Raw genomic sequence first — 1,126,165 nt, 5'->3', positions numbered from 1 at the left:
ACAAGGTAGCCCAGGTCCCAGGAAGGGGAGCCCTGGGCAGGAACGTGTCCTAGACTCTGCTCTGCCCATCAGCCCTGCTCCACGACAAAGTTTCCCTCCGTCTTCTGTGCACTGACAAAAAGACAGTGTCAATGAGCCTTTTGTAAAGTTAATTTCCATTTCCAATTTAAATGTCTATTCTGGGGTGCCTGGGTGGCTCATTTGGGTAAGCGTCCACCTCTTGATTTCGGCTCAGGTCATGATCTCAGGTTTGTGAGATGGAGCTCCAAATTGGGCTTTGCACTGACAGTGTGGAACCTGCTTGGGATTCTCTCTCTTTTTCTCTCTCTCTCTTTCTGCCCCTCCCCTGCTCTCTCTCTCTCTCTCTCTCTCAAAATAAATAAACGTTTTTTTTAATTTTTTTAACGTTTATTTATTTTTGAGACAGAGAGAGACAGAGCATGAATGGGGGAGGGGCAGAGAGAGAGGGAGACACAGAATCGGAAGCAGGCTCCAGGCTCTGAGCCGTCAGCCCAGAGCCCGACGCGGGGCTCGAACTCACGGACCGTGTGAGATCGTGACCTGAGCCGAAGTCGGCCGCTTAACCGACTGAGCCACCCAGGTGCCCCTAAATAAACGTTTTTTAAAAATATACTTTTAGGGCACCTGGGTGGCTCAGTCCGTTGAGTGTCCAATTTCAGCTCAGGTCATGATCTCGCGGTTTGTGGGTTCGAGCCCCGCGTCAGGCTCTGTGCTGACAGCTCGGAGCCTGGAGCCTGCTTGGGATTTTGTGTCTCCCTCTCTCTCTACCCTTCCCCCCCACCCACGCTCTGTCTCTTTCTCACAAATAAACATTAAAAAAATAAAAATTAAAAAAAAATCCTTTAAATGTCTATTCTGAGATTATGTCTGTATTACTTTTGGTGATGAGATGGATCTTTTATGAAATCATGGTGATGGTCGGTGATGCATGTTTTCGGTTGTTTAAATAGTCTCACTTGGCTAAATTAAGAAGTTGGCAGCACTGGGTCCCCAGATTGATGGAGGGAAATAATAAGACATCAAATCCCAGTCCGGATATTTCTGCTCTAAGGGACTGAAATCCTGTCAGTCAGAAATCCTCAGCCACAGATCCTGGCTGCCAAAATATCATCGTCGTTGTCACCAACACATGTACAGCACACACTTTGAGCCAAGCACTACCCTAAACTTTTGCATATGCTAATTACCTCCTGCCCATGGTGTGAACTCCCAGCCCCCCTATATCTACCTAATGTCTGGTAGATAGCTAACTGAACTCCGGTGCTGATGGCTTCCCTACTGCAGGTGTCATAATCCTTCCCCTAACCCCCAGTCACCTAGAAAGTAGAGTTTCACCTCAAAATTCCTACCTAGTGGCTGTGTCTCTACTCCTTGCAGCCAAATCTTCACCAGACTCTTCTATTGCCTGCCTTGTTGGGCATCCTCCCCAGACACTGGCAGACCCTCTGAATACTGAGCACAATCCCTGGAAGGAGAGCACCCAGCTGCCTAGCTCCGGGTCCCCAAAATAACCACCAGTCCAACTAGCCCCTTCCTCATTTTACCTACCTTCGACCCTCCGGGGCCCTCATTCTATCATCCCAGCAGTCTGACTTTACTGTTTGCTTCCTGCTAGAATCTTCCCCAAACAGATGCCCCACCACCGTGTGAAGTTTCTGGGTATAGCCCTTATCCTGCCTCCTCTAAGCAAAGCAAACTTTGAGTCAAGCACTGTACTCTTGGGGCACCTGGGGGGCTCAGTCACTTAAGCATCCGACTTTGGCTCAGGTCATGATCTCACGGTTCGTGAGTTTGAGCCTCGCATCGGGCTCTCTGCTGTCCCCGCTTCGAGCCCGCTTTGGATCCTCTGTCTCCCTCTCTCTGCCCCCCCCCCCAAATAAATAAAATTTTTAAAAAAATACTATGCTCTGCCCCAGGCCTGGAGCTGTTGCTCAAATAGCCATTGAGAGCATGCCATGTGCCACTGTTCTACGAATGGCTCGCGCTAACTCCTGTGCGGCTCACCAAAACCCTACGAGGTAGGTATTACTGACTCTTCGTTTTACAGATCAGCAAGCCAAAGCCCAAAGAGGTAAAGTCACTTGCTCAAGGTCACACAGTCGAGAAGTGGCAGAAGTGGGCTTTGAACCCAGGTTCTAGAAGGTTCTACCACATCGCTTGGCTTCTCCAAAATGTCTGAGAAGCCCTGTACTGGGAAGTTTGGAATCAGAGGAACCTCTTTGGCTTCTGAGCCCCATGACTGTGGGAAGTCACCAGCTGTCTGAGTCTCCGTGCTGGTGCCTGCCATGGTTTTGCAAGGGTCGACACTCAGTGGACACAATGGTCTCCCCCACCCCCACCCCTTCCTTCCCTGAGGTGAAACCCTGGTGACCACACCATGCTGTGAGTGGGGCCTAAGGTATTTAATTCAGCACTCTGAGAATGTCCGTCTCAACTGAGAAAAATAAACCTGCCATCTATCCGTGAAGCATTTGGCAGCTGACGGAGGAGGTGAATGTTGGTTCTTGAAGCGTGGAGTCTGAAGTCTGGTTGCCCAGGTTCCAGTCCGGACTCTGTGATAGTGTGTGACTTTGGGCAAGTTGTTTCCTTTTCAAGCTTATTTATTTCGAGAGAAAGAGAGAGGAAGAGAGAGAGAATCTCATGCAGGCTCCACACTGTCAGCACAAAGCCCCGTGAAGTGCTCGATCTCATGAACCATGAGATCATGACCTAAGCCAAAACCAAGAGTAGACACTTAACCGAATGAGCCACCCAGGCGCCCAGACTTTGGGCAAGTTTCTTAACTTGCCCATGCCTTTGTTGTCTCATCTGTAGGGGTGATAATAACCATATTGTAATACCTACCTCATGTAGAGTTGTTGCTTATTATAGAGACTATAGTATAATATAATATAATATAATATAATATAATATAATATAATATAATATACATATAGACCTTAGAGCCTGGCACCCACGATAAGTTCTTCATAAGGGTACACTGTTAGTCTCTGAGGTTAAGAGAATGTGTACGTTACCACCATTTTAGTCAAGGAAACGAAGCATGTCTGAGGGGTTGAATGATATGCTTAATACCACAGGGCTTCTGGGCAGGTGGACTCAGAAGGGAAGTCCGGAGCCCCTGGTGAAAGACCTACCCGCTCCTCCATTTCTTCCAGTGGTTCTTTTTTTTTTTTTTTTAATGTTTATTTATTATTGAGAGAGACAGAGACAGAGAGAGAGCGTAAGCAGGGGAGGGGCAGAGAGAGGGGGAGACACAGAATCCGAAGCAGGCTCCATCCAGGCTCCGAGCTGTCAGCACAGAGCCCGACGCGGGGCTCGAACTCACGAACTGCGAGATCATGACCCGAGCCAAAGTCGCTCGGTTGGTCGCTCAACCAACTGAGCCACCCAGACGCCCCATCTTCCAGTGGTTCTTATTTCCATTTCTGATGTGACGAGAGTTGGCTGTGATTCCCAGGCGAGCTACCAGTTTCCGACCTCATTTGTCCACGCCTGCAAAAATCAGGCTCCTCCTAACGACACCCGGCTGCTCAGAGCAGACCTGGACCCACTGAGCAGCTGTCCACCTACACCTCGTGGCTAGAGCGCGGCCGGCAGTGGGGAGGACCCTCACCTCCATCAGGTGCCTGATTATGCAAATCTGGAATGTGCGAACTGAACGGGGAGGACTGTGGCCTGCCGAGGGATGATTGACGAGGCTGGCTGGTTTCATCTCCCCCGTTGTGCAGGCCCGAGGCCTCGAGGTGAGAGCCGCTCAGCTGCGGTATCTCCATTGCTTCATTGCGGGCGCTGGGGCAGGGAAACCTGAACTGGGTTAATACAGTTCTCCGGTGACTCATCCCAGGAGCAGACCCGCGATGGATAATTAAGCTATCTTGGACCTTATTTCAGGCCCACGCCCCCAAGACGAATGCTCTAAATTTGTTTATCAGTCTCCAACAATGGGCCACTATTCTCCCTCCCCACAACCCAGTTACACAATCTTTCCCCGTGTCTTTCAGCCACCTACTGAAAAATCGGTCTGAACGCTGGCTCCCCATTCCTCCGCCAAATGCCCAACGGGTGCATCATCCCGACCTTGATGGATTCACTCTGCTTGACCTTGGCGGAATCTCAACTCTGCTCACCAGGATCCCCCCAAAAGTGAGGCATTTATTCTCCTGCCTGGGTCTCCTGCGGACAGATTTTGGTCTCCCCCTAAATCTTCCCGGCATCATTGGCTCCAAACTGGAACTAGACCTCCTACTTAGCCATCTTCCTGTGCCTAACGAGTGCCCTTGGATCTTCCAATTCTCTTTGATCCAAAGTTCTTGGGGTTTTTTTTTTTGACTTGTTTAATCCCTTTTTAAAAAAATTTTTTTTTAATGTTTATTTATTTTTGAGACAGAGAGAGACAGAGCATGAATGGGGGAGGGGCAGAGAGAGAGGGAGACACAGAATCGGAAGCAGGCTCCAGGCTCTGAGCCGTCAGCCCAGAGCCTGACGCGGGGCTTGAACTCACGAACCGTGAGATCGTGACCTGAGCTGAAGTCGGACGCTCAACCGACTGAGCCACCCAGGCGCCCCCTAATCCCTTTTTTAAATTTATTTTTGAGAGAGAGAGAGCAGGGCAGAGGCACAGAGAGAGGGAGACAGAGGATCCAAAGTGGGCTCTGTGCTGACAGCAGAGAGCCCAAGGCAGGGCTCAAACTCACAAACCGTAAGATCATGACCTGAGCCAAAGTTGGACGCTCCATCGACTGAGGCACCCAGGCTTCCCAGTTGTTTAATTCTTTAGAAAAAATATATAAATAACTCATGTCTGGGGCGCGTGACGGGCTCAGTCGGTAGAGCATGCGATGCCTGATCTCAGGGTGGTGAGTTAGAGCCCCACGTTGGGCCTAGAGCTTACTTTAAAAGACTAAATTAAATTAAATTTAAAAAATAAGAAATAAAAATAACTCATGTTTGTTGTAGAAAAAGGAATACAAGTCACCCATAATCCTGTTCTATATTTATATAGAGCTCTATATTTATAAGTAGTCTCTATAAACATTTTGGGGGTACATCCTCTTGGACCTACCTCCCCATATTCCAAAGTTTACCTCCGTCCCCTTCCTTCCTTGCTGGGGCACCACCAATAGGATCCTCCCCACCAGCCTGGTATATTGAAAGTGTGCAGATGTCATTTATTAATGAGGATCTACTATAGGATGGGACATATTTGTTAATTTCTACGTGGATCTAGATTGTGAAGCCAGCTTCTTTATGGCCTCAGTGTAGCTCCAGGTGAAAATGTCTTGCCTGCATTTCTGGAATCACTGCTCCACCCCAGGTCTCCTGTCCTCCAGCCTCCAGAGTGAACAACACAGGACACTAATGCCACCAGTTCATTCTTCTGCTTGCAATCTTCAATGGCCATCCATTACTTTCCGGATAGACTCAAGACTCCTTAGCCTGGTGCCACCGGCTCTTAGTGACATGAGGCTGCCTTGTTTTCCTGTCTCTTCACTTGCCTCTGCACGAAGGGTACACCCCTCTATCCTTGTCAGGCAATTTGATCTTCCTAGAACGGGGCTGCTCTCTGTGCCCCAGGATCTTTGTATCTACTGTTCCCTCTTCCTGGAATGACTTTCCCCTCCCCCTCTTGTGACTGGATAACTTCTACTCTTCCTTCAATTAAGCCTTCCTTAACTACCTCATGTCCAACCTTGTGCCATCTCAGCTTAGAGCTTCCTCTCTGTGGGTACACCATGGTACCTGTAGAACTTATGACTAGAAACCCGCTGTCTTGTCCAGACTATGAGCTACAGTAGGACAAGGGCCCTGGTTGTTTTGTTACTGTTTTTGTTTTAACTCTGTTTTTCTAGCCACTAACAAAATGTCTGGCACATAGTACACACTCAGTTCAATTTTTTTTTTCAGTCTAGAATGTAAGAATGAGAAATAGACCTGTAGCTGCCCAATGTTATTGTTGCTGACAAGGTGAGCATTTTTATCAGATCGAGGTAGAGCGTAGGTTGCAAATTTGATTCAGACACTAAGTTTGTACACACCTATGATCACATGCTTTATTTTGTGTAAATTCTCTCATTTAATCTCATTTCACAACAACCACATGAGACGGGAATGATTTCCATGTTCCAGGGCTGCAAGATTCAGGGATGTATCAGCATCTCATAAGCAGTAAATAATGGATCAGAATTTGAACCGAGGTTAAAAAAATCATGACCATTCTCTGAAGAAATGATTGGGATTTGATTGTCTTTAAGGTTTTTTGGATGCAGAAATTTGTTTCCCCGTCTGGTTCTGTGTAATTTAGCCGCGGAGTAATCGTGGGTTCACATCCCTTCTCAAAGGTAACCAGGAAAGGGACACCTGGGTGGCTCAGTCGGTTAGGCGTCTGACTCTTAATTTCGGCTCAGGTCACGATCCCAGGGTGGTGGGACAGAGCGACATGTCAGGCTTTGCACTGGGCATGGAGTCTGCTTAAGATTCTCTCCCTTGGTCTCCCTCTGCCCCGCCCCCACTCGCGCATGCTCTCTCTCTTCCTCTCTCAAAAAAAAAAAAAAAAAACTTACACAAAGGGTAATCAGGGAGTTTGTGAATAAATTGTGGATGGAGCGATGGCCCTGGTGCTACTTTCCTGCTGACTTTCCACGATTGTGACCAAGTTGCCAAGGTCCTGTTCTTTCCTGCCCTGTCTCACAAGTATGATAAGCTTGCTCCGGTCATCTTTCCTCAACCAAACATTTTCTGCTCAACTTGAAAAAACGGCAAATTGTTCCTCACAAAGAAGATACTGTCAATCCAGGTGACATAGTTGGTACCTTGACCTGTCTTGAAGATCCTAACAGAAGGACGCTAATACTGAATGTTCTTTGTTGCCAGAAGGTGCCTTGCTAGACTCTGTAGGCTCTCATTCACTCATTCATTCAAAAAACACGTACAGAGGGCCAAATAATCCCAGTTAATAACAGTAGCTAACATTCATTGAGGGCTTAATATGTGAGAAGCACTGGTCAGATGCTTTCCAAGTGGTAATTCGGTTAATCCTCATCGTTGAGGATTCCCTCAGGCGGGAGCCATGAAGACAGTTTTACAAATGAGTAAACTGAGAGACAGAGAGGGTAAGTAACTTGCCCAAGGCCACACAGCCTATCAGATACTGCCTCTTCTCCCAGGCACAAGACTCTGCCAGCTTTGAGTCCACGGAGGTGAGTATGACACAGGTCCTGTCCTCAAGGATCTTATGTGCTCATGTGATAGAAACCTGGAGCAAACACCGCAGTACTCTGGTCTTCCCCTATGCTAGGGTCATGTGCAAGATGAAAAGACACATCAGAAAAGGATGCTTGCTGGCTCACTGATGACATCAGAGGAGTCACGGAGAAGGTGACACTTCAGCTGGGTCTTGAAGGACTGGCACGAGGTCAGTAGCTCAGAGAGGGCGGGGTTGGCCGAGGAGCACAGCTCGTACAGAAGGGACTGGCCATTCGGTGTGGAGTGGAGGAAGACTGGCTTGCTCGAAGAACAGTGAAAATTCCGGGGGGTTGGCTCACAGGGTCCCAGGGGAACACAGCAAGAAATGGGCTGAGTAGTCGGTTGGGCCCAATCACAGAGGATCTAAAGGAATTGTACTTTATTTCGTGAGGAAGGAGAGGTATTTTAAACACAGGAATGGCATGATTCGATTTGTGCTATACCTGTGAGCAATGGGGGGAGTGGAGAGAATCAAAAAAGGAAGCCAGGAATCAGTGAGCCAATTCCTGGTTGGAATTAACGAGGCAAGAAATGCACAGGTCCCGGGGCGCCTGGGTGGCTCAGCCGGTTGAGAGCCCGACCTCGGCTCAGGTCATGATCTCGCGGGTTTGTGAGTTCGAGCCCCGCGTCGGGCTCTGGGCTGACCGCTCGGCAGCCTGGAGCCTGCTTGGGATTCTGTGTCTCCCTCTCTCTCTCTCTCTCTCTCTGCCCCTCCCCCACTGGCACTCTGTCTCTCTCGCTCAAAAATAAATAAACATTAAAAAAAAAAAGTAGATCAACTGGACTTGATGGCGCTAAAGCCTCTCCCTTGGGCCTCATGTAAATCGGCTGGCATCAACCCCAGTGGGAATAGAGGAGGAAGAGATCCTTCATTGGACTGATTACAATACAAAGGAGTGGATGGGCCATCCACAGAGTCAGGCCATTGATGTCTGATGGCTGGAGGAAGGTCTTGAGGGCAGGCTCCACTGGCTTGACCCACCCTGGAGCCACACCAGTTTCCTTTCTGCCCCTCTCCTGCTCAAAGACCTTTCCCTGGGTTGTCCTGCCTGGTTTCCCCAGGGCCGAGGCCAGGAGCCTCTGGTGTGGATCTCCGGGGTTGGCAGGGCTGGCGCCTGGGCACAGCTCCTATTACAGCTGTGCAGAAACGGGGCGTCCCACTGTGTGGGCCACATTAACGCCCCTCTGGAAAGCCCAAGAGCCAAAGGCCAGGAGGACTGGGTTGAAACCCCTAGTCCAAAGGGCCAGGGCTGGGGAGGCAGAACCAAGCATTTAGAGTCCAGCAGATGTGAGGCAAGAACAAGCCAGAAGGGCTGGATGATTGGATTTGCTGTTTCCCCTGAAAGGCTGGTCTGCATATTATGCATGGGTTCTGGGAACTGGCAAAAAGGCACAGAGGTAGGGCACCAACCACGTGCCTTTCCTCAACGCTGCAGAGGAGTGGCCCTGTCCCCACATGCCTCCCTCGGCCTCCCAGGTAACGCATCCAATCCATCTGGGTGTGCTGTGGGTCGGAAGGAATGAAGACGGGGCTCTCTCTCCCGGGGAGGTAGAGACAGGAGCCCGGTGCACAGACAACAGGGCCTGTGAGAGGCGGTTGTCCCCCATTCTCCCTCTCCAGTTTCCTCTCTTCACAAAGAGAAAAGGAATGAATGGGGTCAGCAAAAGCCAGAGGCTGTGTTTAAGCTGCCCGAGCCGCTGAGCCAAGCGGACAGTGCCCGCCTGACCGTTCGGGACGCCCACGGAATCCAGGGCCCCCTCTCAGAACATTCAGGGCGGACCGACAAGGTTGGCCACAGGGTGAGGAGGTGGGTGGGGAAAGCGATAAGGGGAAATGAGAGACGGCAATATAGCCAAGGGAGCAGCAAAGAGGAACAAAAGAAATTGGGGAAGGAGCCTAAAAGTGGAGGCCCTGTTTCCTGTCTCTGCTTCCTGCAGCCTCGTTCCAAACAACGCACCGACAGCTGGGCCAGGCAGGGGTGGAGGGGAAGGCCCGAGCGGGGGTGGGGCGGTGGGGACCCACTGGGGCAACGTGAAGCCTGCCGGGCCTGATGGGAGATGACCCCGGGTGCCCCGGGCCACAGCCAGGGGAAGGAAGGTGACGTGGGAGGAGAGGGGCAAAGAGCCCCACCGTCACTGCACACACTGCGAGCTGCACCTGCTCGATCGGCTCTTCATTTTATTAACTTCAATTTGTAACTGGGCTGATCAGCCATTGTTCTTCCCGGAGGGTGTAATTAGGATGATAAATAAAGTCAAGTGGAGGGTTTGGACGACCAGTGGCTGTGTATTCTGTGCCGTGATGAGCCCAGCCCCCACCCCCACCCCCCAGCACCCTCCCCGGAGAACCCATTTTCCAACTATAGGTTTGTTGCTTCACTGGCTCCTGTGGAAAGCTGACGTCTCAGAGGATCCTCACACTTCACTGTCCGGAAGGAAGGAATCAAGTTGACAACCTCGGTCTTCTAGGGACTTAGGGATTTACTGTAGGAGCCTTTTGAATTTAGAGCCCCGAGCCTCAAGTCGATTCCAGAAGTCACATCTCCTGCATGAAACCTTCCCTGGCCCGGTATAGGCCTCTTTCCATCTGCCTCATCCAGGCTGGACCCGGGAGTCTCTCAGACCCGCCCCTTCTCTCCATGACCACTGTCCAGGCTCAGGTTCAGGGCAGTGTGGTTTTTGTGTCCACCATTCCCTGCTCCCGCTGGCTGCTCTCCATGCTTTCTATCACACTTTGTCTAAAGCAATGTTCCTCAAATGCAAGTCTCTCCACGTCTTGCCCCTGCCTGTGAGCCTTCTAGGAAAATTACATCCCCCGACCCCGCCCCCCACCAGAATCACACAAAGCCTTCCATAACCTGGTCTGTCCACTTCCAAGGCAATCCCAAACATGGCCAGTCCCTCACACCTCAGCGCCTTTGCACATAGAATTCCCTCTTCTTTGAATATCCCTCTGCCTTCCTCACCTGGAAAACTTCTACCCACCCTGCAAGGTCCAGTCCCAATACCTCTTCTTCGAATGAGTTTCCTACAGCTGCCCCTCCTTTGAGCTTTCAAGGGACTTTACACTCACCTCTCTATTTAAAAAAAAAAAAAAAAAAAAAGTTAACATTTATTTATTTTTGAGAGAGAGAGACAGAGACAGAGTACAAGTGGGGGAGGTGCAGAGAGAGAGAGACACAGAATCCGAAACAGGCTCCAGGCTCCAAGCTGTCAGCACAGAGCCCGACGCGGGACTTGAACTCACGAGCTGCGAGATCATGACCTGAGCCGAAGTTGGATACTCAACCGATGGAGCCACCCAGGCGCCCTACACTCACCTCTCTACCGCTGCTATCTCTTGCCCCTGTATGTCTATCTTTGCTCAGTCTAATATTGGTCCTCCACTGTCTACAATCCTGTGTGCCATTGTGTCGTTCTGGAATTGTGGATGCATTTGGGACAGGGATGGTTATCTCTGAGATGTTTTTTCTTTAAGGCCCGGTCCAGATAAGGACCCAGTGTAGAAGATACAAAGAAAAAAAAAAATGTGCTAGATGATAAAGCTGTCACTGCATACCTAGCCAAGTGTTTCAACCAGCACTAGCTGATGGAACTTTCTGTGATGTTGGAAATGTCCTGCGTCTGCATGGCCCAACATTATGGCCACTAAACTACATGTGAGCATGTATTGAGTGCTTAAAAATGTGACTGGTGTAATCAAGAAACTAAACTTTTAATTTTCTTTAATTTTAACTTAATTAAGTTTGAACAGCCACGTGTGGCTAGTGGTCACCATAGTGGACAGCACAGATTTGGATCAAGCCAATTTAGAATAAAATGTAGCCTGGGGGCACCTGGGTGGCTCAGTCAGTTAAGCGTCCGACTTCGGCTCAGGTCAGGATCTCAACAGTTGGTGCATTCGAGCCCCGCGTCGGGCTCTGTGCTGACAGCTCAGAGCTTGGAGCTTGCTTTGGATTCTGTGCCTCCCTCTCTCTCTGCCCTTCCCCCACTCACGCTCTGTCTCTGTCTCTCAAAAATGAATAAACGTTTAAACGTTTAAAAAAATTTTTTTAGAATAAAATTTAGCCTAAAGACATCTTACCCGTGTCAAATTCAGTCCCTCATAACTATATTGCAATCTTTGAAAAACACAAATGCTAATGATAATAATAATAAGGGGTTCAATGTTATTTTGATAGCTCAGACTGGGGTAATATCACAGGGTCATCATCCAGTCTGACTTTTGACCATCCAGGGCCATAGCATCTGTGGGCTCGCTTAAAACATGCTGGGACCAGAGGGATCTTGCCAGTAAGTGCCTTCTAAAAATTTGGACCATGAAAGCAGCTAAATGAGCTACTCCTGGGATGGGCAATGGTATTTTCCCAAGCAGGGGACAACGTTTTCCCGGGTATCCTGAGATCTGAGGGAAACTATAGGGAAAGAGTCTTACAAGGAAGAAGATCTTAATTTATCCTGAAGCAGCCACCTGTTGGCCCAGGCCTAAAAACTTCAGATCAGGGACCGGAACAGGCCCAACTCAACAGACGTGCAGGGCCCGGCCCCCTGGTTTCCTTAATTCTTACTCCATCGGAAGAGCCTTTCTTTTGCCTGTACTTGCACCTCTTGGCAACTAACTAGCAAGGAAGCTTCACCCTTTCTCTCCGGCAGCTGCGTCCTTTGCAGCAGCTAGGGGAGCCCGGAGCTCTCTGGTGAGTGGGAGCAGGCTGGAGCGAAGGTGAGGGGACATGAGAGCTGAACGGGGCCACAGGCAGCAAAAAAGCAAAGCCCTCTGGCCATACACATCACCTACCCCAATTAGCAGCCCGTACTTCAGAGAAGGGGGACCCGCAAACAGAAGCATTCAACGACCCTGGGCCTTGAAAAGAAATGGTTTCATCTTGGGGGGTGGTAGGCAGGGGGATGGGAGTGAGGCTGCCAATGTGGCCGCTGCTCTGTTTAAAAACGCTCTCGGGGGCACCTGAGTGGCTCAGTTGGTTAAGCGTCTGACTCTGGATTTTGGATCAGGTCATGGTGTTAAGGTTTTTGAGTCCTAGCCCCGTGTCAGGCTCTGTGCCTGCTTGGGATTATCTGTCTCTCTCTCTCTCTCTCTCTCTCTCTCTCAAAAATAAATAAATAAACATTAAGAAAAAAAAAACCCACACATTCTCACATAATGGCGTGAACTAGCAAAAGGAAAATAATTACAGCATTTTAGCCAACAATGCATCTGCTTAAACTCAGGTATAAATAGATCCTCAGTCCTCCTCCGCTCAGCATAACACTTGAATCTCAACGGTGAGCAGCCACGGGGAGGGGGCAGGGGACTGTCTTCTGGGGAAGTGAGGGGGCCTAACCCTAACCCCACCCCTGGGCATTGTCTTCTGGTGAGGTGAGGGGCCCTCCCCAGGCCGGAAGCACCAAGCCACCATAAAGTACCGCGTGGTCTCTGGGGAAGAGAAAAGGCCAAGACAGGGAAGGGCAGCATCCAAAATCCCTCCCTCCTCATACGTTGTAGAACGGTGTAGCCACTCTGGGAAACAGGTTTGGGTGGGGGGGGTGGTTCTTAAAGAGTTAAACAAGCTTATGATACCACCCAGCCATCCCCCTTCTAGGTACTAATGCAGGGAAATGAAAACCTGCGTCCACATAAAGACTGCTATACAAACGTTCATGGCAGCTTTATTCACAATAGCTGCAAGCTGAAAACAGCCCAAATGTCCAAAAACAAGGGAACCAGTGAACACTCTATGATTTATCCATACAGTGGAATATTACCCAGCAAGAAAGAAGAAAGAGCTACCTACAGACACAAGGATATGGATGAATCTCGAAATTATTATGCAGAGTGAAAAGACACAAGGGTCCAAACTGTCTGGTAATATACATGAAACGGACAAATCTGATCTATAGGAACAGAAAGCTGATCAGCAGACGCCTGGCAAGGGATAAGGGAAGGTGTTAGGGTAATGGACATGTTCTAGACCTTGATTATTGTGCTAGGTACAAAGCACATACATTTATGACTCTTCAAATAGTGCATCTAAAGCGGGTACATTTTGTTATACGTAAATCAGAACTCAATAAAGTTGATTTAAAAAATCATCCCTTCCCAAGGGCCTGGATGAGGGGGCCGGAGCCTCCACGCTGACAGAAGTGGCCACAGGCCAGCCGGCTCCTCCTACGAGGTACAGACAAACGCCTTTCCAGAAAGCCCAATCAAAGATCAGGGAAGTTTCCCTCGAGGCCTGGTAATACCACCAAGCTGGAAAAACAGCTCCCTGGCAGCCTGGAAAAGGTCCCTCTCTGGCCCTTGATCCTTAAAAGGCTGGAATTTCTGGCTGAACAAGAGGGCCTGGGCTCAGTCCCCGGCAGCTTCTCCTCAGCTCCGGGCAGGATGCCCAGCCACCCTCACACAGGTGCCAGCTTGCTGCCCAAGCACAGGACCTGAGGGCCCCAGCAGGTCCCCACAGCCCTGCTGGGGGCAGAGAGAGGCCTCCCGATGCCCAGCCCATTCTCTGCCTGCAGAGCAAGTTTGCAGGGGAAAGAAGCGACGCCCCAGCCCCCCAACGAAGCTCAGGGAGTCCGGGAGTCACCCGAGACCTTTACTCTGAATGGGGCTGGCTGAACAGCCCCCAAAGGGAGTCAGAGAATTGGTGACAGGACAGGCCCTGGAGCCTCGGACTTTGAACCCTTAGCGCAGTGCCCTTTCCTCCACACTGGACTGGGTTCCCAGGTATTGCCAGGGGAGGGATTTTTAATGGGGCTGGTTCTGAGCAAGAGCTCTCCGGGACAGGGCCTATGAAACAAAGGGTCTGTGTGCCACAATGGCTGGATGGCCCTTGGGAGGAAGTTCTGTGGCTGCTGGTTTGTCAAAGTGGACATCGCTTTTGCCCACTGGCTGAGGCCAGAGTTGGCTGAGGCCAAGGTCCTCCCTTCAGACCTTTCTTTTTTTTTTTTTTTTTTTAATGTTTATTTATTTATTTTGAGAGAGAGAGAGAGAGCAGGGGAGGGGCAGAGAAAGAGGGAGACAGAGAATCCCAAGCAGGCTCCACGATGTCAGCACAGAGCCTGATGCCGGGCTCGATCTCACGAACCGAACCGTGGAGATCATGACGAGCCGAAACTCAGATGCCTAACCCACTGAGCCACCCGGGCGTCCCATTCAGACCTTTCTGATTCTGCCTTTCAGGGCCTTTGAGGCCCATTTAACCCTCTGTGGGATCTCGGAGAGGTTCTATTCACCATGAGATCTGCCCTTTTGGACCGCAGGGGATCTTCAAGGGCCCCAAGAGCCTCACCTCCTCTGCTCTGTCTGGTTTCATCCATCTCTGTCTCTATGTTTGTTTCCCCTCCCCCACTCCCTGTTATCACCTGCACCTGTTTTTCCTGCCCTGCTCAATCTCTCCAATCCACAGGCTGTGAATTCCCAGGGGTCCCCTCCCCTTATCTTCCAGGCAGCTGTTGGCCTTGGCCTGAAAGGTGCAAAATTAGCTCTTCCTCTCCTCTTACCCGCTGCACTTCCAGTAACCCAATAGCCACACATCACAAGGGAGAGCCCAGGGTTAGGGGGCTCAAGAAGTCCAGCGTCTGGCTGTCCCTGCCACGTGGCCCCTGCCACACGATGTGACCGTGAGCTGGCCACTCATCCTCTGCTCCTCAGTTTCCCCATCTATAAAATGAGAACACCTTCACTCTGTTATCTCAGCTCTGCACCGCCCCCCAGCACTCTCTCTCTCTCTCTCTCTCTCCATGTTTTAAAAGTTCAGGGCTATCGGGGCGCCTGGGTGGCTCAGTCGGTTGAGCGGCCGACTTCGGCTCAGGTCATGATCTCGCGGTCCATGAGTTCGAGCCCCGTGTCGGGCTCTGTGCTCAGAGCCTGGAGCCTGTTTCAGACTCCCTGTCTCTCTGACCTTCCCCCATTCATGCTCTGTTTCTCTCTCTGTGTCTCAAAAAATGAATAAACGTTAAAAAAAAATTTTTTTTTTAATAAATAAATAAATAATAAAAGTTTAGGGCTATCGGGGCGCCTGGGTGGCTCAGTCGGTTGAGCGGCTGACTTCGGCTTAGGTCATGATCTCGCGGTCCGTGGGTTCGAGCCCCGCGTCGGGCTCTGGGCTGACAGCTCAGAGCCTGGAGCCCGTTTCGGATTCTGTGTCTCCCTCTCTCTGACCCTCCCCCATTCACGCTCTGTCTCTCTCTGTCTCAAAAATAAAAAAAACGTTAAAAGTTTAGGGCTATCAAATTACATTTATTCAGTAATTGTTAACCCAGGAGCCAATTTCGTATGAAACAAAACCAATCAGAGCTTCTGAGCTGCATGCCACGGTTTTCTTTCATATAAAACAGGGTCTTGAATTAGTAATTACTGAATAAATGTACATTTATCATGTTCCGCGTTATAATTCCAGCAAAGAAACTTGACATTTTAGTTAAGCCTGTGTAGCCTTCACACAGATAAGCGTTCTATTTCTGCTAGGCTTTTCAAAAGATAAAAAAGTCAGCCCCAGGTCTCTCCCTCCCACTCTTTTCTGGGGGTGGGGGGAATGGGGAGTCAGGGACAGGTGATCTTTAAGACCCCTTGTGTTGCTGGGTTAGCAAGCCCCAGTGTGTCCCATTGGCCAGCACATCAGTTGCTCATTAGGCACAGTATCATTGGTCCCGCCTACCAGTGCCAGGCCTCTCATCAAATACCAAAGAAAATGGCCAGCAGGACCAGGACCTGGGCCCCAGGACCTGTCCCAGCACAAACCTCTCTACTCCTTGCCTGCCTATCCAACCCACAAGAATTCAGGGCAGTAACAGTGGAAGCAGGAAGGGGCCACAGTTGGGGACATCTTAGGAGTTTCCCAAGGGAAAGAGAACAGGTGCCTTGGCCAGAAGACAGCACCGGGGACAGAGGCTGTTCTCTAGACCATCTCACAGGGTTTAAAGCAAAGGTGCAGGAGAGCTGACCTCCTTACAACCCCCGTCAAGACCTTGTTCCAAAGATGGGAGACGGCGAGGCCCAGGGGTGTCACTTTCATGCTGTTCTCTTTTTCTGTCCCCTGTACCTCAGGTTCCCATGGACTAGGTCAAAGGCCCTGAGCTGGACAGGATAACCTGCGTTTCCAATCTTGGCCCCACTTAGCCCCTCCCTACCCTCCCTACTGAACATCCCACCTCAGGGGCTCACAGGTGCTTCCCATTCAACCTGTTCAAACCAGTCCATTACTCTCTCTGGCGGAGGGGAACTGTCCCTCTGGCTGGGTTCCCCAGCTTTGCAGGTAGCCACCTGTCACCCCAGTCCTGCTTCTGACCCAGGAAATCTGGCATCCCTGATTCCTCCTCCTCCTGGCCCCTCCTCCAGATCCAGGCCAGGGTTCCAGGCACTAATAGGGTTTCCTCCTTCACCTCTCTGCAGCCCCCCACTCCCGCCCCATCTTGTGTTCCACTCCCTCAGCCCAGGCCTCATCTAGCCCTCCTGGACCGTGGTCGGGTCCCACCTGCCCCCCGCCCTCCCCCCACCCCCCGCACTGGAATCAGATGAGCTTTTGAACTTTGCCTGGGACTGATCATTCACAGCCATGGTCAAAATCTTTAATGACTTCGTCATCCAGAGACTCAGCCTGTGCGAGAGGGAGAATGAAAGACGTAAAGGGAGTAACCCGAGTTCTTGGAGGGAAAGACGAGGAGTCATCCATCAGGTGCAGAGACAGGAAGTGACTGGCTCAGGGTCACCCAGTAAGGCAGAAGCAGATTGGCATGTTCACGGGCCGGTAATGCTCTCCCTCTGACCACTCCCCTGTGCCCCTACTGGACACTGCGCTCCAGCCACACAGAGCTTCCGTGTACCCTAGCATGCTGTTTCACAGCCCAGCTTCCTTCCTCATGCACTCATGCCCTTCCTCTCTTCCCCTACCTCCACAGTCCTAGCCACCTGCCCAAGCCCAGCTGAAATGCTGCCTCCTCCAGGAAGCCCTCCCTGAATGCCTATCCTGCCACACCTCTTTTCACGTCACTCCGTACTCTCAGACTTAGGTTAGAATTAATCCTGCCCATGCCCCCTAGGAGGGGCAGGACTCCTCTTACTCACCTTCAAGGCTCCAAGAGCACCCTGCAGTGTCTGGCCTGCCACAGGTGTCCCACAGGTATTTCCGGAAGGAACTATCATAATATTTATTGTTGTTAGGAATGACTGACGTTGACGGAGCCCTCGTGTGAGTCAGCCACCGGGCTCGACATGCGAGTATGAGTACACGCATCCTCACAACAGCTCCACCGACTAGCCCCATTTCACAGATGGGGACACTGGGACTCAGCAGGAAATAAGTCGCTTGCCCTGGGTCTCACTGCTGGAAGATGGCAGACGAGTCGAAAGTCTAGATGCAGCCCTGTGCCCCTTGATCTCTGTGCTCTGTCTGCAGCCAGGATGGCAGGGAGCTGAGGAGCTCATCAGTGCCCAGGACTCCACTGGCCCCGGGTGACCCTGCCAGTCTCGGTGGCCCCTGCGGCCCCAGGCCCGAGGACAGCAGCCCCTCCGGGGGCCACAATAGGCTTTGTGACACAATAGGCCTTCCACTCAGTCCTGCTATGCCAATAACCCTGGTGGTTTAGACAGTGACCTGGAGTCCCCAGCCTATGGTGACAAGAGTTCCCTGCTGGCCCCTTGCCAGAGGGACACAAAGTCCCTTTGCACATAACCTCTCTTTGTCCCCCCTGTTGGCAACAGCAAATAGGTCAGGCCCAGGGCAAAATGGTAAGGTGGCAGAAGGTTGTCTAAGACACCTTTTGCGGCCTCTCTGTTCTGTTCCCTTTCCACTCGGGGTTTTCTGCTGGCTGACCCCTCCCTGTGCCTCGGGTGGACATCGGGGCTTAACCCTTCATACCCCAGAGAGCAGCATGAAAAGGACTACAGGGAGGACTTCAGGCTCTTCAGGGGAGGCGTGGAATAAAAGCGGGGGTTCTCCTTGCTCGTGAAACCTGGACTGACCTGCACCTGGTCCCCATGACAGCCTGTCATTGTCTTGTCTCTTGGGTGCCCCCTGATCACAAAGCTCAAGGGGAAACACGCTCCCTCACTTGTTTCCCTCACTGGATCCGAGGCCCTGGGTCACGGCTCCCAGACAGGGGGCTGGACACCACCACCCCCCCTTTATCATCACAGGCACCCTGAACCCCTCCCCACTTGATGGATGAGGACACCGCCGAGGCTCAGAGGGGTTCACACGCCCAGTGCATGAGTTGCGGGATTTGAACTTCGGTCCACGTGGCTGCAAAGTCCTTGCCGCCTTGATCCCCTTTGTTCCCGCTGGAGCCCGGGCGGGCACAGAGCCTGACGCTTCTGCTGCCTTCAACTGCCCAGCCCGGGCTGTCCCCAGGGAGCAGAGGCCAGCCAAGGACATGGGAGAGGGGCTGCCCGTCACTATGGTGTCACCCCAGCGGCAGGGTCAGCGTGCCCCGGTCGGCCCGTTCTTGCTTCTGGGACTGTGGGCAGCTATAACCAACCTGAACCTCCTTTTTCTCTTTTGTGGACTCCGAGCTAAAAATGCCTATTCTTGGAGATTCTGGTGAGGATTAAACGAGATAATCCGAGCCACGTGCTTCGCAGAGCGGTACATGGTAGGTGCTCAAGAAAACCTTGCTGTCTGCCTGTGAGCCGGGTGGGGGTGGGGCAGGGCAGCGACCGTGACGAGATGGCACAGAAAACCCACAGGAAACTTCATCACAGAGGCTGACAGCATAGTTGAGGGAAGTAACAAAACAAGAAGAAAAAAAAAAAACAAACCTTAAAATTTTGGCTGAGTAAAGGCAGCAGTATAATTACCATCATTTATAAAAACGGCTTCCCATTAATGCCTAATTCCCGTGAAGCGCGACAATGATTATTTCATTAACTGTGTGTCAGATTAACTTTGTTGTAGGTTTTATTTGATTAAAACAGCGAACTCTCAACACGTATGCTCATTCTTCATAGTCTGTGCTTTCTGGAGCACAGTCCTCGGCTGATGACTTTTTCGAAATTAGAAAGCATATTTCCAGGGAAGTGTCCTGTAAAATTCAGTTAGTTTGATTCCCCAAAGCAAAGTGGGGCAAGGTAGGGGGAGAGTTCCAGAGCTTCCCACCAGCACCCACCTTTGGATTTGCAGCGGCCAGTGATGAAAGGTGAATCACCTGTCAATCTTTTAAAAACTTTGGGGGCTTTTGTATTATTTGAATATTTTACTATGTGTGGATGCATTATTCTGTTGTGGTGGAGGGTGCTGGGTTCCCCCCCCCCTCCCCCCACCGACACATTGAGAACTCCAAAGTTGTTCCATTCTGGATTCTATTTCCCCCGTGGGGAGACAAGGTTGCTATCTGTCATATGCACTTAAGCGCCTGACATTTTTCTCATTTTCTGATAGGCGGTGCAGCCCCCCACCCCCCACTCTTCCCCCCTACCTTCACAGAGGAAAGCTGCTGACTGACAGGTCCCAGCTGCACAGGGAGATAGCTGCGAATTTCCAATAGGGAAGCGTCATGCTTTGCCAACGCTGGGGAAGACAGAGTAATTGGCTGGAATCACAGACGTGCGTGATGGTGCAAGAGGAGACAGTCCTAGAGGAAGTCTCCCTGGGGCTGGGCTTCCACATCTCCCCTGAGGCCGGACTAGAGGCATTGTATCCAGACACTCAGGCCCTTCAGTGGCCCCTTTCACCCCCAGGAGCCCTGGGCCGGGGTGGGGGCGGGGTGCCTGCTGCCACGTGGGGGAGTTTCTGCAGGCCACACGACAGCCCGGGGACCCTCTCCCAGAGGTCAAGTGGTATGTGTTGGGGGAGGTTCTGGAGGAAGAGTCCAGTTCTAGCACTCAGCTCCCACAGGGCAGGGAAGATAGGGTGGGGGCAGCAAAGATCCCTGTCATCATTACAGAAAAGAGAGGCCAGAGATCCGTGAGAGGGGACTCACATTGTCTCAATTCCCTAGAGCCTGTGCAGACCGAGGTGGAGGGTGGGAATGTCAAGGCTCTCGAGGACAGAGGCCGGGAAGATCTTGGATCCTGGAGGACCAGGCTGGGAAGAACTCATAGAGGAGCCCCTGCCGGTGCGGGGGCAGGGGAGGCTTGCTTGTTCCCTCTGCTCCTGATCAGAATCCTGCACCCTGGTGTGGCCTGTGTCAAGAGAGTCCCCAGCTCAGGGCTCCTGGAGACCGTCCTTCCCCAGCCCCAGCCTCCCTCTCTGTGGTCTGACTGCTTTGCCTTTGGCCACTGGACATAAGGCCTAGGGCAGCACCGTCCCACAGGAATCCAGTGTTAGGACATATATAAATTAAAATTTTCTATAGCCACATTAAATAAAAAAAAATTGTTTAATGTTTACTTATTTTTGAAAGAGAGTGCGAGCGGGCGAGGGGCAGAGAGGGAGACACAGAATCCAAAGCCGGCTCCAAGTCCTGAGCTGGTCAGCCCCGGATTGCAGGGCTCAAACCCAAGAACCGTGAGCCAAAGTCGGACGCTTAACCGACTGAGCCCCCCCCCCCCCCACCCAGGCACTCCTCTGTAGCCACATTTTATTATTTGTTAATTTTATTATTTTTTTTTTAATTTTTTTTTTCAACGTTTATTTATTTTTGGGACAGAGAGAGACAGAGCATGAACGGGGGAAGGGGCAGAGAGAGAGGGAGACACAGAATCGGAAACAGGCTCCAGGCTCTGAGCCATCAGCCCAGAGCCCGACGCGGGGCTCGAACTCACGGACCGCGAGATCGTGACCTGGCTGAAGTCGGACGCTTAACCGACTGCGCCACCCAGGCGCCCCTTTATTATTTTTTTTTAACATTTATTTTTGAGAGAGAAAGAGACAGACAGAGCGTGAGTGGGGGAGGGGCATAGAGCGAAAGAATCCGAAGCAGGCTCCAGGCTCTGAGCGGTCAGCACACAGCCGGATGAGTGGCACGAACGAACGCACAGACCATGAGATCCTGACCCGAGTCGAAGTCAGACACCCTACCGAGTGAGCCACCCAGGCGCCCCTAGAGCCACATTTTAAAAAGTGCAAAAGAAACAGGAGAAGTTAATGTGAGGAACTCGTGGCGCCTAACCCAACATATCCAGCATATTATCATTTCAACGTGTGATCAACATCAAAATGGACGAGATCTTTTACACCCTTTTACTGCACTGAGTCTTTGAAAGCTGGTGAGTAGCTCACTCGTGCAGTACCCGCTGGTTTGGGTTACATCCATTCTCGATGCTCCGCAGCCGCAGGTGGCTTGTGGCCACCATGCCTGGCAGCACAGGCCCTAGGCTTCCCTTACGCCTGCCACTCCCCAAAGGGGCGGTCGTTTGGTCTCCAGACTGTGCTACCTTTCCCCAGTGCAGGAGCAAATCAACCTTCGGGGCTGGGCGATCGTCTGTCTTACCTTTGTTTCACGAGGGAGGCCGGTGGGGAGGCCAAGGGCCCTGAATTGGGCATCAGTGGGCACTGCCACTCAACCTGCTGTGTGACCTTGAACAAGTCACCTGCCCTCTCTGGGCCCCAGTCCCATGCTCTGCCGGGAGAGGGGTTTCTATTAGAAAGTTTCAAGCAGTGAAACTTGTTTTTCCAAGGAAATCTCACACAGAAGCCCATGTGTAAATCAGAGGCCAGAGTTGCTGTCGTTTGAAGAGGGTGCGAGCTTGGGCCCGGCCTCCTGCAGCCCCAGCCCTGGAGGTACCTCGTAGCCCAGGCCCCAGAGGACCTAAGAGGAAAACCCGGCACTGACACTCAGTCCAGAGGTCACATTTCACACATCATTTTGTGAACATGCAGAACAACACGGTAGGCTGCTTGTGGACCCATATCTATAGTAGAAGTAAGAAAATGCAGACGGAAAATGCATCAATTTCAAGTTCAAGGCCTCCTCTGAGAAGGGAGGAAGGACACAAGCTAGGGATGGCACTTGGGTTCTACTGTCAACATTTAACTTTTTGACCAAAGGAGACCTAAAGAAAATATAGCAAGATGTTAACATTTGTTCAAGCTTAAGGTTGGGCGTGTGGCTATCTGCACTTCTCTGTATGTTTGAAATATTTTATAATTTAAATTTACTTAAAACTTTAAAAAGGGTAAACATATATAATCTGATGTCACTTTAGGCAAAGAATTTTTTTTAAAAAAATAGCAAAGTCAAACGTAAGTTCCCTTCCCACCCTCTCCTTTCCAACCTCCCACCCCTACCCCAATGCTCCCTAAGACCCCTCCCACCTTCCTGCTCTGATAGTCCCGGAATCCAGGTGCTGAACCAACCAAGGGTCGGGGCTTTGGGGAAAAGAAATAGAGCCAAGCAGTTATTCTATAAGCACTGATTGTACCTATGGGTGTCAGACATGTGGGGCGTCCGGGGTGATTAAGACCTGACTCCTGATTTCAGGAGAAATCCAAGAGGAGAGACCTTCCCTGGATGACCTGGCCCCAATGGGAGGGAGAAGGCAGGATCTGTCCCTCCCCTGGCCCCCATGGCCCCCAATCTGTAGCCTTTCGCAACCCCCCCCCCCCCCCCCAGCCAGTTCTTGCTGAATCACCTGCTCCCATCCCAGTCTGTCTCTCCAGTACACTCAGATTGCTCTGGGCTTGCCCAGCCAGGTCTGGAAGACACCGCTTCCTTCCCCCTCTGATATCTGTGCACTCCCCACGAGCCCTGTCTCTGGTTCCTCCCAGCAGCCCCTCCTCCCATGTCTGCTGTGGCACATGCTGGATGCTAGGGGAAGGTTAGGAGACTTGCCAAGGTCATCTTGCTGGGCTGGGCACAGCAGGCGGTGGAAGGCTGTAGGAGGACAGCCATGCACCAGGTCCAGTGGGGTTATTTCATCCCAGCAAACAGGTCCTGCTGGTTTGCCATTTGGAGAATTTGGCCCCAATTCCCACAGCCTGGTTAAATGGTAACTTCTCTTTGGTTGTTTGTGGAAAAGGGACAGAGGAGGAACAACCAGCTGTGAAGATGAGTGGGTGCGAGACCCAGCTAGCTCTGGCTTCGGGACCGTGTGTGAAGCTTATTTTCTGTATTTTTTATTCTTTTCTGTACTCTCCCCCTCTCACCCATCTTCCTGGGCAGATGTGTAGGAGCAAGGAGGTGCGGTGATGGTAATAACAGAGTTCCACAGCCATCGGGGGCCTTTCATTGGGAGATTGTTTAACCAAGAGCCGCTGTGCCCATTTTACAGAAGGAACCACAGAGGCCGAGAAGAGTGAGGTCACTATGAGTCACTGGCTTTCCCGGCCTAACTCAGACCTGGCTCCATAGGGCCGAGCCAAAGAGGCAGAGCAGGCTGGGGTGGGGGCAGAGGCTTCGCCTGACAATCTCTGGTTCTTCCAACAGAGTCGACTGTCCTTGTCGGCCTTTGATCCCCTTAGTTGTGTGGTCAGAGGGTGGGGGCCACCCTCCTCCCTTTGTTCAGCGCCTGCCTTATTACAGAGCTGGGCACACAGGATCTCATCTGCCCCCACAACAACCTTCTTCGTAGGCAGGGCCGGTTTTACAGACCAGGAAACTGAGAGTCAGCGAGATTAGGGCCCTTGTTCAAAGTGTCACAGCTGGTCAGCCCGAGGGGGACCAGGCCTCCAGACGCCAGCCTGGGACACGGACATGTCTGCGGTTCCCAGGCTGGTGGCCGGGCCTGTCCCTGCTTCTGGCAGAAGGACCCCGGGACACAACATCTCCGGTCTGAGTGTTGGGCTGATGCGTGCTAACGACCCACCAAGATTTGTCTCGGAATGGACAGTCAGTTGGAGAGGAAGGATCCAGAACAGCCCTCCATTTTTCCCTTTCAGGCTAGGTTAGCCCGTCTCTGCCCTGGCACAGTCTGTCCGCTCACTGCCAGGGTGCCAGTGCCGGCCGAGTTTACTGTGGTCGGCCTGGCCATTCCTCAAGCATCAGGGTCTCACTGGTCACCATGTGCTCACCTGGTGTCAACGCTCCAGTGAGAAGAAGGAAGGTGGAGGGCCCCCACCCCGAGCCCACAACTCCAGGCAGGCAGGGGGAGTTTTTTCCAGCTTTTGGAGACCTTGGCGAGGCCCACACACCCGCTCTCAGTCCGTGTGAGCCCTGAGGTGCCCAGGGCGGGCGGCGCTCCCTAGTCTGAGATTACATGCAACAGAACACAGGCCTGGGTCGTCCGGTCTCCGTGGAGTCCTAGTTGTGACTCCCTTTCCTTCTTGGTACCCTGGAAAAGACGCCACCTTCCTCAGCGGGTCCTGTGCAGGTGCAACGGCCTGAAGCGTGTGAAGGAGCCCTCCCCCCACCCCAGGAGGCCCCCCGGGGTTTCCCCAGGAGGAAGCATGGCATCCTCACCCCCGAGCTGGCTCCTGCTCCAGCGAGGCCACCGGATGCCGAGCTGGGGCCACAGGTTCTTTACCGAGGACTCTGTTAGAGGTCGGTGAGAGGCGGGAGCCAGGGTCACGGGGAGGGCGGGCCGAGGACAGCCGCCCACAGCAGGCCGCAGCTGGGGCTCCCCCCACACCGAAGGCTGACCTCGCTTTCTCCCACACGGAAGCCATGTTGTGTGAATCATCATTTAGCCTCTGCGGGAGCCTCCCTGAAGCTGGAGCAGGTGGCCCTGGCAGACGTGTTCTGGAAGCGGGGTGCTAGACCTCGGCCCCCGACACTGGGCCCACCTTCCCACGGGGAGGAGGCCGAAGGATGCAGCCCTGGAAACTCCTGTCAGGTGCTTCCAACCTTTGACCCAATTCCTGCCTCCCTGGGGGAAAGCCAGACTGGGAAATGGTGTGGCTCGTGTCCTGGGGGGGGCCAAGTCCAGCCACTGCCCTTTGATGCAGTCAGACAGCTCCCTTCTGCTGAGAAAGAATATGTCTCAAGTGGCCATCATGTTCTTCTTCTGTGTATGTGGTGGGGGGGCGGGGGCGGGGCAGATCCTCGGGCCTCTGTTTCAAAAGGGGCTTTTGGTCTCCCCACGCCTTCCGGTGCTCCTGCTCACAGGTGCCTGCCTCCCTCAGGGCACCCCTGTGGATCACTCTGCACCCCCAGCATACTGGACTGGGGCGGCCCTTACACAACCAGGGTGAAACCAACAGTGTCACATCACAGTCCATCTAAGCAGGAGGCCACAGCAGGTGACTATAAGTCAGTTCAAGGCCGTGAGGGATGGAGGGTCCATAGGGACCCAGGGGCAGACCATGATATGTGTACAGCAAAGCTCCTTCCTGTCCTCCCCTGGGTACACGGCCTGGAAAGCAACCCCACTTCCTTTGGCCCTATCTCACTCAGCTACTGAGCAGCCCACGCCCTCCGTCCCCAGCAGCAGGCTGGGGCCCCTCACCCTAGGAGGTAAAGGGGGAGTGGGAAACGGAATGAGGGGCTGTGGCCGTCCTACCGTTAGGTCCGAATGGCTGTCTAGAACTCACAGAACCCCCCCCCCCAGAGGTTGATGAGGGACCCCTGGCGTGGTGGGAGGTCTGCCCTCCCTCCAAGGGAGCTGAGGGCCCGCAGGCACAGGTGTCTGTGTGGAAGCTGAACAAAGCCTGGCAGAATGGGGGTCCAGATCCCCGGCCTGAGGCTGAGCTTCTGTGAGTAGGACAGGCCCCAGCAATTTGCCCGAAGATGGAGAGCCTCAGGCAGGGCTGGACCCCAAGGGGGATGGGCCAGGAAGGGAAAAGCTGGTGGTGGCAGGGAGCTGGCTGCGGGGCCTCCTCCGAGAACAGCCCATCCTCTTGTGTGCTGGGATGGAGTGGGTGGGTTGGGGGCACAGCTGGAAAACAGACGGTGCCCCTGGCCAGAGCTTGGGAAAGGAAATGGTTGAGGGAACCTTCTGAGCATGCTGCCCGGCCCCTGCAAAGAGCCTCAGAGGAAGAGGCTGCAAAGAGGAAGCCCCCACGGCCTTTCTCAGGGCCCTCCAGCCTGCACACCACACGGGGGTGAGCTCTCTGAAGCTCACGCCCTCTCCTGCACTGTGCTTCCAACTCCCGACTTCCTGATTTCCCAATTTCTCCATTTCCCGATTTCCCGATTTCCCACAGAACCATCGGTGTTCTCCCCACTGTGCAAAGCACAGAGGTGGTTCCACCCCAGGGCCCACCCACTGGGCCCAGGGGGACCCATATCCCCATCCTGACTCCCTCATAACTCAGGGTATGATTGGGCCAGTCACCCCTACTTTCTGGACCCCTGAATCCTCACCTGTGAACCCAGGACATGAGACCAGAACAGCCCTGAGCCACCATCCGGACCAACAGTGGCCCCATTCCGTGACTTTCCTCACCAGATGCCACCCCCTCATCCTCCCCTCTCCCAGGGGGAGCCCATGAATAATTGTGGCTTCTCCTCCTCTGTTCCCAGGCTCCTTTCCAGGATCCTATATCAAGGGGTGTGGCATTCAGGGGGCTCCCCTGGAAACAACCTAGAGTTCCCACTCACCATTGGAATAGGTTTTTAGAAATTTACCACGCACCCGTATTATTATCTGATTGTTTAATCTTCATGCAAGGTAAATATCATTAGCTCTATTTTACAGATGGGGAGAGTGGGTCTCAGGTCTGTGGCTTGCTCAAAGTCACCTGGCAAGACAGGGGAAGGGCCGAGTTCCCGCGTGGGGCCCGGGACTGGGAAAGGCCCGCCCCAGCATCACGTAGAGCCCCCTGGTCGCCCTCCTCTGTGGGGCTGCTGCGTGAACACCCAGGCGCCTCCATTCAGGGCCTGGCTCTGCAGACAGCGGAGCCTGGTGATGTCAGCGTTGCCATGGAAACCCTTCCCCGGGCGTCGGGCAGGACCAGCCTCCTCGGCACAGTTTCCCTTTGTGTGGACTTTGCAATGTGTTGCCAAGGCAGTGGGGCCTGCTGGGCGGGTTGGCAAGGGGTGGAGAAAGCAGACAAAAACCCACATCGCATCCCAGCAACCAGCAGCTCACGACTGGGCTCACCGAGCCCCTGGGAGGGAGGGGCCGCAGGCTAGGCTTTGAGGGTGGGAGGGGAGACCCTGCACCCCTGCACAGGACCCCTGCCTGGAGATAGCCTTTTATCATCTTTAGTGCTCTGTTGGGGTCCTGCCACCTCAGGATCACCTGGGCTGGGGTCTTATGGAAAAGTCAAATTCAGGCCCACCGCAGTCCCCTTGGCAGGGGATGGGGACTAGCTGTGGTTTAACCAAGTCCCCAAGGCAATTCGGGTGTGCAGTCAATTCTGAGAACCACCCTCTAGGAGAGAATGAGGTTTATTGAGCACCTTTTCCCTAATTTATCTTGCATAATCCTCTCCGCAGTCCTGAGAGGGGGAGGTGAACAGAGGAAATAAGTTTGGGGTTTTTTTGGGTGTGTGTGTGTGTCTGTGTTTTAATCCACATTGTACAGGGGAAGACGCTAAAATTCGGAGAGGTAAATCCCTTGCTTGCCCACGGTCTCCAAGCTTGGACGTGGCAGAGCCTAGATTCAAACCCAGGGGTCCAAGGCCCTCCCCCGCAGGCCTCCCCACTGGCAGGGGCTGGCAGCCCGAAATCGTTAGCCTCCTCCTCCTGCTGGGTTTCCAGGAAGAATCCTAAGGTACCTTCGTAGAGTGCGCCAGCTCTGTCCGAAGCCTCCCATCAGCTCCCAGATCTGAGAGGAGCGTGAGCCCGCGGAGAAGCGCAGCGCTGGGCCCCTCGGCAACCGCAAGGCCACCCGCAGAGGCTCAGAAAGCCTGCGGGGCCCAGGGAGGATGGCCTGCCCTTCCCCACCGGGGCCCTCCCGCCACGCCCTCCTCGCTCGCTCGCAGGCTCGCAGCCTGCCGGGGCCTCCTGGCTCTCTGGAAGGGCTCCCGAAGTCCCTGGTCCCTCCCCCATGCCCCGGGGGTAGGTGGCTGCTGACCCAGTGCACACAGATGCCCCAATTCTTGGAAGCCTCCAAAAGAGAAACTCTTCGACCTTTGCTGGCCTTTGCCGAGCCTCGGAGCCGACGGGACAGCTGACTGCCTTCCTGCGTCCCACCCCCACACCTCCTTCTCTCTTTGAAGACCAGCCCCCGTTTTCTGAACGACCTCTCCGGGCGCTCAAAGGGGAGGATCCCTGCACGTTAGTTACTTTCGGGGTTCTATGCTGCCTGTGACTCTGGGAGGAGGTCCACACCCCTGCTGACAACACAAGTCCCTCCCTGCCCCCCACCCTCCTCCGCCAGGTCAGGGCTCCCCCTCTGCACCTGCATCTCCCTTCTTAAAGGTCGACAAACCCCAGCGAGGTCGGGTGAGGGCTGAGCACAAGCCAGGGATGCCAGGAATGGTTGGGCAGTGAATGGCGATGGGGCCTTCTCCGCCCGGTGCTGGGCACGACGGAAGCCAGCCAGTGTTCTGGCCCTAACCGTGACCGGGCTCTGCCTGCCACTCTTCCACTGAAGAAGTATTTCCTGAAGTCTGTGCTACATACTAAGAAGGATTAAAAAAAAAAAAAAAAAAAAAAGTCTCCAAACAAGCCAAAAAGGATGGAGGGGATAAAAAAAAAGCCCCGAATACCTAGGATCCCTGCCCCCATAGAGGAATACAATCTAGTTGTATTTCACCGTTAACATCACCTTGCGACAGAAAGGAGAGATACCTCCAAATACCAACCACGGTCATCTCTAGCTGGTGGCATCGAGGGTGACTTTTAAATACCTTTGCCAAACCCTGTAAGCAGAGTTGCCCCCAGTGAACATGAGTGTTTCTCGGGAGCCTCTGAAGAACGTGGTGTTTCCAGCGGGTTTGGAGGGTGGGTCAGAGGTCAGCAGGCTCCGAATAGGGGCACACCCAGGCAAGTCGATAAGGTTCCCCAACCCTACTTCTGCAGGGTGGGTGAGGCTGCCTGGGCTGAGTCCAGGCCAAGGGGCCCCTGGAGACTCTGACCCCAGCCCGAGAGGGCCTCCGCCCTGACCCTGTCCAGCCTGGGGAAGCAGAGCCCAGAAATGGAGGACAGCTTTCCTGAAGGGGAGGGACACCAGTGGAACCTGGCCTCTTGGTCTGTTTCCTCATCTGTAAACGGGAACAAGAGTACCTCTTTCATAAGCTGCTGGGGGAATTAAATGAGATAACTGGCCCCTTGGTCCTTAGAAGGAACCTGGCACATAGTAGGTACTCAGTAAACACCCCTGAATGAGAGGATGAATGCTGAAGCTGGCCATTTTCCCTTACTGGGTTCGAAACCACCCTTGGTATGATTTCAGAGTTGTAAAACATCCTCTTCTTTATAATTTGGGTGAGAAGCTTTCTCCCCTCCTCACATTCTCCAGCACAGGCTGTAGCTCAAGCCCATGGCCCAAGTTCTCTGAAATTTCTCCCGGTGCCCTGGGGCCCAGGTAGCCCCTGTTGGAACTTCATCGTCCAGTCCCACCACACCCCAAACAGTGGCCAGGGGAATGAAAACGATTTGGGCTGTGTTGTGGGAAATTGAGGCATTTAAAAAACCCTGTGAAGGCCCAAAGTTCCACCTGCAGACTGCAATCTATGTTCTAAATTTTAGCATTGATCTTGTTAAAATAACACCTTTACACCTTATCGGGGCCTTTCTGGGGAATGATTTCCTCCAAAGGGGAGACCATAGTAGGGGGGATCTCAGGCCTTCTGGCTGCCCCTGGATGGCACCAGGCATTTGTGTGTCCTGTGCTGACCAACCACATCTCCCTTCAATGAATTTTCAGTCACCAGTGGATTCGAGATTTGGCAACGATCTGAGGCATTGAGTTTTTTGCTAGCAGATGAGATGGGGGCCTCTCTGGAAGCAGAGGTTATGAGTTCTGTCCTGAACTTGCAGAGGGTCCGCTACAGGGCTGTTGGCTTGGGACTTGGGGGAGAAGGGTGTCCCGGAAAGACCTCCTTCCCAAACTAAATCAGATTAGAGTTTCTACCTCCTCTTCCCTTCAATAATCCCAGCATTTGATTCCCTAAGCAACCAGGAAGCAGGCCAGGCAGAGATGATCCCGATCCCTACTGCTAGGGAAGAAATTGAAGCCCAAAGAGTGAGTTGTCAGGGTTCCATAGGAACTAAAGTCGAGCCCTAAGACCCAGGATCACGGTATCGAAGATTTCCCAAACACCGTCTCTGGTCATATCTCCCCCAGGGGACTTTGTGGGATTTCTTTCCCTTTGTAAATTTTATTTTGTAATCATTACACAAAGCCCATGGTAATACCCATGAGAAGGACCCCAAATGACCAAAAGATAGTCTGTGGCCCACAGCATCATTCTGTAGTATTTCCACATGCTTCTTCCCAGCCATTATTCACAGGACAGTCCTATTTCATTGCCTCTGAAAATAAACATTTTTCACACTTCTAAAATACAAATGCGTTTTGTAATTGATGGATACACATAATGTGCCTGTATTTTCTTTTTCCACCACAAAAGAAAAGAAAAGAAAAGAGAAGAGAAGAGAAGAAAGCTTTTGGTAAATCTTCTGTGTCATAGAATCAAGGAAAGGTCATTTTGCAAAGCTGTAGTAAAATCATCTGTGTGGTCTGCCTCCCAGCTCTCCGCACTTCCTTGTAGATCCTTCGGCACCAGCAAAGGTTAAGGACAACCAGCCTGGACTGGATGAGACCCAGTGTTTCCTAATCCCAGACAGCTGGCCACCCCCACGCAGGACACTTGGGCAATGTGATTAATTTCAATATAAATCAAAACAGCAGGAAGACCTATGTAAAGGCACTGCTCTTTAAATCCCAAGGGGGGAAGGGAAGGAAGGAAACTGATGTTGAGTGAGCACCTACTGTGTGACAGCCTGGCGGTGGGGAATCTGAGGAATGAGGAGAGGAGGGCCTCTGGCCCCAGATTGGCAAGGAGGGGGATGGTCAGAGCGGGCGAGGAGGTGGGCGAAGGTTTCCAAGTGAATAAGGAAGAAGAGCCCAACTGTAGTGCTTTCTGACCCTTGGGAATGAATAAGCCAGAAGAAGATTTTTCTTTCCAAAAAGGATCTTTAGATTGAATGTGTCTTGGGGTGCCTGGGTGGCTCAGCCAGTCAAGCATCCGACCCTTGATTTCGGCTCAGGTCATGATCTCACGGTTGGTGAGTTTGAGCCCTGCATCCGCTCCAGGGTGAGAACGGGGAGGCTGCCTGGGATTCTCTCTCTCCCCTCTCTCTGCCCCTCCTCTGCTTGTGGTGCTCTCTCTGTTTCTCTCTCTCTCTCAAATGGAATGTATCTTGTTAAGCTGCTCGTTTTCAGATGGGTCGAGTTACTGGCAGGCAGCACCTGTGCCTACACCCCATGGGTCTGAAATGATGAGGCTCAGTACCCCCTGGAGGGTTGCTAACCACAGATTGCTGGGCCCCACCCTAGAGGTGCTGATTCAGTTGTTCTAGGTTGGCGTTTGGGAATTTGCATTTCTAACCAGCTACCGGTGATGATGCTGATGCTGCTGGTATGCGTGAGGATTACTTGAGGAGCATTTACGAATGTTGGTGCCTGGACCCTCCCCCAGGACTGTGATTTAATTGGTCTGGGTGCAGCCTGAGCATCAGGTTTGTCAAAGCCTCCAGGTGATTCTAAAGTACTGACCAGATTGAGAACCAGCGGCTTTATGGGAAGAGCCACCAGGCATAATTAAGGTGCCTCAGGTCCGGAGGGCTCCTTGGATTTCATGGACCACCTCCTCAGCCTTCCCACATTGGGGCCTGCCACCCAGCAGGTGTCTGAGGGCCAGAGGGGAACAGTCCCATGCAAAGTGGACTTCCATACTTGCATCTTTGAAACCAAGTAAACTGTTTGCTAATGCTGGTAAGCGTATCGCCGATGTTTAAATTAGGAGAGGTCAGAAAACCAAGCCTCTGGCTCCTCTGAGCAGGCATCCGGGCATGCGACAATGTCCAGTTCCTCACAGGCACACACTTGCCAGAGTTCATATCACTTCCTGGTCTATCAGCTCTTTTTGGCCTGAGATACTCATTGATTTTTGCTGCATGGAGCCATTGGCGGCCATCCCCCTGTTAGGGGGCAGGTATGAAAAGCACAGGTGATGTGCAAGTAGGAACTCAGATTGATACTTTCCACTGGAGAACGGAGACCTGGGGAAAGAAGTGTGTGTGTGTGTGTGTGTGTGTGTGTGTGTGTGTGTGCGCGCGCGCGCGGGCACGCGCGCGTCCTGGGTGTTGAGGAGTGAGATTAGGCCCCTACTTTTAGCCTGGAAAATCGGGGCTGGGGGTGGGGTGGAGGGCAGGGCAGGCACTAGACTAAAACTCAGCTCTGTCAGAGACTTGCAGGGTGACCTTAGACGACTAACACCCTCTCCCTGTGCCTCAGTTTCCTCACCTGCCAGGTGACCTCCTGGGACCTTTCCATTATAGGAGCTGGAAAGACTCCACAGCTGGCAGCCGTGGGTTGGGAGGAGGAAGAGGAGGAGGCTTAGGGAAGGGGCCCGGCGGGGCACACTCATGGCTTGTACCTGGTCTCACCCCCAGGCCTCCAGGCTGGGCTCTCTGGGACTCCACCCAGTTCGTATACCAGCTCCAGTGTGAGGCACTGTGGTGGCCAGATGGGTCCATTCCTGTGGCTTTGCCACCTCCCTGGCTGTGTAGCCGCGGGCAGGTCACCTAACCTCCAGGGAGTCTCAGTGTTCTCACATGTAAAATGGGCTGGTAATGGGTTGCTGTGAATAGCAAACAGCTGAAGTGTGGAAAGCGTTTAGCGCAGAGCCCTGTGGGCAGTAGATACTCCGGGGTCACCACCATCATCATCATCATTGAGGAGATACTCAGGTTGTGCCCTGGGCCCTGTTCATCTTCTGAAATCTCCCCCCAGTCCCGAGATGCATCTCCTGACAAACAGGGATCCCACTGCCCTCGTAGGGTCCTACGGAGCCTAAGTGCCCTAAGATGGGGTGCTGGCCAACCCCAAGTTCGCCTTGATGATTCCTCAGCCTTCCTGAAGACCTGGGCCCCTGGAATCAGGCTGCCCTCTGCCCTCAAGCCCCAGCCTTCCTCTTTCCTCTGCCAGCTGCCATGCCTTGGTGCCCAGAACCATCCTGGACATAGAGTCAAACAGCCTACTCTTCACCAGCTGTGTGACTTTGGCCGAGTGACTTAGTCTTTCTGAGCTTTTATCAAATGGAGATTCCTCCTATACACTACGCTCTATGAGCACAAGGACAGTGTTTGTTTTAATCACCAGTATATTTGTTCCCAGTACCTAGTCCAGTGCCCAGCATATAGTAATTGCTCAACAGATATTGTTGAATCAATGAAGGGTTGGCCTAAGGATTAAATTAGATAATATATGTAGAACATAATCCCAGGCACACAGTAGGTGTTGAATGACTGTTTTCTTGGATCCCAACCCACCTGAATCCCTGGACTTCTGTATTTTCCTCCTTGCCCTCTCTCGGCGGCTTAGCTGTTGGGACACATTCTGGGAACTTTGACCATGGATCACCAGGCCCTTGGCTCCCACACTTGGCTCCCACCTACACGTCTCCGGCCAATTTCAGCAGAAGAGCCAGCCCCAGGGCCCATCCCACATCCCTTTGACACCACATTCAACATAATGGGCGTAAGGACCACCTGATGCCTACTCATTCCTGATCTGGGATCCCTGCCACCTGGTCAGTCTCCCCTCCTTTCCTTTCCGTCTGTCTCCTACTTCATAAGGAGCTCCCACCCCCACCCCCACCCCCCACCCCGGGCTGACCCTATTCTACTCTTGCCACTCAGCTGGCTCTGAAAGAGACACCTTTCCTCCCTCACCTCATCTCCTACCTCAACGAGCCTTATTCACCTTTCAAAGCCAGTTCGATGTCACCTCCCCTAGGAAAACCTTCAGACCCCACCCAGCCTAGATTACAGACTCCGGCTCTGCTCCCATATTACCGGTGCATGACTCCATCCTTACGCTTACCGCATTATTTTATAATTATCTGCTTATGTGTCCGGCTTCGCCATTAAATGGTTAGTTTACGGGGGCAGAGACCATGCTTATTCATCATTCTACTCCTCTGTGCGTGGTGCCTGGCATGGAGTAACCCTCGTTTCAGATCTTACTGCTTTGTAACAAATCACCCCACGACTTAGTGGTTTAAAATTGCCTCTTTTATTTTTGCTCGTGCTCTCGCGAATCCGGAATCTGGGAAGCTGTCAGCCAGGCAGTTCTCCCTCGGGGTCTGCCATGGGCTGCGGTCACCCGAAGGTTCTCCCCGGCTGGACACGCAAGATGGTGCATCCGCGTGGCTGTCGCTAACGCTGGTGGTTGGCTGGTAGCTTAGCTGGGTTTTCTACCAAAGTCCTCCATGTGGCCTCTCCAGGGTGGTGGTTGGCCTTCTTCCGTAGCCTCGCTTCCCCCAAAGCAAGGTCCTAAGACAGCCAGGAGAAAGCTGCGTGGTCTTTTCTGACCCAGCCTCCCACTGCATTCTATGGGTTACAAGTGAGTCACTAAGGTCAGCCCAATTCGGGGGAAGAGACGGCGACCCCACTTTCCAATGGGAAGAGGGTGGAAGAATTTGCAGACGTGCTATAAATCCACCATGGCCCTCAACGTGTTTGTTGGACGGTTGGATGGATGGATGTCAGGTTGCTCTGCACCTCTCCCCTCCCTCGCCATGGATGCCTAGTAGTTCCTTCCTGCCTGCCTCCTTCTCCTGCACCACCCTGACCCCAGCATTTTTGAGAATTGGCAGGGCAGAGCAACCTAGTGGTAGAAAAACCACAGGCTAACAGCTCACGGCTCCTGCCTCCACATGCCGGCTGCCAGCTGGTGTGGGGTGCTGGGGCCAGTCCCTCCCCAGGCCGGGGCTGCAGTTTCCCTGTTCAGATCATAAGATGCTGGAACAGACACTCTCTGAGCCCCTCCCTGCTCCAGCATGAGGCACGCGCACACCTTCCGTCTTGCTTTCTGCAAAGGTGGCTGGAGGCAGAGTTCAACTGCCATTTGCAAGGCTACCCCCAGCCTTCGTGTCTTTGGGGGTCGGTTTCTAATAACACAAGCACACACAGCACATTCTGGGGCGAGTCAAATGTGAATTCCCCATGACCTTCCCTCAGGCCCTGCCTCCCTCCCCCAAAGGGGACGGCCCCCATCGGTGCAGGGACCACCCTTGTGGCTCTTTGAAGGGCATCCACTTTCGTGGACACTGCAGATGCAGAAAGAGTTCCGCATCGGGGCACCTGGGTGGCTCAGTCCGTTTCGGCTCAGGTCATGATCTCACAGTTCGTGAGTTCGAGCCCCGTCTCGGGCTCTGTGCTGACATCTCAGAGCCTGGAGCCTGCTTTGGATTCTGTGCCTCCCTCTCTCTCTGCCCCTCCCCTGCTCACGCTCTGTCTCTCTCTGTCTCTCAATAACAAATAAACGTTAAAAAAAAAAATTAAAAAAAAAAGAGAGTTCTGCAGGGATTGGCAGTTTGTTTTTTAATATAAATGGGACTCTACTGCTCGTGTCGCGCTGCAACCTGCTCTTTTCTCCTCGCAGCTGTCTGGGGCAGATGTCCATGTCTGAATGGAGAGATCACCCCCCAGTTTGTTGCACTGCTCTAGAATATGCCATAGTATGCACGCTCTGGAGTTCACCTGCCCATTCTCCTCACTGTCAAACATCTTCTAGGTTTCTAATCTTCTATTATTCCATACAAGGCTGCCATGGGCTTGTGCTCAGCGCTCCCTGGGCTTGCGAGGCTGCGGGACACGCCGTTTCTGCGCAAGGTCGTTGGGAGCCTCTCTCAAGGCCACTCGAGTTCAGATCCACAGTGCAGTTCCCAGCTGTGTGGCCCGGGACGACTCACTGGCCCTCTCTGAGAACTCCCGGAGGAGCAGGGTAAGGCCAGCGCCCGCCTCCCCGGGCGGCTGAGTGGGGGCGCCTGCAGGCCAGGCAGAGCGGGCAGGTGCAGAGGCGGAGGGCCGCGGCCGGCTCGTTGCTGCCGCACATCCGAGCGGGCCCTGACGCCGGTTACGTAAGTGGGCCGCTAATGCTGCTTTCCTGGTCGATGGAACCCAAATTAAAAGAGGAAATTATTCTCCTGATGCTCAGCTCGCCTAATCCCCATCTGTCTCTCCCCTGGTCCCCCGCGCTCGCCTCTAAAGGTCTTGAATGCGCTCCAGATTTCTAATTTAGTTTGCTTATGCAACCAAAAATATTATGGCCGCGTTTCCTGGGGGTGATTAAGTCTATATTCTGGGCTCCAGGCACACTAAAAACAGCAGCGCCAGGGCCCCGCGCCGCTCGCGCGCACACCACGCGCCGGCTTTTTTTGGTTCCTCTGAGGCGCGGGCCGCTCTGCAGCCGCGGGGGCCGAAGGCGGGGAGAGCAGGGCGGACCGCCCCGGAGCGGGGAGGGGTGGGGGGGGGGGGTTGGGGGAGAGCCTGGGATGGCCCGGAGAGGAAGGAGGGGAGTGCAAGCAGGGCGGCGGGCCTGGGGCGCCCGCCCACGCGGGGGACGTCGCGATCGCAGCTGCTTGGGGTCCACTCGGAACCTCCGCCTGCTCCCGGGTCTTTTCTTCTCAGGCGCTGACTCCTGTGTGCCGGGCGCAGGAATCCATCTTTCCCGCGGATGCTCCCACCCAGAGATCTGTTGAAAGATGTTAGTTACACCATTGTCTACTCTGGAGTAGCGAAAAATTGGAAAAGGACACGTCTATCAGTGGGGAGCGATCCAATAAGTGAGGGGAACGTCAGCACTGATTTAAAATAATAATAATAATAATACTGAGGTAGATTAACATGTATTGACGTGGACCAGATCGTTAATTTTTTTTTTTTTTTTAAAGCAAGTCCCGGAAAAGTACAGAGTGTGTCCCACTTGCGTTGTTTAAAATCCATAAACGTGGAAGTGGAAAGCTACATGGAACTGTGAACGTGGCCACCTCTGGGGTGGGAACCAGGATTGGCGGGGTGAGGAGGGGTTAGAGACTTTTGGATTTTCCTTCTGTATTCTTTGACTCCTAGGAAGAGACTGTGTTCATGTCTTACTTGTATCATTTGCTTTCAGTGTTGGGGGTGGGGCCGAGAGAAGAGCAGGGAGCCAGGACTCTAGTATATTCTCTGGAAGCAGTGGTCAGGTCAGGTCAGGAGTGGGATGGCTGGAAGTCTCTGCTCTCCGCCAGCCCCTGACCACTGTGCTTTCACATCCTGGCTGCTGGAAGTCTTGGGGCTGAGGAAGCGATGGGCACCTGGCCTGGCAGGGCAACGCCGAGGGGCAGAGCACCGAAACTTGGCTTCTAGTCCTGGAAGGTTGGCTCTGCTGGCCAGGTCGCACTTCTCCCTGCTTCTCTGGCATCCTCTGCCCTGACAGCCAGGCCAGGGCCGGGTGGCAAGGTGTGGCTGCCCGGCCACCAGCGTTGAGGCCTGGGGCCAAGAGTGAGGACCCAGACACTCCCGGAGAAGTGCCCCCTGACTTGGAGGCTGCCTGTAGACCACGGGGGCATCTCCAAGTGAGCACTGATTCCAGCAAGGTGCTATCGTTTCATGTCAGTTTCCAGATCATTCCAGGAAACCCTGTATGGAGTTAACTTACTCAGGTTTCTTCATGTGAGGACTCCTCTGAGCCTTCAGTATACTCAGGCACACCGAGACTGTCCATAAGGGTGTACGAAATGGAGCTTTTACCAAAAATATGTGACTCAGGAGCCTAGAGACCCTAGAGGGCCTAGAGAGCCACAAACCAATGAGCTAGTGAAGCAGGAGACCAGATGTGGAGGGTGAAGGGCAGTCTCCGGCACAGATTGAGGACATTTAGGACAAGGATGATTAAGTATAAGGATGTGTAGAAAAAAACAGAGGTCACCTCATCTGCGAGAGATTCAAAACCACAGTCCTGTCCATAGGATGTGTGGGCGTGGCACGTGGGCCCGGAGCAGGTGCACGGGGCCCCTTTCATCTATTTTCTCAGGGCTTGACCTCTGAGCACATGCACATACGTTCACCCCCCTAGGCACATGCCGGAGTCCTCCGCACCCATCACAAGCTCACACAGAATATACCCAGGTGCACCTGTAAGAACATACACACAGCTCTTCACGGGGGCACGCCCACTCGCGCACACTCACACACACCAATTCACAAGGCTCACTGCACACGTCCGTGTACATACCCAGGCACACACGCACACAAACCCTCGTGCCCAGGCAAACCCACGGGAGCTCGCCTGCGAGAGGGCAAGCCCACAAAAGACACCGAAGCACAGACAGAAGCACGCATGTTCACAGCACCCACACCCCCACTCGTGGGCACACCCTGGGGGGTCCGTGCGGCGGAATCCGGATGCCAGCGGGCATGTGCCCAGAGGGCACACCTGTGCCTGCACACACTCAGTGGTTCTCTTTTTTTTTAATGTTTATTTTGAGAGAGAGAGACCGAGTGTGAGCAGAGGAGAGGCAGAGAGAGAGGGAGACACAGAATCCAAAGCAGGCTCCAGGCTCCGAGCTGTCAGCACAGAGCCCGACGCGGGGCTCGAACTCACAAACTGTGAGGTCATGACCTGAGCCGAAGTTGGACGCTTAACCGACTGAGCCACCCAGGCGCCCCACACATTCAGCGGTTCTTAAGGCCGCCACGGGTCCCTGCTTCTTCCCGTGAGCCGGGCCAGCGGGGGGTGGAGTGAAATGTGGCTCAGAAGGAACAGCGCATTTAGCAAAGCAGTTTGCAGAAGGCATGTGTCCTTCGAGTATTTTTATCTTTAGCACTCATACGTCTAGCAGAGTCTGGCTGGCTCCGTATTGCTACCAGGAAGGAGGGCAGAAGTGGCTGGATTTTAAAGCAGATGGCCCCTGGGTGCAGAGGACCCTTGCCTCCCACCCCCCACCACCAACGGAAGCCTGCCCAGGACCCCCCATCCCCACCAGGAAACTGGCCAGCAGGGCAGACTCCGCGGCCCCCTGGCCCCGGGGAGAGGGGAGAGGGTCTGCCAGCCCCCAGTCTATCCCCCCCTGCTCAGGAGCTCAGCTCTCCATCATCCTTGGGTCTGGGCTCAGCCAGTGAGAGGCCTCTCCCCAGTTTCCCCACATGTATGCATGGATGGCGTTTTCCACCGTCCCTGAGCTAGCAGAAGGGCTGGGCATGTGCCCTGTGGCCCGCTGGCTGATCGCAGACAGGCCGGTGGATTTCGAAAGCTGTTTAATCCCTGGGTTCTGACGCACCCAGTTCACCACCAAGCAGGATCTAGTGCCCACGGATCTGATGTCAGAGGGCGGCCCTGGCACCGCTCCATCCTTCCTGCCCACATGGCAGCGTGGCGGAGCCGATGGAGAGCAGTGGAGACCCAGAGCCTTCTCTTGAATCGCAACCATTTTGCTTCCCACCAGGCCTGCAAACCTCAGCACCTTCTAAAAAATGACTAATAGCACAGAAGGAGAATGATCACGCAAAGACTGATAGCAAGGAATGATAACCAGGAGCTAGCGAGTGACGAGAGCCAATAAGCGAAACATTACGACTTTGTGTTTATTTTGAAACAATAATAAATGTATTTAGGCAGAGGGAAGAAACTGGAAAAGCTAACAGTGCCTATCTTTAGAAGTTTATCGTTCAACAAATATGTATTGCGCACCTACTGTTTGTCAGACTGTTGTTTCAGGTGCCGCGTTATAATGGGAAAGGACAAAACCCTCAGGAATCTTATATTCTAGAGAGTTAACAGAAAAGAACAAATTCCTTGGCTCAATGAATACTATTTTTAAGGGGTGACAAACGCAACGGGAAAGGGGTGGGGAGAAGGGATGTGGGGTATGGGGGTGGTACTTAAAAAAATTTTTTTTTAATGTTTATATTTTTGAGAGACAGAGTGCGAGCAGGGGAGGGGCAGAGAGAGAGGGAGACACAGAATCCGAAGCAGGATCCAGGCTCTGAGCTGTCAGCACAGAGCCTGACGTGGGGCTCGAACCCCTGAACTGCGAGATCATGACCTGAGCCAAAGTCAGCCGCTTAACTGACTGAGCCACCCAGGCACACCCCCCGCCCCTGGGGGTGGTCATTTTTAATTGATTTTTTTGAGCAGTTGTAGATTTACAGAAAAACTAAGACAATGCAAACAGTTCTCCCAGACCACTCCTTCTACATAAAGTTTCTCCTCTTACTGACTTACAGGATATCTCACATTATAATGGTGCATTTGTTACGATTAATTACATAATTATTGACTAACATCTATAGTTTATTCCGATTTCCTTAGTTTACCTAATTTCCTTTGTTGTTGTTGTTGTTGTTGTTGTTGTCCTGGGAGTCCATCCAGGAAACTACCTTATACTTAGTTGTGTGTAGGACATAAATTCTTTCACATGGGAAAGTTGCCTCTTCCCCATTTGTTAATGTATCCAATCACTTATTTATAATGGACTCATGGATGTTTATTTTACATTTGGGTTATAATCCAGTGGCATTTCATTTTGTCGCCCAAATTGTTCTAGCTTCGGCTGCTGGGAGCTCTTTCGCGTGGCTCTGGTGCCCTTTGGCATGTCCTCCCTGCATTAGCTTTGTTTGTTTGTTTGTTAGCATTTCCTTACTTTCTGGCACTACGAGATGGTCCAGGCTGGTCTCGCGTGTCTCCACACACAGCCGTAGAATTGGCCATTTCTCAAGAATCCCTGGTTCCTTTTACTGGAGACGATGAGAAATATCTGGGCATGAGGGGTGTTCTTTAACTTTTAATTTGGTAGTTAATGAAAGTTTCTCCAAAGGTAACGTATGAGTGAAAACCTGAAGAAGGTGAGGAGCAAATCATGGAGACACCGGCTGGAGGGAGCAGGGGGTGGGGCCGAGCACTCCAGGGAGAGGAACCACAAGTGCAAAGGCCCTGAGGTAGGCATGTGCATTGTGTATACAAGGAACAAGGAAGCCAGTGTGGCTAGAGCCAGATGAGAGGCGCAGGGGAGGATATGGGAGAGGTGGGGGAGATGCAGATGGGACAATCATAAAGGACTGTGGCTTTTCCCCAGATTAATCAGGGTAGGGGCAGGCACGTGACAAAATATAACTTTTTTTTTTTAATGTTTATTCACCTTTTGAGAGACAGAGTATGAGAAGGGGAGGGGCAAAGAGAGAGGGAGACACAGAATCCGAAGTGAAGCAGGCTCCAGGTTCTGACCCGTCAGCACAGAGCCCGATGCGGGGCTCGAACTTAAGGAACAAGGAGATCATGACCTGAGCTGAAGTCGGACGCTTAACCAACTGAGCCACCCAGGCATCCCTAATCTAACTTATTTTTTAATAAAATCCCTAGTTACTGTGCTGGGAATAGAGTGAAGGGGCCGAGGGCAGATGCCATTGTGATGATGTTGGCTTAGATCAGGTCATGGCGACAGAGGCAGGTGAGGGACTAATTCCAAGGCAGAGAGACAGCATTTTCTCATAGACTGGATGCTGGGTGAGAGCTGGAAGGACTGTGCTAAGGTTTGCCCGATTCTGGAAGAAGGCAGTTGGGGGGGGGGGGGCAGGCTGGAGGAGGGGCAGGTTTGGAGGGATCCTGGGAGCTCACACTTTGGACACATTAGTTGAAACTCCCCTCCTGCACCCAGTCTGGAGTTCAGGACAGAGGGTGGGCAGGAAGTATGAAATGGGACCAAGGCCCGGGTGAGAAGCAGGCTCCCGCCTCCCAGCCCTCTCCCCTGGCACAGGTGGCCTCCAGGCAGTGGGTTTAGGGTCGTGTGGTGTGGACGCCCTCAGCCAGAGCTGAACAGAGGCCCAAGGAGCCGGCTCTCAGTCGTGAGCAGATAAAGGAGGCTTTGAGCAACCTAGCCCCAGATCCCAGCCAGTGCTTGGTCAGCTCCCAAAGAACCCTGGGCTTTGCTTACATCAGGATTTACCCTTACGTCTGGGGCCCTGAGCATGGAAATGCCCTAAGTGGAGAATGGGTTTTCTCTCTAGCAGGATGAGACTTGGGGGCCATATCTACTTTTTCCCAGCCTCTGGGCGCCTGGCCGGTCATCAGCAATGCAGAGTAAATGGAGGACATATTCTTTTTTTTTTTTTTTTTTTTTTTTTTTAACGTTTATTTATTTTTGAGACAGAGAGAGACAGAGCATGAACGGGGGAGGGGCAGAGAGAGGGAGACACAGAATCTGAAACAGGCTCCAGGATCTGACCTGTCAGCACAGAGCCCGACGCGGGGCTTGAACTCACGGACCGTGAGATCATGACCTGAGCCGAAGTCGGCCGCTTAACCGACTGAGCCACCCAGGCGCCCCTGGAGGACATATTCTTGAGGGCAGCCTCCCTGGTCTGTGGGAGGTGATGGCATGAGGTCACTGGACTCCTGAAACAGGAAAAATGGAGGTGGGGCCAGGGAGAAGGGCAGAAAAGAGGAGAGGTGAGGTGATAAGAGGAGAGGGAGTTCTGAGGGAGAGACAGGGGAGATATAGGGAGGCTGGCAGGCCTGGGCCCATCTCGGGGTTCTTAGGCTGGCGAATGGGAACCATCAGTAGGGCCTTCCTGCCTCCCCGCTTTTGCTCACCCCCACGTGGGCCCATCAGCAAACACTGTGGGCCCCGCCCTCATGATGCATGCAGTCAGACCACTTCCCACCACCCTTACTGCCTCCACCCTGGTCAGGGCACCACCTTCTCTGACTCGTACTTCTATAAGAGCCTCCCCCATGCCCCATGCCCTGTTTTCACCCCTACAGTCTGTTCTCAGAGCAGCCAGAGCGATCGTTCTAAGACAAAACAAGATCAGGCCATCCCTCCACAAACCCTCACAGGCTCTCCCCACCAGCCCCAGAGTGGAAAGACCTCCCCTCAGCCCTGTTCAGCCTTCCCTCTACCTTCTGGTCCTCACTCCAGTCCTCATACACTGGCCTCCTCATTGCTCCTCTGACGCACTAAACATTGCTTGCCTCAGGGCCTTTGCACTTGCTGTGGCCTCTACCTGGACCATTTCCCCCAGCTCAGATGTCACCTGCTCAGAGGCCATCTCTGACCACCCTATCTGAAATAGACTCCCTCCCGCCACTGTCACTCACTACTCCCTTTACCCAGTTTGGTTTTTCTTAAGATTCATCCCCACTTTATATATATTTGTATGTCTTCTCTACTAGAATTATTTTGCCCAGCAATGTATCCCCAGCACCTGGAACAACCCCCAGACAGGTAGGTCTTCCCTACACATTTGTCAGATAAATGAATAACCATCTCTCACCTCCTAGGGATGGCTCAGGCCGCCCTCTTCCGGTACAATGCACCTGGCTCTCACAAGTTCTCGGAGCTACACAGAACCTGCTAAACATGGGAAGGAAACCCACCAAAACCTCAACGGAGCCAGCCACACCCTCTGTCCATCTGCGATGCCACCGTGCCTTCCCCATTCCCTTCTGCAGGGCTGAACCTCACACCTTCCTGATGCCTGCACCAGACAGGCCCCAGGTCCTTCCAGGACACTGTCCCCTTGCTCATGAGCTCAAGGCCCCAGAAGGTCTCTGGCCTTGTCTCTTGTGTCACCACGAGCCATAGGGATGCAAAGCGATCTTGCTAACAAGTACGTCTGAACTGCTCCCTCCCCTGCTTAAATCCCTTCTCCAGTCCTCAGGATAAAGACCAAAGTCAGGGCGCCTGGATGGCTTAGTCCGTTAAGCGTCCAACTTCAGCTCAGGTCATGATCTTGCGGTCTGTGAGTTCAAGCCCCACTTCGGGCTCTGTGCTGACAGCTCAGAGCTTGGAGCCTGCTTTGAATTCTGTGTCTCCCTCTCTGTCTGCCCCTCCCCTGCTGGTGCGCGCGCTCTCTCTCTCTCAAAAATAAATAAATATTAAAAAAAAAAAAAAGCCCAAAGTCCCATGTGTCTGCCTCCAGCCCCTCGGCCTCTCCAGGCTAACCCCCCAGTTTTCCTTCCTCTGTGTGCCTGTTGGGATCAGCCCCGACACTTGCCGCCTTCCCCTCGCCCTACCGACAGGCCCTCCTCTCTGCAGCCCTCTTCTTGCAGGATGGCAATTAATCGTGTTATTGCCACTGACTTTCCATTTTGAGTTCTTGGGGAGCAGCCTGGCTGCCGGGCATGGCAAGCCCGCTGCTCTGTTACGTGTTTATCAGGAGCAGCTGTGGTGGGTGAGATGGGGCCGGTGGAAGCTGTGGAAAGACGCAGGTCCCCTGGTCTGTCCCTTGGCACCACCGCTTCCGACCTGGCCTCAAACCCTAAACTCCATGAGGGGGGACCTGGGTCTCTGGCTCAGGGTCTGATACAGCAGAGGCTCTTGGGAAATGTCCGTTGATTGGTTGAATGACTGACTCTAAATAGTAGCTCTGAGCGATTTTTTTTCCCTTTTCTGCATTTCTGTATTTTCCTATTTTAACTTTTTTCTTTTTTTAAGAGAGAGAGAGAGAGAACAAACATGAGTGGAGGAGAGAGACAGAAGGACGGAGAGAGAACTCCAAGCAGGCTCCGCGCGGTGAGCACAGAGCCCGAAGCAGGGTTCGACCCCACGAACCATGAGATCATGACCTGAGCCGAAATTGAGAGTCGGATGCTTAACCAGCTGAGCCACCCAGGTGCCCCTATATTTTCCTATTTTAAAAAATAATGTACGCCCCTCACTTTTTGAAATGAAACTCCGGGGCGCCTGAGTAGCTCAGTTGGTTAAGTGTCTGACCCTTGGCTTCAGCTCAGGTCATGATCTCGTGGTTTGTGAGTTCGAGCCCCGAATCGGGCTCTGTGCTGGTGGTGCAAAGCCTGCTTCGGATTCTGTCTCCTTCTCTCTCTCTGCCCCTCCCCTGCTTGCTCTCTCTCTCTCTCTCTCTCTCAAAATAAATAAACATTAAAAAAAGTTTTTTACTAAAAAACAAAAACTTTACCTTGCAAAATCATTCTTTTATTAAAATGTCGATTAAAAAGGAACTCTTCCTGTATCATCCGAAGCCGAACAGACAGATAGATGCACGCCCCGGACCCCCCTCATAAGTATGTACCCGACAGAAATGTGTCCATAGAGTCACGAAGACAGGAACTAGAATATTCACAGTGACACTATTCATGACAGCCAGGAACTGGAACCTACCCAAATGTCCATCAACAGTAGAACACGGGAAAATGTTAAGTCACATGCAGGCAAGCTACCGGTAATGAGAGCAAATGCCCTATATATATGGGTGAATGTCACCAACATAATCTTGAGGTGGGGTTGGGAGTCGGGAGACAGGTCCCTCTGGGGGTGGCGAGGGCGTCCCGAGGGGACTTCTGCGTACTGGTTCCCCGGGCAATGCTGAGCTTGTACACTTCCGACTCATGCGGTTTTCCGTATGTAATCTTCTATATGTATATTTAACTCCAATAAGAAAAAAATTAAGGAGGAGAAAAAGACACGCACCCTGGAGCAGGTTAACCCCACCTGTTTTTTCTGTGCAAAGGGAGGTGGTGGGCAGATGTCTACTGTGCCTGTGCTGTGCTTGCCCCTCATTGGTGCCACCAGACTTTCTCTCCCCCTGCCCCCATTTCCGAGACTCCCCAAGCTCCAGACTGGGGATTCTGGCTCCGTGAAGCCCCAAGGATGCCGGGAGCTCCGGAGTCAATTCCCAAGGTAAATGGCACCGTTACAGTTTAGGCCCTAGAAGCGGGCCTGGGGCTATCCCTCCCTGGCTGCCTTACCCTGGGCGGCCCTGCCACCAGCTGTCACAAACCATGAGCTGGGAGGCAGGGCTTGGGGGACAGGCTTGGCGTGGGAGGTGAGAGTGCAGGGGTATGGGCTGCCTGGGTCCCCGGGTTACGTCCACGGCCTCTCCGCACCTTGGGCCCCTGGGTGAGGCTGCGTTCGCCTCGGTGCCTCCCGCCCCACCCCCAGCAGAGAACACCTGCGTCTCCTCCACTCACGGGCAAGGGCAGCCCAGGGGCCCCATGTGACCTTGCGCCTCGCCCCCAAAGATCCCTGCGGGTTGGGGCTTTGGGAGGCTAGGTTGCCACAGTCAGGGACTGAGGAGGGTGACCCGGTGAGGGGCGCAGATGAAGCACTGCCCTCTGGGGCCGGGCCAGGCATGGTTATTTATAACCACGGGTCGCCTTACCTCCTGACCTTCAGCTGGGGCCCGGCGAGCCGCAGCGATTAGCATCTCCTGCCGCCCATTATGAACAAACACCCCTCTGTCCCCGCCCCGGGCCCTGCAGGAAGCAGGATGTTGGCCGGAGCTGGTGCCCCGTGGCTCCCTCAGGTGAACCCGCCACGTGTGAGTTGGGAGAGGTGGGTGCGTTTGGGGGAAAGGTGTGAGAAATACTCAGAACTACTCTCGTCCCGGGGCTTCCCAGGTTGAAAATGTTGGTCTGCTCTGGGTGGCAGTTTTGTTTCTAAGAGGGGGCTCCCCAGCCTTGTCTGCTCAGAGGGCTCCCTCCTTTAGTGGGAAGGAGGCAGCCCTGAGACTGGACCCCCTCCCCCCACACGGTCCCTGGAACCACCTAAGATAAACTGCACGCCCCCGCAGCAGTGGCCCCTCGTTCCTCCGTGCAGCCGAGGCTCTGGGGAGCAAGTGACTGGCCCACGGTGACACGGCCACCCATGGCAGATCCCGCACTGCTGGCCGATGGGAAGCAGCTGGGCACCAGGCCCCCTGATTATGACAAAGGAGGCTGGGGTGGGGAGGGCCTCTCCATTCATGCCATACAGTTTTGCCGAGCACCTGCTAGGTGCCAGACACAGTTCCAGGCAGAAATCCTTCCCCCTGTGGAGCTGATGGTCTAGGGCACAAAGGCAGTGCCTGGAGCCACAGTCCAGGCAGCTGTTGCGGGTCTTGAGTCCTGAGGAGGGAAACTGAGGCAGGGAACAAGAGGGCCCGGGAAGGTTTTGTCTCAACAGTGGGTCCCCTCCCCCTGTGCAGCTTCGAGTGACCCGCACCCAGGGCAGAGGGCGAACGTCTCGCACAACACCCGGTCTTGGCAGTCATCCTGGAGGAATGGTTCTGCCGTGGGGCTGGTTCTGCCCAGGGAAGGGAAGAACTGAGTCAGGAGGTTTGAGGGGGCTGGCGGTGAGGGAGGGAGGAGCCTGGGTGCTTCCTTCCTTTTCCACCCTGCTCTCAGGCATTTTGAAATACTTGGAAGAACTTCGGCTGTGTGGCTTGACCATCCCCTTGCCCTCTCTGGGCCACAGTTTCCACAAATAAGATTGAGGGGGGTCGGCTGGGATGAGCCGTTTCGGCTCTGGCTGCCTGGGGTCCTGGTCTAGGGACTCAGAGACTCTCCACTCCGAGTCTGGCTCCGTCTGTGAGTGTTCCTCTTGGCTGGAAGGGGCCCAAGGGCACAGGCCGGGGGTGAAAGTCAGGAATGGCCAGCTCTGAGCGGCTTGTGGTGGCCGGGAACCCATGCAGTGTGTCAGGAGATGCCGTGTGGGCACACGCATGTGTGCGTGCAGCCACACGTGGGTTCAGAGTGTGCTTTCGTGGGTAAGTGGCTGAGTAAAAGACTCTATACATGGAGCGGGAGTGGGTATCTCGGTGTGTGTGTGTAGGACGGTTTCCGTGGGAGTAGAAAGGGGAGAGTGTGTATACAAGTGGGGGGGGGGAAGTCACACGTACCTAGGTCCAGGTATGTACATGGAGGTGTGCGTGTGTGCGCGTGTGTGTGTGTTGTGTTGGAGGAGTGGAGGAGTGTCTCAGAAGCTGGGGTTAGCTTGAGGCAGGGAGTGAAAGCCTGGAGGGGCCTCTCCCTCGCTCTGTAAACCCCCTCTGCCCACATGGTCAGCCTGTGGCTGACAGGCCCTGACCAGTCCATGAACTCAGGGTCTGGAAGAGTCAGCGGCTTTTCCAACCTCTTTGCCAAATGGGATGTCAGCACGGGGGCGGAGGTGGGGGGGGGGGTGCTGCAGGCTGGGGAAGGTGGCAATGACTTCATGACAACTGGCTGCCGAGCAGCTGGGGGGAAGGGGCGGGGGGGAGCCGGGGCCTGGCTGGGAGGAGGAAACCTCCCGGGGATCCTCTACTGGGTGGAGGAGGCAGCCCAGCCACGGGCCCACGCTTCCTGGGGACACTTTGGTTGTTTTCGGGGGGGAGCTGTGGCTACGCCAAGGCCTCGTGGGAAGGTGGGAGGGGGACCTCTTGAGCGAGCCCCCTCCAGGGGCGTTCACACATAATCCCATGGACACTTACAGCAACCCCCGTGAGTTAGGGACTCTTATCCCTATTTTGCGGATGAGGAAACTGAGGCTCAGGCAGGCAAAGGGATGTGTCTGAAGCCACACGCCAGAGGAAGTGGTCGAAATGGCCTGGGAACACAGGTTGGTGTATTTCCTAGTCTCTGCCCCAGAAACAGAGGATGATGGGGGACAGGGAGTCCTTCACGTCGGCTCCTTTGTGGATACCTTGAAGTTCAGGGATGGGACCTTCTTGGAGTCCTCAGACCCAAGGCTCCTTATCCCCCCCAAAGGGCCTCCTTCTTGGGGAGGCTTTCCACACACTTGTCCACAATTGAGGGGGTGACAACACCCATAACCACGCAAGGGGGTCACCACAAGTAAATGGAAGCCTTTGCCAGTGGCAGACCCTTTCTCTGAGCACAGGCCAGAGGTCGGGCCCTATTTCAAGCAGAAGACCTTGGTATAGACCAGGCCGCCTTGACTCACAGGGATCAGACTTGCTTGGCTCTTTTGTGGGGTTGGAGGGGCCCCGAGATCACAGACACGGGGGTGGGTGCGAGCACTGTCTTTGTGCCCAGAAGCTGAGATCAGCTTTTGGGGTGCTCTTTCTTCAGCCATTTACTAGTTTCTCATAATAATAATAACCACCCCTGCCCAAGCTTTATAGTCCACAAAATACTTTCACAAACACTCTCTCACTCAATCCTCACGAGGAGTCAGTATACCCATTTTACAGAACAAGGAACGGACGGACGCTCAGGGAGGGAGCTTTTGGGACTAGTCTCAGATCACAGGCCGGGACGTGGCCGATGTTCCGGGTGCCTGAGGCTCTGTCCAGATGGGGTTCAAAGGGGCACGGGGACAGCCAGGCCGCACCAGTGACCAGCACAGTGACCAGACAGCCTGAGAGCTGTGTCAAGACCAGTCCTCAGCCTCCCTTCCAGCGAACACTGGGGCTGGGGGTGGGGGGGGGACGGAAAGCAGCAAAGTGCTGCATGGGAGCGGGAGAGGGTAGTGGTGGGGGGAGGGGGTCCCCTGCTGACCTTGGTCCTTGGGCCCAGGTGGGGACCGCAAGGGCCCAGTGGTTCCTGGAATGTGAGCCCACGGACAGGGTGCCCACTGCCAGCTGTTGCCATGTTCTCATCTGTTTGTGGCAAAATGAGAAAAATAAGGACAACATAGTGAGGTTTTCACAGAGCCAGACCCACTCGATGTGAAGCAAGGCCCTTTCACTTGTACTATATATTTTCATTTGTGTGTGTGCGTGTGCACGTGTGTATTTAAAAGGACCTTTCCTTTGACATGTCCTTTTAATGTCCCTAACTCAGCAAAATACAAACCTGGTGACCGTGTCAGATCTTAGGATGTTTTCTGGAAATGTCAGTGCCCTGAGAAATCTGACGGATGGGAGCCACCGGGCTAGCTCTGGTCCTAGGTGAGACCCGGAGTGGAGGGAGTTGTGTTTTCACTGAGGGACGATGTCTCAATGGCTGGAAAAACCCCGAGAGCGGAGAAGCGGTTGGGGTTCCTGCCCAGACAGCCCTCACAGCCCCGGAGCCCAGGCATCCCCAGGAAACCCTAGCAGAAGGAACATCTGAGTAGCCGCACACGGAATTCTGAGAAAGGCCACAGGGCCTGTTCCCCGTGCCACACACCCTCAGCCTCTTCTCTGACCTGGAGCTGGGAGGAAACATTCCCTTACCGCTCACCCCTGCCTCCCCCAGCCCCCCAAGGCCGGCTCCAAAATAGCCCAGGCCCGGAGGAGACGTCATGGGGCCGGCTGGCTGCCTGCCCCTTGGAGAGGACAAATATAGAGGGACACCGGACACCGACAGGAGACCCGGGACCTGGGCAGCCCCGTGGCTGGGGCGGTGTCTGCCCCCCTCCTAGCCCTGCACCCACTCACAGGCGGCTGGGAGGCCAGCGCCTCCAGGCCTGGCCAACCCACCCTGGGACGTGTCCCAGCAAGCCCGGAGTGGAGCCGGAGGCCAGCCCCGGGGGGCACCGGGCAGAGCTGGGTGTGTCCATGGGGACACGTCCTCTGTCCGGGGGTCTCAAGGCACTTTTATAAGCGTCATTGCCCACAGGCCCCTCCCAGGAGTGGGAGACAAGAGGAACCGGGGTGTGTCCCAGGTAGAACCACCCCTGCCCTGTGTTCTTTCCAGCTTCCAAAGGAGGCCAAGGCTATAAATGGGGGGGGGGGGGGGGGGCGGAGAGGAGGGCAGGCGGCCAGGCCAAACCCCAATAAACTGCTGGTTGAATCGAATTGCAAATAATTAGTCCTGATCGCCAAAGCTGCCTCCACCCTCCACTCCCGGGAATTAAAGGTCAAAGGGCAGAGCTGCTGACGCAAATGTCAGGGGAGACTCGAGATTGGGAACAGCTGGGCTCCTGCTCCCGGCTCAGCTGCCCGAGGTCGCCGGCCCCCAGCGCCCTGGACATGGTGTCCCCCCACCGGCTGGGCCCGTGGCACTCCCGGCGCCCTCAGGGAAGGGGGCTCCTCCACTCCCTCTCCTCTTTGGGCTCTAAGGTCCCCAGAACTTGACGGGAGGTAAATCGGAAATTCCCGTGGTGTTGCCAGATGCCTGGGAACCTGGGGACAAGCAGCAGCTCGGAGTCTTGTGAGCCTCCCCCCCCATGCCTAAAACAAGGCGAAACCTCTTCCCCCTCTGCCCCGCTGCGTTCCCCTAGGTGGACCCTGTGGCACGCCCGCCCGCCGCACCTCCCTCTGTGCGGCAGTGGTGACCCCCAGCGGTCAGTGTGGGACTTGAACTTGGGCTCGGGCAGACCCCGCTGGGCAGCCTCAGCCCGGGGCTGGGGGCCGAGGGCTCTGGGGGTTCGATTTTGGTAAGGGGGCGGGGTTGCTGGTGTTTGGAGGTACTTTTGTACGCGCTGAACTTTCCTAATTGTACTGGATCTCGCCCTGAATGTCCCACTATGAGCACATGAGCATCAGCGTGTCTGAGAATGCACTATCATCTCGCCTTAAACCTGCCCCTCCTCCTGACTCTCCTGTCTATTAATAGCACCACCGCCCTCCTGTCCCTCGGGCTCCAAACCCAGGAGTCATCTTCCACTCCTGCCAGCACTGGGCTGGGTGCCTGGTCCGGCCCCTCCTCGCTCTGTGTTCCCTCTTCCATCCTTGATACTCATGGCCACTACCCAGTCAGCCGGCCTCTTACCTGAGCGACGGCTGCCCTCAGCAATGACGCTGGGCCAGACCTGGGTACGTGCCCAGCCCCCTGCACTGACTGGCTGTGTGGCCTTGGGCGAGTTACTGAACTTCTCTGAGCTCAGCGTCCTCAGCTGTAAGATGAGGATAGTAATCACAGTGCCTGCCTCCTAGAGCGTTGCATGAGTTATATGGTAGGATGGACGTAAATACCCTGCCACATAGGACATGCTCAGTGCACGTCAGCTGTCAGAGACCCTCCTTCAGTCCAACGCCTCCATTTCACAGACCAGGAATCCGAGGCCAGAGAGCTGGAATGAGAACTAGCATCTGGTGTTGCGTTCCAGGTGTCTTTACAGCATGCGACCGAGCAGGGGGAGCGGAGGTTCCTGGAGTCTACAAGCTTCCCCACCACTGCCTCTGTCATCGCATTCCAGAACCCAGAACCAAAGGCCACCTCCTGAGTCCACTGGTCCCATCCACTGGCCTCTAGGGGCAGGTCCACCTGGGTAAGTGTTGAGGTCACTCAGTCATAGCAGGGATCTTCTGGAATGAGACAAGGCCAGGTCGCATCCAGTGGTCATGAGTCAGGGCGACCCATCTGCGAGCCGGTGAGGGAGGTTGCCCAGCCTCAGGGCTGCTGGACATGCAGGGGCGTGGCCACATGGGGGGGCGCCTCCCACTGCCCCGCCCTCACGTCTCTCTCCCAGCTCACACTCACCCCCAAGGGGTCCCCAAGGGGCCTTCACAGCAGGCACCCCCCCCCCAAAGGGAGGTGGGCCGGCTGACTCAGCCGGCTTTCCATCCAGACCCGCTTTCTCTGGAGGCAGATACTCTTAACAGTCACTCCATGAATGAGCCCCTGGAGCCCATAAACTTGAAACTGAGGGTGAGAGCCCTATTCTGGGGAGAGATTTTCAAGGGGGACTTTTACCCCCAAAGAGGCGGCAGACCATCCAGATTCAAACGTGGGCCTGTCCCAGAATCTCTGGACGCCTGCTGGGTAAGACAGCCGTTCTCCAGCGGGTGCGCGTCTGCTCCTGAGACATCTGGCAATGCCAGGAGACATTTTTGGTTCTCACGACAGCATGTGCTACTGGCATTTGGTGAGTAGAGGTCAGGAGGCCGCTAAATACAGAGAGGTCACACAAGAGAGTCTCCCCCTGCCCCTCGTGTCCGGGGAGAGAGACCCTGGTCTCGGAGTCCTCTGTCCGCTGGGGAAGCCCCTGCCTCACCACTGCCTCGAGGGTTGAGGAAAGCAATGCAAACGTAGGACCCGGGACCAGGCCCACCTCCTGCCCTGTGTTAGCAAAGGACCTTCCTGTCCTAAGGCCTTTTCTTGGCCTGGGACAGCCTAGCTCTGCCTAGGTGGGCAGAGGTGGGATGGGCACACATCCCGACCACCCTCTCACCGTCACAGAATTTTCTGCAATGCTTTTGGTGTTTCTGCTCTACCCTGCCTGGGGCAGAGTTTCTAGAACAGTCCATCCGGTGCTCACTTAAGCCTTTCAACAAAGAAAAAGCAGGCCATGGAAGGAGGAGCTCGCCCTCCTGGCATGTAAATTGTGTTGGAACCTGGGCACTCACCGTTTCTGCTCTCAAGCCTTGGGTCTCCCTCCATCTCTTTTTAATCCATCCGCCCACCCCCTTCGCTTGCACTTGGGGGGGCAGAGGGGAGACGACCGGAGGAAAAAATCCTCAGACTCAGCAGGGAGACCCCAGGCGGAGAGGAGGATTTGTGTCGGAGGAGCCCTGTGCAGAGGCAGGGGGATGACCAAGAAGACCTTTGAAGGTGGTGTGGAGCTGAGGCCAGGAGCTGGCCAGCTCACTTCAGCTGGCACCTGCCCTTCCTTCAGCCTCAGCGGCCGTGGGGTCAAGTGTCTTCGCTACAAAAACTGTTCCCAAATAAGGCGCTGCCGTCTCCCCTGAGACGGGGCCGGGGTGCCCGGATCAGAACCCTTACCCCCTGGCCAGAGCTCTGCTTTGCTGGTCCACCTGACTCAGGTAGAATAGCCTATGGGATTGCGTTCGAGGAGGGTGGGTCAGGCCAGTTGAAAGAGTGGGACCCTGTGACCCCCTTTCTGGAGGCCTCTTGTTGAGACTGGGGGGATCCAGGGGATTCAAACCACAACCACCCCTCCCCTTCCCCCCACCTCTGGGTCTCAGCTTAAGGCACCTGTTCAATGTGGTGCGAGGAGGGAGTGGGTGTCGAGGGCAGACAGGGCACCACCACCTTCCAAACCCCAGCAAAGGTGTCAGGCTGGGATGTCTGGAAGCCCAGCTGACCAGAGGGACAAGCCCAGACTTGCAGCTGTTCCTGAACAGGAAGCGGCCCGGGGGTGGGGGGGTGGGGGGGGGGCAAGCACTGAGGAAGGGCGGAGGCCAGACCCAGGGACTTCAGACAGGCTGAGTACCAGTGAAAGGGCCTCACGAAAGGGTCTGGACCATTCTCCAGGTAGGAGCACTCTCCTGCCACAGGAGTCTCTTCTCTGAGGAAACGTTTTTGTCTTAAGTTGGAAATTCCTTGCTGATGGTGGGGCACCCCGACTTTTCCCTTTTCTTCTGTAGTTTTGCTGTGCTGCTGGCACGCCTGGGAAACTGCCCACCTCCTCCCAAGCGCCCCATGCTCCTGCCTTCCCAGGGGTGCTGAGGCTGTGGACCATCCCACCTCTGACATCTTCTGTGAGGGCTCCTTGGCTGGCCAGGGGCATCCTGCCCAAGGTGTGATCCCATCAGGAAAGTTCTGGGCTCTGGCCCCTAAGAAGGGCCGGGCAGCCTGGTCGCTGCTTCGAGAACCCTCATCCCTCTGGCTGTTCGCACTCGCATCCAGCTTTCGCATCCAGCTTTCCCGCCATTCTCCACAGCCACAAGCCTTCTGCCGTCCTCCCGCCCCCACCAAGCATGGCTCCCAGGCCCTTCCTCCGGCCTTGCACTGGGCCCTCTCTGCTGCAGCTTTGTGCAGGAGGCTGGGCAAGGACGGAGGAACTCTGAATGGCATGCGGGTGATTAGGAGTGGTCTTCCAGACCCCAGGGGGGTGAGGGGCAGAAGCCACCTATGGAGTCTGTTGGCTGTGGTTTGGGACATTCATAACCACCTGACAAGGGCCCTGGAGCAACCCTGAACACTCTCAGGCGTCGAACTCCCCAGGCCCGAGGATGGCAAATGCTGTCGCGAGATACCACTGTCCTCCAGACCCGTGTGTGTGTGTGTGTGTGTGTGTGTGCGCGCACGCGCGTGCATGGGGGGCCCTCTGGTGTAGAGCACCTGCAGGCCACGGAGGAGGCCGCAGCAAGGGACCTGGCTCCCAGCCCACCCAGGCTGGCCTCATCTCCTCCTTGGGCCTGCCCCCATTAAGCTTCAAGTCTCACTCTCCACCTTGGCCACCAAGAGGACCCAACAGCTTCTTGCAACCACCTTTGGTGGTGGTGGTGCGGGTGGGAGCGGCCCTAGGCGGTCCCGATTCCTACCCTTTTGCTCCTGATGTTTAGAACCGTGGGGTGGAAAGGGATCCTAGAACTCATCTTGCCCAACCCTGTCATGTGACAGAAAACTGAGGGCCACCTGAAGCTGGTGGCTCCTCAGAGCAGTCTGAGACGGGGGAGTCCGGGTTCCCCGGCACAAGGTCCCTCGTCTGGATGCCCAAGGGCCAACCCCAGCAGTGGTGTGGGCTTGGAGTCGGAGTCCAGCCACACAGCCCTCTTCCTCTAATCCTCACCCCCACCGCTCCCCCTTTTCAGCAGCAGTTATAAAATCCAGGAAACAAATGTGGATTGATGGCCTATAAAGGGCTTAGTTAGTGCTGTGACCTGCTGAGTTATGTAACTCCCATTTATTATTGGCCTTGGCTGAAGTTTCTATTGAAGCAGCTCCCTAAGCTGACTCCGTGACATTTCCTTTAGCCTTATTCATAGGTGGCCACAGCAGAAATTCCTCTGTGACTTCAAAGGCCAACCATCAGTGGCATGGATGCTTTCAAAACCCCCCTTCTTTAATCCCTTGGGCCAATGTTCCTCTCGCCCGTATGAACCCCCCGCTCACCTCAGCGGTGGGCCCACCTTGCCTTCCCTTCGGGTCCCCAGCCTGTGGGCTGCCTTGGTGGGGAGGCTGAGAAAAGGGGTTTTCCTTGACCCCGGTGAATGAAAGAGCAACTCAGGGCTTTTGAGAATCAAGAGGCAGCCTTGTAGAAAGAGCACTGAACTAAGGGTCGAGAGTTCTAGTCAGATCTCTGCTATCGGCGTAACAGCCACTCTGGGCCCCAGCATGCTTATTAGGAACGGGAAGTGTTTACCTTATCTGTACAAGGTGACCCCCCCCCCCCAGTAGGCACCTTCCTTGGTCTGGGTTGGCCTGGGATGAGGGGCTGGCAGTCTTTCTCTGGGTGCTGACACACGCGAGGCTAACACCAGCGCGATGCCACCTTGTGTTCGAAAGGGAGCGGAGCCCAGCCTCTCTTTCAAGGCAGCTTTCCAGAACAAGTTCATTTCCCATGCCCCCACCCCTTTTCTGCTCTGGGCGGGGGGGGGGGGGGGGGGGGGGCGCGTACTGGGAAGCCCAGGACCCAATTGTCAACGCCCACTTCTCCTTGTCCCCCAGGTGATGCCAGAGAGGCCCCAGGGAGAGTCTCTCTGAAGGCTCACCTGCCGTCCTAAAGTAGACTCTTCCCAGATTCAAGAAGGAAAAGGTAGACGCTCCAGGGAAGCACGGCACCCAGAGAACTCAACAATTTCTGTCTTCTTTTCATTTAAAAAAATAACTTTTTAAGTGTTTACTTATATTTGAGAGAGACACACACACAGGGTGTGTGTGGTGGGGGGGGGGGGAGGGGGGGGGGGGAGGCAGAGAGACCCAGACAGAATCGGAAGCAGGCTCCAGGCTCCGGGCCGTGAGCACAGAGCCCGACATGGGGCTCGAACTCAGGAGCCACAAGACCCGAGCCAAAGTCAGACACCCAACCGACTGAGCCCCCCCAGGTGTCCCTGTCTTCTTAGTTAAGACAATAGTCCTCCCACTCACAGAAGTAATGCCTTGACGCCTCAGAGACAAAGTGGTGCATCGAATGAAGCGGCTGGTTTGTACCTGGTGGTACAGGGTATAGGAATTCCCTCCATCAAGGGTCTGGCAGGGCCTGAAGGCTACTACTCATCCTCATAACTGAAACTGCACGTGGTGCAAATGACTTGCCCCTAGAGAGGTGTCACCTTGGAAGAAGCCTTGGAGTTCATCCAAGCCAAGCCACGGCTCTTAAAGGAAAACTGAGGGCCCAAGGCAGGAGATGACTTTTAATGGATCAAAGGGCAGAGAGGGGCTAGAATGAACAATTTTGTATTGCGACTTGGCTTTTGAGATGCTGACTTTGGGCTCGCGTCCTATCACGCCAGAGGGGTCTTTGGAAGAGAGGGCTGTCCCCGGGGCCCCAGAAACAGGGCCTCAATATGGGGCAGAATGGTCTGATAAACCCTCGGTTGGGCAAAGCCCAAGACTCTAGATCAAGTCTCTAGATCAGCCCAGCTGCCCGGAGGCATCTGCCCAGTTTCTGCCAGGCTCCTCTAGGAAGGGCAAATGCTGGAGATGCCACTAAGCAGTGGCGTCTTTTCTGGTTAAAAACAAACCAAACTTCTGGGGTGCCTGGGTGGCTCAGTCAGTTGAGCATCCGACTCTTGATTCCGGCTCAGGTCATGATCCCAGAGTTGTGGGATCGAGTCCTGTGTCAGGCTCTGTGCTGACAGCATGGAGCCTGCTGGGGATTTTCTCTCTCCCTCTCCCCCGCTTGCTCTCTCTCTCTCTAAAATAATTTAAAAAGTTAAAAAATAAAAATAAAAAAGTCAAACTTGTTCCTGTTTCCCTATTTACAGTCCCAGGTAACCTCCCCAACACAGAAATGTAGACTGCCTACAAAATAAAAAGCCTGTGTCCACAGAAGCAGAACAGGCCAACAACAGGTGGCAAAAGGCAGCAGCTGAAAGTTCGCTCTGGGACCTGTCCCTCACCTGGGCTAGCCAAAGGTAAGGGGAAGCATGCTCCATAAAAAAGGCCAACAGGGAAAGAAGCTGAGGCCTCAGTGGGCGAAGGATACAAATGCTGGTCTGTTAGTGGTACTTTACATTATCTCACTTAATCTCCAGCAATGCTGTGAATGAGGTATCATTATTACAATACTCCGGATGAGGAAATTCAAGTCTTTGAAAGACTGCCCCACTCTCTTTGAGTGTGTCTGCACTGGAATCGTCCTGCAAAAATCCTAACAGATGTGCATCTGATGTTGTGCATCTGATGTGCATCTGATGTTAATATTTTGTTTAATTCTGTATGTCCGCTCCCAACCCGTGTATATGCGGGAACTGGGAATTTCATTCTTCCCATAAAGCAACAGATATTGGGAATAAGTATGTTTCGGTGGCATCCAAAAATGTCAACCTTACCACGGTTTTCATGCTTCAATCTGTCCCTCAGGGTGCCTGCACAGGATGAAATGAACTCTTCGATGCGAAAGAGAATATGGGTCTCCTCCGCTGTTGAATTTTCATGGAACACCCCTTGTCCTTAAATTGGGGAGGGCAGAGCAACGAGAAAGGTATTCACCGAAAGGTCTGATGTAGGCCCATGTTACCTGTGCTTCCTAACCCACTTCTTTTAGGACAGACAACGTCTAGAACACTGCTGGACTGGAAATAATACGCTGCATTGGGGCACCTGAGTGGCTCAGTCAGTTGGGTGTCTGACTTCGGCTCAGGACATGATCTCACGGCTCGTGGGTTCGCGCCCCGCATCGGGCTCTGTGCTGACAGCTCAGAGCCTGGAGCCTGCTTCGGATTCTGTGTCTCCCTCTCTCTCTGTTCCTCCCCTGCTCGTTCTCTGTCTCTCAAAAACAAATAAACATTAAAAAAAATAATAATAATGAAATAAAGAAACAGAATGGGTAAGTGACTAGTGAAAGGTCACAAAATTAGGCAACAGTAGACCCAGAATTCACACCCAGGTCTGGCTTGAGACCTGGTTCTTCTCTCAACACTCCTGCAGTGGCCTCGAGGGTGGAGTCGTCTGGTTACAGCCTCAGTGAAGACCTGAAGCCTTTACTTCTGTCAGCTGGACCTGTTTACCAATGGGCAAAGGGCCCCTCCCAGGGCCAGCCAGGCCTCTGGATCACCTCATTTACTTTTATGAGTAAACACCTTCAGAAAGTGCTATTAGATGTTACGCAAATGCAGGCTAGTCACGGTAACATCTGAAGGGTCGGGGCTTGTGTGTGTGTGTGTGTGTGTGTGTGTGTGTGACAAGATAGCCTGACCGAGTGGGAGATGAAATATCCCCTTTACACTCTTAAGGTAGCAGTAAGTTCAAAGTACCCTAAGCTTCCAGTATCCATGAACCAAAAAGTACAGAGTAATGGGCTGAGCCTGGGGTGATCACGCCTGCTGGCGGGTCACCATGTGCTGCTAAGAACCAGCTAAGAATGAATGAAGCTTTCTGCTCCTGGAAAACAGATGTGTCTGAATCCAGATGGGCTTGAGCTCCTCTCAAGCAGCTGTTCCCGATGGAAGGAGCAGAATCACCCGGTATCTGTTTTTCCAAATACTCCAATAGAATAGGACACTTCTGACGGGAGAGGAAGAAGGAAGCAATTTCTGGAACAAGCTCGCGGGTGAGCCTGGCCGTACCCCCGCCCTCCTCCCCCCCTCCCCCCAGCCTGGCGGGGGGGTGGGGGGGGGGTGGGCAGAGCTGCAGCTCCTACAGGAAGTTGCTGGTGCCCTAAGGCAGGGGCTTGGTGCTCTGCCTCTCCTTTGGGCCTCAACTCAGATCAAATCACAAGTACTTTTTGTCTGTGGCTAGGAGCCAGTGTTCTGCTGGGACATAAAGTCGAGGAGTGTCGTTCTGATAAATTGGACATTTTAAGAAATTAAAATATCTGGGCCTCCCGGGGGACTGGGCAAAACCCTGGGTGTGCAGGCAGGCGGGTATGGTTGGTATTTGTACAGACAACAGACCAAGGCCAAAGAGCCAGAGTCACGGAAGCAGAGGGGGCTGGAGCCAGGGCTTTTTCAGATCACCTGGATACACCACCCTCCTTTAACATGTGACAGACCGAAGGTCCGCAGGTGTTATTCCTCAGCAGAAGCCACACATCACACTTTACCTGTGACGCCTCACAGATGCCTGGGTCCAGGCCCAGCAGAGTCCAGTTCAGTATTCAGGGGTGGAGTTTTATGCCTTTATGAGTGTTTCTGGGGTGCCACGTTAAATAAAGTGACTTGCCCAGGGTCACCGTAGGGGTAGAGCTTGGACAGGTCTAGAGACTTCTTTCCCACTGTATACCACCCAAGTCTCTAAAGGGAAGGAGTTTAAAACCGAACTGTATTGGGGTGCCTGGGCGGCACAATCTGTTAAGTGTCCGACTCTCTGTCCCGGCTCAGGTCATGCTCTCACGAGTTCCAGCCCCACACAGGGCTCTGCGGTGATGGTGTGGCACCTGCTTGAGATTCTGTCTCTCCTTCTCTCTGCTCCTCCCCAGCTTGTGCTCTCTCTCTCTCTCTCAAAATATGTAAATAAACCTAAAAATAAAACTGAACTATATTATTATGAGTATTTAAGACATTCCGAGAAGTCCCTCACTGCAAAATCTTTCCTAACAAATTGGCCACTGCAGAAAATTAAGCCCGTGCCCTTTGTGGTCACCAGGGCTCTCCTGCCTACACAGAATGGGAGAAGCCTGGGGGCCTGGTGAGGGCGAGCTCGGGGCTTAAGCAGTCTCTCTCCACGAGGGCCTGAAAGACAGTTTCCCCACAGGGTGGGACTGCCGGCCACAGTTCCCGTGATGAGGACAGTGTTCCAGTCCCGTTCCCCCAACAAAAAACTACAATGAACGTGTCCTTTCCTGTGCTGCTCCCCTGGCTTCTCACCTGAAGCCTGGCTGGCTCAGTAAAATGTCTGAATGAGGCTGAAAAGAATTCATCAGTTTCCAAAACAATGACTTGGCAGGCCCCGGAGGACTGAGGGGCAGTTGGGGAAGGTCCTGTCAAGCAGGAATGAGCCAGGCTATTAGTTATACTCTAGGGCATCCAACCTCAACTGGATGGACGGCTGTGCCTTCACCGAGTGAACTGTCCTGTTAATATGCTGATCGGGGCTACTTTTACCGTCACGTCAGAACCCCACGTTTCTTGTAAACAAAATACACCGGATTGGACTGAATACCACTGCACTGAATGTGGGTTCACATCGTGCTACCACATGATTAGTTTTATAATCATCCTTCCTTCCAGAGTCTCTCCCAAGCAAATGGGTCACAAGTAAGCACACTGTATTATTAACATCTACATTACAGCCTGCCTCTCGTTACTGAGTCAACCTGGCAAATGGTATGCCTTGTATCATGCGTGGGTTGTTACTCAGCACGCCCACATTTCTAGAAAGCCCTATTGTCTATTACTCACATCTCATTTGAACATGTGAGCCGAGCAGACATGTTCTTCCTGCATTCCCCACTGCTCACCTTCAGTCAGTGTCAAAGGGTGACAGTCCTCACCCTCAGAAATGCCCTGTGTGATGGGGGGAGATGATTAGACTGTTGAATAAAAACCAAGTCCAGACCCCTAGGAAAGGCAAAAACAAAACAAAATACACTGGACCTCATACGTGTTTCATATACATATTTATATATATTTCATGTACAAAGTTACATTCCGAACCCCAGGGATTCCATAATAGAAATAAATACCGAAATAACTACATTGCTAAGTGAGCTTTTTGCTCATAGAAATGAAGCCTCAGCCTCTAAGAGACAACAAGTGGGACACTCTAGAACCCATTTCTCAGATTATAGAGGCCAGTAAAAGTCTGGATAAAATGTCTAGGACAAAAAAACAAATTCAGAACATAAAATGGTTAAAATATATTCAAATATATTGAGAAATGTACGACAAAATTAATAATAAAAACTTAATTTTTTAAGAGAAAGAAGAAGACATTTAGTGTTACAAAACAGCGTCACCCTGTTAGAAAAGCACTGATGATTTCCACATTTAATTCTCTCTTCTCTACTCTTCCCATGTTACAAACGGGGGCCAAACGAGTCCCTTTCTCAACATGATCAATTAAGAAGAGCCCTAAATCTGGTGGAGTCCTTTGGTAACGGTCATAATACTCACAAGGAAATAAATATTCAGTTCCACAGCATTTGCAAGAAAGACGCACATTCTTTAGGACAGTTAATATTATGAGACAATTGTTTTGCTTTGTTTTGTTACTAAGGCAGCCTATGTTAAAGGGTCTATTCTCAAATGTAGTAAGACCTTTACAAGAAATGAACAATACAGCAACTGAGAGAATGTATTTTCATCTTTTCTATGCAAACACACTTCATTTGAAAAGTTATGTGCTGCATACTTTGTGCTCAAAATGTTTTACACTCTCAACAAGCTGCATCTATTAAGATATCCCTTCCTGTTTAAAAAATGTAGATCCACACAGGTTGGAGACAAACACTCTCAAAATGGTGTAGTTCTTCAAGAACATTCTCCCTTTGCCTCCCAGGGATTTTAACCTGCATTTCATAGTAAGCATCGGGTTGGGGTATGTGATACTGACATTTGTGTAGATTAGCAATGGTCGAGTGTCGGCAACTTCACATGGTTCAACCTCATACATGACCCGCGCATAACAAAATGAGAAAATTCTCGGGTATCCCTTATTTCTTCCAACAGGGGCAATACATGTATTTTTTACATGGAGAGACCAACCCGAGGTATTCAAGCCTCTTCTCTACCCTCGAGTTGGAAGCTATAGGCAGTGTGCACCAACGCTTCGCTGCTCACAAGAAGCTTACATTTTGGTTCTTACCAAAGTGAATGTTACCACCTTGACCAAAGTGAACGTTACAAGAATATAAACCTATTGTTGGGGAAAGGGAGGGGAAGGGGAGTAAAGTGATCTGCAGAAGATACTTAAACGATATTACAAGTATATAAGGACAAGCCCTTAAAACAAATTGTACAAGCATTTCTGTACTCTCTCTAGTCCCTGATGTTAATTAACAGGGCCACAGATAATCTGACGGCTTTAGATAAAATAGCTACACCCCTATACTAAAGCCAGTAAGAACAATTAGAACCACTGTAACATGTACGCATTTTTCATCTTTTAACTCCTGATTTCCTAAATTACATTTGATCACACAAACGTGTACAAACTGAACAGCAAGTGGGGTCTGACTCTGGGATGTTTATTTCTTGGGATTAAAATTCCCAAACACTTTGGTGTCTCCTTTTAGTGAATTTATACAACTTCCTCCCCCAAAATGTTGTAATGACGTGGGGATTTTTTTAGGTAGTGCCCAAAGTGGCTCAGATTTAAAATAAAAATATAGCTGAACGCTATGAAAAGGGGGCCTAAGTTTTGGTGCCTTGAAAAAGTGACTAAGTATCTCGAGCAAAAAAATCAGCCTTTCACTGCAGCTTTTGCCAAAGGGGGTTCCTTTCTCCCGGCCATCTGAAGTGGCCACCGCTTCATCGTGTACACGATGTGCTCACAGACACATCGTGGCGCAGGGGATCCAAAGGCTGCCTCCGGCTCATTAAATCCCACGTATTTATCAATTAGCTGAATCACGTAGATGCTTGAGGACAGCGGCACGCTTTTTACAAATACCTCTGCGTGGCAGCTCAGAAACAACCAACACCCGGAGCTTCCGACCACTTACACAGTCTGAGACCTGTGTTTGCTTACTTTTCCTTCAAGCACTCCTTCTGGGGATCGGGGGGCCCTTATTCAACAGGTTTATATTTTTAAAATAACACTTAAATTTCTATTTAGCTTTGCTTAAAGAAATGGTAAATCACGCATTTTTTCAAGAAGCTCGCGAGGGGGAGAACTGCAGCGTGATGGTCTTTAAAAACTTATTAAACAAGAAAATCCGTGAAACCCGGACTCAGCTTTTGAAATGGGTGTTATGAGTAAAAAGATAAACATGTCAACTCTTACTTTACGGTATCTTGGCCTTGTCTTCTTCCCCTTCATCGCCTTCCTCTTTGCTGGTGGCATTTTCATCTCAAAAGGGCACAAAAGCTTCAAGGTGTCACTTACATACAAAACATCAAGTGCTAGTTGTTCTGTGGTTCTACACAGAACCAGAGAAAATACTGTTTCTAATCAAGTCCCTCCTTCAGTTCACAGGCCACTGTATCACGGCTGCTGCTTTACTCTTGTGAACCGGCCAGAGCAGTCCCAGCACAACTGGTGAACAGGTGAATGTTTTACCTGGAGAAACCTTCCCCAACCACCACCATCCATTGATACAGGAACCCAAAACACAATTTCCTTAAAGACAAATCCTCCCACTGCTGAAGCGATCTTCTGAGCCGTATCAACGATAACCCTTTCCGACATGTCAGTATGAAAATGAGGGAGACTAGTCTCAGAAAGAATCATCATCACAATATCCAGAGAGCAGGCCTCATAAACTGTAGAGCTCTAATAAGTCAGAAACAGGAATCTTTTATTTAAATAGTGTAGTCTTAATTTCTTCAATATAAAACCCCCCCCAAATCTGATGAAAACAAGGTTTTATATACCATATATAAACAAGATTTGTCAGATTTGAAAGTGAAAGTAATTTACAATAATTAGCTTTTAGCCCCCTGGGACACTTAGAGACCTCCTGATAATCCACCTGATACTAGTTTGTGTCAATTTTATAATACACGGGGAAGACTATAATTGTACCAAATGGTCTAGTTCCACTTATCAAGTGTTCCCATGGATGCCATTATTAGCGACAGCTCAAAAGTGACCCCATCAAACGAAGTGAGTGACATCAGCTGTGGCAGACTGAACCACATCTGGATTGCTTCCTAGAATTCAGTTTGCAGAGAGTAAACATTCTTTGATTTGTTCATAACGTACTGAAATCGCCCGGAACACTGGTGCAGTAAAACAGCTAGTTCCTGTATTGTTACGGGAAGGACAGGTCTTGTGATAGAAAGTTAACAGGAAAAAAAAATGCTCACACATTATGTGGTGAAACTGATTTCACAAAGAGAGCATTAAATTAAGGGGAAAGGGAAAATAAACCATGCAGAAGAGACAGCTTCCCTGTCTCCACCGGTTTCCTATGTGCTCACTCATTGCCGTACAGCACTTGCCACACTATCAGGTGACTCCTTTCTGCTTTGGCGACAGAAGGTTCAAGTGGAAGATCCTCTCCAAGAAGTTCTGATTCTCCACCTTCATCACCTGGGGGGCGATAAGGAGACTCGGGTTAGGTGGAGCATGGAACACGCAAGCCCACGTACAGGTCTGTGAACGGTGTGCACAAAACCCGGCTGACTCCGCTTCCAGAGCACACAGTACAACACATACCCTGGGTCAGAACCTTCACTCGCCCAGCTTCTGAAAAGGCGAATTCATTTTTCAGACCACAAGGATAAAAGTGAGTTCACTATACTACATTGGAAACTCACCCCAATACGTCTGCACGCTGACATTAACAGAAATGAGGAGAAGCCAAGAAGTCAAAGCCATCCAACCCTCTGTCGATCCAAAGGGACAGGGTCTACTCTCATTTATTTCAAACTGAGAAGTGAGCCTAGATGGGACTATAAATGTGAAAGCGTGGAGATAGCGCCCACGCACCCAAACTAGCTACATCCAAACAACCCCTGCTTGTCGTCGGTGACAGTAAAGCTCTCCCATCAGAGACAACCCATAAGAGCACACAGAAACAGAAACTGCCTGTTTCACATACTCCTAGCAGTAGGAGACAGCAGATTCGCCACTCACTGTACTGAGATACTGAGTTTTTGGGTTTTTTTCTGTTTTTAAGATTTTATTTTTAAGCAATCTCTACACCCAACATGGGGCTCGAGCTCGCAGCCCTGAGATCAAGAGTCGCACGCTCTAACGACTGAGCCAGCGGGGCACCCTGACACTGAGCTTCTTCAACCCATGACTGTCAAGTTTAGGACAGGTAGTGAGCGGACAGTGTGGTGATGAAGAAATGCGACTGAAGTCACAGACAGGCTATAGGTTCTCCCAGAAATAGCTAAGTGAGCTCGAGAAATGAGGTCCTGATCAAAGACACTGCTCTCCAAGGCCCCGTGCAAGCAAACCATACTCCTCTCTCCAAAGGTGCATCATCAGGGGGCGCCTGGGGGGCTCAGTCGGTTAAGTGCCTGACTTCAGCTCAGGTCATGATCTCACGGTTTCTGAGTTGAAGCCCCGAGTCAGGCTCTGAGCTGACAGCTGAGGGCCTAGAGCCCGCTTCCGATTCTGTGTCTCCCTCCTTCTCTGCCCCTCCCTTACTCACGTTCTGTCTCTCTCTCAAAAATAAACAAACATGTTGGGGCGCCTGGGTGGCTCAGTCGGTTGAGCGGCCGACTTCAGCTCAGGTCGTGATCTCGCGGCCCGTGAGTTCGAGCCCCGCGTCGGGCTCTGTGCTGACAGCTCAGAGCCTGGAGCCTGTTTCAGATTCTGTGTCTCCCTCTCTCTGACCCTCCCCCATCCATGCTCTGTCTCTCTCTGTCTCAAAAATAAATAAATGTTAAAAAAATAAAATAAAAATAAACAAACATGTAAAGAAAATAAAAAAAAACAAAAACAAAAGCAAAGGTGCATCAGCGGTGTTGTTGCAGCAGAGCAGGGCTATTCTAACCAGCTGAACAACTGGTCTCACGGCACAGGCTCTTTGGCGGAACCCTCCCTACTTCTGGCCTCAGGGGCCAAGACACACCGCCCACCTGCTGTAGTTCTGTCACGTGTCTCCCCTGAACGTCAGCGGGGCAAAGAAAACATCGCTACCATCAGCCGGGAACAGGGCCGGGAACACGGACGGCGGAAAAGCACCTCAAGGTTTGCATGTTTCTCTGCAGGCCAGACTCTCCTTTACCCACCTCCTCCCACAGCAAGGTCAAACTGTGTGCTGGGGCATGCTTTAAAAGACTCAAGACACAATCTAAGAACGTAAAAACTCTGGCCTGGTTTTTACATTTAAAAACGTTATGCTAGGGGTGCCTGGGTGGCTCAGCCGGTTAAGTGTTCAATTGTGGACTTTGGCTCAGGCCATGCTCTCGTGGTTGGGGAGTCTGAGCCCCGGGTCGGGCTCCGTGCTGGCAGCACGGGGTTACAGAACACAGTGGAAACCGAGCTCCCAGAACCAACGACTTACCCATTCGGAAGTCAATGTAGCCCTCTCCTCCACTGATGACGAGCATAGACTTCAAGGACGTCTGGCTGCCAGGCTCCTGTGCAGATGGCCCTGCTCTGTCACCTGTTAGATCTGTGCCACCACTGCCACTTTGTGGACTGATGACTTGACCTATTTGTGCCAGAAAAGAAGTGACTATTACTTACCACGGACTGGGGTGGGGGAAGGCTCATTTTCTCTGAATATTTTCAGAAAGTTGAATAAAAAGGTAAATACATTGTGATACAACCAAAGTATTGAGAATGCCAGAAGCCTCTACGTGATCAGAAAACACCTATAAGAGTCATAAGAACCCAATTTGAAAATCTAAGTAGAGCCATTTTGCGCCAAAGCAGGAATGGATCCAAATCCATTATGAGACCTGTGTATGGCCAGGCAGGCCTTAGCTGCCTGCTTCAGAGTATTACAATCTACATTGTTTGATCTGAGGGGCTCCAGAAAAGGTACATGTGCATTTGTGTAAGACACTGGAAAAGGTCTTCAACTGAAGTGCTAGGAGTTTGGATATTCATAATTAATATTTAAATGTATTTCAAATCCATGGTTTTCCTCTCATATTTAAGAAAAATACATCTTATTTGTAATTTAGATTAGGCAAATAAATTACTAGTACATGTGCCATTTACTCTAAAGTTTAAGTTGTAAGGTCGAATCTTTGAGCATGAAATGGGACAGAAACCCTAGGGGGAAAACTTCCAGGCATGGGTCCTGTTTGCAGGTGGTCAGTCACATCAGTTTAGTATCGTCAGTGGACAGAACATTTGTCACCGGATATCACCACTACGCCTCTCACCTACATGGTGCTTTATAGTTCTAGAGCACTTTCATTAATTTTCACCACAAGTGAGGTGAGCAGAGCAGAGATCAGTCACATCCACTTAGGAAATGAGGACCAGAGGAGCACCTGGGGGGCTCAGTTGGTTGAAGGTCCGATTTCGGCCCAGGTCATGATCTCCTTGTTTGTGAGTTTGAGCCCCACGTTGGACTCTGTGCTGACAGCTCAGAGCCTGGAGCCTGCTTCAGATTCTGTGTCTCCCTCTTTCTCTGCCCATCCCCTGCTTGTGCTTGTCTTTCTCTCTCTCTCAGAAAGAAATAAACATTAAAAAAATTCTTAAAAAAGGGGGCGCCTGGGTGGCTCAGTCGGTTAAGCGACGGACTTCGGCCCAGGTCATGATCTCACAGTTCGTGAGTTGGAGCCCCACGTTGGACTCTGTGCTAACAGCTCAGAGCCTGGACCCTGCTTCAGATTCTGTGTCTCCCCCTCTCTCTTCCCCTCCCCTGCTCACGCTCCATGTCTGTCTCTCAATAATAAATAAACGTTAAAAAAAAAAAAATTAAAAAAAAAAGGAAATGAGGACCAGGCGCAGAGGTTAAGTGACCTGCTCAAGAGAACTACGTGAGCAGCAAGGCAGGGACCCCTAGCCTGCTGCTCTTTGCCACAATAGTGCTACAGGCACCGGAGTGTGTTCTCCATCCCTTCCTGTACACAATTCTGATGACAGGGGCTTCCTTCTAGCCATCTCCTTTATTAGGCCACGACCATTTCTGGTACCCTGAGGTGACAAAATAGTACCACTGCTTTTCAAAAGCAAGCAAGTCTCTTACATAAAAATCAACAAGTTCGTCTTGGGGGAGAGAGGAGAGATTCCAAAGCAATTTCATTCAAATATCCCTATAGTGCTTTATCCATTATAAAAAACCTCCAATTATAGAACTTTTCATATAATATATTGGAATTATCTGTAATACCAGTACTTAGCATTAGGCTAGGTAGTGGACCAAGGGATAGAAGAGATAATTACATGCAACTTCTCGACAGAATAATCTAACCCACCTGGGACTGCCACAAAGAATTTCACTGCGTCCCGGTGCCCGTGGAAGCAAAGCTGGGCATGTGCCATTGAACAATAGGGTATGAATGTCCCCGGAGTCACTTTATCGCTGTTTTCATCACCATATACGCGGATTACACTTCCAGGACGATTTCCTGGTGCTCCTGAGGTTTTATTTGCTGCAACAGAAAAACCAAATACCAAATATTTCCCCCTAGGAAACAGTGATGATGCAGGATGTTACTGGTTAATCCTTATGATATTATCTAAAAGCTACAGCCAGTTGAGATAAAAACAAGGGCAGCGATGCCAACTCAAGACAAAGCTGGGAAAAAAAAGATAATATAGCATGCTAGTTATTTTTAAGTACCTCAGTAAATGGAGTAGGGGATTTTGCCAGTCTAGCAATAACTAAGCTTACTTTTTAAACATATCTATTAATTAAAAAAAAAAAAAGGCAACATTTAAAAAAAAACCAGATTTGAATCTTAGGAATGTCTATTTTATGTTGTTGTTGTTTTTTTAATCCCCATTTTAGAAGACTAACCAGTTACACAGTTTAAAGTAAATTTGTACATTTTTCAATAAAAATTTCATAGTCTACCTTCTGATTTTTCTCCCCTGTGGTAAGAATATCTCTCTTGGGAGGTGGGTGGTGGGTGGTAAAAAGCTGTGTTTAAAGGATCCAGCCACGACAATAAGGTGGCTTTTCTTTATACCAGACTGATGGTTTGCTGCATTATTTTAGAACAACCAGACTCACAAAACATCCCCATTCCATGGGCCAGTAAGTGAATGAAAGAAACATGGCTGGTAACAAGAGTAAACAATGGAGATTAATGACAGTTTTAAGAGATGTTTCGTGTTTTTACTGGAAGGAAAACAAAGTCCGAAAGAAAGTTCAGCTGCAACAAAAGATGATAAATACACTAAGCCGCTGAGCAGTAGTTTGGTGGCCGTGTAACAAATATTAAAAAACAAAACGGACAGGACACCTGCTGCGATGCAGTGACTGCGAGTGGATGGCATTTAAGAACATTCAAGAGGGCATCTAGAGCCAGAGGACAGCCTCCCAGTGGCCATCAGAAGCCAGGAAGAAGAGCTGGGTTCAGGATCTGCACTTACCCCTCAGCCCCAGTAAGCGTCCCTGGTGGAGGATTACGGCTACAGTGAGAGAGGAGGAAAGGGACATGGAGAGGCGCACGGCAGGGGACAACACCACCATGAGCCTCCACTCTCGCGGCTTCTCTTCCAGCTGGCTTGGCACTCCAAGCTCCTGACTACACTAACAAAGTCCAGCTTGGTATAATACCAACACGAAAAGTTCTTACCAAAGCCTCTGTAGAATATCTCTGCTCAAAAAGGACAATTTGATTTACTGGGATTTTGCTTTTCTTAATTATAAAGCAATTTCAAAGAAGAAGAACTTAACAGAGAGCACTTTCTAAATGCTATTATTTCCCCTTTTCCTTTAAGAAATCCTGTTCAAGCAGCACCTGGGTGGCTCAGCCGATTGAACGTCCAACTTTGACAGCTCAGGTCACGATCTCATGGTTCGTGGGTTCAAGCCCTGCATTGGGCTTGCTGCTGTCAGCATAGAGCCTGCTTCAGATGCTCTGTTCCCCACCCCCTCTCTGCCCCTCCCCTGCTCACTCTCTCTCTCAACACTAAAACTAAATACACATTTAAAACAAAGAAGAAGAAATCTTGTTCAAATGGCTTTGCTAAAATGGAACTCTCTTTTACAAAGAACTGAAATGAACTCATGTAGATTTATAAGTAATTACAGAAAAGACTGCTGGGATTAAGAATTTAGATTCTTCAGAGGCACGTGTATGGCTCAGTCGGTTAAGCGGCCGACTCTTCAGCTCAGGTCATGATCTTGCATTCTGTGCGGATGGTGCAGAGCTTGCTTGGGATTCTGTCTCCCTCTCTCTCTGCCCCTCCCCCTCTTGCTCTCTATCTCTCTCTCTCTCAAAATAAGTAAAAAGAAACAAAAAAGAAAAAGAAAACAAAAAAGAATTAAGGTTCTTCAAAAGCTCCAGATAAACCACCTTCCACACCTCCTGTCTGCCCCCTGAAGAAAGGTAGGGAAATTCTGGGATGTTTGTGTATGGACTTAGGGCACTTGTTTTCAAAACATTCCCTGCCCATGAATTCTGTAACACAAAAATGCTCACTGGATGAATAATCAATGTAATGGAACATAATATGAAAAACATACAATGTATACTTTGTTCACATAAAGTAACAGCTGGAGAGATGAAACACCAGAATGATTCTAGGCACTGGTTCCGGATATTGATGTATTAACACTGGAAGAAAGCCGGACTCCGGACTCGAACCTTCTTCTAAAGGAGGAAATAGGACTGGGATTCCTGAATTGAGAAAAGGAGCTTCTTGCAATGCAACGTGTTTAGTTACAAATGTTGGTCCTGATGCAGGGACACTGGTACTCGCTACAGTTTATAAGTTTTGTATAAGTAACGAAAGGACAATAGTTAGGTCTTTGTCACCGGCTTGATTTTCTGAATTACCACAGATTTGCCAATGCCAAAACCATTCCTTCTGCCTGAATTCTGGACACAACTACCTCCTGCAACTCTTCTGTCTGTACTGTGGCATTCAGCTAAAAATATACTTACTTTCTGTCAATGGGATGGAGATAATGACACCATTTCCTGTCCCCACCCACAAACGATTGCAAGACACCATAAGAGCTGTGATCCTCACAAACGAGAAGCCCAGTTTTCCAGTACCTGTAGAGCAGGGGGGAAAATTTTTATTGAGAAACTAGAGCAAATGATGTTTTAGGTTCCAAGCCCCTCACAGAATGGCTGGATTAACACAAGAGACGGGAATGTCGACCAGAGCTGGTTGGATGTTTCCTGAAGGTGCACATCAAAGCACATTTTCAATGGGCTTTACAACACCTGTCTGATAATTCACGGCTAATGAAAAAAGAAAATTCGAAAAGTGGCTGACATCAAATTACCATCCAGAAAGAAAATTCTGTTGATCAGGAGGTAGGACACAAGATTTAATTAGGGAGCTGCAAAATCCAAACTCCAAACGAAACCAAACCCAAAATAAAACAAAACACAGTGGGACACCTGGGTGGCTCAGTCGGTTAAGCAACCAACTCTTGACTTCAGCTCGGGTCACATCTAACAGTTCGTGAGTTTGAACCCCACATTGGGCTCTGTGCTGACAGTGCAGAGCCTGCTTGGGATTCTGTCTCCCTTTCTCTCTGCCCCTCCCCCTGCTCAATATCTCTTTCTCAGAATAAGTAAAAATAAACTTTAAAAAAAAATTAATAAAACAAAGAACAACTCAACAAAAACAGAGTTTGCTAGATTGGAAAATCAAATGTCCTTTGTTTTTATAAGCTGTAAGAGTTCTGCTTTGCCTTAAATTTCCTTGCAGAGATAAAAACAATCTTAGTCAAAACGTGTATTCTTTCCTTGTTTACATACTTCGATTCTGCAGCAGTTTAGAAATTTTAGGTACCACAGACACATAATGTAGGGAGATGGGATGTACTTTTTCATTTGAAGGGAATTTCTACGACTGATCTTATTTTCTGAGACTTGAAAGAGTAACTCATAAATAGGTAATAATACATTGAAGACAAATAGCAGTTAGTCACTCACAGGATCTACTTATAGGAACCGAGAACATGATCACAGAGCGTTAGAAGTTACAAGGAGCCTTAACGACCATTCAGTCTAAGCTAGAGATCTTTAACCTATAGTCATAGTATACCCTGAAACTGGCTTGTGTTTATGACATTCCTAACCATCACAGAGTGCTAAATTAGGCTACAGCAGGGAACAAGCCAGCGATGGTCCCTGCCTTTCATGGGCTTATGGTCTTTGGGGGAGAGAGACAATGAACAAGAATCAAATAGTAAATAGTATTGGTGCAACCACAATAATGATAATCCCATGAAGAAAAAGTAGGAAGAGGACCTTAAATCAAATTAGAAGATCAGGAAAGGTCTGTCCTGGATGTGACATATATGCTATGACCTGAAAGCCAAGTAAAAAGGGGCCAAAAAGAACTTCTCAGGCACAGTATAATAGCACACGTGGGGGACCTGAAATGGGCAAGAACTTGGTGAGCTTGAGAGTGGTCCAAGCCATGGGACCAGTTCTTCGTGGTGGTGTCACAAAACGTCACCTCACCTAAAGGCAGGAATATTCTAGAAGTGGCTGGCATTACATAAGTATGTCATGGTGGTCTTTGCACATTGGTTACTACGCAGAGAACAGACTGGAGTGGAAACACAGAGACCGGTTAGGAGGTTCATGGATATCCAGGGGGGTAAGGAAGACAGCCTGGCCTACAGGGATGTGATGGTAGAGATAAAGAAGTAACTGATTTAAGGTATTTTTGGAGGCAGACTTGACCAGCTCCCAGTGATGGATTAGGTGTGGGGAACAGAGGGGAGTCAAAAATGATCCCAAGTTTCTGTCAAGGACCACGGAGCACATGGGGCATCTGCCTGGCATGTCCAGTGATAATGGCTCACTAGTCCTGAGGCAACTTATTCATTGGCTCTACCTAGCATCTGAGACCATTTAAAAATAAAACATTTTCTCCAACCGATAAAGATAGAATGCTTTGGAAGCTTACCTAACATTTTGCTTACATAAGGCTCAATGTCCACATCCTGTAGGTGTTGATAAGTATGTGCATGATAGAGACGGAGCGTGGAATCCAAACGAATGGAGACCCACACTCCGTCCCCCACCCACGCAAGCTGCCGCACCTGGCTCTCCTTCCTGGGGTGCGCGTCAAATGATTTCTAGGAAAGATTGTTCAATCACAATGTTACTTTGATTATGTAAGAGTTCGTGTTTAAAAACTGAGCTAATTTACACAACAATTTGACAGACTGAATATTTTAAAAGAGGAGCCTAAATAGCATTTACTAAATAAATATGATTACTCTTACATACACACTTTTCTTACTCCAGACTACAAAACAAAACAAAGAACAAACAACGGGTGCTAGATTTCAGCACTGTGTAGGGATCAACTTGAGAAAGGAATACTGGCATATCCGGACTCTGTAACAAGTCCAACAAAAAGGCTGAATTTGATCTCAGGATTTTGTATCGTCGTAAAGCAAAGGATGAAGTAAGAGCCTGTTTATAATTAAACAAAAAGGAACCTACAATGCTGCCTGTGCGTGTGTATACCTGCATGGAGGAAACGGATTTGGGGGTAAAGAAACCCACCAAGTGATTAACTTTGGGACTTCCAGGGAACAGAGTCGGATTGGGAACAAAGGAATAAGGACTTTGACCTTAAAATTTTCCTGCTGTTTTCCTTTTTTAAAAATTATTAGAATGAATTTACGTATCGTGGCCAAACTTGTAAGAAAGCAATGCCAAGAGGTTTTTATTTTCACAACAAATTCCCACTGCAATCTTATTTCTCAGTCTAGGACACATAGAGAGGGGTCTGCCTGCATACATGTGGGGCGGCGGAGCCTGGAGAAGCCTCGTCCCAAACAACCCACACAAAATTAAACCTATCAAGAACCCTGTGTCCAAATCATACACATATGTATTCATAGATATTCAGACACACATTTAAACATTCATGTGTGGGGGCGCCTGGGTGGCTCAGTCGGCTGAGCGGCCAACTTCGGCTCAGGTCGTGATCTCATGGTTTGTGGGTTCAAGCCCTGCGTCGGCCTCTGTGATGACAGCTCAGAGCCTGGAGCCCGCTTTGGATTCCGTGTCTCCCCCTCTCTCTGTTCCTCCCCTGCTCATGCTCTGTCTCTCTCTCTCTCTCTCAAAAATAAATAGAAACATTAAAAAAAATTAAAATTAAAAAATTAAAATTAAAAAATAAAAATTAAAAAAATTCATGCGTGCATCCTCCTTCCTAAAAAAACAAAACAAACCACTTCCCACCACAGTCGTAAGTGGCAAGAGAGATGAAGTAACACAGAAAGCTAAGGTGTCGTCCAATATCATCACTCAAGTGTCCTAAAACACACAGACTCAGAAAACAGTTTCTGAAGAATCTAAAAATAATTAGAGTCTTAGCGTCTTCAGAAAATACGAATTCAGTAAGTACTGGAAGCGTGCGTGGGTTCACTTACCTCTATTTTCATAGCCTTTGGCTGAACCACATAGATTTTGTTCCTATAGCCACACCAGACTTTGTCATGGACCACAGTCATGCACCGAATAGAATGGTGAGGCCGTCCAAGGTCCAACAGGTGGTAGTTTGACAAATCCCACTGCCCATCTTTAAAACAAGAAATGGATTATTAGTTAATGCACATCACCTTTTCCTCAATTTTAACACAAGAAACATTCTATTTGCGTGAATTGATACATTTATTGATGAAGCACCGCAAAATACCATGTAGTCACTTTATCTTTTCTTTGCAGAGACAGACTCTCATTCTGTCTACTGCAAAGTTGGGAAAGAGATGTCACAGGTCATCTGGTCCTGTGAGCCACCTGGTGCCTGGATCTCCACACTAACAACAGCAGTGATGGGATAAATCAGCAATAAGTTATCTGCTTATAATAATAGTTTCAGAATTAGAATGGAATAATTATTATTCCATATTATTCCACTAAGAATTAGTATAATTCTTTGGATAATATCTCTCTCACTCACTTGCATTTTGATGTTTCTTGGGTAGATGTTAAGGACAACTTGTTGCTAACACTTTAGGAATTATGCACATAGTCATTTTAGTGATGACAGAAATACAAATGGGAATCAACCACTGTAAGCTTGCTTTGTAGACCTTGCTTGAACTATTTCAGTGAAAGAAAACATACTGCCTCACAAAGCAGCTGTTGCATTTTGCAAAAGCTATGAACTGTCGGAAAAAATATTCCCCATGCCTGACTAGCTCAAGTCTGCCTCCTTGTATATAATCACCCATTAGTCTGTAGTTTTGCCCAATGGAAATAGAATAATCCAGTCCCACTTTTTTGTTACTGCCCTATGTTTTCTCCTCTCAAAATTAATCATTCTTGCCATGTGCTCTGTACACATCCCAATTTACAGACCCTTCATCCTAACTCTGCCTTGTCCGTGTTCCTTTAACATGTTGTTTGTCTACCAGAGTGGGGCAGGATTATCACCAGCCCTGTCCTGCACATGGATTTCTACGAGGCTTAATATGTTCAGTAACTCAGGGGTATCCGGGTGGCTCAGTTAAGTGTCCAACTCTTGGTTTCAACTCAGGTCCTGATCTCACGGTTTTTGAGTTCGAGCCCCACATCGGGCTCTGCATTGGCAGCTTGGAGGCTGCTTGGAATTCTCTCCCTCCCTCCCTCTCTCTGCCCATCCCCCACTTGTGCTCTCTCTCTCAAAACGAATAAATAAACTTAAAAAATAAAAAGATGTTTAGTAACTCATACTGAGTTTGTGGTCAACCGTTAGGTACTTTTCATTCTTCAGACATGTTGCCCCCCTTTTTACTCTTCTGAATCCCAATGCAGAACTTTATATGTAAACATATTACATGTATTTTGTCTGTTTTCTTAACTATAATTTTGGATTCAGCTTGCCAAAACATTTACTACCGCATTTTTTCTAAGCTTTCGTACTTATTAGCTGACTGTGGCGTGAATAAAAGCCTCTGTGCCTCCACTTTCCTCACCTGTGAGGATGACAACAGGACCCTCCTCAGAAGTTGCTGTGAGGATTAAGCTCACACAAAGTCTACAAGGGTCGGAGCAACGTAAAACTGAGCGCCCTCACTCTCTGACGATACGGAGTCATTAACCAGCAATCTCTAGGGACCGGTTACAAAGACACCCAAACATCATCTACCCCACATTTTCCCAAGCCCAGAAGGATAGGAGACTTTCGGAAAAGCCCTGCTAAAATCTGAATTCAGTGTATCTATGTTTATAGAATATTCTCCTGCTCTAGCAATCTAATTTCTACCTAGAAAATGAATGATCATTTTGGCTGATACATGTACCAAGGAGTCAGGAAGTATCGCAGGCTCAATTCCCTATTTTCTTTAACTTAAGGCAGGTTTCTGGACCTCCACCAGCCCCTGTCTGCTGATGACAGATATACTGGTTGTAAAAAGAGGAAGGATATAAATAACATGACATGAAAATGATTACACCATATCCAATTAAAAACTTAAAAACTTTCCAAATCTAAGTGGTCGTAAATTAGTTTTTAAAATATTGAAAAAGAGAAAGCATTTCCTCTCCCTAAACTTCTCCTAATTAAGTATACTAACGAGAAACAGGTACCTCCATATCACATTATGCAAGAGCACCTTGAAACGATAAACTATATGCACACACATATCTACTAAAGTCATACACTGTTAGCACTCAGTTTAAACCCTTACTCTTTCTCCTATTAAGTATCATTTCTTTAAAACAGAGCTAATCTGCTAGCAAATGCTTTTGCAAAGCAACAGATTAGTGCACACTCTATATTCGTAACAACTCACCAGCTCCTCTGTGAAAGATTGCGAGGGTGCCGTCAGCCAGGGCCACTAACACAATCCCTTTCACATGTCTGCGAACAGGAAACGGGGTTTCAGAGCGCTCCGTGTGGGAATGTGGGAGGTGCCACATGCTACTGAGCTAGTAGTTCAGAGGCTCTCAGAGGGCCAACCCATGATAGACAAGGAGCTTACACCAGAACCCAAATAATACACTCTTTTCTATTTTTAAGTAATTTCTACACCCAACGTGGGGCTCAAACTCACAACCCCGAGACCAACAGATTGAGAAAGTCTTGTTATGAAAATGTCAGCTGAACTAAATAAACAGCCTGTGTGGTGACTCAGTGGTTTTACTTTCTGGCCCAAGCTTTTCTCACTGCAAAAGGTCCACAGACCAGAGACAGACTCCTTGAGTGGACTTTGGAGTTTTTGATAGTCAACATATGGAAACAGGCTAGTGAATCAGTGCCCCAATCAACATATTCACAAAGTACAAAGTATAAAAAGTATCCTAAAACAAACATAAATAGGTTCCAGAGTACTAAAGAGCTCACACTATGGTGAGGAATCAACCTGGCAAGTTTCACTTAAAGCTCTACTTAAGAACTATTTTACTTTCGGGGCACCTGGGTGGCTCAGTTGGTTGAGCATCTGACTTTGGCTCAGGTCATGATCTCGCAGTTTGTGAGTTTGAGCCCCACGTCAGGCTCTGTGCTGACAGCTCAGAGCCTGGACCCTGCTTCAGATTCTGTGTCCGCCTCTCTCTCTGCCCCACCCCGATTGTGCTCCGTCTCTCTCTGTCTTTCAAAAATGAATAAACATTTAAAAAAAAAAAAAAAAGGACTATTTTACTTTCTAGTAAGAGTCTGAATCTCTTTCGTCTTCTCTGACTCCATGAAGAGGGTTTAAAAAAAAATCTGGATACTGACTTAATCGTGAAGCACATGTCAGCTTTAATAGTCTTAAAAGATAGTTTATATCAAAATACATATTTGTACAAGGAAGAATTTCTAAAATAAAACTTACACAATACTGAGAATCGAATCTTTAAGTTTAATGGAATGGAGGCATCCTCTCCACTGGGCTACAGAAGAGTGCACATACAGACTGCAAGAGCAAAATCAAGACTGGTAAGGCACAGAGAACATCAAGTCGCTGCTTACATCTCACAATGACCACAAAGTCCCTTTAGGAGGAAAGAAGAATTACCACAAAAATCTTAGGAAATAACAAACAGCAAGAGTCTAATGCAGAGAAATCAGCTGCTTGAGCAAACAGAAACACAGAAGAATGAAAAGCCAGAACTAGAATAACACATGATTGGTTAGTTTCAGGTTACAACATACTTCAGGATCCTTGGCTAACCTCCTTTTTAAAAAATTACCTTACTTTTCTACCACACGGAACTATAACTGTCTGATAACAGTCTGGTTTATTACATCAGAGAGTGGCAAGCTATGCCCCGCAGGCCAAATCTAGCCCTTCATCTGGCTCAGTACAGTGTGCAAGATAAAAATGGTCTTTACATTTTAAACAGTTGGGGAAAAAAAAAATCAAAAGAGTATTTTATGACATCTGAGACATGTGAAACTCAACCTTCAGTGTCCGTGAAGTGTAACTGAAACACAGCCACACTCATCTACTTATGCACGGTCACGGCCATGGCTGTTTCTGTGCCACCACAGTGGAGTTGAGAAGTTGCTACAGAGATTACATGGCCACAAAGCCTAACGTATTTCTTATCTGATCCTTCATAGAAAAGTTTGCTGTCCCTCCATCTTGTAGTATTAGACCCCTATGGAAAAGACGCACTAGTGACCTTGCTTGACCTGCAGGCAAGCACAATTTTCTGAATCTCCGCACAGCACTAGAATGTGAATAAGCTATGTAATGTTAGTTATCTCCTAGGCTTTGAGACAGGGATCTGTCCTGGTTTTCGTAGTAACTCTACCAAGTGGTTATGTTTGGAACTGGCCCTTCCCCCAGCCAAAAAGATTCGTTTAATCACTGGTATTTCTTGAACACACTCTAGCTATATAAACCTTCTGTGCATCAATAATTCTGTCTCTGTGCTGTCCAGGATCTTCTATTTCTGGATCACCCAGATTTTAAAGTTTTATTTACCTCTTCCTCCAAGAGAATTATATAAAGAGAACATTCTATGACAAAGAACTATATGATTTACCATTCATACGCAGCGCAAGTCCAGTTTATGAGGTAGCTGGAACATCATCGCAAAATCTGCATGTACTTGAGTTCTCTGCATATTTCGTTGTACGCCGACGTACCACATTTTACTTACTTATCTTCTGATTCCAAAAGCAAGAGTCAAAAACTAAAGATACTTCAATATTAAAAGAGCCAGCACCTACCAGCCGTTCTGAGCTCCAAGCCACATAGTTGGTAAAAGGCTACTCATTTTCTGGGCTTCTTCTCTTACCAGGTCTTGTTCATTTGGCAATACTGACATCTGATCTTTATACGCATCTGAGTCATTACTGGGAAAGGTGGGGAAAGGCAAAAGATTGCAGTAAGCTTAGCTAGTTTCCAGGGACTGAACACTTCTATATTTTAGTTTAACACTTGGAAAAAATAAAATCAAACACTAGACTTCCAGAAAAGCCAAATTTAAGTGCTTATAATAAGTATTTCAATAGTTATACCAGAAGTAACATTAACATACTAGAGAGGACCAAGGTGCACAAAAAGGAGTTAAGACACAGCAATGAAATATAGCAGTTAATATCCAGACTATAATTATGGCTCTCCTTTATGGTTACTTTTTCATTTTATAAGTTTTTTCTTGGGGGGGGGAAGGAGAGGAAAGGATGGTTTGTTTAAAAATCATATACACACACAAAGGAGAATGAGTATAAAGAATTTTCTAAAATAAAGTATTAAGTTAAAACATGCCTGCATTCTCTCCCAAGACCTTCTTTCTTTTGGATTGTCAGTAAAAGATAACTGAGCTATCAATCCAAAACATACCTGCTAATTCTAAAAAGATGAGTTTATTCTTAAATTAACAAATGTTAATAGGCCCTTGACTGTTCTATAAACTAAGAGGAAGACTATTAAATTGTAAAAAGAATCACATTTAAATGTATCCCCATCAGCTTTCTATAAAGGCCTAGAGAAGGCAGAAAATAAAATTAAAGAATTCACTAAATGGGCCGGTATTATCAAACACTTTAAAGGAAGAGCTGTTTGGGGCGCCTGGATGGCTCAGTTGATTAAGCATCCGACTTTGGCTCAGGTCACGATCTTGCGGTTCGTGAGTTCAAGCCCTGAGTCGGGCTCTGTGCTAACAGCTCAAAGCCTGGAGCCTGCTTTGGATTCTGTATCTCCTCCTCTCTCTGCCCCTCTCATGCGTATGCTCTGTCTCTCTGTCTCCCAATAATAAATAAACATTAAAAAAAATAAAAAAATAAAAAGGAAGAGCTGTTTGCCAGAAAACAAACTTTACAAAAGTCATCCAAGCCCACATGGGAAATCTAAACTGCCAATTTTGTAGATAACTAGGGTTGAAGTAAGAGGAGGGCTGGAAGGAAAATGGCACAATCACAGTTTGAATGGAAATGAAAAAAGAAATCGTATGAGAGGAGAAAATGGCCAGGAAGATTTTGACCAGGTAAGACTTTTTTTTTTAAGTTGTTAGAATAGAGACCACATTGAAGGGGGGCAAGGAGGGAGTGGAAATCCAGAGCGAATGCAGTGGAAGGATAAGTGGAGACACAGACACACTGGGAATACATAATGACACCGCAGTCTGCCACGATCCCATTAGCGGGAATCCCGTGGCTGCTTGAGAGGATTCTGGTTCTTTTTACATAAACACTTATCTGGTTTCCTGAGTTGCCGACCCATCCATATACCTTGACTGATACACAGGCGAGAGGTCCTCTGGGATTTGAACCCCCAGAGGGTCCGTGAAGACATGCTCTGTGTAGACGCCGGGCTGGGAGGCGTCCGCGGTGTCTTCAGCTGTCCCTGCATTGCCTTCTGTAGCCTCCGTAGCTTCTTCTGCTGTTGGAACGTTCTCATCAACCTCAGTATTTTCTGCTTCCTTTTCTACAAAATAAATAACACATGCTAGCCATTCGGAATTTGAGCTTTCCTCCCAATAGTTTCCCCGCACAAAACACCCCTGTAGAATTCCACTCCACCGACCCCGTCCTCCTCCACACTGTATCATGAGACACTAGAATCCTTAACAGTCATCACAGTGTCTTCTTTCAAGCTCTTTCATCCTCGTCACTTCAAGATCTACATTAAGTATGAGTCCATAATGAGGCACGTGAGACAGGCTCAGACTCCGGACACTGAAGACATGTAAGGAGGAGAGAGATACCTGGTGGTTTTTCCATCACTGGAGAAGCACCGTTGGTACTAGGGGAAGTGGCGGCTGCTGTCACACCTTCTGTAGAACAACCAACTACGGTGATGCCCCCCAACAGGCTGTCTGTCTCTGCTGAGCTGTTGCTGGTCACACTGCCACACAGAGACGCTTTGTCTACCTGTCCAGATTCTGAAAGCTCCTCTCCTGCAGGGTAGTCTGTTTCTCTGGCTCCTGAAAAATGAGATACACCTTTTTCTAATAGCTAAGTAAACCCCTGTAAGTAGCATTTTCTCCATTTAGGCAACTATAGGTTTGAAATGAGGTTATGGAGGGGAGACAAACAGCTACTCAAATACACTGCCAGGAGGGTAACTTTAAATTTTATTTAAACTAACCATCACAAAATGAGAAAGTAGCTTAAAAAATTGTTATTTCTATTCCTGCAAGCACAAGTAAACATGAAAATGTCACAAAGTGACACTTCTGTTCTTAAGGAGCTCCTCAGCAGCCACCTAATGAGGTTTAAAACAAGGAAATCTATTATCTGACAAATCAGCAAGAACAATTTTTTAATTATCAAGATTACTATTTAAAATCTGGACTTCTGGGGGTGCCTGGGTGGCCCAGTCGGTTAAGCGTCCGACTCTTGGTGTCGGCTCAGGTCATGATCTCATGGTTCGTGAGTTTGGGCCCCTCATCATACTCGCTGCTGTCAGTGCACACCCTGTTTGGGATTCTCTCTCCCTCTCTCTCTGCTCCTCCCCTGCTTATGTGCGTACTCTCAAAAATAAACATTTAAATAAAAAATAAAATAAAATAAAATAAAATAAAATAAAATAAAATAAAATAAAATAAAGAAATTGAAATGAAAAAAACGAAACGAAACGAAACAAAACAAAACAAAATAAAACAAAACAAAAGAAAGACTTCCATGGTGCCACAGTGGCTCAGTCAGTTAAGCGTCCAACTTCGGCTCAGGTCATGACCTCACATTTTGAGGGTCCAGCCCTGCCTTGGGCTCTCTGTCTCGGTCTCTCTGCCCCTCACCCACTGGTTCTTGTTCTCTCTCTCTCTCTCTCTCTCTCTCTCTCTCTCTCTCTCTTTCTCTCTCCCTCCCTCCCTCCAAATAAATAAACTTTAAAATAAACAAAAATGATAAAATAAAATATGGACTTCCCATACTATTAAAAACTGATCATCCTAGGGTGTCTGGGAGGCTCAGTCAGTTAAGCATTTGGCTTTTGATTTCGGCTAAGGTCATGATCTCACAGTTTGTGAGATTGAGATCCTTGTCAGGACTCTGAGTGCAGAGCCTGCTTGAGATTCTCTCCCTCTTCTCTCTCTGCCCCTAAACCACTCTTACTCCCTCTCTCAAAAATAAGCATTAAAAAAAAAAAAAACTGATCACCCTAGGTGTATACAGTGTCTTAGGATATTAGTGATACATTTAATAACTAAGCATTTGCCATATAAAGATAAATCCCTTCAGTTTTATTTAGAAAGCTGTTTTTATATAGACATTAAAATATTTTATTGGAGTAAGATATACATATATAACATAAAACTTGATAATTTAATGTTCTTAAGGGTTCAGTTCAGTGGCATTAATTACATTCACAATGTTATGCAAGCACCACAACTATCTATGTCTAAACCTCTTCCATCACCCACCCAGAAAATCAGTACCCATTACACAGTAACTCCCTATTCCCCGAGCCCCTCCTGGTCCAGCCCTGGTAAGTTCTACTCCATCTCTGTCTTTGTGATCTGCCTAGTCTAGATCCCTTATATAAATGGAATCATACAACATTTGTCCTTTTGTGTCTGGGTTATATTTTGCTTGGCATGTTTCCAAAATTAATCTATGTTGTAGTACATATCAGAATTTCATTCCTTTTTATGACTGAGTAATATTCCATTGTGCAGACAAATCACCAACCTGTTTCATGTTTAAACCAATGGTTAAACATCACATAATATTCAATACAGAACTTTAGAAAGCCTTCTCTTATCAATCAATCTAAACAGGCTCTTACTCTCTGCCCACCAATCATCTTCTCATATTACCGTGTTTCACTTTCTTCATAGTATTGAAAATATCTTGTTTAGTCATTGTTTCCAGTTTAGTTTTGGTCTTCCCCAACTAGAACATAAACTCCATGAGAGTGGTGCATGACCGTATCTCCAGTAAATAAGTCAGTTCCTGCCAATACAAAGATGCAGATGGTAGGGAGAAAAGGGTGTGGCTTACCCTTACCTGGTACACTGGCTATACAGAGAACATGAGAGTTACACACAGTAAAACTGTCTAGGATGTTGCCTGGTTGAATAGCATCAATAATGATTACTTTTGTAGCTGAATGAGTGCTGGTACAGATCCAGACTAGACTGGATAATTCTTCTTGATTTTTTAACTCCTTCTGTTGTTCCTATGTATACAAAGTAAAAAAAAAAAAAAAAAAAAAAAAGAATGTTTAAAATAATACGTATGTATACTTCATAGGTCAGTGCTATTATAGTAAAGGCCAATGCTATTTTGAGTTTGCAGATTATTTGAAAGATTAAAAATATAACCACCTTTCAATATTAATTAGTAGACTAGAAAATAGCAGTGATAAAAATGTTCTAGTTCTTGACTGTGATGGCTTCTAAATGGGTGCATACATTTGTCAAAACTCTTTGAACTGTACCATTTTCAAGTGTATATATAGCTTATTGTATGTAAAATATGCTCTAGAAAAGAGCACAAGGAATAAGCAAAGGCGTAATAATCCCAATTAGAAGCTGGTCCAGAAAACAGTTTTGGACCAAAGAGCAAAAACGAAGAGGTCAGATGTCAGTGCACACGCTTACCTTAAGTTCCTGGTCTAACTTGTCTAAACTACTCTGTGATGCACTTCGCTGTTTGCTGCCTTCTGTATCCAAACCAGCAACATCTTTGTAAAAGACACTTGCTCCAACAACAGAACCACCGTCTCTGGTCTTCCCACCTGATAAGTTGACTCCAACAGCACACCACAGCTTTTTGGGTTTAAGAAGAAGAAGAAAAGGTATTACATCTATTTTGTCTCTAAAAATGTTGAGAATATTTCACATGTCTTTAACAATCTAATGATTAGGAATAGAGGTCTTCTTGTTTCTTTCTTTCTTCCTTTCCTTTCCCTTTCCTTTTCCTTTCCTTTCCTCTTTCCCTTCTTTCTTTCCTTCCTTCCTCCCTCCCTCCCTCCCTCCCTCCCTCCCCTTTCTTTTTCTTTCTCTTTCTTTCTTTCTTTCTTTCTTTCTTTCTTTCTTTCTTTCTCTTTCTTTCTTTCTTTCTTTCTTTCTTTCATTCATTCATTCATTCCTTTTAAGTGGGGTTTACTCCCACTGGGTACTCCCCAACATGGGGCTTGAACTCAATACCCTGAGATTAAGAATCTCATGCTCTACTAACTGAATCAGACAGGCGCCCCATGAATACAGGTCTTTAATATTCAAAGTATCCCAGTTTAAAACTACAAAAGAAATAATAACGTCACTCACAGAAGTAGAATTTAAATTTTCTTGGTTTTAGGGGGAAAAAATCCACCCAGAGCTTAAGAAATATTTTCTTTAACTCCAAAATTAATCTACCTTCATGGATGTATCTTTTTCATCTAGGGGTCTGAGATAGACAGGCACAGGTAGATTTTTCATCTTATTTTCCCCTTGGCCATTGGTTACCTAATAATTAGGAAGAGGAGAGAAAAAGACACATTGGTAAGCCTCATCAAAAGTGAATTCACAGAACCACTGAGCCATGAGCAAGCCCCGGTAGTACATATTTATTCTTTGAAATCAAGTTCAAGTTAATTTTGTTATTCTTATTTGAAAAATAAGCAGAAAGTCATCAAGTGGCAATTAGAAACAATAAACAAGATACTATGGGAGCTCATAAGAGATACACTAATTCATGAACATGTTCGTGCGTATGTGCGTTCAGGAGCATGTATGTGTGTGCATGTGTACACATGTGCTGAGTCTTTGAGCGGAGGAAATATGGAAGCAGACAAGTTCCTGTAGAAGTGAACTGAGTTTTACATCAATAGTCTGAAAGGCTCCATGACAATGGTTTCTTAAAACTTCTAAAAAATAGATGTGTTTTTTTAAAAAATGAAATCTTCAAATACTGAAATAGGGCAGGATACTCATTAAACTCAATAGCTCCCCGCCCAAATTGGATTAAAAAATGGGCAGATGATCTGAATAAACATTTTTCCAAAGAAGACATACAGACAGCTAACAGGTACATGAAAAGATGCTCAGCATCATTAATCACCAGGGAAATGCAAATCAAAACCACAGTGAGATATCACTTCACACCACAATTGCTATTATCAAAAAGACAAGAAATAACAAGTGTTGGCAAGGATGTGGAGAAAGGGGAACCCTTGTGCCTCTGTAGGTGGGAATGTAAATTGGTGTAGCCACCGTGGAAAATAGGATGGAGGTTCCTCAAAAAATTAACAATAGGGGTGCCTGGCTGGCTCAGCCAGTAGAGTATGTGACTCTTGATCTCGGGGTCGTGAGTTTAACCCCTGCATTGGGCACAAAGATTACTTACAAAAAAATTTAAAAATAGAACTACCATACAATGCAGCAATTCCACTTCTGGGTATTTATCTGGAGAAAACAAAAACATTAACTTGAAAAGATATATGGATCTCTATGTTCACTGCAGCATTATTTACAGCAGCCAAGACATGGAAACGACCTAAGTGTCCATCGATGAAAGAACATAGAAAGGAAATACGATATACAAATACAATGGAATATTATCCAGCCATAATGGTATCTTGCCATTCGTGACAACATGGATGGAACTTAAGGGCATTATGGTAAGTGAAATAAATTCAGACAGAGAAAGACAAATACCATATGATCTCACTCATATGTGGAATCTTAAACAAACATACAAAGCTCAAATACAGAGAATAAACCGGTGGCTGCTAGAGGCAGGGTGAGAAGTAGGTGAAGTGGTTCGTAAAGGCGGTCAAAAAGTGCAAACTCCCAGTTATAAAATAAGTCATGGGGATGTAATGTACAGCACGACAACTATAATTAATAATACTGTATTGCACATTTAAAGTTGCTAAGAGAGGAATCTTTAAAGTTCTCACTGCAAGAAAAAAAATCTGAAACCACGTTCAGTGGTGGATGTTAACTATTAACTAGACTTATTGTGGTGGTCATTGCAAAATATACAAAAATATCAAATTATTATGTTGTGTACCTGAAACTAATATAATGCTATATGTCGACCATACTTCACTAAAAACAAAACAAAACAAAAACACAAGAAACAAACCAGCAGGCTACCTCAAGTCCCACACACTTGAGAAACCTCCTGTTGACCCTCTCCCTCCTCACCGACTCAGGCGCTTCTTTTGGGCTCTGGGGCTCCAGAAAACAGCCTGAGAACCACTACCCTGAACCCTTCTCTAAATGCGTGCCAAATCAATGAACTTGAAATGAGCAGGTTTTGAGACCTGTATGTCAATTGCTTCGTGCCCAGGGACACTCCTCTCCCCCTGCATTTCCACTAGAGGCTCTTACCGTGTTCACATGTTACCTGTTTGTACTTTTGAGGCAGACTCCAGCCAAAAGCCTGCACTCTACCATCTTCCTTCTGGACGTGTGCCTTTACCTGGCGATACTGTTCTCTCTTCTGTTCTCTGCGTGAGGCTAAACTAGCTTCAGTTCTAAAAGGAAAAGAGATATCCCTTTTTAATTAAGGGGATATAATAACAACAGCGTCTCTCCCCCTTCCCACTAAGAGAGCAAAAATAACAACCAAAAAATTACATAATTTCAGAAGAGTTTACTTCAGACTTTTGCCTTAAGAAGTATTATCCTAAAGCTGGTCTGTTTAAAGTTTTGCGGGGGGTACAGCGTTCAAGCTTTAACAGATTAGCAAGCAGTCTGTTTTATTATGTTTAAACATCAGCCGTCAGATTTCTATCAGATTTCAGATTTTGGCCATATGAAAGGGAAAAATTCTTAAATATCTTTAGTTCCTCCCTTTTTTGTTCATTCAACAAACATTTACCGAGAATTTTCTAATGCCTGGGAATGTACTAGAAGTGACTGAAGATCAATAAATCAATATGGTCTTAGGAAGATAATAAAAGGCTCGTTTCTGGGCCCCATCAATTTGTTTCCGAAGACAAAAGTGCAAACTGACTGGATAAGCTTGTGAACGATGGAGTAAAATATCAAAGAAAACTATCCTGAAAATAATTGGTCTTTCTTTGGGCTATTTAAATTTTTGTGAGGTGATTTGCTGTGTAGGTGGTAGTTAACCAGTCTGTGTGCCAGACACTTTATATAAAAAGCACTATATAATTTAACCCTAGTGTCCCTGAGCCAGGTTATCATTCACATTTTACAGGCAGGGACACTGGGGCTCGGAGAGGTTAGCTTGTCCAAGGTCATGGACCTAAGGAGTAGTAGAGTCAGGAGAGAAATTCAGCTACTTGTGACACCAAAGGAAATGTTCAAACATCCAGGATATAGGCTCATATAGGCCTTTAACTCCACTGATATTTGTCAGTGTTGTTATACCAGCACCAAGGAGACATTTTAAAGCAATTCTCTGTTTATGAAAGCCCTGACATGCAATTTTCATAAAAGATATTGACTACAAGTAATTTAATTAAAGGTACGCAGCCACAATACAAAAATGGTTTCTTTATAGACTTATTGTGAACCATATTATAGCTGATCTGATAAGCGGCAAGAATATCTTAACTGTTAACTTATTTTTAGAGCATAAGCACAAGTCTGGAAAATACTTACTCTTCGCTAAGGAAATCAAAGGCTTTGGACTTATCCCCAGGGAGCTGAGATAAGGTGCTGCTTCTTTTCTTGACGGAAGGAGTAACATGAGAGGTGGGTGCATTGTACTTCAAATTAACAGGTGGTTCAGGTTTCTTAGCAGTATTACTTGAGGAGCTAAAAAGTCGGCTGAAACTAAAGAAAAAAGTGAGAGTGAGAGAGAGTGAGTGAGTGAGAGACAGTAAGAGCCTTATTACATGCACTGTGAGAAACAATCCATAACTTTCCACAAGTTAGAATGCTTTTACAAGGCAATGAGTTAGAAACTGGCAGAAAGATTTTTGTAGTCATATACTACTTAGCAATTAACTCACTCACAGCCAAACTCATACATTCAGTAAAGAGAAACTATTGCTTAAAATGGCAGACCCTTGTTCTTCAATTAGCAATTCACATAATGAAAGGAAGAAAGTCTTAAGTACAGGGAACTTCCTGTAATAAAGAAATAAAGTAAGATGGTTCCTAGCTCCTACTCGGTGAGTAGTGGTTAAATAGCAAGGTTATGGCTGCAAGATTTGAACGGAAGCTTAGTTTGCCAATTCTAAAAATAGTAAGAAAGCACTGGAACACATATTGCCATTTTAACATCTTATACATATTTCTATTAAGCTCAAATCATAGATCTACCTTCACATCCACTGAAAAGAATGAACACTTCCAATAAATAGCAGATTCACCAAAAAATGGATGTTTTAAGCATAGTAAATGCACAGTACTTCTGGCAGGAACATAATTCAAGTCCAAAACACACAAATATACACACTTCTCAAACCTACAGTCACTAAATTTCTAAGCTTTACTTTGTCAAGTTCCATACAATCACAGAACCAGCGAATCCACGTTAACTTATTCACTGAGGATCCAGGTAATTATCAACTTTATGAATAATTTCCAATAGTTTTTATTTAATTTAGCAGGAGATTCCACCAAATGCACAACCAACATGATGCAGCTTACGATAGCATATGTTTTGTCCTCAAGAATAGCCTTACCGAGCTGGCATGCTACATATTAAAAAGAAGAAGTACAGTTTAGCCATATACTCCAAATTTTAAAAAGAAAGAAGACATAAAATCACACTTAAAAAAATTCTGACTGTAATCTTCTTGTTTCAAAGTGCCCTCTGATATCTTTATGTGTTTTTAGATACTTACAACTGCCAAATGCTTGACCTTTTTTTTTCCTGCATGGCTGGATTTTCTCTTGATGCACTACATTTGAAAAGAAAAACAAAGAAAGAAAAAATGTTTTATCAGTTAGGTGTTCTAGCTTTCTATCTGAAGAACAGAGGACCCAAGAAGTTCATGAAATACACAAAGGAGAATCAGCAATTAAATTCAGTAAGTAGTTGCTTTGACCTATCAACTGTCAGTCAACCTGTAAAGGCTAATACAACTAAGATAAATAAAACACCATCCCTTCATCAAGAGTTCAGTCTGCTAACAGTGACAAGACTGTTATGTGTGCTAAACAGGCAGCTAACGTGCCTGAATGTTAATATTAAAATTTTTTATTGAAGAGATATCCTCCAATTCTCCCTTATGTCAAAATACTGTCTTATAAATACTAAATCCTTATCTTTACATAAAGGTCTCTATCATCTCATGCTCTAAGTTCTCATAAAATAACCTGTAACTTTACTGTTCTGATGTGTCATTTTTCACAGGACTAAAACTTTCCCATTACTGAAAAGATCACCAGAGATGGGGATAAACTGGTAGTCCAAGAAAATTTCAGAAATTTGGCACTCCATACCAATTTAGTAAGGTGGTAAGGATTCCGCTTTCACTATCAGAGTTCAGTTTTCACGGTTTTTTAAAGGACTGAATTTAAAACATCTTTTAATTCAATGAAAAAGTTAAAAGTGAGCTACCACTTCTTTTGTGGAACACCACATGGCTGTTAGAATTAAAAATAGCAATGATGGGGCGCCTGGGTGGCTCAGTTGGTTAAGTGTCCGACTTCGGCTCAGGTCATGATCTCACAGTTCGTGAGTTCGAGCCCCATGTCGGGCTCTGTGCTGACAGCTCAGAGCCTGGAGCCTGCTTCTGATTCTGTGTGTGTGTGTGTGTGTATGTGTGTGTGTGTGTGTGTGTGTGTCTCTCTCTCTCTGCCCCTCCCCATTTGCACTCTGTCTCTCCCTCTCTCTCTGTGTCAAAAATAAATAAACATTTAAAAAAATGAAAAAAAAATAGCCATGAAAAGTAGAACCTGTCTATATACCTCAATTTTTAAAATATTTATCCATTATTTATTTAATATCCATTAAAGGTGAGAGTTAAGAACAAGCTTCTTATTAGTACATCAGTTTCTTTGACCAATTAATGAAGATCAAATTCTGATCTCCCTCCTTGTTAGCAGCTATAAGCAATTACAATTTTAGCAAATTGTCAATGTGCTATACAAAGTACTTTCATTCTAGTACGACATTGGTAAAAGATGTATAAACTGTTAAATAATGTAATCACAAACAAGTAAAAGTTGGAGGTTAAAAAATATGCTTATAAACTTTAATATGATGTATTGGTGTATATGTACTGTTATTGGTAAATCTGACATGGGAATCTAAACTCAAAAATATGGGCGGAGTGCCTGAGTGGCTCAGTTGGTTAAGTGTCCAACTTCGGCTCAGGTCACGATCTCACAGCTCGTGAGTTTGAGCCCCGCATCAGGTTCTGTGCTGACAGTTTGGAGCCTGAAACCTGCTTTGGATTCTGTGTTCTCCTTCTCTCTGCCTCTCCGCTGCTTGCAGTCTGTCGGTTTCTCAAAAAATGAATAAATGTTAAAAAAAAAAAAAAAAATTTAAGTAAGGAACACTGTTACTAAGTATGACCATAAGATGGCAGCACTAGGTATGATCTAAGATCCAACCAACAAAGATGTCAACAGAAGGTACATTTTGCATGAATAGTCAGAAAGGAGGGAAAACCAAACAAGAGTATTTTACAGAAAGACACTGCGAAAAATGACTTAGTTTCCTGTTTGGCATAAGAAATGTTTATCTTTTCCTGACATTATTGCAAAAGTAGTGTCAATTTCTATACTCTTTTGAAAAATGACCATCATTCATAAGTAATAACAATTACCTTTTAGAGGTCATAGGAACATTTGCCAAGGGCCCTTTGTTCAAAAGGCACCCACTTTGATCACATTCTGTTCCTAATTCCTAGTTTTACTTTAGAAAGTATCTCCTAGTGGGGTGCCTGGGTGGCACAGTAGGTTAAGCATCTTGGTTTTGGCTCAGGTCATGATCTGACAGCGTGGGACCCTGCTTGGGATCCTCTCTCTCTCTCTCTCTCCCTCCCACGTTTGCGCACTTGTGGCTGCGCGATCTCTCTCTCTCAAAATAAGTAAACTTCTGTAAAAATCCAAGTTAAAAAAAAAAAAAAAGGTATCTCCTAGTAAACAGAGTAAGAGGTTTGGATCCCCAAGGCAAGACTCTAGTTCTGAGTGAAGGAATGTTCAAACCTAGGAAACAATACTAGAAAAACACCAAGAGGCACTTCTCACCGAATCATCTCTGTCCATCGAACAGCTTCCTGAAGCTCCATCAATCTCTCTTTATACTGGTTTCTCTCCATTAGAACACGGGCCATTTCTACTCTAGTAAACCGCTTCCTCTGGGCTGTGGGAATATCACTCTGTAACGAAAAGAACACTGCAGATCACTCTGGGAGACTATGTCTGTTTTGGTGTTATGTTAAACTTAAAGCTTTGAAACATTTCTTAATTTCTAATCTACTGGATCATTTAAAGAGAAATAATCTTCTAAAAATAAAATCAATAGAGAGATTTAAATAATTACCTATGATAAAGAAAGGTATACAATTTAATTTCTGAAAATAGAGATATTTGAATATACCGTAAGGAAAATACAAAGAACAGTGTAGATTTTGAACTACAACCAAAAAAGATTAACAAAATACATCTATATAGACTTAACAAGCTCGCCTGGAAATGTTCCTCTAATAACATTATTTTCAGTTGATATTCTACAACAAATGTTAATTATTCAGCAATTTTTACAATTTAGTTCTGAAAGGGGTTCGTTTACCTCAGACTACCCATCATATACATATCCAAGGCTAGCACAGACAGTAAGCTTACAGCTTAGTTAGATTACCGAGGTGCCCAACTCTAAGAGTCACTAAAGCACCAACAGAAATACAACAAGTGTATTAACTAGAATTCTTCTTAAAGACAGGAAAGGATGTGACTGTGGTTAAGACCCAAGAAGGCATGCTCAAGTCAACTTCCTTCTACTGTAATTCCTAAATGCTCTTCTGGGGAGGAAAGTTGGTTTAACTGCAGGGTTTCTGTTTTGCTGAGCAGAGTACACACATTGGGGATCAAAATGGAAAGGGTGGAAAAGTTAAGAAAGAGGCTGAGCTTAGCACTCAGGAGTCTCCTACTTTGTCCTCTCCTTTAAACAGAAGTCAAACAGCAGATGATGAAAGGACTTCGAATCTGCAACATGGTAACCACACTACAAGGCTATCTACCCTCGCAGAAGACTTGTACTAGACTGTTCACAACAACATTGTTTGTGGTGTTGTAAAAAGCTGAAAATCACCTAAATATACATTAATAGGAAAGCAGATACTTAAATTGTAATATATTCATACAATGGGATATATATAAAGCAGTGAACATGCAAAACTTACAGCATTATACGGTAACACAAGTGATCTCAAAAACATAATACTGAGCAAAAGAAGTAAATCTTAGGGCACCTGGGTGGCTCATTCGGTTAGCCATCTGACTCTTGGTTTCGGCTCAGGTCATGATTTCACGGTTTGTGAGCTCAAGCCCCATATCAGGCTCCACTCTGACAGCAAGGAACCTGCTTGGGATTCTCTACCGCCCCCCCCACCCCCCGCCCACCCCGCTCTTCCCCTGTGTTCGTGCACACTCTTTCTCTCTCAAAATAAATAACAAGTAAATCTTCAACTATGAAATAAAAAACAATGAAAATTGAACCATATTTTGTAGTGATACATATATGTATGATATGATAAAAAAAATTCTTTTTAAATATATTTTTATGTTAGTTCTACTACGCCCAACATGGGGCTTGAACTCATGACCCTGAGATCAAGAATCACACACTCTACTGACGGAGCCAGGAAGGTGCCCTGATAAAATTCTTTTTTTTTTTTTCCAAAGGTAAGAAAATGATAAATATAGGACAGTGGTCTCCTCTGGAAGGGGGTTGCATAGGGTATCTTCACTGTTTGATAATGTTCTAGTTCTTAGGTTAGGTGGTGGGGTCCTTATGTTAATTTATTATGTTTTGTAACTTACATGTGTTATGTATATTTTTGGTATGTATCAAGTATTACATATTAGGGGCACCTGTGTAGTTCAGTTGGTTAAGTGTCCAACTCTTGGTTTTGGCTCAGGTCATGATCTCACGGGGTTGTGAGAAAAGCCCCGCATCGGGCTTTGCACTGGGCATGGGGCCTGCTTAAGATTCTCTCTCCCTTTCCCTCTGCCCCTCTCTGTCTCTCAGAAAAGAAAAAAAAAAAGTAAAAAAAGTTTTTAAACAAAAAGTGAGACTAAAGGGGCATCAATTAAGCATCTTCTACAGGGCACCCACATATCTCAAGGCTGATGCTTGACCAGCAGACACCTGTTATAGGAATAATAATCTAGAAGCCAGAAGAATTACTAGTATGCTAATTATACTGGCAAGAAACTCATATTCAGTCTTTTGAATTTGCATATGTTGAAAACAATATAAGCTGATTGACTCCTATTAAAGTTCTAGAGCTCATCTTTTTGTTTAATACTATTAAACAACTTTTATTATTAAGCTTTCATATTTCAAATTCAAAATTTGAGACAAAACAAACAATAATAAATCCCAAAATGTTTCGACTGGTCCTTGAGCTTGAACATGCAAATGCAGGTCAAGGCACAGAGCCACAGGAAAAAATAAGCACACCACAGGTCGCCAGAAAGCTCAGCACCTGGATACCATGTGGGAACACGAGCTATCCTATTCAAGACCACAAACAGACCATCTCTTTTCTTTTCTTTTTAAGTTTACTTTTATTTATTTTGAGAGAGAGCATGCACACGCAGGTACAAGCCAGCAGGGGAGGGGCAGAGAGAGAGGGAGAGGGAAGATCCCAAGCAGGCTCCATGCTGTCAGCGCTAAGCCAGATGGGGGGCTCGATCCGACAAACCGTGAGATTATGACCTGAGCTGAACTAGTCGGGCGCTTAACCAACTGAGCCACCCAGATGCCCCCCGACTTTCTTTTTATAATGCTATATCTAAAGATTAACAAGATTTTCTTGAAATACCAAAATGTGGGAAGAAAAACAGTCCAAGATCGTAAACCTACATCATCATCGTCTTTTGCTTTTTGTCGTGCATCTTCAGCTTCTGCGCGAGCTCTAGGGGAAAAACGGAACATGTTATTTGAGTTGCACTCATCTTTTCAAGGACTAAAAGAGTAGGTCACAAATGTTAATCAACACTAAGTGATTATCTGTCTCTTTCCGGAGTATTTAGCTGCTTTCACTTAGGGCAACACTGATGTAGCACTGTTCTCAGGGAAAAAAACCGGTGTCGAAGAAAGCGGGGTGAAGGAAAATAATGACTATTGCTAATTTCCTTGCTAGCAAATTTTAGAATGGTTCTACTAACTTTCTTCACATCATGACAGACCCAGAATGTGATCGTGGTACCACGGGGTGAGAGGAGGGGCAGGCTCACGGCACAGCTGCCTTTTCCTAGGCAGCTGGTACCCGTCTCGGGGTGACGCCTGGGCCCCTCTGTGGTACACCGGCAAAGACAGGTGGGGTCAGAAGATTCCAGAGAAAACTTACTTCCTAAGCTCTTCCTCCAGCTCCTTGTTCTTTTCCTCCAGCTTCAGTTTGGCCTGTTTCACAGCCTCCAGCTCCCCTTGTAGCACATCTTTCTCACAGGTCAGCTCATCCACCTTTGCTATCAAATCATTCTTCACTACATTCAGAGCATTTCTAAGAAACACATATTTCCAGCGTATCATTACAAATAAATACTCTTTCTGTCTTTCAGCTTATTCTCTTACAGACTCAAGTAATTATACAACCAAAGCTGAATAATTGAATACTTTAGAGATATTCCATGTGGTGCCATTTGTAAATAAAGATTAAAAAAAAAAGAGCAACCATCTAAGTTTTTACTCTTCTCACTTATCGAAGAATACACGGATAAAGCAAGGCAGATCACCAACTAATGAAAATGACAGAATTAACTAAGATTAAATTTTTATAAAATGGCATCATCCATACGTGTACTGTTGTTAAGTTCTGAAAAAAAATATTACCTAATCAATAAAGTAAGGTTTACCCTTGAATTTACCTTTAATAATTGATGAGGAAAAAAAGTCTAAAGAAAAAAAAAAACTGGAAAAAAATCTAACATATAGATCTTTTGGGTACAGGTAGGTATAGTGCCTCTAACTGCATTCTATTTTGGATATACCTGGGTGTTCCAAAGATGCTCTGACACAGCAAATTAACAAAGGGCCACAGTCTGCTTCGCCACATGACTCAGAACCTGCCTGAACCCAATATGTCTGAGGGCCTAAGACCCCCAAAATTATACCTGAAAACCTCCAATTATGGAGGAGAGCTCTGAAAAGGTGGCCTGGGTATACATCGAAACATGTATGCAGAAATAAAGACACCCCAGAGGAAAAAGGTAAGAAAACAGGCATTCCAGGGGAAGGAGCAAAAAAAGCATAGGACATACGCAGAAGGTTAAGAGAAAGGCATGCACACTTGTAGAATGGAAAGGAGATGAAAAATATTTCTGCAAAAACCAGAGCAAACAAAACATATCCATCAGTGAAAGTAAGTCCCATCACCCATTTCAGAAGGGGAACGAGATAGGGTAGCGAGCCTGCAGTTGCATGCTGTGTTCATTTGAACAAGGGTCACTGACTCAGACGAGAAAGTTCAGTATCTTGTGCTTCTTGTTAAAATTTTGGATATATACTTACTTGGTTTCCAACAGTTGTGTATTTTCTAATATAAGATTCTCAACTTCACGACCCATTCCTACCAAAACAATAAAATAAGAACTCTCAAGACACATTATCAAAAATTACATAAACTTGTATTATAGTAAACTATAGGCTCAAATTTTAATTTATAAATTTTACCTGTCCTTTAGTAACCTTATTTTGTCTATAATTTCATTTGATATATCTACTTGTGTAGGTTATAAAATTATAATTATCAATCACAAAACAAAGCTAAAGATTTTGTTAGCCAATTCTTTATAACTGTTAGTCTATATTTTGTTTCTCATAGATAGTATTTCAAAATGATTAAGACTTTTCTGCCAAATATTCTAAAAAGTAGCAGTACTTAGAGAAAAAAAAAGAGTAAGCATTAATACAGATCAAAAATCATTTCCAAATCACTGCTGATATTGTAGGCTTTTGCCTAAAAATTAGGTCTTACTAAGAGAGAACTGGCAGAAACAAGGCCAAAGAAAGACGGAACCCCAATGCAGATGAAACCTTACCAAAGAAATTATGGTCTTAAAGCCCATGCATTCCATGTAAAGCAAAAACAAAGAACAAGAAATGTTTTATGTAAGAAACAGCATGAAAAAAGATTATTAATCTGTAAAGTTTTATGCATGATATGAAATACATCTGGAATCACAGTGTTATGATTTAATGCATAATGATGTGCAAAAGACAGAAATTAAGATGATTTCCTTCATTTATAAGGATGCTCTTTGATATGTTTTACCAATTCTTTTACACAATGAAAACGGATTAGAATGAAAACCCCACATCAATAATATAAAGTTTCCCTCAAAGTGCCACCTCTGAAATAATGTTCAGTTATTACTTTACAGAATCCTGTTTAATAATTTAACGAGGACTGTAAGGTCAGCAGAGCATTCAATGCAAGATCCAATGCAATGATCTTTAGGGAGAAGAAAGTTATTTAATTTGCTAATTATAAGAAACTGAAGAAATAAAACAACACACTAGGGAATGTATCTCAAAAAGTTACCAAATCAAAAAAGCAAAATAAAGCAAAACAAAAGACCCATCACTCACTTAACCCAGCTAATGCTGGAAAATACACATTCAGCGGAAGAAGTAATATTCACACAACCCAGCAAAACAGAAGGGAAATATCCTAAAGAAATATTTCTAAAGAAAACTACATAAGGAAAAGGAATTGTTTTTTCTTTAAATATTTTTTTTAAAGGTAGTATTTCTAATGATTTAAAGATTATTTAAAACAAAACCAACTTAGGAATGCTAAAAATTCAATGCTTACATATACGGAACTCATATTTTGTCTATTATAATTATCTCAAATACTCTCAAAGATCAGGGTACTTCTACCATGAAGAATTAAATGTCAGAAACAGTAGCTTATTTAATCATCTATATATTCTTCAAAAAGTGAAAATAAAGACAAACTAAAAAAGTTTCCAGATTCCAATTCCAAAATGAATTTTGGCAAGATACTGCTGAAATATGTGCTTTAAACACTAATGTTAACTTCCAATAAAGCTTTACAGTCAGAAGAAATAGGGTTTAGATTGGTTGAAAAAAGCTTATGTAATGACTGTGTTTGCTATAAACTCTCAAGCATGTAGGGAGATAAGCATAAAAGCTGAAAATATATGGAAGGCAAAAAAAAAAAAAAATAGTTGAGCAGAAAAAAATGATGAGAAAGCATTACATGAGGATAGCAGCCAAGAACACCTAGCTTAAAAAGCAGTAATATTAAAGTATTTAAAAGCATACACACCAGAATATTCCCCTGGGTAAGCAGCCCAAGAGAAAAATGAATGAGAATCACAATTAGATTGTTTTCAGAAAGCAAGATCTATGCTCATTTGTTTCAAAATGAGAGAAAGGAGACAATAAAATTTAAAAGATGTAGAGAAACCAACCATTAGCTGAACACAATGTAAATATTATAAATAAGAAAAAATCTTGAAATATGTACCATATGGGAATCATATCTGATAATGTAGTTTCTAAAGTTTACACATTCTCAGGAAGAGTTCTCTCAAAATCGAGTGTATAAATTTAATATGTGGTCAATAGGATTGTGCAAAATTTTCACTTTGAAATGTACTGATAAAAACTAACTCCTAACTATAAGAAAAACATAACTTGAAGTGGCCCCACTTCTATTCAAGGCTTCAACCAAACATAAACGTAGATCTAACATATTTGCCAACTTTACCTATTAAAAAACAAGCAAACTGCCTGGCAGTTTTGTAAATCATAGAAGTCTCCCTTGGATGTTAGTACCAATCCTCAAGCTACGTCCATAGCTGGGCCTCCAAATGATCTGTTAATCCCTTGAGAAAGTATGCACAATTTTGTCTACCTATACATGCATTTTCCCAAAAGTACACTGCTTTCTTACAAATTCTCCCATAAAGGAGTTTTAATTCTAAAAGGTGAAAGAATCACAGATTTAGAGGTGAAATAAAACTAATAGAACTACGTAGCAATCCATTCACTAAACTGCTGTGTTGTGTGCTAAAGACTCACTAGTGAGCAAAGGACAGAGTTGTCTTGGCCACACAGAGCTTAGAGCCCCAGGGAAAGGACTATGTATACAATTATAGTAAAGAACAAAGTGTGGCACATCGAAGAAAGTGAGGTCCATGAGAATACATTTCATGGACAATGGAGCTTTAACTAGGGGATCAAAGCAGAATTCCAACAAGAGGATATGCAAGGGGATATAGAAAGACATAGATACATAGATTTTTTTTTTTTTTTTTTTTTTTTTTAAAGAAAGGGAGTAAACAAGCTTTGGTGATTGGTTCTCAAGGAAGCAGGAGAGTTCCTGAATGGAGAACTGAGTGGACACTGAGCTCATTCATTCACTGAGACAGTACACGCTGGGGTAGGAATAGCCTTGAGGAACAGGACAACAAATGATGAACTGAGCTTTAGGCACATCAAGTGTAAAGCCCTATAAATCATCTTAGAGGTGTCTTGTGGGCTGCCTGGAAGTAGAGTCTGGGGCTCTAGAAAAAGATCTTAGAAGGAGATAAAAACTGTGGAGCACTTTTCTATGAAAGCCAAGAAACAAGAGCAAATAAGATTTCGCAAAGAAGCATGCCTGGGGCACTGATATCTGAAAGGTGGGGAGAGAAGAGGATCCTGTAAAGAAGACTGGAAAAGAAAAGAGGCAGGAAAGAATGCAGGAAAGTCTGTTATCACAGAAATTCAGCAAAGATGGTGTTAAAGACAAATGCTACCTGAGAAGTCATATGAAAGAATGTAGATGGAACCAGAAGGAACCGCTGGATATAGCGAACAAGAAGGCTGTTTCAGGCAAGGAGAGTGCAGGGAAGAATGTCCACACAGACTGCAGGAGAAGAGGTGCGAGTGGGAAAAGGGAGATCCTGCCAATTTAAAGTACCTACACATTCAAAAAGTCCGCTTTGTTCACTGATGTATCACAAGCATCTGGGAGATACCTCACTGATACTGCTGCATAAAGCAGAAATGCAAAGAAAGTGAGCGACTGGGTGGAAAGGTGCTGAAGGTATAGGGTCAGAAGAGGGCAGTACTTTGATTTTTAAATGGAAAAGATCTGAACATGCTTAAATGAGAATAGAAGAAGTAAAGACAGAAAAGTTAAAAATATAGAAGATAACAAGAGAAAGAAAATCCCAAGAGTAGGATGTATGATTTCCAAGTTCTAGAAAGTGGCCATAGAGAATACATGACTAAAGTGAATAGAAAAAGAACTGATGAAAATAAAGTCAAAGGATAAGGACAAATGGGGGTGGGGGGAGGTGCCTCTTTTAAATTAAAATCAGAAAAAAATACTCTAAATGCTGAGTATAGGCATAATGATTGCGAAAATTTATATCCTTGAACAAGAAAAGAGTTCTACAATATAGTAATTAAGAAAATGAATAATGAATCACAGAAATGGACTATGTACTTATTTATCAACCCAAGTCAATTAAAGAACTTTGGGAAACAATTTTGTTAGTTTCACTATCTTCCATTTAGTATTACACTTCAATTGCTATCACAGAACTGTACAGAAGAGAAGCCAGGGAACACATGTATGACTTGGAAATTTCATTTACCATCTTTGACCACAAGGTATTCATGTAAGCATGAGTCACTACACTTAAGGTAATAGAGTAAAATCTTCTAATCTGGAACATTCTAGAGAAAAATATATCGGTATCTGAAAAAGGGAAAAGACACTAGTTTGCAGTCTATTTCTTATTTTCGAAGTAGAAAGGAAACCAGAGTTATCAGGATTTTGCTGTTAACCTATTCATTATGCTTAATTTTCTGACTTAAAGAGTGGAAGCTTTCATCTGATTTAAAAGACCACAATTATCTCTAAATACTGTGTGGCTTCTTAACTCTTTACAAAAAGTTAAGTTTGGAACCACCAACCTCAAAAATTATATTATTCAATATTGGATTATGAAGTAATAAAGAGTATACATTAAAAAAGCACTTCATTCATGGGGTACCTGGGTGGCTCAGTCGGTTAAGCATCTGACTCTTGATTTCACCTCAAGTCATGATCTCACTGTTAGTGAGTTGGAGCCCTGCATCAGGCTCTGCGCTGCCTGCATGGAGCCTGCTTGGGTTCCTCTCTCCCTCTCTCTCTGCCCTTCCTCTGCTTCCTCATTTTCTCTCTTTCTCTCTCTCTCAAAATAAATGAATAAACTTTAAAAAAAAAAAAGTGCTTCACTCTGGTTAAATACAAAGAGCAGCATGAAAGAATTTTGGGGGGTATAATGATTCTGCTGGTGATTATAAATTGTGCCCATTTGTCAAAACTCAAAAAATTCACCATAAAGAGTGAATCTTACTGTATATAATAAACACTTAAAAATTCTTCTTTCTAACATTTTTTGCATATACCCTTCAATTTTGCCAGGGACTCAGTTTTCTAAACAGAACTTTTTATGCATAATTAAATGTTAACTAAAGTTACAGTGTAAATTTAAATGTTAAAAAATGGAGTGTTCCTTAAGAATTAATCTTTAGCCCTCCTTGAGAAATGCAAACTCATTCAACTGCTTCCAATCTTTTACTTAGACTTTAACAGTGGAAGTCTATGACTAACTGAGAATAGTTTTATTTACGATAAACTTTCAATCTCCCTTGTGAAATAGACTGTGAGCTCCATTTAGACACAACTTACATTTCCTTCAAAAAATACTTCAAACTTTTGAGGACATAATGGTAATCAATAAATTTAACACAAATTAACGCAAGCAATCCCATTCTATATTCACAAGAACTAACAAAGAGCACCTTTTGAGAACACTATATAGTCTTTATTATAATTACACTAATAGATAACAAAAACTTTTTTTAGAGACCAGTATCTATTCCAAAGGCATAGGTTTTTAATACTGTAAGATTTTCAATTTCTGTAAGGTTTTAAATTATAAGAAGGGTACATCAAAGCTAACTGACATTAAGTCAGAATCTCATAATTATCATTAAAAGAAACTTTATGGATCACCTAGAGCAGGAGTCTACACATTCTTTATGTAAAGGGTCAGATGGTGACTCTTTTGTCTTTGTAAGCCATATGATCTCTGTTACCGACTACTGAACTGCTGGTGGGTCCAAAGCAACTACACATAATAAGTAAACAAATGATAGTGGCTGTGTTCTAATAAAGTTTGATTCATACACACAGGAGAGGAGCTGGATTTGGGTCAGTGAGCCACAGCTGGCTCAATCTTTGAACAAGAATCCAGTTCCTTCATTTCATAGTTAAGAAACTAAGATTGGGAGAGGATAAGCCATTTGGCAAAGGTCACCAGACAAGTACTGGAAGAGCTAAATGCAGTATTCTTTTCAAACCAGGTGTTCTTCAACAACACAAACTCAAAACTGATTACATCCCATAAAGCTAAAACAGAATATTCTGTGAAATCTCAGAAAAAAAACAAGTATTATATACTCTTACTTAATTAAAGTCAACAGAATTTAAAGAAATCTACTTAAGGGGCACCTGAGTGGCTGTCAGTTGAGCACATGACTTTCAGCTCAGGTCATGATCTCGCGGTTTGTGAGTTCGAGCACCACATCAGGCTTGCTGCTGTCAGCACAGAGCCTGATTTGGATCCTCTGGCCCCCTCTCGCTGCCCTCCCCCACCTGCACTCTCCCCAAAATCAGTAAATATTAAAAAAAAAAAAAGAAAAAAGAAATGTACTTAAGCCAGGAACTATCTATCAGTCTATACACATACACATACACATACACATACACACACACACACACACACACACACACACACACACCCCACTGTGCTCCTTATGTGTAATATTGTTCTTGGAATATAGCACAGACTCAATAAAATGTGCTATGTGAATTTCAAAATACAAATTTAAATGCAATTCAATTTGAGAGATATCCACATGCAAAGATGCTTTCATTTAAAATTTTCATAATCTCAAAGAATACTTTCCTATTAATTACCTGAAAGTGCAATCACTGTGTGCTACTGAACTGTTGAGGACATTTTAAAGTAATGTTCAATTAAATCATTTAAAATCTATTTTTAAAACAGTATGATACTTCTTCAGATAAGCTATCATACCTAGTAAATCCGCTCCTTCATCCACATCTCCAATTAAGCCTGAGCCAGCTGAAGACAGTTCTTCAAAGAGAGATTCTGTATTGCGATCAAAAGCTTTGTTCTCTATGCCTTTGGTGGGAGTGCTATGCAACAAAAACAACACAAACAAATCAACAAATGTTACAAAGACGTTGTCAACAGTGTAAAATGAATACAATAGGCAAGTAATTGCCTATTAAATTTATATTTAATACAAAACATAATTTCAAAAGATTTCTGAAAGGTTTCCTAAGCAATTCTCATCAAATTTCACAGATACAATGACTGAAGAGGGGTGCCTGGGTGGCTCAGTCGGTTGAACATCTGACTTTAATTTCAGCTCGGGATCTCACAGTTGTGGGATCAAGCCCCACGCTGGGCTCTGTGCTGATAGCATGGAGTCTGCCTGGGATTCTCCCTCTCCCTCTGTACGCCCCCCCACGCCCCCCCCCCCACAACAGCATTCTCTCTCTCTCAAAATAAATAAATAAACATTTATAACAAAACAAAACAAAAGAACTGTGGAAGAAAATACAGAATGAAAATACAGAATGACAGCCAACAGAGCACTGTTCTGCGTGGCACCTGGCACTGTATAAGCGCCTTACCAAGAATGCCTTACTGAATCCTCGCACCTACTCTATAAAGGAGGTGCTATCATCCCAATTTTATAGAAGAGGAAACTAAAGAGATTTAGGAACTTGCCAAGATTGTCCAGCAAATGAGAGAAAGAGGCAGGATTCAAACCTAGACAGTCAGGTTTCAGAATGCATGATGTTAACTACCGTGTTATATGTTATCTGGGTATAACTTGGCATGGCTGTTTTATTTTTCTTTTAAGGGAAATTACAGAATCTATTAAAATTTATAATATAAATACCCACTGACCCAAAAAGCCAATGTCTAAAAAAATCATTAAAAAACCCTGTCATAAGAAGGAAATTACAAATGTAAAAGGATGATCAGAGTAGCATTCCTATAGTAGCTAAAACTGAAATGACCTAACTGATCATTAACAGGACAGAGGTAAGTTATGGATATACATAAAAGTTAAAGACTTTTAACTTTATAGTTAAAAACATCAAAGTAGAGCTTTACAAACTAAAGAAGCCCATTATATAGAGGTGCTTTTTGTTTTTGTTTTTTTAAAGCAAGTTACAAAACAGTGTATATATAAGCCCTTTATTGCAGGAATATGGAAGGAAATGGGGAAATGTTTGTGTGTGCACTAACATTATCCTGCACAGGATTTCTAGTTAAACTTGGTGGACTAGACATAGTCATTTGTCACCCAATAGGACATAGAAAATAGATAAAGAAATTGCAGCAGACGAAATGTGAACAAAATTCTGTTAAGACAGAAAACAGGCCAGTAACAGAAACGGATTTGACAGACCAGAAAAATCTGATAAGCCACTGGGGTTTAGGGAGGAATGAACACAGCACGTTGCCAGAACCTCTGAGAAGCCCAGGAATTGAAGGAACCAGCAATCTATAGACAGGTGCATGCAAGGGGGAGCCTAAAACAGAAGGATGGGACAAAAGCACAAGAAACCCTACGACAGTGAGGTCCAATCCTCCAGAACAGTGACACCTCCCCCCCCCCCCCCCCCCCCCCAGAGAACTCTTGCTTTTGGCTCAGGTCCTGATCTCAAGGTCATGAGACTGAGCCCCATGTCAGCATGGAGTCTGCTTAAGATTCTCTCTCCGTCTCTCTGCCCCCGCCCTGCTACTAACCTAAGCCTAAGCAAACAAAACAAAATCCCACTAGGGTTTTACTGAGTCCAGAAAAACAAAGTTGTAAAAGAAAGTAAATGTAATCAATATATTCTGTGGCTAAGCTGTGATCAGTATTTATATAGTCATGATGATTTAAATAATGAATGTTAATTTAGCAAACACAGAGACAGAATTATATTGGGAAGATGAAAGGAAGGATGGTGATTTAAGGAGCTATCCTTGTCATCTTTCACTGTAAAGCCAACAGCTAGTATCAGCGTTTTTAAAATCTGGTTCCTTGGGGCACCTGGGTGGCTCTGTCAGTTAAGCATCCGACTTCAGCTCACGTCATGAACTCACTGTTCATGGGTTCAAGCCCCATTTCGGGCTCTGTGCTGACAGCTTAGAGCCTGGAGCTTCAGATTCTGTGTCTCCCTCTCTCTCTGTTCCTCCCCTGCTCTCACTCTCTGTCTCTGTCTCTCTCTGTCAAAAAAAAAAAATAAAGATTTAAAAAAAATTTTTAATTACAAAAATAAAATAAAATCAGGTTCCTCATTTAATCCACAGAACACAGAAAGTGATTTGAGTGACCGTTGTCTCCATTCTAGATGCACAGGAGTGTAGCTAATTCATTAGCACAAGGGATGCCCTAGGGCATTAGGACTTAATTTTCTCACAGAATCTCAGCTGAGAAACAGAAGGAGCAAGGAAGAGAACCATAAGGATGTGATTCCGATACCTGAAGAAAAATGGCAAAAGAGAACTAAGACGTGGCTGCCGCCACACCACAGTCTCAGCTGTGCCGAAGCACAAGTTCTTCATGGACAACCTGTGAAGGCCGCTCTAGTGAGGTCAATTGGGGCTCAACATGCTGGGGGAGAGTTGAGCTCGACATTGACCTGCCCCACAAGAAGGTTGGTATCAATTCTGAGCACAGCATGGACACTCGCTGGAGACCCTGGGAAAACAGGCAAGGCTGTTTCCCACCTCGGCCCCAAGTAGCAAGGGCCTGGATCCCTGCTCCCAGGACGGACCAAAGGGGGCATGACGCTGATCCCTCTCCTGCCTTCTAGACAGACCTGGGGCCTGGCAGTCCTGCCCAGCAAGGCGAGTTCCTACAGAGAGCCTTCCTCGCCCTGTTCGTTTCCCCAGAAAAGTTGAGCCACTTTTGTGGGGGCGGGGGGTGGGGGCTGGTGGGAGAGAAAAAGATAATGAAGAAGAGAGAGACACTGCCTACTGGGAATGGGAACGAGGGGTGGGCAGGGGCAAGGGACTACTACTGCCCTTCAAATTTTGTATTATTACCACTTGACCTTAATACTGCATACACGTAAGAGTCTAATAAAAATAATATTTTTAACTTTTACAGAGGTTCAGAATGACAAAAGCACACAAGTGCTTATAAGCAGCAGCATCTCCTAGGCTTAGGAGAGGACACATAAAAAGTAAATTTCACTTTTTACACTCTGCATTGTTTACACCTTTAAATAAACAGTAAGGAAAAGATGTTTTTGGGAATGCAAGCTGGTGCAACCACTCTGGAAAACAGTATGGAGGTGCCTCAAAAAAACTAAAAATAGAACTACCCTACGACTCAGCAATTGCACTAGTAGGCATTTATCCAAGGGATACAGGTGTGCTGTTTTGAAGGGACACATGCACCCCCATGTTTGTAGCAGCACTATCAACAATAGCCAAAGTATGGAAGGAGCCCAAATGCCCATAGATGGATGAATGGATAAAGAAGATATGGTATATACATACAATGGAGTATTACTCGGCAATCAAAAAGAATGAAATCTTGCCATTTGCAACTACGTGGATGGAACTGGAGGGTATTATGGTGAGTGAAATTAGTCAGTCAGAGAAAGACAAAAATCGTATGACTTCACTCATATGAGGACTTTAAGAGAAAAAACAGATGAACATAAGGGAAGGGAAACAAAAATAATATAAAAACAGGGAGGGGGACAAAACAGAAGAGACTTATAAATATGGAGAACAAACTGAGGGTTATTGTAGGGGTTGTGGGAGGGGGGATGGGCTAAATGGATAAGGGACACAAGGAATCTACTCCTGAAATCATTGTTGCACTATATGCTAATTTGGATGTAAATTTTAAAAAATAAAAAATTAAATTAAAAAAAAGAAAAGATGTTTTCACAGGACACAGCCTTTGAAATCAGAGAGTCTTAGATTGAATGCCAGCTCCACTTGCTAACTTGGTAATCTTGGGCAAGTTACTATACAATTCTGAGCTTCCTTGACTGTTAAATGGGGATAAAGATATTTACTTCATAAGGTTGCAATTAAAACTATATTAAATGAAAAAAAAAAAAAACTATATTAAATGAGGAGCACCTGGGTGGCTCAGTTGGTTGAGCGTCCAACTTTGGTTCGAGTCATGATCTCATGGCTTGTGAGTTTGAGCCCCGCATCAGGCATTGTGCTGAACAGAGCAGAGCCTGCTTGGGATTCTTGCTCTCTCTCTCCCTCTCTACCCCTCCCCCACTTGCTCTCAAAATAAATAAACTATATATATATATAATATATATACATATAATATATATATAAACTATATATATAAAAATATATATATATATAAAATATTAAATGAGGATAATGACAATACCAGCTAACATTTTATTAAAGTAGGCCCTTTGCCAATGATTTAACATACATTTACTTCTCACAATCATCTTAAGTATTATCAGAATTCCTTCCTTTTTTTTTTTTTTTTTTAATTTTTTAATGTTTATTTACTTTTGAGAGAAAGAGAGAGACAGAGGTGTGAGTTGGCGAGGGGCAGAGAGAGGGAGACATAGAATTTGAAGCAGGCTCCAGGCTCTGAGCTGTCAGCACAGAGCCCAACACAGGGCTCGAGTTCATGGACGACTAGAATTCATGGACTGCTAGATCACGACCTGAGCTGAAGTCAGACGCTTAACCAACTGAGCCACCCAGGCACCCCAGAATTCTCTTTTATGGATGAAAAAATATATCTCAGATTCAAATCCAAGGCAGTATTTGAACCCACATAGTCTTACTCTAGGTTCATGCTTTTAACCACGACTGCAGTGATCAATCAATGGTAATTTTACAGTCATTATTATTAAAGGATAAATGTTATAGATGAAATTAGAAGGGAAGTAGCTCCTGTGTGACATTCTTGAACATCCACATGCTTTAGATGACATTGACTAAGATTTAGATGACACATAACAATTCTCTTGCCACCACTAAACAGCCTCCCCATGTAAAATGAGACTGATTTCTTCCAGCATTACAGTTTAGGGGGTGGGAGGAGTCGTTTTTGTTTTTGAGTAGGCTCCAACGCCCAGCACGGGGCTTGAACTCACGACCCTGAGATCAAGAGCCATATGCTCCACCAATTGAGCCAGCCAGGCACCCTGAAGTCATTTTTTAAGGGGGTACATAATCGTTTTCCTGATCTGGGGGAAGGAACAAAGTTTGCTCACATTGTTACTTCCCCTACTCCTGTTTCTGTTTCCTCAAATTCCAGAAAGTATTGGTTACACCTTGGCTGTCTTTTTCCCCTGTCCTTCCATATGTTTCTAACCCCTGATGCTGCAATGGCAACATTTCACAAAATATTTAAACCATTTCAAAAGTGGAAACTGGAATATAATACCAACATTTCTTCAGCAAAACATTTGAATGCATTTTTTCTGCCCAGAGACCAGAGAACAATATGCTTCTGGGAGAGGCGAAAAGGAAGGATAAGATGTCTTAATTTAACATTTACGGTACCTCGAGCCTTTATATCCACTGAGATCTTTGTCCATATCCAACTCAGGAGTGGATTCAATGATTGCTTGAACTTCTGACTTCTCTTCATTTTCAGCAGAACCTTAGGAAAAGGACAAGATGACATAAATAATGCATATATCCCATACTGCCCCTAATATAAAAATCCTGTTGCTTTAATGGTTGTAAATTCATCATTTCAACATAAAAAAATTTTAAGGAGTGGGTTCTAGGAAACATGGGGTTAGACAACATGTCATATTCAATTAACAGTCAATATCAGAAACCGGTTTGTTTTGGGTTTCTTGGGATACAGTCCATTGTATCCCAGGCCAGAACGCCTTGTTTTTGTTTTTTACTAACTAAGGAGTGAAACACAGAGAAATTAAAGATGAAGACTTATGATCTAAGGCCAGGGGCAGAAAAAGACTGTTCTCCTGCGTTTCAGGCTCCCCAAACTCAGCTGTCCAAAATTTTATTTGATCATCACCTCTTTTCAGCTTATTTACAATTGAAGATAATTTTATAACTCTAAAGCAGTAACACTCCTAAAATGTATCTTTTCATACCCACATGATCTTTGCCAGAAAGTAAAGAACTGAGGTCACTTACCTGTTGATACATTTCTAGTTTCTTGAGCTACCTGTACTTCAATATGCTTGCTTATCTCTGGCTTATTTGGTGTATCTGCAACCTTCACAAATCCTTCATTATCTTCCTTTAAGGGAGTATCTGTAGGAATTACTGCCACATCTGACGCAGCTGTTGATGCTGGAGTGGTAGCTTTAGATCCTCCTTGGCTAACATCAGAAAGTTCATCCTACAAAATAAAAAGAATTATGGTAAAATCTTTAAATGATTCATTTACTTTAAACCGTTTTCTTAAATGGGTTAAGGAAAAGACTTACAGAGAGAAAATTCTATTAAAAAATCAGTAACAGTCACTGACTGAAGGGCACCCAAGTGGCTCAGTTGGTTAAGCAACCAACTTGGGCTCAGGTCATGATCTCACAGTTTGTGAGCTGGAGCCTTGTGTCAGGCTTTGTGCTGACGGCTCAGAGCCCGGAGGCTGCTTTGGATCCTGTGTCTCCCTCTTTCTTTGACCTCCCCTGCTCACCCCGTCTCTCTCTCTCAAAAATAAATAAACATTAAAGAAAAAAAAAAAAGACTTAGTGAAGTGCTTACACATACTAAGTATTTAAAGTGTTAGCAATTATTACAATTTATAACAATATACTCTGCACAACTCTGAGAGTTCTGAAACACATGGCCTAAGGCAAAAGCATAAATAAACGTAACTTAAAAAATTAAATTATGCTATGGTGGGGGATGATCTTTAGTGACTTTTATTTCTCCCTTTAAAATGCTATCCTTTTTAACTTTTAAAGAACGTTGTTAAAAACTAACAATATACCAATCAAAATTAAAGCATACTCTAAGCTTTGTATTACACCATCTGAGAGATTTAGGTTGGTTTTGGTGCTGAGAAGTCAGAGTGTGTTCAAATTCAAATTTAAAACTCTACCCAAGTATAAGAAAGCATTTTTGTCATACGGTCAACTACTGGTGCTATGGTGGACAGAAATGACAATGAAAGCAATCAAACTTGGAGAACTTTATCACCCAAACTCTTAGCTTTACAACATTAGAACATTTTCACCTTCATTATCATCTCCTAATATTAATTTGCTATCATGAATTTTGATGTAGTGCAAATTTCACTACCAAGAGTGGCTGAACAAATATAAAACCAATTACCAGATGAGAATATAGATTTATGTAAATTGTATTTGCTGTGGCAAATCAAGAGCTCTTTATCCAGAAGATGTGGTGTGTATATACAATGGAATATTATTCAGCCATAAAAAAAGAATTAAATCTTGCCATTTGCGACAACATGGATGGAGCTAGAGAATATTATGCTAAGTGAAATAAGCCAGTCAAAGACAGACAAATACCATACGATTTCAGTCATATGTGGAATTTAAGAAACAAATGAACAAAGTGGTGTGGGGGAAACAAACTGAAAACCAGACACTTCACTATCCTGAACAAAAGCATGGGTCGCAGAGGGGAGGTGGGTGGAGGGATGGGTGAAATAGATGAAGGGGATCAATGAGTATACTCATCTTGATGAGCACTGAGGAGTATATGGAACTGTTGAACCACTCTCTTATACACCTGAAACTACTATAACACTGTCAGTCTCAAATATAACACTGAGACTAAATATTTATAAATAACTGACATGATATGACTGAATATATATATTCATATATTTGTGTGTGTACATATATATACATACATATATACATATATGTATATGTATGTATATGTATATATATATATATATATATATATATATATATATACACACACACACTGAATAAATAACTGAAATTAAAGTTTAAAAAAAGTTCTTTATCCCTTCCATAGTGTCCTGCCCCCAACTCTTCATCCCTATCCCAGGCTCTGAGGGTTGTTGTTATTTTTTCCCCCTGATTTTTGTTTGTAAATGATGAGAGACGTAAAACATCACAGAATGTGAATGCCACTCCAGCATGAGTTACCCATTTATGAGTCTGAGTATCGTGGCTCTATTGGTGGGCTTGAGCTCTAACACATGGTTAAAACTCAAGTGTTTGCCAATGACCTTCATCCCAGAAAATGCATGCTATTCTCCACATTTATTTCTTTTTGAAAGACAGAGAGACAGAGCGTGAGTGGGGGAGGGGCGGGGGCAGGGGGTACGACACAGAATCCGAAGCAGGCTCCAGGCTGAGCTGTCAGCACAGTTTGCAGGGCTCAAACCTACAAACCATGAGATCATGACCTGAGTTGAAGTCAGATACTTAACCGACAGAGCCACCCAAGCGCCCCTACATATATATACTTCTAAAGAAAGAGTGTACATATGACATAATTTGTAACAGCAAAAAACTGCAAACAACTTAAATGCTTCAAAACAGATTAAGCAAATTACACCATATCCATATAAGAGACTAGTATGCAGCAATTAAAAACTGTGTTGTAGAAGGGTACTTCCTGAAATGAAAATTTTCAAAATATTTTGCAAATGAGACTGGGAACTGAAAGAATTCAGTGCAGGGGTGCCTGGGAGGCTGAGCCTGTTAACCATCTGATTCTCGATTTTGGCTCAGGTCATGATCTCACGGTTATACGATTGAGTCCCTCAGCAAGGAGACTGCTTGAGATCCTCTCTCTCCCTCTGTGTCCCTCCTCCACTCACGTGCACACATGTGCACACGCACACTCTCTCTCTTTCAAAAACCAAAACAGAACAAAAGAACAATTCAGTACAGTATGAGCAATTTAAAAAAATATGGCTAGAAAAAGCTCTGTTACAACAATGATGATTTTGATAGTGGTTGCGACTGGGTAGTTGGATAATGAGTGATTTTTGCTTTTTCTTTTGCCCTTGTTGGCATATATATATGTATATACACACACATATATATACATACATATATGCATATACATGTAAGTAGAAAAAATTACAAAACTCAGAATATAAATCTATATATGTAGTCTCAAACTTCTAGCTATATAAAGTGGCTACAGATAATAGGTAAAAAAACTTTTTACTGCTTTTAATATTTCTCAGTTTCTAAATTTTTTAACGGTAGGCACGCATTACTATCATAAAAAGGAAAAAAGTAAATTAAGTTTAAAATCAATTTGAATTGGGGCGCCTGGGTGGCTCAGTCGATTGAGCATCCGACTTCGGCTCAGGTCATGATCTCGCGGTCTGTGAGTTTGAGCCCCACGTCAGGCTCTGTGCTGACAGCTCAGAGCCTGGAGCCTGCTTCAGCTTCTGTGTCTCCCTCTCTCTCCGCTCCCCTACCCCCCACCCTCATGCTCTGTCTCTGTCAAAAATAAAAAAAAAACATTAAAAAATTTTTTAAAAAAATAAAATAAATTTGAATTAGTATAACTAGATGAAGTTATCTTTCACTTTGAAAGAAAGTTTTGAGAAAACCATTCATACTACTAATGAATTGGGAGCTATCCATTCATTACTGCCTTGTAAGTTTAAGATAACTGTTTATCTGTCACCTTAAGTGCAACACTAAATAACCATATGCTGATAAAATTAGCTATAATGTGGAGAGCCTGGGTGGCTCAGTCTGTTAAAGGTCCAACTCTTGGTTTTGACTCTGGACATGATGCCACAGTTCATGAGATGGAGCCCTGGGTCAGCAAGAGTCGGACACTTAAACAAGTGAGCCACCCAGGCACCCCACGAAGAAAATGTTTTATATTTGTCATGGGCTATCCAAATAACATGAGGTTTTTTTATCTGTAACTTACTTCCCTTTTATACTTTTACCATATAAAAATATTTTACACTCATTAAAATAGCTCACTGTGTGGGCTGTACTTCTGGATCTCAGGGACACAGCATGAGAGCTGAGGAGGGAAAAGCTGTGAATTTCAGGGGACAGTTTTCAAAAGTGGCATTTCTTGTTGGTCCCCCAAGCAGTGGTGACATAAAGCTCCTGAGATTAGTAAAAGCACTGACAGGAAAAGTATCTGCTACAGTGTTTGCTTGGAGGCACCATGTTCTTTTAAAGAAAAAAATTTTTTTAATGTTTATTTTTGAGACAGAGGAAGACAGAGCACAAGTGGGGGTTGGGGCAGAGAGAGAGGGAGACACAGAATCTGAAACAGGCTCCAGGCTCTAAGCTGTCAGCACAGAGCCCGATGCGGGGCTTGAACCCACGAACCGTGAGATCATGACCTGACCCGAAGTCGGACACTTAACCGACTGAGCCACCCAGGTGCCCCTGGAGGCACAATATTCTTACACTGCACCTACTATAAAAGAAATTATGAAATTCTGTCACTAACAATGCCTCCAACTAAGATACAGTGAAGAAAGACAAGCCTAAATATTAACCTGTTAAAAGATAAAACACATCACTTTTGGTCAACAGTAGGTTCATAAGATAGCATGTGCAAAATGAGAGAAAATTCTTATTAGAACCTAATGGAAACTGGGAGCATTTATATAAATTATTCAATATAAAGTTACAGGGGAGTTGCATGCTATTATTTGACATTCAGTCTGTGACTTGTGGAGACCTCCAATTCCTATTTTATACCAGTCATTCGCCAAGTTGTACTGTTTTAGCTAATGGTCTTTTTTTTTTTTTAAGTGTTTATTTAAATTCCAGTGAGTTAATATACAGTGTAATATTAGTTTCAGGTGTAGAATATAGTGATTCAACACTTCCATACATCACCTAGTGCTCATCACAACAAGTGTACTCCTTAATCCCCATCACCTATTTAACCTACCCACCTCCCTTCTGGGAACCATCAAATTTGTTCTTTTTTTCCCCCCTTTGCTCATTTGTTTTGTTTTCTAAATTCCACATATGAGTGAAATCATATGGTATTTGTCTTTCTCTGACTGACTTGTTTAGAATTATACTCTCTAGCTCCATCCATGTCTTTGCAAATGGCAAGATTCATTCTTTTTTATGGATGAGTACTATTCCATTGTGTGTGTGTGTGTGTGTGTGTGTGTGTGTGTGTGTGTGTGTGTATGCATATATATACCACATCTTTATCCATTCATCAGTCAATGGACACTTAGGCTGCTTCTATAGTTTGGCAATTGTAGATAATGCTGCTATAAACACTGGGGTGCATGTTACCCTTTGAATTAGTATTTTTGTATTCTTTGGGTAGATACCTAGTAGTGCAAATTGCTGGATCATCGGGTAGTTCTATTTTTAAATGTTTGAGGAACCCCCATACTGTTTTCCAGAATGCCTGAACCAGTCTGCACTCCCACCAACAATGCAAGAGGGTTCCCCTTTCTCTGCACCCTCGCCAACACCCGTTGTTTAGCTAAGTCTCGATTACATTGCCTCTTTATGTGAAGACCACTGCCCTATCAATTCCAATTATCCTTAACACATCCTCTTCAAACATGTGGCACTGGGTGCCTTACATGGTTGTCAAATCTCTATCAAATGTACTGATTTTGTAACCCATTTCCCCCCTCCAGTTTTTACGGGATTCTCACATTGTAGGCTGAGCATGTCACTGGAGAATGTCCACAAAAAGAAGGACGCTGATTTGGGATTCCAGTGCTATGCCTATAGGGGAACGGTGCTCCGACGCATATTAAATTGTGTTTTAATAGAATAGGCGTCCTTCAAAGATGTTATGTGAACAGGCAAAAAGCACAAAAAGATGCTCAACATTACTAATCATTGGAGAAATACATATCAAAACTACAATATTACCTCACACTCATTAGGATGGCTATCAAAACAAACAAACAGAAAATAACAAGAGTTGGTGAGATGTGGAGAAATTAGAACCCTTGTACACAGTTTGTGGGATTATACAATGGTACACCTGCCCTGGAAACAGTGTGGTATTTCCTCAGAAAATTAAAAACAGAACTGCCACATGATCAATCCAGTAATACCCCTTCCAGATATACATCCAAAAGAATTGAAAGCAGAATCATGAAGAGATACTTGCTCACCCATGTTCATAGCAGCATTATTCAAAATAGCCAAGAGGTTGAAGACCCAAATGTCCATCAAGAGATGAATGGATACATCAAATGCGGTCTATATATACAATGGAGTATTTATTATTCAGCCTTAAAAAGAAAGGAAATCCTGAAACATACTACAATGGAGATGAATCTTGAGGACATTATGCTAAGTGAAATAAGCCAGTCACAAAAGACAAATACCACATGATTCCACATAGATGAGTACCTAAAGTAGTCCAGCTCATAGAAGAGAAAGTAGAATGGTGGTTACTGGAGCTGGGAGGAGGCGGAAAGAGCGACTTGTTTAATAGGTACAGAGTTTCTTATTTGCAAGACGAAAAACCTCTGGAGATGTGTTTCGCAACCATGTGAATATTCTTAACATGGCTGAACTGTGTACTTTAAAAAATGAGTAAGATGGTAAATTGTGTGTGTTTTTTTTTAAATTTTTAGTTTATTTTTGAGAGACAGAGAGATACAGACTATGAGAGAGGGAGACACAGAATCCGAAGCAGGCTCCAGGCTCTGAGCTGTCAGCACAGAGCCCGACGCGGGACTTGAACTCACAACTGTGAGATCATGACCTGACCTGAAGTCAGACGCTTAACCCAGGCACCCCGAGTAAGATGGTAAATTGTATACTGTATGTATTTTACTACACACAAAAGAAAACAGGTGTCATTACTTTTAGCTTCACTTGAGATACCATGGCGAAAGCTATCTGGTCTTTGTGCCCTTTCCTTACTGGTTTTAGAGATCAGGCTAAAAGTCTACAAGCCTTTAGAAAATATTTTCAGTTGTTCCATTCATCAAACGCCTCCCTCGTGTGCTCAGTCCTGTACAGAATACATAGGTCATGTGTTAGTCACCACTGCCCCATAAGTATTTATGTTCTGAGACACTGTAAGTTTACAACTACTGAAGATAAATTATTCCACGAAGGACAACTTGGAAATGTCCAGTGTTTTCCTAAGTAGCCTGCTTGACTTCATCTGAAATAAGCCAAATAAAAGTGCAAGCAACTCTGTTACCTAAGTCTGTCTTTTTTTGTTTGTTTGTTTATTTACTTAGAGAGAGAGAGAGAAAGAGAGAGAGACAGCACTAGCATGTGTGCGCCAGCCAGCAGGGGGGAGGGGCAGAGACAGAGGAGAGAGAGACTCCCAAGCAGGCTCAGTCCCACAAACCTCGAGATCACGACCTGAGCCAAAATCAAGAGTCAGATGCCCAACTGATCGAGCCACCCAGGCGCCCCCTAAGTCTGTCTTTTGGAGTCAAAGATTTTTAAGTCTCATGAAAGTAAAGACAAAATTACAAGAGGTAACCAGCTCCATGAATCCCCACTATAACACTTATCACCTTATATCTTAATTTTTATGTTTACATTTCTTTCTCCACAAGTAAAAGTTAAATGTCTAAAGCAGTGGTTCTTAAGCTCTTTTGATTTACAACTCTCTGTATGGCATAAGAGAAACACAAAATTCTGTGTGTACATTTATTTTCTGGAAAGTTTCATAACTTTGATTCTTAAAGGAGTGTGTGACCCAAAGAAACACTGAGGACCTTAACTCTAGATACAGTTAGATGGACTAACTCTAGATGTTAATTATACTTTGGGTTTAAGAAAATTCTGATTACTAAAGGAGAGGTATGAATGTCCTGGCCCTGAGGATATTTCTGAACAAAGGAGGCGCTGTTTCACTGTCACTGAGAGATGAAGGGCTTCCATGGACCTGGGTGAGTAGTGAGTAGCAGAGAATCTTATTTGTTGTCCTATCCTATCCCCAGTGCCCAGCGTATCAAGACTGACGTGAAGAAGGCTCACAACAGTTGTTTAGTCAATAAAGCCGAATGGTGCCCTGATTGAAGCTAAAGAAATCTGCTCAACTAGGGAGGCAGCCCATGGGAAAATGACACGCTGGGGCAGTCTCCAGGATACATACAAGTTATGTTCATTCTGTCCCGAAGAAGGCATCTGCAAATTTGTACAGGGGTATCTGTATGTTTCTTACCTAGGAAATGGATAGATGGAAATAGGCTGAATTTCCATAGGATTTACTTATATTTTCTCTCCTTTATTTTAAAATGCTGGCTTTAGGGGAGGAATAATTTATAGATTACAATAAAGCCCTAGCAACCACTGGGGAGGAAATATAATTTTCTCCTGTATTTCAGTGAAAAACATCAGTAGTCTTGAGAACAGCAGATGAGTAAATAACCAATAGTTAATCACTTTTGTTTACTTTCTGTAAAGTGATCTGAAACACCATTCTCACATCCTGTTCTACAGCCTTCAGAGGTTCAGGAACACTCCTGGGAAGAAGGAAATATTATACAAGAGATAACAAGATCATGTATTTACTGGGTATATCTGGCTTGCTCTACCTCTCAGGATAATAAGATCTCTGTAACCTGTTGTTGTTGTTGTTGTTGTTGTTGTTGTTGTTTGGGGCTTTTTTTTTTTTAATGTTTACTTATTTTTGAGAGAGAGAGAGCAAGCGAGCAGGGGAGGGACAAAGAAAGAGGGGGACACAGGATCCACAGTGGATCCACAGCCAGCTCTGTGCTGAGAACCTGATGTGGGACTCGAACTCATGAACCACAAGAGCATGACCTGAGCCAAAGTTGGATGCCTAACCGAATGAGCCACCCAGGTGCTCCATAATCTACTCTGTTAAAATGAGGGTTTGGGGGCTTTGTTTTAATTTGATTTAAAAACACCTCCTTAAGCCTCTAGTTTAAAAGATAATCATGGCTCAGAAATCAGCACTTGGATCATGTCTTACCTAACTCTTTACCAATAAATGGCACACCATTTAATCCTTTCGTCTTTTCACACAACTCTGAAACCCTCCTGAAATCTATTCTAATCATCTTGCATATTTAACATGCAAAACATTCCAGTACACTTGGAAATGTTTACTGCACCCTCCTCTCACCCCACTGCCATATCTGGAACTGTTAGATATCACTAATAATCGAAGGGTGACCAAGATTGAAATCCTTTTTCACAAAAACAACTATTTGTTCATTTTCTTTGTCTCTATCTCTACATTTGCCCTCTATGAGACAAGTGTTTCTCTCAAACACAAAGCAACCATAAGCTTTAAATATTCTTGGTCTGGAAATTCATCAAAGTGTTTTTCAAAGCCTAAAATACGGCTGCTAGCTCTCTGTTAATTCTCTCAAAAAGCCATAGATTATCAAGGCATGATTCACTTTATAAAAAACACACTGCCTTTCAATGTTTGTTATATGATCTTTGACTCTGGGTCATCATCATCTTTAACCCTTCTCAACTGTTCAATTCATCAAAAGCTGGCAGGGGGGTGGGGGGGGGGGGCTTTGGGTGGCTCTCTATCAAAATGGAAAAACTGTGAACACACATTTTTTAATAAAAAACAAACAGCAAACTACAGGAAAATACTTAAGAGTATATAGCCATTTATCTTACAAAGATATTATAAGTATTTATTATCTATGTGCATATATAAAAGAAAAAGGTCTAAGGACAGATATGCCAACGATTCACAATGACTACAGAAAAGTAGGGAATTTAGGCTTGGAGAAATTTTAGTCTAGATTCTTCAATATTATTTAAAATTGGGAAATTGAGTTAATATTAAAAAATTATGAATCCTGTTTTATAAAATATTTGGACACAGAGAGCACCTTAATAATATTTCTAGTATCTGGTATAGTGGGCACTAAATAAATACTTTTTTTTTTTAGATTTTAATGTTTATTTATTTTTGAGAGAGAGAGAGACAGACAGACAGACAGACAGACAGAATCTGAAGCAGGCTCCAGGCTCTGAGCTGCCAGCACAGAGCCTGATGTGGGGCTCAAATCCACAAACCGTGAGATCATGACCTGAGCCGAGTTCGAACACTTAACCAACTGAGCCACCCAGGCACCCAATAAATACTTTTTAACACAAAAAGCAAAGTACTCAGTTTTCAACATGAAATTATTAGTTATTTTTCCTATTCTAAAAGCTTGTCTAAACATTAAATATCAATAAGAATATAATAAATACTTAAGTGCCAATTACTTCAAAAGAAGCCATCTTTGATGCAAGCTTTAAAAAACCATAATTTTCAAATGGTATTATTTATATTTTTACCAATTTTCATTCTCAACATACATTAGCACCTTGGTCAACACACTACCCAGTAAGTATGCCAAAAAGAAAAAAAATCTCACTTCAAACACCCACTAAGAAGGAACTAATTCCATTTTCCCTTCTCAAGCAAGATTTTAGTTATTTATTTTTTTACATCTATTTATTGTTGAGAGACAGAGTGAGATAGAGCACATGCTGGCAAAGGACAGAGAACAGAAGGAGACACAGAATCTGAAGCAGGCTCCAGGCTCTGAGCTGTCAGCACAGAGCCCGATGCGGGGCTAGAACCCACGAACCGTGAGATGATGACCTAAGCCGAAGTCAGTCACTTAACCAACTGAGCCACCCAGGCGCCCCTCTCCAAGCAAGATTTTAAAGGGGGAGAACGTATATACCTTACAATTTTGTCAGTTGTACCTCAGTAAAGACGAAGGAATGGATGGATGAATAAATTAATAAATTAATTAATTAATTAATAGGGAGAAAGTACTGAAGATTAAAAGCAGTAAATTTTCCATCTTTTATTCTCTTTGAACCCCAACCATCAGCTGTGGCTGGTTCCTGAACTTATCATATGAGGATATATGTGAGGAAAAAAGCTTATATACAATAAATGAAGTTACAGAAGAAATTCCTTATCCTTTGTCACAAGCAAAATCATGAAATATTACAACATATAATCCATTTTTCTTAAAATTGTATTTTATTTTACCCTATTCTAAACGCTACTACAAAAATCCAAAAGGAGGTAATATATAGTGTAAACAAATGGAAAAACACAACATAAGCATCAAAGAAATGCTACAGGCAATCACGTTTCAATCAACAAGCACATTCAATCCCTGAGCAGCAGTGAACTGTAGTGAGGGGACACAGAAAAATAAAAGAGCGGGGGGCATCTGCTGGTGCCAGAAAGGAAGTGAAAGATACATAAGTCAACCTGAAAAAAGCTCCCCAATTCTAAAGCTGTAACAATTTGAGCAACAAAATAAATGATACCACTAGATAACCTACAGAATAAAATAAATATCCGTGAGTTCAAGGAAGGAAGGAAGGAAGGAAGGAAGGAAGGAAGGCAGGCAGGCAGGCAGAAGGGAGGAAGGGGCTCACCCTCACAGAAGAATTAAAGTTAATGTAGAATGGATGAAGAAAACAGAAAATAAGCATTGGATCACTACAGTAATGACTGTAAGATCCAGTGACGGATACTAAAATAAGTAGCTGAAAGTTTGAAGAGAAACGGGATATTTGCACAGTCTCCGAGGAGATCCCCCAAGACACTTATGAACTATAAAGGGAAAAACAGCAACGACGGTGGAGAAAGCCAACACATACCAGCTACACCAAGCAATCTAAGTTAGTAGTCACCACTAAGGCACACTGCTTCTGCAGCATTCTTGTCAAAACGTATAACCTCAATCTAATCACGAAAAATCACCAGAGAAGCTCAAACCGTGGGACATTTTACAATATAATTAACCAATACTCTTCACGCCTCAAGGTCAAGACTGACGAACTGTCACATGTTGGAAGAGACTGGGGACACTTAACTCAGTGCAAGGTGGGATGCTGGACTGGATCCTGAACCAGAAGACAGTAGTGGAAAAACTGGCAAAATCCTAATATAAGTTTACAGTTTAGCTAATGATATTGTACCCATGTCAACTGTCTGTTTTAATAACTGTATATACTATGGTTAGTTAACACTTGATGATGGGTGATGGGTAACCAGGAATTCTGTACTGCTTTAGCAATTTTTCTGAAAGTCTAAAATATTTCAAAATGAGAAGTTAAAAAAAAACTGAGCCCTTTAACTGTTTAGATATTTTTAACTACACACATTTTATAGTAGGAATCTTTAATCACAAAAGATTACAGGATAAGGTTCAACTACTATACAAATTCAAGTTTGGAAAAAGTGAAGAAATAGGAACTAAATGGTCAACCACAAATGGAGGAGGATGGAAGATTCTTCTGCACAAGAATGCTGGCTCTGTTACCACTTCCTGTTCTGTATGCTAAGCACATCCCCTGAAGAATGCAGCCACACACTGACCACTGGCTGGCTTCACATACCAAACCCTGCTAACAAGAGCTTTTCACAGCAGTCCAAAAGTATTTCAAGTCATATGGTTTTAAAAGAACTCTTAAACTTTTGACAAGTAGGTCCCCCTCCAATTGCTTTTTATTTGAAATTGTTTTTCTCAATTCTAAACGTCATATTCCACTAATAATCACCAACCTGGGATACTCTTTGAAGAAAAAGATATTTGGTGGGGGGGAGTATATGCTAGAAAACAGCATGAAAACATTATGTACAGTACAGGATTCTTTAAATACCTCATTCTCTCTCTTTCCATATCTGTGCGTAAGGAAGGGATGTCTGAACTTGAAATGTGTCCAACAGTAAAGAACTCGTACAATACATCACCAGTGAGAGGACAAAGGGCTCTTGGCAGGCAGTTTGGCAATGTCTATCAAAATTTTAAATGTATGTTTTGATCCAGCAATCCCACTTACAGGAATCATAAATACAAGCATAAAATTATGTGTAAGGTTATTCACTACAGCATTGTTTATAATAGCAAAGGACTAGGAAAAACTGGGGTGTCCCATCAAAGTAGATTTTAATTATAGCCAGGATATGTGAACCCTTCGCCTCCGCCCTTCCTCCAGGATTCTGATAAATCAATGATCTTCCTTCACTACTTTGTTTTCAATTTCTCTTTCTACTGGACCCTTCTAAGTACACAAGCAACAAGGTCCCTCCCATACTAAGAGTACCTTCCCTCCCACCCCCTCCACTGCTCAGGCAACTCACGTTGTCCTTTTCCCTCTTCCCATTACAACTACCTGTTTTGAGTCCCTGATACTTTCTTGTTCCTCTTTTCTTGACTTCAACATTCACTCCCGTTACTGGCCCTGCAACTCAAACTGCTCAAACCTACACCTACAAATTCGATCTTCATCCTACATGACGTCTCCACACCAGCTGAGCCTGCTAACGACTGCTTCCATTCTAAAGCCCTCTCATCCTTTGACTTCCAGGGCCACAATCTTTTGCGGTCTTTCTTGCCACTTCCAGCCAGTGTCCTTCTCTCCACATACATCTTCTGAGTCTCCAGTCCAGATTTCCCCCATCCCCACTCTATGTGGATGCTGCCTTCCTCACCTGCTCAGGCTCTCACACCCTATGCCTAGGGTGTCTTTCTTGGGGAGGTCTTTGTCACCCTGTTTAAGATCTGACACCCAAAGCCAGACTGCCCCTTAGCATGGATGTCCTTCACGCTGCCAGGGCCCTGGCACCTCTCTCCACTAGGTTATTCCCTCATGATATACTCCCAAGCTTGTGTGGGTTACATACTGCCCAACCCCCACCCCACTTCACCCTATGGTGCTTCATACTGCTCTGCCCTAACTACCAGCTTTAGCACTAAATTGTGCAGAAAGGACACAGGAAGGGCAGATGATACAATACTACAAAATATAAATAATTACAGCTTTATAGTAAGTCTTGATATCTAGTAGGGCAGGTTAGTGTTTTTATTGTTCTTCTTCAGGACTGTCTTGGGTTATTCTTGGTCTTTTGTTCTCCAAGCCTTCTTTCTTTGCAGCTTGTTGGTGAATATAATTCAGTTGGATGAACAACCCTACCGTAACATTTTTTGCCCATTCCCAGACTTAGCACTTTAACAATACTTTATTTACTTACTTACCTATTTATTTAAGTTCATTTATTTTGAAAGAGAAAGAGAGCATGCACAAGCGTGGGGGGGGGGGGGGGTTGGTCAGAAAGAGAAGGAGACAGAGGGAATCTCAAGCAGGCTCTGTGCTATCAGCACAGAGTCTGACTCGGGGCTCGAATCCTTGAACTGTGAGATCATGACTTGAGCTGAAACCAACAGCCCAACGCTGAACCAGATGAGCCACCCAGGTGCCCCTATAATACATTTTTAGCAGAACAGCTTAGGTGATTCAACACAAGTTGCTTCTGACCTATTTCACTAGAAGCACTTCCAGTAAGAAATGTCTGTTAATGATGCAATATAAACTTCTGCCTTGAACTGATCTCTAAACTAGATCTGAGGGTCATTAACAGGGTGTCAGGTGAGGCTTTGCATAAACTGTGGCATTACTGGGGGTAACCTAAGCAGGTCAGAAATATATATGTGGGAAAATTATAAAAGAAAGCAACTGGATGCAGCAGTTCAGGAAAGGCTTGAGGGCCGGAGATTCAAATCTGTGAACAGACGTGTGGAGGGCATTTACAGACATGGGACTTGAGCTACCCAGATTATGTAGAGAGGAGGGCTGAGCTTTAAGCTCTGGGGAACTCCAACACTTAGAGGTCCAGGAGCCACCAGGGGAGGGGGTGTCCTGGAAGCAAAGGGAAGAAAGCATTTCAAGAAGTTCAAAGTATTTGAGTGTGTCAATGCTGCTACAAGGTAGGGTGGGAATGAGAACTTCCCCTTATATTTGTAAAGATGGATGTTCTGGGTAACCCTTACAAAAGGGTTAAGTCAACACAGTAGTTAAAACAAAAAGTCTCAGAGAAGAGAAGTGAAAACCATTCCTCAAACATGCCAGTTTGTCCCTGCCTCAGAGCCTTTACAGATGCTATTTGGTCATCCTGAAACATGTATTCCTCTAGACTGTTCTGTACACCCGTACATCCCTCCCGTCAGGATGCAAATCACCTCCTCCAAGAGGCCTTCCTAAGTAAACACCCTTCCCCACTAATTACTTTTTAGCCCCTTACACCTTGCTTTCTCAAAACAGTATATCACACACACAAGACAGTAAATCACAATACTTGAAATCTGTTACTTCATTTATTTGTTAATCTCTCCTACAAGAATACGATACATGAAGGAATAACATGTACAAACACTTTTTAAGGGCAACTTAAACATTTTTCTGGATGCATCATTCCTGAAAGATCTTCTAGTACCTGAAGATACAACCTTATTGTTTTTAAGTTTATTTATTTACTTTGAGAGACCATGCACGTGAGCACAAGCAGGGGAGGGGCAGAGAGAGAGAATCCCAAGCAGGCTCTGCACTGTCAGCACAGAGCTCAACGCAGGGCTCAAACCCATGAACCGTGAGATCATGACCTGAGCCGAAGTGGGCCGCTTAACCAACTGAGCAACGCAAGCGCCTCTGAAGATACAACCTTATTGACTACAATTCTCTGGCGGTACGAACTGTGCAATACAGCAACAAAGAAGGTCCGTAATGTTAGAATCATTGGCAACCCCCCCGTACTGCCATTCTTCTGCCACGAAGCTTCCTATAGGAACCTATATGTTCCTTGGTTATAACCCATCATGTGGTTTTCTCACAGAACATTTTTACTTTAACGTTACTTCAGAGAAAACTGTTTAGTAAAATTAATATTAATTGTAATTCTCACCTTCAATTTCTTGTTCACAACGGCAGAGCATACCCTAAATCCAGCTAGGTCATCCCCAAAGTTCTCAGAGAAATGAAAGTTGTAGAAAACTTTAAATCAGAGATAGCCTAGCCCACTTCCTGTCATACATGGACACCAAGACCAGTGGCCCATAATTAAAACTCCTAAACCCAGGTGGCTCAGTCGGTTAAGCGTCCGACTCCAGCTCGGGTCATGATCTCACGGTTTGTGAGTTCGAGCCCCGCGTCAGGCTCTGTGCTGACAGCTCAGAGCCTGGAGCCTGCTTCCGATTCTGTGTCTCCCCCTCTCTCTGCCCCTCCCATGCTCAGGCTCTGTCTCTGTCTCTCAGTAATAAATAAATGTTAAAAAAAATTCTAAACTCTTCAACCCAACTCCTAGCCTTTTGTAAAGTTAGAGAAAGCCGTCTGGCTTATGACAAGGGCCTAGGTAAATAACAAAGTATGTTCTAATTATTAGACAAACTTTAGAAACTAGACTTTTGTTATTTTGTAATGTACCACTTCACTCCTGGAAATTATTAGTTGAGACCTTTATATCATTTAGTGGCTCTGTGTCCAGAGTAGAAAGAGATAGGATTTTATTCTAGAAACTCTATGGGAAATACTTGCCTTAGTATCTCTAGGAAGGATACAAAAAAAACCCTCCCAGGTTTAAGTCCATATTAATAATCTGTTAATCAGTTTATAACTTGTCAGTGAAGTTCTGGCACAGCATGTTGCTGGATTAAATAAATAAGAGAATTACAATCATCATTTCTTTAAGGTTCCTTTTTGGAATATAAGTAAAATATAGTTACCATATGGTATATATTTTTGATGTACTAAAAGTATCCCTCCTACTTAATTTTGTTTTGGGAAAGGGACACAGTAAGTAGGTGTATTGAGGGAGGGGTGTTCTGGAAGATCTATTAAACCTACAGGCATGCTTTAAAAAAGCTAGAGTGGAGTAGCAGTGAAGAATTAGAGAGTCTCCTAGAGGCATCGATGTGGACTGCTACTGAGCATACGCATGGTTAGATTCTAATAAATTGAACGATACGGAAGAGAGAAGGGGAAAAGGTGAAGTCAGTCTTACTGTTAAAAATACTTTTCAGTGGGAGAAAAGCTATCAAATATTTATTGACTGCTTACTGTTTCGAGCACATTTCAAAGATCAATGGAATGATTCTAAATGCCCCTACAAAAACCAAAAAACAAACCACACAAAATACAAAAAACACAAAACCTCCACTTACTGGAGCTGACAGACCATTTATATTATCCAAAAAAAGTCTTCCTAACATCTAAAACAAATAATTCACTTAACAAACACATTCTGAGTGGGCACTATGTGCTAGGCACTTTTCTAAATGCTAAAGATACAGTAGTAAGTAAATCACATGGATTTTAAGTGGAGGGAAATATACCAAATAAGTAAATGGCTTAGTATTTTAAAAGTATCAGAGTTACCTTTAAAGCACTTAGACCATGATAAGTACTTTGGAGGGGGAAAAAAAAGAAAGAACAGGAGATAAGATGTAAGAAATTTATTTGTATTCATTGTAGGTAGCCTATCTGTTTTATTATAGAGTAGATTTTATAATATAACAAGGTTCTTTTAGAATCAATATTCGCAGGGGGCGCCTGGGTGGCTCAGTTGGTTAAATGTCCGATTCTTGATTTCAGTTCAGGTCATGATCCCATGAGGTCATGATTTGTGAGTCTGAGCCCCACATCGGGCTCTGCACTGATAGAACAGACTGCTTGGGTTTCTCCTTCTCTTTCTCTCTCTCTCAAAATAAATAAATAAACATAAAAAATATATAACCCAGGGACGCCAGAGTGGCTCAGTCAGTTAAGGGTTTGACTTCGACCCAGGCCATGATCTCAAAGTTTGTGAGTCTGAGCCCCACATCAGGGTCTGTGCTGACAGCTCAGAGCCTGGAGTCTGTTCAAATTCTGTGTCTCCCTCTCTCTCTCTCTGCCCCTCCCCTGTTTACTTGGGTGCTCTCTCTCTCTCTCAAAAATAAACATTAAAAAAATTATATATATATATATGTATATATATAATGTATATGTATATGTATATATATGTATGTATATATATAATATATACATATTTTTATAAAATATATCACTTTGTAAGGTACAAAATATAACTTCATATATTTTTTAACTATTAGTATATCTCCCCTCTTAGAGTTTATTATTAATTATAATTTATTTGATATGTTCTTGGTCAAGAATATAATCTATAATAACTAACCACAAGGCCTTTTAGCTAAACACAATGCACTTTTGAATACTGCTTTATGAAGGATTTTGAGGGGAAAAAAACATGTTTAGAAAAAAAAGTGAAGGCGCGCCTGGGTGGCTCAGTCAGTTAAGTGTCTGACTTCGACTCAGGTCATGATCTCGTGGTCCGTGAGTTCCAGCCTTGCATCAGGCTCTGTGCTAACAGCTCAGAGCCTGGAGCTTGCTTCTGATTCTCTGTCTCCCTATCTCTCTGCTCCTCCCCTGTTCATGCTCTTTCTCTCTCTCAAAAATAAATAAACATTAAAAAAAAAAAAGTGAAGCCCTACTAAATTGTGAAGCTTCCAACAGTGAACCAAGGATTTCAAGCACCAATGATTTTCATTTCTAAAAAACATTACACTCACTAGTCACCCCATCTAAAATTTATATGATCAAATAAAAATCAAAATAGCCTAAATCAAATAGAAATTTTGGTTATTAATGTCATTAGTATGCTAATCAAGATATAACAATGCTTGACTTTGTTTTCCTATATAACCTTAAAGGAACAGTAAAACACTAACTCTTTGGGAAGAACTCATTGCTAATTTAAAACAAAGGCATTAGTTTTACAAGCTAAAATGCATACAAACTTTCATTTTACTATGTTTCAGCTGTCTAGCACTTCTAATTTGGGTTAGAAAGTTTATACAATGTGTTGAGGGAGCGTAGAGCAAGCTAAGGGCAAAGTACAGGCTAACAGTTCTGCCTGCCCCTGTCCCCCTCCCCCCACCAGGTGGAATATGTGTGATATTCCTCGGATGCTCCTGGTTGCCCAAGAACAAAGGAAAGGGGTTTAAGTGCTTGCCATGGTGATGTGGGAAACTAAGGCAAATGAAAAATTAAACTCCCTTACTGCCTACAGGCCACTGACAAGTCCTTGAAATGGGCAGAATAATCTCCCTCTAGGAGGAGCCTGGATGATGATAACACTTTGCTAGGGGCAAAAGAGAATCTTGCCTTAACAATATCCTGACGCCCCTCTCAGGAACCTGTAAGTCTATTTTAACATATAAAAATTCCTTTGGAAACGTCCTTTATCTCAACTCCCCCAAGATATATGCTGGCAAACATACTCCAAGCTTAGGGCCCCCAATATACATCTGAAGGGTCTCATGACTGAGGTTTTACTAAACATTAATACATGGTGTTTCCTTAGCAACAGCTAGCCCCTCAAGGTCCTGGAAACCTTGCTTCCAAAATTCCTTCGCGACTTGCTCTATCCCTGACCCCCTCCCAACCTGAGGGTATGTAATGGGTTACCCACCACAACCCCAATGCAGCTCTTCCGGCGCACAGGTCCTGCCCCCATGCCATAATAAAATCACCTTTTTGCACCAAAGACGTCTTCAAGAATTTTTTCTTGGCTGTCGGCTCTGGTTCACCCCCCAACCATGACCCCAAAACTTCATCACAATGTAAATTAAGATTTCATCAAAATTAAGCTTACCTTCAGGCTGGCATGAGAACGTGGTTGACTTAAATCCTGAAATTTCCATTGCTCTGATCCAGGGGTCTCTCCGCCTTTCTGAGTATCTGGTGTAAGCAATCCGTCTCCAGCAGGTAATGGGAAAATCCCTAATGATATAGGACGTTCTTTTCTATTGAAGAGGGGAGAAAAAATTAAGCATTCATTCATTTTTTATTTTAATTATCATGACTATAAGTAATAAGCCTGGGCTGTCACTGGTTTGGAATAATAACTCTTAAAAAATACTGTCTGCCTATCTAAACAAGTAAGTAGACTTACCAAAGAGAAAGGACAGTCTCAGAAGTTCAAATTAGCCCCAAGAAATTAATTAACAAAAGTAATAACTAGTAGTTTAAGAAACCTTCTAAGTTACTGATGAGTTCCTTCCCCGGGAAGCAGTCAGTGGTCTGGTTTCATAGCAACAAAAGCTACTAAATTTTCATTCCCGCTTACATTAGCCAGCGGGAAACTGCCAACCTCCTCCTTTGGAAGGAAGTAACAAGCCTTGCTTCTAGACTTCCCAAATCCTCAAACTCATACCTAGATGCTTACCCAAGCTTCTTCAGGGTACATCTTTTCTGCCTAGAGGAAAATCTGTGTATAATCTAAACCAGGACTACCAATTAATTGATAAAAAGAACTCAAGAGAGTTTTAATCCTTAACAGCAGGAAAGCGGTATTTTTCTACAGAACCAGTATATGCATTCCTTTCAATCACAGTACTTATGAGAAAACCATTGTCAGTTTTTCCAAACAAGGAGGCCAAAAAAATTCTATAAAAGACTGTAGAGTTTCCAGTGCTTTGTGGGAAATTTCAATGAACAAGAGTTACAATTTTAATAAGAATAGAATTTCAACTAGAAACACATCCTTTGGTGAGGCATAGCAGATTACAAATCAAAGGACTTTTTATAGGGTGGAAACCAGCCTAGGAAGAGGTCGTCCTGGGTCATTAACTCAAAAGAGTGGAAACTGGCAAGAAAGGAGACACTAAAAGTTTGGGGCCTCCTGGAACTCATACCTCTACTGGTAAGAATGTAAATTAGAATAGAAACACTAAGGCTGTAAATAAAAGCGGGAAAATACTCCGTTTTGCTAAGTTATTCTCTAAGCTCATTTTTATACCAAGAAACTTAAGCCACTTGAAATGTGCCCTCACTTAACACAAAGGATATATGCTCTTCCATTCCAAACTACAATCAAAGGATTAGTAAAATTGCCAGAACACCTTCTTAAAGACTGGATGAAGGAAAAGGATTGAGAGACTGCATTTTGTCAAAGGTGTGTGCACCAGGAAGTAAAACAGGACTTTTCTCTATTACTTATTGATCATTTCTTTACATGTGGAATACTCTTCCCATTTGATTTGGGAAAATTCAAATGCAGGTAGGGAGGACAATAAAAGGCTAGATTTTAAAACAAATTTGTTTATAAACAATCTATGAGCTTCCAGAACATCCAAACGACAAAAACGAAATTAACTACTCAGCTATTCTGTTTAGACCAGTTATTCCCTACTGCTGCCTCAGCAGTAAAGTTTTTATAAGTCTGTAGTGAAAAGAGACATTATTTATAATATCCTTATTGGATAACATAGGCCATATTGTACACATATACATTTCCATATATCATAGAACCTGGTCCTTCCTGAGAATGATGGATTTTTTCTACATCTTTTCTGCTTCCTTGATTTTAAAATCCCTTTTCATCAAACGATGGTGACAACGTTTAGAAAGCAAATTTTGTTTTAATGTCCATACCTGACAAAATAAAAAGTTGTTAACCTGATGTTTATCCCTCAATTTGGGAAGAATATATTTTGGGAACCAAAAATCTGAGGGTCTAAGTGCTACTTAGATAGATGACTTACTTTTTTTTTTTTTTTGGTTAATGTTTATTTATTTTTGAGAGAGAGAGACAGAGAGAGACAGAGCACGAGTGGGGAAGGGACAGAGAGAGAGCGAGACACAGAATCCAAAGCAAGCTCCAGGCTCTGAGCTGTCACCACAGAACCTGATGCAGGGCTCGAACTCAAGAACTATGAGATCGTGACCTGAGCCAAAGTCGGACGCTTAACGGACTAAGCCACTCAGGCGCCCCACTCACTTATTTTTTAACATATCTTAATAACTTAAGCAAAAAGGTGTGAATTTAATCAGATAGTTCAATGGAAAGTTCTCTAACCCACCCAGGAAGATAATACAGACTTCATGCAAATCCATCACACTGCTAACAGAAATCAAAACACAGGCCAGGCGTTAGACTTCTCTTCCTATACGAATGACAGCACTTCATTTTCACACATATCAAGTACTGTAAAAGTAGAAACCAACTGGAGGAAGGAGCCTGCTATAGATCCAAGTTTTGCTTTTCCCCTCCTGTTAACTAAGCCTATAATCCAAAATACCAGTAGAATTTGTAACTGTTTATATTGCTTTTCTTAATCATTTAGAAACTGCTCTATAGGGAGGGCATTTTTCTTCAGAGACCATCAAGACCTGACGATCTGGGTTATAAGATTCCAACTCTGGAAAAAATATTACTACATCCATGCCTTCTCTCCTTATTTACTGAGAAGTTATATGAGAGTTAAGTGGAGGAAGGACATGCAATTATGCAAGTCAATCAGAATCCTACTTTTAAAAAAACACTGAAAGTTGAATGTTTGTTGCGTGTTTAATACTCTACACGTTAAATGCTCCAGTGAAACTCACAGAAGAAACCAAAGAATGGGATACAATGTGGGAAAATATCAAGTGACAGGTTTAAATGCCTGGTGTTTCCATATGCTATTACGGTCTAGAAACAAAGCCATCTTTGACTATCAGAACCCTTGTTACTTCTTTTAAAAACTGGCTTTGTTCCATATTTCCGCTTCTCAGTTGGTTATTTAAATGTTAGCTGTGTATAAATTCCCAATTAGGTTTTGAAACAGCTTTTTGGCTATACAGACATTTAAAACAAATAACCATAAATAAAATTTTTAAAGGATTGTTCAACACTCATCATGTGGCAAGCCCTAAGAAGGATGGTCTGGCTACATTATCTCATTTAACCCTCATAAGAAAATAGGAATTATTTCCCAGTTGTCAAATTAGGAAAAGTGATGCTCAGAGACATGAGGCACTAGTGATCCACAGAAGCGGGACTCAGAATCAGACCTGTTGCCCTCCAAGGCGCATGTAGCTTCCTTGGAACCTACCTATTTTCTTGACAATTTAATTTTAATGTTGAAGATTTTAATATCTTTATTCAAGCAGATCATCGGCAATTTTTGCATCAAGAAACTGTTTGAATTTAGTCATAAGGTATTTTATCAGTAAAATAGCTAAAGTTCTGGAAAATAGTTCTGCTACAGATGGGGTACGTATAAGTGACTGCAAATTATTTACTTGTTTGGCTTACTAAATATCTTGCAACTGACTGAAGACAAAACAATAATCTCACAATTTTTAAAACTATCCAAAGGGGGTAAGAAGGGTCCTACAGCACACATGTGGCAGAGCATTTATTGGCAAGGCAGCCCAGCTCCAAAGCCCACTGCGCGGCACTGCCTTCTCAGACAGAACCCAAACCTAAGACGGCCCTTTCAAATTAGTCTTATTTCAATATTCTATATATTCTTGAGTTAAGGTCTTTTTAACTTCCTAAAAGCCTAAATATACATATAAACAAATCTTTTATGTACTCAACATATAAAAGTAGTTAGATCTCTTCTGATTTTTATAAAATGAGGAAAGAAAATAAATGACCAAGTATCTAATTTTAGACCACAGATGAAATTTTAATTTCTGGGCCTTAATATTAAACATGAACTGATCTATGAATATAAAGAACACATTGAGGGAATTTACTAGTTTAATTAATCTTAATTTATCTAAATCCACAATTAGAAGTTGAGAATTTTAAGGAAACATTTAAATAATAAAAGCTACACACCATGAGCCTTCATTTAAAACCGCGCACAAGGCAGAAATCTGAACAAATCAGATGCTTTTGGTGTGATGAATTAGGAAACAAAAGGCAACCAAACCCTTAAATATCTGAAATGTAGAAGATGGTTCTCACAGGGTGCAAAGGAGAGTGAACAGCAGCAAAGCTCTGGAGATTAATGACTACCCCCACAAGCAGGCACGGATATTTGTCACCCAAGTCTACAAAGAAAGGGCACCATCTGACAAAACAATAGTGAATAGGCTTTGTAAAGCTTTCACAACTTTGATGTGTAAATAATGCAGGGAAGCTGCATTCCTGGCCTTAAAAGGTTTAAATCCTTTCACTTTAAAATATATTTTGTTTTAGAAAGAAAATATTTAAATTGTCCGGTCCTGGGAGTTATTACCAAAAACTGCAAAATTGACGCCTGCATGTTCTTCAGTCAAAGGATAACTGAACAGAACAATACCTAGAGCCTGTGTCGAATTGACTACAAGTCTAAGCATAAGAGATATTTGCCCCAAATGCTCATATGCTAAATGCAGACGCTGTATAAACTTGGACCCAGTGTTTTACTCTTGCTCTCCCTTTACTCTCTGAACACTGCTTAAAACAAGACCACACTGACCTTGTACTTGTGTATAAGTACAATTATGAAAATCCTTTTCGTAAGTCGGCGGTTTCCAAAGACAAAGCCGAGTCCCTAGGTGATGGCCTATAAATTACTATAAATAAGAACAGAAATCCTAGCTTCAGGCCATTTTCCATTGTTTCAATCTGCAACAGAAATGGTTACAAAGCAGACCTGTGAAGCTAAAAATTTGAGAAAAACCAACTAAACAGGGGCTTCTAAGAGAGACTAGAGTACCTGAGTATCCTTGGTAGGTTCTGCGTCAGAGCTGGCACACCGGTAGAAATAGAAAAGTGCACAAGCAGCAAAACAGAGAGAGATACTAAGATAGCAGAATTAATGACCACCGCCCCGCCAACAAAGCCAAACACAAACAGCAGCATGCATCCAGGACTCATGGCGCTGTGCTGGCATGGTGAAACACCCGAACCAGGAGGCCTACACGGGGGCCAAAGGGATATCTTTGTAGTGAGGATCTGTCATTCAGCTGCTGCCACAAAAACAATGCCATCAGCAGCAGCTTTCCACTCCATCCTGCAGCAGCCCCGAAGCGATGACGTCATCCTGCTCTCCCCTCCCCACCACACAACCATAGAGCTGCTGCTCCTAGCATTTATGCAGCAATCTAGAGCGACAGCCAGCCTATTAACTATTTTCCTCTCCGCTGAGAGTCCTGGCTTAGCTCATTGGCTACAGTGCTTGGGAGATCTACATAATTTATTCACACTCCTCCATCAAACACCAGTCTAACCCTTTCAAACACGCCTCTGTACACAAAAAGGACTTTAAACCAGTTATACAGGAGAAATGAAAATCTTTCAGCACTCCCATGAATCAGAAAAACTTAAACCTAGTATAATCTCCATTAAGTATTACAAAACAATCAAAATACCTCGGTATGCATATGCTGCTTATATGGTATGGCTCACGATTTACCTTTTCAACAGTGAGGGCTGTTTCTATTTTTCTATGCTATTCTCTCCTATAGCATTCCAACCATAGTAGAGAGCTTTTTGAATCAGCCTAACTATTGTTCCAGGATTAAAGAACAGAGAGAAACAGAAACAAACAGATTATTTCGATTTTTCTCAAGGCAAAATGTTTAACAAAGCTTACCTAATTCTACTATGAGCTGTGGACTCTAGTTGATCACTCCCTGAGAGCTGATGAAGTTTTGTTCTTTCTAAGTGTTCCATATAATTATGGATCATCTATTTTGAAGAAAGAAAAAAAATATGCAAAATTTTAAGGCTAATATCTGGAATGAAAACAACAAGGGAAACATTTTTGTAGAAACTTATTTACCAGACTACCCACAGTTCTATGTAAAAGATTATTAAGTATGAAAAAAATTTTAATGGCAAAGGAATATGCAAATGCTTACATTTAGGGATGCTGCTATCCAAAGAAGTAGCCATCATGTTGCTTAGCATAGCAAAAACCTTTTTTTAATATGTGATGTTACCAAAAGATATAATTTTGACATAAATACCACAAGTTAGGATACAGACATTGTGGAGCCAGTGATAAGAGATCACTGATTAAAAATAATGGAGGGCATCTGAGAAATCCATGCACTAAACCGGGAAACAAAAAAGAAATTAATGTGAAACTTGAGAAGAAACTGTACCCTTCCTTATGTGGTGATCTTTTCCCATTTTACAAAGAACTCAGAGTATTATCACTTTCAATTTAATTTAATTAAGTAATTTAATTTAATTTAACTTAATACCAGGATGTTTATTTCTTGTGTTTACAGACTTCATTGAAAGGATGCTAAAATATTTTCTCTTTTGTTTGATTGTTAATTTATTGGTATCACTGTTTGATGTAATCATCTATAATAATAGCAAGGTAAATGAAAAATCACAGCATTTTGATTTTAAATCTTGGATAAGGAGCCATAAGATAGACAACTGAATATGTTCAAGAGTATCAAGTATATAAACTGCCAAGAAATCCAGTATTTCTATTTAATTGTTGGTCATCTATAGTTTCACTTTTAAGAAACCTAAATCTGGGGTGCCTGAGTGGCTCATTGGTTAAGCAACCAATTCTTGATTTCAGCTCAGGTCATGATCTCACAGTTCCTGAGATCAGGTCCCGTTTTGGGCTCCACACTGCCAGCGTGGAGCCTGCTTGAGATTCTCTTTCCCTCCTCTGCCCATGCACAGTCTCCCTCTCTCTCTCTCTCAAAAATAAATACACTTTGAAAAAATTTTTAAAAAGAATCCTAAATCTGGCATTATAACATGTAAAATGCAATTTTAATCATAAACTCAAAAGGCCTTTGCTAGATACTAATGTGCTATAAGAAAAAATGAATTTAAAGGAAAAAAAAAGATATGTTAGCAATCTAAAGGAATGTAAATTTGAAAAGTAAACAAGAAAAGGTTACTGTCTTTCTGAGGACTATCCCTTGAATTCTTAAAATTTGAATGTTCTTTGAATGCTTGAAAGCATGGAACAGCTTTGTAAGCTTCTAAATTTTAGCTGTTATGATCATGGATTTCATCTCAACTATAACAAAATATGCACTGTAGCACATTAAAAGGATAACTATTGAAAGAAATGAGATTTTGAACAAATTTATAAAATTTCTGTTTAGATTTTTTTTAATGTTTATTTTGGAGAGAAAGAGAAAAAATGGGGGAGGGACAGAGAGAGAGAGAGAGAGAGAGAGAGAGAGAGAGAGAGAGAGAATCTGAGAAGGCTCCAGGCTCTGAGCTGTCAGCACTGAGCCCAACACAGGGCTCAAACTCAAAAACGGCAAGATCATGACCTGAGCAAAGTTGGATGTTCACCCAACTGAGCCACCCAGATGCCCCAAATCTACAAAATTTTTAAAAAGCACGTTTTATGGGGAAATTTTTACTTGGCATGCATGTACAAAAATTAAGAAATATGTAAATCAGCTTGAAAGTGTTATTTACTTCAAATAAACAAAAGGCCGAACTGATGCATGAATTAAGCAAGTAATCTGTCAAGTCAAACATTATAAAAGAATTAATCAGGGATTAATTGGGTGGCTTAGTCACTAGAGCATCTGACTCTTGATTTTGGCTGAAGTCCTGATCTTGTGGTTCGCGGGATCAAATAAGAAAAAAAACTGAGGAAATTAATCAGCTGCTTCCCAATTAAGACTAGTCTAAACAAGAATTATTTCGGGCAAAGAAAAATTAATGTAGAATTACAGGGATATGGTATATGGAAGCATTTTTTTTTTTAAGTAGACATTAGGTTCCATCCAGAGCCCAAAGCAGGGCTAGAACTCATAACCCTGAGATTAAGACCTGAGCGAGATCAAGAGTAGGACACTAAACTGAGCTACTCAAACGCTCCTGAAAGCAATTTTTGAAGTTTTAAATTTAAACACACTTTCCATTTTTTAACATTTTATTTTTTAGAGAGAGAGCACAAGTCAGGGAGCAGCAGAGGGGGAGAGAGAGAGAATCCCAAGCATGACCTGAGCTGAAATCAGTAGTCAGACATTCAAATGACTGAGCCATCCAGGCACCCCCTTTTCTATTTTAAATGTACAGATTTTTCTCTTTAGCCTCATTTAAGGAACATACTTGCAGAAATACAGTTTATGATTCTGTGTCAGCACATCAGAAATAATGAACTGTTTTCTTTTTGTATCACAATGAACTTTAAGGAAAAAAAATGAAACTAATATAACAAAGTGATGACTGGGCCAAATACGTAACAACTTAAATTTTCAAAAGATTTTAGAAAACCTAAGTTGAATTCTTATAAACCAGAGAGTAATCATATGCAACTGATTAACTCAGATGAAAGAATCTGTTTCCCTAAGCATTCAGATGACGAAAATAGACACCTCCCCTAGACTGCCTTTAGAGTAATCTATTTATTCAATATAGAAAAATAAAAATTATAAATGCAAAGACAGAATCCATTCTACCCCGCCCTCAAACAGTCCATTCTATGGATTGACTCTTATCTTAAATGATTAAATTTAAATAGTTTTTCATTTATACCATGTTGAATTATTTGTTTATACATAATGTTGAATTCTAAACCTTCTTCAAAAGACTGACCCCTTCTTCAAATGATATATCCCAGATATATTAGGTATTCTGTATAAAGTACAGAATAATAACAAAATGGCAGCTAACATTTATTGAGCACAACTCAGTCAGTGCATTTACAGCTACTGTTTCATTTAATCCTCACAACAATATTACAGTTTTATAAACTCCAACTTATGGTTAAAATAACTTGCCCAACCAATTTGACCACTTAGTTAATGATCAACTGTGTTCTAACAGCCATTAGCTAGTTGGCTTTAGGGCCAAAACTCAGGTCCCTCTGACACAGTGGACTTAAGAAGTTAAGCATTACAGGACTGGTTTTGTATTTGCCCTTTTAGTCAATTTCCTAGGCAGGCGGTAAGCTCATTGTTCTTTCTTCCTCACACCCACAAGAAAACCCCACACCCTAAAGCATTTCCTGACATCTGAAATAAAATATGCACTATATTCTGTAAATGCACCAAAAAAGTAGAAAAAATAAACTGCACATAAAAATCTTGATTCTAATTACAGGGCTTCACAATATAGCTCTGTTTAAAAAAAAAAAAAAAAAAAAAAAAAAGTGAGTGGGAGGGTAGGATCAGTGCCGCCAGACCGAAGAGAGAGGTAAGAAAGTAAAAGAAGACATGCTTTAGATAATCTACTATTGGGTCCACTGGCCCTATCCCTCCTGATCTCATTAGCTGTAATTCTCCATTTTCTCAGGTAAGCACAGTAATTCACACATATTCAGAAGTCGATTCAGCAACAAACAATAGGGAGTCATGAAGAAGGATCCCAAGCACACTGTCTGGAAAATCCTAAATCCCCACCACATAGAGACATCACTACCGAGGTTGACTGTCATCTTGATCTTGGCTAAAACTGAAAAGTAAGGCAGTAAGCGAGGTTTTGGAGACAAGTGGCATGTATTCCTCTAATCGTGTTGTCGTGAATCTCTCCATATGCAGCCCAAGAATCATAGATCTATACCTGCAAAGCCACTATTCTTAAAGTTGTTGCAATGCCGTAAGGAAGGCAAAGAGGCACAGAAAAATTTCTAGTGTTTTTAACATTTATATGTTCTGTACCTAAAAGTGTTATTGAAAATGCAGGCAGCGGCACCTGGATGGCTAAGTCGGTTAAACTTCTGACTTTGGCTCAGGTCATGATCTCATGGTTTGTGAGTTCGAGCCCCACATCGGGCTCTGTCCTGACAGCTTGGAGCCTAAAGTCAGCTTTGGATTCTGTGTCCCCTTCGCTCTCAGCCCCTCCCCTGCTCACGCTCTGTCTCTCTCTCTCAAAAATAGGTAAACGTTAAAAAAAAATTTTTTAATAAAAAAATAAAAGAAAATTCAGTCAACAGGGGCGCCTGGGTGACTATGGTTTCGGCTCAGGTCATGATCTCGCCATTTCGTGGGTTTGAGCCCCACAGTGGGCTCCATGCTGACAGCATGGATTTTCTCTCTCTCTCTCTTTCTCCCTTTCTCTCTGCCCCCCCCAACTCTGTCTCTCTCAAAATAAATAAATAAACCTAAAAGAAAGAAAGAAAGAAAGAAAGAAAGAAAGAAAGAAAGAAAGAAAGAAAGAAAGAAAGAAAAAAAAGATTGATTCAGGCAACAGAATATGAAGACATAGGTTCAAATCCAGTCACATACTAGCATGGAATTTGGAACAAATCACTTCATATTCCCTTTCTAAACTTCAATCTGTAAAGTGGGGTGGATGATGGGAGTTTGGCCACAGGATGAAATAAGAATGCATTTAAACACTCCCTGATGTAACACCAGAGTTCAAGTTTTGGGTAACTAATATAAGAGTATGTACACATGTGTCCCAAGTGCCTCACAATTACTTGATGTTTTTATTTCCTCCACTGCCCTCTTGAAGGCAATATCTTCTTTTAAGTATATTCAGTAATCGGTACAAAATTTTTGATTTGTTTAGACAGAGCAGTTATTCACGTTATAAAAAGAACCATAGGAGATTTCTCTTAGGCAGAAAACAAGGTATTTGATAAAAGTGCTATTTATTTTTTTTTTAAGTTTATTTGAGAGAGAAAGAGAGAGAGAGAAGAGGAGGGGCAGAGAAAGAGAGAGAGAGAATCCCAAGCAGGATTGCACTGTCAGCACAGAGCCTGACGTGGGGCTCAATCTCACAAACCCTGAGATCATCACCTAAGCCAAAATCAAGAGTCAGACTTTTAATCAACTGAGCCACCCAGGCACCCCAAAAGTGCCTTAAATTTAAACAATTCTTTTATGTGAGCATAAAAAGGTTACCTTAGTTGCAAGTGATAATAAAAAAATAAGGTTAAATCCTTCAAACTTCCTTTCCCCGAAGGTCTCCAGAATTTACCTTCAGGATATCTAGTTCATTAGCATAGATAGCTATTTTTAATTGCTAAATTAATAATGGCATTTCTAGTACAGATGTGCAAACACAGGAAAATGTGGTCTGAGGCAGACAGACCCATATTTCAAAGCAGCTACATCTGTGTTACATAAGCCTTCCTGAGGGCAGAGCAAAATAAGAGGAGCCTATCAGGGCAGAGGAAAAGAAGTTGCTTATGATTGAGGGAGGGGACCCCGTGGGGAAAGCTGTGTACTACATGTGAAACCTGTCTTAGACACTGGACTGGCCCAACTCTAACTTGGTATTTAAGATCTTCCTGAGATCTCTTTTTCTTCCCAGAGTGTCATTCTCTGAAGGAATAGAGAAATAGGAAACTTATTATATCTTTTCATTAGAAGTTAAGATGTCAGACTTTTTTCTGTAGGAACATATCTTCACTTTTATTAAATAAATGAGAAAAATATGAAATTTCACTTCACAGTAATTTTTTTAAATCATATATTCATTTTATACATACTTCAATTTAACAGTCCTCAATTATTACACAGGTTAGAACGTCGACGAGAAAACAAAATGATTGTTCATTATTCATCACTATCGATTATCTGTGGCAATAAACATATTCCCCCAACCATATTTCTATTTTTTAAAGTTTATTTATTTTATGAGAGAGAGAGAGGGAGACAGCGCACATGTGTGCTGGAGAGGGGCAGAGAGAGAATCCTAAGCAGGCTCCATGCTGTCAGCACAGAACCCGACATGGGTCCAGTTCCACGAACCCCAAGATCATTACCCGAGATGAAATCAAGAGTCAGCTGCTTCACTGCCTGAGCCAGCCAGGCACCCCAGACATATTTCTAATTACAGCACTGATGAGCACTGGGGGTTGTTCAGGCACTGGTCTGGTGTAAAAAGAACCAACAACAAGATTACCCATCAACTGGTTTTGAGTAGTCTTAGTATCCACCAAATGTCATCTTATTAAATGTGGGTATTTTTCACACACTGAAAAGGCTGCTGCTTAAGCTATTCCTGTCTTCTCAGGGCTCCACGGTTCCAGCCCTCTGGGTCCAGCCCTCTGTGGCCAATCTTTTCCCTCCATCACTGAGTGTCAATTCTTCATGTGTGGCTACAAAAACTAAAATCGTAATAATCAAACCTCATATGTCAGAAATTCCATCCCCTCCTCAAGAAAGTATTAAGCACATTATTCCAAAGCAAATGAAATTGGACGCAGTGGGGTTTTATCTTCCTTAAAAGCAACAATATAGGTTCCCACCACGGGCAGGCTAAGAGATCACAAACTAGTGAAAGAAAAATGGAAGCTGAAAATTGGAACCATCTGCATCTTGGGAGAGATTTGGATGAGAAAGGGGAAAAAAAGAGGAGTTACTTTTTTCATATAACCAACAATGCTTGAGTCTATGAAAAGCCTATTTTATTGAGTCTTGTGAACCCCAGACTGACCATGAAACACAAAAATCATTTCCATGTTAAGGAGACTGTAACAACAACAACATATGAAAGGCTGACAGAGAATCATAAAAAGGTTAAAAAAAATGCTCGGGTACATTTTCTTATTTGCGTTGGAGAGATTATGTGCTAAAGTTATTAATTTAAAATAATGAAATTTCATGCAGAAAACCTGTTTTAGAGTCATTCTGATTTAATACACCATTTGTGTTCATGTTATTTGTTATGAGCTTAGTGCAAATAAGTCCTTTATACTGGATTATAAATACAGAAACTCTTACCAATAATTTACCAATCCATCATATCCCAACCGGTAACAAATTAATTCTGTCATATTAGCATCATGTAGACTTTTTATTATGCACATATTAGCCAGCCAAAGAAACAACTATTGGAACTGTCAACAATTGCGTTATTCTGTGGCACACTAATTCACGTGAAAAGTTAATTCCAGATTAAAAAAAAAAAACAAAAAACAATAAAAGTCAACATTTGGTAATGAGGTAAATACTATAGGAAATTTAATGTTTTCTGGACATAATCCGCCCAAAATTATACCAGCTCACTTTCAAAGAAAAATCAAGACATAACTTCTAAGGTTAATGGCTTTATTTAATTATTAGCATGATAAGAACCCAGAAACCCACCTCAGTGTGTCTCTGATGTAATGCATTATATTCCTTCTTCAGTTCTGCTTCTCTTTCTTCAAGTCTGCTAACTGAAATTAAGATACATATATTTAATCAGAACAAAATATAAGAAATTTACTTGAAAATCCCATCTCTAAAACCTGGAATAGATTATCCCTAAGTCTTAGCAACTTTAGGACTCATTGCTTCTCAAAATCAAGCTCATTTCACCATCCTTGATAAATAAAACTTTCAGGTACGGGGGATAAACTGGCTTTGGAAAAACAAAAAAAAAGCCCCTATGGGGTGCCTGGGGGGCTCAGTCTGTTAAGCATCTAACTTTGGCTCAGGTCATGATCTCATGGGTTCGTGGGTTCAAGCCCCAAGTCGGGCTCTGTGCTCAGACCCTGGAGCCTGCTTCGGATTCCGTGTCACCCTCTCTCTCTTCCCACCCCCCCCCCCCCGCTCTCACTCTGTCTCTCTCTCTCTCAACAATAAATAAATGTTAAAAAAAATTTTTTTTAATTTAAACATCAAATTGCTTCTAATATACAGATGTTTATAAAGTCATCCCACTTACATAAGTTTTCAACATGATACAGAATCCTCTTTCAAAAGTACTTTACAAATCCCCTCATAGAAGTTTTAACTTCTGTGGTCCCAAATCATTGATTTCTAACATTATTCAAGCTCTTTTCCACTACCGAGCAGTATGCGAAATCATCATTGTTTACAAGTACTTTTTCTGCTTCAGGTCGTAATTTCAGGGACTCATCTTCTTTTATTTAGCTCCCCCTGCTGGAGTTTGTGCGTGGCACTGATTTGGGGCAGTGCTCACAGAGTACATCTTTACAATACTTTTTTTTTTTTTTTTTTTTTAAAGTTTTAGATCCTGAGATATAGAATATTAGGACAGGATTTCATAGGAAATAATGGTATCAGCCAGGATTGATTCCGAGAGAAGGTGGAGTTCAAGCAGGACCACAAAGAAATTAAATTCCAGTATTCAGGACAGATGGTGATGAGAATGTACGGGCACCGTTACCACAGAGAAGGGGACACAAAACCACGATGGTGGCGAGGCAGAGGGGAGACTGGCCAGCCCAGAGCAGCCCGTACTAGCTAAGGGGCAGTGAGGGACAATCTGATGGGGAAAAATAAAGCTGGTGCCACAGGAGCTTGTCAAGATACTCATTGAAGTCTGTTTAAAAGACAGATTAACTGGAAATGTTCTGGTGTGAGGGAGGGTCAGCAAGCTGCAGACATGCAAGGCCGCTCGGAAGCCGCGGCCTGTGACCGAGGCAGATGGCTGTCTGAGTAACCACTACGAAGCAGAACAGTGCACGCACGAAATGTTTTCCTACACCGAATGTTCACACGGCGCACCCCGAACAGTGCCTAACTTGTGCTGCCAGGACCCTCATCTCTGGTCTGTGCGTTTTTACTTGCCACCTTTGTTTGAATATCTTGAAAATGTCTTTAATTAGAGAAACTGTAGGCCTGTGGCTGAAAGCAATGAGAAGCAAACTTGTAATGCAGAGGTATTGTGATAACACAGTAGATACCGAAACCATAATAATTTTTAGTGCTGCTTCTGTGATTTTCATTTACACACAGGAAATCCAAGCAAATTATAGATATTTAGTTACAATTTCAAAAATGTAAAATGTAAATGTAAATGTAAAAATGTAAAAAATGTAAAAAAATGTAAAAAATGTCAATGTTTTCTACTATTTTTGGTCAATTAAATTGATCTAAAACCTTAAACCTGAGACTACTGGGTGAACCTTAATCTTTTTTTTTTTTTTAAGTTTTTATTTATTGTGAGAGAGAAAGTGAGACAGCCCATGTGGGGGAGGGGCAAAGAGAGAGGGAGAGAGAAAATCCCAAGCAGGGTCCTCACTGTCAGTGCAGAGCCCGATGCGGCACTCGAACCCACGAACTGTAAGATCATGACCTGAGCTGAAATCGAGAGTCAGACAACTGACCGACTGAGCCACCCAGGCGACCCAAACCTTATCTATTTTTAAGTGTTCATCTGCGTTTATCAAGATCTTCTTGGTACCGTGCAACAAAACTAAAATTGGAGGTTGAGTCTGAAGTAAAATTTCAACTATCATCCATAAACTTCTAGTTTAAATTTGTGCCCAACAGTACAGCCTCATTATTTTCATCAGCTCACTCGACATGAATTCATAAAACAGATTGACATCAGCATCACCACCACTACTAATAGAAGCTAACATTTTATAGTGCTTATTACGGACCATGCACTGTCCTATGTGCTTTCTATACACAAATTTATTTGAGCCTGACATGAACCTTCTGATGAAATATTAATACTACGTTCATTTTGGAGATGAGAAAACTGAAGCAAACAGAGGTTAAACAACTTGTCCGAAGTCACACACAGTTAGTAAATGGCAAAACTATAAGATTCCTAATGGAGGAGTCTGGGTCCAGAATCTGTTTTTAATTACCATGCTACGTTGCCTCTCAAGAAATACTCCTTTTAATCTGTTCATATATCGGAGACTACTTTAAAATTTCACTTGGGGGAAAATTGTATAGACACTGCTCCTTTGGCTTCAAACAAAAACACCCTCCATTCTTATGGAAAGAACCTAGCCACAGACACTATGGCTGAAAGGTATCAAACCGCCAAGAAAAATACGGCTCTAACTTTATTAATCATCAGGGAAGTGCACATTAAAACCAACATGTAACACAGTTGTTGCATGCCCATCAGAACAGCTAAAATGAGAAACACGATACACCGACTTCTGGTAAGAATAAGGAGCAAGATGGGACTCTCATATACTGCTGTGGGAATAAAAACCGGTAGACCCAATCTGAACACTGTTTGGCAAGATTTGATAGAGTTGTCTATTTGCCAACCCCGTGACAAAACAAGTTCATTGCCAGGAAATGCATAAGGCATTTTTTAAAAAAAATTTTTAATGTTTATTTTTGAGAGAGAGAGAGAATGCAGGTGAGGGGCAGAAAGAGAGGGAGACAGAGGATCCAAAGTGGGTTCTGTGCTGACAGCAGACAGCCTTGCAGGGCTCGAACCCAAAAACCATAAAATCACGACCTGACCCCAGGTTGGACGCTCAACTGACTGAGCTACCCAGGCACCCCCAACCTAAAGGCATTTAAAACAATGCTCGAAGCAGCATTATTTGTAATAATCCAAACCTGGAAACAACCCGAATGTCCATCAACAGCAGAATGGATAAACATTCCTGTACTGGAATACTATTCAACTTATTTGAGAATAAGTTGAATGAATGAAGAACTTATTTGCACACATCATGGACGAATATCACACACAGGAGACTGAGGGAAAGAAGGAGAAGCCAAAGAATACAAAGTTCAAAGACACACTGAGCTAATCTGAAATTAATCTGAAGTGTCAGAAGTCAGGGTAGTGGTTACCTTTGGGGAGGAGTTAGTGACCTGATTAATTTACTGTGTGTACAATCCCACCCTACCCTAGTCCAAATACAATGTACACCTACTCACATAGGTATTTTCTTTGACTTCAATACTCATTATTCTTTATGTTATCCAACAACTTCTGTGAGTTCAACATCTAGCAGAGGATTTAAACAGACTATTCAGAACCATTACAAACAAATTGTGCCAATTTTCCATTAAAATGTATAAGGAGAGGTGCCTGGGTTGCTCAGTCAGTTAAGCATCCAATTTCAGCTCAGGTCATGACCTCACCATTTGTGAGTTCAAGCCCCACACTGGGCTCCGTGCTGGGAGCTTGGAGCTTGGAGCCTGCTTTAGATTCCGTGTCTCCCTCTCTCTCTGCCCGTCCCCCACTCATGCTCTGTCTCTGTCTCTGTCTCTCTCTCAAAAATAAACAAACATTAAAAAAAACTTTTTTTTTTAATAAATAAAATGTACAGGGATATAAGGAATGCCTGGGTGGCTCAGTTAGTTAAGCGTCAAACTCTTGGTTTCTCTCAGGTCATGATTTCACAGTTCCTGAGTTTAAGCCCCGCAACAGGCTCTGCGTTGACAGTGCAGATTCTCTCTCTCTCTCTCCCTCTCTCTGCTTCTCCCCCACTCTCACTCTCTCTCCCTTTCTCAAAATAAATAAATAAACTAAAAAAAAAAAAAAAAAAAAGTATAGGGAGATGAGCAAAATGTTACCAGAATGGAGAATTATAAAAAGAAAGAAAGAAAAAAGATGGGGATCATGGGAAAATATATTGAAATCACCCACTTGAAGGTCATATTGGTGATATCTAATAAAATAAGGGATGTATATATCCTTTGACTCAGCACTACTACTCTTACCCCTACAGAAGCACAGCAAAGCCCAAAGATGTGAAAATGGATGTTCCATGCAATACATTTTATAACAACTCCCAAATTGGAACCAAATTTGTCATTAGCTGGTTGGTGATGTGATTTATAATAATCATACGATGGACATGACGTGGTGGCTTTGATACTTCCTAGCTATGTTACCTTGAGTATATCAATCTCTCTGGGCCTTAGTTTCCTTACTTATACTCGACAAATAATGATAGTACATTAGAGCTGGTATCAGGAATAGCACCTGGCACACATGTGTTTTTCAAATTCAGCAAAGGTACTGTTAAAAGGAATGCACTGTATATACATGTGCTGACATGGGGTGGCGCCTAGAACTGAACGGAAGGGTGTTGAATGTACATTGCTATATCTTAAAATAAAAAATAAAGGTGGAATCCTCATCCAATAGGATTGGTATCCTTATAAAAGCTCTTTTCTCCATACATGCAAAGAGAAAAGACCATATGAAGACACAGAGAGAAGGCAGCTATCTGTAAGCCAAGGAGAGAGACCTCAGAAGACAGCAAACCTGCCAACACTTTGATCTTGGACTTCCGGCCTCCAGAACAGTGAGAAAATAAATTTCTAGGGTATTTTGTTGTGGCAGCTCTAGCAGAGCAATATAGGAAACGAAGCATCAACGTCACCTTGGAAAGAAGCTTGAAGTTTGTACAAGTGATGTGGACAGAGCTGGGCTTAAAGCTTACAGAAACAGGTCCTCGCTGGTTTGATGGCAATTTGGTTATCAATGTTGGTTTGGCTTTGTTGCAGTGTATTACTACTTAACAAGACCGTGTGAAAGGAGATATAAAACCCCAGTATACCATGATTGGCAGAGATTTCCTACATTTACCTTAATGAACATGACTATTGTTGAAACTGGCTTAGCTTCATCTATAAATATTCCTTAGAAGTCCTATTAATCATTTTGCTCTCCCTTAAACATTTTGGATTATCCCTATCTATACTTCCTTAAGCCTCCGCCCACAGTTTTCTAGCCCATTCGGGTTTCTGCTTAATTGATTTCCATTTGACATCACATTCTTACTTTTGCCTCAAAAATAACATGTGATTATCAACCCATTTTCTAACCACCTCTTTCAAAATATACTTACTAATCTCATAGAAATTGTCCATTTCTATTTTTCTTAGCATACATCATACAAAAAAAGGCATTTAGGGGCATCTGGGTGGCTCAGTCGGTTGGGTGTCCAACTTCGGCTCAGGTCGTGATCTCACAGTTCGTGAGTTCAAGCCCCACGTTGGACTGTGCTGACAGCTCAGATCTGACAGCTCAGAGCCTGGAGCCTGCTTCGGATCCTGTGTCTCCCTCTCTCTGCCTCTCCCCTGCTCGCTCGCTCTCTCTCTCTCTCTCTCTAAAAAATAAATGTCAAAAAATTAAAGAAAAAAAAGGCATTTAGCACATGCAAACTACATTTGGTGACACATGACTTGCCCCTTACCCTGTTTGTTATTTTTATTAATCAACTTTCTTTTTTTTTTTCAACTTTATTATTGTTTTTTTAATGTTTACTTATTTATTTTAGAGAGGAGAGGGGCGGAGAGAGAGGGAGAGAATCCCAAGCAGGCTCTGCACTGTCAGCACAGAGCCCAACATAGGGCTTGAACCCACAAACCTCAAGACCATGACCTAAGCTAAAATCAAGACTCAGACACTTAACCAAGTAAGCCACCCAGGTGCCCCTCAACTTTATTTTTTATAGCAGTTTTAAGTTCACAGCAAAATTGAGTGGGAAGTACATAGCGCCCATATACCCACCTCCCCCGCCTGCCACAACCTCCTCCACTATCCACATCCTGCACAAGAGTGGTATGTTCGTTACAGTCAATGAACCTACACTGACACATCATTATCACCCAAAGTCCATATATAATGTACATTAGGATTTACTCTTGGTGTGGAATATTCTACAGATTTGGACAAATATATATGACATGTAACCACCACTATAGTTTCATAAAAATAGTTTAACTGCCTTAAAATTCCTGTGCTCCACCTATTCATCCCTCTCCTTTAACCTTAGCAGCAACTGATCTTTTTTACTGTCTCCATAGTTTTACCTTTTCCAGAATCTCCACAGAGCTGGAATCACACGGTATGTAGCCTTTTCACATTGGCTTCTTTTATTCTGTAATACGCATTTGGGGTTCCTCGGTATCTTTTCAGGGCTTGATCTCTCATTTCCCTATTTTTTAAATTTATTTTATTATTTTTTAATTTTATATTTATCTTGAGACAGAGAGAGAGAGAGAGAGAGAGCAGGCAGGAGAGGGACAGAGAGGGGCGCCTGGGTGTCTCAGTCGGTTAAGTGTCTGCCTTCAGCTCAGGTCGTAATCTCACGTTCATGGGTTCAAGCCCCACATTGGGCTCTCTGCTATCAGCACAGAGCCTGCTTCAGATCCTCTGTCCCCCTCTCTCTCAGCCCCTGCCCCGCTCACACTCTCTCTTTCTCTCTCTTAAAAATAAATTAATTAATTTAAAAAAGAAAGAAGAAGGAGGAGGAGGAGGAAGAGGAGGAGGAGGAGGAGGACGACGACACAGAAATCCCAAGCAGGCTCTGCACTATCAGCAAGGAGCTCGACATGAGGCTTGAACCCACGAACCGCGAGATCATGACTTGAGCCGAAACCAAGAGTCAGATGCTTAACCAACTGAGCCACCCAGGCGCCCCTCCACCTTGAGTTTTAAAATAAAAACAGGCAAATTATCTCATGGTTAGAATGTCTGCATAAGATAGATTTAAACCTGTAGAAATGATAATCAGCGTCTCTAGCCTAAGTATCATCCACTTTCACCCTCCTCTCTACTCCAGTGTAAGAATAAATTATAGTCTATTCATCTCAGTCTATTTACTTGAGGTTCTTAAGTGATTTGTTTCTGTATCCCATTATGATTAAGCAGAAAACTTAAATTTGTTACTTTATATCATTATATCCAGAATGTATCATTGACAGCTAATTATATATATCAAAACAAAACACCAAAATACATTACCTATTAAGTAGTAGACAGCCACACCATCACAAAGATGGTTCATACGTTAAGTTATCTACTTTCTCATGCATGAACTCAGAACTAAACAAGCCAGGATATTGGAATCCCAAGGGATATCTTCCCAAAGGGGTTGTTCATTATCCTCAACTCTGCAAAACTACATAGGCTTTCAGATGGCCAAGTTAGAGTTTGGTTTCTTTTCTGGTTCTGAGACTAGCGGATACACAGGCAATTAAAAGGCAGGGGGAAAGGGGAGGGGTCCACAAAGGTAGGTCCCCATAATGGAATATCATTCAGCCCTGAGACGGAATGAAGTACTACTGATACACACTCCAACACGGATGAGCCTTCTGCCAGGGGAAAGAAGCCAGTTACAAAAGACCACATTCTGTATGATTCCGCCTACATGAGATGTCCAGAATAGGCAAATCCATAGAAACAGAAAACAGATTAGTGGCTGCCAGGGGCTGGGGGAGGAAGGGCACGAGGAGCAGGTACCATGGGTATGGGTTTCTATGTGGAATGGCAAAAGTGATGTAGAATTAAGGTGCTTGTGGTGGCTGTACAACCTTGTGAATATACTAAAAACCCCTGATTTGTACACTCTTAAAAAGGTGGATTGAACAGTATGTGAATTATATATATATATATATTTTTTTTATTTTAAGCAGGCTCCACACCCAGCATGGGGCTTGAACTCAAGACCCTGAGATTAACAGTTGCAAGCTCCACCAGTTGAGCCAGCCAGGCACCTTGCGAATTATATATTTTTTTAAAGTGACAAGATGTCATTCAAAACCTATTCCTAACACAAGCAGCAGAAAATGACATAATTGAGTAGTAACCTATTTTTTAAAGGAAAAGACAGGAAGTCAAATGATAAGAGAACAAAAGAAAATCTCAACACTTAGTAAATGTTTGTTGGGTAAATGAAAATGCAGCGAAGAATTTTAAAGTGATAATAAAAATTAAGCCAGAATAACACTGAAGTTATTTAAAACTCAGATTTCGGGGGCTCAGTTGGTTAAGTGTCTGACTTCGGCTCAGGTCGTGATCTCGCAGAGCCCCACGCCAGGCTCTGTGCTGACAGCCCAGAACTTGGAGCCTGCTTCAGATTCTGTGTTTCCCTCTCTCTGTCCCGCCCCTGCTTGTGTCTTGTGTCTTCTCTCTCTCTCTCTCTCTCTCTCTCTCTCAGAAACAATAAATTAATAACTTTTTAAAAATCAGATTATATAAGAGCACAAATTATAAATACTATATTTTCATTAAAATTTGCCATCTCTCCTTCCTCAGATAAATCACAAGTAGAAAGAACAGGCAGATGATCGCTAAGCTGTAGGTACATTCACTCTCTTGCCTCAACACTTGAGCAAAGTCATGCGCCACCTACTAAAGCTCTTAAGCTGAGGCAAAGACTGGCCAGATACTAATCAATTTCCTCTTTCTCTTAGACACCCTGCTTGATGGCATGCCCCTGCCTCTACAGTTAGCTCCTGACTGAGTTACAGCCACTGAAGTAGATGCAAATGCTGTTGTGCGCCACTCCTGAGGCCTGGTCCAAAAGAAACCTTCCACACACAACTGTCCATTCCCTTTCCCCTCTCCTCTACCTTACTGCAAGCGAGTATGATGAACTTGGGAGCCAGAAGTTGGAAAGAGCCTGCATCTCTACTGGAAACATCTGTTTTAAACTTCACATGAACAAGAAATAACATAACATTGGAGTCATTACATATGTATTTTGTGGCTTGGTTACTATAGCAACTACAGTTACTTTAACCCATAAATCAGCTTATAAACACTCATTAAATCTAAATTCTCTTAAACGTTCTAAATCATCGAAGGTATGTTACCCCATGGTGATTTTAAACAGTTTATGAATTTGTTATTTTGGATGATTTTCTGGACGTTTTTCTAAAGGTGATGATTTTCTCCAACCTAAAACCTCCAGCAAAGTACCTTGGTAGAAACTATCTACGACTGTATTTCATGTTTTCTTTACCTCTCCTGTAATTCAAAATATTAGTATTATTTTTTTAGGTATATGAGTTAACCACCAAGATCAGGTAATACAAATTCAGAACCTCTCACTCTTTTGAAAATACTTCAAATACTCGGCACAGCATAGTCAATGGACTCCATTTTCTCGAGGCCTAGGCCACATGAGATAGAATGGTGTTTAACAGAGAAGTACTTTTAAAAATGCTGGGAAGAACCATCTCTTCAAAGTCCTGAATGCCACTAAATAATCAGTAAAGGGGAAAGAAAAGGGAAGCGGGATGGACCGGGAAAAGCAGGAGAGAAAGGCCCGGCTGGGCAAGGATGGCGGACACCCCCGAAAGCCTCAGGTACCATGAAGTTCACCTCGGTCCATTATTGCTGCATTATATCTGAGGTGTGGTAAAAGATCTTTTCTTGTTTCATAGTTCCCATGTGTACCCAAATGTGACAATTATCCCAGGAAAAATCCTAAAGCCTTGTCATTTTATTCATCAAACTAGTCACAACCTGAGATTAAGAGGAAATAAACAAGATTCTGCTCATCCTTCCTACCCTAAAGCAACAAATAAACTAATCTGCCATTTTTTAAAAAACTGGTACTATTCTGAAGAACAAATAAATCAAATGAATCAGGACATCTAAAAAGAAAAGGGGGGAGAGGGCAAGAAAATAGAAGAATCAAAAGACTAATCCAAAAATTTCCCCTTTTAATAGCTAATAGAGATAATTCAGCCTTGTTTTGAATGCTCTTTCTTTCTATCCATCTTTCCAAAGAGCAAGACGACATGATTAAGGCAGGAAGAGCCACCTGCTCTGCCTGCTCAAAATCAGAGCTTACCTCCTTAGATTGATGGCCTTTGCCAAGTTTGGAACACCTTCCATCTCTGTTGTCTTCTGCCCCATCAGACTGCTGATAGGCCTATGGGGGGAAGAAAGAGAAACAGACCTGCTAGAATGCCGTATCCAACTCATTATTTGCCTTCTCAAAAGGAATCATCAGTGCTTACTATTCATGGAAGGCAGATAATCCAATGGTTATTTGGCCTCAAAAGATTGGCAATGGTCTTTCAGAAGCCTTTCCTTGAACAATTGAGCATCGGAAGTCTCAACAGGTAAGCAAGAATCAAATGCTGACTTAAGAGAAAACAAATCTCAGACAACCACACCAAAACAGTAATAAAAGCCTCTCCTCTGCCAACTACGTCCTACACCGTGTCTCTAAAATTCAAAAGACTTTCAGACAGATAGATGTTATTAATCAATGACAACATGAAATGCTAAAGAATTCTCATGAATTGATGATCCTATCCTAAAAACAGAGTAGAGTAACTTCAAAGAATCTCCATGGTAGAGATCTGACCTGGTCTCTGTCTTGAAGATGTTACCTAATCCATCCACGTCCGAAAGGTGGCTACTCTCCTACCTAAAGTCTCTATGTAGGAAGAGTCCATGCTTTCCCCTAGCACACATTCCTATGTATCACCTTATCTTCAAGGTTAAGAAATACTTCCTCATGATCAACCAAAACCAACAAATATATTTTCTCTAATTTAACCTTCCAAAATTACAGAAAAACAACTTGGTATCTTCTTTACCTATACCTTTATATGTTTGAAGTAATCAAATCATTTTTTATTCTGTTCTCTAAGCTAAATCACCATAAATCCCTTCACCGTTAGTCATAACATTAATTTTCTCTGAAACTTTAGCTCTGGATATTAATTATAAACTATAACCTTAAGCTTCTCAATAGACAACACTAGACTACAGAAATGAGAGAGTCCAAATACAGACAATGAAACATAAAACAGATCTGAAGACCACATAGGATATTACTTAATGAAGCAGAAGTAATAAAATGCTAGTGTTTGCCTCAATTATCCTGTGCTTAATTTTCTACTTTCCCTCTCAGATATAGGCTCTTAAAAAAGAAACCCTTGTACAAAATTTATTAAACATATAGAGGTTCTTAATATTGCAAAGAAGTAGATTTAAGCTAAATGAACTTAAAAAGTAGCTATTTAAAATATTTTTTAGTTTTTTATTATTTTTTATTGGGGGGAGGGGGAGAGGGGAAAAAGAGAGAGAGAGACTCTTAAGCAGGCTCCAAGTTCTGCGTGGAGCCTGACGTGGGGCTCAATCCCACAACTCTGGGATCATGACCTGAGTTGAAATCAAGAACTGGAACTTTCAACCAACTGAGCCATTCAAATGCCCCAAAGGTGACTTAAAAAAAAACAACAACAAACTTTCTGTATAATGTATTCCTTTTTTTTTTTTTTTTTTTTTTTTTTTTTTTTTTTTTTTTTTTTTTTTTTTTTTGGGTAAAGTTTATTTATTTTTGAGAGAGAGAGAAAATCCCAAGCAGGCTCTGCGCTAGGGACGTGGGGCTCCATCTCATGCACTGTGAGAACATGACCTGAGCTGAAATCAAGAGTCAGACACTTAAGTGACTGAGCCCACCCAGGCACTCCTTATTTTGCCATTTTTTTAAATCAGGAGATATAAAACTCCTAAAGCCACCTTATTAAAAATGTGCTTTCAACAAAAATACAAATCATCAGTTTTCTATTTTAATAATTGTAAAAATAACACAGAAGAGATTGCCTAATGACAAGAAAAAATTAAAGTGGAAAAAGTGACTTATTACAATATTATTCAAATTCTCAGAATATTAACATTTACTGCCAATCACAAAGCCCAGGAAAGGTGCTAATAAAGCCTTTTCTTAACCTGAAGGCATTTTTTCTAAGTGATTTGAAAAACAGTGACAGAAAATATTTAGGCTCTTCTAACTATTAACTGGTATGAATCTATACCTGGTAACTTAAAAATGGTTTCTCTTTCTTCTGTGTTGTGAAAATTCTCAATTGACCATTCACATTATTAACAGACAGACCTGGCTTATGAATAATCCTCGAATTAGAAGTCTGTCCTAATCCTCTTATTCCTTTAAAATAAGAAAATATGTACATTAATAATTTTAATACCTCCCCATGCTTTCCACCTAGTATATGCTAATACTTATAAAGTGTTTTCCTTCCAATAATAATATATGTTTCAAGGTATTTGAAAGTTACTTATTAGACTATGACCTTGATACCAAATTTAAAAAACAAATGGATGTTATTTGGGGGGAGGGGGTGGAAAGAGATAAAGGTCAGAATAAAGCTCCACCACAAATGTCATCAATTATCCAAAAATCATTTTTCCGTGTAATTTTTAAAAATAGGTTTGTATTCAAAGGAAGGAAGACCAGATTCAGAGAATACTTCCTAAGTAGCTTAAAATCACTGCCATCATCTCCACAGTTCAAGGGAAAGTCACCTGTTATAAATTCAAGGAGCTTAAGGGAAACAGTTTTCTCAAGAGAGAATCAAACAATAAATGATTCCATATCAGCTCTGTGTGTTAATGTTGCAAATAATGAGTCAAAGTCATAAGTTATGATGAACAAAATGAAATATGCTAGTAAACCTTACTTCTCCAATTCTGTTCATATTAAAAATGACCAAACACTATTATAAATCAAGAACCACTAAAATATTCCTCTTCCTTGCCCTGCTTCCTTAAATATATTCTAAGAAAATTACCAAAAGATAAAGAAACCTATTGGTTTGAAAAAATATTTACTCCAATATGATTCACTACACTGGAAAAAGTGTCCAACTAGCCAACAGAAATTTGTTTTAGTTTACCTGTATTTATTTTTACCATGATTCATTCTTTCATTCCACAAAGGATTTGAGATAGCTTATAAGAACATATCCTAACAATTCATTATAAGTGTGTAAAATACATATTTAAAAAAAAAAAAAAAGAAACAATTTAAAAATGCCAACCAGGTAAGGTCCAACAAACTAGTCCTTATGGTTGCACTTCTAAGTTTGTTCTGAGTTTCCAGAAGCCAAGGTAAAAAAACAAAGTGGCCATTAAATGATGCTCACTAGAATAAAGGAGAAAACATAGTTCTCCAGAGAAAACAAGAATTGATAATAGATGGCATAGCTTCCGGATGATGGGTGTAGGCACATATTTAAAAAAGAATAAAGATTATACAAGAGAAACATGACAGAGTTAAGGAAAAGATACAAAGTTATACATACACTCTAACTGAAGTGATATAAAAACATAGCACATGTGGGAAAAGACTAGATGGTCACATACAGCCCTTCCTCCCACGATATGGAGTTCTTTGACTGCAATGACCATATTACATTCTTCTGTACCACAAACATACTCTTCTGTACCAAGCTAAATGCCAGGCATACAGTAGTATGATATTTTAAACTATATTTACTTGGCTCATTTAAGGTAATATTTGGCTTACGAGACAGAAGTACTCAATATACAAAAGAACTAACGAATATAAAGTATTTTGTGATGAAGAACCCATTATGCCACATCTTGAATAGCAAGGCTGATTAAGGAGTCTTCCTTGCATAGTTGTCAAGAACCGACAGGCCTTTCTCAACCCACAATTTCATTTTTCCACTCCATATATGTTTCTGATTCTTCCTTAAGGCTCACAAGACATTAACTACAAAGAAGCATTATTGTTACTCCCAGATAAGAAATCATATAAAGTGGCATTTTAAAAAATGCTTTATTCATGTTGGAAAAACCAAAACATATCCTACATAGTTCAAATTTTGAAAAGAGAGCAACTAGAAATCTCCAAAATTAAACATGACCACAAAACTGTAACAAAATTTTTATAGACTCAACTTCTCAACATTGTGAAATCATACCACAACCTGAGGGATTCCATGCTATCAAAAGCCGTAAAGTATGTCCTTTAATTCAGTTCCTATTTCTTGATGTTTTCTTGCTTCTCAACAGCAAGTGACTACAACCAAAATTCCCCCTTTTAATACAGGAAGTAATCTTCAAAGCAGAACTTGGGACTTTCATTGTGGCTACTTTTTAAAGAGGATATGTGTCCTAAAACATATTAATCACAAGTGACAGAGAGTCTCTAAAATTAAAGACTCTTAACATACAAATATAAACATAGAAATTAGACAAGATACTGCTATCATATTGCATGCAAAAAATGGCACTAAACAAAAAATTGCACCCATCCCTCCTCTATTATAAATATCATTATCAGTAATTTCTGTGGCCTTAAGTTTTTATTACAGATGTTAGAAACACAAAAAATACACTCAAAACTGAAAGTTTAAGACAATACAAATATATATTGCATTACAGTAACTGTAACAATCACGATATATTCTTTTAAAAACTGATAAGATTAAGTAGTCTGGATATTCTGTTGCCTATCATACAAAAAAGTATTCATATACTCTTTTACGTACACTGGTTTACATTTGTTTTCATCTTTTTTTTTTTTAAGTTTATTTATTTTGACAGAGAGAGATGCACGAGTGAGGTGGGGGCACAGAGAGATGGAGAGAGAGAATCCCAAGCAGGCTCCATGCCATCAGTGCAGAGCCCAACAGAGGGCTCAATCTTGTGAACCATGAGATCATGACCTGAGCCAAAATCAAGGGTCAGACGCTTAACCGACTGAGCCAGCCAGGCACCTGTTTTCATCTTTTAAAAAACATATTTCCCGTCCTGGTTTTCCAAAAGGGTAGGGAACTGGTGATACTTAAAGATTATCTCCTATCAGAGATCTAGGCCAAAGCCTACAAACTTTAAGTTATAAGATGAATACATTCTTAGGATCTCACATATCACATGGTGACTACAGTTAATAATATTGCAGTATATATTTGGATTTTTAAGAGACTAAATCTTAAGCATTCTCACCACAAAAATTAAAATTAAAAAAAACATAATTCTCAGGTGACGGATTTGTTAACTTGATTGTGAGAGTCCTTTTGTAACGTATATGTATATCAAGTTGTCACACTGCACCCTTGAAATATATACCATCTTATTTGTCAATTACATCTCAGTAAGTCCGGAAGGGTAAAAATATAAATGAAAAGATTACCTCCTATCACCACCTTTTTTAAAAATAAGGAGCTTTGACTCATTTAGAGATCAGAGGGAGAGAAAAACTAAGAGCGTAAAATGAAAAAACATTCAAATTATTTTCCTCCCCTAATTTTTTTCAGATATTTAAATGTGGTTAAATAAAGTCTTGGAAGAAAATTTTAAAATACACTAAGATTTCATATTATGCCCCATTAAAGCTTAAAGAAAAAACAGAAGGAAGAGAGAAGAAAGCAACCAGATGCAAAAGAAAAATATTCCAAGATATCAAAGGAAAAGGGAGGAGACAAGCATTAATAAAACACGACTCATTAAAGCCTCAGCTCACAAGCCAAGAAATCTAGTGTTACAAGCTTTGTGCATCTGAACGGTCAATTTTGATTAACCACAGTTACAAGTTCTTTTTAACTGTTATTTAGACACCAAGATTTATTTCAAACTGGGATAAACTCCCAGGGAGAGAATTTCTTGGTGGGATATTACATTATTAACAAAATTAAATAAAAAGTTTCAGATTAAATTTAGCTCAAAGACCACATCTACTTGAAGAATTTCTTCATCAATTGCCTAGAGAATTAGCAATTATTTTTTAAATGATACCTTATTTTTTTAATTACTTTAAATTAAGATGGAAAACACTAGTAATCAGTACTTCTCAGAGAGAAATGAGAAGAAAGATACCACCCAGCATGACAATTCCAAAAAAGTTGTATATGATTCACTGGACTGGATAACAAATCTTAATTAAGAGATTGCTTATTTTGTTTATATTTACTAGAAAGGAACAGGAAGCAGGTTTTCGAAATTTTAGTAATTAAAGGGATAAAGTGTATGTGAAAAAAAATTAGTAATTTATGCCAATTCGGTACTTTTGTGAAAAAAGTAGCAGTATTTCCTTTGAACGTAAGAAAAATGCTTCAGGGGAATTCTTCCTATAATATCTCCCTTATCATTCGAACAGATTACTTACTGTATAAAAGGATTCTAGACAAGAAGTTCCTTTCTAGGTCTTAATCCAAAATTTGGAACTCTTCAGGAATCAAGAGGAAAATACAGTAAGTAGAACAATGAGGTTGTCAACTGTGCCTTTAGTGTCTGGTTCTAAAATACAATACAATCTCTGATATAAAACACAATCAAGTTAGGATTAAAATATTATCTCAACAGCTAATTTTTCTTCTTCTTTAAATAGAGAATGCTCAACTCTTGAAATGTACCAAAAGCTTGCAACTGCCACAAGACTGTTTCTCTAGAGGAGTGGTACTCAGCAATGTGACTCCAGTAATATATTTATTAGTGTATGCACTGTGGAGTCCATCATCCAGCTCTCTAAGACCTTAAATTCCTGAAATAATTTATTCCATTCCATTCCATTCCATTCCATTCCATTCCATTCCATTCCATTCCATTCCATTCTATTGCATTCCAATCCATTCCAATTCATTCCAATCCATTCTTTTCTATTCTAAGAAGGCTCTACATGCAACCTGGGGCTTGAACTCACAACTGGCTTACAAGAGCCAGTCTTGATCACACTCTGAGCCAGTCAGGCGCCTACCCCGCTTAAATTTCTATAGTGGAGGGGCGCCTGGGTGGCGCAGTCGGTTAAGCGTCCGACTTCAGCCAGGTCACGATCTCGCGGTCTGTGAGTTCGAGCCCCGCGTCAGGCTCTGGGCTGATGGCTCGGAGCCTGGAGCCTGTTTCTGATTCTGTGTCTCCCTCTCTCTCTGCCCCTCCCCCGTTCATGCTCTGTCTCTCTCTGTCCCAAAAATAAATAAAAAACGTTGAAAAAAAAAATTAAAAAAAAAAAAATTTCTATAGTGGAATCACAGAAGTCATTCGATACATTCAATGTGAAAAAAGGAAAAGATAGGGCCCTCTAGGTATCTACAGGCCTAAAAGTACAAAGAGAAGACATATGGCTCATTTTGTCTCACTGTATTTGGCTTCTGTAACCAAATATCCACTGGCTCCCTTCTATGACATCTGCTTAATAGCCATGTCAGTTCTCCTTGAATTCTACAATGATTGAACTCCAGATTCCAAGTGATTCAAGATTTAGCTCTATTAGGCCATTCCAGAATGCTAGAAGAAGCAGTCAGTTATCACACTCCAAGCCTGGTAGTCAGTGAGGTTTAGCCACCACGAATTCCTGTCCTTGACAGCAGGTGTCACTATGTAGCCTTAATGGTTGATGTAGGAAGAACTATGGGCCACCTCTCACTCCCAAGGATTCTGAGAGTTTACAGTGCTGGGAGGGAAAACTGGAGAGCTCCTCTGCCTGCCCAAATCAAACATGAAAATAGGCCATGAAGTTTCTCCCCATTTCTTTTTCTAATTTTGACTTAATTAGGTCCACTTTCATTAGCCAAAAAGAGAAATCATCCTCAGAGTTTGAAACAATAGTCATTTTTAAATCAAAAATAAGATAAAATTGTACTTAAAAATGAAATAATTCTGAAAAATGATATTCTGTTCCTTTAAACTCCCTCGGTTTTCCACTAGAAAAAAACGAAATGAAGAAGTCAGAATTTTTTTTTTTTAAGTAAACTCTGTGCCCAAAGTGGAGCCTGAACTCACGACCCCGAGATTAAGAGTCACATGCCCTACCAAGTCAGCCAGATGCCCCCAGAAGTCAGTAATTCTATTACACACACTTCAGAGCTAGAGTTTTTGTCACATTTTTAAATTTCAAAGCAATACAGAAAGCAATGGCACTTTGTGTAATTGATCAAAATCAGAAGAAATGATCCACATGCACACACATCAGAATCCTGAATAATGGATATAGTATAATGTTAACCACCAACAAAGGCTCAGAGCTAAATTGAAGAAGAGAGTCTTAAATGTATCTTTGATTTAGTCATTTCTGTAGACATCAGTACCATGTGAAAATGTGAACAAAAAAGGACTAAGCCTAGCTTCCAGGTCTCACTCTTCAGCCTGGGATGACAATTCCAAGCATATACTTGGAACACCAGTCAAATGTCAAGATGAGTCATTGCACTATTAGAGCCCACTCTTTAATGTGCAGTTACAGAGGAGAAGTATTTTTACTTACTCTGGTCAGCATAGTTTTTTGCTTTGAGTTCAAGTTGTCTTGTTTGAGATTCTAAAGATTCCACTCGGGTCTGTAAATCCTTTTTTTCCTGTTCTTGAGAGTCTTCAAATTCAATGAATTTCTAATAGAAAAAGAAAAGTATTATTTTCATTAGAGAAATGAAAATTTTTTAACATTATCAATTCCTGTGTTTCTTGGTATCAAGAATCACAATTAGGCATTAACTACCCAGAAAGATCTCAGAATCAGGAACTTAGGTTGATTTTTAGTTTCTCTATAAAAACATCCAAATATAGAAGGAAAAAGATGACACAGTAGTTTATGAAGTGCTTCTACTTCATATCATTGGCATTCCAAAGAAAATACACACATCCTACTCCAAATTTATGAATACTTTAACTAGCATATTTGCATATTCATGAGTTAAAGACAATTTTTTACATATTGCTGTACAGAACATGTGCAACAAATGGAGAACTATAGAATGATGATGTGTCAATAAATATTTGTTCAATTGTTTAATGATTCTAGATTACCTGAACTATGGAGTTTAAATTCCTGAGAAAAAGAGCACTCACTAGAAATAACTTCACCAAAAATTCAATTTACTGAAACTGTTCTTGTCAAGAAGATTATCACTAAATCTGTCTCTTCATCTTAATTCTTCTATCAGTATCATTTGACATCTGATCACTCACTCCTTAAAACTTTTTTTTTTTTTTTTTTTAATTCGGCTTCCAGGACTTTGTTTTCCTTCTACTTTACTGGTGGTTCCTTCTTGGTCTTCTTTGTTGGTTCTTTCTGTTCTCCCCAATTTCTTAACATTCACAAGGTCAGTCCTTGGATAACTTTTTCTCTTCATTGTTTACTCTTATTCTCTGATGATCTCATCCAGTTCCATGGCTAACTATACTAACTATATGCTGACAACCTCCAAATTTCTAGTCCAGTCTCTAGCCTAGACCTCAATTCCAGATTTACATGTCCAACTGCCTACTGAACAACTTCATCTGAATGTCTAATAAGCATCTTAACCTCAACATGTCAAAGCTTGCTCCTCTTGGTGCTAGCTAGCTCATTTAATTACTGTGGTCAATTGTTCAGGCTCAAAACTTGAGTCAGCTTTGAGTCTTCTCTTTCTCTAACACCTCATATCCAATCCATTAGCAAATCTACCTTCAGATCCAACTACTTTTCATCATCACCACCATCAGCGTGGTCTGTGCTACCATTATCTATTGCCTGGATTAAGGCCACAGCAACTGCCTTCTAGCCAATGTCCTTACTTCCACCATTGCCCCTACAACACATTCTCAACACAGTAGTGAGAGTGAACCTTTAACAAGTAAGTCAGATGGGGCGCCTGGCTGGCTCAGTTGGTAGAGCATTCAACTCTTGATTTCAGGGTCTTGAGTTCAAGCCCCATGTTGGGTGTAGAGATTACTTTACGAAACGAATAAATACTTTTAAAAAAAGGGGGGTAAGTCAGATCACTTTACTCCTCTGCTCAAAATCCTCAGATTACTTACGTTCTACCAAAATCTTTACCATAGCTTCCCATGACCAACACAATCTACATCATCCTCTTCTACTCTTCTTCTCCCCACCCCACCTCCCTCACAGTCTAGTTCAAGCTTCCCTGAAGAACCTTTGCATTTGCTTCCTACAGTCTGGAATCTCTTCCTCCACATATCCAATTGGCTTGCTTCCTCCTCACCTCCTTAACATCTTTGTTCAAATGTCACCTTCTTACTAAGATTTCCATGTGGTATTTAAAACTGCAGTTACCCAGTCCCTACTTACCTCTCTGCTTTTCTTCTCTCCAGCATTTACTCTCATCTAACATACTATAAATTTCGGTAATTATTTATTATCTGCTTTGTCTCACTAGAATGTAGACTCCATGAGGGTAGGGATTTTTGTTTTGTTTGCTGTTGTATTCCCGGTACAAAGAATGATGACAGCTCAAATATTTGTTAAAGAAATGAATGAATAAACAAATTTAAAAAAAACTTTCAGAGTAAAAAACTGAAGCCCCTATAGAAAAATATAGAGTTCACAAGAAAACTTAGATATCACTAAATATACCCTAGTTTTAATATGAAATTTCTTGTTCATTACTTGCTTTATCTGTCCTGAAACTTTTCAGTCACTATAGTGGACACTGTTTTTTGTCTGCACACATTGCCCTCCTTTGTAACTTCTCTCCAGTTCCACGCTAACTCTATTCAGTCCATATAATTTAATTAGTGAGGACTCCATCTCCCTAGAGGTGGGCATATGACTTGAGCCAGACAGGTCATTCTCCAGGGTACCTGCCAGTTATTAGAAAGAATATTACCTCTTTTCCTCTGGAATCACAAACTCTTAAGAATTTATTAGCAGGCTTAAGCTGCAGAGGGACATCTTTTTTCCAACATATGGAAAGAACGAGCCTGAGAAATGAAGCCAATATAAAGAAAAACAAAGAGCAAGGAGGAATAAAATCCTAATCAAAGGTACTATTTGAGTCCTAGATTCAGTAGTTCTTGGAGCCAGCATTTTCCAGTCGTTTTTATTTTTTCAGTTACATAACCCAATGCATTCCTATTTTACATAAGCTTATTTGAGATGGTTTCTAGCATAAGAAACTGAAAGAACCCTAACATACTCATCTACTTTCCCTCAAGAGCCATTTGATTTCCTTATATTAGAGAACATTTTCCTGATCTTTGGACGTTTGAAACCTATAACCTCGGAAACATTGGTTCTTAATCATCCAGAGGTCCACAGACCCATTTGGTAATTTGATATATCCATGAACCATGTTTCCCCAGAAAAAATGCCTGCATCCAACCCGAGTTCTGCCTATTTTTTCTCAGAGACTCAGGGAGCCCTTAAGTCCTTCCACAAACCACACATTTAGCACCCATGCCCTATACATTTTATTAACATATTCCACATTTGTGAGGCTTCTGGGAAGCCTCAAACCACCATTGTTTACTTTTCCAGAATACTAACCCAAAGATGACCCTAAGTAAAAGGGGTAAAAGTTTCAGTAAATGTAAGACAAGAGGCAACTGGACAAATCATTCATTCATTCATTCAAAAAATGTCTCCTATCTACTCTGTGCCGGGCACATGGAACATGACTGTGATTACCACACTATCCCTGCCTTCAGAAGGTGTTCACTGGCTACAAACTGAATGCAAACAGGAGATATAAAGATTATGTTGAACAGAAAATCAATAGCTATATAATAGGATGTTGCTGATGAAGTCTGTATAAATTATTTCAACATTTTGCCAGAGGATACAAGCAAAGACTAAGAATTAATAAGAAAAAGTAATTATTTTTTGGCCTGCTTTGAAAATGATGCTCCCATGGCTAACTGAACTGCTATATCTGGGTTAAGCAAGCAGAAATTTTAGGCTTCTTTTGTGCTATGGATAAAAGGCTGTTTTAAAGAACAGACAGTAGACCTGAAATCATTATTGCACTATATGCTAACTAATTTGGATGTAAATTAAAAAAAATAAAATTAATTAAAAAAAAAACATGCAGTAGATGTTTACCAAGTAACGTTTAAAATGATGTGCTACTGGGCACCTGGGTGGCTCAGTCGGTTAAGTGTCTGACTTTGGCTCAGGTCATGATCTTGCAGTTTGTGAGTTTGAGCCCCGCATCAGGCTCTGTGCTGACAGCTCAGAGCCTGGAGCCTGCTTCAGATTCTGTGTCTCCTCCTCCCTCTGCCTCTCCCATGCTCATGCTCTGTCTCTCCCTGTCTCTCAATAATAAATAAATGTTAAGAAAAAAATTTTTTAATGATGTGCTACTGAACTTCTAACAAAAATCTTTACCACTAACAGATTGGTAGTTGCCAGGAGCAGGGGGTAGGGGTAGGGGAAAATGGTGAAGGTGGTCAAAGGGCACAAACTTCAGTTACAAGATGAGTAAGTTCTGGGGATGTAATGTACCGAATGGTGATTATAGATAACACCACTGAACTATACATTTGAAAGTCACTAAAAGAAGATTTTGTAAGTTCTCACCACAAAAACAAAAACTAATTATGTGACATGATATTAACTAACCTTACTTGTGGTAATCATTTTGCAATATATACATATCTCAAATCATTATAGGGTTGCCTGGGTGGCTCAGTGGGTTGGGCATCTGGCTCTTCGTTTCAGCTCAGGTCATGATCTCACGGTTGGTGGGATCGAGCTCCATGTCGGGCTCTGAGCTGACAGCTCAGAATCCTGCAGAGGATTCTCTCCCCGTCTCCCTGCTGCTCCCAGGCTCACCCTTGCTCTCTCTCTTAAAATAAATAAACATTTTTTTAAAACTCATTACACTGTACACCTTAACCTTCCACAATGTTATACATCAATTATTTCTCAATAAAGCTGGAAAAAAAAAAAAGCCTTACTACTATTCTGCCTATTCAGAACCTCTGATAGAAGAAACATCATCATGAACACACAGCTTCATGTTTGCTTTGTTTCTTAGCGACCCAGTTTGGCTACAGAAGGGCATGAATAATCCATAACCGTTTAGCAGTCACTACACTACTATCTGCTTACTGTACAAGCATTATTTACACCTACCTAGATGATTCATGTTTCAATATTGTTCACATTTTTTTATGACTACTGAGGCTTTATATCTATATCACCTCAAGTAAATACAGCAAAAGAAAAAAAAAAAGAGATCCCCCCTCCCCCGCCCCAAAATGACCTGACAGTTCACGGACTGGCAGGGCTATGTATCTCCAAACGTAAACCTCTTGTTTCTGCAGTTTCCCTTCACGGGAAGGGACTGGCAATAACGAAAATATTGCAAAGCAAATACATAATGCCAGTCCTTTCCTTCAAGCAAATTAAAACATAAACTTAGAGAGTACAAAACGAACTACCATCTCTCACAAGGGTGTATATGTTTGTTTTCTTTCTTATTCTAAACAGCAGATCCTAAATTAAGCTTTTTGGAATCATGAACTCCTTGGAGAATCTTATGAAAATAGATCCTTTCCTCAGGAAGACAAATATATGAAAGATAAAACTACGCAGACTTAGTGCATCTTCAAGGTCTACAAGAAATCAAGAATGATTTTCCACCATTTATAAAAATAGTCAATGTTGATTTCTTTTAAAATCATCTTTTAAAATTCTCTCTGTTCATAAAAGTCCCAATTTTAAATGTGTTATTATATCTTGGTTTGGAAATGTACATCTGCCACCCTCATTTAAAATACTAATGATGGGGGCAGGGGAGCGCCTGGGTGGCTCAGTCGGGTAAGCACCCAACTTCAGCTCAGGTCATGATCTCACGGTTTGTGAGTTCAAGCCCCACATGGGGCTCTCTGCTGTCCTTGCCGAGCCCACTGTCTCGCTCTCTCTCTCTCTCTCTCTCTCTCTGCCCCTCCCCCACACTCGCACACGCTCTCTCTCTCTCTCAAAAATAAAGAAACATTATAAACAAACGAACAAACAAACTGATTAAAAATTGAAAAAAAAAAAAAGAGAAGTATAAAATGGGGGACTAACTTGATACAAGAGACTATGGGAAAACCTTCCTGAGACATTTGAGCTGAGACCTGAAAGATAAATAAAAATTCATCAAGCAAAGAGAGGCTGAAAGAAACCAAGGGCATCCAGAATGGCCAAGCTCAAAGACAAGTTAAAGAGGATGGCTGGAGATGAGGCTGGACAATTAAGGACCAAATCCTACAGGACCTTGCAGAATACTGGATCATATCAGAGATACTGAACTCCACTCCTCCTTTGGAAAGCTCAGTGTGAGACCATATGGGAAATTCAATGGAGGGAGCTGAGGGAGTTTGAGAGGAGAACCAGGGTGTGTAAAGGGAGAGAGACCAAAGGTCACCACAATAGTCCAAATGAGAGAGGATTATGAACAGTGGCAGGGAGAATGGAGACAAGGATGAATTCAAGATAATTTGTTAGAGGGAAAATATACACAATTGGTGACTGAAAGAACGTAAGGGAGAAGAGAGAAGGAAAAATGAGGAAAGAAGACCGATTTCCGGCTTAACCAATGATGGAGCTGGTGATATTGCTTATCTGAAATAAACAAAGCTACAATAGCCAAATTATGGAAACAGCCTCACTGTCCATCAATTGAAGAATGGATAAAGAAGATGTGGCATATATGTATACACTGGAATATTACTCAGCCATTAAAAAAAGAATGAAATCTTGCCATCTGCAACAACATGGATGGAGGTAGAGAATATAATGCTCAGTGAAGTAAGTCAGAGAAAGACAAATACCATATGATTTTACTCATATGTGGAATTTGAGAAACAAAATGAGCAAAGGGGAAAAGAGAGAGAGGCAAACAAAGAAACAGACTTGGTAACACTTGTGATGAACACCGGGTCATGTATGGAAATGTCGAATCATTATATTGTACACCTGAAATTAATATTAAACTGTACATTAACTGGAATTTAAGTAAAAACTAAAACAGCAAAGGAAGTAGGTAAAAGTTAATATAATACAATTGATATATATTTTTTTAATGTTTATTTCTGAGAGACAGACAGAGCATGAGCGGGGGAGGAGTAGAGACAGAGGGAAACACAGAATCTGAAGCAGGCTCCAGGCTGTCACCACAGAGCCTGAGTTGGGGCCCGAACACATGAACCGTGAGATCATGACCTGAGCTAAAGTCAGATGCTTAACCAACTAAGTCACCAGGTGCCCGTAAAATTGATTTTTTTTTAATTGATTAAGGCAACTGCCCCTTGGGATTTTTATTTGTAAATAAGTTATCTCATTATTTGGAGTGTAACTAGCACAACCCACCTGCAGGTTAGCAATATGGATCACAGGCTTTAAAGAATGTATGAGAGCGGTGTTATTTTTCATATATTCTTTAAGGACTTTGTTATATGTAGTATGATCCTAAATTTATATACTGAAGGAATAAATAAGCAAAAGAAAAGATGTGGAAGCATATATTAAAATGCTCATAGTGGCTATTTAGCAGTGGTGGGATTAAAGGTGATTTTATCTTTTTTAATAGCCCTTATCCTTAAGTAGCCTAAAGTTGCATTGTTTGTTGGGGTTTTTTTCGTACAATGAATATGTATTATTTACGTTATTTTAAAAGAATAAAGGAAAGTGGAAAAACGCATACTGAAGGCCTATACCTCCTCAATGGTAGTGAAGCTAAACATGAACCTTCATTTACATTTCAGCTTAGAAAGTTGCCAAATTAAACATTAATATTACCGCTTAACTAACCAAAAATGATTATGGGTGCTTTTCTAAATACAATTAATCAAAACCATACTCTGAAATAGGATACTGAGAGAGGAAAATCAGTGTGAAGGGAGAATTCCACTTTAATTATATACAGTTCATGCTATATGCCATGACCTTACACTAGATCTGTTGAAGTCGAAAGTTACAATACAGGGTGGAGTATGTCAGCACTAAGATATAGAAGTGTGGATCCATCCCAGAAAGACTCTAAAAAGAATGTAGAAAATAGATTCATTTTATAGATATCATTCTTTCCTATAAAGGTACTTACAAGAGAGTTCCAATTACAACTAGATTTCCTTTTATCAACCCAAATCTGCATCTAATGCTGTATTTTTACAGGTCTTGAGGCTTTATCCCAGCCGGAGACATTTTGAAGGAGGGGGCGGGGAAAGTAAGTACATGCTCAAAAACAAAGTAAATGGATACTAAAAAGAAGCCTATTAGCAGGGTGCCTGGGTGGCTCACTTCGATTAAGTGACTTTGACTCTGGTCATGATCTCAAGGTTCATAGGTTCGAGCCCTGTGTCGGGCTCTGTGCTGACAGCTCAGAGCCTGGAGCCTGCTTCAGATTCAGTCTCCCTCTCTCTCTGCCCCCTTCCCTGCTTGCACTCTGTCTCTCTCTGTCTCTTTCTCTCTCCCAAACATAAACAGTATATATTATTTTAAAAATAGAAGCCTATGGGCATTCATAATTGATTAAGTGTGACTTTACTTCTTGCCAGTGGAATAACTTCATGAAGCTGGTCTGCCTCCACTACATTTAGCAAATGCTGGGGTTAGGGCAATATCAAAATCAAGGCAGGAGAAGGGCAGTTTTTCAAATTACAAAAGCATCCAACCCTGGAAAACTCTAACTACTCCCCTCCAGCACGGGAGTCTGTCAGAGCCACTCAGGTATGTTGCTGTGGAGTACACATCCCTCCCTTCACCCCTTTTTGTCTCCCTCTTTATGACCTCTGTCACCAACACACTTCTTTAAAAAAGTGTGCGGTGGGGAGAGTAAGAGCCCATGCATACATGGCTTTTTTTTTTTTTAGCATGTATGATAAATCCCTCTTCACTAGATACCCTTTGCCCCTCTCAATTACTAATCAGCCAACAACACTGACATTAACTTCAGACACAACTCTCCTGAGACCAACTAGACACTGTTAAAAAAACAAAAACAAAAAACAAAACAAAACAAAAACTCCATAGACAATACAGACTTATGTTAGGATCTAAAAAGAATAAGCTTTGTGATGAAGCAAAATGGTTTCAAGTCCAGATGGCCTATAGGGGCTGTTTTTCTCCACTGTTGTGGAGAAAAAAACAAATGAATACTTTGAAAAGCTAAGCTCACCAAGTTTAAAAAAAAAAAAAAACAAAAAAAAACCTAGGGACTCTTCCTAATTGGAGTAAAGATTCAAGAGCCAAAAAAAGAAAAGCCCTTTAAAATAGTAACTTTGAGGGGCGCCTGGGTGGCTCAGTTGGTTGAGTGATCGACGTCGGCTCAGGTCATGATCTCACAAGTCGTGAGTTCGAGCCCCACGTCGGGCTCTGTGCTGACAGCTCAGAGCCTGGGGCCTGCTTCAGATTCTGTCTCCCTCTCTCTCTGCCCTTCCCCCACTCATGCTCTGTCTCTCTCTGTCTCAGAAATAAATAAACATTTTAAAAAATATATTTGTTTGGGGTGCCTGGGTGGCTCAGTCAGTTGAGCGACTGACTTCAGCTCAGGTCATAATCTCGCAGCTCATGAGTTCGAGCCTCACGCTGGACTCTGGCTGACAGCTCAGAGCCTGGAGACTACAGCCTGCTTCGGATTCTGTCTCCCTCTCTCTCTCTGCTCCTCCCCTGCTCGCACTCTGTCTCTCTCTCTCTCTCTCTCTCTCTCTCTCTCAAAAATAAAAATAAATAAAATAATTTTTAAAAACTATTTTTATGAGACAACTGAGAAATGTGTATACTGATTAAACATTAAATATTATTAAGAAATCATTTATTGGGCACCTGAGTGGCTCAGTTAGTTAAGCGTCCAACTCTTGATTTTGGTTCAGGTCATACATGAGCTCATGGTTTCTGAGACTGAGCCTCTCTCTGTCCTCTCCCCTGCCTCTCAAAATGAATAAATAAACTTTAAAAAAAAGAAATAATTTGGGACGCTTGGGTGGCTCCATCAGTTGAGTGTCCGACTTCGGCTCAGGTCATGATCTCACAGTTCGTGAGTTGGAGCCCCACGTCAGGCTCTGTGCTGAAAGCTCAGAGCCTGGAGCCTGCCCCTGCTCACGCTCTGTGTCTCTTTGTCTCTCAATAATAAATAAATGTTAAAAAATTTAAAAAAATTTTTTTAATCAAATAAGTATGTACAAAGGCACATGTACAAGAATATTCATTGAAGCACTATTTGTAATAACAGCTAAAAACTGGAAGGTAATTCAATGTCCATCAACAGATAGTGGATAAATACATTATGACAGAGGCATATGATGAAAACTATGTAATTAGAGAGCTGGGGTGAGGATGGGGCTAAAATGGGGGAAAAGTGGAAGTCTAAAAGAACTAGTAAAAGTTAGTAGTAACATCCCTAATACATCCCAGAGCACCCAGGTGGTTCTTCTGTCCACCTACACAGGAAGTGTGTTTTCAGAATAAACTCAGTAAGAGAGATGCTAGACAAGGAAATACCGGTAACAAATAGGTGCCAAATGGAAAGAAATGAAGTAAGTAAAAATCTACATACCAAGTAGCAATACTGACCGTCCCCTTCCCATTCCTGCCCTCATCCAGATTCTCAAGTGACTCGGCTTCTCTACCACTCACTCCCCCTGAGAATATCTTTCCTTGGCAAAACTCAAATACCTCTGAGATATAAGACCATGGGATACTGAAATCTGGGTTCCCAATAGGCAATAAACTGCTTCCAGATACACAAAGCTTCTGGCCCTCCTTTTTTTAGTGTCTCACGCTTATAACATGAAGACATAATTAAGGGTTATCAGGCACTTGAAGCTCAAACCTGAAAAAGAGACCAAAACTATCAGAAAAAAAATGGGACTCTGAGGAAACAGACAAAACAGGGAACAAATGAAAACTATAATTAATATACTCAGAGACCAAAGAAAACTCACTGCATCCATGAAACCGGAACAGTATGCTATTTTTAGAAAGAGGTGGGGGCAGGGGAAGAACAAGAACAAGGAAGAGCTCTTAGAGATTATAAAAGTATGAACTGAAGAATAGAGCACTTTAGCCTATCTTCCGTGTACAAACTATACCTTAGGTAATTGAACAGTTGATAAGGGAGAAGTTCTCTTTTATAAGAAAATCAGGTAAAAATGCTGAAGGAATAACTGAGTTAGAATAGCACCATTTCCCAATCCTTAATGAAATAATAGGGAATATCCAGTCACCATTCAGATTTTCCTGGTTATCTCATGAATGTTCATAGCCAGGATCCAAAGTTGCATTTGGATGATACATCTCTTAGGACTCTTAAAGTACAGATTCCCCACGCTCACTTCAGCAGCACACATAAAACAGAGAGATAGGTGGTGCCTGGGTGGCTCAGCCGGTTGAGCATCTGACTTCTGCTCTGGGATGATCTCACTGTCTTTGAGTTCGAGCCCCGCGTCGGGCTCTGTGCCGACAGCTCAGAGCCTAGAGCCTGCTTCAGATTCTGTGTCACCCTCTCTCTCTGCCCCTTCCCTGCTCATGTGCGTGCTCGCTCTCTCTCTCTCTCAAAAATAAAAATAAAATAGAAACATACAGAGAAAATTAGCATGGCTCTGTGCAAGGATGACACACAAATTTCTGAAGCATTCCATATATTTATGTTAACTGTACTGGAATTAAACTTTTTTTTAAATAAAATTGGGGCACCTGGGTGGCTCAGTTGATTAAGCATCTAACTCTTGGTTTCAGCTCAGGTCATGATCTCACGGTTCATGAGATCAAGCCCCACATCAGGCTCTGCTGGCAGTACGGAGTCTGCTTGGGATCCTCTCCCTCCTTCCCTTTCTAATCTCCCCCTGCTCTCTCTCGCTCTCTCTCTCTCTCAAAATAAGTAAGTAAAACTTTAAAATAAAATTTAAAAATTAAGTACAGGGGCATCTCGGTGGCTCAGTCAGTTGAGCATCCAACTCTTGATTTCAGCTCAGGTCATGATCCCAGGGTCATGAGATCAAGCCCACCTTGGGCTCCACGTTGAGCATGGAGCCTGCTTGGGATTCTCTCACTCCCTCTGTCCCTTTCCCCTGCTCACACACTTTCTCTCTCTATCTCTATCTCTATCTCTATCTCTATCTCTGTCTCAAAATAAAAAAATTGGGGCACCTGGGTGGCTCAGTCAGTTAAGCTTCTGACTTCAGCTCAGGTCATGATCTCACGTTTAGTGGGTTGGAGCCCCGTGTCGGGCTCTGTGCTGACAGCTTGGAGCCTGGAGCCTGCTTGGGATTCTGTGTCTCCCTCTCTCTCTGCCCCTCCCTCATTTGTATTCTGTCTCTCTCTCAAAAATAAACATTAAAAAAGAATTTAATAAAAATAAATAAAATTAAGATTAAAAATTAAGTACAGGTTCCCCAGTGACAATCATATAAGGGAATACTATAAAGCCACTGTAAAGTATAATTTTGATCTATCTAGTCATAGGTTGTTGCCAGTTATGAGTAAATGAAACTGAACAGGCAATTCACAGAAAAGGAAGGGAGAATAAATCTAAGAAAATATGCTCAACCACACTAGTGATCTGAGAAAAGCAAATTAAAACAAAAGCTTGTTTCACAAATATTAGATTAGAAACTAAAGCCAAAAAGTCTGAGTGTGTCAAGTGTTGGCAGATACAGGAAAGTAACTCTTACACACTCCCAGTTGGAATATAAATCACTACACCCCATTGACAAGTTCTGTGGCCATACCTAGTTAAGTTTATAAATATTCTAAAATCTGGCAGCTTATTTTAAAGTATGTATCTTTGAGAAGCTCTTACATGTCCACTGAATGTTACTGCAACAGAGTTTGTAGTACATAATGTGGTAATATATAACATAGGAAATAACTCAGAACTTTCACCAATAGAAGGATGGATAATGGCATATGGCACATTCATATGATGGTATGCACAGCAGTTAAAACAAAATAACTAGATATATATGTATGTATCATCATAGACAGGTTAAAAAAAAAAAACAATGAATAAACAAACTATAAAATTATATGAAAATGTAATAATATTTAGGGAAAAAATACTTATCCCAAAAAAATCCCAAAGCAATACGGCACATAATTTATAGATGATCTGTAGAAAATGTCTAAAAAAAAAAAAGATAAAATATACACCAAATTCATAGGTCACCTTTATTTTCCTTCCAGTACCACTGCCCTTCCAGAAGGCAACTTTACCTTTGTCTTTAATGTTCTGTATTTTAAAAAAAGGTTTTTTTAATGTTTATTTATTTTTGAGAAGGATTGAGACAGAGCGTGAGCAGGAGAGGGGCAGAGAGAGAAGGAGACACAGAATCCCAAGCAGGCTCCAGACTGTGAGCTGTCAGCAGAGAGCCCGATGCGGGGTTCAAACTCAAGAACCGCAAAATCATGACCTGAGCGGAAGTCAAACACACAACCGACTGAACCAGCCAGGTGCCCCAATGTTCTGTATTTTTATTTATGATAAGTATCTTAAGTAAAAATAAACAGCTATGGGTGCCTGGGTGGCTCAGTCTGTTTAGCTTCCGACTTCAGCTCAGGTCATGATCTCACAGTTCAGGAGTTGGAGCCCTGCATTGGGCTCTCTGAGCCAAAATCAAGAGTCAGATGCTTGGGGCTCCTGGGTAGCTCAAGTCAGTTAAACGTCCAAATTTGGCTCAGGTCATGGTCTCACAGTTTGTGGGGTTGAGCCCCACGTCATGCTCCTTGCTGACAGCTTGGAGCCTGCTTCAGGTTCTGTCTCCCTCTCTTTCTGCCCCTCCCCCACTCACAGTGTGTGTCTCTCTCTCTCTCTCTCTCTTTCTCAAATGTAAATAACCTATTAGAATAAATAAGCTCGGCAGGATAAAAGATCGATATACAAAAATCAAGTGTGCTTCTAAACACTTTCAATGATCAGAAAATGAAATTAAGCTGCAATTCAGTCAGCAGTGCATCTGACTCTTGATCTTGGGGTCATGAGTTCAAGCCCCACGTTGGGGGTAGAGTTTACCTTTAAAATAATTTTTTTTTTAATGAAATTAAGGAAACAATTCCATTTACGATTGTATCAAAAAGAACTAAATGCCTAGACATAAATTTAACAAAAAAAATGTAAAACTTTTATTCTAACAACAACAAAACATTGTTGAAAGAAACAAAATTTAAATAAATGGAAAGCCATCCCATGTTCGTGAATCAGGAGACCTAATATTGGTAAGATGACAATAGTCCTCAAACTGAGCTACAAATTCAACAAAGTCCCTATGAAAAGCCAAGCTGCTCCTTTGCAGAAATTGACAAACTGACCCTAAAATTCATATGGAAATTAGGGGGACCCAGAATAACCAAAGTAATCTTTATTTTTGTTTTGTTTTGCTTTTACCAAAGTAATCTTTAAAAAAAACACAATTGGAGGACATGCTCCTCAATTTCAAAACTTATTACAAAATGACAATAACCAGGGCCCCTGGGTGGCTCAGTTGGTTAAGTGGTCAACTTCAGCTCAGGTCCTGATCTTACTGCTCGTGGGTGGGTTCGAGCCCCGTGTCAGGTTCTGTGTCTACAGCTCAGAGCCTGGAGCCTGCTTCAGACTCTGTGTCTCCCTCTCTCTCTGCCCCTCCCCCGCTCACACTCTGTCTCTCTCAAAAATAAATAAGCATTAAAAAAAAAAAAAATGACAGTAACCACAACAGGGTGGTATTGGCTTAAGGACAGATATATAGATCAAAAGGCTAAAATTAAGAGTCCAGAAATAAACCCTCAGATTTATGGTCAATTGTATTTCAACAAGGGTATCAAGAAAATTCAATGGGAAAAGAACAGTCTCATCAACAAATGCCACTGGGGAACTGAATTTCCACATGCAAAGGAATTAATTTGAACTCCACATATAAAAAGTAACTCAATGGGGCACTGGATTTCAGCTCAGGTCATGATCTCATGGTCATGAGATCGAGCTCCCTGTGGGCTCTTGGGATTCTCTCTCTGCCCCTCCCCCATTCATTTTCTCTCTCCTTCCCTCTCTCTCTCTCTCTCTCTCTCCCCCCCCCCCCGCTTTCTCTTTCAAAATAAATAACTCAAAGGCCAACTGGCTGGCTCGGAATAGCATCCAGCTCTTGGGTCTCAGGGTCGTGAGTTTGAGCCCCACGTTTCAAACAGAAACTGGAACCCTTTGCCAGGGTTTCTGGAGAGATTGGTCCATATATCCATTCAGATTACTGTTAATTTAGGGGCGCCTGGCTGGCTCAGTCCAAAGGGAGTGCGGCTCTTGATTTCAGGGTCATGAATTCAAGCCCCACATTGGGTGAAGAAATTACTTAAATAAACTTAGAAAAAAATAAAGTAAAAAAAAAAAAAAAAAAAAAAAACAAGTAAAAAGACAACCCACAGAATGGGAGAAAATATTAGCAAGTTATATATCTGATTAAGAGACTTGTATATACATATAATGGAACATTATTCAGCCTTAAAAAGGAATGAAATTAGGATACATATTACAGAGGGATGAGCCCTAAAAACATGTTAAGTGAAATGAGTCAGACACAAAAGGGCAAATATTTCCATTTACACCAAGTACCTAAAGTACTCAAATTCGTAAGAACAGAAAACAGAACAATAGTTGCCAGTGGCGAGAAGGGAGAACCAGGAACTACAGTTTCGTTGGTATGGAGTTTCAATTTCAGATGATGAAAAAGTTCTAGAGATGGAAGGAGCTTCCAGTTGCACAATAGGAATGTATTTAATACCACTGAATTATGCACTTAAAAGTGGTTAAAATGATAAATTTTATGTTGTGTATATTTTATCACAATAAAAATTTTTAAGGAAAAAATATGTTGACAACTAGATAAAGTGAAATTTTCACAGAAAAAATCAGGTTAATCTAATTAAATACATGCAGTCTGTTGAGGGAACGAAAATTTTCTTTTTTAAAAAATGTTTATGTTTCTTGAGAGAGAGACAGAGCCAGCAGGAAAGAGGCAGAAAGAGAGGGAAACAGAGAATCCCAAGCAGGCTCTGAGCTGTCAGCACAGAGCCCAATGTGGGGCTTGAACCCACAAACTGTGAGATCATGACCTGAGCCAAAATCAAGAATCAGACACTTAACCAAGTGAGCCACCCAGGCGCCCCAGAAATGAAAATTTTCAAAGTCAACAATATTAATACTATCAGTTGATTAGTATCACTAAGAAATGAAGTAGTCTTCATAACCATATTATTAAGAAAAAGCTGAAACACCAAAACATTTCTATCACAACTATCTTACTTTTTTTAAGCATATTCATTTATTTTTTGAGACAAAGAACACATGAGTGGGAGAAAGAGAGGGAGAGATAGAATTCCAAGCAGGCTTTGCACTGTCCATGCAGAGCCTGACTCGGGGCTCGATCCCACAAACCATGAGATCACAACCTGAGCCGAAATCAAGAGTTGGACACTTGGGGCACCTGGGTGGCTCGGTCGGCTGTTTGTCTTGACTCTTGGTTTCAGCTCAGGTCGTGATCTCATAGTTTCATGAGTTTGAGCCCCACGTCAGTCTCTGCATGGAGCCTGCTTGGGATTTTGTACCCCCCTTTCTCTGCAAACCGCCCCCCCCACAATGGTGCTGTCACTGTCTTCTCAAAATAAATAAATAAACTTAAAAAAAAAAAAAAAGAGTTGGGACACTTAACTGACTGAGCCACCCAGGGCCCCCCCTATTGATGAGGGAGCATAAGACAAGCTGAGGCCCAAGCACAAGCTAGCATTACCCACCTCCCACCAGGTGGGGTATGTGTGACATTACTCAGGCACTCCAGGCTGCCCAAGGACAAAGGAAACAACAGAAAACAAATGGTTAAACTGATAGAGTCTCAGTATACAAATATCTTAGTAAATGACAAGAAAAAGGCAATCTTACCAATAGCCCAATCTCCAGAAACCTATAGACTCAGTTTCCTGGAGCCTCAGTATCACCCTCCCCTCCATAGTGATGTGGGGAACAAAGGCAAGAAGGAACTGGCAGACAAAATTAAGTTTCCTTATAACTTGCAGCCCACTGACAAATACTTAAGGCAGGCAGAGTGAAACATTTCTCCAGGAACTCCCTACTACCTTAATGTTAATGCTTTGCTAGACATAAAAACAACCTTGGCTTGACAATAGCCAGGCCTCCAGAAATCAGTGCATCTTGAGCATATGAAAATCTCTTTGGAAACTTCCCTTTTGACTTTACCTCCCCGAGCTCCACAGTATTTGGGGAGCCACTCTTCACCACTCCATTGCAGCTCTTTCTGCCCTTGTGTCCTGTTCCATGCTTTAATAAAATCACCTTTTTGCACCAACGACTTCTTCAAGAATTCTTTCTTGGCCATCAGCTCTGAACCCCACCATCATCCCAAAACCTTATCACCTATCACATATTTCAATTAAAAATGTTTCTAGAATTTGTTACAGAAAATAAAATAAAATGTAAGAGGTTTCTCCACCAACAGAAGAAAGTTTCTAGAGTTTCATATATACTTACCTCCTTGAAAGAAGCATATCAAATAAAATGTAACCTTATGTTGATAAGAAGCATCATTATGAATCACCGTGAATCATGATTATAAGCCATACTGTATTATAGTAAGTAATGCCTTCCAGATAAAAACCCAAATTTGACAATACCTGTCCCTTAATTTCTGACTCTTGATTATGTTAAACCTCAATTCTTGCTACCCCTATATGGCATAAGTACTAGTACATTCTTTTAAAGAACATATGGAAAACTAATATTTACTACTTAAATATACCAAAAAAATAAATGTCAGGTTTTGTAGTTTTCTGAATATGTTACACACTTTAAACCTCTCAGAGTTTTTTTTTGTTCAAAGATTTTATTTTTAAGTAATCTCTACACCGAACATGGGGCTCAAACTCACGACCCTGAGATCAAGAGTCGCATGCTCCACTACCTGAGCCAACCAGGTGCCCCAAGCCTCTCATGCTTTGGATCTGTGACACATAACCCAGTTAAATGCCACCCTGTCTCTGTGAAAGCTATCCCTCAGGTTGTTAGGCTTTTAGCATCTCGTATAAACAGGACTTGTTTAAAATGCTTATGTAAAGCTGCCCTACTTATTTACATTAGCCTTCCCACCAGACTATGAGCTCCTCAATGGCAAGACCCTAGACTATTCATTCTTGTACCTCACATCTGGGCACAAAGTGTTTAATTAACATCTCTTTTACAAATGAGTAAATGAGAAGGATGGATAGGTAGGTTGGTATCAGACATCCAGGTAACATTTAGTACTTAACCAAATGCCTAGAGCTTTGAAAAGCTCATTTTTCTTGTATAATCCTCACAATATTCCTGTAAGGAAGTTACTATTATTATCCTTATTTACAATTAAGAAATTGAGGTTTGGCATTAAGAAACCTGTCCATCCTTACAGAGTTAGAATGTAACAGAGCCAGGACTTGAACTAAGGCAATCTGACCCCACTGCCCTTGCCCCTGACCAGGGCACCTTTTTTCAAGTGTATTTATTTATTTAAGAGAAAGAAAGCGCACACAAGTTGGGGAGGAGCAGAGAGGAAGAGAGAATTCCGAGCAGGTTCCCCACCACCAGTGGAGAGCCCCATACAGGGCTCAAACCCACCAACCACAAGATTATGACCTGAGCCAAAGTTGGACGCTTAACTGACTAAGCCACCTAGGCATCCCTCTAATAGATACTCTGTTAATTTGCTGTTTACAACCTGGTGAGGGCTAAGAAACTATTTTATTTAAAATAAAGATACTATGAAAAAATAATAATAAAATAAAATAAAATAAAATAAAATAAAATAAAATAAAATAAAATAAAATAAAATAAGGATACTATGGGGGCACCTGGGTAGTTCAGTAGGTTAAGCATCATCAGACTTCAGATCAGGTTATGATCTCCTGGCTCTGAGTTCGAGCCTGGTGTTGGGTTCTGTGCTGACACCTCAGAGCTCAGAGCCTGGAGCCTGCTTCAGATTGTGTCTCCCTCTCTCTCTGCCCCCTCCTCTGCGCACACTCTGTAGCTCTCTCTCTCAAAAATAAACAAACATTAAAAAAATTTTTTTTGATAAATAACAAAAAAATAAAATAAGGATACTATGAACAAGTACTTTGCCTTTAAATGTTTATTCAGGAGGCCAAGATCATGAACTTTATTACACAGACTTTGAGATAGTCATTTTAGCTATTCAGAAATCTTTGTTCACTTCCTGGCCCTCAGCTAGCTTTGAGGTGGTTAACAACTGAGTAAATTACTAGATGAATTCCTATCCTAGTATAAAAGTATTCTTTAAAGATTTAAAACTGAACAGAGCCACAAATACGTGGGTAATTTCTGTCAAATGTTTCCCAAATCATATCAAACAAGTTCAAGTAGACTATTTTCATAGTAGAACCATAAACAAACAATAGCCTTTTGAAAAAGTTACCCTTCTGGTTTTACAAAAGCCTGTTTACTTGATTCCACACTTCTATGCAACCTGTTGAATTTTTTAAGAGGTATTTGTTTACAAATAGGTAGCAGTAACAAAAAATGAGGCTAGGGCAACAGGTAACTGAAAGAAAATTCAAATTGAGGATTTGATCACTGAAATTAGAAATTTTACAGGCGCCTGGGCGGCTCAGTAGATTGAGTGTCTAACTTCAGCTCGGGTCATGATTTTGCAATTCATGGGTTTGGCCTACGTCAGGCTTGCTGCTGTCAGCACAGAGCCCACTTCAGATCCTCTGTCCCCCTCTTTCTCTGCCCCTCCCCCATTCATGCTCGCTCTCTCAAAAATAAATTTTAAAAACATTTAAAGTTTCTCCTTCTGACCCTCCCCCTCCCCAGCTTGCACACACGTGTTCTCTCTAAAATTAAAAAAAATTATAAACTTTATTTATACCATAATAGCCTAGCAGATGCTTTTAACCAATATGTTTCAATGCCCAAGAAATAGAATATTCATGGGGCCCTTGGGTGGCTCAGTCAGTTGAGCGTCCGACTTTGACTCAGGTCATGATCGCAAGGTTGGTGGGTTCAAGCCCCACTCTGGGCTTTGTGCTGACAGCCCAGAGCCTGGAGTCTGCTTCAAGATTCTATGTCTCCCTCCCTCTCTGCCCCTCCCCGCTCATGCTATGTCTCTCAAAAATAGGTAAACGTTAAAAAATATTAATAATAAAATAAAAAGAAATAGAATATTCACTATTCTTCAGGACGAACTTTTCTTCAAAAATAAATGTTTTACTATTTTATTTGTTACTGTAAGTACTACTGCTGTATCCTAATTAGAAATGTCTATCAAAAGATTCTAAGCAAACAGTTAAAATTCAGTTTGGGCACTTAACGTTCATTTCTGTGAAAATTTTATTCAGACAAACTTATTTCTCAAGCAGCAATTCAAACAAATCTAAAGTGAATTAAAGTACAAAAGAAAACCACATTAAGTTTAAAATAATCAGAGAATCACGATGCTAACGTGACTTTTAAAATCACCTAGCCCTCCTCCAAAAACAAACAGAAAACAACAAAACAAAGACATAAACAAAATAAAAAATAAATTTTTGGAAATGATAAATGAAAAGAGAGATCACCTAGCCCAACCTTTGCAAACGCAGAAGTAATGCCTACGATGTTAACATTTCGGTTTTTTAAACGCATAAATAGTTCTGGAATATCTGCTATGTATAGGACAATGTAGGTAAAGTGTCTGCAAGAACTCTCCTCAGAAGTCATGGGGCTTTTTTACATACAAAAGTCAAAGGACTTATTGAAGAATTTTTTGGAAGTTTTAGCATAACTTGGCACCAATGGTAAGGACAAATAACTTGAATGCACAAAAGAGAACTTTAAATACTTAGGCTTAGCCATTTGACCTTCAGCATATTCATCCATCCCTCCAACCAACCAACAAATATCTATTAAATACCTACTGCATCCCAGTAGTTTAGTGGGGGAATTAAAGCCATCAGTTAGTTTGCTATAACACTGGAAGTGCTACGAGAAGAGAAGCAGGGTATGCTGTGGGACAATATAAGAGGGGCACAAACCACACCTAGGTGTTCATAAAAGGCTTTCCAGAATTGAAATCTGAAAGATGAATACTGTTAGGGGTGCCTGAGTGGTTCAGTCAGTTGAGCATTCAACTTCGGCTGAGGTCATGATCTCATGGTTCATGAGTTTACTGAGCCCCAAGTCGGGTCTCTGGGCTGTCAGCAAACAGCCTGTTTCAGATCCTCTGTCCCCTCCCTCTCTCTCTCTGCCCCTCACCCACTCACTCTTTCTCTCTCTCAAAAAAAAATAAATAAACATTAAAAAAAAAAAAAAAAAAAGAAAAGATGAATACTGCTAGCCAGGCAACAGAAGAGAAACAGAGTGCCAAGCAAAGAGGCAGCTTTTAAGAAGGCCTGGAGAGAACACTATTTGCAAACAAACTCCCAAGTGTTCAGTAGGGCTCAAAAACGAAAAGATGAGGCTGGTGAGATAAGGAGTGGCCAGATCACAATGCCTTGTCTCCTAAGAACTTTAGACATTTCAAGAACTTTAGACAGAGCCACTGAAGGCTTTTAAGTACAGAAAGATCTGATTAGATCTCCACTTTGGAAAGACTTGGTACAGTATGATGGGCAATTTATTGGTTTGCAATACTAGAAGCAGATAGATCAGTTAGGGGACAGTTTTAGTTGCCCATTCATTTATTCAGAGATATTCACTGGATGCTTTCTTCGTGCTAGATACTGGTAGACAATGTGAATGACACAAAGTCCCACCTCTTCGGAGTTTGGATTCAGGCCAAGAGACATTGGCAGTCTGTACCTGAGTAGAAGAAATGGATTTGGAAGAAGAGAATCCAGAAATATTTAAAAGTTGGAAAAAATAAAATAACAATAATAAAATAAAAAGAAATATTTAAAAGGAAACAAAAGAAGGTAGCAATGGGGGTGAAGGAGAGAGAAGACTTAAGGATGGTAATGAGCTATCTGGCCAGGCAGACAGCGGTATCCCTCACAAAGAGAACAGAGCAGCAGCAGGCTTGGTAGGGAAGTTCAGGTCTGGACACGTCAGGAGACATTCATATCCAAGAAACACCAGCAATGTGGATCTGAAACTCCAGACAGACAGATCTGGCCCTAAAGTTCTTAACAGGCCGTCAACTTCATGAGAGAAGAATCTTGTCTTTGCTCACCACTGTATCCCCAGTGGACACCAGGCACACAGGCAGCACTCTCTAAATATCTATGAAATGAATGAATGGGATATACATTTTGGAATGGTCAACAAACGGTAACTAAACCCACGGGAATGAACAGTATCACTTAGGCAGGGCACAAAATGAGAACTAGAGGGGAGCTCAGAAAGAACTCCAAGGAATACCAAAGTTAACAACGTAAGAGGAATCCAGAGTGGTCAGAAAAGAGGAAAACTGGAGTGCCTGGCTGGCTCAGTTGGTGGAGCATGCAGCTCTTATTCTCAGGTTTGTGAGTTCAAGCCCCAAGTTGGGTATAGAGAGGAGGAGAGGGAGGAGGAGGAGGAGGAAAAAGAAGAAAAGAGCAGAAAACCAAGAGAGTTGAAAGCCACAGAATCAAAATATGTTTCTTCAGACTCTTAACTATAGAGAACAAATTGATGATTACCAGAGGGGAGGTGGGTGGAGGGGACGGGTGAAACAGGTGATGGGGATTAAGGAGTGTGCTTGTTGTGATGAGCATAGGGTGTTGTATGGAATTGGTGAATCACTATATTGTACACCCAAAACTAATATTACACTGGAATTAACTGGAATTTAAATAAAAATGTATGTATATATACGATATATATATCGTATATATAGTGTGAGTGTATGATATTTCTTAAGTGACCAAAAGAATCAAACGTTGCTGAGAAGTATGAGAAAAAAAAAAAAAACAAAAAAACAGAAGAAATGCACTTATGAGAGCTGCTTACTTTTCTGAATTTTCAAGAAAAATGAAAGGGTAGGAGAAACTGACTATATACATCTAAAGTTTCAGGTCTAAAACCTTACTCTTATGAGATGGCTTCTTTCATGCATGGGCAGCTTACCTTTCTATAAACTTGTTTGTTCCATCTAAAGTGCCAGCCTCTTTACTCTTTATCACATCACCTTTTTTTACTTCTGTGTGGCATCTATCACAATCTATAACTACAGTGACTGGCTTGTTTATTCTTTAGTATAATATAAACTCCAAAAAAAGCACAGGCTACCTTCCTTGTCTGTTTTGTTTGTAGCTATATTCCCAGAGCCTACAACACTGCCTGGCTCAATAAATATTTGTTCTTTTTTTAATTTTATTTTTATTTTTTTGTTGTTAAGCGTCTTTTAAAAATTTTTTAAATGTTTATTTATTTGAGAGAAAGAGAGAAAGAGAGAGAGAGAAGAACAGGGGAGGAGCAGAGAGAGAGGGAGAGAGAACTCCAAGCAGGCTCTGTGTTGTCAGCACAGAGACCAACCAGTGTAAGGGTCATTCCCACGAACCGTGAGATCATGACCTGAGCCAAAATCAAGAGTCAGACACTCAACTGAGCCACCCAAGTGTCCCTCTTCTTTCTGATCATCTGTGTATCTTTTTATCTTTCTATCTACCTATGGAAATGGGATAGGAAAGAACCAGAAGATCATGGGAGTTTCCTCCCAGCTCTTAAAAAATAACTTCAGGAAGGGCCAGTGAAAATACATTTTAAAGAACAATAACAGAATGCAGTATCACAGAAAATCTCAACCTATCTCAGGGAATCCAATCAGCAGAGTCCCAAATAAAAAATTCTCAGGATCTATAATCCTACTGGAGCAGGTAAGCAGTCAGATGAGATATCCTAGAAAATATATTACAAGTCTAAAAAAAGGTTACTAGAGAAAACATTTACCATAGGGTTAGTTTCTCAATTTCTGTATTCTGGCTTCAAAGGGGAAAAACAATCCCTCATATTTTTATGCTGTAACTTTAAATAAAAAATCTTAACCAACTTCTCAGTCTTATAGGTCTCAGATTTAAATTCCTTATAGAAAAGTATCTAAACTGCAATTATTTCTTCCTTTCCAGATGAGTACATTAGATCATTATAAAAATACTAACTTATTTATCTTTGTAACAGACATAATACTATCCTCTTAAAAATTAATTCAAATAGAATATTAGATAATATCAGAAAATGTTCTCAGTGTAAATAATATTGTGGTCATGTGGTAAGAATGCTCTTTTTCAAATTATATTTAATTTTTTTTAATTATTTTTATTTTTTTTAAATAGTTTCTATGCTCAGTTTGGGGCTAGAACTCACCAGCCACCCTGAGATCAGGAGTCCCATGCTCCACTAACTGAACCAAGGTGAAATGTCAGAACATCTGCAATTTACTTTGACATGTTCAGCAATTTAAAAGTGTGTAAATTTTGAGTGTATGTATCTATAAATGTATATGTATACACATACAACACATACACATATATAGATAAATACAACAACTGCTGAATCTAAGTGATGTATATACAGATGATCAATGCACTTTTAGTTTTCCTGTATGTTTGAACATCTTCCTAACAAAAAGCCAGGGGGAAGGATTTACTGAAAAAGTTTACTGACTTAAAAAAAAAAACAACAACAATATTTCAAAGTTCCTAATAACTCTATATCCTCAACTTGGAAACTTCTCTATTGTATTAATAGGTAGATTCCCCAGGGCCCCTGGGTGGCTCAGTCCGTCAAGCATCTTGATTTCAGCTCAGGTCATGATCTCAGTTTGTGGGATGAAGCCAAGTGCCCCCCTTCCCCCAAGGCTGTTAGCATGGACCTGCGTGGGATTCTCTCTCCCCACCTCTCTCTAACCCCTCCCCAACTCACGCTCGTTACCTCTCTCAAAAGAAATGAAATGAAATGAAATGAATTAAAAAATATATATGTAAATTCCCATGGTTGAGTTCCAAAATTTTTGGAGGCACCTATTATGCCAAACTATTAGATACTACAATCCCTAAGTGAATAAAACAGTCTTGCATTCAGATAACTAGGGGTGCCTGGGTGGCCCAGTGGGTTAAGCATCCGACTCTTGATCTCAGCTCAGGTCACAATCTCACAATGCATGAGTTTGAGCCCCTTGACAGGCTCTGCACTGACAGCACTGAGCCTGCTTGGAATTCTCTCTCCCTTTCTCTCTCTGCCTCTACCCCATTCGTCCTCTCTCTCTCTCTCTCGCTCTGTCTCTGTCTCTCTCTCTCTCAAAATAAATAAACTTATAAAATTAAAAAAAAAAAAAAAACCTAATAACTAAATATGGCCTGGCTGGCTCAGTGGGAAGAGCATACAATTCTTGATCTCAGGTTCCTGAGTTCAAGCCCCACACTGGGTGTAGAGATTACTAAAAATAAATAAATAAATACCACTGGCTAAAATCTCAAAATGTATAGTATTATATGCACATACTTTTAAATATCAGCTTTTCTGAATAGACACATTACATATATTATTAAACTGGGTCTATGTTGATATATTTGATCTCCACCAAATAGTAATTTATTTAGGTAAGAGCTGTATTCATTATGAGTGTTGAACACAGCAAAAAACTATTTTTAAAATAACTCAGCCATTAACTTGGCCAACAAAACACATTTTTTGGCTAGATTTTAATACTATCTCCACTGGGAACCAAAGTCTCCATATGATTGAAATATGCAGTGTGTAGTGAACCGTAAGCTAAGGAGTCCGAGAAACAGGAAGCAGACTCAGGCACAGAACGGGATCACCAAGCTATGGCACATACCACAGTAACCTAGTGAGCAGTCCTTACTCTACTAATCCATCCTCTCATTAGAGATCTACCTGATCTAGCTAGGTACCTTACCGTTTTTATATTCTCTTATGATTTTAGAGTTTTTGTTGGGGCACCGGGATGGCTCAGTCAATTACGTGTCCGAGTATTGACTTCGGCTCAGGTCATGATCTCGAGGTTCGGAGTTCTCACATCCGGCCATATGCTGCCAGTGTGGAGCCTGCTTAGGATTTTCTCTCTCTCCCTTTCTGTTGCTCCCCCGCTTGTGCACTGTCTCTCTTGCTCTCTCTCTCTCTCTCAAAATAAAAATTAAAAAAGAAAGAAAGAAAGAAAGAAAGAAAGAAAGAAAGAAAGAAAGAAAAGAAAGAAAGAAAGAAAGAAAGAAAGAAAGAAAGAAAGAAAGAAAGAAAGAAAGAAAAAAGAAAGAAAGAAGTTTGTTTTAAAAAAGTTTTTGTTGGGGCGCCTGGGTGGCTCAGTCGGTTAAGCGGCCGACTTCGGCTCAGGTCATGATCTCACGGTCCGTGAGTTCAAGCCCCGCGTCGGTCTCTGTGCTGACAGCTCAGAGCCTGGAGCCTGTTTCAGATTTTATGTCTCCCTCTCTCTGACCCTCCCCCGTTCATACTCTGTCTCTCTCTGTCTCAAAAATAAATAAACGTTAAAAAAATAAATAAATAAAATTTAAAAAAAATAAAAAAGTTTTTGTTTCTTTTAGTAATCTCTACACCCAAACATGGGGCTCAAACTCACAGCCAGAGATCACACTCTTCTGACAGAGCCAGCCAGATGCCCTCTCTTTTGTGATTTTAACCAAATGAAAATGTGAATGTCCCTAAAGCAAGGACACATAATGGTATCTCACTTATATACCTACATTCAGAAATCTCTGAAGGTAAAAAAAGGATAAGATCTGTCTTAAGAGTTAATAACCATCAATGGTTAAGTGACTGCCATTTCAAAAGACAACAACCCAACACCACCACATTCAAACACGCACCTAGAGAACAAACAGATTGTTCATTTCAGAAAGGGTCTCGAAATAGGGACTGACTAGGAGCAGCATGAAGTTTATTCAAATGGTTCAAGAAAAAAAAATTTGTTTGCTTGTTTTTAAGTAAACTCTAGGCCCAAACTGGGGCTTGAACTCCCAACTCTGAGATCAAGGGTCACATGCTCTACCGACTGAGCTAGCCTGGTGCCCCAACAATAGTATTTTTTAAAATATGAAAATATGGGGGCTCCTGGGTAGCTCGGTCAGTTAAGGTCCAATGCTTGATTTTGGCTCAGGTCATGATCTCGCAGTTCGTGAGTTCAAGCCCCACGTTGCTATGCACTGTCAGATTTTCTCTCTCGCCTTCTCTCTCTCTCAAAATAAATAAACATTTAAAAAATAAATACATGGAGTTTGAAAGCTAATAAATAACACGTATATTCAAACATGTAAGATGACAAATGCTGATATGCCCTGGACACCAATTTGCTCTCCTGTACTGACATTTGGCCACCCTCTCCTAATGCTCTACTTTTGTGAAATAAAGCAGCAAAGTTCACTTTTTTTTTTTTTTTTTTACATTTATTTATTTTTGAGAGACAGAGACAGCGTGAGCAGGGGAGGGGCGGAGAGAGACGGAGACACAGAAGCAGAGGCAGGCTCCAGGCTCGGAGCTATAAGCACAGAGCCCCATGAGGGGCTCAAACCCACGAACCATGAGATCATGACCTGAGTCGAAGTCGGAGGCCCAACTGACTGAGCCACCCAGGCACTCCAAAGTTCAATTCTTTAAGCCAATAGAGTTGACAGAATTAAGGCTAGAAGTCTGAAGAACCATCACAATTACTGACTTAAATAACAACAGTACTAAAGGCACAAAATAAACTTAATGTTGAGGCAGACGTGTAATTTCAGTTCTTCAACTAAGTCTTCAACAGCCACTATCAACAAAATTTAAGTCATAAGTATGCAAAATTACTCTTCACTCCTATTCCTTGATAAAAAGTCACATAACTCAGTGAAGAGACATCAAATTTTCCTTTTTAAGTGTTTATTAAAGAGATGAACTTAACTGTCATTGTAAATTACCTTGCAAACAAATCAAAATTAACTTCTTCAAGGTGCCTGGGTGGCTTAGCCTCTTAAGTGTCCAGCTGCTGGTTTCTGCTTAGGTCATGATCTCATGTTTCATGGGATCAAGCCCTAAATCAGGCTCTGTGCTGACAGTGAGAAGCCTGTTTGGGATTCTCTTTCTCTCTCTGCCACTGCCCCACTCTCTCTCCTCTCAAAATAAATAAAAACACATTTTTAAAAAAATTAACTTCTTCAACAGGTTTGATTAAAATATTTTTTATGATAGGCACTTGAGTAGCTCAGTCAGTTAAGCACCCGACTCTTGGTTTCGGCACAAGTCACTATCTCCTGGTTCGTGAGTTTGAGCCCCATGTCAATCTTTGCACTAACCGCACAGAGCCTGCTTGGGATTCTCTCTACCTCTCTCTCTTTTTCTATCTTTCTCTCTCAAAAATAAATAAACATTTTAAAAAATAAAATATTTCTTATGAATGAGAACTGTATCAATAAAAAGAACACTGAATATCCATGCCTGCTTTCCTGCCCCAAAATCTTATCACTCCCATGTTCACACACTTCCAAAGAAAACAATTTGATTAAAGTCTTCATATAAAACATCAATTTTGTTTCTGCTTTAAGTGCTGATTCACTGGGAAAAAGTTAATTTGAAAATTCTTGGTGGTCTCTCTCACCTCAGCATTTTTTATTATTATTTTTTTTAATGTTTATTTATTCTTGAGACAGAGACAGAGAGTGAACAGGGGAGGGGCAGAGAGAGAGGGAGACACAGAATCTGAAACAGGCTCCAGGCTCTGAGCTGTCAGCACAGAGCCCAATGCGGGGCTTGAACTCTTGAACCACGAGATCATGACCTGAGCTGAAGTCAGACTCTTAACCGACTGAGCCACCCAGGTGCCCCTCACCTCATCATTTAATCACCTCAATTTTTTAAGCAAAAAGCCACAGAAAAGCAGTCATAACATCATGCAAATCTTCCTCCCAGCAAGGATATTCTCTCCTCAGCTCATTCTCTTCAGATGTGCTTCTATAGTGCAGGAAGGAAAGGGAGGATTGAAAAGGGTGCACCTTTATTTTTATGTGCAGTCTCCCTCATTCAATCATGCTAAATAAACTCTCACTTTGAAAATAATGGTGATAAGAAACAAGGCCCACAGAATCACTTGGAACTAAACTTCTAAGGAAAGGGCTCTTAAACTCATTTGCCTACTTATCAGAAAAGTATTGTCATTTTTTTAGTTACTCAAAGCAATCATGTTTATTTTAAAAGAATCAGAACTTGCACAAACAAAAACATCAAAACACTAACATGTTCTTCCCAAGAATAACATCTCTCTCCAGATCACTCTGTATAAAAACTTCTGTTTTCAAAAATCACTAATAGGGGCATCTGAGTGGCTTAGTCGATCAAGCGTCCAACTCTTGATTTTGGCTCAGTTCGTGATCTTGCAGTTGGTAAGTTGGAGCCTCACATGGGGCTCCACACTGACAGTGCAGAGCCCGCTATGGATTCTCTCTCCCTCTCTCTCTGCCTCTCCCCGACTTGCACTCTCTGTCAAAATAAATAAATAAACTTAAAATATATATTACAAAACAAAAACAAAAACAAAAACACTGAGGGGGCGCCTGGCTGGCTCAGTTAGTAGAGCATACCACTCTTGACCTCAGGGTCATCAGTTTGAGCCCCACATTGGAGGTAGAGATTACTTAAAAATAAAATCTTAACTCTCTCCCCCTCCACTGCTCGCTCTCGCTCTCTCTCTCTCTCACTCTCAAAAATAAATAATTAAACATTAAAAAAAAAGAAAGAAAATCATTCTAGGCCAAGGGAACAGCATCGGCAAAGGCATCACACAGGACTTAGATAAGAAATAGAAAGATGTAAGATGAGCAGAGAGCCCATAGGGGAGAGTAGCAAGTAATAAGATGATAGATATCTTGATTAGCATTCGAAACTGATCATAAATTTGTCTAAAATCAGCCCTTCTTATGTTGTTTTTAATTTTTTCTTTTTGAGAGCGAGAGCATGAGGTGGGGAGAGGGGCAGCACGAGGGAGGGAGGGAGAGAGAAATAGAGAGATAGAGACAGAGAGAGAAAAGGAGAGAGAGAATCTCAAGCAGGTTCCATGCTCAGCTCGGACTTGATCCCACTACTCTGGGATCATGATCTGAACCAAAATTGAGACTTGGATGTCAACCAACTGAGCCACCCAGACACCCCTCCTTTGGGTTGTTTTTAAAGATTCACAAAAATAGCAGACTAACTACACACAAAAAAATTCAAATAAAAGCAAAGAAAAAGACAAAAAGTATTCAAATTAAGTAATACCACTAGAATAAAGATTAAATTTCCGATCCCTTGCTGAGAATTCCTGCAAGCAAGAGATTAAAGTGCTTTACACCCCCTAAAACATTCTCACCATTTATATACCCTCCTAAATTTCCACAAAGGTGCTCAGAATTTCCTTTACACTTTCTAGTAATGGACAATTTCCAGGCTTTCAAATACTTTTGCTGTAAATACCCGGAGGCACTTTTGCTGTAATAGCAGACTCTTAGGCTCCATATTAAAGGCCACAAACAGAGCACTCACAAAAAATTAAACACAGAATTCACTTCTGCATGTTGGCCTAAGAAAGACTGAATTTCTGGAGACTGGGTAAATCTTGATTTATCATCTTACATGAAAAGGGATAACAAGGTGGTTTTATGTTTTTATGTTCTGGGAATTGGCTCATCTAGCATTTCATCAATGCTCTCTATTCTCAGGTCATGGCTCTTTGCCCAAAGGTTTCATTAGAATTTACAGACATGTTTGAAAAAGTATCAGTTACAAAAAAAGTCATCGGACAACTCATTTTTTAAAAGTCATTTACTGGGGCACCTGGGTGGCTCGACTGAGCGTCTGACTCTTGATTTCTGTTGAGGTAAATCTCAGGGTTCCTGGGTTAGAGCCCTGTGTTGGGCTCCTTGCTGACAGTGTGGAGTCTGTTTGGGATTCTCTCTAGCTCTCTGCCCCTCCCCCGCTTATGCTCTCGATGACACACACACTCTCTCTCCCAAGACCAAATTTAAAAAAAAAAAAAAAAGTCACTTACTTATGAAATTAATATACAGTCCAGTGCCTGGCAGTTAGTTTTATTTTCTGATTCTGCAACCTGTGGCAGATGTTTTTCTTAGCACGTGTGATCCTGGCCTTTTGCCATGTTCACACAGCCCTAAAGGAATTTAAAACTGGAGGGAGCATTGCTTTTATCCAAGGTGATAGGTTCATGCTGGGGTTGCTCCTCACCTGTGTATATATGTCTCTTCCCAGTACCTCCCATTACCCAATACTGGGGAGGGCCTGCATGAGGATGAAGACACAGCAGGCCACTGCAGTGGTAGTATAACACCCCTGTTCTATAAACAGTGCTAATAAACTAGAAATCGCAATCCCATCTTTTTGTTGTTGTTGCTTTTTATTTTGAGAGAGAGGAGAGAGTGAGAGAACACACACAGGAGGGGCAGAGAGCGAGAATCCCAAGTAGGCTCCATGCTGTCAGCACAGAGCCCAATGTGGGGCTTGAACTCATGAACCGTGAGATCATGACCTGAGCCAAAATCAAGAGTGGACACTTAACCAAGTGAGCCACCCAGGCGCTCCACAATCCCATCTTTAGATTTTTTTTCAATCCCTTCCTCCCTATGTACTTGGAAATACTCTTGAAATAAAATCAAGTTTGCTTGGCAAATCCAATGCCATTGCTTTGAGACAAATGGATCACAAAATCAGAACTAAAAATCATTGCTATAGTCCAGCTTTAAAAAAAGAGAAGAGGGATGCCTGGGTGGCTCAGTCAGTTAAGTGTCTGACTTCGGCTCAGGCCATGATCTCGCAGTCTGTGAGTACGAGCCCCGCATCACTCTGCACTGACAGCTCAGAGCCTGGAGCCTGCTTCAGATTCTGTGTCTCCCCCTCTCTCTCTGCCCTTCCCCCACTCAACACTCTCTCCTTCTCTCAAAAATAAATAAACATGAAAAAAAGAGAGAGAGAGAGAAGAAATGGGGCTCCTGGGTGGCTCAGTCAGTGGGGCATTGGACCTGATTTTGGCTCAGGGTCATGATCTTAGGGTCCTGGGATCCAGCCCTGCATTGGGCTCTGCTCCTAGTGTGGAGCCTACTTAAGATTTCCCCTCTCCCCCCCGCCCCCCACCCCCCTCTCTCTCTCTCTCTCTCTCTCTGCCCCTCCCCCCCACTCTGGTGCTCTCTAAAATAAATTTAAAACAATTTTTTTTAAAGGAGAAGAAAAAGGAACTACTGGACCTAATACAAAGGTATATGTGACAAAATTAAAAGTTTAAATTAGGGCTAGGAAATAAGCTGCGAAAAAATCTCACATCCTAATAACTTTTCAAGCATTTTTGAAAGAGAGCATATTGTTGGTTCAATAATTACTTACTTAGCTTCCTTCTATCACCAGGTATTTAGCTAGGTGTGCTAGATGCTCACAAACAAAGATGAACAGGACACTTCCCCTGCATTAGTTAAGTTCAAGAGAAATAATGCCAGCACAGCCTGAAAGCTTAAATCCTTGACTGTCTCAAGAAGTCCAAGGCCTATCACTTGCTACTCCAGAGCTCCAAAAGGTTCAGACTCGAGGTGAGGGCGCCGAGGTCACTGCAGAGATGCTAGGGTTAACAGCCGGCCAAGGGCACCTGTAAATTGCAGTCTGAACAAGGTTGCCCACAGTCGCCTACACCTCCTCAACCCCGCCCCGCCCCCGGTCCTCTTTATAAATAAACGGGAGGGTTTCTACGGGGAACTGTCCAAGGTGATCACCTGACACGGAGGAACGCTTTGGTGTGAGATACCAACAAAATAAAACTGTACACTCTCTATATTTACAGAGTGTTGCTCTACAACATCTAAGTGCTGTCAAAGTGTCAACCAAGGCACATAAAACAAAATAAAACCTCTTTTTCAACAGGGCTAAGACGTCAAGAAGAAACTGACCGAAAGAGGGAGATCTCTAACTTCCCAAAGCAGCAACCCCCTGGAAAGGTACTGGAACCAGCGGAAGTTACATATCCAGGACAGAAGTGTTTAAATACACCCCCCCTTCCACACACACACACGCACACACACACACCATGGTAAAAGTTTGAACTGCCATCTGACTATCCTACGGTGGTCGGAAACTTCCCTAAACTACAAGCGAGAGCCAGCCACACTAAAATCGCCCTCAGTCAACCTCAGGTGCCCTCAGGCCAAGCTGCGGCTTCCTCCCCGGGCCTTGCCTCCTTACCTCCCTCCCTTCCCCCGGACACTCACTCGCCTGCCTCGGCTTCCGACGCCGGCCGGGGTCCTGAGGACCTCGCGGCCGCGGGCTCGGCCCGGGGGGCTTCGGCCTCGGGCCCGCCTCCAGGAGGCCCGGCGCGCCCCCTCCCGGGCCGGGCCGGGCCGCGACCCCCGGCCCCCCGGCCTGCCCTCGGGCCGGGCCCCCGCCCTCCCCGCCGGCGGGCCCTCACCTCCTCGGCGTGCTTGCGCAGCGCCTTCTCCCGCTCGTACTGGGTGATGAGCTGCTCGTTGTCGTCCCGCAGCAGCTCCAGCTCCACCTGGTGCTCCTGGTCCTGCGCGAACACCGAGTCCAGGTTCTCCAGCACGGCCACCACCAGTGGCATCAGCTCCTTGACCACCTCCTCGTCGTAGCGCCCGATGAGCCGCTCGAACTCGCGGTAGATGGAGCCGGCCAGGCCGGACACCCGCTCCGACATCACGGCCCCGGAGCCGCCGGGCTCCTCCTGGTACACCACACCGTCCTCCAGCTCCATGGTGGCGGGCGGGCGGCCCGGGGCGTCGCCGGCTGAGGAGGCGGCACGGGCCCGCACGGGACGGGCCCGGCTGGGGCTAGGGCTGGGGCTAGGGCTGGGGCTGGGGCTGCGCCCGGCGGGGTGGGGGGCCCGGGCCCGAGGAGGGGAGGGGTGGGGTGAGCGCACTCAGCCCAACGGCCGCTGCACCAACTGCCGGGGCGGCCGGGCCGCGCGCGCCACACGTCACCTGCGGGGCGGGACCCGCGGCGCGTCGGCCCGATGGGCGGGGCCCCGCGGGAGGCCAGGCGCGGCCGGGGGCGGGGCCATGCGTCATCGTGCGCCGGCGGAGGGGGCGCCGTGGCGTCACCACTGGGCGCCGCGCGGCGGGCGCGTTCGCCAATGGGAAAGGCTGCGGGAGGAGGGTGGCGAGAACTGCCAGCCCCCGGCGGGATTTGCTGGGCGGGTCCCAAAGGAAAGGGAGGGGTTCTGGAAGAGTGGCTAGCAGTCCAGAATTAACATAGCTAACATTTCTACTGCCTTTTTAAGCTCACAAAGGGCTTTCTCATTTGTTCCTCACACCAGGCGTGGTGCGGTAGACGTTCGTCTCACAGACAAGGAAAGTAGGCCCGGAAAAGTTGTGGTTCACTCAAGGTCACGCAGCTAGAACGGGAAGGAGGCTGATGTGGGGCTCAAACCGGTGTAGGTTAAGAATCTCAGGCTCAGAGAAAAGTGGGAAACTGAGGGAGAGGAACAGCAACCTTACTAAGGCGAGGTCTCCCTGAGTGATAAGGTGGTCTCGATACAACTATTTGGGGATAACGAGAGTAAGGATAGCCTGAAACAGAGGAAGTGCAAAGCATTCTGGAGAAGGATGAAACTGCAACGCCACATCTCGCACTTTCCCAAACACTGAGTTTCGGGGCTTCTCCCGTCCAACTTGGGAGAGTGGTATTTCCTGGCTCCAGCCAGCCTACTTTCTTCTAGTCTTGAAGAGGGGCAAAGCGGGGAAGGGAGGGGTTAGGGAGTCCAGGAGGAAAGGGGTGGAGACCGGGGTGAATAAGTCCCCTGATACGGGAGATCTCCGCCGCCTGGGAGAGCATCACGTGTGGGGAATGACACAACACCCAAGCCTCCGGCGGGCTGAGTCAAAGATCGCCTTCCGGTCTTCTTTGCCCTCCCTAGAGGAGGCGGGAGACACTCCCAAAAATTCCTTTCCTCCGCGGCAGGTGACTCAAGGCGTATTGCGTCCGGTCTCTTCTAAGAATAGGGAAGAAAAGGCAGGACTTGGATAAACGAAGGTTTAGGGGGAGGAATAGGCCGCTCCCGTGATCATAAATACCCTTGACTTGTTTACAACTTCAAGTTCTTCCTACCAGGTTTGAACTAGTCCCCCAACGTCTTCCAATCTGGACCCACCTGGAGACCCACAAAAACGATATGGAAGTTGGACGAAGGCCAACCTGCAAACTCAGAAGGACGAAAAAGAAAATACTAAGCCTTATAGCAGTCTATACTGCCCCCCTTTCTCACCTCACCCCACATCCACCCTTATATTGTTAGTGTATATGACTGTGTCAAGAGTCTTGCTCCCGATATTTTCTTTTTTCCCCTCCTGGGGGTGTCAACTAGGTATTTATATACATACATATAAATATACATATCCTTATTTTCCTGGGAGTCAGAGGAGCAGGAAAAGCTAGGGCAAAGCTGTACTTTGTCTTTCCACAATATTATCATACACATCAAAAAATTTAGTGGAGGCGTGCCTGGCTAGCTTAGTTGTTAGAGCGTGCTACTCTTGATCTCCCAGTGGCTCATGAGTTCCAGCCCCACCTTGGGCATGGAGATTACTAAAGAAAGACAAGGAAAAAAGAAAATTTAGGGGGGAAGTGTTGGTTTTTAGATATGAGTTTATAATAAAGTTTTCATAACTATGCTCCTTTAGGCATAAATTCAACATAGAAAGAACGTTGAAAGAATGTTGAAAGAAGAAAGATATGAGTTATAAAGGCGTCTGGGTAGCTCAGTCAGTTGAGCATCAGGCTCTTGATTTCGACTCAGGTCATGATCCCAGGGTCTGGGGATTGAGCCCCTGTTGGGCTCTGTGCTCAAGATTCTCTCCCTCTGCCCCTCTCCCCCACTCGCGTGCCCACAATCTCTCTAAAATAAGAATTTTAAAAAGGGGACACCGGGGTGGCTCTGACAGTAAAGCCACCGACTCTTGATTTTGACTCGGGTCATGATCTCATGGTTCCTGAGTAGGAGCCCAAATTGGCTATCATAACAGAGCCTGCTTGGGATTCTGTCTCTCCCCTCTCTGCCCCTCCCCTGCTAACATTCTCTCTATATATCTCTAGATAGATAGATAGATAGATATAAAGAATTCAAAGAAGAAAGATATGAGAGGGGCGCCTAGGTGGCTCAGTGGATCAAGTGTCCAACTCTTGATTCAACTCTTGATTTCAGCTCAAGTCATGATCTCACAGTCCATGGGGTGGAGCCTTGTGTCAGGCTCTCGCAGACAGCACAGAGGAGCCTACTTGGATTCTCTCTCTCCTTTTCCTTGCACCCCTCCCAGCCGCTTGCATGTATGCAACGCACACACTTTCTCTCTCTTAAAATAAATCAATAAACTTTAAAAAGGAAGATATGACATATGTTTATATCTTGATTTTAAGCTTCTGCTAGCTCTCAAAGGCCATATTTGTTTAAAATAAAACCCAGCCAAATATACATCAAATGTTGAATAGATATAAATGGTCTATGTCTATCTTGGAATATTTATCATTCGTCAATAAAAAGAAAGTACATGTTACACAGAGATGGACCTTGAAAATATTTTTCTAAGTAGAAGAAACCAGTTACAAAGGACCGCATATGAAAGATCAGTGGTTGCTTTGGGCTGGGTGGGGGAATGAGGGAAAACGAGTGATGCTAATGAGTATGGGGTTTCTTTTGAGGGTAATGAAAATGCTCTAAAATTGATTGTACATGGCTCTGAGTATACTAAAAGCCATTGAATTGTACACTTTATTATTATTATTTTTAGTGTTTATTTATTTTTGAGATAGCACAAGCAAGGAAAGGGCCTAGAGAGGGGGGCAGAGGATCTGAAGCAGGCTCCATGCTAACAGCAGCGAGCCCCATGAGGGGGTCAAACTCATGAACCATGAGATCATGACCTGAGCTGAAGTCAGACACTCAACCGACTGAGCCACCCAGGTACCCCTGAATTGTAAAAGGTGAATTGTGGGGGGCGCCTGGGTGGCTCAGTCGGTTGAGTGTCCGACTTCGGCTCAGGTCATGATCTCATGGCTCACGAGTTCAAGCCCTGCATCAGGCTCTGTGCTGACAGTCAGAGACTGGAGCCTGCTTGGGATTCTGTGTTTCTGTCTCTCTCTGCTCCCCCCGTCCCCTTCCCCCGCTTATGCACTGTCTCTCTCTCTCTCTCTCTCAAAAATAAATAAACATAAAAATTTTTTTAAGTGAATTGTGAGGTGCTTGGGTAGCTCAGTCAGTAAGGCATCCAACTGTGGCTTAGGTTATGATCTCATGGTTCATGAGTTCAAGCCCCTGACAGAGGGGATCCTCTGTCCCCCTCTCTCTCTGCCCCCCGCCCCTGCTTGTGCTCCCTCTCTCAAAAATATATAAACATTAAAAAAATAATAAAAACAAATAAAAAGGTGAATTGTGGGGTATATGAATTATATCTCAGTAAAGCTGTTAAATAAAGTTTATGAAGATAATGGCTTTATAGTAAACTCAATAGAAGCACATAACAATATGATAGAGCAGAAAGAAAATGGCTTTTACATGGAGAAACTTCTAGTTCTAGTATGGACTGGTATGGACTTGAACAACTGAGGCCAAAAACAAAAAAAGCCTGTAGTTACTGAGTACCTACTGGGTGCCATTCGCTGCAGTAAGAACTACCAGCCTCAGCTTCATCTGCATAATGACGAGGTGTGTTACAGAATCTGTAAAGATTTCTTGCAATTCTACAATCCTATTCTCATTTGTAGGTGGGAGTGAAAGACAGGAGCAAGGGCCTTGAGATTTAGTCCCATTAGTCAACACCTAATTGCGTAGACAGTAATCCTACCTCCTTTTGTAAACCACCTGGATAAATCTCCAGCACCCACTAGGGCTGAGATTATTGTTTAAGACTAAGAGTCATTCAGGAAAACAGGTCACGTTGTGAACTTTAGAGCCAATGTTTACTCTTGATTCCTAAAAGGAAGGAAATCCCATTTTAAGAGATTCTTTAGCCTTACAAAAATAGTGAGGACACTAGTGTGGGCAAGCAGAGGGGAGGAGTTGATGGGGGCAGGAAGGGAGGTGTTTCTTCCTAAGCACAATAACTATAATCACTGGGAGACTGAAATCACTAGTCCTGTTGTTTGTCTAGCCTTCTGGAAATTCTACAGTTATTTCTGTGTGAATCAAGTTCTCCAGTTTCACAAACTACATTTGCTCACAGGTGGAGAGAGGGTCACTGAAAGAAGAAGAGAAACGAGGACTCCCAGTGCCCAAGACCCTCCACCTATGGCTGTGTGAAATGATGAGTGATCACAAACTAGAGCACAAACCTGAATATTCTTGGTGAGACAGTCTAGCTGTGGAATTCTCTTAAAAAGTTTCAGAGGAGTTCAAAAGTCTTTGTGTCAGAATAAGATGCATAAATCTGGGGGTGCCTGGGTGGCTCAGTCGGTTGAGCCTCCAACTTCGGCTCAGGTCACGATCTCGTGGTTTGTGAGTTGGAGCCCCTTGTTGGGCTCTGTGCTGACAGTTTAGAGCCTGGAGCCCGCTTTGGATTCTGTGTATGTGTGTGTGTCTCTCTCTCTGCCCCTCCCCCACTCACACTCTGTCTCTCTCTCCTTCAAAAATAAATAAACATTTTTTAAAAATGTGTAAATCTGGGGGCGCCTGGGTGGCGCAGTCGGTTAAGCGTCCGACTTCAGCCAGGTCACGATCTCGCGGTCCGTGAGTTCGAGCCCCGCATCAGGCTCTGGGCTGATGGCTCGGAGCCTGGAGCCTGTTTCCGACTCTGTGTCTGCCTCTCTCTCTGCCCCTCCCCCGTTCATGCTCTGTCTCTCTCTGTCCCAAAAATAAATAAAAAACGTTGGAAAAAAAAAATGTGTAAATCTGTCCAGCTTCTAGTTGCAAGAAGGCCTCTAGGCAAGAGCTATTCCCCTTAACACTGCCCCCCTACTCCGCGTGCACTCGCGCGCACGCACACACACACACACACACACACACACACACACACTTGGAACTTTAGACTAGCAGAAACTGCTGCTAAAATGAGCAGACTGTGGGGCACCTGTCTGGTTCAGGTGGTGGAGCGCTTGATTCTTGATCTTGAGGTCCTGAGTTCAAGCCCCACAGTGGGCCTAGAGCTTACTTTAACAAAATAAAAATAAAATGAAGAGGTTGAACATATGGTTGAAGCAAGAATCCCAGTATCTAAGGCTCTTTTTAATGGGTCCAAGGTGTATTGGTCATATTTGTGTTCAGGTCAGTTTTTTTCTCCACTTCCTTCTGACTTGGGTTAAATGAAAGAAAAGGCCCATCACCTACCTCTGTATGTTTTTTACACATAGAACTGAAGTTCATTCTGGGAATAAAAGATATATATATATATATATATATATATATATATATATATATATGTATATATATATATATATTTTTTTTTTTTAAGTTCATTTCTTTATTTTGAAAGTGAAAGTGAGCTAGGGAGGAGGGGCAGGGAGAGAGAGAATTCCAAGCAGGCTTTGCACTCTATGCGTGGAGCCTGATGCACTGCTCAAACTCATGAACCGTGAGATTATAACCTGAGCCAAAATCAGGAGTTAGACGCCTAACAAATTGAGCCACCCAGATGCCCCTAAAAGATAAATTTTTTAAATAGTGGGTTGGATTTCCCCCCAATTACAGACAGATGCATACTCACTATAGAAAATGTGCTCAGTGCAAAAAAGCACAGAGAAGAAAATTAAAATCACCCATACAATCCCATCTTCCAGACATCATATGGTTAACATTTGGCAATCTATAGGGCGATCTAGGACATCTTCAATGTCCTTGGGGAGAGGAGTCCAGTATGTACAAGGGGACTTGTTTTCTCTGGAGTAAGTAAGCATCCAGTGAGACTTGCTGCAAGAAACCTGAATTTTGGTCCCCACTCTACCCCCACTCCCTCACTTGAGTCTCCTAAGTAAATAGATGAGAAAGAAATAGATTAGAATTTTAGGAAACATCAGACAAACCCAAAGCCCATTTCCAAAAGTGTTTAAAAGATTTCATTGGGGATTACACTGCAAATTCATTTTGGTTGAGAAATTAATTTTGACACACTTATTAACAGGCATGCTAAGGAAAGGAATGGAGATGAGAAGAAATTATGTTTTCTAAACGCCAATTCACTTGTGTATATTATTTGGAGGAAGTTCTCAGTGATCCCAAACAACACTCTTGAAATTCACCGTCTTTGAGAACTCAGTGCAATTCAGCCAACATTTGTTAGTAAATGCTGGGTCCTGTGCTAGACCCAGGGTGAAGGTTCTAGGCCAAGATTAAGATAAATACCTACACCCAGGAGTGCCTGGGTGGCTCAGTTGTTTGGGTGGCTCAGTCTAACTCTTGATTTTGGCTCAGGTCATGATCTCAGGGTCGTGGGATTAAGCCCTGTATCAGGCTCTGTGCTCAGCATGGAGTCTGCCTGAGATTCTCTCTCTCCCTCTGCCCCTCTCCCCCACTTGCACTCTCTCTCTTTAAAATAAAAATTTTGGGGGGGCACATGGGTGGCTCAGTTGGTTGGGTGGCCGACTTCAGCTCAGGTAATGATCTCGTGGCTTGTGAGTTCAAGCCCGGCATCCGGCTCTGTGCTGACAGCTCAGAGCCTGGATCCTGCTTCAGATCTGTGTCTCCCTCTCTCTCTCTGCCCCTAAACCCACTTGCATTCTGTCTCTGTCTCTCTCAAAAGTAAATAAACATTAAAAAATAATAATAAAATAAAATAAAAATATTTTTTTTTAAAAGATAAATCAGGCATGGTACTTTCCCTTAAGATGAGCAGCCTAGGGGCGCCTGGGTGGCTCAGTCGGTTAAGCGTCTGACTTCGGCTCAGGTCATGATCTCACGGCTTGTGAGTTCGAGCCCCTCGTCGGGCTCTGTGCTGACAGCTCAGAGCCTGGAGCCTCTTCAGATTCTGTGTCCTTCTCTCTCTCTCTCTCTCTGCCCCTCCCCCACTCACACTCTGTCTCTCAAAAATAAATAAACATTAAAAAAATTAAAAAAAAAAAAAAAAGATGAGCAGTCTAGTGAGGGAGGCAGGCCTGGGAAGCATAAACCACGTGCTTAGTGCAATCTAAATATGTACAAGGTATGGTGATGGTAAAGAGGGAAGAAAGTTCTCTCTGGAGGTTATTTAGGTGAAGGTATCCTGGAGGATTTTACCAAGGGGAAAATAATCTGACAGAGATTTGACTAGGAGGTTAACTCACAGATTCAGATAAGCAGAGAAAAAATGATTTGTCTTGTCTGAACCTAAGCTGACCTACTTCCTGAGACCTCACTCACAGAACAGACCTAGGTCAAATGAAAGCTTGGTCTAAAGGGATTATTGAAACAGTCCCTTTAGGACCTAAGCGTGTGTGGTCAACCTTGCACAAGAATACGGAGACTTTTAGCTAACTCCTCCCCTGCCTGGTCGTCCCCTTAGGAGTCCTTAGAGTACGAGGGAGAAGCGTGTCTTTGGCCCACTTGATGGGCCAATTTCTAAATGCCAATTCATTTGTGTATATTATTTGGAGGAAGTGCTCAGGGATTCGGAATCCACACAGGGACCTTTGCTCTCAGTCTTCTGGTCTCTTGCTGGTCTCAAGCAAGTGATATTCCTTGCTTTTCTGGTCTCTAGATACTCAGCTGGCCTTTAAAGTTGAAGTTTTGAACTACTGCAACTCAGGCCTCCCTCCCCACCCCCCCATGTATCACTCCCGGTCTCATCTGGCCTCTTTTGACTCCGATGTTATGTGAGATGTCTCTGAAGTCCGGCTGTGATGGCAGCCTTCCCTGCAGCCCTCACCTCAGAGCCACCTGCTGCCTACCATCCAGTTCCGCCACCAAGTTCCCAGGCTAGGCTTGCAAAGCTAAGCCTAGCTTGCAAAGCTAGGCCTCCCAGGACCTAACCACGCAGCACAGGCAACTTGATGCACTTGTTCCCCAGGTTGCTATGGGTGGTCTTCAGGGTAGCATCTTCCTGAGCCCCAGAGGAGAGGAGGGTGGAGTCGTCAGTGGTACGTTCGTTTATTCGACACACCTCTTACTCCCTGGGACAAAACGTGGACTTCGAAAAATGTGGATTCTACATCTGATAGTTTTATTTTCTTCACACCTGTTCTCCTTCCCTCCGTCCTACCAATCTTCTAGTCCGAATAGTGAGGACTTTTCCCCTATGTTTTTTTTCTATCTCAACTCCTGGTTAAGTCTTAGCAGTGATTAAAAGTATTTTTTCTTGGAGCGCCTGGGTGGCTCAGCTGTTAAGCGTCCAACTTCGGCTTAGGTCATGATCTCACTGTTTGTGAGTTCGAGCCCCACATAGATAGGGCTCTGTGCTGACAGCTCAGAGCCTGGAGCGTGCTTCACATTCTGTGTCTCCCTCTCTCTCTGCCTGTCCCCTGCTCACACTCTGTCTCTCTCTCAAAAATAAATAAATGTAAAAAAAAAAATTAAAATAAATAAATAAAAGTATTTTTTTTCCATCTTGGGAGCTCTGCAGGTGAAGCTACTGATATGTTGAGGGGGAAGCAGAATACTGTGGGTAGGGGACAAAAATGTTGTCTGGTTTGCCAGCTTAATGTCTTGGTGTATATGCTTCAACTGATCTCAGATATTTCTCTTAGCATTCCATCAGTATCTGTCTAATCTCCCTCCCTGCCTCCCCATCCCCATGTTAAGGTAATGGCAGTGGTTATGGGTGTGCAAAATATGTGAGAGAACCAATGGACAGAACTTGCTGGATTTAGAAGGTGACAGAAAGGGACTCACAGGTTTCTGGCTTGGGCAAATGAGTAGATGGTGATACCCCCCAATCAAGAGAGCTAATTCAGGGAGGAAGTTTGCTTTTTAAAATAAAATGTTTGCTTTGGACACTTTTATTTGCAGACCTTCTGTACTGGATCACAAAGAAAGATGATAAGGGGAGGCACCCGGGTGGCTCAGTAGTTGAGTGACTCTTGGTTTCCACTTGAGTCATGATCTTGCAGTTCATGAGGTTGAGCCCTGCATTGGGCTCTGAGACATTAGTGCACCCTGCCTGGGATTCTCTTTCTTCCTCTCCCTTTGCCCCTCCCCCTCCAAAGTAAATAAATAACATTACAAAATATATTAAGTGGGCATGTGGGTGGCTCCGTTGGTTGAGCATCTGACTCTTGATTTCAGCTCAGGTCATGATCTTGGGGTTCATGAGTTTGAGCCCTTCATCTGGCTCCATGCTGACAATGTGGAGCCTGCTTGGGATTCTTTCTCTCTCCCCATCTCTCTGTCCCTCCCAAATCACTCTCTCTACTTCAAAACAAAAACAAACAAACAAAAACAAAAAACAAAACTTAAAACATATATATATATATATACATATATATTCTAAAAAATAATAAAATAGAAAGATTCCCTTAAAACAAGACAACGTTACTTTACAAATTGCCTGGGATGGATCCTGTCCTGATAAGACTTTACCACCCCTAAAGAATGCCGGGAACCCATCGTCAGATTGCCACATCACCAGAGGCATGGCTGACTATTCCAAAGAAACCATGCATATGTATATATGCATATGCAATCACTGTGCAAACTATAAAGTTCAGTTACAAATGCTGTTAATATCAACCTCTATTCCTCAGAAAAGCTAAAAAATAAGGACAAGGCCAATCCACAAGCAGAGAACAGGATATGCACAATCTAAAACATAATAACATATGGTCAAATATTTTTTCTATTTGAGGCATATGGCTTATCTGAAGTAAAACAAAAAAGAGGGGCTGGGTGTTGGGAACAAGGTGTGGTATCTGGTCAGAAGGGAAATCATCGTACACAGAGCCTCTATGACCTTTGTCACTTTTTTCCTCCACATGTTCATGTATGAAAATGACTCAACCCCAACACTGGCAGCTTATTTTTAGTAGGGGCAACAGAGCCAGTGAAAAACCTAAGCATAGTAACCATTGCCAACTGACAGTCTCACACATCAGAAGCAGGGAACAGATACTCATTTGTTCATTTCAATTTGTTGTGTGTGACTCAAGGGGCACCGGAGAGTCGGCCTTTTTCAAGATACATGTTTGCTCTTTCCTTCTGCCGCAGTTCCCGGGGAAACCCCCCCGCAGAGAGTTACTCTTTTCGACATGAGATCTGAGCATTAGGAGATCCCTTAGCTAGCGCAGGGTGGAATCCAATGCCCTCCTTTTACAACTGAGGGATCACCCATGGTCACGTGTCAGCTTCTGACTGCATTGGACTTAGTATCCGGAACTCTGGGCCCGGTTCAATGTCACGTTCGACCTCTGTTTTTTTCAAATTCTGAAGTCAGAAGCCAAATGATACGGTACATTGGATACAAGCTCATAAGTCTGGAAGAAGAGGACCTATGTCCCATTCTACTGCTGTGTAAATGTTGCTATAAGGGAATAATATTATTTACTATCAGATTAGCAGAAATCAAGACTGAGAGGAAGATATTCTTTACTGCTTTGTAACAATGCTAAAATTCAAAATCTTGGCCACGCACAAAGCCACGAACCCCAGTGACTGAGAGAGTCCGAGCGGTCTGGAATTCGTTGCTGGGGTCTGAAATGTGCTACACACCAGCTGTGGCTGTCTTAGACAAGTTACTCTCTGCACCTCAGTTTCCTCTTCTGTAAAATGAGGTTGAGAATAAGAGTCCCCATCCCACAGGGCTGTAGTGAAAGTTCACTGAGATAATGCACACAAAGCATTTTTGAATGGCGGCTGGCCCAGAAGTACTCGGTAAACGCGAGCTACATTATTAATTCCTGTTGAGTTATTATTATTTTTTTTAATTCCTGTTGAATTATTAGCAAGGAGCCAAGTTCAGTTCCATCTCCTATGGGCATCTCTTCTTGTGACAAGTGCTGTGTCAAAATCACACCCTGTATGTCTATAGCAGTGTCTCCATTCTCTTGGAAGGATTTCTATGGGATTATATCCATTGAAAACTACAGAGGCCACGTATGTCCAGGGGACAAGTGGCACGGTTGGAGCTGGAACTTAAAACCTGGACACAAGGGGCACCTGGGGGGCTCAGTGGGGTAAGCCTCCGACTCTTGACTGCGGGCTGAGGTCGTGATCACATGGTTTGTGGGTTCGAGCCCCACTTCTGGCTGCCGGCTCAGATCCTGCTTGGTATTCTTTCTCTCCCTCTCTCTGCCCCTCCCCTGCTCGCTCTCTCTCTCTCTCTCTCAAAAATAAGCATTAAAAAAAACCCAAACTGGCCACTAGAAGGATGCTCGAAGTAACTAAACCTGATTACCCTACTGAAGACAGCTTTTGAGGAGATTCCTTCAAATAGCATGTCCTCTATGGGAGGACTAGAGGTAGGATTATAAACAAACCTGTGAGGAAGTGCATTTTTTTCTAAGAAAAAACCTTTAATTAAAAAAAAAAACACCTTTTTTTTTTTAAATCTCAATAAAGCTGAAATTTATTTTTTTACTTTTTTTTTAAGTTGGAATTTAAAACAAAAAAGAAAATTTTTTTGAGTCAATAGAAGTTGTCCAAAAATGGCTTGGGAGTGGGGGTCCCTGGCTTGGCTCAGTCAGTAGAGCATGTGACTTTTCGAATTTTTTTTTGACTTTTACTTTGTTTAAAGTTTATTCATTTTTGAGAGAGTGAGAGAGACAGAACGTGAGCAGGGGAGGGTCAGAGAAAGAGAGATACAGAATCTGAAGCAGGCTCCAGGCTCCGAGCTGTCAGCACAGAACCCGACGCGGGGCTAGAATTCACGAATGGTGAGATCATGACGTGAGCCAAAGTCGGATGCTTACCCCGCTGAGCCACCCAGGTGCCCCTAGCACGTGAATCTTGATCTCAGGGTTGTGAGTTCAAGCCCCACATTGGGTGTAGAGATTAAATAAATAAATAAATAAATAAATCTTTAAAACAATGGTTAGGGGGAATCTTGAGAAATAGCGGAGTCGCCAGCACTGGGGCTCTTCAAGCCTAGCGTGGGGAGCACGTATCAGGGATGCTGGAGCTGATGCTCAGGGTTATAAGAGAATGTCAAATGGATCTCGGAGTCATTCACAAGTTGGGTCTTGCTGACTGGGGCAGTCCTCCTTGTTCGAGGGGGAGTTTTGGTTCCCATCAGGGGATGCTTTGCCCTCAGGGTCTTCTGCCTGAGCCAAGAGACAAGCTGGAAAGAAGAACCCGAGAAAGTCTGAAGTCAAAATGGAGGCAGCCAGGGTCCTCCTTCAATATGGTCAAGGGAAACAAGAAGGGAGCTGGAATGGGTGAGTTTCAAGATCCTGTTCACTACATGTGTGATGTTAAAATTATTAGTCTGGCACAGGGCACCTGGATGGCTCAGTCGGTTAAACATCCAACTTGGGCTCAGGTCATGATCTCGTGTTTCGTGAGTTCAAGCCCCGCGTCGGGCTCTGTGCTGACAGCTCAGAGCCTGGAGCCTGCTTTGGATTCTGCGTCTCCCTCTTTCTCTGCCCCTCCCCCTCTCGCACTCTGTTGCTCTGTCTCTCTCAAAAGTAAATAAACATCAAAAAAAATTTTTTTAAGAGTCTGTTGTTTTAAACAATAAAATAAAATAAATAAAATAAAATAAAATAAAATAAAATAAAATAAAATAAAATAATTAGGCTGGCACGGGGCACCTGGGTGGCTCAGTTGGTTAAGCTTCCAACCTCAGCGCAGGTCACAATCTCATGGTTTACCAGTTCGAGCCCTGCATTGGGCTCTGTGCTGACAGCACAGAGCCTGCTTGGGAGCCTTTGTCTCCCTCTGCCCCTCCCTTGCTCATTCTTCTCTCTTTCTCAAAATAAATAAATTTTATTTTTTTTTAATGTTTATTTATTTTTGAGAGAGCGAGAGAGAGAGACACAGACAGACAGAGCACTAGCAAGGGAGGGGCAGAGAGAGAGGAAGACACAGAATCTGAAGTAGACTCCAGGCTCCGAGTGGTCAGCCCAGAGCCTATCATGGGGCTTGAACTCACGAACCCAGAGATCGTGACCTGAGCTGAAATCATATGCTCAACCAACTGAGCCACCCAGGCACCCCGAAATAGATAAACTTAAAAAAAATTATTAGGTTGGCAAAATTTGCTTTTGGAGTCCACCATTTCCCTTTTTCCACTACTTTTAAAATTCGAATATTCTACTCTCATTGGCCCTCCATTCCCCAAGGCCCAGTGACTGCATGCTGCCATGGGCTACCCAAAGTCATATACCACAGTACTTCACAGAGACCCACCAGCTGCCTACACCTCCTTCTGTATCCAACCGTCAGTGATCCCAAGCAGCTGTTAAAAAAAAAAAAGGCTCCCCAAGCTAATTCTTACTAAAATATAAATGACTAAGTCATTCACTTTATGTGTTTTTTTTCTCAGTGATACATCCGTTTAAAAGAATTTGTTTGCAAGGTTATGGTCACTACGGTTGTTTATTTGTTTGTTTGTTTGTTTGCTAAGATATGTTTGGTATAATCACAAACATGTTGGGATGCCTGGCTGACTCATTCGAAAGAGCATGTGACTCTTGATCCCAGGGTCTCCATCTCAGGGTTGTAAGTTTGAGCCCCATGTTGGGTGTAGAGATTTCTTAAATGTTTATTTACTTATTTTTGAGAGGGAGAGAGAGTGTGCGTGCAAGTGGGGGAGGAGCAGAGAGAGAGGGAGACACAGAATCCAAAGCAGGCTCCAGGCTCTGCGCTGTCAGCACAGAGCCCGGCGCGGGGCTTGAACTCATGAAGTGCGAGATCATGACCTGAGCCAAAGTCGGACGCCCAACTGACTGAGCCACCCAGGCGCCTCTGATCTGTATTAAACTGTCCTAAGGGGGGGCGCCTGGGTGGCTCTGTTGGTTGAGCGTCCGACTTCGGCTCAGGTCGTGATCTCACGGTAGGTGAGTTCGAGCCCCGCGTCGGGCTCTGTGCTGACAGCTCCGAGGCTGGAGCCTGTTTCAGATTCTGTGTCTCCCTCCTCTCTCTGACCCTCCCCCGTTCGTGCTCTGTCTCTCTGTCTCAAAAATGAATAAAACATTAAAAAAATTAAAAAAAAAAAAAAACTGTCCTAGGGAGATAGTTGGGGACCAGGGGTGACTCCTGGCTCTGGCTTCCAGGCTCCGGGCTCTGGGCTTTCCACCCGTTTTTATCTTTTCAGTGTCCCCTCCATCTCCTTTTCTTTACTCCACTGAGAAAGAATGTTTCTTAGGCTTAATAACTTCAGGTGTGTTTTGGTTTTTTTTTTAGTGTTTATTTATTTTTGAGAGAGACAGTGAGAAAAAGAAAAGAGCAGGGGAGGGGCAGAGAGAGGGAGACAGAGAATCCAAAACAGGCTCTGCACTGTCAGCATAAAGCCCGCTGTGGGGCTTGAACCCATGAACCGTGAGATCATGACCTGAGCCAAAGTCCAATGCTCAACCGACTGAGTCAGCCAGGCACCCCAATAACTTCAGTTTTGATTTTAGAAAGTTTGGGGAGGTCTTTCCAGACCACTCTCGGAGGTGTGGCTCCTGGAAAATGACTAGATGCAAAATGAGACATGGGGATGAAGGAGAAAACATTCCGATCACGAGGCATATGCCAGGGAAAGGGCAGAGGCAGGGTCACTTGGCAGGAGTTAAAATACTCCAAAGAACAAGAACTGGAATAAACTATAATTTGTGGATTTAGAGGTCGAAGGTTAAAGTTCAAGGTACAGGCTGATGGCTGGGACCAGACTGGGAAAAGAAGAGATGGGATTACACTGTAGGATACAGGAATGAGAAGAAGGCAGAGACATTTCCTGCCCACAGAATGCTGTGTGGTCCTCCGTATTTTCTAGGGGCCTTAGAGTTATAGGGCCAATCGACTAGTTCTGGGGAATGGGTCGGAAGGAGCAGTGACCTCCAGGCCAAGGCAACCACTTTCTTTTTGTTCTTTTTTTTTCTTTAGTGTTTATTTATGTTTGAGAGAGAGAGAGAGATTGAGAGAGAGAGAGAACACAGGCCAGACGAGGGGCAGAGAGAGAGGGAGAGAGAAGCGGGCTCTACACTGACAGCAGAACTCATGAACGGCGAGATCATGACTTGAGCCAAAGTCAGGTGCTCGACTCCTAAGCCAACCGTTTAAGAGCTACTGTAAGACACCCCCCACCTAGCTATCTCTGCCCTCTTGTGCTGCGTATAGGCTTTGTATTGAGATGACAGATTGGAAAAAAAACAGGTTCTCAGAATCCCTAGAAGAGGGGCATCTAACTGCAGAGGTGCTAGCCCTGCAGATTTTGGGTAAGTTTGGTTTTGTTCAGGGCAATGGAATCCATGTTTCCTCCAAAATTCATATAGTGAAATCTTAACACCCCCCCAGGTGATGGGATTAGGAGGTGGAGCCTAGGGGCACCTGGGTGGCTCAGTCGGTGAAGCGTTTGCTGGACCTCAGCTCAGGTCACAATCTCGTGGTTTGTGGGTTCGAGCCCCGCATCAGACTCTGTGCTGACAGCTCAGAGCCTGGAGCCTGCATCAGATTCTGTGTCTCCCTCTCTCTCTGCCCCTCCCCCACTTGTGCTCTGTCTCTGTCTCTCTCAAAAATAAACATTAAAAAAATGTTGGGGGGCGTTCCTTGGTGGCTCAGTTGGTTAAGCATCCTACTCTTGGTTTCAGCTCAGGTCATGATCTCACTGTTTCTTGGGTTCGAGCCCGGTGTCGGGCTCTGTGCTGGCAGTGCTGAGCCTGCTTGGGATTTTCTCTCTCCCTCTTTCCCTTGCCCCTTCCCCACTCCTGCTGTCTCTGTCTCTGTCAAGAATAAATAAACATAAAAAAAAAAAAATAGGAGGTGGACCCTTTGGGAGGTGATCAGGCCTGAGGGTGGGCCCCTCATGAATGGGATTAGTGGTACAGGGGCCACCCCAAGGTAGACCATTTTAGCATGAATCTTTTTCTGAGCTGAAGGCAATATTGAGAGCCTGCAGGCTCAAGAGAAACTTTTTGCCCTTCCCTTAACTACATGGAAGAATCTAAAAGAAAAAAAAATTCTAAAATTGGGGGTCTTTCCCAGAATAATGATTAGAAGCAGAGATAAATTTTATCTGAGTGACTCATCTGTAGGGCAGACATTTAATTAGCAAACATCTCTTTTTCTTACAGCCCTATAAATTGCATTCCTACTCTTCAAAGTCCCAGACCCCCTCCCCCTTTCTCCTGAGTTCAGGCTGACATATATACCTCATTTTGCCTGACTGTCTTTGGAGTTTCCATGTCTGTGTGGATTCCCCGTAGGCATGAAATGAAATTTGATTTTCTCCTCTTAATCCGTCTCGTGTCAATTTCGTTCTTTGTCCAGCCTTCAAAGGACTTTTGAAAGGGACAGGAAATTCTTGCTCCCCAGCAGTGCCAGTGTAAAAAAACCTCCTCGGAGAGAGCCCTCACCCCTTTTACCACGTGAGGTTGCAGTGGGAAGGGAAGAAGGGGCCTCTCACCAGACCACATGTAAACATTCAGTCCACTGCACTGAACTAAACCAAACTTACCGGAAATCTGCTGATGCTGAATCTGTCAGCATCATGATCTTGGACTTCCCGGTCTCCAAAACTGTGAGAAATGAAGTTGTTTGTTGTTTAGCAGTCACCCAGTCCATTGTGGTTTTTTATACAAGTCTGATGGACCAAGGCATTAAACCACTGAGCCTTGTGATTGATTTTCGGCTGTAGCACACGGTAGCCTATCCCGACAAATACAAAAGGCACTCCAATCATAGTATCAGAGGAATTACAGATCATGTGACATTCAACCGCAATCTGGAGAGACTGGGGAGATAAATCGAACCAGTCCCAGTGTCATGGTCATTGACAAAAGACACCAGGCCCATGTCAAAGACTCCCACTAGGGGTCCTGGGGAATCAAACTACAAGAAAGCAAGAGGGAGACTAATGTGAAATCGCTGTTCGGAATGTGGAGCCTCTTCAGCCATGTAATCCTCCCCCCCAGAGAGTTTTAGTCGGAAAGACTAGACCTGGGTCAAGGCAAGTGGAAAGACTGTTACAGGCAAAGAGCCCATGTCTTTGCTAAAGGCTTTATTATATCTAAGTTTAGAAAGTGGAAACAAGAGGAGGGTTGTAAGAGAATGTAAAAATAAATGGGATTGAGGAGCTTACGGAGAAAGAAATCAATGGTATTAGAGTCATTGCTCGTAGTCAAGAGCAGAAAGTCAGAGGAAGGCGGTACAGTTGAATAGAAAGAAAAGAGATGACTGATATAATTTGGGTTGCATTGTAATCCTTGTGGTCTCACTGGGCCAGGGAAGTGTATAATTTCTGAGGACATGATGTCCCATGGCACAGCGTGGTAGTTAAGCATGTGAGCTGGAGCAAGAGTGAGATAGAGTCACAGCCAGTCTCTGCCGCTTAGGGGTTTTGTGGCCTCGGGCAAGTTATTGAAACTTCCTGTGCCTCATTTTCTCCATTTGTAAAATTGGAATTAGAATCAAACCCACCTCATACGGCTGTTGCATCAGACTACGTGAGAAGTCCCTTACGACTTCCTGTCCCAATCAGCAAATTTTGCAGGTTTCCCCCAAATCGCCTCCCCTCCCTCCCTCAAGGATCAGCACGTCGCTCAGAAGATTGAGGAGGCAGTTTTCTTATGCATATTGTAGAGCCAGAGACAGACAGATGACCTGTGTGTAGTTTTTGTGAAGCAGAGGCAATTACCTTCACTGAATGATCCTGCTGCTTGATTTGTAGTTTGACTCTGGAGTCAAAAGTGGGAGGCTTCATTCTTCATTCTTGATTATGGGCAGTGAAGATTCCCTCGGGACTCATTCCTAATTAGTATTATGAATGGCCTCTCTTTGCCCTGCATCCCAAGATGCCTTTCTGTTTCTCACACGTGGGCATAATGCATTAGTTGCTCTGATTCCATAAATCATTTATAGCAGGAAAGTCATGATCTGAATCAGTCCTATTCTTTGCCCCGTGTTAGAACTAGCTATCTCACTGGTTTCAAATTATGATTTCTTTGCACCTCACAGTGACTGGCTTTAAATCCTAGCTCCATTCCTCCTAGCTGTCTGAACTCGGGCAAATCACCTACCCGCCACGAGCTTCAGTTTCCCCACCTAAAAAAAATAATATTAACCTCATTATGCAGTTGTACACATTACAATACACAAAGCACTTTGCGCCTGGCACAGAGCAATCTTCTTCCAGTAAAGGTTGGCCATTATTACTCATGTTTGTGTAACGAATGGTAATTATTACTTCTTTTAAGATACTTTTTTTAAAAAGTTTATGTATTTATTTTGAGAGAGAGAAAGAAAGGGGGAGGGGCAGAGAGAGAATCCCAAGCAGATTCTCTGGGGCTGGATCTCATGAACGGTGACATCATGACTTGGGCTGAGACCAGGAGTCTGAGGCTTAATGAACTGAGTCACCCAGGTGCCCCCTAAGATACTGTGTAATAGGGGCACCTGGCTGGCTCAGTCGGTAAAGCATCCAACTCTTGATCTCAGGTTCATGAATTCAAGCCCCACCTTGAGTGTGGAGCCTACTAAAACTAAAAGATAATTTTTAATATCACAGGTCACCTTTTTTTCTAAGACTATTTTAATAGCAGTATAATTAATGTCAGTTTTATTTATTTTTTAATTAAATTTAAAAATGTTTATTTATTTATTTTGAGAGAGAGAGAGAGAGAGAGAGAGAGAGACCCAGAATCTGAAGCAGGCTCCAGGCTCCGAGCTGTCAACACAGAGCCCAATGTGGGGCTCGAACTCACAAACTGCGAGGTCAGGACCGGAGCCAAAGTCAGATGCTTGACCAACTGAGCCACCCAGACACCCCTGTCAGTTTTAGATAACGTACATTAGAATAGTAAAATAATTTTAAAATTTTTAGTTTTTTAAGTTAAAAATTAAGTTAAAAAAATTTAAGTTAATTTATTTTTGAGACAGAGAGAGATAGAGCATGAACAGGGGAGGGTCATAGGAAGAGGGAGACACAGAATCTGAAACAGGCTCCAGGCTCTGAGCTGTCAGCACAGAGCCCATTGCGGGGCTTAAACCCACGGACTGCGAGATCATGACCTGAGTTGAAGTCGGACGCTTAACCGTCTGAGCCACCCAAGCGCCCCCCAAAATTATTTCTAACATTTATTTATTTTTGAGAGACAGAGAAAGATAGAGCGTGAGTGGGGGAGGGGCAGAGAGAGAGGGAGAAAGAATCCAAAGCAGGCTCCAGGCTCTGAGCTGTCAGCACAGAGCCTGATGCAGGACTAGAACTCACGAAACGTGAGATCATGACCTGAGCCGAGGTTGGATGCTTAACCAACTGAGCCACCCAGGTACCCCTAAAATAATTTTTTTTTAATAATTTCACTTCTAAAAGACTCTAGGCTCAGCAAATTATAGCACATAATGTATAATTGTATAAATGTGACATCTTGTTAGTATGCATGTTAGTTATAAAATATCATTGGAATTCATACCTGCACAACCACAAAAAAGTCTGCCTTTAAAAAAAAAAAAAGAATCTTGCCAATGCTTTGTGTTTAGCTTCAAGGCATTTACAGATCACTTTTATGCAAATAATCCCCTCATGTCTCTCCTAAGCCTTAGCATCGCTTCTGACCCCCAGATAAATGTCTCCAATTGATTACTGTATATTTTCTCTCTTGTATCTCCCTGCATCAACTGCATTACACCAAAGTCATTTTCCTCTAGCTGGCTTTTTCTAGTCTTCCCTATTTCTGTTAATATCATAATTGTCACAGTTCTTAGGTGTAAGATTCTGTCACCCTGAGCTATAAAAAAAAAAAAAAAAAAAAAAAAAAAAAAAAAAAAAAAAAAAGCCCAAACAGCTGACACTTATTATATACTATGTGCCAGACACTGCTAAAATTTTCATTGCATTACTTTATGTAATCCTCACAATACTCTTAAGATGTTGTGACTATTCTTACTCCCATTTAACAAACAGAAACTGAGATTTGCTTGGTGATGTTGAATATCTTGTCCAAGGTCACATAACTAACATGTGGTTGAGCTAAGAAGTGCCTCTACGTCTTTTGAGAACAGATTCATGACCTTCAGCACTATCATTGCTGGGATAGAGTTTCTCTCCATCCTTTGTTAATTGTACTTAATCAGTTCCCAAATCTTGTGGGTTTATCCTATGAATTTTAGCACACACATTCCTTTGACCACTTCAGTCCTCATATCTTGATTATTGGTGATGCCGGTATCTTCCTTATGGGAGTCTTTGCTTCCAGCCTCTCCCCGTCCAATCTAGCCTCCCAACTATAGCTAGATTCTTCGCTGTTCTAAAGCAGAACTTTCCCCATAAACACCTGTAATCTAGAATAAATTGAGTCATCTCTTTTGGTCTGTGTGTATCTCTGTAAAGGGAGTGAATTAGGTAGCTATGACGAGTTTTCTTTTTCTTTCTTTCTTTCTTTCTTTCTTTCTTTCTTTCTTTTTTTTTTTTTTTGAGAGAGAGAGAGTGAGAGAGAGACAGAGAATGCATGCAAGTGGAGGGAGTAGAGAGAGAGAGAGAGAGAATCCCAAGCACGCTCTGCATTTCAGTGCAGAGCCCAATGCAGGGCTTGAACCCGTGAATTGTGGATCATGACCTGAGCTGAAACCAAGAGTCTGATGCTCAAGTAACTGAACCACCCAGGAACCCCTGAGTTCTAGAATTTTAAGATGTTTCTCGTGTCACTGTTTTACCCTCAAAGATTCTGTGAATTTCCATTAACTACAGTCCCAACTTTTTTGTAATGTTTATTTATTTTTGAGAGATAGAGAGAGACAGTGTGTGAGCAGAGGAGGAGCAGAGAGAGAGGGAGACACAGAATCTGACAGGCACCAGGCTCTGAGCTGTCGGCACAGAGCCTGACATGGGGGTCGAACTCACGACCTGTGAGATCATGACCTGAGCCGAAGTCGGTCACTCAACCGACTGAGCCACCCAGGCACCCCTGATTTTTTTTTTTAAATTTTTAACGTTTATTTATGTATTAAAAATTTTAAAAATGTTTACTATTTATTTTTGAGAGAGAGAGACACAGCGTGAGCAGAGGAAAGCAGAGAGAGAGGGAGACACAGAATCTGAAGCAGATTTCAGCTCTGAGCTGTCAGCACAGAGCCTGATGTGGGGCTCAAACCCACGAAATGAGAACATGACCTGAGCCAAAAAGTCACATGCTTAACCGACTGAGCCACCCAGGTGCCCCGTTCCTCCTTCTCTATCAAGGGAGCCCAGTGACCACTCTTTCCTTTCTCCACAATAGTTGATATCATTAGTGCAGTTCACTAAACATTACTCCTGTTATTAATTTGGGGGGCAGGTGAATATATTCAATTTGCAAGTTTATTGTTGTTGCTGTTTAAGCAAGGGGAGGGTGGAAGGCCGGGGATCAGATGTCTGAGGTAGTGAATTCCTATTCTTGGAGATTTCAAGCAGAAACTGGAACCCTTTGCCAGGGTTTCTGGAGAGATCGATCCATATGCCCATTCAGATTACTGTTAGTTTAGGGGCGCCTGGCTGGCTCAGCAGAAAAGCATGGGATTCTTGATCTCTGGGTCATGAGTTTGAGTCCATGCTGGGTGTAGAAATTCTTAAATGAATAAATACAACTTAAAAAAAAAAAAGGTTACTGTTAGCTTTAAAGCTTGCTGTTTTCTGATTTAGTTTGCTGAAGCATTTACCTATGGAAGCCTGAAGGGTTGGGTTGGGAAAGGAAGGTGAGGCTGAGTCATGTAATTAGGATGGCTTCCAGGAAGAGATGAGATCTTCACATTTTTTACTGCCCATTCCTCTTCCCCAGCATCTGCCTGGGCAAGATCCTCCCCACCTAATAAGGCTTAAACGTCTTTAAAAGAACCTGGCTCTAGGACACGGTCTTGTAGAGTTTATCAGTCAACAACATTTGAATCATCAAACTCTCAGGCTTCACTCTGGATCTACTGAATCAAGAGTTTGCATTTTAACAATTCCACAAATGACTTGTTTGTACATAGAGGTTTTAGAAGCATTACTGCACTGGACCCCAGCCACTTAAGAAGGACCTTTGTAGATAACTCTATTGAACTCATATTTAATGCATCCCTCCAAATAAAAGAAAAAGAAGAAACCTAGGGGACACCCGGCTGCCTCAGCCAGTAGAGCTTGTGACTCTTGATCTTGGGGTTACACATTCCAGTCCCACATTGGGTATAGAGATTACTTAAAAATAAAATCTTGAGGGTGCCTGGCTGGCTTAGTCAGTGGAGGGTGTGACTCTTGATCTCAGGGTTGTGGGTTTGAGCCCCATGTTGGACGTAGAGATTGCTTAAAGATAAAAAGTTTAAAGGCAAAAACAAAACAAAACCACCCTTTAAAAAAACTAAAGTAAGGGTACCTGGGTGGTTCATTTGGCTAGGAGTTCAATTCTTGGTTTTGGCTCAGGTCATGGTCTCACGGTTTGTGAGTTTGAGTCCCACAATGGGCTCCAAGCTGACAATGCAGAGCCTGCTTGGAATTCTCTCTCTATTTCTATCTCTGCCCACTCCCCCTCCAAAGTAAATAAACTTAAAAAAAAAAAAAGTATAAAAAAAACTAAAATAAAATTGGGATGCCTGGGTGGCTCAGCTGGTTGAGTGTCCTACTCTTGATTTTGGCTCAGGTCATGATCCCAGGGTCATGGGATCGAGCCCCACATCAGGCTCTGCACTGAGGGTGGAGTCTGCTTAAGATTCTCTCTCCCTCCCCCCTGCCCCTTTCCCCAGCTCACACACTCTCGTTCTCTGTAAAATAAAATTTTTAAAATTTTTTTTTCAACGTTTTTTTTTATTTTTTTATTTTATTTATTTTTGGGACAGAGAGAGACAGAGCATGAACGGGGGAGGGGCAGAGAGAGGGAGACACAGAATCGGAAACAGGCTCCAGGCTCCGAGCCATCAGCCCAGAGCCTGATGCGGGGCTCGAACTCACGGACCGTGAGATCGTGACCTGGCTGAAGTCGGACACTTAACCGACTGCGCCACCCAGGCGGCCCTTAAATTTTTTAAAAAGCTTAAAAAAAAAAAAAAAAAGGAAAAAAAAACTAGGAGCCAACATCCATTCCCCCCCCCCTCATATCCCATATCCTATCCATCAGTAAGACCTATGGGCTTAACCTTGAATATATATCCCGCACCAACCATTTGTCTCTCTCTCTCCTTTGTCATAACCATCATCTCCCACTTGGATTAACAGTGTAGTCTCAATCAGCTTTTCTCATTCCATTTAAAGATTTTTGGTGGTGGGGGGACACCTGGGTGTTTCACTTGGTTGAACACTCTTGATTCAGGCTTAGGTCATGATCTCACAAGTCATGGGATCGAGCCCCACTTCAGGCTCTGAGCTGAGCATGGAGCCTGCTTAAGATTCTCTCTCTCTCTCTCTCTCTCTCTCTCTCTCTCCTTCTGCCCCTCTCCCAGCTCAAACTCTCTCTCTTTCTCTTAAAAAAAAAATCAAAATATTACAAATAATTTTTTAAGTTCCCTTCTTTTTTAAAAAAAATGTTTATTTATTTCTGAGCAGTGGAGGGTCAGAGAGAGGGGGGGACAGAGGATCTGAAGTGGGCTCTGTGCTGACAGCAGAGAGCCTGATATGGGGCTCAAACTCATGAGCTTCAAGATCATGACCCAGGCTGTAGTCAGATGCTTTAACCAACTGAGCCCCAAGCACTTTTTCTTTCCTTCCACCCACCCACCCTCCCTCCCTCCCTCCCTCTTTTCTTCCTTCCTTCCTTCCCTCCCTCTCTTCTTTCTTTCTTTCTTTCTTTCTTTCTTTCTTTCTTTCTTTCCTTTCAATTAAGTGAGTTCTATGCCCAACATGGGGCTCAAACCCATGACCCCAAGCTCAAGAGTCACATCTTCTACTCACTGAGCCAGTCAGGTAACCCTAAGGTTTTATAATTTAATTTAATTTAATTTAATTTAATTTTATTTTATTTTATTTTATTAAGTTTATTTATTTTGGGGGCAGAGGGAGAGAGAGAGAGAGAGAGAGCTCGAACTCACCAACCCATGAGATCATGACCTGAGCAGAAACCAAGAATCAGATGCTCAATCAACTGAGCCACCCAGGCACCCCTAAGCTTTTATTTTTATTAAAAAAATTTTTAACATTTATTTATTTATTTTGAGAGAGAGAGAGAGAGAGAGAGGACACAAGTGGGGTAGAGACAGAGAGAGGGAAACAGAACTCCAAGCAGACTCTGCACTGTCAGTGCAGAGCCAGGCTCAGGGCTCGAACTTATGAACTGTGAGATCGTGACCTGAGGTGAGATCCAGAGTCAGACACTTAATGGACTAAGCCACCCAGGCACCCCTCTAAGCTTTTATTCTTAAGTAATCTCTACATCCAAACTGAGGCGGCTCAAACTCACAATCCCAAGATCAAGAGTCACATGCTCTTCCGAGCCATCCAGGCACCCCCTTTTTTTAGTTTATGTATTTTTCTTAGTAATCTCTACACCCAACGGTGTGGCTTGATCTCACCACCCTGAGATCAAGAGTTGCACACTCTTCTAACTAAGTCAGCCAGGTGACCCTGTAAACTTTAAAATTTTTTTGAAATAATTATAGATTTATGGGAAATTGTAGGGTGCCTGGCTGGCTCAGTCAGTGGAGCATGGGACTGTTGACCTCAAGGTTGTGAGTTCAAGCCCCATATTGGGTGTAGGGCTCACTTAAAAAAAAAAAAAGAAAAGAAAAAGAAAAAAAAAGAAAAGATTTATAGGAAGCTGCAAACAAAACAAAACAAAACATGTAGAAGGAAGTCCTATGTATCTTTTTTTTTTAACGTTTATTCATTTTTGAGACAGAGAGAGAGCATGAATAGGGGAAGGTCAGAGAGAGAGGGAGACACAGAATCCGAAACAGGCTCCAGGCTCCAAGCTGTCAGCAGAGAGCCTGACGTGGGGCTCGAACTCACAGACTGCGAGATCACAACCTGAGCCGAAGTCGGACACCCAACCGACTGAGCCACCCAGGCACCCCAGAAGTCCTATGTATCTTTCACCCAGTGTCTTCTAATGCTAACATCTTGCATAACTATAGAACGATATCAAAACCAGGAAACTGACATTGGTATAATCTACAGAGTTTATTTGGATCTCATCAGTTTCACGTGCATTCACTGGAGTGTGTGTGTAGTTCTATGCAACTTTATCACATGTGTAGATTCATGTAACTGTCACCACAATCAAGCATCAAGATACAGAACTAGTCCATCACTCCAAGGCTCCCTTGTACTACCCCGGTAGGAATATACTCATGCCTTCTCTCCCATCCTGAACTCCTAGACACCCCTCATGAATTCTTTATATTTAGAATTTTGAGAATTCAAGAACCTTATATAAATGCAATAATATAGTGTATGACCTTTTGTGATTGGCTTTTTTTTTCACTTAGCATAATCTCTCTTGAGATCTAGCCAAATTGCTGTGTGTCAATAGTTGTTTCTTTTTCTTTTTTCCTTTTTTTATTATTGAGTAGTGTTCCATGGTATGGATGGACTGTAGTTTGTTTAAGCTTTCACTTGATGGACATTTGGGTTGTGTCTAGTCCTTGGCTATTACAAATAAAGCTGCTAGGAACATTTAAATACAGGTTTCTGTGTAAACAGAACAAAAATCTTTAATTTCTCAGGGATAAACAGCCAAGAGTGCAATTATTGGATCATGCGGTAAGTGCCTAGTTTTATAAGAAACTGCCAAACTTTTCTAGAATGGCCATACCATTCATTTTACATTCCCACCAGCAATATATGAGTAGGTCCAGTTTCTCCACCTCCCGGACAGCATTTTCACTATTTCTTTTTTAAAGTAAACGCTATACCCAATGCGGGTCTCAAACTCACAGTCTCACCACAGCGATTATCAAGAATGTCATGCTCTACCCACTAGGCCAGTGGGGCACTCTTACTATTTTTTTATTTTTTAGCCATTAGGATAGGTGTGTAGTGATATTTCATTGTGGTTTTAATTTAAAGTTTATGTATTCATTCTCTGAGAGAGAGAGAATCCCAAGCAGGCTTTGCACTGTCAGCACAGAGCCAAACTTGGAGCTGGAACTCACTAACCTAAGATCAAAACCAGAGTCTGAGTCTAAATCAAGAGCTGGAGGCTCAAGGGACTGAGTCACCCAGTCGCCCCTCCAATGGCATTTTCTATTACTGGATGCGCACTGCGATACTCTGCTGTCAGATAATCACTAGGCTTGTTCCCTCACTTCATGCAGCTCTATTCCATTGTCACTTCCTCGGAGACATTTTCCCCAACCAACCTTTTAAGATAGTCCACTCTTTCAATCTTTCTCCCTTGCCCTACTTTTTCTTAACAGCGCTAACATAATGCAAAGTATTACACATCAATTTGCTTATTTGTTTATTCTTTGTCCCCCACTCCCTACCCCGCCAGAAGCTCCTTAGAGGGTTTACTGTCATGCCCCCAGGCCGTGGAGTAGTGCCTGGCACATAGTAGGTACTCAATTAATAATGCAGTGCTTGATAGGCTGGAAAAAGTGAGTAAATGTAAAGTGAGAAAGACATGTCTACTTCTAAGTCAGGTGCCCGTTCAGACTTCATGCAAAGTGGGAGCGCCACCTCTCGGGAAGCCAAGTGACTCCAGAACGAAGGAAGTGAGTCACAGAATCTTAAAAAAAAAAGCAGCATGCCGGAAAAGCAAGAAAAAGCAGTGCCGGAAGTTAAACGTCGGAACGTTGCTCCTTAGAATGACACCCGACCCTCCAGAGGAAGCGTGGGCGAGTGGTGTTCTGCCAAAACGGACTCCCCGGCAGCCGAGCCGGAAAGAAGCGTTCCGCGCCTGCCGGCGCCAGGAACCACGTGGGGCCGGGGCGTGTTTCCGGTGCCGGCTTCCCCAGCCGGAGTTGCAGCTCGAGCATCTGGAGGGGTGAGATGGGTTCTGGGTCCTGAGAGGAGGGGGAGATCAGTGGGGTCGGGGTCGGGGGAGGCCAAGGGGTCGGATGAGTCCGGCTCTGAGAGGTGGCCAGAGGGATCGGTTGGGAGGGAAGGGCGGGGCAGCGCCGGTGGACAGGTGCAGACCTGTCAGCGCAGGTCCCACGCCACGTGGACTCGCCTTTGTCCGAGGCTACCTTTCCGAACATCGGGCCGCGACGACTGGGATTGTGCCTTATTTGTCTGTGTCGCGTGCAGTGCTGGGCACGGAGTTGGGGCTCAGTAAGTTCTTGCTGAATGAATGAATGAATGAATGAATGAATGAATGACGGGTGTGTGTCTGGGTTGGTATGGTGGACATTTATAGGAATTCACCGTATGGGTATAAGGAGTATTTTGGCTCCTTACCCCCATTTTCTCCTGTGGAATCTCTGCCTGTCTCGAGCTTCCATTGGGAGTTCTCCGCCAGCCTTTGGGCTTTGTCTCTTTTTCTCGGAGGTGCAGGGTGATTACCATTTAAGATATTTTCTTTGCTCTTATTGAGTGCTGGCCCAGGAGGCTAGGTGCCAGGGACAGACACAGCAGTAAACCATACGTGTATACAGGCCGCAGACCAGTGGGGAGACAGACCCACAAACAGAAAATTCAAATATGTTAAGGTGCTGTAATAAGAGGTTAAAGTACAGGAAGAGAGAGCCAGGAGGTGGTGTGGCGATCCACATTAGGGATTGTCTTTCAAGGTCAGGGGCCTCCTCCATTCTCATCTTGGGTAGACAGAGCAGGTCATGAGCCCAGTCTTCTCTGTAAAAGGCGAGGTCTGGGATAGACATTCTCTAGGCCTCTTTCCTGCACGATGTCCCATTTCACGTGGCCCTAGTTCTCTCAAGATCCACCTTTTACTGGTTTGTCAGAATCTTCATGATGTCTTATGATGGAGCATAAATTGCATCGGGAAATTGGGAATTTGGCCTTCATTCTGGTGCCCTAGATTTGTTTTCTCATTCGTAAAATGAAGGGGATTCTAATGAAATAATCTCTAAAACCCCTTTCAGTCCTAATACCATGACTGTGGTAGTAGGTCAGACCGTTTCATTCTGCTTTTTGCCTGACACCACTTTATCCCTCTAGTTTCCCTTCTCTGGATTATTCACAAAATGTCTTCTTCCTTTTTTTTTTAACATCCCCTACCTTAGTTCTGCCACAGTGTTGGATACAAAATAGATGCTTAATGGAAGCTTATTAAGTCAAATGCCATAGAAATTATATGGTCCCTGCTTTTGCACGCTCCCCCATCCTGGGATATTAGTTCAGAATTAAGGGCACTGAGGAGGAGTTGGGTTTTTGGGTTTCTTTGTTTTTTCTTTTAGGGAAAGTTCTTTTTTCCTTTAGGTACTTTTTTTTTTTTTAACAAAATGTCCTTTTTTTTTACATTTATTTTATTCTTGAGAGAGAGAGAGAGAGAATGAGTAGGGAGGGGCAGAGAGAGAGGGAGACGGAACCTGAAGGAGGCTCCAGTCTCTGAGCAGTCAGCACAGAGCCAGACAAGGGGCTTGAACTTATGAACTGTGAGATCATGAGCTGCACCAAAGTTGGCGCTCAACCGACTGAACGACCCAGGCCCCTCTCTTTTTAATTTATTTATTTTGAGAGAGACAGAGTGCAAATGACGGGACGAGGAGCAGAGAGAGAGGGAGAATCCCAAGCAGGCTCCACGTGGTGAGCAGACAACCTGATGTGGGACTCGAACTTATGAAACTGAGATCATGACCTGAGCCTGACTGACTCAGGTGCCCCCTTTAGGAACATTTTTTATACGTGTGCTCTTCTAGAGTATTTTCAGTGCGGCACTTGTGGTGAACGCATTTTTTTTTTTACCAAAGAGACTTTTGGAGTTGGCTTGACAGATATAAACCAGCTTTATGGGGTAATCCGCTTGAGAAGGATAATGATGTAGGCAGGATATTCAGTGCTGTTTCATCCCTGCAGCTGTCTATCCTCAGGACCATGGCCAACAGCGAACGCACCTTCATTGCCATCAAGCCTGATGGGGTCCAGCGCGGCCTCGTGGGAGAGATCATCAAGCGTTTTGAGCAAAAGGGATTCCGCCTCGTTGCTATGAAATTAATTCAGGTAAGTGGACTTCATTCTTCATATTTCTGTTCTCTCGGAGTACAGGGCAACGTTGTACGTTAGCCTCTCGGATTCTCCCTTCCCCTCCTTTGTAGTCTTCCCCACGAAGGGTGAACACAGATGTCCTGAGACCTGGAAACAACTCGGTGGCTGGCGTTGTGGCTGAGTCTTGCAACAAACCAATTACTGGGACTTTGGAAATAGCCTCCCTTTCCCTTTAGCAATGCAGAGTTCCATATGTTACCGCAGCACTGTGATTTCTGACTCAAAGCCCTGGGCATGTTTGAGCTCCTGGTCTTGAACTTCTTGAGCAGATTATTTCAGAGAGCTTCTCCCCTCCCCCACCTCCCTCTCTGAGGCAGGTTGTTTGTCAGCAAGGAAATCTTTCTGTCCTTACTTACCGCCCACTTAGTGTGTAGCATATATTAGGCGCCATCAGGGGATGTTGGGGGGAAAGCTGTGGTTTTGGTCTTGGGGGAGCCCCCCCGAAAACAGTAGAGAACAGACGCATTTGCAACACACCTGCCAAGCAGTATTCCGGAAAAATGAAAAGAATTAATTGGCCAAGAACCCTTTTTCAGACAGGCCTGGGAAATGAGAATTCAAATTCTCAGAGCAGATAAATTAGGGGACAGTCTTTTTTCCCAGCACTAGAGGCATCTTTGGACTCTGCTGGTGCATTTTAAATGGAATTTGGTTTGCAGTGTAGTTCCCGTGTGGTGTTTTGGGAAAACCGCTTTAGTGTAAGGGGCGGGGTGGGGGGGGTAGATGGGTGTTAATGCAGAGGGGGGTACGTGATGGAGTCATTAGTGCCGAGTATCGGGTCAGTACTGCTTTCCAGAGAGTTTGCATATTAAATTAGGTTTTGAAGGTAAAGCGAAATGAACAGTATTGTTGATCACATGTGCTGGACGCATGTGTTTTCTGTAGCCCTCACGATGACCCAGAGGTGTACTTCTCTCTATGCCTGTGGTCGTTGGAACCTGGGGCTTGGAGAGGTTAAGTAATGAATCTGAAGGCATGCAGTCAGTGATGCAGGGAAGATTTTAACCCGGGTCTCTCTGACTCCTAAGTGTGTGCATTTTTCCTGTTATACCAAGTTCCCATCCAGGGTGTGGGCTTGGTGAAGAATGGGGCGAGGGATGACTGCCTTGAGTCTAGGGTTGTTTATAGGTGACTTGGAGGAGGAAAGACCTGATGTCCCCTCCTCCAGAAAAAAAAAAACAAACCACGCTGTAATCTGTTCTGCAGATTAAAGATAATCAGAAGCAATGACTAGAATTAAAAGAGTGTTCTGGTAAGGGAAGGTCAAGTCAGTGTGTCCGGAGGCTACCCCTACCAGTCTTCCATTTGGATTGGGGGTTGGTGGGAGAGGGTGAATTGCTAACATGGCGTGATCACGCGGCTGTGTGATTTTACTTTGGCAAGTAAGTATCAACCAGAGGCTGAGCGGCAGGATGTTCTGAATGTGCTTTTTGGCAGCAGATGTCCACGCTTGTGGGTATCCCTGCAGTGTGCCCTCCACAATGCAGTCCTACAGAACTGGGAAAACTAAGGGTCCTTGTTAGACCCTGAACAAGTGTGTGCGCAGTGGCAAAGAGAGAACACAGCTGGGTGAGTCGGGATTGCTAGGCAGGTGGTTTCCTCCCCAGCTAATTTGATTTGGTCCCACATACCGTCCTTGGCAGTGTGACAGTTTCTAGTTCCTTCTTCATCAAAATTATTTATTGCTAGATGTCATCTTTTTCCCCCTCCCTTTTTTTTAAAGTTTTATTTATTTATTTTGAGAGAGAGACAGCGCTAGCAGGGGAGGGGCAGAGAGAGAGAGACAGAGAGAGAGAGAGAATCCCAAGCAGGCTCCATGCTGCCAACGCAGAGCCAGACGTGGGGCTCCAACCCATGAAACCGCAAGATCATGACCTGAGCTGATACCAGCAGTCAGACGCTTAACCATCTGAGCCACCCAGGGGCCCCAGATGTCACGCTCTTTTGAGTGGTTTGTGTGGAAATCGCATAGTTGCCATACCCGCCTTCATCTTCTGAATAAATCTGAAGTATCCCTGAGAAGTGGCCGGGTTCAATTTGCTTCTCATCCATTGCCAAGACCCCCCCCCAACCCTGACTTCCTTTTCACGTTTTAGTTGAGGCTTGCTCTCAATGAATGGAAATTCATTGTATTGTTAGTTTTCCTGTCTGAGTTGGGATGGCTGGATTCAATTCTAATGTTCTGTGGTTCTGTTCTGATCAGCCAAGGCCAGTAGGGGGGACATTGGTACAAAGCTGACGCACTTTTAGTCTCTGGCACAGCTCCCCTCTGGTAGTGTTGGGAAAGGTTTGGTTTGTAACAGAATCAGTGCGCTACGAGCTCACGTTTCAAACAGCAGCGAGTGGGAAATAACTAGATGGCTGATCCTTAGATAGTTTGAGGGTCAGTTCTCATCCTCTGTTCCGTGAAATAGGCTTCCGAAGACCTTCTCAAGGAACACTACATTGACCTGAAGGACCGTCCATTCTTTGCCGGCCTGGTGAAGTACATGCAATCAGGGCCTGTGGTTGCCATGGTGAGTGCGCACGTGTGGGGGCATTGACGCGAATGACTCAGTTGGGAGCCAAGAGTGTGTGCTGTGATTCTCGCCTCTGACACCAAGTCCTCACTTAATACAGAGGGAGTGGGGGCTGGGAGGATTGGACAGTTAGGATGTGAGTTGGCTCTCTGACCCACCAAACACAAAATACATTTGTTTGCTGAACTGAAGACTCATCGCGACTCAAAGCTGGGAGCGATCGGCAGAGTCTGCCTGATTCTGCACTTCTGGAGGGAGGCAGATTGTCTCTTGTTTATTGCAGTATATATGGGTTGTCCTCATTGTGCCACACTCTCTTCCAGACGCTGGGGATATAGTCATGAATGAGACAACACAGGAACTTATTTTCATAGCTTTCCTTGCCTATACATCTTGAAGGGGAAGATGGGCACATAATGAAGAAACATATATATATATACATATACATATGTATGTATATTTATTTATATTCATATATATATATGTATATCTATTAGCTAGTGATCAGTGATTTGCACAGAATGAAATAGGATGATGTGACAAGTGACCGCTTTAGATTGGGTGGTCAAGGAACATGCTTTTCAAGCTGAGATCTGAGTGAGAAGGAGCCAGACGTACACAAAATCACACTGAAGAGCATTCTCAGCAGGAAAACAGCATGTGCAGAGGGCCTGGGCTCTTGAAGGACAGAAGGAAGGTTGGAGTGGCTGAAGCCTGGTGGGTAGAAGAGAAGGTCAGATGACATGAGTTCAAAGATACGGGCAGGGGCCAGATCAGGCAGGGCTGTGTCGGCCATGTACTTCATGGGCTCTGGGACGAATGCCTGGGAGGTTTTACACTGGGCATTTTTAGAGACTGCTCTGTTCAGAAGGGATTGTAGAAAGGCAGGAGTGGAGGCAGGGAGACTGGTATTCCCGTTGTTGGGATAAGCAGATGCTCCATAAACGTTTCTTCAATGTTAAGGGGGCTTTTTTGTTTTCTTGTTTTGAATTAATAGTTTTCACATTTTCTGCTGAGATTGGTTTTCTTCCTTGACCATTTGTTCTTTTATCCTTGGAGGTCTGGGAGGGGCTGAATGTGGTGAAGACAGGCCGGGTGATGCTGGGAGAGACCAACCCTGCGGACTCCAAGCCCGGGACCATCCGTGGAGACTTTTGCATCCAAGTTGGCAGGTGAGAGTTGGTGCTTTTGCCTTCTTCCAAAATCTGAGTTAGGTGACACAAGAATGTGGGTTCCTCGGGTACCCGGCTGGCTCAGTTGGTAGAACATGTGACTCTTGATCTTGGGGTTGTAAGTTGGAGCCCCATGTTGGGTGCAGAGATTACTTTAAAAAAATCTTTTAAAAAGGCGGGGGTGGGCACCTGGGTGGCTCAGTCGGTTAAGTGTCCGACTCTTGATCTCAGCTCAGGTCTTGATCTCACAGTCGTGAGTTCAAGCCCCATGTTAGGTTTTGCACTGGGTATGAAGCCTACTTTAAAATAATAATAATAAAAAAAAAACATTTGGGTTCCTGAGTCTGGGATGGACATGATGCCATATGCAGATGAATTTAAAATAAGTTCATTGTGTTTCTCCCTCTGAATTTGGAGTCTGGCCTGGCGAGCTCCCTGCCACCGGCCATCGACATCACTGTGGTTGTGCCTCTCTCGAGAGGGTAGGGCCTGGGACAGCATACCTTGTTGGCCGGAGCCCGTTCACTGCTGGCATCAGTGTTGCTAGGAGGGCCGGATATGGGGAGGGCATCCTTCATCCTGACCTTAACTGCAGCTGTGGGCTTTTTCTTTTAACACGAACTAATGTACACGGAGCTTTGGCTGTTTCTGCTGCAGTGGCTGCGAGCTGTCTGGCAGTGGGTGTCAGGGGGAGCTCCTGGGCAGTTTAATCCTTTGGGTCTCGGTAACGTGGCCATCTCTTCCCCCTTCCAGGAACATCATCCATGGCAGTGATTCCGTGGAAAGTGCGGAGAAGGAGATTGGCTTGTGGTTTCAGCCTGAAGAGCTGGTGGATTACAAGAGCTGTGCTCAGAACTGGATCTACGAGTGACGAGAGAGCAGACCTCAATGCTCTGCCCGTTCCAGCCCCTCTCCCTCCCGTGAGCAGGGGGGCCAGCCTCTAGCAAATCCGGTTATTTTTGAGAACTTCCTTGTAATGCGGAGGGGAACTCCTGGAGCTGGGAGTGCTCCCTGAACAGTATTATGTACCACCATCAGATTAAAATATCTCATCCCAGTATAGGATCCATGGAGTTGGTTACTTTGTATCGCCTCACTGCTTTGGATTCTTTTTTCCTTTTCATGTACTCTGGATAACTGAGCTAATAGTGTAAATACTATATAAAATATTTTTATTGGCCTGAGAGATCTCTCTCTCTCTCTCTCTTTCCCTGTCCCTCTCTTCACCCTGTATCCCATCCACTTTTGACACTGAGCCAGTCAGCAGCCATCCAGGAAGGATCTGCTAGCATCTGCAGAGGATTCATTGGAAATAAAAGCCTTTCTGCTCTTGAGAAGCTCTCAGGGACTCAATGGATGGGGGAGTGTGAGAAGTTGTAACTACTCCAAAACAGAAAGGCTGTGTGGACAGTGGGCCTGGGTCCCTGGGATGACCTTGAAAGAAGCAGGCGAGGGGCGCCTGGGTGGCACAGTCAGTTAAGCGTCTGACTGTTGGTCTCGGCTCAGGTCCTGATCTCACAGTTTGTGAGTTCAAGCCCTGCATGGGGCTGTGTGCTGATGGTGTGGAGCCTGCTTGGGATTCTGTCTCTCCTCCCTGCCCCTCCCCCACTCGTGTGTATGCTCTCTCAAATAAAACTTAAAAAAATTTTTTTTAACTTTTTATGTTTTTATTTTATTTTTGAGGGAGAGAGACAGTGTGAGTGGGGGAGGGAAGACAGAATCTGAAGTAGGCTCCAGGCTCTGAGCTGTCAATGCAGAGCCTGACGTGGGGCTTGAACTCACAGGCTGCAAGATCGTGCCCTGAGCCGAAGGGACGCCCAACTGGCTGAGCCACCCAGGCACCCTGAAACTTAAAAAATTTTTTTTAAAAAAGGTAAAATCTTGTAAGTAGCTTTGATTTGTTAGGGCACTGATTTGGTTGCTTTAATGGGCAAGCTGGAAATTTACTTACCTTTTTTTTTTAATGTTTATTTATTTAAAGTTTATTTTTTATTTTTTAGAGAAAGAGAGGGGAGGAGACAGGATCCCAAGCAGGCTCTGCACTGTCAGCACAGAGCCCAGTGCAGGGCTTGAACTCAGAAACCATGAGATTATGACCAGAGCTGGGACCGAAAGTCGACGCTTAACCCACTGAGCCACCTAGGCGCCCTGGGACTTACTTACCCTTTATTTAAAAATGGACAGCACTGTGACTATAGTTCACAATACTGTATGTACACTTGAAATTTGCGAGGAGGGTAGATCTTAAGTGTGCTCACCACACAAAAATAAAGAAAAATGGTAACTATGTGAAGTGATCGATAACGTTCATTAGCTTCATTGTGGTGATGTCACGCTAGATGTAAATTGAAACATCAAATCGTATACCTTAACTACATACAAGTTTTATCTGTCAGTTATACCTCAGTAAAGCTGTAAAAAGCCCAGAAAGTCCACATAGCTAAGTGGAGGCAGTGATGGTGAGGTTGTGAGCCTTGAGGTGGTCCGGTGACTCCTTTCCTTCTAACCAACGTAACGTGGGTTACCACCCATGCCTAACAGCAAGTTGGGAAAGGGAGTGGAGCGTTCTTTCAAGGGGGTAATCCTGGATTTACCCCCTTTGCTCCCCGCCCCATCTCATTGGCCAGAACTTAGTCACGGGCAAGTGTCTCGCTGCAAGAGAAAGTGGAACCTTTTTTATTTGGTTTTTATTTGGGCGACCTTGTGCTTGGAGAATACTCAGAAATTCTCTGAGAAGGAGGCAAGTGAGAACAGATGTTGGGGACTATGACTTTTGCCACAAACTTGAGCGGCTTTTCCTTCTTGGTATTTTGCCTGTGCCCTGGCTTTGGTAGAGAGTAGAGAGGAGGGGAGTTGGGATGGAGGCTCCCGTGTCCTCCCAGTTTCCTTGGGGCATCCCTGACAAAACTAAGATTAAAGTGCGCAATGAGAGTTGACCTTTGCATACTTCGTGGGAGGATTTCCTCCACGAGGGGCTACTGTTTTTTCGTCCAGCTGAGGACTAGAGGCATTTCTGTTGCACGCAAAGCCTGGCCTGTTTGTTTTGGGGGGAGTGAGATGAAGTGCCAGCCCTTTGGGGAATGAGTATGTGTGTCGTGAGGCAGGGTCAGGGGTCACACCTCGCCCAGTTAAGGGCAGTCTTTGCAGGAAGGACAGAAAAGTGAGCAGAAGGCTGCCCCTGCAGAGAGGTATTAGTGACGGGGCCAAAGGGGCAAACAGCTCTCCAGAGAATTGTCCGGTGAGATTCCCAGCCTCCTTCCCACAGTTGTCATTGGATAACTCCGAAAAAGAAGTCCAAATTAGGGCTTGGCCTCGAAGCCACAGGGAACACTAGTCGTCTCTTCTCCAGAATGAGGGCTGTGTGTTCATGCTCTGCGACCAGAAGTTTGGGAAGCCAGCAAGGTGTAACAGGGCTGGACTGTCTGTCGCCTTGCAGCCAGGACTCACGGGTGCAAAGGCACCCGGCTCGGAGGGGCCCATTCAGACCAGGTTCCACACAACCCAAAGGCAGAGGGGAGTCATGGTGAAACAAGAATGGGATTTATTCCAGGGAGGCCACCACCGGGAAGACAGTGGACCCTCTCAAAGACTGTCTCCAAAGGACTGAAAATACCTTCCAGGTCTTATGTTGTTTTGCTTTTTGTTTGCTTTTGTTCTTTTAAACATTTTTTAGAAGTTTATTTGTTTTGAGACAGAGGGAGTGCGGGAGGGGCAGAGAGAGAATCCCAAGCGGCCTCCACGCTGTTAGCACAGAGCTGGCAGTGGGGCTCGATCTGATGAACAGGAGATCACGACTTGGGCTGAAATCAAGAAGCAGAGGCTTAACTGACCGAGCCACCCAGGCACCCCATTCATTGCTTTTTTTGTTTTTAAAGCATCCACACACAGCGTGGAGCCCAGTGTGGGGCTTAGACTTGCGGCCCTGGGATCAAGACCTGAGCAGAGACCAAGAGTTGGACCCTTAACCGATTCAGCCCTGCTTCTAGGTTCACATAAAGCTTACGTGGGACAAAGGTCGGTGCGTACCCACAAGTGGGCAGCGAAGGTCAAATCGCTCACTGTCTTGCAGTCAGTCACCCTGGTCTTGCTGGCTCAGGGCAGTTCTTGTTGCTTGAGGGGGTGGTTTGTTTCCATCACGGGACGCTTGCCTGCAGGGTTTTCTGCCTGAGTGAAGAGGGAAACTAAAAGGAAGAATTTAATCAATTAGCGAGTTTGAGGTCAAAATGGAGGTAGTTGAAGCCCAGTTTCAATCTAGCAGGTACAGCTTGTCAGTGCAGTGCCGGGAGCACTAGGGTGAGGACACAGGGCTCCCCTTGATCAGCTCACTGTCCTGAAGGGAGACAGACAGATACAGGGCTCTCACCATCTCGGGGTACAAGCGCTGCTGGATGGGGGTCTGGAAGGGCCGAGAGGAGGGGCCCGCCGCCTCCCCAGGGACCTGGGACCCCCCCCCCCCCCCCCCCCCCCAAGGGTGGAGAGCCCTCCGCAAACATGACAGGTCTGCTGTAAGACACTCGAGAATCTTGTCAGGGGTAGGTCTCAGGCTGAACTGGAGAACCTGACCGGAGTGTGTGTGTGTGTGTCGGCAGAAGGTACACAGTGTGTGTGCGTGTGCGCGCGCACGTGCCCGCGTGTGTGGCGGCAACAGGTACCGAAGGGAGGGTGCGGACTGGACGTGCGTAGCTGCGCCCCGGCCGCGGGACACCCGGGTGGAGAAGCCACTTCCCGCTCCGGAGACCCCACCCACTGCGGGCGAGCCCGGGGCGTGGACAGGGGCCCCGGGCCCCGGCGGCCTCGCGGGTTGGGCGGCGGGGCGTCCGGGGTGTGGCCGTCGCAGGGCCCTCCCCCCGAGCGGCTCCCGACCCCGCTGCCAGCTCCACGTCGCGCCTCCCGCCCCGCAGCGCAGCCAGCTTCCCGGTAAGACGCCGCGGGCGCGCTCCCCTGTCGCCCCCCGGCCCCTCCCCGCAGGCGCGCTCGCCCCCCCCCCCCCGCTCCTCTCCCCCCTCCTCCCCAGGCCCGGTGCCGGGTCCCTTCCGGCGGGGCGGCGGCGGCCGGGAGGCGCGTGTCCCCGCGGAGCGGGCGGAGGGGCCGGGGCGCCCGCGGGGTGGGGGGAGGCGCGGGCCGCGTCCCTTGTCCGCGCGGCCGCCGGGCCCTGAGCCGCCCTTGTCGCCCGCAGGCCATGGCCCACCAGGAGCGCACGTTCATCGCCGTCAAGCCGGACGGCGTGCAGCGCGGCCTGGTGGGCGAGATCATCAAGCGCTTCGAGCAGAAGGGCTTCCGCCTCGTGGCCATGAAGTTCCTGCAGGTAACGCGGCGCGCCGCCGGGGTGCTCCTGCTTCCGCTCCCCGCCGTGGCCCTCGCCTCCGCGGCGACACAGCCGCCCGAGCCCAGCCCCGAGGCCCGCGAGCCCCGGCGCCCTCCGCAAGGTTAAGCGGAGGTGACGTGTCGCCTGCCCGGGCTCGCTGCCTGCGGGGGAAGCCCGCCCCCGCCCGGGCCTATGCCCCGGCCCCCGCGGGCTGCAAGTGTGTGGCGGGGGGTGGTGAGGCTGCAAGTGCCCGGGGGGGGGGGGGGCGGTGGCGGGGGGGAGCCCTCCCGCAGCCGGCTCCCTCCAGCTTAGGGCAGTGCCTGTCACTTCCACGCCACAGGTGGGGGCACAGATCTGGACCTTAAGGGATAAGTATTGAAATCTTAACCAGACCCATCTGGGAAGAAGAGAACGTTCTCGGTTAACATCTGAAATGTTTACAAGGACACTGGGAACGGACCTCTCTCTGGCGTATTTCCTTCAACGGCAGACCCTCCACATCTAGATTTTCTTTTTTAAAAAAAATTTTTTTTTTTTTTTAACGTTTATTCATTTTTGAGACAGAGAGAGACAGAGCATGAACAGGGGAGGGGCAGAGAGAGAGGGAGACACAGAATCTGAAACAGGCTCCAGGCTCTGAGCGGTCAGCACAGAGCCTGACGCCGGGGCTCGAACCCACAGACCGCGAGATCATGACCTGAGCCGAAGTCGTGGGCTTAACCGACTGAGCCACCCAGGCGCCCCCCACATCTAGATTTTCAAATCACCTACTCTTTAGGGTTGTACCATCCCTAACGCCAGGGACATTATGAGGGTGTCTTCATGATCTGAACAGTCTTTCTACTAAAAGAGTGTCAGGATTTGGAGAGGATAATTATTTTATAGATATACGTGTGTATATCTATACACATGTATGTATATGCGTATATGTATGTGTATATATATATGCACACATATTGCATACATGTATACACACTTACATATGAATGCGGGTTAACATATAACTGGACTTCTAGAAAAGCCGTCCTTTGAATGGGGGGTTCTGGGGATGGGATGGATCCATATTTGAGCCTCTCCAGTTTACTTCCTAACTGCAACCTCCTGTTCAATGCCAGGCCTCGGAGGAACTCCTGAAGCAGCACTACATTGACCTGAAGGACCGCCCGTTCTTCCCCGGGCTGGTGAAGTACATGAGTTCTGGGCCGGTTGTGGCCATGGCAAGTGCTTTTGGGGGGGTATGGAGGAAAATAAGGGCTGGTACAGGACTGGGCTTGCACAGTGCCCGTGTGTCTTTTTAGACATCGGCCCCAGCTACTCCAAATGCCTTGTTTTACAAACGGAGCCTGCTGGAGTTACTCAGTCGACAGAGCTGCTAGGAGCTTGGGAGGCAAAAGCAAGGGGAAAAAGTTGTCTAATCCAGTGCTAGAAATAGAGCAGTCGATTTCCTCCTGTGACATTTGTGTCCAGTTGGGAAGGAAGAGAACAGAGGGTACAATAAGGAGGCGCAGAGTCGTGGAGAAAGTGGACCTCCTTCCTGTTCTCTGAGGATGGCTTTGTTTCCGCTCTTCCCTGCAATGCACTTTTTGTTTTCATGCAAACCTAGTGTCCCGTGCTAACAGTCTGATGCCCATCCCACTGCCCCTGTTCCAGTCTGATCACTTTTCTCCACCCTTCCGTCACCGTTTCTTGTCCGTGTTTGTGGCTGCAGAAGGGCCTTCAGTCCTGTTAGCCTTCCTCTCAGGCTGGGAAGTCCCTGGGTTGGGTAGGTGGTTTCTTTGTCTCCTCGCAGCGTGCCCGGGATGGAGTGCGAGCACCTTACACCGGCCCCTGCTGTCTGCTGGGGCCGGCTGGTTGGCCATGTCACTGACTGGTCTGATTGAAGTGTGCCATCAGGCAGGGCTGAGTGTTTGTTCCCGGTGGCCCCAAAGGACAGATCTGATGCAGTTCCTTTTCCCTCCCGTCCAGGTCTGGGAGGGACTGAACGTGGTAAAGACAGGGCGAGTGATGCTTGGGGAGACCAACCCAGCAGATTCTAAGCCAGGCACCATCCGTGGGGACTTCTGCATTCAAGTTGGCAGGTGAGTCCCGAGGGGGCGCCAATGATGTGTCCTCAAAGCCACTTAAAAAGGGTGGGGGGTGGGTACAAACCATTTGGGGCATATCCCAATTTTAGGAAGGCTTGAACTTTTAAAATTAGGTGGTAATGATCACTGGATGAAAGCTCCCTTAAAGAGTTACTTCCCCCTGGGCTACTTAAAATTTTAACCAAAACCTCACAGAAGGGAGCTGCATGTGGTAGGTCTCAGGGGACACAGCCAAAGAGCCTCTGCTCTGTGCGGTGCTGTGTCTGTAGGCGTGTCATTTAACCCTTTGGTTCCCTTGCTGTATGAAATCTGGGCAAAAACCTTACAGAGTTTAAGATCCAAATGGAATAGAGGGGTTGGGCGTGTGAATGTCTTGGCTGAGCTTTGCAAATTAGTGTTGTAAGAAAATGCAACAGAAATGGCCCCCGATGGTGAATGTATCCCATCTCGTCTGGTTCTCGGTCTGGTTCTCCCTGTTTTTCAAAATGAGAGAAGTAATGTTTTGTGGCACAGCAGTCTTGGGGTACAAACACTCGTTTTGGAAGCGGGAGCATAACAGAGCTGAGCCACGGGATGCTTTTGATCCAGTACTCTTAGAATTTTATAGTTGCTTTTAAGAGGAAATGCCTTGGGTCTCCTGCTTCAGGTGGCAGTTTGGCGGGAAAGGTCTGCAGCGACCATCCTTTGCTTCAGCCGCGAACAGACTTTTGCACTCTAAAATGTGGTAGCCAGTGATTGTTGTCTCTCTCAGGAACATCATTCATGGCAGTGATTCAGTAAAAAGTGCAGAGAAAGAAATCAGCCTGTGGTTTAAGCCTGAAGAATTGGTTGACTACAAGCCTTGTGCTTTTGACTGGATCTACGAATAAAAGGTGGACGGAGCATCAGTCCCCTTCGGCACCCCCTGATGCGTCCCCGGACACTGCTCTGCATTCCACTGACTTGGAAGCCAGAGAATCAATCTTTCTTTTCTAAAACTTACTAATAAAGCCCTCGGAAACTGGTGCAGCCTCCTGTGCTTACTTGATGCCAAACTGGAAGAAGTGACTTGGTCCCTTGGCTTTCATAGCATTATCCAGAAGCAAATGATCCTACTTGCGGTGGAAGAACGGTCTGCCCCTTGTCAGCATCTGGGTGCACTTGTAGACTCTAGGAGGGAAAGTAGTGAGGCGGACGAGGACAAGTGTGGCACTGGTTGTGTGAGTACGGAAACTGAAAAGGGAATAATGAAAATAAGTATCGCAGCTGCCTTAGAGGATGTAGAAAAAGGTGGGTTTCCGTACACAGAATTTGTTGAAACTCGCCAAGGGTGAAACGCGGACCAGTCAAGTCCAGAGTTACATCTTTGTTGACTGAAAACTGGGCGAGTTATGTCTGAAGAAATGGAAGTCTAAGGACATCTGTAAGAGGAGGATGATGCCCCTGCAATGCAGGTGTAAAAGAATGTGGGGCGCCTGGGTGGCTCAGTCAGTTGAGCGTCCGACTTCGGCTCAGGTCACGATCTCGCGGTCTGTGAGTTCGAGCCCCGCGTCGGGCTCTGGGCTGATGGCTCGGAGCCTGGAGCTCGCTTCCGATTCTGTGTCTCCCTCTCTGTCTGCCCTCCCCCGTTCATGCTCTGTCTCTGTCTGTCTCAAAAATAAATAAAACCTTAAAAAAAAAAAATTGGAGGTTACAGGAATATGTGGGTTTATGAATAGCTATGTTCTGTTAGGCAACTGGTGAAAGTTGATATGCGACTTGCATATAAAAGACTCCGTATTATTTAAGAAAATTTTTTTTCCCCCCTCGGGTCGCCAGGGTGGCTCAGTCTGGTTAAGCTTCTTTCTGACTTCGGCTCAGGTCATGAGCTCACTTTCGTGAATTTGAGCCCCGCGTCAGGTTCTGTGCTGACAGCTCGAAGCCTGGAGCCTGCTTTGGATTCTGTGTCCCCTCTCTCTCTCTGCCCCTCCCCTGCTCACACTCTGTTTCTCTCTCTCTCAAAAATAAAGATTAAAAAAATTTTTTAAAAATTATTTTTCTGTATTAATTTTGAGAGAGAGTGAGAGAGCATGAGCAGGGGAGGGTCAGAGAGAGAGGGAGACACAGAATCTGAAGCAGGCTCCAGGCTCTGAGCTGTCAGCACAGAGCCCGACGTGGGGTTTGAACGTGCGAACCGTGAGGTCATGACCTGAGCCGGAGTTGGATGCCTGACAGACTGGGCCACCCAGGTGCCCCATTGTTACTTTTTTTAATGCATATTGCTAGACTACAAAACAATGACAAAAATACATTGACAGTTTGGTGCAAAAAATGTTACAAGTTCAACATTTTCTAAATTATTTTTCAATGTCACATTTAATGTTTATATACGCTACGTGCTCTCACTACATTAAGTAGAAGTTTGATTATTATAGTTACAGATGGGACAGTTCCGAGGTTCAGCATTTGTTTTTTTTTTAATTTTTTTTTTAATGTTTGTTTATTTTTGAGACAGAGAGAGACAGAGCATGAACGGGGGAGGGTGAGAGAGAGGGAGACACAGAATCTGAAACAGGCTCCAGGCTCTGAGCTGTCAGCACAGAGCCCGACGTGGGGCTCGAACTCACGACTGCGAGATCATGACCTGAGCCGAAGTCGGCCGCTTAACCGACTGAGCCACCCAGGCGCCCCCCGAGGTTCAGCATTTTAATGTGTCCCCCGGTGATCCCTCTGCACACGGGCTGAGGTACTTGTATTAGCAGCAGCAGTTAATTATGGGCTTATTTTGTGTGAAGGCTGTTCTAACAACTTTACATACATCAGTTTATTTACAGTCTTCACAACTCTTAGGAGGTTGGTATCCTCACTTTATGACGGAGGAATCGGAGCCAGATTACAGACTTAACCAGTAAAGGAGTAAGGTTTCAGTGCCGGCAGCTGGATTCGGACCCCATGCTCTTGGCCACTCTGCTTTACCTAGTTTTCCTTCCAAGTGACTCCAGAAAATTATAAGGTTGGAGGGTAACTGGAGTCAAATTTGGAGTGGGGAAAGCTGTGGACTTTACGGTGTGGACTTAAGGACTTACTTTGGTAGTGAATGAGAAAGGGTGGACTGTGGTGAGGGTAAATCCTATATACCAGCTAGGTGTGTGAAAGCAGTTAACTCCTTCAGAACCTTTTATGATTTCAGTACAACTTTTATTTGAACGTGTATTACATGCATTGTTTAAAATGCGTTACTTTAGGGGCCCTGGGTGGCTCGGTTGAATGTCCGACTCTTGTTTTTTGGCTTAGGTCACGATCCCAGGGTCATGGGATTCAAGCCCCACATCGGGCTCTGTGAGTGTGGAGCCTGCTTAAGATTCTCTCCCTTGGGGCGCCTGGGTGGCTCAGTCGGTTAAGCCGCCGACTTCGGCTCAGGTCACGATCTCGAGGTCCGTGAGTTCGAGCCCCGGGTCGGGCTCTGTGCTGACAGCTCAGAGCCTGGAGCCTGTTTCAGATTCTGTGTCTCCCTCTCTCTGACCCTCCCCCGTTCATGCTCTGTCTCTCTCTGTCTCAAAAATAAATAAACGTTAAAAAAAAAAAAATTAAAAAAAAAAAAAAGATTCTCTCCCTCTCCCCTACTTGCTTGCCCTCTCTCTAAAAAAAAAAAAAAATATATATATATATATATATACACATATATATGTATATAAAACCTTTAAAAAACCAAAATGCTTTATTTTTTTCATCATAATATGTTCTTTAATCTCCACCCCCTGGTTCCCTCGTGCCCCCACCCACCTCCCCTCTGGTAACGGTCAGTTGTTGTCCAGAGTTGAGTCTGCTTCCTGGTTTGTCTCTATTTTCCCTCCTTTGCTTGTTTTTTAAATTCCACATTGAGTGCAATCATGTGGTATTTATCTTTCTCAGATTTATTTCACTTAGCATTATACTCTGCTCTATCCATGTTGTTGCAAATGGCAAGATTTCATGCTTTTTATTTATTTTTAAAGTGAGAGAGAGAGAGAGGGAGAGTGGGAGTGAGAATCTGAGCTGTCAGCACAGAGCCTGATGCAGGGCTTGATCCCACAAACCATGAGATCATGACTTGAGCCAAAATCAAGAGTCAGATACTTAACCAACTAGGCCACCCAGGCACCTCCCATTCTTTTTTATAGTATTTTATTATTTTTATTTATTTTTAAATTAAAAAACATTTTTTTAAATGTTCATTTTAGAGAGAGTGTGTGTGTGAGCAGAGGAGGGGCAGAGAGAGAGGGAGACAGAATCCTAAGCAGGCTCCAGGCTCTGAGCTGTCAGTACAGAGCCCGACATGGGGCTCAAACCCATAAACTGTGAGATTATGACCTGAGCTGAAGTCAGACACTTAACTGAGCCGCCTAGGTGCCCCTATTAATTTATTTTTAAAGTTTATTTATTTTGAGAGAGAGCACACACAAGCGGAAGAGGAACAGAGAGAATCCCAAGCAGGCTCCACACCGTCAGCACAGAGTCCGACGCGGGGCTCAATCCCACAAACCGTGACATCATGACCTGTGCCGAAATCAAGAGATGCTTAACTGACTCAGCCACCCAGGCGGCCCTTTTTTATTTTTATGGCTGAATAATACTCCATTGTATTTATATATACACTATATTTTCTTTACCCATTTATCTATGGATGGACACTTGGGCTGCTTCCATAGTTTGGCAATTCTAAATAATGCCGCAATAAATAATGGTGCGTGTATCCCTTTGAATTAGTGTTTCTGTATTCTTTGGGTAAATACCCAGTAGTGTGATTGCTGGATGGTAGTGTAGCTTTTTGTTTTTTAAGTTTATTTGAGAGACAGAGAGAGGGAGAGGTGGTTCTAGTTTTAACCTTGAGGAGCCTCCATACTGTGTTCAGTGGCTGCACCAGTTTGCATCCCCACCAGCGCATGAGGGTTCCTTTTTCTCCGCATCTTCGCCAACACTTGTTTCTTATGTTTTTGATTTTGGCCATTCTGACAGGTGTAAGGTGGTATCTCATCGTAGTTTTGATTTGTATTTCCCTGATGGTAAGGGATGATGAGCATCTTTTCATGTGTCTGTTAGCCATCTGTGTTTCTTCTTTGAAATGCATTACTTTTTTACAGGGTTATTTGCTTTTTGTCAATAGGCAAACCCTATTTGGCCTGCTTGTGAGACCGGCCAAAGAGGGTTACGCCAGCCTCAGCAAGTCTGTAAGAGGAAATCCTTTACTGTTCTCCCTGATCTCACAAGGCTGGGTAAACAACACAGGGCTAAAAAGTTACTTATTTCTGGGAAACACTTGTTACTCTTAATGCATATGCTGGGCATAAAGCACACCAGAAAACTAGTTTCCTAAGAGGCTTAAAGAATAATATATATATGTTAAAGCTCATGGGACTGTAAATGAGAGCCAAGCTGGGAATTCCCATGTACTAGGCAACTATTCAAGCCATTTAAGGTAGAAAGCAGATACTGTTTTTCTTGGAATGTGTTCTATATTTCTAAAGTGTGATGATGAAATTAACCCGGGAAGAGACTCAATCCATTATCTTACATCCATAAAATTCTCTGCAGCTTTTTTAGTAAATGTTGAGTAACTTACCGAAGAGACTGTTGGTAAAGGAGGGTGTCTGGCATTTCCTCTTCATGTAAACAACAAGAGCTAGCTGGGATAATTTTTAATTTTTTTTAATTGATTTTTTTAAAAATTTATATCCAAGCTGGTTAGCATATAGTGCAACAATGATTCAGTAGATTTCTTAATGCCCCTTGCCCATTTAGCCCATCCCCCCCTCCCACAACCCCTCCAGTAACCGTTTGTTCTCCGTATTTGTATCTTTTTGTCCCCGTTTTTATAGTTTTGCTTTCCTTATGTTCATCTGTTTTGTATCTTGAAGTCTTCATAGGAGTGAAGTCATATTTGTCTTTCTCTAATTTCGCCTAGCATAATACCCTCTAGTTCCATCCACTTAGTTGCAAATGGCAAGATTTCATTCTTTTTGATTGCCGAGTACTATTACATTGTATATATACCACATCTTTATCCATTCATCCATCGATGGGACATTTGGGCTCTTTCCATACTTTGGTTATTGCTGATAGTGCTCTAGCTGGGATAATTTATATACAGCCTAGGAATTCTGTCTGCTGTTGAGGTTAAGGGAGCTTAGAAAAAAGTCCCCCATGGGGCACCTGGGTGGCTCAGGCAGTTAAGTGTCTGACTTTGGCTCACGTCATGATCTCACCGTTCATGGGTTTGGGCCCTGTGTCGGGCTCTGTGCTGACAGCTCAGAGCCTGGAACCTGGTTCAGATTCTGTTGTCTCCCTCTCTCTCTGCCCCTCCCCCACTCACATTCTGTCTCATTCTGTCTCTCAAAAATAAATAAATGTTAAGACTAAAAAATAAAAAAAAAAAAAAAAAAAAAAAAAAAAAGTCCTCTAGCAAGCATGCCGAGGCTGAAACAGCATGTTCTAAAGTGACGAAACCTCTCTGCCGGCGGTCGCACTCCCCTCTGCCCATGCCGTGCTTTTGCCATTTACCTTTCTATGAAATCCTGGCTCAAATGCAGCCACATCCACATATCCATCCATATTCTGTTCCTCCCTTGTCAGCTACCAGCAGATTCTTCCTCACTCATGTGCTTGCTTTCCCACATAGGGGCACAGGTTCTGGGAGGAAGGAACTGACCTGACTCTCTCAGAGACCTGTGATTGCTTACAGAAGGCACTCAGTACTTTGAATAAAAAAATGACACCCTTCAAAGACTAAAGCGTATTAAAGAACCGCTCCGATACGACTCAACTTTAACATTTTATTTTGTGTAAAAAAGGGCAAATTTAGTGAATTATTTTCATCTTGTACACAAAGTTATAATTTTAATGCTTTTCACATCCATGCTGAAAATTTGCAGTTTGGTAAAAATGAAAGGAACATAAGTTTCTCTGAAGGAATTTTTCACGCCATTATATACACTTCCTGAGAAAGTCTCAAACACTTTCTCAATGATCACAAGTTACCAAGAAAATAAAAGATTAAATTTGTACAGATATTGATCTATATATCAAATACATACAGAAATGATGTAAAAACCTTATGCAGTTTACTTTGACCTCTGTCCTCAAAAGATTTGCCCAGGGACAGATGCTTTTCTTTTGTATAAATGACTGTGGCTTTATTTAAAATATGAAAATCAAAGGAAGCAACCCAGTTTAATCACAGTATTTTTAAAATCCCTTCCCAATAGTAAAGGATCATTACCAAATATATAGCACCATAATACAAATATTGATGGGAGAGGGTATTCACATCACGCAAAATTAATATAATAAAAACAAACAAACACTGAAAACCCGTGTTAGTATCCGTAGAAGTTGTTGATAACAGCTTTAGCTTTCCTCATACACAGCAAGGAAAAGGTTAAAAGAGTTTAAACTACCAAAAATCCCCAAATAATCCTAACAGGAAAAAAATGAAAGCAAACCCAAGGTCAGCAGTACATTTTGAACCGTAAAAGAGAATGGGGCTATTGGGTTGTACGACTGGAGTTATGGCTAAGACACCAATCTCCTCTGCACTGACTTATTTCCTGTTTATCAGCGGCAGGAGTTAGAGCCTGAATGATGAGGAGGGCTTCAGATTGTGTTTAGGCTGCTGGGAAGTCCTTGCCAACCTTTAGCTGTTGGTCACGGGGTCAAGACAGGAAACACTTGGCGAACAGGTGGGAAATTCGAAAACACTCAGAGCCTGGTTTTGCTGTATAATTGGAAGCTTACAGGACCTGGCTACAAATGAGCATTGTACACAACTCATTACCAGGCTCCAAATCAAATCCCTCCTGGGTTTCTCAGGTCCCTGCAGAGCCCCAAAGCCCAAGGTACTGGCGAAGCGCACCATGCAGCTGCTTCCTGTGCCCCTGTCACGTGTCATGGAACCAGAGCCTGGGAACGAAGATCGTGGTAAGCCCTGCTTTGGAAGTCTTCCAGGCTTTAAGTTTATGGGAAGATTCTTTAAGTTAAAGATTTGGGAAGTGTGAGGATGTCACATTTACAGTAGGTCCCTCTCAGTAAGGTTGTTTAAGATAAATATCCAGTAACTTAACAGCTGAATTCACATATATTTGACACGTGAGAATCAACCTGGCGTTGATATGATCTGCATTTATGCCCCTAAAGAGTCAGTATTAAGAAACGTTGACATGCGATTCCATACATTCTTACACTATAAAGTAACAAATTTTACTTCCAGTAGCAACTACAAAACCTTATGTTATTAACCCCTCTTGCATAGAATGAGGTAAACCTGTGCGTATTACCAATGCTATTTATTCCCAAAAGTAGAGCAATATTTTAGAAAATAAATTGCTGGTTTTTAATGTTCTATGCATTTTAAAATTCAAACAAAAATCTCACCTAAAATGGTCTCCTGGGGCTTTCCATTACCGTTTTTTTAAAGCATTCCATAGGCTGAAGGACTTTAGAGGTTAATCATTTTGATTAATTTCTAATTAGCCCTACCTATATTCCAGAGGAGATGGCCAATGTTACCACTCTGAAGAGGCCAGGCTAAGACCCAGAAGCACTTCTAGAACAGATGCAATTAATTCCTGAGAGTTTAGTTTATGAACCTCACTGGTAAACGCTAGAGCTCTCTCATTCAGTCACAACTCAGAAGGTCTGAAAAATGCAGAGAGCAAACCTTTCACCAATTTACCCTTGTATCCTTTTTTTAAAGGAAGCCATGTGAATTTTAAAATAGGGAATGTCTGAAATGGTCCAAATCAGTTATTATTGTTAAAATTAATTTTGAATACAATTAAAAGACAATTCATACTATATATATATATATATTTATATTTATATATATGGAATTTTAAGAAAATTAAATTCTCTTTCAAATTAGTTTTCTAACAAATCCAGGATAGTTAAAAGCAGAGCTGGAATGATTTTGAAATCTAAATGGATTTTTGGCTTTAAACAACTCTGAATTTGATTCCACTGGTAATACAGCAGAACATCTGTTTTGGGGTGTGGTTATACCAAGTATCATCTAACTGATGGAGGGAAACGGTAGAGGCCTGACCAGAATCCCTCATGTGGGGTATCTTTAGTAAGGAAAATAAAATGAACTACGGACAATATTGCATTTTCCCCAACCCCTCGACATGTAGACTGAGATCCTGTATATCTTGTCAACCATTCCAGTTTAACACTTTAGTGTTAGGATAATTTTAATCTTTTTTTTTTTTTTAATTAAAAGAGAACATATAAAAGTATCCAGAGTTCTTCCAGTTTCATATAGAACTCCAAATAAATTTTCACAGAATGAAAAACATTTCTGTACAAACATTTAAAATGGGCTGCAATAAAATGCCAACAAGCAGAATTAATTACCCCTTCCATGATCCTATGTGGTGATGAACCCTCCCTGGGAGGGGGGTTCAGTTGCATATTTCTGCAGCAAAGGAAGCTGGAGATGTGACTGGCCTAACTTCTAAAATCCCAAAATCTCCCAACAGGTACCAAAAAGGTTCATTTGTAATGACAGTTCATTTGCATTTACAATTATATCCTTCTTTTAAATCATTTCCTTCAATCCTGCTACCTAAACTTTAATCTTACCAAAAAGTTAGAATTTCAGTTGTTAACAATGCACATAAATCCAAACTTGGAAAATATTACAAAATTCTTCCAAAAGCTTCAAATACAACACAAAAATTGTCCATCTTTATAAATTGAAAAATTTCCCCCCACGACTAAAATAGTTTCCCCACCCACCTGAAAAATCTGGAACTGAAATTTTCTATGTTTAGCAAAATGTCCCAGTGGAATAGCCCCGCTGTACAGCTCGGTTGATTATAAATCAGTCCTGTGTAAAACCCCTCCCCTCCCGCCCCTGGGTCCGGAGCCCGCCTCAGGGCTCCTGCTTGATGTAGAAGCTGGCAGAGCCATTGCTCTCCTGATCGGACGCTCCTTGGAGGAAATTATAATCCTCTCCATCTATCAACTCCTCCTTCAGCTGCAATGTAGTCACTGCATGAGAGAGATAAATGCGGGGGATGTGATTAAGCCTTTCTGGAAAATTCAGATTACTTTCAGTCTTCAGGTTCCACCAGCTTTATACAGTTACTAAGACTTCTTCATGTCTTCCGTAACTCTTAAAACTAACCCCCGGAAGTATGAACCTTTAATTCACTTTAATTCTTAAAATATATTGGCAGTTAAGAAAGTCCCAGAAAGGAACAATGCCGTAATCTAGACACTGCACAATGCACCTCTTCGATGAAGTGGTCAAGTTAATAGTGATCGCTGATTTGATGAGAATAATTTGAATTTTTCTTATAACTAAGTATTCACTTTTATGTCAATGTCTATACAACAGTGACGCATTTCTTGCATGATTCTGAACTCTAATATTTAAAAGAAGTGACGTTAATAAATGACTTCAATATAATCTTATCGTCTCCAAGGAGTACCTTCATTAAAAAGACTCCCTGTAGAAAAAAGATATAAATTTGGTAATAATAGTAAAACAGTATTATAAATAATATAAAGTATGATATCATCTATGATAGACATGTTATGTTTATACATAATTTTCATATTCATAAAAATAAGTCATAAATCTGATATTGGATCAACACCTATATTAAAACTAAAATCATGGAAAACTTGAACAATCATTTTAGGTAAAATAAAACTTTACTGACATCAGCAATGTGAAAATCATTGGTGCAAAATGGCTAATGATGGCAACAGCATCACCTAACAGCAGTACTGCCTGAGTCCTTATCGGAGGATCTGAGGACTTCCTTTTTTAAAATTTTAAGTAGGCTCCACGCCTAACATGGAACTTGAACACATGACCCTGAGACTGAGTTGCATGTTCTACCGACTGGGCCAGGCAGGTGCCCCTGATGACTTCCTTTTTAATGAAGACAAACCCAACAGTCTAGGCGGTCCTCGATTCATAAACAGGCCATGTTCTAGTAAGTCTTTATTTCTGTGGACAACTGTTTTTAAGTTTCTAGTATTTTCAGTGGGGTTTAGATTTCTTGATAGCCACTGAAGTCATGCTAGTCAGAGTCGTTAGGGACAGGAAGGCTTCTTTCTAATGCATGGGCAAAGATGAAGAAAAAATTTTCTTCTTTGCTGGGCCCAGCAGTGGCCTTGGGCAAAAACTTTAGGCTACTTAATACTGAAATTTTCCTTTTTTAAAAAAATAAATCCCTCTGAAGTTACTGTCCTTCAACACAATTATCCAGTAACTTCAGATTCCTCTGAATCCTTTCCTGGAGGTTCATGGTCTACCGTTACTTCCTACAGAACTCTCCTTCAAAAAATTACTTCCCTACTTTTTAAATAAAAATGGTCTCAGCTAGGTGCTAAAAACTAGTCTTAGTAACCACCAACTTCTCAGAAAGGTATTCAGGTTTCTTAGAGAAGTTACCGTTTAACCAAAATTGGGCTGGTCAAGCTCCAAATACTGGAAAGAATGGGTGGTCCTGTATGCTAACACACTGACTGGGATCCAATCCCACGGTGAGCAGTGCTCCCTTCCTTCTCCAATTTCTTCAGCACAAGGATGTGTTAAATCAGAGGTCACAAACCGTGTCCTTCCCACTCCCTCCTCCCATGGTTCTTTTAAATTTGACTGAATATTTGGAAGCAAGAGATTTCCCATTAAGACCCTGGAAAGTAGGGACACTTGGCCACAGACAGCCAGCTTTTCCAGGGGCTGTGGCTGGGGGAGCTGACTGCCAGCGCAAGCCTCCCTGGGCCGCGGTGCCTGCCACAATCGCGTTTGAGCAACGTGTGACTCCCACTCGTGCTGGCTGTGTTACTCTCTGAGATAACTCGTCTTCAAATCAAAGGTGCAAGTTTTGTTTTTTCCATTACGGATCTTTTCATTACAATTGGAACAAGACGATGTGCACATATATGGAATGGAAACTGGGAACTGCTTATACAGAAAGAAAAAAGTCCATTTATGAGAAGAATTAGGGCTCAGAGAGTATTTAGATGAACAGTAAGCCAACTGAGTTTACCTGAATCACTAACTAGATAGTACCACCATGTGGAACAATATTAAAATGGTTATATTTTTAAAGTCAAGTAGTGCAGTCACAGAAAAATACTTTCTTCCTGATCATATTTACAAAGATTAGTTTAAAAAATAGTGGTCTTTCGGGTGCCTGGCTGGCTCAGTTGGTAAGGCAATGGACTCTTGATCTCGGGGTGGTGAGTTTGAGCCCCGCACTGGGTGTAGAGATTACTTAAAATAAAATCTTTAAAAGAATAATGGTATTTGATATCTTAATAATTTAAAGAATACTCTTTTGAGAGAGGTCAATTCACTTCATTTTACTTTGGTATTTGTTTTGGTAATGGTGTTAAAAAATTCAATAGTCCAAAGACAGAAAAGCGAATACACTAAGCCTATAATAACAGCAAAACAAACACCAATCAGATTGCTGGGAAACTCAAAGTAAACACGACTGTGCAGTTCTTCTTTTGCGTAATATAATTAACGATACTTTTATGGAGACTATCAAGAATATAATGGTTAACCTTTAAATCTAACCAACACATATTAATTGTTAAGGACATTTGAACAATACCATGAAAATAAATACATGGAAAAGAAAAAAAAAAAAACAAAACACAACAAACCATGTTTCATTAAAGGTGCAGTACCCACAATAAAAGGTTGGTTAAAACAGTATCTTGTTCTAGGATGATCAGATGGCTAAATGAATGAGAAAAGAGTTCCTGTGCTTCAGACCAAACGTTCCATTCAAATGGATGTTTGTTTTTTTGAAATGGGACAAAGGTAAGTCGAGATTCTAAAGCACATCCTGAAACTATCTGCATTTACTATAAACAACAAATTTCTGGAGTATGCTTCCACTCATGTTAAAATATGGACATAATGTGCTTAAAAAAAAGTAACTCAAGAGAAAGGTGAAAGGCTCACTCAGATGTGGAATGCTTTGATGCACAGTCTGACGGTTTTCATGGAACCTGAAACAATGCTGGTCTGGTATCTTCACACGAATCATTTCTCCTTTCTAGGCCTTATACTCAATGAATGATGGATGAAATAAAATAGATCCTGTGGCTGAATGCGGCGCAAGTGCATTTTTCTAGCTCCGTTCTTAAAAGGAAGTCACTTTGCTGACTCTCATCACTAATATTTCAGGAGATGAACTAATGGAAATCCTATTTTCCTAGCTGGAAGTCCAGAAGTAATAAACTCTGAGTAGCTAATCAAACTGTAGCTTCCAGGTAGTTCAGATAGCAATGTAGTACCACAGTTTCACCAGAGTAAAATCACACCAAGTCCCACATGATGTGCCCCCAGCTCAGAAGACACTACAGACACCGGTGGAAGAAGGAAGTCACTTAGGAGACCCTGTGGTTTCCATCCCATGCATATACTCTTAAGTTCTTGGGTTCTGCCAATCCTAGAACTTAGGTTCTATTATACATGAATTAGTAACATCTTACAAAATGTGACACGCACCTTCTAAATTAGTCTAATTCTTAAAACCCGATAAAAATGCCAATAAATCCAACAAAACCCAATAAAAATTCAAACGTATTCAGAGCTCACAATATCTATAGTTAATTGCTTAAAGACTATTTCATAAATAACAAGGTCAAAACAAAAGAGACAAACAAGAAAAGAAACTGAAATGCTCTTTAGATAGACTTTAAATGTTTTTCCGTTAAAGAGGAGATAAACTCATATTTGCAGTCCTCATCTACTTTTTATACAAAACAGAGTAATTTCTTCTAGAAATAAGGATATTATTAGAGTGATCTTCAGGAAGACAGAGTAGGAAGAATGAAGATGACCTAATACCCTGGTAAGGAGACTAAAGCTAAAGAACGTATCTTAAAAATGGCACTCCTGTCCCCCACCCCCCAAAACCCCCAAGTCCCCCAAAACTTCAGGTATAAAGATATTACAAACAGAGGAGGAAGAAGAAGAAAACACAGCTAGGTATCAACACCCATCAGGGTTTTCAACATACAAAAGGCATTTTAAAGAATACAGATTAAATAAAACAAGGGAGTTTAAAAGCAATAATTAGGATATGGCAGAACATATGCCAAGGCTAAGACAACTCTGGCTTCTAAGTGCTCTCCTCCGCACTCCTGTCTGAGGTTCATCACACGCAAGTGAAACCTTTCTAGTATTTTATGGTACTATGTTTGTTCTTAGCAATTACAAAGGGCAAAACATTTTGCATTCCTTACAAGCTAGTAGCTTCACCAAACCAATTAAATTCAAATTAAATGTCACTTACTTAATCACTGTAAGTACATAAACGTGAAATAATGGGAATTAAATTTTACTCAAATTCAACACCGAAATTACACAAGACTGTATTTCCAAGTCCATGTTATTCAACTAAGATTGTGGTAAATGTTACCACCAGAACCAAAATTCCATGGGAATGCAAAGCCTCATATTTGGCTCTGATTAATCAGACTGATCCCTAACGGTGTGCTTCTCCCCTGGTCAAGCTACATGGAATTCTGCAATGGAAAATGTTCAGCCATTTTAATGAAACCACGAACCAGGACATGCTGCCTCTCAATTCCACCAACTGGAATGATGAGCTTTCTCCTCATCTGAAGCTCAGAAGTGGTTTATAATAAAATAAAAACCCCTCCCTGATGACTTAACTTAGTGAAGTGACTACCAAGGACTAGTGAAGATGAAGTTTTTAGTTGAAAGAAAAATAAAAATTTAATGAGTCAGCCTCTGTCACGCCAGACCATGCTTTGTCTCCCACCGCCCTGCCCAGACTTTCACCCCCTGTAGTACCTGAGGTGCTGACGGGACTATTACCTGTTTTGAGGCTGGGAATGAACTCTCGGCTAGTGCTGGGAGGTGGGAAGGCCTCCGGGGCTGTCTGTGCTGGAGGAGGAGTCAACTCTTCGTCACCAGAGAAGCTCCTCCGCACCCCACCTGTCATGGGCAGGCTCGACAGACTGACAGGCTTCTTCCCAACTGGCATCTTCCTCTCTAAATATCAAGTCAGACTAAAGTAAGCTTTTACTTACATGCGTGGTAAGAAAAGTGCAATATAACTAGGAAAGATTATGTTGCATAGGATACTCTGAAAAGAGAACCAACTATGCAAGGTCTGTGTTTCTGAAAACAAGGAGTGTGAGTGTGTGTACACGTGGGTGTGTATGTTGGGGGTGAATGGGGGGGGGGGGGGAGATTATTTCTGGTCTCTGAGAGCCTGGTAATCCTGGTTCCTGACTCTCTTAAACAACAACAAAAAAAAGGATATACACACACGCTAATACATAAATAAATTATATATATATATATATATTTTTTTTTTTTAAATGTTTATTTATTTTTGAGAGAGAACATAAGTGCAAGTGGGGGAGGGGCAGAGAGAGAGAGACACAGAGGGAGAGAGAGAGAGAGAGAGAGAGAGAGAGAGAGAGAGAGAGAGAGAGAGAGAGAGAGAGGGGGTGGGGGGAGAGAAGGAGACAGAGAATCCAAAGCAGGCTCAGAGCTATCAGCGTAGAGCCTGAGGGGCAGGGATCAAACCCATGAACCATGAGATCATGACCGGAGCCAAAGTCAGACGCTTCACCCACTGACACACCCAGGTGCTCCTCTGGTTCCTGATTCTTAAATCAATTTAAAAAAACACAAAGCACGGTGCCTGGCTGGCTGTCAATGAAGCATGCTGACTCTTGATCTCAGGGTCATGAGTGTGAGCCCCATGTTGGGTGTAGAGATTACTTAAAAATAAAATACTTAAAAAAATATAAAATAAAACAAAATGAACTACAGAGATCATTTTGTGTGGAGAATAGCTGGCTAACTTCCTTCAAGAAAATTTTAGCTTGAGGGGGTTGACAATCCAACAGGAGAGAAAGAAGGTTTTAAAACCCGACTGCAGGGTAGCATTCCACTGCCCAGACAAGGCCAAACACTGGCTTTCAGGGAGAATCAGTTGAATAAATGCAGTATCCAGGTGGCAGGATTGTACTGATATGAAATGTGCTCCCCTACCTTCTGGTTTACAGTCTAGTCTTTTAGATAACACTTGTAATTCTTACACTGAAAACCATTTCTAAAATATAAAGCTCGTTGCCCGCAAGTACTTAAGCAATCTAATATCTTCTGAAACGCCCTTTTGATTATAGTTTTCCTAAGCAAACATAAGCCTTCGAAGACTTATACAATGCTTTCACCAGCAAAAAAAGTACACTAAACTTTGCAAATAGTGAACCACCAACATATTCCATTAGTCAGGTTGAAAGCTAAAGGATACTTACATATCTCTGGGACTAGAAATTATACCTGTTTTCTTCCAGAGTACACAAATGACTCAGGCAAGAGCAATCAGAACTTAGGCTTCATGAAATCAGGGCTACAAGATAAATCTAAGTTACACAGTACCTCCTATGTAAAATGGTCTGATAACTAAGCTAGAAGTAATCGCAAGTACACATTCAACTTGCAGCTGCCAAACCAAAATCATGTGCAGCAATCGTTTAGGCTTTTCCTCATGTCCCACACACTCGCAAGTTAAAACGCAAGGAGGTTGTCCAACTCTCTCCTACCTATAACAGCCCCTGAAGATGGTTCAGAAATTAGTGCTGGGTTTCCTGCTCTAGAATTACTAAACCCTGAAAAAATTAAGGCTTTTCAGATTGGACAGATCACATGCATACAACGGTCTATACGATCCTCTTGGCAGAACATGACTCTATTTTCTAAAAGCACTAGAAGTTGTCCCTCCATAGAATGAACACAGATCATTACAAAACAAGCTAGAACAATGAAGCCAACCATCTATTTCTGTTTAAAAAAAAAAAAAAAAAAAAGACCAAACAAAAACACAACACTACCAAAGAACACACTGATGGAGGATTTTCAGGACAAAAAGACCAAAGAGCTAGAAGATGAAACCACAGAGCCATAAGGAATCTGTAGGCAAATTTAAAAACAATAGGGTTTGTGGCCAATCTGCTGTTGACATTGCATATGCAATGGACAAATTAGGTTCATGGACCCCAAAATCTTTCTTATTGGGGCAAGTAAAGTTTTGTGGGAAAAATTTCTAATCAACTATCTGGTGAGCATTATGAAAAAATAAAAGGAACAGAGAGTACCCTCACAATGAAGACTGCTTCTTCTTCATTCACATGGCACTATATTCCTTATCCTCAATTCCAAAATCCACAGTTTTTCTGTAAAACTTTGGCAACAAAACCAGATCTCACTTGGTGATACTATTTATAATCTTTATTTGGCCCACTTAATGTAAACATTTACATATATTTTGTCTCAGAAAATGTGCCAGAGTCTGTAAGCAGTGTTACATAATATATGCTACATACTACACTTCTTTTCTAAAATCTGAAAAATTCTGAATTCCAAAACACATCTGGTCCCAAAGGTTTCTAATAAGGGACTGTGGGTTTATAGTCCTTTTCCTTCATATGTCCAAAGGACAAGTTAAAGGCATCAAAGATGATGCCTTTGCATTCAATATTGCTCTCAATATGGAGAGCTCTTGCAATGTTACAGTTAAAGAACATGTTATACATTTAAAGCTAAATTCCTTTTTCCAGCTAACCCAGAAATGTGGTACTATTAAATGTCACTATAAACTGGCATACTGATATCACTTCATTAGTTTCTTACTTCTTCCCATGGCCCATTAATCCAAAATAATTAAACCCCGTAAGCTGGAAACAAACCCGCAAGAGTCACAGTGAGGGAGGTGTGTGAATTGTGTACCCAGTGCTCAGAAATTAGTCCTAAAAATTATATGTCACATAGCCACGGAGTAATAAATGTTTGTAACACCTTGGGAAAAAAATTCTGAAATCTCTCTCAGTCTTGTCCAATAGAAAGTGAGAAGACAGGCCAAAGCAGGCTGTGCTATCCAATCTCACAGAAAGCTTAGGGATCACATGTGCTATGGTTAGTCCACTGACAAAGCTGCCTTGTGAATTCTTCCTCATCATTTCCAGATATGTTGGGGATCGCTTCCATCTGCCTGTCTGGCAATGCTCTCTAAAGTTCTTTTAGGTGAATATCAAACATGGCAAGCAGCTAGTGGGCAAAATAACTATGGGCAAATGGGAAACCTATACCTCTAATATAAAAGAGAGTGCGAGAGAAAGGCCTGGAGGTTATCCCTGTTGAATCTGACTTGGGTTCCATGCCGGGAGGACATGAGAGCGCCATGGCAGTGGGTGGGGAAGTTTGTAGTCCCCAGTGAGAAAGGAATTATACATAAATGACGATAATCAGAAAGTAAGGGTATATTTGGTTCTTCATGCTGCTTCAGTCTCTTGGTTGTTAATGAGACAGATTAACACTTATTTGAACATATGGCAAGTCAGCTTGAAAAATCTGTTTTAGTTTTAATCCTCAAACATACTTGTTACTTTTAAAAATATCCTTACATAAAAATAATCTGATCTCAGAACGAAATATTCCATGACAAGTTTCGTGAAGAGAAAAACTTGTGGTTTCCTATGGTGGGGGACTTTGAAAAGAATCATATCTTTAGATATGATTAGAGTTATCAATGTTATCAATAGAGTTATCAATATCAGTATCAGAGTTATTAATAGAGTTATCAACTCATATGAATAGAGTTATCAATATATTTTATTATGTTATTTTGGCTATTAATGGCCATAATCATTCACTGTAAGGTAAAACATAATGTAGAAAACACACTTTAAAAAAACATTCTTAAGCCTGACTTTGTTAGCCATCAACTTGAGTTTTATGTAAGTCTCATTCTAGAAAGATTGTTTTGGTTTATGAAGGATGGGTTTCCTAGGCTCCAAGTCTCTTGTAAGTATCAAGCATTTATTTTTTTAAAGTTTAAAAAAAAGAATTAATTTTCAGTAGGTTTGCATATTATTTTAAGAACTACTTGTATTCTCTTCTTTACCATATAGGTTTTAAAATATGATGGTAATCATGTTTCTTGTCAACTAAAACATAAGTGTTTCTCATTACTGAAAAGGTTTGCCTTTTATGGCATACTGCACCTTTAAGCATAATTTACATAATGCACAGTCATCAGCTCTCGTATGGTATATTCGTTTCTGTGCAAGAAAACCATGACCCCAACTGGTTAATAACTTAGAAAATGTATATAAACACCATGTGGTGACCCACTTTTCTTATGTCCTTTGTATTGCTGGGACTTAGCCTTTTTCTTCTGTTTTGATGAACCTGATTGGCTTTCTCTTGATGCTGAAAAATAAAAGGGAAAATTGGTACCAGATAAGCACTGCAAGCATACAACTCTAGATACAACTTAGATAGATTATCTTTACCAAGGCCATTATACTTATAAAAGTACATGATGCTTTGAAAATAAGGGTGCTTGTTCCTGTAAAACCCATGATACCACAGATTCCACTACTTAATCAATAAGCACTTATTTCATATATATATGTATATATATATACACACACACACACACACACACACACACACACATATGTATACCAATAAATTTTAGCTTATACTTTCAAACTCGTTAAAACAAGTCTAATTTGGTGGGTGCTCTTACTGTCGTGTCTCTACAGTCATCATGTAACCGACTACTGAGTTCACACTGCCATGGTACTCATGGTCTGATTCTGGGATATTGTTGGTGAATCTTAAGATCTTACCTGGCAACCAATCAGATAAAGGAATATTCTTGTCCTGTGAGCTCACAAGATGATTTATGTGAAATAGTCCTCTGGAGAATTGCTGATTTTTACAAAAGGACACCTTTTCTGTATACCAACTTACACTGTGATGCTGGAGGCTGTAGCTGATATCCAGTTAATTGACACCACCCTACAGGATAGAGGTCAGGGGACTCACAGTCTACCCACTGATCATACTCTTCTTCCCATCCATCAAAATGTATCCTCAAGAGACGATGAATAATTCGAGTGACTGTGGCTACACATATTAACCGTGGCTCCATGAGATCTACTGCTTCTAATTTCATTCCTACACGAAATCCGTGATTTGGAACATCCTGACATGGAGAAGCACAACAGGAACACTGGTGAGAAGAAGTATGCCCGAGTCCACCATCACTAAGAAACAAAAGCAGCGACGGATCCAAATAACCTAATTTAAACCAAAAAAAAATCGCAAATTCTTCTCTAATTATTAAAGCATGTGAAGGTGAAGCATTTCAGAACTAGTCAGGAAACGTATTAATTTCTGTTTTACTCAGATTAAAAATGAAGCAAAGTTTGAAAACAAGCTTCATTTCCTAGGTAAAGAAAATATATTGTTCTGTTTATACTAATCTCCATTAAGAAGTTCTAATATAAAGCAAACACATTTTGACCAACAATGATCTGCATTCGTGAGGCATCAAAAAAATTCCACATAATTATGCCATTATTTAAATTTACCTTATTAAATAGTTTTACTGGTGCTGCAATGGAGCCAGTTTCCCTGAGGTAGTCAAACCATTTAAAAGGAAGTTTTGTGTAACCTGAAAAAACACACCTGATTTAACTGGCAGTTCATTTAAAATTACCATCATATTAAAACGTAGATATAAAAGGTTAACTCAGTACACACTAAAATCTCGGGACTTTAGATCATATAATAAACTTTAACTCTTGCACTCACATTATTTAATGCAATAATTCCTCCATGTTATAAGGATTTCTTCTTTTTCTAGACAGACACAGGTGCACCTACTTACCCAATGCAAGAGTGTCTCTCTCCTGTCTACCAGAAGAATTATAAACTTTTGCTTTTGTAATCCTACGCTTAGGATAGTCTAGCATTTCATACGTCACAGTGATATTTTTCTGCTGGGCAAACGCTATTTTATAGGCCTCTGTTTTTAGTTTTCCCAAACCCTTCTTTTCTGAAGAGAAAAACCCAACGCTCAGATACTGAAATTAGGAAAGTCACTAGTTAAGACTTGAGAGCTATTTAAGGGTATGCCTTTAAAAAAAAAAAAAAAAAAGCCACATGGTATTCTAAAGATGGAAACTTGCTTTCCCTCAAAGGCTTTAGCCTGTATCTATTTTTAAAAAACGTTTATGTATGCCATAACCTACATCACCATCTCCACAGGGCTCGAGAATACCAATTCATATTACAAAATGTACAGATACACAGGAAAAATTCTATACTAATATAATTTATCAAAGGTAGCTAGAATATAGTGCTTTATGTGTGTAAAGCACCCCACAGCTCTTGTTATGTGTATGTATGTTTGCATACAGGAACACATGTAATATGTCCACACAGCAAAAAAAAACCCAGGGCTGTGTTAAATGATGTAAATAGATACCACGTAAAAAGAAGGCAAGGATAAAGACCCAGCGTTCACATTAGGATGAAATACCTCTAGGTGGAGTAAGTTCAATCATGTTAATTTCACAGAAACCAACAGGGAAAATAGAAGGGGAGGTTGCGTGATAACAGAACCAGTCAGATCCATCTGCTGCTTCTGAGCCATCGATCCCAATCATCAGGAATCCGTCAGCCAGCACCTTTCAAATTAAGAGAATTTCAAGTATTTGAAATTAGACACCACTATTGTAAAAGTGATCCTTTAAGTGACACTCTACAAGAAATGAAAATCTACCACATAACGGTCTCCTCACTGCATTACGCTAGCAACTCGAACGGGAAGAACCTATGCAGACTGCAGTGTGCACCAGCAACAAAAGCAGGGTTACACAGAGTGACCTCAGAGGCGTAGGAAAAGCGGTGCCTTTGCGGATGGCTGAGGTGCTGGCTGCTGTGGCCCATGAAACAGGGCTGAGTGCTCCTCTCCGATTTAACCGTCTAGTCTCAGCGCGGCTCTGCGTCCTACTCGGTAACTCTACTCCTTTCCTTCTGATTTCGCAGAGGAGTTTTTCCAAACCTTTTCTACCTTCGTCAAGCTTTCACTTTCCCTCTCCTATGCTACAGATACCCACGCTCCCGTATGACAGAAACGAAGGCCACCCCGTGCAAGGGTCCCCATATTCCTTCTTTGGCACCCCTGACTATTTTAAGAGGTAGTACCCCACCCCACAAAGTAACTTTTCCATCTTGTGCTATTACCACTGGTACCTGGCTCCAAAAACACTATCTTGTATAATCTAACGTCTCCCAATTTTCATTGCATTAAAAGTATTGAAAAATATTTAATTTTGAAACAGTTCACACTTACAGAAAAGGTACAAAAATAGCACAGTGAACTCCTATATACTTCACCCAGAGACCCACTTCAAGGTTTATACTATGTAACTCTTTGCAGTCTGATTTCTGTCCTGATCCTGCTAAAATGCCAAATTTCACTAATGACCTAGTTTGTCAAATCCAGAGCCTTTCTCCCAACACTTATCCTCCTCAAACCTCAGCCTCCCTGAAATATCTGATATCCACTGACTACTCTCAACTTTCTGCGACGTTTTTCCCCAGACTCTCATTACATTACAGTCTACTGCCCGACCTTCTCACCTCTTCTGATTGGTGAGGCTTCTTTTGGTAGTGTCCTTTCACATCCAATCCTTACATTTCTGATATTAGCCCTTTTCTCTCTGTTTTGCTGAGATCACCCACACCCAGTGCTTCAATAACTGACCTCTACACCCACAATTCCTCCACTGAAGTCAGGAGTTTGTCTCCCTTGCAGGGTCTCAGTCCTGCCTTTTCCCTGAGTGCTGCACACGCCCTCTCAGAGTCCATGTAGGCTGTCAAAGTCACCTTCAGAGGTAAGCAAGCACCAGACCCCACATCTCCCCTTAATGTTAGTTCCTCTCTCTGTGCCATGAATTCTGTCTCCACTGCACTGTTTGAGATCACTGCTTTCAGGCTTCCTTTTCGGACATTTCTCCTCTTACACAGTTTAACTTTCCTGTGTTATGACCTCTATTCACGCCAGAAAGCTTCTCCAACTCACCTGTTCACCAGAGAAAGCTCAGATGGCCCGACCGAGTATTCAAAGCCTGCATGCCTGGTTCTAAATCATCTTTTAGTCTCTGCCCCCAAGTGCCTTTTTTCTAGTGGTTTCTACTATAGTGGATGTGTATAATAACTTCCTCTTCCAGCTTAACGGCTTTGCCTATCCCTTTGGCAAGAGCTACCTCCATTCAGCACGGATTCTTTTTCCAAATACAGCTGACTGGGCTGGGGGCTAGTATCTAACCTTTAGGGGACGAAGCCAAAGGCTGGGCTCAGCTAGCATCTCTCGCAGTAATTACCATTAACAGACATAGAGGCTATTGTCAAGTCATGGGTCAGAACTGGACCTGAAAGGCTGTGATACAGGATGGAGCTAGCAGCCACACAGGGAGACGGAGTGAGAGGAACACCAATCACAAGAGTGGAGGAAAATGGCAGAGACTCAGAGCAGGAAAGAGATGGGACAAAGAGGCCCCAAGAGTTGGGGAGAATAACACTAGGTTTACAGCTTTCCAGTTCTTGTCCCTGTGTCCTTGCATGTCTGTCTGTGAGACTGCCATGTCCTTAGGGTAACTTTCTTAGAGCTAACTTGCATGGGTCTCTGTTCCTGATGAAAGAAAAGCCTTGACCACCATACTCAGTATGACTTGTTTGATGTGTATTGTACGAACGACTCAGTCTCTTCCTAAACCTGGCCTGTGCTTTCCTATCTCGATGCTTTTGTGCACATTCTCTTTCCACAACAGTTTCCTCCCTGCATCTCTGCTGGGCTGTTTTTCCCAACCTACAAGGTGAAGTTTTCAAATAGCCTCCCTTCTATAGAGCTTTCACTGATTCCTCTGAGACAATGTGCCCTTTTATGTGAATCCCAACAGTATTGTGTACATGTAAGTCATAGTCAATCCTGTATCAAACTTATTTTTATGTATCTTACCTTGTTCTACAAGACTGTAAGCTTTTTATTTAGAGTCCAAACCAAACCTAGTGTGGCGACCATGAACTAAGTAATTCCCGCACGAAGTCTGACGCTCTACTCACTGGACGCTTCATTCTCATTTCATGGAACAGAGCATGGCATAATGGACGGGTTCCCAAACCTGACTGTCAGAATCACTTAGACAACTTTATCATTTTTAAAACAAATACATTATCCTGTGTAATACTTCTTGTGATTCCGCTCAAGTAGGTCTGGAGTAGGTCTTGGAAATCTATGTTTGAAATCATACCAGGTGACTCTGATCACTGGGTCAGGTAAAGAGGAAGAACAAAAACTTGGAGCCGGTTTGGTCTAGCTGTGTGACCTTGAGCTCAAGTGCCTGGGACACGGCAGCAACCATAACTGTTTTTAATTCTTTTGGCTCAAGGCTTTAAACTGTGCTGAAATGCAAATCACGATTTAAGCTCCACCCTTATATAGGTAGACTCTGGACCAGTGGTTCTTAACCATGGCGGAACTGGAGAATTACCTGGGGACTTTTAAAAAATGCCAACGCAAGGGCCCCCCACCAGACTGATGAAATCGGAACAGGGTGGGGTAGGCATTTAAGAAGTCTGGTCACCTGTATTTTTTTAAGTTCCCCAGGGTGTTCTGATGCCTACTGAGAACTGAGAACCACTCTTCTAGACCTTTTCATAAACGCAGCTTCAGAAGAGAGAAAAAAAGAAGAAATAAAGTACTACCAAAAGAAGAAAAAAGGCACAAAGGGAAAAACAGTAAACTGAAGATAAATTTGGCCTTGTTGCAATTCTGTGTTGGAGTAGCTTTGACCAGAAGTAATTTAGATAAATATTCTTCCTCTAACTCAGGATACATATTTCCATAACTAGAGGCAGCAGACTCAAGATGACAATCTTGACAACAAGCTACGTAGAAAGAGAACCACTGATAAGAGAACTGAAATTTATTTCAAAATTACTACCAACCCTCTCCCCAGTGAAGATCCAGATACATACATTTTATGTCAAAATGAGTATGTTAAGGGCCTCCTTCTCCTATTACCTTAAACCCGGTTCTTACAATTGCATTTCTATACTTTAAAACCTATTGTCTTACCTTTCTAATAGTCGCGACACATATTGTGGAAAGATTTAATGGGTCTATAGCTTCCAATTTCATTCCTTCCTTGAACCATTCCCCACTCTGGTCTACTTCTTTTACCTAAAGAATTACATGAAAGCACATCGGCTGTTACAAATGTTATCATTTTAATAATAAATATTACCACTTTGAAAATGTTTACCAGATGAAAAAACCAAATGCCTTCTCCTACCTACCTAGTATTGTAACTCAAACCTCCGTCGGAGGATAGAGAGAGTTCAGGCAAATGGACAGAATTTAAGAATAATTATAATCAATAGTTGTGACACCTATGGATCACAAGGTCTTAATCCTTTTAAGTGAACAAATGTAATTGTGATTTCCATAATGTTAGGAAAAAACCCACAACCCTCTTTCAAACCTAATTTACAAATGAGGGTTCTTATAAAAACTTCTTACCTTAGCAAATAAATGTGGTGGTGTATCAAAATGTCCATCCTGTTTCTTTGTAATATCTACAAGGAAAAGTTACATACTAATCTGTCAGCATTTGTGAGAAGACCAAAAACCACGTTTCTTTGAAGGTTTCAAACTCACAAGGTATGTATATTCTAAAACATGGCAGAAATACATGCCTTCTACATTTATGGTGAAAAATAATTCTTTAATAGAATGCTCTCTTCAGAGTACATGTGCTATGAAATACGCTCAGACAATTAGAATGCTTGCAATTCCCTAGTGAGGGAATCACAGCTTCAGAAGTATGTTTTCATGTGTTCAGTATTAGGTCTAACCACATATAATTTTGCTATTTTGATTAAAACTGAATGCAAATGGAAAGGCTACCTTTGGATCTTCCAAATGGGCTGGATAAGAAAAGTAGAAGAGAACAAAATGTAGTTGTGACCAAAAGTGCATTATATTTTAATTGAGAACAAATGGAAGGAATATAAAGGAGTTAGCCGGGACACTCATATTCTGGTGTGAACATCCCCTAATTAAGGTAGAATAAGCAGCCCAGACAACTAGAATGCTATTTCGGATCTTTGCTATTCTGTAAAGAAAGATAACCACGGTAGTACAATTCAGCCTCAATGATGTTTTCAATAGGCGGGCTTGTGACAGGTGCTTACCAGATCTTTTGAATCGATGGCCTATGCTTCGAGACCAACCAATATGATGGATTAACGGGCTGTGCATATGGCACCAGAAGTCATCTGTTCTGTCTTCACTTTCTTCGTACACTAGTCTTAATCTTCCTCCGATGACACTTTCCACCACTGCCACTCGTGTGCGACACAAATGCCTCTTGTCAACCACTTCTACTCTCATGCAAGGTTTGAAAGGATACTGCATGCTCTCTGAAACCTTAAACAAAAGCAGACAAAAACTGTTCGGAATTCATGACAGAACTCTACAACCGATTTCAATTTTGTACCATTAAAAATACTGAGTGCACTCGATATTTAACTAGATCATCTGGCTCACTAAATGAAAACAATTCCTTTAAAAACTTCCAGGCTATTCCTTTTCAGAGCTCTCAATTGACACTTCAGTCCTTTCTAAGATCCTGTCTTTACCTTCTGTGAGAAATCGGGAGGAAGTGTTTTGGCACCAGTAAGTCGTTTCACTAGAAAAGCTTTCCAGTTTGTATACTTATGCTGAATAGCTAAAACAAAAGAAATAACCAGTTACACTTTAGCAAAGAGCAGAATCGCTTCATAAACTATTTTTAAAAAAATAACAATTTCCCCCTGCAATTCAGAGCATTAAGGTTATGAAGAAAAGTCACAAAAATAAAGAAAACGAGCATGTTTTGCCATCAGAGAAGTTACTTAAAACCAAAAATGATTACTTTAATTTCTGTATCACTTGAATGTTACTACGTGTGACACTGCATTAAAGTACATATGTTTCAATGACAGTGAGGGTAAATAGGCCACCTACTTCTGGGAGGGACGAGAGGTTTGCCACTGGCTGCACACCAACCAACGGGATGGATGTCAGAACCACAGATATTGCACCAGAAGTCCAGCCCAGAGTCATTTTCAAATCCTTCATATCTTAAAAGGGCATTGTAACCTGAAACCAACAAATCAATCACCACACAGTAAGAAAAAATGGAACGGGATCAAACAGGACACAGCTGCTGGTAGTGGGTGTCAAGTGTCAGGGTGCACCTGCAACAGAACCACGTGCAGGGCGCGTTAACACACGGAGGGCTGGGCCCTACCCCCAGAGATTCTGAGTGAGTCGATCTTGGGTAAGTCTGAGAACACGCATTTCTAACAAGTCCCCAGGTGAGGTACGATGCCAGTAGTTTAACTGTTTTCAGACATGGCTTCCCCCCTTAAATATTGAGTTCAATTTTACCCATAGTTTCTTAAATTTTCTAGAAAATAAATTCTTCGTGAAAACAAGGGTGGGAAAGTCCTACTAGAATATGTAGTTTTGAAAATAAACGAAAAAAGGTTATGGTTAAGTTAGGAAAATCTTGTCAAGACATCATAGAAATCCAGTTGAAGTCATTTCAAAGAAACTGCTTTGTCCAGCTGATTAGATGACCAATTATTTTGGGCTGATTTGGATGTGGCTACCTCAAGAGCCCAAATTTTTCTGTCCTATTTATCTGGAAACAGAATGTGAAAATACTAAGTAAAAAAGTTCAATAAACACCAAAGAAAGTATGTGAAATGACTTATTTCTTAGGAAGAACAAAAAGTGTATGATATATCCTATTTATAATTTAATAAACCTTCTGTTGGCAACATTACAGTTTAATTTAAGGCCCTCAGGGGAATAAAAAAGGCCCAACAAACTTATATTCCAGGCAGGGAGCTCAGTTCAGCAGCATTTTCACGTGTTAAGATCCATGGAGACAATTTATAGCATTAAACCTTTAGTTTCAAAATTCAACAATTTACAACATAATTCATGAGTTTGCCAACTGTTGCCGAGCTCTAGTTCATGATTAACATCAGGCTCGATTCTAAAACATCATTAAAGTGGCTTAAAATAAGATACATGGTGCAATGAGATAAAACAGAAATGTAAAATTGGAGATGGAAGGTAGAAATAATTCCTGGATATTAAACGCATTGATCTTTAGAACTATTTAAATGCAACTAGCTTAAACATCTAGAACAGAAAGATTATGTTGTTTTAAATTATAGTATAGAGAATAATGCAAGATTTAGAGAAGGCTTAAACAGCCGGGGGAATGTTTCAAGGGAAAGGTGGGAATTGAACTGGGTAATATGTTATGTGCAAAGGCACAGAGGTGACAATGTGTTCTATGAGGGAGGAGGGAGAGAACTAGCCTCATCGGGACATAGACAGCATTTATGGTGGGGAGCAACCAAAAATCTGGCTAGTGGTCTATGGTGCAACTCATCAATAACTGTAAATGCCAACCATCTTGATCCTTTAAGGACAAAGAAGCCATCAGAAGTGCTCGAGCAGAAAAACAGAAGATCATGTTTAGTAGATCAAGGCTGTCAGCAGTACATAGTGAGCAGTGGGCAGGGTGTTTGGGGGAGAATGGCTGGAGAGAAATAGGAAAAGTAGGATGCATGAGATATCGCTCACTAATTTAAGGACAACTTCTTATCTTTTGAATGGCTGTGCACCCCCACACGCCTGCCTGCCATAAAGTGCTACAGTGCCCCACCGCACCACTCACTGAGCACCTCATCATAAAGGTAGTCCGCGTTTGGCAGATATCAGGTCATGGAATAAACTAGGTTTTACACTTCTGCACATCACTGTGCATCATCTCTAACACAGTAGATACCTAATGCATTTATGTGATGAGCCAGAGGGTAACAAGGACTAGGGTACATGGAAAGCAGTGGGGGTGAAGAAAAAGAACCTAAGATGTATGAAATTATCAACACTAGTTTACTTTTGGGTTATGGACCTTACCACTTTTCTTAGCACTTCAGGTTTTTGTTACCTTTCAAAGTATTTCCCTATACCAGAGGTTGGCCCACAGATCTGGTCGACTGTCTGACGTGACGTGTTTTACACTCTGCCATCTAAGAATGGTTTTACATTTTTACTTTTATTGGTTTTACGTTTTTAAATGGTTGCATGTCTTGATACATGACAGTTCTATAAAATTCAAATTTCAGTGCTCATAAATAAAGTGTCACCAGCTCACAGCCACGCCTATTCATTTATGTATCGCTATGGCTGCTTTCATGCTACAACTGCACGGCGGAGTAACTGTGACAGAGATTGTACTGCCCACAAAGCTAAAAATATTTACCACCTGGCTTTTATAGAAAAAAATTTTTTTTTGCTAACCTCTGCCCTGTTATCATATTTATTATTTATTTGGCAACAATTGCAAAATTTACAAATACGCTTTCTTAAAAGTTACAGATATAATTGGCATTTTCGGGTAAATTATTACATGTGCTTTCACCTGCTAATTTTACAATTCCAGCAATCCAGAAGACTTTGGTAGGTAGGCTGCAGTCTGTATTGGGAACTTCTACTCTCACATTTTCTGAGATATCACCCCAGCAGGTCCCCATAGGTGCCTGTCATATAAAAATTATTCAATTATCATCTTATTAACATAAAGCCTAAAACACGTTATTTAAAATAAGCATTACCATCAATAACGGAAATATTAAATTAAAAATGCCATTTAATTCATTCATTTTTCTCTAAAAATATAATTGTTATTTCCCTTTTCACAGAATTCTTTTGGGAAAAAGCCAGTGTCAGGGGCAAGCTCAAGATGAAGAGAATTCACATATATTAAAATAGATCCACATTAACTTCAAAATCCAATACTGTTCTAATATAAGACTTGAACAGCAATTTTTATAAAAGCTGAATCACAAACTCAACAGATTTCACAGGATAAAGCCGATTTAAGAAACTTGTTATTTTTAATATACACTCAATGAATGCACTTTACCTCAACCTCTAATTTTAAAGGATCTGGCTAACGAGCAGAAAGAAAAATAATTCCCATCAGCATGTGGTTTCTATTAACAGGAGAAACAAAACTTATCTATATTTTCAACTTAAGTTAAATTCGTAAAACAGAAATAGAGTCTGTTAAAACAGGTATGGCAAAAACATTGGCTAAAGTTATTAAAAAAGGTGGAGTTGAAGAGTTTTTGGAGCTGCATACCGTGGTAAATTGTCAAGTAACTTATTATTTCTAAATTTCTCATGCAGGAATTACTACAAACGAGAAAACTTTCAATGTTAGAACTGGTAATCATTAGCCTCCACACCACAGGGTTATGATGGGGACTCAGGAAACTGATTAAAAGAGCATCATGAAGAGACTTTCCCAAATCTACCATGTTCCCAAATTATAATTTCCATTACATTTTAATCCTTACAACTTGAGGCCATTTACAATTATTTGAAGTTTATGCAATAGCTAATTAAGTCAAATAAGTGAATTTAGGAATATAAATGCTGATAATATTAAATAGTCTCTGTGGCCTTGATAATTGGCTCCTCATTAAATATAACTTAGAACCCTGAACACAGAGAAAAGGACTGGGTGAGGTTATAAAAGACCTGATAATATGAACAAATCAGGAAAAGACAAAACAGCTTCAGAGCTCAAAGATGACTAAACAAAGACATCTACGAGTTACACGATCTAGCCAATTTGAACAGTGGGCAAATGTCTTCCATGCAAGGCTTCTTATACTTTGGTAGATGCCAACCCAACAGGAGGATTAGCCTAAAACAGTACTCAACCCCTATCCTCTCAACAGTTCTGACGTTTCTGAAGGAGAGGAAGAAGAGGTCAAATTAATACTGAACTAGAGTAAGTCTGGAAACCAAAGACAGAATCAAATTATGGTGATTACTTTAAGTAGCAAGCAATGAATATACCTTAGTAACTTGGAGACAGTGGCCTACCTCAAATATTTGTGATTCTGGAAGAGTACATGTAAACTATCTCCCTGAGCCGTGCAAAAATAAAACAATACATCCAATACGACTACCTCTTGCTGCTGTTTTTGAACTGAAAGACTGGACTCTTCAGGTTCTGCTATCTCCCCCTATATCATTCTAGACTGTAGGGCCATCCCTATTGCCAGCAGATACGATCAGAAAAGGAGAGGCTGGAAGGATGATAGGTAACGTGGATTAAGCTACGATATAGTAACACCAAGACCATGTATTCATTTCTGTGAGGAAGAACCAATTAGAGCAGACAGATGCAGCTAAATGTATGCACTAAATTAAGGTAGGGTATCAATCCCTCTTTGTTTGGCTGCCAAATCTTGTGGAATGGGTTTAGTTTTTGTTGAGAAGAAAGAAGCATGGTTATACCGATAAGCTGGGGGTGAGGTTGGCACACTGTTAAGTGAATTTGGCATACAGCACTCCTCTTTGAGCTAGATATGACAATGTCATACCAACTTTTTTTTTTTTTTCTCAGCCTTAACAATTGTTTGGAGAAAATAACTTTTAGTTACATTTTATTAAAGAAGATGAAGTGTCAATATATTGCTCACTTAAAAAATAGGTTAATATTCACTTTATTGGGGGATATTATGTTTTTGTCCCTACAGTCTGGATTGGTATAGGAGAAAGTAGCAGAAAGTGACATTTGTTCTTGCCTGTAAGGTTGTGGTTCTGCTAGGCCCTCTTAAACCAATCCATATGGTTCACTCTGAGAAACAAAACACGAAGAAACAAGAACAACAAACAAGAGCACCATAGTTACTACTACATAGTGTGTGCTCAACGTGTTGATATGATAAGGTAATTTCATAGATATATCTGCCCTTTTGTTTAAAATGAATACTCTTAAGTGTGGAAGACTAAATGACCCAGGGCTTGACAGCCATCTTCATCCAAGTCATCTGTCTTCTCTTGCTGGCAGGAGGGATACCTCTGAAAGTCTGGATTGGCATAGCATGAACTAGCAGAACCATAATTTACAGGTAACAACAAATTTACCTTCCAGACTCAGGACGAGAGGTCCACCTCAGGCTCCTCCCAAATCAGGAAGATCTGCTTCACCACTTCCTGCTCCAGGGCCACTCGTGAGGGCTATCTGGGAGCGACTCTCCTTCCCTGCAAGGTAAGCTGTCATCAGGTCCTGCAGGACATGGCCAAATCCACATGCTGAGGGCTCCCCAGCACAAATGAATGATAACCTACACCTGACTGTTGTCTGTCAAAAAACAACGGAGCGGGAAGTTTTATTTTCTGCACTTCAAGAACATTCCCAGATAGGCCAACAGCCCAGATGGCTAGTATTTAGACTCTCAGAGGGCTGATACACTGCCCATATATGATGTTTTATGGCAGAAATACAATTTCCCTCCACAGAACTGCCAACCTACTTTGATAACCGCCCACAAACTTCAACAAGTGGGCAGACGTTAGCCCTGAAATTGCACATAAGTAACCAAGAAAGAATCTATCCCACTGATGGATGATATGGCAAATGTACAAAAAGCCACCACTGAAACATCTTAAGACTAACAGGCATGTGATTATTAAAGTTCATCTAGTACAGAAAGATGAAATACTGTTTGGCCACAAAGGGGAGAAAACATTACTGGAAATTAACTGGAAGGAAATTAGAACTCCTGAATGCTGCTTGGCTGGAATTGGTAGGAGGTCGAAACAGGAAAAAAATTGTTCCCTCTTTCTCCAGAAAGACCACTCACCTTTTGATTTGAGACCAGAATCTACTCTATGAGGTGGTGGCAGCAGCTGAGTGAGGGAAGGGTGCCAAGAGTATAAAAGGAAAATGGGATGCGTGGGGTAGAAGGTTAAGAATGGGAGAAGGCTATGAGTGTGTAAAAAGGGGTAGAAAGCAGTGACTGCTAATCTGAAAGGCATAAAACAGTCCACAACTTAAAAAAAAATTATTAAACCAATACTGTTTAAGAATCAGGAGATCCCAACAGAAAAACAAGAGCCACTTTAGAAAACAGAGCAAAATTAAAATAATCTAGATTCTTTAGGCTTTCTTTAAAACATAAAAAACAGGTGAATTTTATAATACTAGAGCCCCCTGCTTTCCTGCAGAAACTCTACTTCATGGCAACACCCACGACAGCTAAATCAGATGGAGCGCTAACAAGTACTGGGAACACACTGAAGTTTGATTTCCAGTAGGAAGAAATTCTGTGATCCCAGGTGACATACTGAAGACTCTAACTTCAGTTAAAACGGACACGGATACTGGTCTCCAACTTTCAGGGAAGTCCTGGGTATGCGTAGTCAAGGCCAGGGAAAAAAGTAAAAAATAATTTTACTTGAAATGGATTATTTTAACTAATAAACACATACTTGAGAAGTTGAGAAGTGGATTATGAGTTTTTACGGTAAAGAAAAACTACCATTGCTGTTCATACACAAACGAAGGACTTTCGCTTTTGACCTTAAAATACAAAAATATGCTTGTGATATATATTGCAAAGAAGTGTGAAGAAACACTTGTCTTCTCAAAACACCTGGCACACAGGTCAGGCGCCAGAGGATTAGAATAGAACACGTAAGTAATAGCAGGAGTATCTGTGGAGGCAGGATGAACAAGCATAGTAAGCTCAGGTTTAAAGTGATTCCATGTATGTGTACAAAGGACCTTTTAGTAAAAAAATCAAAACTGCAACTATTTTCAAGGGAGAAAAATGTAGGATGATTTTTGGTCTTAGTAAGGAGTCAACAAGACACCAGAGTACACAGTCCGGGTATCAAACGAAAGAAATCTTAAGTCTGTGAATATGTGTCTGAAGGACTGTGATGTATATGTTTCACGACCACTTGGGATTAGTGCATTTTGGCTTGTGCTGTAGTGTCTAGGAAAGGAATGTGTTACTCGATTTTATAAGGCAGATAATGGGAAACAGCACTGCTTCAATCTTAGACTACAGTCTTTAAAAAATTAAGAATGCTTTAAAGCTCAATGTTGTACATACACAGTGACCAACCGGAGGCTCTCTTGGTTTCAAACACAAATTACTAGAAGAAAATCACCTTGAATTTCATTAATGCCATGTACCTAACTGGCATGTGGTGCTGCAGTACCGTTTTGGGTTTTTCCACAGTTAGGATAGATACAGATACTGCTTTTAGGAGCTGTGAACCGGTAGGAAACAAAGGTAGGAAATACGTATCTGTATATCAGTCTCTGCCCCTGGTTCCTGGCACAGAGCTCTTAAAACCTTTGTAACTTCCTAAGTGGTAAGAGCACCACGAGCACCTTATGTTCTCACGTTTGGTCTCTGACCCTGGATCCCGACAAAGAGCTCCTAAATCCTTTGGAATCTCCTGAGTGATAGGAGCATCTTTTGTTCTAATGAGGAGACTCTGGGTAGGCTCCTAGATGGCCTCAGGATGTGGGCCGGACACTAGAAAGACCGGGCTAGGAGTAGAAGCTTACAACTTTCAGCCCCAGTCCCCATCCTCCAGGAGAGGGTCTGGAGACTGACTTCATGATTGATCATGCCTGTACGATGAAGCGTTCATCAGAATCTCAAAATACAGGCTTCCCCTGCCATCTAAAAGTAGATAAAACCATAACTATAACCTTAAAAAAGCTGAAGAGGCATAATGTGAGGAAGCAGTAACATTCCCTAAAAGCAAAAATCCTTTTCTGATTTCGTTCTTAAGTGAAAAAACATACTAACGCAGGCCTTTCGTAAAAGTAAAGTGGCATTAAGTCGACTTTTAGATGGCAAGAGAAATCTGTATATGGGATTCAGAGAGCTTCCAAGTTGGTGAGCACCTGGCAGTGCTGGGAGACGGATACGCCCAGAGAGGGTATGGAGGCTCTAGGTCCCTTCTCACAACCTCGCCTTACGTATCTTTTCATCTGACTGTTCACCTGTATCCTTTATTATAACCTGTGTAATAAATGGGCAAATATTAAGTATTTGTTTTCCTGGGTGCTGTGAGCCATTCTACTGAATGGCTGGAATTACTGAACCCAAGAAGCAGGTCATGGGAACGCTGATTTAGAGCGTTCTGAGCTTCTGATTAGAGTCAGAAGCACAGGTAACAACCTAAAACTTTTGACTGGTATCTGAAGTGGGGGTAATCTCGTGGGACTGAGACCTTAACTTGAGGGTGTGATGAACTCCAGGTAGACCACATCAGAAGTGAGCTGAATTTCAGATACCCAGCTGGTGTAAGAGAACTGCTTGATGTGTGGAAAACCTGCATATCTGGGGTCAGAAATATTATGTGGCGGTAGTGTGTGAGTAAAAGACAAACTATAAGAAAAGTGGTTTTCCTATAAGGGCTTAATTCAAAACCACATTAAAAAAATAAAATACTCTGCATTAGGAAAAGCAGGTTAAACCCCCACACTGAAATTATAATCCAGCTACTGAAAAAAGTAGCAAGAGTTTCATTTACAACAAGAGATGAATCAGATGAGCTAGATGATTTTTAAGACATTTTACAGTGTTGCGACATGATTTACGATTAATTAAAAGCGTTATTACATAATTCAGTGGTTTCCAACCTCAGAGACTGCCACGGAAGGGGAGAGCCCAGGATCAGGGGCCAAGGCTCTGGCCACCCCATCCCACTCTTGCTAGACCGACTGGTGCAGCTTCCTCTTATCCTACCTAGACTAAGGGAAAAGAGCAGTAATTCTGAAGCTTAAAAAAAAAGAAAAAGTCTCACAACTACCAAACTTTCACCTAGACAAAATGAAAGATATTATTAGTAGACATATTTATAACAGTTGAGACTCAACTTCCATTGCTAATTATAAAAAATGCCAAACATCACTGTAACTGAGGGCCTGAGTATAAACCACTGCATAATTACAGCAATTACCAAAGAGGACCCAGTCCTATGCTGTACTTTGCAGACACTTCGTTCTCAGAAGCTGAAAGACAGTGGAAAAGAGAATTCCTCTCTTGAAATCCTGTGATTTTAGAACAAATCACAATCATACTTAAGTGCCAGAAAATATAAAGTGTTTGTTTACCTATGATCCTTACTCCAGATGAGGGTGGGTTGTGTTAGCGAAGCAAGGTAGTCAGGGCCCTGACGCTGCTCCCACCCCCAATTCTTGGTTCATTCAGAACAGCTCTGCTTCCATGTTACACACTGGAGGTTTCTTAAAATTATTTTTTTTTAAGTTGATTTATTTATTTTTGAGAGAGAGAGAGAGAGCGAGAGAGCGCGCATGTGAGTGCACGCTGGGGAGGGGCAGAGAGAGGGGGGAAGAGAGAGAGAATCCTAAGCAGGCTCCATGCTGAGATCAGCTTGGGGCTCAATCTCAACAACTCTGAGGTCGTGACCTGTGCCGAAATCAAGAGTCAGATGCTTTACGGACTGAGCCACCCAGGTGCCAAGTAAAATTATGTTTGAAAAAGAATCTTCTAGGAGCAGGAAAAGGCCCCCAACCTGTGCTTCAGTTGGGGATAAGGCAGATGCAGAGTCTGGAGGAAGTGGGCCCTACTGATGAACCAGTGTTAGGGTGGGCGGTTTGACTCTCAGCAGACTAGAGGGCGGATGAAAAAAGGCAGGGCCTTGTGTTCCCAGCAGCTCCTGGCAACAGACTTTCTAAAGCCAAAGCCAGTGACTCTCCTTGGAGATTTAGAAAACTATTTTTTTTTTTCCTAATATTTATTTATTTTTTGAGAGACGGAGACAGAATATGAGCAGGGGGAAGGGCAGAGAGAGAGAGGGAGTCATAGATTCAGAAGCAGGCTCCAGGCTCCCAGCTGTCAGCACAGAGCCTGACGCGGGGCTTGAACTCAAGAACCATGAGATCATGATCTGAGCCGAAGCAGGATGTTTAACCGACTGAGCCACCCAGGCGCCCCTAGAAAACTATTCTGGGGAAGAACCAGGAAGCGTCAGCTCTAAAGGATAAAATCAACTGTAGCATGAGGTCTGACATAAACCAAATGGCTTCAAGTGAAGATGCTGGTTAAGGCAATAAAGCAAAGTCATTTGTACTAAAATACACTCATAAATTACCAGTATTAGTTGCTTTTCTACTTGGTGAGAAAAAGGCAGTAAAGAAAGACAAGTGGAATAAGAAGACAATGGGGGACAGATGCTTTACTTCTGAGCTAGAGACAGGAGCCTGCATGGTATCATTCATAATACAGTGAAGGCTAGCTGCTCTAACCTATATGATGGAACATTTTAATCTTAACAGCAAAGTTGAAAACAAAATCAATTTTGTTATTATAAAGGAGATTTTCTTATAAGGAACTTTAATATAGTATTATTCAAAGACATGGGCATGAAATAAAATATGCTTTTAAAAAAATACCTTGACTACTTACATAACACAGCTTTACATGGTTTATGACAGCAAAACAGGAAAAAACCGAAATATTAAAGACAGGAAAAGAGATAAAGACTATTCAGAAAGAGACAGCAAAGGTTCCAGGTATTTGGGATAAAAGAGTTATTATAACAGAACTTAATCTGATTTTGAGCTTCTGAAAAGCAGAAAGAAATATAGAGAGAAGAGTTAAACATTTGTTTTGCTGTTCTCTTTAATGTTGCTGTTGCCACGTATGTAATGTATTTCACAAAGTGACACTACTATCCACATTATGTAAAGCAAATTATCTACTTTACACCACGGTAAAGTATCTAAGATTCTACTTAGCTTGGTTCAGAGGGTCAGCATGCCACCACATAAGGGCTGAACACTTATGCTTTCAGGAAAGAAAACTAGCAAATTAATGAACTCAAGCTTTATTTTATATTTCTACCACTGATTTCATTAGCTCAGGCTTGATCAAGATCCTTTATTGGCCGTGAACAAATAAAAATTCACTTGGGTTTCCACAGCAAGAACTCAAGGTCATTTGTCCACATGCTGTTATTTAAAAGTAAAGTGCTAACTTAACAAAATGTTCAGTATAAACAAAATTTCATTCATTCATTTTCCAAATTCTCTTTTCTTTTTGTACATGGTCAGTAGCAGATAGAACCTTTAAATACAAATTAAACTTGTAGAAAGGTACAAAAACGTATGGGAGAGAATCACAAATAATTGAATAAAAAGGAAGAGGATCAAAAGGAACGAACCTACTGTCAGATAAAATTTTTAACATAATTCTGAATTACAACATATACTCTCTAAGAATCTACTTGCTAAAAAGAATATCCTGCAAAGGGGTTTCCACGATATATCATGTATTTCAGCCCACAATACTATGCTTCTAATAGTTCTTTTTTTGTTTTTCTGATTTTACCCTTAAGGACAAAACATAACTGGAAGAAAGATCCCTCCCTTTCTGAATTATGAGGTCAGATCACAAAGATTTAGGTAACATGCACGATGGATGCTTTGTGTTACACTGAACCACGTGACATTGCCAATACACATGATATACAAAACCAGCACTGGATATGGTTCAACTTAATATGAAAATTGGAGGAGACTAGTACTTTTCCCTATTCAAATAATTTCAAATTGTAATTTCTTTATAGGACGCGTTTACTTGTACAATCTCTACAAGTTATTACTAGGTACTAATAAGTATTATTTAAAAATTAGCACTTTTATGACAATGTATAAAAAAAGAGATCTTCTAAAGGTAAGATGCTTAGGTGTTACTGTACCTTCAGATTTAAACAATGACAATGCATTTCAGTTCAAGGTGAGAAATTCCATACTCACATGTTTAAAGCAGGTAACTGGAGCTGCTATAAAGCTATTGCTATTGATGTAGTTACCCCAGCTGAAGCCTTCCATGGAGACTGCTGCTGAAAAAAAATAAATTTAGATCTATTACAATGCTCAAATCTTTTATTTATGAGAAAATGTGAAATGACATAAAACTAACGTATCATTTGGAGCACCTGGGTGGTTCAAGTGAGTTAACGGTCTCTTGGTTTTGGCTCAGGTCACAATCTCACGGAGAGATTGAGCCCCATGTTGGGTTCTGTGTGCAGCACAGAGCCTTCCTGGGATTGTTCTTTCTCCCTCTCTGTCTGCCCCTCCCCTGTTCTCTCTCTCTCTCAAAATAAATAAGTAAACTTAGAGAAAAAATAACATCATCTTGGAAGTTTTCTTTTCTCCTACAAAATTTTAAGAACTTTTCTAAATAAACATGAACTTTCACATAGATCATATTTGAAAACTAATATTAGCTTAAGCCTTCCATGTTCTAAGCAGCAAAGAATAGCTGAGCGCAGAACTGTTCAGAATAAGAAACACTACCATGGCTGCTTTTGGGTTTTTATTCCCATGTAGCTTTTACTGTGCATCTCAATGAGATTTCTTTCTTTTTTTTTTTTTTTTTGAAGTGTTTTTTTGGGGGGCACCTGGGTGGCTCAGTTGGCTAACCATTTGACTCTTGATTTTGGCTCAGGTGATGATCTCAGGGTCATGAGATGGGAGTCCTGCAAAGGGCTCTGTGCTGGGCATGGAGCTTACTTAAGATTCTTAAGATTCTTTCTCTCCCTTTCTCCATGTCTTTTTTATAAAGTTTTATAAAAGTTTATTTATTTATTTTTGAGAGCGAGCACGAGCGAACATGAGTGGGGGAGCAGCAGAAAGAGAGAAAGAAAGAGAGAGAGAGAGAGAGAGAGAGAGAGAATCCTAAGCAGGCTCTGCACTGTCAGCGGAGAACACAACATAGGGCTTGAACCCACGAACCATGAGATCACAACCTGAGCTGAAATCAAGAGTCTGACACTTAACTGACTGAGCCACCCAGGCTTCCCCAAAATTTTAAGTAATCTCTACACCCAATGTGGGGGTCGAACTCATGATCCTGAGACGAATAGTTGCCACTCTTCTGACTAAGGCAGCCAGGTGCCCCTTTCAGTGAGATTTCTCTCCAGTATCTGCCACTAATACCTTACCTTCACTAGGGTTTTTCATTGCTTCAGTCCCTACTATACTTCCTTGCTTCTGCCTTCCTGTTAAGAATCTTCTATCAGGGGCCCTAGATGGCTTAGTCAGTTAAGTGTCCGGCTCTTGGCTTTGGCTCAGATCATATCTCGTGGTTTGTGAATTTGAGGCCCCTGGCACGTGCCGCACTGACAGCACAAAGCCTGCTTGGGATTCTCACTCTCTGCCCCTCCCCCACTTGTGCTCTCTCTCTCTCTCTCTCTCTCTCTCTCTCTCTCAAAATAAACTTAAAAAAATCTATTAGAAATGATCCTTTCTCAATCTCTTCCTTTTATGACTCTCATCTCCCCACTACCTTTGAAGCCTGCTAAACGTCCTATCATTTTGCTTATTATCTTCATAATGCTCCCCACCAGCCACAGCATAGAAGTGGAACACAGAAAATAACCAAATAAAAAATGTTTTTGAAATTATTATTTAAAAAAAAATTTTTTTTGATGTTTATTTATTTTTGAGAGAGAGGGCTAGCGAGCAGGGGAAGGGCAGAGAGAGAGGAGAGGGAGAATCCCAAGCAGGCTCTGTGTTGTCAGCATGGAGTCTGATGTGGGGATCGATCTCACAAACTCTGACATCGTGACCTAGGCTGAAAGCAAGAGCCAGATGCTCAACTGACTGTGCCACTCAGGCACCCCAGAATTATTTTTTTATTTATTTTTGAGAGAGACAGGTGTGAGCAGGGGAGGGGCAGCAAGAGAGGGAGACACAGGATCTGAAACAGGCTCCAGGCTCCGAGCTGCTGGTACAGAGCCTGACGCAGGGCTCGAACTCACTAACCATGAGATCATGACCTGAGCCAAAGCTGGATGCGTAACCAACTGAGCCACCTAGGTGGCCCCCCAATAAAATACGTTAAGGATATTGCCACAAGCACTGTGAAACTGCCAACACAATTACTCTCTTCTAGAATTATTTGTGTATTTATTTATTTTTATGAAGTTTATTTGAAAGAGAGAGAGACAAGGCGAGCAGGGGTAAGGCAGAGAGAGAGAGAGAGAGAGAGAGAGAGAGAGAGAAAGAGAGAGAATGAATCCCAAGCAGGCTCTGAGCTGCCAGCGCAGAGCCCACTGTGGGGCTTGAACTCTGAAACCGTGAGGTCATGACCTGAGCCGAAATCAAGAGTTGGACGCTTAACCGACTAAGCCACCCAGGTACCCCTAGAATAAATTACTGAAACCAAAACCATCATCAGGAAGCCTAATGTCATAATGTACTAGTAGGACAGAGAAATAGCTTAGTTAACAAAATTCAAAATTTAAATGTTGACTAAAACTAGGCGAATCATTATCAAACATTTCACTTCTACTATATTCACCAATATTACCTGCTTTAGTCTTTGCTTGATTTTGCAAGGTAGCTTGATACTGAGCATATGCAGCTAGTTTAGCAACTAAAGGTTGTTTCTGAAGAACTTTTGCTTTCTTTGTTGGAGGCTTACCCTAAAACAAGAAGAGTTAAGTAAATAGGATTCTTTTTCATTCATCCCCCTCCACCGAAAAAATTAACTTGATCGCATACTACTCATTCTGCTTAAGTAAACATCAAGGGTTTAGAAAATTATTAAAGCAGAGGAAACATACAAGGAATTTTAACATGAGAACTGTTTTTTGGAGTTCTGCTACAATGTAGACATCTATTATGGGTAGCAGAGCTGGCACAGACTAAAACAGCAATATGCAAATTAATATGTTAATAAAAAATTATATCCCATAAGATGTTAAAATATAGGCTGTGGTGGATACTTGATTCCTTCTTATACTAGATAAAACCAGTGGTTATTCACTCATGCAGGTTGCCAAGCATTGCTATTTTTATGGTAAGAGAAGATAATTTAATGTTTAAAGAGCAAGTGACTGAGGTTTATACCTTTAGTGCTAACGCAAAAGATCAATGACAAAATGATCATGGGCCAAATTCACAGTGTGACAAACTGCCATCCATTTGGGTACAGACCACTGCTCAGGATCTTAGGTACTGTCTATCTGAAATATAGAAATACATCTAAGTGATGTATTTCCTTAATTTGGGGAATTTTTATAAATCCTTTCAGTGTTATGTAAGGATCACAATCAATTACAGGAGAATAAGAAAAATGTGATCACTCAAATAAAATATATTACAAAAATCAGTTAAATGCCTTAAAAACACTGTTTATATGCTACAATAGTTAACAACTTAGTCAAATGGTCGAATCTCCATTTTGTATTGTAGGCATTGATGTACATTTAAAGAAAGATGATTTTCTTTTTATACCATGAACGTTTTCAAAAAGGTTAGTTGGATTAACCAAACAGAATCGTTCAAGGTATCAAATAGGCTGCAATCAAAAGTACAAAGCAGATATGATGGAGAAGTAGAACCACAGGGTATATATCATTTCCCCCCAAATGCTGCATTGACTCTACCTTGATGTTAACTCAAAAGGAAACCAGGGGGGAAAAATGGCTTCAATTTCTGTATATAACAAGGCGTTTATTATATTTATACTTATTTAGAAAAAGAGTGTTTTTAATTCACTTAAACAGTTTCATCGTTTACTTTGGATAGTATGCCTTGTCTATTATAATAGCTGTTCAATTTTACAGGCTGAACAAACTTTGGGGATCACATATTTCTGAAAAAATGTGGGGTATAAAATGGTAACTGGCCAACTGGGTAGAAGTGGAGTGCAGTGAATCACAATCCAATGACAGATAAACAGTGAAAGCCATAGAAATAACAGATATAAAGAATAAGAAGGTTTCTGTACCGTTACCTGAAGTCTGGCCAAAATGCTTGCCTTCTTGGAGTTTGACGAATAGCTTCTTGAACATGAAACACTACAGAAACGCTTTGTTTTGGAGTAAAAAGCATCTCGCACACCAACCATCCCACACATTTCGCAGGTAGCTAATTAAGAGAACAAAAACAATGGTGTTATTATGATCATATAATAAAACCAATTTTTATCTAACAGTTTAATAATTACTTAAGTGTTAATTTAAATATTTGCCTTCTAACAGAAAATTTCTTCTGTCATACAAACGACAGAAAAGCCCACACAAAAGTTAGAGAAAATACTGGTATGATGCCATGGCCACGGCTCCAGAGGGTCTGACCGCAGCTCAAGGTTTAACAGAGGGTCTAAGCCCACAAACAAAATAAATCAGATTCAACTTACATTTCCTTAGTGCTCACTGTGTGCCAGGCATTTTCCTATACATTAAGAGCTCCAGCCTTTGAAAGGATTATAAACAAAAGAGGAAAAGAAGTGCAATGCAGCTAAGGAGTAACACAAAGGGCAAGCTAAAAAGAGCCAAGTCTTGGAAAAATGTTAAGGGTCATACATAGATTCTTTCAAGTTATGTTCAGAGGACAAGGAGGAAAGGAGAGGGTCAAAGCCTGAGGTAGGTGCTTGATTACTCACTGACAACAGAGGAAAACAAAACCCTATTTATGTGCCTCTTTTGTAAATTAGCATAATAGACAATGATCTGAAAGGCAGAATTAGAAGAAGGGTCACAAGAACTGAAGTTCAGAATAGGTAAACAGATATATACGTGGGACTGGGACTGCTAGGTCATGACAGTTCTATTTTTAATTTTTTGGGGAACTGCCATATGGTGTTCCATAACGGATATACCAATTTACATTCCCACCAGCAGTATATAAGAGTTCCCTTTTTTCCACATCCTTACCAACATTATCTCTTATCTTTTTTTTTTTTAATTTTTTTTTTTAACGTTTATTTATTTTTGAGACAGAGAGAGACAGAGCATGAACAGGGGAGGGGCAGAGAGAGAGGGAGACACAGAATCTGAAACAGGCTCCAGGCTCTGAGCTGTCAGCACAGAGCCCGACGCGGGGCTCGAACTCATGGACCGTGAGATCATGACCTGAGCCGAAGTCGGACGCTTAACCGACCGAGCCACCCAGGTGCCCCTCTCTTATCTTTTTGATAATAGCAATCACAATAGGTGTAAGGTGGTATCTCATTGTGGTTTTGATGGGTATTTCCCTGATGATCAGTGTTGTGGAACACCTTTTCATGTACCTGTAGGCCAATTGTATGTCTTCTTAGGAAAAATGTCTACTCAGGTCTTTTTCACTTAGATTATTTGTTTTTTTGCTACTGAGTTGTAGGAGTTCTTTATCAGACATGGTTTGCAAATACTTTTTCCCATTCTGTAGGTTGGCTTTTCAATTTATTGTTTCCATTGCCGCGCAGACCTCTTTAGTTTGACGTAGGCCCATTTGTTTTTGTTCTCTTATCCAAGGAACCACTACAAGACCAGTGTCAAAAAGCTTTCTCCTATGTTTTCTTCTAGTTTTATATTTCTAGGTTTTACACTGAAGTCTAATCCATTTTTTAAATTCTTTTTGTTCTTTTAAAGTTTATTTATTTTGAGAGAGAGGGGAGAGAGAATCCCAAGTAGGCTCTGCACTGTCAGCGCAGAGCCCAATGTGGGGCTCAAACCCACAAACCAGGAGATCATGACCTGAGCTGAAACCAAGAGTTGGCCCTTAACCAACTGAGCCAACCAGGTGCCCCTAAGTCTAATCCATTTTAAGTTAATTTTTGTTGAGTGGTGTAAGACAAGGATCCATTTTCATTCTTTTGCATGTGCATATCCAGTTTTGCCAACACCCTTTATTAAAGAGACTGTCCTTGCCCTATTCTGCATTCTTGGTGCCCTTGTCAAAAATTAGTTGACTGTAAATCAGTATCTTGAACAGATATCTGAATTCCCATGTTCACTGCAGCATTAGTCACAAGAGCCAAGAAAATGCAAACACTTAAATGTCCTTTGATAGCTGAATGGATGCATAAAGTGTGATATATATATACATATATGAAGTATTATTCATTGTAGTGGAATATTATGCATCCACAAAAAAGAAGGAAATCCTGGCACTGTGACAACACGGTTGAACCTGGAGGGCAGGGCATATGCTAAGTGAAATACTGTATGGGATCATTTTCATGTGGAATCCTTAATAAAAAAAAAAAAAAAAAAAAAAAGCCGATTTCATAGAAACAGAAAATAGAATGGTGATTGCCAGGGATTGGGGGGAGGGGGACAGGTAGGTCAAAGGGTACGACATTTTAGTTATAAGAAGAGTAAATTATGAGACTCTAACATACAGCATGGTAACTACAGTTAATAATACTGTACTGCATACTGGGAAGTTGCTGAGAGTAGATACTGTGTTCTTCCCCACCACCCCAACACAAAGAGTTAACTATGTGAAACCATGGGTATTATTTATCTCAATCTTGGTAATCATCCCACAATGTATATCAAATCATCACACTGTACATGTTAAACATATGCAACTCTCTTTGTCAATTATTCCTGAGAAGAGTTAGGAAAAAACAAAAAACAAAAAATAAAACACCAGAAAGTAACAGAGCAAAAAACTGCCGGAGTGGGCTCAAATCTCCACCCAAACAGTTAAACTTAGAAGGGCTTATAGTTTTAACCAGTACTTATAAATCTATTGAGAAATCATGAAAGAAAGGTACCACAGGATTAGAGATGAAGAAAGGGTGTTTAAGGAGAGAAAAAACTGAATGGTTTTCTGTCGAAAAAGTTACAGGGGTGCCTGGGTGGCTCAGTCGGTTGAGCATCCAATTCTTGATTTCGGCTCAGGTCACGACTTCAGGGTTCATGAGATGGAGCCCCTGCGTTGAGTTCTGTGTGGATAGCACGGAGGCTACTTGGGTTTCTTTCTCTCTCTCTCTCTCTCTCTCTCTCTCTCTCTCTCTCTCTCTCTCTCTCTCTCTGCCCCAACCCTGCTGGCACACACGTCCTCTCTCTCTCAAAATAAATAAGCATTTAAAAAAAAAGGAGGGGCTCCTGGGTGGCTCAGTCTGTTGAGCGTCCGACTTCGGCTCAGGTCAAGATCTCGCGGTCTGTGAGTTTGAGCCCCGCGTCGGGCTCTGTGCTGACAGCTCAGAGCCTGGAGCCTGTTTCAGATTCTGTGTTTCCCTCTCTCTCTCTGCCCCTCCCCCGCTATTGCTCTGTCTCTCTCTGTCAAAAATAAGTAAGCATTAAAAAAAAAGTTTAAAAAAAAGGAGAAAGAGTTATAGAACAGATTAAAAAGGTCTGTGACCATCTAGCTAAAGAAGCTGTGACCCAAAGGGGATAGTGTATCTTTGGCTCCACCAGGGCAGGGACTATTCTATATTGTTTTATCTCTGTATCTCTAGTATTTAAAACAGAGCCTGGCACATATAAAGCTTCAATAAACCTTATTTCCTTTTGTTATAATATTACTGGACTGGTATAACTAAACCATGGCAAGAGTAAACAATCGACCCTTGAACAACAGGGGTTTTGAACTGCATGGGTCCATCTATATGTGGGTTTTTTCCAATAAATAAGATACAGTGTTGTCAATGTGTTTTCCCTCTTACGATTTTCCTAAAAATATTTTTTCTTTACCTTACTCTATTGTAAGAATAGATTAAATAATACAAAAAACAAACAAAATATCATGTGTTAATCGACTATTAGTGTTACCAACAGTGGGCTATTAGTAATTAAGTTTTTGTTTATTTATTTTGAGAGAGAGAGAGAGAGAGGGAGAGGGAGAGGGAGAGAGAACCCCAAGGAGGTTCCACGCTCTGTGCTAACTCAAATGCCATGCTAGATCTCATGACTGTGAGATCATGACCTGAGCAGAAATCAAGGGTCAGGCACCTTTCTAAAAAATATTTTTTATTTATTTATTTTGAGATAGAGAGCACAAGCAAGGGAGGGGCAGAGAGAGAGGGAGAGAGAGAATCAGCACAGAGCCTGATACAGGGCATGAACTTAGAAACCATAACTTGAGTTGAAATCAAGAGTTGGATGCTTAAAGGGCTGAGCCACCCAGGTGCCCCTAGTAATTAAGTTTTTGGGGAGTCAGAAGTTACACATAGATTTTCAACTGCATGGGAGATTGGCATTTCTAACCTATGTTGTTTGAGGGTCAACCATATATTAATAGGAGTTAATATGGGTTTAAAAAAAAAATTTTTTTTTTTAGGAGTTAAAACATTTGATAAAATCTCTCATGCAGCTTTGTCAATAAAGATTGAGAAATTTAAGGTCCTGATAAGTGAGTAGAAACTTTTTTTTGTTTTTTTAATGTTTATTTATTTATTTATTTAGAGAGAGAGAGAGCAGGGGAGGGACAGAGAAAGAGGGAGACAGAGAATCCCAAGCAGGCCCAGTAGTGTCAGCACAGAGCCCAACGTGGGGCTCAAACCCATGAACCGTGAGATCATCACCTGTGCTGAACCCAAGACTCGGACTCTTAATCAGCTGAGCCACCCTGGGGTCCCAAGGAATTTTGTTTCTTTTAAAGTTTATTTATTTATTTATTTACTTTTCAGTAATCTCTACATGCAACTTGGGGCTTGAACTCACGACCCTGAGATCAAGAGGTGCACGCTCTTCCAAGTGAGTCAGCCAGGTGCCCCAATAATGGGAAGTATTTTGACACAGCCTACAAGATTCTGTACCAGGCCCTGTGCTGTTCAACTTTTTAAGACTAGAATACCTCCAGGGCATTATTATCAAATCTGCAAATGACATAAAACTAGAAGATTATGTAACACAACCTTCAATGTTAAATGATAGAATTAGAAGTAAACAATTTCTAAGAAGATCAAAATTCAGTAAGAAAAAGGTTACATGGGATAATTTAAAGTTTTAAAAAATCCACTGCAGCTGGAAAGGGGCTGGAACTTAGCAGGTCTCAAAAGGAAAGCCCCCAGAAGATTCTTGTCTCCAGATCCAGAGCCTGTCCTGTTGCGGACTGAGGAGGTGCCTAACTCTCACCAGATACCTGCCACACTCAGGGACAGGCTCCCAGGACAGCACAGTGTGTAGCTCAACCAGTGTCCACAGGGGAAACCTCTGCAGCCACACCTGCTGTCCATCATCCTGGTGGACGGCCCCGGGGACGTCCACACCAGTTTTCTGCCCTCAGACTGCATCAGCCAGGCCTCTTAACCTGGCTTTGGGCTGATGAGGTTCTAGGACAGTTATTCCAGCACGGATCACCTCCACTCCACTTCCTTTCATCAAGAGAGCCATTAAGAGAAACGTACAGCTGATTTCATCTATTAGGTCCACCTATAGGCCCAACTTGGGAGTAAGCTTGAAATCGCTCCTGGGCCCTCTTCAGGGCCCAAATCATTTTTCAATTTTTACAATCAGAATGTTATCATGGCAGACTCACTCCTGAATCTAAGTGGTATCAGACAAGGCTGGATCCTGTTCTCATTCAGTATTCCCAGGCATCCATGGTGTAACTGCAGCCCCAGCTGGAGTTTTTGGGGATACTTTCTCTTATCCTTGTCCTCCGGCCACCCTGCCTAGCAGGTACCCACATCCCAACTGTACAGACGGAAAAACAGGCTCAGTGAGTTAGAGGCCTGCCCAAAGCCAAAAACTTAACTCCAAATCTTCCTGATCCACCTTCTTTCCCCTCTTCCCTAGTCTCTGCGATGTCCTTGGAAATGACCTTGTCTGGCTCCCAAGTGAAGTGGGAGCACGTCCTTCCACTTTGGCCAATAGGAAGCCTCTCTGCTGATGGCAAGTACCAGATGCTGAAAGAGGCCCTCGGTGAACACTGACTGATTTAAAAATAAGCTATGCCCAAAGACGGTTGTACCACCAGATCTTTCATCTCTCTGCAATGTTTCGTTGGGACAATCACTTACGTGCCTGCCACATCTGAATGGTTCAGCATGATTCCTTCAAAGTCCTACTTCCCAATCTTTGCTAGTATAGTTCCCTTCTTCCACAGGGTTCTCCCACTGCTTCCACCTTGTCCTTCAAAGCCAGCTCAGATCTGCCTGCCCTGTGAAGCCCTCCCAGATTAGAATTCATCGCCTGCCCTTCATGTTCCCATAGCCCTTGCTCGTGCCTCTCCTAAGGTATTATTCAAATCAACCTCATATCGTTTATTAAAAAATAAAAAGTCGGAGCATCTGGCTGGCTCAGTCGGTGCAGCACGTGACTCTTGATCTTGGGGTTGTGAGTCTGAGTCCCATGGTGGGTGTAGAAATTACTCACGAATAAAATATCTTTTAAAAAGTCAACTGCTAACAGACAAGACTGGTTTAACTGGTTTAGTGGTGAATCTGTAGTAAAGACTAAAGGGTTTCAGTTATACATGAAATCAGTATTACTTTCAAAAAAGTTAAAGCAACTCTGTGGCCTACCTGCTGCCCTAATTACACAGGTGACCAGCTGCCCTTATTACACAGGTGACTAGCCATTTGCCTGAGGTGCTTCCCAGGATATGGGATTTTCAATCCTAAAAACAGGACAGTCTTGGGCAAGTCATGTAAGCTGTCACTCCAGCACCATGAAATCTGAAGCATGCCCAGAGGAAAGTGAGCAGGCTATTGATGAATTAAAATCATTGTCACACTATGACAGATCGCTGAAGCAATTAGGGTCACTTGGGACTGTTCTGGTGTGAACAGTTATCATCATAACAAGGATTAGAATTCTTCTCTGTACCTTTAAGAGGCAAAATTAAGACCCAAAGACAAAATTGAGAACAAGGATAATTTTGGTTCAATATGAAGAATAATCTGGTAATTAGAGATACCCTATCATTGGAAGTGTTAAAATAGAAAGCTTCATAATCTTATAAGGAATTTTTGTAGCGGAGAGAAACTCATTCTGCAAGTGTATCAGCTCTATAAGCCTGTGATCCTACACACTTTCAGTTACACTGGGATTTATTACCTAATTAATGAATTTACGTCCACATTGTGTTTCTCAATAGCCTTTTGTTTTTATTTTGCTCTACTTGCTTTCTGCCAGAACACGGCAGGTAGGCAAGATGGATCAAATGGGAATCTAGTGATCTCATCTACAACTGTAAGTTTCAGACCGCGTTTCTTTTTCCCTTGAAAAATTCCAAGGAAGGGAAATGAAAGAAGAAATGAAATCAGAACATATCCTCCAATAAGAAGCTGCATAACAGTGAAAGGCGGAATACTCACCCATGCCAGATTTGCCATCCGGGTATGTGTAGACTTGTCCATTGTTTTTGATAATTGGGAGGTTAGAAGGTAAAGGAGCAACTTCTTCTTCACTCTCCTCGGAGCTGGAGCTGCTACTTGTGTCCTCACTGCAGCTATCATAACCGTCAAACATCCCGAAAGAGTCTCTTCTTTTCCTTTCAGGGCGTGAAGAATGTTCAGTCTTAAAAGTAGAAAAAATCAATAATACATGACACAGCACAGATACACAACCACCACCCCAAAGAATTTAGTTCAAATTGTGATGATATTTGGAAAACGAAGATCTAGCCCTGACAAATGATAATTTTATTTTGTAACAAAATGTTTGTTTCAAAATGGAGCCTTTCCTTTCTACAGGGTGCAAATTTATTAGCCACCATGTTAGCTAATAAGAATACCAATGACAACAATAAACACGGAACACAATCAGAGGATCACCATGCAATTCAAATTCAAATAGTAATTGCTATAAACTAGGTAGGTCACTTCTCTATAGAAAGAATCAGAGGGGTGCCTGGGTGGCTCAGTTGGTTAAGTGTCTTGGGTCATGATCTCACAGTTCGTGGGATCGAGCCCTGCACGAGGCTCTGTGCTGACAGCTCAGAGCCTGGAGCTTGCTTCACCCTCTGTGTCTCCCTCTCTCTCTGCTCCTCCCCCGCTTGCTCGTGTGCGTTCTCATGCTCGCTCTCTCAAAAAAATGAATAAACATCAAAAAAAATTTTCAAAAATTAGATGATTTTTTTAAGTTGTTGTGAAATACACATAACAAACAGATGGTTTCTTAATTTACCTTTCATCTCTAAAAGTGTAGATTTTATTACAATTTAGAGCATCCAGGAAATATATAGATGCTTTTAAAAATCGCTGTGAAGAGTTCTGGAGTGATTAATTGGGAATTTTTAATTTTAGAGAATTTTTAGATATTAACTATTTCAAATATTAGAGAAGATAACAATTGTACATTTGCAGTCTTATCTCATTTTTTTCTTTAGCATAAACAATGGTTAAAAAAACTCCAAGTATCTCAAGCTAAACATTATTTCCTTTTCAAAAGAAAAGCTACAAAGACACTACATCATCTTCAGTGAATGATACATGTTTGCTCTTCCAAAAGATATGCTCTCTCTCAAGCTGCCTAAATCCCCAAAAAGTAACACTGTCAACTCAACCTGTCCTGAAATAAATTGCAAAACTTAAAGTTTAGGGAGAAGAAACTAAAAAGAAAATAGGAAATAATAAAGAGGAAAAAAATCTCCAGAAAAAAGAATCTATAAGGAAACAGGACCAATGCAGGGAGCAAAAGAAAACTTCAAAAAAAAAAAAAAATAGTAATAATAATATGCGATGGGGCAACTAGAGTAAAAATTATCAGCTGGCACCTTTCAATGTTTTGCTTCAGTTAGTATTTTTTGGTATCATTTTACACTTTATGCACAATGTCTCTTCTGGCTAGGGTAACTTCCTCCCATGACCAATACAAAGCCGAAATCTGTTGTGTAAAGTTTGACAAAATAAAACCATCCAAATGCATCTCTTAGTTTGAGAAGAGTAAGCTGTCTTTTTCAGAAGCGCAGTTACAAAACATTTGCACTAAAGTGGACAACTGATTTTTCACTTGAATCAAGTATAACTATGAAAGCAACAAAAGTAGTTCCTTAATCCACACAATGGAAATATTTTATCCCCAGATGAATACTATCTTTTAAGAAGTCCCCTCATGAGGCTCTATGCATGTTCTAATGCTGTTGCCACAACCTCCAACTTCTTACAGTATTCTTCCTTTAGACCCAATTTTAAAAAGAAAACCCTACTGTTTCTGGCTACTTTGTAATTAATCCGTTTCCCTCAACAGTTTTCCCTAGCTTGACTACCCATCTTATTTAACAAATTTGGTTCTGAATAACTTGCAGGTATTTAAAAAAAAAAAAAAAGTCAAATGTGTTTTCAGGGTGCCTGAGTAGCTCACTTGGTTAAGCATTGGACTCTTGATTTCAGCTCAGGTCAAGATCTCATGGTTTGTGAATTCGAGCTGCAAACTGATGACAGCACAGAGCCTGCTTGGGATTCTCTCTCTCCCTTTCTCTGCCCTTCTCCCAATTGTGTGTGCTCTCTTTCTCAAAATAAATAAATAAACTCATAAAAAAAAAATCAAATGTATTTTCAAAGAATCAAAATCGGCTACCACTGGATTTCAAAAGAATAAAATTTTGAAGGTGATGCCAAAAGTCAAGTCTAGCAACATTCTGAACTGATAAGGTGATAAGGAATGGGAGAGTCCTTGTTTGAATGAAGTGTGGTGCCAAGAGCTCGGAATTCTGATAGCCCTAAGTCTGAGTCCTGGTTTTGCCATTTATTAGCTGTCAACACTGGGCAAATTATGAGTTTCTTCTCTTACTCATTCAACACTCAACAACTATCAAGCATCCGTGTGTCTCACAGTAGCAGAGGCTACAGATCGAGTGGTGTACAGAGCAGACAAGATGCATGCTTTTCACCAAGGTGACAGTTTACTGGCAGGAGGAACCCAAGTTAGACCATGTGAAGGCAGAGTCAAACTGAGACAGGAGTCGTCGACTCATGTTCAGTGGTGAGGAAAGGCATTGGTGAGTTAAGACCTCGAGACCAAAAAGGGCAGCTGGGATGTTCTAGGCAAAGCAAACAACAAGACAAAGGCTTTCCAGTAGGAATATCCCTAGCCCATTGGAAGGCCAGTGTGGCTGGTGCCCAGAGTGACAGGTGTAAAAGATGAGGTTGGAGGAGGACACAGTGAGAGAACCCCAAGCAGGCTCTGCGCTGTCAGCACAGAACTAGTAGGACATGAGGGTCCTTGAAGGCCAGGGTAAAGAATTGATTTTTTTTTTCCCCCCGAGGGCAATGAAAAGACATTGTGAAATATTTATCACAGTGCCTGGAATACACACTTACAAACACTGGCTAGAATTCTAGTTCTAGTAGATTCATATAGCCTACTTCCACGTGAAGAAGATCTCTTGCAGTTTTCGTATAAGCTCATCCACTTTATAGCCACCTCAGTCAGCAGCTAATGCATATTTATTGACCCTCAAATATCAACACAGAATATCTTACTCTGACTCTACTTGTCAGCAAATATAACCCTGAAATTTCAGGGGGTCAATAATTACGAACATCTTTGTTTCAATATTATAGACTGTTAACATTAAAAAATAAAAGTATTATGGTCAAGTAAGAAAATTTTCCTTATTTCAAGGCCTCTTTAAGCTTTTAATATGCTTGTGAACATTATGACAACTTAAGAGAGACATACAGTATTCAGTCTTCTCCAAAGCAACTCCAAGAACTAATGATCTAGAAAAATGCTAACCTTTTGCATAGTTCCAGCACGCACAGAAAATGATCATCTATACAATGCAAGAGAAGTTGGCCCCTGAATGCACCCAGCCTGAGGCCTCAGACAGTCCCAAATATTGCAGGGATGAATTATCTTGACAAATCTAGAACACACTAGTTGGAAAGCTATATTCTACTCAGGAGAAAATGTTCCCTCAGCATTTTTTTCCTCGATTAGGACAGAATACTAATGAACTAATTCAATGTATGAATTGTAATCCATTTATTCCATGTAAAACTTACCATTTACTGCAGGGAATGGAAATGCCTGCATCAGACCGAAACCCCTAAGAGGGCTACAACTTCAGTCAAAGGGCAGGTAGGAATCAAAAATCTGACTACATGCAGGCAAAATAAGACCTACATGTGGGTCTTTTCTGCCCATGCTCTGGGTGGAGAGGCTACTCTGAGATTGTATAATCATGGGCCTGCCCTTCTGAGTGACTCTGAGGATATACCTTAACTTGCCCTAAATGGTCAGAAAATACCCAGATCAAGACATTAAAGGGCCACTAGTGCCCCTTGACACTCAGCAGAAGCATACTGGATCACTTCAGGAAATAATCACCTACACTTCAGGCCTTTCAGCATTCCTACAGATTTGATCAAGTATGAGCACACAATCAATAACAAACATACAATAAGCAATCCGTCACAAGTGTCAGTAGACACAGATTAGGAATCCCAAATTGTTAGGTACTGAAATTGCGAGGCACAGAGTATAAAAGAACCATTCAAGAAATGTTTAAGAAGAAACAAAAATATTATTGAAAAATGGAATAAAGAAATAAAAAGCAACCAGGCAGATCTGAAAAGACCCAAATGTAACTTCTGTAAATAAAAAATGTAAGTGCTATAATTAAAAAAAAAAAAAGACACCACCACTAAAACACCTCAATGGATGGGATGAATAGATCAGCCATGGCTAAAAAAGAACTGGGGAAATGATAAACATTAAGAAAATACCCAGAACACTGCAAAGAAAAACAGAAACATAGAAAATAAGAGGTTCAAATGGCATAAAACATAAAGATCTAATAAAATGTCTAACAGGAATTCTCAAAGGAGAGGATACGGAGATGCTGAATGAAAGACTGGCTAAGAACTCTGCAGAAACACTGAAAACACAAATTCAGACAGAACTACCACATATATTAAACACAAGAAAAAAACCACATTTAAATAGATCACAGTACCAGTGTAAAACACTAGGGAGAAGATTTAAAAAGGGACAAATAAAACCAAAAAAAAAAAAAAGTGGAGGGGGGCGCCTCAGTGGCTCAGTCGGCTCAGTGTCCGACTTCGGCTCAGGTCATCATCTCATAGTTTGTGAGTTCGAGCCCTGCGTCAGGCTCTGTACTGACAGCTCAGAGCCTGGAGCCTGTTTCGGATTCTGCGTCTCCCTGTCTCTCTGCACCTTCCCCACTCACACTGTCTCTCTCTCTCTCAAAAATAAACATTAAAAAATTTTTTTAAAAAGGATTAATTGCCACAGTGAATCTCACTAGTCAAAAAGCTTAACCTCCAGCTCATTCAGTCCAATCAGCTGCTTAGTAACTAATCCTTAGATATGAATAGACAAGTGAGGATCACCTACCATTTGAGAAAGACCTCTAAAAATGTGAAAGGCCAAGGGGTGCCTGGGTGGCTCAGTCGGTTAAGCATCCGACTTCGGCTCAGGTCATGATCTCGCGGTCCGTGAGTTCGAGCCCCGCGTCGGGCTCTGTGCTGACAGCTCAGAGCCTGGAGCCTGTTTCAGATTCTGTGTCTCCCTCTCTCTGACCCTCCCCTGTTCATGCTCTGTCTCTCCCTGTCTCAAAAATAAATAAAAAAACGTTAAAAAAAAAAATTAAAAAAAAAATGTGAAAGGCCAAAACAAACCCTCAGGAAAAAATAATCTATAAGGAAACAGAAGTAAGGCAGGGACCAAAAGAAAACTTCAAAAAATGAAATTAATTCTCCAGGGACATAAGGGTAGGATACTACTGGTGAACAAGATCTTGGAATTTAAAAACAGAAAAGGCAAAACAATAACTTCAATAAATGGACAGTAAAACCAAGGAAATCTTTCAAAAACCACGAGTGCATGTGTGTGGAGTGTGTACATGTGACAAAAAAGCTAGAAAATAAGAGAAAAAATAAGGGTTAAATCCAGAAGAACCAAAACCCAAAGCATAGAGATATACATGAGAATGAGAAACAAGTTATATAAAGAAAACACACACACACACACACACACACACACACACTTCCAGGATCAAAAAACAGAGTTTCTATACTAAGACCAAGGAAGCCCAGCTTAATGACTTAAAAGCCTCGCCCAAACACCAAAACTACACCAAGGTGCATCATTATAAAAATTACAGAACTCTGCCAATGAAGATACTAAAAGCTTCAAGAAAAACACTATGCCATGTAAAAAAAAAAAAGCGGGGGGGGGGGGACTGGAATATCAGTGGGCTTTTCAACAACAGGATTGAAAGCAAGGCCTTCAAACTTTTCAAGGGCAAAAATATATAATTGGAAAATCTATACTTAATGTTTCAAGTGAAAAAAATCAATGAAATAAGAACAAAAAAAGATAAAAGCAAAAGTTGGTTCTTTGAATAGGTAAATAGCTCTAATAATTTGAATAAAGAAACTAAAATCTTCACACAAAGAAAACCCCAGGCCCAAATGGCTTCACCGGGGAAGTCTACTTAAAAACTACTACTGGGGTCAAAAAGAATGAAATCATGCCATTTGCAACTACATGGATGGAACTAGAGGGGTATTATGCTAAGTGAAATTAGTCAGAGAAAGACAAAAATCATATGACTTCACTCATATGAAGACTTTAAAACACAGAACAGATGAACATAAGGGAAGGGAAGCAAAAAGAATATAAAAACAGGGAGGGGGACAAAACAGAAGAGACTCTTAAATATGGAGAACAAACAGAGGGTTACTGGAGGGGTTGTGGGGGGGGGGGATGGGCTAAATGGGTAAAAGGCATGAAGGAATCTACTCCTGAAACCATTGTTGCACTATATGCTAACTGACTTGGATGTAAATAAAAAAAATTTAAAAATAAATTAAAAAAAATACTACTGGCGCACCAGGGTTGGCTCAGTCAGTTAAGCGTCTGACTCTTGATTTCTGCTCTGGTCGTGGTATCACAGTTCGTGGGATGGAGCCGCACCTTGGGGTTTATACTGACACCATGGAGCCTGCTTGGGATTCTCTTTTTCTTTCTCTCTGCTCCAAACCCAGGTGCACTCTTTCTCTCAAAATAAATAAACATTAAAAAACCCCTATAGCAACTTGTTCAGAAAACTGGAATATAGGCTAGTTTTCAACTCATTCTCTGAAGCTAACATTACTGATCCCAAACTAGACAAAGCCCTTATAAGAAAACTACAGAACAATATCCCTCATGTATGCAAATGTTAACAAAATTTTAGTATCTAAATCAAACAATATATAATAATAATAATAATAATAATAAAAGTGACCAAGTGGGCTTATTCCAGGAACGCAAAGCTAATTCAACATTTGAAAATCAATACATTCATGGGGTACCTGGCTGGCTCAGTAGGTAGAGCATGCAACTCTTGATCTTGGGGTCCTGAGTTTGAGCCCCAAGATGGGCATAGGGATTACTTAAAAAAAAAGGAAAGAAAGAAAATCAATACATTCATTATATTAAGCCTAAAAAATAAATAAATAAAAGCCATAGGATTATCTCAAGAGATGCAGAAAAAGCATTTGACAAAATCCAACATCTATTCCTGATTAAAAAAAAAAAACCCTCAGCAGAAGAGGAATAGGAAAGAACTTCCTCACCTGATAAAGAGCATTAGGAAAGTCCTAAAGCTAGCATCATATTTAATGGTGACAATATGGATGTTTTCTAAGACCAGGAACAAGATAAGTGTATCCGCCTTTGCTACTTTTATTCAATAGTGTACTAGAGATTCTAAGACCATGTAGTAGGCAAAAAAGAAATAAAGGAATTCAGATTGGGGAAAAAAGTAATAAATAAATCTTTATTCCCAGACAACACTGTAGAAAATCTGATAAAATAATACAAAGAGCTGCTTGGCTATATTAAGTGAGCTTAGCAAGGATACAGGATAGAATGTCAATATACAAAAATCAACCATATTTCCATATATTAGCAACAAGCAACCAGAGATTGATTAGAAAATACCATTTACAAAGCATCAAAAAAATATGGAATAAGGGGTGCTTGGGTGACTCAGTCGGTTAAGCATCCGACTCTTGATCTCAGCTCAGGTCTTGATCTCAGGGTCGTGACTTCAAGCCCCACATTGGGCTCCACGCTGGGCGTGAAGCCTACTTAAAAAAAGAAAAAGAAATAATTTGAGATAAATCTGGCAACAGATGTGCAAGGCTGATACCTTGAAAACTACTAAACGTTGCTTAAATAATTAAAGAAAGATCTAAATAAATGGGAAGATGCATAGTGTTCATGGATCAGAAGAACCAATAACGTTAAGTGATATTTTGGTGTGCCTGGGTGGCTCAGTTGGTTAAGCGTCCACCTCTTGGATCTTGGCTCACTTCATGATCTTGTGGTTTCGTGGGTTTGAGCCCCGTGTTGGGCTCTGTGCTGACAGCATGGAGCCTGCTTGGGATTCTCTGTCTCCCTCTCTCTCCCTCCCTCCCTCCCTCCCCCACTCATGCTTTTTCTCTCTCTCTCTCAAAGTAAATAAATAAACTTAAAAAAAAAAAATTCTCCCCAACTTGATTTACAGATTCAACACGACCCAATCAAATCACAGCAGATTTTTTTTTTTGTGGAAATCAACAAGCAGATTCTAAAATTCATATGGAACTGCAAAAGACCTAGAAGAGCCAAAACAAATTTGAAAAGAACAAAGTTGAAACACTTAATACTTCCTCTCCAAGGTGCATCATGAAGCTGCACTACTGTGACATAAAATATAGATAAACAGATCAACAGAAGGGAACGGAGCCCAGAAATAGAGCCATACATGTACGGTCAACTAATATTTGACAACGGTGAAAAATCAATTAACAGCATTGTATGGTGACAGATGGTAGCTACACTTATGGCGAGCACAGCACAATGTATAGAGAAGCTGAATGCTGTACACCTGAAACCAAGGTAACACTGTCAACTATATTCAAAAAAAACAATTAAAAAGAAGAAAGAGGGGCGCCTGGGTGGCTCAGTCGGTTGGGCGTCCGACTTCGGCTCAGGTCATGATCTCGCAGTCCGTGAGTTCGAGCCCTGCATCAGGCTCTGTGCTGACGGCTCAGAGCCTGCAGCCTGTTTCAGATTCTGTGTCTCCCTCTCTCTGTGACCCTCCCCCGTTCATGCTCTGTCTTTCTCTGTCTCAAAAAAAAAAAAAAAAAAAAAAAAAGTAAAAAGAAGAAAGAAAAAAACAAGAAGGCAATTCAGTGGAAAAAAGTCTTTTCAACAAAAGGTGTTGGATCAATACATTACTAAATTAAAAAAACAAAACAAAAACCAAACTCTGATCCATACCTCACATGTACAAAAATTAACTCAAAATGGGACACAGACCTAAATGTAAGAACTAAAACTATAAAACCTCTAGGAAAAAAAATAGGAGAAAATCTTCATGACCTTGGGTGGGCACAAAATTTTTAGGTATGACATCAAAACATAAGATCCATAAAAGAAAAATATTGACAAACTGGACTTTATTAAAATTAAAAACTGGTCCTAGGGAGCTACTATTAAGAGAATAAGACAAGCCACAGACTGGACAACAATATTTGCAAATCACGTGTGTCTGACAAAGGACTGGTATCTAGGATACATAAAGAACTATCAAGGGGTGTCTGGGTGGCTCAGTCAGTTACGTGGCCAGACTCTTGGTCTTGGCTCAGGTCATGATCTCACGGTTCATGAGATTGAGGCCCAGGTCTGACTCTGTGCAATCCAAGCTTGCTTGGGATTTTCTCTCTCCCTCTATGCTCCTCTCCCTATTGCACGTGCACACGCATTGTCTCTCTCTCTCTCTCTCTCTCAAAATAAATAAACTTGAAAATAAAATAAAAAAATATAAAGAACTATCAAAACTCAGTAACTGAAACAATCCAATTAAAAAATAAAAAAGCACAACATCTAAACAGACAATTCATTTATATATGGATGGCAAATAAGGACATGAAAAGATGCTCAACATCACTGGTCATTAGGAAAATGCAAATTAAAACCACGAGACACTCTTATACATCTATCAGAATGCCTAAAATAGAAAAATAAAAAACCCTCTATGGTCTAGGCAGCAAATGGAACTCTCAAACACTGCAGATGGGAAGGTAAAATACTATAAAAGCATTTCAGAAAAGCAGTTTGCTAAAATGTTAAATATACACCACCAACTACCCACAGCATTTCTATTTGCCTAAGATAAATGAAAAGATACATCCACATAAAAACACATATATCACATGTACACACACACACACACACACACACACACACAGGAATGGTCAAAACAGCTCAAAATTGGCAACAACCCAAATATCAACAGGTGAATGAATAAACAACTTATGGCATATCCATATAGTGATTCCATCTTGCTGCTCAGCTTAATAAAAAGTAATGAATTGATATATACAACAGCAGTAAGTCTCAAAATAATCACACTGCATGAAAATCCAGACAAGAGCACATGCTGTATGACTCCCATTTATATAAAATTATAGAAAATGCAAACTATTTTTGCATTTCCTTCATTTTTACTTAATGTTCTATTTCTATTCCAAGATCCCACATTACATTTAGTTTTCATGTCCCCTTAAGCTCCTTTCGGCTGTGACAATTTTTCAGGTTTTTCATGACCTTGACAGTTTTGAGGAGTACTGGTAGGTATTTTGTGGAATGATCCTCCACTGGGATTTGTCTCCTAATTTTCTAATGACCAGACTGGGGTTGTTTTTTGAAAAAAGATCAGAGGTACTGTGCAGTAACCTTTGTATCCAATTATACAAAGAAACACGTTATTAACCTGAGTCATCACTCTTGGTATTGACCTTGACAACCTCTACCTGAAGCAGTATTTTTTCAGGTTTCCCAGGTTACAAAATTACTCCTAACCCCTTTCCATACTGTACTTTTCACAAGTACAGTGGCTTTGTGAAGCCCACACTTCCGAAGTAGGGAGTTACGCTCCCTCTTGACAGTGGCGCATCCACAAAAATAATTTGGAATTCTTCCACATAGATTCCCTCTCCTTTTCTAAAATAAGTATTTCCTCTTTCAGGGTTGGAGGTTTTTCTCTCAGGTTGTATATCTCCAGTTGAAATACCATCTAACTGATGCTCTCAGGGTAGCAAATCCAGATTACGTGATTTCCACCTGCCTCTTACCGGTGATGATACGTTTGAAGTCCTGGTGTAGGTGTGGTCTGGTTCTCCATTGTTGTCTTACTATTTTCCCTTTTAGTAAGCAATCTGCAAGGAGATACTTAAAGACCATGCAAATATTCTGTTCAGCAAAATTTCACTATAGATTGAATACTCAGTGAGGATTTTTGCCCAATCCTATGACTTTCCAGGCTCAGAATTTCTTCATAGTTTCAGCTGGCATTCTTCTATAGGGAAGACCCCTCTCTTTTTTCTTTTTTTTAATTTTTTTTTAATGTTTATTTATTTTTGATTCAGAGAGAGACAGAGCATGAGCAGGGGAGGGGCAGAGAGAGAGAGGGAGACACAGAATCTGAAGCAGGCTCCAGGCTCTGAGCTGTCAGCACAGGGCCCGACGCGGGGCTCGAACTCACGGACCGTGAGATCATGACCTGAGCTGAAGCTGGACGCTCAACCGACAGAGCCACCCAGGTGCCCCTCTTTTTTCTTATTAAGGGCATCAACTCATGGATTACTACTTTTATAATTTATAATTCATGATAGTCCTTAATTATCTGCAAGCTCAAACTGTCCCAGATTTAGCCGATGGGAGCCCCATCAAGCTGACTCCTGTGTCATTCTGACAAGCCCCTATCATTGTTTCAGCAATTCCTTTCTGGAATAGCAAGATATTCAAGCATATACTAATTTTCCTGTCCCAAGCCTAGAATCAACCATTCCTCCAAAGAGCCTTGGTTTCTTTTAGTGGAGAGTATTAGAAATAAAGATGTACGTACTCCACATGGTCATTGCTATTGAGACCTCTGTCTCTGGGCCCTCCGGTAGGCAGAGATGGAATACACATGTGTAGATATACGTGTATATATGCATGTGACATGTCGTATGAATACACACATGTACCTTAGAATATCATGAATTCATATTTATAACTCCAATTCCTTTTTTTTTTTTAATTTTTTTTTTTAACATTTATTTATTTTTGAGACAGAGAGAGACAGAGCATGAACGGGGGAGGGGCAGAGAGAGAGGGAGACACAGAATCGGAAGCAGGCTCCAGGCTCTGAGCCATCAGCCCAGAGCCTGACGCGGGGCTCAAACTCACGGACCGCGAGATCGTGACCTGAGCCGAAGTCGGACGCTCAACCGACTGAGCCACCCAGGCGCCCCTGTAACTCCAATTCCAACCCATCCCACAGGACTTTTTATTTTCCCATATCTGTATTTGTATCTCTCTTCTGCCACAGTAAAAACCTTGGCTCCCGCCCAAATTACATGTACCTATTTGCTCAATTCTTTCATACATTTAAATAGTTTCAGGAGCACTACTGCTAAAAACAAACAAACAAACAAACAAACTTATGAGTCCAGAATTTCTTTGTAGTTCTATCTCCCTAAACTGAAGGACAGAGTATTAAGAGTTACTTGGGGGGCACTTGGGTGGCTTGGTTGGTTGGGCGTCCGACTTCAGCTCAGGTCGTGATCTCATGATCTCTGAGTTTGAGCCCCGTGTTGGGCTCTGTGCTGACAGCTCAGAGCCTGGAGCCTGTTTCAGATTCTGTGTCTCCCTCTCTTTCTGCCTCCCCGCCACCCCCTGCCCCCCGCCAATACTGTCTCCCTCAAAGATAAACATTAAAAAAAAAAAAGTTACTTGGATTATTTTCTCCTTCCTTCAATGTGACTGTTAATGATTTGAAGTAAGTTGACTTTGGTTTTTAGTCTTCCCTGCCATCCTTATTGAATTAATTTCATTTCTGGAGACTATCTAAAAAAATGGCTTTGCTTCCAAAGATAAAGAACTATATAAAAAGTTGTAACTTGGAAACATGTTGCTCCTTCCCTGCTTCACCATCCACCTTTGTAGGCAGGTCACCAACTTTATTGCTTTCTGGTTCATCCTTCTTGTGTGTTTTGAAAAGGTAAATAGGTATATTTTCTTATTCCTTCTTTCTTATAGAAAAGGCCACATGCTAAATTTCTCTGTCCTTTGCTTTTATTAACTTAGAAATATATCCTGGAAATCATTCCATTTCACAGTGCACAGACATCTTCATTCTTTTTTCAACTGCACAGTACTCCACTGTGTGTATGTTTATTCTATCTTCTTTGGACAGTTTTCAATGTTTTACAATTACAAATACTGCTGCAATGAATGAACTTATGCATGTGTGAACCTATGTATATCTTTAAAACTGAGGATCACCTTCAGAATATATTCTTTGGGTAGAGGAGTGAATGTATATGTAATTTAGTTAGGTATTACCCAATTTCTTCCCACAGAAATTTTACCATTTTGCATTTGCATCAGCAACAGTGAGAGTGTGTGTTTCCCTACAGTCTCAGCATGTGATTTCTTTTTGCCAATATAACAGATGAAAATGGTATGTCTGTGTAGTCTTTCTTTTTTTTAAACTTTCTACTTGGAAAGAACTTCAAACTTCTAGGAAAGTTGGAAAAATCGTACAGTGAAATCCTGTGTACTCTATTCAGATTTGCCAACGACTAACATTTTGCCTCGTTGGTTTCATTCTTCTCTCTAGATATACTGACTTTTACTAAAACATTTAAGAGTAAGTTGCATAGATCACATCTTTTTGTCCTCCCCAAATTCAGTATGCATTTCCTAAGAATAAAATTGTTCTCTCATAACTACAGCATAGGTATCAGCTTCAGGAAATTTAACATTAATGTGATATTCTCCCCCATTTTACCATCCACAAGTCCAGTGAACCCAATAATGTCCTTTATATAGCATTTCTTCCTTTCAGTCTCCAGGATCACATATCGTATTTGTTTGCTTAGTTTCTTCAATCTGGAAGATTACTTTTGAATAATGCAGGCTCCCTCCCCACCTTTAAAAAATTTTTTTAGTGTTTATTTACTTTTTGAGAGAGAGAGACAGAGTGTGAGCAGGGGAGGGGCAGAGAGAGAGAGAGAGAGAGAAAGAGAGAGAGAGAATCCGAAGCAGGATCCGGGAGCACAGAGCCCGATGCAGGGCTCGAACTCACAAGCTGTGAGATCATGACCTGAGCTGAAGTCAGATGCTTAACTGACTGAGCCACCCAGGCGCCCTGCCTCCCCACCTTTTTAATAGACTGTTTCTCATTTGAGGCTCATGTTTCTCATTTGAGGCTCATGTTTCCTCATTAGATCAGGTTATGTATCCCCGTAATACTACATAAGTGATATAACCTTCTCAGAATATTACATCTAGAGGCAAAAGATGCCTATCTGTTCCTCATCGCTGATGCTAATTTTAATCATTCTTCAAGGTGTTGAAATTTTACACAGTACTTATCATATTTCTCCTTGCAACTAGCAAGCAATATTGTAGACATATTTTAAAGTATGTGAATACTCTTTCTCATTGAAATCTCACCCCACCCAATCCCATCCCTAAATTTAACGTCCAATAGCTCTTGCCAAACCAAACATTACTGTGATGGCTGAAAAATGATTTTGTAATTCTAGTACTCTTTTACCAGTCAGCATAAAATTCTTCCATCTTCTCCTTAGGTTTACCTACCTACCTACCTACCTACCTACCTTTATTATCAGTATCAACTCATACTTCTTTTCTTCCCCAGTGGTTTATAATTCACTACTGTCCTATTTTATTTTGGAGCTCAAATTATCCCATACTCAGCTACATGGATTCTTTTTAAAAAATTTTTCTTTTATTTATTTTGCTGGGGGGGGGGTGGGTAGGGGCAGAGAGAGAATCCCAAACAGGCTCCGTGCTGTTATTGTGGAGCCTGATATTGGGGCTCAATCCCATGAACTGCGAGAACATGACCTGAGCAAAAATCAAGAGTTGGGACACCCAACTGACTGAGCCACCCAGGTGCCCATCAAACTACACGCATTCTTTTGAACTTGCTCCTGCATCATTTTCACATGATACAATCAACTTTTGAGTATTGACTTTCTGGCATATCAAAATATTCCAGGATCATTTTGTACCTACATTATTCCAGCCCTGAAATCAACCATTTCTCCAAGGAGCTCTCATTCTTTTCAGTGGGGAATGGTATTAACCACCAAGATGTGCTCAGCTGTTTTACACAGAGCCATTTCTATATCTTCTTTTCTGCATCTGTGTGATGTGTGTTCTTTTGTCCTTTTATCTTTAGGGTTTTTCGTATTTTATTTTATTTTATTTTATTTTATTTTATTTTATTTTATTTTATTTTTCAACGTTTTTTTTATTTATTTTTGGGACAGAGAGAGACAGAGCATGAACGGGGGAGGGGCAGAGAGAGAGGGAGACACAGAATCGGAAGCAGGCTCCAGGCTCTGAGCCATCAGCCCAGAGCCTGACGCGGGGCTCTAACTCACGGACCGCGAGATCGTGACCTGGCTGAAGTTGGACGCTTAACCGACTGCACCACCCAGGCGCCCCTGGTTTTTCGTCTTTTAAATATTTTTTTCAAAGTTCTTTGTATTTAGGAATTGACCCTTTGTAACATATGGCAAAATTTTATTTTGCTTATAAAGTGGTCATGAAATTAATTTTGTAAACACAGTAATATTTATCACTACTTTTATTGCAACTTGATTTTGACTCTTAGAAAATTTTTTCTTAGAACCAGTGTATAGAAAAGTTTACCCATATCTTAACGTATTTTTTAGTACTTATTTTTGAGAGCGTGCATGTGTGCAAGTGGGGGAAAGGCAGAGAGAGAGGATGAGAGAGAGAATCTAAAGCAGCCTCCACGCAGGCAGACCAGAGCCTGACATGGGGCTTGATCCCACAACTGTGGGATCATGACCTGAGCCAAAATCAAGAGTCAGATGCTTAACTGACTGAGACACCAGTTGACCCACCCCACTTTTTTTCTGGCTTACTTTTTTTGTTCTTTTTCCTTTCTGAGCTGGGAATTACTTATTTTCACTCTTTTGTTTTTACTGTGACAAAGTAACCAGATTACGGGCACCCGGGGGGGAGCTTAGTCTGTTAGGTGTCCAATTCTTCATTTTGGCTCAGGTGATGATCTCATGGTTCTGGAGTTTGAGCCCCAAGTCAGGCTCTGTGCTGATAGCGCAGAGCCTGCATGGAATTCTCTCTCTTTGTCCTTCCCCTGCATGTACACACATGTGCACTCTCCCTCTCTCTCAAAAAACAAAAGCAAAAACAATAATAATAAAAAAAATAAATAAACAAAATAACCCAATAAGGCCTAAGATTTGCTCTGGCTAAGCCATCTCAGTAAATCAAGATTTAGTAACCAAGTTTCTATGCTCACCTCTGTGTAAAAAGGCAGGCTTATGTAAACTATCAGTGCTCACCCACTCAACACACATTGCCTGACCCAGCTCTAATACTTCCCTTTGCTCCAGTAAGAAAACCAACCAGCAAAATGCCCAGTGTAACTTCCTTGTTCCTGCTTCCACTTTGGTCTACTATAAAAATCTCTTGCTTTGTAAAGCAATTTGGAGCTCCTTTCTATCTGCTAGATTGGATGCTGGCCAATTTATCAACTGCTAAATAAAGTCTGTAAGATTTTTAAAAAATTACTCAGTCGAATTTTGTTCTTTAATACAATAGAATTAGGACTATGAATTTTCCTCTGCTCACTGCCTTACATGTATCTCATAGATTTGTATATGCAGTATTTTCATTATCATAATTTTTTAGAAACTCTGTAACTTGTTTACAATACTCCTTGTACCCAAGAGGTTTTTTCCTTGACTGAGGAATAATTCTGAATGTGTATCAAGGCGCAGAATTTTTCTGTCACTCTAGAAAGCACCCTCATGTCCTTTCCCAGTCAATCCTTCTCCTCCCCCATTAAAGTTCTATTACTACTGGTTAATTTTGCATATGCTTATTTAAAAAAAAATTTTTTTAATGTTTATTTATTTTGGGAGACAGACAGTGCAAATGGGGGAGGGGCAAAGAGCGAGGGAGACACAGAATCTGAAGCAGGCTCCCGGCTCTGAGCTGTTAGCACAGAGCCCGACACGGGGCTCGAACTCACGAACTCTAAGATCATGACCTGAGCTGAAGTTGGGACACTTAACCGACTGAGCCACCCAGGTGTCCCTGCATATATTTATTTAAATAGAATATAACACCACGGACATTTTTATAACTAATTTAGCTCACTCAACATAGTATTTTTTTCAGCATATTTGAGATTTATGCATATTATTACACATATGATTGGTTCATTGCTTTTTACTAATACTGCACTTTAACAATATTTGTTTATCCATTCTCCATCTAGATTTGACTACTTTGAATAAAGTCTCTATGAATATTCTCGTACAAGGCTTTCTAACATACAACAGAAGGCTTCTAAATTTCGAAGTGGAAATGTCCTTTTGCTTTTTGTTTTCTTATATGGGACCTACTAATGTTTTCCTAATGTATAAACTATTTTTGTGAATATTTTGTGGTTGAGAGGATGTACAGTATTCTGGTTCTAGGATGCAGATACACTGGAAAATCTGCCTCATTAAGTTTTGATCTTTTATAGTCCTACTTTCTGTCTACTGTACCTATCCTGTGTTCAGTGTCAATCTCCAACTTAAAGTGCTTTTTATGATTTGCATTTCTCATAATTTATGCTTTATAAAGATGGTTGCTGTATTTGGTATAGAACTATTGTATCTTTGTTATGAATTATGGGTTTTAGCATTACAAGCTATCCTCCTTTGTCATTTAATGCTTTTTGGTTTGACTTCTAGTGTGGTATCAGCACTGCCGATCCTGCTTTCATATTACTTCTATTTGCTTGGTTTACCTTTGTCCATCTTTTTATTTTTCGCTGTTTTAAAGATCTCATGTTATAAAGTTAAATTTTGATTTTATTCTTATATAACTGACATAGATTAGTTTGTTGGGATTTGATTTTTGAGCTAATCTGAAAATCTTTTTATTGGTGAGGGAATCCTTACTGATATGACTGGTATGTTTGATTTCAATTCTGTCATATTATTTTGTTATAATTACTATGTGCATTATGGAACATTCATCACATGATTTTTCATGATGGTTTTCTTTGGCCTTTTAAATTAAATTTGCAGTGTTTTGAAAGGTTTATTTATTTTTTTCTAATGCTTACCTTTGAATATTTTGTATTTCTTTAAAAACTTTTTTTAAATGTATGTTTATTTTTGAGAGAGAGAGACAGAGACAGAGCCTGAGTGGGGAAGAGAGGGAGACAGAATCTGAAGCAGGGTCCAGGCTCTAAGCTGTCAGCACAGAGCCTGATGCGGGGCTCAAACTCACAAACCAGGAGATCATGACCTGAGCTGAAGTTGGATGCTTAACCGACTGAGCCACCCAGGCGCCCCTCCCTCTTTCATATTTCCATGTATCCTTTTTCTTACCTAACCTTTTTTTTCAGCTTCAAATGGTATCATTTTAATCCCTTGTAATAGTTAACCTACAGTCAATAGTGTTACTCTAGTTTTTCCCTCCTAGTTTTTTTAGCTCCCTTCTTTCCACTGTCAGATCCTGTAACATTTATGTACACCATTCTGCTACCTACACCCCTACTCCTGATTTTAACCTTAGTTCAAAAAGACATGGAAAATACTGTCAAACTTTTTGCAGAAAATTTCCCAAATATCTCTTTTAGATGCAGCTCATCCTTTAAGTTTCCTTGGGAAGGGCTCCTGAGAACAGTATTCTCTAAATTCTTGTCAGTGTTTAAAACGTTTTCTATAGTCTTGACATTCAAAAGACAGTTGACTGGATATAAAATCTTTGGTTAGAATTTTCTTTCCTTTTGCTACCACATTATTGTCTTGCTTTGTAGGTGATACCAGTTGAATTCTCTAGACCTTGTAAGGTACTTCATCTTTTACCTGTAAGCTTGGAGAATTTTTCTGTTTCTTTAAACTCATACAGCTTTACTAAAACACAGCCTGCAGTTCACCTTCTGGTATGAACTTCTGATTTATAGACCTAGATCTCTATAGCCAGAAAGTTTTCTTGATTATGGTTTTATTAAAGATTTTATTAAAAAAATTCCCCCCCAATGTTTATTTTTGAGAGTGCACTTGCACACACACACGTGCAAGTGGGGGAGGAGAGAGAGAGGGAGTCACAGAATCTGAAGCAGGCTCCAGGCTCTGAGCTGTCAGTACAGAGCCCGATGCAGGGCTTGCTTGAACTTATGAACTGTGAGATCACAACCTGAGCCAAAGTCAGATGCTTAACCAATGGAGCCACCCAGGCGCCTCTAAAAGATTTTTTTCTAAAAAATATTTATTTTTGAGGGAGAGAGAGCTCAGGTAGGGAGGAGCAGAGAGAGACAGCGGGAGATCAAGGATCTGAAGCAGGCTCTGTGATGACAGCAGAGAGGCTGATATGAGGTTCAAACTCATGAATGGTAATGAGATCATGACCTGAACTGAAGTTGGGCGCTTAACCGACTGAGCCACCCAGGTGCCCCCCCCAATTTTTATTTTTTAAAGTAATCTTTACACCCAACATGGGGCTTGAACTCACAACTCTGAAGTCAAGAGTCACATGTTCTACCAACTGAGCCAGTCCAGGTGCCCCTATTCTTTTTCCTTATTGAGGGACACTAAATACATGTTACTTTTTGGACCCCTCTTCCATTTAAAGTATCAGTTAGAAAAGAATTTCATTTTCATTCTCTTGACCATTTTCCTGCTTTGCTTCAATCTCTTTCATTATGTTTGCCTTTGAATCTACTGTTTGGGGAAAACTTTATAATTCAGTCTTCATCCGATAGGATTTCTTCTTCTTTTCTCTAAGTGTAATCTACTCTGATTTTATTTCTTCCTTTCTTTCCTTTTTCCTTTCTTAGTTTTAGATTTCTGAATCATGGTTTTCTTTTCCTTGTATCTCTAACCAATGGTTTGACGGCGTTTTATTTCATTTTGAGTGTTGTGTCAATTTTTTTCTGCGTTTTTCTGGGTGGGGGAGAGGAAGATTTTCATTAGTTGAGATGTTCTGATTCACATTATTTTTTCCAATAGTTCTGTCTGCATGTATTCCACTCTTTCCTATTTCTATTTATTTCATGGTCAAGGGTTCCTGGTTCCAGAACACTCCTATGTTTACTTTCTCTTTCTTTTTCTGTAAGAGTTGTTAGTTTCTCCTTTTCCTTCTTTCTCTTCACTGCCATGTCTCCACCTCTTCCCTACGAGGCACTGGTTACTTTCAAGCTCTTCTCCATGGCTGAAGCTGCAAACTACCAAATTTCAAACCTGTGTTCAGTATTTTGGAACTTAGTGTTGGAGTCTTCTCTTTTGGAAGCGATACTCTGTGCTTCATCTAAGTGTTCCATGGCCTAAAACCCTATCACTGAACCCATTAAAACCATTAAGCCTTCTCTCTCTCATTCTTCACATCCCGCAGGACTTGGCAGAAGGAGCTCCTGGAATCTGATTATTTCCCTTAGAGGTAATCTGAAGGTTGTGATAATCTGCTTTTTTTTTTTTTATTTAAAAAAAAAATTTTTTTTTTTTTAACGTTTATTTTTGAGACAGAGAGAGACAGAGCATGAACGGGGGAGGGTCAGAGAGAGAGGGAGACACAGAATCGGAAACAGGCTCCAGGCTCTGAGCTGTCAGCACAGAGCCTGACGCGGGGCTCGAACTCACAGACCGCGAGATCTTGACCTGAGCTGAAGTCGGCTGCTTAACCGACTGAGCCACCCAGGCGCCCCTGATAACCTGCTTATTAATAATGCTAAAGGCATGAGTGGTGTCTGATTGACATGTACTCTTTGTTGGCTTTATATAGATTTATAGAAAGGTGGGTGGGGAAATTGGATCAGGCTGCTGCCACTGTTCTCCAAAACTGAAGTTTACACATACATATTTACTCCTTTTTAGAAATACTGGTTTTGCCATTTTTTGAAACACTTTGTCCTCATCAGATTCACTTTTTTTTTTTTTTTTTTTTTTTTTTTGGGACAGAGAGAGACAGAGCATGAACGGGGGAGGGGCAGAGAGAGAGGGAGACACAGAATCGGAAACAGGCTCCAGGCTCCGAGCCATCAGCCCAGAGCCTGACGCGGGGCTCGAACTCACGGACCACAAGATCGTGACCTGGCTGAAGTCGGACGCTTAACCGACTGCGCCACCCAGGCGCCCCTCAGATTCACTTTTTGTATCACCTAACAGTTTTACAGAGTAAGTCTTCTCCATATTTATCAAATCTGATTCAGAAGCACATTTTGCTGTATGGGAGTTTATTTTAAATTCTATAGAAATCCCTCACTGGATTGTTTTTACTAGTGATTTGTAAAGGTCTATTATGATTAATACAATACATACAAGATGCTTGGTATGTGGCAGGCACATTCTAAGCACTTGATGTGTAGTAATGCATTTAATCCTCATAAATGTTATTACTCCCATTTTACAGATGAGGAAGCAGAGGCTCTAATAGGCTAAGCAACTTGCCCAAGGTCACACTGCTAAAATGAACACTAGCCACATGAATCAAGAAAATAATCTTAAACCTATGTTAAATTTTAACCTGCTTTCTCTCTTTCTTCCCTTTAATTATCGTTGTCAGCTAACTTCTGTAAGCACAGATAACAAGGATCAAATAAAACTATTTCCAGTAGTGTGCCTTTTTTTTTTTTTTTTTTTTTTTTTTTTAGCACTTTGCTCTTCAAAATGAAACTGAAAAATCATGTTCATTTGTTTACTATCTATTTGAGACCTTGAGTGTAAGGTGATGGGAAACTGCCCGTGGGAGAATATGTTACTTGGTATTTGGGCAAATGTGAAAACTCCTCACTCACCACAGAGAAAGTCAAAATATCTAGGATTCATACACTGGGTGATATAAGCCTAATCAGAATCATGGAGATACATTCTAGGTGAAAAAGCTAAAGAATTAAAAGGACTTGTTTCATGAGAGCTATATTGGGAAGAGAAAGAGATTGTTATAAAGGACGCTGTTTTGGGGGCACTTTTACCATGGTTTCACATTAGGCGCATGTATTATTCTTATAAAAATAAAGGTCAATTTCTATGAAGTGTAAATCACCTTCTTAAAATTCATTAAGCTGGTAAAAATGGAGAGGTTGATGATATTTGGCATTGGCAAATGTATGTGTGAAACAGCCCTGACACACCCTTCATAGGAGGGAAAACTTATGCCACCTTTTTGGAGGACAATTTGACATTATTTCTGAAATCTTACAAAAACAGGAGTATGCCTTTTGACCATGTAATTCTGCTTTTTGGAATCTGTCCTTCAGAAATACTCAAAGGACACAAGAATCTGTGTGGAAAAAGGTTTCTTGCAGCAATAATGTAGCAGTGAGAAACTGGAGGCAATCTAACCACCAGTAGGGAAATAAATACTAATAGGTAAAGTACTGAGGAAAAAAGCAAATTGCACGTAGGAATGGCATGACTCACTTTTTATTAAAAGAAACAATATATGCTGGTATGTGCACAGATTGATAGATCTATGTTTGTTTGTATATGCATTTAGGAAGATCCTAGAAGGAACAGCTAAACTATTAACAGGGTGAGAATGGGATGGAAGGATTATTAACTTTTCTATGGTTTTCATTTTCCTTTTTTTTTTTTTTTAAAGGGGGGGAGGGGGCGGAAAGAATCTTAAGCAGGCTCCACGTTCAGCATGGAGTCCAACGTGGGGCTTGATCCCACAACCATGAGATCATGGCCTGAACTGAAATCAAGAGTCGGATGTACAACCAACTGAGCCACCCAGGTGCCCCCATTTTCCTTGTTTAAACAAAAAATGTGTAATACTTCTGTAGTGAAAAAAATAAAACAAGGTTTTTGTAGTGACAAAACGTAAGCAGGAGTGACAAATCACAGCAGAATTTCATTTCCCTACTGTAACTGTCACCTGATGAACCTCTCTCCCTATAAAGTCTACAAAGGAATTATAAAACTTTTCTAGGAGAAATTTTACAGAAAATATTTGAGATTCTAAATGCAAGCACAGATAAATATACAACCAGGTAATAGTCTAATTTCAATATGATTAAACTCATCATAAGTTAATCAACTCTCCATTATCCAAACCAACAGGGTACAGTAGCCCACCTCATTTTCTAGGTTTTATAGTCATGAAGTGTAAGTTTCCTAAAACCTTGCGTTTGAAAGCTGTGTGTGTAAACTCACAAAGTGAAAACTAAAGGAGTTAAGAGATCTATGATAACTGGACCCAGTAGGAGCTAGAGAGCTCTTTAGCCCTTGCTGGTTTTCCTCATTCTGCCATCAGGTGAAAAGCTGTCTGGCATAGGGCTACAATTCACTGGCCTAAACCGAAATGCATTTATTCTTGCTCAGCTTACTATTAGGAGGAAGATAAACGGTGAGGACTTGGGATTACTGGGCTTCTGTTTTCCACAAGTTCAATGAGAAAGAATAAATTCATGTCAATGATACAATCAAAAGGATACTGAAAGCAGTAATATACTGAATCACCTTTTTAGACTAAAAAGTACCCTGGGAATAACAGGAGAGGACAATATTCTACATCCAACAGTGAACAAAAGAAAGCTGCTCTTGGATATGTAAGAAATACAAATTTCTATCTTTTGGGGTTCAAGTTCTAGTTCTACCACTTAAGACTTGGGATGTTAACAATTACTTTGGTCTCAGTTTCCCTCTCTTCTAAACAAGGAAAACATCACTTACCACACAGGAAGGATGTATGATTAAATAAAATAATTCACATGAATGGGCTTTCAGTTCTTCAGAAGAAAGCTATGAATCCTTAAGTATGAACCTGAAAAGCTAATTAAAAATAAGATGACCATGTCAAAATTAAATATGAAATGCAGTAGCCAAGACGGTCTTTAATATCATTACCAGCTATCTATTCTATCACAAATAACAGAATTCATACTAAGGCTGGGACTGTAGTACAAATGCAGTTTGAGCAATCAAATGAGATCATTTATTAATATGCAAATACGGCAAAAAACAAGTTAAACAGCATGATGTTGATTTGATACAACCCAAAACACTGATGTAGGGGCGCCTGGGTGGCTCAGTCAGTTAAACGTCCGACTTTGGCTCAGGTCATGACCTCACGTTTTGTGGGTTCGAGCCCTGCATTGGTCTCTGTGCTGACAGCTTGGGGCCTGGAGCCTGCTTCAGATTCTGTGTCTTCCTCACTCTCTCTTTGCCCCTCCCCCATTCATGCTCTCTTTCTTTCAAAAATAAACATTAAAAAAAAAAAAACTTAATAAAAACACTGATGTAAGAAGATATTTTCTTGGTGTTTATCTTTTGAAAATATATCTGGAGCAGGTCGTACAAAAGATATATTATCACTGAACACTAATAACCATTGGGTATTAATAACAATACAATTAAAATATGGTTAAACACATATGTGTACATAAGGGGATTATTTCATTGGTGTATAAAATAATTTGCAACCAGCTAACTAAAGTTTTGAGGTCTAAAAGTAAAGCAATAGATGACATATCAGCTAGTATTTATTGAGCAATATAGACAAATCATTATGCTAAGCAACAGAAATACAAAAATGTTTTAGATTTACTATGCATGTCCTACACACAGACTGCCAACTACGGAGAACAAGAAATAGTTGGGAGAACAAGAAATTACTGAAGTAATGAGTACTGCATACAATCTGTTCCATGAGAATAAGAGTAGTAATAGGTAACAGTGAAAAAAAAAAAGAAAAAGGGATTTGGGGAGGATACTTAATACTTTACCATTCATAGCACCTTACAGTTTCTTATACACTGGCTGGTTTACAGAAATCTTGGGATTGAGGCAGCGCTGAAGCTCGGCCCACATTCAGGTGAGAAAGATGAAGACTGAAGCGGTTAAGCAACTTAAGATCACAGGTCAGAAGCAGCAGAGTGAGAGCCTGGCCAGTTTGCCAACTTTTCCCAGAAGCTCATTTCTAACTACACTCTAAGTTACCAACACTGAAGTGAGAACTAGGAGGGAGCCCAGAAATATTCAAATGCAGTGTTTCCCTAATCAATCTGAAAAAGTTTCTGGGGCATGCGTTAAAAACAGAGGCCCCACTGCACACCTACTGAATGCTAACCATCAGGAGAGAGGTTTTGTATTGCTGCAAGGGCCACAAGAGGTGGTTTTAATGATTAGTTAAGCCTGGAAAACACTCTTTATATATGCGTGTCCAACATGGCAGACTTGTGGCTATTTAAATTTACACTACTTAAATCAAAATAAAATACCCGGTCCTTCTGTTGTACTAGCTACCATTTAGGTGCTCGATAGCCACATGTGGCTAGCGGCTGCCATACTGCACAGCACATGTATAAAACATTCCAATCACTGCGCAAAGTTCTGTAGGACAGTGCTGATTCTAGACCAGCCCTTCAACAGGAGGATGAGCAAACAGAGCACAGGATCTCGTCTGACAAGTGCTATGAAGCTAGTCAGTGGCAGAACTGAAACGCTAACCTAGTCTGCTAGTGCCTCTCTTACTGTGTCGCTTCATCCCACCTCAAACCATGCTTTACTCAAATGGGAATTACTTTCTTTCCACCCTTTCTTCTCGGTTCCAGCAAAGAAAGAAAAAAAGTCTACATTTGTGTGTGTGCATGTCAGGGGGAAAGGTCATGAAAAAATCATGATTAAATCTAAACCAATCTGCAAATTTGTATAAAACTAAGAGTAGTGTCTGACAGTTAAGAATACTCTGGTGTTCGGAGGCATTTCTTAGCTTGCTTTAACCATTTTAACTCCTTCCTGGTCTACTGACCCGTTGTTTTTATCTTTCTCTTGGACTTGAAATCCTGAAACTAATGTTACATTTTAACTGGCTTACCTTAAAATTATAAACGTGAATAGGTTACATCTTATTCAGCAAACGTTTTAAAGATGAAAACTGAGAAATAAGGAGCAACCAAAAAATAGTACTTGTCTAATTTTAGAATGTGGTCACTCAAACCACTGAGCACTCTTGGCTTTCAGTAATCTAGTGGTTTCGTATTTATGACATTAATATGTTGTTTTCACTTGCAACTTACAGCTCTACCTTCTTTTGACTACTATGTTATATTTTCAAACAACTCCAGGGACTAGAAGCAACTGAACTGCAGGAAGATTTAGACACCAACATGTAACCACCCATTAAAAAAAAAAAAAAATACAACAGTGTCTTCTTTAAAAATAAAACCAGTTGTTCCTGTCTAGTATGTTCAGAACGCAAATGTCTCCTAAGTCAATTTAAGTCATGACAGTTCATGTTTAAAGCAAGCAGGAAAATAACTTGGGACTCCATAGTAATTAAAACTTTAAAGACAGAATTACACAGCTCTGTCAGCTTTTTTCAGCACCTAGTATTCATTTCCATGTTAAATTCTAGTGACTACATTTGGATGAAATAGATGTCAAACTCTATTTGGATTAAACTAAAAATTAAAATTAAAAATTTGAAAGCTAAAAAACATGGCCCAATATAAAATACTTATGAACAAATACTTATTCAAGAGTTTTACCGTAATTTACAAGGCACCCAGAAGCCCTGAGATGGGTTCTATATAAATAGAAGCTACTTGTTATTCAGAGAAAGAGTGCAAAAAAAGACAGCTATTTTCTTTCTAAACACTCATTGGTGTTGAGGTAAACAAATGAAAAAAAAAAAAAACCAAACAGTCTAAGTAAGCATGGCAGAGCACAGCAAGAGTCTCTAAGTCAGAAGAGGGGGAGAGAAAAAAATGTTTCAATATTTTAAACAGGGCACTGGGAGTTTAAAAGGAAATTTATTCTTTGGTTTTTACACCAGATTCATTATTTCTACATCTTAGATAGTCTTGACTCCATTTCACTGTATTAGGAAGAGGAATGACAAGTGCCCTGCAGATTCTAATGCCAACAAAACTACTTTTGGGGGCAGCACAGCTCACCAATTGAAGGACAACATTAGGAAAACGTTAACTGACAACAGCAGAAACTGAACTATCTCAGCTCCTGAGTGATAAACAGCATACACGAAAATGAAGAACATAAAAACTAATACAAACTGTAAACAAATACGCAAGTGCTCCAAATCTCGTATAAGAACTGCACAAGAAAATAACAAAGAAACGAGAGCATTGCGAGGGAGGGGCCTTGAAAGGAAGCCCGGTTGGAAAGGAAGACACAGGTCAAAGTTGGGGGGAGGGGGCGAGTGGCTCTGACCACGTCTGCACCAGGAGATGCTTCTAACAGCTTCAGTACTATCCCCAAAGGCAATCTGAGGAATCCTTAGGGAGAGTGATTTAGGCAACAAGCTAATGTGCTTTGAGAGAGGAGACATAGAGAATGAAGCTGAGTTTTCCAAGTACAAAAAAGATGCACTCTAGTGACAGAGAACAGCCATGAAATCCCAGACTGTAATTCCCAAGCTTCCTGTAGAAAAATATCAACCGTCCTCAGACATGCAAGCCAGTGCATCTGAAAAATGACCCAGCAAAGTTTTCAGCTGGCCCTCACTATCTCCCAAACCCTCCTTCCTCCACTTCCCTGCTGTTCTTTCCTGGCACACAAAATATAGGCCAATGAACGGTGGGTGGGTGAGGAGGATGTGAGAGAAAATTTGAGAAGTAAAAAAGGGAGCATCTGAACAAGGGCATGAATGAGACTGGAAGGTCTAACAGGGGCAGGCGAACAACGATACGAACGGCTGGAAAAGCGGAAGGGCTTTCCCGGGCGGCAGAGAGCGGTCAGGTTTGGGAAGGGTTTAGGCACAGGCCAGACTACCTACCACTTGTCAGAGAGGCTGCAGAGGGGACGGCTGCTTTGGGTGACCTCTAATGTCTCTTCCGACTCTGAAATGTTAGGATTCTTATTTCACAAAAGAGAACGCAACGGTCCCAGACGCCCATCGACCTAGAACCCTTTTAAACAAGCGGCCCAGGCGGCTGCTGCCCAAAACACCACTCCCACCTCTCCCTCCCACACGTGCCCACCCCGCCCCCTTTCGCTATTTTCACCTCCACGTGCGAAATGCCTCGCGGCACTCGCCCCGGAGGGGACAGGCACCTTCCCCCGCAAAGCACCCGAATCTAGCCCCCGCCCCCGGGGCAAGTGAGGACTCCACTCTCCCACCCTGGACGGCTAAAAAAGGAAAAGTCTCAAACCCAGTCTCCCTCCCCCCACCAGCCAGGGCTGAAGGGGGAGGGGGGGCGGGACGCAGAGAAAAACTTTCTTCTAAAATTTTTCCTCCAAAGAGCGAAGGGAGCAGAGAGAACCCCGCGGAGTCCAGGGCTGAGGGGTGGGGGGAGGGGAACCCCCCGAATCGTTTAACGGCCGGTAGGGGGAGGGGGACTCTGGAGGTTGAGGGGGCGTGGGATGGAGAAGCAGGCCTGGGAGCGGGGTCAGGGAGCTGCAGGGGTTCCTGGGGTCGGGGAGCTGCAGGCGTCCCCCCCACCTGGCACACAAAGCGGCTGCCGCGCTCGGCTCTCACCAGATCCTTTGTGTTTTCCATCAGGGCCTCATGGGTAGGGGTTGTCCGTGCTCCCCGGGCCCGCGGCGCCCCCTCCCCGAGCTGGGGGCAGGCGCCTCTCCCCAGGACTACGGCGACTACAGGGGAGCCCCCGCTGGGCCCAGACCGGTGGCGGCTGCGGCAGCCCCCGGATTTCCCCCCTTTAACTCGGGTGGCCCCAGGATATCAACAACATTAGCATAGCCCTCCCTCCCCAGCGCGCCTGCGCCGTGACCCGCGCCCCGATTGGCCCACTTCCCTACATACCCTCCTCTCTCTCTCCTCCAGCGTGGGACCCTCTGCAGGCTCCGTACTCCAAGGGCTGTACCAAGACGAAGGGGTGGGAAAGGCAACCGCGGCTCGTGTGAAGTCGAGTGGTTAAAGAGTCAGGAAGAAAAGTAGAAGTTTGATTCAGTCATCCCACTCTATACTCTGGCTTTCTTGTGCTCCTTCCAATCAGTTGCAGCCGCGAAGTTGTGTTGGAAAAAATTTTCCACTCCAGTCACGCCGCTTCCCCCTCCACCCGGAAGATTGGTCCTCCCGGAGGAACTCCCCTACGGGGAGGGGTTGGTGAGGGGAGTGGGCGTTACGTAGGGAGAGAGTGTCGGTCACGTGCTAACAGGCCGCGCAGGCTCCTTCCGACCCCGCGGGGCCTCAGCGGCCGCGGAAACCGAACCGTCTCGGCGCACGCGCAGCGAGGTTCCACGTGAGCGCCTGCGTTTCTTCTCAAACCCAACGATGCCGCCGGAACGTAGAAGCCGAACGAGACCGGACCGGAGAACCGGAGTGAGGCTGGGCCGGAAGAGCCGAATGAAGCCGGACCGGAGAGCCGGAGCAGGGCCGGGCGGGCCGCCACGAAAGGCTGCTCCTTCATCCCAGCGGAAACCGCCGGCCCGGCCGAGCACAGCGGCCGCTGCGATCGCAGTCGCGGCGGAGGAAGAGAGACGGCTCCGGCAGCAGAACCGCCTGACGCTGGAGGAGGACAAGCCGGCCGTGGAGCGGTGCCTGGAGGAGCTGGTGTTCGGCGACGTCGAGGACGACGAGGACGCGCTGCTACGGCGTCTGCAGGGCCCGCGGGTGAGGGAGGCCGCGGCGCGCGGACTGGGCGCGCTCGGGCGGGGCGCGCGGTGGGCGGCGAGCCTCCGGGGGCGGAGCCTGGGCGACCTGCGGCGCCGGGAGCGCTCAGGTCGGCGGGCGCCCGAGAAGGCGGGCGCCGACGGGTGCCAGACTGGAAGTCTCAGCTGGGCGGGGACATCGCCTTTCTCCGCCCCCGGGGCAGCCCCTGCGCCTAGTATCCAGCAGGCGCTCTACACGTACGTTGAGCGAACTGCAGGCGCGAGCTTTTTTCGCGGCTCAGCCCCACCTCCTCTCCCCCAAATCATTGTTTCTTTCCTCGTCGTTCGATCCCCTGCCTCAGTACCTTGCCGTGATTTGGGAGTTGTGGAATCAGAATTCGTGGGCCCGGGCCTGGGAATGTGCGTTTTAACAGCTTTCCAAGTGATTGACTAGCCAAGTTTTGAGAATGATCGTGTATTTGCCTGCTGGGTCGTTGTTAGCCTGTTGGGAACCACGTAGTTTTCCTGGCAGTGAAAATCTTGCATTCTTTTCATCATCCCTTTTCCTTTTGCACACTTTTTTATCAGTTTTTTTTTTTTTTGCACATTTGTAATCATCCCTTTTATGCTATAATTTTTTTTTTTTTTTTTTTTTGAGATAAGGAGAGTTCCAGAAATTGTTCTAGTCAGTGGAGGAGACACAGCAACGGACAAAACCTGACAAAAATCCCTGCTGTCTTGGAGCATGTGGACTAGAAGAAGATAAAATGCAAACATGTCAGGGACATGTGTTGAAGAGAAAAAAATGAAAGTACTAGGGAAAGGAAGATGAGTGTGTGTGGAGAGCTGTGAAATTTTACGTAGGATGGCCCAGCAAAGCCTCACAGAATACTCAGTTTGGGAAATGAATGCAGACCTACTAAGTGGCCAGTGTCAACTGATTGCCAGAATCTCCTTTGGGTGCTTATGAGAGAAGCTGCAGAAAACTAGTTGGGAAGTAGAGAACTGTTACTGGACAAATGCTGGCGGGTGGGACAGTTTTATAGTCCAGAAAAGGGACATTATGTGCGAGGTGGGATTTGTTGAGGTTTGAAGGATCACAGGCTGGTAATAGACCAGGGAGAAGTCAAGTGGACATGTCTAATATGGTCTTTGAAAAGCTCAAGCTCATTTCTGGGAGCGTTGTATGGTCTAGATTTAGATTTGATAGTTGAGTGTAAGTTTTCTTTTTTTAAAATAAGCTAGCATGAGCAGGGGAGAGGCAGAGAGGGAGAGAGAGAATCCCAAACAGGCTCAGTGCGGTCAGCATGGAGCCGGACACTGGGCTCCATCCCACAAACGCTGAGCTCATGACCTGAACTGATATCAAGAGTTGGACACTTACCCAACGGAGCCACCCAGGCACCCCTCAATCACGTTGTTTTTGATGCTAGTCTGTCTCTCATCCCGTGATTTCTGTAGTTCCGGGATTTTTCCTGCTCCTTTCCTCACCTGTCAACTTACCTTTTGTGGTTCTTGTCTTACTTGATCTTTTCCTTTCAGCATGTCTGCGTGCTCTCATCCTACCTGCCCATCCATCTTAGGGTGCCGTTCTCTAATCTCTGCATTTTATGTTCTGTCTCTAGCATTTGCTTTGGTAGCATTGTCCCATTATTTCATCAGAGGGCCTACAAAGCATTCTTACAAGACATCTAACTAGTCTGCTGAAAAACTCGTGTTTGAAGGCAATTTTGTCATCTCTAGGTTCGAGTACAGGAAGACTCCGGTGACTCGGAAGTGGAGAATGAAGCAAAAGATAATTTTCTATTTCAAAAGAAGCCGGTTTGGGTGGATGAAGAGGATGAAGATGATGAAATGTAGGTTGCTGAGTTTTTCTTCCAGAATTCCTCTGTGTACTTTAAAAATTATTTTGCAAGTTTTAAAGTTTTCTTTTTTTTTTAATTTTTTTTTTTTACCATTTATTTATTTTTGAGACAGAGAGAGACGGGGGGGGGGGGGGGGGCGGGTGGTCAGAGAGAGAGGGAGACACAGAATCTGAAGCAGGCTCCAGGCTCCAAGCTGTCAGCGCAGAGCCCGACGCGGGGCTCGAACTCACAAACCTTGAGATCATGGCCTGAGCCGAAGTCGGATGCTTAACTGACTGAGCCACCCAGGCGCCCCTTAAAGTTTTCTTTACAAGTTGGTGATTATGTGAAGATTTGAAAAATACTGTAAAGCAGAGAAAAGAAAAAGGTCATTCATGATCCCACAAGCAAGGGAGAACCAGTTAACACGCTGGCATTCTTTCCTGCTCTCTTCTCCTGTGTGCCGTATGGAATAGCAAAGAAAGCACGGTGTTTGGTGTCGTGTTTGAGTTTGCCTTTTTATTTGGCCACTTCCTAACTGACCAAGGGCAAGTTTGGAACTCCCTTTTCTCTTTTGAATGGAGGTAACAATAGTAACAATATCAGAAGGCTTTTGAGAATAAATGAAACGGTATATATGAAGCTCTTAGCGCAATGCCTGAAACGAAACGCTAGGGACAAGCACACAAAATATCTACTTTAATAAGTGAGAATGTCTTGTCTTGCGAGCATTTCTCCCCACTTAGGAGTAAAAGCTTTGTAAACGTTTTAAAATGGGTAAAATACAGTCCATTTTGTGAACTAATTGTAATTTATCAAAGTATTATTGTTGGACAGGTAGGTTTTCTTATTTTTTCCTTAAATTCATAGTGAGACATATTTTTCTGTATAAATCTTTTTCCAGTTTCTAATTATTGAAGAAAGATTTTTTTGAGGTAGAATTACTTAAAGAGCATAGGCACGAGTATGGTTCTTGATAAATACTGCCAGATTGACTGTGAGGTTCTACCAACATACCTTCCCATTGAAAGGTGTGCATTGCACTCCATTCTTATAACCAATGCTTATCTTTTTTTCAGACTTTGTCAGTTTAATTGGGTGGGAAATATCTACTTAATCTGTGTTGAGAAAACATTTTTGTCATTAATCATTGGTATTTTTTCAGAGCGTTTTCTATTACGTGTATTTATTTTTTTAAAAAATAAACGTGTATGTGATGTTCCACACCTTACGAATGTTTGTATTTGGTTAAATGTGTTTTCAAATTATTAAAGGCAACAACTAGTTAGGACAAATCCTTAAACATCATTTAAAGTGTACTATTTTGTTTTTTATAGGGTTGACATGAAGAACAATCGGTTTCGGAAAGATATGATGAAAAATGCCAGTGAAAGTAAACTTTCAAAAGACAAACTTCAAAAGAGACTTAAGGAAGAGTAAGTGTGAAATCTTTTCCATGTGATTTACCAAGCTGTGTTTATAATCAGTGGTTTATTTGGATTCCCTGAGTCTTTGGCTCTCACAGCTTCTTGGGTAGTGAGATTTCCTTTTTTTTTTGGTTAGATTTCCATTTTGAAGATAGTAAGAGCACTGCTGTTGGAAGAAATGATTAAGTTTTAGTATTTTTATTTTTATTTTTATTTTTTTTTCAGGTAGAAACGGTAACATTTATTCAGAAGATGCTAACTTTGTCAAATTCTGGTATAACAAGATCTTTGGGACCTATTTAATATGTACTTTTGCAGGGCATCTGGGTGGCTCAGTCAGCCAAGCCTCTGACTTCAGCTCAGGTCGTGATCTTGCCGTTTGTGAATTCAAGCCCTGCCTCGGACTCTGTGCCGACAAGTATTTTTATTTTTTTAAGTAGGCTCCACCCAGCGTGGAACCCAACACAGGGCTTGAACTAATGACCCTTAGATCAAGACCTGAACTAAGATCAGGAGTCGGACACTTAACCGACTAAGCCACCCAGGTGCCCCAAGTGTTAGTTTTTTGGAGGGAGAGGGATTACAAGTACAAAAAAATTTTGGAAAAATTTTGTAATCCCACTACCCACTTATAAGCAGTGATAATATTGCTTACTTGCTTGTTCATTTCTATAAGGTAAACTAAACTTCTAGGCTTTTAGTTGATCACAGCTGGGAAATATACATATATTTTACATTTTATTTATTTTTGAGAGAGAGAGAGAGAGACAGAGCACAGTGGGGGAGGGGTAGAGAGAGGGAGACACAGAAGCCGAAGCAGGCTCCAGGCTCTGAGCTGTCAGCGCAGAGCCTGATGGGGGCTCAAACTCACAAACTGAGATCATAACCTGAGCTGAAGTTGGACGCTTAACTGACTGAGCCACCCACCCAGGTGCCCCAAATATACATATATTTTAAAATAATGATTTCATCTTGATTCTTCCAATTCCAACTTACAGATCTTCAAAAATATTTGAAAAATGAAAAATTTTTAGGGGCACCTAGCTGGGTCAGTCGGTAGAGCACGTGACTTTTGATCTCAGGGTCATGAGTTCAAGCCCCACTTTGGGTATAGAGCCTACTTTTAAACAAATAAATAAATGAAAATGAAAATTTTTATTTGTATTGACAACTTTTTTTTATGTATTCATATAGGTTCATTGTATTACTTGTTTTTTTAAAGTAGGTTTATTGTATAATTTACATTAGGCGAAATTCATCGTTTTAAAGTATCTTTTTATGAATTTTGTTAAACACATATGGTAATGTAAATACCACAACATAAAATAGGGAATCAAGATACAGAATATGGCCATCACCCCAGAAAGTTATCTTATATCTCTTTGTAGTCAATCCTCTCTCAACTTTTTTTTTTTTTTAGAGGGAGAGAGTGAACAAGGGAGAGGGACAGAGAGACAGAGAGAGAGAGAGAGAGAGAGAGAGAGAGAGAGAGAGAACCTTAAGGAGAAGGACGGAAAGAGAGCATCGTAGGAACGCTCCACACTGAGGGTGGAGCCCAAAGGAGAGCTAGATCCTACGATCCTGGTATCATGACCTGCGCTGAAATTGAGTCAGTTGCTCATCTGACTGAGACACCCAGACACCCCTCTCCTCAACTTTTAATTCTCTAGCCCCTGACAACCACTGATGTGTTTTCTGTTCTTACAGATTTGCCTTTCCCAAAATGTCACATAAGTGAAATCATACAGTAGATCGTCTTTTGAGTCTGTTAAATTCATTTAGTAACTCTGTTTTAAATATTACATTTTTCAGCTTTGGAGAAGGTCTTTTCAGCTTGAGACCTTTTGTTCTGGTTTGTTCCTACTTTCCCTTTTGTTATGTTCATATATAATTCCTTTAAATACTTAACTATATTTGTATGGGCTATTTCAAAGTCCTTGTATGCTAATTCTGTCACCGCTATCATTTCTGTGTCTTCCTATTGACTGATTTTTTTTCTGGTCATGGTTCATGCTTTTCTGCTTCTCTGCGTGTTTAGAAATTTTGATCGGATTTTTGGCAGTGTGAATGTTGGTCAGTGTCTGGGTTTTGGATTTTGCTTTTAATGATTATTGAATGAGTACTTATTTTGAGGAGAGAGAGGGAGAGAAAGAGAGTGAGTGAGCAGGAGAGGGGCAGAGAGAGAGGGAGAGAGAGAATCCTAAATAGGCTCCGTGCAATCAGCACAGAACCCGATGAACTGTTAAGATCATGAGCTGAGCTGAAATCAAGAGTCAGACGCTTAACCAACTGAGCCACCCAGCGCCCCATATTTTTTTATGTTTTTATTTTCATTTTTTTAATTTTTACTTAAAATTTTTTTTAATATGTATTATTGAGAGACAGAGAGACACAGAGTGTGAGCAGGGGAGGGGTAGAGAGAGGGGGAGACATAGAACATGAGGTAGGCTCCAAGCTCTGAGCTGTCAGCACAGAGCCTGACGCAGGGCTCGAAGTCACAAACTGCAAGATCCTGACCTGAGCCGAAGTTGGTCACTTAACCAACTGAGCCACCCAGGCACCCCCATATTTTTTTATGTTTTTAAAGTATTTATTTAAGTAATCTCTACACCTAATGGGGGACTCAAACTCACCACCCCACGTTCACAGTTGCATGCTCTACTGACTTAGTGAGCCAGGCTCCCTGAGTGAGTGCTTTTAATGGGTTTGTCTTGGTGGACAATTAATTGGCTTGGAGATCAGTTTGATCCTTTCAAGGTTTTTTTTTAGCTTGCTTGTAGAGTAGCATTTATTTAACTAGGCTGGTTTAGCTCCATTTTTAAGGTATGACCTCCCTGCCATCTCTACTGAATGCCCTGAGTTTTCAATAAGGACCTTCCCTTGATGGGTTGGAACTCAAGTGTCTCATCTCTGGTGTTGTGCAACTTACAGCTCCGTTGTAGTTCTTTGCCTGACCTCATGGAGTTTCAGCCTGTGAATGTGCAGCTTATTATTCAGCAAAAATATCTGTGGACCCCTGTGCAGATTTTTGGAGCTCTTTTTTTTCTTCTGTCCACTGCCCCTCAAATTCCAATTTTCTTAGCTCCTCTTAAGTCTGACTGTTTCTCATTGGTTCTGTGCCAGGGTCTCACAAAATTGTCTTCAGGGTAAAATTCCTGGGATAGAAGGGCTCACCTTGTTTTTTCCTTCCTCCCAGGGATCACAATCCTTTGTTGCCTGTTGTCCAATCGGAAAAGTTTCATATATTTTGTCTAGTTTTTTAGTTTATGGCCAGTAGGCTGAGTTTGGTGGCATTGTCTATATTTCTGCATTAAACAATTAGAATGATTCTCTGCACTCTTCCCAAAACTAGCCCTTTAGAATATGCTTCTCATGCTTCTCTTTAAACTTACTTTTTCCAGAGTGAAATGCTCCAGTTTTATTCAAAGGATATGTTGATTGTGTTTTGTATGTTCTTACCAACCTGGTCATTTTCTTTCAGATGTGTTTTATCAAGTACTCTATTACTGTAGCATTGGTTTGTAATCACAGAGAGCTTTTACTTTGTCCCAAGATCTGAGATGCATTGATACAAGCAAGTGAGCAACCATGTAACTAGATGAAAGTAACTAACAAATATGTATCCAGGTGTCCTATATCTGAGAGTAGTTTATATGGTTAGAGAAGTTTATGAAAGTTTCCTGAATAAGTAAGTTGGGACTACTCTGTGTGAGTTGCCCTTTTGTTCTTAAAGATAATTTCCTTGGCAGAGATTCTATACATGCTCTAACGGGTGAGCTAATGTATACCATTTAAATCTCTCAAGCTCTGTGAACATTCATTAGTTGCCACAGAATTTCATTTTTGTGTTTTTGCTTAGATTCCAGCATGCCATGGGAGGAGTACCTGCCTGGGCAGAGACTAAGAAGCGGAAAACATCTTCAGTTGGTGAGTATTGATATTTCTGTTTAAGTTAGTAAATAAGTCTCTGTTCCTGTTTTGTTATTTGAGCTTTCTCATGAGGCTCGTTAAAACCTGGTGTTTCAAATACGTATATTTTTTTCCCTGAAATGTCTGGTTTCGAAGTCTGCCATTTCTCTGAGGGAAGCCTTTTCACAATAGCGTAAGACTCATTTTATCACGTGTTCTCTATAGTACGGACAGTAACTGATGAATTTTATGTTTCATTTTCAACAGAACTGTATTGCATTATGGGATTAAGGAAAGATGACTGTTATTCTTCATTCAGAGCCCCTTCTGAAGACATTGGCAGCTAGTCTAGCTTTCTACTAGGAAATGGGATATCTAGGGAGCACATGTAAGGTCAGGCCCAGATGATTAGTCACTTTGTAAAAACCTATTTTTCAACTCCAGGTTTTAAGTTTGGTTTGAACCATAATTGCTCTCTCCTTTTTAGATCCTTGAGTTTAGAGATTATAAATATGGATGGCTTACCAAGATTTGATTTGTGTGCTTGGAGTTACACATTTTAGACTTGGAATTGACTTTGGAAATCCTTTAGGGAGTCCAGAGTATATTCTCCCTCATAACGTAGGAGCTCTTTCCTTAGCATCCTTGATTTCTGATGAACTTTTGTTCGATTGCCATCACCTCCCCCCCACCTCCTCCCCACCCCCCGCGTCCAGTCCTAATGATACTCCAGTACAGGGAGCCCATATAAAGATCCAGCTTTCTGTAATTCTGTTAGAAAACTCAATCTGTTATTAAGTCAGAATTTACCTTCTGATTTCCAGCCAGATACTTTTAGAGGTTGAAGGAATCTTAGTGATACAGCCTGACTTTATCCACAGTGAGAATCTTCTCTACAGCATCTGTTAGATGGTAATTTAGTCTCTGCCTAAACGTGTCAGATAATGTACTCTTTACTGGACTGTTTTTTCCTCTTTAAGAACTAACTGTTAGAATTTTTTCCAGTTTTGGGGCACCTGGGTGGCTCATTTGGTTGTGTCCGACTCTTGATTTCAGCTCAGGTCATGATCTCATGGTTTGTCATTTCAAGCCCTGAGTTGGGCTCTGTGCTGACACCACAGAGCCTGCATGAGATTCTCTCTCTTCCTCTCTCTGCATCCCCCCCCGGGAATGCTCTCTCTCTCAAGATAAATACTTAAATTTTTTTTTCCTTGGTTCCTGGGTTGCTCAGTCAGTTAAGCATCCAACTTTGGCTCAGGTCATGATCTCACAGTTAATAGGTTCGAGCCCCCCATTGGGCTTTGTGTGAACAGCTCAAAGCATGGAGCCTGCTTCAGATTCCGTGTCTCCTTCTCTGTCTGCCCCTCCCCCATTCATGCTCGCTCTCGCTCTCCCTCTCTCTCTTTCTCTCAAAACTAGAACAGTAAAAAAATTTTTTTTTAAATAATAAAATTTTTGCCCCAATTTTGAAATTTACCTCCTTATACTCTGTAGTTCTACTCTTTAAAAGTGTACAGTTTAAAAAACTTAGAAATAAAAGTATGCAGTGTTTCTTATCTCTACTTAATGTAAAACTGTTGTTATTGGAGAAATGTATTTTCAAGTTTGTTTTTTAACAAGTTTCACATCTCTTATCTTTTAACCTTTTTTTGCGTTGAATGATTTCTACACCCTTGGTCACCAGTTTGCCCTTCTAGATGAAATGTAATTTTATTATCCATTTTAGAATGCTGCATTCATAGAATATTTTAGATAAGGTTATGCTAGCTGTTGAAACAGAAAACCTCTCAGATCTCAGGAGATTAATCCACTGGAAGTTTTTTTCTCATGCATGTGAAATTCCAGAGGTGAGAAGGGGATAGTGTCCTTTAGGGACCCAAGAGGTTCTGTCAACTACACGCTGGGTTTTTCAAAGTTGCCCAAGAGGTTGACATCCAGGCATCTTACAGGGGAAGAGTGAGCAGCTCATCCCAAAGAGATTTTTATTGGCCTGTCTTGGAAGAGGTACATGATACCTTGACTTAGATTTAATTGGCCAGAGCTCAGTCACATTGCCATACTAAGTGGAAATGTAATTTGTCTTTGTGCCCATTAAAAAAAAAAAAAAAAAAAAAGAAATGGGTTAGGTCAGCAATTAGCCAGTCTGCTACCATCTGGGATATCCCAGCCTTATACCTTTCCTTTATAGATGAGGGGAGTGAGGTTCAAAGAGGTAACAGTGACTTGTCCAAGGTATACTTCTCACTGGCACGGTGATGACTAGACCCCATCTTCATGGTTGTCCCAGCACGTTATTTTTATTGGTAAATACTACATTGGCTATCTTTAAAAGAGTAGTACCCTTCTCTTTAAACATAATTACAATATTATTGTCATAGACTTTCAAAATTTATCAACAGTAATTCCTTGATACTCTGGATTGTTTTATTGTTGCTGTTTTGTTTGTTTATTTCCTCCCCCCACCCCCCAGATCATTGTAGCTTTTGCTTTGTATCCTGCTTGGTCTTCACCATGCTTTTGAATCTGGCCCGATGTCGTTTTGTGTTAAGTTTTGGAAATTCTTCTCGACTGCCTTTTCAAACATTGTTTCTGTTCCAGTCTTCCTTTTCTTCTGGGATACCCATTACATGTATATTAAATGTTTTTATTTTTTTAAACATGTTGTGTCATTCCCCCCCCTGCATTTTCTGTCCTTCTTGCTTTCTGTACCTTTGTCTGGATATGTTTTTCTGATCCGTTTTCCAGACCACTGATTGTCCCTCCATCTAATTTTTATATATTGTTAAACACGACCACTGAGATCTTAATTTTAACTACTGTATATTTTAGTTCTAGAGTTTGCATTTGGTTCTTTTTTAATAGTCCATTTCTCTGGTTCAAGTCTGAATATTGTCTTTCATTGTTTTTGAACATACTAAACATATTCCTTTAGAAGTTTGTGTCTGAAAATCTGTTATCTAGATCTCCTATGGAGATTGTCTGTTATTCCTTAGGTTTTCATTCAGGTTACTTTATGTTGTCATTATTGACCTAGTTGTATTTCATTGAGTGTTGACACTGTGTGTGAAAGAATACTATTGTTTAATAAGAGGACGAGGATATCTTTCTCCAGAGAATTCGTATGTTTGTTTCTGGGTAGAGGCTGGGTAAGGGGCACTGGCAGTCCCAAGCATCTCCAGTGAGAGATTGTAAGGATTCAAAGCTGGGTTTCAGTTTATGGAGGATTTTCTTATGATTCTTTAATTTCATCCTTGATCCTTGGTGTATGTAGCCTTTTATGGCCCCATGCTGAAGCCTGGTGGTTTATTAGACTCCCTTCAGAACCTCAGAGGGCTTTTAGTGCTGGTTTTTGCCCTCATCCCCATGAGTGTTTTGGAACTATTGCCCAGCTTCTTGGCTCTCTTTGCTAGAATCATCAGGAAAAAATCAGCCCTGTTAGGTCTCTTTGAAGTTATGATACACAATTTGCTGACCTTGATCTCTCCTACAACTAAAAGTGTTAATCTTTTTTCATGTGAATTAAGCTAGATCTACTGTCTACCTTATTGCCAATTTGGCTGTAATTGTGAATTGTCCTTTTTAAATTGAATACTGACTTTTATTTTTTCCATCCTGTTTTAGTCACTGTGTGTGAATGTGTACCTTTCGTTCCAGAGTCAGGCTTTTATTTTAACCATATAATTGAATTCTCTGTCATCCCCCCACCCTCAAATTTATTTTGCTGTTTTACTTTTACTAATTGCAGCTTAAATAAAGGGATTGAGATTGGAGGCTGGAGTGGGGGGGAATTGAAGTTTGGAATGCAGATGTTTGCGGAAGGTACTGGCCATCTCATTGATTCTAAAGATCAGCCTTGTGGGTTTGTTTGACTTAGATGAAAGTGAAGAGGATGAAGATGATTTGTTGCAAAGGACTGGGAATTTCATATCCACATCAACCTCTCTTCCTAAAGGAATCTTAAAGGTGAGAGTTGGTGAAGTTGGGTCTCTCCCGCCCAGTGTGCTTCCTGCTACAAACGTATGGATTCGTGTTATCTGTGGGATTAAACGTGTCGCTGTTATTTATTTTGCAGAAATGGTCAAGAAGATCAAATTATATCCCCAGGGATCTTTTGAAAGTTGTATTTGATTTCTCCTTTTGGGTTTCTCTTCATTTCCACGGGCACTAGCTTGGTTCCTGCCCTGTCCTCTCTTGCTTCGTGACTGGTTTCCTACTTCACTTTATTCTTCATTTAGTAGGAGCCAGGGGGGGGGTCTTCAAAAAATGAAACCTCAGTCTTGTCACTTTTCCTTGCTTTTTGAAAACTTCTGAGCTCTTTATCACAGTCTACACTGCCCTTCGTAATCTCGCATCTGCCTATGTCTGAAACTTCATGTTAGAAGTTTTCCCCTTATTTCCTACCCATGTTCCCTAGGCCTTCTTTCTGTTTCTTGAACATGCCAAATACTTTCTTGCCTCACACCTTCACTCTTCCTCCTGAGTGTCTGTTCTTTAAATACTGCTGGTGGCCAATCGATTTGTACCTTCCTCGTTAGATGACACTTACATCCTTCCTGGCTAGCTTGTCTGAAGTGGTCTATGTTAATTACTTTCCAACTCATCACTGTATCTAACTTGTTCGTTGCAGTAACGACGTGCCTACCCAACACAGTGCTTAAGTTAAGTGTCTGTTAAATGACCAGATCCGTCTCTGCCATAGGTATTTTTCCCCATTATAAAATGGTGGCATGCTTTAGTTGGGGGAGGGAACCCTATTATGGCAAATCACTAGGAGACAGAGATTGTGTTTCCCCCCACCTTGTGAAGACAATTCATTCAGCTCTTCATATGGTAAATTTACCTCCACTGAAAATGCAGTTACATAAAAATCTAACTTCATTTGTTACAAACAAAACATCCATATAGTAATCGCTTTATTGTATTGTATACTTGTATGTATTGTATGTATACTTGTATAATTGAGTTTTTAAAAAAATGTTTAATTATTTTGAGAGCGAGCGAGCAGGGGAGGGGCAGAGAGAGGGAGGGAGAGAATCCCAAGCTGACAGCACAGAGCTTGATGTGGGGCTTGAACTTAGGAATCATGAGATCATGACCTGAGATGAATTCAAGAGTCAGACGCTTAACCGACTGAGTCACCCAGGTGCCCCAGGATCATCGCTGCTTTAAACTAGTAACCCTGTTGGGGTGCCTGGGTGGCTCAGTTGGTTAAGTGTCCGACTTCAGCTCAGGTCATGATCTCACAGTTCATGAGTTCAAGCCCTGCATCGGGCTCTGTGCTGACAGCTCAGAGCCTAGAGCCTGCTTCGGATTCTGTGTCTCCCTCTCTGCTCCTGTCCTGCTCATGCTGTGTCTCTCAAAAAGTGGATAAATGTTAAAAAAAAAAAAATAGTTTAAACTAGCAACCATGTATGCTGAGAGGAGAACATAAGCTGTCCATGCCAACCATAGAACCACGGGGATGATTACATAGTGCCTCTTATTTTGTGCCATGATTGCAAAGACGCTAGAGTAACGTTAGATGTTACTCTAGTAGACACTAGAGTTTTAAGTAAAATATCCCTGGAAGTCAAAGTCTGCTAACCTTTATGGGTATATCATGAGGAAATGACTGTATCCTGGTGCTCTAAGACCATAACGATTTCATCCCCTCACTTGAAAGATGGTAAAAATGGATCACTGCATAGTAGAATGACTTGCTAGTTGGTAGAGCTGGGGTCTTCTGGTTACCGTTCCAGTGCACTTTGTTCTATGTTATAAGCTATGTTACTGTGTTTTTCCTCCATGCTTTGAAGAATGTAATGTCCATCCATTTGAATTGATAAAATTCCAGCTTTATTTTTCCCCAGATAAAGAATTGTCAACATGCTAACGCAGAACGTCCGACTACAGCCAGGATTTCGTCTGTGCAATTCCATCCTCGTGCGCAGGTTGTGATGGTTGCTGCTCTGGATAATGCCATATCGCTGTTTCAGGTGTGCATTTTTACGTGAAAAACTTGTAGTGAGACGTATTGACTCCCAGGGTACAGTCTGTGGAAATAACCAAAAGGAATGTTTTGCATTTCCTTATAGGTTGATGGAAAAACAAATCCTAAAATCCAGAGCATCTATTTGGAAAAGTTTCCAATCTATAAGGCTTGTTTTAGTGCTAATGGAGAAGAGGTTTTAGCCACGAGTGTCCACAGCAAGGTTCTTTATGTTTATGATATGCTGGCCGGAAAGTTAATTCCTGTGCATCAAGTGAGAGGTAAGGTTTCTATTGAATAGGCAGCCGGTCACACACCTTCCCTGCCAGCCCACGACTGAGTTCACTTAACAGAATTTACAACCACTTCTTTCCCATAGGATTCTTAAAAAGAGTGCCATTAGTTTGGTATTTGGGAAATGTTATTGTGTTGAGATGATACGTTTGAATGAAAATAGGGAACTTTTTATTGAGCGCTTACAGGAAAATCATAATTTGGAAACATATGTCCCCCAGACCTGAAAAGCAGTTGCAAATACTTGGCTATAAAATTAGCAATTTATGCAGCTGAAAGAGCCTGGGAGCTAGAAAACCTGAGTTCCACGTCCTCGGATAAACTTTCTCCTCTCTGGTAGTCGGGAAATTTGGATACTCTTCTTGTTCTTCCAGTGTCTGTAATAGATTTTTGGTTTACGTTTAAAAGAAATAAAGCACTATTTTTGGAGGTTGTGATATATTTTATTTATTTATTTATTTATTTTTTTGATGTTCTACTCCTGTTTTATTTTTTTTAATGTTTATTTATTTATTTATTTAATATATGAAATTTACTGTCAAATTGGTTTCCATACAACACCCAGTGCTCATCCCAAAAGGTGCCCTCCTCAATACCCATCACCCACCCTCCCTCCCTCCCACCCCCAATCAACCCTCAGTTTGTTCTCAGTTTTTAGGAGTCTCTTATGCTTTGGCTCTCTCCCACTCTAACCTCTTTTTTTTTTTTCCTTCCCCTCCCCCATGGGTTTCTGTTACGTTTCTCAGGATCCACATAAGAGTGAAACCATATGGTATCTGTCTTTCTCTGTATGGCTTATTTCACTTAGCATCACACTCTCCAGTTCCATCCACGTTGCTACAAAAGGCCATATTTCATTTTTTCTCATTGCCGGTTGTGATATATTTTAAAAACTATTTAAAAAATCTTTTAGGTGAAAATTTATCTTCCTCTGCCTTACCCATTCTTCCCCTGCATGCCCGACCCACATCACCACAAAATGCAGTGACGCAGTCATGAACCCTCTGTGAACTTTGGTTTCCCTCGTAGTGAGGTTGGCTGGGTTAGCATTTTAAGTCTTGAGAGGTGGTGCGAACAGCGCTGTGGCTCCATGACCATCTCCTTGTTAGACTGCGTGTATGTTTGGGGCTGTAAAGGACCGGGGTGGCTCTGTGTAGTCTTTTTTCTACTAATGGTTCCAAGTGAACAAGGCCAGCTTTAGAAACATTTATGGTGTTTGTGTTCAGTGTGCCCAATCTTCTGTTTCCTAAGTTTCCAGACACCTTCAGTGGATTCTTAGTTTAAGAATGCTTTAAACCAGTGGTTCTCAGACATTAATGTGCATATGAATTACCTGGGGATCTGGTTAAAGTGCAGATTGTGGTTCTGTGGGTCTGAGGTGGGCCTGATTCTGCATTACTTACAAGCTCTTAGTTGATGGTGCTGGTGCTGGTCCATGGACCTCACTTTGAGTTGAAAAGCCTTAAATAGTCCCCCCATGTTGTAGCAGAAAACAACACGTAGTGTTAGTGTTTTTACTTATTATTCCACTTATGAAAAGGAGTGGGCTTTTGTCCATCCTTGCCTTGCATCTTCTTGGGAAAAGCAAGCCCAGGGTTGGCCCACAGGCAGTTAGTGATGGTTACTGTGGATCTGCTGGTGCACAGGAGTGTGGATCTGACCACTAACTTTCTTCTAAGACGTGGTATTTATCTTTTGCTCTCAATATTTCCCCTCCTTCCTCAGTAAGCATAACTTGGCGCATTAATGGTGATAATGATAAATTAAACTTTTTTTTTTTTTTTGGTGGGGTTGGTTGTTGAACACTGTTTTCAGTCTATTACTATAAAACTGTAAATAACTCAAGAAACTAAGGACACTAGAATTAGAAAAATCGCTGACTGGTTAGAATGTGCAAACTTATACACCTCAGAACTCTTTCATTGTCTTTTTTTTTTTTTATTATCTTTTTAATGTTTATTTTTGAGAGAGAGAGAGTGTGAGCAGGGGAGGGGCAGAGAGGGAGGGAGACACAGAATCCGAAGCAGGCTCCAGGCTCCGAGCCGTCAGCACAGAGCCAAACATGGGGCTTAGACTCACAAGCTGTGAATCATGCCCTGAGCCAAAGTTGGACGCTTAACCGACTGAGCCACCCAGGCGCACCAAACTCATTCACTGTCTTAAATGCAAGCTTGAAAAATGAAGAATGCAGAATTGGTGCATTCTGAAGAATTTTGAATTGATAGTTCCATTAACCGATGGGGTTCATAATGTCGGGTCCACGGACTCTCAAAATTCTGATAGAATTCAGGGGTATGTAAAATCAGATGGGAAAAACATTACGTCTTTATTTTCACTAACCTATAACTGAAGTTTAGCATTTCCTTCAGTTATGAAAGTTTTGAACAACTGTTATTTTGAGAGGGGGATCATACACTTCACGAGACTGACACACAAAAATTTTGAGAACCCCAGATTACTAGTTCAGATTCCAGAAACTGTTTCTGTTGAGTCATTTATAAGGGTAATTCTTACGAGAGATATCTTGTTCCAGGTAAACGCATAAGGAATTTGACGATTTGGGAATTAAATTAGTTGCTCAGGCAGCCATTTTGATTATAGGCACTATGGTGTGTGATACCTGAGCTTCAGTTTTTTCTTTCTTTGAAATAGAGGGTCCTAAATATTGAAAGATACTTTTTAAAAAATTTTTTATTTTATTTCGTTTTTTGTTTTGTTCTTATTTTAATTCCAGTTAACATACTGTGTTATATTAGTTTCAGGTGTACAATACAGTGATTCAACAGTTTGATACATCACCCTGTGCTCATCACAGGTGCACGTCTTAATCCCCGTCACCTATATCACTCCCTCCCCTCCTCTCTGGTAGCCTTCAGTTTGTTCAAAAGAGATAATTTTTTATAAGCTCCTAAATTAGCACCTGCCACATGGTAAATGCTCAGTGGTAACTGCCACCATTGTTTGGAGCAGCATATCATTTATCTGATGACAGATCACAGCGAAGTCCACTTTCTATCCTATGGAATTTGGCACTATTATAATTAAATTGGCCTTTCCTTTTCTTATCAGTTGCTTATTAGTTGGCCTAAAAATCTCATTCACAGATCTATAAAAAGATTTATATCTGACACCTTTAAAGCATCGTATCTTCTTTCTCAAGGCCATGTTATAAATTTTATCTGGTTTCTATTTTGGAAGGTTCACCATTTGTAAGAAGCAATTGCAGTATTGATATTAGCATTTATTATCACTTTTTTTGAGGTTAAAATTAAAGTACTGTATACATATAGCTAGTATACTGCAAGTTTTGGATGAAAATATAGTTGTGTTTCTTATTTTTCCAATTAATTGCTAAAGCAGCTACCTATCCTTATTTGTTCTAAGTCCAGTATTTCCTTCTGGAAGACACTCCCCTCTCCTGAATTCCCTCAAAAGAGCAAGCTTACTCAGGCTAAATGCATAAGGTCTTCTAGCCACCTGTGTAATGAGCCCGCTGGCACTTTGCCACACTGGGTTTCTTTGCACAGTATGAGGGAACTTTGTTCCCTGTTGCTCTGATGATACATGTGCAGTCCATATCCTTCTGTGGTCTGGTGGCCCTCAGCTGTAGGCTTTTTAGTTTTCTCTTGCATTTCTTCCGCCCAGTTTTGTGTCAGTAGGATTGGGTCTGAGGGGGAAAGGGTTCCACCTGCAGTCTCACACTGTGCTAGAACCCGCCTCCCTCCCTGTTTCATCATGTAATGGTATTTTCCTTCTGTTTAGAGCTGTTTCTGTATATGGTAGTCAGAACCTAAGGTTTGCCCAGAATTGGGGATGAAATGACCCTAGGTAGGAATAGGTTCATAGTTAAGAAGACTGGTCATCCCTAGCAGGAGTAACTCCAGTAATTGGAAATATGTGTCTGGATTGATTTCCATCAAGGAATATAGGGTATAGTCTGTGGAGGCAGGATTAGAGTAGGAGGCCCAGTTTGTAGGATTGTAAACCATCTGGATAAAGACTGTTAAAAGGGTAGAAGTGGTCTGTGGGAGCTTGCTAAACCAGCATTTTCTGGTAGGGGAGCAAGGGTCTTCACTAGGTTTTTCTAAATTTATTTATTTTGTTAATGTTTTAATTTAGCAACTTTAAAACATGTTTTTCATTTTATTTTATTTATTTTTGAGAGAGACAAAGTATGAGCTGGGGAGGTGCAGAGAGAGAGGGAGGCACAGAATCTGAAGCAGGCTCCAGGCTCTGAGCTGCCAGCACAGAGCCTGATGCCGGGCTCGAATTCACGGACCATGAGATCGTGACCTGAGCTGAAGTCGGATGCTCAACCAACAGAGCCACCCAGGCGCCCCTCATTTTATTTATTTTAGAGAGAGAGAGAGAAAGCGTGAGCCGGGGAGAGGGGCAGAGGGAGAAAGAGAATCTCAAGCAGGTTCCATGCTCAGTGTAGAGCCTGATGTGAGGGTCAATCCCACAACCATGGGGTCATGACCTAAGCTTAAATTGAGTTGGATGCTTAACTGACTGAACCACCTAGGTGCCCCAAACATTTTTTTAAATCATTTTTTTTTGTGGGGGTGGGTGTTTGGGTGGCTCAGTTGGTTAAGCACCCGACTGTGGCTCAGGTCATGATCTCACAGTTCGTGAGTTCAAGCCCCACATCAGGCTCTGTGCTGATAGCTCGGAGCCTGGAGCCTGCTTCCAATTCTGTGTCTCCTCTCTTTCTCTCTCAAAAATAAATAAATATTAAAACGATTGAAAAATAATATTTTTTTGACTAAACGATACATTCAAATGTACAAAAACCCAGTACATAGGAAAGAGCAGACGTGAAAAGTCTACTCCACTCTATCCCCTGGCCACTTGCTTCCTTTCCCCCAGTTGTACCTATTCTTTAGGTATCCTTTCTATTAGGCACTTTTTTATTGTTTGTTCACTAAGTCTTGTCGGAAAGTCTCTTGAATGGTTAATCTGAATCTTTTAGGCATGGAAAAGGAACATGTCCCTTTGTAAATAAGTAAATTGACTCTCTGGTTTATATACTTAGCTCATGTGGTTTGGTTACATGAGTCACATTTTGAGAAGCTGATCGACTCTTGAATACAATGACACTTCGTGATTTTCTCTTTTCCTTTTTTTCCTTTTTGGATCCACAAAGTTAAGGACTGGACTCATTCATCATGGGATGTTTAGTAGGTGGCCAACAACTAGTTTCTATATGTTACTATGTTTTAGCAGTCTCTGATGTCTGTGTATTTCTTTTCTGGTAATGAACTTTGTGAGAAGGAAGTATAATTTATCCTTTTAGTTAATTACAGATGTCACCGTGTACATTTGGAAAATTAGTTGTTATGTTTACTGTTTGGAGAGCTGAATCTCTAGCCAGTCATTCAAATGGTGAATGTTAAACAAGACAGAGAAGAAAAGTGAGCACTTTGTAATGACCTTATACTTGGGTCATACTCAGTGATGCATGGGGTCAGACTTCTTCAGAGTCTGAGCCTAGCTTTTTTTTTTTTTTTAGTTTGAGGCACTTTTTATTTTAGAAGGTAAGGAACTCTCAGTTGCTAGTGAAAGATAATGTAACTGAAAATCATATTAATCCTTATTGATTCATCTCCTCTCTTAGGCTTGAAAGAGAAGATAGTGAGGAGCTTTGAAGTCTCTCCAGATGGGTCCTTCTTGCTGATAAATGGTGTTGCTGGATATCTTCATTTGCTGTCAATGAAGGTGAATGCTTATTGGTGGTTGCTTGTTCTTTTAGGATAAGACATTAGTGGAGGGATGGTCTTGAATCATCTCAAGCAGAGGGCAACAGTAGGGCTTGGGGAGAACTTTTGACTATAGGGAAAAACAAAGTCAAATAGTTATAACAAAACAGACCTACATTGTTTTTATTCCCAGTGTGATTCTTCCGTGTACCTCCTAACAATTTGATAAGTAATGTTGTTTTTTCAGACTAAAGAACTGATTGGCAGCATGAAAATTAATGGAAGGGTTGCAGCATCCACGTTCTCTTCAGATAGTAAGAGAATGTATGCCTCTTCAGGTGGGTTAATTGACATGATCATCTAAAGCTTTTTTGAAGCTTTGGATATGTTTCATTTCAGATTTAACCAAAAACAGTGCTTGATTTTAGACTTTTTTATGTTAGTAAGAAAGTAATTTTTTATTTTTAGGATTTGTCATTACTATTTGCCTTTTTTAAAAAAAAAAAAGGTTTTTTTTTAACGTTTATTTTTGAGAGTGAGAGAGACAGCGTGTGAACAGGGGAGAAGCAGAGAGAGAGGGAGACACAGAATCTGAAGCAGGCTCCAGGCTCTGAGCGGTCAGCACAGCACAGAGCCTGATACAGGGCTCCAACTCACAAATCATGACCTGAGCTGGAGTTGGCCGCTTAAATGACTGAACCACCCAGGCGCCCCCCATTTGCCTTCTTATTTACTGACTAGTGATAGTGAAGGGCTACACATTTAACATGCTAGCATGTTAACGGTGAGGGGCCGGGACTCCTGGGTGGCTCAGTAGGTTAAGCATCCGACTCTTGATTTCGGCTCAGGTCACGATTTCACGGTTCATGCTGACACTGCAGAGCCTGCTTGGGGTTCTGTCTCTCCCCCTCTTTGCTTGTTCCCCGCTTGCACTCACACGCTTGCGCTTGCTCTCTCTCTCTCTCTCTCAAAATAAACAAACTGAAAATAGTGAGGGGCTAACCATATGTAATCATGTTAACATGTTTGGGGAGAAGATGGGAAGAAAACGCTTATTTAAAAAATGATTCATTCTCAGACTCCCTTTCTTTTTGAAAGTTACTTACAATCATCACCTTTTTTCTTTTAACAGTACATTTTCACTTGGGTAATGTCTTGAATGTTCTTCATAATTGATTGAAAACACTTCAGAGCTCACCCTCTGACATTTCTGTGGTGCAGTTGGCCAGCTGTCAGTCATCCTTGACAGACTCTAATCTTGCACTTTCCTGCTCTTCTGCCTTTCTGATCATCCTGTGCCTTTTTGGACTCTTGCTCCCTTTCCCACAGGATCTTGGGGCCGTCCTAATCTCAGTGTAGCTCGTGCTGCTGGGTAGGGGGAGGCATCAGGGTGGTTGTGTCAGTACTTACTCTGCAATCTCTGTGGGGCCTTTTTGCAGAATTTTTGCTATACCTCAGCTAAGAGCACTTGATAATATAGCATTAGTTTTGTTGTTTTTTTGAGGTGTAATGTGACATATAACATTAAATTAGTCAGGTGTGCAGCATAATGATTTGGTACTTGTATATGTTGCAAAATGATGACCACATTGTCGGTTATCTGTCACCACACATGGTTAATTTTTTTCTTGTGATGAGAACTTTTAAGATCTACTCTCAGCAGCTTTCAAATAGGTAGTTCTGTGTTATTAACTATAGTCACCATGCTGTAAAGTACATCTACTTGACTTACAACTGGATTAAAAAGTTTTAAAAGCTTTTTTTAAAAAAAGGATTAACATTGGCATTAACTTTTGTTTAATTTTTGTTCTGTTTCTTTTTTCCTTTTTTTTTTTTTTTTAATTTATTGTCTGATAACATGCAGTGCAGTATTAGTTTCAGGAATAGAATTCAGTGATTCATCACCTACATACAACACCTGCTGCTCATCACAACAAGTGCTCTCCTTAGTACCCAGCACCCGTCTAGCCCATCCCCCAGCCACCTCCCTCTATCAACCCATAGTTCTCTGTCATTAAGAGTCTCTTGTGGTTTGTTTCCCTCTCTTCTTCCTCCCTCTTCCCATATGTTTATCTGTTTTGTTTCTTAAATTCCACATGAGTGAAATCAGATGGTATTTGTTTTTCTCCTATTGACTTATTTCACTTAGCATAATACCCTAACTCCATTCACGTCATTGTAAATGGCAAGATTTCATTCTTTTTGATGGCTGAGTGATAGTCCAGTATGTGTGTGTATGTGTATGTATGTATATGTACACACACACACACCCCATATCTTTATTCATCAGTCAGTGGACATTTTGGGCTCTCTCCATAGTTTGGCTATTGATAATGCTCCTATAAACATTAGGGGGTGTGTGCACCCCTTCGAATCTGTATTTTTGTATCCTTTGGGTAAATACCTAATAGTACAGTTGTTGGATTGTAGGGTAACTCTATTTTTAGTTTCTTGAGGAACCTCCATACTGTTTTCCAGAGTGGCCACAGCAGTTTGCATTCCCACCAACAGTGTAAGAGGGTTCCCCTTTCTCTGCATCCTTGCCAACATCTGTTGTTTCCTGCATTGTTAATTTTAGCCATTCTGACAGGCGTGAGGTGATATTTTGTGGTTTTCATTTGTATTTCCATCATGATGAGTGATGTTGAGCATGTTTTCATGTGTCTGTTAGCCATCTGGATGTCTTCTTTTTTGCCATGTTCTGTTTTTGTCCTAGAATCAAACTTTCACAAAGTTGAGTTACTCACATTTGTATTTTTTTAATCAACTATTGTCGTAATAGATTTCATGAGAGGTAAGGAATAAATACTGGTTCAGAGTGATGTTCCTAATGTAATGGCCCTTGGATCCTGGGGGGCCAGAGTCGGGGAGAAGAGGTGGAGGGTCAGAGATACTGAAATTTGGTATGTGAATTAGGTGCAGATGTGAAGTATTTACAAAATTGGTCATGATTGTGGAGGTCTTATTTTCTATAACAAAGGTCCTGTAAAAGCAGGGGGACAAGTAATCAAAAGTCCAGCTTTGGTAACATCTAGATGACCTTTCTGCCATCATTCCCTTCTCTTCCCATTTTAGTGTGTTGCTAGCTGGGCTAATCTGTAAATGCTTTCCTTTATCGTAACATTACTGTACAGGCAAACACAAAGAATTTCATGTTTGACCTTGTTCAGTTTTTCCAAATATATTTTATTACTGCTTAATCTAAACCTTTATGCCAGCCTGGAAAATCTTTGTCAAGGAAATATTTGAAACAGTGAGATTAATTGAATTCTCATTGGGAGGAGAAGAGTATAGAAAAGTGAACTTTAGCACAGTATCCGCAGGAAAGACAGAGATGAAACGGGTGAGTGAGGAGACACTTTTGAGATGAGTGTAGGATCATTATACAAATCTGTAAATGGGGAGCCTGGGTGGCTTAGTCAGTTGAGCATCTGACTTCCGACTTGGGTCATGATCTTGCGGTTTGTGGGTTCAAGCCCCCCATTGGGCTCTCTGCTGTCAGTGCGGAGTCTGCTTTGGATCCTCTGTCCCCCTCTCCCCATGCTCCTCCCCCTCCCTCTCAAAAATAAATAAAGATTAAAAAAAAAATCTGTAAATGGGTATGAAGAAGACAGTGATCATCAGTATCGTGCTTATAGGAGAGAGAAAAAAGAATAAGGACTGATTTTGGCAATAGTCCTTTCTTTTTATTTTTTGAAGTTTATTTTTTTTAGTAATTCCTTTACCCAGTGTGGGGCTCAGAACCATGATCCCTGAGATCAAGAGTTGCATGATCTTCTGACAGCCGGCCAGGTGCCCCGATGGTCATTTCTATCATGAAAATATTTGTGTTCTTTTCAGGTTTAACATCCTCCTTGATCTTACCCACATTCTTCTTTCTCTAAACTATTCGTGCTTATTGCTCACAGTTAGCGTTTCTTATCATTTAAGTGACTTGGTAATAGATACGCTGTATGTATCATAAATTATAAATTTCTTGGGGTCTGGATCAGTTTATTTTCCACTTTCTCTGTCATTGTCATCATCATCAGTTTGATATATTAATCAACTTACCCTACAAATAGGTGCTCTGCCTATTGATGGATATTGGAACTTATGATGATAAGTATTTTGTTTTTTGTTATTTTAAGTTTTTTGCTCTAATAACTCATCTGAGTGAAATGTAGAAGTTCTGTCTGAAAGCTCAACTCAAGCCAAGAGTTTGTGGTTTTCACTCTAAACTTAAAGATACTGTTTATTAATGGCTATTTGAGGATGCATTTTCTACATGTAGAAATGTATACAAGGAATCCTTTTAGGTCAGTTTTCTAGACCTAGAACATTTATAGGGAGTTTTTGTTTGTAGTCTCTTGTACTGTTAAAGTGGGGCGAAGAGGGGGGCGCCTGGGTGGCTCAGTCAGTTAAGCGTCTTAACTTCAGCTCAGGTCATGATCTCACAGTTCATGAGTTCGAGCCCCGCATTGGGCTCTGTGCTGACAGCTTAGAGCCTGGAGCCTGCTTCAAATTCTACGTCTCCCTCTCTCTCTGCTCCTCCGCTGCTCATGCTCTTTGTCTCTCCTTCAAAAATAAATAAAAACATTTAAAAAAAATAAAAATAAAGTGTGGCTAAGAATGAATGGTCAGTTCACTTGGCTTTCAAGTTTAAAGCAACATTAACCAAACCCTTTTGGCTCTTTCTTTCAGGCGATGGGGAAGTGTATGTTTGGGATGTGAACTCTAGAAAGTGCCTTAACAGATTCGTTGATGAAGGCAGTTTATATGGATTAAGCATTGCCACATCTAGGAATGGACAGTATGTGGCTTGTGGGTAGGTAAAGAGAGGTTCTTATAACCTTAATCCCATTGTACTAATGAGAAAATATTAAAGAATTGAATATACTGCATGATGCTTAAGTGGTTTTGTTGATAAACTGTTCAGTAATAGAAAATCAGTAGACCCATTTTTTTTTGCATTCTTAATGCAGTGTTTAGTAATGGTGGTTATAGCACTACTTTATATCATTGTAGTTTTTCTTGTATTTGAAATATTCATTTGATCACATCAAGTTTTCTTGCTGTTTTAGTTTTCTTGCCATTGACAAGGATACAGAACAAGTTAAATTTGAAGATACTTAAGGCATAGTTTGTTTTTTTTTTAATTTTTTGTTTAATCTTTATTTATTTTTGAGAGAGAGACAGCGTGTGAGCAGGGGAGGGGCAGAGAGAGAGGGAGACAAGAATGCGAAGCAGGCTCCAGGCTCCGAGCTGTCAGCACAGAGCCTGACGCGGGGCTTGAACTCACAAACTGAGAACATGACCTGAGCTGAAGTCAGACGCTCAAGCTACTGAGCCACCCAGGCGCCCCTTAAGGCATAGTTTTCTTTGTCTGGCTAGTGGTATAAAGCAAATATATGTTCCTTAGAAATACTGTTTGTTAATATCGTAGACACCTCGAAAATACTACCTAGAGCATGCTATTGTATTATCATTGGGAAAAAAATGGTTATTACACTCGGGAAAAGATGACGCTATTCTCCTACTTGATTCTAAAGCTGCGTGGTGGGAGGAGGCATTGGATACATCTTACCTGTGTTTCTAAATCATCTTACCTACCAAACCACTCATTAGCACCTGTGACTTTAGAGCTTCCAACAGTGGATTTTTATGACTTTCTTAGACTGGACACCACTTCAGTCAAATCCTCCCTGAGTGAGAGATGAAGCGGGTCTTACCATCTGGAAGCACAGCATATTCCCCATTCTTTTTTCACTTCATTCCCTTCAGGGTTAAAATTGGGGAACATGCCCACCACCATTTGAAAATTGGTCACCTTTGGGGCCTGGAGGAAGGGAAAGTGGGACCATGCTGTGGAGCTTGGAGACCCAGCCGAAATAAAGGCTTAGAGGAAGGCCCCTCCCTGTCCTGTGTTCTCCCTAGTCACCACCCCTGTGGCACCTGTAGGGAGGGCTGTCTCGGTGTGAGCCCAGCATTTGTGCAGAGTGTGTGCACTGTGGCAGCAGTCGTGGTAAGCACAACTTCTGGGAATGAAGCTCCTTTAAAGCGAAGACTAGCATTGTCAAAATACTAATTTTGAGTAATTTTAAGCAGAACTGCCCAGAAATGATCTTCACTTAAATTTGTGAAGTTAGTGTTTTTCTGATCCTTGCCTTTTTTTTTCTCTTTTCAAATTTTTATCTAAATTCTAGTTAGTTAGCGTACAGTGTAACATTGGTTTCAGGAGTAGAATTCAGTGATTGATCACTTACATACAGTGCCCAGTGCTCATCACAAGTGCCCTCCTCAGTGCCAATCACCTGTCTAGCCCATCCCCCACCCACCTCCCTCCATCAGCCCTCAGTTTGTTCTGTGTCTTTAAGAGTCTGATGGTTTAGGGCACCTGGGTGGCTTAGTTAAGCGTCTGACTCTATTTCGTTTCAAGTCATGATCTCACAGTTCATGATTTTGAGCCTGTGTCGGGTTCTGTGCTGGCAGTATGGAGCCTGCTTGGAATCCTCTCTCTCCCCCTCTCCCCGCCCCCTCTCCCCCCCCATTTGCTGTCTCTCTCTCCAAAAAAAAAAAAAAAAAAAAGTTCCTTCATGGTTTGTTTCCCTCTCTCTTTTCTCCCCTCCCATATCTATTTTGTTTCTTAAATTCCACGTGAGTGAAATCATACGGTATTTGTCTTTCCCTGATTGACTTACTTCGCTTAGGATTATACACTCTAGCTCCATTCACGTCATTGCAAATGGCAACATTTCATTCCTTTTAATGGCTGAGTAATACTTGATTATATATATGAATATACACACATACACGTATATACACTACACATATTTTTTTTTTAATGTTTTATTTTATATATAGAGAGCGAGCAAGTGAGAGAGTGAGCACGCAGGGGAGGGGCAGAGAGACAGGGACAGAGGATCCGAAGCAGGCTCTCTGGCTCTGCACTGACAGCAGAGAGCCCGATGCAGGGTTTGAACTTGCAAACTGTGAGATCATGACCTGACCTGTGACATTAAGCAGAAGTCGGATGCTTAGCCAGCTGAGCCACCCAGGTGCCCCACACCACATCTTGTTACTCCATTTATCAGTTGATGGACATTTGGGCTGTGTCCATAGTTTGGCTACTGTTGATAATGCTGCTGTAAACATTGTGGTGCGTGTGCCCCTTCGAAAAAGCACACCTGTATCCCGTGGATAAATGCCTAGTAGTGCAATTGCTGGGTCGTAGGGTAGTTCTGTTTTTTAACTTTCTGAAGAACCTCCATACTGTTCTCCAGAGTTTGCCTCTCTTTTTTGAATCACTTTTATCATTTTATTCATTGGGCCCTTTGAAGGACCCAAATAGGAAAAGTCTAATACTAGTTTAAACTGATTTGAGTTGCCCTCAGTGTAATGGAACTCTGATGTGCTTGGTCCAAGAACATAATTAGGTTGTTATTGTTATACTTGTAAAGCAGGGCCTTAATCTTAGAGGAATTTCTGGAGTTATTAGGGAGGTTGGGGAAGAGTTACTGGTGGTGGAGAAGCCAGAGGCAGGAGAGGCAGAGCCCCACTGGTGAGGTGTTGGCTCCCTTTCTCTCCTTTTCTCCTCCCCTTTCTTCCCGTCTCTCTGCCTCTCTTCTCCTCTCTCTGCCCTCTCCCGCCCTGCCCTCTCCCGCCCTCTCCCTCCTCCTGCTTGTACTGGTGTGAAACTCCTCTGTCTTGGCTCCTGCTGTTAGGAATTAACTCCTTTGATCTAAAAACTCATCTGTTTGTATCTGTTAATTCTTCTCATTCAGTGTCCTGACAGAAAGTAGATGCTTTCTTTGCTTTGCAGTTTTGCTCTGACAGAGCAGTAGGAAAGCTGAGTATGCTGTAAATAGAGATCTCTTTTCACTTATATTACTGTTTTTTATGGCATCTGTTCCTGTAAGGAATGCTATATACTTTTAGAAAATTTGATGTTAATTCACACAGAACATCATTGTTAGAATGTACTTGGGACATCTCTGGACTGTCCTTCATTCTATAGACAGGGACTGATGCTCTGAAGTGTTCTGTCAGAGACCACTGAAAACATGGACAGAGTGGGGTCTGGAGGCCTGTGGTCTTACTTTTTCAGGTGCAGTGCCTCTTTCACTCCACTGGGTGGAATCTGTGGTTAAATCGTACCTTTGCTGCATCTTCTGTAAATGCAGTAGTGTTCTGTGACTTCCTAGCTGGTCTGGAAGTCCATCAGTAAAAAAAAGAAATAGACATATGAACATCCTCTATGTACAAAGCACTGTATATTGAAGAATGGAAAAGAGGTGTGACAGCCCTTTGTGTGTAGAGGCCCTTATGACCTCACCAAATTCAAATGACCTCATAATGTGACTTGGAGAATCTCCTTTGTTTTATTTTATTTTCTGTGCTTACCATGAGGAAATTGGCAATGTCTCCTGTTGCAGCTGTGGCACAGATCGCTAGCTTAGGCTCCTGCCTTTACTTGGGGTGCAAGCTACAAACCACTTTGGGGTCTTTGCATTTTGAGAATTTTAGGCGAACGCTATAGAAATATGTACTTTTGTATTTTCAGATCAAAGTCCTATCAGGTGATTAGAGATTTGTTGATTCTACTCTTCATCAACTTCTTATAAATATACAAAATTGTCTTTTTATTATGGTTCCCATTTAAGTAATTTCAAACTTTGAATAATAATTAGAATAAAAAGATTGAGCACGAGCAGGAGAGGGAGAGAGAGAGAATCCCCAGCAGGCTCCGTGCTATCAGCACACAGCCCAACATGGGGCTCGAACTCATAGACCATGAGGTCATGACCTCATGAAATCAAGAGTCAGATGCTTAACCAACTCAGCCACCCAGGGGCCCCTTACTTGCAGATGTTTTCCCAGCATTTACCATGTGCCAAGAATTGTTGTTTTCCATATGTTATTATACATGTATGTATGTGTGTGTATGTTAACTATATACATATGTGTGTGTGTACATATATTTTTCATACGTAAACTATTTCTCATTTTCTACTTCACAGTATAGGTCCTACTGTCACCACTTTACAGGTGGAGAAGGGCGAGGTACTGTGAGTTAAATTACTTGGTTAAGGTCACACAAATAGTAAGTGGTAGAGCCAACATTACAACCCACATCTGGCTACAAAGCCTGAGCTCTTAACCATGCTGCTGCCTTTTTTTAAAGGTGTACCTCTCTGTGTTCATGTTTTTAAATATATGAAGGTACAGTTACTAGGAGTTCTGCTAATTAAGAAATCTCACAAGAAGAACATTTGTAGTCCAGTTTGTCTTGTGTATGAATCCTTTTGTGCCAATATATAATCCCTTTGGAAAGTCGGCTTCAACCATTCGGTGCTTCAGCTTTTACATAGCTTTATCTTTTATCTCTTTAAGTCTCTAAATGACCTTGGCTTGCTATTTCTCCTACTTAAATCTGGATTTTAAACCCTTAGCTTAAGACTTGCTTCAGGATTTTTGTGATTTCAGTAACCTCTCTGGGTTTGAAGAATGTGGGAGCTAGTCTTCTGTAACTTAAAGCTAAATAAACAAAAGTTTTTCTTTCATCTTTGTATGGTAGTCTGATCCTGCATGTCCATCATGGTAGCCACTAGCCACATGTGGCTTGTTCAATTTAAATTAATTAAAATAAAAGTTTGTTCCTTTGTGACGCTAGCCACATTTTAAGTGTTCAGTAGCTGTGTGCATCTAGTGGCTTCCATCTAGGACAGTGCAGATACAGAGCATTCCCACCATCACAGAAAGGTGTAGACAGTGCGAGTCCAATCTAGTCATTTGAGCAGTAAGGAAACTGAGGCCTAAGAGTTGGGAATTTTAGTTTTGTTTATTGGTTGTTACTCATTAAACTGATTATTGGCAGAGCTGGATCTGGAACGCAGCTCGTCTGGTTCCCAGTTCAGTGTTCTTTCCACGCTGCCACTCCCCAGATATTTGGATTTTATATTTAAAAAATACTGGATAATTCAGGACTCCAGAAAAATACGAAATTCATTAGGTTTTAGGGCCTGGAGTTAATAGTTCTTTTATTTTAACATTCCCATTGAACATATGAAGTGGGTTTCATTTTACTTCATCTAGAGAATCTTCAAGCCATAGATGTTTTACAATGTGAGGAAAACCTGTTTTATTCGATGATGTGTTTCTGCCTTGGTTTTCTCATTTATAAAAACATTTACCATTTAGCTAGGGATTGTGAGGTAGTTAGTGGTCCCATGGTGGGGACACATGTATCCATGTACATCATGAGTCATCATGAGGTCTGCAGTTGAGATGGTATTTCTTAAGAGTGTAAGGAATACGGGTGCTTGGTAGGCTTAGTTGTTAAGCATCTGACTTTGGCTCAGGTCATGATCTCATGGTTCATGAGTTTGAGTCCCACATTGGGTGAGCTCAAGCTCTGCTTCTCTCTCTCTCTCTCTCTCTCTCTCTCTCTCTCTCTCTCTCTCTGCCCCTTATTCACTTGTGCTTTCTCTCTCTCTCTCTCTCTGTTTCTCAAAAAATAAAAGACTGTAAGGAATGGTGAGGGCTGTTGTAAGGGCCATCAGGAGAGGTGTCATTGTAGGTATTGGCACTCCAGCTAAGCACTTGAGGGCCAGATAGGGTTCAGAGAAAGGCACGGCAGGAAGTAGAAAGGAAGGGTGTGGAGGTGAGAAAGTTCCGGTTTGGATTCTGAGTGGAGTGCAGATGGATGACTCCTGAGGGCTTAGGCCACAAAGGAAAGCAGGAAGGGGACAACTTTTACCCTGTGTCGAAGAGTGTGGACATTATATTGAGTGGAAAGAGCAACCACCAAGGGTTTTTCCATAGAGGAGAATTGTGGTCACATCTGAATTTTAGGGTTTGAAGTAGATAATTCCCATGACAGCCTTTAGGAGGGCAGCAGAGGTACAGGGAGCCTTGAAGTCATTGACATAATCTGGGTGGGGCCGTCACTGGGGATAGTGGGAGCGGGAATATGGGAGAGACAGGAAGTGATGTTTGTGATGTATGTCATAGCTGCTTAGAAAATTGGGGTGGGAGAGAAGCAGTGACACTCTCAGGCTGCAGGCCTGAGTGGCCAGAAGAGTGGACTTGTCATTGTATGAGGAGGAGGAGGAGTGGTGTTGGGAGAGGTGCATTCATGTCTACAGGCAGGTAGAAGTGTGGTGTGGCGTAAAGATGCTGATTTGGACGTGATAGGAGATGGGTGGCCCGTGGCCATAAATAAGGTGAGTGAGACATTAGAGGCAGGTGGCAAAGAGAACCTTGGGGTAAGAGTCCGTGGAGAAGGGTAACTGAGAATGAGACTAAACTCGGTAGAGTTCAGTCTTAGAGAATTCAACAGAGGAGAGCATTTGAGTTCTGTGTTCAACCTGTTTGCTTTAAGTTCTGTAGGACATCCTTGGCTAAGGTGTCCCCCTAGTTGTGACCATTAAACTGTCTCCAGACATTGCCAAATGTCCCCCCAGGGGCAGAACTGTTCCTGGTTGATAACCACTGTTCTACCTTACGATATCTTCTTGCTCATAATATTTATTTGTGGCGCCCGTGTGCCCTTTCTATGTGTCTTTTTTTTTCTTCAATGTTTATTTAGTTTTAAGAGAGAGAGAGCAGGGGAGAAGCAGAGAGAGAGAGAGAGAGAGAGAGAGAGAGAGAGAGAGAGAGGGAGAGAGGGAGAGAGAGGATCTGAAGCGGGCTCTGTGCTGACGGCAGAGAACCTGACGTGGGCCTCGAACTCATGAACCTTGAGACCATGACCTGAGCCGAAGTCAGACGCTTAACCGACTGAGCCACCCAGGCGCCTCTCTGTGTCTTTTAGCTTTGACACCAACTACCACTACCACCATCACCGTCCCAGTCCTAATTCATAAGACAAACATTGATCTGGCTAATTGCCACCATTCCTGTTTGTGGAGATTTTTGTGGGCCAGGACTCTGTGGTTGCTGATTTGCTAATGGGTTTACTGTCCCTGATTCAGGAACTTGCTTCTGCTCTGGTTGTGTGTGACTTGCCAGTCAGCTATGGTTGTGGGTGGAAGGATAATTATCAGGTCTGTTTCTTTAGTTACGAGTTCGGGGGTAAGCTAGTAAGCATGCTTATTTCTCTGTTTGTTCCTGTTCTCCTCCTTATCTGTGATACCTTGTTCTGTTCTGTTCTGTTTTGTTTTTTCACTTCATGTCTGCCTTCCCCAGCCTAAGTCCTTTGTCTTCCACAAAACTTCATTTGGCTGCAGCTTCACCTCATGCTGATTTTTCCTTTCTTCGAGGTTCTGGGTCACATATAGAGCTTAGTGTGCTGTGTTATATCCTCTTGTATTTCTGGCTATTTTATGCACGTATATTTTTTTCTGGGATAAATTCCTTTTGATATTCTGTATTCCTGTATTGCATACTGTTGGACACACAGTTCTCATTCAGTAAATACCACCCACTCTCAGTGGCATATTAGAATTAGTTATGGTCTTTGAGCAGAAATACCACTATAAGTAAGTTTCCATACATCAAAATGGTTAACATGTGCCACTTTTGTTCCATCAATTTAAGCAATAGTCAAATAAGAATGAATAGGCATTGTATAAGGAGCCTCTGATGTTCATGACGGTAAGATTTGATCTAAAGTTGATATTTAGAAGAGAGCCGTATGGATTATAACTTTTTGTCCCTAATTAAGGTGGATTTAGCTGTAAATTAGTTTTCAGCAAATAAGAGATTTGGTGTAAAATAAGTACAGTGAATAGACATTTTGATCCCAGTCAAAAATACAAATAAGGAGAAGAGGAAATTTGTCTTAGTTTGGGTTGCCATTGTAAAGACCTCCATAGACTAGGTAGCAGAAATTTATTTCTTCTATTCCTGGGGACGGGGAGTCTAAGGTCAGGGTACCACTGTCACTGGGTTCTGGTGAAGACCCTGTCCCAGGTTGCAGATTATTGACTTCTTGTCGTGTCCTCGCATGGAAAGAGGGAGAGAGCCTCTGGGGTCTCTTTTAGGAGGGCTCTGATCCCATTCACGAGGGCTTCACCGACATGCCCTAATCGCCTCCCTCAGGCCCCACCTCCTAATAAAATAAGGTTTCATCATAGGAATTTTGGTGGGGCACAAATATTCAGTCCATAACAAAATTAAATCAAGGATGTATGTGGTGTCTCTTGAGTGGTTAGCATGGACTACACACGGTTAGCTCTACCGAAAGCGTTCTTAGGATCAAGTGAGAAAATGTGTATGTAAGGAATTTGAAGACTCGAAAGCACTACCATACTGTTTGTGTGGTTGGCTGTTGTTTCAGGCTACAGAACGTGTGTGAACTGAATTGGTCTTGTTCATGCATCGTATCTGGTTCAGTGTAGGCAGTCGGTACACGTCTGGTAGGAATGAGAACACACTTCGTGGAATGCGTGTGTGTCACTCTTGTGACTTAATGTGTCACTCTTGTGACTTAATGCATCTTTCGAGTTTGTGTTGCATTTGCTGATAAAGTTTGAATTAAGTATCTACGTATTGCAAATCCTTTATCCTTGTTCCTTATAAGTGGTGCCCATAGCAGGAGGTAGTCTGAACACTGAGGTCAAAACTTTTCCTGAAAGTTCTTGTCTCAGAGTGCCTCGGTGGCTCAGTTGGTCAAGTGTCCAGCTCTTGATTTCAGCTCAGGTCATGATGTTACAGTTCGTGAGCTTGAGCCCTGAGTCAGGCTCTGCGCTGACAGTACGGAGCATGCTTGGGATTCTCTCTCCCCCTCCCTCTGCCCCTGCCCGGCTCTTGTTCTCTCTCGCGCTTGCTCTCTCAAAGCAAATAAATAAACTTTTTTAAAAAATCTTAAAAAAAAAGTTCTTGTCTGTGAAATGATTCTGTTAATGGTAAGGTTGTCAGGATTTACTTTTTTTATAAATTTTTTTTTTTAACATTTATTTATTTTTGAGAGACAGAGGCAGAGCATGAGCAGGGGAAGGGGAGAGAGAGAGAGAGATACAGAATCTGAAGCAGGCTCCAGGCTCTGAGCTGTTTGTTAGCACAGAGCCCGACACGAGGCTCAAATTCACAAACTGCAAGACCATGACCTGAGCCGAAGTCGGACGCTCAACCGACTGAGCCACCCAGGCACCCCGTCAGGATTTACTTTTTATGAGTATTGGGTGTAATTTGTTGCTGGTAAATATTTCTGTAAACTCAGAGTGCACATATTCCCGGGGGAGTAGAACGAAGAGACCTGCTGTTACAGCTGCTACTCGGCCGTTTTGACGGTTCCCACAAATATGATAGAAGGAAAAAGAAGGGCGCTCTAAATAGGGGAAGGACAGCTCTCAGGCACACTTCCGCATGTTAGGTTGGCCATACACACTGTGGGAGTGGCAGGCTTAGTCTCTCTTGTTCACCTCTGCACTTAATTCTGGTGCCTGGCCTAAAGGTGACATTCAGTGAGTATTTATTGAAGGAATGAATAATGGAGAGTCTGTGCTTTCTTGGGTTTTCTAGCTCGTAGTTGAAAAGCTGTCAGACTTAACAAGAGTTTAGGAAGGCTGCAGTAGAACCGGTAGAATGGGTCTAGTTTTTGCCTGGGATGTACTCTTCAGCCCTGGTCCCTTTGTAACACAGGAGCATACAATTCCTGCAAAAACCAGTTTGTGCGGTTCAATCTGTATTGATTTAGGTTGTGAAAGCCCTTCTGCTTGTTTTTTTAATCTGTTGTATTCCCTTTTCTCTTTGCAGTTCTAATTGTGGAGTGGTAAACATATACAATCAAGATTCTTGTCTCCAAGAAACAAACCCAAAGCCGATAAAAGCTATAATGAACTTGGTTACAGGCGTTACTTCTCTGACCTTCAATCCTACTACAGAAATCTTGGCAGTTGCTTCAGAAGAAATGAAAGAAGCAGTCAGATTGGTAATATGTCTTTACCTTTAAAAACATTATTGATAATCTTAAAATGTAAGTTGAAGGCATGGAAGGATAGGAGGAAAGGGGAGTGTTGGGTTATTTTAAAAAGAGTAGCTTCTTTTGATGTAGACATTACTAGTATTGTGGGTTTTGGGTGTGGTTGTAGAAATGATGCACAGTAGCCACCAAATTTGTACTAAGGAACGTATTTGAGGCAAATTCTTCATGTTTCTACAGTTTTCTTTCCTTATCTCTGCTTTTTAAAGTGTGATTTTCTTAGATTTTGAAAATAAACTGAGCTTGAAAATAAATTATGTAAAAAGATTGCAGTTTAAAGGGCTCAGTACTACTTGTGAATATGCCTCTGTGCCAGGAGTCCCCAGGACCTTCTCCAGGTTTGGTGATTTACTAGGACTCCCAGAACTCCGTATATGGTCTTATTCACAGTGAAGAGTTATTACGGGGAAAGGATACACAGCGAAACCAGCCAAGGGAAGGGTGCATGGGGCAGTCTGGAGGAAGCCAGGCACAGACTTCCAAGAGTCCTCTCTTAGTGGAGTCACACATGACACGTTTAATTCCTCCGACAAGTTGTGTCCACATGTGTTTGGTGTTTTCTTCCGGGAAGTCCCTCATTAGGGACTTCGTGCCCAAGGTTTTTATTGCTGGTTGATCACGTAGCTACACTCTGCCTAGCATGTACCCAGATTCTAGGCTCCCGGAAGGAAAGACAGGTGTTGAGCAGAAACCGCATTATACAAATGCTTGAGGCCTGGTGAGCCATCCTTACAATTTAGGGAAAATGTCGCATCAGTGTAGGGAAACTGTTTACCAGTCAAGTTCCCAGACATGATCTAAGAGCCGTCCGTGCGAGCATGCCTTCCTGAGGATACCAGCCTCGGGTCTGTGTTAACTCTTTTCTGCCCCACCTCAGAGCCCATTTTAAATGTCATCGCGTCTCTGTGAAGTTTCCTACTCTTCAGGCAGAACCAGTTTCTTTATTCATTTCACAGTTATTTGCTCTAGGCCCCAGGTAGACAGATGGCACAGACCTTTGAATGGCAGCACTGGCTTGTGTTGTTACCTGTATGCTATCGCATTATGAGCACTTTGCAGAAACTATTATTTTTACCTTGTTGACTTAGCAAAGCTTCGACCAAGTGTAATAGCGTATAGTTTCCAAAGGTTTATAAAGACTTCTCAAAAAAATGTTGAGCCAAATAACAGTCCTCAGAGGATTAACTCCCCCAAAGTCAGCAGCTAGTAAAGGGCAGAACTGTGCTTCTGGATTCTCCGTTCTTCGTAGAACTTTTGTGGTTTTCCATCTGAAATCCTCTGACCCCTAGAATGTGTGCAGAACTTGAGATGGCAAGTGGGGCAAGGAGGAGGCCAAGCTCTGCCTGTATCACATAGAGCAGCTCTGCTCTGATCTGTGCTGTATATTGGCATTCTGCATAAGATTTTCTTGGAAGGAAGAAAGAATTCTGTTGGAAAAGAGTGAAAAAATACAGCACTGTGTTTTATTGCCTCTGTGTCGAATGAATTGTTTGATAAATGAGAAGGTTCTAATTCAAGTCAGCTTTAAAATCCCCACTCCTCTAATGGGAGTGGTGGTCTAGCACACATTAACCTTTTATCATTTTAATGGTAGTAAATTGTTTTTAGAAAACCATGGGATCTATCTCCTGTTGACATAATATATTCTGCAAGACGCCTAGTAGTTAGTTCTGCCTAGTTTGCTTCAGTGATCATGGCAACATTTATGGTTCTTTACTGTGGCAAAATCACACAAGGAATTCATTGGTAACAGCCAAATCCCATTTTTTAAATGGTAGTCAACCATAATATCTAATGGAAAGTAGCCAGGCATAGCAGCTTCAGAATGCCTCGGTGAAACAGCGTTAGTATCATTAAATGCAGTCTCTTATAATGATCCAAACAGTTCTGTTATCCCAGCACAAAGCAGTGAATATAAATCTAAGCCATTGCACCAGTAAGAGACACAGAAGTTAAATTGTTATTGCATCTACAATCTTTGATGTAGTAGAAAGTTGTGGAACTGGTTATCCATTAAATTAAGGATGACTGAGCTTTTCACTTGTTGAATTTTGTTACCGGGGCCCTTAAATGTGATGACAGAAATGGTGTTGGAGGTAAAGGGAACTTTCTGAGGTAAAGAGGTTGGGTTTTTATGGGCTTTTTCTTCATTAACAGTTCACCTATAGTTTTGGATACAAGGGCCGTAAAGAGAGGTTAGAACACAGCTGACGTCTAAGCATGTGGGTGGGAGCCATTGGTCTGAGAAGAAAGTGCTAATGCAGTGAGAGAGTCTACTGGGGGACCTCACAGATACATACATGTGAGTCTCTTAGGAGACTGTTGTAAACGTGGTTTTGCTCCTGAGAATCAAGTCAATACAGGAGATAAAATATAAAAATACATTGTTGATAGGTTGGTGTTTGTCCTCCATTGGAAAAACACACGGTCCTCTTGTGTGAAGTCATGGCCACTGTATACGGTTGTGTAGGCTTTTTGTTGCCTGAGGGCACCGCATCTAAGGCGACACCGTTTACATCTTAAACTTTATTAAGAGTGTGTGTTTACCATAGTATTTCTGGCACTCTCTTCTCTTTATTTAGCTACAAAAATAAACAGCTCCCGTCTGGTGGAAATGAGCTTTAAAAAATTGATATGTGTCTTGTGCCCCAATTTTTGCCCCACAGTGAGCTCCCTGTTTGTAATAATGAGTTGACTTAAGTATGAAGTTACATTGAATCCAAATTAGGAGACTGTTTTTTCCAATTTAGGTTAGAAAATAAAAAGCATGATTTAATATAATTATCTTTAAGAAGTCATTCAAATACAATGGAATACTACCTGGCAATGAGAAGGAATGAAATCATGCCATTTGCAGCAATGTGGATGGAACTGGAGGGTGTTCTGCTGAGTGAAATAAGTCAGTCAGAGAAAAACAGATATCCTGTGTTTTCACTCATATGTGGATCTTGAGAAACTTAACAGAAGATCATGGGGGAAGGGAAGGGGAAAAAATAGTTACCAACAGAGAGGGAGGGAGGCAAACCATAAGAGACTCTTAAATACAGAGAACAAACTGAGGGTTGATGGGGATGGGGGGAGAGCAGAAAGCGGGTGATGGGCACTGAGGAGGGCACTTGTTGGGATGAGCGCTGGCTGTTGTATGTAAGCCAATTTGACAATGAATTATATTTAAAAAAAAGTCATTGAAGTAGAAAGGTTGGTTCTGGTGTATTTTATTTTGGAAGAGTCACAAAAGACTTCAAAGTCCTGCCAGCAAAGTTAATGAGCAAGTGTCTGGAGCACGGTTTAAAAGTACCAGGTGACACATAGGATGGAGACCAAAGTTAGGTATAGGACAGTTCTGTTCTTGGCGCTCGTAGGAAGTAGTTACTTCCTGATTTGCTCCTGTGATGCCTTGGATCACCTGTTCAAAGTTGGTGCGTGCCTAGAGGATGCAGACTTACAGTGGCCTAAGCAAAATGCAATTGAGAAGCCAGACCGCTTATCAAAAATGCATGTAATTTCCACATTTCCAAACTAAGAGTAAAAAGATTTTGCAATGTTCATATTGTGGCTCCTCTCCTAAAATAACTAGTCTGCTTTAAGTTGTTGTTGTTCTTTTTAAATATATTTTTCAAGGAACCTATGTAAAGAGTGGTGTTTAAGAAGTTTACAAGTTCGGATCAAGTCTGCCAGCTTCTTAGCGTTAATGGGTCAAGACCACTTCTCATTAGTACTAATGCCTGTGCATTGATGCCGTGCTGTGCAGGCAGAACCTGGTTCCTGGGAAAGTTGAGAATAATTGAAATTGCTTGGAGATCCACAGTAAGCTTTACTTTCTTGACAAAATGGTCAATAGGTGTATACCAGAAGGAATAGGGCCTAATAAGTGACTCACTGAAACCTGTTCCACAGACAGATGTGTACATCACTGGGTTTTACCTGGGGCTCGTCTACGAAATCACCTTGTTTGGACGGTTTAAAGCCTCATTTAAAAGTGTGGAGGATGACAGACTGCCAAAGGGAAATAGCTGAGTGAGGGCTCTCCACACATACTGGGACACTAAGGTCCTCTATTTGTTGGAAGAGCTGGAGAATCTTTGAAAGTGAGAGTTGTTAAAATCCTAGTGTACTTCGGGTAACTGCTTCCATGCTGGGGTTTTATTTACCCACAAATCGAGTGAGGACTGGTTGCATCGATCTTGGACTTGGCTCATTTTCCCCAACAGTGGAGTCTCTTGGAGAAAGAGACAGTGCCCCTCCTCATGTTTAGGCCTGGTGGTGAGCGTTTCATCTCTCTTTAAATCAGAACACAGTTTTCACTTGACAAACCAGGTTTCCATGATTTTGTCTTCCGTGAGGGGAGATTGGAAAAGGCAGAGAATATATCATAAAGCAGAAAAGTAAAGTATGGAAAATAGATTATATGATACTGGAAGAATTTGTATGGCTTTGCTGGGCTTCAGTTACATAAAATCAGACTCTTTGTAACATTTAAAGTATCTGTTCCCTGTGACCAAATTTGAGTATTGTTTACTGTGGTCATTAAGTTAGAACACTATTGAGTACTGCTATTGACTTTTTACTTTAGTGTATTCATTTATTTAGTCAGCAAACATTGGAATCTGGCAGGCGCCATGCTAGATGGTGCATTAGAAGCATCAAAGAAATGCTTTCCTCTCTTCCCTCCCTTCCCTCTAGGTTAATAGCACATTGAAAACCAAATTTTAATTTCAGAACACTCTGCTCCATTACGAGAGTTGTACATCATGTGTACTACAATCAAAATGAACTTTTTGTTCCAGCAAACAGGTAGAATGAAGACTAAAATTTAAGAAAGAAGAGTTTGCAGTTGTTGTGATTTAAAGCTTCATATTATTTCCTACAGGTGCACCTTCCTTCCTGTACGGTATTTTCAAACTTCCCAGTCATTAAAAAGAAGACAGTCTCTCTTGTTCATACCATGGATTTTTCTCCCAGAAGTGGGTACTTTGCCTTGGGGAATGAAAAAGGCAAAGCCCTGATATATAGGTGGGTGTTATTTATGTTTAAACGTCAGAAATACCCATAACGTTCTTTTGAAAGTATGAAGAGATACTCTTGTTACATTCCCAGTTCTCCACTTAACACGCAGTGTCTTAATCAACTACAATGATAAATTATTAATTGTAGAGTGTTTAGCCTGACTGTCCTCTTCATTATCTAACAAAATGCATTTCTCTACCATAAAATGTGACTAGAAGAAAAGTTCACCTGAGGATTTATTTATTAATTAAAAATAACTTTATTTATTTATTTGGGAGTAGTCAAGAGTAGCACTTTAGTTTTTAATTTTTTTTTTAAGCGTATTTATTTATTTTGAGAGAGGACAAGCAGGGGACGGGCACAGAGGATCCCAAGCAGACTCCATGCTGTCAGCACAGAGCCTGATGAGACTCAAACTCCCCAGCCGTGAGATCACGACCTGAGCTGAAATCAAAAGTTAGTTGCTTAACCGATTGAGCCACCCAGGCACCCCCAGTGTAGCCACTTTAATAATATTGTGGCTTTCTTGGTGCCTTATGTCTAGATGGACCTTTGTTGATCTGTTAATTCACTACCTACTTCACTTGATATAAGTGATTTTTTTTTTTTTTTTTTTTTGAAAAAGGTGCTGCTTTCTCTGTAGCTGTGAGCTGTAAATAAGAATGTCAGCCACAGAGATGTCTAAAAGTTACATTCTGTCCAGGTTCTTTTCTGCACTCAACTCACTTGGTTATAAGGCGGAACAAATAAAATCTAACTGCACAGTTGCTAGAAGATGCAGGTGACAAGGTGGCTCTTCTGGGGTTGCGGACAAGCTGGAAGCTAGTGGCTTCCATCACAGCCCCCTGTCCCTTCTCCCTTGTGTTGGTGGCAAATGTGTGTAGGACCCTGTGTTTATGTTTGTATGCTTTAGGGAAGGCCTGCTTTCACAGACCTGGAATCTGGTTTGAAGAAGAGAAATGTAAATCAGTTTTAAGGAGATAGTTGTGAAGAGAGGTTATGGCAAAGAGTAATGGGGTCTCAAGTTCTGTTCAGAAAGGCAGATGGTTACACATTCCATCATTCCACCATTGGAACGGTTGGTACATTCCATCATTCTCGCTTGCGGTCGTTTTTGGGGTGATTGTTTCAGTTTGGGTTTTCAAGAATGCAGATTCCTACTGCACTTACAGATTCTCTCCCAAAACTTTGGTTTATCTAATTGTATTTTCTTTTCTGAAGTTTAAGCACCGGAGGCCATTCACATTTTATCCAGAGCATTGCTGTGTGGGGAGACTGTTTCTAGCAAGTGTGTGGGACTGACAACCTTTGTGTTGGGTGTGGCTGGTCAGGTATTTCAAAGACTCCAATTCGATGCTTTGGAGCAAGCTTGATGCTTTTAGTAAAACCTGAGGTAGTAGCCTTAGGATCCTTCAGAATGTCACATTGAGGAGTCTTAACCTAGCTGCCTGGTGAGAATGATTATGAATACATTGTTTACCCCCCAAAAATGCTTCTTCAGTGCCATTCTGTGATCTGATTGACCATACTCTGGGTAATCACAAAGTTGTTTGTTTAGATGATTTGTCTTTTACTTTTTCAGGTTGCACCATTACTCAGACTTCTAAAGAGATTATATGAAGTAAGAAAATCCTTTTTTATTGATTCTTCAGGTTTTAAGGTTACACTCGTTGCTGTCAGTTGGCAGAGGGGACCACATGAGCTGACCTTTGTTTCCTTGCCCCAGGGTTGCTGTATCTTTAGATAGGGGAGCGGGATGGAAGTAGATCAGGAGCAGCGCAGTTGGACCTGAACCTTCCCTGGGAATTTTTATTCCAAATCACAACAGTCTGGTTCTCTCTTTCTGAGGTCAGATCTCTAATATACTGTTCAGTAGTGGTCATCAAAATTGTTATTACTGAACATTTAATCCACAAAGGCTAGACGTAATAGTGAGAGATGACGATCTTCACATATAATTGTAACTTCCATGAGCTCACACCCTCTTATTTTGTATGTGTTTCTTGAGAAATTAAAAGTGGCCTGCCCTGTGGCTAGTTGGTGGAAGCTTGTCACAGAGCTAGTTAGTGGCTGGTCATTAATTTTGCTGCCTAGTATTTCAAACAGTAAGACGTGCTTCCCTTTCCATGGCTTGATCTTTGATGTGGAAATATAGTAGTTCTGAGGTTGAGCTTTGCAGTTGGCCTGTTCCTCACAATTGACTAAGTTGGTCTTCTCTGAGATTCTTCCATGTTGAGGAGACTGTGGGAGTGCGTATCGCTTTACTGTTGAGCAAAACAGCCAAGAGGGGAAAACAGTCTAGGTTTCCTGCCTGCCCAAACTGTATAGCCAGCACATGTTTGTTGATGACCAGCAGCTATAAATCAAATGTATAATTTCTTCTGTTCTTTTCTCAGATCCAGTTGAGCCAGAAGAGAAGCCGTCTTGATCTTCCCAGAAACTTTCTGAATGTGTGATAATATATGGCTAATGATTTACTGAGCCAGCTGTATTATTTAAGTTAACAGAAACGTCTTAATAAACACATAGCAACTTTTGTTTGAAAACAAGTGTAAGTTGTTCTTCCCTTCCTACCTACACACAAGCACACTGACTTGGATGCATTTCTTTTCAGACCACACAGAGATTGGAAACACCTGTCTGCAGCCAGAAATAACACAGACAGATACTCTATTTCACAGTTTACCCTACTTAAGATTTCCCCCTTTCCCAGCATAGAGCTCTCCATGCTAAGCGAGGTTCTGATGAGCAATGGAGGTCAGTTGGCTTGACATGAGAGCAGTGAGGGTTCATGGGATTAATTTTGAACTTGCAAGTTTTCTTGGAAAGGTGATGATGGAAATGAGATTTTCCTGGGCTTGGTACTTCAAGTGGTTGTCATTGTTATTTGCGGGAGAGGGTCACATAAGAGCCTGGTACTTGTGTCCTACTGATTAGCCACTCCATTCCCTGGAAGTATTTTTTGTCTGTCTATTCAAAAACATTTTTTGGTTTATTTATTTATTTTGAAAGAGAGTGTTTGGGGGAGAGGCAGAGAGAGGGAGAGAGAGAATCTCGAGCAGGCTCTGCACTGTCAGCGCAGAGCCCGATGTGGGGCATGATCCCACAAACTGCAAGATCGTGACCTGAGCCGAAATCAAGAGTCGGACCCTTAACCAACTGAGCCACCCAGGCACTCCCTCTCATGTCAATTTAAATGTTTCATTTAATTTAGGTTCCAGGGTCGACAGTTGGTTGCATAATTCAGTTGTGGCATAACCTTGCTTTAAACCAGTCCCTACGTTTCTTAGGGAAAGCAGACACTAGACCATGTATCTAAGGAGGATTCGTTGTGAGAAGTATCAAGTAGGTCTGAGAGCCCTCACCCCACCTCCTTTCGGACACCTGGGAAAGTCAGGTTAGAGGAGGAAGTTCTCCCAGTGATGAAAAATGGCTCTGACTCTGCCCAAAGAATTAACAGATCCCACTTAACTCTAGTCCAGCCAACAGCTCAGTGAAGGGCATCTTCAGTGTCTTCAAGGTCCCGCCAGGTCTGCTGGCAACGACCTAGAGCAGCTCGATAGATAACTGTGTTCACGTATGCCGGCATCTTTCTGAAAACGCCTTTTATTAAGATGGGCTGTTGCTGTGTAATTGTAGAGGCCCTGCCCTCCCCCCCACCCCGCAACTGCTTCCATAGTAAAAATGCTGGAGTCCAGTCCTGAAACCGGTTGGCTTGTCAGGGTTGATTCTCTCCTGAAGTGCTAGAGGGCAGCATTGGGCCGTGAGTAATCAAACGCAAGGCTCTTGACAGCAGTTTACCATCTCTCTTAGCTACCTCATTGTTTAGCTCCGATACGGATACCAAGCCTTATATGTGCTTATTTTGGATACGATTTTCAGTTCCTAAGAGTGTAAAGATTTTCAGGAATTTACCATTCTAGAGAAAATGATGGAAGTAGGAGTTGAAATTTTAACTACTTCTTAACATCTCTACATCATTTTTATACTCTGGTAGAGACAGAGGAAAGAACTCCCAGTTCTAATCTCCAAGAGAGACAAATGTGCTATTTGTTCTACAGACAGAAATGCTACCAAACCTGTGTCTTGTCTTTTAATGTTTATTTCCCCTCGATGGGAGTTGGGGATTTGAGTCAGGCTCTCATTGCTTCTCATAGCAAGTGCCAAGTTAACTCCTCGAGGAGGTGAGAGCCACAGCCATGATCTCACTTACACAGTTCTTTATTGGCACTTGCTGTGATAGTGTGAATGTGGCTTATCTCTGTTCCGGGCGGGGGATGTGGTGGGCTGTGAGGTGATAGTTTGCCATCCAGAGCCTCATGGGACATAGGTTTACCCACAGTGACGACTTTTGAAATCTGGTGCGCCTGCTCATTTCTCCCCTATCCCCACTAATAGGAAAGTAAAGAATTACTAGCCTATCGAAATTCTTCCTGTTGTTTGAACCAACTACAGGTGAGAAGTCTTACGGGCATGTGTGTTGTCTCCGGTGAGGACTTGGAGACCTTCGTAAGTCTGCACAGAATGAAGTGACCTGCTACGGGGCTTGTGACCAGCATTTCTGGACTTTAGCTAAGGGGTGGGGTGGGGGGGCAGGATGAAAGCAAGCAAATGCCCATGGAAGGAAGTGCTTGCCCACACTTGCAGTCAGCTAGCTCTTAGGCCTTCTTGGCATCCCGTTGACATGCATCTCCAAACTCATCTCAAAGAAAAGTCACGTGAGACACGAGCATGGTCTGTTCTGTTACTCTAAGGAGGAAATGGGGACTGGGGCAAGAGGTGTGGGGGAAAGGTAGAATGTGGGGTGGGAACAGCATTTCTGGGCCCCTGGCCCTGTACTTTTACCGACGTCTGTATGTACATGTAATCCCACAAAACTCTCCTGGTTCCTTTGTGAGGAAAGTAATACTTTCTTTTTACAGGAAAATAAATCGAGGGTCAGAGAGGTTGAACATGCCAGTCCCTAAAGCTGTCATCCTCACAGTGACCAGTGATCCTCAAGGCTGGGTGTGCACACTCTTTAACAGTAGACAGCTCATTAGACGGAAGGAATAGAACTCCTGTGCCGTGCATAAAGTATTTGTGCTACATATCATGTAGATGATTTATAAACAAATAGGCTTACGTGAGGGTATGTGCTCAAAGATTTTCTACGAAAGGGCCACTGGTTTGGAGACCCGGCCTCCTGCCACACCAAACTTGACACATCCCAAACTGCTCAGGTTGCCACACCCTCTCCTCCATTCTTCCCAAACTTGGCTTTGTATTCTTTACAATGTTAATAGTTCCTCCACCATTAACCTAGTCACTTAAGCTAGGTGCCTGGGACTGACTTTAAACCTGAGATTTTTCTCTACCTCTGCTTCCCACCACAAAGAGGAGTTGCCGAGTGCTTTTATTTTGCTCTCAAAAAGTCCTCCTTTTTTTTTTTTTTTTCCTCCTATCCTGTGGCTTCTCTGGCTCTAATCTGCTCTCACCTATTAATCCCCTGACTTGCTTCCCGCTTTTCAGTTGGATGTCCACACTGCAGCCAGGATTTTTTTAAACATTTATTATGGAAAACTTCAAACATATACAGAAAGAGAGATACTAATATAATAAACTTCTTCAGAGGGATCACCCAGCTTTGGCAATAATCAGCTCCTGGAGATTTTTATGTCCCCACCCACACACTCTCTGGTTATTTGGAAGCCAAGCCAAAATGTATCACTTCATTTGTAAATATTTGAGTATATATAGAGATGTGTTTTAAAATTACAAATCTCAACATGCTACTCTTGCTTGAAATCCTTCAACGGCTCCTCTCCCAAACCCTTTCGTTTCCCCATCTATGGAATAGGCGTAATAATAGACCTGCCTCGCAGGACTGGTTATCAGGCTCAGAACAGTACCTGGCCCAGAGCAAGCTAGCTCTCAGTGAATGTTAGCTGCTGCCATTATAATCATTGTGACCACAGTCCTGTACAAGATGATACTCAAGCTCCTTCCCTTGGTAGAGAGGCCCATTATCTCAGCCTCTTCCCTTCTCTCCAGCTTTCTCACTTACTTTGTGCTCCAGAAATCTTGAGCTACTTGAAATTTCCCTGAAGGAGCCAAGCTATTTTTCTTCCCTCTTCCTTTGTTCTTGCTGATGCTTCCTCCTTGCCTTTTCATTTTCTGCCTTTCAAATACTGTGCATCTAGCACGACAGAGATGAACTTCTATCATAGTACCTACACCCTTTGTTGCATTTGTTTCTTTGTTTATATGGTCTTTTCATGGAAGATTTGAAGTGGCTTTCCCAAACACAGTAAAGAGAAAAAAGAGAAATGAATCAGGTTCTGGGAAAATGAAGATAAGACCGGAGAAATTAGAACCCAAATATGTAGGCCATACGTGGTTAGTAAAGTTGAACTGTAATTTTTTTTTTTTTTTAATTTTTAGCCTAAACAATGCTCAAATATATTTTTTGGAAAATAATGTATTTCAAGAAGAAGTGAAAGTTGTCTTTTTCCTCCCTATCCAAGGGAGCCTCTATTAATAGTTTGATGTGTATCTTCCTAGTAGGTTTTGTTTCTGTCTTTGTCATTGAATCAATTATGTGTTTACATGCGAGACACAAATCCTGAAAAACAGTGGCTTGAATCATAAGGGTATTTAACGTATTTAAGATGTCTAGAGGTGGCTGACTGGCTTCAGAATCCATTTGGTGCCTCACCCATGTCCCATCTTTGGTCAGTGTGGTTTTGGTTCTCTTTGCCTGTTTCTCATGGTTGCAGAATGGCTGCTGTATACCTCAAGTCCCACATCCTCTCACAACACGAGAGCACCCTAAGCCAGAGTGAAGGGGATGGAGGAAAAACAGTCTCATTCCTGGCAGGATTCTTCCTTTTGATCAAAGGAGAAAGTTTCTCTAGAAGTCTCCCTGCAGACTTTCCCTAATGTTTCCTTGGCAGAACTGGGTCACAGGCCTCCAGACCACTGTCAAAAAGGAGGAATTTTCCATAAAACTGTTCAGGCTTCGTCCCAGGGACGGGCAGTGGGGCCTGCTGTCTCTGAGCACATAGCTATCTGCCTGTTGCTTGAAAAAAAAAAAACAAAAACAAAACTCTAGGCGTTCTGTTTGTAAGAGGAAGCAGAAGTAGGGAATGACTTTTGGGAGAAAAACAGCAGCGCTTGCCACAGGTACATGCGTGCCTGCTTTTTAATTTTTTTAACATTATTGGTCCCAGATTTTAATATTCTCCAACAATTATTTTCATTTAATTTCACTTATCTGGTAGATGGGGTAGATAATGGATTTACCTCATTCTTAGACGTAACTTTTGCACAGTAGTGCAAATAATACTGGAGTTACTTTCTTTAAAAAAAAATTTTTTTTAATGCTTATTTATGTTTGAGAGAGAGAGAGACAGACAGACAGAGTGTGACTGAGGAAGGGTCAGAGAGAGAGAGGGAGACACAGAATCCCAAGCAGGTGCCAGGCTCTGAGCTGTCAGCACAGAGCCCGATGCAGGGCTTGAACCAATGGACCGCTAGATCGTGACCTGAGCCGAAGTCAGATGCTTAACCAACTGAGCCACCCAGGTGCCCCTGGAGTTACCTTCTTATACAGGTCTCTTTGTATGTGTGTATTTCTCAACAAGAGATACCTGAAGTAGAATGGCCATTTAAAATTTTGATTCACAATTTTGATAGGGGCACGTGGGTGACTCGGTTGAGTGTCCAACTTCAGGTCATGATCTCGCGGTTAGTGAGTTCCAGCCCCGCATCAGGCTTGCTGCTGTCAGCACAGAGCCCGCTTTGGATCTTCTGCCCCCTTTTTTCTCTCTCTCCCTCTCCCCCACTTGGCCTCTCTCAAAAATAAATAAACATTAAATTTTTTTAAATAAAATTCTTTTCTAAAATGGCTATGACAATGACATTCCCACCAACAGTAGATGAGAGAATCCCCTCCCCTCTTTCTCTTTGACATCCAAGCAGTGATAAAATTTTACCACTAGATATTATAACCTAATGAGTGAAAAATGATAGCTATAGTTTTAGTTTGCTTGTGCTGTAATTTTTATTTCTTCCATTGGAAAAGGGACAAGTTATATAATTCACAGTCTCTAAAAGAAGTTAATACTTCCATCTTTCTTGACTGTATTTGTTAATCTATTTCTCTCCTGTTAGCACTTTATCCATCTTCGTATCTTCAACATCTGCTTCAATGCTTGCTGCATATATTAGATATATAATTCTATGAGCTTAAAAAAAAATCTGACTTGATTATGGAGAGAACAAAGGGTAAATATGGGGCAATAATGACCAAGAGCGCATTTCCTGAAATCCAAATCAAGATACATGGATTGACTAAGGATTTTTGTGCCACTTTCAGATGTGAGAAGCCATCCTGGAGGTATAATATGAAATTAGAAATGATGAAACTTCTAAGGTATTTTGATGGTTTGTACAGACAGCAGCAGGTCAGAATTTTTGGAACCGGGACTATTTTAGAGGTTAAATTGTAAAGTAGAGCTTAAGAGAGAATCCTGAGGCATAAGGAGAGATGAACTACAGGTAGCCAGAGGCGAAGCTCAAATCAGTAGTTTTTAAAATAGATGATGAGTTGAGAATAAACCGTGAAACTTTGAATCGGCCAGCAGCCGGCAAATGCATTTTCGCATTGACAGCCAAGCGGTGATAAAATTCCCCCATTGTAGGTCCTGCCTCTCCATCAGAAAGCACACATGGGCTTGGCATAGTAAAATGAAATAAAATTTCCAGAAGTTCCAATAAGATGGCCTACTGTTATTTTATATGCCGCCGTTCTCCCTCCAGCCCTTGCTTCTTCAAATGTAATTTCTTCCTCCTGTTGCCTTCACTTGGATTTTCAGATCGTCCATCCAACTCCTTACCTCCCCACCCATCCTAACCCCCAAGGAACCTCAGTTGAGCGCCTGTGTATGTCAGACACTATGTTGTTCATGCCGGCTTCCCAGCAGTCACGGGCGGACACAGTCCACGCCCGCAGGGAGGGAGACTCACACATTAGGCAGGTAATTACAAGTTCGACCAGTGTGGCCAAAGGGGAAGGGCCGAATACTTGGGGAACATGGAGCAGGGAAACTTGACCTGGCCTGTTGGGTCCCTGAGGAGGCCATGTCAAAGTTGAGTTCGGAAGAGTGAGTAGGAGTTGGCCAGGGCAGGAGGAGTATTTCACCCCCGCCCTTCCAGTCTCACTCCCCTTCTCCCTGGGGCCTACCTTCCATCATGTTCTATGGAATTCCCCAACTTTTTGTGACGACTACCTGTGCATTCCCTGACTGCTTCTCCTTATGTGGAACCCTGGTCCTTCCTGAAACTCCTGAGTCTCCCTTGGACCTGAGAAAGAGAGAGAGAGAGAGAGAGCGCACGAGGTGGGGAGGGACAGAGAGAGAGGGAGACAGAGAATCCCGAGCAGGCTCCACACTGTCAGTGCAGAGCCCGATGCAGGGCTCGAACTCACAAACTGTGAGATCATGACCTGAGCCTAAACCAAGAGTTGGAAGCTTAACCGACTGAGCCACTCAGGTGCCCCGGACCTCTGCCTCCTCTTTGATCGCTCTGCCCTACCTCGCCCCCCTCAGTTTGCTGAGGAAGGACTCTTGCTGCAGAAACTCTTCTTAGACGAGGCCTTAACATGACTTTGAAAGGGCATGGAGTAATCATTTTGTTTTATTTCCAAGTTTCGGATAACTTGCCTTAAGACATTCATAAGGCACTTTAGCACTGGGTCCGACACAGAGTAAGCTCTTGAAAAGTTTTATTACTGCTATTATTTTTTTTTTTAAAGACTCAGATGGTACATCACACATTATAGGCACATCATAAGATCTGGGTCCCTTCATCTGTCCCAGGGCCCCATGGCCCAATCAGGGCAGGGAAGATGGGGCCATAGAAGTCATATGTTCAGTAAGGACCCTGGAGCTCGTTGGGTTCCGACAGTGGATGTTTAAAGTCACCTAACTTGTTAATGTCACATGAGACTTGGGACCAGTTCTCAGCTTGCATATAATCCACTTTCTACTGCAGTATCCCATGCTCTGCAGTCTCTGTGGGGATTGTTGGTGGGGCTCACCGTCTCTCATCACCAGAAGAGTAACAAAGGCCTTGGGTCTGAGCTCTGAGAAGGCTCCTCTTGTCTCCTTTGCAAAAAGTTGGCTCTCTAGTGCAGCCCCCGGAAATTCTCTCTTCTCGGGAGAGCATTGCTGGCTGTCTCTTGGGGAGGGGGTGGGATGGGGAGAACATACAGTGGCTACTCCGGACTGTTTGCAAGTCTGTCCAGTCGTGAGGGTCTGGAGGACCTATGTTCTTGGAGCTCCCTACATCCCTTAGTGTTGGCTTGGAGGTGTTTTTGAAACCTCTCTTCAGCTTTGCTTGTGGAGAACACTTGTGTCTTTTGTCACACAGTTTTATTTATTTTTTTATTCTAAAAAAAAAATTTTTTTTAATGTTTATTTTTTGAGAGAGAGAGACAGAGCATGAGCAGGGGAGGGGCAGAGAGAGAGGGAGACACAGAAACCGAAGCAGGCTCCAGGCTCTGAGCCACCAGCACAGAGCCCGACACGGGGCTTGAACCCAAAACAGTGAGATCATGACCTGAGCTGAAGTCAGACGCTTAACTGACTGAGCCACCCAGGCGCCCCCACTGTTGTACAGTTTTAAAGACACAGGGCCTTTTGGGGTGCCTGGATGGCTCAGTTGGTTAAGCATCCGACTTCAGCTCAGATCATGATCTTGTGGTTCATGAGCTCGAGCCCCGCATTGAGCTCTGTGCTGACAGCTCAGAGTCTGGAGCCTGCTTCGGATTCTGTGTCTCCCTCTATCTCTGTCTCTGTCTCTCTCTCTCAAAAATAAATGAACATTAAAAAAAAAAAAAAAAAAAAAAAGAGATACAGGGCCTTCGTAGAGATGTGCTCCGGGAGGCAGTATGGCATCATAGTAAAAAGCACAGAGCCCAGAGTCAATCAACTTGCTTTTCTTTTATTTTTTTATTATTTATTTTTAATTTTAAAAATTTATTTATTTTAAGGGGGGGAGGGGCAGAGAGAGGGAAAGAGGGAATCCTAAGCAGGCTCTGTGCTGCCAATATGGAGCCCAATGAGGGGCTCTGAGCTTACAAACTGTGAGCTCGTGACCTCAGCCGAAATCAAGAATTGGGTGCTCAACTGAGCCACCCAGGCGCCCCAATCAGCTTGCATTTAAATAGCCCAGATCAGGGACACTCTCCAAGCCTCAAATTCTTCACCTGTAAAAGAGGGACAACAACAGAGCCCCTTCAGAGGGTTGGTGGAGAATTAAGAGGAACTACAGCATATAAAGCACGGGCCCTGTTGTCTGGCACGTAAATGCAAGCTGTTATTATTTTCTCATCTGGTTCCACAGCAGCTTGGGGAGGTAGGCAGGGCAGGTGTTATTAACCCTTTTATACCCTGGGAAGGCTCCGTTTCAGAAACGTTAAATGACTTGATCTGAGGTCACAAATGCAGTAAATGGCAGTCAGGACCCCAGGTGTCCTGACTCTGAGTTCAGTGTTCTTTCTGCTCTCAGAATGGCCTCTGGAATGAATGGTATTTCTCTTGGGGACCTGCCTGACCCACTTTCATGTCTGTGAATTCTCTCTTTTCTGCTTCTCCTCTGACCGCCAGGATTCTGTCTGCTGCTTGTCTGCAGAAACCCAAGGGCCAAACTTAGGCCTGTCGCTCAGAGGTCGCCAGGATGGGATGCAGGTCTCTCTTAGGACAGATCAGGAAGAGTACTCAGTGGCCACGGCGCAGGTAGGTTCCCCCAGACAGAAGGGGCACGGAGTCCTCAGCTGGGCGTTCACTTAGCTGTCTGTTAAATGGAATTACTTTGAGTCCCTCCAAAGACCTATCTATATGTTCATGCATTTGAAGTTTGCAGAATTGTTTAATTCCTTGTAACAGGTATTGTAAAATACATATACGAAATTGCTGAAAAGATACAAATGAATTTTACACCGTTGCTCTTTCTACAAAGGATCATTCCTCACGTAAGACCTCTGGCTTCTTGCATGTCACCAAGAACATGCCATTTTGTTTAATAAAAGCCTTGGGTTTCATCCTTCCTCGTTGTTTGTTGCATTGACGGGCAGATGCCAGTGTTTCCTTATTCTCTTACCTCTGGAGTATTAATTTCTAAAGTGAAAAGTTCTTTCACCTGTTGGGTAGGTGACTTTGGGTAAGTCACAGAACCCCTCTGAGCCTTTGTTGCCACACTGGAAGGGATGATAATTATCTCGCAGAGATCATGTAAAGGGTTCAGTGAGAGGATGTGTCTAAAGTGCCTCCCGGGGGCGCCTGGGTGGCTCAGTCGGTTAAGCGGCCGACTTCGGCTCAGGTCACGATCTCACGGTCCGTGAGTTCGAGCCCCGCGTCGGGCTCTGGGCTGATGGCTCAGAGCCTGGAGCCTGCTTCCAATTCTGTGTCTCCTGCTCTCTCTGACCCTCCCCCGTTCATTCTCTGTCTCTGTCTCAAAAAAATAAATAAACGTTAAAAAAAAAATTAAAAAATAAAATAAAATAAAATAAAATAAAATAAAATAAAGTGCCTTCCATAGCACTGTCCCTGACATGTAGTGAGTACTCGCTTAGCCTGAGTTCATCTTTATCTTGTATTTCTGTAGACTTTCACATGTATTCATCCATAGCCACATTCATGATTGTATTTGCTTCTGACCCTGTGAAGCACAGGGGACCAGTGTTAGTTTGAAATATTGATAGATATGGTAAACGGCCTTACAAAAACCTTTATTGGTTAACACCTTCGTCGATCCTGCGTGAAAATCCCCAATTTGCTATCTTAAGCATATCGTAATTTTTTATTGAAAAACAGAACACAGAAAGGAAAAGCCACACACAACAAATGTATGGCTTCATGAATTATCATAAGGTCAACACCGCCCAGGTTAAGAAACAGAATTTTGCCCCCACTCCAGGGACCCCTCCACGTGCACTGTCCCAACCCTGACATCCTCTCTTCCTATAAATAATCTCTCTCTCAATTTGCATAGTTGCCACTTTTTTGCTTTTTTTTATTAAAAAATTTTTTTAATGTTTATTTTATTTTTGAGACAGAGAGAGACAGAGCACGAATGGGGGAGGGTCAGAAAGACAGGGAGACACAGAATCCGAAGCAGGCTCCAGGCTCTGAGCTGTCAGTACAGAGCCCAATGCGGGGCTCAAACTCACAGACCATGATATCATGACCTGAGCCGAAGTCAGACGCCTAACCGACTGAGCCACCCAGGCACCCCAACCACTTTTCTGCTTTTTTAAAGTTTTATTATACAAATGCACGCTCTGAGACAATATCGGTTAGTCTAGCTCATTTAAAAAAATGTGATATTTCCGGTTTGTGAGTTCGAGCCCCATGCCAGGCTCTGTGCTCACAGCACAGACCCTGCTTGGGATTATTTCTCTCCCTCTCTCTGCCCCTTTCCAGCTCGTGCTGTGTCTCTCTCTCTCAAAAATAAATAAATAGATTTTTTTAAAAATGAAAAAAATGTCATATTTCTTGTAAGTCTCTTTCAATCTGTAAGTTCCTCCTCTTTTTTTTTTTTTTTTCTTAACAAGGATTGTAGAGAATTCAAGCCATGTGACTTGCAGAGTTTTGCACAGTCTGGGTTTTGCTGATGGTGTGCTCATGGTACAGTTAAGCATATTCCATGGTCTTCTATATTTCTTTTTTCTTTTTCTTTTTCTTTTTTTTTTGTTTTTTTTGTGTTTTTTTGTTTTTTTTTGGTCTTCTATATTTCTTACAAACTGGCAGATAGATCAGAGACTGGCTCAGAACTCAGGGTCAGTTTCTTTAGCAAAACTGTAAGTGGTCTTAGACATGACTATGGGAGGTGGGTAATGTCTGATAGTCTTTCTTTTTATGCTTATGTTCATGAAAAGTTGCAAAATGGTGATATTCTAATTCTGTCATTTCTTTTTCATTTATTAGTGTTTATTTTTGAGAGAGAGACAGAGTGCGAGCAGGAGGGGGGCAGAGAGAGAGGGAGACACAGAATCTGAAGCAGGCTCCAGGCTCTGAGCTGTCAGCGGGGCTCGAACCCACAAACTGTGAGATCATGACCTGAGCCAAAGTCGGACGCTTAACCGGCTGAGCCACCCAGTGCCCCTTTTTCATTTATTAGTTGGAATACCTTTATAAAGAGATACCCTCATTTACTATTTGGTTACCAAGTGTTGGTAACCAGTCATTTAGGAATGGCAGGATAAATGCTGGATTATTTCCGTTTACTGACCAGTTTTCAAGACGAGTTAGTTTCCTATCATGCTCTGATGGTGACTCGTAGTTTAAAAAAAAATATGTACATATTATTACAAACCTATGGACTTAAGTATCTGATGGGTTTTAATCTATTGCATTTATTGTCTTGGAGCAGTGGAAGCTTCTTCAAGTTTGTTCTGAGCCCTAGAGACATGCTCTAGTGGTTTTTTAATTGTTTCCTCGCTATTTGGTATGAAAGGATGTTCCAGGTTCACCTTGCATATTTGCTGCCCCAGACCTGGAAGGAGCCGTTTCTCTGAGAATCACTGATTTCTTTGAGTGAGACATTGTATTTCAGAACCACACACTCTGGTTGCCAGTGATGATCACTGCCACTGAGGTTGGTTACTGTGTCTAAACATTTTCGGTAGATAGAACTGGGGGGGGGGGTGGCGAATCTATTCCATGTTGATAAGCTTTGTCTGTGCCTTTGTTGGAAGAGGTCATGGAGAGGACATGACCACCGGTTGACCCAGGAACTGAACTCTGGTAACCGGAGGCTCGTCACCCCCTCTGCCGTCCTTGGAGTGTGTTTCCTGCTTGCGTTCCCACGCTAGAAGCTGTCTGCAGGATGCAACCCTGACTCAGCATCTGTTGGAATCTGGACGATCCATGTGGTTGAACCCCATCAAGGCCTCCACAGAAGCAGCTTTACAGACACTGGTGGGTGTAGGTTGAAATGGACTCTTCTTGAAGCCACCCTAGACCAGCCTGGGAAGTAAGTTCTCTTGCTTGTTCACCCCGCACCTGCCCAACTGGAGCTGCCTGCCTCTTTCTTCCGTCTCCTCGCCCAACCCGTCTGGGGGCTGGTTCAACTCCCACTTGGAAGCTCCTGGGTTCGACCACCAACAGCCTTTTCCACTTGAAGGTCAGTTTTACTAGATACAAAATTTTGGCCTCATACTTTCCTTCTGAGTATCTTAAATATGTTTCTCCTTTTCCTTTCGGCATAAAGTGTGGTTAGCAAGTCACATGTTCTTATTTTCTAGATGGTTAAAGAAGTTGTTTTTTTTTTTTTTTTTTCTTTTTTTCTTTATAAGTCCTGGGTAATTGTACTGGACTGTCTTGGTGCTAGTCATTCTGGGTCTGCATTTTCAGGTATGAGGTCTGCTCTTCCAATGTGAGGTTTTGAATTTTTTTTTTTTTTTATTTCAGGAAAGCCTTTCTTTCTTTCTTTCTTTCTTTCTTTCTTTCTTTCTTTCTTTCTCTTTCTTTCTTTTTTAAAAAAATTTTTTTTTCAACGTTTTTTATTTATTTTTGGGACAGAGAGAGACAGAGCATGAACGGGGGAGGGGCAGAGAGAGAGGGAGACACAGAATCGGAAACAGGCTCCAGGCTCCGAGCCATCAGCCCAGAGCCTGACGCGGGGCTCGAACTCACAGACCGCGAGATCGTGACCTGGCTGAAGTCGGACGCTTAACCGACTGTGCCACCCAGGCGCCCCTCTTTCTCTTTCTTTCTTTCTAGCACGCAAGTGAGTGGGGAAGAGGGGCAGAGAGAGAGGGAGAGAGAGAGAATGCCAAGCGGGCTCCATACTGTCAGCATAGAGCCCGACGTGGGGTTTGAACTCACGAACAGTGAGATCATGACCTGAGCCGACATCAAGAGTCAGTTGCTTAACCAACTGAGCCACCCAGGTGCCCCTTTCTTTCTTTTTTTATTAAGTGTTATTGTTATTAATTAGGTAATTAATTAATGAATTGTATGTTAATTCCAGTGTAGTTAACATACAGTCTTTTATAAGTTTCAGGTGTACAATATAGTGACTCAGGAAAGTTTTCTTGAATTATGCTTTTCAGTATCTGTTTTGTTCCCTTGTGTGGGCTTTCTTCTTCAGGAGCTCTACTGTCTGTCTGATATTCTTTGCCTGTCTTTAATATTTATCAGTCTTGTTTTTGTATTTATTCTTTATATCTTTTAATTTTAATCATCCCCTCTCCCCATTTTCACCTATTTCTCTTAAGAAACACGTTGTGTCTGTCTGATCTTGTGTTCCCTCTGGTCTAGTCTTCATTTCTGAAATGGAGTGTTTCTTTTGTTTTCTGTTCTTTCCTGGGTATCTGTCACCTCACTTCTGAGTTTTTCCAATTCTGATCTATAATGTTCTTTTACGTCTTGTTGTTGAAAAATGTGTTTGAGCTTGATTGGAAACAGTCATAGTTTTATTTTGTTTTAAGGACCTGTCTTTCTGTGTGCAGTGTTTCCCGGGTATGGAGCCCCATGCTAGAAGTAAGCGAGCCCTCGGTCTTTACCGCAGACCCCTTCTGCTCACCCAGGGTGGGAGAGGGCTAGACTCTTCCCCATTTCAGCTGCTGTTTTGAGAAGGGCCCTCCATGTTTCCTAGAGAGGATCTGCGGCCTCTATCAAGGCGCTCCTGTTCTTGGGTGCTCCCCGGTGACTTCTCTGTACTGCCTCCTGCACGGATACTGATAGTGCTCAGGTCTTGTGGCCTTTGTGGTTTATCCCCACTCATTTGCATTTTGGGGTTCATGAGTACACCTGGTCACACTTTGATGTAAATGTTGTCTGTGTTTGATTTTGTTATTTGGTTGCTTTTTGTTTATTTGTTTGCTTTTGATATGGAGATAATTGAGAAATTATGATCCTGTGGCTGCCATTTTCCTAGAATCCTCTTTGTAACAATTTAAACATTTTCATGTTATATCAGAAATTAGGCCTGATGTAAAAAGAAATATGTATAAAATAGATATAAAAAGGTATCATATGTAACAATAATTATATAATATATAATCATATAATGTATGTATATTTGTAGACATATATACAATTTCACACTACAACAAAATGTGACAAAGGGAAAGAAAACAAACACCCAAAGCCCCCAGTCCCTGAGATGATTTGTGTTCTTCCTCAAGTCTTTGTCCATCGGATTTAGTGTTTCATGTCATACTTCACTTAGATTTAAAAATTTTTGTGAAAGCAGTAATATGCATGGTTTAGAAATCAAGTGATACCAAAAGTTTACAGTGAAAAAACGCCCCCTGCCTCACCCCTCCTAACCCTCAGTCCTACTTCTTGGAGGCTGCCATTCTTTTTTTTTTTTTTTTTTTTTTAAGGTTTGTTTATTTTTGAGAGAGAGAGAGTTGTGTGCAAACGGGGGAGGGGCAGAGAGAGAGGGAGACAGAGGATCTGAAGCAGGCAGGCTCTGTGCAGAAGTCAGGCACTCTACCGACTGAGCCACACAGGTGCCCCTTGGAGGCTGCCATTTTGAGTCCCTTTAGCCCTTCCCTCTGGTAGTTACTTCTATAAGTAATACGCTCATGCTATTATTTTGTGATCTATCATCCTTAGACATTTTCTGTTTTCTTCCTGCTATAACAAATGAGGATTAGTATCTATTGCACTAGTCTCCCCTCCCCTGTACAATTCTTCCAATATGGCAGTTTTGTTATTTTCAGTTAAAGGGTATTTCCATTATTATGACTAAATAAATATTATTTACTACAAAAGGAAGGGTTGTATTTTGATTACATTTAATTTCTTGCATTGCGTTCCTTTATATTCACCCCACCCCCACCCCCATCCCATGCTGTGCCATTAGATCAAGTATCTGCTTCCTGGGACCTTTCCTTCTGCCCTCATCTGGAATCTGGGATTCTCCATCTCCTTTCTTGGTTGTTATCCTCTGTTTCCTGGTCCCACGTCTTCCATTTTCTTGGTTTGGTTCCTTGTTTTGCTCTAGCACATTCTCAAATAACTTCTTAAAGTAAGGTGTATTAGATATAATTGTTTTAAGTTTATTTCTTTATTTCTTTTTATTTTTTTACTACATTTATTTATTTATTTATTTATTTAAAAATTTACATCCAAATTAGCATATAGTGCAACAATGATTTCAGGAGTAGATTCCTTAGTGCCCCTATCCATTTAGCCCATCCCCCCTCCCACAACCCCTCCCGTAATCCTCAGCTTGTTCTCCGTATTTATGAGTCTCTTCTGTTTTGTCCCCCTGTTTTTATATTATTTTTGTTTCCCTTCCCTTATGTTCATCTGTTTTGTCTCTTAAAGTCCTCATATGAGTGAAGTCATGATTTTTGTGTTTCTCTAACTTCACTTAGCATAATACCCTCCAGTTCCATCCACATAGTTGCAAATGGCAAGATTTCATTCTTTTTGATTGCTGATTAATACTCCATTGTGTGTGTGTGTGTGTGTGTGTGTGTGTGTGTGTGTATATGTATACCACATCTTCTTTGTCCATTCATCCATCGATGGACATTTGGGCTCTTTCCATACTTTGGCTATTGTTGATAGTGCTGCTATGAACATTGGGGTGCAAGTGTCCCTTCGAAACAGCACACTGTATCCCTTGGATAAATACCTAGTAGTGCAATTGCTGGGTTGTAGGGTAGTTCTATTTTTAGTTTTTTGAGGAACCTCCATACTGTTTTCCAGAGTGGCTGCACCAGCTTGCATTCCCACCAACAATGCAAAAGAGATCCTCTTTCTCCGCATCCTCGCCAACATCTGTTGTTGCCTGAGTTGTTAATGTTAGCCATTCTGACAGGTATAAAGTGATATCTCATTGTGGTTTTGGTTTATATTTCTCTGATGATGAGTGAAGTTGAGCATTTTTTCATGTGTTGGTTGGCCATCTGGATGTCTTCTTTGGAGAAGTGTCTATTCATGACTTTTGCCGATTTCTTCACTGGATTATTTGTTTTTGGGGTGTATTTCTTTTGAGAGAGGGAGAGTGCATGTGTGGGAAGGGCAGAGAGAGAGGAAGAGAAAGAGAGAATCCAAGCAGTCTCTGCACCATAAGTGCAGAGCCCGATGCAGACCTGGAACTCACAAATCATGAGATCATGACCTGAGCTGAAACTAAAAGTTGGATGCTTAACCAACTGAGCCACCCAGGTGCCCCAAGATAATTTTTTTTTTTAAGAATGTGTGTGTATGAAAATATCTACCTAAGTCTGAAAATTAACTCCTTTAGTATTTTGGGGCATTGTTCTTCTGACATACAGTGTTATTACTGAGAAATAGGATAATATTAAAATTCTATTTACTTTCAAGTTAACTTAAAAAATATTTTCCTGTGGAAACTTTTGGAGTACATTATTTTTGGTAAAACAGGGCTTTATAATGACATGTCTTCGTATGTGGCTTTTTGCATCTCTGTTCTGGGTACTCAGTGGAACTTTCTGTGTAGAAACATTAAATCTGGGAATTATCTTGAACTATTCCATTAATAATTTCACTCCCTCTAGTTTCTCTGTTCCCCTTTTCCAAAACTCCTAAGTCAATAGGTAGACTTTGGACCTTTTGAGCACTTGCTGGGTCCAGGTACTCTGCTAGTTACTGGAGATAGTGAGGGATATGAGGTACCCCCCCCCCCCCCCCCCCATTAAGAGTCTCATTGAAGGCTGGGTGCCTGGGTAACTTAGTTAAGCATCTGACTCTTGGTTTTGGCTTAGGTCATGGTCTCACGGTTTGTGGGTTTGAGCCCCCCACATTGAGCTCCTTTGACAGTGTGGAGGCTTCTTGGGATTCTCTCTCTCCCTCTCTCTGCCCCTTCCTTGCTTGCGATCTCTCTCAAAATAAATAAATAAATAAACTTAAAAAAAAATCTCATTGAAGGCAAAAACCTTTGGAGAGGAATTTATGATCATATAGAACTTCTTGGAAGAAATACTAATAGGGAAACCCAGCAGCTCAACAGGTACTGTCTCATCAGGTATCTCGTTTGGGCATGTTCAGGGTCACAAGCCAGTAAGTGGCATTTGGGCATTGACTCCTAATTCCAAAGCATCACTGTTCCTAATATAATTCATTTACTCTTCCTGAGGACACCTGTTCAACTGTGGAGTCTTGGCCAGCGGGAATAGTCTTCCTGGGTGTTCTCATGGTCTGATAGAAATCACTTGAAAAGGGGATTTATCTGCTCCCATTCCTCAAGAAGAAGTAGGTCAGAACATGCCTTTGTAAAACAGCTTCTGGATATTTTCACAATTGGAAAGGATCAAGTTTTGGTGGTTCTGAAGACTCCACTTGGATTCTATTCTCCAGCTCTCAGGAATCTCAGGCCACCCCCCACCTCCTTTCTTCCTGGGTCTCATTGTTCACTTTTTCCTTCCATGATGGGGAGAGATGTCTCCCCACCTCCATCTAGCCTGTGGGACACACTGAGCTTGGGGGAGGAAGCTCTGACCCGTAGTTTTGTGATTGGAAGCTGTGATCACTGCAAACCCTGGGGAGCTGGAGGAAGGTGGGGGGAGTGGGTGGCAGCTCTGTTAAGAAAGATGAAACATATATAATTGCCACTGACATTTGCTGCTACCGTAAATCCTCTCAGAGAGATACTGCATCCCTAATGGGATGCCTTCACAGGGAAATGGCACCCAGCTTGATGAATCAATTGTGGCTTCATTAGTCTCTCCCTGATATGTAATGGTAGCTGATACCCAGCCCTCCAGGGGCCAGTCTGGCACTGACACCAAGGGGAAAACGTCAGGCTGGGAGCGTTCAAGTCAACAAGGGAGGGGGCTGGTTTTCCTCCTGTTGGGAACAAATCCATTTTCGTGCATCATCATTGAATCCGTTGCTACAAGGGAACATTAAATACAAAGTAAGAGAAAGAAATGAAAAACAAAGGTAGAAAGACAGACTGTAAAAGCAAGAACAACTGGCACATGAAGCACTCCGGTTTCTCCCGAGCCCACCTATCTGGACTCTTCTGGAACTTGTGTTACAAACATCGCCTCACTTAATTTGCACCAACTTTCTCTGATTGTCTTCATTTCAGGGAGAAGAAATGGAGACCCAGTGAGGTTAAAGATTTTGCCTGGCTTCCCAGGTGTAAGGACTATGGAAAGGCAGAGTTTATGTTCTTTGAACTATTTCAACATACCCCATCCCATCGCTCAAACTCAGAGGTGGGCAAACCACAGCTGCCAGGCTAAATCCACTCAGCTGCCTGTTTCTGGGCCGCTATGATCTAAGAATAGTTGTTACATTTTTTTTAATGGCTAAAGAGATCAAAAGAAGAATATTTCAGGACACATGAAAATTACATGAAATTCACATTCTGGTGTCCATAAACAAAGTGTTGTTGGAACGGGGACCTAGTCATTTGTTAATAGGTTATCTATGGCTGCTTTTGCCCTACCGTGACAGAGTTGAGTAGTTGTGGCAAAGACACCATGGCTAGCAAAACATAAACTATGAAAAAACATAAAAATCTGGACTTTGATAGAAAAACGTTGCCAACCCTGTTCAGTAGATTCCCGGACACCCTGAGTGACAGAGGCAGAGACAAATTGAGTTCAGACATGGATGCACACTTTATTGATAACCGACTTTGTTAGACATAATTAAGCACTTGCAATTTCAGAAACACCAAACGCTGTTCATTGCCAGCCAGGAATGGCCCCGTAAGGATTTTAGGATTTATAAGCATCATTAAATATTGCAGTAGAGATTGTTCAGCCACTTCAGTGATTTGCCTTGAAGGTACTTAATATTTTCAAGTAAATGACAGGGATGGGGTGTTGAATGTAACTTGAAGAGTTTGCTAATTTCTTTGTCTCTTGATTACGCTTGTGTGTGATTGCTGCAAAAAATATTTGCTTTCCCCAAATGTTGCTCAGCTTATGGTTTGTGGCTGTCTAATTTGTCAGTGTGGGTGGTATATATCATGTTTGTCCATTGCAGGTAAAAGGGGGAGCAAAGGAATTAAGAAACGAAGGCAACTCATCATAGGCTCCTACCAGGTCTTGGGTTTGGTCGCAACACACTTTGAAAAGAACATGCATGTGTGAATTGTCTCACTTTCCAATCCAGGAATGTTTGATTCCTCTGTGATGAAAAATACCCTACTTGACAGGAAACCACCCAGAGAGGAACATAAGGAGAAAATTCTTCCTCTCTATTTTCCAATATGGTTTCCTTTGATTTCAAGAAAGGCTGTCTTTTGTCGACATCTCTTTCCTGCTCCTGGTCCCTGTGAAGATCACAGGTTGACTGTATTTGTCCCATGCCCTCTTCAAGTTTTACTTCTTCTGTGACTCTCTTGGATTCTGGATAAGCATTCTTCCTCATGGTTGCCATTCTATCTTAAAAGCCCAATTGCCTTAAGGTACATGTCTTATCATGATACTTGTCTGTTGACCTAGCTGTTCCCACCCCCACCCCACCATGGGCTGCTTCTTTTTATTTATTTATTTTTAATGAGAGAGAGAGAGAGAGAGAGAGAGAGAGAGAGAGAGAGTCTTAAGCAGACTCCATGCTCAGTGTGGAGTCCCAGACAGGGCTTGATCCCATGACCCTGTGGTCATGACCTGGGCCAAAATTAAGAGTCAGAGCCTCAGCCAACTGAACCACTTAGGTGCCCCTGACCATGGGTTTCTTAAAGCATGCTGTCTTTAAAAAATATCTGCACCCCTAGCACCCAAATCATGGCCATCACAAAACTGATCCACACTAAATATTCACTGACTGAATGAATGGGTCAGGGTGCCTTGCCAGGGAGTGACCCTACTGGGCTGAAATTCTGGGACTGGAATGCATCACTCCCTTCTCCTCTGGATGAGAGAGAAGAAACAATATCTGTCAGGCCTCTGGAAAAGTCTTCTGCAGACCACAGTGCCCTGTTGAACAGAGGGCAGAGGAAATATGTCTGAAGAAGGTGGACACGAGGACAGAGGCTTTAAAATGAACCCATAGCCCTGCTGGCAGTAACGAGACCCGCTTGTGTGCAGTGGCTTGTGGTTGCCACAACCCTACGTGGACCTCATAATGACTTTGTTGGGTGGATGTTTTTTCTGTTTTACGGAGGAAAGAAACCAAATTCAGAAAGACTATCTAAATTCCCTGATACTGTTTACTTAAACAAACAGCTGAGTGGGGACTCAAGCTTGGTCTTCTTCTAGAACCTCGTAAATATTCCTTCACGAGAACATCTACCTGTCTTCACAGTGGTGATTTCACAGAAGAATGTAAACACTTTTCATTCTTGGGGCTCCTGGGTGGCTCAGTTGGTTAAGCGTCTGACTTTGGCTCAGGTCATGATCTCACGGTTCATGAGTTCGAGCTCCGCGTTGGGCTCTGTGCTGACAGTTCAGAGCCCGGAGCCTGCTTTGGAGTCTATGTCTCTCTCTCTCTGCCCCTTCTCCGCTCACAAATTCAGAAAGACTATCTAAATTCCCTGATACTGTTTACTTAAACAAACAGCTGAGTGGGGACTCAAGTCTCTCTGTCTCTCTGTCTCTCTCAAAAATAAACATTAAAAAAAATAAAAAAAATAAATAAGCACTTTTCATTCTTGCTTTCTGGTAATCTTGAATGATGTAGATAATTGTCACATTCTCACACACTTACTGTTCTTCCCCCAAAACAAAACTAAAAATGGACACACTCATGTTCTTTGTCACAGGGATTTTAATCGCTCTCTTACAATTGTCTTAATTATAGAAGCCCGCCCTGTAAGGATAGTGGAAAGGGCCAGAGCAAGAACAGAGTCTGACCTCATGGTGTGCAAGAAGTGACACCAGAGGGGCCAAATACAGTCATCAATGATGCAGGCCCTAGATGAATGGATGATATGGGGGGAGGGGTGGGCAATGCATGAGAAGCTCATGGAAATTGGGACAGGATGGACACTGACAGCAAGGTCACAAAAGTCAAAGGGGCTGAGACAGTGGCTGCAAATGGGGTTGTGGGTCAGCATGGGAAGGAAAGTCCTTTTCTGTTCCGTCTACTCTGAATCCAGAATGGGGCCTGGCATTTTCTGGGACAGAAAGAATGTGAGATTCCCTCTGGCTTGGGTTACAAGCACAGTCCAGGGAGCAGTGATAGCATCCAGTTCCCCAGATCCAAAGCCAACCGTTATCATGGCACCTCCTGTCACCCTCTGGTCAATGACATAACTGTGTCCATTGTTCTCCCCCCTGTAGCCATCACCCTTATCCAGGGGAATGTCACCTTCCTCCTGGAGTTCTGTGATAGCCTCCTGTCTGCTCTCCTCTTATTTCCTGGAGCACACACCCTCTCTGGCTGCCACCACTCCCGACCTTTGTCCCAGAGCCTTTGTTCCAGCCCCATTCTTTAGATCTCATCTCTAACTTCACTTTCTCCAGCTGGGTCAGGTCCTTCTGTTATCTGCTTTTAGAGCACCATGGATTGTTCCTTCCAAGGCCCTAGCATGACTTCCTCATTTTATATATATAATATATTTATATATATATTTATATATATTATATATAATATATAAAAAAGTATATGTTTATATATATATACATGTATATATTTATGCATTTATATATTTATATACTTATATATTTATATATAAGTATACTTTATATATACTTTATATATTTATATATTTATATATTTATATATATTTATATACATGTATATATGTATATATTTATATACATATATATATACAATGTGTATATATATAAATATATATATAATATGTGATTAATATGTGAATAATATGTGATTAATTTCTTTCTCCTCCTCTAGACTTTAAGTTCCACAAGGAGAAGGATATTGTTTATTTTTTGCTCATCTATGACCATGTTTCCCAAGCAACCAACACAGACTATGACTTGGTAATTGTTAAATAAATAGATAAATACATTTTAGTGAATGAGGGAATTAACCAATAAATGAGTGGATGATGCAACAGGGAGCCTTGACTCAAGGCAGCATGCTGTGTGGGGATCAAGGGCAAAACTGAACAAGGCAGAACACCCAGTTGAGACCTCTTGCCTCCTGCAAGAAGATGGAGACTCATTTTTGAAGTACTTACTTAAAAACATGTTTCATTATTTTAAGATGCTTTCCTGAATGGATGCACTGAACTAAAACCAGGAATCACATAATGGAATCTGACAAAAAAAAAAAAAAAAAATGAAGCAAAGTGGTTCCTACCTAGGCAAAAATAAACAAACTGGAAACTGAAATGTAACATTCATGGATCTTCTAGAACGGAGAGGTGGGGAGAGTGGGAGAGGAAGGCAGGCGTGTAAGATGAGCTTGTGCTGTCTCGTGTGAACTTTCTTTAGCCACTTGGCGCTTGAATGATTTTGGCTTCGGACCAAATGCACTTGCCTCGTGTGCTGCACCTCTCCAGAAACCACCTCCGCCCTCTGCCTGTGCGTCTCTAGGGTTAATTGCCTGCAGGGATGGTTGAGTTGACCACGCTTTAGGTTTCCGAATGGGACCACTGAAGCTGAGCCAGCACAGAAACTGGGTCAGAGGCAACAAATACATGTTTTCTCCCTAGTCCAAAGCCTCCTCAGGGCATACGTGCCACTCCATAAATGAGGACCATTCTTAGCTGTACCCTGGAATCCATCACTTCTTACCATAGCTGGTGGGGAGAAGAAGCACTCATCCCCCAAGCCCCTTCTATGTGTTGGTGCCTAAAGGACCGGTCTAGTTCCTAGCCCTGTTTCTCATCTCCCTTGAGTCGGTGCTTCAGCAGCAGCATGGGAAGGGGATGGGTAGGGAGGTGGAGGGGTGGGGAAGAGGGGCACAGATGTGTCAATGAGTACTGATGAGGTGGTAGGAAAAAAAAACCCAAAGGCTTTGGAGGCAGAAACATCTAGGTCCAGACCACGGCTTATCTTGTGGCGATTTACTGACCCTTTCTGAAAGCTTTTGACTTCTCATCTGTGAAATGAGTATAATGAGAAATGCCCTACAGGATCCCTGTAAGCACTGAGCGTGCAAAGTGGCCAGCACAGACACTGCGCGTAGAGTTGGGACTCCTTCGTGTTTGCTCCCTCCTGTTTCTGTCATCTCTCCTTTAGAAAGTAGAGTGGTGCAGAGGATGGGTGTGAGTTTTGCAGCCAGACAGACTTAGCTGAGATCCTGGCTTGGCCGTGGACTAGCTGTGTGGTCCCGCGCCCGTGGCTTAACCTCTCAGACCTCCCTTTTCTCATTTGTGACGTGGGGACAGCAGGTGGGGGAAGGTCCCATGTCGCATGTTGAGCCTTATGAAAAATAATGCACGTGCAGTGCCCGGTGCGGAGTTGGGGGTGAATGGATTATATGCAAGTTTCCTCGTCCACATTCCTTTGTGGACTGATGGAGTGAATCGCGGCTATCCTTACAACACACACACATTTGCAGAAGGAAATGTGAGCCCAGGTGTAGCTCCGCAGAATACTGAGATGTCTGCTTTCACAGCCTGTCTGCAGAGTGCTGTTTGTGGAGTCCGCGTGCGTTGGTATGCCAACCGTGTACCAAAATGACGCCTCTGTACGAGGTGGAACTTCTGCTGTGGACGAACTCGGCTCTGTCAGAGCCATGCAGCTTCCGAGATGTCCTGATGACAAAGCTCCCTCTCTGTTATTTCAGAAAGTGTAGCTCCTTTCATTTCATTTATAAAAAGGGCTATTAAAAGGAAACCAAACCTCCCACCCTAAGCTAACCCTGAGGGCATTTTTCTACATTTGTCCACCAATGGGATAAAAACGTTCCCTTTCTAGAGGTGTTCTTGGTGTCATGGTTTTTTCTGAAACGTGGGAAGGATGGAGTGTCCCACGTGCTGAAGAGGCAGGTGCCTTCCTCTCGCAATGCCAGTTCTCCAGAAGCTCCCAAAGCATCCATTTTTCATCACCTGTATGTGAAGGCAGAGAGAGGGGAGAGGGTTTCTATTAAACTTCCGCCTGCCCCAAACTGCATGTAGATGAATCCTGGGCTTTGGCCTCAGACCCACCTGCATGTAGAGTCTCGCTGTACCATTTCCTTACCTTGAGAAGATGCCTTAATCTTTGTGAGCCTCCGTTTCCTCATCTGTAGAATGGGGGGAGGGAAGAGAGCATGGAAATGTGTAGCCACTGGTAATGTTCCTCCGTCCTTCCCCTCGTTTCTTTCGGGTCTGTTGAAAAGGTGAACTAATTAGGTGTGATGATGCTAAGCTGCCTCAAACAGGGAATGATTCTGGATGGCCCCTCAGCTTAAGAAGACAGCGGCTCTCCAGTTCATTTCTGGGCAGCACCTGCAGGGACTCAGGGCCCGTTTGGCCAAGCGAAGCGAAAAGGTAGGAAAGTTATGATTGCGTATGCCCAGACACAGGTCCCAGGACGCCTTCTCCCCTGCTCACCAGGCCACATGTCCCCACCCAGCCTTTCTCACCACACTCACTTTGCAGCAGTGGCCACTGGGGTTGAGACTTCCTTCTTTCCCACACTGCTCAGGTGACATCATCTGGGCCCTGAGGGCTTCTGAGGGGAGGGGGGGGGGGCTGGCTGCATTCTGATGGGTTGAGGTTAAAGTCGTGCACAATGACCCGTCAAATGATGCTTCCTTCAGCCTATTTCTTCTCTACTGCCCAGGCTCAGCACTTTTATGTGTGACTTCTGACAATTATTTAGCCTTTCTGAGCCTCCGTTTCCTCGTCTGCAAAATGAAGGGAGTATACCTGTCTCAGGATTTTCCCAAAATGTCTTCTGTGGGATCCTGGTTTGGGAAAAGGCTACAGGTGTCACGTGAACAGAGTTATGTGATCAGGTAAATGTGGGTAAGGTAAAGACTCCTCTTTGCTGTAAGACTTCTCTTCATGCAATTTGAATCTTCAAGAGGGGCCTGTAATATTCAACATTTTAAATTGTTCTTAGCCCTCGAATATCCCCTTAGACACGATAGGTGATGCAGTGTCTTGTAGTGGGGGAAGGATATGGACTTGGGAGCCAGATTCCCTGAGCCTAAGCCCCACCTTTGCTACTTACTAGTTGTATTCGTTATTTGCTGCTGTGTGACATATTACCACAAACCTAGGGGTTGAACATAACACAGATTTATCATCTCCCAGTTTCTGTGGGTCAGGAATCTGGGAAAGCGCAGCTGGGTCGTTGCTTCAGTGTCTCCCACAAGGCTGCAATCAAGGTTTTGGCCAGGGTTGGGGTGTCAGCTGAAGGCTTTGCTGGGGAAGGATGTGATTCCAAGCCTGTGTGGTTGTTGGCAGGATTGAGTTCCCTGGGGGCTATTGGCTGGGGGATGCCCTCAGTTTCTTACTATGCCTGCCTCTCCAGCATGGCAGTCTGCTTCCTCAAATCCAGCAGGGGAGGGGTGCCTGGGTGGCTCGGTTGATTCAGCGTCCGGCTCATGGTTTCAGCTTAAGTCATGACCTCACCGTTTGTGAGTTCGAACCCTACCTCAGGCTCTAGGCTGGCAACGAGGAGCCTGCTTGGGATTCTCTCTCTCTCTCTCTCTCTCTCTCTCTCTCTCTCCTCTCTCTCTGCCCCTCCTCCATTTGTGCTCTCTCTCTCTCTCTCTCTCAAAATAAATAAATAAACTTAAAATAATGTTTTAATGTTTATTTATTTTTGAGAGAGAGAGAGGAGAGACAGAGCACAAGCGGGGGAGGGGCAGAGAGAGGGAGACACAGAATCAGAAGCAGGCTCCAGGCTCTGAGCTGTCAGCACAGAGCCCGACATGGGACTTGAACTCATGAAGCGCAAGATCATGACCTGAACCGAAGTTGGACGCCTAACCGACTGAGCCACTCAGGCGTCCAAATAAATAAATTAAAAAAAAAAAAAAATCCAGTCGGCTAGCGAGACGGAAGTCACAATCTTACGTAGCCTAATCGTGGACGTGTGCATTTGCCAAATTCCCTTGGTTACAAGTAGTTACTTGACCAGCCCACACTCAAGGGGAGAGACTATGTAAAGGCACAAATACCAGGAGGCGGGGACCATCAGGGGCCTTCGGGAGGTCTGCCTGCCTGTCACCCTAGTTGTGTGACTTTGGACAATAACTTAACTCTGTGCTTTCATCTTCTCACCTGTCAAATTGGGGTGGCGATGCTAATATCTTCTTCATAAAGTTGTATTAAATGAGTTAACATATAGAGAAAGTGTGTGGCAAACAGCAGGGACTTTCTCTATTTGCTTTTACGGTTAACAAGACCAGTGCCTGGCACAGAGAATACACAGTAAACACACAGGTTGAATGAATGAATCAAGGACTGGGCCTGCACCACATGGAATGTGCTTCGGGGACCGCTGGCCTCCTCGGGGTGCTGTAAAGATTGGAGGCAGAGAGCCTGGCACTGGGAGCCCCGTCGATGGTAGTTTCTCTTCCCACTTCCCGATTCGGACATCCAGTCTGGGACTTACAGCCTCAGAGCACTCCGGTCCAGTTTTCCCCTCCGTTCCACTCCCTGTACCTCCCGCCCCCCACCCCCTTTCTCCCACACCAATAGTAATTTTCTCGGTACAGTGGCTGGTATGGTGCCATGAGCAGTTAAATGCTTCTTAGGAGCTCTGGATGAGGCTGGCAATGACAATTAAGTGCATTTGAGGTGCCTGAGCAGCAATGGAAATGAGGTGAATGGGGAAAAAGAGAATAAAGGTCTAAAGAAGTGGAAAAAAAAGAGCCAGAAAGGACCACTTTGAAGAGCAGCGCTATTTTATTCTCAGTGTACCTAGGAGTTTGAGGTGTTTTAATATTCACACTTAAAATCTTAAAAACACTCTCCTACGTTCTTTTCTTCCCTCCTAGCTGCTCTTAATCACTGTATTCAAAGCAGGTATTCCTTCCCAGGCTTCTCCTCCGCAAATGTCTGCACAGCATCTACTTTTAAGTGAATTAAAATTGATTTGCTTTGCAACTTTCATGACACCTCCTGAGTTCATAGAAACAACTAGCATCTGCCCGGTGCTCTACATTTACAAAGTGCGTGGATGCACTTGTCCCAGCTGAACTTTGAAATGACCGGGTGAGGTTGGGGATTGCTACCGTTTTCATTTGAGGGTGGGGAGAAAACGAGGGCCGCTGAGATGAACGACCTTGAGTAGATGTCAGCACCACAACCTATACCACAGCTTCCACTTCCAGCCAAGACAGTCCTCTCATTTTATTGTCCACAGGCAGTTGATGCTGATGGGAGGTTAGTCGTAAATGGTGGGAAATGGATGGAGGTCATTGTACAGCAACCTCACTTGTTGCCATTAGAGGAACAATCCCTTTTGAGGAAGAGCCCTGAAGCTCTTTTTGCTGGGCCTCCCTGAGTCTTCCAGGACATGTTGCTACTTTTTTCTTTTCTTAATTTTTTTTTTTTTAACGTTTATTTATTTTTGAGACAGAGAGAGACACAGTGTGAACAGGGGAGGGGCAGAGAGAGAGGGAGACACAGAATCTGAAACAGGCTCCAGGCTCTGGGCTGTCAGCACAGAGCCCGACGCGGGGCTCGAACTCACAGACCGTGAGATCATGACCTGAGCCGAAGCCGGACGCTTAACCGACTGAGCCACACAGGCGCCCCTCTTTTCTTAATGTTTTATTTATTTTTGAGACAGAGAGACAGAGACAGGGGATGAGCAGGGGAGGGGCAGAGAAAGAAGGAAACACAGAATCTGAAGCAAGCTCCAGGCTCCGAGCTGTCAGCACAGAGCCTGATGTGGGGCTCGAACCCACGAACCTCGGGATCATGATCTGAGCTGAAGTCAGATGCTTAACCAACCGAGCCACCCAGGTGTCCCTACTTTTTTCTTTTTTTAATGTTTATTTTTGAGAAAGAGGAGGCGGGGAGGGGCAGAGAGAGAGGAAGAAAGAGAATCCAAAGCAGGCTCTACCCTGTCAGTGCAGAGCCTACACAGGGCTCGAACCCACGAACCACGAGATCATGACCTGAGCCAAAGTCGGCTGCTCAACTGACTGAGCCACCCAGATGCCTCATACTTTTTTTTCTTGCTTTTTAAAAGTAAACTCGGGGCGCCGGGGTGGCTCAGTCGGTTAAGTGTCCAACTTTGGTTCAGGTCATGATCTTGTGGTTCGTGGATTCAAGCCCCCCAGTCGGGCTCAGTGCTGACAGCTCAGAGTCTGGAGCCTGCTTTGGATTCTGTGTCTCCCTCATCTCTGCCCCTTCCCTTCTCTCTCTCTCTCTCTTTCTCAAAAATAAACATTAAAAAAAAAAAAGTAAACTGTACCCAACATGGGGCTCGAACTCATGACCTCAAGATCAAGAGTCACGTGCTTCACCGACTGAACCAGACAGGTACCCGTCGATACCTTTTTAGTTTAAGCTGCCTTTCTTCAATAGCACAGGAACGGTTGGTAGGGAAAGGGGAGAGGCTCCCTGGGATGGTTTCCTGGGCTTGTCAGGAGGGCTCCCTGACATCTGTCGGCTTCCATTCCCCATGATGGCTGCCCACTAAGAGCAGGTGCACTGTTAGGATGCCAGCCACTGGGCAGCATGTCCAGGGACTCAGGCTACTCCTGTTCTCCTCAGTGCCCAGACAAGTGACAGCCTCTGAATACCTTCCCCTTTGCTGTCTGGGAGAGGCCAGTCCTGAGCACAGTGTTCTCTTGGAGATGTGCTAGATCCAGGGACCTGGCCCATATTGCTTTAGTCCAGTGGTTCTCAACCGGGAGTGATTTTGCCTCACTTCCTACCCTGGGGACACTTGGCAATGTCTGGAGACAACTTGTGGGGCAGTGGGGGGTGTGACTGGCATCTAGTGGATAGAGGTCAGGGACTACAGTGTACAGGACAGCCCCGCCCCAACAAGGAATTACCCAGCCCCAATGTCTGTAGTGCCAAGGTTGAGAAACCCTGCTTAGCCCTATTCTCTTAGGAGGTTCAATGAGACTAGGGGTTTGGGTAGAAGGAAACAGGATACCCTGTAGGGATGGGCTCCGGCTGCCAAGTAGGTACTTGTCTCCGGGGCACCCCATCACTCCCCGCCCCCTCCACTTATCTAGCCTTCCCTAGTTTGTTCTAATTCTGTTTGAAACCAGCGCTGTTTGACAGGGCAAAAATGCCTTCCCCGTACTTCCTATGCCTGGCCTGCTTTTGGCCGTGGCCTTGAGGCTCTGGTTGGGAATTCATGTGTTACTGTTTGGAGAGAGTCATATTTTTTACAGCAACATAACCCATTTTACCTTTATAGTAATTGTTTTGGAATAAGAAGTAATCATCCAGGACTGACCAACTTGCTTTACTAAGCGTTCCTTTCTCACTCCTGGCAAATTGCTTTGAGAATTGAACAAAGCCCGGCTCAATCATGCAGGATATCCATTCCAAAGGATGCCGGGGAAGTAAATCTCTGTTAAGCCAGCCCGAGTCATGCCTCCTCCTCCTTCTGCCCAGAGATCAAATGGTGAGTGTGAGTTTCATTCCGCATGCCTGTAGTCTTGGGGATGGGCGCCTTAAGCCTGGGGCTTGACCGGGGCATTTGTGATGCTCATGGGGCCGCATAGGAAACTTGTAGCAATAGACTGTTCTATTAAAGAGCTTTTGGTCCTTGGGGCTGATGTCAGAGTGGGCACTCTCCACGTGGCTGTTGAAATTAATTTATGGCAGTCTTTCCCTGACATGGTTCTGTGGAATATTAAATAGGTATGGCATGAGAAAAATAGTCGAATGATTTTGGAGAGCCCCTGTTCTTTACTGCAGGACTTATCAGGGTGTTTAAATTGTTAACAAGTTGTGAATTGTCAAGAAGAGGATATAACATGTGGTGTTTCCCATTTTATTTGGGTTCAGAGCTCTTATCATTATGGAGTGTTTTCCATGATTAGTGATCTGCAGAACAGAATTTTGGAATATTGGAAAGGGGAGGGATTAGATCTCTTCTCCTCTTTTTTTCTGCCCATCCCTGGCATTTATTTGGAGCCTAAGAAGAGGATGGTGATTATCTGGAGGTTGTAGGATGATGGCAAAGCTGGGAGTAGGTGACAAACCCCATTCATCACAGAGTCCTGTGCTATGTGTAGCTCTCTGCCTCCACAGCAGCCTCTGCCCCTGCCCGAGGGTGCAGGGAAAGAGCACTGGAAGGGGAGTCAGAGGTCCAGGGCTCCAAGCTAAGTTTTGAATACCTTCTCAAGGCCTGAGGTCTGTGATTATGCAAGAGCTGTAACACCTTGATCTCCTGAGTGAATTATTTCAATTTCTATGATCTCCCCACAAACACTATAATAGAGCCTGCTGTCGCCTTGGCTGTTAATTATGTGACTGGGGGTCAGAATGAACAGGTATAGCACGAACTAACCTCCCTGCATAAGGATTATGAATCAAATCTCAGCAGCCCTGTGAGCCTATTATCTCCGGACGCTGCTGAAACCACAGCTGTTCTGTTCCTTCTCTTGTTCGTTCAGCAGATACTGCCTTGACCCTGAGCCAGGCTCTTTCCATGCTGGGGGCAGAGGACTCAGAAATGAATAAGACCCCTTCCTACTCATCCTCCAGGGGCATCATCCTCCATTTCTTGAAACCAGAAACTCTACTCTCTCCCCAACTGCAGCTCTGATCTGCAGCCAGATACCAGCAAACCTTTGGAATTCATTCACTTTCCATCTCTGCTCCTTGTTATTCTAGTCCATCCCCCCAGGCTTCTTGCCTCAGTGGTCCTGCCTGTTCTTTCACAGGTGAAGAAATTAAGGGGCTCTTTCTCTTTCTCTCCCCAAGTGCCCACCTTGGCCAGTAGTGGAGGGAACTTCCCCATCAGGGCTCTCCGCTCAGGAGAGTGAGGCTGTGGGAGCACCTTTGCCCTCTTACTTGTTTTTCTTCACCAAGGATTGGTTTTGTCATGTTATACTAGTGGGCAGGGTTCCTGGTGTCTCCACTCTGTCTTTTTGACCTGTCCACCCCAGGAACCAAAGAGCTCTCTTCTCAACCCATGCCTGGCCGAAGAGACGTCCTCCTGTCCTGTGGGTTCTAAGCTCTAAATTTGGGAGGAGGTGGGAGGCTTCCACTTTGGCCCCTGTCCAATTGTATTTGCCCTTCCAGCTTTGACGGAGGGCTCTTTCTTTTGGGAGTTATTGGGTACAAAGCTGGCCATGAAGAAATCCATACCCTGGGATACCTTGGTGGCTCAGTCGGTTGAGCATCTGACTTCGACTCAGGTTATGATCTCACGGTCGAGTGAGTTCGAGCCCCGCGTCGGGCTCTGTGCTGACAGCTCAGAGCCTGGAGCCTGCTTCCGATTCTGTGTTTCCCTCTCTCTCTGCCCCTCCCCTCCTCGCTCTCTCTCTCAAAAATAAATAAACATTAAAAAATTATAAAAAAAGAAAAAATCCATACCCTAGTTTTTCATGTGTCTTTGGTGGCTGGCCAGGTAGAGAGGAAGAAGGGCGGGTGTCAGTGTTCCAGCTCCACCCCTACGCCAGATCTCTAAACTCAGAGGCAGAGAGAGTGAGGGGCTCGCTCAAGGTCTTGGGGACTCTTGGCAGATGTGGGACTTGAACTGTGGTCTTCTGACTCTTGCCTGGTCCTCTTTCCTCGACATCTCCCTCCTCCAATGAGCAGAGTTCATCAGTGATGCTCTGCTTGCTGAAAAGAGAACGCAGCCGTCTAGATATAATAATACAAAATGGTCTCTGGGCCTGGGGAGACCTGGATGTCTGACTTTCCAATCTCCCCCTTCAGCTCAGTTCTCTCCTCTGGAAACAGGGGTAGTAATGGCGCCTCCCACGTGGTGTCATGATAAAATTAGACAATCCACGTCAAGGGCACAGCACAGGGCCTGGCACAGAGTAATTGCCCAATAAATGTTACCGACTTTCATTTCCTACCAAATAAAACAATAAAAAACTTTCAAGACAGACAAATCTATACCAAGAAAGGAAAAGAGAATCCGGCTGATGTAAGGTACTAGCTGAGGTGTTTAACTGATGAACAGTAAGTATATCAGCTAGGTGTGTGAGGAGCTGTCATTCCCATCTGGAATTCGCCTGGGTATTGTAACTGTTCCCTGCTGGCTGTGTAGTGCAGGCCGAATGCTCTCAGTATATACATCTAGAACACCACAGGCGCTAATATCTATAAATAGGGAGGAAGCCATAAATGAGAGCTCATTAAGTTCTTACTGACTGCTGAAAAGTAAATTAGAAAAAATAAACGGAGCTGAACATTTGTGTAAACCTCAATCTTTTTGATGTTTTTCAATTAGCAGAGCCATTTTTCATGTGAAAAATTAATGGCTGTCATGTGCCACCTGGCTATAGAATCAAGTGACAAATTTATTTTAATGACCACTGTCATATCTCTGGGTTTAGAGAGGTAGGACTAGTTACAGGCCATCTGGGGTGGGAGGAGGCAGAAGGGAGGGGGTTTGCCTTTAGGGAGCACTCCCTATGTGTCAGACACTGCACCAGGCTAGGATGCACACCATGCCTTGAATTTTCTCCATGGCCCCGTGAAGCTGTTATCTTTATTTTATTTTATTTTATTTTATTTTATTTTATTTTATATTTTATATTTTATTTTATTTTTTTAAAGTTTATTTGTTTGATTATTTATTTTTGAGAGAGAGATAGAGCATGAGCAGGGAAGGGGCAGAGAGAGAGGGAGACACACAATCGGAAGCAGGCTCCAGTCTCTGAGCTGTCAGCACAGAGCCTGACCCAGGGCTTGAACTCGGGAATGACGAGATCATGACCTGAGCAGAAGTTGGATGCCCAACCGACTGAACCACCCAGGTGCTCCAAAGTTTATTTATTTTGACAGAGAGAGAGACATAAAGAGAGAAAGAGCAAGCAGGGTAGGTGTAGAGAGACAATCCCAAAAGCAGAATCTTCATGCTGTCAGCTCAGAGCCCCACATGGGGCTTGATCTCACAAACTATGAGATCATGACCTGAGCTGCAACCAAGAGTCAGACGCTTAACTGACCGAGCCACCCAGACCCCCTGTTATCCTCATTTTATAGATGAGGTTCAGAGAGGTGAAGGAACTCACCCAAGGTCACATAGTAGATGGACAGAGTAGTCTGGTTCTATCACTAAGTTAACATGCTGCAGAAGGAGAGAGATTTGGCGGGAAGGCAGGAGGTGTTGGGTGAGCTCTGGCAGGCAGCCTGAGGCAGGGGTGGGGCTGGAATGAAGGGAAGAGGGGTGAAGTGGGCAGAATCCCGCTGCAGGAACCCTGATGTAGGAGATCCCTAGCATTCTGCTGGCATGGTGGCCTCCTGCTGAATAACAGAGCATCTTCCAGCCAATGGGGGGTCCCATCTCCGGGAGAGGGACGGCAAGAGCAAGTCAGAAGCCAGGCAGGATAGGGTGTCTGTTGGAGGAGGGTCCTGACTCAGCAGGTGTTCAGGAAACATCCAGTAAAACTATGAGGCTATTTATGAGAACAAGGTATTGCAGGCACACACGGGGGTCAAGACCCACCCCCAGTGCTGGGACGACCCCGCGATGGGGGGATGGCAGCAAGGAAGGCTTGGTGGTGAGCCTGCTATTTCAGTCTGGAGCTGCCTTCACTCTGGGGCGTGAGGGAGGCATGGAGCCTACCCATGGTGCACATGTAGACTTCCTCAACTCGTGTGGGGCTGCTGGACCTGACCGTGGCAGCTCATTCTTCCTTTTGGTAATGCACCACTGGGTAAGAGCGGGGATCTGCCAAAGGGATCCTTTAATTTTGGAGTGTTTCTGCAAGGCTCAGGGGTGAGCCTGTGGGACCTGAGCAGTAGTGAGCATCTTCCTTGGGGGAGGGTGGTTAGGAACAGCTCTGCCATGAGGCAGGGCTTGACTAGTGACCTTGGTAGGATTTCTTGCAGCTGCAGGCTCCTCTCAGTAGTTTCCATGATGGGTTTCAACTTGACTTTGAACCTGGTGGTAGATAGAGGTGTTAGGGTTTTTCATAGGTCTCTCCTTCCATTTGGCTTCCTCTTCTAACATTTTTTAAAAATGTTTCTTTGTTTTTAAGAGAGAGAAAGAGACAGAGTGTGAGCAGGGGAGGGGCAGAGAGAGAGGGAGACACAGAATCTGAAGCAGGCTCCAGGCTCTGAACCATCAGCACAGAGACCGACGCAGGGCTTGAACTCACAAGCCGTGAGATCATGACCTGAGCCAAAGTCAGATGCTCAACCGACTGAGCCACCCAGGTGCCCCTATAATCATCCTGTTTGCCATTTTGTAGTTTGGTGACTGTTATTTTTTGCTGTTGCTATTTCTTTTGGCAATTCGCATATTTTTTGCTGGATACCCCAGTAGGTTCCTTGCAGCCACAATGTTCTTCCTGACATTTCTGGAGAGACAGTGTTTGTTCCAGCTCTGGCCTTGCAAGTTTCCTCTCCCTGTTTCTCTACCTCCTTCCCTCCTGGTATTATCTATCTACCAATTTATCCATCCACAGATTCCATCATTCATCTATCTAATCATTCCTCTATGCCTGCCATTGCTCTGAATTTGCAAAGGTTAAGATACTTAGTTAAGGGACAACCCTTGCAAATCACTCATGCTTTCCCGTGGTCGTAGAAAGCACAGAGAATTAAGAAAAAAAAGAAAGAAAAATTCAGCTAATCTTAAACTTTATTTGAATTTACAGACTCTTTTGCTTCCCCTAAAATGTTCTCTTCTTGTCTGTTGAAGATGGGGAGGAAGGAAGTCAGATTTATGCTGCCTGGGGTTTTAGTTGCATCCGTGGGAGGAGGTAAGCTTAGGTCCCCCTATTCCGCCATCTTCCCAGCCTCCTTTGTGGACTGGGGTTTTAGACCTCATATGTGAAGGTCAGATTTATAAAACTGAAGAAAGGAGGGGAGTCATCCAAAGATCCTGAGGTAAGATAATCAGAGGCCAGAGTCACTGTGATGAACGAGGCTTGTTGATTTCTCCTGCCTGCCTGCATGCTAGGCCTCTGGGTCTTGTGCCCTACGTGAGGGTTTGGGAACCATTGGTCAAACTTGACCAGCTTGTCCCTGGTTTTTAGTATAGCTCCTTGATATATATTTCTGACTCTGTGATAAGTAGTCTTGGACCGGGAAACTCATGGAACCCTCTCCAGGTGTGGATCTGCCTCTCCTCATGGCCCAGCAAGAAGGCAGGACAATCCTAGGGGTTGTGGTTTCTTGGCTTCTGTCTGTTCTCCCAGAACATGCTGAGTTGAATGAAATAGTGTTACTTTATCTTTCTATTTCTATCAACAAGTGAAGCTGGATTTTATACAATGGCTATTAAAAAAAAATCTTAAATATGTGAACTCTACTTCAGACAGTTTTGCCAAATTTAAAGCCCCATATTGTTGTTTTTTTTTGATAGTATAATATCAAAAAATAAAGTTTTATGGTGTAATTTTCTGCAGTTGAAAAAAGTGTATCTCTTTTATAAATATGTTGTTTAAAGTTGCAAACAGTTGTTTCTTGAAAGGGATCATTTTAAGAGTGAGGCTTTGAAGTCAGATCCTTCGGTTTCAAACCTTGACTCCACTTTTAATTTGCTGTGTTATCATGGGAAAATTCCTTAACCATCTCCATGCCCCAGGGTCCTTGTCTGCAACATATAGAAATAGTTCTAATAACTGCCACGGATTGGCTGGTGATGCTGTGGTTTAGCTTGCTCAATCTCTATTCCACCCTCCTTCCAGGCTGCCTTCCTGTACTACAGAGCTTGGAGAGCTCAAGTCTACATTTTCCAGATGCCTCTGCAGTGAGGGTTCACGTTGCAATGTAGGGTCTGCTAATTAGAGACCCTTGCCATAGATATGGATGGCTAAGTGAGGAGGACGTACAGAATTTCTTCCTGACTCTTCTGCTGGCAAAGCGAGGGCATGAGAATGCAAGGTTTTGGGGCAACATCCTAGGGTCCTGTCACTAGCCTCTTGGGCCGAATGGTAGTGGTGGAGGCAGCAGTGGGGGCAGAGGGTCCTGGATTCTGGCTCATAGTGACGGGGCTGCGCCGTGGAGTCAGCGTTTCTAGTGTCAGCCTCAGGGAAGCCTCTCCTGACGTTGACCAGTTCTTACTGTTCTAGAAATCAGTTTTGGGCACCTAAAGGAGAGCCTACTCATCTTGACCTTCCAATGACTTTGCAGCATCGGATTTCCTTTGCAAAATCCCTCCCTCCTTAAAAGATCCAGAGTTGTTCCAGTTTCTTGTACCGAACCCTGACTGATCCAAGCGCCTCCCCCAGTTGGTGTGAAGATTCAGGGAGGTCACGAAAGAACCAAGTGGCCAGCTCGGCACATGGCGAGCAGAGCCAGGTTTAAGAACCATCAGTTAGATCACTATCGCAATCATTATCATTTCATCCCAAGTGCCTGTCCTACCCGGCCCTGGGGGTGAAGCTGAAAACAGGCTTCATCCCCTGAAACATCTTATAGTCCAGGGGACTTAAAACTTGAGATTCACTTTTATGAATTGATTTTAATGATTCATAGTGGTTCTTAAAAAAAGTTACCAAATTCCTTTTATTTATTTCTTCATTTAAAAAAAGCTGGCCAACCAATATGACCAGTTCCCATACTTTTTATGTTTAAAAAAATTTTTTTTTAATGTTTATTCATTTTTGAGAGACAGAGAGAGACAGAGCATGAGCGGGGAAAGGGCAGACAGAGAGGGAGACACAGAATCTGAAGCAGGCTCCAGGCTCTGAGCTGTCAGCACAGAACCCAGCATGGGGCTCGAACCCATGGATCATGAGATCATGACCTGAGCCGAAGTCAGACGCTTAACCAACTGAGCCACCCAGGCACCCCATGCAGTCTTTATTTTAAAATCTAGATCATCTAATAAAAGTATGGCTACTCCAGCTTTCTTTTGTTGACCATTAGCAAGATAGATGGTTCTCCATCCCCTTACTTTCAATCTGAAGGTGTCTTTAGGTCTACAGTGGGTCTCTTGTAAACAGCATATAGATGGATTTTATTTTCTTATCCATTCTGTTACCCTATGTCTTTTGATTGGAGCATTTAGTCCATTGACGTTTATAGTTAGTACTGAAAGATATGAATTTATTGCCATTAAGTTGCCTGTAGAGGTGGAGTTTCTGGTGGTGTTCTCTGGTCCTTTATAGTCTTTGTTGCTTTTGGTCTTTTTTTTTTCTCCCCATCTTTTCTCCCCTCAGAGAGTCCTCCTTAAAATTTCTTGCAGGGCTGGTTTAGTGGTCACGAACTCCTTTAATTTTTGTTTGGGAAAATTTTACTCTCCTTCTATTTTGAATGACAGCCTTGCTGGATAAAGGATTCTTGGCTGCATGTTTTTCCGATTCTGAACATTGAATATATCCTACCACTCCTTTCTGGCCTACTAAATTTCTGTGGATAGGTCTGTGGCAAACCTGATCTGTCTTCCCTTGTAGGTTAAGGACCTTTTTTCCCTTGCCACTTTAATGATTCTTTCCTTGCCTGAGTATTTTGTGAATTTGACTATGATATGCCTTGCTGATGGTCAGTTTTTGTTGAATCTAATGGGAGTCCTCTGTGCTTCCTGGAGTTTGATGTCTGTGTCTTTCCCCAGGTTAGGAAAGTTTTCCTCTATGATTTGCTCACATAACCCTTCTACCCCTTTTTCTCTCTCTTCATTTTCTGGGACCCCTATGATTCTGATGTTGTTCCTTTTTAATGGGTCACTGATTTCCCTAATTCTTAAATAGTGCTCTTTTGCCTTACTCTCCCTCTTTTTTTCTGCTTCATTGTTTTCCATAAGTTTGTCCTCTATATCGCTGATTTGCTGCTGTGTCTCATCCATCCTTGCCGCTGTGGCATCCATTCGAGATTGCAGCTCAGTTAAAGCATTTTTTACTTTAACCTGACTAGCTTTTATCTCCGCAGAAAGGGATTCTAATCTGTTTTCAACCCCAGCTAGTAATCTTATTATTGTGATTATAAATTCTGGTTCAGACATCTTGTTTGTATCTGTGTTGATTAAGTCCCTGGCTGTCATTTCTTCCTGTTCTTTCTTTTGGGGTGAATTCCTTCATTTCATCATTTTGAAGGAAGAAAAGGAATTAATAAGGTAAAGAAAAAATTAAAATTAAAAAATTAAAAACAACACAAAAAATCAAATAAAGGGTGCTAGATCCTAGGTGTGTTCTAGTCTGGTTGTTGAAAGGAGCTTGATAGATTAGAGTAAAAAGGGAAAGATTAGAAAAGAAAAGGAAATGTTTAAAAATTTGAAAAAATGAATACAATGAAATAGAATCAAATGAAATGATGGAAGTAAAATAATAGAATTTGAAAAATTTACATAAAAGTAACAAATTTAGTAGAAAAAAATTAAAAAAAATATTTTTAATAGAAATGGAAAATAAAAATAAATTTTTTCTCTTTCTGTATTCAAGAAAAGAAAAGAAAAAAATTGAATAGATGGACCAGTAAACAGACTGAAGTACGATTGAAATAACATTGGTTTCGCCTAGAAGTTGAACTATGAAACACTTTATAGTCTGTAAACTAAGCAGGCAGAGAGACTTGTGGTGTTCCTGAAAAGCGAGGTTGGCCCAGTTGGTCGGGGCTTAGTGTAACAGCTCTGCTTTCCACTGGATGGTGCTGCTTAGCTTACAGGGGTGGATTGACGTGCTCGTAGGTGTGTATGCGCATGCGTGGGAGGGGTCAAAATGGCGTCACCCAGCTACCCAGGCTCTAATATCGGAACTCTGTTCTCCCAAGTCAGCAACTGTACATCCGTCCTTTGTCTCTGGCTTCTGTCCACTCCCCGCTTTTACACTGTGACTAAGCAGTCAGGTTGCCAGGCAGCACCACCATTCTGTGTTTTATCTCAGATGTGGGTGTGTTTCCGGATCCCTCACTTCTGAGGGACTGTGGGTATGACCCGCCCAGACCTTCTGGAGGTGGTCTCACCAAGCAATGGATAGGTGCCGGCCACACCCAGGAATGTTCACAGGACTGTGCTGCTGCCGACGCCCAGATACTTCGGCCAAGCCGCTGACCCGCCCCAGAAAATTTCACGTGATTGTGTAGCAGCAGTGTTTCATGGATTATAGAAAATCACAACACACATCTGGCGCAGGGCTTCCCCTTAATGTCCTTGTTCCAGCACCAGTGAATGTGGTTGTTCTCCAGGATCCAATGGGACCTTTGCCTGTGGGGAGTCCACACAGCCTCTACCAAATGTCCTCCCAGCAGGTGAACCGCCTCTCCCAGTGTGACCCAAGGACCCCCGGACTTCACTCTGCTCTTGGGAATTCGCCCTTCCCACCAGAGCACCGCCAGGTATCGAGCTGCAGAGTTTCAGATTCTGTGCTCCCCCTGTTTATAGAGTCTTAATGGAATTTAAACCCTCTCCTTTCTCCCTTTTTTGTTCAGTCCCTTGCATGCTCTTTCTTTTCCCTCCAGTTGCTTTGAGGCAGGTGGGATGCATTCCGTACTCTCCCCTCATCTCCATCCTCTCTCTGCAAGCAAAAACAATTCCCTTCCTTCCATGGCTTCTCTCTCCCCAAGTTCACCTCTCCGTGTGCCATGTACCTGCTGAGTTCTCTGGTTGAGGTTGTGAAGATTGTTGTGTTAATCCTCAAATCAGTTTTTTAGGTGTGCAGGATGGTTTAGTGTTGATCTGGCTGTATTTCAGGGATGAGAGCTGCAAAAAAACCTTCCATGCTCTTCCGCCATCTTGGCCCCTCCTGAGCTCTGTATTTTTTAAAGGCCTTTTGATTCCCTGCCTCCCACCACCAGCCTTACTAATCACTTCCTGCAGGACCCCACAATAACATGATTAGCTGTAGGTATGTTAATCCTGTTAGAATCCATTGCTGTGGTCCCAGAGTCATCTGCTGAGAAGCAGCAACATTAACCAGTTTGATTTTGCTCGTCTTTCATTGCCTTTTCCACCCTTGGAGGGGCAGGCATCACAAGGTGTGGGGTGAAGATCCAACGACCCAGTGAGCTTATGGAGGTTCCCCTCCACTCCACTTTGAGTCTGCTCGGGGCCTTCACTGAGATAGTCCTTCTGGCATCTGCCAAAGAACTTGGCTCACTCTGACTTGTTGGGACTGGCAGGAGGGGAATCCTTGGGAAAGATGACCCTCTGCCCCTTGGGAACATGTAGACATCCTGCTATTACTGTTTAGGCATGATTATCACTGGAGCCTTTCATGTGTTCCTAATGCAGGGTGAGGAGTAGCTTTGCCAAGAGTCTGAATATTTGCATCTTGCTTCGGCAGGAATCTCTGGTTCTGGGAGGTGGCTCCCTTCATCTGTGAAGCTTGGTGGGCAGCAGCTGGAGTCTACTCCAGTCGCTGGAGCTAACCTTTTGCACCCGCTTTGGTGGGGGACTGGGGAGTCAAAGGTGGATAAGAGCCAGTTTCTGCCTCCTAGGCATTCAGGAGCCTGGTCCAAAAGGGCAGCAATTACAGGGCAGCTATGGCAACTGCCACCCTAGACACATTTATAGGGAAAGGCAGGGGTAGGGAGAATTGACTCACTCTTTCCAGGTTGAATAAAGCAAGAGCCTTAAAGGGAGAATGGACATTTGTCAAGTGCAGAAGGAGGGGAACGGCATGTCCAGCAGAGGGAACAGCATTGACAAAGTCACAGAGGCAAGGTGTAGGGCACAAAGTGGGAGGCACAGTAGCAGAAGTGGGAAGGAGCCAGGTTATGAGGATCTTTCCAGTCAGGCTCAGGAACTGGGATTCAGTCCTGGGGGAATGGGGAGCCACAGAAGGTGTTTTAAGCAAGGCAGTGGCATAATAGGATTTGCCTAATGGAGAGGTTCCAGGCAGAACTGGTGGGGCAGAGAGGCACAGGTTTGGATTTAGATCCCCCAGGTTCTTATCCTGGTTCTGCCGTGTAACTAACTGTTCTCAGATTAGTTGCCTTAACCACGGTGTCCTATAAAATGGGCATGACAATAAATTATAATATCCTCCCAAGGCTTCCAGAGGTCCCAGCAGGACATGTAAAGGGAATGTGAGATATTGTGTTTGAGCAATCAGGGCTATTCTTGGAGCTGAGATCCAGGGTTTAGAATCCTTCACATTGCCAGAAAGGAAGAGGCAAAATGTGAAGTGAGCCAGCTCTGCTTGGTACAGGAGAAGGTGTGAGGCTGTCTAAATTCCTGTAAAATCCTCCCCACCCGTTTGCCTTTGCAAGGCTCCTATCCCACAAGGTGGCTTGTCTGGAACTTCTAGGCAGAGTTCACTTCCAGGTGGCACATTTTTCCTTCCCCGAGAGGGGTAGTGTGTGGGCAGTCTCCCCTTTGGAGCTTTCCACGACATGATTGTCTAGCCCGGTGTGACGAAGGTGTAAAAGGGATGTGCATGTGCCCAGAAGAACTTTATCATTCCAAGGATGCTTTCATCAATGTTAAAGGAAACCCTTGAGCTTCTGGATGAGGCCAGTGGTTTGTATTGTCACGCATGAGCCAGGGTGGCATGGGGAGGCCTCGTGGGCAGGTGGGACTGCTCCCATTTAGTCACACATCCCCATGTGAGGCATCATCTCAAGCTCCTGTCCTGCCGCCTCTTTTCCGTGTGACCTTAGGAAGGTCCCACAGCCTTTCTGGGCTTTTGTTTCTCCATTTGCAAATGGGGGTTTTGAGATTCTTTGTTGTTCTAATGATCTTTGATAAGAATAACTTCCCCTAGTAGTTGGAAATAACAACCGAACTTCAGGAATAAGAAATGATACACAAATGAAGACCCTGGAAATAATGACACCATTTCTTTTAATATGTTCTAGGGTCCTGATTCTTCACTATTTTCAATTCATCTCCCCTAGTCCTCTGAAAGGTCTCTAATTAGCTCATAGGCCTTTGGTATGATCCGTGATTGAACCCAACTTGTGTGAGAGGCATTTAGGCCCACAGAGGAGGGGGGCCGGTTGTTCTCAGATGGTAGCAAAAGCATCAGAGCAATAAATACCCAGTACTTGAGGGGGCCTGAGGGAAAGCTTACCATATTGACCTGCCAGGGCTGCGGTAACAAAATGCTACAGACAGGGTGGCTACGACACAGACATTTATCTTATCATAGTTCTGGAGGCTGGAGGTCCACATCAAGGGCTGGGATGGTTGGTTTCTCCTGAGCTTCTTCCCTGGGCTTGCCTCCACTTTCTTGCTGTATTTTCCCATGGCTTTTCCTCTGTACATGCCCTCTCCTGCTATCTCTCCCTCTTCCTATCATGGACCTTATAAGGTCTATTGGATTAGGAGCCCACCCTAATGGCCTCATTTAACCATTCATTACCTCCATAAAGGCCTTACTCCAGGCATAGTCACACTGGGGGGTTAGGGCTTCAACCTGTGGATTTTGGGAGGACACATTTAGTTCATAACACCTGCAGCCAAAAAAATAGAGCTTTGTGCAGAAGTAGAATTAAAGCCAGAAGACCCGAGTTCCAGTTGATTCCATCCCTGACTCAGCCCTGCTCTTGGGAGAGCTCCTTCCCTTTCTGGGCTTAGCGTTCAGGGCGAAATGAGGGGGTTTGAGCAGAAGTCCCCCAAGGGCCCTCCTGGCCCAGCCATGCCAGCATCCTAAGGGTGAGGATGCAATCTAGGGTGGGGTTTCTTTCACATGCCCATAGCTTGATGGTTTGAGAGAGTCACTCCCAGTCAACCCAACTTGGACGCGACAATCTTATAAAGGCAAGGGAAGGAAGGGTTCTTCCAGGAATCCTGCAGCAGTCTGGGGCTTGGAAGTCTTAGGGCTTAGCTCTGTTGCATATTTACTTATACAGCCTTGGGAAGTCTTCCTGGCTTTGGGCCTCAGTGTCCCCATCTGTAAAATGATTTAAGTGAGCTCACTGGCCTCTCAACAGTGGGAATGGGAGATGGTTAGATGGGATATGGTTTATTGAGATACACAGTCATCTCCCTTTATCTGTAGCTTGTCACCTGTGGTCAACCATGGTCTGGCAGCAGAGGATCCTTCTGACATATGGTATGAAGGTCAGTAGTAACCTAACACTATGTCACAATGCCTATGACACTGACCTCACTTCATCTCATCACGTAGCATCTTATCATCTCACATCCACACAAGAAGAAGGGTGAATATAGTACAGGAAGATATTTTGAGAGAGAGAAAGACAGCACATTCACATGACTTTTACTGTAGTATATTGTTATAGCTGTTCTATTTTATTATTAGTTGGTGTTAATCCCTTATTGTATCTAATTTAGAAATTAAACCTCACCGTAAACTTTATGCATAGGAAGAAACATAATACATATGAGGTTTGGTACCCCCTGTGGTTTCAGGCATCCGCTGGGGGGTCTTGGAATACGTCCCCCACAGAGAAGGGGGAAGGCTACTGTAATCGACACATAACATTGTGCAAGTTTAAGGTGACACTTACATACTGTGATATGGTTACCACTGTAGCATTAACACCTTCATCACATCACATCACATAACTACAATTTCTTTTTTATGGGGAGAACATTTAAGATCTACTCTGTTGATAACTTTCAAGTACATAACACAGGATTATTAGATCTCCAAAACTTATTCATCTTGTAACTGGAAATTTATACCCTTTGACCAACATCTCCCCATTTCCCCCCTAACCTTACATAACCACCATTCTGCTCTCTGTTTCTATGAATCTGGCTTTTTATTTTTAATTTTTTTATTTGAGAAAGAGAGAGAGACAGAGAGACAGAGAGCTGCAGGGGAGGGGCAGAAGGAGACAGACAGAGAGAGAGAGAGAGAGAGAGAGAGAGAGAGAATCCTGAGCAGACTCCACGCTCAGTGCAGAGCCTGATGCAGGGCTCACTACTAGGATCCTGGGATCATGACCTGAGCTGAAATCAAGAGTTGGACATTCAACCAACTGAGCCATCCAGGCACCCTGAGTTTGGATTCCATGTGAGTGAGTCCATACAGTATTTGTCTTTCTCTGGTTTATTTCACTTAGCATAACACCCTCAAGGTCAATCCATGTTGCTGAAGATGGCGAGATAACCCTTGCTCGTGGCTGAATTATAGCCCACTGTATATATACCGCGTCTCCTTTATCCATTCATCCGTGGACGGACACTGAGGTTGTTTCCATGTCTTGGCTATTGTGAATGATGCTGCAGCAAACATGATGGTGTGGACAGGGAGCCCCTTTCACTGTGAATGTGTTAAGATTCTTCACTCACTCTAAGAGCACTTCTTTGCTTTTCCGATTCAAATATCCCTTGCATCTCTTTTCTCTTTTACCCCATCCAGTTGGCATCACTCAAAATTCCTTTTAAGATTTTATGGCATTTCAGAAATTATTTTCCAACTCTGACTAGCTCTTTGATCCAGCCTTTGTGCTCTCCTTTGGCGGTGTGGGCAGGAGGGGGAGCGGGCTGTTCAGGGTGAAGGCTTCCTTCAGGGTTGCTGACAGTTGCTGTGGCCACGCAGGGGTCTCCTTGCCGCCCCTATCTCTGCACAGGCAGAGTTAGGTTTTGATCATATTGCCCTGGTTGGAGAGCTGTTGTCTGGCTGCTCATCGGACAAGGACTTTGAGTTTCTTCATGTATTTCCCTGCAAAGAATGTCCCCTGTCACTTTGCACTGGACCCTCTGCTCTGAAGGAATGGGCACCCACAGTGCCATCATGTCTATGTAACGACAAAGGACTAGAAGGTCAAAAATTGGGATACAGGACATGATAGCCCTGTTTTATTGATACTTCCTATTTGTGCAACTCTCATGTTAGCGCCCTAATTCTTGAACCCTACTTATATTGGTTTCTCAGAACTGCTATAACAAAGCGCCACAAAGCAGGTAGTTTGGAACAACAGAAATCAAGGTGTCACAGGGCCACATTCTCTGAAACTGGGAGGAGAGAACCCTTCCCTGCCTCTACTTTCTAGAGGTCTGTGGCGGTCCATGGTGTCCCTTGGCTGACAGCCACATCAGTCCGATCCCTGCCTCCTTTGCCACATGTCATTCTCCCCTCATGCAACTGTGGTGTTTTCTTATAGACACCAGTCACATTGGATTAAGGGCCCATCCTACTCCAGTATGACCTCCTTTTAAGTATTTACATCTGCAATGACCCTAATATCAAATAAGTTCACATTTTCTGGTACTGGGGTTTAGGACGTGAGTATATGTTGGGGGTGTGTGTCACAACTGAATGCATAACATCACTATAAGCAAGGGTCTGATTTTTCTAGTTAAGAAAATAGACTCAGAGAAGTTTATGACTCCTATAAATTCATATGTGTGACAAGTGGCAGAGTCGAATTTGGGGTGTAATTCAACTGATCCCAATGCCCCTTTCCCCTCCACTCTAACAGAACGTTTCCTTTTCTTTTTAATTTTTATTTATTTATTTTGAGAGAGTGTTAGCATGTGCATGTGCGAGGGAGGGGCCAAGAGAGGGAGAGCGAGAATCCCATGCAGACGCTGTGCTATCAGCACAGAGACCAGCATGGGGCTTGAACTCATGAAACTGTGAGATCATGACTTGAAGTGAAATCAAAAGTCAGCTGCTTAACTGACTGATCCACCCAGGCACCCCTAACAGAGAATTTCTACTCACAGCCTCTGGATCACCTGGATTAGAAGCACCTGAGGCAGGGAGTGCTTGTTAAACACATCTGTGCCCTGGGAATTTGTAATTTTTTTTTGTTTTATTGTTTTTTTTAAAATTTACATCCAAATTAGTCAGCATATAGTACAACAATAATTTCAGGAGTAGATTCCTTAGTGCCCCTTACCCACTTAGCCCATTCCCCCTCCCACAACCCCTCCAGCAACCTTCAGTTTGTTCTCCATATTGAAGAGTCTCTTCTGTTTTGTCCCCCTCCCTGTTTTCATATTATTTTTGTTCCCCTTCCCTTATGTTTATCTGTTTTGTCTCTTACAGTCCTCATGTGAGTGAAGTCATATGATGTTTGTCTTTCTCTGACTAATTTCACTTAGCATAATACCCTCCAGTTCCATCCACGTAGTTGCAAATGGCAAGATTTTATTCTTTTTGATTGCCGAGTAATACTCCATTGTATATATATCCCACATCTTCTTTATCCATTCATCTGTTGATGGACATTTGGGCTCTTTCCATGCTTTGGCTATTGTTGATAGTGCTGCTATAAACATGGGGGTGCATGTGTCCCTTCAAAACAGCACACTTGTATCCTGTGGATAAATGCCTAGTAGTGCAATTGCTGGGTCGTAGGGTAGTTCTATTTTTAGTTCTTTGAGGCACCTCCATACTGTTTTCCAGAGTGCACATACATCATCTAGCGATCTTGTGACAATGCAGATTCAGATTCAAGAGGTCCAGGGTGGGAGCTGTGTTTCTGCATTTCTAGCAAGATCCCAGGTGACACTGATGCCAAATTTCCATGGAGCACACTTTCAGTCGCAGGGGTCATAGGGGCCATCCTAGATGAATGAAGAATGGAGTCTCAGTTCGGGCTGTACATTTGGACCCCTCGTGAATTTTTGACATACCAATCGCAAGGCCCCGTCCCTAGAGAGAATTGGTATTTTGTAAAAGCCCCTTAGGTAATTCCATTGTGTGGCCAAGATTAGGGACCACTATTTTATTTTATTTTATTTTATTTTATTTTATTTTATTTTGTTTTATTTTATTTTATTTTATTTTATTGTTTGTTTATTTATTTATTTATTTATTTTTATATGAGATTTATTGTCAAATTGGTTTCCATACAACAACCAGTGCTCATGCCAACAGGCGTAGTGACCACTATTTTATTTTATTTTACTTTATTTATTTATTTATTTATTTATTTATTTATTTATTTATTATATGAATTTATTGTCAAATTGGTTTCCATACAACACCAGTGCTCATTCCAACAGGTGTAGGGACCACTATTTTAAAACAAGGTGAGGTGCGGGACGCCTGGGTGGCTTGGTCAGTTAAGCGTCCGACTCTCTTGGTTTCGGCTCAGGCCATGACCTCGTGGTTGGTGGGATCAAGTCCTGTGTCCGACTCTGTGCTGAGAGTGCAGAGCCTGCTTGGGATTCTCTTTCTCTTCTTCTCTGCCCCTTCCCTGCTCACTCGAGAGCTCTCTCTCTCTCTCTCTCAAAAAGAATGAAAAGACTTAAAACTAACAAACAAGCAAAACCTAGGTTAAGTGCATGAGAAGTCACATGCAGAAGGGGATGCCAGCGTTTTTGTTGCACTGCACTTCTTCCTTTGGAGGGTCCTGGTCTGACCCCACCGACTCCTGCTGCTGTCTTGAGGTTGAATTGGGAACCAAGGAACAAGGTCTGGTTCACCTGGCTGGAGGTGATGGGGCGAGGGGCTATCCCTGTACCCTACTGGTGTTTACGGCAGACCAGTGGGGCCAACTTGCAGGCTGGTGGGCATGTGAGTTTCCTCAGGGGTCCCGGAACTCAGAATATTGTTACTTCCTGGCTGGAGTCCAGGTGTCTGATTATCACCTTGAGGTATCACCTGCCTTGTCCACCAACCCTCCCCTCTCACATCCACCAACTCACTCCCCCTACTCTTGTCCCTGGGCAGCTTCTCAGATGAGCCCCACCACACCCAAGTGGTTCACGCTGGGTGGAGGCTGTGCCAATGTGCAATATACGGATTGTGATGCTTTAACACCTCTCCCTAGCACCCCCAGCCCCAATTTACCTGGATTTCACCCCAAAGCCTCTGGTGTTAACCATCGTGTTATACTAAAATTGTGGGATACCATAGTGGGAAGTGGCTTAGAGCGGCATTTGAGAGCTTTGGCCTCAGGCCAGTCTCGGTTTTCAGCCCGGCTCTGTCTCTCTCTAGCTTGTGGTCTCGGGGGGACATTTTCAACCTGGGTTTCAGCTTCCTTGTCTGCAAAATGAGGCTAGTGGTATCCCTCTCTCATAGGGATAATGAGAATCGAGTGGGATGATTTATGGAAAGCATCCTTAGAACGTTGCCCGTGCATGTAAATATGCGATTGTCCTCAGAGCACCCTCTGCCAGAGCCTGGGTGAGGCAGATCTTAAGAACCTGCTGCCCCAGGCTCAGGACACTGCTTCTCTGCTCCTGTCCCAGGAAAATGGCAAAACGGGCATGTTTGCGGAGGGGTCTTTGGATCAACTCCTTTCTCATAAGATCCATCGGTTTCTTTCCGCTTTCCTCTCCTCTGCTTTTATTTTTATTTATTTATTTATTTTGTAAACCACACTTCTGGAATAAATTAAATTGTTACTCGGTGAGACAATATGGTATAGCGGTTAGGAACATTTTCTCTGGAGCCCACCATATGGCCCTGCCATTTAGAAACTGTGTCATTACGGGCAAATTCCTAGCTCCTCTGTGTCTCATACTCCTCATCTATGGAAACAAAGATTATAATAGTTAATACCTGTCTCCTAGGGTTGTTGAGAAAGTACAGGTAAAGTGCATGGGGCAGAGCCTGGCTCTCAGAGAACATGGTCTCTAAGAGCTTTTATTAACCTCTGCAAACCCTCTGGCAGGCCTATAATACATGGTTTCACATTTCCTTCAAATCCCTACCTATGAGGTAGGAAGTATCATCTCATTTCGTAGATGAGGAAACAGAAGATTAGGGATTTGGGAAAGTGACCCAAGGTCATATACTAGTAAGTGGTAGTGAAAAGACTTGAGCCTTGGACTCGTAACTAAAAAGCCCAAGGTCTTTCTTCTTAGGTGTTCTTAATCTGGGGTCCAAGAACACCTAGTAGATTATTTGTAGGTTTCATTGGGCTTGGGGATTCTTTGAAATAGTTTCAAAATCGGGTGTTTGTGTTTTGGGGGGACAGGGTCCATTGCTTTCTTTAGCTCCACAGAGCAAACCATTGCATTATGCTGACTTTCTTATAAGATAGAAAAGTTATTTAATTAACTCTAAATATATGAAACTGCCATTGCTGAGATCATGCAAATAATTGGGCTCTAATGCATCTGGATCCCTAGAATTAATAATTTCTGCATCCATACTCTGTGCATACTACCCTAGTGCCTCTAGCGCCATTTTGACCCCAGTGGTTCTGGGAAGTCTGATTCAGAAGATAGGGTGGCTGGAAAGCCTGAAGTCACTCCTGGAGGTAGACCCAGAGTCCTAGACTTCACTTGCAGACTTGCCTTTATCTTCCAGGGCTTTATCTCCCTTGTCTGTAAAATGTGGGGAATGGTCGGATGGCTACCAAATCTCCCCTGACCTTCTGTGGTCCATTTTGCTTATGTCTTTCTTCCTTTTACTTTCTTTCTTTCTTTCTTTCTTTCTTTCTTTCTTTCTTTCTTTCTTTCTTTCTTTCCTTCTTTCTTTCTTTCTCTCTTTCAGAAAGTTTATTTATCCTGAGAGAGAGAGAGAGTACAAGCAGGGGAGGGGGAGAGAGAGAATCCCAAACAGGTTCCATGTTGTCAGTTGCAGAGCCCAATGTGGGGCGCAATCCCACAAAGTGTGAGATCATGACCTGAGCTGAAATCGAGAGTTGGACACTTAACTGACTGAGCCACCCAGGTGCCCTTGTTTATGTCTTCCTTATATGAAGTCAAGACAAAGATCAGGAGTCTCTTCCTCAATCCAAGTGCAGGAACATTTTGGTAGACAGGGTGAGTGCAAACACAGCCAGTCAGTCATTCATTTGCTACATCTGGGGAGCAGCTCAGGTGAGCAGGAGACTCACATATAACTCCTCCTCTCCTTTTCCCCACTATGTCACCACTGAGGACTGTGGAGTTAGATTTGGAAGAGGCCTGGAGGTAGGTCTTTGTTTATCCTCTCATGCTCCTGAGCAAACTGAGACCCAGAGATGGGGAGTGCCTTGCATAAGGTCACATGGTTAGTAAGTGGCTGGATTGAGACTTGAACCCAAGTTTTCAGACTCCAGATCCAATGTCTGTTTACAAAGCCAGGTTAATAGGAAAAAAGATCTAGAGGCCTTCTCAGGGCTATAAGTGTGACAAATCTGTGGGCCAGTGGGATTTCTAGGGATGTTGTTCTTCCCTTCCTGGTGCCTCATCATATGGATGTAGTCTTCGACTCAATGGAGGGAGGGAGGCAAGGATGAAGGGGCAATATTGGCTCTAGGGTGTGTGCTCCTGTCCTGGGCAAGAGGGAGTGCCCACACCCTCAGTCCCTGGGGCTGTGAACAATGGCTGGCCATTGTTAAGAGCACATTTGTGTGCCAGTCTCCCTTTATCATAGGGCTAGGGGAACCATAAGGGGAACTGGATATAATCTTTCATGCCCCATTCCTAGCTGTCAGATCTCAGAGATCAGGGAGAAAAGACCCCCCCCGCCCAGCCCCGCCTGCCCACCTCACCCCAGGAGCTTTCCTTCCAGCTCTGTGACTGTTCTGAGGGCCTCTTTTTCCTGCTTTGGAAACTCTGGGTCCATTCTACATGTTCTGGTTTGGAAGCTGGGGAGCTGGGAAGCACACTGGCCCCATTGGTCAGCTCTGCATCAATTGGCCATCCTGCCCACTGTTCAGAGTGGGAATGGGTCCGATCACCTGCCTCTGGATTCTGGGGTGGACAGAGCCAGGGCAGGCCCATGTTACACTTGGGGCTGGGAGGATACCTGCATTGAACCAGGCCCTGGGCAGTGGATGAGGGCCCTGATGAGGTACCACATACAAGATGCCTTTCACAGAGACAGGAATGACCCGTGATTTCTTTCACCCTCCTTGGCTACTTTGAAGCCATTGGACAGAGCAACATGTGGGTCTGGGTAGACTTTCTTCATGGATAGACTTTCTTCTAGACATTATTCCCTGAAGGTTTGGTTATTCTCCATCTGTTCTAAACAATTAGCAGACATTTATTGATCACCTACCTAACACCTGTGAAGGTTTGGTTATTCTCCATCTGTTCTAAACAATTAACCAGACATTTCTTGATCACCTATCGGACACCTGTGAAGGTGACCTAGGCAGCGCCCGTTGTTTTAGCTGAACATGAAGGAGGGCATGATTAATTTTGTCCAAGTGGTATCAGAGAGAGCTTTCCAGGGGTAATCGTGTTGTTTTCTTTTTTGCTGGGCTTTGGTGTTTCTCAAGGAATTCCTGGTGTAGAAAATGGAAAAGGACTTCCAGGTAGAGGGAACAGCTTGGCTAAAGGCATGGGCTTATCCTGAGGAGGGTGTGTGGATGCGGTGGGTAAGGTAAATAGTGCAGGCTCCTGTGTGTCATGCAAGGGGTCTTAGGCCTTGTTCTTTAGTGATAGGGAGTCAAGGACAAATTTTAAGTGAGACAGTAAGCAAGGCGGGCTCTATGTTAGAGAAGGTTAAGTTATTTTGGTAGCTGTTAGACACTGAATGTTTGCGTCCCCAGTTCCGATGTTGAAACCTAATTCCCAATGTAATGATATTTGGAGGTGGAGGCTTTGGGAGATAATTAGATAATCTCATGAATGGGATTAATGTCCTTAAAAATTAAAAATTAGGGACTCCTGGGTGACTTAGTTAAGTGTCCGACCCTTGATCTCAGCTCAGGTCTTGATCTCAGGGTCATGAATTCAAGTCCCATGTTGGGCTCCACACTGGGCATGAAGCCTACTTAAAAAAAAAAAAAATTAAAAGTTAGTGTCCATAAAAGGAACCCCAGAAAGTTCCTTTATGCCTTCAGCCTTGTGAAGACATAGTGAGAAAACAGCCATCATCTGTGAACCAGGAACTAGTTCTCACCAGAACTTGACCATAGTGATGCACTGATCTTGGACTTCCAGCCTCCAGAACCATGAACTATGTAAGCCACCCCGTCTATGGTGCTTTGTTATAGCCGCCCAAACTAAGGCAGTGGCTGTGTTAGCAATAGATTGTAGAGAAGAGAACAGAGGGAGAGGGTCACTCCTGTATCCATCATAGTTGCTTAGATGATCTGTGGTGACTATTTTTAATACCACTGTTTGAAAAATTTAGGGCTACCTCTTTGGTATGACCCAACTAACCAACCCACCCCAATTTCATAAGGACTCTAGATGGCCAAGATTTTACTCTGCAAGGTGCTTGTCAAAAGATGTAAGGATCAAAAAGCCAGCTTCTAATCGCCCTGGGATTCCTTGGCTAGACAGATTGTGTGTTTTGGCCAGATGTGGAAACTTCACAAGCAAGTGGGTTGATTATCACTTTCCCTTTGCTGTAAGAACAGGATCAGTTGGAAGAACTTGGGAGGCAGACAGCACGGATCCTGAATTTAAACCCCAGCTCTGCTACTTACTGGCTATGTGCCCCTAAGTAAGGTTCTGTCTCTTTGACCCTCAGTGTGCCCAACTGCCACATGGAGACAATAACATCTAACTCAGAGGTTAAGGTGACAGGTGTATCTCAGGTACTTCCTGCCAGCATTGGTCGGGAGCTCTCTATTATGGCCGACGTGTGTTAATAGAAAGCAGGAGTTCTGGCAGAGTGACTTCTTAGTGGGGAGCATCCCCTCGAGTGACTCTTTAGGTCTGGCCTTTCAGGTCCACCCGCCAGTCACTTGTTCCTTCAGTACATGCATGTGGCTGAGCATCCACGATAAACCAGGTGAAGAGAGAGGAGCGGGGGCGACACGGTGCGTGAGAGCCAGCGTCCGCCCGCAAGGAACTCACAGATTTGTGCCGGCAGCATGATGGGTTTTCTCTCCCAGTTCTGTTTCTCCCTGGTTGGTTTTTAGCACTCCTTGTTCCTCCCGAGTGGGAATTGCTTAAGTGGGTACTGCTCTTGCTGGAGGCAGCATCCCTGGGGGCTTGCTGGTGGCTGGGGACAGAGAACCAGCCAGGAGACACATGGTTGGTCACCTGTGGACCCAGGGGGATTCAGGTACTCAGTTCTTAGCCTCTCCAATTATGGAGTCCCTATCCCCGCCCTTTCCATGGTTCATCCTTTAAAAAAAATTTTTTTAATGCTTATTTATTTTTGAGAGAGGGAGACAGTATGAGTTGGGGGAGGGACAGAGAGAGAGGGAGACACAGAATCCGAAGCAGGCTCCAGGCTCTGAGCTGGCAGCACAGAGCCCAACGCAGGGCTCGAACGCACGAACCACGAGATCATGACCTGAGCTGAAGTTGGATGTTCAACGGACTGAGCCACGCAGGCACCCCCGTCCTTTTGTTTTTATTGCAGATAACATTCTGTTAGTTTCAGAGGCACAATATAATGGTTTGATATTTGTATATATTGTGAAACGATCCCCATAGTAGGTCTGTTTGCTGTCCATCCCCACTCATCCAGATTTTTGTGTGTGTGATGAGAACTTTTAAGATCTACTCCAAGCAACTTTCAAATATGCAATACAGTATTATTAGGTAGAGATGCCACACTGCACATCACATCTCCATGCAAGTCACATCTCCATGACTTACTTATTTTATAACTTTTAACTTATGTTATAACTTTATTTTTACCCCTTCACCCATTTTATGCATCCCCGACTCCCTGCCTTTGGCAGCCACCCATCTGTTCTCTGTATCTACGAGCTCGTTTTTGTTGTTTGTTTGTGGTTTTACATTACACGTAGAAGAGAGATCATACAGTATTTATCTTTCTCTGTCTGGCTTATTTCACTTAGCATAATGCCCTCAAGACTCATCTATGTTGTTGCAAATGGAGATTTCCTTTGTTTTTTAGTGGTTGAGTAATATTAAATTGTGTGTGTATATGTGTGTGTGTATACATATATATATACACACACACATATACATCACATTTTCTTTATCCATTTATCTCTTGATGGACACTTCGGCTGTTTCCATATCTTAGCTATTGTGAATAATGCTGCAACGAACATGGGAGTGTGTATGTCTTTTCATTTTCTTCAGATTAATGCCCATAAGTGGAATTGATGAATCAAATGGTAGTTCTATTTTTAAATTATTTTATCTTATTTTTTAAAAGTGTATTTATTTAATTTGAAAGAGAAAGAGAGAGAGAGCTGAAGGGGCAGAGAGAGAGGGAGAGAGAGAGAATCCCAAGCAAGATCCCCACCATCAGGGCAGAACCTTATGTGGGTCTCAAACTCACAAACTGAGAGATCATGACCTGAGCCGAAATCAACAGTCGTGAAATCAAGAGACGCTGAACTGACTGAGCCACCCAGGTGCCCTGGTAGTTCTATCTTTTTAATGCAAAAAGTAATGTACATAGTTAAATCTTCTTCTCCTAACAGTCTACCTTGCTATCTGCCTATTCACCCATCCACCATAATGATGGCTGACATTTGAAGGTTTCCCATGGACTGGGAACTGTGCTGAATATTTCAGGGTTGATTCCTCACAGTAATGCTGAGCGGGAGATGTGACTATCACCTCTGTTTTTAAGATGAGAAAACGAGATATACAGACGGTAAGTGGCTTGCCCAAGGAAGTGGCACAGCCAACCAGGGACCCCTGCAGCCTGGCGCCGCGGCCCAAGCCCTGCTAGAAGCCAGGCTGTTTCTCTCTTTGTGGGTAGCATGGAGAGACACCTACGGCGGCTTCTCCCAGGTACTAATGCTGGTGATTTCTGAGCGGTGGATTTGGGGTGATTTGTGACTGTCTTCTTTAAAATCCTCAGTCGTGTTTTAACTTTTGAATAAAGTGCATGTATCATTTTTATAACAATGAAATAAGCTAAAAGAGCTAGTTGCAGATAATCTGCAAAGCATATGATTTGCAGGAGGCTAAACAGGAAGCAGGCTTTTTTTTTTTTTTTTTTTTTTTTTTTTGCCAGGCAAAGGAAAGGGCTTTGGGAGCCAGTGAGAAGAAGCAACATTGATCTTGGCCGTTGTCTTCTGGTGCTCTTTGGAGGCTGATTATCTGTTGGGTCCTCCCGAAGCCTACCAGGGACGCTCCACTGCCTTGAGCCCTTTCTGCCACAAGATGGCAATCACAGCACAATGAATGGACCAGCCTGCAGGCTCTTTGAGGGACACTGGAGCCTCCCCTGTGCACAGTGGGAGGAAGGGGCTTTTAGATAGGGACCAGGAAGCCGACATGCCCTGCCGACCCAAACCCTGGGCAGCCAGGCAGATGTGTCCAGACGCAGCAGCCGTGACTTCCCCTGAACAAGGCTGCATTATCCATTTTGCTTTCTGATGAAAGAGACATAGAGACAAAACAACATAGAGGTTTCTGGGCACGGAATGAGTGCTGGCGAGCTTGGAGAATGGGTTATTTGTAGTCTGTGGGGCTATTTATCTTGAGACTTCTGTAGATTCTTTTTTGCTCCATGGAAAGAAACTGGTGCCGGCCCTCCAGGTGCAGTGGCTACTGGGCGAGTCCCAGGACAGGAAGCTGGTAGCCTTCACCTGAGTCTTCCCGGGTGAGAGGCTGGGTGAAGCAGCTTCAGTTGAGCCTCAGCTTGGGGGCCAGTCCCCAGGGAGGAAGACTGCCAAGAACAAGACGGGGCCCCGGGCTCTGTGGTGAAACCGGTGGACATGCGCAGGTGACCAGGGATGGAAGCCTGGGGTGGAGGGGCCACTGCATTTCTACCGTCTGAGATGCCCAGGAGGGACTGGATTCAGGGTGGGAAGTGGGGTCAGGATCCCTGGATCAGTCCACAGTAGCTGCTGTAACAGATGTCACTTCAAATCTCAGCGGCTTACCACAAAAGGAGTTCATTTCCTCTTTGTGAAATGTTCAAAATGGGGGATCCTGACCGGCCAGGAGATAGCTCTTCTCCAAGTGGTGATTCAGGGACCTGGCCTCCTTCTAACTTGTGGCCCTGCCATTTTCAACACGTGACTTCCAAGGACTCTCAGAAGCAGGGGAAGGAGCATGAAACAGCATAGATGGGAGGGTTCACGGGCCAGGCCCAGCCTGACACATTTTTCCCACCTCTATTCCAGTGGCCAGAAATGAGTCTTTGCCCACACCTAACTACTAAGGAGCCTGGGAAATGTAGCCTAGTGTGTGCCCAGGAGGACGAAGTGGGTTTTGTGTATGACTAGCCGGTCTCTGCCCCGAGACTCATTGTTGAAACAGTCAGACCATAGAGTCTATCCCAAAGAAATCATCAGATTTGCACACCCAGATATTCAAGCATGAAAATGTTCATTGCTCTGTTATTATAAAAGTGAACATTCAGAATCGACTTCAATATTTAACAATAAGGGATCAAAGACCTTACTGTCTGTTCACGCAATGGAATTCTATGCCACCGCTAGAAATTGTGCTGTGGAAGGATGTGTTTTGGGCCCATGGTCATCAAGTGCTTTCTTCAGTAGTAATTCCAGGATGCCCAAGGCTCACGGGAATCAAGGATAAAATACGGTCAGGCATTATCTGTTAAACGTTCTACCACTCAGCGTCACATACAAAATATTTACCTTAAATGTAACTCTTTAAGAGAGTCTCTCTGCATTTTTAGGAACACAGTTCCTCAAAAGCAACGCGTACAATTGAATTATGCTGCAGACTTTGTCGGAGACTATTTCTCTTCTTATCTCCCTGGTTCAATGTCTGTCCCCCACCCTGAACCATAAGCCTCACAGGGCAGGGACTGTGTCAGGCTTGTTTACTGCTCTGCACACAGTGCAGGGCCGATAGTAGGCATGTGGCAAATATTTATTGACTAAGGTTGAACTGAGTGGGATGACGTCAAATGAAAAACAATTTGCGTGAAAAAAGCCGGAAAAAAAATCCCCCAAACATTCAGCCTGATGCCAGCTATGTGAAAAGAAGTTCATAGATGCGTAGAAAAAGATGGCAAGAGTCTATCTGTATACGCACATTGTGATTGTGTCCTGTTCTCTTATTTAGAATTTTCTCCATTTCCTATTTTTTTTTACAGTGAATCATTTGCATCATCATTCACATCTATCCTTTGCATAGTCAAGATTAAAAGAAACAGTTATTCTTAGCCAAGACTGCTGTAGGGACCAGAAATGCAACTCCAAGACTGTGCCTTGGAGAAGATGGCATAGGGCGAGGGACCCAGTACCTCCTGGCAGTGACGGGTGAGGTGTGGGCAGCTATTTAAGTCACTTACGCTTAGACCCTTGGTCCGGGTGCTGGGGCAGAGCCCAGCCTGGGTGTGAGGAGCTGAGGAACACGGAGGTAGGGGATGCCGTGAGGAGCTGACACTTTTGTCTCTCGGATATCCATCCTGAGACCTTCTTGACGTTCTCTCTGAAGTGTGAGCATGTCCCTCATCTGGGCTAAGAGTTGTGCTGGTTTAGTGTCTGATGAGAGACGTGGGGTAGGGGAGATGTCACCCCAGTCTGGGTAGTTGGTTCTGTATCTCTTCTGGGAGCTTCCCCACACTCTTAGGGTTGCTAGATAAAACGCAGGAGGCCCAGCTACACTTCAATTTCAAATAAACAATGAACCATATTTTAGTATAGACCTGGCCCAAATACTGCACCCTTCACATAACCCTACCAAGCTCAAGAGCCTTGTTTTGGTGATGTGGCCTGTTTTATAGGAAGCAAGGGAGTTGGAGGGTCTCCTATCATTGTGGGGACATGAAACCCAGTAAAATTAACTTCCTCCCTCTCCTTATGCACTTCTTTTCTCTCTTCCCAACCTATGCCTTCTTCCTACAGGACTGCCAGCAGGGATGTCTAAACCCAGGGTGTTGGGGCACCTGGGTGGTTTAGTCGGTTAAGCGTCCGACTTTGGCTCAGGTCATGATCTCACAGTTTGTGAGTTTGAGCCCTGCGTCGGGCTCTGTGCTGACAGTTTGGAGCCTGGAGCCTGCTTCGGGTTCTGAGTCTCCCTATCTCTCTGCTTCTCCCCTGTTCATGCTCTGTTTCTCTCTATCAAAAATAAATAAACATTAAAAAAATTTAAAAAAAAATAAAGTAAACCCAGGGTGTTAATTCAGAGTGTTTTCCCTGGAAAAGCCTTCCAGAGGCGAATCAGACCTTGCAGACCCTTCTGGGAGTCTTTTCAGGGCTCAACCCCTTTACCACCCTTCTTCTGGTGGACTCGGCTCCTTTCTGGGTTGCCATCTACCAGGTCTCTCTTCCCTGGGTCCTCGACGAGGTTGCGAGGCTCCCAGCTTCCCCCTGAACCTCCTTTCCCTGAAAGCAGCATGCTGCCTATTTATCTGAGGCGTTCTCAAGACTGCCCACGTTTTTAGGAGAAGAGACGTGGAGAAAAATGACAAGCATTTTCACTGTGATACATTTCTGAGGCATTTAAAAGCAGTTGCAAAAGCCGTCCTGTGGTGTGTTGGTACTGACTGGGGCATAGCCAGGGAGTGAGGGAAGTGGAGGGGGCGGATGGAGGCAAGGGAGACACCCCCAGGCTGAGAAGCCGGGAGTGGGAGGGGGTCGCAGGCTGGGTGAGAGACCTGCGCTTGGATCCGTGGCTATGGCGGGGAGATGTGATAGTCTTGCCAGCAAATGGAGCAAACAGGGGGTCAGAGCAGAACCTGGAAGGGAGGGTCTGACTTGACTCCAGCAGGTGCAACGTCTAAAAGGCCAGCTGTAAGTGCAGCCCCCGCCCCCCTCCCTCCCCCACCCACTGCAGGAGCCGCCAGGTCCTGGGTGTAATTGGGAGCAAGGCCTGCTTCTCCCAGGCCCCCCGTCTCGAACACTTGTCAAAAAAAACCCAAAGAATTCTTTTGTGTTGCTTGTTGGTTTTGAAAAGCAGATCTTCAGAGGAGGGTTGTGAATAAATCATCCACAAATATGGAGTTTTCCATTTTTCAAAAACATCAGGTCAAACCAAGTGAAATTGCCAGTAGCGTTGGACTTACAGAAACAGCCACTTAAATGCCATAATGATAAAACGATACACGTACACAGATACACACATGCACATCAACACGTACTGTCATGTACAGGGAGACTTACGATCCCGGGGGATGGCAAATGGGCTCAGAACGACCAGCCTGGCCACAGACAAGTGTCGTAGCTGACATTGTGACAGAGTATCTCCTGGCATTTTCCTCAGAATTGCAAATTGAATTGAACAAGTTTGCACAGTCTCCTCTGCTCACTCAGTGCCTTCTTCTGGAGAAACTTCTGGGGTCAAGTTCTCTTTGCTACAAAGCCTCTGACCCCTGGGGGTGTCCATGAGGGAGAAGGAAAACAGAGACAAGGCATCCCTGAGAATGTGGGCAAGATGTAGCAGCCCCATCCAGGCTGGTAAGGCAGGGTCAGGACCCATGCCAGTTAAAACAGCAGGAGGCACAAAGTTTCAATGAGACTGAGAGTAGAATGATCTGGAAATTCCAGAAACCTGGGCAAGAGGGTGTGTGGTCTATGTGCATTCATGTGGAAAGCAGTCTGTTGGGATGGGGTGATTTCTTCTTTAACTGTCCTACCCTAGCTCCTTCATTTGCAAGCTGTGTGACCTGAGGTAAGTTCCTCAGCCCCTCTGAGCCTCAGCTTTCTCATCTGTAAAATGGACACAGAGTAATTCCTACTTCACAGAGTGGCAGTGAACATCTGATGAAGAAAGGTAAATGGAAGCATGTTATAAGCTCTGAAAGCTGTGTGTAAATGTCACGTGCCATGAACAGTGAGGATTCCATCCGTGGAGGGTAGATAAGGGTAGGCAGAGGTAGTTTCTCTGAGGCTTTGAGAATCAGACTATCAGGGAGCCATCCCAGTAGCCTAAGGAGGAAGAATGGACTGCAGTTCTGGTGGGTGGGCAGGGAGGGAGCAGAGTTGCTAGGGAACAAGGCTCAGCCCTGCTGGGATGAAGGATGTGATACAGGGCACCAAATGTTCATGATCAGTTCAGTCTGTTCTGAGCTGCCAGCGTTGACTGAGGGCTCTCCCTGCCCTCCCAAGACTGTCATGTGGCTCCAGCCTGCTGTTCTCCCAGGTTTCTGGAAACACCGAGGCCCTGGGAGTATCCACCTTACAGACTGTTCTCTGATGGCTTACGGTAGGCTGTGGTGTAGTGTTTCTCAAGCATCATTGACCCTAAACATTTTAGAAATCATAATGTAGTGATTTACTGCAATAGGAGTTTGAGCATAAGTGTTCAGTAGTCAATACTGAAATCTCGAATATGCATGTAAATTACAGGACAAAGTACCTCATACAACCTGTGATCTTCACTGGATGCGCCTGCTGTGAGCTTCTCTGGCACTCCCTACTTTACTTGCTGTAACACTTGTCCTCCTTCCAAGGAAAGAATCTTCAATAAGAGTGACGCAACACGGGGTGCCCGGGTGGCTCAGTCGCTTGAGTGTCCGACTCTTGATTCCTCCTTGGGTCACGATCTCGAGGTTCATGAATTGGAGCCCTGCATCAGGTTCTGTACTGACAGCATGGGGCCTGCCTGGGATGTTCCCTCTCCCTGTCTCTCTGCTTCTCCCCAACTCATACATGCACTCTTGCTCTCTCTCTCTCAAAATGAATAAATAAACATTAAAAAAAATTTTTAAAGTGATGGACACAACTCAAACTAGCAATCCAAAAAGAAGAGACTTTCTTGGCTCGATCACTGGAAACATCAGTGGGGTAGCTCATTTCAGGGCTCCAGGTCTCTCTCTCACTTTCTTGGACTGGTCATCTCCACTGATGGGCAAGATGGCCAACATCTAATGCTTGCATCCTTCTGCTTAGCAACGTCAGGGCAAAGACAGGGTCTTTCAGGAGGGCAATGGCAGAAGAGTTCCAGGGAGATCTGATTGGCTCATGTTCTGCCATGTGTCCATTCCTGAACCAATGATCCTGGTGGTCAGGAGCACGGGGTTACCCTGATTGACCTCTCGAAGGAGTAGGTGGGCAGAATCTGCCTCCTTTCTGTACCACAAGGGAATGCATTCCCTGCTGGGAAGGGGGGTTCTCCTGCTGGAAGAAAAGGAGGAGCGGGTGCCAGAGGACAAAGCACCGGCCCCCCTGCTATACTCTAATGTTACAGCTTGTTAACTGTCCACTGCAATCCCTCACCACAGCACCCTCTGCCCAGTGGCATGCAGTCAACACTTAATATGTATTTGTTGAATTAACGAATAAATGAACAAATGAATGAGATACTTCAGCCAGTTAGGTGGTAAATTCTGCATCTCTAACGGGACTTCCAGTTATCCGTAGGTATAGCATACTGTTTCCTTTTGTTTTGTTTTGTTTTTTTTTTTTGAGGGGAAATTTACATAACATAAACATTAACCCTCTATAAAGATGTACAATTCAGTGATATTTAGTACATTAATAACAGTGTTGTACAACCAGCACCTATATGAAGTTCTGAAACATTTTCATCACCCCAAAGAAAACCCCCTACCTATGAAAGCAGTCACTCCCATTAACCCCTCCCCTCCAGCCCCTGGCAACCACCAATCTGCTTTCTGTCTCTATGGATTTACCTGTTCTGTATATTTCATAAAGACATACTGTTTCTTAAGCATATTTATGGGGTATTTTTCTTATAGTTACCAAACTAATGGAAGAAAAGACATTCTTTTTTTAGAAATTAAAAAAAAATGTTTATTCATTTTTTGAGAGAGAGAGAAAGAGAGAGAGAGAGAGAGAGAGAGAGAGAGAGAGAGAGAGAGTGTGGGGGAGGGCAGAGAGAGAAGGAGACAGATTCTGAAGCAGGCTCCAGGCTCTGAGCTGTCAGCACAGAGCCTGATGCAGGGCTTGAACTCACGGACTGTGAGATCATGACCTGAGCTGAAGTTGGACGCTTAACCAACTGAGCCTCCCAGGTGCCCTGAAAAGACATTATTTCTAATATTTGGCTGCAAACAACACAGATAGATCAGCTCGAGCCAGCTTAACTGAGAAAGGGGGGCGGATTCCCAACCCACCCGAAGTCAAGCCCAGTCAGAGGGTCTGGTTGCCAGGGTGTAAAGACTTGCCAGAACTCCCTCTTTTGTTTCTGCTTCTTTCCACCCACCAGCTGCTCTCTCTCTGCTCAGATGGGTTTCCTCTGCTTTTTTAGAGAATGTGGCAGGAGATACCCTCTCCCCAAATGCCAGGTTAATATCGCTTCTGTTCTCACCATTCAGAGGCTCTGTGTCTACTTTCTAATTTCTGGGAGAGGGAATCGGGGTGCACCGTGGACCAGGGTCTCACCCCATCCTGCTCCCAGCCCTATCACCTGCTGAGGGTCTCGAAGGCAGGGCCATCCTACAAGCTGACGTAAGTGCTCTGTGGAGGGCAGAGGGTGGCATGGATCCCAGTCAGCAGGGAGCTGACCAGCAGCCACTCAAAGGCCAGGGCTCCTCGTCTGGAGACCCGCCTGTTGCTCTGAAGCCAAAGGGCTGCCCTGGCCTCCCAGAGCCTGGCTGTAATTGATTTTGCTTCAGAGGATTTCCTGACCCTTCTTGAGATAATAAAAAGGACGCACACGAAATTCTCCCAAACAAAATCAATTGCTTTCCTTTTCCCACCAGCATTCAGAGGCCGTCTCTTGGTTCGTCCGAGTGAGCTGGCTCCTGAAGCATGGAGCCCTGGGGCCCAGGGGAGGCAGGCTGCCTGGTCTGGGAGGTGTTTTTGCCGGGGCGAGACAGGTTTCAGGTGGTGGTCAGAGTCACGTGGGTCTGAGCTGTGCGCCCCTCCTCAACCTTTGCCCCATTTCTGCTTGGGTTTGGTTTTCTGCACCCTCTGGCGGAAGTCTCTGAAGCTGGCTGGCTTCCCAGTGCCAGAGGAGGAAGGGGTGTGCATCGGAGGCCCGGGCGTGGTGGGGACTCCAGCTACTCCGTTCATCAAAGGCACCTTGTGGGCAGCGGTCAGGAGGATAGCCTCAGCATCTTCGAGTGGGCAGCAAGCGTCCACGCAGCTCAGCAGCAAGAGTTCTCTGCTCCGAAGAGCAAGGACCAGATGCCCGGCAGCCTACCTGGAACCGTACTTCCAAAATCCAGATGACCTTCAGCCTCCAGGCTGGGCCAACTGCGTGCCTCTAGGGACTCTGCACGTCAAAGAAGGAGAATGAGCATGAGCTTTGGAGCCAGGCGAAACTATGGACTCTGGTTCTGCTTCTCACTCGTCGTGTAACTTGGACAACTCAGTCTCAGCTTCCTCATCTATAAAATGGGGCTACGAATGTATGTCTTTTGTTCTATCGACATAGGATCGTATAAGGCCCAGGGCTTAGCTTGGGGATACAAGGGAATTATGTTTATCCCAAAGAAACAAAAAGTGTTACTATATTATTGTAGTCCGTTAGGAACCACACCCGCTGCTTTGGCTTATCCTGTGTCTCTCTTTGTCCTAGCTCAGACCTTGAATTGCTGGTTGTCTCTGGGCAAGGAGCTTCAACTCTTTTGGCCTCAGTTTTCCCATCTGTAAAATGAGGTTGTGAGATAAGACCATTTCCTAGGTCCCTCCTGGCATGAAAGCCCAGGTGCAGGGGGTCCTCTGGGAGAGAGCATGGGCTCCCCAGAGCCTAAGCCTCCCAGATGGACCAGTCACAAGACTACTAGAAGCCAAGGGTACCTCCCTCTGAATCCAGCAGCCTGGAAAGACCCAAGCAGGACGGAAGTGTTTTGTCAGTGTGTGTGAAGGAAAGAGACTGCCTTGCCGTTTGATTTTCCACATTTCGTGCTCTGCTTATATAGCGTGAAGTTGCTGGTCCAGGAAGACTTGTGGATTATAAAGTGTTTTCCAATATCAAATGCCACTTGAATCTGATATCAAAGACGGCTTGTTCATACTGGCAGTTACTATGAGTATAGGAAATTATCCTTTTATAATGACTTTTCCATGCAATTTCAGAGTGGAAAATCCAATATTGCGGAAGAGCGTTGACCAGAGAGCCTAGAGTAGCAGTGTTGCCTTAGCATCGTCTTTTCTTTGGACATCTATGAACCTTTGTTTGCAATACGCAGGAGATGGGTTTGGGTGTTATGCAAGAGCCAATTCATTTACTCCATGCCTCATAAAGCTCAATCCATGGTAGTCTTGTGATGTGGTCAGTCATTTTTCCTGGGACCCTAGGCTGACATCAAGCCTCTTGGCGTAGACTGTGTGTGGTGATGTAGTCATGTGTGTGCTGTCTGACCGGAACTTCTAGGCGCTGAATGAGGAGGCCACCCCATGTAGGGGAGAGCACACCAGAGCTGGAGACAGAAACTTTGTTTTAGTTCCTGCACATCTCCTTTTGCCGTGTGATTTTGGGCTAGTGGCTTCGTCTCTCTGAGCTCCAGCTTCTCCGTCTGTAACACAGAGAGAGAGAGCCTTGTTATCCCTTCCCTCCCGTGGAAGGTGGTCAGGAGCAGGGCGTGAGGTAACTCTGGGCATCAAAATGCTCTGCAAAGTGTAAAGCTCTATACTTATACCTATTCTATGAGGTATTCTGTTTACTGCAATCACTGTTGCTAGTTGATTATTGTAGTTACTTGTCAGTGAGGATATACTGCCAATTTTTGGAATGAAAGCAAGGGTTCTGGGAGGATTTGGGAGGGGCACTTGGGGAAGGTTGTTACTCTGTTACATCATTTAATTTTTTTTAATGTTTATTTATTTTTGAGACAGAGAGAGAGCATGAGTGGAGGAGAGGTAGAGAGAGAGGGAGACACAGGATCCCAAGCAGGCTCCAGGCTCCGAGCTGTCAGCACACAGCCCGACGTGGGGCTCGAACTCACGGAGTGTGAGATCATGACCTGAGCCGAAGTCAGATGCCCAACCGACTGAGCCACCCAGGCGCCCCACTTTGTTACATCACTTATACATGGTCACCCAATGAGGAAGTGGTGGGGTCAGCCTTTGACCTTGCCTACACCCATGCAAACTCAAATTCCCCAGTGGTTTTTGAACTATGCTCTGTGGAACCTTCGATTGCTGTAGAGACTTCAGGGATTTCGTGAATATCCGATCATCACTGCTCTAGAAGCTGGGGATATATCTGGTATTGTTACTTAATGCCCCAGTGATGGTTCTTATACCAGCTGGCGGAATTTGAATCCACAGGCACCTCTGTGTCCTTGGTTACCCCCAGATATGAATGTCCTGGAATGTCCATAGACATCATGCTCAGGAAAAAGCCTCCAGACATCTCTGAATGCATAGGATTCCTCTCCTTCTCCCCTTCATGGGGTTTGGTGATCACAGGCTCAAACGATGCTGCTCTGAGTTCTTCAGGCAGGCAACGTCGGGAGACAGCAGAGCACTAGCTGGAAGCTTGTCCTTGCAAAGTGCAGGGGTAATGAACGTGGCCGGAGGAGGGAGTGGGGTAATTTGGACCTCATCACGTGGCAGCTTTGCCTCCTGAGAATACCTTGTGCTTTGGGAAATGACCCTTTAGGCTCACTGTAGCATTTTTCTTTGAATAAATGACAAACATCCATCATGTAATACATCCCTTGCAACATTTCAGCCTGTCACTAATGACCTTATTGGAAAGAACATTTGATTTAAGATTTAAACCTTTCGCGACAACCTCTCTTAGCTTGGATACATACATTGGAAATAAAATTAATATGGTTTTAGCCTGCGGTCAAGTAGTAAATCCGTGACTTTTCCAGAAAAGAATCAGCAATCTCCTCTCCCCACCTTCGATTCCTTAAAACAAATGTGCTTAAATCACCCCCCACCCCCTGGGTCCTGGAAATGGTTAGATGACTTCATCCATTTTTGACCAACTGATGGTATATTCTCTGAGGTGTCAAAAGAATTATTATCTTATTTTAGGAGTCAAGGTTGGAGCAGCTAGTGCCTGTTATTCTCTCGGATAGCTGTACATCAGACTCTAAACTGATGGTCTCTGTGGCTGAGGACATGATTTAAGTCTGGGGAAAAGACACTGAATATTGTAGTGGCATCTGATAGCTTCTGTTAAGCTGAGGAGATGCTGTTGCTTCTGATAGAACTTTTGCTTTAATATACATCCGTTTGCAACACCTTCGTGCAAATGTTTTAAATCTCCGATGGGAGAGAGGTGGCCCCGACCTTGGTATTCTTTGCTGAGGACATGCAAGTGTGTGCATTTGTTGTTTCCCAGCTAGGCCTGTGTAGGGGTGACAGGTATACCAGGTGGTGTTTGTCTGCCTTTGGGAAAGTACGGCCTCTTCTGGCTTCCTGCCAGCTCCTTGGGGAGGTCTCTGGCCCTGGAGGGCAGTGATGGTAAGGTACCTTCCCTGCGGAAGGTCCCTTGTTGACATGGGATTGAAATGGGGAGAGTGCCTGCACTTGTACCACGACGTTCTGGTTCTGTGCCAGGCACTGCTGCGGGTGCTACGCCTATACCAGTGGATGAGGCTGATGTGGTCCCCGAGCTCATGGTGGTGACGTCCAGCGGGGGAGGACAGATGAGTCAACAGGCAGTTGCTGGAAAGTTGATGAACTCAGAGAAGGAAGCATAGGGCCCTGTGGGAATATGTGGCAGGGGGAACTTAGCTAGTCTGGGGTGCCTGGAGGCCCTCCTGGAGGAGGTGACATTTATGCTGAGGCCTGTAGTCTGGATGCATGGAATGTAGGCTAAGAGGCAGAGCTGGCTTCTGCTCACATCACCTTGCAGAAACTGCCTCATGGCTCTTATTCCAGCCAACTGCTTTTCCCAGGGCTGTGGCCAGAAATGCCCCCCACCCCCAACCTTTCAAAGAAGTTTATAGACCTCACTTCCTCTTTTCTTAGGCGGAGATCCCTATCCCCCCACCCCAGGAGGCCCCCGTTTCTTCTTTGCACATGGATTGCTGGTGGGGTAGTGTCCCTGACTCTTCAGATTTTCCAGATGGACCTGAATCCTCTCTGCTGAGCCATTCTGATTAGTACCTCTGTCCCAGATGAAGAAAGCATACATCCCTGAGAGCTCAGACTTAACCGTCAGGTTATGGGACAAGAAGACTAACAGAAGGTCATCAGGGGCCTCACCGGGGAGGCTTTGGGACTGGCTGGGCCTAAGAGATGTGGCCAGGGTTGCATGGCCCCACAACAGCCAGCAGGGCACATATGCTTGGGCCATATGCAGGGCACATATGCTTCTTCAGGGCACATATGCTTGGGCCAGATGGTCCTTGGTTGTGAGGTTTTGCTGAGTTTGGGGTGCAGTGTTTCTTCTGTGTGGAGGAGAACAAATGGGGAGGGGGAGTTAAGATGGCGGAGAAGTAGGGCGACCGGGATTTCTCTCGCCACTCAAACACAGCTGTATTGAGGTCAGATCACTTGGGACACCCGGGAAATCAATCTGCAGAGTGGCAGAAGGATCTCCACAGGTGGAGGGAGACAGCTTGGCGGGATCGAGATGCGTGTGTGTGAATTGAGGGAGATAAGATGGCACAGGCACAGAGGGGAGGGGACACTTTCTGTGCAGACACAAAAGGGAGAGGAAGACAGAGGGGCCGTGAAATTGCAGTATTGAGTTAGCACAAGAGGAAGAACAAATGGGCCCAGCCTTTCAGAACTGATCACAAATGTTTATCCTGAGTCAGCCAAGGACCTCCTCTGCAGGCAGGCCATAGAAAACCCTCACTGCCCCGGGTAGGTGGGGGGGTGGGGGGTGGAGGGATCGGGGCAGTCTTCTCCACGACCTTTCCCCAAGGGGCTTATTGCCTACCCTTGCCTTCCATCCTGCTTGGGCTCTGTCCCTGCTCCTTGCTTCTATTGGTCTGGCTTTTCCCTGGATTTCCAGTCACGCTCAAGTCCTGGAATCTGACACCAGGCCCTTCCCATGGCCAGCCCTTCATGCTGAGCCTCCAACCCTGTCCTGAGCATGGGGTCTTTGCTCTGGGAAGCCTGCGACAAGCTCTTGGGGACCGGTCTCAGGCACGGGGTGCTGAGAGACCCCGAGTGGCAGAAGAACTCCGGGTGAAAGTGAGCACCTGCCCTGGAGACCCAGATGGCGGGGAGATGGGGACGTGGGGAGTGGGAGCAGGAGCTTGGCCACCAGAGGGCGCCGCTGCTGAGGAAGGGGCTGCGAGCCGAGGCTCAGGCCCAGGGAGGGAGGAGCCAGCGGGGAGCCAAGGGAACAACTTCTGACCCTCCAAGATGGGGCTCCTTCTTCCTCACCTGCTCCCCCTCTCAGCTCCAGCACACCCTCATTCGCTTACGGCTGAAGCAGGGGGCCTCCTTGCTGCGCCCTTCCTGGCCCCTCCCACATCCAGTCCATCCCTGGACTCTTCCCCAGAAGCTTCTGGAACCTGGTCACATCTCTTTACCCAGCTGCCTCTGGCTTGGCCCGCATCTCTGTCACCGTCACCTCTCCCCAGCCACCTGCCTGTGGCAGCCTCCTACAAGCCTCTGCCTCTCTGCTGCATTCTCCACTCCGCTCCCGGAGCGGTCTTGGCCAGGTGCAAACGTGCCCATGCCGAATGCTTTGGAAGCTTTTCTGCTCCTGTCACTGAGAATAAAATAGGAGATCCCCCCGCTTGGCCTAGGAGGCCCTTACAGTCTGGTTCTTGCTCATCTGTCCAGGCTTACCTCCCGGGGCCTCTCCAGCCACATTTTTCATTCCGCGTTTTTGTTTTTCTATCCCAAGAGGCCTCCTCAGTCTAAAGGAGAAGTCTTGGTTCTGCTGTCTTGTGCCAGCCCATCCTTTTCCTCCGTTGCATTTACCATAATTCACAATAATATTCTCATTGGAGTGATGATTGTCTTGTCTCACCTACTTCTGTACACTTGGGACTAAAAAGACCAGGGGTGTTTTATTCAATAGCCCTGAACAGAACCTGGCACACAGTAGACCCTGATGTTTATAGAACGACAGACTGACTTAAGGAATGCCACTCGGCTCCACCATTCCCTACAGTAGGCACTAGCCACTCGTGGTTATTTACGTTGAATTTTTTTTAATGTCTTATTTATTTTTGAGACAGAGAGAGACAGAGCATGAGCAGGGGAGGGGTAGAGAGAGAGGGAGACACAGAATCCAAAGCGGGCTCCAGGCTCTGAGCTGTCAGCGCAGAGCCTGATGCAGGGCTTGAACTCACGAACTGTGAGATCATGACCTGAGCCGAAGCCGGACGCCCAACCGACTGAGCCACCCAGGTGCCCCGGTTATTTACATTTAAATGATTAAAGTTAAATAAGATAAAAAGATGGAGTTCCTCACACCCATCGACCACATTTCAAGTGCTCTTCAGACACTTGTGACTAATGGCTACTGCCTTGGGCAGGTGCAGAATCTTTCCACCTGCAGAAGGTTCTTCGGGCCATGCCGAGAGCCAGTAGGATCCTCGGTCCATTCACACGGGTGGCTAAGAAATGTACTTTCAGGGGGTGCCTGAGTGGCTTAGTTGGTTAAGCATCTGACTTTGGCTCAGGTCATGATCTCACAGTTTGTGGGTTCGAGCCCCGTGTCGGACTCTGTGCTGACAGCTCAGAGCCTGGAGCCTGCTTCGGATTCTGCCTCTCCCTCTCTCTCTGCCCCTCCCCCATTCGCGCGCTCTCTCTCAAAAATAAACATTGAAAACAATAATAAAAAAAAAAGAAATGTAGTTTCACATTTGTGTGGCCGAAGTTAATTTTTAGCTCAAGCCCCTCTTCTGCTGGGTAAAGGACACCTTAGGTTCTGTTTGGGGTTCCTCTCCCTTTTCCCGTGATGCTAGGCGTCTCATGTAATGTCAGAGTTTCAGGTGGGGACTCGGTGCTGTCCATGCTGTCATTCTCGGGGAGTCCTCCTCTCATCTGGGTCCCCTCCCCATGAGAACAAATAGTGCTGAAAGTCTTGCAATGAAAAAGAAAAACACCAGCCTCCATCTCCCACTCCTTGACTTCTTCTCCTCCCCCAGAGGCATCCTTTTCCATTTGTAAAAAGCTCTTTTTCCAGGATCATATATAATATGTGTTCATGGCTCTCTCTTGATTTGTCCACTTTAGACATTTTTTGTTTAATTCCTATTATAGTAGTTGAGAGGTTTTTTGTTTGTTTTTTGTTTTTTGTTTTGTTTTTATTTTTCTTTTGCTTTTGTTTGTCTCCTTCAACTTTCCCATTCTTTCAATTTTCTTGTGTTAGAGTTTTTTGTTTTTTGTGTTTTGACAGTCCAAGGTGTTCTTACACTGTTATTGTTCACTATTGAATGCACTATGAACCTATGTCCTTTTTTGAACAGCTCTTTTGAAAAGTTAATAATTGTGGCATTTTATTTGTTTTCTTGTTTTCTTTCCATTCCTGGCAAAACCTACTTACAGCCTCTAATAATTCACAGCCTCTAATAATTCGTACTAGTTTTTTAGTACGAATTTGCATATAAACCTTTATCCTCTCCCCTGCCCCCCACCCCCACCCCCCCCAGAGAAGAAAAGAGACTCTTAAGAGTCCTCTGTGCTGCTGTTCCACCCTGTCCTGGCCCACTGGATGGCCATCCTCCTGGGGTTCCCTTTACTTCTCACTTGTGCTGGGAACTCTGTTTCCTCAACCCCATGGCTCTGTTTGTCATGATTTAGTCCTTCACCTTGGCCAAGTACAGCTTCCGGTAGTTGTTGAGACAGGGGTACACGGAGGTAAACTTTTGGAGTCTATGAAGGTCGAAAAGTATCTTTGTCCTAGCCTCACACTTGATTGATAGTTTTGCTGGGGCAAGAATTTTAGGCTGAAAATAACTTTAAGTCAGAATGTTAAGGTGTTGCTTCATTATTTTCTAGCTTCCAGCATTGCTGTGAGAAACCCCAGACTAGCGCATGGGGGTAGTGGTCTTTTATAACCTAATCTTGGAAGTGACTTACCCTTGCTTCTGCCGTGTTCTACTGACCACACAACTGAACCTGGTCCAGCGTGGGAGGACATAGTGCAAATGTGTGGGGAGCAGTGGATGGGGATCATTGGGGGCCATCTTAGATCGTGGCTATTATAAGGTCTATGTGTTCTTTATACAGATTTTCAAGAAATGTGTCATTTCTGGTACCCCATGTTCCAGGCTATCTTTTGCCTTTGCTTTGGGTCTGAGGTGATGAACTGGTGTGCTTCTCATGATCTCTTGCTCTGGCACTCAGCTTTGACCTTTCTCTGTCATGCCATTTTTCACTCCTTTATTCTTCTCTATTTCTATATGTCATGGTTTGATTTTACAGATAACTTGTAGCCTCATTAACATGGAGTTTCTGTTTCTATATCTTGCTTTCCTTATTATCTTGGGATGATTTTTGAGAAGGGAGGGCGGGGGATAGAAAGAGTTTTGCTCTACCAGTTTAAAGTCTGAAGGCTTTCCGGGAAATCCCCAGCAAGTCAGTGCAGCATGGTCCTTCTTCATGTGTCTTCTGTGCCCCAGATCCACTCAGGATTTATGAATTTTCAGTTCAAAAGCCAAGAATTGACTCCCTTGCTCTCTGTATTTTGCTATATGATCCTTTCCTGGAGATGGTTAGCATAAAATGAATGCTCAGATTTGTGAAGAGAAGAGGACCAAGGGTAAAAGAAATGTACAGAGTTGGGGCATCCTGGTCATTTGTCAAAATGTGTTATTCTGTTATAGGAGTTAAAGATTAGAAAAATTAAAGATCGGGAACACTGAAAGCTTCAGAGAGAAGTTGGGCACTTAGTCATGAGAGAGACTGTCAAATTTAAAGTGGACACCACAAGAAAACTCCAACTTGAATGTTAGAAACTATGAGAAGGAGAGCCTGGCAAGTTAATTATGGAACTCTAAGAAACCTTGACACGCCAGCGTTTGACGACTCAGGCAAAATCTAGCAAAGGCTAGCTATTCCACTCACTTTACAAATGGGGAAAACTGAGGTCAGGGAAGGGAAGGGACTTGACCAAGGTCGCTGAGTCACTTAAAAGCAGAGATGGAATCTGAACTTTGGTTTTAACTTTGGCGCTCTTTATTATTGTACCGTTAAGACTTTGACATTTTTATGACATCTCTCCTTTCTTTATAATTTGGGAATGCTTTTGACAATTATCTACCTCTTTATTTCTGAAGAGCAAGAACGTAATTTTTACTGATATCCACATGGCCTTTTCTCTGCCATCAGTCTTGATAATGGCAGTTGTGTGGAGGGAATAAATACAGAAGTTTGGGAAATGCGGTTTAAAGGCAAACAGTCATCCTTATGGCAGGACCTCTCAGAGCCTTTACCTCGTCAGTGTTTGTGGTAACTCTTTAAGGGATGAATGGCCAGTATATTAGTCTGCTTTGGCTGCCATAACCAAATACCACAGACCAGGTGGCTACACCAACAGAGATTTATTTTCTCACAGTATGTAGGCTGGAAGTCCAAGATCAAGTTGTTATCAGGGTTGGTTTCTTTCAAGGCCTTTCTCCTTGGCCTTCAGATGGTGACCTTCTTGCTGTGTCTGTCTTCACATGGTCTTTCCTCTGTGTGAGTAGCTCGGTGGTGTCTCTCTGCATATCCAAATGACTTCTTATAAGGACACCAGTCAGATTGGATTAGGGCCCATTGTAAAGGCTTCATTTTAACTGAGTCACCTCTTAAGAGCCCCGGTCTCTAAATGCAGTCACATCCTGAGGTACTGGAGGTTAGGGCCTCAAAATAAGCATTTTGGAGGAGACGGAATTCAGCCCCTCACCATCAGTGTTTCCCCATCATAGTGGGTGGCAGAATCCTTTGTGGTGTTGAGGAATTTGTGGTGAAGGAACATTCTTCAGGAAATGGTGCTCTTGGGAAACAAACAGGCCACAGCTGAGAAGATGCATGACCTGCACCAATGTCCAAAATTTGCTATGACTGGTCTCATGATGAAAGTCAGAAGCATATGATGGTGGATGTCTAGGGGAAGGGATAGAGCTGGCTAGAAACAACAGCTTTTTAAAAATTTTATTTATTTATTTAGTAAGAATATGGAGTAGTACATAGAAGGGAAGGCTGGAGGAGTGCCTGGGTGGCTCAGTCAGTTAAGTGTCCGGCTTTGGCTCAGGTCATGATCTCACAGTTCATGAGTTTGAGCCCTGCATCGGGCTCTGTGCTGATGGCTCAGAGCCTGGAGCCTGCTCTGGATTCTGTATCTCCCTCTCTTTTTGCCCCTCCCCTGCTTGTGCTCTTTCTCTCTCCTTTTCAAAAATAAATAATAAATAAAATAAATAAACATAAAAATAAAATAAACATTAAACAAAAATTAAAAAGAAAAAAAAAAGAGGGGCACCTGAATGGCTTAGTCAGTTAAGGCTCTGACTCTTGCTAAGGTCATGATCTCCCAGTTCGTGGGTTCGAGCCCCGTGTCAGGCTCTGTGCTGATAGCTCAGAGCCTGGACCCTGCTTTGATTCTGTGTCTCCCCTTCTCTCTGCCCCTCCCCGGCTTGTGCTCTGTCTGTCTATCTCTCTCAAAAGTAAACATTAAAAAAATATTAAAAAATTAAAATTAAAATTAAATCACGGTAAAATGTACAAAGCATAAAATTAAAAAAAAAAGAAAAAAGAGAAAGCTGGACACCAGGAACTGAGGCCCTATTTCTCTGTCTCTCTAGGCCTCTTGGTATCTCTCTGATCTCTACCTCTCTCTGCTTGGCTTATTTGGTTTCATTCTCTTTTTGTGCAGGTGACTTTCTCCATGACCCCCCAAACAAGAGAGTATTTCTTGTCAGATCCAACATAAAAAGATTCTCATGGCCCCAGCTTGGGTCTCATCATGGAAGGATATTTTGTTCTTTTATTGGCTGCAGGCTGGATATAATCCAGAAGCAGGGAATGAAAGAGTATGGGGCAAATAAAGGAAACACCCAGTGCAGAGAAGGTAGAAAGCACCTTATCATGTTGCAATGACACTAGAGGAAGGGCACAGTGATCCACTCCTGGGGTGTGCAGAGCTGTGGGGGAAGAGAAGTCTCTTTCGGCATGTATGTTGTGTGAGTCAGAGCTTTTTGTGTGTGTTCTTTAGGTGACGGTCAATCAGGAATAGCCATGAGAGGAGATACAGGAGAGAGAGGCTCAGGAAAACAGTATATTATGCTCATAGGTCACAGAAATAGGAGGCATGTCATGCAAGGCCAAATGAGAAGGCACTAGTCATAGTCAGGAGGTAGAAGGGCAGAAGCAAGCAGAAAGCCAAGGCCATGGCCTTTATTGGAGTTTCCATGGGAAAGGCAAGGCAGGACAGGATAAGCAGGTGAGGATTGGCTAGTTTAAAAATGTCGGTGGGCTCCAAGCTATAGAGGTAGTCCTTAGTTGCCAGGTACTGGGATGATTACAATAGAACCTTGCCTCCTGGGGTGTATGGGTCAGATAAGAGGGGGGATGGCTTTGGATGGGTTAGTTTGCATATCAAAGGTATGTTCCTGGCTGGTCCTTTGCTATCTCTAAGATTTGGCTAGTTTAGGCAAGAGGGTGGGCCCTGATAAGAGAAAATAAAGGCAATGAATTTCTGGGTAGCAGGTCAAAAACACTTTAGGTGCCAAAGAGTGGCTCTAGACAAAGGATTTGTGGCTAAGCTGTGGAGGGTCAACAGTTCCTCCCTCCCTTCCCTTCCTCCCTCCCTGCCTCCTTCCTTCCTTCCTTCCTTCCTTCCTTCCTTCCTTCCTTCCTTCCTCCCTCCCTCCTTCCTTCCTTCTTTACTCCTTCTCTCCCCCCTTCCCTCCCTCCCTCCTTCCCTTCTTCCTTCCTTCCTTCCTTCCTTCCTTCCTTCCTTCCTTCCTTCCATTTTCTCTTTTCTTGTCTTCCAAATCCTCATCATGCTCAATAGCTTCTAAATTAGACAATACCACTTTCCATCTTTCTTTGTATCCAAGGGTAGATGGCCTCCATCATTCATCCATTCAACAGTTTTCTGAGAGCTGATTACATCTTCGGCTGTGTAGGAGGTTTTGGGAATACAGTTCTGACCCTTGGGAACACGTGATCGAATCAGAGGGCAGATGAAGTCTAGTGGTCCTGTTCAGTGGGGTGTGATTTTGGACTTTCTCTTAGTCTCCATTGCCATTTTCAGACCATTTCTCATTCATCCTCATCGAAAAACCCTTTCTCCTTCAGGGTTATCTTCATCTGGCCAAAATGCCAATGAAACTTTAGAGAGGAACTGTCAGAGTGGCCAGACCTGGAAGGATGGTTGGTTCTTCCAGCTGACAAAGATTGGGGGGTGGCTAAAGAGGGGCCATTGAAACAGAACAAAGAGTAGGTCAAGTATATCATTAGAATTTTAGGCTGCTGGGCACAGCCCTATCTCCCTTGGTTTCTAGTGAGATTACCCTCCTGATGCCAGAAAAATGCCCTGTTGCCCATCTCCTGGGAGAATATCTTCGACTTGCAGCTTTTCTCAATCTACTTTGCAGAGTTGAATCTCCTAGTAACCCTTTTCTAGGAAATTTTGCCCTTCAAGGCAGCAGAGAAAGAAATCAATGAACTGCAGGGGTCCATTTAGCATTGAGACCAATTTAAAGTGGGAAAAGTACAAGGATAAATGTCTTTGTGCAATTTGGGGTTCTTTTTCACAGTTATGTTTGCGTAGATGGCTTGTGGCCAAAGATTTCCCTCCAGAAAAGATCGAGTCTTTTTAAAAATATTTTTTGATTGATCAATCCCAGAGGAAGTGTAATTGACATGAAGTTTGTAGGTTCACTCAGTAGTCTAACCCATTTATCAAAGCAGATCGTAAATTAAAAAAAAAAAACAAACACGGTTTGATATTTTCTGACTTGTATGCTGGTTGATCACCCATAATTTCAGGAACACTGATGCAGTATGCAAGAGAAGAAGCCTTTGATTAGATTTAAACGGACATCTTGAATAGAGTCTAAAATGGGAAAAGAAAGCAGAACTGCCCTTTGATTCTACAAAAATAAAACCAATTTGCCTTGAAAAAACTTATCTCATTTTCTTTCTCTTTTTATGTTCGCAAGTTAAATAGGATTAAATCCCAATCAGCCATTCATTCTACACTTGCCAAATATGTAGACTTAGACCTGGCGGAGCGTCAGATCTCCTCATGGCCAAGTTGAGTGTCAGGTGCTTTGATTTACAGGGAACTTTAGGAGCTGCTTGTGGCATCATCTTTTCCTACTCAGAAAATGTGTCTTTTTTCCACCCCTCATAATTTAGAACTCCGTCTCTCACATCTGTAGACAGCATATCACTTTTGAGAATGCAGAACATGACCAAAGACATTAGAATGCATAATGTGAGGCACTGTAAAAGGAATACATAAATTCAAAGTATCTAAAATCAGTGGCTACTCACCACGTTCTAATGGTCTGTATTTTGATAATCATTTTAACTTCTATTACAATTTTGAGACCCCATAGAATGAGCATTTCATTTTTTTTTCTAAATGGAGAAGAATGTTTTGAAAACGAAGCGTCTGCTTTTGTGGTGGCCAAACTCCAGTGATAAGTAAAGTCCTTTCCTAACTTGGTCACCTGCGGACTGAGATGTCACAGTAGATAAGCTGTTTGAGAGGAAATGAAATTTCATCAGCCACTCTGCGCCTCCAGAGCACGGTCAGATGGTCTTTATTGGATGGAAATAAAAATGGCTCTATCTTTTTTTTTTTTTTTTTTTTTTGGCATGAGAATTTTGGCTAAAATAAGACCAGGAGGACCTCTATGCTGAGGACGTGGTAAAGGAAACACAGGGATAAATGTACATACATAGCTGGTTCACTGTACCCAGAACTTGTTCTCTGTATTCATAACCTGTGACTGCCCTAAAGGGACAGATTGAAATTCAAAGCATACAGATCCTTGGCTGTTTGATTTCAGACACAGAATTGGAAACGGCCTGATAAACATACACAGCACGCATCCCTCATTCCCTCTGTGTTCCATTACACTGTGCTCAGCAGAGGCAGGGCCCTGTCAGCTCTGGCCCAGAAGGGTCCCCCCCTTTCCTCCCTGATGGCAGGAGTCCGGCTGTTCCAATAGAGTCTCTTAAACTATCTCCGTTTCTCCAGTGTGTTTGAAACAGGTGAGGTCTGGATGGAAGCAAGCTCATATTTATTTCACTACCTTTCCATGGGCTGGGCGAAGCAGGGGAGGCTTATTCACACAGGGATATCCCGCCTCCCTTTTGGGAGAAGAGTCATGTGGTCATGAGACTCACAAGACCTTAGTGATAAGTGACACCATTGGTACTCTTACGACACACTGACTCCATCCCCCATGATTCAAGGGTGTGGCTAAGGTCTTTCATTGATCAGATTCTTTCTTTTTCTTTGCCTGCCTTTTAATTTTTGGCTTTCTGAGTTCAAGACTTACCTCCATATTTCCTTAAATGGGCAAATTTTGCATTAATCATTGAAAGCTCAGACATCAAGGCTTAGGTTACTTGTTTTGCTGGACAATGACTGTCTTAGGTCTAAGAGTATAATTTTTTTTAACGTTTATTTATTTTTGAAAGAGAGAAAGAGAGAGAGAGAGAGAGGCAGAATGTGAGCAGGGGAGGGGCAGAGAGAGAGGGAGACAGAATCCGAAGCAGGTTCCAGGCTCTGAGCTGTCAACACAGAGCCCGACGAGGGGCTCAAACTCATGAGCTGTGAGATCATGACCTGAGCGGAAGTCAGACGCTCAACTGACTGAGCCACCCAGGCACCTCAGGTCTAAGAGTATAGAAAGATGTTCCTAAAGTTCTGCGATCAGGCACGCTCATCCATGTTTTGAGCTTAATGGACCCTTGGAAGAAATGGACAACTTTGCTTTTAGGGACAGAGCAGCCAGCAGCTTTAGATTCTGGGCCCTGTTGGTGTCTTTCCTACACCAGGTAAGGGAAAGGAAGTGGAGATTGTGATGAACAATTCATGGAGTTCTCATTCTTAATGTCAAGGCAGTTTATTATTAATGATTCTCAGGTGTTCCAAGCACTAATGAAACTAATGATTACATTTGAATATTAGCAGAATTATGTGTCCCTTTTAGAGATGGGTGGTTGTCAGGTACATATGCTTTACAGTGAGTGTCCAGCCCAGACTGCCTTTTTGGAAACTGCTCTCTCCCCTTCTAAGAGCCTGTGATCTTGGCCCCTTAACCACACAGCTGATTGAATCTCTAGTGTACTCCTAACTTATGGAGATTATTAGGGACTGAGTGTGTCCCTACCAAAATTTGTGTTGGCTGTCTACCTCCCAGGTACCAGGAGGTAGATCCTTTGGGAGGTAATTGGGGTTAGATGAGGTCCTGAAGTGAAGGCTTCATGAATGGGATTCATGCCCATATAAGGGTTACAAAAGAGCTTGCTTCCTTCCTCCCTGCCATATGAGGATACAATAAGTAGTTGGCCCTCTGCAACCCAGAAAAGGGTTCTCACCACAGTCCAACCAGGCTGGCACCCATCATGGACTTCCAGCCTCCAGAGCTGTAAGAAAGAAATTTCTGTTGTGATAAGCCACCCAGGCTATCGTACTTTGCTACTGCAGCCTGAACTAAGACAGGGATCTATGATGCATTGGGCCAGTCCATTATTTCTATTGGTAAGTTGAACAAAGGGCTGTAGAGACTGGCTGGATGAGACACTAGGCAAAGGAAAACCACACGGTGTTGGGGCCAGAGTCGGTGCCAAGGCCAGCCAGACCCATGGGCAAGCTAGAGAGACTCTAGAGCTGGTCTTTGGGGAGCATGAACAGAGGGAAGTAGAGCTGCAAGAGCACGTGGCCCAGAGGGAGGGTTGTGGGGAGTGCCCTCCGTTTCCCATGGCCCAGTTTCCTGTCCCTGGATGCTCCCTGCTTATTGTTGTCCTGCAGTGACCCCATCTAGTTTGAGTGTTTCTCTTCCTTGCAAGCAAATAGCTCCTGACCAGAAGAATGGCTTCTGATGGCCAGAGGTGACTCATCACAGGGCCAGGAATAGTCAGTCTCAGTAAGAGGATATGCAGCTTCCAAATGGGCCATAAAAGTCTGCATTGGTGCTGAAGTGCACCATTTACCCCATGCAGTCAGGGTAGGGCATGCCAGGTGACCATCCCTCTGGGCACAGGTGTCATATGTGAGGAGTGGGGAAGAGATGGAAAGTTACCATGGGCCTTTCGGATACCAGAAACTGTGTTAGGTGCTTTGCACATGTCTTCTTTTGTCCTTTATGGTTATGGTAGGTTGAATAATGGTTCCCCCCCCCCCCGCCCCCACCACTGTGTGTGTACATCCTAATCCTCAGAGTCTATACAATTTTATATGGTAAAAGGGACCTTGCAGATGTGATTAAGAATCATGAGATTCTTTTTTTTTTTTTTTTAACGTTTATTTCTTATTAAGAGACAGAGCATGAACAGGGAATGGGCGGAGAGAGAGGGAGACACAGAATCGGAAGAGTCTCTAGGCTCTGAGCCGTCAGCACAGAGCCCGACAAGGGGCTCGAGCTCACAAACCGCAAGATCATGACCCGAGCTGAGGTCGCACACTTAACCGACTGAGCCACCCAGGCGCCCCAAGAATCGTGAGATTCTTAACCACACTGTCCAGGTGGGCCCAATGTAACCACAAGGGTTTTTATTTTTTTAATTTTTAAAAGTATTTATTTTTGCGCGTGTGAGAGAGACACAGCATGAGCAGGGGAGGGGCAGAGACAGAGGGAGACACAGAATCTGAAGCAGGCTCCAGGCTCTGAGCTGTCAGCACAGAGCCCGAGACGGGGCTCGAACTCACAAACCAGGAGATCACGACCTGAACTGAATTCGGATGCTTAACCGACTGAGCCTCCCAGGTGCCCCACCACCAGGGTTTTTATAAGAGGGAGACAGTCAAGTCAGAGGCAGAAAAGGCAATGTGAGGAATCAGAGGTTGGAGTGATGTGCTTTCAAGATTGAGGCAGGGGCCACAAGCCAAGAAATATAAGCAGCCACTAAAAGCTGAAAAAAGCAAGGAACTGGGTCCTCCCCTCAGAACCTCCAGAAGGAACCAGTCCTGCTGACCAACTTGACTTTGATTTTTTTATCAAGTTGTAAATTTTAATTCCAGTATAGTTAACATGCGGTGTTATATCAGTTTCAGGTGCCCAATATAGTGACTCAGCAAATGTATACATTACTCAGTGCTTATCACGGTAAGTGTAGTCTTTAAGCCCCAACACCCCATCACCTAGTTCACCCATCCCTTCATTCACCTCCCCTCTGGTAACCATCAGTTTGTTCTCTGTAGTTAAGAGTCTGTTTCTTGGCTCGTCTCTCTCTCTCTCTCTCTCTTTTTTTCCTTTGCTCACTTGTTTTGTTTCTTAAAGTCCACATATGAGTGAAATCATATGGTATTTGTCTTTCTCTGAGTGACTTATTTCACTTAACATAATACTCTCTAGCTCCATCCATCTTGCAAATGGCAAGATTTAATTCTTTTAGGTGGCTGAATAATGTTCCATTGTGTATATATACCACATCTTCTTTACCCATTCAGCTATTGATGGATACTTGGGCTGCTTCCATAATTTAGCTATTGCAAATAATACTGCAACAAACATTGGGGTGCATACATCACATTGAATTAATGTTTTTGTATTCTTTGGGTAAATACCCAGTACTGTGATTGTTAGATCACAGGCAGTTCTATTTTTAACTTTTTGACGAACTTTTATACTATTTTCCATAGTGGCTGCACCAGTTTGCATTCCCACCAACAGTGCAGGAGGATTCCTTTCTCTCCACATCCTCGCCAACCCCTGTTGTTTCTTGTGTTTTAGATATTACCCATTCTGACAGGTATGAGGTGATATCTCATTTGATTTGCAACTCCCTGATGATGCATGATGTTGGGCATCTTTTCATGTGTTTGTTGGCCATGTAGATGTCTTCTTTGGGGAAATGTCTGTTCATGTCTTCTGCCATTTTTTTAATTGGATTATTTGCTTTTTGGATGTTAAGTTGTATCAGTTCTTTATATATTTTGGATACTAACCCTTTTTTGGATAGGTCATTTGCAAATGTTGTCTCCCGTTTAGTAGGTTGCCTTTTAGTTTTATTGATTGTTTCCTTCATTGTGCAGAAGCTTTTTATTTTGATGTAGTCCCAATAGTTTATTTTTACTTTTATTTTCCTTGCCTCAAAAGATACCTCTAGAAAAATGTTACTACAGCCGATGTCAGAGAAGTTACTGCTTGTGCTCTCTTGTAGGATTTTTATGCTTCCAGGTCTCATATTTCAGTGTTTAATCCACCTTGGATTTAATCCACCTAGACCACCTTGACTTTAGCCTAGTGAATCAGAGTTCAGACTTCTGACCTCCAGAACTTTGAGAGAGTAAATCTGTGTTGTTTTAAGCCACTAAATTTGTGTCAGTTTGTTATAGAAGCAATTGGACACTAACACGACCATATTCTTACATTCCCCATTTCTACAAACAAGGAAGCTCAGTGTGCTTGAATAACTTTCCCAAGGACTCACAGCTAGTGAGAGATGGAACCAAGCTTTGGTTCCAACGCTGTCAGACTCAGAACCTGTGTTTCCTACCCTCTGATTTTGCTGCCTGAGGAGTCATCTTTCCGAAGTACACCTTCGAACACATCAAAAACTCAATCTGTGTGCAGCAGGTTAACGCAGGGCTACCTGGAGACAGAAAATAGGTGCGATGACCTCTCAATATCCTTCCTTTCAACATTTCCAGGAAGTGTATATTTGCCAACTGTGCAGAAGTGCATGTGATCCCCTGTGGCCCCACGGCTGGGCCCTCTCGGCTAGATCTGGCATCAGGGTCTCATAGGTGCCTGCTTCTTTGAGGATGCAGGAGAAGGTCTGATTTATTATGGTGCCTTCCCCAATTTCATGCCAAATGATTCAATTACGGTCACCCTCAGCACTCAGGAGAGGTTTCCTGCTGGCTTACAAAGATGAGACCTGGGTGGCCTGGAGCATGTTGGAAAATTTCACCTTATTATTTATTGGAGGGGAAGGTGGCATTTCTCCCACTTTAGAGTAGGTTAGTTAATCACCACGTATGGGAGAAGAGGAAGGAAAAAATCTCCGTTTCTAAAGCGAAGCCAGGTTTTAATGAGGAAATATGGCAGTGTTTTTACTTTATTTTCCCTGGCCACCCCATGCTTCTCAGCTCAGAGTTATTTCTGCTCTGCTGAAAGGGGTGAATGTTTATTGGCTTCTCACTAACATAAAAACAATGCTTTCCATTTATTAAGCACTTACTATGTGCCAGGCACGGAGCTGGGCAATTTACAAGTACCTTAACCTAAGCCTGCAAAGTAAGTATTACTATTGCTTATCTCATAAATTGGGAAGCCAAGGCTCAGATAAATGAAGGAATCTGCCCCAAACACCCAACAGGTCAGCTACGATTCAAACCTACTTTTTTCTAAGACTGGAATGTTCTTTACAGAAGTGATGGCATGTTTTTTCACCTGGGTATTTTAATGCTCGCTGCTTTGCATCCTGCGTGTCTCAGATATCCCTTCCTTCATGTAGTCTGACCCCTCAAGGCTAGGTCCTCCTTGGTACTGGGTGCTTGTCTACTCAGTGCTATGTTTCATGCTGTATTGTGATCGTCTGCTCATTATCTGTGTCCCCACTCTCCCATAGACCCTTGAGGGCAAAGCCTTTGTCTTTTTCACCATTGCATGCCATGTGCCCAGCACAGAGCCTGCACTCAATAATTGCTTGTTGACTGTATAAAGGAATGTATGCCACACTCACTTACCCAAATGCTGTCACGTGAACTTTAGATATTATTTGGGAAAGGCACCATAATTTGCAAAGTGCATTCAAATATTATCACTTTAAAAATGTATGGAACTCATAAAAGGTGATAGAAATGACTCATTATGATGAGTTTATTGGAACCACTTTTTGGCGTTCAGCTAAACCTTAGAAGACTTAGGGTAATTACCACATGCAAGACAATTCCCTGCTTTTTGATGACAGTTTATCAAATTGGTTTCCTTAGCACCAAGATTCCCTACAGACTGGTGTAAAAAGGCTATAAAAAACATTACCTTGTTCCCAGAGTATATTTGGACATTTGTTTTCAAGGCCACCTTTTGGATGTGTTCATCCCAGTCGCTCACTCCATTTCTGGCTCCAAAGGCATTCCTCTGGGCCCATGTGAAAGCAAGTGCATTAAAGGCAGGGCTCTGTCTTATTCCCTGCCATGTGCCCCCGGCACCTAGGATGTGCCTAGCTCATAGGAGTCTCTCAATTAATATTTATTGCCTAACTGATGGGCTTTTCCTATTTAATATAGTGAAGAGGTCAGAGAAGGGAAAAATGTCGCCTGCAGGAGGTGGGAACTTGTCAGGATCTCATTCCCTAATGTAGTGGATGCTGCTTACCTGGTTTGTCTACTATCCCAGCCCACCCAGCCAGGTGGAATCATCCACCTGCCATGCCCCATACTCCTTTATACCAAACAAGTCCTGAACGCCAGCGTGTTCTAGGGAATTACTCAAATCCTCTCTCATTGCTCCCTTTTGCCATGGACCTCTCCCTTTCATTTTGTCTCTTGGTGCCAAACTTCTGGACATGGCCGTAAGCTCTGGTCCTCAGCTTTATCCTGGCCCATGGTTTTTCATTGGAGTCAGAGTGCCTGAGTTTGAATTTAAGCTTGGCCTTCTGTCCAGCTGTGTGGCTTTGGGTAAATTCCTTCACCTCTCTGCTCTTCACTTTCCTCGTTAGTAAAATGAAGATAATAGGTGTGCCCCCTCAAAGGGCTGTTGAGAGGATGAGATGAGTTCATGTTTGTAAAGTGCTTAGACCAGCACCCAGCACACGGTATGCATCAAATCTCTGTTTGCGGTTATTATAATCCCTATTGATATTATTATAATAATGTCCTTCTTGAGCTCTCAATAGGCTGTCACAGAAAGGCAGACAGAGTGTCAGCGCAGGAGGGAACCCTCGCTAATATCCATGACATCTGCAGGGGTGTGGTGATGCGGACTGTTGCCAGAAGGAAATTCTTCCCCACAGCCAACCAAGAAGAACACACCGAGGGCAAAAGCTGTTTCCTTTGCTGCTTTATTGGATCATTTCTCAGTCCACACTGAACTCTTTGTTGCCTGGAAGGCTCTTCTGTCTCTGACTGTCCCCCTTCTTCTCTGCTTCCACTCTGGGATCCTCCTGGTCTCTTCAGGTTCTTGCTTCTCCCCACAGAGTCCCGACTCCATCCTGAAGGGCCTCATCACGGTCCCAACCTTGGTCCTTCAGGTTCTGCTGAGTCATCAGAGTGAAGCCTCCCGAAGACCAAAAACTTGTGCTTTGCATTATAGATGGCCTCTTACAGGAGAACCGGCGGCGGGTCGGGGGGGGGGGGGTGGTCATTTGTCCAAGCAAAGTGCCTCTTTTTCCGCCTTCCCAAGGACCTGCACTCAGGAAGGGGTTGGAGTGGGCAGAGGAGAATGAGGGCACAAGTAAGGCAGTCCCTTCCCATCTAACAGAGCACAGGAAGAGAGCTTTCCCGGGGGTGATTGTGGGGGTGCGGTTTTCAGGCTGGAGGGGGTGAATTGCGTGGGATCAAGCTGCACCCTGGAGTTTAATTTCAAGCCATGCAGCTGGAGCCTGACTCTGCTACTAAAAACCACCTGCTCTCATCACCATGCAGACCCTGATGAAAAGAGGCATTAATTTACAAGAAGGGCATGAAGTAGCAGACGTGTGTCAATATGCGACTTTTGACTCAGGAGAGGAAATAAATCTCATTTTGGAATTGATGTCATGATTGACTTTAGAGCATATAAACTTGTTATGTAATTGATCTCTGAGCAAAGTGAGAATGTGGCGAGCAGGTAGGGGTTGCTCGTCTGACATTTTGTTCGTGGCCTCTCTTCCCCATTTTGGCCTCTTTTCCTCTCTCCCGGGAAAGCTGGCCTGGACTAATGAGAACGGATCTGTTTTTCTTTTTCTTTTCTTTTCTTTTTTTTAAGTTTATTTATTTGTTTTGAGAGAAAGAGAGAGGGAGAGAGAGCACATGCACGCAAGTGGGGGAGGGGCAGAGAGAGAGAGGGAGAGAGAGAATCCCAGGTAGCCTCCACACTGTCAGTGCAGAGTCCAATATGGGGCTCGAACTCACAAACCATGAGATCATGCCCTGAGCCAAAGTCAGATGGTTAACTGACTGAGCCACCCAGGTGTCCCTATTTTTCTTTTTAAAGATATCCTGGGGAAAGGTATGCCAAACTAACTTTGACTCGTTAGTCTCCTGTTTGACCCATTGTTCCGGCCACCAACTTATGCTCTAGGTTGGCATCCTGCATGCTGTGTCCTGGGTCAGTTTCTATTAGTTTCAAATGGCTGAGGGGATGAACGGCGGTAGGTCTGAGTCCTTGAAAGGCTGTAGCAGTGGTTGTCTTGTGGTCTGTCCATCCCTAGACACATCCACCACCACTACCACCATCGTGCCCCTCCCTTCTGCTCACGGCCTCCCTTACTTCTGCCGTGATCCTTGCTCACGGCCTCCCTTACTTCTGCTGTGATCCTTCTCACCGCCCCCCCCCCCCCCCCCCCCGCCCATCTTCATTAGACCGGCGAGCGGCAACAGAATAGTTGGGTCCTGTGGATGGGAGCATGGTGTTAGCTGTGAGGAGAAGCAAGCCACTAAATTTTAGGAGTCTGAATATCTTGGCTTTGAAGCTTGGTCTGATTTATTTATGGGCTGGCCTCTGTCACCCAGAGTACAGCATTATATCAGCCAGCGTGCTGAAGGTGCCCCCAGTGGTTTATGGCTGTGATAATGGAGTTGTTACGGGCCCCAGTGAGCTGAAATTTATCAAGGCCCAGGTTCTTCCCTGTGTGGCTGGCTCTGAGATGTCCCTTAACCTCCTTTAACAACAATAACGGTAATCATAATAAATAACAATAGTGTAGAGGTAATCATCATGATGATGATTATAATTACAATAATAAAATATCTCAAGCCTACCGATGTATGCCTGGCACATACATTAACACTTATACATTATTTTATGCTCCTCGGACCGTCCTTAAAGTAGACATTATTCGATCACTAACTTACAGGTGAGGAAACTGATGCATGTTGAGGTTAAGCAGTGTCCCCAAGGCCACGGAGTTGGTAGGATTTGAGCTGGGAATTTGAATCCAGTGGTTTTTATTTTGTTATTTATTATTGTTTTTAAAACTTGTTATGGGTATTATTCAGAGTGCTTTATTTGTTCCCCAGACTGATAGCCTCTGTGGAGATAAACGAAGATTCCTGAAGTGAGAACAAATGCTACTTCTGGACAGCAGCAGAGTCTGCCCCCACGACCACTTGCATTTGGCACTGCTCCCTTGGAAGCCACAAGGGTTCCTAATCTGAACTTTGTGTGCTCTGATAGCAAGGAGAGTTGTGTGCTGGTTAAGGGACCAGAATCTTGTGGTTACAAAAAGAGGAATTCTCACGTCCCCCCCTCCCCCCCCCATGAAAAACAGGCATTCTGGCATTCTGATTTATAACTAGTTCGTTGTGAGTTTGGTTACTGGGAGTCTGTCCAGAGTGACGAGTTCATCAGCTCTTGGCCCTGCAAGCTGAGGGCCAGACCCAGAGATGTGGTGGTGAGGTTGAGGACCAATCTGGCCAGAGCTGGTCAGCTGCTTGCCTGCTGTGGTTTCCACTCCAGTATGGCCTTGGATCAGCCTAGAGAAGAGGTTGGCAAACTATGGTCCTGGGGCCAAGTCAGGCCCTTTGCTTGGTTTTGTAAGTAAAATTTATTGGCAAACAGCTATGTTCATTCATTTTCCTATTGTCTATGACTCAATAGCAGAGTTGAGCTTGAATGGCCCACAAAACTTACAATTTCTATTATTTGGTCCTCTGTAGAGAAGTTCACCAATTTGGGGTATAGAATGTCATTGCCTGCTTGGGTGGGAGGAATTTCAGAGTGGGCAATCACAGAGTCAGGAAAGTGAGGAAATCCCAAAAGGTTGAAGAGGAGAAGGGTTGGGAGAAAACACTGGCTTCCAGAGAAAGGAGGGAGGGGAGTCAAAGGAGAATATAGACCTTCAGCAGACCTGGCAATAGCCCCAAAAGACGAGCCAGGAAATATTAGGAAATCGATAAATCTGCTCCCTTTAATTCCTTTGTCTCTGCTGGGGATGCAAAGCTGTTTGCAGAGATTATGAGAAAATATGTGTTGAATGTCTGGCAAAAGGCCAAGTCTCGAGATGGTCCTTCTGAAAGCCTGGCTGGCGACAAGTCTCTCATCTACTATTTGTCTTCTCTGCCTCTGGGCTCTGACTTTAGGACCCTGAACTTGATGTTTCTTGGAAATCCATCATCCTCTATAGCCAACTGGTCCCCAAACCCTGTCTACTCTGACTCCTTAAATATATCTTCAGTCTGTCCCTTCCTTTCCATCTCCACTGCCATAATCCTAAGGCCTCATCATCTCTCACTAGGATTACTATAATTACATCTGCCTGCCTATTTATCCATCCACCCATCCATCCATCCATCCATCCATCCATCCAGTTGTACTGAGTGCCTGCTGTGTGGCATGTACTGAGCTAAGCCCTGGGATAGAATGCTGAGAACGATACAGTCCTTGTCTTCAAGGCCTCATAGCTAATGGTCTTTAATAACTGAATTTCTACTTCCAGACTTACCTCCACCCAGGTTTTTCTTCTTCCCTGTTTTCAGGGTGCTCTTTTGAAAGCACACATTTGATTCTGCTATTCTAGTTAAAACATCTTCATAATTTCCCAGTAATTTGCCTGTAGGACAAACTCCCCAGTCCTTAGTGAGGCTCCTTTGCAAATTGATCCCTATTTATCTTTTCAGGCTTTTCTCCCATAAATCTAAACTTTAGTCAATGATTTCCAATTATAGTTCAAGCCCAACAATGATGTTTAATACTGTGTTAATCAGGGTAAGTAATGCTGGGCTCTGCAGAGGTTAACAAATAAATGCTGAAATGTCAGTGCCTTAATGCAGTAAAACTTTATATACCACTTATATACAGCCCGATGTGCTGTTCCTGGTTGGGTGGCTTTCCTGGGCAGCTCTCCTCCAAGCAATGACTTGGGGATCAAGGTTTCCTCTATCTCTAAAAGTGTCTGCAAACTCAGCCCAGAGTCATCCAACCAATAGCAGAGGAGAGGATGAAAGTGCCTGGAGGGGTACTCATGAAGTGTTAAGAACCAGATCTTATACCACTTTCATAGGCTAGAGCTCAATCACGTGACCCCAGTTAACTGCAGGGGATCCTGGGCAATGTAGTTTAGCTGTGTGCCCAAGAGGATGAAGAAATGGATTTGATGACTGAATAGCATTGTCTCTATCATTTAAATCTTTGTGTCCTTGTCCCTGGTGTTTCTTCTGCCTAGACTCTCCTTCCCCTGCTGTTCTTGGCATGTGGACATCTCCTTATCCTTCCAGGCTTTGCCTCACATCAACACTCCTGGGAAGACGTTCCTGGCCCCACATGGGCCCTGGTCCATTTCTTTGCTTCCCCGGTGCTTTGTCTAATGTTAACACTGATCAGATTTTTCTATGTGCCAGACCCTGTTCTGAGCTCTTTACATGCATTAACCCTTATGACCCCCTCACACAAACTCTGTGAAGTAGGTACTATTATTCTCCCCAACTCAAAGATGAGGAAACTGAGGCTTAGGGGATATCACAGTTCATGGTTCTGATTCATTTTCCTGTCTGTCACTCCAGTGGAACCATGAAGAGGCAGGAGCCTGGTTTTATTCATCTTATTGCCTGAAAATGGTATGTCCTCAGCAGCTATTTATTGTACGAAGAAACATTACCACTCAATACATTAATATATATTGGTGAATTTATTTCATATGGACCCATGATGGGGTATGTTCAACAAACGATCATTCCCGGTTGGCTCAAGAACTGAGTCATCAGTCAGTGATGGATAGCTCATTCCTTTAGAAGGAGCACATGACCAGCTGGACACTCCAGTGGTGTTTGCAGATGCTGCAGCAGAAATTGGCTGCTGACACAGCACTTGCTTTGCAAGCTGTTCTCTCCTGGTTGTTGGGGGCTTTGCATGGTGATCTTCAAACAGCTGGGCTCCATTGTGATCCATCACGTGCCAGGCTCACTCGCATTTGCTCCTGACCCCAAAACTTGAGACAAATCAGGTGTCAGTTACATGCCTTTAATTCGACCTTTGGAAAAGCCTTGGTTCCATCATTTTATAAGGTAGCCAGCAGCACTTTTTGGCTCAAAGAACTAGCAGTGCAGTTAAATGGATCCAAATGAGCCGAGCCTGAATTATGTGCTAACCCTTGAGTGAGGTGTTGGTGATATGAAGATGAATAAGGTGTGTATGGTTCATGAATTGTAAGTGCTCACAGCCTGGGGCCGAAGGAGGAGATAGATGAGCAATAGTGCCTGTCTGAGAGGGTTGTTGTGCGGCCGCAGGTGGAGCCTTTGCACAGTACTGTACACATTAGTAAGTGCTCAGTGAGTATTAACTGTTATATTATTATGAATAGGTGATGAATGTTATCTTGGTGACATGTATGAAACACTTTTGGAGCCAAATATCCAGTTGTGCCTGGGGAGTTCTGGGAGGCATTCACGGAGGGAGTAAGATTGGAATATGGCTCCAATGGGTGAGTAGGAATGCTTTTAGGAGAAGACAATGGTAAGGGTGGGGACGGGCATTGGAGGCTGAGGAAACTAGGGGTATAGAACATATTTTCTTTTTCTCTGAGGACAGCAGGTAGGCTTTGGCAAAAAGTGTAGTGGGTACTATGGGAGAAAAGGAGGGGAAATGAGAAGTATGGTGTGGCAAGCAGAACATGGCTCCCCTGCTGTCAAATGCCTGCATCCTAATCTTTGGTACTTTGATTATGTCACCTCACATGGCGATGGGGAATTAAAATTGTCAATGGAATGAAGGTGGCTAATCAGCTGGTCTTAAAATGGGAGATTATCCTGTATTCCCTGGGTGGCCTTTGTATAATCACAAGTGTCCTTAAAAGTGGAGGCAGAAGAAGGAGTTAAAGTGATGCAGTGTGAGAAGGGTAAACAAAGGAGACATGAGCCAAAGAATGTGGTGGCCTCTGGAAGCTGTAAAAGGAAAGGAAATGGATATTCCTCTATAGTCTCCAGAAATGAACCACAGCCCTGCTCACATCTTGCTTTTCCTTCCATGACACCTGTGTCAGACTTTTAACCTTCAGAATTGAAAAATAATAAATTGCAGTGTATTTGGACCTCATCAAGATAAAAAGCTTCTGCACAGTGAAAGAAACAGTCAACAAAACTAAAAGGCAGCTTACAGAATGGGAGAAGAGATTTGCAAATGACATATCAAATAAAGGGTTAGTATCCAAAATCTATAAAGAACTTACCAAACTCAACACCCCAAAAACGAATAATCCAGTGAAGAAATAGGCAAAAGACATGAACAGACACTTTTCCAGAGAAGACATCCAGATGGCTAATGGTCACATGAAAACATGCTCCACATCACTCATCATCAGGGAAATACAAATCAAAACTCCAATGAGATATCACTTCACACCCATCAGAATTGCTAAAATTAACAACTCAGGCAACAACACATGTTGGCAAGGATGAGAAGAAAGGGGAGCACTTTTGCACTGCTGGTGGGAATGCAAACTGGTGTAGCCTCTCTGGAAAACAGTATGGAGTTTCCTCAAAAAATTGAAAATAGAACTACCTTATGACCCAGGAATTGCACTATTAGGTATTTATCCAAAGGATACAAAAATGCTGATTCAAAGGAGTACATGCACCCCATGTTTATAGCAGCACTACCAACAATAGCCAAGTTATGGAAAGAGCCCAAATGTCCATTGATGGATGAAGGGATGAAGAAGATGTTGTACATGTATACAATGCAATATTCCTCAGCAACCAAAAAAGAATGAAATCTTGCCATTGGTGACAACATGGGTGGAACGAGAGTGTATCATGCTAAGTGATAGAAGTCAGAAAAAGACAAATACCATATGATTTCACTAATATGTGGAATTTAAGAAACAAAACAGATGGCCACAGGGGAAGGGAAGGAAAAATAAGATAAAAACAGAGAGGGAGACAAACCATAAGAGACTCTTAAATACAGAGAACAAACTGAGGGTTGCTGGGGGAGGGTGGCAGGGGATGAGCTAAATGGGTAATGGGTACTAAGGAGGGCACTTGTTGGAATGAACACTGGTGTTGTACATCAGTGATGAATCACTAAATTCTACTCCTGAAACCATTATTACACTATATGTTAACCAACTTGGATTAAATACAATTAAAACAAAACAAAACAAGACAATAAATTTGAAGTGTTTAAGACACCAAGGTTGTGGTAATCTGTTACTGTCACAGTAGGACATTAATACAGATCAGGAAGACAGAATGAACGAGAGGAGTCTGAGAGGTGGGCCGGGCCAGGTTATGAAAGGCTTCCTAGGTTTCATTATCTTTCCCTGTAGGACAGAGATTCCAAACAAGTGTTTTGTCCCTTGACATGCTCTGAGGTCCAAAGATCAAATAACTTTGGGTATCATCACATACTCTAGCCCTCATCTGAAAATTCATCATGAACATTCATAATTTAAAGTACCCAAGAAGTTCTTAACCAAATATTTCCCAAATTTACTTGATCATCAACTTCCCTCTCTCTCTCTCTCTTTTTTTTTTTAACCTTAAGATCTGTTACCATCCCTGTTTTTTCACATAGGATCTGCTACTTTGGAAAATCCAGCTATAGATGATGAGAACATGTCAGAATTTTAATTTTAGTAAGTTAATTTGTTTGTTTGTTTTAGTTGAAAAGTAGTGTAACCTCGTTATGAAAAATAGAGGGGCACCTGGGTGGCTCAGCTGGTTAAGCACCGAGTTCAGCTCAGGTCATGATCTCTGGTTCATGAGTTCAAGCCCCACACTGGGCTCTGTGCTGACAGCTGAGAGCGTGGAGCCTGCTTCAGATTCTGTGTCTCCTTCTTTCTTTGCCGCAACCCTCCCCCCCCACCCCCGCCACTCTCGAAAGAAAGAAAGAAAGAAAGAAAGAAAGAAAGAAAGAAAGAAAGAAAGAAAAATAGAGACGCCTATTGTATAGCAGCAAGTTAAAGAATCATGACCTGGAACTGACCAGGGTTATGGCTGGTTAGCACAGATGCTGCAGGAATGAGATGAACATCACAGAATCACTTACTGAGGATGTCAAGACCCATGTTGCAGGTAAGCAAGGAGGGAGGGAAGGGTTTGTTCATCACTTTTGCCCCTCGGAGTAGGCGTTGCTCTCTAGGGAGTAAGGTCTTTATAAGAGAACTTAACAGAATTTAAAAATCATTTGGTGATGAGGGTACGGTCAGCGGATGGCATGGCAGCCCAGAGAGGGTGTGGGATGATTAAGGACTGCGCCCATTATGCATCTGTCTGCTCTGCTGAGGGGACCAGACAAAATCCTCTTTCTCAGTTGTAGTGCGGGTGGCATGAGCTTGGTGGATGGCATCTTGGATATTGAAATTTTGGAGCCAAACTGCTGCTAAAAGTATTGAGTCACAGCCTTTGTTTGTTTCCATGGGGTTGGCAAAAAGATCAAACCTGAGGTTGAGCAGCACCATCCTGTGGTTGAAGTAGGAGTGGGGGCTTGTGTATTAGTGCTTGACCAACTTGCTCTTGTGGATTCAGAGAGGTGTCAACTAAAAGGTCTTGCCTTGGGGCGCCTGCGTGGCTCAGTCAGTTGAGCTTCTGACTCTTGGTTTCTGCTCAGGTCATGATCTCAAGGTGGTGAGATCAAGCCCCATGTTGGGCCCCACGCTGAGTGCAGAGCTTACTTAAGACTCTCTCTCTGTCTCTCTCTGTCTCTGTCTCTCTCTCCCCTTCACCTTGTTGTGACTTATCTAACCATCAGCAATTTACAGTGCACCAATGAAAATACCTTCAGTGTATCTGTGTAACTACCTACATTGTACCAGTGCAACTGCCTACCATTGTAGGTAGTGTAACCGTCTACAGCGTCCCAGTGTAACTACCTTGAATGCACCAGCGTAACTATCTACAGTGCGCCAGTGGAACCAGCTAGAATGTACCAGTGTAACTACCTACATTGTACCTACGTGTGCCTACAGTGTGCCAGATTTTGTGTTTGCTTCTGGGGATTTTGGAGGATGAATAAGGCATAGGCATCCTGCAAAGACCTCAGAATCCAGGATACCTAGAAAATCTAGGAAATGGGGTAACAACTTGTCTGACAAAGCTCTGGTATTTGGAGGACAAGATGGGGGCATGTAACATAATGTGGGAGTGTTGGGGAAGGTTTCCTGGGAGAGATGATGCCTGAACTAGGTTTTGAAGGATGTGCAAGCAGTAGCCAGAAGCATATTGGCAGATGAGCATAAAGGGCATTATTATTTTTTATATTAAATATAATTTACTGTCAGATTGGTTTCCATACAACACCCAGTGCACATCCCAACAGGTGCCCTCCTCAATGCCCATCACCCACTTTCCCCTCCCTCCCACCCCCCCATCAACCCTCAGTTTGTTCTCAATATTTAAGTCTCTTATGGTTTGCCTCCCTCCCTCTCTGTAACTTTTTCACCCTTTCCCTCCCCCATGGTTCTCTGTTAAGTTTCTCAGGATCCACATATGAGTGAAAACATATGGTATCTGTCTTTCTCTGCCTGACTTATTTCACTTAGCATAATACTCTCCAGTTCCATCCACGTTTCTACAAATGGCCAGATTTCATTCTTTCTCATTACCAAGTTGTATTCCATTGTATATATAAACCACATCTTCTTTATCGATTTGTCAGTTGATGGACATTTAGGCTCTTTCCATAATGTGGCTATTGTTGAAAGTGCTACTATAAACATTGGGGTACAAGTGCCCCTATGCATCAGCACTCCTATATCCCTTGGATAAATTCCTAGCAATGCTATTGCTGGGTCACAGGGTAGATCTATTTTTAATTTTTTGAGGAACCTCCACACTGTTTTCCAGAGTGTCTGCACCAGTTTGCATTTCCACCAACAGTGCAAGAGGGTTCCTGTTTCTCCACATCCTCTCCAGCATCTATAGTCTCCTGATTTGTTCATTTTAGCCACTCTGACCGTGTGAGGTCATATCTCAGGGTGGTTTTGATTTGTATTTCCCTGATGAAGAGTGACACTGAGCGTCTTTTCATGTGTCTGTTGGCCATCTAGATGTCTTCTTTAGAAAAGTGTCTGTTCATGTCTTCTGCCCATTTCTTCACTGGATTATTTGTTTTTCGGGTGCGGAGTTTGGTGAGTTCTTTATTCTTCATAGATTTTGGATACTAGCCCTTAGCATAAAGGGCACTATGGGCACAGTTGAGAACAACAACGTTGAGAGGCAAGACAGTGAGTGGGAGACCAGAGGCTTGTCTACGTTGGTGGCAGGAAGTGTGATGTGGGAGAAGTGCAAAGTGAAGCTGGAGAGGTAAGAATCAGCTTATGAGGGGTCTGATTACTGTTCTAAGGAACTGGGGCTGCCCTTAGCCTGTGGTTAGTGTTTTTCAAAGTTTGATCCCCATGCCCTCTACATCAGAATCATGTCTTAGGTACTTGTTAAAAATTCAGGATCCACTGGATTAGAGCCTTTGGAGGAGGCATCAAGAAGTCTGTATTTTAGAGAAGCTCCCAGATGATTCTGGTGTATCACTTCAGGAGATAAGAGTCATTGAAGAGTTTCAAGTGGTGATGTTGTTGTTCCTGTGGTTTAGATCACTTGTTCTAGAGGGGAGTGTAGGGTGGATTAGATAAAAGCAAGGAGACTGGTTAGGAGTCTCTTGAGACTTGTCCAAGTTAAATAAAATACATTAGAAGGATGCATGTAGATGGTGAGAATCACCAACTAGCAGGATGCCTGTGGACACACATGTGCATGAAGGAGCAGAGGACGCCATCCTCACTTATAAAAGGGAAGAGGCTCAATGTTTATGGAAAAGGTTAGAGACTTCCCATGGGGAGAATGGGGCAAATCAGAATGAGCCTAATGCAGAAGTTCCCAAGTGGTGGGATCCAAGTTCTCTTCCTCCCCTGTCAAGCCCAGTCTCCTCTCAAGATGTATCTATTGTGAACAGTTTGGTGTCTAAACTTTCAGACCTTCTATGCATGTATGTATATATACTTCTATGCAAATATATAGTTTTATTTTTCACTTGAAAAATATTCTTTATGGTCAATGTAAGAGATTTTCTTTCCTTATTAAACAATTCCCCCAGTTTTATTGAGATATAATTGACATATGACATTGTATTAGCAGAAGGTATACAAGGTGTATAAGGATTTGGTATATGGATATATTGTAAAATGATCACTACAATAAGTTTAGTTAACATTTATCATCTCACAAGTATAATGTTTTTTTTGTTGTTGTTGTAAGAACTTTTAAGATCTACTTTCTTAGCAACTTTCAAATATATCTCACAGCATTGTTAACTACAGTCAGCATGCGACACATTACATCTCTAGGACTTATTTATCTGGAAACTTGTATCTTTTGTTCAACTTCACCCAGTTCCCCTATTCTCCTCCCCACCTCTGGCAACAACCAATCTGTTCTCTGTTTCTATAAGCTTGGTTTTTTTAGATGCCTCATATAAGTGAGATCATAATAGTATTTGTCTTTCTTTGTCTGATTTATTCCACTTAGCATAATGCCTTCAAGGTCTGTTAATTTGTCACAAATGGCAGGATTTCCTTCATTGTTGAATAATATTCTATTATATTTCTATATATCCATATAGGTATATCATAACTTCTTTATCCACTCATCTGTTGATGGACACTTAGATTATTTCTATGTCTTGGCTATTGTAAATAATGCTGCAATAAATGTGGAGGTACAGATATCTCCCTGAGATAGTGGTTTTGCTTCCTTTGGACATGCACTCACAGTTGGAGTTGCTGGAACATACAGTAATTCTATTTTTAATTTTTTGAGGAACCTCCATACTGTTTTCCATAGTGGCTGTGCCAGTTTACATTCTTACTAACAATGCACAACAGTCCCCTTTTCTCCACATCCTCGCCAACATGGATAGCCATTCTAACAGGTGTGAGGTGATACCTCATCGTGGTTTTGATTTGTGTTTCCCTGATGATGATGATGATGTTAAGCACATTTTCCTGTACCTGTTGGCCATTTGTATGTTTTCTGTGGAAAAATGTCTACTCTGTTCCTCTGCCTATTTTTAAATTGGATTATTATTATTATTATTATTATTATTATTATTATTTGCTATTGGGTTGTATGGGTTCTTTATATGTGTTGGATAATAACCCCTTATTGGATATATGATTTGCAAATATTTGCTTCCATTCCATAGGTTGCCTTCTCATTTTGTTGATAGTTTCCTCTGATGTGTAGAAGCTTTTTAGCTTGATGTAATCCCACTTGTTTATTTTTGCTTTTGTTGCCTTTGCTTTTGGGCCCAAATTAATGTGTGTCTTTTGCATGCATGGAATAGTGTAGATAAGTAGATAAACTGCAACTGGCTTTTTCTTTTCACAGTGTGTTTTGGAGATGTTTCCATGTTAGTTTATGCAGATCTGATTCATTGTTTTAAAAATGCTCCATTTTCCTCAGTACGGAGCTACCACTTTTCCCTTCCTTCCTTCCTTCCTTCCTTCCTTCCTTCCTTCTTTCCTTCTTTTAATTTTAATGTTTATTTATTTTTGAGACAGAGACAGAACATGAGCAGGGTAGGGACAGAGAGACAGGGAGACAGAATCCAAAGCAGGTTCCAGACTCTGAGCCATCAGCACAGAACCTGATGCAGGGCTCGAACTCATGAACCGTGAGATCATTACCTGAGCTGAAGTTGGACGCTTAACCAACTGAGCCACCCAGGCACCCCAGGAGCTGCCACTTTTCTATTTCATACTCAAGGCTGATCCAAATGCAGAGCACCTTCCCTTGCACCAGCTGGGACCAGGAACATCCTTGTCCTTTCCTCCCCATATCTCCCCTGACACCAAAGCTACGGTTTCCCTTCTTATTCCCTGAGATCTTCACCTTCACTGCAGTTATACCTCTTCCCCTGGCAGCCAGCCAAACCATACCTTTGAGATGCCACCTGGGTATATCTGAATGGGAACAAGAGGGCTTGATGTCTGCATTCCTGTTCTTGAAGAAAGCCCTCATGGGGAGAGATTTGGCGATCCTATCCATGGCGTGTTGACTTGTGATGTGCCTTCACAGCCATGGGGCTTTGAATATACACAGTATATCTGGCACATTCTCATCTGAACTGAGAAATCCCATTTCTATTCTTTTGCCACTTACTTTTCTGTAAATCCAAGAATCTGCTAACAGAGAAAAGCTATTTATTGGAGAGAGAGCCCACTAGGAGAAAAATGAAAGGTACTTGATAAAGTATTTCATGATTTAGAAAAACATATTTATAACTTCCACCCTTGAAAGAGATGTTAAGGTTACAGCAGATTTGTCCTAACCACATCTCCTCACACAGATACTGGTGCAGGTTACTTATAATAATACCAGGCAAGGAGATGAGATATTAACTGAAAATAATTGGAAGGTCTAAGCGAACCATGGAACAAAGGTCACTGAGACATCTCTGGCTTCTCCACCCACATGCTAATGGAAGAGTTTTGTGGGATTTAATTTAATTGAACCAGTCAGAATTGAAACTGCTGAAAACCCGCTGCTTCTATTTATTCTCTGGGTTTCTATGGAGAGATGAGCTCTGAGTGGTGATTCTTCTCAAGAGGGCCATATGAGGAAAATAGTTCCCTGGTGGTCTGGGAGGACTTGGACTTGGGTGGAGTAGGCAGCTGCATTCAAAGGGTGATTTGAGGGGTGCTGTGTGGTGATGGGAAGGGGAGGAAAACAATTGATGTCCCCTTGAGTTTTGTTAATAATAATGAGAATAATAAAATAATAATCGCTCATACTTTTTAAAAAGTACCTACTGGGTTCTCTCACTGTTTTGCTTAATTCTCAGATAATCTAGAAGTGTTTTTCCCATTTTACTAACTGCAGCTTAGAAAAATTAAGTGAGTTGTTTGAGGTCACACAACTGGTAAGAGACAGTGCCCAAATTTGAAAATAGGTCATGTGATTCTATAACTTTTGCTTTTAATGTCTATGTTATATAGCCATAGATGTAGGAATCCAAATTAAGGGAGGAGAAAGCACAGAAGGACAACAAATTGACTGTAGGGGATCAGATTTAATCGACTACAAGGTTGTCGGTCATCATTTTGGACTCTCTGAATACACTGGTGGACAGGTGTGCAAGTCTCACAGTCAAGGAGCTTCTTCTAGGGGCTTGCAGTATTTCACTACCCTCTCCCACCACTTGACATCATGAACAGCCTGGAAAATGTATTTTCCTTAGAGGTCATGGCTCAGGATTCCTGAGTTGTCCACTTTTTTTTTTCTTATGAATCAGGAAGACATGAGAACTAAAGCATCTTGAAAGGAGTGTTTGACCATTCTGGGTCAGAAGGAGGCCCTGTATCATGTGGACTCAGACAGGGTAGCCAGAGGTAGCCTGGCAACATCACAGAAGCAACATCATATCCAGGAAGGTTTTAAGTCTGAAGAGGGAGGAGAGAAAGAACAATGAGGTCAGGAGGACTTGGGATTTGGAGGAGGTTGGGATGGGGTGTGGGTGGAATAGGCAGTTCTGAGGTATGAATGGGCAGTGGATGTGAAGGATGTGCCTTTGATGGTATTGGCTGCATGTCATGGGAGATGGGATTGCTCCCTGAAAGGGCTGAGTGGGTGGACAGGGTCCAGGACAATGCCTTAAACACAACATTAATTATGCCTGCTAACTGTACGGTGTTTTAAAATTTCCAAAATAATTCCATGCAGTATATTTGCTGCATTAAACTGAATGAAGGGAGATCTTTGTTTTAAGTTATTACTTGAAAGTTCTCACGTGTCCATGCCCATTATGATAATTTTGGAAGAAGTCACTGACTCTGATGAGGTTTGTCACACACCTCAACTTCAACTTTTGCAGTAGCTTATTATCGTGAAACAAAATGGCAGCAGGCGTGTTCCTGTAACTGCACTGGAGAAAGCCTACAGTCCAGAGAACCACAGAGGAACACACTAAGGCTGTCTTCTTCTTGGTGAGAGATAGTGAGCAGGCTAGAGTTCAGAACTACCTTTGATGTAAAAGGGAGATAAGAACTTCCTGGCACAGGTAGTCAACGGAGGGACAATCCCTGTCACTGGTGACCTCCTTCATCTCTAACTCCACCAGCCTTTCATCTGGTACTCTCTCTCTCTCTCTCTATGTCGAAGTAGAAATTCCTTGTTTTGGGCCCACACAGGCCCTTTCCTTCTTTTGGTAACAGGACCCAGAATTTGCTGTGGGTGATCCTTCTCTCCCACTTTCAAGCACTCAAGCCATGGCTTTGGATGATGATACCTCCATTGCTGGCTTTGGAAGTGGGTCATGCGACCACACCTGGACAATCAGACCACTGAATTATTCTAGCTCCAGTGATTGGTTCGGGGATGGGCATGTGACCAGAATGTAGCGGGTACCTCACGGGCGAGAGGTACTCTCCATTGCCTTGCGCTGTGAGGGTGCGAGGGTGGGAGGCTCTAGAGGCCAGTAGCCACCTTGCCCTGTGAGGAGAGATGGAATATTCAGAAGGGCTTAGATGAAAAGAGGCTAATGTCAGGACTATTTACAGAAGCGTTGGCGAGGTGTGGGGGTGGAGGATTAAGGAAACTGAGAAAGCACAGTGATTTACCCAGGGCAACAGTGGGGAGCTATTGGTAGCCTTAGTACTGAAGGGGTGACACAAGGGAGCAGTGTTATCAGAACCTGACCAGAGCTGGAGCCAGGGAACAGGGAATCAGTCGCTGCCAGACTGACAAGGCAGAGAGGAAGTGGGGATGGGCTGGGCGGAAGTAAATACTCCGACCTCACCCCCCTCAAGCCCTCCAGTCTCTTCTGCTGGTACTTGCATTGGCTGGGCACAATGAAAGAACGAGATCGAGCCCAGGCCAGCCTCCTGGATGCAGAGCAGGGGAGAGAAGGGCAGAGAACAGATCTGGGGTGGGGGTGGTAAATGGAGAAAACCCACACAAAGATGTTCTTGATGGTTTATTAGTTAGGATAAACCCTTTTGCTTTAGCTGGGGTTGGGTGGCTGATCTCTCATTTGTACTGGACAGTCCCATGTGTAGCATGAAGCTTACTAGTTAACTATTGTAGTTAGTGGTTACATAGTCCTCCCCTCTCCCTGCACCTCCCCCCTCCTCCCCCCCATCCATGGTTTTGCTTTGCATGGTTTCAGTTACCTGTGGTCAGCTGTGGTCCAGAAGCAGATGAACCTCCTTCTGACGTATTGTCAGAAGAGCAGAAATAGCCTAATGCTACATCACAAAGCCTCGTCATCCAGCTCACTTTTTCTCCTCAGGCAACATTTTATCTTCTGACACCATCACAGGAAAAAGGGTGAGTATAGTATAATAAGATCTTTTGAGAGTGAGGGAGACCACATACCCATAATTTTTCTTACAGTATATTGTTATAATAATTCTACTTGATTATTACTCATTGTTGTCACTCTTCTTATTGTGCCTAATTTAGAAATTAAACTTCATCATAGGTATGCATGCATAGGAAAACACTTAGTATTGATAGGGTTTGGTACTCTCCATGGTTTCAGGAATCTGCTGGGGGTCTTGGAACATATCCCTCCTGGATAAAGGGGGCTACTGAATGTTTCGTCTTCCCTACTGTATTCTCAGTGACATGTCTGGCCCAAAGTAGATGCTCCGTGAATGCGTGCTGAAGCAAATCAAACGGAATCCTAGGGCAGAGGGATGAGTTTATGCAAAGACACAAGGCACCCCCGCCGTGGCACACCTCCATGTCAGTAAATGTGGGTGTTAGAGTGGGTGGCACTTAGTTGCAAGGTAGGAAGACATCCTGGGCTGCTTCACCCCTGCTGTGAAAGCAGAGAAGACTTCAGCGCCTTGAAGAAGAGTTTGGGCAAGAGTGTAGGAGGGTGGGAGGGGGCAAAGAGAAGAGCATCTGTGTTCTCAGGCTTTGGCGGGGGTGGGGTGGGGGTGGGGTTGTAATTTAACCACATGGACTCTGATGTGAGGGAATCTCACCGGGACAGTGAAGTGTTCAGTAAGAAGAATTGGAGCAGCGCTTCCATGTTAAAAGAGGCTACAGAAATCATCTGATAGAATCCCCAACATGTGAACTGTAAGGGTGGGATTGAGGTGGGTGGGCAGGAGGAATGACTCTAAAGTGCCCGCATAAAGTTGATGATGCTAATACCTCAGGAGCAAAAGAAATTGCAAGCCACGGTGAAAAAAAGTGAAGGGAGGGTTCTGATTGGCCTAGCTGGCTCTGATATCTGTCCGTTCTACCAATCACAGAGGCCAGGAGATTGCAAGTTTCTTTCTGCGCCAGTTACCAGAACAGGTGGGGGAAAGGGAGCTGGGAAGACACAACTATACGTGTTCTGATATTTTGAACCATTTCAGTCAGTCAGGAGCCAGTATGTGCATCTTGTTTTTTTGCAGATAGCATTGCTGAGATTGCATACCAGAGGGGGTAGTCTGGGGTTTTAAGGGACCGTGAAATGCTACAGGCAAGAAAGATGTGGGATATTCTAAAACAGTTCGTTGGAAACAGGAAGGAACACAGTCAAACCCTGAATGCGTTTTGGGCATTCAAATAAGTATGCTTAAGGCAATGTTTCGCCAAGTGTGGTCGGGGGATCCCCCGGGGGACTCTGAGACCATTTCCGTGGGTCCTCATGGTCAAAATCGTTTTATAATAATATAGGATGTTATTTGCTTCTTTCACTCCCGTGCTGTCACGAATGTACAGCGGAGAAGGAGAGCGAGATGTTCCGGGGACTGTGTGGCTTGTGATAATGCTACCCATCGAATGCAGAAGCAGGGATGAGAATCCTGTTCTATGAAGCCACACATCAAAGAAATCTGCAGGAATGTAAAACAGGGCCCCTCTTCCCTGTTCTTTTTTGTTTCCTTGTTGAAAGTGGTTACTTTACATAAAAATGAATTATTTAGGGACGCCTGGGTGGCTCAGTCGGTTGAGCATTGGAATTGAGCTCAGGTCATGATCTCGCGGTTTGTGGGTTCCAGCCCCACGTCAGGCTCTTGTGCTGACAGCTCAGAGCCTGGAGCCTGCTTCGGATTCTGTGTCTCCTTCTCTCTCTGCCCCAACCCACTTGTGCTCTGTCTCTCAAAAATAAATAAATGTAAAAAAAATTTTTTTAATGAATTATTTATGTTAACCATGCAGTGGGTTCCTTGTTGTTATTGTTGAGATTAGTTGATCTATATATCTATCTCTATCTCTATCTCTATATCTATATCTATATCTATATATTTAAATTCTTAGTTTTAATTTCTCATATGGTAAGTGTTAATAGATATAACCCACGGAAACAAAAGCTCTTTGGAGTCCTCGTCAATTTTTAACAGTGTAAAGGCGTTCTGGGACCAAAAAGTTTAAGAATCATTCGCTTAAGTTGGCATTAAATCCCTGGTAATGAACAGGGGAGGGGAACACATGCTTTTCCAGCTTGCATTTTTGTTGCTGGTTTGTTGTGATACTGAGGTTACCCTGAAAGAATGATGAATACCTGTCATCCTGTGGAGATAGTCCCATGCAGGGAGGAGTGGAAGGATCACATATGGAATTTAGTCAGCCTACTTTGTCTTTAGCTTCCCGTTCCTTCGGGGGAAGGATCATGATCAAATTACTTACTGTTTCTGAACTCCAGTTTCTCATGGCTAAAACGTGGATGGTAACAGCTGCTCATCTCACTGGAATCTCACAAAGATGAAATGAGGTGTTTGTGGAAGCATCTAACCTGTTGCCAGGAATAACAGGTGTTCCGTAAATATTAGCCCCCTTTCCTCCCTCTCAGGTGACTCAAAGGATCAGTCAGTTCAGAGTCTCCAAAAAGAATTCTTGGTCTAAGTGGTTCCCAAAGATAGTTCTGCCTGTGTCTGGCCTTATCTGTCCTCATAAGTCTCTTGCCTCTGAAGAATCAATTCACTGGCTTGTGGGACCTCTTTTTTTTTTTTTTTTTTTTAAACAAGGCCAGTGCCACTGCATTGTATTTCCTGGATTTGCGTACTCTTGGTGGATATAGTGAGGCCACAAGGGGAGTTTTACATGTAGCTATATCTTCAGTGGATTTTGCACAGCCACCTCGTCCTCTTCCTTTGGGATCCATTATTGGCCTGGAGGGGAGGGGAAAAGACCCCCAGAAAGTTACCTAGCAACAGTTGAAGTTCAGGTGAAATCTGCTAATTAGATTGGTATGAAGTGTGGTTGGCGAGGGATTGCCTAGAAACCAGCAGCTTCCTGGACCTCACTGCAGATTTTGGTGGAGGGGTAGCCATAACTTCCAGAAGGGTTCCCCCCAAGTTGCCTGCTCATGGAAGATTTCAACCAAATTCATCCACCCTGACAGTCTTTCTCTGGTTCTCTTCATCTCTTTCTCTCTCTTACCCCATCCCCCTTTCTCTGTTTCTCTTCATCAGTCAATCAACCTGGCAGCTAAAAGAAAGTTGGATTTTGGGGGGGGAACCAACAAGGTCTAGTGGGAAGAGCGTAAGTTCTGGAGCCAAATAAATACGGATTCCAAACCCACTGTGTCACTTAACTGGTTCTGTGGGTTAGATAAGCTGCCTCATCTCTCTGTGTGAGTTTCTTCATTATTGAAATAGGACATAATAGAGCCAGGCTCAGAAGGCTATGTTGGGGTTTAAATTAAATAAGACCCAGACTGCCTGGCACATGGTGATACTCACAAAACATTTCTCACTAAACATTTCTGCCGTGCCCTCTCTTTGCAAATTAGATATTCCCGACTCTGTTGGGGATCAATCAGAAGGATTAAAATATTAGAAATACACGCCTAAGGCATAAACATTACAGAGGAGATACGATAGTTATTCACACACAATACTATATATAAATATATTGAGAACGACTTCTCCCACCTGATCAAAACTGGACCTTCAGAAGTGGAAAGAGAGAACAATGTATGTTCCAACACTGGTGAGGGTTTTTTTTTGTTTGCTTTTGTTTTCATTTTGCCGTGTCCACAGAAGATGCTATCAGATCATGGATCTGCTCACATCAGAAACAGTAGGATGCTGTGGTAGACGGCAGAGTGGTCCCCAAAGATGCCCACATCTAACCCCCACAAGCTGTGCGTAGGTTTCTTTCCATGGCGAAAGGAATTTTGCAGGCGTGTTGAGTTAAGGAAATTGAGGAAATTATCTTGGATTGTCATCAGGGTCCTTATAAGGGAAAGAGGGAGGCAGGAGAGGAGAGGACAGAAGCTGCTGCCGTGCTGATTCTGAAGAAGGAAGGGGTCACAAGTCAAGGAACGCCGTGGCGTCTAGAAGCTGGAAAAGGGAACCAATTCTCCCCTACAGCCTCCAAAAGGAATCCAGCTCCATTAATGACTTTAGCTCAGCGAGAGTCCTTTTGGACTTTCCATCTCTGGAGCAGTAAGATAATAAATTCATGTTGCTTTTAAGCTAAGTTTACGACAATTTGTCACAGCAGCAAGAGGAAACTAATAAGATGCCTTTGAGAGGCATTTGAGAATTTGAGGGGCTCAGACACCTGGAAGCATGACCCCGCTGGGCTCCCACATCTGCCCTTGACTACTTGAGACAAGTTGATTGTTTTCTCTGAAGTTGTTTTTTAAAGCTGTTTACTGAAGGTATTGGACTAAGCCAGCATCTCTCCTGGGCCCCTTCCGGTGTGACTTTTGTATGGCTCTGTGCTCTGGGACTGTCTAGTGGAGACAGTTGCGGTGCATAACTAAAAGTGTTGCTAGGTTCTTTGGAGGGCTTGTGTTCATTCAACAAACTGGTTCTTAATAGGTGCCAGGTGCTGTGCTAATTGCCGGGAATATAAAGACAAATAGCCTGTTTCTGCTCTTGCGGAAATCATTGTCCAGTGGGAGAGGGAGAGGAGGCAGGACACAGGTGCTGGGGCAGGGGGATTCATGGATGGGGGGTGGGGGGCTGGGGGCTGGGCTAAGGCACCTGACTTGTGTGAGGGTGGCAGCAAGACTGCCCAGAAGTGGTGAAGGATGGGGCCTGTTTAGCAGGGGTGGGGGGAGGAGGGAGGGTGTGTCCCATAGAGCCTGTGCAAAGGCATCGAGGCGGGGCGCTGGCTGCTGGGTTTCCGCAGAGGAAATGCGGCCAGATGAGTGGAGGAGGGTGGTGGGCTCAGGTGGGGGTTGGAGGCCTGGAGGGCCTCACAAGTCACACCAAGGGCACCAGGGAGCCAGGAAAAGCTTTCCATGGGGAGTGGCAAGGTATCTTTCATGCGCTGTGGTTATTTTTCACTTCGATATTTTAAAACTAGAGAGAGTATGGGATAAAGAGACTTGCCAACGAATGGCTATTCCATTGCAGATATTAAAAAAAGGGAAGACCTGGAGAAAAATCTTCAAAGCATTAACTCTGGGGCTAACATGCCTGGGTTTAGATCTAGGTTCTGTTGCTTGCTAGCTGTGTGACCTTGGGCAAATTGCTAAGCTCTTTGGTGCCTCAGTTTCCTTGTTTATAAAATGGGATAATAGCAGAATGCTTCAGATGATTACATGAGTATAATAAAATGCTTAGAACACCGCCTAGAATGTAGCTAATGTTCTATAAGTCTTTGCTGTTATAATTTCTGATAGGATCTTGCACATTAGAGTCCTTTTGAACATGACCCTCAAAAGCATGCTGTTTGGTAGTAAGGGAGGTGGTTCTCTGAGGCCACATCCAAGGGGCCTCGTTACTGCATATGGTAAGGTTACCAGGAAGGTCCTTGTTAAAATACCAATTCTCTTTTAATTCTGTTTGGCAGCAAAGACACCAAGGAGACCATTAAAGTGACACTCTGGGATATTTCAGGAATGTTGTCTGTATCCTGGTGCCCCCAGCTGGACCGGCCTGCCAGGGTAGCCCAAGGCAAAAGCTGTTTGGAGGCCAAGCTTACCTCTGGCCTCCTCTCCTCTCCCTTGAGAGGGTCTGCCAGGCTGTTTGACCTCAGGCAAGGCACTCCACCTCTTTGACGCCTAGCTTCCTCTCCCACAAACAGGGGATAATGATAATATGACTTTACCTAACTCAAAGAACCTGTCCTTCATTGTATTAGTTCCTACTGCTGCATGCCAAGTTATACCAAAATGTAGCGGCCTAAAACAACAAACATTTATTCTCTCTAGGTTTCTACTGGTCAGAAATTTGGACCCAGCTAATTGGGTGGCTCCGGCTTCTGGTCTATCATGAGGTTGTCATCAAGCTGGGGACCAAGGCTACAGTCATCTCAAGGCTCAACTGGGGCTGGAGAATCTGCTTTCAAGATTGCTCCCATGTCCTTGGTTCCTGTCTTAATCTGCTAGGAGTGCCGTAACAAAATGGGTGACGTCAACAGCAGAAATTCATTTTCTCACAATTATGAGGGCTAGAAGTCTAAGATCAAGGTGCCCGCGGGTCTCCTTTGTTCTGAGGCCTCTCTCCATGGCTTGCAGATAGCTGCTTTCTTGCCGTGTCCTTACATGGCCTTTTCTCTGGGTGCATGTGCGTCCTTGGTGTCCCTCTTTCTTATAAGGACAGCAGTCATATTGGGCTAGCGTTCCACCCTGTTATTACTATTTTTTTTAACGTTTATTTATTTTTGAGGGAGACAGAGACAGAGTGTGAGCAGGGGAGGGGCAGACACACACACACACACACACACACACACACACACACAGAATCCAAAGTAGGCTTCAGGCTCTGAGCTGTCAGCACAGGGCCCGGTGAGGGACTCAAACTCACTAACTGCGAGATCATGACCTGAACTGAAGTCTGACGCTTAAGCGACTGAGCCAGCCAGGCGCCCCTCTTATTATTACAATTTAACTTTAATAACCCTTATTATTTTTTCACCTTAATGACCTCTTTAAAGACCCTATCTCCACATATAGCCATATATTAGGCTATAATAACTCAAACCTTGAATTTTGGGGGAACACAGTTCAGTCCATAGCAGCTCCTCACAACACGGGCCTTTCCATAAGCTGCCTCGGTGTTCTCACTGCATGGCAGTGGGGGATCCTCGAGGGTCAGAAAGTACACCCCGAACACAGTCTTTCAGTGACCTCATCTTGGAGGTGACCTCTTGTCACTTCAGCTGTATCCTATTAGTTAAAACTGAGGCACTCAGTGCAGCCCACACTCAAGGAGGAGAGATTACATGAGACGTGCAGACCAGGAGGAGGGATACACAGGGATATATTGCCGATCACAGTCATTCATTCATACAACAGAAATTTACTGAGTGCCTACTATGTCCCTCGGTGCTGCGATAGCACGTAAGACACACAAGCATTCTGGTAGGAGAGATAGGCTATATATCTATAGCTATATCTAGAGAAATATCTAGATCTATATCTACTTCTCTAGATACAGATCTCTAGATAGAGCTAGATCTATCTACCTAGGTGTAGATAGGGATCTATCTGTATTTAGGGTCAGGCAGCAATCAGTGCTCTACAGACATAGAGAGCAGGATAGGGGATGGTGTAATGGACAGTCTCTTGTTGGGATGACAGAGGCCTGCACTAAGGGAAAGCGGGTATCTGGGAGGAGGAGCCTGTGCTGTTATGCTGTGCAGCTGAAGCAAAATCGCGTCTGAGATCTTCAGTGGAGAAGGGTCCCCCAAAATGTAACGTGGCGGTATTATTATTGTTAGCAGTTGCTGCCTGCCCGCTCACTCCCCACTTCATCCAGACTGCCTTGCTAAGAGATTAGCTAATAAATGCTTAGATGGTTATTTGTCCAGAGTTATTGATTTCTTTCTCCCTGTAGAGAGAACATCTTTGTTGTTTCTTCTGATTACATGGTGATGCATACTCCGTATACATTGTAAACCAAATTCAAACAATATAGGCAGTTCAACTGTCAGAAGGATTTTGTGACCGACAAAGGCCTTGGCTAAATTTAGAAGAGAAATGAAACGTACTGGATGCTGCTGATTCTGGGCGCTGCTTAGGTAGAACATCACAGGTGAGCTTCCCCATGCTCTGAGAGCTGCGTGCGGTCACCCTGGCTTTACAGATGGGGCCAGGGGGGCTCTTGCACTCCACGTCCACAGTGTTGGGATGCAGACCACGGTGGTCTCCATCCATGTTGCTTCCTCCAAATGGTGCTGCTCTCAGTGAGTAGATGTCTGCAGACAGGGACATGGGCAAGAGGTTAATTTGAACAGAGCTGGGCAGGGGACTTGTCAGTTCCCCTTAGCATTGATCTGCCCTCAGCTGGTCTTTGCTTCTCCTGAAAGGGAGACGGGAGGAAATGGCAGCAAGGTTTTACAGTTCGCACCCTGTTTTCTGATTTCTGATTTCGCCTAGTGGTTTATCCCCATTAAGATGTTTTCTGTTATTGTTCATAGAAAAAGACAGAAATCCTTAATGGGGGTGGGGGGTGATCACACTACTTGATCTGCTGTACAAGGTACATCATTAAAATACGAGACCATACAATACAGTGGGAGGGCTTGACTTCACCAAATCATCTGGCCCCTCTGCCATCAGCTCCTTTCTTTTGAAATAATAATTGTCAACATTTATTGAGCACACACTGTGTGTGCCAGGCGCTGTTCTAAACCCTTGTTAGGAATTAACTTATTAAGTCTTAGATAAATGCCTACAGATGGAAAGCCTGGATTAGAGGATAGATATATGTTTAAGTTTTTAAGAAACTGCCAACCATTTTTCTAAACTGGTTATGCCATTTTACATCTCACCAGCAACATATGAGAGTCCTGGTTACTTCACATCTTCTCCAACTTTAGGTGTTATCAATTGTTTTCATTTTATCAATTTTAGCAGGTATGTAATGGTATTTCATCATGGTTTTAGTTTCCCTGGGGACTAATGATATTGATTATTTTTACACGTGCTTATTATTTGTGCAAAATTCATTTTTAAATCTTTCTTATAATTAAAAAATAATTTAAGACTATGAATTTTCCTTTGAGTATAGGTTTAGCCATATCCCAAAGGGATTGAAAAGAAGGGCTCTAAATGTTTTTAGTCCTAAATAATTTTGTCATTTTATTTCTAATAATTGTTTCATTTGCTAAGTTATTTAAAGGATATTTTCCAGATTTACTCAGTGGTTAAAATGTTTTGCTTGCTTCTCTTTAGTATTTGCTTCTGAATTTATGACATTGTTGTCAGTGAGCATGACCTGTAAACTATTAACTTCTGAGAAAAAACGTACAGTTGTGGCCAAGTACATGGTCACTACTTTTCAATCTTCTATACGCATGAAGAATATATTCTTTTTTTTTCAGTGTATATGATTCTCTTTCTACATCTCTATAAATCAAGATTGATAATTATGTTGTCAAAATAATTTACATACTTGTTCTTTTTTTTGTCTGTTTGATTAAAAAATTTAAACAGAGGCATTTTAGAGTGTCTTGCTGTGCTTTTCTTCCTTCCTTCCATCCTCCCTCCCTCCCACTTCCTTCTTTCCTTCCTTTCTCTCTCTTTTTCTTTCTAATGTTTATTTATTTTTAAGAGAGAGAGAGAGAGAGAGAGAGAGAGAGAGATAGCGCCAGCAGGGTAGGGTCAGAGACAGAGGGAGACACAGAATCTGAAGCAGGCTCCAGGCTCTGAGTTGTCAGCACAGAGCCCGACACGGGGTTTGAACCCAGGAACTGTGAGATCCTGACCTGAGTTGAAGTCAGATGCTTAACTGACTGAGCCACCCAGGCACCTCTTTTCTTTTCTTTTCTTTTCTTGTCTTGTCTTGTCTTGTCTTGTCTTTTCCTTTCTTTTCATTTTTTCCCTTTCTTTCTTTCTTTCTTTCTTTCTTTCTTTCTTTCTTTCTTTCTTTCTTTCTGAATTCTCTTTGCATTTCTAAGAGCCATTGCCTTGAATATTGTTTGCTGTATACATTTTCATGTATTTATCATTGTAGCTTCTTCATGGAGTGACCTTTCATCATTTATAATATCCTTCTTTAAACTGTTTAAATTTTTGGCCTAACACTTTCTTTGTAGCTCTTAATATTTATACCCCTGGTTCTTTTTGTTTGCTTTTATCTAATATCTGTTTGTTCATTTAATGTTTTACAACTCCGCTGTGTCATTTTGTTTTAGGTTCATCTTTTTTAAACAAAGCATAATTCCATTTTTGTTTTTCAAACCTGTTCTAAGGATCTTGAGTTTTTTATAGTAGAATTCAACTCTCTTAACATTTATTTGGCATCCAGGATGCTTGGTCTTATTCTTGCTCTTTATGTTCTCTATTTATTATACTTTCTATTTGTTTTCTTATTTCCCCATTATTTATTTTTATTAAATTGATTAAATATTCTTTATTTCTTTTCTTTTTCTTTCCAGTTGGAAATTGGAAGTTCTAATATGCATTCATATTCTACTAGTGTTTATATTTAACTATTTAATATACATATATTTTTAAAAATGTTTATTTTTGGGAGAGAGAGAGAGAGAGAGAGAGAGAATATGAATGCAAGTATGAATGCAAGAGGGGTAGGGGCAGAATTACTGAGACACAGAATCTGAAACAGGCTCCAGGCTCTGAACTGTCAGTACAGAGCCTGATGCAGGGCTCAATCTCATGAACCATGAGATCATGATCTGAGCTGAAGTTGGATGCTTAACTGACTAAGTCACCCAGGCACCCCTGTTAACTCTTTTTCTTAGAGTATGTCTTATATTTCAGGAATTCATTAACAGTTGCATTGCAGTTTTAAGTCACATTTTTATTGTTTATTGAGATTAATTATTAAATTTAACTTAATAATTAATTAATTACTAAGAAATGTTTATTCAATTGATTGTAGGGGGCATTTTGGCCTCTTTGTTCATCTGCTTGAGAGTAGGGACCATTAAAAAATAGTTTCTTGGGGTGCCTGGGTGGCTCAGTTGGTTAAGCAACTGACTCTTGGTTTTGACTCAGGTCATGATCTCATGGTTCATGAGTTCGAGCCCCATATTGGGCTCTATGCTTGCAGCGTGGAGCCTGCTTGGGATTCTCTCTCTCTCTCTCTCTCTCTCTCTGCCTCTCCCCTGCTCACATGCTCTCTCTGTCTCAAAATAAATAAACTTAAAAAATAGTTTCTTATATTCCCCCAGAGCCTTACACACAGTAAGTGTGACGTAGTGTGACATTGGAGACCAAGGATTGGCTCTGAAGCTTGACCCGTGTTTGTCTCAACTCTACCACTTGTCGGTGTCACGAGCTTACATAAACTATGACCTCAGCTTCCCCAGCTCTAAAATGGTAATAACTTGGCAGGCTAGTTAACAAGGATGAGAGGGTCAAATCTGCAATGGTTTTGAGATCCATTGTGTGCAGTTGCTCGATAAACCAATGGATGTGTGGGAAATGAAGAAAAACAGTCATAGCCTAGAGACTCAGATGTATCCTGAATGGGAAGACCTCTCCCTTGAGCCCTTCTCTGAAGCCTCTGCTTTTCAGGTGAAAGTGTTTTGGGTGAGCTTGGCCAAGAAGTGGCTGCATAATGTAGGTGGAGGCGTTGGCAAGAGCCTGGGGCTTTGTGAGCCCACCTTCCAACCCCGTTTATAGACAGCCTGCTTACCATGTGGGATGCCAGCCTGTGCTGTCCTGCTGTTCACTGGGGGTCAGGCTGGCAGAGAGCTGTGACTTGAGAAGGGTGACTTGGGGGCTTAGAAAGGGCGTACTTGGCTTCCAGTGGGTTTGTGTGCTCAGACTGATTTCTGCTTCTCCCTGACCTGAGGAGACTCCATGTTTGTCTTTCTCCCCTCCCCACCGTTTGTTTGCCTGACCCCTTGACTCTATTTTTAATGCTACTTTAAAATGTTAAGGTTTTCCTTTATTAAAAGACTCCCTCTTGTTTCAAACAGAGAGGAAGGCAAACCATAAGAGACTCTTTTTCAAAGAATTTTTTTAATGTTTATTTTTGAGAGAGAGAGAGAGAGTCAGAGCACGGGGGCAGGAAGGGGCAGACAGAGAGAGAGAGAGAGAGAGAGAGAGAGAGAGAGAATCTGAAGCAGGCTCCAGGCTCTGAACTGTCAGCACAGAGCCTGGTGCGGAGCTTGAACTCATGAGCACGAGATCATGACCCGATCTGAAGTCAGACACTCAACTGACTGAGCCACCCAGGCGCCCCCCCCCCCCAAGAGACTGTTAAATACAGAGAGCACACTGAGGGTTGATGGAGGGGTGGGGTGAGGGGAAAATGGGTGATGGCCACCGAGGAGGGCACTTGTTGGGATGAGCACTGGGTGTTGTATAGAAGTGATGAATCATGGGAAGCTGCTCCTGAAACCAACACTGTGCTCCTGACATTGTGCACACTGTATGTTAGCTAACCCGATGATAAATTATATATATAAAAAAGCTCCCTCTTTCTCTCCATCTATATATGTGTATATATATGTATATACAAAATATATATATTAATATATAAATATCTAAAATATATTTATATACACAATATATATTATATGTTTATATATATCTTATATATTTATATATAGGACATAATATATATTATGTATTTATATGTAAGATATATATTATGTATATACTGTATATATATATTTTTTAATTTTTTTTAACGTTTATTCATTTTTGGGAGACAGAGACAGAGCATGAGCGGGGAAGGGGCAGAGAGAGGGAGACACAGAATCTGAAACAGGCTCCAGGCTCTGAGCTGTCAGCACAGAGCCCAATGCGGGGTTCGAACCCACAAACTGTGAGATCCTGACCTGAGCCGAGGTCAGGCGCTCAACCGACTGAGCCACCCAGGAGCCCCAATACCGTATATATATTTTAATCTGGGAACTTAGCACCCAAACTGGTCCAGCTTGATGTTTATTTGCTTTCTGTTTCTCACCAGGAAGTGTGAAATCCCCACGGCAGGGAAGACACAGCCAGTTGACCTCCCTTGGCTTTATTGCTGGTGTTGCTCGCTCACCCCAGTATGTCTGTGCCCCTCCTTTTCCTTCTCTCTGGCATTTCTGCCGGAGTGCTTCTAAACACTCAGGGGCTGAGCGACCTTGAGCTAGATTTGCTATCCACTGTGCCTCACGTGAGCCTCCCGTTTACCCATTCTGCCCTTGGTATCAGTAGGTGGTACATCCTTTGCTCTACTTGAGACCCCCCCACCCCCCGATGAACTTTTAATTTTGGATCATCAGAAAAGTTGCAGGGGTGATATAGAGAGTTCTTTAATACCCTTCACGCAGCTCCTGTTAATATTAGCAATTTTTGGACCGATATTATTGGCTAAACTACGTATTTCAGAATTCATTGGGTTTTCTGCTAACGCCCCTTTTGTGTTTCAAGATCCGGTCCACGATCCCACATTGCATGCAGTTATCATAGGCCCTGAGCCTCCTCCCATCTGTGATAGTTTCTCAGTCTTTTATTCCTTTTCACGATTTTGAAGGTTTTGAAGAGTACCTCATTGTAATTTAGGGGAACTCAAGTTCTCTTGCATTTAGAAAGGAGGAAGAACAATTAATTCATTCTTTTCCACGTTCTCAGATGAGAAATCTCCTCTCTTAAGCCATTTTCCTTGTAGTGGCATCAACATTCTAAGAGGATTACTTGCAAAGCATTTGGGGCTGTAAGTTTCTTCCCTATCCAGAAGTTTGGGCGGTATTTAATTCTTTACCTCCATGACCCTGACTTAGTGTGTGAACAGAGAGTGTGCAGCGTGGATGGGTTAACGATGCCCCTGCGTGATGTTATGTATGGTTTTGCCCACGCTCCCCATAGGTTGCATATCTGGGCTAGGATTTGCAAAGACCAGTATCTTTGCAGGGACCACCTCCCTGGCATCTGGGGATACATATATTTCCCTCTGTCCTCACCCTGGCAGGTGGGGACACATATTTTCCTCTATCTTCGCCTCTGTGGGGATGGAGAGTCTAAATTAAGACAACAAGCCATGGCAGCCCAAAGTTCACAATCTAGAAGACCAAGAGTCAATAAGGCTAGCTTTATCTGAGTGTGGCACCTGGGGATGTCTCATGGAGGGCATCCCAGACTTCCCCACATCAGGAACCACAGGAAAATGTGGTTATGGTGAACATCAAGGCCCCTGAAGAGGAAAGGATGGAAATGTACAACAAGGAAGCACCTCATGAGCTTGGGAGGAATATGGAGAAGGAGAAATGAGTGGAGAGCAATCCCTCTTGCCTTTCAGGTCCAATGTGTGCACATGGCTATCCTGCAGCTGGCCAAGGTTTCCCACTCTCTGCCTCCCCTCCACTTGTGCATGGCTGGGTCCTCAGGAGAGGGAGGCCCTACAAAGTCCAGAGTAGGATGATTGACCTGATTTTCTAGAAAGATCTCTGGACCTGCATGGAGTCCTGACTTGGGGTTTGGAATGGGTGGCAGTGCTTCTGGACGGTGAGCGAGGTTTCATACTGTGCAAGAAGCACTGGGTGGTGCTGGCTGTGCTGCTAACTGGTGGTGACATTTGAGGTCACTCACTATCCTTAGTTTCCTTGTTTGTAAAAAAGAAAGGGGGAGAGGATAGATAATTCTCAGTTTCCTTCAAAATCTAGCAAACTGTGATTCTTTTTTTTTAATGTTTATTTATTTGTTTATTTATTCATTTAGAGTGGGGGAGGAGCAGAGAGAGAGGTAGAGAGAGAATCCCAAGCAGGCTCCACACTGTCAGCTTAGAGCCTGATCATGACCTGAGCTGAAATCAAGAGTTGGATGCTCAACCGATTGAGCCACCCAGGCGCGCTCCACAAGCTGTGACTTTTATTTAGCTCTGTCACACCCAAAACAGCTTGGCTTACCTCTCACTAAAGGACTCCTTTTCTCTACGTGCCATGAAGTGAGGACTTTGGGAAGCATCATGGTAGTGGGGGGTTGCTTTTGGCCACCCAACATCCACTTTCCATTCCTAACAGCATCCCAAAATCTTTTTGGACAATTACCCTTCTCCAGCGACTTTAGTCTAGTGGCATCCTGTCCTTTTCTAAACATAGGGACATGTGGCTCAAACCAGGTCAATCAGATGATCCCTTTTAGGAATTTGAATCTTGACCAAATAGGAAAATGCTGCAAATGCCTGGTGTTGCCCCCTCCCCTGGTGGCATCTTAGTCTGGCCATTCCTCTACTTCCTGCTTCCAGGAGCTGTCTATGCCCTAGTGGTGTCCAGGCCTGGGTCCCAGCTCTCCAGCTGACTCTGAGAGGCCCTGATCTCCTTTGGTGTTACTCCCTTTTGCTTAAGCTAGGCAAAATTAGTTTCTGCTGTTTGCAACCATAGACCTGTAAATAGTAAAGGATTTTCTGCTTGACTTCTTAAATGTATAATGATAGCAAGAATCTTTGCTTTGCATTTCAGATATTTCCAAAGTTCAGGGAAGTACTGGGCATGCCACCCAGTGATATTCAGGCTCTGGAATTAACCAGACCTAAGCCAAATTGGATGTGACATCTAGTGACTCCTTCGCCTACTGGTATCCTTGGATACACTCTCTGGAACACCCTAAGACTTGGTTTTCTTGTCTATTAAATGGGCGTAATAATAATACCAGTCACATAGAATGGTTGTAAAGATTAAAAAGATGTTTGTAGTAAGTTCTCAATAAACATTGAATCTGTTTTTGACTGCAATCGTGAAAACGTGGGTGGATTATGGTGCTGTGTTGGATCTCATCCCCTCGACTTTACACATGAGGAATTGAGGCGTAGAACAGTTATATAACTTGCTCAAGGCCTCCTGGAGTACTTGATGTGCTCTGATGTTTTCTGACAGAGAGAAGGCTGGGCAGGCAGGCCAACATCACACGCACACTGTGGGATCTGTGTTCTTTCTCTGCATCCTTCTCCAGGTCTCGGGGAAGGCACTGCAGCTGGAGTCAGGGAGGGAGGCAGCCTCATCAGTAGGCATGACTCATAGCCTGTGCTCCTGGATTTGTTCTTGAAGTGAATTTTCATTGTGTTTATTGCAAACAGTCAGGCAGCTCCTGTTTCCCGTTGGCTCAACTTCCTTCTCATTAAGTTACCAAACTTCAAGGACTGGGGAGGGTGAACAGGAAGGGAGGGGAGACAGGGTTAAAAGAGGACTCTGTTTTCAGCAAGTAATGAATTTCCCAGCAGCTGTTCACACTTAGTCCGGATGTATTGACAGGATGTGAAGATGGGCTTCATTGCTCTGCCCTGGTTGCAACTCTGAAGATAAAGATCAGCTCTCCTCTTGGGGAGCTGGCCCAGGGACTAGACATCCACTGCCAAGGCCAGAGGGAGGACTGGCCAGGGCTCTGGCCGCAGACTGGCACAGCCAAGGGAGCTGGAGCAGAGCCGTGGGGTGGGAACATGGGCTTGAACAAGTTGTCTAGTCAAGCAGCCAGAAGGGGCGGCATACTTAGAGAGTGGGGAGTGGCAACCCAACATCCACAGCCTGCTGGGAGAGGGAGACACAGCGACAGTCCTGTTCAATACTTACTTCAATTAATCTGCATGTCACCCCCTCCCCCCTGCAAACTTACCTTATTGTCTTACTCTATAGACAGGAAACCAAAGCTTGGGGCGATTATGTGAATTTGGGAAGGACATCTGGCAGAGTCAGGATTCTAGTGCAGATCAGCTTGACTCCAGAAATGTACCTTTCCTTTGGATCCTTGATAGGATGGCTGGGTCCTTTCTGCTACGATTTCTATCTCTGACCATCCCTTAAATGAAATACAAGAATGCAGATAATTGGCAAGACCCACAGATAGAGGGGTCCTTGTGTTGGATGTGGTTGTTGGAGAGGACATGACAGCTGACGTGAGGGGGTGTCTGTCTCAAGCATGAGAAGCCTGGACCAAAAGCTTGGTGCCTGGGCTGGAGATGCTGAGATAGGTTGGGGGTCCTTAGAAATCGTTTGGGGCAGTCGTTCTCAAATGGTGGTGATTTTGGTAATGTCTAGAAATGTTTTTGCTTGCGATGGGGGTGGAGGTGTGCTAGCCTTCCATGGGTAGGGGCCACAGATGCTGCTGAACATGTTACAGGGCACAGGATAGCCCTCCACATCACAGAATCATCTGACCTAGAAGGTCAATGGTGCTGAGACTGAGAAAGCCTGGTCTTGGTATTTACAGGTGTGTAAACAGCTTCCAAGAGGTGAGGTGTCCCCCACCCCCAGCCCCCCTGCCAGGTAACACAGCTCATGGGAGGTAGAGATGAGACCAAAGGCTGGTTTACTGCACCCCAGTGAGTGATGTTTACACTGAGCTGAGTGGTTTCAGTCAAGGAATATAGGAAGGGGCTTTTGATGGGAACGAGGGGGTCCCTTGTGGCTCCTTTCAGATTGCCAGGCTGGGTAGGGCCTGTATAGGTCTCTTCTTGGGGAAGAGATGCTTCCAGTCTGCTGATTTGTCCACTGGGCCAAGGGCCCATGGGAGGCAAGGGTGCTGTGGGGAGTCCTGGGAACCAGTGTGAGCTTGATGCTACTGAGAGAGGCTGGTATGAGGTTCCAGTCAGATCTTTCTCACCTGGCCCTGAGATGCCACTTCCCCTGCTGGCCTGTGGTGACCTTTGTGTCCATCTGGTGGGAAAACGGGAGCCACTGTAGCCTTCGACTCCTGAATAGCTCTTGATAGCTAGAAAGCACTGTTCTTTTTTTTTTTTAACATTTTATTTTATTTTTTGAGATTCAGAGAGAGACAGAGTATGAGCATGGGAGGGGCAGAGAGAGAGACACACACACAGAATCTGAAGCAGGCTCCAGGCTCTGAGCTGTCAGCACAGAGCCTGACGTGGGGCTTGAACCCATGAACACGAGATCACGACCTGAGCCGAAGTCAGATGCTCAGCCAACTGAGTCACCCAGGCGCCCCCAAAGCACTTTTTAACATTGGGTCTCCTCCTTGACTGAGTGTGCCTTGCCACAACTGTGTGCGGGAAGGCAGAACCCGCATGATTATTCCCATTTCAGAGATGATGGAAGTAGGGGTTGGGAGTTAACCCGCTGACCGCATCTCTCTAGAGGCCTTGCTGAACCAGAACCCCTGCCTTCTGAATCATGCCTGGCGCTCTTTCGACTATTTAACTGCTTCTGTCCGAGGGGGGAGATTTCGGGTGAGCACCATGCTAGGCCTTGCCTGGCTTTCTGTCCTGCTTCTCTATGTCCCTGTATGTCCTGTTTCTTGAGGGTGTGAATAGCTCAGACTTCACACTCTAATTAATGAATACATTCAGTATTTAATTTTCTTTTTAATAAAGGAATCGTGCAGTTGAGACATTGGGGTTTGTGAGGCCTGATGCGGCACAGCAGGGACACTGGGCTGACCGAGTGACAGTTCTGTCCCCTACACGCTCAGAGCTCGGGGAAGACAGAGACAGAGACGGAAATAGGCAGCGGTTGGACAGTAAGCAGAGGGGGCCACGGAATGGAGGTGAGCACCCAGCTCACCTTTCCGTGGCGGAAAACCACTGACCTCATGTTATTGCTTTATAATTTGCCTTGTACAAACCCTTCCTCAGGAGACCTTACGCTTCCTCAGGGCAGAGAGCATTTCTACTCACTTCAGCCTCTCCAGCCCGTAGGAGAGTGCTTGGCATACTGTCGTAGCCTAATAAATGCTTGTTCCTTCCTGTTCCCTCCCAGGGGCAATGCAGAGCAGAGCTTTTGGAGTCTCGGTTCCATAATGTATTTGCTGTGTGACTTTGGGAAAATAAATTAATCTCTCTGAGCTCTAGGTTCCTCACTTGGAAAACGGGGATAGGAACAGTGGCTACCTCATAGGCTTCCTGTGGAGATGATCTGCGCAAAGCATTCAGCACTGTCGCTGATGTGACACATGGGAAGATGTCCACAAGTGCAGCTACTATATTAGCGATGACATAATTGGTGTGGTGACGTCTATGCCTGCTCAGCACATGCACCAGCACTGCCTAGATCCTGATAACTGTTGGTTGATTGGAATGGTTGTAAGCGTGTGGATTTCACTGCTTAACCCACTGACAGTGCTTTACAGTTGGAAGTGAGATGAGTCGTTGATATGCTAAGAAGTGCCTTTAATGCCCCCCAGAACCCTAAAAATTGTTGCTGAACCGCCTTGGAGATGGGTCTGCTGCAGCTGAAAGAAGCCGGGGCCAGAAAGTCTTAGATCCACGTCTGGGGCTTGCTGCTTACTGACTTGCCTGTCCCTGCTGCCTGAACCTTTGAAGCTCATCTCTCATCAAGATATTCGAAGTGCTGAGTTCCGGAGTGCCCGGCCCCTGTGGGTGCCGACAGCCAGCTCAGGGGTAGTTCAGACACCCTGTGTCCTCAAGGCCTGGGATGCTAACATTCTCTGTCCATTTCTGGATCTGCCACAGTCCCTTTGCTAAGCACCGGAAGACAATTTGCCTGTTGGTCTGTAACCATCTCCACGGGTAGCCAAATATGAACAGGATTGCTGATTCTGGCTAAGTCTGTGCTGGGAGCCTTCTGACAGAGGTGCTGACCTCTCCCCACTCCCCTGAATCTTGAATGTCCAAGGCAGAACCCTAGAGGCCTGGTCACACCACCTTGATGCACCCGGGGACGGATGGCCGTCTGGAGCCAGTTCAGAATTCCCACACTGTCCCCACCAACTGTTCTCTGCACACACGTACAAAGAGATTATTTTCTCCTCTCTGTTGGTACACAGTCAAAATGTTAGCATCTGGGTGCCTGCTTCCCTCTGCATTTCCAACCACCTGTTTGAGTGTTGTTAGGCAGTCTGCCATGGGGACTGAGGCATTGAAGCTCTAAGGCAGCCATCGACTTTGAAGCCAGGGACTTGGAGACTGGCTGTCAGCAACACGCCTCTGCCTGGGGGCCCCGCCAGTGTTGTAACAACATCCGCAGAGCGTGTCTAACCACACATTACAATGATCCTCTCTAGACCCTGCGCTGCCTTTAGTTAGGATTTCCCCTGTGTCCGTAGCATGTGTCTTCTACTGATGAGTCCATCGAGCCCCTGATTTCTTTCTGCACCTCATCAGCCAGTCTCCTCAGACGTGTGCCTTGGCAGGTAGAGCTGGGTAGGGATTTTTGATCAGTCCCAAACAGACTTCAACTCTTCAAGAAATCCTGTGTCTGATAGATGCTGATTTTTATGGCCAACTTCCAGGGGCTTCCTTGCCTGCCTTTACCAGAGGGAATTTTCTGGACCTCACACTATTCATGCTTGGCCCTTGGACAGGTTACCCATACCCACCTCCCACCTCATGCTCCCCGCCCCCCTGTTGTATGGTTGATCTCCAAGGAGTTTCACAACTTCCTTCTGATTTTTGGGAGATACTCCTATGGGGAGTTTCCAAAATGGTAGGAAAAAAGGGAAGGGAGGTGGGGTGTGGACAGTGAAGATGAAAATGAAAGAGGGACCAATGATACTCTTGAATGTGGAATCATACTTCCTGGGCACCCAATGATCTGAAGCTAAGTGTGGGGCCCCTTGGATGAGTCAATTGAACGAAGGCTTCTATGCAGATGAAGTAACATTAATGTCAGTGGCTGGAAAAAATCCCTCCAGAGGGCAATGAAGCAGGAGAGATGTCTCTATAGGGAGAGTTAGAAATTCATCCTTTATCTTGAATCAGTTTTAGATCCCATGAAGAATGAGATGAAGACATCATCCACATAGACCAGTGTTCTGGGCACAGTGGTCACCCTCTACTTCCACCTTGAGGCACCACCTGGGAAGTATCTGGATGCTTCAGCTGTACAGTGTGTTTTGGGGCCCCCAATATGTCACCATAAAGATGAGATCCAAAGAACATGACATTTTGTTGGGCAGAGTCTGTAAGTTCTCACATATACAAAGTAAATATGAGGAGGGTCTTGGGAGATACGGAAAGTTCCAGAGACTTGGCTGGAACCTTGAATCTGCTGAGAAAGGAATGAGGAAAAACCCCCACCGCTCGAGGGGGAGTGGCAAGGAGAGACCAGAGGATTTTCAAGAATGGGGATTTTTTATATGAAATTGCAAATCGTCTTTCTGTGAAAGAACTTCTAACCCTTTGCAACTGAACCCCCAGCAAATTCTTCTTGACATGTGGGTTGGGGTGGGGTTTGGGGCTAAGTCAGGAAAAAGGAACCCTGCTGCATGTTAGGATTTGTGTGAGTAGAGGAAAGAGGACGTGGGGGAGGGGATTCATAAACAGGACGGAGAACGTGGTCAGAGCAGGGATGGAGAGCCAGCAGAGGTCATGACAATGTGTTTTGGGGGATTCATGGAAATCTTGGGGAAGGCATTGGATCTCCTGCAGGATGTAAGGGCAGGTGCTGGTGCCAATTTTACTTAAATCCTAAAGCTGAGAAAAACCTTATCTAATACTTGAGTGTGTAGGGTTGCACATAGACAAAGGGCGAGAAGAAAATGTTCAGGAAGACCACTGTTCAGTTGCATTTGGGGAGTGTGGCTTTATGTGAGTGACTGGGAAGGTGAGGAACCTTCACTGTTCCCACCACATATACTTTAGTATTATTTCATTTAAAGACATATGAATTTAAAAAATGGACCATGTTATAATTTAAAATGAAAAAAAAGGTGCAAATTGCCCATGATCTTACTGCCCAGATGTGATAACTTTTTTTTTTTTTGGTAAGTTTATTTATTTATTTATTTGGAGAGAGAGAGAGAGAGAGAGAGAGAGGGAGGGAGAGGCAGAGAGAGAGAGAGAGAAAGAGAGAATCCCAAGCAGGCTCCATGCTGACAGTGTAGAGCCCGATGTGGGGCTCAGTGTCACAAACGGCAAGATCATGACGTGATCTGAGAGACGGATGCTTAACTGACCGAGCCATCCAGGTGACCCCCAGATGTGATAACTTTCAACATTTGATGTGGATTCTTCCTAATGTGTTTCTATCCATGTGTAAACACGTGTACATTTTTGTTTAAAAAATGAGATCATACCAGCCTTTTGAAACCTAATAATAGGCCTTAGACATCTTTTCATGCCCTTGGAATATAGTTACATACCATCATCCTTTAATAGATGCATGATATTCCATCATATGTGTGTCCCATGCCTGATGGAACTGACATTAGGGCATTAAGGTTGTTTCCATTTTCCCCTACTATACATGGGGAATATCATCAAGGATGCCTCTTTTCACATTTTTAGTTCTGTCATAGAAAACATCCTGAGAGGTAGACTTACTGGATCAAAGAGCAGAAATGTTAAACATTTTGGTACATATCATCCAATAATCGCCCAGAAATGTCCCAGTTTCCACCTCTACCAGCTATCAGCTCTCACATATTTTTTGAGCTCGAACTCTGTTCCAGACAAATAGACATTATTTTTGCCCTGAGGGGGTTTACATTATATTAGGTGGCTTGTTAGCATGTGCTAAGGTTCCCTCTGTATTTGACAAGCACTTATACAATCCTTACAATGTGTCAGAGAGCTTTCTGAGGACCTTAACATATTAAGTCATTTAATCCTTATGACAACCCTGTAAATCAGTAGTATCATTATTTCCATTTTATGAATGAAAAAGCTGAAGCAGAGAAGTTAAGTAGCTTGCTTAAGGTCTCACTGGTGATGACTGCCAGACCCAGGAGTTGAACCTATGAATCATCCTGGCTACAGACTCTGTGTTGTTAATCCTGTGCGCAACAGATAGTAAACTTCTCAGCATTGAGATGTTAAACCAGCAGCTTGGAAACCCTACATTCAATCATGGAGGCAAACATGGAGATGGGCTTCCAGCTTGCCAAGACCATCCCTTTAGGGACAGAGCTGAAAGGGGCATCTAGGAGCTCAATTGCCCCACATCTGGGCAGTTCAGGATGGAACAGAGGAATGAGGATCATGGAGTTTTCCCTGGAATTTTCCATTACAAGGGTAGCATTGGAGGAGACCCAGGGATGGGTAAATGACCTAGGGCCAGACACAGGAAAATGAACTCTTTTTGGAGGTCTGAATGGTGCATTGGTTGTGAAGAGGGAAGAGAGCTAGAGTATGATGAGGAGAGAGAGAGAAGAAGAGGCAGAGAGATAGACAGGATCAGGTGGGAACTCCAGCTTGGATGGAAGCTGGAAGGCCAAAGGGCAGGGTATGAGGGCGAGTTGTCCTGGGAAGGGATGATAAACCAATGGCTGGAAGCAAGCCACAGATGGGTTAGGTGGGACATAAGGAAGGGTAGTTGGTTTCAAATCTTGGAAAACTCTGAGCCCAGGCAAGAGGTTGGACTGAGGACAATAGAAAGCCATTACATTTTAGAGCAGAGATATGATGTGACCAGAGCTGTTTAGGAACATCTTGCAGAAAATATGGAAAGATTTATGAAAGGATGGACAGACCGGGATGAGAGATCACTGCAGCAGTCCATGCTAGAGGCATTTGGGGTTCCATTTAGGGAAGAGGCAACTTGAGCAGAAAGATGGGGATGATGCAAAGGCCACATGAAGCTGAGACTGAGAGGTTTGCATGACTGACTTTTGTGAAGCTGGCGGGTGAGTGAGTAAGGAGAAAACACGATCTTGTGATTTTCAGCGTGAGCATGTGGGAGGCTGCTTCTGCCCTTATCTGGGATGGGAGACCCAGGACGAGGGTAGATTGAGGGTGTGGAGGAGAGAAAAGAGACTCCTGTTTTGGCTTTGTTGGTTCAAAGCTTTGTGAGCTATCCCAATGAGAGTGACAAGCAGTAGAAGGATGCACACGTTTGGAGCTAGGGATGGAAGTTCATCCCAAAGGAGAGTCCTGGAGTCACCAGCCCAGGGGATGGCTGTGAAGCAATGAGTAGGGATGAGGTCCCACAGGGACAACATGCAGAGCAGGAGGAGCAGGGGACAGAGGGCTGGTCTTTGAGAAGTACTTCTATTTAGGGGAGTGGTTCTCAACCTTGGCCCTACGTTGGAATCACTAGAGACTATAAAATCTCCTGATGCCTGGGTCCAATGCCAGATATTCTGATTTCGTTGACTTGGGAGGCAGTCAGGGCATCAAACACTGTAAAGCTCCCCAGGTAATTGTACTTTGCAGTTATTGATAGAAGGAGAGCTATTGATCGAAGGAGATGACAGGAGGGGGAATAAGATGGAGAGCCATCTCAGCAGAGCAGGTGAAAGTTTAGAAGTGTTTTCATTTGTTCAATAACACTTGCTGAGTACCTAATAATAATAATAACTACCTTGTATCGAAGGCTTTGCTCTGTCAGGCCCTGTGCTGAGTGCTTTACACACATTATCTCATTGGAGTGCTTGCACAATACTATGAGATCGATATCTTTACCCACTTTCGCAGGTCAGGAAAGTAAGAATCAGAGAAATTCAGGAACTGTGGAAGGTCACACAATGTAAGTGGAGGAAGCAGGAATTAAATCTTGTATATTGATATTGTATATCGTCAAAAGCCTTGGAGTTAATCACTGTGCTACACTGCCCACCACCTGCTGGGCCTTGTGCTCAGAACTCTCCAGGGCCTTGTAATCTGATGGGTATTGGAACGGTCACTCATGATAAGGTAAGTGCTGTCACGGAAGAATGTGCAAAGTGTCATGGGTAAGCGGGGGGCGGGGGGAGTAAGCTCAGGTCAGTCTGGAGGCTCAAGGGAAGCTTTGCCTGTGAGGTAATGCCCAGGACAACATTTTCTATTTATTCCTGCACCTACGAATAGGCTCCACAACTTGATGGGAGGGTGGCTTGTGTGTGCAGGGAGGAAGGAATTGATAGTGGCCATGCTGGAGTTACACAACTATAATCTTGATCAACACATGGGCACTTTTGAGAGAGGCTTGGGGACAGGGCTAACTTTCCTTTTAGACCCTTTGACTTCATGAAGGTGACAAAGCCTCTCTGGTGGATGGCAGCCCAATTGCTTTCTGTCTGTTTTTAAGTAGCCTTGGAACAAGAGCCACAACCACTGAGAAGGGGATTCTAACCTCAGTAACACTGAAAACTTCCGCACGGGGAGAGCAGCCAGCTGAGTCAACTGACCTAAGGAGAGAACCTCCTTGATAAAGTTTGACATCTGTCTTGGGAAGATGTCTTCTAAGCCAATGTGAATTTACTGTCTCTGGAAGGAGAAAGGGCACATGTAGGCTTTCGGCAAAGGTAAGGTAATAGTTGTCATCCTCTTATATATCAACATGGAGGTTGTGCTGATGTCATTCTTGACTACATGAATCAGAACATGATAAACTTTAAAATTGCCAGACCAAAGGTAGATGCTTAAGCCTAGGATTTATAACAAAAATAACAAGGTGCTTCATTAATCCCTCCACTGCCCATTTGCATCTGCATGAAACTCAAGGGGGGGGTGTGGGAAGAGAAGCCAAACTCTTTGTTAGACATGGTCAACAAGACTGTGGTTTCAGTGGGAACCAGGTTCACTCTCTACGTTTTAAGATCTGGTCCTGGGCATCTGGTCTTGACTGACAGTGACACCTCCGGGTTAATTACACTGACCCCTCTCTCTGCTCTGTCCCTGAAGCTTCTCAAGGGAATCAACTGGTAAACAGGTTTAATTGAAGTTCCTGAAAAGTCAGGGAGTGGAGAACTCTTTACCTGAATGCAATACTATATCAATTTAAGACACAATTAGTGACTAAACATACAATCTGATACAAGTGGCCATTCCCAATTTGCAGAAATGTTTTTATTTAACTTAGTGGAATCATTCGAGGCTAAGAGAGAAGATGTTCAACACTAGGGATGATTGAAAGATGGTAAAAACATCATTATATTAAAATTAATCAGATATACACAGTGACAAAAATATAAATGAGGATAAAACTTCAAGGGATTAATGCAAATTCTGATGATTTTTCATCAAGTGATTCATGATTTGAAAAATCTCCCTAAACATTTTTCTTAACAGTCAATCACTGGGTGTCCACTATGGGTCACACACTGTGCTAAGTGCTGGAGATCCTGGCATGAACAAGATAGAAAGGCCCTGCCTTCAGGAGGCTTATGGTCCACTGTGGGAGAGCAGGAAGAATGGAGCCTTGTGAGGGGTACAAAATGCTATGATTGTTGAGAGGAGGGGCGTCTTCTCTGAGAAGAGACTTTGAAAGAACCACGTTAGATGAATGGTGGGAATGTGGAGGGTATTGAGGATTTACAGGGGATAAGAGCCAATGGACAACCCTTTTAAGAGGTTTGAGGGAGAGGATCAGAGGAGAAAGATAAGGGGGTCTTTGGAGGGGCATATTAGGAGGAGGGAAGAGGTTTGTTTATTTATATATTTATTTATGTTATGAAAATGACATTTATTTATTTATTATTTATTTTTAATATAATTTATTGCCAAGTTAGCTAATATACAGTGTGTACCGTGTGCTCTTGGTTTGGGGAGTAGATTCCTATTATTTATCACTTACATACAACACCAAGTGCTCATCCCAACAAGTGCCCTCCTCAATGCCCATCATCCATTTTCCCCTCTCCCCTGCCCCTCCATCAACCCTCAGGACGTTCTCTGTATTTAAGTATTATGCTAAGTGAAATAAGTTGGCCAGAGAAAGACAGATATCAAATGTTTTCACTCATATGTGGAAGTTGAGAAACTTAACAGAAGACCATGGGGGAAGAGAAGGGGAAAAAATAGTTACAAACAGCGAGGGAGGGAGGCAAACCATGGGAAGAGGGTTTTTTGAAGATTCTATAGGCTTGAGTGCATTTAAGTGTAGATGTGAAGGCGATAGGAGAGAGGTTGAGAGAGAAAGAGAGCACCAGTGAGCATGAGAGATTAATTGTAGGTCCCAAGTTGGTGAAAATAGTGGATAGGTCCAAGAGGATGGCATCTGGTGCATAGGTGGAGACATTTGTTAGGATGCTGTGGTTGTAATGCCCCCATGTTGCCTTACTCTCTTTCCTGCTCCATCAGCTGTAAGGGTTTGGGGCTCTTCCTGCCATTGCTGCTTCTAAGACATCTTAGAATTCCCTTTTGTCATTTCCAGTTACTTAGTTAACAGTTCTTTATGGCAAATTCTCTTTTGTACAAACAACTGATGTGGTTTGTGTCTTCTCCTGATACATTAGCAGACTCTTTCAGGAGAGCTTCAGGGTTGGTTCTGGTTGGAACTGGGGATTCTGGGGCTGGGGCAGACTGCCTTTCAAACCTTCCACTCCAGAGCCATCTTGCCACTTGCCATGGAAATCCCTGGTCAAGGGTGCCAACCAAGACTCAGCTTCTGTGGCCCTCTAGCTTCCCCTCCACTGGGCACAAGGGATTTTCTGGGTATTCTCCAACTGAGGTGCAATTGGCAAGGAACCAGGGGACATTCTTTGCCATTTCCTGTCTGGAACACCTGTTGCCATCTCTTCACTGTTACGTCCATGTCTTGTGCTCTGTGTGGCATTAGTGGGACTCTTGGTTTCTAATGTCAGTCAAGAAAGAGCACCTTGGTTCACCCATTTAAAGATAGACTCAAACTCCTGGGGATTCTCTCATAGTTTTCTTCCCTTTCCCCTGATTTCTTCTCATTAACTGAAAATCTCATCCACTAAACTCTAACTTGCTTCATCTTTTGTCAACCCTTGTCTTTCATTTCTAGCCCTTTCTATCTTGCCTTTGGGCAGAGGGAGGAAAAAAATCAATTCTTCCAGAATTTATTGGAATTGAATTGAATTGAATTGAATTGGATTGAAAAATCAATTCTCCCAATGCTCTCCACAAATTTGTCTCAGTGGCTCCCTGTCCACTGTATCTAGCACCTGGAGGCATACCCCACCCACTTTTTAAAAAAGATTCTTTGTAGGGGTTTTCTAGAAACATGATATTTGATGTCTTAGTTTACCAGTTGGCCACAAATGAATATGCCAGGTAGCACTCTGCTTTTATTATATTATGCTTTCAATGGTGGTGAGCAAGACAAGAAGTAGAAAGAAGGCCAGTGTAAGCCTAAGAATGTAGCAAATCTGTCACATGGGGCCTTACCTTTGGGTTCTGCCAGCCTGCTTCTGTGGATTTCTCCTCACTGTGGCAGAGCCCCCAACAAGATTGCAGACTCAGCTCCCCGAAGCACCCTAGCCAAAGCTCAGCCCTCCATTCCATCAGACAAAGTCCCCAGCTCAGCCTCTTTTCCACAGCACTTCTGCCCCAAATGCTAATTGCTTTTAACTAATCCACAAATGAAACGTCCACACAGAATTCCATTTTAATTAGCATACCACACTCTTTGTGCAAATTTGCTCTCAGAGGAGTCCCATCGCAACCGCGTGGAGACAGTAATGGCAGGGCCCTGTGATGTTTTCCCGATAGCTTTTATCTGCAAAAGTGTTTGGGCACCATTCCATGAGTATCCTGTCCCATTGTATTACTGGGGACTACCTCATTGGCTACAAGTTTGTCCTGCTGCAACTTTCTGACTTTCTTCACACTTACTCTTGAACCCCAGATGTGCCACTTCTCATGAGGATGCCCTGAAAGGTAGCAGGATCCAGGATGAAAAGAAGAATCAGGCTATGGACTATTTTCTTTCCTCTGGGCCATGAAATTCCAACGCTGAAAAGAGGCTTTAAAATTCTTTTGTTCATTTTAGAGTTGGGAAAACTATGGTCCACATTCTTTTAGCTTGAACTGGGACTAGAATTTCCATTGAGGGTTCTCCCTGGTGGCTCTTGATGTTGGACACACAGTAGAGTCCCCTGGGAGTATTAAAAAAAAGTGCCAGTGTCCCACTAAATCAGGTTTTGTCGGGGCCCCGGTATTGCTGTTTTTCAAAGCTCCATATTATGGGTTGAATTGTTATCCCCTCAAAATAGAATAAATGATTGGGTCGATTTGTCCACGGACCATGAGACCTGAAAGGGATAGAGGGTCAGAGATTGGCCAACAGTGAAAACTCCAAACACATAGCTGACCAACTGCCTGAATAAATGAAGGAAGCTTACAGATCAATTGGTTCAATCAATTCATTTCATAGATGAGGAAACTAAGATCACATTCTTCAGAGGAGTAGCTGTGGCTCATCTTTCCATCTAAGTGAGTAAAGGGAGGCCATTAACACCCAAATTGAATATAAAATGCAAATACTGCAAGGCCCAACATCTATTAACACTCAAGGCCCTTTCACTGGAAAGCTTCACGAATGCACGCGTTTGAGCAAGAATGCCTCTAGCAGCCCAGCCTTGGAGAGTGGAAAGATGGCTGAACTTGATGGCAGAAGATGTGGCTTCTGCTTGTTGACCTGTGACCTTGGGATCTCTTTCACCTTTATCTCTATTTTTTCTAAACAAACAAACAAACAAACAAACACACACAACAAAACAGCAGAGGGTTTGGTCCTCCACTCTTCTCTCACTGTGGGTGTCGCCCAGGTGGGCATGCCTCCTTCCTGCTGGATTAATTCTATTTGTGAAAGGTCTCCGAAGCATGGTAAAGCCCTAGACTCACATGAATTCATCGCAAGAAAAAGTATGTAGCCTGCAGCTGTAGGAAGTAGAAAGACACTGCTTAGCCCGGGAGAGAGGGATGTGCATTGTACTGCAACGTTGGTTCACGTCTCTCTGTCCGTGCAAAGGGGTCAGCTAATGATTCGCTCCCAGGAGTCCGAGTTTGCCCATCCCTTAGGCAGTCATGGTACTTTTGTAGAGAAACGTGTGCCAACTCCTAGAATGATGGTCTGCAGAAACGGTCGCAGTGTCTGGCATGTAGTAGGTACTCAATAAATATTTGATGAATAAAAGATCCATTTGGGGTTTCTTTGACGATTCTCCTCACTCGGCCTGGGGAGACAAATAGCTGTTTCCTCTGCTGTCACTACGCAATTTGTGTCTGAGTGATTGGCCTCACGGCCCGCTGCTGCTTTTCACTCACAGAGGGAGGGTTTGAAGAAGTAGGTATGTTTGGGGGTGGGGTCAGGGTGGGTGCAAGGGCTTGGAGGGGCCAGGGTTCATACACGGGTTTCCTTGGAAAATCCCAACTACCATCAGTCTGAGAAAGGAAGTGGCTCTCATGAGAATCTCTTGAAAAGCAGCCTCTTCCCCCCAAAATACCTAGATCAAGCAGTCCCCCTTCAAATGACTTTCTCACTTTTTCTCCCCCTTTCTCTGTAGTATGTGCACATACTAATAAAGTGTGGCATAATATAGGCATCACCAGCGCTAGGTTATTCTATTAAAACAAAGTTCATCAGTGCCCCTTTCTTCACCGTGTGTCAATTATGATTGTGCATGTGGCACAACCAATCTCCCATTGGAAAAAAGAATTACTTGAAACACTAACACCTGAGGAATAACCATAACTGATTAGGAAGATTCCGGATCTCCCTCCAGCTTTATTTTTTAAAAGTTCTGATAAAAAACACATACTATAAACTTTACCATCTTAACCATTTTTAAGTGTACAGTTAAGTATATTTACATTATTAGTAACAGAGCTCTAGAACTTTTTCACCTTGTAAAAAGGATACTCTTATATGTCCCTTATACTTTTTAAAAAAAGTGTTTATTTATATGTATTTATTTAGAGAGAGAGAGAGAGAGAGAGAGAGATTGAGGCAGGGAGAGAGAGGGAGAGAGAAAATCCCAAGCGGGTTCTGCACTGTCAGTGTAGAGCCCGGTGTGGGGCTCGAATTCACAAACTGCGAGATAATGACCTGAGCCGAAATCAAGAGTTGGATGGCCAACTGGGATGGCCATCCAGGTGCCCCTATATCCCTTCTACTTTGAACACTGGAAAATGCATGAAAAATATGTTCTGAAGGGGATGAGTTAAGTATACAAACTTTGTGGGTCTGGTTTTACTCAAAAAGCAGAAAGGAGGAAATTAACCAAATTATTATTTATTGAACACCTGCTAATATTTTTCGAGTCCCCGCCACACAGCATATCCAGGAACTGAGATCCCACACTTCTCATTTTTGTTGATCTTGCTGATATGAGGAGGCTACAAGGGGCTATAATTTTTTGTGTGTGTTTTTGGTTAATGCCTGACTACTTGTGTGATATGTAGAATCTGGGACACTTGTCAGTTTTTTTATTCTTTTTTTTTTTTTGCAGGGCTCTGACCACAAGTTTTGTCCACTGGCCCTGTTCACCAGACCCACTGAGAAAGGAGCCTGGGGTGGGATGGCAGTGGTTGGGGAGGCAGGGCTCCTTGTCGTAGCATCTGTGCTGACATAGGCAGTAGTCCTACGTTCAAGTCCTGGTTGTATGGCTTTTAACTAATTTACTCCTTGCTCCATTTCCAGAAAGCATTTGGATATGGCATGAGAAACAAATACTCATCAACAGTTTTAATTTTTTTTTAATGTTTATTTATTTTTGAGAGACGGGGAGAGAGACGGAGCACAAGCAGGGGTGGGGCGGAGAAAGAGGGGGACACAGAATCAGAAGCAGGCACCAGGCTCTGAGCTGTCAGCACAGAGCCCCTTGTGGGGCTCCAACCCACGAACTGCGAGATTATGACCTGAGACGAAGTCAGACGCTCAACCGACTGAGCCACTCAGGTGCCCTGATCAACAGTTTAAATAACTGATCTGGACATTTGGACAAAGGGGAAAAGATAAAGCAGAGTAAGGGTGCTTGCCATACATCCTGTGGACAGCTTTCTGGCTCTAGGGAGTTCATTTAAATCCTTCAACTCTCTCGTTTAAAAAATGGGAACCAAAGCTTACCTCAAAAGGTCACGAGAATTACACTAGAAATCACTCTATGAATGAATTATGGTTACCAAAGCTGAGATTCTTCCCTGCTCCCCCAAACCAGCCTAATCAGCTTCCACTACAAATGAGTTAGACAAGATTTTTAGGGTAAATTTGGAGTAGTGGGCAACTTCCTGAGCTTTTTTGAGTTATGACTGTTTCTCCTCATTTTAGGCTATTTAGAGAATGATCAGCAGAACAGAATTTACATTCTTTTGACAAATGATACAAAGAAACTGGGAGCAAGTTCTGAATATCCCAGCCTCCACTTTTCCAATATTTCCTGAAATTGTTTTATGGACGCTCTCTACACAGCTCTGTGAGGAAGAGATTTATGTTTCAGTGGAAAAATGTGTGTTGTTTGGAGCATGCCCTTTCAGATTATTTTATTCTGATTCTGTGGGGGCTTTGAGCCCATTATGGGTCAACTTTTGTCCCCCAGTTCCTACCCAATTCATCTGTTGGGAGTCCTAACTCCCAGGACCTCAGAATGTGACCTTGTTTGGAAATAGGGTCATTGTTGATGTAATTAAACTGAAGATGAGGTCATACTGGAGTAGGGTGGGCCCCTGATCCAAAGAGGACAGGTGTCTTTGAAGAAAGGGGAAATGTAGACATCGCCATGCACGGGTAGAGCACCATGGGACACAAGAAGGCAGAGACTGGGAGGATGAATCTACAAGCTGAGGAATGCTAAAGATTGCCAGCAAACCTCCAGAAGCCAGGTGAGAGGCACGGAACAGATCCTCCCTTACCATCCCTAGAAGGAACCAGCCCTGCTGACATCTTGATCTTGGCCTTTCAGCCTCCAAAACTGTGACACGATATGTTTCTATTTTTTAAGCCACCCAGTTTGTGGCACTTTGTTAAGGCAGCCTGGAAAACAAGTAACATATTTCATTGCCTTTGAGCTATTTTAAGGTCTGTGAATGGTCAATAGCTGATAACGGAATGCAAAGATATTCTCGTCCATAGATATGCAAATTTTGTCCTGTCCACACAGAGGTTTAATTGGCTTCCTTCCCCTACTGCAAGAGAAACCAGTTTTGTTCCTATTTGCACACTGATGTCAATGTTCTTCATCTTGAAGTGTGTCTGTTCTTTGGTTTATTCTTTGAACTGGATGTAACATCTTACTGGGTTCCTCATTTGATAATGAGTTAAAATCATTAACGCGTGTTTATTTCATATCTGTAGGAGAGTCATGACTTTACTTTTAAGGCAGAGGGGGTGGATTATCCTTTACCAATTCCTCATTATCAGTGAGTTCTTCCACATGTTCTATACACTGCTTTATTTAGCATTTTTCTCTTTTCTGCTTTTGATGATCATGTCCCAATGGGGTCAGAGATAGATCTATGCCAGATCGAGGAAGGGCAGTCTGTGGGACACAACAGTTTTTATAAAATACTTGTGGGGTGCCATGTGCAGGAGGGGCAGAGCCATTCATCCCATGGCTCCATCAGCAGCTGTCAGTTACAGGGAGGCAGGTTTGGGCTCCACAGGGAGATGAACTCCTAAATGAGCTCGTCATCACAATTGCCCAAAGACAAAAATGGCTGCCTTCTGAGTAGTGAGTTTTTGTGGTTGGGGTTGTACAGGCAGGTTCGGGTGGCTTTTGGTGGGATGTTATACCAGGATTGAAGGATAATGGATTGGCTTGCAGTTTTAGGTCCCTTCTAGTCATGAGGACTAAGAGTTCAAAGATTTAAGGATATAAAGATACCTCTTTTCCTTCTGCCATTTCTAGCCCTCTCTCGCCTGACCTACAAAATTCCAAATTCCTTCTTCCGTCTCCTCTAGTCCTGTTTCCAGCTTCTCGGGTATTCCGTCCTTCCCCCCTTCAGTCTTGAGATGTCTCTTTTGGGGGAGAGGCCCTGCTTTCTTTTCATTCACTTAGCTTCCCCTGGCAGCTCACCAGACAGAGGAAGGATGGAACGTTTAGAGTCTTCGTCCTCTGGACCTGGGCCTGGGGCCTTCTAGTGCTTATGTTGTGTTTGACAAAGATGTCAAGATGTCACCAGTAAGTGTCTGAGAGACACCGTGGATGGGGTGTTACTGCCTGACACACTGTCTGGGGCTGCAATCTAGCAAAACTCGGAGGGTATAATTAATGCCATACGCATATTGTCTAATGTCATCATCAATCTGCCTGTGATGGCTTCTCATGGGCGTTTTCTGACTCTCGGTGCCAAGCTTCATGAGTCCCAATCACTACTTTCCAGGCATGTCATCATTTTGCAGGTTGTAATTTGCAAAATGAGAGAGACACCTATTAGCACGGAGTCAGTTAAGGTTACACCAGCGACTTCATTATACACCATACACCTTGCAGGTTTGTAATTATGCAGTTAAAAAATGAAAAAAAAAATTGCCATAGGCAGTCACTTGACATAGATATATGGTTCTAGTCCACAAGAATCATTGATATAATTTTGTTTTGCCTTCTTTTATTTAAAAAGAGAAGATTAAAAAATCAGCGAGCTCTACGTACAGTAGCCCCCCCATCCCCCCTTATCTCTTATCCTCTAGAATATGTTCCAAGACCCTTTGTGGATGCCTGAAACCAGGGATATATACTATGCTTTTTCCTAAGCATACATACCTATGATAAAGTTTAATTTATAATGAATTAGGCACAATAAGAGATTAACAGCAGTAGTAATAAAATAGAACAATTGTAACCATATACTGTAATAAAAGTTCCATGAATGTGGTCTCTCTCTCAAAATATCTTCCTGTACTGCACTCACCCTTCCGCTTGTGTTGATGTAAGGTGATAAAATGCTCATGTGATGAGACCGAATGAGGTGAATTATGTAGGCATGTGATATGGCTTCAGACTCCTGTTGACCTGACAGTAAGTCAGCAGGAGGATCTACTTTTGGATCACAGTTGACCACGGGTAACTGAAATCACGGATAAGGGAAGCACCACTGTCCATGGATATCCCAATGCAGTTTCAATGCCTGAACTTTATAGGTATAACATAGATTGTATCTTGGGTCTTAAAAAGTGTGAATTTGCTTCTCTTGCTTCAATGGAAGTTGAACACCCTCTTCATTTATTGTTGGGGATCTTAATTCTTTCAAGATGCTGTGGATGTAGATTGTATTGCAGATTCAAAAAGGTGATGGTTGAGCCATGCCCTTGACCAGGGGTGGGCAGCTGGTTCTGATTCCTCTCTGGGGGCAAGTGTGGGACTCTGTACCTAAATCCCAGCCTGTGAGCTGGAGTCCCATAGTACAGTGCTGCAGGCCCCCAGATCACCAGCAGGCCATTGAATCAGCCAGAAGACACTTAATCAGCAGTTCCATAGGCAGCTGACTGCCTTCTCTCATCACTTTATCCCCTCTGAGAACCTCTTGTGTCACCAGCCAGGGGTCCATAGTCAGTGCTAGCCCATCAGGGCTCAGTGGCCAGTGGGGAGTCTGCTTTACAGAGTCTTCATGACCAGAGTTCCCCCCTCCCTTCTTTCCTCCTACTCTTTCCCAGAAACTCCTGTCTATCAAGTCTCGGTCCCTGGGTACTTTCCCTTAATTTACTGTTTATTTCATCATGTCTCATTACACCTCAGCTACAATTAGAAAAGTCACTTGGAGGTTTATTCTCCCAGGAGATGGGTATTAAATCTTTTCCTGTGACTTCTGGCTATTCCATCAACTCAAGCAAAATTGCTGGCTCAAAGCGTATTCACACTTTAAAACTCTTCTCTTTCTTTCACTTTTTAAACGAATGTTTAACTTAAATCATTATATCAAAAAGAATCATTTTCATATTTTATGAAGACCTAAAAATAAGATATTACACATTTTTGTCTTTGCAATTGGACTATATAGTTATCCCCTCAGGGGCCATGATTCTGAAAAAGCTCTGAGTAAATGGAATTCTTACAAACTATGTGTTATTTCACTATGAGTTTACACTATCATATCTGACCTTACATTTTAGCTTAATTTCTCTCTAATGGTCATTCAGTATGTGCCCCTAATATTCTGCTCCCAGGTCTCACTGTCAAGTAGTTAATGATCTGCCAAGCAGCCCTTTAATTTACCAAACACTTGTATTTTCCACGTAAAAACATTTTAAGGCAAAGAAGTGTTCTGTAATGCAACAGATCATGCCCGATTTCTGTCTGATAAACTCAGATGCATGTTGGTTGGATGTAATGGAATGTGTGAGCAGCTGGGTGTCACAAGACCTGGGGTTTTGGCCTGACTTTGTGGCTAATTTGGAATAAAATCCGTATCTGCACATATTTGACATACCTCCTTCTCCTCCCTCTTCTTGTCCATGGCAGACAAAATGATTGGCTAATTGATTGGGGTTACTAGAGATGAAAACTATTTGCCACTCTAGCACAGAGCAATTGTTTCCTATCCAAAATTCTGTTATTGTGCATGAGGTATATCAATATCCACTGTTTATCCTTTTAAAAAAGAGTAACAGAAAAATGCAATTTCCTCCCATTTGAAGAACTCTCAATTTCCAAGAGTTACAGTTCTGATAGGATCTTCATGGGATATACTGGAATCTCAGGAACTTGGATCCTGGGGAGGTGCAGGAAATCAGGGCTGAATAAGCAATCCTGCTGGCCCAGGGACCCAGTGGGAGACACTCCCTTCTGCAGTCTTGGACATTCTGAAAGGGCCCTAGACTAGGTCCCAAGCTTTCCAGCCACAGTCTGTAAGCAGTCCAGCTGGTGCAGGCACCCTGTGGGACACACTCCTGTCTGAGCCTCCAGAAATTCTGAAATTGCCCTGTAATCAGTTTCAGCTCCAGTCACTGTCAGGGAGCCATCCAGGCTGTCCAGGAATGCGGTGGGAGACACACCCATCTGTCATGGCTACCGATCAGTAGCCATGGCTACTCAGTCATGGCTTACCGATCCTAAAACAGCCTTGGGACTGGGGTCTAGCCCCTCTCAATCATGGTTCAGGGATAGTTTTGTCCACCCAGGGACCTACCCAGTGACTTGGCAGGAGCCTTCCCAGAGATGTGGTAGGAACCATACCTGTCCATGCAGCTGGTAATAGGTGAGCTGTTTAAGGACCCAGCTGTGGACTCTGAAGCAGACACTTGTCCCAGGGCCATCTTACTGAACAAGACCCTGGAGGTAGTGCCGCCCGTCCAGGGACTGAATGGGATTCATGCCTGCTTGAGCCTCTAGTGATATGACTGTGAATGCAGCAACAGCCTTGTAAGTCAGCCCCAGCCCAGTATGACTGTGATCCCAGAGGTAATCTCATCAGCCTGGGGAACTGACAGGAGAGGGTCTTTACCTGCCAAAACTAATCTGTAAACACTGGAAGAGGTGTTTGCTCTTACAAATGCACTGACACCAATGCAAGACTGCAAGGGTCATGAAGAATCAGGCAAATATAACACCATCAAAAGAAACTAATACAACTCCAGAATTGGGGATCCAGAAATTAACCCATGCATATATGACTAATATTTGACCAAGGAGCCAGGAATAGCCAATGCGAAGCTATAGTATTTTCTGTAAATAGTTGTGGGAAAACTAGATATTGGCATGCAAGAGTTATATTGGACCCAAAATTAACAAAAATTAACCCAAAATGGATTAAAGACTTAAACATAAGAACTGAAACTGTAAAACTCCTTTAAAAAAACACAGGGAAAAAAACTCCTGGACATTGGTCTTGGTAATTTTGGCCTATGACACCGAAGGTGTGAGGCACAATATATATATATATATATATATATATATATATATATATATATATATCCTGCACAGCAAAAGAAACAATCAACAAAATGAGATGGCAACCTATGGAATGAAAGGAAATAGTTGCAAACCACCTATTGATAAGGGGTTAAGGGGTTAATATCCAAAATATATTTGAAACTCATACAACTCAATATAAAAAAGACAACAACAGGTAATCCAATGAAAAAATGGGCACAGGACCTAATAGATATTTTTCCAAAATAGACCTACAAATGGCCAATAGGTACATGAAAAAGTACTCAACATCACTAGTTAATCAGAGAAATGCAAATCAAAACCACAATGAGCTATCAAGTCACACTTGTTAGGATATCTGTTACCAAAAAGACAAAAGATAACAAGCATTGGTGAGGATGTACAGAAAAGGGAACCCTTCTGTACTGCTGGGAATGTGAATTGGTGTAGCTACTATGGCAATCAGTATGTGTTTCTTCAAAAAATTGAAACGGGAACTACCATGTGATTCAGCAATCCCATATCTGGATATATATCCAAAGGAAATGTAATTTCTATCTTGAAGAGATAGCTACACTTCCATGTTCATTGACATATTATTTACAGTGGCCAAGATATAGAAATACAACCTAAGTGTCTGTGATGAATATGTGGAAAAAGAAAATGTAACACACAAACACACACACAGACAGACAGACACACACACAGACACGCCCAGACATACACACAGTGGGGTGTTACTCAGCCATAAAAAAGAAGGAGGGCATTAATGATAAATAAAGTAAGTAGGACAGAGAAAGACAAATACTGTATGATTTCAATTATATGTAGAATCTAAAAAAACCCAATTCAGAGGAACTGAGAGTTGATTGTTAGTTTCCGGGGGTTGGGGGAAGTGTGGAGGAAAAGGGTTCTGGTGGTCAAAGGATACAAACTTCCAGTTATAAGATAACTAAGTTCTGGAGATACAATGTACAGCATTGTGACTATAGTTAACAATACTATATTGTATATTTGAAAGTAGCTAAGAGATTAGATCTAAATGTTCTTACCACACACACACACAAAGAAACTATGTGAAGTGATGAATGTATTAACTCACTTTATTGTAATAATTTTGAAATATATACAGACATCAAATCATCATGTTGTACACCTTTTTAAAAAGAGTTTTTTCTTTTTAATTTTGAGAGAGAGAGAGAGAGAAGGTGGGGGAAGGACAGAGAGAGAGAGAGAGAGGGAGAGAGAGAGAGAATCCCAAACAGGCTCTGAGCTGTCAGCACAGAGCCCCACACGGAGCTTGAACTCAGCTGTGAGATCATGACTTGACCCAAAGTCGGACACTTGACCGACTGAGCCACCCAGGCGCCCCATCATGTTGTATACCTTAAACTTACATAATGTTATGTGTCAATAAAGCTAGAAAATGAAGACAGAAGACACAGGTCAAGGACACTGCCAAAACCATAGTGAATAGATTCAATAAGGGTGGCTTAGAGATCCAACATCTATGTTAAAATGGCCATGAAACACTTGAGCTTGATGGAGCAGGTGTTGGAACTCAGCCTCGTGGACCTGTGAGCAGAAGGCAGCCAAGGATATTCAAGAGGGTAAGGTGCCCATTTTCATATTCCTCCAGAGCAAGTATTCAGTCAGTGAACAGGGACACAGGACATAGGATTTAGCTTCCAGAGGAAAGGAGTTTGCAAATATGAGACTGATGTCAGAGCCCCACCAAAGAGGATGGGCTTGAGTGAGGGCTAGAGTTCAGATGGGGAGCTAGAAAGGAAAAACTGCAATCTCCAGGGAATGCAGGAACTCAGGGCATAGCCCCAGGACACTCAACCCTGGGGCAAGGGCAGAGACACTAAACTTGATGTTAGACTCTACAGGGAGAATCTGAGAAAGCTGGGGCTGTCACCCAGGGCAAGGGTTTCATAACACTCATGTCCTGGGGGTGTGTACACCTAAAACCAAGGATCTGCCTGAGTTGCAAACATCTCCTGCAGTGTCATCCAGCTGTCTCAGGGCAAACTTAAAAAAAAAAAACAAAAAAACAAAACAACAACATTCAGTGTTGGGGGTATGGGTGTCTTCTCCAAGCTATTTCAGAGATGCTGAAGTCTGAGGACATGAAGTCTTATACATCTTGTGGGAAAAATTCTTTGATTGATTTGGGTAGGAGATTGAGTCCAATAGGAAGTGTGGATCATGGTTTTCTTTCCCCAGCTGTCTCTTGTGCTCTGGGGACCCAGCTCAATGGAGGATATGGGTCTGCCTGGAACACTTACACACCTTGACATGCTTTTTTGTAATCATTGCCGCTTCCCCCACTATGGCTAGTCTGGGAAAGGACTCCTCCTTTTTTGGACCCAATTTGGTGCTGCCCGATTGGGGTCTGTTTGCACTTGGGGATCAGGGGTCACTACCACATGTAATTGGTGCAGTGAATCTCAATCCTGGCTGCATATTACCATTACAGGAAGAGCTTTAAAAACAATTTTATGATTGAAGTAATCTCTTGTTATCATCCCTTCAACTTCTATAATTTGATTAATGAGAGCCCCAGGGAATTAATTTTTAAAGAGTAATAATATAAAACATTATATTTCTTAAGTATTGTCAGTGAACGTTTCTTCCCTTCCCACTGCTGTATTTTAACATCCCCTCCCTTCTAACAGGATTTCCCTTTCAGATGTTTACTGGGTATAAAGTCCAGAAAGTCCTTAACAGGAAAGTATCCAGTGAATATAAATATTAATATAATTAATATAATAAGCAAATTAGGGGCAGCTGGTTGGCTCAGGTAGTAGAGTGTGCGACTCTTGATCTCAGGGTTGGAAGTTTGAGCCCCACGTTAGGTGTAGAGACTACTTAAAAATAAAATCTTAAAAAATGTATAATCAAATTAGTACAGGCATTGAAAAAAAATTTTTCTGAAAAGAAAGTAAGAAGACCAACATTTGTTAAGTAAATTGAAAATAAAAACATTAAAATGGATACCTGCACATTTGCATTAATTAATATTCATTTTTATAAGCTTTGTATGAAATGGTTTATCTTAAAAAGGTATTTATTTATTTTTAAATTAAAAAATTAGAGAGAGAGAGCGTGCACAAGCTGGGGAGAGAGGCAGAGGGAGAGAGAGAGAGAGAGAAAGACAGAGAGAGGGAGAGAGAGAGAGAGAATCTTAAGCAGGTTCTATGCTCAACACAGAACCCCATGCTGGGCTCAATCCCATGACCCTGTGATCCTGATCTGAGCCCAAATCAAGACTTGGCCACTCAGCCAGCTGAGCCACCCAGGCACCCTTGAAAACAGTGGTTAGTTTTGACAAGGGATAGAGTTAATTATATGACAAAAAGATGTTAAAGGAGGCATTGTCCCCTATAGTCTGACCACCCTAATATGATGAGGGACTCATCTGAAACACAGTCAAACTTATTAGAATAGACAGCTTTATCTTATTTTCCCACTGTCTCCCACAGTGGCTGAGTGGTGGAGAAGACATTGTGGAAAAATTGTACTAGGCCATATCATAACTAACTTATTCTCGTGTTTCTCCTTCTTGTTCCAAATCAACACTTAAACCTCCCCCCTTTTCTTATGGTACTTCATTGAGGAAAAATTCACATACCAAAAATGCACACATTTTATTTTATTTTTTTTAAGAAGTAAAAGTTTATTGAATACACTGCAAGGAAGCTGCAGGCAGGACAGCAAAGGAGAGACTGTCTGCTGCACACATTCTAATTGTACAACTAGATGAATTTCTACAACGTGACCCCCACTCAGATCAAGATATGGAATATTTCCATCACCCCAGAAATTTCCCTTGTGTCCCTTTCCAGTTGGTAATAAATCCAGAAGTAACCACTTTCCTAATGAAAAACCTGTTTGTTTGAATTGGTTTTCCCCTATAGGCAAAGTGTTTTTTTCCTCTGGCTGCTTCCAGATTTTTTTCTTTGTCTTCAGTTTTCAGAAATTTAATCATATTTCTTAGACTGGATTTCTTGGGTTTGTTTTATTTGGGTTTCACTTAGCCTCTTGAATATGCAGGTTGATAACTTTAATCAATTTTGGAAAATTCTTGACTATTGTCTCTTCAAACATTTTGAACATTCAAATGTTCTCTCTGCTCTCTTTCTGAGGCTCCAATTACATGTGACATTGTTCTAGAGGTCTTTGATGCTTTTTCTCCCCTCCACCCCCCTATTATTTTTTTCTCTTTATGCTTCAGCTTGGATGATGTCTACTGACCTGTCTTTAAGTTCATTAATCCTGTCTTCTGCTGTGTACAATCTGCTATGAAGCCAATCTGATAAGTTCTTTAGTTCATATATTTTATTTTTCAGTTGGGTTATTTTTTGGTTTTTATTTATCTGTGGAAATTCTCCATATTTTCATTCAATTTTTTGGTTTTTATTTTAATTTATTTACCGTATGTATAATAGTTATTTTATTTTATTTCATTTTATTTTATGTATTTTAATTTTTTAAGTTTATTTATTTTGACAGCACTAGTGGGGAAGGGACAGAGAGGGAGAGAGAATCCCAAGCAGGCTCAGAGCCTGATGCAGGGTTTGAACTCACGAAACTGCGAGATCATGACCTGAGCCAAAACCAAGAGTCAGACACTTAACCGACCGAGCCACCCAGACACCCCTGTGTAATAGTTATTTTAAAGATATTTCCTGCTTATTCTAATATCTCAGTCATCTGTGGGTTTGCTTGCATTGATCGCTTTTTCTCCTGATGATGGGACACATTATATAAAAGAAAATGGTGGAGTATGATAATATTTTCCCACAGAAGGGGGGAAATTTTTTCTCCATCAGGCAGCTAGGTAGAAGACTGATCTCTTTTATCAACTCAGGAGATGAGTGGGGTTGGGGCTCATTTGTTGCTTAATTAGCTTCAGGTCTCCTCTGGTTTCAAGGGTCTTCACAGTGGGATCAAGTCCCTCCCTTCAGCAAAGTTTTGGAATATAAATACTATAAGTTCATGAAAGATCTGTCCCTGCTTTCCAGTCTAGCTCTTGCTCCTGCACCAACACTTCCTAAGCAAAATTCCCATGGAAAAAATTGGCTGGCTTAAAGAACTAGCTTAGCATTTGGAATTTCCCCATATTCCTATGTGCTCTATCAGCTCACATATGGCATTTGGCTGCTTATTATTATTATTTTCTTTACCCCAGAAAAGTCCCTCAATCTCTGGCTAATCTGATCCTCTCCTGCCCTGCCTTGACTTGGTTGATGCCTCCAGAAGCAAAAGCGATCACCAGTTTTTACTCCTCTAGTAAGGGCTTGTCCTTCTCTGGAATTTAATTCATTCAGACTTTTTGCATTCATAGCTTTTTGATGGTTTTAAAGAGTATTTTCCGATTGTTATGGCAAAAGCAATGGTTTCTACATCCTACCCATCTGTGTTGGGAAAATTTTTAGCCAAAGATCAGTGGACATTCTCTTTTTCTTTACAGTCCTCAAATTAAGTTAATAGATTCTTGAAATAAAGGAGTGAGTGAATGGTTCAGAATTCTAAGATAGAGCTACATAAGTGTTTTGAAATACTTTCTTCATTTTCTGCTTAAGATAATGTTAAATAATCAGGACTTGGCAACAGTGCATTCTCAGCTCTTTGTGGGTGTGATCTCTCTCCTTGAACTGTTTGCAGTATCTGCACAGAGTTGGAGAGCACCTTACCCTAGGTCCATTTTATGAAGGTAACATAGAAGGACAGCCCACCATCAGGTTCTGCAGACACAACCAAATCATTGCTGCCTCTTGATGTAACCTGCCTGTTTTATCCCGAGTGATGTCATCCCATTATAGATTTTTCTTTCTCTTTGGGTACTGAGAATTGATATTTCTGAATTCTCTATTAGAGATTTTACAAATTAACAAGGTCACAAAAGAAAAACTATTGAACTCACAGGCATCCATTCAATTCCCTGCTGTAACTTATATGAATTAGTCTTTTGATCTAGAGAATATTTTACCAGGTTCACAGAGGGAAGAAATACTGTCTTGTGGCAAGGAGCCAAGGCTTCACAAAAGCCCCCTATATTGTCATTTACTACTTTCTGGATCCTTAGTAGACTTGAAGTTCCTTGATGTCAAGCACTGGATTTGGTTTGCTCTTACATTCCCTGTGCTTAAGTAGGGACTTGGTACATACCTACTGAGTAAGTGAATTGGCAAGAGACTAATTTTACTGTCTAGGAATAGTGATGGATATGAAATTGAGGTATCAACAGTTATGTAATACATGCAAAATTAAAGCTCAGACTGAGAGGGCAGCTGCAGAAGTGGACCAAGCAGCTCTGTACCCCGGAAGCACTATTGTGCATGGACTTTCTGACTTGAGGACCAAATCCTATGCACAGGCATATTTCAGAAAAGATGAAGCAGCCAAGATAATAACTAACACATAATAGGAATGTGTTATAGGCCACTATATATTTCTATCCACAGTAACTAGAGAACCAAACATGAATCTGAACTAATCTGGCCCCAAAGCAGGGAAGATCCAGAAGGACACTGTGTTGTCCCAGGAGAAGTCTTGGACACATGTTTGCCAAAAGAGTTTTGAATATATTAGATGCTCTGGATAAGACCAAAAAGCTTATGTAGGATAAATATGTGAAGGTCTAAATTCCTTCCTATAACTGAAACAAGAATGATATGGCCAGAGGGAGGCATCTTACCATCTTAACAAGACAGTTACTTGCCTCAGTGTCCCTTTGTGGCATTTACCCCTTTTCTCAGTCTTGGGGGGCACATAGATTCGGGAGGTGAGTACAAGTAATTAAAAAGTGTTCATCTATTACTTTTTTCCTTTTTTATAGTGTAATATTTTATTTATCATTGTTAATTTTACTGACATGATTTGAAAAAATTTTTAATGCTTATTTATCTTGAGAGAGAGAGAGAGAGAGACAGAGAGAGAGACAGAGAGAGAGAGAGAGAGAGAGCAGGGGAGGGGCAGAAAGAGAGGGAGATACAGAGTCTGAAGCAGGCTCCAGGCTCTGAGCTGTCAGCACAGAGCCTGACACAAGGCTCAAACTCATGAATGGCGAGATCATGACCTGAGCGGAAGTCAGACACTCAACTGACTGAGCCACTCAGGTGCCCTACTGACATGGTTTTATGCATACAAAACTCAATAGAAGAAATTTATTATTGTCTGCATTTGGCTATTATTGTCACCTGTTTTATTTATGATTATTACTGAAAATAATTTTCTTTTTGTAGAGGAGGGTGGTATTATAAAATAATCTGTCCCAGGTGTCAAATATGCTAAGCATGCCCTGCATAGGAGGAGATGGAACTAGGGAACCTTGGCCTGGCATGTGTGAAAATGCTAGAAAGGAGGAAGAAGTTTTTTCTTCTTCTTTAAATTTATTTATTTATTTTGAGAGAGAGAGAGAGTGCTGTGGAAGGGCAGGGAGGGGGACAGAGGGTCTGAAGCAGGTTCTTTTTTTTTTTTTAATTTTTTTAAATGTTTACTTATTTTTGAGACAGAGAGAGACAGAGCATGAACAGGGGAGGGGCAGAGAGAGAGGGAGACACAGAATCCGAAACAGGCTCCAGGCTCCGAGCTGCCAGCACAGAGCCCGACGCGGGGCTCGAACTCACGGACCGTGAGATCATGACCTGAGCCGAAGTTGGACGCTTAACCGACCAAGCCACCCAGGCACCCCTGAAGCAGGTTCTGTACTGACAGCAGTGAGCCCAATGAGGGGCTTAAACCCATGAACTGTGAGATCATGACCTGAGCCAAAGTCAGACGCTTTACTGACTGAGCCAGCCAGGTACTCCAGAAGTTTCTTCTGAAGAGAGACGAAAACTTACAGGATTTGGTGGGTCTCAGGGGGTTAAGGTTAAGCCCATCAAGACTGTAGACTTTACCGTTCCCAGGCAATAATGCATGTATGTGTACACAAAGGGTCTAGGGATAACTTATAAAGCAATTTGTTTTTCAAGATGATGAAGACCTATGCTGTTTATTTTTTAAGGGCCTAATACAAAAAGGAAAAATTTGTCAGTGAATGAACGAAGTGATGGAATAATCATGGTTAATTCTTCAGTGTTGTTACCCAGGGGGTGTCAGGACATGGATTTTCTGCCTCAGGAGGGAGCTATTTTCAGTATGAACTCCAGGCAGGAAGAGCCCCCACCTAGGGAACATCCTCCTTGTTATGGACTGAATGCTTACGTTGTCCCAGCATGCATATGTTGAATCCTTAATCCCTAATGTGATGCTATTGGGAGGTAGGTTCTTAGAGAGCTAATTAGATCATGAGAATTAGTGTCCTTATAAAAGAGGCATGAGAGAGATGGTCTTTCTCTCCTATATGTGAGGACACATCAAGAAGGCAGCTGCCTACAACCCCAGGAAGAGGCTCATTCCCAAACCTGATAATTCTGCCACTGTATCTTGGATTTCCAGCCCCTAGAACTATGAGAAAGAAATTTCTGTTGTTTAAGCTCACCCACTCTATTCTGTTTGTTAGAGCAGCCTGAGGCGACTGTGACACTACCCATCTCCTGAGTAAATGAGGGTGATACAGGGCAATGCCTACATCAGCACAGAGTCCTCGGGTGGGAGCAATGGCCAAGAGCTGCGACATCACAGACATGGCTATCACATGGTAGTGTGAGCTGGGGGAAAGAAAAACCCTTTCCAGCTGCCAGCTAATAAAGACCTATAGAACAGATGTTTGAGATATGTTTTTGCTCTTTAAGGTATGTCTCAAGAGCAACAAGAATCCCCAACGTTATAATGTCTACTTTTCTCCGTAAGTATAATGGAAAAATTTCAGTGACTCTTACAAAAATGATTTATTGCTCACTCATTGAGCAATTTTTACACTGGATGTAATAGGTCCTGAAGCAGTTTTACAAATTGCCTTTTGTTGTTTTTATATAGAAGGCATAGTAGAGTCCTTCAGGGTGTGGGTGTGGCCAAATTTGACATTCTATCATACACATATCCAACGTTTTGATCTCTGATAATAACCAGTGCTTTCCCAGGTATCTTCACCTTTTCTTCATTTTTATCATTAGCACCAGCAGCTGACTTCTGGGAGCTACTTTTCACACAGAAAAAAACCTTAAGTCAGTTCATAAAGTTTATGGCATATAAGACAACAAAAGAGAGAATGAGTGAATTGTGTTGATAATTGGGGATTTGGTTAGGGTTATTCACTAGCTAGGTTGATGACTTGGTTCAGACTACTTATCTTACAGAATATACGACTGCAAATTTGTGTCTTAAAGACACTACAAAATAATACGTGTTGTGGGCCTTCAGTGCTATTCAAGAATGGTCAAACCTAAAACTATAGAAAGCTTATGAAAGAAATTGAAGAAGACACAAAAATGGAAAAATATTCCATGCTATGGACTAGAAGAGCAAATATTGTTAAAATGTCGATACTACCCAAAGCAATTTACATATTCAATGCAATCCTTATCAAAATAACACCAGCATTCTTCACAGAGCTAGAACAAACAGTCGTAAAATTTGTATGGAACCAGAAAAGACCCCGAATGGCCAAAGCAATCCTGAAGAAGAAAATCAAAGTTGGAGGCATCACAATCTTGGACTTCAAGTTGTATTACAAAGCTGCAATCATCAAGACAGTATGGTACTGGCACAAAAACTGACACTCCAATCTTTGGAACAGAATAGAGAACCCAGAAATGGACCCACAAACATATGGCCAACTAATCTTTGACAAAGCAGGAAAGAATATCCAATGGAATAAAGACAGTCTCTTCAGCAAATGGTGCTGGGAAAACTGGACAGCGACATGCAGAAGAATGAAACTGGACCACTTTCTTACACCATACACAAAAATAAACTCTAAATAGATAAAAGACCTAAATGTAAGACAAGAAACCATCAAAGTCCTCAAGGAGACAGCAGGCAGAAACCTCTTTGACCTTGGCAACAGCAACTTCTTACTCAACACATCTCCAGAGGCAAGGGAAACCAAAGCAAAAATGAACTATTGGGACCTCATCAGGATAAAAACCTTCTGCACAGCGAAGGAAACAAGCAGCAAAACTAAAAGGCAACCGACAGAATGGGAGAAGATATTTGCAAACGACATATAAAATAAAGGGTTAGTATCCAAAATCTATAAAGAACTTATCAAACTCAACACCCAAAAAATATGTAATCCAGTGAAGAAATGGGAAAAAGACATGAATAGACACTTCTCCAAAGAAGACATCCAGATGTCATGAAAGCATGACACATGAAAAATGTGTTCAACACATTTTGACACATGAAAAAATGTTCAACATCACTCATGATGAGGGAAATACAAATCAAAACCACAATGAGATACCCCCTCACACCTGTCAGAATGGCTAATATTAACAACGTAGGCAACAACAGATGTTGGTGGGGATGCGGAGAAAGAGGATCTCTTTTGCACTGCTGGTGGGAATGCAAACTGGTGTGGCCACTCTGGAAAACAGTATGGAGGTTCCTCAAAAAATTAAAGATAGAACTACCTACGACCCAGCAATTGCATTACTAGGTATTTATCCAAGGGATATGGATATGCTGTTTTGAAGGGGCACATGCACCCCCATGTTTATAGCAGCACTATCAACAATAGCCAAAGTATGGAAAGAGGCCAAATGTCCATCGATGGATGAATGGATAAAGAAGATATGGTATGTATATACAATGGAGTATCACTCGGAAATCAAAAAGAATGAAATCTTGCCATTTGCAACAACATGGATGGAACTAGAGGGTATTATGCTAAGCGAAATTAGTGAGTCAGAGAAAGACAAATATCATATGACTTCACTCATATGTGGAATTTAAGATACAAAACAGGTGAACATAAGGGAAGGGAAGCAAAAATAATATAAAAACAAGGAATGGGACGAAACATAAGAGACTCTTAAATACAGAGAACACACTGAAGGTTGATGGAGGGGTTGTGGGTGGGGGAAAGGGCTAAATGGGTAAGGGGCATTAAGGAAGACACTTGTTAGGATGAGCACTGGGTGTTATACATAGGGGATGAAACACTGGAATCTACTCCTGAAATCATTATTGCACTATATGCTAACTAACTTGGATGTAAATTAAATAAATAAGATAAAATAAAGTAAAATAAAATAAAATAAAATAAAATAAAATAAAATAAAATAAAATAAGAGTGGTCAAGACTGGAGAATGCTAAACCCAAAAGGCTTGTAGATGACAGAAGTCTTCTGTGCTTAGAAATTATATATTGAGTGGCTGTTAAGGTAGAGGATAAGTAGCAAGCATCATTTGCCAAGAGCAATCTGAAATATAAACAAAGAGATTCGAGGCAAATATGCTTGCCCTTGAGCCTGCTGGTTGATAGTCACTTACCAGCTTTGCAATGCGGAGGAAATGGGAATTCAGGAGGAGAACCTCCTGCATATCCTGTCATTTGTTGTGTACCAACAAGCAGAATAACCTGCATGGTGTCCTCACTACAGACAAGGAACTTAAGCATTCTCAAAAAATGATTTTGTCCCCCTCACAAAATTTCAAGTTAAAGAATGTTTTCAAGTATCCTATGCAGATAACCAAGCTGGGTGAGTCTGAAATGATCATTATAGTCAAGGTTCTGATCCTCATAACGATCAAATAAAAGGACCCCTCCTTTCCTCCTGCCCTGCAGAATTCTGCTTCCATGAGGTTTTTTTCTTGCTTGTCTGGGAGACGTAGCTCTTACTTATACCCTCCCAACAGCAGGCAGGGTGCAAACTAGAAGCAGACATTTCTATTTGCGTACTTGTTTGACTTGCTTCCAGAAATTCAAATATCCAGAGGTTTCAAGTTACACACAGTTCAAAGATTATTTATATTACAAGAGTTTCCTTTAAAAAATCATTGCTCCGTTAAAAAAATCACTGCTTAATATACTTTTTAAAAACCTTGGCTTACCAAAAATTGATTTTTGAAACACCTTTTGAGTGGTAAACCTTGCATGTTGGGTCCAGGACATGTTGATTCAGTGCTCTCCATCTACTTCATTTTGGCCCATATGGGCTTCAACTCTTGATGACAATGATGTCAGCTGCCTTTTCAGCCACTCTGTTCTCTCCCTCCCCTCTCCCAAGTTCAGTGTGATTCAGTGCCCTCAATGATTCTCTTCCTGTTCAAGAGTGAGGCCCCAGAGGCTCTGGAAAGGTTTTCTTCCTGTGTGTCCAGGGAACTGCTCTTGGCACTGACTTCCGAACCTTCCTGCTGCGTCTGACCTGCATTTGGGTGGAGACCTCTCACCTTGATTCTGTTGTGGTCTCTCTGCCTGATTCCTTAAAACCAATGATCTAGAAGGCTTCCTGCTTCTGAGAGCTCTTTGTCCTTGGCACGTTGTCCCATTTCCTTCTGTCCTGCTTTTCACCACATGCACCAGCCTTGGCCTCTCGCCCATCAGCATGCTCCAGCAGCCCCAGCCTGAGTGGGGGCCTCGCTTGTCTGGGAGGGAGCTTAGACACCCTACGTGACCCTCCAGATGCTCGTGGGTTCCAGTTACATTGGCACTTTCCCAGGTGGGCACAAGACCACTCATGAGCATGCAGTTGAGGGAGGTGATAGAGCAGCTGCTCATCTGAATTCCCCTCAGGGGCATTGACCAGGCCGCTGGCAGCACTTAATTCATGCTCATTTCAAATCTGAACTCTGCTGGAAATGTTAAAGTGAATGGAATTCTGTGCCAGGGAGGATGTCCATTCCCAGTTCATTCACAGTGTTTGGATATTTAGTTGTATTTAAGGCTTGGTATGAAGTCAGCTCCTCAAATCTTGGGAGAATTACTACCTATGATTTGGTGTGTGTGTGTGTGTGTGTGTGTGTGTGTGTGTGTCTTGGAGTGTTCTTTCCTATATCCGAGATTTCATATCATTTCCTTTCCTACTGAATTGTCATGCCTGTGCCCTGGCTGCAAAGAAGCTGGGAAAGCAAGGTTCTGACTTCTCCCCTGGGGAGGCAGTAGTCCTAAGGTGGAAACTTTTCTAAACTCAGGAAGGCTATTCAAACAGTACTGGGTGCCAGAAACTATGAAAAATATCCTTGGTACTCACTGTTCAGGCTGTCGGGTCTATTCTGCATTTCAACAATGACTTTGAAATGGAGATAATGCCTTTCACCCCTCATTAGTGCCTTAGGCTCCTATCATCTTACATAGATTTATTATTATAATTTAAAAAATTACTAGATAGAAGAAAAAGAGCCTACAAAGAAGTCTTACTTTTTAAAGAGAGTATTGTTATTTTTTGTTTAAAAACTACATGCCCATAATTTTAAAAAGTCAAGCAGTGCTAAAAGACTTATTTGAAAAATACTTGGCTCTCCCTTGCTGAACAGCCCTTACTCCACCTCTCCAGAAGCAATGTCTTTGAACTTTTAAACTTTTCTTCTCTTAAGTGGCTCTATATTTCTAAATATGGATACACTACTCTCTCTTGATTAATCACCTTTAGACATTATTTATTGGCTTCCCATTATGGGGAAATGAGAACTTTAAATCTCTGCTACTCCTTTTTCTCTTTTCACACTTCAAATATAATGAGAGCACTATACACTGTAACTATAATGAAGTCCATATTTTCCACTTTTTGTATAACTGTTTAATGTTGTCCACTTCTGGATTAAGAGTATATTTTTAATTCCTACTTGGGCAAGTTGTTTTTCTTAGAATTAATAGTGATCTCATTGATTTTTTACTTCTTTGACTTTGTGGGATTTCTGGCTAAATCTTCTTACATTTTCCCATAGTTCTATGAAATTCAACTCAATTCAGTTTTCTATGCACACATCTGTCAGATAATCTGTTGGTTAACAATTTAACCTTTCTTGGAGTCTGCTCTCCTGGGGCCTTCTTCCCTTGTTTTAATCATAGCTATTTGTTCCCTGGATGGTTTCCCATCCCGGACCTTCCTTTTGCCTTTCTTCTCTGTTGAATCTCCTATTTCCTGGATCCCATGCGCTCTGTTTTTTTGGTTAACTCCATTATTTTGGTGAAGTACATTTTTCTGCAGTATTCTGAAAAAAAAATATGAGAGATAACTTGTATGAGGCTTTGTTTACCTTATTCTACTTTCAAAATGGATTGATAGTTTAAATGGGTATAGAATTTTCTGTTGGAGATCATTTTACTCATTTATAAGGTATTCTAATTTCTTCCAGCTTATAGTATTGCTGTTTAAAAATCTGATGCCATTTGAGGGACGCCTGCATGGCTCAGTCAGTTAAGCGTCTGACTTCAGCTCAGGTCATGAAGTTGTGGTTCATGAGTTCGAGCCCTGCATCAGGCTCTGTGCTGACAGCTTAGAGCCTGGAGCCTGCTTCAGACTCTGTGTCTTGCTTTCTTTCTGCCCCTCCCCGACTCATGCTTTGTCTCTTTCTGTCTCTCAAAGATAAACATTAAAAAAAATCTGATGCCATTTGGAGCACCTGGGTAGCTTGGTTTGGCTTTGGTTTCAGTTCAGAACATGATCTCATGGTTTGTGGGTTCCAGCCCCACATCAGGCTCTGCACTGACAGCTCAGAGCCTGGAGCCTGCTATGGATTCTATGTCTGCCTCTTTCTCTCTGCCCATCCCCATCTTGTGCTATCTCTCAAAAATAAATTAAACAACAACAAAAATCTGATGCCATTTTCATTTCCAGTTTTTTGTATGTGACTTGTTTTTTTCCTCTCTGGAATCTCTTAAGATCTTTTGAGATCTTTCCTTTATGCACGGTGTTCTGAAATTTCACAAATGATGTGCTTTTATTCATTAAGTATTGTATACTTGGTGAGCTCTTTTAATTGGAACAGTTGTGTCCTTCAGTTCTGGGTATTTGCTGGCAGTATTTCTTTGAAGCAATTTTCCCTACCATTTTTGTTGTTGTTGTTCATTCTTTTTGCAATTCCTATTAGGCAGATATTAGGCTTCTTGGACTGATCCTTTATTTTTATTATCTTTCCTTTCCTAGTGTCCATTTCTTCATCTTTTTGTTGAATAGTTTAAGGAAGCCAGACATAATATTTAAAATTTTAAGGTCTTATTACTGGAATCTGATTATTTAAGAAGATAGCAGGCTATCTTTCTTCATTCTCTGAAGTCATTAATTATAACTTTCTTGAAATTTTTTCTCTTGCTTCATTTCTTTTTGTTTTGTTTTTCTTTTTCTAATGTCTTTTTTTCTGTTTGCTTTTGTCTTTGTCTTTCAAGTCTTCAGCTTTCCCCAAATGCCTGGTGTCCATTCATTTTTAATAATGAGGCACTAAAATGGTAATTAGGCTTGGTTTGGCCTTGTTGACTTCTCTGGATTTCATGTAGGGAAATTTGTTGGCCAACCAGACTTCCCTCAAATGTCATTATTTATAGGTCTTCTTTCTCCCATGAGGGTGTTTATTTTTTTACATCTTTTTGAGGAATCAAGTTAGATAACAGTGTTCTAAAGCTGGAGTAAGGAAGAAGGCTGCAGGTCTTACCTTCAAAATATAGTGTCCAGTTAATTCTTCTTGATGTGAGTCTGGCATCTCATGCACATCCTTCTCTGTGCTTGGCATCCCTGAGATGGAGGCAGTCTGATTTAATCCATCCAGAGAGTCTACATCTATCTCCCAACAAGATGGATGAGGGTAACTGCTTTGTAGCACATGGTGATGGTTTTACTCTTGCCATGTTGGTACTTGATGACTTCAGTTTCTTAATCTTTTGTAGGCTCTTCAGGTCAATTAGTTCTCTCTTCACTGGTTTCTCCCTTTGAAGATGTTTGGGTTTTACTTGACTGCTCTGCTAAGTGCACTCCTCTCTCTGCTTTCTGGATTCATATGTTGTGGTTCTGCTCTACAGATGTCTTCTAGTCTCATAAAAATGGGGCTTGTTTATGTTCCTTTGTCTTGTTCTCTTTGTTCTACAATATTTTCCAATAAGAGGCTCCCTTTATGAACACAAGGACCTTATGTGTCAGAGAACGAGTGTATGAGTTACCTAAATTTATCCCAACATAGTTCTTAGGACTAGGTGACCATGTAATTTGTTATCTGAACTGGGGCACTTTACAATTCATCTGGAAGAGGGAAGAAGTTTCCATGTTGAAACAACAGGTGTACACTTGGACTGTTCAGAAAAAACTGGGGTATATGGTCACCCTATATAGAACTCAAACTTTCCTGTAATCTCTAGAGTACCAACTTTATCATATATATGTTTATATAAACAAATACACACAAATGTGTATATATATAATTTTTAAAAAGAAAAACATATCCCTTTAAAAATTATTCTTTAATGTAGTGTGCAGTGTCCTTCATCTTGGTTTCTGGCATGCATCCATAAGGACTGGACTAGATAATGAGCTGAAAGACAGCCATTATGCTGTGCTCAAAATTGCCCCTCCCTTCCTGACTCATTATCCTCTTTAGTCCAGACTTATTCACTTCAACTCCTTTCCTTTGGATGAATTATGTCTCAGGAGACTCCTTAGTGCTTCTTGCAGACTGACCCTTGGAAGGTTTGCCCGACCAACCTTCCTCTCATACCCGGAGGTGTTTGAATCACAGTGAATTCAGCTTAGGGTTTTAAGCCTGGACCTCTGTGAGTGTCATGCTTGTACTTTGCCTTGGGATATGTAGGAAAAAAGGGATGGCAACAAGTTGAATTAACAGTTCCTCTTGGGAAGTTTATACCAGAGCCAGCCACACCTTGCTACCCTGGCGCGCACGCTCTCTCTCTCTCTGTCTCTCTCTCTCTGTCACACACACACACATACACACACACACACACACAGAGCATTATATTATACTGGGACCTTGAGGCTCTTCTTTCACATCTAGCTCCCAAGCCCATATCACCATTCCTCAATTCAATATAAATCAGTTTATTTAATTCAGATGTATTTCAACACACATCAGTGCCTACTGAATGTCAGACACTAGGTGGGGAATAAATACATGAAGGTGAATTCTTGCTATCAGGGATGTTATAGTCTAGCTGAGTGTAGATGTAAGAGGGTCAATATTTTTTTAAGAGACCTTCCTTAGAGGTAGTTCCTTTCATATTGACAGAGGAAGAAGAAAGACTCCCTTCTGGTGTGGGAGGAAAGAATTTGGGGGTAGAGAGAAGAAGCTCCCAGGGGGGTTTGGGAAAAACCTAGTGCAGGAAACATCTTCCTTACTCTACATTTTCCAAGTCATAGCCTGAGAAAATTGTGGGACCCTTAGAGATGTTCCACTTTCACTGCCGTGCCTGATAACATGGTGCTGGTTGAGGGAGGAATGTATATTAGAAGTGGCTGGGGAAGTGTCCATATATCTGGACCTAAGACACTTTCCAGTACTCCAGGGTCCATGCATAACATCCAGGGAATCAGAGGTTCCTGAATATCTCAATGGGGGGTGGGGTAGGGTATGCAAATGCTAGAGAAGTGATGGGCTTAGAAGGCCTGATTCTGGGTCAAGGAGGCCATACCTCAGCTGTGAATGCCATTGGCATGCCCCAAATGAAATGGGCAGAATTAATCACGTGGTAGTACATGCCAGTATAGTACTCAGTGGCCAGACCAGGTCAGCCATTCTTTTTTTTTTTTTTTTTTTTTTTTTTTTTTTTTGCTGATATAACTTTCATTTTTTTTTTTTTTTAATATATGAAATTTACTGTCAAATTGGTTTCCATACAACACCCAGTGCTCATCCCAAAAGGTGCCCTCCTCACAGGTCAGCCATTCTTAAGAGTATCTCATTCATCACATTAATGGTTGGATCAATGCTCAAGTTTGAGATAGAAGACAAGCCATGAGCTGGCAGATGGGTGTGGTAAGTTCTCATTAGACAGTGGTCTAGAGCAAGAGTACAGAGGAATGGTTTGGGGAACACAGAAGTCATATGAAGTGAGGCATTGGATAGCAGAAGTATACGGTCTCAAAAAAGAGCTGGTTTGGGCATGAATGTGGGTCTGTGGGATTGTGATCAGAAGTACCCCCTTGGATCCCATGGTTGGATGTTGTTTTAGTTTCCTATTACTGCTGTACCAAACTACCACACACTTAGTATATTGTCTTACGTGTCTGGAGGTGAGATGTCCAAAATGATCTCACTGGGCTAAAATCAATATGTTCGCAGAAGTGCATTCTTTCTGGAGTCTTTAGGGGAGAATCCCATTTCTTGCTTTTCCAGCTTCTAGTGACCATACATTTTTAGCTCGTGGCCCCTTCCTCCATCTTTAAAGCCAGGAACATAGGGCCAAATATTTCTCATGGTGCCATATCTCTGATCTTTCTTCTGCCTCCCTCTTGTATTTAATTCCATGATTACATTGGGCCCACTGGATAATCTAGGTTAATATCCCCATTTCAATGTCAGCTGATAAGCAACCTTAATTCTGTCTGCAACTTTTACTTTCCTTTGCCATGGAACCTAACATAGCGAAAAGTTTTGGGACTTGAACGTGAGTATTTTCAGGGGAAGGCATTGTTCTAATTACCACATATATTCTCCCACAAGGCCACACACATGACTGGTGCCTGGCTGATGGCTTTAGGAAAGAAGTGGCAACTTAGCTGTGTTTGAAGGAAAGGTAGATGTTAGTGAAATTTGGAGATGAAGAGATAGAGTCCTAAGTAAGGGAGAAATGTGAGGAAAGTATCAGAGTTGGGAATGTGAAGAACAGAATGAGGACGGTTTGATGACAGCAGTAGGTACCTGTGGGGGAAGAGAGAGAGATGAGATTGGAAAGAATGGTAAAGGACAACAGGTTGGTGCCTTGAAGTTAATATGGAAGGCACTGGAGAGCCATTGAAATCTTGCATAGGATCAAGTAAGGAAAGACCACAAAATAAATATGTAAAGATATGTGGTCAGTCATTAAATCATTTGGTTCCCCTCACTCAGGCAATCTTTGATTTTATGCTTGTGACTTTTATTGAAATTGTCCAATAAGACTCACTTTCCATGATTTGCCAAAATGTAGTTGAAGAAGCCCATTTTGTAGTTTCCCGAAGATGTGGATCCATGTGATGAACTTTCCCTGCAATGAGAGCCAAAGTTTGTCTCTTGACATTTACGTACTTTCTAACTTAGATATTGTGAACGATACCAGCTATTGATTTGTTGCTTGTTTGTTTGTTTGGGTCCCATGAAGCTCAGAGCCAAATACTAAGTTAGTAAGTGCCTTAATTCTCTGTCTTGTACATTTATATATTTTCTAATTCCAAGTGGTCTCCAGTTTTTCTTTTATGTCTCTGTTAGGGGTAATGCTCTGAATTCCAGTGGCAGGTGAGGAAAGAAATGCAGGATTGTGTATGGGCTAGATCAGGAAATGGCAGCTAGATCAGGAAATGGCACACGTAACTTCTGCTCATGTTCCACTGACTAGAATTCAATCACACACAGCGCCTCCACCTAATAAGGGAAGCTGAGAACCGTTGACCCATTGTGTGCTGGAAGAAAAGGAAACTTATTTGATGAATAGTCAACCTCTGTTATTATGGACTGAATGTCTGTGTTCACATGAAATTCATGTGTTGAAGCCTTAACTACCAATGTGAAGGTACTAGGCATGCGGCCTTTGGGAGTTAATTAGGTTTAGATGAAATCACGAGGGTTGGTTCCTTATGATGGTATTAGTGTTCTTATATGAAGAGACCAAAGCATCCTCTCTCTCCCCTCACTGTGTGAGGATTCAGGAAAAAAAAAAAAAAAAAAAAAAAAAAAAAAAGACAGTGGCCTGCACACCAGGGAGAGAGCTTTCACCAGGAACTGGAGCCAAATCAGCCAGCACCTTGATCTTAGACTTCCTAGATGGTCCAGAGCTGTGAGAAATAAATTTAATCTTCTGTTGTTTAAGCCACCCAGTTAATGGTATTTTGTTATAACATCCTAAGCCAACTAAAGCATTTGCTTATCTCTCCTCTGGTTACCAGGTACCCATTTTGTTCTTCCCACACACGGAAAACACTCTCCCCAAGAAAGACCATCCAAAGTCTCACTCAGTCATTCCCTCAAACTCCAAGTGCAGGATCTCTGGCTGATGATATGCATTTGTCTCCCTTATGTCTGCAGGTGACTCCTGTGGATCTGAAAAGATGATTGTCATGTCCCATCCCAACTTCCAACATGTCATGTACAGCAGGGACTGGATACCTCACAAAAAACTCTCATTCAAAAAAGGGCAAGGTGGGAACAACATGTGGCTGGTTCAAAGCAAGAAGGGGGTTTTGTCAGAGACGTGGGGTGAGGCCTGTCACTGCCTATTAGTGGGGAAGTTTCTTGAATTGACCTGACTCGGATTTGGTTGAAGAATTTCCTTATTTCCTTGTTCATTGTCCTGTATAACTCCTACTTCACCCTCTGTAAGAGTCTACCAAGTCCTTTTCCTCCACAGCCTTCTAAAGTAGGCTTTGGAAATTATGGAAAGAGCCTAAATGTCCATCAACTGATGAATGGATAAACTTGTGGTTTATATACACAATGGAATACTACTTGGCAATGAGAAGGAATGAAATATGGCCCTTTGTAGCAATGTGGATGGAACTGGAGAGTGTTATGCTAAGTGAAATAAGTCACATAGAGAAAGACAGATACCCCATGTTTTCACTCCTATGTGGATCCTGAGAAAGTTAACAGAAGACCATGGGGGAGGGGAAGGGAAAAAAAAGTTAGAGAGGGAGCCAAACCATAAGAGACTCTTAAAAACTGAGAACAAACTGAGGGTTGATGGGGGTGGGAGGGAGGGGAAAGTGGGTCATGGGTATTGAGGAGGGCACCTGTTGGGATGAGCACTGGGTGTTGTATGGAAATGAATTTGACAATAAATTTCATATTAAAAAAAGTAAAGTAGGCTTTGGGAGGATGCCCCCTCTTGGGGATTGTAGAGCTTTTCTGGCCTGGTACCCGATCACACAAATCTGGCCAGTCACACTTCTTTGGGGGAAAAAAATCCCCAAAACTCAATCAATTCTCATCTTGTTTCTTTCCTCCCAGGCGGTCCCAATTACCAGGAGCCGTGTTCCAAATCCTTTCCAGCCAAAATTCCCTGATCTGGCTTATTTCTTTGCATACTTGTCATAATTGGATGCCATCTGCAAAAATATGCTTTGGTGGGAAGGTGCCTCTCCTGAATCTAAGCTTTATCCTAGGGCAGGGTCTTGCTGGGGCATATTTCTTTAAAATTTTTTTTTGTTCTAAACTATGACTATCTGGGGTCTTGAAATGGTAAGCTTTTTCAGTCTTTAGAGGTTCCAAGTACGATCTCTCTTTCTACCCCCTCCCTCTCTCCTTATTAAAAACCAAAGATATCTGGGTCTTTTCTCAACTACTTATCTAGAGCTACAGGCTCATGATCCTTTGTACCTGATCTGCCATCCAGGTTATGGCATGTAACCGTTTTAATGTTTTGCCATAGAGTATTATGGGCCTCACAGATTCCTCTCTGCTTGCCACCGGATTGCTAAGCCAATGCGGTGTATTTTAGATTTTTGTTATGCCAATATTCCTCTCCAAGTTACCAAGTTCTGTGTTGAGTAATGCTAGCTGCTGTAACAAATAATCTTCCAAGTTCCAGTGGCTCATCACATTAAGAATTTCTTTCTCATGTAAAGTTCGAATGGGTATTCCCAGTCATCAGGTGGTTCTTCCACAAGCAGAGATCAGGGACTTAGGCTCATTCCACTTTGGGGCTTCAGAGTCCTCCGTATGTAGATGGAAGATGGAGAAAGGGTTTGGATGGTCAGGCTAGGGAGGTATTTATGGGCCAGTCCTGGAACTGGTGCACATACTTCTGCTCATGTTTTATTGGCTAGAACTCAGTCATTCCTACTTGCACAGGAGGAAATGTGGTCTAGTTTATATCTAGTAAGAAGAGGAAATGAGTTTGATGAAGAGTGAGCCAGACTTTGCCAAGAATCTTTATGTAACTACCTTGTGCATATACTTTAATATTATGACTTACTTCGGATCGTTTTGGAAACAGGCATGTTATAAATTAATTTTAAAAGACACACAATCTGCCTCTCTTCTTCCAGAATTTTTTTTTCCTATAAAATATAAGTCAGGGAAAAATTATTTAATGGTTTGTTCTCAGTTTGGGAAGCCTATCAGTTTGGGCTCACATCAGTGGTGATGGTCAGACCATCAAAAGCCTTCTGAGCACCTAATTCCAGTTTAGAGGTTTTTCCAGGGTCACATTTCTCCTTCCTTTTTAAGTGGCCTCATTTTTCTGCATCCTCTTAGTCACCAACCAACCTCTCATCTAGCTTGGTTTGGATTCAAGGGTGAGGCTTCGATCTATGTACTTTCATTTTGATTAATCACTCTTCCTTGCAATTTCTTCTTAAACTCACAGCTTGCACCCAGTTAGCCCTGTGTCTTTGGTCCTGCTTATCTGGAGTAAAAGCGTGTGAAGGCTCTGGGGTTCCAAGATGACCTATCCTGGGCACAACCTTTGGCAGGCTGTGAACTAAGGAAGTCTGGTGGATGGCAAGATCCCTGTTCCCTGATCCCTGTTCTGGGCTCATCCTCCCCTCCTCCCCTCCTCCTCTCCTCCCCTCCGCCCTGTCCTTTAGTCTGGCTGCCCTTGCAGCACTCAGGGACTACCCAACTGCCTCCTGATGGGCCATCTGTAGGCACATTTGCTTTCTGGCAAACTTCTTTGCATAAGCGGCTTTTAAGCATGATTTGTGTGACTCATCCAGGTTTCTGATTTCAAATCACATCCTGAATATTTACTGTCCTTCTTGTGTTCACTATTTTCTGCAAAACTGGAACCTTTTTATTTCTCTCTGTCAATAGACTCTTCCTAGCCTTTTCCATAATAAAAAGCTCGGGTTTCAGCATTAATCATTGTGATTAATGTGATTCCACTAATAACCTTTTTCTACTTGGGAAGGCTCCAATTATGACTATATTTGTGTTTGGCCTTGGGCCAGTTTCTAACCCAATGATCCAGGTTTTCATTGGTTTCATGATTCCACAGCATGGACATTAACCTCTCCTGATCCACTTTCTCCTACATATTTCAGGCAGAGCCAGTCCTCCAGACCTTCTGCTGACCCACCCTTGGATATAATGAGGTTGACTGCTCGGGGAGGGAAGGTCTGCCTCTCTCACATTCTCAGTATGTTCAAACACAAGCCTAGTCAGTGATTCTTGATGTTTTCCCCAAAGGTGACATCAAGCCACATTCAGGCTTCGTAATTCTTTGGCTTACCATTCACCCTTATAATTAATAATGGAACCCTGCCAAAACTTAGAAAAAAAATAATGTTCTTCAAGGAGAATTTTCAAAGGACTCTTCAGTTTAAACTCTTCAAAAGCTCTGGGCTCCTTTCAGACACAGTAGAGGAAACAGGCTAGCTCTTCAGACATAATAGGGGAAAGAACATGATCTTCAAGGTCAGGATTAGTTGTGTGACCTTGAGAAAATTATTTAACTTCTGTGAGTCTCAATTTCCTCACTTGTGAAATGGGACTATGATTATCTATCTTGCAGGAATAGGATGAGGATTAAATTGAATAATGTATATAAAGAGACTTGTGGTTCCATTTTCAACAATATAATAAACTAAGTAGTCTGAAAAGCTTCCTACTAGAAAATGCCTAGAAATGCTGAGTACACTATAACAAACATCCTTTCAAATGCCTAAAAAGTAAGAGGAAATTCCCAGGAGCTGAAAACAGAGGGGATAATGACAAGGACTGATGATGGTCCAGCAATGTTGAGAGGTGAGAGTTTACTGTTTCTGGTAAACAAGGGTTTTAGATTCCGAAGCTCACATAGAGACGGGAGATGAGATCTTGGGCTCTTGTGTGGCAGGGAATTGGAACTGAGACCTCTGAAAACATCTGGGGTACTGGAAAGGCTATGTACTTGGAGAAATGATTAGATATTATATTCCATGGCAGAGATACTGCAATGGAATTTATCTGTCTCCCGGGTTCTGAGTGGGGTTAATTTCCTCTTGAGAATTCATAACAGTATACATTTATAACAGACTCCTTGCACAACTTTGGGGTTCTAATGTATACTGCATGCAAGGTCTTGGAAACCCCCAAACCGAAAAATGAACATACCAGTTGTTCCATGCAGGTGATACCCTCAGAATGACTATAGTTGCAAATATAAAACTACCTTAGGAAGCTGGGTAGATTTTTAATTCTGCCCACTTGGTGCTTCCATAGATGAAGCTCCACTAGAATAATCTCAAAAGCCAAATTACAAAATGCACAAGGAAGCCATCTGCCATATCTAAGGGTCATCAGGCAAAACATATAGTAGGGATGGAGCCCAGTAACATCCAATCACAGAGCTATTTGATGGAGACCATGAAATGAATGTACTAAAAAATCATCAAAGTTATAACAGAAAGAAGTGAGAATGTGGGAAAAGAATAAAGCAGAACTTGTAGAAATGAAAAAATGTGGTCATTGAGATGAAAACGGTGGGCAGGATGAAGAGTGGGCTGGCCACAGTGGCAAGAATATGATTCAACTCAAATGCTTCCAATCAGCAGGTGCTCAAAAATTTCCAGCAATCCCTTTTTGGGAAACATTGAGGTGTTTACTTTCTTTTCATGGCATACTTGGGCGGTGAGAAGGGGTTACAAATGACCAGGTCTATTTTCAGATCGGCAAGCGAAATTGTGAGTTGAATGTGTCTTTAGTGTGGTTGACCACGACTGTGGTGCCATTTTCTCTCTGGTGGCTCTTTCTCTTTCATTTCCCTTCACTCTTAGCAACAACAGTACGTCATGGTATTACACTTTCACTCCACCCACCCCCCCTCCCCGCCACAATGCCATCCCAGGAAAGGCGTTACAGATCTCCATAGAGCATAGGGTGCTGAAAAGTGTTTAGGATTAGGAATCAGAAAGCTTGCGCTTGAGGTGTGCCTCCATCAATGAAGAGGTATCCATGAAATTGGAATCATATTCCCTTTTCTTATTCTACAGAGTGATTGCCAAGACAAGATAGATCCTGTTGTGACAGTATATTGTAAATGGCAAAACATAACACAAAGTTATGAAGTTGCTATTGTGCTGCTCACACCAAGAACTAATTAGAAGGCTCAGGGCCTGTTTCTCTCATGACTATTTGCTTTCAACAGGGAAGTCTGTAAACTAAATGAATAGGTCTCCTATGGTGGGAGTTCAGACATTGGTGGGCAACATGGGAATCATTTTGGGGAGCCTTATTAACAATCCTGAAATCCCACCAAATAGACAATTATCTGCCTTGTTCAATCTGTAGCTCATCTATTTCACGTGTGATTTGGAGGTGGGCTCGTGTGGGGTGATAAGTTTTGGCAAAATGACTCTGAATACCAAAATTTATTTCTGAAAGACAGAGTTGGGCTTAGGGAGGAAAAGTGTGTCTGTTCCTCCCTAGCATAACTGAGCTCTCATAGTTGAGCATTTTAATGTTTGCTTTCTGTTTGTATTACCTACTCAGTGAACAGTCATGTTCTTATTCTTTGCCAGTTTTCTTTTTTTCTGCTGGATTGTTGGTCTTTTTCTTATTGGTTTTGCAGGTGCTTTTTACATATGAAGGGAATTATGTCTTTATCTGTAATACAGTTTACACATTTCTCTCCAGTTTTCATTTATCTTTTGACTTGGCTAATGTTTCAAAGATTTAGAAACATTTTTACTGAGTTACAACTGGAAGTTATGACTTCCAGGCTTTGTGCCATTTTTATTTTCTCACATGGATTCTCATGAAACTTTTGTGGTTTCACTTTGGTGTGAGATGTGAAATAGTAGTCCAAAAAAGAGTGAAGAAATTCTTTGTATCTAGATGAAGTTTCTGTTATTTCTCTTTCTCTAATGAGTCCTTAGAGGTCTGGGCAATCTCTTTCCTTCCAGAAACTTCAGAGATCTCTCAGATACTTTGGTAGATCTGGTTCTAACGTGTGCAGTTTGCATGGGAAAAGGGCACTTTTTTATTCTTCTATTTGCCGTACTCCTTTGAGGATTATTTCCAGCAGAGACCAGCTTTCTCTCTTATTAAATATCTAAAAAAATTTAGTGGGTGATATAAAGCCACAGATGCATTGCAAAGCCCAATTTGTCAGCTAACCAGAGGCAGCTATGGAAAGTCTCTGTTCACCCATAAATCTGATGCAGTGAGAGGGTGGGTAGGCAGAGCTGAAAGAGGTGGAGGGCGAAACTTCTCTGGATTGAACAGTGTTCACCCACAACGGTGTAATTTTAAAACAGGTTCCTGATGCAGAATGTAATTGGCCCCTCTTGCATGTAACAAATAGAACTCTCACCTTTTCTCCAGCTCACTGGAAAGGGGGTTTAGCTATGTGAGGATGAGGTTCCTGGATGGAGACAGCTTGAGGACAGAAAGCACCGTGGATGCCGTAGGGTTTGTATCTGAGCAAGACTTCACATGTCACCCTAAACTTTTCTCAATCCTCTCTTCTCATTTCCTTCCTGTTTGCTACTTCTTTTCTAGGAGCTTCCCCAGCAGTCCGCGTGCAGTGGTGGTGGCAGAGGTTGGTTCTGTCTTCCTCACTTCCAGTGGAGATCATTTTACCTCTGGCACAGGTGTGCTGGTCACACAGAGCCTGGGGGCCTTGCTGAAATGGATCAGGTATGTCACCTTAGAACCACCACTGCTTTCCAATCTTCTCTGTATAAGGGATACAAGGAGATATTTTCATTTCTCCAAAGCACTATGATTCCTGCAGCAATGCTCCTAGATCCTTGGAAGATTATCTCCCAGGAATAAAGGGTGGGGATCAGGGTTCAGGAGACCAATACCAGAGAACCTGGGTATATACCAGCTAAGGATGTAGCATGGAAGCATAGAATTTCAGGGTCTTTCCAATGATTGCTTTAAGTTATCTCATTTTACTAAGAAATAAAAGTAAATCACTTTGTTGTCCAAGGTCACAGAGTTAGTGGCCAGGCCAGCACGTGATCCCAACTTTTTTGACTTGAATTCATTTAAAATAGTGACAGATGGTGTATGACTTGAAATCCTCAATTGAAAGCTGAATGATCATTGCTCTAAAAAGCACCACGCCTTCTAGATGTGTTAGATGGGGAGGGAATATGGTAGTTGCTTACCCAATAACTCTTCTCCCTTCTTCATTAACCTAACCCCAGCTGAAAGGTAGTGGCATGTCCACTAAAAGAACACATTTCCCAGGGATGGGCATGTGAGTTGTAGACATGTAATGTCTACCTTCTGACTTGATGAAACCACCGTTGGTTGATCTTTCTGTTATTTGCATATTCCTATGATATCATCCAAGAAGAAAGAAATTTCTCCCTCCCTCCCTCCCTCCCTCCCTCCCTCTATCTTATCTATCTATCTATCTATCTATCTATCTCCTAATTCCCAGAAAATAAAGGCCCAGAAAATAGTCTTTTAACATTATTAAACAGCACTGAATATGTTAGCAAACAGATTTTTAGAAGGTGAAATTATTTACATTACCAGGAGATTTTCACATTACAAAAGGATCACAAGATCCATTTCAATTGCATGTTTTTAAGTGTTTGTTTATAGATCATTTCATACTTAACAGAGGAGAGACTAAAAGCTGAGTTGTTCCATGCTACTGCTAAGAATCAATCAGAAACAAAGATAAAACCAATCTGAAAGTATAATGTTCAAAAAAAGACATTCTTATTACTAATCAACACTCTTCCTCCTCTTCCTCCTCCTCCTTCCTCCTTTCTCCTTCCTCCTTCCTCCTTCCTCCTTCCCCCACCCCACATTCTTTTTCTCTTTTTTTTAACCAGGCAGGAAACTCAAACATGATGCGTCCTGGTTCAGTGCCAGACGCCTGGCTTTCTAGTAGAGTAAAATCAAATACATTTCTCACCAAGTGTCATTCTTTACATGAAACCTACTCTTCAAGTATTTAATAGTTTCTATTAAAAGCCCCTCTACCCTCCTGGATACCCAGACTTGAAAATCTCCACCTTTTCTCTCCCCACCCTTTGGTGGGTCAGATGGGGCCTAGAGAAAAAGATCCCCAAATGAATTTATTCAGTTGTTCTCTGTAACCTCAATCACACATGCTCTTTGGTCTGACCACTCATTAGCCGCTTGCATGGGAAATATCAATTTGTGTGATGGTGACATTTGAGGCTTACATGATTGCTTTGATATACTAGTTTTGGAGACCAAACATTCCAATTATAGCCAACAGAACACTTTTAATTGGGACTCAGAGGTAAAAGGACTTTCTGTTGCCATAGTTTCAGAGGCGCATATGTGGTCAAGCTGCCTAAAGCTGGATTTATTTTCAGATGTAAGATATTACTGACAGTGAGCTCTGGTGACTAAGGGACATCTGCTATTCTGGTAGGGGTGGGATGTGATCTTGAGGCTCAGCTAAAACCAAACTCTCAGGCAGAACATATTCTGTAACGGTCGCACCTTTCAATGACTTTGATTTCGTATCCTTGAATGGTAAGTATATGTCCGAAAGGGAAATATTAACCTATACCTCTACGAGTACTTTGCCAATAGGCTATTTGTTTTGAGCTTCAGAAAAAGAAAGAAAGAAGAAAGAAAGAAAGAAAGAAAGAAAGAAAAAGAGAAAAAGCTTGCCTGGAAGGTGAGTAGGGGAGACTTCTTCAGAATTCAGCAACGCTGCTTCACTCTGAGAGACGCCAACTAGACGCAAGGGTGGGCTGCAGGCAGTTTGTGTCCTATCTGAATCCTGCAAGAACTCATTAAGTGCCTTGTGCCCACGTGGTACCTACTTACAGACGGCACTTGGCCCAGATGTCCCCACGAGGCAAAACACTGGACACTCCCCAGCAACTCCTGGCGGCCTCTCCAGCATGGCACAGAAGATTATGAACACAGAGATAAAACTTCCGCTGTGGTATTTTACAGCTTCAGCTTCTTCCCTCAGTCTGCTGGATCTCTGGAATTCTGCAGTAAATCGAAATTGTTCTTTCTCCCCTTCATCAGGGTTAAAAGACTGTTTAAAAACTGGGCCATAAAACTGTCTCATGTTCTAAAATAGGGAAATCATGCAGGTCATATTTTCTAAGGACAACATTATTTTTTTTTTAATTTTTTTTAATGTTTATTTATTTTTGAGACAGAGAGAGACAAAGCATGAACGGGGGAGGGTCAGGGAGAGGGAGACACAGAATCTGAAATAGGCTCCAGGCTCTGAGCTGTCAGCACAGAGCCTGACGCGGGGCTCGAACTCACGGACCGTGAGATCATGACCTGAGCCGAAGTCGGCCGCTTAACCGACTGAGCCACCCAGGCGCCCCTCTAAGGACAACATTATTGATAAAAAAAGAGTTGAACTAAAAACTCAACCACTCAAAAATTAAAAAAAAAAATAACAAATGCAAAGCATTCACTTAAATAATGCTTAGGTCAGGGGGAATATAAGAGGTACAATTAGATTATAGTTAGACAATAACGACATTAAGGGCACTAGATATTAGAACTTACAGAATGACTAGCATTGTACTCAGAGAAAATGCATAGCCTGAAATACTTTGCTTTTCAATAAGAAATGACTGTATGCAGGATTTAATTCAATAATTGGCAAACAAAATAGACTTATGTAAAGCAAACCAAAATTATGGCAGACTTAAAAAAATTGGTAAGATATTAAACAAGTTGCTAGCAACTCAAATCAAGAATTAGGAGAAAACATAATCACAGAAAATGAAGAATTAGAAAGAGGATTTAGTAACTGATATTAAAGTGGGATATTCAATTCCATTACACAGAGACAAATTTGAGATTCTAAAGAATGCACGATTTTCTGAGACAATATTATTTACAATAATCGACTCAAGAAGAAGTAGGGACTCTGAATAGCCCAGTAATCAGGAAGAAGTTTTATTGATTTTTTTTACAGATTTATTGAGATATTATTGACATACAGCATATATGTTTAAGGGACACAATATGATGATATATATCAAAATTATATGATAAAAATAAGGTTAGTTAACAGCTCCAACTTCTCACATATTTACAATTTTTTTTTACCTGTATAAAAGAGACTCCAGGGAGCAACCTGGCCCTTTCTGACATGTTGAGGACATAGTGAGAAGACAACTCTCTATGAACCAGAGTGGATTCTCAGCAGACACTGGATCTACCTACACTTTGATCTAGGACTTTCCAACTTCCAGAACTGTGAGAATTAAGTTTCTACTGTTTAAGCCACCTTGTCTATGGCATTTTTATTTTTATTTCTTTCTTTTTTTAGAGAGAGAAAGAGCATGAGTGAGAGAGAAGAAAGAGGGGGAGAGAGAGAGAGAATCCCAAGCAGGCTTCATGTTCAGTGCAGAGCCTGATACAGGGCTTGATCCCATGACCTGAGTCAAAAAGAAGAGTCACATGCTCAACTGACTGAGCCACGCGGGCACCCCTATGGTATTTTTATTATAGCAGCAGCCCGAATGGACTCAGACATGGACATTAATGGGGAAATTGGTGAAATCCAAATACGGTCTGGAATTTGGTTAATAGTAACCTAACAATGTCAGTTGCTTAGTTTTGACAAATGTACCCTGGTGATGTTAAGAGATTGACAATGGGGAAAACTGTGGGAGGAATACACTGGAAATCTCTGCACTATCTTTGCAACTTTTCTAGATATCTAAAACAACTATAAAATTAAAAGTTTATTTAAAAATAGAGATGTCACCTTACTTTCACAGATATTGTGACCATTAAAGGTAATACCATAAGTAAGCACATAGCAGATGCTCAATAAGGAATAGCTGTGTTGAGATAGCTTCGCCTTGGGCTGGAGAGATATTTTTTCTCCCCTTTGGTGCCTCTCAGTAAACATCAGCGCAGGGAATAATTGCAATAGCTTTTCATCTCACCTTGAGTTCCTTTCTCCCTACTCCCTCTCCTGCCAAGCCCCTTCCCAAGAGGAGAGCAGTAGAAAACTTCTCACACAGTTCTGGCAACTTTTTAGTAGTTTTGGACCAAGATTTATTGACAACAACCACCAGCTTTACTAACAGCTCTTTGCATTCCTTATCCTGCCACTGCCTCTTTTATTCTTTCTTTTCTTTTCTTTTTTTTTTAGATCCCATATCTAAGTGAGATCATAGAGTATTTGTCTTTCTCGGTCTGACTTATTCACTTAGCATAATGCCCTCAAGGCCCATCCAGGTTGTTGCAGGTGGAAGGATTTCCTTCTTCTTCTTCTTCTTTTGTTTTGATGGCTGAATAATATCCTGTTGTATATAGACCACATTTATTTTCCCATTTGTCCATCAGTGGACACTTCGGTTGCTTCCACGTCTTAGCTATTCTAAATAATGTGGCAGTGAACACAGGAGTGTGTATATCTTTTTGAGTTGGGAGTTTTAATTTCCTTTGGATAAATACCCACAAGTGGAATTGCTGGATCATGTGGTAGTTTTGTTTTTAATTTTTTGAGGAACCTCTGTATTGTTTTCCACAGTGGCTGCACCAATTTACATTCCCAGCAACAGTGCAAAAGGGTTCCCTTTTCTTCGCATCCTAGCTAACACTTGCTGTTTCTTGTCTTTTTGATAATAGCCATTTTGACATGTGTAAAGGTGATAGTTCATTGTGGTTTTGATTTGCATTCCCCTGATTATTAGTAATGTTGGGCACCTTTTAATGTACCTGTTGACCATCTGTATGTCTTGTTTGGAAAACTCTCTATTCAGATTCTCTGCTTATTTTTTAATAAAAAAATTTTTTTTGCTCTCGTTGTAAGAGTTCTTTTTTTAATTTTTTTAAATGTTTACTTATTTTTGAGAGAGAGACAGAGAGTGAGTGGGGGAGGAGCAAAGAGAGAGGGAGACACAGAATCCGAAGCAGGCTCCAGGCTCTGAGCTGTCAGCACAGGGCCCGAGGAGGGTCTCAAACTCACAAACCATGAGATCATGATCTGAGCTGAAGTCGGACGCTTACCGGCTGAGCCACCCATGCGCCCCTGTAAGAGTTCTTTACACATTTTGGATGTTAAGCTCTTATCTGATATATGATTTGCAAATATTTCCTCCCATTTGATACGTTGCTTTTTCGTTTTATTGATAATTTCCTTTGCTATGCAGAAGCTTTGTAGTTTGATGTAGTCCCACTTTTTTATTTTCCTTTTGTTGACTTTGCTTTTGTGAAGTCCAGAAAATCATTGCCAAGACCAATGTCAAGAAGTTTATCACCTATGTTTTCTTCTAGGAATGTTATGGTTTCAGGTCTTACATTCAAATCTTTAACCCTTTTAGAATTAATTTTGTATGTGGTAGGAGACGGTGGTCCAGTTTCATTGTTTTGCATGTGGCTGTCCAGTTCTCCTAGTATCATTTATTGAAGGGACTGTTTATTCTCCATTGTCTATTCTTGGATTCTTTGTTATAGATTAATTGACCATATTTGTGTGGGTTTATTTCTGGGCTCTCAATCCTGTTCTATTGATCTGTGTGTCTAATTTTATGCCAATACCATACTGTTTCGATTACTGCAGCTCTGCAGTGTAGCTTGAACTCAGGAAACGTGATGCCTCCAGTTTTGTTCTTTCTCAAGATTACTTTGACTATTTGGGATATTCTATGGTTCCATACACATTTTTAAAAAATTTTTTTTTAACGTTTTACTTATTTTTGAGACAGGGAGAGACAGAGCATGAACAGGGGAGGGTCAGAGAGAGGGAGACACAGAATCTGAAACAGGCTCCAGGCTCTGTGCTGTCAGCACAGAGCCTGACGCGGGGCTCGAACCCATGGACTGCGAGATCATGACCTGAGCCGAAGTCGGCCACTTAACTGACTGAGCCACCCAGGCGCCCCATGGTTCCATACACATTTTAAGATTATTTATACTATTTCTAGGAAAAATGACATTGGAATTTTGATAGAGACTGCCTTGAATCCATAGATTGCTTTAGGTAGTATGGACATCTGAACAATATCAATTCTTCTATTCCAGAAAACAGAATATATTTCTTTTTATTTGTGTCTTCTCCACATTGCCTTATAGTTTTCAGCACACAGGTCTTTCACCTCCTTGGTTAAATTTACTCTTGTGTATTTTATTCTTTTTGATGCAATTGTAAGTGAGATTGTTTTTTAATTTCTCTTTAAGTCCCCTTCACTAATTGTTTTCTGTGTGATCTTTAGCAAATTTGCTCATATGTTCAGAACCTGAATTTCATTTTTAAAAATGTGATAATAGTACCCACCTTACAGTGCTATTGTGAGAACTCATTAACGATATATGTTCATGCAACAACTTCTGTGCCTGCTACATAGTAGTCATTGAGCAAGGACAATCATGCCTCATAGATGCACCTAGTCAGATCCACAAAATATTGGTATTGTTTGCATGTGAGAGTATGACATCCCCAAAGGGGGAGGCTGTTAAGTCTGTGCTGCCTTCCAGGGGAGTGGGAATAAAACATTTCCACAAATGGTTCTGTACAGTGGTTGTTCTATGGGAAGAGTCTTGTGTGCAGAGTAGTGGATGTGTTTGTGAAAATGAATAAAGGAAACCTTGTTTAAAAGAGAGTAAAATGGCTGCAAACAGCAGCCTCCTTGGTAGTGTATGCGCCTGTTGATTGTACGGACTGCCCTCAGGGACCTTGGAGACAGCTTTTTCTGGTGGACATTGAAGTTTGGCCTCATGCCTTCTCCAATCTAGGCTCCAGACAGGTGTGTGCGGTGCCTTTGGAAAGACCTGGGGCACAGTGGCCAGGGTCCACATTGACCAAGTCATCATGTCCATCTGAACCAAGTTGCAGAACAAGTAGCATGTGATTGAGGTCCTACATATGGCCAAGTTCAAGTTTCCTGGCTGCCAGAAGATCCAAATTTCCAAGAAGGGGGGCTTTAATAAGTTTTTGTTTGTTTGTTTCTTTTGATTTTTTAAATGTTATTTACTTATTTATAAGTAATGTCTACACCCAACGTGGGGCTCAAACTCACGACTCTGTGACCCCAAGATCAAGAGTCACGTGCTGTTCCAACTTTACTTTTTTTTTAATTTAATTTAATTTTTTAAATTTACATCCAAGTTAGTTAGCATATAGTGCAACAATGATTTCAGGAGTAGATTCCTTAATGTCTCCTACCCATCCCCCCCTCCCCCAACCCCTCCAGTAACCTTCTGTTTGTTCTCCATATTTATGAGTCTCTTCTGTTTTGTCCCCCTCCCTGTTTTTATATTATTTTTCTTCCCTTCCCTTATGTTCACTCATATGAGTGAGGTCATATGATATTTGTCTTTCTATGACTGACTAATTTCGCTTAGCATAATACCTTCTAGTTCCATCCACATAGTTGCAAATGGCAAGATTTCATTCTTTTTGATTGCCAAGTAATTCTCCATTGGATGGATATATATATATATATATGGATGGATGGATATATATATATATATATATATGGATGGATATATATATATATATATATATGAATGGATATATATATATATATATATATATATATATCTATATATCACATCTTCTTTATCCATTAATCCATCGATGGACATTTGGGCTCTTTCCATATTTTGGCTATTGTTGATAGTGCTGCTATAAACATGGGGGTGCATGTGCCCCTTAGAAACAGCATACCTGTATCCCTTGGATAAATACCTAGTAATGCAATTGCTGGGTCGTAGGTAGTTCTATTTTTAATTTTTTGAGTAGCCTCCATACTGTTTTCCAGAGTGGCTGCATCAGCCTGCATTCCCACCAGCAGTGCAAAAGAGATCCTCTTTCTCTGCATCCTCGCCAACATCTGTTGTTGCCTACGTTGTTAATATTAGCCATTCTGACAGGTGTGAGGGGGTATCTCATTGTGGTTTTGATTTGTATTTCCCTGATCATGAGTGATGTTGAACATTTTTTCATGTGTTGGTTGACCATCTGGATGTCTTCTTTGGAGAAGTGTCTATTCATGTCTTCTGCCCATTTCTTTACTGCATTATTTGTTTTTTGGGTGTTGGGTTTGATAAGTTCTTTCTTGATTTTGGATACTAACCCTTTATCTGATATGTCATTTGCAAATATCTTCTCCCATTCTGTTGGTTGCCTTTTAGTTTTGCTGATTGTTTCCTTTGCTGTGCAGAAGTTTTTTATCCTGATGAGGTCCCAATAGTTCATTTTTGCTTTTGTTTCCCTTGCCTCTGGAGATGTGTTGAGTAAGAAGTTGCTGTTGCCAAGGTCAAAGAGGTTTCTGCCTGCTGTCTCCTTGAGGATTTTGATGTTTTCCTGTCTTACATTTAGGTCTTTTATCCATTTAGAGTTTATTTTTGTGTATGGTGTAAGAAAGTGGTCCAGGTTCATTCTTCTGCATGTTGCTGTCCACTTTTCCCAGCACCACTTGCTGAAGAGACTGTCTTTATTCCATTGGATATTCTTTCTTGCTTTGTCAAAGATTAGTTGGCCATATGTTTGTGGGTCCATTTCTGGGTTCTCTATTCTGTTCCATTGATCTGAGTGTCTGTTCTTGTGGCAGGGGCTTTACTAAGTGTAATGTGGACGAATTTGAAGATATGGTGGCTGAAAAGCGACTCATCCCAGATGACTGTGGGGTCAAATACATCCCTAATCATGGCCCCTTGGACAAATGGTGGACTCTGCATTCATGAGAACCTCGTCACTGCCTCTCCCTATTCATGCCCACCAAGAAATCCTGCTTCCTGTCAAAAAAAAAAAAAAAACAAAACCCACAAAGAACAAAAAAACCAAAAACAAAACCCTCCCAAACAAACAAACAAACAAACAAAATCAGAGTCGAGAAGTCCTGAAGGGGGAGCTCTCATGCACATCCCACTCATGGCAGCCTGTGTGAGCAGCAGAAGGAAGATAAGATTATTTTGACAAGAGAGGACATTTTTCACATAGGAATTTCAAATCCTGCTTTTAGAAAAAGAAGGAAGACCCTTCCTGCCCCAGCAACAATGCACTGACCACCACTGGCAGCCAATCAGAAAACCTCCTCTACCTCAAACGTTTGTCCTTCTCCAATGAACTTTTATTCAGAACAATCAATTTCCTCCTAAAACCTAATAAAAGCTGGCCTTCCATTGGTCTCTTCAGACTTGCCTGTGGGTTCTCCATAGTTTGCTTGTCCCAAATTGCAATTCCTGTGTTATTCCTGAATAAACTCATTTTGCTAGTAAAAGAACTGGCTAATTTAAGGTTGACATGTTTTACCGGCAATGATATAGCTAATAAAATGAATCCCAATTCACAGCACGGTGGGGACCTCCCACATCAAGATGTTTTTCATTTTTCTCTTAGTTAAATTCCACGACATTAGGGAGAGTGTCTTTTTTTTTTTTAGTGTTTATTTTTGAGAGAGACAGAGCATGAGTAGGGGAGGGGAAGAGAGAGAGGGAGTCACAGAATCCAAAGCAGGCTCCAGGCTCCGAGCTGTCAGCACAGAGCCTGATGTGGGGCTTGAACTCACAAACTTGGAGATCATGATCTGAGCCAAAGTCAGATGCTTAACCGACTGAGCCACCCAGGCGCTCCATGTGTCTTATTTTTTGATTGCCATTGATCCCTATTATTCTAGCACAGTTCCTGGAACATAGAAAGTGCTCAATCAATAAAATTTGTAGAGTTACATAATGGAATGAAGAGGATGGGGCTGTGAGAAGGGAGAAGTTGACTTGGAGACCTTCTTAGGAGCAAGACTATACTGTCCAGCTCATATGGATAGGGAAGGAAAATCTCTCTTTTCTTGACCTTTCTCCCATCATTTGGAAGCTCAGGATTGTTGTTGGTGGTGTCATTGGTGGTGGTCAGAGGAGGAAGTGGACTGCTGAGAAATGTTTTCTCACTTTCATCTCCAGAGTGGAGCCAGATGTCACTGGTGACATCTAAGGGCACAGAAGGTTGTGTAGGGACCTTCTCACTCTAGACATGGTTGCAAGAGGCCCTCGCAATCCACAGGTCCCCAAGCAGTGCATCAGCAGGCTTTAGGTCATCACATGATTTGAGTAATTTCAGTTCCAGTAGAGTAGCTTTAGGATTTCCAGAGGATTGCGTGAACTATTTCTCGAAGAAATGAGTATTTTTATTTTTTGTCTTTCCTTTTCTGCCCTTAGTTAACTAAGCACTTTACTTGTTTCCAAGCAGTTATGGCAAAAGGACTCATATAAGGCTGCAGCTCAGCTATTTGAGAGCCATCTGGGTTTCCAAGTGCCTTTAAAAAAAATGTTGTGTTACTGGAAATTGATGGACCAACTATTGTGTTCTTTCATTTGCTGGACATGTGCACCCAGGTGGAACAGACAGTGTTTTTCTTTGAGATAATTGTCCACCTATTCCTTTGTTTTCCATTTATTCTAAGTTGCCAGCGGTTAGAGTGGAACAAGCTTTTCAAGAGACATAATCTGTCAATAGTGTCTTTGAAGGGAAAGAAAACAATATTTTATCATGGGTTTATAATGTCAAGGCATTTTACATGTAACGCAGTCAGCTGACTCTTCCAGCTCTTTTAAGATCTAGATACAATTGATTCAAAATGCTATTCCATGAAGTATGGAACATCCTAAGCCCTCCCCCAAACTTATGAAAATTTCCTGAAGGCTTAAGTTCTCATAGTCTGCTCTGGCTCTGAGCTCATTTTTCTGCTGAAAGTAAGTGTTGGTTGGATCATTCTTGTTGACTGTTAAGCACCATACCAACCTGGATGTGGGACAGTTCCCTCCACAGACTCCTCCCCACCCTCCAGTTACAAAGGGCCTTTCTGGGGCAAGAAAGGCAGAAGACTTTACTGAAAGTTGAGGAGAGGAGTTATATCACATCAATGTCAGTCATTTCAAATTTACTATTAAAATTCCCTATTTTTTATCTCTGTTGGCCACTACTATGAGGTTGCTGGCTAAGCCAGGCCACTCTGCACTTAGATTCCTGCCAGCTCAAGATTCTTATCTCCAGGTAAGACTCCATTTATTTAAATGGTTTTAAACTTGCTGTTCTCCCCCATTTAATTACACACATGTTATCCCATTTAGCACATGACAACTGCATGAAATATGTACCATTAGTTTATTCTTGTAGATGATATCTTGGAACTCAGGTAAATAATTTAACTGAGGTCACATGGCTCATTGTTGAGAAATTGGATTTCAGAATGAGGTTTATCTCACTCCGAAGTCCATGCTTTTCTCTTTTTCTCTCTGTATTTATAAATGTGATTGCTTTTAAAAGCAACCACAAGAATTCTAAGACCCTACAGCATTTTATCATAAGGAACCCCTATCTTTAAAGTCACTGTTTGAACAACACTACTTTTTTTTGTGTGTGTGAGCTCATTTACCCTTTCATGCACTCTTTCAACACAGTTCCTGAGTGCCTCTACCGAGTGATAAGTTTTGTGTTGGATGTTAGATGGACCAAACAGTCCAGAAATGGGACTGTGGAGAAAGGGCTCATGAGTTGGAGAAGATAATGTAAAGTTGTCTTCTTTTGGTCAGCAAAAGATCAACTCATCCTGCACCCTGCCTCTACACAAGACAGTGCATAATCAGAACAAGACCAATGGGAGAGGATCTCAGTTCTTTAGGATTTTTAGTCATGCATTATCAGAAGAGGGTATAGTGGGCCAGTGGAGAGGATAATTCAGGGTATAATATGAAAGCTATGGTTGGAAAGGGACCCACCTTTTTTGGTCAACCTAAGAAAGAGGAACCTTAACACTAAGTCCCATCCCCATCCTCTCACTGTGCACCATGACTCTACCTGTTGGACATTGCCGACAGGGTTCTCTGAATAATGTGATGCTTTATGCACCAGTCCATAAGCCCTATAGCACAGTGGAAGTAAAAGCTGGATAAACTGTTGGGTACCTGGGCCTTGGAAGGCTTAAAGAAAGTTGAAAGTAGAGTCCTCCAGACAACTATAGGGTAGGAAAGAGGGAGGCCAATAAGAAGTGAGATTGTTTTGCCCGAGAAAAGTAGTGGTGTAACATGATTGACTGGATTCTAGTCCCTTCTTCATTCATTTCTTCAAGATCTTGGGTCAGCTGCTTTATCCCTCTAAGCTTCAGTTTTATTTTCAAACCAAGAGTCTCTTGAACCCTTCCAGAGCTGACATTTTCTAATTTTCCCACAAGCTTTGGAGACAGGGTTCCTTGCTCACCATTGACTGGGAGCACTTGGCACTCTATTGTTCTCTGGACACATTTGTCTTGCTCTCTGGTTGGCTCTTACTTATGCTCTCTTTTCCTTGCTGTCACTGGGTTGGATGTCTTATCTCTCTGCTGGAATTGCTTTCCATCTATTCCCCCCTTCGGTTCTTCCTTCTTTGTCCTCTGATTGACAAATGATGGAGAAACAGGCCCATGGTGGGAATTGGAGCAGCCTGTGGCTGAAGGGGGCTCTGCTCAAATCACCGCAAAAAATTTTAAACTGTGTGCCTGTGGCAGTATTGATTCTGATTTTATTTTCTCCTTTTGGTGAGGAATCTTAAATGAACTGTGGGTAGTCACGATTACCACAGGCTCACCCCTATTAAGCCCCCAAACACACTCTCTTGAAATTTCTGCTCAATCAATACCACCTAGTTTCAATGAGAAGAGAAAGGTTACAAATTTTATATATAAAAGTGGGTATTGAAAAATTCCTTTGGTTGGCTCCAGGTCAGCATCCAATTCACAGCACTTTATGAGAGTAATTCTTTCAGAGAGAGATTTTTCAGCCCATGGAAGTGACTCTCATGAGATATGGGGGCCAGCTGGGATGTCAGCATAAAACTCTTCTTTGTATAAAGAGCTGATGGAAGTGGGAAGAATCAGCCAGGCCTGTCTGTGTCTGGCTGGGTTTGGAGACAGGAAGAAGCTGATAGCTGTGTGGTCCCATGGACACTTAGATGGGAACTGCCAGATGCCTGGAGGAAATCTGCTTTTTGTTCCCTTGTCTGTTTTCTTTAACAACCAGAAGGAAATAAGCCTTTACTAAGTACCTCCTAGCTTAATGGTCATACAGGCTCCATTTCATTTCATTCATCCAGTAACTATTGAGTATCCACTATAAGTCAGGTGAGGGACGTCTGGTGGTGTTTCATCTGTGACAGGAAGCTTAATCCTAAGGACAACCCTATACCTTAGGTATTATCATCTCAAAGACTCAGACTGCTCTTTTGTTGCAAAGCTTGTAAGAACTTTGCTTCCGGAGTAAGATGTGTTAGTTTGGGTCCTTCAAGAAGCAGATGCCGAGTAAGAGGTTCATTGGGGGAAATGAGAAGGGAGCCAGAGAAGGCTGGGAGAGCCATCTGACTGCTGCCGGTCTGGCCTCTATGAAGGAGAGAGGGAAGGATGGGAGGGAGGGAGGGAGGGGAGGAGGAAGACTGTAACAGTTCTCAAAGCCAGGTTGATGGGGAATCTTGCGAGTCACTCATGAGAGGAATGCCCATCTCCCAGGAATAAGCCTGTCTTTAGTACCCCTGCCATGCTCAGTCATTGACAAAGAGCAGCCCATGACATGCGTCGCCTTGTATGAAAGCACTGATAAATTCTAGAGTACAGCACTGGGGTTGCTGGCCAACCTCACTCCCAGCAACAGGGGATCTAAGAGGTACTGCCATAGTCCAATCCCCTGCTTTGGAACTCACTATCTGGGTGACTGTGGCCAAGTTAAGTAATCTCTCTAAGCCTCATCTTTCCTCTTCTCTAAAATAAGAGAATTCACATCTTATGGGATTATATGTATGGAGGACTAAATGAGATGATGCATATAAAAAAGCATTTTGCACAGTGCTGGGCACAGAGTAAACTCTTGAATGTTAAATAATCATTAGGTTTTATTATAGTAAGCTTTTTTTTTTCTTCTGTAAGTAAGTGTTCTTTAAAAATAAACACACACACAAAAAGTCAGAGTGGAAGATTCTACTTGAAAGGGGATGGGAAGCCAGTCTGCTGGGCCTCCTCCCATATTTGTACTGTAGTCTTTGGGGCATCTGTGAGGAGCCTTGGGATTGAAGAAACATCAGGTGGAATCACATCATATAGATATTTTGTGTGTGTCAATGCATTTTTTATTTTTTATGTTGAGGAATTAAAAAGTGTTTTTATGATTAATATGCAGTTAATATTGACCTTTTAAGGGTGTACAGTCCTATGAGGTTTTATTGGGAGGGGGAAGAGAGAGAGAGCAAGTGAGTGAGTGAGAGAGAGAGAGAGAGAGAGAGTGGGGGAGGGAGCAGGGGGAGAGAGAGAGAAGCAGGCTCCACACTCAGCACTGAGCCTGATGCAGGGCTTGATCCCATGACCCTGGGATCATGACCTGAACCTGATCAAGAGTTAGATGCTCAACCAACTGAACCACCCAGGTGCCCCAGTCCTGTGAGTTTTAATATGGGTACAGATTTGTAGAACCACTACTATGATAGTAATATATAGATCAGTTTTATATTTATCAGTATCATCACAACCTCCCCCACTCTGAATCCCTGGCAACCACTGGTTTGTTGTCCATCACTACGCTTTTGTCTTTCTGAGAATGTCAAATAAATAGAATCAAGTAGCATTTGATCTTTTGGGACTGGCTTGTTTCATTCAACAATAATGCCTTTGCACTTCATCCAAGTCATTGTGTGTATCAAAGGTTGCTTCTTGTTGTTTTTTTTTTTTTTTTTGCTGAGTAATATTTCGATGTGTGGGTGCACCATAGTCTGTTTATTCATTGTGTTTGGTTGTTTCCAGTTAGAACAATGCCTGGCATGTGGTTGGGGGTCACAAGCAGGACTAAACCGTAACCCTGGCTGTAGCTGAATGCATACCGAGGACTGTAGGGCTGTAGCGTGTAGCACTTAACTTTCTCTCCCAGATGCTTCTAGTTTATATTCTTAAGCCACTCATCAAAAGTATGTGCTTTTATCCATCCCAGCTGACATTTTTTTCAAGCATTTTAGTGACTCTGACCTCATTCTTTATTTAGCAACTTCATCACTTCAGTCCCATGCTGTTAAAAATGTACCCTCACTAATATCAACAATCATTAGGTTTATTTGAATAATGAAGACACAAATACTATTTAAAACTGCAACTGGCATCTAAGGAAAGTGGAGCTGTTTAAATTGAAGTCCTTCCATATTTTAAAAAAACGTTTATTTTTGAGAAAGAGACAGAGAGAGAAAGAGAGAGAGTGCAAGCAAGGAGGGACAGAGAGAGAGGGAGACACAGAATCTGAAGCAGGCTCCAGGCTTCAGGCTGTCAGCACAGAGCCCGATATGGGGTTTGAACCCATGAACTGTGAGATCATGACCTGAGCTGAAGCAAGACACTTAACTGACTGAGCTGCCCAGGAGCCCGAGAAAGTCTTCCCTCTTACTGAACTCCCAAGGAGTTTGGTCTGGTTATTCAAAGTCAGTCTGGAGCAGAGGTTGTTGTTAGGAGCTATGGAGAGTCAAAGACCCTACCTAATGGGATGAGAAGAATTTGGGGGTTCCAGTGGCAATTCTAGAGGTTGAGGACCAGAAGGAATAAAGGAAGGCTGAGCAAGAGAGAAGAACCCATGCTGTGCACTAGGCTTGGGACCACATAGGATGAAGTAGCCAGTGAAAAATTCCCAGAGGTTAAATTTCACTACTTCTCCTGTTTACTCTGTGATACAGAACACACTTTACTACAGTGTTGGAGATATAAACAATCAATTAACCACCCCTCCTGCCCTCTGGGCTCTAACTGGTTGAGAACAGATATCAGGAGTCAGATGTAGTAAGCATGCTCTCCTAAGGACAAGGCTGTCTGGAGTCCTATTTGAAATTGTTCATATAGACTCCGCTGCTCCCCCTTCTCTTCTTGGACTTCTTAGTAACATCTAACACACACCCACATGGCTTCTGAGAATAATCTTACCCTGGAAAATAGAAGAGCTGGCTCTCATTTCTATGTCAACAGGAAGTAGGGCGGAAAGAGTAGATGTTGGACGGACACAAGATTAATACGCTGGTTTAATCTGGTAACAGCAGGAGTTTGGAACCAGAGAGGTGCAGTTCCCCTCCTTGCTCCCCACTTATTTTCCACCACCAAGAACCGGTGTCATGTTGAGGAGTGCTTTACTTTCCCGTAGGATGTGGAATGAGGGATATAATGGACTGAATTGTACCCTCCCCCCGAATTCCTATGTTGAGGTCCTAACCCCCAGTCCTTTAGAACGTATATTTGGAGACACAGTAATTAGGTTAGATAAACCCATAAGAGTGGTACCCTAATCCAACAGGACTGATGTCCTTATAAGAAGAGGAAGAAATACCAGGGACGATGTACACAGAGAAAAGGCCATGTGCAAGAAGGTGACCATCCACAAGTCAACAAGAGAGGCCTCTGGAGAAAACAACCTGCTGGCACCTTGATCTTGGACTTCCAGGCTCCAGAACTGTAAGGAATCAATTTCTACTGTTTAAGCCACTCAGTCTGTGGAATTTTTTTAATGGCAGCCCTAGCAAACTAATACAAGGAATTAGACCATCTTGCCTAGATCTCAAGAGCCAGGGAGCTCTCAGCTGACACCTGAAATAATTTTGGTAAGCAATGATGTATCCATCCCATTTATATAGTGCATGACAAAGGAGAGGCAGCAGAGGTGAAGGGGGCGAGGCACCAAGATACAGAACCAGGAGGCCCGGCTACTCTCTGGGCTTGGACACTCACCAGTGTTTGACCTCGGATAGCAATTACTCTGAGCCCCATTTCCCTCCAGCAGTGGCATGAGGCTAGTAAACCTTGCCATGACTGCTCTATGGAGCTTTGTGGCTTCAGGGGGAGTACACAAAAGCTTGTTATTCCTTGGGAAGAGTGACAACTTTTACCCAGGCTCTAGTGGAATCACTTGGAGGTTCGACCAGGAGTAGTGAGAAGCAAATGACTGTCACTGTAAGGATAACCAACTTGAACCTCTGTTATTTCTTATGGAATGAAGACACCCCCTGAATGAAGGATAAAAGCAGAATCCTTTTTGCTGCTAAAGTATGTGAGGACAACCCTCTGAGTTGTCACTAGTAAAGAAGACTCCCGTGCTTTGGCTGTTTCCATAAATTATTATGGCTTCTGTTGGTAAAACCTTTTTCAAACAGCAATATGGAAAAACATATCAAGGCCCTTAAAAATCTTTGTATTCCTTGACATAGGAATCCCATTTCTAATAACTTATTCTTTTTAAAAAAGTTTTTAATGTTTTTTTCAAATTTATTTTTAAGAGAGAGAGTGAGAAAGAGAGAGAGAGAATGAGCAGGGAAGGGGCAGAGAGAGAGAGAAGGAGACACAGAATCCCAAGCAGGCTCTGAGCTGTCAGCACAGAACCCAACATGGGGCTTGAACTCAAAACCCCAAGATCAAGAGTTGCACACTTTACTGAGTGAGTCAGTCAGGTGCCCCATTTTAATTTTAATTTAAATTAAATTAAATTAAATTAAATTAAATTTAATTTTATATCTTGTTTAAAACATTTTTTATTTTATTTTATATTTTATTAAAAACATTTTTTAATGTTTTATTTATTCTTGAGAGAGGGAGAGAGACAGACTGTGAGTGGAGAAGGGGAGAGAGAGAGGGAGATACAGAATCAGAAGCAGGCTCCAGGCTCTGAGCTGTCAGCACAGAGCCCAACACGGGGCTCAAACCCACGAACGTGAGATCATGACCTGAGCTGAAGTTGACACTTAACCGACTGAACCACTCAGGTGCACCTCTAATAACTTATTCTATGGAAAAAAATGTGAAATGCAGAAAGCTGTATACTTAAGATGAGATGTTACTTGCAACTTTATTTACTCTGGTGTGAATTAGGAAATATTTTAGATACCTAACATTGGGTGAATAGCTCAGAAGTTGTGGTATATTCATATGGTAGAAGATTATGTTGTCATTAAAAGTATGTATACAAAAGTATATATAGTGAAAGGAAAGAGGCAGAATATAAATGAAATTGGAAGGAAATACAACAAAATAATAGCAGTGGCTGGTGCTAGAATTATGTGTTTTTATGTTCTGCTTTCTGCTTTGTTTTTGTTAAATTACCCAGAATTACCACGTGTATCTTTTATAATCAGATAAAAAGAAGCAAAGATCAAAGAGGAAGATAAGAATGATAATGTATAAATAATTTCCCTTCCCTGTGACACGGAGACCATTCTGCCTACCTGTATACCTCACAGGAAGTATTGTGAAATTCAAATGAAATAATGGGCAGCAACATTTATTCTCTTCCCACATATCTTCCTCAGCCCATAAGAGGATAAACAGAACACTGTTGCCTAGCTAGCAGGGAAGAGCTGAAAAGAAACCCTCTACTCATTCATTATTCACCTCTTTCCAAGGGGTGAGCAGTGTTAACCTGACTAATGAAGCAGGTGAAGCCACTGACATTCGTTAGCCTAGTTTATCAATTGGGTCAAGTTCACGTTTCCTTCTGCCATCTTGGACTAATTGGGAGATTCTCAGCCCTGGTGGCACATTAAAATCACATGGAGGAGCTTTTAAAAACTATTGACACTAGGCCCCACCTCCAGCGATTCAAACTCCACTGGTCTTGGGTGAGGTTTGGGTAGCAACGTTTCCAAAGCTCCTAGGTGATTCTAACATGCAGTCGTGGCCAAGAACCACTGGATATATGGAATCAGGCTCTTTGACAGTCCAGCCTCTAGAGGGTACACAGACCAGGTAGGACCTGCCTCTTGCTCAGCCTGCAGGTCTTGGCTCTTTCGGTTCCAGCTTCTCAGCCTGTGAATGGTGGAAGAAGATCATGTCAGGTCTTTACCAGAGACCGATTGTCTTCCATTTGTGAGGCAGGGAGAAGAAGGCTTCATGTAGGGCTCCATTCAAGCTATGTTCTCCAGCCTAGTTTTATCATTAATGAGGTTTATTTGACTGTGAACCCCATTTGACTCCTGGTATCTGTTCTCAATCAGTTAGAGCCAAGAGGGGAGGAAAGGGAGGTACTTGACAGTTTATATCTCCAACACCGTAATAAAGTCTGACTACTATATCACCGAGAAAACAGGGAAATTAATGAAAAACTTTGCAAGGGAAACAAAAGAAGCATTCACCAGGCTGGAGCATACAAACCTGCTAGGCCAAGGAGGTAAAAGAGGAAGGATATTTCAGAGAGAAAGCATGAGGGAGATGTGAAAATCCTTTCAGGGTCCTGGATCAGCAGTGAGTCTTGTGATTGGAGCACAGAGTAAACATTTGGGGAATGTCACACAAGAATAGAAATATATTTTTGGAGTCTTGAGTGCCATGCTAATGAATCTAAATTCTGTCAAGAAGAAGCTTTATAGCCATTAGAAAATCTTATGCAAGAGTCACGTCTGTATTCACAAAGTCACAGGCAGTGGCGAAGGGGGACATGGATGCCTGGGTTTTATGTGGGTTTAAAACCGGGTTGCTGTGTGTTGCCAGGCAGTCCTGGGGTTGGTATTTTGCATGTATAGTGTCTCACTTTTGCCTACCTGAAAATTCACTTTCATCTCTCACCCTCCGTCTTCCTGTTCTTTCTGCAGAAGTTTGAGAAGTAGATGAGCCATCACAAGCAGGGTGCCTTGCAAGCCTGACTCCAGGCAAATCTTTCAAGTGGGCCATTCTGGTGGCACCTTCAGGCTCCTCCAGGCTTTTCACACCTGGTGGGCTCCTTCTCTCTCTTCAGATGGACAATGTACTATCACTCTCTATCAGCACCTTCTTTTTGTATGCATCCACCTGTATGTAAATTAAATTAACTGAGTTCATACTGATTTCTCTGACTTTGAAGTAGAATTACATGGATCATTCTAGCCACTTCCTTGCTTATCTGTAACCACTCACTCCAACAGTGAGAAACCCAGCCCCCACCATCTGCTATCTGTTCTCTTAATTGTTCAGTTCCAGTATTCATGTATATGGCTTCAAGTTAGCTCACAGTTACATGGGAAACAACTTTATCAGCTGTCGTATACTGCTAATGTACAATTCCTTTTGTCTTTAGTTCTGCAGACAGTATTCATTTCCAGTGATTTAGTTCAACATCCTGTTCTCCCATCGCTTTCAGTGAGATTAATTCATACGTTTGTACAACAATACAACAGATCCATTCTGGGATCTCCCAACCTCCAAAATGAATTTTTAGAAATTTGATATATTAAGATTTATTCTGTGTTGTAAAGCTCTGTGGGTTTTGACAAATGTATAGTGTCATGTATCCACCATTAGAATACCATGAAATAGTTTCATTGCCCTAAAAAAAAAATCCCTTCCTCTTCCTGAACCTGTGATCTGTTTACCAACTTTTGCTTATATGACGTTCTAGGATGTCATATTAATGGAATTGCATAGTATGTAGTATTTTTAGACTGGCTTCTTTCACTTACCATGTGCATAAAGATTCATTCATGACTTTGGATGGCTTGATAGCTCATTATTATTATTATTTTTTTTATCACTGAATAGTACTCCATTGGATAGATGTATCACAGTTTGGGCGGCTCAGTCTGTTAAGTGTCCGACTTCGGCTCAGGTCATGATCTCACGGTTCCTGGGTTCGAGCCCCACATCGGTCTCTGTGCTGACAGCTCAGAGCCTGCAGCCTGCTCCAGATTCTGTGTCTCCTTCTCTCTCTGTTCCTCCCCTGCTCACGCTCTATCTCTCTCTCTCTCTCTCAAAAATAAATAAAGATTAAAAAAAATAAATAAAAGTAAAAGTAAGGAGAATTGTTATAAAAAAATAAAAAAAGGACTATTGCAACTGGGGAGAGAGGTTGACCTCAATTCCAATAAAACACAAGGAGGGAGGATTTTTACATGCTGGGGTTCATTAGTGGAAAAGGAGGGGTTTGTTGGGGGAGATTTTTGGAGGGAGGCTGCTCAGTGTGACTAAGACTTCTGAATTTGCTGGTTTATTGATGTTAGACCTACCCTCCCACAGAGACTGGGAGATAGGGGACCTATCTGTCTTGATGATTACATCTCAATGGCATGGCTCCCACATCCTTGAGAAAGACATTCCTGGGTTATAAAACTGGCAAAAGGCTGAGAGAAGATTTACATCTCAAAGGAGCAGAGAAAGAATTTACAATTGCAAGTTTTCTAAAGTAAATGCTCTAAGAAAAGTGGGGTCAGATGCTTGAGATCAGGAAGAAATCTGTCTAAAGCCTAGTTGAGCTGAGGGGAATACCAAACTATTCTTGGTCAGTGTTTGTATGGACTTAAGTTTTCAAGTTATTTGAGTGGATACCTATGAGTGCGATTGTTGGGTTGTGTGATAAGGCTCTGGATTGTATAAGGCTCTGTCTAGCTTTGTAATAAACTGCCAAAGTACCTTCCACAGCAGCTGTGACATTTTGCATTCTCACTAGCAACGATTAAGAGTTCCCATGGCTTGACATCCAGCCATTGGCATTGCCAGTTTTTTGGATTTTAGTCATTTAAATAGGTGTGAGATAGATATTCTTTTAAACAGGACACCAGCCTCCAATGCCTTGTGGATTGCCCTCTACCAGCCTCCCCTCTCCACACAGCCTCCTTTCTTCCAGGTGTCTGGTCTTCCCAGGCTCACTTCGTGAACTGCTTCTCCAACACTCTGCTGCTCCTAACATTGAGCCCCCAGACGCATCCCTACCTACTCCAAGCCTAAGGCTAGATTTCTGAATGTATCATTTATATGCAGGCCAATGCACACCTCCTGCTGAAGTGAAGCAAAAGACTGTGAGCTGGTGCCTCTGTCTTCATGGAATGAGGGGACGTGACTAAGAGGTTTCTGAATGGTCAGATGAGTGAGGTTGAGGATGGCTGAGCCAAATGACATGAGCTTTGGGGCAAAATGAGAAGGATAAAGTCTAGAAAGTGGCAGGGGATCCAGTGAAAGTCTGACTTCAATTTGATGTGAAGTGGGCTATCTGGGATTCTTAGGTGAGGGTCAGATTCTCATGAAGGTGCAATCGAGAAGGTTCTGCAAAGAGGCTGAGGATACGGGTGTGTTTGTTAACATTCATGATGGAGTGAGCTTTGCAGGGGCATAGTTATGAGATTAGTTTGTTTGTATTTCATTTTTAGTAAGCAGGCTCAGGCTCTCCTTTTCTTTGGGTGATGGAGGATGAGATGTCTAGTGGCAGTGACTTGCCTCCAACTACCTAATTTTGGCAAAAGCCAAAACATCTCACCAGGAGATTTGGTCCCAGGAAGGTCTGAGGATCCCACAGAGTATCTAGCCTGGTCTTGGGAAAGTAGTGAAGGCTGCCGCAGGGCTTGTAGAGAGAGACAGAAAGAGCCTAGTTCTGGGCCAACGTTGTCTCATAGTTTGAGATGTGATAGCAAAGGCCCAGGCTGGGGAAAGGCTCCTACAGGATGGAGCTGCATGTCTCCAGAAAGCTCGCGGGCAGCTGTGGCTGTGGTAGAGGATGTACCTCAAGAGGGTAAACTACAGGGAGAAGTGTTAACTGACAGCTTCCAGCTATAAGTCCATGAATGTGGAGGCTGCCCGTCCCCCAGGCTGCTTCCAACCAATGATGAGCACAGCAGGCTTACTATTTTAGCCCAGTGCCGGATTCCTCTAATGGGCAGCTTTTGCTTGAGGATGCGCCATTGGGATGGTCAAGATTGTCCCAGAAATGCACCACAGTCTGTGGCTCTTCCTATGCAATTCTTCATTCTCTCTTTCCTTTCACAGATGTTGGCTTTGCACGGTGGACTTGTGTGCACTGCGTTGTTTACGGCTGCATTGCCCCTCATCCTGCACAGCCATTCACCTTGCACATTTACTCCTGGGTCGGTGGCTGCTTCTCAGGGGACCTGAACAGGCAAGGTAGGGGAGGGCCAGGAGGACTTTGTTCTAGGCAGAGCCTGCCTCAGAGGGTTCAGAGGGGCTTATTTCTGTTCATCCATTTGACTTTGTCATCCCCTAACCCTTCACATTTGACACTTGGCATTGTTCCTACAGCTACGACCATGACTTCTGTGCCCTGCATAATTTGTCCTGGGCAGCCTTTACTTGTGCAACCTGGCTGTGGAAAAGTCCTCCTACTTTGGCATCTTATTTGTGGGAGGCATTCTTTCCAACTCACAGGAACCCATGAGCAGGAATCAAATGCTTTTATTGAATGTGTGTAAGTCTTGCAGATCAAGGATTAAAGTGTTCACACCATATCAGCTAGAAGGCAAGCTGGTCCTACCACAGACCTCCAGCAGTCCTACTGCCTAGGCCTTAGGAGGTGGCACACCTTGGAAGGTGATGGGAAACTCTCAGGGGGATGCTGGGACATGTTGTGGTTCTCGAACCCAGTCATCATATTGGCACACAAGTAGGTCCCCAGAATGCTCAGGGGGGTCCAGGAGAGACAAAACCCTACAATAGGGGCAGAAAGAGCTTCTCAAAGGACCTCATGGGATGGTTATCCCTCTGTTCTCATCCCCTCCACCCAGGGCCTGTGGTCCGACACCCTCCCAGCAAAAGCAATCGCCGGGGTGACATCTGAGGAATAATAGGGCCACTGATGGGAAATGGGCCACTAATTCAGAAACCACGGTTATTAGGGACAGAGGCAAATGGGCTGGTTCAGGAGCAGTTTCACCAGTTGTGACCCCCATGAAAGCACCAAGTTCTGGTGTACTGGCGGCTGGCTGCAAGCTGTGGGGATGGGTTTGCGGGCTGGAGGACTTGGGGAGGGGCAGAGGAGACAACGTATGCTAAGGCAGCCTGTAAACTGGAAGGGCCGTACAGAGTTAGCATCAAAAGTCCTGGGCCAGGCAGTCACCAGGGGTGGGGGGGGCACCTCTCGTGAGCCATGGCACCTCTCTGCTTTGTTCCCCAGTCTGAAATTCTAGCTGCGACCCCTTCCTTCCTTGGAGCGAGGTTGAGAGGAGTCAGTGAGGTAGCAGGCAGAACAGAACATGGTTTTTCCCCTGCTCTTTTCCACAAACAGAAGCTCTGTGCAGACCAGGCATCCGTTACAGAAATGGTTAAAGGCTCTTGAAACAAATTAGACTCCACAGTGTGGGGCCTTTCTTCCTGCCAAGTGTGCAGGTGCAGTGTTGGCCACGTCTGGCCTCTGTGGTCTCCCAGAGGGAATCCCAGGGTCTGCAGAGAGGCCAGGGCAGTGTGAGCAGATGAGGCCATACCGGGCTTTGGGGAAGAGTGAAGGAAAAGATGCTCATATCTGGTGTTTGTTCCTTTCTACCACTTTCTGCCCCTTCATTCCTCTCTGCCAAGTTACTTTTCTTTTCCCCAAAATTATGTATTCTAAGAGTTGTTATTGAGAAATAATCATAGTTGATATTTATTCAGTGCTTACTCTGTGCCAGAACTGGGCTAAGCACTTTACATGCACAAGGAACATTGGAAGGGAAAATTATTATTATGCCCATTTTACAGATGGGAAAAGTGTAACTTAGAAAACCCAGATAATTTGCTGATGACATAAGCTAGCATTGTAGAGGATGGAAATGACACTTTGCTTCAAAGGCCCTTCTTTTATCAAAATGCCTTAATGCCTTTTCCATGGATAGAAATCTAGGCTGTTATAAAGAGAGAAAGAGGGGCGCCCGGGTGGCTCAGTTGGTTAGGCGTCCCAACTTCAGCTCGGGTCATGATCTCATGGTTTGTGAGTTCGAGCTCCACGTCAGGCTCTGTGCTGATGGCTCGGAGCCTGGAGCCTGCTTTGGATTCTGTGTATCCCTCTCTCTCCCCACCCTGCTCGTGCTCTCTCTCTCTCTCAAAAATAAAAAAAAACGTTAAAAATTTTTTTTAATGAAAAAAAAAAAAGAGAAAGAAAAGCATTCACAATTCCATCCATCAAAGGAAACTGTTAACATTTTGGCACATCGCCTTCCAGACATTTTCTATGCTGTTTTACAGTTTTTGAAGTTTTCTTTCATAATACTTTATGGACATGTTTTCATATCAATATATGTCATCTCAAATGAGGATTTTTTAAAAAAACCAACTGCATAGTGTTCCACGATATGAGTGCACCCTATTTTTTTTTTTTTTTAGCCAATCCTCACTTCCTGGGTGCTGCCAATATTTTGCTCTTATTAACAATGCTGTGGGGTGCCTGGGTGGCTCAGTGGGTTAAGCGGCCGACTTGTCCGTGAGTTCGAGCCCCGCGTCGGGCTCTGTGCTGACAGCTCGGAGCCTGGAGCCTGTTTCAGATTCTGTGTCTCCCTCTCTCTGACCCTCCCCTGTTCATGCTCTGTCTCTGTCTCAAAAGTAAATAAATGTTAAAAAAAAAATTAAAAAAAAAAAACAATGCTGTGATGTACATTCTTGTTCATGTATCTTTGAACATCTGGGCAGCATTTTCCCAGAGCATATTTTGCTAGAAGTGGAATTGGGAGCAAAGTAGCAGTGCACTTCTTTTTTTTAAGTTCATTTATTTATTTTGAGAGAGAGAGAACCTGCTGTGAGCACGTGGTGGGTGGGGGGAGGGGCAGAGAGTGAGAATCCCAATTGGACTCTGCACTATCAGCTTGGAGCTTGATGCGGGGCTGGGACTCACCAACTGTGAGGTCATGACCTGAGCTGAAATCAAGAGTCGGACGCTCAACCGACTGAGCCACCCAGGCACCCATAGCGGTATACATTTTAAGAGAGACCTGTGGACAGATGACCTTCTGGAGGGGACTTGTGGGTCACATTCCTACCAGCAGAGGGATTCTTTCTGAGAAAATTTTGAGGAACACCTTTTAGAATGATCTCTCTTCTCTTCCACTTTCGTTGGACTCACTTGTCCTCACTTTGGTATTTTACTTTTCAACTTTGCAATTTTATCTTTGCCCCTTCTGGTTTTGAATCCACCTGAATGTTTTCCTAATGCTGTTTTTGTTTAAAAATGACTTCATTGGGGCTCCTGGGTGGCTCAGTCGGTTGAGTGTCCCACTTCAGTTCAGGTCATGATCTCATGGCTTGTGGGTTCAAGCCCTGCGTGGGGCTCTGTGCTGACAGCTCAGAGCCTGGAGCCTGCCTCAAATTCTTTGTCTCCCTCTATCTCTGCCCCTCCCCTGATCGTGCTCTGTCTCTCTCTCTCTCTCTCAAAAATAAACATTAAAAAATATTTAAAACTGACTTCATTGACGCATATTTTACTTATCACATAATTCATTCTTTTAAAGTACACAGTTCCATCATTTTTTGGTTAAATTTACTAAGTTGTGCCGCCATCACCATAAATCAGAATATTCTCATCACTTCAATAGGATCCCTTATGCATTTTTACTGTTAATTCTCCTTTCCCCTCCTTCTCCGTCCTTGCCCCCAGGCAACCACTAATCTACTTTCTGTCTTTATAATGTTGCCTTTTCTGGACATTTCATATAAATGGAATCATACAATATGTAGTCTCTTGTCTCTGGCTTTTTTTATTGAGCATAATGTTTTAAAGGTCCTTCCATGCTGTAGCATATATCAGCGGCCCATTTGTTTTTATCACTGGATAGTTTGTCATTGTACGTTTACACCGCATTTTGTGTATCCATTTGCCAGTTGCTGGACATTTGAGTTGTTTCCAATTTTTTATTGTTATGAATAGTGCAGCAAAGAACATTCATGTGCAGATCTGTGTGCACATATGTTTTTATTTCTCTCGGGTAGATACTTAAGAGGGGAATTGCTAGATCGTATGGCAAATTTGTGTTTAACTTTTTAAGAAATTACAAACTATTTTCCAAAGTGGTTGTGCCATTTTATATTCCCACCAGTAATGAATTAGGGGTTTCCTGTTTCCCACATCCTTACCAACGTTTGTTATTGCCTGTCTTTTCCATGATAGCCATCAGTAAGTATGAAGTGGTATCTTGCTGTGCCTTTAATTTGCGCTTCCTTAATGACTAATGATATTGAGCATTTTTATGCCCTTTAAATCATTTAAAATGAAAGATACCCATCGCAGAAAATTTAAAAAAAATACAGAAAAATCAAAGAAAAAATACCCCTTTGTATTTCCACAATCTAGATAGAACCATTAACCATTTGATGTTTCTTCAGTCCAAGTACCTGCTGTGCATGTTTTTCGTAAGTTGGTGTCTTACTGTATATACGGTTTTGAAGATTACTTTTTCTCTCCACATTTCTTCACATTGTTAGGTATTCCTCTACAACCTCTCCCTCCTCAATATAATCATTCTTACAAATGAAATCTTTTGTGGAATCTCAATCTACAGGATGGGAAGCAGAGCTTCTCTGGGTAGAAGTTGGGTGCAGTGGCTCCTGCCAGATCACTTGGCCCCCTTGTGTGCTTTTGAAGGCCACGTTTTCAAAGGGCTCTTAGAGATTATTAAAAAAAAATTTTTTTTAAAACATTTATTTATTTTTGAGGGAGAAAGACAGAGTGTGAGTAGAGGAGGGGCAGAGAGAGACAGGGAGACACAGAATCCAAAGCAGGCTCCAGGCTCTGAGCTGTCAGCGCAGAGCCCGATGTAGGGCTCGATCTCACAAACCATGAGATCATGACCTGAGCCGAAGTTGGACACTTAGCCGACTGAGCCACCCCTGGCACCCCTGTTAGAGGTTATTTTTAATGGCTGCAACGAGTTCTCCACTGTTGAACCTTGAGATTACAAAGTGGCTAACAAAGTGGGAGCCAGCCTGCTGGGGTTTGAATCTCAGCTCTGCCACTTATTAGCTATGTATTCAACTGTGCCCCCGGCCTCAGTTTCCTTTTTTGTAAAATGGGAATAATAATAGTATCCACTGCCATAGGAGCGCTCTAGGGACACATATGCATATGCTACAATGATTTTGCCTATCTCAGTTTTGAATTACTTAATTTCATATGTTTGCATAACAAAATTTAAGAATGATGACTTAAAAACCTGTCATTAAGTGAACATTCTAACAATCATTGCTTCTTTTGTAGGCCACATGAATTGGTCAATGGGGTAGTACAGACAGAAAATCAGTGTATATTCTAATTTGAATTTTCTGTACACAGATAGGATAGGAGGTCTTGGATAATTTATCTTTAGACCATCATAATTTCTGCAAAGGCATTTTTTTTTTTTTTTGGTAACTTGTCAAAGAGGAGGGACTACAAGTGAGAAGGCATGATATTTAAATTCAGGAATGGCATTCAAAATGTAACTGTGTACATAATAAGATATTTTGAGGATAATGTGCCCAGAACACTATGATGCCCCACAGCAGTGATTATTCAAAATTTTCTTTTGAAGAGAAGGGTTTCCTATTAAAGAAGAGTTCTAATGCCAACATGTATGGTTTGTTTCGGAAGGAAATATAGTCTACATTTTTTACTCATTGTGTTTTACTATACATATTAATATTTAAACCGTATATATCCTTTAAATTGCTTCCCCTTTATTTTCTGTGAGACCTTGACTTTTCAACCAAGGGTCTGTTGATGAAATGAATAAATAATGTTATCCTTTATTCATATCTGCTTGTATGTCCCATAGTAACCATTTATCACTTATGTCATATGAATCCTGTATGTTCACTGGATTCCTGGATATTTTGCAGTTTTTGGCTAATATTATAAATGGAATATTTCCCCCATATTCCATTACATTTCCAACTGGTTGCTGTTGCTTTTGTTGATATGCAAATACAGCTGAACTGTATTCAGCTGAACTGCCTCGGGGCAGGTTTTAGCAGTGCCACATTGAACAGAACACAAGGGTGATATTCAAAAACACTGAAAAACAATTAAAATCTTCCCTGAAGGCTCACAGAATGGTGCAAGGGGAGCATTACATCGCATGGCGCACAGAAACACATGCTAAATTCCTCTTCATCTATCTCCCATCATGTCAGCTGTACCCCTGTCTTTCTCCATTTTCTTCTTCCAGATCTATTCTGTTCTTTCTTGGGTAGCTCCAGGCCCTTTTTATGTCACCCAAACTAGTTATTTCTAGGTTTATTCCAACTCTATTATTCTGATCAGCACCACCCAAGCCAAGATCCTTGGTGGCTGGAGTGACAAAGAAGCCTGTATTAGTTATCTATTGCTGTGTGACAAATTACTCCAAACATATGCCTTAAAACATTTATTATCTCACAGTGTCTGTGGGTCAGGAATCTGGGAGCAGCTTAGCTTAGTGAATGTGGTCCAGGCTGTCTCATGAGGTTGCAGTCTCGTTGTTGACTGGGACTACGGTCACGGTCATCTCAAGACTCAACTAGGGGGAGGAGCTGGATCCAAGCTTTCTGGTGTGGCTGCTGGTGGGCCGTATTTCTTTGCCATGTGGGCATCTCCACAGGCAGAGAGAGAGAGTAGAGAGAGAGGTAGGGAGGGAAAGAGAGAGAGAGAGAGATCGATCCCAAGTAAGAAGACAAAGAAAGTGGAATTAAACCCCACCATTTTATTTTATTTTTTATTTATTTTGAGAGAGAGAGAGTGCGAGCGTGAGAGGGGGGATGGGCAGAGAGAGGGAGAGAGACTCCCATGTAGGCTCCACACTCAGCATGGAGCCAGACGCGGGTCTCCATCTCATGACCCTGGGATCATGACCTGAGCTGAAATCAGGAATTGAACATTTAACCAGCTGTGCCACCCAGACACCCGTTAAGCCCCACCTCTTGAGAGAAGAGGTATCAAAGCATTGTGGAATATCTTGAAAACTATCATGAATCTTTTCTTATAATGGGTTGGGAAAGAATGAAAACTATTATAGGCTATCTTTCCATACTTCTCATGACTAGGAAAGCTATTGATTTTGCTGTTTGCATTTTTAATTAGCCCGCTTGCTAAACTCTTATTAAGTCAAAAAGCTTTCAGTTAATTCTTTTGGGGTTCCCAGGTAGATAATCATGTTTTTCTTTTCCTTTACTATTTATATGGGTTTTTTTTCTTCTCATTTTCCCTACCACTGACTAGAATTATCTGAATAATAACCATAAATAATAAAGATAAATAATGGTGGTGGTAGTGGGCATCCTAGTTTCATTCCTCACTATAATGGGAATGTCTTTTATGTTTCAGTGATAAGAACAATGTAGGCTGCTCTTGGTTTATTATGTTAAGGAAGCACCTTTCTTGTGCTAGTGTAAGAAGAATTTTTAACTCTTCCTGGTTTTCAGAGCTTGGTTTTACTGCAAGGCTTCAGGCATTGAACACACTTGGATTTCCTAAAGCTTCAAGTGAAGAGTTCCCGGCTCCCAGAGTCCTGGCACCGGGCTAGGCCAGGGCCCATTTCCACAGGGTAAGGCAGGGAGATTCAGACATTTTGCTTTGAACTTAGTGCTCCCAGGTTCCTTTCTTCCTCTGTTCTGCCACTCTCTTTAAAAGAACTCTTTGTCGGGGCACCTGGGTGGCTTCAGTCGGTTAAGCGCCCGACTCTTGATGTCTGCTCAGGTCATGATCTCATGGTTTGCATGTTCAAGCCCTGCGTCGGGCTCCTCGCTGTCAGGGTGGAGATTCTGTTTGGGATTCTCTCTCTCCCTCTCTCTGCTTGGTACTGAGGAAGAAAAGTGAAGAACTCTATGGACAGAAGACTGATCCTATCTTAGTTGACACAGTTAAGATCGGAGTCACCTATGGCAGTGCTCACCCCCTCTGTCTGTCCCCTGGAAGGAGTTGGGTGATTCTAGCTAATGCTGGAGATCCCCTCATATCATTGGGTAATTTATGGATCCCATGGCTAGCAGCATGGTATTCAGGGGAGCCGTGCAGGTGGCTTTTCCTACAAATCATTTTCCAGGAGACTGAATGGCGGGAATCCTAGCTTCTACAATTTGAAGCCTCCATGGTGGAAACTTTCTGTATCCTATCTACATGAACCATGTTAGCAAGTTTAACCGTTGCTATATGGTGATCCCCTCTTTGCTGACTCAGGGGGGAAACATTTGCTATAACAGTTGGATAAAATGACCCTCATGACTGGCCCAATTCAAAGCTGATCTTCAGCCTTTCTGCTCAAAGTGCTGGCCAGCAGCATCAGCATCCTCCGGGGTCTTGTTGGGAATACAGACTTTCAGGAGCCACCCAGACCCACAGAAATAAGAATCTACATTTTCATGAGATTCTGAGGCACAAGAAGGTTTGAGAAGCTCTAGCCTAAAGCACCTTGGCTGTACATCTAGAGAGCTTTTAAAAAAAACGACAGTGTTCACGTCATACCCCAGACCAGTGGATTTCAACCATGTTGATTTTACCTGTCCCAGCTCCCACACTTGCCAAAGTCTGGGGACAGTTTGGTTGTTATAACTGGTTGCAGGTGCTATTGGTATCCAGTGGATAGAGGCTAGGCATGCTGATAAACTTCTTCCTGTGCACAGGACAGTCCCTCAAAACAAAATATTATCTAGTCTAAAATGATAATAATACCAAAGTTGAGAATCTCTGCCCTGGGATTTCTGAGGGTAGGGAATAGGGACCACAAGTGTTTTTCAATTTTCCTGATGTTAAGAACCCCCCTGAGATACTTGTTAATTATATAGCTCCTCAGGCCCTTCCATGAATGATTCTCAGCCATTGGGTCTGGGATGGGGTAGGGATTCACAGTTTTCACAAGTTTCCCAGGGGATGCTTATCAGCACGGAAGTTTGGAAACATTAGTCCAGGGCCAGAGAGGGCACAGATGCCAAGTTACAATTAATTTAGAAAACACATCCCTAGATACGTACTAAAATTGAATGTGGGATGAAGATACAACTTGGAACCCAGTCATACATTCTCAGGAACTGGGGTGTAAGGGAAAAACACACTGCTTCTTGTCAAGCAGTTGGACTACATCCTGTATTCCAGCTCCATCTGAGGTGTGTGTGTGTGTGTGTGTGTGCATGTGAGAGAGAGAGAGAGACAGATTCACCTAGAAATGGATTCAGAGGCATGGAAGACATGACCGAGACAAAAATAGTTCGGTGTCTAAGTATTCATAGCCTTGACCTCTCCAAGGCTTTCTGGGAGGATCCTGTAATCATCCACCTGGCTCCTGGCCTCCTTGAGCTGGTTAGGGTAAAGGATGGGGAGGCTCAGCAGGAGGCTGAAGAGCTGTTATATTGATTTACAAAGAGAGGGTGGTAGTGAGAGACAGGAGTGATAAACAAAGTAAAGACTTAACATTACTTTTCAGTGTGTATATTTTTTTGGTTACAGATTGGAAGTTTTTCTGAATGTAAAGTTGAAAATGGCCACAAGGTGGCCCTCTTATACTCAAACCCACTCCCATGCAGGTGGATGATGGACTGCACCGACAGATCCAGGAGGGCCCAGTCACTCACAACATGGCCCTGTTTGAGGGATAGTGGTTGGGCTGGTTGGGGATGGGGGCCTTATGAAGGGGAGGGGTATCACAGTGAATGGCTGAGACACCCATATGGACTATATACACTTACTTCCCTTGGACTTGAGCAGTTCCTACTTTGATACCCATGACTTTTCCATTTCTGAGAACCCTTTATACATTTGAAGGTTAAGGCTGCCAGTGAGGTTTCATACAGACAGAGGTAACTGTCCATGCTAGGATCCTGATACCTTGATGTTGTTGCCATCCTAGGGAGTTTTCACTGGTGTTTAGGGGGATTCCCTGGTGTTTAGGGTGAAGTAGAACCTCTAGGGCTTCTATAAGCCCTTAATTAATCTGGATCAGAGAGGGAGATTAATAAAAGATGGCTTTGAAGATGATGTGACCTTCTAATACCCAGGGATGCCATCTGGAACATGTCCATGGCCTTTCAAAAGGTGATCAACAGGAAGCATTGTGACCTCTGGGCACTGGGATGCTACTGCTGATCTTGAGGACATCCTCAAACATGTTTTGGACCTGGACTTGACTGAACCACTGGTCAGGGAAATCATGAACGGATCATGACAACAGAAATCCTGAGAACCTAATTTTCTGAGGTGTCGATGATGCCTGACAGATCCTGACAGATTCCTGACGGATCTGTTGAGGCAGGACATCCGTTTGGCACTCCTCAAGGAGTCAGTTTTCTCGAACTGGAAGTCCTCAATCCCTCCTTCTGCTCACTTGTACTCTCTGAAGTTCATCTCCCAATTTTCCATAGTCTCTGACCCTATAATGGACTCTATAAAAGGAAGGAGGGGCGCCTGGGTGGCTCAGTCGGTTAAGCGTCCGACTTCAGCCCAGGTCATGATCTCGCGGTCTGTGAGTTCGAGCCCCGCGTCGGGCTCTGTGCTGACAGCTCAGAGCCTGGAGCCTGCTTCTGATTTTGTGTCTCCCTCTCTTTCTGCCCCTCCCCTACTCATGCTCTGTCTCTGTCTCAGAAATAAATAAACATTAAAAAAATTTTTTTTAAAAAAGGAAGGGATATTGCAGGAGTTTAAAGCCCTATTTACTTCCATTTGACACTGAGTCTTACCAAATAACCCACTGACTACTAAGACTGACGTCTCATTCCATGGTGTGGTAGACACAGAGATTCACCACCCAGGTCCCCCCTCAAGGATTTCCTTCTAACCATCAGCAACTTCAGGATCTGTCATTGCCGAAAAGCCACCATACCTGATATATCTGGTGACTGAGAGAGGTTGGAATATAAGGGGATATCAAGGCCTGGACATGTTGTCCTGATGTGGACAGGCCAACAGGAAGTACACTGTTTTCTCTGTCTGATCCTGCACACCTCCCCTCTTGTGCCGGTGCTGATCCATAATAAACCACTTTCACCTCAAATTGCATCTCAGCATCTGCTTCTGGAGAAGCCAGCCTGGGACACACAGTGTGGACTGTATTGATGTAAGAGAATGTGTGCCCCTGTGCTTACTTTTTGAGAAAGCTGATCCTAGCTGATGCCCATTTCCAAGCGCAGAGGTGGTAGTCCTGCCCATCAAGGCTGTTTTGTAAGGGAAGGCATTTTTTTTATCATGATGATGTTCAATGGGAATGTTGTCTGATTCTTGCAGCTGGGCCAGCCAAGGCAAACCCAGAGACCCTCTTTGCTATTAGCAGATGAGGTGGGCTTTCTGAAACATTTTCCTAGTGTAAAAATGTTCCAGAATTGAGCTAGGGGTCATCCCTGACCATTCTTTTTCTTCTTTCCTTCTTTCTTTCTTTCTTTTCTTTTCTTTTCTTTCTTTCTTTCTTTCTTTCTTTCTTTCTTTCTTTCTTTCTTTCTTTCTTCATCCATCTTTTTTTCTGCCCTTTGTAATTTTCCTGGCCTGTATCCTGGCCTGTATCCTGTTTCTTCTTCCTTCTGTGAGGTGTGTGTATCGTTCCCATTTGCAATTTCAACATGGGATAAGGACTTTTCAAGTAAATCTGGGCTTAGTGAGACAAATTAAAATCCAATTAAAGAAATAAAATAGAGAACGGTGAAGTACCCATGAGAGGTTGTTGGGGGTAGGGGTGGGAGTTTGTTGGAGTTCACAGAAGAGCTGAAAATTACCCACAGTGGCTGGACTCCACACTGCAGGCTTTTGAAGGCAAAGCTGGGGATGGGGTGATTGAAGGCAAGAGTTGGTGACCCATGCTGTGGAGAAGACAAGAGGAACAGGCAGTGAGGGAAATTCATTTGATTAAAAAGCAACTTAGCCTCTCCAAGAATGCTGATTTGGGGAAGAAAGAAAGAAAGAAAGAAAAGAGAGAGAGAGGGAGGGAGGAAGGAAGGAAGGAAGGGAAAAAGAAAAGAGAGAGAAAGAGAAAGGAAGAAAGAAAGAGAGAGGGAGGGAGGAAGGAAGGAAGGAAGGAAACTATAAAGCTGCCATGAAACTCACCATGAGTTTGGGGAGAGGGGAATGAGAGAGGAAACGTGCAAGCAAATGTACTTGGTTGTATGTTCCCCCAGGAGCTCTCAGAGGCACGGAATTGGGTTTGACCACACTGCTTGAGATCCTGCCCTGTTCTAGGTGCTGTGCTAGGTGCTAGGGATATAGATGCTAACAAAGAAACACAGATCCCGTCCTCAAGAGCTTGCAGGCTGATGGGAGAGATGCCCTCACTCTCTGTTCTCAGAGGGGTGAGGGGTGAGTCTGGACTGGCTCAGGCCACACTCTCTCTGCCGAGCAGATGGACCCCTGAGTATCTGTTGGCAGGAGATGATGCAGGTCTGAGAGGAGGAGGCTTTGTGTGCAGGCTGCTGGGGAAGACACAGTGACACAGAGAAGCAGGATTTGATTAAGGTGCCTTGAAGGAGCTTGGGTGGCAAAAACTCAGGGATTGAGATAAGTAAGAATCTGATGCAACATTTTAAAACATAAAAATCAATGCCAAAAAGTCACGATGAACAAAATATCAGCATTTTAAATGAACATAGAATCAGCATTCCTGATCTGTGTTTTGCCTCAGGCTTTAAGGTGGCCTTGGCAAGGCAGTTATTGACTTTGTTTAAAATTTTGGTGTTTTGTACCTCTTGCCATTTTTTGCATCAAATTTGATTTAAAAAAAAAATACAGCATCAAAATATTATTTGTCTTGAGTCCTGAGGTTTTTGGCACCCCCTTAAAATTTGTGCTCAAGGCCAGTCCCAGCCCCTTGTGGTAGATAAATGGTGTTTGACCCCAAGACAGCTCCATTCTGAGCCTTCTGGAGTAAGAAGAGGTATCAGTTTCAGGTGAAAGGACTGTTTTTACTAAGATGTCATGGGATTTGAAAAACAGAGAGGCTTTAGGCCCAGTGACAAAGTGTGACAGAGCTTTTGGCCAGGGGCATTCCCCCCTCTCTTGTAGGAGCCAGGGGGACTCGGCCTGCTAGGAACTGAGAGATACACAACATGTGGCCCCTGGAGGGGTTGGCAGTATTGGGAGCCTGGCCTCCCTGGAGTGAACCCACGATGTGTGGTTAATCTTTGCTGTTGAAGTTCTTAACATGTGGTTACCACTCCGTGTCCATGCAGTAAAAGTATGAACATAATTCACAACACGTACCATGGTATGATTAGACTTCCTGGGTCCCCAAGAGGAGATTTTCAAAAGATCTGGCTATCTGCAAAAAATGTTATCTCTCCCAGTCCCCGAACTATAAGGAATACTCTTCCACTTTTCAAATTTTAGATCTATAATATAAAATTCACCATTACCATTTTTATTGTAATTTTTAAAATGTTTTTATTTATTTTTGAGAGAGAGAGAGAGCATGAGCAGAGGAGGGGCAGAGAGAGAGGGAGACACAGGATCCGAAGCAGGCTCCAGGCTCTGAGCTGTCAGCACAGACAGAACCTGATATGAGCCACCCAGGCACCCCGGCCTTCTGGACACTTTAGACCCTTTGAGGACCCACTGTGTCGTGGGTATTTCATTTGTTGCTGCAGATACAAAATCTACCAAGACATGCCGCTCCTCTCCAAGAACTTGGTTTAATGCAGGTTCAATTCATCAACAAATGACTCTGCTTGGATGTTGTTTTGCTAAGAGAAGCAATTGCTTCCGTTTATTCTTTTGGTTCTTGAATGAGCAGGTAACTCCCGTAAGAGAAGGTTTAGCTAAAGTATGTATTATAAGAAGTGTGGAGTCCTGATCAATATCCTCTTTTGACTTCTGAGATACAGAACTGGTGCCTCTAGTACTGTGGATAGAATGTTCTAATGAGCCACTTTTGGCTCTCCCTGCCCGGGGGAGGGGGGGTTCGCAAGTTGGGGAGACGAGGGGGCTGCCTAGGAGGGAAATTGGCCCATGCACCATGCCCCCGTTCTCGCTCGTAAACACACACACCTGTACCCTGAAGGGAGACGAGCTTCAGAAAGTCCTTGAAACCAGGAGTCTGTTGGCTGATTTCACGGGAATGCTTCATGGCTGAGGGAAAACCATCCAGCCTATTAAAAGTCATATACCCTCTTTAATGTGGATGATAAAACTTTAATTAAAGTGGTGATTAGAAACAGAGTAATAATGACCACTAATAAAGTAGTTTATAGGGATCGATAGCTTTACAAAGAGCAGTCCACCCGGGTGCTAGTGGGCGGCTGCTGGACGCCCCAGAGCATGAGCTCTGGGCAGGGTAAAAGGATTAGGGGAAGGGTTTACTGGAATAGAGAGATAACATAAAAGGCAATTTATAATGTGTGACTCCAAGCAATGAGCTAGGGAAAATGGAAAGCTGTGATGTGGATGGAATTCGTTGTACCTTTGCATTATGAATGAGCTTTACAAGATAGCAGGCTATAGCAAGGATTTGGTTACTTGTGTACAAATGAGCGTTATCTGCATTGTTTTTCTTTTTTGTTGTGGTCCAAGTATCTTAGAGTGAAGGGAGGCAGAAAACCATGTCTGAGAAAGCCTTTAGCAATCAATGCCGTGCTAATAACGCTAACAGTAATAAAGGCCAGAGTAATAATAATAACAATAACAATAATAATAACAATACAGTGATAATGAGCATCTCAGTGCCAAGCACTTTCATATTTCATTCTTAATTCCGGTGTCTCTTCTGCCAAGTAAGGAATATCATCCTCCCTTTACCAAATGATGCAGAAGTCATATGTTGAGAAACTGGGTTGGAAAGGGAATCCAGGGAAGATTTTCTGGAGGGTGAATTTTTTTTAAGTTTATTTATTTATTTAAAGAGAGAGAGGGGTGGGAGGAGGGATAGAGAGAGAGAGAGAGTCCCAGGCAGTCTCTGCACTGTCAGCGTGGGGCGCGATGCGGGGCTCAAACTCACAAACCGTGAGATCATGACATGAGCCCGAGTCAGATACTTAACTGATTGAGCCACCCAGGTGACCCAGGAGGGTGAAATTTTAATTTAGGATCTGAAAGTCAGGAGTGGGAACATGGGGAGGGCATTCTATGCTAGGAAGAATTTCAGGAAGTGCCCGCTTACCATCTCCTGTGCCTCCCCACCTAATTCCTCCTACTATAAATGCAGTGTGGGACATTGGAGTGTCTGATATCTGAAATCAGGCAGATCTGAGGTCAGATACCAGCTCTGACGCTCCCTGGCTGCTAGACCCTGGGAAAGGCAGTAGACTCTTTAAGCCTCTGTATTGCCATCTATAAAATGGGGCAAATATTTGTCCCATGGGGTTCTTGTAAGGATCAAAGTAGAACTTCATAAGAGATACTGATAAGGCATTTAGCAGATAAAAGGTGCTTGAGGGTTATTGGTTTCCCAAACTAGTTTCCACTTCAGCTGGAGCAGAGGGCCTATGTCACAGAGCACCATGAATGCATCAGGGGCCCCTGTGGTATGGTGACTGAGGTCTTTATGGCTTGAGGTAGCCATGCTTTACTATCTCGCTGCCCTTTGTCACTTTGTCATTGTTTTATTTCTCATTAAAACTCACTATTCTTAGAGATTTTCCTGTTTACATACCTGTGTCTTTATTGTCTGTACCCTCGCATTTGCAAATAAGCTTTCAGAACAGCCTTGTCAGTTTTGCCAGGGAAGTGTCCTTGACCTTGTTCAAGGCTAATACATCTACCTGAACCCTGGATCCTGTCCTCTCTTGCCTCCTCAGGGACTCTGTTCCAGGATGATCTCTTTTTTTCTCTAGGTAATCGATTTCTCCCTCACTGTGGGGTTATATCCACCAGTACATAAACATACCATAATGTCACTCATCTTTAAAACAAAAGTCCGTACCCTCCATTGACCCCACATCTCCCTCCAGCTATCATCCCATTTCTCTGCTTCTATTTGTAAGTAAGCGGTGCTGTCTTTCTTCACTGTCTCCAGTTTGTCACTGCCCGCTTTCTTCTCATTTCCCCTTGGTTGGGTGGTCACCTCCACCTCCTCTCCATGGACTCTTCCTTTAACAAGGTCATTAGCAACCACATCCAGCAAAAACCAGTGGTTGCTTCATAGAGACAACTTTATTGGGCCTCTCAGCAGCATCTGACGGGGCTAACCACTCTCTCCAGGCCTCTATGGGACCCCTTTCCCCACTTCACTCTCAGTGCCCTGGATTCTGACCTCAGTGGGCTTCCACCCTCTTTCTTGTGATTCCCTCCGTCCATGCTCCACGTGCTGAGGCATTATTGCAGGGCTCTCCCATGAGCACAGTCTTGTCTAAGTGCCTCCTCCTTGACATCTCCTCTTGGATAGCCAATTGTCATGTCAGAGGAAATGTGGCCAAATGCAGCTCTTGGACTTTTCTCCAACTCCACCCCCACCCAGGTCTCTCCACCTCCAGAAAGAGTTCTGCATCCATTTCATTGCTTAGGTCCCAAACCTGAGCTTTTCTATTCCTTCTCTTTTCATGCACTCACAAATGAAATCCATTAATACATTCCATGGACTCTGTGCCCGTGTTTTTCCATCTCCACGGGTCTTACGCAGTAGAAGTCATTATTATTTCTTGCTGGACTCTTGCAACAACTTCTTAATGGGTCTCTTTGGCTGTTTTTGCCTCTGTCCCCTCTACACCTCAAACCACCTTCCATATAACAGCCAGAATAATCTTCCCAAGGTGGGCATTGGCCATGAACTTTCCTGCTTAAAACCCTTGAATGGTGTCCATTTGGGAATCTCTCTCCCTTTCTCTCTCTCTCTCTCTCTCTCTCTCACACACACGCACGCACACACACACACACACACACACACACACACATTCTGTTCTATGACCTTCAAGGCCCTATAGGATCTGGCTCCTGCCTACTTCTCTAGTCTTATCTGTCTTTTGTCCTTATTCATCCACAGTGACTTTCTTTCTGGCCCTTGAACATGCCGAGTTCTTTCCTGCCTTTGTCTATACATACCTGCTGTGCCTCATCTAGAATACCCTTCCCTTGGACCTTTTCACAGATCCCTTTCCCATCCTTCAGCTTTTAACCCAAATGTTCCATCAACCCTAATTGACCCTTTGTTCTCCCAATTTACTTTTTACCTTATTACTCCATTTTGTTTTCTTGATTGCACTTAGCACCTGAAAGTATTTCATTTACTCATTTTCACTTGTTTGATGTTTGCTTCCTTCTGTTAAAATATGCCTTTTGGGGAGGCTGTATCCCCAAGTTTTGAAATAATTAACACCCTGCACGTAGTAGGAGCTCAGTAAATGTTTGTAGAATGAATGTACAAAGGCTCTTGGAAGAACCTATTTACCCTGTGATGCAATATAAGATTCCTATTCACCTCTAACTATTCCCCTTGACTCTCCATGTTTTTCCTGCCCCCTCCGTATTCATTGAATACAAATTTCATAAGGATTTGGACCACAACACAGAAAGGCTTGGGAGGAAACACTCCATAATCCAGTGATTTTAAGAGTCCCTGAGTTCTAATTAGCATGGTGCATGGCAGTGATGCTAAATGAACTGTAATAGTCTTATCAGGTCAAAACCCAGCTTTGTAGGGCAGCCCAAAATAGAGGCTGTGATCTTTTTGTCTGTAGCAGGGCAGTCCATGGAGTCTTTAAAGATGTATCAAGGTTTAATAGGCAAATAATGTACTTGGTAGAATTGTGCGGTGAGAGAGATGCTTGCAAACCCTCTGGGGCGTGGCTTCCGGATATTGAAGTTTCTTTCAGGTGCACTTGGGGCCTGGCTGGATGGTTTCAATTAGAATTCAATTAGCATCAATCAAGGTGAACTCCAGGGGCAGCCAATTCATTGCAAGTGCCCCAGCCCCACTCCCTCTCCTCTCTCAGGGCAGCTTTTTTTTTTTTTTTTTCCTCAGGGCAGCTTTGAAAGAAGGCCCAGTGTAAGCATGGGCAAGAAGAGGAAGTACCTCTCAGTTCAGATCAGTGTGAAGCTATGAGACCTTGACCATCATAATTCATTGCCCTTGGGGGACCCACGGGCCTGTCCCTCTCTGACCACAGTAACTCTCTTCTAGCCCTTTGCTTGGTTGGGCCTGCTCGGGTTACACAGTCTGTAGCATGTAAAACTGTGCTCCCTGCACCTTCTCCCCATTCACAGCCAGACTTGTGAACCATTTATGGAAGGCATCCCATAACAACTTGCTGCTGGTCTCCCTGGCTTCTGACTTCAATATTGCCTCATTCCTAGATTTGACTCAGAAATCGCCTCTCACAGCTTTTGGGGTCCAGTGTTCCTGGACTTTGTGTCATCCTTAATAAATAACTATATATATATGTGTGTGTGTGTCTAACTCTACCAGTGCCGTGTGATTTTGAGAGAGAAGCCTAATCCGTCTGCTCCTGTGGGGACTTTGGCTCCATGGAGCATGTTGCCAGGCATCCTGTCTATCTGGGGACTTTAGAGACCTCAGGGATATTAGAGAAGGGCACTTCGAAACTGATGGTTGAATCTTGGGAAGCCAAAACTGATGGTTGAATCTTTGTTGGTCTCACCAATAAAGAGAGGGGGTCAACCCATGGTACCCATCACTGCGGGAAGTTTCTGGCATAGGTTAGAAGTTCCCCTTGAAGGTAAGTCTCCTCTTGTCTTGTCTTGAGACACAGATTACTAACAAGGAGAGAGGCTTTGGGCACGGCAGACAGTGATGCTCAACTATCTTGCAACCCAGCTTCAGATGGAAACTTGTCTTGGGTTTCTTAGTGAAGAACAGACACAATGAGGCCTGTTTCTTGGAAATAGAGTGAAATTGTCTTAATGTTGGCAGAGAGAGGGCTTTCCCTCCCCCATCTCCATGGTAATACAGAAGTGATGGGTCAACAAATGAGGCATTCAAAGGATTTCCTGAAGTATTAGCAGCAGTTGATTATAATACCTTTCAGCACAACAGAGAGGGGCACCCTTAGCACAAGGCAGAAGATTTTAGTGGCCAGGAGGGGATGCTATCTTCCTAGAACCTGCTGGATGAAAGGATCCCATAGATTGTACAAGGTGAGGGTTTAAGGCTCTACTGGATTGCTCTCCCCCTCACCTTCACTATAGCTTTTGGAGATTTCTTAAGCAAGTTTGGCATCATAATGATATACATTTCTGCCTTTGCTGTGGTTGGAGGACTCTGGGTCCACTATCATGCCTGCACAGTTGCTTGTGAACAGAAAGACATCAAGCAATAAATGTATGTTAAATGCATGTTAAAGGCTTTATGCCCAAGCTTTTCCCAATGCTCTCAGCATGTGTGAAAATGCCAGCTACATAGCTTGAAACGATGAGTCAGCTCCTGAAAGAGAGGTAGAAAGCAAGGGTTAGCAATTGAAGAGGAAATGTCAAGCCAGGCAGGGCGGGCCTGAAGGATCTGTGTTCTCAGTGGTGTAACTGTCCAGATTGAAGCCCTTGGCTGCCAGCCTGGCCCTGCCATCAGGTGATGAGGAACAGCACTCTTGACCTTTCAGTCCTGCAGCAGAGCCCTCTGCCTGAAGAACTGGCAAACCTAATGTGCTCCATGAGCTGAAGCCGCGGAGGGCGCCTGTGGGGACTGGAATTTCTCTCTGGCTTCCTCAGGGACATGTGTTTTCTCTCAGAAGCCAATCAGACCTCCAGTCCCAGAGTGGAAAAGGGTTGACCTTACCCCAGCCCAGGGCCCAGGGTGGTCTTTATTGAGCACCAATAGTTTCATTTATTTTTCTTCACCTCTCATTAGATAAAAGTCCTGTGTGCGTGAGGAGAACCAGCCCGAGATCAGAGGGACTTGGATTTGAATCCTAACCCTGCCGTGTAATAGCGGGATGACTTGGGCACATATCACTCTCAGCTAACATTTTCCCACCTGTAGAATGAGGAGAAAAGTAGAGAAGGGAAAGTGCATTGGTCATAATGGGGGGTGGGGTGGGGAGGAAGTGCTGCTCCCTTTCCCCTCTTATGTGTTTTTCTTACTGTTATCAGAGCTGGCTCTTGATCCAATAAATGGTGAAGTCACCAGCTTGGCAGGCCTCTGCCTTCTTGCTAACAGGTTCTATACTCCATGTTGTTTTCTGCCTATTCAGGCACCTTCTCTGGCTTTTGGCTTCTTCTGTGGAGCTTTCCTGCCCACTGCCCCTCATCAAAGCTGACCCATCCTATCTTGCGTTGTCTCAGATCCTTGATCAAGAATGGAAATTATGTATCTTATTACATTTCCTGTAAGGGAGTGAAAGCTTCAATCTTTAGGCTAATAGGTAAGAGCCATCCATTTAAGACTTTGTTGGCAGGTAGGTGGCTCTGAGCCCACTGACAATCAGGCAGGATATGCCGAGGAGCTGGAGCCTGTGGCATTCAGAGGCACGGCCTTCCCCTAAGCTTAGCATCATTGCTCATTCTTCTTAGCTATTTCTGCATTGGTTTCCTGATCAGGTCTATTGTTATACTCTGGGGCTGGAGTCTGGTTCTGAATTCCAGTTTTGAAACACGGGCTTTGATCCCCTTCCAGGTCTTGCCAACCCTTCCCCTGGAAGTCGGGTCCTCATCCCAGTAATTTCTCACCATTAGATGGGTTCTGTTCCTACGAGGCTCATTGCTGGGCTCTGCGTATTGCTGTTGTCTCGTTCCTCCTGCTGCTTCATCCACACTCTGGGTTTGGCTCCCTTGCATTGCAGCTACAACCCAGCCAAGCCTGAGGCCACGGGGTTCTGCTGGATCATGGCTTTGGACTGATGGCTTCCCCTTCAGCAGCCAGCCCTACTGCTGAGCCACTTTCAGTTCAAGACCCTTTTCATCTTGGCCCCTCCCTTTGCCCATACATCCATAGGGCCAAGTGCCCAGAACGCCTCATGCTTGTGCCTCATGGCTAAGCTCATAAGCAATTCCTACCAATAGCATTGATTTATGATTTATAGCCACTCTCTTCTGCATACACTTTCAAAAGCACTTCAGGCAGCTTTCAGTAAACAGTAGTTAAAATTGGTCTATACAAGACTGAACCACAAAGTGGAAGACGGGGTTGGAGCTGTGCTAGAAGCCTAGATTAAGGATATTTTTATCTTCGAGAACAACATTTTCAATTGAATTTTCTAGCAGCCAAAGCCAAAAAGAAAATGCAATGAATTGTATGGTTCCCTCTTCTGGTTAATGGTGGTTCTCTAAGATCTTGCTGAATATCACTTAATTTTATATCTTTAAGGTTTAATACAGTGCACTGTTTCAGTTAGAATTTCCTGGACATTCTTAAGAAATTATTCGAATGGCAAAGTCTTAAGCATCATGATAGATCAATTTAATTCAACCAACATTGATTTATTCTTTTAATTAAACAAGCTTCCTGAGTGCCTCATCTGTCAGCATGAAACATTATGGCATATGCTCTGGGAAAGAGGATACAGAACCTTTCCTTGAGAGGCTCACAGTGTAGAAAGGGAGATGATAGACACATCTATATGTCACAAAACAAGGTAGGAAGTGATAAGAACTCTAAGAGTGACAGGAACGTGATGCTGGAAAAGTCCAGAAAGGGGACAAGGGGCCCCAAGTTTCATGGAGAAATGTGCTTGAGGTCATTAGGGTCCGTGCAGTGGTGAGAGGGACAAGTAAAAGGAAAGGGCATTTCAAGTTGAAGGGATAGTGTGATGTGGGACACTGCTATAAAAATCATAGCCACCTGGGTGGCTCAGCTGGTTGAGCGTCCGACTTCGGCTCAGGTCATGGTCTCCTGGTTTGTGGTTTTGAGCCCTGCATTGGGCTTGCTGCTGTCAGTGCAAAGCCTGCTTCAGATCCTCTGTCCTCCTCTCTCTGCCCTTCCCCCTGCTCACACTGTCTCTCAAAAATGACTAAACGTTAAAAAAGAAAATCAGACATTCAGAGAAAAGTGTTCAGAGAAAAGTCAGTGTCAGGAATGCATGGGTGGTTGACTGGATGCTAGAACATCTGCCTGAAATCTGTAAAGGGAGATCAAGGACCATGAAGGCAGCTTGATAGGATGGAATGTGGAGGGTCTGCCATGCCATGCTTGGAAGTCAGTGAGCTGGTTGGGTAAGATAGGTAGTCTAGGACCCATGTTTCCTGAACTTGGGGTTTTATTCTGCAGGTGAGAGGAGCCAGTGGAGGGTTTTAAGCCAGAAAGGAATGCATCCAGAGTTGGGCTTTAAGCAAATTATTTTGTCAGTTGAACACTGGACAAACTGAAGCCAAGGAGACAAGGGTGGGGTGGGGGGTGGGCAGGGAGAGCAGGGTTGAGGCTGTTGCTCTAGTTCAGGTGGGAGGTGAAGAGAGAATGAGCTGGAGCCAAGCAGTGAGGACCGAGGGGAGTGAGTGGATTCAAGAGACATCACGGCTCAGCGTCTTTCCCTGAATTCTGATCATGTATTTACGCGCCGTCCCTGCCTTCACTGTGCAGGACATAGTGTAATGAAGAGGCTGAGGAGATGTGACAGCCAGACAGGCAGAGGTTCAAATCCCACCTCTACCACTCACCAGTGGTATGATTTTGAGCAAAACAGCTCATTTTTCCCCCCCTGAGTCTCATTTCCAACGTGAGGGTGAGAGCACTGGCCTCACAGGGCTGTCTTCATGATTAAATGAGAGAGTGAGCGTGAAGCACTTCTTCCTATGATGCCTGGCCCAGAAGGTCCTAAATAAGGGGTTGTACCAAAATTTCTCTCTGCCACCCAGATGTTCTCCTGGATTGTGGTCTGCTCTGGCACTTTCCCAGATGCCTATAACTTGCCTGCGTCCCTCACCTTGGACCTGGCCTTTCTGTGTGACGCAGCCTGCCTCTTCCTGGTCTCCCTGGATCTGCTCTGAAGCCTGACTCTGATCTTTGACACCTGGACTCATCTTTGCTCGAGATCTGTGCTGTCTTATATATAGCCACTAGCTGCACGCGGCTCTTGAGCACTGGAAATGTGACATAAGCATAAGATACACACTGAATCCCAAAGATTTAGTTTGAAAAACCATATGTAAAAGACCTTTTTTTTCCCCCAGATGTGAAATATCTGATAAATTATGTGCTGATATTGATTACCTATTGAAATGATACTTTGAACGTACTGAATTAAATAAAATATATAAAATTAACTTTACCTGTTTCCTTTGTTTGAAATGGTGCCAATAAAGCTAAGTTTACTGGGGACTCAAGATGTGCTAGGCGCTGTTCCAAGCACATCACATGGCTTGAGTGATTAAATCTTCCCCCAAGTCCCATAAGTTACTGTTATTAGCCTGATTTTACAGTTAAGAAAACTGGGGTTTAAAGAGTTTAAGATAAATCCTTAAACACCTGTTTTATTTATTTATTTTATGTTTTAAAATCTGGCTGCTAGAAAAAAATTTTTTTTTAAATGTTTATTTATTTTTTGAGAGAGAGACAGAGCATGAACAGGGGAGGGAGACACAGAATCTGAAGCAGGTTCCAGGTTCTGAGCTGTCAGCACAGAGCCTGATGCGGGGCTCGAACTCATGAACTGTGAGATCATGACCTGAGCTGAAGTCGGATACTCAACCGATTGAGCCACCCAGGCACTCCTGGCTGCTAGAAAATTTTAAATTATGTGTGTGTCTCCTGCTTATGGATTATATTTATATTTAAATTATATTTCTGGTGGAGGGTGCTAAACTGCTCGTGTGTCAAATCTGGTTCTCTGCCTGCTTTGATGTGGTCTATAAGACAACAGTGGATTTTACATTTTATTTATTTATTTAATGTTTATTTACTTATTTTGAGAGAGAGAGAGAGAGTGTGTAAGTGGGGGAAGGGGCAGAGAGAGAGGAGAGTGAGAATCCCATGAACCATGAGATCATGACCTGAGCTGAAATCAAGAGTCAGATGTTCAACTCACTGAGCCACTCAGGTGCCCCAGGTTTTACATTTTTAAGTGGCTGAAAAAAAAAAAAAAAGAAAAGAAGACTATATTCAAGTTTCAGTGTTCCTAAATAAAGTTTTACTGGGACACAGACACACATATTCATTTATACTGTGTATGGCTGCTTTTGTTTTACAACCACAGATTTCGATGGTGGCTATAATGACCATGCAGCCCGCAAAGCCCACAAATATATACCATCTGGCTCTTTACAGAAAAAGTTTGCCAATCCCTGCTCTAGATCATTTTTGGGGCACTTGTTTTGGGACCTTCCTCTGTCCTGACCACTGGCCCCTGGATCCTATCCTGAATTAGTATCACTTCTCTATACCTTATCCTGGATTCTAGACTTCCCCAAGTGCCTGCCACATTGCTTTTTGGCTCTGAACCCCAATCTGTTTCTAGAGGTAATCCCAGCCTGGACCAAATGTCACTCCCTCTCAGTCACTTGTAGCTGCCACATGAGGCTCACACTAAGGTGACTTGTATGTGATTATTAAGTGAGCCATTCTGCTTTGGGCTTGTGTCCTTAATGGTGCCATCTTGGTGTTTTGCCTCGTGTGGGTGGTGATTTGCCATAAAACAAGCACATGCACTGAAAACACCAGCTTCCAAGGCTCACAAATTGCTGCAGAAGACAGACAGACGGCAATGCTGCCATCGTGATGGGAGCAGCCATCTGCTGTCACCAGTGTGGAGGATGTCGCTCAGGAAGCAGAATGTGGAGAGTGGAATGAAAACATCTGTTTCCAGGCTTGAATGTGGTGCCTCTGAAGAGAGCACAAGACAGTAACAGTGGACAAGAGGAGAGGTTCTGGGTCCCAGGAAAACTTCACAAAGGATACCTCCTTCAACCTTTGTAGATTACTAACAACATAAACTCCCTCCCTCCCTCTCTCCCTCCCTCCCTCCCTCCCTCCCTCTCCCTTCCTCCCTCTCCCTTCCTCCCTTCTTTCCTTCCTTTTTTCCTTCCTTCTTTCCTTCCTTCCTTCCTTCCTCCCTCCCTTCCTCCCTCCCTCTCTCTCTTCCTCCCTCCTTCCCTCCCTCCCTCTCTTCCTCCCTCCCTCCCTCCCTCCTTTTCTTCCTCCCTTCCTCCCTCTCTCCCTTCCTCTCTTCCTTATGTAAATTTCATTTAGTTAACAAACAGTGCAATATTAGTTTCAGGAGTAGAATTCAGTGATTCATCACTTACATACAACACCCAGTGCTCATCACAACAAGTGCCCTCCTTAATGCCCATCCCCCATCTAGCCCATCCCCCACCCACCTCCCTCTGTCAACAACCCTCAGTTTGTTCTCTATCCTTAAGAGTCTCTGTGGTTTGTTTCCCTCTCTCCTCTTTTCGCCCCGCTCACCCCTGGCTTCCCATTTTTCATATGCTCATCTGTTTTGTTTCTTAAATTCCACATATGCATAAACTCTCTTTTTTTAAGAGAACTTTATTATTATTGTTGTTGTTATTATTATTACTATTACTATTACTATAATAGAAATACATGGTCATTGTTTTAAAAAAAAAAAGAAGTGGGGTGCCCGGGTGGCTCAGTCGGTTAAGCATCTGACTCTTGATTTTGGCTTAGGTCACGATCTCAAGGCTCATGAGTTCAAGCCCTGCATCAGGCTCTGCACTGATGGCACAGAGTCAGCTTGGGATTTTCTCTCTCTGCCTCTCTCTCTGCCCTTTCCCAGCTTGTGCTGTCTCTCTCACTCTCTTTATCTTTCTTAAAATAAATCAATAAACTTTTGAGAAAAATAAAAAGAAACAAACACCCTATAAGACTTGGATGTCATTTGAGCAGGGAGTGTGTGAGGACCTGAGTTGTATTTTCAAATAGATTATGCTGACTTTTAAATTATTGCCCTTTTTCAATAATCCAAAGATCCCTTACTAGTCCTGGCTTTTTTCCCTGGCTCTATTTCTGTAGGATGAATTCTTTCTCAGGGAATTTTTACAATCCAGTTCACTTAACTTCTCTGGGTTCCTCCAAATCCCAGGGATAGGCACAAATTAGGTTCGAGATTCTGACAAGCTTGGCTGTGAGGCCATTGAGGTCAGGAATTTCACTGTTCTAACTCGGTACAGTGATGCTGTGCCAAACAGAGTGACGGTCCTTATAGAAGCACTCATATGTATGTGGGACTCTTACCCCCTCTAGATCTGGTGACCCAACCAGTAACCTGCAATTGTCCACATCCAGCTTCGTTGTATCTTCCAACTATACATTCTTTCTCCCTTTATCCATTCTTTCCACTCTAATCTGTCCATAGCCTCCATCACCCTACTCATTCTTTCAGGGCACCCCAATCAAGTGCTCCTCTGGTCCTCAGGACCTGTCTCTTTAACTCTTACCTCCCCTTTGTCACACTTGCTCAGGGCCAAGGTCTTGATGAAGGAGTTGGAAAAATGACCAGAAGCTAAATTGCTAGTAAGCCAAATAAATGAAGATGCAACCACAGAGCTCCCGAGACATGGAGAGAATGGCTGTGGTTCCCGCCTCTGTGAAGCCTTACGTTTCTAGTTGCCTGTTGTTTGTACATTTTGAATAAACTCCTCTTTGCAGGGGCCACTTGAAATGGGTTTGTTCCTTGACACTCAATGCACCTTTAGCAAAGCAATCCACATTCTCCCAAATAACAATAATTTCGGAGGCTCTTCTGTGCTTTTAGGTTTGACTGGAGTCCATTTTCTTTGGTAGTGAGAGCTGATGGTCTTGTTTAGTAGTATTATCCGGGTCAAAGGGAAGTTATCTTGTGTTTTTGTGATGCATCCTCTCTATAGCTCGAGGCAAGCACTTGAAGTTTCTGTTTTCTTCCTTGGAGAGAATGGGATTATCTCAGCATTTTTATCTGCATGGCTTTCTGACCATCTCAATTATTCATTCATTCAATCCTTTATTCGTTCAATGAATATCTATTGATACTGTCTATAAGTCAAAGACTATGCTGGGATGAAGGATACCCTGTTGAGAAGTTTCCAGTTCACGTGGGCATTCTGGTGGAAGATGACAAATATTAAACCACAAGAAAAATATCAGGTAGAAATGAGGCAATGCAGAGAATGAAAACAGGGTGGTGGTGTAGTAGGTGGCTCTTTTTAATTGGGTAGCCAGGGAAGGCCCTTCTAAGAAGCCAGTGTCTGAAGGTCAAGGAGGGTTCGGCTATGTGGAGGGCAGGGGAGTTCAAACCTTAAGATGAGATCAACAATGGTATGTTCAAAGGACAGAAAGCAGGGCACTGGTGCTTGGGGTGTGGTGAATAGGGGAAGAGTGGAAAGTGAGAACAGAAATGTGGGTAGGGTCACATCATGTAGGGCTTTGTAAGTCAGGGGAAGACTGACTAAGTACTATGGATACCCTTGGAGGCCCCTTCTTTGTAAAAAACAGTTTTACTCAGGTATAATTTACATACTATAAAATTCACCTTCAGTGTATAATTAAATGCTTTGTAGTAAATTTGCAGAGGTATGCGGCCATCAGCACTATTCCGTTTTAGAAGGTTTTCATTATCCCAAAGAGATCCCTCTTTCTCCTTTGCAGCTTCCTGTCCCCAGCACTTGGCAACTACTCATCTACTTTCTGTCTCTATAGATTTGCTTTTACTGGATCTTTCATGTAAAGGGAATCATATAATATGTAGTGTTTGTGTTTGGTTTCCTTTCATGAGCTTTTGAGATTCATCCATGCTGTAACCTGTATCAGTACGTCATTACTTACCCCTCCACATTTTTTTTTGACCAAGTAGCTCATTTTATGAATAGCCCAAGTTTTTTTTTTTTTTTTTGAAATACATTCACCAGTTGATGGATTTAGGCCTGTTTCTAGTTTTTGGGTATTATAAATAATAACAAGTAAAAAAAAAACCCTGGAAGGTTATATATATATATATATATATATATATATATATATATATATAATGTTTATTTATTTTTGAGAGAGAGAGAGAGAGAGGCAGGGGAGGGGCAGAGAGAGAGGGAGACACAGAATCTGAAGCAGGCTCCAGGCTCTGAGCTGTCAGCACAGAGCCTGATGTGGGGCTTGAACTTACTAACCACAAGATCATGACCTGAGCCAAAGTCAGACGCTTAATCGACCCAGCCACCCAGGCACCCCTGTCTTTTTATTTGTTTGTTTGTTTATTTATTTACTTATTTTTTACAGAGCCAGATGCAGGGCTTGAACCTACCAACCATGAGATCACGACCTGAGCCAAAGTCCGGCGCTTAACCAACTGAGCTACCCAGGCACCTCCATTTATTTATTTTTGAGAGAGAGAGAGCACAAGCAAAGGAGAGGCAGAGAGAAAGAGAGACATGAATCCCAAGCAGGTTCCAGGCTCTGAGCTGTCAGTGCAGAGCCCAAAGGTGGGCTTGAACCAATGAACCAAGGTTTCATTAGGGACTGAATAACGTGATGTGATTTACATGTGGGAAGATCAGCATGGCTATTGTGTTGAGGACAGAGCAAAGAGAGGCAGCAATGGAAAGAGGTAGGGCAGTTAAGAAACTATTGCAGTTGATGGGACACCTGGGTGGTTCAGTCAGTTAAGCATCTGACTTTCGCTCAGGCCATGATCTCATGCTTTGTGAGTTTGAGCCCCACAGAGCCCACTTCAGGTCCTCTGTCTTCTTCTCTCTCTGCCCCTCCTCCCCTACTCTTTCTCTCAAAAATAAATAAATAAAACATTAAAAAAAAGAGAGAGAGAGAGAAATGATTACAGTGGCCTGGACAGGCAAGCATGATAGATTTGTCACAGAGGGATAACATCGTAGATGCAGAGAAAAGTGTATGGACTTGTGGTACACGAAGAATAGCGATTTCGTTTCAGTGCGTTCTTTTTCCTACTCATTGTTTCTTAAGTTACCAAAATTAAAAAACAAGGGAAATTTGTGATTAAGTTGATGACGTAAAGTCCTTTTTTATCCCAGTTCCTTTTCCCCCCACGCTTGGAAAAACAACAAAAATTAAACAAAAATTGTAAATTTCCACCTTTGGTGAAATGGAGCCATGGCTGCAGCCCCGAATTATGAATATCAAGCACGCATGCCTTAAATGGAGCAATCTGGACCAAAATGAGAGGAGATGCTACAATCTAACGCTTTCCCTCAGAGCTCAAGTAGGAAACAAATTGACAGACACTTTTTTAACATTTATTTTGAGAAAGGGAAGTGGGGGAAGAGGGGCAGAGAGAGAGAGAGAGAGAGAGAGAGAGAATCTTAAGCAGGCTCCACACTCACCACAAGACCTTGATGCAGGGCTCGATTGCACGACCCTGGGATCACGACCTGAGCTGAAATCAAGAGCCGGGAGCTCAACAACAGGCACCCCGACAGACTCTTCTCTAATCATCTGACTGGAGCCCTGAGGTTTAGAATTCTCTACAGCTACACCAATGCCAGGGAAGTGTCTACTGAGATCTACAAGGAAAGCATGGGGACCCTCAAATTTCATACTCAGCCAAGATTTCTTTCACATATAAAGGCCATAGAGGGAAGGCAGCATACAAACATTTTAAGCCTGCATGAATTCAGTTTGTATAATCTCTCTTTATTCCTTTTTTAAAAAAGTTTGTTTTAACTAAAAATAATATGCATAACACAGCCTCATCTTGTTTATCTATGTGCCTATTTATCTATTCTGTCTGTCTGTCCATCTACCCTTTCATCCATATATATGCATGGTCATTACTAGAAATGATAGTCACCAAATAGCCACAGTGATGAGATGTGGCATCATTTTTAAGCTTCCTTGTTTATAATTCTCTGTACTCTTAATTTAAAAAAACAACTCGGGGTACCTGGGTGGCTTAGTTGGTTAAGCGGCCTACTTAGGCTCAGGTCGTGGTCTCACAGTTCGTGATTTCGAGCCCCATGTCGGGCTCTGTGCTGACAGCTCAGAGCCCGGAACCTGCTTCTGATTCTGTGTATTCCTCTCTCTCTACACCTCCCCTGCTCATGCTCTGGCTCTCTCTGTCTCTCAAAAAATGAAAAAATGTTAAAAAAATTAAAAAAAGCAACTAAATTGCTTGTTTATTTTTATGAAAGAAAAGTAAAATGTAAAATTGGGATGAGCTGAGTAGGTTATAACCACAAGGGCGCTACATATCAAACGCAGTGGAACTAGAAGCTAGAAGGATCTAGGACCTTGTTGATTTCCTTCACTTAGCTGCACCAGCCCTGGACCATCCTCTTCTGGACTTCCTGTTATGTGAAAACAATCAGCTCTCTTAAGTTAAACCACGAACACCAGGTTTCTCTGAAATGCAGCACGTTAAGCATTGTCCCACCCTGCAGCCCACATCCTGAGCAGCATGGCTAATGCACTACAGATTGATCACAGGGTACCCTAGGCTAGTGGTGAGAACCAGCTCAGACAAATAGGAGGTCACTTACATTCAGTTCCCTTAAACCATATTAATTCATACCGAGCTCTTGGGCCATGTGAACGTGTGACATCCCTCTCCTAAAGACAATAAAAATTCTTACTTGACCCAGCATTGTCACTTGCTTTCTTCTCTGTTCCTTATCTACCTGACCCTAACCTTATGGCCTTGTCTCTCTTTTTCCACCCTGTGCTCACAGCTTGGGCCAGGGCTTCTCAATGGGGGATGATTTTGTTTTCCCCTTCCACCCGCAGGGACATCTGGCAATGCCTGGAGATATTTTTGGTTGTTGCAACTTGGAGGGAAGTGCTACTGGCATCTAATGGGCAGAGCACAGAGTTGCTGATAAACACCCTGCAGGGCACAAAACATTCCCCACAATGGTAATTATCCAACCCAATATGTCACCAGCTTTGGCTTGAGAAGCCCTGCCTTCGACCTAGCAACTGCATCACTTTGGCTTAAATCCTTAAGCCAAATCTGTCTCTTGAAGCTTACACTCAACTCTGTCCCCAGTAACTCCTGGCTCTGAGGGATTCTACTAAATATAGCCCAGACCTGAGAATGCTACACTATTGGGTCATTGTTCCCACTAACTTGATCCTCGAAAAAGGGACTCAGATAGGGACGAGGTATGCCAGAGTGATTTATCTTGTTTTCCAGGCAAGCCCAGGGAGAAAGAAGCTGAGACAGAAATCATTAAGGTGAAGTGTAAGGGAGCCCTGTTTAAGTAGTAGAGGTGAAATAGGATCTTGACTGTGTCAGGTGGAAGGAACTAGGAGGCTCAGTTACAGGAAAGGATTGGAAGTGGGTAAATGGCTGTAAAAACCAAACCATAAAGGGTAATTGATACACAGTAGCATGCAAAGGAATCAGTTAGGGTGGCTTGATAGGAGATAAATGGAAGGGCAACACTGCTCAAGCTATCACGTTGCACAGAAAGTGGAAGACGATGCAGGGAGGAGAGCCCGGGAGATCTAGAGACAGAGGTGGACATGGGCCGGTGGAGGTCAGAGAGCTTGGAAATGGAGACAAAACTTGTCCTGCAAAGCCTCTAGCACTCTTCCAGGGTAGCAGAGAATAATCACTGGCTGTCCAGGGCCTTATTCACCCATGGTCTGGAGGCAAAGTCCCCTGGAGGGTAGCACCTGTCTACACCTGCCAAGACCAGCAGTTCTCAACAAGGTCAAAAGGAATCTCCTCTCATCTACTCAGATCTGCTCTATCACCTTAAGTAAAAAGGCTGAACAATCAAATTTTTTTGTTATTAATTGGACATTTTTGTTTATAAAGAATTAACATGAGGCTGCAGAATGGTGACAGAAGTCCTGGACTTAGAGTCCAAAGACATAGTTCTATTGTTTCTAGTGAGTCACAGCGATTTGCCGAGCTTCACGTTTTGAATTTGCTAAATGGGTGTCATACACCTGTCCTGTCTTGTCGGTGTTGATTCAGTGATCAAGTGAGGTGACATGTGGAAGAGAGCTTTGCAAATGTAGGCACATGTATATGTAAGATGCTGTTTGTAGTCTTACCACATACACCAGCCATGAACTGCCAGTTCGAAAGCATTAGAATAGGATGAAGTACACATAAAGTTCAAACTGTGCAGAAGAGATTTTATTTCCTCACGATACAGAACATTTTTTGGTATCATGGAGAGAAGGCAATGGTGGAGAGAAAGTAAACGTGGGAATTCAAAGCCACTGTGCAGGGTTTGGGCTCTAAAGTGAAAAATCAGGAGTTGACCTCCTATTTAGTGAGACACTGAAGATGTTTTAGATCATGCAGAAGTACAGGTCATAGAGGTAAGCTCTTTGCCTAATAAAATGAGAGGGTTTGTGTGTCAGAAGGACCCCAAGAGGGAAGGGGGTGCGGACACTAAGATGCAGGGAATCTTTGGGGACAAGAAGGAACTGAACAACCTGGTGATAAGAAGCTCCTCACTGTGTCAGGTCCTCAAACATGTTTATTACTTCCTCAAATGACTTTAGAGGCTTGTTGTCACGTTGGGGCAGATGGCAGGTGTCACCACAGAAAAGGGGCCGAGTTCCAGATCTGCATCAGTGAGGGGCAGAAGAAAAAGAGCTGCTGTAGATAATAGGAATGAAACTAGATTTTCATCTGGAGCCAGAACGCTGTATCATGATGGAGAGTGACTGCTGGGGACTGTCTTGGTCCACATTCCAGAAAATCCTTCAATTCCCGACAGATCAGGATGATTGGGCACCCTTTTTTTTTTTTTTAAATCTATGTATCTATGTATCTGTCTATCTATCTATCTATCTATCTTGAGCGGGGGCGGGGCAGAGAAAGAGGGAGAGAGAGAGAATCCGAAACAGGCTCCACTGTGTCAGCGCAGAGCACAACACTAGGGTTGAACTCATGAACCATGAGATCATGACCTGAGCTGAAATCAAGAGTTGGACTCTGAAAAGACTGAGCCACCCAGGTGCCTCTGGGCATGTTGTAAGTGATACTGGAATGAGGAAATTCAAGATATTCAGGTTACTTGGGGGACAGCCATTGGACTCTTTTGCCAGGCAAGGATAGAGGAATGAGCCGATTAAAAAAGTCTCCAAGGACAGGGTGACATCCTGTTTTATACGTGTGCCTGAATGGTTGGGTTAATAAAGACATTTGGTTGACAATGGAGGCAGAAGAGAGCATGGTGCTTGCTGTTTTCTCTAATGTTTATTAAATTCCACTAATGCCTGAATTTCCTGGGCTGTTGTTGCCTTGGTTCATCTTAAAAGAAGAACATCTCCAAGGCTCTTGCTTGTGAAATTCAGGGTAAATCAAGTAACAAGACTCCATAGGAACTCAGGAAAACAAGCCCCAAACCAAAATATACCCTTCATTTTATTTGGAAGTAGACTTACAGAAAGGCTGCAAGAAAATAGACTCATACAAAGACCACCAATATATCCTTTTATCTGGATTGCCTATTGTTAACATCTTACCTCATTTGTTTTATAACCTGGGCATTCTCATTTTCTCTCTCTCTCTCTATTTCTCACACACACGCAAGCATGCACACGCATAATTTTTTCTGAGTCATTTGATACTAGGTTGCGTACATCATGCCTTTTTACCCTTAAATGCCTTATCTCCTTAGAATAGAAATAGTCTCTTATATGTCACCTTTAGTAATTTAACATCAGTACAAGCCTTTCCTCCAATATTCCATTTTTGTCAATTGACTCAGTAATGTCCTGTAGAGCATCGCTTTTTTCCTCCAGCACAGGAACAAACGTAGGATCAAGTATTTCATTTATTTGTCATATCTGTCTCCTTGAATCTGGAAGAGTTTGCAGCGGTTTTATTTTTTTGGTCACTTGTGGCATTTTTGAAGGTATACTCCTGTTTCTGTGGCTAATAGAGAGTTTCTCATTTGAGGGTCCATCTGATGGTTCTTCATGGCTAGAATCGTGCATCCTGGATGGACGCTGTGTCTGTCTCTAGGTATCACATCTGGAGGCACCCAGTGTCCGTCTGCCCCTCATTGATGATGTTAATTTTGACTACCCAGTCAAGAGGTTGTCTGATCTCTATGCTGTAGCGTTCTATTATTTCCCGCATATGTATTTAATCCATCCTACACAGAGATGTTAGCATCTCGCGTGATTTTCACACCTGCAATTCCTTAGCGACCATGGGCAGGTAGAAGGTGTTGTGCCATGCTTTGGTTTCTATTTGCACCAAAGGAGGAGGTTTTTATATTTTTATTTTCATGTTACATTTAATTTCTGAAGATTGCTTCTTACTTGAGCAAAGAGGTGAGAAATAAAACCGAAGCAAACCCAAAAGCCCATAAAGCAATTCCATCTTAGTTGCTCTGTTCTTCCCACCACAGGAGGTGACTGAATTTCACAGAGCCAACTATCCTGAAAACAGAATTTTGTTTACTGCCTCTCGAAGAGAATTTGACCAAAGATCCTTGGAAGAATGAGAGGGAACTCGGGTAACATCCCAGTGGCTGAACAGCAGAGAAAATATTACATTTCTCCTCGTTATAAGCTGGCACCACTTGTATCATGCTGACATGTGATAGGCAGAACAGCTTTAGAAAAGGTGAATGCAGAGGGCCAGTCTTTTAGTGGAACTGAGTCCAAGCAAGGATAGTATTGATCCAATATTCTTCCAAGGGTTAATTTGGACCTAGAAAATGCTTATAGATGTTCAATGTCATAGAATAAAACATAAAACTGCTACAGGTGCACCTTTCTTTAGTTTGTGCCCTTCATGGTATCTACCTTTTCTATTGTCAGGCTTTTCTTTTATCTAAAATCTTCACCTTGTAGTGTCCTGTGTCTACCCTGGCTTTGTTCCCTGGTGTCTTTTTAAGATTTCTTCCCCTTTCTGTGCAGGTTTCATGGGAATTATCTCTAGGAGTAAGCCCCCTGTTTGGCATACATCGAGCTCATTTGATGCTTGTGTATTTCCCCTTGTAGACAGCACAGCCCAACCCCATGGATGGACACCAGATGGGGAGAGGCAAGAAGTGCATTAGCTTTTAACCCCTGAGCAGTGGACCATGTATAATTTTTCTCTCCCAAGGTGAAGATGGACAGGAAGTAGGCATACTACTTGGCTCCTGAATGGAATTACATAACAAGGAACCAACATTGCGCCCCCAAACAGTGCAGAGATCCAGCAAGACCTTAGGTGTGTAGTTAATGAAAGGTCACCAAATGTGGGCCCAAGATTTAGAATCAAATGGGAGGTCAGAAAATGACAGGAGATGAAAATGTGGAGGAATAGGTTGGAATTAGTGAGCAAGGTGCTGCTTGGACTAATTCTGGAGTGGGGAATCTTAGTCTTGCGGAGTTTCTTTCTTCATGGCCCCTTGATGCCAAGCCACGGAAACAAAGACAGGGTCAATGTGAAGAATGACCAGGAGAAAGAGGATTTTAAGAGGTGTTAAGAAGTACTTCTCTGGATTATACACTGGATCTTTATTTATTTCTATTTTTTATTAATTCTTTAAGTGTTTGGTAAAATTCACCAGTGAAACCATCTGGCCCTGGGATTTTCTGTGTTTAGAGATTTTTTGGTTACTGATTTCAATTTTCTTCTTCTTCTTCTTCTTCTTCTTCTTCTTCTTCTGTTTATTTAGTTTTGAGAGAGAGAGAGTGCACGAGTCGGGGAGAAGCAGAGAGAAAGGGGGACAGAGGATATGAAGTGGGCTCTGCATTGACAGCAGTGAGCCCAATGCAGGGCTTGAAATCACGAACCATGAGATCATGACCTGAGCCAAAGTCAGACGTTCAACCGACTGAGCCACCCAGGGATCCCTGATTTCAATCTTCTTAGTAGTAAATGATTTATGCAGGTTTTCTATTTCTTCTTGACTCAGTCTTTGTAGATACTATGTTTCTAAGACTTATCCCATTTTCTTCTAAGTTGTGCAGTTTGTTGGTGTATAGTTGTTTATAGTAGCTTCTTTTTTTTTTAATGTTTATTTATTTTCGAGAGAGAGAGTGAGACAGAGTGTGAGTGGAGGAAGGCCAGAGAGAGGGAGACACAGCATCAGAAGCAGGCTCCAGGCTCTGAGCTGTCAGCACAGAGCCTGACGCGGGGCTCGAACTCACGGACCGTGAGATCATGACCTGAGCTGAAGTCGGACGCCCAACCGACTGAGCCACCCAGGCGCCCCATATAGTAGCTTCTTATAATCCTTTGTATTTCTGTAGTATCACTTGAAATGTCACCTCTTTCATTTAAAATTTTTTGATTTGGGTCCTCTTTTGTTCTTGGTTACTATAGTTAAATATGTGTCCCTTTTGCTTGTCTTTTCTAAGAATTAACTCTCACTTTTATTGATATTTTCTATTGTTTCCTATTCTCTATTTCATTTATTACTGCTAATCTTTATTATTTCCTTTATTATGCTAAATTTTAGCTCAGTATATTCTTTTTTTAGTCCCTGTGACATTGAGTTAGGTTCTTCGAGATTTTTCTTGTTTTGTTAATGTAGATGATTCTCGCTATGAATTTACCCCTTATAACTGCTTTTGCTGCATCCCATAATTTTGGTATGTCATGTTCCCATTTTCATTTGTCTCAAGATATTTTCGTATTTTTGTCTTTATTTTTTCCTTTGATCTATTCGTTGTTAAGGTGAGTGTTGTTCAATTTCCATGTATTTATGCATTTTCTAGTTCTTTTTAAGTCTGTTTGAGAGAGAGAGAGAGAGAAAAAGCAGGAGAGGGGCAGAGAGAGAGAGAGAGGGAGAGAGAGAGGGGACACCAATCAGGCTCTGTGCTGTCAGGGAAGAGTCCAACATGGAGCTCAAAGTCATAAACCATGAGATCATGATCTGAGCTGAAATCAAGAGTAGGACGCTTAACTGACTGAGCCACCCAGGAGCCCTTATGCATTTTATAGTTTTACTCCTATTTTTGATTTACAGTTATCATATAGAATGTTCTGTAGATGTGTGTTAGGTCCAAGGTCTTTAATTTTTTTCCCCAAGAGATGTATGTAGAGATTAAAATTGCTTTTGGTTGATGATCCATATTTTCTCTAAGACAACATCATACCATGGTGAGAATTTCCTTCTTTTGGCTTTAACAGTCCTTTTTACAGAATTTAAATTGGTGTTGGGGAACCACAGAGCTCTCTATGTATCACATCCTCTCTCACCCTCTAATACCCCCCATATATGAGCTCCTTGCATGATCCCTTCAAATGACACGATTTACAAGAAGAAGGATATAACAAGACCTGATTAGCCATTTCCCTGTAAGCCAGTGTTTTGCATATTATAGGGTCATGAAATCAATTTAATGGCTTGTGATCGCATATTGTGTTTTTAATGCAAAAGAATAGACCAGAAAATAAACAGAATATGTGGCACACAGTGAGGGCAGACATTTGTTAAAGCCTTTGTGTCACTATGTGTATATGAGTGTAGTGCTATTGATATTATATTCTCGTATTTCTTATATTAGTATTTCTTATATGAGATGTTTCTTATTGTGAGTTTCAGTAAGAAACAATTGAAAGTCACTGCTCTAAGTGACCACAAAGCCAATCGTACCCTACGTTTACCTGTGTTTACTCTCCATAATTGGTAAGACTTTCAAGCTTCTCAGCTGACCCTTTGTCATCTGGACTCTCATACCCATGTGGATCTGTACATTTCCCAATCTGACCCAATACATCACCCATCCTGACTTCTCAGACCTTTCCACTCTGCCCTTGGGAACTCATGGTTTGGTCATTAGCAAAATTTCCAGTATTCTCTAACCCTCTTGGGACATGTCCTTCTTCTTCTTGCTGTATCTGAAAACTGACCCTTCCCTGAGGCCACTGATTCCCCTATAGCCTCTCATGTGGTGGTTGTTTTTTCCCCTCACTTCCCACCCCCCATTGGAGGTGGGCCTAGGTGTCCTTTCTGTTCCTTTTCACCACTTCCAGATCACTCTTTCTTCCTCATTCCTAAATAAGCCAGCCCTTCAGACTGTACTACCCAGTACCCTTTCTTGTTGCAGTCATCTTCAGTTCTTATGGTTAAACTCATTCACTGAAAATCAAAGAACCTGGTTTTGTGACTTTTTTTTCCATTGCTAGTCCTGCCATCATTCTTGGTATTTTCAAAATCCACATGGATGATTCATCCATCTTCCTGGTCCCCCTGTTCCTTGACCTTCTCACCTCTATTAATTTTTTTCTTCACCACACTCAGCCACAATCCCCATGGTCATATGTTAGACCCACATTGTCCAACACTGTAGCTGCTAGCCACAGGTTATTATTTAATTTGAATTCAATGAAATAACATTTAAAAATTAGCCCCTCAGTAGAACTAGCCACATTTCAAGTGTCCAATAGCCATTTGTGGCAAGTGGCTACCATATTGGACTATGCAGATACAGAACATTTCCATCATTGCAAAAAGTCTATGGAATAGCACTACACTAAAAACTTGGCATGATAATAACCAGTTTCAAGAATTATGTTTCCAGACCACCATCTTATGTAGCTCACTCCCTCAAGTACCCGACTCTGATAATTCTTTGACTCTGCCAGGACCTTCAATCTACTGACCTCAGCACTTTTCACTGTCCATTAATTTCCTTGACATATCCTCAGTTTCTACCTTACCCAACTTCAGTTTCATGGTCCATCATTTCAACCCTTGGGATAAGTCCTCAACTTTCTTGCTCCCATTTCCCTCTGTCCTACTCAACCAGAAAAACACCACCCCAAGTGAAATCTCTCTTCAAACACCATATCTACACCCAAGGAGTGGAATGCAGCCTAACAGACATTGGAACTGTACCAATTCTTACTTAAATTTCGGGGCCATGAGTCTCACATTGGCTCTCAGTGAACCCTACTATATGTCACAAGTCAATTCACAAATTTTAGGGTAATTAGAGGTCTGAATCTCAGCCTTGGTGGGAGGGCACGTTTTCTTAGCACTAGGGGCAGTAGCTACTCTTTACATTTTATATTTCTATCTTCTTTAGAGTTGTCTTTGAACTCTTCTAGCAATTAACCACTTTTTACTAGTTAATAATGATTAATATTAATTTTTCTCGATCCTAATTATGGTGTCATTTCTGTCTCCTGACTGTATCTTGACTGATACAGTGGTGTTGACACCAGGTAAGGTCAATAGACCAATAGAAGAGAATAGAGGGTGCCCATGTGGACCCAGGCCATTTGTGGACACTTAGTTTATGAGAAATTTGACCCTGCAGAGCAGTGGTGAGAAAATGGTCTTTTCTATAAATGGAGCTGCTCTCTGACCACACCTCCTACTACGCATCTGGCCTCTTTGTTGCTTGTTGGACACAGAGCTTCTGTGTTGCTATCCCTTTCCTTAGAATGTTCTTCCCTGGATATCTGCATGCTTCACCCTAGGCTCAAATCTCAGTCCCTCAGAAGGACTTTTCCTCTGAAAATTGGGAAATCCAAAATATCATTTCTAGCTACTCTTTAGTTTCTCACTTCATTCTATATTTCTTAACAGTTCTTGGCTAACTTTAAATATTTGTTTGTTTATTGGTGGTCTTGCTCTTAAAAGGTAAGATCCATCAGGAAATAACATTTTTTTCTTTCCTTCCTGTTTTTTTACTGCTGTATGCCTAGAATTTTGAACAGAGTTTGCAATAAATATTGGTCGAATGAACAAACAAATGAATGAATGAATCATACTGACACTGGGCCATGTGAGCCCTGGGGTTTATTTGAGTTACATGCACATATTCTCTAAACTGATGTTTTAGCCTCACTTGGGAAAACTCTGCTGCTTCCTGGCATCAGGCTCCTTCTCTAAGACTACCTGTCTTAAAGATTGACTGCCATTCTACTGAAGATTTTAAAACTGATGTTGAGAATGCAAATCAGATCATTTCACTTCCATGCTTAAACCCTCAAATGACTTCCTCTTGCATGTGGAGTAAAATTCAAACTCCCTTTCCTGGCCTACTGGTCTGGACACTATCTGTTCTCTTTGTACTTTTCTGGCCTCCTCTTTTACATTCGTTTCAGCTCTTTCTCCTACAGCCATACTTGGTTTCCTTCCATTCTTTGAACAACATCCTGGCCCATTCCTTAGGACTTTTAAACTTGGATTTCCCTCTGTTTAGAACACTGTCTTCAGATTTTCATTTGGGAATCTATTGTTGTTCAGTGCAGATTTCACCTTGCCAGAGAGGTCTTTTTTTTTCTTTTCTTTATTTTTCCCCAAATTTTTATTTAAATTCTAGTTAATCAACATTACAGTATATTGGTTTCAGGGGTTGAATTCAGTGGTTCATCACTTATATACAACACCCAGTGCTCATCCTAACAAGTGCCCTTCTTAATACCCAACACTCATCTAGCCCATCCCCTGCCCACCTCTCTTCATCAATTTGTTTTCTGTCTTTGAGTCTCTTATGGTTTGTTTCCCTCTCAGAAAGGTCTTTCTTTATCTTCTCCTCACCAGCCTGTTTTATTTTCCATGCAGCACTTGTCACATCCTAAAAATTGCCATTTGTGTGTTTAATTGTTTACTCTATCTCCCTTCTTCGTCAGAATCTTGCTTTATTTTATTTACTAGTATATTCCTGGTGTCTAGACAAACAGGACTGATACTTAATAGGTGCTCAATAAATATTTGCCAAATAAATGAATGTTTCATCAGTAATGTCATCTAACGGGTGAAATGCTAGCCTGAGGCAGGGACATTGATCCTCTTAGAAATAATGTGAGCACTTTGGGGAACTTGCTGTTTGTACTAACTTATAGTAAATGGACTTTCACATTCACCCATGCTTTTCTACAAAAGCCTTTCCTTATTAAGAAAGAGGACACTTTAATTTCTAGCTTTTGCTTATAAGTAAGGCACATACTCTTTCTTTGAAGGCTATTTTACTATGATCTGTCCTTATTAAAACATTGCCTCTCTTTTATGATTGAAGGTGGGTTGATATCTGCAGCTCATCTCCCAGGTCTTTTTACTTGGCTTCTGGTTTATCAGCTTCAGGCAGTGTTTGTTGCTGTTTAAGAAGAAAAATATTAATCTTCTTTATTTATTTTATTTATTATTTATGCCCCACCTGCCCTCAAGCCGATTTGAGGCAGCTAACTTCTCTTAATTACTTTCTACCCTGCCCTTTGAAGCTTTCAGACCTGGTGAGGTTTCCCAGTGGTGCCACTGGGTCTTTGATTCCTTTTTGAAGAATACGACGTTGGGTGGTTGGATTGGATGATCTCTAGGCTCTTTTATAGTTGTGACAGTTTGAACCACTCTTCACAAAGTAGAGGCAGTTAATGACCACTCATCTGGGGACCACTCCATACACACACACCCACTTCTTCCTGGGTAAATGTCTTCAACACTTTTAGCTGCACTTCTGAAGAAGACTAAGTTTAAAACATGCTATGTATAGATTTCCTTTTTTTTTTCATTAAAATGTGAGCTTTTAAGTTGTTACATATAAAACATCTAATACCACTTGCTGAGTACCTACTATGTACCAGGCACTGTTAGTTACTTTATATAAGCTACTTCAATTAATGTCTATAAAATTTCTATATGGTAGATATTAATACCCCTATTTTCCAGAAGAGAAAAACTGAGGATCAGAATAATAACTTACACAAGATGAAACAACTAATAAGGGGCAGTACTGGATTGGAACTCTGGTCTCTCTAGTCCCTCAATCAGATAGATACTCTGAGGCTGGCCTCTCTAGAAGTATATATTCCTATGAGGAATCATAAAGGGAGAGAAATTCAACCCAGATGTTGGGTTAGGGATGACTATAGGAAACTGAAACAGCTGTGGAGAGAAAAACTGCCTTCTCTGCCCTGAGTCACACCTGAAGATGTATATCGGACACAACCATATGGTAACAGTAGGCAATCAAATGGACAGTTGGAGGAGGTCACATCTGACCAGGGTCTGAAAGGCTTCATAAGACTTAGCTCAGTCAACAGGGTGGAAGTTGAGGTGAAGAATTGGCTTTCCAGGCAGAAGAAACAGCATAGATGAATGCCTGAAGACATGATGCACTTGAAAACTGTGTAGTTGGGTGAGACCAGAGCATAGGGTCTGTCTGCAGGTTGGAGAAAGGCCTGGAAATGAGGCTGGGAAGGTCAAGAGAGGCCAGAGCATGAAGAGCCTTTGTGTTTTGCTAAGTAGTTTGGAATGAGTCCTGTAGGTGATGAAGGATCACTGAAGAATTAAAGGGGAGTGACATGATCTGGCTTTATTTCAGAAAGCTTTCTCTCCCTGTATATTGTCTCTAACTCTTCTGACATGACTAGTATCACTGGCCAGATATGCGGGGAGTGCCCTTTGGGAGAACACCTTGTCTCTTTGGCGGGCCAGGATTCTCACTGTGCTTAGCCAGAGCCTGTGTATTAAAGGTGATACATCAAGGACAGATAATGTCAGAGCCTGAATGGGGTTCTGTGGGTGGAGGGCCCCACCACTCAGTCTTGAAAGGTACTTTTCTACTGCACTTGAGATTAGAGGGAAAGCTGCCTTTGCCTCAAATGTCAAGACATTCTGTGGGTGAATTTTCTGCTGGAGGTAAATCGATGCCAATTTTGATTCATGCAATAAACTCTGGAAAACAAAATTAAATTATTGGCTCTCTTTCCCCTTGAAGCTGAAGTGAACTGAATACTTTGCCTCGTGTTCAGAAACCTGGAGGGGAGGACCAACAGCTTTAGGGGTGAAAGAGAAGTGAGTGGAGGGATGGGGAGAAGACCTGGAGGTGAAGGCTTTGTCTGTAGCTCCATGCTGGAGAGGATTCTAACACCAAACACTTTGGGGGTAGTGTTTTTCCAATGCGAGTGTAACTCACACTTGCAAACTGCCTGTCGTTGGGACAATGTTATACAAACACGTGGCCTAAGGTACTTTGTATGGTGGTCTTCGGTGATTAGATGCTAGAAGGAATATAGTCAAAAATGCTTCAAATGAAACCTTTCGAGTTGGGAATGTTTAAAAATTATTTTAGGGGTGCCTGGGTGGCTCAGTTGGTTAAGTGTCTGACTTCGGCTCAGGTCATGATCTCACGGTTTGTGAGTTTGAGCCCCACGTCAGGCTCTGTGCTGACAGCTCAGAGCCTGGAGCCTGCTTTGGATTCTGTGTCTCCCTCTCTCTCTGCCCCTCCCCTGCTCATGCTCTCTCTCACTTTCCCAAAAATAAATAGAACATTAAAAAAATTATTTTAGATTTATTTTTTTAAGTTTATTCATTTTGAGAGAGAGAGAGCATGCACGCAAACAGGGGAGATGCAGAGAGTGGGGAGAGAGAGAAAGCATGTGCGCATACATGATCCGGGGAGGGGCAGGAAGAGAGAATCCCAAACAGGCTCCGTGTGGTCAGCATGGAGCCCTATGTGGGGAGGTGAAATCAAGAGGGTGACTTGGCTGGTTAAGCGTCAGACTCTTGATTTTGGCTCAGGTCATGATCTCATGGTTCATGGGTTTGAACCCCATGTTGGGCTCTCCGCTGTCAGTACAGAGAAAGCTCCGGATTTTCTCTCTCCCTCTCTCTCTGCCCCTCCTGCTCTCTCATGTGCTCTCTCTCAAAAATACATAAACCTTAAAAAAAAAAAAGAATCCTAGCTCGAAAACTTGTGTGTTCTTGGCCAAGTCACATCCTTTCTCTAAGCTTTAGTCTCTCATCTTTGAAATGGGATCAACACTACTTATCTCATAGGGTTGTTCTAAGGATAGAATCAGAGCGATTGTGAAGTGCTCAATATTATATTTGGCATGTAATAAGCACCCAATAAAAGGCAGTTGTGATCATTGTTGGGGTTCTTGAGACAGGTTTCCCAGCCCCAGTCCTGCTTCATCCTGATCTGCTATCCACACCTCTCCTGACTCTGGCCATCTCCTTACTGCTGACCCTAGTCCTTCTCTCCATCCTCACCTCTAATAAATACTTCCAGCCCTGTAGCCAACTTGCTCGAGCAGAGTGCTCAACTCTTGAGCCTTTAATTTTGATACTTTAATTTTAGTTCAGCCTTCTACTCTGATATTAGCACTTGCAGGTGTCCTGGTAATGACCCTCCCTACCTCCATTATTTCCCACCTACCTCCTGCTCTGGCAGGTCCTGAGACCTCCTTCCATGTAGAGTGCCTGTGGTGGGCAGAATAATGTCCTCCTGTTCTGTTCTGATTTCCACAACCTGTGAATATGTTATGGTGTACGGTGAGGGGGAGTTACATTTGCAGATGGAATTAGGGATGCCAGTCAGCTGCTCCTGGATGGGGAGATGGTCCTGGATTCTCTGGGTGAGCCAATGTAATCACAAGTGTCCATATATGGGAAAGAGGCAGGCAGGAGAGTCAGATCAGAGGAAGGTGTGTGAGAGAGATTCAAATGGCCATTGTTGTTGGTGATGAAGGTGGAAGGGACTGTGATCCAAGGAATAGGGGCAGTCTCTAGAAGCCAGAAAGACAAAAGAACAGATCTTCCCCTAGAGCCTCCAGAAGAAAACACAGTGCTGTCTCGATTTTAGAAGAACAAGACCATCTTCAGACTTCTGACCTCCAGAACTGTGAGGTTAATAAATCTGCATTGTGTCAAGCCACTAATCTGGTGGTAGTTTTTCACAGAAGCAATAGGAAATGAATGCTCTCTCTTTTCAGGTGAGCTGTGTGCTTTCCAGTGGCTTGGTCCAGTCATTTTTTTTCTCTCTCTTTTTCTACAGGATGCATGGTTTATTATTTTTCATATGTAATTTATTTATTTATTTATTTATTTTTTAATATACATCCAAGTTAGTTAGCATATATTCGTTAGTTAGCAATGATTTCAGGAGTAGAATCCAGTGATTCACCCCCTACATATTACACCCAGTACTCATCCCAACAAGTGTCTTCCTTAATGCCCCTTGCCCATTTAGCCCATCCCCTCCACTGACAACCCCTCTAGAAACCCTCATTTTGTTCTCTGTATTTAAGAGTCTCTTATGTTTTGTCCCCCTCTCTGTTTTTATATTATTTTTGCTTCCTTTCTCTTATGCTCATCTGTTTTGTATCTTAAATTTGACATATGAATGAAGTCATATGATATTTGTCTTTCTCTGACTAATTTCACTCAGCATAATACATTCTAGTTCCATCCATGCTGTTGCAAATGGTGAGATTTTATTCTTTTTGATTGCTGAGTAATACTCCATTGTGTGTGTGTGTGTGTGTGTGTGTGTGTGTGTGTGTGTGTTTGTACCACATATTCTTTATCCATTCATCTGTTGATGGACATTTGGCTATTGTTGATAGTGCTGCTATAAACATTGGGGTGCATGTGCCCCTTTGAAACAGCACACCTGTATACTTGGGATAAATACCTAGTAGTGCAATTGTGGGTTTGTAGGGTAGTTCTATTTTTAACTTTTTGAGGAACGTCCATACTGTTTTCCAGAGTGGTTGCACCAGTTTGCATTCTTACCAAAAATTCAAAAGGGTTCCTCTTCCTCCACATCCTTGCCAGCATCTGTCATTGCCTGAGATATTAATTTTAGCTATTCTGACTAGTGTGGAATGGTATCTCATTGTGGTTTTGATTTGTATTTCCCTGATGATGACTGATGTTGAGCGCTTTTTCATGTGTCGGTTTGCCATCTGGATGTCTTCTTTGGAGAAGTGTCTATACATGTCTTTTGCCCATTTCTTCACTGAATTATTTGTTTTTTGAGTGTTGAGTTTGATAAGTTCTTTATAGATTTTGGATACTAGCCAAAATCTGATCTGTCATTATCTGATATGTCATTTGCAAGTATCTTCTTCCATTTCATTGGTTGCCTTTTAGTTTTGCTGATTGTTTCCTTTGCTGTGCAGAAGCTTTTTTATCTTGATAAGGTCTCAATAGTTCATTTTTGTTTTTGTTTCCCTTGCCTCTGGAGAGGTGTTGAGTAAGAAGTTGCTGTGGCCAAAGTCAAAGAGGTTTTTGCCTGCTTTCTCCTCGAGGATTTTGATTTTTTTTTGTCTTACATTCAGGTCTTTCATCCATTTGAGTTTATTTTTGTGTATGGTCTAAGAAAGTGGTTCAGGTTCATTCTTCCGCGTGTTGCTGTCCAGTTTTCCCAACACCATTTGCTGAAGGGACTGTCTTTATTCCATTGGGTATTCTTTCCTGCTTTGTCAAAGATTAGTTGGCAGTACATTTGTGGGTCCATTTCTGGGTTCTCTATTCTGTTCTGTTGATCTGAGTGTCTGTTCTTGTGTCAGTACAATAGATTACAACTTTGTAGTACATCTTGAAGTCTGGAATTATGATGCCTCCAACTTTGGTTTTCTTCTTCAGAATTGCTTTGGCTCTTTCAGGGTCTATTCTGGTTCCATACAAATTTTAGGATTGTTTGTTCTAGCTCTGTGAAGAATGCTGGTGTTATTTTTATAGGTATTTCATTGAATATGTAGATTGTTTTGGGTAGTATTGACATTTTAACAATATTTTTTCTTCCATGGCTTGGTCCAATCTTAAAGACAGGAAGATGAGGTAATATGGATTTCCAAGAAGACATGGTACACAGGCAATTTATTGCAAATAATATCAGTCCAGTGATCACCCCAGTTATCCACCACCATTTTGATGTGGAGAGAAAGAAAACCTTTTATTCTTATGATTTGTCACTAAATACCACATTTCAGTATTTAGTATTAAGTACCATACCATAATCTTCCATATATTCTCTTCTGCCTTTCAATTTTAACGTCAAATATTACATTTTTGTGTGACAATTTTTTTCAAATGATTAAAAAAATTCTCATGGTATAGAAGCATACAATATATTTTAAAAGTGTTATTTATTTACGTAATCTCTACACCCAATGTGGGGCTCAAACTTATGATCAAGAGTCACATGCCCTTCCAACTGAGCCAGCCGGGCACTCTGGAAACATAGAATATCAATAGGGGTTTTACAACTTTTTATCTCTTTAAAGAATGGGTGTCTTTTATCAGATGAAATGTTAGGTGACCGGATAATTATAAAACAGATTATGGCAAATTGTTCAAGTAGAGATGCATTCCCAATGGGGAGAAGATGGCATCCCTAATATCCAGCCTCATCCTCTGTGGCTCCTGAAGCTTCTCACTGGAGCCTCAGAGAAAACATAGTTCTAGATTGGAGCTTTCCATTTGACAGATGGGAAAACTACAGCCCAGAAGGGGACCATAGTCAGCTCAAGGACACATACATGGCCAGTTACCACCAGAAGGACACTCACATCTGGGCTTCTGGACTTGGCTTTCAGATGGAGTTTTTTTCCACTTTGCTACATTAGCCTAAATCCAAATTTTTGTTTTGTTTAATTCCCCCTGCCCACCCCCCCCCCCCCTCACTGATAAGGTGAGAGATACAGGTGTTCTCTGCTGGGTGGGTGGAAGAATGTTTTCAACCAGAAAGTTCAGGTTCAAATGTGTATCTCATGTTGTCATCCTGTCTCAAACATGTGCCAGCTGCTAAAATAATTCCTTCATTCGGCTCCAATCATTCTTAGGTGAGGATACTGGGACTCAGAAGGATTAAGTGATACACCTTCTCTCCATTTTCAGCTCAGCTTTCAATCAGCAAATGTCTCTTCCTATTCGAAGACATGAAAGCCCTTTTATTGTCTCAGTGTGGGGACACCTGAAAGAGAGAGAAAATATGGAGATTTCTCACGGATAGAAACGCGGCCAACCACATTTTGTGCATGTTGGCTTACGTTAGAAGAAAGGCATGCCTTTCCTAGAAATCGATTAAAAATGACTGAATCCTTCAAGACTTCTCTTGGATCAGGTGGGGTTAGTGATTAGGGCGTACAGTAAGAAGCCAACTTGGAAAAGATGGGGAAGATCTCCAAAACCCGAAGGAAGGAGGATCTACCCCAGGGCAGCACTGAGATCACCAGCCCTTCCTGAGAAGGAAGCACAAGCTGGTAACAAGTTCACAGCTTCTTCCTGGTCACTCACTACATGCCTACTGAGGAAGTAGTTCTCCCTTCAGAGGGATGCTCCGGTCATTCTTCACAAATCCACCCCAGCTGCTGCTGTGTGTGAGTACTTATCTGGTACACCCTTGTTGCGATTGGCATACCTGTCACTGGCTATTTTGAATAGTCACCCTGATAGAAATACCAGGATCAGTCAGGATTCTGGTCCCTATGGCGAGCCAAGCGAGGTAAGCAAGATCGCTTGTAGAATCTTTCACTAAGTGATTGGGAACCGGGTGCTGTAGCAAGCGTTGGAGCCAGAATGCAAAACCCTTCCTGTGTGGCTCCTGCGGCCCCACGCTCTTCAGCACAGTGTGACGTGTTTCAAGTGATGAAAAGCATTTTTCAATTTGATGGGTTTCATCTGCATTTTATTAGTGTATTTCTGGAAAAAATACCATTTGTACATCATTTTGCTTGCAGACTTGTCTTTATTATTCCTCTCCCCGCCTCACGTGGTGGGCCGAGGATTTGATTTTCTCTCGGCTTTTGTCACATTTCTCATCCTCTCTCAGAGCAATTTACCCTCCGTGACAGTCCATCCGTTTCCCCTGCCCCCCACTTACGAATACTTTGCCTTTTCCAATTTTCCTTATTTCCTTTCAGTATCACCCACGTAGCGTGCCCTGACCTTTTCTGACTCTTCGGCTGTGCCGTTGTTCCTTCCGCACGTGGTGTGATTGGTTGGAATCCCACAGATGCCCTGACGGTATTTCTTTCATAACTTGCCCTCTCACTCTCTCTTAACTGTCTCAGTGACCTTTAGTTGTATTTTAGCGGTTTGTGTTTTTCTCTTATTAAAAAAAAAAAGAAAGAAAGAAAACTACAAACATTAAATGCACAGTCATTGTCTGCGTGTTAGCATTTGAGAAGGGATCTGGCTGTGTGTGTATCTCCCTTCTTGCACCTGCTGGAGCTGGAGGCAGCCACCACGTGGGCCTGTGACCTTCAGGAACCACCTCTGAAGCTCGTGGGGGTTTTTAGATGAGCAGATGGTCATTGTTGATGAGTGTCACCAAGGTGGGGGGAAGTATGCTTATTCTTGTATATCAGGGGTCAGCAAACTTTTTCTGTAAAGAACTGCTTAGTAAAATGTTCCTCTTCTCAAGTCATTTGGTTTTTGTGGCAACTACCCAACTCTGCTGTTGTGCAAAAGGGACCAAAGATGACACCTAAAGGAATAGGCAGGGCTGTGTTCCAATTATTAACAGAAACAGGCAGTGGGCCAGGTTTGGCTCAGGAACCTTAGTTTGTTGACGTTTGTTTTAGAGTAATTTTACCTTCTAGCTTCTTACCTTTCCTTGTATATTTGTGCATTTGTTGTTTGCTGGACTATGTCTTTTCAGACATAGGTTAGCAGTTTATCCTGGGATACTCTCAGAGGTCACCTTGTGAGGGAGAGAGGCAGGGGGAGAGGGAGTCTGGTGCAAGGAGATATCATGTGCTGTGTTTGGGCACTGACAGAGAGGGACTCTCATCCATGCTGGAGGAAGCTGGCCTTTTTGTATTGGAGGTAACCTGAGTTGGGAGATGGAAAATTTAGTTTTTACTCAGGATATTTTCCTCAGGAGCTGGATATTTTAGATAAGTCACTTCATGTCTTTGGATTTCAATGTTCTTATCTGCAAAATGGGATTATTATTATTGCCATGATCCTTATTGTTATTAAATTTATTAAGATTTTATTTTATATCTCTGATAATCAGTTGCTGACTGGCAGAAGAATTTTTAACTTAAGGGAGTTTTTGTCTTCTCATATCTTGAGGATAATGTAGTATATAAATTATAATGAAGTCTTCATGTAAGAGAAAATCCAAAAGTAGGGATTATGATACAGGTGTTTATTTTTCTCTCAACCAGTTATCTAGGGCTAATATGGTAGCTTCAGGATGTGAATTGGGACTTGGATCCTGCTATCTTTCTGTCCCACTACTCTCAGTATATGGATTTCATCCTCAAGTTTGCTTCATGGTGTCATTAAGGCCACTGTAGTTCCAGCCATCACACTCACATCCCAAGCATCAGATCAGAGGAAGGGGCAAAAGCAAAAAGGAAGTCTTTTAGGTAACCTCCCTGGAAACTCCACAAAATTAATTCTGTTTATGTGCCAGCAGCCACTCTCATCCTCCAGGAAATGCAGTGTTTTAGCTTGGCACATTGCTTCTCTGTAATATGTAGGACAAAAGGGAAGAATGGATATTAGGAAGGCAGTTTCTGCCACATGTAGATTTAGGTAATGGCCCACGGTGAGTAGATAGATGCCCCAAACCACATCTGTGACACAGCATTTCTATCTCATTTTTGACATTTTTTCCAACAAGAAAATAGGTGAGTTTATATAATGGGCAGTGCAATCATATTATGATACATTTCATTAGGGAGGAATTTTATAAGTCAACATGTTCCCCTTAGTGTTTCTTATTATAGACACCAGAATCTTAACTGATCCTGGTATGCATATCAGGCCTGCTATTAAAAAACTAACCATGGGTCTGTCGTAGCCCTGACCATTTAAAACAGATACCAGCCAGCAAGACACGTAGGTCTATACCTGTTGCTCTAAAGTAACACATGGGAAAGATTTGTGAAAGATGATTGAAACCTCATTCTGGAATAAAAATTATTTACCATGCACACTTGATAGAAATGAACCCGAAAGATATGTAAATGATGCTACCAGTCTAGAGCGCCTCCTTAGGAGAGGGTTAGTAGTAACTCTCGGTGCTGGCCTAGGATGGTTCTTCTTCCCTTAGGTTTTAGGGATCATCCGTGTTTCCCAAATTGACTTCTTGCAAGAGGCTCTAATAATTAATCCCACCTGTTCAGAGAAATCTTTAAGGAGTTGGTCATTTTTCACTGACTTGCAAGGAAAGCAACACTTTTCTGTAATATAATCCAACAAGTGCAAAATGTGGACTGTCTGTGTCCCTATCAATGGGAAATCTTCCTATTTTTCTAACTGACTCTTTTTCTCCAGAGTGCTCAGGTCGGTGACAATGGTCCCTAAACTGTGCCAAAGGAAGAGGGTCTTCATCTTTTTTCAAGGAAGGATCTTTTTTCAAGGAAGAGTTACTCAGGTGGCTTTGAAGAGTATACAAATGGAAGTCTTAGTGGCTACTTTTCATCCTTGGGAAAGGGTATGAGACTGCTTTTGTCACCTAAGGGGCAGCTCCCTGCGGATACCCTTTGATATGCTTGGTTGGTGCTTTAGAAAAGGTGGATCCATTTGCAAAGGGGCGAAGGAGGCTTTGGGAAGAAAGGGGTCAAAGCTCTAGAGATTTCCTTTTTTAAAAAATTGAAATATATTTGACATATAGCCATGTGTAAGTTTCAGGTGTACAACATGTTGATTTGATACATTTATTATTTTTTAAAAATGTTTATTTTTGAGAGAGAGAGAGAGAGAGGGAGAGAGAGAGAGAATCTCAAGCAGGCTCTGCACACTCAGTGCAGAGCCTGATGCAGGGATTGAACTCAGGAACCATAAGATCATGACCTGAGCCCAAATTGAGAGTCACTTAACGGACTGAGTCACTGAGCCCCGCTGATTTGACACATTTATATACTGCAATGTGATAGCCATTATGGGCTTAGCTAACGCCCCTCTCATGTCACATAACTATCATTTCTTTTTTTGTTGTAGGAATAATTAAAATCTAGAGTCTTAGCATGTTTGATGTTTGTAATACAGTATTATTGTCTATAATCATTATAGATAATAATATTTTACATTTAATCTACAGGATTTATTTATCTACTAGTTGCAAGTTTGTATCTTTAAACAATATCTCTCCTATTTACCTACCCCCAAGTCCCTGGCAAGCACCATTCTACTCTCTGTTTTTATGAATTCAGTTTTTTCTTAGTGATATCATACAGGATTTGTGTTTCCCTAAATTGCCTCACTTAGCATAATCTCCTTAAGGTCCATCCATATTCTCTCAAATGGTAGGAGACATTTTTTCTCATGGCTAATATTCCATCCCACATCTTCTTTATCCACTCATCTGTTGACAGACACTTGGGTTGTTTCTGTATCTTGGCTATTGTGCTCAATGCTGCAGTGAACGCGAGAATGCAGATTATTTCTTTGAGATCCTGCTTTCAATTCCTTTGGATAAATGCCCAGAAGTGGGATTGTTGGATCACATTGTAGACAGATTTTTAATTTTTTGAGGCGCCTCCATATTGTTTTCCATAGAGGCTGCACCAATTTGCATTCCCACCAACAGTGCATAAGGGTTCCCTTTTCTCCACATCCTCACCAGCACTTATTAGAAGGTAACAATAGCCATTCTAACAGGTGAGATGTGAAACTAGATGCTTTCTTTTGAGGTTCAAAGTTAGTGGACGCTTTCAGATGTGTTGCAGTGGTCCCCAGGGAGATGTAGTGATTGGAAAGAAGAGCCAGGTTTCCAAGAGGCGCTCAAGAGAGATGGGAGTCTGGATAATGATGGAGACCAGAACAAAGAATCTGTTTGTGAGTGTGAACTACAGACCTGGATCCCTGGGCACTCACATGTGGAGTACCTTAGCTGAGATACTATGGAGGGAGGGAATGGTCCTTCCTCAAAGGATACCCTTGGCTTGAGCAAAGGTGTGAGTCAGGGAGAGGTTCAATGGGGAAGCATCAAGATGAGCAAGCCCCAATTTTAGCAGCAACAGAAGACCAGTGTTTGTCAGAGATTTCTCTCTCTCCTCATGTAGTGGCAGGGAACAGAACTATGTAAGTCTGACCATTCCTGGACCATTCAGGAAGAGGGTCAAGCCCAGGATTGAGAAAATGGGCATTCTGCTAATGTGGGAATGTGCGAGTGATTAACTGACTTCTAAAAAAGCTCAAATAGAACTTACGTGTACCCTAACCTGGCAGGGTGGTTCATACCCAGCTACATCAGAAAATAAATTTGAGAAGAAAATTCACAAGACCTATGATAATTATTATAATACCTCAGCATATATCATCTTCTAGATTTTTCTGTCATAATTATACACATATGATGGGGCCTATTGTTTTTTAAATACCTGGTTTTCACTTAATAATATTTTATAAATAAGTCTCTTATCAATGAATATCCTAGCATCAGTTGTAAAAGCTTTTAGGCAAGGTATGTTTTATATACTGAAGGTGTACTCATGCTTTTTTTTCTCTATAAAGATAATTACATTACATTACATTACATTGCATTACATTATATTACCCTGTTTAACTGTGGACCTGAGTTCAGGAAGAAGTACAGGGCAAAGGGGCAGAGTAGTGGCTTTGGATTCAGGATGACCTTTGCATTATTTCTGGATCTGCCACTTACGTGCTATATGATGTTAGAGAATTCACTTAACTTCTCTTACCTTGAGTTCACCAGCAGTAAAATATTTATAATAGCCTCAACTTCACAGGGTTGTTTTGAGGATTTGATTATAGCAGGCATGTAAACTTCTAAGCACACGGCCTGACACAAAATAGTTATATAACCATGAGCAGGTGTAATTCATTCATGCATGAGTGCATTTGCTGACTAGCTATAGAGTTTCAGCCACAATGACAAATGCTCAGGCTAAGAAATTAGAATATGGACCCATCCTTACCCTCAGGAAGCTCACCAATAAATAAGAATATAGTTATAGAACAAGGAGATAAGAGCTGTGGAATTGACTAATGCTCACTGGACCAGGGGGCGCTTAGGTTTTCTGAATGTCTGTGTCACATAAAGGACACAGTTGTCATGTACTCTGAGGCATGTTGTTACTTCCTGCTTTCCCCAGGAAACAGAAGAAATCAGTGTCGGCCTCACAAGTGTGTCCGTTGTTCGCTTGCTCTGTGAAGGACCACCCCTCCTTCATCCCCTAGTTCCTTAACTGCTGGAGACATTGTTCAAGGCCAAAAAGAGACTCAATGTTCTGATGCCTGGGTCAGCCATGCTAGCCAAAGGGCTATGAACAGACCTGATAGACAGTTCTCATAGGATGGAAATTACTAGAACAGAGCCCCACGAAGGGCCTCTTGGAGTTCTTAAGCCAGGGAAGAGGTCTGAAACTCAACTGAGAAATGGAGGACCCATAGAGAATTCGTGTTTTTCTTGAGGCAGATGATTTCTGGCACACAGGGAGATAGCCTGTAGGACATTTGGAGGAGAATTAGAACAATCAGTTACATGCACAGAGCATTATTTGTATCAAGAAGACTCCATTTGATAGATCCCATTTCTATTTGAAAGGAGAGAGCAGCTATTGTTTTTCTTTGACAACTAAATATGAATTGATCCACCTGGTGCAGGAGGGATGTTGGGGATAAGATAAACATTAGAGCTGGAACACAATACTGGTGTAGCGACACCTAAAGAAGGACCTCCTGGCCCTCATCTCAAGAGTGAGGGTTGAGCAAGGAGTCTTGTACTTTGCTTTATTTCACACTTATCAGATAGACAGCAGGACTGGGATTGTTCTCTCGCACTAGGAGGAGCTCTGGAATACTTACCCAGAGATCACGGCCTGAGGGATGATGTTTCTTTGGACAGGGCCATGTTCACCATATACCATGTGTGTTTCACAGCTGATGTGGCAAATAGGTTTATGCTCTTGGGCCGGTTTGGGTGTATTCAGATTAGCCACCTGGATCGTTGCATTGACACAGATTCAAGGGCCATGTTCAGGCTCAGTGGGTTAAGGAAGGTCATGCTCATTTGGTGAGTCTATCACAGATACAGGAAGTGGCAATAGTGGTACCTATTGAGGGGTAAGTAACATGGGTATAGAAATATTTGTAGAGATTCTTTACATTTTTTAAAAAATTTATTTTGAGAGATAGAGATAGAGAGAGAGAGAGCAGGGGAGGGGCAGAGAGAGGGGAAGAGAGAGAGAATCCCAAGTAGGTTCTGTGCTGTCAGCAGGGAGCCTAGTGTGGGGCTCGAACTCATGAGAACTCACAGTGAGATGCTGACCTGAGCCGAAACCAAGTGTCGGATGCTTAACTGACAGAGCCACCCAGGTGCCCTGAGATTCTTTATGTATTACAAGAAATAATTCTGTATCCATTACAGATGCTTTGTACAGTCAAGCTTTCTGCTTAGGAAGTAAAAGGGGTGATGAAGAAACATATCTAATAGACACAGGATTATTCTTTCTAACATATAACAGACTCCTACAAATCAGTAAGAAAGACAACCCAATAGAAAAACAGACAAAGTGAGCAAACAGGTAACCCGCAAAAAACAAAATAAAGACTGCCAAAACATATTTGAAAAATTGCATACCCTCTCCTAATTAACCAGGGAGATACAAAGTCAAGTGATACCTTTTTGAAAACCTCTCAGATCAGCAAATATTAGAAAGTGATCAAGTCTAGGATTGGATGGATTGTGAGGACATATGAAGAGTCATATAGTATAGGTGGAAGTACAAATTGTCTGTCTTAATGGGAGGCATTTTGGTAGTACCTATTAGAATTAGAAAAAAAAATTTTTTTAATGTTTGTTTATTTTTGAGAGAGAGAAAGAGACACAGAGTGGGAGCAGGGGAGGGGCAGAGAGAGAGGGAGACACAGAATCGGATGCAGGCTCCAGGCTCTGAGCTGTCAGCACAGAGGCCAATGCTGGGCTCGAACTCATGAACCCATGAGATCATGACCTGAGGTGAAGTCGGCTGCTTAACTGACTGAGCCACCCAGGCTCCCTGTTACCTATAGAATTTTAATGAACATACCCTTTAACCCAGAAATGCCAACTCAAAATTTTTGTTCTTGAGATATATCTCTACATGTGCACAAATATATATGAGGATACTCCTTGCAGAATTGTTGGCAATTGTGAAAAGCAATTAACAATCCCAACATCCATCACATGGAAATTGATTAAATAATTTAATATATTCATAATATGAAAATCATGTAATTCTTTTATTTTAATTTTTTTTACATTTATTTATTTTTCAGAGACAGAAAGAGATAGAGCGTGAGCAGGGGAGGGGCAGAGAGAGAGGGAGACACAGAATCAGAAGCAGGCTCCAGGCTCCGAGCCGTCAGCACAGAGCCCATCACGAGGCTCGAACTCATGAGCTGTGAGAGCATGACCTGAGCTGAAGTCTGATGCTCAACCGACTGAGCCACCCAGGCGCCCCCCAATGTAATTCTCTAGAGTAATGTACAGGCTGGGGAAGATCTCTAAGATATAAAGTGAAAAAATTATTTTTCATGTAATACATGTAGTATCATCTCATTAGTTATTTTTTGACATCAAAAAATATATTCATATATATATAATATGTAAGTATATATATTTTAATGTTTAAATATTTGTTTTTGAGAGAGAGAGACACAGAGAGAGAGAGAGAGAGAACGTAAGTGGGAGAGGGGCAGAGACAGGGAGACACAGAATCTGAAGCAGGGCTCCAGGCTCTGAGCTGTCAAAACAGAGCCTGATGCGGGGCTCAAACCCACGAACCATGTGATCATGACCTGAGCCGAATTTGGACGCTTAACCAACTGAACCACCCAGGCGCCCCATAAGTGTATTTTTTTAAATGTTTATTTATTTATTTTGAGAGAGAGCGAGAGAGCATGTTCACGTGTATGGGGGAAAGGCAGAGAAAGAGGAAAGAGAATCCCAAGCAGGCTCTGTGCTGTCAGTATATACAGTGGACTGTACAGTCCGTACATGGGACTGGATCCCAGGAACCCGTGAGATCAGGACCTGGGTGAAATCAAGAGCCACCTGCTCAAGTGAGCCACCCAGCCGCCCCTATGAGTGTTTTTTTTTTTTTATTTCTAAAGATAGAACCTAAATTGTTATGTAGTTACCTTTGGGAAGAGGACTGAAATTGGGGATCAGAGGTGGAGGGTGAAAACGAACTTTATTTCATTCCATATGTTATTTATTAAGATTTTAATCATGAGAGTGTATTCCTTAATTATTTTCTTAGAAGCCAGAGTTTCTTTTTTTTCTTTTCTTTCTTTTTTTTTTTTTAAGGAAGCCAGAGTTTTGAGAGCACATGCATTATTCCAGAAACTACAAAGGGGTTGTTGAAGCAATAGGCTGGCACCAGACTGTGAGAGCCCTGTATGTCAGGCTCCAGTTTAAATTAATTCTGTCGGCTATGGAGAGTTATTGAAGGGTTTAAGAAGAGAAGAAAGGGGATCAGATGAGTATTTCTGATGGCTGTCCCTGGCAGCAGTTGGGGAATGGGGACAGGACTGATGCTCAGTATGTGTTTCTTGGATGGACAGCTGAGTGAATGACTGACTTCTTATGGAAAAGCCTGAGTGTGAAATCAGAAGTGCCAAATCTATGACTTTTTTCTCCTTTTCCAAGTCAATTCAGAGAATGTTGTGAGTGGCTTTTAGGTAGCTTGAAAAATGAGGAAACTGGATTGAATACCATTCAGGAGGCAAATGTTATATATGCTGCACACGGTGATTTGCAACAGCCAGCTCATGGTTTCTTGGTGAGGTTTATCACAGCCAATATTTTGGTAGTAACAAAGCAGTAATGCTTGCAAATTCTTTACTTAGTAAATAAAGAGTAGCCTCAAGACTATGCCTATAAAAGTGCCAGCCAACCCACTCATGGCATTGATGTGCTGTCTTCAGTGGAGGCAAAGAGATGGGTAAAGGCAGGGTGATTAGAAATCTGGCTGAGGCCAGAACACCCAGAGGAATGTGTCTTACCTGTGGTATGTGTGTTGGAATAGGAAAAAATTTAAAGAACCCCTGTCATTTTTTTTCTTTTTTGAGAAAGAGAGAGGGGGTGAAGGGTAGAGAGAGAGGGAGAGAGAGTCCCAAGCAGGCTCCATGCTGTCAGCACAGAGCCCAGCTTGGGGTTCCATCTCAAGACCCTGGGATCATGAGTCAGATGACTGAGCCACCCAGGCGCCCCCAAGGAACGTCTGTCTTAAGGAAAGGAAAATGGCCCCCCCTGAAACTTAAAGTACCACAGAATTGAGTTGTTTTGACAGCTTCCCTGCCATTCATGCTATTCCCAGGGGATGGAATTCTTGGAACTAAACATGACCCTGATGCTGTGGTTAGTACCAAGCTGTTCAGGGGTGTGCTGGTAAGCTAGAACTCTGGAAACAACAGCACAAAATAAGCTGTGATATTGTGATTTATGACAAATGCGTATTTGGTCTTTGTCCTGTCCTGGCACAGAGCTCCTAATAACTTTGGACTTTCCTAAGTGATAGAGTGATAAATGTAAAACGAGCATCTTTTGTATTCAAGCCCCTTTCAACCACACCTCAGTTTACGTTAATAGGGTGACTTTTGGAAAGCACTTTAGGATGGCCTGCTGGTTGCCAGGGCAACCGATGGGCAATTAGAGGGTCAGAACTTTCAGACCTTGCCCCCCACCCCCAAACCTCTCAGGAGAGGAGAGGGGTCAAAGGTTGAGTCAGTCACCAGTGGGCAATGCGTCAATCGATGATGCTTGTGAAATGATGCCTCTACAAAGACCCTAGCTGAAGGGGGTTCCAAGAGCTCCTCTGGTGGGGTGCTGGGAGTGTGGTGTGTCCTGAGAGGGCAGAGGAGCTCCGTGCCCCTTCCCACACACTTTGCCCCATGTATCTCTTCCATCTGGCTGTTCCTGTGTCACACCCTTTTGTAATAAACGGGTACTTTAGTAACTAAGATGTTATCTTGAGTTCTGTGAGCTGCCCTAGCAAATTATCGAACCTCAGGAGGGGTAGGGGAGCCTCTGATTTATAGCCAGTGGCCAGACGCACAGGGAACAACCTGGACTTGCCATTAGAGTCTGACGTGGGGGCAGCGAAGTGAGGGACTGAGCCCTCAACCTGTGGGATTTGATGTTAACTCCAGGTAGATAGTGTCAGAATGGGGTTAACTGGAGGATACCCGGCGGCTGAGAATTGCTTGATGCAAAAGCCCCAGACATTCAGGGACCAGCAGTGAAGTATTCTGTGAGTAGAGTGTTGTCGTGGAGTGCAAGGAAACAAAGTGCCAGGAGGAAAAACTGAGTTGCACAAACAAACCCTGACTTACAGGATTTGCCCCTTTATATGGTATCAACGCTTTCACCAGGGTCAGGTTTCAAATCATCATCAGTTTAAGCAATTGGCTTATAGAATTCCCGAACATTTATTTATTTATTTTTTTAAAAAATGTTTGTTTATTTCTGAGAGAGAGAAAGACAGAGCATGAGCAAGGGAGAAGCAAAGAGAGGGAGACACAGAATCTGAAGCAGGCTCCAGGCTCTGAGCCGTCCCCCACCGAGGGCTCGAACTCATGAACCACGAGATCATGACCTGAGCCGAAGTCGGACGTTTAACCGACTGAGCCCTCCAGGCACCCCTAGAATTCCTGAACATTTAAAAATAGATCTCTGTGAGCTGGTAGGGCTTCTGTTCGACCTGGAACTTCATACAGGTGCAAATGAACATCCTGGATTCTGGTCTGACTTAGGAAATGCCTGGCCTCTGGTTAAGAGGTATTACTAAGCTACTTCTCTCCTATATCTCTCCTCTGCTTGGATTCGGGAACTCTTTCCCAATGGCACAATAACCGATGTGGAAATAATCCCATTTTACAAATGAGAAAACTCAAATTCAGGAAGAAGTAACCTGCTCAAGATTCTTTTTTTTTTTTGTATATATAAGTTTTGTTTATTTAGGTCATCTCTACACCCAGTGTGGGGCTCAAACTCATGACTTCAAGATCAAGACTCACATGCTCCTCGGACTGAGCCAGGCAGGCATCCCACCAAGATTCTATATAAGGTAGTGCGTGTGCCTCTTCTGTCTAGAAGAATAAGCCTCCTCCAAGGTGCAAGTGCATCAACACCTGGACAGACCCTTGAGATCAAATGGGGAAACTCGTGGGAGGTCAGTTTGTATGGTTCTCCATAGTTAAAATAGCGGTAGGTGTGGCCGCAAAGATTTAATTCTCAGAGCAGCACATTCGCTGTTTATTAAAACACTAGGTGCAGGTGATTTGTTAAGTGCAAAGTGTTGAACAAATGCTAGTTAGTAACTGTTAACAATCACAAATAATCTCATAATCCTCAGGCCTATGTCACAGATAAGATTATCCCCAGGTTGGAAACCAGGCTAACCTGGGGCCTCGTAGCTTGGGAGGGGCTGGTCTGCCAGCTGTGACTTCTAAATCCAGCACGTTCTATCACATTGCTTCTTTGTGTGAGTCCTTTCTCCCCTCCCGTATCACAGCCCCTCTGAGGGGAAGATTCTTCTTTGCTTTGTATTTCACACTGTCAAAATGAGTTTTGATTTCCAGGAGGTTGTTTTTGTCCTGGCCTAGGTAACAGGCTTAGCTAATGCAGTCAACCAACTGATTCTCATACAAATGTTCAAGCTCTCTACAGGGAGAAACCCAGACAAACCTTTTATATCAGATAAGACACTTGGAAATTGCAAGCAAGTAAGAGAATGTTGTTTACTGAGTTCTCCCTGTCTGCATTACTGAAAGAGCACCCTACGTTTCTTGTAATAAGTGGAGCTCAAAGCATCATCTTTTCTATGGATAGCGGTGTGCCTGTCGCATCCCTGACTTGGGATGTCTGGTCCTGTGCTTCTGAGTCACCTGTCTACCCTGACACTGTTTACGGGCCCCATCCCGAGTCACTTGTCTGACCTGCTCACACTTTACTTTCCTACCTACATCCAGTTGATTCTCCAGCTTCTAAATCTGGGGCTCCTTTTCTGGCTCAGGGTCAGTCTTTAACAACCCCGCTAGAAAACAGAAGGCAGGCCAGAGTGTAGCAAGAGACGGGGAGGGTGGCAGGAGGTGAGCCTGGAGAGATTCATGGGGACAGTGTGTAGTGTGTATGGACTTGCATTAAAAAATTTTTTCTAGTATGTACATCTGTTTTTGTAACTATATTTTCAGTTCCTTGGGGGAATGGAACCAATTTCTTTCCCTCAGAGTGAACAGCACAGTGAAGAAAGTAAATATTTATTGAGTGAAGACAGTGAGATAAGAGGTGAGAGCTAGCATGGCCCCAGCCAAATCACTTCACCTATCTTGGCCATCACTTTGATAATCTTAAAAAACAAAGGTTGAACTAAAAACTCTCCAGAGCAGCAGAGTCTAAGGCAGGGGTCAGGAAAATTTTCCTGGGAACGTCCAAAGAATATAAATATTTTAGGCTTTGCAGGCCATATGGTCTCTGTGGCAACTGCTCAACTTGGCCTTCCAGCCATCATCCAGTAGCAGGCACAGGAGGAGTGAACATGGCTGTGTTCCAATAAAACTTTATTTACAAAAATAGGCGACAGGCTGACTCTGTCGGTGGAAGGGCTTGAGTAGTAGGCTTAGACCCGCATGAGTTTGACCCCAGCTTGGACCCCAGCTGTGCAGCCTTGGGCAAGTTAATGCATTTTTCGTCTCCTGAGGTTGTTCTGCGGTAGAAATCAGGATGGTGTTCCTTGAGGGGTGGTTGCTGTGGGAATGAGGTGACCGTGCATCAAGTATTCATCCGGGGTCTGGTGGAGGTGGGATTGCAGCTTCTATCATCACTTTTACTCTTCCAGCTCTAATATTCAATGCATCCAGGAGTTTCTGGATTCTGCTGCTATTTTTAGTTCAGGCTTTTCTGAGGCATACGCTGACAGCTCGTAGGTGACATTTCCTCTGAGAAACAATAAACAATTTGAGTGGATTCCTTATCCAAACGGATGCCATGAGGATCGATAAAGAGAAGCTTTGGGGACAGTGTTCCAAGTGTTTTGGGAGCTTTACTTTCTAAAATGCCCAGCCTGCTGTTCCAGGCAGTCTGCACGCCAGGCGGCCTATGCGTCTCTTCCCTCCCGGGGCCCTTGCCTGCCCTCAGCATGTCACTTGCCCTTTGTTGCGTCACCCTGGCCCGTTCTCCTGTCTCAGGTGTTCATTCTCAAGGCCTCCATCAGAGGACCTCGGTCTGGCCTTTTGGGTGATGGGATGCACAGACCTTGCATGGATCAGGAGTTCAGGGAGCCTCACGTATTTTAAGGCAAGGATGGGAGACGCAGGCAAGTCTTTCCGGACCTGGGGAGCAGTGAGGAACCAGCTGATGGTGGTATCACTGAGTTGGGAGGCCTGCTGTGTCAGGGTTGGGTGTATCACTGTGAAGTCGAGTTGCCTGGATCTCGACTGATCTGAATCCTGTCTGTGTTACTGAAAGAGCACCCTACGTAACAAGTAGGAGCTCAAAGCGTCATCCATGGACAGCAGCATACCTGTCGCTGGGCAACAGTGCATGTTGGTTGCCCAACATGTAAAATGGAGGCTGTAATTGTACCCAGGGCACGAGACTGCGGTGAGGGCTAACTATGGCTATCTTCTACATCTAAGGAACTGCTTGATTACCCGCGAGTGCCAAGTGGCTGCTTCCCTCTTGTTCCAGCTTGCACATGACCCCAAATGCTCACCCCAGCCCCAGACTTTACATGACCATTCTGTTGAATGAGTGAATGTATGTGGCTTGATTTCTGAATTGATTCTCTTAGCAGTCACTGAGTTATTATTTCATTCATTCACTCATTCATTCATTCATTCTGCACCAATTGGACATCTGCTATGTACCAGGCATTATGCCTGGTGCTCCGATGACAAATAAGACACGGTGCTTGTCTCAAAGGCGTTGCTAATCTAGTTGTTTATCTAGACAAGCAAGCAATTCCTGGACAGTACAAATGTGTTTGTGATATAGATGCACATAGAGAAGGGCAGGTGGCTCAGCTGATAAAGTCAAGGGGGCTTCTGGGAGGAAGTGGTACTTAGAGTTAGTTTTCAGTAAGTAGGTGAGAGGTGGATAAGTTGGGGAAGGATGTTCCAAGCAGAGGGGAAAGCATATACCATGGCTTGAAATACTGTGATTTGCTTAAGGTTTTCTAGGCAATTTGTGTGATGGGAGCATAGGTGGAGAGGAGAGTCTGGCGTCCTGGGATGGGGAGGAAGGTGGGGTAGGATAATGAGAGTCCTCATGCACCAGACTAAGTGGCTTGAGTTTCCTCTTTATTTTGAGGGCAACTGGGGACCTCGAACGGTCCAAGCGAGGAATGGCGAGTCACACGTGTCAGATAAGGGGGTACTACTGCCCTGGGACTCCAGGGAAGCCTCCTGGAGGATTCCTCAATAAACCTACTGTTACCAGGGCCATTGGAAGCCCAGAGTGTACAGCATTGTTGTTTTCCTTTCTTTTCACATTCTTTTTTATTTTTTGGACACACCATAAGAAAATGTCATTTACACTCTGAAGAGTGTTTGGCCCAGGGCAAAATTGGACGTCGGGCCCCAGCTGCCGTATGGTGACAGGTTGCTGCATGAAATGAGGTACTTGGTGTGAATAGGCAATTAGTGGTCCCAACTGTTTGATGGGAAACCCAGAACTTCAGAACTGTGCTCCTTCAGGACACGCTTTTCCATTTCCCGGGTTCATAATTGCCCCCTTGCTCTGTGCTCAATTGCACTGTGCTCCCTTGGCGTGGGGTTCCGTCCTCTGCGCTCTCCCACCTGTGTGAGCAGCAGGTTGTGGGAACCTACGTGTCCTCACCTGTCCGGAAGCAAGCACCAGTCTGTCCCCCACAACACGCTACAGAGTCTGCTCACATGTGGTAGCTGCTTGATTAAGGTGGTTGTTCCAAATCTGATGAAAACAATTCCTCTTTCTTTTAACAGGTGAGGAATTGAAGAGGGAGGGAGGGAGGAAGCTGACAGTGATCAAAGGCTCCTCTGTGGCTGGCATTGCACTCCATCTACATTGTTCACTGAGTCCTCATGATGGGATTAGGATCCCTCTGTTTTTACAGGTAAGGAAAATGAGGCTCAGAGAGGCCAATGAATCTGCCCCTGTTTGTGACACAAAGTAGTGGCCCAAATGGGGTCTAGAACTCAGGGTTCTTTCTAGATCATGTCATTGCTTCCTGGGCCTGAGGCTGCAGTGAGGGGTCCATGTGGCATTGGGTCTTTCAGCCTTGGAGTCCACAGCCAATTCCTTCAGCATCTGGGGCTTTGACGGGAACATAGCTCCTCTCCTTGGGTAGGTCACCGGATACCTGGGCAAGATAGAACCTTCACGTACAATGTCAGTGCCTTAGTCAAGGGAGCATGGCGGACACACTTGTCATGGGCAAGTGGAACATGGGGCTGGGGATGGAGGAGTTGCCCTCTGAGACCAGTAACTCCAGGAGGGCGCTGGTCACTGGAGCTGTGGCCTTCAACCAAAAGTGTAGACCCTGTCCGCCTCCCACCCAGGAGAAAGCTGTGGGAATACATCTTTCCATACCACTTCCTCCCTACCTCCAGTCTCCTGTTTGTGACAGGACCTACTGCAGGACCCAAATGGAAGTGAGAGGGTCGGGGAGCCTGCTAATGGGTCCCCATGGTCAGCCTCCTGCAGCACAGAGCAGGGTGAAGACGCGTAGAGAACAGATCTGAAAAAGAGACACCTGGGTGGCACCTGGGGAGGTGAGAGACTTCTGTCGTGGGACTTGTCTAGAGAGGGTGTGGGACCCAGTGTCTGAAGTCCCGTCCTTCCACTTCCACTCCTGGGTTCCCATTAGGAGGGAAGCCTTTGTTGTTATTGGACAGTATCTTTCTTTACACACTATCTTTCACATTCCTGAATTTGTTTTGCCATTCTTTCTCCCAAGGGCATAAAGATAGAAAGAAGTGGGTTGCTGAGATAGGAAACAGAGTTGGAGTGGTTTTAAATAAATGCTTTCTGTGTAGGGTGTCCATGGTAAGTGTACATGTCTCTGCAGAGACAACTGCTTTCACTGGTGTCCCCCCTGTAAGGTGAGTCAACTCTCCCTCTCTGAGGGCTTACACAAGCAGAGGGCTAGGCAAGTTGGTACTGAGTGAAATTCTCTCCTCCTGCCTGGGAGGCTCAGCCTTCTCCCTGTTGGACCAAGAGTAGGCAGAGCTTCTCAAGAGCAGGGTGGGCCCTAGCTGGGCTCTTGTCACAGATGCTGTGTTTCTTGTTTTATTTTTTGTTTTTTGTTTTCAATTTTTTTAAAAATTATTTATTGAGAGAGAGAAAGAGAGAGAGAGAGAGAGAGAGAGAGAGAGAGAGAGAATGACAAGAAGGCTCTACACCGAGGCGAGGGCTCGAACTCACAAACTGTGAGATCATGACTTGGGCCAAAATGGAGAGTTGGATGCTTACCTGACTGAGCTACCCAGGTGCCCCACAGCTGCTGTATTTCTCAAGGCAGTAGGTAGAGTGGGCTAACCCTCCTCCCTGCAACCCTGCATTGACTGTGTCAGGGGGAATGCCACATGCTTATCAAACCATTTCCATGTTCCTCTGGTCACACAAGGATACTACATTTCCCAGTTTCCCTTGCAGCTAGGGTGGGGCCATGTGACTAGGTTGTGGCCAATAGGATGTGGGGAGAAATGATCTATGATCCTTGCAGGACTAGCCTGAATGGAAGGAAACTGGATCCCTGAGTCACTCACTGCTTGGAGGAGGGCTACCAAGAAGACCTAATGTTGGCATTGAACTATGATGCACGAGAGACATAAATCTTTATTATGTGGAGCCCCTGAGATTTTGGGGGTTGATTGTTGCAGTGATTAGCTTTAATTAACCTCACCAATGTACCCTCCTCCTACTCACTGGCTAGACTCCCTCTCATCTATATCCCTATTGATGATGTCCCAAATGTGTGTTAATGTTGTCCAAGACCAACCTCTGTGCTCTGGTGCAGAAATATGTAACTCAAAGATAGAGTTTGGTATAAAGAAGAAAGATAGTTTATTACATTGCCAGGAAAAGGAGACTGCAGCAGGCTAAGGCCTTCAAAAACATCGTAATCCCCTTGGAAGAAGGGGCTTGGTGGGGGTGGGGGGGATTTATAGGGAAATTCAGGATCTAGCTGGTTTTGACAGAAATTGTATATAGGCTGCCAGCCTCGTGCCTCATGTCTTTAGGGTGGTATCACGTTCTTGAAATTAAAGGCCAAGAAGGGAGGAGGGGAGGTTTGCAGAAGAGAGGAAAAAGGTTACTTCATTTAAAATCCAGCCTCAAGGAAGCATTAGTGCAGCCATTTTGATTTTTGTTCAACCTTATGCTTTTAAGCAGTTTCATTAATGTGCCCTGAAATGGAGATATTCAGGGGAGAAATATCTACTATGTGTGTGGAGAGATATCACCCCTATTTTGGGGTTCCAGTTATAGGAAAAGATGAAAGTGACATTTTTATAGCCGTTTTTTTTTCATATGCTAGGCATTTTCACACATGTTAGTTCACTTAATCCTTTCAAAATCATGAGAGTTAGATATTATTTAGTATTCATTATTCCTGTTTTGCATGAGAAGACACTGTGGCTCAAAGAAATTAAATAACTCCTATCATCGCACAGCTGGGAAGCCATCAAGTTACTAATAATCTGGAGGGAGAGAGGTGACCCTCGGGTGAAAAACAGAAGACTTTCAAAACGGCATATGAAGAAGACCAAGGCAATGTGAGGAAAGGCATTATCTGTTAATGCAGAGGGGACCCAGAGCAAAAGAGCTCTGAACTCTCAGAGAGCTTTGTCAGGCATCAGTAGAACACGTGTGTTCTCAGTGAAAACAATTTAAGAGAATAGAAGGTGATACCCTGCTGTTGTGGATGAGACACCGGAAGTTCACAGAGAGGAAATGCCACATCGAGGACATCTGGCTGGGAAGATGGGGCACTGGGATGGGAACCCATGCCCACGTCCTTTGTCTTCTATGGAAAGTGTAAGTTCCCTTAGAAAGTGGTCAGCCCTTAATCAGAACTTCTAGAATCGTTGCAGCTTAATTTTATAAATAACCCACCACATGGCCACATTTCAACATTAGGGGAACCAAGCTTAGTGGTGGTGGTGGGGGGGGGGTGTCTGCATCTGTGATAGGTGGAGGGGGCTGACACATAAAAAGTTCCCAATTCTGACAAATTTCTCCACTCAAATGAAGTCATACCTTCACTTTGCTTCTAATATTTTTCATCAGCGATTTAAGAACTATCAATATCAACCATTGACCTTAATTATTTTTTCCCCCCAGAATTATTAATTTTATAGCATGTGCCCAAGGAAAGTCCAACTAGCTACATGTCTTTCTTTAGTATCAACATGGGCTGAAGTGTGGGGTATTTGTGGGTGGGGGGGTTGGAGATTTCTGGTGCTCAGGGTCACCAGACTTCTCCTCATTTTCATCAAATTCTACTATCCTACTATTTCCCTTTTTGTCACCAATTCTTTTCTGGGAAGCCAGGGTTGTTTGCCACTCCGGTGAGGGTTGAGCTGTCTGAGTTCCTGGAATGGGGCTGTTTCCAGTGTTTTCTCCTTGTCAGTGCCCAGTTTCCTCTTGAAAAAATTTATTATCAATTCTTCATCCTCTGCGTCAGCTTGGGCATTTGACAGATCCTTAGTTATTTCCACGCTTTGGTACACTGCAGGAAGGAGTCTGGGTTCTCTCTGTTGCTGGGATTCTCACTGTAATTGGTTTAGGTCTTTAATCACGCAAACTTTTCTTCTGAATAATTCCATGGCAAGAGTGTGGAAGATGGCTGCAATGGTTTGACAGTTGTTTTAATTCACTAGAAACAAAACAATTGCCCTGAGCTCCAATGATTTCTCCTGTCCATCTCTGGTTGGGAAAGAAAATTGGAAATGGCATGGCCGAGCTGCCCACTGCTAGTTCAAACTCAGGCTGGGGGCTCTGGGACACACTGCTGTAGGGAAAATGAGCTCACTTCTCTTTGCCCGAAGGATGGTAACACACTGAGGGGAAGCATTGCTGGTGGTCTGCAGATCTCCCCAGTCCCAGAGTATCCCTGGTGGGCAGGGATTCTGAAGCTCCAGGGACAGACGGAGGAGTGAGTATACTAGTGTGGGCTGTGGCATAGTCTGAGAGACCTGGGTTTGAATATTGGCTCTGCCACTTACTAAAAGTAGGCTATTGAGCAAGTTACACATTCTGGGCCCTCACTTGGCTCACTGTGCTTGGGGCCATCATATGTGTATATTACAGAAGACTGTTGGAGGATTGGCTAAAATAATGTCTGCAAAGTGCTTAGCACAATCCCTCACGTAGAGGAGGTATTCAGTGACTGTCAGACGTTGTTATCCACCATATTTTCTCACCAACCAAGTGATGCCACAAAGTTGGGCCTGAATAAGGCCTGTGGTGCACAAGTTAGACACTGGTTAGAATTTCTACACCTCTTGGGGCACCTGGGTGGCTCAGTTGGTAGAGTGTATGACTTTGGCTCAGGTCATCATCTCGCAGCTCGTGAGTTCGAGCCCCACATCGAGCTCTGTCCTGACAGCTCAGAGCCTGGAGCCTGCTTCAGATTCTGAGTCTCCCTCTCCCTCTGCCCCTCCCCTGCTTGTTCTCTGTCTCTCTCTGTCTCTCAAAAACAAATAAATGTTAAACAATTTAAATTCTACACCTCTCTATAATTCTCTTCCCACTCAAGCAGGTGCCTCCATCCCTAGCCTTGTTCATCCTGAGCTTTGGTTTCCTCCCCCTCCTCCTCTCCCTTCTCCTCCTTCCCCTTTTCCTTTCCTCCTCCTCTTTGCCCTTCTCCTTCCCACCTCCTTCTTGTTCTTGTTCTTGTTCTTCTTTTCCTCCTCTTTCTCCTCCCCCTCCTTCTTTTCACTTTGAAGTGAAATTGATGTAACATAAAGTGAACCATTTTAAAGTGAATCATTCAGTGGCATTGAGTACATTCACAATATTGTACAACCACACCTCTATGTAATTCCAAAACCTTTTGATCACCCCAAAAGAAAACCCTGTACCTGTTAAGCAGTTGCTCCCTATTTCCTCTGCTGCCTTTCCCAAGCCCCTGGTAACCACCAATCTGTGTTTTGTCTATATGGATTTCCTTAATCAGAATATTTAATATAAATAAAATATGTAGACTAGTGTCTGGCTTCTTTCACTCAGCATAATGTTTTCAAGTTTCATCCACGTTGTAGAATATGTCATTACTTCATTTCTTTTTATGAATGAATACTGTTCCATTATTCCATTGCATGGATATACCACATTTTGTTTATTCACACATCCATTGCTGGACATTTGGGCTGCATACACCTTTTGGGGATTGTGAATAGCACTGCTAGGAACATGTGTGTACGTGTACTTGTTTGAGTCTCTGTTTTCAGTTCTTTTGGGTATATGCTGGTTACCTATTTTAATTCAGCTCTGCCACGCATTTCTTTTTTGTTTTTAATTATTATTTAAATGTTTATTTATCTTGGAGAGACAGAGAGAGACAGAGCACGAGGTGGGGAGGGGCAGAGCGAGAGGGAGACACAGAATCCGAAGCAGGCTCCAGGCTCTGAGCTGTCAGCACAGAACCCAATGCGGGGCTTGAACTCACAAACCATGAGATCATGACCTGAGCCGAAGCTGGACGCTTAACCGACTGAGCCACCCAGGTGCCCCTGCCACGCGTTTCTTACCAGCACGTTTTCTTCAAGGAGCCATGACAGAGAGGTGAGGTATGAAGGCTCTGGTGCCAGGCTCTCTCCTCGGCTACTTACTAGTTGAGTGAGGGGCTTGACTTCTCTGCACCTCTGGTTCCCTTCTGTAAAATAGAGTCATAAACATTTCTTTCCTTACAGGAGGATTGTGGTGATGAAATGGACTGATACCTGTGGAGCCCATAGTCTGTGCTTAGTGAACATTAGTCATCACTGCTAGCCTCTCCTTCCATTACTTCCTTCCTGGTGTCTCCCCCTTAAACCCCAGTTTTTTAGGGGCTCTCATATATTTCCTGGAGTACCAATGGCTGACATTTCTTCTTGGACAAGGTGGCTGAGCTACTAGGCTCTCCCTTAACACTGGGGGTCTTGGGACGCTGGAGGACCAAGGTCTCTGAAACAGGAAGAAGCTTTAGAAGAGGTGGACTTTCAGTGTATTCCTGCTAGACCAATAGGAGTCTGAAGCTGCTTTCTTCCTCTCTCCCCCCAAACCCCCAGGTCCTATGGCTCCAGTGTATTCCTAGATTCCATATGACTATCTTCTCTCTAGGGGAGGTGTCCTTACTCAGAGTTGCCAGTTGACTCATAACTTTTTCATCTTCTTGTCATATCCCTGCTCAAGACTTATAATGGCTCCCTATTGCCCATTATACTAAGACTATTTCTCTACAACCTGATGAAGTAGGTAGCTCTGTCCCCATTTTATTTCTGTGTATTTGCTTGCAAAACAAGTGTCCACCCCCCCTCCTTTTTTTTTGGATGAGAAATCTTCGACTCGGAGGCATAATTGTCAGGGTCACCAGCAAGTAAATTGAAGAGCTCAGATTTGAGCACGCTAGCCAGGCCCACCTGGTTTGTACACAGCCACCCACACTGGCCTTCTGATATCAAACCCAGCTGAATTTTCCTTGGTCCATTTTCATCCAATCTGTACTAAGCCAGTGAAGTCTCATCTTGCAGAGAGCACCTGCCAAGCTTGTTCTAGCCTCAGATCTCAGTGCCAGCTGTTCTGCTTATCTGGAACACCATACCTCCCACCTATGCCAATCCTGCCACCTGGCAGGCCTAATTCAAACCTCTCTTCCTTCACTAAAGTTGCCCACTGAGCTTTTCAATCAAGATGTTCTTCATTTTGGAATCTCCCATCTCTCTTAAAGTTGTTGCCTTTCGGGGCTTCAGCTCTCACAAGCATTGCCTTTGTGTGAGTTACAAGAAAGCATTCTTTCTAAGCTACTGAATTGCAAAGAAGATGTCCCCAATCACTTTCCCAGGTGTTCACTTTTGTGCAGTGTACAGACTGTACAACCACACTTGGCCAACTTGCCTACCAGACAGTTTCAAAAATGATTGTCTTCTGAGTGTAAAATATTCCTAAGTCACATAGATTATAAGAGTTCCACATTCATTCATTGTCTCTGACAACTAGTTTTTAAACTTCTTGAAGGCGGGAACCATAATTTATCCTTCTGTGTCCCACCGCCTCCTCATTTAAGACCTCAGTGTCCAGCTGATGCAGGGACTCAGAGCAAGTGCTGTGTTAACCCTTGGCTTTGAAAGGACCCAGCAAAACTCTTGCAGGTTAGATTTGACTGACACCCACAGGTGAGCTCAGGGACTCTGCCACACTCCAGCCACATGGGTCATTGCATAGGTTTGGAACACACCTAGCCTATTCCTTCAAGTTCCTTCCTTTCTGGAATGCCGGCTCCTTCTCTATTTGGCCAGACAGACTTGGAGCTTTGTCAGCCCAGATGTCACTTCCTCTGGGAGCCTTCTCTTTCAGAGGCCTCTGTTGAAATCAATTTCTCCCTCCACCAATTCCCTCAGTGTTTTCCCTTCTAACCCACCATTCCTGACTCTCAGAACTGTTTCTTCAGATGTAGCTCAAGTTTTCATTTCTCAAGTCAGTCGAAGAAAGACAAATATCATATGAATTCACTTATATGTGGAATTTAAGAAACAAAACAGATGAACATAGACGAAGGGAAGAAAAAATAAGATAAAAACAGAGAAAGAGGCAAACCATAAGATACTCTTTTTTTAGGGGTGCCTGGGTGGCTCATTTGGCTACGCTTCTGACTCTCGGTTTCTGCTCAGGTCCTGATCTCATGGTTTGTGGGTTTGAGCCCTGCATTAGGCTCCATGCTGATGGTTCAGAGCCTGCTTGTGATTCTCTCTCTCCCTCTCTCTCTGCCCCTCCCTGGCTCTCTCTCTCAAAATAAATAAATAAACCTTAAAAAAGACTTTTTAAGACTTTTTTTTGAGATTTCTTTATTTTCAGAAAGAGAGAGAGAGAGAGAGAGAGACAACATGAATAGGGGAGGGGCAGAGAGAGGGAGAAAGAGAGCATCCTAAGCAGGCTCCAACTGTAAGTGCAGAGACTGGTGTGGGGCTTGAAGCCATGAACTGTGAGATCATGATCTGAGCCGAAGTCAAGAGCCAGACACTTAACCGACTGAACCATCCAGGCACCCCAACCATAAGAGACTATTAAATACAGAGAAAAAAAACCTGAGGGTTGCTGGAGACAAGGTGGGTGGGGGATGAGCTATATGGGTGATGGGCATTAAAGAGGACATCTGTTGGGATGAGCACTGGGTGTTGTATGTAAGTGATGAATTACTGGGCTCTACTCCTGAAACCAATGCTATACTGTATGTTAACTAACTTGAATTTAAATAAATAAATAATAAAGTTTTCATTTCTGAAATCTGTTTGCATCAGGACGGTGTATCCCAAAACACACAGGAGCCTCATCTCCCCTTGTATACTATGTTTTTTTGAGGACCGGACTTGTGCTGGGCACATAGTAGGCCCTCACTCAATGGCTGTTGAATTCGTTTCCAGCAGAGTGCCCTGGCTGCACACATTTGCCAGCAGTGCATCTTTATTCACAGAACAGAAACATTTGCATCCTTTCTATTAGCATTGCCTGACACGTGGTTGACACATTTCCCAAGTTTTTTTCACCTCTTCTCTGGTTTTGTTTTCACAACTTGTATACTACGAGAAAAGAAATGATTATATCCATTTCACTTGTGAGGTACCTTAAGTCCAGGAGGCAGACTCATTGTCTCACTATCTGGTGACAGGGGCACACTGCCACTCGCTTGGGTGTCGCAAGCCCAACGGACCACTGGGGAATGGTGACAGTTTGGGTCTAGTTTCATCCTAACTCTTGCCTGAAGTTAACCATTCATTATCCTTTGAATTCCCACTGAGTGTGAACCTTGAGGTCAGGGGGCTGACTAGGCGGGAGGACTGAGTAGCCTTGTCAACTCCGAAATCCTATGAGCACAACTCATTGGAATGATGTGTCAGAACCCTGCATCCTAGGCACCCAAAGGGATCATGATTTTCTCACATCTACTCTCCATTTATTCATTCTTTTTGAGCATCTCTACCAGGGGCAGGCAGCCTATACGTATTTGGAACTGTTTGGCAAATACCCTGTTATAGAGTGGTGGTTCTGTCTTGGCTGACGGTAGAGTCACCTGGGGCACTTTTAGAACCACCAATGCTTGGCGTCTTTCTAAGCTCCCCCCAGGTGACTCTTAAGGTCAGCCAATGTTGAGAATGGTTCTCAATGCTACTGATGGCCTGCGCTCATAGAGACTCTGGTTTAATTGGTCTGGGGATGGGAACCATTGGCAGAACTCTGTGCTTTGGGTCCACTGTGAAGAATAAGGCTAGGGGCGCCTGGGTGGCTCGGTCGGTTAAGCGCCCGACTTCGGCTTAGGTCATGATCTCACAGTTCACGGGTTCGAGCCCCACAGTTCACGGGTTCGAGCCCCACATCAGGCTCTGTGTTGACCACTCAGAGCCTGGATCCTGCTTTGGATTCTGTGCCTCCTTCTCTCTCTGACCCTCCACTGCTCATGCTATCTCTCTCTCTCTAAAATAAACATTAAGAATAAGACTAAATGACCATGGTCTTAGTGGGAAGAACCTTTCCATTCTAGCCCCAGCTGACAGCATATTCACCTGACGCTTCTCTAGAATCAGCCTTTGCTGGCTCTGATGCTCAACAACTGTGTCATCTAAGGTAACTTTCCCTAACTTCTTTATGTATAAAACAAAGCCAAGAACTACTTGGAAGAACCTCAATGAGCACCCAATAGAATAAAAAAATACATGTAAAATATATTTAAAGAACCCAGCACCATGCCTGGTGTATACCTGGCAGAGAAGGAGCCAAGCAGCCCTGAAGGAAAGGATCAAATCATTATCCTGCTTCTCATAGGAAAATTCTACATATCAACCACCTTTCTTGAGTACCTCCTATTTACAAAGAATAATGATATGATTTCTTTACCTTTTTCTCTCTGTGCATAGGAGGGAGAGATACAAAGATTAATGAAGGGATAATGTTGGAGAACTTTGGAGTGGCATGGGCAGATAGGAAAATACAGAACCACATGAAGTTCTCTATACACAACACACATCTATTTCTGTATCTGTATTTTCTAATACAGACCTGAATGAAGTACATGTGAATCAGACAAAATCAGGCTGTGTGAGCTCAGGGAGTTTTCCCTGGGGAGATCAGGGATGCCCGGGGTAGCATTTGAGCTGGGTTTCTTGAAAGGTGTGCATTTCCACAGGTGAGGAAGGACCAGAAAGCATTCTAAGCTGAGGGATAACCCGGACAGAGGTTGGGAGGCTGAGCTACGAATTTGCAGGCATCTGCTGAGAATCCATCAAGGGAAGGATTTGCCTGCTTTGCTCCAGAAGTTGAATGTTCAACCTGAAAACAAGTGGGGGATATTGGAAGTGGGCATCTTGGAGATGTGCTCCAGTTGGAGATTTCGTTTTGGTTCACTGATCCTAAGTTGAGTTGGGAATGTGTTGGAAATGTCTTGGTCAGGCCATGACTCTCAATCTCTTCCTCCTCACCCTGCCCATGGCAGACACCCTACGAAGAGCAGCTGAGCCGATTTCCTGGGTTCTGCTTTCTAATCTGTATTCCAGGTATGACAAACAGGACGTGTCCTCTCGCATTGCTCCCGGAATCTGTTTATTAAATTAGTTTGGAGTGCTGCCCCATCGGATTATCTGCTTAGCTTTGTGTTTTGGTCTCTCTCCTGGAAAGTGTCTTAGATTATCCTCCCTTCCCTCCCCCCTCAGTGTGGACTCAAATTCCCCTGATCTGAGAGCAGAGTGTGGATTTTTTTGGGGGTGTATCTTGGCCTAGGGTTTTTCACAATTGGGAGACTGGAGACTGAAGGATATGCTGAGTGGATGGTACTATGGTCTGGGCTGAGAAGATGAGGGCAGGGACTGGGGCTTGTCACAGGGCTGCAGGGCTGTGGGGAGAGAGCACTGCATGGAAGAGACACCAAGACGTTGGAACTGACAAGGCTATAATTTGCCTGTGCCTTAATTATGCACCCAGTTTATCTTTCTGAACATCTGGTCTCCTGACTCACCGCCTGTTTTCATTCATTCATGATGGTCTGAAGTCTTGGAAACATTACCTATGATCTGAATCATCATGAGTGATCACCTAGGGTGGGTTTTGGAAGGCTGGTGTCAAGCCAGTATTTCAATACTGATGCTTCTCTTATTTAAAACAGGGATATTTGTTATTCAAATGCTAGACCTGGTTAGCTGAAAATTTGGGGAAGGAAAACGGCCCGGAGACATTCTGAGACCATCCAAAAAAGTCACTGTGCACAAAGATTGGGATGTGATTCTGAAAAGAGAAGACTGATGAGATAATACTGGTCTCTGGGGTCCCACGGACGCACCTTACAGGCAAGCCTTTCTCTGAGCAGGTCCTTCAGACAGGCACGTGGTTCCCAACTTTGCTGCACGTTGGAATCATCTGGGGATTTTTACAAACACCGACAGTTGGCTTCCACTCTGACATTCTGACTTCAGTCGTACCCAGTGCAGCCTGGGCAAACAGGTTTTTAAAACATCCCAGGAGAGTCTAGTGTGTAGCAAAGATTGGAGGTTCCCGAGTAGGAGGGAGTGGAAGTGAGCAATTTCCAGTAGCTCCTCACTTGAGTGAGCCCCAGAATCACCTGGAGGACTTGTGTAAACACACGCAGTTGGGCTCCTACCCCTAGAGTGCAGTCTAAGAATTTGCATTTCCACCTGGTTTCCCCGTGATGCTGAAAGGGCCACACTTGGAGAACCACTGGCTTAAAAGAGCGGGGTCTGGCTTTGCTGTTTATGAGCTGTGTGACCCTGTGTCACCCAATCTTAAGAAGTGCAGTTTCTGCTTTTATAACACACAGCAGCAATGGTGATTATCTGGCGGGTCTCTGTGTAGGTGAAGCGAAATGACATTTGTAAGTTGTTTAGCACAGGGCTTGGCCCACAGGACACGTGCAGCCCACGGTAGACTTTATTGGGGTGTTATCTTATGTTCAACCGTGCCAGCCGGTGGATGACGTCCAAGTGAGTTTCTGCTCCTGCGGGTCCTACTTTCAGGCTTTCTGGAAGAGGAAAACAGTCATTCTCCTGAGCTATGAGTGCTCTGGGGTCCAGCGGGGTAAGGACCCACCCTGGGGGCGCTGGCATATGTTAATTGAGGATTCTCGGTCAAACCTTTCGGCCTAAGCTGGGTGCCTATGGGCTGCGATGGAGGACTGCTCTCCTGACCAAACTCCGTGTTACATTCCAGACACATTTAGTGCAGCGAGTTGTGGCTGTCCCGGCGTCACCATGGAAACCAAACTGCTACCGAGGGAGGTGGGCACGAGGCTCTAAATCCTGTTGGACACCACAAAAGGTGTCCTTGAGAGGGGCACTGGGGATCTTCACACCAGGTCTTTTCTTTTTCTCATGCAATCTGCCCAGCATTCTCTTCTCCATATATTTACCTCCCCTCCCCATTTTGCCAAGGAGGGAACTCGGGCATGGCATGCATATCCCTGCATGTAAGCCTGCAGCTCTGCCCGCAACCCAGCACTGCTGGCCACCTCCTTTCTGAGCACCCACGCACTTCACGTGGATAAATCTTTTTTTGTTTCTTCATGGCTTTACAGGTCAACTCTCACGGGCTTTTTGATATTTTTAAAATTTTTCTATTTTTTTTCTCTTAGAGTGGTACAAATCTAGCTAATCTTTATTGTTTCCACATGGTTTGAGGGCAAAGTGCCTCTATTTCCATTTTGTAGTTTGGGCGACCCAGTGAGTGGGGAGAAGGCACATTTGGGACGGGGCCCAGGAGCTGGGAGACCGGTGAGTTCACTCCATTTCCGGTTCTGTGTGGCCAGAGTGAAATTCTGCCTGTGCCCAGGGACCCCAGGGTGTCAGGCCTGGGTTTTCTTCTGCTTTCCCTGGACTGAGAGCTGAATGAGAGCAGAGTTAGGGAATGACAGTGGAGAGGCCATGGGAGATTGCCATGCCCACGTTCTTTCTAGATAAGGACAGTGCCCCAGGAAGGGGAGTTGATTTGTATCACAGAGGATGCTAGTAATGGAACAGAGTCTAGAAGCCCTGGCCCATCTTCTTCCTCACTGGTGCTCCTTCTGTGCCCTGACACACGTCAGGCATTTACCTATATGCGGTCTGCTGGGTACCTATTACTCTTGTTTGGTATTAATTGATGGCTTTTTTGTGACTGGTGCTGACCCCTCTTTGTAGAGGGAGGTATGGTATGGTCCAGAGAAACCCTGACAGGGGGGCCACACACACGCGGCCTCTAGGCACCATGTACAGAACCGTCACTGGTATTGGGCTAGCTGTTTAAAGGAGCTGTGTTGCATTTAAGCCTCCCACCTCACAGAGGCGGTTACTAGCATCCCCAACATACAGATCAGAGAAGTAAAGCAAGTTGCCTAGGATCACACAGCAGGCAGACAAGTGACAGAGTGAAGGTCTGAAGCCAAGTTTGGTTGATTTACCAATATTCCCCAACCACTATATGAACCATTGCCTGACCTTGCTGGCTAGGGAAGTTTCCGACTCAGAAAGCAGCAAGCTGCCACCTGCCTACCCTAAACCTTTGCAGATTTGCTGTTCTGGAAAAATACAATTGCTTGGAAACAGGCTCACATGTCATCACGCCTAAGGCCACCATCTAACTAACATTGGTGTAAAAAGTGAAAAAAATTCAATTAAGCGTATTATTTCAAGTATGAACCATCTGGCTGTTCTTATTTTTATTTGTTTGTTTATTTTTGTCCTTAATATGGCTAATGCGTCACTTGGCTGAAGCTTCCCATGTGCTTGCGAAGTTTCCCATTCACACAGCCCCTTCATGCCTGTGCCTTCCCTCCTTCAGAAGACCGTGACAGAAAGGAGAGACGCGAGTTATTTTTAATTTTGCCACTGAACGAACATCCAGATCTTCCCTTCCAGCAGCTAAGCTTATATGTTTTCTCAACAGGGTATTAATTACCCGGCTCTGGGAATGGCCAGCCAGGCTGCTCTGAGGCTCTGCTGCCCTGCCAGCCACAGCGCAATTGCTCACGGACACAGCAGGATGCAGAGGCTTCAGCAGGGAGCATCCTCCTGCTCAATAAAGGCAGACATGGGTACCGGGTAACTTGTTAAACACATTTATTGATTTCTTGACAGTAACCAAACACAGTGAGTGACCATTATAAACAAGGAAAGAAAGGCATTCGTTTGTATTTTGTGAGATCCGGCTGCACCTGGAGAGAAAAGACACCCCCTTCCCAGGAATTTACAAGGCAAAGTGCATTCCTTCAAGGGAACATCACAGGGGGGATGGCAGTTTTGAAACGCAAGAAATCTGTCGCCTGCTATCTCAGGCTGAAGCTCACCTTGTATGAATGATCGAGCCATGGAGTGGAATTAAAGTTATACTTGCTTAGCAAATGCATTCCTGATTGCCACAAACTCAGTAAAAACTGGCTGCAAACGAACGGAACAGGTAGATGAAGGAATAAGTGAAATCAAAGAATGCAGTTGCATGGAGCCGAGGCTTCGCCTGTAAGGAAGGAGAACAGACTAAAGCCAGAAAAATGAAATGAACTCGTTAAACACATTTATTGAGCTGTTAACAATAACCAAACACAATGTATGACCTTTGGAAAACAAGAAACAGTGAATGGATCGATTCTGATCTTGGCAAATCCTACTACAGATATGTGACAAAGAGGGGAAATAATTCCATTTCTTTATAGTCTGCAGTGATATATATACAATGTGTATCTCTTCAATGTCTGTCCTTTTCTTTTTAAATTTTTGAGTAAACAGAAGAATCATAATCTAGAAATAAGTGTCCTTGGCCAACTTTGTCCTGGTTCATCTGTCACCAGCACCCTCAGAGGATCCTAGGACACCACCCGAGATCACTTGATGCCAAGAACAAAGTCCACTTGATGCTGTCGGAGCTGTGTTTCCTCCTCTCTCTCTTTTGGAAGAATTTTGTATGTACAAAGGCTGAAAAGTCTCATTGGGTAGATTTATTAGTTCAGGAAAACAGTATCAAAATTGTAATCAGGTTAACTGGTTATTTTCTTCTAAGACCTCTTATGAATGAGCCTGTTTTTTTTTCTGAAACTTGACTTCCCATCTTGGAGGCCATGTAAGTGTGTCTGTGTGTGAATACGTTTGCGTGTGTCCATGTGTGTGTGTGAGTGCTTGTGTGTGTGTGTTGGTGGGTGTGTGTAAGAGATGTGTTCCTCTGGCATGGTGTTGCAGACACTTTTCATGAAGAAAGGGCCAATCCAAAGAGTGGATGAAGCTTGAGGGAGGGAAGGAGAGAGAAGAAAGAAGGGGTATCTAGGTTACATCAATTCACAGTTGTAGCATTTCTTCTTGAGATTCTTCTTGGCCTCGTTCCTTACTTGAGGAGCCATTCATTTACTGGAAAGGAAGAAAAAAACACAGACACACACAGTACAAAACAAGGCATAGTTGAATTAATGTGAATGAAGTTGGGGGGGGGTTACTCCAAAGGGGAAGGGACAGTTCTGGGAATTGTATGTATGTATCCCAACTACCTCATCCACTTCCTCATAAACCTCTAGGCCTGAGCTGTCCAATATGTTTGTTACCACTCACACGTAGCTAACATTAATTAAAATTAATTAAAATGAAATAAAACTAAAAATTTAGTGTGCATCACCATACTAGCCACGCTTCAAATGTTTGACAGCCACGTGTGGCTAGTCGAGACCATACTGAACAATGTAGATATAGAACATTTCCATAGTCACAGAAAGCTCTAGTGGATGGCAGTGTTCTAGACCAGGGGTGGGCAAATGACAGCCCATGGGCCAAATACAGCCTGTGATCTGTTTTTGTAAATAAAGTTTTATTGGAACATGGCCACACCCATTAATTTACATAATGTCTATGGCTGCTTTCACACTACAACATAAGAGTGTAGCAGAGACCATATGACTCAAAAGCCCAAAGTATTTAACAGCTGGCCCTTTACAGAAAAAGTTTGTGATCCCTGCTCCAGACTGTAAGCTCTGCATGGGTCATATCTGTCTTCCTCACCACTGTATTCCCATCACCTAGCTAAGTATGTGCCTGGCACCTAGTAGGTGCACAACAACTAGGTGTTGAATAAAGGGAACGTTCAATGAATGAGTTGAGTATTTTTCTGGTAGTTCTGGCTAGAAGGGAACAGAAAATTGTAGTTTGGACACTCTACATATATCTGACAGAGAAAAAAGAGGGAAATGTGGGGGAAGCAGGAGAGCTCAAGTGGGGGACCTCGGGGCAGCAGTGGTAGCTGCTTCTAAAAGCTGCCTGATAACATCCGTAGCTCCCATATTTGGGCAGCACGTTATTGCTACAAAGGGCTTCCCCACCCAGGCTCTCATTTGCTCCTCACAAGTCATGAAATAGATGGTATAGGGACTGTCATGAAAAAAGCCAGGCCCTGGGGGAAATGACTGTTGGGTTTACATGGCTTGGTAGTGACAGAACCAGGCCTGGAGCTCAGGTGTGTGGATTCCCTGCTGAAGGCATCTGCATGACTTTCTTCTGTCTCCATCTTCCTTTCCATGTTGAGGGTTTACCACAACGGCTGACAGTTACTGAGCATGCATAAGGGAAGAGAGGGAGCTGGATATGGACAACAGGGTTATAGGAGGCAGGAGTCATCTTAAATGTCCTCTTTAGTTGGGATAATAGTCACTTCTAGAAACACAGCACTGGAAAACGATGTGCTCACACATAGTTCCTCGTTGGATCCCATTGGCCTGGCATCCAGAACATTTGCTTGCCTTTTGGGAGAAAGGTGGGTGGAGACCACCGTGCGCATAGCTAAAAACTTGAAGGCTTCTAGCTGTCCTGTTCTAACAAATAACACTGGAAAATCAGCCTTGCTGGGCCCTTGGTAAAATGGCAATAAAAACGTTGTCTTATGGCTAAGCAAAATCAGTCAGAGAAAGACAAACACCATATGATGTCACTCATATGTGGAATTTAAGAAACAAAACAAACAAGCAAAGGGAAAAAGAGAGGGGGGTGCAAACCAGGAAACAGACTCTTAACTACAGAGAGCAAACTGATGGTTACCACGGGGGGAGGGGGTAAGTGGGGGGATGGGTGAAATAGGTGACGGGGATTAAGGAGTGCACTTGTGATGAGCACAGGGTGACGTATGGAAGTGTTGAATCACTATACCATATACCAGAAACTAATATTACACTATAGGTTAACTAACTGGAATTTAAGTAAAAACTGAAAGAAATAGAAAAAGGAGATATACCTCCCTGGTTCCCGTAAGTTTAAAGTGATATGGCGCTGTAGATTCTAGAAGCTTGAGATAAGGTCTGCAATTTTGGGAAATGTCCTTAGTGTAATGACTTGTAACTATTTATATAAAAAATGCATATAACCCTACACCAAATGTTCCTTCATGGGAGCACTCTCTTCTTTGTGAAGATTGTATATACCTGGCAGCTGTCCTAACTTGGGCTCCGATAACACTTTCTTCCTTCCTTCCTTCTTTCCTTTTTTTTTTTTTTTTTTTTTTTAATGCTGTCTTGCTTGAACCAGAAGGGATTTGAAGGTTTGAGCATTCCCCCCACCCCCGGTGCCCCTGCCTCACCTCTCTATCTCTATCTTTCCTTTCTCTTTCTTTCTTTTTCTTTCCCTATCTATCTCTATCCCTATCCCTAACTCTTTTGCTATCTCTAATATCTCTCTCTATCTCTACCTCTTTCTCTCTCTCTCTCTCTCTTTCTCTCTCTCTCTCTCTAATCTCTATCTCTAATGATATATAGGTTTTACCAACAGAAAAACACGATACAAATGGAAGGTGGTGGTCTCATCGTCATTTGTAATCATGGTTCTTATATTGGGAGCTAACACCAGGCCTTTAAGAGCCAGCCTAAACAAGATGGCTGAGCTCTGGCTGGGGTCGACTGCCCTCGGAGCCACTGCACCCACCTCTATACTGAAGCTTCTGGGCTCGGTTGTTTGGACAGTCCTTCCCCTGTAAACTGAAGTTGATGTTGGTGCGGATGCAGCGGTTATTGAGCGGCTGCACAGGCCTGAAGTTGTCACTCATGCTCAGAAAGATCTGAGATGGCTGATTCTGGCTGAGCAGGCGTAAGGAATGCATCTGTGGAGAGAGACACAGCTGAGTCCGACCCATTCTCCTAAATGCACTAGGGAAAAAGGAGGACCGCGTAGACTGTGGCCATGCCTGGTGGTACTGGCTGCCTGGGAGAGGGCGTGTGAGCCCTGCAGAGACCCTTGTTTCATGGATTCAGTTGTGCTGCAGGCCCACTGATGCCTCCGTGCATGGAGTGAGCCTTGCTTCTATCTGACTAGGTCATACATGGCTCTGAACAAGTCCTTTTGCTCTCTCTTATCCTCAAATACACTCTCTGTCAAAGGAGGAAATCTATCTAGTTGTTCTCCAGTGTCCTTTTTTTTCCTCTGACACCTCATGGTTTGATAACTTTCACTAATTCAGGGAATCATTCCCCCACATGGGTATTAGCCAAACGGTAGTGATTGGTCCCAGGGTCGGAGCTACATTACGCTGGATCAATCTGGTTCATTTTCTGTGATTATCAGGACCAGGTGGCTGGACTGGAGCATTTTCTACCATGTTCCACCCCAGGACTGTGAAGCAAAGGAAGAGTCTCCAACAGAAAAGAAGAATAAAGCATATGTGCAACAAGGAGCAGAGAAGAACAGGGAGGATGGACTTCTCGTGAATTCCTGACAGCAATTTCTGATCTCAACTTCCATGAGATGCCCCCATATCTCTTGAATACATCCTTTTCCCTAAGTTTAAGTCATCTGGAGGGGGTGCCTTGTCACCTAAAGAATCCCAATCACTACAGATAGGGTCAGAGCCTTCAAATGGTTCAGACTGTTGGCTTGTGAGAACATATTCTGTCAAGGAGACTGGATAAGGAGATTGGATTCTACTTCCTTTGCTCATCTATCTTCCTTTTGAGTTTTTATAGACGCTCACCATCAGAGAAGTCCAAACTCGAACAGATGTAATTTACCCCCCCTCGTTATAAAGAGGAGGAGTATTCCCTTCACATAAGTGGGGGTGACAGCTTTAGGAGCACACAGTTGAGCCATTAGCAAAGCTGGCACCAGGTGGCCACTGGTTCTCATGCAGTTCGGAGGAATGCTAGTCCGGTGAGGTGCTCTAAAAAATCCCACATTCAAATAGGTTCGTGAAATGCTAAACATCCCGTGCCTTCCCTTGGAGACGGACACATGTATTATCAATTTAAAGGCCCTGAGAAGTTTCCCAATAAGAAAATCTATTTAACTTTTTTTTTTTAATCCAGCTTTTTCAAACATATTTCGACATATCCATTTTGCTCACTTGCTGTCTGAACATCACAGCTGTCACACTTTGGGAACCCTGCTCTCTTTTCTCATTCAGACAGGTGGGATGGTTCTATCTATAATTAGTTCACGCTAAGCCTTTTCAGAGGCTGGTTCTTCAAACACAGGTGTGGTGATTTCAATTGTGTACCCCCAGAATTCATAAATTGAAGTCCTAACCCCAGCACCTCAGAATGTGACTTTATTTGGAAATGGGGTCATTACAGATGTAATTAGCTAAGGTCATAACGTGGGCCCTGATTCATTATGACTGGTGGCCTTATAGAAAAGGGGATTTGGACAGAGACACAGAGGAAGAATGCTATGTAAAGATGAAGGCAGAGCGGGCAATGCTTCTACAAGCCAAGGAGCACCAGAGATTGCCAGCAACCCACCTGAAGGACAGGTGCGGAACAGTTTCTTCCTTACAACCCTTGGAATGGATCAACCCCGCTGACACCTTGATCTTGGATTTACAGCTTCCAGAGCTGTGAGGCAGTACATTTCTGTTGTGTAAGCCACCAAGCCTATGATGCTTCATTGAAGCAGTCCTAGCAAACTGATAGAACAGGCGCTCCACAAACCCAGTCGGTCTTTATACCGTCTTCCCCATGAGCTAAAAGACCCCGGAAAAGCTCACCTGCATCCTGGTTATGTACACAGGTTTGTTCATTATTATCCAACTTGCTGTCTCATAGCAGGGTGGGATAGTCATCGACCCATCATAAGTAATGAAACTAGAGGTCTCTGGATATAGTTCCTCTATATTAAGTCCCTGTAGTAAATATGCATCATCTAGAGAAGAAAATAAGAAAGATTTAAGAGTTAGGTTTCTTGAGAAAGTGTGATATTGCTGATAATTGTTTTTTTTTTCTTTTTCTTTTCAGACTCCAGAAGACCGTATCTGCTAGGACAGGCTATAGTAATGAACAGCTTCCTGCCTCCACCCCCCCCAATCTCAGTTATTTTTAAATTTTGTAATGTTTTATTTATTTTCAAGACAGAGAGAGACAGAGCATGAGCAGGGGAGGGGCAGAGAGAGAGGGAGACACAGAATCTGAAGCAGGCTCCAGGCTCTGAGCTATCAGCACAGAGCCTGACGCAGGGCTCAAACCTACGAATGGTGAGATCATGACCCGAGCCAAAGTTGGACACTCAACTGACTGAGCCACCCAGAGAATCTCAGTTATTTTAAACAACAAAGGTTTATTTCTTGCTTGTGTACATGTTCACCCTAGGTTGGCTGGGAGCTGCCTCCATGTCACTGCTGTTCACACTCAGGGACTCGGGCCCATAGAGCAGCTGCCATTTAAGACCCTTGTGAGTAGCAATGATAGAAAGCAAGCATGATGAAGCATATGTTGTCTCTTAAAACTTCCATCCTAGAAGGGACACATGTCACTTCTGCTCACACTTTGGCAGCCCAAGAAGTAATATGGTCAAGGTTGACAACGGGGATTCAAAGAAGCACATTTCTCCAGCAGGATGGGGGCAATGAATACTGGCGAACAGAAATGTGGTCACTACAAGGACACAGGAAAGAACCAAGTCCGTGGTGATGGCCCCTGAGACCTAGACCCATAGCATTATAGTCATAATGAAATATACAATTAAAGGCTTCAGGACCTATTGAAACATTGCCTGGTCACCATTCTTATTTGTTTACATTGCTCAATTAAAAGGACGTTAAGAAAACACTTTTAGAAAGAAAAGCAAATCAGGCCAGATCCTACCATGAGATTCAACAGTTAAGTTCAACAATGGATTTCATTTTTGTGGATCTCCTCTCTATCGGGCCCATGTACATAGCCTTTTCTCTTTTTACACGTATTTGAGGTAGTCACACTCATATGTGTTTTAGTATTAAGTATGCTTTTTCAATTACAAAAGTGACATAAGTATATATCAGACTATATGGAAAAAAGAGAGAAAACAAGAGGATAATAAGCACCTCGATCAACTAAAAACAGTTGCCGTTTTGGTTTGTTTCATTCTGATTTTTAAATTCAACACACTGGTTGTACTTTGTAAACACTGAATGTACTGAAGTTTTCAAATATCCACAAATTCCAATGAGCCTCTCTCACTCCTATTCTCTATGATCCCTCCCCTTCTTTCCGTGCACTCTTACTTTCTTCTCCTGGCTTCCAAAATGCCATGCTTGGTATTCCTATTTTTTTTGGTCATTCCTTCTCAGGTTCTGTTGCTGGCTCCTGATTTTCCACCTGTTTCTCTGTGTTGACATTTATTGGGGGACATGTCCAAGGCTTTTTCCCCCCCTCACTCTACAGTGAGAAGACCATTTACATTCATGGCTTCCACTGCCCTCTCTATCCTGGTGATTCCAGATCTAAGTGTCCAGGGGTCTTGCATTCCCAGTTTATCATAAGTGTCCACCACTGTGGCCAGTCCAGGAGGCCCAGAGAATGCACGACAGGAACCCAGTGCCTGGCAGGTGGAGGGATGAGCCTGGTTCCTCCAGTCCTCCTAGATCCTCTCATCCACGTTTCTAATGCCCAGTGGAAAAGGACTAACTCTTCAATAGTCGACATCATCTCTCAGGTTTAGTACTGTGCACATATAATGCTAAAAAAAGGACTTTCATATTCAGCTGGAAACTCACAGTGACCTGTAAAACTGGTCAGGCGGATAATAACTCCTCATTGACAAGAAGCTTAAGATCAGAGAGGCACAGTAACATGCCTAAGGTCACAGAGCTTGCTGGTGACTTCAGAGTGGGAACTGGAAGCCAGCTCTCCTGACTTCCAGACCAAAGTCATTCATTCACTCAACAAATGTTCACTAAGCACCTCTTTGTGCCAGGCATAGGGTTAGGGTCTGGGGATAGAGCAGTCAACAAGATAGATGCAGTGTCCACCCTCATTTTATTAAATTTTTTTTTTTCAACGTTTTTTATTTATTTTTGGGACAGAGAGAGACAGAGCATGAACGGGGGAGGGGCAGAGAGAGAGGGAGACAGAGAATCGGAAACAGGCTCCAGGCTCCGAGCCATCAGCCCAGAGCCTGACGCGGGGCTCGAACTCACGGACCGCGAGATCGTGACCTGGCTGAAGTCGGACGCTTAACCGACGGCGCCACCCAGGCGCCCCCACCCTCATTTTATTGAGGAGACAGTGCCCACCCTCATTTTATTGAGGAGACAGACAACAAATGGCAAAATAAATACATGTGGGCTCTTCTATCAGATGGTGGTGAGCGCACCTTGGTCAGGCCTGTTCCTACCTTCTGATCCTGAGAGCATCAAGGATGCTAATCCATTTTCCTGGGCAGAGGCCCCCTACCTTCTGCATCTCCAGAAATTTCTCACTCAAGTTTCTCTGATAAGAAAGAGTCATCTCTGTCAAGGGAACTTGAACTTCAGTGCTCCTTCCCTCGTCAACTGAATTAAGAACAAATCAACTGATTCAGTGGTTTGGAATGATGTAAATAAAACCACCATTTCCCTCCTCCTTCCCCAAATGCTCTGACTGCCCTGATGGGGGGAATTGAACATCTCTAGAGCTTTGTCCACAAAATGACCATAAGACAGACAGAGAGGCCAAGCTGGATTTGGAGACCGACCCTAGGAGAAAGGACTTTCTTTCAATTTCCATTTAAATGTATCTACCTTCCTATCCAAATATGAAGGAATCAGGACAAGCCCGGAGAGGTGCAATGATTGGAGTATGGCTGGACTGGGTCTGTACCCTGCCCTGTATGGTCAGATGCTTCTCTAATAAAGCCATAGTGTCCAGAGCACGTGCCAATGTGATGGTCCTTGAGAGTCAGATCAGGCCTCAACACAGTAAGCTTCTGTTGAATATCCATTATTTGGCTCTCACTGTTTCTTAAGCCCCTAACGTTTGTCAAGCACTAAGCTAAGTGTAGGTGAGCAGGATGTAATTAAGTGAATGTAGCAAGGAGCCACAGAGACAGTGACATATATCTGTACTGTGTCCACTGAGAGGTTGTCAGTTCTGCCTAGGGGTGGGACTCGGGAGAGTATTAATGGAGGACCTGACCCGAACTGCATTTTGAATGACAGGAGGTAATCAATGTAGCTGCCAGTGGGGTGAGTGTCAACGGCACTGTAGGGAAAGAACTGAGGATGGAGAGAGAGAGACTCCCCTTGGAAGAGGGCTGGAGTGCTGGTCAGGTGCAGAGGGAGGGAGGGGTGTTGTGCAAGATGAAGTTGGCCGCTGGCACAGGCCACACCCGGGAGGTCCTTCTCTGCACTATTGGGAGTTTGGGCTTCATCCTGTAGGCAATGTGGAGGCACTGAAGGGTTTACAGCAGGGGAGTGGCAAGATCAGATCTGCACTTAATGATGCTTGCTCTGATGGCGGTTTGGCCTGAAGATTAACATACTGAATGAGAGAAGGAAGCATTCGGCACATCTTTATTAAAGGTCAATGCGATTTGTTTAACCAAGCTTGCACGCAGAGCATATTGGGTACTCTAGCGTGCTGCTATTATTGTATTTTATTTTATTTGGGGCGGTGGAGAGGAGGGAAGGAAGGAGGCAGCAGCATGAGTAGCATTGCAGGCATGGCTGGAAATAAGAAAAAGAACATTTATGTTTCTCTGAAACTGTCACCAGGCTCTGTGTTGCATCCATGTTGGAGGAAAGTGTCGGTGTGTGTGGGTGGTGGTGGGGGGGGGGCAGGCTAGGAGCAAGACGCCCTGTTAGTGAATTTAACCCACACAGTAGGGTAACAGTGTGCTTCCAAAACACTGGCATGCCCGTATCCCAACTCCACCTGCTGGGGTCCTGCCAGGAGGTTCCTCTTCGCCCACATCCCTGAGAGATGCAACACTCTGTGAGAGAACTCAGTCAGCTTGTGGGTGCTTCCACTCTCCCCTGCTCCCCCTTTGCTGCTTTCTTTCCACGAATCTTGCTAATATTCATCCTTCACCTTTTGACCTTTTTGAAATAAAGGTTTTATTTTCAAGTAAGCCCAAACCCAATGTGGGGCTTGAACTCAAAACCCCGAGATCAGAGTCACACCCTCTACTGTCTGAGCCCTCCAGGTGCTCCACCTTTTGCCCTTTTTATTTCCTCACACCACAGAAGTTGGGAAGACTGAGTGTGAAGACTGTGAGGACTGGACTCAGACCTGTCTTGGGGAGTGCTGACATCACTGCTCACCTTCTGTGTGGCCTTGGATGTGCAGGTAACCACTCCAGCCTCAGTTTTCACATCTATAGTATGCAGATGGTTGGGGTAACCAATGGACTGAATGTGTGTGTCCCCCCCCAAATTCGTATCTTGAAGTCCTAGCCCCTAATGTGACAGTATTAGGAGGCAGGGCTTTGGGGAGATAATTAGATCATGAGGATGGGGCCCTCATGAATGGGATTAGCGCCCTTATTAAAGGGACTCCAGAGAACGCTCTCACCCCTTCTTCCATGTGAAGATGCAACAAAATTTCTGCAACCCAAGACAGGGTCCTCGCCAGAATCCAACCATGCTGCCTGGCATCTTGATCTTGGAATTCCAGCCTCTGGAGCTGTCAGAAGTAAATCTGTTTGTAAGCCACCTGTCTGTGGTAGTTTATGATAGCAGCCCAGACTAACTGAGACCGAGTACTTGCCTCAGAGTTGTTTGAAGAATAAGATCACGCTTTTCGAGTACAGATGGTCTCTAACTTTGGATGGGTCAATTTACGATTCTTCAGCTTTGTAATGGCGTGAAAGTAATACTCATCCAGTAGAAACCATACTTCGAATTGTCCATTTGGATCTTTTCCCAGGCCAGCAATATACAGTATGATCCTCTCCCATGATGCCGGGCAGCGAGCTGAAGCTCCTAGTCAGCCTTTCCATCATGAGGTTATGTAAACAACCATTCTGTACCCAGAATGGTAACCGCCAACCATTCTGTACCCAGATACAACCGTTTATATTTCGTTCTCCACTTTCAGTGCAGTATTCAATAAATTACATGGGATAATCAACACTTCATTATAAAATAGGTTTTGTGTCAGATGATTTTGCCCAACTGTGGGCTAATGTGAGTATTCTGGACATGTTTAAGGTCAGCGAGGCTAAGTGATGATGGTGAGTAGGTGGGGTGTATTAGCGGCATTTAAAAAAATTTTTTTAATGTTTATTTATTTTTGACAGAGAGAGAGAGAGAGAGAGAGAGAGAGACAGAGCATGAATGGGGGAGGGGCAGAGAGAGAGAGGGAGACACAGAATCTGAAGCAGGCTCCAGGCTCTGAGCCATCAGCACAGAGCATGATTCGGGGCTGGAGCTCACAAACTGTGAGATCATGACCTGAGCTGAAGTCAGCCACTTAACTGACTGAGCCACCCAGGTGCCCCAATGTTTATTTATTTTTGAGAGAGAGAGAGAGAGAGAGAGAGAGAGAGAGAATGAGTGGGGGAGGGGCAGAGAGAGAGAGAGAGGGAGACACAGAATCTGAAGCAGACTCCAGGCTGCGAGCTGTCAGCACAGAGCCTGATGTGGGGCTTGAACTCATGGACTGAGTGATCATGATCTGAGCTGAAGTCAGACACTCAACTGACTGAGACACCCAGGTGCCCCTAGTGGCATTTTTGACTTGGGATATTTTCAACTTATTATGGGTTTACTGAACACAGTCCCACGGTAAGTTGAGGAAGATTTGTACTTGGCACATGCTGTACTGGGTAGCATTGATGGCACTCCTGCTTCCTCACCCAGGATGACTACTTCCCCGGGATAACCACGCTTGACCTCCCTGAGGTCTCCTGACTCTCCCCAGCTGGGTTAGTGGTTCATTTTCCACCATATTTGCTAACTCTGCTTGCCAAGAATAACTTACTATTTAAACGTCCCCACTACCCTGTGAGCCTTTGGAGAAGGGCTTCTGTCTTTTACCTTTGAATCCCCAGGCCTCAGCATGAGGTCCACCACATAGTGGGTGCTCAATAAACACTGATGGGATGAATCAGCAAAAACGGTTTCTGCCCAGCAGCTCCACCTGATAATGGTGCTGGGCAGAAACTAAAGGAAGAAGAGGAAATATCATTTGTCAGATGATGGAGAAAAATCTCTGAGGCTCCAGTTCGTACCATTAGCTTAAATACGTACTGCTCACTACTACTCCCATATATATCACACCCCAAGATATCAGGGCGAGAGACCGGTGCCAGTCTTCAGCTGGCATTACCGTGTTTCTACACCAAACACGTCTATACCCTGTATTTACATTGCTGAAATTGGCATGCATTTAACATGTAATGTTTGTCCTCATGAATTCTCACTCTGCCTCAGGCTGCCTTTAAGTCAGGGTTCCATCTTTCAGGGAATAGAGTTTGAGAACCCCAGGCCACATTTTTACAGCTTCTTTTTTCCCCAAGGAGACTTGCTTGGTGTATTTGGCGGGATAAACATAAACAAGTTTACCCAAACAAATTTACCCTCAGTAGCTCAAACTTTTGTAATGTTTAATGTGTCGGCTATATCTTTATAGTACCGGAAGACCCCTTGGATACTCAATAGGTATAGAATAGTTACATGCGGTTCATAGCCCGATTTTATTCTTTCAAATGACTGGAGAAGTCAACAGCTGTGCTTTTTAATTTTATGACATGCCCTTGCTGAATCTGTGATTCATCTTCTGAGTTCTTGGTCATGGATACAATTCTCAAGCTGACTTTTTCTTACTTATTTTTATAAGTAAAACGTACGATGATGACACACCCAGGACTGCTTAGTGGGGGAATCGTTCCCTTCATCTGAGCTCCAACAGCAGCCTCTATTAAATGTGTCGTGTTTACTTATGTGGATCACTGAGAGATTTAACATCACCCGGTCCCTGCTTATGAAGTTCCCATTCAAAGAGAATGACGCCAATGAGAAAAAGGCATGGTGGTTCCAGAGATCGATCCTGGGCTTGCTTCTGATCAATAAGGAACTATTTGGCAATTTTCTCACAGGGAATGACATTTCCTCTCATAATCTGCGGCAAATCCAAGTGAAATGAAAAAAGGCAATTACTAAAGAATAAAGTCATATGATTTTTTGTTTTATACAAACAATCAGTGAAAAACAGGGCCTCTAAGAATTGGATTCATGGAGGTAAGCCCCTCCTTTTCTGTGCCTCACTTCCCTGAGTTACTGCTTAGATTGCAACATGGCAAGCAGCGTGCTGCATTTCTCATTCTGTGACAACATCTCCAAAGCCATTCTTTTGAAATGAAAGTACAAGTTCAATTAAGCATAGAGAGAGGCACCAGGAGCAATATGCTTAAACTCCCTGGTGATATTTCATCACATTTACCACTGCGTCCCTCTGAGGAGCGGGTGCCTGGAACACTTCCCAAGGAGCTGAGAGGTATGAGGCAGTCACAAGTTGGTCTCTCCTTTCCTATGCATTCATCTTTTAGCCGGGGTCAGGGTAGGGGACCAAAGCAAAGTTGTAAGCAGGAAAGACTGAAAACAGTGTTTTAAGGGGCTCGTACCGTGCGTCAAATCACCATGTTTAAAATCTCTCCTCTAAATGCCTTTGGTTGTGTGTCTTTATTTCCTTGGAGGAAATATATTAGGACAACAGCCAGAACTGTTAAAGTTTGGAATCTGTGATCTTTTGGATTCATAATGGGCTGAAGTTCAGTACTGTATTTACAATCTATGAAATGAATGGACTATGTGAGAGAGAATGAAGCTATCCAAATGATACTCTGTCCTAGGACATCGGAAGAAAGCCTTCATTTATACGTAATGTTCTAATAACTACTCCCTGTTCTCAATTTAAGAAGGCTCTTTGCACTCCATTAGTTTACTGGTTTCACCCTTGAAAATATCATAAAATTGCTTTAAAAAAAATAACACCAGCTTGATGAAGTCAGGTGGATACTAAAATGATAAGAATGTTACCTTTTATGTAATTGGGGCTGCTAATTAATTAACACAAGAAAAATGGAGGGATATTGGCATTCTTACACGATACTACATTAAAAAATTAAAATACTTGGCATAAATTACTGATATCTCCTCCAGAAAATCCATTCAGAAAATCCATTTTTCAATGTCATGATTCCGGTCTTGACCCTCAATCTACTGAAGGGGAATTTCACTTTAATAAAATGGATTTTCTTTAGAAGACCTTCTAAATTCAGCCTGAAATTAATTCAGGCTGGTCTTTTCCATTGTTGGCCTGGGTTTGTGAGAGTGTTTTCTAAGATTTGCTCAGACATATGAAATCTAAGCTTCCAAGGAAAGTAGAACGTCACTAGGCCATTACTACCCACTGCATGGCTTCATATACAGGAGCTGTCCTTCGCTTAAAGTAAGCCGTATTGTGTGCCCAGCACTGTATTCACTGCGAATATAGTTTTTATTTGGCTTCATAGTGATCTTTCTCCCACTCGTCCTTTGGACAATTTAGGACCACACAAAATAATATAGCTAGTTTACACCAGTCATTGTCTAGGCAACAGACTACCTTGCTTAATCCTCACCCAACCCTCTCAATATCAGTCTGACTATCCTCCTTTTACTGATGAGGAAATCGTAATTTCGGAGATGTTATGAAAACTGCCTGAAGTCGCACAGCCAAGGAAGTGGTAGAGACAGGAGCCCAGGTCTGCTCAGTACTTTCTCTAAGTACGGTGGTTTCACCACCATGGTATCTGGCTTCCAAAATTTCTAGTCCTTTTGGTAAGATTCTCCTTCTGGTTGTCTTTTACCTATTCCCTGGCATTGATTTTCTTAACTGGCTCAATAGAATGACTTTGCACAATTCCTTTTTTCTGAGTCCTCTGATCTGTGACCAACTCAAGCAAATAGTTGCCATTTTGTGGTGATTGCACCCTGTGCTTCCATGCTTGCTCCCACTCACCTGCACCTCTTTAGCTAGTTGATGAGACAGACACACAAGAGCCTCTTCCAGGGTGGGATTTAAAAGATATCTTTAGAAATGATTTGCAATCCTAAGTCATGGGGATTTGAGCTGCTCTTTCAAAAACGAGGACATGTCCCGCCTCTCTTCTCTATTTATTCTCACTCATGATTTCACCCAGGTTTAAATGCCATCTGGATCCCAATGACTTCCACATTTATATCTTCAGTTCTCTCTCCTGAAATCCAGACTCATATCTAACTGCCCACTCCACACCTCTTCTTGGATGCCCAATAGACATCTCAAGCTTAACACATTAGAAAATTCTGATTCCTTTCCCCACCCACAAATATGCTTCATCTCAGTCTTCCCCATCTCCACTGATGAGAGTGTCCTCCCTTCAGTTGCTCGGGCTAAAAGCCTTACAGTCATCTTTGATTCCTCGCTTTCCCTCATGTCACAAATCTGATCTATCAAGAAATCTTGTGGTTCTTCCTTCAAAATATACCCAAACATTTCTCACCACCCCATCCACATTGGCCTGGGATTACTATTGACATTGTCAAGTCACTTGGATTGTTGCAAATTATCTCCCAATGTTGACCTTTGCTCCTCTACTGTCTCCTTCCAATGAAGTGACCAGAGTGATCCTTATCAGCAGATGGTGTCACTGCTCCAAGTCTTAGACTGATTTCTCCTAACAATGGCCTCCAAGAGAAAGAATGATGGGGAAGATTGACCCCCCATCTGGAACAAATGTCTATGCCTTCTCTGGTTACTCTGTTTGCCAATGATGGCAGTGCTGCTGTGTCCTTCTGGATGACGCTGATTTCCATTGGTGGTCCAATGCCAAGGCACAGGCAAGAGTTGCAGAGAGCTTAGGATGGAATGAACCTGAACTTTCTTTCTTTTTTTTAATATGAAATTCATTGTCAGATTGGTTTCCATACAACATCCAGTGCTCATCCCAATAGGTGCCCTCCTCGATGCCTATCACCTGAACTTTCAATGTGCCCACAAGTTCTGTGGCTAGTGTATGTCCCTTCCAAGTGGAAACAAATGCAAAATGCGAGGAGATGACTCTTGACATAGAACCAAAGTTAGAATTAAGAAAAAAACATGCTGATGAGTTTCATGCAATGTGAAAGGATCAGCCTTACAACTAGTTCTAAGACCTCAGAGGTAAGGTTTTTCTCTATCCCTAGAGAGGAAGCATGATGGGAGGATGAGGGCATAGAAAAGTTCTTAGGAGGACTTATGTTTGAATCCTTGTTCCTTCACTATGGAGGACCAGATTACTGTTCAGGGAATGTTCACTCCCTTCCCATCCCCACCTCCATGGGAGGATTCTGAGGTTGGGCTTGGCCATGTCTCTTTCTTTGGCCAGTTAAAACTGGATAGAAGTGACAGTGTGTGAGTTTCAAGCCTACACCATAAGTAACATCACACATTTCTGACCTTCACCATCAGAAGTACTTGCCATGGGTATCTTCCTGATCCCAGAGAAGTGACAGCCAAGCCACCCAAGCTGCAGCAGGAAATATCAATGCTGCTTGTTGAATGTTTGTTTGTTATGCAGAAGTTGCTGACATACACAATCACTTACTAGATGTATGTCCTTGTCAAATCGTTTCACTTCCTGGGCCTTGGTTTCCTCATATGTACACTGGGATAGCAAATCATACCCACTTTGAAGGTGGGTACTTTGGGAACACTAGGTAAGGTGTTGCATGAAAGCTATTAGCACAGAGCCTGAAATGTTGAAGGTACTCAGTGTCGCTTCCCTACTCCTGATACTCAGCACATTGTGGAGTGCGTACCATGTCTAAGTGAGTGGGGCAAGTTGAAGTTATGCTGGGGTGTCATTTTGAGTAGCAGCAGAAGAATGGGCTGGTTGGGAGAGTGGGTGTGGGTCGGGGTCATGTGTCCCTGGGGAGTGTGGTTGGGTGGCAGTGGGGGAAGGGTTTGATTTCTTTCAATCTTACTTAGAAGTACAGAAGCAGGGTAGCCTGATAGATGTCCCTGATCAGGTGGTGGTGTCTCCACTGGAACTCAGCAGCTGATGCTAGCACGTCTCCAGAGCCTCTGGGGAGGCTTCCAGGCTTGTGTTTCCCACCCACTGCCTGCTTCCTAGTAAATGATTCCTGCTTCAGAACATCCCCCACTTGCTACCAGGCCAACTTTCCACAGGCTGGCTGCGTCAGAGAGTTTAGCGGATGGTAGAGTGCTGGCGCTCTCCTGCTGAGCAAATCAATCCCTTTTGGCCACAGTGTCCTGCACATAGCAGCGTTGAGGTCATTCCCACTGGTAGGGCCATCATTATCCCTGTGGCGCCTGATAAAGGTGCTACTGGGAATGCCTCCATTATTGCCCAGAGTGTAAGAGCACAAATACCTGTGATTATGGGGCCAAAAGCAGTTACCTCTCCCCATGTGGGGTCTCTTTATCTTGCTTTCATTCCCTTTCTCTTCCCTTCGCCATGACAGATAGATTATGAGGGACAGAAGGAGAAGGGGGTGCTCCCACTCTCTTCCATTTGCATTTCTAGGGGTGAGGGCATTTATGCAAATCAGTCTTCTGCAGAAACTCCTCAGCCTGGCATCAAGACCCTTCGATATCTGGACCCAAATGACCTCTCCTGTCACTCTCTCTGCCCCTGTCACTAACACTGCAGGGGCCACTCATTCCTCTATTAATTCAAGCCTAACCCATGTTTATTGTGGGCGCTGCAATGGACAGCTGATGAAGGCAGAGTTCCTTCTCTGAACCCTTCACAGTCCTTGTAATGCTCTTCTTGCTTTGGATGTGGCCCTCTGTGCTTGGAATGTCCTCCCTCCTTCCCTCTTTTTCCTTTCTGCCATCCCCCCCCTTCCTTCCTTCCCTCCCTCTTCCTCTTTTTCCTCCCTTGCTTCCTTCCTTCCTCCCTCTTTTCTTCTCTCCCCTCCCCCCCTTTCCCACATCTCTCTTTCTCCAGCAAAGTTATTCATTGATTCAGTCCTTATTTTAAAGGCACCTGCTTTGTGCACCCGTGCCATGTATTCTAGGCAGTTTTTCCATGATCCCAAAGAGTTCTCTCCAGTTTTTTTTTTTTTTTGCATTATGTTTGTTACATAAATCTCTATAATGCACTACCGTATGTCTGTCTCCCGACCTAGAGTGAGGACCCTGTGGACAGAAAACACGTCCTGTTGATCTATCTTGTGGCACCTAGGATCCACTCAGTAAATATTTGTGGAGTGAGTGAACAACTGAATGAAGGTCTTGGGTTTTCACATTGTGATCCACTTCAGCTATTGTCAAAGTCTTCCTTCTCAATCCCCACGGAGCTGATGGGGCAGCAGTCAGCAGGGATGCCTCATTCAAAACAGATGAAGCTGAAGTTTCCCTTACCCACAAAAGGGCCATCTGTCATTGGTTCTGACAAGATCTATCCCCCTGGCTCTCCAGCCCCTTGTTTGCACAAGGATTGGTACCAGTTCCTGAGGAAGGCCACCTTTCTGTAGCTCAGACCCCCGTGGAGGGTTTCATTTTCGACAGCAGCCACATCACTTAATATTAATCAGACCTGTGCTGGGGGTGGGTTGGGGGAGGAAAGTCCCACTAATGAGTGACTCTGCAGCTGGCAATCTGTTAGATTGTGTGTTGGGGCTTAATGTTTGATTTCATGGCTTTTCACGGTCTCTAAACTGCAAATTCAAGATTATTTGAAAACATTGTATTTAATTTTCATGCTTTTTTAATCAAAAAAAGTTAAAAGACTAATAATATTTTATGGGCAGTTATAAAATGTGCTCTTTGCACACAAAATAGAAACGCCTTCCTTAGATGAGTAACTTGAGTGTATACTGAGAGAGGACTCCATAGGGGCTCTGGTGAGGAAGGGCGGGTAGGTTTTGGAGACAACTCATTCTTCCAGGTGATGTCCATCTAGGGGGACTGTGATTCTCCAAGTTCATTCGTCACCCCCACTGCCCCACATCCCAGCCTTTTCATATGGAAGTGACTTGGCAGTGAGCACTTGTGGGGAGGGCTGGTGTCTGGCCATTTTTATACTTCGGGAGACTTGCCTGGTGTCTGTCATGGGCAGGTGTGTGGAAAATGTTTTCTGAATGCGTGAATAAATGAATGAGGGAAGGGTTCTCCATACTCTCCTTCCAGCAGTCCACGGAGACCCGAAAGCATTCACTCTGTCTTTCCCCCATCATCACTGGAAGCAGAAACAGCAGACAGAGCTGAGCTCCTGGCTTGGCGAAAGGGTGCTCCGCAAGGATGTGGGTATAAGGATGTTTGCATTTTGCTTTTTACTTCGGTGAAGTCATGATCTACCTATTGCTTAATTCAAAATCCCAGACCCAGAAGGACCCTAGAAACCTGAAGTTGAACTTCTTCACTTTATAGATGAAGAAACAGAGTTAACATGAAGAGGCTCCTTGCTTAAGGACAAAGTCAGGACCTGAATCCCACTTTTCTGCTCCTTCCTAATTAATTTAAAAAATAGTTTTTCCTGTCCTACTTCTTTCATCGCGAGGTGTGAGGTATAGCTTTTCCTAGACCCTGCAACTTCTGGGATTGCTCTGGGAGACACAATAGTTCCCTTTTCCTTCTTCCCCTTTCAACTTTGCAATGTTCTTTCTTTTCTGCTTAAGGATCCTGGGGAGAAAACATTCTAGAAACCTGAAGGCATGGAAATGGACAGAATCCTCTAGAGCAGGAGATCACACATAGCAATGAAGAAAGATGCCACCCTGCCTTGGCCTGAAAAGGGACTCAGTGACAGAGAGAGGGAGATGTGGTCCAGCTCTGGAAATGTTGAGGTTGGATCCAAACTACCTGGTGAATGCTTTTTCAATCACATAACTGGCAGAGCCCCAAATGTGGCCAGCTGACATGGTGGAGTTTGTGAGCTAGTGGAGTCCCCCAGCTCATTACCAATCCATGGGATAACGATGACCATCATCATAATAATCATTATCGCCTTAGACAGGCGTGGATGACAAAGACACCCCGGGGACGTCCTTTTGAAATGAGCTGCTTCTTAGCCAACCCTGACTCTCCAGAGTGACTTTCTAGAGAATTAAAGGATCATGAAGCTGAAAGAGGCCCTCTGAGATCATCAGTTCTGGCTTTCTGCCTTCAGACAGGACTAACCTTTATAGAATAGTTGCTGTACAGGAAATTGAACCAAACTTACTTTTATATGTTATTCTTGTGATAGTATCTCTGTTGAGCATTCGATTAAGAAATGGGTTTGATGAATCAGAAACCTAGGAGAGAAAAGAAAATATTAATGACTGGGCAGTACTATCCCAGGATGAACACTGCCTCCATGCATTCACGTATTCATTCATATTTACTGAGTGCCTACCATGTGCCAAACACCGTGGTGGCTGGAAATTCAGACATTAAATACACAGACTATGCTTTCAAGAAATCCCAGTCTAGAGAAAGAAGACAGGTGAGTAAATGAATGGTTATAATAGAATGTAAAGAGTGCTATGATAGAATCACAGGTGTGATGATATTAGAGGAAGTTCACTTACCTGGGGCATCTGGGGAGCTAAGGAATGAGATGAGTCTTGAAGGATGGGTGGAAGTTACAAGGTGCTTTGCTGGTAGAGTGTGAAAAAGGAGGGAAGGGTAAGGAAAAAAATTACATACAGAGAATATGTGCATACGGACATGAGGGAGTGAGAACTAGTTATACTTAGGCAAGTACTTCCGGGGGAAAGATGAAAGGTGAGGCTAGAGAGGTAGGTAGGCAGGGGTTAGCTCATATCAGGCTTTGAATGTCATGTGAGGACATTTTAAGCTTTATTCTGTAGGGATGAGGAACCATCAAAGAGTTTTAAGTAGAGGGTAGGGAATGACATTTCAGGAAAGGGACAGTTAATCTAAGTAGACAGAGAGAAAGAGTACCCAGAAGAGAGGTATTAGGAGATGAAAAAAAACTCTCTAAGACTATAGAACCTTATATCACTGCTTATTATCACAAGAATAAAATATACCATAAGCCATGCCATTCAGTCAACCAATCATCCATCCTCGCGTCCATCCATACACCCACCCATCCATCCATCCATCCATGCATCTATCCATGCGCCCATACATCCAATCGATATTTACCAAGTGCTTATTACAAGCCAAACATTGTACTAGATGTTCAGGGATCAGTTCTCATTTTGTACCCATGCCCTCAGGTCTCCAAATTCCTTCTTTGGGAGAACAAGGCAAGCTTCGAGGGTCTTAAGCCAGAGGACCACCATTTGGAGACTGTGATGTGCCCTCAAATAGCTGTGCACACTGTTTTATTTACCACCTCCCTTCTACTCAGTCTTTTCCAAAGTATGAGGATTCATCTAGTCATTTCTCTCCTACTTCTCTTAGTTCTGCAATTTACGCCTCAGCTGCTAATTGGATGCTGTGACACATCAGCATTTTAGATTTGATTTATTCTGAGGGCGGGAAAAATTGTAGCAGATGATGATTATTATTATTAGATAAGCAACAGGTAATTTTTAGTTTGGAGAAAGCACACACTGTTTATTTTCCCTCCATCTGTCTCTCCTTTCCCACACAGTTTCCTGGGTGTGTTGTGGTGAGACAAACGCACACCGGCGGGGGGCTTGGTGAGTGACAATGCTCAGTGGAGTTCTTCAAAGCCACCCCCAAATGGAGAGAAGTCCCAAAGCAAACACTGCTGCTCCTCAGAAGCTTTTGTGGCAAATTTAGCTTCTCCTTTGACATCCTGTTTGGCCATTTAAAACATAGCTTGAAGCCACCTGTTTGTGCCAATTCACATGAAAAGAGAGACAAAAAGATACTGCCATGGCAGGTAAGGAATCTGCTGTCCCCCTTAAGTGGGTGCCCTGGGCTCCTGGTACCCGGTGAGTCTGGACAGCGCTAACGTTGGGACTGGACCCTTTTGAAAAGCTGATTAAAAATAACTGAAAAATTTCCAAAGTGCACACAGATGATTTGTGGGCTCTAGTGTGTTTGCGGCGTGGGAGGGAGGATAAAGTATGTACTGGGTATAAGTGAGCTTAAGTGGGAAGTTAATGGTGTGTGATTGAGCAGTAATTACAGCCAAACCTCAGCTCCCTGTGGTCATGGGAAGGATGGGGGATTAGAAGGGGACAGAGATAAATAAAACCCCCAGATAAACAATTCCCTTATTTTAGCCAACAACTCCAACCTTTCAACGACTCAGCTTTCAGCAGGGTGCCATCTCTAGGGATCTGCTTACCTAGAGGTGGGGGCCTCTCGTTTTCTATGCCTGCCTACCAGGCAGGGAGCTGGGAAGAAGAGGCAGAAAAATCAGAAGGAGGGAAGGACCACCAGAGCCTGTGTGCCCTTAGTGCTAAGGGCTTAGGTTCACCTCATTTCTAGGCCCGTGCCGAGTACAGGACCCGCCTGTGTCCCACATTCAAGCAGTGTTTCGGGATGAGTAAATGACAAGTCTCAGCTTGGATAACTCACTGTGAAGCATCTGGGAGTTGATTATGTTGGACAAAGATAGAAATGCTGTGGCTTATTTTGTTTGAGGTCTGGCCAGAAAGTGTCAGCTTTGCTCAGGAAAAGACTGGAAGCATCCCTAGGGGCCAAACTGGCCTGAGAAGGTGCAGGCGTTAGTCCTCACCTTTTCACTGACTGCAGGGGCAGAGGCAGAAGTTCCTCCAGCAACCCGCAGGGACGCAGCCAAGACCTGTGTCAGTATTCTTGGTGCACAGCGTGCTCCTGCCAGAGCTGGTGAAACACACCCATAGTTTGCTGTTGAGGAGGCTGACTTCCTGGAGTATCAATCACCCTGTCAGCTGTAATGTGCCTGAGCTTCCAGGATGACATCTGCTGACTCAGGTGCTTTGAGCAAAGTGAGGCAGTCAAGGGCCAAGGCTGAAGCACCCACCAAAGGACGGGCATTGTTGGGCAGCCCAGGTTGGCTGACATGGAACCCTGGCATCGGGAAAGCCAATGAAGGAGGTGAGCTCCCAGGCATGCATGATGCAATATTGTGACACAGCAATGAGCATGGTCCAGGATGAACACACTAGCTGTTACCAATGTCATGACTGTGGCTGGTTGAGGGATATGGGAATTGGCCTTGTGCTTGTGGGTAGCATAGGGATGTGGGGGAGATGTTTATGAATATCATGTTCTGTCTTCTTCATCTCAGTTGCTTTCTCCATGCTCTGTTGCGGAGGCATATAGTGTGAATAAGGTCATAGTATTAAAATCAAGGAAGACCTGGGCTCCATTCCTGGATGGGCTGTTAAGAGCTACATACACTTGGGTGGAAAGCCAAGATTCTCTGAGCCATTTTCCTCATCTGCAAGATAAGGACACTAATGCCTACCCCACAGACTCATTATTTGGGTTAAGTAATAAAATCTCTGTAAAATACACATCTCCATTGCCTGGAATTCAGGAATCTCTGTTCATTATAACAGGGTCTGTGACAGCACCACGAGGTGTAGGGCAGGGACTGGCAGGATCTGTGCTAGGATCAATTTTCTTTGGGGAATCACATCAGGTACTCAGAAGGCATGGCAGCCTAAAAATATGCTTCCTTGGCCAACAGCCCCTTCCTATATTTGCCGATGACAAGCTACAGGAGTTTGGTGGCCAACATGTCACAAATGCCTCTGCCCAATGTACAGTTCTGCCCAGGCCACAAAAAAGGCCTGACGGGAACCAGGTGAGGGAGAGGAACTCAGGAGGTGGCATGGGCTCTGGAGAAGGATGACCAGATGGCACAAAGTGCCTATTGCAAAGGGTGATGCTTTTGGGGAGGGAATAGTGGGTATAGTGCCTGGGGTACCCCCATGCCTATTGTCCTAAGCAGTGATGATGTCACCACGAGAACTCTGTTAAAAACCCCCAGTAGCAAATGCTGGATTTCTATTGATCATATCCACCAGATTCCAAGTTCCAACTGGGGCACCTCCTCTCACAATCTGGTCAAAACTTCCCAAAGGGCTGACACGGCAACTTCCAACTTTTGGAACTGTCACACATGCCTTTTGTTTTTTCTCTCTCTCTCTCTCTCTCTCTCTCTTTCTTTTTCCAATTGGAAAGACATTTCTTCTTTGTCCATTTTCTTTTAACTGTGCATACCTGCTTCACTCCATATCTGTCAAAATGCTCAAGGGGAGTATTTTTTTTTTTTAACAACTTAGAATTTTCACGGCTGGAGACCTGTCGTTGTCGTTGACTGTTAGGGAGGTGTAGAGTCTCCTAAGAATGTCATAAAGTCAGCCATGGTGATCTTTGCTTAATTTCTCCTGGGGATACTTATGAGGGAAAGGGGAGGATAGGAGGTGATGTTCAGAGCATCTTCAGGGAAGCTGGAGGGAGCTGTTCAGGGCAGTGCGGGAGGGGAGGGACATCCCACATTGCCCTTGCATCTCTGTTTCCAAGGGGCAACTGGTGGACAGGAGTGTGATCCTGTGGGCTGTCAGGGAGCCACCCCTCCCCTTCTGTTGCATCCTTTTGAATCTTTTGCATGATGTGGGACCTGAAGCCTGTCCCTGGATCTAGCACGCATTTTCTTTCTGAGACAAAGGCTGCCTAAATCCTCAGGCCCCTGATGCTATGAAATGGAAGAACCATCATTTTGTTGAGTCTTCATGAAAGAGACCTCTTTTTTCATAGATCTCATGGATATAAAAGTCACCACCCTGCAGCTTTTCCTGGGCATGGACATCACCCCTTTTGTTATTTCTAAGATCCAACAGAGACTAAGCTGGTATTCCGACCTGGGGTGGGAATGGCAAGAAAAGAACGAAAGAACGAAAGACACTTACTTTTATAAATATAGAAACTACCACCAATCCATTAGGGCTCTTTGCGGCTTCTGTGACATTTGTGTATAACTCATGGTTATAGTGGATGAGCTGCACCTGGCAGGAGGGAAAAACAGCAGTAAGAACAATAGTCTCACATGAAAAGGTGTGAGGCACAGCATAGCCACCCTACAGAAGGGTTCACCATAAGGTGCATTGTAGAACAATTGTAAAGGCAATCTTGTAATTGAAAGCAATTCAGGGAGGTGTGTGTGTGTGTGTGTGTGTGTGTGTGTGTGTGTATAATGCATGCACACACACACACAGAAAAGAACCCATACATATTTGCAAATGTTTTCTGGTAATAATCATGCCTTTAATAAGCTCAGTGCCCATCTGGCTCTGGCTCCAACCCAGGACATTCCCCCTAAAGTGTGTGTAAAGTGAGTTTCCCTTATTAGGAGTAGAACTGCCCTGTAGGGGTGGACGCGCTCTCCCGGCTGCATCCACAGCTGTCACTGGCACTGAGTGAATCTTCCTCATGGCCTTGGGCAAGCAGGGAATGGTTAGGTTCTGAGTTAGCCCAGTGACTCTGAGAGGACAGTGGCCAGCCTATGAAATGCCGAAGTCCTGACAGAGAGAGAGTGATGGCTGAAGCTCCTGATGCACCAATCTGCCAAGGTCATCTGACCGTGCAGGACTCAATTCCCTCCTTGCTCAGTGAAAGTCAGCACTCTGCTTGTTGAGCCTTTGTGCCATAGTGTGGGTAGCACATGGAGTCTTGGATCTTGGCTCCAGAAAACTAGGGTTTCCCTCTTTTACTTAATTTTTTGAAAATTATTTTCTAAGAAATTTTGAAACATAGCACACATACATGTTCAACTAATGCCCCACCAATTTTTAGCCATATGAATAATTTACTCCACCTCACTGAGGCTTGATTGCTTCCTCTGAAAAACAGGTGTGATTTTCTCCTTAGAATTCATCTCAGGCTGTGGTTTTAAAATAGATTTTTAAAAAAATCATGGAGGTATAATATTCGTAACAAGCTAAAAAAAGTTTCCCTCCACCTTTGTGTAATCCTAGCCCAAGCAATATGACTATTAACAGCTTAGCATCTATCCTTCCAGATATATATTTTTTATGCTTATAGATCACACACAGATACACATGTAGGGTTTAAGAAATCATATAGGTCTAAGATCTATAAATTCCTAGGATCATCTAGGATCCTAGAAATTTTCTAGGATTGATAAATTCCTAGAAACACACAACCTACCAACACTGAATCAAGAAGAAATAAAAACCTGAACAGATTAATACAAATAAAGAGAACTGAAGTAGTAATCAATCTCCCACCCCCCAACAAAGAAAAGCCCTGGACCAGATGGCTTTGTGGGTGAATTCCACCAGTCATTCAAAGAAGAACGCATACTGATCCTTTTTAAACTCTTCCAAAAAATTGAAGAGAGAATACTTGCAAATCTGTGAGGCCAGCATCATCCTGATACCAAACAAAGCCAAAAACTTTAAGAAAAGAGAATTATAGGCCAATATCCCTAATGAACACAGGGGCAAAAAACCTCACTAGAATTCTAGCAAACTGAATTCAATAACACATTGAAAGCATTATACATCAGGACCAAGTAGGATTTATTCCTGGGACACAAGGATGGTTTAACATATGTAAATCAATTGGTGTGACCTACCACATTAACAGAATGAAAGATAAAAACCACATGACCATCTCAATAGATTTAGAAAAAGCATCTGGCAAAATTCGCCATCCATTCACGACAAAAACTCTCAACAAAAGCAGGTATAGAAGGAACTTACCTCCACACAATAAAGGCCATATATGAAAAGCCCATAGCTAACATCATAATCAATAGGGAAAAACTGAAAACTTTTTCTTTAAGATCCATTACAAGGCAATGATACCCAATCTTTCCACTTCTAGTCAACATAGTGCTGAATGTCCTAGGCAGAGCAATTAGATAAGAAAAAGAAATAAAAGGCATCCAAATCAGAAAGAAAGGAGGAAAATTATCTCTCCAGATGAAATAATCATATATGTAGAACACACTGAAGATTCCCCCACAACAAAAAACTGTTAGCACTAATAAATGAATTCAGTAAAGTTGCAGGATACACATTCAGTACACAAAAATTGGTGGCATTTCTATACACTAACAATGAAGTATCTGAAAAGGGAATTAATAAAGTCAATCTCATTTACAATAGCAACAAGAAGAATAAAATACAGTTGACCTTGAACAACACAGGTTTGAACTGAGCTGGTCCACTTACATGCAGATTTGTTGTTTTTTTTTTTTATAAATACAGTACAATATTGTAAATATTTTTTCTCTTCCTTATGATTTTCTTAATAACATTTTATTTTCTCTAGCTTACACAGGTAAGCTTACCTGTTACCTTAACACAGGTATGTACAAAATATGTGTTACCTGACTTTATGTTATCTATAAGGCTTTTGGTCAATAGTAGGCTATTAGCAATTAAGTTTGTGTGAAGTCAAAAGTTCACAAGGATTTTTGACTTCATGGGGGTTGGTACCCTTAACCCTCACATTGTTCAAGGCTCAACTGTACTTAAGAATAAGCTTAACCAAAGAAGTGAAAGGGTTGTACACCAAAAACTATAAAGCAGTGATGAAAGAAAATTAAAGAAGACACAGATAAATGAAAAGTCATCCTGTGCTCATGGGCTGGAAAAATTAATATTAATGTTGTTAATGTTTATACTACTATTCAATTAAGTCTCTATCAAAATTCCAATGGCATTCTTTACAGAAATAGAACAAACCTTCCTAAAATTAATATGGAACCACGTAAGACTCTGAAAGAGACAAAGCAATCTTGAATAAGAAGAACAAAGCTTCCTGATTCCACAATATACTTCAAAGCTATAATAATTTTATGTCAGTATAGTACTGACATAAAAACATGTATGGACTGGTGGAACAGAATGAAGGGCCCAGAAATAAATCCATACACTTATGGTTAACAGATCTTCAACAAGTATGCTAAGAATACACAATGGGCAAAGGATAGTCTCTTCAGTAAAAGATGTTGGGAAAATTGGATATCCCATGAAGAAGAATGAAATTGGACCCTATCTTACATCATATATCAAAGTTAGCTTAAACTAAAGACTTATAGATAAGACCTGAAACGGTAATATAGTAGAAGAAGACACAGGGAAAAAGCTTCTTGGCAATTTTTGGTCATGACACCAAAAAGTACAGGCAATAAAAGCAAAAGCAGACAAGCAGGATTGTCTCCAACTAAAAAGCTTCTGCACAGCAAAGGAAGCAATCAAACAGTGAAAAGGCAACAAATAGGATGGAGAAAATATTCTCAAACCATGTATCTAATGAGGGTCAATATCCAAACTATATAGGAAACTCATACGACTCATTAGCAAAAAACCAAATAGCCTGGTTAAAAATAGGCAAAGGACTTGAATTGACATTTCTCAAAATAAGACACACAAATGGCCAATAGGTACCTGGAAATGTGCTCAACAGCAACAGTCATCAGGAAAATGCCAATCAAAACCACAATGAAATATCACTACACACTTGTTAGAATAGCTATGGTCCAAAAGACAAGAGATCACAAGTGTTGGTGAGGATACAGAGAAAAGGGAACCCTTGTAGTCCGTTGATAGGAATGTAAACTGGTATATCACCATCATGGAAAACACTATGGAGGTTCTTCAAAAAGTTAAAAATAGAACTACCATTTGATTCAGCAATACCATTCTGGGTATAGATCCAAAGCAAATCTGGATCTCAAACAGACATCTTCAGTCCTATGTTCATTGCAGCATTATTCACAATATCCAAGATATGGAGATAACCTAAGTTTCTATTGATGAATGAATGGATAAAGTAACTGTATAAAGGAAAATAAGATGGAATATTATTTATCCATAAAAATGAAGGAAATCCTGCCATTTGTGACAACACGGATGAACCAGAAGGACATCATTCTAAGTGAAATAAGGCAGACCCAGAAAGACAAATACTGTCTGATCTCACTTATGTAAAGCATCTAAAATAGTCAAACTCATAGAAACAAAGAATAGCTTGGTGGTTGTCAAGGGATGGGGGAGGGAGGGGAAATGAGAGGTTGGTCAAAGGGTTCAAAGTCTCAGTTATGCAAAATAAATGAGTTCAGGAGCTCTGAGTACAGCCTGGTGATGATAGTTAACAATAGTGCACTGTATACTTGAAATTTGCTAAGAGTACAGTTCTTAAATCTTTATACACGCACACACAATAGTAACTATGTAGAGGTGATGGATATGTTATTTAATTTGTCTGTGGTGATCTTTCCAAAATATATTCATATATCAAAACATCAAGTTACACACCTTAAACATACACAATTTTTACATTTCAAAGAAAACTCAAAAAGTTGTTAAAAAAATGAATAAACCCAGTAACAATGGAATCATTTCTAAGTATGATTGTGGACTTGATTTGTTAAATTTAAAAATAGTTTGTGGCTGTCTTTATAAGTCAGTGTGTACAGAGCTACCTAAGTCTTTACAATAGCTGTACAATTTTCTGTTGCACGAATGCCCCACAACACATTTAACTAGCCTCTTACTAGCTTTCTGGTTGTTTCAATTTTTTCTTCTCTCTGATAAACAATGTCACAGCAAGCTGAGCATATATCTCTCTGTAGTGGTGTTAACATTTTCCACAGGCTGATTTGAGAATCTAGTAAGATAGTGTATGTAAAATGGTTTTGTGCCTCTGAAAAGTTTAAGTGTATTCATTATTACCAATATCCTGTAACACATTAAAAAAAAGGAAGTGAAGTTTCAGAAGCTAAGGAAGTCAATGATAAAAAAACAAAAAAAAAGGAAAAAGGTGCTTTTCTTTGATTTTTGAAAAAACCGGAGTGCCTGGGTGGTTCAGTTGGTTAAGTGTCTGGTTTGTGAGTTTGAATCCCGCATTGGGCTCTGCATTGGCAGTGTGGAGTTGGCTTGGAATTCTCTCTTCCTCTCTCTCTGTCCCTCCCTGGTTCATGCTCTCCCTCTCTCTCAAAATAAATAGATAAACTTAAAAAGATAAACCACCTCTAACACAGTGGTTTGCAACCTTCAGGGTGCATTCAAATCACCTGGGTGCTTTTAATACCCACCTGTGCTTGCTCCCCCAATTCTGATTTAATTGATTTGGGGTGGGGACAGAGCTCTGGGATTTGTTAAATGCTCTCCAGCTAGTGGGCAGCTGAAGTGGAGAACCAGTGCAACATAAGCAATGAGCCTCCACATCCCATCAATGCCCAATCGCATGGATAGAACCTTGGATCTGAGAAAACCCTGAACATCTTGAGTCAGTAGAGCTTTTCATGGAGGGAGCACGGTATTGCTGCTCTTGAAATATCCTACGTGCGTATTGCTTTTTCACTTCTTGTGCGTTTTGCCAATGGTGGCAGATGGTCATACAGCAGCTCTTCTGCAATCAGAAAGTCAACCATAGGCAGGGGCTGGCAAGTGTGGTCTGCCAGTTTATCAGGCAGGTTGTTCAGGCCTATGCTTATCATTTGCCTTCCTCCCTCCCGCTCACCCACACACACAGCCAGGACTTTCTGCAGGTGGAGAAGTGTTGCCATGTGGAAGAACCAGGAGCTGTAGGGGACCTGCCACACCCCCCTTCAGTGTTGAGTAAGCTTCTTAATGAGAATCAAAACACATCCTGCCATCTGCTAAGATCTTCCCACCAGGTGACCTACAAAGCCACCTGGGGATGTGCCAGTGCTACAGGGTATGCCTCGAAATTTCAGCGTGTTCTGAGAACCTGGCATTGGAGAGATGGGAAGTGGAAGGCAGTCCAGTGGAGTGGTTCTTCTCTCCAAATTACAAGACTGAAAAATGCAGGGAGAAGTCTCTTGAGCCACGAGGAGGCCCACAGGGTGGCATTCTGTAGGGGCCAGGGACTGTGAGAAAGGGGATGGTAAATATAGGGGTGAGGCTGTGCTCTGCTCTAAGCTTAAGTCGACACATCTGGCATCTTGATCTGATGTCTTGCCTCCTCTTTGTTCCAAGGTAACTTGGCTAGGATTCTGAGATCATGAGCTCTGGTTCCTATTAGGAGTCATTGATGGCCCGCTTCTTATGTTAGGTTGAACCATATGAAATTGACTTTTTGATCTACCAAAATGGTGATTTTACAGAATTAATATAATCTTAAAATAAAGCTATTTTGAATACAGCATATTCCCCCTCCCAAGGCATACAAATCAGATGTTAAAAAGATCCATAGTGCTTTCCTACTCAGTGTGTACTGCAGCGACCAGCAGCTCCATGGCCTCCAGAAGGGAACTTGTTAGAAATGTAGAGTCTTGAGCCCTACTCTAGATCTCCTGCATGAAAATCTGCATTTTAGCAAACCCCCAGTGATTTGAATGCACATGAAACTTGGAGAAACACTGGTTTAGCAGACACTGTTTGTTGGCTGGCAGAGCCCTGTCGTGTCTGGCTGTTCCCTGCTCTTCTGGTTCATTTAGACTGGGTTGAGGGGTATGTGAATTATGTATGTGAGGAGATGGGCTGAGTCCAGATCATAGAAGGCCCAGAAGATGACCTATGGAAGGGTTCTGAGCAGAGGGTAAGATAATCAGCATGGGCTGTAAGAAGGCAGATTAAAGCAGGGAGAGCCTGGAGGGAGGGAGGGCATACTTTCAGGAGGCAGCTATTTCAGGCAGACAGTGTTCCGTAGGAGCCTCAGAATGTGTATGTGTTTGGGATGAGTGGGAACTCCCAAGCCTCAGAACTGTCAGGAGCCCCAGAAGACCCTACGAGGCAGCTTGGCAGTGGCCAGGCTTCCTGTTTCCACTTGTCAGGACACAATTCTGGCATTAAAGCAAAGAGCAGAAGATGTATGGGGCCTGCACCAGCTCACGTACCACGAGTAGGGCTTCCCTGTGAAAAAGAGCTACCTTCCAGGTCCCTTCAGTGGCAATTATAGTTCCTGCAGCTGTTGCTTTGTTCGTCTTCAGCCAGGCACCGGGATGCCAATCAAGCACCCACTAACCACTCACGATGTGCGTGGTGTGGGTGGGGGTGGGGGAAGAGGGTCACTGTTGGTCCTGCTGTTGATTTGGGTTGGTGGGGGGAGCAGCCACGTACAGGGTGTAGCTTGCTAGTTAGATTGGCAGGTGGATTCTGAAAGGGATGTCTATGGATTACTTCTTGCCAGTTACAGGTAATATTTTAAAACCCAATGCCTACAAATTTAGAATTTTTAATAATTTGCATGAGCACTCAGGTATGGCCTGAGACTCAACTTTGGCGTTTACTCAAGGTAATCAGTGTCTGACATGAAATAAGGGATAGCAAGTGGATGTTTGACCTCTTAGCAAGTGCAAGGACACGAAGACAAGAGGGGACAATGTGGAAACTGCTCACAAAAGCAAACTCTTTGGGGGCTACTAGTGACATGCTAATTAAGCACCAAGTTTAGTTATTCATTAAAGAGATGCCCCAAGGGCTTTTGTCAGCCTCATTGGAATTACCATGTGAAGTGTTAACTCTGGATTACAGGAAATTATTTTATAATCTTGACTTCTTATTAATTTAGATGGGTGCCCTCACAGAGGGAAATGTAAGACTGAGAAATAGCTATCTTAGAGGATGAAATAAGGTATTGTTGGTTTTTTTCATGATGCTCAGATGCGGCTCAGAGCCTGACACCAGGGTCCAGCACATTCTCTGTACTTAAGTCCTTCGTGAACTCATGGGACTCTTCCTTGTGGCACTAGCTTGAACCTTGTGTTCTCATCCCAGAACAAGCTGCTTCACTCAGACCTTTACAGGGACCTGGAATTCACTTGTTCAAAAAATCTTGGAAGGCCAACTGCATGCCGAGGCCAGCTGGGTAAGACAGATGAAGTCCTTGACCTCCTGGAGATGATTTCAGATAGTATCAAGAGCTTTGAAGGAAACAAACAAGACTTTGGCTTGCAAAGTGGACAGCAGTAGTGGAGGAAATGGGGGCAGGGCATGTGGGAGCGGGGAAAAAGGTCAGGAAGTGTATTGTTGGTGAAGGCTTGTCTGCAGAGGCGACATCCAAGCTGCGTTCTGATGACGAAAAGCAGCTGGGCATACAAGACTAGAGGGAGGCTCCTAGCTGGCAGAGAGAACAGCCTATGCAAAGGGGTAGGGACAAATGGCTGAGTATGGCTGGGAAAGGGTGAAGGACCAGCTCATGGAGGGCTTTGCCGATAATGGTAAAGAGCTTTGATTTTATTCCAAGTGCAACTGGAAGTCACTGGTTTTAAGGAAGAAATCACTTGACCCAAAGTGTGTTTTTGAAAGATTTCCCAGGGCAGAGTGGAGACAGAGGAGATCTTGCCTACCCTTCTTTACCTTACAGCTCAGTTCTAGCCTCAGCTTCTCCAGGAGGACATCCTCCATGAATCACTGACCTTGAGCATCAAGTGCAGCTCCTCTCTGCTCCATGGTGCTCTCATCCAGGGCCAGGTTCAAAATATTTTACAGCTGGGATGGCCTAAGTACTGTGTGATCAGAACAGATGTAAGCCATAGACAGCTGGTACAATCGCATGGGCGCTGGATGTTATTGTTGACATTAGCCACCATCATCATTTGTTGATAATCATCACCAACACTTGCTGAACACTTATTTACGAGAGAGATAACACCAGCAGTAACATCACCTCATTTAACCCTCGCAAAATTCCATGAGTTGTGCCGTTAGGTCCATTTGAGTCATGGGGACACCGGGCCTCCATGAGATGCTTTGCTCAAAGGAGTGGTAAGAGTTGGGATTGCACGTAGTTCCTATGCCTGTAGAATTCACGCTCTACTCACACTCATGCACCATGTTATTTTGAAGCTCTTCTTTTCTCTACCTTTGAGTAAACATCTCATGGGCAGGAATGTCTTTCATCATATCATATCCTCTGTGCCTGCCATGGGACTTGTTTGGAGGAGATGTTGGCAGGTGTTTGCTGAATGAATCCCAATTTGCATACTACAGATTCTTCATCCTGGAAGGGGCCTCAGAGAAAACCCGGGCCAGCCACTTCTTTTAAAAATGAAGAAACTGAGGGGCTCCTGGGTGGCTCAGTCGGTTGGGCATCTGACTTCAGCTCAGGTCATGATCTCTTGGTCCATGAGTTCAAGCCCCGCATCAGGCTCTGTGCTGGCAGCTGAGAGTCTGGAGCCTGCTTCGGATTCTGTGTCTCCCACTCTCTCTGCCCCTCCCCCACTCATGCTCTCTCTCTCACCCTCAAAAATGAATAAATATTTTAAAAAATTAAAAAAATATAAAAATGAAGAAACTGAAACCAGAGAGGTGCCTGCCCAAGATCATATGGTCAATTATACATTGATTCATTCAAAAGCATTCAATGAGCAGCTACTAAGTGAGGGAGAAGAGTACAAGTTGGGGTTGAACAGGGAGGCAGACCAGACCATGGAGAGCCTGGCAGGCCATGCTAAAGGGTCTGGACTCCACTCTAAGGGTGGTGGAGAATTGTGTTTATGACTATACTCTTAAGACCACAGGCAAAGCTTCTGTGCCTCATAATGGAAGTGAGGAGGCTGACTTGTCTCTGGTGACAAGTATTCTCAGCTTCCAAGCTGGTAGGTCATCTTTACTAAATGAGCAGAACTGCTGCAAGCAAACTTCCAAGTCGACAGCAAGTTGTCCTTGTCACTGGTTAGGCTGAGAGCAGCCTGTGGTGTAAAGGTCTCAAACCGAGTTCACACTTTGCAGCAACAAGGTGACCTGCAGGCGCATGCCAGGCTGCTGCTTGTTCACCCTTCATGCCTCGGCATGGCTGGCCAGCTGTGTTCTCAGACTCTGACGTAGACACCTTAGTTCGTCTTTCTCAGTGTGGTGCTCCATTATCAGGAGCCCCTCAGTGAACCCAGGAAAGAGCAGCCTTGTAGCAGAAGACGACACACACAGCATTTGGAGTGATAACACCACCACTCTAATTTCCCCTGCTTAAATACCTCAGTGGTTTCCCAATGCTTCCGAGACAAAGACCCAAATCTGAGCACAAGCCTTGTGTAGTCCCTGGCTTGTGCAATCACGTCTCCTTGTTCTATGTGCTCTGGCCAGAGTGACCTTTTAGTCTCCCTTACACACCATGCTTCCTTCTAGGACACCATTCCCTCACCTCTGTGCCTGCCTTTTATTTACAAACTCCTTTAGATCTGAGCTCGAGGGCCACCTCTTGAGAGAGACCCCCATAACCTGCCCTCATGGCATCCCGTGCCTTTCCTCTTTGAAACATATCACCGTTTTATTTCAATATATGGTGTGACTGATTAATGCTCATCACTTTCACTAGACTTTAAGCTTCATTCAGGCAAGGATGGTGTCTAATGGGTCCTGTGATGTCCCTTGTGTCCAGCACAGTACCTGGCACATATTAGCTGTAGCAAGGTAGAAACAATTGTAAAATGAGTGAATGAAGCCATGCAGGCTGGAGGTAATACAATCAAACGGGATGTCCGAGGGACAGGGAGAGCAAGGCACCTGGCTGAGCCGGTAAAGGGACAGCTTGGAATCCTAAAGGGTATCTCTAATGGGAACTCGCCACTGGGTACCCCTGGGCAAGGCAGGCTCTCATTATGAACAGGGATAATAATATTAACTACTTCACAGAACTGTGCTGAGGATTTTATAAGACAAAATACAGAAAGCATTTAGCCCAAGGCCTGGCATCTAGTAAGCGCTCAGTAATTAGCTCTTCAGAATTACTAAACAAGCAATTGATAATAGAGCCCTCAGCTCCTGCAGAAACAGGGGTGAGGTGTGTGCAGCCGCCTCTTCTGGGTCCTGACTTTGAGTCTGTTCACTCAGGAAGCTTGAGCAAGATGTTGCCTGTTCAGAACCTGGATCATTTTCCGATTTATCTTGTTCCGTTCAGACACCCCGTGTTCTGGAGCACCCCGTGTTCCAGGCACTGGATATGAGATGAGGGCTTTTAAAGAGAAACATATTCCCAGTAGCTCATACTATAATTGAGAGGTTGGCAGTCTTTCTGTAGCGTGAGATAGTAAATATATCCAGCTACGTGGGTTACATGGTCTCTGACACAACTCCTCAAGCCTGCTTTTGTATGAAAGCAGCCACGGACAAAATATAAAAGAATGGGTTCCAGCAAAACTCTCTGGGTTCCAGCAAAACTCTATTTTTATAAAAATGGGTGGCAGGTCGTAGCCTGCCAATCCTGCTAGCTTAAATTTGAGAGATGAATACAAAACTTCATGGGCATACGTTACCTGGTAAGTGTTCTATAAAGATAGGAAGAAAATACATGCTGAAGGAATATCAATATTAACCTCTCCTTTCTTTTTAGATGATATTGATTACCACTGTCACATTTCTATAGCCCTTTAAACATTGCAAGGACAGATTCAATTCAGGAGAGTCTGATTCGTTACAGTCAAGACACAAATTCCACCCAGCCTATACTAGACCCCAGGCATCCAGAGATGAATGGCGAATATTCGATTCCCTCAAGGAGCTCACCCACTGTACCCCATTTGTTCCCCAAATAGGCAAAAGATGAAACAAAGGCACAGAGAGGTTAGACAACTCTTCCAAGGTCACACAGCCAAGCGACTCTGGTCCACTTTGCTTTTGAGTGTACAAACATTTTCTTTCCACAAGAAAGGAAAGCTGAAAGGAAAGGTGTTTTGTATTTGAGAGCAGATCACATTTCAATATCGGTTGCTTGGAACAACAATTATAAGCTAGAACTTATTTATAGAGAGTCATTAACAAGTTTGTCTTTATGTGGAAGAGCACACGGTCTGCAGTGGAGAAGGCAGTTTGATATTTACCAACTGCCACATTCTCACCCTAAGGTTTGGCAATTATCACTGTCTGCCTGGTGACTGATCATTTCCTCCATTTTAAGACACAGAATGCAATTATGGCTAAAAATAAAAAGAAGTGCCTATAATTTCATTGACTAAAGACCCCCAAATATGGCCCAGTGATCACAGCAACCTATAATACGTGAGTGAACTATGGTATTTTCTCCCAAAAGATAACACAACTTGGATTAAAAAAAATTTTTTTAATGTTTATTTATTTCTGAGAGAGACAGAGTGTGAGTGGGGGAGGGGTAGAGACACACACACACACACACACACACACACACACACAGAATCCGAAGCAGGCTCCAGGCTCTGAGCTGTCTGCACAGAGCCCAATGCGGGGCTCGAACCCACGAACTGTGAGATCATGACCTGAGCCAAAGTCGGACGCTCAACTGACTGAGCCACCCAGGTGCCTCTACACAACTTGGATTATTTGGTGTTTTGCACTGAGATGAACGATGGTTGACACAAGTGTTGAGTGCTATGTTTGGGTGCAGGAGGGTGCTGGAAAGGCAGCCCTTTGAATCCAGCCAAATGCCTCTTCTGTCCAAATAACCTCGGGCTAGTTGTCTATTCCCTTTGTGCCGTAGTTTCTTCATGTGTAATATGGGAATGCACCTAAGGATCGTCATGAGAATAAAATACAAAATGCACTACACTGTCTTTCAGGAACTAGGCAGGGTATAGTCAAACATGCAAAATAAACAAGGTGACGCATACAAAGTATCACACATATGAAAGGCAGTTATTCAATGTCCCTCGTTTTTCCTTCTGTGATGCAAAGACTGGACATACTTTCCTTCTCACTGGTTTCTGGACTTGAAATCTGTTGTCACAAAACAAATGGCATGCCAACAGTCTTCTAGAGAGTTCTCTCTTCTGAAGAGACATATTTCCTGCACCTTTACCAAGAACCAGTAAGCGAGGCTATTCCCTGATGCTTTTCTCCACCCCCTGCCACCATGAAGCATTCTGAAATAGCCGTTTCTAGAAGCCAAACCTTCTTCCCACGATCCTTTTTTTTTCAAAGCATCTGTATCCCTTCCAATGCTTATGAAAAGAAGCTGCAGAAAGTCAGAGCAGGATGCTCTCCGGGAATAAGGTCTGGATCATCCTGGAACTATTAGCCAGTGGTTGCTACCTGCCAGGATGGAAAGTGATGCTTGCAGGTGTGTTCTGAACCTTGGCTGATTTTAATTAATGCTCTCACCACTGGCACCCTACTACTTCCTGCCTGTGCTCCCATGACCTCCAATGCATCCCAGAGAAGGACATGGATGAGGATCATCCACTGGTTCTGGAGTTAAATGTCTTGGGTTCAAGTTCTGGGTTATTTAGTCTCTTTGAGCCTCAATTTCTTCACGTGAGAAAATGTGATTCCAACATAACCTCGCAAAGAGTCAGGATGATTAAATGAGCTAAAGCATGTAAATGAGCTAAAGCAGGGCTTAGATACTGTGCCTGGCACAAAGCAAGTACTCATTAAATGGGAGTTTTGGTTATTACTATTAGACATGTCTGGCTGCTGGGGCTCAGATAAAGGGAAAAGAGGCCCAGAAGGATGAAGTGACCTGTTATATTCCATAGATAAAAGTGGAGCCAGGTCGTGAACACTTGGAGACTATATTTCTTGAGGTCGAGGTTGGTCTATTATTCATTTTTGCACCTTACTTTATCTTATTGTCATCTGATGCCAAGAACCTTCTGACAGTCTTTTCTTTCTGTAGTTTGTATGATGAAAATGGTAGATGTCCTCGCCATGTTGTCTCAAACTATCTATGCATTGACTCTCTTAGCCTCAATGTCATACTGTGGAAGAGCTTGTCCCCTGGGTGAAAACCCATGTTCCAGTATCTTCAGGTCATTTTTGTTCAATGTTTATTGAATAAGGAACTCCAGAGCCCACATAAATAGTATTAATGAAGGCTCATTTTGTTCTAATTATTGCAGGGATATCATGTTATATAGTTCCTTTGATTAAGACAAGAATCATTTTTCTACTTCTATTACCCAGAGAATAGCCTTGGTCAAATGGGTTTATAAGCATGTTCCATGAGACATTTAAAGGGCAATAGGCCAGTGTCTCTTATAATCATATTTTCAAGAAGACTAAACGAATATTAGCCAGTGAAAAACAACATTATGTTAAAAATTATTTTTATTATTATTTTACTTTACATTTTTATTTTATGTATTTTGTTTTATTTTTTTATTATGATCAAGTAGGTTTTGTATCAGGAATCAAGAGTAGGTCAATATTGGAAAAAAAACCTTCCGACGTAATTTGGTCGAATGAAGTGGGGGAAAAAAGAACCATGAACATTTCAGGAAGGATTTACCTACATTTAAGTCACATCTATACCAACTTAGTACCTATCTTAGTGGAATCATTTTTCATCTTGGCCCAAGAACATGGCTTTAACAGTTGACTCTTCTGACTTAACCAATGTGACGCTGGTTCTTCCATCTCTTAGACACCGTAGAAACTGGTAAATTACTCCTGTTTTATTGTTATGCTTAAAATGACTTCAGTTTTGAACTTAAAAAAGAAGAGTCCAGTGCTTCAACCTGATGGCCAGCATGTCTCTGTCTGGGGTCTGACCTCTGGGCTTGAAGAAGGAAAAGCCTCCAAATGATCGTGTCTGTCTGAGGTCTGATCTCTGGGCTTGAAGAAGGAACAGCCTCCCAATGATCATGTGATGACTTGAGCATGTCCATGGGAGGCTGAGTCAGGCTCTGAAAGCTTCCTTCTCCATTGCTTTGGGGCCACTACCCACAGTGCAACGTGAATGACGTTCCAGGGGACCATGGTGTAAGGTTTCTGTCCTTTTGTAGCTGTTTGTAAGTGTTTATGCACTCACTAGTTTAGATATAATTAAACAGTAGAGACACATGATCCGTCAAATATCCACGGGCAATGACCATTATTAGGTGCCCTGCAGCAGGTGCATGCCAAGGCCTTAACCAAAAAGACTTCTGAGCCCCACTTTGCAGTCGGTCCTGGGATGAGCCAACCTCAGATCAGTGAGAAAAAGAGGAGCAATCAGACTCTTCCTGTTAATTAGAGGCAGCTGTGTGGTGCTGGATTGCGTGAGGGCCTCGGAATCTCAAATTCTGGTGCTCAAGATCCAAGTTCTCTGTCTTACTGCTGTGTGACCTCAGGTAATCACCTAATATTTTTCTGTCTCCGTTTCCTGATCTGTGATGTGAGGCCAACCACTTGTGCCTTCTAGGCTTTTGGGGGAAGGATTTGAGAAGTTAACGAATTATACATCTGGCTGTATTTTCAGCGAGTGGCACAATGCCTGGCGTATTCTATGTGCTTAGATACTTGAAGGAAGCAATGCATGTATGGAAAATCCTTTATTGACAGTAATGCAATATATGCATAATGAAACATATACACATTTCCTTTTTATTCTGAACACTGGAGGACTCAATCTTTTCAGAAGTCTAACAAATGATTCCTACAGGTATCCTAGTGGGAATAGCTGGGGTGGGCAGGTTGGGGCTACCTGGATGATGTCTTTAGAAGAAAAAGAAGTCCTCTGAAGAATAGTGAGATAACAAAGGTTAAGTTAGGTGAATTATAGAGGCACAGAGCCCTATTGCTCCAGATTCTCAGACCAGAGCAAAGGAACCACCGGGCCAGACTCCAACTCTATAAGCAAGTAACTCTACCAAGACTTTGATGACACATTATTCAGTCACATCTGCTTTCTGCAGAGGCTGTAAACAAGCCATCATGGAGGAAGGAAGATGAAATCCTCACAGACCTCTTGCCAACCCCCCATGTTTAGTCAGTGTTAATTCAGAAGAGTCACTTTCGATGAGTGCTTTCCTGCCTGTCGTATTAAGGGAAATCGAAACACGACATCTCTTAGATAAGAGAGGAAAGTTTTCTCTCCTCTTGTAAATCAATCTGTGAAGCAGTTTGGAAACGACGTTCATAAAACTAGGCTTTATTTTGTACACGTTAATTGTGTAAAGTGTAATACTTCACTAGAAACGCACACTTTCAAAGCCATTAAATAGACATAAACACCATCCACAGTGGATTGACTCTAGGGACGAGGAGTAGAAAGAGCCCCAAGCTGGCAGTCAAGGGCACTGGGTTTCAAAGGACAGTTCTGCCACTCAGTAGTTGGGTGGGTCCTTGCTCCCATTTAGACCTCAGGGTCTTTATCTGGAAACACAAAGATTTCAAGGACAGGGTTTTGTGCTTTCTAAAAAAAAAAAAGCACATTGGTGGGAGGTGTGGGCTGTTGCCTCCTGAGTTTTTGTCAAAGTCAATTAAGTCCCATAAAATTGAAATCAAATATTTATTTGAAATACTTAAATGAAAGGTTATATGGAATATTTAAATGAAAGTTGCAGTAGACAGTATGTTTAGGCCTGCAGTTGCAAATGGAATGATGATAGGGGGCCATGAAGGTTGACAAAACCAGGGGGATGATAGGGACCAAGATCAAAGAACACCTGTGTGCAAGTCAGGAACAGTTTCTGGGCCTCCTGGCTGCCAGTCTGTGACCTCTGGTTTGATAGTGTTTAGGCCAAACAAAATCAAACCCAAGCAAAACAAAATATCACAAACCTGAGAACTGAATTCCATGTCTTCTCTTATTTATTCTTTCAATTACCATTTATTTGTGCCCCCTGTGCACCAGGCACTGTACTGGGCATGAGGTGATAAAAAGAAGGAAGCTGTCAGATGCAGAAGGAAGCACATGTACAAATGCCCTGTGGCACCAGGGAAGCATGTATAAGAAGAAACAGCTGGAGCCCAGGTTAGGGGGATGAAGGTAAAATGAGCTAGGAGAAAAATATAGGGACCACACCCATGCCCAGTCTTGGAGATCCTGTTAAGAATTTTGCCTTTATTCCAAGAAAAATGGAAAGTCACCAGAAGTTTTAAGACAACAGAAGGGGTATGTGAAGGGATGGGGAATGGTGATAACATCAGATTTGCTTTTTGCACAGATCACTCAACCAAAAACTATACAGAGAAGTCTGTAAGCACAGGGGACTCTTCACCAGGGCGCATTTCCTCACTATCATGTCAGACTCTGTAAGCCAGGCTTCTCTGTAAGCCAGGCTTTCCAGATCCTGGAATCTGATCACCGCAACTCAACAGCATATCTCATGTCATGGTGCCAGACAAGTTAAAAGTCATTTGAATATGTGCTTACATTTTTACTCATAAATGGCACTGAAAATTATTTAGTGATTTTTTTCCCTTTAAACATATAGAATTAAAAGAATAACATATCAACCCAGATCACAGGGCACAGGACACCCTCAGACAAGCTTCTGAAACACCAGGAAAAGTATTCAGGAAGATTATAAAAGATGAGTAATGACTACAAAACAACTTTTGGCAAACACAGAAAAGTATTAGCTTGTTCCAAGAAAAAAGAGAAGGTCAGCCAATCACTGAAAAAGAAATAGAAAAAAAAAACACACAAAAAAAAAACCACCAAGAAAGAGCTAATACTTAAATGAAAAAGTACAAAAACAATAATTCAGGAACTAATTTGAATGATGCAAGGATGGCCATGTTGGTTTCAGACTCTTTATGCAACTCACAATGAAACCAAATGCCAGAGGATAATGGGATCTGCTCTGGGGGTTCTCACACACCACACAGGAGGGAGGAAGCCACAGAGATATGGCATGTTGAAGAAGAAGGAAGAAATTACGGGTGCTGAGGGCTTTACTGGCTAGGTTGATACAGTCTTAGAATCCAGCCCTCTCTCTGCTACCCAGGCGGTGTTCTATAGGCAGGGAGCTGTGCACAGTTGGCTCTGGTCAAGTCTTCAATGTGTGTGACTATCCCATACATTACAAGGCCTTTACAACCTTAGGGCCCCTCCCACTAATTGCTTGTAGTACCTCCCAATCGTAGTGACAATCCCAAATGCCTCCTGCACTTTTCTGAACAACCCCTCTGGTGCAAACAACTGGAGTGTGGCGGTGGGTGTGGATTGGTGGTACTGCTCTGATTGAGGGTCATGGCTGGGAAAGTCAGTTTCCTTATCTGTCAAGTGGAGCTTATGATGGGGTTCTCATGCTACATGTATGTGCAGTGTCTCAGGGGTGAAGCAAAAATGAGCTTGGGTTGCAATACCCTTCCTGCTACAGCCCTGTGTGGTCTGACTCTCACTCAGAGCCAATGCTTTGCAGGATGCACCTAGTTCCTTCCTCTCCTCTTGGATCTTGTTTTATAGAAGGGTTCTGTTGTGGAGAGGTGGGTTGGTGCTGACAGTGGAGAAAAGGTGGCAGAGGAAGGGAAGCTGAATTAACCCTCGCTGTACGACAGGGGAGCCCAGATGGTGCTCTTGTCCTAGTCTCCCAAAATACACTCTTGGAGGGGAGCAGAGACAGCATTTTGCTGACAGCAATTGGGAAGAGGCATGTGGGCAGTTTATATTAAGGCTTTAATATCCATTCTAAGGGTTTCTGTGTGCATGTGAGAGCATCTTGGCTTTACTTGCAAACTACTCGGCCTAACATCCCAGGGAGAGACCACATTTCATTCTTTCCCTACTATCCTGTAAGCCAGGCCCAACCATTCAGTGAAGGGTTTGGCCTCAAATCATGGCTCCATCCTGGATGGGAAAAAGTAGTTACCAGCAGAACCAGGTCAGTGGGAGGGGAAGGTTTGATTCTCTTGCACAGTTGGTGTCTGGGACATTCCCAAGGGGGAGTGGAGACAGTGCAGTTCACATCCCCAGAGAGGTAGCACCCACTCTGTACCAGGAATGGTGTCAGAGTGGAGATTCCAAGATGGAAACTGAGTCTTGGTCTCAAGCAGTTCCCAGTCCACAGAGAGAGAAAACCAGCTCATACCTGGAGAGCTTTGTAATTTATCATGGATCTTCATATCCATTTCCTTACTGGACTCACATAATAGCCCTGCTGGAATTAGACCAAGAAGCCTTGAAAATACTTTCAAACAAGAGAGACTGAGGACTCAAAGACACTCAACTGGAAAGTGGTAGATCTTAGACTTGAATCCACGTCTCTTATTTTCCAAACACAGTCTATTTCCCATCCCTAGAATTTTGTTCAAGCTGCTTCTTTCATCTTGTGTAGATTCTCTAATTCTCTCCACCTATCCCTGCCTGGGATGATTATCAATTTAGAAAAGAATTAAAGGAGCTATCATACACAGAGAGTTTTCTACAGGCCAACAGGGTCTAGAATGCCCCATAGACATCATCTCATTCAAATCCTGTAACAGATATAGTGGCAGGAACTGTTGTTCCCACTTAACAGATGTGGAAACTGAGGTCAGAGAGGCGGGATGACTTTCTTGACTTCTCCCAGATGGTAAAAGGTGGAGTTATAGGTCAAGCTGTTCCTGGCCTGGGTGCCACAGGAACAGCTTCTGCTTCCGTAGAATTAGCACGGCTCCTCTGCCTGCTTAGGGCCTCTGGGACACAAACTCATGGGTGCACCTGGGGGAGTCACCTCCTGTCATTGGGCCCTGGTGAGGGGTTGGATGATTTCTGAGCTCCATTCCAGCTCTGCCTTTCTCCAGTTCTCTCTGTAGTGTCTACACCACCCCCAGATTTCTTTGTTTCACATCCACAATGAGTAGCTGCAACAACTATAACATTAGTGACCGTTATTGAGCCCTTAGTGTGAACCAGGACTGTGCTAGCCAGTCATGTGCATTATCTCTTTTAATCCTCACAAAACCCTTCCGCACGAGGACCTCACCATTACCTCCAGTTTACAGATATGGTGTAGAGATGTTAAGTAATGTGGATGGGTCACATTAATGGATGGAACAAGGGCTGGTGCCCAATGGCAAAGCCAACATGTGGACTCCTGAGCTCTATAGCCTCCAAATGCATGGAAATGCTTTGGGACTCAGATGGTCAAGCAGACCTGAGGAACAGTCTCAAGAAATGAATCCCTGTGGAATGGAGGCCTCATGCACTGGAGGGTTTTGTCTAGTGTCAGTTGCAGAGAAAAAGGCATGGAGGCTCGTTCTCTCTCTCTCTCTCTCTCTCTCTCTCTCTCTCTCTCTCTCTCTCTCTCTCTCCTTCCTCAGCTCCAGCTGCCCGGCATCCTGTCCTCTAAGGTTGGAGGGAGCTGGCCCAGTGTGTTGGTCACCTGTGAGTCTCAGGTTGTCTCTCCAGGTAGGAGCCACCCCAGATATACTGCTAACCCTTCCCCTGTGAGTTCCAGGCAGGGGCCAGCCTCTTGGCTTTTCCCAGTTGTTAGAGCTGTCTTGTCCTTCCCCGCTCCGACCTCCCTGCCCTCTACTGCCAAATCCCCATGTTTTTGTCCTTCTCTTGCCTACTTCTCTACAACATACAACTTATCGTTAAAGGGTTTTCTTTCTCTCTGTGCACATGCCTCATAATTTCATAATGTCTGGCCTTTGCTCAAGCTGTTTGTCTCCATCTGGAATGGCCACTCTTTTTAAAGCTGCCATTTCTGCCAATTGAAAGCCCCTCCTAATGCCAATGGAAAGCCATCTCCTCCATGCTGGCTTTCTGGATTTTTCCTCTGGATTTGCTGTATTCATTCTTTTGAAATCTCATAGTACTAAAATGTGTATTTTCCTGTGCTTTAAATAATAACTTTTTGTGTCCTTGTAGGAATTCCCCCTTAGCCTCTGAGTAGTAGAAAGAGTTGGAAATCTGACCCAAGTCCTGGCACTAAGTCTGTGACTTAAGGCCAGGGACTGTAACCTCTCTGAACTTGAGTTTCTTCATCTTTTAGATGGGGATAATACTACTTATTTTCCAATCATTATATAAGTGAATGCATGTAAAACACTTAGCACATGCCAGACTGGCAATAGGCACTCACGGATTCTAATTTACCTTCTATCTCACTTTCCTTATTGCCTCCTCCTCCAAATATACATATACTCTCACAACACACATACACACACCCCACCCCCACCACTACCACGCCAGGAAGATGGCTCACTGCCAGCAAACATGGGACCACCGCATGTAAGAGCTGTTAGACTCATTAGTGGTCCATTGTTTGGGTCATTGTTTTGCATATGAGTAAGGAACACCTGAGCTGGGGGTCCTTGCTCTCAGTTGCCCTTAGGTAGTATGGCTATACAGCTAACATTTATTGGTATCCTACAATATGCCAGGCATGTGCTTGGTGTTTTACAAGCCTTATCTTATTCGATCCTCCTGATAAATCCCCTAGGAGTTCAGGTAATAACATTTTCATCATCCCTATTTTATACAAGGGGGGAAACCCAAGCCTAAAGAAGTCAAGTTGCTTGGTCAATATCTCATTTTGCTAATAAATTGAAGAGTTAGAATCTGAACCCCAGAGCCCAATTCTAGAGGCTGGCTCTTAACCAGAAGCTTAAAACAAAAGTGGACCCTGGATACCCTGCATTCTTCCCAGAATCCTCTCCAGTGCATCAGGAGAGGATTCAGAAAAAGCTCATTTCCCAATTCTTCTGCCAAGGCTATTTCCCCAGCTCTGCCCAGTGGAGCTGCATTGAACAGAAATGAGTTCCACCAGCCAGACCCCTTGCCCTCCCAGTCTCCTCCCTCAATAGCTAGCATGAGCTGCCCAAGGGCCGGCTGCTTTCTGGTGGGGGGATTCCTGAGAGCTTTGCAGAGGAGGAGGACTGCCCTTAGGCCTGCCAGAGTCAGAGACTCTTAACTCTGTCTTGGGCTGACACAGACCACACACCTCTCTTGCTGGTCATTCTGAGCTGAGCAGGCTTGTGGCCTTAAGACCTGTTGAATTGCGTGGGTGCCAGAAAGGGCCATTCTTTGCTTTCTGGGACCTTGCATACAGAGCTGGGTAGAGCAGGGATAAGCAAACACGGCTTCCCAGTCCCTGCTCTGGAAGCTCTCGTGTTCGTTTTCTTTCTTTGGCATTTGGCAAGCAGGACCCCTGAAGACTGGATGGCTGAGATCCAAAGCTAACTCAAGGCAATCCCACACAGCTGCCGCAACTGGTTGTGGCGAATCACGGCGTATCAGCAAGGGAGACAACAAGCACTTGCAAGGAATTTTATACTCCAAATCTCAAGCTGTCTCAAGCCACACTCGGGGTCCTGCCACAGAACCTCCTTTTGGATCTGCCCCCTCCTGCACCTGCTCTAACAACGCCGCCATCTACCCAGCACCGTGCTTATGAACTTGGGCACCTAGGAAAACTCTGCTGTCTTCCTTACTCCAGGGAGCCAATTAGTCACTGCGTCCCATGGATTTCCGTGATCTTTCTAATAGTTCTTGCAACTGTCCTCATCCCTATTTCTAGTGCCGCTGCTACAGTTCAGGGTCTCGCCTAATCTTACCTGGAATGTTTCACAACCTCCTAAGTGGCCTTGCACAATCTAGTCTTTGCACAGCAGTCATTGTGATGGCTCTAAGGGCAGACACTTCACTCCCCTGCTTAGGGAACCCTTTTGTGGCACCTCACTCTCCTTAGGGAAACGTCCAAGCCCTTTTGCATGGGCTGAGAGGCACTTCATAACCTCCAGATTTCACTTTCCTGTCCAACCACACATGCCAGTCACCCCAAGTCACTGCAGCTTCCTGGACAGACCCAACTGCTTGCACATCTGTATCTCTGACTAATGCCTTTCCCTCCACTCAACGTGCCCTTCACCCCTGTGTTCATCTGGCAGACTCTTACTCAGCCTTCACAACCCTGCTCAGGCTTCACCTTCCAGGTACAAAGGCTCTCATATGCCTCTGTGCCACCTTCGTACCTACAGCATACCTCTAGTAAGGCCTTTACTGCTCTGCGTTACAATGATTGTTCATAAGAACATCCCCCAGATTTTCTAGAAGGCGACTGCCCAGGATCTAGCACAATCCCCGTCAACATCATAGGCCCTAAATATACATACACTTTGTTGATATGGATGGTTTCCCCCAAATTGATCAAGCTGATTCCTCTCACCAAGCACAGCCACCATTGGGAAGAAAAACTGTCCTCTTACTTAGGAAAAAGGATTACTTGACATGTCTTAAAACTGTAAAGCCCTTGAACAAGCACTTTATCCTTCTTTTTGCAGTTACTTTTTCTTTGTTACTGTGTGGCTGCAGCCTGGATAAGTTGCCTGAGTTTTATTCATTCTCCAAACTCTGATCATTATCTTGGGGGGGGGGCGGCGGGGGGGGGGGGTGAAACAACAAACAATATATTGTAGCTTTTTTTCTTTCCCAGAGACATATATAGAGCAGCCTCTGAAGAAGTATTAATATTGAGGAAGATGCTATTATCTGCATTTTATTAATTAATCCATACATCTACCTGTCATTCTTTCTTTTCTATGGCCTTCCTCACAGCAGTGGTGCACACTTCTGCCGTTGGTAAATTGGCACGATAAATCTGGTGGGACCACCTCCATTTCCAGCCGTTCACTTAACGTTTTATCACGCGGCTGTGGTCTCAGGATTGAAGTCAGTTAAAAAGATTAATACCATTTAATACCACCCAGAAGGAAGACGCCAGAAATCTGTTTAAAGTCTCGTTATTCATGTCTTCATTCCCTTTGTGTGTATATTGTGATAAGCATAGCCATCCTTTTTAGGCTGCTGCTAATAACTACTTAAAATGATTAAGGTAACTAGTTATTTCCTGTAAGAAAATTGCTCTGCTGTCATTAACACGGAATTAGAACGGCTCCCATTTTCATCTTCAGCACACAGTCTTTTGCCCCCCAGTTGCCTTAAATAAACAGAGAACCATCTCACGGAGACTGTGTGCTCCTTTGTAAGAGATGAGCTCTGACTAGGCAAGGTGGAGAGGAAGTGTAGCTTCGCAGAGGACACGGCTATGGAGGTGGCCGCTGGGAAGGACTACTGGCTGACACCCATGTTGTAAACACATCCCCCTGACCTGCCACGGGGTTTTCGGGAGTATGATTCATATAACTGGCAAAACTGCCATTATTCCTGTGTGGCCTGAGCAATGTGAATGGGATCCGGGACTCTAAAACCTCCCAGTTCTCTGGTCCAGTGGTTCTAAAGTTTTCTCTCTCTTGGACACCTGTGGACATTCACCTGTGATACACACTCCCCTGGGAATCCTCTGCCTTTGGAGAAAGACCCACAGAGATCTTGTCGGGACAGAAAGCACCATGGTCATTTGCAGCTGCCCTAAGTAGTAATGGTAAGTGAGTAATGGTTGGTTATTGGGGGTTTTGCCACAAATAAGTTTGACCAGTGCTACTTAAGGTGGAATCTACAAGCCTACATTCTACGTGTTTGTTTGAGGACTCATTTTCAGTTCTGGATGTATACCTTTGAGTGGAATTGCAAGGTCATACGGCAATTGTATGTTTAACCTTTTAAGGACTTGCCAAACTGTTTTCCTACATTTTTATTTTTATTTAAAACATTTTTTAATGTTTATTTTTGAGAGACAGAGAGAGAGCGAGAGCACAAGCAGGGGAGGGGCAGAGAGAGAGGGAGACACAGAACCCGAAGCAGGCTCCAGGCTCTGAGCTGTCAGCACAGAGCCTGACGTGGGGCTCAAACTCACAAACTGTGAGATCATGACCTGAGCTGAAGTCGGACGCCTAACTGACTGAGCCACCCAGGTGCCCCTGTTTTCCTACATTTTTAAATAGCACATGCCCGTCCAGGCATTGAGTAAGAATTCATAAGACAGCACACTTGCACAACAGGAGACCCTCCTCCAGAGGGGCTGGTGGATTCCAAGCAGTCTTTATGTATCTGTCGCATTGTCCTTCTCACTCTCTTGTTAGCTCTTGCTGTCTCTCTCTCTCCCACCTTAACCATCTGCCATGAGTGGCTGCATCCAGCATCAATATCACCTAGGAGCTTGTTGGAAATGCAGAACCTGGGGCCCCATCCAGACCTACTGCGTCAGCATCCCTGGGGGCGAGGACCAGGAATCTGTGTTTAAGAAGCCGTCCAGGTGATTGTGATGATTTCTCAGGTGTGAGAAGCTCTGAGACAGACCTGGGCACAGACTTCCGGCCACCCTTCCAGCAGCAAAGTGAGGGAGATGCCACATTAGGGACAGCACTGAGTCTGCTCTAATTGATATAAAACCAATCATTTGCAACACTCTCCACTTTGAGTAGACTGTGTGTACCCCACTTCATTTATAATAATAATACCAGACCATTCTGGGCAGTCCTGCATGAAAAGCCACTGACAGTATGCGAGTGTCTGTCAACTGGTCCCTGCAGAAATAATCCTGGATCTTCTTAGTAATCCCAGAGGCTGTGCCCTTCCTCAGCACCAGGCCAACCTGTGAGTGTGATGACTGGTCTGCAGTGGAGTCAAATGCCCCACAGAGGGTTAGCCCTCTGTGGCTTCCTGACAGCCAATGTCAGTGTTGATGTGTGATATCTGGTGCTTGTATTAGGCCTTTCCCATCTCTGCTGGTCAAGAAATGGTTATGTTAGTAGACTGTTGAGACCATCTATTTTGTTGTCAGACCAGGATTCCAACCTGCCACTTGAACTTGAACATGTTTCTTAATTCTTCAGGTAGTCAATACCCTGCCTGCAAAATGGGTTCATAATATCTATTGCATGGACTAGGTGTCCAGTAAATGGTGGTTATTATTGTTATTGATTCTTGCTGATGATATGTGTGGGAGCTCTCCATGGTGCTTCTGTCCTCCCTTCTTCTCTCCTTTTAATAATAAAAAAAGAAGTACATGGAAAGAGGCAGACGGTTAAGGTAAAGTAGAGCAAGAGAGATGCAACCATCATAGAACACTAAAAGCTTCTTAAAGTACTGCAACCCTCTGGTCTCCTCCTATCTCTGGATGTTTTTTCGTTCAAGTGCACTCTCCTGTGCGCTCTTAAACCCAGTGCCTGGTACAGGGTTAAATGCTCAATGTAAACATACAGAAAAACAGTTTGGCCATTCCTCAAAATGTTAAACATACAAATATCATATAGCTCAGCAATTCCACTCCCAGGTATACATCCGAAAGAACTGAAAGCAGGCATCCAAACAAAAACTTCTGCCTGTATATTTGTAGCCACACTATTCACAACAGACCAGAGGTGGAAACAATCCGAATGTCCATCGATGGATAAATGAATAAACAAATTATGGTCAACCCATACCATGGAGTATTGGTCAGTCATGAAAAGGAATAAAACCCCCACACATGCTACAACAGAGGTGAACCTCAAAAACATCATTCTGAGTGAAAGAAGCCAGACACCAAGGAGTATACATGGTACAATTCCATTTATGTGCAATATCCAGAAAAGGGAAACCTATAGACAGAAAGCAGGTTGGTAGTAGCCAGGGGCTGGGGGTGGGGGGAAAGCCTGGGGAATGACTATTTAACAGGTATGGGTTTTTTGGGGGGGGGGGTTAAGAAAGTGTTTTGGAATTAGATAAAGGTGGTGGTTGCATGACTTTGTTAATGTACTAAAAGCCATAGAATTGTCCACCTTAAAATAGTTAATGTCATGTTACTGAAATTTAAAAATAAATAAATAAACATATATGTCTAGATGTTTAAAGAGCAATAAAAAAATGAAAGGTTGAGCCTGAATGATTGATTTAGGTATTCTTAAAAGCACAGCCATTGAAAAAGATCTTCTGTTTCTGTTGCTTCTTGCTAGAACTAAAAATCCATCTGTCCACGTGGGGAACTCTGGTGAGGGATGTATGGCTCTCTGGCAAGTGTACGTGGTCATAAATTTGGCTTTGCTGGTGTCGGGGATTTCAGGTAAGAATCAGGAACTGCGAAAGTTGTTAACAACTCAGCTGTTTCCAAGACAGGTGAGCATCTAAGACAGGGCCCTGGGCAAGGTTTGAGTGCAGTCAGGAGAAACATGTGAAAGAAATGGATGTAGGCAAGCCCTCCTGAGAGACGGATTCAGGGGCATAAAATTGGCACTTCTTCTCTATTAAGCAATTTAGGATGATCTGAAGTCTTCTCCAAGTTCCTGTCTCTCTCTTTATCTTAATTAGCAAAGCAAAGTCTTAGGTACAGTAAGCTCTCTCCTTCCCTAACGGATTAGCCGGAAAATAGGAAACTAAGATTTTGGAAGAGTCTAATAACCAGGGAGTGAGGGAAAGAGGGAAGGGCAGCTTACAGACTAAGAGCTATGTACTGGTTGGTGAACAACACTTTCCCAACATTAATTCCCATATTAATTCCTTCACTCTCAAAAACAATTGCATTTCTTTTTTGTGTACTCGAAGGAAGCAAAGATATATGTGACATAGTCTCCCCCCTCAAGGAGTTTCCTATCTATCTATTGAGGGTTGAGGGGGAGACAAGAGCACCAGCAATTATTACACAAGCCAGGGTAGCACCTGTCACACTGTACTGCACACCCGAATCACTTGGGGATCTTGTTAAAATGCAGGTTTGATTTATTATGTCTGGAGCAGGGCCTGAGATTCTGGTCTGAGGACCCCATCTGGCACAGCAAGGAACCCATATGTTATAACAGGGTGATGATATAAAGCGGGGTTTGGCAAACTATGGCCTGTGGGCTACATGTGGCTTACTGGCCCATGAACTAAGGAAGGTTAGACATGTTTAAATGGAAAATAAAAGAAGAATGCTATTTCATGACATCTGAAAACTATATACAATTCAAATTTAGCGTCCACAAATAATGTTTTGTTGGAATGCAGATGCACCCATTTCTCTACACATTATCTATGACTGACTACTTTCTCACTACAAAGACAGAATTGAGTAATTGCAGCTGAAACCATATGGCCCACAAAACCTAAAATATTCACTCTCTGGCCTTTTATGGGAAGTCTGTCTACCCCTGGCATAAAATAAGAAGGGATTTCATGTCAGAGGAAGAGACTAATTCCTGCTGGATTAGTCATGGGTAGAGTTCAAGGAGGAGGGGCATCTGAATGCCTTGACTGTGGGTGGAATCTGAATGGCAGCCTTTTGGGAAGAAAGAAATCCACTAGGTACAAAGTCGTGGACATGGGATACGTAGGAGATGTGACAGCAGATCTCAGTGTTAAAACCATGAACAAGGCCCTGAACAAATCAGGCCACTGTCAGGGTTGTCAATGTGGACTCATCCTGAAAGCTTCCCCCTGAATGTCAAAGAAAAATGGCCTGATACAAAGAAACCTGTTCCCAGCTCCAGGACGATGGAACCAGCTGGGCAAGTGTCTGGTGAACTACGTGTGTGTGTGTGCGTGAGTAACAATGAAGCCTGGGCAGAACGTTAATTAAGTATGAGTGAGGATTTGGGACCCAGTGGTTCTCAAAGTTGGAGAATGACACTGTCCCCCAGGGAGTGTTTGGAAATGTGTCAAAGTGTTTTGGGTTATCACAATAGCTGGGGAACATCTACTGACATCTATCGTCCAGGGAAGCTAAACAGATTTTTAACGAGATGCAGAGGACAGTAGTTCTTTGCAACATCGAACTGGTTTCTCCTAAATGCTGAAAGCACCCCCATTAAACAAAGTCAGGCTGGGGACTCTTCTGTGGTGCATAATGGCCATGGGCTGAGGAATGAAAAGACGGAATAAAAGGAATAAAGGTCCAGCCCTGTTTGGACACTGGCGGATGGAAAGCAGGCAGGAGGGTGTGTCGATGTGAACTGATATGCTTGGCCATTAGACTGGAAATCTTCCATTTCTCCACCAGATTCCAGAACAGCCAGAATGCCAGGCTAATGTAAAAATTCCAAGAAAATCTATGTTGTGGGGATACTTAGGGTGCTTCTTTTCATGATCATTTACCCACCCTACTCTTTCGGCCTTAATCTGCATGGTGGCGAGATTGCTGGTTTTGGAATCAGGAGGATCTGGGTATGATTTCTGCTTTGTCTCTTCCTAGACATTGATCCTAGGCAAGTTATTTCCACTCAACCTTACTTTCTTGACCTGTAAAATGTGTATGGTGAAGGGTTTTTGTAAAAGTTGATTAACATACTCTTCGGGGCAGACTTTGCACAATACTGGGGCCCATAGCGATGCCCAGTAAATATGTTTCCTTCTCTCTTTGCTTCAATGAGCATACACTAATTTCTGCTGCTAACGGTGCTACCATTGGCCAGTTGGGGAACCAGTTTTAGCCAAGCATGGCATTGATAAATAGAAAGCCAATTTCTCACCCTTGGCACTACAGACATTTTGGGCTGGATAATTCTTTGTTGTAGGGGTTGTCCAGTAGCATCCCCCAGTCATGACAACACAAACTGTCTCCAGACATTGCAAAATGTTCTCAGGGAGGCAAAATTGCCCTTGGTTTAAGAACCACTGGTTTAAGATGGGAGAAAAGTAAGTAATGGCTGTTTTGGATGAAGGGAGAAATGTGGGATTGCTTTGTTTTGTTTTCCAAGCAAAAATTCTGACCATAAACCTCCAGACTCTATAGTCTATAAACACTACAACATAGCACATTTCCACTCAATGCCAGGGAATGCACTAGGTCCTGGGGACAGACAGAAACAAGGCATGGTCCCTGCTTTCCAGGCATGAACAACCTGTTCTGCAGAGTCCCATCTGAGGAAGAAGGTTCTTGAAACTCTGGCCACCAAGTAGCCATTCATTTTCTAGGCAGAGTCTGCCATTGGGTCTCTGGAAAACAAGTGAACTGATAAGATGGGAGGCTGGGTGGATTTATGCTGGTGTTAATTTTGAAAGCTGAACCAAGCAAGGCACAGGTTGAACCTGCTGGCAAAAGGAAAATTCCTTTGCCACCGGAGGGAGGCTGGATTTATCTCAGGGGATATGGTTTGGTGACAAGACTGATTATATGGGGTGTATTGTTTATATGAGTGTAATGTACTCAGGGCTCAAGGCAGAAGGTGGGTTTTATAAATCAGCAGATAAGTAAAATAAATGCATTGGGCTAGATACTCCTGCTCTTTGGATAAAGGTGAAAGGAGATGGTGAAATACACTTATTCACAGGAATTCAATAAACTTACTGGATTCTCCCTTAAATGATCAGTTACCACCACTACCCAAAGGCTCCCCTGCACCCCAAGGTCATATTCTCTATGAGAAAGTTCTAGAATGTTGGCATTGGATATAAGATCTTGTCTTCTTGACATCAATGATTGAAAAGTAAAGAAATAGACAGCCAGGACACTCCCTGATGAGGGTGGGGAGAAGAGAGGAAACCCATTGTTTATGAAGAGCTACTCTGTGCCAGATACTTGATATTTACACATACACCATCTCAGTTCATTCAAATAAAAATCTTGTGGAACGATAATTTCCCATCCTGTCTGCTTATAAGAACCACCAGGCATCCTTACTACAAATCCAGAGATGTGTATCCCCCCCTTAAACTTTCTGAATCTGACTCTCTGGGGAAACAGGGAAATCTGTATTTTTAGACAGCACCTTCTAATGATCAGGGTCTCCAATGATCAGGCTAGTTTGGGAAACACTGCAGTAAACTGTAATTTATCATCCCAAAGTTATCGACATGGAAACCGGGCTTTGCCTGACCCCTAATTCTAAAGACTTTTTGTGTCTCTGTGCTGCCTCCTTGGAAATGACAGGTCCAATTAAGACTCAGACAAGACGGGCTTAAAATTTGTCTCTGCTTTGCATATTAGCTCCTTAGAGCTTTGAGAGCCAGTGTAGTGAAGAGGACAAAGCCTGTGACAGGAATTTGAGGACCTGAGTTACAGCTCTGGAGTTTATTAGCTCTGTGACCTTGGGCGAGTTACTAAAGCTCTCCTGGTCAGTTTTTTCATCTGTAAAATGGTGATAAAAAATAATACTTGCTCTGACTACTTCCAGAATCACTGTACAGATCGAATGAGATAATAGATGTGAAAGAGTTTTGCAAATGGTAAAGCCGTCTGTGAGGTCTTACTATGATGGAGTCGATGCCCAATTATCCACATAACCGGTTCCTATTTTGTGCAAAGTCTTTGTAAAGGTCTGACCTTTCCTTCTCATCTCTGGATCACTCCCCGTTGTGTGGTCAATGTGAGGACAAGGAATTCACACTTACACTGACAGATTAAATTATGCATGAATAGCGCTCCCCGTCAAAGGCGGCTACTCAGTGTAGGCCACCCTCCAAGGGCATGTGTACATATGTTGTGAACTGATATGCCACAGCAAACGCGCCACTGGGTTCACTTAGATAATGGAATATTAACCAGGCCACCACCGTTTTAGCCGGGATAGCGGAGTGTTGCCTGCGTCATGTGAGGTCACCCTCTAGTGGCTGAGGCTGTCAGTGCACCTAGAGAGACCTAAACATGGCTCCACTCCCACCCACCCTACCCAGCCCTTTGCAGGGAGAAGACATGCCCCTTAAGATGTTCATGTTCCGATCCCTGGAACCCGTGGCTAGGTTACCTTACATAGAAAAAGAGACTTTGCAGATGTGATTAAGTGAAGGATCTTGAGATGAGCACATTATCCTGGATTATCCGGGTGAGCTCAATTTAACCACATGGGGTCTTGTAAGTTAAAGAGGAAAGGGGGAGAACAGAGGAGATGGGACGTGGGAAGCAGGGACTGGAGCCATCCAGCGTGAGAAAAGACTCAGCTGGCCATTGCTGGCTTTGAAGACAGACTCTTCCCCAGCGCCTCCAGAGGGAATGCAGCCTGACCAGCACCTTAATTTTACCCAGTGGAACCAATTTGGACTTCTGACCTCCAGAACTGTGAGACAAGAAATTACTGTTGTTTTGAGCCATGACGTTTGTGGGAATGTGTTAGAGCAGCCCCAGGAAACGAATGTACCTCCTCTCTCAGTGTTGAGCAGAGGGGTGCTTGAAAGCATGCCAGTGAAGCCTGGTCCCAAGCACCGTGGGGCACTGAGTACATGTCATTGTGTCCCCAAAGGCCCCATGGTGGGAGCTGGCATTGCCCAGGTTGAAAAGAACAGCTTATATGGATGGGACATCTGGCGGGGAAAAGAATATGTGGGATGGGACATCTGGGGGGGAAAGGAATATGTGAGAGCAGGCTTCCAAAATGCACAATTTAGGAAACACATTTAAAGCTCAATGGTCCTCATTAGCATTATCAGCTCACCACCGGACTGCAAGCTCTTATCCACACCTGCGTGTCCCCTACACATCAGGGCCCAGGGTAGGTGCGCTCTAAGTGTTTGTGAGGAAAATAAATGGGTTCTGTGATTAATTATTTCTCAGGCCTTCAAGAAGGATTTATGATGCCTTAAAATATTAACATGTGTAAGCTGAAAATAATAAACTAAAATCTCATTAAAAGGAGCATAGAGAGAGATGCCTGGGCACCTGGGGTGGGAGGTAGAGGGATGTAGGGGGATTGGGGTCCTGTGTCTGAATGCCACCTTTGGCCTTGAATTTCTGACTGCAAAAGTTAGATGGGCACCACTCACTTACACATCCCTTTGGGTCCCAGGCGGAGGTCCAAGGCGAATCCTTAGGACAGTGTCAAGAAAGACATGTTTACCAGACATGGCCCCGTGGAGACTCGCACACTGGAAATGCAAATGTATGTTTGATCTTCACAAACGTCCCTTACCATTAGGCAAGAGATGGCTGGAAAACACACCCAGCTTGATTAGAGATAGCCAGAGGCGCGCTGGTGTGAGCGGTTTATTAAATTATTGAGATGTCTGGAGGCTAAGGATGCCGGAGAGGATGACGTGAAGAGTCAGAGTCTGAAAATCACTGGAGATACTCTCGTGTCCACGGCAGGACAGGAGGGGAAGCTGTGGATGGGGGAGGAGTGGAGGGGGCACTAGGTGTCACTGTGTCTTTCAGGCGCAGAAAACAAACAAACCCAGGAGCGGTCCCTTGTGTCTCTTCCTGCCTCTGCGAAGCCACCAGGTACAGCTCCTCCGTGTTATTGATGCTAATGACCCACCTAATGGTCCTGCAAGAAGGATTTCAAATTTGCAAATGACAGCTTTTGCAGGCACCACAAATCATGGGGCCTTGCAATCAAATGCAAAGGGGCCCGGATCACTGAAGGACTTGGGATAATGGGTGATAAAATGCAGTTTAATGTGGACAAATGTGGAATAATATGTCTTGGAACAAACAATCAGAAGGGGGAACAGCTGGTAAATGAATTGCTTTGTATTACACTGACCAGGGAATAGAAATGGTCCTCAGCAGCAGCCAAAGTTGACAGAGGGATAGGCTGGAGAGAATGTACAAGAAGCCCAGAAAAGTCAGAGGGAGGAGAATGGACAGCTTAACACCTGCCTTTCAGGTACTGATGCCTGAGTTAAGTGTTGGCGGCTGCCTCTTGGGCTTCTACTCACCCTCCCAATGTTGGGGTTTGGGGGTGCCCCCAGGCTTGGACCTTGGCCTTCTCTTCTCCAGTCCACTGTCTCTCCAGAGAATCTCAATCAGTCCCTTGACTTAAGTATCATCTATACCCTGAAGACACCCAAAATTTAAATCTTCAATTGACCTCTCCCCAGAACCCCAGCTCAGCGGATCTCAAAGGTTCCTACATATTAGAATCATCTGGAGAATTGTTGTAAAAAATCCCAATATCCAGGCCACACCCTAGACCAAGTAGTCAGAATCTGAACTCTACAAGTGATTCCCACATGTAGCCAAGTTTGAGAACCACCACTCTAGGCTTCTGTACCCAACTGCCTACCGATTTCTCTGACTGGACGTATACAAGTTAACATGGACAACAAACTTGATTATTACCCCCACGTCACACCTAGTCCTCATCCACCGATTGCTCAAGTCCCAAATCTAAGCTTTATTCTATTTTCCTCTCTTTCTTTCAGTACCTATACCTAATCCACCAGCAAATTCTTCAGCACCAATGTGAAAACATCCAGTGCCATCCTGTCAACGTCTAAACTGCAACATTGCGACCCTTTGCTTACATTTGACTTCTCTCCAATCCATTCTCCCTCTGGTACCCAAGGCGACCTTAAAACTAAAAACAGACCATGTCATACCTTGCTTAAAAGACTCTGATGGCTTCCATCCTGTGTAGAATAAAATCCAAGCTAATTACTCGGACTTCTGAAGCCCTATTCTGTGAAACCAATGGGGTACTGAGTAAATGACAGCGTGTGACTTCCCAGGCTACATAATAAAACATCACAACCTCCTCCTATGTTCTCTTGGATCACTTGCTCTCGGAAAAGGCGGCTACAATGTCACGAAGACACACAAGCAGCCCCATGGAGAAGAATGTGTGGTGAGGACCTGAGGCCTCCAGCCACCAGCCAGTGCTGACTCCCAAGCCACATGAGTGCGCCATCTTGGAAATGGATCCCCCACCCCAGTCAAGCCCTCAGATGACTGAAATCCCAGCTGACATCTGTCTGCAACTTCTTGTGAGATTTCTAGCAGAACCACCCAGAACCCTGACCCATGGAAACTGGGCTATATAATAAATGTTTACTGTTTCAAAGCCACTAAGTTTTGGGATAATTTGTTATGGAGCAATGGATAACTGATATGTTGATTCATAAAAAAATCCAAGAATCTGGACACCTCTGCATTGCTCTAAACTATTCTGAACCATGGTTTGTACTGCTGACCAGTTTTATCACTGAGCATTTTAAGCTTCAGTTTTCTTGTCTGTAAAACGGGTATAATATTCATGCCTATCTCTTACATTGCTGTGAAAGATTAAATGACATGATGCCTGTGTTTGGAACCATAATTGGTAATAATATTTTTTATCATTATTCTTGTATTTTATTATTGTTATGGGCTGTTTCACGCCTTCATCAGTTTGTAGTACTGTTTTCTTTGTGTGATCTGCATCTTTCCCCCCATCTACCTGTCTTCTTCCAGAAGCATGTAATCAAAATAACAGCAGCTGTTTATCATCTGCGACATCACATGCTATGCTGGGACTTCACAGAGCAGGGATTTTTTAAGTCTCCATCTACAAATGAGAAACCCAGGGCTTGGGGAGGCTGAATAACCTCATGTGAGGTCCCCAGTGCTAACATGAGCAGCCAGGATCGCAGCCCAGGGCTATTCAATCCCAAAGGCCATTCTCTTTTCTTGACATCAGAGTATGCTCAGTAATTTCTGAATGAATGAGTGAATACGTGAGGGAACATCATTTGTTACACAAACAGCAAAGGGAAAAGGTAGATGATCTGTGTGCACTCACTTCCACTTTGAGATAAATACAATTACATGAGGAAATGGTGTCACAGGAAGTGGAATTTTGGCTTTGTAGCGGACAGCTTTTTGTTTCCTGTGACCTGGTGATTGCCAATGACAATTTCTAGTATACAGGCTGACGTCCTGTACATTCTAAACTGTCCCCACTCTCCAGATGCCCCATGGTGCAGAGAGTATGCCCTTCCTTTCATATCGGCCTGAGTCATTTTCAGAGTTTGCTGAGAAAAAAAAAAAATCCCAAGTAGTAGGGGTGCTTATAAATGAAATGTGGCTCTGGAAACTTGATGTAAAAGTGTATGTGTATATGTCTATGTGTTTTGGCTATGGAGAATAGTTTAGTAAAGCATGTGATATCGATTTTAGCATACGTACACGGGTAGGTTTCCAACAGGGGCCTCTAAGAGGTAATAATGCAATGTATTGGAAAATGCATCATGCTAGACCTGGACTATCCCATCACCTATGTGTTGTATACATGTGGGCAAATTACTTAAATTCTCTGAACCTCCATCTTCTCATCTGTAAAATGGGGATGGTAACATCTATTTCAGTTTCACTGTGAGGATTAAGCATATATGAAGTCCTACCTGATCTGGACCTCCGATTCCTCTCTGAGCTAATATCCTATGATACTACCCCACTGTACACCCCTTTTCAGCGGCATCAACGTCCTAACCATTCCTTAAAATCATCAGGCATGTGCCTACAACAGGGCCTTTGCACTAGCTCTTCTCTTTGCTTCAAATATTTCCCCTTCAGATACCCAATGGCTCACTCCTGCGAGTCATGGCTACCATGTCCCCTTTTCCATGAGGTCTGTTCTGACTAATTAGTTTTTCACTCTCCTCCAACCACTCCTGAGACCCCTTGGTCTGCTGTTTTTTTTTTTGCCATAGCATTCGGCATCTCCTTATATGCAAAGCAATGTATTTATTTATCTATTATTTATGATCCATCTTCTATTGCTAGAATATAAGCCACACAAGGGCCACAATCTTTGTGCTTTACACACTGATGTATCCCCAGCAACCAGAGCAGAGCCTGGCACGTAGTAGACATGCCATAAATATCTACTGCATGAATGAACAAACAAAAAAGTATATGAACAAATACGTGAGTGAAATCACTCAGTGCCATGCCTGCCATATTGTAGACATCCAGGAGAGTTAGGTCTTACTGTTGCAAACTGGAAAACCCTAGTATTCTTCACTGCGGAGTTACGAATGGTTTTATATGCCTCAATTTTACTACCTACCAGCCCTGCACAACTGCACAACCTCATCCCTCTCCCCTGACACTCCTGTGCCTTCCAGTCATTTCTAAGACCCTGCAGGGGCCCAGGTAACCCATCTGTTTTGATTTTCCAGCTCCACACTTGCAGTGGGATGAGATACTTGGTCATGTGGAGGTAGCCCCCTCCTGGGTCGTAACCCTCTGTAGGATGCTGCTTCACTGCCTCCCTCCAGGCCCAGTGAGCTCTGGCACTGCTTATGCATTGCCCTCCCCTCCACCCCCGACTCCCCACACAGCAGATGCCACTACTGCTGCTCTACCATTGGCTCCGACCACCATCCCTACGTGCTCCCTGGAATTGGAGAAAATGTTCCCTCCTCTACTCTCTGCTGCGATGACTCACCCAGACCTGAAGCAAAACAGCTTGCAGTCCCAGCCACTGAAGGTTGCTGCTGGACAAAACAACTCCCCTTCAGTTTTCACAGAGGACCAGCATCTGGCAGAGAGACACCAACCTGCTCTCCATTATCTTGCCTTCCCTCTTGTCTTTGCTCCAAGCTTCCTTTGAACCAATCTCCTTCTTCTTCCTTTACCCAGAGGCATGCATGGCCCCCAGGCCCCTGATTCAGGCAGATGCCTGACTGCCAGCACGTGTCCTCTGACCCCCACCCCTCGCCCACCCAATCTTTGCTTCGCTTCAGCCAACACATCCCTCCAGAGCATCAGAAACAAAACCAGTCATCGTTAAAATGAAATTATGAAGGAAAAAAAAGCAGCATCGCAGAACAGAATGCTTTCAATTACTGCGTGTTGGTAGACTGCCGTTCCCTCCAGAGGTCCGGTTGTGCATGACAAGGCTACTGTCACAGCCCAACAGATGGCCCACGGTACCGGAGCAGCGCTGATCTTGTTACAGTGAAATCCATTAAATGCAAAACCCTCCCCAGCAGGTGTGCACATCAGCTTCGTACCCACGTGGGGATGCGTCTCTTCATGAAGACATTGCTTTGTTGGTATTTATCGGCTGATGGTTGTAGGGTGAAGAGAGGGGTGACTGATATTAGCATTAATTGCAATCATTGGCATTTATCTAGTGCTTTATGCTTTTTCAAAAATGCTTCCACAGCTGTTCCCTCATTCGATTCCTGTGATATCTCTGTGAGGTGGACATGAGATCGAGGGCGGTGAACCCAGGAAGGCAGGCAAGTTTCCTTCCTTCTCTGTCTCAGAGTAAGTTTGCATCAAGTCCTCTGTGGCTGGAAGCCTGGTCTTTGGGTGGTGCACCTGCAGGCCGTGAGATGCTATAGAGAGAAGCAGAGCGGGAATCCCAGCCCTGCCTCCTCCCCCGCAGGGTGTCCTCGGGAACCTGGTGAAGGTGTCCATGAAGGTGGTGGTACCCTTCGCTGGGTTGTGGCAGGGCTCCCTGAACAGGTCCCCCCACCGCCTCCGTCCTTGCCCTGCTTCCATCTGTTCTCAACACAGCAGCCAAAGGGAGCATTTCAAATCCTATTTCAGACTGTGTACTGCAGCGTCCCCCTCCCCCAGCCCCTCACCCCACTTCCAGTGAAGGTGGAACACCTGACAAGGGCCTCCCACTCACGGTCTGACCCTGCAACCCTCATGCCCCCGCCCCCACCTCTGCTTGTTCACACTTCTGCCACGCTGGCCTCCTTGGTGCTTCTCAAACACAGCTCATGTCACCTCAGGCCTCCATGGCATCTGCTCTCTCTGCCTGCCACATTCCGCCCCATCTCTGCATGGCTCCTCCCTCTCCTTCTCAATAGGTCCTGCCCCGGCTTCTCCAGACCCCCGCTCATCTGCCCACCCTTCTTCTTCCTTCCTTATCCCTCTCGCTCTGCTCCGCATATTGCTTTCTCTCTGTGACGCTTAGCTTCTTTTAACATAATATATGTGTTAACTTCCCCACGTGGCTATAGCGAATTACAACAAAACACAGAAACATATTCCCTTACAGTTCTGGAGGCTAGAAGTCCAAAATCAAGGTGTGGGGAGGGTTAGCTCCTTCTGGTGTCTCCGAGGGACAATCTGTCCCATGCCTCTCTCCTTAGCTCCTGCAGGTTGCCATCAGCCTTTGGCTTGTAGCAGCATGACTCTAGTCTTTGCTTCTGTGCTCATGTGGCCATCTTCTGTGTGTGTGCGTGTCCACATTTTCCTCTTGTCACAAGGATGCCAGGCATTGGATCAGAGCCCACCTTAATAATCTCATCTTAATTCGCTTTGATGATATTTGCAAAGACTATTTCCAAATAAGGTCACATCCACAGGCACCTGGGGTTCAGATGTGAACATATCTTTTGGGGGGATGTAACTCAATCCCCAACAGGATAAATTTAAATATCATATTATGGTTCTTGGTTATGGTCTGTTTCCCTCTGCTAGGTAAGCTCTGTGAAGACAGGTGCCTTTGTTACATGGACTGGTTAGATCCTAAGATACTCAACTGGCTTCCTTCCCTCAAGATCTTCATCCTTTAAGTATTACTTATATCCCCAAATGAAAGTCTCATAATAGTTAATTCTCAATTATCCACCCATACTTGGGAATTGGCCAAGAAAGGTAATTTCACAGTTGTTTCTAATGTATTGCCAGAAGAACCCTACTCTGACAAATTGGATATTCTATCAAAATGACTGGCTTATATTCAAGTTCCACACACACAGAGGCTACCACAGAAGGCTATGACTTAGGATAGAGTCTTAGGTGTATTGTTTCTACTGCGACCCCTTCCTTCTGCAGACCTTACAGTCACCTGCCCTCCAACCACCTGTCCTGCCCTAGGTCTTGTTCAAAGTTTAGTACCTTGCCCAGATGTCACAAGCTGTTCCTTATAGAACCTGACAACCAATCCAAAGAATCAGATCCCTGTCATCTGAGAGCCAGAAGGTATCCTAGGAATCATTCGTTCATTCACTCACTCCATAATATATTTCTTGAGTACCTACCAAGTGTCAGGCATTATGAGTTTCCCTTTCTGTCCCCTTTAAGCCTCACAGCACCCTGTGAGGTGGGCAGTAGGGTCCCTGCCCTGCAGGTGAGGGCATGGAGGCAGAGGGAGGGTGAGGACTCACTGGGATTACTCACTGGTAGGTGGCAGATTCAGACCCAAATCCAGGATGCTTATGTTTGAAGCTCCTTGAATGACACTGCCTTATAACCCAGCTCCTCACCATTCAGTTCAAAGAGGAGAGACACAGATTCTATTCTGCTCATCTTTTAGATTGTAGATCACTCTCATCCCTGTCCTGGTGACACACTAAATAGCCTATAGAGGGCTACGACAGGTAGTTCTTATTCCCGGGTTAGTAAACAACTTTTTTTTTTTAATCTCATTTTCCTAAGGTCACTTTGCTGCAGGTGGAACAGGCACTGTGTGACAGCAGACATATCTGCCTCCAGACTCCCTCTCCACCCTTCTCCTCTCTGCCTGGGGAGACTGTCTCTCATAGAGTTTGGTCAGTGGCAGCCACAGGGAGGATATAGGAGGGAGGAGGCCAGGGAGATCAGGGTTCTTCTGCCCTGTGAGGTTGGCTGTGTCCTACAAATCACTGACCCTCTCCAGGCTGCCAAACCCTACAAGAATCTCTCCTTCTAGCTTCTGGTCACTTCTCTTGCCCTTTGTCCCTCTGGACCTCAGGGTAGTAACAAACACGCTGTTTGTCTTATCCCTGGTGGTTCTCTCACACTCACACTGTTATAATTCGCTTCCCTCAAATTATCCAGTTGTGAGGGCACCATGTTCATCCTGTTGGGAATCTGTTGTATACAAATAACTGTGCCCATATGGTAGAGGAGGACCCCAAGGATCAGGAAGACCAAACGTCTTCCCCTAGGCCAGATGTGGAGAAAGCACATGACTGGGGGATGGAATGAAGTCCCTGGTCTAGTACTCTGAGGGCCAAGAGGAATGTCCAGTTGGCCTGAGATAAGCCTCTTGGTGGCACACAAAGCCCACAGAGGGCTGCTGACAGGTGGGTCTTGTTACAGCCCTGTATACAGTAGGTGATCAATAAATGTTGGCTGACGACCAAGTTTTTTGCGCCCATTAGTTACGATGATTACGTTCTGAATAACCACAAGTAGGAAATCAGCCCATTTGGAAGATCATTCTTATGGAAGGAAGACTGGAAAAGTCCCTAGTAGGTGTGAGTCTGAATATTGGCCTGTGGTAGGCAAGGCCCTGAGGCCCTGTGCTCTCACAGTCCTTGTCTGTTAACACTGAGCCCAGGCCTCATTCTCCAGCATTTCTGTGAGAATTAATAGAGAAAATACCTGTCAGCGCTATGTTTTGGCAACAGCCCCCATGTCCCTCCAAGCAGCCCTGTGCTTATCGTCACTTGTGACAATATTTCTTCAGCATTTCACTCCGCGTCCTTAATGGGGGTGCATGATGAACGGGAGTAGTGGGGTGGCAAAGAATGAGCTCCTGGGGAAACACTTAAGGAAACTGGGCTTTCTGCCATTAAAAGAGATAGATCTTTATGGTGACCTAATTAAAGTTTTTAAAATTCAATTTGGACAGTTAGCAAGCTAGGCTCCTTTCCAGGAGGAATAAGGAGTCGGTGCAATGACCTAAGTGATCCCAGGCTGCCTGCCATCTCAAACAGCAGAGTGGGTGTATCTGATTCTTTCAGGGACCCAGGCTGCCTGGGCACAGTCTTTGGTAAGGAAGGTGTCCTATGGGATCACACTGATGTCATGGTCCAAGAGTGGCTGCCATGACTTTGAGGAGGTGATTTATGGGGGAGGAAAGTCATAAAGTACGGTTCTCACCAAGGGAAAAGTGATTTCTCTTTTGTAGCATAAGCCCTGACAGTTATTTTTTTTCCTTTTGTGTAATGCAAGTGCCTCACTAAAGCTTTGATTGCTGAGGCAATCAAATAAACACACGACGAGACAAAAAGCCAGGCCACCTGTCTCCACTGAAGCTCCTTTGTTTTAGAGATCTTGGTTGATTTCAATAACTTGACTATTTGGGCCCCTTGTCATTTCTCTTCCTGTGTGTTAAATTTCCACTCTTAATATTTAAATTCACCAAGAAAGACTGAGACTGTGAAACCCCAGCCCTCACCTTTAACCCCAATAAAAGCAGAACTCCAGGCCTGTGTGTGCTCTCCCTCTACCTGCAACCTGGCTGGGTGGCCCCAGGTGTACTGTGTAATTTCCAGGGCCTATAAGTAATAAGCCTACAGTTTTTCGAAATTTCCTAATGGTTATTGCTAAACCATAAGGGCTGACCCAGCCACAACATTGGTTATTGATAGGCTGAGAATGATACAAAATATCTTTCCACTGTTGCTATGTAAGTTTATGGAGTCCAAAAGAAACAGCATCCTTCCAAATCACCCATCCATCTATCCTTCCATATTTCTGACCATCCGTCTGTCCGTGCGTCCATCCATCCATCCATCCATCCACTTACCTCTCTGTTCATCCATCTAACACATACTGACTACTTACTCCCATCAAATACTGGAGATACAATACTAAATATAACACAATTTATATGTGTTATATTTGAAAGAGCTCAGTCTTTATGCAAACAGTTAACTAAAACAGTGTTTGCAAGCATAAGACTCTGAGTCACAAGACCTGGGTTTGAGTGATTCAAATGGCCACGTGCTCTTGGGCAAGTTGCTTCTCTCTCTACCAAATTCCTCCTATGTAAAATAATGCAGCTGGACTACAGGAATGCACTCAAAGACCTCTTCCAGTCCAGACATGCTAAGATTCTATGTCCAGGGAAATTCACTGTAAAGCAATTCATCTCGTGAGTGTACATGTCACCTAGTAAGGGGTCTCCTCTGTTCACCTCACCCCTCCAATGTGTCTTCTGTTCTTGTTAAAGAAAATGTATCATGTTTCTCTCTTTTCGTTTGTCTCCTGCAGGGTGGATTGCTATCCCTCAGGCTAAAGATCAACATTCTTCATTTTGTAATCTTGCCCAACTCTTCACCTCATTTTGTATCAAGCCTTGACTTGCTTTCTTTGCCCCTTAAGCTCATCATAGCTCCCCTTGCCTCCATCTGGACCACTTATTTTTTCCCCATCCTCCATCCAGGGAGATTTACCCATCCTTCAGATAGTAGCCTGCTCACATTTCTTCAGGGACACTTTCTCTTACCTCTCAGGCAAGGTCTGGCTCCTTTGTCATATATATACATAAAGCCATGTATCTTTCCTTTAGAGCACAAACCCCATGCCTGTTCTAAACCTTAATAAAGGGGTCTCTTGGTTTAATGTTTGGCTCCCCCATCAGCCTATAGCCTCATGAGAGCAGGAACTGAGTCTAGTTTGCTCGCCTGGCATTCCCTAATACAGTGCCTGGCACATAGGGGGCGCTCAATACCCAGTTTTCTGAACAATAAAGAGACGATGGTTAGTGCCATAGGCTGCTAAATATGAAGTCCACCACACTTGGAAATGAGACCGGGAAATGGTATCTTCATTGGGGTAGTTCACCTGGGCAAAAAATGCCTCAAAAAAAAAAAAGCCACTCATATGTTTTACACTTGCTGCATATAAGAGTAAGGTGATCACTAAATCCCATCAAATGATTAAGGGTGTCTCTGAAATCTTTTTTTTTTTTTTTTTAGGTTTATTTATTTTGAGAGAGAGACAGAGAGAGAGAGAAAGAGAGAGAGAGAGAATCCCAAGCAGGCTCTGCACTGCCAGCACAGACCCTGATGTGGGGCTTGAACCCACAAAACTGCGAGATCATGACCTGAAGCTGAAACCAAGAGTCAGATGCTTAACCTGTTGAGCCACCCAGGCACCCCAAGGGTGTCTTTCAAATCTTAAGGGAGAGGAGGACTCTGAACCACAATGGATGTCACACCAGATGGGTGGGGAAGCCTGGGGCCCATCACCAGCCATGAAGCCACTGCAGAATGGCAGGCAGAGGATTTGGGCAACAAGTAGGAAAGGATGTAAATAGAAGAACAGAGTCAGAATTTGATGAAGGGTCTCTGCCACTGGCAAAGGTTGGGGCTGTTTCCAGTCTAGGAAACTGGTTCTGTAGCTTAAAAAACCTTAGAGGAAGAATGGCAACTGATAATTTTTCTTGAACTTGGTTAAAAAATATTGTGAACATGATTCCGAGTAGCACAGTGGTTGAGAACACGAGTCTGGAAGTCTAGCTGTGGAGTCATGGTTCTAGCACTGGGCAAGTCACTTTGCTCAAAGCCCCTATTTTCTCACATGAACACAATGTATATTTATTACTGGGTTGTTGGAAACGGGAGTGGAGTTACGTAGGCTCAGTGGTTCACACTGCACCTGGCATGTATTTGGTGCTCTGTAAATGGAAACTGTTACCAATGAGATCAGTTAGTTCCTTTGTCATGATTCTGTGCTCACCTACAAGTCCATCTGGTGTTCCTGATTCTTGAGTGCACCCCTGTGCCAGGAGTGGGCTCCCATGGGAACTGTTGGCCTTCACGGCCCCAAACCTTGATGCCTCTCCTTCTCCTCACAACATGCCAAGTCTGTCACCTACCAGAGATGGCCCTCTTTTCAAACTGTATCCAGAATCCACTGCTACCTTCTGGTCTAAGCTGCCAGCAACTCTCACCCCGATGATTACAGTGGCCTCCTAATGGGTCTCCCTGCCTCTGCCCTTAACCCCTACCATTGTTTCTTGGTGCAACAGCCAGAACAAGGCTGTTAATATCTCAAATGGATCCTGCAACTCCTCTGAAAACCTTTCATGGCCGTCACATTTAGAATGAAATCCAAATCCAGACCCTGCCCTCCCAAAGCCTCCTGACCTTCCCAACCCTACTCACTCTCCTGGAACACAGGTCCCAATAACAGTGGCCTCCTTGCCACACAGTGTGCACACTGCTGCCTGAGGGTCAGAAACCTCTCCACCTGCCAACCTTCATGCCAGCCTCCCCATGGAGGGGAGGTCTTTCTTCACATGTTAACATTCTTGGCCAGGCCTTCTCTGACCGCCTTATTTAACACCGCCATCTCCACACAGGACCCTTTTTCTTATCAACTATCTCCTACTTCACTTTCTCCGTCACACTTACCACCATTTGATGTATTATACATTTTGCACATTTGCCGGTTGTCTGTCTTTTCCACTAAGTTCCAATATGAAGGAACTTTTGTTCTTTTTTTGTTCCCTGTGGTAGCCTCAGTGTCTAGATCCTGACAGAGGCAACATGCTGGGTGCTTAATAAATATGTATTGTATGAATATATGAATGAATGAGTGGTCAGCCCCAGTTCTTGAGGTGTGGATGCCTTCTGTGTATACTCAGAAATTGCCTTGGATTATATAGTGGCTGTGTCAGGATCCCTAAGCTTCTTCTTTATAGGAGGGCTCTGATATTGTCAATTTCCTGAATTTTCTGGGCTGCAGAGTCAATCCTGGACCTCAGATGTCCCTCATACCAGCCCAAGCTTCACGCATCGTGACACATTTTCACAACAGCAGAGAATGAGTCAGACTCTGATACAGTATAAATATTTAGCCACTTGCCTTCTGAAGGTGAATTAGTTGTCTCAGGTTACCAGAAGGAGCTCTTGGTTCTCTGACGCAGAAACACACTTTCTGGTGTGCATAAATAGCCAAGACAAGTAAGAAGAAGCTGTCTGATGCTTACCATCCTGGCCACCAAGCATTATGATAAGTGGGCAGGGAAGAAAATTGGATAAGTATGCATACATTTGTTTCTTGTACTCCTATCCTTAAGCAGAACAATGGAATCCCTCCTGGAAGACTGGCTGGCTTAATGTGGGGCTGTACTTCCTGTTTTAGAGAATAGTGGCTTAGCTTGTATAAGAAAATTGGAGGCAACTCTGGGGAAGGGGTAAATGGTGTTGTTGGTGGCACCCAGCACTACTCATCAGGTTTGTTCATGTTGGGACATGTGGTGGTCAAAGGGTGAGCCTTGGGAGATTCATGATAATGGTACTTTGTTGGGGTAATCACCTAGGCAAATGTTTAAAGGAGGACATCACCCCAGGAAGGACCTGGGAGTGGAGACGAGCAGAAGACGGCACTAAAATTAATGGAGAATCCCAAGACATAATCATTCCTTGCTGCTTTGGTGATCATAAGTGGTCTTCAGTAGTTATTCTAATCAGATTCTACTGATGACCAGTATATTATCTAAATGCTCCTCTTGGAAGCTTAGACGGGAAGGCAAGAAAACAGGGAGGGGGAAATGCCTCCATTTAGGCTTGATAGTGGGAAGGGGTGAGTGCAGATGCAGGACAGTAAAACTTGACTTGCTGGCGATGGCCATGTATAGGACATGTAGGAGAGGACATTAAAATTCTACAGTTAATAGAATTAATATTGATAAATTACTCACGATGTTGTGGTTATATAAATTTGTTGTTGTTGTTGATCAGAATTTGATGACGGTTGTCTGTAAACATATTCTCCCCAGGTGTACTGAATCAGACTATTATCAAGGAAAGTATGCATCAAAAAATAGTCACTTGGACTCTAAGGACAGAAGCTCACTCACTCATTTACTCATTCATTCATTCATTCACTCATTTATATATCCGTTCATTCATTTACTCACCCCCCCAGCAAATATGTTTTGAGTACCTACTATGTATCAATATATGTCCTGATGATACAGAAGTCAACAAGATGAACATGATTCCTGCTATCTTAGAGCTTGAATTATGGCATGGGAAGACAATAAACTAATAAACAAACAAACAAACAACCCCAGAAAAGATAACTTTTGATAGTGATGAATATTGTAAAGATGATAAAATCAATGCATGGTAAAGAATTCTGTTGGTTAGTGTTAAGGCTACTTTAGAAGGGATAGGCAAGGAATCCTCCTTTGGGAAGTGATGTTGGAGCTGAGACCTGAACAATGAGGAAGCCCCAGTCCCATGAAGATCTAAGGTGATGGTTCACATGGAGCTTTTAAAAAAATACTGATGGTGGACTCTATCTCTACAGTGTAATCGACGTGGACATTAAACCCAAGATTATTCTAATATGTACCCAGGATTGCAAACCATGTATGTAGACTATAAGAAAAACTTACTAGATAGAATAGCATATGCAAATGCCCCGAGGTAGGGTAAAGCTTGGCGTGTTCTCAAAGCAGAAAGATGAGTGTGGCTGGAAGGGAATGACTGAAGCAGACAGAAGTTAACAGAGGATTGGAGGAGGCAGGGATTATATTGGCCAGGGTGAGCTGGCAAGCTTGGCTTTGGAGCTGGACCCCTGAAGTACAGAGGGAAAAAAGGTTCCTGGCTACACGCAGAGGAGGGTATTGTTCTGAAGGCAGCCAGGGAGGCAGGATGGATGCTAGGGAGTGAAATGTGTCCCAGGGACACATTTCACTTCTTCAGTGTCATCAAATAGCAAACTAATCTTAACTGCAGAATTTCTCTGGTGATCAGTTGCCTGTTTTCCTGGGGTGATCAATCTATGAAAAGTTTCCAAATTGTGTTAAAACTGCCAGTTTTTCGGCAAACAGCACAGAGCATACTTTCCAGGGAGAGAAGTTCAATAATTAAAATGAGTCAGCACTGAAGGACTGGAGGGCGGTTTGATCTAGTTCAGCAGCCGACATTTTCTTAGCAGAAAAATGCGGTATCCATAATACATTATTTTGCGCTGAACAGAAGTCAACTAGAACAGAATTGTCTCAGGAGAGGCCAACGGCAGCTTGCCAGAAAATCATTTTGAAATCAGCAACAGGAAACCGAGTCTTCAAAAGCTGAAGCTCGGGAGTGGTCTTGGGGGCCACTGTCTCAGGTGCTTGCAGGTCAGAGGTGCTCCCCAGAACTGTCCTGAGTTGCCTCTCTCTCCCCTCTTGCTCCCTCTGGTGGGACTCCAACGGGCACAGAAATACCATCCCCAGGCTGTCTGAACACCTGGAGTTCAAAAGCCTGGCGTCCGTCCTCACTACCAGCAGAAAGATGTCCTCAGTGTGGGGCAGCTCTTACCCTAGGGGTCAGGTTTGTGTTTGCTTGGGGTGTTATTGCAGGAGGTGGAAGGCGGGGTGATTTTTTTGTTTTCCTGAGACAAGAAGAGCTGTTAAAAGAGAAAAGCGCTTTCTCTGGATGGCATGTGTCCCTGCAAACATCCCCCCACTGAGCTTCCATGAAGAGTGAAATCTGCCAAACCTGAAAGTGGCTTGGCTTGAAGTCTAAGTCCTGGTGAGAGGTTGCAAGAGTCTCTTCCCTGTGCCTGCTGCACAGTCTCTCTTCCTGGGGCTGGCTCTCCAGCTTCAAAGGAAACAGAAATTGGCTCCATTCTGTCCTCCTGAAGTTCATGCAATTATGGGCCCAACTAAATTTGTGTTAGATTATGCCAAAGACTAAACAACATTTTGCTTTATTTTTTATTTTTTGCTTCACTGACAATAGTCCAAGAGAGGAAGTCTTCAATTAGAGTAGCAGAAAATACTGATTAGAATCAATCAACACCTCTAGAAGTTTAAACACTTAAGTTAATTAAATGGTTCAGTAAACTTGAAGCTAAACTTGCAAACAGAAATCGCAATGTATAAAAAGGATGCTTAGATTAAAAAAAAAAAACAGATAATTGCCCGACAAGCTCAACATCAACCTCACCAAAGGCTCTGTGGAAATGATCAGACAGTGCATTAATTTCCATTGCAGCTCACGCTTATGCTAACTCCAGTACTCAAAAGCAAAAACCCACCATTCCTACCAATGGGTGTGATGTTCCCCAAAGGAACTGGTTTAGACATAGACTATTGGGAAATTGGTAATGACAATGTGGCTTTTAAATGGTCCTGAATAGTATAAGAGACCACTGTTCCCTCACCTTCAATATAAATAAAACTATACAAACGCAACTAGATCTTGCTGATTTTGTTTAAATTTAGAAGAAGGCCCAATCTGAATGTGTGAATGTGGCATGCATATTCTTTTCAAAGACCTGTATTTTGTAAACTCTTCTGCTACAAAATGAAGTCAAACTAGATGTCTTTGGTTGGGTGCCCTTAGATGAAGTCTGAGATGGGAAGTCTAGTTCAAGTGATTTATTGAGGATGTCTTCCCTAGACAAGGTGGGCTGGAGGAGCAGGACAGAGCAGGAAAAAATATCTAAGAAAGGATGTTGACTCAGATGGAGACTGTTTCAGTCTGAGCCCTTACGGAAGCATTGGCGTGTGGGTTATACAACAAGATCAGTACCGCCTAAGGCAAGGTCAACTCATTATGCCCTTGCCCTGTATACATCAGTCACTGACTATGGGCTTCTGCTGGGGATGGGTGGGAGTATTGGGGTGTGGTCTCATGGGAAATAACAGAAGGCAATTTCCCAGGAAGAGGGGCAGCTGTCAGGTTGATATGACAAAGTCACAGCCACTGGGGGACAGACACAGTGGCTACCAAACGGGATCTAGGTAGAGGGTCTACTCTACTGGACCCAGGAACTTCTACCTCATAGAAATCATTGGGTGATCTTAGGTAAGGGCAGGGCTGAAAGTTACCTTTGATGCACAGACCATTCTAGAGTGTGAGCTATACCAGCTCCAGATACTGTCTTGTTCATCTCCAAGCATATTGAGCCAACACATTAAATGAATAATGAATCAATCACTTAGAGTATCAACTTGAGATGGAGCAGTCTTCATGCCCTTTCCAGACATTTCACAAACACCCATTGGAGATAAACTGATAATATGCTACTTGAGGTTCAGTCTTATAAAGATACATAGGTTGGAGTCCCAGTGTAGCTTGTCATTAGGTATCTGGCTTTGGACTGCAGTTGTCAAATCTTTAAAACAGGGACAATACAATGTCACAGGCTCTCATGGGGATTAAGAGAAATGGCACAGGGAAATGTTTAGTAATTTGCTTTTTGTCACAAAATGCTGTCCTTTGACAGAGAGGCTGAAGTGAAGGAACAGAGACACTTAAAGCCAAAGTAGTGGAAGACTTTAATAATAAAAATCTACTGTGTATAGATAAAGCAACACTGGAACCATGCTGTAAGTCAATAGGCGGCATGAATTGATATTGATCCACAGACCACACTTTCAGGAACAAAGCTACTACATAGAGTGAGGTAGACCTAGAGCAAGTGTCTCCTTGTTTTATTTCCCAATCTAGTTTACAGCTTAGGCTCTGAACTCTTCTTAACTAGATTGTGAGTTGTAAGTAAAAGAGTTTCCCATGTGTTGGCCATTTGCAAATGCACAACACTTACTACTCCTTCTCAGACTATGTGGTGTTATTTACTTTTGTGGGTTGTCAAAACAAACACTTCCTACCAACAGTAAAGAAAGCAAAGGGAAAGTGAGAGGGCTTTTTGAGATAGACCATGGTAATGCAGGCACCCCATGCCATGGTGTTGCAGCTGTCTGGTGACCTATCTTGGCCTCGATAGACTCTCCTTTCCTGCCCCTGCTGGGCAACTGTTCATAGGTCCAGAATAGAAGTCATTGTAGAGACTCACCCAAACAATAAATCAGAGATCATATTTTAATTATTTGGGAACATGAAGACTTCAGTTGTCCAACTGAAGGACTTCTCAAGGGAGTTTTTTCCTGCCTATGTTAGAGTTCCTGGTGAATTGAGAGCTGCTACTCAACATGACCTTTTCTCACACTCGTTGAATTTTCTGAACAATGTTCTCCTCACTGACTAAGGGACTAGACTAATGGCTGGACTTCATGCATGGTCAGAAGAAGGAATGACTGGACATTTCTTGATTTGATCATGACCATAGTAAGGGAATAGCTGTCTAACAAGCAGGTGTAAGAGGACAATTAGAATCCTGCATTGACTGAACCTATCAAAGATGTCCATCAAAAATGAATCCATCAACGATGGGGACAATGTGGGGCACCTGAGGACATTGGTGATGGTAAGTCATATGAGAAGAGTATGGTGTGAAAGAATATAAATTTCAGTTCTGTGTCTTTTTCTGAATATGGCTCCCTAGCTATCACGTAAGCCTAGAACCAAAGGCAAGTTTCTGTGACCACTAGACTTACTTAGACTACAGCAAAAGATGGAGCGTGGGTAATGAGGGTTCACTGTTTTCCTGCCCAGCATCTATCTATTCCCCATTCTCTTGATGATACCATCCTTCCCTTCCTTTTGAGAAAGGTCCCTATCTTATTCCATATGGCCACTGGGGAAATGCCAATTCCTGGTACCCTGGCATCCATATCCTCACAATTTAAGCCAGATTCAATCCCCTGGGCATTTGAATTATAAGTGGAGTGAAATATGGATGGAAGATGACTCACTATTTGATGGCAGTACTCAGAGTCAGTCTGCAATCCTTGGTGTTGATCTGATGTTCCTGACCGTCTTGTGGCCCTTGAGTCTATAAGATACCTGGTATCATTTAAAAAAATAAATTTAATCCTTTAATTAGTTTCAGTGGCTTCCTGCTACTTATAACCAAGGAAAATCAAGTGTTCCAGTAAAGAGGGCCATGGTGTTCCTAAGGAGAGAAATGTCAGTCTCTTTTTCTCCATCTCTCTTGCTCTCTCTGCATATGTGTGTACACGTGATGGTGTCATTTTGAGAGGAGAGGTGTGATACTATGTGTTACGATCCATCTCAGTCTTAAAGAGGCGAAGTCTCATGGTGGAATGAGTACAGTTTTGCAATCAAAGAAAACTGGCTTTGACTGCCAATTCTACCATTTGCAATTCATGTAGCCCTGGGCAACCCTGGGTTATATACCCTTTTACTTCCAGCACCTGCAAAATGGGGACAACAATGCTATCTTCTCACAGGGTGGTGTGAGAATTAAATAAGTTAATGTATGTAAATGATCAAGTATTGTGATATTCCCTAGAACAAGTAATTCCCTCCCACCCTTGCAGCTCTATTGGGAGGTGGGTTGGGATCTTAATCACTATGGTTATTTTCCAATGCTGGGCCTTCTTAGGCTACTTGATGAGGGACACCCTCATTGGTGGGAGTGAGAGAGTCTGGTTTCAAACATGGGAGATAGAACTGAAAAGGTGATATGTGCCCTCGTTAAACGATGATGGGAGAAGCTCAGTATAGAGAAGTCTACAGGTTGAAGGAATCTGCAGACAGCACATTTCCACCTATATCTGGGAGGGACAGTTTCAGCGGTTTGAGAGGGGGCAGGGTGGAATGAGGACTCATGGGTCCCTTTCCACACTTGTGATCCTGGCGACATAAGGTGCTTAATATTCAGAGAATGAAGAACAGCCTAGCCGATCAACACAGAACCCTTTCCTCAAATTCTATTTTATGACTTCTGAGTTCTCAATAATCATACTTCTTTTAGTTCCCACTCTTAGATTATAAGTGAATTATAGCAAAAAGAATGAAGTGATGGCAGGGAGTATAAAACAATTTTTTTTTGAGGGGGACAGTTTCCGAGTAATTGTATTGAGGATTTTGTGTTTGTTGTCCTGAATCAATAAATATTACCCACAATAACGTAAAAAGGCTACTAATTTCTTCTCCTGCTCTCCTCCCGAGGACAGTCCCCAGAGCCACCTCACTCGGGGGTTCTTCCTCCAGGTGTGATCCAGCAAATGCGGTTGAGTGATCCATCACAGCCCCTTAAATCATTTTCAGAGGAATCTGGCTGGGTTGGGGGAAAGTTCTGGGTGTGGAAGTGACCAGTTAGGGAAATGGATTAGTATATTTTGGGGAGAAGGAATAAAAGAACGTCTAAACTGTTCACAGTTCCCTTTTTTGCCTCAAAAAGTGACACTTATTCGGAGATTAAAAAAAAAAAAGAAAGAAGGAAAAAAAAAGCCAGGCTGTCCATCCCTTGTCTCCTTTCCCTCCTGTCCCTCCTTACTGGAGTAAGGAGCAGAACCACCCCCTCAGGTGATGTCAGTACTGTGGGTTAAGTACTACCTCAACACTTAACTAAATGGATAAACTTGGGGACCTCATTTTGCCACTCTCCATATCTGGTAGGGGCATTACTCAAGCATACGCTGGTCTCCCCCATGGAATTGTAGGTTTCAGTAAATGCTGAATTGAATTCTTTCCCTTATAGACTCTTCAACTTGAGGGCCTGCTGCTGAAAAGTGGGTTTTGCATTCAACGGAGAGCCCGAAGTTCACCAGGTTCGTGGTAGGACCAGCATCTGTTCATCAAGCTTATGGTCTTTGGGGCTTTAACTCTGCAGGCAAGGGGATCTCAAGTAGGAGGTGGACATAGAGAAATAATTTATGGTATTATCTGAATAATCTGTGAAATGGGTTGCTGCTGTCTTGGAAACCCACCTCTTTGAGGTAGTCTTCTGTATCTCCTTTTACACCACAACATTGTAAACTGTAAGTGGTGGGCACTTCCAAAAATGGTCACACTTCTTCCTTTGACCTCAACTCCTATCCCTCATTCTCCACCGAGGGCTCATTCGAGCATACTACACATTAGCATGTGCGCAAAACTACATTATAAAGAAGAGGGATTTGATGACTTATAAAATCTCATACAGTACTGGAGAAAGTCCAGGATAAATGAGCTTTGAATAAAATAATGCCACCAAACCCTTCACATAAATGATGCATGACATTGCCTGTAAACTGAGGCATGAAGTCATGAAAGTTTAAACTCCCATATGGCTCCCCCTCTGTTTCTTTTCAGCTGTCTTCACAAAACTTATGCAAGGGCTATATCACTCACCATTGAACTTAGATGACACTTGAACTCAGCCTGTTGCTGAAAAGTGGACTGGAAAGTTGAGTCATTGGGGGTTTGAAGGCAAGGTCCTCATTGTATGTGCCCCTGTAGTCCCAGCACCTCATACAGGATTGGGACACAGTAGATCTCAGTAAGTGTTTCCTGCATATATCTAAAAGGGAAGGAGAGCTGGCTCTAAGAGGGGTTAAGACCTCATCAGCACATGTGTTTCATTCATGATTTAAGGGGTTAAGTATGCACAGATAGGGATAAACCTGGGTTTTATAGCCTTTTAAGGAGGCAATGAGGTGGGGTTTGAGCCCAGATAGGTTGGAGTTTGGGTCTCATGTCTGAAATATAATAGGCATGTAAATAAACTCAGAGCCCTGGTTTTCCACCACTGAGATGATGATGATGATGATGATGATGATGATAACAGCAATAGCTCTCATATTAATAATAATCACCATTATAACCAATTACACCTTCAAAGCATTATTTCAAAGACTGAGCTAATAATGCACCCCAAGGGACGAGCATATGAGACACCATATGCATGCTTGTTCTTGACTTCTCCAGCCTCTTCACTGATTTGGCCTGATTCCACTAGTCCCACTTTTTGCTCCAATATCAAGGTCTATTCCAACCATGTGGATGTGTGACATTTTACTCCTAACAAGCATCTTTTTAAAGGACAGATGTGGGTGTCCCTTTAATCCAGGTCTATTGTGTATGGTTTGAAAATTAAATTGAAGAAATGAGGAAGAGGGACGTACTTTACAGTCCCAGTTCGTGTAAGTGACTCCACTAACCTTTAGGCTCTGGGATGGCTTCAGGGCTTCCCATCCCCTGGCTCCCTTACCAAAATTAACAGGATGCCACGGACCTTCATACATTCTCTTATGTGACATTCATAATAGCCCTGGGAGGAAGTTTGGACTAGACAAATTGCCACTATTTTCCAAATGAGAAAATGGGATCCCAGAAAGACTTGTAATAAAAGAATCAAAGCATATTAAAGCTGGAGGGTGTCCTGGAGATCACGTGGCACAGTCCCGTTATTTTCCGATTGGAAAAGGAATTTTGGATCAGAAAGTGACATGCCTGAGGCCACACTGTCATTGGTAGAGCTGGGATTGAAACCTATTTGTCTTGATTCTTAGTTTGGTGCTTGCCTTTTGGTTACAACTCTTAGGTCTCAAATGCAGACTTTTTTTCTTTTTTTATAACAAATTTAGTGCTTAACCTCACCCCAACCCCTTAATACCACCATCTATGAAATACAGGCTCTTCCTGAGGTTAGTCCCCCTCCTTTTGAGACAAAGAGTGGCTAGTTGATTGAAAAAAAAATGTAATTCAACTGACAATACTAACTCAGCTTTATCAAGAAACCTTTCAAGATGCTGCCCTCGTTCTCACTTTTAGGACTGGGTCAAATGGGGATGCCTCATATCTGGGCATGTATTTATTCAAGCTATCCTAGAGCATGTCATGGGTGGCAGAACGTGAACTGTTACAGGGAAACCGGGGTTACTGTAGCTGAAAAATTAGTGCCGAATGTCAAGTCCAAAGCATGAGGCTGGGGATAAAATTGGAGGGCAGGCCATGAGGTGATGCCTGGAGGTGATGGAGGGCAGGCCATGATGCTGAGAGGTTCAAGAACAGGATGGATTCAGCACGAAGAACAGTGGTTCAAAGCCAAGGATGTGAATGGCCACCACAAGCTATCAGTGCCTGGGATGTGGTGTGGGGACAAGCATGCTGCCTGCAGGTACCGTGAAGGACTGAACATGTCCAATGAGCAATTCCGTGCATGTCATTTATGGGAAAGACATATCTTTTAGGGAATTAACTAGTCATAATCTTAAAGAATTACATATATATAAAATTTTATATATAAACATATATATTTTTTAGGTGTCTGAGAAAGTTTTTTGAAACTCAGTTCATCTTCCCTTTGATGTGAGAAAAGCAGATTCAGACTGAAATCTTTTTTTCACCTACTTGCCATTCATATGGGGTGCTTGCTGACCCTTTTATCTTTACTGAAATCAGAATCCTTTATGTCTGATGAGTGTGCTAGTGCAATGCTATTTGGGCTTCAGTGTGAGGCTGTGTTCCCCCTCTGTCCCCTTCCCCCACTGACATTTCTGAATACAGATAAAAGTCTGGCACTCATTAGCTGGGTACCGCTGTAGCAAGCCAGCCGTGTTTACCAGGTGCCCATGGGGTGCACAGCCTCGCCCTGGGCACCTGCGTGAGCAGCCGATGGCCCTGACATCTTCTGCCCTGAATCCCGGCTCCCAATGGTGCTGCAGGGCTGCGTGGGCCTGGTACACAACAGAAGCAGACAGACAGGCCTGGAGAATAGTAATCAGGGTACGAGGTGGCCTGGGAATTTGGACTTTTGAGGGGGCTAGTGAGGAACAAGGTCTCGGTGGTTAGAGTTCGAAAGTGTGAGTGATTTCGTAAACAGCCATTCTAAATGAAAGGAAGTGCAGTTTACATGGCTGTCCTCACAAAGCAGCAGGGACATCCCCTCCCACGCATGCTGTAATTGATACAATAGGAAAGAGTATGGTCACAAGAAAGGACACCCCTAGGTTGAGAGATGTGTTGAGATGATCTGGGCCTGACTGCTTATTTTCTACTTAAGGAAACTGTTTTCCATTCACATGCACAAACATTGGGAATGTGTTTTTTGTTTTGTTTTTTTGTTTTTGTTTTGTTTTGTTTTGTTTCAGTAAATACTGGCCATTTGCAACAAAAGTGTAGGATGAGCTAAGATCTTCATCTTTTGGATGAAGAAAAAGAGGCCCCACTGCTTCTGAAGAAAACACTGTCTCTGTCTTTGCCTAACGAAATTTCACTCACCCTGAACTTGGGCAATCAAACATGGCTTGATTTGGGGGATGGAGAATTGTGGGCACATTTTTCCTTCTTTTTATTTATTTTGTTTTCTCAGAACATTGTTACGATGGCTGTGTAACGCAGCAAAACAATCACCTGCTCTCTCAAGGAATGAGTTTGCAACTGAAAACATGACATAAGAGAATATTTCCCTTCCTGATTTGAGAATGAAAGTAAACTGTGCCTATCCCTGATGATGTGGAGCAAATTCCATCTCCTCCATGGAAGTCCTCTCTTAAATATCTCTGTGTCTCCCCAGGGCCCAGCACATTGGTGGGAGCCCTGTGGTCATTCAGTGAATACTTGCTGAAGATGAAGGGCATGGTAATAGGGAGTAATAATAATAATGATGACCCTTTCCACTATTGAGTGTCTACCAGGAGCCAGCACTGGTGGGGGCAGCTTTGTAGTTGTCATCTCTGGTCCTTGTGACACGCCAGCAAGGAAAGAGTGACATCCCATTTTACAAATGGTCAGGCTGAAACTCCAAGAGAGTCAGCCTCATGTGGCCTCATGAAGGCCACACAGTTCATAAGTGGCAGGATTGGCACTTGATTCCAGCTTTGCTGGACTCCAAAGGCCCTGCCCCGGGAGGAGATCTTGGTGGCATCCTTGTGGGGACCAAACACGTATTAATGTGGTTGGCCAGTGTGCCCCTCTCTGTTCCCACTTGGATTCATGAGCATGCCAGAACCCCTTTGAAAACAGCTTCCGAATAACCCACATGAGAAAGGCCCAGTAAATCAGCCTGGTTTCTTGGGCTTCCCATTGCTCTAGCTTGAACTTTAATAGAATGCACATCTTCTCTCCTTTCAGTTTCACGAAATGTCAAAGTTTCATTAGCGCGAGCCATGCTTTTCAGGGAGGGAGTATGCACCAGCATACCAACAAGAGTGAGGAGTGCTTCCCTGGTAACCGCCATGTCCAGGTCAGGAGTGCGGCCCTCCTGGGGTCTGCACACATCCTGGCAAGTGGGAGCAGGTGCATGGAGGTACCCCACCACCACTTGCTGGCTGATAGGTGAAGGATGATTTTTGTTTTTTCTCTGCTTCCCCAGCATCAAAGAGGGTATGTTTGCTCATTAACAGGATTCTTTTTCTCTTTATTCATCCTGCATATCTGTCCCTTGGGTTTGAGTAGAAGGCAGATGCTGGCAGCTGGTCTTTGCCCATATATTCATTCATTCATTCATTCATTCATTCATTCATTCATTCTAGAATGCCTCTGATTTGCTGGAGATAGAGATATGATAAAGACAGGGACCTGGAACAATCTTGGGAACAGAGAGACTCTCTAGCTGTAAAAGAATGTGATATGCTGTAGGGACACATTTCCACATTCTGTGGGAGCCCCAAGGAGTGGAATTAGTGATGCTGGTGTGGCTGGGGGCACAGAGAAGTCTTCAGAAATGAGGTGCACATCCGAACAGGATCTTGAAGGACAAGTGGGATGTGGTAGGCAGACAAGTGGGTTAGGAGGGCCAAATCTCCTGGCCAGAGAAACTGTCTATGTGAAGGCCTGGAGATGTAAACAAACATGTTGTTTTGGGAGGTGTGACTGGAAATCTACTCTTCTGTTTTCTGTTTATGTGAATATGATGCGTCCTTAAGGTCCATCTCAGTCTCATTTATGTAAGAGGCTGAGCTTGACTGCCCCAAGAGATACCCCAGCTTTCTTTTAAAATAATTTTATGAAATTATTTGCCTATACCTGTCAAGTGTCTTACGTTGTTACGCAGCTTTCAATGTGTGTCTGTTTTTTTTTTTTTTTTTTCTGACTATACTGGTAGCTCTTACAAAGCATGGAGCATATCCTGTATCTGTTCTGTTCCCCTTCTAGGACAAGCATGGCACAGAGCACCTAGAAATATTTAATATGCACCTTGAATGACCCAGAAAAAGACTTAGAGATTTTCCAGAGACTTGCCCTCGCTGGATGGAGGAGAGGCCAAGAAAGATAAAGTGAATTGCTTACATTTATGAAACCATTTGGTGGGATCAGAACTTCTGCTTCTCATGTATCAGCTGCTTCCCTATTTGTTGAGTAGATGGGGGGGGGGTGTGTGGGCGGATGGATGGACACAATGGTGCGTGATGAGCATTAGCTGCAGCCTTGCCTCAGTGCTACCTACGCTCCAGCCATTTTCTAAGCCCTTCACCCTTCTCCCTGATGCCCCCACACTACCTTTGGGGAGGAGCATCTCTAGAAGCTGAGATCCAGCTCTTCATCCATAGACTACCTTCCACCAGAGACTTCTAATGACCCCTTTCATTAGGGGCATTTAGGGGGTGGAGGGTGGAGGGAAGAGGACACAATCATCTGCTTTTATTTTCAATTCTTCAGAAAGATAGGTCTTCCCCCTGTCTTTGGTAAGTGTTTTCAGAAGTAAGAGGGGTGTCCCACACATTCTTAATCAACCCAGATTAACAAGTTATCACCAAGATGATGATTTTTCTTTTCTTTTAAAAAAATTTTTAAAGAAGTTTCTCTTGTCTCAGAGCCTTTGTGATGGAAAATCTTTATGAACAGAGTTGGCTGCATGTCATTGATGTCCAGTAGTGGCTTGATCACAAACAGTGGCTCCTAGTGGTCTTGAGCTAAGCTGTTCCTTTCTGCATCTATGCCCCAGGGAGTTAGTCTTTAAATGGGGCAGTCTTTTCCCCCCACTAAAAAACCAAAATGGGATAATAACAATATTGTCTTATATTTCTAAAGAGCTACTTGCAAAGCACTTTAGTTGCCCCATGTATTTTTTAAGCTATCATTACTGAGCTGAGTATCCATCTTATTGATTTACCAGATATTTCTTGAGCTCCTATTACTATTCGTTTTTAAAAGTTTTTTTTTATTTGAGAGAGAGAGAGAGAGAGAGAGAGAGAGAGAGAAAGAATGCATGCAAATGGGGGAGAGGGGCAGAGGGAGAGAGAATCTCAAGCAAGCTCCATGCTCGGCGTGGAGCCTGATATAGTGTTCGATCCCACAACCCTGGGATCATGACCTGAGCTTAAATCAAGAGTTGGATGCTCAACTGACTGAGCCACCCAGGCATCCCTCCTATTACTATTCTAACCACCAGGGGCACAGCATTGAAAAAGAAGATGAACAATGTCCCTGACAATGTCTGACATCATAGTGCTTGCTTTCCCCAGCTCCAAACTTTTTATTTTGAAATTATTTTGTATTCACGTAAGAGCTGTAAAAATAGTACAGGGAGTTCATGTATACCTTTCATCCACCTTCCCTTAGTGTTCCATAACCACGGGACTTTGATCAAAACGAAGACGTAAACATTGGCACAACATTCTTAAGTAGTTGGGGACTGTATTTCCAGTTTTTCCACCACTGACTGTTTTTTCTGTCCCAGGACCAACCTCGGATCCCGCTCCCCTCTGATCTCTGATAGTTATTCAGTCCTTCCTTGTTTTTCATGATCTAAATATTTCTGAAGGATGCTTATCAGATATTTTGTAGAAAATCCCTCTGTTTGGGTTTGTCTGATGTTCTCTCGTGATTATACCATGATTATGGGGGTTTTGAATGCATTTCAAAAGGTAAAGTGTCCTTCACATCACAATCTAGGAGCACCTGACGTCCTGTGGCATCCCTGGTGATGTGAGCCTTCACCACTTGGTTCGGGTTTCTCCTCCGTAATGCTGTTTCCCCCTTTCCATTCTCTTTCTTTGGAAAGGAAGTCAGTAAGTCCTGCCCACACTCAACAGGGGAGGAATTAATGGAGCTTGCCTTTTAAGGAAGGGGCACAGAAGATATACAAGTAAATCTATATGTGAGGGAAATGGTCAGCAAGTGATAAATTCTGCACCGGGAACCAAAACAGGGTGATGTGACTGTGAGTGACCGCGTAGTTAGGGACAACAGCAGCTAAGATCTGGGTAACAAGGAGTCAGGCATGATAAGGCCAGGGGGAAGAACATTCTCAGGAAAGGGAATGGTTTCTGATGCAGGAACAAGCTTGGTGTCATCAGCCCATGTCACTCTGCTGCAGTGACTCCCTCCTCACCCAGAAGAAAGCCCAAGTCCTCACCTTGGCCCACAAAACCTGCATCATCCGCCTTCCCCGCCCCACCTCTCTGTCCTCGCATCCCTTCGGCTCCACCTCACTGGCTGCCTCCCTGTTCCCCGAATGCACCAGGCCACAATCCACACTTAGGCCTTGGTGCTGGCTGCTCCCTCTGGGGAAATTCTCTCCTGCCACCTGTGCTCATGGTCAGCCCCCTCACCTTTAAGGTTGTGCTCAAATGTCATCTTTTCACAGTGATACCCACCTCCACCTTCTTATTAGAAGAGCAGCATGTACCCACTCCTGGTACCTTCGAGCTGCTGAACCTGTTCTCTTTTTGTGCTTCCCCTTTACCTTGCAACACACACAACCACACGCACCCCAGACCCAAGGAGTGAGCAGGTAACCCCGTCACCAGGAACACCAGCACTGGGTTAGAAGGAAGGCCCTTGTATAGAATCATGTCATGGTCACTTTCTTTAGCTAAAGAGGCCCGTGTGACAGGCCAATAGGCCTGCATGACTCTGTAATTCCTACCCCCTTAATACACTTTTCCCTGACAGTTACCACTGCCAAGTTTACCAGCAATGAACCCCCTCTCTCTTTGCTTTAGTCACTGCCTATGGTTCAGGCAATAGTGAATCCTGTAACTCCCTCTTCATTTGCTGGTGACTGAAGAGGCATCTGCTTCATGTTCCCCACCAGCCTATGCGTGAATAAAGCTATTTTGAGGAGAAACTGACATTTTGAGTGGAAGTTTCCAGTATTTCTGAAAGAAGTAAAATCCAGGATTTCTTAAACTTCCTTTAATGGTCATCTCTTCAGTCCATCTCTTGCCCACTCAGCAAATACTCAACTCCTAAAGCCCTCTTTGGAGGCATTCCAGTGGGGTAGACAAGCTGACCTGTTAGAAGCCATGCAGTGATGGCAGAGAAGGGGTGCCCAGAAAGACCGGGAAAGCAGACTAAGAACTACAGCTGTCCCGTGTTGTTCTGTATCATACCATTTCTGCTAAATCTCATAAATCCTCATTTTCTCTAATGATGGGGATACTGAGGTGACATTAATTTTCAGAAAACACGAAGGGTAAGCCAACCCATGTGGTCAGATAAGAGGAAGTAAGTATTCTTTTTAAAATTTTTAAAAAAAGTTTATATAGTTTTGAGAGACAGAGAGAGAGAGAGAGGAAGAGAGATTTTTGAGAGAGAGAGAGAGACAGAGAGCGCACAAGTGGGGAAGGGGCAGAGAGAAAGGGAGACACAGAATCCAAAGCAGGCTCCGGTCTCTGAGCTGTCAGCACAGAGCCTGATGCAGGGCTCAAACTCACCAACTGCGAGATCATGACCTGAGCCTAAGTTGGATGCTTAACCGACTGAGCCCCCCAGGTGCCCCAGAAGTAAATCTTGAATAGACATCTCTCTCAAAGGGCCAACAAATCAGGACAGAAGATGGATCAGTGAGGTGCAAGTTGGTGCCATTATTATTCCCATTTTACAGATGAGGAAACTGAGGCAGAGACTGGTAAATAACTTGCCAAGGCCTAGCACCAGCAGTAGAGCCAAGAGTCAAGTCCAAGCAATCTACATGCACTCATGACCCTAGGCCCACAGCTTTCCTCTCTCTTCCCACCACAAGGAGTGCTGTCTCTTAGCACAGAACTCAGTAAGAAAGACTGTCAATGTCGCCTTACTAGAACAGAAACTCCCCGAGGATATGGACTGTTCATTATTCACATCTGAACTCAACGGCTGGCAAAATTTTTCACACACTGAAAACTCAAATATGTGTCTACGAGGAATAAATGCAACTCATTATACAGAGTTTTTGGATTTTTCATTATTTTGAATTAGTCATTCTTGTGTTTCCTTGATGAGGAAGTTATTAAACACACCAATCAGACTTTGTCAGACCCTGTGATGCAAGAATTTTTTCTTCCTTGTTGGGCTCCCTTTCTGAACTCATTGGCTATTATTTCCTGGTAGAAATGTTTTGTAAATCTGGCCAGAAAAGCAACAGGGACTTGAGCAAGGTTAAGGGATTAACATGTATTTGCATGGAAGCAAATCATACTACAGCTAGGGAAGTAGCTGGTTTTGCAAATTTAACCCTGATCCCCAGCTCTTAACTCAAGCAAACATTCTTTTATTCTTTTCCGTTGAAAAAGAAATTGAATATATGCCAGTATGAAAAAAAATGCATCTTCAATATTAAAGGTCCACTGTAAATGAACTTTTCTTTTAATTAAAATGAGCACCAAAATTAAATAATATAACCTACAATGCTGAACAAGCTATGCTTCTGCCTAAGAAAGCCATGCATTTCTCACCTGTTGGCATTTCCAGAACACTAATAATGAGAAACCTATCCCAATGGGGATATTCTGGACTTTGAAATTCAAAAGGCTTTTGGAGAGTGTCCTGTATCCAGGACTCTTTAAGAAGTTAAGTCAATACAAGAGACAGAATAATCTTTGGGTTGTTGCAGTGCCTTGGAAGGGACAGAGATTAGAGACAATTGTCGTAAGCTAATCACCTGTGCCCAGATAAGATGGTCCCTGACCGAGGTTGGGCAACAGTGAGCTAGGATGATTGGTCCCACTGGATGCCTCACTCGACAGGCTTAATACCAAGAAAGTGAAAGTGGTTCCAAGTCAGTGAGTAATTGTGAACAAAGTAAACAATTCTTTCTTTTCTTGCTCTGAGTTCTGAAAACTGACAGGCAAGAGGTGAGGACACTGTAAAGGTCCACTGATTATGTTAGAAATGTTCCCATTTTGGGTGGGTGGGGGAGAGTCCTTATTTTAACTATTCTGTTCCATTGTTAGACCACATCCCTCCCAAGCCTGCATATTTTACCCAAGACATCTCATCAGCCCACTACTGGAGAAGACAACAGATAGAGAGGGAAGGGGCTGGGAACAAACATTCTTGATGCACATTCCCTTGTTTTACCCGAACCACAACCCTCTGAGGTTGGTATTGTTGTCACCACTTTTCTCATCTTGGAGGAGCCAAAATATTTTTGAAGGGCACACAGTAAGTGGCAGAGCTGGCATGTAAATGTGTTTGCTTGATGTCAATCCCTGGGAAACTTATTTGAGCCCACCCTGTGATTTATGTATTGGCAGAAAGGGAGGAGAGGGAGAGCAATGCCAGCAGCCAGGAAGGTGAGTGACATGGTTGTGATGTGCCACTGACGTCCCTGTGCTCAGTCAGATTGTTGTTGACAATCACGAGATGCTAAATTCTTTGAGAACACATTATGGGCTTACTACAGTTATTCTTTCTATTAACAGGTGATATTCCTATTTGTCTGGGATGCTCTCAGCCTATGTGAGCCACATTCATACTTCTCTTTCAAGATCTTGCTCATGTCTGAAAGCCTTCTCTAACCCTTAGATTTGCATCCAATGTATCACGTGGATTTCATTGGGCTGAGCAGAAAAAAAATGATGTTCCCCATCACAGTTGACATTTTTGCGGGTGTCTACGTGGCTTACAGTGACTGCCTTCTCCATGTAATTGCTTTCCCTCCCATAGGGGCAGGTCCCCCAAGACCTGTTTGTCTACATGACCCCACCCCACATGCATAGCTGGTTGGGTCAGAGAGGACATCAGATGTAGGTTGAACAAATCAAACCTCTTCTTTGGAGAATATGGAATTGGGATGAAGAGCCAGTGAGTCCAGGATGGTCTTGATCCCAGGGGGTGTAAACTTGGGGGCTTAAGGGGGGTCATGTATGTGCTTCACATGTACAGAAAATCAGAAAAAAAGGACAGCTTCTGGAGAGAATGAGAATAAAGTGACCATACGGAGATAAGAAGTAGGGTTGGAGTAGTTCCTGGGGTCATGATCTTGTTTCAGTTCTGGATTCCAGTCTCTTCGCTGGCTCAGGTGACCTTGAGTCCTATGACATATCCTAGAGGCCTTCCATAGATTGCCCTTGTAGCTTAACTTAGCTTAACTCACTTGAGTGAGTTCCTGTTACATGTATCCCAAGCACCACACCTAAGATGCCCTCGGGAAGCTGAACTCCAATGAGGACAGTGGCCGGGTTTCTTCACCCGTGCAGCCCTAGGCTGGAAAACTTCTCTGCTCAACTCCATGTGTCTCTGTTGAATTGCACTAACTGATAATACAGCTTTTGTATCTAAGAGATAGAGCTAATACTACCTGGCCCTCCTCCAAACTGTCATATGCTCCAGGAAATTAAAAGAATTGAAACCCAGGGTTGGTTGATTTCACTGAAAGACAGGACTTCGTCTCACTGTTCCATCTAGTTTTCAGTTTGAGAAGGCAGGTACAGTGAAAGCTGAAAAGCACCCAAAAAAAGAGAACAGCAGGAAAAAAGTGACAAGCGAGACAAGCTACGAAGGGGTTTGTTTTGTTCTGTGTGCTTTGGAATCAACTTGTTCTTTAATTAAGGGGAGAAAAATCACCCTCCAGCTAGTAAAGACACCCCTAAGAAAATTAAAATAATGTAAATCAAGCTAAATGAATACTCTAGGAGCAACATTAGAGCTTGGTGGGATTGAGCGTTTGGATGCCCCCGAGGTTTTAAAAGCAAAGCCTGCAACTGTGTTTTGGAGCAGGAACACTCTCCCTTTTGTTTGAAGGCAAAGAGGACTAAATGCTGATGCCAACAGGGATTTACAGAGGAATTTAAGGTGACAGAATCTTCTGGCTGTTCTGGCTCTCTAAAGACCAGAATTGAAACAAAGCCTAAGTGGATGATGATGATAATTCCTGGGGTTTCTTCCTAGGGGTGTTCAGTGTAGAGAAATCACTTAAATTGTAATTAAAATATACAAAGCAAAATGGTTCAAAGGGAACCTCTAGTTTCTAGTAAAATACTCTACTAACCACAGGAGCATTTCACCTGGGATGTAGCTGGATGACCAAAGCCTTATAGAATGTGCGTGTATGTGTGTGTGTCTGTGTGTGTGTGTGTGTGCGCACGCATGCAGGCTTTAGTACTGCGATTGTGGTAACAGGGATACAAGTAGGAGGTTCAACGTTTCAGGCATTATAACAAGTAAAGGTGACATACCCAAGTCAAGAGAACAATTTCAGCCTCAATTTTTGGTGTCACATCAAATGTTTTAATTTCCTAAGCTTTTGCCTTGAAGGAGAATATGATGGTGGTCACTTACATAGTGTATACTTAACTTCTAGTGGCACCTGTCCAATGTAACATACGTTATTGCAGATCTATCTTTCAGACTCTCTACATGGCACAGTGACCCCTCTCTCTGTCAATGTTTATATGCAATGATAAAATTATGCAGGAAGATTTTACTTCCATGAGCCCCTTAGTTCTGGAAGGGCCCTGACAGAGCTACTCCAATCCTTTAATTTTCTGGATTGAGGGGCAGGAGATCCAGAGAGGTTAACCAGCTTGCCCAAGGTCTTCTAAGTGCAAGGTGACCATATGATTCATTGTACAGAGTGAGGCATTTTTGAGAGAAAAGTAGGTGCTATTTCAATGATACCAGGACCAACTGGTTTCAATCCAGACTGCCCTAGGTGCATGAGATCATCCTGTGTAGAGAGCTCAACGTTTGGCCTCAGACCCACAGAGTATGAGAAAATGTTGTACTTGCTGGTGACCTTTAGGGATGGGGAAGGGCGCTCCCAGAGACCAGGATGGGAATTGCACTTCCTTGCACACGCTCTAGCTGATACTTCCCCCCACACTTCCAAGCTGGTGTTAGCAGGGGCCTGACTGGCCTAGAAGCACTTGTGTATTACAAGAGATGTAATGCTGAGGACAAACACCTCGGCCAGTGGGTGGCTCATCTGCAGCCCTACTTTAGGGGATATTGATATCGATAAGAAGTCAGCAAGCAAAAAAGGTGAAATGTAGGAATTTCACCCCCTGCATGATGTCACTCTGGATTCTTAGATGGAGAGAGGATAGAAATGCTGACCCTGAAAGACAGAGCTTGAAGAAGCATACTGTAGCCAAGAAAAAAAAAAAAAAGCTACCATTTTGGAGCACTCACTGTGTGCCAGGCACTGTTCCAAGCACTTGACATACATTGACCTTCCTAATCCTACAAACTACCTTATTGGGTGAACCTGTTCTGTATCCTGATCATGATAATGGTTATGAAAATCTGTATGTGCTGAAGTTCAGAGAACTGTATGCCATGCTAGAGAAGCAGTTAATCTCACTGTGTGATCATTTAAAAAATAAAGTAAAAAAGACAAGTCTACATACTGTAGGAGTCCATTGATTGAAATTTGAAAAAAGCAAAACCAGAGTGATAGCAGACCAGTGGTTGCCAAGGGTCAGGGTTAGGTGGGGGAGGTGATTGCTGAGAGACATGAGGGCACTTTTCGTGGTGATGAAAGTTCTAGATCATGGTGGTAGTGATGGTTACATGACTATATGTTTATGAAAACACATCAAACTACACAGTTAAAATTGCTGACTTTTATTGTATATAAACTATGCCTCAATAAAGCTGGGGAGGGGAACCCTACGGCACGGGCATCGCTGTTAGTCTCATCAGAAGAAACTGAGACACAAGTAGGTTGAGTAACTTGCCCAAGGTCACAGGTGATAAATGACAAAGCCAGATTCAAACACAGGAATGAATAACTCTGTCGATTTTAACCTCTGCAACTAATCGCTGCTCCTGCAGTCGGTCCCAGCTCCTCAGCTGGGGTAGGAGAACACATCAGCCCTAGACAGAAAGGTGCAACAGGCAGATGTGTGTGGTCCTCACCGAGGACCTTACAGAAACAGTAGTTGCTCTGGGTGGCCATTTGGGTCCACCACAATGATCGTTCCTGAAGCAGACACAGTTATTTGCTTGGAAAAAACTGGAGCAGGGGCACGAGTCCTGACGCAGGTATCTGGTGATCCCTGAGCCTTCCCCTTTTTCCTGGCTGGGAGGGTGATTTAAAACCTCCTGGCTAAGCTCATTTTGCCAAACAGCTCCTGCAGAATCCATTTTTAAGGCTCAATCCAGAAATTTCTAGCTCAGCAAACAGACCCACTGCAAGAAAATGTATTTCCCCAAGCTACCTCTGAGACCAAGGAATATGGTTTCTCATGCTTTGCAGAGGGAAACAGATGTATTTATACACAAACAATACAATACCTTGCTTATTATATTTCAAAGAAGCGAGAGACAAAAACATCACTGTCCATCTGTATGCGATGTCCCCGTTGCTGTCCATCTGAGAGGGGAAGGTGGATGAATCTACAGTCCTCAGCCGGTGCACAAAATGATGCTGTGTTATATTTCCCATTGTAATTTGTGCCACTTGGAGAAATAGGTTCCTGTCTCCCTTTACAGCCAAAGTGCAGGTGATTCCTAAGGCTGATGCAAAACTGGGAGGGGCTGAAATATCATTTCAGGCAACAAACAGGGCACTTGTGATTACAGAGAATGAACTTGCCTATGATCAAGCAGCTACTTGCAAGCAGAATCAGCTAGCTGCTATGACTTGTCCGAGTTCACTCAATGCATAAAGTCAGAGACCTGGGTTCAAATCCTAGCTCTTCCCTGTATGGACCATGTGATTGAAGGCAGGGTATTTAATGTCTCTTTCTTTTCCTTTTTGTGAAGTGGTGCTTATGAATGCTAGCTCACAGGCTTGTTGTGAGCATTGGGTGTGATAAGGCACTGAGCATGCCTGGGTCATTTATGTGCTCAGTAGATGAAAGCCGGTGGTAGTAATCATATGGGTACATTGTGATTATCTTTATGTGTCTTATCTGCAAAGATTCTGGAACAGATGACTGGCACAGCACTTTACAGCTTCAAAGGCCCTATCATAGGAGTGCTTTTTCACACTGCACAATCACCTTATCATGTATGTAGGCCTGGCATTATCGAGAGTTATCGCATTATTATTTAAACCCATATCGAGAGTTTAAAAAGGTGAAGGAAGGCTAAGCGATTTGCCCAGTTCTGCCCTTACTGAGATCACACAGCTAGTGAGTGACAGAATGGGGTCTTGAAGGCAGATCTTTTAAGCCAAAATGTTGCCCTCTATCCGGTGGCACAAGAGTCTGACTCCCAGGCCAACATCCCTTCCCCATGGTGCGCTGGTCTTTGCTTCCCAGCAGCCCTCTTCTGGGCCAAGCAACCACTGCTCTTGGAAACTGCCTCTAACAAGCTGATCCAATGAATAATCATGAGAGCAATCTTACTGTTGCCCTTTTACTGCTGAGATGGGGACAGATTTATAGAGGCTGACTCTGGCTGGTATTTGGGGATGGATAATTACCTTCACTTACTATATCCTAGGTTGCTTCGGCTAAATATTTACTGCCCAGAATTCTGCCCTTTCCAACCAATTCTGAACACGAGCTTGCCACAGGCAACTAAGTGGCATAATTCATTTGGGGCGATCATAAATCTAAGGCTTCCACCAGAAATGATGCAAAAAATTAATGGAACATGAAATCAAGTAAATGGAATTGAGTACAGTAATTAGTTCATATTTTAATCCTCAGGTCTGTTTATTATCCGTCAACTGGTGAGCAATTAAGTCGGCGCCATTGAGATGATTAGCTTTGTTTTAGCAAAAGTTTATCGATATGTCAGAGCAAATGAATCTGGGGGTTTTAAACGGTTTTATTTTGAATTGTATAGGAGCACATCCATGGAGCGGCTAGACATCTAATGATTTAATTTTGCAATATTATTATCTAGATCACTTATATTTAATATTACTGAGCTGTTCTAGATGGTTATTAGGGAGAGCGGAAGGAATGGGGGATTCAAACTGTAGAAAAGCATGGCTTAATCTTAGGTTCTCATGAATGCCTTTTCCTATTAAAACCAAAAAAAGGATCTTTAAAGGAATTTTACTTTCTATTTTAGTCTTCCAGTCTTTTGTTTCCACATTTCTTGCAATTGGGCACTATTATTGTTCTCACATTGGTGGTATTTTTGTTGGGAGCGATGCAGTGACTTCTAGATCCATTTCCTCATGGATGCTTATGAGTGCTCATGTTTGTAAAATAATTTGCCAATAGCTTTACCTTTTGGAGGTTGGCTGTAAAAACATCTTTGTGATGGGTTCTGCTCACTAAGGCAGGAAATCTGATTGCCAAGCTACACCTCCTCTATGGGGCAACTAAACCAGATGGTCTAGAAAAGGGCCTGTTGAATCTTGGGATTCAATATAATTTAAACTTTTATTTGAAAAATTTAAAGCACAAACTAGGGGTCTAAAAACTTGGGTTCTGGTCCTAATTCTGCCACTGACTAACTCTGCCAGTGACTTTGGCCAGGTCTCTTGTCTTCTCTGGTATCTGATTTTTCTTTTGTACAGGAAGTAGGTTGGAGGAGATGACCTCCGCGGGGCCTCAATTTTAACACTTCAGATGGAGGCTTTGAGCAGACTTGTTATTTCCAATAGCAGTTGTATATTTGGAGGTGGGAGATGTGATCTTTGGTGGAACATCTACACATTTTAATGAACTGTTGACAGTGGTCGGAATGGTCATGAATGGGTCATTCTTACTTCACACATTTCTTTTTCCAACTGATTTTATTCCTGTGGCTTTGGAAATGGATGGAAAAAGTACAGCTAGTTCACAAAAGTGCTGGACCCAGTACTCATCCCCCACTACAATGTCGTTAGTTACTACATAATGGAAGGTCACGTTCAACACTTGTAAAGCTGTAGCAGTGATGGTGTCCATGGTGACAGGTTCCATGCTGAAACTTGATCAAGTCCCAGTTAATGCCTGCCTCTAACAATGTCTTTGTAATATAATACCTCCTTCCCTGCTTTAGACAGGACACCAGGGGGGGAGATTAGAGTCAAACAGAGGAGGAGGATGGTGGATGTCACAATGCCATCCTGGCAGGACCAGGTCAGGGTTATGATGCAGGTTAGGACGGGAGTCGATGAGATAATGAGTTGACTTCAGCAAGCTGTCTTTAAATGCAGTGTCTTCTCTCTTTGGCTGCCCCATGATGTCCATCTAAAATTGCAATCCAGAGAGCTGCTGACTTGATTGGGTTGTCCCTTCCCAGAAGTAATTAGAAGAATGTCCAAAGGGAAGACTCTTTATCCTGGATCACAGTCCTCATCTGCTTGCTGGTATCATCATAATATGCCCTACCACTATCTGGGCTTCTGCCTTCTATTTGTTGTGCCTCTCAAAGGCCAGTTTGCTCACTCTGAATGGGACTGGCTCCTGGGATCCAGAACTTTGGCTGCTAGCATTGGCAAAGACATGTTCCCTGGTCTGATCCTGGGAGTAATTACAGTGTGAAATGAGCAATCTAAATGAATTATTCTAGCACACTGGCTATCAATTGTCCCATTCCTCCTCCCAGGTACCCTGAAGAATTCACTTACTCCATATTTGTGAATAATTTAACATAAAATGTCTAGAACTTCTGTTGATATTGACATTAACTTTATAAGGTTTGCCATTATGACAACAGAATTTAATTCACTATATACTGGGCATAATTTAGGCACTATGAAAGTTGCAATATTTTAAATTATTTTCAATATACTCATTCAATTTTTTTGATCAATAGTATCTATCAAGTGCCTGTAACATGTATGGGGAGACAGTAACAAGTAGAACTTACTTTGTGCCTGCAGGGAGCTAACAGTCTGGGAAGTTAGGGTCTTCTGCATGGCCTATATATAGGTCTTTGAATTCCCCCACTGGGATAAGGCCCAGAGTAGGTAAGCAGTCATCATTATGGGGTTTATGGATAAACCCTGGCTTATGTTAAGCAATGTTATGAATCAGAAGACCTGAGCTAAGCTGAACCTCAATCATTTATCGTCTGGATGGTGTTGGACCTTAGTTTCTCCAGGTAAGAAGAAGATAATACTAAGGGCAACTTCACTGAGCTAGTGTTTGGTGATTAAATGGGAGAATTTATGTTGTGCCATAAATTCTCAGAGTAAAAGCCAAAGTCCATACAAAGTCCAGGCAAAGAGGACATGCTATGCAGCAGCCTCGCTCCACTCTTGCCTCTCTTGACTTCTCATGCCCTATCACTTACCCTGTGCTCATGCTGCTCCCCCTTTTTTCCAGAACATTGACACCTCTCTCCCACTTCAAAGCCATGGTTCTGGCTGTTACCTCTTCCTGCAACGTCCTTCCCCTAAATATCTCTATGGCAACCTCATAAATGTCATCCTCTCCATACAGCTTACACTGACCACCCTTTTTACCCTTGTAATTCACTACCTCCACTCCTCATGCTCTGATACCTCCCCACCCTATTTCTTTTCCCATAGAATTTATCATATTCTAACTTACCATACACATTTACTCATTTATTATGTTTACTATTTATTATTTGTCCATTCTCACTAGACTGGAAGCACCATATAGGAAGGATTTTTATCTGTTTTCTTCACTGTAGCACATGGTAGGCACTCAATCAATATTTGTTAACTGAATGAATGAATGAATGAATGAAAGCAAATCACAAAGCATGTAGAAAACAATGGCCGGATATTAGCAGTGAGATTCCATAGGCACCTGTGGATGTGACTGAGCAAGTTCTGGATTATGTTGCATACTAATGTTTTCTCTTTCTTTTCTTTCTTCTCTCTCTCTCTCTCTCTTCCCTCCCTCCATACCTTCCTTCCTCCCTCCCTCTTTCTTCACTCCCTCCCTCCTTCCTTTTGTCCTTTCTTCCTTCTTCCTTCCTTCCTTCCTTTCCTTCTCTTTCTTTCTTTCTTGCTTGCTTCTTTTTCTTTCTTTTCCTTCCTTCCTTTCCTTTTATTTCTCTCTTTCTTTCTTTCTTTCTTTCTTTCTTTCTTTCTTTCTTTCTTTCTTTCCTTTTCCTTCCTCCCTCCCTCCCTCCCTCTTTCTCTCTCTCTCTCTTTCTTAAGCAGGCTTCACACCCAGCATGGGGCCCAAAGCATGCTTGAACTGAAGACCTTGAGATCAAGACCTGAGCTGAGATCAAGAGTAGGACGCTCAACCAACTGAGTCACTTAGGTGCCCCTATGTTGCACAGTAATTGATTCAAGTCTGTGCCTTGTTCCTCCAGGGTAACACTTAACAGTTCAATCCTTTTGTGTTCTTTGCCACATTGAGGATAGGGTTAGGTTAGTACCTTGTTACTACATTTTGAATTTCTCAAAGCATAATCCTTTCTCAAAGAAAGCCCAGAATACACCTTAGTGGCTACTGTGAACTAAAATACTCTTCCTCTTTTCCAGTTTCTAATAGAATTTGATGTTTTGGACAACCTTTATTGAAACACTCCATCTTCAATTTAAATGAGGCTTTATATTTGTGGTATAGTCAACAAGACAACACATCCAAAATTCCAGGGGAAAAGCCTATGAGTTTTGAATTCCTAGGAGCCAATAGTCGACTGAGTTATGGATTCAATGATTGAATGACTCATTCCACAAACATCAATTAAGCACCCACTGTATGTTGGGTACTGTGCTAGGTGTATGGTATACAAGATGAATAGCAAAAAAAATCCCCTGCCCTTAAGGAGTTTACCAAGATCATTTATCTTTCATTCAGTAAACACTTAATGAATCTGCCCTCATGTGTTAGACAATGTCCAAGGTGCTAGGAATACAGTGATGATCAGGTACAATCTCTATCAACAAAGAACTACAGTTCCAAGACAAGTGAGAGTGAACAGTTATAAAATCTACAGTGATGGGCAACTTAATAGATTGGGGTCAGCAACATTTTTCTGTAAAAGACCAGATATTTTGTAAATATATTGGCTTTTGCAGGCCACACATGATCTCTGTTGCATATTCTTCTTCTGTTTCAAAGAAAACAGTCCAGGGGCGCCTGGGTGGCTCAGGTGGCTAAGTGTTCAACTTCGGCTCAGATCATGATCTCATGGTTCATGAGTTCAACCCCTGCGTTGGGCTGTGTGCTGATAGCACTGAGCCTGCTTGGGATTCTCTCTCTCTCTGCTTCTCTTCCCTCCCTCCCTCCCTCTCTCTCAAAACAAACAAACAAACAAACATACAAACAAACAAAACAATCCTTTAAAAATGTAAACCATTCTTAGCTACACCACTGAATTTGGTTCATGAGCTACAGTTTATGGACTGTTGAAGTAAATAAATATAGAGGATTCTCTGGAAGTCAAGAAAGGAAATAACACGTTCCTGGCTCAGTCGAGGAAAGGAGGCTTGGAATGCTATGGGAGTTGGCGGGGGGTAGGGCTGTGCTGGAACGAGGCAGAGTGAGATAAAGCTGGCCTTCAGGACAGAGGAAACACCTTTACCATGGCACTCAAGTAGCTCTTCCATACGTATTACCATGTACCTGTTATTCTTAAACATCCTAGTTCTCATTCCCCTTCAAAACTCCACTTGTACCAATGAACATCTCTACTGGGAGGTCCCAGCCTCCCAGCAAAGTGCTAATTAGACTGCCTGAGTACTTCCCCCCAGAGCCATGTTCAATACCTAACGGGGCCCTGGTTCTCAGTTATGTGCTCCTCAGCACTTTTCATACTCTAGCACACTTCAGGACAATTTGGTATTGCTTATTACTACAAATTTGTATGTCTTTAGTGAAGCCGGTCTCTAAAGAAGGTAAATAATCCATTCCTTTAAGGGGACAGGGCCTGCATTTCTCAGTTGTTTGCACGGAGATAACTGCTTTCCCTACTCTGGTTCAGAGTAGGGAAATAAACAAACAAACATATGACTTTTATTCCCCCTTTTAATTAAACAATCTTATATACATTACCATAGCAATAGCTGTGGACTGCTTCCCTTGCTCAGATGTGTTTGGGCCGAATCAGTGACTTAAGAGGCTGAGCCTGGAACGGCTGCCATGTTTTTCTGCCTCACCTTCACGGGAGCAGCAACTATGTCAGGCCACACAGGTGTCCATCCATCCTCTCCTTAACACAATCCTGAGAGGGCTATTTCATAATCCCCTGCCAGGATAATCCTCAAATATAACCCATGTTACCCTGTATTTTAACTGTATGTATCCCTCAATAGACTGTCTGCTTCTCTGGGCAGGAGCTGGGCTGTGGAGCTCAGCACACAACAGAGGCAGTAGAGGCAGGTGAAGAGTGGATGAAATAAATGGGAGGATCTGGTACAGGTATCCTGTAAAGTGGCTGGTAGGAATCTCCCTATGCTCCCTTACTTCTCTGGAAAGAACAGCTTAAGGAAGATTTTTAAAATGAGTATTTCCAATCTGCACTCGATAAGAAAGATTCTTTTTGTCTAGCCTCACTACTAGAACTTGATCCATAGACAGGGTTCTTTTCAATATTATCTTTTGCCTGGTTAATGTATTTGTTTCTTTTCATAAATACCCTACTTTATAGTGGACATTAATCTAAACACTTAGACATGATTAGCAAGCTAAGGGTCTTACTTATTAAAAACGGTTAATTTTCCCTTCTTAAAAAAATTGAGACATTTGAATCCCTGAATATGCTCATTTATCACCAACCCCCAACAAGGCATCCAGGAGTTCTCCATGTAGGACATGAATAATTTTTATAAAAATGCAGTTGCTGACTGTGTCGTACATCCACGCAGCTTTATAAAACAAAGCAAATGATTACCATCAATTACAATAACCTCACTAGACAAGACTGCAATTAATCTACAGCTCTTCAGATAACGACTGTTGTGCTGTGCCAAGGAAAATGCCTGGCATTAATTGACTTATCACGATCAGCAATGATAGATGGGACAGATGGCAATGTGATTATTCATTGTCAACAAAATAAACACATGCTCTGTTGCGAGAAGTGTCTACTTGGGTCCTCTCAGAGGATAGCCAGAAACAGAGACCAAAGGTAGCTTTGAACATAGCACAAAATAAAAGTAAGACATGAACCTACAGGATGGGACATAATTACTTTAACTGGGGCTAACACTCAGTGGAATCCGACTGGAGGACCTTTTCTATAAGGAAATCATAGATTGTGTGGAATTTCAGCACTAGACTATGCATGACAGCTAGTAGTCTACTTGTTCACTGGGATATGAGTCACTTTAATGAAGTCCTCAAATTCCACTCCATGCTTAATAATTCCAGTGATGGGAATTCACTATTTTCAGAGGCAAACTCATTCCATCGATGGATAGCTCTCATTGTTAGAACACATATTTATTTAGCTGAACTCCATCTTTCCAGGACTTTCATCCATGGACCCTAAGTTTTTTCCTTTACATCACAGAGAAGATGCCAGACTTTTCTTGTTCACTAAACTGTTTTAAATATCTCAAAAGCCAATACCTAGCCACATGACATCGTTTTGATGCTTCCAACGTTCTGATTTCTTGCACCTAAATCCACACCGGTTTAGAGACCACTCATACTGAGGGGCTTGGAATGAATTGTAACACAGATGATGTGGTCTGCCTCGGACAAGGTGTAACAGTACTTATGCTGAGGCCAATACTCTGGCTTGCCTTGGGGTAATGGCTGTGTATGGCTGTCCTGCTTGGGAAGCTGTTCCCCCAAATCCCACCAGCCTAGAAAGCACCCCAGCTCTGCCATTTGCAATGACACCTGGGTACCCTTTTTAATTTTTGTGCAGTATGGTTTTATTGATTAAGTCCTCATTGTTTAGAAAACTGGGGTAATTCAGGCAGAGCCTGAGCTAAAATTGGCACAGTGGTCACTAACCAAAATCTCTTGGGGGAATTTTTTACAAATGTTCATACCTGGACCCCACTCCCAGAGACTCTGATTCAATTGCCTTAGGGAAGGGTTCGAATGTAAATATTTTGACAGTGTTCCCCAGTTAATTCTGATTTGCAACTCTGTTTAGATGCTTTATTCACTGAGTGTACTACTGAGAGAGTGCTTCACAAACCTAATAATCGACTCTCCTGGGGCATTAAAAATGCAGATTCCTTGGAGTGTCTGATACCTGTGGTCTGGGATTTCTAGGAAAACAAATACTCTGAGAGATCAAATTGTGATATATTTCCCTTAAGGATTCTGGAAACACTCATTTATTCCAAAATTGTAGTGTCCATACAAATTATAAAGCACCCTTATTACACATTGAAGAAAAAGAGCAATTCTAAGGAATGCTAAAACGTATAGATTTTGGCCAAGTAACCACCTACAGACTTTCACTCATTCATTTCATAAATTCATTAATACATTAATTTTTAGATAAGGATCAGAATAGAACAGTTCAGTGAGGGAGAAAGGCAAAGAAATAAAAGCAAATAAATGAGCAAGGAAGCCAACAATAAAATAGTTATAAATATTAAAATAATATGTATTTAAAAAGGAAGCATTTATCTAATTTAGAATAGTCTGTAATTCAGACTGGCAGTCTCTAGTCAATCTCAATTTGTGGATTTTCGCCCTGCTTTCATCACATTCCCTGCTAAACTCTAGCTCAGAATCTAAAACTCCAGGGAGTTTTTCCATTAAGGTGCCTTTGGCAGACACCCCTAATCGATCCTAGCATGTTTTCCCTACAGATCCAGGAAGGAGGCTCATTCCTGCTCAACCCTGTCCTCCTGCAGCCATTACTAATCCATCACAAGTGAGCTCTACCAGCCGCCTCCCCAATAAGCAAGGCCCTGACACACCTGGTGCCCTTAGTAGTCCCGCATTTCCCGCTTTATCTTTGTTGTTATCCACTCTTGAGTGCTCCAAGTGTTCCTTACATCTGGAATCCTACTTAATTTTCCAAAATAACCTTGAGAGGTATCTAAACTCGGCCTCAGACGGATCAAGAAACCATCTCAAGATCACCCAGTAAGTGTGCATCAAAGCAGGAGGTACAAACCCAGGTTCTTTGACTCCAAAGCTGATGTTCTTATAAATGATCCTACACTGCCTCTCTTCTCAGTCCAGTTCAGAGGGCACCTCCTCTGGGACTTCTCCTGACCCCTTCAGGTGAGTTGTGAGTTGGCCAGGGTCCCTCTACACCTCCAGAACAGAAGGGCACTATACTTCAATAGTTTCAATGATTTGAATAATGATTTGCATGAATGAATCAAACCTTTGAGCTCCTCTGTGGTAGGAGCTTTGTCTTTTTTTTTTTTTTTCTTTAATTTTTAAACCTTTGTATCCCTGATATCTAGCAGAGTGCCTAGGCAGATTCTCAGTTGACCCACTTTGAACAGTCATTAAAATATGGCCACTGGACTCATTAAAGTTGGGTTCCCTTTCTCAGCGTATGGTCTTGCTATATTAAAAACAAAGAGAGTTCTAGAAATGATGTTGACTGAAAACAAAATTAAAAAGACCAAGTCGATAATGAGATACCTACTTCTGCTATTTCAAAGCTTTCTTGACATCGGTTACTGAGGACTTTGAAACAGAACATAGTTACAGGATATTTAGCATATAAGCACCCCGACCCCTAGCTGATAACCACCCTCAAGCGTAAGAGAAATTAAATGGGACAAATTAACTACACCCCACTTGTCAAGATGTCAGATGACATGTGTTTAAAGTACAACTTTCATCCTATAATTGAACCTGGTTTGGCTCACTGCTGTGGCCTGAACTCTCTCTGGGTTGATGGCGGAACACAGTGATACTCACCATTAATGGTGGCATACAATGACATTTCCAATCTGTAGAAAGTCAGGCAGACTATTTAGTTGTCTGACATTTGTTTCACGGTACATTATAGTTTTGTGCAAATAAGACCCAGTCTGCCAGAAGGGAGAATTATGGAAGCCATGCTCTCATATGGGAGCATAGCTGATGGTCCAGATAGGTGTGAGGGAAGGTGTGCATGAAAGGTGAGGGTCTGGGGTTAAAATGATGCTCCAGATATACTGTAGGGCATGAGGCATGAGAGGGGCACCAATGTCTCAGAATGAAATGCCCAGTTTCATTGTGGACTTTCCTGGAAAACACTGGAAGCACGTTTATAGGCTTCGCAAAAGACAGATGGAGAAAGGAGGCACTGACCTTCTCATTGCACAGATTTAAATGAAAGCTTTCCATCTGTTATCCCACCTTGGATATAAATAGGCACCAAACCTTATTAATTGGCACTCAGCTATAGTACTTCAACAGCCCCACATACCTCCCCAGAGAAGGCTTGTCCGTTGAGGAGGTGCTCCGACCCTTGGCTGTCCTCACTCCCAAAGTGTAGTCGGATCTCCTCCAGCCGGTGGCTGTATGTCATGGGCCCTCCTGATATGTTAACCAAGTGCTCCTTGTCCAGGCGCAGGGACACATGTCTTCCAGTGTTGTACATGGTCCCGCTCACCTGCAAGGCAATGTGCAACAGGTCAAGCAAGGCTCTCTTCCCATTTCTCAACAAACCCAGCATGGTCCTTAGACCATGCCTTTTGCCTCCCCTGGATGGGAACACATTAGGTTAAGTCCACATGTGGAGAATGGAGCATCAGTCTCCTGGGGAGCATTCCTGCCCTACCTACCTTACGTGTTACTTACCGTGAGGTATAAACCACATCTATGATCACATGATAATTTATAAATTTGAGGTATGAACTCAATGGAGACCTCAGCAACTGTGACTAATATTTAGGACACTGAACCTCATAAAAAATATAACTTGTTGCTCTTAACGACAGGGGTTGGCGAGGATGTGGAGAAAAAGGAACCCTCTTGCACTGCTGGAGGGAATGCACACTGGTGCAGCCACTATGAAAAACAGTTTGGAAGTTCCTCAAAAAGTTAAAAATACAGCTACCCTACGATCCAGCAATCACACTACTGGGTATTTACCCAAAGAATACCAAAACACTAATTCAAAGGGATACATGCACCCCTATGTTTACAGCAGCATTATTTACAATAGTCAAACTATGGAAGCAGCCCAAGTATCCATTGATAGATGAATGTACCAAAGAAGATGTGGTACAAATGTACAACAGAATATAACTCAGCCATAAAAAAAAAAAAAAGAAATCTTGCCATCTGCAACAACGTGGATGGAGCCAGAGACTATGATGCAAAGCAATATAAGTCAGTCAGAGAAAGACAAATACCGTATGACTTCACCCAAATGTGGAATTTAAGAAACAAAACAAACGAGCAAAGGAAGGAGGGAGAGAGGGAGAGAGAGAGAGAGAGAGAAACCGAGAAACAGACTCTTAACTATAGAGAACAAACAGATGATTACGAGAGGGGGTGGGGGATGGGTGAAATGGGTGATGGGGATTAAGGAGTGTGTTTGTCATGAGGAGCACCAAGTGATATATGGAATTGTTGAATCCCTATATTGTACACCCGAAACTAGTATTACGCTGTATGTTCACTATGCTGGAATTAAAATTAAAACTTCCAAAAATAACTTGCCACTCTTACCATAAATATTTGGAATGTAGAGATACTGTGAAAGGTAAGATCTCAGGTGTGAGACACTGGAGAAAGCTAGAGATGCCACAAAGGCCAAATGAGAGACAAGGATATCACAATGGGTAAAAAGGAGCAACCCTAGGGGGAGGCTGAAGGCTATGGTCTGAAGTCTCCAGTGTGCTGCCCAGTGTGTCTGTTAGGTCCCTCTCCTGCCCCTGCCACCAGACGCTGCACAGAATGTGAGTGCTGATGCCTTCTCAGAGCTTGGGAATCCAGCGCTAAGCTAAAGAAGTTAATATAAGCTCCCTATTTCCCTTCTTCACTTCGATTCTGTCTTGCTTCAGCCTCTCCAGCTGCTCACCTTACTGCTTTGTGTTCTTTTTCCCTTTTCCCTCCTTGAATTTGATATTCAGCTTCATTTTCTTAACTTAGCACCTCTCAATACTTGATCCGATAACCTTGATTCCCACCTGTGACTCTACTGCCTTAGTGCCCTGCGTCGACATAGCTCTCGGAGCAGAATGAAGCTTAAAGGAGACTTTGAATGGGTCTGAATGGAGCGCTTCTGGGCCCTCAGAGGCTGAGATAATTGGATTTTCTTCCTGCTTACTCTGACTCCTTTGGGCCTAGCTTTCTGCCCTAGGGATTCCTTAAGGGCTTCATGTAATGTCTGATACCTTCACTAGTCACAATTTTCATATATTTTCTCTACAGAACCATACTTACCTGCCCCTCAACCTTTCTGACATTAGCCTTGTGAATAATCAGATGGGTTTGTAGATTGCTCACTGTGTAGTAATGTCAACTAAATACTCCATTGACTCATTATTCTGCTATTTTGCTGTATGGTGGAGCTCATGTGACTGGTGTTGGCCATGGATTGTGAGGAGACATGACGAACATCACTTCCAGGGTGAAACAGTGAAAAATATATGCACACGTCTCCAGTCTCTCTCTCTCCCTGCTACACCAACCCCTGGGGCTATGTGGAAAGATGTAAATATGCTGAAGGTACAAGATGGAGCTCATGTCAGCATTGGAAGCTGGAAGATGAAAAGGCAGATTGCAAAAATGAGCAGAATTTTCCCCTCCCTGTAACTGCACTCTTTACAGTATGACTCTGTAGCTGCTCCCATCGAGATAGGGGTCTACTTCTCCACCTCTTAACTCTGGGCTGGCCTTGTCACTTGCTTTGGCCAACAGTGGATATAACGTGTGCTCCGAGAAGAGGCCTTTGGGGTTCTTGCATATTTTCTCACTCCTTCTTGGAACGTTGAGACCACCACATAAACAGGCCTGGGCTAGCCTGCTGGAGGGTGACATGACACTGAAGAGAGTCATCCCAGGAGAAGCCATCTTAGACTGGCCATTCCATGGCTGACCTGTCAGCTGACTGCTCCAGCCAAGGTCAGCTTAGCCTGGCCCAGACCAGAAGAACTTCCCACAGACCCACAGACTTGGAACCTAATTAACAGGTGTTTTCTAAGTGCCTAAGTTTTGGAGGTAGTTTGTTATGTATCAAAAGCTAACTAATACACACTAAAGCAATGATCTTCCCTGTCCTGAATCTGGAACTATTAACAGAAACTCTGTTGAGTGCCTGGCAGTATGGAGTACCTGAACTGGAAAGTCACATGGGGGCCAGAGACTCAGCCTGCTAGGTATCTGAAGGTCAGACAGAGAGAAAAGAGAGAGAAACAGATGTACCAACAGCAACAGAGGAAACCATGCACCGAGACAGAACAACTACTTGACCTTCAGAAACCTTTTCCCCTCCTTGTTTGCGGTTCCTTCATGAGGCCTGAGCTGCATTTTCTCAGATATTTTACATCTCACCAATAAATTTATTTTTTCTCAAGTTCTCCATTCTTTGTAACCAAATAACCCCTGTCAAAAATAAATGTATATGTAGTCGATACGAGATCATAAGAACTTGTCTTTTTTTCATGTCCCAGTTCGTGATTTTTTTTGCAGTAAAATGGTTAGATAGGTTTGTGTTTGACTCTGCATTCATCGTTAAGTAAAATTTACTTTTTCTAAAATTAAGATAATATACAGATATTTTGTATAGTTAGAAAGATATAGAATGGCTCAAGGAAATAAATTCAGTAGAATTCCACAATTACCTCATATTTTGGTATATATATTCTTCATACTTATATATTTCCACTCATATTTTGGTATATATATCCTTCATACTTATAACTATATATACCCATATTTTGACAGGATCAGTTTATGGCTGTGTCTGTATATTCAGATAAGTGATTTTTCATACACATGTATATATGAGTTTGTGTACATAAATACACATTATTATTATAATATGTAAGTATAACATCAAGATATTAACACTATAGTATAATATATATTTAATATATATTTATTACATTCATATATCAATTATAATTGTATTAATATATAAATAATATACTATAATATTTAGTGTATATATTAATTATATTGATTACAGTATTGATATTACTATATTATATTAATTATAGTAATTGCATATTAATATATGATATGCTATACCATAATAGACAAATGTCATATTTAATATGTAAATAAATATTATATATAATTATTGCATATATTTTACATGCACAAATAATTATATACATATTATATATACAAACATATTATGTATTACTTAACAATATATACATATCACATGTTATTATATATATTATATAAGTATATATAATTTTCACAAACATGAATATTTCCAGGTTATGAACCTGTTGTTCTGTATTATCACTTTGAATTGGTTGTATAATACTCCACTGCAAAAAATACATAACTTATTGTTGAATCTTATAGTCTTTTCACTTTTTCACGATTGCAAAAATAGATTTGCAATGAACCTCCTTGTGGATAAATATTTTTACTAATCTAGGGACATTTCACTTGGCAAATTCTGGGTCAAATGGTGTACACACGATTACAGTGCTTACTATCCATTGCCAAAGCCATCTACTATGGAGAGTAGATCCCACAGAGCAGAGCTGGATCCCTAGAATTCTCTTCAAATGATACGGAGAACAGAAGCATGAGATTCAACCGGTAACACCCCTGGGCACCTATGTATGTGAGGCAGAGTAAGAGGAACTGCTCTGAATTCTTAGAGGCTATATGCTCTGTCCCAGCAGGCAAGTATCTAGGGCCTTCCTGCACTTCTAGAAATCTTTCCATCTGTGTCTGTCTCATGTTCCTAAGTAAACTGTTGCACATTGAAATAAGGCAGGGACCATGCTGCATGCCTGTCTGCATTGTCCCAGGACTTAGAAAACATTGGCACATAGCAGGTGGAAGAATCAAGGACTCTTGATTCAAGAATCAAGTCAAAAGATTCCCAGACTGCCTCTTGGTGACCTTGGGAGGCTCAGTTAATTTCCTGAAGCCTCAGTTTCCCGAAATGTAATGTAGAGATAAGAAAATCTCCCCTGTAAAAACGGGAGATAGAAAACTATAATGCATACAGAAAACAAACATCAAAACGACAGAAGTAAATCCTTCCTTATCAGTAATTACTTTAAATGTAAGTCGATTCCACTTCTATGAGGAACCTAGAGTAGTCAGAATCGTAGAGACAGAAAGGAGAATGGTGGCTGCCAGGGGCTGGGGGGAGAGGAACAGGGAGTTAGTGCTTCATGGGCAGAGTCAGTTTTGCAAGATGCAAAGAGTTCTGGAGATTAGGTGGTGGTGACGGTTGCACGACAAAGTGAATGTACTGAATGCCACTGAAATGTATACAGAAGAATGGTTACTATGGTAATTTTATACGTGTATTTGACCACAGTAAAAAGTAATTGGGGAAGAATTCCCTCCTGAGCTCTGAGAATGAAATAAATAATACCTGTAACAGCCCAACATTTTCATTCTCTTCCTTCCCTCCCTTTTGACTGATGCATGGGCACCTCTCGGATGTGGAGGGACCCCTGCTGATCTTCCCCACTTCCCAGGACCTGGTGGAATACAGCTTTGCTTGCAAAACATCACATTGAAGGACTTCCACTGACTTCTGCTCTGTGATGCTTCACTTGCCCCCTCATTTTGGATTTTAACGCTCCAGGGGGCGAGGAAGCATCCAGGATCATTAAAAAAATTGTTTTTTAATGTTTATTTATTTTTGAGAGAGACAGAGACAGAATGCGAGTGGGTTAGGGGCAGAGAGAGAGGGAGACACAGAATCGGAAGCAGGCTCCAGGCTCTGAGCCGTCAGCACAGAGCCCGACACGGGGCTTGAACTCACGAGCTGTGAGATCATGACCTGAGCTGAAGTCGGACACTCGACCGACTGAGCCACCCAGGTGGCCCCCCGGATCATTTTAAAGGCCACAAAGCAAACACAAAACGGGGGTAATCAGGAGTAAATAAGCCACGGTACCTTCCAGTTCCTCCACTCTTCTCCCCTACTCCTTCTGCTTACACTGCTTTATCTTCATTCATTCACTCATTCCTCTTGTTAGTTATTCAGAAAATAATCAATGCCTCTAACTGTGTGCTAGGAGCTGAGGCTGGCATGGGGAGCGAAACCAGGTACAGTTCCTGCCCTCATAGAGCTCACACTCTCCACCATGTAGAGACCAGAGTGGAGGAGGGAAGTCATGGGGAATCCATAGGAAACTCTCCCATTTGCCTATGCGTTGTTCCAGATAGATGCAACACTCCCTCGTCCCCACCCTTTTCCCTAGACACTGAAATAACATTAATTTGTATTAATCAAAAAAAGCTGTGTAACCAGGGTATGGTTTGTTGCACTTTAATTTAAAAATAAAGGCTTGACAACATTATGTATGATATCTAATGGTACATCTGCACTGTAGTAATTAACATTGCAATGGTGCTATTTTAACTGGAATGCTAATTACAGTGTTTCCAATGAACTACTTTGGTGCAGGGCATGTTAGAAAAAGTTGTCTCACGCAGACCAGGAAGCAGAGCAGAGCTGCATAGAAAAGTTGAAGCAGCAGGGGAGATCCCGGTTGCCTCTGGCTGCCTCCTGGTTCTCCTGTACGTTTTATTTTAATCCACTGCAAAATGAGGCTAGAGGTGGAAGTGATAATCATTTTGCAAGTGAGGGAAGTGAGTGCGGTTGCTGAAGCCTCGGTGACTTATCTGGGGTCACACAACTGGCGGTGGTGGCAAAGCTAGGTCTTCCGGATTCCAAGTCTAATAGTCTTGATGTGAGCAAATGCGAGCCTCTCAGTCCATTTCAGAGGGAAGCTAGCTATGCTGGGATTTTGATTTCTCCTCCAGTCTGTAAATGCAGGGCTTAGGCAGGTGCAGAGACAGCGAGATTCTTTTTTTCAGGAAAATAGGGGCCTGGAGTGAACACTTTGCTGCTGAAGTTCTTCCCGGGAGGAGACCTGGAGAAATCTGAAGGTCAGGGAAGTCCCTTGATTTCCTCCTCTGCAGGCATTTACACTGGTTTGAGACAGGGTGGAGCTATATGTGTTGAATGAAGCAGGTGACAGGTGTTCCACAGAGAGGCCTGTCAAGAGTGTATGTCACTCAGTATTATCTTGATAACTTGAAAACCTCTAAAAGCCATGTGTTCTTTTGCAAAACAAAACAAAAACAAAAAAACAAAAAAAAAAACCACAACAAAACAACAAAACAAAAAAACAAAAAAAACCCCTCAGGTTATTCATTTTGTAAAATTGGATGTCTTCATATAGCAAATGCAGAGATTTGTAGCAGCTCATGATTGGCCAGGTCCTGTTATTAATGGGCTCATCTCTTTTATTTTGATGGCACTGCTGCGTTAGAGGGAAATAAATTCAGTCAGTATGTTTTGGGGGTAAGGAGAAGTTTGATTCTTTGACAGTCAGTGATGATCTTATTCACAATAGCCGCCATCTTGGTTTGAACCCCTATTTGGTGTCAGATACCATGCTAAGTTCTGAACCTGAACTTAATTAATTATCACAGTGTATCCCTCACCAAACCCAGCAGCAAACAAGTATGGTACTTAGACCCATGCCATTTGCTTCCCCTTAGATGAGAAGATATTGGGCTCACCCCACTTGTGGAGTGGAGGCCTCCCACTCCTTCCAGGCCCCTATGGTGATTTTCCACCAAAAGGCAAACAGCCCATCAGTTGGGGAGCTGGGGCTTGGCCCCACATACTTCTGGCTCTAAAGCCTGTACTTTTAGCTGCTGGAGATTATTAAATTGCACAGCTGACTACCTTAGCAATATGACAGGTCTTCTTTAAATATGAGTTGATAGTGTAGGAACCCCACAGTGGTTGAGAGCTGAGGGTGTTTGGGATTGTTTATTGTATTAGTTAGAGTTCTCCAGAGAAAAGGAATCAGTAAGATGTAAATGGGAAGTCCAAATTCTGTAGGGTGGGCTTCAGGCTGGAGAACCGGAGAAGAGCCACTGCTGTAGCTTAAGTCCAGAGGCCGTCTGCCACAGAATTCCTTCTGGCTCCGGGATGCCCAGTGTTTTGTTCTAATCTGGTGTTCATCTGATTGGGTGTACCCACCCACATTATGGAGTGCAATCTGATATATTCCAAGTCCACTGATTTAAAAGTTTGTCTCATCCAAAAACACCCTCACAGAAACATCCAGAATAATGTTTGACCAAATATCTGGACACTGTGGCCCAGCCAAATTAACATGTAAAATTAACCATCACATTTATCTTAACCAAACAGTCATGCTGATACTATACCAACACATTGGTATATGGAATAAATATATCTTTTACATTCACATAATTTAAAAATTCAGCTGTCCTAAACTGTTCAACAAACCTCAGTCACATGGAAGGAGAGCCACTTTGAAATAATGTATGTCTGAATTACAGAAGAATTGTAAAGGAAAGCTTTGTCAAAAGCTATGTGCACAACAAGGTAAATTTATCCTTAAGTCTGGAAGGGAATTCAGAGACAATTCTGGTGTAAGTCCCTCTTGTTTAACTTCCTATTTCCAGATTGGAAAAAAAAAGAGAGGAAGTATATATATTTTTAAAGACCCAATTCACAAAATAAACATATAGAAGATTTTTTGGTTTAATGGAGATCACACCTATAGGGTTGATGTTAGTTGAGGACAGCTAAGCATAAGTAAACCTTACCTTCAGAAATTCCAAAAGGTTCAAGAAGCAGTTACTTGCTTGGTGTGATACAAAGCTCGTGTGAGATTTCCTTTATATGCTCTCTCGAGGCGGCCTGACCCGAATCTCCTCTAATATACTCAAAAATAATTCCCTACAGCTTAAATGGAAATGTTAACACTACAAATGGTGTCTCTGAGAGGAAACAGAATCCCAATTGTGTAAAAGGAAGAGATGACCATGTTACTTACATAAAAGCTACAGCATTCTCAATGCAGTTCATTAAGAAAGGCAGGAGGAATGCCCCACGAATTCTGAGGACTGGGTCGGATGCTGTGCCAATGTTTTCAAAAGTTTTAATTCCAGTGTAGTTGACATACAGTGTTATCTCAGTTTCAGGTGCACAGTATAGTGATTCACCAATTCTATACAACACCCGGTGCTCATCACCACAAGCACACTCCGTAACCCGCTTCACCTGTTTCACCCATCCCCTCACCCACCTCCCCGCTGGTAACCATCAGTTTGTTCTCTATAGTGAAGAGTCTGCTTTTTGGTTTCTCTCTCTCTCTCTCTCTCTGTTTTCTTCTTTGCTGATTTGTTTTGTTTCTTAAATTCCACGTATGAGTGAGATTCTATGGTATCTGTTTTTTCTCTGACTAGCTTATTTCGCTTAGCATTATCCTTTCTAGCTCTGTCCCTGGTGTTGCAAATGGCAACATTTCACTATTTTTTGTGGCTGAATAATATTCCATCACACACACACACACACACACACACACACACACACACCTTCTTTACCCATTCATCTATTGATGGACACTTTACTGCTTCCATAGTTTGGCTGTCATGAATAATGCTGCTATAAACATAGGGGTGCATATATCTAATAAGTGTTCTCATATTCTTTGGGTAAATAGCCAGCAGTAAGATTGCTGGATCATAGGGTAATTCCATTTTTCATTTTTTGAGGAACCTCCATACTGTCTTCCACAGTGGCTACGCTGGTTTACATTCCCACCAACACAGCTGTGCCACTTTTTAGATCAGGAAACTCGGTACAGATAGGCTAAGAACTCCACCCAGGGGAAGCAAGTAAGGGAACTACAGCTCAAAAGAAGCCTTGATGATCTGAAGTTCATGGTCGTCCAACTGTCTCAGAGAGCAACTTCAAAACCACCAATGAGAGGCTGCAGTCCGTTTCTTGTGACCCTGTAAATTTCAGAAATTTCATAATGGCAATTTTATTTATTTATTTTAGAGTTGGCGTATGAGCTCTCTTCACTCATAATGCAGGAGTGTTGGCATTCTTGCCTTTAAAATACAGTCTTACTCAGCAGATTATCTACTATAATATGAGTGAACACAATAGGCTAATGGATATTGCCATAATATCCACAATAAAAGTTGTGACTATATATATTTTAGGCCTTATACTTATTCCTTCACATACATTATCTTGTTTAATCCTTACGCTGCCCATGTGAGGAAGGTATTATTATCCATATTCTACAGAGAAGGAGATGGAGGTTCAAAGAGGTTCAAAGGGGTTCAGTGACTCCTAACTATAGCTCCAGAGTTAGAAATTGGCAGAGACAGAATTCCAGCCCACGCCTGTTTTTTTTTTCAAAAATTTTTAAACGTTTATTTATTTTTGAGAAACAGAGAGAGACAGAGCAGGAGCGGGGGAAGGGGAGGGAGAGAGGGAGAGAGAGAGAATCTGAAGCAGGCTCCAGGCTCTAAGCTGTCAGCACAGAGACTGACCGTGGGGCTCGAACCCAGGAACTGTGAGATCATGACCTGAGCTGAAGTTGGGTGCTCCATCGGCTGAGCCACCCAGGGGCCGCCAGCCCAGGCCTATTTGGTTCCAAGTTCTACAGCTCTTGAAAGAGAAATCCGGAAGTTGATAAGAAAGAGCTTTGGGGGAAATCACATAGCTTATAAGTAGCTTCTGGGATCAAGGATAAACTGTTAAAGCCCAAATATGGTATCCCCATGGATATGCCAGAATGGGTTCAATTTGGCTAGTCCTAGCCTGAATACCCTTGGTGATTTCTTCTTCTTCTTTTCTTTTTTTAAGTTTATTTATTTATTTTGAGAGAAAGAGAGAGAAAGAGGGCAGAGACAGAGGGAGAGAGAGAATCCAAGAAGGCTTTGCACCATCATCACAGAGCTTGATGTGGGGCTTGAACCCACAAACCATGAGATCATGACCTGAGCTGAAATCAAGTGTGGGACGCTTAACCTATGGAGATACCAAAGCACCCCTACCCTTGGTTGTTTCTAGACCCAGAACGGCAGGGAAAATCCCAGCCCCTATTTGCCGGGGGTTGAGAGATGGGTTACACCTACTTATCTTATTGTTGGCTTAGCAAGTGGGTGGCCAAGCCCATAATGTTGGCTCAGTGCCTAGAAAGGTTAGTGAAGAAGGTCTGATGGCATGCTGTATAAATTAGGTGTCCTTTCATTGCAGCTGAGGTTTTCTATTTTATGTCTCTGACCACTCTGCTGAGGTGTGTAATAGGTCTTCTTTGAATGTAATTAGTGAGCCTAAGAGATTTAAGAACACCACTTAGTCTGATTTCCTGTAGAGTAGCTCGAGATGCCAAAGGGCTTATTTGTAAAGGCAGTATTCAAGAAGCCAGTGGGCTGCTTGCTCCCACGGGCACTCCGGAGGCATCACTCACTTCAAGAAAATGCAACACCGCAGAAAAAACTGGAGTCAAATCATGGCTTCACTGCAGCCATAGCACATACATAGATTTGCAAAATCTGGGTACTGTGGATTCCAAAGCTAAAAGGACTTCAGAGACAAGCCTAACCTCTTCCTCAAAAAACCATAAAACTCGGACACAGAGAAGTTGAGAAGCTTATCCAGGACTGCACAGCAAGACACTGGCAGATTCAAGACTAGAAATCAACCAACTGACAATGTTCTTTGCTCTGGGAAGCACATCTCCTTTCCCTCTTATTCTTTTGTTTTTATTTTAAATTATTTTATGCTGAGTGTACCCAAGCATATGGACTCAGAGATTCAGGGCTGGAAATGCTGGGTGTGTATATGCGAACACCATAACCCATAGAAAATTAGAGAAGATTCTGCCTGACATCTGGACATCCCATTTACATGATGTTATTCATCTGGATTCAGAGCTCTTCTCAGTGCTTTCCCAGACATTGTATGCTGTGTAGACTTCAGAGTAATAATTAGACATTGGAGGGATTAATTGTTGAGAGATGAAAGTAAAGGATATGGAGCATTAGGAAAAGGCTTTTATTTATTTATTTATTTATTTTTTAACGCAGCTTTGAAAGCAGAGGAAAAGTGTTTGGATTTGGAGCTCGTGGGTTGGGGCTGTTAGGAAGGAAGTGGCTGAGATGTGGGTAAGGAAGAAAATGGAACCCGACTGGAGAGTTCTGCTTTGAGTTACCATACATGGAGTTGTGGAGGAGGGCTGAAGGAGTACTTCCAAGATCTCACCCACCACTCTCAACCCTGCAGGGCAGATAGAAGTTTCTTCCTTAGCAAGGCTAAGTTTCCTCCAATCTTTCTCTATCCTGTCCATCTGACTCAGTCTGCTTTTCCTATATGAAGAGACCAGGCTCTTGGAGTCAATGTTGAAAAACCACACGAAATGATCACATGTTCTACTTGTTATTGTATGAATCCTATTATTATTATTATTATTAAGAAAAAAATTAAAACTATGTACCATGGCAATAGTGACTCTTCAAATAACAGGTATGCAAATTCTATAGCGATGCTAGGCAGCATCACTGCAGTAAAGCATCTCTGGAATGTGACGGGCACTGGTGGTAATGGAGAGAGGAACAGAGAGCAGGTGTGAACAATGTTGTCTGGTCGTGTGGCTATGCCCTTTATCCTTTAAAGGATAATGCCCTTTATCCTCCATTTTCCTCAAGGGAATGTATGGCAGGGGCCAACATTAGGCTAGGTATGTTCTGCCACTCATAGTTTTTGGCAATGAAACCCTTCACTTATACCTCAGCCCTGTCCAGTCTCTACCCAGGGAGGGGGACACCAGAGAATGGTGTCTGGGGTGAGTTTTTCCATTATAGTCCTGGATAGTCTTGGTATATGGGTTTTTAGATGTGAGTCCCATGTACTACTTGTCTGAGTCAGTGTTGCCAACTAATGATTTCATTAATTTAATATTATTTTACTAATTTGGGGGCACCTGGGTGGCTCAGTTGGTGGGGCATCCGGCTTTGGCTCAGGTCATGATCTCACCATTCCTGACTTCGAGCCCCACGTCAGGCTCTGTGCTGACAGCTCAGAGCCTGGAGTCTGTTTCAGATTCTGCGTCTCCCTCTCTCACTCTTCCCCGCCCCCCCCCCCCCCAGCTTGCATTCTCTGTCTCTCAAAAATAAATAAGCAATTAAAAATTATCTTACTAATTTAACATTATGAGAAAAATTTAAATTTAATAATCTGTCTCACACGTGTCTTTCTATGCTTTATGAACATTTTAAGTCCCTACATGAAATCGGCAAGATAGGTGTGATCTTCCCATTTTCTGGATGAGAAAACTGTCACAGAGAGGGGTTATGTGACCCATCCAGCATCTCACAGGTAGTGGGTTAAAGAGTCAGAGTTTGGACAAAGACTGATTTCAAAGACAGTCTCCTGCCTCACTGTCTTTCTACTAATCCTCCACAAGCAGGCCTTGTCTGTGTGACCCTGGGTCAATTTTGGTTTCACGAATAGTTTCCCAATCCCCCTAGCTGGACCAGCACTCTGCTTTAAATCTTAGGCTGCCAGGACTTTGAGAGCCTGCAGAGTTCCTGCCAAGCCTCTCATGGTTGGTTATCTCGGTCCAATTTTTTTTAAATTTTAATTTAATTAATTAATTAATTTATTTATTTATTTAAAAAAATTTTTTTGTTACATTTATTTATTTTTGAGAGACAGAGAGAGACAGAGCACAAGTGGGGGAGGGGCAGAGAGAGAAGGAGACACAGAATCCGAAGCAGGCTCCAGGCTCCTAGCTGACAGCACAGAGCCTGACGTGGGCTCGAACTCACAAACTGTGTGATCGTGACCTGAGCCGAAGTCAGACGCTCAACCGACTGAGCCACCCAGGTGTCCCTAATTTTATTTACTTTTTTAAAAAAATTTTATTTATTTTGTGGGAGAGGGAGAGACAGAAAGCAAGCAAGTGCGGGAGGGGCAGAGAGAGACAGAGAATCCCACGCAGGCTCTGCACTGTCAGTGTAGAGCCCAATGTGGGGCTCAAACTCATGAACCCTGATATCATGACCTGAGCTGAAGTTGGACACTTAACTGACTGAGCCACCTAGGCGCCCCTGGATCCAATTTTTATGACTCTCCAAGGAGAGGTCAATTGGAAAGAACCAGAATCCAGATAGTATCCGCTGATTTCTAGCAGTACTGCCTCCATGGAAGCCTCTGTTCCTTCTGTGCACCGGGGGCCCACCTTAGTAATCTGCACTGGTTCAAGTCAAGCTGGGTTAAGCTCCCTCTTATTTATTTAAATATATTTATACATTTTGGGAAAAGATAGCTTAGGCAAGTTTGCATTTACCTTTCCCATTTCCTGCTGTATCCTCAGCACCTGAATGATGCTTGATTTCTATTTGTTGCAAAAAAAAAAAAAAAAAAAATGGACAGGATGATGCCCAGCATCATCCAGGTGCCTGTCCCCAGCTCCATCCCCCAGTCTGACTTGGCGGGTCTGAGGTGGGACTCCTCCTCCGGTTTCTCCTGACGTTCTTTTTAACCTAGGCTGTCAGATATTCAATGCTGGGGACAGGGGCACGGTAATACAGGGTAATTTTCTTTATCATTTCCCTATCCTCCAAGCTTTAAGCGTTGCTTTAATAATTATAAAGACGATAGCCATTAACGCTCTCCCTAAACATGTAGGGAGCTATGAATGGGTTCGTCTTCAGGCCCCTGTTTTTCCCTAACCCGTGAAAATTCAAGGTTAGGCCACCTTAATTAACACACTAAAACTTGCCTTAGGAAAGTTATTTCTAGCTTAATGTCGTTTAATTCAATCCCTGACACACAAGGCTTTAGGCAAATAACTCCCCATCTCCAGTCATTTCATCTCCAAAGAGGAAAATGCCTTTTGAGGGGAATCTGGGTGGGGGCACAATGGCACATGGGTGCTAGCAAGCAGAGCACAAAGATCACCTTCTTAGCATTCCCCGCTGTGGGTGTCGCTGGTCCCACCGGTCATACTAGAATCACTGATGCCAATTTTTCAAAGACATTAGAAATAGCAAATGTTTGGGAGATAATCAGATAATAAGCCCCTTGCTCATTCCTCACATCCTCATGCCCAAGTTAATTATTCAACGTTTATCTCCCTCAGTGTCTTTGCTCTTATGGACTCTTGTCCACCGTGAGCTGTGCAATGCTCTAGGACACACTCAAATGCCCACAAGGGTCAGCAGTAATGTAAATAAATGAGACAGGCCAGGTGGGAGACAACAGGGAGTGGCAGAGACTGGGGGGCACCATTTCTTGGATATCTCTGGAAGGCTGTACAGGACACTGAGGGGGGGGGGTGGTGGTTGCCTCTGGGGAAGAAACCAAGAGGAATCAAAAAAAGGAGGGCCAGGGGTATAAGACTAACTTTTCATCTTGTGCCCTTCGCATTGTTTGAATTTTAAGAGTAAACAAAATAATTTTTAAAGAAGACAAATTTAAAATTTTGAAATAAGATGCTCTACAGACAATCACATCTCATGCTTAAATCTGGGCTATGGTACGGTGGGTATGATGTTGGACCCAGGAGCCAGTCTAGAGCAGCTGTCCATAGAGAAAGAAAGCAAGTTTACGTCTGCAATTTGAAATTTCCTAATAGTTACATTAAAAAAATAATGAAATTAACATTAAGAATATATTTCATTAAAACATTCTTAAATGTTTTTATTTATTTTTGAGAGACAGAGAGAGAGAGACACACACACACACACACACAGTATGAGTGGGGGAGGACAGGGAGAGAGGGAGACAGAATCCGAAGCAGGCTCCAGGCTCTGAGCTGTCAGCGCAGAGCCCAATGCAGGGCTCGAACCCACGAACAGCAAGATCATGACTTGCACCAAAGTCGGACGCTCAACTGACCGAGCCACCCAGGCACCCCAAGAATATACTTCATTTGACCCAAATATCCCAAATATTATTTCAACAGGTAATCTATACAGATAATTATTAATGAGATCATTTATGTTCTTTTTTCATAGCAAATTTTTGAAACTCAGAATATATTTTGTACTCAAAACACAGGCCAATTTGATCTTGAGGCATTTCAAGTACTCAAGAGCCACATACAGTTAGTGGCTACAATATTGGACAATGTAGCCTACTCCGTCTTCCTTTCTAATCTGTTTTCCCTCGTGCAAACAGACCTACATGAAGGAGTGTGCCATCTGGGTAGCTGCTGAGGGTACCAGACTCTGAGGGGCACTGAACACCCCAGGAATAAATTAGGAATATAGTGCCAGTAATTTATATCTGTTACTCATTCAAGAACACAGTGGCTTATTTACTGAGGTTTTGTTTCATTTCGCTTCGTTTCGTTTCCTTTTTCTTCTCTTCCCTTCCTTTCTCTTCTCCTTTTCCTTCCCTTCTTTCTTTGTGATTCATATCACAAATTTTGTGGGGCAACCATGCATGGGAGCAGACAAATGACAGTCTCCTGGTAGTTAGAATCTACTGACCTTGAAACCCAGTAAGGCATGGGCTAGTCCTATTTACTAGGCATGTATAACATGCCCCATTATCTAAATGACGAACCTCTTAATATTCCTCCTCAGATGTTGGATGAATCTGAAAATCATGACATAAACAGAGAAGATACATGACATGAAAGCAGGCAACCTTTTGCTCACAGGTGTATTTGTTGGGGGATCACAGAAGGATTCCCAAGTGCTTCCGGCCCACGGTTTCCTCTTTTCTCCCAAGATGAGAGAGCCCCTGTTCCCATCTGGAAGGCTACTTATTCTATATTCACCAAAGCATTTCATCTTGTCATATTAAATGCAGTGCATTTGAGATTTCACATTGTTGTCCAGTCTTCACATGTTTTGCATTTCTCAGGGGCTCTGCAAGTGTCATGAATGCTTCCTGCCCAGGAAGGCAGGCTTAAGGCCGTGAGCTGATAAATAAACATTGTCCCTAATCAGAATCAGAATTGGACTCTGATGCATTTGTTTTACTGGATTCATCACTGCTGCCGTGTATAAGTGCAGCGCCTAACCAGTGCGGGGTGACCATGAAAAAAGAGACCGATTTCTAGAAACAGCATGCATCCTTTCCAGAAGCAAGCAACCAAGGAAATGACATTTTCTGACTAGAGATCACATCTAGATATACTACTACGTCGACATCACTACCATCTATTGAGCTCTATGTGTCTGCCACTGGGCATGCATTAGGAACTTGATCCTTGCCACTGCCCCAGGAAGCAGCTATTTTTACGATCACTATTTTTATGAAGAAACTGAGGCTCAGCGAGGGTAAATAGGTCACAGAGCTATACGTGTCAGCGATAATGTATGTGGAAGAGCCCATGCGGACTGCACACTGAGCTGTTCTTTTGGCTCTGAGGAGAGAGAAATGACTTCCATTCAGGAATGCCAGGGATGTTTCCCTCAGGAGCTGGCATTGGAAGTGGACCTCGGAGATGGGAGGATGTGGATGTCCAGAGATACCCAGGATAGAGGCCAGCATCAGCAGGGACTGGGGATGGGAAATACAGGTGGTGCAAAGGATGTGGCAGAGAGACTGTTCTGTGTTCTCGGAGTGATGGAGACTTGAGGGACCCAGCGTGGGGGTCGCACAGGGTGTCTGTGACAGGAGGTACCAGACAACCGCTGTGGGACGCACTCCTTGCTGGTGCTTTACAAAGGTCATTGCATTTACCTTTCAGCAAAACCTGTGCAGTACGGCGCACGACCATCTCTGACTCACAAATGGGGAGAACCGGGCTCTGAGAGGTTAAATGACTTGCCGAGGTCCCCAGCCAGCGAGCAAAGGAGGGAGGATTTGAGTGCACGGCTGTCCTAGTCTTTCTGAGACAACGCAAAATCATGCTAGGAAAGGACACTTTTCCTAAGAATTAATTTCCTGCCGACACTCTGTCCTACCACACTGATTCTCCAGATTTGCCACATTTCTTTATCAGAGAGAACGCTGCCCTCCCCCCACCCCTCCAGACTGTCCACCGTCACTGCCTTTGCCACCCCACCATCCCTCTTCTCCCTCTTTCCAGTCCTTGTCTGTAGGAATAAGATCTAAAAATCAGCAACCACGAAAAGCCCAACCAAATGATTAAGTAGCTGTCACCACCAACTAGAATCTCACCTCAGGGATGAGAAAATAAATACCGCAATAACCAAAACCTCGGAAATGTGTGGCTCCGTTTTATGCAACTGATATTCCATTTCATGGCTCCAAAGCAACAGTTACATCAGCCAGTCTGCATCCTTAATATGGTAAAATGCCTATGGAGGGAGGGCTGTGGAGCGTGCCTGCAGCACGGGGTGGGGGTTCTTGATTGAGGATCCTAGAATTGGCTTGCTGGGGATCCAGCATGGGCAAGCAAATGGTCCCCTTCCATCTCATCCGTGACAAACGTACTGTGTGGCTCTGAAGTTATCTGTACAATTGATCCGGCTGATATTAGGAGAGTGTATTTGCCAGAGAAGTTAGAGGAAATTAAATGCAGTGCTGTGCTCTTGTTTTCTACGTGCAGAAGGCAATCTTAAACCCCAAAGGGGCCCAAAGAAATCATGTCGTCCCTTTCCAGACCCCCTCCCTGTCCTGCTTCCATCATTGTGGTCCATTGAAAACATGCACAGAATTTTATTCAGTGAGGTGACCTCCTGGTGATGTTTTTGGTATGCAATTCTCCATACCTCTTTCATGGTCAAAGTACTTAAAATATTCACAGCAAACCCGTTTTTATTCATTTCTTCCAGGTGTTTACACACACACACACACACACACACACACACCACACACACCCCTCAGAGGAATTCTCTTCTTCATCCCTGACACGCAATCACTCAAAAATTATAAAAAAACTTCACCTCCATAATCTGTCTCCTTCTCTCTGTCTTTTAAAGCTACTACCTCATCTTGTTCCGCCCCTTTATTTTACGCTGTCCTGTCCTGTCCTCTCCATCCTCCCCAAACATTCTGCCTAATTTAAGCCCTTATTTTACTGTATTTCCTCAAATCTCAGATGCTACAGACTGTAAAATGCACCGAGATTTTACGTCCCACCCCGAGCAGACAAAATACTACAATTGACAATCCACCGTTTGTAGAAGGCATCCCAAAGAGATGTTGAAAAACATGAAGAGAAAACGTACATCTTGAAAACTGACAGTCCAGACTATCTCAATGAGACTCTTACTGTTTCCTAACTGCTCACCCCTTCACTCTAGTCCTGGCGCAGGCCCTGAGCTACCTCTCTTTTTCCTCTGCCTGGCAACCCCCTCTCCTCCTTGCAGGTCACCTTCTCAGGGTCCCCTGAGACTTCACGTGCATGGTGTAATGTACTCCCCTGGCATTCTGAACATGCTCACGTGTAATAACACAGACACATTGCTTTTAATTATCCGCCTATGTGTTTTCCCCTTCAAAGACTATGAAGAATTTGAGGACAGGCTGTGTGTCTTGTCCACCCCAATATTCCCAAATATCCCCAGTACCCGGCACAGGGCGGGTCCTCCGTGAGACTGCCGAAAAGCCGGTGGGGGCTGCGCGCCGCTGCTTGCTTCTGGGCACAGCCACTAGAGGGCAGTGTGGAACCACTCCATCACCCAGAACTGCAGTTCCCCAGAAACCTAGGTAGTAAAGGCTGAAGGAGCTGGCCTCCTGTGGGCAAGCTGGCTGAGAGCCTAGGAGGCTCTATAGCTCCAAGGGCGCCGTACCGCTCTGCAGAGTCTACTCTGAGGATGCTCCCTGCGTCTCCAGATCCCCTGCCAGCCCGCCCACTAGGAGCTTTCGCGTGGCTGCCTCAGCACATTCCTTTAACAAGAGCCAAGTGCTCTTCCCAGCTTTCCATCCTGGGTGGAAGGGGGAGGCCACCGAGAGGGAAAGAAATGCCTTCTTAGCATCCCCATCCTCCTTTCTAATAAAGACAGGCTTGCCGAGAAGGGCCTGCAGGATAATTGCTGTACTCTGAAGAACAACAGGTAGCAGCATCAATATTTGATTTTTAAAAGGTTGTGTGAACAGTTTTAAATATTAAAGATAGAGGCAAAGCCTCAGATTGCCTTTTCATCTTAGCAGTTGGAGCATTTTAAACGAAAAACGGTGCTAATGAGCAGAATAAGACTGTTGGCTCATCAAACGGTATCGGGTTGCAATAAAGCAAAATCATTTTGAGGTGGGGGGGAGGAGGCAAGGGGGGTGAAGCGGTATCTATGCCAGGGAAGTTTGCTGTTCATTATCTCCGTAATGAGAGCAAAATAATGCAACCCTGCCAGAGTAACTTTCTTCCATCTCATTGTGGGCTGTTTAGGTCCCTCAATGAGTGGTCTGGGACAGACTCTGAGGAAACCTCATAAATTAACTATCCAACTTCCTGGCTAATGAGCCCAATATGTCAATTTCCAGTGATCAAAATGATGCGATTCAATAAAGCGCAGTTCATTTTGTAAGGAAATATACTTTTAATAGGAAGAACTGTAGGGTCATGGTCCTCCCGAGATAATTATGGGCCAGAGGAATTAGAGGCATGGAGCTGTACTTACTGTCTGGAGATACCCCATGGGGTTTGTGTGGCAGATAGTGTCTTTCAGGGACAATAAACTCCTTCATTATATTTCCATTATTGCATTAATGCAGCAATCTCTGATTTACTTGTAACCAAGAAGGCTGGTTATTCCCGGAACTTGGCATTTAATGCTAATGAGCACTTGCAAGTCAGGCAGCTGTGTGTGTGTGTGTGTGTGTGTGTGTGTGTGTGTGTGCGCGTGCCCGCGCACGTGGATGTGTTGGGCTCAGGCAATCCAGCAAGAGAGTCAGGAACCCGGGAGGGGACTAAGGTAGGGTTCAGAGAGCTGACATGACTCAGGCCAGACAGACAGATGGGCACCTGGAAAAGTTAGAAGTGGATGGTTGAAATCACACCCGAGAAGTGGAGCTGAGGTCACCACAAGGCAAGTAGTACTAAGTGTGAGATCCAGACCTTTAGGTAAGGCAAACAGGACTCCCTTGAAAAACAGGAGTGCTGGGCGGCAAAACAGTGTAGGACCCAGGCTCAGAGGCAAGAAAGGCTGCTAGGAATTCATGCCAATCCAGAGTTTCCCATGCAGTGTAGGAAGAATTGGGTGCTTCATGGTGATGGGGCCAAGGGCAGCCCAGCACAATGGGTGTCTCTAAGAGGCTCCACCTGGATAGAGAAAGCTCCTGTAAGAGCAAGGACCCCATAGGCCGGCATGTTGGAAATGCTTGATTCTGCAGTCTGTACCCAACAGCAGAAAGGCACCAACTTGGTTCTGAAGACAGAAGTAGATGGAATGAATTTCACATCTCCATGCAAGAACAGATGATTGCCTCACATGCTACCCAAACAAGTTGGGAAGCTTTGCTTTGGAGGGAAAAACCAGTTGGGAAAGAGGAGTCCCACTAGCATTCTTCAACTTGATTCCAGTGGAGTGGACAGGCGACGTAGCAGGAGACAGGACAGTTCCTGGAATCAGGCTCAAGTTCTGACTCTTCTGCTCTCAGCTGGGTGGTAGTGGGCAAGTGGCTCAATGTCTCTGAGCTGTAGTTTCCTTAACTGACATTTAATTTGCTCGGCAATCTATCTATTTCAGGGGAGATGGGAAGATAAATGAATGTGTCAGTTTGCTTCCTTTTGTTTATTTTTTATGTATTTCTCCAACACCAGAGATAAGAAAAAATATGTTACAGACAGAATCAGAATTTTTTTTCCCTTGAAGCAATTCTTATCTATAATGGGACTTACCTAGGGAAGTAAGGTTGCTGTTAATTCAAGTAACTTGGGAAAACATTCGTAAAAAAAGGATTTTTCCATGAGTCAGAGGGCTGAAATGATTATGCATTAATTAGAGGTGTTTGCTTAAGGTGAGAAATGGATTGTGCCAAGTTCAACCTTCTGCAGAGTCTTGCCAGAGGTCCCTGATGGGCAATGACTGGCAGTGCTCATCTGCTTGCCCTGTCCTTGAAACGAGACTCCTGGTTGTTCAGAAGTTGTGAGAGGTGACTTGGCAAGGATTTTCTATTAAAAAAAATAACTTTCTTTTTTTTGGCTTTTGACACTTGTCTTGGCCTTTAATTAAATTCAATTAATGGGGACTGAATATTTACTGCCTGTAAGTTTGTTTTCTATGCTCTGTCTTTTAATCATAATAATTACATAAAGAGGGTTTAATTGTGCCCAATTTTTAGAGACAAAGAAACTGAGGTTCAGGAAGGTTAAGAACTTAATTACAGGGATAGCTAGTTTGAGGACAGAGGACAGAGGACAGACAGGTCTCACATCCTTTTTTGTATTTCACCTCTTATTCTCAGTGACTTCTGGACTTGATTCTCTTCAATTTTTAAATTAACCTTTATATTTTGGAATAATTTTAGATTTAGAGAAAAGTTGCAAAGATAGTACAGAAACCCCTCACCCAGCTTTCCCTAATGTTGACATCTTATATCACCATTGTACATTGGTCACAACGAAGAAATGAACATTAGTACATTACTGTCAACTCCACTACAGGTTTTATTTGGATTTCATCAGCTTTTCCATTTGTCTCCTTTTTCTGTTCCAGTATGCAATCCAGGATACCATACAACATTTAGGGATTCTCAGTTATAACTTGGTATTTGTTGCAACTTCATTTGGGAGGAGCTTGGCAAAGGGATAAAGTTTAAAGGCTAGCGTTTTTATAGGCTGTACCCACTTGTAAGGATATGCTCATTTTGTTGTTGTTGTTTGGTTTTGATTCCGTCTTTGGTAGAAGCAGTTCTCAAAACTCCTCACAAGTGATACTTTCATTCTGGCGCAGGATTTTGGCTTGCTTGTGCATGGCTACGAAGGTTCGGGATTGAGATTCAGCTTTCAAAAGCAACCCTCCATCACTGTCTTCTCTCAAGGACAGGAAATTTTGAATCAGCTTTAGGTTTCTGCATTCACTGTGCCAAACATTCCTGAAGTTTCAACGATTGCCAATAAATAAGACAGTCCATCATCTTTAAGGCGTCAAATTTTCTGATAAATTGAATTTCATAAAATATTGCTCTATTGATCTTAATGCTCAGCTTACAACAAGGCAAGCCAGCCAGAACTGCTAGCTGGAACTTTCTGCAAGGAGGGTGTGTTGTGTACTTACATGGGCAGGGACATTTGTGAGGTCAGGGTCTCTGACTCTAAATTTTAGTTTCTGGCCCTACGTCAAACCTGAACTGATCCACAGTGACCTTCTCTCCACTGCTGCCACCTGAAGTTTTATAGTAAAATTCCACTGATGCTTACTGTGCAGAGTAGCTCTGTGAATCTGCACTGGAGCTAATACGTGCTACACGGTGAGTGTGCCCATCCGTGTTCATGCTCCCTTTCCTTCTAGAACAAAAGGAAACCGAACCAGTCTCAGAACTCAATTTTGAGGGTGATCACGATTAAAGAAAGGAAAGGGACAAAGATGAAGACAGACGACACACAAGACCAAAAAGGAAAAAAGTCAAAGTGCAGTGTTGCCCCCATGCCAGCTTTCCCAGGGCCACTCTTGAAATAGTTTGCAGTTATGTGCGGGGTTCTTTTAGAAATTAAAAAAAAAACACACACAAATAACATTTTCATGCTTTTATAATGACAACATGTCTTGAATGCCATCTGTTCCTGCCATTTGTTAAGGCAACTCAATGAGAAAAGAGTATTTGGATGACTAATATTTAGCCTGTTCATAGTCTTTTCATATGGGTGGACATCTTCGCTTGAGATAATATCCCAGGATCCATGGCAAAGTTTGTGGAATGGGAGAGCTGAAGGCAGGGCTTTGCCACCACTAGGCCAATTGGGTGGTTCATCCAACATTCCTTAAGCAACTACAATGTGTGAGATAGTGTGCTAGGACTAGAAAAAAAAAAGGTCAAAGAGAGAGAGTCTCCTTAGGCTGGTGGAGACTGAGCTGCAAAACCATAATTATATATGAAATGTTAAGTGCCATGGAAAAGGTTTGCAAAGAATGCCATTGGAATATATAAAGAGGCCCATAAGCCAGTCTGTGTGGGTAAGTGTGTGTGTGTGTGTGTGTGTGTGTGTGTGTGTGTGTGTGTATGTGTGTGTATTTGGGAGGCAGTGTAGGGGGAGAAAGAGGTGTTCAGGAAAGTTTCCCTGAAGAAGATAAAACCTGATCTGAGTGTAGCAGAATTGGCAGGCATCAGCTACCTGTAAAAGTGGGGGGGGGGGCGCAACCTCAAATGAACCCTATGGAGTCAACATGGCACCATCAAGGACACACATATGGTCTTCCATCTATTTTAACTGGACCAGAGACCAAGAACATCCAATATAGCTAATAGGTTAAACACTGTTTCCTGGGCATTCGCTAGTACATCCTAAAAAGCTGATCAACAAGAATTGATTGCTCAGTCCCAGAACAGTTGAAACAGAGGTGCAAGAGAAGACAATGTGGTCGATGATGGGAGGGTAGCCACAATTTCCCCTCCGGCAACTATCAAACAGCAATGTGAGGCAGTGCGTAAAATATGGGGATTCATTTGCGCTTAAGAGGCAGATAGATATATCCTATGTTAGCCTGAGGCCATGAAGTTGCTGCTTGGGTTGTGTGTGTGTGTGTGTGTGTGTGTGTGTGTGTGTGTTTGTTTTTATTTGCTTTTTGTTTTTTTTGTTTTTTGTTTTTGTTTTTAGTCCAGTTACTGACGGATCTGGTGCAAGGGAGCAAGACAGGCTTCCTCTCAAATTTTAAGGTTATAGCTCCATTATTCTCTTAGAGGATCAAGGTTAAACCCTTTTAAAATAACCCTTGTAGTTTTGTTTTATTTTGTAGCACTATTTGAGAGTGCCTGTCTTTTTTTTTTTAATGCATAGGAATGCACAGTAACCGCACATTGTAAAACTGCACCCCCTCCCCCGTCCCCCACCGAAATAAAAAGCTTTCCAGGCAAGACTTACATGTTCTCTAAATTATAGTTATCTGTGGTTGGCAGCAAATTATCACGTGTGGCTATAACACCCTGAGTTCTCTCCACATACTACAGAGGAACAAAGAATCCTAAAACAACAAAGCAAATAAGACACAAAGCCCCCAAGAGCTTGAAGGGTCACAAAATTACACAAACATTACTCCTATTATTTGCTAAACTGTATTCAATGCTTCCTCTGTGCCAGACTGTGCACTGAGCGTAATATCTCATTGAATCATAAGAGCAATCCTATGAGCTGGTATTAATATTACATTTACTTTCTGGATATGAAACAGAGGCTCAGAGAAGATAACTGACGTGAGATCACACAGCTAGATGGTAATGAAACTGGGTTACCAATCCAGGCTCGTCCACTTGCAAAGCGTTCTATTATACCACCTCCCCAAAGTCAGTCAAGGGAGCCTCCCTCTGCTATACTCGACCATGCTGACTCTCTGTACTGGCTGTGGTAGATCTGGGGACCCTTTGACTTGCCATGAAACTCACAAGTCATCTTTTTGGAGCTGTTTGAAGTCCATCTTTTCTGCTCTTATCACAGGTGGCTTTCCTGCCACGTCCCAGCCTTGTCACTATGCTTCCTATATTCAAGAAAGTGAACATCAGCCAGCCTGGCTCTTTCCTGGCTCAGCTGGCAAAGCAATGACAGAGCAACCCTGTGCCAATGTTCTCCGAGGCCTGGGGTGGTGGAATGGGACCAGGACAGGGTAGGGGGGACCAGTGAGACCGGACTTGACCATGAGCCAGCAGCATCACCAGGGCCCCTTCCCTTTCACAGAGCTTGTTCACAGGCCTGTTCTCCTCTGGCTCCCACAGAGAATATTCTGCAGTGGGAGCATGCAGCCCATCTCACTGAGTTGAAGCCACTTGTCTATGGCCACACCGCCTGCAGAGTCAGGGCGGGACACCATGCACGCGATACCACGCGGAGGGCTCTGCACTGCTGCTCAGTCCTCCTCCTCCTCCCGCTTCTCTTTTTCATTCTCACACACTCCTTACCCTCCTGGTGCCTCGCTTTCCTCCTCCGTGAAATGGGGAGAACAGCAGTAATACTGGTCTGCTGTGATGATAAGTAAGGTAATACACACAGTAATTACTTATCAAACACTAGGTACCAGCAGTTAGTTACTACTTACAGTTATTGGAGTCACTATTACCACTACAGTGATGATGTCCACACAACTACATAACACTTATAAAGAATATGTAAATCCAAGCAAATGAGCACTTGCTTATAAATGTAGTAATTGCTGCGTGATACGGGGTAAAAAAGTGATATAAAATACGGTTTTCCAAACTTGTTTTGATACACGGCTCAGACAGTGTATGCTTCAGTAACTAAGGCCACAGGGGGACTAAAATCTGGACTAAATCCTCAGGCCATACACAAATGGGAAAGACATAGAGGTGGACCCACACACATGGTGAACAGGTTCACATGAGGTAAGGGCTACGGTTGTCACAGGAGCAGGGAGGAGGAGGAGAGGGGAAAGAAAAAAAGTAATTTCTTTTTACCAGACCAGAGAAAATACTCATGCAATTCAATCCCAATAACTGTCATGTCAAAGACACGTGGCACTGTGCCCATTTTACACGTGAAGACACTGAGACTCAGAGAGTTGGGCAACTTGTCAAGGTCACAGAATGGACACTGGACTCCAAAGCCCATACTTCTACCTCACCAGCAAACACCACCATAATCTGATTGTGGTTTCTCCCATCTCTGAACTTGTACAGCACTTGGTGTCTGGAATTTACACACTCACTTGCACATGCAACACTTACAGCTTGCACGGAGTTATTTGCACACTTGAGGGATCTCTACTATCAGGCTTTATAGAAGTCTCTTGAAGGCAGTTCAGTGCCTAGTTGCTTTTGTATTTCCCACCAACATGTGGTCTTGGACATGGTAAGTGTCTGTTGAATGGCCTGGTGGAAAGGACAAATTCTATGATGTGCAAGACTGGGGAGGAGGCAAGGACTTTCATAAGCAATGGAAACTTTTTTGCCAAAGCAGAGCCAGAGCCCTTGGCAATGACCTCGGTGTACAGAGCCCTCTGGAAGCCAGATTTGAGCAACAAGTTCCTCCCCGGGGCATAAGTGATTTGATCAAGGCTGGATCCCTTCCTGAAGCTGGGCTGTTCAGGTTCTCTTCTTCCTGATTTGTGACTAGGACAAGGACATTCATTCTGGGCTGGTCTCTTGGACCATGGGGATGTAAACTCAGGAACCATGGGCTGGTCATCTCCTGCCTGAGAAGCAGACAGAAAGATGAAGCACACATTCAGAGACAAGATGTCCTCACACCCTAAGGGAGAATCTGCTAGATTTCGGCAGGGGTGTGCATCATGGAAGGAGACCACGGAAGGAAACCAGAGGGTTTCTGGAGCCAGATTGCTTGGGTCCAAATCCTAGTTCTGCCCCTTTACAATCAGCGTGACTGGAAGAACACTGTTTATCTTCCCCGGGCCTCAGTTTCCCCCTCTGTAAAATGAGGATGGCCGTGCCTTCTTCAGGATCCCATGCCACCTGCTTCAGCACAGAGTTGGACGCATCATCCACCCTCAGTGAAGAGCAGCTACCATTTAAGATTGTATCTGCATTTGATTCTGCCAGGCTTCCCATCTGTACGTTTCGGGCATCTTGAATACTTTTCCTTCCTCATTTCAGAACTCTCGGAGGCTCAATTGATACTTGCAACACAAAGCAAATCAAAGCCCTCTCCATCGCCAGTAGAGAGACCTGCCTCTTCAACAGCTACATCCTGAGCATGTTTATTACCCACTAGCCAGAAACACACACATGTCTTCTCAACAGTGACATCCCAGGCTCCAGCACCTTTCAAAGCACAGACCTTTATCTCCTCCTATGCAGAAGGGGCTCTGCTTATTTGTTCTCTTTGATTCTTGGGGCTTCTTATTAATGGGGTACAGGGCTGGGGATATGAATGTCCTCCCTTTGTCAGGAACATTCTCCAAAGTCATGAATAATCATGTTGTCATGCCTGTGTGACTTAAAATGCAAAGGTGCCACTGATGCGAGTTTTAAAGTTACTTTTTCAAAAGGGTTCAACCAGTGTTGCTGTCAGACTGTCGGAATATGGGCACCAGGCTAGATCCTTAGCTGTTACTTATGAATTTTCAAAGGGCTTTAGCACATTTTTAATTGGAGTTGTTTTTCCCCCTCAGCCTGCAAACCAATCTGTTTGGCTATTACGTTCCATTGAGTGGGGTGGCAGTATAATGCTGGGTTGCTGGGAGGGTTGGGTGGGACGCTTGCTTCATTTCAAGGCTACCTTCTAGGCCCAAGGCCACAGGCCCGAGACTAGCTTTGTCAGACAATGAATGATTTTTGTTTATTTTTTTAAAGAAAGGTGAGCAAGGGAAGCAGGATGCCAGCCAGCTAGGTGTGTGTGGTGTGTGTGAAATTTCTTTCCTTTCCTTTTTTAAAAAATGTTTATTTATTTTGAGAGAGAGAGAGAGAGAGAGAGAGAGAGAGAGAGAGAGAGAGAGACGAGGGGCAGACAGAGAGGGAAAGAATCCCAAGTAGGCTCTGCACTGTCAATACGAAGCTCCACATGAACCATGAGATCATGACCTGAGCCAAGATCAAGGGTCAGATGCTTAACCGACTGAGCCACTCGGGCACGCCTCAAGTTTCTTAATAAGAGCTTCTATTTTCACAGTACTTCTCAGATCACTTGCACATACCCCAGTGCCCTTGAGCCTCCCACCAGTGGTGTCTATTCTCATCCTCTTACAGAGGCATAAACATTTTTCTGGGTCTTGGGGAGACCTTGCTTCCCCATGCCTCCTGACTCATGAGGAGGGAGGAGGGACTCTTTCCAGACAAATATTTCTGGTCTGTCTGTCCCCTTCTCACTCCTTCCCAAGGAAGAGGAGGCTGACCTCTCTGCTTTGAGAGGGAGAAGTGAGTCTGGGAAGCTCAGTGCCTTACTCAGAATGACCTGCCTAAAGAGGGACGTGGCTCTCTTGGTCATGCTGGGGCCTCCATGGTAAAGACCTGTCCCCTCTGAGGTCAGGACTGTGTTTGGGAGGGTAAGCCCAATTTGAGGTGATGAAAGGGGTGAAGTTCTCAAATTCACTTTGTAGCACACGATAGCCACATCCCCCAACACAGTTTTCATCATGAAGAAAGCTGACATTTTAAGTCTCCAACTATCCAACTCCTGGGTTCATCTCTTACTTAATATGCACCATGTAAAGATGCAAGGTGTGTGGGTAGTGGTGATGGGGGTGAGTGAGGAATATTATTTATTAGCCTTCTCAAACACAAATAAGAAGAATCAAATCCAGGGGCACCTGGATGGCTCAGTCTGTTGAGCATCCAACTTCAGCTCAGGTCATGACCTTGTGGTTTGGTTCGTGAGTTCAAGCCCCCCCATCGGGCTCTCTGCTGTCAGCCTGTCAGTGCAGAGCCTGCTTTGGATCCTCTGTTCCCCTCTCTCTGCCCCTTCCCTGCTTGAGCTCCCCAAAATAAATGAATATTAAAAAAAGAATCAAATCCATGATTGAATAGTAAATGGTGAGTTTGTTCTTTTAGTTATTTCACACATATTCATTGGGTGTCTGCTCTATGTCAGGGCATAGGTTTTAAAACAAAGAATCCTCATCAAGTGTATATTTTAATGGTAGAGAAAGGCAGTCAATAATTAAATACACAATTACATGGTAATGAAGACTAAGCAAAGAAGGACAGGATGCTAAGAGAATGTATAATGGGGGCTCTGACATAGTTTTGTCTGGAAACGGAAGGTTGTCTTCTTTGAGCAAATAACATTTAAACTGGGCTCTAAAGAATGGGCAGGAGGAGGCTGGCCAAAGTATTTATGCAGAGAAGGGTCAATAATGACCTTAGCGCATGGTCCCTGGGACTCTGGAAGGCAGCAGGTGTGGATGAAACAGAAAAATGGAAAGGAATTGGGGTACACAGCAAGATCGGGCTGGTAAGATAGCCCAATGGTGCAGGATCTTGTGGGTCAGGTTGGGGATATCCTAGTTTTTTGCTAAGATCAACAAGAAGGCATTGAAAGGTCTTCGAGCAAGAGTGGGATTTGTTAAGACTTGTGTTTCGCAAAGATCACTGTAGCTGCTGTGTAACAAATGGAGTAAAGCAGAGTAAGAATGAAAGCTGGGAACCCAGTTAGGAGCCCGTTATAGTCCAAACATGATATTAGAGACAGGGATTCATCTTGTTGCATTGAGGGTAGTTTAGTTGTCTTAGTTCAGGTTGCCACAGATATTATAGTACAGTGACTTGTTAGGGAGGTGATTTCAGGAAACAGCAGGATGGAGAGGGGCTAGGGGACAGAAAAGGGAAGGAGGTCAATGAAAGTGAGTAATCAAGCTTCTTTGGGTAACTCATGCTTGTTCTTGCCCGCACACATGCCTGAGAGCAGCACTCTCCTACAAAATAGAGCACGAGCCACATGCATAACTTAAAATTTAATTAAAAATTAAATTAAAAAAATTAAAAAAAGCACATTAAAAAAAGCAAAGGAAAACAGGTAAAATTAGTTTTAAGAATATATATTTTTTAGTCTAATGTATACCAAAGATTATCATTTCAACATGTAGTCAGTCAAAATAAAAATTATGAATGAGATATTTTACATGCATTTTCTTATAGTAAATCTTCAAAATCCAGTGTGTATTCTATACTGACTGCACAGTGTGAACACTGAATTATCTTTGTACATACTTGATCTGTGTTTAGGGTTCATAGAGCTTCTGGTTGAAAAAGTAGATTCCTATATCTATGCTGTGCGACACTTATGTAAAAGTTTCCCAATAACTGAACTGAGTGTCAGCACTTGAACTTAAGTTAATTAAAATGAAATAAAATCAAAACTTCAGTTTCTCAATTGCACCAGCCACCTTACATGGGCTCAGTGGTCACACGTGGCTAGTGGCTACTATTACTGGATAGCTTGACCAGAGACTATCCTATCAAGGCGTGAGGCATGGGAGCTGGGATATTTATGCACCAACTGCAGTCAGTCATTGGATGAGGATTTCTCCTGTCACCCCAGGCCTGCCTCTGCTTGGTCACCAGAGTGGATTCTAGTAATCAGAGGAAGTCCCAGGCAGTTGGTAGTTGGGTGGTCATGCACTTTGAAGTAAAGCCCAACGAGGATTAAATCTTCTACAGAAGGACTGGTGTTGGACATAGAGTTTACAGGCTGTGCAAAATAAGGAGAGATAAAGAGGGAGAGAGAGATGGGGGGGTGCAGAGAGGGAGAGAGAAATCAAATATGATCTGTAGTTCATGGTTTACAGTTGTGTGGATAGTAGGAACATTTATTGAGATAGGGAAGTTGGAAGGAGGCCTTGGTTTGAGAATAAGACCATCAATTTAGTTTCAAATATTTGAGTTTGAAGTTCCTACGAAATATCTAAGTAGAGATGTTGAGTTGGTTTTGGGATAAATTGGCTGAGAGATCAAAAAATATGTCAGAATGGTAAACCTGAAATATTACAGTATAGCTCCTGGACTGAGAGTATGATGCAACAATAGCCAAAATGCAGATATCAACATTTTTAGAATGTGGCTCTTGGTGGGGTCTCATCTTTTGTGGTGCAGGATTGGTTCATGGGGCTCCTCTTAGCTTGGGCAGAAAAAAAAAGCCATCAGGAATGTATATTCCTCTTTGCCCTGAGTCCAGACTCCTCAGGTGTCTTTCCTTGGCAAGTAATAGTGGAGAGAGGCTGTTTTAGAGAAAGGAAATAGTTGTTTGAAAGGGTGTTCTGACTGTAAATAACAGCAGTTTTTGGGTTATATCACATTCTATGTGTTTGTCCACCTTGGGCTGATCAATCTCCCTGGGACTCATCAACTCTGAGAGTCCTGGCCCATGGGACAATCCCAGTGCTAGGCACACAGATGGCTCTCACCCAAGACAACTGATGGATCAGAGGACCAGTGGCTCAGCTCACTGGTCCTTCAGATCCAGTATTGTTTGGAAGTCAAGCTTGGCTGTCTGGCTTGCAGGCTGGTTTGGGGGCATGAACTGGTGCATGTCTACTCTGCAGACAGGTTCCTAAGGACAGGGCCACTCCAGGTGATCCAGATGATGAGGTCCTACAGGATTTCACACTTTGTCAAGGGGTTTTGTTCCATTAGTTTAGGTCAGATTGCAGAAAACACACCTTGACCACATGCTAATAACTCTGATAACTGTAAAATCACACCTAAGACCTTTACTACAGAGGAAATAATGCAGTGCTCAATCATTTGTTCAACTTGAGGTTGTAAAAGTGCTGACATTTTCCCAGGCCTTGTGCTAGGAGAGGAGTCAGAAGTGAGCAGGGCACTGTTTCTGCTCCCACTTAGGAGGGAGGATCAGTAAACAATCAGGGTAGAATGTGCTAGAAGGTACGATGGAGGGGTCACAGAAATGAGGCATCTGGCTCAGGCTATGCAGGGAGGAGGAGATGGGGATGTTTCCCTGCAGAAAGCAACCTCTGTATTGGGCCTGCTGAGGGATCAGGGGCACGGAAACCCAAGCTCCTGCTCCTGGGTCAAAGAGTTGAGAGGGGTCCCTGGGAGCCACGAACTCAGTTTCCTGCCTCCTGATCCTGAAGCACTCTGCCCTAGTTGGCTGAGCTAAGAACCTTTTGATGCACTGCAAGATCAAGAGAGAGTCTGTGCTGGGAAGTACAGGGCCTGGAGTTCAGTAAACCGAAAACCAATAAGTGGTTAGTGCTGTGAGGGGCTTTCACAGGAGTAATCGTGGCATAGGCATTTGGGGACTCGTAGGAAATGAGCTCTGTTTTCTTTTCCCCCAAAACTGGGGGAAAGATAAGTGGACGGTAGTAGCTGGAGTGAGACCCTTGCCAAGGGGCTTGGCATCTCAGGGATCCCTGCCTATCTGGCAGTCCCACTCTGACCCCAATCCCCAGACAGGATTCTGGCTCGCAGATGAACACTGGATGCTTTTTTAAAAATTTAATATTTCCCCCCCCTAGAAGGATTCATTACAATTCTGTGTCCATGAGATGCATTAATATTGATTAAGAAACAGGTGCTCTCAGATTCAATTAGCAAAACTGCAATTATTCACAGAGGGTTATGCTGAAAATTTGGGCAAAATATGCAGGTGTGCAAATGAGCTCTACCTGGAGGCACTGCGGCAGGGCTTGAAAAATGCCTCCCCTCCAGCAAATGCTTTCCTCGCATTTCCTTTTGTTTGGGTGACAAATGGAGTTGCCATTTCGACTGAACAGTGATGATGAACCTCTGTGGCTCAGGAGCCAGGAGAACTTCACACTTGGAATCAGAGTCCCAAGTCAGGATTCCCAAACTAGCTCATCAAATCACTGCTTGTGAATACATAGATCCCTCAGCCCCATGCCAGGTGATTCAAGTTCAAGGAGTCGGGAGAGGGGCTCCAAATTTGTAACTTAAAAAAAGACTCATGGGACTCTTGTTATGAGACACGTTTAGGGAATGTGCTTCAGTGAAGGCTAAGCCTGAACTGGGACTGTGAAATGTTCTCTTTGGGGCTGGATGATGGTGGGACATGGGAGTGACATTCACTATCCCTTTTGGTTTGGCCTCGTCATATGTTGTACCCCAAGGGCTGTATCTCTCCATGGATGCTGAGTGAGTAGTGGTTTAATCCAATAGGCATGAAAACAAGAAGAGGGCATCACAATTTTCCAATTAATACTATTCTTTTATAAATAAGACAGAGAAAATAAATAGCTTTGGGAGTGTGATGATGGATACCCAGCCTGGAATTCTGGAATATTTTGGATATTCTTGCAAACAAAACCTCCCTTGACAACAAGACAGGAGAGTTTGTGTCTTAGATGCCTTCCTGGCTAACTGTATTTCTTTCTTTTTTTTTTTTTTAGTGTTTATTTATTTTTGAGAGAGAGAAAGAAAACACGCACACAAGCAGGGGAGGAACAGAGAGAGAGCGAGACACAGAGTCCAAAGCAGGCTCCAGGCTCTGAGCTGTTAGTGCAGAGCCTGATGTGGGGCTTGAACTCATCTGAGATCATGACCTGAGCCGAAGCTGGATGCTTAACCGAGGGAGCCACCCAGGCGGCCCTCCCCCCAACTTTTTTTTTTAAACGTTGGCTAACTGTATTTCTAACTGCTGACCCTCAGACACAGACATCAGAGTCTCATGGTATTTTTTAGGGCAGGAAGGATCTTCAAGATAATAAGTCCAACCCCTTTAAAGCGCAGATGAGGGCATGCTGTCTCAGAGAGGTGGGGGGACATGCCACTCAGGTGATGACATATGAGATACCCGAAGATGGGAGAGAGCTGCCATCTTTCCTTTCCTAAACACTGCATTCTGGCTGCCAGCGCCCTCTTGTGCTACACCTCACTGCTTCTGAGACTCTCTCATTATATAGCTACAATAAGCCAGGGAGGAGGGAAAGCAGGAAGAACTCCAGTTTGTTTCATAAATGTTAAGTGAGAAGAACCCCATGTGTTCAAGGAATTGGGTGGCGTGAAAAGATGTAGAAAATAAGAGCCCCAAGAACCCCGTCATTTAGGTCACAGAGACCTGTAAATGAACAACTGAGATATAATGTGACAAATACAAAGTAGTAGGTATACATAGTACAGTGGTGACTCCAGAGAGGAGACAACTAGCTCCTTGAGAAATTAGGGACATCTGATCAGGAGGGTTTGAGTCAAAAGTCAAAAGTCAAAAGTCATCCCATTCTCTCTGGCTCACATGAGGAAGACTGTCTATGATCAAGAATCTAGAGAAATTCATCCATGCCCCATAAAGAGATAAAGACTTATTCCTTATATGGGAATCATCAGCACTTAGTGCCACCAACTCATATGACCAGACACAAATGAATTCTTCATGGTGGACTCAGCTCTTCTGGATCAACCACCTAAGTGAATATCCTCCTTCCCACATATTAGGATGCTGCTAGCCTTTGAAGACAATTTAAAGCTTTTCCATCCTTGGGATTAATTCCCTTTCCATGTGATGCTGTAGAACTTTGTTTGAACCTGTATTTTAGAGCCTATTTAATTATATCTTGTATCAAAATTACTTGTGTTTATTGTTCTTTTTTCCTACTAGATGGTAAGTTCTTGAAAATAATCACATATTCACCTTTACACAGGGGAACATCATGCATGATGTGTAGGAGAGAAACACTGAAAGATAAATAAATGGAAAAGTGCTACATCGTACCTACTCCTACTGCCTGTTATTATGCCAAGTGCTTTATGGATATCATGGGTAATTGTCACCTGAGCGACAGGTATTACTTCCTTAATTTTACCAAAGAGAAGACAGGCACAGAGAGGTTACACAATGATAAAGACAGCAGACGGGGGGAGCTAGAGATAGAGCCCAATTCTGTTTTGCTTCAAAGTCTGTTCTTCCAGCTCTATCCTAGTGCTTTGCACATAACAGAGCATCAGTAATTGTCAAACCATGACCTGATAAACCCAATAACGGACAGAGTGTATGTGATCATGGCTAACCATAATCAAATCCCATTTCGCTTAACAGCTTCAAAGTACTTGAGCAGTAGAAGATGGGTGCCAGCATATGTTTGTCAGAATAACTACATTACAAGAAGCCAATTCATTTAAGTAAGAAGCCAAGATTGAATTAATGAATGATGATTAGTGTAGGAGCTCAGCCTCAGTTGTTGGATATGTGGAAAGCCATCATCATAGCATGCTGTTCATTATGTTCAAATCAAAAGTAAATTGACTGGTAGCTATTAATTATGTTTTCATACATCTGGAAATGAAAAAAAAAATAGGAAAATAAGCACTGGGATCAACAGATCCATTGGAGAGGCTGGCGTATGTTATGCAGATAGGGGCCACAAATCAGGTAGGAGTGAATTTTAGAAATGATCAATGTTTCACCCAACCACAACTATTACAATTATAACAATATCTTATGCTTATGCAGCTCTTTGCAGTTTAAACATAATCTCAACCCCCTCAGCAATGTTAAGTCTTAAATGAACACTACATGGTATGTACTATCTCTATTTCACAGGTGAAGAAACAGAAGTTCAGAGGTGCAAGCTCCTTACCTAAGGTTGCCCACAGTTAATGGGAAAAGCTAGAAGACAATGAAAATCTCTAAGGAACTACTTTTTTTTTTAATGGTGTTACAGTTCCCAATAAGGTCCACAGAGAGAAACTGATTAGTCCAATCACTTTATTCCTAACTTATGCTTTTCTTCCTTCTCTCTGTGGTCCATACTGCTGAGGACCTAGCATGCCTTACATCTGAGCCCATCTGAGTCGAAGAAACAGGAAATGATACTTCATGGTTTAATTTTCTTTAATGTTTATTTATTTTTGAGAAAGAGAGAGAGAGAGAAAGAGCAGGGGAGGGGCAGAGAGAGAGGGAGACACAGAATCTGAAGCAGGCTCCAGGCTCTGAGCGGTCAGCACAGAGTCTGATGCAGGGCTCAAACCCATGAACCGTGAGATCATGACTTGAGCTGTCAGACACTTACCCGACTGAGCCACTCAGGCACCCCAATAATTCATGGTTTAAAATAAACTTGGGTGGAGGGGAGGGTGGAGAGCATTTGAGACCATGAACTTCCTATCGAGTCTGGAATTCCTGACAACTTCCTTGGGATCAGTGGCCATTGGGGGAAAAATTCAAAGACACAAAACCCAAGAATCCTGTTAGGGAAACCTAATGGAAACCATATGGGTGTGGTTCCATGTGATGAGCGCAGGTCTAAGATTGTTTGCCCGACCCTGTTGTTTTACCACATGACACATACCTATTAAAGTCTAGAAGTCACTGCTGGTTAAAAACAAATGAAAGGGGGGCCCTGGGTGGCTCAGTTGGTTAAACATCTGACTCTTGATTTTGGCTCAGGTCACGATCTCATGGTTTGTGAGATCAATCCCTGCATTGGGCTCACAAAGCCTGCTTAGGATTCTCTCTCTCCCTCTCTCTTTGCCCCTTCCCCACTTGTGCATACACACACACTCTCTCTCAAAATAAAGAAATAAACTTAAAAAAAAAGAAGACTACAGATTGCAACAACACTGAATAATGGGCCACAGTTGGAACCATAATTCTTGATGATATTTAATTTGGTGCAAATTATTACAATATTCCCCGGGAGGCTCAGTACCCCTCAGAAAGTTAGATTTTGCCCTGTGCTGAAGCTATTGGCTAAGACGAAGGATAAAACAGTTTTTGACTAGAGATTGGGCTTAGCGAAATTTGCTGTAGCTTGGTTATACACTTATCTCTCGTGTGGTGGACAGTGGAAACACTGAACAGCTGCTGATTGGTAAATTAGTACACAGACCCACATGGTATCCGTAGAGGAAAGACAATTTCTTTTCCCCTTGCGTGTTTTAGACAGATGTTTGGTGTTCCTTGTGCTTTCTTTCCTTACCATCTCATTTCTGACCTTTCCTTGTCAACTGCTCATTCAGTGTAGGGTTATCATTTATCCACCTGCTGTGCCTCCATCTGCCTTTAAATGCCTGCGCATGCTCAGATTCTGGACATCCGGTACCATCTGATGGGGATTTGCCTTTCAGAGTCCTTTTCTCTTTGTACACAATACATCAAACAGCAAACTGTGACCGTGGGACCCACCTCTGCAAAGTCAACAGATGCCTGGTAGTTGTTTGGAAAAAGGCGAATTGAACTAGGCAGTACAGATATTTGCAAATTACAACAACTGCCTTTTCTGCCAGGGTTTTTGTGGAGTCTCAAAAGGCACAAGAAGAGAAGTTAATTACACCAGTCACCTTGAATTTCCTGAGTATCACAAGAGGGAAAGGTGTAATTTTAGTTTGTTTCTGGCTCCATTGTTAACAAAAATGAGCGTGTAAATAGGACATTATGCTTCCTGGGCACCTGCATGTATAGACATCACCTGAAAGCTGGAAGGAAAGCTGCTGGAGGTGCCCCTTCTCCATGTAACCAGTAGAAAATTGAGGGCAGAGAGGTTACATGCTTGGCTCAAAGTCATACAGCTAATTGGTAACTGAGGTGAAGTGGAGATGAGGTCATTTTACCCCTGGTCAGCAGGTGTCATCCTACTATATTGTATTAACTTTAATTTCTGTGTATTGGGCTCTGAGACCTTCTCCTACTCAGGCAGGGATCTTTTTTATATCATAAATTCAATTGTATGATATTTAAAAATTTATACCAAACAAATAAAACCAAATAAGTACCATGTATAATATATACACTAAATATAATATGCAATGTTATAAATTTCCTCTTTCTTTCAACAAATATTTATTTAAGACCTTTGTACAGCACTGGAATAGAGACGGAGTTTCAATAAAGGAAATTTATCACAGAGGGGAAAAAGTAGGGAAAGGAAGAAGTAGAGAGTGCAACTCAGGAAATGTATTCATTACAGCAAAATCAAGGATATTTCCACATATACAAGGCAAGACATTTGAGACTTTTTAAAAAAATATCCGGGGCGGCTCAGTGGGTGGCCCAGTAGGTTAAGCGTCCAACTTTGGCTCAGGTCGTGATCTGGCAGTTTGTGAGTTTGAGCCCCACGTCGGGCTCTGTGCTAAAAGCTCAGAGCAAGGAGCCTGCTTTGGATTCTGTGTCTCCCTCTCTCTCTGCCCCTCTCACTCATGCTCTGTCTCTCAAAAAATAAATAAACGTTAAAAAATTTACATTAAAAAATCTAAAAGTCCTCACTTTAAACAGGGCTTATAGTAAAAACTCAGTTAACTAGAAGATAATTAATTGTCTGAGACTCTCAGTTAATCAGAACTGGCTTGCCAGTTTCTCCCAGCTTTGGGAGAAAAAGACAAACCACAAAGCACATAAGGTATAGTGGGCAGGGTGGCATCTAGAAAGAGCCTGGGTCCAAACTGTAGGTTTTCCAGAAGACTTAACTTTTCTATCACTCAGTTTTGCCTCCTGCAAATGGCCAGTGTGAAGTGTCACTGACTGGGTGGGAAGATATAGCATATGTGGAACATCTGGCCCAGAGGTTGGCACATTACATCTGCTCAGTAAGTGTTCATTGTTTCCCTCCCTTCCTTCCTTCCTTCCTTCCTTCCTTCCTTCCTTCCTTCCTTCTCTCCTTCCTTCCTTCCTTCTTTTCTTTTCTTTCTTTCTTCCTTCCTTCCCTCCTTCCTTCCTTCCCTCCTTCCTTCCTTCCCTCCTTCCCTCCTTTCTTCCTTCTTTACTTCCTTTAAAGTTATTTATTTTGAGAGAGAGAGCAAGAGAGAAAGAACACAAGCAGGGGAGGGGCAGAGAGAGGGAGAGAGAGAGAATCCCAAGCAGGCTCCGCACTGTCGGCCATGGAGCCCGATGCGGGGCTCTATCCCACGAACCATGAGATCATGACTAGAGCCCAAACCCAGAGTTGGATGCTCAGCCAGTTGATCCACCCAGGTACTCCTAAGCTTTTCTATTTTTATTTTCAATAATTTTTTAAGTTTATTTATTTATTTTGAGAGAGAGAGAGAGAGAGAGAAAGTGAGCACAAGTGGGGGAGGGGCCAAGAGAGAGGGAGAGAGAACTCCAAGCAGGGCCCACACTGTCAGTGCTGAGCCTGTCTCGGGGCTTGAACCCACGAGCCATGAGATCATGACCTGAGCCGAAATCAAGAGTCAGACACTCAACTGACTGAGCCACCCAGGCACCCCTTCCTTATTTCTTAAAAATGCACTTCCAGAGGACATTTCTGGATTTGGTCCATATTCAGAGCTGTCTCTGGCATCGTCTTCCTTGTAAGATGGAACAGTAAGGACCAATATTCGGGATGACGTGATGAGGTTCTAGGGAGCCACAGCCATCCATGATGATTCCATTGCTAACAATGTGTTCCACTTACCAAAGGAGAAAAATGGAATTACACAGTTTGGAAAGACTTAGGCATTGAAAAGTCAATGGGGAGAGTCAATTAATCAGAGCATGGCTGGTGTAAGAAATGGGTAAGATTAAGGTTTGTTTTATATTAACCTAACAAAGGCGCCTTTAGATGCAGGTCTGTGTTTCTTGGTATCAGCTTCCTCCAGGAGGTAAAGGACCTGAGTGCCCTTACTAAAAATAGCCTCCCCTGGATGGGACCAGTGCTGACGGAGCTCAGGGCTGACCCCAGGGAGGCACACAGTGTCCTCTGAAAGGCACTGCCCACACTCGTGGTGGTGACAGGGCAGTGCTGTGCTGGGCATATGCTAATGCTTCTGGATGTGTCAAATCCCCCTGCTTTCCAAAAACGGATTTGGAGGGTAGGTGGGAGTGGGGGAGAATCCAAAGCACAGGGAAATCATGGCCTAAAAAAGTCTTAGAAAGACAGCTATCTGAAAAGGCTACAGACTGTATGATTCCAACTGTATGACATTCTGGAAAAGGCAAAATTATGGATACAGTAAAAAGATCAGTGGTTGCCAGCAGTGGGGTAGGGAGGGTGGGAGAGATAAACAGGCAGAGCACAGAGGGTTTTTAGGGCAGTGAAAATACTCTATGACATTACAGTGGTAGATAAATGTCATTATACATCTGTCCAAACCCACAGAATGTACAACATCAAGAGGGGACTCTAAGGTACACTATATGATGTGTCAATGTAGATTTATTAATTGTAACAAATGGACCACTCTGGTGGGGGACATTGATAATTGGTAGGCTATGTATGTGGGGGGACAGGGGATGGGTATATGGGAAATTCTGTATCTTCCTCTCAATTTTGCTGTGGACCTAAAACTGCTTTAAAAAATAAAGTCTTTTTTTTTTTTTAAAGGCCTAGGAGTCAGAGAGTGATTTTCCTGGATGCTTTATTTTATAGAATGAGAAACTACAGTCTAGAAAGGGACAGAGGTTTCCAGTAAATGGCAGCAGTGGGACTGGAGTCCAGGGGTGCTAATTTTTCATTCAGGATCATTCTGCCATCCCTCTGACAGCCTGGGTCTTGACTGACTTTCCTAGGGCATTTCTGGACCACTAACATGGAGTTGGATGTTACGGACGGAAGGAACTGTGAGTTCAAGTGCCTTGTCTCCGGCATCATCTTCCTTGTAAGATGGAACAGTGAGGACATTCTAGAGCACCCTGCAGAGAAACCTATATCCTTTGGGGTGAAGAGATAGGAAGGGGATTAAGTCAACAGAATAGATAAGAAGACCTCCTATCCCCTGGTTTAAATCTGTTTAGATAATTCAAGTAATATTCATGAATCCCGGACCACCTTAGCCTGGGATTAAAGCTAAACTCACAAGAGTCATAGAATTTTTCTGCTCTGGGCTTTTTCTCTACCTGCAGTCAGGCTGCCTGGAGCATTTCAAGTCAGGAAAGCCATCTCCTACTTACAGTGTAGCATCTGTCATTCCATCCCCTTCCTCTCCCAACTCCCCAAAGTTCTGTCCATTGCCAAGGCCTCCAGCATCTGTGCCAATAACACTGGTGCTTTCCCTAAAGCCACCAAAGCCTGGGAAGGTCACTGCAAAGCCAGTTCTCACAGCTGTCAGGGACGCTGGCACTTTTTTTCTATGATCCATAGGATGAAGGTCTTTAAAGAAGAGGATGGTGACCTCATTAACAATTATCCAGTCATTAGCTGCATCTTTAAAGACATATCTCCCCCCCACCCTTTCCCCAGAAGCATCCCAGGTACACTAAGGCTCCTACCCACAGGCCATCTGCCAGATGTGTCTGCCAGAACAGCTGCCCATCAGGTGGAGGAGGGACCCAGAGAGCCTCTGCATGGTTCCACAGCGCATCTCCAGCATCAGGGAGGTAGGCAGGCTTGTCACGGAAAGCCCCAGCTGTTAGTGGCTGACACAGCCAATTTGGGCATGGCATAGGTACTGAGGGCATTCAGGCAGTATAAAAATAAACATGCACTTGTCCACACTGTGCAAAGGGATGATGTTTCTGTGGACTTCCCAGGCTTAAGCTGCAAACTCCACCTATCCTAATTCATAACACACACACACACACACACACACACACACACACGATCACTGACTCCTGGAATGGTCGTTCTGGAAGTGATCTGAGGATCATTTAATCCAGTGGTCCTACATTTGACCATGCCTATTGACTATACTAACAACCTGGGGAACTTTTAGAAATCACAGATTCTTAGGCTCCACCCTCTGACCTAGTGAATAAGAATAAAGAATACCCAGAGGTAAAGCAAAATATACATACATACATACACACATATATATTTGAACAAGCTTTCCAAATAATTTGAATGTAACTGGCCTAGCATGCATCTATATATTAGCATTTAGGGTCTAGGGACTGTAGTTCAGATACCCTCCCTTTGCCGCTATAATGTTATAAAGGACATTATGGCCCTAGGACAGAAAGTGATTTGCCTTGAACCCATGGTAAAACCCTGATAGAAGCAGGTATAAAAGCAAATTGCTTGATTTCTTCTGTTTCCTCCTTCCTGCAGCTATACTCCCCTGTCCTTATGAATGGCGAAACCTTCCTTCTTGTTTTTTTTTTATGTTCACAACAAGACACATGTACACTGGAATAGGCAACCACATTTACTGATAAAAAATATTTAATCTAACCCTGCTTCCCTTAGGAAGCTCAAATTCTCTCTACACATGAATCCTTTAAAGAGTCCTCAAGGCTTTAGAGAGACCCTGGGGCTTCAGAGAACAGTGTCTGAAAATGCATGTCAACTGTTGTGTACACACATCTGTGTTTGTTTGTTTTTTTTTTAAGAGGATTCATGTGCCCATCAGATCGTCAAAGGCATCTATCTATATCTCTAAAATGGCTGAATTCTCTGGTTTATAATATCCCTGATAAGAGGTAGTTCACCTGCCATTTTGAAGGAGAAGGCTCAGAACTTTAAAAAAAGAAAGAAAAGAGAAAAAAAAAGTTCACTTTAGAGATCCAGCTTGACATACTGGTTTTTGGCACATCTAGCTGTACTAAGCATAGTGAAAGTGTTTGATAAAGTGTCAACGTAGAAGACATGATCATAAAAGCTAATGCAGCTTGAGAAAAAAAATTTGAAGTCGGCTTAAAGCTGCATTGTCACTAATGTGAAGCCAAACCAAAGTGCCTCAAGGAAAAGGCAAGAGAAGTGAGAGAGGCTTAAGACGTGAAAGCATAAGAAACCATTTTATCAGGGCAGGACTTGGGAGGAATATGAAGCAGTGAATTTTAATTAAAGTTATGCTAGTAGACTAATTTGGGCAACCAAGATCCATAATTAAAATTTTATGCCAACTCTGCGCATCACCAAACATTTTTAATGGCTCCAGGAAGAACATGATGTGGGTACAGGATACACTGCAGTGAATGTCAAGGGAGCCGGTCAAATGCACAAGGTGGAGATATTGGTGGGAAAAGCTAGGAAGCTTTGTCACTGATGCTCTCAAACCCTCCTTCTTCTGCAAAATGAGCAGGGATTTCTCCCTTGTCCAAGGAGTGTCCAAATGTCTTTCACAGAACAGAAAGAAGCACATTATCACTCCTTGGTACTTTCCTGCCTTCCCTAGTTTGTTCAATATGGTTTCCTGAGGGTAGGGACTGTGTCTTTCATTTTTCTATCCTCAGTACTGAAGATACATCTTGTATTAGTTATCTGGCCCCACAATAATACTGAAAAACAATCACAAACCATCAGTGGCAGATGACAATAAATATTTATTTAGTTTATGAGTCTTTGGGGTTCAGGTGATCTGGACTGGACTTGCTTGTGTATCTGTGATAAGCTACAAGATATCTAGACAGCTGTGTCAAGCTTGCTGGGCTCACTCTCATGTCTGGGGGCTGCCTGGCTATTGGCCAATCTGGGTAAGTCTTGGATGATGGGGTATGTCAGCCCCACACCATGTATCTATCTCATCTTCCAGGAGACTAGCTTTGCACAATCTCCTAACATCTCACCGGACAAAGCAAGACATATGGCTAAGTTCTGAGTATGAATGAGGGGGGTACTACCAAATTAGTTGGCAAAAGGTGTGGATACAGACAGCACGAAAGAATGGGGGCCTCTCACATGCCTCAAATCTGTTCAAAGTTCAATAAAAGTTTGTTGCAAAAAAATGAATGTTCTCCTAAGAAGATATACAAATGGCCAATAAGCACATTTGAAAATTAAACATAGTGTTATCACTTCACATAGAAATTCCACTCTAGGGATACACCCAAGAGAAATAAAAACTTGTACACCAGTGTTTGCAGCATCATTATTCATAAGAGCCAAAGTGTGGAAACCATCCAAATACCTGTCAATTGATGAATGGATATGTAAAATGTAGTGTACCTGTACAGCGGAATAACATCCATAAAAGGGAACAAAGAATTGACACATGCTACAAACAGGGATGAATCTTGAAAATGTTCTGCTAAACAAAAGAAGCCAGACACAAAAGGCCACATATGCTATGATTCTATTCATATGAAATGTCCAGAATAGGCAAACCTACAGGGCTAGAGAGTAGACTGGTGGTTGGTTGCCTAGGGTCGATGGGCTGGGTGAACTGGAGATAGTTTCTACAGGTATAGGGTTTCTTATACGGTGACAAGAGCGTTCTACAAATGCGTGATAGCTGCACAACTCTGTCGATGTATAAAAAACAGTGAACTGTACGCTTTATGTGGACAAATTAGATGGCATCTTAATAAAGCTTTTATCAAAAAAGAGAATTAAATGAAATAACTCCTATAAAGGTACTCGGCCCAGTGCTTGGCCGTGTTAACTGTACTTTATGAAATCAGTGATGCTGTAGATTGTAAGTTGCGCCATTATTTTATGTACCACCAAGAGAGAAAACAACACTGCCAAATAAACTGTGACAGATCATCAATTATAAGACATATTCTAATTTTAGAGATGTTAAAATGTGGAAAAATGCGTGTCTTAGAACCAATGAAATATGGTACACATTGAAGAAGTTAGTAGCATCTGAAATTAAATCTATTCAACAGAAAGACAGATGTTTCTGTCTTCAGATTCAAATTGGAGGCTCACGCACCTTTCCCAGATTAATGGTTTTCTGGGTATCCATTCTTGACTCCCACTCTCCATCAAATTCAGGTGTGTCCAGGTGAATGTGTACCCTCCTGGGGCCAACCTGCTTTGCCATCCACACTCAGCCCTGTCTAGGAGTTCCTGGTCTGCTTGAGTATCTCTTTGTAGGGAGGGAGGCCTGGCCCTGGAATGAGCCTCTCCTTCCCTCTGGGACTGGAGGTCATTTCTACTCTTGAAGCCCTTCAGGCATCTTTTCTCTCCCCCATGATGGGATGTGACTGGGATAAACAAGGAGAGTGCTTTGTTGTGGTGAGAGATATCTGGCCCCCAGTGGCAGCTTCCACTGAGAAGGGAGTGAAAAACCACACACGTACGCTTTTGTTTGGGTGATGAGCAGTCAGAGCTGTTGACTGACGGACAATGGGATGAATAAAAACACTGCCCATCCATCTTTTGGTTGTCAGTATATCTGTTCCCCTTGGGAACTGGGGAGAAGTCTTTTCTCCCTCTTGCAATTGACCAGTCTCATTTAGGAAGATAGCAGAATAGCTTCATTGTAGACAGGCTCTCATGCACTTTATTAGCTTTCTAATTTTCAAGCTAGAGGAAAAAAAAAAAAAAACCCAACCCTCTTCAGCCCTCTCTTCCATATATACGAACCTTATCTGAGCTATGGAATGTTCTTGTGGGGAAAGGCAATTCAGAAAAAGTAGTGTTTAGAAGCAATCTCTCTCAGAAACAAAACCTAGAAAGAGAACAGTGAGAAGCAGCATGGATACACCATGGCTACATGACGATACTTCTGGGCTGGTCTTTTGTTCTGAATGATTCCAGGTTCAGAGTATAACACCATGAAAACTCCAGTGACAAAAGAAGGCATTCTAGCAGTGTTTTATGGAAAGTATCTGGCCTGGTGACACCACAGTGTCTTTGATCATGGCGTCTGAGGTGTGTGACCCTCAGAGCGGTGTGTGTACTAAAAGCATGGGAGGCTGTTGTCCTGAAGTCTTAATTTCAGCCCCAACAGAGATACCGATCAGAGAACAATCCCAAATAGATCATAGTTGAAGCTTCAGGAGGGGAAGGATTGCAGGGTGTGGGTCACAGGCTCTGGATGCCTGACAGTGGGTTAGCACAACTCAGAGAAGGCAAATAGCTTCGTTTTCCCTCTGGATTCCAAATGATGGCAAGTGGCTGCTTAGCATACCATGTTGAGGGGGATTCAGAGGCTGCTTCAGAACATCAACTGGGAAAAGTGCACTATCATCCTGGATGTGCACTGTCTGTTCTTTTAGCAAGGATTGGGGATATGGTGGGGTCAGTCTGTTATGATGCTTCTCTTTAGTTTCCTTCAGGGAGGCAGCATCCTAGGAGGGAACGACGTGGAGCCAGGCACACCAGGTTACCATCCTGGTTCTGCTTTTTGCCACATGACAGTGTTTCGGGTTCTCATCTGCAAATAGCAGTAATAATAACAATTGTGACCTCGTGTGCCTTGCACACTTGGTGCCAGGCATTGTTTAAAAGGGCTTTGGATTTTTTTATTAAAAATTTTTTTTAATGTTTTTATTTTTGAGACAGAGAGAGACAGAGCATGGGCAGGGGAGGGGCAGAGAGAGAGGAAGACACAGAATCCGAAGCAGGCTCCAGGCTCTCAGCTGTCAGCACAGAGCCCGAGCAGGGCTCGAACTCACGGACTGTGAGATCATGACCTGAGCTGAAGTCGGACGCTTAACCAACTGAGCCACCCAGGTGCTAAAAGGGCTTTACATTTTTAACTCATGTGGTCCTTGTAAGTGCCCAGTGCAGTCAGATCCCTGACATTGTAGAAGGAAGATGTCTTCCATGAGGGAAAATTCTTCCTTCTCAGTCCATTGCCATAGCGAGAGAACGTGTGCATGAAATCTGAAAAACCAGGAGTGCTTCCTGCCTTTGAGCCAAAGGTCATCTGAAGATTAAGTCTAAAGTGAGAGGGAGTGCAATGGCTAGGGGCACCCATAGAGTCAGCTCTGGTTTACGTGCAGATGGCCTTGAGGGGTGTGGTGAGGAACGACCCGGCCACTTCCGTTCCATGCGTTTTAGGACATGATGCCTAATAGCTAACACACAGCTCTGCAACCTGTGTCTGCCTTTAAGGCACCGAGTTGTAACGGCTTCCAGATTCTGCCCTTATTTCAGTACCCACCCCTTCACCAGTAACAACAAAACAGCTATCTCATGGGCATTAAATGCAGAGTAGCAGACAGCAAGACTCATATCCTAACGTCTCAGGACCCTGCCAGTGATGCTCAGATACCCTTCTGGCTAAACAATTAACACACTACTTGTGGTTTACATGGGGAATCAGCCCATTGCAATACAAGCCAGTTTTTCCTTTACTGTCCCTGACATCACTTGAAACCCTACCAGAAAATGGACAGTCCCCAATTCTCCAACTGGTAGGCAACTGAGAAAGTCTAGCTAGAAGGCTGTACAGGATGGGGTGGGTTTGAGGGTTGGGTTCAGAGAGGCTGATGAAGATAAGGAACTCTGCCTCAGGTTTCCTGAAGCAGCAGCCCTGCCCTCCATCCTCCTAGGATTTAGTCTCCCCTTCCTGAGCCTTTGCTGTTTCAAAATGGCAGCTGGAAGCAGGCAACTTTCTCTGCTGCTTCTGCCCCCCCCAACCCACCGCATTCCTGCATTCCAGACCTCAGCCAGAGACCTCATTTCCTCTTTACTGCCTCTTCTCCCCAAATCCTGATTTCTGTACCTCTCTCCTAGCTTTGAGGATCTAATCTAACAATGAAAAATGTCTGGGAAATTTAAAATCATGAAAAAAGTTTTGGTTTATTTCTACCTTTTTCCTATGTATGTATGTATGTATGTATGTATGTATGTTGTGTTTGGGCAAAAGAATAGCATGGAGGAATAAGCAAAAAAAACACCACATTTTAGGAAAAGTAGAAATCTACACAACGCCTATTTTTAAGGGCAAGTTTTAGTCAACTTAGGAGCATAAGGCTACTCTCTACAACGCGGTTTGCTAATTAAGTGGGGGATTGGTATATTAAATTTTAAAGTATAATTTAGCCAGACAATAATTACCAGTGAACTAATTAAATTGGCTTTTCCATGGTTTCAACTCTTGCCACAAATGGAGCTATAAGTTACTGAACTGTAAGGAATTTAGCATCTTTTCTTTTGTCAGTGAATAAAAAGCAGGAGAAACAGTGATAATAAAAAAGACTTTCTTTCTACGTTGTATTGTATATGCATCATATGGTTGGGCTCTGTAATCTTAACCAAGTTACTAAACCTCTCTGTGCCCCAGTTTCTTTATATTAGTACCAATCTCATAGAGTTTTCATGAGGAATAAATGAGTTGGCTCTTATAAAAATTTTAGAATGTTGCCTGGCACATGCTAAATTAGTGTTATTTGTGATGATTTTTTTAAACAATCCTTATGTTTTCTGAACTTATCTCCCCTAAGGCCAAGCCCATTAGAAAATATAAATTTCTAAAAATGGATCTGGAGGAAAAAAGGGGCCAAGAGCCTAAACTCACTGATGATAGCATCTGCCAATCATTCTTAATTTGTGACCTATCAGTGCCCACATTTCTGCGCCCAATGTTTCTCTCTCATCCCCTTCATAAATTCTGAACTGAAGTTTTGGAAATGACCAGAACCGCTAGTTCCTTTCTTGACTTGGGTCAGGTGAGGACCTTTCTAGGAACAGTAATAGGGGTCATGAGAAGAGAGAAGCATTAAAATAAAAAATGCTTGAGGTACTTGGATAATAGACCAGTTTCTTTCACATGTTTCAAAATACGGAGGAATGTGAAGTTGGCAGGAGGTGGGGAAAATGAAGTTGGTCAAAGACATGGGCTACCTTGCTCTGGGAGGTGCCTTGGGCAGAGTCACAGACTGCATTCCTAGTTGCATTCTTAGTCTTGGCTCTGGGAGGTAGCCTTCCAGCATTACGTGTGAGTATGTGGCTTGCTTGGTAATTCACAATCTAATTAATAGACAGTGTTTGCACAATCCAATTAACAGGTAAAGACTCTCTGGCCCCAGAAGAGTTCAAGCCCTTTCTGACTAGCAGACTTGACCCTTGCCAACCTGTTTACCCTCGTAAAGACCATGGCATGATCACACCTGAATAGATTTGGCATATAATTTACCCATCTTCAGAAAGAGTATGTTTTTACTCCCTTCGAAAAATTGGTGCGGTATCACATATCCATAAAACTTGGATATATAAAACACGAAACCTTGGTCAGTTATTTTTTTTTCTTAACGCACTACATACAGACTCATGCTAATATTTTTCTTGAGGAGCAAATGGGCTTTATTTAGGCAAAGTTAGTCTTCTACTGATGGCTGTTACATTTGTTATTGTTTGTGAAAAACTTTTTGGGAATAATCAAAATCTTTGCAGCTTTCAATGACTTCTTCTTGGTGTTTTATTTGGCCTCGTGTGGGTTTAAGTTGCAGATTCTTAGTTCATGGCACAGTCAAAATCTGCATTGCAATTCCATTAAGAGACCTAGGATAAGTGTGTGTCCCCTTCTGAGAAATCAGATAACTATGTTAGCAACAGAGGGTTATACTGGGAAACCTCTTCTTGGCTTACATATTTACGATCTTAAATAACCTTGCGATCATCTTCATGCAAACTTTCCAGGCATAGAAAATCAAAAGACTGTCTTCTATGATGTCACAAACTAGGAGATGCTGAAACTGGCTGATGGTTGCCCCATATAGCTCTTCACACACATGACTTCTTGACTATCAACTATACCAAAAGTTAAAATCACTATTGGTCACAGACATCCTCCAAAACTGTATTCATGAATTCCGTTCAATAGATCAATTTGTTAGCATCCTTCTTGCACTCCTGCTTCTGAATTTTCAGCCCAAGTGGCCTATAGTAACATGACCTCAGGCAAGGAACCATTGAAAGCATTGGGATGCAGAGTGCCCCATGGGAATCACATTTGCAAGAAAGTAAGGCATCTGCTGTCTTGCTGAGACCTGGGCAAACTCTACCCCCCATACTGCAAACCCCCATGTTCTCCCCAGCCCCAGACTCTCATTTCTGTCCACTGGGTCCTCTCCTTTGAAACCTGTCCCCCACAGCCCACTCATGGTCAACTTTCGACCTCAGGTTGGACATTTGGATTCTCCTTATTGAAATAAGCCTCTGTTTCTACCCTCACCTCCAGTCTTCACCCAGACGTGGCCCTAGTTGCCATTTTCATTCTTCCAACTTGGATAGAGCTCCAAAGGAAAAAAATTTTTTTTGCTTTCCCAGGAGAAAATGATCTGCAACAATACAAAATGAAGTTACACACATCTAATTGAAAATGGAGGAGGGAGAGCCTGAAAACTTCCTAGCCCATTTTTACTAATTAAATATGTATGCAGCATCATTTATATTTTATATTTTATTATTTAGCAATCTGTCTGTTGTTCTATCTTAGTGAATGCAAAAGCATCGATAAGGCCTGCATAGGTTTGTGGGTGGGAGCACTTTAAACTTTTTGCCATTGTAAGGTCTTTCTTCCCCCCTAGCTTGGAGATAGAATTGGCCTATAATGTTGTATAAGTTGAAGGTGTAAAACATAGTGCTTTCATATATGTAAATATTGCAAAATGATCACCATCGTCCGGTTGGTTAACATATCCAACACCTCTCCTAGTAACAAATTATGTTTGTGCTGCAAACTCTTAAGTTCTCTCTTCACTACTTTCAAATATACAGCACAATATTGTGAACTACAGTCACTGGGCTGTACATTATGTTCCCGGAAGTTTTTCATCATATAACTGGAAGTTTGTGCCCTTTGAGCACCTTCACTGTTCCCCCACCCCTTGCCGCTGGTCCTCACAATTACCAATCTGTTCTCTGTTTCTATGATTTTATTTGTTACTGTTTTTTTAAATTTGTTTTTAGATTCCACATATAAAGTGAGATCATACAGTATTTGTCTTTCCCTGACTTATTTCACTTAGCTAATGCCCTCAGGGCTCATCCATGTTGCTGCAAATGGCAGGAACTCCTTCTTTCTTATGGCTGAATAATATTTGATTGTATGTATGTTTATGTATCTATACATATATTCTACATTTTCTTTATCCACTCATCTGTCAATGAGGCTTAGCTTGTTTCCACATCTTGGCTATTGTGGGTAACGCTGCAATCAGTGAACATGGGAGTGCAGATGTCTCTTTGAGACTGTGACACAAGGTCTTGAATTCCTTAGTGGCAAACTTTTCCACGCTGAGGGTGCACAGTTAGGAAGGGGAGGGACAATACTTTCCCTGAATTGTCCATTCCATAGTTCTGGGTTCCTGTGCTGAATACCTCTAATTCCTGTGTTTGGGGTCTTTCTCCCTTGCTTTGCATGGTTACCTGACTATCCCTTTCAGCCCTGATGAATGATTTTCACAGATGCGTGGTTCCAGCCACATGGCCGCCATTCTGGGCAACTCTTCAGCAAACACGCTGTGTTAACACACCGTGTTCTTTCAGTTTCTGTGCCTTAGTAAGGGCTTTCCCTCTATCGTCCATTTTCTTAGCCATTTACTTAATAAACATATATTACATAGTTACCGTGTGCTACTTGCTGGACATTCACAGGTGATCCAGTAAATGTGCCTCCCGTAGGGAGCTTTTATTATGTGTGATCAGGACATAACCAAGTAAACGATTGAGTAAATAAGATAATTACCATGCTAGGGAGGCAATAAACAGGATGACAAGACGGAGCAGTGGTTCCCAGTCATGGCTATACATCCAAATTATACCTGAGCTTTAAATATTTATGGGTGCTTTGGCCCGTCCCCAGATCAATTAAATCAGAATTTCTGGGAGTGGGGTCCAAGTATCAGGATTATTTAAAAATTTTTTTAAATGTTTGTTTACTTTGGAGAGAGAGAGAGAGAGAGAGAGAGAGAGAGAGAGAGAGAGATGGATGCAGCATGAGTGGGGAAGGGGCAGAGAGAGAGGGGGACACAGAATCCAAAGCAGGCTCCAGGCTCCCAAGTGTCTGCATGGAGCCTGACATGGGGCTCAAACTCACGAACTGTGAGATCATGACCTGAACCGAAGTTGGATGCTTAACTGACTGAGCCACCCAAGCGCCCCCAGGACTAGTATTTACAAACTCAAGTAATTTTTAAAAATTTTATTGAAAACTCTATCAGAATGTATACACTTGTCTAATCACTATGTTGTACACCTGAAACTAATGTAACATTGTATATCAACTGTAGTCAAATAAAAAAAAACCCTTTATTATAAAAAGCTTTATTGAAGTATAATTTACATACTATAAGTTCACCCACCGTAAGTGCACAGTTCGATGCTTTTTGGTGAACTATAGCTGTGCAACCATCCCCACAGATTGGTTTTGAAATGTTTCCATCACTCCAAAAGATCCTTCCTGCCCATTTGTAGTAACTGTATACTCCTGTCCCCAGCCCCAGGCAGCCCCTGATCTTTCTGCAGACTTTCCTCTTCCACATGTTTCATTTGCCAGGTACTTTTGATGTGCAGCCTGGATTGAGCAAGGCCAACACCGAGTGATGAGGAGAGGGAGGGAGTGGCCAAGCTAGGTCTGCAGGATGAGAATAAACCGGCCATACAGGGCACATGGAGAAGGGCACTCCTGGCAGAGGGAACAGCGAGGGCAAAGGCTCAGAGGACGGAAAGAACTTGGTGTGGCCCAGGAGCAGAACAGAGGCCACTGCACACAGTGAGCAGGCTGAGAGCAGAGCAGGAGGCAGGATACAGAACACGCAGGGCTCTGAGGCATGGCAAGGAGCTGGGGTTTCCTTTGAGAGCAATGGGAGATCACTTATGTGGGAGTGGGACATGCTGTGATTTTCCTTTATTTGTTTTAACTTTTATTTATTTATTTTTGAGAGAGAGAGAGAGAGAGAGAGAGAGAGAGAGAGAGAGAGAGAATGAGTGGGGGAGGTGTAGAGACAGACAGAGAGAGAGACAGAATCCCAAGCAGGTTTCATGCTGTCAGTGCAGAGCCCAATGTGGGGCTCGAACTCACAAACGAAGAGATCATGACCTGAGCTGAAATCGAGAGTCAGACACTTAACTGACTGAGCCACCCAGGCACCCTGTGATTTTCCTTTAAACCAGGCTTCTTTCTACAGACAGCTTTGTAGAGACTAGATGAGAGAGGGGCAAAAGAGAGAAGCAGGGAGACAGTCAGGGAGCTACCCCCATATGACCAGCTTCTGCTCTTCCTGAAGGGCTTGGATAAATGTGACCCACCTTAGGAGGCTTTCTCGGTGTCCCTGCTTTTCTCCCACAGAGCCCCAGTCACATTTCCATTAGAAACCAATTACAAGGGAATGTTAATAATCTGTTTACTTGTCTGTCTTCCCGATAGGGTATGAATGTCTTTGGTGGATCTCATGGGGGGAAAAAATCTCGCCCAATCAATAAATTAATGGAAAATACAACAAACAAAAATGAGGAAGAGAAAAGAATTATGTGTTATTTATCCTTCTATCCCTAGCACTTGGCAATGTGCCTGGTGCAGTAACAGGTGCTCAGGAAATAAATGTTTGTTGAATTGAATGATGCATCTCTTTAAGGGCTGTGACCATGCCTCATGTTTTGAATCCCCTCAGCAAGTAGCATGATTTAATGCACAAGACAGGCGATGTATAATTTCATGTTGCATAAATGAATCTCCCTTGAGATTTGATTCTATCAGCACATGGAATATATAATGTGCAATGATTATGAAAACTAACATTCTTGCAACAATGTAGAGTTCGCAAAGCACTTCCATTCATCCAGGAAATAGTTGCTGAGCACCTACTGCTAAGCAGACGCTGTGCTGGGTGTTGGTGGGTGGTACCTGTTTTGACAAGACAGGAAGAGTTTCTTTGCATGGGGCTATGGTCTTGCTGGAGAAAGCAGAGGGTCAGGGTATCATACAGCAGGCTTGAAGTGGGTGAATCAAACATCATTACCCCATTTTACACGTAAGGAAACCAAGGCAGATTGAGCTATCAGCTGAGACTCGAACCCATGTCTTCTGCCTGTAAGTCCCTTTGCTGGACAGTGGAAAGAACTGCCACATCCGGGACATTCAGCATTTCCCTAAGGAAAATAACAATTGTCCCTGGGATGCAGACCATGTTGGATGCTTTTGAAACATGGCATTTACTGCTGGAAGGGACCTTGGGGAGCATTTGGTTCGACCACTTTATTTCACAGATAAGGAAATTGAGGCTCCGAGAAATGAAATGACTTTCATTCACATTACACAGGTATTTAGTCAGAAAGCCATAAGCTCTCAGAGCAAAAAGTCCTCAGACATTTTATATTGAGGGAATTCAGAGGCAGAGATGTAAAATGATTTGCATAAAATCACACAACTACGAATGGCAGTGCTGCAAAAAGAACCCAGCTCTTGGTTCACTGCTCTCACTACTATTTGCAAAGAAACCTAAAAGCTTATATCTGTTTTCCACCAGAAAACATACAAAAAGTGTCCATACAGCCCTTAATCATAATAGCCAAGAAGTACAAATAACAAAAATGTCCATCAATGGTAGAATACGCATGGGCACACAATGGAATACTATACATCAATGAGAAAGAATGACCTACTGTGTCACAAAACAAGGTGGGAAAATATTAACAGATATATTAATGTGCAAAAGAAGTTGTACCATACACTTTCACTTATATGAAGTTCAAGAATATGCCAACTAGTGACAGAGGTCCTGACAGGAGTTACACTGGGTAGGCTGCTGGCTGGGAGGAGGTCATGGGGGAGATGTCCAGGGTGCTGGAAATGTTCTCGGTCTTGATCTGATTGGAGACAACACAGGTGTAAACATGCATAATTCCTCAAGTTGTCCTCCTAAGATCTGTGCATGTTTCTGAATGTCAGTTACAGCTCAACAGATTTGATGAATGACAAAAAAAAGTTTCTAATTGTCATCTTCTGCTCCTTACAACAGCTCTGAGAGGTAAGGCCAGCCTAGGAGTATTAGAGGATTTGCTAAGGGAATTTGCTGGCCAACCCCACAGCCCAGGGAATGTGCCTGCCCAGCCACAGCTCCACTTGAAAATGCAGAGCGTTTCAAGCCTTCAGCCAACAGAGAGAACGTTTTAAGTTTCCGAGAGAGTTTATAAATGTGTTAATTACTGTCATCAAGATTTTGTATTGCAGTAAATGCTTATCTAATGGGCTTAGATTAGGCAATTTACTCAACTTGCTTGTTATTTCTCAATTAACTTCTGAAATCTTTTTCTGACTTCTCAACCTATACCAATGGAGCCACTGGAGTTTGAATTGAAGGGATTACTTTTAAGTACTATGTATAGTTTGATTTACCAGCAAAAAGTTCTGGAGGCAATTTCATATTTATACCTACATATCTGTTTCTTGAATTTTTGGTTTTGTTTGACTTTTAGAGAAGAATCTTTATCCACATGAACACTAATGCAGCTTTATTTACAACAGAAACTAGCAGGAAGCAAATAAATGTCTACTGATAAGGAATGCCTATGTGTACTATGGTCCATCTGCTAGATGGAATACAACATGGGCACTGAAATTAGACAGTAGCTTGGAAAGTGCTTATGGTAGGTTAGGGGGGAAAAAAGCAAATTAAACTGTGCATGCAGTGGGTCTCATCTAAACAAAGTTACACATGTTTAAAAATATATACACATACTGAAATGTCCAACAGTGATTATATTTAGATAAGAGAACTAGGCCATTTTGATCTTCTTTCTCCTATATTTTTCAAATTTTCTTTAATGAGTGTGCACTCCATTTATAATTTAAAAATGGTACCTTTGAGGACAAAGCTAATTTTCAATGTCTTTGAGATGTACTTCCTATTGTCTTCTGTTTTTCAGAGCTTTTCAGTGCCTCATGCTACTAATAACATTGTTTTTTTTTAATGTTTTGGGTTAACATACAATGTTATATTAGTTTCAGGGGTACAACATAGTGATTTGACTATTCTACACATGAAGCTATGCTCACCATAAGTAAAGTTAGCACCTGTCACCATATGACATTACTATATTATTGACTCGATTACCCTTGCAGTACTTTTCATCCCATGACTTATTTATTTTACAACTGGAAGTCTGTAGCCCTTAGTCCCCTGCTCCAACCCCAGCCCCTCTGGCAAACACCAGTTTGTTTTCTGTATTTATGATTCTGATTCTGTTATTTTGTTTTTTAGATTAATATATATGAGTGAAATAACATGGTATTTATCTTCCTTTGTCTGACTTGTTTCACTTAGCATAATACCCTGTAGGTTAGGTTGTAAATGGCAAGGTCTCATTCTTTTTCATAGCTGTGTGATATTTCCTTGATTATATATATACATACACACTCACACACATGTGCATGTGTATCTGTTATCTATATATCATCTTCTTTAGCCATTTATCTACTGATGGGATACTTAACCTGCTTCTATATCTTAGCTATCATAAATAATGCTGCAGTGAACATAGCAGTGCATACATTTTTTTCAAATTAGTGTTTTCATTTTCTTTGGGGAAATACCCAGCAGTGGAATACCTCAATCATATGGTATTTCTATTGTTAATTTTTTGAGGAACCTCCAAACTGTTTCCCAAAGTGATTGTACCAATTTACATTCTTCAAGACAGATCACATGGTAGGCCACAAAATGTCTTTTAAAAAAAAAACATTTATTTTTTGAGAGACAGATAGAGCACAAGTGGGTGAGACAGGCGGAGAGAGAGACATATAGAATCCAAAGCAGGCTCCAGGCTCTGAGCACAGAGCCTGATGCAGGACTTGAACCCATGAACCGTGAGATCATGACCTGAGCCTAAGTCAGCCGCTTAACTGACTGAGCCACCCAGGCGCTCTGGACACAAAATAAGTCTTAGTACATTTAAGAAGACTGAAATCATATCAAACATCTTTTTGGACCACAACAATATGAAACAAGAAATCAATTGCAAGAAAAAAACAACCCAGGAAAAACACAAACATGTGGAGGCTAACCAACACGTTACTGAGCAACCAACGAGTCAATGAAGAAATCAAAGCGGAAATGAAAGAATACATAAAGACTAATGAAAACGAAAACACAACAGTCTAAAATCTTTGGTATGCAGCAAAAGCAGTTCTAAGAGGCAAGTTCGTAGTAATAACACTATACTTTTAAACCAGTAAATTGAGGCTTATTAAGCCCTAACTTTGTGTCTGAGGCTCCTCACAACACTACGTGGGATAAAATAAAAGTGCAACAGTGCAAATAAAAGCAACAAAAGCAACAAGGGACAAACAGAGGCTAATGGAATAGTGAAAACTAGGTTTATTTTGACCTTTTTCCTATTAGATACTTAAAATCAGTTATTTTGAAAATATTCCTTGATGAAGGTGGATATGATCATGGCTATTCGTTTAATCCACTTACTGTTAGCCAGATCTGTGTTCCACGGTGGGGTTACAGTCCTAAGATACAGTCCTTATGGTTGCATACAGTTGTATGCAAATTCTACCTAAAGAAAAGAGTACAGCCCTTTATCTCAAGAGAGCTCACCACTGGACAGATGTGAAAACCATTCAGACAACTTAAGTGACTTGTCCAATGTCCCACAGAAAGCCAGTGCTGGAGCCAGGATTTTGGTTGTTCCTCTGTGACATCCTGGTCCTGCAGACCATTGAGTGATGTAGGTATAGATGCTGCAGGATGGACACTGAGTAGCTGGTAAAGGCTTCAGGGACCAGGGATGACCTCACTGGGCCTCGGTAGGATTCGGATACATGGAGATGACAGGGAATATATTCCAGCAGCTCAGAAAATCAGGGAGGTGAGAAGGGTCCCATGCTCTGATAGTCTTGTAAGGAAAGTGGGCCCATAATCAGACAATGAGGCTAGACCACAGGACAGGCTATCTTGTCAATTCAGATTTCGGTCTCAGTTTATCACCTCTGCAGAAAGGCTGAATCTGAAATAGCCATCCACTCATTTTCCATAAAATCCAATAAAAAATCTATACAGAACATTTATTAGTATTGGTTATGTTTCTTGTTTTGTAGACTTTAACAAAATCACCGCTTATTTCTTTCCATAGAATGTAAAATCCAAGAGAATGGGGACCATGTGTGTCTCATTCCTAGCTTAATTCTTAGAGCCTGAAGCAGAGCCTAGAAAAGAAAACATTCACTAAATATTTGCTGAATGCATTAATTGGCTTTATAGAAGCATCAAGATGGGTTCCTAGCCTGGATGGAAGTAGGGTGGCAGATGTCAGGGAAGGCTTCCTGAAGGTGGTGGCAGTGAGATGGGCCTTGAAGGATGTGAGTAGGTTCTTTCCAGACTCAGCGTAGGAGTGGGAGGGCTGAGGGAAGGGAGTAAAGACACTGCAGAGCACAGGCAAGACTCGGTGGAGAAGAATGGCATGGGAGAAGGGTCAATGCTGCTTTGCATGGCCATTTGCATGCTTTGCTTGGAGGCCTGGCATTGTTCTCCCTGCTTCTCCTGCCCTCTGCATAGGGCCTGCCTTAGGGGACTCTCCATAAAGCTGTGTGCAATTGCACAGTGAGCGTGAAAGCTTTCTCCTCCAAACGGTCTCCACTGCCACACCAATCCTGGTAGCTCATGGAATATTCTAATTCTTCTACCCACTCTGGACGTCAGTTGTTTTATAAAACCTGTAGGCTGGAGAACAAAGGCTCAAAGACTCAAAGGCTCCAGAAGGTCAAGCAGCTTGCAGAAGACCTCAAGCCTAGCTCCCACTCATTCTAGCACCCTTTCCTCATTGTTTCCAAACCTCTGTTTGATTTCCCACTGCCTGGCTTCCTCACTGCATTCAAAACCATAACCGTCTCAACTACAAACCCAGCTGCCATCACAGAGAGCTCCTTCCTGAGCTCAGAGCGCTTCTGTGCTTGTCATATTAATTAATCCGCACCATGACTCCATTCCTAGCCTCGTGACCTTGGGCAGGACCTTCACCTCTTATGGCCTCTGTTACTTCAATTATCACATTCATCAATGCAACATCCAAGTGAGGCAGGGAAGATTTTATTAGTAGTAAATTATTAATAAGTATGCATTAATAATGACCTCTTAAACTTTTATAACTGTTCAGAGTTTACAAAGCACTTTCTCAAGCATTTTCTCCTTCCTTCTCCCAATTGCTCTGTAAGGTCAAAAAGGCAGACGGTACTGTCCCAATGTGAGGGTGAAGAAACTGAGGCGCAGAGCAGCATTTTACAAAGTGTGTTTTGGAAGCATATTAATCCCTGGAAATACTCAAGGAAAGAGGGCCTAGTGGGAAATAGCTGTATGCTATGTCCCCTGCTTAGAAAATTAAAAGTGCCCAGCACATGAAAGGCCTTGATAAGTCCCGCAGTAAGGAAACCTGCTGAATCTTGTTTAAACTACGGTTGCGTAAACTTACATAACCACAAAAGATACCCCGGTCTCTGAACAGTTGTTAGTATTTTGTGAAACTGGGTTCCTGTGGAGCTCCTGTTCTGTAGAATTGACCTTTACCATGGTCTCGACTAAGCAATTTAATCAACACTGTGTGGCCGTGAGAACTGATCTTCTGTCTCTGAGTCAATATGCAGTTGATGTCATTAGCAGAAACAAATTGAAGCCCTCTGTTCATAATAAATTTAAGTACCTTTATGGCTCAGTTTCCTGTCTGCTTTGGCAAGTGAAAGTCATTGTTGCCAATGAAATGCTTTACATCACTGTGAAGCTGGCCCAGATTTCTCCCATGTCTGGGGCTGCACTCCTCCTTAAACTTCCAGCCACAGGGGTACAGGGGTGGGAGATTGGGAAAAGGTGTGTTGAGGTTTCTGTGTTCCAGTCTTTCAAGTCTAAGATTGTGTAGTGTAGATATAACTTTTGGGGTCTTGTATATCTTGTAGACATAACCTTTGGGGTCTTTGTCAGTTGTTCTGAACATTTGAGATACTCGTCCAGATACCCAACACCAAACATTAGGTAGGGAGATTAAAACAGTTGTCCACAACCAGGAACAATCACCGGGGTTCTTTCTGCCAGGGGACATTTGGAAGTGTCTGGAGACATTCCTGGCTGTCACCTCTAGGAGGTGCATTAGTGGATAGAGGCAGAGGACTCTGCTAAATATCCAATACACAAGACAGCCCCCCACAAGGAAGCATCCTGCTCCAAATGTCAACAGTGCTGAGGTAACAGAAATGCTGGCCTACAGATGTACCCCAAATTACTGAGGCAGTGAAGAATCGTGAAAAGAGCACAGACTGCTTGCCAAAAGCCAGGGCTCAAGTCCCGGCTCCCCCAGTGTGAAGGAGACTTCTAGGGCTCACTGCCATGCAGTTCTCGGCTCCTTCCAGGTACACAAAGTTCACACTGCGAGTCCCTCCCTGCTCTGTGTACCGCAGGTTGGTAAGCCCTGTGACTTAGCACCTGGTGGTGGAGCACAGGTGAAGCAGTGTGACCCCCTTCTGGGCCTAGCCCCTAAGCCATCCGTCCATGACACATTCCATTTGCCCTCTCTTCCATCACCTGCTGGCTGAGACCCCACTGGAGGATGCTGGGGTCCCACCTAGATACCAGATCAAGAGTTCTAAATCTTAGGCCCTTGAATCCCCAAGAAGTTCACGGATGCTGGAACTCGGGAGGGGAGCCATTATCTCTTTACTTTCACAAATCTCTCATCGAAGGACTGAATCTTTGAATCCCTCATTTTTTTTTTTTTCAATTGCAGTGTTAACAGTACCTGTGACTTCTTTTCCATTAGGAATCAGAGAGATTTTCACATCACGTTGCAGCTGTTAAATCAATGTCTCAAAATGTCATGTTTGCTCATTGCTACTTTATAATTACAGTAGTTATCAGAGTGGCTGCTAGATCTTTAATAAGGCACTAATAAAGAAGCACACATATTATTCTATTATAATTCTCTTTATTTTACTATTTTGATAATCTTTTCAAATTTGGTTTCCTTTGTAATCCTGTGCATTTTGTTCTATTCACTGGCAAGCATTATGCAGAGAAGGGTTTCTAGGCTGCACCAGACTCCCAGAGGGATTCCTGGCACAAGAAGGTTCAGAGCCACTGCTCTCTGAATGGCAGTGTGAATCACAATCCTCCCTCCCACGACAGCCCCAACCCCTCCCTGGGAGGCCCTACCAACCCACACTGGGCCATAGTATGAGCCACTGAGAATTGGAGGATATCTGGCATAGCCCTCAGCCTATCCTGACCCTCATGGATTAATCCTGCTGAGCGTTTCCACTGCTCTAAACCTAGCTCCCAAACTTCTTGGGAAGAATCCTATCTATCCACACGGTGGCTCAGAAGAGTAAAGAGGAAAATGTCTGTGGTGTATGGCACCAATGAAGGGGTTATTATGAATCGCTAAGTGGGGCTGCTTTTCCCTGAGCCAGGAGTCAGCAAACTATGACCCACCTGTTTGTAAACAATGTTTTATTAGAATACAGTCCCACCCATTCATTTCTGGACCGTCTGTGGCTGCTTTCATGGAAGAGTGGGGTACTTGGGGCAGAGGCTGTATGTATGGCCTGTAAGCCTAAAATATTTACCATTCAGCTCTTTAAGAAAAAGTCTGCCCACCTCTGCCCTACCCCTAAGCCCTGCTTTTCTCATGTTGGTGGCGGGGGGAGGGAAAGTTATAGCCCCTTCGTGTGAATAAAAACCCTGGGGAAATGCTACCCTCTTCAGACCCAGTTGTGAGGTTGGGGTTGGGGGACGTGGGGACACAGAGCATGTCCTGCCACCTAAGGGCACCGACAGGATTACAAGCCCCAACTGGCAGCCTCTTTGGCATTTGCTTGAACCGGTTCAATATATTGAGGCTTCCATGGGGTTGATTCCTTTGATCAGGTGGACAGACAGCCTCATATCTGGAGGACGTGCATGAGGCAGAGTACCAAGGGCAGTTTGTTCCATATCCTTCCAGCAGTATTACTCTTTCTACCTAACCTGTGAAGAAACTATCACACCCAGTTTACGGATGAGGAAACTGAGTCATGGCGGGCTAAGGGAGTGTGCGAAGGAAGCTACCACATAATGGACAAGTGCCTTCAATTATCATGCACTTTCCTTAAAACCCCACCATGAGGAAGCAGGTTTTGAGGGGAGGGGTAGTCACAGGATTTGCCCAAGATGATGTAATCAGTAGGCGGCAAAGCTGGGCTTTTGACTCAGCTTGGTTTCATGGCCACCACAGTATACGCTGCTCCACACCGCTTCCTGCCATCACTTTTGCTGCCACTAGCATCAGTATTAAAGCACCTCTGTGCAGTGCATGTGGTTACTGAGTGAAGCTGTGGCCAGACCTCTGCCATAATCCCGTCTGGAATGGTCTTCCAAGCGATACCAAGTCAAGACTTGTTTGTCCTCTGCTGCTGAACTGCTGTGTGCTCCTAAGTAAGTCATTTAACCTCTCTGAGCCTCAGTTCATTCAACTGTCAAAACAGAATTATCATCTTTATCCTACTTCACTGGGTAATTTAGCACTCATTCAAAGAAAAAAGGAAAGCAATTAGTTGGGTAGATTTTTCTTTTTATAGTCTCATCACTAAAAAAAACAACAACAAAAGTATTTTTTCTTTGAAAGACTCCTAAAACTGACAGCTGCCAAGATTAGCATCTGGCTCTTTTCCTTTTATTTAAATACATCTTACTTGATTCCATTATTTTGGCACATCATAGAATGATATGATGCCAGAGCTAGAAGGGAGTTTAAGAGATTTTTTCGAAGCCAACCTTTAGTTCTGCAGTTGAGGGATCAGCGATTTGCTTTGGGCCACCCAGGAAGTGTGAGCTGAGGCTGGGACTCTGGTCCTTGACTTCCACGGGCTGTGTTCTCCCCGTGACTTTATTGCGTCTCGGAGGTGGGGCTCCTTCCAGGTGCCAATTTCGTGATGATGGTTCTTCAAGCACAGAAGTCACCACTGACACATCCCTTTCCTTTGCAGGTAGGTGTGAGCTGTTACATCTGCCAGCTGTGGCTTAAAGATCTGGGTGTGAATGTTGCCTTTGCCACTGACAGATGATCGGACTGAGAGCTCATTTCTTACCCTTCCTGCAGAGCCCCTGTCTCCCTGCCTGTCAAATCGGAATAGCCATAGTACCTACCTCCTAGATGCTAAGAGGCTGGACAGGATGATGTAGAGAAAGCACGTATAATAAAGTCCCCAGCATACAGTAAGATGTAATAAATGCTACAATAGTGCTACATTGTTCTAGCAGCTAAGCTACAAATCCTACATCAAGTACTAACTGGCCTAATCCACTCATGGGGCAGGAAAGAGGCTGTGATGTATCACCCCGAGGTCCTGAAAAAAGATGTTTAGAAACAAGGCATCAGTAGCCGTGGCTATTTGCCTGGTTTTATGATTGAGAACAACTACATGCTAGACAGTCACTGGGAGTTAGGGTCCCTTACTCGAAACTCACAAGATGTGAATTTAAATATACATTTATTTCACATTCTGATATTAGCGAGTAGTCATAATACCGAGGAACTCGCCCATAAACAACTTAAAGTTTCTCAGGTACATCTCCTGTGGGGAGGTTTTCGTGGCAGCAAACAGCTGGCCCTCAGCATTTGATTGAATCTGTACCTGGGGTCACCACGGTGGCAGCCTCCTTCCTGGCCACAGAGCCGGGGTTCAGCGCTTAGTGGCTCAGGGATCCAGGGCACCGCAAATGGGCACTAGCTGTGAGAAGTCGGTAAGCATCAGGCTTTGATGGTCGATGCCCAGGAACTAGGCCTTTCAGCCACTGCCTGAGGAGATCACAGGCTTGCTGGTTTACACACAGCCAAGCTCTTGGCGGAAGCCTGCAGGGGTGGGATCTGTTTGGGGGCTAATTAGCCTCATTAAGAAACTGTGGATGAGCTAATGGAATCGAAATGTAGTCACAATCTGAAGTCACTTAGCAGATTTTGCAACCTAAAAATAAAGTAACTTTCTGGCACTTTTCCAAGGCCTCAAAGAACCATGTTTGTATTTCCTCTGGGAGAAATTGCAGGGGCTCTGGGTGCATTTTTGTACTTCTTTTCTTGGATTGAGGGGTCTGTCCAGCAGAGTTCCCTCCCCACTCTTCTCTTTGCATCTGGATCTCACCCCCAGAGCTCTGCTCAAATCTGACTCCCCACCTGAAGTGTGTTCTCTCTCTCTCTCTCTCTCTCTCTGTCTTTGTTTGATGATTTATTCTATGCTGGGTTACCATATGCGCTGTCTCATTTAATCACTAAAAGGACCTACCGTATGACACGGTCACTACCATCATTCCTGTTTTATAAATGAGACTCAGTGAGGTTAAGTGACTTTTCCCAAGTCCCACAGCTAGTAAGGGGCAGAGCCAGAATTTGAACCCCAAAGTCTGACTCCAGACTGCCTTCAACTGTGAGCACTTAGAATGTTCTCAGTCTGCACCCACACCATTTCCCACTTCAATGTATTCTTGTCTTGTACACGTACGTGGCACGCCTCCCTGACTGGCACGCGGTAGGCGTTCAGTCAATATTTGCTGCATGACTCCACGGGTTATCAACTTCTTGAAAGTAATGATTTTGTCTTATATATCTGGGGACCCTCCCCTGCAAGTTCCTTGCACCATGTTGAGCTCATAGTTTGAAGCTATTACATTTTCACTGAATATCAGATAGTCCTGTTTATTTGGGCAAGTTCTTTCTCCTATCTAGATGAAATCTCTGACACAGCAATTTAAACTCATTTCCTTTAGGCTGAGACATGTTTGAAAATGTTCACCTGAACCCGAAGACTACTGAATACCGAGCCACCTGAATAGGAGAGAAGAGCATGGAGTTTAGAGTCAGAAGACCTAAGTTTGAATCCCATCTGTCATCTATTAGCTGTGACCTTTGGCAACTGGCTCCAGATTCTTTAGTCTCAATTTTTCCTGATCACCCAGACCACCTCACAGAGCTGGTGTGGGGATTAAATTAGAGAACATACATTGCATCAATCTGTAGATCGGTTGTTCTTCTGACCACAAGCTGGTGGTGGAGTAATTGAGTTGTGGTTCCTTCTGGAGAGCAGTCAGCAGAAATCTTGAGGATGCCTTTCCCAGAGCAAATTACTAAGGACAAGGGGCTATGAATATGCTTAATTCCATCTAAAATTCTTCCTTCAAGTATTTATTATGCACTTACTGCATGGCAAGCATTCAGTGCTAAATGCTGGATGCCAGATATGCAAAGACCTGTGATACAGAACACCTGCCCCTCATGCTGCCTGTAGTCTGACCACTACAGTTGGTCAAGTTCGATGAAACAGGTGGAAGGAAGGAGAGTCAGTGTCTCATGAATATCTACTAAGCCTTGGAATCATCCTTGCCTTTTGCATTTCTCTTACATCCCATGGCCCATCTCCCAGCAAATCATGTCAGCTCTACCCTCAAAATACATCACGAATATGACCACTTCTCATCCTAAACTTCCATTCTTGACCATTCTATCTACAATAGCATCTACATTCTCCTGTTATCACTACCTCTTGCTTAATTTGTCTTCAAAGGACTTCATGCTGCTGTACATATATTTAATTGTTGAGGTGTTCACTGTCCTTTATCCCATAGAATGGAAGTTCCATGATGGTTTGTCTGGTTTACTGATGTCTTCCTAGTATACAGAACTATACCTAGCACATGGTAGGTATTCAATAAATATGAAATAGAATGTAAAAAGGTGGTACGTGAAAAACACAGAGAAAGGGCATGTCACTGGACTTGGTGGGGCAAAGGAAGGGTGCATGAGTCCCTTTAGAAGAAAGTGCTACTTGCTTTGAGATCTGAAGAACTGAAGGGTATTAGCTACACAGAAATGAGGGGAAAGTGAATTTTTACTTGACCTTAGCCAAAAGGCTGAGCAGCAATGGGAAACGTGTATCTGATGGAGGGTCCAAATACAATGGAGGGTCTTTATTCAAAGAGTGAGAGACTATGATGAATTTGGGGAACTTTAAGTAGTTCTAGATGGGATGAAGTCCAGAATCCTTCTACAATGATCTCAGGAGGAGATTGCCATAATCTTCTTTCCTCCCTAATAACTCTGCAGGTTATATAACTGCAGGTGTTATGAACCGAGATATTTTTAAAGCCTTTTCCCAAGCTCTGCTCTTTCCAACCTGGGCAATACCTTATTTTCTTTACTTTTGTTTTCCTTTTTTTTGGTTTTGTTTTACTTAGTTTTTAACAGGCATAAAACATCCAGATGAAGGAAAGGAAACTTTCATTTCTTTCTTTACTGCTGCTTTCTTTCATGCTGCTTTGCTGGAACCCAAGCACCATGAAATGAGTTGGTGGAATGCCAGGATAGTCCCATCCAGAGCACTGGCGGAGGGCCATGTGGGCCAGGCCAGGCTGGATCAGCCGACCCTCAGAAAGCCGAGGAAGGATGCAGTCCAGAGCACAGGGTGGCCCCTCCAGCCCCAGCCAAGGACAATGGCTTCCCCTGATGTTTTCTGCCCACGGCTGGGTGCTGCTTGGGAAGTGAACCACGTTCATTTTGGAATACCAATGACCGTGGGGCTGTTTTCCAGTTCCTCTCATCCTTTTTACTTCCTCAGCACATATGGTCTTTCTCCTCTGTTCTCTCTGTAAAGAACAGGATGAAGCCCAAGTGTGCTCCCAATGGAGGGAGAAAAGGGTAAAACTTTCTTCAGATAATTGCATTTTCTGGGCCTCAGGGCCAGAAGATGCCATGTTCCTGGAGTTGAACCGAGGGATGAAGACAGCTGTTAACATGGCAAAACTGCTCTATCTGGGCTCCTAGTGGTGGAATTATCCAGAATCCTGGAGTTTCTGCTTCAAAAATGGCAGCATAGCCATGTCCATTGATCCAACCTGCCTTTCCAAACTTCTCTCTCTCTATGCACCCAAGATAAACAACCATTTATTAAGGCATTAAGAAGTGTCCAGCAATGTCCTGCACACTGGAGGCCATGACTTCCTTTATTCTTCCCTGTAACCCTTTTCCAAGCTAGTATCACCTCTTCCTCCCCACCCTCTGCTGCTATCACACTCAGTCAGCCTACCTTGCTTGACTGTCCTTCTAAGCGCTTTCCATAACTATCCTACATGATATAATGTACTTACTCTTATTATGCATTACTCTCCCAAATGAAAATAAAAACTGTCATAAGAACAGAGACTTTTAGGGGGTGCCTGGGTGGCTCAGTTGGTTAAGCATCCGACTTCGGCTCAGGTCATGAGCTCATGGTTCATGGGTTCGAGCCCTGCCTTGGGATCTGTGCTGACAGCTCAGAGTCTGGTGCCTGCTTTGGATTCTGTGGCTCCCTCTCTCTCTGCCCCTCCCCTGCTTGCACTCTGTCTCTCTCTCTATCTCTCTCTCTCTCAAAAATAAATTTTTAAAAAATTAAAAAAAAAAGAACAGAGACTTTTAGTTTTGTTTTGATAACTGCTATATCCCCTCTGCCTCAAGCATGTAATAGGTGCTCAACAAATATTTGTTGGTGGGTGAATGAATAAACACGAGTTAGGTTTTATTACCCTTTTTACTGAGGAAGAAACAAACATTTAAAAGGGAGATAAATGGGGGCGCCTGGGTGGCTCAGCTGGTTGAGCATCCAACTCTTGATTTCAGCTCAGGTCATGGTCTCGTGGTTTGTGAGTTCAAGCCCTGCCTCAGGCTCCACACTGACAGCGTGGAGCCTGCTCTGGATTCTTTCTGTCTCCCTCCCTCTCTCTCTCTGCCTTCCTCTGCTCACACATGCGCTCTCTCTCTGAAAATAAATAAAAAACTTAACTTAAAACTTAAAAAAAAAAAAATAGAAGGGAAATGAATAGCCCAAGATAACACACTCAGAATGAAGTTGACAGTGAAGCTGGGCACCATTTGGTCCCAGGCCAGGGATCTTCAAAGACATCTCTTTTACTATATTCCTTCATGGCCCCTACACTCTACAGGGGCCAGGATTAGGGTGAGGCACGGGAGGCACTCATCTTCGTGCAAAATTTAAGGTGCTACTAAAAAATTTAGTAATTAGAATAGATAATGTTTTACTGCACTGTTTAAAAAAATTTTTTTAAATGTTTATTTTTGAGACAGAGAGAGACAGCATGCAAGCGGATGAGGGGCAGAGAGAGAAGGAGACACAGAATCCGAAGCAGGCTCCAGGCTCTGAGCAGGTGGTCAGCACAGAGCCTGACGCGGGGCTGCTTGGACCCACAAACCATTAGATCACGACCTGAGCTGAAGTCTGGCGCTTAACCAACTGAGTCACCCAGGTGCCCCATAATGCACTGCTTTTTTTTTTTTTAAAGAATCACAAGTTTTAATGCCCTAAAACCATGATGAACAAAATTTCAAAATTATAAGTAAAGAAAGGATCCGTATTCCTGATTCTTTCTTTTGCCTCGGGCTCCATTGTGGTTCAGCCGGCACTGATGTGTCCTTATTTAAAATGCTGATATTACCCTGACCCCTGCCCTGGGCTCAGGCCAGTTATGTGTTGAACTTCCAGGCCTCTGCTCACATGTTGCTGGGCTTTCGGATCATTGCCTCCTGCACCATGTGCACTTTGTGTGTTTTACAGATCTCTCTCAGCCACAGAGGAGTGGCACACACCATGGGTGATGTCTCTTATGCACTGGGGCTCAGCGGCTTGGGTCCCACTTATTCTGACTTCCTCACTTGGCTAACTAGTGACCATCTCAAAGGATGGTATTGGCATTGGTCACCAACTACTCGCTCAGTTTGTCAGAGCCACTGTCTGTTCTGCCATGTTGCTCATGGGCTGTTTTGTTGCATTTCCCTTGTTGTTTTGTGAAAGCATGGAAAACGGACAAACAAAAGGCTGAACCCGGCGAGAGGAAGCATAAATCTTATAATCTCATCTAATTGAAATAAAAATGGAAACAATTAGGCATGCCAACAGCAATGCTTTCTGAGCTTCAATCAGAGGTTTGCTGCAATTGCCTGTTGATTGTGTATCCACGTGGGGAAGAAAAGAACAGGATTAGAGAGTATGTAAGGAAATGCTACAGATACATGATCAAAGATGGAGTCAAAAGGTGAGGTTTAGTCAGGTTGTGATGCTTTCTCTCCAATATCATTATACAGTTGACCCCCTGAACAATTCAGGGGTTTGGAACACAGCTAAACATCCACATATAGCTTCTGACTCCCCTCTCCCCCCCAACCTAACTCCTATAGCCTACCGCTGACTGGAAGCATTACCGATAGCATAAACAGTCAACACATACTCTGTATGTTGCATGTATTCTATATCATGTTCTTACAATAAGTTAAGCTAGAGAAAAGAAAATGCTATCAAGAAAACCATAAGGAAAAGAAAAACATTTACAGTATTACTGTATTCGTTGAAAAAAAATCCATATAAGTGGACCTGTGCAGTTCAAACCTGTGTTGTTCAAGGGTCAGCTGTAATTGTTAATCTAGAATGTACTCTGTGTCAGGCACTTTACATATGTTAATTCATGTAATCCACATAGAAACCCTAGGAGGTAAGTGCTAAGATTATCTATTTCATCTGTTTATCTAGTACAGGTAAGGAAACTGAGGCACAAAGAGACTAAGTGATTTGCCCAAGGCCACACAGCCAGTAATTGTCAGAGCCAGAAGATGAACTCAAGTAGTCTGGTTCCAGAATCCTAACTTTTAGGACACCAAACCTCTTGCATAACGTGTAGATGTATTGGACTTTATGTATTTTACTTTTGCACATATATTTTTGTTTTTAAATCCATAAGCATTACATATCGAAGGAGTGCCCTGCCCAAGGCCCTCTCCCATTTCTCCTGGCCCTAATCCTTGCCTTTTCCAGGGTATTGGTGAAAAGCTACCTCTTCATACTGCTTTCCTTGACATGCTAGAGTCTATCCTTCCAGAGTGCCCCACAGCACTTTAGTTTCTTCATCTCTCAAAGTTCTTTATTATTCTTTTACTCAACACAATGTGTTCTCTCTCTTCATGGACTGTGTGCATTTCACATTTGCATTGTGCAAAACAGCAAGTAAAAGTACTTGTTGAACAAGGAACAGAAGAATGGGCTTTATGCAGTAGAAATGGCCTCAGCTCCTGAAATCCAGAGATTCCCATGGATTTTCCATGACCTCTCTACGTAGCGGATGGAAACCATGAAGAGCTATACAATTATGGAAGAAGCAAAGGGTACAAACTACTGAAAAGTACAGGAGTCAGTGACTCATAATATCTTTTCATGGAGATGACCCTTCGGGGACATCGTCAGCAAAGTAGATCACTGACATGGTGGAATTAGCATTCCTGGTTGGTTCCAGGAAATTCCACCTTCAAGTCCCAGTCAGGCTTCTGAAGCTCGGATGTGGGGAAGGCAGCTTAATCATGCATAAAATATAGATAATCCCTCCTGCTCTGTGCTCCTTATGGGGTTGTTGTGATAGCAAATGAACGAAGATATGCAAGGGGCCCATAAGCTCTAAAGGAATGAAGAGTCTAGGTGGTGATCATATTTTCCCTGGGTGGATTTAATCATTCTCAGTCCATGTTCCACACATCTTTCAAAGCCATGCATGTGTTGGAAACGGCTTTATTGCTAAGTCCTGCCTCCGTCTGCCATTTCTACTTGTCTCTGCTCTAGAAGGATGGTTCTTATGGTCATCACTGGCTCCCTTGCTCTCTGGCTTCCATTTGGGTTTGGCCAATGAGGGACCCTGGCAGGAGACTGGAGCAAGGAAGGAGCAAAAGGCCAGGATATTTATTCTGTTCACCTGGATATTTTTTTTAAGGCAGCTCTCTATACCTGGATGTCTCCTTAATTTGTCTCTTTAGGTCTTAGGGCAGTGACAGCCAGTGCTGGGAACTGTAGTCCCCCTGTGGTTTCCCTACCCTCCCCCCAAACCTACATACACAGCCCCTCTACTAAACCCTCCTCCTCTTATCCTGACTTGTGCTATCATTTCCTACTGAGACTCTGATTGATTCCACTGCTTAAGGTCTTACACTTTCTTCATGAGGCTCTCCAATCCAGCTGAGAGCTAAGCCACCTAGCTCTGAAGCCAAAGATCTCATTTGTGGTTTAAACCAATTTTTGCCAGAGAGTGTAGCATGGAATATTCAGTCTAATGGATATCAGTAAGCAACATTTAAAAAAATTTCATTGGGAGGCACAGGTTGAACAGACCACACACCCATCGCCCTCCTTTTTTATCTGCAAGACTTTTTAGAGCATTTGCTATTATGCATATTATATACCAGTAGGAGAGAAGACACACACACACACACACACACACACACACACACACACACACAATGTAATTGTGAGAAGCCATCGACTATAAAATATTTTACTATTTCAGAGATATTATAATGTGAAAAAGAAAAATATGCTGATCTTAGAACTGATGGGATACAATAGTATGCAAACCTTCCAAATTTTCTTGTTTGAGGAACCAATTTTGGTAGAAAATCTCACCAGAATAGAGCTCTAAGGGATATATTTTGGCAAACCCTAGCCCATGCCTTTTACCAGCCAACAACAAACATAGCACCTGTGCACTTCTTTTATTATTGCATTATTGCATTTATTTATTATTACGTTGTTGTTTAGCTATGAATTTACTAATCTCCTGCTGGCAGGTAATCACTATTAATTCCATCTCTAGACACAGAGATAACATCCCATCGGCTTCATAGGCACTCAGTGGTTACAGGGTTCTGTGCAGAGGCTGAGTTCAGTTTCCCCCTAGGCACAGGGCTCACACACTTCTCAGCCTTCCTCACAGTTAGGTGTGGCCATGTGAGTTCTGGCTAACAGACAGCAGTCAGAATAATGGGTGCCATGTTCAGGCTTGGCTCATGAAACTCTCCCCATCACGCTCTCTCCTCCCATCGGCTGGTGGGATATCACCCCCTGGATCACCCCCTGGCAAAGCTGGAGCCATGAACTGAGGATGGCAGACATCATAAGGTTAGATCTCTGAACACATGAGCTCCCTCTACATCCATTCTCACATCATTGCTGTGGGGCTATGAGTGAGCAAGAAATACATTTCTATCGTACACTTCACCCATGGACTTCATCTGTTACTGTGGCTGGTACTGCACAAGCTAACACAGCCTCTTTGTGACCAAAGAGTGTCTGGGGTTAGGAATGTGGCCTGTGGCTGCAGACTGCACATAGCCTTGGCCTCTAAAGTCAGAGCATCCCTTTTCCTCCAGCCTTCTCCTCTTGGAAGTCTTCCCTGTGTCCCACCTGCTGGCTGCTCCCTTCCCATTCTTCCTGCTTCTTTAATTTTTTTTTTCTTTTTTAATGTTTATTCATTTTTGAGAGACAGAGTGAGAGGAGGGGAGGGGCAGAGAGAGAAGGAGACACAGAATCTACCAGGTTCCAGGCTCTGAGTGGTCAGTGTAGAGCCTGACATGGGGCTCGAACCCGTCAGATCACGAACTGAGCCCAAGTCGGACTCCTAACCACGACTAAACCACCCAGGCTCCCCTGCATTTTTCCTGCTTCTTTGGGCAGAACTTTACTAAAGTGCTTATTAAGTTGCATTTCATGCCTCTGTGTAGATGTTTACCTCCCTTATTTCATTACAAGTTCCATGAAGTCAGGACCTTGATGAATCAACATCCCTATTCTAAATGCCCTACATAGGGATGGCATTGGGTGCATAGTTAAAAAATATCTTATTGAATGAATGAGTTACTAGGACTTTGGATGGTTCAATAAGGCATCTTCCCCATATATTTAGAGCACCTCCAAGTAACTCCCAGCATTCAACCAAATGGGTAATAAAACTAATGCAAGATTCCCCCAGAGGAATCAAGAGTTTTGAGAAAAGGAGAGGTTAAAAGTAAAAGTGTCTTTCACCCACAAACTTCTCAAAAGGGCTCTTCTATTGTTAAGTACATTTTGTTCACAAAATGAAATGAATCTTCCAAAGATATATTGTCGGTCGTGATTTAAAACTGGAGGTCTGGAAACCATTCAGCTGCATGACACTAAGTGGCTTGATCCTTTTTGCCTCCTTTTTTTCACTTGTAGTATGGGTATAATAATAAATAATACACAGTTATTATGAAGAGTGAATGTATATAAAGTGTGTCAAAAAGTACATAGCACATAGTAAATACTCCCTAAATGTTAGCTATTTTTATTATTTCATAGGCGAGCAGTTTTATTTTCTGATTTTGTTAATGTGTCTGGTTCTCACCTGGGTTAGGAAACTATGGCCTGTAATTCAGGTCCAGCCCACAGCCTGTGTCTGTATGGCCTTGGAAGCTAAGAATGGCTGATATATACGTGTATGTGCACCCACACACACATATTTTTAATGTTTATTTATTTTTGAGAGAGAGGCAGAGACAGAGCATGAGCAGGGGAAGGGCAGAGAGAGGGAGGCACAGATCCAGAAGCAGCTCCAGGCTCTGAGACGTCAGCACAGACCAACGTGGGGCCTGAACTCATGAGCCTTGAGATCATGACCTGGGCCGAAGTTGGACACTTAACCAACTGAGCCACCCAGGCACCCCGAATGACTGTTATATTTTGAAGGTGTAAAACAAAAACAAAGAAAAACAAAACAGAACATGGGATGGGCCATATGTGTCCGGCAAAGCCTAAAATATTTATTTTCCAGCCCTTTGCCAATCTCTGCTTTAGAGTAACTGTGATTTACTAGTGAGCACAACAGGGCTCTCTCTTCTTCTTGACAGCTAGTACGATAGAGTGGAGAGGGGCCTGAATAGTGGACTCAGACCCTTGGCCCTTTCTAGATATATTTGGTTGGACAAATTATGTCACTCTTCTTAGCCACGGTTTCCTGTAACATGCAAAATTTAATTTTGTCCCTGTACACCAGGGTGGGTGGGTGGTCATGCCCACCTCAAGGGATGTTTGAAGAATTTCACACAGACATGGATGTCCAGATACCCAGCCCAGTGCCTCCGACTAGGGGTTCAGTGGCTACTGTGTCTCTTCCTCTTCACATCAGTACTATTCTACTGGACCAGGAATTCCAAGATTCTTTTTAATAGGCAAAACTGTGGCTTCAGAGCACAGTATGAGCCCTGTGCGCATAGCCATCAGGCCCACGGAGGACTGGGGAAGCCCCGTGTTAGTGTCCTGATGTTATAGGACCCAGGAGGGCAATGGAGTCCTGATCACACAGAAGGAGCCCCCTTTGAAAAACTGTGCTCCAGCTTTTCTTGGTTCTTCCTGATTCTCCTGGCACACGGAGCCCTGCCGGAGGGTCTAAGTGATTTTACAGGAATGAAGGCTGCAGGCAGGAGAAATTCATGTTATTCAAGGACTGCCCCCCACAGATGTGTTCCGCATCCTCTGAACAGCACATTGCAGCCTCCCTTTAATTTTTAAAGCATTTGAAATCTTTACCAAAGTTCAGTGACTTGTAAACATTTGTAATATACAGGGACTGCCAGAGCCTCAATTCCTGCTCCCAAGAAACTCAAGAGCTGTGTGCGTGGAGCTGAGTGTCAGGGGCTGCACGGTGGGCAGCAGGGAGGTGCTGAGGCCGTGTTCAGTGGGGGTTGGGAGGACTGCTCCTCTGACATCTTGCAAAGACAGCTCCATGCAAATACGGGGTCACATGGGAGACACATGTGATTGGAAGCCACTGCAATCCCAGAGGAACCACAACGGGAAAGGGGAGAAGAAGGAGAACTAGCATCCATTAGGTGCCTACTATATGCCAGGCATTGTGCTAAATACCTTCATTAGTAGGTTGGCAATTCAGTTCCCATAGTGGCCCGGTGAGGTGGTTGCAGTCATGGCTCCCACTGGACAAAACTGGAAGCTCTGGTTTAGAGAGACAAGTGCCTATTTAAGGCCTCACTCAGATAGAACCAGAGCCCAGGCTATGTTGATTTCCAAGCCATTGTTTGTTCCTGGTACAGAAGGTGATTGAGACTCTGTTATGAGGCTCAGGAATGACCCTGACCCAAAGGGTCAACGCAGACATAAAGAAGTCGAGAGAGTACACACTAGGGGCTGAGGGTGAGTGTGGTCTGGGGTCTCAGAGCAGTGCCTTAACTTCAGAATGCATTAGATTCATGCACAGTAGAATAGGGATGCCTCTGTCTTCCTTCTCTCTCTAAGATGCACCTGCTTTAGAAAGAGTAATGTGCTTTTTAAGAATCTGTTTCTGAGATCTATTCCAGCTTTATAATTCTATGCTTCTATGTTTTGTAGCTCCTGTTATCCTTATTCATGAAAGGTTTATGACCAGCTGGTGCCAATAAGCTGCAATTCTTGGAAACTTCAGGAATTCACCTCATTGGGTCCCAGGCATTCCAGGCATAGGAAGTGGACACTGCTTCAGTGAGGGGGGCCAGCATGCAACCTTGCTGCCTACTCTGCATCAGTGGCGAGGAGAATGTTTGACTGACATTGGCTTAAGAGATGATGGCATGTGCCCATATCTCTCTGGTGGATACTTGTCACTTGTGGCTGCCCCATAGCCTCCCTATATTTTGGTTGTCTCTCATATTACACATCCTTCTTTCTCAAGGATAGAGACCAGAAAACTCAGATCCCCAAACTCCCTTGTAGCTAGAGTACAGATCTGAGACTTGGTTTCTACCAGTTGGCAGCACTCATGTAAGACTTGGTTTCCAAAGTGGACAACTGAAGAGGCGGTCAGGTGTGGGGCACTTAAATATGCCAGTGATCGCTGTGGCTATGGCTTCTATTTCTTCAGAGATTTTAGCATCCAGGAATAATCAGAATTGGGGCTGAGGGGCAATGGCTGTGACAGTGATGTTTTCACTAAAGCAGTTCCCATGGCATGGTTGGACATTGTCATTATCTCTGTAGTTCTAATGCCTGGCTCCTTGGTCCTCCTTCAGAGTCTACAAGTCACCTAATATTCTTATAAAATTATTGTTTTTTTCTAAACTTAAACCAGCCACAGTGAATGCTGTTTTTGCAAGTCAAAACCCTGACCAGTGCTGTCAAGTGACAGTGGGCAGGTGGGTCCTGGTCAGTTCAGTGGCTCAAAGTATCCTTAAGGATTCAGCCTCTATCCTTTCAAGTTTTGTGTGTTCAGTTTTTATCTTAACATTGGTTGCCTTATGGTCATTCTCAATGACCAAGTTGACTATCAATGGCTCCCAATATCACATCTTCACATTTTACTGTTCCAAGTAGAAAAGAAATGAAATGGCAGAAAAGGAGATTTCTTTCTTTCTTTAATGTTTTTTTAAATTAAAGATGAGATATCTTGGGGTGCCTGGGTGGCTCAGTAGTTTAAATGTCTGATTTCAGCTCAGGTTGGTGAGTCTGAGCCTCGCATCGGGCTCTTTGCTGTCAGTGTAGAGCCTGCTTCTGATCCTCTGTCTCCCTCTCTCTCTGCCTCCCACTCTCAAAAATAAATAAACATTAAAAAGAAATAAAGATGAAATATTTTCTAGAAGTTCCTCCAGGCCATCCCTTAGTTTTCACTGGTCACAGGTGGGTCACCAGGCCACCACTAGTTGCAAAGGGAACAGCTGACAAAGAGCAACGTGGTAGCCACTGTAAGCTCAGACCAACAATGATGTATTACCGGGAGCTGGAAAGAAGCGGGGTGGTGGCTGCTGGATAGGCAACTCATGTCTAGCACCATTACATTCCAAGCTTCTCCTCTTCACCAGCCTGGCAGTGGGAACCTGCTCTTACAATAGGAAGATTTCCTAATGGATTCTGGTTTCCATTTCCCCCAGGCCAATGTCCAGGTGCTTCAGAACCTCCCAATGGACCCACTGTCAGAGAGATCTGGGTTTGAATCCTGGCTCTGTCATATGCCCCAGTGGGGCATGGGCGGGGACTTCCTCGTCACTCTTCACGTGCAAAATGGGGATAACAGTGGCTGCCTTGTGCACTGCTGTGAAGACTGAAGCTGTAGTGGTGCATGATTCCTGGCACGTGGCTAGCGATAACTATTTCAGAAAGGAGGAGGAGTACTAATGTCGAATGTTCTGACACATAATCCTTCGAGGGAGGGTGGCCTGACAATACATGCACATAACCTGGAGATTTCAGAATAGAGTTGTGGCCTACTGGGTGGCTCCATAGGTCAAGCATCCGATTCTTGATTTCGGCTCAGTCGTGATCTCACGGTTTGTGGGATTCAGCCCCATGCTGGGCTCTGTGCTGACAGCACGGAGCCTGCTTGGGATTCTCTGTCTCCCCTTCTCTCTGCCTCTCCCCCGCTTGTGTACATGCACAAGCATCCTTTACGCTCTCTCTTTAAAATAAATAAATAAATTTAGAAAAAGAATAGAGTTGGTTTGATACCAGTTACAAGGTTAGGTGCTCACCAAATGTGTTTATGTGTATGGAAATATTACACACATCATCTCACTTAATTGTCATACAACCCCTTTTTGCCGTTGAAGAATCAGAGGATGTTCACAGTGGACCTGACAGTACATCTGGAAGGGGCAGGGCCAGAATTCCTCATCCAGGTCTGCCTGTGCTTTTTGCATTCTACCCTGGAACCTGGAAACCGACCAGGAAGACCAGTAGCAGATCTCTTGAAAACCACTGAGGATTAATCTGGAGAAAGCTCAGGAGCATGATGCTGGTTGTCGTTAAATACCAGCAGCACTGGCTTGTGGAACAGTGATTTCATTGATATTTTTCGGCTCCAGAGATTAAAGACAGGGCAGAAGTTCTGACCATTAGGAGGAAAAATATGAAATATGAGCTAAGCAACAGAGGAATGAGTGACTTTGGTGTAATGTGAGTTTCCTGTCACTAGAGGTAATCAAATAGCCCTGGTCTCTTGTAGAGATAACTCTTGCATTGGATTGAGGCAGGGAAGTAAGGCTAGATGATTATGAGGACCTTTTCAGTTCTGAGATCAAGATTTTGGGAGAGATGGGGTCAAAGCGAACATTAGCCTCATGGGAGGTTCTGGGGTGAGTGGAATCTACCTGTCTGGCAGGAAGAGTTGCTGATCTTAGGCCATCTAGAGTCAAACACAGCTTGCCCTCTCCTTAGTACCTCTGCTGAGAGATGCCTGTAAGGTCCTTTGGGTATTCAGGTTTCTCCCTTGGGCATTAACAGGAGTGGCTTGTTCTGAAAGAAAGGTAGCTAACCATTCTCACTGGTGGATCTCAGTAATGTTACCACCCTAGAGGCCAAGAGAAACCAATGCATCCTGTCTTCCTATCAGCCTTCTTTCCTTCCTTGCAGATTAAGAGTTTGTTTTTCAACAGCCATTTATGCATTGTAAGCATTTGCCCTCAGGATTATTTCTCTTTCTCTCTCTCTCTTTTGTTCTCCCAACTTCTAGCCAGCTGATTAAAATTCTAGTTAAACTGAAATACTCTTTCAAATTGAACCATTCAGAATTAAGCAAAAAGCACTGAATTTACTAGAGGTCTAGTACTTTTGATTAATCTTTAATACTTCACTTTAATTTTCAATGCTACCTTTAAAACACAGAGCTGTGTTCAAACCTCAAACTCATTATCCCATCATTTAGAAAAAGGCAGGAATGTTTGCTAGCGAATAAAAAAAAAGTGCTGTGTAGTAGTCTCCTCCTGAAAGTAGGCTTTGTAAAATCTGTATCGATACACAGTAGCCCTGAAATAGATATCTTTTAGGAGACAACTGTTTTCTGAAAGATCTGACAAGAATCCGCTGGGAGAAAGTTACTGTAACACAGGGTAAAATAATATTGTACCATGTTGACATTAATTTATCTTTGTTATTTACCCTAATGATTTTATTGGTATGCTACATTGCCAAAAGTGTGGCTTATAATTTAATTTCCACTGCCGAGTCCAGAGAAGACACTGGAGGCACCATAATGATGAAAGAATAGCCATGGTAAGAACATGGAAAAGGATACAAAGATGATTTATGTAACTTTCTTTTCCCATTTGCAGTTCATTAAGTCACTGTCTTCTCACAGTGACCAAGTGAAAATTAAAGCACTTCAGAGAAGAGCTTGGGGTTCAACATCATTAAAAGAAGAGAAATGGGCACCTGATGAACTTGACTGCAGAAATCTATAGAGCACAACTTAATCAGCCTCTACATTGATCCTAGATGCTCAGAGGCAGGTTTGAGACTGAACAAATCTCTTTAATGCATATTCTCTCCCTTTGAAAAGCAGCGTATGATGCATGAGAATGATTTAGAGATTATCCCAGACTTGAATTTCATGAAGCGAAATTGCACATAGCAACTTTCCAGGTTTTCATGGAGAAACAGGAAGAGAATGGATACTCTTCACGGAGCTGGCTCCTTCCTTGGATTCTCTGTCCATGCTCCTACAAACGATTGTCCATACAATGGCAATTGCTTAGAAGAGAGGGAGATTGCTTGTTGTCCAAATGATCATAATAACATTGGGCCACCAGTCTCTTACTTCTTTTTTAATGGAGGTTCAGAGAGACCAGCACAATCTGCACATCTGGGCTGGCAAGAGCTGTGAGAAGGATCCTTTTTTCCAGCAGTACATCATCTCCCAATCTGAATGGATAGCTGCCACATGAGGCAGGTAGCAAAGGCACTAAGGCTTTGGTGTCAGACAAGCTTGACCTTGACTCCTTGCTTCTCCATTTGCTGTGAGTCCTTGCGTCAATTCCTTAAATTAAATGGGCTCCAGATTCCTCACCTGCTAAAAGGGCTGATGAAACATCTCTCACATGGCTATGGACAGAACCAAAGATAGGCATGGATGGGAACTGGAGGTAATGACAACTATCCCGCATCATGCAAAAGTAGGCTTTATTGGGGAAATTTATAAGCAGAGGGTCTGCAAGACTGGTCACCCATTCTCCCCTCTGCCATAGAGAGGTGTGTAGGGGCCAAGCTGGCAGGGCATAGTGTAAGGCTGTGCTCTTACTTCACCCCCCCCCCCCCGCCCCGCTACTCTCCTATCCTTTTACAGGCAGAGTGTGAGAGGGTTCTCAAAAGAGTGGCAAAACCAATCAGGCATTGTACCCCACTTGCTCAAGAGAGCTGTAGATAAGTATCTTGCAGCTGGACACTAGCTCCTCAGGGGGCTGTTCATTCCCAGGATAATATCAGCCTCACCTTGTGGGAAGTCCAATTCCCTCCCACTGGAAGAGGTAACAGTCAGCCACCAAGAGTGACATGTGCTGGAGTCACAGGGGAATCTCTGAGGAGACAGCGGCCAGGTTTGAATCTGAGTTGAGGCTATGCCTTGGATTATATAATATAGTTGAGAAGAGAGACCACTTTCTCTTGACCCCTCGGTTCTGTAAGTCAAGATTTACTTTGGGGCCCATCAGAAGTGTCACTGTGGTCTGCGGACAATACAGCTGTACTACTTAAATATCCTAGAGATCTACGGCTTGCTACTCTCAGTCAGTACTGGCTTTCTCCCTCTGCTACAACACGAGTCCAGCACAGGCACTGAAAACAAATCAGCAGAAGGCAAGATGTAATTAGGTTTACAAGAAAGGTGTTTTTGTTGTGTTGTTTGTCTTTCAATTCAATAAAATAAACATTCACATCGTACCTTCTAGGCACCAGGGAACGTAGTAGTGGGGATGGTGTTACACCAACAACAGTAACTCCTAACAGTTAAGTTATCCTGCCTGCAGTCAGTACTCTAAGTACTTTACGTGCTTTATATTTAAAAAAAAACACTAATATATTACACCTGCCTTTGAGTTAGCTGGGGAGTCAGCCACTTAACCAACCGAATGGCCAATGCTAGTGTTAAGTGCTATAAGAGGGTAAGAGAGTGCCATGGGAGTCCAGAGAAGGACTGTGAGGAAAGGTTAAGTGCAAGTGAATTAGAGCTAGAAGGCTGAGTAAAAAAGAGCCAGGTAGAAGAGGGATGGAAGGAGGGTGCGGAGAAAGGCATGATGGTGGTGGTGATGATGATGGTGAACAAAATCCAAGGAGAAGGAGGGAAAAAGAGAAGGAGGAGTAGAAAGGGAAAAAAATTAAATAAGATTTAAGAGACAAGAGACTCCCAGCCACCATCAGCACACCTCTCAGGACAGGTTTTCAACACACATTTTTCATTCATTGACTTGGAAGGGACCAGGAGAAGCGAACCCAAACAGGATGACTATGCCTTTTGCTGGATTTGCCAAAAAGTGAGTCATCCTCTCTGCAGGCTTCAGGTTGGCTCTGCATCTCTCACCTGTCATTCTTTTTTTAAGCTTTTATTTATTTACTTTTGAGGGGGGAGGGGCAGAGAGAGACAGAGAAAGAATCCTAAGCAGTCTCCATGCTGTCAGTGTAGAGCCCAATGAGGGGCTCCATCCCACAAACTGTGAGATCATGACCTGAGCCGAAATCAAGAGTCAGACACTCAATCCTCTGAGCCACCCAGGTGTCCCTCACCTACCATTCTTGTTGGCCAAGGCAAACACGCTGCAAAGGAAGAATGTCATAGCTTCTCCTGGGGTCTTTCTTCCCAAGATCCTATAATCTCTTTGTAAATCCAGCAAGATTCTCTATATAAAAGGACTTTGAGAAAGGTATCAAGACCCAGCACAAAGGTAAAGTTGGTTGTGTAAAGAAGTCAGGTTCCTCCTTTACAGTCAGAGCTCACAGGATGGAGACCACCATGGCCAAGCAGTCTAAGGACAGAGGACATTTCACACGGGTAACCCAGCTCTTCACACCAGCCTGCAGGGTGCCCCTTAGTATTCTGTCCACACTCATCTCCAGCAGGAAGTAAAACACTCAGGGTGGAGAAAAATACATAGGTTCACTTAAATCATTCACTTGCAGGATAACATAAACGGAGAGCCTGTGCCAGGTGCTGTGGACACCATGGTCAAGGATCTCCTGGTGAATGAGGGAAACAGACCTGTAAAAAATAATTGTATATTACATGTGCCAAATGTTATGAAACTGTTGGTGGGATGAGGTTTGCCAAGGAGGGCTGTGGGCATAGGGAATCCTCTCAAAAGGTGAACATACTCGAGTATGAAAGAAAAGAGGAAGGGGAACTTGTCTTATGTTTTCATTCTTACTGAATATATTTAGTTCCTTCCATTTTACCCAGGAGGTAAAACACTCAAGAGACAGTAAAGAGGTAATGAAGGAGGGTAATGTGAGGCTGGGGAGGAACACTGAAAAGTGAAATACTGTGTGAATATTTATAATGTCATAAGAAATGGTACCTATATACTGGTTTTCAGATCACAGACACACACACACACACACACACACACACACACACACAACTTGGGGAGAGAGTCAATGAAAGGATCCGGGTTGGTGCTGTGTAAGGTGTAAGCCTTCAGGGAAATTCTTCAAGGAAGAAGCATCAGAAGCTGAAGGTTTGCAGGACTTTGTACAGCTTTGCTTGGCAAGATGACTTTCTAGAAAATATGTCTCCTCATTTAGCATTATCATGGCACCTGATATAAAAGTTGGACCCTCTTCTACCCAATTGTGACTTGGAGTTCTGAAACACTTTGTCTAAGGTCATACAGCTTACACAGGTCAGGCCTCTTTTATTCCAAAGCATATATTCTGTCCACTCTGTAACACTGCCCTGAAAACATCAGCCAACAGTATTACTTTAATAAATAGTGTCTTGTACACACATATGATCAAATGTGAAAAATATGCAAGATGATTTATATATGTCAAGTATATCCATGTGAAGGATTATCATGATTATTTGTCATTATTTTTATGTTATTCTTGCACTATTTACAATTCCTGAATTTTATTTTTGAGTCCATAGGAGCCTTGATGCTTAAGAGTTCCTAACCAGCTAATTATCTAATAGAAGTACAACAGAACACCTGCTCTTCAAGTTAATGCTTTTTTGTCTCCCGGCCAAGGACGAATTGGGATGATGAAAGAATCCATATATTCTGCAACTCTGAAGTCCTTAAAGTAATATTTATCACCACTGATTTAAAAATTGGAGTGGAAGTGTCTTGAAGCATTTTATCTTTTCAATGTATAATTAATTACCTTGTTTAAAGCTCTTATGAAATAGGTGGTATAGGTATTATAATTTTCACCTTACATGCATCCATTAATTCATTCACTTTACAAATATTTATGAACATCTAAGTCCCAGAGAGAGAGAGTTGATATGCCTCTGGGTCAACAGAGGAAGCTAATGGCAGGCTGGAATCAGGGCTCTCCGTTTTGAATTTGGGGCATTTCTCACTAACCTGTCTTGCCTGAGTCTTCCTTCTTATCTAGGTCTTTTGGACATGTACTCTTGATGTTCTAGCTTATTTATTTTATTGTAGGAAAGATCCTAATGGAACCAGTACTTTCCAAATTAACTCCAATTTGCTCCCAACCCCCTACGGAAGTATGGCTTTTAGAACTGTAGCTTCAGGAATCCTGAGAAATGTCTGAGGTGGCCTGTGCTCTGACTCAACTATAGGGGATGGGTCTGCTTAATTGCCACTCAAAGTGAAAGAGCCCAATTTCTTATTTTCTTTGAAAACTGACAATTATCTTCTGGCATGACTTGATGCATTATCGAAACTTCCATAGAAATTCAGTAAGACATTCCACAAGAGAGCAAGTTTAATAGCAAATATCTCTGCATACATATTCTATACTTTTTTAAAATTTTTTTAATGTTTATTTATTTTTGAGACAGAGAGAGACAGAGCATGAATGGGGGAGGGGCAGAGAGAGAGGGAGACACAGAATCTGAAGCAGGCTCCAGGCTCTGAGCTGTCAGCCCAGAGCCCGACGCGGGGCTCGAACTCAACGCACTGCGAGATCGTGACCTGAGCTGAAGTCGGACGCTTAACCGGCTGAGCCACGCAGGCGCCCCCGTATTCTATACTTCTTAGAGAGTGGATGGTTAGAAATTACACAATTCTGCTCAAGGGAGTCTATGGATTAGCTCTCTGACACCATCTACCACTAATGGTCCCTTTACAGACCTCTACGATTAACAGCTATTTTGTTTATATCTCTTGTTTTTTCCCCCCTGCTAAATCATAGGCTTCCAAAAGGCAGAGATATTGTTTTATTGACAATTGTAGCCTTGATGCCTAACCCAGTGCCTGACACTGGAAAATGCTTGTTGGAGGAAAACACAAATGCATGAAATCAGGAAAACTGATTAACTATATGTTCAATGTTGAGTAAAGAAACAACAGGTAACAAGCTTTGAATATATCTGGTGCTTTTTACCATTCACAGAACACTACAGCTAAAAGACTCTACATTATAGAAAATATAAATGAATACGTAAGTGATATAAAAATATCATTGATTTGTTCATCATATATAAGGTAAATCCATACTTTGGCATAGGCACCAGCTGCTGACTAGGTATACAAAGGAATGACAGGGACCCTTGAGGGGCTTACAGCTTGGAAGGAAGAGGCTGGGCTCTAACCAAGTAGCAAAAATAAAGTAAATCAATAGCCTAAATGAAAAGGAAGACTGAAACAGAAAGCTAGGAAATTTCAAAAAAGATACCAATATAGCTCTGGTACAGGAATTAACATGAAGATCAATTCTAGGAGTTAGCATCGTGATCTATGATCAGTGGAGTCCCTAGCACTGAGATGAAGTGTTATTGAATGTCAGAGAATATGGTGGGCATGTAATCTCTACTGAAAGACTATTCAACTTATTCCTTTCACTAGCCCTAACAAGTAAGCACTGGTCTAAAGAGAGAAACTTGGGATCAAGGAGAAAAAGCAAATAGAGTGTATGGGCTAAGAATACCAGCTTTGGCATTTGCAGAGCTGTGTTTGACTTATGGGTCCATCACTTACCTCTGTGACCTTGGACAAATCATGTCAAGCTTCAGGTTTTTACCTGGAATAGGGGCAAATGATAGCACCCACCTCACTGGTGAGGCAGGTAAGGTACTTATTAGCCCACTGCCTATTATAGAACCCACTAAGTGTTGACTACTTCTTTAGTTCAAGACCACATAGCTAGCTATTGTTGAAAGTGCTGCTATAAACATTGGGGTACAAGTGCCCCTATGCATCAGTACTCCTATATCCCTTGGGTAAATTCCTAGCAGTGCTATTGCTGGGTCATAGGGTAGATCTATTTTTAATTTTTTGAGGAACCTTCACACTGTTTTCCAGAGCGGCTGCACCAGTTTGCATTCCCACCAACAGTGCAAGAGGGTTCCCATTTCTCCACATCCTCGCCAGCATCTATAGTTTCCTGATTTGTTCATTTTAGCCACTCTGACTGGTGTGAGATGGTATCTCAGTGTGAGTGTTGGTATGGAAACCAATTTGACAATAAATTATATTTAACAACAACAAAAAAATAGTTTCTGGGATTAGGAAAAAAAAAAAAAAAAGACCACACAGCTAGCAAGAGTCAAGGCAGGGCTTTATAACCAGGCCCTCTTAATTCCAAAGTTCATGTTCTTTCATGCTCGTTCCCTTTCTGGGAAGACTGCATGATTTGACATACATTCACTAGATGTCCGATATGGAGCAAAAGGGAGGATGCAGCTCTTCTGATCACATTATTTCTGACCTAACTTGAACTGTCAACCCAATCCCAATATTTAATTGGGTTGAGTTCAGGTTGGGACAGTTCCTTGTGGATACAACAATACAGAGCTGGTATATCATAGATAAAGGAAGGAAGAAATTACAAGTCTTTCCTTTGTTTTTGACTTTGGAGAGTAAGTCTAAGCCTGAGGATGGGAAGGGCAATTTTAATTTCGAATGTTTTGGGTCTGAGTTTTCTGTGGATATCATAAGAGCCAAGCACAGGAAGGTACAAATGGAAAAGACATCATGAAGCCATCGCCAGCAGGAGGCAACCACATGAGGGAGATAGCCAGGAGGTTTTGAGCAAGGAGGCAAAACATCAGAACCACAATAAAAAATGTGTGGGTGTTACTCAAGATGTCTTGAACAAAACAGATCAACAATGAAACCAAAACAGCAGTAGAGGCAGACCTTGGGGAGAATAAACTCATAGTTTATCAGTCAAGAAACAGAAAGCAAAACAAAGTTGAGTCCACTTCAAGGGACCCATGTGATTGTTTGGAAGCAGAGTTATATTAACATCCTGAAGTGTTAAGTGGCAGCAGTAGAGATTGATGGTGATGGCCTTCAATCCCATCAGCCAGGCAGTCAGGATCCTGATTTCCTGGAGAGGACCAGGCTCTCACGTGACATAGGGTCCCTTTGCCTAATGTTAGGACGGACGTGCCCTTTGGGTGTCTGCTCCCCCACTGCCCCCCACACTTCACCCACAGCAGCCAAAATCAGGACTTCACCATCTCACTCCCACATTAGGTCTTTAGTCCACATGTAATTCATATTTGCCACCCTAGGTGACTTAATGTGTATATATACTGAGAACTGGGTTTTACGGTCCCCTTTCTGGTTTCATGGCCTCCATACACATCAATGCCACTGTTATGATCTCTAACTCTGGCAGCATATTCTCCAATAAACCGGTGTGCACAACAGTGCATCATCTTTGCTGGTAAACATTTTGTTTAAGGGTGGTACTATTTCTATAGCACCTTGCTACTCTTTCTGGTGCAGATCTGACCCTTCTGCAAGACAACTCCCAACGTGAACGTGAGAAGACAAGCCTACAAACCTACAAAGAAGCTCCAGGATCCTAAAAAATAGGATACATAACAGGAAGTAGGCACAGGGATTCCTGGGAGACTGGATGAGGGACCGGTTCATTCCCCTCTGAAGAGTGGGCATCCTTGGCTAGTCTTCAAAATCACCAGGTAAGCTCAGGCAGAAGCCCCTTCCAAGCAGAAGCCACAGCATGCGTTGATTTATTATTTGGCTCCTATGTCTAACCACACTGGCAGTAAGGACCTGAAAACCTGGACTTGGTCAGCTTAAATTTAAGGAGATTTATGATCTCACAGAGTAAGCTGTCCACAGGTTGGGAAGGCTCCAGGCAAGGTACATCAGGGCTCTGACCCCACTTCACTGTGGCCCTGACTTCCTTTGTGGGTTTTGCTTTGTCAGCAGTTCCAGGCATCTCACTGATTAGGGACTGTCTCCTCCTAGTGCTTCTTTTTAGCAGCAAGGGGATAGTTCCCATTCGTGCCCTAACAGTTTCTCACTGGCCTGGACAGAATCATGTGCCTGCCTCTAAGCCAATCACTTTGAAGGGGTCTGAAACTTCTTCATGACGGTGTTAGGCCATCTGGGATTTGTCCCCTGAGCAGTCATGTTTTTATAGAGAGGCTTAGTACTCCACGCATGAAGAGAAAAAGAACAGATTCAAAGTGGGCAGCCAATGGGGTCCGCTCCGCAGTCACTCTCTGCATGTAACACTTTCTATGTTACAAGAAAAAGAACAAAACTAAAAATGAAGAATGCTACTAGAATATGGCCAGGCTCAGGGAGGTAGGTTGATTCAGAAAAAGGGACTCTGGTTCCAGATGGCGTGATACTCTTTTAGAGAAAATCTGGAAATTTAAAGAGCCAGCTGCCTGTGTGCGGCAGCTGCAAGGGTATCAAAATATCTCCTGTGTATCCATTAGACATGACTGTGATTGAGCACCGCCATGTCAGGTAACTCTGTGCTCGCTTGCAATTGTGTGCAGTGTTAGGGTTGAAAGTCATTGTGCTACATTTTGTGTAGCTTCAAAGGGTTGACAGCTACTAAGCTTACCCGTTGGAAACATAACCCTATAGAAGATAAGGCATCACTGGCATGAAACTCTCGCTCACATATGCACTTACAAAAAATGTAACAAATCACTTATTTTTCATGCATATTAAACCATTTTTGTTTTAGTAAAAGTCACATCAATAAATCAATAAGTAATTAAAATTTAAGCATTCAGTCTGGGAAGACAAAGAGTATATGGAACCATATAACCCAACTCTCTATCCTCAGCTGGCTTTCAGACTTTACCAACAAACCTATGAGAGATGAGAAAAAATTCATTTCTGTTGCAGAAAAATGAGCAGCGTGGGGGCTGCAAATGGGTATTTCCACAGGCTGAGCAAGAGGAAGGCTTACACAGAGCTTTGTTAAGTAACCTGCGAATGGTTAAGTACTGTGGCTATATCCATTGCTGGAAAACCACCATTTACACGCTGAAGTTGGGATTGATGGAGATACCGAAGTGGCCAGCCAAATGCACCTACAGACAAGCTAAAAGTGATGGCAGAAAACTAGCTGCAGAAAAAATGAACCACAGAGACATCTGCAGCTGGGGAAGTCTGTTCCTTGAAGCTAGGAAGGAAATTCCAAGCATCTAGCACATTCCAAGCGGGTAGATGGGGTGTGGAGACGGTTGTCGTGGCAAAGAGCCATTCTGTTAAGGAGAGAGGCGCAGCTTATGTTGGCTCAGCTCCTAATATCTGGTTCAGAAAAGTTCTCTAATTGACATCTCTCCAATCATGCAGCCTCTGAATAAACCACTACATTTGTAAGATAAGACAGACTCATTTATTTTGTCACTCTAATTGTCTTGAACATTGGTTCAAGACTTCATCTGGAAAAGACCTTTAAAGAACAAATTCCAGATCTCTGCTACAGGGAAGGTTAAACTGGAATCATCCAATGCTACTTGACTTTTCTCCCACAGGAGGGCTCTCTTGGAACCAAGGCATCATACCTTCTCCTGGTTATCTGAAATGATGTAGACCCATCTTAGGTAGAGAAGATCCTGATACAATGCAGTCCTAGTAAAAGTCTACACAACATCCTTTTCCTACACAAATATACCAAAGTAACTCTATCTAATGTTATTATTTTTATTTTTTACCTTATTGCTTTAAAGAAGATGGAAAGATCTTAATGATATCTTTAGTGGGATGGAGGCAGAGTTGCAGAAAGAAGAAAAAAAAAGTCAGGGAGTCCTTACTAATCTTGGTTTGCATGGCTGGAGTCTCTACAGTTGCAAGGTTTCAGAGGGAAGTAAATTCACAATAGCATGAACGTATTCTTTACTGAATTGACCACTTATAAAATCAGCCTCCATTCAAAATCAGTCTCCACTTAACACTGGAGCCTTAGCCAATGTCATTACAAATCTCTCATTGACTCTTGTAAAACACAGGCTTATAAATATACTTTGTAAATGGCTTATACATGTTAAAATTTTCCAAGAAACGGAAAATTTCCTGAAGTTAAAATAGGTGCTGTCGAAGAATGGCTGGAATCACATGCAGAATTACTGATGATGATGTGGCAGAAACACAACTAGGCATTTAAAGAAGAAAAAAAAAAAGATTCTCAAGGATAATGACAGCTTAGGCATTATGGAGAGAATGCCACAAATACCAAAGAGATTAGACAGTACTGATAAAATCCTTGAATTGTGCAAAAACAACCTCCTTTATGATTATGCTGAGAAAGTGAAAGGAAGGATCTGTTGTAAAATCATGTGATTTTTGTTGGAAAAATTAATCCAAAGGGGGAAGTAAAACAAGACAATTCATTCTTTGTTTTAAGAATTAGTGGTTCTATTTACAGCCTGATTTCCCCCCAAATTTAACCACACTTATTTTCCTAATGTTTCATGATAAAACATTTTTCATTCAAGTTTTAGAAATTCTGGCCTTCATTTTAGGAGAATTCACTTTATTTATTTATTTTTATTTTATTTATTTTGGGAAAGAGAGAGAGAGAAAGAGAACATGCACATGAGCAGGGGAGGGGCAGAGAGAGAGAGAGAAAGAGAACATGCAGGTGAACAGGGGAGGGGCAGAGAGAGAGAGAGAGAGAGGGAAAGAGAACATGCACGTGATCAGGGGAGGGGCAGAGAGAGAGAGACAGAGAGAGATAGAGAATATCCCAGGCAGACGCTGCGCTCAGTGCAAAGCCAGACTTGGGGCTCAATCCCATGAACCAAGAGATCATGACCTGGGCTGAGATCAAGAGTCAGTTGCTTAATCAACTGAGCCACCCAGGTTCCCTGAGAATTCACTTTAAATGGCTGTTTCCAGGTGTCCCTTACTGTTAAATAAGATGGAACTTCTGTAAATGTTCTCTTGTCACTGGGCTACATTACCTCACGCGGGACTAGAAAAGTCTAGCATTAAGGGTATCTGGTGTGGTAGCTTTGTCCACACATTTCTGGACTCTTTAAAAGGCTGGACTCTTTTCTTGAGTGTGGGCTGGATCTAGTAATGTCCTTCTGATGAAAAGACAAAAGAAGTGATGGCAGGGGAACTGGGTTGAATGTGTCCCTTTACTTCCTCAAAAATAAAGAAAATTCACGTCCACATGGAATCCCTACTTGGAAATAGGGTCTTTGCAAGATGTAATTAGTTAAAATGTGGTCCTAGAGGATTAGGGTGGGTCCTAAATCCAATGACTGGTGCTCTTATGAGAAAGCAGACACACAGGGGAAAGAGAGTCATGTGAAGAGGAAGGTGGAAACTAATTCCTTATTCCTAATTCCTTAATTTAGGAATGCCAAGGATTGTTGGCAATTACCGGAAGCCAGGAATATGCAAGAAAAGATTCCTCCCCTAGGGTCTTCAGAGACAGTGTGGCCCTGCCGGCACCTTCATTCTGGACTTTTCACCTCCAGAAGCATCAAAAAATACATTCTTATAGTTTTTAAGCCACTTGATTTGTGGTACCTCATTATGGCGGCCTTAGGAGACTAATAAAGAGATAACTTCAGAGATTCTGTTACAACACTGCAGCTTCCTCTTTGCTCACTCCCTCTTGGGTCTCTCACTCTAGGGGAAGTTAGATGCCATATCATGAAGACACTCAAGCAGCCTCTAGAGAGGCCCCTGAGGTGAGGAACTGAGGCCTCCTGCCAATGGTCATGTGAGCGGGTCATCTTGAAAGTGGACCTTCCAGTCCTAGTCAAGCCTCTGTCTGTCAGACTCCAGCTCTGCCAACATGGTGACAGCACCCACCTGAGAAACCCTAGAGCCTGAATCCCAATTACGTTGCTTCCAAATTTCTGACCCACAGAAACCATATGATAATAAATATTCATTGTTTTAAACCACTGAGCCTTGGCATAGTTTTTTATGCAGCAACAAACACCTAATACCTTTGTTCCCTCAGATCTAATTTCCCTACCTTCAAAGTTCCCAAAGATCCAGCTACAAATAAAACACATTTAGAATTCAACAGAGATTTCTTCTCCCAAGGCTATTATAATTTTCCATAACTTTATTTCCACTGCTTATCCCCCTCCTATTTCTGATAGATTAAAAAAAATAGGCTTCTTCTTACATAGAGCTCTCTCCCCCACCCCCCCACAGAGCTCTATCATCTCTGAGATGTAAAGATTGAAAATAAAGGGTGGCTGCCACTTTTATAAATGAGTTATTAGTTTTATTACCTCAGATATTTAAAAATAATCTAAAGCTTCTCATATTCCCTTGGATGCATTCTACTCAGTAAGCTTCAGAGAATGTCCAAGGGGTGCATTCATGTGGGAAACAGCTGGTCTCTGGGCTCCCCCATTCCCCAGAAAGCTCACTTAAGGTGGTTCAGCTGCTCCAACAGCTTTACCAGTATGTATACAAAAGGAGGGAGGGGGTCCCCAAGAGAACAACTCCCACAAACATGCAACACAGGTGCACAGAGTTGGGCATTGGTCACTGCCTGATTTAACAGATTTATCTAATACCTACTAAGCACCAGGCACAAAATGTTAGACCTTTGGCAGCCAAGGGAGAATAGGATATGGTTCTACAGCTGTGGGACCATCTGATATGCCTACCCCACTCCCCCCAAGGCATTATGAGCACACCTAATCAATTGCATTCCAAAATAATCACATTAAACTTTAAAGTAATCCTAGTGATACATTGATCCAAGCCAGCCATTGGCATCTCAACCACTGCAGGGAAGGGTCACAAAACACAAAGCAGCTGAGTCTGCCTGGTGGGGTACACAGATCAGATGATGGTGGAACAGTATGGACAATTCGGTGTTATGTAATAAACCTGGGGCCATTCTACGAGGCTCTGCATGCCAGCTAGGGAATCTCGGCAGCTCATCACAGATTTACTTTAAACGGAAGTTGTGAAAGAAACCAGATTCTGAGTCTTGAGTCAGCTCTCCTGTGTCAGCCCTTCGCTCCCTAATCTGAGGCTCCAGATAATTCTGTAAGTAGATAAAATCCTTAACCCGTCCAAGAATAAAATAATCAGACAACTAAAAATGCAATCTTTCTCTCTCGGGGAAGTCTCTCCAGAGCGCAAATGAAGCAGACTCTTCCTAAGAATCCCCTGCCTTTTTGTTGGTTCAATTTTATCTCACTGCAGGAATCACGTCAGCTTTTGCTGAGCTGAGGGTGGTGAGTGGACTTCCAGATATTTGGAGATATACAGAACGCCCTAATCTTTCCATGCCTGTCATTGCAATGCACCCTTACACAGAGTCTCCCCAACCTTTTTTCAATGTCATGGCCATGTGGGATATGATAATGATGGAGTAATGTATTTTTATCCCTGTTTATCCCATCCTGAGACACACACCAAACATCCGATCATTTGTGCCTTCCAATAGCTGTCACTTTGGTAGCAGCAGTGATCATCATGCTGCTTCTTTCTGGCTGGAGTCTTCGGATGCCATGGACTGTGGTATTTGTGAAGCACGCTGGGGTAAGCTCATGGGGCTGCTTCTGGATTGGAGGCAGCCAGTGTGGGGGCTCCTGCAGCCCCAGGTTCTGGTCAGCACCCCTCGGGGGCTTATAGACTCAGTATCTCAGGTACACCTGTGACCCCTCTGTGACATTCCAAGAGGGCGCTGCCTCCTCAAGTCTCAGACACTCTGTCTATAAAACAGAAATCATAACAACACTTTTCTGATAAGAGGCTTGAGCAGGCCTTCTGTGAGTTTACATACATACAGCACATTCCTATACTATGACATCCAAAAAACTTAGTCACTGCTGTTCAGTTTTACAGGGCCAGGGTCAGGGTCAGAGGTGAGTGGGGGCATTCACCTTTGCTGAAAAACTTAAGGGGTTTCAGAATCTCAGTATAAATGATAAGGATACATAATATTTTCATGAAAAATTAAAAAATAAAATGAAAGAAAACAGATCAAACTTTTTAACAAAGACAGGGTCTGGATCTTTCCTGGATGACACCCCTCATTGCTTTACCCTAATCTCTGCCCTGTAGGATCCCATTTTTATTTTTTTTTACATATTGCATTAAAATATTATATATCTCAACTGTGAAGTTTTTTGGTGAGGCTAGTGCCTCATTTCCTTAACCCTAGTCCCGGCTCTGGTTACATCTCTGATGCTGGACTGTTTCTAAATGCAGTTAAAATTTTTTTTCTAATGTTCTATTTATTTTAGAGAGAGAAGAGCCCGATGCAGGGCTTGAACTGGCGAACCGCGAGATAGTGACCTGAGCTGATGTCAGACGCTTAACCGACTGAGCCACCCAGGTGCCCCTGGACCATTTCTAATCATTAATGTTCTTGTCACTCAGGCACTCATTCAGCAAGCCTCTGATCTATGCCAAGTGCTGTGTCTGTCACTGGGGATACACAGTGATGAGACACAGCACTGGCTTGTGGGAAACACTGAAATGCAAATACTATGTGTCATATATCCTTTAGGGGCGCCAGAGATGCATCCGTCCATTGATTAAGGCCACATTGTTCAGGGAATGCTTCCTCTGTATGTGCCAGGCACTCAGTATGTACCAGGTACAACAGGGGACTCAGGAAGAGAACGGTCACCTCTATGTGGGTCAATATTTCCTTGTAAAACACACATTTACCGTGGCCTACCAGGAGGCAGTGAGAAATCTTTTTGGAATTCAAAAATCGTTGTGGCTACTTTGGACGCGCCACCTCCCACAGTGCCTACCACGTAAGACGCACTCAATAAGTAAATGTTTGTGAAATGTCTGTTCAAACTAATGGATTCCTGTAAGTAAGACAGAGATGATAAGTTACAGTCTCTCTACTTGGAATCCCTTTGTTTGCTTTGGATGCCGGAGGGCTTAGCATGGAGGGAACAATCAGACTTTGCAGTGATGGATCTGAACTTGAACTTGGCTCCACCACTGGTTAGCTCGTGACCTTGGTCAATGTACTTAATCCTTCTGAAACTATCTCCTCCAAGAAGGTTAATTCTACCAAACTTGCGGGTCTTTAATGAGACTCCGGGCCTGTACAGTGTTTCATAAAGTCTGGCTCATTGGAGATATTGTGCACTTTTTTTCCCCTTTCCACTTTGCTCCAGAAATTGATGGAAGTGCGGGTCAGAAAGTCTAAGACAACCCCGGGCAAAGAAAACCATTTGGGAAAGGGGCAAGGAGATCTCATCGCGGCTGTCACGCCAAGGGCTCTGACCACACAAAGAATGGGAACGGTCTGTTTCTTCGCATCAATACCCCATAAGCAAGCAAGCTGCGTGAGGGGTTTGAATAATTCAAGCCCATTTCCACGAGACAGTCACAAATGGATTGGCTTCTCCAGGAAAGATGCCAAACCGGGATCTGAAGAGATGTGGACCCAAAGAAATGCTTCTTAGGACTGAAGAGACCTACGTGCCGTGAGCAGGAATGTCCTGAGTGCCGCTGCAGAGACGCAAATTGGGGCTGTGTCAGGAAAACACAACTTAAACCATAAAATGTCACTTCGCATACAATTTAAGAGAGATCTATGAGAAATAAACTTTAGAAAAGTGCTCACATATATCAATGCATTACAGGTGCCTGGCAAAACATTTCTATGAAAATATGTAGTATGGCGTATGTATAAATCTGTCCTGAGTTTTATGGTTCCATATACAGAGTCATAATGTATATAAAGTAGAGGAACACAGAGAACTGGTTCATTGCTTTAACCCATGCTGGCCAAACGGACTTGGAACAATCTGTTAAATTCATATAGCATCAAACAAGTACAACCACCATCTCAGAAGGATCCAAGCGGCAAAGGCAGCCCTGATCATATTCATGCTATAGAGGGGCAGGTGGGTGGGGAACAGACTGGCATTTCTTGACCTCCTGCGATGGGCCAGGTCTCTGTGAAGCACCTCACCTCTATTATCCCACTCAGCTTCTCCACAAAATCCTATGAGGCAGGTACTACTGTTCCCATTTCACAGATGGGAGAACTGAGACCCAGAGAGGCTGAATCACAAGGGTCTTGTTCTCTCAGCTCTTAGAACAATGCCTGACAACAAAATAAATTATTTGTTGAGAACAAGTGAGGGGAGATGGCAAATGCAGGTCCAGTTAACTCTATGCCTGGTGTGCTTCTCCTGGGCTCTGTGCGGTGGTGAGGGGAATAAAACGGCTCATCTGCACAGAACAGAGAAGGTTCTTGGGGGCTGGATGAGAGCTGGAACTTCCAAGAGGCAGGTTATGGAGATCTAGGAAAATCCCACAGTTTAAGAAGCAAGCTGCCGCTTTCCCCAGTGTCTGCCCCTGCCACATCTCTAGACCTGGCTGAACTACATGCCCTGTCCTGATGCTCTTATAGTACCCACAAGGAGCAAAGTGGAGGCAGTGTGGAATCTAGAAACAGCACGATGCTTAGGGGCAGCAGACTCAGTTCCAAGCCTTAGCCCTGCCACTTATTAGAGATACGACCTTGGAGATGTCACCCGAGCCTTCTAAGCCTCAAGCTCCTTGTCTCTGCAAGGGCTGTATTCACCCTCTCTTATGATCTTCTGGGCTGGATGAAGCCTCGGAGGTCATATGCTGCACAACTGCACACCCCAGAGCCTGTGGTGTGAATGGCGACCCCTGGGGTTGTGCAACACAGCAGTTCTGCTCCCAGCGGGAACACAGGACAAAGAAGCCACGAATGGAGCCAGACAAACCTAAGTACAAATCAGCTCTGCCATGCTCAGGTGTACAGCCTTGCCTCAGTTTCCTCACCTGTAAATGGGAATAAGAGGAGTATGTGCCTCATAGGCTTGTTTTGAGGACAAAATGAATGAATACATGTAAAGCACTTACATGTATGCAAAGCATTTAACATTTTGTTGCCATTACTTTATTATGCCATTTTACCATTTTTAAATGCTGTATTAAAGCAACCTATTTTAGGTCAAGTTGCCTGACTAGACGGGAAGCTTCTAGAAGGCAAGGATTGTGGCCACTCATCCATCTATCACCATTCTCCTGGTGCTGTGCATACACTGGACCCTTGATAAATATTTGTTGAGCCCCACTGAACCAGCCATTGGCAAAGTCTCAGTTCTTTGACCACGTCCCATCAAGGATTGTCTTCTTCTGTTTTGGACTTGAAACCTGAGCCAAGTATCTCTTAAATTATCTTAAAGGTTTCGATTGGACTAAACTTCAGATTTCAGCTAAATCTTCCTTTCTCACCCTCAGACCCAACTCAAATCCTTTTACTTAGAGAGACATTAATAGAGAGCTTTCTATCTGGCTGTCAGCCAGAAATCCACACATAAGAAGGGCTATTTTAAAGGAATTTTTTCTCTGCTGTACTTTTTGGGGTCATACAATTAAGCAGATGAAACATATAGGCTACACCGTCTACCCAGGACCCAGCATAATGCAGACTTTATACCTTTCAGGGCCAGAGTGAAAATCAGGGTCATGCAGCACTGGGCTTGTCCACGTTTGTAGGACAGTATGGGGATAAGCGGGCCCTCACTGATAACCACAGTCCAGCTCCATTCAAGCAGATTTCAGCTTCACTGAATTAAAAGGGAAGACTTCTCACTCACTATAGTGGTGAGTGGAGGTGACTGCCAGAGAAATTTCAGATGAAGAGAAAAAGCTCCCATTACTTTTCTGAATGATTTAGGAATTCAGACAACTGTTCTAAAAAAGTTTATTTATTTATTTTGAGAGAGCCTGAGATAGTGCAAACGAGGGAGGGGCAGAGACAGAGGGAGAGAGAGAATCCCAAGCAGGCTCCACACTGCCCACACAGAGCCCAACGTGGGGCCTGAATTCACAAGCTGAGAGATCATGACCTGAACTGAAACCAAGAGTCAGACGCTTAACCAACTGAGCCACCCAGGTGCCTCTGGATGACAATTTTTAAGTAGTGAATACGTGCCAGTTATCGTACTTTTACAGTACTGAGCACTTGCTTATATATTATTTAATTTAGTCACCATGGAAATTAAGACAAGGACAATGAGCCTCCAGATCACAGACTCAGAGAGGTTAAGTAAATTGCCCAAAGTCACACAGCTGAAATTCCAGTCTAGCTCAAATTTAAATATGGTGTGCAGGGTTCATTGCTTGGGTTCTGAAATCAGATAAATCTAGGTTTAAATTCTAGGTCTGTTTCTCAAATGCAGTGCTGTATTAGGGACCTATGGAAACTTTCTGAGTCTCCGCTCTATCCCATGTAAAACGAGAACAGCAGCTGTATTCACCTTACAGAGGTGTTGTCAAGGTTAAATGAAATAAGGCATCTGATTCACTTCGCGCAACGTCTACCACAAAGTAGGTGTTCCATCAAGTTTGGTTACTTATTACTACATTTTAAATGTACTCTTCCTACAGCATGCTATTTACCCATGATGTTCCCCATTCCCCCAATTCTTAAGAGAACAATGGCTTTACGGATTTTTCATTTAGAAATCCTAATCTTCCTCACCTGTTTTATGTAGGTGAGAAAGTATCCTATTTAGCTATAGGGGAACTTTATCATACGTCCTTGGAAAAATTGAAAGGCGTAAGTGGACAGCTTAATAAGCTTGAGTCTACTTTAACACAAGACATTAGCTTGAATACTGATATATCAGTTGTTTCATAAAAAAGAGAATATTAAAAAGGTCCTGATGATATTTAACTGTAATAAAACCCACAGAAACTGCCAGATAGAAAGTGGGTGATGAAATACTGTCATAAGCTAATAATTCTGGAATGTACTGTGTTGCCACTCAGACCAAGGCTGCTCAGGCTGCTTGGCAAGGGGCTGGAGACCGGTCAGCTGGGGCGTGGCCAGGAGCCCACTGTTGTCCCCACTCCTGTTGGTGGCCCCACGCCAAGAGCCAGAGAGCTGCCACTTGAATGCTCTCCCAGCGAGCCCTGTCAGCAGATGGGGTCTGCCCACACTGGATCACCCCCAAGCCCCAACAGAGGTCCTTGGCCATGACCCTGCTTAGCCCAGGTCACCACCTCCTGGTGGGTGTACCTCAGGCTGCCCTGGGCTCCACACTCTGTCCCCAGGCTCTTCATTCTGGTCAGTTCTTTGTTTCACTTCCGGCTCCCTGGTTTTGGTGACATGTTACACAGATGTGTTTTCTGACTCCATCTCTGCATCTGCCCTCTGGCACACTTCTCCATAGGTGACAGGCACCCTCTCTCCTCCAAGATTCCAAGGGAACGCTCGGCCAGTCAACCTGCTCACTTGGCGCCTTCATTCCTGATACCCTGGCCAACCTACCGTCCAGAATGAGGAACTGAGGCCAGGAGAATGAGCACGTGGTACAGCGAGGCAGCGGCTTCACCCCTGCTGGGCACACTGTTAATTTTCAGTGAGGTCAGACTGTTTCTGGCCATCCAGGGACACGGGATTCAGACCAGGAAGTGGGCAGCATTATGACTCATGGCTGGAAAACATTCCTTGAAGGGGGAGAGTGAGATACCTTTCCATGCAGTTGTTAAATGGGCAACAGGCAATGAACCTCTTGGGTTTATTAGCACTAGCATGTGCAGATTCTAGAGGCTAATCCGGCAGGGAACTCCTTTTTGCTGGGAATATGGATGAATGGAGGGGCTGGCAGAGAAGTCACTTTGCGGTGACAGTAGCATCTGAGAAAGGCAAGGTCTGCTCAGGGCACCTTCCCAGGGCTACAGATGGGGGTCCTGGCGGGCAGAGTCTGCAGTCTGCTTCTGCTCTCTTGGAAGAGGGGATATGGTACAGGGCATCCAAGAAGCTTCTGGGCACACGGCTTATGGCCTGGGTAAAGGAGCTGAAGGCCATTTCTAAGCTTAAGATGATACCCACAGAGGATTCAGCAAAAACAGAGGACGATGTGATCACTTACATTTACTGAACTCTTGGTATGTGCTGGGTCCACTTCACCCTCCCAACTACTTATGGAAAGGTGTTATTTTCATCCCTACTTTACAGATGAGAAAACTGAGGCACAGAAAGGTCAAGAGACTTGCCCAAGGTCAATGGTGAGTCTGTTTTCTTATGCTGCCCACCTAGCCCTCCATTCAGCTCTGGGGGAGACCGAGAGCACAATCCGACAGGAAAGGAGGCAGAAGAAACATTGACTCTAGATTAAAACCGCCCTGGATGTGGCTATGGCCCTCATCCTATTGCTTTGTGACTCTGCAAAAAGTACTTTACCTTAGTTTCATCTTCTATGAAAAGGGGGACATGCCAGCTTGAAGAGTGAGTATGAGACGGGAATAAAATAATTGGCGTAAACACCGAGCCGACAGTGCCTGACACAAGGTGGGCATCTATATATGTTAGCTCTTATTATGTGGGAAAGCACTTTGCAAAATTGAAACTACCCTACACTTTTTGACTCCCTAATGGCAATGTTGTAACATGCACCGTTATTTAAGCAAGGACACAATATTGACAATTAAACTATCACACACCACTGACTGTAAGATACACCTCAATTTCAGGGATGCTAAAATGCTATATCTATGTACAGACAACCTAAAAAGAATGGAGGCCTCCCTGCCCACCCCCGCCCTCCCGCAAGGAAGGGAAGCAATGAAAAGAAACAAAGACAGAGTGCCAGTTTTAGGAGGAGCTCGGGACCCAGACCTCAAGGGAACTGAAGGGCCACACAACAGGTGTTCACAGGGCTGGTAGGTGACGCATGAAGGCAGTTAGGCCTGGCTAGCCTCTTCATCACTTGTGGAGTTGCAGAGTTTAGTAATGGTGAACTCTGGCTCTACCTCAAAGTAAAAAGAGGTAAAACAAAGAGGCGTGATTAATTCCTCAAGTGAATCCTTAAAATGTCAACATGTGGACTGTGTGAATAATCCAGGCACAGGAAGAGGCCACAGGGTGCAGGAGAGGAAAGCGGAGGGGACACAGAGCCTGAAGACTCGTCTGGCCCCTACTTTCCTTCCTAATTATCTATGGGACTTGGGCTGGTCAGGTCACCTTTGGACCTCAATTACCCTGGCTACCAGGGAGGGCCCGGCGGAGAACATAATGAGGTTTCTCTTGCTCTGAACCAGTATGTGTCTTTGCTGAAGGCAAATGTGCCAGGGTTAAGTTGAAGACGATACCAGGAATCTGGACTCTGCAGCACCTTGTGTGTTTCTGATCTGTCACCGGGACAATCCCGGCCCTGTGCTGCCTGAGCTTCCTGCCTGAAAAGAGGACTAGCACGCTGGGGTCAATCCCCTCCGAAAGCAGATCCAGTCCTAACGTACTCGAGATTTTTCTTTCACACCACCAACCAGCAATGGGAAAGACGCTGCGCTCCAAACTCTTGTTTCCGTTTCTTTCCCAATGTCCATTCTGGTTACTTAAGGGGTCGCCCATGGGAAAACAGATGCCAGAGACATTTCAGCAAAGCAGCAACGGCAACTCCCCCCAAATCACCATGAGTATCCAGAAACGCTTACTATGAAAGGAGAGATCGCTGTAAAGTAAGTGGCCACCAAGGAGCATGAAAATAACGACAAGACACACAAATCACAAATCACCAACTAGAAGATTCCGAAAAGCCATAGGAACGGCATAAATGCTAACCTTCAGCTCAAATCAACATCCACCTACTTGGTCCACAGTTGGGAGGTGACTATACCACAATTCCTGCACCCACTGGGTTCTCCCATTCCCATGGGGCTGAGAGAAAGGGTCAAGACCTCTTTTCTACAGAGCTGTCTGTGCCGGGGCACAGGAGGTTCCTTGGAGAAATGGGGACCCTGACTTGAACCAGAGGGTTTGTAAAAAGATCTGTGGAGGAGGGGGGCTGGAGTGGAAGAGTTTGATAACACGGTTCAGCAGGTGGAGAAAGGAGGAATCCACATTCCAGGTGACTGGGGTGGGAGGAACAAAATCCAGGCTTCAGGGCAATAATCCAGGATATGGTGACTATCCTGGATTTCACGCAGTTATGTGTGTGCGGTAAGAGACATGGAGGGACAAAAACAGAGATAGAGATTGACTTTAACCTATATGCTGTGCAAAGTAATCCATTTGTTTTATTTATTTATTTTTTTAAAAAAATCTTTTGAATGTTTATTTTTGAGACAGAGAGAGACAGAGCATGAACGGGGGAGGGTCAGAGAGAGGGAGACACAGAATCCGAAACAGGCTCCAGGCTCTGAGCAGTCAGCACAGAACCCGATGCGGGGCTTGAACTCACGGACCGCAAGATCATGACCTGAGCTGAAGTCGGATGCTTAACCGACTGAGCCACCCAGGCACCCCAATCCATTTGTTTTAAAGAGGGAAGTGACATGATAATTAGTTAGATCAGGGATTAAAAAAAATTATCTTCCAGGGGTGCCTGGGTGGCTCAGCCCGTTGAGCGTCTGACTTTGGCTCAGGTCATGATCTCGCAGTCCGTGAGTTTGAGCCCTTCGTCAGGCTCTGTGCTGACAGCTCAGAGCCTGGAGCTGCTTCGGATTCTGTGTCTCCCTCTCTCTCTGCCCCTCCCCCGCTCATGCTCTCTCTCTGTCTCAAAAATAAATATTAAAAAAAATTTTTTTAAAATATCTTCCAAGGGAATCAAAACCACTGCTTTTCCCCACAAAACCATACACTCCAGGATAACACTAATAAGCACCATATACTGAACATTTGCCATTGCCAGGCATTCCATACTTGTGATCTCATTTATTCTTTGCTGTAACCTTAAATATGTATTATGGTTCCCATTTCACAGGTGAGGACACCGAAGTTCTAAGAAAGAACTTAATCTGCATATCAATGGTGGAGCAAGGGCCACAGAAAAGGCTCTCACGTTCTTTTTAAAAAATTTTTTTAATGTTTATTTATTATTGAGAGACAGAGTGAGACAGAGCATGAGCATGGGAGGGGCAGAGAGAGGAGGAGACACAAAGAATCTGAAGCAGGCTCCAGGCTCTGAGCTGTCAGCACCGAGCCCGATGTGGGGCTCCAACCCACCAACTGCGAGATCATGACCTGAGCCGAAGTCAGATGCCCAACTGAGCCACGGAGGCGCCCTAAGGCTCTCACACTCTAAAGGCTGCTGGTCCCTACCTGCAGTAGATACCTTTCACCATATGCTACTGATTTTATCAAACAAAACAACGGCCCTGGATTTTAATAGAAAGAGCCTTGGACAAGAAACACCATTATCAGTCTAGCTCTTCAAGGTTCACTCTTAGGAATGCCAAGTGCCACACCATAAGACACTATACAAAAAATTGGTCCAGGTAACAACACTCGCCTGACCACCTACCATGATATGGCTGGGTCACACATGACTTCATTTTTCTCCTATTCTAGCAACAAACTGCTGTTGGGTTTGAGTGGGTAGAGCGACATTCCCACATTCTGTCCCTGGAGCCATTCCCATATGAAAAGGCTAAAAAGAGAATAGAATCTGTCTTTCTGATGTGAATGATGTAAGAGGCAGTGGATGACACAGGCACCATGTTCTGTTCCCATAATGTTCTGATTTCTGGTCTAGTCTGCAAGGAGCAAGCAGGAGAATCCTTCTGATTCTGTGATAGTGTCTCCCCTCAGAAAATACTCATTTCTGGCACAGTTAGCATGGAGATTGGATGAGAAACTCAAGACTTTCTCTTTAGCTCCCACGGCTCAATCTGCTGAGTCCCATCTTCTGGAATTCAGGGGAAAAAGAGCTCAGTAACCTCACCTTGTCCTTCTCCTGAATATTCATAACTGTGACCTGCAACTATATTATTATGTAAATCGTGAAGCAGAGGAAGAAAGAAATGACTCATCAAAAATCTCTCTGAGGACCTTCAACTGAAACGCAGATCATAGAAGTTTCTGGATTCTAGGTGGGCACCTGGAATCTCAGCTTGTAGTTTTCTTTGGGGGGAAGATTAAAAAAAAGGATGAACCATACGTTCCACTTTAGTGAGCAAGAGTAAAGAGACGCAGGCATTAAGAGCAGCTAAGAGCCCCATTTTACACTGAGAAAGCGGGGTGTGAGTTCCGTGGTGCTCTTACGTGGCTGTGCTCTGTGCGGGCCACTCCTGCTGGCAGGATGGGGACAATGTGCCCTGCAGAGACGTGGAGTCCCCACAGCCCACTCTTTCCACCAATTTTCAGTGTTTTCCTGAACAGATTTCCAGCTACAAAACACTCAGCTGTTGTGTAATAGCTTCGGTTACAGCTGAAAATGTTAGTCATTTCATTATACACACTCCAAAACGGGTATATAAAACTTGTTTACAAGGGCAGAGTCGTCGTTCTGAAAACTGGCTTTACGAGGTTCTTCTACCTTGCCATATTTTAATTCTTGAAACCTGCAGCTACGGTCACTTTTTTGTAACTGCTAGCACAGGAACTTATTATTAAAACACTTGGCTCTGGTGAGTCTTGGTCCCTGCCTCTGCTGGAATGCAGGGAATGGTTCCAGCTAGCAATCTGTGCAAGCCCACCGAGAGAAACATCATGTGGAAATACTTTCTGTGGCTAGGGAGGGGAAGTTAAGGACAGACATTGAATCTAGGCTATGTGAGGCAGTGATGGGGACGATGGGTGTTGGAATCCTAGTGTCTCTGAATCCCGGCGTGAACAAGTCCCTTAGCTTCTCCAAGTCAATGGATGCCCACCTGCACATGGGGACAATAACAATTCCCACCACATAGGATCTTGTGGGAATTAAATGAGACACGTAAGTGCCCAATAAAAATTAGGTATTATTGGGGCGCCTGGGTGGCTCAGTCGGTTAGACGTCCGACTTCAGCCCAGGTCACGATCTCGCGGTCTGTGAGTTTGAGCCCTGCGTCGGGCTCTGGGCTGATGGCTCAGAGCCTGGAGCCTGCTTCTGATTCTGTGTCTCCCTCTCTCTCTGCCCCTCCCCCGTTCATGCTCTGTCTCTCTCTGTCTCAAAAATAAATAAACGTTAAAAAAAAAATTAAAAAAAATTAGGTGTTATTATTGTTGTTGAATTAATATCATTATCTTTTTTTGCATCAGAGCAGGGTTCTAGAATCTGTGACAAAGTGAGATTTTCCAACCATGTCCTTCTGTTGTAATCACTTACTCTTTGAAAAAACTTTAGTGAGAGATCTTTGATATATAAAAATTGTGTATATTTAAAGTGTACAACTGGATGTTTTGATATATCTATATGTTATGAAATGATCACCATAAGCTAAATAATTTATCCATCATCTCTACATAGTTATCATTTTTTTTTGGAGTGTGTATGTGTCTGCATGTTGAGATTAAGACTTCTCCTCTTAGCAAACTTCAAGCACACAATGCAGTATTCTTAACTATTGTCACCATGCTGTATATTAGATGTCCAGGACTCGTTCAGTCCTCGTCCAGAACTGCATAACTGAACCTTTTGCCATTTTTTTAAGTTTATTTATTTCAAGAGAGAGAGCACAAGTGGGGTAGGGGCAGAGAGAGGGGAAGAGAGAATTCCAAGCAGGCTCCATGCAGTCAGCACAGAGCCCCACGTGAGGCTCGAACTCATGAACTGTGACATAGTGACCTGAGCCGAGATCAAAAGTCTGCCGCTTAACCGACTGAGCCACCCGGGTGCCCCTAAACCTTTTACCATTTGACCAACACCTCCTCATTAACCTCTCCTCCCCTCTTTCTTCCCTGAGCCCTGGCAACCACCATCCTACTCTCTGCTGTAAAGTAGTCAGTGTGACTATGTAAGGTTCCACATGTGGGATCATACAATAGTTGTCTTTCTGTGTCTGGCTTATTTCACTCAGCATAATGTCCTCTTTTTTTTTTTAATTTTTTTTTTTAACGTTTATTTATTTTTGAGACAGAGAGAGACAGAGCATGAACGGGGGAGGGGCAGAGAGAGAGGGAGACACAGAATCGGAAGCAGGCTCCAGGCTCTGGGCCATCAGCCCAGAGCCCGACGCGGGGCTCGAACTCACGGACCGTGAGATCGTGACCTGAGCTGAAGTCGGACACTCAACCGACTGAGCCACCCAGGCGCCCCCATAATGTCCTCTTTGTTCTTTGTCCTCGTTGTCACAGATGTGAGGGTTTCCTCGATAATTCTATTGTGTGTGTGTGTGTGTGTGTGTGCACGTGTGTGTGCACGTATGTATGTGCACATGTGTGTGCATCACATTTCTTTATCCATTTGCCCACTGACATATAGGCTGTTTCCATATCTTGATTATCGTGAATAGTGCTGCAAAAAACAAGGGGCTGCAGATGTCTCTCTGAGATCCAGATTTCATTTCCTATGAATCTACTCCCAGAAGTGGGATTGCTGGATCATATGGTAGTTCTATTTTTAACATTTTGAGGAACCTCCACGATACCTGTAAGCCTTTTCTTAAGGGAACTGAAAGTGAACAATGGTGAACTCTACATTTTTCTGCCTTTACCAAAGGGGTCCAGCAAGATTAATACTCCCATTTGACCTTGTCTGTGAACAAGTAAAGGCAGGACTTGGCATAGAACTGTCAGCATCCTGCATTCGTATGAGAGTACCTTCCACATGCCATGTTTGTTAACAGACATTTACCTCAGACTGGAAATTATTTGGCCCACAGGGCTATCCAAAATTATACTCTTGGGCTGGATTTGGAAATAACCTTGAGGGACCCACCTACCCAGTGAGCCACACAATTCCTTGTGCCACATTTCACACAGACCACTGCAAGATTGCAAATATTGGAGTCTGGAGAGCTGGATTTTAAGTCCCAAGTATTGATGATGTAATCTGGAAGAAATTACCTAAACTCTCCGGGCCTCAGTTTTCTCATCTAAAAAATGGAAATTACATTATTATTTATTTCAAAGAGTTTTCATGAAGACTAAAAGATGTAACAAAAAAAGAACATCGTGTGTTGATAAACCAAGAAGAGGATTACATAAAGGTTACTTGTTATTACTTTTGGTAAGCAGGGTCATGACCGTCTGATCAGTCCATTATATCATAAGAAGTCTGAGGGTTTCTGTGGCTGAAGATGATCAGGATACACCTAAAAATATTTGTTGTGTCTCTTTAAGTTTATTTATTTTGAGAGAAAGAGAGAGAGAGAGAGGCAGAAAGAGAGAATCCCAAGAAGGGATTGTCAGCACAGAGCCCAAAGCAGTGCTCCAACCCACAAACCACAAGATCATGACCAAGAGTTGGAGGCCCAACTGACTGAGCTACCGAGGTGCCCCTATTTGTTGTGTTTCTTACTCAAATGTCAGAGCAGTGGGAGTGGCTGAAGATAGGGTACGATGGGGAGAGACAGGGCCTCCTTGCACAGGGCCATGCCAGACTACGTGGCTATGGAAAGGCAAGTGAGCCAGGGAGACAGTAAGTTTGCTTTACTTCTGATTTATTGGAAGTGAATTTCTTTACATTTTTCTTCCTTCCTTACAGACATATTCCATTTCATCCCTACGTTCTTTTCAAATCCCATTCCTGGAAACCCTTTCTCCTCCAGTCTCTTGAGACCCTTTGGAATTAGCACTCATCAAGTATTAATTTTTAAATGGTAGAGGCTTTTAGGAGACCTACTACTGACCCCATGAAATTAGTCCTAACTATTTGGAGCCATCCCATTAGGGAGAGGCTCTACCCCAGCCCGCATTGCAATGCTCATGGCCTCACCGGTCTAGAGGCCTCATTTGTAGCCTTCTCTTGTTTTCCTCTCTGAAACACCCAGCAAATTGAGTGGCTGGAAGTCTGGCTGCAAGCACTAGTTAGGGGAGTGGGCCAAATATGCAGTGTGTGTGCATGCCTGTGTGTGTGTGTGTGTGTGTGTGTGTGTGTGTGTGTGTATCCACAACCCTGAGATCAAGATCTGAGCTGAGATTAAGAGCTGGACCTTAACCGACTGAGCCACCCAGGTACCCCTTCGGTATATATTTTGAGGGCATGGGGGAGGCAGACCTGCTATTTCCTGCCGCAGATCTGCAAGGGGAACTGTCTGAGGGGAAGAGCTGGCTGGTAGGGGTTGTCGGCCACTGTCCATGCTCCACAGTTATCGTTCTGAGAGATGGTCTGGAGGATGGACGTGCTCCCCAATGTTAGCTGTCCCAAACAGTTCCTCATGACCCTGACTTTGGAGAACCAGCCGCAAGTAGGTTTCCTCTGCCTCCTCGACTTTTATCCATGCAGCAGAAACATGCTAAAGACTTGTACTGATATATATGCCAGTAACAGCATTGACTTCTCTACCCCATTAAAATATTGGGGGGGGGTGGCGGTATTCAGAATGTGAGTCTCAGCAACAGCCATCCTGATGGGCTGAGGTATGGAAAAAAGGAAATAAAGACTGAGAATGGGACCAAGAGACATTGCACTAGCTTCTTGATTTACTCGCCCTCCCTACTCCCACTACTTGTGAGCTGTGTTGTGCTGATCCATTAAAGCCGAGCACAGACACTGGACTTTTTGAAATTTTAACATAAAACAAGTTGCACGCCCCGTGTGAAGCTACTGCCACTCCGCTTCAAATCCAGCTTTCCACACTTTGTTTTGTGAGGCTGGGGCCAGGACCCTGCAAACCACATTCCGCCTCTGCTGGCTGCAGCCATGCCAGGTTCTGCCAGGAGGGGGCGCTGTCGGAGCCTGGGAGGCCAAGGACAGCGCGGGTCCCCGGTCCGCTGTGAGCTCCTGGCAACATGCTGCTGGCCTCTGCTTTCTCTGCTCCAGCAGCAGCAGTTTCGTCTGGTAACAGCAATTTAATCCAGTTTGCAGTTTTCGCAACGTCACGGAGCCAGCCTCATGGCGACCCTTCAGAGACATCAGCACCATCCAGGCTCCTCAGGGGGTTGGGTCCTCTCAGCGCAGAGATGTGAACATTGGCCAAACAACTCCCACTTCTCAGAGCTCTAAGTTTCAGCCCCATCAGCCAAGCTTCTAGGCTTCACTCTTACTTTCCCTGCCTTAGAACTGTCATGCGCTCCATAAAACTGTTGGCTCTACGATACCTTCGTGCTATCTCTTTGCCTTTTTAGATATGCAAGACCTAGTTAACCCTCTTTTCTACTAAGCTCTCTCTGTTAAAATACTTGTTGTGGTTTCTGTCTCCGGATTGGACTCTGACAGATGCATCACTTTTGCTGTCTGGCATGCCTGGCATTGAGAGCTCACAGCATTTCTTTTTACTCAAAGACCCAATGCATGCTCTATGGGTTGTCTGTTGAAAGCCCATGAGAGACAGCTGATATTTGAGAGGGATAATCTAGGGACCATAGTAACTATTCACACTGGAAAAGTCTCCATTTTTCATTAAGCCGGAGCATCTAAAGCCACATGCTGGGATCATGGAGGTACATACTTATCTCCCTGAGCTACTGGGGATAGTAACTGAGACAGCCATATAAAGCACTCAGCAGATTATAAGTCTCCAAAAATACTAGACAATTGTGTGTGCGTGCAAATACTTTTTTAAGCAGGACAAGTGATTATGCTGTTTCCCGAAAAGTTGTTATAGGAAGGGACACCGTTGTATGTGGGGATTTAGGAAAATAAAATTGGAAGCTGTATCCCTTTGCCTGTTTTTGCTGTACAAAATTAGCAGGGATAAAAGGAGATGGCTCATATTCCTTTTAGCCCAAAGAAGAGAGAGGGCTTAAAGAGACTTAAGTCTCTTTAATTATCGTCAGAGATCTGAAGTAGGTGGGAAATATGGCACGTTTTCCACAGCCCAAGAGGTCAGACAAAGGATGGTAGGAGAAAAAGAATAATTTTTGCTTAAGATAAACAGAAATTTGATAAAAGTGAGAAATATCCAGAGGCCCACTGCCGGGGGAAGCAGTGAGATCTCCATCAGATGAGGAGACTAATCAAAGGTGGTTTCTGCTAGGCTGAGAAAGAGGGGCTTTGAGCAGCAGTAGAGATACTTGTGAAAGTTCTTTTCAAACCCAATGCTATTTAATCCTCTGGTTTTAGTCTAAGTTTTCTAGATTCACAGGTTAAAATTGCAAAGGTGGAAAAATAATGAGGATGTGAGAGAGAAAAAGAAAAGAATTTGAACAGATGCGAAGTATAAGGTTAGAAAGGCATCAGGAAAGCCCACACCTATGAAAAAACTCCCTCTTTTCTCCTATTATATTTTAAACCCAGTGAGTTGGAAAAATGAGAAATAGGTCATGATATGTGTGTCTTTTTTTTTTAAATGAGATGATTTGGGTCAATTTTCTATATACTAACTTTACATGCTATTGTTTCAAAGGCGACTCGGCATAGCAAAGAGAGAACATAATAAAAAATTCATGGAAAAAAAAAGTTGCAATCAATGTAGAATAAGCCTTTGAAAATTAGCTAATTAATCTGGCTTTGCTTTGTTTCCTCATATCCGGGGACTTGATTTACATAAAAGAAGTCTAATGTGAACAATGAACAGACACACAGAAAATAAGAGCTGAATAAAAGATTACTTATGTATATGACTAGACACTTCAAACACTCATGGTGAATGATGAATCACTAAAGGCTACATCTAAAAAAGAACTCCAGAGCCATGGCTTTCTTCAAACAAACGAGAATGGATCCCACAAGGCTAGAAAGGGTCCAAAATAGAGCTGCAAGACTTCATGTATGGTCCGCCATATACATCAACTACCTTCTTGCTACTGGTACTATTTCTTCCTTAATTCTCTCACAGACAGAGCCAGGATCCATGAGTGGACAACAACACTGAAGTAATTTCAACTCCTTGAAGAAATTTTCATGGGATCTGATCTGCATGAAGGAGGTATCACGTGCCAGGAAACGTAGTCAAGCTGAAGTGTGAAGACTACCAGAATCTAGAATCAGACGGGGATACTCGCATTGAGATTCTTAGGTTGTTCAGTAAGTAGTGCAGTGAGCAAGAACATGTTACAACAGACATTTAGAGCTTCAATTCATTCAGATTAGAGAGATTTTAGATAAAACCAGCACTTAACAGGACTCTATTGTTTTTTGGCCTCAACCCTAACACCATCCCCACTTGGCTCCAAAAGACACAGGATGTCTTCTACTGAAATAGACTAGGTGGCTTAAAACAACATAAATTTCTTTTCTCACAGTACTAGAGGCTGGAAGTCTGAGATCAGGGTGCCAGCCTGGTCAGGTTCTGAGGAGGGCTCTCTCCCCGTGCTCACATGTCCTTTCCTCAGCTCATGTGTGTGGAGAGAGTGCGAGCTCTCTGGTGTCTCTTCTTCTAAGGCCATGAGGGCTCCACCCTCATATCTTCATCTAACCCTAATTACCTTGCAAATGCCCCATCTGCAAATACCACCTCACTGGGAGTTAGAGCATCAACATATGAATTTTGAGGGGGAACACAAACACTCATTCCACAATAGAAACCTAAGTATGAAGCAAAGGTATGCCAACTTAGTAGCTATGTGACTTTAGCCACATTGTATATTTAAAAATTTTTATTTAATCTTTATTTTTGAGAGAGAGAGAGAGAGAGAGAGACAGTGTGAGTGGGGGAGGGGCACAGAGAGAGGGAGACACAGAATCCGAAGCAGGCTCCAGGCTCTGAGCTGACAGCACAGAGCCCGACGTGGGCTCGAACTCACAAACCATGAGATCGTGACCTCAGCTGAAGTTGGATGCCCAGCCGACTGTGCCACCCAGGCACCCCACCACATTGTATATTTAAATATCAGATGATTTTGGGGCGCCTGGGTGGCTCAGTCAGTTAAGCGTCCGACTTCGGCTCAGGTCATGATCCCGCGGTCCGTGGGTTCGAGCCCTGCGTCGGGCTCTGTGCTGACAGCTCAGAGCCTGGAGCCTGTTTCAGATTCTGTGTCTCCCTCTTTCTCTGACCCTCCCCTGTTCATGCTCTCTCTCTGTCTCAAAAATAAATAAATGTTAAAAAAAATTTAAAAATAAAAAATAAAAAAAAATAAAAAAAAAATAAATAAATATCAGATGATTTTGGAAAACAGAAACCCCAACAACTCCTTCCTGACAAAGGTGTTGTGGAGATTAAGTGAGTCAATACACACAAAGCACATTTCTCATACAAATAGTGCAAAAGATTTTAGTTGCTATTCCTTTTCTTATTATTAGCATTATTATCATTAATTCAGATGGCACAAAGTCGATTCTGAAAGTTGATCCATGTGTGTTCTCTGTCTTTGCCTTACTTTGCTAATTATAATATAGACTTGAATTCAGCTCACTCTGTGCAGAAGGCTACCTCGGATTATCCTCAATGAGTTAGATGGCACCTACTCTGCTCTCCCACGACTAAGCCTACACTTGTGAGCAGACAGTTTTCTCACTGCATTATGAAAGCAGTTTTGTTCTTCATGACACTAGCTAGACTATGAGCTACTTGAGGGACTACCCAGAGGTAGCCAAACTTCAGCGCTAAGGTCAAGGGCACAGTGTTTCACAAGACTGCTGTCACTTCTGATACCAGCCACAAGTTCAGGGTCCCCTGAGCCACCCTCACTTCTGATTAGCTGGCCACACATTCAGGGTGTCCCCACAGACTCCCTCAGGCTTGATAATTCACTAGAACAATTCACAGAACTCAGGAAAGCACTGTACTTATGATTAGAATATGAATCAGGAACCACCCAAAGAAGAGACACAAAGGGTAAAGTCTGGGAGGGTTTCAGATGAGAAGCTCCCATCATCTTTGGGATGCATTACCCTCATGGCACGTCAGTGTGAGATAACATACAGAATGCATCCAAACACGAATGCTTACCCGAACTTTGGTGCCCAGGGTTTTTACTGAGGTTTCGTTATACCCGCACGATTGACTGAATCATTGGCTACGTGGCTGTACTCAATCTCTAGCCCTTCTTCCCTTCCCAGCGTTGGGCTGATATCAAGTGGATCAAAGCCAGTCACGTGGTGGGTTTTTCTGGTGTAGCCAGCTCCCATCCTGGGTCTCCATGTCAGCATAAGCTATCAGGTACAGGTGTGTGGTCCAAGGGGTCCACTATGAATAACAAAGGCACTCCTGTCACTCAGGGACTTCCAAGGATTAGTGGTTACCTCCCTGGAATGTGGGGCAAAGGTCAGCCAAATTCTTTATTACACAGGGATAGAGATTATGGATCCCGAGTGCTCAGTAGAGCACATGGTAGGTGGTCAGTAAATATTTGCTTAATAAATAACAGAATAAGGAGTAAAAGTCAAAACAAGACTACTGTTTTAACCCCACAGGAAAAAAAAAAAGAGTTGGGCAATTACCTTTATTTTGGGGGGGTAGATTTATTTCTGGCATTTGAAGCCCTCACATCCCTTATTCCATTCCTCTTCCACTTTCTCCTATTTTCACTGAGTTCTTCCCACTATCACCATTCCTTACTACCATGAAACTGACTTTGGGTTCCTCCTTAAAACTCTGGCTTTGCCTTTCACACCTTTTCAATGGGATTCTACAGGCTCAGAGCTGAGGAAGTGAGCCAGAAAACACCACGCAAGAAAATGAGGTTCCTCCCCCAGCAGCAGAGGTGTCTTGATGCATGACAGCGATTCAATCCTGGCGCTCACTCCTCTCGGCATTATATTAATGTCACTCCAGTTGCCACTCCATTACTTATTATTAGTTAAATCAATAAGCAACCTGCAGGTCTGGCACTTGCTGCCTGTCAAACTGAGGCATGCCAGTGGAGCTGTTAACGCAAACCAGTATTTCAGGTGTCAAACAGGCCCACTGGTTTCAGAGAGAGAGAGAGAGACAGACAGACAGACAGACAGAGGTCTGAGGTTTGTAGTTTGGTTCAACAAGCAGTTACTGAGTGCCTACTCTTGGGTCAGATGTTGTGCTGGGGAGGCGAGTACTAAGAAGGCACAGTTCCTTATTTATTTATTTAGAAAAAAGTTTTTTAATGTTTATTTTTGAGAGAGACAGATAGAGCACAAGTGGGGGAGGGGCAGAGAGAGAAGGGGACAGAGGATCTGAAGCCCGTTCTGTGTGGATGGCCTGATGCAGCGCTCGAACTCACAAACTGTGAGATCATGACTTGAGCCAAAGTAGGATGCTTAGCTGACTGAGCCACCCGGGAGTCCCTAGAAGGCATAGTTTCTTGCCTCAAGGAACCTAATACCTAACCTAACCTGTACCCTAGATGGGGTACAGGCAGAATGGATTCTCCCTCCTAGGTTCTTTCCACCCAGTAGAAACTCCTCAGGGGTCCTAAGTCACCTTCTGAGGTGTGACTGGTGTATCCAAGACTCGAATTCTTCCATTGCACCCTGGCACTCATCTTTCCTCTCTGCTTTACTTTTCCCCATGGTATTTATTTATCACCATCCAGCATACTATCTAATTTGCCTATTTGTTGGCTTGCCCCCTCCCACTAGAATGTAAGCCCCGTGAGGATAAGGGTTTTCATCTACTTTTACTCATGGCTCTATCTCCAATTTCTAAATCTGTGCTTGGAATGTATCAATACCAATATCAATGTGTGTTCACTACCAATCTATAGGATGAATCTACAGGGAATTTTATTTTCTTTGTTTCAAATAAGACTCTTCTTTGCTAATGAAAAAATTTAAAAGATGTGTTTATGATAAGATCATCCCTCCAGAGTGGGCTAGAGATGTTCCTCAGGGTGCCAGGCCACGGGGAAGTGTCTGTGGCCACAGAAAGGAGGGAAAGGGAACCTATATGCACTCAAAGCCAGACCCTGAAGTGTGTACTTTGTGTGTGTTGTCTCATTTTAATCCTTAATGAGGAGAGGGGTAGTCAAATAGCTTGTTTATGGTCCCACATCTCATCAGTGCTAGAAGGTGAGCTTTTTTTGAAGTTTATTTATTTATTTTGAGAGAGAAAGAGAGAGAGAAGGCGCAAACATGAGTGGGGGAGGAACAGGAGATAGGGGGAGAGAGAGAATCCCAAGCAGGCTCCGCACTGTCCGCACAGAGCCTGATGCAGGGATCAATCTCACGAACCATAAGATCACAACCTGAGGCAAAATCAAGAGTCGGATGCTTAATCAACTAAGCCATCCAGGAGCCCTAATGCTAGAGATGAGCTTTAAGACTAATACTTTGGAACTCCCTAGCCCATGTTCTTCCCATGTACAATGTCGTTAGGCTGTCTCTATACCAAGTCCTACTGATTGCCAAAAATGGGCAAGACCACAGGCACTGACAGAATAAACTGGACAAACCCGCACCTAAGAAACCACACTGGTCTGTAAGGTTGAGACTGTGCACCCCTTTACAACATTCACAGAAGGCTGGATGGGGTAGACAGAAAAATGCTGCAATGAATGAGCTGTTGGCTTCCCTCGTCTCCATGTTGACTGTGCCCTTGGAGACTCACTGTCAAGAGAGATCAAAGGAGCAAAACTAGAGAGGAAAAAAATAGGCTATTACCAAATAAAAAAAAAAGGCAATGTTTAAAAAATCTGTCATGTCCTGCTAGCTCATGACTGCTCCAGTAAACCCACTGCAACACTTCTTAATCCTAATCTGACTCCTCCTGATTAAACACCCCCTTTCCCCCCCTACACTGTCTCCAGATCTGAGCCAATAAAGCCCCAGTGAGGAATTAGGTTAAGAGCCATCCCTGTAGCAGAAAGAAAGCTCTGAAATTTGAATGCCGTCGCCATGCCTTGCTTCAAGATGGATCAGATCTCACAGAACAGCCTCTTCACGTAACTATCTTCCCTCCTTGCAGATATTCACCCTGGCAGCTGGTTTTATTCCAGTTCTTTCCAGTGTCCTCCTCATTTGGCTCTTGTCAGTCTCTCTTCAAGACTGGACCATCCTTCCAGCATATCCCCAGCCACCAGGTTTTTCTGCAAAGAGCAACTAAGAGATGCTAAGACCTCTCCTTCCTAAAATCCTTGCTCCCTCTGCATCCTGAAAAGCATTGCCCACCTGGACTGGACTGACACTAGGATACCCCCTGGATTTTCTGACTCCTCTGGAGAGAACAGGAGGGCACCGTTTTTGGCTTATTTAATTTTCAGGTCCTATCATACCACCTCCCCAGTGGCTAGCCAGACAGCAGGGAAACCAATGTCAGATGTCTTCTAACACAGTTTCATGGCTTATGATGTTTACTTTTTAAAACTGGGTAGAAATGTTGCCCCATTTAATGGTTTTAGACCCGGTGAAGAAATAATGAAAAAATACATATATTTTTTAATGTTTATTTATTTTTAAGAGACAGAGAGCATGTGCATGTGCATGAGCAGGGGAGGGGCAGAGAGAGAGAGAGGGAGACACAGAATCCAAAGGAGGCTTCAGGCTCTGAGCTGTCAGCACAGAGCCCAATGTGGGGCTCGAACTCACGAACCGTGAGATCATGACCTGAGCTGAAGTTGGACGCTTAACCAACTGAGCCACCCAGGCACCCCTGTGAAAATATTTTTAATGCAAGTTAGACAAGTATTAATAAAAAATTGAAGGGAAAAACTGAAAATAATGGTAGGAAGCAGAACTCCTCAGAAACAGTCCCCTTGACTGAAAAGTTAAAACTCAGAAATACCTGGGTTGCACTTGGCTGATGAATCTCCACTATGAGAAATGACTACAGTGGTTTATTTCTGTTTGGCTGGCAATAAGATTGACATATTTCCTTGGCTCCCCTGTGCTATTAGAAAGAGGGCCTCTAAAATTGAGACTACTGCCCATTTCAGTAAGAAATGAGGCCACATGTCAATAGAATATAGGTAACTAGACGTTTATAGCACTGGGCAGTGATGCAGAATTGATTAGCAAGTGTAATTGCAGTAAGTAAGATGCTCTCTGCTCCTGGTAATGATGACTCATGGCATATTGAGAGGAAAAAGCATGATTTGCAAGGAAATGAGATTCCCAATATTAAGACTGGGTCTAAAAGTGCCCAGAGAGAATTGGAAATAACCTAACTATTGAATGAGACTGTAGGGTGTCATGGTTAAGCACATGGGCTTTACAAGGAGACAGTTCTGACTTCAGAGATCAATTTCAACATGTGTTCGTTTTTTTGACAGGCAGCAAGTTCTTTAAACTCTCCAGGTCTCTGTCCTCCCTACAACGAAATGGGAATGCTAATAATGTTTACTGCTCTAGGTGACTGTAAGGATTAAAAGAAAATGCAAGTAGAGCAAAGTCTGTGTCTCTCACACAGCAAGTGCTCAACAAGGAAAAGAGAAAGTAAGAAAAAAAAAAGCTATCTACAATGTTGTATTAGTTCACTAGAAACTCCTGATCCTAGGAAGCAACCACCCAGTGATCTATTGAAACTAAGTCGGCCTACGGACGAGATGCACTTTTGTAACTGATTAACTTCAGACCTGGAGGCAACTGACAATCTGTGGTCCCTCAGGACAGGATCTGAGATTCTGCCTTGTGAACCCAGGCTGCAAGGAGCAGGAAAAAGTCTTCACAGAACAGGAAATTTAAAAGGGAAGTGCCAAAGGTGCCTAATTATTTCCAACAAATTTTAAAAGCCTCTCAACATGCATTTTGCATAAATGTAAATGTAAACAGTTTGATGGCTTACAGTTTTTACATTATTCAGTCCTTTAAAAATAAATAACTCTGGGTTTTCCTTAAACAATTCTATAAAGATTCAAATAAAACAGGTATAAGATGCAAAAAAAAGAAAAATGGAAAGGAAAGAATAAAAAAGAGAAAATTCAGGGAAAGGTATTCTATTTTGGCTTTCTATCTGGAAAACCATTCATCTTACGTGCCGCTCTCTCCTGCTCCCTCTCTCGTTTTTAGTAAACATTAATCCGCACAGATGGTGAACCATGGTAATCTCTGCTACCAGCTGCAGAGAGGAATTTTTAATGAAATGGGAATTTGAAGGTTTTTACACAAAGCACTAGAATCTCTTCTACTTTTTCTCATAATGCTCAAATTATTTTTACTGCCATGGGTTATAAATGTATGATTGTGACACTGCTTCTGGAACAAACTGACCCTCCGTGCAGAATGTGCTGATGCTTCAAGTGTGCTATCTCTTGCCCCACTCAGGATGAGCGTAACAAGTCCCCCATAAGAGGCACTCCATGTTTAAGACGACAAGACCTAGCCCTGCACTGTACAATCTTTGTCTGGCTTTTGTGTACACGCCCCCCAATCTGATGGCCTCCCTTTTAATAAACTCTACAGAGTTGTGCCCTTGATTTAGCGGCTTCTCTAATCTCCAACTGAAAGATTTAGTGCCTCACCCACATTTTTTTTTATCCTGGCCCAGCACTGCTCAGACTGACCACCTCGTACTTTGACATGTCCTGCTTGATGTCAAGATTCTCCTTTACATACAACACCTGTGGGCAACTTTGTTGGGACATGGCTCAGTCCAAGTGGCTTACAGTCACTTGACTTTCTCAGTGCTTGCCCAAGAGGGTCGATGCTAGACACTTATGGTCATTCTCAGAGAAATGTTATCAGAAGGAATTCCAAGTTAGCTATGAAGCCTAAGTCTTTTTATAAAAAGTCACATACACACACATACACAAGCATGCATGTATAAAACATAGAAGTCAAAACAATGTCTCATCTAAGTTATGTTTACTACTTTTAATAGGAACATAGTACTTTTAAAAAGAGTTATGCACCTCTAAAAACATTCCAAATATGGTGACACAGGATGATGTTGATGCTTATAATAGTTTTAAAACAAACAAACAAAAAAAAAAAACACAAAAAGAAAAACATCAGAGAGAAACTCTAAAAAAAAAAAAAACAGGGGGAATTATTATCTGCTAATTAAGAATAGAAACAAAAGGGGGCGCCTGGGTGGCGCAGTCGGTTAAGCGTCCGACTTCAGCCAGGTCACGATCTCGCGGTCCGTGAGTTCGAGCCCCGCGTCGGGCTCTGGGCTGATGGCTCGGAGCCTGGAGCCTGTTTCCGATTCTGTGTCTCCCTCTCTCTCTGCCCCTCCCCCGTTCATGCTCTGTCTCTCTCTGTCCCAAAAATAAATAAAAAACGTTGAAAAAAAATTAAAAAAAAAAAAAAAAAAAAAAAAAGAATAGAAACAAAAGAATACCACAATCTCAAGGTTAAGAAGTTCATGTGTATTGAAGTTAAGTAGTGAAAACTTCAGTCTTGAACACTGAATTCTCTTGTGTACTCCTTTGATGACCACAAACCCAATCACAGACCATTTCAAATGCACAGGGAGAATCTTTGAAGACAAAGGGAGGAGATCAGAGGAAACTCGCTGCCCTGGAAAGACTAGCTGCATCGGGATCAGGAAGCCTGGGATCTGGTCTCCCTGGCCATGAACTACTTTGTGATCCAGGCTGAGTTACCAGACCTCTTAAAGCCTCAGTTTCCTGATATGTAAATTTACTGGTGTGGCCCTCACATCTGATCAATATAAGAGCTCATCAGGAAAGAATGCAAAACTCACCTGGAACTGTAACAGGAGACTCTTCCAGATCCTTGATACTATTTCATACGATGGTCACAGAAAAGGCAGGTTTCAGAACCCTGGACAGAGCCACTTGGACTCAGGAAGAGGGAAAGCAGGAAAATTAGCTTATCTGACAGGGCAGAAAAAGTGGGGGGATGAGAAAGGCTGGATATCAAATCTTTGGAAAGACTGGCCTTAAATACCCCAGATGGAGTTTGTCATGGACTCTCTGGGCTTCCCATAGCATGTGACGGAGATGTTTACATCCATGTTAACATCCATGGCAAGATCATAAGCTTCTTAAAGCAGGGCTCCTTGACGTTTAGGGCGCACTTGAGCCTTCTATCTAGAGATTTCCACATGCAGAAATGTGCATTTTTCACAGACCTTACTAGACTGCCAAAAAAGTATACTAAAAGAAGGCACGTGCTGAATGAATTAATGTGTTTCAGATTCTGCAATCCAGCATAAACACTGACCTTTACAGAACAAATTACTCTGGGCATCAGGCAAACTTCCATCCACTGTCACTACACCAAAGATGTTTTTAAATAAAGCCAGGTGACATCATCCGAGGTTACCCTATGGTGATAAGGATGGAAGGTTACACCACTACAAAGAAACTTTCGTTTCCTAGGGTACAAGGAATAAAACTAGCCAGGTAAAAACTAGGGCACCAAAAAGAGAAGGATGCAAACCTTGGCATTTAGGTCTGGTTTCTCAGATGGAGATAAAAGCAGAGGTCAGGAAGTATCCAAAATCAAGTCTCAGACCTTCCTTCCCTAATCTTTTTTTTAAAATTAGCATTTATTACGACTGTTTCACTGCTGCACAATCATTTAGGATTCAAGAATCTGAACTACAGCCACTATGCTCTGTCTTACACTTTCTCTATAAGGAAGTTGAAAGCCAGAAGAAAAGAATCACAGGGAACTGAAGCCAATGATACAATTTTGGCAAGACTGACTATACTTACACAGTTAGCAGCCCCTCCTAGGAGATTGCCCTGCTGGTCCAGGAATCACCAATAGCTTTTCTTGGGCCATGGCTTTATAGGACATGCTGTGCTATTTTGCCCATCATGAAAGGGCTGGCGGTCCACAAATCACCTGAGGGCAGGATCACACTCTGAAGTGACTTGAGCAAATGATTTGTGTAAGTTAATGTGCACCTCCTATAGCCGTGCTGTCATCAAAACACTGGGTCAAATCAAATAAGTCCATCAAGGTGCTATAAAATATGCATGCAAAGAGAATGGATGTGATGTTGTTGAGAATAATAAAACAGTCCATAAAAGCTATGAAATAAATCAGCTGTTCTTTCAGGCATGGAATACCAAACACCACATACAGCCATATATATTATATATGCTGTAAGCACACATATATTATATATGAGCACTTATTGACACACTTGGAGAAACACAAAGTGATTAAGGTGTTTGCATCATGGAAGCATTTACTCTCAAGAAGGCACAGGCACATCGAATGAAACAATGCTTCAACTTCTGATCAATGGCTCTGCCAAGGACAATCTCTTTGGTGAATACCTCTCATGGGGAAAAATGTGTATCCCTGAAAAAGAATGACTCATAAATAGGAAATACAGAAAGATTACATTTACGTCATAAAAGAAGATTCTCAGGTAGGTAGCTCTAAGAGGTTTTAAAGTGATTCTCTTGTTTGCCTTCCTCCAAAGCCATGTTTTTAATCTCAGATCATGGTGGCAAAATGTGCCCCCAACCTTCAGGCCAGACAATGAATAAGTTAAGAAGTAGAGGTCCCTGGGGCATCTGCGTGGCTCAGTTGGTTGAGCGTCCAACTTCGGCTCAGGTCATGATCTCACAGTTAGCGTTGGGCTCTGTGCTGATAGCTTGGAGCCTGGAGCCTGCTTTGGATTCTGTGTCGTCCTGTCTCTCTGCCCCTCCCCTGCTTGTGCTCGCCCTCTCTCTCTCTCTCTTTCTCTATCTCAAAAATAAATAAACATTAAAAAAAAAGAAGTAGAGGTCCTCCCCTACCCTCCTTATATCCTTCCTTCCTTCCTTCCTTCCTTCCTTCCTTCCTTCCTTCCTTCCTTCCTTTTTTCTCACCTCTCTCTTTCCCTTCTCCCCCCTAACTCCCTCCCTGGAGTTTTGGGGGAAAAGCACACTCTAAGACCAGGTGCGTATTGCCAACACCAGTATTACTTAGTGAGCATCTGTAGGTGACAGGCTCTTTGTTATGCAAGCAGAGTTACCACCCTGCCCTCAAAGAGTTCATCATCTCCTGTCAGAAAAACATGGGTACACTATTGATGATAACGTCAAAAAAGAAGAAGTGTATAATTTAAAGGAGAATATAAGCAAAGGAAAGAAAAACTAATTCCAACTGTAGATATTTGGAGAAAGTATCTCATATAAGATGGAATAGGATTTTCATCAGGAGAAGAAAAGGACAAGCATCTTCAGCTAGGGAATAGCATGTTAAAGACCTAAGGAAGAGAAAGGCAGGGGTGATTTTTCTCTACAGAGCACCACTACAATGCTGTGCTCACATAAGCCTCTGGAATGGAAATACCTTCTACTCCTTTCAGCAAAGAAGGTAGGGGCTATTCCACAGGGTGACTTGGAACATTAAGCAATTCTTTCCACACTCCAACCCTCCTACCACTATGTAAGGAAAAGACCCAGCTCATCATGGCTTGTTATCAGCATAATCTGTTTTATGACCTTTCTGTCCAGTGTGTGGGGAAAATGTGGGGGTGTATTCACTCTCTGGGAAGCTAGAACACTGATCTAAGTCCATTTTTATATATGCAAATCCTCAAAGGATGCTAAACAATGTTATAAGACTGTGGCCTTCATGCACAGAACTATAGAGTAGTTGCTGAACTTAGGAGGTAAGACCATCCCTTCTGGAAACTGATAGAAGATGGCATGGCTTGGGAAAGTTTTCCATGGGATCCAAAAATTAGTTTTGCATTAATATATGACTATTCCTAGTGGAGGTGGTATCCAACCCCAACATTATCTTATTACCTCCATTTTAAAACATTGCTCTGTGAGCATCTACTCTGGGAGTAATTATTAAAAAACAAAACAAAACTCAGTTCTCTTTCCTCTGCTCTTTAATTCAAGTCCTTTTCAAGTTGTTTTCTAAGAATTAGTCATTGTTTCAGTGATTAAAATTTCAGGAGGTGGGCACGGCTGATTAGAATAGCCTCTGATGGGGGCGCTTGGGTGGCTTAGGCAGTTAAGCGTCTGACTTTGGCTCAGGTCATGATCTCACGGTTCGTGGGTTCGAGCCCCACATTGGGCTCTGTGCTGTCAGCTCGGAGCCTGAAGCCCGCTTCAGGTTCTGTGTCTCCCTCTCTCTGTTCCTCCCCTGCTCACACTCTGTCTCTCTCAAAAATAAATAAAGATTAGAATAGCCTCTGACCACATGTACCAAGAAAGCCGTGTGTGAGAGAGCTACATTTGTGAGGATGACCTCATTATTAACATGGTGTATTATATTAACCTCAATGTAAAACGTGCTGCAAACACCGCTGCTCAGCTCTTCCTGGTTTTGTTTCTGACACCTCAGGCAACCGCTCACTATCACAGCTAAAAATTGCAAGAGTATTGCAAAATGAAGGCCTAGAAAATGAAACGGAGATGTGAGTTGGAATAACACTGCGACACGTAACTCAGTGGCTGCTCCATCACTCCTATAGAATGCCTGCTTTACCTAAGGGTACTGCATCTTGAACTGGGTCTCTCCCCATGGTGGCATGTCTCCACACTTACACTTGGGCATCCTGTGTGGGGTACAAAGAAGGCTAGTCAGGGTGGGGAGCCTGGTTTTAACCCGTGTCTGGATTTGCATTCACAGGGAGACAGAGAGCCACCATATTATTACAAGGGTACGCAAGCCACCATTAGTAAACTTAACACTCTCGGCAGTCAATATGCCTGAACAACAAATACCTTCACCTTGAACGTCCTTTAAGCTCTGCTCATAGCTCATTGTCCTTCCCTGTGCAGACGGCTTTATGTAAAGGGAAGCAGTCATAACGGATCTGGGTTCTATTCCCTGCTCTATGACTTCAAGTTTTGTGTCACAGACAAGTCTCTCAGACCACATTCCTTCATGTTTTTTACTTTGTTTTTCAACTTTATTTACATATAATAAAATTCACTTTTGGGGGGGGAGAGTTTAGTTCAATGTGTGGATTCATGTGAACACTGCCAAAAATCAGGACACAGGACAATTCCATCATCTCTGCCACATTTTACCCCTAGAAACCATTGATCTGTTCTTCATATTCTCCATCCCTGTAGTCGTGTCCTTTCTGAAACATCGTATAGATGAAATCATACAGTAAATAACTTTCTGAGACTGGTTTCCTTTGCTTAGTATAGTGCATTTCAGGTTCATCTATGTCATTGGACCCACCAGCAGCTCTTTATTTTTTATTGCTGAGTAGTATTCCACTGAATAGGTATATCCATTCATCCAATGAAGGACATTAAGTTGTTTCTAGTTATTATAAATAATGCTCTCATAAACTTTTATGGGAAAGTTTTCATGTGAATGTAAGTTTTCATTTCTCGAGTACAGAAGTTTTCAATGACTGCATATTGGGTGTTAGGCAGAATTTTAAGTGGGATAATTTTTTGATGTAGGAGGCTACTTGTGCTTTGTAAGATGTGTGGCAGCAGCACTGGATCTACCCATTAGATACCAGTGGTATCCTTTGACCCCATGTGATCACCAAAAATGTCTCCTCACGTTGCTGAATGTTCCAGGGAGGGCAGGGCAAAAATGCTCTCAGTAGAGGATCAATGCTCTAGGGTAAAAACCAAGACGAGATTGCTGGTCCATATGGTAAGTATATGTTTACCTTTAAAAGACACTGCTGGGCTATTTTTCAAGGTCATCTGTACCATTTGACATCCCTACCAGCAATGCATGAGATGTCACATTGCTCCCTGTCTTTGTCAGCACTTGGTGTTAGCAGGTTTTTAAAATTTTAGCCATTCGAACAGGCAGTTCCTTCATTTTAAAGTAAGGGATAAAAATACAATACTGTGTCAGATATTAGTGCAGCTCACCAATATTTTCAGTTCTGTGATGCCTGTCACTTGAGCAGATTTCATTTCCAGATCCCACTAAGTTCATTTCACTTTGTGAATTACCTTGACCAAAGAGTGGAAGCGAGCTGGGTCACTTCAGGATGGCCACATATAAGAGCTGGTGCACCTCTCTCTGTCTTCCCTTCTCCCAGCTTTGGCAACCAGTTACACTCCAGATGGTGAGGACTTCATCGGCCAATGTCCTTGAGTGAAAATGACATGGAATAGAGCTCCTGCCAAACCTCAAATGGACATGACGTATGAGCAGGAACTAAACCTTTGTTGTTTTAAGCCACTGATATTTTGAGTTCATTTGCTACCTCATCATATTTAGTCTATCTTGACTAAAACAAATTCTTATGTGATAGACACACTGTAAGCATTTACAAGATAAATGTGGTTAATGCATTCAGCACAGTTCTTGGCTCAAAATAAGTGCTCAGTAAATGGTTGCTATTATCATAACTATTTATTCTTCCCTGACCATCCTACCCCAGGGTGATTCTTCCATTTATAAATACAGCATTTATTCTCTATAATGCATTAACAGAATTACTTCAACTCCTTCAAGGTACTCTGTGAACAGATTGGTCTCAAAGAGACAGACTGGAGCAAGCACACATTTCACTGGCCACCTGCCCATCAAGTACACCATCCAGGGTTCAAGGACACAGCATCATTGTGATGCTGCAAACATATTCTTCTGAATGACAACTAACAAGTCATGTTAAAGCCTATCTCCTACAAGTCACTGTATGTTTTGAAGGTCTTTCATTGGTCAGCTAACCTTTTCACATTTTCTGTCCACTTATCCATTTTCCAAGAATGTAAAGAGGTATAAAAACACAATGGTTCCCAAAGCTGATGGTGCATCAGAATTACCTGTAGGAATCTGAAAAATCTGATTCTGAGACCTAACCCCACTGAGATTCTAAAGCAACAGATCCAAGGTAAGGTCTGGGACCTAATTTTTAATATTAATATTTAAAAATATTTTTAAAGAGTTCCCTATTATTAATTTTGATGAATAGACAAGTTTGGGGACCACTTCATTAGTTACAGAAGGGCAGTAGATGTGACCCCAAGAATCCTGGTAGGACTCAGAAAAACTGCTGAAATCATCCTAGCCATTCAGGAATGACAACAGTCCATACTACTCATTTGGAAGAATTATAAATTGTCATAGCAATTTTTTCATGTTCTTTCCCAATATTTATCTTTGGCTCTACTTTAACTTGGCAGAGAGACCTTAGGCAGAAAACAGCTCTTTGGGCACCAGGATCCACATTTGCAAAATGGGTGAGACCTACAAAAGCCCTTGATCTATTATCTTCTGTAATCCAAACATTTATTTTGATTACAACACAAGATTGTTGTATGAGTTGAGGACCTTCTCCTTTACTCTGGATTTTAATGCGTGATACGGTCCCAGTAAATGTTTTTCAAATTTGTAACTATTCATTCACTAACAAATGGGGTATCTGCCTAAGTGAAGTTCTCATCAGTTCAGGTCTTATTTGTATATCTGTCTGTATGTACTTCTCATTTACTAGATCTCCAGGTTATTATAAAATGATATAACTTGGGTTCAGCCAAATGGAAGAGAAGCACAGGGTGAAGTGTGGGGAAGAAGCACAGAGCTCCCATGCTCTCTCCGGGTGCCCCATTCTCCCAATACCTCCACATGCTCACCAACCTGGAAGCTCCAGGTTTTATTTTTAAAATAATATTTTTTATCATTCCAAATACAACGTGGGCTCATTATACAAGATCTGAAAAATACAAAGAACAGTAACATTTCATAATTCCAACATGCAGAAATACCCACTGTTAACAGCTTTGATTATTTCCTTCATATATTAAAATAAAATATGCCATATATACAGCTCTGTAACCTTTAAAAAATTTATCTCCATTGTAACATGAGAATTTTCTCATGATTCAACATTATTCAACACAGAACTTTAAGTATCTGGCATAGTATTTTATTAGATAGTTATCAGTCTTATGTAACCACCCCTCAGACGTCTTAGGTAGTTTCCAATTATTTTCCATTGAACATCATACAATGATGACTATTCTTTGTACGTGTATTTTCATGTGTAGCTCTGCTTATTTCTTTAGAATAAGCCAATAGAATTGGAATTATTGGGGAGTCAAATGCTGGAAACAGTTGCACGAGCCTTCTAAATGGTCTTCCTCTCTCTATTCTTTCCTTCCTCTACTCATCTTTGCTACTGCCAAGACTCTCTTTTCCAACATATGGATTTTGTCCCCTTTTTCTCCCATTAGACTAGATCTGTGACACGATCCCTGTTCAAGATGGTGGTTACCTCCCCTCAGCCTCCTAATATTCCAATGAACAAAAAGATACAAAGTAAAGAATTAAATCAATTCAAGCTCATGAAAATAGGAATGAGCAGAAATGTTGAAGAATTTCTGAATATAAAGAACAAATGTGATAGATTTGGCAGAAAGTGAAGACTATAGAGCAGAGTGACCCTAAACCTATCAAAAAAAAAGACTCCCTGCAGAGGGGAGAGCCAATTGTTCCCAAAAGAATCCTGAAGAAATTCCATGGGGATATCTACAAGTCTGAGGAGCAGGAATTGGAATATAAAGATGTCCTTCAAAGTCGTATTAGAGAGGGGAATTTTTTGAAAAAGAAAAGGCAGTGAAACATGTCCAGGAGTGAAATTCACTGATGGGTAGCGCTCTTTGAGTGAAGGTGTATTAATTATGTCTTTTATAATCTGTATTCTGATGCCTAAACATCTGAGGCTGGGCTGATCTTGGAGGGACTACCACTGCCAAAGTTAGCCAATTTCTAGACACAAACAACTTGCCTGAGAGTGTGCTTTTCATATTCAAACCAACCAATCCAGAGTCCACACTCTACCACCTCCTTTATTGGGCTTTCCTACTCTGGGCCACTATTCATTGGCCCAAATTACCCCACGGCCAGGTACCAGAAAACTAGGGACTGCCCCTATGCCCCAGAGCCCAGTGAAATTGTTCAAAGGACTCAATCCTAAACCTGGTTACCCTGACTCCCTGGTTCCTTCCCAAAGAAACCATAATAAAGCCTTTTGCCTTCCGTTCCCCTCTCCCCCCTCTGCCCATGATAGACCCTCCTGCTTCCTGGGGTGGTCTCCCTTGGTGTGGCATGCCACCTCTTCTTGGCAACTATCACAAACTCTTTTCAATGGCAATCATCTTCTGATTGGTTGACCTCACTCTACCTTTCTATTATTGCACTATATTTAGGACAAAGGCTTCCTTACTGTGGTACTCTTGGTGTTCCCAACTCCCTGCCCAATCTAACATATAGAATAATAGGATGGTCCTGGTGCCTGAAGAAATCAGAGAAATTAAAAGAGAAATCATAGTAAAGGTCTATCCACATGCAGGAACTCAGCCGCATTTGAGATTAGTGGGGATAGATGATTTATTCAAGGAATTGAGTAACTGGAAAAATGTTAGATATATGTCTTTTGCAAAGATAGACTAAAAATAATCTTGAGATGGATTACAGACATAAATGCCAAAAAAAAATCCCACCATAATTAAATTAATAGGATAATGTTTTCATAATCTGATGCTTTCCCAGGCAAGAACAAAACCCAGAAATCACAAAGGAAAAGATTTACAGATTTTGTATCATAAAAATGGAAGTTTCTGCATAACAGCAAAAGTCACTATAAACACACATAAAAGAAAAATGATAAAATGGAAAAAAATATTTTCAACATCTAAAACAGAAACTGGTTAATATTCATGATATGTATAACAAATTCATAAAAATCAATATGAAGTAGGCAGCGTATCTAATAGAAAAAAAAGAGTGAGGGCTATGAATAGGCAATTCACATAAAAACACAAAAGGCAAATAAACATATGAAAAGGTGATGAACCTCACTAGCAATCAGGGAAATGCAAATTCAGTCAACAATAAGATAGCCTTTTTCACATATCAGATTGGCAGAAATTTTAAAGACAGAATACCCAAAGATGGCAAAGCTAAGGGGGAAAAGGAACATTTTATACTGGTGTGGGAGGGAGACAGCTCTGGGGAGGACAATTTGGCAGAATCCTTTAAAATTACAAGTTTGTGACTTTGGGGCTCAGCAATTCCACTCCTAATACCATATCCTATTGTAATCTTGCTCAAGCGCAGAAAGGCATGGGTGTAACATGTTAGATGCAATAGTGTTGGTAATAGTAAAAAAGTGGAAGCATTGTAGAGGCTCATTAATTAGGGGCATGGTCAAATACCTTAGAAAGCTTTCACAGTGGCTAAAAAGAAAAAGTAGACTTATGGCCTGACTTTAAAATAGACACCTATCTTAGAGTGTTGGTTAGAAAGAAAAAAAAACAGAATGAAAGTTGCAAAATGGTGTAACATGTACAGTATTATCTATTGATATGTGCATGTTTTCATATATAAAAGATATGTTCATATCTTTAAAGGTGTGTATTTAAATTTTTTTTAATGTTTATTTATTTTTGAGAGAGAGAGACAGAACATGAGTGGGGAAGGTGCAGAGAGAGAGGGAGACACAGAATCTGAAGCAGCCTCCAGGCTCTAAGCTGTCAGCACAGAGACTGACACAGCGCTTAAACTCGAACTGTGAGATCATGACCTGAGCTGAAGTCAGATGCTTAATCGACTGAGCCACCCAGACACCCCTAAAGGTATGTATTTATACATGTATAACATATAAAGTAACTGATAAAAATCTTCATAACATCATAGTATTACATCATCATATCCTTTCTCATTTTCCCCAGATGATCATTTGAGCCCCCATATATCTTAGTACGAAGAAATCCAGGATCTCATTTGTGGTTGCCCATCCCCCAAACTGTCCAAAAACCGTTAGAGTCTCATGAATGCCAACTGTGAATCCTGTGTGTGTCTCTGTTCTGGGGAAGGATGTCAATCCAGCTTCCAGACCCAAAATATGCAGTAGAATGGGGCTGGCTTTCAGAAGATGCCACTGTGAAGACAGGCCTCCTCCAGTGTGGTCTGTGATGCTGACGCTTGGCTGTAATCATGCTCCCTGATCTAGGCATCTATCTGTACTTGGTCCTTGAAGGACATGCTCTCCATGCCTTTTGACCTAAGGCCAGCTGAGAGTGAGGCTCTCCATGCTCAGCTTTCTTAGTTCCCATGCAACCAACTTCCAGGGCCCCTGTCAGCCAGAGAGCATCGAGTCAAGACTGGAATCTTCCTGCTCAGAATCACAACACTGCCACCCTCCTTCGCTCTCTAAGAAATCCACCAAGGGGTTCAGGCAAGTTTTCATTTTTAAACCTCAGAAGTCATTATTCATTCACCTTTCCCAGAACAGAGCAATAGGTTAGCACTTCTCCCAGAAAGGAGAGCCTGTGCTTCCAACAAATATAATTCTTGTGGGGTCTACCTTAGTTAAAGTCCTGATGGAACAGTTCACTGATAGGATAGATGTGACGCGCACTGCACAGGTCTGGAGGGAGGCACATCAAACTATTATGGTTGGTCATCGCCTTGTAGGAAGGTGGGAATCATATGAAGTATGGTTCTATTTACTGCACAGGAATTTGAATGGACTAAATTTGGGGTTGACTGTATTTTGGGAGGATCAGGGAAGTTGTGTGTACACACACATACACATACACATTACATATATGCAAGCTAACTTAAAAATAACCAAAACGTTTCTTTCTCTCACCTGGACTACTTCCATCATCCTACACCGATGCCATTATTCCTTTTGACTTAAAACAAATCCCCTCATGATCACCCTTCCCTCTTGAGCTATAACCGTATTTCTCTGCTGCCCTTTACAGCAAAAGTCTTCAAATTGTCTTTATAAATCACGCTGATGATGTTTTCTCCCTTCACTCATTGCTACTACTCTCATCAAGGTCACTAATGGGCTCCATAGTGTTGATTCAGTGGTCGGTTTCAGTATTCATCACACCTGACCCATGAGCAACTCCTTCCATTTTTGAGTATGTTCTCCTGGCTTCCAGAATAGCAGTACTTTGAGTTTTCCTGCTCCTTTGCTGGCAGAGCCATCTTAGTCTCCTTTACTGATTTTGCCTCAACTCCTTCCCATCTTGATGTTGGGTGCTTCAGGACTTAGTCCTTGAGCTTCTTCTCTAGTGTGATTTCATCAGGCATGACTTTCAATACCAGGTATGTGAACCATACCCCAATATTTTACTGTTAGCCTAGCCTGACATTCCTGAATTCTAGCGTCATGTATCCTGCTGCCCATTCAATATCTCCACTTAGAAGTGTGGTAACCATGTCAAATTCAGCATACCCAAAACTGAACTCATGATGTTCCCTCTCAAACCTGATCTTCTCGCCTTCTTCTCAAGATGATAAATGATAACTCCATCCTTTGAATGGCCCAAGCAAAAATCTCGGAGTCATCCTTGATCCCTCTCCTTTTCTCACATTCCGTATGTAACCCACCAGCAAATCTTGTTGACTCTACCTTCAACTTCACTTGATCTTAGCCAAAAGGCCGAGAAGCGATACTACCTTCAACTTATATCCAGAATCTGAACACTTGTCACCAACTCTCATGCCACCTCTTTGGCTCAAGACACAATCACCTTTGCCCTGGATTGTTGTAACAGCCTTTTCACTGGCTGCTCTGACTCAGTTTTGAGTCCCTTCCATGATTCAACATAGGGTGATTCTGTTAAATCATAAGCAGATTGTCACTTTACTCACAACCCTACAAAAGTCCCTCATCTTTCTCAGAGTAAAGCAAAGTCCTTATAATGACCAACTAGACCTCACATAACATGAGGGATGCCTCTGACCTCACTGCTCTTTCCTTCCTCTGTCCCTCACTTCAGCCTCCCAGTTTTCCCTAGGGCAGGCCAGGCAAGGCTTTGCCTCTGGACCTTTGCATTTGCGGTTCCCTTTCCCTTACTTGGAACACTCTTTCCCAAATATCTAATGGCTTGCAAATTTAATCCATGTAGGTGTTTGACTTTATTCCCTATTCTTAGTGAGGCTTTCCATTACTACACTGTTTAGAACAGCATTCCTCCCAACCTCTTGGCATTTCCTATTTCCCTTTCCAGTCTTTTCTTCTTCATGGCTATTATTACCATCTGTATTTGTTTCCTAAGGTTCCCATAACAAATAATTATAGACTGCGGTGGGGGGGGGTTGCTTAAAACAACAGAAACTTATTGTCTCATAGTTCTGGAGGCTAGAAGTCTAAAATCAAGGCGCTGGCAGGCTTGGTTCCTCCTGGTGGCTCTGAGGGAGAATCTGTTCTAGGCTCTCATAACTGTGGTGGCTGCTGGCAAAACTTGGTGTTCTTTGACTTGTAAATATATCACTTTTATCCCTTTCTCTATCATCCCTTCTTCCTTGCGTGTCTGTGTCCCTGTGTCTTCACATGATTTTCTTATTAAGACATCAGCCGTTGGATTTCGGGATCACCTTAATCCAGTATGACTCCATCTTAACTTGATTGCATCTGCAAAGACTATTTCCAAATACATTCACCTGCCGAGGTACCAGGGGTTAGACTTCACATCTTTGGAGGACACAGTCAGCCCATAGCACCATCTGACATACAACTTATTTCACTTATTTTGTTTGTTTTTCAATTCATACAAGATGCAAGCTCTCAGAGGGCTGAGCTTTTTGTCTGATCTTTTTTTTTTTTCTTGCTGTTATCTTCTCAGGGACTAACACAGTGGGATGTGTCCCATAAAGACTTGTTGAATGACTGGAATCTTCCTGCTAGATCGCCATGATGAAGAGGATAAAGGCCCCACCATTAACGTGGCATTGACATGCCTCGACAATCCGCCCTTCAGTTAACTTTTCATGTGTAGCTCTTGTCTTACAGCTCTTGTTTCTCAGGGTCCTAAATTTCTACTGAAGTGAAGTCCTGGCTCTTCTTCAAACAAGTCCTTCTGCAACTCCCCATATTTGTTCTTTCTTTCCCCATATCCTAAAATATCCTCCTTCTCTTCCTCACAACATTCATTACTCTGTTCAAATCTCAAACATCCTCCTAAGATCAGCTCAGTTCTCCATATGCAGGTGACAGCCTCCTCCCCTGGTCCCTCCTATTGTGCTAGCTTTTCCATTGGCAACTTAGTAGGATTTTCTTTTTATAACATGAATCTATTGGCTTGCTGTCATGACCACTCTGACCATTCCATTAAACTGAGAGACCCTTCTGGGAGTGGCTGATGCCTTCCTTATCTTTCTATCTTCCCTTTGCTTCAACCTCCAAAATCCATCCAGCACTTGGACTATAATAGCTGAGAGGTAAAAACCTATAGATGGAATGAAAGAGGCAAACCAGATTCAAATCCTGGGATTTGAAGTGACAGCAGATATAGTGTTGGCCATGGGCCCCAGAACATCTGTCCTAGAGAGTCGGACAATGAGTAAAGTAGGAAAGATGAGGCTTCTAAGGCTTTTTAAAACAGTCACCACATGCCTTCCAGTAAAGTCCTTAGTTATGGGCAGAGAGTGCGGAGCTTAGCACTCAAACACTCAAAATAGATGGTGCAGGAGGCCAAAAGAGGGGCTTTGTCTCTCCAAACTGTCTACCAGTGATGGCCAATCCAGTAAGTGGAGGCAGGGTAGATCTTCCTCCAGTCATCTGCACTGTCTCCAAAGTCCATTTCCTTAGAGCCATTTCCAGAGGTATTTTCAGCATTGCGGGTGAATTTAGTAGTGTGGTCTTAGATGTAGATGAGCCAGAGTGGCTATAAAATCGCAGCTGCCAACTACACAAATTTCCTAGAGGAACAATCCTTCCCCCAAAGTAACCGAAAGGTACAATTGATCTGTTTCATCTTTAGGCAGCATTCCACAAAGTCTTAGAACTACTAAATTAGAATCATGTGAGTGCTTTTTGAAAATCCAATTGCTAGGGCCCATCTAAATTTCCCCTGAATCAGATTTTTGGGTGGACCCCTAAAATCTTCATTGTCAATGAACATCCCCCTGCCCCCAGAAAATACAACGCATACGGAGTTTTAAGATTCCTGTCTAAAAGGAACCCACTGCTAGATCCATCTATAGGAGCTATCATGATTAACTGTATTTTTGACAAAGCTGGAGAGAGAAAAGAGGGAAACAAATAGGAAGTCTTTGGATCAAGCTGGGGTTTCTCTAAATACTCTACCATCTCCAAATAGAACTATTCTTAGAGAGTAGGTCCCCAGAAAGGAGCCTGTGGGCAGAAGCAAGTAGTCCCACAGGGCTGGGATACAGAACAAAAGAGCAATTCTTGACAGCTTATTATCAATCATACTCAAAGACAGGCAGGGATTCTGGGATGAAGAGATACTCTGGATAGTTATACTGTATACTTTTTCACAGCCCATGGAACTAAATATTGATTCCAGATGCAGGTGGTCTAGTGGAAACAACAAGGTCTTCGCAATAAGAAAGAACAAGGCTTTAATTCCTGTTCCATCAGTTATTTCTGGCTGAATTTGGGCAAGTTATTTAATTTCTCTCAGTCTCAGTTTCCTCAACTGCACAATAGGAACATTACCACTTGAGTGGTCTGTGGTAAGGGTTAAATGAAATAAAATATCACCTACCATGACACTTGATACTTGTGAGGCCCTAGAATCTTCTTCTAGATTTGTTTCCCTTGTCCCAGGAAGAGACAATCAGAGGTTGGTATTAGAGGAAGAGGAAGAGGAAGAAGAAGAAGAGGAGGAGGAGGAGGAGGAGGAGGAGGAGGAGGAGGAGGAGGAGGAGGAGGGAGGGAGAGGGAGAGGAGGAGGGGAGGAGTGGGGGAAGGGGAAGGAGAGAGAAATAAAGGTGGATCCGGAGGAGGAAAGGAAAGGAGGGAAGAAGGGAGGAAGGAATCAAAGGGAAAGAGAGAATGAGAAAGAAAAGTAAAAGAAAAAAGAAAAAATATTAAAAGAAAAGAAAATTAGCTTGGTCCAGTTTTGCAGATATAAAGTAAGTTACCTGTATATAAAAAGTTCTACTGAATATTTCAATTAATACCTTTAAAGGATCCATCATGTCACTGTAGATTGCTCCAAATAACTAGATAGTAGAATAAGACTGTTTTCTGTAGCTCAGAGTGAAATAATAGGGAAGTAAACATTGGAAAGCTTTTAAAGCGTCCTAAATTGTTTTTTCTTCCCTCAAATGTCAAAATACGTGTCTCGATAGATATTTTTAAATTGCATTCCTTTTTCAAGATCTTTCTATCCCTAGTGTCTCGCTTAGGAATGAAAGAAATAACCTAGCTGGAAACAGCTCCATCTGGGGTGGGATAGGAAGGGAGTTTAAATAAATTTCAATTTGACCATCTCCTAGATCTTGGTATATATTGATTGTTTTACCACTGAGTTTTGTGGAAACTGGAGAGAAAAAAATAATCTTTTGATATTTTCTACTGCTCCCATTATCTACGGCTACATAACAAATCATCTCAAAACTCAGTGATTTAAAGTAACAATTTGTTATTGTCATCCATGGTTCTTTAAATTGACTGGGCTCAGCTGGGTGGCTTTCCCTTGGGGTCTTTCATGTGGTTGCAGTCTGGGACTATAGACTATGAAGGCTCTCTGGGCTGGATGTGAAGCTGGATCATTCTCAAAACCAGCAGTTGATTTAAGAAGTTGGCTGGAGCTCAGCTGGGGCTGTCAACCAGAAAACCTACACATGGCCTCTCCAGGTGGCTCCAGCTTCTTGGGCATAGTGGCTAGGAGGGAACTAACTTGAGAGGGAAAGCCCCAAGAGTGAGCACTTCAAAAGAACCAGGAGGAGGCTGCAAGGCTTCTTATGATCTAGTCTTCAAGTCACCCAATGCCACTTTTGTATTCTATTGGTTACACAGGGCCAGTCAAGAATCAAAGTGTACCAGCACCTGATTCTGCAAGAGAATGACTCCTAGGAATCAGAGTTTGTGGGGGCCACCTGGCAGACTAGCTGTCACATCCATTATCTTGTAATTAACTTTTCTGCTCATAGAGGCATTTCTACCTTTACAAAACAATTTTAATACAAATTCCAAATGGAAGTTTCACCTGAAAAGAAGGTTACTATCAAAGGTAACAAAACACATGACCAAACATAGCCTGCTAAAGCATCTGTGAAAGAGTTTTTACTAAATAGGGGTCCACTAGAGATATCCATCCTTTGAGAGTTTTTGGCCCCAATCCCTAGACGGAAAGGGAGTTGGAGTCTCCCAGATGCTAAGGAGTCCTGAGGGAGTAAGCTGGCACAGATGAACCATTTATGTTGAATATTTTGGGCAACTCACTTCCTCTAGTTCCTTCATCTGGAAAAAAATACTAGATGACTAGAGCAATACTAGATGATTTTTATGGTCTCCTCCCTCCTGACATTCCATTAATGTGCCAGTGGCTCAGGGAACTTCACAGAATAGAACATTTTAGTTAACTTATGGTTGTTGTAATGCATTTTCCTAAATCACCTCCTTTTTATCTTTTGGTTCATTCATGAGACTGGAGCAGGCAGGGTGCATAGAACCGTGGTTCCATCACAGTGTGGTGGAGATCAGAGTCCAGACATGGAAGCAGCAGGTACTGGGTTTGAGTCATCGGTTCTGATATTCACAAGGGTGAGACCTGTTCCCATGTGCATAACCTCTCCGATCTTAGGCTTTCTCATTTGTAAAAAATATTGAGTCCACAGTTTTGTTGGCAGGAATAAATGAGATGCACTTTAAGATCCTACCCCAGGTCTTTTTAATACTGGACCATTTTTGTTGTCTGGTTTTGTCTTTTAACTTCACTTGAATGGCTTAATGGTTATGGTGTACCTGTAGCTTTTAGTTACCACAAATCTGTTTGCAAAGTATCCCAGGTATGAATAATACACATAAATAATAAATGAATGAACCGTATTTCAAAGCAAAGCAAGCATATTTGACCATTTGGGCTCAAATCACAGTTTCAAACCAACCAAATATATCTACTGGATCACAAGCATTTGTAAGGCACTGTGCGAGTCTCCATAGAAGACAAGGTTCACTTTACGTCCCTGCATTCAAAGCTTCTTCCAGTCTACATACCCAGAATGAGTAAGTCTACTTACTCCCAATTGTTGAATTGGGAGCTGTTTGATGGTTAGGCCACCAGCACAGATCACTCTGCCTGCCAAGCAGAGAAGTGAAAGCTTCCTTCTGCTTAGTGCATAGTAGCTGGCTCAGAAAGACTCCTGCAAACCAAGCACTGAACACGAGGCCATATCTCCTCCTTTCCAGGTTTTCACAAGTAGGTCAAGAGCAGTTCAAGAAAGATTTACTTTTGAATCAGAAAACTGTTTCAATTGACCAAGATTCAAATTTGTCCCTGGCAGTAGGGATAAATGAAGGATACCAATGATTGTCTTTGGTAGTTAAAACGAATGGTAAGAACTCAAAACTACCATCCACCCATCACCAAAGAGGTACTGAGGACCCACCTGAGCAAGATGCTATGGGGAGATTGAGGTGTGTGTGTGTGTGTGTGTGTGTGTGTGTGTGTGTTCACGTGCAGGCACTTGGATGAATAACAAGGCTTTTAGGAGCTCACAAAAGGGGGTTAGACACATACCTAAATAGCCATAATTCAAGAAAGTGCTAAGAGTTATAAAAGTTCAGGGTTCTGAGGACTGAGAAAGTTCAGCAGTCAGATAAACAGGAGGAAGACTTGTTGGGAATGGAGGTCCCACTTCAGCCTGGCCGTGAAGTAGAGGCAGAAGTAGTAAATGGGTTGGTTTAGAGGAATCACAGTTTAGGAATGAAAGAGGAGGAAGGAAAGTCTGTAAAGAAGGTTGATGCCAGACTCTAGAGCATTTTCAATACTGACCGAATGGGTCAAGTGACAGATAACCCCATAACAGATAGTGATGTAAATGAGAAGAAAGCTTGTTTATTCCATGCAGAAAAAGTCAGAGGGCAGGCAGGTAGTCCAGAGTCAGTATGCTGGCTCAACAATGGGTCTCACAGGTAGTTTTTGTCCTCCTGTTTGTCACGCCATAGTGGTAATATGGCTGTTCCACCTCGGGCCTCAGGTGTGTGCTACAGGCAGGAAGAAGGGTTTAGGGTAAAGTGACATGCTGGTCAAGCCCCTCCTAAGATTTTCACATACATCTCACTAGAAATTTGTGGTACCATCCCTCACTGCAGGGAAGGCTGAGAAGTTTTCAGTAGTTTACATTTCCTGCCTCTGAGGCAAAGAAAGCTAAGGGAAAAAAGACTTATTTCACAGTGTCTGCCATAGAACAACTGATGGTTTTGAACAGGGGAATGATAGAATTAAGACTGTGCTTCTTGATAACAAATTTGGCTGTAATATATAACCACGCTTCGAGAAAATGGTGGAAGAGAGAAAGAACTCTAAGGCACAGAGATTAAGTGATGGATTCATAAGTGTTTGTATATTAGTAAATCACGAAATTGGGATCTGAATCCAGGCTGGTGGCTCCCAAAGCTCTTTTCACCCACCTTTCTAAGGACTCCAAGGATTGGAGCCTTATGATTGAGAGCCTATAGAGCCCTTAATAGAACTTTTTCATACATAGAGTCATAGGCATCAGCACCAAAACTAAAAAGCCATTCATCCATTCCTGCAGTCCTGCTTTATTTTTATTATTTTATTTTTTTATGTTTATTTATTTTGAGAGACAGAGCGCAGGTTGGGGAGGGCCAAAGAGAGAGAGGAAAACACAGAATCTGAAGCAGGCTCTGGGCTCTGAGCTGTCAGCACAGAGCCTGATGTGGGGCTCGAACTCAGGGACCACGAGATCATGACCTGAGCTGAAGTCAGACACTTAACCGAGTGAGCCACCCAGGCACCCCTCTTCAGTGCTGCAGGTGTGTTAGGAACAGTCCAGAGAGAGAGTGTAATAAAGTGGAAAGAATGGAGTTCAAAGAAAGACGGAGGTGGGTTAAATCCCAGCTCTTATTCTTCTTCCCAATGGTATAATTTGGGGTTAGTCACATAAATTCTTTGACTTCTAGTATCTTCATGTGTACAGTGGGAAAGAGAATCACAATGAAAGAGATGTGCAAAATAAGAAAATGTGAGTCTGCCAAACATATGGCCAGCATGGGTTAGTTGGCCCTACCTGCATTCTTAAATTTCTTCTCCTAGACAATGGCACCCAGGATTAGTTGTGTGTCACCAATTACACACAAGTGAGGTTGGCTGTATTTTTAGTAATGCATTTATTTTTCTGATGGAGATTCTTTCCTTTTACCCTTTCTTCCCGATGATAGTTGGAGCTGATATAGACATCCTACCACAATAAGGAAAAGGCCATGAGAATTCTAGTGATTTCACCATGGATAAAAATGAACAATTGGATCGGCTCTAAAAGCTGTCAACCCCCAGACCTCTCATTATGTGACAAGAATAGAGTACTTGTTGAAGAAACTATTCTATTACTTTCAGTTAAAAGCCCTTAAAATTGATATAGCGTACAAAAGCTCTTGGTGCCTAGTTGACAATAAATGATGCTTGTTACTATCATCATCGATATTATTGTTATTGTTATGGTAAGCATTGGAAAACATCAAGCTAATGTTAACTTGCAGATGAGAAGACTAATCAAAATACAAAAATGGATATGTGATATCCCCATGAAAAGATGAAAACAAAGTCACCACCAAGGATTGAGTATAACCTAAAACCAAGTTGATCCTGCAGGGGTGGAAACTGTCTGTACATATGTTGGGAAAATCCAGGCTACAAGCCCAAGTCCAGGATTAAAGTGAAGGACTCTCTATCCAGATGTGGGAACAGAGTGCACATGGCAGGGGATTGGGGGGAGGGAAGAATTCTTTTCTGGAGAATTCTGAGTGATGGTGACAAAATCAGTGCTCTGACTCTGGAAGAAAAATTCTTTCCATGGCTCTAACTTAAATTGAGTGCTCATGGGGATGGAGAGAATCAGACTGGCAAAGAGAGAGACTGGTTTCTGGTAAAGAATTTAGGAATCAGGGAAACCAAGGTCCATGGAAATGCATTTTCTGACCTACAGAATTCTCCAACCAGGTATTGAGTGAGATAAACTTAACCTATAATGTATGTTAAATGGGCAGATTTTCATGAAACTAAAGTGCAAAATTAAATGCTATGAACAATAAGCACCAAAACCAGAAAGGTTATTAAAAAACAAACAACTCCAGTGCAGAGCATAGCCCTGGGCATATATATGTCTGCTAAGTAAGTGAATGATCAAATAAATAATATACAGTTGTTCAGACAAAATCAGAGATTCTATATTCATGAGATCAATAGATCAAAATTTCTGCCAGTCTATCTGCCACCTCTCTATATCACTTTTATTTATTTATACAGTTTCAAAAATATTTGCCACAATTTACAGAAACACATACACAGCAATAGAATAAACAATTGATAGAAGAATTTTGCAGTTCAAGATAGCAGACCATGTATGTCTCCTGCCTTGCATCTCATTAAACGACACAAGGTACATGCAAATGAGAACAAAATTATCACTGGAAAAACACAGGAATTTGCCATAGACAGATCAGAATATTCAGGAATTTCTGAAAGGTGTAGGGCAGATGGCAACATATCTAACAGGGAACAGACTAAATGACTCACAAAACAAACTGGAGAAAGGATAAGACCAAGAAAACAGGAGACTTCCCAGCTAAATTCTGGAAAGGCCCCAAGATCAGGGGCAGGAAAAGAGCGAGGGGTAACTGAATGAAGGAGCTGTACTGTCCGGAAGGCTGATGCATCATATGCCCACTCCCCTTGCCCGCGCTGAGTAAAGCTGAAGGAATTGGCTTGCTGATTAGGGTGAAATGACCTATTAGGGGGCCCCCAAAGTGGGCAATAGGGTCCAAAAAAATGCAGTATTATGCTTCCAAGTAACTTTTGTTACCACTAACAACAGATAAATCCCCACACCTGCTAAGAAAAGGGCTTCCCAGTTAGTCCCCACCTCCTGTAAGGAACCAGGGCCTTTCGCATCAGAGTCTGTACCCATTGCTGGCAAAACAATGAGTTTTGCACGTGATGAGAATGCCAAACTCAAGATACCCATTCTGTTCATCTAGATCCTGATTTGCAAATGTGAACATATGACCTCATCATTAATACTGAATGAAATATAATAGTCTGAAGTGATTCATAGGAGGAATAAATAGAAAAATCCCCTAGGAGGAGGAGTTAATGCATAAAATAGAAAAAAATTAAAGCAAGTAAAATTAGTATCTTCAGAAATAATTGTGAGTTTCCTCTCGGGTTTTTTTTAAAGATGAATCAGAATTCTTGAAAATTGAAACTATCATTGTGCAAATAAAATGTGTGAGACCTGAAAAAACAAGACAAAGAACTCTCACAGAAAGCAACGTAAAAAGTCAAAGAGATGAACTTTGTGTAGAAAGTAATGAGACTGATATGGTAGGCAGGGTACCAGCCCTTCCAAAAATGCCCATATCTAATCTCTAAAAACTGTAAATACATTCTCTTATGTGGCAAAAGGGATTTCACCGATGTGATTAAGTTAAGGATCTTGAGATGGGGACGGTCTCTGGATTATTCAGGTGGGCTCAAGATATCTTCCTTAACTTACAATGGGCATAACCATAACGTCCCAATAAACCCGTCACGCGTTGAAAGTACTGTCAGTTGAAAATGCATGTGATACTCTTAACCTCTGGAACACCACAGCTCAGCCTCGCCTACTTGAACCACGCTCAACACTTACAGTAGCCTACATTTGGGCAAAATCACATAACACGAAGCCTATTTGATGCTGAAGTATCAACTATCTCATGTAATTTATTGAATACTGCACTGAAAGCAAAAAACAGAATGGTGTGTGGGTCCAGGATGGTTGTTAAGTATGTTGTTTGTTTGCTCTCACGGTCGCGTGGCTGACTGGATGCTGCAGCTCACTGCCACTTCCCAGCATCTTGAGAGAGCACCATACCACCTGTCACCAGCCCAGGAGAAGATCCAAATTCACAACCTGAAGTGCAGTTTCTACAGAATGTGTGTCGCTTTTACACCATCGTAAAGTTGAAAAATTCTAAGTCAAGCCATCATAAATTAGAGACTATCTGTAGTCACAAGGGCACTTGCAAGTGAAAGAGGGAGGCAGGAGTACCAGTCAGAGAGAAACTTAAAGATGATGTGCAGCTAGGTTTGAAGATAAAGGAAGGGGGCACAAGCCAAGGAATGGAGTAGCATCTGGAAGCTGGAGAAAGTCACCAAGTGGCTTCTCCCCAGAGCCTTCTGAAGGAATGCTGTACTGCGGGCACCTTGATTTTAGCCTAGTGAAACATTTCCGACTTTGCAGCTCCAGAGCTATAATATAATAGATTTGTTTTGTTTTAAGCCATGAAGTGTGTGGTCATGTGTTACAGAGGCCAAAGGAACGAATATACATGGAGAACAGGCAGCCGACCTGATAGCTGTGTAGGGAGAGTTCAGGCGTAAAGAAAGATACATGGATGGAGGGAAGTATGCGACCAAATAAATAACTGAAGGAATATCTCTGAGCTGAAAGGGACTTGAGTTTTCAGAGAGAAAAAGGCCAATGGAGTCCTTGATGGCAAAATCATAGAAAATTGGGATCCTTGAGGAGAAAGAAAAATCCTAACAAGCTTCCAGAGAGGAAAGAAAAAATAAGGCTGGTAGAAAGAAACTGTGATCATTCTCATTAGTCAATCCATTGATTCAATGGTACTCAGGATTTTACTTTAATCTTTGCTGCACAAGGACCCTATACCACATGCTTATCTCATACATATGCATGAGAAAGAAGAGCCTCATTGACAGTAGGGGTTATGCAGTTGGTGGTAGAAATGGAATTACAACTCAGGTTGCCTATTTCTGATTATTCTGACCTTAGTTGCTCACTGAATCAAGCATTTCATCTATAATAAAGAAAGCAGAAAAACAACAGGCCAATGCTAAATATATAATACAAATATATTTATATTAATATAAGAGGTATATATAAAAATATAAGTACAAATATAAGGAGCTAAGGAAATAATACGTTCTGAAGCTGGAGTCCTATCATTAAGAGTATGGGGCAGAGGGAAAATGGCATTTTTTGACATGCAAGAATTTGGCAAGTTTACCATCCATGTAACCTTTTCTGAAAACAAAACAAACAAACAAAAAGACAAAATTTCTGGTTGTACTTCAGCAAAGTAAAGCTGAGAACAGAAATATAACATAAGATACCAATAAAATGAGCCATGATATCAGTAAAACTTATAGTTAATACCAAGTAATTGTTGAAAATATGGCAGTGAAGTTTAATGGAATTGTTAAGTAGGTCTTCATAAAACAGAAGAGGCACAAAGTAAAAAATTAACAATCTGGAACCAAAATTGAAGATAATTTTAATAGTACAGAGGAGGCAGTAAGGAAGAAATAAAGGGAAGATATAAAATAACCAGTGATACAACTCTTTTATTTTGTTTCAGTGATGTGGCTATACATACAGCTTCATTTTTAGGGAGAAAGGAAAATAATTTCTGGTAGTGAAGCATTTCAGGATGCTCACTAGCAGAAAAAAAACATAAGGTAAAACTTTAAAAGTACCAAAAGGTAATGGGGCACCTGGGTGGCTCAGTCGGTTAAGCATCTGACTTAGGCTCAGGTCATGATCTCAAGGTTCATGAGTTCAAGCCCCGCGTCGGGCTCTGTGCTGACAGCTTGGAGCCTGGAGCCTGCTTTGGATTCTGTGTCTCCCTCCCCCCACTCACACTTGGTCTTTCTTTCTCTCTCTCTCTCTTTCTCTCTCTCTCAAAAATAAATGAACACTAAAAAATTTTTTTGTAAGTACCAAAAGGTAAAATATGAAATAATGAAGAAAATATGATAAAGTATGGAAAACAGGAAATAACAAACATGGCAGACATTATAAAGAATGACCATCAGCTGAGTTTTTTCACTGAAAGGACTCTCAGGTTGGAGTGGGGGAAACAAAAGTATCCCACTACATTTAAGGAGAAATACATAAAATCATATAAAGAAGTTGAAAATAACAAAAAAAAAAGACAAAGATTTATCAGGCCAATGTCAGTACAAAAACAACTTGAGAGTTATAGACAAAGTAGCATTCAAGACAAAAAGCATTATACACACACACATACACACAGAAGTGAGTAAATTTATACTGATAAAAATACATGTTCTAATAATGTATTACCATAGCTATGAGCATTAATAACCAGGACAATACAATTGACCCTTGAACAGTGCATGGGTTAGGAGCACTGATACCCCATGCAGTTGAAAACCCCCATGTATAACTTCTGACTCCTCAAAAACTTAACTACTAAAAGCCTACTGTTGACCAGAAGCCTTACTGAGAACGTAACACTCCACGGACACATTTTGTATGTTATATGCATTATATACCATATTATTACCATAAAGTAAGCCAGAGAAAAGAAAATGTTATAAAGAAAATCATAAGGAAGAGAAAACACATTTACAGGACTACACTGTGAAAAATCCACATATAAGTGGACTCATGCAGTTCAAACCTGTGTTGTTCAAGGGTTAACTGTACATCAAGGGGAAAAAAAGATAATAAAAGGAGAGTTTTATTTAATGAAACACACCGAGATATTTTTTAATTGACTGAAGTAGACCCAAAAGTAAGGATTTAGAAGGTTTGAATAACATAGTTAACAATCTGTAAAGAATGAGAGAAACAGAGGGGAGAAGGAAGAAAGGAAGGAGTTGACAGAAAGAAGGGATGGAGGCAGGAGATAAGAAAGAATGAAGAAAGACAGGAAGGGGAAAAATCAGATTTTCTTCCAGACATACTGAGACAATGCATTCTTTTTATTAGACTATGAAGTCTTTACAAAAATTGATCATGTACTTGGCCATAAAGAAACTCTGGACAAATATGCAAAAGATCAAGTCCTACAAGTTACATTCTCTGACCATTGTATGATAAAGCTGGGTATTAAAACCAAAGGCATAACAACAACAACAAAGAAAAGTAAAAGAAAATCAAAATCCTTGGACATTTTTTAAAGACTCATCTACGTAACATTTTGTGTAAAGTAAAAGTCAGCACTGACCTTGCAGCCTCCTTGGGCATGAGGGAAAATGAGAACACTATAAGAAACATGAGACACAAAAGTCATGAAGAACCTTGGGTTTGGTAGCAGAAAATTAAACTTTATATGAAAAACCCACAGATTGGTTTAAAATGGAGGAGAAACACACTTGCATTCTATATAATAAAGGGTTAGCACATGTAACATACAAAAAGAATGTATAAATTCTGGAGGAAAAAAAAATTGAGAAATGGCAACTCACCCAGGAAGAAACAGAAATGGCCAGTAAATATAACAACATATGTCCACACTGGTGATGGGGAAAATGCATGTCGAAATAAGATACTGTTTTTGTCCACTGGTTTGGAAAAATAATTTAAGTCTGCTAATAACCAGTTTGGTTAGGAGGCAGGGAAATAAACATTCTTACACTTTTTGGCTGGTTTTTAAGCAGGTTCAGATTTTTGAGGGCAATTTAGCAGTACTTATCAAACATTTTAAAACATAGATCCTTTGAAACAGTAAGATTAACCTCTAGGAATCTATCCTGCAAGGATACTCAATGTATGATTTTTTTGAAGAAAGAAAAACCTGAAGACAACTCCAACTGACAACAGAATGGCTAGATCGAGTACATCCCAGCTATTCCATACGATACCAAACAACTCTCCAATATAATGCAATAGGTCTTTACAAACTGCCATGGAAGAATGTCCATATATTGCTGAGTTAAGAAAAGGCTGTGTGTGTATACATGTGTGCCCCCCATGCATACATGTATGTATAAACATATATATGTACACATGTTACTTATATGTGACTATGTTTACAGAAAAGTCTAAAAGAATACATGCTGCTGAATTTTCAACAATGACTTTCCCTATGGCATGACATGTGGGACTTAATTTTATACAATTGTATATATATTTTTTTATTTAAACATGTAACATTACTTTAGAATCCACAACTAACAATAGATAAATTAACCAAGGTGGAAGTAAGATAAGATTATAGTAGTAAGAGGACACTGAGGGTAGGTGAATTTACATAAATTCAGGGTATTCAGGGCTAGGTAGGCCATAAATCCAGCAGTGAGATTCTCAGAAGCCAAAGCAAGAAGAAAAACATAACCAGTATATGGCTACCGAAACCATAGTAATTATGCAAAACAGTTGCCATATTCTTGAGAGGTACCATTTTCCCAGGTACTAAAAGAGATTCTCTTGGGGCTTCATATAAAGCATGGATGCAAATGAAATGAAAAACCCTACCCACAAGAAATACCATGATTTCTTAGACTGACCTCATAGACATTCATAGGATTAGTCCCAATGAGGAGCAAAGTCCTTCTTCTTTGAGAAAATATTAGTGAATCTCAGTTAAGTTCTTCAGACAGAAACATCCATAGCAGCAAAATCATTGAAAAAAAAATCACTACCCACTTGTACAAAATGAAGAATAAAAGAATTAATGGCCAGTGGGATATTTGAGATGAAGCAAGCCTGTGATCCCACAAACTCCCCCCTCAAGAATTAGAGCTCTTTTTAAATCAAAGCCATTATGAAGCTGGATAAATAATATGATGATGATTTGGGGATGAACAGCTTATTCACACCTACATATAAGGTAAATATGAGTAATTCATTAATTTATGTCAGCAAGTGACAAATTTGTTCCTGGGCAGAACAAACAAAATGCAGTAATTTGTTACTTAGAAAAAAAATCAGGCCAATAAATTCCAACAAAGGGACTTCTGTTATCTTAGGATGTTCTATCCTTAGTCTATTAAGGAGGTGGTAAGGGAAAACATGCTTCATGCCAAAGTGATGTGAAATGTTTACCTTGCCTTGTTTTAGGGTGGGATATAATCACTACCATCAATGTCACATTCGTTCCTTTGCCTGCCTAGCATATGAATCAAATTTGCCACTTCATGAAGCATGAAATTACCTTTTCAATACTAATTCAATAATAATGTTGAGTAAACCGTGAGCAATTATCACTTGAGTCAGGAAATACTGTCTTCTCACCTCTGTCACTTTCCAGTCACTAAGAATATAGCTCTGTTTGCTCACACCACGTTGATGTGACGAGTATTTCCAAATCCAGGTAAGTAAGAACATTCCAAGGGCTATTGGTTAGAATCCCAAGACCCCCTTGCCTAGACATTTCCTGCATCCTTGGATCCATCAGGATGGTTATGGCATTGTTATCTTTATTAAGTAAAAAACATAAAAATCACTAAGTTATCCCCAGCAGTAGCAGACATTGTAAAGGAACGTAAACGAGATTCCTGGCTGCCTTTTAGTAAAACCATACACTTTGAGTATATCTTTTGGAGAGATCAGGGAATCAGATCACAGAATTTTTTGATAGAAAATATAATAATAATAATATTAATAATAATAATAATAGGTAGTAGTGATAGTAATTTGATGGTAACTATGGCAATCCTAATAGCAAAAGTCATAGCTACCTTCCACGAATGCTCAATATTTTCCAGGCATTTTGCTAAGTGCTTCATTAGTGTTATTTTGTTTAATCCTCATGGCCATTCTAGGAGGTACAGATAACAAAACTGAGGGTCACAGAATTCAGAAGTTTCCCCAAGACTGTAGAATTATTCAGTGGCATAGCTGAGACTTACACCAAGGTCTGTCTGAGCATACAGTTCATTCTGTTTCCACTCTTTTATACTAGCTGAAAAAGTCTAAGAAAATACCAAATTCATGACCATGCATTTCTGGAATAGTAGAAATATCAAGAGCCAAAAGTACTCAGGTCTCTGATTCTAAATGTTTACTCTGGCAGCCTTGCCTAGAACTAATGGCAGTGAGGGTGGAAAGTACTCCTAAAGATTCAACATGAGGATTTAGGTCACACCCACTTATTCAATACATTTTCTTTGGGTCAGCTGCTATTTGCTAAGTCATGTGTTGGGTAAAATTATGTGGTCCCTGACCCACTGGAGGTTGTAGTATAGTTGGGGAAGGCAGGTGTTATTTAAATAATCACATCAATGAAGGTAAAATTATAACTGTCATAATTGCTTCCAAAGAATGGTAAAAGGTTCAATGAGAGATTATAATATGGCCTGTGGTAAGGAATTTTGTTTTCATTCTAAACACTATGGGAAATTTTTGAAAAGTGTGAAACAGTGCTAGTGCTGGAGGTAGGGACATTATAATTCAAAAATCTCTGGATAGAGTGAACAGATGACGAAGTAGAAAGTAAGTGTGTGTGTGGGGGGTGGTGGGAATAACAATTAGAAGATTATTAAATTGTCTTCAAAAGGGACAATGGTCTGGATTAGGATAAAGATGGGAGTATACAGAGAAGTGAATAGATCTGAGAAATACACAAGAGGTGACACTGATATTCATGTAGGCAAATCATTCTTCTGAAGTCAAGCCTAGACTGGGCTCTTACCAAAGACTGATTTTCTTTCTTCTGATTTGTAATGGGGACTTGACCCATTTATTTGAATCTTAATTGATTTTAAACCCACTTAATATGCATTAAAAAAGTCTGTGTTTAATGGAATGCCAAGTGATTTTTTAATGTATTTTCTTCCCTGAGTAATTGTAATTAAAATCAAGAGGCAAAAACTACTCTTTTCAAATTGGCTTACTTCATGGTTTAGAGAGGTATGGGCTCTGTGGGTCTCTCAGATGTAGAGACAGAAACTCAACCCATAGTTTCTGCTCCTCAACAGGAAATAAAATGACACACTACTGATGGTTTTTCCTCAGTGTTTCTGGCTATGGGGTGGTGTATGTACTCTTCTCTTTTTCAGCCAATCTAGAACAAAGCTCTTCATACCAGATGTCTCCCCTAGATGGCTCACTTATATCCTATACCATACCGTGTATAGGCTCTATATGCTACACCAGGCTGGATCATGCATTAAAGAACAATAGAACTATTTTTTATACCATACTACTAAATCTAAAACAAAATTAGCTCTAACCTATATGTATCACTGCCTTTAAGTTATGTTTAAGTTAAATAGTTTGTGTTTTGTCAATTGAGTCTTAGCAATATCTTCTTTCTTTCTATCTATCTATCTATCTATCTATCTATCTATCTATCTCTGTCCCTATATCTCCCCCCACAAACTTTCTCTATTTCTTTAAGTCACAAATGGACCGTACCAGTGAAGACTGGATCAGTTAGCCAATAGATCCACCTTTTGTCATGGTCCAAATAAAAGCCAGATGAAAACAAACCTGTGACATAAAGTTCTCACATTTTTTTCATAAATTTGGTCTCAAATTCTTTTTCACAAACTGAGCTACTCTTTAACTGTCATTCTTATAACAGATGCCTTTCCTCATGTTCTTACTATTAGCCTTACCCCACCCTTAAGATTTCATGCTTGAGGGGTGCCTGGGTAGCTTAGTTGGTTAAGAGTCCGACTTTGGCTCAGGTCATGATCTCGTGGTTCATGAGTTTGAGCTCCGTGTCGAGCTTTGTGCTGACATCTCGGATCCTGGAGCCCGCTTCAGATTCTGTGTCTCCCTCTCTCTCTGCCCCTCCCCTGCTCACACTCTGCACTCTGTCGCTCTCTATATATAAAATAAATAAACATTAAAAAATTTTTGAAAAAAATTTCATACTTGGAACCACTTTCTGGCTACCATCTCAGCTCCTTTCATTGATATTCCCTGATGTTCTGTCTTATAAATGCTACCTCAGGTCACTTAGAGAAGGAGGTGTAAGGGGAAGAAGCAGATTTGGGATCCCATGTGCACCCAGAGACCGTGTGCTTAACCACTGGTGAACTACCTCAATGAACATCCCTTGTGCTTTAGCCTGGCCCCTAAAACCTGCTCTTGAGGGCCCACTAGTCCCACAGGCCCCAGGTAAGGAGGAACTGTCTAGATATAGTTCTGTATGTACAATGAGGGCCTGGCCCAGAGTCAACTTCAAGTTAGTGTTGCTTACAAATAACGATGACATGAAGACTAAGGTCCACTGAAAGAGTAAATGCTCTAAGCTACAAGGCTGGCAGACACCCTTGTGAATATGAGCACCAAGAACATGATACGTTCTCCCCGGCTTTCTGATACCCCAGCTGTAATACCTGTGTACTCTTGTGAATCTAGCGCAGCAAGGCTAAAAGGAAAAAGAATTATCAGTATCATTATTTTTTTTTAATTTTATGTTTCTTGCTTTTGGGTAGTTTTTAAACGATCATGACAACTCCTCAGCATTTGAGAGAAATTTATTAAAAAAGGAGTTAGGAGCCTAGAACTTACTCCTAATATCCAAGTTCAGAAACACTCTACATGGCCAACATAAGAGAACACTGAATAAACTATGGCAATATTAATAATGCTGACGATGATGTCATTGTTGATGGTAAGCAACAGCACACATTTCTCAAGTCCTCATTAGGAATATTAGGAATAGATCCACCCCCTCCTCCATTCATTTTCACAGCAATCTTATGAAGCTCAGTATAAGACACCGTTGGCAACAGTTTATGATACAGTGGAGCAAAAAAAGTAAGATAAAAATTCTTTCTTCTGCAGGAGAAAAACTACTTAATGAAAAAAAACCTGGAAATAAATACAGTCCATTACTGGTGATTGATTCTTGAAGGTGGGACTATATGCATCTTTTCTTCCTTCTTTTCCTTAATTTCTTGTCTCTCATAAGCCCTTGTTACTTCTCCACTGGGAAAACACATGCAACTTTATTTAAAATAAACAAGCGCTGTGTAATTTCTCTTCTGAAGATGACTAACTCGAAAATATTGGTTCTCAAATGGTCTTTGAGGGGCTCCACGGAACCTAGGTTAGATCTGGTCCTTCATCAGGTTGAAAAGCCATTTCCTACCATTTTTTTCTTGGAGGCACTATTTCAAAGTTCACCCAAAGAGGAACATAGTTAGAGACCTCTCAGAGACGGAAAAATGCTCCTGGTGAACCAAAAAGGAAGGAGAGCAGGCACCTTGGGTGTGTATGGTGATTTATACTTTTCTCAGTAACTTTATTTTCATCTCTTTTCACTTGCCCCTCACAAGACCCCCTAGAGATGGGAAAAACAGGCACCATGAATGTCCACGCTCCAGAAAATGAGGGGCAATGAGAACAGCTACCCACCAAGGCCACACAATGAGAAAGTAAACATCTGAGACTGGAACCCAATCTTGGCTCTCAATTCAGTGCTCTCTTTAAGGATAATGGCTACCTACATGGACTCCTGATTACCCTTGGCAGGAAAGACAAGCTTACCAGGCTATCAGCTATCTAAAACGTTCATGGTTGAAGGTTTTGTGTCATGTCTGCTGTAAATTCGGTTTGGTACAACCTCAGCAAAATAAAAGGAATACCAGTTGTTTCACAATGATTCAGCCATTCATGCAATGTTCAGTTTTTGCATGCCAAGCACTACGGAAGTCCTGGGGATTCAGTGATGTCTGTCTTCAGGTAGCCTATCATGGGGAATTAAATCTAGTAATATAATACAATGGAATGAGTAATGTGAAAGAGACATAGCAAGATGTCACAAGCTCTCAAAAGAGGGGCACACTGCTCCTCATTCATTCACTCATTCATCCTAGAAATAACCATGGAGTGCCTTCTTGCTGCCATGCTTTGTGTTGGGTTCTGGGGACCCATAGTAAAAAACACATGATCTTTACCCGTGAGGATTATCTAATGGGGAAGACAGAATTATATTGATTATACAGACCTAAATTAAATGGAAATATGATCAATATGGCAAAGGATAATCAGTGCTGTCAAAAGCATACGATCTACATACAACACATACTTTTGATTCAAGAGAAAGTTTCTTTGCAACCCTTTACTAGAAACAGAAATTTTGTACTTCCTTGAAGGCTTGGGAATCCACAGGATAACTTTCAGGTGCTGATTGGAAGTAACCTACTCGATAATGCTTATCTCTTTATGATAATAATTTGATAGACTCTATTTCTTAACACACTGCTGCTCTGTTTTCCCCTCCCCACCACTGCCCAGAGTAAATGCTTGTTCTCTTGCCCTCAGTTTATGGAAGGAATGTAAAGTTGGAATGTTCCTCTCTTTCCAAATAAGCCAACCCCCACAGGGTTTGTTCCTGCCCGCCCAACCCCCCAGGAGGGGGAAAAAAAAACAACAACCCTGCAATCTTATCACATTATTCATAGTAAAGCATTAGCTCCTAACCTGAAGCGTCCTCTGCTGAGGGTAACAGATGGCATCGGGACGCCTATGCTAGAAGGAATGGAAACCTGATTATACTCCTTCTAATTTTTTTCCCCCTCCTACATGAAGCACGCTATAGCCACCTCATCGAATATGGTGATGTGTCAAAACTTAATTAGCCAACACTTGTACCCCGTCTACATTATGCTGCAAACTATGTTTTCAAAAGCAAGAGAAAAGAGCTTAAAATATTCTGGCAGGAAGGGAATTCTTAGGACACAAAGGAGAAAGATTAATGCGATAAGCTATCTTATGTTACCAAGGCCTTAATCCTTTCTCAGACAAGCAAAGCAGTAGAAAGTTTCTTGGTTCCTGCAGTAGGGTTGGCATACTGTCTACACAAAAATGGGAAATTCTGGCATGTATGTGTGTAATTTTAGGGGATCAGGGGCTGGCACATTTGAATAAAGTACAGTTCCTGTGTATCAGGCATGCATCATAAGGTGCTCAACCATCCTGCTTTGCCTAGAACGGAGGGGTCTTTTGAGACGCAAACTTTCAGTGCTAAAACGAGGGAAGTCCCAGACAAATGGAGATGTGTCTATCACCTTTGATGCATGTAAACAATGGTCATAAAAAAATTTTATTGCAAACTTAGAAGGTCATATTGACCAAGTCAGTGGTTTCTGTTGCTCTCCTTTGGCCATTTGGAGGAACGAGGCAGACTGTTCGTAGGAACATCAGAAAAGATGTTTTTGGTTCCTAACCAGGCTCCTCTGTCCAAATCCCATACTACTCTCTACCATCTTGCTTCTCTTCTGGCCCTGTTCCCTGTGGTCTAGCTCCCACCCTCACAGCTTCCGGGCTAAATACAGTCAATCGCTGACAGCAGCATGAGAAGATTCTCAGACTCATCTATCCCCTGTTCGCAAAGCAAGCCCAGAGCTTCGTTCACATTTTCTAGAGATTTTTAACCAGGGGACAGAAAAAAAAAAACATGAGATCAACATTCAAGTGATAAAGAGCCTCAAAAACGTCACAATAAAAATAACTTTTGGAATTCTCTAACACATACATGGAGCAACTTCTACCCTAGCATCCTTAGTTACTAATTGTGTGCCTGAGAGAGTCATTCCCATCTCTATTCCATCCCCAACCTCTCTCTTGGCCTCTACTATTTTCAGGCTTGGCAAAGAGGTCTCTATCCTAGGCTCCTCCCACTTCCCATGGCCATAGGGGGCAGTGAATGTACTATAAACCACGTGGATTTTAGGGTTCTCTGCCTGTTCAGAGCTGGTTTCAGATTCTGGCTCTGCCACTCTTTAGTTGAATATGCTCGAATGAATTATTGTATCCCTCTGAACCTCAGTTTACTCATTATATTGTCACAAAGATGTAAAAAGCATCAAAAAGTTAATATTTACATGTTTCCAGCCTTCTAAGGAGGCTGCTTTGTTTGCTCTAATGTTCAGCATGATAGATAGTTATGAGACACAAAGGAATCTCAACAATCAGAGAAAGATACAAGTAAGGTTTCTATGTTTTCTTCATTAAGGCAAGGAGGTGGCTGATGATTTGCTCCAAGATTGGAAATCCGAAGGGTTATGCATCAGTGACCCAGAAATTGCAGATGGCTCTCCCCTATGGCACAGAGAGAGCTGTACAATTGGGATATGAGACTTAGGCATGGAGTTAGAAGGGGTTGGGCAAACAGTTCACATTGCATCTTAGGTGGGGATAATTCCTCCTGACCTCACTGACTTGTGAGAATTAACTGAGAATAGATCTAAAAAACATGAGACACAGACCATGGGGCACAGACCAGGAATGTCCATTGGTTAAGTTGGGTAGACTTCTTTTTCCTTTCTGGTAAGGGGAATCAAAGGGTCATATGGCTAGTAAGTAGTGTTTCTATCACTCTCTTGCTTCCCTTCTTCCTCGCTTAGAAACCACAGCCTATCACCATAATCAGCCCCTTCCCTACAGTTCAACTCCTTTATCACAGTCACCTGCCACAGGCTATAGCTGGCTGGAACTACCTCTCTGCCTACCTTGTTCCTGCCCCCATCTATAGAGTAAGTTTGGAAAAACAAAAAAACATACCACTATATTTTCATTTGTAACCATAACTCTCAAGTATGCCCTCAGTACTCCCTAGCAATGCTTTGGTCAATTCATGATCCACATTCAGGGATATCTATTTTATACCTCCACCCCATCCTCCTCAAATTTCCCATTCTCATTTTTCACTCTTAGTTGATGACATTGATTATTTTACTGATAACAAAAAACAGCAGACACAGAGCTACTTCGCCTTTCCATAACCAGACCCACTTCCCCAGCCCCATCTACACCTAGGCTCTCCTCATCTCTCCAGTTATGGGGGTGAGATGTCCTCTCACCCACCTATGACCAACACCTCCTCTTTTGCATTGGATGCCACCTTCTCTTGCCTAAAGGAAGACTTGATGCCTTCAGGGAACTTGTCTTCCCTTAGCCTCACCAAGTGAATTGGATTATTCCTATTAGCATATGAATACTTCATAATATCTCCTGTCTGAAATAGAAAACAACACCTTATTTTGATCCTTATTCTTCTCTAACTTGTCTTTCTGTCTCTAGTATGTATATTATGTATATACTCTATGTAGTGTGTGTGTGTGTATGTGTGTGTGTGTGTGTGTATGTATATATATATATATACATGTCTGTTTCATGTCTGTTGCTGACCAGATCCCGAATCAAGGCTGTAGGACTTATCACCCCAACTGTTCTGAGTGCTACAGCTGGGAGTCCTCAGTTGCCAGCTCTCTCCCAGAATTGCTTTTAGCTGCTAAGAACTTCCTGCCCAAGGTCATGCCCCCTTCCCAGATAGCCCTCACTCAGGTCCCCCACGTTCCAATGGGGAATCATTCTGAAGGGCCATTCTTGCTTCAGAGCTCACCACAGGGTCGCCTACATTGCAACCCAACTTCTGCTCAGTCTTCCAGCCTTGCTTTTCCCCACAGGAGTTAAGCTTGGGAGCCATCCCCAGTCAACTTCCTGCACACAAATGCTCATCTCTTGAGTCTTTTCCTGGGAAAAGTGGCCTGTAATACCTTCACTAAAATGTTAAGTTCCACCAGTGCTGGGACCTTATCTGGCTGTTTTTCAGCTGGAGGCTGCAGTCTAGAACAGTGCCCGGTATACAGCAGATGTTCAATAGATAGCTGGGAAATGAATGGGAAAAGTGGCAGAGCTAGTATCAGACCCAGTTCTGCAAGATTCAAAGCCAGTGCTCTCTGCTCCGCAAATACTACCACAAAGAAACTTCCAACGTCTAACTTTGAGATCCAGTTCAATTTGAAACTCTGCCCTTGCGTCTGCATGCAACTGGTACCAGATGAAACTTGCAGTTAGCTAACGCACAGAGATTAATTGGAAGAACTGGCTCTCACAAATGGTAAACCTGGGTGAGCTCATGCGTAGCAGTGTAATTACTCTGGTGGCATCAACACATCAGAAGGCCCTGGAGGGTCCAGAAGCAGGCTCAGGCCGAGAGGTTTCCATCTTAACTTTGAATTTCCTTGGGCCTCTGTCTCTTGAAGTCAAACAACATCATTTTAACAAATTTTGAGTGTGTGAATAATTTCTCCTTTTCTTATGCCCTGGTATGTAAACTGATATTAAAGACTAGAATATTTATCATGTTGACAGCTCCCGCCTGCTAGATTAGATTTTGTTAAGGAGCTGAGTTTTCCTCGGAGAGCATTCAACTCCGTTATCTTCCTACTGTGGATTTCCACTATAGACGCTTTTGGTATTAGCTAAGCTCTACACCAGAATAAAATGGGAGGCAGCCAATAGAAATAGCTGAGTATATTGGCCACCTTCATTCCAGACTACTGGGGAAATACAAATTCAGTTACTAAATAAAAAGCCAATTCAGTTAAGGAATGATGCTGTATCTTCCCAATGACTCCTGTCACAACCACTGGATTAAAACTCACAGCACTGCAGCTCATTTTCCAGTGATGTGTTTGGTACTTACTTTACCAAATCACTAGGAAAGCTATGTGCCGTGACATTTGTCCAAATGCAGAGAGAATCACACTCTGATTATGTAAATCTGATACCAATGCAAGGACGTTAGTGAAACAGGCTACTCGCACTGAATAAAATGTCCTTGGCTTTCCTAAGTAATTTCTTGACTTGACTTCACCTGGTTCTCTGCAGAAGCCAGAGCTTCAGCTGCCCTTGTATTTCCGGGAAGACCGTAACTCAAGAAGAGAACGCATGCACAAGCACACACAATGTTTCAGAGCAGCCGTGCTGTCTTTTCCACAGCCGGAATAAATGTGCAGCCATTTCCTGGGGGAGACAGAAAGTAGAAGGTGCACTGAGGTAGCTCTTTCCTGGCCTTTGGGGAAGATAAAAAAAAATCATTTCCCCAGTTCAAGCAATACTAACACTGGATGCCACCTCTGCTCCTGCAAAATTCCAGTGAAGGGATGCTCAGGTTTCTCTGAAACTGGGGGTCGGGCCTATAGAATTAGTCACTGTTTATCTATAGACTAAGCATAGAACTTCCTATCATGATTTTCAGGAAATGAAAGCCACACAAATCAGGTGGAATTCAGAGGTAAACACTACCAGTTTGAAAGAGGGACACATGGGGTCCTCTGTGCTTTCTACTGGGTTATTTTGAGACATAGGAAGACAGTGGAGAAACATGGAAAGTATCAGAAATGAGAAGCAACACCCTTTAGAAGAGCAAAATTATAGTGTCAGAGACCGAACCTGTCAATTTCCAATCATCATTTAAAGGACAAAGAGCCCATTTTAGGGAATCTTCTACAGATGTTCTTTTGATAGCTTTTTCTTTAATAGGCAACTGGAGGCTCAGCTTTTTATAATTTGGTTTCCTAGGAAAAGCATCATCTTCTCTTAGGAGTCTATTCAGTGCCTCTGAGAGTTGTAGAATTCACGATTGCGCAATGTGCTCACCTCATTGATGTTCACCTCAGAAGGTAACAAGAGAGCTAAGAACCCTCTCCTTCAACAGCCCGCAGGCTACCTCAGAGCACCCTCCTCTATTTTCAATGCACTGGGTGTTTTTAAATGATTGCAACTTCTTCTACTTTGTATACAACCGGGAATATTTTCCGCCTCAGCATTTAAAATTGTAGATATGTAATAAAAGGGGGCCCTGTGCTGTTTTGCTTAACTCAGATGGGTTAAGCTCCTGCTTCTGTCTGTTGTCCTTTCTTTTCAAATCCTGGTGACTGAACTATTTGAACCAGACCTACCAGTCAGAAGCAGGGTGACGGTAACTAACAGCAGAAGGGGAGGGAAGCACATGTCCTCTTGTGGGGTCAGGCTGGAGGGTGGGAAGAAGAGAGGCTTTACGAGGGGGATGGTGTCAGAGGGGAGACTTACAGACAATGCACAGAATCCCCTTTGATCCTACCCTTAAGCTCTTTTAGAAAAACCTAATCTCCAAAGATTTAGTTTAATGTTGATTATAAACAAAATATCTTTCTACCAGTGGTAATGAATAAAGCTAGAAAGCAGAGAAACAGACCAGCTGGTTTCCCTCTTCTTAATTAGGTACCTCTGATTTATTTAACTATTTGTTTTGTTCTTCTTTCTATCTTCTAGATAAAAGTCTTCTAGAATTCATACGCCTTACAGAAAAAAAAAATTATATATAACGAAAATATCAAAGCAGGTTAAAGACAGAATAGAATGGCAGGACCCAGAGAGTAATTCAGCAGGTTATAAAGGCCCACTAATTTTATTACGGGTGAAAATTTGGCTCTGAAGTTCTTTATACTTAAAAGGAAATGAACAACACAGTTCTCATGGAGGGAAAAGGCACATCAATTGTGCAGAGGGAGCAAGGCTTTTCCTAACACTTAGCGTTAAAGAAATTTCTTACCGAGGGCTTCATTCAGGAAGACACAATGACACGGTGTCCTTTACAAAATGCCAGCAGCAATTTAAAGGGTAGACACTTTCCACAGATTGTTCATAAATTTGAGTTTTGTAAGGCAAAATGAATCTTACAGGTGTTTGTCACTGGGGAGAGGGGACAAATTTTGGTCTGTAAGTTACCACCTTTTAATTTGTCACTTTTGTTAACTGCATTGTTTTACGTGAAATTTTCTCAATTAAAGGCCAATCTGGGTAGTGGTGTGAATGTAGTAGAAACTGCAGACGGCTACGCAACTTGGCCAGTGGAATGCGTGTAGAAGTGACAATGGCCCAATTTTGCACCTAAGGCTTATGTGGCATTGTGTGCTTCCACTGACCCCTCTAAGAACTTCTGATCTCATCTAAAAGGTCATGCTCTATGACCTTCAGTCTGGGCCACAAAGCATACCTGACCTTGACTTGAATGAGACCAGCTCCTGCAGACCTGAAGACCCATGGGTAAGCAATTAATGCTTATGTTTTATACCACCGAGATCCTGTAGTGATTTTGTTAAATAGCATTACTGCGGCAATAGCTTGCTAATACCCTGCCTTGACTATGCCACAAAGGCATTGTGAAGGTTAAGTGAGAGGATGATCAAGGATATTATTTGCATAACCAAACTTACTGGGTGTATTATGATCGTTTACGTCTCTGATGTCTACTCCAATATATGGCTTATAGAGTTTACAGTAGACCTGCCTTTTGCTTGCTGGCAAATGAACTGATGATTCTGGGACAGTCACATACCCAGCAAGTGAATAGTAGAGGAGGTGGTTCATTCTGCCTGGCATCACGAGGCCCATTGATCGGCATGTTATATGGACCCTTGTGTATTGCAACACATACTGTGTTTATTCGGTCCATCACGCATGGACAGGAGAGGGAGTTGGCTGCAGTGATGCCAAAGGACAATCCAGGAGAAGCTCATAAGACTGGGATAAAATAGTAAAGAGCTACCAACTAGAGTTTGGAAACCCAAGTGCAAGTCTGGCTGATGTACTGTTAAACACTAAACATTTGATGTGATGGAGATGACTTTGTTCAGTTGGTAAAAATTTGAATTCTCTATTTGTCCTTTCCTGAGCGTAACCATAGGAATTATAATGACAATATCCACATTTCTGTATATCTTATTTAACCTACTTTGGCCATCTGAGCACGGATTAAATACAATAAACACTTCTCGAGTGGCTACCAACACATTTTAGTGCGTATTTTTGGGGCACCTACAATGAGCCAAATTATATGTTACTTCAGGAAGAAGCAAGATAGACCACTGGACAGAGTTAAATATATACGAGATTATAAAATACATGAGGACTGTATGTCACAAAGACTAAGAAGTACAGCTATCAATGATTGGGACCAGGACATGCCACCCTCAAATATACCATTTTGGCATAAGAATTATTTTGAGCTGAAGCATCTGAGTTCCTGAAATCCCTTGTCCTCCTAAAAGCAGGGTCTCCCCAAAGAACTCAACTGTCGTAAAGTCCCTGTCCTGAAGCAACTCTAATTTCTCTTCTGGGACAGCACCACACTCCCACAGCCATTGTCACAAATTATCATATCTCCCATCCAGTCTCCTAAGAGCCCATTTATCTTTCCAAAAGTCATTTGCTTTTCCATAAGTACCCTTCTCCCTCTTTCCCCTACTAACATCCCAAATTTGAACTACCCCTTTGAGTTACTCATTTCTTTTTTTTTAATTTTTTTAAATGTTTATTCATTTTTGAAAGACAGAGAGAGACAGAGCACAAGCAGGGGTGGGACAGAGAGAGAGGGGGACACAGAATCTGAAGCAGGCACAGAACCCGACGCAGGGCTCGAACTCACGAACCGTGAGATCATGACCTGAGCCGAAGTCGGATGCTCAACCGACTGAGCCACCCAGGTGCCCCTGAGTTACTTATTTCTATCCATGTATTACTCCCATGTATTAATAGGCACCATGCACCTGCTAATTAACTTGTTTTTCTCTTGTTAATCTGTCTTTTGTCAGCCTAATGTACAGGGCCCCAGCTGAGGAATCTAGGACAGGAGGAAAATGATATTTTTTTCAAAGCTTATCATCTACTATATATTTTAGCATAATATATGTAGTGCCTTTTACCTCTTTTTATGGACTAAAAAATATAGTAATGCTGATGGTATAAATAAAACTGACTTCAAATCATGAGCATATTATTACATGGGTACGTACTATTACATGGGTATCGTTACTATGTCGACATAATTTGCAGGGTCAGCTACTTCTCTGTTAAATTCAAATTAAATTGTGGAAACACTATTTGTGCCGTGCACAATAATGGGAGCATTCCAATAAACCGGGATCCTCACCATAAAATGCTTAATATTAACTCCAGTTTATAGATCAGGAAACAGGGGATAAAGTAACTTGCTTAAGGGCCGTCAGAATCCAAATGCATTCCTTTTTTTTCTCTGCATCCTTGCTACCCTCATAGTTTATTTACTGTGCTCCATATGGTGCAGTCAGTAAAAAGCAAATGGCAACTGGAAAAAAACACACACACACAACAACAACTTGCCTGCCATTTCTCTTCCTCATAGCTAGAGAAAGAGTTTACTAACATCAGTGTCAATGATCATAAAACGAAACGTCCTAAGCCTTAAATTTGCTTTTCAAATACCAGTATTTCAGAGGCAGATTACCTGACTCCAATAATATGGCTCAAACCTTGCACTGTATGTGCAATGAGAGGGAATATTTTCATCCATTATAAGAGGCTTGTCAGGGGAAAATATTTTCCTGATATCATACCCAAGAGAACAGCGTGTGGAGGAACATTATCATATTTTATTGAACTTTCATATACTCCATGCAGTATAATGTATATTTTATCTTTTGAGAAGCCTTGGTAACAAAAGAATAAAATATCTGTCTAACTCTCAAAGTACTTTCTAATAATGCTGCATGCACACTAATATCATTAAAAACAATTCACGGGGTTCTGGTAGCTCACCAGTCTGAGCCAGGAATGAATATCCCTCCATTACTGGACGAAGGGCTCAAGCCTGTGGCTTTGCTCACTCCTTATAGCAGAGGCTAGGTGGAAGCTAAGGGGCAGACTGGAGGGCATCCATTCATAAAGGCTTTCTCCCAATTGGCAAGATGGGAGAGGAATGTCCTGTGCCCTGGGAGTTAAGTACTAGCTTAGCTTAATTTGCATATTCTTCTAGAATCACAGGGGTGTTGAGTCTAGCCTCTGAGAAATAATTTACATAAAGGTTTCAGGGCATTTTTAGGAAACAACAAAGAGGATTTTGGAACTGAAAAACACAGTCTCAAGAAAAGCAAGGAGAAAGGGGGCACTTGGGTGGCTCAAGGTTAAGTGTCTGACTCTTGATTTCGGCTCAGGCCATGATGTCACAGGTTCATGAGTTTGAGCCCTATGTTGGGCTCTGTGCTGACAGCACAAAGCCTGCTTGGGATTCTCTCTCTCTCTCTCTGCCCCTCACCTGCTCTCTCTCTCTCTCTCTCTCTGAAAAATAAATAAATAAACATTAAAACAAAAAGGCAAGGATAGTTGGGGGATTGGAAGCTGGGTGAATTACTTAGAGGTAGAAGAGAGTATAAAGACACATGTCTTGGGTAAGGCATCCTTCTGTTGGTGGCTGAGAGCTTCACTTATGATTTCCCCCAGGCACAGTCACTCAAATGGCTTCCAGGCAAGTCCCTAGGATCCTGGTTTAAATTTTTTGTCAGAGGCTCCTATGAAATTAGAAAAGCCATGCCATCTTCTAGGTACTAAAAAGAAAGTTGAAGTCCCTTCAAGGTCAGACCATCTGGGCTCGGGAATAAAGGCCTTCAGAAGCTTTGGAGAAATACCACTGCCAGGATGGGAGAGAAAGACCATGTTCAGTGCCTACAAGAGCCAGGCAGAGTAACAGTGGGTGGGTGGAAGGGACAGGAATGACCCCGCCTGCACAGATGTGCATCAGCCTCCCAGACAGCCCAAGTCACCCGGAACCACGCGAAAGGAGAGAGCAATGGTCTTGAGTGGGGACATGAACTAACTACCACTGCAATTTTAAGTCTTTGCTTTGCCCCATTCCCAACATGATTTGAGAACTGAGGGTCACCTCTGAAAACCTTTCAGTCTTAACACTGGATGTGGAGAAGAGCAAACCTAAAATCTCCATCCATTACCGTCATTATTATCCACAGAGAACTAAGGGCAGACCGAGAAATGAATGGCAGGGGTGTGCCAGCTTCGCCCCTGTTAAATTATGCACATCACATGGGGTGACTTACAGGATGACGGCCCACAGGAGACACAGGGACAGGCCATTTACACTGGCCGGTCCTCTGAGGCTCATGACTTTAGAAGTTTTTCTCGTGATCTGCCGTGGGCCCTGTGGTACATGGAAATGTGTCTATCGGGATTTCCACAGCGCAATTCATGTCTACGGGGGAGTACCCGTACACGCAGAAACACCACGGTGTGTACTCGGCACGAAGTGAAAGAGACAGAGCAAAGAGAGGAAACAGAGGAAGTCCAGCCACCTTCTACACGGAGAGAAAACACCCATGTCTGTGTCCTAGAAATTAAAACTATATGTCTTTCCCCTGACTCTACAGCTGCCAGATCTGGTGCAGTGATGACAATAACTATCGGGGGCATTTTAGGTGGCACTTTTTTGATGAAGGATGCAGGAGAATTAACTACCCATTTAGAAATGACATTCAGTACGTGCTCTGCCACCGTGCCAGGGAGGAGAAAGTGGCAGCCAGATAACAAAGCAGACTTACAGCATCACCTCGAAGGATAAAATATGTATGATGCTATGGCCAAAATAAACAGGCTGCAGAGATGCAATTAACAGGCAGAACGTGGCAGGAACCCAGCACGGGGCACCACCTCCCCTCATTCTCTCAAATGCTGGCAAAGAGATGGAAATTGGCTGAAGGTCAGGGCTCTTCTGATCCCCTGCCCTCTTCTTCCTAAATCCATGCTATCATGGCAAATATTTTCCCCTGTCTTCAGCGTTCGTGCTGCATTCTGGAAAGGAACACAATGTTTTGGGCAGACAAGCTGAGGCTGAAACTCAGCTCTTTTTCTTGTCATCCCTGTAACTCTAGGTGAATTATTTAACAACTGTACATTTTGGCTTCCTGGTCTGCACAACTGACCGTCTCAGATTGTTTGGGGAATTAAGTGAAATAAAATATGTATATATAAATGGATGTGGTAGGTAGCCAATAAATTTAGTTGCTTTCCCTCTTCCCATCCATTTGTAATTCCAGGATCTGGGGCATTTTTTTCACTTATCTGTTTATCATTTCATTCAATGAACATTTATTGAGTGCTGTCTTTGTGCCACATACTTTCCTGCTAACCAGAATTTGTCAGCCACAGCCATGACAGTTAAGTGGGCCAGATGAGCCCAGACTGCAGGTTGAAAGGGGCTACCCTCATTCAAGACCCTATGCCTCATAGCTGTTGGCGCGTTAAGCACACAACCCATGGGGGAAATGCCAGACCACGTGGTAATTAGCAAGAACAATGTGTTCATCCCAACAGATTTTGTTGCTCCCAACTGAATCTGCATCAAAGGACTCTGGCGGTGGTTAATTCACCTCTGAAAGGTGATCAAGGCATCCACTTTTCCCTTCACTACGCGGGTGCCAATCTGTGAAAGGCAAATTCAAGTTTCACCAGATGTGTGATTATGGATGTTTGTGTAACATTTGACCTTCTTCTCTCTTCACAATCCTTTTAATTTTGTATTTCTAATCACCGAGCGTAGCAATCCAGAAGACACAGAACAGTTTGACTGTATTAGTGAAGTTACTTATTTATAGATTATCTGTGATCACTCGCTTTCCTCCATTACATTCTTCCAAGTGGGTACCTTACAGTTATTAACTTTCAGGAAGCCCCTATATATCATAGCATCATACCATTAAGCCTTTTGGAAATTCATCACAAATCAGTATCCGGATGACATTGATGTCTTATTGCTATTCATTCCTCCTGGGCCGTTTTTAGCAGTTCATTTTTTATATCCCTGCAGTGCTGAAATATGGCTCACTCCAGTATCTGTCCTTTTCGTAATCGCAAAAGGAAAGTTTGGCAGTTGTTGTATATTACACTCTTGAGAAAAATGCTAGTAATACTTCGAATTGATTGAACAGTGTGGACTTAAAACTGCCTGGCACAGGGCTGTTTCCTTACTCTTATTCAGATTTTTTTTTTTTAATCATACCCCTTAGGTTCAGAAACTGTGAACTCATCATCGCAAAGCAACGTGTTAAATAAGGATCACTTACTTGGAAAAGCCCAGAAGCGCCTCCCCATTTCTTCCCTTCAGATCTGCAAATATGTTTATAGAATGTGTTTAGAGTGTGGCCTACTGTTCTGCTGGAAGTGTACTATCACTGACAGGAAGCTGGGGGATGGGGTTGGGGAAGTGTGGTTGTGAAATAGCCCAGGGCATCCCTGATTCTGGAGCTTAACATGGAAAAGTTGTTGGTGACACTGCTTTGTGATCGCCAAGGCATTGGGAAAAAGCTGTCCCCACATGCTAGCCTTACCTGTACAACGACATGATCAGGAGGGATGTAGGCTTGTAGGAAGCAACCAAGTAAAGAAGATGTATTAAAAGGATGAAGGTAAGGAGAGTCAGAATTTCATAGAATTATTTCTATGCTTCCCACCTCCTCCCCAGGTAGTGGCAACGGGGCTTGGGGAGGGTAGAAGACAGGCCAGCCGGATGTGAGTGATATTTAAGGAGGCCAAAGCACAGTCATTGGAGTCACTTTCAATAAGGGATATTTGTAACAAATCTAAAATTTTCTTTGCAACACGAGCTGTAATAGATGCTGCTGGCGATCCGCTCAGATCCCCCGGGTCTGGGCTAGGGGGCAGGTCTCCCAGCTTCTACGAGTGTTGGCTGCAATCAACTCACCTTCCTCCTGGGAAGTGCCCTTAGCCTATAAGAACTGCGGTGTGCTGGTAAATGTTTATCAACCAGCTCTCCAGGAAAAAAAGGCCCTGTTGTGTCGTGCCTGCAGATTTCCGTGGTGTAAACATACCTACCATGGGGGATTCCAAGACACCAGCTTGATGTTAGCGAGTGCAGATGTGGGAAGAGATGTTCAGGATGGGCTTTGGAAAGCCAGCCCTTCTCCAGTGTGCCAGTGCATGAGAGCCACCTTGCCCAGGAACCTCAGGGAGGTTACGCCCCTCCTCGGCCCCTGGGTGGGGGAGTGGAAGACTTCTGGAATAGTGACACTCATTCATGCTCAAGAGCTTCCTGGGCGATCAGGCTGTATTTGGGCTCCAGGTGGACCCATACATTTGCTGATCTCCCCCGCTGTGCTCCCCCCACACATTTGCAGCTCACACTGAAGAACACTTCCTCTGCAACTCATTGGTATAAGAAGCTGCAGGTCGGGCTCTAAACTTGGGCTTGGGGAGCATCAGACTCTGAAGGGGTGACACAGCACTTAATTTGAACAGATCATTTTGCCCAAATCTTATTCTACCAGAGTCACTCAAGCTCAAAATAAACAATTTGGGAGTCATCAAGCACTGAGCTGATTTCTATATTCAAGCCTACCTAGCACACCAGCAATAAATAGTAGCAAGCTATACATACTGCATAATCCCTTTCTATCCCAGCACGAGTCATGCATACTGCTCCTGTTGAGAAATCAGTGAAAATAGCTACTTGGCTAAAAAAAAAAAAAAAAAAAAAAAAAAAAGACTTGCTTTCTCTCAACTAAAAAAATATGTTTTCTGAATATTTCAGAGGAAATGCAAATTAAGAAATATCTCTGCTCCCTAGAATGTGATGTGAGGCCTCTCTGAGATACGAAGGTAGGAGGAGATATTTTCAGGCAGGTGAGATGCTGCCACGTTGACAGGTTTCTATTGACTCTGACACACCAAACTGTGTGGGTGTGTATGTTTTCACTCCTTGGAAATCATGCACCTTCATCATATGATATCATATGATATCATGACATCATATGATATCATAGGTAAATATGTTTTGTACATGGTTAGAGCATGTGGGTTTCAGGGCTAACGGCCAATGACTAATGTTATATTAAGTGTCACGTCGGATGAAGAGCTTAGTAAACACAGGAAAAGGATCTGTTCAGAACCTGAAGTAGGTAAGGCTCACATTAACAAAATGAAATACCTTACTGAATAGACACTGGGTTTATTGTATGAAAAAAAAAAAAAAAAAGAAAAACAGATGCCAGGCTGAGCCAGCTAATCTCTTAAAATTTTTTATTTATCTTTTTAATAAAAATTGTATATAGTTAAGGTGTGCAACATGATGATTTGATATAGATAGACAGATAGATAGAGAGTGAAATGATTACCACAGTCAAACTAACGTTTCCATCTACTCAGAGTTAGCATTTTCTTATTGTTGGTGAGAACACCTGAAATCCACCATCTTTGCAAATTTCCAGCATTCAATATGGCATTATGCTCCTTATTTGATCTCTGCGCGTACTCATCTTATGTAACTACACACTGTGGTGGTGGCGGGTGGGGGTGCCTGGGGGGTGGCTCAGTTGGTTGAGCGTCCAATTCTTGATTTTGGCTCGGGTCATGATCTCACGGTTCATGAGATTGAGCCCTGCGTCAGGCTCCATGCTAAGCAGGCTTGGGATTCTCTCTCCTTCTCTCTGCTCTTTCCCCACTTGTGTGAGCACTTGCACTCTTTCTCTCTCTCTCTCAAAATAAATACACATTTAAAAATAGACAAACAGGGGTGCCTGGGTGGCTCAGTTGGTGGAGCGTCCAACTTCGGCTCAGGCCATGATCTCGTAGTCCATGAGTTTGAGCCCCGCGTCAGGCTCTGTGCTGACAGCTCAGAGCCTGGAGCCTGCTTGGGATTCTGTGTCTCCCTCTCTCTCTGACCCTCCCCCACTCAGGCTCGCATGTACACTCTCTCTCTCTCTCTCTCTCTCTCTCTCTCATAAATAAACATTAAAAAAATTCAAAATAAATACAAAATAAAAACAAACAAACAAGCAAACTACAACACTGGGGTGGGGAGGTGGGGAAATGGAAGAATGAAATGGCTACTCTTAACATTTTGCACAATTTGGATCTTGGCCCTAACACAACAAGGGATTAGAATGCTGACATTCTAAAGTGATAAAAATATGAGATATTGGAAAGAAATGGATTGATGAATTATTCTTAATCCTTCAGGCAACATTAATAAAGTTGTTTCTATAGGATATTAAATTTTCATAAGAAAAATTAGAAGTCTGTAGTTGCTCATATGTTCAATGGCTCACGATGCTTACACTCCCCAATTCAGACCTTTTATTCTAGTTTTCTGGTTTTAATGTAGTTCTTTTGCTTCAGAAAAGCAGAACTAAGAAGAAAATTTGTATTTTCTTAAGTCCTTCAAACAGAATCTGCTTTGCTTTTTTCCCCTGCAGTGATGGGGAAATTATTATTTGTTTTTATTTTCAGACCAAAGGTACCTGGTTTCTAGGCAATGATAGAGCCCTTTAACAGGACTCAAGGTCTTGGAAGTTCAGGTAGGAGGAGCCTGGCCAGTTTATGCAGTCAAATGAAAAGGCTTACCTGGAGTAGACAGAGCCTTCCTGGATAGAATACACAACTGATAGCAGACTTTTTAATATCAAAATCCAGAACTTCTCTTGGGTATACAACTGTTTCTATATCGCCCAGGTGTTCTATCAGTTTTATCTCCTTGACTGTGATGGAGACACTTCTGGAATGTTTGAAAGATGAGGCAAGCTGGGAGAGGTCTGTAAAAATTAGGTCATGTCTTTCCCTTTTCTCCTGCTCTTCTCCCCCATTTTTAGGTGAATGGCAAGAGAGCTGAGTTCTAAGCAGCATATGCAAATAAGACACTTTGTCATCTATTTTTGGAAGGACAGTTAATTTGTAAAATGCCTGTTGGTTTCATCTGTGGAATCAATTAACCAGAAAACTAAACTACCATGTGGTTAACACCCATGAAATTCCTGGAAGAAATAATTCCTTCTAGAAATTCATTTGCCTGTAAATTCATTAGGCATCTTGACTTAATTCCCTTCATATTCTCATAAAAAATTGGACTCAGTCCCCAGATAACTTGAATTTTCTCTTATTTAAGTGTTGCTGCCCAGACCAGAGAACCGTCAGTCCTTCTAAAATGTGTGAAAGGGGAGTCCCTATTCCACTCTGATGCAGAGGAGAGAAGGCACACAGGTCGTCCCTCAGTCACCTGTACCCAACCAGGAGGAAGGAGGGAGGAAAGGAAAGGGGGACAGAGAAATGGGGCAAGGTGAACTGGAGAAAGGAGACTGGGGAGGGGAGCAAAGGGTAGGAGAGCAAGTCAGAGTGACAGAGAAGAGAAATGTAAATGAGGAGAGAGGGGGTGGTCAGGGAAGACCAAGAATCAGGAAAGGAAAGCAAAGACTTTTCTAATACTCACCAGAGGAATAAAGAATGAGACAGAACCAGATATATTTATAAACTACTAAAGCCAGCATCCAGGTGTTTCCTTCAAAGGCTTGCCTAATGACTTGATTTTCTGCGTGATGTCAAGAGGGACACATTACAAGCAGCGGCCAAGAGAGTGAGCAGCAGTCCTGAGCCTCGCTCTAAGCTGGGCGACAGTGCAGGAGAGCCAGAAACCAACTACAGAGCGCCTTAGCCCCGAGCCCGTTTCCAACTTTCAAGACAGCGTCAGTCTCTTGCATTTTGCTTATCTCTCATCACTCTTCAGCACCGCGCACTGAACCTGCCACTGCCTGCGAAACGCTCTGCTCTGAGCATAAACACAATTACCTTGGCCTCATTTTCTTTATCTTGAATCAAAGTCCTTTCTTGGAACATTCCCCCATCCTAGCTATTCAGAGCAAGATATCCCAAAGGAGAAAGAGTCCTCTATTCAAAACTCTGAGGAGTAATTTTGATAGTGGATGAGAAAGACGAGAAGGCAGGTTAGTTCCAAACCAACGCTAGGGCTTTAAAGGGAGCTTTCCTTTGAGAGGGTGTACATCCTAGCTAAATCCGCATTTCGGGGGTCAGCCTCAAAGAAACATATTCCACGTGCCCGGCTAACCATTACTCATAGTTGCCAGATGGGAAGAGGATTCCGGGCCAGGTCGAGGCTCCCCTCTGATGCTGGAGCTTTTCCACCACAGCCAGTGGACCTGGGAGCCTGCCGCAACTCTTTCTGTGCTGGGGGTTCTCAGCGAAACACAGGGAGGTCATTCACCCTCCACACTTTGAAATAAAGTCTGGTCCAAGCCATTTCCAGACACCAGCACTGGTTCTCTGTGTCTGAGGCTGCACGGGACAGGTACTGTTAGAAGCCACCTGTAATTTACCTTCAAATACCGTCCTTTCAGAGAGAGAGAGAGAGAGAGAGAGAGAAACAGAAAGAGAATTGAACAGAGAATATACAGAATGTCTGCTTCTTCTCATCACTCTTTCCTGCGTCTCCTTCTGCACTTTGTCAACATTTTTCCATTAGTTATTCTAGCCATCAGCACGGAGGGATCCGACCGTAATATCCCAGATAGTCTCTTCTCGCTGAAGGTGATTACAGGACAGTGACCTCACTTATCGTGGAGCAGTACCTTATGTACTATGTAATTAGGTTGAATTTGTCTCCTGGTATCTTCCCCGTGCTATTTACGCATGCTGCACACATTATCCAGTAACTTCCTCTACCATTTCGCATGTAGCGATTTAACAACAAATGCAGCCCAGCCTGAATCTGTGCAGCTATTTATAAACATACACCTGAGAGGAAAGCTTTACCTTTATGCCTCCCGAGTTTCAAACTTTTGGACAGGGGGCACTGGCGAGGTGGTTTGGGATTTTTAGTTTGCCGTCCACTTTACCTCTTGGCATATATGTTACAGATTTTAAAGTGAGTATGAGATTCTTTGACAGAGAAACCCAAGTGGGAGTTAAGTTGTGTTTTCTCGCTAACAGCCACAACATGTCTGATGGTCGCTGCCATGGTTTGAATGTTGGCGTCCCCCGCAAAGTTTGTATGTTCGAATCTTAACCCCTAAGGTAGTGGTAACAAGAGGAGGGGTCTTTGGGAGGTGATTAGGTTATAAGGGCAGAGCCCTCGTGATCAGGATTGGAGCCACTATAAAAGAGGCCCCACAGAGCTTCCTGGTCCCTTCAGCATGTGAGGACTCAGCAAGAAGGAAGATGCCAGCAGGCAACCATGCCAGTGCCTTGATCTTGGACATCCCCCCCAGCCGCCAACACTGTGAGAGATAAATTTCCCTTCTTTAGAAGCCACCCAGTCACTGACAGTTGGTTACAGCAGCCTGAATGGATGAAGACAGTAGTTAACAATTGTGGTGTATCTCCTCTGCCAGCCACTGGCCCCATAACTTGCTTATAACCTGCCTAATAGGTTCGCTATTCCATGTACTTCCCTTCATCCCAGCCCTGCAAGAGGGGTACTGTTACAACCTCTCTTTTACAGGAGAGGGAACTAAAGCTCCGAGAGGTTAGGTTTCTCCTATCTAGGTGGTTGGTGATAAACCTAAAATCTAAACCCAAAGCAGAACATCTGTGGACATCTATCCTCCCCCAAACGAAGGTCTGCGTTGTCTTATTTTTTTTTAAGTTTATTTATTTTTGAGAGAGAGAGAGTGAGTTCAGGGGAGGGGGGGCGGAGAGAATCCCAAGCAGGCTCTGTTCTGTCAGCATGGAGCCTGTCTCAGGACTGGAACTCATGAACCGTGAAATCATGACCTGAGCCAAAATCAAGAGTTTGGACGCCTAACCAAGTCACCCAGGTGCCCCAAGGTCAACATTGTCTTAATGTCCTTGCTTCCTCCAACTGTAACTTTAAAAAACCTTCCTGCTCTGCAATCCTACACTCATTCTGGGCCTTATTCTCCCTTAAACCATTTTCAAAGGTTCCTTCCACTTTTGTCCCCCTCTGTGACTATAAGCCCTTTCACTTACATCTTTTAGATGCCATTTTAACACATATTTTTGGCAAAACTCCCTGAACCACCATACCAGTATCTTTAGTCACTACCACTTCCTTTATTTGGTATCATCATTTGTAATTTTGTTACCATAATTTCATTGTTAAGAGCTTCTCAATCCTCTAGAGTTACCTTCCGTGAGGCAAAGAGATCACATCTATTCTAACTATATTACAAAAATTCACCTTTTGAAGGTTTAGGATCTATGTCTGACAACAGTTATTAGCTTTTTTTTTTTTTTTAATATTAGCTACCGTATTTTCTAAGATAATACACCCACTTTCCTCTAGAATTTTATTGTCCATTCCATACCACCAAGCTGCTTTAGATCCATATAAAGAGACCCTTTATTGCCTCCTTCTGAGAAAGGATATTATCAATGTGGCAAGTCAAGAAATTTATCAAGCCACAAAATACAAATGAGTAAGAATTACATTCACTTCTTCATCAGCTCTTACAAATCTGCTCTATCCCAGAAGCCTATGTGAAATTATGTGTATCATTTTCACACCAGAGCTTCAGTATAAAAAGACCCATGGTACTTAAAGATAGCTAATGAGTTCCAAATGGGAAGGAATACTTACCTATGAAAGTTTAATATCAGTTATCCAATAAAAACCAGCACCACTGTAACCCATTTAGATGGCAAAATGGATCTATCCTTATATTTCTGTAATCTTTCACACGTGGAGCCAGAACATTTAACATTTAAAGACCCTTCTGCAAACAGTATTTCATTCTACCTATCTTTCCATGCTAGCTCACATTCTAGCACCTCCATAAAGTCTGGTTTGGCCAACCCAACTTCTTACCACCATTAAATAGTAACGTCAAAATGACTGATTTGCTAATTAATCATTTCACTGCTGCCTTAGTATCTCTTCCACTATTATCTCAAATAGTTATTTAAATCAGTTACTATGATTTAACTTCTGTATATCTGTATTTTCTCCCCTAATATATCTCAAAGTCCTTGAAGGAACATAAATGCCTCACTCATAAAAGGTTTCTTAGTGTAGCAAATGTAGACATGCCATGAACTGCAATGATTAATTGTGGTCAACTATATTTTCCTATCAGGTTCATGGAGAAATTTAAAAATAGAGAAGTGATAAGATTTTAGGCACCAAACCAATCCACAGTCATTATTTTTCTCAACATATTTCAGGAAAAGTACTATAACTGAAAATTAGTTTCTAATGACAGATTCTGTTGATAGCAAGGTTACTCTTCATCATGGGACTTGCTCATATTTTTCCTGCCTTGAGTCAAAGCAACTTTTAACTAAGTCCACATAAACCATTTGTTTGGTAATCAAAGATAATCTCGGTTCAGTTAAAATCAACCAGCACTGTCACAGATAACCCCACAGATATAAAATGAAAATATGAAACCACATTTATCATGAGGAGCCCTTAATTGAAGACAGGGAGACAAGGCAAGTAAAACTAATATACTATAGGCCAAGGTTAGGTCCTAAAAGAAATACAAGCAAGTTACTTAAGAAGTCAAATGATGAGAGATTTCACCATCCACTAAAGAGATCAAGAGGAGTATCATGGAGGAGGTAACACTGGTACCAGAGAGGTTGAATAATAAAAAGGTAGGGATGGGGATTGCTAAGGTACAGAGGTACATCAGGTGAAGGGTTATGTTGTGTCCAAAGCACAGGGGAAGGTGAGATACAGTCAATTAAAAAAAAAAAGTATTACAATCTCACTGAGAACAAAACATAGACATAACATGCAAGAGGAATAAGGCTCTGGAGGGGAGATCTGGGGCCATCTTACAAGGACTGTGAATGCCAGGCCGAGACATTTATACCTAATTTGATAGGTAATGATGAGTTTTATTACCTCATATTCATTTAATGGGAAATTTGGAAATGGTCACATAGATAAAATGTATAGCCTTGTGTTGGATGTTATCTGTTTGCCCCTTCCAATCTGCCTTCACCTTGCTCTGTGGCCTGGAGGCTGGCTTATGCAGACTGAGTCAACAGTCTTGTCTTGGTCTGTGACTTCTCCCTAGAGGGAGCCTGGCATAAGTGGGGGTGGAGAGAAGTGCAGCTGAGGTCTTTAGTCCTCAGATCCATCCCAGTGGGTGGCATGGGCTAGCAATTAATCCTGCCTTATATTCTGGGTCATCTTACATTCTGGAAGTCAGAGGTAAAAAATCAGTTTTGCTGGGCTAAAATCCAGGTTTTAGCAGGGCTGTGTTCCTTCTGGAGACTATAGGGAAGAATCTGTTTCTTTGCCCTTTTCAAGCTTCTAGAGGCTGCCCAGATTCTTTGGCTCATGGCAACACATCACTCTGACCTCTGCTTCCTTTGTCACATCCCCTTCTGTGCCTTGGATTCTCCTGCCTCTCTGTCTTTTCCTTATAAGAACCCTGTGATTCCAATGGGTCTATCTGGATGATATCAGGTGGACTTCCCATTTTAAGATGCTTAATTTAATCACACCTTCAAGATACCTTGTGCCATGTAAGATAACATATGTACAAGTTCTGGGGATTAGGAGATGCATATATTTAGGAGAGGGCATTATTCCAACTGCCATATTTGCCAACTGTAAGTATATCTTTGCCTAAACTGAAAGGATAAGTAAAAAAAAAAAAAAAAAAAAACAGGTGTTTTTCAGATTATTAAATTAATGCAAGCTTGTCATAGAAAATCTAGAAGCTTCAGGAAAGTAGAAAGAAAACAACATCACATTTAGTCCGGGTCTCTTTTCTATGCATAGCATGGGTTTATTTATTTATTTGTTTGTTTGTTTGTTTGTTTATTTTTGAGAGACAGAGCACAAGCAGGAGAGGGGCAGAGAGAGAGGGAGACACAGAGTCTGAAGCAAGCTCCAGGCTCTGAGCTGTCAGCACAGAGCCCGACACGGGGCTTGAACTCACAAACTGAGATCATGACCTGAGCCGAAGTCGGACGCTTAAATGACTGAGTCATCCAGGCGCCCCATAGCATGGGTACTTTTTAAATGAAATTGGGATCATGAAGTGAATGACTTTAGATGCTATCTTGTACATTTAACATATCATGAGCAATTCCCATGTCACTAACTACTGAGATGTCCATTTTATCAAAAGAGCTAAAAGGTGAGGAAAAATGCCAAAACTAATTTTTGGTTAAAATGGCAGGATCGGCAAGTGATTTTTGACTCAGTTTTAATACGTGTTTTCTTCTTTTACTACAAACCACGTCTTCCATGAAGGCTAACCCCACCTCTTAATCCAGAAACCCTCCAGCACTCACCTGTGTCAGAGAATACTCCAGGCACATATCTAGAGGAATTTCTGCACCCCAAAATGATCAAGCCAACCACTCAGATTTTGCTGTGAATAACATTCACACTTTACACTGTTGTATGCAAATTACCAAGAAGCTGACTTACGTGAATAGCACATGAAAATTAATACACAAACACATATTGTACACTCACTTTGGTGTGGGGGAAAAAGACCACATGTGAATCTGTACATGCCCATTGACTACCAAGGGTGTCCATCTTTAAAACAGTCAATCAGGCTTGAACCCAGCTTAAAAACACATCATAATCCAATTTCCTACATATAGGGTGTTAAATGATCTGAGATCGTGAGGGAAGAATTATCTCCACCCGCCCACTCTGATTCCTGAGTTGACTCAGGAGCTTTATCTAGAATAGATTAATTATCTCCAAGATTTTAAAAAACTGTTTAGACTGTTGGGAATTAAGTTGAATGGGGGTCAAGGGTGGGAGATGGATTCCAAGGTAAAATTGTTATGTCCATATGCAACCTAAACTTAAGTGAGTATTGTTTTTTTTAAACACTTTTTTAATGTTATTATTTATTTTTGAGACAGAGAGAGACAGAGCATGAGCAGTGGAGGGGCAGAGAGAGAGGGAGACACAGAATCTGAAGCAGGCTCCAGGCTCTCAGCTGTCAGCACAGAGCCCGATGCGGGGCTCGAACTCACAGACTGTGAGATCATGACCTGAGCTGACGTCAGACGCTTAACTGACTGAGCCACCCAGGCGCCCCAAGTGAGTATTGTTTGAAAAGCACAGTCATTTTAAATTTTGCCCATAAGAATCCTATGTGTCAGATACAAACAACTGGGTAACAAATACTCTCTTTCAAGAAAAAAAAAAAACAACACCAAACATTGCTTAAGAATTACCATTGAAAATAAGCAACCTAAAAAGTAGAAGAACTATCACTGTTCAAGTATAATGAATATACTCTGTTGTATCCAAGACATCATATGTTTTGATTGTCATGTAACTATTATCATTCTTTGTATTCTTGCATTCGGGGTAAATTTCAGCCCTTGCTCATGCTAAGATAAGCTGTAATTCATCATCTGAACCCTATGTCAGGCCAAATACATGAAAAAAAACAAACATAGTAACACAAGTCAGAGATCACAGCAAGGGTACTTCATGGGCTTATTATGCATAAGGTACACTTAAACAGGAGCAAGAATAATGCTCATGGATAAAAATGTGACATAAAACACATAATGACTGGGATACACTTAACATGCTGATATCCAGCTGATCTCAGACTTCAAAATGTGGTACCTTGCCCAAAACCTCCCAGTCTTTAAACCTTTTGAATTGGATACATATTTCTTCAAGGCAAAACTAAATTCACAGCAGTCATTTGAATACTCATTCCAAAATAAGTCTCCAACTCATTAAACACCACCTTTAAAAAGCTTGCAAACGTGATTTAGCTATTGTCTATCAAGTTTAGACATTTCATTACCAGTTGGTCCTACTACTATCTCTATTCTATTTTCCACCTTTTGCTAATGCAAAGGAAACCATCAGACAGTTCTCAGCTTTTCAAACAGCTGACAACACAAATCGTGCCAGATATAAATATTTACATCGTCAAAAGTAAATGTTTCCAAAATTCCAAACTCCAGTGCTTTTGAAAATTGATTTGGATCAGGTACACTTTACTGAATTGGAAACATAAAAAAAAATATATATATCACTTTCAACAACAACAAAAATATCAAACCAAAACATAGGAGTGCTTTTTAACACTAGGCTGTCTCCCCCATCTCTTCTTTCCCAATAAATTTAAGGGAGAAGCAGGCTTGAATTAGTTATTTTTTTCTTTCACATCAATATTTTCCTCTAAGATGGGCTGATAGAAAGTGAGAATTATGTATCCATTCCTGTGTTAGATCGCCACCTTTCCCATCCCGTGCCCTGTGTGCTCTTGACTGAACAATGCTTCATTCGTTTGCCATAACTCAGGAAAAAGATCCAGCTCCTTCACACAGCCTCTAGATCTGGCCTCCATCTTCCTTTTCCATCTGTTCCTCCTGCCTATACCTCTATGGTCTCTGGGCTTCAGTCTTGCTGGTTACCTTTCAGCTAATTTCTGGAACTCAGGTCCCACCCCTCATTCTGAATTTTTACTGCTTCTCCCTCTGTGTAGGACACAAATTATTCCCTCCATCATCCTCCCCAAGAAGGAAAGAAAGACTGAGTACTCAAAAGTTCAACTTGTCCTTTACTGGTCAGTGGACCTACCCATGTTCGTGACTTGAATAAGAGAGGTGTGTGTAGAACCCAGGTTAAGTTCCCTTTAGAGTTTGTAAAAATAAAACTTCAAATGGACCAATAATTTGGATAGGTTAATTTTTGTGGAATCAGAGCAATAAACTACATGACCTACATAGGACTTTTCTACACAAATGCTTCTCAAGTCCTATTTAAAATAACACACAGATACTACATAGAGAAATAGTTACAATCACGTGCAATGTCTTTAGAACTCACTTTGTGACTGGAGTCAAAGCCACTAACAACTCTTAAATAAGTCATTCGACGTTGGGTTTGTTTGTTTGGTTGGTTGGTGTTTTGGTGACAGGTAATAGGAAAAAACATATTCCAATACATCAGAAGGGGGCAAAAATTCTTATAGATTCCATGATAAGTGCGGTAAACAGGCTGCGGATGTAGAGAGCAGAGCCCAAGAAAGGCAAACCCTGGAGAATCAGCTGCCGGCAGTAACAAAGTTGTCCATAATTTTAATCCTAATTTCTTGGACAAAAACGATTTTCCATTCCTCTTGAGTTCGCAATAACTAAATCACCTTCAAACACAATTTTCTGTGTGTGTGTGTTTTCCATTTTCAATGATCTACTCAACAGTAAAAGGTAGCCAAAAAGAAATTAGCCCACAAGAGAAACGCTAGAACCCAGCGACGAGAAGATCCCCATGGGCATCATGCCTTTCCACACATGAAGGCGGAGTGCATCGAGGGAGGTTGGTGGGGGGGAAGGGACACTGGTATGAGAATGACAAGGCACAACTCAGCATTTCTGTGCAGAAGTTAGGATTCTTAGCCAGCAAGATGCCCCTAGGAAGATTAATTATTGATTTTCTTATAAATCATCTAAGGTGATTTTTGTTTGTTTTTCTTTCCAAAATGATAAATATCTGATTTTACTTTTGTTAAACAAATTATTCTTTCACTTTGTTGAAGTTAAAAGAAGCCCCAGTAAAGAGGTTTCTGAGAGGAGAGATTTTCCCAGTGTGATATGCTTGGGAAGCAACACTGCTTTCTGACCTTCATGGGGTACTGAGGGATAGGGCCTCCGGCAACCTCCAGGGGGTACAAAGTAATTAGAGAAGCATGAGGGTTTGACCAGCTAGAGAGAGAAAGTACAATTTAGACATAATTATATTTGTTGGCAGTAAGCCTGAGGTCTTTGATTTCACTCCTAGGTGGAAAGACAAACTCATCACAGAGAAGGAGACCTGTAAGACTAGCTTTCAGAATCAGCATCTCTCGGTGCCCTCAACTTCACAATGGAAGCAACATGGCTGCTTACCTTCCTGCCCCCAGTATTGATACGAAGGGGCGTCAGAAAGGGGTCGAAGATCATGTGACTGGTCTCTATGTTGACTGGCGACTGCCGTTTACCCACAGAGCAAAGGTTCCAAGCTGAGTTCACCAATCCCCAGAAAGAAGGAACTAGAAACAAACAAACAAACAATTGTAGGATTAGTCCAGGTGGAAGGTTTGAGAAACAATGCAAAAGGGCCATGGCACAAAAAGGGTGACATCAGAGACAGACACCTAATGTTTCCCACCCATAAAGACCCCTGGGTGTTGCTATGGTATTTTCCTGGCTTGGATCTTGGTCAATTTCTCTAAGGTCCACCTTCAGATTTTTTTGTGTCAGATCCATTCACCTTGTGGCCTCTTGGATGAGTACAGTTGGCATTAACACCTTAATGGGAAGACAGCATAGTCCACCTGCATCATCTTTTCATGTGGAGGTACACCAGAGTTTTAGTAATTCCTGAGCTGATGCTCCACTTTTCTGTGTGGCAGGAATGATGTGGGAATCAACCTTGTCCTATATAGTAGGTATTGAAAGCTTTTCAAAGAAAGTAGCATTCGACATATGCAAGGTATTATGTATTCTGTGGGTTGTCGAAACCAAACTGAGGGAGTGAATTACTTTTATGACCCCAATCAATGCCAGACAGGAGCTCAGCAACATGACTCTGTCTTTGTTTAGTCCAGCACTGTGTCACTAACCTAATGTACCAGCAGCTCAAGAATGCATTCACTTGATAGGAAGAGAAAAATGACTTGGGAGTACTGAGTCCAAATATCCAAAGGGGAAATGTCTACTCCTCTTCAGTATCACATTAAAACATTGACAGAAATAAATTTCTATGGCAATTTCCAGTTATTTTCTTCTGTTTATGAAAGTCAGCAGAGCAGTGGGGAGCCAGTTACTAATTTCATGTCATGGAAGATCACAGACTATATCTTCAGCCTTTTCCTGCCCAACCCCCCACCCCCAGCTCAGTATTTCCACTGAGGCTCTGGATCCATCTCTACGTGGCCTTGAGATTATATGGTCATCATTCGCTCATCCACCCGCAGCGTCCATCAACACTACAGTAAGCTCCTGGTGCATGTTCAGCCCTGGGTTAGGCTGAATTTAGAGGAAGGGAGTTACGTACAAGAACAATTATCACACTGTGGTGGTGGGTGGCTGTAGGATGAGGCAAGTGGGTTATAAATCTCTAGGTGAGGGCACTGAACCCGAAGCAGCGCAAGTGGAGTTCGGGAGTGATTCCTAGAGAAGATGAACCTAACAACCAAGTCACGACCCTCCCAGATGCACCTGTCCTCTCAGGAGCTCAAGTTTAATTCAGCCTTTAATTTACGGTAGCCATCATTCCTTCTCATGTCACAGATGGAGAAAATTGAGGCAAGAGAGGAGTATGGTAAATACTTGCCAAAGATAGCCTATAAGAGACCCATAATTCAGGAGAAGAATTGGGCTGGATGGCACGTCTAGTACCACTGAAATCCAAAACTCTATGAACCTTTTATTTGTTACAGGCCATTGTTGGGCAGAAGTGGGAGGAAAGCCAAAAACAAGTTCCTCAGATTCTTAGAAGCCTGTTTCAACACCAAAATAAGGTGAGGTTCCTTGTGAAATAAGGAAAATATCTAATTTGGCTTAACCCATTCAATGAGCATATCTGCTGGTTCCATTCCCTTTAGTTTAAAGAGCTTGAACTGGTTTTCCAGCTATAACTGATTTTCAAAATGGCAGCCATGGCCAGAGTAAGAGGGGTAAAAGAGAAGAAGGTGGAGTAGAAAGAAGAACCTGTATGTGTGTTCCTTGGCACTTTCATTTCCCCTTATTATTTAAGTTCTATTATAGCTGCAAGTCACTTAACATCTTTAGAAAGTACCATGCCCTAGCCAAATTATAATATTTAAGGAAGCTCTTGAATTAAACATGTATTTAAAAAATATATAAACAGAAGTCTTCTCTAAACTATTTTTAAATCACCAAAAATCCTATATTTATTCCTCAATCATTTCCAGTTTATTATGAAAATAAAACCTCCCTCAGTGCCTGCTCCCACCTATCTTTGTCAGCGATGCACATCAACGTGGAAGCTGTGGGGATTCCAGGGATATAGCCATGGCACTGCCACAGATCAGTTGTGTGACTTTAGATAAGGCATTTATCCCTTGGGCTTTGGTTGGTCTCTACAGTCTGTGTGGTAGGCTGAATAATGGCCCTCCTTCAAAGATGTCCACATCCTAATATGTTACCTTCCATAGGCAATGGTGCTGTGCAGAAATGATTAAGTTAAGGGTACTGAGATGATTATCCTTGATTGTCTGGGTGGGCCCAATGTAATCAAAAGGATCTTTTTTAAGAGAGAGGGGCAGGAGGGTCAAAGATTTAGAGAAAAGCTCTAGGGATGGAAAGAGAGTCAGAGAGGAAAGAAGATACTGGCATGGAAGGTGGAGGAAGAGGACAGGAGCTAAGGTGACTTCCAAAAGCTGGAACTGATGAAGCAACAGATTCTTCCCCTAGAGCCTCCAGAAGGAACCACCGGCATGCTGACCCTGGTTTTAACCCCATAAGACTCATTTGGGGCTCCCTCATCCCCTGAACTGTAAGATGATAAATTTGTGATGTGTTAAGTCCCTAAGTTGTGATTACTTATTACAGCCACAGTAGGAAATGAATACAGCCCCCTTTTATTTTTAACACTCTGTGAGACCAGAGCCTCTTGGACAGTCGGGCCACCTACGATGTGTGGGGGGCTTCCCCTGGAAGGCAGCTGCACAATAAATGTAGTTACAGCTATAGCACACAGTGCATTTCATCTATTCCCATGAAAATCATTAACAAAAATAATTCCAACCCTATAAATGGACTGTGAGACTGCTAATAGATGGCAGCACGTGTGGGCAGGTGCTGCTTTGCCTTCCTAACAAACCTCCCACCCCAAAAGCGCCCCCACAAAAACATAAACAACAAAAACTTTATGCGAACATCTGCCTTTGCTTTTATTGGGCATAGCATTCTTTATGACAAACAGTTTCAGGGTTTTATATTCCCACTTCACCATCAAGGCCTAAGTGTCTGGTTCTAACCACCTGCTCAGACAATTGAGGAATGGCTTGGAGGCTGGGAGGCTGGGAGGCGCTCGCCCCTGCTCCGCTCCTGAAGGGGTACCTGCGTTTGTTCCCCACTGGACCGCTCACTTGAAATCAGCCATGGATTCATTGTCTTTCAGAAACAGAAGCCATGTTAGAGATCATCTGGCCTAAACACATTCATGAAATCAAGGACTAAACAGCAGAGGGTGACGTCCTCAACCCGAGGCCACGCAGCCAAGGGAGAGGCAGGGGGGAACAAAGTAAGGACCAATGCCTGGGTCTCAAGATTCCTGGTGCTTCTCCACCTCCCTTCCTTCCCAGCAGGCTCCATAGGAGGGCATATTACTGTAGCCAGGGAGTTTCAGAGTTAATTGTTGCCATGGCCAACTGTAGACTTTGCTACCCTTTCTTTTTTGGTAAATCAAAAGTAACATCAGTGCCCATTTGCTAGTTAAAATACATTTCAAGTGCCAAGGTTCAAATCAAACTGCTTTGAATGTCAACCATTCCAAATAAAATTAGGATTTTTAAAAAGCCATACAGGGGAGTGCTTGGGTGGCTCAGAAGTCTGTTAAACGTCCGACTTCAGCTCCGGTTATGATCTCATGGTTCATGAGTTTGAGCCCTGCATTGGGCTCTGTGCTATCAGCACAGAGCCTGCTTCAAATCCTCTGTCCCCCACCCCCCCCCGCTCTCTGCTGCTCTTCCTCTCAAAAATAAATAAATGTTAAAAGCAAAAAAAAAGCCATATATCTATGACTGTGTTAGGAAAAAAAAAAAAAAAAGGCTTCAATCCAGGAAAGAGTGGATGAGCTTGGGTCTCATCTGCAGGGCCCCAAGGAAATCTAATGGGGATGACCGCTCATGAAGAGAGGCTCCAGGGGTTGTGTCCTGGGCCCAGCTGGACTGGGCCAGGTTCTACAGCCCAATGAAAGAAGCCAATGCTCTTAGAATCAGTGTTTGGTGTTGGGACAATAATGAAGGTGTCAAAACCAGTCCAGGGAACTCAGGTACCAAAAGGATCAACTCAAATGTCTGCAAATGTGGTGTAATCTAGGTTCTAGGGAAATGCATTAGGAGGAAGGCTCTGGAGACAGGAGGGCATGGAGATCCCTTATTGGGATCCCTTATGCTTATTGGGGCATGGGAGTAAGCCAGCACACTTTACCTGAAGAACAAGGCTGGACATGTGAACTAAGGCTTCAAGCGTTAGAGTCAGAAACTCTCCCTCTGGATTTGTGCAGACCATTATCCCCAGCATTCGGACACTTAACCATCCTCCATGTTATTGATCCTTCAGGTTAATAAACACCCCATGTCACCCCTGGGAGCAGAATTGCATTGCAGGATACTATGGCACAGCTTCTACTTCCGAATTTAGAGAACCGCTACAGAATTCTTTTTCTCTTAGTTTCCATGACTGTCCCCGTGACTCAAATTTGCAGACTTTCCATCATACTTTAAAAGCGTCAGTTATTATGACTTATTGGCTAATGCTGTGTCTTTTTCTAGCTTGACTGTACACCTTATTAAGAAAATAATGTAAATGTACATAAAAGAAAACTGAGTGAGAATCACTCTAACCAATTAATGGACAAGTGGTCTGAAATTGAATGGCATCATCCGGGCCATCCTTTTCACACAATCTTCTAATTTACATATAAACTAGAACACACAACAGACCGGGATGTTTTTGCAAATTAATTTCTGCAGAGCCCAAACGATGGCACTTAACTGCTGCATCACGACCATGTGTTATTTTGCCAAAACATCTCCCCATGGCAATGCTGTATTGTTACCATAAACCACAAATCCCAAGCAGTCTCTTGGCTCAGGGTCCAGCGAGCTATGAAAGACTGGGATTTCAGCTGCTTAAAACATGAGCCTTGGAAAACCCAAAGCAAAACCTATCAGCTGCTCGTTCAAAACCAGTGAACCAAAAAAGCCCCAGTTTAGTTTATTAACACATCATGGTAACTCCCATACAATAACGAAAAAGTTCTCACCAAAACAAGAAATAGATCAGGAGAGCAAGGAACCAGAGGAATCAAGGCTGATATTGAGAGTTAAAATTTGTCCTGGGACTTTTTTTTTTTTTTAAATCCTAGAAGGTTAGTCTTAGGCATCTCCTTCATTCATCTGTCCTCTTTTTATTTTTCATCTTAGCAGAATTTGCAGAGACCGTGCTGTCGCGGGCAGGGAGTTGGGCACTTGGAATTAATTTATGCGGCTTATGTGAATTTGCTAAATCCTATGGGAACAAGACAAACTCACTAAAAAAGTGTTTACTGACAGCCTATAACATGTCAGGCTTCAGGCTTGACAGTGAGAATTCGTGCAGCAAATATTTGCTGGGGACCTATTACAGGCCAGGCACTGTTAGCAGTCGTGGGTAGTTAGCGACTAACGGAAACAGCTCAAACAGCTCACGCTCTTAGGGGTCTTCCAGTCTAGTGGGGAATATGGGAGACCTTGTTTATCTGTGTCATTAGCACTTCTGATGACTTCCATGCAGAGACAATTAAGATGGTAATGGATTACAGAATAAAGCATGGATAGGGAGATAACCTAGAATGGCCAGGGATAATTTCTCTGGAAGGACTGAGAAGAGTTGTTCCTGAAGACTGGCAGAGAAAAGTGGGTCTTAGGCAGAGAAGCGGCACTGGTGTTGACAGAGAAGAGCCTGATGTGTTCAAGGAACCCAGAGGAAGCCAGTTAACAAACCTGATGAACCAGATGAGAAAAAGAAAAAAAAAAAAAAGCTGGAGGAGAGGAGGCTGGCTGTCGAGACAAGGCACAGACGTTCCAGAGCTCTGCTGACCACAGTGAGGAGTTTGTATTTTACTCGAATGTATTAGAAAGCCACTGAGAGTTTTTAGGCCAGGGAGTACCGAGGTCTGATTGATGAATTAAAAGCATGTATCTGCTGCCTTGGCTGGAATACAGCCACATGTGAGCTTGATTATCCTTAGGGTAGTTTGAGTGGGGAAAGGATTGGTTCCCAAGCAACAGTTGGGTTTTTACGTGAATTTAATCCTACTGCTTTAGATAGGTTTAAATTCTGTCTCAAAGGCAGAACTAATTGAATGTTTTAAAAACTATTCTCTTCAACATATGTGCCAATAAAATAGCATTTTCCTGGGATCCAACTAGCACTTTAGAAGTCACCACTCGAAGCAAGGAATATTTTCATGAAGAGACTTGGCTAAGGCAATCTTTTCTTGCTTTCAAGCAATAAACTAAGGCCCCCAACTTTTCGGCCAAAAGAAAGCAAATGAAAGCTGGGAAAATGAATACTGGCATAAAACGTATTTTTGGCGAATTCAATCCTACAAATAAAGCCTTCTACTTCAATATAGCTGTCTCTATTTCAGTGTTATAAAGCATATGAATACATTTTAAATAAGAACTCCTATCTTTCCCTTGCTCTTTTCCTCACCAATGCTGATTTACTGTCCCTTTCCCTATTCTCAACTGTAATAAATCTCCACTTTGAGCCATTATTAATAAGCATGTTTAAAATACCCACTGCTGCAGGCTTTTGGCCCCTTTCTGATTTCAGATTTATTTCATAGGAGGAATAGCATTTGAATAACTCTTTTGCTTCTGGATTCTTCTTCCTTTGCTGGGACTCTGATTCATACTACGTAAAGAGTGTCTAACTAGGGCTTCCCATTTTCTCACTTGGGGACCTTTCAGGGGTTGTGAGTAACACATATACTTAACACATAATCATTAGGTTGTGCATTCATTTTCAAACTAATGAAATATCCCCAATGAGTCAGATTTTTAAAAAATGTGCCACTCCTAAGTATATCCCATATGGTGGGAAGATAGGCAAACTAAGAAATAATTATAATAAAACATGGTAAGTGTTGTAATTAAGGTGTGTCCATATTAAGGCTTAAGTGACCCTGACCTTGACCCTTTTCTCAAGTGTTCAGATAAGCCTTCCTAATAGAGGGGATATTTGAGTTCAGCCGGCAAGTACGAATAGAGGTTACAAGCCACAAAAATCTTATAACTAGTTAAAAGTCTAAAGTTTTTCCTCAGAGAAACTTGACATTCCTAGCAATCAAGACAGACTATCACTGGAATCTAAATAACTATTATGCAAGGAGAGTTAAGCCACTGGGTCATCTAACTTGTCCAACTTGGGGGGGTGGTTAGTATTGCAGAGGAGAAAGATCACGAGCTGCCATATCCTCACCATGGAACCTTGAGTCTGTGGCTAAATTTCTGTAGTCTTAGTTTCTCCATTTGTAAAATGGGGGTGATAGTTACTTCACAGAGGTGCTGGGAAGATTAAGTGAGAACACGTTTATCAAAGGTCTAGCATCATGTGTTTTTTATAAGTATTCAAAGAGTATTGGAGAAAGAGCTGGGCGAGGGGATGGGGGAGGATGGTGTGTGGCTACCCATACTAGACGCACCACTGCAGCATTCTGGAGATGGAAAAGGCAGAATGGGGGGCGGGGGAGAGGCAGCTTTCAGATGCCCACACAACCCACCCTGGATTCAGAACAGGGAGCTGTCTAGATCATAGGATTGGCCACTTCCTGTCACACCCGGAACGCGCCATGTGCAATTATTCCCCGAATCCAGAACTCTCCATGTCTGGATGAATGGGGGGACCGAGAAGTGATATGAATCATCCACAGTGGCTTTAACTCCAAAGAAAACCATTTTTATTTGGCTTTTGGAAGTTGCTGGATTAATTGTGTGCATTGCATCTTCATCTGCCCATTTGCACTTGGTTCCGGTGTGGGGACTGGCTTGCACTTCTGAAAACATATACCTTGAGGGTGAGGAGAAAGGAAGGAAGAGGGAGTCCGCGTCTGCTGATCATGCACCATAATCTCTGTGCAGCGAGCCTGACGTATCTTATCTTGCTAATCCTCCCCACAACTCTGTGCGATACTTTTATCATTATTTTATAGATGTGAAAAGTTAAGACTTCAAGAGGTTATGTGACTTTCCAAGGTCACTTGGCTAGTAAGTAAAGTGCCTACAATGTGAGATCAGTTCCTTTCTTTAAAGCAGACAAACAACCAGACAAAAGCATGCATGTGTGATAGCATGTGAAGTGATACACAAGTGTGTAAAGCAAGGGGGTAATCATCTCCCTCTCCTTCCTTCCGGTGACACCCTTGAGGTAATCGGTGTGAACTCCTGGCCAGGCATCTTTCACTATGCTCACATAAACACACCCAAATACATATCCCTGTATTCAGAGAGGTTCTCTTTGTAAAAGTGCTTTTTGTTTAGGGTAACAATATGCCACGAATGTCTTCCATGTCAGTCTTTCCTAGAGCTTCTTGTTCACATGTAAGGCAACAGAACTCTCATAGTTTGGACGCACCTCCCTTTTCTCAGGCTTCCCTGAACATAAGACATTGAGGTTATTTACATCTTATTTTACTATGCTTTTGTATACTTTTCGCACTAACACTTTCATTTCAGCAGGAAAGATCCCTAACGGTAGTATTGTCCAGTCACGGTAGGCACCTGCTTTAACAGATGCTGCCAGGTTCCTTTAAAGGATACCGGCTGTGTCTGTAAATATTTATGCTATCAGCCATGAGTATGTCCACTTCCCCATAATCTCCATAGCATGGGATGTTATTTATTTATTTATTTATGGACATCTAACGGGAAAAATGAAATCTCATTGATTTAATTTGCATTTCCTAACCATTGCTGATGTTGAGCATGTTATGCTCATTAGCTATGTGCATTTCTCTTCTGATCACATTCTTCAGGCATTTTCCTCTGGGTTATTTACATTTTTCATGTAAATTTTTGTTGTAATTTGAACTGTAGAAACACTTACTCTTTGTCATGTACAGTAAATGTTTTCTTCAAGCTTATTACCTAGCTTTTAACCTCACTTCGAGTGTTGGGCTATTTAGGGATTTTTAAATTTTATATGGTTGGTTATATTGATCTATTTCTTTACAAGGTTTCTGAACTTCCTCTGTTACTTAAGGTTGTATCTCCAAATGCAGATCATATAAATATTTTCTATATGATTAAAAACAATTTTTATCATGGCACCTGGGTGGCTCAGTCAGTTAAGCGTCTGACTTCGGCTCAGGTCATGATCTCACGGCTTATGAGTTAAAGTTCCACATCAGGCTCTGTGCTGACAGCTCGGATCCTGGAGCCTGCTTCAGATTCTGTGTCTCCCTCTCTTTCTGCCACTCCCCCATTCATACTCACTCTCTCTCTCCCAAAAATAAGTAAACACTAAAAACAAACAAAAATTTTATCATTACAATTTTTTACTTTTAAAATCTATCAGAAATGAATCTGCATATGCTATGACAGTGGTCTAAGATTTTTCCCAGGTAGAAAGTAAATAATGCCAGCATTATTCATTAAATAAGTCCTCTTTCTCCACCAAAATGAATGTTACTTTGATTATATATTAGGTTTTGGTATAGATCACATTTGCCTCTCGACTTTTGAGACCGTTCCACATATTTGTCTATTTCTGTATCACTGCCATATTGTCTTGAGTATAGTAACATTTATGGTAATTTATAAGATCAGACTTTCTGATCCAAAAGCCTACTCTTGTTCCCTGCTACCTCTAGGGGACCACAAAATGCCTGAGCTCCAGGGAAACCAGTGAGGATTACTGACTCTAGATATGGAACACAGATCTAGTATTCTTGGGAACACCAGGTCATTAGAGGTTATCTGACCCATCTTCCTATCTTCAGGTAGTTACGTATTTGAATCATACCTGATAGACAGGACAGTGCTTGTCCCTTTCCTCAAAAAGCCCTAGAAGTGCAAAAAGCATACTCAAACCCAGAATTGACTCCTTGGAAGACAGGGCATTGAGATGGAAATAGCATAGCATTTAGGTCCAGTAGAACCAGGTCCTGGTTCTACTAATAACAGTCACATCTACTGAGTGCTTACCATGTGTGGAACACCACACTAGACATTTTCTATTCATCAGCTCACTTAATATTCTAGGAGGTAGATCTTGCTATTATCCTCTTTCTTACCAGGTCTTACAGGTATCTGAGGCACAAAGACATTAATTAAATTGCCCAAGATATAAACAAACAGCCCAACTTGACAGTGGAGAAGTGAGGATTCCAGACTCAGGTTGTCTGGCCTGCAACCTTGACTTTCATCCCTGTGTTACACTTTCTTCTAATGCTGGTGCACTGGCTTGAGCCAAACACATTTTCTCTTGAGCTTTAGACCTCTCATTTGTAAAATCAAGATCATGAAAAATATACACTTCACTAGATACGTGTGTCCATCTAAGGAAAAATTAAAATCACACACACACACACACACAGAGCAAAGTCCATCACAGCCAGTCCATTTATGCACTGAGTCATGGATTATGCTACTGGTGGTAGACTGGAAAGAGGCTAGCTTTACATCAAATCATTCATAACTGTCATCCTCAGGGCTAGGTATTATTTATCCCATGTTATAAACAAGGAACTGAAGCTCACAGAACTGAGTCATTCAGTGAGGACATTTAGCTAATACGCAGCTGAGCTGGTGGTGACTCGAATCCAGGTCTGACTCCCACATCCCACATCCAGCACCGAGCTCAGTGGAACTCAACTGACACCATTATTTTCCCCTCAATATTTTGCTTTCTCAGAATTCATTGCTTTCTCTAGATGACTCATTCTTGAGAGCCCACAGGAAGGCATAAAACACAGTCTGGTCTATGTAGGCATTAAGCCCTGGGTGTCTGTCTTAGGGTTAAGATTTAAGCCTAACAATGGTGTTAAGCATTATCCGATCGTATTTCGGTGGACATTTTTCTTGCCCTGTATAATTACTGTTGCTTCAGATAAAATCTGAAATTAGTCTACTGAAGCTGGTAATTGAAACCACAAGGAGAAGAATGTCTCAATGCATGTCAATAATCCAGCCCATTAATTATTTCCACCTATTCAACTTGGAAGAAAATGACCAACCTGATGCCTCTGAAAAACCACATGACCTACTTGAAATTTATATAAGAGCTGCATCCTCTTGGCTCCAAGAAGTACAGATCTGTAATGCTGGAACCTGCTGGAGCATGAGGATTGAACACCAGGTAAAAAACGTTTAGCTAGTGAAAGTAGGCGATCTTCCTCAGCCTTTGGAAATTCTGAAAATGTCACTGATAGATACAGGCAACAATTTCCTACAAATTCAAACATCTGGTGAGACACTGTTAAAATCCTGCAAAACATCTGGATATCTTGGAATATACCATCCTTTACCTATTTGAATCTGTAAACACCTCCTTTTCCCTCTCACTCCCTCTGTATATGTGCACAAATCCATCCCCTTATACAAATGTAAAAAGTAAGCAAACAACGAAAGCCCTGTGACCCAGATGTGTGGAGATCAGCTGAGCCTAGCCTTATAGCCCTCCCAGTGATGGGCAGCCTTTTACAACATCTCACTGGGTTCACATTTGTGTAATCCCACAGAAACATCCAGCTGTTCCAATCTGCCTGGAGTTTGGCATATATTTAGAGCATTTATCACTTGCACAAATAACAGGTCTTTGTTATCTTCATGATACATCAGGAGACATAATCTTCATGCCAGCACCGAGTCTTGGGTCCCAAACACAAAAGAATCAGTCACTAAACAGGGAACAAAGACACACAAACGGCCTGCTGGTCTTCTGATTTTGTGCTAGGGTGGACTGACCAGTATGTCTGCAATGTATTTTCTATCGAGACGCTAGATTTAGCTTCACTGATATAGTTACAGGACGGACACATTGAATTTCTCCTCGTAACTTCTCTATTTGACTTGTGCATTAACATGCTTCCTCTTAGCAGGCAAAAAACCATGCAGGCATCTCACGGATTGTAGATCTCTGTCAAAATCTTATCAACAGTCAAATCTAGGTGAGTTCTTTGTTTTGAAATGCCCCTTATCCAACCTTGGTACTTCTAGCCTAATCCAGGTTCCCACTGCCACCTTAGTCTCTATAATAATTCCTTAAATAAATTCCCCAGAGCCGGGGTCAGTTCCACATCACAAATGGCATGACAGCTGAGCACACAAGGAAAAACCAGGACTGGAAACTGTGCCAGATCTGAGGTCCACGACAGAATTTAGTACACAGCAAGGGTCAGGATTAGGTTTCTTTAGATTTGTGTTTCCTTGTGACCCTAGGGCTCTCGTTTGATGCCACCATTATGTCCCCAATGCTTGGCACAGAGTAGTCACTCAATAACTACTTATGAAATGGGTAGATACATAAATGTATGGATGGAAGAGAGAGCACAGGACCATGCTGTCTGCCTTGCATACCATTTCTCCCTTTTGCTTGTTGTACTAGTCTTTTAATACAAGTTGTGGAATGAATGGATACTCATCATTCTGTTTCATTTCTATACTCCCAACAACAGAGTGTGCTCATTCCTACTTCAGTCCTCCTTTCCCTCCACCTTCACTGAGATATGGCTGACAAATAAAAATCACATATATTTAGGTTTATGATGTGATTTTTTAAGGTGTACAATGTGATGATTTTATATATATATATATATATGTGTGTGTGTGTGTGTGTGTGTGTGTGTGTGTTGTAAAATGATTACAACCAAGTTAATGAACACATCCACAGTTATTTTTTGGGTGTGAGGTGAAAACAATTAATTAAGATTTACTTTCCTAGAGGGCACCTGGATGACTCAGTCAGCTAAGCATCCAACTCTTGATTTTGGCTCAGGTCATGATCTTTCAGTTTGTGAGTTCAAGCCCTGCACTGGGCTCTGTGCTGACAGTATGGAGCCTGCTTGGGATACTCTCTCTCCCTTTCTCTCTGTCCCTCCTCTGCTTGCTCTCTCTCTCCCTCTTTCTCTTTCTCTCAAAAATAAATAAACTTAAAAAAATTACTTTCTTAGTAAATCTCAAGTACATAATATAGTTTATTAATAACCACCATGCTGTAAATTAGTTGTTCATCTCATAACTGAAATTATGTGTCGTGTGACTTACTTATTCCCATTCCCCCCTCTCCAGTCCCTAGCAACCACCTGTCTACTCTCTAGTTCTAAGAGTTAGAATTTTTAGATTCCATATTTTAGTTCTTCTTTTCTCTCTTGACCTTCTCATAATCAAATCCTACACATTCTCTAATTCCTAATGTAAATCCCAATCCCTCCATTAAGTCACTCTCTACTATTCAAGGCCATCATTCTGGATTTCTGGCGAAGCCAGTCAGATGCCAGACCATTTCGTACTTAACTATGCATGGCTATACTGTTCACAGTTTTACAAATGCATTAATGTCATCTCCTAAGTCAAAGCAAGCGCTTTAAGATCAGGTACTCAAACCGAGCACAGCACCTGATTATAGGGTCCAAACCCATAAAAGATGATTCATGAAGTGACTGACCAAAATTAAATCTCTCTAAGGGGCTTTTAACGGAGAGGATTTGTATTTGAAAAGACACCAGCAGGGAAATAGATTTAGTGATATTTTGACACTCCTCGCCACCCAGTGCCCAAACATATGCCCAGCCGTAGGAAGCTCCTGGCAGTTCCAACTAACACCCTGCCTGCAATGGCTTCATGCCTAGAATACCCTTTCCAATCGCCCATGCAGAGAGCGCATTCTTATCTTTCAAGATGCAGGCTGCCTCTTCATCCACTCCTCCCTCTACTCTCTACTCTTCCTGCTGGAGTCACATGCCCTACCCCTGTGCAGCTTGGGCACTCCTCTGTTCCAATCTTGCAATTTTGTACATGCCTGTCTCCCCAGTTACGATGGACATGATTAGAAAACCTTTGTCTCTAAATCACCATCACTAAGCACAATGCCTGGGATATAGTAAATTCATAGGCAATACTGTTTGAATTTTTAAAATTTTTTAAAAGGCATAAAAAGCAGTCAAGACCTGATATATACAAGTGAAAGAGAAGGCAAAGGGTGAGGAGTGGGGTGATCTGTCATTTTACTGAGCATTCACTGCGTGACAGCCTTGCTATTAGGCACTTACTCAGGATGTCTATTTCACGTCTGATCACTTTCCCCAGATGAAGTGGGAGATAAGGCCTGATGCCAGCAACACGGTCTTATTTATCCAGGTTGTGAAGTATGAATACCAGACATGGTGGGGATTTGATGGTATTGTGATCAAGGCAAACATCCAAAGTTGGCTTACCACAAGGAATAAAGAAAAAAAGAATGATTCAAGATGTGAAATCAAAGGAAGAAAGTGGATGAGTGGCGAGATTTGCAGTGGGCAGTAGGAAGGAGAATAAAGGATTTCATGAGTCAGCCAATGAGGAGACAGAGATGCATTTTATTCATTTGTATGTCCATGAGCATGGTATGTTCTGAGCTTTCAAAAGTGTAGCCCTGGGGCCGATATTTGATCCATCCTTGTAACAATCATAAAAGGTGGATTGAAGGCTACATCAAATGATCAGACTGCAAAAAGAACTAGAATGTTACCACCATCGGAGATTCTGACATTGGTCAACATGGCTTTAGAACATTAAAGAATGCCTAACTCTGCTGGTACTTATGTTTCCATTTTGAAGGCATTTCTCATCTCCACAGGGTATTGTATAAAGATTCAATAATAAACGAATGCAGGAGTGCCTTGGAAACTGTTACACATTCTTCATTTCTTAATCATTCATGTTTGCATTTCAGTATGCCTACAAATGACCAGCACTCTCTTGGTCAGCTGGCTCTCTGAATTTCAGTACATACATTCTGGCTCTTCTGGCAGGACTACTCAGGTTCATGTACTAAACACAAGATCTAGATCTTTGTTGTAATGCTTGCTCAAACAGACAGCACGGATGTTCGCCTTTTGCTTTATTATTGTTTCCTAAGGACAAAAGTGAGGTGCTTAACAAACTATACTCCAACTTTCAGCCTCCTCAGGAGATCCATGACAGTGCACCAAAAGAAATCCATGCTGATCTAAGTAAAGCTTTCTTTTAGAGACTGATCCAGTTTAGAAGAGTCTCTCAAATCAATGGCTTGGGACATTAAAGTCCGACATCTTCTTTTTGAAACAGCAAAAAATCTGAAGTTTCCTCATTATAGTTGGTGGCTCCCTGGGCTTTACTAAGAACGTGAATTGCCCCAAGGAAACACCAGTTCATGGTGACAAGACATTAAAAGATCATTTGAGTTTCAAAGTCCCCAATGCCCAAAAGAGTCAGCAAGGACTGCTCAGAAATTTAATCAGCAGTGAACACATCCTTAAAAGTTTCCTCTGTGAGTGACCTGAACCCCAGCTCTGGGTTCATCATAAGGCTGCCCTCTCCTGCCTTTCCTGTCTCTGCCTATGCATGGGGAAATCAGAAAAAATCAGCAGAGTTCTCACTTTTGCAACACTTGGAGGTTTATAAAGCATGTTCTCAAAACATGCAATTCTACTACTTCCTGGGGAGCAGTGCACAACTTCATCAGCGAGTTAGCAGTTCAACAAAAACCACTGTGCAAAAGTCTGGGTCACCAAATATAAGAATGCATACCCTCTTCTCTCAGCAGGAGGCACCCTTTTAAAATTTTCTGTGATCATGGGGTGCCTGGGTGGCTCAGTTGGTTGAGCATCTACTCTTGATTTCAGCTCAGGTCATGGTCCTAGGGTTTGGGGATCAAGCCCCACGATGGGCTCTGTGCTGAGTGTGGAGCCTGCTTAATGTTGTCTCTCTCTCCCTCTGCCCCACCCTCTCTCTCTCTCTCTCTCTCTTGCACATGTGTTCCCTTGGTAAAATAAACATAAAAATAAAAATAAAAATACAATTGTCTGTGATCTTCTAAGAAACAGGATGCTACATCCAAATCCAGAAGCAATCAGAGGTGATGGATTACTGGTCATTATAAATGTACACCAATGAAGTCTTAGAGTACTGATGAAGCATCAATGTCAGGGCATAGCAAGAAGCCATGAACATAGGAGGCACTGAGTTAATACTGGTTCAGTGAGGAAATGGGGGGTAGAAAATGTTCAAAAAGAAAGGGAAACAGAAAGGGGAAGCTGGCTAAAGGGTCAATGGTCTTTATAGGATGCTATGCAGAGAATCGACTAATACCATGGTTGAATAATTAACCTTTATTCGGTGCTAACTCCACTTTAGGCCCTGCTCTAAGTGTTTATATATGTATTAACTCACTTAATCCTCACAACAGCCATATCATGTGAATATAACCATTATCCCCATTAAACGGGTGAAGACAGTGAAGGAGAGGGAGCTTATGTCTCACGGATAGTAGGTTGTCAACTTGGGATTCAAAGCCAAGACGTCTGGCTCTGGAACCTGCACCCCTTAAAAACCATGGCCACTTACTCACTTTGAGTTTTGATCTTTAAGGATACAAAACAATCAAGTGGGGAGCTTGTCAAAAGAGCTGATTAGGGAGCCCTAATATCAGAGATTCTGATGAAATAAATGTACTGTGGAGTCCAGAGATTTGTGTTATTAACAAGCATCCAAGGTGCTTCTTATGCTGGTTGCTCATAGACCATAATAATGGGAAAAATCAGCTGATAAAATTAACATATATTGGGAGAAAGTAGGTCTACCTACCAGATTCACAAGGTCAGCCATGTGACCCAAACAGTGACAGATCTAAGGGGAAAAACCTATCAACTGAAGGGTCAATAAGAAAGAATAAAACAGAGAAACACCCGCATTTTGCTTCCTGTCCTGCCATGAGAGAATGGCACAAAAAGTTGTTTCTTAGTGGGCGGGGGAGGGGGGGTAGGTAGTAATATTTCACCAACACTCACCTTCTTTTGTTCTAATTCTTTGTCCTCCAAGCAACCCTTGGAGAAACTTTCCCAAGTTCTAATCTCAAGAAACAAACAAAAAAAGAAGTTGTTTTAGCTGGTAGACAGAAATAGTTCTATTACTGAAAAGAGGGTGCTAATTTTCTCATTTTAAATTGTCATGATGGCTTATTTATCATCCTGTGCTATTTTTAAAAGTACCAGTCAGTTCCAACGGCCTGATCACCTGTGGATATACTGGGACTATCCTGTTTCTGCATTTGTGAATCTATGCACCAGACAAGACACCAGGCATGAGGTTTTGACCAGCATGTGGCTTCCGACATAGGCACTGCCAGCAACCAGACCATACCTCTTCATGGCCTGCCTCTGTAGCAGCTCCCCCTAACCTCCCCAGAACAAGCCACACTCTTCTCTACTTCAGAAACCTAAACTGCATTTAAAAACCAAAAATGATTTGCACACAGAGATGTTCACCAGAGCATAGTTTATAATAATGAAACACTGAAAACAAACTCAATGTACAACAACAGGGGTACCTGGGTGGTTCAGTCGGTTAAGCGTCTGATTTCAGCCCAGGTCATGATCTCACAGTTCATGAGTTCAAGCCCCGCGTCAGGCTCCATGCTGAGAGCTCAGAGCCTGGAGTCTGCTTCAGATATGTGTCTCCCTCTCTCTCTCTGCCCCTCCCCTGCTCATGCTCTGTCTCTCTCTCTCTCAAAAAGAAATAAACATTAAAAAAATTTTTTTAAGTAAAAAATAAAAAAAAATGTGCAACAGTAACAGGGGAATCGTTTAGTAAATTAGGTACATTCACATAAAGAATACTTGTGCAGTTATTAACATAAATTTTAACTACACCACAAATTTTTATATAGATTATTGTTTCGAATATATACAACGATGGGCACTGGAGGGGAAAAATAACAGAAACATGGCTAGAAGTTATCTCTGGATAGTGAAATTATTGGCTAATACTAATGTATACATAGGTGTGATACTAATGTATACATAGGTGTGTTCACATGTGCCAAGCTTTCTATATGAAGGCATAGTACTTTCACAATTAACAACAACAACAATTACAAAACAAAGACTGTTTATCTGGGCCAAAGTTTAACCTTCCAAAGAATTCTATTCTGTTAAACTGAGATTAATTTTCTCATCACCTCTGTTTTGAGAGCAGGAATAATAAAGAAAAACTGCCTCCCTGCCCCCACTTTCCAAATTTCTGGGCCAACTGGGATGATCTGGTCACACCGAGGAATAAAATGCAGGGGATACTTCCCCTCATAAGTAAAGAGAGAATTGGTGATCATACTTAGCAACCACCAAACAGGAGACGCAAGAAACCTCAATATATTGAGCAAGAATTCTTCCTTTTCATCTCTGCCCTTGGACAAGAGACGTTAATGGGGATTTAGTTAATTGGCTGGTTTTCATTCTAATTGGCTAACGAATCTATTCCAATCTTGAGAAAAACCAAAGAAGAGGAAACAAATAACAGGAGGGGTTCAGCTGCCGATTGATGTTCAGAAGAGATAGCATTTTATGTGTCTGGAGGTCTGAGGTCCTGGGCTCAGAGCATTAGCTCCCTGGAGCGGGGGGGGGGGGGGGGGGGGGGGGAGGGGGCTCCATCAAGGAAGGGGTGAGCGTCCCTACTGGGACACCCCCGGCCTTCCTGTCTCTTTAAAGACAAACTGAAACTGATGGCACCCGTTTGATTTTGTCATCTCACACTGAACTTAGCTTAAAGCAAAGGCAGGCTCACTCTGGGCTGGGAATAGAAGCTCTGAGAGAGCTGAATCTCTTATGCCACGTGGGTACTAGCATCTTATGGAAGGTATGAGTTAAATCCATCTGAGCTGAGTTTGCTCTTTCTTTCCTCACACCAATTAGTTCTGCCATTTAACACAGGGATTAACAATCTCATTTCCTGGGGCTGATTCGTCAAAGGATCAGGATCAAACTACTTAGCGGAACTAGCGTTCTGCAAAATTTCAAGGTAGGTGAAATTGGTTTTCCCTATCTTTTCACTGGCCTTTTACCCTCCTTCCCTCCCCATTCTTTCCCCAGGTCACCTGTGTTTCCTTTTCTCGCCCCCTTTCTACCTCTGCCGCTCCTGATAACAGGTACTGCATGTATCACAATCATACAGTCTGAGCCATAACTCAGCCCTGATGATCACACACTCACGAACACACTCGCAGGATGGATGACAGAATGTCTGAGACAGAATGTGCTGGATCAGAGAGTCAGAACAGATGAGAGCTGATGGAAGGAAAAGTATTAAACACACACACACACACACACACACACAGTGGAAGGGAATATGGAAAAAAGCATATGGCGGGAAGAGCTAACATACCACCAATGCTGACCTCAAGACCAACTGATAAAGGCCCCAAGGCTCAGGCCATCAGCCACCACAGCAAAGGAAAGGATTCCAAAGGAAAGGAACCCAGGATTCACAAAACATGCAGAATGAAGTCTCTTCCATGTTTGTCCCTTTCCATTCCTCCTGTATATCTTTTGAACCTCCTGTCTTGTCTAGGATAATCACCTACTGGGAGATCTTAGAACATTCAGTTTCTCCTTGCTTTCTTTTCCCAGGCATGGAATATAACTGCTTCCTGGTCTGCTGGGGCCTCCTTCAGCGTGGCTTTCAAGACCCTCCATGGTCTGGAAGGAACCTGTCTTTGGGGCTTACCTCCCACTGGTCTTCCCGCTGCCCCTGAACAGCTGAACAAGAACTGTCATCCCCCATGTGTCCTGGGGCTTTCTCCTCTTCAGCAGAACTATGCTCTTTGCCTGATGCACCTACTCATTAAAACCCCACTCATTCTTCAAGTATCTCTTCCTCTGGGAATCTCCTTCGATGTCCCTTTCTGCCTCATGAAGTGGTACTCCCTTTTTCCTCTAAAATTCTGTTGTATCCTCGATCTCTGTTATGCCACGTCTTATAATGTCTCGAAAATAGTGGCAGAAGCCATGTTTTTATGTCCTAATATTCCTTGTAGCTTATGGTGTGATAATGGGGTATCAATGGTTTGATCAATGAATGAAGAATCCTGACTGTAAATTCTGAGTTAATGCCACCACACCATATGATGGCACTTTCTCTTATTCTTGCTTACTCTCTCTTGTTCTCATATGCACACACATATATACTCATACATTTCTGTCCATGAGAACAATTCAGATATCTTAATTGAAATATAAAAGATTGATAAGCAGAGGGAAAAATAGTAAAAAAAAAAAAAAGAAAGAAAGAGAGTGATTAATACTTCCATTGTCTCAATAAGACAGATCTTTTTCTACTCGTCTTTTAGAACATAATTATTTATGAATTTCTGTACGTGAAATCCACTTTGGTCCACAGAGGCCTTTGGGTGTGTTTTATACCGAAGTCTTGATTTTAGGATGCATCTTTGCATGGCAGAAAACACTTTGTCTAGACCTTCTGAGCTACCCTTATCAGTGTGGTGGTGAAAGACAGAAACAAATAGCCCAGATTTCTGTAGAAACTGGTAAAAGGTAGAGTGGTACATGGGAAAGCCTCATTAAATCTGACGGTGGTTCACCTACCTGAGGTTTGTAAACAGAGCATATGTTCTTATTGGTATAGACATGACCTTGTGGGTCTCTTTGCCGACTATATTAGTGCTGTGCAAATATTCCTACTCAGTTGTGAAGGCACATTATACTCAGGGAAATTATTCTCCCAGCAAACAGACAGATGTTTAACTTCACTTAATATGACACTATAGTCTGAATTCTTAATGTGAGACAGGGGTCCTTTTTCAAGCTCGAATAAAATTGCGAATGCCATATTTTAACACCACGGCTCTATGTAGCATAGATTAAGTCATTACCTCTTTCTCACTAAAAACTCTGCTTCTCTGAAGCTCCTCTCAGCAATGTCACTTGCAGAGGCCACTGTGTACCTAGCAGACCTTGGGAATTACAAGATGATGCAGGAGGTGTCTGTGATGGGCTTTTTCAGCCTCTCTGAGAACTTTCAAGCACTTCTGCTTGCAAACCCCTACGGGCTAACATAATGGTGACTTACTTCCAGTTGCAGAAGTCAGACCCAGAAGAATATGAAACAGGTCTTTTCCAAAGATTCGAGGAAAGCTTACAGAACTCAAGAGGGGACACAGGGGCGGGTGGGTTTAGATCACACACAACACATCTAGATTTATTCTTGGTGGCTTTGGCCTATCACGAACAGATCCACCTGTCTGCTGGTGGTTATCAAGGATAATTGTCCTTTGGAACTTGAGCAGAAAGGGGCCCGGGAAACTGAGCTAGACCTGAGTTTGACACAGTGGAATTTCCTTGAATGCTGGGACTTAGGAGGGCACGGCCACCTACACGAGGTTCTCGCAGCTTCCACTGTGCCCTTCTACACTGTGTGAGGCTGCCGCGGGGCTCAACAGCCACATTTGTGCTTTACCAGCTGGCTTCTGCAGACTGCGCCAGAGGGAGATCTAGAGGGACACTGGAAGGCTGGCGTGAAGGACCCGCTCCTTCCTGTTTGCTTCCCTTCCCCCTCCTGCCGGTATTACCCCAGGCATGGGGCTTCATTCGCCCAGGCAGCACCATCTGGTTCTACTTTGCAGGTTTTCCATCCCCTGCTCCCAGAACCAGCTTCATCACACCCTCTTTGAGATATCAGCACCAACCAGCTGACTGTGCCCCCCAGAGGTGTGAGTCTCCCCTGAGCTCCTGACCCCTCAGCAGCCAGCCCCACTCCGAATCCCCACTTCTGGGGTCTCCTCCACTAAGCTTATAAATTCTCCCCCAATCTCTTCTCCTAGCCCTGGAGTGGAAGCTGATTACTTTTATCATGACTCCTGTCATACACTAGGGTCCCTTTTGTCCCCTTTCCAATCCTCTAATTAAACAATTATTTTCTATTAAATTATCTCTATTGAAATAATTATGTGGTTTCTGTTTTCTTGACTGGGCCCTAAGTGATATAATTTATTGCTCATCATGGAGTGACACAGACTTTTACTATATAGTTAATATGTTTATCTTTTGGAAGGGGCATCCATGTGCTAAAACTGCATTTGTTAAAAAGCACATGAAGGATCAATATTACAACCCTGAAAGATGCCCATGATAGATTGATAAAAGCAAATGCCTTTATAAGTGGCAAGCATCTGTCTTGTAATTGGAGATAAAGGAAATGTTTAAGAAGGATAAAATAACAGGATACTGTAATCTCTAAGAGAGTACTTTATTAACCCTGTTAAAATAACTCTTAAAATATCTTTAACATATGTAATCAGGACATGATTTTTTTTGCCCATATTTAGCTGGGATTGCAGTAACCATAAAACAATTAAGATGCAATTTTTTTGATGCATCTGCCATAATATGAAACCCCAAACATTTACATAATACGCTTAATTCAAAGGCATACAGGCTACTGTATCTAAAATTTAACTTTTTAGCTAAATATAGCGAACACCAACTCACATTCAAGTCCACAGCTGGGAAGAAGAATTAGCAAAAACTTTCATTACGGTCTCATTGACACTTCTATTTTCAAGCCCATTCATGAATTAATTTTAACTCTGTGCCTCTGCCTTCAATCATACTGTAAGTACCTGCCAGAAAATGACACCGTTTGAATATCTGCACATATGTTCGAAATTTCTACATCCTGATTCCTTTGTCAACATTTCAACTTTGTGCCGTGTGGGGGAGGCTCTAAGGCAGAGGCAACAAGTCTGGTCTCCGAATGTGACTGAGATACCACATCCAGAGAGTGTTCGTTTGATATGTAAGCCAAAATAGAGCTCCTTCTTAAGAGAATTGACCTTCAACACATGATAAAGGAGGGGAGCATCAGGTAAGGAAGCAAGCAATGAATAGAAACTTCAGGGGACCTGAGTTCAAGGCCACGTTCCATACTGTGACATTAGGCTAATCCCAATCTGTGAGTATGGGCATTGAACTAGGAGAGCTTTGTTGGCAACTATGCAGCCTGCCATTATAGTAAGAAGATCATTTACCTTCAATGTCTTAAAGCCTTTTACCTTAGACTTAAAGCCTTAGTCTAAGGCAATGGTTGCCAAACCTTTGGATAGCCTCCCTATCGGTGAAAAAAAAAAGTTCAGAATGCAACCTCCATATAGAAGCATTTATTCATAAGTTAGACACGTACACCATGTACTAATTATTCCTAGCACTTGGTCTCTTACAAAACAATGAATAGCCAGCATCCTCTGATTCAGGTGCAGCCACATGGGCCTCCTGTCTGACCCCTGACCTTGCCAAACATGTCCTGACCTCACCATCTCTGCCCTGGATGCTCCTTCTTCAGCTAGCCCCTTGGTTCATACCCTCAGTTACTTCAAGTCTTTGCTCAAGGGTCACTTTCTCAGCAGGCCTTCCCGGACTGCCTCATTTAAATTGAAAATCCTTCCCAGTTCTGCCCTTGCCCTCCTTCTCCCTACTCTTGCTTTATTTCTCTCCAGATCTCTTGCGCTGGGTGTTCTCTACTGACCCTGGAGATACCTCTTCCTCCTTCTGCACCCTTCTCTATGCCCTAAGAGCCTGTCCTGCAAGGATTACACCAACTGGGCTCTTCTGTACTCTGGCTTTCAGTTGAGTTTGGCCATAAGGGGCACAGCAGGGCACTGGAGAGAGAGAGAGAGAGAGAGAGAGAGAGAGAGAGAGAGAGAGGAGGGAGAAGCCTGGGGCTTATTCCCTCAGCAACTATCCTACAGGGCTGAGGACTGGAAAGGGCTGCTTCCCCTCCAGAGGCCACACCTCCTGTTGGGTATCCTTCTCTTCCATCCACAGCTGCTGCTCTGCCTTCTGAGCACCGGGACAGGGATCCCTCCTCTGGGAGAGACAACTCCGCACTACTGTAGCCCCTGAGGTGTTCCATCATTCCCTCCTGGTTTCTCTTAAACCCTGACTTGCCCTCTATAAAGAGCTCTTCATTAATCTCTCCTCAATTACTTACCTTGAGTGTGGCAAATGTTGCTTCCCAGGACGTTATTGGTTATTTCTATTGATAATCTGTTTCCTCTCATTAAAATGTAAAATTCCTGAGGACAGACATTTTTCATCTTGCTTTTTTTTTTTTTTTTTTTTTTTTTTTTTTTTTTGCTGTTGATCACTGCTATCTGTGCAGTTCCCAGCTCACAGCAGGCACTCAGGTAAATAGACGAATAATATTTTTCTCCTGGATCTCTGTGGATTGTCTTACACATCCTATTTTGACAATCACTAGCTGAAGGTGCAAATACATTGTTCTTTGCCTGATTTTACTAACTCTTGGACGAATTTAGCCTCCTTACCACTTAATACAGAGCTCTAATTATTTTTAAATGGTAAGAAATGTAATTTAGTATCAAATCCTCCTGGAGGCTCAAACTTGCCTCCCACAAGATTCCTATAATCATGGCCCCAACAGATATGGAGCCAATCATGGGAAAGTCTTTATTAGTTCACCTTTCTATGCTGTCTTTGAGTTAACAGATTTGTCCTTCTCCCTCCTGATTTCTGCTTTAAGATCCTGTCTTCCTTTTTCCAAACAGGAAGATAAAAACTGCCCAAGGAAGTATAGACATGGCTCGTTCATTTTGTCCCTATTCACAACAGGAGAAAAATCACTCAATATCTTGTTCCCCAGCTCAGTTACTTAATTTGCATACAATGCCCCATTATTTAATTAACTTATAACTTCTAGGGCTTAGTTGCCCAGATCAGACTTAACAATTGTCTTTAGTAACAACATCCCTTAGAGCAGAATAGCTAATTAAACAGGAATGATTTCTTTTTTTAAAATCAGAGGCACATACATTTCCTTTTTGTCCTTCAGTGTGAACATTTGGGTAATTGCCTCTGACTGAATTACCTTATGCCTATTAAACATGCCAGGTACTTTGCTTTTGGATAAACCAGATCATTTTTCACATGCCTGAGTTTCTTTCTCTGTGTTAATCGATAAATGCAGCTGGGTTCTAAGAGTTGTTACTGTGCTGAAAAGAACCTGATCTTCAAGACAACCTCATGGAAGCTGCTGAGGTTGCTTTGGGAGGGAGGACAGAAGTACAAGAAACTGCTGAATCCTGCATCCAGGAAGAAACATTTTGTAAACACAATGACTGCCACGTGCGTGTGGCTCCATTTTAAATGCTGTGCTCATCTCTGGCTATATATAGTGGCATGAGTAAGTGTTTTCTTATGTGGTTTTAAGTTGTTCAAGCTGCGAGTCAAAACGTTGTGATGTTCAGTCTTTGGGAAGAAGAAATTAACTGCCAATATTATTAAAACGGAACTCCAGAGGCACCTGGGTGGCTCAGACAGTTGAGCGTACGACTCTTGATTTCGGCTCAGGTCATGATCTCACGGTTCCTGAGTTCAAGCCCCACGTGGGGCTCTGGGCTGACAGCGTGGAGCCTGCTTGGGATTCTCTCTCTCCCTCTCTCTGCCCCTCCTCTGCTCATGCTCACTCTTTCTCTTTCAAAATAAATGACTAAACTTAAAAAAAATAAAATGGAACTCTGCTTTCTATTGCAACCAAAGCGGATGAGCTTGCACAAACAGGCACAGAGTAAGATAACAGCCTTCTTTCACTGCAACATGAACATCATTTATAGTTTCCCACTGTTAGCAGTGGTCTGACTCTCCAGTGTTGTATTCGCTTTCTAGGTTTTCCATGCCTCTGCCTTAGCTTCTGGTGCTTTGCTGGCAATCTTTTGTGTTTCTTCGCTTCTCTGCATCACCCCTATCTCTGCCTTCACCTCCACTTGGCATTTTCTTGGTGTGCATGTCTGTGTCCAAACTCCCCTTTTTATAAGGACACCTATCATATTAGATTAGACCCCCCCCCCAACTCTGGTACGAATTCATTCTAATTTAAGTCAATACATCTGCAACAACTCTATTCCAAATAAGGTCACATTCTGAGGTACTGGGGATTAGGATTTCCACATGAGCTATTTGGGGGTGGGGAGAGGAGCCACAATTCAACCTGTAACAATGGTAAAAATTAAATTATGTGTCAAGAAGATGCTAAGAGATCACTGTATCAAACCCCATTATTTTAGTAGGGAACAGAAAGATAAAGTGACTTGTCCAGGGCTTCCTGACAGTTAGTAGCGTAGGCAGACCCAGAACACAGGGCCTCTGGCTCTGCTTCTGGTGTTTTCCTAAGCACATGACACTGCCTTTAATTTTCTTCTTCCTGAAGCTGAGACTCATTTGCATTTGCAGAGGGGACGTTGCAGCCTTGACCATCCTATCTGGAAAAAGCTGCCCAAAGGCTGATGTAGCACGTCTACACAGCTTGCTTTAGGAGGGTGACCCCCAACAGGCAATTAAAAAAGGGAAAGCCAGGTGTGAGTACTGAAAAATAAACCTAACTGAGGGGCGGACACTCACCTGACAACTTGCACTGCATTCCGAGCAATTCTGAATTAATACGTTAAACTACTTTTAGTAGTACAAAGAATTACTCACAGCACTTAGAGCTTCGGTTGTATAAAGTGTTTTCAAATCCATTATCTATTTGTTCCCTGCCAACTCTGAGATATGCATTGTTTCTGTTTGACAGAAAGAGAAACTGAGGTTCAAAGACAAGCAATTTTGTTAAGCAAAAGTGTTACAGCCTGACTTGATAGAGCTTGTATTTTATCTCAAGTTTGGATTCAACTTCCAACGCGCTCTCTCCCAAATTCTTATTATTCTGAGCAAAACTAAGCTAAACATGTTTAAGGTTCATAAACTTCTTAGTATTTACATTTGAGGTTTTTTTTTTCCTACTTTTCTCTTGAAATATAAATTTAAGACAACGCTTCACAGGCCAACCAAGTGATTTCGGCATCCACTGCTTTCCACTCAGCAGAAGGTCATAAAATATGAGCAAATGATGACAGTCCGTCTTCAGACCTTAGAGAGTCACAGAGTCACATAAGCTTAGGATTTGAATGAGCTTAGAGGATTTCTAAATAACACTTTTTTTTTTCCAGACAAGGAACCTGTGTCTCTAGGTCCTGCAGTGAGTTAAAAACCCAGGATCCTGGGTTCTGATGACTCTCAGCCCAGTGTTCTGAGGACTTTAGGATCTATAGCCATTTCAAAAAGAGAAAGACAGGCTGGAAGAAAGACCCGATCAGACTGCTTTTATCCCACTCTCTCTGAAGGCAAGAAAGGTCATTAAAGATGCACGGGTGGGACCGTAAAAGAATACAATACTGTGCAAGAGTGATATTCAAAATTATTAAATTGGTGGCCGCAGTGCCCTTTGCAGGCACAAAGCAGCTCGTCTGTAAGGTTATAAAAAGAGGTTGCATGTTGAGGCACGAGGCTTCTTTCGACAGAGACCCCATTACAGCTCCAGAGGACAAGACATCAGTTCCTTCCAGGGGGTCTGTGTAAAGGTAGTGTATGCTTCTCTCCTGGCGTCAAGATTCACAAAAGAGATGGGAAGTTTGAGGCTCTATTACCGATGACCTTCCCACAGAATATGCTGCATCTCGTTTTTAAAAATAGCCTCGCTCCTGTTGGGTGGAGTATTTGATGGCCTTCATAAAGAAACTGAAAGCTTTGCCAGAAGTCTTGAAAGGAATAAAGAGCAGAGCAGAGAGAGGGAAGGGAGAAGCCAAGAAGCTGGTCTCCCTGCTCCTGAATCTTTCTGGACCTCAATGGGGTCATGTCTTTGACCTCAGGGCCTCACTGCCTCTGAGTGGTGTTCTCCACGGCCTCAACTCGTCTCGGCCATTCTCCCCACTGCTAACCAGGTTGCGTTTTGCCATTACCCTCAGAAACCTCTATTTTCTCCACACTGTAAAGTCTACATTTCCCAGCATGAGATGGCAGGTGCTTGGAAACCCAGCACCTGCTCTGCCTCATTTCCTGCTTCTCTGTTCTACGTAGTCACGTCTCTGCCACACTGGGGCACCTGCCGCTCCTCTGACAGGTCACCTGTTGCCTCTGCCTTGGGCATGACCTTGCTGTTCTCTTGTCAATCAAGATTCTCCCCGAGAACAAGGCTTAGCTCAGAAGCTCCGTTCTGTGGGAAATCTTCTAGTCAGAACAAATCGCTCCCCAGCCTGAGCTCTTTCTTCGGGCCTCAGCTCAAAGCCTCCTACTTTTAAGCTTTGGTTCTTTTGATTAAACCTAAACACAAAGGCATTTGTAAATCAATGCCAAATGTAGAAACTTAAAAAAAAACCTTTTTATTTCGGATTAATTTTATTTTTTTCGTTTTGTTTTGAGAGAGAGGACAGAGAGAGCGTGTGAGCAGGGGAAGGGGCAGAGGGAGAGAGGGAGAGAGACATATCTCAAGCAGGCTCCACATCCCGCATGGAGCCCAACGTGGGGCTTGGTTTCATGACCATGAGATCATTACCTGAGCCGAAATCAAGAGTGGGATGCTTGGGGTGCCTGAGTGGCTCAGTCAGTTAAGTGTCCGACTTTGGCTTAGGTCATGGTCTCGCGGTCCGTGAGTTCGAGCCTCACGTCGGGCTCTGTACTGACAGCTCAGAGCCTGGATTCTGCTTCGGGTTCTGTGTCTCCCTCTCTCTCTGCCCCTCCCCCACTCATACTCTGTCTCTCTTTCTCTCTTTCTCTAAAATAAATAAAACATAAAAAAAAAAGAGTGGGATGCTCTACCAACTGAGCCACCCAAATGCCCCAGTTTTGGACTAATTTTAGATTTACAGAAAGGTTGCAGAGATAATACAGACAATTCCCACCTAATAACTTTTTAGAATAAAAAGTATTTTATAGAATCGTATAAAGAATAGTATTACAAACATATCCTTACCTCCATCTTTATCAAATCTTAACATTATGTCATTTGCTTCAGATTTTTTTTTAAGATATAAAGCATTACTGCTATTTTTTTAAGTTTATTTATTTATTTTGAGAGGGTCGGGGAGGAACAGAGAGAGAGGGAAAGGGAGAATCCCAAGCAGGCTCCACACTGTCAGCACAGAGCCTGATGCAGGGCTTGATCTCACAAACCATTAGACCATGACCTGAACTGAAATCCAGGGTTGGACACTTAACCAATTGAGCCACCCAGGAACCTCAGCATTGCTGTTATTTTTAAATTCCTCTGTGCATACCTCCCTGTTCCCAATCTCTTTTCCTCCTCAAAATTAGTCACTCTTTATTTTGTGCTTATATTAATTGGCACACTTCTGTATGTTTGCCACACATGTATGTATCCCAGAAATCATACTGGATTGTGTTGTATGTTGTCAAACTTGATATACATGTCATTGTTCTGTGTACATCAGTCGGTTTTTATATATTTTGTTTTTTCACATAACATGTGTTGGTGATTTTCTAGATCTAGTTCATTATTTTTTTTAAATTTTTTTTAACGTTTTATTTATTTTTGAGACAGAGAGAGACAGAGCATGAACAGGGGAGGGTCAGAGAGAGGGCGACACAGAATCTGAAACAGGCTCCAGGCTCTGAGCTGTCAGCACAGAGCCCGGCGCGGGGCTCGAACTCACGGACCGCGAGATCATGACCTGAGCCGAAGTTGGCCGCTTAACCGACTGAGCCACCCAGGCGCCCCACTAGTTCATTATTTTAATAGGAATACACAACCATGTATTCTATTCAATTGCTCAGCATTTCAGTTTCTCATTTATTTACCGTGTGTGTGTGTGTGTGTGTGTGTGTGTGTGAACAAGGAGAAACATACAACAATGCACACTGCAGCTCTGGTTTTATTAGCAAAACCAGGACGTGGATCTGGATGGATTAAGCCATTAACTCATAAACTTTCCCACCCTAGAGCATTATTCAAGCTCTTACAAAAGAAAAAAATTAGAGATATCAAAATAATATTTTGACAGTGGTGAGAAGTCTCATTCATTTTTGTTCAGTAGAAATCTTTTTCTTCTTTAGAGCTATAAAAAAAAAAAAAAGCAGGAGGGGCACCCACCAGCATTTTTTAAGGAAAATACACATATAACAGAGGCACAGAGGCACCTCTTCCTCTGCCAAACTCTTCCAAATCTCAAAAATAGAGGTAAAAGGTGTTGTTCATACTATTACACAAAAATCACTGAATTAAGTCCAAATTGTACCTGGAGTCTTATCTCTCTAAATTCTAATTTCCTGTACCTAGCATTGGCCCAGATTGCTTTAATATTCCCTTGAAATAATAAACTCTTTAAAAAAATCCAAACAAACAACCCAGGATATAGGTGATGTCATTGTTTTTCCCCAAACAATTTTAAAATACGCCTATAAATAATTCTATAGAAAAGAGGGGAGTAGACAAGCTCAACTATTTTGTGGGCTAATGAAAGCAGAATTTGGGTTTTATTTCTTAATGATTTTACACAAATTGGCAGGAAGGTGACACATGTTATTACAAGGTGGTCAGGCAGGAAAATAGATGCCTTATCTGAACTCAGAGATGCCCCGGGGCTCCACTGGGGTATTTGCATTTATTACCTTTCCCTTTCTGCTTACTCTGATAGTATATAATCTCATAGGCATGGTGGTAGGAATGGGGACATTGGGGTGAATACGATTAAGTCTGCTTTTAAGAAGCTATTAGCCACAGGGGCACCTGGGTGACTCAGTTGGTTGAGTGACTGACTTCAGCTCAGGTCATGATCTCGCGGTCCGTGAGTTCGAGCCCTGCGTCAGGCTCTGTGCTGACAGCTCAGAGCCTGGAGCCTGCTTCAGATTCTGTGTTTCCCTCTCTCCCTACCCCTCCCCTGCTCATGCTCTGTCTCTCTCTCTCTCAAAGAGTAAATAAAAATTAAAAAAAAATTTTTAAAAAGAAGCTATTAGCCACCCTGCAAATAGGTGAAAACATAATTGAAAGAGAGAGAGAGAGAGAGAGAGAGAGAGAGAGAGCAAGATGGCATGGCCCTTTGGAGGGAAGCAGGAGATTGAGTGGGAATGCCACACAGAGGGAGCTGGAGCAAAGGCACGGAGCAGTAACGAACTATCACTGCCCCCAAGGAACACCTGTGACAGTACATGTTCTTGGAACTTAAATCCTGGTTTCCATAGTTTTGTCAATTGCACCACTACCCAAACCATGATGCGGAAGAAATAATACAACCTGACTCAAAAATATAAAAACAAAATACAGTACACCACACACCAGCTACACTGAACTATTTTCTACCCCCGAAGAGTGCTGTGAATTTGCAAGCCACCCAGCCTTACCTACACCCCTACTTTGATGACATTCTCTGCATGCTCCACTTTCTTGTGGACTAATGCATCCTCAGAACTCATTTGAAACCTCACCTCCCTAGGAAACCTTCCTCACACCCCTCAGGAGGGGTGAATCATCCCTGTGTGTGCTTCCCGAGAAGGCAGCGTCTGTCCCTGTAAAGTAAGCACTCGGCACAGTCTGACAAATAGTCTCTTAATTGTGCGTGCCTCTGTGTCCTCCCCTCTTAGAAGACAGGGATTCATCTCATTCATCTTTGTGGTCCCCTCAGCACCTGGCACTGAGTGCCCATCATAGTAAGTGTTCAATACGAAGTTCATTAAATGACTTGCGTAGCTGAGAAGAAAACAGCACTGGGAACGAGAGTAAGCAGCGCATCCCAGGAATGTACTTTGCCTTAAACTTCACGTGGATATGATTCCTTTGAAAATAACTGTGTTTTTCATTTTTTGTTTTTGATAATTGGCATTGATTCCCTTGGCTCCACGTGGAAGTCCAGGGTTCAATTCCCTGAGCAAGAAAGCAACTTGTGTATGTTTGAGTGCATATATGAGGGTAGTCCTCATGACCTTTCCTACAAATTGTGTTCAAAGTAAGTCATTTCCTACCAGATTCCTCACCTTTCCTAGATAGCATACAGTGAAATGCTTATTTTAATTAAAGTAAACAACTACTTCAAAAGTATGTCCAAGGAAGAAAATTGAAAAGGCAAGAAGAAAAACACTAGACATTGCATTTAAAAGGGTATTATTTTTCCTTCAACTTTATGGTTTGGTATGTAGTTATTATATTATATTATGTTATTTGTATTTATATAAATGTATTTATTATATTGAAGCAATTGCGAATGGGTTTTTCTTAGGTAATGTTAGGTATTTGGGTTTTTTTCCATTTTCTCTAGAAAATGTATAGGAAAAGAGAAACATACCTTAGCAAGGAAGGATGAGAATTATTTTAAAACTGAAACATCTCAGGCCAATATATTCATAATATAAAAACAAAGTAAGGCAAACAAACAGATTAACAAAAATAAAATGAGAGTACCAGTAAACATTTTTTTAAAAAGTAATATAATTTTGTTTGGTTCCAGTTCTGGCTATGATGAAGTACATATCACTCTACATCTCCCACTGATTACTACTAAACACATAAAGGCATCTATCCGAGGACTCAAAAAAGTAAATGATAGCAGGTGAACTGGGGCAAGAAACCAAATCTGAAAATGTTGCCAATATGGCAGGGAGTTTATGAGTATTTTCTTTTTCTTCCTAATCTCCCAGTTTGGATTCCAGGAGAGCCGAAATTCCAGAACTACGTATCAGGCACAAAGAGGAAAATCTCCAAGAAAAATTGACTCCCCACTTTCTTTCCAGAGGACTGGGAAGGAAAAATATATGGGATGGAGACTGTGGAAGGAGATCCCCTCCTTCATGTGTTCTTTGTTTTGTTCACCTGGCTTAGTCCCAGACAAGTCATAGTTACAAAGTTGTATACTAGTGGATGCTATGCATATACCTAAAATTCTGAGGGAAATTATTTCTCTTGCAGAAGAAGAATTGGAAAACTGGTCCCTATGGTCCAAGGTCCAAAGAGACAGTATGTTTGTGAGAAATTGTCATCAGTAATTTTCTTCCTTTTTTCCTTCTCACTGCTTTGCTCTCAAGGTGAACCAAGTCATGAAAAGTATGAAATAGCATAGGAATCTAAAACCCTGACTTTTAAGAAACCCTGGAGACTAGAGAGGAACCCTGGTGACTGCAGAGGAATGTGGTAGAGGAAAAGAGCTCCTAAATCTGTGTATAAATTCACAGGCTCACCATTGAGTTGCACATGCATTGAAATTATGTGACTGAACATACTCAGTGCTTCCAGAATTGGACTATGGTAAAACAAAGGGTTGACCCCTGGGATGTGTAGATATGGAGCCAACAGAATAGAGCTACAGATGTTTTGAAAACTAAACTGACATAGTAATCACAGCCTAATGCAGGTGTGGCAAGAACCACCCCATATTGATTACCTGAGAATACAAACAAACAAAGGAAAACGTTACGTAAAGCATTTGACAGGATGAATCACAAACGTAATTCTCAAAATGTCCATGATACCACCTAAAATTATTAGACATAAAAAGAACCAGAAAAATCTCATCAACTCTTCTAAGAAAAAACAATGCCTGAGATGTAACTACCAATCCCTGAGATGACTCATATGTTGAAATTACTGGGCAAAGCTTTCAAAGTAGTTATAACTATACTCCATAAAGTAAGAGAAAAAAAATCTTTTGAAATGAGTGGAAAGATAGAAGTTCTGAGGCAAGAAATAGAAAATATAAAGGAGAAAAAAAAGAAAAGACAATATAAAGGAGAACCAAATGAAAATTTTTGAAATAAAAAATATGATAACTAAAAATTTTACCAGATAAACTTAACAGTACAGTGGAAATGTCAACAAAAAAGAGTCACTGAACTTGAAAAAAAAAGTAGTAGAAATGATCATTTCTGAAAAGGCAGACAAAAAAAAATAATTAACCAGAACCTCAGGGACCTATAGGAGAGGTCTTGCATTTGAGTTACTAGAATCCCAAAAAGAGAGAAAGAATGGTGCAGAAAAAATAAACCTGAAAATTTCTCAAATTTGGTTGAAAGCCATCAATGTACAGATTAAAGAGTCTGAAAGTACCTGTAAAAGGGAAAAAAAATCACATGCAGAGATAACGTAATCAAATTGCTGAAATATAAAGTCCTAAAAGCAGCAAGTAAAGACTCTAACGCTTTACATATAAGAGAATAATTCAATGAAAGCATATTTCAACAGAAATCATGGAAGCCAAAAGATAGTATAATAACCTACTTAAAAGTGATGAAAAGCAAAGAACCATTAACTTGGAATTCTATATCCACCACAAATACCCTTCAGGAAAGAAAGGTGAAATAAAGACATTCTTGGGTGACAGAAAAAGCTAACAGAATTCATAGCGGCTAATCTTTAAGAGAAATGATGGAAGCTCTTCAGGAGGAGGAGGAGAAAAGATACCAAAGAGAAACTTGGCACCACCAGGAACAAAAGAAGAACAAAAGAAATGGCAATGCCCTGGGTAAACAGCCTGGTTATATTTCCCCCTTAAGTTCTTTAAAATATGTATGACTGTTGAAGGTAAAAATTACAACTCTGTGTGATAGGGTTTTCAATTTTTTTTTAACAGATGCACTGTGCTTGTTAACTACAGCATAGAGGCGGGAGCATAAAAATCCTATAAGTTTGCAGTGTTTCTATACTCTTCTTTAAGTGGTAAAATATGAACTCTATGTAGAGTGTGAAAAGATAGATATGTACATTTTAATCATTTGAGTAACCACTGAAAACTATAGACAGTCAAAAAGTAAGTAGACACATTAAAATTGAATACTAAAAACAATAATCAAAAGAAGGCAGAAAAAAACGGAAGAATGAAAAACAGAGCAAACAGAAAAACAAGATGATAGATCTAAATCTATCCATATCAATAATTGCATTAAATGTAAATGTAGTAGGCAAATTAAAAGGCATTATGAGATTTGAAAAAAAAAGAATCAACTATATGCTGTCGGCAAGAAAAACACTTTAATATAGTGATATAGATAGGTTAAAAGTAAAAAGAAGGAAAAATAAATCACACAAACAGTATTCAAAAGAGAACTGGATGGGGTGCCTGAGTGGCTCAGTTGGCTAAGTGTTTGACTTCGGCTCATGGCATGGTCTCACAGTTCGTGAGTTCGAGCCCCGCGTCGGGCTCTGTGCTGACAGCTCAGAGCCTGGAGCCTGCTTTGATTCTGTGTCTCCCTCTCTCTCTGCCTCTCCCCCATTCTCTCTCTCTCTCTCTCTCTCTCTCAAAAATAAATAAACATTAAAAATTAAAAAAAAAAAAAAAGAACTGGGATGGCTGTATTAATATCAGATAAAGTATACCTCAGAACAAGGAAAATTACCAGGAATAAATGATGAAAGGATTTACCATAATGATGAAAGGATTAATTCACCAAGAAGACATAACAATTCTATATATGTATATACCAAATAATGGAGCATTAAAATGCACAAAGTAAAAGTGGATGGAGGTAGGGGCTCCTGGCTGGCCCAGTCAGTTGAGTGTCCAACTTTGGCTCAGGTCATGATGTCCAGGTTTGTGAGGTTGAGACCCGTATCAGGATCACTGCTGTGAGAGCAGAGCTCACTTCAGATCCTCTGCCCCTCCCCTGCTCACACACACTCTCTCTCTCTCTCTCAAAAATAAACATTAAAAAAAAAAAGCAGATGAAGCTGGAAAAAATAGAAAAATAAAAAATTACAGTTAGATTAAAAACACTCCTCATTGTAATTAACAGAACAAGTAAACTATCAGCAGGGACATAGAAGTTTTGAACGAGACTTAACCAACTTGATGTATATTGAACATTCAACACAAGTGCAGAATACACATTCTTTTGAAGTGTCTATAGACAATATCTTGGGTCATAAAATGAACCTTAACAAATGTGAAGTGACTCAATTAATACCAAGTGTGTTCTCTAACCATAATGGAATTAAATGAGAAATCAGTAACAGAAAGATGTTCGGGGAAAAAAACCCACAAATATTTGAAAATTAAATAACACACTTATAATAGTACCTCTGTGAGAAAGAAAGTGTCAAGGAACATTAGAAAATATTTTGAACTAAGTGAAAATGAAAACATTACAGGAGGTGATCAGTTTCATGTGACCAACTTAGCTAGGCTATTGTCGTTATTACTGAATCAAGCAGGAACCTAGGTGCTTCTGTGACGTAGATATGGTTAAAGTCTACAGTCATTTTACTGTAAATAAGGCAGATAATTAGTTGAAAAGGTAAAATAAAGATATTTTATAATGGTGTCCCTCTAGGGGCAACTGGGTGGCTCAGTCCGGTAAGCATCCAACTTCAGCTCAGGTCATGATCTCATGGTTGGTGAGTTCAAGCCCCGCATTGGGCTCTGTGCTGACAGTTCAGAGCCTGAAGCCTGCTTCCAGTTCTGTTTCTCCCTCTCTCTTTGCCCCTCACTCACTCATGCTCTGTCTCTCTCTCTCTCAAAAATAAACATTAACAAAATTAAAAAAAAAAAAAAAAGGTGTCCCTCTAAAATACCTTCCCTGACCTGCTGTGAGCATTCTGCATGAAACAACAGATTTGAACCATAAGAAACAGGCCAGTTCTTATTGGAACTCAACTATATATTCACCCTTCCACCCAGATGGATATTTACTGATACCCTCTGTGTGCCAAGTCCTGTGATAAGCAATGAAGATTAGACCTAAAATTAACATAAATGAATGAATGAATCTTTAAGAAACTTTTGTGTGCAATTTAAAGAAGGAGTGGGGAATAAGCAGAAAAATCCAAAGAAACATAAATAGAATCAGAAAAATTATGCTTTGAGATATTAATTACCTTTTCTGCCCCTCAAATGCCCTTTGCTTCCTTTAATGGGCCTCTGACAGTGGGGACTGGATTCATGACTCTAATGAGGCAGCCAAAGCATACAGAGTTACTGAGAGGGCTGTTTGTAGAGTAACAGATCACACAATAGCTACCTAGCCAGAGGAATGAAAACAGGAGCGATGGAACACACATCTCAGGCCAATGCAGATTTCATGCTCCCCAGTGGAATGTTCACAGCATCTTTAATTTAAAAAAATACAATGCAAGCCTGGGTGAAAACTTGTCCAATTCCAAGCTACGCAGGCTAAGTCTCGACTTCATTTAAATCCTATTAAAGCACAATCTTCTCAAATATCCTTTTATGATGTCTAGAAAGTCTAATTCTTCAATTTAATTTTATGGAGTATGGATTAAAAATGCTTATAGAGAACAAAGGGAATTACCCAAAGAAAGGCATTTCCTGGAGGAAGGAAAAAAAAGGCCTCCACAAAGCAAAAGGAATCTTTTAGTTTTATTATTTTTATGGGTTTTTTTTCTCTCTCTTACATATGAGGGACAGAGACGAGGAGTCTAAAATCTGAATTTAAAGCTATCACTGAAGTATATATATATTTTTTTATTTCATGCTAGATGGCTTAAACAGACGAAAAGTGATTCTAGTACCACTCTGCACAATGTTTGTTGAGGAAGCATACATGCATCACTGCTTAAGTGCTGAAATGACTATTTGGCCTATTCAAAATTATTTGAACTATTAGCACGTGTAGGATAAGCATGATAAGCATTAATCCTTCCGTGATCTAATTAATTGGCCTTTCTAAAGTTACTAAGACAAATTCTCCAAAAATCCCTTTATTCTGAAAGCATTCACTGTTTTGATTCTGCTTATCCAAAATCACAGATAAGTTTTGTTTGTTCTATGACCGGGTCTTTTTAAAAGTAATGTAGGTAAAACATCCACATTCCAGGAATGAAACAGAAATAGAAAAGAGTGAAGAAGCAACCAGCAATAAGAGGCGGATGTGAGGGTGGGCCAAGAAGCATGGAGAAAATGGACAGGAAGTGATGAAAATGCACTTGACTACATCACGGACCTGCACAGGAAATACTGCTCTAAAAATTCCATATCAGAACAGGTATTACGTGGTAATTGGAGTCAATTTATGAAGGGGTGTGATCTAAACAAGGATTTAAAAATACACTATAAATTAGTTCTAGGTAAGATTTTTGACTTGTCTGGAAAACTGTCACAAATGATTTAGTAGCTAAGGACCTAGAGCTGTTCATTTGTCTCAGATCGATGATGAAGAGAATCTAAAAATGAATCTGGAACACAACATGATATTTGCATGCAATGGTGGGCTTACAGTTTTGGTTTCCAGAAATGGCAACATTATGCTTATTGCCTGCATGTGCCTAGAAGCAGGAAAAACATATTCTACTTCTAAAATTTCTTACACACTGTTACAAAACAATTTCTCCCCTAAGAAGAACAAATACTTATTGAGACTGTGTTTAAATTTGCCCTTGGGCATGAGGAATAAAAATGTATCTGTGTGTGAGCTATGGATCCCTTATTACAGAAGGACTCTTTAGAAAGTCTAGCCTTTTCTTTGCAGGAGAAAGCTTCCTCAGCATTATTTGGGAATGATCAATCTGGATAGAAACCACAATAGAAAAGTAACATCTGCTTATCGGAACTTGTAATGTTTCAGATTAACATTGATGTGGGAGTGAAAGTTACCCTTACCTAGCTCACTTTCAGTCACAGTTAAAAAATAGGGAATTTTAACAAGACAGTGGAACTGTTTAAAAATATTTACTGCTGTATTTTTGAGCTTTTTACTTATACCGTTTTCAAAAAACTCATATTTTACATAGAATCTTGTGTTAATAAAAAAGTTACCGTTACCTATTTATATATAGAATAAAGCCACTATAGATCTATTGATTTTTCAGATTATGCATTTAACCAAAGTAAAGGGGTATTTTAAAGAATCTAAGCATAGTTATTTATCTAAATACCTTATAATCTTGGAGGAAGAAAAATATATGGGCATATGCAATTATAGAACCAAATAGAATCAGAAATTATACAAAATGTGATATGAGAATTACATAAGGGAAGGATGCTATTTGAGGAATGAGAAAAAGAGCAAGGTTTCAAAAAAGATATGAAATTTACTCTGGGTCCCCTCCCTTTTTTTCTGGTTGGTCCTAGAAAAGTTCGTTCATACTGTAGACTATAATACTTTATGGAGGCTAACTCTGAAAAAGAACAGTGTGAATATAATTTGCCTTCTGTCTTTATGTTCACTGATATTCATGAATCTCCGATCTTTATTCTTAGATTCTAGATCTATACCCTGAATGCCAAAGATTATAAGTGATACTTTTTTTTAAGTTTATTTATTTATTTTGAGAGAGAGAGAGGAAGGGGAGAATGAGTGAAGGAGGGGCAGAGAGACAGTGGGGGACAGAGGATCCAAAGCAGGCTCCATACCAACAGCAAATAGCAAAAAGCCCAATGCAGGGCTCAAACTCATGAACCATGAGATCATGACGTGAACTGAAGTCAGGTACTTAACCAACTGAGCCACCCAGGTACCCCTAAGTGATATTCTGAATCAAGTTTGTATATAGACTTTTCCAGATATTTAATTTTTTTTAACATTTATTTATTTTTGAGAGAGGCAGAGCATGAACAGGGGAGGAGCAGAGAGAGAGGGAGACACAAAATCTGAAGCAGGCTCCAGGCTCTGAGCTGTTAGCACAGAGCCTGACGTGGGGCTCGAACTCACAAACTGTGAGATCGTGACTTGAGCCAAAGTCAGACGCTAACCAACTGAGCCACACAGGCGCCCCTAAGTGACATTCTGAATTAAGTTTGTATATAAACATTGCCTAACATCTAAAAATCTGAAGAACAACAGTAGTGCCCACAAAGAGATTAATAAGACAAGACTCCTGTCTAAAGGGAGCAACCATCCTTTGTGGGAAACAGATTCAAGAACAGATATCAATTTAACATGCTGTGATTAAAAAAAAAACAAACACAAGATACTAGGGGAGCAAAAGGAGGATATTGTTTGAAAATGTCACGCATTCCTGAAAACTGTATCTCGTAACAGACAGGCCAAGAGTGAAATACGCATGAAGTGTTTTCATCTCTGAAGACAATGAAGAAAAACGAAATGAGTAAATAAAGGCAAGAAGTGATGAAGAAAACAACAACAACAACAACAACAACAAAAACGAAATATTAAGCGGTACTGAAGGAATTTGACCATGATGGCCAGCTTAATCAATTTTGTGTGGTATCATCTATGGTATATGATTGTTTAAATGAAAACACCATCCAAATGCCTCCAAAACAAAAACAAAAACAAAGTGCAAGCACAGCTGTAAAAAAACACAGGGAGGGACTTTCAGTCACTGCACTTCAGGCTGATGTGGCTCCCCGTTGCCTGGTCAAATAGGTTACAAAATGCTGAAAAATTGGGTGCAGGGAGAATGAGCCAAATGACGAGGCGGCATTCTACAGGATCTAAATCGAATAAAGCATCAGGATTTTCAGGTCCTGACATAACCAAGTAATGAATACTGGACAAACTTTCCTTCCATAAACAACTCTATAATGGAACACAACTATTTTCAGGCACCGGCTAGATAGCATAACGTTGTGATCTTTGAGAGAAAACGTACTCACAAAATGAGCTCCATATTTACCCTGAATTTCTGCCAGAGGGCACATTCCAAGCCCTGACATATGGAAGTGGAGCCCAAGCAGAGAATGACCTTCTCAACTGGGTGAAGGGAACAGAGATTATGCTAATAGGGAAGGTGAGAAGGGTGGAATCTTCAGGGAAGGGTGCAGTTGAAGAGCAAGCTTTGAACATAAGTAGCCCCAGAATCTGCTTTGGTGTCTCCTACACATGTGCAGGGCTAGACTTGGTAAGGTTTACCAGAGAATAGCTTTTGGGGAATGTTGAGCTTAATGGAGTTTCTGAAGGTTGCTTAATGTGGGGAAACATTGGAATTCTGTCATTCAGAGTAGGAAGACTTCCCTAAATGTCCCAAGCATTCAGTTAAAATTTTATAAAATTCGCAAATAAAGAGTCGGTTAAGTATCTGACTCTTGTCAGTCAGTGAAGTGTCTGACTCCTGATTTCAGCTCAGGTCATGATCTCATGGTTTATGAGTTCGAGCCCTGCATCTGGCTCTGCACTGTCAGAATCTCCTCCCTTTTCTCTGTTCCTCTTCCACTTGTGGTCTCTCTCTCTCTCTCAAAATAAATTAATAAACCTAAAAAAAAATAAAGACTATGGATACATTAGCCTTAAAGTATCCTTAGATTCATCCTAATGAAGCCCCAAATAGCCTGGAGAGCATAAAGCTGATTCTCCACTAATTTAACTATTTTCTAGCAAAAAAAAAAAGTCAGTTTTATTTAAAGACAATAATATTTAAACTCTAAACATGAGTCAAACATACCATACAGCATATAATAAAAAATTTACTAGAAGACAAAGCAGGGAAATATAACACATAACTAGGAAGGAACATCAATATGAACGGACTCAGATATGACAATGATGTTGTAATTAGCAGGTAAAGATTTTAAAACTAGCTATTACAAATAGATTCAACTTTTTTAAAAAAACTGAGAATCTCAGCAAAGAGAAACTAAAAAAAGACCAGAAATTCTACAAGAGAAAATTACAATAGCTAAAATGAAAAAAAAAAAAATTAGATGACCTAACAGTAGATGGACAATGCAAAAGTAAATATTAGTGAACTTGAAGACAGAATGAAAGAATCTATATTAATTAAAGCTCAAAAAGAAAATAAGCTTGAAAAAAGGAACAGAGCCTTAGTGAATTGTGGGACAACATCAAGCAGTCTAACGTGTAGTTGAAGTGCCAGAAGGAGAAGAGAGAATCAGGCAAACATATTTGAAGAATTAATGATTAAACATGTCCAAATTTGATGAAAAATTTCAAATCACAAATGCAATGAGAACAAACCCCAAGTTACATAAACACAAAGAAAATCAGCCATAGACACATACATCATAGTCAAACTATTGAAAACCAATTTTACTATCTTACTGAAAATAAAAAGAAAATAGTAAAAGCAGTAATAAAAGGCACATTACATACGAGGAAAAAATGATAGGATTATCACTGACTTCTTACCAGAAATAATGCAAGCAAAAAGACATAAAAAACTGAAAAAGCTGCCAATATTAATTTCTATATTCAAAAAAATGTCTTTCAGATATGAGGGGAAAATAAAGACATTTCCATAAAAACTAAAGTGAAAAGAACTGTTAAGATTTTTGTTTAAAAACTTGGAACACAGATCTAGTTGAAAGAATAAAGAGCACAAGAAACGGTAAAATATGTCAGCAAACAGAACATCTTTCTTGTTTCTTGGAGAATTTATGGTTTTGAAGGTAAGTTACAATAAGTTAAACACACATATTATGATGCCCAGCTCAACAACTAAATAACACAAAGAGACATGACAGAAATGTCAACATAGGAGATGAAATAGAGGTGCCTGGGTGGCTCAGTTCGTTGAGCGTCCAACTCTTGATTTCAGCTCAGGTCATGATCTCAGGATTGTGAGATCGAGCCCCACATAGGGCTCCAAGCTGGGTATGGAGCCTGCTTGAGATTCTCCTTCTCTCTCCCTCTTCCTTGGTCCCTCCCCACTCATGCTCTTACTCTCTCTCTCTAAAAAAAAAAAGAAAGGAAAAGAGGAAATGAAATACAATACTGAAGATTACTCATTTAATCATAAAGAAGGTAGGAAAGGTAGAAATGAAGTAAAAGAGCAAACAACAAACGTAGAAAACAAACATGAAATAACAAATAGAAAATATATGGGGTGCTTGGGTGGCTCAGTTGGTTAAGAGTCCAACTACAGCTCAGGTCATGATCTCACAGTTCATGGGTTTGAGCCCCAGGTTGGGCTCTGGAGCCTGCTTCAGATTCTGGGTCTCCCTCTCTCTCTGCTGCTGCCCCACTTGTGTTCTCTCTGTATCTCAAAAATGAACAAATAAACATTAAAAAAAAAAAAAAAAGAAAATATGGGGCACCTGGGTGGCTTACTTGACTAAGCGTCTTACTCTTGAATTCAGCTCAAGTCACAGTCTCACAGTTCGTGATTTCAAGCCCCACGTCAGGCTCCACACCGACAGTGCAGAAAGTGTGATCAACCCTGTGGCCATTAACAAAATTTAATTTTAATTAAAAATTTTCCACTCAGGCATTAAAATCTTCACCGATGAATACATAAAATCTTTAAGAAATATTTGTGGGGCGCCTGGGTAGCTCAGTTGGTTAAGCGACCAACTTCGGCTCAGGTCATGATCCCGTGGTTCATGAGTTAGAGCCCCGCATCGGGCTCTGTGCTGCCAGCTCGGAGCCCGGAGACTGCTTCTGTTTCTGTGTCTCCCTCTCTCTCTGCCCCTTCCCCATTCACACTCCGTCTCTCGCTGCCTTTCAAAAATGAATAAATGTTAAAAAAATTTTAAAAAAAGAAATATTTGATATCAATTTTATATCTACTTTTTCAGAAAACAGCTGAGATGGAATGGCTTTCCAGTTAAGTTTATGAGGCTAGCATATGGTTGATAACAAATCTATACAAGGGCATTATAAGAAAAAAAATGCAGACTTATACCTCTCATGAACCTAGATACAAAAAGCCTTACCAAAGTATTAGTAAACAAAACCCAGTAATAATTTTTTAAAAGATTGTACATAATGACTAAGTGATGCTTACTCTAGGAATTCAAGGTTTGTTAAATATACAAAAGTCAATGGATATAATTACCACATTAAAAGATTATAATAGAAATTGCATATGATCATTTCAATTGCCACAAAAAACATTTTTAGATAAAATTCAACACTCTATCATTGAAAAATTCTCAGCAAACAATGACCAGAAGGATATGTCTTCAACTTAATAAAATACATCTGCTAGAACACCTATAGCTAATATCACATCTAATTATAAAATATGAAACCCTCCCTTAAGATTTGAAAAGGAAGTCCATTTGCAGCACTTTTATTTAAATATTTTACCGAAGAGGGGCACCTTGGTGGCTCATTTTTAAGCATAGGACTCTTGGTTTCAGCTCAAGTCATGATCTCATGGTTTGAGGGTTTGAGCCCCATGTCGGGCTCTGCACTGGCAGCACACAGCCTGCTTGGGATTCTCTCTGTCTCCCTCTCTCTGCCCCTCTCCTGCTCACACTGTCTCTGTCTCTCTCAAAATAAATAAAATTAAAAGAAAAAAACTTTATAAATATTTTACTGAAGATACAAAAGAAGCACTTACAATAATCATACAAATCATAAAATATTTAGGGGAAAATTTAAGGAAAGCTGTGCAAGAGCTCTATGCTGACACTTAAAACATTACTCTAATAAACAGAAGAAGACCTCAGTAAATGGCAAGATGTATCACGCTCTGGGATTAGAAGGCTCAATGTTATGAAAAAAGTCTTTTCTTTCCAAATAGGTCTGCAGATTCAATGCATTTCTACTTAAAGTCCAGTGAGCTTGTATTATTAATAGAAACAAGTTGATTCTCAAATTTATACAGAAAAGCAACGAATCTAGAATAACCAGAACAATCCTGAGAAAGAACAAAGTTGGAGAATTTCAAAACTTAGCTTAAAGCTACAATAATCAAAATCATGAGGTATTGAAATAAATATAAACAAATAGATCAATGGAACAGAATTGAGATTCCAGAAACAGAACCACACTTATATGTAGACTTGCTTTTTCTTTTGTTTCTTTTCTTTCTTTCTTTCTTTCTTTCTTTCTTTCTTTCTTTCTTTCTTTCTTTCTTTCTTTCTTTCTTTCTTTCTTTCTTTTTTGTCAAAGTCACCAAAGCAATGCAGAAAGAAAAAAAAAGGAAAGGAAACAAACAAAAAACCTATTTTCAACAAATGGTCCTGCTATAACTATATATTCATATAGGGGGAAATATCTCAACTTCTATCTCATATCATAAATAAAAATTGATTTTAGGCAATCATAGACTAGCTAAAATGATAAAAATCAGAGTACAAAATGTAGCAAAATTTCTTTTTGAACATACAGTAAGCAAAGATTTCTTAAATAGTATACAATAAAGGACTAATCATTAGGGAAAAAATTTCATCAAAATAAAAAGTCTTCTGCTCATAAAAAGACCTTGTTGAGGGGTGCCTGGGTGGCTCAGTAGGTTAAGTGTCTGACTTCGGCTCAAGTCATGATCTCATGGTTTATGAGTTCGAGCCCTGCATTGGGCTCTTTGCTGTCAGTGTGGAGCCCGCTTTGGATCCTCTGTCCCCCTCTCACTCTGCCCTTCCCCTGCTAATGCGCTCTCTCTCTCTCTCTCTCTCTCTCTCTCTCTCTCTCAGAAATAAATAAACATTAAAAAAAAATTTTTAAAGATCTTGTTGAGAAAATGAATAGGCAAGTAATAGATTGGGAAAATATTTGCAAAATATATATCTCAACCAACGGACTTTTTATCTGACAAATTAAAAAGTGAATTTATCAATATCATGGATAAAACCAATATAAAAAGAGCAACTGGGTTCCATATAATGGCAATAAATGTTTGAAAAAGTAAAAATAAAAAATACCATTGACAATATTGTCCCAAGTATAAACTATTTAGAGTTGAATTCAATGTAATGTTTAGGAATTCAATCAGGAATTCAAGATTGGTTAAATACACAAAATTCCACTAATGTAGCTCCATTAATCTCTCTAGAGTAGGTAAATAACCCAATAGTACAAACAACCCAACTTAAAAACATAAGGGAAAGACTTGAACAATCACTTCACAAGGGCTATGTACAAATGGACAATACACAGGTCAAAGTGTTCAACATCAATTGTAATCAAGGAAATACAATTAAAAGAGTGGTTTACCACTACACACCCAATAGAATCAATACAATTAAAAACCTTGGCGACACCAAATGCTGGTGAGAAGGTGGAGCAACTCTAATACCCACACCCTGTTGGTGTAAGTATAAAATGGTACAATCGCTTTGTAAGAAGTTCTGATAGCTTCTTAAAAGGTTAATCGCATACCCATCACATGACGTAGCCTTTTCATTCTTAGGTATGTATCCAAGAAGAATGGAAACACATGTTCACAGAAAGACTGGTACATAAATGTTCACAGCAATCTTATTCATCATAGCTCCAACTTGGAAATACCCCAAATGACCATCAACAGGAGAAACGATACACTGTGACCCAGTTATACAAGGAAATATTGTCCAAGTATAAAAGGCAAAGAGCTATTTGTAACATGCTACAATATGAAGAAATCTCAAAAACATGATGTTGAGAAAAAAGTCAAACAGAAAAGAGTACATTACTAAATGACTCTACTGTATGAAATTCTAGAAGAGGCAAAATTTAACTACGATGAAAGAAATGAGAACACGAGTTCTTTTTGGTGGGGGTGGAATATGATTGATGGGGAAGGTACGCAAAGAAACTTCAGAGTGACAAAAATGGTTTGTGATGGGGGTGGGTTATATATGTGTTCACACTTGTCAAAACTCACTGAACTTTATTTAGAGTTAAGGTATATACATTTTACTGTACATAGATTATATCTCAGGATTTTAAAAGGCTACACATGGGATTAGTAATGCAAGCTGATATTTACTTCTGCCGCCCGGGACAGCATTTACTTCCTTTTTCTTTTTTCTTTTCTTTCTGTTGCTGAGATGTATAAATGATAATGAAAGTAGCTGATTTTGTCAATACTGAAATTGGTCTGACCGCTGGGGATATATCTATTAAGATGAAAGAATTCATTTAAACATAAGAAGAAATGGGCTGGATTCAGAAAAATGAACTGAATTTATATATTGTCTCTTTTCCCTAACACATTCTACAGGTAAGCAGGACATAATATGTAAAGGTATTAAAAATTTAAGCATGCTTGGAAAATTGCCATTCAACCTTACAAGCAACTAAACAAGTATCAGAGGTAAAGCTGGATTCTCAATCATTAATTTTAATTTATAATTCACTGTCAGGCCACAAAAAATTCCTTTGAACATTTTCTCTCTCTTACCTCCAACACTAGAACTACGGTGGCTAGGTATACATCAAGGAAAAAATGATGCAGAAGTAATACAGGCATTGTGTCTTTCCATGATTGTTTATCCTGGTACTTAACATCTGCCAGCACATCCCTTGTGCACAGACCTCCCCTGAGGATCTAACTGAGGTGGTCTTGGAGGTAGGTAAGTAGGAAAGATTCTAATCACTATCACCAACAACAATGTGCTCAGTGTCTTGATTGACTGAAATTGTGCTATCAGGGTCTATGCATGTATTCAGCTATATTTTGTCAAATGTTATAGCGCATTTTGCATCTGTAAGTTAAAGGTATCCAGGGAAAGAAATGTAATGCCTGATTCATTCCAACTTTCAAAGATAAAGCATTAAGAAGAGGAAATACTTACAAGAGATTCCAGGTCCATATTCAACCTTTGCTTGGACTGATTTATAACTGTAAGGGCTGTTCCAAGCCATGCATGGTACTAAACACTCTCCAGGGTCTTTTATCTCTTTTCCTCTGGACTGTTCTTTCCCCTTTTCTCTACTGGTTAAAGTCCTACTCTCCACTCAGGGCTGTGAAAATACCACAACATCTTCCCAATATATTACCTCACCAACTTTAGGTGTTTTAAATATATTTGCTCACGTCTCTGTCTTTTCTAGAAGATAGGGAACTCATTGAGGGAAGCACTTTGTAACATTAATCTTTGTGTCCTTGTTGTCTGGCTCACAATAGGTGCTAAATAACTTTGATAAGGATCAAATGAACTACATGAAGCAGAGATTTTGGAACACTGCCGCCCATATCATCTCATTTAGGTGTCAACTTCATGAAGGTATTTTAGCTCAAAATATTCAGTTGTTTTGGATTTTTTTTTTTTACTTTTTTTTATTCCAGTAATATTGCTTTTTATCTCCAGCCTAATCTGGTTTCACATCTTTGAGTCGGCTTTCAATTTTGCTATAGGAAATGATATATTTTTTCTATTTTCTTGATTCCAAACTCTTTCGTGTTTTATATCTGGTCACCCTTAATAGAGTCTGTCATTTATCCAGCATGAAACTAACTCTGTCCAGATTACTCATCGTCTAATGTTCCCTGCCAGCTTTCTGGGTGTCAGGAAACCTGAACACTTTTCAAGCTATATTCCTATCTAAGACATTCATAACATAGAGTGCTTTCTGCCATCATGAATAACTTTTCTTTCTCTCCTAGAAACAAATTGGGGATAATGTACACAATCTCTCTCACATCAGGCTTTCTGATTTGTTAGACTGATTCCTTCCACTATACTGTGCAATATCAAAAGTACCATAGAAATCTCAATAAATTATCTGCACCTAGAATGCCTCTTCTCTGTCCCTTGAATCTGCAATAATACACTCTTCTTAAATAACTCTGAAAATGGATGGCAGGCCTTATTTATTTTCATGGGTCCTAGCTCCTCATTTTTTGCCAGATGACTGCATATGTATTTCGCCTCTTATTTGTTTATTTTATTGATTTAAAACATTATGCAAAGACAAAATAAGAGGCTGCCTATGGCTATACATCAGGCATGAAAAGAACACTGTAATTAGATAGAATTTCACCAAAGCCACAGCAACAAGAAGGTCTAGTTACTCAAAAATGGAACCAGAAGTCAATGACTATTGGTTATTCATTCACACCTTTATAACTGAAGATATATAGATATATATAGATAGATAGATATACACACACGCACACATACACATACACAGTTGATACTTGAACACTGGTTTGAACTGCATTGTTCCACTTACACATGGACTTTCTGTTTAGATAAATACACTACAGTGCTGTATTTTCTCTTCCTTATCATTTTCTTAATAACATTTCCTTTTCTCTAGCTTACTTTATTGTAAGAATTCAGTATATATTAAATATCACATACAAAATATGAATTAATTGGCTATTTCTTTTATTGGTAAAGCTCTGGTCAGCAGTAGGCTATTAGTAGTTAAGTTTGGGGAGAGTTAAAACTTATGCACAGATCTGGGGAGGATTTGCATTCCTAACCCAACCTCCATGTTGTTCAAGGGTCTACTATATAAACATATACACACACATATATACATAAATAAGGGTGTGTATATATATATATATATATATATATATATATGCTATATATATATATAGTATATATATTTTAAATTTTTATATATTTTGTTATATATTTATACACATATATTTTAAGCTATGCCACAAATCAAGAACATTTAGCAGTACATTCACTGTCTGGGTGGCTCATTTTTCTATAAGGTCAAAAGAATGTTTTGTAGGACAATTTTCAGGGGCACATGTGCTGCCATGTCCTCCTGGATTACTGGGCACTGTCATTATTTTAGGAGCTTTGTGGCTGGAATATGGTGAACAACAGACTAAGAAAAGGAGGATTATGTGTAGGTGAAGCAAAATATCACCCACAGAAGAAAGAAATTGGACTGATGGGTGAGGGTGAAGACAAAATCAATTACATCACTTACATAATTACATCAATTACATCAATTACATGCAGAAACAGCCCGTTGTGCGTATAGAGCCTAGAGCTCAGAGAGGGAGGAGAGAGTTTGCCACGTAACAGGGTGCTTTGGCAGGAGAGCCATGACTTTTATTCTTAGCAAACATTCCTAACCTAAAGTCTCTACAAGAGCGTGGACTATGATTAGTATGACAATCATAGCTATCTCTTTTCAACTAGCTTTCCCCAAATTATTCTATTCTAGTACTTCTCAACCTTCAATGGCTTCTGGATCCTTTCAATGACTAACTTAATGGAAGCACTGCATGCTTTCACCAAAAAACATACATCCACCCACCTATGATAGTGTATACAATTTCAGGGACTGACAGAATGGACAAAAATACACAAAGCAAAATGCAAACAAAAAGAAAGTCAATGTCACAATACAAAAAGCAAACCAGGTTGGATTTAAGGAAAAAAGCATTGTGCTGAAAGAGGAGAGAATTTTGTAGGTAAAGTCAGAATTGGAACCATGGCTGTTTTGAACTTTTACGTACTCAATAACAATGCACTGAAATGCCTAAAGTAAAATGACAGAGAATACAAGGAAGTTTTAGGGCAAAAGTTAGGGAAACAATATAATAAAGAAGAATTTCATATTTCTTTCTCAGTTTTTGATAAGAAAACAAAACAAAGGGAGAAAATGAAGCATGCAAATAACAATTTTAAAAAATTATCTAATATGTGTATATGGTTGTGTGTATGTATAATTCTACACTCGGCAAGTACCTTCTATTTTAGTAGCCATGGAAGATTTGCAGAAATTTATCATAGGTTTTAGACCACAAATACCTTATATATATATTTTTTTTCTTTTTTGGGGGTGTGTGTGGAAGGGTCAGAAGGAAAGGGAGGGAGAGAAACTTCACCAGGCTCCATGCTCAGCAAGGAGCCTGATGTAGGGCTCAATCCCATGACCATGAGATCATGACTTGAGTCAAAATCAAGAGTCAGACACTTAACTGAGCTACCCAGAGCCCCAAATAGATTTTTAAATGTAGAACTGGTTAAAACAGAAATGACAACAAGCTGTTCAGAATTAAATCTCTCTACCAGTTCTTAGGTCAAAAAGGAAATTAAACTCATTGAAGATTATCTGTAAAATGACTGAAATACTACGTATTTGACCTATGCAGTATATTTTAAGGTTCACTTAGAGAAAGTCTAGAAAATCCAATGAATAAATCATAATCTAAGAAGATACAAAAAGAGCAAAAAATAGACATGAAAAGATTTATTGAAAAATCTATTCAACAAACGTTTATTGAGAATCTACTGTGTGCCAGATAAAGGCATAAAATGAGAAAATAGAAGACAGAGAAACTACAGATTTGAGGACTAAATCTGAGAATTTGTTCTATGGGAACAAAGAAACAGCAACAATAAAAATACAAAAATAGATTATTCACCAAGCTAATTAAGAAAGGGAAAGAGTAAAGCACAAATACAAAAAAAAAAAAAAGTAAATTCGAAAGGAAAACAAAACTGGAGGGAATTTGTTGCCAGCAGATCTGCCTTGCAAACAATATTAAAAGAAGTTCCTTAGAAAAAGGAAACAATATAGGTCAGAAACTCAGAACTACATAAAGAAAGGAAGAGCATCAGAAAGGAATAGATGAAGGTAAAACAAAATCTTCCATTTTTCTTATTCTTAATCATGTTACCAAATAACATTTGTTCAAAATAATGTGTATATTACTTGAAAGTAGACTTGGACTAATTAGAAACGTAATTGGTGAACTTTAGGGCTAACACACACACACACACACACACACACACACACACTCACAAGAAAGTCTAGGTAAGAGACAGAAATCAAGAATCAGGAGTTGGGTCTTAGACACATTAACTCTGAGAAACATTTTAAACAGTCAAGTCCACTGCGGGGGGGTGGGAGGATGAAGACACAGGCGGGGAGAAAATGGAAAGTAGCAACTGGTGAGCTAGGAAAAATCCAAGATAGGATGGTTTCCAGAGGACCAGTGAAGGAAGAGTCTCATAAAAGAAGATAAAAGTGTGTTTAAGATGCATAAAAATGTTGAGCAAATATAAAACAGAATGTTAGCAGTGGTTGCTTTGATGCAGTGGGTTTGTGGGCGATTTTATTTTGGTTTTTCTGTTTCTATCTTCAACAACTGTTCTGCAATAGGATAGCAACACCATAGTAATAAGAAATGAGACCATGAAAGTCATGTTAAAAAATATCAGGCCCCTTACTCTTACTCAAGAGTATACATTCTTTACGCCTACCTTTCCAGGAAAGTCAGTTCCTAGGTAAAATACTTACGGTGATGCACATGTTATAGGGAACCCTGTTGATAACATGCTCTGGGGGAGCATCATCCAATGGAAATACAATGGGGGCTGCATATATCATTTAAAACTTCTTATTGGGCATAACTGCAAAGCATTAAAAGGGGAAGATGAAATTAGTTTTAATAACATTTTTATTTAACCCAGGATGTCCAAAGTATTACCATTCCAACACCTAATCAATAAAAATATAAATGAGCTATCTCATCTTTTTCTCTGAAGTCTCTGAAGTCTGGTGTCTTTCACAATTGTACCACATCTCAACTCACACTCATTTCAAGGGCTCAGTGGCCACATGTAGCTAGTTACTACCATAATGGATAGTGAAATTCTAGATCCTTGTTATTCAAAGTATGGTCTAGAGGCCAGCAGCATTGGCATCACTGAGGAACTTGTAAGAAATGCCCCTCAGTCCCCACCCTGCACCTATCTGTTTCTGACAAATTGTCATATGATGTTGACCTACAGACCACACGCTGAGTAGCAAGACTGTATATTTCCAACTCAATCTTCCTCTAGAATATCTGCAGTGGTTCCCTAACCTATTTCCTGTCACTATTCTTTCTCTCTTCATCTCCATCATTTCTCCAAACAGCATTTATTATGTGTTGGTTACCTTGTGCTAATACTTTAGAAGTCCTATCATGCTCATTTTACAGAGGAGAAAACAGAGGCACTGAAAATTATGTATTGTCTATGTAATGTATATACACAATTACATTATGTAATGTGCCCAAGATCACCCAACCCAGGACTTACCTTGGCTAAGTGCCCAAGGCCACCTAGTAATCAGTAGGGCTGGGATTTGAAACCAGTCTGCTCCAAAGTCCTATGTCTTAATCAGCAATTATATGTTCACATATCTGTCTCTTCTACCTGAGATACATCCAGCTCTTCAAGGACGTATACCATATCTTACACATCTTTGCTTCATAACACCTGTATAATACACTAAATGTTTTTGGAAGGAAGGGAAGGAGAACTCCTGTATGTTCTCCCACTAGGACTGTCCTTCCAGGACCAAATGCCCTGTAGTGTCTGCCATGCATGCTTCCATTACTGATGATCCCTATCTTTTTTTTTTTTTATTTTTTTTTAACATTTATTTATTTTTGAGACAGAGAGAGAGCATGAACAGGGGAGGATCAGAGAGAGGGAGACACAGAATCTGAAACAGGCTCTAGGCTCTGAGCTGTCAGCACAGAGCCCAACGCGGGGCTTGAACTCACGGACCGCGAGATCATGACCTGAGCCGAAGTCGGCTGCTTAACTGACTGAGCCACCCAGGCGCCGCACTGATGATCCCTATCTTACGGAAGCTAGTAGATACAGTATAACTGTGGTAGGCTATTGTCCAAGCACCAGTTTTCTCTCTATTATTTCCCATTAATATTAAGCAAAGTGACTAATGCCACTTGGGGAAGTTGAGAAGGCTTTGAAATTGGAAGTAACAAATGGGGTTTCATATTTGAAAGTTATGGCTAATATCCAAACACAATTTTTGCTTACAAAATTGTTTCTTCCTAAATATTTAGAAGATACATTTTGTCTCACTGGTAATCTAACTGGTCTGAATTCTATGAGTGGAAGTTGTGAAAACTAATGAAATGACCATAAAGTAAGTAAGATATTTAAGGGAGAAAGTAAGTTGAATGATTCTAAATCCAAACACTATCTTCTTGATATCCAGGTGATGACTTTTTTTTAACGTGTTTTGTTTTTTGTTGTTTTTTTTTTTTTTTTTTGAGAGAGAGAGAGAGAGAGAGGGAGACACAAAATCTGAAGCAGGGTCCAGGGTCTGAGCTGTCAGAACAGAGCCTGACGTGGGGGTCGAACCCACGAACCATGAGATCATGACCTGAACCGAAGTCGGACGCTTAACTGACTGAGCCACCCAGGCGACCCTCCAGTTGCTAAGTTTCATTGTACATCCAGTACTGACCTTTTCAGATTCTCTTGCTTTTTGTTCTAACTGAATCAGTCCAGTTCCGTTTATATTTTCTCAGTTACCATCCTGCCCTTTGGAAAGGGACCAGTTCTTCTTCCTTTTGCACTTTTAACTCCCTGTTTCTCATCTTACCACACTGAAGTGGCTGAAATGCTCTCCAGGACATGGAGTTGTGGCTGGGGAAGCACCTTGTGCCCTTTTGCTAGAAGCTCACGCTGGCTGCCAACATCCAGCTGCTTTTCCAAGAAGATGCTGCCAAGTCAGGAGAACCACCTGCCTCACAGATGGTCCCGGTATCTGCTCCAACAATGGCAGACCCCAGAAAGGGAGAGAGGAGTCTGTTCCTTTCTGAGCAGGTGTAGAGACGGCTATCGTGTGATATACCTTCTACCACTCAAAAGCTGTGTGCTCTTGGGCACGTTACCCAGACTCTTTGCACCTTGCTTTTCTTAAATGTGCAAACTTGGATGACAAGTTTACTATGAACCTCATGTTTCACTTATTATAATGTGGCATTAACTGCCTAGAGTTTCTAATACAATAGCTGAAAATAAAAGATACAAAAACATACAAGCCAGAGCCTGGCATCCGGTGAATAAGATCACATTATCATTCTGCTGTGATCCTTTCTTACTTAACTATGGAGTTTTGAGGCTTTGGTAGTGTCGGTATTTTAGACCTCTCAATGGCCAACCACACACTTCCATGCCACCCCCATCCAAGATGCATTTACCCTTCAGATGCATTCTGTGCTAAATAGTATTCGTATGCAAACACTCTACTTACTTACTCATCAGCACTATATTGTGAACAGATAGGGTCTGGGTCATATCACTTTCCTTCTCAGGTATCTAATACAATGCCAGGAACAAACAGGTGCTTGATAAAGGCTTTTTTATTGATAACAGGCACCCCCAATGTCTTTGGAAAACTATCCATGAACCCCACAGTTTGGTCACTACTCCAGCTCTACCCTCTGGTCCTACCCCGGGATCCTCCATCACAGACCTTCCCTCACTTGTTTGCGAAGCGGATGTTATTATTACAAAACATTTCAAACACACAGGGAAGGAAAACCTCCATGCCTCTACCACTCAGATTTCATTAACGTTGACCTTTTGTCATATTATTCAAGTTCTGGTTTGTAGAGATCTGTAAATGCTTCAGATACAGTCACAAACTTTTCAACCCTGTTCTCTTCCTCCTCCCTCTGAGGCAATTGCTGTCTTGTTATGTCTGTAAGTTTCATTTTTACTTCCTGTAAAAATGGAGTTACAATATCTGTCTTACAGGCTTATGAGGATTAAGTAAAATAAAACATATAATGTGGCCGATAATGAGCTAACTGCTCAATAGTTGGATCTATCAGCACCATCACCATCATTGCCCTCCCCATCATTATTGTCACCATTACTTTTCTCTGCATGTTTATCTGTCTCTTCCAGTAGAGTTATGCTTTTTTTTTTTTTTTTTTTTTTAGATTTGGAACTGTCTTTCCCCTCTATATACCTACAGCATAGCCCAGTTCCCAATACATAGCCAACACACAAAATTTATAAATTAAACAAGTGTTATAAAGGCTGGACTGACTGCCGTTCATTCTCTAATTTTAGGCATTATCTTAAAACACTTTAGGCACGGTCCTTTACCAAGTGTCTAAATCAGAAAATTGACCATTATATGCAGACCGGAATTCATTCACTCATCTTGAAAACATCCAGAGTAACAATAATCTCTTAGTTCTTTCAAATGGCCCTGGTTACTCATTTGTTTGTATCCCTTATTCTTCTTGAGTCCCTGACTCAGAGGAGAATGGGACAAAATTAAGGTTTCTAAAGTTCAGAAGCTGAACTAAAAGATGGCCAGGTAATGGACAGATGTGCACCCAGTGTCCTGGCATCCTCAATATCCTCTCAAGATAAAAGCAGCCTTTTAGTTTGTTAAAACCCCACTTGCTGTCTCCTATTCAATTACTGAGATTTACAGACAGAAAAAAAAGCAGAACTTGCCATTTTAAATTATTTGCAATAAAATTCGATTTTGTTTACTCGACACTAAACACCAATAGTCAAGGAAGCGGCAGGCAATCTTACTCGTTTTCCCCCATACACTAATTAAACATTTTAGTGCAGGGATCAGCATAATTAAAGAATTAGGAAACAATGAGAAGTGCTTGGGATAATTTGTAATATCAGTGCACTGATGCACTGGGTCCAGATACCAGAATTTGATTGGCAGGACTTTATTAAGTTTTGGCAGCGTTTAGGTAGGCTGGGAGCTCCTTCATGAGGCTCTTGCACATTAATCCAGGCTCCTGTTCTCGTTAATACTGATGAGTGAAGGCAGTTAATTGAATTATGTATGAAGCACTGCTGATTAAATAATATTTCACTCCCCACTATAGAATTAGGTCTGCTGGATTAACATCCACTGTTGTCTCTGACACTGAATGTCATAAGGACCTCTTCTCAAGCATACACTTTGATTCTTTTCCATCTGTTCAACTGACGCAGCATCTCAGTTACCACTGGAACCGACTACCCTTCAGCTTTGACATGAGGTCACTTTGGCGAAAAGAGAGTTATTTATTAGCCTCTGTGTAACCACGAGCAAAAATCCTCCCCCGTGCCTCCAGTATTCAAAGGATATTATTATTTAAATCCACTGTGGAATGTGAAGGAAAATTCTAATAATTTATAATTGTATTCATATTGCATAAGGTAACTGGAAGAGAAAATAACTTAGGGTCTTCCAAATCAGCCTTGAAAATTAAAGTCCTTTTGAGACGCAGTTCTGCCTACATTTTCTGCACCTTTCCTTTCTCGTGTGATCTCAATAGCTGCTGTTGAGAAAACGGAAGCCTCTCCCGGTGAAAGATGCACTTGAGTGTCTTCCCTTTCTCCTGCCCTCCCTCCTTTCCCTCTTTCTTCCGATCCATCTCTTCCTTTACTATGATATTACTAAGTGACAGATGCTGTGATGGGCGCGAGTATGCAGAGATGAACAAACTGTGGTTACTCTCGTAGACAAGTTGGCATCTTATCAGGCAATAATATAGGTATGTAGCAATTTAACAGCATGTGAGAAGTACACACTAGAGATATGAATGGGGCAGAAGAAGGATAACTAATCCTACTGGATTGGTCTAGAGGTATTGGAAGGCTTTTGAAACTGGAAGTAAGAAACAGGGTGAGTCTCCAAAGATGGAGTAGAATTTTCCAGATCCTGACTCCACCAGAAAGAAGAGAAAGAATACAGGGTGAACTAAATGGCGTGTAGATGCATCATTCACTGAGGTACCAGAGTAGGGATTAGACTAACAAATAAGGTTTTGTTCACCCCCTAAGAGTTAGATAAAATGTATTGAATTATTTCCTCAGTTCTCCAAAGATTATGGCGTATTATGAGGCCATATTATGTAATGGAAGGAACAGATACCTGGCAAGAAGCCAAATTTGCATGTGACTTTTGTCAAGTCATTTGCATTGTCTGGGCTTTCATTTCTTCCACTGTAATATGCAGAGTTTGGCAAGGACACATCCTACTGAAGGTCTGCAAAAATTCGCCCAATAGTGGAGAATGAGGTTGGTCTATCTCCCTAAGAGGTGGCTCGTAGACTACCTTGGAGAATTCACTATAAATCAGGGTCTGGCTTCTCATTCTGCAAGTCCGGAAACCCTCTTATCAGTGCTGGGCTTGAGTACCTGATTTATGCAGACTAGATTTATAAGAGACTGAGGTATATATATAAAGTTCTTAATCTATAATGAATGTTCTTGTCAGCCTACCTTGAAATTTTCTTCTTACAGGAAAAACTATAGGGAAAGCTATATTTTAATCAAAGCTTACTTAAGCATAAACTCAAAGCAAAGGGAATTGAATGATTTTAATCTTTCATGACATCAGATGCTGAAAGCACCTCTCTGAATGCATCCATCTCCATGGGAGGGTCTGTCCGTCAAGGGGAACTCTTTTCATAGAGGCTGGGACAGGAACTCCTGTTAAAGAGTCAGTGCCAATGTTCAGCTCCTGGCCTTTCTTTTCATCTAAACTTTCATTACTTACCATTCTTTGCCTTTCCTATAAGACTCAGTAAATATGTATTATCTACAACTACTGATGCCTCAATAAAGTCTCCACTACATTATGGGGCATTCATTCTCCTTAAGATGATTGCCTATTTCTACTGTTCCAAGAGTTGATTTGATAGTTCAAGTTGGAGAGCACAATCTTATCTCTCATACAGCTCAGTTCTGAGGTCCCTTGTTATTCCTTACCCACCTACATCCTCCAAGTCTAAAATTCTAAGACATAGAATAACTTATCTTTTCATGGTGTGTACAATATTAGACCTAACAGAAGATGCTTAAATGGAATTGAATGGCAACCCAGAAATAAACAAATAGGCACAGTCACATTTTTTTAAAAAAAGGAATAAAGCTGATAATATGTCAAGATCATGGCTGATACACAAAGCTAACTTACAAGAGTAAAAACATGTAATGCATTTTACCTCTCAAATCTCAAGTTCATAAAATACTTAATATAAACAAAGCAACCAAGAGAAGAAAATAAAGCTCAACACTCAGCATTTGGATTATTAGAAAAACATCATTCCTTAATTAAAATTGTTAATTGCTTTTATGCTGTGCTTCACTTATTGCAAATAAGTAAAAATATTCAGGAAATAAAATGCCTGAAACACAAATGCTGAATTTTCAACTAAGAATTCTGTTTATGTGCCTCAGCATTGCTTCCAAAAAAAAAAAAAAAACTTATGCAAATAATTGTTTAACCAAATAATTGAAGTCTGATCATTAGAAGACATTGTTCAACCATTAAAAAAATGTAAAAACCCTCAGCAGGCCAAATTAACATTTTCATCAAAGTTATATCCAAGCCTTACATTCAGTGGCTTTCCCTAACTAAGGGAAATGGGTCTAACAAAAAAAGGATGTAAATGGAGAAAAGTATAGCTGAGGTTAATTCCAAAGTTTCTGTAATACCTAAGAAAGTAATGTGTTCTTTATGCAAAGGTTCTCTGTCTATCCAAGGCTGAGGATGACCCAACTGAGATGGCTGGATTTTCAGAACTCATTTCCTGTGTTATTCTTGCTTTCAAACCTTTCCCATGGCTGCCTTTCAGCAGTCGAGCCAAACTAGGTCAGCCATTGTATCCCCTCACATATTACGTTTCTCCTTCCCTTAGGAGCTGTCACTTTTCTTCTCCTTGAAAGAAATTCACCTGAAGAGTTAAAGCCATTTCTCTCAATCAACTGCCCATCCTTCTCTCTGGAGCCTTCAGAACTCACCATTACACTGTCAAAAGCATGTCAAAAACACAACCATTGAAAGCCAAATAATAATCATAGTTACTATTTACTGAACTGCTCAAATATGCCTTTGCCAGCTGTGCTGGGGATTCAGTGATAAATAAAGCATTTTTGCCCTTGAGGAGCTCCCAGTCCACCAAGAGAGGCAAACAGGTAAGCAGATGTTCCCTGCAGAGAAGGTCTGTGCTAGAAAAGTACAGAAGAGGGAGGATCAGTCCAACGGGAGAAAGGTGACTCTCCCACATCTCCTTTTCATGGTATCATCATCCACCCTTTCCCCGATGCTTCAATGTCACACCCATCTCCTCTCTTCTCTCTTCTCATCAAATGGGGATTTCTACTTCAGAAGTATCCCTGACATCTCTTCTCACTGCCAGTGAACTGGGCCCCCCACATCTCTTGCCTGAGTGACTCTACAATAACCTCTTTGCCACTCCGGTCTTTCCTCCAAAACTTGTGTATTATTTAATGTTAAGCAGCACGGATTCAAAAATTGCCACTGGGGGAGGTGGGTGGAGGGTGGGCAAAACAGATGAAGAGGAGGGACAGGCTTCTAGTTATGGAACGAAGAAATCATGGGAATAAAAGGCACCGCATAGGGCATACAGCCAATGGCGTTGTAATAGCGTTGCATGGTGACAGATGGTAGCTGCACTTGTGAGCACAGAGTTGTGGAATCACTATGCTGTACGTCTAAAACTAAGGTAACATTGTGTGTCAGCTACACCTCAGTAATAGTAGTAGGAGCACTCATAATACTGCTAATAGAAACTAGAAAGACCATCGTGGCTAATGTGAAGCCATTATAACATGATGCTAAACAGCTATACATTAGGAGCTCTTCCCAAGAGGCTAGAATTTTTGCTCAGGCAAGAGTCACGGGAACTTTTTAATGCCTTGTGGAAATTAACAAAGAGTTCACCATTTTTATGGAATCATTGCTTGACTCAAGGAGCTAGCTAAATAATTGAATAAAAATGTGAACAATCCATTTTCCGTTCTTTTATGTTTCATTTTCTTCCTTGTCAGGCTCACTATTTTGTGGAGTTAAAATGAAACTTCAAGAAATTTAAAAAAAAATTGCCATGGGCTCTGACTTGTTCATAAGATTAAGAAGTTCAATTTCTTCCACACGGCCCATGTAACTTTTCACAATCCGGCCCTCACATCCTTCTTCAGCCTCAGAGCCCACGTCGTTCCCCAGGTGACACCAAAATTTTCCTAATTCTCTCCACATGCCATGTTCTTTCCACTATCTATGGCTTTGAGCATGCCCTTTTCTCTGCTTGGCATACCTTTCTTTCTGAGCCCATCTTCGTGGGAAAATTCTTATCTAGCAGATCCATTCCCACTTGGCCTTTTCAGTACCCAGCTTGCGAAGGCTACCAGATGGCCACTCACCCAACAACCTCAGGCCACTCCATATAAAGGCAAAAACTTGACTTTTAAATAACAGCTGAGGACCACATTTCAGCCAAGCACACAACATTCACATGTGGCAAAAATGTCACCAAGAGAGCTGCTATAATGTGCTTAACTATTTTCTACGGATTAAAAGATGTTATTATAACTCTCAAATTATCTACCTTCCTCATAGCCATCCTGGGGTTTCAGAGCATCAAGGTGACAGAGACTGAATTATACTCTAACCTTCCCAACTTCCAACCACTCTGTATTTTGGCTTATCCTTCAAATTTTGGCTCATATTCAGGCTCTTTAAGAAACATTTCTAGATATTCTTCCCAGGTTAGTCCCTGCTATCATCTCTCTTACAGAATCATGACAAAGATTCTTTTCATTTACATCACTTACCCCAATTTATTGTTATATTTTATTGTTTGATTTTCTCTTTTCCTGCACAAATTTGTGAAGTCCATAATGATAGGGAACACTTTTGTTTTATTCATCCATACCTACCCAGCACTAGCCTACTAGGCACAAAGTGAGCCTCAATAAATATGTGTTGAATGACAATTCTTCCACATTGTATTATGCCAGATGGCATGAAAGCAGAAAAAAAAGTAGATGACAGAGTTAGTCTAATTGCTGGAGAAATCAATTATTGATGAAGATCTATACATATCAGGGTAGCTAAGTGATTTCCAATAGTTTTGTGTACATGAAGACCCCAAGGAGGTGCTGAGAGGAAGAAGGGCAAAAGAAGAACTTTGAAATTTGCAGTCAAACTCTCTCAGGACAGAAAATACATCCTGACGTAGAAAAAAGTCAAGTTGCCCAGGTTTCTTCCATGAAACATGTTGATTTTTGGCAAGGAAGAAATCTTGTGAGATGAAACATAATGTGGGAGCAATTAAGTATTATCTGACTCAACCTGGGAGAAACTCTGTCATATTTAAAATAGCATGCTCCAAGAAACTAGAAGAATAGGGCAATATTTTAGGGATCCCCAAACAAAATTGACACCACTGAAGAAATACCTCACCTCACTCCCTGTGAGAGAAGCACTTGGGGTAACAGAAAGGAATCAATATAAGTTATGGTAACAATGTCAGCCTCCAATGGCAACCCCGAGGTCACCTTCCCATTGAGAACCACAGGGACAGAAGAATCTGGGCATTATGACCACCAAATGGCAAACTGAAGAGCGGCATGTTAACGGTAATGTCTGCCAAGGTAAAAGATGGGTCAATCACCCTGGTCACCTAGACTGGTGAAGAAAGACAAAGAAGGCATTGGGAGACTCAGCTGTTTCTTTGGGTCAGGACCCAAGTGAAAGCACACATTCTTTACAGAAGCCATGGCCGGTCATGTTTTTTGTTCACCCATTCTAGACTGGTATATCCTGGGGAACAAGAACTATAAAGACATACCAGGTGAGAGAATGAAGGAACAATAAAAGCAGTGAAATAATTTTGTACTCAAATTACATGTACAGACTGCAAGTGCTACAGATATTTTAGAGACGGTAGAAGGAGCATCTAGAAAAGGATGGGATACAAATATTTGCTCTCCTGCAATCCTTCATGTAGTGAGTCAGCCAAGGATAAATTTAGCTTTACTTTATTTTAAGTACCTGTCCCTGGGAATTCCTTATCCCATAAAATACCAACATAAAATTACAGCACCATCTCATCTTCCTTTGATGTATTTCTCTTCCTTCCCATTTTCTTTTTATCAATTAAAATGTACCACTCACAACTTTGACAGTGTCTCCTTTCATTCTGGGCTCCCCTGGGCCAACTTTTTGCACAGTGCATCAATTTATTTATATTTATTTGTACTGATACATATTTTTTCAATTGGCTTCTATTATGCAACACACCACAGGGAAAGAGCCTAGTATTAAGATCACACTGTGTGGTTTAATTTCACTTCATCGGCAGGACTCTGGTTTTAATCAACTTATTTTGGTCACAGAATAATTCTTGGTAATCACCCAGTGGTGTCAGGTAGGCCATGAGCTGAGAGTAATCAAATGAGTCCCTCCTCCCCATTCTTCTCTCTTCCAAATGGAACAGCACATTTCTTCCACTCCACATAAACTGGAGCTAAAGCCAGATTCTAAATTGGTCTGGTGAAATTGTCACTGACTGTCCATTACCCCTACTAGTAATGGGAATCGGTGGAGTGGATAATCCAAAATAATGGTTGGTTCTAAATCAATCATAGTTGTCTTGAGGAATACAATATATATATTTTTCTCCCTCTCAAAAGATTTACCTTTCTTATTAACTATATTTTCTTGGTCCCTAAGGAGATATCAAGGAAAAGAAGCTAGTACTTTTTAGAAGGTCAAGCATTTTGGGGGGTGCTTTATAAACACTATCTCGGGCAGTCACTTTATGAGGAAGGCATTACTATTTCCAGTTTGTAGAGGAGAAAATTCAGGGGCAGAAGAGCATTGTGTGAAAATCTCTGGGCAAAGAATTAGGGAAAACAGAGTTCAAGTTGTGGCTCACCCTACACTTCCTGAAAATGTTGGAAATGCTTCTTGCCCATGTAGCTGGTCAGGATTCAGCAAACTGTTTCTGCTGGACACTGTGTGTGTGGTTAGCACTGTGAAGAAAGGATGCCTGCTGGCTTTTCCTGCAGACAGATGAGTCCATCACCAAAGTTGAAGGTTTGGGGGATGTGAGAGAGCAGTGTGTGTTCAGGCTGTCCTAATGAGTTCCAGCCTGTCCATTTTGTCCTTGCTTCCCTCTCTTCACATCCATCTTTCCTTCCTCATGGCTTTCCGTGCGGACTTCCGGCTCCAGAGAAGCAGCAGCCTCACGTGGTCTGCTCACCTAGCCCCACGAGTGTGCAAGGTCCAATCCCTATAAGAATCTCTTACTCTCCAGAGTGTCAGTTAGATCTGCTTTTCTTATCAAACTCTGACCCATGCAATCCTAGGAAATCACTTCCTCTTTTGTATCAGTGAATTAGTCCCCTGACCAAAAATATGCTAAGGGGATTTTCTTTTTGTTGACAGACAAATCACAAAATAGGGAATTTGCATATGGACAATCACAAGGTAAATGAAAAGATGTTCTTGTGAAGATAAGAGTCACCACTAGGCCCGGGGTCTTGGACTTCATGATGGGAACAATGTTTCAAGGGAGCACTCAAGCCTGGAGCCACCTGCATGAAGAAGTGCATGAGAAGATGAAGGTTGAGAGCAAGATCTGAGGTTGTTGAGCCTCCTTTCATGTAGGTTCAGTGAGGGCAATAAATTCACGCTTGTGTAGCACCTCGCTTCTTTCAAGTGCTTTCACACTACTGCCCACTTGTCAAAATGCCTGCCTTATGGAGATGCTGTGGGAAACACTGATAACAGAAGTGGAGACCTCAGGATGAAGCGAGGCACAAAGCAGTGAATAAGTGGTTATTATTTCTTAAGTTTGTATGTTTATTTGATTTTTACTGGCTCTCCTCAGTGAACCCTCAGGACAATCTTGAAATGCTATTATCACCCACTTTACTTAGTAAGAAAAAAGAGTATATAAGCAAAGTATATAAATGCCTTGATCAAGGTCATGTGGCTAGCAAGGGCTTACAAGGACCAACAGCAAGTGATAGAACAGGGGCCAATAACTTGATCCACTGAAACAATGGTGATAAAGCTGATGAATATGGAACATATGTGATTCTATAGCACATCAGACAATGGCTACATATTAGCTTACTTCATCCTTACTAAGGAAAAAAATCCCCTAAACGCTATAATAAGCAATAATACTATCTTTTTTACAGATTATGAAAATGAAGTTTAAAGATTAAGGGGTTAAGTTATCTGCTTTACATCATACAGAGGTAAATGGTGAGTGGGGACCAAAAGCTGGATGGTTGATGAGCCAGGGCCTGAGAGGGGCTGGGGAGGGCACCCCCATCACCAGCTTCTTAATAGTGGATCTGTACAGTACATCTCATAACGTTGCCCCAAAGACTGGACAAGGGAATATAAGAAAGCTTCTTGTATTATACCTGACATGTTCTAAGACCTTCTTACTCAGTCTAAGCAGAACTGGTGATTTTATTGCTGATACCAAGGATTACAAAACTGTATCTTCTGGCCCAAATGCAGCGTGAGGGCTGTTTCCATATGGCCCATAAGAATGATTTTTATAGTTTCATGGGTTGCAACAAACAAACAAAGAAGTACAAACAACAAAGACCTATGTAGTTCACAAGCCCTGAAACATTTACTATCCAGCTTTTTACACAGAAAGTTTGCCAACCCATGGTCTTTCTCATGTTGCTTATTTGGCCTTGAGACACGGAAGTGAAAGAACCCAAAAGGCTACACTGATTTACTCTAAAAAAAAAAAAAAAAAAAAAAGGAAGACTTTGCCTAGAGAATGAGCAGATCCTAGAAGACAGAAGGAGGAGGTGAAAGAGGCAGAAGAGAGCCATGTTTTGTGTTTTCCAGTGCAGCGAATAAAAATAATGAGAGGCCAGATGTCCTCTCTGCCATAGCAGCTCCACTGCCCCTCCCCCTATAGGCAAGTACAGCACAGTGACTGCAGGGGAGAGGGGTTTTCTAGAGGATCTTGCTATCTGTCATGACATGTGATCTCCTGCCATTTTTTTAAAGGTACTAAGAAAGATTTATATTACTTTTTGAAGGTGGAGTTGTAGATTATTTTAGGCTATTATGCTGTATGGAAATAGGCCATGAGGCAGCCCAGCTATATTAGGGTTGCATATATATCCTCCCCAAACTATCCAGCAACAGATTTTCAGCTTCCGTTCCTGACATCTTTCTCTGATAAAAGCGTTTGGGAGATGGCATGTATCCTCATGCAAGACACAAAAAAAGAGAAGCCAAGTCATTTACTGGAAGACCCTGGGCTTCAATCAGTGGGGTTAGTTGGGTTTTCCTGGGGATAAGAGGTACCTGGAAGTCCCAGGCTACTGGCTTGGTTTCCAGATCAAAGAAAAACAGAAGGGTCAAGAAGAGCTCAAGACATATAACCTGATAGCCACTGTAGGAGTGATTCTGGTTTTACCTGAAACCTGATCAAGGGGGTAAAGAGAGGCTGGGGAGATGGTCTCTCCATACGGTGTGACAAGTCACAGGGGCTGTGGAAGCTCAGAGCTGAATATGTGGGCAAGAGCCTATGTATTAAAGCAAGCATGTGCTTCTGAGGCTGTCATGCCATTTGAATTAAAAATATGAAGCTTCTGGAGACATATTTACCATAGAGGTTGACCTATTGCAGAGGTAAGGTATGTGAGAGCAAAAAGAAGCAATGATATTAGGGAGAGAGGAGAGGCCAGAGGGCAGGTAAAACAGGCCTAAGGATTCACTTGGGGCCAAAAAAAGACCAGCACTTTTGAGACCACATACAGGAGGTGCAACTGCAGGGGAGTGACCCATTTGGGGTCACGGAGCAGAAAAGTAGCAAAGGCCCGATATCTACACAAATGGTGAGACTTCAGGGGTGCTCTACATTTATTCCCACACATAGATAATGAACATACAATATATCTAAGTTCACTTATTGTTTATTTTCCAGGCATGATTATTTTATTTGATCCTTAAGATGCAGTTATGGAGGGGGGGCAGGAATCAAGTCCTCCATCTTAGAAATTAAGGAAAGAAAAGGAAAGGCAACGAATATGCATTAAGAACCTTTGCTGTATCCTGCACTCTCCAGACACGCCCACATCCTCTCATGTGGACATCATCACCGTATTATCATGCTTAACATATGAGAACACTGAGATTGAGATGTGTAGGAAAGGCTCACAAATGTCGGGTTCTGAAGGTGGAATGGGGACTCCATGTCTGGCTACAACCCTGACCTCTTGCTACCTGCCTTCCCTATGTCAGAACAGCTAGAAGATGCAGGACTATCTTACTTTCAAAACTAAGGAAAAGGAGTTTGGGGAAAGAATGAGGTTTTCTGTCTCCCAAGTCTTTTGCTCTTTCTAGATGCCGAGCTACTTCCACTTTGCTCCTGAAGTTGCATTTTGGACCATTCGACAGACTTATCTCTTTTTAGATCCCTGCATGTGCTCCCTTTAACCAGTGGGCCATAACATGTGCCATTCCCCTTGAAGGGATATCCTTCCCTGCTCTTTATATCTTTTTTTTTTCTTTATATCTTTAAAGATTCAGCTGGGGCATCATCTCCTCATGACCCCCCATCCTTGGCCCCCAGGATGCCCTCCAGTTTACATGCCTCGTCCTCTCCCTATAAAGCACACACCACACTACACTAACAATAATATCCGGTTAATACTATTACTAATAGTACTATTACTAAGAGTAGTACTATTAATATGAGTAATACTTTAATACTATTACTATTAATAATAGCCAGTTTAGATATTTTTTTTTCTCTCACTTCATGGAACGCTCCTTGAAGGCAGGAGCTTCCCAGGCTCTTGCATGGTTCTTGACCTATAAGTGGTCAGTATCTGTTAATGAGGGGATGAAATTTATTTTTTTTCCTGTTTAATATTTATTTATTTATTTATTTATTTATTTACTTACTTACTTACTTATTTACTTGAGAGAGAGAGAGGCAGAATGAGAAAGAGACAGAATCCCAAGCGGGCTCCATGCCCGGTGCAGAGCCCGAAGCAGGGCTTGATCTCACAATCATGACCTGAGCCAAAATCAAGAGTTGGACATTTAACCAACTGAGCCAACCAGGAGCCCCTCCTGTTTAATACTTTCTAGGCCACAGTTTTGGATAGGAGTTGATAAAGGAAATACACATGAATGCTCATTACTCTTTCCATGATATTTGAGTAGGAAAAGCTGAAGACAGAGGGATTTGACGTGGAAGTCTGCAACTCAGTAGAAAATAAGACACCCGGAGTTTACTCATAGGGGAAGGGGGAACATTTAGATGCAAGAACTTTCTTTAAAGGAAAAGGCAGAGAAAAGAGTCCTCCCAAATGCTCTGTTGAATTGTATCAGCTTTGAACTATGTGTTGGTATTGGGCTAATCCATTAGTATCCCATCCTACTTCCACGGGCAAGGAAACTTCTTTCTGAGGGAGTAAACTCTTCCCTAAAAAATCTAGAGTAGTCACTTCTGGGAACAAAATAACACAACACATAAATAAGTTAGCTGTCTCTTACCAGGACAACCACTGAAAATAACACCCACATCCCATGGGGCTGCTTCCTACTTATATTAATACATCAAAATATCTACTTATGATGATTTATTTGTAGATCTTGATGCTGAAAACTCATTTATCATTTGCAATGCAATTTGCCCATCTCTGCAGATCATAAAAATTCATTGAATTATGCTTCTTTTTATGGTATAATTTTCTATCTTGTTTTTCAGCACCAGAATAAATCCCCATGATAAGTATACAGTTTCCCTATGTGATCCTTTAGGAGCCCATCACAAAAAATGCATTTGATATTCACACATGCATTTCAGGAGTTAATGGAAGACATGTCTCACCTTGTAATTTCTTAAACCAAAAGGAACAAAGAGAAGTATCTAACCTAATTAGGAATCACAACAACAGAAATGCCCAGTTAACAACAAAGCCAGCTGTAGATTTCTGGAATAAGCGCAATATCTTGCTGATTCTACCAAAACTGTGATTCATAACCAATCCTGTGGAAAAGACACCTATATGTGCTTTCTTAGAAGGATGACTTTCTCAGAAGGGTGACAGTGGAGATTTTAAGGACCGCCATTCTGTGCCTTTGACATTAAAAAGAGTTACAGCTACTGAAATAAATGACATCCAACATCTGGAGTAGAGTTACGAATTTTGCATTAATTGACATGCCACCACTCTACATTGTTTTCACACCATTTCTGCAAAGAGATGTGTTTCAGTAATTAATAAGTTTTTCCCAATTTTTTAGAGGAGCTGAGGCATGGTGAGGTTCTAAGAATACCTCAAAATCTAGAATGAGATAGTGATAAACAGCGTTTGTTGTCGACCAGTCTAGTTCTTGTTTTACAAGATAACAGATAAATGGTATTCCTCAATAATGAAAAAATTTCTATTTTTAATATAAAATTATGAAAATACCAACTTATTTTTAGTCTCTAAAGAAATTTGCTAATTGTTCCAAGACATCTCAAAGCCAGGTCAAGAACAAGGCTCTTATTTTTCTTACTCAAATCTTAAACTTGTACAAAACACAAAACAAAGCCTTAAGACTCTTGACTACTTAAATGTTTTTTTCAACTTCACTGGTGTATTAGCAATTTATTCTGAAGTATATAACGATGAAACATCAGAACCTGGACCTTCATAAATCCCCAAAGTTGTGAAAATCTCTATAGCACATCTTTTCCCCCACAAAATGTAGTAAAGTATAACATAATTTAGTCGACCCTTGAGAACCTTAATGATTTTATATATATATATATATATATATATATACATATACACTAATAAAATCATTTCTAAAGCCATAAAAATAATTTGTGCTTTTAAAATAAACTCTACACTTCATTATGCTTCCATGCTACTCTATAACATTAATTATAAACTTATGGAATTTTAAAATATTCTTTTGTTTTAAGTTTATTTATTTATTTTTATGTTTTTTAAATGTTTATTTATTTTTGAGACAGAGAGAGACAGAGCATGAATGGGGGAGGGTCAGAGAGAGGGAGACACAGAATCCGAAGCAGGCTCTAGGCTCCAAGCTGTCAGCACAGAGCCTGATGCAGGGCTCAAACTCACAGACTGTGAGATCATGACCTGAGCTGAAGTCGGATGTTTAACCGACGGAGTCACCCAGACATCTCTATTTATTTTTTGAGAAACAGAGGGAGAGAGAGAGAGAATCCCAGGCATGCTCCACACTGCCAGTGTGGAACCTGACACGGGGCTCAAACCTCCAATGACCTGAGCCAAAATCAAGAGTCAGACACTCAACTGACTGAGCCACCTAAGCACCCTAAACTTATGGAGTCTTTAAAGAACCTTTCTGTCTCCATTGGATATCTACCTTTTGGAGTTATTCTCTAAGCAGTAATAGATAACTTCAAGGTTCATTGAAACAAAAGGGTGTGCCATCCACTGGGGCCATTCCTTACCCAAGTGACTGGTTCCATTACCAGATGTCTAGCCCATCCTATTTGGCATTATACTTATCAAACATATGGCTCTTTAAGGCACTTTACAATAAAAAAACATAATGAGTGTTCCATCTAGCCCTAAAAAGAAATCTATTTCACTGGTTTGGAGAGCAGTTGTTAAAGCCATTTCATGGGTGACCAATTCCTTACCAGACTTTCATGGTATAGAGTAGATATAATGGATGATTGATGAAGATTTGATCTACAATGTTGATGTAATAAGAAGCTTTCCAAAAAGAGCCTCTTATATCCTCACAAATTCTTGGTTTCAGGGAACTTTCTCTGAAATATATGGAGCTCTTGGCTCCATTGGTCTGTACTAAGTAGTCACATGAGAATTAACCAGGGGCTTGGAAGTTTGTGCCATAAGCCAGATTTACTTTTCATACTTGGACAAAGAAGGAGAAAATTGACAAATGAAGCAATAGGGAAAATGAGGGGAAACTGAGATTAAGGCTCAAGGAGAAAAGAGGATGAAAAAAATGCCCTAAAGTAAAAAAAAAAAAAAAACCATCATACATAGAGCTTCCATGGGTCTTAGTGATAATGCCAGCTTGCAACTTTCATCATGTGATATAGACAGTAAGGTAATGAGTTCCATACAGAAAAAGACACATAAGGCACATACTCCAAAATCTCTGATGAATAGTGAAATGATCAGGCTTTGCCTCTATAGAAGGAAGTAGTCTGTGACAGGATTTCTGCTTTCACCTAAATTTGAACTTCCATATTGACTGTGCTTGAATGTTACAGGATGAAACCAGCAGCCACCATAAGAGAAAGGATGAAGTTATGACATACAACCCACTCTATTCACTGCCCCTTCATCCCAACCACTTAAACTCAAAAAGAAAATGGGGCACACTTGAGTCTAAAATTCATAACTACTGCAATAATTATTACAGAAAATAATTACAGGTGAAGAGGATTAAGAGGTACAAACTTCCAGTTATAAAATAAGTAAGTAACAAGGATGAAAAGTACATCATAGGGAATATAGTCAATAATATCATAATAACTTTGTATGATGACAGATGGTGACCACACTTACCATGGTGAGAACCATGTAATGTATAGAAATTGTCAAATCACTATTTTGCACACCTGAAACTAATATAACACTGTACGTCAACTATACCTCAATTAAAAATTACAGAATATACAAAAAATAAAAGTGCCATGTACCATCAGCCACACACCCGGATTAACCATTGTTAACATTTGCCATTCTTTCAACAGATCTCTCTTTGTGAAAAAATGCAAATGCAGTGGAAGATTCATTTTTGTCATTTTTAAGCCCATTTTTCCCCTCTTTCACTGGAGGTAATCAATGTCCCACAGCTGCTTTAAGATCTTTGTTTTCATGTTTTTAATGTATATACATATTAAAATTTTACATGAACGCAATCATATAGTAATTTATTCTGCAACTTGCTTTTTCATACGAGATTGGTTGAGATGTATCAATGTTGATATGGGCATACTAGTTCATTTATTTTAAGTGTAGTAAAATACTCCTGCATAAATGTCTTTTCTAAAAATGTCATGGCAATTCTTGCACCCTCTTAGGGTTTTGATTAAAATGTTACTGAATTGATTAATCTGGGGAGAATGAGCTTCTTTATTATTTTAACTTTTGCCATTCACATACATTATGATTCTTTCCCTTTCATCCAATCTTCTAGATCTTTCCTTCATATATGATAAATTTTGTGGCTGTTGTTATAGGCCTTTGACACATACTTGTACAATGTAGATTCCTTGTAGTCACTGTGGTGAATGGTACTTTTTTTCCTCCTATTACATTCTGTTTTGTTATGACTGATATTATATAAATACTTTCAATTTTTGCCTATTGATATTATATCCAAAAAACCTGTTAAATGCTCTTTGTTTAAAAACTTAGCTGTAAATTCTCTTTCAAGTTTTTATATAATCGTATGATATTCAAATATTAACAATTATTTTTTTCTTCTTTTCCAATCCTTCTACAGTTTATTTTTCTTATATTTTTATGGGTGGGACCTCCAGTAACAAATTTAAATGCTAGCTGTGGCACTGAATATCTTAGCAGATACCTGTCTTTAACAGAAATACTTTTTAACATTTCATCCATAAGTAAGGTGTTTGATATATGGTTTTGGTGGATATGTTCAATAGATTAAGGGGGTTTTATTTGATCCTTAGTTCAAAAAGAATTTTATTACAAATAATGCTAAAATTTGGATTTTTTTTTTCTGTTTCTCTTGAGATGACCATGTGATTTTTTTGTTGTTGTTAATCGGTGTAGTGAATTACACTGAGATATTTTTAGGATGTTGGCCAACTGTCACTTTCCTGGAAAAAAAGGATTTTTAAAAAAATACTACAGTGTATTTTTAACATTCTGTTGAATTAAATTTATATTTTCTTTTCTTTTTTTATCTGATTTTGGTGTTAATATTGTATTAGTCTCTGTGAGTTGGGCAGCTTTTCTTATTTTCCTATTGTCTGATACAGTTTGTATTATATGTGAACTATCTATTGCTCATAAATCCATTTATATCTATGGTTTTCTATTAAAAATTTTCTACAATGCTTACTGGTTCATTTTTTCAAGCATGCTTAATTACTTATATTTTTCTAGAAAATTATCCTTCTCGTAAAATTTTAAATGTGATCAGAATAGTATCAAATTTTCTTTTATGTCTCCACTGTTTCTATGGTTACACTACTTGTTTGTTTGTTTTTTTTTTTGCTACTCATATTATTTATTCATGCAGCTTGTCTTATTTCTTAATCAATCTTGCTTATTTATTTTGTAATACAATCTAGTTTGTTTACTTTTCAGAGGGCAAGCTTTGGTTCTGTTGATGATCTCTTGTTTGTTTCCCATTTTATTACTGCTTCTTTCCAGAGGATTCCCTTGCAAGCAAAGGTGTAAAGCCCTCAAGGAGAGCTTCTACCAAGGAATTCAATAAAATCAGCAATTAGGATGTGAATATACTCCAGATGGAATGAAAATAATAGAGGAAACTAAAAATAGATTTAAGATGAGAAAGTTCAGGATCCTTGACTTGATAAAAATATCATAAGAACTGTGTCTTTTTTTATTGAAAAGATAAGGATTTAGACAAAAATTACTAGGAAAGTGGGAGTGCAAAAAATACCTGATGCATAATTGTTTTTTGGTGGGAACATGGTAGAGAAAATAAATAATTTATACTTTGGTTAAGTATGTTAAAAATTTAAGGGAATAGGCTGCCTAAGCTGTTCTAATTTCTTTTTATAAAACGTGTGTGTGTGTGTGTGTGTTGTTACTGCCATGTGTTTGAAGCAGAGTGGGGCTCAAAATATGAACTTACAATGTCATTTTGACTTGATATCAGTAGCAGACATTATCAGAAGTTTCAGATCTCTCAGTACCCACTTTTACTTGAAGAAATTTTGAAAGACTCTCTCAGTCTCAAGTGTCAGGCAGACTTGATATACACAAAGCTCTTTGAACTTAACTAAATTAAAACACTGAATTTAAACATGAGTGTAGTGGCCTTCCTATGTGAGTTTTCTTCTATTCCTGCTTGGGCACAGCGTCCCCTTTTCCTAAACAGAACACAGTTAGCTGACCCTTCAACCATGAGGGGGATTAGGAGTGCCAACTCCTTGGCCGTTCGAAAAATCTACAGTGGAAAACCTGCATACAACTTTTGACTCCCCCAACTACTAATAGTCTAAGGTTCACTGGAAGCCTTACTCATAACACAAACTGTGGATTAACATATATTTCGTTTGTCATATGCATTATATACTGTATTTTACAATAAAGTAAACTAAAGAAAATGTTAAGAAAAATCATAACAGAAAATACATTTACAATATTGTTTTGTATGTATCTAAAAAAATCCGCATATATGTAGACCCGCCCAGTTCAAACCCGTGTTGTTCAAGAGTCAACTGTACTTGATGTCCCTTTCTGCCTTTGTCCACACCTTCCACCTTCTCCCCAGTCCCACACCTGTACACTGGACTGGAGGCTCCTGGGATAGAAAGTGCATCTAGTACAGTGCCTGGCACAGAGCACTTAACCAATGTTTCTTGGATATATAAAAATGCTGCTTTCAGCCACTAATATTAGTCTGTCTCATCTCTAAAACTATGAATACCAGACCATAAGGTCTAAATCTCACTCCTACAAGAATCAGCTGTCCTCTATAATAAAGCTTTCCTTTATACTCCCAACTGGAAATCATTTCATTTCTCTTTTAACCTGTAAAGGATTTTAATATAACTTTTTATGCCACTTTATTTTCTATGTTAAAGGACAGTGATTTATGAACACAGACTCTCTTTTTATAGGACACCAAAACTCTCTAGACCAGGATCTGATTTGTGTTTTACACATAGTAAAGCAAATTACAAATATTTGCTAAATAAAAAGTTTAAAATACAAAGATAAATTGTAAAAAAATGAAATTTCCATTTGTTCACTACTTAATCAATCACTATTTTATCAGGCCTTCATGAAGGTTCCTGAACTATGGTTTTGACATGGCGTTTGGAGAGAAGACATCCTCTAGGCGTTAAATATTGTTTTCCTTCCTTTCAGAGCAGAATATACTCCTCAGCAGTGGCTTCATAGCAGGGCTATACACAATGCCCCAGCTTTTAGACAATATCTAAAGCAACAGTCAATTGTAATCTGCAAGAGCATTTATTTCTCTTCTGAACTTATTTGGAGATGTTTAATTTTATAAGATTAAGAAAAGTTTATGATTCAAAACTCACATTTTGAAACCCCGAACATTAAAAAACACCTATATTATTTTCACATTCTGTTCAAGGTGTATTTATTAGTATTTTTATTTCAGAAAAATGCACACTGTCCTATTTCAATTAGATTTAGCAAGGCTGATGTCATCAAATCGATGTCCTACATTCATTACTTCATTAGATATATAACTAATCAGATATATAACTGATCAGAGAATGAAGTCAAGTTTCAGTAAACTTTCTGTAGATAATGAGAAATTACATGCAGAGTGGGATGTTGCATATGCACACACAGTGGGGCCAAGAAGACCAATGTCTTGGGCAGGTCAACTCCCAAGCTGGGAAGGTCATTTAAGCCTTTCTGAGCCTTGCTTTCTGTGCCAGAAGATTGGGAATTGTAATTCTGACCTTGCAGAATATTTGTGATGGTTATAGAAAAGTCTGCATGGGTCCTGTGTAGTATGCACCGATCATTCATTGTATAATTTATAATCATGACCATTTATCATGGTATTTATCATGATGATGATGGTGGTGATGATGCTGATAAATGTTCACGAGGTCAGCAGTGTCTCCTGAGCTTGTGGGCCATAGGATCAGCCTTGTAAACTTAGAATTGAGTTTCTGCTTTGATCAAGTGGAAATAAGTAGTTTGTTCTTAGGGTCATCAACATGACAATATGTTCTGGTGCAAATACTTTGGGCAACTTAAAAAATTACATTCTAAATGGCTTGGGCATTAATTTTTTATTAGCTGATCATGATAAAGTGGAATAGTTCATCACAACAGGAAGATGATACTAAGTAATTTTATTCAGTATATTAACCAATATATAAAACATGAGATGCTTTATTAAAACAAATGAGAAAAAAGTCCACTTTGCAAAAGTACATTTAGATTTCCTCCTCCTCTTCTCCCCTCCCCTTCCCCTCAATCTCACCCCTTCCTCCTTTTCTTTCTTTTCCTTCTCTTCTTCCTCTTTTTCTTTACAATATATCAATGATCTATAACATGGGCTAGCTGGTTTCACATTTTATTATGGAAATGTATGTGAAATACACATGGAACTCTGTAAGGACAACATACATTGTAAGGGACATGACGCAGGAAAAGCTATAGGGGAAAGAGAGAAGGGCTTATGGATTTGTGGGGAAGAGAGAGTCTTCGAGGGAACAGAATCAAGAAGTACACGTGGATAGAGAACTGACTTCAGCATCATGTAAGAGCAAAGTGAAAACTCAAGAAGAAATGATCATTGTTCCCTAGGTAACTAGCCTCAGGGACATGGCAGTACACACAGCTGTGTTTTCACGTCATCCATGGTCAAGGAGGCAGACAGGACAGAAGGTGAGCCCACATCCAGGGTGAGCTGGGGGCTGCATCAGGGAGCATGGACCCAGACTGAGGAAGATAGAAGACCTTCTACCTTTCCACCCCGATACGTCATGAACTGAGCTAGTGCCGGTAGCTTCTCATTTGTTACACATGATACTAAGCAATGTATTACAATTTCTTGTATAATTCTTACAGTTCAGTGATGATCATTATCTCAGTTTTATAGATGAAAAAATTTAGGAACAGAGAGGTTAAGTAACTTGTCCCCAAATTCTTTCAAAACCCTGAATCCTCATAACGACCCTACAAAATCAGCACTATTAATCTTATTGACAGATAAGAGAATGTAAGACTGGAGACACTGAGTAACTTAACAGCAGATAAAAGAGCCAAAATCCGAACAAAGATCAGTGACCCCAAAGAGAAAATGCCACTTAGTAAATGTGGTATTGATTGAAAAGAGCTAATTTCACCTCTTTTTTTTTTTTTTTTTTTTTTTTTTACAGATACTTGGACATTTTGGCAGTTTAAAGAGAGGGTCAGTTTTCTCATTGCCTTTATTCTCTTTAACAAAAAAGACAATCTTAGTGGTAAATTTATATATATTTTTTCACAGAATTCAATATAACCATTTGTCTTAATTTTGTAGATTATAAATATTTTTATTTTGTTCTGCACTGACTCTGATGCCAAAAAGATTATGTGTCACCACTTCAGCCATTCTGAATACTGGGAGAGAAAAGTTAGTTTTTTTTGTTTGTTTAATTTATGCAAATCCCCACAAACAGCTTTCGGCAGCTGAAAGCAATTTGGGGATTTTGTTTTTACAAGGAGCAATCTAAAATATAAAAATATTATATTTTTAACTTAAAGGAATCGATATAGACTATACATGCAAAACAGTGCACAAACTACAGGTGTACAAAGACTGATGAATTTTTATATAATAAATAACTTTTGTATTTAGGATCTAAAATCTAGGTCTTTAGCCAAGAAATGGAAGAACACCAACATCCCAGAAACCCCAGGTGGAAGCAAGGAGAAGCAAGAAATAGTTTCAAATTGTCTCTGTAATTTATCTTTTGGGCTAGTCAGAAATGTGTTGCTTAGTTTTCTAACATTTGGGTATTTTCTACTTACATTTCTACCATTGATTTATATTATAGTTTAATCTCTCTATGAATAGAATATTCAATCTTTTATATCTTACCTGTTTTTATCCGTTTGCTTGCTTTTTAAAAAAGTTTTTAGGGGTGCCTGGGTGGCTCAGTCGGTTAAGCGTCCGACTTCGGCTCAGGTCATGATCTCACGGTCCGGGAGTTTGAGCCCCGCGTCGGGCTCTGGGCTGATGGCTCGGAGCCTGGAGCCTGCTTCCGATTCTGTGTCTCCCTCTCTCTCTGACCCTCCCCCATTCATGCTCTGTCTCTGTCTCAAAAGTAAAATAAACATTTAAAAAAAAAAGTTTTTAATACAGTAATTCAACGCTTTGACACAACACCAGGTGCTCATCACAAAAAGTGCTCTACTTAATTCCCATCACCTGTTCACCCTTCCCCCACCCCCTCCCCTCTGGTAACCATCAGTTTGTTCTCTATAGTTAAAAGTCTGTTTCTTGGTTTGCCTCTCTTTCTTTTTCCCCCTTTGCTCATTTTTTTTTTGTTTCTTAAATTTCATACATGAGTGAAATCATATGGTATTTCTCATTCTCTCACTGACTTATTTCACTTAGCATTATACTCTCTAGCTCCATCCACATTGTTGCAAATAGTAAGATTTCACTCTTTTTGATGTCTGAGTAATATTCCACTACATATATAGATATGGGGTGTGTGTGTGTGTGTGTGTGTGTGTGTGTGTGTGTGTGTGTGTGTATGCCGTATCTTCTTTTATCTGTTCCTCAGTTGATGGACACTTGGGCTGTTTCCATAATTTGGCTATTGTTGATGATGCTGCTATAAACATCAGGGTTCACGTATCCCTTTGAATTAATATTTTTGTATTCTTTGGGTAAATACCTAGTAGTTAAATTGCTGGATCACAGTACAGTTACACTTTTAGCTTTTTGAGGAACCTCCATATTGTTTTCCACAGTGGCTGCACCAGTTTGCATTCCCACCAACAGTGCACAAAGGTTCCCCTTTCTCCACATCTTTGCCAATACCTGTTGTTCTTCAACAGGTTTGGAATTTAGCCATTCTGACAGGTGTGAGTGATATTTCATTGTGGTTTTGATTTGCGTTTCCCTAATGATGAGTGATGTTGAGCATCTTTTCATGTGTCTGTTGGCTATCTGTAGGTCTTCTGTTTCTTTTGTTATGTTTGTCATATCAGTTGTTGGGAGAGTGTTGATAAAGTCTCTTACTATGATTGTAGATGCCTCCATTTTTCTTGTAGTTTTGTCGATTTTTGCTTTATTAAGCTTGAAGCTATAGTTTTAGGTGAGCACGAATTTAGAACTGTTATATCTTCTTGGTGGACTGACCCTTTTATCATTATGAAATGTCCTCTTTCTCTCTAGTAATGCTTCTTGCCTTAAATTCTACATTATCTGATATTAAACTGTTTGGGGAGGTTTTTTTTCTAGTTTTCTATGTTCAGTCTTATCTTTCCTTATTTTTAAGGAATTTCACTTGTTGGTTATATGATCTTCCTGCTCTTATAGTTGTTGAGATTATCACCTCAATACTTGACTTACTGAAGGCTAATATAAATTAGTGTTTCTGGGGCGCCTGGGTGGCGCAGTCGGTTAAGCGTCCGACTTCAGCCAGGTCACGATCTCGTGGTCCGTGAGTTCGAGCCCCGCGTCAGGCTCTGGGCTGATGGCTCGGAGCCTGGAGCCTGTTTCTGATTCTGTGTCTCCCTCTCTCTCTGCCCCTCCCCCGTTCGTGCTCTGTCTCTCTCTGTCCCAAAAATAAATAAAATATGTTGAAAAAAAAAATTTAAATTAGTGTTTCTGCCACCTCTTAAGCAATGCAAGGTTCTTAGAATATTACAATTCTAATGATTTCCTTCCTACACTTTATGCTATTATTTTTGGGTATTGTAACTCTGCATACATCTTAAATCCAAAACAATACTGTTAGTATTTTATTTTCATTATTGCCTTGAAGAGTCAATATTTTTTTAAACTTTTTAATGTTTATTTATTTTTGAGAGAGAGAGAGAGAGACATGACTTGACGAGGGGCAGAGAGAGAGGGAGACACATAATCTGAAGCAGGCTCTAGGATCTGAGCTGTCTGCACAGAGCCCAACGTGGAGCTTGAACTCACAAACCTCAAGATCATGACATGGGCCAAAGTTGTACACTTAAGTGACTGAGCCATCCAGGCATCCCTGGAGAGTCAATATTAACTTAGATGTACCTTTATTTTTCTTCACACATTACTGAATTTTCTTGCTTGCATACAGGACCATTTTTCTTTTGCCTAAAGCATTTCCTTGTGTTTTTTGTATTGCAATTTGGCTTCTAAAGATGTGTTTATTTGCCTTCATGTTGAAAGGATATTTTCACTTAGGAGACAATATCAGGATTTCTATAATTTTCTTTAATTCTTTAAAAATGTCATTCCATTTGCTCTGCCTTCCATAGCATCTGGTGAGAGGGGGAAGTCTATTTTACTGCTCCTTCTTCGAAAGTAATATAGGTTTTCCCTCTGTATTTAAGATTTTCACTTTGTCTTTATTAACAATTTTGCTATGCTATCCCTAGATGTGTTTTTCTTTTCTTTTATTCTGCGTGCCATTTGTCAAGTGTCTTTGATCTGTGGGCTAGTGCATTATCAGGTTTAGAAAAGTTTCAGCCATGATCTCATCAAACTTCTACTTCATTCTGCACTAAGCTTCTGTCTGGGCTCTTGGCCTTTTAGGCATTGGCAGCCTTGGCTCTATGATTCCTTCTGAGATATTTAAAAAAATATTTTATGCATGTTATCTAGCTCTCAGCAAAAGGACAGATCGGTAGGAGCTAATCCTCTAATAGCCAGAAGGAGAACAACTTCTTTTGAGGAGATGTTTCTTCTACTGTACTAATCCCAGTCATAAACTGAACACACAGTCTTCTTATTCTTACTTAGACATAGTCACATACATGAAATGGGAACCAAGTTGAAGGTATTAAGTAAGTAATAATGGCAAGCCTATTAAATACAATTTAGTTCTTCTGCTGTCCCAGCCACCAGTTGCTCTAAGGCTCATTCATGTAGGACTAGGGCACTGTGACCCCCACTATAAGCCCACAGCGACCAGAGGGGCTGCCAAATCACAGGTCAGAGAAGCAGAGGAAGTAAACCAAGTCAAAGGAGAAGCAGAGTGATGTATCAGAAGATATCCAAATGCACTCTGGGATCCTTGACAAGCTACCTCCTCAACTATAGCTAAGGCTCAGGCCTCCCTCAAACAGCAGATAACTTCCTGTCTCTAAGGTTCAGTTTTCTTAAAATGATGATAATCACGAATAATTATCCTATAGGCTTGTAGTGATTGGAAATAATAAATATGTATGGTGGTTAGAATAGTGTCTCGTTCATAGTATCTGCTTAATAAGTCAGAGCCACGATAGGTGATGGTGGTAATGACGATGTGATGATGAGCATGAAATGAGAATGATCATCATTATTATCAGCAGGAAGTCAGAGGATATCAGAGTACACAGTCCTAACATGTTACAGCTGACTTTCCATGGCATGTTTTTTTTCCTTTTTTTAAGATAAATGGGAAGTCTAGTGTTTATTGATTTAAAATATTTGTTCTACCTGAAAGTGGTGACGCCCCTGAGGGTGCATCTGATTGAAAGGGTCAAGTTCTGTTTGGGGGACCAGTACCCCAAACAGATCTCATGGGACACATGACATGTCACAACAATGGTCCTGCCCTATTGTCCCCCAAACCTCATAGTAACAAGGAGGGGAAAAAGCTAATTCACTTACTGTCATAGATCTGGCAAAAGGACTCAATGCTGGTTTATATGGCTTGGAATTTCACAATGATTAATACACGAGATCTCAAAGAAGAAACAGAAAACACCTCAGTATGGACACATTCCTCATTGTGGCTCTTGCTGAAAAATATTGATAATAGGAAGCAATTTCCTTAAGGCTCATTCACATAGGACTAGATGGTTTTCTGCTTCGAATACACTGCATTTTTAAAAGGGGATAATTTGAAAAAAAAAATCTGTCACTTGAACCAAATGGCTAAGGCACCTAGATGGGAAGAGACAAAATCAGGGCACTGCCATTTCTATTCGTGAACACCTTTCCTGTCCTCATTTATCTTAAAATATTTTTTGATTGTAGAGAAGTGAAACATGCATAAAATACGAGCCTTTTCAGAATGTGATAGGCAGCTTTGTTGAGACAAATGGATTTGATGATTGCTTTTCAAGCTGTGGGTAAAGAGGGGGATGGTGATAGCAGGGAAGGGATGAGACACAGGCACAGGGTAGTTGAGGAAACAGGTACCAAAAGGAGAAGTGTACGTTTACACTTTCTTTTGATGGCCAGATAGGCTAAAAAAATAATAAAAATAAAAAATTTCACACAGTATATGTATATACATATATACGTCTATACATAAAAATGATAAAATAAAAGTATTTAAAATATTATATAATATATATAGTATATATTTGTGTATATGTTTTAATGTAATATAATTATATAGTGTGTGTGTATGTGTATATATATATATGTATATATATATATGTATAAAGGGAAAATATCTTTTTTTTAACTTTATTTATTTATTTTTGAGAGAGAGAGAGGTAGACAGAGAGAGGGAGAGAGACAGAATCCCAAGCTGACTCCACACCACCAGGGAGGAGCCCGATGCAGGGCTCGAACTCATGAATCACAAGATCATGACCTGAGCCGAAATCAAAAGCCAGATGTTTAACTCCCTGAGCCACCCAAGTGCCCTGGGAAAAATATCTTTTAAACTAAGGGGAACACGGCAGTCTTTCTCCGGGTTGTCTGAGGTTAAGATTCTGGCAGATATGGGCCCCCAGTCTGAGTGGATTTGTCTCAGTGATGTGGGTTTGGGGGCCACATGTAGGTGCATATCCTGCTTCACAAAGTGGGGTGTGCACTTAGGCAAAATCCAATCATTCTGAGGCTCTGTCCCCTCAGACGTGGAGAGTCTTCCCCTCCCCAACAACAGAACTTCACACTCCTCTGCTCAATGACACCTACCACTGTCCCTTCTTTTCTACTTTAATCATCCCAATGACCTCAGGTTTTCATACACAAAGGCAGATGCCAGAAGGAAAGAAACCTCCTCAAGGAAAGGAAATGCAACTAGCTGCCTTCCTTCTTGGAACTTCACCCCTGGATTTCTGTTTTGTTTATTTGTTTTCTGTAAAAGGAGGAGTCTGAACTATAATTCTCTCAAGCCTATCCCAGCTGGGAGCTCTGGGAGCCCAAATCCCACCTTTGTCTGGTTCTTCCCATTAAGTACAAAGACTAAAAATAATTCCAACCTTCCAGGAACAGGACACATTTTCAAAGTCCTGCTGCTCTAGGTTCTAGGATGGGATCATGAGAAAATTGATATATCCCACAATAAATTATCCCACAAGTAACTGATATAAAATAAATATATTTTATTTTTTAAAATAAATAAATAAAATATAAATATTTTTATATTTATATATAACTTTATATATAAGTAATTTATATATAAATTTATATATAAATTTATATATAAATATAAAATATATAAATATATTTATATAAATATATATATAAAGTTATATATAAATTATTTATATATAAAGTTATATATAAATATATATTTATATATTTATAAAAAATAAATAAAAAATAAATATATCCCACAAATAATTGATATCCCACAATAAAACTGGGGAGAGAAGACACTCCCCTTAGAAGTTAACTTTGAAAAGTCTATCTAGGCAGGAAAGAACCCCTAAGGTCAGGATGGACTGACTTTGCCACATTCTGCAGAAAGCGCAGTTCTTTCCCCCACTCCTAATCCAACCCCGTGCCCATCTCTCTTGGGAAGGAATGTTCTCCTCCTGGAATTGAGGCAGATGTTATTCTCTGCACTCTTCCAATGGCATAGTTGTGAGTCAGAGGCATTGAGTGATTTGTCCACAGTCACACAGTGTCTCTACTAAGTGGCAGAGCAGGACAAGTAGGAGACAAGGGAAATCAGTTGATAGAACCTTGCTTTTCTTGGGCTTCTGTACCAAGGGCCTCCGGGATCAGAACTTCCAACAAACACTGGTGGGCTGGACTAATTTGTGCCCACCTGCGTTCTCTCTGGAGCCCTCTTGCTGACCATTGCTTTATGTTGGCTGACCTTTCAGAACTTCCCCCCTGTAAATGCAGGTTACAATATCTGACTTTGTGCCTCCCAGGGATGGGAAGATAAATGAGGTAATAAAGGTGAGAACCAGATGACCTCCTTTTAATGTCGGTGCTAAAAACCCCATGGAGTATTATGGTGTTATTAACAAAATGCAGGGGCTGCAGAGTTACATATGGCCAAAATCTCGTACCTCCAATTTTTTAGTAAGGAAACATAGATGTGGAATCCATGTTTACTAATAATGAAACTGACAGCCAGTATGCTTTCACTTCCAAACAAACCCATTATATGTAAACCCAATTAATAGCAAAAGTACATCAGAAGGTGACTTTATCAATCTATATATACCTTTAATGCAACTATTCTGGATTTAACTAAAAAGAGACTTCTGTGAGGGGCCTGGGTGGCTTAGTCAGTTAAACGTCCAACTTCGGCTCAGGTCACGAGCTCACGATTTTTGAGTTCGAGCCCTGCATCGGGCCCTGTGCTGATGGCTCAGAGCCTGGACCCTGCTCCAGATTCTGTGTCTCCCTCTCTATCTGCCCCTCCCCCATTCATGCTCTGTCTCTCTTTCTTTCTCTCTCTCAAAAACAAATAAACATTTAAAAAAAAGAAGAGATATGAAACATATCTTTGATATGTTTCATGCTTTGTGGCATTTCAGTGATGCTGGAGTTGTAAAATTATGATTGAAACAAAGTCTTTCAAGGGCACATCTTTGGTACTAAGTGAGGTACAACTGAAGTTACCACTTGAAATTCAGCAACGGGTCTCTCCTGGGATAAGATTCTACCAGCCAATTGCATTACTTGAAAATACTGGCAGCTGCTGCCTTGGGCTGCCTTTGGAACCCATAAAAGCATCTAGAATGAATATCTGGGCATGAGAATGGAGGCACACTTGTGCTGTGGGTCACTGCACTGCAAAGGGGCTGTGCTAGTCAAGATAGGACTGTGGATATAATCTTGAATTAAGTAGATTGTCCCCTTTTCTAACGTGCATCCACAAAATGTTGGCATTTTGGGTGCCCAGGAAACTTCTGCTTTGATGGCACACCTTTTAGGGTCATGAAGAGCTGAAGGCTAACTTTTACATCTCAATTTTTACCTTTTCCCCCACATAGCTTGTCACTAAAACTCTCTTCCCAGATGGTAGCCTAGAGAACATATTTTTCTGGTTTTACATCATCCCCCGCCCCTGCCCTGCCAAAACCTGTTCAATTATATTCCTTTAGAATTACTGGGTAATTCCTTTTGAGGGTGCTACAATGGCCCAAACATGTCAGCATTTACAGTTTTCCACTGGCAAACACTGAACATCTTCAGTTTTACATTGTAAGTTCATCAAATAACTTAATTGAGCCCTTTTATGTTTATTTGTTGTTGAGGGTCACCTCAAATCTTTCCGTCTCACGTCTCCTCTACAACATCCCAAGAAACAAAAGGGGCCCAGTTAGGCTTCCTGGATCCCTGCCTTGCCTAATTTAGGGGTGACCATCACAGGAGATGGACAATTAGCATCTCAAGATTATCTCAAAACATCCTTTGGTTGACAAATCCATATTTCAGCAACACTTGAGTACTTTTTCTGATTCTAGAATGAACAACACTGATATAGAGCATCACGTGGCCTCACCTTGTCCTATGGAGACGAAAGCTATAGTGTAGTAATAGAGCACAGGGACGGGGAAGTTAAAAGGCCTAAATCACACATCCTTGGGCAGGCTGCTTAGCCCCTCAAGGCCCTGTCTGTTTCTCAACTGTAAAATACCAAAGATTCTTATCCTATCACACAAATGATATTTCCCTCATTGTTGTGGGAGGCTAGTAAGGTGCAAAGTATTTGGCATGGTGTCTGGCCTTCAATGGGCACCTCACAGTCAGCTTGAATCTGAATCTCAGGAGGGGAGTCAAGAAATCAAGAAGTATGAGCCATTAAATCCTGTTCCCAAATACTTCCAAGAAACTCATAGCTCCTTAGCCACTTGAAAGCCATATATATATATATATATATATATATATTTTAATATTTATTTATTTTTGAGAGAGCTCAAGCGGGTGAGGGGCACAGAGAGGCATACAGAGGATCCGAAGTGGGCTCTGCACTGACAGCCGTGAGCCTGATGTGGGATTGAACCCATGAACTGCAAGATCATGACCTGAGCCAAAGTCAGACGAGCAAGTGACTGAGCCACCCAGCTGCCAGAAAGCCATATACTTTCAAACCCAAGTATAAAAAAGCCATGTGGCTGAACTAAAAAGTAGATTTATTCAATAGTTTATTGTATCACAGTATTACATGTGTATTTTTCCCACACAGTTTATAGGTATACTCTCAGAGAGAAAGACTTTTTTTTTTTTAAAGTTGAGAATTTTTATGTCAAGTAAGGGCAGCTGCTCATTTGCATAGAGTGTGCATTGCTTTGTTGCATACTACAGAGTAATGACTTGCTCTTACACCCTCAAATTGAGTTCACCAATGATGGAAAACAGGCTTTTGGTGGCAGAGGCTTCTGTCCAGCTAAGCAGTAAATCTTAGCTGGTCCTAACGATTGTAGGGACTGGCTCCCGGTAATAATTCTGATGTCGTTATCCTCTCCCAGAAATGCATGAATGATTCTGGCCTTTAAAAACAGATTTAGGAGAATGCATTTATCTTGACATTATCAGCCTTTTAAAGATCATGCAGTAGGGCCTGTTGACCTTTCTGTCTTAATGATGAGTTGCAAAACCGTTGGATAACATTAATGGAATGAAGTGAGAAAGAGTGTGTACTCAGGACCTGTCCCTGTGGAGCACAAGAGGTGAGAAAGAGATGTTCAGGATAATAATAGGAACTAGCTTTGGTCTTGTGGGGGGACTGAGGAGTCACATGTAAATGGAAGCAAACTGAACTCCATTTCTGTTTCTACTTCAAATACGAAATCCTTGGGCATACATCAAGGCATGAGCCAAGACTAAAATATCTGACTTATAATGAGGTGGTTGACAATGACTCCAACATGCTTTCTTTATACCCAATAATGTGAATGTCTATTAAAAAATAGGTGATGTTCATCAATTCACCACTATATACTGGGAACAGCACTGGATTCAATCACTAATCATACAAAAGATTGTATGCAAAGTGCCTCCCTTCTCTAGTACTGAATCCCTCCACCCATTTTTTTAAAATCAAGGGTTTCTAACATCTTGGGGCACCTGGGTGGCTCTGTTGGTTAAACATCTGGCTGTTGATTTTGGCTCAGGTCATGATCTCACAGTTTGTGAGATCCAGTCCTGCGTCGGCCTCTGCATTGACAGAGCAGAGCAGAGCATGCTTGGAATTCTCTCTCTCCCTCTCTCTCTGCCTCCCCCCTGCTTGTATGTGCTCCCTTTCTCTCTCTCAAAATAAATAAACTTAAAATAAATCAAAGGTTTCTAACATCTTAAAGTTTGAAGAAAATAGTAATTGACAAATTCTTCATACAGTGCCTTTGTCCTACCAAGGGTTCAATAAATGCCAGGGTCTCTCCCTCTACCCCCAGACTCCCCTCTTTGTACTAAGTTGTTCAATCCACAAATCACAGGGTGGAACAAACTGATAAAGTTAAAAATTAGAAATTGAGATTATCTGACTCCCTTGGCATCTTTGAGATATAATTACGGTGAACACATTTTTGGTGCAATATAGAGTTTTAACAGAGGTACAGGAATTTAGAATTGGAAGCACTCTGAAAAATACAGGAGCCGCCATGGGCACAGCAAACATCTCTAATCTCATACACACAAATAAAAATGGATTAAGTTAAAAGCACTGACTGTTCTGCCTTCTAAACCCAACAGGGAGGTCATATCAATGCACAAGCTGAAATGCATAATTCTGTGCTTACCCACTAGCAGTACAGCCCAGTGAATGTTTTAAATCCCAGATACGGTTAAAAATATATCTGGGTATGTGATTTTCTTTGAAACCTAATATAGTGAAATGAACCACATACTAACAAGAGCAGATGAACTAGTATTTCCATGGCAACGAAAGACTATCAATATCACTTTATTATTATTATTTTCACTTTGCAAGTCACCTTCTTTGAAGAGCAATTCCCTTTCTGCCTGGGTCTACTTGATAGCTCCCTGAATAATTCTAGTCCATAGGCTTTGTATCTCTTTTTGAATGCTGGAAATACAATGGCTTATTCTAATTATCTCATGAAACTCAACTCTTAAATAAAACTTGAAGTAAAAACATAAAGCTATTCATTCCATGGTGCCTTCTTCTTGGCAAAGTGCAAATAAGAAATGGGATATGCCTGTTGCAGACAAAGGGTTCTTCACACTTGCCCCTTCAAGAAGGAGGATTTGGGCCAAGTCAGGCCTCATTAAAAAAGAGTAAGACATGAGTGACCAAAACCTTCCTTCTGGATGACAAAGGAGTGGCTGGCTGAAGCAAACGTTTATTGGCAACAACTAGAAGTCAGGCCCTTTGGACGAAGCTATCAGTAGTCTAGGAGAACTCTGATTTGCAAGGGGGAAAAATAGGCAAACATGGACTGTCTATAAACTGCAGTTCAGGCCATGATGGAGTTAACATCAAGGTCACTAATGATTTGTTGTCCAAACTGGGTCAGTTTTGAGAGTGAAAGGGGCAATGTTAATAATTATGCAAGGACAACTGACATAAACATTACCCTAGCTAGGAAGAAAGGCCACCAGGAATTTCAGAGGAATTTTTGAGTTTGGGTCATCAAAGAAAAATACATGTCGTGAAGTGAAGAAATAGGAGAATATTCCAGGCATAATGAAACAGCAAGCACAAAGGTGTGAAGCAGTAAAATTGTATCGTGTGGCTCTACCCATCCAGATGAACCCAAAGAAAACAACCACAAGAGGCCATTTTGGTCTCATCATACTGAGAAAATGCAAAAGCCTGATAATACCAATAATACCCAGCATTGTATAACCACATTGATTAATATCCTATATTTGAGCACAATCAATTTGGTGACTGCCATGGAAGTATCTACTAAAATTGAAGCTATGTGTAACCTACTGTCTAAAAATAAAATTGGTGGCATAAACCTACCAGTGTGCCCAAGAAGAAACATAGATGAATATTTACTGTACATTGTCTGTAATAGTGAAAAACTAGAAATACCCTGGGGCACCTGGGTGGCTCAGTCGGTTGAGCGTCAGACTTCAGCTCAGGTCATGACCTCACAATTCATGGTTCGAGCCCCATGTCAGGCTCTGTGCTGACAGCTCAGAGCCTGGAGCCTGCTTCAGATTCTGCGTCCCTCTCTCTCTGTCCCTCCCTCTCTCTGTCCCTCCCCTACTTGCACTCTGTTTCTCTCTCCCTGTCAAAAATAAGCAAACATTAAAAAAAAAATTAAAAAAAAGAAATACCTTAGTTGCTCAACTGCAGAATGAAAAAAATATTGTAGTAAATCCATAAAAGGGACTGCTATTCAGCAGTTAAATGAACTAAAACCCAAAGCATCTGTCAATATAAATAAATCACACAAACATGTTTGGTGAAAAAAGGGGGGAAAAACCTACAGAAAGACTATGTATTATAGGATACCATACCCTTAAAGATTAACAGTATGGAAATCCTACTATACATTGTTTCATGGATACATATATACAAATACAGTAAAAATATATGATAAAAAGCTTGCATGGGAGTGAGAAATACAAAATATTGGATAGTGGTTTTACTTGAGGTAGGAAAGAAAAGGAAGAGAACAAGAGATGCACAGATGCCTTTGACTGTAATCCAGCTTTATTCTTAGGAGAGAGAGAGATGAAACAAATGTGGCAGGAATTTCAGATGTGACTGCACTGGGTGACAGGTACAGGGGGGCCAACGTATATTTGTGTGGTAATCAGTGCAGTCAAGCCTGAGTCCAATCTAATCCCCTGGCTCTACCATTTCACCAGTGTGTGACCTTGAGAGTATGATTTTTCTTCACGTCTCAACTCCTCACCTGTAAACTATGGCCAACAACAGCACCCACATCATGGGGTGGCTATGAGGATTGAATCAGTGTTTGAAAAGCCCTTAGAACACAAAGTATGGATTGCATTTGTTAAATAAAAAACAATTTGTGTGGCGCACAGCTCAGCTGGATAGAGAACAGGATAGCTGGGCTGGGTCACGATGAATGACAGGCTGAAGCACAGGGCCTTGGAAGCCAGTAGTCCTCCTGGGAAGTCCCTGAGTTTGAGTGCCCATAGATGACACAAGAAGAGTCTGCACTTGGAACATTCCTGGAAGGACTGAAATTCAATCTATTATTGTATTTGAAAACAACGCCTGGGAAGTAAGTAGTGCCCAAAAAGCAAGTATGTTTCTTTCCTTTATTCTTCTCTCAACCTAAAATACAGGTTCCACCACTGCCCTGATATTTGGGGTCATGACTAAGACCATGTTTAGAGGATGGTTATGTTCTGTAGTATCTGGGGTGGCTATCGGAGGCCTGAGCAGACTCATGGCATGATCTATATAACCACATATTTACGTAATGCATTTCTTCATGGAGCGAAGGACCTGGAAGATCATCAGACTGACTGTGCTGCTTATTTGCCTGTCTCTCTCCATCCCCCTTTCCAAGACTCTCTGTCCCCCTTTCCACTCTCTGTTCTGTGATGCTGGGACTCTATATGCTGCATTTCTCTCCCTTTTAGCTGGCTTCCTGTTAGGAGGCTGGGAGGGGGAGAGTATGGGCTTCTTCCACCTTCAGCATCAGTCAATGTTACTGTAGCAGTATTAGCAAGGAGCAGTTAGGAGTCTGCTCTTCAGCTTCCCCCAGCGCCCCCGGGGGTGAACCCCCTTGCCACAGTCTCCAGCTACAGAGCTGTTTCCACCAGACTGTCCTCCTGGCATCTGCTGGACCATGGCTGCCTGACAGTCCAAGCACTCACTGGGCGACACTCTTTTACTCGTTCCTCAAACCATAAAGCTCTGCCTCCCTGGTCATCCAAGTACCAGCCACGGGGCGCTGCCTTCTCAGCAGTATAAGCAGTGTGTCACCTGCCTCCGTAGACATATAAGTCACAGTCCCTCAAGGCCCACCTCCTGGGTCCCAAATTCTTCCTTGCGGCCTCTTCCTTTCAGATCCTTGAGTTCTAAGAGGGGGCACTGCTTTCTGTTTTTACTCATGCCGAGTTTCCTTGACTCCCTCTTTTTGCACCTTTGCTTCCAAACATCTGCACAGCTTCCTGTATTAAATCCCCTTTGTTTGAATTAGCTGGCATGGTTTTTCTTTTTCCTAACAGGACTCTGACTGATTCAGCAAGCTTACCCTCATGTCATTTTTCAGGCTGAGAAGACTAAGCTTTGGAGAAAAGAAATAACTTCTATTACAATGAGGTAAAACAGACAGTCTAGAACCCAAGTCTTCCTGTCTGGCAGTCCACATCAATCAGAGAAAACACACTGGACTTATCACCAAGGAATGAGAACTAGAAGGTCCATCAGTGATCCTATCATTTACTGCAGGGCTTTTCTTTACAAAAATGGGCCTTGGGTGGGATTTGGCTCATGGGCCCCCGGGCCCTAGTTTTCCAGCCCCTAGTATGGTGGTTTTTAAATACTGCCATGCATTAGCATCACCCGGAGGGCTTGCTGAACAAGTTTCTGCCACCCTCCCCCACCCCCCGCCCACCCAGAGATTCTAATTCAGCAGGTCTGGGGGAAAAGCCCTAGAATTTTTATTTCCAGCAAGTTCCCAGGAGATCCTGATGCTGATACTACATACTTGGGGAACCACTGCTATGATCCAACTTCTTTACTTTATACATGAGGAGACTAACACCAGAGATACCGACTGAATTTCTTACCAGAGGTCTCACAGCCAGTAAGTGAGGGAATTGGGGCTTCGATTAAAATCTTATTTAGTCTGAAAGTATGTATGAAGCGCCAACCATATTCTGGGCACTGGGCTAGGTCCTGGGTATGAAAGGATGAATGTGATGTGGGCTAGCAGTCTAGTGGAAGAAAATGAAATGAGAGATGAGAGCGTGTATGACTCCTGAGAGTACGGGAAGCAGTGGGACCACAGTGAAGAAGGGCCTGGCTTATTGAAGCAGGTGACATCGGAGGCATCCTGTCAAAATAAACAGGTGGGGGGGGGGCGCCTGGTGACTCAGTCAGTTGAGCGTCCGATTTCAGCTCAGGTCATGATCTCACGGTTCTTGGGTTCAAGCCCCGCATCGGGCTCTGTGCTGACAGCTCAGAGCCTGGAGCCTGCTTCATATTCTGTGTCTCCCTCTCTCTCTGCCCCTCCTCCCACTTGCACTCTGTCTCTCTCTCTCAAAAATAAATTAATTAAAAAAAAAATAAATTAAATAAACGGGTAGAAGGAGGAAATTCCAGGCAGAGGGAACAGCTTTGCAAGATATTTGAGAAGCAACACAACATCATGCTTCGCAGTAGGAGTTCTACCTTTGGTTCTTATTAACTGCCAGCCTAGGTGAATTCTTTGATCTCCACACCTCTGTGTCCTCTTCTGAAAACAGGGACATGACACGTACCTACCTCATAGGGCTGATGCGTAGACCATATAAGATAATGAAGGTAAGATGCTTTGGCATAGTGTCTTAAACGCACCTGTCCCTGTATAAACAGGAACAACTGTTGTGGGCATTGTTATCACAGCACAGCAGTATGTCAGAACACCCCCACATTCACAAGCACGAACAGACCTGGAGGATGAAGTGTAGGTGAAGGTACGGAGGCAGGCTAGGTTAGACAGTAAAGGACTGTCTGCAACTGTGTCTTTCAACGTGAAGGCAATGAACAGCCAGTGAAGAATTCAGGCAGAAGAGTGATGTACCAAGGTCTGCACTATAACCGGAGGAAAGGAGGATGACACTGATGGGTGATGTAGTGATCCAAGAGGTAGGGGCAGATTTAATGTTTATTTATTTTTGAGAGACACAGAGAGAGACAGGGCATGAGAAGGGAAGGAGCAGAGAGAGAGGGAGACACAGAATCCGAAACACGCTCCAGGCTGTGAGCTGTCAGCACAGAGTCTGACATGGGGCTCGAACTCACAAACCGTGAGATCATGACCTGAGCCGAAGCCAGACACTCAACTGACTGAGCCACCCAGGTGCCCCATTAAGAGGTAGGGGCAGATTTAGAAGAAAAGACAAGGAGGTCAATTTTTGAACCAAGTGGGGTGTTTAAATGGAACTCTCTAGAACTCAAATGAAACATCTCAGCTATGCAAATCTGGGATCTGTCAGTTGCCAGCTGAATCCACGGAAGTGGATGAAATGACCCAGTGTTACTATGTAGAGAGAAGAGTGTCCACAAGGTGCTTATACAGTCAGCATTGAGAAGTGGAAGGGAAGACTCATGAGATATTACCCCAGTGGTTCAGGGATAACAGCTTCAAGAAGACCCAGTCAACAATACAGATACTTCAGAGATCAAGCAATAGAAGGATCACAGAGTGACTCCTGGATTCAGAACCAGGAGACAGAGTTTTAAAATCTGCTTTATGCCAGATGGATTATATCACCTACATTTTATAAAGAACTATAATCTAACATGTAAGAAGATAAAGGGGATGGGTAGTGATTGGTCAAACAGCTAATATGATATTTTTCTTCAAAAACAAGCAGATAAAAACATCTGCTAAAAATCTGAAGAAAAATGATTTGAATATTTTACTCTCATTGTCCACTCAAGGTCATGCATGGCCATTCCAGGCCCTCTGTGATCTGGCCACCGATGATGCCAGCGTCATCCCACCCCTATACCCCTACATTCGTCCATGAAGATTGTCCCAGCCACGGTGAGAGTATCTTCCTCATACACGCCATGACTTTATGAGCCTCCAGGCCTGTGGCCATTCTATTCCTTATCCTCCTCTAAAATGATGAAAAATTATGAGTAAAAAAACATCCTACTTACACTTGAAGCTTAATTTCTGTGCCATGCCAGACTCTCACCTTGCCCACCAACCATGATCCTCTGCCCCAACACTCTTTATTTCCTTCACAGCATGTTTTCACAAGCTACATTTCATATATTCACTTATCTCTTTAGTCCCTGTCTTTTCTCTGGAATGCAAGCATCACAGGTGAAGGGTCACACACCTGACTAGGTCTATGTTCTGTCCAGTTGTACCTATTATATTCAGGTGCCTGGTATATGGAAGGAACTCAATGAATAGTTATGGAATGAACATAGGGAACAACATGTCATGCTTAAAAAAGCATTTTAAACTAATTTAGGACAAGTGTAAGAAAACTCATAACAAAGGAATGCATGTCTACTGGAGAGTTGAATGGGATCTCAGAGCTGAAGTTTGGGAAGAGCAAGTGGGAGTAGAGAAGGTTTATCAAGGGGAGAGAAGTCACCAGGTACCTATTAGAAACATCCCTCATTAGTAATTTTATCCTCCCATGAACAACACCACGTAAGTGGTATTTTTCTCATTTCATGAATGAGGGCACAGGAGCTTAAAGAGGCTACTAATGTGTTGCCCAACTCACACAGCTAATAAGTGGCAGCACGGAAATGAGCCTGATTGTACAACACCATGGCATTGTACGACAGTATGTTGCTCTCATGAATTAGAATGTGTAAGAGCAGACTAAATTAAAAATTAAACATGATATGAATAGAGACTTGGCAGCCATTAATTGATCTAGCAGAGGGTCACAGAACTGCCCACGTAGGAGCAGATAGACTTATAATTTAGGGATGGATCATAATTAATCACTGTGTACAGAGAACTGTACAGTGAAAACAGTCCTGAACAAGGTTTAATAACCTAGACTTTACTCCTGACTCTGCCACTTAGACTTGGGTTGCCTTGTTTAAGCCACATCACCCACATCGTGCCTTTAGGTGCCACCTGCGTACTTAGCTCCCACAGTTGTAATGAGGAGCAAACAAGATAACACACTTTGCAAGCATTTTGAAAACTGAAACAAGCGATAGGTACCTAAGGGATAATTAATTCTAGGCACCCTGTCATCTTCTCCACCATATACTCTTTGAGACATTTCTCTCATAGAATTTTTGCTTGTTCTTTCGTGTCTTAATTATATTAACGTGAATACAATTATGTATATACATACTGGTTTTCTGAGCCCTTTTTAGAAGTAATTTTGTTTGTTTATTTGAGTGACAGCACATGCATGTGAGCAGGGGAAGGGCAAAGGGAGAGACAGAGAATGTTAAGCAGGTTCCACTCACAGCACAGATGATATCACAACCACAAGATCATGACCTGAGCCCAAATCAAGAGTTGGACACTTAACCAACTGAACTACTACACAGGGGCCCCGAGAAGTAGTTTTAAGAAACATTCCAAATAGGATAGAAGTTTGACTAGGATACCAGAAAGCCTGTTCTGCCACAAACCAACTACGTGACCATGTGGAAACAATTTTTCTTCTCTTGGTCTCATTTCCCGTACTTATCAAGTGAGTGGAATTCAATGATTTCTAAAATATTTTCCAACTCTCCAATTTAATGACTATTTACTCCTCTGAAATCAACTGATGTGTGAAACATGGTTTAATCTTTCCAACCTGGTTCTTAAGAATCTGGAGTCATCTTTATTTTCTTGACCTGCAATGGTTCTAGGAAAGGATATACCTATTAGGCCACTTTCTCTGACTATGAATATCCTGATTACAATATTGATGAGTAAGCTTCTGTCTAAATATTAGATTGACTCCACATTCTTACTGTTGACAGGTATTTTAAAAAATACTTCCATTGTTCATAGCACCTTTTGTCAGCTAGCAGCTGATAGGAAATTTCCAGGGAAAAGTGATCACCTCAAGCAGCAGACACCTGCTTTAGTTCAGGGAATAAAAGGTTACACTGATTTTTTGAAGTGATCTAAAACCAGCACATTTCTCTACCTAAAGCCCAGACAGATGGATGAACCAATGGGCTTCCTGTGATCACCCCTGCTCCCCATATATCAATGGGGTAAGGAAATAAATGTGTTTTAAATTACTTATGGTTTCAGATATACCTAAGAAATTAAGTCTATCCACATTTGACAAAAGTTAATACACCTTAGTCTGCATTAATAGAAGTCTGGTTTCCTTGCCACGGGAAAGAATTGACCCATTCACTCTATATTTAAAGTAGAGTACTTACTTCTGGCTATCAGATGTTAAGCATAAAAGTAACACATTAGCATTTGTCCAGAGGATAAATGACTAATATGGGGAGAGGGTCTGAAAGCCATGCTCTCTGTAAGAGCAGCAGAGGATTTTAATCCAGATAAAAAAGACTTGAAGGAGATTTCAAAATGGTTGTCAGTAATTTAACACAATATATTCTAGTTATCCAGGAGGACAGAGCAGATAAATAGGAGGTACATAAAGGAAGAGATAGTTGGCTTTTTGATACAGAGAAGGTTGCAAATGACCAAGCACTTCTGTATTAGAACAGGTCCTTCCAGAAGGGCACTGCCTGGACACAGAACATGTGTAAACAGAGGGTGGGTGGCCATCTACCAGAGATGATATGGGTGGGAAATAGTAAAGGTTCCTTAGATCATTAAGATCCCTTTTTCTTTCCTTTTTGTTTTTTTTTTTCCTGTTTTTGAGTTATTCTCAAGTGACTTTCAAAATCAATTCCTTAGAAAAACCACCACTTCCACTGAAGAGAAAGTGTGGCTTTTGAGGCTCATTTAGAATCATGGGATTCTAATTCCAAATCAATGTCAGGTACCTGGTCAATTTACCAGTGTTCACTCTTCTGCAACTAATCATGTCTTTTATAGTACAGATACTTGGGCCCTCAGATCCTCTTCCATCATAGTAATTTGCTTCTTGTTTTTACTTTAAAGTCTTTTCTGAATTCTACAGATGTCAAAGGTAGGGATCAAAACAGGAAATGGATAAAGAAACTTTTATTTCAGGCCTGATGGAATGGCAGGGATCAGATTACCCACCTGCCTTAAACAAGAAGAAAACTGGAATAGATCTATTTTAAAAATGGGTTTCAGACACTGGGCAACAAGCTGTGTAGGACAATAATTCCTGAAAGAAGGAAAACAAACAAGATGAGGCATGTGAATTCCCAGATCACTACCTGAAAAATGTTTCCAGGTCAAAGCTCTAGAGGGGGTTGCCCAAACAGAACCAGGTGGTCTTTCTGAGTTGAAGAGACAGAATTCAGTGTTTGGAGAGGCTAGGATGGCTAGGATTTGCGAGCTGTTTATTGAGAGGAGGAAACTATATTGGAGATAAGCAGAAGGGACCCCTGAGTCCTTGGCTTTACTAATCTTAGCATGCATAACAGGAAACTACCCACAGTCAGGGAAAAAACACTGGAAAGAAATAGTCACAACAATTTCTGAAGTTCATACAGGGCTGGGAGTAGTTTGTATTCCCAATATCCAAAGAGGAAATACACAGGTGTAGAATTCAGAGGGCATTAGGTAGAAGCCACAGAAGAGTTTAGTCTTGGTAGTGGAGCTAAAAAATTAACCCCCAAATAAAGGGTCCTCTGGCAAGGCTTCAAAAATGAAAAAGATTCCAAGTAACTTAACTGCATACTGGAGCAAAATCTAGCATCAGAAAGCGAATATAACAAAATCCAGCAATCAAAAATATACAATTTGCAGTTACCTGCCATCAACTCAGCATGGCAAGTCATTCAAAGAAACATAAAAAGACAACTCATCCCCTGGTGAAAAATTAATCAATGGAAACAATGCAGAGAAACACAAATGGTAGAATTTTTAGACAAAAACACAAAAATAACTATTATAATTATTTTCTATATGTTCAAGAGAGTAGAGGAAAACATGAGCATGATGAGAAATGGAAGCTTTAAAAAATACACAAAGGGTCCTCCAGAGATGAGAAACAAAATATCTGAAAAGAAAAACACACTTTCTGAAATTAATAACAGATTAGACACTACAGAAGAAAAGATCCATGAACTTGAAGAAATAGCAGTAGAAATTTCAAACATTAAGCACACAGAGGGAAAAAAAAGAATTTAAAAATTGAACAGAGAAACTTAAAGACTTGTGAAATAATAGCAAGCAGTCTAAGAAACATATAACTGGAATCCCAGAGGGTTGAGGTGGATGAGGGCATGGTGGAATGAAGTGTGATGAAATAATGATAAAAAATGTCAGATGTTAGAAAGAAATACAATCCAAGAAGCTCATTGAGCTATGAGCAATTGAAACTAAAGAAAACCATGATAGGAAGCATCATAACTAGGGGCACCTGGGTGGCTCAGTCGATTAAGTGTCCAACTTGATTTCGGCTCAGGTCACGATTTCAGCACAAAGGCTTCTTGGTATTCTCTCTCCCCCTCTCTTTCTGCCCTTTCTCCTGCCCACACACAAACACACACATGCTCTCTCTCTCTAAAATAAATAAATAAACATTAAAAAAAAGCATCATAACTTAAGTGATGACACCCAGCAATAAACAGAAAAATCTTAGTGGCCGGAGAAAAAAATGCTATTATATACAAAAAGTAAAGATAAGAATTATAGTGAACTTGGGGTACCTGGGTGGCTCAGGTGGTTGGGCGTCAGACTCTCGGCTTTGGCTCAGGCTATGATCTCATGGTTTGTGAGTTCCAGCACTGCATCAGTCTCTGTGCTAGGGGTGCGGAACCTGCTTGGGATTCTCTCCCTCCCTCTCTTTCTCTGTCTCTCTCCCGCTCACTTGCTCTTGCTCTCTCTCTCTAAATAAACTTAAAAAAATAAAAAAAATTAAAAAAAAGAATTTCAGTGAACTTATTTAAAGCCATGCAAGCCAAAAGTCAGTGGAGTGATATCAAACATTAAAAGAAAAAATATTAAAAAACACAAAACTCAGAATTTGTTATCCAGTGGAAATACATTCTAGAAACAATTGTTAAATAAAGTATTTTTTAGAAAAATAAAATATGAGAATATCCATTGCTAGGAGATCTGCTCTAAAGGAGGCTCTTCCATCAGAGGGAAAGTGATGAAAATTTGGATTTATGCAAAGAAATACAGAATATAGGAAATGGTAAATAGGTGGATAAATATGAAAGACTCCCCCCCCCCCATTTTTAATCTCTTTAAAAGAAAACTGTTTTAAGCAAAAATATGACATATAATAAATAGGGTCTCTAACACATATAGGAGTAACGTGTATGACATTGATAATACAAAGCCAGGAAGACAGAAATGATGTGTACTCTTGTTAGGTTTTCATAATAATAAGATAGCTTTAAAATGCATGGAACAAAAATTTATGGAACTGAAAGAAAATAGCTAAAAATCCACAATTACAATTGGAGATTTCCACACTCTTCTTTTAATAATTGATATAACAATAATAAAATCAATGAATACATGGAAAGTGTAGAATGACACTTTCAACAAATGGAAGCTAAATCACATTTATAAAACACTCCACGAAAATAGTATCAGAATACATATTCTTTTCAAGTGCACATTAAACATTTTCCAAGCAGACCTATTCTGAGACATAAACAAATCTTAATAAATTTAAGAAGTTTGAAAATATACGAAGTAGTATTTCTGATCACAACAGAAATGAACCAGAAATAAATAATGGAATGATACCTGGGAAAATTCTAAAATATCTGGAAATTAAACAGCATACTTCTAAACAATTGATGGATTAAATAAAAAAAAAATCACAGAGAAATCAGGAAATGGTTTGATTGGAATAAAAATTGAATCATATTATTTTTATATTAAAATCTCTGGGATGCCACTAAGGTAGGAAATTTGAACTATTAAATGCTTATATTAAAAAAGAATACAAGCAAGATCTTTAGCTTCTACCAAAAAGCAAAAACAAAAACTGAAACAAAACCCTAAAAAGAGGAAAGAAAATTGAAATGAAAATAAAGAAAAGGAATAAAGTAATAAATATTGGAGAGAAATCAGTGATATAGAATATAGGGAGAAAAAAGAAAGAAAATCAGCAATACCAAAACTGGCTCTGAGAAATGAACAAAATTGATAAGCCTCTAGTCAAACTGTTCTGGAAAAGAAAAAGGAAGAAAAGGCACAAATCATTAATAGCACAAAGGGAAGGAGGTCATCATTAAGATCCTACAGACACTGAAAAGTATAGTAAGCAACTTTATGCCCCTAAATCTGACAACAAAGATGAAAAGGATGAATTCCCTAAAAACACATTCTATGAAAGTTTGCTCAAGAAGAAACAGGTAATCCGAATAGCTCTATAATTATTCAAGAAATTGAATTAGTAGTTAAAAAATCTTCCTATTGAAACTCTCTAGGCCTGGATGGCCTCACTGATTACTTCTACCAAATATTCAGACTTTCAGAAAATAGAAGTTATGACACAATTCTAACCCATTCCATGAAATCAGAATCAAAATTACCCTGGCCCCCAAACGAGGGAAACATATTATACTAAAAGAAAATTTTAGACCAATATAACTCTTGAAGGTAAATACAAAGATCCTTAAGAAAATATTAACAAATAGAATCTAACAATATATTAAATGATAGCAGGCTATCACCAAGTATGGTTTATCCCATAAATACAAGGTTGGTTCCACATTCCAGAATCAATCAGTAATGAACCTTATTAACTGTGAAAATCAAAGGGCCACATGATTATATCAATAGATGCAGAAAAAAACTTTTGATAAAATTCAATTACTGTTCAAGCCAAAATTCTTAGTATACTCAAAATAGAAGGAAACTCCTTCAACTTGATAAAGGACATTTATTAAAAGCCTTTAACCATAATCAGTCATAATTGATTAGAAAACACTGATTGTATTCTCCCTAATGTGAGAAACATGAGGGTAATATTTGCTTCCAAATCTTGTATTATACATTGACCTGGAAATAGTGGCTATGCAATAAGGCAAGAAAAAATAAATCAAAGTCATAACGATCAAAAGGAAAATGTAAAACTTTATTTATGTTACGAAGACATGATCATCTAATGTAAAGCAAAATATTTAGAATAAGTGAGTTTAGCAAGGCCACAGGGCAGGAAGTCCACACATAAAAATTATATTTCTATATAGTAAAAAAAAACCAAAAATTAAACATAGGAAATGAGTATAATTTATGATATCAAAAAAAATTTAGGTATAAATTTTAAAATATGAGAAAGACCTATACTATAAAGAATAGCATATTTCTAAGAAATATGTTTTTTAATATTTCTAAAAAAATTAAAAAGCCCTAAATAAATGTAAAGGCATATATTATGTTCATGGATCAGAAGGTTCAATAGTATTAAATCTGAATTTCCAAACTGATGTAGAGATTCAACTTGGTCAATGTCAAAGTCCCAAAGGACTTTTTCTTTTTTGTAGAACTTGATGTTATTTACATAATTTTATGGAAATGCAAAGATGTTAGAAAAGCCAAAATAATTTTGAAGAAGATAAACAAATTACAGGATTTATATCACTTGAGTTTAAGACTTCTTATAAAGCTACAGTCATTAAGATAATATTTATTCGGTGATAGACATCAGTTGACCAGAATAGAGGCCAGAAGTATATCTGCATAACAAAAGTCTCAAGCTGTTTCAGTGAGAAAGGATTAGATTTTTAATATATGAACTGGAACAACTTGAAATTCATATGCACCCTTACTTTGAATGATTTGTAAAAATTATCTCAAAATATAGCATAGTCATAAAAGCATGATAATAAGACAATAATAAAACTTACAGAAATAAGCATTTGAAAAAAATCTTTGTTATCTTGGATTAAATAAAAATGTCTTAGCTCATAAAAAGCATGAACCATAAAATAAAGGATTCTTTAGCTCACAATTAGCATGATAAATTGATATCCTCAAGATTAAAAAATCTGCCCTTCAAAACTAAGAAAATGAAAATACAAGCCACAGACCAAAAGAAATATGTTTTAAAATGTATCCAATAGATGACCTGTGACCAGACAACATAAAGGTCCCCCATAAATCAATAAAAATAAGGAAAACAACCCAATTTAAAAAAATGTTTATTTACATTTTAGAGAGAGAGCATGCATGTGCACAAGCAGGGGAGGAGCAGAGAGAGAGGGAGACAGAATCCCAAGCAGGTTCTACTCTGCCACTGCAGAGTCTGATGTGGGGCTTGAACTCAAGAACCTTGAGATCGTGAACTGAGCTGAAATCAAGAGTTGGATGCTTAACCAACTGAGCCACCAGTTTCTAAGATGAGCAAAATACTTGAACAGATACTTCACTAAAGAAGATATATGAATAGTAAATAAGCACATGAAAATTAATCATAAGGAAAATGCAAAATTATAAATATAAGAAGCTGTATTACTACACACTCACTAGAATAGCTAAAAATAAAAAGACTGATAATACCAAGTGTTGATGAGGATGTAGAGATACTGGAACTCTCACACATTGCTTGTGGGAATGTAAAATGGTAAGTCATTTTAGAAAACAGTTTGGTAGTTTCTTGTAAAATAAAATGCACTTACCAAATGACTCCGTAATCCCTCTCCTAGGTATTTAATAAAGATAAATAAATATATATATATCAGATAGGGACTTATACTGAATGTTCACAGCAGCTTTATTCCAAATAGCCTAAATCTGGCAACAATTCAAATGTCCATCAGTAAGTACATGTCATATATGTATACAATAAACTACTATTCAGCAAAATAAAGAGGTGAACTACTGATAGACTCAACAACATGGATGCAATTTACATTATTCTAAAGGAAAGAAACCGTGCACTAAAGAGTCTATACATACCTATAGTTTCATCAATATGGACCTCTAGAAAATGTAAAATGTTACTGATAGAAAGTTCACCAGTGGTTGTGAGGGAACAAGAGTTAGGAGGAGTGAGTCAACAAATTATACAGGGTTACAAAGAAACTTTTGGGGATGATAAAAATGTTATATATCATGATTGTGGTATTAGTTACAGTACTGTATACATTTGTCAAAAATCATGGACTTATACATTTAGACAATTTTACTATAAATTATACCTCAATAAAAGAGATTTTAAAAAGACTATGAGATTTTCAAAAGTCCTAAATTTCATATAGGGTTTCTAAATAAACCCTCACCACCACCTCCCTTTTCCACAACCCCCCTATTAGAAAAAAAGCTATATTTAAAATAAATTTTTAACATACTGGTAATATCTGCTAATTATTAAGCAATTAGAAAATACAGAAATGTAGAGAAAAGAAATAACCCATCACCCAAAGATATACTTTTTTTTATTCTGCTGTTTTTCCTTCCAGGGCTTTGTTATATAGTTATGATAGAATATGAAAAAAATTGAATCATACTGTATATTTGATTTAATACCTTGTTTTTATCACGAAAACTATAATGTTAAAACTTAATTTTTGGTGTTTATTTTCCTGGTCAAAATATCTAGTTTATAACATTTATTATTAAAAATAAATTCCAGGGGCGTCTTGGGTGGCTCAGTTGGTTAAGTGTCCGACTTCGGCTCAGGTCATGATCTCGCAGTCCATGAGTTCGAGCCTCGTGCCGGGCTCTGTGCTGACAGCTCGGAGCCTGGAGCCTGCTTCAGATTCTGTGTCTCCCTCTCTGTCTGCCCCTCCCCACTCATGCTCTCTCTCTCTCTCTCTCTCTCTCTCTCTCTCTCAAATAAATAAATATTAAAAAACAAATAAATGAAAATAAAAATAAATGCCAGTTAGAAAATGTGTCTATAGTGGGGCACCTGGGTGGCTCAGTCAGTTCAGTGTTCAACTTCAGCTCAGGTCATGATCTCACAGTTGATGAGTTTGAGCCCCACATCGGGCTCTCTCCTGTCAGTGTGGATCCCACTTCAGGTCCTCTGTCTCCCTCTCTCTGCCCCTTCTTCTCTCTCTTTCAAAATAAATAAGCATTTGAAAAATTCAAAAAATTAAAAGAAAATGTGTCTTATGGTAAAAAGAAATGTGTTAGTAAAACGAGAGACTGAAGAAGTTCCATTTGTTCTATTTAGATTAAAACACATGACTTTTCAGTACTTGGTTCCCATCTATAAACTGGTATCTCCACTCTCCTCAAAAAAATCCTTTTTTAAAACTTTTGTTTCTTTTCCTGAAGTATCTGAGAGGCAATTTGCCGAGAGGCAAACTAGGGGGAAAAATGTCACGCACAGAGTTCATCCTAACCTGCAAGTGTCTTAACTGGGGAGTCAGCCACTTAGCATTCTTGGTTTTAACATGTGTTTGGGAAACACATGTAATAAAAATCACTGCATGATGCGAATGGATTTGGGAAGCAGAATCAGTCCAATGAAAAGCAAGACAAAGAGGCAGTGCTCTTCAGGTACTAATCAGACAGGAAAAAGTAGCTGAGTGGGAGAGACTGCATCTGTTTATGGAGTACTTAAACCCCTAAAGCACCAACTGTTGGCTAGGCACGGTGCAGGCATTCTAGATGGTGGTGGAAAGCTACAGACAACTTGCTCTCTAAGACTGGACAATCTGTACGCACAAATTCCCATAATATTTAGAATCCAATAACTAGTATAAAAGGAACAGGGTTTCTTTCAGAAGAGAATCTGACCAGTTCCAGCTGAAAATGATGCAATGGCGAAAGGGAGGACCCTGATACTGGGTTGTGTGGGATGAGTCAGATTCTAACTGGCAGCAGCAGGAACCTCTGGGGCGTGGCAGAGTAGGAAGAGAGGTTCTATGTATGCTGGGAAGCATGACAAAGTTGCTAAGCTGAGAATGCCCAGGACATACTCGGAATAATGAATTAGTCCTGGTTGAAAGCCACGACCACATGCTGGGGAATTGTAACTGATGAGCTTAGAAGTTGAGGCAAATTACAGGTGACTTTGGATATCAGGAGAGGCTTGTGAACATTCTGTAAGAAATGTGAGGTCACGGAAGGTTTTTGATCTAGGAAATAATGGTATGTGGTCGTGCTTTGGTTAATCTGGTTGTAATGGGAAAACGTGATAGGAGCTGGAAAAAACCAAAAGCACTTAGGAGTTTATCATAATATTCTTTTTTAAAAGTTTATTTATCTTGAGAAAAGAGAAAGAATGTACATAGGGGTGGGGGAGGGGAAGAGAGAGGGAGAGAATCCCAAGTGGGCTCCCCACTGACAGCACAGACCCTAATGCCAGACTCAATCCCACAAACTGTGAGATCATGACCTGAGCCAAAATCAAGAGTCAGACTCTCAACCCACTGAGCCACTCAGGCATCCCTATCACAATATTCTGAAAGTCTGAAATTCAAATGATACAAAAAATGTAACAAAATGACAGATGCAAGAGTTATTTTTGGAGTTAAAAGATATGAGTTTGGGCAACAGATTGGTTTATAGTGGCAAGAGTTAGAATCTAAGTCTACAAGGCCAACAAGAGCAAATATACTTCCATTCGCACCTGCCATATTCACTGATGACCCGGTCTCACTGAATCCAGGTGAGACAGCAGGATGCTGAGAGGTACCATGGCACAGTGCTCAAGAGTATGAATTCTAGAGGCAGTCTGCCTGGGTTTGAGACTTGGCCCTGTCATCTAATAGCTATGTGACCTTGGGTAAGATGCATCCACATGCCTCCATTTCTTTATTCGTAAAAATGGAGCTAATAACCATAACTACTTCATGGGGTGGTTGCAAGGAATAACTCAGTTAACATTCACAAAGTTTGTTTCCAAATGAACATTTGAAATCATGCCTGGCACAAAGTAAGTGTGGCATAAATGTTTGTTAAAAAATACAAATGCTCATGTAGTCCTACACTAACGTGAGTTGTCATAGGAGGTGAAACTGCTTCCATGTCTGCCCATGTCCTGAAATGCTGGCTCTTCTCCGTGTCTAATCTTCTGTCTGTGAGCTATATTTTCTCTTTAGGCAATCTTATTCACTCAGTGGCTTTTAAATACCATTTGTACGTTGGCAGGAGGTAAATGCATATTTCCCCTCAGACATCTCTTGCCAACATGTTGCCTCCTCTTGAGTGTTTCGCGAGCGTGTAAAAATTAGCATGGCTGAAACAGAACACTGGACTCTGTACTCCAGACCTGCCTCTCCCATGGTTCACCAACTCAGATGATGGCACCATCATTTACTCCAAATTTAAGATTCACCCTCCATGACTCTCTTCCCATCCAATATATCAATGTCCAATCCCCACTACCTCCAGAACATTCCCAGCATGAGCACATTCGCCTCCACCTTCACTCTAGCCTCTGCAGCACTCTGCACCTGCCCTTCTGTAAGACTTTCCCTGAGTCCACTCTTTCCCTCTTACAGTCTACTCACTCTCTCCACAGTAGCTAAAAAGATCATTTAAAAAAATGTGTATCATGCATGTAGCTCCTCTGTTTAATACTGCCATTGCTTACTACTGAATAAAGATTTAAATCTCAATTCCTTACATGGCCTAGAGGCCCCTTACTCTCAGGTTTCATTCTTTTTTCATGTTGCTCTGCACTTCAATCCCATCCCTGGTTTTCTCTACTGGCCTCCAACATGCCAAACTCTGTCTCAACTCAAGGACTTCCAATGTTCATGCTCCATCTTATTGAAACCTTCTTTGCCCTTCTGCTGGCCAAATTCTACTTACCCTTCAGAGCTCACCTAAAATGGCATTTGACCAGTAAGGCCTTCTCACCCTTATTTCCTTCAAGGACTCTACCATACTTTGTAAATATGTATTTTCATTGTGTGCTTGTTTGGTTGATATTTTTCTCCCCCACTATTATAAGCTCTAAAAGCACAAGGCCATATTTGTTTGTTTACCCCTATATATCCAGCCCTTTTCCAGTGCCTCAATAGAAATACAGTTTTTAACAGGCATGAAGGATGGAAGGAAGGAAGAAAGGAAGGGAGGAAAAGAAAGGCAATCAGTAACACTGATCAACAGCCATTACCCTTTGCTTCTCTGAACTAGGGAGCCATTAAGATAATGGGAGAGTTGGAGTAGAAATGGGAGTGGAAAGAAGTGGAAAATAGAAGGTAGTAGAAGTAGCAGAAAGTAGAAAGAAGTAGAAAGAAATGGGAGTAGAAAAGAACTAGTTTGGTGAGAAAAGGTGACTTATTCAAGTTGTGGTTCATTATCATTCAGGACACACATATTTATTCTCTTCCACTATTACTTCCCAGATATAATTAAAGAAAAGATATTACAAAAGGAATAAATATATAACAACTCTGATAAATATGAACAAGTACCATTTGCAGGGCCAGGAATTTGGAGGAGTTTTCAGAAGCTATCAAGCAGATAAAATTGGATTTAATAGCAGGATAAATAAATAACTAGGAGGGAGAATAAACTCCTTGCAGTGGTGACAGTCTTCCTTCCTAATTTCTCACTGGCTTCCTAGAGAAAGGTCAAACCTGCAGACAGAAGAATAGGAAACGGGCACCGGCCAAACACAGGGCAATGATTAGAGTGCAGCCTATGGAAAGGTTCGGCTGCCTTGGCCGCTCCTCCTCTGCATATTTGTGCTAAGGCTGGAAATGGCATTTGCTCCTGTGTTAAAGCCATGAGAAGGCCCTTCCAAGGGAGCAGACATCAACTGTGTCTGTGTGTATGTGTGCGCAAGTGTGCACGTGTGCACACGTGTGAGGTAGTGGTGGCACTGGGGGTTCTCTGCCTGAGGCCAGAAAGAGAAGCTGACCAAACCTAAGGTAACTTCAGAACCACACAAGTGATGTGTGTTCATCTCTGAGATGAATAATAATAAGGGCAATTCTGTAACAGCATCAGCGATGACACACACCATCCCCTCAATAAAGGCATCCTGATTTTGGAGGCCAAGATTCACCAGCTTCTCTTTTTTTATCTACTCCTCCTATACCTGGAAAAGATGGCCCATCGGCATTTTCCATTTTGACCCCCTCCTTCAAGGTTAGAGATTTATCATAGACACCGATGGGCATTAACAGCAGAGAAAACCATACCAGTTTCCAATACTAAACTACTGAATCCTTTGTTTAAAACATGGACAGCCAATGATAACCAGACATTTGGGGGAAGTCAGCAACAGAACAGAGAAGAACCGTGATTAACAAAGAGGGACAACATTGAAGAGAAAAGAAAACTTGAACAAAGTCAGGAAGATAACGAGTACATAAAACAAGATAAACCAGATAAACAAGATAAACATTAAAAAGATAAATCAGAAAACAAAAATAGTTTTTTAGAAATTAAAATATGATTGCCGGGGCGCCTGGGTGGCTCAGTCAGTTAAGCATCGGATTTCGGCTCAGGTTATGATCTCGCGGTCCCTGGGTTTGAGCCCCGCGTGGGGCTCTGTGCTGACAGCTCAGAGCCTGGAGCCTGCTTCAGATTGTGTCTCCCTCTCTCTCCCTGCACCTCCCCCACTCATGCTTTCTCTCTGTCTCTCAAAAATAAATAAATGTTAAAAAATATATGATTGCCAAACTTAAAAAGTTAATAAAAGATCCTGTCTAAAAGAACAGATACTGCCAAAGGCCAAAGTCGAGCAATGAAAAGGTAAGTAAATGAAACATTCTAGAACTTAAAATAAAAAGAGAATAAAATGATGAGAGAAAGCAAAGGACATAGAAGTTGTACATGGAAAGAAAAGAAAGGCTTAGAAAATAGATCCATACGTTCCCAAACCTGTCCAGAATGTGAGAGCAGAAGGAACAGATGGGGGAAATAATAGAAGAAATAATCAAAGACATAAAAGAAGAAAATTTCCCTAAAATAAGCAGAGACTTGAATACTAGTTCACTTAGCCAATAAGATTTAAGGAGCTCTTACTGTTTGTCAGGTACTCTTCCTAGCATTCATAGAACAGTGAACTAAACAGGAAAAAAAAACCCAAAAAACCCTCTGCTCTGTTAGACCCTAGATTGCAGCATGCTGAGTGCAATTAATGAAAAAAGACATACACGTTTGGATACGTCCCATGACATTTCTGAACTTCAAGGATAAAGATAATGTCCTAAAAGCCAGTAGGAGCCTGGGTTGGTGGGAGACAGTTATCTATAATCGCATCAGACTTCTCATCTTGGACACCACTTACAAGTTGACAGTGGAGTGGTACCAAGAAAAATCTGAAGGAAGGTAGTTTTATAAATAAAATTTGATTACCAAAGAAACTATCACTCAAGTGTAAGGGCAAGAGAAAGGCCTCTTATTGGATATATGGAGACCCAGAATAATGATCACCCCTGTACCTTTACTGCCAAAAAAAAAAAAAAAAAAGAGAAAAACTTAAATATGGAGTTCAGAAAATTATAAAGTGAATTCAAGAGTATACCACAACATTTGAGAAAGAATACAAATAACCTATGAAGTAAAACTCAAACTAAAACAAAAGTCAGTGTGACAGCTGAGCAACTTAGAATGCGATCAGTCTGAATTAGAAAAGAAAGAATATTAAAAGGCACCAAGGAGGATGTCCTCAAGAAAAAAAGCAGCTGCAATAACAAAATGCATAATTGAAAGTCAGTAAGTATATAATATGTTGTTATACTGGTACACTATGCTATGACACGTTGTATAAGGTATTATGATAATATGATACATTATTTATATATTTCCACCCTGCTGAGATGAGGGCAGAATTTCTTCTGATTAACCTGGGCGATATTTTTCCCAGGGAAACAAATGCAAGAAGGGTGTGATCTAAATAAACATTTTAAAAGGAGACAGGATTCTGGACAACTGCCGCAGCGTTAGATCACTTTGGGGGGAAAAAAATCAGCTTTCTAGGAGTAAGGCAGATTGTCTGAAATAAAATAGAGTGTATAACTGATATTAGCTATACCTTGTGAAACTGTGGTGCTCAAAAGATGGGAAAGTAGAGCTGTTCAAAAGCTCGGACAATGAGGACAAAACTGGGAAGAGGCTAGAACCAGTGCTGGAGATGTTGGGAATTGTTTGCACCAAGCTGGGGGGCAGGCGGCGGGGGGGAGGGGTGCTGCGAGGCTGTGAGAAGAGTTTAGCGGGCAAAGAAAGAGACTCTGGAACACCCAATCATGGACCATGGGTAGGCACAGAAGGTTGCAAAGGGGCCCTCATATCTAAGCTGTCGATATAGAAATGTGCACTCTTCCAGAAAGAAGCATCATCGGGGATCCGAGTCCAGGCTGAAAAGGAGCCAATGGTATGGCACCTGGCAGGAACTGGTGACCCAGTTCTGGTCAGTAAGGGGGGAAAAGACAGCTTGCAGGGTAAACTGGAGATGGAATGCAAAAACAGCACAGCTGCCATGGGGTCCAGTCATACGGAGGCATGGAGTGTGTAAGGAGAGAAAGGGTGCCCCCCACCCCCACCCTTCCAGCCCTTATCATCACATGGGGACACTGCAACCTAGGGAGCTGACGCCCTCCTATTGCCAAATCTTCAAAGAGCATTCTGTGCACACTTGAGGCATAAAAGCTTTTGCTGCATAGTTTGTCTTTTTGAGAATGTTGTCGAATGTTACAGTCTATAACAAAGTCCACAGGCACCTCCCTGTCATCCATTGGCAGGGAGAAGAAGGATTCCTGGTTGGGATTATAGTCTTGCTGCCTTTGATTATCTTCCACCTGACAAAGAGGTATAACCTGAGGGTGAAGAGGCAGCAGCCTGCTGAGTATTCTGTAAACAATCCCATTATCACAGAACAACTCAATGAGCAGTATTTACCCTTACAAGGTACCTCTCAACAACTCACCAAGCTGCTTTTCAATAAAGCTATTACCTGTGGCTTGTGAAGGTAACCCAGGCACATCTTTCAAATGGGAGGCCTTGCCAGGAGGAGGAAGGAGTGGATTTTCAGCTAGCTGGGATGGCCAACACCGTGGATGTTAACCCAGTTTGCTTCACTCAAAGAAACCATGTGTTTCATGGCCAGGGAGCAGCCATGAGCTCAGCTTTTGTGCTGTTTATTCAATGCGTGTACAGTTACCGAACCTAGGGCTGAATACAGGGGCAAACCTAAAGTATGTGACTTAAGAGCTTCTCATTTTTAGCACTCCCTGCTCTGAACAACACAATTATTCCCACTAGCAATCACAATAATTAATAATGTTTTTTTTTCTTTAGCTTTAAAACACAAATAAAACAGGTGGTAAAGGCATGGTTCAGATTCAATAAAATAGTTTGCTTATGAGATTAAAACTGCACTTCCCAAAGAAAAAATTTTTTTACCTTTGCAGTTCACATTCTGGTTCCATGTTTTAAAAGTACAAATAAAAACTCCACAGAGTCATAGAGAATGACGTAATTGAAGGAATTCAAGTTCTGCTTCTTTGTGTGTACAAGCACAGTGCTATTGCTGTTCAACTGTTTAAATTCAGGAATATGTAGTACGACAGGGATCAGAGGCAGGGACTTTCTCACCAACAGTGAACTCCACCAATTCTGAACCCTCGGGACGGTTGTCTAGGAAGAAACATATGTCAGTGCGTCCCCGTGTGTTAGAAGCTAATTGAGTAACTGAGGGTTCCTCCAGTAACTTCCGTGTAGGATACAGTGCTCATTCAAGGGTAAGTAACAAAGACATGCTAACCTGAAGACCACACATATATTATTAAAACACAACAGCAACCACAGGAATTGTTTAGAGCTTAGACCAACAAACGACTTTTTCAGGAGGAGTATTTTCTCACTGGCATCTCCAGAATTTTCAGCACACGAAGATAATAAAAAGCAGATCGAACTTTCAGCGGGTTTCATCATTTGTTTGAAATTCTCTACAGACAGGGTACCCCTTCCTGCCTGAACCCAGTGTGGCCCACTGCCACAGAGCCTGCCTGGGTCCACTCCCAACTGGGTAGGTCCTGAAGCTCCAGAAGTATTTCCAAAGTGGGTGACTGGCTAGAGCCATCTGTGCTGACTGGACTAGGAAGCAGTGTCATGGCACCAGGAAAGACATGTGCCTCTGAGAAGGCTTGGTGCAACAGCCCATCTGGCAGCAGCACTTTCTATGATGGCTACAACCGAACAGGCTTCCGTGGTGAAGTATATATACAAGCTTTATGTATACTTGTGCTCAAGTTGTATCTGTTTGCACAACGTGCTAACATGTCTTCAAAAGGCTTACCGTGCCTTTCTGGATTAGAACGATGTGTTAGGAACAGGAACGGAGAACAGCAGTACAAGCAGGGCCCTTCCTTGCAAAGGTAAAAAGCCCAATGCAAAATTACGGTAACACCAAGAGCAATACCTTTATAGTCTTTCTGAGTCTATAAGGCACCTCTAGGTCTAATATACGCAGGGCTCCCTCCTGACCCGCAGTTTCGTTTTCTGCAGTTTCTCCCACTGGCGGTCAACCACAGTCCGACAGCAAATGATCCGCCTTCTGAATTATCATCAAAAGATCCACAATAGCATAATGCGACACCACATGCCTACATTTACTTCGCTTCATCTCATCATGTAGGCATTTTATCGTTTCACCTCATCACAAGAACAAGGATGAGTTCAGTACACTAGTATATTTGGAGAGAAACCACATGCACATAACTTTTATTATAATGTATTATTATAATTATTCTATTTTATTACTCACTATTGTTTGTTGTTGACCTCTTACTGTGCCTAACTTATAAAGTAAATTAAACAAAAAACTGTTTTGACATTTATTTATTTTTGAGAGAGGGATTGACAGAGCATGAGCAGGGTAGGGGCAGAGACAGAGGGAGACACAGAATCGGAAGCAGGCTCCAAGCTCCCAGCTGTCAGCACAGAGCTCGACGCGGGGCTTGAATTCATGAACCACGAGATCATGTCCTGAGCTGAAGTCTGACGCTCAACCGACTGAGCCACCCAGGTGCCTCTAAATTAAATTTTATTGTACGGGACGCCTGAGTGGCTCAGTCGGTTGAGCGTCTGACTTCGGCTCAGGTCATGATCTCACGGTTTGTGGTTTAAGCCCCATGTCGGGCTCTGTGCTGACGGCTCAGAGCCTGGAGCCTTCTTCAGATTCTGTGTCTCTCTCTCTCTCTGGCCCTCCCCTGCTCACGCTCTGTCTCACTCTCTCTCTCTCAAAAATAAATGAACATTAAAAAAATTTTTTTTTTAAATTTTATTGTAGGTATGTATGTATAAGAAAAACCACAGTATATATAGGGTTTGGTACAATCTGCACTTCAGGCATCCACTGGGGGTCTAGTACCTTGCATTCTCTACAGATAAGGGGCCAATTACTATAAGTTTATTTTTACAAAAATATTTGAGACGTAAGTTTCATTGTCCTTATTTTACAAGTGAGTAAACTGAGGCTCTGAGAAGTTAGGTGATTTCTAAACATCACACAGCTGGTTCACAATGGAGTGGAACACAAAGAGTGATCTTCTGAGTCCAATGCACTTTCCACCACACAGCTTTGAAGTATGGTAATAATAGGGGCTGTCATACAGAGGACTAGAAAGAGAAACGCTTACTGCTCGCAAGAAGTTTACAATCTGTTATTTAGTGGCAGGTCAGATTCCATTACGCTTAATCCACCGGCAGTGACCTTTTCCATGGCGTCCACCTGGCAGACTCTTCCATATCTTTTAAGACCTATCTCAAGAGACGTCTTCATCTGCAAAGCCTTCTCTGACCAGAAGGCACAGTTAGGGGAAACTTTCTCCTTTGTCTCTCCACTCCAGTCTCACATCGCCTACCAGGCTAAACTGGAACCTGTGATTTGCCACCTGCCTCTAAATGTATCTGTGAACTCCTTAAGTTCAAGAGCATTATTCTTATTTGTAGCCCCAGTGTCTAGCAGGGTGTCTGGCATCTTTCAAGTTCAGAGCACATTTTAATCTCTACACATCCCAATTTCTGAGAAAAAACCATAAATGAAGGTATTTATAATTGAGGGTGAGTCAGCATAACATCACCCTCCTATACTGAGAAGAATTCATCCATTAAGTTCTATTTGCTTTCTCATAGAGACAAGAGATCAGAAATCTAGACAGACACGCTTACATCACCGACTCCATTTCAAAATACTGATACCGAGAACATAATAAAATTATCCTGTGAATGAAATCAATATTCTATTTCTTAATGCTGCTAAATGTATCTCCCAAACCAATCTTCTATCACATTAGCAAACTCTCAGAGAATATTGGAGCCAGAATGGGTCTCTGAAATTAATGCAGCCCAACACAGTGATTTTATACGTGAGGAAATCAAGAGCCTGAGATACTAAATGACTTGCCTAAAATTACACGTTTGGTTAGTGGACGAGCCAAGCCAGTAAGCACTTTCCCATAGTCTTCCTGCTGCTTCCGGGACCCAGAGAAGAAAGAAGATTGGTAATGACCAAAGCAAAGTCCAAGGGGAGAGCACTGCTGTGTGGACTCACCCACTCCCCGCTCTAGTAAATGAAACAGATAAAACACGAACATACACAGTAAGGAGCGACTACCTCCAACAGCAGAGGGTTATTTCCCTTGACCAAACAATATGGAACCAGGACTCTGTAAAATGCGAGTTTTACCTCAGAGAAATTAAAATGAAATTTTACACTCAAACAAAAAGGTGTGCACATACTTTTGTAGCAAAGAAACTGATGCCAAAGTGACATATCAAGAGGGGCTTGATTTTAGAATATCTACCCCCAGAATGCTAATAATTATATAATTACTGTGTCATTTTGAGCCACTGCTTGTGTAATTTGTTAAGGCAGTCACGTGAAACCGATGCAATGACTTTATCCAATACTCAACCGGGGTGTGTTAAAGGATGATGGAGGGCAGGTGATGTTTAGGGGCTGTGGCATCCTCTTCCCTTCCGCAGGAGACTGAGTGGGGCAGGTGTGGTCATGCAGTGAATTCCTGAGGGGAGAAAGCCTGAGCAATACCTGACCCCGGTGTCAACAGAGCCTGTCCGTTGGAAGTGGAGTGGGAGCTTGGGAAGATGGTGGCAAGCAAATGCTGAGTCTGAGCCAGCCGCCAAAAGGCAAGTTCGCCAAACACAAGGACAGAGGTCTGAGTAGGGAGAAGTATCAGAAGCCAGAGTCTGCGGCTGGAGGAGAGAAGGGCAGGGGAGATAAAAGCAGGGGGAGAATGGCTGGAGAGCAATTCGGGGTGGCGCCTGGATGAGCCCCTGAGGGGTGTTGTCCACTGGGAGCCTCTACGAGCCTTGTCCTGCCCACCTCACTGCTTCTTTCCTGTGTCTGCAATGGGGAACAATTCCACCCTCCAACAAGTTGCCCAAACCAGAAACCTGGGAGTGTTGTATAAAATCCTTCCGTCTGTCTCCCTCACACTTTCTGTTGATTATAAATCTAGGAGCACTGGCTGAGAAATCAGGGGCGGGGGTGGGGGAAGCTAGCTTTGGTTTTCTTCTGAGGATACTCTTCATGGAAAGGCAACAGACACAATATCCGATCCAAAAAATATTATTTCTCACCTCTCCTTTTGGAGATGTTAGCCTAGAACAATGTCTATTTCATCTTCAACTGTGACCGGTTTAGAATGAGCATTTTAGCAGCCTCGTACATATGAAGGAATGAGGGGCACAGCCCGGCACTGGTTACCATGTAGAGGAATGAAGGTCAAGGTGTTAGGGCCAAATTCCATGATGGCCCCCAAGATTCTCACCTGCTGGTGTACACACCACCTGAGCATGAATCGGATTTGTGTGAATAATGGAATTTCACTCCTGTGACTACGTTACGTGTTATGTCAGAGATGAAGGGACTTTGCAGATGTGAATGAGGCCCTCCATCAGCATAAGGAGAGTATCCTGGGTAGGTCTAACTTTTAAAAGAGAGTCCAAACCTTCCCAGAGGAGAAAGGAGAGATTCAAAGCAAGACAGTTTCTTCTTGGCCTTCAAACAGTCGGTCATGCTGTGAACTGTGGAGACGGGACAGCCTACAGGAGCTGAGGGCATCAGTCCTACAACCGCAAACAACTGAATTCTGCCTAGAACCTATGTGAGCTTGGTCCCAAATGAGAAGCAACGGGACTGACACCTTTCACAGCCTTATAAGACCCTGAGCAGAGGACCTAGCTGAGCCATGCCTGAACTCCCGTGGAAACTGCAAGACAATAAAATACGTGTCTGTTTACACACATTTAAACTCCTAGACGAATGGTGATTGGCTATGCAGCAATAGAAAACAAATATAGACACCATCTGCTCTATGGAGGAATAAGAGGCAGGTGTGACCCCTGGCAGGTCACCCCACGTCACCAAGCACCCACCACCCAGCTTCCCTCCCTAGGAGGGCTGCAGGGAGAAAAGAGAGCTCGCATTCCTTACCCATGTCTATAGGAGCCTTTCCCAAGCCAAGAAACCTGGCCATTTGGAACAACGCAGGTAATTAGGTATCAGTGCTAAACTACAGGTAACGCCGGCAAAAGATATTATTACTGTCATCTTCTAACAATCTTGAGGTTTTAAAACTCCCCAACAAGGAAGAGGTGGGAAGCTGTGCAGGCTGGGAGACTTTACTGTCCTGCGCGAACCATCTCTACTCGATTTTGAAGAATATACCATAACATGGTGAGCCATCTGGCTCTACCAGTGAGCCAAAGCAGCCTCCTAATCCCACCCATGATCACAAATGAAGCTTTGAGTTTCTCTATTCATCATTCAGACAGTTAGAAACTCACTTGCATGATCCCTTGGTGCTTGCCGGATCTCCGAGGAAGAGTGAATTGCTTACAACTCCTTACTCTCCTTCCATTGTTCCGGGATCCTCATGCAGAAACTTGAAGTGTGGCCCAACCAAGTGTGATCTGGCTCCTGACCACCTCCAGTCTCAAACCACTTTGCCTCTGACACTCTACACTCAGGCCACAGTGAAGTTTGCTCCGTTTCTAATGCACGCCATGCTCACACATGCATGCCTCTGAGACTTTATGCAGGTGCACTCTTCTGCCTGGGACACACCTCTAAGCCTATTTGTCACATCTAGGGCTCCTGAAACCCTTCCATATTCCCAAGAGATACCAGCACTAGGAGCATCTCCAGTTCTAATGAGGCAACTTAAGGTGGGTTCCTGGATGGCCTCTGGATGAGGGCTGGTCAACAGAAAGACCAAGCCATGATTAGAAGCTTAGAATTTTCAGCTTCTCCACCCCACCAATTCCTCCATAATGTGGAGGGCAACTAGAAATAGAGTTAGCAATCGATCGTGCTCACCTGATGAAGCCTCCATAAAAATCCCCATGGCGGGGTGTTTGGAGAGCTTCGAGGCTGGTGAAAATGTTCATGTACTAGGAGGGTGTACACCCCAACTCCACAGGGACAGAAGCTCCTCTCCCTGTGTATTTCTTCAACTGGCTGTTCATATGTATCCTTTATAACATCCTTTAATAAAGTGGTAAATATAAGTGAGTGTTTCCCTGAGTTCTGTGAGCCACACTAGCAAATTAATTAAACTGGAAGAAGAGATGGCGGGGACTTCTGATTTGTAGCCCAATCAGGCAGAAGTTGTGGGTAACCTGGGGACCTATACAATGTGTAACTGGCATCTGCAGTGGGGTGGTGGCAGTCTCATGGGACTGAGCCCTTAAGCTGTGGGATCCGACACTAACTCCAGGTAGAAAGTGTTACAATTGAGTAAAAGACAATCAGTTGGCGTCATGGAGAATTACTTGCTGTGCGGAAAAAACCTCCACACATTTGGTGACCAGAAGTGTCAGCAGTAAAATGTGAGGAGGGGACACACGTGGGAAACTGGAGGTTTTCCCAATGCACCTTTATAGCCCATACAGCCCATATAGTTTGTCGTGCTGTGTTTATTTTGATGCTGCTGCTGGTGCTGTCCACCTAGCTTCAAGGAGCAGTAACTCCTCTGTTCTGATCCAAGTTGATTTAGCAAACATGGAGCCCCCCCCCCCGGCTGTATGCAACGTCTGTGCTATGTCCTGGAGGGGTAGGGGTAAAAGGACATGAGGCTCCTGTCCCTGGAGGCTAGACCCTCCTCAGAGCGCCCACTGCTCCTATCTTAGCTCCCATCTCCCTCATTCTGAATCTTGCACTAGTTTTCATCCCTCCCTTGGCCCCCTCAAAACCTTTAGGGTGACATCTACACTGACAGCTGGTATGGCCTTCCATGACTGGACCCCTGCTGCCCTCCTCAGCCCTAACTCCCCCTGAGCTATCTGCACAGTGAGCCCCTCTCTTCCCAGACTCCTCCCCTTTCTGAAACACCATTTCTTCCCTTATTCCCCTAGCAGAATCATACATGTTACCCTTGGGGACTCAGTCCAGGCATTTCATCTGCTGGGAAGTCCCCTCTGTGCTTTCTCGAACTGGGTAGCCCCAGACACCCTCCATGGCAATCCTGGAAGTGCTATAGCATGATGGATCTCTCTCTCTCTCTCTCTCTCTCTCTCTCTCTCTCTCTGTCACTATCCTCGGCTCCTTTAAGCCACAGTGGAATGTTCTTTGTGTCTTTATCCACCAAGAATCAAGTATGGCCATGCTGAAAGCAGGCGTCCAGAGACAGACTGCAGAATGAGTGAGTTCAAGAGCTCACATTCAGCAACCTGAGAGCGACCCTTAGGTGGTGGTGAAATGGAAAAGAGGTTCTTCACCTGCTCCAGGGTTTCATAAAGTTCTAAAAATATATACCCCCAGTGTCATGATTTAAAGCTTTAAAATGGAAGCAACCCCTTGATTCTGATGTCCTAGTCTGAACAGAGAAAAAGAAACTTCCCATCCAAACATTGCCATGTGAAGCAGGTGTTGGGAGTGAGAAGCTACTTAGTACTTTTAGTGACTGTCTCTCCCACTAGATGGAAAGAAGTTAGAGGCCAACTCCTTTTTATTTTTATTTTTAAATGTTTATTTATTTATTGAGAGAGAGCGCATGAATAGGGAAGAGGCAGAGAGAGAGAGAGAGAGAGAGAGAGAGAGAGAGAGAGAGAGAGAGAGAGAGAAAATCCCAGGCAGGCTCCATACTCAGCACGGAGCCCAACTCAAGGCTCAATCTAATGACCAGAACCATGAAATCAAGCCCTGACCCATGATCAAGAGTCAGACGCCTAACTGACTGAGCCACCCAGGTACCCCAGAGGGCATCTCTTTTTTAAAACCCCAGGTTCCAGCATAGTGCCTCCTCCATAGAGAATGCCTGATTCCCCCACTGTTTTGGATAAATGGAATGTGAAAAGACAGTATTTGGCACAAATTTTTCTGAAATGTGTTAAATGTGTATATTTATGCTAAATGATAAATGTGTTATCTACATGTGTGAAAGAGAAATATACTTTAAATGTCACTAAACAAACCCTATGCTGAATCCTTCCATAACATGATTAACCCAGTTTTGGGGTTTTGTTTTTAGGATTTTTTTTTTATTTCACAGTATTAGTACAGGTGCTTGCCATCTCTTGCCTGGATGATTAAAGAAGAAAGAAAGAAAGAAACCACCTTGAGGCGCTGGGGTGGCTCAGTCAGTTGAGCATCTGACTTCAGCTCAGGTCATGATCTCACAGTTCTTGAGTTCGAGCCCCGTGATGGGCTCCGTGCTGACAGCTCAGGGCCTGGAGCCTGCTTTGGATACTGTGTCTCCCTCTCTCTCTGCACCACCCCCCACCCCCCCACCCGCCCGCTCACACACTGTCTCTCTCTCTCTCTCTCTCTCAAAAATAAACATTAAAAACAAAACAAAATCACCTCATGAATCCTTTTGCCTCTGCTATTCTTTTCAAAATACAGTATACATCTCCATTACTATAGTCATAGCTGGTTTTTTTTTTTTTTTTTTAGAGGAGGGGGAGGGCAGAGAGAGAGGGAAAGACAGGATCTTTTTTTTTTTTTTATTTTTTTAAATCTTTATTTTTGAGAGAGAGAGAGAGCAAGCGTGAGACCAACACAGAGAGAGGGAGACACAGAATCCAAAGCAGGCTCCAGGCTCTGAGCTGTCAGCACAGAGCCTGACACGGGGCTTGAACTCATGATCCACGAGTTCAAGACCTGAGCCTAAGCCAGATGCTCAACTGAAGAGCTGCCCAGGCACCCTGAGAGAGGATGTTAAGTAGGCTCCATGCTCAGTGTGGAGCCTAACACAGGGCTCAATCCCATAACCCTGAGATGATGATCTAAGCCAAAACCAAGAGTCAGGTGCTTAACCAACTGAGCTACCTGTGTGCCCCAATAGCTGGCTTTTATTTTTTTTTAATTTTTTAATTTTTTTATTTTTTTTACCTCTCCTTCACTTTTATTTTTTTCAATATATGAAATTTATTGTCAAATTGGTTTCCATACAACACCCAGTGCTCATCCCAAAATGTGCCCTCCTCAATACCCATCACCCACCCTCCCCTCCCTCCCACCCCCCATTAACCCTCAGTTTGTTCTCAGTTTTTGAGAGTCTCTTATGCTTTGGCTCTCTCCCACTCTAACCTCTTTTTTTTTTCCCCCTTCCCCTCCCCCATGGGTCTCTGTTAAGTTTCTCAGGATCCACATAAGAGTGGAAACATATGGTATCTGTCTTTCTCTGCATGGCTTATTTCACTTAGCATAACACTCTCCAGTTCCATCCACATTGCTACAAAGGGCCATATTTCATTCTTTCTCATTGCCACGTAGTACTCCATTGTGTATATAAACCACAATTTCTTTATCCATTCATCAGTTGATGGACATTTAGGCTCTTTCCATAATTTGGCTATTGTTGAGAGTGCTGCTATAAACATTGGGGTACAAGTGCCCCTGTGCATCAGTACTCCTGTATCCCTTGGGTAAATTCCTAGCAGTGCTACTACTGGGTCATAGGGTAGATCTATTTTTAATTTTCTGAGGAACCTCCACACTGTTTTCCAGAGCGGCTGCACCAGTTTGCATTCCCACCAACAGTGCAAGAGGGTTCCCATTTCTCCACATCCTCTCCAGCATCTATAGTCTCCTGATTTGTTCATTTTGGCCACTCTGACTGGCGTGAGGTGATATCTGAGTGTGGTTTTGATTTGTATTTCCCTGATGAGGAGCGCCGTTGAGCATCTTTTCATGTGCCTGTTGATAGCTGGCTTTTTAAAATACACATCACTGTGTCTCTCTAGAGCTTAGGGGTGTCTTATAATTCCTCTACTTTTATTTTTTTTTTTAATTTTTTTTCAACATTTTTTATTTTTATTTTTGGGACAGAGAGAGACAGAGCATGAACGGGGGAGGGGCAGAGAGAGAGGGAGACACAGAATCGGAAACAGGCTCCAGGCTCCGAGCCATCAGCCCAGAGCCTGACGCGGGGCTCGAACTCACGGACCGCGAGATCGTGACCTGGCTGAAGTCGGACGCTTAACCGACTGCGCCACCCAGGCGCCCCATAATTCCTCTACTTTTAAAGGGACTGTGTCTAAGCTCTTGAACACGAAACACAGAGTCCCATAGCCAGGCCCCCTTCTGGCCTCCTCACATATCAAGCTCCATAGTGTGCTCTGTCCTATAGACAGTGTCCGTATGCATGGTGCATTTCCACCCCTCTCTGCCAGTGCTATTTGCTCTGATGTCCCCCTCCCCCTTCTCCTCCTTTTCCACTGAGAATCCAGAAGCTGGAAGAATGCTTTGGGCTGCAAGTGACAGAAAGCCTGACTCAAAACAGCTCCAACAGTAAGAAGTCTGTTATCTCACTTAAGAAAATCAATGTTGAGGCAATTCCACGGTTGATTTAATGCTAAGTCAGCCATACAAGATCTGGGTTCATTCCAAGTTTCTGTTTTACCATCTTTGCTATAGCTTTTGTCCCCACCATGGGTAGAATTGTTTACCACAGGCTTATGTTTATATTAGTGAATCAGTCAGGGTTTTCCAGAGAAACAGAACCAATAGTGTGTGTGTGTGTGTGTGTGTGTGTGTGTGTGTGTACGTGCACCCCATCTGTATGTGTCTATTTGTAAAGAGAGATTTATTCTAAGGAATTGGCTCATTTGATTGTGGACACTGACAGATCTGTAACTTGCAGGGCAGGCTGGCAGGTTGGACATCCAGAGAGGAGATGGTATAGTTTGAGGCCAAAAGGTTCTAGAAGCATAATTCCCTCTTCCTTGGGGGAACCTCAGTCTTTTTCTCTCAAGGCCTTCAACTGATTTGATGAGGCCCACTGCCATTAGGAAGAGTAGTCTGCTTCAGTTAAGCTCCACTGTTGTAAATGGTAATCTCATCTAAAAAAAATCTTCACGGAGACATCAAGGATAGTGTTTGACAAAGTATCTTGGTACTGCAGACCATCCAATCTGATGCAGGAAATTAGCCATCATGATGTCTAAATCCATCAGTCTCAAGAATAATATGAAATCACCATGATTGGGGTAGATAGTAATCAAGAGTAACTTTCTGGGGCTGGGGAAGGACTCCTTCTGAGCCCATGGCTGTCTGGGGGGGTGAACACAAATCAAATCGGGGCTCTGCCTGCAAAGTAGGCTGTAGTTAGGGGTGAGGCTAGATGAAGGTGTGGATTTGAGCAGGTAAACGAAGTCTACTAGTCAACAGGCAGACAGAATCACAACACTTTACAGGCTCCTTTACATGTTCTCTAGACCCTATTAGAGGCCTTGTTACACTGAGTCATGGGTTTATGGCTTATCTTCCTCTTTAGACAGTAGGTTCATCCTTGAATAATAACTGTGTACCCATTACCTCTTTATCAACAGCCCCATACATGGTTCTCAACACTAGGAGCCTACCCCATAGGTGCTTTGAACTGACCGAAGTGGGTTATTCTTGTGCTAAATCAACCCCAGGCTTGCCACTCTTAGAGAAGTCCTATATTTCTACACACCACAAGCTGTTGAAATCACAGATTCACAACTGTTATGCCAACTGACAATTATTTCTAGATACTCTTGTAAAGAACTTACAGGGCAATAAAACTAGTCCAAATCGTCTCGTCATACAGAGTTCTCTTTTCTTTCACACATCCATACCATGAAAAAAAATCCCAGTGGCAAATCAAGGAACACTGTCAACCTTATATTCAGCAATGATAATAAGAGATAAAGGGTCTCTTTATTGCCCTAAGCACCAATTTAGATAAAGTAGGTCATTTGAAGTCTGTCAGATGTTAGGGCCTCAGGTCCAATTACTTAATTCAAAAATTCTCATGACTCTTATCTTTTTTTTAACAGAGTGGAGTGCCCCGAAGTTTAGGAAGTAAAATCATCAGCTACCAGTCTTCTGTACCAGGAAGCCAAAGGGCTTTGAGACCATTCAATGCAAAGGATGATCAAGTCACTTCTCAGTTGGTCACTGCGTCCAGACCAGTTGCGTTCACCCATCCCGGGAACAATTACTAAGCATCCCCCATGTTCTACGCATCATGAGAGACCTTCACTTGCATTATTATATTTCCAGTTTATGGCTCTCTGCCTTTTCTGAAGCAGAGAAGTATCAGATATCCAACTACATTGCTACCGATAAAATAGTAATAGTTATATCAAGAACAACTGATATGTCCTGCCTCACACCATGCACCACACATTACCATAAGCACCTTATCTGCATTATCTAATTTAATCCTCACAAAACCTCATGAGGCTGACTGAGTCCTTATCTCCATTTTAGCAGATGGATAACCCAAGGATCTGAGAGTAGGCAGGCAACTTGCTGACAGAACTACCAATAGGAAGCCATAGAACCCAGACTCAATGCCAGGTCTGCCTGGCTCCAGATTCTACTCTCAGACCTCCGCACCTTACTGCTTACCATATAGCAGGTTTTATTCATAGAATCTCATATAAAGCTGGAAATGAGGGGAAGTTTGACTTTTTTAAATCAACACGTAAAAGGAAAGATGAAACTTCTTTCCTGTGGCTGTCTGAGAAGCAACTGCCAAATCAAAAGAGGACCTTGCAAGCGTGTAGAGAAGGAATGTGTCAACAGAGCGGAAAACATCAAAAATAAAATGTGGGGCAGAAGAGCAAAACTTTGCACCGCCTCTTCCATATTATCCATCAACACTTCAGTCACTACTGAGGATATTATCAGTTTAGCAGGACTCATTATAACCTGAAGGGAATGCCCTTTGTGGCTCTACTCCCATAATCACAAAGCACTTGAGTGTCATTATAAACACAACTTCTGGGATGTCTCGAATATGGGAAGCAGATTCCTTAGAAACACAATAAGCACTCCATTGGAAAGGGATGTCTCCAGTTGTTATGGATAAAATGCCATGTATCTATATCACACCATATGAATATAGCACGTGCCAATTAAGTTGTTCCAAGATTATTATTAGAAACCTGATCGTTTCTGGGTGAATTAATCAAGACGGGTTTCTATGCCCACTGGGCCAAGGGACAAATGTACCAGAGTAAATTTGTGCAGTTAATAATATCAATTTATGAGGCTATTTGGCAGCCAGCTGGCTTTTTTGTGGGTCACCCACTCTCCCCCACCAAGCTGTTTCCTCTTCTTGGAAAGCCCCAAGAGCGTGTATTACTGTCCCATGGCACAACCAAGAAAGTGATGCTCCAAGGGCTTTAACAACTTGCTGAGCTCTGCACAGGTGATGTAATGAACTCTACAGAAGAACGGGCACAGGCCATATAGCAGCCAAGAATGAACCAGGGGCACTGTTCTTCCCACCTGCCACCAACTACAAAGATCTCCACTGACACTGGAGCTTTCTGTTCTCAGGGCCTAAGTGGGGGCCCATACTCGCTTCTCTCAAGAGCTTTCTTTCTTACCTTCCCACATCTCAGCAGTTTAAAATATTCTGACATATCTCACCTGCCTTCCCCTCCATCCTTCTCCTTACCATTCTTGCTCTTTCTCTCGCCTCTCTCCCCACGGAAGTCTGATACAGCAGAAGGGAGGTGAGAGTGGTGGGGAAGACAGGAGAACTCTCTACCTTCCTTCGAAACTAGAGTCATGGCTTTAATTTCTGGCTCTGCCTTGTCTTCAGTTCTTTTCCCCCAATGCTGACGGCATCCACTCCGCCTGTTATTTTTAGCCTGTGCTTGGCTCAATGTGCTAAGTCCTGAGCACAGATGCTACTGAAGTGACATCAGTGACAGCATGCATCCCAGCAAGCCTCACTGTCATGGTCAGCCTTTCCAGCCTTCCTGTTTCATCAATGTTCAAAGATGGCTCTTTCTCGCTTCACCGAACTCCAGCAGACAGAGCTTCAACACTCTGTCCTCCCCTGGCCTCTCCCTGGAAGAGCCACCTGCAGAGGGAAAGGCTTTGGCAGGTAGGCTCAGATGGAAAAAGGTGGTCTTGCCTAAACTGCCACTCCTGAACAAACCTTCCCCGGATGGAGCATTCACCTGCAGTGGCAGAGGAACCCTGCTGCTTCTGGCGATACCTTTCCTGCCATGTAGCAAATGCAAAATTCTGGAAATAATATTCTATTTCATTCAAATTCTTTTCTTAAAAATAAAATGACAAGAATAAATGTGTCTTTACCTGGAACAAAGCTTCCCTGGACCACCTCCTTGTACGCCCACCAGCCTTCATGGATTTTTGGTGAATTCTGTTGAGCTAAAAGGGGGAAGAGAGGAAGAGAGATTAAGAGAATAGCAGACAATCCTTTGGTCCTGGCCATGTAAGAAGGGTGAATAGACATACAGTACTCCTTTTCTACCCACAAGCCATCCAGCATCCCTCCCTCTTCTTTTCTTTAAAACAGATTATTAACCTGTAAATATACTGTCATTGCGTTTTTATACAAAGCACTCAGGAGAGGTCTATTGAAGAGAAGTAGACAGTAATTATGTATTTAAGCCTATCTGAATTCCCCCATCACTTGTCTCTACCTCTGAATCACCTCTTTTCCACACCTGCCCCTACACTCATGTACACACACACACACACACACACACACACACCACTTAGACTGAGGCTGATCCCATGCACAAGCCAGGCAAGAACTCTCCATGTGCACAGACCCCTTAGGAACAGAGAGGGCATAAGGCATTTGCTAAAATGGCTAGGCTAAAAGAGGGAAGGGTGCAATTGGCCAGCTTTCCTCAGGTTCCAGGAAGATGAAAACAAGAATATAAACGATCATGGTGAGAGGTTTTGACACCATGAAGAGAAAAAATGGAAAGCCCAAGTAACTGGGACAGAGCATAGGGATCTGTGAGCTCATGCTGACGTGATCTCAGGATAATCTCTGACCTTATGACAGATGGTGGGTGAATTGGGGCGATTCTATTACATGTGGGTATACACCCCAAAGTGCAGATAATACAGACTTGTGTGGATCCCTTTACTACTGAACAGTATTCATATTTCAGCTTCCCTTCACACTGGAAGAAAATAAGGTCATTTCAACCATATTTGTAATCTGGCAAGTAAATAGAAATGTTAAACCTTGACTTTTATTTCCTTTCTTTAAATCTTATTCTTTTTTTCAGTCTCCTTCAGACTCATCATTCTGGGTTAGAGATAATGACACAAGACAATGTGTCTGAAAGCACAGTTTTGTGTAGAGAAAGGATTTGCCAAATTAAACTTCATCTTCCATATGAGCTCCAATTGCTTAGATCCAAGTGTCTTCCCAGAGTAAAGATACTTTTTCTGCCTATGACCTTAAGGCCCCTGAGGCTTGCAGCTCTGTGATGAAGAAGGGTTTATAACACAGGATGAGTGAAAGAGAAGCCAACTCCTTCTGGAGTTGACAATGAGGTTTGGTGTCTTCAGACACGACCAGAACAGGAACAAAGAACCTATTGAAGGCTCTGGAAAGGTATCACCTTGGAAGTCACCCAGTACAAATCTAGGGCTTTGGGATGCATCAAAGTACCCTGGGTTACCCAGTACCCCACTTCCAGGTGGAGTGGATAGAGAACTCAGATGTTTCCACAGCCCTGGAGGAAGCCCTAAAGGCAGGGGAGTTGAAAGCCAGTGCATCTGTCCTGGGGCAGCAGGCAGGAAGTGGCCTCAAAGCAGAGGCTGCAATGGCTTTGTCCAGCCAAGGACAACAGAGTTAACAGAGACTCCACGTATTTGTGTCACTAGGGAAAGACAAGGAGATTTGAAGTCAGCCAGGAAATCTTTACATCTGATCAAGTTGAGAAACCAGATCAAGACTTACATGGTTGGAAAGTTTACCAAGTAGGTGGACAAAGGATACTTCTCAGGTTCAGCACAATTCTGATGCCTTCTCTGAGACCTGACATTGCCGGATCCACTCTTACCCTCCTTCCCAGCTCACGGGAGGGAAAGAAGGGAATGCCAAAGGCTCAGAAATCTATGAGATCAGATTCACCTAATGTACTCAGACCCAGGGGCTCATTTTTGAAACATTTTGTAACGCTCGCCTTGATAAGTAAATAAAACTTATAGGCAGTACATTCTAGAAAGAGAGAAAGAAAGAAAGAAAGAAAGAAAGAAAGAAAGAAAGAAAGAAAGAAAGAAACAACTCTGATATTTCACTAAACCTCAGCTCAACTCTGCTGCACATGAAGCATGTCCCAAGCCTGGAAGAAATAACACACATCTGAAAGCCCAAAAGTATTGAATGGCAAACATCACCTAACAGCTTTGCATTACAGATAAGCCAGGATTGATTTTCCCTACCAAAAAAGACAAGAATTTCTGAGTTTTATAAAAAGGCACCAAATTTTATCCAATCAGGATTGTTGCCTGTCTTGAACAATTTTAACCATAAATGCAGCTTGCTTGCTCTTTCTTTTGCTTGCTTGCTTTTTAATATGGCCTTCTTTCTTTATTCTCAGAGGTAGTTGTTGGGAAAACCATAGTCTCTTGTATATATTTATCATTACAAGTAAAGATCTGCACAGCACTAAAAACTGTTTTATATTAAATATTTTTACCAAGCTGTTTTACAAAAACCTTTGTTGCTAGTCCTTACACACACATCCATTTCAAAAACGAACATAGTGCTTTAGCTATAATGTAAAGGATAGATGAATGTAATTCGAAATAATATATATTTGTGTATGCTTGAGCCTGATGCACTAGAACGGACACTGGTAAATGATCATCTACTAAGCAAAGATGGCCCACTGACTGTTCTGGTACCAGTCAAGAGCGAAGAATGGTTTTGCATTTTTGAGTAGTTAAGAAAATAAAAAAGGATGTCTTGTGACATGAGAAAATTATATTAAATGGAAATTTCAGTGTCTATAAATAAAGTTTTATTGAAACACAGCCATGCCCACCTATTTACATATTGCCTCTGTCTGCTTTCTCACTAGAATGGCAGAGTTGAATAATTGTGACAGAAACCAAATGGCCCGCAAAACTTAAAGTATCTCCTATATGGCTCTTTACAGAAAGTTTGCTGATTGTTAATTTACACACATAATTTCAAAAAACAACACAGTGTAATGCTTTACCTGTAATACAAAGGATTAATGCATAATCTGTAATAAAAAAATATATATTTCAGTTTATAAATACTTGGTTGTTATGCACCAAAGAATGAAGAAGTTGGATGCTTGATTGAAACAGGAACAAATAATACGGTTGTACTGTATCTGGGAGGCCACGATCCACAGGTGCCATTGCTCTTGGTGGTCTGATTTTCCAAAATACTCAACAACTCTTGGTAAAGTTCAGAACAAAATAAAGTACCATCTTCCCTTGATATACACAGTATTTGCACTGCCGAAGAACAGGGTATACTAAAACTATGTAAGAGATATTCTGTTCACAGGCAACATGGAGTTTGTAAGTTCAGATAAATAAAAATTTGTCACTCACTTGAATGTCTGCTGGGACATGGGACAACGTATCACTGCCTGAAACCGTCAAATATGTTACAGAGCATATTCTCTGCCCACCCTGACCCAGTTGGTGTCAAATGCAGTATCTTTCATTAAAACAATCTCACCATGCCCTTCTTGACAGTCATCGACCTAATGGGATTATTTATAGCACTATTTACATATGCTAAATGAGTGAGGATAAAACATCATGTTGAATACTGATCAGAGGAGACTGTTTTCCCTAAAGGTCTATCTGAATTGTAGTGTCAAGTCCACATGTCATCACCGCGTTGTATATTCAAGTATTTTTTCTGCTTTTTCCTGCCATTTGACCATATCCTCAAGAAACTATCATTTCCAGTGAGGAAGAGAGAGAAAACAAAGATGTTTGCTCTTAAGACGACCACAAAGGAAAGCTAATTCCAACACAGTCCTGAGTAAACTAGTCGACTAAGTTTTCAGATTTGTAGATACATTCATATTCTCTCTCTCTCTTCTCTCCGTGCACACCCCCCCACCCCCCACGCCACACACAGAGGCTGTTTAAGGAAGACCTATCAGTCTGACTGAAGCACTGATTTAAGAGATGTGATTTAAAAGGTAGAAGAAAATAAAGTCTTTGGATAATTAAGGGTATTGCAACTGACAAAAGTATCACTGAAAGCTTCTGTCCCATTCAGAAGGCTGCAAAAAGCCTTGCTCTCCCTTCATTCCTCCTCTGTCAGCCCATCCATTCAGAAGTGAAATTATGTAACACTTTAATAGGTGGGAAGACAATCAGATCATCTGAATGAAGTCTGTTATAATGATAGAACTGCATAGTCTCTGTTTGCTTTCTTTGACATGCCTTGTGAAGGATGCAAACTCGCCCTGCAAAAATCCATCAGCCTGAGCTGAGCCCACTTGCTGTCCATCAATTACAAAATACGATGCCTGCAGGCTAGATTTGAAGAAAAGCAAGGTGCTTTATATAATGTGTTTTCAAATGCCCTTGTATGCCCTGTCTGGCCTCATACTGTTGGGCAATGTGGAAAGACAGGACAGCACATTGTAAACGCACCTCATTTAAAGCCCTGCTACAGTAACCATGAGTGTTGCAACAGAGCTCAGAGAGAAATACTGGCTTTCCATTTTAAATCTTCCTAGCCAGATCCTCCATTATCACCTGTTGTTTACATCTGATACCCAGTGAGTGGAGAGCCGGTTGAGAATTCCTCACAGCAAACAGGTGAACAGAAAGCAGCCTTAGCTGCTGCAGCACTCTGCCGGTGGATAGGATTTCTTTACTTAACGTGCAGCCAGCCCTTGGGAAAGATCCAGGTGTCTAATCAAAAAAAATTGTGTTGACAGTAAAAGCTGTCATCCCTGCCAGATGAGGAGAGATATACATAGCAAGGGCCCCTCTCTTGATAGTAAGGAAAACATATTTCAATGTTATTCTCCTTTTTTTCATTGTGGCAGTTTGAGAACTTGTGAGTTTCAAAAGAAAACTCAGAATCCCCGCATTTGGAAAGAGACACAGAATTCATTGCTCCAATCTCCTTCTGGGCATTTGAGGAAATTGACGAACAGAGGAAGGCCGCCACTAAAAAGAAAAAAAAAATGTATATGGTGTCTTAGAACAAGAGTCAGCAAATTTTTTCTGTAAATGGCCAGATAATAAATATTGGAGGCTTTGAAGGCCATTCAGTCCCTGTCCCCACTACTCCTCTGTGCCACTGTAGTCCAAAAGCAGCCAGGGACTATATATAAATGAATGGCTGTAGCTATGTGCCAGTAAAATGCATTTACAAACACAGACAGAGGGCTGGATTTGGTCTGTGGTGGGCAGCACTGTGCTGATTCCTGTCTTAGAGCTAGGAACCATTTTTGTCATCTAGTTCTGCTTCCCTGCTCAAACATTCAGAGGTGAGCTACTTTAAAAGGAAAATTAGAAAGAATTTGGAAGGAAATGAGTTTCTAATTACAAGTAAATGGCATCTGATCAATAAGCACTGTAGAACGCATGTATAATCCTAAATCTTTTCCAAACTCCCTGAAATTGATCACCAGAGTCTACACAAAATACCACCATGCCCCATCCAAGTCCATTTCCTCTGGGCTAAACCATCAAACTTGTAGGGACCTCATATAAACATGCCAGTCCACACCCTCATGCTGGGTTTTTCAAACAGTTATTAAGGAACAGACTGATTCCTAAAACCCTTCTTACCCTTCCCATACATCTATAAAGCATGTTTCTGGATGACTCGTGGGATTCTCAACTGTTTCCATAGATAGAGTAATTATGTTTTCACATGCTAATTCCCTCACATCATTTTGAGATGAACTTTTGCAACTCTCCCCTCTCTCTATATTTTCAATTCTATCACCACCTAACACCTAACACCTAACATCTTGTGTTCAGAGAAAACACAATCGTGGACCATCTCCATGTGGAAATTACAGTGGCTTCTTGACCTAATGGAAAAGAAAACTCAAGAGCAACAATTGAGAGTACCCTGGTGTGGTGGGGGAGGAAATGGCACAAGATGGAACAGAAGAGCCCTCACCAAGGGATCTGCAGGAGAAGGGCAATGGCTTGATAAGACTCCAGTCAACAGGCACCTAACCGTAAGCATGCACATTGCAAAAAGTGCACTTCCAAGCCCTTGCTCAGTACAATGGTATCTGTGCCAGGTGGTCTAGGACAAGGGGAGATGGAACCAAATATAGGGGAGAGGCAGTTAGAGTCTAGGGACTACTGTGTTACTTAGTTTTAATGGGATGTGAGGAGTCCTGAAGAGTAGCTTCCTTAGGAAACTCCTTTTCTCTGCCTAGGAGGTAACATAAGGAAGGACACACCCAGCCTATTGGATCAGAACACCAGATGTTAGAAGGTGAAAAAAAAAAGCTGTGCTATCACTGGATGCAGGATGCAAAGTATCACACTCCCTATCCCCATGACAATCACTGTTTTCCCTTAAAGGGTCAAGCCTGTCCCCTACACGGGAAGCAGGAACAGAGAAGAGCATGGATCACCAGAGGAAATGGAAATGGCCATCCTGGTACACTGCACGGCCCCCCTGGACCTGCCAGGGATAATGCTCTTGCCAAGTGCTTGACTTTTATACATGGTGTAGGTCTCTCCCTCCTCCATGCACCTGTCATATTATGTTATCCTACATGTGGGCACTGAGATCGTGCTCCACACTTATCTGGTTCCATGTCATTCTTTCACAGTCAACTGTAACTTTCTTGAGGCCAGAAAACATGTCTTCTCTTGAAATCCCACGATTTACGCAAAGCTCGGTCCACAAGAGGTGCCCAACAAAGCTGGAGGAGTGCGTGAAAAATGCTGTGTCAAGCGGAACATGATATACAAAATTGCGGTACAGCTCAAACAGTCCTTGGGAGGTTGTAGTTTATATCCAAAGACTTGTTGGTGTGATGCCCATATCTGTGGCAATGGGAACGTCCACAGAAGCGTGTTGAAGTTGGTTGACAGGCCCACACTCACTTGACAGATGGAAGGGCACCAGGAGCTGACACTCTGCCTAGAGAAATCAAAGCCACAGCAAACTGTTATCTGGCTCAATGTGTTTCATTGAAAAGTACAGTGGGGGTGGGGGTGATACTCTACCTGAGGGTACTTACATCTGTGCCATTCTTTACATTTTTTTAAGTTGTGAGAAAAGGGTGAGACTCCTCTCTATCCCCCTATCCGACGTGACCCCCATTTACCATAAAAACTAGACAGAACACTCAGACCAAGAATTGCACTGGCTAACTGAGCCACAAAATGACTGTTCCAAGCACAGAAATCACATATAAGCCAGAACCACCTTGCACATTCGGTCAGACTCAAGCAAGCTGGCATTAACATTGTATGTGCATTGGAAGAGTAAGAAAAAAAAAACTTGGTAGAACGGACTGTATTACTTTCACCTAAATGACTCAGAATGAAATGGCAATCAAGAGGTTCAAATGTAGCTGTAGTCAAAAATCAATGAAAGGAGGGTGTCTGGGTGGCTCAGTTGGTTAAGCATCTGACTCTTGATTTCAGCTCAGGTCATAATCATGAGATCAAGACCCGCATCTGGCTCTGTGCTGACAGCACAGAGCTTGCTTGGGATTCTCTCTCTCCCTCTCTCTGTCCTTCCCTTGCTTGCATGTGCTATCTCTCTCTCTCTCTCTCTCTCAAAATAAATAAACATTTTTAAAAAATCAACATGAGGAAAAGTCCCTAATATGGATGATTTTTAGCCCCTCTAACTGGTATTCTAGAATCCCTGCCATTTGGATTTACCAATCTGAGGTCATTTCACATAATCTTTACAAAATTTCTGCTCTACCTGCTGTCCCCAAGTATTCCTGTTTACTACTCTTCTCACACCTTTGCTTTTGCCTTTTTGTTTTACTGCCTGGAATTCTCTCTTTATCTACTTCTTCTTGACTAGCCTTACTTGATTCTCAAAGCCTCACCAATTTGCCCTCTTTTCAAAAAATTATTCCTGATCATTTTAGTTCCACTGTGATCCCTCACTTCCCTGAATTTCAGCATGTTAGTGTCTCATTTGTCACTTTCATTATTTCAACAAACGTCACTGAGTACCTGTGTTGGTGAGGCAGTGTTCTAAGCATCGAACATACAAAGTTCCTGTTTTCCAAGGACTTGTATTCTATTGGAGGGGATAGAAAAAAAAAACACAAGTAACTAAATTAAACTAGAAGGAGAACATTATGTACAGAAAGTATTCTGCAGTATAATCAAAGATTAGGACAAGACGGACTTTAGATTGTGTGACAGTAGATGGCCTTTGAGATTATGATACTTAATCTGAGATTTAAATGACAAAAAAGATATGGCCTCCTGAAGATGAATAGCACTAGTATTTCAAGTGGATTCAAAGGCCCTAAGGAGGCAGAAGGAACTTTTCAAGAAACAGAAAAGTAGCCATTAGGGGTGAACGACAGTAGATGCATGGAAAGAGAGGTTTAAGATGAAGCTGATGATTTAGGTTGTGGTCCAGAAGAAAGATGGTGGTGGCTTCAGCTAGGATTATGTTGGTGAAAACAGAAGTGGATGGACACCATATGATTTAAAGGAAGACTGAAGAGAACAGCCTGATGGAAAGAATGAGGGAAGTTAAAGACCACAGATCAAAGAGAGCTCCTACCTTTCCAAAAAAGTTTTTTTTAATGTTTATTTTTGAAAGAGAGAGACATCATGAGCAGGGGAGGAGTAGAGAGAGAGGGAGACACAGAATCCAAAGCAGGCTCCAGGCTCCCAGCTGTCAGCATAGAGACCAATGCAGGGCTCACACCCATGAACCATGAGATCATGACCTGAGCTGAAGTCGGACACTTAACTAAGACACCCAGGCTCCCAGAGAGCTCCTACCTTTTTTGCCCTGAGTGATTCAATGTTGACAGTTATTGAGATAACAAAAGAGATGGGGGAGGAGTATCTTTGCAGCATGAAGGAAAGTCAAAAGTTCCATTTGAGTGGCACCTGGGTGGCTCAGTGGGTTAAGTGTCTGACTCTTGGTTTCAGCTCAGTTCACCATCTCACGGTTCGTGAGTTCAAGACCCACGTGGGGCTCTGCATTAACAGTGCAGAACCTGCCTGGATCCTCTCTCTCTGCCCCTCCCTCACTTGTTCTTTCTTTCTCTCTCTCTCAAAATAAATAAACTTAAAAAAAAAGGAGTTCCACTTGAGATGGTGAATGAGCATTTACACAGAGGTGTCAGGTAGGTGGCTGGATAGAAAATGAATTCTGAAGAGTCAAAGTGGGATATGCATTTATGACTCTTTGACATATAAATGATATTTAAAACACTGAGTTTAGAAGAGGTCACCAAGAAGAATATGAAATGTAACTACACATATGAAATGTGTAGACACTTTCCACATAAGCTCACACTCAATCTCTGTTATTATCTCTATCCTTCATCAGTATCTTTGTCACAATTAATGAAACAGTATCGATACGTTAGTAGTAACTAATGTCCACACTCTATTCAGATGTCCTGTATTGTCTAACCTGAAGCCCTTTCCCTGTTCCGGGATCCCATCAGGATCCCACATTCCACTTAGCTGTCATGTCTCCTTAGGCTTCTCATGGCTGCAGCAATTTCCTCATATACTTTTAATTTGTGGCTTCCGACGGCCCTGTCTCCCTAACTAAATTAAAACCATCTCAAGGGTAAATCTTGTGCCTCGTTGACTCTAACATAACGCATGTAATAGGTGCCCTGGGCATGCTGTTTAATAAATATCTGTTTAACAAACCTAGGAAGGGGCGAGACAGACAGGTGAAGCTCCATTTAGAAATGCCATTCACAAGTTTTCTAGTAATACCCACCCTTCAGAATCCTTGCCATTTTCCCTAAGGTAAGTTTAATGGTAAAGAGTCATGAGAACTTAAGAACCATGTCACTCAAATAATAACAACAGTAGAACACAAAAAAAAAAGGGATGAAAAAAATCTCTCATCTATGTGAGACTGTAGCTATATTTTCGTTTTCTGCTTCTCTCACCAAACATCACTTTCTGAGTTGTTTTCTTCTTGTTGTTAATGTCTTTTTTGAGAGTCCTTGTAGTGGATATGCCATAATTCCTCCATTATGCCCTTCCAGTTGGCTATCTGGTTATTTGAATACTGCAGTTCTTTAAGTCCAGAGTTTCCCCTGCTCCCCTTTTAGAATCTTAATCTTCAAGTGCAGCATACCAAAATCAAGGTCAAAGGACAAAGGATACGTGTATTTGTTAACTTACCTGGTAAAAAAAATGTATAGCGATTTGCATTACCATAGTAATGTAAGTGGTTATTTTTAAGGGGAAATTCTGGGGTAACTTCAAGACAAATAAATAATGATAGAATAATGCTAATCTAACTGAAAAGCAAATTTGACCTCTGACAAATAGGCAACTATCAAGAAGCACTGTAACTCTGTCTAAAAAAGGATTGTTTTCCATCACAAATTCATGTTATGAACATTTCATTGAAGTCAGGACACATTTTGTATTCCATTTTTTTACTATTATTTATCATCTTGGAATCAGGTATAGATGTATTTTCCATAAATATTATAGATCAATTTGGTAGTAAGTTCCTGTCCATGTTTTAAAACAGTTGGAGGAAACTTCAGACCTCAAACGTTCAAGTCCACCCCCAGATTCACCCTGCATCCTCTGCCCCCCATCAGAAGAAGGTGAATGTGTGTGTGTTGTATTCAGAATTCTAAAAGTGTATTGATACAATGAAACAATTTTTATTTTATTCTATTTTTTTAAAATTGTTTAATGTTTACTTATCTTTGAAAGAGAGAGAGAGAAACAGAGTGTAAGCAGGATAAGGGCAGAGGGAAAGGAAGACAGAATCCGAAGCAGGCTCCAGGCTCTGAGCTGTAAGCACAAAGCCCGACGCAGGGCTCTTAACCCACAAACCATGAGATCACGACCTGAGCTGAAGTTGGACTCTTAATCAACTGAGCCAGCCAGGCACCCCATGCAATGAAACAATTTTTATTTTTTTTTCTTTCTTTCTTTTTTCAATATATGAAATTTATTGTCAAATTGGTTTCCATACAACACCCAGTGCTCATCCCAAAATGTGCCCTCCTCAATACCCATCACCCACCCTCCCTCCCTCCCACCCCCAATCAACCCTCAGTTTGTTCTCAGTTTTTAGGAGTCTCTTATGCTTTGACTCTCTCCCACTCTAACCTCTTTTTTTTTTTTTTTTTCCTTCCCCTCCCCCATGGGTTTCTGTTAAGTTTCTCAGGATCCACATAAGAGTGAAACCATATGGTATCTGTCTTTCTCTGTATGGCTTATTTCACTTAGCATCACACTCTCCAGTTCCATCCGCGTTGCTACAAAAGGCCATATTTCATTCTTTCTCATTGCCACGTAGTACTCCATTGTGTATATAAACCACAATTTCTTTATCCATTCATCAGTTGATGGACATTTAGGCTCTTTCCATAATTTGGCTATTGTTGAGAGTGCTGCTATAAACATTGGGGTACAAGTGCCCCTATGCATCAGTACTCCTGTATCCCTTGGGTAAATTCCTAGCAGTGCTATTGCTGGGTCATAGGGTAGGTCTATTTTTAATTTTCTGAGGAACCTCCACACTGCTTTCCAGAGCGGCTGCACCAATTTGCATTCCCACCAACAGTGCAAGAGGGTTCCCATTTCTCCACATCCTCTCCAGCATCTATAGTCTCCTGATTTGTTCATTTTGGCCACTCTGACTGGCGTGAGGTGATATCTGAGTGTGGTTTTGATTTGTATTTCCCTGATGAGGAGCGACGTTGAACATCTTTTCATGTGCCTGTTGGCCATCCGGATGTCTTCTTTAGAGAAGTGTCTATTCATGTTTTCTGCCCATTTCTTCACTGGGTTATTTGTTTTTCGGGTGTGAAGTTTGGTGAGCTCTTTATAGATTTTGGATACTAGCCCTTTGTCCGATATGTCATTTGCAAATATCTTTTTCCATTCCGTTGGTTGTCTTTTAGTTTTGTTGGTTGTTTCCTTTGCTGTACAGAAGCTTTTTATCTTCATAAGGTCCCAGTAATTCACTTTTGCTTTTAATTCCCTTGCCTTTGGGGATGTGTCGAGTAAGAGATTGCTACGGCTGAGGTCAGAGAGGTCTTTTCCTGCTTTCTCCTCTAGGATTTTGATGGTTTCCTGTCTCACATTCAGGTCCTTTATCCATTTTGAGTTTATATTTGTGAATGGTGTGAGAAAGTGGTCTAGTTTCAACCTTCTGCATGTTGCTGTCCAGGTCTCCCAGCACCATTTGTTAAAGAGACTGTCTTTTTTCCATTGGATGTTCTTTCCTGCTTTGTCAAAGATGAGTTGGCCATACTTTTGTGGGTCTAGTTCTGGGGTTTCTATTCTATTCCATTGGTCTATGTGTCTGTTTTTGTGCCAATACCATGCTGTCTTGATGATGACAGCTTTGTAGTAGAGGCTAAATTCTGGGATTGTGATGCCTCCTGCTTTGGTCTTCTTCTTCAAAATTACTTTGGCTATTCGGGGCCTTTTGTGGTTCCATATGAATTTTAGGATTGCCTGTTCTAGTTTCGAGAAGAATGCTGGTGAAATTTTGATTGGGATTGCATTGAATGTGTAGATAGCTTTGGGTAGTATTGACATTTTAACAATATTTATTCTTCCAATCCATGAGCAGGGAATGTCTTTCCATTTCTTTATATCTTCTTCAATTACCTGCATAAGCTTTCTTAGTTTTCAGCATACAGATCTTTTACATCTTTGGTTAGATTTATTCCTAGGTATTTTATGCTTCTTGGTGCAATTGTGAATGGGATCAGTTTCTTTATTTGTCTTTCTGTTGCTTCATTGTTAGTGTATAAGAATGCAACTGATTTCTGTACATTGATTTTGTATCCTGCAACTTTGCTGAATTCATGTATCAGTTCTAGCAGACTTTTGGTGGAGTCTATCGGATTTTCCATGTATAATATCATGTCATCTGCAAAAAGCGAAAGCTTGACTTCATCTTTGCCAATTTTGATGCCTTTGATTTCCTTTTGTTGTCTGATTGCTGATGCTAGAATTTCCAACACTATGTTAAACAACAGCGGTGAGAGTGGGCATCCCAGTCGTGTTCCTGATCTCAGGGAAAAAGCTCTCAGTTTTTCCCCGTGGAGGATGATGTTAGCTGTGGGCTTTTCATAAATGGCTTTTATGATCTTTAAGTATGTTACTTCTATCCCGACTTTCTCAAGTGTTTTTATTAAGAAAGGGTGCTGGATTTTGTCAAAGGCCTTTTCTGCATCGATTGACAGGATCATATGGTTCTTCTCTTTTTTTTTTTATTAATGTGATGTATCACGTTGATCGATTTGCGAATGTTGAACCAGCCCTGCATCCCAGGAATGAATCCCACTTGATCATGGTGAATAATTGTTTTTATATGCTGTTGAATTCGATTTGCTAGTATCTTATTGGGAATTTTTGCATCCATATTCATCAGGGATATTGGCCTGTAGTTCTCTTTTTTTACTGGGTCTCTGTCTGGTTTAGGAATCAAAGTAATACTGGCTTCATAGAAGGAGTCTGGAAGTTTTCCTTCCCTTTCTATTTCTTGGAATAGCTTGAGAAGGATAGGTATTATCTCTGCTTTAAACGTCTGGTAGAACTCCCCTGGGAAGCCATCTGGTCCAGGACTCTTATTTGTTGGGAGATTTTTGATAACCGATTCAATTTCTTCACTGGTGATGGGTCTGTTCAAGCTTTCTATTTCCTCCTGATTGAGTTTTGGAAGAGTGTGGGTGTTTAGGAATTTGTCCATTTCTTCCAGGTTGTCCAATTTGTTGGCATATAATTTTTCATAGTATTCCCTGATAATTGTTTGTATCTCTGAGGGATTGGTTGTAATAATTCCATTTTCATTCATGATTTTATCTATTTGGGTCATCTCCCTTTTCTTTTTGAGAAGCCTGGCTAGAGGTTTGTCAATTTTGTTTATTTTTTCAAAAAACCAACTCTTGGTTTCATTGATCTGCTCTACAGTTTTTTTAGATTCTATATTGTTTATTTCTGCTCTGATCTTTATTATTTCTCTTCTTCTGCTGGGTTTAGGCTGCCTTTGCTATTTTGCTTCTATTTCCTTTAGGTGTGCTGTTAGATTTTGTATTTGGGATTTTTCTTGTTTCTTGAGATAGGCCTGGATTGCAATGTATTTTCCTCCCAGGACTGCCTTCGCTGCGTCCCAAAGCGTTTGGATTCTTGTATTTTCATTTTCATTTGTTTCCATATATTTTTTAATTTCTTCTCTAATTGCCTGGTTGACCCACTCATTCTTTAGTAGGGTGTTCTTTAACCTCCACGCTTTTGGAGGTTTTCCAGACTTTTTCCTGTGGTTGATTTCAAGCTTCATAGCATTGTGGTCTGAAAGTATGCATGGTATAATTTCAATTCTTGTAAACTTATGAAGGGCTGTTTTGTGACCTAGTATATGATCTATCTTGAAGAATGTTCCATGTGCACTCGAGAAGAAAGTATATTCTGTTGCTTTGGGATGCAGAGTTCTAAATATATCTGTCAAGTCCATCTGATCCAATGTATCATTCAGGGCCCTTGTTTCTTTATTGACCGTGTGTCTAGATGATCTATCCATTTCTGTAAGTGGGGTGTTAAAGTCCCCTGCAATGACCACATTCTTATCAATAAGGTTGCTTATGTTTATGAGTAATTGTTTTATATATTTGGGGGCTCCGGTATTCGGCGCATAGACATTTATAATTGTCAGCTCTTCCTGATGGATAGACCCTGCAATGATTATATAATGCCCTTCTTCATCTCTTGTTACAGCCTTTAATTTAAAGTCTAGTTTGTCTGATATAAGTATGGCTACTCCAGCTTTCTTTTGGCTTCCAGTAGCATGATAAATAGTTCTCCATCCCCTCACTCTCAATCTAAAGGTGTCCTCAGATCTAAAACGAGTCTCTTGTAGACAGCAAATAGATGGGTCTTGTTTTTTTATCCATTCTGATAGCCTATGTCTTTTGGTTGGCACATTTAATCCATTTACATTCAGTGTTATTATAGAAAGATACGGGTTTAGAGTCATTGTGATGTCTGTATGTTTTATGCTATTAGTGATGTCTCTGGGACTTTGTCTCACAGGATCCCCCTTAGAATCTCTTGTAGGGCTGGTTTAGTGGTGACAAATTCCTTCAGTTTTTGTTTGTTTGGGAAGACCTTTATCTCTCCTTCTATTCTAAATGACAGACTTGCTGGATAAAGGATTCTCGGCTGCATATTTTTTCTGTTTAGCACACTGAAGATATCGTGCGAATCCTTTCTGGCCTGCCAAGTTTCAAAAGAGAGATCAGTCACAAGTCTTATAGGTCTCCCTTTATATGTGAGGGCACGTTTATCCCTTGCTGCTTTCAGAATTTTCTCTTTATCCTTGTATTTTGCCAGTTTCACTATGCTATGTCGTGCAGAAGATGGATTCAAGTTACGTCTGAAGGGAGTTCTCTGTGCCTCTTGGATTTCAATGTCTTTTTCCTTCCCCAGTTCAGGGAAGTTCTCAGCTATTATTTCTTCAAGTACCCCTTCAGCACCTTTCCCTCTCTCTTCCTCCTCTGGGATACCAATTATGCATATATTATTTCTTTTTAGTGTATCACTTAGTTCTCTAATTTTCCCCTCATACTCCTGGATTTTTTTATCTCTCTTTCTCTCAGCTTCCTCTTTTTCCATAACTTTATCTTCTAGTTCACCTATTCTCTCCTCTGCCTCTTCAATCTGAGCCGTCGTCGTTTCCATTTTGTTTTGCATTTCATTTAAAGCGTTTTTCAGCTCCTCGTGACTGTTCCTTAGTCCCTTGATCTCTGGGGCAAGAGATTCTCTGCTGTCCTCTATACTGTTTTCAAGCCCAGCGATTAATTTTATGACTATTATTCTAAATTCACTTTCTGTTATATTATTTAAATCCTTTTTGATCAGTTCATTAGCTGTTGTTATTTCCTGGAGATTCTTCTGAGGGGAATTCTTCCGTTTGGTCATTTTGGAGAGTCCCTGGCGTGGTGAGGACCTGCAGGGCACTTCCCCTGTGCTGTGGTGTATAACTGGAGTTGGTGGGCGGGGCCGCAGTCCGACCCGATGTCTGCCCCCAGCCCACCGCTGGGGCCACAGTCAGACTGGTGTGTGCCTTCTCTTCCCCTCTCCTAGGGGCGGGATTCACTGTGGGGTGGCGTGGCCCGTCTGGGCTACTTGCACACTGCCAGGCTTGTGGTGCTGGGGATCTGGCGTATTAGCTGGGGTGGGTAGGCAAGGTGCACGGGGGCAGGAGGGGCAGGCTTAGCTCGCTTCTCCTTAGGTGATCCACTTCAGGAGGGGCCCTGTGGCAGCGGGAGGGAGTCAGATCCGCTGCCGGAGGTTTGGCTCCGCAGAAGCACAGAGTTGGGTGTTTGCGCGGAGCGAGCAAGTTCCCTGGCAGGAACTGGTTCCCTTTGGGATTTTGGCTGGGGAATGGCGGGGGAGATGGCGCTGGCGAGCGCCTTTGTTCCCCACCAAACTGAACTCTGTCGCCCGGGGGCTCAGCAGCTCTCCCTCCCTTTGTCCTCCAGCCTTCCCGCTTTCTGAGCAGAGCTGTTAACTTATGACCTCCCAGACGCTAAGTCGCGCTTGCTGTCGGAACACAGTCCGTCCGGCCCCTCCGCTTTTGCCAGCCAGACTCGGGGGCTCTGCTTGGCCGGCGAGCCGCCCCTCCGCCCCGGCTCCCTCCCGCCAGTCTGTGGAGCACCGCCTCGCCGCCCTTCCTACCCTCTTCCCTGGGCCTCTCGTCTGCGCTTGGCTCCGGAGACTCCGTTCCGCTAATCCTCTGGCGGTTTTCTGGGTTATTTAGGCAGGTGTAGGTGGAATCTAAGTGATCAGCAGGACGCGCGGTGAGCCCAGCGTCCTCCTACGCCGCCATCTTCCCTGATTCCTCATGAAACAATTTTTAAACTGTAGTTGATAAACGACTGGTAATTCCTAAAATCGATGAGTTAGTCAATTTTGGGATTAATCTCATGTCGTACAAAACTTTCAATCAAAACGAGTAGCTTTGATTGAGACTAAAACTTCCTCCTCTCTCTCTTTAACTTGAATTCAGCAGGGCTAAATCAAATGAAAAGAAAGAAGCAGAGTTGTTGGTTGTCTTTTGAGAAATAGTGTGAAATCATGGAAAATGTGCAGCATCCTGGAGTTGAATCCCAAATTTACTACTAAATTTTGTGTCACTCTGGGCAAATTATTTCACTTTTAAATGTGCAGCTAAAATACACACACACACACACACACACACACACACACACTCACACACTACATACCTCAGTGTCCTTATCTGAACATTGGGAATAAATATCTTGAAGGACTGTCAGAAATACTAAATATACTCATGTATATAAGACAATACTTTATGCTCAATAAGTAGCACCCAATCAATACTTGTATTATTTGATGGCAGTGGCATTGGTATTGGTGGGGAGGGGAGTGCAACCAGGGACAGCATGGGAATCTAGCAAAAGGAAAAAGGCAGAAAATGCTTGGGAAAAGGAATCAGAGGCTATGGCATAATTTCACTTGAATCTGGTTGAAATTAAAAAAAAAAAAATCACAGCCTAAAGAAGCATTGATCTGCATTCTCCATTCTCTAAATTCTGAGCCAACTCCTGGAAGGTAAAAGCCGGCCCTGCTAGACTGAGGAAGAGCTCAGGAGCACCTGAAGACACTTAGAACATTTGCAAGTCAAAGCGCAGCGAGCTAGCTGTCTGTGGAAACAGGGCAGGAGACCTGAAGCAGGAAAACACGGATTCTGGGAACTCATGTGGGGAGCCTATGCTATTCACTGGGACAAAGCCTAGCCAAGCCCAAGGCCCAATGGGCTGTATGGAAAGCAGACAAAATGACCCTCCGCGATCAATTAGCCAGGGTGGGACAGAAGGTCAGGTCCAAACCTTAGGAAAAGGCCAGAATGGTTTTATTAATTTATTTTTCTCATGTAGAAGCAGCTCATTATCTTTTTGTGCTTCTTTTCCTTCTTTTCAGGTTCTGATCCACTGCCTGTGTGCTGATCATGCACTACGTAACAGGGACGGTCACATACTTTAAGTGGTGGGGCCAGTGAGTTAGGAGCAGATCTGGGCTGTGTAGATGGGCCAAACTAGAGTTTCATTGTTTAAGTTTATTTATTTATTTTGAGAGAGAGAGTGAGCAAGCGAGCGTGAGCAACGGTGGGGCAGAGAGAGGCGGAGACAGAGAGAATCCCAAGCAGAATCCGGATGCGGGGCTTGAACTCATGAACCTTGAGATCATGACCTGAGCTGAAACCAAGAGTCAGACACTTAAGGGATTGAGCCACCCAGGCACCCTTCATTTGTTTGAGTTTCGTTATTGAAATAACAAAGATGAAAGTTAAGTGTGAAATTCCAATTGCCTAGAGAGTTGTAACTGGAAAGACTTGATCATTCTACCTACTGCAGCTACAATTTCAGTGAAACTCAAAAACTTCTATTCCTCTCCTGCATGTTTCATCCCGCTTTCACTCAACCTCTTCAGCGGCTCACTCAATAGTGTACTGCTTTCTTCCGGAATCTCATGACCACAACAGTTGTGTTTTGCAGCTATGGCAAACACAGTATAAATACTGTCCCAATATCCATTTTCCTCTTCTCCCTTTACAAGAGAAGCCCTGGTTTTTAGAAAGGCACATGACTTCTCAGAATAAAGACATTCATTCCCCTTCCTCCCTTGTAGCTATGGACATGTGACTAAGTTCTGGCCAATGAGATCTTAGTGTGTAAGACATCCAGGAAATGTTAAACGGAAATGCTATGCCTCTTCTCACCACTTCTGGCAGGCTGGAGTGTGCATTGGATGGCAAGACCTCAAGCTGCCCTCTGAACCATGAAACAAAAGCCTCGCTTCCAGTAACAAGATAGAAGGAGCTGGAATCCTTATACTGACTACATTCACAAGGAAGGAAATTTCCATCTTATTTGGTATTTTCTGTCACTCACAGCCGAAACGAATCCCAACCTATACGTACCCACTTCCAATAAGAAGGAATTAAGACATTGATTCTACTCCCACTATAGCTCTAATTCATCCTTTCCTACACATTTATGGTGCCCTGACACAAGTATTAGAAACAGGACCTCAATAATTACTTATATGGGCAATTACAACTGCCTCATCACATGACTTTCCCCATCTCTACCTACCCCACTATTAAGATCGCTCCCCCTAGAGCAATGTTTTGCTCCTGTCTTTTACTGACCCTTCAAAAATCTTCAACAACTCCAACTATTTACAAAACAATGTCCAAACTAGATCACCACCACACCCCTTCAATGGCTCTCATTGGTTACACAGTAGTGGGGAGGTGTCCTAGTGAAACTTTCAATGCCCTGTGTGGTGTGGTTAATTTATCTGTTCTTTTAACACTCCCTCTAATCCGGGGAGCCTGGGTGGCTCAGTCGGTTAAGCCTCCGACTTCGGCTTGGGTCATGATCTCACGGTTTGTGGGTTCAAGCCCCACATTGGGCTCTGTGCGGACAGCTCAGAGCCTGGAGCCTGCTTCGGATTCTGTGTCTCCCTCTCTCTCTACCCCAACCCTGCTCATACTCTGTCTCTCTCTCAAAAATAAATAAACGTTAAAAAAAAAAAAAACAAAACTCTAATCTCCTTTGGGGATCTTTCCTCTGTGCTCTCACAGCATTTATTACATACTTTTGCTTCATCATATATACTATTTGCTTAATGTATCTCTTCATGGGTTTGTCTTCCAGTTCCCAATAAATATTTCTGAGCTGAAGTAAGTTTAGACATTTGTTTTTCACCTACTGCCTCTGTGTCTTAGACTGAACTATCTGCTCTTGTTTATGTGTGTCAAATGCTCATGCTCTTTATTTTCCCTGTAACATCATTTTCTCCATGACATATCCAAAGTAAATCAATTCTTCAAATATCAGCTCAAAGACCACTTTCTCCTTGAAAACTTCCATGTTCCATCCAGCTGCAGGGAGGTTTTATCATCTGTGAAGTTTACTACCGGTGTATGTACAATTTATTTCATTTCTATCCAGTTCAACATGATTCAATTCAATCCAGTCCAAAAAATGGTTAGAATGTAATCTGTATTTGACTACCTATTCTTGGTTTTTATTTTGGAGAGGCTCACAGTTCAATAAGAAAGAGATGTTTTTAATATATCTGAGGCTAACATTTATGCAGTGCATTCATTAAGATAATGCTACTGATGATAATGTTAGTTTACCTACTATAACAGGTAATCTCTAAATTTTTTTTAATGTTTATTTATTTTTAAGGGAGAGAGCCAGCATGAGTGGGGGAGGGGCAGAGAAGGGAGACAGAGAATCTGAAGCAGGCCCCAGGCTCTGAGCTGTCAGCACAGAGCCCTACAAGGGGCTTGAACTCACACACTGCGAGATCATGACCTGATCCAAAGTTGGGCGCTTAACCGACTGAGCCACCCAGGCGCCCCATGTAACAGGTAATCTCTTAAACCTCAGTGGCATAGTACAAATTCATTTTTCCCACGTGCGAAATCCTAAGCTGGGTGCAGGGCCCAGGCTCCTTCTTCCTTGTAGCTCTGCTATTCTGCACTATCCACCATGCTGTGCCAATCAGGCCAGAAGGGAGAAGACCGTAGGATAGCTCTCATAAGCTGTTCTTGCGGCAGAAGCCTGGAAATGAGGCCTGTTCCTTCTGTGCACATTTCATTGACTAGAACTTCATCTTCTGAACATACCAAACGTAAAGGGGGCCAGGGCAATGTTGTCTAGTTGTGGACTAAATCATGGTGTTTGACTGGATAGAACTCAGGTAAGTCTTGTGGAACCCTCCATATCCCTCAGGCATACTAAAGAGAATTTGAAAGCTTCTGCATTCCCTGAGATGAACTAAGAAGGGAAGGAAATACATTTGGGGGAATATATAGCCAGGATGGCTATAACTTTTAATTTGCTTAGGATATTCCCAATTTACCCTTGTTGTCTCAAAATAATTATAAGTAAGATCCTCTTTTTTAAGGTCCTAAAGATGTTCCAGTTTAGATGGTAAGTTATACGGTTGTCCATCCAGATAATAGCATCTGCCATATGTAGCGATGGCCATTGTGAGGAATCTGCCTACAGAGCATCTAGACTCGTGTGAGATCATCCACATATTGGCCAATATTTTGTCTTGTGTATGCTGTCCACCCTAAAGCAAGAATGTGTACCTTCTCCCTCCCCTCCTATACCCTCTTTCTCCTGCTTTCCTCATCACTATTTGCTACCCGACAAATCAATAAAACCAGTTTATCTGACCACAGAAAAGCCCCAATTACTGGCAACCTGATGACCCAGATCTTTTTCCTTTTATTTAAATTTTAGATGAAAGAAGCATATTTTAAAGAAATAAGCTTATTGAAGGTATTAAAGGCTGGGTGTGACGGGGCTGAGTGGGGGGAGGGTTCTCCTTTCTCTGAGTAGCCTTTCTCCATCAGCAAATATTCAACATGAACCCCCGTTCCTTCCTCCTGTTCTATACAATAAGAATGGCTACTGGAATGAATTGTAGTGTAAGAGAGTAAATGTGATAAATTATAATTATTTTATAAACAAACTCCCTACTTATAACTTAATTTTCTTCTAATTATACAGGCTAACCTGTTCAGAAGAATGAAGATATGACATAGAATAACAGATGTGGAAGAGAGCTTGGAAATCTTGTTTTTCTGCTTCCCTTGTTTATCAGATGGAGAAACCGAGGCCCAGAGGAGTTAAAGCCTTCAAAAGAGTGAATGGCAGGGAGCCAGTACTGTGACTTAAGACCTCTGGTGACCTATCTATCTGTGGCTCTTCCAAACTTCATATAGAAGGATTTTCCATGATTTGTAAAAGGAAAGATTTGTTTGTCAGTCCAGCAGAACATCCAGCCTCAGTTATTCCAGATTATTAGTTTGGCAGTCAGCAAATCCAAGGTTTCACCCAAGAAATCTGCAGCAGTGAGATTTTGGTCTTGTTAAACCGGTGCCAACGGGGTCCTGAAGCAGAACATGCACTCCGTGCCTAGGAAAGCCGAGTGTGGGGATAGAGTTTGACGAGACAGCTTCCTTGGTTCTGTGATCATCGGCCTTCAGAACTCCGTGCAACACGCTCAAGGTCTACTCACTTCTAAATCACAGACAGATTATGATGAATGAAAAGAGACAACTGTGCTTTCTCTGAGATGCTTTCCAAAAGTTCATCTTTAAAGGAACAAAGGCAAATGTCCTTTAAAATGACTTCTTCCCCCCTCAGACGATAGGTTTTCTCAGACTTCCAGGAATACGGAGAACATCCTATCTCTACTACGGATGTTAGGTGCAGTCATTTAGTAACAAAAGCAAGAAAGGAAAACCCTTACAAACAAATACGGCTTTATCACACAAGCGAGGCAGATGCCATTCCTTAGAGCTGGGAGCACACTTGGCTTTCAGAAAGAAAGTCACTGAGCACAAACATGGAAAACTACACTAAGGATTATAAAGAGCTCAGTCAATAAAATCCCCCCATCATCCTGGCCAGATTTCCTCGGACCATATTTTGTTTAGAAAGGAAGCAAATGCCCTTTCATCATTAGTTAATGCTCTGCAATTCTACAAATCCGCTTCCTTTGGAACATCCAGGGGCATGCAACCATAAATTTCAAAAGGTGGGCAAAAACAGACACAGTCTGTGTGCTGCAGAAGCAAATGCTGTGCTCTAATTTTCAAGGTCGAAAAGATTGGATTGGAAGAGTGAAGACATTCACATGAAATACACCAATGTTGACCTTAGCTGAGTTTCTGTGTCACTACCTTGTGCATGTATAGCTGCTAAACAGACAGATGCTGGCTTGGGGCAGCGGAAGGTGCACGAAAGTGCCATTGAGGGGTCAGGGCTGGCTGGCATTAGGCTGTGGGCTTGAGTTGTACTGGAAGGTGACTTAGCAGTCAAGAGTCAGCCAAGAGAAGAAAAGGTCATAATAATAGCTAACATTTAAATAGCTTTTAAAACTAGGCACTATTTAAGCACTTCATGTATACTGACTCATTAAACTCACATAGATCCTCTTTACTGTTAACTTTCATCTTTCCCATTTTACAGGTGAGGAAACCAAAATTAAAGACGTTAAGTAATTTGCCCAGGGTCTCTCTAATAATAAATGGTAGAGCTGAGACTTAACACACTCGAGCAGTCTGGCTCCAATGATTGCGCTCTTAACCACTATGCCCATTGCTTTTCAAGAGTCACAGGAAAAATATCACATTTATCTTTAGAGAACTGTAATAAAAAGAGAGATTGAGAGCTTGAGAGAGAGACAGAGAAAAGCTCATCAAATGCCAAGAGGTAAAACAGGACTTGAGATGACAGTAGAGATAAGAGGTCACCAAGACAGAAGAAACAGTTAGAAAAAGGGCAGGTGGGAGGCAAGAGGCCTCTAGCAAATAGCTGGCTCATGTTTAAAAAGGCCTCACGTAAGGGCGCCTGGGTGGCTCAGTTGGTTAAGCATCTGACTTGATCTCAGCTCAGGTCATGACCTTGCAGTCAAGGGATTGAGCCCCATGTGGGGCTCTGTACTGAGCGTGGAGCCTGCCTGGAATTCTTTCCCTTTCCCTCTGACCCTCCCTGACTCACACCCTTTCTCTCTCTCAAAATAAATAAATAAACATTTTTTAAAAAAGGCACAGGTGTAAAGGCACAGGTTCAGACGGGCACTCAAGAAAATTCCTATCGCCCCTTCACCAAAGCTGTCCTCTCCTTGTCAGACTATTCCCTCACAACTATTCAGAAAACTAGTCATTCTTGTGAATAAACCTTTACCGCACCTGTGCTTAATTCCTTCAAAAACATTTGAGAAGAACAGTTACTTGGGTCAAAGGGGAGAAGTAACTTAAATCAATGGGCATTCCAAATCTAATCAGAAATAAAACAAGGACGATTAAAATAATGATGAGAAAGTAAAATCTACCATTTACTTGGTGACTGTAGCATGCCAGACACTCTCCTGGGTACTTCATATATAGCACTTCACTCAATCAAGTCAAATCTACAACACAGAAAACATTCTGGAGATTAAAATTCAAATACGTTATGTAACTTATCCAAAGTCATAAGCCTCTCAATGGCAGATGCAGGATTTAAATAAAGCTCACGGGTTTTACTAGCTATATTGTCTGGAAGCTCTGAACAATCAATAGAGGAGGACTGGGAGCCATAACCATATCTATTGAAAAGAAGTGGGGAAAAAAATCATTATTTGTACACCATATCTTGTCAAAAGAAATGTATTACTTCCAAAAAACCACCCAAAAAAAGCCATGAAGAAAATAATCTAGTAGAGTCAAGAACGGAGATAGAAGAACAGAGGGAGAGAGGCAGACAGAGAGAGACACACCCAGAGCAGGGGTCAGCGGAGGACCAAAGAAAATCATACAGATAGGAAAAAAAAACAAAATGGGAAAATAAATTTAAATTTATATTAGTCATAACTATAAATGTAAATGGATTACACTTAACTATTATAAGATACAGACTCTCACACTGGTTTAAAAATGAGACATTCTATATTCTAACAATATGCCTGAAATAAAATGACACAAAAAGACTGGAAGTTAAAGGGGCGCCTGGGTGGCTCAGTTAGTTAAGCTTCTGACTTTGGTTCAGGTCATGCATGATCTCACTCTTTGTGAGTTCAAGCCCCGTGTTGGGCTCTGTGCAGACAGTTCAGAGCCTGGAGGTGGCTTTGGATTCTGTGTCTCCCTCTCTCTCTCTGCCCCTTCCCAATTTGTGCCCCCCCCCTCCGTGTCTCAAAAGTAATTAAACATTAAAAAAAAAGACTGGAAGTGAACAATGAAAAGAACTTAAATACTCATCAATATAGCAATAGGTGAATCAACTGTCATATTTATATTCCAGAATGCCATACAGTAGTTCAAACAATTGAATTAGGTCTTTAAGTATCAGGATAGATCTAAAACTATATTAAATGAAAAAGCAATTGTAAATGATAGTGATTATTTAAAGATATAGAAAATATAACTTATATATTATATAAGTTATATAAAATATATAAGTTATATATAAGTTATATAAAATATAACTTATATATAACTACCCTAAAACTCACAAAATAAAACTATAAATTTTATGCATGCATGCATATATAATAAAATTATAAAAACACAGATCCACCCTAACTTCAAGGAAGTGATTATCTCAAGAGGAAGACAGAGAATGGGGAATGGAGTTGGAAAGGGGTATCCAGATTACTATAAATTTTACTTATTTAAAAGGATTTGAAGAAATATGGCAAAATGTTAATATTTGCTATTTCAGAGTGGTGGGTACATTACGGTTTGACATAGTCTTAGTAGTTTTGCAGTACGTTTAAAAGAATTACTAATTTTTATTTCATTTACTTAAAAAAATTTTTAATGTTTGTTTTTGAGAGAGAGAGAGACAGAACATGAGTGGGGGAGGGGCAGAGAGAGAATCACACACACAGAATCCGAAGCAGGCTCCAGGCTCTGAGCTGTCAACACAGAGCCGGACGGGGGGGCTGAACTCACAAACCGTGAGATCATGACCTGAGCTGGAGTTGGACGCTCAACCAGTTGGGTCACCCAGGTGCCCCAAAAGAATTCCTAATTTTAGAATAGGTAAAGAGAAATAGGTAGGGTGGCAAATAAACATGTTATTATATAACCTTAAATACCTATTTTTTTTTAAATCAGCTGGGAAAAAACAACCTTAGAATAGATAAGTAATAATAGTCAGTAAGACAGAGATCAGTAAGAGCCTTTCGTGTTTCAGAAGCGGTAGAATGAACAGATGTCAATTCTTCCCAAATGGATGTGTAGTTTTAATGATAATCTACTTCAATATCAGAGATTCTTTTTAGTAGCCCAAATTATTCCCAAAGTTTATATGGAAAAAATAAATAAGACTTTAGAAAAAGAATACTGTTAGGGACTTATGTGTTCAGATATCAAAATTTTAAAGTTACGGTAACTAATATGATGAATTATTGATAAGCAATTGGCAGACAGATCAATGAAATAGCACTGATTCTACTGGTGCAGAAACGTTCCTTAAAAACAAAAACACTAACTCAAAAAGCTATATGTATTCCAATGGTTCCTGACAATGATTTACAATAGTCAAGATATTGAAGCAACTCAAGTATCAGTTGACTGATGAACGGATAAAGATGTGGCACATATTTACAATGGAATATTACTCAGTCACAACAAGGAGTGAAATCTTGCCATTTGTGAGAACATGGATGGGACTAAGGGTATAATGCTAAGTGAAACAGGTCAGAGAAAAAGCCAAATACTGTATGATTTCACTTATATGTAGAATCTAAAACAAAACAAAACAAAACAAAACAAATGAAAAAAACAAATTGGAAACAGACTTGTTAAATACAGAGAACAAGGTGGTGGCTGCTGGGGGGCGGGGGGGGGGGTGTGCGGGTTGGTGGATGAAATATGTGAAAGGGATTAAGAGGTACAAACTTCCAGGTGTAAAACAAACAAGTCACAGGGATGAAACATACAGTATTGTGAATAGCATCAATAATACTGTAATAACTTTGTATGGTGACAAACACTAACTACACTTATGGTGAGCATTTTGTAATGTATATAATTGCCAAATCACAATGTTGTAAACCTGAAACTAATAGAATATTGTATGACAACTATATGCCAATAAAAAATAAACAAGTAAAGCAATTTTAAGTTAATGTAGGTCACCCTCTTCCGCTAAACCTAGCTTGCTTATGAATTCTAGGTAGACCAGCAGCCTAACCCTCATAAAACATTCAGGGAAATGGAAACAAATATTGTCCATGCCATTACGGGAAATGAACTGGAACCTGGTCTAAAACTGGGCTACAGGCTTGTGTCGATTATCTGATGGACTGAGATGCCCCCTGAAGGAAAAATAAAGGCCCCCCTTCCAGGAGATTACCATGAACCAGAGAAAACAAAGACTTATGTAAATGAGTGCTATCTACACATTCATTATTAACAAACTTGAAAAAAACTAAATGTTGAACAAAAGAGCATTAATAAATATACTATGGATCATCCATACAGTGGAGGACTAAATCATGTTTTTTGAAGATTAAAGACAGAAAAATCCTCACCAAATAACACTATGTGAAAAAAGCAGAATACAAAAAAAGAAGTACATAAAATATGATCTTGGTTTTGAGAAGGGACAATAAAACCTGGAAGAAAAAATGTTGAGCAATGTTATTTCCAGGAGGTAAGATTATGAAGTGAAATGAATTCTTTAGCTTTCATTTTTCTGTATTTTCCAACATTTTCCTGTAACCTGTTTATTTTGGGTGATTAGGATATAAAAAGTGATTAAAAATTTAAAAGGTAAAACCTCCCACTGTGTGCTGAGCTTCCCAGAACTAGTGACCCAGATTTCAGAGAGGACTCTAACAACTTCTCTTCTTAGTCATAAAAATAATGAGTTTTCCAACATTAATATTTAATTTTTAGACCTATAGATAGGAGCAAGAAAACCCAAAAGACAATCATTCTTGAACATAATTTCTCACTCTTACGCACTGCCCACTACGCTGCTGGCTAAACTATTTCCCCCGTTCTTGGTTACTCATTTTGACTCATGCATAAAAGATACATGTTAAATCAGAGAAACCTCCTTAAGGGCAATTATTAAGGAAGGGAGCCTGGAGTGTTGCTTCCAGCCCTAAGCTCAGGAAACGTGATAACGTTTTGGACTCCATTTTACTTTGCTCCTGTAAAATGACAGCAGACCTCACTCTGGGGAGCTTTGTTGTGTATGCCAGCATTCAATTTATCAGGAAATCCTGAATACTGTTAGCAAACCCAAAGCTCACTTCCATGACGTGAGGTCTCCCTACTAGGATATCAGCTGCATGATGATATCTGCTCTGGAAGGAACCATTCTCTGCACAGCTAATGATGTTTCGTGAGGCCCTTGTGAATAAGAGGCGCAAATGAGAGGTGCACAGGGAATGCCTGTAAAAGGTGAATGCTGTCTATGCTCTTCACACACTCTGGTGCTTCTAAAGCACTGCACAAACCCAGACATAGATCTCTAAGAGAGGGAGGCGTTAAAAAAACCTCCTCTGTCTCTATCAGCTCTGTTCCCTCCTGACTCTGTGTCTTTGATTCGTTGTGTCTCTCTCACGTCTCTTTGCATCACTGTGCTTTTCTGGGAGTCTGTCTCTCTGTATCTCAGTCTCTTTCTCTGTACAACATCCCTTCTCCTTGTTCATGGAATCTCAACAAAAAAGTTGGGGGTGGCTAATATACCTATTTTGCCTGGCACTCTGTTTGTTACTTTATTATTTCATTGAAGTCACTCAGGAACACTAAAAGGAAGAAATGGAGGCTCAGAGAAGGATTGTGTCCAATGTCGCAGGTGAGTGGTAGAGATGGGGTTTTGGACACTGGTCTGTCTGTCCTCTCTGCTCAAAGAAGGCAGAGTAAGCTATCTGGCAGTGAGCTGCTGTGGTCATCCTCTTGGAATAATACCTCTCTTGGTCTGTGGATACACTTGGAGCAGGCACGTTTTCTATGATAGAAGGGCTTAGTCTTCATAATCTACAAACTGGGGAATCCATGGCCAAGACGTTAGCCGACCTAGCCAAGGGTTTAGAGAGCAGAGCAACCAGCTTCCCATCCCTCTCAGCTCCTCTGCCTTCCAACCTGCTGTTTTTAAACATCCTCCAACCTGATTTTTGTTCCTAAGGCAATATAGCCTTACCTTTTTCCAAGGGTCTTCTAATGTCCAAGACCCAATGGCCACAACCGAGTCTTTACTGTACTTGGCTCTCTCTAAAGACTGAGCACCATGAAACTCATTTTCTTAACTTACTTTGTCCTTAGCCGCTGTAAAATGGTATTATATTCAACCATTTTCTATTTATTCTCTTTTAAAGGTAAAATAACATATATAGACCTGTACACATATATATAACTAATATATATATAGACAGATACATATGTCTATATATTATATGTATATATTATTCTGTCTCTTCCTTTTAAAAAATTTTTTTTAACGTTTATTTATTTTTGAGACAGAGAGAGACAGAGCATGAACGGGGGAGGGTCAGAGAGAGGGAGACACAGAATCTGAAACAGGCTCCAGGCTCTGAGCTGTCAGCACAGAGCCCGATGCGGGGCTTGAACTCACGGACCGCGAGATCATGACCTGAGCTGAAGTCGGCGGCTTAACCGACTGAGCCACCCAGGCACCCCTGTCTCTTCCTTTTTAAAGACATTCGTGTATATATCCATATTATTCACATACTTACATATGTATGTGTGATATAGATACACACACAGAAACATATTAGGGAATTAAATGAGAGCATGTAGTTGGGAAAATCAAGTGTCATAGAGCTGGGCACATAGTAGGTGCTCAAAAAATATTTGCTGAATTAATGAATGAACCAATTGGCAGTATTATAATCCTTGTCTCGACAAATCTTCCGCTCCAGCCAACTAGAAAAGTGCTGGCTACACATACCATTTACTGTCTTGCTTGCTGCAGCACACCCCCTTGAGAGAATGCCCTGTCTATTACAACTGCTGTTCACATCCTGGCTCGAATCACTGCACCCTCTGAAAGTCTTCTTTGCTACTTTAGATTGAAAAACTACTCCTCTCAGAACAGTTCTGGCACTTTTTTCCTGTTGGCAATTTATCCAGTACTCTTCTGTGAATAGTCTTTAGTGCTTTCAGTGATGACCTACCTCCTGTATTGTGATTTCACATTTCCCTTGTTATTCTCCCTGCTACTGAGTGAAACTTAGTTTTTGTGTCTTTACTGTGTTCTTCTAACATCCTCAATAAGTAAGTACATACTCAACACATGTTTGATTAATACATTGAAATCAGGAGACAAATGTCTACCATTTATGTGACAGAATGGGGGAAAGGGGTAATGAAATTGGCTGAGATTCTCCTGTACGCTAGATGCTTTACATGCATATCCAGTTCTATTCTTGACATACATTTATTTATTTATTTATTTATTTATTTATTTATTTATATTTTTATTTTAGACCACGAGAAAGAGAGCGAGTGAGTGCAAGTGGGGGAGGGGCAGAGGGAGAGAGAATCCTAATCAGGCTCCACATTCAGCACAGAGTCTGACATGGGGCTCAATTTCCGTGACCCTGGAATCATGACCTAAGCTGGAATCAAGAGTTGGGCCACTAAACCGACTGAACCACCTAGGCACCCCTCACCCTCGATTTATTAAGTGAGTTTTATCTCATCTACACTTGAGGAAACTGAATTACATGGTCAGGGTTATGCATCTGTTAAGTAGGGAAGCTGAGATTTGAAACCAAGATCCAACTAGAATCATGTGTTCAAAATTATGTCACAGTGAACAAGAAAACTCCAGAAGAATACATACAAGAGTATCTTCAGGACTGTGGAACAGGCCAAGGTTTCTTTAACAGGATGCAAATAGCCCTAACCACTGAGGAAAAAAGGTGGATAAATTGGACTTCATTAAAATCAAGAACTTCTATTCATCTTAAGATATCATTAAAAGGGCATAAAGGGAAGTCACGGGTTGGTAGAAAATACTTCCAGGCAAAAGATTTGTACCCAGAAAGTATGAAATACTTCCACAAACTAATAGGAAGAGGATAAGCAACCTGATTTTTTTTAAATGGGCAAAAGATTTGGGCCCCTGGTTGCCTCAGTAGGTGGAATGTGCAACTCTTGATCTCAGAGTTGTGGGTTCAAGTCCCAGGCTGGGTGTAGAGATTACTTTAAAAAATAGAAATGAGCAAAAGACTTGAACAGGACCTTCACAAAAGAGAACATCAAAATGAACCGTAACCATACGAAAACTTGCTCAAGGTCATTACTCATCAAGCAAATTAAAACCACAATGAAACGCCAATAACACCCACCAGAATGGCTAAAATTGAAACAACTGACAATACCAAGTATTGGCAAAGATATGGAGCAACTGGAATTCTCATATGCTGCTGGTGGGAGTATAAACTGGCACAAGTACTTTGGAAAAATGTTTGGCAGTATCTCCTAAAAGTTAAAACTACAGACTCCACTTACTCTACAACACTGCAATTTCACCTGTAGGCATACACACAAAAGAAATTAGTGTGCATGTCTACCAAAAGAAATGCACAAAAATGTTTACGGCAGCTTCACTCACACATAGCCAAAGACTGTAAACAACCAACATGCCAACATGGCCATTGACAGTAGAATGAAATAAATATATATATTTGTATGTTCATACAATGGCATACCACACATCGATTAAAGAAAATGAACAGTTGGTGTCTGCAAAAACGTGGCTGAATCTCACAAATTGTTAAATGAAAGACGCAAGAAACAAAGCAGTTATTTATATCCAGTTTAAGGGCAGGCAAAACAAGTCAATGTTTATAATAGTCATCACAGTTTTTACCACTATGGGGTAGGAGTGGAGAGGTTGCTAATTGACTGGGAAGGAGTAGGAGTAAGAGGGACTCTACTGGGGGATTATAAAGATGTGGTGTGTGTATACACACACACACACACACACACACACACACACACACACCAGTAGAATATTCTTCAGCCATAAAAAGGAATGAAATCTTGCCATTTTCAACAACATGGATGGAGCTGGACAGTATAATTCTAAGCAAAATAAGTCAGTCAGAGAAAGACAAATACCATATGATTTCACTTATATGTGGAATTTAAGAAACAAACAAGGCAAGGACTGGAAATATTCTCTATTTTTATATGGATGGTGGTTACATGGGAGATATATTTATATATAACATGTATAATATACAACATATAAATGGGTGTGTATTTATATATAACATATATACTTACATAACATATAAGTATATATACACCCATGTAACCATATAATGTAATGTAACATAGCCATATTAAAAAAATAATATATATTAACCCATACAATTAATATTTACACATTTCATATATAGCTCAATAAAAATCAATAAAAAACACTGTCTCCCAGTGAGGATAGTATGGTAAATTAAACTATATTTGTAACTACAAATTTCCTTTATAAGGATTTATATCATCTTTCCCTTTTATAATCAAGGTCCAGGGGAAAACAGCAGACTCTCCTGTCACACTGTCAATCTTCCCTTTACCAGGCAATAAAACCATATATCCTGCCGTGTCTTACTTGTGTCAATAAGCACACACGAACTCAGTACTAAATTGATCACTTTCCTGGCCTGGGTTTTGGTATATTTACTTCTATTCCCTCTTTCTTCTGCCTACTCCCCAAATTCCAGCCCCATTTCCATTTGATAAATACCTTTCACGTATGCCTTTTGCCACTTCAAAACCACACAGGATGCATAACACAAATTATGTATCAAATGAATAAGGTGCTGAGGACAGTTGAAAGGTGGTAGAAAGAGGATAATATTCACTCAAAAAACTTTTGGTTTGGCCACTTCCTTTGTTGCCTGCAGGCTATAGAGCAAACCATTGAATTTTTTAAACCTCTGCCGCCTTGCCTCTCAAACCAGGATGCCGGGACCCATCCCACAGGTGTTGTGAATATCTCCCAGGATAGTGCCTGCAAAAGTTCCAGAAAGCAAGGTAGTAGCATTCACCTGGCTACCAATACGGGGTGCATGAGCTGAGGTCAGTGAAGTCTGAGTGTCCCTGCCACAGACTTAGGACCTCATCGCTCTCCATCTGCCACATTTCCTCTGACCTACATTTCCTTTCTGGAACTTGGTGGGTGTCCCCCCTAATGAAACACACCTCCTGCTGTCAGGAAGGAGAGTCTCCATAAGAAGCCTGTGAAAGTGTCTCGAAAGGCTTGGCTGGATAATGACCATGGAACTCAGAAGCTCAGGTCTACCTTCTTTTGTCTCCCCTTAGAGAGACAATCCCAGGCCACCCCTGCATGTCTGCTCACAGAAGAAAGAGACGGGAGACAGAGGACAAAGTGAACAAGCTTCCAACAGAATTTAACTGCTGCCTTATGTCCTCCACCCCCTTACTTCCATGACAATGGCTCCTTTTAGTTTTTAAAATTCATTATGCATCGTGGGATATCAAAAAGCTCAGGCAATGGTATGATAGACACCAATGTCTCCACTATCCTTTTGGAAGAGAAGTTGACAGTATGTTCAATGTGCTAGGATCTCTTTCTTAAAAAAAAAAAAAAAATTAAGTATTACAGGTAGCGCTCAAGTTTGACTGCCATCCCTCCTTCTTATCTGTCCCCTCCCTTGAGGTACCTCTCGTCTGAAGCTGGTGTGCATCATTTGCAACCATCCTTTTGGTTTTCGACCCATAATCCCCCTCTACTACCGCTTGGGGGTGTCATTGAAGTCAAATAAAATGAATTCAGCCCATATCCATCCCTTCAAACTTGCTTTTTCCAATTTGTCATATTGGAGACTCCATTCATTCATTTCAACTGCTGTGCGGTGCAACACTGTATACATTCTCATTGCTTTGTTCCTTCCCCTACTGATAAACAGTTGGATTCCACCACCCCCTCTTTTTTAGCCATTTCAAATTGCGCTGCAATGAATACCCTTGGGTAGATCTTGTTTCTACTCTAGGATATCCCATTTAAAAAAAAATCTAGAATGGATGCTGAAAAGTAGAATGGCTGAATAAGAGCAAGCTTATCTTGAAATAAATTAGAGCTTTCTAAAGTGGTTACAACAATTTAAACCACCATATCGTTTGCCCACAGTTGGTGTAATCAGATTTTAAAATGTGTGCCAGTATGATGGGTTTGAAATGGTAATCTACTGCAATTTTAATTTCCCCCGAATCCCAGCGAGACTGAGCACATTTTCGATATATTTATGGCTGTTTGAGTTTCTTCGTCTATAAACAGGCTTGTTTATACAGTTTGTACATGCAATGGTTTATCAGAATATTTGAATATATCTGGTGCCAGGGAATTGGACTCCTCCCAGGGAAGCTCAACCCATTTTCTCACAGCTCCAATTTTCAGAAGTTTCTTCTTTTTTTTTTAATTTTTTTTTAACGTTTATTTATTTTTGAGACAGAGAGAGACAAAGCATGAACGGGGGAGGGTCAGAGAGAGGGAGACACAGAATCTGAAACAGGCTCCAGGCTCTGAGCTGTCAGCACAGAGCCCGACGCGGGGCTCGAACTCACGGACCGCGAGATCATGACCTGGGCCGAAGTCGGCAGCTTAACTGACTGAGCCACCCAGGCGCCCCAGAAGTTTCTTCTTTAAGGTCAAACCCAAACCTGCATTGATATTTCCCCCCACACACCCGCCCCCAGTACACTGGGTTTGCATTCTGGGATGACACACAGTAAGTCTGACCTTTCTTTCACAAGGCTGCCTTACACATTCATTTGTTCACACACTCACTCATTCATTCATTTTGGCAAACGCTAATTATGTGGTCACCAAGGTCAGGAAGAAGACATGGGTCATGACATCAGGAGATACAGTTTAGAGGAAGAGACAGACACTGCACCAATTAATAATAACATGGTTAAGTCTAAGAATAGTGGTATATAGGGATTGAGGGAAGATGGCGGCGTAGGAGGACGCGGGGCTCACAGCGCGTCCTGCCGATCACTTAGATTCCACCTATACCTGCCTAAAGAACCCAGAAAACCGCCAGAGGATTAGCAGAAGGGAGTCTCCGGAGTCAAGCGCAGACCAGAGGCCCACGGAAGAGGGTAGGAAGGGCGGCGAGGCGGTGCGCGCTCCACGGACTGGCGGGAGGGAGCCGGGGCGGAGGGGCGGCTCGCCGGCCAAGCAGAGCCCCCGAGTCTGGCTGGCAAAAGCGGAGGGGCCGGACGGACTGTGTTCGGACAGCAAGCGCGACTTAGCGTCTGGGAGGTCATAAGTTAACAGCTCTGCTCGGAAAGCGGGAAGGCTGGAGGACAAAGGGAGGGAGAGCTGCTGAGCCCCCGGACAGCAGAGCTCAGCTTGGCGGGGAACAAAGGCGCCAGCGCCATCTCCCCCGCCCATCCCCCAGCCAAAATCCCAAAGGGAACCAGTTCCTGCCAGGGAACTTGCTCGCTCCGCGCAAACACCCAACTCTGTGCTTCTGCGGAGCCAAACCTCCGGCAGCGGATCTGACTCCCTCCCGCTGCCACAGGGCCCCTCCTGAAGTGGATCACCTAAGGAGAAGCGAGCTAAGCCTGCCCCTCCAGCCCCCGTGCACCTTGCCTACCCACCCCAGCTAATACGCCAGATCCCCAGCAACACAAGCCTGGCAGTGTGCAAGTAGCCCAGACGGGACACGCCACCCCACAGTGAATCCCGCCCCTAGGAGAGGGGAAGAGAAGGCACACACCAGTCTGACTGTGGCCCCAGCAGTGGGCTGGGGGCAGACATCGGGTCGGACTGAGGCCCCGCCCACTAACTCCAGTTATACACCACAGCACAGGGGAAGTGCACTGCAGGTCCTCACCACGCCAGGGACTCTCCAAAATGACCAAACGGAAGAATTCCCCTCAGAAGAATCTCCAGGAAATAACAACAGCTAATGAACTGATCAAAAAGGATTTAAATAATATAACAGAAAGTGAATTTAGAATAATAGTCATAAAATTAATCGCTGGGCTTGAAAACAGTATACAGGACAGCAGAGAATCTCTTGCCACAAAGATCGAGGGACTAAGGAACAGTCACGAGGAGTTGAAAAATGCTTTAAACGAATTGCAAAACAAAATGGAATCCACGATGGCTCGGCTTGAAGAGGCAGAGGAGAGAATAGGTGAACTAGAAGATAAAGTTATGGAGAAAGAGGAAGCTGAAAGAAAGAGAGATAAAAAAATCCAGGAGTATGAGGGGAAAATTAGAGAACTAAGTGATACACTAAAAAAAAATAATATACGCATAATTGGTATCCCAGAGGAGGAAGAGAGAGGGAAGGGTGCTGAAGGGGTACTTGAACAAATTATAGCTGAGAACTTCCCTGAACTGGGGAAGGAAAAAGGCATTGGAATCCAAGAGGCACAGAGAACTCCCTTCAGACGTAACTTGAATCGATCTTCTGCACGACATATCATAGTGAAACTGGCAAAATACAAGGATAAAGAGAAAATTCTGAAAGCAGCAAGGGATAAACGTGCCCTCACATATAAAGGGAGACCTATAAGACTCGTGACTGATCTCTCCTTTGAAACTTGGCAGGCCAGAAAGGCTTGGCACGATATCTACAGTGTGCTAAACAGAAAAAATATGCAGCCGAGAATCCTTTATCCAGCAAGTCTGTCATTTAGAATAGAAGGAGAGATAAAGGTCTTCCCAAACAAACAAAAACTGAAGGAATTTGTCACCACGAAACCAGCCCTACAAGAGATCCTAAGGGGGATCCTGTGAGACAAAGTACCAGAGACATCACTACAAGCATAAAACATACAGACATCACAATGACTCTAAACCCATATCTTTCTATAATAACACTGAATGTAAATGGATTAAATGCGCCAACTAAAAGACATAGGGTATCAGAATGGATAAAAAAACAAGACCCATCTATTTGCTGTCTACAAGAGACTCATTTTAGATCTGAGGACACCTTTAGATTGAGAGTGAGGGGATGGAGAACTATTTATCATGCTCCTGGAAGCCAAAAGAAAGCTGGAGTAGCCATACTTATATCAGACAAACTAGACTTTAAATTAAAGGCTGTAACAAGAGATGAAGAAGGGCATTATATAATAATCACAGGGTCTATCCACCAGGAAGAGCTAACTATTATAAATGTCTATGCGCCAAATACCCGAGCCCCCAGATATATAAAACAATTACTCATAAACATAAGCAACCTTATTGATAAGAATGTGGTCATTGCAGGGGACTTTAACACCCCACTTACAGAAATGGATAGATCATCTAGACACACAGTCAATAAAGAAACAAGGGCCCTGAATGATACATTGGATCAGATGGACTTGACAGATATATTTAGAACTCTGCATCCCAAAGCAACAGAATATACTTTCTTCTCGAGTGCACATGGAACATTCTCCAAGATAGATCATATACTGGGTCACAAAACAGCCCTTCATAAGTTTACAAGAATTGAAATTATACCATACATACTTTCAGACCACAATGCTATGAAGCTTGAAATCAACCACAGGAAAAAGTCTGGAAAACCTCCAAAAGCATGGAGGTTAAAGAACACCCTACTAACGAATGAGTGGGTCAACCAGGCAATTAGAGAAGAAATTAAAACATATATGGAAACAAACGAAAATGAAAATACAACAATCCAAACGCTTTGGGATGCAGCGAAGGCAGTCCTGGGAGGAAAATACATTGCAATCCAGGCCTATCTCAAGAAACAAGAAAAATCCCAAATACAAAATCTAACAGCACACCTAAAGGAAATAGAAGCAGAACAGCAAAGGCAGCCTAAACCCAGCAGAAGAAGAGAAATAATAAAGATCAGAGCAGAAATAAACAATATAGAATCTAAAAAAACTGTAGAGCAGATCAACGAAACCAAGAGTTGGTTTTTTGAAAAAATAAACAAAATTGACAAACCTCTAGCCAGGCTTCTCAAAAAGAAAAGGGAGATGACCCAAATAGATAAAATCATGAATGAAAATGGAATGATTACAACCAATCCCTCAGAGATACAAACAATTATCAGGGAATACTATGAAAAATTATATGCCAGCAAATTGGACAACCTGGAAGAAATGGACAAATTTCTAAACACCCACACTCTTCCAAAACTCAATCAGGAGGAAATAGAAAGCTTGAACAGACCCATAACCAGCGAAGAAATTGAATCGGTTATCAAAAATCTCCCAACAAATAAGAGTCCAGGACCAGATGGCTTCCCAGGGGAGTTCTACCAGACATTTAAAGCAGAGATAATACCTATCCTTCTCAAGCTATTCCAAGAAATAGAAAGGGAAGGAAAACTTCCAGACTCATTCTATGAAGCCAGTATTACTTTGATTCCTAAACCAGACAGAGACCCAGTAAAAAAAGAGAACTACAGGCCAATATCCCTGATGAATATGGATGCAAAAATTCTTAATAAGATACTAGCAAATCGAATTCAACAGCATATAAAAAGAATTATTCACCATGATCAAGTGGGATTCATTCCTGGGATGCAGGGCTGCTTCAACATTCGCAAATCGATCAACGTGATACATCACATTAACAAAAAAAAAGAGAAGAACCATATGATCCTGTCAATCGATGCAGAAAAGGCCTTTGACAAAATCCAGCACCCTTTCTTAATAAAAACCCTTGAGAAAGTCGGGATAGAAGGAACATACTTAAAGATCATAAAGGCCATTCATGAAAAGCCCACAGCTAACATCATCCTCAACGGGGAAAAACTGAGAGCTTTTTCCCTGAGATCAGGAACACGACAGGGATGCCCACTGTCACCGCTGCTGTTTAATATAGTGCTGGAAGTTCTAGCATCAGCAATCAGACAACAAAAGGAAATCAAAGGCATCAAAATTGGCAAAGATGAAGTCAAGCTTTCGCTTTTTGCAGATGACATGATATTATACATGGAAAATCCGATAGACTCCACCAAAAGTCTGCTAGAACTGATACATGAATTCAGCAAAGTTGCAGGATACAAAATCAATGTGCAGAAATCAGTTGCATTCTTATACACTAACAATGAAGCAACAGAAAGACAAATGAAGAAACTGATCCCATTCACAAGTGCACCAAGAAGCATAAAATACCTAGGAATAAATCTAACCAAAGATGTAAAAGATCTGTATGCTGAAAACTATAGAAAGCTTATGCAGGTAATTGAAGAAGATATAAAGAAATGGAAAGACATTCCCTGCTCATGGATTGGAAGAATAAATATTGTCAAAATGTCAATACTACCCAAAGCTATCTACACATTCAATGCAATCCCAATCAAAATTGCACCAGCATTCTTCTCGAAACTAGAACAAGCAATCCTAAAATTCATATGGAACCACAAAAGGCCCCGAATAGCCAAAGTCATTTTGAAGAAGAAGACCAAAGCAGGAGGCATCACAATCCCAGAATTTAGCCTCTACTACAAAGCTGTCATCATCAAGACAGCATGGTATTGGCATAAAAACAGACACATAGACCAATGGAATAGAATAGAAACCCCAGAACTAGACCCACAAACGTATGGCCAACTCATCTTTGACAAAGCAGGAAAGAACATCCAATGGAAAAAAGTCTCTTTAACAAATGGTGCTGGGAGAACTGGACAGCAACATGCAGAAGGTAGAAACTAGACCACTTTCTCACACCATTCACAAAAATAAACTCAAAATGGATAAAGGACCTGAATGTGAGACAGGAAACCATCAAAACCTTAGAGGAGAAAGCAGGAAAAGACCTCTCTGACCTCAGCCGTAGCAATCTCTTACTCGACACATCCCCAAAGGCAAGGGAATTAAAAGCAAAAGTGAATTACTGGGACCTTATGAAGATAAAAAGCTTCTGCACAGCAAAGGAAACAACCAACAAAACTAAAAGACAACCAACGGAATGGGAAAAGATATTTGCAAATGACACATCGGACAAAGGGCTAGTATCCAAAATCTATAAAGAGCTCATCAAACTCCACACCAGAAAAACAAATAACCCAGTGAAGAAATGGGCAGAAAACATGAATAGACACTTCTCTAAAGAAGACATCCGGATGGCCAACAGGCACATGAAAAGATGTTCAACGTCGCTCCTTATCAGGGAAATACAAATCAAAACCACACTCAGATACCACCTCACGCCAGTCAGAGTGGCCAAAATGAAGAAATCAGGAGACTATAGATGCTGGAGAGGATGTGGAGAAACAGGAACCCTCTTGCACTGTTGGTGGGAATGCAAATTGGTGCAGCCGCTCTGGAAAACAGTATGGAGGTTCCTCAGAAAATTAAAAATAGACCTACCCTATGACCCAGCAATAGCACTGCTAGGAATTTATCCAAGGGATACAGGAGTACTGATGCATAGGGGCACCTGTACCCCAATGTTTATAGCGGCACTCTCAACAATAGCCAAATTATGGAAAGAGCCTAAATGTCCATCAACTGATGAATGGATAAAGAAATTGTGGTTTATATACACAATGGAATACTACGTGGCAATGAGAAAAAATGAAATATGGCCTTTTGTAGCAACATGGATGGAACTGGAGAGTGTGATGCTAAGTGAAATAAGCCATACAGAGAAAGACAGATACCATATGGTTTCACTCTTATGTGGATCCTGAGAAACATAACAGAAACCCATGGCGGAGGGGAAGGAAAAAAAAAAAAAAAAAAAAAAAAAAAGAGGTTAGAGTGGGAGAGAGCCAAAGCATTAGAGACTGTTAAAAACTGAGAACAAACTGAGGGTTGATGGGGGGTGGGAGGGAGGGCAGGGTGGGAGGGAGGACAGGGTGGGTGATGGGTATTGAGGAGGGCACCTTTTGGGATGAGCACTGGGTGTTGTATGGAAACCAATTTGACAGTAAATTTCATATATTAAAAAATAAAAAAAAAAAAAAAAAAAAAAAAAAAAAAAAAAAAGAATAGTGGTATATATAAGAAACAAAGATAGGGCAGAACAAGGATGATTTCAGAAGATACCATTTCAACACACGATTTATTAAAACATTAAGATATTTGCGTAAAAATTATCTATTATAAATATCTATTGTCTTAAGCCCTGTGTATCTCCTCCTTCAATCACCTGGCCACCCTGGCATCTTACAGGCACAACCCCCCCAACACCTCGACATTAAAGGGGTGGCATGGGTTGGGGGCTCTAGGACCCCACTCCACTGCTACAACAGGCCCCGGTTCCCACTGGTTGGTGCTTAGCCCTGTTGTTATATATTCTGACTGTCTCCCCTGGGAGGGGGCTACCTTCTTGTGGGACCTGGTTTCAGGTATTCTCACCATCCTCTTTTAGGCTTGTCTTTATCCTTCATAAATAATAACATCCCAAACAATATTTCCGTCTAGGAGGAAATGGTCTAAGCACCATTTTTGTCAAACTTCAATGTGTATGTGAAACATCTAAGGATCTTGTTAAAATGCACTGATTCAGAAGGTTTGGGGGTGGGGCCTGAGACCATATTTCTGACCACTTGCCAACTGAGGCCAGTGCTGCTGGTCTGGAAACCACATTTTGAGTAGCAAGGGCCTCATCAACTTGAAATACGGTGCAACTAACACCACCCTAATTTTCACACAACACTGTTAACAACCCAGCCCAGCGTCACATCAGCTTTTTGGCAAAGACACCAATCACACGTATTGGCCTACATCACCCAAGTCTTTTTAAGAAGGGTGGAGGTTAAAGTCTACTCTTTCTCATCTCTCCTTTGTGCAAATATGCATTTTTGTGCATACATAATAATAAGAATCCATACTGATTTGGAGGCTAGTGAAACTGCATCCTGGCTGTTACTCAAACAGGTCAGTTTATAGAGAAGCTATATCCCATGTTGTGTCTGACAATGCACCTAAGTGTCTGCTAGCCTGTCAAAAGGTCCCCTGCTAAATGAAAGTAGCCTTCTAGGGACCTAAGGTTCAAAGGCATATCGTTATAATGTTTCGTTCATTACATTAACAAGGAGTTTTTGAGCACTCACACCTGGATGTCCCTGTTTTAGGGACTGAGACAAAGTCCCTTCTCTCATGGAACTGACATTCTTTTGAGGCCAGATATACTAAATAAACAAAACCAATCCGAATAAAGAAACAAGAAGAGTTTCATATGCTGAGAACGAAGTAAGTGACAGGGTTGCTACCATGGATTGGGCGGTAAATAAAAGAAAAAAAGTCTCTCAGAAATGATCTCATTCAGGCCGAGATCTTCTGGATCTAGACTATAAGGAAGAAACCATACAGAGATTATAGGGGGGAAAAATTCAGGTGGAGAAAATAAACAGTACCAGACCTGGATGCAAGAAAGAAGCATGTTCACAGATCAAGAAGGCCAGTAAGCTGCCTGGGGCATAATAAGTTGGGTAGGGGGTAGTACTCCCCGACACTAAAGGTAGGGAGGGAAGGGGCCAGAGCCTGCTGCGCTACCAAAGTCAGAGTAAGGAGTTTAGATTTTATTTGAAGTGTGATGGGCAGCCATAAGAGATCCTTGAAATCTTTGGATTTGTTTTAGAAGTAGAGTCTGTAAGGCTTGCCTTCATCTATAGAATTTGTTGTGTTTTAATTTTTGAGCTTTAGCAATCCGTTCGGTGTTCAGATCATTCACTTGGCTGAGGGGAATTGTAATATGGAGGGTATTTATGGGGGAAATGCAAGAGTTTCATTTAAACATGGTAAGCTTGAGATGCATGCTAAATATCCAAGATACTGTAGATGCCAAGTCAGCTGTGGGGCATCTACTATAGAGCTAGTGAGCGATTAGGCTGGAGAGAAAGGCCCAGCATATCCAGCCAGTGGTTCCCTGGCAGACCTGTAAGAGATACCACACTTACAGACGGATTAGAGGTAGAAAGTCCAATTAAAAAGGAGGAAGAGTAAAGTAAGGACTCGGAGACCTGTGAGCTCTAAGAAATCATTCAAGGAGGCAGTGGGCCACTGTATCTGATGGTACTTTAAGGTCACAGTAGATAAGAACAGTTCATCGCCTGCCAAATTTGGCAATACAGAGATCACCAGTGACCTTGGCAGCCGTGTCCCCAGTGGAGTGAGGAGAGATAAGCCTATATGGTGAGTTGAAAAGAAAATTCTAGAGAGGAAATGGAAATAGTGATGGTAGACAAACAGCTCAAGACTTTATGTAAGGGAGCAGAGAGAGTAGAAGCCGGAGGGAAACAAAAGATTTTTTTTTTCCTGCAGGAGAGCCCAGAGCATATATGAATGATGACAGGAATGAACTAGTAGGGAAGGAATAATGAGGAAGAGTCAGGAGTGAAGGAAGATACAACTACAGCAGGAAAGACTTTAAGGTGAAAGAGACTGGGATCCAAACGAAAAGCAGTAGGATGGGATGTGGAGACACTGTCTCCATAGAAACAGGAGGGAAAGAAGGGTGTACAGAGTCAGAGAGGTGATTTTGGTACTGACAATGGAGGGGTCCATCGCCCTCCATTTTCTCCACGTTGGAGATCAAAAAGGCATAACCTATTCTCACATGCAAGAAAAACAGACAAGCCAACATTTGGCATGACCCCACCACAGCTACAAACAAACAAACAAACAAACAAACAAACAAACAACTAACTCTGTGAAAGTGAGCAAGGGAGAGGTAGGTACCTTGTACCCTGAGAAGTCTGGGAGAGGAAATGTGGTCTCCTTTAGAGGATTTAAACCTCTCAAAATTCTCAAAATATGTTCCATCATGTCCTACTTCCCCATGACCATTCCTGACACTTTGTTTTTTAATATTTTTTTAATGTTTATTTATTTTTGAGAGAGAGACAGACACAGAGTGTGAGCAGGGGAGGGGCAGAGAGAAAGGGAGACACAGAATCTGAAGCAGGCTCCGGGCTCCGAGCTGTCACCACAGAGCCTGAAACAGGGCCCAAACTCACAAACCATGAGATCATGACCTGAGCTGAAGTCGGACGCTTAACCAACTAAGCCACCCAGGCACCCCCATTCCTAACACTTTAATGTCCCCTTCCTGACAGACTTCTCCCCATATTCTGCTTCTCCTCTTGGTATGTTGAGAATTTCCTTCATCTTTAAAAGCTCACCTCATCAAGCCTTTCCTGATACCCACCCAATGCCCCCAACATTGGTACCTGTCCTGACCTCTTTGGATTTCTCAGTCTTACTACGTCACTCACCAAAGTCCTTCCTGTATTATAGTTTTGTACTCCTGGAAGGAAATAATGATGTGTCAATTGCCTGCTATGCCTTCCAAATATTATTTTGCTACTCTAACTCATGATCCCAGCATCAACTGCTCCCTTGTCTAGACAGCCTCACTCTCTTTTGGTTCTCTGCAAAACTCAGACCTAACAGAGTCCCCCAAGAAGTCTGGTCTCAACAAGCCTAAGAATGGTCTAAGCCAGTGTTGGCATTCACAGTTAGCAGGACCTCTGGGATGCACACCGATGTCTTCCTGCAACAAGATACAGGCTGGAGCTAGGTCCCCTCCCCAACCCTGGTGGGTGCTGCAATGTAAACACGTCCCTGATTTTTGCAACACACACAGACCTGGATTCATGAGCACGTGTACAGAAGTTCGTGCTTCGTGAGCTGGGAAAGCACCATCTCTCTGTTCTCTGAGGCTCTCTCAAAAGGATCCTTGCTTGAAAGGGTTACTTGAGCCCACTGTGACACTGTATCAGCAGCAGGATCCAGCCAATCTTCTCTTAGAGTCAGGCAACCAAATCCTCAGATAATCTGCTGTATGCAGGACTTCACTGAAGCCCTACGTCAGCTGAAGGCACCACTAGAAAGGAGTGAAGGCTCTGGGGCTTGCTAGAACCTCAGACCTCATTCATCCTAGGGCGGGGGTGCCCCGATGATACCTCTAGCCTAATCCACAGGTTTTGAACGCCTTTCATTTTACCAATAAAAATGTATTGCTAATATCTCTTGTGCTAATCAACGTAACTTCTAGGCATAGATTTAGATATGGAGAGTTGAGTGTTTGTCATGTCTTTGCCTTTGAACTGTTAACTCCCCATCAGTATCTCTCAAATGCTACCCTCTGCAGTGTGTATCCTTTTCCAGGACACTTCAAATGCTAGCTGCTTCCAGGATATAGGTAAAATCAACTTACACACACATAGCACAGGGTTTAAATAGGAATGCTCTAAAGTAACTTACACAGAAGTTAATAAATTCTTCCTCCCCACTCCATTTCCTCCCTTCCCTCTCTTCTTCTTCCCTCTCCCCCTCCTCCTCTGTCCCCACCCCCCTTCCTCTCTCCCTCCTTCCTGCTCTTTTTTTTTCTTGGTAGTCCATACTGAAGAGTGATGGCGTCATAAGAAAGGATCATATTTTGGAGTGTGGAGCATTTCACTAAAAATTAAAATCCACAGACAACTCTGTTCTCCAAAATCCCTCTTAGCCACACTGCCACTCGTGGCTCTCTTTTCCTGCATCCTGTTCCCTCCCTTAGGAAATTTCAAATTACTTTCCTATAGAATTCTGCCTCCTAACACAGCACTCATTTAGTCCTTAACTTGCAAACCCAAACACCAAGATTCTTAGGAAAAACAAAGGCTCTTGCAGGGCACAGAGACTGGCCTCATTCAAAGGCTATTTGTGGAACATCTTTAATGCCTTAAATGTGTCCTTGTGGCCTCCACCTCCCCCCACCCTGTTCCTATGCCGTATTTCTGAGCATTTCTCCAAAATAAATACAGTGTTTTCCTCAGGAAGAATGTTGGTAAATAAAATTTTCATCACTGCATTACAGATTTTCAGAATGAGAAATTATTCTTAATTATTAAAGTCTCAGGCAAAATCCAAAATGCATTTTATTCCAGATATGTACTCACCTACCCTCCATCTTTATGGAAGGCACTTACCCTTGATGCAAATATAATATAAATATTCCAGGGCTCTCCTGCATTAGATTTTGTTGTTGTTGTTGTTGTCTACATGCCTTCTTCATTTTTTTAAAATCTCAGCTTTACTGAGGTATAACTGACAAATATCTAAAGTATATGTTGTGATGATGTGATATATACACATACATTGTGAAAGGATCCCCCCCATCTACTTAATTAACACAGACATCACGTCACATATTTATCTCTTTTTTCAGTGAGAACATTTAAGTTCTATTCTCTTAGCAAATTTCAATTATACACTAGTGTTATCAACTATAGTCACCATGTTTTATTACATTTGATTCTCAGACCTTATTCATCTTACAGCTGGAAGTTTGTACCTTTTTACCAACCTTTCCTTATTTCCCCATCCCCCCTCCCAGCTCCTGGCAACCACTTTTCTACTCTGTTTCTGAGTTTGGCTTTTGTTTTTGTTTTTGTTTTTAGATTCCACATATAAGCGATACCACGCAGTATTTGTCTTTCCCTATCTAGCTGATTTCTCTTAGCATAACGCATCCATGTGGTGACAAATGGCAGGATTTCTTTGTCATGGCTGAATGATATTTCTTTATACACACACACATCTGTATCTCACATGTCTTTTTCCATTCATCTGTGGATGGACACAGTGTGTTTCCATGTCTCCGTTATTGTGAATAATGCTGTAATGAACCCGGGAGTGCAGATACAGCCTCCATATCGGTTTCATTTCCTTTGGACACATGCCCCAAAGCAGATTGTGGGACCATCCTCCTCATTTCCTTTTGTTGTCCCTGACTTTAAGTAGTTAGAATTGTAGCGCTCAGCCTACAGGGATCAGAAGACCTTGGGGAGATTTTGAAACTGCTCAAGAACATCTTAGGTCTTCTAAATCAGTATCAGTGGGGCGACACCAAGAATCTGTGTTTTATAAAACCATCTTCAAAAGGAATTTTGGTGTCCAGCCCTGATTAAGTCTTCACCCCCAGGGAGGAACTTTACAAATGTCTTTGTGGGGGGCGCCAGAATACTGCTTCCTGTGGTGAGGCGGAGGCTTGAGGCTTCTGGTGACCCTACACACAACTCTGTCACTTGCTTCTGTAGTAACTTCTTCCTCATCACTTGCCCCGGTGTCCACAGCACAACCCACAGTGACAGCCATGTTTGTGCTCATCTGCATGTTCAGTAGTCGTATCACTGGGGGTCACTCTGATTTCACTCTTGCGCCCCATCAAGGGGAGTCGGTCAGCCCCTTCCTACTGAGAGGGACTCATAAACCTGTCTGTGCCTGAGACTCTGACCCTTAAACTTGACCTTCGCTGGTTCCCCCTTTGGATGTATAACTGGAGTGTTGTAGTGTGACCATGTGAGCAGCTGGGTGCTGCCTGTATGGACTGTCGGGATTTCAGCCCGGAAGTTTTCCTTCAGCCACAGACCTGGGGACTACCCCTCGGTGAGCTCCTCGCATAGACAAGATGAAGAACGAAGGTTAGCTTGTCCCTTCTTCCACTGGTTCTAGTTCTACCATCCACCATCAGGGTTTCTCCTTACCCCCACCCGGAGGCCCGCCCCCGAGGCCCTGGGGGTGGTCCGGCTGACAACATACCAGCACACCGGCACGGGTGCCACATCAGATGTGAAATGTGTCCACGTGGGCTGGGAGCCAGCCCGAAGGAGTGACACAAGCTCAGGCCCTGGAGCCAGACTGATCTGGGTTCAAATCCCAGCTCTGTCACATCAAGCATTGTGGCCTTGGGCCAACAACCACACCTGACTGAGAGTCCATTTGCTACCTATAAAATGGAGGTAGTGACATAGTAACTGCCTCAGGAGTCGAATGGAATGAAATAAGATGACCTGGGGTCCGTATGTCAGGCACGTAGCACGTGCTCCTTCTTCCCTTGGCTCCCCTCACAGAGGAGGGCAGAGTCCACACCACACCACACCCCTGTCTTCTTTTTATCCTCCTTCTTCCAACAAGGGCACAGATAATAATTATTGGGAGAGCTCTGTCAAGCATCCATTCCCCCATCTCTGGATCCAACCTCCATCCAAACTCTCAACCTTATCTTTCCTGTCTTCCACTCTCTCAGTGACTTCAAATCGCTCTAAGGTGACAGACTCACGTGAGGCAAGCGTGGTGTCTGGGGTGCACAGTTTAAGGAGGCCCCCACTCCCGCACAATCCCAACAGCATGTGCTTCCTTACATCCGGCACGCTGGGTACCTCACTCTAGTCCTGACCTGCTGGGGATTTCATTGCCTCAACTACCATGTGCCACACTGAGGACAATCATTTCCTTTCTCCTGGTAGTTTAGATATAGTTCAGGTTAGTTAACAATAAAGCTTAGGCAACTTTTCTCACTGGGGTGAAGGTAAAAAAAAATACAGATTTCCAAGCCTCATGTCAGACATTTGAAAGCAATTCAGTGCCCCCCACCCCACCCCACCCCACCCCACCTGACCTCCGGCTTCACATCAGACCCACCTCCAGGGATTCTGGTTCAAATGATCTGGAGTGGGGCCAAGTGGGTAATTTAAAAAAGCTTTTCAGGTGATTTGTATTGGTGATTAGGGTGAAGTCACCAGAATGGGATCAAAGAATATGCTCCCAGGAAATTCTTAGACTCACTACAACTTAAAAATCCACTGGTGTCCTGTTGGGCACTCACACCAGCTCTGGAGCCAAACTCGGGTTCAAGTCCTTACCCTTGCACTTGCTACCACAGTATCTTGAGTGAGGTACTTACCCACGTCCTAAATGGGTGGGTACCCTACTTTACCCACCTATAAAATGACAGTAGCAACAGTACCTGCCCCAAAAGTGTTTGTGGAATTAAGCAAGATTTAAATCACTTAGCATAACTTAAGGCACATAGAAAATATCATTAAGTAGGGGCTATTATTATTATTAGCATGTTATTAGCATTTGAAGCATTTATTTGGCTCTTACTGTGGGCAAGCAATGTATGTATGTGTGTGTACATATATATAAAATATATATAAATGGGGGTACCTGGGTGGCTCAGCTGGTTGAGTGTCCGACTTCAGCTCAGGTCATGATCTCACAGTTCAGGAGTTCGAGGCCCATATTGGGCTCAGTGCTGAGAGCTTGTCTGCACAAAGCCTGCTTCGGATCCTCTGTCCCCCTCTCTGTGCCCCTCCCCTGCTTATACTCTCTCAAAAATAAATAAAATAAATAAATTACATGAGCCAGTTACCTAATCCCCCTGTGCCTCTAGAAATCATAAACAGCATCTATAGACTAAGTATATCATGAGGATCCAATGAAATATTGCATGTAAAGTGTTCAGCAGAGGCCTGGCACACAGTAAACGATCAATAAATTTCAGATGTTATAACTACAAATAGAACATCAATAAAAGATAATATTCTTTTACCACTTTTTAATTTTTTTTTAGTTTTTAAGTATTTATTTATTTTTGAGATAGAGAAAGCACATGAGCGGGAAAGGTGCAGAGAGAGAGAGAGGGAGACACAGAATCCGAAGCAGGCTCCAGGCTCTGAGCTGTCAACACAGAGCTTGATTCAGGCCTCCAACTCACAAACCGTGAGATCATGAGCTGAGCTGAAGTTGGACGCTCAACCGACTGAACCACCCAGGCGCCCCATTCCTTTAGCATTTTCAATACAATTATTATTCAAGAAGACGGTCCAACTTGGCTCCTTAAACAAAGCCAAATGTCTTACTCATATTTATTTCTCCAGATTTTAGCCCAGTGGCTGGTCCTCGTCAGGAGTTCAACTCATGTTTTCCAAACATATGAATGCATGAATGAATGAATGAATGAGCAGAGAATGTGCATGTGCCTTCACTCTCACACTGATCTTGCCCGTGTCCCAGGACTGTGAAAACCTCACTGACCACGGGCCATTCATTTTGTTTCCAAATGCTGCCGACCTGCCCACAGTTCTAATCAAGAGCAGACCTGATTTATGCTGCCTGTGGAGTCAGCCAGGGAGGTGGAATCCTCCACTGCTGATTTGTTTATCGCTGAGTCCTTGAAAATTGAATAGGGAGGGAGAGGGAGGGATGAAGAATGAATTAAGAGCTACTCCCCATCACATTTGATAAGAGGTCCTTTCACTGTGGCGGAGTATAGCTTTGTGTTGTTGTTAATATGAAAACTCTACAGCTGTTACAAAAACACATGGCAAGTTCCATGCCTGTGTCTTTCACCTGACGGCCACCACGGCCCTGACAGTGATGGAGGACAAGCCACCTGGATTTCAGGGGCTCGATTAATGAACTGTTATGGTCTATGCTATAACTCTGTAATACTCCTCGGTGAATGACTACAGTGTATAAAGCAGAATGCATTTCCCCCATTTAGTGGATATTGATTGAAGGGTTTGTTTTAAAACATTTAGGCTAACTTGGTTGTTTTATTTATTCATATCTGTACATTAATTGAAAGCTCAACAGCTCAGACAGATTGTATTAACTTGATCGCCCTCTACTGGCCATAAGATGGAGCACACACCTGGTTTTGACCAGGTCCTACAAAAGCGACAGCTATTTTTAGAAAGCAATGGGCTTTTAAACTCCAAAATACCTTCTATGGGTCAGTTATGAGTATAGTCGAGAGACCCAGCTACACTAAACCCCAAACTGTCTGCCTTATTTTTGAATATTCTGCTTCCTGAAAGGAGATGATCTGATATCATATGTTTGGTGATTAATGAAGAAACATGGCCAGGAGCCAGGACACCTGAGTTCATAGAAATCAGTCTTCTCATCTGTGAAAGGAGCAGGTTGAGGTAAGACAAGCCCAAGGTTCCTTTTGAGTCTCTCCAACTGCTGTGGTATAGACGGCACACATGTACCCTGAGGTCTAGTCCTTATTCTAATGTTTACTCTTGGTGTAAAGTTAAAAAAAAAAAAAAAAAAAAAAAAAAAAAAAAAAAAAAAAAAGAGGGGATTAAATCTCTAGGGTTCCTTTGAATTCTGCCATGTTATTAACAAGTCATACTAAGCTTAAGCACATATAAATGACTGGGAGAAATTCCCAGAGGATAATTCCAGTTAAATCCCTTTGTGTTTTTGTATTTGTGGGTTTTTTTTTCCCTATGAATATTCCCTGGAAAATACAGGGTTTATCCCTTACAGAAACACTTACACCTGTCACTGAAATGACTGTATCTCATGAACAGTCTGAATAAACCCTAACATTTTTATTGTATAGAAGACAGGGGAGGGAAAAAATTCAGACACTAGATTCTAGGCACAGGTTTTCATAAATTGAAAATATGACATGAAGAGGCCCTTTCAAGTCTAAGGAAGAAGAGCCACCTCTGAGTATTTGGAGACACTTGGGGAAAAAACAAACTGGACTACCTCCCTCTACCAAGCAGACCTGTAATGTGGTCGGCAGGCAAGCTTTTGCTTCCCTCGCTTTGTGTTGGACTCCTCAGCCCCTGGTCACCGTTCAGAGGAGACAGCTGCTCAGGCAAAGTGAGCGTGATGTGATTCTCCATCCTTGAAACAAACACTGAGAGCATTTAAGAAAGTCAGAGCGAAGCAATGCTGGAAGAAGGTCTTTTTCTATCACGGGCAAAACAGAAAATGCCACCTAAATCAGCATGAAATCAATCGACCTAGCAGTGATCTGGCCTAGATAAAATGCACGAAGCTTCAAGAACTAAAAACAAAAATCATAACTTCCTTGCATCTAATTAGCCATTTATCTGACTGGGCACTTTCAAATGCATGCTTTCACTTGCTTCTTAAAACAACCCTGGAAGGGGCAGGCAGGAGCATTATTACACCCATTTCGTAGATGAAACTGGAGAGCATATGTACCTTGCCTATAAAGACCAAATCGCACAAACGATAAGCACAATCTTTAGATATTCAAAATCATGCTCTAACAGATTTATTTAGGAAAATACTCAAGTCATTCCAAAGATGTTAGGATTATATGCATGTATGTATGCATGTATGCATCTCCTTTTCCAAGGAGAGCAAAGGAGAAGTAAACCATTGATTCCCAGGGGAAAACCAGAGTCACAGAGCTGGGACAGGAAGTCTTTGAGTTTGACTGTGCACTGATGTCTCCAAATCAAGAGTTCTCTTCAATGTGAAGATCACCCTGAACGTTGACTGAGCACCTAAAAGGGACTGAGTGGGAAACATGGCTTCCCTTCCAAGTTCATTGCCTGGTTGGGGAACAAGCTATGCAGATGAATGCAGATTAAATTCTGTTTCCCATGCGGCTTGTGGACAAAATGGCAGCTATTAGTTCCCAGGGGTTGGAAAACAATGGAGAGGAAGCTTTGTGCAGGTCACGTCCAATCCCACAAGCAAGTCTTTAAAAAAATCTATCAGCTCTAGCTCAAAATACATCCCAAATCTCCTCATTCTCTGCGTCTCTATCACCATACTAGTGGTCTAAAACGTGGGAATAGGACCACGGAAGGTATGTTTCATGACTTTTAGGTGGCCAATGTCAGAGACAGGAGCATCAAAGAGGGGTCCTCTGCCGATGTACTTAAAAAACCCGACACCCTCTTCCTGTCATCTCTGGAATCAGGAGATAACATGCCCCATGTCTCCTTTGATGTCATGCTCACAAAGTTTTATCTGCAACAGGCTGATGCGGGAGTTCATACAACATAACTATGTGTGTTCATACCTTCTCAATCTCATCCGTGTGACTATTCTGCAAGTACAAAGCTTAAAATATACCAGACTAGACACCAGTGTGAGTCCAGTTGGAAAAATTCAGACATCAGCATGATCTCTGTGCAAGCATGTGACAAAATCTCCACAAACAGTCATGCTTTTCATCTGGATATGAGCTTTCCTCTCCCCCTAACCTTTCTTGCATCTCTCTGATAATATTTTGGCATTTTCTTTCTCTGTCTATTGAACTCAGGCTCCTGTGGGTAGAAAACATGCATGACCACGTCTCTTACCCTACTCAGGCAGTCAGATTCAGCGAGGTCTACAGAGTCTGAAAGACCTGTCCCAGGAAGCTGCTTCTCCTACCTGTGGAACCTGGAGCCCTTAATTAACCTCTTTGAGCCTCAATTCCAACAGCAAAATGGTAGTTTTAAAGATCAAATGAGCTGATACTTGTGAATTGCCTAGGCAATGCCTTGTCCCTAGTAACTGAGGCAATGCTCTGTGCCTTGAGTTAGGCTCCCTGGAGGAAAAATCTGAGATGAGGATATGGCTTATGGATATGGCTTCATTGAAGGAGAGATCTCAGGAAGAAGGGAAAGCAAGATAGAGCAGGAAGAGAAGCTTTGCCGAAATCTAGCTCCAGCCTGATCTCAGGGGGAGCTCTGGAGGATAAATTGCACCAAAGTCTTGGATCCAACATGGATCCAATCCAAATCAACTTGGATCCAGTGCTTTGTACCCTCCCCCCATCCACATCCATCAGTCATCGGCTATGGGCTGTTCCCTTGAGGGCAGAGGAAGTCAGATCCTCTTCTCCAGGGCCAGGCAGTTCCCCTTTGGCTGAGGACAATTCTCTGGAGAAGAGGGCACCTGTGGGCTGACAGCAGCCAATATTCACAGCAACTGTAAGAGAAATCTGGGCAGGGCATCAACAGCACCCACTACACTATTATTATCAATTTATATCATCCCATGTCTAGATCTGTGCTTTTGATATGACAGGGACTCAATAAACGGTTATTGCAATGAATTAAATTAAAGGCGCCAAACTATGAAGAGCATGCCAAACCAGCACGAATTGCTCAAGCCTCATCCATGGGTCCAGGAGCTTTGGAGACAGCTCTCACGCGTCTTCCCCCTCGCTGGCCCTCATAATTACCAAGACTACGCAAGATTGTAGCAGGTCCCTAAGTTCCTTGGCACACTGATTACGGCTAAAGGTAACTTAACTGTGAATTTCCTTGCTTTACTTGTTTCAGAGATTTTTTTTCTGGCGTTAATTACACCTATGCTTACATCCAAATATTTCATTGTGATGCAGATTATACTTGTAAGTGCATGAATTATTCTTCGAAGGCAAAAGGAATTAATAATGTTTCACCACTCACTGTGACATGTTTCCAAGCACGTAAGTGACAGATGCGTTTTTAAATGATGCACTTTCTCGTCTCCTTGACATGCAAGGACCCAGATTTAAAGAGATAGAAGATGTAAAGGCACTGCCTTCTGGATCTACTGATGTCATGCCTGGATTTCCATCCCAATCAGCAAATGCATGAATAAGTAATGTGCTCAGGTCCCAGTACCTGCTCAGATTAGATTGTATCAGCAGCCTTACGCTCTAAAACACCATTAAAACAAATCCCCAAACACCCAGGGAGCAGAGGGAAGAGGAGGGCAGAGATGGGCTGGTCATTGATAGGAGTGGAGGGAAAGCATTTTGTAAATCATGAAGTGCTTTATAAAGGTCAGTTATTAGTATTATATTAATTCTTTTTCCATCAACCTTATGTTTGGTACTCAGCAAATCCTCTAACCCCACATTTCCTAATGAATCAATCAGTCCCTGGCAGAGATTTTGCTTCTGTTCCAGTGACTAGGGACAAATTAAAAGGAGCCCATCCAGGTTGAGTGACCAGCTCTTTTCGTATACTTTCATCGATACTCTATTGGTAGGGATCAAATTGAATTCAGAAAATAAGTCTCAGTACGTGCTAGACGAGCCTTAATGCTGAGTAGCCTCTGGGTATCATATGGAAAGGGAATGGGGATTCTAGAGACAATCATCACCATCATGACCTCAAGGAAATGAATGCCCAACAACCAGGTGTTGAGTTTGGGAAACAACTAGACCTACTGCTCTGATTCACCAGACTTCATTGTAGTTCTTTCAGGACCACAGGGTATTTGAGAAAGGAAGAAAAAGGAAAAAAAAAAAAACACCCACTTTTTGGCACAGATAATCCAAAAAATAATCAATCCCTCAATTACATATACATGTGAATTCACAGTAATGGAAAAAATGGTCTGGTGGGGGCAGGGGGTAGGCAGACTCTGGAAGGGCAAACAGTTGAGCTCTAGAGTAGGGGCTGGCAAACTATTGGCCAAATCTGGCCCTTTGTCTGTTTTTGTAAATCAAGTTTTATTGGAACACAGTGATGCCCATTCATTTACATACTCTCTAGACTGTTTTTACTCTACAATAGAAGAGCTAAGGAGGTGAGGCCATTTTGACCCACAATGCCAAAAATATATTCACTATTTGGCCCTTTCCAGAAAATGTTTGCTGAATCCTTGCTCTACCGTCAGACTTCTTGGGATTAAACTCTATCACTTACTTATTCATTGTGTTACCTTAAGAAAGTTCCTCAATCTCATCATGAGGAAACGAACACTACCTACCACATAGGGTTGATACAAAGAATGAATTAAAACTTTCAAGACACCTAGAACAGTGTCTAGCATATATTAATGAGAATCAAGAACTGGTAGCCACTGTTATTATAAACAGCAAGATCAAACCTCCTCCTTCTCCCCAGATATATCATTGGCTCTTCTGCCCAAAAGACCACGTAGACACCTTGCTTCCTTTTCTCATGCAGAAATTTGGAATTTCTTTCAGACACAACTTACTATGAATGCAAATGGATCACCCTCTAGGTATTCCATAACAGCCATTAAGAGAGGAAATAATTTTTTTCCCTTTCTTCAGTTTATTTCCGTAAGAGGCATCCAGTCCAAAGCTCATGCAGAGATTTGAAACCTCCTTCCTCTGTCTGCTACTAAAATATTCAATCACCAGTCTGACAACTGATAAAATAACAGTTTGCTTTCCCAACTAATAGCCTCTCTTCTCACCTTTAAAATCAGTCAGGGGCTCTAAAGATATTGTATAATCAAGGGACTATGGCTTAAAACACCAACGCCCAATTCCTAAGAGAGTTTATTAGCATGTACAGATTAGCTGCTCAAAATGCACAGAGGGCCCCGCCTCTGTAAATCAGGAATGCAAAGGAGGAGGTAAACTTAGTACCAGTTGTGAATAACCCATCTCCTTGAAAAACACAGATGGACGAGTAGATGACTCCTTCCTCTCTTTTTCTCTCCTGCTCTTCTGTGACACCTTTCTCTCTCTCTTTTTCTCTCATTTTCTTTCTACCTCTCCTTCTGGAAGTTTTCAATAATAAAAAGATCAGTGTTGGTAAGTAAAAAAATTACACTGATACCCAGATGCACAAGGTACTGCCCTGGGGACCACAGGAAAAACCCACGAGTTTCAACTCCTGTCCTAGGGAGTTAGTACTTCCTTTGGGAAGACAAGACAAGCCCATGAAAAGCTAAATAGCAATTAATGAGTTCAATGACGGTACAAAACAACAGAAAATATATTGCCATGTAATAAGGAATTAGTTGCTAAATGCTTTCTTTAGATAGTGAACATTATAGAAACTTTAGAAGAGAATAAGATCCACATGACATGTGAATTTGAAATCCAAAACAGGAGAGAATGGCCCTCCTACTTCCTCCTACTCAAAGAAGATGAAATGCCAAAGTTAAATACGTATTTACATTTCAAGTGAGTAATTTAAGGTGTTTTAGTTTAAAATGAACATTAATTAACTAGCTTCCCCAGCTAACAATGTGTGTGAAGGAGCCACTGAACACTGTTTTCTAACTTCCATTGGAATGTTTTTGGCATAGGTTGGACCAAGTGGTATAGATAGAAATCAAGATGCATTATACAGAGGGGCTTTAGGTGAGGGAAGATGCGATGGGGTCCTGAACAGTGTTAGAAGACCCAAATGCTGAAGGAACACAGCAGAACTCAGGGGAGCGCCTCCCCAGAGTCAGCATGAATGAGCATGTGTGGCTGAATTCTAGAATGTTCTAGAAAGACCAAGCCCTGAACAGTGTCAAAAGACCCAAAAGCTGAAGGAATGTAGCAGAACTCAGGGCAGCACCTCCCCAGAGTCAGCATGAATGAGCATGGGTGGCTGAATTCTAGAATGTTCTAGAAAGACCAAGCTGAAACCTGTGAGCAAGGCTCATGGATGAAGCTTCTCTATTGCATTTACCAATTCACTGTAGGCATCCTTATTTCCCAGTTTGGGAAAGGTGTTTATTCCCAGACCTGTCACCAAATTCCAGTTTAACCACATACTCAGATCTCTATTTCTTTTGAACCACTGAAGTTGTAATTTGAGTGTTTCGATAACATGCTTACATAAACTCTATAGCACAGTGGTGAAGAATGTGGCTACAAAAGCAAAGTGTCTGAGTTCAAGCCCCAGGTCTGCCACTTTAATCTTGAGCAAGGTGCTTACCCCAATGGGGAGGAGGATACTACTGAATTCACAGTGTGTCAGTAGGGTCAAGTGAATTTGTACATGTGGGCCTTTAAAACCATCCCTGGTACAGACAGCCTAATAAGTATAAGCTGCCATACCCTTGTCATTGTCTTTGTTACTTAACCTTCCAGCCAAAGGGGCAGTCCTCCCTCCTTCTCTGGAATGAACACGGGCCCTACGAAGGGGGACAATGAAGTCAGAGTTGATTTGGTAGCCCTCTTTCTGGCCCTGTGTGTATCTTTCTCCAACCCTGGTTCCACCCAGAGGACTTAATTTTAGTAACTTGATTCTAACGTTCTTATTCCACCTATCCTGAGTTCAACGTACCCCATTTTCTCTGTTGGGTGCCCTTTGTGTTGACCCGTGTCAGTCATTCTTAGACCTGGATGCAGTCTTACATCCAGGCCCCCTCCTGCTGCTGGGTCCCTCCAATGCTATGTTCTTCTCGCTCTCGGGATCTTTTCTGTGGCAGGACCACTCGGGTGATGACTGCATGTCTACTTGGATATCTTCCACTGTCCTGTTGAGACCTTCCCCCGTCACCAGCTATGGCTCCAAGAATCTGACCGGTTTCGACATTTTGCATTTGTGGTTCGGCATCTAATCCACTCAAGTACTGTTAGCGTTTCCTTATGGCAAGTATCCTCAAAAGGCTGGGTCATCAACTGTTCTTCAGACATTATGGCAAAGGCCATAATGAGTTTCTTCCAGGCACTCTCAAAGGATTCACCTTCTCCACGTTACCTCTTGTTCAGCTGGTTTGACAACATGAGAAGACAAGGTAGACATTCAGAGCTCCTCTCAATCCTGCTATAATCGGCAAATCTACTCACCGGCATTAACATGGGGAGAAGACACAAGTGATAGGGGACACTGCCTCTAGAATATACTGCTGATTCGAACATAAACTAAAGCCCGACCCTCAGTGTGTGTACACAACAAAAATGCTAAGTAACTCTTATCTAAATCACTCTGCAGAGCTTAGGTATGCGAAGCTATGAACCCATTGCACAATTCTCTTTAGAAAGAGACCTTCGTGGAGAAGGAACAATTGTAGCTTGTTGGTGGCATCCTCCAGCAATCACATCAAGGGAAAAAATTGAGGGCATTCTTGGCTATGTTACACACACACACACACACACACACACGCACACTGTATGTACAGGCAAAATAAAATGTTGGGTATTAATTTCTAGCCACTGTTATGGCACCAGGTCTACCACAACTGGCAGCTCAGAACTCAGAGTCCAAGTTGCGTTTCCCTGGCAACACTCTTGCCCCTACTACACACCTGTGCTGCCCTCTCATCCAAAGGCCTCCAGGAGCCTGGAGGCAAAAAGCTGGTCACTGAGAGCCTTGACCTTCTCACTCCTCCCTGACCTCTAGTGCATGTCTGAGGATGTAACAATTACTATGCCAGCACTGGGATCTGCAGGCCGAAATCTCTTCCACAAATATGCTTCCTACTGCCTTTTATTCCATAGCAAATAGCACTTTTTGCAACTTTAATCGGAACTACCCAAGTAGGTGTTAAGATGGCTTGGACAGGGAGAAGAGTAAGAAAAAGTTAAAACACCAGACAACGCACTTCCAAGTCAGATCTGTATGAAGAACTTCACAGATGCTGGGGACTAACTACGGTGATGGAGTGAGGCAGGTGAGGTAGAACTCAGCCACTGAACTGAATAATATTTCAATGCAATATTTTTAAAAATCAAAGTTAATGCAAAAACTCCATTGGGAACATAATATCCAAATTTTAAATAAGAAGAAAATTCAATAGTGCCATGATGAACCATTTTCACAGCCTAAGACAAAAGGAAAAATCAGTAATGCTGATCCTATCTTTATTAAAAATTTGGATTATTTCATCCATAGTGGGGTTTTTTTTTTCCTTCCTGTGCCAATTTTGATTTCTTAAAAATACTTCATTAAGGTAGAACTTGTCTTGATTTCTGTGGTTTTGGTACCCCCTCCCTTCGATTTGCACCCCAGGCAAATGCCTCACTTAGCTTACCCTCATCTCTGTCCTTCTCCAAATGACTGAGAATCCTCATATCACTAGGAAAAGCAAGGGTACTGACTTCTGATACAGCCTTCTGGAACACGGCTACCCAGAATTAGTACAGTAGCACAGAGGCCAGTTCCTACTTAAGCATTATTAAACAGGTTAACCACTCCCCTTGGGTTCAAATGCCATGGATTAGATTCAAGAGAAATTATTATTGGAAAGCCCCCCAATTTAACATTAATTTACCCATTTCTGTTACATGATGGGTCTTGTTTTGCAAAGCCCTTTTTATTTTTCGAATTTTTAAAAAAAGTTTATTTGTTTTGAGACAGACAGAGACAACACAAGTGGGGGAGGGACAGACAAAGAAAGACAGCGAGAATTCTAGGCAAGCCCAGCACTGTCAGCGCAGAGCCTGACTGGGGGCTCAAATGCAAGAACTAGGAGATCATGACCTGAGCCGAAACCAAGAGTCGGATGCTTAACAGACTGAGCCACCCAGGCACCCCTGCAAAGTCCTTTTTCATCAGTAATTTGGTCTTTGCACCACTAAAGACATTATTTCTCCCCCCCTCCCCAACCAAGTCTGGAGTTTTAAAAAATGGTTTATTTTCCTGGATATTTATTAATACATTATCAATACCTCTGTCCACCATTTTAATAGGCCAAAACATCTACAGCTGCCAGCCTCATCTTCTGATGGGTGAGAGACAGTCTGTGACTGCCAGGCTGACCAAAGACAGAAATACCTGACCTTCAGGTTAGCCTGTGTGGCTTCATCAAGGATGTCAAGCTTTTTCTCAGATATTTCAAAATTTGGGGAATTCTCAAAAACGGTTACGATGAACTATTAATTAAAAGGAGTGACATAAAAACTAGTATGTATGCTACATTTTCCCTTAGGTTTATAAAAAGATAACAAACATGTGCAAAGAAAAACAGTTTGGTGTTCTAGTAATAGGATTACAGACCATTTGTTTAAAACTCATGTGGTGTTTCCATTTAAAAGTTGAAAAAGGATCCAGATCTCATTACCAAATTCCTGGTCTTCTTGAGGCCTGAGGGCTCCCAAGGAAGAACCACTGTTGTACTGAAAACAAATCAGCGGTGGGGGAAGATTACTACTAGAATAATAAACTTCTGAGCAAGAATTCATGAACAGAAGGCTCGTGAATATATGGTAAGCAGGGCGAGGGGCTAAAGGCCATTGACTGAAGCTTGATATCTTTCCTTAAGAATATGACATTTCCAGATACTTTTCAAGATTACCTGCCAGACTGTAAGCTCCCTGAGTCCATCCCTGTGTCCCAGTATCTGGCAGAGGCTCTCTCCCAGGGCACAGTCAGTATTTACTGAATAAATGAATGAATGAGTTGAGTTTTTATTTCACTGCCATTGTTTTAACATATGAATGCACTTCAAGAGGCATCAGGATTGGAGAAGTCTGCCTTCACAGGCCTTCCATGGAAGCATAGCCTTGGGCCCCTTTTTTAAAAAAGGCTTCTTGGAGGGGCACCTGGATGGCTCAGTCGGTTAAGCAGCGTACTCCTCACTTCCAGTCAGGTCATGATCTCACGGTTCTTGAGTTCAATCCCTGCGTGGAGCTCTGTGCTGCCGGAGTGGAGCCTGCTTGGGATTCTCTCTCTCCCTCTCTCTCTGCCCCTCCCCTCCCCTGCTTGCTTGCGCTCTCTCTCAAAAATAAAATAAACATTTAAAAAAGGCATCTTATCAAGAGCAATCATCAAAAGACAGTATGGAACATATCTATTTATTCACACCTAATGACTAACAAACCAATGACCTATCCCATAGACTCTTCCCCTTTCATTTGTTTCCCATGGACTCTCCAGCCTCTTGTTTGGGCTATTATCCCACCCTGCACACCCTCTTAATTTCTTCCTTTTAACTGTGTGGCTCCTTCCTGTACTTCCTGGCTCTCCAACAGCTGAGCGTGCCTCCTCTAATCTGTACTTACCCTCCTCTATTTCATCCCACCCCCTACCACACACACAGTTCAGTCCAGCTTAGACAGTTTTTTACACGCTTTTTTTTTTTTTTTTTTTTTTTTTTTTTTTTTTTTTTTGCTGGCCTTCACAACAATCCCACGAAGCTGGCAGAGCAATTGGAAATTGGTCCCGTTTTCTCATTGGCAAAACGGAGAGTCACAGAAGTTAAGTGCATTGGCCCCAGATCTCAGTAAGTGATATATCCAGGATTCAGAACGGATCTCAGTAAGTGATATATCCAGGATTCAGAACAAGGCTTTCTTTCCCCAAGGCAAGCCTTTTACCATTACCTTCAAATGAGTACAGGATTCTCCTATGTCACCAAGAACGTCAGCCTTATATATAGCATGCAGTCAATTAGAGCCTAATGTAAGAAGTGGCATAACAAGTCATACAGAAAGGTCCAGAAGATACTGGAGAACACTGTATCTTTCTCTGCCTATGGAATCAAATAGTAATTCTTTAGCATGATTCACAAGATTCTCATAATTTGGACTGACTTCCCAGCTCCTTTTCCATCACTCCCCATGACTCACACAGTGCCCCAATCATGCCGACCTTGCAGGATCCCTCACATCTATCCTATCCTGCTCACCTGGCAAACTCCTATTCATCCTTCTAGAGCCTGCATAAGCAAGACTTAAGAAACTTTCCGGGTGAGGCCTGCTTTGCTCTGTACCTACAACACCATATCATCCAAGTAGCTCTCTGCAGCTCTCGGGATAAAGTCTGAGCTTTCATTCCACATGGCCTGCTAAGGCCCTCTGTGATCTGGCTCTTACATCTTCAGCCTTGTATCTTCCTGCACTTCACACGCTCTCTCACACTATTCCCTTTCTACACTGAACAACCTTCAGTTTGCACATACACATCACTGGCTATCTCTCCCATAAGCCCCTGCACATGCAGGCTCCCTGCTTTCTCTTCCCCTTTGCTGGGAGAATTCCAACTCAATCTTTCAGCTGAGTTGTCACTTCCTCCAGGAAGGTGTCCAGAGTCAGAATTGGTGGCCCTCTTCCTTGCACCTTGCTACCTCCTCACCATGATAAGTACTCTTTGACCAACTCCCCCAACGTCACCCCTGATTTTTTTCTTCTTTGATATATACCATGTCTGTCCCAGAAGAGAGTCTATAACCAGATCCTCCTGGATGTTCCTTATTGGAGACGCCTCCCCATCTTTACAATCATCACTAAAAGGTTTGGGGGTAAATGTTGTGGTGTAAAGAATGCTGAACTCGGTGCTGGCTCAGTCTCAGGTCCCATTCATTCATTCATCCGTTCACTCAATAGGTATTTATAGAGTACTTTCTATCTTTGTGCCCAGCACTATTCCAGGCAATGAAGAGAACAGGCAAAGCCCCTGCCCTCATAAAATTTTCATTCTAGTGGGGGCGTCAGATCAAAACAAGAAAGACAAACACACAATGTTACGCGTGTTAGGGATAAGTGCTGTGAGCCAAAGTGTGGCTATGATACTGCCTGTGCTAACCTGGACAAACCTATTAAATCTCTCTGAAACTCAGTGTCAGTTTATACAATGGTGTCAATAATATTTGCTCTAAATAAACGAGCAGAGTTCCTGTGAGGTTCTGGTAGGCAGAAACAGGAATGCAGTTTTGAAAACACACCAAGTATATGCTATTATAATTAGTAATTTTGAAGTAATGTGGTCTCTATTTACTCTCTCTAGCAGCCAATACATGAATAAAAAAGAAATGCATCAGTCATCTAGATATTTGAAAACGAACAAATGTCTGACTGACGGCTCAGTTCTGCATCTGCACGTTTAGTTAACGTACCTGCATGGTTGCAAAAGTCATGTGTTGGCTGCTGTGCATTTGAAGGCATCAACCTCTAGAATTATTATTTTTCCTCATACTATTGAGATAATGGTAATTTTCCTGTCTAAATGTAAATTTTAAATGGGCATTTTCATGCTCGTCTGGGAAAACAAGCTAAGCGGGACTGTCCATCTCACATAAACGTTATTTATACTTCTGTGTAGCTCATTTTTATTTAGGACATATGTGCATGCCAACGACGTGTGGGAGAACATTAAATCATTCCCCATGAAACTTAGGAGCCAAATTTAATTTTGCAACTGTTTGCAAAATTTTTAAAAAATGGCAACACACTTTTTTTTTTTTTTACTAGCTTTAAAGGGGATAGTGCATGAGAATAAACGAAACCACGCTTTTTTTTACATTGCATTTGCCAAAGAACCTGACATCCACCATTTTGAAAGGGACACAGGAGTGAGGTGAAGATGTGGCAAATGTGGGTAGACAACTGAAGCTTCCTTATATTACTCATGTGCTGTTTGTAATTATACAATAAAATGGGACTACGTCTCCCATTCTGACAGCACTTATAAGGCTCAGGTTTCTCTTCTCTCCTCCCCTCTGCCATCATAATTTCACCGTGTAGCCTTTGTTGACCTGTCAATATGTGTTTACAGACATACACATTGGTTTTTGTATGAATAGTGCACTGTACCTACTGTCCAGCAACTTTGTTTCTTCGCCTGTGTCCGGGGATCCCGCCACACAGCAAGGTCTTTATGTTCAAACTGTGCAACACTGAACACCTGGTATATGGCTCCCACTGCCCGTGTGTGCATTCTGCTCCAGGGTGTTCACGGAGAGGTGGACCCGTGGCTTCGGGGATATTCGCCTTTTTTTCTTCATTTAAATTTTAACGGACACTGCAGACTTGCTCTCCAATAATGGAATCTCCATTTACACCCTCACCAACTAGCTCCACTCCCATGAGGGGGCATCACTATGCTGTTCAGGGAGGAAGCAGGTGGGGAAGGAGAAGAGGGCTCTCTAGCCCTCTGGGAGTTACATACAAACATTCAACAGGTAAATCCTGAAGCAGTGGAAGGGGTTGAGCCCAGCAACAATTCTTTCTCTTCTATTACACTAGCGTGAATTCCTCCGTTATGTTACTTTGCTCTTTTATTCCATCTTCCGCTGACCTTAGGTCTCTGGCATCAGACATCCTGTGGCTTTATATTCCCCTGGGACGTGACCCTAATGACACAGTCCACTGGAATTAGCAGCAACTATCATTTATTGGCACACAGTTTGCACACACTATGTCAGTCGGTCCGCGAGATAGTTCCGTTATGTAGGTGCCTTCTGATCCACGGTTCACAGATGAGGATACAGTCAAATGTACCTACCATTCAGGGTCACAACATACATCCCATAGTGTAGAAACCTGGACCTGGGCTAGGTAGTTCCAATGTGGGTTCTGAGACTGTGAGCCATCAGGCTCCACGGCAAACAATCACTCCCCGCTAAGGCTCTCTATCTCCACCTCCCTTATGTCAGGCGCTGCTTTCTGCCTCGTGTTAGTTATTTGTCAATAGTATTTATCTTATCTTTTCGACTATTAGCTTCTGGAACGAAAGATGCATGGCTGAGTCACCTCTGTCTTCACCAATGTTTCAAAAACACAGTACCTCGAACACAGTAGAAACTTATTATTTTAAATGAAAGACATACTATTCAATCTCATAACATTTCTTCCTGTACATTCCCATATGACTGAATGCCCTCCATGCTGAATCTGACCATGGCCTTCATGGGTATCGTACCCTGGATCTGTCCTAGGGCTGATTCCCACATCGGACCATCAGTGCTCTATGCAAGGAAGCAGCCCTCATGTCAGTAAGACTAGACCATCACTTTCCCCTTGGCCTCTCTTCAGCCTACTCAGGCTGAAAGCCACAGTCAAGTTCCTCCTCCATAATGCCTTTCCCAATTTTCCCCAATAATTATTGAGAACCTCATTAGACATCTCATATCCATTTTCCAAACTAATATTTAATTATACATTGTCTCATTTTGTTTCATGTGATTTGAAGTCTGCCCTAACAGACCAAAAAGCTTCTTGAAACAGGTACCATATTGCCATTTTCCCCATAATCATTATCATCAATATAGCAAATGTTTATTTAAACAGGTACCATATTGCCATATTCTCTGTAATCACCATCATCAATATAGCAAATATTTATTTAACACTACATGAATTAACTCATTTAATCTTTATAAGAAGCCTAAGAGAGAGGTACTACGATTATCCCCATTTTGCAGATGAGAATACTGAGGCATGGAGAGAATAAATAACTTGCTCAAGGTCACGTAGATATCAATGTGGTAAAGTAAGTTTTCAAGTCTGAGCAGTCTGGTCCTGGAGTCTATGGGCTTAACCACTGAGACCCCTCTTCCATGCAATCCCACGATAGTACCAAAAGCAGAGATATTGCACAATAAATACTCATTGGCTACTTGGTATACAAGTTGATATTCGTTGCCCTTTCAGTGTCCCTAAGTCCACTTTACAATCATTTCAGGACTCCCTTGTGCCTTACTTAATTGGTCGTTGTCTAACTGCAGAGGAAGGGCTCACACTGGAGCAAGATTTGCCCACAGAGCTATGAAAGCTTTGGAGAAAGCTGACCCAGAGGAAGCTGCTATTGAAAGCTGGTTTGGCTAGAGAGGCACGAAGCATGACAACGAGAGGTCAGGGTCCAGTTGAGGCAGACAGTGAAATGCATCCTGCTTAAGAAGATGGGGTTTAGGGCAAGGCTGCTGAGCTGGAATCCCAGCACCATGGAACACTTTTCTCCTGGAGCTAATTCTTCTCAAGTGCTCAGCACAGTAATGGGCAGAGTAGATGCTCCACGTGCATTAACTGCTGTATTATTCCTAATAATTAGAAGGAAGAACAATATCTGGTATCTGGGTTCCTGACTTCTATATGGGACACAGCAAGGGAATGAGGCACAGTGGCTATTCAGAATTCGGCATCTTTTTCTGGGGCTCTGGCAACCTGAGTCCTTGGGGCTTTAGAGAGCCTAGCCACAGGCAGTAGAGTCAAATTTCAGGAGGGCACTGGACCCTAAGCCTAGGGATTCCAAGGTCCCTGTGTAATGCCTATAGAAATTCAAGCCCTGGGTACAGGGAAAAGGTCCCCGAGTCAGGACCAGGCCACATACAGGATTTGGTGCCAGGCATAGGTGAAATCTCATGGGTCACCTGAGGCACAGGACTGGAGCAAGACAGCAGCAAGTGTATCTTGGGGCAGAGCCCAATCAAGATGGGGTGGAACAGCCTAAATCAGCCCTACCTCTGCTCAGGAATAGAGAACCACGGGCAGAATGAGCTTGCACTGAGGATCACAGGACAACGCAGGTAAGGAAAAGCTGGGAGTGGGTCTGGACCTGTTCCGTGCTGCACGGGGCTGCCTCACGGCCCTATCTGGGCCTCACCCCGTTGGTGAGCCAGCAGTCTGGTGCCGTGCCCTTTGCTGAAGGCAGGTGCACAGCAGGTGACTGACCCTGGGAAGCGGAAACCAAGCTGTCAGTGGGCACAGCCCATGGTGCGAGACTTGACTGCAAGCCTCAGAGCCTCTGGGGCCCCAGCGGTGGGGCCCACGTCCTCCGGGCAGGGAGCGTCGATTCACACAGCACGAGAGCCATAACATAGCGGGAGACCCACAGAAGGCTTTTAAATGTCTATTTTTTAAAGTGGTTAGCAAAGCAGGGGAGAAACTGTCAGAGATCTGAAATGAAGAGTTTAATTCCGAGTCAGCAAAGAGGTGAAAGGAAGCAGAAACAGAAGACAGTGGAAGAAGAGGCCCCAGGATTTGGGGAGAGAAATACAAAGGTTGGGAACAAGGGGAAAAACATAATGGCCACATCTCAGAAATGGCTCAAGTCGACAATTGGGAACACTGTTTTCCATTCTCCAAATACCTGCTGCTTTTTCAGGCACGTTATTTCCTCTGCCTGAAAAGCCCCCTCCTCTATGCATCTGACAAATTTCTATGTGCTCTTAACCCTGGTTCAGAGATCACCTCCTTCAGGCAAAGCCACACTCTCTTTTGGTCTCTGTTTTCACCATTTGTTAATAGCATATTTCAAAGTCTAAAATAATGGGTTATGAAGTCTGTGCACTGTGGCCACGCACGATCTCCTTGAGGATGTCCATCTTTCTACCCCCAAGACCGCCCCCAAGACTTAGTATAGTTCCTGGCACACAGTGGGTAGTCCATTTATGATACCTGAGGAAATGCGTGAAAAAGAATGAATAAAGGAAAAACAGGAAGGAAGGAACCACAGAAGGAAGGAGGAAGGGAGTGAAGAAAGACCTTTTATGGCTGTTAAGTACAGGGTGCACGGAGGGGTGGCAGGAAGTGAGTCCATAAACGTTATCTCAGCATGTCCTAAGAGTCATGTGTACCAAGCTGAGTATTTACCTCATGGGCAAAGTAGCATAATCAAAAGTTATAAAGCAGAATGATATTTGAAAAAGCGGTCTCCAATGCCCTCTTCATCCTACATGTTATTAATCTCATTTATTTGCTCCCTACTTCAAATTAATGTTCTTGCGCCCAGAGATTTGGCATCTATGGCCTCATTCAAAACCAGCAGACCCCAACTCCTCCAAGAAATATTCTTAAAATGACCTCCTATCCGACTCTTCATTATCTCAGTACTTTTTTCTTAACTTACATCATTCCAACTCCGCACCTGTTTATTTGTCCCTCGGGGTAACAGTGTTCCCCTAGAAGTTATGAGTTTCTTCTTTAGAGCCAAACAAACTTAGGTTCAAATCATGGCTTGGCTATTTGCAAGCTTTCTCACTCCAACTAAATTACCTAATATCTCTGCGCCTCAGTCTGTTCAGCTATATTGGGGTGATGAATGACGCCTATCAACATGGTTTTTGTAAGAAGTGAAGGCTATTTAAGGTTTAGATATATCCTAAGCAATCAATAGCAGCTAGCAACAGTGGAGTCGCCAATATTAGTTTAAAATTGTAGTCACAGTAGATCTGTTTGTTCTTATGCCCTGCTCTACTCTCTGAGAGGGGACACTGTCTTCTCTTTCTCACGTTGTTATTTCCTTTTCTCCCCCTCCCCCAACTCTACATCACCTTCTCCCCTTCAAGGTGTCTTGCTATTCTCTGTAACTCAATGCAGAGTGTCTGCTATGCATCATGGTTCCCCTTTGCCACTGTGCCCTAGCTTCATGAATGACACATACAGGTCATCCACCCAGTTCACAAGCCAGAAACCTGGCCATTCTGACTCATGCCCACCATATGCAATTCACTTCTGACTGGCCATTCTCCCTCATGCCCACCATATGCAATTCACTATGCTCTGTTGGCCCATGTCCTAAACAGCTCCTGATTCTCTACACTGCCTCTCCATATCCACCACCACCTTGATCTGCTGACCTCCATCTCTCAGACTGCCACCAGGGTCTCCTGACTGCCCCTCTCAAGATTACCTGTCTCCCTCACCCATCTTTGCTGCCAGTCAATTCTCTATCCTACAGCCAGAGAGGTCTTCTGAAAACTCAAATGCGATCATGTGACCCCCTCGCAGCCTCCCATTGCTCTTAGGGTAAACACACAACTTGCTAACCTGGTTGTTCTAGAATCAGACTTATTACCTGTGTTGGAATCACGCTGGTTTATATCAGGGCTCCTCTTCACATGGGTTGTTCTCTTTTCCTCCAACAAGCTCTCCAAAGAAACAAGCCTTGCACAACACGGGCTCAAAGACAAAGGTAAACCCTGAACTCTGGACTAGGAAGGTCTCTTTTTGGTTCAGGATATTGTATGTAACTGATACAAAGCACTGGGCAAAGACAAGTCTCAGAGAAAAGGGCCAAGCTTGTAAAGTACAAGACAAAGTGATGGATGGAGGAGCTGGGTGCCTAAAAGCACTTCATTTCACTTTTCTAAATGTGCCCTGTCAAAGTGAAGGGAATAGACCCAGTAAGGCTTAAGTTAGTGGATGCACAATGAAGTAGAATATTTATCTTCACGCTCTTGAGCTGTAGACCATTCAGCATTAGAAAACACCATCAAGTCTGTCTCCCAACATGCCTGGGGCCCTTGGAGTGGGGAGGATTCTGATTTAATGAGCAAGGCACACCATCTGTCAACAGGACTGCTGAGCAGTAACTCAGCTAACAGCAGCTCTCAGACCTCAAGGAGGAGAACACTTGGGCGCCATTTGGGTAAGACGTAGCCCTTGGCTCTGTAGTCAAGAGACCTTACGTACCTTATCTACTCAACCTGGGAATGATAAGTGAAACCTGTGTTCTTGTTCACAGTCTAACCCAGCCTTAACATTTTATGCGTGGGTGCTTGATAAGCCATTGCAGAAGGAGACATCCAGCATAGAACAAGGTGTTAAGAGGGTTACATCCTTGACCATTACACTTTCCAGCAAGAAGCTTCCAGGGTATTAATGCAGACAATAACACCAGCCAAACCATTTACCTTAGCACACAACTATGGGGGTGGGGGGAGAGGAAAACAGAAAGAGTATGATTCATGTATATTCCTTATGGAGTATGATTTTAAAATTGAAATAATCCAGGAGAGTGCATTTTGTATCTTAATCAGTGAAAGCAATATAGGAGTGGCTCCTATCTCAATAGGAAAATAATATGATCTTTAACTAAACGGACCAGAAATTATGTGTCCAAATGAGGGTTTTCTCCTTTAAAAGCAGTCACCTTAGAATGCTAAATAATTCTTTGTCTGCATTTCCATAGCTCATTTTACTTACTAAATTTCGAGGTTCACTTCTCTGGGCATTTTTTTCTCTTACACATGTGACTCTCTAGCCCTTAACCTAGTGCTTGGCACAAAAGCAGGCAGAACAGCCAGATACATGCGCCCAGGAGTCAGAAGACCCAAGGTTCAAATCCCAGCTCTGTTAAGCTAGCAATGTGAATTTGGTCCTATGCCCTGAGCCTCAGTTTCCTCATCTGTAAAATGGGGATGGTAATTGTCCACAACTCCTGGAGTTTCTATAATTATATGAAAATAACGCATATAAAATACTTAGTATTACCTTTAACACAGAGACAGCACTCGGAGTTGACTACTGTTATAAATAGGCATTTTTTTTAATGTTTATTTTTGAGAGAGAGAAACAGAGCACAAGCAGGGGAAGGGGCAGAGAGAGAGGGAGACACAGAATCCAAAGCAGGCTCCAGGCTCTGAGCTGTCAGCACAGAGCCCGACGCAGGGCTCAAACCCATGGACCACGAAATCACAACCTAAGCCGAAGTCAGATGCTTAACCCACTGAATCACCCAGGCGCCCCTAGGCATTACTGTTTTTTTTTTTTTAATTAGTTATTCCAATTATGATGTCTTACCCATACATTGTTGGGGCTCCTCTTCTGAAGTCTCTAGGACATCCTAATTCTCATTCTTCAAAACCACCGTAATGTAAGTTTTTAGTGGGATTTGATATGTAGAGACGACTGAATATTGGTTAAACTTAATCCAGTGTCTATGAGCATCTCAAATGTTAGCTCAAAGTCTTATTCTTGTATTTGCTTTTATGACCATAATAGCTTTCACAGTTCTTGGCACTTAGCTCCAGTAAATGTTAATTTAATGAACGGGACATTTGCTGAGTAAATCACGGAATGAATAAAGTAGGGGAACAAGATGAATAATCACAAGCAATTACTCAACTTGTTCACCCAACTTAGCTTCAGGATTCTGGTGAAATGCTCTCAAAAAAATGGAGAGATGTGACCTATGAATAGGATGTGGGGAAACTATCTTTCTAGCCTTCCTTCTGTGGTGCTGTGCTGGACCTCTGTCATACTTTCTAATCTCCTACCACCTTTTGAATGCTTTTTCGATGTGTATTAGTTTCCTATTGCTGCTGTAACAAATTACTACTTACTGGCTTTAAGGAATGCAAATTTATTATCTTATTTCTGGAGCTCAGAAGTCCGAAATGAGTGTTATGGGGCCAAGATCAAGGTGTCAACAGGCCTGTGTTAGTTGTCGAGGCTCCCAGGGGAGCCTTTCCAGGGCCTTTCCAACCACTGGAGACCTTCTGCATTGTATAGCCTACAGCCCCCTTACTCCTTCTTCAGAGTAGATCACTTCAACCTCTGCTTCTATTATCACATCTCCTTTTTCTGACTCTGATCTTCCTGCCTCTCTCTTATATGGACTCTTGTGATTACACTGGGCCTGCCTGGATGATCCAGGAAAATCTCCCTATCTCAAGATCCTTAACTTGGTCATATATGCAAAGTCCCTTCTACTGTATATGGTAACACATACACAGGCTCCCAAGATTAGGATGTGGACAACTTTGGTGGGGGTCATTATTCAACCCACCCAACCAATCCACTGTGTTTGGAGTACTTCCTGCCTTTAGTGTTCAATCCTGCCCAGGCAGAATCCTGAACTTTGCTTTTAATAAAGCTTAGGCATGTGACTGAAGCTGGCCAATCTGGGATGCCAGACTCTTCAGTTCTGAAGTTAGCAGTATGAGGAAGGAGCATCCATTTTCTGGTGATGCTGATGGCAAAAGTGTCCAGCTCTATGGCCACCAGTGGTGCCTAGTGACCCCTCCACATCAGTGAAGGGACCTATCTCTGCCCAGTAGTGGCAAGAGGAGGAGTGCTTTCTAGAACAATCCTATAGTACATTCTTGTTAAGTCTACCCTCCAAGTCCAATTCTTTGGCTCACTCATAGATTCTGAGCACCTCAAATGCTTTAATGAACATCTTGTCTGCTTGCCTGAGTCTGAAAAGGGTTCTGTTATTTCAAACTAAGAACGTCAAGTGGACACAGCCTCCGGTCTTAGGTTATAAGGAGAGCCTGAAGAGAGGCTGGGAGTGTTCCTAGAAAATGGGGACAACAAAGAATTGTTTGGGGTGCCTTTTAAGGGCCGAGTACTTAGTAAAAGGGCTCTGAAGAAATGCTGTGACATCATTCTAACTAGGGGTTGGTAAACGATGCCATTCTTTATAATAGAAGGGGTGAGGAGGAGGACCGAAAGGGAATACGCTATGTATCTGAGACTATGCTCTTTTCACCTCTTCCAAGGTAGATATAATGCTGTTTGTAAGGGAACAGGAAGAGATTTTGATTATTAATGTTGGTCAGCACGGATGTACCCTTCAGTGTTTTTCAAAATGCTTTACCACCATTACTTATTTATATTAAATTACATAGTCTTGGAATATCCATTAGTTTAGAAAACAAAAGTACATCTGGCTTAAGACTTCCTCTCACCCACCGCCACCCTCACCTCTGCATTATCTACAGCATGCTCACCCGGGGCTCTTAGTTCACCCCTTTGTAGGACGGGGGATTTTGATCTTTCAAAATAACATTTTTTTCAATTGCTCTCTGCTCTCTGCCTTTTGCTTGCCGTTAGCAGTTCAAATCCTGACTCTGGCAGTGAGTAGCTGGGTGACTTGGGAATGGTCACTTAACTCTCTGAGCTTTCTCTATCAAGTGCTGACACCTCCAAGCAGGTTTGCAGACAATACTGAGTAAGTGTATGGGATGCCACTGAGCTCAAGCTCTGGATCCAGACATATCAGAGTTCAAATCTTAAGCTACATCCTATCAGCTGTATGTCCTTCAGCAAGTTAGCCTGGTTGCCCTGATCAATAAAATGGGAGATGGGCAAGCACTCCCTTATAAAGGTAAAACCAATAAATGAGATGATAGGCGGAGAGCTCTTTGCACCATGCCTGTTAGCTACAAACAGTGAAGGAGTTGTCTGGAGTGAGTGTTTGTAGAGAGTTAAGGCATTTTCACATAGAAGAATAAAATCAACTTGTTTTCACACATCCCCAACCACCACCTTCTTGTGGGCTCTAGTGTTCTCAAATGCTCAGGAAACAGACATTTAAAAGCTGATGCTATTGGCAGAGATCAGATCTGCAGTTGCTTGAGTTCAAGGATGAACTCAGAGAGGACTGACTCTAAAGGGGCACAAGGAAATTAGGGGGATGATTGAAATGTTCTGGAGCTTGATGGTTGTGGTGGTTATGTAACTATATTCCTTCCCTAAACGCACCAAACAGCAGAGTTAAAATGAGTGCATTTTACAGGCACCTGGGAGGCTCAGCAGTTAAGCATCCCACTTCAGCTCGTGTCATGATCTCCCGGTTCATGAGTCCGAGCCCCACGTCGGGCTCTGTGCTGACAGCTCAGATCCTGAAGCCTGCTTCAGATTCTGTCTCTCTCTCTCTCTCAAAAATAAATACACATTAAAAAATTTTTTAATAAAGTAAAACAATTGAGTACATTTTATATACAGTACACTTTGGTAAAGTTGATTTTAATTATTACATTATAGGCACACTAGAGCAGGGGTTGGCAAGATTTTTTTCTGTGAAGGGCGAGAGAGTATTTTAGTCTTTGAAGGCTATATACAGGCTCTAATACTATAGGCTCAGGTCTGCTATTGTAATGCAGAGGCAGCCACAGAGGAGAGGTAGCTAATATATAAATGAATGGGTGTAGCCGGATTTTGATACAATTTTATTTATGGATCAGAATGTGGTTTTGTATATTTTTCACGTTTCATGAAATCTTCTCCTTCTTTTGTTTTTATCGAATTCATTTAAAAATGTAAAAATCATTTTTAGCTCCCGGCTTTATAAAAACAGCCAGCAGGCTGGCTTTGGTCTGTGGGCCACTGTTTGCCAAGCCCTGCTCTAGAGTCCCAAAGAGCCCGTGTCAAGCAACATTCTGAAATCTGCTTTAGTGGCTTCTCAGTGCAAATGTCAGGTCTAAGAGCTGGGAATGCCAGAACCCACTCCCTCTGTGGCCAGGCTAAGCCTCTGCATCTTGACTTCAATTTCCCCATCTGTCCAGGATGGACGGCAACCATCTCCCAGAGCCCAGCAGAACTCATTCGGCTTGTTATTTGGGAGAAAATGCTCCCGTCCAAGTGCAGAAACTGATCATGGCTCAGGTTATGTGTCTGGCCTGTCTCAATCGTCAGGGGGAAAGGTTTGATTTTTCAGGTTGTCATTCCTAAAATTGCTTGCCTTTCCAGGTGATGTTCTTATTTCTGAATGTGGTCTGACCTTCACATTCCCTAAAGAGGAGGGTTATTTTTTCAAAGGACTGGCGGCAGAAGGTGCTCACAGAAAGCTTGCTCCTTCCCTGCCAAGCTGCCATCCCCGGCAGGAACCATCCCTTAGGGGACAGTGGCTTCCCCTCAGAATGTTTGTCTGGGCAGGGCCACAGCTACTGCAAGCTCCTCTGACAGTAAAGAAGGCTTTACAAATCCAACTCAGCACAAAATAAGAGTTCCTTTTTGGTTTCTGACAGTGGTAGGTGCTTAAGGAACCCCCTGGGGGTGGTAGAGACTGCCAAGATACCTACGGAAGTCAAGATAATCCTGTCGTTCAAAAACCTCAAGGCTTTAAAAACTTTTTTTTTTTTCACATTTTGTATATAATTTAATCTTTCATTGAAAAAAAAACAGATTGCCCAGGCACCTGGTTTCTTATTCTACCTGTTAGGAAGTATTCAAATTAATTGTTTGCATTAAGGGGTTGCAAACTTTTCCTGTAAAGGGCCAAACACTAAATATTTCAGGCATTTCAGGGAACAGAGTCTCTGTTGCAGCTACTCAAGCCCATTGCTGTATAAAAACAGCCAGAGACAAATGAATGAACAAGCGTGGCTGTGTTCCAAGAAAACTTCCTTTACAATGCAAGGCGGCAAGCCAGATTTGGCCCAGAGGCCGTTGTGTGCTGAGCCCTGTCCTAAGTGGTAGTATCTCTAAGAGGGACTAGGCAGAAAGAGGTAATACAACTTAAGTCAACAAACACTGCTCAGCATATCTGCAAATAATCTTGCAATTATCACTACAGACTGGGGAGTAAAACCCACCCAACCAGCATGCTGTGCTAGGAGTGAGAACAGAACACACAAGCAGACTAGACAATTCTTGACCACAGTGAGTTTTCCATCTGACAGAGGAAGCAAGTCAGGTCAGTGATGAGTAGCACTGAAGACTGGAAGAGCCAACGGGGTGTAAAGAACCAAGAGAGGACTTCCAACTTGCGGGATCACAACAGCCTTCACAGAGAAGGAGCCCTCCGGCTGAACGTGTGACATGGGCAAGGTTCAGGTGGTTGAAAACCAGGTGGGGAAACACAACATGAACAACAGCACAGGTAAGGATGGGCAAAATGCATTCGCGGAATAGAGAGCAGCCAAGTTGGAGCAAAGCTGGAAAGGTGTTTACGGAGTATTACGGACGACTTTTTTTTCAACGTTTTTTTTTTTTGTTGTTGTTGTTTTTTTGTTTTTTTTTTATTTATTTTTGGGACAGAGAGAGACAGAGCATGAACGGGGGAGGGGCAGAGAGAGAGGGAGACACAGAATCGGAAACAGGCTCCAGGCTCCGAGCCATCAGCCCAGAGCCTGACGCGGGGCTCGAACTCACGGACCGCGAGATCGTGACCTGGCTGAAGTCGGACGCTTAACCGACTGCGCCATCCAGGCGCCCCTACAGACGACTTTTAAACATCAGTTTTAACAGTGTGAACTCTTGTGGAGTCAGCGGGGGGTATGAAGTTTCTGAACTTCTACTGCAATGTTCCTTACAAAGGAGGTAACTCAAAGAATCCTCCTCCTTTACAAAGACCATGTGACTGGCCTCATCTCGCATGTTATGAACATGATGTTACTAATGAGCCACCTTTATTAAGCCATTATTATATGGCCAATAACGACACACTAAACGCTTTACTTTCATAATGCCATTTAACACACTCAAAAAAATCACTGAGGTGGTTCTTTTTATCCCCATATTACAGATTAGAAAACAGATGCAGGAGAAGTCAACATCCCCAAAGCCTTCCAGGTTGGAAGAGGCAGTGTGTGGGTTTAAACCTAGGTCTGTCTGTCTGTAAGCTTTAAAATCACTCTCTCAAATAGTTTCCCGGTGCATTCAAACATATTTCTGTGTTTTAACAGTTAAATGATGTATTTTTTAAAACCTCATTTCTGAATTGTCTCTTCCAAATGTTTCCTACTCAAAAAATCCCCAATACTATGATTGCATGTCTCATCTTTTTATCTTCCTAATTATTTTTTTCAAGAGCAACAGATTCATAATTGAAGATTTAGAAATTTAAATTCTGTTCAAAGTTCATCTGATGTGAGTTCACTAATTTAGCATGAAATTGTGATTTTCATCAATCCCACATCTATCCATCCACGTACATAATTATTTTCATATTGGTTTGGTCTACGTGTTAATGCACACAAACCATGCATTTATCTCATGTGCCTCTTGCTCAAACAGAATAGTGGAATAAAATTTCAAGTAACTAAAACCGCTTGTAAATAAAATTTTACAGGAGAACAAACTATTCGTAATAGTTACTTTCAGGTTATGGGATTATAGGTAATCTGTTTCCTCTTCTAGTCTTCTCTTAAAAATTGGGTTATATTAGGGTTATAATTTTAAAACGTAATCATGTAAAAATATTCTCAGAAAAAAAGGTTAGGAAACAACACATTGGGAACTAAATGCAATTAATAAAAGAATTTCCTAGTGCAAAAAGGAGGTATGTCCCATGAAGTCAGCGATTCTTGCTTATGTGCACTTTAAGTTAGCAGGTCTCATTAATTCACGGGGCTCTAGTATCAGGTGTGGGTGTATCATCAGCTCCTCGAAACTCAATCAATTTAAGAGAAACAGGAGTAGGGGTTTAGTGGATTAGCCCCAACAGGCCATTAATCTGCACATTCTCCATTGTAATCCAGCCCCTACCAACGTGACTGGGGGAGGGGGGTGGTGGGGAGAATCCCACAAAAACACCCAAACACTCAGAAAAGCTCCCAAGCTGGCTCCCTAGAGACACACATGCTTAGGTCACAGTTTGCTTCTCTTTACTTAACATCAAGACAGCCTTTGTCATCTGTCAAATTTCTTGTTAGTTTTTCTTTTATGCCTTTTGCTGAAATTCTCAGATCAGATATATTTGAAAGGGAACCATGTCGCAATCCCAGGAATAGCTCAGCATTTAATTATCATTTTAAAAATCATTCTCTCGAGTAGCTATGAAGCATAAATCAGAACTATCATTTCATGTTGCAAATTTGTTGAAAAAACATAGGTTACCATCTGCATAAATTAGTGGTTGGGGAACCTGGCAAGACTGAGTAATGAAAAGAAAACAGAATAACCAAATTCCAGTAAAAAAACGAGCAAGGGATAGTTTTAGAAGATGTAAATATTATATCTTTTATCATAAATGGATTAGTTCCTAATACCTCATTTCTTTATTGCTCTGGCCAATAAGCCAACATTTACATCAAGCAAGAAAACCTATGAGCAAATTCCTGACTCAGGGATTTGTTTATGCCACCAATCTCAAGGCCAAATATTTACTGGATTCCATGAGATCATATACCTATATACAGGCCTTGATAAGTCTAAACCCTAGTTGTAGAATGAAAAGGACGTGGCATTAAATACACATTTTTTTAATTATTAAAAAAAATGTGAGCCAGACTCAGTAGACTGCCTCTGAAGATCATTTTATGAAAAAGACATGATTGTCTTCTTTCTTATTACCTTTAAAATATTCCCCAAACACCCTAGCTTTCCCCTGGTGAATCAGATTCAACCAACCTCAACTGATTATATGTTATGTGCAGGCATTGTGCTAAACACTTTCACATGAATTGGCTCATTTAATCCCCATGTTTTACATGATATTGCCAAATTCCTTCCTAATTTTGCCCAACATCTTTTGTTCTTCTAGCTTCAGCCATAACAACACGAAACCATTTATCAAGTATATCCTATGTGCTAAGCACTAGGCTGTGTTTTAAAATTTCAGTCTCTCTTAACTGATGTTATAGATGTTATTGCTTCCAGTCTATGAAAGAGGATACTGAGGGTTACTTAGAGATTTTAAGTGACTTCCCAAGGTCACAAAACAAGAGGTGAAATTCTAAGACTCCAATATATGGACCACATGGTTTTCAGTATATGCTTTTATGAAGCAATGATGCCCACCTGAGTCTTTCCAAGGGCCTCACTAGAGGGCTATAAGGTCATCTTTCTACAAGCATAGTTCAGGCTATTCTCTTATCACCCCTTGTCTTATACTTGTCCATCTTTGAAATCATTGGCCACTTTCCCGCCTACTCACTGTCATGAAAGTTCTTCCTGCAATTTTTCTGCCTTAACGTTTCCCAAACTGGGAAAGTTTAGCATCACTGGACAACTGGACAGTAAACTTGGATAACTCTCGGTAAGAGCCTCTTAACATTATAAAATTCCGAGTTGGAAAGGGACCTAGAAATTACCTGTCCAATGTCCCTGTTTAAATGGAAAAAACTGGGGCCCAGGCCAGTAAAACAACTTCCCCCAGACCACAGAGCTGGTAGCAGCACTCACATCAACATTTTCTAACTTCCATCCCATTAATCTTTGCTGCCATCCACCTGATATGTTCTTCTGTACAATTTATAGAAATATGTTATTAGAACAATATTCCAGAAGTCTCAAAATTCTGGAGGCGCCTGGGTGGCTCAGTCCATTAAGTGTCCAACTCTTGATTTCAGCTCGGTTAACGTCTCGCCGTTCATGGAATTGAGCCCACACTGACAGTGCACAGCCTGCTTGGGATTCTCTCTCTGTCCCTCTCTCTTTCTGCCCCTTTCCTGTTCACACACACATGCACACACGCGCTCTCTCACGCGCGCTCTCTCTCTCGAAATAAATAAATAAACATTGTTTTTAAAAAGTCTCAAAATTCTGGATTTAGGATAGTGATTTGCTTGTTCTTAACCATGGTTTCCTGTGTCTGATCTGACTTATTGAGCAGAACATTTTGAATACCAAAGCTATTTGGGTTTTGTCTAATAGTTTCTGGGGTGGGCCACTGTTGAAAGGATTTTTGAAAGTTTAATCACTGTTCTACATACTTGTTGACTTTCTCAAGGAATTTAGGCGTACTTCTGGAGACTTATAAAAAGGTTATGCATTACTTAAAGATGTAATATGGTCAAACCATAAAGAACTTCATACTGTTTTATCCATTTATCACAATACAGGGATGATTTTAAAGAAATAATTCAATATAAATAAATATCTATGCCTCTTTGACATCAGTTATAGCAACCGCCTTCTAGATATGTCTCTTGAGGCAAGGGACATAAAAGCCAAAGTAAACTACTGGAACTTCATCAAAATAAAGAGCTTCTACAAAGAGACAGAAATAATTAATAAAACTAAAAGGCAACCTAAGCAACGGGAGAAGATATTGGCAAATGACATATCTGATAAAGGGTTAGTATCCAAAATATATAAAGAACTTACAAAACTCAACACCGAAAGAACAATTGAAAAGTATGCAGAAGACACAAATAGACATTTTCCAAAGAAGATATACGGATGGCTAACAGACACATGAAAAGATGTTCCACGTTACTCATCATCAGGGAAACACAAACCAAAACCACAGTGAGATGTCACTTCATACCTGTCCGAGTGGCTAAAATAAGCGCAAGAAACAAGTGCTGATGAGCACGTGGAGAAAAAGGAACCGCCTTGCCCTGTTGGTGGGAATGCAAACTGGTGCAGCCACTCTGGAAAACAGTATGGAGGTTCCTCAAAAAGTTAGAAGTAGAACTATCCTATGATTCAGCAACTGAACAAGTAGGGGTTTACCCAAAGAATACAGAAACATTAATTCAAAGGGATACATGCACCCTGATGTTCATAGCAGCATTATCAACAATAGCCAAATTACAGAAACAGCCCAAGTGTCCACTGATAGATGAATGGATAAAAAAGATGTGATATATAGGTTATATATATATATACATATATGTGTGTATATATATATATATACACACATATATATATGGGTTTTGTTTATATATACATATATGTATATATGTATATACATATATACATATATATATGTATATACACATATAACAGAATATTACTCAGCTATCAAAAAGAATGAAACCTTGCTATTTGCAATGATGTGGATGGGACTAGAGAATATTATGCTAGGCAAAATAAGTCAGTCAGAGAAAGACAAACACCATATGATTTCACTCATAAATACAATTTCAGAAACAAAACAAATGAGCAAAAGGGAAAAAAAAGAGAGAGAGAGGCAAACGAAGAAACAGAGTCTTAATCATACAAAACAAACCGATGAGAGGTGGGAGGGGGAGGTGGGAGAAACAGGTAATGGGGAGTAAGAAACAGGTGTTATGAAGAGCACTGGGTATTGTACGGAAGCATTGAATCACTATACTGTATACCTGAAGCTAATATTACTAACTAACTAGAATTTAAATGCTAACCAACTACAATTTAAATAAGAACTTAAAAAAATATCTCTACAGACAAAAAACAAAACACAACAAAACATATGCCCCCCCAAAATGGCCAAACGTAGAAACCCAGATCTCAAAAACAGGGAAAAAGATAAATATAAATGATGCTATTTTAGATGAATAAGTTACATGGAACTATTATAAAGAAAGTCATGAGCATTAAAGCAACAGACACCAACTAATGGTTCGCCAAACCGCTGTCCCTCTGCTCCTGGACACAAGGCTAGGGTACAATTCCCAAGCTCTTTGGCAATAAGATGGGGCCATGTGTCTGACCATAAGTGATGCACACAGCTTTCCTGCTAAGCCCATAAAACCTCTCCCATGATCCTTCTCCTTCTGCTCCATTTGCTGATACTGACCTAGGACAGCATTGGAAACCCTACCCTAGAGACAGCAGAGCCTCTGCCAGCCTGGAGACTTCCAAGTCACCACAAAGACAAGACTCCTTCCCTTCCATCCCTCCCCCCTCACCATGGCCATATGTACCTTATACATGCATATGCACACACACGCATTGACGCCAACGTCCAATTAATGTGAGCAGGAAGTAAGCTTCTATTGTGTTAGGTCACCAAGATTTTGGTGTTTATCTGTCACAAAGTCTAGGATTTCCTGAACTAACATAGTGAGGAAGCAAACAGGGAAATACTTCAGATACAATGTAGAGTTAAAAAAAAAAACTGTAAAGATTTAAGGTTGAAATGTTGTAATTGCAAACTTTGGTAAATAAAAACCTAGTCTATAAGGAATCCATTCGTTTTTTGCAATTTCCTTTGATGCTGTGATTTTTCATTAAAAGGAACTCAATGACTTCCACCATCACTCACGTCTGTGACGCTGAAAACCTGCACACACAGTCCCCAACTTGCAAGGAACCCTGATCAAGGAGGAGCGTTTCAGTTGAACACGCCTTCAGCCCCAACAGCAAATGCACAAACACAACTCTCATTCATTAATTTGTTCAGCACGTCTTACCTTCAGATGGGGCACATTACAAGACTTTACCTGGCTCAGTCAAGCCGTAATTTCAGCAGTTCTAAGAGCAGGAGGAAAGAAAAGGGAGGGGGGTGCACCAACCCATGCAATTAAAATGCATACGACTCTCACTTAGCCGCAGCACAGCCCTTCAAAGACGTACCGCACAGTACGTCTTCAACATGGTGGAAAAACAGGGATGGAGTCTATTACATACACAAAAAATAATGACTTCGCTACTTTATATGTCATTCTACCAGGATTTGAGCCTCTGGGACTTAGAGCCGCTATCATCACAGTGATTATAAGAGTCAGCCATCCAGTGACATTCTTATTCACACCCGGGCCATACAGCAGAAGCTGACTGATTACTCATAGATGCCTCGCTTTCTAACTACTAGTATAATCTCCATATATCTACGGAGAAGTTAATAGGAGGGGCCTTTTTAAAATTAGGGGCCCTAATTTTTTTTCCCGAAATTAAATTAACAAGCAAACTGACCACAACAAACCATCCAACTGAGCATTTCCCTGCAGCTGTGGAGATCACCTAGAAGATTCTAAGCAGAATGTGCAGTCAGTTCTTTCCATTTCTGGGCCCCAGAGTCTCCCCGCTGGTAAGAACTAGTGGTTCCGTTACAGAAGGCCAGAGGGAGAAGTCAAGTTCTCTGATACAAGACTGGAAACACCTTAGGAACCAGAGTCATTTTCTGTATTAGTCTACACCCAGACTAAAGACTGGGTGGGCTTTTTCCCCCAAAGCACTCTAGTGCAATGCTATAGGGCAGTGAGCTTTCTCAAGTGCTGGCTTCTCGCAAACTGGAATCCAACAAGCACATGCCATATCCTAAGCAAACTCCTTTAATGGGAACAGAGACGACACAGAGAAAGGAACAACAACACATCCGCTGATCCTCAATCTTCCTGGTGCAGGTGTTACAGTGTGGAATCAACACAAAGGAGCCAAAATACATTGTAAACAGCTAACAGTGGGTTTGTCAAATGCAGAGATGAGTTCAGTTTGAGAAGAAAATAGGAAGCTACCAAATATATGGCTCCCTGGGAAGGTTCCAGTCGGCTCTGCACGCTCAAAGACCCCCATGCGGTAGAAGCCAAAGGGCAGCCAACAGAGATCTTCTTCATCTCTCCTCCCTCCTGGCCTCACATCTTATCTCCCACTCTCCCACAAAAGCAAGAAAACCATTCTAACCCCACTCCTTGTTACTCATTTATGTAATAATCCAATCATTCATTATTGATCATCTACTAAATGCAAGGCACTGGGTTGAACAACGGGGGGAAAAACCCAAGATATTTATGTATCACCTACCATACATTCTATAAGGGCAAAGATCATGGCTGATTTGTTCACTACATTGCCTGGCCGAGTGCCTCCCTCAAAGGAGGCATTCACTAACATTTCATTAATGAATGAACTGACACGTTAAACGCTAGGGGTGGGGGAAGGAGCCCTCCCCCAGATATGTCCCTTTTTTGTTCATTTCAAGAATCCCATTAAGCATTCATTATTATCCCAACCTCACAGAGGAAGAATGGCCTATGCTCACTCAATACACGCTGCCATCAAAACTGTTTTCCTTGAGGGTGAAAGGTAGCTGTGTGTGGTAGGAAGAGGGGGCAGCGGAAGGGGAATATGTTGACTCATATCCTTCAGTAAGTGTGTTTATTCCAATTCTAGCACTGCTGCCAAATGTGTTGTGAAACCAGCGGGACTTGGCTCTGGAAAACTTCACCTGAAAGTCACGGGCTTCATTTCCTACTGCCAGCCCCTTCAGCCACGGGGCATGAAGCATTGGACAAAGTTAAAGATTAATTCTGCATTTACTGTGACAAAGGTCACACCTCTCCCACATGAGGAGGAAAAGGCACTTGCAGGCTGTCTCCTTCACAGCCACAGATAATCTCTCCACTGCCATCCTGATGGTACCTTAATGCAAATGTAATCAAGCCCAAACACTGGCTACCCCATTACCAGACCAATCCTGCTAATAAAAAGCAATTATGGCTCTCTTAAAAAGGCAATCGTGGACCATCTCTTACCACTTACAGCTCCCCACCCCAACCCCTGCACGATGGAAATCCTCCAAAGCTTTGTGTAGGGTTTTATGAGACAGAAAACTGCAAAAAGGTAGAGGGAAGACTCAATTATCAAAGACAATAAGATGACAATTAGCATACTGCCCACTCCAGAGTCAGCCAGTGGGTTCTGGCTTTTTCCTAGGGTAGAAACACATGGGGGCAAACTAAGTCAGGAGATAAATTCTGCAATGTATATCTGGCTTATTTCAAAAGCTTCTGGGAAGCCACCTGGAACTACAGGTGACACTGGAAAATAACCAGTGATCTGGGCCAAATGAAGCAGAGTGGGTTCAAAGCTTTAACCCTGACTCATCTGTTCCTAATGAAAAGAAAGATGTAAGCTAGAGCTACTTCTTGGGCCTTTAAAGGACGCCTCCCCTGCACTGAGAGGCGCAAGGGTGGTTTCACTGACAATTTTTGCTTGCAAGGTGTTACTGTTATTGGAATCCTATCTCCCCAACCTCCTCTATCTCAACCTCATCCATCACACCCCACTCTCTAGTGGTTGCTGTATTGACCTCTTGACAGCCCCTGCATTCATCGCGTCTTATCTAATACTCCTGCCTTTGCAAATGCTCTTTCCCGTGATCACCCTTCCCCCCGTTACACTCCTCCTGGTCAGTCGGCAAAAATCTTCCATTCTCGAGATTCGGCCCAAGAATCGTTTAACACTCCTTTCCTCCCTCCCTCCCACCCCCCAGAATGAGTCAGGTGTCCCTTCTCAATACTTATCAGATTCTGCTGTAACTACTAATATTCTTTAAATTGGTCTCTTACTGGATTGTGAATTGCTGGAGGGAAAGGTCCATGTCTGACTCATTCCTGTAGGATCCCCAGGACCTCACGCATAGCGCACCCTCCATAAATGCTGAGTGATTAAGTGGACAAAGGAAGCCATTTCGTTTTAGGTCTCTATACTTGCTCTACGGTAACTGGACCTTCGAGAGGGTAAAATGGGTATATAATTTAGTGGGCCATGAGGATACTCTCCCAAGTGAACAGAGTCTATTGGAAGTAGGAGTGCAGAGTGGAATAAGGGAAAACGGCTAGAAAATGCTTTGCAGTGCGTCAAGCATCCGTTTCATGTCAACTAGAGAATCTATTGCTTGGTGCACGATCTTCAACAGCACAAAAGCATGCACGGATGATTCACTTCTCTTAGCCTGCCTCTAATGTTAAAGCCATCACTGTTAATGTTATCATTGTTATTCAAGTACAAAATTGGAGACATTTGCATTTGCTCCACATGAAAATACCAAATCTCAAAGATTAGGGTAAATCAGGTCCATAACAGATAGGACAACTGACTTTTTTTCTTTTTTAAGGTCTGTCACTCAGAATGTTCCATTAATGGCCTAATTGATCTATTAGACCAGTATTTCTTAAATGGGTTTTGTGAGCAAGAATAAAGGCTGACAAGACAAGGAATGGGGTTTCTAAGTTATTGCTTATTGCGATCAAAGTTTAAAAAGAATTGCACATAAACCTTTTTTATGTCCTTTTCCTTACCTCCACTTTAGCTCCTCGTAACAAAAGATAAAGTCTGAACTTCTTATCTTGGGTTTCAAGCCCCCTTCACACTGGCCCCAGGTTATTCTTCCAGCCCTGTCTCTAGTCACTTACTCCAGCCCAGCCGCTCCCCATGCCCAGTTCGAAGCACTTCTGATACTTTGTTGGGTTTTTTTGACAGACTATCCTTGCCTCCTTGCGTGCCTTTTCCTTCCTATTCTTTTGAAATCTCATGTATTCTTCCAGCCTTATTCAAATGTCTTCTCCTCTATGAATCCTTCCCTCCCCCACTGGTATCCACCAACAAGAGTTAACTGCTCCTGCTTTACACTCCCACAGCACTTTGTGCCCAACTCTATCCCCTGGCAGGTACCATCTTGTAAGTACTAAGGACCAGGTGTTGTTCATTTTTGTGATTCCTATGCCCGACACCAAGCTAGCTGGCAATCCTGTTTTGCTGAACACTAAAGAAATGACTGAGTTGTTCAATGGAATTTACATGCACAGGTGCAAGGAGCCAATAACAAGTGACAAGTTATTGATGCCAATGGTGATTTTACAGGAGTAGCTCTAGTTCACTGAGTGACCACTACATGTTAGGCACCAGGGCAGGATCTTAAGCATATCTTTTCCAATCCTCATTTTATAGATTTTACAGAGGCTCTGAGAGCTTAAAGATGGTCTCTAAGACCACACACGGGGAGAGAATGCCAAAGGGAGGATTATTATGTACAGGCCTCTCTTCGTTCCAAGGCCTATACTTACTCCCCTTTGACAGGTGTCACTCGGCCCACGGTAAATGTATTCCGGACACCATGTTGGCATTTTACAAATAGTAAGTGACAATGACACTGTAGGATCAACAACCTTGGGCAATCAACCATTTTACAGACGAGAAAGCTGCAGTCTCCCCAAACTCAACCATCTACAATCTCAAATAGGCTACAAACCATGCAAAGTGCAGCAGTGGCTGGAGACTTGCAACACAGACTTACAACCCAAAGAAATGTTAGGATTTCACACAAATTTTAACCAAGTTCAGTCCATTGAAGGCATGCCAAGATCCATAATAAAAAAAAAAATCATGAAGTAATTAAATATCTGAAGGCACTCTACATTCTCTCAGTTCAATAGCTCCCAATGTGAGCTCATCCCAACTTGCCATAAAAGTGAACCTTTTATTCCAACTGGGACTGTCTTCACTCTACATCACTCATTCCTTCTCCTCTCCTTTGGATGATGTGGTCCCCTCCATCCCTTCTCTCCAACCTCCAACATTTATCTAATATCCTCCTTTTCCTTTGCATCCGGACTTCTCTCTTCTGCAGCATGTATGTCCGTTAGCAAACAACAAGGCATTATTCTTAATGTTTTTGTATCACTATACACTTTGTGCATTACAACTCTGTTCTTCTATCTTAGCAGTCAAGCATTATTCTTATCATTTTACATCACTCTACATTATGCGTATGTACCTCAACTTTGACTTTCTAACTATACCTTAAGCATGGATCGTTCCATAATACAGTAAGGATACAGGTACTTTACATTTACATAACACAAAGAACATTCAGGATCACCCTCTGATGTTTCCCTCAACAATTCCTTGAAACGGGCAAAGAGGATATTGTTTCCATGTTACAGAAGAGGAAACTGAGACTCTAAGAGGCTAAGAGACTCACCGAAAGAAGTAATTAAGGAAGAGTCTGACTGCAGAGTGGGTCTTCTAATTTCTATACTCTTTGTATGAAGGCTTGCCACCATACACATTTATGGAACCTGGATCTACCTCTTCCTGACCTAAACCCCAGAGCTACATATGCAATGCTTAATCAAGGTGAAAAGTTGAGGTGTTAGGTGCTGATGGCCAAAGATGGCAAATCAAACCCCCTCTCCTCCCCACCCAAGAAAATGACTGTCCACATTGACACTTCTCTTTCCCCCAGGGGTTTTATATTACTCAGAAAGACTCACATCTCACAGATAAGAAAGTCCCATCTGTGATGATGGTATCTGTCAGGGACTGGGCTATAGGACATCAAAATGGCAAACTGCATTTACAGGAACCATATTGCCAATAACATCATCAGATAAGTAGTCTTTGTTGGGGTGGGGCTCTTTTTGTGTGTAACAGAATGTTCTCTTTCAAGTCCTATTGACGGCATATGTAGTTTGCCATTTTGGAAGCACTTTAAAGCTGGGTTTATACAGAGTTATAATTTACAAGCAGAAAGAGGCTTATGGCCCCCTGGGTAATAAGTACTACGTTGTTCCCAGGTGATTTATTAAACTTTCCAAGCCTCACCTGAGTACTGGGCTCAAAGAGATAAAGTGGGTTTTACTCATAATATGCACCAAAGCCCAATACTACCAACCTCGTTTATATGAGAAAGTGAAGAGACATTTCAAAGTTGTGAAGCCAAGGCCTCCTTGAAAGTAGGATTCATACTCAGTGTTATAAAATGTGCTTGCTCATGATGTTCTTTTGCTTTTAAACAAGTTGAAGGAAGGAAGGTAAAGGCTCTGTTCTTTCCTGGCCTCACGAACCTGTGCAATGCCTGATTTGGAGGGAGAAAAAAAATAATTCTATTACTGCAAGCTTCCTGTGCCTCAGATACCGTGCTAAGTGAAAATCACTGAATACGTTATAATCCATGTAACGAAGGGGTGGGGTATGTACTATGATCCCCTTTCCATACATAAAGACACAGAAGTTGAACCATTTTTAATTTTCCAATTAGGAAAACAACGTATGATATATTCCTTGCTTACAGGGATTGCTGACCACCAGGTGCAGGTGGCAAACCCAGGTAGTAGTATCCACTGTTTGACTGACAGTCATATACAACTCAAATGCTACCTGATTTCTAGTCCTGAACCGCAATCACCCTAAACATTCACTTCTAAACTCTCTAACTCACATCCATTTCACATAATTCATTCTTTCAGTCTGGAGACCTCGCAATAAAAAATACTTACAAAAAAACATTTACAAGAACTCTTGATCCCAAAAGAAATGAAATATCGAATTCTGACTCAGTTAGACCTGGGTGTGACCCCTCCATGCTGATCTGCTGTGGGCTTTGGCTGCCTCATCTATAAAACTACCCTACAAATTCTTAGATGAATTAAAATATGTGCAATATTATATAATACCCGTGAAAGCACACATAATTTTAATTGCTATTGCTATTATTATGAATAAACTGACAAAAAAGTAAAGTTACATAGAGGCACGTAGGATGTGTTGTGGAAATTAAATCCGACAGCTGTCTTTGGACCTGGAAATTCTCTCCTGGCGCTGCTAAGCATTCATTCTCGCTGATCTGAGCTGCTTTTGTAAGACTGGAATGGTGCTCTTGCTAACATAGAAAAAAAACATCCTGGTTCTTCTCTCTCTCCCTCTCTCTTCCCCCCTCCCTCCCTCCCCCTCCCTCCCTCCCTCTCTCTCTCTCTCTCTCTCTCTCTCTCTCCTTCATTCCTCTTCACAGATTTTCGCTGCCTTACACTTTTGGGAAAATGACATCTGAGTCTGATGTGGAACAGAACTCCCAGATCGTGGCATTCCCTCTTAAACCTAGTTGTGCTGTCCTTTTAGTAGCCAAAATTGAAATGCTCTCTCAAACGGAAGGTACACATACTACAGCCCCAGCAGTTAGTTAAGCCTGGTCAAGGGGACCCCCCAGTCCCCTCTGTTGACAGCTTCATCACAACCAAGTGATGAGTGCAGAGCCATCAAATACACGAAAACCAGGGCTCTGTATTTTAACAAATATAGCCACTCAGGCCCAGGCAAAAAAAATGCCTTGGGTACACTTAATTTGGGGAATGGGGAGGGGTGAGGGTAGGAATCTTTGGTTAACAAAGCACTAAGCACCAGAGTGTTCCTGAAAGTCAAGGCTACCAAGTGAAATGCAGTCACTACAGGCCAGATCTACCACCAAAATTTTCCTTCTGTAAAGTGTTTACACTGCAGATTTTTGCTGACCTTTTCTACTCATGAAGTCAACCCCACCAATGCATCCATCATGGATGCCTGGTGACTCAGGAAGAATTAGTACCCATTTACTGGGTAGGGTAATTCATCCCAAGATAGAAGAGAGGTGCCTTGTTTTTTAAATTTTTTTAAATTTAAGATGTAGTAGGTTCTATGATCACAGGGTTATGTTCCTTTTGGTAAAAGCTCAGTCGTGAGTAAATTAAAACTGCAAATCATGGAAACAGAAATGAAAGACCCACTAAACTCTCCCTGAGCCGCAATTATTCAACCTTAGTGCACTGTATACCTATACCTCTTAAGGCTGCTAGATGGGGGGGGATGTCCCCCAAACTGTGGCAACTGTGAGTCATAATTATATTATTAATCAGAATTAGGATGTACATGGATACCACTGAATGTGTAGTTGTTTTAGGAGGGAGGCCACCTTGGCCCTGGAGAAAGTACAGTCTTTGAAAATTAAGTTTATGGATGTGTAAATGTAGAGTACATAATGTTGCAACTCTGCCTAAATGTCTTCATACAGTGCAAATTAATGCAGAGCCTAACTAGGCATTTGGAACGCTAACCTAGTTTTCTGTGTTTAGCTAATAGCTAGCAATTTTGCTTACACTTTTATCCTCTCATTATATAGCAATGATGATCATTTAGTAAATACATGTGAAAGGCCACATACTCCATAGCACCTCTTCTGGGTTGGAAATAACCCCTTCCTAATACTTGTATTTATATAATTTAGTTACTGATACACCAAGTCAAGTACAGCTGTGATAAGGAGCCCACTAATGCCTCTTTTGGAAGCTACCCATTCTCAAATGGTTCCTTTGTAATGGCCTGACCAAATAAATGCAGGGTAGGGGTGGGAGACAAAGGATTGTGGGGGGTCCAGAGCCTCAATGAATGTTAACCCTTTGTAAACCTTAAAGGGACTCAGTTGGCTTGTCTGCTTTGCAAATTATTTGTGATGGTGAAGAAAGGTAAGGAAAGGCTATTTTCTAACTAGTGAAATATTAAGGAACGAGAGAGTTTGGAATAGACATGTAGAAGAGAAAGACGTAAACTGTGGTCTTCTAAGGTGCCATCCAGTCCATTCCTGGACATATGACTGATATCAGCCCTTACAAGTCACCAGGGAATGTTTCCTTTCAGATGCAGAATGGGGTAAAACAGGTCTCACTAGAGGATTTGGGGTGGTCCCAGGGTACTTTTTCTTGTCTCTAAAGTATTACAGAGGCAAAATCCTTAGTTTGGTGGCAAAGCCCCAAACAGAATGATTTTGAATTCAAGATTCCCCATTCCTGCCCTAGGAAGAGAAAGTTGACACTGAGCAGTGGTATTTGGAACGAGGTCCAGGGTGTGCACAGACAAGGATTTCGAAGATCCAGAACCAGAACTAGCTTAGAGGGTGGGGATTGGCTGGGCCAGGGAAGAGGCAGGAAACAGGTCCCTCCACCTCAGTGCTGCTCAAATGTGTCTGCTCACAGGGGCAAGGTTCCTGTTCTCCTCTTTTGGTGGCTTCAGCGGGAAGTTGGCTGAGTCCCCAATTCTGCAGAGGGAATGCAGGCTGGAGGGAGCGCTGGGAATGGGTCCCACCCTAGGCACTTTAATGACAGGTGTGAGGAGAAATGGGGTAGACACTCTCAGTGGGAGGAGACACTGAACTGAACTGGGAAATACTGCTGATCCTGGGGCTTTTTCTCATGGCTCCCCTCCACACAACCAACTCCCTGCACCAACAAAGACACTGCTTGGAAATCAGAATCCCCTCCAACACGCAGACACACAGGCAGGCAGGCACAAACCCTACCCGATTCACCTCATCAACTCCTGAAACCACAGACTGACATAAGTGGCCTCAGGTCAGTGAGGCTGAGCTACCATTCCACTGGGAATTGGGAAAGGCTACCGTCTAGAGTGGTATTTCCCACAGAGTGTTGTTTCAGGCAGGCTTGGCTTTTACTTGATGTGGAGCATGGCATGCTAGCATGTTTTAGACCACCAGTTCTGATGTGCTTGGGGAAGGCACGGAGGACCTCCACATCCCTCTCGTCCCTGCTGGTGGCACTCTCCAGTCCCGCATCCTCCCGCAGTCTCTTGAAAGTGCCTAGATACCAGGGCAGGGCTCTGCATCCATTTTGCCTGCCAGGAACCTGCGAGTTTGGGAACTTTGAAAGCCAGGGGATGGGGGTGGGGGTTGCCAAGGCTCAGATTTGGGGGCCAGAGTTCTCAGCAGGAAAGCCGTTGAAAATCAACACCCATCTGCCTCTTGTTTCTCATCCCCCACCCCTTCTATGTTCCAGGAATCCTAACAGATAATAACCATCTCTCTCTCTCTCTCTCTCTCTCTCTCTCTCACACACACACACACACACACACACACACACACACACACACCCTTGGGCTTAGAAGGTTTTTCATTCTCAAGGCAGCAAACCCTCAGAACTCAAAGGATCTCTGCCACCCCCCCTTTCCCCTCCCACCCCGCGAGGCTACTTGAGCGCCTACACACAATAAAATCCCACACATTCCCAACAGCACAACAGAACCCCAACCCGCCAGGGGTTCCAGCGCGTCCCATACCTGATATGCAGACGATGAAATTGGCTTGAAGAAGAAAAAGCACCTCCCAGACTATTTCCATCCTCTGATTCTCATTCCAAGTGCATCACTCGACGGGAAAACAGGGGGGGAAGGGGAGAGCCCGACACGGCACACACACATACAAACACGCACACACTTGCGAGCGAGCGCACACTCGCACTCCCACCCGACAGCCGGCCAGGGACAGTCACCCCCAAGATCAATATCGCAGTTTGAATTGTTCCGGCAAATCTCCCCTCGGGCTCGACGGATGTGCGCCCCAGATGTGCTGACACATGTCCGATGCCTCGCTGCCCCGGAGGTCTCCCCGATCGCCGGTCTCCTCTCCTCCTCGCACGAGAGGCGGAAACAGCACTAGCAGCGGCGGCGGCAGCCACCTGAAGCCACCAGCGCCGGGCTCTTCCTGCAAAAACGAGACCCCGATCCGCCTGGCGCCCCAAGAAGACATAGACGATAGCCCCCCGCCGGGCCGCGCTGCACAGTTCCGGGCCCCCGGCGCTCGCAGCTCGCTGGCTAAGCCCAGGCAGTCCGCGACAAGTTGCCCTCGAAGTCCGCCCCCCTCACCGGGGCATGGTCAGAGGCCGGCTGCCGCGCTCCGGGGCCGCTCTCCTCCTGCTTCCGGGGGGCGGGGGGAGGAGACGCCACCGCAGACAGGGAGACAGAGAAAGAGAGGCAGGAATTATTGCCCGAAACCGCCGGCAGGCTCCGCCGACCCTCCCTGCTCCCCAAGTCGCGCGCAGCCCGCCGCCTCCGAGTCCGGCTCGGGCGGCGCATCCAGGGCGCCAAGCGCCGAAGGCGGGGAGCCGGGGACCCGGGCGCGTCGGGGGCCCGCGGGCTCCCCACGTCGCGCGCGCGCTTTCGGTCCCTCTGCTATTTTCCTAGGCTCCCCGGAACCCCCGTTGCCTCGCTTCCATCGCCCGCAACTAGCGCCGCCGCCGCCGCCGCCGCGATTTTCCGCAATGCAACTGCAGGGGTCGTTATTTCCTCGCCTACGGAGCCCGACGCTGCCCGATTCGGAGGGGAGGAGGAGGGCAGGTGGGGCGGGAGGAGGGGGAGGAGGGGGCGGCCCGGCCAGGTGAGCGTCCCCGCCGCCGCCAGCCCCCGCGACAGCCCCGCCACCCGGCGCCCGGGGGCGGAGGCAGGAGGCCGGGCTGGGGAGCCCAGGCTTAGCGCGGCCATAAGGAGGAGGCGAGGGCTGGGCGTCGGAGCCGCGGGCCAGCGCGGAGGCGCCTGGGCCCCGGCCGCTCGGTCGCCCACCAGGACTGGGGAGTTTCTCATCTCCTTGGAAAGAACTTCGCGCCCGCCGCTGGGGCGCGGGAGACCCGGGCGGGACTCAGCCGGGGCGCTGTGATGCGCTCTCCCCCTGCTGCGGAATACTGGGGATTTTTTTTTTTTTTTTTTGCATAATTCATTCCCTGCCCTCTCCCGCTCGTCCCTCTCCTGCCCCCCCCCTCCTCCTTCCCCCTTTCCGCTCCAGTGCCAGAACACTACTTACCCCAGAGTTCTCCTCTGTGTACGTTCCTAGACCAGGTGCAACTCTCGCCCGCGAGTCCCTCACCTCCCTCCTCCCCGAAGGGGGAAAAACCGTCTTTCCAAGTCCGGGTGCGAGCAGTGGCCGCCGCCAAACTGCGCCTCCGCTCAGCTCCGGGCGGATCCGAGACTATTGGAAACCCGGGCTTGAGGGGAGCCGGCTTCCCTTCTTTTCGGTTTTTTTTAGTCTGCTTTTCTTTCGGGAAGCTCAAGTGCTTTGGAGGCTTTTGCTGGGCTCCAGAATACTCTCTGCCAGCGATACTCAGCTGCTTCCACCGAAGGAGATTTCCCCACCAAATCCGCGCGCGCGCGCGCACACACACACGCCCAGCGCGCGGCTTTCCGAGTCCCGGGGGGAAGGTGGGGGCGGCGTGAGCACCACCCACCGCCGCGGCCGAGGCCGAGGCCCAGGCCCGAGGCCGCGGGTGCGCAGAATGACTCGCCGCGACCCGGGGAAGGACGTGCGCCCGGGCGGCCGCTTGGAATGCAGATGCGGGGGAATTGGGAGGAAACCCTGCGCTCGGGACTGTTCGCCGGAGAAGAGGGCTGGGAGCGAGAGAAGAAAAGAAAAATTGTAGCACATTTGCATCGCCTCTCTCGCCGCAGCAGCGGGTAGAGAAAGCCCCAGACCTACCTCTTTGGGAGAGCTGGAGAAGAGGAGGGCAGGGGAGGGGAATCCCTGGAAAGATCTCGGATTTCTCGGCGCACTTGTCCGGATTGCAAACTGTGACGTTTGGAGATTTTGCACAAGCGCGGATGGACACACACAACAAACACAAACACACACGTAACCCGCAGGGTATTATTTGCACTTTTTAATTTTTCGTGTTTAGAAGCCATTTCCGTGTGAGTCTCGGTCTAATCACCGCAGAAAGGGCGGATGAGTGGAGAGGAAGCAGGAGAGGGAAAGAGGGTACCGTGCCTCCGCACAGAGTCAATTTAGGGAGTCTTGCAGGCTGTGTGGCATGGGAGGGCGGGCAGGGTTGGAGCCAAAGGAGTAACACTGCGGCGCTCCAGGCTTCTTGAACCGACTTCAACTGCCCTGGAGTCTGGCGGGTCTTTTTGCGGAGTGGTAGGCATGGAGGTGGGGGTAGGGGTAGGGGTGGGAGGGAGCGGAGCCGAACAGCCTGGGCTGCCTGGGTTGGACAGACTTGGGGAGTTGCGTAGCCCTGCTACCTCTGGGGATTGGCAAAAGGAACCGCCGGCTGACTTGAACAAGGAGGTGTGGCCGAGGGATCTGTTCTCCGGTGACGGCCAAGGACTTGAGGTGGTCAGCACATGAAAAATCCCGGCCCAGATGAAGAAAGTCCAAGATTCTTACGTGGGGGGCTTCGAGGCTCGGCGGGGAAGTCACATTTAAAGAACCTGAGATAGTGGGAATTAGCACATTTGGGAAATATGTGGGGAATGTTTGTCTCCGTGCCTTGAAAGTCGACCGCGCGAAAAGAGATTTTTGAAGGGAAAGAAAGGAAAGCAGTTTGCCAAAGATGAAGAAATCCCACCCTAGCAGGGTTTGGAAACATGGGCAGTGACTGACCTGCACTTGGGAGTGGAATTGGCTGCCAGCAGGAGACCTCTCTCTGGAAGCAGAAGCGGGGCGCCTGGATTTTTATACCACGACCCATTTATTTATTAATGAATTGTGCATATATTAAGCGAGCGCCTTATACGTGGCAAGCACTGTGGCGAGATGCTGGAGTTTCCTAATTGAAAAATCCATAAACCTTTCTTTCAGAATGCTTACAGGCCATATTCTACATTTTGCCTTAAGAGCCAATGCCAGTAAAATAATACTTAATCCCCCCCCTTTTCAACTTGTGCACCGACCTTCTGTACCCTCAAGGAATCGTTTATCTATGCTCTGCCACCAAGTCCTTTCAATAAAAAAAAAAAAATCAATTCATTTGATAGTATTTAAATAAAAATGGTGGCACACATCAATTTTTTTTTTTGCTATGTGTCATGTATTGCCAAATCCTTTTGTCATTACATCTATATGAGAGAGATATCATTATTACTTCCATTTTACAGATGATGAAAGAGAGCCCCAGAGTAGTTATTTGCCCAAGGTGTCACAGTTATTAATTGGTAGTGTAGAGGCATTTCTACAGGCATTTCAAACTCAGAGGACATGCCCCACCAACTCCCTTCATGCTCTGCAAAATGAAAAGTATCATCCTGGGGAGCTTATTTTGTATTTAGGTAAAGCAGGAGTCCTCACTAGACACAGCTAGAAATTAAACAAAGGCGGGGTGAAATGTAATGGCATCTTATGCAGTTGAGAACTTAACTACTGTAGAATTGAGAGAAAGACCAGATCACTGGGATTTAGAGGTAATCAAAGGCATTTCTAATGAAAGAATCCCAGAGCCTGCTAACTGCCAATTCTGTTCTCCACACTTGGAAGATAGCTCTGAACACAACGGTTCCTCAACATTTAGTTTCAATATTCTCATTTTCTAGAAGAAAAAAAAACTTTTTTTAGTCATTTCTAGGCTTAACCTGTATGTCTTTTTAAGAAAATCTCCATGTTAATCCAGAAGATAACTCAGAAAAAGCATGCACTACTAAGTAGGAACCTTCTGTCTTCACTCTTTACTGAACTGTCTATTTTTTTAGTCTATAAAACAAAAGAAATGAAAAAAATAAGTCTATGTAGGTAGGAATATTAATTCACAAGTTTTTTTCATATTTTAATGAGCTTGTGCCCATATCTTGATAAGGACAAAGAATCTCTCTCCTGTATATCTGCCTTCATCTTTTGTCTCTGTCCTGCTGTACATTTCTTCCCTATGAATTCAGTGCCAATATGTTACACATATAACAGAAAGTCTTCACTAAGCCCAGGTGTGGGGGCCAGTTCCAGTTTCCCATGGAAAGCAGTGGATTACAATTCTCCCCAGGAAAAGACAATATTGAAATCCTTTGGATTCTTTGCCCATGTTCTCTTTTTGTCAACCCCATAGAAAGAAGAGTGACTTACCTGATTGGTAAAATTTTGAGGAGCTTGATATCCATTAAGGCACATTCCCCAGAGTCTGGACATCTGTATTAGAAGCCAAAGCAGGTCCATCTGTCTCAGTGAACCTGCGTTCGGGCACAATGGGCTCACTATTTCACTGGTCTCCATCCCACATCTAACTTGGAAAGAATAGTGGTTGCCTAAGGGGGGTGGAGGAATGGAGAGGGTGAGGAGGGTGGGGTTACAAAGGATAAAAAGGAAACTTTTTAGAGTCATGGCTATGATCAGTATCTTAATTGTGTTGGTGGTTTATGGGTGTATAGATATGTCAAAAGTTATCAAATTGTGCACTTTAAACATGTGCAGTTGATTTTATGTCAATTAAATCTCAAGATTATCCATCCAGATGGATGATTCACTTTTGCAAACATAAGTCATAGACTGTAATCATAAATAATCATAAATAGATACACTTAATAAACCATGGCTGGGCTAGGCTTGGAACTCATTCTTAGTGTACTGTTATGGTTCTATGTGAATTGTTACTTACTACCAAATTGCTCAGACTTGTGAAATGTTAAAAATTAAAGGAGTTTTTCTTTCTTTAGTTTGGAAACTATTATGTAAAGTGGTGGTTCTGACACTGTATCTGTATCTTTGTTTTACAGGTATTGGAATATGATGTCATGAAATCATCCTCTTGGGAACATAGGATAAACTCTCCTTGTATTAAGTGGGGAGTATTCCCTTAAAGGCAATAGAAATCATTCATTCAGTCATTCCTGGAGAAAGGCAGATCTTGGAGCAGAAATGAAAACTTAGGAGATGCGTCTTAGAGTGAGTTGACCAAGGAATCCTTTTCTTCAGAGTTAGGATGAGAGGCAAAGGAGTCTGTACATTCAGGAGCGTGTTTAATGGTGATGGGAAATTGCATTCTGCCACTGAGACACAGGCTACAAGCTACCTGGGGAGGAAGCCTTTTGGTAAGGCATGAACATACCAGGAGCAAAACCAGTAAGATTGGCATGTAATTCTGTTATCTGAGAGCAGTCATATCTAGTAACCAGTTAAAAGTTAGTCTCTGAATGTTTTTCCTTTCTGCTATCCCTTCAGATGACTATTGATGAACATGATAACATTGTGTGGGAAAATCTCTGTGCCAACACCCAATGCAGCCATTCCAAAACCAATATGGAGATGGTATCAGAAGCAGAAGCAAACTCTTGGTGGTACCCCAAACTGCAGAGTGTGATGGACAGTGACACAAAGAGCAGCCCATTGGCAGACCAGAGAGCTATGTGGGTGGTGGTAAAGACCCTGATGACAACATGGATTGTGAGCAGAGTTGCGTTATCCCCTCAGGGACTCTTTAAGAGTTAGGTGGAGACCTGAAAAGGGGTGGGGGGGCAGGACTCTGCTATCCAGTGGGCAGGTTGAGGCCATGAAGCAGTATGTTAGTGTCCTATTGCTGTTGTGATAAATTAGGACAAATTGAGTGGCTTAAAACACACACTTTTTATCCTGTGGTTCTGAAGGTCAGAAGTCTGAAATGAGTCTTCTGGGGCTATAATCAAGGTGTCTGCAGGACTGTGTTCTTTCTGGAGGCTCAAGAAGAGGACCCCATTCCTTGCCTTTTCCAGGTTCAAGAGGTCATGTGCATTCCTTGGCTCGTGGTTTCTTTTCAGCAATGGCTTTACTCCAATCTCTGCTTTCATCTTTATTCCCTGTTTTCCTTCTAAGGATTCTTGTGGTTACGTTGGGTGGGCCCACTTAAGTAATGCAGGGTTGTCTCTCCATCTCAAAACCCTTCACTGAAGGGTGTCTAGAGAATCTCTTCTGCCATATAAGGTAACATATTTGTGGATTCTAGGGATTAGGGTGGGGGTGGGGGTGGGGGTGCATTAGTCTGCATACCACAAACAGGTAGATATTTGGGTCACATGAAAAGTGCCAAATGTAGATCAATGGAGCCTCTCAGGAAGTAATTGAAATAAAAGAAAAGCTTGACACTTTTCAGTACCATTCAGTAATATACCTTATATTTTTCAACAGTGAGTTCATGTGGGTTGGTATGAGACCAAGGCGTTGGTATGAGACCTTGTTCTCTATAAATGAGTCAATCGGGAGGAGGTGTTAATGTGTTTGAGTGGATGCAGTTCACCTCTCTGGACACAGAATGTGAAGATGTTAAGATGGCATATACCACAGGACAACAGGTCAACATCTTCCTCTCTTTGACATCAGGCTGGATAACAGGTTTGTCACCACCAGTGTGCAGAATATTTTGTAACTAGGATTTCTTCTCATTCCTTTTTGTAATTTGTGACCAACATAAAGGAATTTTATTTTTTCAAAGGAGATAGCAGACATTTTATTCCTATCAAACATTATGCCTTATTTGGCACTTAACTTTAGGCAGATGAACAGTAACTAGGGATGATACACCCTAACTGGATGGCATTTTGGCCAATGATTTGGGCATCATTTTGGAAGTCAGTGAAACCCATTCTATACCTTTTCTCTTTTCATCAGTGTGAATTTCTCTTCCATATCCAATCTCCTGAACTCAGGCTCTTACACATGGAAGACTTGTTTGCAATGAAGAAACAGCAGGAACTTTGTCAATGATTGCTGGAGAATTGAATAGGTTTATTTGTTGATTTAAATAGCTCCATACTTTCTTGCATTTTTGTCACGGATTTGATGGTAGATGTTTTACAGTCCATTTCGAGTGCACACTAATAAAATTCTAGACATGATCTAACCCCTTAATTTCCGGGTGAGAAGATGAAGGGGTTAAGGTGTCCAAGTTCAAATATAAGCAGAAGCAGAGGCAGAGTTAGAACTTGACTCCAGCCTTCCTAATTATTTATGTTTAAACCTTCATTGGTTTGCAAACTGGTCCCGTACACAGAGGGCAAGGGGAAACTAAAAGGGCAGAGCACTCTGGACCAGTAGGTGGCAGGTTTGATGAGTAAAGGAACTTACACATGAGGCTCATCTTGTGGCAGCAAGCTGAATAGATCTCTGCACCCATCCAGAATCCTAAAAGTTTATAGAGAGGCCTTAACCAGATTCAGTCACGTGTTCAGTACAGAAGGTCTCAACAGCATCTTACTCTCTCCTTGAAACAGCTCCTATGATGGGATCTGTAGACAGAGCACATGAGCCAAGGGCAGGGGACGGGATAAGGAGTCTCTGATTGCCTGGTCCCGCTTTGAAGGTCAGCTAGAAGCCATGTCCTCTCGATGACCTTCTCCAACAACCTACCATGCCCATCCTTCTTTCTGTTGTTACTAAGTAACGCACTGCAGCAGCTGAAACACAGAAGATAAATAGAGTATCCAAATCCATACAACTCAGTGGAAGATGCTTTTCCTGGATTTTCTGCTGCTTTCTGTCCAATGGACTTTCCACTCCACCCTGTCATTTGTGTGTGTGTGTGTGTCTGTGTGTGTATGTGTGTGTGTGTACACGTGTATTTTTTTACATTAAATGCTTTCTGGTGAAGTGTCATACCAATACAACTTCTCTCGTCTTCTTAAGCCAGCTGCAGTAACTTCAGGTAGCAGTTATAGATCAATATAGAGGATTTTAGCTTCATAATGGTTCTAAGGTTTAAAGAAAGGCTTCAATTAGAACAACAGTATGCTCCTATCTCAGCTTGTATAATTTTGGAGTTAGCAACTAATGCATTAGGTTTTTAAATTATTTGCCAGGATTTTTTTCCCATCGCCTCCCCAATGATTAGCATTAAAATTATAAGTATTAAGTTTCGCTTTTTAGTTTGCCCTTGAAAAACACGTTCTGGTTCACTACTCAGCATTTTCTACAGGCTGAATTAGAGAGTCTTATGTCCCATTTATTTGTTAGAAAAAGCTACGAATAATGAGGGTGGCAGATAGACCCGCCCCAAATATTTGGAGGCTCAGGTCAAGAGTAAATCTGAGGGAGTCTTCCCTCCCCAAGCTATAGCCCTTGCTCTGTCTCTTCAGCAGCCAGACACCGTCTCCCATTGTCAGGGGCCTCATGTGGGGTCTTTCGTGCTTAAGTGAGACGCCTCAAGGTTAAGTGCTTCAAGCCTGTGTTTCTTCCACACACACTTCTTTAAAGAGCCGTGTCTTGGCCACACCCTCAGTCCTGGGTAGGCACTCACCAGCACTGCAGTCACTCTTGGGAAAACAGACCTGCCCCCCTCAACAGTATTAGACATCAAATGCTTGTGCCCTTTTCTTCAAAGCATTGAAAATGTTTGATATTGAGGAATACTGCAACTGGAAGATTCTGAAAAGAATTCCATTTCTGGTTTTTTTTTAGATTTTTTTAAAGTTTACTTATTATTGAGAGACAGAGAGAGACAGAGCCTGAGCACGGGAGGGGCAGAGAGAGGAGGAGACACAGAATCTGAAGGAGGCTCTAGGCTCTGAGCTGTCAGCACAGAGCCTGACACAGGGCTCGGACTCACAAACCATAAGGTCATGACCTGAGCCGAAGTCAGATGCTCAACTGACTGAGCCACCCAGGTGCCCCAAAAGAATCCCATTTTTAAATCAACACAGAAGAGACCTTGCTGTAAGGGGTCTCCACATCTCCCTTGTTTCCTTCTCCTGCACATGGAATTTCTGGATTTTCAGCCAACTTCAGCAACAGATATATTTTTTTTCTTCCTGATACAACTGCGTGAATTTAATAAAGCAGGAGCTGGATTGCCATGGTAGGGAACCCACCAAGCTCTGTGTCTGTTCTCTGCTGCTGGACAGAGGAGAAAACTCATTAAAACAAAAAGAACTTCCTGCCAAGCAGAACAGGAGAGAGATCAGTAGCCATAACCCTACCACAGAGTTAACAACACTTGAGACCAAAGAGGGTTGTAAGACTAGAGCTTTTGTTACAAAGATGTAAACATGCCTTTGTCAGGGACTGTAACATATCAAGATTGTAGCAAATGTCACATAAACTTATAACCCAGCGATGGTTTTCATCTCATCGACTTGAATACTTTCTCTTAATGAATCTTTTAAGACCCTTATGAGCTGATGTTACCTTATGTTGAAATTCCTCTTGGGAGGGGAAAGAACATAAAAATATCACATGTGCAAACATATTTCCTTTTTATCTCCCTTAAGTTATTTTTAGGAAAATGGATTTTAAATGGATGTGAATGAGATCTTAAGTGTGCTTTAAATGATCAACTATTAAAAAAGAGAGCATTCACTTTATGTCACTAATTTCTCTCATAAGAAAATAGGAGTTCCTGGTGGCTGTTTCTCACTCTCCTACCTACAAAACGGGACACAGGTTTTCATCGTACCCTCTTCATTTGCGGTTTTTCATTAGAGAGAAAATGAGTGGAATGAGTCTTATTTTCTCCTCTCCTGTAAGTGAATTTCAGAAGGCGGCAGTGGTAACGTTTGGAGGTGTTGCCATAATAATTTTTGGATTCTTGCATTCCGCTCATCAATAACTAATTGAATTAGCTTGTTCAATAGTCCTCACTAACCAAAGAAAGAGAACTGGGCCCCTAATAAAGCAGAATGTGAGTGCCACTCTCAAAGATTTCTCATTTACATGCAGGAATTTCATAAAATTCTCAAAGAAAATTGATTTTAATATACTTGAATTGCAATGACTGTTAAGGAGGTGCGGGGTGATTGTGTCATAAAATCAAATGATGGAGAGCTTGGATAAGGCCCATTGGCAAAGGGAAGTCGGGTCGATAATGGTGCAGACACTGATTTCGTTCCAAACCAGCCACGGAACACTGTCAAGAGAGCCTCTTCTGGCCACCTGCTCCCAGCTATCCACGTTACACCAGCAGGGTGCAACCTTGAGTCAGCCTGGATATGCCTTATCACTGTGGAAAAGCAATGGCCAGACTTGGAGGTAACTAGAGGTAAGGGGACCTAAGAGGGTCCCCCTACACCATTCCCCACTGAGGGGAAGACACGCCTAGCTACTCTAGAGGAAACCCAAGTTAGATAACGTGGACCCAGTGAACGAAGCAGGGTCCTGTCGGAACACAAAAACCACTCGGTATTTTTCTGAGAGAATTTAATGTAGAGAATTGGTTGAACAGGAATTGGATGACCGAATAGCCAACAGGAAACACTGAATTAACAGGGACAGAGTAAGTGTAGGGAACAGCCACCACCGTTATGACAGGGGAGACAAAGCAAAGATGTCAGGGTTATCAGAAGTCTTGGGGGAGGGGTCCCTGTTGGTCTAGCACCTGTACCCCTCAAGAGAAGGTGCTCTCCCATTGGTGCTGGTACCTGAGAAACTCTGAGGAGGGGTTGTCACTCAGACCCCTGAGGAGGGTATTGCTCCGCTGAGACTAATATCTTTGATCTCTGATGTGGTGCAAAGGGGGCAGTTCTTGACACTACTGGAAAAGACTGGAAATTGGAACAACTGCCCCTTTGCTGAAGCAAACGCTGGATGCAAAACTGAATGGATCAAGTCCTTTCTCTGCTTCCCGCCTTCTAATCTCCCTCTACCACCCCCTGTTGGCAAAAACCTAGCAGAGAAGAGCCTGACAAAAGAGAAATGTGTTTGCTAAAGACTCAGCCACAGCATCGCAGAGGATGGAAGGAATTGAAAAGGAGGGATGATAGGTTAGTAACAGGCACCCTCTAATTACAACGACAGGACTTTGATGGAGGAAAATTATCCTCTCATGCTATAGAGTTACATAGGTTGCTGTCGTCCAGGATTTTGAAAATGAGGTGTTGCTTCTTGGCTGCTTTTCACAGGGCTTGATGAGACCTAACCAGTACTTTTCTGATTCACCAGCAGTTCTGATATGTTACACATAACTTCGTATATGCTGTATGCGATTTCCCAGAACCTGTTTCTGTGTTAATTTCCCATTGCCTTATGAGACTAAGCAGCCTATCCCAAAGTCTCTTCCGCTGCCTTCTAATATCATAACTTTGGCTTTTCCACCATAATCAAAGGCTAAGCCCTCCTCCTAAGAATGATTGGGACCAGCTTCCGAGTAGCCAGTGGCGCCAAAGATCATGCTTCACTTCCGTGTTCCTAGAACCTGCCAGATAACAGTATAGAGGCAAACAGAAAAGAGGTCTTCTAGTCTGGAGACTCGAGCCTAAGGTTGTCTGAATTGGATAGGCAATACATCTGACCTACAGACTTAGAAACCATTATAGGAACTCAGAAAAGAGATGTCCAGTATGAACCAAGCAAAGCTTGATGGCAGAGGTGAGTCACTCTAAATTCAAAAGTAGCTAACCTTGGCCCTGCAGAGAGCACAGTGGATGAAAAAGAACTGGACCTCAAATCGGAAGGCTGGTGTTTGAATCTGAGGTCTACCATTCACCATCTGTGAGATTTCAAAAGGCACTTGAGTGCTTTAAGCCACAGTTTCCTTTACAAAAGCAGAATAAAAACATCTCTCGTATAGAATTGTTGAGATAATTGCATGAATAGTATATATAAAAGCATTTAATGCATTATAGATACTTAATAATTATTAACCTAAATCTATAAGGACCTGTAATTGGAAAATGTAACCTGTGTTTTTTTTTTAATTTCAATTTAAATTTATTTTTTTTAATTTTTAGCGTTTTTTTTTTGTTTTTTTGTTTTTTTGTTTTTTTGTTTTTTTGGTTTTTTTTTTTGAGACAGGGAGAGACAGAGCATGAACGGGGGAGGGTCACAGAGAGGGAGACACAGAATCGGAAACAGGCTCCAGGCTCTGAGCTGTCAGCACAGAGCCTGATGCAGGGCTCGAACTCAAAGACCACGAGGTCATGACCTGAGCCGAAGTCGGCCGCTCAACCGACTGAGCCACCCAGGCGCCCCTGTAACCTGTGGTTTTAAAAAAAAACATGCCAATCGGGAATTTTAAAACATCAGGTACCAGACACTCAGCATATACCAAGGTATGGCTCTCATGTACCCTGTTCTGTATCCCTTTCCACCCTAGCTACTATGGTGTGTCTGATTAGCTGGTGGGGTTCTGGGTTAGGAAAGTGACATAAAGTGGAGTGGATACTTATACAAACAGATATTTACATGTTAAGCAAATATTCGTTTGATGTTCACTAACTAAACTTTTCTTATTCTTATGGGGGGGGGGGGACACCAGGAAGATACTTGAAGGAGAACTGCGATAGGAATGAGAAGGTGTGGGTTGAAGTCACCACTGTGCCACTTAGAAGTGATGTGGGCAGGTAACTTGACATTTCCCAGATAGGTTTGTGTTTTACTTGTTGTTTTTATTTTGTTTTGTTTTGTTTTGTTTTGTTTTGTTTTGTTTGACTCTGTAATAGGTGGATTAGTATCTACCCTACTGGGGTACTTTGAGAAATGTGTGAGGTAAGACATACAAAGTGCCTGGTGCACAGTCAGCCCTATATTCCTGGGGGCCATTACTTTTAGCTCCTAAGCTCTTCAGTTTTTGTGGACAGATCGGTGCGATGTGGAATTTGAGTCTCAAGGCTTGCCACTTAACTAGTTATGTGATCTTGGGTGATTGACTTAGTTTCTTAGTTTCTTCATCTTTAAAACTAAGAGACAAATACTGAGTGTCCCAACTTCCCTGGGTAAATGGGTAGTGGGTCTGATGAAAAACTCAGTGCAAGACATCTTATATATGTGTATATATACATATATCTATATGTACACCTGTGTGTATGTGTATGACATATGTATGTATATATGCATATGCTTGTATACACACACACATGTACAAATGTGTAAGCCTTAATTTGGACTTTGATTTGCAAATGTCTGAATATTACATAATTTATCTATGGTAGCCCTGGGATTGGAATTTACTAATTAACACAAGAGAAGGGCATCAAAATCCAGGCTGTGCTGTGACACTTGAGGAGAGCAAATGTAGCCTCTCATTTGTTACAGATAAACATTAATATCTTTATTCTATTTATTAATAATTAATTGCCCCAGGCTCTGATTCAAGTATAATTGTACCTTATGAAAGCCCACAGCAGAGAAATATTGTGCCAAATGCAAAACACCAATTTTATCATGAGTAATAAAAATTCAATTAAGTTTAGAATAAATGTGCGAGTTAGTAACCCAAGCTTAACATAAAGCCACGGAATGTAAATAGATTTTGGAAAACAAAATAACAAGGGTGTGACAATTTATAAAGTGTATGGAAAATCCATCATTGCCTTCTACACACTGGCAAGAAAAGGCCCACATTATGGGAGAGGAGAATAATTTTTGACATTTTTATTGTGCTTTATAGCTGGAACAGTCCAACAAGGAAGCTGAATAGGAGGTTTCTTATACAGTGTAGCTTGAAGGGAAATAAAAAGTAAATCTCCCAGACTTATTTCTTCCATGCACCTTTGCTGGGGCCTGGGATCCTGAAGTGTTGGTGAGGGTCTTCCCTTCAGAAAGCCCGGGTGGAAAATATGAGCACGAACATGGCATCAGAGGGTTCGGGACCTGGGCTCCGTACTTAATTTGCTCTGTAACTAAGGACAAGGCCACTTCACCTAAATGATCCTCAGTTTACACATCAGAAACATAAAATCACAGATAATATTATTACTAAACATGTTATGAGAGAATAAAATGAGATATTAATTAAAGCACTTTACATATATCATGGAGGTTAATGAAGGTTACACAAACAGCGACGTTATCATGCAATTTGAGGATGTTAGTATCTTTCGTTGTGTGTTTTTTTATTCCTGCAGAATTTTCATGTTCAGAAAATTTTGTTCTTCCAAAGAAGAGCCTCTAAAAAGAATTTTTCCAGCAGTTCCATCGTTTCTCCAAAGAGTATGGCAATTCTTATTTGAAAATGGAATTTAAGGGTCAGCTGGGTGGCTCACTCAGTTGAGTGTCCACTTTCGGCTCAGGTCACAATCTCGCGGTTTGTGGGTTCAAGCCCTGCGTTGGGCTCTGGGCTGACAGCTCAGAGCCTGGAGCCTGCTTCAGATTCTGTGTCTCCCTCTCTTTCTGCTCCTCCCCTTCTCTCTCTCTCTCTCTTTCTCTCTCTCTCTCCAAAATAAATAAACATTAAAAAATGGATTTTAAAAGTCATGCCAAAATAAAATGGCTAATTTACAGTCACAACCAATTTTTTTTTGAAACTAGAAAATGTATAAACAAGTTTTATCACTCACTTTCTTCAGAAAACTAGAGTTCATTCTTCATGAAGATATTCTAAGGAATAAGTCATAGATTTTGAAAGCAGTCTCTAAGAAAGACTCTCAGCAGTGTTCCGAATAGTGATATTATGGTAGACTCCCTGGATTAGAGCATCCTGGGGCTGGAAAGGACCACTCAGACCACCGCCCGCAGCTCTCTGTGTAATACTAAAACTCCTTCCATCGTCGTGCTCATCGCTGGTGGTCCAGGCTATGGTTGCATACTCTAAGTGACACAGGACTCACCATTCCACATTGTAGTCCATACTGTCTTTGGTTATTTATGCCTTTTGAAAATCCTTCTAATAATGGAGTTGGAATCTGTTTTCCTGTCACATTTTTCTTCCAAAATTGCCATCTATCCTGGCTCTATCCATGCTCTGTTTACTCTTCTTTCAAGTTAAGCAAATTTTCAGGTTTTCAATGATGTTTTCATTATACTCAATCATTTTTTTAATAGCCTGGCTTCTTCAGTCTATGAAAGTGTACCCAAAATTAAACATATCTCTTCAAGTGTGTTCTGACCAGGGTAGGTCGTGCATTTGTGTGTTGGCACGTGTGTGTGTGTCTGTACTGTGTACATATGCATATGACTGTATGTCCTCTTGC

General features: G+C 42.8%; 6 protein-coding genes, 3 long non-coding RNA genes and 2 pseudogenes across 30 annotated transcripts; 7 read left to right on the top strand and 4 right to left on the bottom strand.

The window, feature by feature from the left end:
- Positions 1–51,654: 51,654 nt before the first annotated feature.
- LOC107180062 lies at positions 51,655–58,026 on the top strand. Of its 2 annotated transcripts, none has more exons than XR_001510800.2 (3): positions 51,655–51,809; positions 57,154–57,303; positions 57,752–58,026. It is a non-coding gene; the product is annotated as an uncharacterized LOC107180062 (long non-coding RNA). The 2 variants fall into 2 exon arrangements; XR_006211259.1 differs by lacking the exon at positions 51,655–51,809 and adding an exon at positions 53,725–53,755.
- Positions 58,027–60,934: 2,908 nt separating this feature from the next.
- On the bottom strand, positions 60,935–192,587 carry SPAG9 (sperm associated antigen 9). Of its 5 annotated transcripts, XM_042967705.1 has the most exons (30): positions 192,178–192,587; positions 159,380–159,500; positions 141,018–141,088; positions 133,625–133,719; positions 127,921–128,071; positions 108,706–108,913; positions 108,097–108,196; positions 102,589–102,710; positions 95,984–96,041; positions 94,824–94,976; positions 94,337–94,388; positions 91,495–91,625; positions 89,139–89,195; positions 87,946–88,119; positions 86,720–86,849; positions 84,742–84,831; positions 83,983–84,150; positions 83,387–83,558; positions 81,142–81,360; positions 80,666–80,861; positions 79,163–79,288; positions 77,817–77,897; positions 76,794–76,861; positions 74,448–74,596; positions 72,965–73,136; positions 70,972–71,085; positions 69,452–69,490; positions 68,329–68,505; positions 66,456–66,605; positions 60,935–64,525 (listed from the first exon to the last, which is right to left on the bottom strand). In XM_042967705.1, exons 1-30 carry the CDS (start codon positions 192,478–192,480, stop codon positions 64,410–64,412), a joined length of 3,963 nt encoding a protein of 1,320 aa, XP_042823639.1. In that variant the 5' UTR covers positions 192,481–192,587; the 3' UTR covers positions 60,935–64,409. The 5 variants fall into 5 exon arrangements, with proteins under 5 accessions (XP_042823639.1, XP_042823640.1, XP_042823642.1 ...); XM_042967706.1 differs by lacking the exon at positions 69,452–69,490 and having other exon boundaries at positions 192,178–192,586; XM_042967708.1 differs by lacking the exons at positions 159,380–159,500; positions 192,178–192,587 and adding an exon at positions 157,289–157,423.
- LOC122233821 lies at positions 170,366–170,466 on the top strand (annotated as a pseudogene).
- Positions 192,588–219,530: 26,943 nt separating the features above from the next.
- On the top strand, positions 219,531–226,545 carry LOC102967905 (nucleoside diphosphate kinase A). Of its 2 annotated transcripts, none has more exons than XM_042966753.1 (5): positions 219,531–219,614; positions 221,606–221,749; positions 224,209–224,310; positions 225,373–225,485; positions 226,239–226,545. In XM_042966753.1, the coding sequence occupies exons 2-5, from the start codon at positions 221,624–221,626 to the stop codon at positions 226,354–226,356; spliced, it is 459 nt and encodes a 152-aa protein (XP_042822687.1). In that variant the 5' UTR covers positions 219,531–219,614; positions 221,606–221,623; the 3' UTR covers positions 226,357–226,545. The 2 variants fall into 2 exon arrangements, with proteins under 2 accessions (XP_042822687.1, XP_007086750.2); XM_007086688.3 differs by lacking the exon at positions 219,531–219,614 and adding an exon at positions 219,775–219,901.
- A 2,466-nt stretch (positions 226,546–229,011) lies between these two features.
- LOC122233596 lies at positions 229,012–229,900 on the bottom strand. The gene is made up of 3 exons (XR_006211229.1): positions 229,849–229,900; positions 229,512–229,666; positions 229,012–229,285 (listed from the first exon to the last, which is right to left on the bottom strand). It is a non-coding gene; the product is annotated as an uncharacterized LOC122233596 (long non-coding RNA).
- A 402-nt stretch (positions 229,901–230,302) lies between these two features.
- Positions 230,303–233,878, top strand: LOC122230425 (nucleoside diphosphate kinase B). Its single transcript, XM_042966752.1, has 5 exons — positions 230,303–230,402; positions 230,662–230,790; positions 231,906–232,007; positions 232,756–232,868; positions 233,626–233,878. Exons 2-5 carry the CDS (start codon positions 230,665–230,667, stop codon positions 233,741–233,743), a joined length of 459 nt encoding a protein of 152 aa, XP_042822686.1. The 5' UTR covers positions 230,303–230,402; positions 230,662–230,664; the 3' UTR covers positions 233,744–233,878.
- A 5,749-nt stretch (positions 233,879–239,627) lies between these two features.
- Positions 239,628–311,551, bottom strand: MBTD1 (mbt domain containing 1). Of its 14 annotated transcripts, none has more exons than XM_042967714.1 (19): positions 310,814–311,057; positions 310,112–310,175; positions 306,049–306,147; positions 282,667–282,868; positions 275,419–275,558; positions 273,994–274,108; positions 271,434–271,519; positions 262,242–262,359; positions 259,760–259,894; positions 259,393–259,481; positions 258,946–259,180; positions 258,272–258,327; positions 257,828–257,932; positions 254,225–254,372; positions 253,272–253,354; positions 252,649–252,883; positions 252,022–252,099; positions 247,690–247,866; positions 239,628–242,858 (listed from the first exon to the last, which is right to left on the bottom strand). In XM_042967714.1, exons 4-19 carry the CDS (start codon positions 282,818–282,820, stop codon positions 242,740–242,742), a joined length of 2,073 nt encoding a protein of 690 aa, XP_042823648.1. In that variant the 5' UTR covers positions 282,821–282,868; positions 306,049–306,147; positions 310,112–310,175; positions 310,814–311,057; the 3' UTR covers positions 239,628–242,739. The 14 variants fall into 14 exon arrangements, with proteins under 14 accessions (XP_042823648.1, XP_042823650.1, XP_015395027.1 ...); XM_042967716.1 differs by lacking the exon at positions 310,814–311,057 and adding an exon at positions 310,341–310,509; XM_015539541.2 differs by lacking the exons at positions 306,049–306,147; positions 310,814–311,057 and adding an exon at positions 311,099–311,551.
- On the top strand, positions 311,485–353,485 carry UTP18 (UTP18 small subunit processome component). Of its 3 annotated transcripts, XM_042967722.1 has the most exons (14): positions 311,485–311,908; positions 313,630–313,742; positions 315,068–315,166; positions 319,017–319,084; positions 322,941–323,029; positions 324,916–325,041; positions 325,141–325,315; positions 330,946–331,046; positions 331,275–331,365; positions 335,711–335,834; positions 345,707–345,881; positions 350,803–350,945; positions 352,522–352,560; positions 353,336–353,485. In XM_042967722.1, exons 1-13 carry the CDS (start codon positions 311,570–311,572, stop codon positions 352,544–352,546), a joined length of 1,668 nt encoding a protein of 555 aa, XP_042823656.1. In that variant the 5' UTR covers positions 311,485–311,569; the 3' UTR covers positions 352,547–352,560; positions 353,336–353,485. The 3 variants fall into 3 exon arrangements, with proteins under 3 accessions (XP_042823656.1, XP_042823657.1, XP_042823658.1); XM_042967723.1 differs by lacking the exon at positions 352,522–352,560; XM_042967724.1 differs by lacking the exons at positions 352,522–352,560; positions 353,336–353,485 and adding an exon at positions 350,652–350,726 and having other exon boundaries at positions 350,803–350,918.
- A 170,561-nt stretch (positions 353,486–524,046) lies between these two features.
- On the top strand, positions 524,047–524,144 carry LOC122233843 (annotated as a pseudogene).
- A 93,572-nt stretch (positions 524,145–617,716) lies between these two features.
- CA10 (carbonic anhydrase 10) lies at positions 617,717–1,112,727 on the bottom strand. Its single transcript, XM_042966021.1, has 10 exons — positions 1,112,409–1,112,727; positions 1,110,893–1,111,525; positions 1,019,907–1,019,981; positions 895,997–896,139; positions 720,235–720,420; positions 642,528–642,623; positions 637,919–637,991; positions 623,538–623,692; positions 621,485–621,659; positions 617,717–618,937 (listed from the first exon to the last, which is right to left on the bottom strand). Exons 2-10 carry the CDS (start codon positions 1,110,951–1,110,953, stop codon positions 618,915–618,917), a joined length of 987 nt encoding a protein of 328 aa, XP_042821955.1. The 5' UTR covers positions 1,110,954–1,111,525; positions 1,112,409–1,112,727; the 3' UTR covers positions 617,717–618,914.
- On the top strand, positions 666,431–675,135 carry LOC122233504. The gene is made up of 3 exons (XR_006211054.1): positions 666,431–666,544; positions 668,997–669,103; positions 675,098–675,135. It is a non-coding gene; the product is annotated as an uncharacterized LOC122233504 (long non-coding RNA).
- Positions 1,112,728–1,126,165: the final 13,438 nt, after the last annotated feature.

This window comes from Panthera tigris, chromosome E1 (assembly GCF_018350195.1).
Source record: "Panthera tigris isolate Pti1 chromosome E1, P.tigris_Pti1_mat1.1, whole genome shotgun sequence".
Classification (NCBI taxonomy): domain Eukaryota; kingdom Metazoa; phylum Chordata; class Mammalia; order Carnivora; family Felidae; genus Panthera; species Panthera tigris.
The sequence above is the reverse complement of the archived record's forward strand: the minus strand, read 5'-3'. Positions and strand labels throughout refer to the sequence as shown.

What these genes read in the sequence shown, in the direction of transcription:
- SPAG9 (XM_042967705.1), bottom strand. Translation starts at nt 192,480, where the DNA reads ATGGAGCTGGAGGACGGTGTGGTGTACCAGGAGGAGCCCGGCGGCTCC. An exon ending in CTTGGAGCTCAGAACGGCTG is followed by an intron (nt 77,898 to 79,162) that starts GTAGGTGCTGGC and finishes TTGCTCTTGCAG; the next exon opens with TCTGTATGTGCACTCTTCTG. An exon ending in CTACATTGACTTCCGAATGG is followed by an intron (nt 64,526 to 66,455) that starts GTAAGTCGTTGG and finishes ATCGCCCCCCAG; the next exon opens with GTGATGAAGGTGGAGAATCA.
- LOC102967905 (XM_042966753.1), top strand. Translation starts at nt 221,624, where the DNA reads ATGGCCAACAGCGAACGCACCTTCATTGCCATCAAGCCTGATGGGGTC. An exon ending in TTGCTATGAAATTAATTCAG is followed by an intron (nt 221,750 to 224,208) that starts GTAAGTGGACTT and finishes TCCGTGAAATAG; the next exon opens with GCTTCCGAAGACCTTCTCAA. An exon ending in TTTTGCATCCAAGTTGGCAG is followed by an intron (nt 225,486 to 226,238) that starts GTGAGAGTTGGT and finishes TCCCCCTTCCAG; the next exon opens with GAACATCATCCATGGCAGTG.
- LOC122230425 (XM_042966752.1), top strand. Translation starts at nt 230,665, where the DNA reads ATGGCCCACCAGGAGCGCACGTTCATCGCCGTCAAGCCGGACGGCGTG. An exon ending in TGGCCATGAAGTTCCTGCAG is followed by an intron (nt 230,791 to 231,905) that starts GTAACGCGGCGC and finishes GTTCAATGCCAG; the next exon opens with GCCTCGGAGGAACTCCTGAA. An exon ending in TTCTGCATTCAAGTTGGCAG is followed by an intron (nt 232,869 to 233,625) that starts GTGAGTCCCGAG and finishes TGTCTCTCTCAG; the next exon opens with GAACATCATTCATGGCAGTG.
- MBTD1 (XM_042967709.1), bottom strand. Translation starts at nt 310,834, where the DNA reads ATGGAAAACACAAAGGATCTG. An exon ending in GGATGGCAAATCTGGCATGG is followed by an intron (nt 275,559 to 282,666) that starts GTGAGTATTCCG and finishes TCTCTTAATTAG; the next exon opens with CTACCTGCGAAATGTGTGGG. An exon ending in TGAACTTACTCCACCTAGAG is followed by an intron (nt 253,355 to 254,224) that starts GTATTTCATCCT and finishes GTGTTTTTTCAG; the next exon opens with GTTACACAAAACTTCCTTTT.
- UTP18 (XM_042967722.1), top strand. Translation starts at nt 311,570, where the DNA reads ATGCCGCCGGAACGTAGAAGCCGAACGAGACCGGACCGGAGAACCGGA. An exon ending in GGCGTCTGCAGGGCCCGCGG is followed by an intron (nt 311,909 to 313,629) that starts GTGAGGGAGGCC and finishes TGTCATCTCTAG; the next exon opens with GTTCGAGTACAGGAAGACTC. An exon ending in GGACAGTATGTGGCTTGTGG is followed by an intron (nt 335,835 to 345,706) that starts GTAGGTAAAGAG and finishes TTCTCTTTGCAG; the next exon opens with TTCTAATTGTGGAGTGGTAA.
- CA10 (XM_042966021.1), bottom strand. Translation starts at nt 1,110,953, where the DNA reads ATGGAAATAGTCTGGGAGGTGCTTTTTCTTCTTCAAGCCAATTTCATC. An exon ending in GACAAGCCTTCTCTGGGGAG is followed by an intron (nt 642,624 to 720,234) that starts GTATGTGGGGCT and finishes CCCTCCTGCCAG; the next exon opens with GTGCAGCTCATCCACTATAA. An exon ending in CACAAGAATAACATATAAAA is followed by an intron (nt 623,693 to 637,918) that starts GTAAGTTTGGTT and finishes TTTCTTCTCTAG; the next exon opens with ATGATGCATATTTACTACAG.